General features: G+C 32.9%; 1 protein-coding gene across 1 annotated transcript; it reads left to right on the top strand.

Annotated features, from left to right (window-relative positions):
• The first annotated feature begins 12,381 nt into the window (after nt 1-12,381).
• On the top strand, nt 12,382-966,938 carry LOC118180848 (hemicentin-2-like). Its single transcript, XM_085817090.1, has 15 exons — nt 12,382-13,931; nt 432,630-432,956; nt 506,291-506,617; nt 562,797-563,114; nt 642,645-642,986; nt 657,914-658,192; nt 659,477-659,779; nt 692,957-693,295; nt 716,294-716,548; nt 767,440-767,721; nt 837,206-837,334; nt 902,752-902,785; nt 905,448-905,689; nt 911,678-911,761; nt 959,255-966,938. Exons 1-14 carry the CDS (start codon nt 13,763-13,765, stop codon nt 911,731-911,733), a joined length of 3,402 nt encoding a protein of 1,133 aa, XP_085673216.1. The 5' UTR covers nt 12,382-13,762; the 3' UTR covers nt 911,734-911,761; nt 959,255-966,938.
• The last annotated feature ends 186,495 nt before the right edge of the window (nt 966,939-1,153,433 follow it).

Below are 1,153,433 nucleotides of genomic sequence, written 5' to 3' on the forward strand. Positions count from 1 at the left end.
AGGGACTAACCCGTCAAACAATAAAGGAGAACACCGAGCCAGCCATGTTCCATCAAATTACTCAATCAGATCAAAATCCCTATGGCTTCTCTACTCTGATTAATTCTCATCATAATTTCTTCAGCTACTTGTTTAAAATTCTCATAATTTTCAAAATCTTCGTTTATATGAAACTGGTGTCTTTGAACTATGCGTCTAGTGAAACTACAAGATTCACGGAAGTGGGAGTATATAAGGTATTTTTTCCTTCCTACCAGCATGACTGCGTGGTGTAACGGTAGCACACTCGGCTCATATTCGAGATGTCCAGGTTCTGAACATCATCTGAATTTTAAGCATTCTAAGTTATATCAGCTATAGTTAAAAGTCAGAATTATACATTCAGAAAATAAATCTATAACATCATCTGACAGATAAAAATGTTTGTAAATTTTTCATGTGAAATTCATTACAACATTTCATATTTGTTTGCATTGTTCCTATATAAATTATTATTATCACTAAGATACAAGATATCTAATACTTGGCGATAATTTTGCCACTTTGCACAATGAAACACTATTGTCGAAATGATAAGCTCAAAAATGTGGCTTAATTTTTATATAGAAGGACTTTATTTATTTAATAACTCAAAACATGAGTAAGTTTTGTGATATATTTAAGTGACGAAACAAGTCGAAAAATCTCAAAGTATAAAACAAACTAAAATAAAGTAATTAAAATAATCTGTACATGAAATTTTTATTGTAAAATTGGTATCTTAATATACTGAAGTATAGAAATTTCCTTAGTAATAACTAATCATTTACTGCTTCATTTAATCCCTAGAGACTGGGAGATTTTCCAGTGCAAACAACGTGAAAATTCAACTAAGACCCTCACTTTGATTTGAATCATGAGTACTGCCACCTTATTCGTGTTGAAATCTTATGACTCAAACAGCACGTAGGAAATGCAACAGTTCATTTGAAACTGACTAAAATAGTTATTCTGAAGAAAGTATTATCGGACAGTTTTCGGCCTTAACTAGTTAGGATAAACGGAGTTGTACTTAAAATTCTAATATATCATCATGTCATCACATCATTAAATTTTACATAGGAAATTGAAAACTTTATATTAAATCAAACGAAAAGAAAGCTAATTTGAAAGTAAGAAATCTTTGGAAGTAATAATGTAATTCAAAAATCTTTATGAATAAACATGCATTACCTCTGATCAATTTTAAAATGAAGAATGCTTCGGTCGTAATCAATGCAAACAGTATACCTTTCAGGGATATAACATTACTTAAATTATTATAATTAATTATTAAATTTATTAAATAGCCCTTTTTAAATAATTGCAAAAACACAGTACACTTAAAAAATTATGTTATGTAATTCTACGTAAACGAGAACTTAATATCATAAAATTGTGCAATAATTAAACCGTCGTTGCGACATTCCACGAAATGAAATATTAAATTAATAGAATTCTATCTTCGAATAAACCTTCTATTCGAAACAAAAACTTTTTCATTCTAAAAGAACTTGTTATTATAGCCTCCTTTTGGGAAATTTATCTAATTTGAGGAACACATAGATGAGAAAAAATAATTATTTATAAAACTATAGTAAAAGCGATATCAAACAGGCGTGCAAAATTAAAAACGCTTAAGCAAAATATTGCACGTGATATATTGATCGAATAAATCATGAGAAACAATCAGCTTCCTAGATAGCTAAGACGTGGGAAAAAACATCTAGAATTTAGTGTAAAAAATTCTTTTTATCAGAAAAGTTAAATTTCTTCTTTCTTTATTCGCTTTTTATTCCTTAGTCCTTTAAAATATAAATATGTACAGGGAAGCTAGGAGCTAGTTGTAAAGTATAAGTAGTAACACGTACGCTACATAATGCTTTTTAAAATTTTTATCAGAATTTTTCCTATGATTCTTATGACAGGCCCTATTACGCACGCACCGTCAGTGCGAGTAATGAGAAGTTTTGTGCACGTGCTCCGTTTGAAGTTAATTAATCTTTTTTTAAAAATAGTTTGAACTGTTTATTTTCTCTGTGTACTAAGTATTAAAATGCTGCTTTATTTCTTTTTGTATTAATTGCAAAATTTTTTGTGGATTAACAAAAACATCCGGAAACGTAGGATCGGGAAAACAGTAAGAAAATCTCGTTACACTTTCTGCTTGAAATGCTAACGAGCAAATTACTTTACTCTATCTACTTTGCTTTTCGAAAACAGAAAAATTGAATTTTCGTCATCGAAGATTAGATCTCTTCCTAAGGCTTCACCTCAAAATCAGTCTAACAGAGGCCGGAGCAAAGGAAAACCTTGCAAAAACCAAAACCTTCATGTCGTAAAGAAACTGTTCATTTAAAGAGATAAATAATAAGAAACTAAAACAAGAATAGAAAGGTAAAGAAATAGTTAAAGAAAGGTTAAAAAAAATTTTTTTTAAAGAAAAAGAAATGAAAAATGTGAAGAAGACGGTGTTGAACTCTGATGAAGGGCATTGGGTGCAATGATTAGTTTCCAATTGTGGGTATATATGTGAGAGAAAAAATAATCTGCGATTTATTTGCGTTAACTACAGTTCTCATGAAGACTGAATTTTATGTTGATTGGTTAAATAATTTTACCTTTATTTTATTATAAACCACTTAATGTCGTCTATTCTCACTATAGCAAGTAATAATAATTACCAATTTTTTTTAATTAATTCATAAAGGGTTTTAACGAAACAGTATCTTTAAATACTATCGTTTGTATTGTTACTATTTGCAGCGGATCTTTTACAATTTTCTCCAGATGCGGGGAAAATTGTAGCAGACAAATATTTTTAAAAAAGTATTTCTTGTGCTCAAATTCACAACATTGACCAATGTTGTTAAGTGCATAGTATGAATAGATAGTTATGTTATAAAAAAGTTGTAATCAATAAATCTTAAATTTTTCTAACTAGCCCTTATTTACCCCTACGTAGTTTAATTAATTACAGCATAATATAATATTATCATCACTTTATTCATTATTGGTATCGTGTCTCACTCTCTGACGGTCATATAAGAGCAAGACCATGAAATTTTATTGTGTTAAGGAGCGCTGAATTGCGTCTTTTGTTAACACGGGCCTTGACACCTTATAGCTGGCAGTACTCTTTTACTATGCAAGTGTCTCTGATCATTCTTTCTATTACACCAAGCGTCTCGAAGGGACTTGTACTTTAAGCACCTCCATGTCGCAAAGGCACTATTCATTTACAAACGATCACGCCTTCTCCGGATTCTAACTCGGTCCCAACGATACGGCAGGTATTGTTGTTAACTACTATAGCGACTAAAACGGATTACTTTTGTTATAAATTTGTTGCATGTTGAAAAGAGTTTAAGATTAATTTCAAAATATTAAATCTATGCGTTTAATATAAGAATGATTTAATTTTTCACGTTTGAAAGCAAAGGCTATATTTAGTCAATTCGATTTAATCTAATATTCTTGATTATTGAATCCAAGAGCTATAATACCAATATTTGTTTTTCATTTTATCGCTACTGTCGCTGTCTTTGGTGCATGATCCATCTTCTTGTTTAAAAAGTACAATACGATATGCTATTGCTGATGTAAATGCATTGATCTTTAATTGAGCTTGTGGAAGCATTTCAGAATATTAAAATTGAATATCTTAATATCTGACTTTATATTTTTTAAAAATATTAAGCAGTTGTTTTTATTATACTGATTTGCAAGTTTCGATGTTGACAAAATATCTTGGTATTTCAAGCGACAATTGTAAAATTATGCAGACGATGTGCTTGAAACTAGCGATATATATCACTTATTTTAGCTAAAACTGTTTTTGAAATGAAACGTTTTGCTACATAATTTTTGAAATCTTTTAATATTTGCACTATTATGAAATCTAGATTTTCATAAGTTAGCGACTAATTATTTTTTTAAACGATTTGAATCTAGATGGTGTATTTTCCGTTAAAAAGTTTATGGAACATATATGGTTTTGTACATATTAAAAGTGTGCTTTTAAATTATTATTAGCTACTTATATTTCTTATTTATAGACCATAATTTAAAATGCGGATTTTCCTGTGTTTTAAACAATTGTTTTAAGCAATGTTTTTTCAAAACCCAAAGTAAACAATGGTGAATGACGTTCATACCAAACACATCGGTCTATCGACTGTAGTCTGGTGAAAACTTTGGCTTTTGATTCATTGATTGTTTAGTGCCAGTTGAGAAATAAGACTATTTCTTTTTTAAATTGTTTTCCGAAATTGGCAGAAAAACAAATTTTTATCGTCTAGACAACATTTTATTTTACTTCCTTTTCTTACGCTGGATTAGATTTCCAGCGTCAACACGTTTGAAATACGGTGCTATAATAATGGTTTGCTATGCTAACTATTATAAATTAAATGAAATTTTTTACCTGTTGGAAGGTTTAGTTATTGATTTAAAAGCAAATTAAAATTAATTAACTTGATATAAACTTAGCATTTAATAAGTTTTCTATTGAAATAATTCAATAGTGCACATATATACCAGATACTCAATTTATTCCAAAGTTTATCTTGTTTTGATTCCCAAATGCTACAAATCTCTACACGGTGGCACAAATGCAGCTCACTATTTTATTACACTACAAGCATTGGCCTTATATCTGTTTTTTAAGAGATGACTTCGGAAGACTTTCTTGTGTTTGGTCTATTGATTTTAATCAAAGCAAAGCCCGCGAAGGTTATCTGTCAATGAAGGGATGCCTTTGTGGAGTACTTTACAAAGCGATGTTCTTTCTACTAAATTACAGATAGCAAAAACAACCATAACCACCATATAGAAAGTCTGATCACCGGTTTATGAATCAGGTTTAAATTAACTACGTTCAGTGATCTTACCCTCTTTGCCACAGGTAGCCGGACTTCATTGCAAAATATGATGTCTATAGAGCGTTATTATTAAAATGCTAAGTACCTGTTTTCTTTTAGTGAAATTTTCTTTTTCTTTTTAAAACTGCATCGTCAACACTTCAAGATTTTGCAGTGGAATATATTCCCACCAAGCAAAGGAGGAAAATTATTCAATTTTGGCGTAATGGGCATACAACAACATTTTTATGATTTGGAATGTGATTCAGAAAATTACAGATTAGTTCAACATTTTCAGCTGCAAACAATGGTTCTGTTGAAGGAAAATATTAGCAATCGCATATCCCGATTTTCGAATCTTAAATGCCCATAGGAATCGTCAGAGTTCTATATTGCAAGGTTTTATATTGCAAACTCAATACGTAGGTATCTGGTTAGCAAGATGTCTAACTATTTTAACGTATCCGACAACGTTCTAATTGTCAGTTTTGATGAAATTTTTCAAACGACTTTTATTGCTTTAGTGTGAAGCTTATATATTCAGTTTCCTAAAACTACATTTATTTTGTCTCCCAAATTGTTAGAAGCAGAATTGCGGTAGCTCGTATCCTACGCCGTTAACCGGAATTTTCTGCTTGAAAACGCAGAAATTAATTTGTAAACAAATTACTCTAAATAACTTATAAGGTATTTCTCCTGCCTTCTTAGCATGCCTTCGTGCTGTAGTAGTCATCAAATTCGACGCGTATTCGAGAGGTCCGTGGTTCGAGTCCCGGGGAGTGCATTGCTCATTTCTCATCTCTCCTGCTTTCAAAAAATACCTAATGCTTCTACAAATCTTAAAAATGAGAATTTGTCATTTAAATACATTTGGTGATGTTCAAAAGATAATTTTAAACCTTTCTATTTAAATGTTGGTGAACAAGATTAGTTTTTAATTAAATTTTTATACTTGGCAATATATTTTTTCTTCTGTTTGTGTTAGCATTGCATTAAGAGCATTTTTTTTAAATCTTAATTTTTTTCAAGTCTCCTGTACCGAAAAAACTTACAATATTACTATAGCAATTTTCTTTATGAAATGTTGTTAATTAGATGGACTAAAAGTTTATGTTTATGCTCATGTGTAAAATTTTTCAAAGAATTTTGTAAATGGAAAGAGAGAAGTTTCTCGAGAAATAACTGGTCCATGTACTCGAACAAGGTTATTTAATCTACATTTTATTTTATGACTTAAATTTTTGTTTATTTAATACCTTGATGAAAACACGAGATAAAAAATATAAGTACAATACTGATAAATAATTTTGCGGGAATATATCTCGTAATCTTGAAATTTAACACATTTTTAACCCATAATGTGAGACAAAATCCAAAAATCACACTTTGATAACATGTTTATTTCCTGTTTCTATCATTTTAACTGGTATTCTCCTAATTCCCATCAATAGTAGATTTATTTATACTATTTTCCAAAATTTGGGTGTCGAACGTAGTCGGATACCTTAATGTACTCATACATTATCTCAATAAATAATCTATACTACTAAAATCTGTGCACCTTTGTATTTTTGTTTGTTTATGGCATCATCTCCTCAAATGCGGAGAGTTGAGTTTCTAGAGAGGAACCTTTGGATTCAAAAAAAAAAAAAAAAAAAAAAAAAAAAAACGTGGAAGCCATTCCGACCATTCTCACCTTCGTCCGAATTTAATCAGTCGAGATATTAATTAAAAAACTCTAAAAACGCTGATTTTCGTACTCATTTTCTGCGTGGCAACAGTCTCGCGCGCTAGAGATAAAAAAAATGCTTTATTTCGAAATGTATTGCCGCTGCTCGCTTTCAAATCGTAGAGTTTGCTAATAAAAATTTGTAAGTTTTACAAAAATATGAAATAATAGCATTTCCAAACATTAAATAGATTTTTATTATATAAGGTCATATTCTGTTGTTGAAGAAAGCACGAGATTTATTGAAATTTTTCGTTAATGTCTGCATTTTTAATAAATAGATGTTATTGGCAACTATTTCGTTTCTCCTTAGGATAGTGGACATGATATGTTATTGAAACGTTAATTATTTTATTGATATTGAGAAAGAATTGTTATATTACATTAAATTTAAATCATGACATCATAGGTGTACGTATTAACCAGAAGTGTCAAAAGTTTTCTTTTCCTGGTTTGGCAACAAAATAAATTATTTACGAACTGGTTGTTGTTTGGAAAGAATGAACTGATTTTATTCATACTCGCATGATTTTATACATTTTCTTTTCAGAGGTACGTAGAACTTAGGAATTTTGCTTTGCACACAGCCCGATCATCTGGCAGGCATGCCTGCTAGTTTCGTTCATTATTTTGTGCAGAAGAAAGTTTGCGATGAAATGAATTAGAGAAGCAGTAAAGTTTAGAAAAGACATATTGTAAAATCAACCATGCCCTTATTTGGGACAAGGAGTTTACTACAACTGATTTCTTAACAAATTAACTTCTGATAGTAATGGCTGCACTTTTTTGAACTGGAAATCGAAACCTTAAAATTACCTGCTCGATTTGTTGACTGATGTACTACAAATGCATGGATGGGAAGAGAATCTTAATTCTTTACAATATGTCATTTGAAAATATCTGTATTTATGAAATGTATAGTATTTTGCCTCCTATATCTATATAGAGATATTTTCAGATATTTCTGTGCACTTACACAGCATTTTTAATTTATTTGTCTAATATAGTCTGCGAAACATAGAAAATATTGTTTTAGATTTAAATGTTGAAAAATATCTTAAAGAAATTCTGTCTCGTTTTATTGTAAAGTATTTTTCTGAACAATGCTTATTTTTTCCCACTACAGAGTTTTTTGAAATATGATAATTTTCTATAAACATTGTTAGAACTTTTATCTCTTTCGTATTTTTCGTTTGCTCACATACTTGTTTAATTTTTTACATCATATTTAAATTTGTTTCTGAATAATATTTAGACGATAAGTAGTTATTCTTCAATATCTTAGTAATTATATTCTTAGGTAACAAGGCCAATATTAAAAATTGTATCATTTTTATTTAAACCACTCTTTTTGTACATAGAGGTAATACATTTCTTATCATATACTAGGGATATCAAACAGACGAAATCGTCAATCGATTTCAGTAAAATTATAAATATTGTTGAAATAAATAACTTTACTAAAATGGTATCTGGAAATAAAATTAAAACCCATTTTAACGTCTCAGCTTTATTTAGTTTTAACTATTTTAAACTAAAAAGAGCTAAATAAATTTGATTACTTCCAAAACTTTAAAGAAACTAAAAACAGCTAAATAAATTTGATTACTTCCGAAACTTTAAAACTTAACTTTGACGGAAATCATTTATTTCATTGCGCTCTAATTTTAATGCAATATTGAATTCGAATTGAGGTTTCATTTATTAGCATCTGAAATCCGATGTTATCCTTTTAATATAATAGGAATGAAAAGGAAAAGTACTCAGTACTTTCAAAGGAATTAGATTGTTGTCTAAAGAAGAGTCACTGATAAATTTCAGCAATATTTCCCGCTTAACATCACAACTGAAAGATGAGCTAATTTCATCCATAGCAAAGAGGTTTTAAAAGCATAGATACAGAATCAAAACAAGAAAGGAATGATTAGTAAAACTTCATAATAATATTCAGAATTAGAATATTTTTAAAAGCTTAAATGAAATAGGAAGTGGTAGCTAATCTGTGCAACATAAAATCGTTACTTCACCTTCTCATTTATAAAGTTACATTGCTTTCCCATGTCAGCAAGTTAGTTATTTAAAACCAATACTCATTTCTGTAATAACACTTCAAAACATTTCAACGGTAACAACTTTCATTAATTTTATACTATAAGCGCAATTAATTGATGAACATTTTTATGGATATATACATATATGCTCTACGAAGTTCTTATCTTCTGTTCTACCAGTATATTTTCTCATGAAGAATGGGTGATAGTCGCGGATATATTGGAAACAGTAGAGAATATGATTGTATCTAGACGACCCAATAAAAACTTAAATAAACTAAAATGTTAAAATAAATAATTTCTACTCATAGGATAGGAAAACGGGGTTCTGATAGAGGCTAAGTAATGGGAGCTCTTTTTAGGTTGTCAAGTATTTGTACATTAAATTGTGTGCACCAAACTGACACCTAGCAGTAATAATTGTTATTGTAATAAAATTACCTTGAATTACTACGATGACTATTTTATATGTATTTGCCTTTATTTTATGTCTTAGATCAAATTGTGTAGAATTAACTTTATTCAATGGCTGCAGTGCGCGCTTTGATATGTATGAGAAGTAATTGCATAATTCGCCTCTGATTTATATGTCAGAGCAGTCTACAGTATACTTTTATGTAGTTCGTACTTAACTTATCTATAAGAATTCGTCATTATCAAAGCAAAATTTTTCTCCCTCCCCCCGAATTTTTCTTTTCTGCTGTATCACGAACTGACATTTCATTATCATTGTAAAGCAATCTGGTTTCGAATTTTTGACAAAATTTCGAACTTTGTAACGGTGGAAATTGTATGATTCCTTTCGAGTGTTAACAGCATTGTAAAACTCAGTACAAAGCAATTTTTGTTGCATCGTTCTTATGTAATACTATACGAAAGTTTTAAAATTAAAGATATTGCTTTGATGCTGAAAATTTAAAGTATATCGAACTCAGTTACAAAATTAAATCTTCCCTCATTGACAGGATAGATGCACATTTCCTTAATTTTAACAAACATGATACATGACTAATTGTAGCCTATATAAAATATATATAGTGCAAACAGATGGATTTTTGAAAGGCATCAACTCCAAGTTTTTATAAGCATTTTCAACAGAGAATGGAATGGAAGTAGTGACTCTGAAGCACTTTAAGTCTCAATAACCTTTATGAAATACTATGTGTTTATTAATACCTAAACACCAGTATTTATTATCGTTTTTAAAATACGAATGAGAGTGAGTTCATTTTTCAATGTCATTATTAGGCGATATATCATTTTATGGCCACAAAACAAGACATTTCGAGTAATATAATATTATGGTTTTCATAAGAATAACGTTTCTGACAAAATTCATCAGGATTTCTGGTAATGATAAGGAAAGAAATCCAGAGTAACTCTGAAGATGCATTGTAAGGAAAAAGGTTCAAGGACCGGAGCATTACAAACGTAAAGCGAAGTTGGGTGCAAAGAAGGGGAAAAAACTCAGCACAATTATTTAATTAAGAAATGGAACCCAGCCCGTCTTTCTTAATTGCGGCTGTCGCATATGCCACGGTTTAATTTCTCAAGCTAGGCAATTTAGTCCAATCTTTTCTGACATGAGTCATAGTTCTTGTCATGCTGCAGAAATAGCCAAACGGGTAAAAGACGTTGACGGTTATAATATTCGCAAGTGTTCTGGATTACGAGTAAACTATAATGTTTATGCGATCTATGTGTTACGCTTTTGCCAAGTAATAAGAAACATGAAATTTGTACATGAATATCTTGCGAGTATTTCTGTACGACTCAGTAATAATTTTTATAAAACTATATTTACAATAAGAGAGTTATAGTCAGTATTACGCTTAAATATTGCGTATCATTTATGTTTTTAATTCATAAAGCTTCTCTCAAAAATCCTTTTTATTTCTCAGTGAATCAAATTTGATATCTACGAGAAATTAAAAAAAATTTAAACCATGGAATCAGTAAACAATAGGTAAGCAATATTCTAGAAACAAGAATTTCGTCAATTATTAATTTCACCAATTTTTGCCTTGAAAGTTATAATGTAAGGTAAGCCTGCTCTAAAACTCCAAGCAAGTTTTTAACCTTAAATTAATTGTTAATGTTTAAGATATCCCAGTTTTATGCCCAAAGGAGATTTCCTTAGAATTTTACAGCAACAAGTTTGTTCCGATAGCATAATGTAGCGATGCATTATCTATCAATACGCAAAAGCTGATTGAATTAGATGTTAAAAGATCGTTTTCAAAATTTAAAATGTTGTACGAGATAAAAGGCACTGATTTAAAAAAACTACTACGTATAGAATTTCATGCATTAAAGCGCCGTCTGCTTAAAGTGAAATTTTTATTTCATGATTATTTAAAGAGTGAGAATAATTACTTTCTAAATTGTACGTCATCTGTACATCAAGAACATCCATCTGTATCTCAAGAACACATCGTTTCTCAGCAGAACACTTGCTGCTGTATAAATATAGAGCATCGACATAGGAATATCAATAGAATATAAGATCGATAGAGGAATATAGCAAATGGTATATTTATTATGAAAGCTGAGCCATAAACAACACTGTTATCAATAAGAATAATCAGTTTCACACCTGAAATGTGAAATGAGGCTAACGTCCAGAAGAAGCAAGTTGAAATTATGTATTTTATTGAACAGTGTGTGTTTCTGGTTCTGGAATACCAGAGTTCTACGGCGATAAAGTAGAGTTTCCAAACACGACTGAATGTTTCGAAAGAAACCGAAGTGAAAATCATTCAAAAGCTCTTCGCTGAATGTCCAAAGGACAGCCAATGTGGCCAATGATCTGGTAGGGAGTTTTGGTCGCAGGCAAACAGTAGTTCTAAATATTCGGAGGACAAGGTAGCGTGGCATATGATATGGTAGGGAGTTTTGTTCGCACGTAAACTTCAGTTACTCCCGAAAACGTCGCAACTTTTTCTGGAATTATTCAACAAAGTCCAAGGAAATCGTCCAAAGAATTGCAAGAGAGACTTGTTTGAAGCGTTCTGGCATGCCGAAAATATTGAGAAACAGCCTAGACATGTTTTCATTCAAGTTCCCATTAAAAAAAAAAAAAAAAAAAAAAAGTCACCGGGATCTAGCGCGCAGCGTCATCTGCTGGAAACTTTTGTAGCTATTATTCTGACACTTCTATACAATAAGTTTACAGCTTTTACAATAATTATACCTCTTGTTGTATTCCTATATCGATCTTTGGTTTCGAGATTTTCAATATTTTAATCAAGGACTCCTTTATATACATATGTATATATATATGTGTGTGTGTAAGATATAATAAAATACGATGACTACGCTAAGAAATAATTGGCAATGATTTACTCAAATAGGCAATAGGAGAAAATCCTGGGTATTACTCCTAATGTATAAAAAACATGGAACGTTTTGGCATCCAGTTTAAGCAGTAATGTCTTCTCTCATTTCATTTTTACACGCAGAATTTCTACGGAAGGAAAATTTACTCTTAAATTAAATACATTAAAGTTATTATTTGTTGAAAATTTCAAATGCATACGGTTTGGTAAGAAGCGTAAAAAATTATTGAAAAGCGTGAAAACAAATTAAACGTCTGTCACAGTAATATTAATGAATATGTTATACTTTCTTTGCAGCGTTAATAAAGTGTTAAACGCAGCTATTTGTAATTTTCAATAACTGCTTTCGTTTTAAATTACAGGGCATTCTACAAGCGGAAACAATCCTGCAAACAAGCTAGTATATTCTCTGTGAATGTTAGCTTCAATATCCCAAGTGATAATACATCCCATGTACAGGTCTTAGGTTCAAAAGTTCAAATCTTGTACAAGAAACGTTAGAGCAAGTTCCTCACTAATGCGTCCATATGAGGGGTGATGGTTTAAACAAAACCAGTTTAAATTGAGAAAGTATATGTTAAAACTGGTATCTGGCTAGATTCGAAAGCAAAGAATTCCATTCAAGGAAATTTAGCTCTTTCCTAAATACTTATTTAAGTGCAACAATCAAGTGAGTATGGTATTTTCCCTACGACTTAATATTATGTCTTTGATGCAAAACCGATTATGTCTTTGATGATAAACCGATAGCATTTGATGTGAATGCTTTATTAAGTGCTAACTCTTTGAAAAATTTGTAATTTCACATGTTCGCCAAACTATGAACAGCTAATTCATCTTATAAATAATGAGTGTATTATAACTTGATAATTTGTTTTGTACCACTTCAGTTTTGTAGCAAAATGTGGCTCATAATGATGAATAAATAGCAAATAAGTTGTCATATAAAAAGTATTAATAAAACAACATAATATTTTCCTTAACTTTGTGTGATGAAATGGCAGATGTATGCTCTTATAAATGATGGAACACAAAGGTCTCCACTGGCTTCCTCTCCACTAGCAAACTGTCACGAATGTGAAAAGTTCAGAAAAGCTGCCAACTGTCCGCAATTTCACCGCCGAGCGCTAGGTGTCGCTACAGAGCGACCGATACGACGTTCACTTCGGAAGATCCAACTCTTTTCATCTCCAGAATCCTCACATCCCAAGCCACTTCATACCTCCGCAATGATTCGCAAGGGCACGACTCGCCCGCTTCCTGTCGCTACCGGCTAAAACAGCCACGCGCCCGGAAGTCTGTCAGAGTTTGGCGGAGAGTTTCTCACCCATTTACCGAAGCATATTTTATTCGATGTTAAATGTTAAAATAATGCTTAGAATTACTCTTTAAAGCACTGAATACATTTCAATATTCTTAGCACCTTGATTCCATATGTCATGGCACTTCAATTTATAGACTCTGATAGGCGTGAAGATGTAATCTTATCTCTGAACTTTCTGTAGCAATAAAGTAGAGCAAATATCTATACAGAGCGACAGTGTTGACTGTTTATTCTAAGAAAAATAAGATTTTTAGCAATCATATAATGAAATAACAGCTGAGAAATATTTTGGCCAGTCTGACGTGTTTTGTTTAAAAGAGACACATTTAAATTGTAGCGTTTAAATAGTGAAAAAATTCAATAATAATCCTTACACAATTTGGACTTCATTAAAATACCGAGCGATATATTTGAGACGTGTCTCGGGAAATTTCAAGGAAATGCCTCGGAGAAACACTCATTTGAAGGCCTCTATTTCGGAAGTGTCCTGTGAAGCTGTCAAGAAATATCGAGCCCTTTCCAAAGACAGTGCGAAAACTTTCGTAGTCAGAACTGCTGTTGTTTTCTTAACGCTTCTTCGTGGATTGCTTTGCTCTGAAGTTGTAGCTGGTGAGTAAGATTATTTAAGTATATTTGTGAAGTATGCATGTAGATAAAAGAAAACTTCTTGTAAATTTGACATCAATTTGTTTGCATAAAATGCATCACAGACTTCATCAAACAGCCTAGTATTGCTTTATTTAGGAATGAACATACTGCTTATGACAATGTGTTCTAATTTTAAAGTGTTTCTCACTTCGGTTTAGAATTGTTATAATTATAATCAAATATTATAGAAATTTTTATTTACTGTGTTTGGTATGTTACGGATACCGCTTATTTAAATAACTGAAATGAGAGTTTTGCTAGTTTGATGGGAATGGAAATTTTCCTTAAAATGAACGGATTTAATAAAAAATCTTATAGAAATCAAAACGTTTCTCCCAAATAATGGTAAGCTAAAGTTCTTTAAAAAATTATACATGTCACTCAGCATTATTCTTACATTACATATGTAAATGTAACGATCGATCATAATGATGCGCTTTTGGAACACTGATCATACTGATGATGATCAGCGTTATTTATAACACTGATCATGATCTTTCTCTTAATTGAAAACTTATTTCATTTTTTTTTTACCTTGTATTTACATATAACTCACATACTGGCAATACTTTCTGATTTTTAAAGGAAATGTGTAATAAAAACGTAAGTACATTTGCGGATGCTGTATGAAACAAGGGTAATTAATGCCAAGTGTAAGAAGCATTATTTTTTTAGAGTGATTTATTAGATACTGCGTACTACTTTTATTTCCCATGTAAACTGAGTTTTTCATTTACCTCAAAACTTATATTACTTATATTAGAAGTAGAGATGGAATAAAACGCTTTTTAATATATTAGATGTAAAACTACGATGTTAAAATTTAATATAGTTAAACTAAACCACTTAACAGATATTTTACGTAATTAACATGGCTTATTGATGATTGTTTTCTGATTATTAAATTTATTTACAATTTGAATGAAATATTCAACATTGATAAAAATACATGAAACAATATTGATGACAAATGCGAGACAAACAGATAAAATTATATTTAATTAAAATATCCATACAAACGAAAATATTTTTTATTATTATTTTGTTCTCTACAAAAGCATAGAAATGTTATTTTATTTATTATAACCGTGAACATTGTGAAATATATTTTAAATTGGAAGAAAGTAAAATTTATTTTTCAGGCGCCAAAAATACGTATTCGTCTTTTTCAAATTTGTTGTAATTTTAATGACGATTGCTTAGAGCAGAATTATAGTTTAAATTTTCTTTAATATCTCAACTAATTTTTAAAATACAAAGCATAATTTATACTTAGCTTCCAGTATCTTTGTGATTGTTTCAGTGTTTAAAACCAAAGCGTGTGCTTCAGGGGGCCGTACAATAAATTTTAAATTTTTATTTTACTAGTATTATTTTTTATTTTTATTACTATTATTACTAATTATTATTTTTGCAAGCTTTTCTAAGAATGTGTAATTTCCAATATCCCCAAGCATTAAAAGGAAGTTTATTATCATTATTTGAAGGGCCGTATATTTTGTTATGTGTTCTGGTTCGATGTATAATATGACTGTCATTATCACAGCTGTTTATTGAATAGTGCTGTTTGGCGTGTAATGGATTTAAAAGCAATAAAGAAATTTTTCAAGAATTAAAAGCTAAATTAATAAATCAAAGTCGCAATTTTCTGATAATCGCCGGGAAACCTAAAAATATTTTAATGCATCTAAAATTCAAAATGAAACGAATCGGCATAGGGTCTTAAATGGACGCTTACGGTTTGCATTAACAATCGCAATATGCATCAGATTTATGCAATTTCTTTGGGTTATGAATATATGTATGCGTAAATATATATACAAAACTTATGTGTCTATGTATGGTGCATACATAACATCTTTTTTTTAATATAGTCTCTTGTGAATTTAAAGGCACTACCAATTATTAGAGAAATAGCGTTAACTTCAAACGATTTCATATGTGAATTACGTTAATATGATTATATAATTAAGATTTAGATTTAGATTTGAAATAGCATTGCAGATAGTTTAATTGGAAATATATGTAGCAAAAATTACATAGAATTATAAGTGGAACAAAGAGATGTAATTAAGGGAGAAAGAAAATAGGATGCTAAAATAATTTTATGTATTTCGCATATTAAAATATTTCTCATTTATATATATTTCGCATACTGAATATTTCAGTTAACCATATACTTCCGCTCTTTCAATGAATAAGTGTCAAGCAATGCTGTATTATGATCAAGAATAACAATTAGCTTTTTCAAGTTACTGAACTAATCCAGTGTCATGTCAAGCAAATATGGTTTTGCTAATAAATATAAAAATCTATACGTTTGAACTTGATATACTATTTACTCACTCATTGCTGTTATACGGTAGTCTTTGAGATATATGTGATGTTTTTGATGTATCAATTCCTTCGAAATTCATTTCCCAGCTGTCAATTTCTTTTTGAAACAGTATGGAAATAACTAAAATTACGTATATAAAGTGCTAAGAGTACTACGAGTATCTTTATACTGTCTGTCAAAATTATGTTTTCATGCATATGGAGCTAAGTGATTCTTACACCACGTATTTGTTCTACGGAACTAAAGCTTCGTATCGTAAACAATAAGTTATCGACTCGAATTCATTTAACCTGGCATTTTCTTAATGCTTCAGTTTCGATATCTGTTTAAATATGGTGAAAAGGAAACATTCAAACAAATGCTGAATATAATTAATTTGCATAATCGCTTTAAAAGGTACAGTTAAAAATTCGTCAGTTTGAAGGACATAATTGCTGACCGGGATGAAATCAAAATTAATAGTATGAAAAGAGTAAGATACCATGATGGGCGTTGGCAGAAATTTAATCAAGGTCCTAAACTAGTCGTTGAGCTTCAGTAGCTACTGATATTTCCCCAGACTGTGCGGTACTGAATAATTACTGATTAATAACTCACTGCTTTCAAAACAGGATATAATTAAGCATTTATCTTGTGTAATTTGGTTACAATTACAGAAAAGGAAAAGTTTGCTTTTAGATAATTAAAACAGACTAACGGCTAAAATAAACGGGTTACATATTGAGGCACACCAAATGCATTTCCAGAATTTTTAAAGGTTGATTCTACTTTTATCCAAATCAGTGCTATTAATATGCCTCTGATACTTTCTCACAAATTAAAATAAGAATTTGAAATTTCTTGTAGATATTTTGAATGACGTATTTCGCAGATTATTTAGTTATTCTCACCCCCCCCGAAAAACAAAACGCAGAGCTTGCGTCGTTAAGGCTGATGTTTATGAAGATTCGATAGCTATGGGTTAAACTGCCTGGAAGATTGTGACCGACTTCTGCTGATGAATCGGTAAAACCAGTTTGATCGTGTGAAGTAGGGTGCTCACAGATCACATCCCAGCCGAAATTAATGGCGTCACGTGAAACACTGGGTTGATGTAAAGAGTCACTAAATAAATCTTTAAAGCTTATTTTTCATTTGGCAGTGTCTAAATTAGAAGAAGATTGACATTAGATTATGAAAAGGAGACTATAGTTTGTACATTATAAAACCACATAATTATAGCGTTTATTAATAAGTTATTAATAAGCGATTTTATACAAAATGTAATACAAAATAACTCCTAAACTATCTGCATTGACAACACAAAGATTCATCCAAGTACTAACGAGATAAGCAAACTCTATTAAAGTAAAATGCGACATCTTACTCTTTTATAATGTAGCAAAAGAAAATTGACATATGAAGGTTAATATTAAAAAACTATAGTCTTAATCTAGTAATAAATTGTAAAAATATATCAAAAGTGATTTTAATAATTGGCTAACATTTATAACATTTATAAAAAAGCAGAAGTTTTAAATAAAATATTGTAAGCGAGGGATCAAATATAAAAGTGGAAAGCAAGCGAAATGAAACAAACTCTATGAATAATTTTTAAAACTACATTTTTGAAAGAGAGAGAAATTAATTTTGTTATTACGAATTTCAAAACTGAATGCATTCGAGTTGAAATAATGTTCTCTTCGTCCAACAAAATAAAAAAATCACACTCCAGAACATACAAATTATTCTGCTGGATTGAAGCCAGATCCACAGAGTCCTTATATAAATAAATACGAATTTGGGGTAAAAAAATATACCCTAAAGCAAATCATTTATCGTTTTCAGAATATGCAACGGAAAGAAGGAAGAGAGAAAAATCTCTCAAAGAATTGCTCTCTTTTTACATAAATGTTAAGCTTTCTCACATAAAATTTCTATTCAATTGACTACGCTAAATTTCACTATACGAGAAAAACGGAAGAAAATGCAGTATTGGTTCTAGTAAAAGAGTATTTAATCTTTAGTTATAAGTTCGATGTTTAATAAGGTTACACTAAACCGTAACCAGAAAACATCGCTTAGAAATTCAGGAAACAAAAACATGAGTATTTGTTTCCTTTTTTAAGGGTTTATTCAACCAGAGCAGTGTAGCTTAGAAAATGCAAATATAAGGCTCATTTTAGTACAGGCGTTTTAAATACTAGATTAGCAATAAATTAATAGTTTTTATTGTCAGTTATGTAAAATCTTATCTCAGTAAATCTGGTATAAGACTATTTTGACTTTTCTTTTCGCAGTGCCATAAAACTGAATTAAACGTCATAGATCTCGGTTGCCATAAATTTAAATATACTGTTGTAGGATCTCCACTGCGCAATTCTAAGTCACAGGTGAATGTGAAGAATCTTAAGAACTAGTAAGCGAATACTCGCTTGAATTCGTGAGACAGTAAATAAACTTGGAAAGGGTTAAAAGTTCCTTTATTATTCAAATAAGATTTAAACGAACTCTGTCTTGGAGTTGTACAATAAAGCCGACACTCGGGCTTGAACTTAAGAGGCTAAGAATTAACTAAACTAATTTTAACCCTCTGAGCGTTATGACCGGGTTTAGGCGGTCAGTGGTGAAGACCTCGAAAGCGTTATGACCGCCTTAAAGCGGCCGTGCAGATGTCTCCCGCCTCCCGTATTTCTGGAACCCTGGAGATTTCTAAATGACAACTCTCAGTAGGAGTTTAAGAGGGTTGCTCTTCTTCGTTTTAGCCCTCTACGTTTTATCGCCAAGAAAGTGTTTAGACATGCGACAAACTGACTCGAACATTCTTCACTAAACAAATAAGCAGCATGTAAAAATTTCCCAATGCTATGTTTAAATAAAGAGATATAGCCGAAGCTATCAAACTTCTAACGGAGTTGTCCCCTTAACGCTAATTGACTGCGCAGCTATCAAAGGCCTAAAATACGTCCGAGCGTAATAATAGCTTAAGAGAAAGTAGCCTAAAAAGGTGGACGCGTGCGAACCAGAATCTCTGGTTATCTCTGTCTAAGACAGTAGAACTTCGCGGTTAAATACCTCTCTTCCTCCATTTGCATCGAAACGTGATTCTAAACTACGTTATGGCCTGAAGTGGTAAGTTGAAATTAAGAAGGGATAGGAAAGGCAATTTAACTGTTAATAAAATTAACATAATCCTTACACTGTAAATATTTGTCATTCACGATGAAGCTAAAATAAATTACAAAAACCATCACTAAACTCTTGAACATGTTTTTGTTCTTTAATTTTATAAAACTTTTGAGCAGTTTATTATTACTCGCACTTTTATTTTTGATTACCTTACTTATATTGCTGCACGGTTTTTGTTTACTGTTTAGTTTCCTGTCTTCGCTTCCTATACAGTTAAACATGCTTGGTACTGGACACGCTTCGGGACATGAGTGAAGGAAGTTTAGTTCATTTGTAAGATAGATTTGCTTCGTTTTTCGAATTCCATAATAAAGAATGAAAGCCCTCACAATAAATGCTTATTGACGCAAATTGTGCCTATACGTCATAATTTATGGTAGATCTCTAGATATGAATATTGTGATAGCTTAATATAGCAGCCTCTGCTCATATCATAGCACATAAACATACGAAAATAAGAGTTTGAAGTAGTAAATGAAGGAAACAGATTAGAAATGATCGTAATTAATACGGAGGGAATTAAAGTCTGCAGTTCTGAAATAACGGGAAATGGAGGAGGATTAAACGGAAATAGACGTTATCAAGATATATTCTTCAATAAAATTCTTTAAGTACGTTTTTTCTTTGAAAAGGCAGTTCACTGATCACGTTCTCCAACTAGACTTTCTCACGGAAACGGATTTGTAAATTAAAACAGGCATTTGAAATTTGCGGCACCCCAACCGAGAATTACACAAAGACTGCTAGGAGAAATTCGAAGAGGGAGATGAAGTCATGTAATGTAGCTTTTTTCTTTGTTGATAACCTCAATATTGAATAATATTTTTATTTTGCATTGTTAAATCCAATTAGTATACTTAAATAAACCTTAGCTGTGATCAAGGTTGTTAAATTATTGCGTTCATGCGTGATATGTCACTGACTTTATCATTTTGTATGTCCTCCTAGTTTTGTCACCTATGGATCGCTGCAAGAATACTTAACCCCATGGTTAACGATCAGTTACAATTTATTGCGTTTTGTAAGCTTTACGCGGAAATCTCAAACTTCTTAAAAAATCTGATTGTAATCTTCATAGATTTATAAAATATGATAGATTTGTGAATAATTATTTTTCACCGCTGACTTGATGGCTCACATGCTATTTTTCTTCAAGCCAACATAGGTATGCATTAATGGGAATCCATGTACTTCGGTACTTCGATCATATACTGCCTCACCATCTATCTATCTATGCATAGAAATTATAGTTGAATAAATGAATAAAAAATATTAGCCGTAGTTCAATAAATGAATATCCCCATCTTCCATCTTCCCGTTCGTGGAGTTGTGGAATAAACAGTTATTACACTATGTCAAAATTAAAGACCTATAATTGAAATTCTAGTGACAGTGCAGTAGAATTTTTATATTTAAGGTCCTCCACAGTTATCTCGCCTTATAGGCAGATATCCCTCCTTATAAGCAGTTTTAAAGGATTCGGAAATAACTATGAATTTAATATGAAAAAACACTTTAGTTGCAGATATGTACAAAACTTTAGAAGCAGTTATTCTTATAAAAACGATAGAGCTTATTTTTTAAAATATAAAACTTAAACAGAGTTGAGTTGTAGCTGGTATTACTCAAACAAACAGATTCCTTTTCCTTAATCAATTAAGCGAACCTAACCGCGGCAGTAATGACTTTTATTACATATTTTTATAACAAATAGAGATATGCATTCATAGAGGGCGTTGAACATTTATGTTTTTCTAAAAATAGAAAGTAGTCAGTAAACCAAACACGTCTGAGAAATACTGGTTTAAGTTATTTGAATTCTGAAAGTAAAATGAATCGGAGAACTATAATTATAGATAGTAATATTATAACATTATAAAAGCTTTAGTATTCTCTGTGCCTCTATTGCACAGGTTGTATAGTTAGGTTTCTGGGGGAGGGGGAGAGCAAGGAGACGTGAAAAATGAGCAGTGCCCTCGCCGGGACTCGAACTGTGGATCACTGGAATACGTATTGAATACGCTCTTAGCTTCACCCCGAAGGCATGCGGAAAGGAGGCAGAAAATGCCTTATAATGTAATAGCAAATTCTTCTGCTTTTTAGATTAGACAAATTTCCTTGATGTAAGAGGCCTAATTTATTTTCGATTGTTTAATCGTTTGTCTAAATCCTTGGTAATGGAAAACGATCTCTAAGATATCCTCTTATGCATCTAAATAATTTCAAAATGATTATTACACTGAATTCAGAAACGTAAAACGGTATCAAAGGCGATCCAATTTTAACTGTTAACTTTAACGCAACGTATCATACAGCTTGTTAAATCTTCATAGCTTTAAGTCATTAGATCTTTTCAGATAAAGGCGCATATTGAAGAAATGTTTTCTGTGGGTTTAGTGAAAATTCCTACAAATTTATATTGCTTGACAGAAAATCCTCTGCTCTTACCGAAAGTAGCTTGTGAAAATTTTCTCTATTCCGTCAAGTACCTTACTTAGTTTTTATTTCAAAATAGAAATTTGAGATAATTAGTTTTCTTTTCAAACTCGAAGAACTACCAAAAATATAATTTCAAATATTTGCGATCTGAATTTGTTTGAAATATTTAATTTGTTGGCTTTCTGGTTGTATTTTAACACAAAATTATACTCCCGTCATTCCTTTTCGTATTTCTTCTTCCCATCTGCGGAAGTTTTGATAATATTCTATTAATAAGTTACATCACCAAAGGAGATCTGGATAAAGGAAATTTTAATTTTAATTATCTAGAATGTTATTGGTCTTAGCAAGACCAATACTTCAGAAGGAGGGTTTTACTATTTTTGTATTCAGATCCCCGTATGTATTTTTCTTATAAATATAAAAATAAAAGGTGCATATCTTATCTTATGAATAATTTAATTTTCTGGAACATTTAAGATCATTCCTGATGAAATTTCCTGATTCAATTCCTCTAAAAGTAATAAATATTTAAATAAAATGTTTAAACATTGATATGCAAAGTTAATTCCATCGAAGAATAAATATTTTAATATATAAGTAAATATTTAAATTAGATATCGTTTCTCTTAAATTGAGTTAGAAATGTCTCAAGAAGATATTTGTGCCAAATTTCTTAGCAGTGATAAGCCCAGTTAATGAATAGAGAGAATTTAGACATTGGTTAGTAAAAAATTAAATTGTAAGTTTATACAGTTATCAGGAGGTGTAACATCGTTTTGTTAAGACAGTTAAGTTCCTAAACTGAATATTTATTTCGCATTTGTAAAATAAATTTAAACATCTATATATAAAACAGTATCAAAACAGTATCAATCTGCCAATGTCTAGTCTCCGGTTGTTTCTCCGACTGGACCGAAGGTACAGTAATGTTCACAGATTTCAGATATTTTATATATGATTTTCCAATTTGCTTTAGATCTACTCGATTATTTTACATATTTCAGTGATTTTAATATCGCCTTAACTAAATAATTGCGATAACATTCAATTCAAGTACATTTATACTCGAAAATGAAAATTAGAATTTTGAAGATGGAATCACAGAACTTTAGCCTTGATTTCTAAAGGAGCTCTGTCCACGTACTGTAGGAAAAATGAATTATTTTGGCCGAAAATTAAAATCGTGTAGCTTATTAACTAGTTTGATCGGTACGCAGCATGCGTCTTACTTCGTATTAATTTTCTCGGATCCTTACAGATAACGATAAAAATTGTTTTGACCAGATTTCTACGCAGGACAATGAAAATAAAGCAACAGGAGATTTTCGTTCAATTAAGTTTAGTAAAAAACATTCACATTGAAGGAAAGTAGCTATTATAGGGAATACGAAAAATGCTCGTTTTTATAAGCTACATAAAGCTGTCTGGCAGTAGGTTATAAGGTAGTTTTCTTCCTTCTTCCCGCATGCCTTCATGGTATAATGGGAGGTATATTCGACGCGCATTCGAAAGGTTCCGGGTTCGAGTCCCGGCGAGGGCACTGTATAATTTTCACGTCTCCTGCTTCAAAATAATCTAATATCTCTACAGTGGTGTCCGAACTAAAAGGTAAGGGATAAAAGTTCGTCAGCACCAGGATTTGGCGAGTGGGTAAAATAATCCCCAGTCACCCTTTAAAAGAGGGAGTGTATAGCATACTTTCTCTCTATTTACAGCATGCCTTAACGATGTAACGGTAGCACATTCGGCAGGTGCAGGTTCGAGTCCCGGCGAGGGCATTACTCATTTTTCATATCTCATGCTTCAAAAACCAAATGACTATACGAGGTTAGTGTAGGCAAACAGCATTCAGATGCTGAACGATTTCGTTTAAAGGTACAAAACAACAGACGCCTTATGAAATGAGAAAATTGCGGTAAGCGAACGGGAAAAACTCGCTTAAGGCGATTAGTTAATCCATCAGCTAGCGTGCTCCAAGTGAAATACAGTTACGTGAATACAATAAACACTAAACGTAATTCCTTCATCTTTAAAATTAGATTTGAAACACTGAATTGCGAGAACAACTAATACACTAAACTACTACTTATGTCCTTCATAAGAATGAAGAATTGCTGAATTCAATTTGACGAAAACGTGGAATATTCCGTAGGCAAACAGCACCATATTCATCTGCAGCGAACTTTGATTGTATTGTATCTGAAAGTATAAGTTTTCTGTGTTACATTCTGCTTTGTATTGCTTTACAGTTGCGTTTATCAACAATATTATTTTGTGATTAAATCAGTTGGGAGAAAAAAAGAAAGAACTCTTATGCGCGTTCTATAATTCCACTTCCCTAAACTTGTGTGGTTGCCCTTTACGCCATGTCAGCTAGGGTGAACGCGCTGTATTAATGGGAAAACTCATCAGAAAAAATACACATGTTGTGTTGTTCACTTGTCAGCGATTTTTTGGTAACTAACAGCTTATACTGAGTATTTTCTAAACAAGTTCCATCTTTGAGGAGCTTGTATAGTCTCCGTCCGTTATGTAATATTTATGGATTCATGGTTTTATCTATACACACACACACACACACACAGGTCACGGGTTTTGTGAACACGCAGCTTATACCTTTTGCCTACAAAAACTGAAAACACAAGTTATCAGATCAGTGACCTCATTGTCAGTCATGCCTTTGACTGAAAATACTAAACTCTCTTCTGGATTTTCGATTATTGCATTTTATTTAAACTCATTCATTTCCATTTCTGGTGGCGTTGAGAATGGTTCAAATGATGTTGAAGATTCATCATGCAAAAATAATGTGTTAATAAAAATAAAACTTTACAAGATAAGTTGTATAGCTCTATGCTGGGGATTAGTTAAAGGATATTGTTAATTCTATATCTCATGCGGTGAAACAAATGTATATACATCGATGTTTTTTGGAGTCTGACCATTAAATTCGATTTCCAACACTGAATTATCTTCGTCCGTCTTGTACAACTATTGCATGGTATGATTCTTATCAGCTGGTAATGTCCGTTTACATTCATTTTACGTACATTTTCTTCTTGGAATGACAACGTTTTTCAGGAATTTGCACGAAAAGGGACATGTGTAAAACTTCAAACTTTGCCTTAATCCTCCGAAACATTATGCCCCGTTTTATGAACTCCAACAGTTAGATGGTATTAAAAGTCATTGAAATCGTAAAATCTTGCCATTCTAATAGTTGAAGCAGCTCTCAAAGTTTTCGCAGAAGTCTAACATTATACGTACACTGAGCAAAAAAAAAAAAAAAAAAAAAAAAAAAAAGGGGGGGGGGCAGTTCTATAACTCTCGTTCTACTGGGCCGATTGACGAAATTCAAATTGCGTTCTTCATGTCTCAAAAGCGCGACTTAGGATATATATTAGATTTATAAAAACACTATTCTAACATAGGTATTTTGACACGAAATCGGACTTTTTCTGAAATAACATACCAATTTTTTTTCCATATTTAGATTCTACGACTCAAATTATGCTGAAATATGAAATTTTGTAAAATTTGGTGCGAGATTTAGGAGAAATTAACAAATTTATGTTGGCGCTTTTTTTTCAGTTCACGCCAAGAAGAGTTCACTTGGCGAACTTCTTAATATGTGGCAAACTATTTTCCTTTTCCGTGAGAGGGAAAAAAATCACAACGTTCTTTCTTTTAAATAATGTTCATTATATTATATTTTTATGTTATTATTTAATTTTTTTACTTTTTTCGAATTTCCTTTTAATTGTTTAAGTTGCATGGTTTCTTTCGAATAACTGTTAAGAATTTCCATTTACCCATTCGAAATGCGTAGTTTAAATATAAGGTGCATCGTTTATTTTATTTTATTTTTTTTCAAATAGTTTTTTCATATTTTTTTTGTCACAGTTATTCTTTTAGGTAAATTTTAAATTTTCAGACTTTTATTGTTGTTAAGTTAGAATACAGCGCCACCTATTGGATAAGTAGAGAAACTCTCACTTGGCCATCTGGATTCGGCTAAGCAACATGCCAGAGCATGTATTAGATCTGAATAGTTAATTACTGTAAATAAATTAGTTAGTTCTTTTGCTATACAGTCCACTTATTAGTTTAGAATCATAGTCCATGGTCCGTCGAGCCGGAGAAGTGAACAAAATGCTGGCATTAGATAGAAACAAAACTTCGTTAAAAGCGAAACTAACTAGGTTAGAAAATGTAGTGAAGGAATATGATGATAGTTCGAATAAGAATGAAATTCAAATAAAGTATAGATCGCTACAAAGCATTCAAATGGATATTAGAAACTTGAGGATTAGATATTTCGAAAGCGTTGATGAAAAAGATGTCACAGACATCGATGAAGAAATCGCCGAAATGGAAGAAAGAACGGAAGTTCTAGAGGTAAGAATTATGGAAATTCTATCATCTATAGCACATTCTGAAAATGAAAATGATTATTGTAAATTTGATCTCGAAGTACAAATATGTTTGCCAGAATTACCAATTCCTAAGTTTTCTGGTAAATATACCGAATGGAATAATTTTAAGCTTCAATTCGAAAACATCATAGCGAATAACACGCAATTAACAGAAGTTCAGAAACTCTACTATTTAAAGGCTGCATTAACTGATGAAGCAAAAAATCTTGAAACTGTTGATGATACTTTTAATTCTCTATTTAACGCTCTTCAAGATAGGTATGAAAATAAAAGAATATTAATTGAGACGCATATAAAGTCAATAATGGATTTACGTACTTTAACATTCGAATCGTCTAAAGGAATAAGATATGTAATAGATAATGTTACTAAAAACGTTAGGGCTTTGAATGTTTTAAAATATGAGAAAAATAATTTATCGGATATTCTGTTATTAAATATCGTACTTCAGAAACTAGATTTCGAAACGCGCAAACAATTTGAACTAAGCATTAATGCTACGGAAGTTCCTACGTTTGATGAATTAATTTCGTTTTTAGAGAAAAGATGTCAGTTATTGGATAACATTAACCGTAGTATTAATAAAATGAAATATCCGTTAGAAAAAAATTCGAAATCAAAGGCTCTGATGGTTAAAACCGATAGTGTTTCGATTTGTGTTATATGCAAAAATAATAATCACCCACTGCATAAATGTGATTCATTTTTTAAATTAAATCCAAATTAAAGATATGAAATAGTTAAAACCCATAAATTGTGTCTAAACTGTCTCAGTAACAAGCATTTAATCGCAAAATGCAATTCTAAGTTCAGATGTTCGGAATGCCATAAAAAACACCATTCATTAATACATCGCCTGCTCAGAAATGGCGCCATTCAACATAAGTTAGACAAAACAAAAACGGAAGCAACGAGTGACGAAATTATAAACAAGAATGCAGATGTCTCTAATAAAAATCAATCAAGTTGTCTTTTGACACGCAGAAAAAACGTGTTATTGGCGACTGCAATAATATATATTTGCAATTCCGAAGGAAAAAGAATCCCAGTTCGCGCAATACTTGATAATGGCAGCATGAGTTGTTTCCTGTGTGAAGGAGTTGCTAATTTGTTAAATTTAAAGAAAGAAAGAATTTATGCATCTGTATCCGGAATTAATGAGAACGTTATAAATATTAATTATCAACTAGATGTACAGATTTCGAATAAGGATTTAACATATGTAAGATCAGTTAATTGCTTAGTTATTTCTAAAATAACCAATGTAACTCCATCAAGGTGTTTAGATGTGAAGTCATTAAATATTCCCATTGATATTGAATTAGCGGATCCGCAATTTGGAACAACTAACAAAATAGATATGTTACTAGGGGCCGAATTGTTCTTTGAGATTTTAAAAGAAGGAAAATTTCAATTAGAAAATCAACCGTTGATATTTCAAGAAACAATTTTTGGATATATCGCGTCTGGTGCATGCAAGAGTGACTCAGAAGTAAATTATTGTGGTTTAGTTCTAAATAGTGAAGAAAGAGTTGAAGAAATTTTGCAAAGATTTTGGGAAGTTGAATCCATTGAAAATATCGAGGATGCTTTGAGTGAAGAAGAAAAATACTGTGAAGAACATTTCAAGCGTACTCACTATAGACAAAATGATGGAAGATACGTAGTTCAGTTACCCATAAGGGAAGGTATAGAATTAGGAGAATCGAAAACGCTGGCTGAGAAAAGATTGCATCAAGTGTGGAATCGACTAGAAAGTGATTCGAATATGAAAACATTATATAAGAATTTTATTAAAGAATATAAGGATCTAAATCACATGGAAGAAGTTCAAGAAATTGAAACATCGACTTGCAGTTATCTTAGTCATCATGGAGTTTATCGGCCAGAGAAAGCCTCTACTAAGCTTCGCGTTGTGTTTAATGCATCCGCGGCTACTAGCAATGGAAAGTCACTGAACTCAATATTAATGAAAGGGCGAATACCTCAAGAAGATTTATTTTGTATTATTATTAGATTTCGAAAGTACAACTATGCATTAGGAGCTGATGTTCAGAAGATGTACAGACAAATACTTATTGAACCATCTCAACGAAACCTGCAGTTGATCTTGTGGAAGGAATCAGTTGGTAGTCCTGTGCAGACTTACCGTCTAAGGACTGTAACATACGGAACAGCAAGTGCACCATTCCTTGCAACAAGGGTCCTGAAGCAGTTAGCAATGGATGAAGCGACAGACTTTCCTCATGCCTCAAGAGCCATACTGAAGGACTGTTACGTGAACGACATTATTACTGGAGCTAATACGATGCAAGAAGCCAAGGAGTTGCAGACACAGTTAACCTGTCTTCTAGAACGTGGTGGAATGCAGTTACACAAATGGTGTTCAAACAATCCAGAATTATTGAAGAATAAAGAAAGTGCTACTCAGGATTACTCTTTTCAAGTTACGGATAAGCCTCAGATTACAAAGGCCCTTCGGAATGTCATGGAATACATCTACAGACTGTTTTTCTTACGATTTAAAGATACCTGACTATGAAGAAATAAGCACGAAAAGAGATGTCTTATCAACGATAGGTCGCTTCTTTGATCCGTTAGGTTTAATTGGACCTGTTACGACAAAAGCTAAAATATTTCTACAAAACCTTTGGCTTTTAAAATAAATTGGAATACACCTCTTCCTAAAAATTACTTTGAAGAATGGAAGGAATTTTTGCATAGTCTAAAAATAGTCAACGATTATCGCATCCCTAGATTTGTTCTAACCAATGGATTACAACAAATAGAAATTATAGGATTCTGTGATGCTAGTCAGAAAGCCTATGGTGCTGCAATTTATGTGAAATGTATGTCATCTTCAAATAAATGTTCATCAAGACTTCTGTGCAGCAAGTCTCGTGTGTCACCTCTGAAGTCAATTACCATTCTTCGTTTGGAACTTTGTGGTGCAGTTCTGTTGGTAAAACTAATGAAAAGAATATTAGAGGCCATTCAGCTACCTATTGTCAAGATGTATTACTTCACTGATTCGTCAATAGTATTAGCATGGATTAAGAAGGAACCTTATCAACTAAAGACATTTGTTGCTAATAGAGTATCTGTTATTCGAAGCATGACTGCGGTTCATGAGTGGTACCATGTTAACACTCACAATAATCCAGCTGATTTGATATCACGTGGAGCTGAACCTAAAGATCTTCTTCATAATTATTTATGGTGGTATGGACCAACTTTCTTGACTAAGGAGAGGTTTTTGACTAATCCTTGTGAATTAATTTCATCTGATATGGATGATGTGGAATACGTCAAAGAACTCAAACTTAAGGATAATGACTTAGTTAATCTAAATGTGAACTCTAATTCCCTTGTTTTAGATCATATTCTTAACATTAGTAATAACTATATTCGTATTATTCGTGTATTAAGTTTTGTTTGTAGATTTATAGCCAATTGTAAGGGAAAACATTTAATAGGTTCTCTAACTGTTAAAGAATTGGATGACGTTGAGAAAATCATTGTCAGGTATGTACAGTTACAGCATTTTAGCAAGGATATTCTGTCTTTAAAAAATAAGAATTGTGTTTCTTCCAAAAGTAAGTTAAAATTTTTATGTCCATTTCTAGATAATGATTCTCTTCTGAGAGTAGGAGGCAGACTTGCCAATAGTAATCTTAATTACAACCAAAAGTTTCCTTATGTAATGCCAAAAGATCATGTATTTACTAGATTAATTTTTCAGTATTACCATGTTAAATATTTACATCTTGGTGCTCAAGCACTATTGCATCAGGTTCGTAGTAAATTTTGGGTTATTAATGGTCGAGATGTAGCTCGAAAGGTTGTACATGAATGTGTAACATGTTTTAAGGTTAAACCAACTGTATGTGAACAACTTACGGGAAATTTACCTAGTGAGAGAGTTAAGCCAGGGTTTGTATTTAATACTTGTGGACTCGATTTTTCTGGTCCATTCCTCATCAAGTATAAAAATCAGAGAAAGGGTAATTATGCAAAAGTGTACGTTGCTATATTCATTTGTTTAGCTACTAAAGCAATACATTTAGAGGTAGTAACTGATTTAACCACAGATTCATTACTTGCTACTATTAAAAGATTTATTGCTAGACGTGGAAAATGTAATACCATAATGTCAGATAACGGTACTAATATGGTTGGTGCAAAATCAGAACTGAAAAAATTGCATAGTTTAGTCCTTAAATCTAATTCTGATATAGCAGATTTCTTAACATCTGAAGGTATAAATTGGAAACTAATTCCACCTAGAGCACCAAATTTCGGTGGTTTATGGGAAGCAGGTATTAAGTCATTTAAATACCATCTTCAGCGTACAATCAGCAGTTATAAATTAACTTTAGAAGAATTTTGGACTGTAGTTACACAGATTGAAGGTATTCTCAATTCTCGTCCAATTTTACCTTTATCGACAGATGCAAATGACTTTGAAGCCTTAACGCCAGGTAATTTTTTAATTGGACGTTCCATTACTTCATATCCTGAACCAGATTTGTCTCATCTTACAGATAATAGACTTTCTAAATGGCAAGTTATTACCAAGTTCATTCAAGTTATTTGGAAACGTTGGCAAACTGATTATTTAAATCATCTACAACAACGCACCAAATGGTTTATTAATAAAGAAAATTTAAAGGCAGGTATGTTAGTTGTGTTAAAGGAAGATAATCTTCCGCCATTTAAATGGTCTTTAGCAAGAATTCTAGAAGTTTTACCTGGTAAAGATAATAAGGCCAGAGTTGTTAAAGTGAAAACATCAGATGGTGTGTATATTCGATGTATTAGTAAAATTTGTTTATTACCTATCCAGGATAATAATGCTTAGTTTACATTATTATGTTCTTATTGAAATTGTGATTTACATAAAAATGGAACTGTTTTAAAGAATAAGTTCGATTGTAGCATAGTGAATGTTAATGTTCTTAAATGCTTATAATATTTTATATTATATTCATGATGAAAGATTATCTATTAGTTTTCATATTGTATTGGAAAATTAGTTTTCTTGATTGTTAAATTGTATGTAAAAATTGAATGTATGTTAGTAATTTGTATGTTGAAATTTGTAATTTCAACGAGCGGCGGCATGTTAAGTTAGAATACAGCGCCACCTGTTGGATAAGTAGAGAAACTCTCACTTGGCCATCTGGATTCGGCTAAGCAACATGCCAGAGCATGTATTAGATCTGAATAGTTAATTACTGTAAATAAATTAGTTAGTTCTTTTGCTATACAGTCCACTTATTAGTTTAGAATCATAGTCCAATTGTAATTGTTTGTGTTGCATTGTCTCTTCAAATTTTCTATTTATTCATTCGAACTGAGAATTTAAAATATATCTCTTAATATAAATTTTCCAGGATTTTATTTTACTTATTTGAATTGCGTTTCTTTCGGAAGACTATTTTGTGTTCCAGACTGCGATTCATCTGAAAACTGAATATATTAAAAGAGAAAATACAGTAAAGCACAGTTAACACGCCTTTCAATGTTCCGTTCAGAAAAGATATATAAATTAGAAAGATGCATAACCGACATTTTAACTTAGGATGACTTGCATATATATTGCTTTAAATAGCTTTAACATTGTGCTCATTGCTTTACATAATTTTATCATCTTACATTTAGTTTCTTAAAATGTTATTCATATTTTAGTCAAATATTTTTTTTTGAAGTCGCAAGAATCAAATATCATAAGATTAAAAATTTTAAATTAAAACAAAAATTCTAAATTTTATGCAAAAATCTGCAGCAGTTTTCTCTGGCAATTCGGAATACACCAGATATTAGCAAAATATTAGTAATTAATATAAAACTCCAAAGAGGCAATGTAATGCTACCAAACCTGTACGCTAAGTAAATTTCAGGCCAATATTTTATGCAAGTTTGAATGGTTTTTAGTTAATAACGCGATATGAAACTCTAATCAAAAGTGCAAAATATATTCTGTTAGTTTAATATTTCATACTTTCTCTGAGCCCACCAGCGGCCGAGCGGTAAAGTCGCTGAACACTGGTAGTTCGGTCCGAGGTTCGAATCCCGCGAACGGGCTGGCTGCATGGGCGTTTTCGTGGTTTTCCCCATGTGTAACGTGTATACGAGCCAGTTTCCCTTAGAAAGTCCTCCACGAAGGCATCCCTCCCCTTAGGCAGATAGCCCTCGAGGCTTTGCCTTAATCACACACACACACACACATACTTTCTCTGTAATAAAATTTTTAAAGATTTCATTTTTATGATAGATAACGATACGTTCAAAAGGGGGGATAACTTGAAAATCATGTCCAAAATATTTTCGTCAAAGAGACTGTTGTATTAGAACAGGGAATTACTAAACTATACATCACCGATGAAATATTTCTACACTTTCAGAGAAATGCTATACTTTTTCTTTACATGGATAATTCAATGGGCATTAGCAAGCGAGTTTTTTATATCAGACAACAAACCAGAAATTTATTGTCTTTTCAAAAAATTTTTATATGTGATAATATCTAAATAGGCGCGGTAAAAACTTACGGTTTTGAAATGCGCCTACAAACCTATCAATTAGTTAATTAGTTAAAAATTGCATTCAAGGATTTAAAACCGAGGCGTTGAAGTGAAGATTTAAAACACATTACAGTGTGCCTATGCAAACCGGATAGTAGTACCTGCCGAGTGTGCTACCGTTATTATATTAGTTGGGAAGCATTAAGAATGGAGGTGTTAAACTCAACAAAGAACTGAGTTTGCTTATGCGTGAAGGGATGTTAAGCTGTTTGCGCTATGGTACTACGAATATGAATGCATGAACGAAGAACTGACAGTTATGTAATATCAGATCGATGGTACGTATATCAGATCGATAGTGTGTTATGAATTAGTTTAATTCCTTTTTGTTATTATAATAGAAAATTAAAGTCATTTCAATAGTTTCTTATAATTAAGATGAAATCTGATTTACTTGCCTTGTCAATATAAAGGCCAGTATCATAATATGATATTAAGAAATTCTGACAGAATTAAAAAAATATAACTTTTAAAGATTCAATACAAGAAAGACAGATTTTGGACCAAATGCTTATAATGTTAGACTGATATGCAGAATTAAGCGCATCGTTTCGAATAGAACAATTTTCCATCCGAAAACGATTAAATTATTCTCATAATTTCAATCGAAACCATCAAAGGATGTCATTGCTAGCAGATTTGTTACGTTCAGTCATGAAGAAATTCATTTAAGGAAATCATTTTAGTATAATAACATGTTATTGTCCAATATATCACATACTTCAATATAACTACTTTACAGTTTGAGAGTTTGAGCATTCTTAGTCTAAAGGAGATTGTTTGAATCAATTGCAGTTATTGCAAGAGGAATAATATCGAAGTTGGATAAACTGCCAATTTGCAGAAATATTTTAATAAACTGCAATCGAATATTGTAAATTGCGTTTCGATATGAAATTAGAGTAGAAAGGAAAAGGGGAGCAAATATTGTAATGACGTAATGTACAATTAATTTAAATCAGTGAAGAAATCAGTAACGCGAAAAATATTAAAATTTATGCTATTAAACTGTTATTTTCTGGTTCTTTTGAATGCATTTCAAACATTCGAACAATTCTATGATTATATCAAAAGAAGTAATTAAGTGTGACAGCGAGTTGAAACTCAAGCAAACCAGCAGTTCGCATGGTTTGCTTTCCTCATGTGTAACATAAATATGAATCAGTTTTCCTTAGAAGATAATCCATTAAGGCATCGCTCTCCTTAGTTAGAGATCCCTCGTCTGCTTAACCGGGTAGAGACATTAGGAATTTTTTGGAAGCAGGCAAAATGAAAAATATACAACGCCTTCGCCAGAAATCGAAACGCGGACCTCTCAATTACGTGCTGAGCTTGCAGACCACTACATCACGAAGGCTCGCTAAGAAGGCGGGGGAAATACCTTATATACTCTCCCTTTTAAAGGGCGACTGGGGTTTTTAGGGGACCCAATCTGGGTGGGAAGAATCATCATCCACCACCCTTTTAGTTCGGGCGCCACTGTAGAGGCATTAGGTATTTTTTGAAAGCAGGCAAGATGAAAAATATGCCAGGCCTTGGCCGGGACTCCAACCGCGGACCTCTCCATTACGCACTGAGCGTGCAGATTACTACACCACGAAGGCTCGCTAAGAAGGCGGGAGAAATACCTTATAACCGTATTCAGGTAACCTAACCTACATCTAATTAAAAATAATTGTATGAATGTTTTCAAATTATCTGAATAGATAGGCACTTGAAGTTTTGACAAAACTTCCTGTTTTGGGGATAAACTTCATGTTTTGGGGATAATAATGCACACTTTAATCAAATAATATCTTGCTATCAGATAACAATTCTTTATTGCTGAATTAATTTAGAAATGATGAGGTTTATAAGATTTGATTATTATTTTGATAATTATTGAGCTTCAGTAGGGATGAAAAACATCACTTACGCTAGATTCATCCAAATACTTAATAGAAATCCATTATTTTTCATAGCTTTTATTTAATTCTAAGGGAGACAATACAGATTATACTCAAAAATTTGCTAATATTTTTCGCTATACCTAATCACGCAAATCAAAATGATTTTAAAACCTCAAATTATCCATACTTTCTACTTTTTAAATAATCTGCTGTCAGTAGTTTATTTTCTTTAGCCGCAGATTGAATTATATTTTGTGTGAAAGTAAAATATATAACAGAAACAATTATACTCAGTTTTTCACTTGTAGAAAAAATTATGATTGCTGATTTAAGTAAAGCATATACAAAGTTGTATAAAATACTGTAACGTGAATTAATATTGTTTTACCCTTTGCGCAAGTCAAAATATTTTTTGAAGGGCGTAATTAATTGAAAGGAAGTAAGAAAAAAATCTATTTATTTAATTATTAAAGTTTATCTATTTATTTCATTTCCAAAAACTGATGACTATTTTATCGAAAACGTCTTTGATTTTTTGGACCAAACGATGACAATATACATATGTGCTTATTTTAGATGAAAGAATTAAAATAAATTTTATTCACATTTTTAACTTTTGTGAACTAAAGGAAACTACTTTTATTTCGTTTAATAGACACAATTCTTATTTCTTTTTTTAAGTAGCTAAGAAAACTTTTTTAAGAGAGTACATTGAATGGACTAGGAGGACAATAAAAATACCTCTATTACTTAGAAAATATTTTGAAAGACTTTTTTCTGCACTTTTTATTCTTTGTGGATGGAAGAACGTGAAATGTTAACAAACAGATCCTAAGTTTCAAAGCTGAGTTTGAAGATTTCACGAAGAATTCTTGTTTTAGAGTCTTACGAATTCTTACATAAAAGTAATAAGTAAGTTGTGAGTTGCTTTTTTAAATCACTTTAGATCCGTAAATTAAAAAAAAATGTAAATCCTTATGGAAAAAAGAACCTTGTTTTACTAAAGTTTTAAGATTTAAAGATTAAGCACTGTAAGCAGATCTATTGAAACATATTCCTTTGATATAATTCAAATATATATATATTTTTTTAATTTTGCAGTACTTTTTTGATGTCAAATACTATTAAAAACCTAATTCATGCTCAACCTAATTCATAATACGTAATATAATGGAATATTAGCAGAACTTTGCTACAGATTTGCTCTTAAGTTTCTGACCATCTGTTTGTGATATACAAATTAATATAAAATCAGAGCATTCCTGTCATTTAGGTATATTTCGGATTTAATGTGACCGTTAGCTAAAATTCAATATATTTTATTTACATGTATCACTATAAAATTTAATACACTGTATTAAAATGTGAGTTTGTTATTATTGCAGTTCTATCATAAAATCTGAACCATAACTGAATAATGGTAAAATTCAGCATTCTTTTAGGCATAATTTCAATAAAATAAGACTCAGTGCATTTCGAGATAAACTTCTCTCTTCTTTATGATCAGACGCAAGCATTGTCTAGTGCCAAATAAGAGGAAAATATGACAATTTTATATCCATTTCTGAGCAATTTACATCCATAATCCTTTTTTAACGTGCAATAGTCAGACTGTATCTAGAGTTACTAAGCTTCTCTAAAAATTAAGATTTCAGGCTCGGAAATAATTTTATATTTACAGACATGTTAAGCCAAAACTTTCAATTTATATTTTTCTCGAGGGTTTGTAATTAAGGATTAACTGCAATAGTTTGCGGTATTTTCTTCAATGACATACTTCACTATTTCAAAAACTATATACATTGTTTGAGTTAGAACATTAACCAAAATGCAATGTTGCAATTTATTTCGAACTCTCAATTAATAATTAAACTGCATGTGGAGCTTCGATATATCAGTTGGTTCTGAAATTATAATCATAACTATTTACGCAATGAATGGCTACCATTAATACAGTCTTCATGGATATTATTTCCATTAATGATTGCTCTTGAGATAATTTTGAAATCCCAGCTGTAACAATTAAAGTAAGCTGAAGCGATGTTTTAACAGATGAATGCTAGAGCAATGTTTACAAAATCATTAGATCATTTTTATTATAACTGCATTGTGGAAAGACATCCACATCTCATGAATGCAATAGAAACTCTTATTATTATTTCTCTAATTTTACCTTAACCTTCACTTGAGTCGTTTTTTTAATCCATAATAATAATTTCCAGGCAAACTATAACATAATATCTCTTTAATTAAATTCATAGATATTAAATTTTCTCCTTTTGTAAAAATATTAGGTTGTTTTAAAACATGAGAATATGCAAAATGTGCAATGCCCTCGCCGGGACTCGAACCACGGACCTCTTGAATACGCGCTGAGCGTGCTAACCATTACACCACGAAGGCATGCTAAGAAGGAGGAAAAGTGCCTTATACTTTTACGAAAAATATGCTTTATTACTTTTGTAGCTAGTATTTCTGAAATATAATTTACTGCATACATTTTTGTAATTATACAGTGTTACTTATAATGCAGTATTTTTAAAACTATTTAGTAAATAGATGAATGAGAAAAAGAGTAGGAAAAATTCTCAAAACAAATGCTAGTAAAAGCATCTATTGATAGAATTTTAAATTTCTAACACAAATTAAACTCACATTTTAATACAGTGTATTAAATTTTATAGTGATACATGTAAATAAAATATATTGAATTTTAGCTAACGGTCACCTTAAATCCGAAATATACCTAAATGATAGGAATGCTCTGATTTTATATTAATTTGTATATTACAGACAAATGGTCAGAAACTTAAGAGTAAATCTGTAGCAACGTTCTGCTAATATTCCATTATATTACGTATTATAATGCACGAAAAACATTTTTGCTGTTGTTCTCTCTAACCTTCCTGAATTCACAATGCACATTAAACAATGCATATACTCCAATGTCAGTGCATATGCTACTCCAAACTTGGCCCAGCCGATTCAAGCGAGGAAAGTAAAACATCGTCTCAGAGTTCAGCGTCTATTTGCGTTAAACAAGGCAAGGGCATTTCGCACTACAGAAATTGCATCGGTTGATATTCTGGTAGGTCTAACATCATTATATACTTGTGTTAAACAAGTTGAAGTTATCCAATCAGTATTTCATCTTCGCACTCCCACAGGTTTCTTCAATGAGTGACATTATCCAAACAATTACGAAATGCCTACGACGACGCTACATGTTCACCCAGCACTTAAAGGGCAAGGTGTAAACATACATATGTGCTCTTATAACATTCCCAGCAACAACACGCCAACTATATAGATCATTTATAGAAGTTGGCAGCGTGTCAGGACTTGTGTTTCTCTTGATTTGCGTTGGAAAACTGAATGGTCCTGAATCGGAACAAGGAGCATACTCAAGCTATGTTCAAGAAGGTGTGAAGTAGACAACACAAGCAGGAAGGTTATACGAAACCCTTTATTTTCAATACTTTACAGGATCTTCCAAGCTTCGGACTACAGAGACAAGCCGCCTGTGGTCTGAACGTAAGAATATAAAAACTACTAACTAAAACTCTAACTAAAAACTAACTTTGAATTAGTACACAAATGCCTAGCACTCAGATTGGCCTTTATTTAAAGAAAGGTACGTATGTAGTACGCCGAGCTGCTAAAACTACGATACGTCTGCAAATAGCAAGAGGGCTAAACTTCTGGCCTTAAAGGCGTCCAGCAACAGAGTGAAAACACGTAAAACTACAGTGGCAAGCGGCTTGCTTCCTAAAACTCCTTCTCTCCTCTCTCTTGGCAAAAAGCCACAACTTAAGTACTTGGCGCTAGAAAGACAATTTGAATAAACAAGTTAAAGCATTTAATTCTGGCCGGAAGTAGAAAATAAGAAGTGATAGTACAGCTTTAAAATAAAATAAACGTTAGTAAAACTTAGGATCCTTACAAGCGTAGTATTTCTTCAGTATGGAGAAGAAATCTTAAATCTATGAAAGCAGCGACTAAGTGATAATAAAGCCGAATTTCAGGCAGAAGCAGAGCTATCCAGTACGTCACTCAGCAAAGCCTACCAGATATCACCATCCACAGATACGGCATGTCGGTACTTCTCTCCATACTCAACCATCACCCCACATCCAACTTCGAGATTTGAAAGTTAGTAAGGCAACTTTAGAGAGATTTACGGAGGCATCAACATCATAACATCACATTTTCTTGGGTGAAACCGCATGCTGGGATGAGTGCAATTGATATTTCTGACAGATTAGCCAAGAACATCAGAAAGTATTCTTTATCCCTAAACCAGCACTTTGGCTACGATTATACTTGAAGAGCAGCTGAAACCCAAAACACAAATACCATGACAAACAGAGTGGGATTAATGCGAACAAGGCCGACGTATGTGCTATAGCATCAGACAAACGCAATATAATTTCCCGCGATCAACAGTATTTATTACAGGACGTGGTCGCTTTCACGAATACTTTAATAGACACCGCGTCAGCAACATCGACCTGTGTTGTCTGTGGAGAATTGGTACTCCACACCATTATCTTACCATCTGCCCACTTATGATAGAAACCACCTTTAAATTCCCAATAATAATGCAGAAGTCTTTTGCAAGTGTAAAGCAACGTCTTTTAGAGGCAAGGATCGGCCAGAGTATCGATAAGCTTTCAAATCTCGAAGCTGACCTATGCTTAGTTATATATATATTTTCTTTACATTTTAGTTATGTTAATAGAAGCAGCGCTAAGAGTAAGTATTTAACATCCCCCCAATTTGTTTTTAGAACGTTAACTGTCTTTACTACTACTGCATTTAGGTGTCGCGCAATTTTACGTTCTTAAATTTTTGTAACGTTTATGAATTATTGTCTCTGTGAGGTGTATTTGTAATGTGTATTATTTTAAGTGTATTTTTTGCTGTAAAATAATCTGTGTATCTGAAATAATTTAATAATTATGTGCTAAACCACAACGGCGACATCTTACTGCTATTTGATGTATCTCTTAATATTAGATATGCGGGGACTCGAGGCTATACCACCTAACCTCTTGGTAGAATGATTGTGTCTCCTGTCAGCGTTCAACTGCCTGAATCTACAGACAGATAAGGTCCGCAACTTTCACCGTAGTCAAACGATAAGAGTTGCGCCTGTCTTTGCACTTTACAGGAGACAATATGAGTTTGCTCACCTCCGGCCCAATTTTGATGAAAACTCTGCTGGCGAACCAGTTCCAGGATTTCCATCCCCTCTCCCCCTACCATCAGTTATCCCAGAGGACATTTTTTTCAACAGTACTTTTAAATTCTCTTATGGCACAAAGACACTATACATTTACAAACATCCATGCCTTTTCCGATATTGGAACTTGGGCTTAGTGATAAAATAGCCAATTTCCGTACTTGCATGGAGTAAGGCAGCAAAACGTTTTTTGAAAGATTCACTGCTCAAGAAGTTTCATCTAATATAAAATTAGGCAAAAATAATCTTAGTTTTCTATAATTTCAATCTTAAACACTAACGATTTTGACTGTGACTGACACAGATGTCTCATTTTTTGGAATAAAAAATAATGTATTGGGAGGAAAGCCAAAAGCCGATAAATAGGCAACACCTGGCGAGCAGACAGAGACCATGAGATAAAACATTTCCCCATTTGTGTTTTTAAAACTTTCCAGTTTTAACTTTCTTTTCTAGATTTTGTTAATATAACATGAAGCTTACCGTTTGCAGCCCGTTTAGCTTAATTTGCTCCAAAGTACTGCATGGTTATCTGTCTAAAAGATTTGATGACATCATAGAGGACGTAAAAGACCGGATTGCATTCATTTTACACATGAAATAAGCATGAAACACCCTTTCTACTAAACTTACAGCCTGCAAGCGGAGTGTCATTCTGCTTCTCAAGATACCTTTCATGTTCACAGACAAGCACACTGTAGAAACATGCTCAGGATATTTCGTGGTGAACTAGTTAATAACTTAAATTTCTCCATTCGTGAACTCACTTCGCTTTCTTATCTGTAATATGTTTTAATATCAAAAATGATGCTTGCACACTTATTTATGTATGCAACATTTTCGTAAGTATTATCAGTAAATAGATACTTTCTCTAAAAATGTAACCACTTATAGATATAATTAAAAAATGTTCAGCAGCATGCGTATTGCACATCAAATATTTTTTTCATATCTGTATATTGGAATAAATGTCTTTGCGCAGAAAGGAATGTTTTACAAATGCATGAAATACATTCTACATTTCGCTCTGCACCATTGGTAGAATACGATCGAAATGTAACCAAACAATATGCACGCAACACTTCCTTCGATATCCGGCCGGGGAAATGCGAAAGATGGGAAAAACGTCTTTTTCAAGATTGGTTGAGCATTCAACGCAACGAATGTCATAAATTTCCTGTACGATGGGCAAGAAATCTTTCCTATTGTACGAGGTACGACATCTTTTACGTGTTTCTAACCTTCTTCAATGCAAAAACGGGATAATTTATGTAAGACTAGTCATCGTTACAAAAATGCAAGAGAAGCAGAATAAATAATTTTGGTTATCACGAGAGAACGATAACTAAAAGGATCCTATTGACGTCGTCTAGCGTAAGAATGCAATTAAATCATAATCTGCTCTTTATAACGCCTAAGGGAAGGTGTTATCTTCCCATTGCATCAATCGCTGAAATTATCAATTCCATTTTGTCGCCAAAAGCTGCGTTTATAAATTAATTTTAAGCGGAGAAAATTTGATTTTGTTATAAAAGTTTAGAGATTTAATGATATAACTAGGCTTCTATTCTTCTGCTTCTAAAATATTTACTTAGCGAAAAGGAAATCATAATTGCAAATCGGTGATAAGAGTCTTAGATATTAACTTGTTTATAATTAATACTGTTTTTTCGTTGTATATAGCAGTAGCTTACTAAAAGGGAAATGATAAGTTTCCAACTATTATCGGCGCATTAAATGAAGAAAGAGTTATATTGAGGAGTTATTTATGCACATTGCTATAATGAGGAGTGACTCAAAATCGGTCACATAATTTGAAAAACGGTACATGAGAAATGCCATTATATATTTTTTATTTATTGAAAAGCCAAGCATTCAGTGACACAGCTAATACTTTCAAATAATTTGTTTATAGAATTGTGAATTCGGTTGGGCGTTGATTGTTTCTCATCTATTATATTTTTAAACTTTTACTTAGAAGCGTGCATCTCTAGTGCGTTGTGCTGTGGACGTATACTACACAACTATCAATTCATCCAGGTCTGTTTTAATATGATTTCAGCCTGATAATTCCACATCGAAATATCTTCTGCACAGTGTCTTAGTTCTGCGTATGTGTGACGCGAACTTTGGTTTCCAAGCAATTAAACTTCGAAAGAATCTCATTTGAGACAAAGGTTACATACTCGGTAAAAAGGGAGTAGCTCTAGTTGGGTTTGATTCCAGTTGAACCGGCTAGCTGCATGGATGTTTTTCTCATGTGTAATGTGGATAGGAGCCAGTTTCGTTTAGTAAGTCCACCCCGAAGGCATCCTTTCACTTAGGCGAATAGGCATCGAGTACTTTGCCATAATCAAGTAAACCAAACCAAACTCTGTGAACTACTGTCTCTGAGAAACAACTGACTCCTCTTGGCTGTCGAGGCTATACTTAGATGATGTTTCAGAGGCATCGGGAAACATTGGTCCTAGAATTTCGGAAATACATTTTCTCGAAGTTTCCAGAAAGATGGGAAGTCGGAACAAAAATTTAAAAATATCGCCAACTTGGCAACAAAAATTCTCGCACAGTCAGGAGTTTTTTGCCTATATCTTGCGTTCCAGTTAAGCTATTTTAACAATTTAATCATCGTTGGAATCGAATATGCGAATCAAAAGCGAACGAATATCATGAATCAAAAGTGCTACAGTGCCATGCAAGACACTTATATGCGAAACCCATGGCAACGAACAAAATAAATCCTAAAACTCAATACAAAAATTAACACAAAATAATTAGAAGAATGCAAAATTACACAAATATATGAAAACAATCAAAATGACATAAATATTTAGATATTTTTACAACAAAACCAAATTTAAATCTGTAATATGAAATCATCGAATATTCGATATGTACATTCACCAAGACTATGCCGTGTAATAAGGAGGTTGCCCAGAAGGAAGAAAAGAGATCCTGCTAATTTTGTTTCAGATTTGGATATTTTTTTAACTTTTGCGTTTGTTTCAGATGAATGGCTGTCCCCCTAAAAAACTGTCTTTTCGGATAAAAAAGGAAACGCATTTGAGTTTACTCTGAAAACCGGCTCTTCCGCTTAATTCAGTAATATAGTTACAAACATTGCCTGTAGTTTGCTGCTAATCGACTCGTGTACATATAACAAGCGTTGCAGAATAGAATATAACAAAATATACCAAAGGCTTTTTTTCCTTTTTTTCCGCTTATTACGTGCTCCGCCCTTAGGCACTACACGGAAAGGGAGGGATGCCCTGTGGAGGTCTTTTTAAGATAAACTGGTTCGTATTCACATTGCACAGGGGGGAAACCATAAAACGCCCATGCAGCCAGCCTGTTCGCCGGGACTCGAACCCTCGAACCGAAATACCAGTGTTCAGCGGCTTTTACCGCTCGGCCGCTGGTGGGCACAAAATTAGCAAACGCCTTCACCGGGAATTGAACCACGGTCCTCCAGAATATTGGCCCAGCGTGCAGAATCACTATACCACGAAGGCACTATCAAAGACTTTGACAGCTTAATTTCCGAATAAATCACTCGAACAGTGAAGAAGTGGTGAAGAATTCTAGTCCAATTCTCGTAGCAGAAGCGTCTTTATAGTGGCGTTAAACTATATGACCCTTTACAGAATCAACCGCACATAGTCTTAAGTGTATTCGCCCATTTTTGGTCAAACAAAGACCTTGACAGATAACTTTGCATTAATTTCCAAGCAAAAATTTTAAATAAATTACGGATACACATACCTTACTGAATAAAGGGTAAAATTTTAATGCAATTTCTTTTCTTCTTTTCTCCTTGAAAGAGCTTTAGTTTATTTTAGTTTGTGGATTATGGGAAAACTCAAGGGCTATTTGCCTAAGCCTCTCGAAAGGATTAAAAGTTAACAATTAACATTTTTGTAAAATGTTTAAAACGCTTTTATTATATCTATAAAAAATATAAATATTTTAGAAACATTGTTCGGCCAAAGGAGCGTCAGCCCAGAAGAGCTATTAGTTTCAAAACGGGATTTTGCGCTTAATCCCTATAAAAGTCTGAATCACTTTTTAAATTGTTGCCAGTAAATATTATCGCCTTGTATTATATTTAAAGAAATTAAATAAAGAAGAATCTGCATAAATGTATGCATTTTTTCGCATTGCGAAAAAACAACGTTACCTAGACACATCAAATTTTAAACAACGTAGTTCTGCACCCAAATAAGAACACCTGGAAGCCGAAGTTTGAATTTCTAATTTGTTTGATTGTGCATTTCATATTTTGTAGAACTCTAACGAATTTTTGATTAACAAACTCAACGATTTCAAAGCGAGCAATTGCAACAGTGTACGGAAAAATAATTTGCGCACGAGATCGGCTACTAGAAATTCTAAAGATAGATTGTTTTTATGTATATTTAGTCCGCAGGATTATTAGCCTAAAAGCCTCTCGAAAGATGTATGTATATATAAATGAAACAACGTGTATGTGTACGTAAATGCTCCTTTGGGCATGATATAAAATATGAAAGCATTCAATTTTTCGTTGCTGTAGTTGTTGTTATTTTTTTGTACATTCTTGAGTTACGGAATAAATGACCAATCAAAGATAAGAAAATAGATCTAAAAAAAGGCCTTAAAGAAATATGGAAATATGTCTCAGGCTTGATGAAAAATATTATAAATTAAAAAAATCCGAAAATAGTAAGAATGGAATTTTTTCTATCTCTCTCTGTGTAAATAAACATGCGTATTCTTAAACCTACTTTAGAAAAGCTACTTTACTACTTTTTAGTTTTTATTTTTTTGCATAGAAACGTATGGTTTTATGATAATCAGTAGGAGAAAATAAGGAATTATTTTCGGATTTAAAGCGATCATTGTTATAAAAAATATTTTTAAAATGTAAAAGGGCCATCATTTTGTTTTATGCATTCTCGCTACTTGTTACGTTGCACTACGTTGGCGAAACATTCATTACGTGTCTCACTTCCGAGATCTGTCGCCATTCCTTGCCCATAAGATTTTTTAAATTTTCAGAATAGAACAATGCATATGTTATTAGTGTAATGCATTGAGCTATTTAAAACAAACATGTATTTTTTTAGTAATTCTTATTTTTTGAGTTATACTAGCTCTCACATGATAATAAAAAATGGGCGAATAATAATAATGCATTGTTGATAAATTTAAAGCAAATCAACTATTTAAAAACAACTTGATTCTTTCCACTAGTGGTAGAAGAACTGGAAACAGAAGAAATTTTTTTCTCCCGTTACTTAAATAATTAGAAATATTATGAGGTGACGTTTCTCTTCCTTGCAACAGAATATGTATACGCTAATTTCTATTTTTTATTTGTAAAAAATACCAGCGTAATATATCTATAAGCATTTTGCATAGCGCAAAGTATTTCAAAGGATTTCAGAGCTAAATATGCCTTGAACAGTTACTCCTAGACCGATGATTCTAATTTAAGAAATGGATAAAGTAAATTAGGTTTCTAGGCACTATAGTCATGCGAGAACTTTTAATTGTTACAGAAATTTATGTATTAGAACTGTAGAAAAATGTGTCATTAGAAAATATATTTTTCATAGCCAAATTCATTGCCAGCATTAAAATTACTGGAGATAATTCTTAATCAAAATTTTGCAAATTCTTAATCAAAATTTATACGAAGACAGTGAAACCTCTGATAGAGAATGTGTTTTATTCGTTCCTGAAGGATGTCCATTATCCGACATGTTAGTAAACTGAAATTAATTCTCCCATAGGAATTAACCTAAAATGGTAGTATCCTCTCTTGAATCCCAAATGATTGTTTATCCCAACAGGACTTTATTTATACTTTAAAATAGGTAGAAATCAATAAGGCGACAGAAACACAATATTAAAAAGATAAAAAAGACGAAAATTTAAATTAATCTTAGCATATATAAACGGATTAGTGGACGGTGTAAGTGGATCGTGATGATATATCACTGTTTGTTTAGGAATCCTGTTAAAGAAATACATTAGATAATTAGCTTTTTGGTGTATTTTATTTTATTCGTTCTTTGTATCTTCTCAACGCTCGGCTCCGCTTGCGATTCACTGGGACTATGTTTAATTCACACTTCAGTCCAATGTGATTTGTTTTTGTCTATATTTTAAACTGCTTCTTAACTGAGACGTAATCTTGGCACTGAAAATTCGGTAGCATCCTTCCAAAATTGTACTGTAGCTTGCTGCTGCTTTATTAGTGCTACCTTTGCAGGACACTTTTACACCTTACCTCATATTGAAGACATTTCATGGATCAAGAAGATAGGATCTCCTTCCTTTTTGCCTTTACCTCCGAAGACATTTCACCTATAACCGATTTTTGTTGTTATTTATAATGCTGTTTCGGTTCTTTCTCTTTGAGTTCAATTTTTGGTCTTCTATTAACTCGTCCGCATATAACTTCCAAGCAGATGGTTTCGTCTAGAGAATCTAAATAACGAAACGTTCTAAATGATATAGACCTGAATGATTCTATTTGCAACACAATTTGGAGATAATTTCCTCAAAGATAAGTTCATGGTCCTGGAAATCCTTTGCTAATGGTAGTTTCCTTTCAGAATAATTTGTTGCCGATTTGAGTACTCGTAATTTATATCCCAAAATATCTTTTGTCGTGATAAGAGGCGGTCGGAGTTCGGAGTTTCCGCTGTATCGCTAGTAACAGTATGCGTTTGTTTTTAAATATCCAAATTGCGTTTGTACTTATAACGCAAACATATTTACATAACAACAAATTATAATTTGTAAAAGTGTTTTAAAAAGGAAGAAAGCAATTCAGCTCCTAATATCGGTGTTTTCATTTTCTGTGAAATTGATATGAATCAGGTACTTTTGACTGATTGTTTTCATGGCAAATTTTGCAAATTATAGAACCATCTTTGAATGAACCTTCAGCAAGATAAAGAAGGCCCCACTAACTTTAAGTTCCCTTACACGAGCGTAGTAAATATTTAAATCAAATATATTTTAACTACAACGTACCACGCGTCTGTCCTCTAGTAGCGACAAAAGGGCTTAGTTTGCTTAATACTGATAGTTGCAACGGTATCAAAATGCGTCTTACATGCTGGATATACACCCGTTTTTGTGGTTTTCCGCATGTATATCATAAGGACAAACCAGTTTCGCATAGCAAATCCTGCATAAGGACACCCTTCCGCATAAGCAGATAGCCTTAATGAGCTTTGCTGTAATCAAATAATCCAATTCAAAACTGCAATAGTTTAAAAAAACCTATTTAAATCAACCATTCCTTAGATTTAAAACACGTATTTCCTATCAAACTTTCAAAATGTGGTGAATCATTGGATGTTTTTTAAACACTCACTTCGCACAATTTAGCTATCTGATGATCTCAAATACTTGCTTTCTTAATTCGAGTAATGAATGTCCTTTTTAACTCTACATACGCTATTATGTATCTCAAATATTTAATAACTCTTTATTTGTATTGCTCATATTTAGTTTTATTTACGAATATTATTTATTTATATATTTTTATGTAATTTATTTCTCCCGCCTTCTTAGCATGTCTTCGCGGTATAGTGGTCAGCATGCTCGGCGCGTATTCGAGAGGTCCGTGGTTCGAGTCCTGGCGAGGGCATTGCTCATTTTTCAAGTCTCCTGCATAACCTAATGGCTCTACAGGGGCACCCGAACTAAAATAGGTGGCAGATGATGATTCTCCACCGACAGGATTTAGCGACTGTGCCCCCTAATCCTCAGTCGCCTTTTAAAAGGGTTAAGTATTCTTAGCATGTTACGTCTCCCAACATAAAAAATACCCAATGTCTCTACAAATTTACTTTCACTTTTTAGAACTCTTAAAGATTAAATAACCAGAAATACCACAATACCAACTTCTAGTCAAACGGTTCTTGTTCAAACAGTCCTCGGTACTTTTTAATGAAGCATGAATGTGAACAAAACATGTAGTAGCGTGAAATAATTTAACAGGTGAATAAACAACAGTACCTGGTAATGAAAAGCAAAGGCACTCTTTTGTATAAAATGAATCTTTTAGGTTCATGTATAAAAAAGTATGGAAATCACGTACAGAATTAATGGAACTTGGGAGATTTCCAAGAAAACCTCTCTGACACTCCTTAAAAGAATACGAGTGGCAGAGTGAGTAAAAGATGGATAGAGTCTTTTGAAGCCGGAAGAGGCTAAATGACTAATCCTTGATGATGATGAGGATGATCTTTAAACTCCTTTTCATTGTAAATTGAGCAAGCATTGTAGTCCTCCTACACTGCTTATAAAAATGAAGATATGTAAGAAACTTTAGGAGGCTATGCGTATCATTATTTTAGAAGGTTCTATTTGCTTTACACATAAACACTGATAAATAAACAAAAAGGTTTTTTTTTTCTCTGCCCGATCGATATTCATCCTTCATACTGCTGTTATTTTAAAGAATAAACTTTATATTGGGTAGCCTTTTTTCTTCTCATTTTTAATGCATTTTTCCTTTTATATAAATACATCTGAGAATTTTAATACTGAATGCATTAGTTTTCGTTTGCAGTTGAATATTTAACCTCGCATACATAGAAAGAACTGTTTCTGTATTGGTAATATCATAAAATACGTAAAAATAATGAATTTATTAAATCATTTTTAGATGGAAAAATTAGAAATAAGATAAAAAATTTCATAAAGAAGAAAGGGCTTTAGGAATTGAGATTCATGTTTTTATTCATGTTTGTTATAACGTGATTGCAGAAAATTTAACATTTAAGGCTGACTCAGTCTTTTTCTATTTTAAATTTCAGTTCTTTTTTGAGCTCACAAAGTGAGGAGAAATCCTTGGAAATGAAAATCATTGCATAACTTAGAACAGCGTCTTTGAAAAATTTTATGATTAAATAATTTGCTGAATTCTTCACGAGAAAGCTAACTGGCACGTTTATACTTTGTTTGAAACAATATTCAGACGGTTGATCAGAAAATATTAAATTTATTTAATTTAAGAATCTTATTAAAAATCCAAAATTTGTAAATGCTTCAAACATAGCAGAAAAATTCATAATGATTACATAGATTTATTACACCTCCTGGCAACTAGGATTATGAGCGAAGGCTTCTGAATAACGACAAGCATAATTTCATCATCCATGACTATTTTTGAGGCTATTCGTTTTGCTGTTACTGGGGGCTCGAGAAATTATCAAGAAAAAAGCCATTAATGAAAGCTTAACTCTTTGTACATTAAAAACAGGCGAAGTGATTACGAAATCTGATTTTAATAAGTTCATGACTGAATTTTAGTGGGTTGTTACTCAGTGTAGTACTTTGTGTTAGAAGTGATCTGTTTATTGCGTAAAAGGTGGATATTCGCCAGTCGTCGCAGAAATAAATGTTTCTTGAAATATTTTATATCTGAGAGCAAATTCCACATTTTGCAAATTATTCAAATTTATTCTACTCCAAAATCTTTAATAGCTAAACAGCCTTAATCTGCTTTGTTATAATTCAGTATATATAGTCTTTAATATCCATTATAGTTTAATAATCTTTAATACCCATCATGTTTTAGATATTTGATATTTTTTTACAATGGCGAGTTTTAGCCGTCTGCAAGCATTCGCCACTGCTAAGGCCGGAAGTGGTGGTCCCTTTATTATGGAGACACCTAACAGATGGGTTACCGTTGCCTTCTACCGAAGGAACGGATAAATTTCAGCTATGCCTTCTCCAGGATTTCAGACCCGGATCCTTTGGTACTGCAGTCAGAATTATTAGGCACTTTCCCGTCTGGGCAGCTTATTTAATATTCCATTCTGATAAAATATTTCACAATTTTCGCATCGAATAACATGCTTGTTTCTTTCTGACTTCCTTAAGAGCCATTCAGAGCTTAAAACAAAACATTGCGATAGAAAGGACGAATTATGTATTGCTAAACTTATTGAATGCCTAAGAGAAATATATTTGATTACTTGTAAAGCCGAAATATTTCTGCTGTTAACGATTGAAAACTCACTGTCTTAGTTACTTAATTTTAAAATTCTTGAGGACCAGTTTATAACATGGAATGGATGTGATAAACGTATGTACTTACGTTCTAAATTTAACTGTTAATTATTATATCATAATTTAAGATAAGAAAAATTACACGTTTCTCTATTTCTTTCCTATAAATTATTTTATTCCTTTATATAATTCTATTAATTAAATTATTTTATAATATCGCGATTTTAATTATAAATGTTTTATTTCAAAGGTGATCTTTAAGATCTTAATCAGTAAGACCACTTTGGACGAAGATCTAGTTCTTCGTAAAAATCTTTTCTCTGCCGCTTCGGTATACATGTGTAATGTTAAACTGAATAATCTCGAGGTTACAAAATTTTAGCTGAATTTGTGACGCAGTTATAGTGTTATATTCTGATTTTAATAATTTAAATAATCGTGCTATTCTGTATTTTCGAGCACTTTTAGACTAAATATTCCTGGAGCAATTTCATGTTCCTCGGCAGATTTTTCCAAGACAAATTTAAATCACAATACCGATAAGCAATTTGTGCTACTAAATACTCATATTATATGAAGTCCATAGCTTTAAAATTTTAATAAATGTTTTTGCTACCGGTAAGATTACTCATTTCAGAGTTCCTAAACCAGTCCTGCATATGCAAAGATATATTTTTCGAAATGTCAAACCAACTAAACGTTTAGTTATTTAATTCTTAAACATATTTTCAGGTCCCTTTTTTAAATGAAAACATGCTTTTCTTTAAAATTAAATGGGGTATCATAAAAACATTTAGAGCTTTGTTTACTGCGTTGTGAACTACAAAGAATGTTTAATTCGTTGTTACAACGTGTAAACTTCAAGCTTCAAATCTGCATTTTAAGTACAATTAATATTTTTACTATTTTGCGGAGTATACACTTTCACGTAAAGTACTATTCTTTGTAATACAAACATATTAATCTTTCATTATTTTGAGTTTATTCTCACCAAAATGTAAATTTTAGCACACTATGTAATTTGCGTTTCTTGAATTAATAATTGCTTAAATTACCTATGAAAAAACTAGAAATTTGGAGACGTTAATTGAGAGATCTGCTTTATCAACATTACATTTCCATAGAATATGCTGATGTTTTGCTTTAATCGTTAGGGATTTCAGAAGATGAATATGCTGTATCTGCAGGATCTGAGAATTTCTTAACTTACATCTTTTTTATGTTTCGAAAGGAACGCATGGTTTGTCTGTTATTCAAAATAGCCTACAAATATTGTATATGTCTATGAAAAAGATGACTGTAAGTTCTGAGTCTAAATATTAATGTCAAATTTGTACTTCCACTTACATAGTTTCTCACGATAATTTAAAGAATGTATTAAAAGCAGTCTAAACAATTTTGAAGTAAAGTTTCTATATTCATAATATCTAGCGTTTTATGTGACTTTTGAAGAGGAAACATTTCAAAAAATAAGAATGTCATTATTTTTTGTTACGGAAAGTGGAAAATAGTACATAAATTAATGTGCAATTCTCCTAGGGGCCTAATATATAAAATCTATGACATTAGCAATTCTACTCGAGATGAAATCCCTGAGATAGAATTTCTTTTTGTCTTGCTTTATTTTCACATGTGTAAGATAATTGTGAACCACTTTTCCAACTTCAATTAGAAAGACACTGCATAGCTAAAATAATTTTGTCTTAATCAGTTTGCCAACTAATCGACCATTCTAATGCGTTAAATTCATGAAGACGTTTGAGAATGAATTTACTGATATACGCTAAAGTGCCACTGAATTAGGGATAGCCATGGTTATGCAAATTTTATAGCTCTGTGCCGCATCTGTGCTAACGTGAGAAAGTTGTAGTAAATGCACATATAGCTATTACTATGGTAGTTGTTAATCAGTCTTTTCAATAACCAATATGGGTAAAACTTCTAATTTAGGCAGCTTCGATCGCGGATAAATAGTAGGCACTCGACACATGGGCTATTCAATTTCCAAAATCCTCAGGGGGCTAGAATTTTCAAGGTCGACAGAGTCAAGCGTATACCGAGAATACATGGATGATGGGGAAAAGAACTAGCGATCAGGCTGATTGCAGAGGACAATTAACCTAGAACAAGTGTGGTGTGAGACAATCAGCCGTATTGTACATAGTCAACAAGACCAAACATTATCTCAAATTACCACCCAGCTGAATCAGGTCGACAGTCGTATAGTTAAAAAAAAAACGGATCGTGCAACGCTCACTTCACCATATGGGTTTTGGAAGCCGTAGATCCATGAGAGTACCTTTGCTGAATGCATGCTATCAAGCTGCACTTCTTGCCTGGGCAAGAGAATACAGAGAATAGACTGCAGTGGGCTCTAAATTAGTAGCAAGGAGTGATGAGTCTCGATTTCGACCAATTAATACCGATGGGAAGCTGAGAATATGGCGTCAGACTCATGAAGCCATGAATTCTGTATGGCAGATTGGAACTGTACAAATCCATGAAGGCTTAATCATGGTCTAAGGTGCTTTCTCTTGGCAGTGTTTGGGATGTTTGATACGTGTACCAACCTCCTTCAATATGATTCTGTACGTAGAGTTGCTGGGCGATCATCTCCATCCATTTATGTTGTCCGGTCATTAACACGGAAATGGAGTATTCTAGCAAGATAACTGCACGTCTCACAGGTCCCGGTTGGCTACTGCCTGGTTGGATGAACGTTTTTCTGACTTCTCTGTCATAAACTGGCTACTTAAAAGCTCTGGTTTAAATTCTACTGATCATCTTTCGGACGTTTTGGAGAAAGGTTTAAAACCTCATCACACAATACTAGCGAGTCGTCCTAAATTATACACAGCTCTATCCGATGCTTGGCAAGCTGTTCCCGTAGAATGCTTCCAGAAACTTACTGAATTTATGCTTCTTCGTTTGGCAGCTATTATAAAGGCCAGAGGAGGCCCAACTCGCTATTGACTAGCTATCCCTAATTCAGTTACACTTCAGTATAGATCACGTTTCATCGTTAGTTACTGAACAAATCTGAAACTGATTCTCTCAAAACTAAAATTTATTGTAATTTAAGCTGCGATTCAATGTTATGAACTATTTTATTCGTTTTGTTTTGCTCTGTAATTATATAAAAGAGCACATAATATTGAATTTACTGCTGGCATCATGAAAGTATTAATTGTATATGTTTTCGAAAAAGTGACATAAAGATGGGAAATATGTGTATTTATTTAAACGGAGTGAATATTTGATTAATATGAATCCTTTCTCTACGAAAACCTCATAAATAGATTAGATTTTGTGCGTTTGAGAAGTGAAAAGATTCAAAACACGTTAAATTAAGCGGTTAGCTTTTATGCTTATGCTACAGTTTTTAGAAAGGTTTTATAAAACTGTGTACTATATTGAACATTCTAAATAATTGATAAGTATTAGCATGTCTGTGTACCTGTACACCAAGAGTCTTAGTAGAAGGTGGAAGATAAGTTCAGAAACATTTCTGAACTGTTTAAATTATTTTTATTGCAATAAATGAATCATTGCCCAATCTTTTCCATATAAAATTATGAAACATTTTCAAGAGATAAATAAATAGGGGGCGTATTATCTTCAATCATTTTAGGCCCACCAGCGGCCGAGCGGTAAAGTCGCTGAACACTGGTAGTTCGATCCGAGGTTCGAATCCAACGAACGGGCTGGCTGCATGGATGTTTTCGTGGTTTTTCCCATGTGTAACGCGTACACGAGCCAGTTTCCATTAGAAAGTAGTCCACGAAGGCATCCCTCAGGTAGATAGCCCTCGAGGCTTTGCCATAATTGAATAACCTAACCTAAACTTCAATCATTTTAAATTGTTTTATGTCATAAAACCTAAGTATATATGTTGCCACCTTTTATTTCATCAAGCAGAAATGTGTATCAACCATCTTTGAAATAAATGTTTCGTTTACGATTAAGAGAAAACGGGCTGTATTAATATTAGAGACACGCAAAAACAAACAATCTAAAATATCATTGCATATGCCTAGAACCACCGGAAATATAATGTGGACAAAAACAACAATGTTTACTAATTCATCTTCTCATCTGCTGTGAACCTCTAATTGATATGATTTAAGAAATTTAAATGAAAATGCGATGTAAACTTAATTATAACCGCTTTACAGAATTAGTCTAAAATGCTAGTTATAACAATACTGCACTTTATAGCAGCTAAACTTTGGCTGTAAATTTTTACATTTAATGTGCTAAGACTCAGTTTTACTTAAGTTAAAATATGCATTAAATTTTTGTTATTTCCGAATTCTATTATAGATCAACAGAGCTTTTATTAAAGAAAATGTAAATAACGTTGAAATGCTTCTATACTATATACAGTACTAATAAAATATCATTAACAACAGACGTGATCATTTGATTTAACACTTTGAAGTTTAAAAATTAGTGACTTGAAATATTGTTACTAAACCCTGATTAACTGGGAAACATTATGCATAAAAATATTAATGTATTTTCTAATTTATTTTCTGTTTGATTTTGTTATATTGTGCAATTCTGTTGCATTAGCTAGTATTATTTTTAAAATAAAATAATATTAAAACAATTATAATTCTATAACAAGAAGCTTGAATATATTAAAATGCTTACTGTAAAATTCTAAACCGTGGTTCAGTGGCAAAGATATCTTTTATTATAAAACGTATTAAAATTTTGAAGCAAATTCTAGGCTAAGTTATTAAACTACACAAAACAGGAAACGTTAGAATTAAATCTCTAGAAACAACTGATGCACAGACTAAGTGGTATTATGTGATGCAGACGATCTTTCCTAAGATACTTAAAAAAGAACTGAAAAACAGATTAAATTATTGAGAACATGCGAGGCATTTTTTGTTCGTCTTGCATTCGAGAAAGAAAAAAGAAGGAATTAGAGTTTTTTCATCAAACTATGCTTCCCACAACAGAATCACGCATTGTTACGAACATGGGTCTCGAATCACATCCAATGAAAGAGAGATTCATTATTTATTTAGCCTTTTTCATTGTATTGCTCCAAAAAATTCTCCAATCCCGATATTCAGTCGATATTTATTTTGCTGCTTCGGAAAATAATCGAACGCCTGTCTATCTGTCCCTGTAGATTATGCCCCCAGAACGGGGAACTCTGTGGGGAAGAAAACGAGTCAATACCTTTCCAATTTCATGGATGGCCGACTTCCTCGATACTTAAGAAAAATCTCTGGCGATAAAGTTTGGGAGAAAAGTTTAATTAAAAGCTAAGTTTTGAGCGCACTTCTCTCCAAAATTTCGATGCTTCTGTTTTCGCATTTTTGTTTTTAACAAATCGCTTTGCTAAGGCAAAGAACAACATTCATATTCGTTTACGAAGTGATTTTAGTTCACTCATGAATTATTTAATAAATGGACTAATAAATAATTGCATTATTGTCTATAGTATTTTATGTAATTTCAAATTCGTATTTAATTATAAAATTTTAATTGCTTAGAAATTAAAAATATGGAAAGAGTTTTCAATTCGCATTCTTTCGAAATGAAATTTAAACTTTCACTTTGCAACAAAATTGCTGAACATATACTTTTGTATTAATGTTCAGTTGTAGTTTGTTTCCTTTTGCATGCATTCATTACTTCAAATTTAAAACCCACGGCAAACTACTGTTTGAAAATTATATATTTTTTCCATAAAATGTCACCTACGTTACCCTTCTAAATATAAAAACTATTTCTAAGTTCATATAAGAGTTTACTATGTTTACAAAAATGTTTTAACCCATTTCTGTGTCTTTTGTTTCGTAAATACACATTGAAATTCTTATGAAATTTTCGTGAGAAACGGAATTCTACATTGTTAGTTCTAAAACATTTAACTAAAGAGCGTTAGCCCAGTAGGGTTATTAATTTAGTGTTAGCATTTTTCATTAATTCATGATAAATGTCAGTTCACTTTTCAAACTTTCCACCAAATATATTATATTTAAAGAAATTAAATAATGAGGAATCTGCATAAATGTATGTATGGTTCTCGCATTGTGATAAACAACGGTACCTAGAGCCATCAAATTTTGAATAACGTACGTTTCCACCCGAATATGGGCATCTAGAAGCTCAAATTTGGAATTTGTTTTATTATCTATTTCATATTTAGTAAAACTTTAACGAATTTTTGATTAACAATCTCAACGTTTTCAAAGTGAGCAGTGGCAGCACTGTACGGCGAAAAATCATTTTTATCTCCAGCGCGCGAGACTGTGTATCGGAAATTCTAAAGATAGGCTCATTCTAACATTATTTTGCGATACTGCTGTTGAACTGAATTTTTTGGTTTACATGTGAATAATATGATATTTAATAAATAAACGTAACTCACAAAACTCTAAAAAACGCCCCTTTGGGCGTAATGTAAAATCTGAAAGCTTTCAGATTTTGTTTTTCGTTTATTTAAAAATACATTCCTATTTGCCCCTGATATAAATGTGCTTGTAAACTGAGTCTTGTTTTCAAAGGGTTAAATTACTTTTTTGGCAATTATTAGAATTAGGAGAGTTTCAATAACAATATTTAAAAGTTTATCATCGTTCTTGTAACTAAACACAAATATAATTTATTCCGAAGGAAAATTTAAGGATAAAGAATTAATAACAATTTATTTTTATCTTTTAATTAACTCTTTATAATTTACATGCGCTTATAGTTGCAAATAAAAATATTGAAAGGAATTCTTTTTGTATAGAATTTATTTTTTAAATCAATAACATCTGTTTTTTGCTCTCTCAATTATGAACTACTAACTATCCTACAGTAGACTTGTTCATTCTGAAGTCCACGCATAGCTAGACCCTTCAAAATGGAACAGCAATGTGTATTCAGTAACATTTAGTAAGGAAATTGTGTTAATTATGAACATGCAATTAACTTCAAAACTCTCTTAATTGTGAGTTATGAACGTGCAATTAACTTTAAAACTGACATGTCTTTCCAATTAAATTGCAAATTCCGCTAAATTACTAGCAAAGGAAAATTTCAAAATTACGACTAGTTATGCAACTACGAGAAAGAATTCGTTTAATTTAAATTAATTTTCAGAAATGAGACGTGCTTGTTATTACAAAAAAAAAAAAAAAAAAAAAAAAAAATCAAAGAAGGTTGAATTTTGCCCTGTTTATTAGCGAATCGTTGAGAATTAAAATTATTTAAAAATGGTCTTGATTTTCTCTGTGATAACTAAGGAAATTAATCTAAATTATATTTCCGCATTTTTCATTGTATGCAAATGAAATGTGTAAAACGGGTCTTAATTAAAGTCTAGACATAAGGACATTTTTATAAGAGGCATTTAAACCTGTTAACCACTCCTTAAATTCTTACGCCTAAACATTCTTTTCCTCTTTTATTTATTTATTTATTTTATATAACTCATATATTCGATTATTAAAAATAATTATGAATGACATGAATTTCGTAACATGAGTTTAACATACGCACATACTCACATGTTTATCGACTGGATTCCTTTTGGGAACGTATTCTCTTTTCGTTATCTAGCACACTTCAAAACTGGCAGAAGGATTCCATTTTACAAACGCGCGTTATTTTGGAAAATTGAAGTCATCAGTATTCAAAATAATTCGATGGTTGCAATAATTATTTATAGAAAGAATTAAATAATATATTAAATTATATAATCTTGAGTACAGTGAATGCCTTTTAGACAGCTTCTCCGTTATATAAATATGAAAATATATATAAGACTTATTAGTAAAAAATTAAATCTGGTCTTAAAAACCTGATTTATCTAGTTGTACAAACTTCTTTTATTTGCAAATTATGCATCTAAATTAAGTGTAAAATAAATCATAAAACAAAATACGAATTCATGACAGATAACAACTGTCAAATGGAATGCCTCACTAACTAATAATTATTTAATAATTGTTACTCAAAATATAATTTGATATTTTGATACTCGGCGTTCTTTTGTGGTGCAGCAACACATGCTTATCGCATTATATGAAAGAATGATTCAGTTTGAAGGACATATAGCATGAAGTCTGTTTAAGTATCTTATACGGAAAGACGAACGACTAAAGAATCCAGTGTCTCCTGAAAATCTTTAGGAGGGACGTGAAGTTAATATTTGAATTATATTATTAGAGCCCTGCACTCAGTAGAAACCCTTCTTCGTGGTGTATTAAATAATCTATTATTGGCAACAAGTGAATAATCATGAGAAACAAACACAGCAAGGAGAATTAGGAATTGAAAGAAGAGATGAACTCTGTAGCACTTAAAAGTCCATGTAAATGAGTACGAAGTATGATTATCCAAAATTTACAAATACAGAAATACGATAGATAAACAGAAAAATACAGGATGCCATTAAGTTTACATGATAATATAAAGATAAAGAAATGAGAAAAAATAAATCATGTAGAAGAAGAAACTGAAATTAAAAAATTAAAATTAATTAATTAAGTTATTTGAAATACTGTTCTCGTAAGCTGGACAGCGTAAGGGCAGAGTCTAGAGTCATCGTGAGAATCCTATATTTGAGACGATCTCTAAAGCTCATGAACTAATACTTAGAAGCTTATATAAATGCTTGTCAATTTTGTCTGTAAAGATGTTTTCCGATAGTTAGAAGAACCCAAATCAAACCTTTCTCGCTTTAAAACTATTTGAATATTATGAGTTTGTCTCTCTACGGTATCTGAACATATATTAAAACAGATTGCAGTTCACGAAGCAGAAACAATACTGATGACACAAATGATAGCAAATATGCGGCACATTCAAAATATACCCCGAATATATGCATTTAAAAACGCAAAGGTTTAGCCTGAATAATCACGCTAGAGCATGGAATCATAACCTCAGATTTTATGATGCCTAGGAAACTATGGTTTAATAGTGAAGAATCCGCCAGTTATTTTTTAAACTAGAATTTTATTTGAAATTTAAATTCATCATTTAAAAGTATAACTAAAGTTCCTTTTAAGTTAATGATTAGATTTCCACCACACAGAACATCATTATGAAATTGATTACTCCTTCTTAGAGAATTCGCTTGCTCTTTAATTTTCCATCAATGTGTCTTTAACTTTGACTTCGGATATTTTTGCCTTTATCATCTGTTATGTTTCTAGGACTTGTTAAAATATACTTTGCATATTTTGATTTCTGATTTTAATGCGTTTTATTTTCCCCCTTTTTGCTTTTTACGTTTATTTGTTTTACGTTGAACTGCCTGTATTTTATCACGTTGTTAAAAATTAGTTGCACTTACTGCATAAATTACGTAATAAATCTGTAGCATAAATGAAAAAACATATTGTTTATGACTGAACATAATGTCATTACATCATAAATCTATGACTAATGACGTTATAGTCAGTTTAATTTTTGCTTAAATGCAAAAGAAAAAATATCGTTCAAAATTCAAGGTTTGACCACTTATTTATGCTATAAGGTATTTTATCCCTCCTTTCTGCATCTCTTCGTGGTGTAACTGGAAGCATACTCGAAACGTATTCGAAAGATTCAGAGTTCGAGTCCCGACGAAGGCGTTTCACATTTTTCTCCTCTCAGGTTTCAAGAAAACCTAATGACTCTATAATGTTTTGATAAGTACTTAAATATTTAAACTAATATCATTTCTTTATTATGTTTGTCTGTTAATTTAAACAACCAAATTAATTATTGATCAATTTTCCAAAATTTTCCCAAACATTTTTTATCTTTCCATTGGTGAATTGAACTGCTAGAAGTCTTTTGCATCCATCAAATTCTATTAACTCCATATTGAGAATTTAATTCTACTTTTCTAAAAATGTTAAAAGCCTTATTTACGTTTTCTCTTTTCTTTTCCTTGAACTCTCTTTTTTTTTTTTTTTTTTTCGTTCAGTGGTACTCACTTTTTGTTTTTTTGTTTAAAGAGGCTATGTTTTGTTAAAGAGATCGTGTTATGAGTAACGTTTAACGATAAAGTGGCAAACCTGCATTAAACCCTCTCTTAACTGAAGCTGCTGTTTGAAATAAACGTCAAGTGCTGCGTAAGTTTTAATTTATTTTTAAAATAGTAGGCTGTTTGTTCTTTTGCGTTAGCTAAGAATTAATGTAGTTATCTGCTTCCTAACGGGGGTGCAAATAAAATTGGGTATTTAAGTTCCATCCTGTGGGTATGGTGATTTATGTTCAAATTAAGTTGGTTACTTTAACGTATTCAACAACTGAAACCCGGAATGCAGTTTAAATAACTAAAATATAATTTGAGTCTAAGATTGTTGTAATGAGTGTAAATTTGGCATTGATTTAGTTCAAAAGAAAAGGAGCTTAAATTGAATGAGCAATTAACATTCTTAATATTTTTTAAAACTAAAAAAATTTGAATTAAAAAATAAATGTTTGGACTACGTTTTAAATAACATGATTTTGTATTTTCGAGTTAAAAAAAGTAAACTGTTTTATTGTGGAACTGTTGATTACTTTTAGTTGTTCAGAAGACCATCATAAAGTTTTTAATGGCCCGACCATGGCCGAATATATAAGACTGCTGACAATGGTAGTTGGTTTCGGATTCGATTCCGATACATGACTGTTTGCATGAAAGCTTTCGATAATTTCCCTCGTTGTAACGTGTATAGGAGAAAGTTTCCTTTAGAAAGTCCTGTACGAGCAAGCTTATCCTCTTCGATTGATAGCTCTTGCGGGTTCTGTCGTAATCAATTAAGCAAACACAAAAGCTTGCCTGTCACTAATTCAAGCTCTGGATGACAAATTATATATTAGGAATATATCTTGAGAATTTATCGGGGTATTAGTGTACTTCCAAAAACATTTGACATTTTAAAATGAAACGATAATTTTATAGCAACAGCTAAAGTAATATAAATAACAAAAATTGCGATAATTAGGAACGTTTTTATTTATTTCCGCAGTCCTCAGATGCTCCTAACCATTCATAGTCTTTTCAAAAACCTCATTCTTATTTTTTTTTCAGTCAACAAAATGTTCAAAGGAACAAGACCAAAGAAGGTATTAAAAGAATATATTTTCTCTTCCTCAAACAGAACCAATGAACTCTACTAATTTGGGGAATAAACCTCGCTGATTAATGATTTTGTATCAAATATTTTAACTCATTTTCGAGCTTAAGTTGATAGCATTACCTTGAATTTATTAGAAACCAATAGAAAAATTTTCCATTTTAGTTGTTTATAATCCTTTCTTTTCCAAATCATGACGAAGCTACCAAACACTACTGAATAATAAAACGTTTTTCTAATATGAACATTAGATAACAATACCGAGTTACGGTCCATTTGCTTGGAAATTAAAATCTAATACGAGGGTGACTTTAATTGTTCTTTGGAGAAATTTTTCATCTCTTCCAAGTTCGAAAACAATGGAACTTTTCTTTTCTGTACGTCGTTCAAATTGAAAAATTTCTTTGAAAAGTTTTCTTGACTTTCATTCTCTCCAAACAAAAGAGTTCCGCAGATGTTGAAGCCTCTTTGAAGTATTTTTGGCTGCGATAAAAATTAATTTTAAGATAGTATAGAAAGCGAAGAATATTTTTTTGAAGTTGTTCCAACCATGTCTTCATCGTCTAAGGATAAGGAAGTTTGAAATATTGCACCTGTGTCACCATGAATTTTCATGGTTAAATTCCTAAATTTAATTGGCTTCAAGTTTTGCTTTTATATTTCCTGAATCCATGCGTTTATTAAAATAAAACTCATTTATTCCGCTTATGATTTTACGTGTATTTGAAACATTCTCATGGTTCACTCAAGTGTAACATAATTCCCCTTATTCTTTCTATATATAGTTATTGTCGATGCATTTAATTAAATTGATATTTATGCAGTTTTTTAAGATTCCTTTTATCTTAAAATTTGTGCTTCTCTAGAAATTAATGATAACTTTCAAATTTAATTTGAAATGGTTATTTTGAAATAGATTTTGTTTACTTTGATTTGATCTGACAACTGAAATATTTTATATGCAAGTTATTTTGTATATTGTAAAAATTATATTTATAATTACATACTTTTATTTTCTAATAATATTATTTACTTTGTTTCGAAATATATCCAAGTGTATTGTAAAAATTGTATTGATAATAACTTACTTTTATTTTTATGTAATTTTTTTGTTTTCATTTCGAAACTCTTTTACATATTATTTAAGTTAATTTTAGTGACTCTTTATTTATTTAAATTTCTCAGATTTTTTTCGGCTCATCGCATTTTATTACTTTATCGATCAAGTTTTCTTTCAAACTTGTAATAATATTTGCTTTTACTTTAAAACATACGTAAATACCTGCGTGTTATTAAATTAAATACAAATGAAACATTGCCTTTTAAAATATTTAAATTTTATTGTATAGTTAATTCTTGGAATTATTTGCGAGCAATACTAAATATATTCAAATGCTTCGTATTATAACTACATCCAAAGGAAATCATTTTTGCAATAAACATGTGTAAACATTTTGAAGACTTTATTTCCAAATGCTCATGAACTCGTACTGGACTCATACATAATATCCTTAAAGATTTTCAACTAAACATCCTGTCGAAGCCTCAACAAATAGTTATCGTCTTTATCTTTATAGAGGTGGCAAAATTACTGCAAGATAATAGACCCGAAGGCGTTTTCCTTCTATGATTGAGACATTCAGGCAAGAAAAAAAAGCATATTGTTTCTTGTTTCATTGTCATCTTAGTTGCCTGTAATTTTGTTTCAGGTGAGGACACTAAATTGTATGCCACATTATTTGGAGCCTTATTTTTGAACCTGGAATAAGTGCCAGATAAAGTGTTATGCACATTCTTCTTCTGTTGAAACTAATCGGCTGTAATTGTCCACTATTGTTATCAAAATTCTGAACAGCTATTTAGAAGAAAAGAAATAGGTGGTCCAAATTACCACTGATTATTCTTCAGTACGAAATTTAAATCTGGTGTTTTCAAGTTTTTACCTCAGAGCCAATTTTATCTAGACATTATATTGACGAATTTCCAATTCTTAGCAATGTCGTAAAAACTCACTATGCTGAAGATATGGAGAGCTCAGCAGAGAAATAACAGTGCTTAAGAATGCCATTTTCTTTATTATTCTACATCTAATCTAAATCTAATAACACTCTACACAGTATGCATATCGCTAACATCACGCTATATAATATGCTAATTACACGCTATAATTACACGATATATAATGTGCATATCGCTCACAAGCTCTTAGTAATATCGCAAATAATCAAGTACGGATATTTTCATGGAAGACCAATGTCTAATTGTTCTCATGAGAAGCACTGAGTTTCATGAGCCAATTAACACTTGGAATCAAATTTATTCCTATTGAACATAAGGCATAAGTCAACTTTCATCATCATTTTATCTTTTAATTTGAAGCAAAGTTTAAGACATCATGCGCATAATATTGCTTTTCATTTTCTCAGTCGTAATGAAAGTTTAATTATTAACAGGTACATTGTAACAACTGAATTTCTTAACAGTTATTCCGCGAAGCACTGGCTTCAAAATGTGTTACTGAAATATTGTTTCCTTGATTCGTTTTCAAATTTCTTATTAACGTTATTTTGAAAGGGAAAGTACTAAAATAAAGATCTGTATGACTAGCGGAAGGATAGCAATATTTATAAACATATTTAGGTAAAAGAAAAGCTTAATAATCCTAGGTCTGTTAATCTCCGATTAATCTAAGGAACCGGTTTTACTTTCCTTATTCAGGAAATTAAAATTGCGTAGCGTGGCTGTTTCAAAAGTCAGGGCTGTCTAATACTTCAGGATAAGAGAAAATTACAAATAAAAAGTTAAACTGGATCAGATAAAATGACCTAAGAAAACCTATAAGGTACTGAAGTAAAATAAAGTGGTTTTTTCATATATTTTACCGCTTGTGGAAGCTAGACTCATTTAGAAATTCGAGAACAGTATAAATCAAACAAGGAAAAGGAAATAAACAATAAGGTGTTAAAATAAAATGCTAAGCCTATTTTGGTAATTTTTTCTTTTCGATTTCCGCTTTTTTATTTTAATTTCTAATAAATTTGAAATGAAACTTTAAATTTCTAATAAATTTCTTATCATGGATTCAACATTAAAATAAACTTCTAAATATTTCATAAGAATATTTATGAAACAGAAGTGAGTATATTGGAGTCGGAATATAGCAACTAAATCTTGTAGAATTCTATCATTTGTAAGATTTTTATTTTTTCTCTAAGTACATGATCCAAAATGGAAATTAAAAAAAATTGTATAATTCTAATAGTAACTGGATTTAGTGGTAAACCTTTAATAAAGTAATTTGTAAGTAAATAAAGCATAAGACTTATTATTAAATTACATTATTAATTAAAAAAGATTATTCTAAAGTTATTAGGATGCAAAAATTAAAAAGTAAGTAGACGATTAAAAAGTAAAAAATTTAGGACATTAAGAAATGATATAATGTAATTAATTTTTCAGTTTGCTTTTCAGCTTCCTTTTTATGGAGTATTTTAAGCAAAATGCAATTTGTAGAAGTAACATTAATGTTAAAATATATTAAAACTCTTGAGTACTATTAAAAAGCACAGATAATATAAATATGATAATGAATAATATTATTATAACAAAAACCAAATGAACATATTTCAGATGCACAATTTTTAATCTACAACGTAAAATTATCATCTTTCATCCTTTCATTAGTTTTATCAACGTTAATTTTCATTCAATAAAATACATTTTTTAACTTGCAGATAGAAATCATGAACGTTCTTAAAACTAAGTAAATACTTTTACAAATTTCCAATGATTAAATTAAATTAGAGAACAGCCGCTGGTGAAACATAGTTTCCAATATTCAAATGCATGCCTTGAAATAATTATGAAAGCAAAATTTTCATAGATTTCTTCTTGTGCTCGAAAAATAAAAAAAGAGCGACATTTAAATGGAATTCTGGATATCATTAAAGAAAGCACTAACGATTATAAAACGTCTTGGAGAAGAATATATTAAAATGAAACTCACGTAATTAAATCTTGAATTTCATTTCTAAAGAGGATTATCTTGTATTACAAGATGAAAAATATAAAAAAAACTTCGGAGGTCATAGGTAATGATAAGTTACGAAGAAAGGTGCAAAACATTTTATTGAAGAAAATAAAAAGTGTTTAATATTTATACAGTGTATAAGTAAACAATTATTGTGTAACTCACCATTTCTGAATTTTGGTGCCAATTTTCTGTAGCATGCATTATATAACATATATAAAAAGTAATATGCTAAACAAACAAAGACGCATGCGTCTCTTTTGTTAATCTCCGTAGTTTAAACCTTCAAGGAAATGTGATCAGTTTGAGTATTTAAAACGTATGCAGAATTCAAGCATAAAACGTAAGCAGTTATAAGAATTAGAAAAGGTGTAATATTGATAAAAGCAGTAATAATAGCAAAGTATATTAGGGACAATGAAATAGAAGACCTAAAAATTTAAATTCTGTACCAACAATTATTTACCTCGAATATCAGTGCAGACTGCAAGACCACCCGAAACTTTACTGTTATGTCAGTGAAACGTTGCTCTGTAATACCGCGGGTTCTCGATTGGTGGTACATCACCAAGAAAGGGAATAAGTAACTCTAAGCTTTAAAAACAGAAACTTTCGCTACTCCGTATTGATGTGACAATCAGTGGTATCTAGCCATTGCGAGCCATAATACTGAAAAGTTATCGAACTAAATTAAATTAGACTAACTATTCTAAAGCTCTGGTGGTCCACATATAAGTTGGAAATGAAGGAGCACTGGAATTTAAAGCATTTAAAAGAAGTTAGCTTATTAGCACTATTATCCGCCTAAAATAGTAATAATATAAAAGAAAATACATATAATGGTTTTAATGAATCCAGTTAGTTCGACTTCACTAAAATATTTTTATATTTCTAATTAGACATTCCTTAGTTTAAATGTGTTTTTTTTTTAATCAGTGAGATTAAAAAGTAGAAAAATATCCTTACGAACTGCGTTTATTGCTTAAAATTTCTTAGCTTTTTACTCAACAACAGACAGATTAAATTCGAAAGTTAAATAGCTTACGATTAACTGAATGGTAATATACGTTGGCGCGTGGTAGATACAAGCAATTTATTACAGGTAGTGGCATTACATAGATTTTAAATAGCCAAATTTGTTGATTGAAACAGAAAAAAAACTAACGTTTTACTGAATAGCAACAGTTTGCCGCTCTGGAGATAAAACTGTAATATATTCATAACAGTATTTCAAAAGCTCGCTTTGAAATCGTTGAGTTTATGAAACAAAAATTCATTAAATTCGTACAAATGATGAAATAAATAAAAAAAGTTCCCAATTCAAAATTTTGATTTCGAGGTGTACGTGTTCCATTAGAGGGCTAATGTGTATTCAAAATTCGGGCGCTCTAGGTGCCGTCTTTTTTTTTTATAATGAGAGGAATATAAATACTTACATATAAACAAATTCTTCATTTTTAATAATAGAAATAAAAATAATGATGCTATCGCAGAAGGAAAAAGTAAGAAAATTAGATTCAAGTTTCAATATTCTTTTGAGAATGCTTCGGCGGAAAACTATCTTCAACTTTCCCCATAGACTAACTGTATAGGCATAGGAAATGAAATAAAACTCTAAATCGTATTCTATACTTACAATTTTGTTAGAAGCTTTAGAGAAGTTCGTGCGTCAACTATGATTGTAAACTTCAATACGTGAAATGTTTTGAAACGTACCCGCTGCGAAAAAATAAGCATCAGATATAAGTTTTGTCCTAGAAAAGAACATCATACAAATATGTTCTGTCCCAGAAGGAAACTGTGTTCTAAAGTATTCAAAAATATATTGTCATGATTTATATAAGTGTTATTCAGCAGTCGAAAAGAAGTGCATTTGGAAAACTGCGTTTTCATTTTTTAACTACATTTTGGTAGAGTACGGTGTTATTTCGTCAGTGTTATTTTGCAAAAGATTTCTTTAGTAGGAGCTCTTTGCGCATCAGTCTCAATTTGTGAAAATTTCTTCCTGTTATTGCACTCTGTCAGTTCAGAATAGTTCTTTCGATCGGATCAAATTTGTTTCTATTGGACGGTGGTAAGACTTGTTCAAGACATCTGGCAACTGTTACCTCCTTACTTCAATGAATCTCCCACTTCGTAAAAATACTTTGACTGCAATTTCGCGATAAAACGCAGAATGTATCGCTTCTGCTCCCATTGGAGAACGATGGATAGGGTAATTACATTTGTCCTGGGACTTTCGGCTCGTAAAGGATTTGCTTTAATTATAGCTAGAAGAAACGAGCTTTTTGAACGATTTAATGCTCAGACGCCAGAAGGCTAGGCACTGTATGTTACAGAATAAAAGCCATTTCTTCCATGTTAATTGCTATACAAATGAAAGAAATAGTCATATATTATGATTCGGCTTTGTTCGACAAAATTAAGCATTTCTTAGTTGCTACGCATTAGAACGAAGCGTTCTCATACACAATAGTTGTTTACTTTCAACTGCAGGAAAATAAATCAGCCAATAGTGATGAGAAATCGTTTTGTCAAAAAGGTGTCCATTCTAAATCTGTTACTACTTCCTGCAGTATAATTCTAGGTCACATGCCTCTTTGCAGTGATTCTAACGAAATTGTAACATTGAATAATGTATATATCTTATAATAGTTTGTCTTATCTGATAAAAAAATTTTATTATCGTGTGCTTAAAGTACAGTAGAAATTTTCAAAGAAATATTAAGCTTTGAATAGGATTTATATGAAATTTGACATATTTCCTTTTCTTATGATTATTTCATTAAAGCACACGTCAGCTCTCTTCCTAAGGAGAACGATGTCTTTATGGAAAATTAATGAGTGTTTACAATGACGAAAAGATCCAAGCACCGAAATGTTAATAAAGATTTGAACCTAGATTATAGTCTGATCAGTAATCTCCCCTCTGTCACTAGTCAGTGGAAAGTTTTGAATTGATAATAAACTTATTGTAATAATGAAACTATCGAATCCGTTTATTTATAACCCTAATCAGAATTGTGGAGAAGAAAAGCATGTTTAAATGCAGTTTATTAGAAGAAAAATATGAAGTAGCGTATAAGATTCAACTTATTAAGTGTTAATATTACATCTTCTACACTTCGCTTAAAACTTTATTTAGTACTTACGTAGAATTTTAAATTCCTAGAACACATGTAAAAGATAAAAAAGTAACTAAACGTTTACTAAATGTTACCACCTCTTACAGGTGCAATTAAAACTTAGCAAAACTTATTCACCACTATTTGCAGTAGCTTAGGAATATAAATACTTAAATATGTACAAAACAGACTATTGATAAACAAACAACTTTCGCGATTTCTAGGTATCATTGCTGCCAAATGTGGTGCCTTCGTTCTGAAGTGTTCAGTCGTTTAATTCACAGTAGTTGTCTTTGATTATTTATTATTAACAGTAACAAACATGATTGAAACAAATATGAAATATCACACGCGGCACAGTGCCGGATCTATACATCTTCCCACATCATCGTTCCTTGTGTTCTAACTGTACTTTCCCCCCCGCCGCGGGAAAAGCGAACATAGTTTATCCCGTTAGCGAATTTAAGTTGGAACACCAAGTATAAGAAAGCACCCATTAAAACCCAGACTGGCAGATATGCTTAAGAAATAAACTGCTTACCTAGTACTACTCAACATTCGCAGAGCGGTAAAATTGTTGATTATTTGTTGTTAGATCCCGATTCAAATCCTAGCGACTCAAATATATATATATGTATATCATTTCCTTGCTACCACCGTTAAAATTATTAAAAATCTTAAACCCCATCAAATATTGTATTCATTACTTTAAATTAATTGCTTTCCAAATATGTTAAATAAATAAATGTAAGTATGTATTTGTACAGTATAAACTTACAGCATAAAAATGTTCATAATCTCCTTTTAGCCTTAGATAAAGAAATACCTATACATGACTCTGCTTATTATTGTCCACATCTTGGAATTAAAAGGAATTAGGAATTACAATTCATATAGGTAACACTACTAAATACTGGCTTTGAATAAGACTTCATTGACTTCTCAAAAGACCTTGAGTAAGGCTCATCCATCTCTGAGAGAAATAAATAGCTGAGTACAAGCTGGTGTTAAAAGAAGAAGTTTCATGTCACCTAAGTTATCGAATGATACAGTGGGAAATGGAATGCAAATGTACGCGTTAATAAAGAAGGAATCAAAATATCGAGAATCGGTGCACTGATATTTCGCTCTAGATTCCATTATCAGTTATTAAAGCAATGGTTGTAAGAGATATAGTTTTCCTCGTGTGAAGCATGAAGACATAGTAATTTTTTTAAGAAATCATTACAAAAGGAGCTCTTACTCGGTTTGCCGTAATAAATAACCGAACCTAGGCGAATATATTAATTTTGCTTTTTTTCCTATATAAGCCAATTAATACAGAATGTGCTGAGTGGCGTATACATGCGTAATGCCATAGTTCTAAAGCTTGGCAATATAATAATTCTGTATTTTCTTTAACAAATATTTTTAGAAGCCAGTACAGATAATTTGGCGCAATATGCCCCTGTTTTTTAAGAGTTACTTCGATAACGTTTAAATTTTTTAACGCATTTGAAGCAGACCAGACGTTAGCAAGTTAGCCACAGTGTAGAAAGAGCGAGAATGCGACGTGCACAAAATGGAGTTTAGGTTCAGAGTGATTTACGCTCTGTTCATATTTTCCTTATTAGCTCTCAATAAAAAAATTTTAATTTTCAAATTGAATCATTAGTCGTTAAAGCCTTTTGTAAGGCGTTCAACACTAGCGTGATGTAAAAATCGTAAGACAGACACTAATTTTGAAATGACGCAGAGAAGTTTATTATAAGCAGTTACTATTTTTTGAATGGAAAAGAAAGAAGCAAGTTAAAATGGAGAGTTAAGGGACTATTACAAATTAAAGTTAGCATTTTGGTTTAGATGTTTTTAATTTTACATATATATTGAAATATTCAAAGATTTTAGAATATCAAGCTCTTTTGACTTTGTTAGTTTGGATGCAGCAAAACGCACAACAAACGCACAACTGCCTAATAAAAGAGAGTTCCGCGAACTGAGATCTTGTTCGCAGTAAATGTATCTTATTTCCTAATTATAGAGTGGTTAAGACGATCATACGGTGGGCCATACTCAAATGATTCTAGTTATTAAAGTAAATTGAATACGATAACGATTTCTGACTGCGAAAAGATTGATTAAGTGATAATTTTATTTAAAATATGATAACTTAAAACTTATTGCAATTTCGATGTAATAGTTATTTAAATTTTTATAGTTTTCACGAAACATACCTTCTTTATATACGCGAACATATATGTGAAGTATAGGATTCTTTTCCCTAAAGATATTTATCGTGGCACCCTTTGCACCACATCTTCGTTTTTCAACTTTCTAATTGCTGTCATGTTTCAGGTTATGGAAATAAACATATAAATTTAAAATTATTCTCTATAAGCATTTAAATGCCATTCTTGACAAGTCATAAAAATTATTACTATCTTTAGATGTTTCTGAGAAGAGAGATATATTAATGACTGAATAAATAATTAATTTTAAATTGGAACCATTGCGTTCGTCTAACGCTCTATATCGCAAGAAGGATAAATTTTGGGTGAAAATTAATTTTAAGCCAAAATTTATCATATATACTATAGTTATCTAGAATGTATGCAACATAATCAATTATTTACACTTTTATGATGAATTTAAAATTTTTCTATGTACTAATGATATGTTTGCACTAAATAGAATATATGATACGTAATTTTTTTTCATTAAAGTCTGATGTTTGGAAATTCTGGCGCATCATTCGTAATTGCAAGAACTGTTAAGGTGAAACTAATATATAATACCGCTTGTGATATTTTTACACTATTTCGGTATTTAAATAAAAGACATTTCCTTGATAAAGAGCAGACTCTTTCTATTTTGTGAACTAAACTAGCTTTTACTTTAAAACTTTAATGTGCGGAAATTTTAATTACGGCGAGGGAATAACTCTTCCTCAAGTATAATTTTCCTCTTAGCGTCTGAAATGCGGCACGCACATATGCATTATACACATTAATAAAAACAAGACTCCTGTATTTGTAATGACCCCTGGCTTTCCTAACATTCTTTCTTGAAAAATGACGTGAATGTGTATAAAAAAGTAATAAGCCTTCTCCGGGAAATAACATATAAACAACCACCTATTTACCTCGTAGATGATATTAAAGCTCAGCTTCTGGATATGGGAGTCGTCTAAAAAATGTGTTTATTTCCCGAGAGGTAAAAATAATAAACTGTCGTCTTTCGTAAGATTAATTACATGTTTCACAAAAGTAGGTTGGTTCGCTTCTGTCTTGTTGAAGCTAGGTGATGTGTGCTAGGTCTTGTATGCATGTTTATGTGCGTGAATAAAGCCACAAGGGAATTACTCTTTACCCAGGACTTAATAGCAAAGATAAACTTCCACGTAATACAAAATGGATTTCAGTTAAAGCTTTGACTAAAAGAAAAAAAAATTAAAACTTCGAAAATGGTGTTGAAAGAACATTGTAATATGGGCTTTTAAATGTTTGCATAATATATGATAATGGTAAACCTGCCTCTAATTTTCGACTTAACGAGTTATGAAAGAACCTGACAGTTTATACAAGTGGAGTCAATTGGCGACTCATGGCAAGCTTAAAAAGGATTTAATTCTGTTGACCTGTTTGCTAATGACCGTATGAAATGGGAATTTTCGTAGCTGCAAGAAGCTGTTCAATCGAAATTAAGTGACCTGAAGACCATGACTGATATACAAAAGATCATGCCGCAGGAAACATTATCTCAATCATATTAGCAAGTTTTAGCATCGAGTTCAGTCATTTTATCAATTCATTGCTTCCCGCAAGAGATTTTCTTAATTGTCTGGAAGCTTATCCATAAGTGAATGCACCGTCTAAAGACGAATGAAAACATAGACGAGGAAGACTGATTGATGTCCAGGACTTGTTAAAAATATGAACAACCACATTCAAAGCTACTTTCGTGGATGTAATGCTTCGCTTGGACACCCACGATAAGTTTATTCATTTGTAAAACTCTTAGAGGAAAATGCATTCAAAAAGGCTTCTGAAATTTCCATTTGTTTAATCTCACATTTGTTTCAATGTTGCTTTACTTTTAAACATTCTTAAAAAGTAAATTTGAAATAAATAGGAATGTTACTCATAAATAAACTGTGATTATATTTCCAAGATGTATTCTTAAATATTTAATAAACAAAACATATTGCTGGAACTGTTTCACCTAAACGCATTTTACAGAAACTGGTCACTTCTGATCTGTGACAAAAAAATTCACTGAACAATAAATGCATAGCGATTCTGTTAAAGAGTATTATACGTAGAAATAAATATATGTGGTTTATTTTTGTGCACGCAGTTCTTCTAATAAAAAATGTCAGTCATGGGAATATGACTTCTACCCTGTATTATGTGTTGCACATTTTACTTAAAACATTATACAGACTTACTTTGCTTTTGGTTCAAGTAAACACTAGAGTTTTGTTTTCCAGGAAAGTCCAGACATAAAGAAGCTTGTTTGATAACTATTTGCATCATCAGATGTATCTCATATGTTAACAGTAATAACATTATGGAAAGAATATTCTACGCTGTGGATCTAGAACATGAACTTTTAGTATTTAGTCCATTACTAAATAAGAAAATTTGGATATTCTCTTCTGTTATGAGAGATAGGTATTTAATCTCCTTTAACATCCATGATTAGAAGACCCTGAAAATGTAGTTAAGAATGTACCGGTTAATCATTTCTTTCGAGCATCAGACCGTCTTCCCGAATGAGTGGCCAGTAGTAAAATCGTTGTTTTTGTGTCCGAAGTTATAATTTTTGATTATGAAATAAAATCATAATTTCAGAAGAGTTAGAAATCACTCTATGTTGCTTAATAATTATTCATCAAACTTTTTGATATTTATATGTTAGTTATTATAGATCATGTATTTTTATGTCTATTGTAAGCTTTAATGATTAATGTACTTTCTATAATAGGAAGTTTGAAGTTCCAGTTTGTCGCTATTAAATTATAATATATCTTCAAGAGAATGTTAATGAGATTGCGTACACATAATATAGTTCTTTTGTATGATATTAATGTTAGTTGTTTATATAGTTATAACAAAGTTATACGATGCAACTATAATACGACAAAAACGTCAAATCAGAAGCTATTAATCATAACGTATAAAAGAAAGCTGTAAAATCATTTTTGCTGTTTGATATTTGAAAAAACAAAATTTTCGTATCCAGATGGTTTTCACCAATAGAAGTTAGGAACATTGAACCACGCGAATTTTTGCTTTTGACGTTAGACGTCCTTAGTAGCTTGAAAAGGTAACTACTGATTGTACTGTATCATTCTGAAGAAGAGCGATACAAATATTTTAATGTGATAATTCCAGAATTGAAGTGTTTTCGGAAAATGAATTCCATCAAGCTTTGACTGGTTCTGTGTGCCTTCATCCATTATGAACAATCCATTACTTCAATCTATTATGAAGCCGTAAGCATAAACATTATCTATTTACATTTTCTATTTGCATTATATATTATAAAGTAGCACTGATTTTTATAAATGTAGATCTATCAACGAGGTTTTTTGCACCTTTTTATATTTAGGTTTAGCTCAATGACCAGTCAACGCAAATGCTTACGCATTCTAAAACGATTCAAACCATTTTTGCTAAATCATTAAAAAGCTGTTTTAAAATATTTATGTTACGATTTTTTTGGAACAAAGGCTGCTTGTTCTCCTAAAGTTCCAAGCCATATTTCCCTCTATGCCAGGAAGCATCTGGCGGTTTCCTTAGAACCTTAGATGAATACTTTTATTCTTGGAAAGGCTATCCTAATAATATCCAAATAGTGAATCATTTCACAAAGTTCGAATGCTTACCAGATATCCTCAGCTTAAATATACTTCCCACGTCTTATCAGAGTCTGCTAAGAATGAAAAGATATTCTATTTTGAGTGATACGTTCGTAAAATATTTTTTTAGGAAAAAAACACTATGAAATTGATTCTAAGAAATGGATTTCCGAGTACTTTCTCTGACTATATTCCAGAGCACATTTATAATCTTATCATCGTAGAATTTTCTCAAGTTTTCAAAATTTATATTTTAAGAAAATTTAAACTACTCATTGTCATTTATGTATCCTTTGATTGCTCAAGAGATGCCCTAAGACGTGGTGAATGTTCCCTGTTCTGTAATGAGGCGTAAAATTTAATTACAAAATTAGGTGTATGAAACGAGATCCATATGTTGATTATTTTCCAATGTATTACAATCCAATGTATGGATATACGATCGTTTACAATGTACTGTAAACGATCGTATATCCATAACTTTTGTGTGCCGAAAACGTTTTCCATACCTCTCGCAGATAAAATGGTTATTTTCAAAAGTTATGTAAAATCCATTGACATAATCGTTAAAATTAAACTTGAACAAATACCTGAATAGGCTGTACGTCACTTCATTTCGTAATAACAAACCAAGTTCATGGTTTTTCTCTTTTTTATGTAATTAGAGGTTAAAACTTAGTTAAATTAGCTCTCTTTAAAATTATTTCGGAATGAGATCGGAAAAGTATGCCAGAAAAAACAGTTCAAGTCCACAGGAAATAGATCAGGTCTTGTTATTAAAATACGTAAAAACACTCATTCTATACAGAATTGCACATTACACGGTATTAAAATATTTTTAACTATAAAAACGTTGCAAATATTTATAAAATTTATACCAACTAATTATCTTAGAAATTATAATGGTGATCTTATATCACATCAAATTACAACAGTTTTGAAAACTGTCAATTTATCAGACCGCACGGGTGATTAACTAAAGATCGTATGCCGCGATAAAGGGCAGACTATACTGTAGAATAAATACGTCGGTAACGTAAACATAGCATATCATAAAATGCATACAATGATGCTAAAATGTAAAGGCGATTAATAATGTTTCTTGTATCAGAAATTCAGTTATTACATATTTCTAACAGCAAAAAATATCCTCACACAAAACCGAACTTCCACATACAAGTTTGTTAATATCGAATATATGTTTTAAAAGCATTTAATTTATGTTTAAGTCTTTTCTGCTTTCCGTTTAATACTTCCGAGTCTCAGGTCCAGAAAAGGTTCGAATCCCGCGAACAGGCTGCCTGCATGGGCGTTTTCGTGATTTTCCCCATGTATAACGTGTATACGAGCCAGTTTCCCTTAGAAAGTCCTCCACGAAGGCATCCCTCCCCTTAGGCAGATAGCCCTCGAGGCTTTTCCGTAATTAAATAACCTAACCTAACCTCAGGTCCAGAAAATATATTCATTCCATTTTGTTTGAAACCTAAATCATTGAATCACTCACGTAGAACTCTTCATTTAGAAGCAGAAGCAATAGATGAGATATATGTTCTTTCAATACAATATGGTGCAATAAAGCAGAATTAGCAAACCTTTGCACCTTAGACATTTTCTAGATCCATGTATGTTGGCTTCTAATGGAATTACGAGGAAATGTTTTGCATTGTTTCCCATCTACCTGGATCTACTTTGTTAAATATGGTGATAGAAGAGAAGCATTCACGACGTATTTCGAATGTATTTTCTCGATACAAAGCTTGGAATTTCCCTCGGGTACAATAAATAACGCCTTTGGGTAATGAAATGAAGATTTTCTTGCACAGAGACTAATTAATGGCTATAATATTGCACGATATCACATAAAGAGAATATGCTATTATTTTAGCATTCTAATGTAATGGGAAAGACTTAGTGTTTAGTTAGTTTCTGTTAATATTTCGCATCTAAAGACTTATATTTAAGATTTGATTTTTTGTGTCATATTTCACATTTTGTCAAATTTCTTTGTTTATTTGTTACCCGTAAGAAATCAAACTAACTAGTAATGATACAAATTGAATAAACGGAGAAAATTCGAGATAGATTAAAAATTTTGGTAAACAAATTTTTGCGGATATATACTGCGAAGATTTAATGAAAGCCACAAACCCGCAGCTTTAGAAGAAGGAAAAGGGTAAAACTCTGTTGTGGGACCAAAGAGGTGTTACACCAAAAGGGCTATTGTTCTCGAAATATCATTTTGCGTCGGTTCGCTATAAATGTCTGTTTCACTTTTCAAATTGCCACCAAATATTATCGCCATGTATTATATTTAAATAAAGTTATTATGTGTTATTTTTAAAGTAATTAAATAATGAATATGCATGGGTGTATGCATATTTCTCGCATTGTGGAAAGGCAACGGTACCTAGAGCAATCAAATTCTGAATAATGCATTTCACACAAGTATTGACACCTGGAAGCCCCAATTTGGAATTTCAAATTTGTTTTATTGTCTATTTCATATTTTAGAAAACTTAACGAATTTTTTATTAACAAACCGAACGATTTCAAAGCGAGCAGTGGCAACACTGTACTAAAAAAAAAACTTTTATCTCCAGTGTGTGAGACTGTCTACCGGAGATTCTAAGGATATACTGTTTTTAAATACTTTTAACCAAAATGGACATAAGGTTAAATTCTCTCGAAACTTGTATGTGTCTGTAAATGAAAAAAAAAAACCGCTATTTTAGGCGTAATAAAAAATCCGTATCTGACTTTTTTTAATTATTTTTTCAGACATAAAATACCTAATAAGAATAACTGAGACTCTTTCTTGAACCATACGTGCCATTAATGGTTAACTGCGAATGATATTAAAAATTAAGATATGATTAAAAAAGAACTAAAAATTATAGATTTGATACTAAAAAGTAATGAAAGAGAAACGAAAGAATGTATTCAAACAAAAATGTGGGAGATATAATAATATTTCTATTATGCATAACAAAAAAAACCGCTTTTTTAGGCGTAATAAAAAATCCGTATCTGACTTTTTTAAATTATTTTTTCAGACATAAAATACCTAATAAGAATAACTGAGACTCTTTCTTGAACCATACGTGCCATTAATGGTTAACTGCGAATGATATTAAAGATTAAGATATGATTAAAAAAGAACTAAAAATTATAGATTTGATACTAAAAAGTAATGAAAGAGAAACGAAAGAATGTGTTCAAACAAAAATGTGAGAGATATAATAATATTTCTATTATGCATAACACACCAGCATTTTTTAAAAATTGTTACAGAAAATCAGTTTTAAATGCCGCATGGCTCAACATTCATGCTTTCAATGTTTTTAATCTTATTTGAGATGAACATAAAGTACCATTTGATAAAATACCATGTAAGACCTATTGAAACGTTATTTTCTGCTGTAATGACATTAACCTTGCGGCCGTTTAAAAATAATTTTGTTTAACAATATTTTTGGATAGAAAACATCAGTAGCTAGGGATTTAAGTTTAATTACTTTTATAAAATGGTTATGCATACTTTAAAATTTCTTTTAGAATGAATTATCCAGGTAATTCGATGGTTATTCCTTTTATGTATTATTTATTTTTGTACAAACTACTTAATGTTCCAAGTTTTTCTAATTATTTTTATTAATGTTAACTAGTTTAAAATTCGTAGTTCGTCTAAATTCATTATTTTACATATATAAACAATACTTACAAACAATATTTTTATACTGGAAAGATTGAATATATTTTTTTCATTTCAAAACGTTTTTTGCTTTTAATGTTACAGATTTTAAGAACTAACTCCTAGTTTCATTTTCTACTTTTTATTTCCATTTTATAATTTTAGATCAAATTTCCATTTATTACTTTTTATATCTTGCATTGCTTCTGATTTATATATTTTGTACTCGGTCCACTTAAATTCAAAATTTATTATTTTTAGATTTTTAAGTTTATGCTTATTCATGATTTTGATGCTATACTTTTTAAAAAAGATGTTAACTTGGCCTGAGTGGTTTTAAAATTTACATATATCTTTTATCTTAGCATTGGATTCTTTATATTTGCTTATATTGTTTCTTGGACTCGGTGCACTCAAAATAATATTTGTGTAATTTAATTTTTTTATGTTTTCGATTTACAATTTTTACATTTCTTACTTTATTCTGTAGGGGTTAGACTGATAAAGACACAGCTTATTTGACTGTTTTGAGATTACTTTAAATTTTAAAATGTAACTTGTGTCTTTCTTAGTTCAGAACCATACAGATATCCTGATGACGATGCAGGAAAAGATGTAAATGTCTTTTTAATTTCCCATTTTTGGTTTTGGCATGTTTTTTCCCTTCTTGGCAGTTTACTGCTGTAGTTCTGATTTTTGTTTTTGCATATGTTGTATTCCGGATTGAATATGGAATGAATTTTAAACGCATTATTTATTTCGCTTCATTAACACCATTTATTGCTGCTTTCAGAGGGCAATTGGATTAAGTTTTTAACTGCTGTCTACTTTGTCCTACAAAATTGCCAGAATGCATGAATTGTAACAAAAAACAGCGTACGTTTATTTGCCTTGAAGTGATTAAAAATTCCTAACCATTAATAAATTTAGAAAGGTCTTGCAAATACGTTTTTTTAAAGGTAAAACTTTCATAAAATGCTTTATTTCTGGTAAGGAAGTAGTATATATGTATCAGTTCTCAATATTAGCAATTTGTCTATTGTGCCTAAATTTATACTAAAAGTAAAGTATGAAAAGCAAATTCGAACCTTAAACTACGCTGCTGTACACAACTTGGGGATGAAAATGCAAAAAATAATACTACATCGTATATTGAGACGGCAATCCAATAAAAATCCTTCTATATATATTTAATTAATATTTAGCCCTGCTTAACTTGATTATTAGACAATAATACTTTGCAACCAAAACACATCCTGAGTGTAGAGACCTAGCGCATATATAATACTATCAAATACTGGACGGTGTTCATTGTTGTTCCAAACGTTTGAATGATCTTTCTGTATGCTATAGGCGACGAAATTATGCATGAATAAAATATGAATGATTTAATTTAATATTTCGTGGTATGATTGAGAAACTGAAGAAGATGCGAACTGTAATAAATATAGCAAGTACGTTTGAAATCACCCATGTCAAGATCAAAGACGAATTTGTGAGAAGAACCAACAATGTTTGCCGCAAAACCATTTCAAATTACGACAGGATATTTGATATTGTGGTGTACTGTGGCCTTGGAATACACACAGATGATCAGTGTAGCCAACATTTCTTGCTTACTGCAGGGCAGCAGAACTATAGGGAAGAGATAATTCTGGACACCAGTTCAACTCCTGAAAAGATTAAACACGGCATAATATTGGAAATGTCTTTGAAAAGCCTAGATATGCTACATAAAGTATTCTCTTCTGGGAAAGCATTTCCCTGTTTAGAAAGAAAAAAGGAAGGCGATAAAACGTGCAAACAAATAAAACAAAATATTCCCAAAAACGGTGGGAAAACTAAGATTTTTATGAAGCTATAAATCTGTTTTTTTTTTTTTTTTGGTTATATGATTACGGTAAAGTACCGATGGCTACCTACCTAAGGGAAGGAATGCCTTCGTGGAGGACTTTCTAAGAAAAACTGGCTACACATGGGAACAAACACGCTACACATGGGGAAAACCACGAAAACTCTAATGCAGACAGCTTGATCGCTGAATTCGAACCTGGTACTGAACTACCAGTGTTCAGCGTCTTTTTCTGAAAATGTCAGAAGCGTTGTATTTGATGTATACTAGCATAATAACTAAATAGCTGTTAGACAGCGCCTTATATATCTGTTTCAAATTGCAACTGAAAAGATTTCTTAATAAGTGAGAAATAAAGCCGTGCATAATATATTAGGGCTGTTTCTCAATTGATGTAAAGCAAGAAATTTCAGATAGACTAGCCTGCAAATTATTCACTTCTTATCTCTGAGTACCATGTGGGAAATGTTTTGTGGTGATTCCCTGCGAACAATACTTATCCAATAATAATGCCTCTAAACTAGAGGTAGAAGAGGAATGAACATTTCTAAACTAAAATTCGAACTCTATTCAAGAGTATCATTTGGTCTAAAGGATTCATTAACTATTTCATTTGGCAAAAGGACTGATCATGGGCACTGCTAAAGGACTACCACCTACTTTCGTAACATCTTTGGGAATATTGCATCTATATTGAGTTAAACTATGTTACCTAGTCAATTCGGAATATGGTCTTTTCGTATTCATTTGCATCATTTATTATATCGATGTTGTTTTCGATATTAGTTTCGTAACTGGAGGATCTTATATTATTAAGTTCTCATATCTAGATCGCTTTTAGATCCTATGAGTAACAGTCAGACTCGTTTATAGGTCTTATGAAGCAAATAAAGAAACACTATGAATTTCCTGTAAATATCGATTCTAGTTATATATTTCCAGATGTAAAGTTTTCGAACAAAGTGGTTATTTTAATGAACTCAATTTCAGAAATATAGGTATAAGAATTCTGTAAATATAAAAGCTTTCAACTTCTTCTCTGATTCCTTACATAAAAGTTTAGTTAGTAGAATATTAAGTACGTTTTAAAAATGTTAAATGCAAAACCTTACATGAAACATTAGAGGAATAGAGGAAACACTTTGAAGAACGAACTTAGATAACTTTTCAGCGCCTATTACCAACCAAAGCGGATTATTCTCTAACAAATGTAAGAGTAAATGCAAAAAGAATATTATTTGTTTTGGCCGGTGATGTTTACCTATCAGGTAAGCAAAATAACAATTGTTTTTATGCCGGTTTCATGATTCCTTTGACAAGGGGTTTTATGAAATAGCGTACTCAGTACTTTTAGCTTATGGTAGGAACATGAGTTAATAAAATCAATTTGTAGATTTCTTAATCATTTGACCCATTTAGGAGGAATTGTTACTAAATATTGTATATAGATTTTTTAATATACTGAAGAGCTTAGTCAGCCAAAATTTAATTTGCTGCAGGAAATCCTTATGGGCCTAATTAATTATTGAGAATCAGATTACTTAAATGGATGAAATGATTATATGAAATAAAATGTTTTACGTTAAAGAAAATAACCTAGGTTAAAGCGAAAGGGTAAAAAAGATAAACTGCAGATTATCGTAAGATATCAGAAGGCAATCGACCTGTATCTCCTTTAAAGCAAAATAGAGACCTCTTTATAGATTTGGTAAATGGGCAAAGGGAAAAACCTTAAGCGTGGATTTAGTATTTCTCAGCCATAGCCTGAAACTACCTCAAAGCACAATAAAGGTTTGAAAGAACTACTGGGAACAACCTAAATCGATATTCTTGGAAAAGTCTAGATTTCTTAGATAATAAAATATAAGTATTAGATTTGTTAAAGGAGTGTTATGCGAAATGCTTAAAACAACGAAATGCAATAAAATTATCAAGACACGTAAGAAACATCTAAAACTTACTGAGACTTTTTAAAAATAAGAATAAGAAACTATATTTTGCTAAACACATAAGATTTATTGGCCCTTGATGTTATAATGTTTACTATTTCTCTTGTAAATTCTGTTGATCACTCTGATAGCTATCTACTCAAGGAAATGTGATGGAAACCAAACGTGATGAAAGATGCTTTTATAGACAGGTATTTAAATTAGTTCCTTCTGGATATTACTTGTATAGCATAAAAATTATATAAAAATTAATTAAATTTTGATAATTTAAATTTTAGAATAAGCAAGAAAAACAGTTAATGTTTGTCATCGTCTAGTTTACTCTATCAAATTGTTTACAGCTTAAACGACACAACATCACACGACACAAGATCTTTAATTTATCACTTACGTTTCTTTCACCAGTTGTTAGGTGTGGTAAGATTTGACTTATTTTTTTTATCAGACAAATTATCTGAAAGCAATGCGTCTTTATATTCATTATAACTATCTTAATCTGATGCAAGTTATAAAACATTTAATTCATAAGATTTATAGCATACCTAGCTTGAGATTTTTATGAACATTCGTATCATTACTATGATTAACAAAAGAAATTTTCAACGCAACAAAATACACACTTCACAAAAGAACAATAGTCTTCTAATAACAAGATTTGAGCTTTAAGAATAATTTAGTTACATTTTACTACTGAGGTTTAAATCTAAATATGCGAAATTAATATGCATTTTTCAAAGGTGAAAAAGAATTAGAAAAAATTTATTCACATTATATGTTAGTTCCAAAAAATACTGATTGGAAACATTTAAAAATATCTAACGAATTTTCAATTTTTTTAAGTATTTTTATTAACAAATAATGAATTTAAAATTCATAAGTAGTATCTAAAAATTATATGGAAAATTTGTATCATGTTAAATTAAGGTTTTTAAAATCATCATCATATATATATGGTTTTTAAAGTACCATAGTTTGTACTATAATGTTTACACATGTTTTTGTAGATCATGTTTTGTACGGTGTTACTTATTATAAATTCACTTAAAATTAACTGAATAAAATGAGTTGATTGCATACCCAGTGCTTAATGGCTTATAATATAAAATTAAATAATAATAGTTTGAAATTATTTGGGCAGTAGCACAAACATTTAATGAACTTATTATTGCATCTTATCAGTAAAACATTACATTCGTTCTAAATTCTCCATCTAGCATTAGACTCGTTACATCACAGTTCATTTGACTTCGTTTTTCTAATTTGTAATGCCAGATTCCTTCAAATCATAGTTTGGGTTAGAATAATGATTTAACAATCTCTAGAAAAATCTCAGCCCCATTTTATGCTGAGTTATTTTCAAGATCGTAGAAATTTATTACTACTGTACGTGATTTAGTATTATATTTATTACTGCTATACGTGATTTAGTATTATATTTATTACTGCTGTACGTGATTTAGTATTATATTTATTACTGCTGTACGTGATTTAGTATTATAGTCCACTCTAATCTATTTTGAAACATTTTCTAACTGGTTTATCTCATTTGCGAAATTAGCGAATCTATACATCTCGGGTTTGAGACATTGTTAGAATTTAAATTTGACTGCTTTTGCTGTCTGATAAAAGAATTTTAGAGACTCTCTTATAAATTTGAAAAAGGTTAATCCAATGCAAAATTGTAAAATCAACCTCTGTTCTGTGGGTTCTGAAGCAACTAGTTTATTTGAAAAAAGCAAAATCTTGTTTATTTGATGCAGATATAAAATAGTTTAAATTTCTTTTAAGCTTTAGTTAACTTGAACGATAAGTTTCCAATTTGAAAGTTTTTTTGAGTTATGAGGTAGAATTCAAGAAACACCAGAGCTTACGTAATCAGTCAGCACTTCTCTGATGTGCGATTTACCCCCAATACAGCAAATTCGAATTTAATTATATTGAGAACAAAGAGTTCCGAGTTGCTGATGATTTAATTATAATAATGACGACAAGCCCCTCACTAGCGAAAGTTTTGTAGTTTGGAAATAACATTGTGTTTAATTTTTCATCGCACCATCTTATTCGCGAACTCCTCCTGGGGTCAGCAGGCACCTCCTCCTTCGTTTGCTGTAGATCATCAACAACGGTAAAGAGCCTCGGATGCGGTTTGTTCCTCCGACCCCATAATCGCAACACAGTTCTCCATTACTCAACCACGTGACATCCTGGGATTCTCCGATCCAGGATGCAGAAATGCGATTAGTTGAGTTGAGATGTATGGCTGAATTTCCGCAGCAGATCCTCTGCCCACAACCCTGCCGGCGGCACGAGGGAGAGGCGGACTAGATCGTGGGTATCAATCACCACTTATGTGATGGACGATACATAATGATGCAATGCTTTGGGTAGCCATGAGGCTTCATGTGCTTTGTTGTTCTGCAGCCGTTGGCGTGTCGAGGTGTTGAATGAAGACGAGACGAAAACGCGACGAAGAAAAAGCGCTCTCGGCATAATACGTAAGTGTAGCTAGTCAGTTGGGAAAATAGATTAATAATGCACTGGTATACAGAATTCTTTCGTTTTCATGGGTTTAGTGATAAGAAAGTTTGCTCAATATAGGGGAAAACTTCCATGCTTATTTAATCATTCTAATGATAAATTTGACTATAAAAAATCAACCATAGTTTGACAGTGATTTCAAATTAAGAAGCTGTTCGTCTGTTTCAAGAGACAATCTGATGTGGTCCCATCTGTTTCCGATTACAATAATTAAATTCAGACTTGAATGTTTGTCTTATATTTCTTCTTATAATATTATGCAAAATTTTTAAATAGTGGTCAGAATTTGGAGTTATTGCTTTTGGCAACACAGACATCTGTACCTAAGGTTTTCCTATTCTCGCGTCTCATTACGTTGCGGTACTGCATTGTTAAATCTGACAGTAAAACTGCTTATTCTGAAAGCAATTTCCAGTATTATGAGAAATCCTTTATTTCTTGTATTCGCAGATAGCCGTTACTGAAAGAGATTTACATCCTTGCGGGAAAACTCTTTTAACATAATTTTCAAACTGAAGTGTGTATTGTGTATATTGAAGTGTGTATTAACAGTGAATGGTAAACTGCATTTAAAGTATGGTGATGATTAAAGAATAACTCTTTTTTAACTCTTTATTTCATTTTTAACAAAGCACGTATTGTTATAATTGACAGACATATCTAATTTATACTCTTATAAGCATTTACATCATTACTATTATCATTAAAAGACATTTCTAACGCCATATACTACGTACTTATTACCGAATATTCATTTACTTGTATCCTAACAACAGACATTTTCGCTTTATTTCAAAAATATATTTATATGTTTTCGCCTCTGCTTTAATTATTCTATTTGCATTAGAAGTGAAGAAACAATATAATTTATCTACATTTTCAGCGTAGTTATTTCAGAAATATGTATAATATTCTTTAGAAAATATTTTAATTATTTATCTAATAACTGTTCTTGGTCTGATCTATGAACAAACTTCCATGCAATAAAAGAAAGCAATATCCGTTATGTTGAATATTTTGTATTTTTAAAAATTACATACAAAATAATATCTGTAATGTTATTTCTCACATTTTAGATATTTAGACTGTTTACGGTTATTTATCAACGATTACAAAATGGCAGTTTAAAAATTTTAAATGCATTTAAACATAATTAAAATATTATTATAGGTGTGTTCCTATAAACATTATCCGAGAACTGTTCTCATTTTTACTTCAACGAGCATAATTCCAACACATTAATTATACTATATCATATACGAAACTATCTTTGCAATATTTAAAGGTATAATACCGCGCGATATTACAAGAAAAACTGGTTAATTTACACATTTCATATTTTATATTTTACTCATTAATTTTAAATTATTCCACCATCTGCATTTTACCCTTCAGAAATCTTAACGCTTTTAATGTAAAGAATTGTTACATTAGAATTTTTAGCTGCAGAATACTTGAATAAAGATGAGTTGTATTGTTAAACCTTTATTTATCTTTAGCTTTGAGTTTCGAGTACAATATATTCCTTGCATATATTACATTCATATAACACAGAGCTATAATCTGCAGCTATATCTCATGGGTCATATAAATGCAATTTCTTTAAATTACACATAAATGAAAATATGATGAAACTTATGTGAAGTTTAAGAAATCTAAAGTATACAAGTAATTATTCAAACAAGTAATGCAATTAGAATTATTAGTCTTTTATTTTTCAAAATGAGGTTTACAGATAACATATAAACAAAATTTTAGTCTCAAAAGTGGCCTACTCGCTGGACAAATAGTGTGCTTCTTATTAGGAAGAAAGATGGATATTTTAAATACATTCAATACATTTTTAAAATTTGTTTCCACTTCCAGAATGTTTTTGAGACTTGTACAGTTAGATATGTTTTGAAAAATGGTCGCAGATTGTGGTTCTAATTTAAGAAATGGAACAAATGAAGTGTACTTTCAATTATATAAAATTACGTCATGTCATTTAAATTTAATAACGTTTAGTAAACATTATAAAATTTTAATTAATGTAAAGCGCTTCAAAAAAGAACATTTTATTGAATACTTGCTTTATGGTTATTCTAAAGGAGGTTTTAAGAAATATTAGAAATATTTCTATAAAATATTCTGTAAAATTCTCCTGAACTACATAAAATTATGTGACTTAAACAATTTTCACTATAAAAAGAAGACGGAAATATAGTTTTCAAAACACAAATGTAGGAATTTAATTCAGATAAATTAAAGACATCGAATTTTAACATTTTAAACTTAAACTTCTAAATTGGTTATAACCAGGATTAAAATTACCTTACGGAAACTTACTTTTGAAGCACATGTAGTTCTTAGATGACATGAATACCAAGTACATTCATGTCCAAATTTATCTGTATGTAGCCCAAAATAATGATCTTCCACAAAATAGCCAATCGACGCAATGCTTGGTATAGAGGAAATATGACAAAGACAAGCCTAATTAGCATTGTCCAATTAAAAGTGAACAGATGGTTTCTGAAATGCAAATCAAGATGTTGTTCATCTTACGATGACCACCTGAGTGCATTTTTGCTATACAACGTTTGATTTCAGTGTGTAAGAAGTTAAAACAGTTTGCTATGCATCCGAAGTATCATTTGAAAGAATCCGTGAAGTGGTGAATCCTCGGCCGTCTAGAAAGCAGGGTAGACAATTACGGAAGCGGTGAGATGCGAAGATATTTCAGGACAGATTTTTGCCTGCACTATGCAAATAATTTCAAAACTCTCAAATGGTTATAAGGAGGACTGAACTAAGTAGTGCAGGAATAACAGCCCAAGTTTTCAAGATGTTATCTGGGAATAGCAACCTATGTTAATAGCAAGTCTCGGCAGTAAAGTTCAAAGATTACCTCCATCGCTAGAATCGTTGTATCATAGAAAACTGTATATAGTAAAATAAAATAACAAAAAGCAACATTTATGCCATAAAGCCAAGGGTGCGTGTTTCAATATCTTTACATCAGGGGCTTTCATTGACGCAAAGAATATCAGAACCGGAAGGAAAACCATTGGTCCCATGTTCTCTTTCCGTATGATTATAGGTTTAGCTTAACATCTGATTCTGAACGTGTTTACATCTGAAGGGATTCAAAAACGCAAAATAGTACTTTGAATAATATTAGAAAATGTGATATTTTGGTAACACAGGTGTGATAGTATGTGGATGATCTATGACTTGCTGCTATACTCCTACGTAACTGTGATCGGCCAGAGATGTTTCATAATCTTATGTAGGACGTTTCAGAGGTGCGTATGGATCTGACATTTTATTTATTGACGATAATACTCGTTCACAGCTAGCAAACCTCTTTAGCAAAGTCCTTGAATGTGAAGACATTAACCCTTTGCAGCACAGTGTGTCCGGTCTGAACACACCTGAAAATTTCCTTCTATACGCACAGAAAAATTGAATGAATAAGAATTTATATGTTACTATAGCTTACTCTGAACCTTCTTTATTTATAGTATATGGCAGCTCAACACAAACCAGCTCATATATTTTAGCCATGTTTAGTTTTTTAAGACCCTCATTTTCAAAGAAATCTTCTAGATTTTTTAGGGTATAAAAGGAATTGTTTGAAAAGAACTTTCTGTGTGATTTTTTGGCTGTATGCTAATCTCCTTATTCTATATTAGTTTTAAATTTTTACCTTGAAATCTTGCCTGAAATCCAACGGCGAACACTAGGTGTGTCCAGACCGTCCTCACCGATAATCTAGTACAACTGAGAATGTGTATTCGTTGTTTCTCCGCGTCTCATCGGTCAGTTCATTGACAACAATGCTCGTTTCAGCACACGTTTCGAAGCTCTATTCAATCAGTCAGTTTTACTTTTGGCACACCCGCAGAATTAAAACGATGAGTGCTATATCTTCACAAAATTTTACTTGTGTACTCCTTTAGGCCTAATTACACTGCCTACCTTTTTTTTTTTTTATCAAAACTCCAACTTTAAAAGGTAGCGTGCCGGAAAGGGTTAAGCGAATGCCATGGCAGCTGCCTTGGAGAACGCATTACCGAAAGAGTGGAACTCTAAACTGTGGTTAATAGTGTTAGTGCCAGCATGAAAACACATTGCGATATGTGTGTACATGTACAAGTTAAAAAAGATCACATTCAATATTAAACTCATAAGTATTAATATTTTTCCTGAGTTTTTTCTGTCCTTGTAATATATTATTAACATTTTTATTGTTTTGGTAATAACAACTATAATGGCATTCGTCCTCGTACCCATGTAGCACTGATGTTCCCCTTGCATTAAAAAAAAGTAGGTATAGTTCTATCTCTCGTTCTACTGGCCGATTGACAAAATTTAACTTACATTTTTCATGTCTAAGAAGTGCGATTTAAGATATAAATTAAATTTATACACATTTTATATTATATGCAGTGCTCTTAAATTGTTTCCTTTCTATTTGTGTTCATGCATTATTGTAATTGTATTATTGTGTAATGTTATGTATCATTTCACAAATATTGATATTATTATGATTAACAATTGAGAAATTCAGGATTTCTTGCATGTAAAAATAATTTTGGACATGCTTCTACATGCTGTTCATCAGATTTTCGTTAATGATAATACAGTTTTTTTATCATTCGAATTGAAAATCTTTTGTTTGATTGGTATAACTATAAAACAAATATTTATTTGGTTGAGCGGTTTTTCGATAGGGGCCCAGCGAAAAATAATGTTTATGTAAATCGTTACGAAAATGTTTCACTTGGCCAAAATAGCCGTAGGCTGAAATCACACTTATTCGTATTCATCTATATAGAACAAAGTATCTTATACCCGTCCTTCAAAAACTACTACTTCCAGTAGTTGCGAACCACATTATGCAGTTAAAACTATTGCACATGTAATTTCAAAGGTATAGACGGATGAAAATCAGGAATGATTAACAAAGTTTATCAATTCCACTGATTTCGTTTTGCAATAATCATACTCTCACGAATGTTAGAATCAATATGGTCACGATGAAGTGACAATACTTTTGACATTATATAATGAAATGAAATGCTATTTGAGTTATTATTCCATCACTGACCAAGCTGTCAAGATAATTTCAGTTCATGCGCATTGTACTCTCATGTTCTATTCTCGGCTACGGAATCATCTAAGTGAACGAAAGCGTAATACATTTTATCATGCCTAATGCGAAGAAAAGTTACATTTTGTAACAAAGCGCATGAGAATTATGTCACTTGAAGTAGATGCATTCGTCCAAAATTTTCGACCAAGAACTAGCTCGTATTCACATCACTATGGATATTCCATAGAACACATTTAGTCGCCAGAAAAGTTAATGAGCGAATTAGCTTAGCTCAACGGTGTTATGTACTTGTTCACAAATGAACGATTACTGAGAGGATTCTTTTAAGAAATCTTCCACAAATACAGTCAGTTGTTTTCGAATACTTTATATCCGCATAAATTACCTTTTCATCAGTTTGCCTCTAAAGCAAACAACATTGGTAGAATTTCCAATTGGTAATTGTGGTCCAACATTGGTATCTATACAACATTGGTAGAATTTGGAATCCAAATATTTCCAAATATTTTTAAATTTGATGGTCTTTAAGTTTCGGATTTAGAGCAATTTTAGGAAACAATATTTAACCCCGCACTGTAAGAATAATTACAGCCAAGAAGCTCTGTGATTTGGATCCAATTTCTGTTCTCTAGAACTGATTGGCCTAGTCACGTGAGACAATCGCGGTTTTTCTCATGCGTATTTTAAACTGTTACGAGACATTTTAGCTTCTGTGCATCCAAAGAAACATCTCCGAGAATCTTCGCTTCAAGCAAATCTAATGACTTGATTTACGGAAGACCTCCCAGAAGTATATTGTCTTCTTTTTGTCCTATGCAACATAGATCTGCAGTCAAAAGTTAATACATACAGCGGAGCACAAACTCAATTCTACACTGGCTATAGTCTCTTCCCAAATTATCTTAACAGATTCGGCATACGAGCATCAGAATTGTGTGAATGTGGTGCGGTAAGGGATGCAGATAACTGCCTCTTCAACTACCCACAAACCGATAAACTGCATTTCAAAATGCCAAGCAGTGAATACTGGCCTCAATGGGCGGAGAATACCTGCGGCAACAAGCAGACGAAAACGAAAATAGAGGAGGTAATCAGGATATGCTCAGCAAGGTACTAAGAAATTCTCCCCCTCCCTTGAGAATTGTATCTTCGCAGCATAATTTTAATAGCAATTCAAAATACTACAACAACTGAAAATCAACACTAAAAAAATAGCTCACCCCGTAGAATAATAACAGGACTGTAAGAGCAAAACTATTGTGATGTAAGCATATTACTATCCAGTTTGTATGTACTTAATAAAAATAATATTGTAAAGCAGTTTAAATGATATTGAAAATTCAGTCAATGTGTAAATGAATTACAAGTTTAATTTGATTACCTCAGTAAAAGTATTGTAAATATTAATTCAGATAATATTTAAATGTACACATAGCTGTCAGGATTTTATGTAACTATCATATGTAACTGGTACAAGACAATGTTTGTAATCAACATATCTATGCTTATACACAGGCCTTGTATGCCCATGTAATATTTATATTTATATTTTTACACGGAGGAAATATTCCCTTCTGCCAGGATGACTATTAACACCGTAAGACTTTTACAACAAAGTCAGGTCAGTGGTTATCTCAAGCTGCGCTCAGTCAAAACATTTTTCCCATGTAAAATATCTCCAGTCTGTATGCGCATCATATCGTCGAACGCAACTGTTCCATTTATACTTATGCTAAGAAAAACACATTTCTTGGAAATTATCGCTTTTCTTAAACTCGGAAATTTTCTTTTTTCTTAAGTAAGCATTTAATGGGGTTATCACATATTTACCCTTTAAATGCTTGCTTACTGCCACAGCAGATATGCGATAATGGCACCCATGTATCACTGATGTTCACCTTGCATAACAAGGTAGGTATAGTTCTATCTCTTGTTCTACTGGGCGATTGACGAAATTTAACTTACATTTTTCATGTCTATGAAGTGCGATTTAAGATATATATTAAATTTACACATAACGTTGTTCTAGCATAAGTATTCGGACACGAAATCGGACTTTTTGGGAAATAACATATCGAATGTTTTCCATGTTTCGATTCTACAACTCAAATTATGCCAAAATGACAAGTTTTGTAAAACTCACAAAAGTAGTTTTTAGAAAATTAGCCTTCAAAATTTGAGCTACTTATTGTTAATTGAATTTGGTATATATTAGTACCTCATTGTTTTATTTAACTCTTTGAGGGGCAAGAAAATGCAATTAACTTTTTCAGAAAAACTCTTGTTTTATATACTATATCAGGTGTTACAATGAAATTATTTGCGACAATTACACATATTTCGTCCAAGACGCGTGAAAATAAATGACCACTTTTGATGGTTATTGTCAGTGACCACCGCCCACAGAACACATCCCTACAAATCAGTCTCTATGGTACTCATGCTGTAAGGATCCTAAGTTTTACTAACGTTTATTTTGTTTTAAATCTTTACTATCACTTCTTATTTTCTACTTCCGGCCAGAATTAAAAGCTTTAACTTATTTATGCAAATTTGTCTTGCTAACGCCAAGTACTTAAGTTGTTACTTAAGTACTTGGCAAGCAAGAGAGAGGAAGGAGTTATTAGAAGCAGGCCGCTTGCCATAGTAGTTTTTACTCGGTTACTGGTTGCCTTAAAGGCCAGAGGTTTAGTCCTCTTGATAAATTCAAACGTATCGTAGTTTTAGCAGCTCTCTGTACTACATACGGATTTTGTTAAATAACGGCCAATCTTAAAGTTAGGCACTTGTATATTAATCCAAAGTTAGTTTTATTTAGAGTTTTAGTTAGCAGTTTTATATTCTTACGTTCAGACCACAAGTGGTTGGTCTCTGTATTCCGAAGTTCCGGAAATCCCTGTAAAGATAGAAGAATAAAGGGTTTCGTATACCCTTCCTGTGTGTATTGTCTACTTCACAATTTATTGAACATAGCTTGAGTAAGCTCCCTGTTCCGAGTCAGGACAGTTCATGTTTCCAAGGCAAGTAAAGAGGAACACAAGTCCTGATAATGCAAATAGTTTTTCTTTTTCAAGCAGAGTGTAACTTTCCATGAGCTGCATTCCACACTGTTCTTACATGTTTTTTCTTGAACATCGTCCTGATGTTGTCTCGGATGGCTGATGCCTATTTTCTTGAAGACGAATTGCTGCATCAGTTTCTTGATGTTTATGGCTTATGTTTCTTGATTGCCATCTAGTGAGCTACAAAGGAACTTCAGAAACGGTCAGTCTTGAAACGAATCACACGAGTGAGTAAGACGTTCAATAGAAATGATGGTTACTATAGATAACCACTGCCCTTCAAAGAGTTAAATTACTTGATTTTTTCTTTCACAGTTCAAAATTTAGGACTAATCAAAATAAAATTCGCAGATATATTCTGATTCATTTATAAAATTTGTATTTAGTAAGTTTTATAAATTTTTATTTATAGGCATATCTGCAAAAAATAAGAGTTTTAATTCAAAATTTTCAAAGATATCCGTGAATTTATACATTGGTGCCATTTGAAATTTGGCATATTTGTTACAAGCGATAGTAATGCCAAATGTGCTTTATGTACCTTGATAAAACTGTTTGAAAATACGAACTCTTAACCTTTTTTTCGGCTCGGTCACTATAAAAAAAATGAAATGGATTGGTATAAATTCAGAATTTTGCCAAGGAAATTAAAAATTGCTTCAAGATAAATATTTTAGTTTCTCGGTAAGTTTCTCACCGGATTGCATGAAATTTAATATTTGTGCATAATGTGAGTTATAGAATCGAAATTTGAAAAAACAATTGGCATGCCATTTCAGAAAATGTGCGATTTTGCGTCGAAATACCTACGTTAGAACAACGTCATATACAACAACGTTAAATCTAATATGCATCTAAAGTCGCGCTCTCAAGACATGAAAAACGCAAGTAAAATTTCGTCAATCTGCCCAGTAGCATGGAAGATACAGAACTGTCCCATTTTTTTGGCAAGATTTACTTTGTAAAACCAGAGTACTTATAATAATAGTGCTAGGAAAGAAATTTGTATTATTGATAAAACTGAATGCATGTTTTGCTAGAGATAAATAACTTTTCATAAAAAACAGTAATTAAACATTTATAGAGTAAAAAAAAATCTGTGTAAATGGAGTAAACTGAAGACAAAAATTAACAGAAACATTTTAATCGCAGATTATTCAACGCCTTCATTCTGAACATTTAGATAAATTTACCAACGAAATAGAAATAGTGATTAGACATCTCAGTTTATTCTCCGGTATAGGAATAATAAATTTAACTAAAGAATTCGCGCATCGGAAAATAAAGCACAACAATGGATATCCTTCACTTGTGCTTAGTAAGTTGAGGATAATGAGCTCAATAATTTCCACTTTAGAACAAAGAAAGTTGTTTTATTCCAGTAGCGGGCCCGAATTGCTCGAGAAGATTGCAGAAAGCAGAGAAACACTTTTCAGGAAAGAAGAAATAAAGGAAATTATGGATAAATAATACGTCTGGAACTTCCTCATTTTGGAGGACAATGAAGAGATAATTTATTCATTCAGTCCTTTGTTTGTCTTATACTTGAATAAAAAAAAATCATGCTTCGGACTTATATTTCTGTAATATTAATTCTCTATTTTATTTCTCAGGGAAATAAAATACAAAAATGCATGTCAGTATTAACTGATGAAATATAAGCATGAAAACAAATTAATATACGCATTATTTATGTAGAGTATGATTATAGCGTCGATAACATAAATTGTATTTTAATGTCTTTTAAAATATACTGTATAATATGTACAAAATACTTCATTGCTGAAATATGTATAACGTAGCTGAGAAACAAATTTTAATCGGCTAATATATGACACGGATAAACAATGCACAGCTGTGATTAGAAAACTTAAAAGAGTAACTCTACATTATCAAAAGCACATGCATCGTATCAAGTTAATCAATTTATTAAACCGATATGTATTGTATTGTTATAATTATGAAAAATAAATTAGAGACCTAATGGCCGTGGAACAGCAACAGCTTATAAAAATGGAAATTTTCAGACACTGTAGTCATTGTTCTTAAAAACCGTAGCACAAAATGGCACAAAATAAAAATAAATTAGGAACACGCATATTTCTAAAATAATTGAGAAAAACGAAAGATAGTAAATATTGTATATCGTTACTAAAAATTGTAACGATATACAGTATGATAAAGGTATATAAATATTAGTAGAAATGAATAATTAATATTGTTGCGTGATTATGGGTTCGTAATAGATTGAATACACAAGTCCGATAATAGGTTAGTAAAATGTATTCTGATCGAAAGAAATATATCAGAAATCTGGATTTTTCCTCAGATTTTCGTACAGATGCTCACAGCATCACGCAATATAATCAGTAGTTATACTTCAAACTACTAAAAACTGTTTTTGCATGATGTATGAACTTCCCTTAAATGCTTCCTTAAATAAACTTCCCTTAATTGGTTTAAATAATGCAATAAAAAATATATTTTTTTTAAATATATGTAGGATTTACAGCATTACTAAACTAAATATAAAAAAGCAGTTAAGTTAATAAACAACAGCCATTCTTTAAAAAATGTTTAATTTTCTGCTTTGTGTACATAGTTTTTACTTTAAATGTAACGGTAATTCATTCAATTAGTCATTCATGTATTAATGAACAACCACGATCTAAAGGTTTATTTTATAAGGTCACTTTTATCTAAAACTCAATGAAGTAACTGCATTTTATATAATACTTCTTTTTCTGAGTTAAAAAATTAATTCCACAATTAGTAAATTTGATAATGCTCATGCAAAAGTTCTTTAAATGAATGAAAAATTATCGTCAAGATTAAACCTGTAAAAAGGTGGTCATGCATGTCAAGAAAAACATACATGAAGCCATTAAAATGCGTAGAAGTATTCCATAAAATAAGCTACATACTAGCGAGCTCTTTTTCTGCAAAAATAACACTTTTCTTAATTTTTTTAAACAAAGGGTTTACTCGTCACCACTCGTTTAAAATTCAGAACTCACTTAATTTTTTAATTGGATGAAACAGTAACTTTATACTAATACCAGTATCGCTTTTCTATTCTCGTATCAGCCGAAGTAGAATCAAAATGCAAGCTTCTTGTGTCCCTCCCCCCCAAAAAAAAATCGCGGTAGATTAAAAAAAAAAAAGTGTATTCGTACCATCCTCAAAGTTAGGAAAAAGCAAGGCCCGAACCCGAAATACAAGTCCCTAGTAAAAAGCTGAATTTACTACTTGAGCGTGTTACCTCTCCGCTACGGTACCTTGGGGTAAGGAAACTGAAGAAGCATCTCGGCTACTATGAGACTAGCGATAATATTTTCTTAAAAATACCATCTCCATTACAACACCACTACTGGTGAAGCTTGAATCCAAAATCTTTAACTCAAGAAGCCAACGTTTTATCTACTAGGCAACAAGAGCAACCTTAAATTGATGTAGATATATTTTAACAAAAATTCAAAATCTGGGATTTCTTATTGCTTTAGATTATTCTGAAAAAATTATCAACCATATACCATTTTATGGTTGATTATTAAGGATTTTTACTGCTGATAAACTTAAGAATTTTCCTTTAAATAATTTATAAAGCTATTTATTCTATTAACATATGCATTTTTTAATTATAATCTGAAATTTTTGTTAAGATTAATCCATTTTACTTTTTTTTCCATAAAGAATTTTTGAAAGTGCAATCATTTAAAAACCATGGTATAAACTGGAAGTTTGAAATGAGATGCCTGAAACTGACGCGTCAAGCGTCAAAAAGTTGAAGTGAAGTCAACTCACGCGATCTCCGGCCATCCGGCAAATGCCACCTCTGAACTCGCTTCTGATTGGTTAACACTTTACGCGCTAACGCGTCAACGTTGCTTTAGGCTTTCATGCTGTTCAGACGCTGATCAATCACGCTTTTACCGCCATACTATGAAAACTGTAAATGTTATTTAATAGGCACGAGTAGAGTGCCAAGTATTGTGTCCACAAGTGAATTTAAATAAATAATGGAATTTAATCCGGCTCGACTGTTTCTTCTTCAAAGTGGATGGACGCTCTGAATATCAAGTATCTACGCCATCAGTATTTCTGCGCATCTACGTCTCAGTGTTCTTATATTTAATGCTTCAAAAATTGTGTCATTATGACATATATATTTATATATATATATTGCCTGTCAATTACTCGGCTCCGTGAGTCCACTTTTTGTATTCTTATATATTGGTAAACTCTAAATATTTGCATTCAAAGTGATTAAATAATGTTGTTCTTATGTTCCGGTTGAGTTTTTATGCCTTTAAGTAACGTGCATGCAATAGTTGTAGAATTAATTATCAACAATTTAAAAGTTTAAATGCGCAGCTAAGCCTAACGAGGCGACTTTTTGTTTACATTTGAAATTCTTAATAAAATAGTGAACTAAATAATTTGGCGCATCAACTTCAGTGCCTTTTCGCCAAGCGTGACTAAACGTTAACTTTTAGTTCCGTGCACCGAAAAGTTTGTCTTCCTGCCCGCTGGTCGAATTGTTGTTTTCGCGTTGAAATTATAATTCTAATTGTAAAAATATAACTCTAACTTTATTTGTAAAAATAGTTGTTCTTTAGGTGTTTAAACCTGTATTTGGTGTTTAAGGATTTTTATTATTTTACAATTTTTAATGAAATTTGAGTTTTTTGCGTTTTTGCCTTGCGGCAAAGTGAGAACTAAATTGATTGAATTAGAAATATTCAAGGAAATAAATTTAAACGAAGATAAGTTAAAAATGCGCATAATTTAATAGGCCATAGACGGAAATCATGTGGTACCCACTTCAGGTATTTTTAATATGTTCACGCGATTATTGCTCACTTAGCTTAAGTAATAAAGCAAGATTAATATAATCATGGGAACGGAATATGAAAAATGTTTTAAAGCCAGGCAACTGGAGCATTAATATTATTGTTGAAATTTGAAGCTTTTCTCGGATTTCTAGATCAGTTGAGTGCAAAACAGCGAATAAAGTGCATTACAAATCTGCAAATAACATGCAGGCTGTTCTATGTTGGTTTAGGAAGAAGAAGGCTATTTGGCAATTTTTTTCACTTATTGTCTTTAATTAGTTATTGAATAAAAGTATGGTCGGCTACAAACAACCTAGGAAGTCAGACGACAAGTTCATCGGCATATGAGTCTGAGGCCATAATATATGCGTCTGAGAGGAGTCAAAGTGAAGTTAAACTTGAAACTATTTGTTTAAGAAATGTATCACTGATAAAATCTGATTTCAAGATTAATTTTCTTCAACGATACTGAAATTCACTGACTTGAGTCAATGATCATATGATGATTTCTTTGAAATTTCCGGAAAGCGAAAATATAATTGTTTCTTATAAATATAAAATTATTCATGCATGATAGTTATTGACATCACATACAAATACACAAAAGTAAGAAAGCATCATCCATTTTAATGTCACCGGAGAGAATAAGAAGATAAAGCTGACAGAGAATATGTCTGCTTATGATTAATGGAATGCATGCATTTGTCATATGTTCTCATTACAGATAAATCTTTCACAATGCATTATCAGACATACTCAATTTACATCTCGAATTTATTTTCTGAACAGATTTACTATAAATAAAATGGAAGAAGTTAATTACATTTAAGCTAGCAACAGCACTTACAAGAATTAACAATATATATTGATTATGGTTTTGACATTAATATATATAAATAATCTGATGTGGACACCACGACTTCCTTTTACGGCCTATTAAATTATGCACACTTTTACTGCATTTTTTTATTATTCATTATTTTCCTGCATTATTTCTTCGAATATTGTAAGAAATATATTTCTGATTCAGTTCAATTCAGTTCTCACTTCGCGGCAATGCAAAAATTAATAAAAACTTCAAAAAACTCCATTAAAAATTATAAAATATAGAAAGCCATAAAACAGCAAATACAGTTAAAAAATGTTGACAATTAAAATTAGAGTTTCTGAACAAAAGCAAGAATTTCGAACAGCGGACAGGAAGATGTACTTTTCAGTGCACAAAACTGAAAGTTTACTTTTCGTCCCATTCGCAAAAGGACTTTCAAGCTGGTGCACCAACTGATTTAATTCACTATGTGTTATTCAGAACACACATGCGCATAACTTCTATATGAAAAAAAAATATTTCACTTCAATGCCAATTATCAGATATTCACTTAGCAAACGGAGAAATGTGAAAAGGCGTCATTTACAAGCAAACTTTTGAACCAAATGATATATATGTCTATATATATATATATATATGTGTATGTATATGTACACACACACACACACATATATATATATATATATATATATATATATATGAAATCAAACTAAAATGTTTACTATGTATATTAAGTTTAGAGTAATATTAAACACATAATTTTATAAATAAGCGAAAAAGCAAAAGTTGTGAGGAAAGGAACATTAGAAACTTTCTTGTTCCCCAAATGGGGACCAAGGTAGAGAATGGGTTAATAAACACTAAATGTATTACGCATAAAATTGCATGCCCATATCCTTTAGAAATAGCATCATTGATACCAGGCATAGCATTTTTAACCAATGACCATTGCATGATCTCTGTGCATCCGTAACTCGAGGCATTCAGCATTCAAATGTCACAGGATTTCAGATTTGTTAGTCCGCCTAATATGTGGATACACATATTGAAAATGGCGGCTTTAGCCAAATGCTGAGAATAAGAGAGTAGCAGCATAGAATGAAGCCCTGTCGTGCGTTCTAATGTTTCATTGCCAAGTTTTTTTCTTGATATATTATTAGAGACTAAAATAACATCCAAGTGTTTTTAGAAATGAAAATGCAAGACCAAGTACGTCAGGCCGAGTCATTTAAATGTAAAACGCAAAGAAAGTTCTAAGAGAATGATTTGAAAATCTAAGAGTGATTCAAATCAATTTTACAACTACTTGAAATTTGAATGGATACTATTTTCAATAATAGATTTGTAAAAGAGATGTAAGCAGATCATAGAGAAACAGATAAATTTCATTGCAATAAATTAAAAACGTTTTAAGAAGAACTGTATTTCAGAAAATGTATGATTTTGATTATCATTTAATCCAGCAAACTAGGGAAAATGATGACGTGTGGGAATCTGTAGCGTTGAGCAAGGAAAGAAATGCACAGATTGAGAATATTAAGACTTCTTTAATAGTTTTAGTACCTTATTGAAATCTTACAGAAGAGAACAATTTGAAGAAGCTTTCGCCCATTTCTCCGGGATGTTGCAAGAGTCGTTTAAGCAGATAATATTTAATTCGGTAATCGCGGAAAAGTTACGTGCCATACCATAATCAATTTAACTATCAGATTTTTTATGATTTGAATTTGCTGTTCTCCTCTCTCTCTCTCTCTCATAAAAATGGTTCTAAGAGGTCAGCGTTTTGATACAGTTTTAAGTATCCAGAACGATAAAGTTTCAAGAATAAGAGTTTTTAAATTATATTATGAATGTAAAATTAAATGGGATTCTTCATTCCTGTCCTAATCCATGGTGATTCTCACATGTCTCTTTTACTTTGATAACTGAATTTATTAAAGAAGTCCTCACTTTATATATTAAAATAATATTTCGTTATTTTACCTGTGGAGTTCAAAATGTATCGCCAATTGCAGAGAAAAAAGAACTATTCATCTTGCTAAAGTTCACGTCTTCACAAACCTGCTTATATGTGTATTATTAAATTATATTTTTCTGTAAATAGAGCAGTATTGTTTTAAATTAAGAATGTTTTTCGAAAGGATGCATATTTCTCACAAGAATTTGTCTAACTCAACCGCATTTATGATTTATGGTCCAGAAATTCCACAAAGCGGCTAGAAAATTATATTTCCCTTCATTAGTTAACTCATTTAGCTCTTTTGCCACAGCCAAATTCTTCAACCATTCACTGTTTTGAGTAAGTAATTAATAATTATTGTGCTAGAGAGAAGTATGCTAAAGAAGCACTTGTTGGAAAATCTCCAAAGTTTCCCACAGAATTTAAGGAATCATACTTCATTGAATGATAGCCTTTCCTTTGAAGAGATTAAGTGGAATTAATATTAGACACGTGAGAAGTTGGTTTCCGATATGACTAGACTGCAATCCAGTTTAAAGTTCGAGAAACTCTCTTTCATGAGATTTGCCTCTGAAGTGCAATGTTACGTACTCCATCAGTTAGAATTTTAGCAACAAGCTTAACATATCAAGAAGACAACATTAAAGGTCTTGAATTTCAAATGCTTTTAGGTAGTTTTGAAAGTTTAATCATAAACATTCATTAATAATGCGGCTACGTTTTGTTAATCACTTACTTTCCTCTTTATCTAGATGATTTTAATTCCATTTTTTACAATTTATTTATCGGAAGTTAACGACGAAGTACAGAATTTTTAAGTTCTTAACATTGATTTCTAATTTTAACATTTAAAAAATAAAAAAATCTTTTTAAACCTGAATAATCAGTTCCTTTATATCAGGTTTCAAAAATTAGATGTGATAACAGGATACTTAAAAATGAAAATAGTTGAAATTCGTAGTTTAACAGCAATTATATATGAAAACAGCATATACAAGCAATCTATCTATAATATAAATATTTGTGCCTTATTTTCATTAGAATATTTACAGATTTTTCATCAGTGAATCAATGAACCGTGTGTAACGCCTATTATATTCAGAAGGTAAGCGAGTTCTTACCGTATATTGCATCATTTCCATTCTGGTTGGTCCTACTAGTGGGTGAGTGTTTAAAACTACTGAGTACTGGTAGTTCGAATCTGACGGAAACCCATTCAAACTAGATGGCTGTATGATTGATTTTCGTGATTTTCTTCGTTTGTAACATAAATAAGAGACTATTTAAGTTACAGAAGGCCTCCGTAAAGGCAATCCCTTCCCTCTACCTCATAGCCCTCCTGTGCTTTAACGTATTCAAATATGTTATGTGATGTTGAAGTGAGTAGGGCCACCTAATATTTACTTTAAGTAGGTTGGTATTAGCCCCACACATTAACTATAAAACTAACAATGTAGTGATATCATTCCTCGAGTCGTGATGGAAATTATGACTCGGCCAGCACTACAAGTACTAGCACCGCCGGCGGCATCAACTGCACTCCTACCTTTCAGCGTTAAATTAGCTCAAGTAAAAGGGATTAAATTACATGATATATATTGCGTGTGCCGGTGCATATTTGAAGATGTTATCTTTTGTAGTGGGTACAGGTAACATGTTTCAGGATATCACAGTGGAAACAGGCGTGATGTTCCCACGTTACAAATCATTTTTGTAAATGTGATCTGTTTACATCAGTGTTTACTATCAAAATTAAGTAAGAACTAAAAATTTTTTTACAAAGCTTACATTTAAGTACTGTTATAAAGTTGTGCTGAAACTTTAGCAGCTCAATTTTGACGATTCATTATATGCTGTAACGTATGTTTTTGTGTTAATTGATTTTCAGAAATTACATTATTCTTTGGCAGTACATTGTTATTTGCATGTAAAGATTGATCATGTCATTATAAATTGTGCTGGCTAAAAGCAACTTATTTCTAGTTTATGACATGTCTACAATTATGATTTGTTTACATCATTATTTAAAATCAGCAGTCAAAGTTAGAAAAGAATATAAAATAATAAAAACAGGACATAAATAAATAAGTTTGAAAACAAAAGAAAAAAAATAGCTTCATCTGCATACTTATGCGTGCTAAGTACTTTAGATATATCTGCATACATATTCAAATATCCTAACCATTTCGATAGTTTACAGGACTATCTAAATACGTTATGGTATTTCTAAAGAGGTTATGTTTTTCATCGGGAACTGTGGCTATAGAATTTGCCATCAAATTTTCTTAATATTTCTTATTTTAATTAGCTAAATTACCAAGAGAACTCTACGATTTATAGAATATTACCAATTTTTAAACAGTTTTTACCATGAACTGTTTCTGATTATCATTGAACTGAATTTCAGATTATTACAAGGGAAGAATATGTTTTTCTAAATTTTTAATTTAAGAGGAAAAGGAGAGGTGGAAAATCTACATACAAATCAAATTATTACATATATTCTTGATAATGCTGACAGATTTTTGATAAAAAATATGAACTCAAGTGACACGTTTTCATACAACTACACTTTTCAGTATTCATAGACGTATGCTGAAACATATTTATCTAAATATTGTACTGGACGCTATTTCTCTTGCTGTTGTTATTTAATCATTTGAGCTTTAAATTGGCAATGCGTTTAAAATGTGAACTAGATCAAACAAAAAATTTCAGACGGACTATATAAAAAAACGAATCTTAGGCAAAAATGCACTTGCTTCCAAAAGTCAAACATGTGATGCAAATTAGCAAGTTTTGAAAGCGTAGTTGAATTAAATGTCAAATTAGGCATTTGCTGAGGACGCCGGCATTCTGAGGAGGTTTATTTAAATATTGATACAAAGTGTTTACAACTTTTATCCTGCCAATTTTGCAGCCCTTTTAGCACACAAAATCCTAGCAGAAGTTCAGAGATACCGTCTTTTTGCCGCACATCTCGTAACATAAGATCACGGACCAATCAAGAAAACCTCCCTCTTCGAACACCAGCTAACTTCCAGGAGCAAGGTCCTTCACTTTCTTTCTCCTTTTAGATGCACTGCCACGGGAAAAATCACTCTACGAAATCACAACCGTCAGGCCAACTTGGGATACATCAAGGAACTGGCAAGAGCAGGTTAATACATCACCTGCTGAAAACCAGTATAACCCCAAAGTTTATAACTTCCGTAGTATACGTTCTGATGATATTGTGTTTTTACGGCTGAAAAGTAGGGGAATGGCGATATAGTGAGTAGGATGCATTGCTGTCGGTTGCGTTGAAACAAGGCATTTAAAGATATCGCTATTTTTTGGCATTTTTAATTCGATAAATAATTAAATATAGAAACAATTCCAAATAAGATAAAGTATCCTCTGGAGACCTGTGCCAGGTCAACCAAGGTTTAGCGCTTCTGAAGATCGGTAAACTTCTATAGTAGCCAAATGGAATTCCCAAGACATCTCTACAACTTTTACATTCATGGTTGAAGCGCCACTTAGTAAGACCATATCTGATAGTACTGTAGGCCAAAAGCGTACATGAAGGGAGTGCATGAACGAATACAAAGTGTTTTTGCTTCACTAAAGCCCCGTCTACAAAAGGAGATATATCTCCAAACAAATAGCTCTTCACGTCTACGACGCCTACGCCAGTCCGTCTTAGCAGAGAAACATCTTAAACGTCTTAACAGAGGTTTCTCGTCGTGTCAGATTCACGTGTGCAACTACTGCATCGAAAGGCGTGAACCTTGCATGTGATGAAAACATTGTCGCTGGAGACATATTTAAAAATAACCCATAAAATTACATAACGAAGTCACAAATTCGTTATTACTTTCCGGGCTTAGCTTCCTGAGTACTATATAGTGTTATCGTTTGGGTTTTTTTTATGTTTTAACAAACTTAATTCATGATGCGATATTTGTTTAGAATCATCATTTCTGATTTATTTTATTATAAAATAGAACATTTTTCTTTTACTTTGATACATGTGATTTGTTAATGTAAGCTATAGAGCAGTGTATTTTTTTATCTGATTTGTTGGCATTAATTAAATCTGCTAGAATACTTTTTTCCCTGTTTAAGGCGATTACTACATTTTTATATATCTGAGAAGTCAGAGAAACAAGAAAAGCTAAATTTATTGTCTATTTGCATTTGATTAGATTTTCAAATTTATATTGTTTTATCGTTTTTCAATGGTTGAGCTATGTTTATCTCGATCGCTTGGAGCATATGTCGAAAGCTTTATTTTTACTATGAAAAAGTTGCAGATTGTGAGTTCGAATACAGCTGAGCTTTTTTCTGATTTTTTCCTCTAAAATTAAATATTTTATTGTTTGTGTAATTTTGTAATTAGCAAGGTTCTGTTGATATAAAATTATTAAAATTACTATATATAAACTTTATATCAATTAATTACTCACATAATAATTTTATATTAATTACATGAATATAATTATTAAATGTTTATAAGGATCAGTGGAATTCATTATTGAAATAACTTCATTTAAATTATCTTTATTACTGTCAAACAGGGTAAAAGTATCGTCTACGATGTGAAACCATACCGGAAAGTTTAAAGTTTCAAATAATTATGATTCAAAATAATGCATATAGATATCAACAAGGATGGAACTAAGCGGGCATCCCATGGCTAATCCCTGAGTTTGCTTGTAATACTTATTTTGAAAAACAAAATGTGTTTGTTTCAAACAGAGTTGAGTAAGGATAAATTAGCTCATCAATTTCGATGCAGGAGAAATGAAATTCACAAAGTCTGGTTTCTAGATATCTTAAAGCAGCTTCCACTGGAACATTTGTGAATAATGATTTTACATCAAAAGAAACCACGAGTATAGTTTTAGGAAAAATGCTTTTAACTTTTTTTACAAATTTTATTGTGTTGTAATGTTGCGCGGCCCCAACCTGCACGCAACAATAGTGGTGACTGCTATGAACTGGAAAGTACACAAAGTCTTGAGAAGGGTTTAAATCCCTTTTTATTCAACTTTAGAAATTACAGATGCGTGCTCTTGACGCTCACAAACTACGCCGACCCGGCGGTAAAATAAAAAATAAGAAACTAAAAATGAATAATAACAAATTACTACCTACGAGGCTTTTAAACGTAACTAACCTAACCGCGTTCTGAGATACAGCTGATATTTCAGCAAACTTCTGAATATTAAGTTGAAAGATTCAACTATCTGCCGAGGCAAGCACACAAGCCGAAACGCGTGGTTCTTCAATTTCTACCTAGCCACCTCCACGCTCGTGAAGCAAGAAAAGCACACTTTCGAACTCGTTTCCCTTCTATTTAACTCAAATTACTTCCGCTGACAATTTGAATACTTTGCGCGTTCTACTAAAATTTACATACTCTGGCATTGGCAATTCCAGGGGAAAGTAAGGCTTGACAGGAAAGATAGTTTAAACTTAAAATAAATGTTAGTTAAAATAAATATAAACCCTACAATGTAATAGAATTGAAAATCTAGAAACTAGTTATTTAGCTAACGGATACGGGGCAGAAATCAAATTTGATACAATAAGGCGGAAAGGAATATTTGAGGAACTTTTATGAATCTTTGAGAAGAGCATTTAATCTGGCACAATTCGCAACAGATGGGATAAGCGATTATTTTAAGTGGAATCGTAATATGTGTTCCTTCGTTTAAAAGTTTAGTGACACCATCAATGTAAGTGTTCTTCTCCATGATTATTGTCTGGCCATCTTTGTCGTCCTTTGAAATGATAGTGCCCGGGTTAAATTAATTTCGCGCATTGTAGCTCTTATCTCGCGTTTAGATTTTGTTTCAAAAGCTTACTGTTGAATTTCACATTATGAGCGATACGATGCCTAATCATTTCTTTCTGTGGATAACTATTAAAGTTGAAAGCTTTATCGATAGGAGCCAAAATCTTATTATTATTATTCGTATTTTGCATTTTTGGCATTTTACTGGCATTATGAATCTCTGTTACTTTTTATTTGCTATTAAGCTTTCTGTTGGTTACTATTATTGTTAAAACGTATTTAAAAAATTAAGCTATGAGAAATGAAAGCTTTGAAAACTTTTTAAATTATTATATTTGTTTTGACATCGATAGAGATTTCTTTTGTACACAAATCACGTCATCTGATCTGACTGCTCTGGTTGGCTTAATAGCTCAGAGCAACTTAGATACACACCTCGCTGAGCAAATGAAATGCTGTCAGGCGACATATATTCTAGGAAGATTTGTTCGGATATATCTCCTCATTTAGATGAGGCTAACTGTCCTATTTTTGAAGCCAGTGTTTTGAAGCCTTCTGGAAGCCGGTGTTTTGAAGCCTTTTGGAAGCCAGGGTTTATCCAGATGCACAGATATAAAGCTCCATATATAAATTTATGTGCTTCTTAAGATATATAGTTTACTGCTGAGTATATTCTGTTTAAAGCAGATAGCAATTAACCTATCGAGTAAACTAAATGTACAAAATTTTTTATTAACATAAATATATGAAACGGATAAGGCCAAAACGTAAATAAACATTATGCATTACCTGCTCCTTTCACACTCACAAATTACAAGGAAACGTTGAATATATTTTCAGTAGTAAAATGTTTACCACGGTTCATTCTACGAAAGATAATGGAATGCTAACTGAACTTCCATTGCATTAATGTGTCCGCACTCGGAAATTTAGTCTTCTCGTTTATTTTAGACCCATTAGATTTATAGATTATTTAGAGATTAAGTAAATCTTTGTTTAGCTTTTCTCATTCGAAGTAAACGCTGTGAAAAATCGAAGAATAACAAAAGATTCTTAGAGATCAATTAAATATACACCGTTAAGTATGAAGTATCTTTCATTACTCACTCTTCTCTCCTGAAGAATGTAACTTCAATTATTCGTCTCCAGGCAACAGAAGCCAAATATTTCGTTCCAGCTGAGCTGAAAAGTAAACCAAATTACTTCCTAAATCACAACAAGCATTCTCTTAGACGACCTGAGAGAGAAATAATTAATATTCAGCCCAGGTAGGTTAGTAATTAACTTTGGATGCACACGTTTTGCTCGGTTAATTGCATTACAGGTCTGGCGAAATCGATGGGCATTTAAATCCGAGAAGAGATAAGCAGTCCAGCTTAGCGCCTGGGCAGAGGGAAGTTGAATTGGGAAATAATACTTTAAATTAAGGATTGTTTAAATGAATAATGGTGAATGATTTGAATTTTAATGAGCATGCTTTCTTTCCAGATTTCGTAAACTTCCACTCAATGAAACTTTCACTCATTTTAATTCTGCATTTTTCTTTTCGAAATGCAAAGAAAACCATTCGCTTAATTTTAAAGTGTAAATTATTATTATTATCTTTGTTAGCTGTTTTTCGGTAGACTGCAATGATGAACTCCTAATTACCTTCGATTCTAATTTAAAAAGAAATTTATATTTTTACAAATATCTGCTTATGCAAAGTAATTTCTTGGTAAGAAGTTAATAGAAAGCGAATGTAAATTTAGCTGCTGAGTAAATTGGAAGTTATAATGACTCCTTTTCAAAATTTTTAATTGTACCCTAAATGCTTTGACGTCTTGATCTCCGATGACGAAGCTATCGTCATACGAACTGTGATTTCGTTCATTTTCTTTATTTCTTAAAAAGATATTGTAGAGATGTAAATGATAGCACTAATATTTAAAATCAGAAATTAAATTATTGAATGGGGCCATTAGTTCGATCAGCAACTATTTTTAACTGTCTAGTTACCACTGAATCATATTAAATTATTATTATGAAGACTTGTCAACCCGCAAGTTACTAAAATATATTGTTTGTCACCACGTGAAACATTAACAATTTAAATGTGAAAACTGCATAAAATATTCCATACTCATATTATTGTTAACTTTTGCAAGTATTCAGATCCTTTGGAATGCATTTGTTTCTTTATCCTATTGTGATACTGTTGCTTTTAGGATAATAGATTTACGATTTATTATTTTTTGTATGGTTGAATTTGTGACCTAATGTTTTGTATGTAATTATCTATTTCTTGTATAGAACTCTTTCAATCTAAATTCAACAACGTTTAAATTGTTAAAGGAACTCAAATATATCCCAACATGTGGGCACATAGCCTTGTGACGGACCTTGACCCTTGTGACGGGCCTCGGCAGACATCTGATAATTTCTCTTTAAGTTGATGGCTTATGGGAAATTTGGAGGAAAGGAATTGTTGAAATCCTAGGACCGATTTTTTCCGAAGCTTCTCGAAGCGATCGTATAAGCGGGTAAGGCATACAATTATGATTCCAAAAATGAGGATATTCTGAGATATCGGGAATTTGTAGCATTTCTAATGTGTTAAGAAGAAGCTGCTTCATATCCGCGTTGGCTATTTACAGATATTTATCTCGCTATGCGTTATTATTATTTACAATAAATTGTTAATTTGTTCTCGCTTACGTGGAGTTTGAGTTTAAGGAGATGTCAACGAGCCCGTAGCTCCTAACAATAGCAATATGTTTCGATTTCTAATGTCACCTCTTGTTTTCTCGTTATCTCGTGATTTATAAAACACCATCAACACGAATTTATGCTGCTGCAAAGGGTTAGCAGGGACTACTCCTCGGAACTTTGAAAAATCATATATATGTCTTTATATAATTTATGCTACATATTATATATTTATGCCCGTATATCTGTAAATATGTTAATTTATCTATGAATAACATATGTAAACTGATTTACTGTGGATAGCTTCGTTTCTTTGACTATTTGTGTTACAGAAACTTTTCTTTGCAAATATTAACATTTCGCAAAAGTAAGTTTTCTTTGTAAATATTTACATTTCGCATTAGTAATTGTTGATACCTTTTATAAATCAGATCGTAGAGCATACATTTCTCTCTAATTCGTTCTTAAATGATTCCTATTCTTTGCGAATTCTACCTTCTACAACCTATTGATGACACTGCGATGCATATTCATCTCATTCGCAACAGCGAATTATCTTACACCAACTTGCAGCATACCGACAGCTCTCCAATGCATTCCATCGTGCAAATGGTGTCTTCGGCTCATGCGTTTTCTTTGGTTATCTTGGATATACAGAACTATCGCTCCTTGAGAACTGACACAAAGGTCCTGCATGTCTTGCGTTTTATGCTAAATTTGGTAGCCTATTTATCAGTTACATAACTAAACATTTTTATTATTTGGAAACTTACATACTTACACTAAAATTTCACTTACTTAAACTAAAAACTCCAAAACAAATATTAAAATGAAAATGCTTATTTACCTCTTGTACTCTTAGATTTGGAGAAACTAAAATTTACAGTTCAATATACTGTTGAAAACTGTGCGTAGGCAAAACTTCAGAAATTTAATGGAAATTAATGCAATTTAGCAATGTGAGTATTTCAAAGCAAGTTAAAAGTACGCTTGCTGTAATTAATAGTATCGTCTTTAAGTTTCCTTAATTATAGAGATTTTAAATAGGTATAACTTTCTATGCCAGCAAATCTACTTTCAGCTACTTAGGGTTAGAGCAGGAGTATAAATGTTTTAGAGTGAAATATAGTATCAGGTTATATTTCGATAGAAACTCGATTCTTTTTAAGTACATTCTCAAAACTTTCTAAATCTTTAAATATTTAGTAAGTTTCTTTGGAGTCTGGATTGAAGCAAGAAATAAGGGAACAAAAACTTAAACGAGAATTTGTTAACTAATTGATTCCTTGAAAAATAAAATAACCAGATGAAATTTTCTGGACCGATTTTATAATAAATCCGATGCTAAATGTCTAGGATGCAATGAAATAACAATAATAATAATGTATTTAAATAATAATAATTTGTTTAAATAATAATAAAGTAATTAAGTAATTAAATAATAACAATAAAGTAAGTACATAATAATGTACACTCTTAGAAAAGAAAAAAACGACGCACCAAAAAGGAGTTATCCGAATGAGACGAAAATTGGTAGAAGTGATGTAAATGTACAGAAAAACAAATGATCACATTTTGAGAAAAATTGGATGATTTATTGAAGTGATAGAGCTTCACAAAGTGAAAAAGTCAGTAACGCGTTTGTCCACCTCTGGCCCTTATGCAAGCAGTTATTCGGCTTGGCATCGATTGATAGAGGTTGCGGATGTCCTCCTGAGGGATATCGTGCCACATTCTGTCCAACTGGAGCATTAGATCGTCAACATCTCGAGCTGGTTGGAGAGCCCTGCTCACAATGTTCCAAACGTGCTCAATAGGAGAGAGATCCGACGACCTTGCTGGCCAAGGTAATATTCGGCAAGAACTAAAGCAAACAGAAAGTAAACACATGTGCAGTGTGGGAACGGGCATTATCTTGCTGAAATGTAAGCCCGTTGTGGCGGGACATGAAGGGCAACACAACGGGCTTTAGAACTTCGCCGACGTACCGCTGTAAGGTTACGACGGATGACAACCAAAGGGGTCCTACTATGAAATGAAATGGCACCGATGTCGGCCTGTCTGCCGGAAGACAGTCAGGTTGGTATCACACCGCTGTCCAATGCCTTCGCTGGTCATCGGGGCTCAGTTCAAAGCGGGACTCATCACTGAAGACTATTCTACTCCAGTCAGTGACATTCCAGTGCGAATGAGCCCGAAACCACTGCAAACGGACTTGATGTTGTACAGAGGTCAATGGTAGTCGGCGCAAAGGGCGCCGTGACCTCAGCCCCTTTTCTGTGAGCCGTCTATGAATGGTCCTTGCGGTCATTGAAGCACTAGTTGCACGTACAATCGATGATAATGATGCATCTGGGGCTGTGAGTGCCGCTCTGACAGACTGCTCGAATAATTTTAATGTTTGAACCTATAGTGGAGATTGCAGATGTCTTTTTTTATATTAAATTGTTATGGTATTTGCGTTTAGAGGTAATAACGTGAACAACTTAAGTGTAAAATGACATGTCTGGTTACTACTTTATTGTTCAAAACCTTTTGTTTAGCGTAACTATGGTCTTTAAGTTAATTTAAATATTTATTTATTAGATAAGTAGATGTATGTATTTCTGGGACTGTTGTTTTCGTTCTGGAAGAGAAATTAAGACAAAACTCTGTAAGATTTTTATTTTATATCCTTTTCTGTACACTATTTTACGTCTTTTTCTACAGCTAATTTCTAGATCTTTAATAGTACTGTAGAGACATTAGCTATTTTTGAAAACAGGAGAGATGAAAAATGAGCACTGCGCTCTCCGGGACTGTAACCACAGACCTCTCGAATGCGCTCCGAGTTTGCTGACCACTACACCACGAAGGCATGCTAAGAAGGAGAAGAAACCTTATATATTCTTCCTTTTAAAGGGCGAATGGGGATTAGGGGCTCCAATCGCCAAATCCTGGTGGTGGAGCATCATTATCCGCTACCTTGCCACTGTAGAGACATTAGGTTATTTCAAAATAGTAAAGGTTAAAAATGAGCAATGCCCTAGCCGGGACTCGAACCACCGACTTCTCGAATACGCGCCGAGCGTGCTGACCATTACACCCCGAAGGCATGCTAAGAAGGCGGGGGAAAATATCTTATAGTACAGTATAATTTTATTTGTAATGTGATACTAATAAATCAATCCAATGTTTACTAAACATAATCCCCAGCATATGCTATTTTTAATTTCTTCTGCATGTGTGTTTTGTTTTGTTTCTAGGAAGTCAAACGAGTGTCTTACGTTCCAGTATACCAGCTAAAAATTACAAATGTAATCAGCAGCAGAGTAGTAATGTAGAGGAATCATTGACTGCAGGAGCAGAGAATAATACGTCATTACCCAATAAATCCGAAATTTCCATAGAGATGATATACACTCTAAAATATGAGTATTTGAATTTCAGGTTGATCACCTATTTACCGCTGAGATACGGGAGGCAAATAAATCATTCAGATGAATCTTTCACGAACTGTCGCTCGATGAACCTCTCGAATGAAATATTTTCTATTGAATGCATAGTTAGCCACTCGGTTATTAATCGTTGTGTTATTAGAGTGATGCATTTCTCAAAAGCGAGTTCAGTAATGATCTGGTGTAATCCAGATGTTCGATGATCGGAACTGAACTGTGCAGATAAATAATAGTTCTTAAAGCACTTAACGTACGATCAGTTAATGTATACCTATTTCGTGCAGCTAATATTAAAGCAATGCTAAAACTTTATTAATTGAAGTTGCAACTGAGAGTAAGTGCTGTAGTTTGAAGGAGCACATGAGCGAAGTAATTGCTACGAAGCTATATTTTTAAGGAAAGGACCAAAATATTGAATCAAGAAAAATAGGAGTTTTGCTTATCAGCAAGGAGAATTATGTTATGTATGTGTTTTTGATAAACTGCAGATACTGCCGTTGCTTAATTCTAAGTATATTCGTCCATACATCAAATATGAATCTTTCTGAAGTTACAAATACTAATATTTTACCATATTTTGCTTCAAAATGTTTTAAGACATAAAGTTAAAAATAACACAGCTAATTTTCGAATTAGTTTCATGTGAATTAAATTTAACATTTTAACTAAGGGCCGCCCAGACGGTATAGTGGTTAGTGGAGCCAACTGCTGTACCGAAGTACCCGGGTTCGAATCCCAGAGAAGGCGAGATTGTAACTGTCTTTTCCTTTATATAGGAGGCAACAGTGGGCGCCTACTAGGTGGGCAACAAAATGGCCAACACTTCTCGCCTTAGGTCACCACTTAGGAATGCTGAATGGGTAAGTACCCACCAATGCGGAAAAACGAATTAGAAAGAAAATAAAAGTTTTAGCTAAGAGGTTTTATGATTTTTATAGTCTATTAATTAATGCGCAACGTTTTTCTTGGTGTCGGAAGCTCACCCAGCTACTAATCGGAAGGTTCGAAGCTTAAAGTTCGGCGAGGGCAATGCAATTTTTCGTATCTCCGTCTTCGAAATACATAAACGCCCTACAAATGGATTCACAAAGTAATTGTATGATAATTTACGTGTAAGAATACTAAAATAGTTTCACAGATATCAGTAAGTGTTCATGTAAATTAAATATTGCGCAGTACTCATAATATTTCATTTTAGAAAAATTCCGTAATTTCATCTGCCCTGACCTATTGGCTTATTTTAGCACTGTAATCCCTTATCATTATTTTGATAGTGTAACCACAAGATATGTGATAGGTTTGGACAATTTTAAATTTTCTTTACTTACATTTCTCATTTTCGTCAAGATTGGCGTCCATCAGCGGCCGAGAAATAAAATTGCTGAACACTGGCAGTTCCGACCTGGGTTCGATTCCAGGCAAACGGGCTGGCTGCATGGGCGTTTTGTGTTTTTACCCATGTGTAGTTTGTATACGAGCAATTTTTCCTTAGAACGTTCTTCACAAAGACATCCCTCCTCTTAGAAAGATAGCCCTAATGTGCTTTGCTATAACAACTAAACCAACGTCAAGATTGACAGTGCCAATTTTGGTAACCAACAAGAAAATTATACTATATTTTTCATTATTAGATGCAAAAGGTTATATATAGTACTTACCTGTTGCAAAAAAGCAAATGAAGGTGTCTCATAATATTCCTAATTTGTCTAGAATTTTTGAGGAGCTTTACTATTGAGCATCATATGGTAATTTTATTCAGTTATTCAACATTGAAAAGTTTAAGAATGCTCTTGTTATTCGTAACATTTTATTCAATAGTGAAACATTTAGTTTCATTATTCATTCTTTTATTTTAATCTCATATTATTTTTTTCATTTTCTTCTTTTGAATTCCTTATGCTTTTAAACTGCATTCTTTCTTATAATTTTCTCCCTTTATATTGTAAAGTCGATGAGGAAAAAAGTATCTATAATCTTCTAAAATAGCTTATCGAAATAATGGCTTCACCATCTTTATAAAATACTTTCTTACACTTATCTGAGCTCAGTCATCCATACCTTTGCCTCATTATAGGATACGAATTTCTCGACATTTGCAACAAATTGCGGTAAAAGAAGAGCAGCCTTCTTTCCTCACAGCGTGACGCGGTAGATAGCGGAGCGAAGAATAAGTATTGTGATTGTAAGGCACTGTTGTTTCCAAGTTGATTGGTTAGTTCGAGGTCATCGTTAGTAACGGAATCGTTTCTGCAAAAGGGCATCTCTAAACTATGTTCCTTTATTATCTTGCCTCAAACTCTAATGATCACGTGGGGAAAATTGGTGACTTCTGCTACATGTCGAATAGATTGATTAGACCATGTTATCATTAAGGTTAAAAGATACTGGTACTTTTACTGAGTTCACCTACTTGGTTAATTACATAACATTTTGCCTCTTGATTCGATTTAATACAACAGTACTTTCTTAAACTGGCTAAGATTAAAAGAGGTGTCTTGTCGATTGAACCGACAAACATTAGGCATCCATTAATGAGACAGGCTCAAAAATGGCTAGCTGGGAAGAAGGTAAACCTCATTTCTTAGGTACACATGGTTATGGTTTATCTGTTTTGTCAGCGATGAACTGAAAATGTGTTGAAATTATCATATTGAAAAGACAAATAATGTGATTGAATACGTCTATAATTAAAATAGGAATTATTTGAATCGCCCGAATTTGATAATAAGTACCTTTAACTTTTCTGTAAGCAAAAATTGAATTGAATTTTTAAAAGTGCAAGCATTAATGCCTTTTAAATTTTTCAACCTGATGAAATTTCATTTTACAATGCTTCGAAAATAATGTATATTCTCTACCTACCGTAATCTGAATTTTGATATCTTCTGACTAATTTAGGCAAAAATAAATTGTTGTATGAAATTAATCTTCCGACTAGCTATATGCTTTTTTACTTTATACATGCAACGTTTAGGCCTGCGAAGACTTAAGATCATATACAAGAGCAAGAGGCTCTTCCTCACAAGTTATTCTGTCAAAAAAAAGTAGTGCTTTCCTGGAGAACACTGCTTTTAATAAATCCTTAATCCATGCAGATCCCATGTTGGATATGTTATTTAGTCTTGGCCTAAGTCTCACATTATTTTCAAAATATAAGTCCAATGCTTCAAATATTCTTTTAGGCATTTCAGCAGTGAGCTCAAATTATAGTATAGTACTATTTTTAAGACGTTTAATACATTAATAAAACCTGAAATTTCCCGTAGAGAATTTTTCAAAATTTTAAACTAATATATGTCTTCCAGGCTTGTTTTAAGTTAACTTCCCTTTGGTATGTTAACTGCATCAGATACCTGCCAATTTCATATTTCTAACGTATGTTGAATTTATCGTAATGTAAACTCATCACAAGTTGAAACCAATATGTGCACATTCAGTATATTAGTACACATTTATCTGAAAGTACTGACAACATATATAGAGAACATAAATTTATATGATCTTGAATTATACCATGCATGTATTTAACTTTCTATGAAATAGGGATTCTGTCTTTCAGTTTAGGACAAATCGTGTAAACGAGTGATAGAAAATCAGCTGCAAGTAAACAACTAAGAATATCATAACGATACATTGAAACAGTGACACATTCCTATGTTATGTTATCTTGAAATTAATATGTAAATTATGTACAATAGCACATGTAAGCGTACCTGGACTTCAACTGGTCGAAATTTTAGATTTAATGTCCAACTAAAAGACATGATTCGAAATTTGCTTCGATTTAAGTCCATAGAAGAATGAGCCTCAAACGTGTGTCGCCGAACTAACCATTTAAAGCATATTGGCTCTATGGCTGCAAACAGACCTCTTAATTTATACTAAATGTTTGCGAATGAAGAATAGACTTGGACAATAAGCAGAGGCGTTGTTGTTGTTCATCGGAAGCACAGATATAAGTTCTATACATGCATATATATATATATATATATATATATATATTTGGAATAATAAAATTCCATAGTCAAGAATACACTTAAAATTCTAACTGTATGTTCTTTTCATTTTTAATGGCGACGTTCTCTTATTTTGAAAGTACGTGGAATTAAATCCACAGCCCCATAGTCAAGTTGTTTTTCCCGCCTTTTCTACACGTACAGTTATAGAATGTTCTGGAAATATTTAAAGCGAACTAGATTGGCTGACGAGGCTGACGTCATTTCTTGGAAGCTCCGCCTTTCCAGAGGCTATAAAAGGACTCGCGAAAGAATATCGGGGCTTTTTCTTAAATGTCACGATGCAGTAACTGCTATTTCTACTGACCAATAATAAATGGATCCTGTTTTCTAAACTTATCGTCTGATAATTTAAGCTATGACTACATTTATATTTCTTCAGCAATCTATTTATTTCGGACAAAAGCTGGTACATCACACATATATATTCTTTTAGGCATCTTTTAGGCTTTTAGCATTTAAAGTGATTTTCCATATATATATATATACCAGCTTTTGTCCGGAATAAAAAGATTGGTGAAGAATCATAGATGTAGTCGTAGCTTAAATTATCAGACGATAAGCTTAAGAAACAGGATCCATTTATTATATTTCAGGAGAAAATAGCAGTTACAAAAATTAAGATCTCCGGAGTAAATAAAAAAGAACTACTAATAACTTTTTGTATTAAGGCTTACTGCATCGTTACATTAAAGAAAAGACCCGGATATTCCTTTGCGAGTCCTTTTATAGCCTCTGGAAAGGCGGAGTTTCCAAGAAATGACGTCAGCCTCGTCAGCCATTCCAGTTCGCTTTAAATATCTCCAGAACATTCTATAACTGTACGTGTAGGAAAAGCGGGAAAAACAACTTGACAACGGGGCTGTGAATTTAATTCCACGTACTTTCAAATAAGAGACCGACGCCATTAAAAAAGAAAAGAACATACAGTTAGAATTTTAAGTGTAGTTTTGATTATGGAATTTTATTATTACTTATATTATATATATATATATATATATATATTCTTTTAGGCATCTTTTAGGCTATATATATATATATATATATATATATACATATATATATATATATATATATATACATATATAAATATATATATATACATATATATATATATATATACATACATATATATATATATATTTATATATATATATATACATACATATATATATGTGTGTGTGTGCGTTGTTCACTTGTATGTGTAGGTTTGTGAAGGAGTTGATTTTGAGCAGGATAATCAGGAAATATAATTGCACACTTTATTTCCTTAAATATTGATCCTAGGCATGTACTCCTAAATACAAAGTTTATCAAGTTAAAGTATACAATTAAAAAATTCAAAATTAATGTTGTGAATAATATGGAATTACAATCATTAATATAAAAATAGTTTCAAGCCTGGAGACAAAAGGAATACTGTAAATATGCCGCTTAACTTTTATATGTTTCCTATACAGCCGTAAGCCCTGTAATAGTTTAGTTAAAACAGAGCTCCTTGAAAGCTAGAATTCTGAAGAGTTATTTATCGGCTCTTCGATGAGTTTTTGTGAGTAAATAACCTTTCCAGAGAAGGGTTAAATTACCCTTTTATTCCAACTCAAAATATATTTACAGATGACCCCGCTGGAGCGTACAAGAAGCCTGTACTTGGACTTTAACTCCAAATAGAAAATATAAAACGAATTTAATCCAAAATAAAATTAACCAGCCGAAACTGCGCAGAATAAATCTGACGGAATTGGCCTTTAATTAAGGATAACTGGCGTAGGTATATATTAAGGATAACAGGCACGTATTAAGTATGGTCATAGAATAGCAAGCTTAAACTAATAGCAATGACAACATGGCTGAGAGGCAGAACACACTCGCCTACTGAAGTAACTCAACCTCAGGTTGAATACTCGTTTCTACCTTATTTGAGTAACTCGTAATCCTGAAAACTCATTTTGGCAGAGGAACGTAGGTAGGAAACTAAAAGGTAAAGGAAAGGTTTTTTTTTTCCAAAAAAAAAATAATAATAATAATAACTGTTTGAAAAATAAAGTAAAACCCTACAGTTCAATAGATAAATTTTTCATTCTTGTTATCAGTTTAATAAACGAAAAATTCCATTGTAAATTATTTTATTATTTTAATCATTCACGAGTCAGGTTTTTACTAATCGAGCAACTAGAAGAGCAGTAACCAGAACTAAGTCCTTACCGCTTGCCTTCATGGTGTAAATGAAACACATTCGGCTAGCACTCGGGAGTCCAGAGTTTGAGTTCCGGGGAGAAAATGGCTTGTTTTTAATCTTTCCTGTGCCGAAATAAAATGCCTATTTCTCTTTGTATATATATCATTATAAATTCAAGATAAAGGTGCTAAACTCAGTACATAAATTGCTCATTATGCTCATTGGGCTCATTAAAGCATAAATCAATTACACAACGTTACATTCTTTCACGTAAAAATATTCTAAAGTTTTTGGTATCAAATAGTATATATGTTGAGTTCAAATACTAAAAATAACTAGTGGTATTTTTTAAGAGCAAATAACGACCAGAATGAATAATTTTGTTTTTTAACTTTTGGTAAAAATCTGAGATCTCTAGCAATAGATAATGAAAGCCAATTTAAGTAGCAAATTAATGCTCCATGAATTTTACACTAAAAAGCAAGTAATGCTTTGTATTTTACTTATTAAATCATTGTTAACATTGAAAATTTAAATGGTAGAGCGAAATATTTCGTACTGTCAAAGCGGAAGTTATATTTATGAAAATTTACACTTTATTTTAAATAATACAAAGTGCTTGATTTGAACCTAAACCACAATCTAGAAATAAAAAACAATGTATGTTAGTATATAAAGAATATCCTGGTAAGGATATTCTTTATATACGTACATATTATGTACATATTATGTACATATTATATACGTACATTATATACGTACATATTATGTACATTATATACGTACATATTATGTACATATTATGTAATTACAAGCTGTAACTAATTTAATCTTGGCATTGTCTAGACGCCAAATATGAAATCTTCCAACTGGTTACGAGAATTGAGAAGTAAAATGATATAATACATTAGCCTTTGTAGCTCAGTCACAATAACTCATCTGTTGACATTTATAATGGTATTCCGATATGTTTACTCAGGTCGATCTCTCAATCCACGATCGGACGACTATAATTCTTAATACTTATCACTGACGTCAGAAACTGACTTGAAAATATATGACGGCTTTACAAGGGAGACGCTATGCATTATTTAAAGATGCTAAATGAAAGGAAAATGTAGTTGTAGATATCAATACTTTTTACTTTTCATTGGACGGGCCTTTAACAGAATGCTTTCATATTTTTAAATACTCATATTAGGATTAGTCAGCATATATGTTGATTTGTATTTGCTCGTATTTTAAACTTAACATAGTATAGTATTATTATTCAAGGTTATTTTTAAGTTGTAATAGTTATGTAAGGTATTTTCACTGACAGTCTAATAATATAAACCATAAGGGTCTTGCAGAAAATTACAAATATAATTATTTAAAAGAAAGGTTTCTTTATAAACTCTCTTGTTATTTTAATCTTACTAAAATAAATTATTAGATTTCTTACTATTCCAATAAGAACTGCAGGTGGTATACATATATATAAATATTGCATGCAATGTTTAATTATTTATGGTTAAATAATATAATTACATAGTTATAATAATAATAATATGTGTGTACAGATTACACTTCTAATGTTTATCTAATATTCCACAAATTGTACAAGATACAGAATACTTCCGCCGGGCTGGGAACCATCCTCGTACGTTTAATGCCAGAGCTATATAGCCACTCCGTCAGCCGTTCTGTTTTATTTCCAGAATTGCAGTTAAGTTTCAGTTCCACGAACTGCAACTCCTCGAACTGTCATATTATAACTCGGCCTATCTTCGTTAAGAATTTGATACATGTAATTTTAAACTAAAGATTAAGATAATTTCATTCAGTTCTTTTTTTAATCTTCTGTATAGCTAATAAATTTAACTTTTATCCATTTGAACGCTGCAACAGTTTGACAAAACACAAAACGTTTGACTAAAAATAAAACACCAACTATTTGACTCAAATAAGTGTCAAAATTTTATTTTTTATTTTATACAATGAGCATAAAAATTGACTAATTATAAACATACAAACCGGATACCTGGCTAAAATTTCAGATTTTGTAATTTTTAAAACCTGATATTTTCTTATTTAAAATTACCATAAAACTTATATTTGAGATATATGGAAAATATGTTCTATACCTGTATCGATTTATCTACGACCTACGCTTGCGGAAATAAAGGACGCAAGGACACTTAAAAAATAGCTAGGGATATGAGACTTCATTTTTTTTCCAGATTTATTCTGCTGCAGCTGTTACCGGCCATTGTGTTCCTATGTAGATCAGATGCATTCATTCAATGATGAGTCCAGCCACGGTTTTGTCTGTCGAAGAAATGTTGAACGGCATATTCACCACCAATCTTTTCCATGGCAAATGCTCCACACAAGTCCTCAAAATGTGGAAGAAATCGCAATCTGAGACGCCTGTAGTGTAACATGGGCTGCCTAGAATACTTTTCAGTACTTTAGGTAGTACGTTTTAGGTATTACGTCATTCATGAATCCGAGTGTGTCGTTCAACAGACAGAAGCGACAGAAGACCAAGCACATAAGATGTCTGTCCTTTTGAAAGATGATGTGTGGCATCCTTATATAATTCTGCACATCGTTCGTTCTGGATACATCTATTTTATATTCACATTGCAATGGTCGGATTTCTACCAAAGTGGGTGCTAAATTTGCGTCAGTAAATTAGAGTTCACATTGGTGGCCAAATTAGCAGTCACATCGGATTTCTACTAACCATGAGTACTAATACTGCGTTGGTAAATCGCAGTATCAATTCATTACATTTACTACCCAGAACATAATTCATTACCCAGAACCAAATTCAGATGCGTTTTGCTTTTATTCTGCTTTTTTAAGCCAGGCATATAGCATCGAATAACATGATTCCTGTATGAAAACCCAATTTTTTAATATATTTTTAAACTTATCAAATTCTTTTACCACACTGCATATAACATACAGATTTCAGTCATTCGTTGCATCTTTAGTGGAGTTTCAAATTTAACACCCAGCAATGGATATTGCTTTTGTTATTTTACTTATATAATTATGTTAAAGTACATAAGTATAACATGCAAGAAAAAATAAGAACCTAACTGCAAGGAATGGAAATATTCGTTACAACACCAGATTTTCCAGGTCGAGTGGATGATAAAAAATATTTTAAACCTTATAAGTGACAATGTATCTTAGAACTGATTGATTCTAAGCTTTTCTAAAGACAAAATATCTATTTCTATTTACATCATTCTTCCTAAATTTTTTTTCCGAAAGGAAAATATTTAATGTCTAATCTAGGAGTGGGAAAGCGTTGAAGTAAATGCTACTTGTTTTTAGAATTAAATCTTTTGATTCTGTATCAGTATGCTGCGATGTTTAACAACAAAGTTTTATTCTGTTTTCTTATAGGTAAATTATAGATACTATTTTTAGTGTGGAAATAAAGACTACATTTAAACGGGCATCACAATGTAATACTATTTTAACCTTCAGATTTATTTAAAACGTAGGCATGAATAGTGTCAGGTTATAGTTTAAATTTTTCAGATTGTGAATAAGAAAGTTCGAAAATACACTTAAAAGTTTTGGATTTTCTGTCACAGTCACGCAATAATGTCACCAAGAAAACTGACAGACACGGGAATTCTAAAATTCTACTGTCGGAAAAGAATTGAAATGCATGTCTACAGAAACAGCTAAAACTGCTGACTTCAAAATAAAACAAAGAAAAGTCAATCCAAAATGCTACTGATCTGTAAGCTAGAAAATAGTATTCTGATATCAAACTTTTTTTTTCCAATGGCAGATTGTGAACAGTTACAGTGTAACTCAGTCCATTAATCTATTACAAGGCCAGATGTGGTGGTCTCTTTATTATGGAGGCATCTAATAGGTCGGCCACCATCGCCAGCCTATGAAGGGACGGACAGTTACAACCATGCTTTCTCGAAAAGTATCTGCTTCGTGTTAGTTAAATTTATCGTTCGTTTTGCGAAATGGGAAACTTATTGCAACGCATGGTTAGTTACTGTTCTTAAAAAACACTTTAATGCTGCCTTTTCCAATTTGCGTTTTATTTATTTATTTTTTTTACTTTTGTTGTTAAATCTATCCTGTAGCGTTGAAGGTGTATATTTCATCTGATAATGACTTAGAGATAGATGTATTGCCATTAGCGACAGACAGTTTATTATTTTATTATAAATAAGTTTCCCAAACGAAAAGTTATAAGAATAAAGCATATACTCTTTACTACTTCAATTCCATGATTAGTGTAATAATACTGATGGGCAGAATAATTTTACAAAGCATAATATGTTCTAAAATTTCCAGAATTATAAAATTTCACACCAAATTTACTACTGCTAAGGCACTAATTTTTGTGTGATTGTGTATGAATTTAAATAGCAATTTTTTAGAGTCATTAGGATTTTTAAGCAAGAAACACGAAAAATGAGCAATGCCCTAGCCGGGATTCGAACCTGAACCTCTCGAATACACGCCGAGTAAGCTAACCGTTACAGCAGGAAGACATTCTGGAAAGAGGGAAAAATACCTTATTTACTCCCCCCTTTAAAGGGTGACTGAGGATTGGGGACCTAGTAGCCAAATTCTGGTGGTGAAGAATCATCATCTGTCACCTTTTAGTTCGGGTGCCAACGTTCATTTCAATTTATTTAATTTCATTCAAATCATTAATATTTTTGAAGCAGGAAACACGAAAAATGAGCAATGTCCTCTCCGCGACTCGAACCTGGACCTCTCGAATACTCGCTGTTCGTGGCCGCCGTTAAACCACGAAGGCACGCTGGGAGGAGGGAGAAAATACCTTACAATTTAATTTTGCTTGTTATGAAAAGTTCTGACAAAGTTATAATTACAAAAAATAGCATTATCTCTTAACACTTGTTTGTGTCTAAAATCCATATTATTATAGGCTATTAAAATTGTAAGTTACAAGTTACTGTTGATCAAACTGTATTTATTAACATCGTTTTACCGATACTTACAGCAGTTCCTCAATAGACGATTATGAAGAAAAGTAAGCTCTGTTTTTTTTTTTTTTTTTTCATTTATCTAAACTTATTTAACTGACTAATTACTTTCAGAACAAACGACCAATAAAATAGGTTACTCAAACAGTTTCTGAGAGGAAGATTGAAATGAGGCATAAATAAATTTCCAGAAAACGCTTAGCTGTATAAATTTACATCATCCTAAATTAGTTTATGATTCAAAATAAATATTTTGCCTTTTTGTTTTTCAGGCTCTATCCTGAAAAAGAATTTTTAAACTATTTCTATCCCTTAACAAAGCACTCGCTGGCTGTCGGTATTAGGATAGGTGTATCTTTACAGAGAACTTCATAAAATTATTTCTTGTGTTCTATGAATATAAAGAAAACACAGAAAGTATTTATGACAGCAAGCCTGTTCACACGCCGCAACAGATTTTTCTATGCTTCGTGGCTTCATTTATACAACCATAGGTAGGGTATATATACTATTTAAGATAAAAGATCATTTGGATAAAATTATGGCAGTTTAAAGATACATTACTCTTCAAGTATCTTTCAAGTACTACGATATGAGACAATTAAGCTCATAAACTCAACAACTGTATCATGAAAACAGTCAAGTTCAACACTTGCATCTTATAATAAGGTTTAATTATTAATTATCAAAATAACGGATAGCACTTGTATCTCATAATATAATTCACTCTAATAAATAGGTACGCATGTTTTTAGTAAGTCCTATAAAAATTTCAGCACTGTCAATAAAAAAAGTGATCACCCTGATTATCTTTAATATCTTACATAGTTTAATGTTAGTATAGAATGGACAATATGGCATTTAATTAAATTTGAGCAGAAAACATCTTTAAAATAAATATGGGATTGATAATGGCTATGTATATTTCTCTAAAGCAAATACGAAAATGTTCGATTTACAGAATTTATTAAGTATAGTTCTACCAATCATTTCAGTGACATAGTCTTTTTGTATGTTCCCAATATCTATGCTATAATTTATGAATAAAGGTTTCATATTCATGGTATATTTTACTGCATACATACTTGTAATCGTTTCTAACTTTATGAAGTCCAAACTTTATGATCAAATAAATAAGGCAGAAGAATTTTTCCTGCATTAATATTAAACATTTATTCGTCATATTCTGTATTAATGTAAGTCCTCTTGAAAAGTCTTAAGAAATGATATTCATGCCTTGTTGAAATTCTCACATTAACGGGAAAACATTTTCCTTTTGTATATATATATAATAAAAAATATCGGTAACGCAAATTTATAACTTCGAGTGGCATTAGCCACGTAATTCCTCATTTTAATTTGTGTATCTGCTCTTCCTGTTCTAAACTGTTTATAACGAATTTTTCAGGACTGCGTCTTTCCTGATTAATCCATTTCACGCTTGCTTAAGTAATGTTGCAATGCGAACGGCTCTCATCTAGTCAGCTTAAAGAAATATTTTACTGTATATCTCGCGCCTGGCTGATGCGTATATCTTTTATCTACTTCGCTCGCTACTAAGTCGCTTGCCTGAGCTATATAACGCCCATTGTTTGAAAATGTAAGTTGCACAAACTCCATGATGTATATCACACTCGTAATGATGTATAAAGTAATAGTGTATCTCCAGAACTGCTTTATCGAGCAATAAAATTATATTGAATTCGGCGACATCAGTCTATAAGTTCATCATTATCTTTAGCATCTACCACTCCAATCACCTTATTTCACACACATACACACAGATCTATATACATAGGGCATGTTATGCTGAGAATATGTTAAGATTTCGAATGTATAAATGTGTTAGAGAGATTCGATCTGAGATTAATCCGCTATTTCAACAAAAGAAAGCACACACTGTAGTTGCATCATAATTTCATAGGACTGAACAATTATTTATCGCTCAGTGTCATCATTAAATCTCTCCTTTCAAGCCACGATGAGCATGGCGAAAGAAATTGAGGAAGCTGCTAGAAAACGAGCATCCTAGGACGGCTGGATTACACACCGCACTAATCGGGGTAATTTAGTGGAAATTATTTTCGCCGAATTGCCAAAAATTTTCCTTTTTTCCTCTTATTCTTTCTATCTTGAAAGAGATCTCATCTTCCGATTGAAACGTAAGCTACTAAACCTCTTTCAAAAAATTAGTTCTCGAAACAGATTTATCGAATCTGTGATAGTTTGGGGAAGATAATTTCCCAAAGAATGAACCTAATGTTACGCGAATTTATTTTATGCAGTTACTCTGAATAGCTGAACAATTTAGATTAGTATGCCATTCCTTTACTTACATGATAAAAAGGATAATAGGGTTTATATCTTTTGCTGACTTTAATTTGGAATGAGCAAATCTTAATCGATGGTCAGCAGAGAGTATTATTTCTTTGCATAGCTAAGATTTTCGGCAAAGCTTCTTTATTGCCATTTGTACTGAAATTCATATACAACATTAAGTATTTATAACTGAAAGCGCACTATATTTCGATTAATATTGCATCATGCTGAAATAGATCCAGTTATTTTACACATTTGTTTCAATTTTATAAACACACAATACAAAATAGGCAATAAATATTCTAAAACGGAATCATTGATCTTAATTATTGTAAACTTAAATTTGACGAAAAACATACGGGAATAGGAAATATGAAAAATCACCTGTGTAGTTGCCTGGGTTAGAACCATGGATTTTCCATTTATTGACTGGATGTACCAGCCACTTACGTGCAAGAGAGTTCTTTGAGAATGCAATAATTTCTTATATCCTCCATCACTCGAAGGACAACTGAGGAAGAGCAAGAAACCCATTAGATCGATACTATGGTTTACTACCCAACACAGTTTCGTTCGGGGATTAGTAGAGAAACGGTTTGAAATTTTGAAGCAGAAAATATTTAAAAATCACATTGTCTTCCCCGAGAGTCTGAATCTTTCATCTGCTAATTGACCGTACTAAAATCTTACATTACGAGAGCCCATTCAGAAATGCAACATTTACATATAAACCTGTTTTTTATCCAGGTGTATACTAAACTTTCATTTCTTTTTGTTCAGGTGATAATTGTTTATTTTGTTATAAAATTCTGAAACATGCAGGATGCCAAACGAGTCTTGTAAATTTTAACACTGTTATATTAATATTAAGATAGCCCATATATGATTCGGTTCCTTCAATTGAACTAAACGATGGAGGGGATGATATAAACTACCTACATCAACTTGCTATAAAAGTAAGTAGTAATATCGTTTTTATTTTTAATGTAAATACTGAAAAAATCAGTTCGAATGTAACTGTTATGTTTTCAAAGCTATATGAAAATGACAAATGAACATACTCGACATATTTTGCTTAAGAAGTTCAAAATAATAATTTTATATAGAAATATTAATGTGATATTTAAGGATAGGGGAATACGCGTAAGCAAGTGTTAACGATGGTTCCAGAAATTTCGAGCCACAAATTAGAGCCTACAAGACGAACCTCTTCTTGGAATATAGCTCGAGAAGATTCCAAGAAGAGGAGACCTGCAAACCCTAGTAGAACAAAATCTCATCACAAATATTAACCAAGAGAATATGAAGAAGACTATATTTTAGATTAAAAAAAAAGAACTTCTTAATTGCACCTTCTTAGGTGCATCGAGAAATTGCTCCTAAGTATTACCTGCCTAGAAGGAGATAGGTCATTAAATACTGTAGAATACCTATTTTGTTTCCCGTATTTTGATTCTAAGATTCAAATCCTGCTTTTAAATTAAATTTTGTAAAATCTGGTGAAAACGTTACGGAGATATTTAAAAATTTATCTTGGTGCACTCTTTTCAAATTGCAACTTTTTCAGTTTTCCAGTGTGCATTTGGCGAAATACTTAATTTGTGGTAAATAATTTTTAACAAAGTGCGTAAATCACATTTGGCATTATCATCGCTTATAACAAATATATCAAATTTAGAAACGCGCCAATATATAAATTCACGTATATCTTCGGAAATTAAAAAACTCTAATATTTTTTCAGATATGCCTAGATATACATCTACTCTAAAGTGATGGTAAATATTTTATACCATCGTAGGAATTCAAAACGTTCTTCGAAAAATTTATAAAAATTACTAAGCAATACATATTTAAAAATAAATCAGTAAATATCTGCGAGTTTTATTTGGATTGAACCTAAAGTTCGAACTGTGAAAGAAGGAATGAAGTAAGTTTAATAAAAAAATATTTTAAACACTGCTCGTGCGATTTTTTACAATACTTGCCACTCTGGCATAATTAGAGCCGTAGAATCGATGTGTCATTTCAAGAAAAGTCCAATTTTGTGTTAAAATACCTATGTCTGAAAAACACTTTACACAAATCTAATATGTACCCTAAGTCGTGCTTTCGAGATATGAAAAATTCGAGTTAAATTTCAACTAACGGGAAGTAGAACGGGAGATATAGAACTTCGTCCCTTTTTTTTGTTCAAAGTGGTTCATTGGTTTTCTCTGCAGTTGAGGTATTACCTCTCTGAATTAGGCTCTCTGAATACTAATATATATTTTTTTTCCTTTTCCTACATTTTTTTATTCTTTGCTATGTTTCGTAAGTATAGAAGCATTTGGAAATATTTTAGTATGCAATTTAAGCCCTGAACTCTGCATTTAAAAATTTCAAGTTAATTTGGCATATTTAGCATGTTAAATGCTAGACACCGGATGAAAGGTTTTAATTCTGTGTCTTTATTTCGTTTATTGCATCGCCATTCGAGTATCCAGGGAAACTAATGTTGATTAAACCTGGAAAAGATAAGACTGGATAAAAAGAAAATTGACCATTGTTTTGGAAACATTTGGGAGGCTTCTTTAAACAGGTTCAAATTAAGTTATTTCTTTTTTTCGGAATAGCGCTTTACTCAGACGAGAGAAACAGTACAGTGTTCTCGAAACAATGACTGTATTTGTAACAATTGTTAAAATGTTTCTTCTGATACATTATTTGAGACTTTTCTAGGTGTACATGAAATTGTTATTTTCTGAAAATTAACCTCGTGGAATCTGAAAATAATCCTACTTGATTAAATGGAGAATATGTTTTACCAATTAACCAAATTTATTTCATTCTCTTAAAAATAACCGAAGTTATGCTAAACTTATATTACTTCATTTATTTTCCTGAGTTAAGAAACTATTAAATATTCTCCTCGCATTTTTATACGTGCTTAAGTAATATCTTAAAACGATTCATGTGTTTTCAAGGCGCTGAAACGATCATAAGAGGCTGTTTCATATAGAAAAGTCAATTTTTTTTATTTCCGCTAAATTAAAAGCATTAGCATACTTCTACTCGCCTTAGCAAATGTAGCTCTCTAATACACATCGTTTTAATGATTTCTCTAATTTAGTGATTAATGTAACTATGGTTTGAATAAATTTAATGATTATTGTAACAATGTTTAACTTAATGTAATGAAACGTAACAATTATTTGACTCTAGTTCTTGTCTTATCAGGTATTTTCTCCCTCCTTTCTGCATGCTTTCGTGGTGTAACGGTAGCACATTCGGCGCGTAGTCGAGAGGTCCTGGTTTGAGTCCCGGCGAGGACATTGCTCATTTTTCATGTCTCCTGCTTCAAAAATCATAATGACTCAACACTAACGCCCGAACTAAGGTAGTGGAAGATGATTCTTCACCACCAGGAGTTCGCGACTGGTTCCTCTAACTCGCAGTCTCCCTTTAAAAGCGAGAGTATAAAAGATATTTTCTCCCTTCTTTCTCCATGTCTTTGTGGTGTAACATTAGCATACTCGGCGCGTATTCGAGAGGTCCAAGTTCGAGTCTCGAGGAGCGCATTGCTCATTTTTCTTGTCTCCTGTTCCAAAATAACCGAATATACTCTACAATCTGCAACAACAGAGAGTGAAAATCAATAAAAAGCACTCATTCAAAAACTGTTCGACTCCTTAGGTTAGGTTGGATTAAATGACTAAGGAAAAGAAATTCGAGGGTTATCTGCTTATTAAAAGGCTTGCCTTAGTGGAAGACTTTGTAAAAGAAACTGGATTGTATTTTCGTTGCACATAGGTAACATACTATATACGAGCCAATTCTGACACAGCGAGAAACTGGGACTGAGAACCAATAATATATGTGGGTGGAATAGCCAGAAACTAGCTGTATACACGTTACACATGGGTAATGTGAATATAGCCAAACCGTTCAAATGGATTAGAACACAAACTGGTCTTCCTGTGATCAGGCCTTTATCATTTGGCCGTTGATGGGCCTTATTTTCAAATGGATTGCAGCATATAACATACTTGCACTCTTTAGCAAACATCACGGATGATTTAAAAAAATAGGACATTTCCTAAGTTATGCAGGCTGTGAGTAGTAAAACATAGTTGTCTTCTAATCATAGTTGCCAGGATGCAAATATTGTAATATAGCAATGGTCAAGAAGCTACAATCATGAAATTCTGTTAGGTTATTTACATTTTTCTCTCAACTACCAAATGGACTGATTCAATAGAGTTTTCCTAGTTCGCTCCATGTGTAACAAAAAATCCAAAATTTCCTTCAGATCTCCTGCACGAAATTATGTTACATCTTCTTTGCAAGCTACTCTGGAGATAATAATGTTTGATTCCGTAGATTGTTGCCACTGCTCGCTTTTAAATCGTTAAATTTGCTAATCAGATATTCGTTAAATTTTTACAAAATATGAAGTAGATAATAAAACAAATTCGAAATTAAAAAGTCCGACTTCCAGGTCACATCACCGGGTGGAGGACTACGTTATTCAAAATTTGATAGCTGTAGGTAGCTTCGTTTTCCACATTGCGAAGACCATATATACGTGCATGTAGACTCTTTAATATCTTTAAAAATAATGTAGAGCGATAATATTTCGGGGCAACAATTTTAAAAGTGATAATCCGTTTATAGCGATTCAACGTAACACCCTGTTTTGAGTCTAATAGCTCATTCGTGCTAACACCCTTTTGGCTTAAAAATAAGAAATATTAATCTGAAAATTCCAGGTTATAACAGCTTGAAAATATATCAACTTGAAAGTTTAACCATTAATATTTGAAAATTTAGAAAATTGAAAAGTACGAAAGTAAAAGAATACAAGTAAACTGCAATTCAGATCAGGTCATGAAAATTACAGTTTAATAGCTGAAACAGTTTTAAACTAACAACTGCGTTGATCTAACTGCACTCATGTCTAAAAGCGGCACCCGAAATCGTCCTTTGAACGATTTCGGGTGGCGTTTTTAGACATGAGTGCAGTTATTTATGGAACGGGACTGTTTCTTTAATACTCGTGTGATTTTTTTTAATGGTCATGCGCGTTATTTAATAGCCATTAGCCTTTCGCCACTATAAGGGTGGACGTGGTTGCCATTTCATTATGGAAGCATCTAACGGGTGGCCATCGTTGCCTCCAATGAAAGGACGGACAGTTACAAACATGCTTTTTCCGGGATTCGAAACCCGGTGCTGGTGTGACGTTATGGGGACGATTAACGATGGACTTATGTAAGCTCCTACTTGTTTTCAATAACGAATCTTTGAGAGGCCGGAGATATAGGGATGAAGTCTTAGAACTTTATGCAAGACCTTTCAGAGGTGTATATGGATCTGACAGTCTATTTTCTTTCCTTAAACGCATTCAACTTAAAGGAAAGACGTGAGATCATTGTGATAGCAAGTGCTCCCAGGGCCGTTCCTAGGGGGGGATACAGCTTGTAAAAGTACGCGGGCGGCGAAAATCAGGGGCAGCCGGACTCTAGCGATACCACGACTACGAATTTTAAATTCATTAAATTCATTGTAAGTACTTTTCACACGTAAATACTTTTTATACGATTTGTCACATGTAAGTACTCCGTGAATATAAAATAAAACTTTTATTAGTTATTGAGCATTTTTTTTTAATTTTGGAGGCGCCAATCCTAGGAAAGTACGCGGACAGCCAATGGCCTAGGAACGGCTCTGAAAGCTCCGTCGCATGTATTCATGGAGCTATGGCCCTTAAAGTGCAAATTCATTTCTTAATGCATACGTGATAAAACGTTTGAGTTGATGATGAATGATGCATATTTATAATTATGGAGCTTGGTAGATAGTAGCGGCAGTGGAAGCCACAGCAGGGGTCGTAGCCAGTTTAATACTTTTTAATTTACTATGTTAATAAACACTTATTTGACACAGCTGTATGTCTATAGCTGATGTATAGCTGATAAAATATACAGCTCAAATGGCGCCCGAATTTAAAATTCGTTCAGTTGTATGTGTATCCTTTTGATTTCTATAATACAGAAGAAGCAGATTAAGAGAAGCAGTGACAGTAGGCCGAGAGAACACGGAAACGAAGAAAGAAATGCGAGGATTAAAATATCATTGTTAATAAATTGATGGATCTACTTTTTTCCAATTAGTTAATTTAGATTTCTATTTGCAAATTTTAATACACTATCTGAGTCATTAGCATTTTATAAGAGATTTGAAGTAAGGATTGGGCTTGAAATAACGTAGTTTAGGGAAATTTCATTATAAGCATTTAATTTTTTTTTCGTATAGAAAAGGGAAATAATCAAATTAAAGAGGAGATTTAATAAGCTGTTTCAAATTAAGGTTAGTATTTTATCTCACTTTTTTTCTGCACGTACACGTGGATATTTAAAAAGCTAAGTGCTAAGTTTAAATGAAAAGGGAGATAATTAATTAAATCATATTTGATGTTTTAAAAATTTGTAATTAAATTTTAATTTTTTTTTTATTTTATTCAAAATTTAAATTTTTTTATTTTATTAAAAAATTTTATTTAAATTTAAAATTTACAGATTACATGCATCTTTTTAAAAATGAAAACAAGAATGAATTTAATGCTACGATACATTTTTCTTTAATTTTATCGTCTTTCTTAAACTTACTCTTTATTGTATTTTCTTATTCTTTGCCTAGTTACATGTAACAAAATCAATTTCGGAATGTTTCTTTGAAGTATTCAAAAGATGCAATTTGACGTAATCATAATTACAAATTAAGCATATACTGTATAAGCAATGAAATGTCGGATAATTTTTTAATTAATTTGTAAAGAAAGTATAACCGCAATTGAAGGAAATTTTCCTTTACTTTAAAATTATCTGATTTGATTACTTGATGCATATGTTTTCAGTCAAGCTAATAATGACTCTTTTTAGGTAGCTTTTAATCACTTAGTATGGAAATTCAAAAACATCATTTTTTATTTCCATACAGTGATAAATTAACAACGCTTGAATTTTAAGCATTTTATTATTGATATATGTTTACAAATATATCATCAGTACAGAGTTTGTAAGGAACGCATTCATGTAAAAAATGGATGAAAAGAATTATATGCCAAACGACAACTATTTTTCTCAGCTGTTTTTTCCACTTTACTTTGCCAAAAAATGAAAGTTAAACAGATAATGCATGTTCTTTTGCTTCTTTTCTGTGAGCTTCGTATCCTTAGGTCTTCCCTCAGTTCACGTTTGATTTATACGGACTGAAAGAGGCGATGCAGACAGTTTCTGCTGAATTATCGCCGGCAGCTGCATTTTATTACTTTCGGCGACATTTGTCAAAATTTAAAATTTTATTGCCTTTTTGCTAAAGTATGTATTGAAACGCATCTGCTCTTGAGTATTCGATCCATTATGGCATCAAAGTATACATTATAAATTTTTCTACAGAAAAAAAATATATATATATATATATATTTGACGATTGCTTTCTGTTACACCATTCAAATAAATCTTTAGAAAGAATCAGAATGCTTTATTCTCATCTTAAGGCAATGCGATACATTTTATGATGCAAATTGCTACATTTACAAATAATAGCCTTTTAAGTCATGACGATGAAATATGAAATGTTGACTTAATCTTCGTACAGTTTCAATCCGAAACTTACCAGCTATGAGCAAATTATAATACCATTTTATCTCTCTCTTTCAGTGTTTTATTGACAGTCAGTCATTGGCAGTCAGTAACGACAGTCAGTCATCACTGTTGGCTCATTTTTTGCCAAATTTTATAAATTAAATACTAAATATTTATGAAGAATTCTTTTTATCTTTCTTCTTTCTCATTTATTACATGATATAAGATTATCAAAGGAAAACGTTGTTTAATGTTTCGACCTTTACATAGTATTTCTAACGAATTCGTACCTTTTCTAAACTTTGTTAGATATGTTTATGATTTTAGTTGGCTAATTACAGTAATTGCTCATGTAATTGTGATTGCGTTTTTTTTTCGGGAATCTTTAGAGAATTGTATTTTTAATCAGCCTGATATTAAACGGGGAATTATTTACTTGAATTGCACATCAAACTACATCTTCAAATAACTAAATAATTTATTTTAATTTCTTACCCATTTGATGTCTTGAGCAGTAGAAAACTTTATCGTTCTCTGTTGCTTACAATCCATTCTAATTTCGCGGATCCTAAGCTCTGACGTAATCGGGTTTTCTGCCAAATGTCTGCAAACAAGCGAGTAACAAATTCGCTTTCGTATTCCTACGAACTATCTGATTTCGTGGGTATTTTAGTGCTTTTCACCAAATACATAGCAGTCAGTTTCTCTTAGGAAGTCGTCCAAGAAGGCACTTCTTCCGTTAAGCAGATAACCAATATGCGCTTAAAGAAATAAAATAAATTCAAATTTTACAAATATCTGAAGTTTGTAAAATGTTATAGAAAATACAGTTCTTTAAGTTATTATATTTATAGAGTTGTATTAATTTATGTTAAATGATTTTGAAGCATTCTAAATTGTAATTAAAACTGTTGTTTTTAAAACCTTAAATTGTTTCAACAGAAAATTTAAATTATATTTGCTGTCAGATTTTAAGTGAACAAATGCAAATGGTATTTTGAAATTAAATTATTTAAAATTGTTACATTTTTAGGAGAAACTGTAACTGTTTATCATAACGAATGAGATTTCATAACCATTCCGGGCGCCTCGAAAATTTTTTTCATCTAAAGGCAATTAACATTTAAAAGTGGCATGTAATGAATAAAATAAATGCATATAGATGATCAACGTTTCAGACTAAAGTTAATTTTGAAGTAGAATGACTCAAATTTTCTTTTTTAGGAACCGCCTCCTAACACCAAGAAAAAAAAATTTCAAAATCACTGTCACGTATGTATGTACACTGCGCCAAAAAAAAAAAAAAAAAAAAAAAAAAAAAAAAAAAAAAAAAAGGGTTCAGTTTTATATCTCTCGTACTACTGAGCCGATTGACAGAATTCGAATTGCGCTTTTTCATGTCTCGAAAGCGCAACTTAGAATATATATTAGATTTATATATAGCATTGTTCTAACATAGGTATTTTGACACAAAATCGGACTTTTTCTGAAATAACATACCATTTTTTTCCATATTTCGATTCTACGACTCACATTTATGCCTAGATACTAAGTTTAGTAAAATTTGGTGCGAAATTTAAGAAGAAATTGAAAAATTTATTTTATCTTGACCCAAATTTTTCAGTTTGCGCCAGCAATAATTTATTTGGCGAACTCTTAATACATGACAACCTATTTTCCTTTCCCTTTCATTATGCCGGAGCGGAAAAAAAAGGAGACCTCGTTCTTACTTTCAAATAATTTAAAAAAAGTGCATATACCATATTTGATGTTTTATCGCTTTCAACAAATATGCGGAATTTCAAAACGCGCCAATATATAAATTCACGTATATCTTTGTAAATTTTTAATAGAAAACTGTAATTTTTGCAGGTATGCTTAGATTTACGTCTATTTTAAGTTGGCGGTAAAATTTTATGCATTATAATTCAATTTTGTTTTGAAAAATTTGTAAAAACTAATTAAAAATACTAATTAAAAATAATTCATAAAAAATGGTTTAATTTCATTTGGAATGATCCTTAATTTCGAAATGTGAAAGGAATAAAATAAGTTAAAGAAAAAAAGAGAGATTAATGAATATATACCAACCTCAATTAACACTGAGGAGCTAAAATTTTGAGAGCTAATTTTTTAAAAAACTACTCGTGCGAGTTTTACAAAACTTGACAGTTAGGCGTAATTTGAGTGGTAGAATCAATATATGGAAAAATCATGTCATTTCAGAAAAAGTCCGATTTTATGACAAAAATGCTTATATTAGAACAAGGCTACATATATAGTTAATACATATCCTAAGTCGTGCTCTAAAGACATGAAAAAAGCAGTTTGAATTTCATCAATCGGCCCAGTAGAACGGGAGACAATGAACTGTCCTTTTTTTTACCCTGCAGTTGTACGTACGCACGTATGTATGTATCTCGCATAACTCAAAGTCGAGTAGCCCCAGAACGTTGAAATTTTGTGCATAAGACTGCTATAATATGCAGTTGTGCACCTCCTTTTTTGCTAGCAATCGGCCGAAATAAAAGTATATAAATATATGTATATGTTCACTCTGTTACACGGCTCAGTGAAACCATACTTTTTATTCTTATATGCTAGTAAATTGCGCGTGTTTTGCTTTAAAAATGATTGAATTACATTTTAGCTATCTTCCGGTTAAGGTTTTTATGCCTTTCGTTAATCTACATGCAGTAGTTGTAGAATTATCAACAATTTAAAAGTTGTTTAAGTGCGGCTAAGCGTAATTTTCGTTTCCATAGCAGCCATAACTGTCTACATTTGAAACGTATCTAATAGTGAATTAAGTCTTTCAATCCTTTTTGCCGAGTGGGACCAAACTTAAACTCTCATTTTTATGCACCGAAAAATCTGCCTTATTGCTTGCTGGCCGATCTGCTTGTTTTTGCGTAGAAACTGTAATTTTGATTGTAAAAATTATTCTTTGATTATTTTTAACTGTATTTGGTGTTTTATTGTTTTTTATAAACTTTTCAGCTTTTAAGGAAGATAATTTGAGGTACATTTTGCCTTGCCGGGAACTGAGAATAGAATTAATTGTATGAGAAATATATAGTAGAGACATTAGGTATTTTTGGAAGCAGGCAAGAGGAAAGATTAGCAACGCCTTCGCTGGGAATCGAACCGCGGATTTCTCAATTATGCGTCCAGCGTGCAGACCACTACACCACGAAGGCTCGCTAAGAAAGCGGGAGAAATACCTTATAATATCTCTAATGAAATTCGAGGAGAGAAGTTTAAATGAAATGCAGCGAAAAGTGCGTTTCATTTAATATTTCGTACTAGGAAGTCATGTGGTGTACACATCATACATTTTTAGATATAGGACTAATTATTTTTTCATCTTAAATTATCATCTATTTTATGTTGTTGCATTTCAGTACTTTTATAGTATATAATTAAATTTGGATTAATTTTTATAGTATATCATTTAATCTGGAGATGGTTCTGAGCATCTGAGCTACTGCTGTGCAGTTTTTTGTCAATGATATTGCAAATAATTTCAAACTGATTTCTTTCAGTGTAGCTTGTTTATGCAAAGGAAATATCTTCATCAAATCTCCTTATGTATTCCAAACAGATGGAAACTGAATTTTTAAATCTGCAGCTCATAAATTCAAAGTAATTTAAAAATAAAAAATGAACTCCAATTTTAAAATTAAAATTTAGATAGTTACTTTATGTCAATTTTAATTCCCACATCAAAATAAAATTGCCTTATTCGTTGTAAAATATCATGATGTATATCTTTCTAAAATATTTTTGATTGGCTCTGGTAATGCTTTTTACCACGGCAACGGTTTTCAAAAAACTTTTTGGCCCTATGCACCCATTTTATCATTGCCAAATGATCATTTCTTCTCTCCTTTCCAAAATTTGAAATGTGTATTTGTATCTATATCAATATACATTATTTATATATATATATATCATTATCAATATAATATAGAAAAGCATAGAAAATTTGATACATACCAAAAAATAAAACCAGTTTTTTATATTTACGAAATGAATTTAAATACTTAATTTCCAAATAAAATGCTGATAGCATCCCCCTGTGAAACGAAAAAATCCTCTCGAAGGGAATTTCTAGCTGGTTGAGAACCCTTGTACTACGGGGCTTTCAAGAAGTGTATACCTACGGTCTCGCAAATCGTTATCGCTATCCGCAATCCAAGAGGCCTTCAGATAATTAACTAAATTTTACAAAATAGTCATTGCATACTGTGTTTATGATAAAGAGGCCTCTTTTTATATATCCTCAGTTGGGAGTGGCCAGTTTTTAATTGCTCTCATAGGCATTCTTAACCATTTCAAGAATGAAGTGCAATACGCCTTTGTTGGGCAATAAGCCTCATATTATTAGTGATTCAGAATGATGGACTGCTAACAATACACTGATGTGCAAGCTCTCCGAATACTTTCGGCTAACTAGCACATAGAATCAGTTATTCAAGAAAATCCATTCTATTGTAAAAAATTACATACTATGAGCCATCAAGAGTCCATGACTGGAAAAGATCTCTTATCTCGTGCCAAATGTTTCCTCATCATTATTGTGCTTACAGAGTTTCCAGCACTAGTCTACGTCTCATGTAATCAGTGCAAATCAATATTAAATTCTCACGTAAGTGTACAGTTTAGGTAATTTTTTTACAGTTGTACAAGGCGCATTGAGCTGCTAAGTATGTTCGTTATGTCTATTCATTCCATCTAGACCTCATCAAATGTCTTAGAAGGAAGCGTAAGATGTCTTCTCAAAGTTAATTAAATGTATAAAACAAATCAAAACAATTTAAAGCATATCATCGATATGTTTATTTTAATCCCTTTTTCGCTTGCTTCCAAAAAAAGTCCAATATAGCTTTGTTCTAAAATAAAGGATACGCTGTTTTAAATTTTACGATAAAAGTACAGACGGTGTTTAAATATTCTTAGAATGAATCCGGAGCCATTTAATAAATCTTTAAAATGTAAGGTGCATTTTTTTAATGTTCGATTTAATAACGTTGTTTCTGAACTATAAGGTTGCATTGGGTCTTTATTTGAAAGGAGACCTGTGCGTAAAATGTCTAGGGTTATCGATTTTATTCCTCTTCCACTACTATCCAGAGTACATCATTCGTAATTGGTTTACGCTTAGAAAAAGCTTTTTCCAAGAGACCAGAAGCACAATAGTGCATAGTTGAAACGCCAGGGGTTCATTCTTCATTCAAAAGAATGCAGTGTTACTTTACGAAGTAAGACTTGTTGCTTTTTTATGAAGTTGGAATTCATTGGATTAAAGAAATTAAAAGTCTTCTGTAAATACTGAACATAAATCTTTCTCTTCCTAGTATGTCCAGTTGGGATTTTAACATTTATCCTACTCTTCGTGTTCTTAACTTCCCATTGTAAGAGAATGTTGCGACAATCATAAACCCCTTACTAAAGCTGTCTTTGCATTGACGAAAGCAGATTTGTATGCTTTTTCTCTTCCATTTTGCATAATAAGTAGACTTTTTTGTTGCAGTCATTTAAGTAAACTTATGCATCATCAAGCGACACAATGTAGTATTTCCATTTATCTCCTGTTAATTTGTTTTCATACAGATTCTACCAAATATTTTGTGTTGAGCCACATACCTCGGCAAAACTGGTGAACACTGTAAATTTCAGTCATTTTCACTTGCAAATTTTGATTTGTTATTTTACTTATTGTTGCTACGTATGTATTTAGAGACTTTTTTATGCAATTATTTCTGCGTTGGCGAATTTTCTTTTTTACTAACAATTTAACATTAGAGAACGCTACGTATACATTTCTCCGGTATTTGTTTGGAGGAAAAGACTGACGGTGTTTATCTTTACGATTAAAAATGTTGCTTATATTGCGCTTACAAATGTTGCTTCCATGCACTTCACTAAAGTATGGAATACGAATATTTCTCTTCGGAAAGCTCAAAAGTATAGCCTTCAAGTCACAACTTGTTTACATGAGACATTTTGAAAAAAAAATTAAAAACCGCAGAAGATATTTTCAATAATAAATTCAAATAATAAGCTGTTGCTAGATAAAGCGTATATCATTGTAATTATAGAATTTAATTTTTTCGGCTTAAAATATAAGTTACAGAATTTCTACCATGGTATTCCTTTTGTCCTGTTAAATGTGAAACACCATGTATATACATTATTTTTCATGTTGTCTTAATTACAGTTGTAAAATTTTATAATCAATAAATGATATTAACATTATATAGAACATCAATTTTGCATATAAATTAAATTCTTAAATACTTGCTTCCACTTTTCATAACCATCTAATTACTTACTAGCAATTCATAAAAAATACAAAATATAATAAATAATAATTATAATGCTTATATAAATAATCTTTGAAAATCGGATGTAAATTAAATTGCTGAAAGATAATAATTTCATAGGCTGCGTAACGAAAAACTGTAATTAAATAAACAAATATTTATCTCATTATTTCCTGGCTATTGTTTCCAGCTTTAAAAATATTCATTAAAAATTAAAAAAAATTACAATGTCTAAATTAATAGATTTCGTTTGGCTGGGTAATACAATTTTTGAAGCTTTTTCGAATTATTTAAGAAATTTCTTCCAATTATGAATAATATCCACGAATAGAATGAGGAAAACTTTGATGATGACATGCTTCAAATTGTTTGATTTATTCTTTACGCACTTAATTTAGGAAAATCAGAAAGTAGTTCATTTCAGAAATCATAACATATCTCCGAATAAAGAAAAAAAATTTTGTTTCCAGGCGTTATCCAAAAGTTTCTTTCTGGAAATGAAACATGAAGGTTAACTGAAATTATTTAAAAATAAATGTTTTCAAAATTACTTCTGAAAAATCTCATATACGAAACAAGTGCACAATGCGGTAAATTTAGCGCTTCATCTTTTTATAGCTGTCAGATTTTATTTTTAAGTTTTCTTTTCCATTTCTTGAATACTAATCTCCAAAAAAATTTCGTTCTATCTTATTTCAAATTAAAATGCTTTTTAATAACATTTGCTTTCTAAAATGATATAGCATTTTTATTTTCATAAGATTTCTTTTTAAAAGAGCATGTCCCATTTCGAAATGTCATGGAAAGAATTGCTAGGAGTTTCAAACTTCTTAATTTTTTCATGTGAGACTTTGCATCTGTCTGAAAGACTTGAGTTAAATGTCATTTTTAATTTGTATCAGTTAAAAATATTTTTGCTCATTCGAAATGGTTACGCAATAAAAGTACACGATTTCTCTTAATAATCAATAAATAATGAAACATTAAAAATATATTCTTAATCCAATAAATAATACGATTGATGAAAAGTGAAAATTGCTGCAGTTGTAGAATCATTAGGTTACATTGAAGCAGGAGACGTGAAAATTATGCAGTTCCCTCACCTGGACTAACTGGGCCTCTCGAAAGCAAGCCGAGTGTGCAACCGTTACACTACGAAGGCCGTTACACTGGAAGGAGGGAGAAAATTCTTTGTATACTCCTACTTTTAAAGCGCGACTGAGGATTAGGAGACCCAATCGCCACATCCTTGTGGTGACATATTATGATCCATCTTCTTTTAGTTCGGGCTCTATTTGAAGAGTCATTAGGTTATTCTGAAGCAGGAGAAGAGAAAAATGTCAATACCCTCGCCGGGACTCAAAACAGGACCTTACGCTCTGAGTGTGCTACCGTTACACCACGATGCATGCTGAAAGGAGGCAGAAAATACCTTAAACAGCTTTCGTAACGGAATTGAAATGCATTATTAACAACAGGAATTGTGAAGTCTTAAAACAGAATTAATTTTTAAGTCATAAACTAATAGATTCAATATCGAGTATAGTAAAATGGTTCAGTGTATCAATTTATACTTTGCATTATCTACAGTGAATAAGAATACACATGTGTATATTCTTTCTTCAGATCTGTTTGGCTCCAAATTACAACAGTCTCAATGCGTAAAATAAATAAATAAGATAATTTGTCGCTTTGTGTGTCGGATAACGCAGAGATGGAAAGGTACGAAATTCGGAATACATAGCTTCCACGTGATGTTACCCACGAGCATACCGCATGTAAAATGAAAACTAAAATTTCCGCGAAGCTCTGCAAGCATATAAAAGTGGTTTAAATTTTAATTTAGACATTTTTAAAACATAGTCTTGAGTGATTTTCGTACAAATAACCTCGTAAAAAGTGAATTATTATTCGCAGAATATCTGTTCTTATACCAGGGGAATAGGGAAATAAGCTTGTTCCAAATGAAGTTTATTCCGAATTTCCAATTCCAGTTTCTAAATCTCTACGACAAAAAATCTTTGGTTCTTTACATATTTCACTGCGAATTATAAAATCAACCTTTCGGTTTCTTTAAAAAATTCTATGAAATCAAATATTAATTAATTAATGTGTTATTAAACTTTTACAGTACACTATGTTATTATTTTACATATTCGGATATTCGTTTCTGTACAGGAATTCAGCTGCTATGCTATAGCATCTGTTTCCCGTAATCGTTGTCATAAAAATACTATCATTTTTAAACAGATAAATCGTAATTCGCAAATAGTATGAACAGAGATTCAGTTTTGGCTCTTTTTCGGGATTGTGCGTTTTCTAAAAAAATTGTGCTTTGATAAGGTTAACTTGCTCGAAACCAACCTGTGCATGACATTCAATTAACAATCGAACTCTAATATTAATGGCAACTGTTATTAAACACCTTACCGATATCATTTATGATTGAACTACTGAATACAAGATGATATTATGACAGACCACTCTAGCAATATCATTTGTAACTGAGAGTTATATATATGTAATATATCACTGCACATCAAATGAATAATAATACATGTTTAATAAACTTAAATGTTACACCCAGGTTTCGTTACGCAAATGTTTATTTTACAATTGAGAGTTTCGATAGTGAAATCATCTGTAATAAAAATACTACTATCTTCAAAGCTGTATTCCATGAATTTATTTCAGGGAAAGGGAAAATGAGTCTAATTTACCTATTTTCTGCAGAATATGCCATGCGATGTAGGATGAATGAATTTCTATTGAATGCATTTTAGTAATAGTGTTATGGTGAGATCCTAAACTGTATTAAATTATATATTTCATTAACGTATTACCCACAAATATAAACGTTATGATCTAGTTTGCGATTTATTGTCTACATAACAGTTAAACAGAAAAAAAAATGACACATAGTAAATAGGAAAAAGTTAATAAAATTTCAAGATAAAAAATTAAAACTATTAAAATTAAAAAAAACTCTCTGAATTTTAAAAAGTCAAAATCTTAAAGTTAAAAATATCATCAATTAGCAACTGTAGTTTGAAACATCGTGTTTACGATTTAACCCTCGAAATTAAAGGTACAGAACACAAAATTCACAAAATTATATATTTTCGAAGAGTTAATTTTTGTTCGATTCTGAAGAAAATAAGTATTTTTTACACTTAAAAGAAATTAGAATCGATGCCAAAAATGCAAACATAAAATGTAATTTCTAAACTTTGAGTATTTCGTCAAAGACGCAACGAGCTAAATTAGCATAACGGTAAAATTAATATACTCAGATAACTTATAACAGTAGACGATATCTCAGCTTGGTTCCTAAACTATTTCTTAAATCTACTGATATGGTAGCGCAGGTTAAAAAATCCGAAGAAAATTATTCAGCGTTGTCCTACTTAATTTACAGCCACAAGTCTATTGTTCGCTGTATCCTCCTAAATATTAAATACTCTTCCATACTTCTAGTAGTGAATGAGTTGAGAAGGAGTGAATTAGAGCAGCAGAATTTGCAACTGGTTGCAACAATTTGCTAGTTAAAAGTAAACCCTTAACTTCTGCATTTAATTAGATCGTTTAATAAATGAATTTAGCCCGTTTTCGTGGGGGGAAGAACTTGAAATGATACATAAGCTGCAATCCGAAGTATATTAATAATATAATACAAATGTAAAATTAATCATAAATTATGAAAACAAATTCTTTAAAAGTTCACGTGTAAAGATATACTTCACAATATTTTGTGAAAACAATTCAGTTAAAACTTATCTAATCTAAGCCTTTAAAAGGAATTTAAATAACACGTTTTTCGATCTGAAAGTTCAGTCTTAAAAAATAATATGCAGATTAAATCACTTCTCCAGAGGTACTTCGTCGAGTCCAGCAATTTTTCTATTGGTTGCGCATTTTAGTGGGTTTCCTCTTTTTTTCAGCTGAATCACTTTTTCTGTTCTCAAAAGAAAAATAAGGGAAGATTTTACATTTTTTGGCGAAATTTGAAAGTTTGCCAGAATTTAATTTTTTTTCTCATTTAATGTCTTTCTTAAAAATGGAATTAATGGTTTCTCTTACTGTATAAAATAAAGTAAGATGTTCGTTTTTTAGTGAATTTTTTTCCCTCTGTCTCATATAAGGTTAAAAATGTCAATTGGGGAATAAAGTGCAGTAGTTTCGATAAATGTTCTTTTACAGTCATTAGTCTACATTAAACTTTTTGTGAAAGGCTAATATTTCTTAATGTAAATTAATGGATTTAGAATATGGGTTTAATTATGTTAAAAAATTTAAAAAGAAAAATGTGAAATTTTTTAAAAGGGGAAAAAAATAATAATTAGATTTTTTTTCCCTTCACGTTCCTAATTAACTCGATCTTGCGGCTAATCGTTAAGATCTAAATACTCGTTTGTATTCCCTCGGAAATAAGTATAATGATGATTAACTCGCACAATTTTTTAAACTATTAAATGATCACATATTCATTGTCATTTTTCTTCTAAATCGTTCCATTATATTTATTTATTAGTTTTCCTCAGTTAAACTTTTTGTTTGCTATATAATATGGAGGAAGTGATTTTGTTTTCCACTCCTATAAAAGATTTTTTACTACAGTTTTTCCCATTACAATTTTTTTTAATATCCATTACTGCGTCTAAACATAATGCAGACTAAAAAAAACGGTTTTTGTAATAACAATAAAGCTTTAAATTTTAAGAATAATGTATTTGGTACGTTATATTGATTTGATTTTATTAGATACATCTAAAGCATCAAAAAGCGCTTTTGTATTATTCTACAGAAATATAAATTTTTTTGATTTCCAATTGAAATTTGTACGTTGGATAAGGGGCTATGTGATTAGGACAAAATACATCGGGACCACGTGCAAAGCCAGTATTGCTTTTCGAGGTTCTCTTTTCTGTGAATGAATTTACAAAAATAGGGATGTTATTTTTTCTTCACATCAGTGTTCTTCAAACTTTGTCGATTCACGAAATCCTTAGAACTATAAAGAAACTATGTTAAAATAATATTTAAAGTCGATCAAAGTTCTGTGAAAAATGTATGATTTTCATAGTTTACTGTTAGAGGATTTCTTAATGTTCATTTTAATGCCTAAAGAGAAAATAAAAATACACACATGTTACTGATACGTTAAAAATTAACGCAGTTATTTTTAAGGGAAAATTATTAGAAGGAATTTTCCATTTAAATATCCTGTTTGCACTATAACAATACGACGAATGATTTTTTTCGCATACTGAAATATATTTACAAAATAATTTCAGTCATTAGATGAATTTTAGTTAAATTTGTTGAAACGAACTGCTCTTTTTGTAATAAACATTTAATTTCAGTAAAATTTACCGACTTCCGAAATGATGAAAACAATTATTTTTCAAACATAAAATACATATAATTTACCTTAATTAATGTAATCTGTGAACAAATTTTGATATATTTTTTTTATCATAGAGCAGCTCCCGCTAGATCTTAGTTTCATTTCATAAACATTTCCTCTATATAGCTGCAAGTGTACTTGATTTTAAAGTTTCTTTTGATTTCGTATTCATGTAGCTTTATATAATTCTCCTAAGGAACTATATGCAGTCTGAAACAAAATCTTCCCCTTAAAAATGGATTTACGAGCGTACATTTTCTTCACACGCACCTACAGCGAACCATTTTGTAGCAGTGTTTATTTCAACAGCTCAAAATTTCATCAAGCTCTTTCAATAACAGTTTCAATGGAACAACATCGACTCATAGAGAAAAACATAAATTTTTAAAGCAGCTAAATCAAATTCACTGAATTTTGGCTTTAGATTCTTTTATATTGAAGATGAGTTACATTTATTTTTAAAAAATTCTCTCTTTTGCTGTGACAAATGGCGAATTCTTTAAAAGTTGTAAATTAAAAATCCATACTTAATACCCTGAGATTGTAGAACTCTAGATGATATTATAAAACCTACAGCATTGGAATTGTTTGTGAATTTTGAACATTTTATTCTCTTTATTTCTCCTATTTATTTAAATTCTAATATTATCTTTACTCTACTTAGTAAACTGATCTTTTTTATATATTAGCTTACTTTTGATATAAAATCAAGTCAATGAAAGCACATACCTCAAGTTTTAAGTTTTCTTAAGTAATATTCTCATTAATGCATTAAGGATTACTTAATACCTTTTTTTATTATTGCTAAGGTGCACATGTTTTAAATAGTTTAAGAAGTTAAAATTTTGTTTTAAGATGGAGTTTTATTCCCAATTATAGTAAAAAGCTAGAAGAAACACCAAAAGATTCAAATGCATCTCTCATTTTAAATTCGCTCTAAAACTTATGTATCTAAAAATCAGTGCTATCTCCACTGAAAAGCATAGAATTTAGAAGCCACATATCTTGACTTTCTTTCGTCTTAACTAAAACGTAATGATAAATTTCACTAATTTTAGTGGTAAGCAAACAACAAAGACCTTCTTTCTGTTGCATGCAACACAGCTTAGCGAAATTCGCCCAAAGAAAATGACCCATAGGCTAAAATTTGCCCAAAGGAGAGAAATTCGCCCAAAGGCATGGAGCCCAAAGGAAATGGTCATAGGCTCAAAAGCACGAAACTCGCCATGTCCGTTTAAAAATGAGTGGTTCACTCATTTCTAAATACTCTTATATGCGCCCTCAGGTCGCCAAATGCGGCGACATATTTCTCGCCAAACATTTTTGGCGAAAAACTCCACGGTGCCATATTACTACCTAAATGTTTTGTCTACATTTCGAACTTTAAGCCAAAAATTCAAATGTCTCCAAAAACGTGGTTTTCGCACATGCAAAAACCACGTTTTGAGAACACATTTTAAGCTAAAACAAAAACAAAAAATTTCGAAAGTTTTTAACCAAAAATATTTGACAAGAATCCATGTACACAACGATATTTAACTTAATTTTTTTAATTAAAAAAAATCTACGAATTGCACAATCTAGCCAGCGAAGGAATCTACGAACTACGCACACCTCGCTTTAATAAATTAACATAACAATAAATTTCAAAGAATACGATGTACGTAGCCTTCTGTTTAAACTTAAAAAAAACATCTACGAATTGCACAATCTAGGCATTGCGCACAAATCAACAAAATAAACTAAAATAACTAAAATAAATTACAAATAATTCAAAAAACAACAATAACAGCAGAAATTATTAGTAAAAAAAAACAATAAAATAAAATGCACTTACCATAATCGATGCTTCTTCGGATAGCAGAACGTAGCTTTAACATACCGCCACGTACTCTCTATGGTATTTATATGACAGCCAGACTCGTTATCCAAAACATTCACACTATGGTTCACAAATAAATGTTCAAAACCTTCGTTTCCTAAATCCTTGTAAGATTTCCAGCCATCCGAAAAAATAGTTGTACAAGGCTCAATCCACTCTTTAATACACTGCATCAGCGTTTCCTTACTTCTATCACGCACAACCACTAAAAATAATCTCCCAGACCCTCTTGCAACCACGTCTCTCATTGCAACATAGGCAATTTCAAAACACGCACTACACGAACCAACGAGCTATTAAACCACTCCAGGAAAAGAGTTTTCAACCGCAAAAGGGTTGCCATACAACACGCAATCGCGCCCAAAACCAGCGCAGAACACATATCGCCACATTTGGTGATCTTAGGGCGCATGTAAGAGTAGAGCCAAAAATACTAACTCATTTTTCACAATTAGAAATACATGCGCCATACTCTCAACAGCAGCATTAATAACCTGAATTATTCCTGAAGTAAAGGCTGAAATAAGTAAGTATATTTATCATTTATGATGAACTAAGTATATTTATCATTTATTATTTAGTTATCAATTTGTATGATTAAGAGCATCGAATTTTCGTATCTGTTATCATTATGAATGTGTTGAACGTATCATGATCTCTATAATTATGAAGCATAGGTATTGGACGACAAATTTGACTATGAATTTTGATTTTGCTTTCCTTATCAAAAAAAAAAAAAAAAAAAAATCTCTGCATGCTGAATCGCCAACAAATTTACATGTCCTCCATTTCATTTAGAAAGAAATATATTTATATAAAGAAACAATGTTTGAGCTAAAAATACAAAATTTGCTCGGTATAGGTTTAATATATATGAGTAAGAAGCTATGAGAAAGCTAAGCTTGTACAATAGTCAGATTGAATTAAACCCACAAATAAAGGTTAGCAAATTTATGGCTTTGGAACAGCCAGTTTGGCAATCTTCGTGAAATACTGAGTTTTTTGTGATTTACAGAACGACAGAAAGAATTGCCTTTATCCAGAAATGCTCTCTATTTTTGAGAAATGTGTAATTCGTATCCTTTATGTTAAAGTCGACATTTATGTTACAACAAGAAAAGCAAGCATGTAAAATTGAGCATCAAAAAAAGTCTACTAGTGCCTATGTACAATGTAAATTTGTAAAATAGAAGTTGAAGAGATTTACAAATTCTCAATTAAAATACACTGTATAGTGTGGTTTACAGTTGCTTCTCTGCCAAGCAGAGTTTTCATAATCGAATAAAGTTTGTGACTTAGTTTGTAAAATAATGTAAGCTAACTAGCTATATGGCAAATTTCATAAAAATTCAAGTAGCCTTTTCCTAAGAAGCAATCTCAGTAATAGATATTGTTAATGTTTTATTCTAGAATCAGCTCCAAATTACCAAACCATTGAGTCTAAAGGGAAATGAAGCACGCAGTTTGTTCTCCTTCATTTCAAAATAAACGGTATTTTCCAAGTAGGTCGTTTAAAAGAAGACTTTTTTAGGCTTTGTTAAATATTTAATGCATTAATTTGGCAAATAAATATAGGTTTATTTTAATTTCAAGCGCATTAATCTATTCTCTATTTAGCGATGACAGCTTTTCATTTTTTACTTCTTTATTAGACTAATAAAGCCTCTGAAGAGAGCCAAATGATTCTTGTCGAATTCATTTCCGTCAGCGTATTTTTCTTTGATGTTTATATTTCTTAAAAATCACCTGATATTTATATATTCCCTAAAATGTATCATTTTACAATTCTCCTTGATTCATAAAATGCAGTAATCTTTAAATAATTAATTATACTTCATTTTCTCATTATATATACTATAACACCTTTTATCCTTGATAGACCTTACATAATGCTTGTTTCTAGAAATAGGCTAACACTTGACTCATTTAAGAAATCAGATGGTTAAGAGTCAATTTAAAATGTAACCATGATCAGGTCAAAAAAAAAATTATAGGTGACACTGTAAGGATTTTAGGTACTTAAGTACTTAAGTATTTACACTGTAAGGATTTTAGGAAAATCCCATCGAACATTTTGCCTATTAAAGGAAAAACGCCAAACTACGCGATTTTTAGCCAAAAAGGGTAAAGTCTTCTTCAAACACGCTGGTTTTGGTGTATCCTTGGATTACACGCGTTAGTTATTATTCTTGATTAAAGATTTTTCCCCCCTCTATCACGCATTTTCGAAAAAACAAATGATTAAAACTTGGGACCTGCCTACTAGAGAAGAGCATGCTGTTGAAAATTTCCAAAGTTATGGCATCTTACCGGCCTCAAAATTTGAAACAACAATAAGAATAGAACGCTTTTTCTTGCATTTAGTAAATGGTTTTTTTTTGGTTTGTCGTGAATGGCGCTGTCTCTTGCGGTCGACGGGATTTTCCGTAAGTACCTTATTTTATTTTAATTAACCAGTTATTATGATTTAAACCTTTACTACAACTTCTTTCCGTAGCAATTAGTTTTCTGAGTATTTATAAAGTCAAAGATTTTGAATATTTGAGAGTTAGAGGTTTTGGCAGCCTTTCTAGCAGTTTACGCCGATCACCAGCTCTGCTAGAGAGTATTTTTATTTATCCATTTAAGTTAGCAGATGTTAAAACACGGCGTTAAAATATCTGAGATAGTTTAAGCTTATTTAGTCGCCGACTACTTTACTCGAATTTGAAATTTAATTTATGTTGTTTTAAATACTCGCGTGTGGAGAAGTTCTGTGTATGAACACAAGTGTTGTCTTCTATTAAATTTGTACAGTTAATGAAAAGGTAATTTTAACCTTCATAGGATTTTGTCGCCTAAATTCATATTGGAACTATAATTCGCGTAGGTTAATTAGGGTCTGAAGGACATTGATTTACACAGTTAGAGCCCTACAGCATAAATAATTGGCGTGTTTATTACTTAGAACCGTTTTCTAATCGAATATTATCAGTTTTCCTTCCAGTTAAAAACAGAAAAAAACGTACTGAGATTCAGATTTGTAATTTAAAATCTGTCATATTATCATATTATCATATGACATATATTAAATTACAAATCTGAATCTCTCAATATATTCCTTCTTAATTTTTACTAATGTTGCTGGCTAAGAAGTATTTACATCTACCAAGATGCTTGCATTTATATGACTTTTTACCGAAGCTCTTCGCCAACATTTTAGATGAATTTTTTGTGTTTAAAGAAATATTTTACATCAAACTTTTGTGCTTTAAAAGTACTCTTTGATAACCCTTATTCTTCATTATCTTTCTGCACCGCAATTTCCAAGACAATAAAGCCTTTTGTAGCATCGGGAGAGGTATTTTATCCCATCCCTTTTTAACAGCTTTACAAAGTCTAAATACATTGCAGGTCGACATCTGGACAACCCGCTTTTTAAAATTCCAAAAGCGCAAAAATACTTTGATGATAGATCAGAAGATTTAGTAGGGATATTAATGAAAGATAAGGCCTTGATATCAGTTTCTTGTTCCGTTTCTTGCAAGAAATGAACAGTGGATTTTGACATGTGGCAGCTTGTTTTCTCTTGATGCAGTTCTACTGATTGGTGGCTCTATGGGTAAAGAGAAGAGGTATTTCATATTTGTAAATTAGGTATAAAATATGTGCCCGATAATATATGGAGTTGACCTAAACATTTTTATCCAGTCTCTATATTTTTAATTTGATGTTGTATGGAAAATTTTCACCTTTTAAGATTTAAACCAGTTTACAGCTGATACTGGGTAGTGGTATGTCGTTAAAACTAACATTTCCAAGCAAAGGACATTTTCATAGCAAAGCAAAATCGTCTGAAAAGTGTGTGAACAGCCTCTGTACACTAACGTTAGGTTTCACAAGTCATAATAAAAAAAGAAAATGGCGGTATAAAATATCTTTAAAAAGAAATCGATGCACTCAGCTACTGTTAATGGAAAAATAACATCAATTAATTTGTTTGGTACCCTAAGAAGAAATAAGCACGTAAAATATTTTTCATTAATAGAAACTGATACACAGTGCAATTGTCGTCAATTATATAAAAACCAAATAGCGGCCGAGCGGTAAAGACGCTGAACACTGGTAGTTCGGTCTGAGGTTCGAATCCCGCGAATGGGCTGGCTGCATGGACGTTTTCGTGGTTTTCCCCATGTGTGACGTGTATATGAGTCAGTCTCCCTTAGAAAGTCCTCCACGAAGGCATCCCTCCCTTTAGGCAGATAGCCCTCGTGTGTTTTGCCATAATCGAATAATCCAATCCAATCCAATCCATAAACACCAGGGCCCACCAGCGGCCGAGCGGTAAAGTCGCTGAACACTGGTAGTTCGGTCCGAGGTTCGAATCCCGCGAACGGGCTGGCTGCATGGGTGTTTTCGTGGTTTTCCCCATGTGTAACGTGTATACGAGCCAGTTTCCCTTAGAAAGTCCTCCACGAAAGGCATCCCTCCTCTTAGGCAGATAGCCCTAGTGTGCTTTGCCATAATTAAATACACCACACCACCATAAACACCAAATAATTATATTTCCTGTCCCAAGGAAAAAACGAAAATAATGAAAGATTAAAAGATTAAATTTTGATAATTCGTTGGAGAATAGAAATATATATATATATATATTATAAACAAGTAATATTTTAATAAACTTGTAGCATATTTAGTTTTAAATATGTCTTAATATTTCTGTATTAATTCATGATTTTGTTTTTAATTTTCAAGCTATAATTGTAGGATTGCTTTTGATTTGGAAACTGGAGTTTAAGTCCTGCGGACCCTGCTAGACAAGTTAGCGAGTTATCGCTATGTCTTGAAAACTCAAAAAAATAGAACAAAGAAGTTTAAATATAAATTTTATTTAATCTGAACGGAACATCAGGCACGACTTGTGCGATAGATGAAACAACCAGTTGTGGCTCTTCAGCTTGAACAATAACAAACGATTAAATTCAAACGCGGCTAACGTAGTCTAAAAGTACGCATTCAATAAAAATATGCTATATGCTGGCTCAATTATTTTACCGGCGCGTTAGTTTAAAAGATCGGCTAGCGACTGAAGGCAAAGCTAGAATATCCCTTTCGAATAGAGCTGGTTATGAATTCTAACTATACGATGGGATTGCCAGGAACTCTCTCTCTCTTTATAATATTCAAAGCCCGCAGCTTACATACTCTCAAAACTAACTGGCATTTGGGTAAAACATTAGGAAGAAAAATTTTATAGTACAGATCAAAATCCTAATATGGCTAATTTATATAAGATACGATACATATTATTAGATTAATATAGATACAAAAATTATACGATTACTAAAACGAAAAGCTGCATAGCAACCCTAAGAATTCAATTTATATTTATGAATCATATATTAATGAGTTTATTTGGTCATATGTGGTTTGTTACCAATTCAAAATCAATTCACATTTTGAAATAGCTGTAATAGATTACTGAACAAATGTATATATATTTTATCGTGGGAAAATTAAAATAATTAGAATTCCTAGGAAACATGACTTCAAACGATTTTGTCATTGGAGAGTTTTTATTTTCAGGCTGAACATTATGAAAATCGTAAATTTCATTTTAAGGGTTGTATACACTTACTTATATATACTCATAAGAGTTGTGTGTGATTCTTTCCTTTAAAACTACTTAGTTAAGTTCATTGTGTGTCATTCAGTGTTTAAAAGATTAGTTAAACGCACATTAGAAAAGTGTTTTCTGGGCTGTTCTACTTTTAATCGGTTGCGGATGTGAAATTGCCAGATAGCAACGATTTACTTTGAAGACTAAATATCCGAAGTTAGTCTTCCAAATGTCTATACGTATCAGTTTTCACAACTTCGTTTAGCTGTAGACTGCATTGCAATTTCATGAGAAAGTAGACGAACGCCTGAGAAAGTCGAGAAGGCACAGTAAAACTAAACTATGAGACTAAACTTCGGAACTTCTAGAAGTTCTTGCCGCAAACTATCGCCACAACGAATCCCATTTCTTTCTAAGTAATCAGATCCGAAAGTAGCATGAGTTTCCTGAAAGAATATCATGAGAGGAAAATCGATGATATTAGTTCTCTTTGAGTCCTTGGAAATGTGTTCGTGATTTAGCAGCTGTCAGTTAACAATAGGATGTTCCTTTGCGGGATGAAAGTTTCATGAGAGTTTCCGTAAGACCTAGTAATTTTTCTCCCGTTCAGTGAAAAAATAGTATTAAAATACGTACATCGTCTTAAATAAGTCTTACGGTTGGTAAGTCTAAATTTAGTGAACTCGACTGCTGTCTAAAATTTTAATATGTAAAAAAATTTCATTATTTTTTGTTTGTATACTTGTAGATTTATACTTTAGCGTTATTATCTACTAGATTTAAAATGATAATGTAAAATTTAGTCTTTAAATGGATTCGGTACTTTTCGGTTTCGAGGGCAGTTAAAAAAATTGCAGCAAAAATGTATGCGCAAAAGCGCCAAATCTAGCAAACGCGTCCATTTAACAGCGCGCCAAATCTAGCGTACGCGCTGATTTTAGATTGCGTAAGTTTATATAGTTCTATATTTCTTAAGACGCCATTGAAATACTAATTTAATTTTTAAATCCTTTTTTGATATCCTATGGATTTAACAATTTGGAAATTGCCCATGACGAAAAGTCTGCAATAGAATTTTGGGTAAAGTGCAGAATCACCCACTGCTTGACGCGTTTTTAAGAATTGCTCATACTCGGTATCCATGTGCACATCGACCTATTTTCACTTAAAAACAAATCCTAGAATTGCAGAAAAATGGCACTGCGCACAACCTTGGCTTTATCTATGTACAGACCGACCTATTTTCACTTAAAAAGTAAAAGAAAATTGACAAAAATCGAATTGTGTTTAAAAAGCGGCAAACAAATAAGTGAGCGATTCTGCACTTTACCGAGAATATTTTCAAAGAAAAGGCATCATTCATTATAGAAAATTACGTTTCAACAACCAACGACATGAAATTATGGTTTAGCGATATGTCGGTAGCGAAATAGCGATGCAGGCATCCATTCAGTTATGTTTAGCAATTTTTATATAAATTATAATAATGATCTGAAATAGTTATTTACTCTTATGCTACCATTCAGTCATGTTTAGCCTTTTTCATATAAATTATACTAATAAAAAAGTATTATATGAAATTAACCTTCCATCTAAATTAAAACATCAATCTTAGATAGTTATTTACTATTACACTTCCTTCCTTGCCGCAATTATGTTTGACAGCATTGGCATCAACAATAGTTTGGCGATTTTTTACGGCCCTCGAAACCGAATAGTACCATGGAGTCATGTAAAATACAAATTCTTTAAAAAAAATATTTAGTGGTTATTATTAAGTGATTATTTGTTTTTTTATTAAAGATATCGTTTAAATGATAATGAAATAATAAGTTAATGAAAATAATGTCTTTCATATTATGTTTTTGTATGTCATTACTTTAAATTCAATCATTTATTTTCATTGTAATTATATGAATGATATTTATTTCAGACGATGATAATTTTTCTAAGAAACCATAACCTTTTCAAGCTTTATTTTTCCCAAATTAGTATTTTTAATATTAATTTCTAAGTTATTTATTACGTTCATCCATGCCAGAATATCAGTACACCATAACAGGCACACTGTAGTTTCTGTATCCGTAGACTGATTCGTTTCTTCAAAATGTGAGCGAAATAATCCAGGTTAAAAGCCCAGGACACCCCTGGTATTTATTTTATAAAAAGTACTGAAACCTAAGAATTGACTGGATTGCATCGCTCATCTTCATTTGGGTTAAGGCTTCAACAGTTCAGTACTGCGGATTCTTGCCCTAACTAGAACTCATATTTTGGATTCGGATTTTTCACACGGCAATTATCCTACAACTTTTCCGGACTGGTAAACCTTCACCTTAGTGTGTAAAGAATTATGGAATTTACCGTTTCGTTTGATGCATTATCCGGATATATTCCGGATAGATAATTTTGGTGTGCGATGGTGGAATAATGTATTCTACGACTTAAGAAAAGAAAAGGCGCCATAAGTAATCTTAACCTGCTCCAACTGTATAATAATATACTAACTCGAAGACCTTTAAACTGACTTCTTTGCATATAATTTTAATAAGATCAATGTTCCCTCTGTCTAATAAGTAACTAATGGTAAAGTCACCCCTCATTTGAAAGCTATTAAGTGTGACGAAATATTTTCCTGGAATACTTAATGTCTCACCAGATAGTGGCATGTTTTATCAATATGCACTGACATTACGATGATTAATCTGATCTATTTACAAATGAAGTGCATAATCTAGAGGAATAACTAAAATTGAATTTGAATATTTTATCTTTTGCATGTTATCTGTCTACCTGAGTAAACACTGAGAATCAAGTTTAGCTACCAACTTAGGCGTGGTTTGGTAAATATTGCGAATCTACCAGGTTAGTAAACCACAAACAATAATTAAGTATCTTTAAATCTGTATTGCACGCTATAACCACAATAGTTTTACATAAAAGACTGTATTAATAATACATAGTATAAGTTTACTTTTACTCGAGCTGACATCATTGTCTTCATCGCTCCTGCCTGTGGACACTGAGTCTGCGCATACATTCCTTTTACGACTTTTGGAACTTGAATATTTAATAGTCTATATGGTATCATGTAGAGTGATTAATTTTCTGAGAACAGAGAACTAATTGTTATCACTTAACGCATCTGTGTTATGTTAGTTAGTTGCCTTTTAGAACATCTGCCTTTCATAGATGTCTGCCTTCCTTAAATTCATTTAAGAATATGGCCGCATAACTGTAATTTATTTCACATTTCTTGCTGTCAGAATATACATTTGCAGGATGGTATGGTACCGTCTTCGAATTCCCCATAAATTTCTTTCCAAAGTGCAATGTGTCTGAGCAGCCATTTCTTCATAAGCGCAATTTTCGTTTGTAATTACAATCAGAAATATGTTAATCCGATCAAGATGCAAAGAACGCTGCTTGGAACTACGCCGTGTCCTCGACATAGACTCAAAAGAAGAAATAGCTGTGCTGCGTGATTAATGTACGTCATATGCATGGTAATGCTAATGTTCCAGATTGCGACACCATGAAATAAATTTCTTTTGGCAAACGTTTATCATTTTATTGTTTCCGTATCAGCGAGGATACACCATAATTTGTAACTGTTGTGAGTCGTATATGATTTTATATAGAATTTAATCTCAGTTTTAAGGATGTTGTTATACGAAATACACTTAAAAGAACCCATCTGTAAGATATTGATATAGCTGCTGTTGCATGCAATCGGTTGTTCTAAATTGAGGCACCACGAAGAATTTTATTTCACGGTAACTTATATAAGACTCCATGTCACTCATACGTTAAAATGGAATACTTTGACAAGGACTATCAGATCCATAAGGTTTTCGTATTAGGTATGTTATTTTGTCAGCTTTCTGAGAAATTCTACGAATACTCTTAAGTAATTACAAATACTTCTGCGCTATTCCAGTAAATGTAGTGTAATGTATTTTGCAGTAATTTACAAAACAGACAATCTTCTTAGTAGAACATATATTTTATTTATAGTTCACAGTGATAGACAAATTTCATACAATTCTTAAGTGGCAAAATTTTAACACTACTCCTAACTGGCAAAATCTTCAGAATACAAAATCTCTTTTTTTAAATAATATCTCTCGTTGCTGAGTAACGGTTTTATACAAATATGGCGTTGCCACTTCAACAATAATTATATTTACTTATTAAATAACAAGATATTACAACCTCTCCCCCCTCCAGATAAACTTTAATTTATATTTTTATAAATTAATAAACTTTAATTTATATTTTTATAAATTAAAGTTTACAGTTTTTAGAACAATAATATCAGCACAACACAGAATTAAAATACAAGCATTTAAAGGAGAATTAAACAAGAAATAACATAATAACATACACTGAAGAAGAGAGGAAGGAACAAAATATTTTTCTTATCTACATAGAGAAACAAATTATTTAATCAGGTCAGGGAGTACGACTTAATACGTCTACATTTTTATGGTTTTTACCACTTCGATGAACGATCGTGTAATTGTAGGGTTGTAATACCAGTGCCCATCTCATAAGTCGTGGATTTAGACTCACATTATTTTTGAGCCAAACTAAGGGATTATGATCGGTCATGATGAGGAATTTAGTATGCCCGTCTAAATAACATTGAAATTTCTTTACAGCAAATATTATGGCGGCGCATTCCTTTTCTGTGGTACAGTACTTTTTTTCAGTTCCTGTAAACTTCTTACTGAGGTATAATACTGGATGTTCATTGTCTCGTTCATCTTTTTGAGCTAAAATGACACCCATACCAGAGTTTGACGCATCAGTTTGCAAAATAAACTCCTTATTGAAATCAGGTGCATGTAGTATAGGCCTTTGAGACAGTTTCTCTTTTAGCTCTTCAAATGCTTTTGTGCACTCTTCTGTCCAATTTATTTTCCCTTTCTTTAAGTTTCCTTTCAAAGTTTCTGTTAAAGGTGCTGCGATAGATGAGAACATGGGAATGTAATGATTATAATATCCCGCTAATCCTAAAAATGCTCTGACTTGACTTTTTGTGGATGGCACTGGAAAATCAAGAATAGCTTTTACTTTCACTTCACTTGGCATTCTTATACCACGACCTAAAATATGTCCTAGATATTTTACTCTATCTTGAGCAAATTTACATTTTATTGGTTTAATAGTTAAACCAGCGTCCTTTATTTTGGACAAAACGGCTTTCAGGTGACTTAGATGTTCTTCCCAGGTGTTTGAAAAGATTGCCACGTCATCTAAATATGGAACAGTAAAGTTTTCACAACCGTGAAGGATTTCGGCCATCATTTTACTAAATGAAAATGGTGCATTTTTAAGTCCGAAAGGCATCCGTAAAGGTCTAAATGTGCCAAAACTTGTAACAAAAGTGGCTAATCTTTGAGCATTAGGTGTTAAAGGTATTTGCCAGTATCCCTTTGTTAAATCCAAAAGAGTTATATATTTTGCGCCTGCTACCGTTTCTACTCGTTGTTCAATGTTAGGCAAGGGGAAGAATTGTGTTTTAGTCAATTTATTCAATTTTCTATAGTCGATACAAGGTCTTGGATCCCTCCCTGCTACTTCTACTAAAATCATAGGAGAAGTGTAATCTGAATCTCCTATTTTAATTATTTTATGCTGAAGCATTTTATCGATTTCTGTTTTTAATATATCCGTTTGTCTAGGAGATATTCTGTATGGTTTACAGTGGATTGGGGTATTTTCTGTCAATTGAATATCATGCGTTATTAAATGAGTTTTTCCAGGTTTATTAGAAAAGATTTTTGAAAACTTCAACAGCATATCATGCAATTCTTGAATCTGTTGTTCATTTAGCTTATCACTTAAGGAGCTGTTTTCTTTGATGTCCTCAAAATCGAACAATGTTGGTTCAGAGTCAATTGTTGGGAAATTTTCCTCCATATCATCAATTTCAGACTGATCTTCTGTAATCATAAGGTTAACCGATTCTGCTCGTCTATGATAGGGTTTTAGCATGTTAACATGGTAGACTTGGTTAAAGTCATTTTTTTCTTCGAAACTCACAAAATAATTAATTTCAGATAATTTCTTCTCAACCTTCCCAGGACCTTTCCATTCAACTGCTAGTTTGTTTGGTTTATTCGTTGATACAACTAATACTAAATCTCCTTCAGAGAATTCTCTTTTTATAGCTTTACGATCGTACCACACCTTTCTTTTGGTTTGCATTTCCAGCATTTTATCTGTAGCCAGCTCTTTGCATCTTTTTAACCGATTTATCAATTGAAAAACGTATTCAACAACATTATTTCCTTCGTCTTCAGGATTCATCCATTGTTCATATAATAATGTTACAGGTGTTCTAAGATTTCGACCATATACTAATTCTGCAGGTGTAAATCCCGTACTCTCGTGCGTTATTGTTCTTAAAGCAAATAGAGCTGCAGGAACTTGCTTCTCCCACTCAGGGGCTGCTTCGATACATAAAACTTTTTAAATTCGTTTGATTGTTCGGTGAAATCTTTCAACAGGGTTGCTTTGCGGATGGTGTACTGAGCTTCTAGTTACTTTTATTCCAATTTTTTCTACGAATTCTATGGCTAGATTGCTCATAAAGGAGGTACCTTGATCAGTTTGTATTTCTTTCGGGAAACCCATTCTACTAAATATTTGTAACATGGCTTCAATTACTGACGTTGTGCCAATATTAGGAACAGGTACAGCATCCGGATATTTTGAAGCTAAACAAATAGCTGTAATTAAATATCTATTGCCATTCGGTGTTATTGGTAAAGGACCGCATGCGTCAAAGTTAATTTTTGAAAATACTTCTGCAACAATTGGTACTAAAGTCAAAGGTGCTTTGGCTTTATCATTAGATTTTCCCACTTTTTGACATGGATCGCAAGTTTTAACATACTCTTCTATTTCTTTATAGCAATTAGGCCAGTAAAAGTATCTTGTTAATCTATCTTTAGTTTTGACGACGCCTAAATGTCCAGATGTGCTATCATGACATAATGACTTTATTTTATCCCTATATTTTTCAGGAATAACAATTAATTCCCTTTCATTTCCATTTTTATCTATTTTCCTTTTCACCAACAATCCATTTTCTTTTACTTTGAAATCATTTGTCTTGCTGGAATTTTCATTTTTAGCTTCCTTAAGCAATGACGCTAGATCTCTGCTTTGATGCTGAGATTCAATTAATTCCTTTGAATTAACATTAATCACTTTCTTAATTTCCTTGTCTTCCTCATCAGCTTGAGGTAAAATATCTTCGTCAGTTTCAATAAACTTCAGTTCTTCTAGTTTCTCCATTTCAATTTCTCTGCTTCGATCATCTTCATGAGATCTTTTTACTTGAGATCGTGTCAAAACTGCATTTATTTTTTCTAAATTTAAGAATGATTTACTTTTGAACAATTGGGCAGATTTGTTACCCAATACATATCTGCCTAGATCATTTGTAACAACAGCTGCCTTTGTCTTTATATGACCAAGTTCGCAATTAATTTCAACTTCCGCTAACGGTAGACACACTAAATGGTCATTTAAAAGATATTGTACCCAGACATGTTCTCCAGTCATTTTTGCGTTATCTATGTATTTCCGAGAAATAACATCAACAGTGGCTCCTGTGTCTCGAAGAATAGGCATTTCATGCCCATTAACTAAACCGTTAATTGTATATGTCTCTAACAAATCATCATTCCAAGATACGCAATTTATCTTTTCATTTGGTTTTAAGCGAGGACACTGAGGTTTAAAATGTTCGTATGATCCACACTCGAAACAACGTGGTCGATACCTTTTGTCATATAAATTTTCTTGGTTCTTGTTTTGAAATTGACTTCTTTGTCGGTGATCTTTCTGGTATTTTGAATTGTCCCATTTATCAGAATGCTTAAAATGAGGCGGATGCTCTATTTTTTTCACAAAATTATCATAACGCGGTTTAAATGATCCTTTGTTAATTTTCTCAGTCTGATTGACAGAAAATTTCGGTTTTATTGTTTTCCTCACATCTTCAAAATCTTCAATTTTCTTAACTATTTCAGTAGGTGAAATGATGGTTGTCCATTGATCCATAAAATGTTCTTTGAAATCAGGAGAAGTACGCTTTTTTATTTGATCAACCAGCATGAGATCTTTTAGCTGTTCAAAAGTTTTAATGTTTAATCCGTTAAAGCCATCCTTCTAAATAATTCTTTAATTCATAGTAGAAATCATACCAAGTACTTTCAGTAGATTTTTGGTGTTTATTAAATAGTTGTAGAAATTTTTCCGCACTTAATTTAAATCGTTGTAACAGTAAAGTTTTTACATATTCATACCTTTTCGCGTCCTCTTCTGGTTCTCTAGCAATAAGTTGAACAATGTCGGGAGGCAGTAATGAAATAAGTTGAGTCACTTGATTTTCAGCAGGTATATTCATTATTTTAGCTTGACGCTCAAATAAAACCAGAAATAAACTTATTTCATCTTCTTTAGGGTTGAAACGTGGCATGACATCGTCAATTCTGATTTTTAGGCTGCTCAGGTAACTGCGTAGTTTCTACCGGCTGTACTGTTGCAGCCATTGCTTCCAACTGAAGTTTCTGTAGCTCAAAGGCTCTAATTCGCTCTTCTCTTTCACGCTCTTCTTTTCTTTCCCTTTCTTCTCTTTCGCGTTTTCTCTTTATTCTCTTTCTTCTCTTTCGCGTTCCTTTTCTCTTTCTTCTCTTTCGCGTTCCTTTTCTCTTTCTTCTCTTTCGCGTTCCTTTTCTCTTTCTTCTCTTTCGCGTTCCTTTTCTCTTTCTTCCCTTTCGCGTTCTTCTCTTCTTTAACGTTCTTTTTCTCTTTCTTCCCGTTCGCGTTCTTCTTTTCTTTCTCTTTCTTCTCTTTCGCGTTCTTTTCTTTCACATTCTTCTTTTCGTTCCCTTTCTTCTCTAATTGCAGCCAGTAGTTCTCGAGTAAACTCCTCATCATAATCGGGACTTTCAGTAATCAGTTTATGCAATTGAGCAATCTTAAATTCAGGTTTCACGGTTAAACCTAACTCTTCTGCTAGTACTTTTAAATCCTGTTTTTTACTCCTAGCTAAGAATGACAAGTTGACACAAGTTACTTTTAATAGGCTTCCTTTTTGAAATTCAATCTAAAAGCTCGTACTTGTATTAAAAATATATAATTTCTGGCGAGATTTAATTTCTCGAATACGAAATTCACACTAACCAATTGGAGAGAATTATTTAAACAACTTTGCCAGGTTGGCACAAAATATACTACGTCGGGTTGACGTTTTAACTCACTATTCACAAGCCTCGTTAGCTTTAACTATATAAACACCTTTGCCAGTTAGGCAATACAATGGAATTTTACCAACGTCAGTTTGACCATTTTACTATCTATCTCCACGCCTGGTTGGCGATAACAAAAACAATTTTTGCCAGTTTGGCAATACAACTTTTAGAATATACAATCTGTAATACGTCGGGATGACGTTACTATCTGTCACACGCCTGGATGGCGAGAACTAAGAAAAACACTTTTGCCAATTCTGCAGTATAATCAAATCAGACTACGTCAGTTTGACGTTGCTACTTATTTTCCACGCGCCTGCGTGACAGCAAATTCAAAATTCAGCTAGCAGTTTTTTTTTTTTTTTTTTTTTTTTTTTTATATATATATATAAACGCCGGGATGGCTTCCACATATCAATTATCAACATAAAAATTCAATACAAATAAAAGTAAAGCATAAATAATAGTTTCAAAATACTTCTTTACCACAAATACCAATTATAAATTTAAGCTGAATATTTTTAGCGTTAGTTATTTTAAACAAAATCTTACACGATAAACTATAATTCTGAAACAAAGTATTAAAATTCAATAAAAGTATTTTTAAGAAAACCAAAAGTTAATCTTATCTTCAGAGATCAGCAGTATCCTATTTTTGACAGTTTTTGCTCGGACGCAAGTTACAGAAGCACAGAAGATAATCTTTGAATGATCCGCTTCAAATCTGGCTTTAAAACGGCAGACTTCTTACATCCATTTATCCTTGAAATAAACAAACTCAGAAATTGGTATTAGCCAACTTGTTCAAAAAAATTCAGCAAATTTCTGGGATTAGGAGACCAGCACCATCAAAATTGATAATTGCACTCCTAATTTCCAGTATCTCGGTGGAACCTCCAATTAATTAAAGACTGTAATGTATTTTGCAGTAATTTACAAAAGAGACAATCTTCTCAGACATATATTTTATTTCTAGTTCACAGTGATAGACAAATTTCATACAATTCTTAAGTGGCAAAATTTTAACACTACTCCTAGCTGGCAAAATCTTCAGAATACAAAATCTCTTTTTTTAAATAATATCTCTCGTTGCTGAGTAACGGTTTTATACAAATATGGCGTTGCCACTTCAACAATAATTATATTTATTTATTAAATAACAAGATATTACAGTAGCTGGGCTAAAAAAGAATCCTTTTTAAATATAAGGAAAAACAGATAACTTTCACATTTCAGAAAGCTAGATTATTTATTTTTAGAAAAATATGAAAAATAGCGTTAAAACGCTGAGATTAACTACACTGTGTCTCTCAACTGTCATTCTAATTCGCTGGTATGTAATAAACATTTTACAGCAATAAACACTTTACAGTAAGAACAAGTGGCTCAGAATAAATTGCATTTCAGGTTATCGTCAGTTAATAATGAGAAACTATTAAAGCACAAATCTTCCACGAAATAAAATCTTTAGTCAACCACCGAATTAAAAATAATAAATAATTTTTATATTAAATCACTTTTACAATTGTTTGTTTAAACTTCCAGATATCCACAATAAAAGTCTACATAATTTCAGTAGAGTAACGAAGTAAACAAATAATTAAAAAACAGTTATCTGAGTCGCCCATTCGATAACAGTAAAAGTTTAATCGATATAGCGCATCGCTTTCATAGCGATCCTCTTTTCTTGAAATTTATTCGGTAGGTTTCCCTCGCGCTTTTCGCTATTTCCTTTGCTCTTAATTAACCCATTTTACTTCCTTTGTTGAAATTGCAAAACTCAAAGGAATTAAGATAAAGTTAACTTCAAGGTAATTTAGTTTAAGTCATAACTTATTTCACACTGGGTTTAGGACTTCTCGAGAAAATATTGTTTACGCATTTTGCTTTGAATACGGATCAGTGTTACGGATAAATAAGAAACTGCGAAAAATATGTACATCCTGTCTTAGAGGATAGGTAATTTCATACTATGTTATATATATATATGTGTGTACATGGATTATTTTGGTATATTTGGATTTATGTATTATTGCTGCTTCAAATTATCTAAATATACCGCCCGAACAGGAAAGTGGTAATGACTCTGACTGTCGTACCGAAGGCCCCGAGCTCCAATCGCGGAAAAGCCATGGATGTAATTTGTAGTGGCCAAAGCCCATAAATGGCAAGACACCGCAACTGGGAAGAAAATAAATGAGATTTTATCATTCTTAAAAACCTGCCAGTAATCTGAGAGAGTAAATTAATCTGTATAATTTTTTGAAGTAATGTATGATCTACAAATGTTAGCAGCTGAAATTAAGGGAAGATTACTTTGCAATAGTGAATTAACAGAAGAATGCGACATGCATTCGTTTTCTCAATAAATCTATCGGGAATTTTCGCCTCCCTCCATATATGTTTTCGTGGTGTAACTTTTAGCACGTTTAGCTAGCAATAAGAAGATATACGCTGTTCGAATCTCGTAGATAATGTTTAGCATTTACAACTCCGAAAAATCTAATAGACTCTAAGGTATAGTTACAAATTGGCAAACACCGGAACTTCCCCCTTGGTTGTACAGGTACAGTCGGATTGTGCAGCTTCGCTCCAGGTTTGATCGGGGGACCGTTGGAGAGTTTCTCACCTATGTTCCCCTACCACCGAAACCGCATGAGAGATTGCATATTATTTCGGAAAGTGGCAACAAGTATTTTTTTCAAATTACTGAATTTGTTGATTAAATATAAAGGGCAATATTTTAAGCTTTACCAAGTGGAAAAGCATTGCTTATAAATTACTGTGTTAATCAAAATTTTATGAAGCTCGCCAAAACATAAAATTGAAAATTGAAACTAAATTCGAACTTGATAATTCAGACGTTAAGATGTATATGTTCACGTGGAGGATTATGTGTGTTAAAAATCTGTTTAACCCTAGCTGTCACTATTTTTTTACAATGCGAGAAACATACCCACCTACAGATTTTTCAATATTTAATGACAGAAATCAAAATTTAAGAATAAATAAAAAAAAATCTGAAAGGGTTCAGATTTTAACGGTGGCCCAAAAGGGCTTTTTTAATGTTTAATATGTTCATCAGTAGAGGTTTAGTTGAGTTAGCCGAGATGAAATAGCGAAATATTGTATAAGATACTATATGATATTTAAATCAATCGGATTAAAAAGAAAAAAATATTCTTAAGAACAGCACATACTGTTTTTAAATAACCTAGTCTGGTATTAGATAACAGACAAATTTAATTAATTTGAAAGTTAAATACTTTATATATATATCGAATATCTTATAAATATCAAATGTCAACAAACTCGAATGAAATGTGAAACATCTAAAAATATGCTTCGAGATTAATAACATCTTGAGCTATATATATATATATATTATTATTATTATTATTATTGCACACGAATTTATGTAATTATTATTTTACACAGATAAAAAATTATTTAACTTCAGTTGTGCAGGAAAGGTTTATGCATCTTGTTTTACTCAAATAAAAAATAGTTTCCTCTTTATTAATGATATGTTTATTAAATTCCTAGTATTAACTCACACTCTACCTATATCTTATCCCTATATCAAAACTCCGTTTGTGGAGTTGTATAATAAAGCCGACACTTGGGCTTGAACTTGAGAAACTAAAAGTTAAACTATTACTAGTCTTAACTAAAGAGATATAGTCGAAACTATAAAGATTCTAACAGAGTTGACCCCTTAACACTAATAATTGACTGCGAAGCTATCAAGGGCCTAAAGTACGACCGAGCGTAATAATAGCTTACGAGAGAGTAGCCTAAAAAGGCGGACGCGTGCAGCGAGAATATCTGGTATCTCTCTCACTAAGACAGTAGAACTTCGCGGTTAAATACCGCTTTATCATTAGCATTCAGACGTGATTTTAAAACGTTCTGGCCGGAAATGGTAAGTGGAAATTAAGAATCGATAGGAAAGGAATGAAACTCGAGAAACTTTGGTTTGATAAATTTTAATTTCATATCTATCAAGGCTACTTACCTTCAAGATCCAGATTAAATATTGAGGTTGTTTTTGTTCCATGTTGCCAGTTAAGTAATATTTTTTAATGCTGCTACTTAAGGGTTCAGTCGCTATCTTTTGGATTTTAAATTTATGTACCATTTATGAAATATTTTGAATCATATAACTTGTTATTTGCGATTTCATTTTTCGATAAAACCAACATGAGTGAATAATCTCTCAAACGTTTTATTGAAATTCTCAGTTATACACAGCCGCAGACGGAAAGCTTTCTTGTGATCCTCCAACTCAGAAAAGAATGCGTTCACTTTGACAACTGCATCCAAATTGCCTCATCGCGTGTTGAGAGAAGACTGTTGCAGACTGGGAATTCCAGGAGATTCATGTAATGATAACGTATGAAAGAGAAATGACCATTTTCCCTTTGATCATAAATGATGTCGCGTTACTTTCTTTTCCTATCTCTCACACGCAAAATCCTCATTTCTAGTGATTTTTGGCGATCAAAATATTTTCGTCTTATTTTGATTTAAATGAAACTCGAATACCTGTTGGTTACCTCTTTATCAGTTTTTATTAAAATTTTCTACATTTGCTATTAAAGAAATTGTGCATTTCTGGTAAAACATGCTAATATTTCATAAAAATTTAGAAGCCGAAAATCATATAAATCGTTTTAATTTGAAGAAAAATTTGTCTTGTAGCCATACTTACAAAATTAAAAAAGACTTTGAGAAATTTTTCGATAAATACTATATTAAAGCATATAAAAGTGCGATTTTCTATTTACTTCTAACTATAGAGTAAATATATTTCTTATTAAATGTATGGGATATAATTTTGTTTTAAAAATTATTTTTAAAAACAAAATTATTTCTATCTTAAGGCGATTTTCTATTTCCTAATAAAACCATATAGAAAATAATTTTGTGTTAAAAATCTTTAAACAACTTGTAAGGTACCTCACTTTGGAATTCTAAATTAATGTTGGAAGTGAGGAACCTAAGAACTGATAAGCGAATAATCGCTAGAGTTCGATGACAGGAAACAACAAGAGAGAAGGGTAACTAACCCTTTATTATTTCGATAAGATTTAACAAAACTCCGCCTGGGAGTGTACAAGTAAAGCCCGCACTTTGTACTTGAACTTAAAAGACTAAGAATTAAACTAAAACTAAGATTAACTAAATAAGTATAGCCAAAGCTATCAAGGTTCAATTCGAGTTGGCCCCTTAACTTATTTTACTACGAAGCTTAGCAAGGGCCTGAGTACGGCCGAGCGTAAAAACAGCTTTGAGAAAGAGAGCGGCAAAAAAGGCAGACGCGCGTAGTTCAGAAACTTTGATTCTCTTTCTGTCTCAGTAAGTAACTTCGTGGTTTAAATACTGCTCCTTCTCATTAAATATTCAGCAAATTCCAAAACTACGTTCTGGCCGGAAGTAGTAAGTTGAAGTTGAGAATTTGACAGGAAAGGAACTTAAAATTTAACTGTAAATAAAATTAACATAATCCTTACATACTTATGTAATTTTCTAAAACAGTCTTTAAACGATTATATAGGAATCTCATTAATTTTTATGAATATGATTAAAAACATTGTTCCACAAGTGGTAATAAGCACAAAAATAGGTTGTAATAACTTCCACAGAGAAAGCAATAATACTGAAAAGATAATATTCAGTAATATTCAATAATGCAATTCTTTTAAAAGAAATCGTTCGAATTTGATGGAGTAAATTATTTCATTCTTTACTACTCTAATAACCCTGAGAATAAAAATGATTAAATTATGTTGCTTTGTCTGAAATTTTTGGAGTTTTCCTCAAGACTAAACTTCAGACGAAATTTCGTCTTAGTGAATTACTAATAAAAGGATTGTTATAGTAACTCTAATAACAAAAGAATATCGTTAAAAATTCAAGTAATAAAAGAATTTCTAAATAATAAAAGAATAGTATTTGCTAACTATTGAAATGAGACAATGCACTGCTATGAGATTATTGCATGAGTTCGAAGACCGTGCATAAAAAATATGCAGAAACAAAGTTCTTCTATAAAATAAGTTTAAGAAACAAATGAAGAATAAATAGAATTTTACTGTATACATACGCATATAATTTATTTCCGGTCTATGAGTATGCCCATGTTGATAAATACAAACAGAAATTAGATACATCTAAGTAAATATGAAAATTAAAAAAAAAATTGCAGTCTGATAAGCCTATCAGTGCTTGACTGATTCAGAGCTAATGGTATTCCGCTGTAATAAAGATAATTATTTAATGTATTATTAATAATTATAAATTATAATAATCATTTTTCATACGCCTCGTAATACTCCTTACTGCATTGTTTAAGTTTAAATCGTAGGAAGAAGGTGATGGAGCATCATAAAAGCAGCGGAAATTGCAACTGAAAGCTAAGCATGGAACAGGAAAATAAATGAGGAAACATACTTTCAAAATTATTTTGACTATTTAAAAGGGGGAAAAAGTTACATCTTAATGTCCAGCCGGAATACAATGGAAAATGCATTCTAATTCAAAACGGAAAACAAAAGCGAATTTATTCAAGCGAGCCTTTCAACGTCTGCATAGAAGCAAACAATAGAACACTTTTAATGATTTTTAGTCAAATGAGTTCCTCCTATGTTCAGAAAAAGGAAGACTTCCAACTCTTGAAGAAACGGAAGACATCTTATCCCACCCTTCTCTCAATTAAAGCTCGGTCGAACAAACACAAAACTCGGCCGGCGATTCGCATAATGTGTTGCCACCAGCCACAACCTAAAAGACCAGAGTAAGAAAAAAATCGATTCCCAGAGGTTATAAAAGGCGAGCGATTGTAACTCGCCATAATTTCATTGAGATTCTTACACGAATTCGCCCGCAATTAGCACGTCGGTAATTAGAACCTGCAGCTATTTCCAAAAGCCGAATAAAATGTTTTTTTCCCATTTTTCTCCCAACGTTTCGCTTTGTTATGTTATTTACTCAGGGGCCACATTCCCTTGCGAGAGCAGATAGAATCAATGCTCAAGAATTCGCGATGTGGAAGAAATAATGGAAGTGTGGATTTGTTAAACTACCAAATAAACGGAGGCAAATTTCTTTTCACTTCGACTTTTCTTTTAAAACACAACCTCTCCATTTTTGCTTTTTTTAGAACGATAATTTGTCAAGTACTCCTTTCTCCTTTTTTTTCGGGTCCAATTAGAAATTATGCCTTTTTTAAAAAACGGGAACTCTGTCTAACTTTAACAATCCTTTTGTTAGTAATTTCTGAGGGCATTTGTGATTAAATAGATAGAGCAACATTCTTGGTTTGAGTTGAACGCATAATTTCCTGCTTTATTTGAATATGTGATAAAAGAACAAATTTGTGTTTAGAAGAATGTATAGTTTAGTTAATTGCTCGGAAACATTATTTTCAAATGATTTTTTTGTGATTTAATCTTTACTGATTTAAATACTGCATATTAAAATGACGAACCCCACCAGTGGCTGAGTGGTTAAGGTCACTGATTACTGACCTGGGGTTGATGCCAGGTGAACGGTTCATTATTGGGTTTCGTGGTTTTTCCCATGAGTAATGTTAATAGGAGCCAGTTTCCTTTCGAACTTCCTCCACGCTAGCATCCTCATAGTAGGCAGATAGCCGTCATGCCTTTTGCCATATTCAAATAACTAAACCTAACCTATTAAAATGACAGGGACTTTCACAAAATTTTGAAACAATATTTTAACAACAATATAGTTAAGCCCAATTACGACTTTGACAATTAGCTAAAAGTACGTTTATGATTTCATTTTTGATATCCATGAAGGCCCTTGATCTTTATGCACAGAAAAATGAAAAAATATGCTACATAGGAAATGTTCATGGTACATATACATGTATAGAAAAATTAAACAAATATTTGATAAGCAACGTTATATTAGTACCAACATCGCGCGAAGTTATAGCCCTCTAAAGATATAAAATCTGATAAATTGTAAACGAAACGAGAAATTTCAAATTAAACTTAAAAATTTCTCATTAATTATTTGCATTACTGTAATAAATAAAATGTATCACGTAATTTATTAATTAATGAAAATAATGTGTAATTATTCAGTTTCAGAATTAAATTAGTGACTTACAGAATTTTAAATCGCCAATCTAATTTTGATTTAAAAACTATTTAAATTCTCATTTATTTGTTAGAGCCAGAGGATTGGTTTGGTTTGGTTTATTTAATTACGGCAAAGCACACTAGGGCTATCTGCTTAGGGGAAGAGATGCCTTCGTGGAGGACTTTCTAAGGGAAACTGGCTTGTATACACGTTACACATGGGGAAAACCACGTAAACGCCCATGCAACCAACCCATTCGCGGGATTCGAACCTCGGACCGAACTACCAGTGTTTAGCGACTTTGCCGCTCGATCCTGGTAGGCCTAGCGCCAGAAGAGCGATTAGTTTGGAACGAGACTAATCTTTCAATAAAAAGACTAATCTTTCAATAAAATCGAGACTTTTTCAAATAAAAGGATGCTACCTCCAAATGTTATCGCCATGTATTGCTTTTAATGAAGTAAATAACGAATATAAGAAAAATGTGTGGCAGCAATTAATACTATAAGGAATTTTAAATATATGCTACTTCTAAATATTTTGCGATTTTGATGTTGAAATTAATGTGACGTAAGTGTTCTAAAAATAAAATTAAAAACTAAAGTGGAAAAATAATAATAAACAAAAAATAAAATTTATATAAGGCAATTTATTATAAAACTTGAAAATTTATATAACGAACAGGGGGAAAAAATAAAGATGAAAAGTACACTGTATTGGAAATCCGGAATTCTAAAGATATATATTCTGCTTTTAAAATATTATGAGTTTGATATTAAAATTTATGTTACATAATTGCGAAGAATGTGATGCTTCTGCATAAATAAAGAAGAGTGTTCTTTTGTATGAGTGTAATTCTAACAAATAAACAGTTTTATTTCAATCGTGATGAAATTTCGTATATTTAGTATTCAAAACAACAGGACGGTCACTGATGTCGAAAAACCACTCCATAAACTACAAACTCTTTATTTTGAGCGAAATTAACGAATATTTAACTAAAAATTCAGCGATATATAAGCTTTGTGTTACCACTCTGCAAAGCGAAAGCTATTTATGTTCGAATTTAGTCAGAAAACACAGCGACATCAAACAAGTGTGTTGTCGCTTGGCAAAACCGCAATTCACATTTATCTTTCAAATTTAATAAACAGACAGAGATTGAAAAAAAATGCTCTGTTAGTGCCCAAATTAAAATATTTTTATCTTCAGCTCAACAGTGTGTTGCCGTTCAGCAAAGCATAAGATACTTGACTTTTCTTTCAAATTTATTCCGTTGTTAATTGATAAACTAAATGATTTAAAAGTAATGAACACAACTTATATCCATTATGATTAATTACTTGTTTGATCAGTAAATTACACCAGCTGGATGCATTAAAACGCATATATAAGGATAAGTGTATATAAAAATAAGCGTTCGGTTTTGGCGAGGGCGTATTTACAATTTCATTACGTTCTTGATGAAAATTTGCATACTTGACTTACAAGAGGAAGTCTACATGATATTTCGAATGACCACACTGAGGTATCTTCACTCAAAGAGTTTATATGATAATACTGAGCTTACGACACCCATCCCCTTACGTTCACGTCGCTGCCGTTGTGTTCTCTTTATCAGTTCTTATAAAAACCGTTTAATGGCGCTGTCTTTGCTCTTTAGAAGAGTGGAGAATTTTCCAGAACAAAGTACAGAACCTTTAAAGTAGAATTTAAGCGCGCTCTGAGTTTTCCGTGGATACTTTTAAAACGGCCAAGAAATCTGTCAAATTTGATGGGGATTATCAGGAAGCTTATTTCCGATAAAGAACACAAATGATTAAAAAAAGTACCAGCTGTTAAACATTACACAACGCCGTATTAGTTTTACACTTTTCCGCAATTTTATTCGAGATTGGTAAATTTTTGCACAATTCACCTCGAGCAAAAATAAAAGAAAATCACTGATTACCTGAGACTTCGAAAAACGTAGTCACATACCCCTGTTTACATAAATTCAGACAATTCCCGTGTATTTCAGCTAGTAATAAATAAAATGTGGTAAGAAAACTGAACATTGATAAAATTAACTGACAACGAAAGGGCTATCATCTAAGTAAAGGGATGCTATGACGGCCGCTGAGCTACATATGAGAACGTATAGCTAACATTTTACATTTTATCGGAGAATATAATAATAATTATAACTGTAATTATAATCTTGTCAACAGGAATGAGACTAAGAACAGTTTGATAGAACAGCGAGAGCATAAGAAACCTTAAAAAACCCTCTTATGCGACGTTAATATCTGAAATCATTCAGATTTTCTTTTCATTTACTCTTTCATTCATTTGTTTAACTCTGTAGGAACAAAAGATGATTTAAAATAATTTTTTTCTTAGTTTTTAAAGAAGTTTCGCTTAATTGTTGCACTATTCATTTATTAATCTATTTAGAACTGGCAAAAAACATTATTCATTATTTCGGCATATGTCGTGCCTCCAAATAAAACAACAAAAATGAGTGTCTTATCGCTTTCAGCGGAATCCAAACACTTAATACCAATAATATTCAAATTCGTATCCTTCGTAATTTTATTTGTTTATAAGTTCAGGAATAAAATGGAAGTGTAATGACAAGATTTTCTAAAATGTACTGTAAAATCCTAAAGTTTTATGACTTATTAAATTATGTGTTGAAAATACTCATTCAGTTAAAGTTTAATGTATTTTATTGATACATTTTAATTAATAAACTTTTAATAATGCAAAACTGACAGCTGAATGAAAGAAATTTAATCAAGCAAAATCACGTGCTTAATTATTTTTGATTTATTGCAATATATGAATTTAAAATTATGATGCATGATACATTCTCCCATTGCAAAATGTTTGGTATCATAATAAAACACGGTGTACAAAACCTAATATAACGTCTTAAGTAAAATTAAATGCTCGTATGCCCTATGCTATGCAAAACGAAATCTAGTACTATTGTAATTTTCTTACACTTTTACTGATCCTGTAATTAACTTTGTTCTTCTTTGTTTCCCCTGTCATAGTATAAAATGAGCTGAAAGATTCTTTCCTTCAGGTTTAAATATTTTTAATAAAGATATCCAGCAATGAAGAAAAGATTACTATCGGGATCACGCTGAAAACAGACTAGCGAATAGAAAGCAATTATTTAATCTCATTTTAAGATCACCTTGCAATAAGTCCATTTACAAAACAAGGATGAAAAGTAACGATATATATAGAGAAAGAATATCTGACGCGTAGTACCTATCCCAGAGAAATAATTGAACCTCTCAAGATACCGCGATTGTTGTCTTTAGTCTACTTACGCTAAGTTAAATCCCCAAACACATCTGGCTTCTCTTTGACTGAAGTACTTTTTTCTCTCCTTCCTAATCTTTATTTACGTTGCAGTGGATTGTTTTCTCTGGCAAGATTTCGATACATTTGGGATTTAGTGTTAAAAAAAAACGAAAAATGTTTAGACTACCATGTTTGCATTACTTTAAGAACTCAACTGTACAAAACAAGTGGAGGGAAAACATGCTATCCGTCGTTAGTATATTGCCTTTTATATTATTTTCGAGTGCCTGTAGCCAAATTTACTACCCAGTATACTTCCATCCTTTTACATGTATTTAATAAACAGATAAAATGCTTCGTATCGCAGAGTCCGTAATTACAGAATGTATGTACGACGCTTATGAATCTTCGAAATATTTAGAAGATTAAGCTGAGAGAGGGATTTAAAGTTGGTTACTAGTCTCTGTCTTTCCCATACCAGGATAAGTTGAGTGAATAATGAAATATTTTGATCAACGTAAAAAATTAAGTTAGTATGCTAATGAAGAAATACATTACTTCCATTACAGCATAAAAATCACGTGTTGCGAACAAATGAAAAGTAGAAGACTAGGTTTCACCAAGAAAAGAAAATTCATTTCTTGTTTTGTTTAGAAATCATTAGCTTGAATCCCGCTGATGTAATGAATTTATACTTTGCATGCAACTAAAATAGCACGCAACGAAAACATCACGCGTCTGTGAATGTTAAACATTATGCAATGATAGGAAGTCTTTTCATGTTTATTGGAGAATATGTTGAGTTCCGGTATTTACCCTCTAAAACTCTAATTATCTTGCTAATATTAAATAAATTTTTACATAATTATATCACTTTCACATAACTGTACATATTATATCTTTAAAAAATGCTTACTTATTTTAACGTTTTTAAGGAGACGTAACAAGCTATAACTTCGCTTAAAAGAATGATCCTGTTTTCTAATATTTAGATATCCTACACCTTGAAAAAACGGCCCTTTAAAATAGAAAATTGCATGAAGGAATGTAAATAAGGTGAACAAAAATAGTAAGTATGTATGAGAGGAGACAGGTATCATATGATACCTTAAAATGATCGTTTAGAATAGTGATGATGCTTTAATAAATGCTGCTGATATTTCTCATTCCTTTGGCATAACCAATTGGCAAAAGATATCCAAACGGGATTTCATAGGCATCCAAAATCTGCTTCTTAGAGACATGAATACAGTTAATAAGGCAATCACAAGATGCAGAAGATTAAATATGGTATGGTAAGCAGCATTTCTCGTTTTCGGTTAAGGTTAAGAAGATTTTAATATGACAACTTCAATATCTTTTCAGACCAATATGTCTAAAACTCTACGGATTCTGCTCTTCAAGAACAGGACAGGGCATTTTACCACGTACGAGCTATGATTAAGTAGCATTTCACATTAACGTTCTTTTTCTCTTTCTCTCTCTGTATGCGTACACTGCCAAAAAAATGGGCCAGGTCTATATCTCCCATTCTACTGGGCGGATTCACGAAATTCAAATTTCATTTTTATGGCTCGAAAGCGCGACTTAGGATATATATATATATATATATATATATATATAGCATTGCATATGTATTCTAACATATGTATTTTGACACAAAATCGGATTTTTTCTGAAATAACATAGCAATTGTTTCCCTATTTCGAATCTACGGCTCAAATTATGCCTAAATATTAGATTTTGTAACTTTTGGTGATAAATTTATGGAGAAATTAAAAACTTTATTTGTGCTCATTTTTTTCAGTTTGCGCCAAGAATAATTCACTTGGCGAACTTGTTAATTTGTAGTAATATTCGTTCCTTTCCTTTTCTTCTTTGTAAAAGGGCGGGAAAAAGTCATCGTTCATACTTTCAAATAGTTTTAACAAAGTGCATAAACAAGATTTGGCGTTATTATCGCTTATGACAAATATACCAAATTTCAAAACTTGCCAACATGTAAATTCAGGTGTATCTTAGGAAATTTTGAATATCTAACTTTTGCAGATATGCTTATAAATGCAATTACTTTAAGATGATGATTAAACATTATAGTTTATAATTCAAAAATGGTTTCGAAAAATTTATAAAAATCATTTAAAAATTAATAAAGAATAAACTAGAAAAATCTATCAGCTGGAAAGAAAAAAGACTAATACAGCAGGATAATACATGCGGAGGTTGCATGCATTTTTCCTTCAAATGTTGATCCTCTAGATATAATCCCAAATATAAAATTTATCAAAGCAAAAGAGAAGAATTTTCGAAAACTGATTCAGTACTACTACTAATAGGGTTATGAGAATATAAAATCTGACTTTTATAGGATTCTCGTGGAATAAACATTTGTAGAACATAAATTTGTATTCATTTTTCTCTAACAAGTTTTAACAAGCACTAACCCGTTTTGCACTAAGAAATTTTACAAGAAAGCTTTGCGGCTTTCTTGTAAAACTAATAACAATTTGTATACTTAATATTGTGCGAAGATAGCTATAAATTTATTTACGGATATTCTCTTATCCAGAGCAGAAAAATTAATTGAAAAGATGGCTACTTTTTTCTTTTGCAGTTATTTTCCAAATATAGCAAAATGCTTAATTTCAGTTACAAATATGCAACGAAAAATAAATTCCTCATTGAATTACAGCTCTAGATTTTGCATCAATCCGTATCGCTACGTTTCGGACTTATTAACACGTAACGAATATTTCAGGAATTTAAAAATTTTGCTTTAACGGGACTATATAAATTATGAAATATATAAAATTATGATTGGAAATACAGATACGAAACTGGAAGCATGTAATTACTACTTTGTATTTACTCAAACCACGTTTCCTAGTGCACAAGCTATTTTGTAAAATTACCTCATTTTAAGAAGTGTCGTAACTGAAAGTTTCATATGCCTACGACCAATATTTAAAAATATATAAAAACTGTAATAACCTTTTTACGAAGATCCTCTCTCTATGTATATATACTGGGTGGCGCAGACTTTGCGCATGGATTACGATGTTTCGTAAATTTTTATTTATTTTTTTTTCTTTTTCAGGACTGTAAAGTACATTTTGTAGATAAACATGGAGCGACTGAGTCTTAAACAGCGCACGAAACCGATAGAACTTTATTTTGATCCGTTATCCTCACTTACAGAACAAAATGTCGGCACGTCAGTGTGCGGAATTGTCCTCATCAGACTATGATTCTCTGTTTGGTTGCACGATTCTGACAACAACATTCAGTCTGTGATCGCACAAGAACGGGTAGACGACGTTAAATGAGAACTCTGGAAAACATTCTATGAGTGAAGGAGAGCAATTAGTAACTACCACACTCTTGGGCTTTCTCGTTCTCTACCCGCTCTCTCGTTCTTTGAGTGAAGACGAGGGATCTTTTATTTTCAAAATAAAGTTCTATCAGTTTCGTGCGCTGTTTAGGACTCAATCTTTCCATAATGTATCTCCCCAATGTACTTCTCAACCCTGAAAAAGAAACAATTAAATAAACAAATTACTGAAAACAATTATTAGGCATTGCAACCCATCCGTAATTTTTGCGTCACCCTGTATAAATGTTAATATACGATTTAACGAATAAAACGCGATCTCTCTGGCTTGATGGACAACATTAAAATGTAAGTGGAGTTTTATGTAACTATTTTTGTAAATGAAGATAATTCTGTGGAGCTAGGCAGTAATGCTTTTCTTAAAAAGTCCTGTTGATGCTGTAATGAAAGAAAAAGGACAGCAAATGCAATTTGATCATGACTGCGTTGCAAATATAAATGGTGAATACAGTTTCTTCTAGCGCTCCTGGGAAGAAAAAGAGTGTTAGAAAATATCTTTGCCAATTTGACTGGAGGTGCCCGTTTAACGATTCTTTCTGTGGCTAGATAAAATGAGCAAACGCGTTATTCGGCTAACTTACACCCAGCCAGTATTGAAAAATGGGCTTTTCTTTGCAACAGTTACTGACACCCAACTATTGAAGTATAATTTATGAAGGTTTTGTTGCGAGTCTGCAGTTATAAATCATTTTTACAGGCATTGGTAATTGACCTCTTTCCTTCACCATTTTGGTATATCTGAACTTGATGGAGATTTTAAAGACATTAATAAACTATATTTTATTTATCTAATTTTTTGGCTTTATTTCTCTCAAGAAATTCCAAAACATAAGCGAGTGAAAAAAGTTCCGTAAACATTAGTCTAGTGGCATTTTCATTTCTTTTAATTGCTCTGTGTTATTTTTTCTGAAGCGGTTAACTATGTTATGAACATTAGTGTAAATATTCCTCATCGCGTAACAAACCTCTCCCACGTACTTATATGTTACTGTTAAAGCGTGTTATTGCTAAAGAAATAAATCTTATTTACGAATTATTTTATATTTATCAAGATGATTAGAATTCCAGGTAGTTCGAATTTCACGCCCATTTTGTAGAAAACGTTTTGGATCACACCAGCAGTCACTAAACATAAACACGAATGCACAAACTGATAAAGCGAATGTAAAAAATGTGAAGATATAGAATGAAGAATTACTGCTAGCATAAGGATCTCAGTTACATATCTCTCAGAGACCACAGATAACCACTTGAATCTTTCCTGTAAAGCCAGTAACTTCCGTAGCCAACGAAAAAAATAACTAAATATTCACACGCACTCACATGCACAAATACACACAGCGAAAAAATCTGAAAGCTTTCAGATTTTATATTACGTCCAAAGGGGCGTTTTTTTCATTTACACACATACACGTTTCGAGAGCATTTGGGTTAATGTCTCTTTGGACTAAAAACATTTAAAAACAACATACTTTTGAATTTCGATAAACAGTCTCGCGCGCTGGCCATAAAAATGCTCTTTTCCGAATAGCGTTGCCACTACTCGCTTTCAAATCGTTGAGTTTTTATTAAAACAAATTAATTAAAAGTTTTACGAAACGGGAAATAGATAATAAAATAAACTGGAAATACAATTACTGACAAACAGACAATTACTGTGCCCAAATGCATGATATTTCAAAGTCTTACTGCATCCGATTACGTTCGATACGCAAATTTTAGAAGAAAAGCAGCAATAAACCTATTATTAGCGTTATTTAGTAGAATACTGCTTAAATTTGTTGAAACAGATAATAAACATATTATCAAATTATAATTTGGGGATTTTTCTTATATTTTGGATTAAAAATGTGTTAAATTACAGGTTTATCAGATATTTTTGCAGAAAAATACTTATCAATATTTTATTTTTGTCTTTATCACTTATATTTATTAAGATATAAGGAATTAAATGGACTGAAATATAAGTGAAAAAATAACGTTGAATATGCCTGTTGAAGTACAGCTATTTTTTGAGAAATTTTCTCATTTATTTACAAAATCCTCTGAAAAAATTTTGGATGACTACATAAACCTAAAAGTTTAGTCAATTGAATTCACAATATTTCATAGAATATTTGTGGAAAGTTTCGTAAAATTACTATATTAATATTTTTAAGTTAAATTTTTTCTCGTTAATGAAATGTTAAAAAAATAGGTTTAATATAATACAAATACAAAGAGAAGGAAAAGAAAATGTTGTCAAGTAATTAAATTGCTAAACCAATCTTGTTTACGAACACTTAATAACAAATAGAAAGCTTCAAATTCATCTTTTGAACGTCACAAAAAGTATTGAAATCCAAAACCGCATAGTACTCGTATAAGGTGACCAGACGTCCCGCGTCTGGCGGGACAGTTCCGATTTTTAACAGTTTGTCCAGCGTCCCGCGGCTTTTTAGAAAATGTCCCGATTTGTCGGAAGAATGAACGACAAGCTAGGGAATATATTAAAACAAGAACTTAATTGGAATGTGTAAAATCATTAATCATATTACTCAAAATTTCCCATTAGTAATATTTCTGAAAATGATCTTTTTAATTAGACATCATTATTAAAAAGTATATTGATAAGGAAAAGGTTAAATCTTGGACATCAGTGAAAATCACAATAGAAAACAAATGGTTAGAAATATTTCATCATTTTGAAACAAACCATGTTGCATACAATAATGCACTAAAAACTGTGGAATACCCCAGGAACTAATGCTGTGACTGAGCGCTTTTTTTTCTACGGTAAATAAAGTGCGGACCTCAGAAAAATCACAATTAAGTGTTGAGACTTTGAAAGCCATTTTATGAGTGAAATTTAATTTAACAAATTCTTGTGAAAACTTTTATGACCTTTCAAACAACGACAGCAATCTACTAAACAAAATTCAGTCAAATAGGAAATATGCCAAAGAATAAAATAATACTATACATAATTGCTTTTAATGTATTTATAAATTGTACTTGTGTTAAAATTTTAAAAATATATTACAATACGATTTTTCGTTCCATGAAAATTTGTTACTCTGTTAGCCTGTTATCTTTAGGTATCAGCTTTCGGGTTCATAAACAGAAAGTTCCCGTTTACGGCACAGAACAAAAACAGCTATATTTCTACTTCTAAAACGTCTCGCGAAAACAAAATAAAAGTAGTTTGGGGAAGTTTAATATAAGCTTTAAAATGAAGTAATAAGAACGTTTAAAAATATTTCATCAAAATTGAAGATTAGAACGTAGAATTCTGCATAATAGTTCCTACCCACCATATAAATACTAATAAAATTCGCATTCTAAATCACTCACGTAGATAAGGAAATTTGAGCCAGAATCATGGTCAACATTAAACGGACACGTATACCACTATTATTTTGAGCGTATCGTTAAGAAATTTGAGACAGGCAACTGCGAAAAATGTTAATTTAATTAATAATAATCAAAATTCATGTCTTACGAAATGCTGAACGCGCATATGTGTAAGTGTTTCTCTGAAATCTTCCAGTTCCTTTTTAAATCTAAATGAAAAGAACTTAGTCTCGATGGGAATTTCTTTTGTAATTTATTTACACTTTGAATAGAAACATAATTATCATAAAGAAAACAGAATTTTTAGCTGTAAAGTTTATAAAATTATTCTAACTATGCAAATTGTGACAAAAAAGAAGAAAAATAAAGAATATAAATTTTTTACTCATTGCACCAAACGTGATATTAGATCTTTCTTTGAATTAGAATTGATTAAAATATCTCTACAAGTGACATACATAGTACGCTGTTTATTCTTTTTAGAATTGGTTAATAATTGACTCAAACGACATTAGGAAGCTATTTCTTTAATTCTTGTTTTCAATTTTTTTAAATAACAGAGTTGTTAATTTTAATTTCAGAAGCTTTCAAAGTCGTCATTTCAAATTTTTTTTTTTCCAGGCCGAAGGGACGTTAGCCCAGAAGGGCTATTAGTTTCAAAACGGCTTTTTGCTTAAATCACTAAAAGCATTGAATCATTTTTCAGATTGTTGTCACCAAATATTATCGCCCTGTATTATATTTAAAGAAAGTAAAATATTAAGAATCTGCATGAATGTATGTATGTTTCTCGTATTGTGAAAAACCAACCGTACCCAGAGCCATAAAATTTTGAATAGCGTATTCCTTCATCCGAATATGGGAACCTGGAAGCTCGAATTTATTTTATTATCTGTTTCATATTCTGTAAACTTTAACGTATTGTTGGTTAAAAAGCTCAGCGATTTCAAAGCGAGCGATGGCAATACTGTACGGAACAAAACATTTGTCTCTTCAGCGCGCTAGACTGTATATCGGAAATTCTAAAGATATGCTGTTTTTAAATACTTTGAGCCCCGTCGCGTCAGCCAAAATGCTCTGAAAACGACTCGTAAGACTCTCAAAACGAAATGAGTATTTGTGCATAAAAAAAAAAAACGCCTCTTTTCAAGTAATGTAAAATCTGTAAGCTTTCAGATTTTATTTTGTTATTATTATTGTTATTATTAGCCCAAAGGGGCGTTAACGCACAAGAGCTGTTAGTCTCGAAACGGCATTTTTCGTCGAATCACTATAAACGTCTGTATCACTTTTTAAATTGTTGCCACCAAATACTATCGCTAAATATTATATATATATATATATATATATATATATATATATTGTGTTATGTTTAAAGAAACTAAATAAAGAAGAATCTGCATAAATACATATGTTTCTCGCATTTCGAAAAAACATCGATATGTAGAGGCTTCAAATTTTGAATATCGTAGTCCTCCACCCGTATACATGCATCTGGAAGCCCAAATCTTGAATTTCGAATTTGTTTTATTATCCGTTTCATACTTTCTAAACCTGAACGAAATTTTGATTGAGAACTTTAGCGATTTCAAAAGCGAGCAGTGGCAAAACACTGTACGGAATAAAATACGTTTATCTCCAGCGCGCGATGCTTTCCAGCGGAATTCTAAAGATATACTGTTTCTAAATATTTTAGCTCAAAAGGGCGTTAGGCCAAGTGCTCTCGAAACGTGCATCTATCTGTGCATAGATGAAAAAATTCCCCTTTGGAAATAATATAAAAGTTGAAAGCTGTCAGAGTTTATTAAATTTTATTTTTGGGTGTATTTTATTTATTAATTTTTTTATTTTTATTTTTATTTTTTATTTTTTTCGGGGGGGGGTGGCTACTTGATTACCTGAAGTTTCAGTTTATGGAGAATGAATGCAGTTACATTTCAGTTTTCAAGATTTTAATTTCACTGTTTATTGTGAGTTTCTTTCAATTTCTAAACATATTTGTTGTATTAAATTCTAAATATCTTAGGTTTATCTTCATAGCTTTAGTTTAGTAGTACTATAATCCAAATCATGCCTTTCATAAAAGCATTATACAAATATAAGTTTATCATGAATTGAATGCGAAAAGTAATGCATTCTAATAAGAAACAGGGTAGTATGAAAAAAAGGAACTTAATTTCTCAGAATTTAAGCTAAATTTATGTATTTCATATTTATATTTATTTTTTTAAATATCTTATTTAATTATTTTGTGTCAAACGTATCTTAATTAATTTTTACTTTCTCGTACGATCACCCCTACAGGAATAAAATGAGTATAATTATTATTTTCCATCGCAGATAAAACTCATATTCTGGCTTCTGAAGCTTTCTCAAAAAGCCAATTTTTTGGCTCGTTAATTTAAACGATGTTTTTGCATGACATCTGAACGTACGGACAGAATAAAGGATCTTTGTATCAAAACGAATTATAAAATGAATTAAAAAAATTTCAATCTCTGTGAAATGTACAGAAGAGACTTTCACAGTACAAAGTCACGAAATACACAGACGTCACGACATACATACATACATACGTGAGTACGCACGTACATGTATTTATCTCGCATAACTCAAAACCAAGTAGTCTCAGAAAGTTGAAATGTTGTATATGGGGTTGCCATAACATATAGTTGTGCACTTCCCCTTTTGTTAGAATCTGCAGCACCAAAGGTATACAAATACACACACACACACAGACACACACATATACATATATATATATATATATATACACCCACTCTGTTACCCGGCTAGGTGAGCTCATTTTTAATTCTTTTATGTTAGTGAACTGTCCACTTTTTCTTTTAAAAGTGATTGAATTAAGTTGTTCTTATGTTCCAATTAAGGTTTTTATGCAGAAATTTAAATGTCGTTCAAGTGCTACTAAGCCTAAAGAAGCAGCAATTTGTTTTGTGTTAAAATTTATTTCACCAAAAGAAAAACTTTACAGTTCCGGAACTTTCCACTAAAGCACTCGCACAGCTTTTGTCAATATAACAGAATACAATCAGTAGTTACACTTCAATCTACCAAGAACCTTAAACAAAGCGCATTTAAAAAACGTATTGCAACGTACATATAATAGACGAAGCTCACACGGAAATCTCTCAATACACAGTACTCAAAGCTTAACTAGACAAGTAAGAAATTGATGTTTTCACCCAACCGCCGAGAAATCCCTAGTATCTTCCACTTCCCGTAATTACTGGGGTGCGTATGAGGGCTGGATACGGTTACAGTTACATATAGGGATCAATTACAGTACCCATTACGGTTACACAAGGTTTTGATCAATATATCTTCAAATAGTCGCTTAGTTTGGAGATTTTGGGCAGTCGCCAAAAGCATCGTCAGCTTGGCAATAACTTGCCAATTTAGTGAGAGAGGCATTTACTTCAATGTTCGACAAATTTGCCCCCATCTGTAAAACTGATTTTCAAAGCTATTTGAATCACTCTTATATTTCTTTTATTATTGATTTCTTATTTTTAAAGTTGACTCGATAATTTGTACCAAACTTCATACCTGTACTACTTCATACATAAACTATGTACGGAAGTACCAAACTGCATACGTGTTTCGTGTTTTCTCTATGTAATGTAAATATAAGCCGGTGTAACTGAGGATGTCATCCACAAATAGATTTCTTTTCTAAGCATATAGCCCTTGCATGCTTTGCTATGTTCAAGTAACCTAACCTGACCCTAAGTTGAAAGGAAACTAGGGCAGGTGACGGAATCCAATCGAACAAATCAAGATGGTGATATATTATCCTATTCGTATTTTAGTTTGAGTGCCCTTTACTGCGTATTTTTGGGAGAGAGATGTATGTGTGTGGCTGTGTACAACGAAGTTTCGAAAAATGAAGTATGCTCTCGTCCAGAATCGACCCTGAACTGGTTTCGCGTTCTAGATAGAGTGTTCATACAGCCACTGCTCGATTATATTAACATCGTAGGTGTACATGAATAGACGTGTTTAATATTTTTTTCTCGCTCCCATTATTACAATATACTAGTTATAAAAAATTATATAACGTAATATTTCTTCTTTTCTGTATCATATTTTTAAATACAGTTTTGTAATGAGTATTGGGAGCTGGTAAAATGAGAATTTTCTTTCTAAAACACCGCTTTTTTCGCTTTACTGCTTTACAAATAGTAATGCAGTAAAGCGAATAATATTGAATTATTCCTTTACCAGAAATGGCATCTTTTCCTTCATCAGCGATTTTTAATTTTCGTAATATGAAATAAATCTTAGATTCTTAATTTTTAAACATTCAATATTATGCGTAAAGTGTTGCATGTTAATAAATAACAGGATTAATAAATAATAACTCAACGCAATTTCTACACATTTTTGAATATAAATGCACTTAATTATGATTTAATCCTTGAACAATGCTTCAGTAGCTTTAAATATTATTTATTTAAAACTCTAATGATTTAAGGTTTTAAAGCATTCAGGTTATTTGCATTCCATTTATGTAAAAGGAAATGCAATTAATTAATTAATTAATTAGGATCGGTAAAACGAAAATGTATTTAAATTAAGGGAATAAATGAATAATTATTAAATACCTAGGGATTATTTATTTGTTCTGTGCTCTGTTTAAAGCACTTTCGAATAATCTTCTCTTTTATCAAATATGTATGTGTTATTAAGCAAATTTATTTCTTATTTTTCAAATTTCAAAGCCTACAACACAAAAGAAAGAAATAGATAAACAATAATGATGGTCAATATAAAGAATTAAAATAAAACTTTTTGGTGCGGAAGACTTAAGATTCTATTGTCAAAGTCTATTTTTATTATAACTTTTTGGGTAAGAATATGCCAGCAAGGTTGTAGCATTAGCATTTTGAATTAATTATATCGGCATTGACATCAGATCGAAGAATCATGCATTAGAGTTACGAATCTTTCTGTCGATGAATTAAGGATATTTTTTTTTTCAAATTTTATATTATTTCTTTATCAGACAATATACGCGTTACTTAGTAGGAAATTATGTAATGTTATATATATATTAAATATTGTTAAATATTAGTTTTAGTTTTGTTGTTTAAGGAATAGATTATTTCTGCATTGGGATTCTTTGAAGTTAGAAAGTATTGAATACCTTAACTTCTGTTAATGCATATTTTGAAAATAATAATGCAGGCATATTTGAACAAAACACAGTATATGAAAGCTAAACAAATACTTAAGATGAATTATTTATTTCGCTTAGCGGGTACTGACGTTATGATTCTGGATAGCATAGATACAGAAATACCAGGACATATAAAGCAAAAATGAAACCCTTATACACCAGTTGGGCAGTAAAGTAATAAACGAATGATAATGCTTATAAAACAAAATCTGATGCCAAACCACATGGTATACTTGCACACTAATTAAATTATGAACATTTTATGCATTTCATTTAAACGCATTTCTTCGAATTATTGTAAACTTAAATAACTGATCCCTCCATGCAAGTTGAAAATGACATCCCGGTAATTTTTTGTCGTAGGGGAATCAAGCTTTCTGTATTTTTTATTTTTTCGAAACAAATCTAAAACTTTCCTAAATGTATAGGAATCAGGAGACTGCAATAAAGTTAGATTTCTTTTTTGTCTAAAATTAATATTTTAAAATCTGAAATTGCCCAAATCGTTATCTAAAACACTTCTGTAATTGAAAGTACATAATTACGACCAACAATTGTCAAAATAAAGGCCGGGCCGGGTAAAGACTTTAAAGCCATGTAAATGGGATGGCTATACGTATATATATATATGCTTTATACTTTTAAGATGTTTTGTATATTACCCACCCTACAATCTTTTCATTAGACAGGATATTCAAAATTTCTATTCCTTCTGAACTCAATCTTACATGACAAAATACGATAGCTGCTTTAAAAATAATTGGCGACCTCAAAATTAACGATTCTAGATTTGGTGCTGTCCCCCTAAGTTCATCTGTTCTCCTAAATTCGAGATCCTTCCATGATTATATAACAACCTCAAATTAACCAATCATGGCTTTTCTCTACAATTACATTAGATTTGGTATAGATACCGCTGGCGAATTAATTACGTCATTCTTCCGTTCCCTAACTGCTGCTCTGTCAACATCACGTCGCTTTACCTTTGTTTAACTGCCTAAGTCATTTCTTTTTAAAAACCAATGTACAATGAAATTATCATATTTCATTATGACTGAATGAAAATGTATCGAATTTCATCATGATTAGATAAATATCTACTGAGATTATTTTATATACGTGGAAATAAAGATTGGAAGTTCGTCTAATTCATTTTTGTGTCAGCGTCATCTGCTCGTCTTCCCTGCCTGCCACTATGCCATCACGACTACGCTTCAAATATAGCAGCTTAGCAATCTGGTCATATCAGAGTCCGGGGGTGGTCGTTGCGAAGTGGGAAGGCATCCGAAATTGAAGACGCAGAATAATTTAAATTTTAAAACTCCATAGCTTTATTCACTTAAAAATGGCAGATCCTTCTTCTTTCAAATTCTTCAAAAGCTACATATCCAATAATGATTCAAATTAAGATAAGTTTAAGATTCCGAAGTCATAACTATTCTAACAAAAAGACGGACGGGAAGAGTGGCAGAAAGAGAGTTTTACAGCGGCAGGCGGAGAAAAGCAATCTGACAAAAATGGCACGAACTCTTCATTTAATAGCAGCGATTACGTAACATGCCAAAATGTCTCTATAGTAGGGAAAGGTTCTGAAATTTGGGAAAGTTAGAGGTTGCCTGTTTTACATATAGTATGTACATATTCTTGGTATTGTCGATTGCAATAAAAATAGAGGGTTCAAAGTGATGTCATAAGAGTCTTATGTACAAATTTCAGCGTTCTACCGCTACTCATTTTTTAGTTGTGTTTATACGTACGCACAAAAGTCCTCCAAAAAATTCATTTTGAATCCATTTTGGAATAAATATACCTTTATCCTTTATTCTTACAGACGTCACGAGAAAAAGACAATCAAAACTGATTTAAGCAAAATCAAAATGGATATTTCCATTGAGATCTAAAACCCGAAATGTTTCTCTAGTGCAAGACTTCCATTACTACAGTACTTCGCGCAAGGAAGTAAAAAAAATCTGACTCAATCAAAATCAATGATTACTTTAAAATTACCAATGAGCAATAGTAATTCTTTGACTAAATCTATTTCTGAAATTTTTATATTTCTTTTCAAATTCCTCTTATATTCGCAATGTTTGCTTAAAATGAAAAACTAAGTGCATACTATGAAAAAAGTTAAGAGTTAAGACGAGGATGGAAATATCATGTTAAAAACAAATAAAGATACTTCAAATGTTCATGCCACGCAAGAGTCTTCCGAAAGATGGTTAACCGTCCAATATCTATTTATATTTATGATAATTATTTCCGTGATTTGCTCAACCGTTGCAGATATAACTTTTTTATATATATATATATATATTTTCGTAAACATGTATCATTTGAAACGTATTTCCCTCATTGTTTTCCTGCGAAAGTAGAAAATTGAATTCTTTCTTTCTTTTCATCGATTCTACTTAAGTTATAACTTCAATCTTAAATGCTACTATAAAATAATGTTTTCTTTCTTAATTATTATTTGCTTTCATTGTGAAAAGAATCAGCTTTGTGAACAAGTAAAGAAAATAGTTTTATAATTTCGCAAAATTTTGTATGAAATAGAAATTGATTATGAGCGCTTTCTCCTAAATCTTAGATGGACGAGGATAAGGACATTCATATTGTTATACTGGGGTTTACTATCATTCCTGCCCACTTTTATAAAGCAAATAAAGATTTTTTTTCTTTGTAGTAAGAAGGAGTAGTTTAAATGGTTTCGTGAAACATCAGCATTAAATTAATCTTATCTTTTGGGTAACGTATCTGATAAATATAAACTCATTTCTTTCATTTTATTCTTACATTAATTTGAGACCTAAAAATGTCTTTACGGCAACAAAAGCACGTCGTTAGCAATGAAGATTGTAATACGTATTTCTTTAATTCAAGTAAATTCTACGAATTTATTGAACGATATACCATATTTACCATATTTTAATATGCGAAGTGATTGTAACTTAAGTTAAAATGGATTGTAAGAGAATATGGGAATTTTAAGGTATATGAAAGGAAACAAATAATTTTATCATTCGTTATATGGTTTCCAAGCGAATTAATCCAATACAAAAGGGATACTCTTTAATGTTATTCATCTTTGATGTATTGATCCATGCTTTTCGACTACTTACGGCTATTCATATATGTGATTCTGCCCATAGTTACGGCTGGATGATCTGTGCAGTATCAAAACAGCCAATCAATGACATGTACTATTTTGCCAGATATCCATTATTTGTATTATTTTTTGTTATTATTATTATGCTTCCAATCTTATTATTAGTGCTACTATCACTGCCGCATATATATATATATATTAAAAGGTATTTGCTAAAGTAGAGGTTGGCAACGGTGCCCGTGACTCGATATCAATTATTTAGGTTCGATAAATCTAGCCAATAGCGCTGGCAGTTATTTTGTTTCTATTTAGGTAAGCTCAGTAATCTTCCGATATGTTCCTATGGTTACGGTCTGAAAGATTGCTGCCGTAGAAAGGAAGGAAAAGATTTTGCAGGAAGCGTCGGAGCAAAAGTTTTATGCGAGCCAAAGGGGAAATTAGCGTCTTTTGTGACTCGCGCCTGGTGGACCGTCATGCTCTTCTTTGCTGCTGAAGAACTTAATCTATCAGGGTTATAATGCCGTCAAAAGAAGCCATGATCATAAAACTTCCACATTATTAAATGATTGATAAAGCTTTTCCTCCTATCTGACATTTACATTCATACTGACCACTTTAACGTAAATGCAGTATCCTGAAGTTGAATCAAATACATCGTGTGAGCAGTATGTAGGGTTACGTTGAATGTATAAATGCATAAATGTATACATAAGTGTTTGCTTAAATTATTAATAAAGAGAGTTAAATCCGTTATGAAATTGTACTATCTAATAAATCGCTATAATGTTGCAAAAATTATAATAATTAATATGATCTGACCTCTTTAAAATTTAAATTCATAATAGGGGCGAAGACAATATTTAAAATAGGCTTCTTCATTTTATTTCAGAACAGTCTACGTATTATTCTATATTTTAATCTGAAAAGTATAAGAAAATAAAGAGAATTTCATTTAGTTAGTAACTAAAAATCTAACATATGCGTAACTGGTTCAATCAGAATTTTCAAACATTCATTTATAAAAATTTAACGATTACATTAAAGCAGGGATGGGCAAATGTTTTCGGTCGCGGTCCAAAAAATCGAAAAAAAAAAAAAAAGTTTGGCGGGCCAAGATAATTTTTTCTAAACTTTTAAAACAATATACAAGTATAACAATTTAAATATGTTAATGTGATGACTTAAATTGCGATTTAAGTTTTAAAAGTTCCTTATATTGAGGTTCGAAATGAGATGTACTGATTCTAAGGAACGAGGTTAAGTACTTATCTGTCAGTCTACTTCTGACCATCCCTGCATTAAAGACATTTTACTATATGGAGGTCTGTATTTCCTTTATTCTTTTATTCTTATATTAGAAAACATTTGTATCTCTTATATTTCTGTTATTTTCATAGAATAAACTCGAAGACTGTGCAGAGAAACTTCGATAGTAGTTGAAGAAAATAATGCCAACTTAGGTATGAAACAAAATTCAGTCTTCGATTGGCTATCAATTAATCTGAGAACAATCTAAGTTTTATATAAGTTTAAAAGCCATTTTTTAATTTGAAAGTTAGCAAATGCAATGGAATTTTTCTCTTATTTAAAAATGTTGAGATTTGAAAACGTAATGCAGTAATACTTGCCAACATTATTTTGACTTCTTAAGTGTGATCGCTCTAAATGTAATCACTAAGTTATTTTTTCATTTTACTTAACTTATTTTGACGTACAACAATATGATATATAATACTTCTTTGCGGAGATTTAAGAATTTAATATAAGTTCTTGCTTACTTCATAATTTCATTACTACTTCATTTATTCACAATATATATATTTTGAATTCTAATGCCAACCACCAAATAATATTTCAAAGATTTTAATTTAATAAAATATCACTTAAAGAATTTCTTGAATAATTGCTTAATACAATTAATGCGTTTAATCTGCATCTTCAGATTTAATTCGGAGATCGGTACCAGCATGTCAAAGTATCCCCTGAAACTGATATAATTAAAAGGTTAATAAGGATATATCTTTCATGTTTGCCAACTGCCTAAATATACCACTTAAATTTCTTCTCGATCTTAATCTGCAAAGTAAACATCCTTAATTTTGATATACAAGTAAATCGCAGTTTAATTATCATGCTCAAAATATTTTCACTTACAAATCGCAGTTGCTTATCAAAAAGTAAACAATTCTTGTTGTATAAGAGACCAATAAATCTTTAACTTGTAATTAAAATTAAAGAATAAAAACTTGTGGGCGGCTACAATACATATTTAAAAACTATTCTATTATTGATATTAAGTTTTGTTATTACTATTCGTTCTAACACAGATTTTAATATTCAGATACGGGAGTTAGAAAGAAAAGGCTGAACCTAATTTGAGTTAAAACTAATTTAATTTAATCAACCTTGATTTTAAAAACGTGTTTATTTTTAAATTATCAGGAAATAAGTGGAACGAAGCTACAATTTAAACAGCATCTGTTATATTAACATTGATGTTGTGGCTGAAAAATACAGAAGAATTATTAAGATACAATACTTTTTAAATTATGTAATTTGTTTTGCTAATAAGCAATGTATTGTTAAAACATAAATAATATGTGAAATAGCTTACCCTGTTTAGTAGCTGTGTCCGAGATACTGCAAGCTTATGCATATAACAGTTCTTTATCTTGCCTAAGGTTTTTCCATAAAAAAAGGAAGCAAAAACACCTTCAGGAGGAAACAAAATGATAAATCTTGCAACAAGGAACCATTTACATGAAATGGTAAAGCTCTTCGGGCCATGTTTCCATCATACAAAATTACAGTGTGCTCATCCACCGCAGGCGTAGTATGAAAGAAATCAAAATTAAAAAACAAAAATCTAATGTATTACAACATTGTCGATACTGTAAAGCATATATTTACATATATATATATATATGTATTTGTGTAATTCTGTACATTGGCATTTCCATTCCATTATTCATTATCCTTATTACACCTTAATGTGTTTCTTCAAGCGGACGCGTCGGATAATTGGAACAGAGAATTGAGACTCAAGATTCTGACAACGTTTACTTAATTAATTGAAAAATGTGTCGCGTACAGTAACTTAATTCGAAATTCATTAAAAAATTCCCCTGATGTGCCTTAATGAAGTTCGAATTGAGCCAATTTGCCATTTACCGCTTCTTTGTTTTTATGTTATAAGCTCGAATAATTAGTTAATACTTTTACTAATGTTTTAAATGTACCGAAATTAGATTAGCATATTGCTTACTATTAGTATTGATTTTTACTTGTAAATAATCAAATGTTGTATTTTTTTCTTGTAACACATTTCATGGCTGCTTATTCTGCTTATGTTAAAGTTTTCACGGAACCACAGTATTTCAGCGGCTTTTTAGCGTTCGAACTAGGATTTTTCAATTAAATGTTTTAATTTTTAAAATTTTGCAGCACAATGCGCAACATTTTCAACCACATAGGTCTTTTATCGTTCGTTCTTTCTACTTTTCTTTAAATTATATATATATATATAAATTTTAAATAAATATAAATTGAAAAGCCTGTTACCTGCGCTAAAGCTGCAAAGTAATAACCAATAATTTATAATTAGAAAACTCTTATATACTATCTCCAAAGAACAGAAATTCACTTAAAACCATGAATTATTAAAGGTTTTTATTCAGCTCTTTTAATAACTTGAATAGTATTATCTAGACCTTTATTGTTTTAAAAACATAAAAATTGCAGAGAAAAATCTTTAAACACAAAAATACCAAGATCAAAAGAAAAACATTTTATGTATGAGAAAGTAGTCATTGTCATTGATCGCAGATTAATCGATTTATCAAGGGGATAAACCAATCTATCATTTAAAGCAATAAAGGTCTAGATAACACTATTTAAATTACTAAAACAAGCTGATTTGTTTTTAATAATTCATGGTTTTAATTGAATTTGAGTTCCTTGGAGATGGTATATCTATATCTATATACATATATAGATATATATATTGAATAAACTAAAATTCATTGAAATCGAATGAAAGCTTTTCTAATACTTGCGCAATAGCTGCAAAGTAAGATAATAATAATTTATTTACTAAAGAAATATTGATTATATTATCTCCTAATATAAATTTAGTTGAATGTATCAAAATGGGGGAACCCAGAAGTTGGAAGTTTAATTTCGAAAATTGTTTTTAAGGGGACTTAAATTTAAATCATGAATAACTAAAATTCAATCTTTGTAAACGAAATTAAATAAACCAAGTAATTATCGTCATTGATCGGAAATTAATTGACTTTTCAAGGAGAATAAACCAACCTCCGTTCAATGAACAATAATTAATAAATGCGAAGGTGTTTCGTCTTTTACTCATGTAAGAATGATGATGCTAAAATTATACATATAGACAGATAGATAAAGATATAGATATACTGTTTTTTAAAAAGTACAATTTTCTTCGATTGTAATTGGGGTAGAACCGCGAATAATTCATGACTATAAAATACCAAGACTCATTGAGATGGAGTAAGAAATTTTGTCTAGCACATTTTTAAACATTTTTAATTACAGTTATTCTCGAAAATGAAAATTCACAGTTTCTTTAATAATTTAATTTTTACGGAAGTAAAGGAAGGAAAATGATAGCTATCTTTCTATCATCTTTTATTTTTATTTCTTTACAGTTTCTTAAAATCGATTGATCTGGAGTGAAGGAAAGCGAAATTTTCCTGCAAGCACTTTTTTATCAGTTGTATTATCGAGAATGATAATTTTAAAAATAAAAAAGTAAAATTATTTTTATACATAGCCATCTTCTTTTCAAAAATCAATTTTACTTCGAGTTTTCAATTTTTCTTCAAAAAGTAATTTTAATAATTTCTTTTTTTTTTTTTTTTGCTCTCAAATTTTTTTTTTTAGTTTTTATCTTCATGCGTCGTTACTGAGTGCGCCGAAAACTTTTCCTCTCAGTATTGCTTCTGGGCTTATTAAGATCATAACCACTTCTAACTCAAGCATGAAAAATGTAACATTTCTTGCTTCTTTTTTTCTATTTGCATTTTGATGCGGAGCGTTTTCAGAGGTTTTGCATAATTATCTAGTTTTCGTCCAAATTCTACCTTTTTAATTTTTTGTCATATTATTTTCAAATTTTTAGGTCTCTGTACTGCTGTCACTAACAGTAACGAACTCTTTGATTTAGCAAAGATTCTTAGTAACAATGTTCTCTAGCTTTCAATGTAGTCCGTTCTGTCCAAGATTTCCACTAATTTATTTGAAATGATCATAGGTTGTTTTCGTCTTGATAAAGTGATTTATTTATTTTAGCCATCTAAAATATAGTCCAAATTCTCACGAATACAATGTTTTATAAATGTCATTGCATGCTGCTCTTTATACTGATCTGCAGTCACATTTAATACAGCTAGGTCAAAAAAATACAAAATATAAGAAAACATAATATGAGAATGAATCTGAAATGATTTAGGTTTTAAAGGTCCACAAAAGGGTTTATTAAGGTTTTCTACGCTGTCGCTGCTGTTACATTCACTCTTACTAAACATTTTCTTTTTCTTATTATTAGCTATGTTATTCAGCATTATTTTATTCGCTGTTAACGCCATATGCAATTTAACAGAAAATTATAAAAATATTAAAAGCAGCAATAGTTTAAAATTCTTCGATGCAGCGTTAAGTGTTAGCGGATATTTATTTGTTTCTTTTTTGTAAATCTTTTCTCAGTTTATCATATCAATGTTCAGTTTTTTTTTTCACTAAGGCGGATTTACAAGAATCTATTTTGTCTTTTTATTATTAACGTTTTTAAACTTTTTATTATTAACGTTTTGTATTTACTTTTTTACTTCATTGTACGAAGTAGAAAGGAAGCATTGTAAAACGTAAAAATGAAGCATTGTAAAAAGTAAAAAGGAAGCATGTAATCGCGAAAAATTTCGGGTATCATATTTCAACGAAAATATCCATTTTGACGGCTATCGAATGCAATTTAACGATGTTTTGCGTGACATCTGCACGTAAGGACAGAATAAAGAACTCTTTTCCCCCAAAAAAAATTATAAAACGGATTAAAAATGAATTCTGAAAAGAATTTTTGTGGCATCTGTGCATACTTACGTACGTACGTATCTCGCACAACTCAAAATCGAATAGCCTCAAAACGTTAAAATTTTGTATATAGGACTGCTATAACATGTAGATGTGCACCTCCTATTTTGATTGCAGTCGGCCGCACCAAACGTGTATAAATATATGTATATATATATATATATCCACTCCTTTACTTAGTGAGCTCAGTTTCTTTATTCTTATATGTTTGTATATTGTGCATTGTTTGCTTTAAAAATGATTGAATTATGTTGTTCTTACCTTCCGGTTAAGGGTTTTATACATTTAGTAAATCTGCATGCAATATTTGTAGAATTATCAACAATTTAAAAGTTGTTTACGTGCGGCTAAGCCTAAGTATTTTTAACATGGTGGCCACGCTTGTTTATATTTTAAACTTAGAAGAATAGTGGATTTTTTTAAGCTTCGCAACAACAAAGGTAACGCCTTCTTTTATTATTTCGACTTAAAGCATACTTAATCCATTCTCGAATTTTAATATAGATATCTTGAGTTTTTATGCATTTTTGCCTTGTCGCGAAGTGAGAACTAAATTAATTGAATGAAAATGCTTAATTGTCTGTAAAAAAACTGTTTCTTTCTTATGTGGCAACGATTATATAATTCTTCATATATAAATTTTGTGCATTTTGAGTTATAAAATGAATGAAATGTAACGCTCTTACGTGAACCTATCACCAGAGTGTCACTTTGGCGTACAAATATAGTGAATTTTAAAGAATGCTTTTATTCTATTGTGGTTTATGCGCTATCGACGAAGTAGATTTAATTCAATCCAATAAGTTTAAATGAAATGCAAGAAAAATTGCGTATAATTTAATATTCCGTACAAGGAAGTCATGTGGTGTACACATCAGATTTTATTCATTAAGTATCACGTTTTTCGCTTTTACGCCACATAAAATTTAATTCAGCTGCCCATGATCGGATAAGGACTATGTGCCCATGATCGGATAAGGACTATGCGCTATCGACGAAGTAGATTTAATTCAATCCAATAAGTTTAAATGAAATGCAAGAAAAATTGCTTATAATTTAATATTCCGTACAAGGAAGTCATGTGGTGTACACATCAGATTTTATTCAATAAGTATCACGTTTTTCGCTTTTACGCCACATAAAATTTAATTCAGGTGCCCATGATCGGATAAGGACTATGTTATTCAGAATTTGGTGGCTCTAGGCTCCATTGCTTTTCCACAATTCGAGAAACATGTATACATTCTTGCAGATTCTTCATTGTTTAGTTTATTTAAATTTGGTACAGAGCAATAATATTTGGTGGCAACAATTTTAAATGTAATACGCCATTTATAGTGATTCAAATCAAAATACCATTTTGAGACTAAAGTATCTTTTGGGCTAAAAATTATCATTTCATATTTTTACACATTCACGTCATGCATGTTCTCTTTAATACAAAAGTTTGCATACAAAAGATTACATTTTAAATAAAATGTATGTTCTTAACGAACGTAACGTTCAGGTATTAATCGCGTGCCTTACCAGTACATTTCTTAAAGTCATAAAATGAGCGAATTAAATACGAAGCTAATTTCTGATTTTACCTTTTGAAGATCGCCTAATGTCCTCTTTATATCTAATTTTAAATCATGCAGTTAAAACTTTATTTAACTGGTTAGTGATATGTAGTATGTTTTAATAGCTAAGCTTTAAAATTAGTTTCCGATAATTTAAATATTTTCCCTCATTATTCAAACTTAAATGCACATTTTATAACGTAAGGTGTGACTGCCGTACGTTTTATAGAAAATTTAATAAAGTTTGTGAAGCTTACTAGTTTAGATTATAATTCTGGGTACTTTTTTTGCCAATTTATTCATTTTTACAATGTATTCTTTCAAAACGTCATAAAATAAAATATTAATTTAAAAACAAATATATCATATAGAAATTATAATAGTTATTTAGGTATAGTTAAAGCGTTTTTTGGATTTCTGAATATTGTAGACTTGATTCCGAAATATATTTCCAAAGCACTTTGTATAATAAATGCATCGTGTTCGTTAAACGATATATTGAATTATATTTTCTTCCACATAAACGCATGTATTTTTAAATAGGATTTAATATTTAGGATGAACAGTAAAACAATACGCTAGATATGCATATATTCATAACTGCATTTTGAAATAACGCATGCAGATTTTAGCTCTTTGTTTGCTTTTTAAATTATCTTATCAAAGAAAGAAATTGCAAATTTGAATACTACTGCAATCAGCTGATCCGAATTAAAAGATTAGTTTATCAATATCAATTATAACACATTAATTATACTTGTAAAGTAATAGAAAATTCTAGCAGCTTATTATTACTCCATTTTCTGTTGCAGCTGCCTTTACTAAATGAAAACGTGCAATAAATCCAAACGTTTATGCCCCGTATATTTCCTCTTAATATGTTCCCATCTCTTGCAGCCACAGAAACTCCTTATCATATCTCACCGTAATTTCTAGCCCATCCTTAGACACATTCCCGATATAATATGCGGCCATTAAGCAAGAATCTCTGTATTGTTCGCTTGTCCTACAACGGTCACTTTATTATAAAGGAAATTAATCTGGCTTTAACGACTGCGGTGCAGTTAGCGTTTAAGCCGAACGTATCATTGTATCCTGAACTACCGACAGCAGAAGTCTATTAAAATGTTTAAAGCGACGTTCTCGCAACGCGAGGTTGTGTTTTATATATACGCTGTGTAAGCTTTGAAGATGCAAGCATCCTTTCGAATACAATTTATGAAGAAGATATACGTCGCAAACTCATTGTAAAAGCATGTAAGGCAACGGGGAGGATCTGGCGATGTCTAGTCTGGTTTAGCTGTAATGACCTTTTCGACTCTCAGACGATGCTTTGAGATTTTGGCAGAGTAGTTTATGTGATAAATTTAAATTATCTATATGTCAGCTTACCTTTCAGTAAATGTACTATATCGCAACGTATAATGATTTAGAGTATTTCTGCAGTTTGCAAAATTTACTTCTGGAAATATTAAATATTTTGAATAACTGCATCATTCTTGTTTTAACCACTAGAATAACTGCTATGTTTGAATATTTTGAAGGTCCGTTAAAATGAGTGTGTTTGCTGAAAATACCTCCAGAAGATTTAAGAAGCGTTGATCTAATGAACGTAAATTACTAAATGTACGATGCCGTAAGTAGTTTATCGCCCCGTCATTTGTCTAAATACAGTGGCCTTAAATCCAGCGCGGATTTTTCGCTATTTTAGTTTTATTAACCTCATCCTTTTACTTATTTTTCATGAAATTTTGTGCTTTTGCAGAGTAAAGAAAATATACTAAATAACTGAAGAGATTGAATATTGTCTTATACGGCACACATCTTTCTTTCAATTCGTCAATTCTTTCAGTACTTTGAAGCTGATATATATATATATATATATATATATATATATATATACAGCGAACAATGATCTAATTGTTTTGTAGAAATAATAAATTCAGTCTGAACCTCATAAAAAGTGTGAACAGTTGTCTCAAGAATAGGGTCCAGCAGCGTAAACCCCTTTAAAGTGGTGTCCGCCGAAAACATCGCAGCAAAAACATTTCGGACGAAAATGTCGCGGAGAAAACAACTCAAGGCGAAAACGTCGTGGTACAAAACATCGGGAGAGAAAAGAAAGCAAAGAGAAAACATCGCAGTTCTCAAACAACGTGGTACCAAATATCGTCATCGAAAATAATTCGGTTCAATAAACTTCGTATTTTAAAAACATCGTCGTTGAAAAAAATCGTGGTAAAAAATAAAGTAACTACAAGCCATCGCATGAGGATAACATCGCACACATGCGTTTTTCAGGTTTTAAAAGCAGTATATGCATTTTCGCAAAATGATTTGGAAGCGCAAGAAGGCAAGAAGGGAAGAGGGATATTTTTACTTTTATATTTCATATTTTTGGATGAAGTAATAATTTTTTGTTTGAAAAGTAAAAATGAAACTTAGTCATTTAAAAATTGAAAATGAATGTAACGTATAGCACTTAATAGAATTTTTAATTTGCACAGTGAACTACCTAAGGTGATTAATAAATTTATCTTCTTTATAAAGTTTTACTCATAATATTTTATAAAACATACAGCCCAAAAATATTTCGAAATAGGAAGATAAATAAGTGCATGAGGTTACCTCTATAAAAATTGCTTAGTTAATTACCAAATTTCTTTATTTCACGTTTGTTAATCTGGTATTGCTTTGGTGAAAATTATATCTTGTTTTGTTATCGTTTTTCTTAGTGTCATTAACATTTCTTGCGCTTTCAAATCTTTATGCGAATATGCAGTTACAGCTTTTAAAACCTGAAAAACGTATGTGTGCGATATTATCGTCATGCGATGATTTGTAGGTGCTTTATTTTTTACCACGATATTTTCGACAATGACGTTTTCAAACTGCAAAGCTTTTTAACCGCTTTATTTTCGGCGACGATATTTTGTACCACGATGTTTTCTCTTTGCTTTCTTCAGTCCCTCGATGTTTTGACGACGTTTTCGATTTGCGTTGTTGTCTCCGTGACGTTCCTTCCGCGATGTTTTTACAGAGATGTTTTCGGCTGTAACGCTTTAAAGAGAGCCATAAATTTACTGCTAATTTGTTTGTAATGTTGCGTGCTTCCAGCCTGCACGCAACAATAGTGGTGACTGCTAAGAACTGGAAAGTAGACAAAGTCTTGTGAAGGGCTTAAATCCCTTTTTATTTAACTTTAGAAATTACAAATGCGTGCTCCTGACGCTCACAAACTACGCCGACCCGGCGGTAAAATAAAAATAAGAAACTAAAAAGAGAATAATAACAAGTGACTAACTACGAGGCTCTCTAAACGTAACTAACCTCACCGCGTTCTAAGATACCGCTGATAATACAGCAAACTTCTGAATATTACGTTGAAAGATTAACAATCTGCCGAGGCAAGCACACAGGCCGAAACGCGTGGTTCTTCAATTTTTAACTAGCCACCTCCACGCTCGTGAAGTAAGAAAGCACACCTTCGAACTCGTTTCCTTTCTATTTAACTCAGATTACTTCCGCTGACAATTTGAATCCTTGCGCGTTCTACTAAAATTTACATACTCTGGAATTGGCAATTCCAGGGAAAAGTAAGGCTTGACAGGAAAGATAGTTTAAACTTAAAATAAATGTTAGTTAAAATAAATATAAACCCTACATGTTTTACTATTAGCGTGCGTTATCGTTTTTCGCAAAGCTGTTTAAATGTTTATTTTAAAATCTCTGAAACTACCTTCAGGTTCTTATTACTGTAGAACTAAGATTGACAAACGTTTTTGCTTCTGGAATTCTTGAATCCTAAGTGAGTGGACTCCGATACACGCATATGTAATATTCCTAAGTTAAATATTTATTTGTAGCATACTAAAAATTAAAAATTAAACAGTTAAACTATTCTTCAATGAAATGCTTATTTGTAGATCATTAAAAGATGGTAATTAAAGAAATCCAAAACAATACTAAGAGTATAAATTATAAAGTTTGAAAATTTGAAGTGGTAAAACTGACGCGTATCTTTATTTACAGAAATAGTAATAAATAAACCAAAATTAAATGTGTTATTTCAACCAACATACAGAAATTTATTCCTAGGGCTGTTAGGAAGGATCTTATTTAAATAGGTAAGCTTAATAATGAGAATCAAGCTGGCTCAAATTTTGTAAACGTAATCTTTACTGCATGTGCAATTACCTTCATCTTTAAGCACCAAAAGTTACATAGTGTTACGAATTTGGTATTTAAAAAGCTAATGTTAGTTCAATTATAAATTAAATGGTTTTATTTCTCGCGCAGTGCAGCGCGTGACGAATATTAAAAGAAAGCTAAGCCGGAAAATTGAAAATACAAGAGCGCGTGCATTAAATAAATAAATATCTCTTTTTGATTTCGAGAAAGTACTGGAAAATTCTAGCGCGTGATTTTAAAATCGTATAAAAGGAGGAAAACATCTCAGTTTGTAGTTAGTTGCTTGCTTAGTTTGTTGTTGTTTAGAAAACTGCTCTTGTTGATTGTAGCGAATTCGCGGATTAGCGTTCTTTAGCTGTTTTGAATTACATTCTATTGGACATTTGAGTAGTTAAAAGATAACTACTGTGAGATATTGTAATACTGCATGATAATTTGAGAAAATTTAAGCATTTTTGTTGTGATAATAATAAATTTTTGTTCATTTTTCATCGGACTTGTGCATTCATTTCATAACGAACCCGTACGCACGCAACAATTTTTGGTGTCAGAAGTGGGATTTGAATGCCAATAACAAGAGCGATGGAAGAACAATTGAGACAGCTCATTAGTGCTTTTGCTGCATTCCAAGAAAAGATGGAAGCTGGCCAAGCATCATTTAAAGAAGAGATGAAAGACTCTGTTAAAGCAGAGATTAGATCCGTTAAAGCAGAAATGAAATTGCGACAGGAATCCGTTCACGAAAAGTTGGAAGCTGGTCAAGTAACTTTTAAAGAAGACATAAAAGCTGTACAAGAAAAGATTGAAGCAGGTCAAGACGAAATGAAAAGAGAAATTGCCTGCATAATAGAAACTAAATTCGAGGCTATGGAAGGCAGAATAGACACAGTTGAAGGCAAAGTTGGAAAAATTCAGGAAAGAGTTTCTGCAGTGGAGCAGCAAATTGAAGAAAGAGTTTCTACCGTCCAAGAGCAAATCGAACAACAGATTGATGAGAGAGTTTCTGCAGTTGCCAAAGAAATGGATACTTTAAAGAAATTCGTAGCGACGGCAGGGAGCAGGAGTGATGATTTTAAATTCTTACCGATGCCTGCTCGTCCATCTCTAAAGCTATCCACATATGATGGGAAGACATCCTGGAAAGTGTATAAGACCCAATTTTCTATAGTTGCGGATGCGAATGGATGGGATTCTCAAGCTAAGGCCTGTCATCTTGCCGCTTCTTTGAGAGCAGACGCAGCGGATATCCTGCAGACTCTTCCCGAAAACCAGAGACTAGACTTTGAAGCTCTATCCGGCGCATTGGAGCTGCGCTCTGGAGAGAAGTGTTTAAAAGACTACAGCAGGCTTCAACTAAAATCCCGTCAGCAGAAGCCAACCGAAACACTTCAGGAACTCGCCACGGATGTTGAAAAGCTGTCCCACCTCGCCTTTACGGAGTGCCCGAGAGAAACGAGGGAAATCCTGTCGCTGCAATATTTCATTGATGGCATCCGGGACCCTGAAATACAGAAAGCACTGCGAATGGCGGATGTTAAAGATTTGAAAAGTGCTCTGTTGTACGCCGTGAAATTGGAGGCAGCCCAGCAAGCAACTCTTAGAGATCGCTACCCAGTCAAAGCTGTGCGAGTCCACGACCCAGGGGACCAATTGATGGCTCGTTTAGATGGTTTATCCAGACAAGTCGATGCTTTGATACGGAGTAGCAGTGAGAACAAAGTGGCTGTAAGATGTTGGAGATGTGGTTCTGAAGGTCACCTACGACGACATTGCAGAACACCCCAGGGCACGGATAATAAAACGGATGAGTTGACAAGACCAGTGAATGCTTTAAGACGGAATAGTGGTGAAACGAAACCGACCCTAAAGTGCTGGAATTGCGGTGTTGAAGGCCACCTACGAAGGAACTGCAGAACTCCCCAGAGCACGGAAAATAAGGCATACGATTTAAACAGACAATTAAATGCCACGGGAAGGAAAAGGACTGACAAGAAACCAAAGTGCTGGAACTGTGGAGCTGAAGGCCACGTACGAAAGAATTGCAGAACACCCCAGGGTACGAAAATTGAGACAATTTCTGAGCAACGACGCAGGAAACAAATTAATGACCATATCAAGGAACGGAGGTTGCCAGATAATGAAAAACCCTGTTTTAAAGCGCTTAAGATCTCTATAGTGAGTGGCAACAATAACGGACTGTCCATCAATGGGAATATCGATGGAGTTCCTTGCAATATGATCATTGACACAGGAGCTAATGTTACCATCATTAGGAAAGATTTAGCTGAACAGTTTAAAGATAAACTTATTTGGACGCCATCCTCTGTTACCCTTCAGACTGCGTCTGGTGACAAGATCGACGTAACTGGGAAGTTAAACGTAAACATCACGTTTGGAAGTGCCGCCTACCATCACACGGCATATGTGGCGGATATTACAGATCCATGCATACTCGGATTGGACTTTTTAAGGAAATACAATTTTTCCTTAGATTTCAAAAACAATAAGCTGCTTTCAGCATCTGATGGCATGACTATCCATCCTCAAAAGGGATCCTCGCCTGGAAATGTCGACGCCTTGTCCGAAAGATCGAGCTCGGGAAGCTGCCGAAATCATACCAGGGTCGAAAAGAAACGCAAGACTACCAGCTATTCTCCATCTCAGAAGCTATTCGGTCGAGACCTTCGTCTGCCTTGTGACCGCCTGTTTAGTCGCCCTACGGATGCGCCTTCATCGCCTGAGGAACACATCCAAGATGCCCAGGCCCGGTTTGAGGGGATGCACCGTTCTGTACGAAAGCGAGTGAACTTGGCGACGGAGAAAGTGAAGACCAGATACAACGCGAGAGCTACTGGACATAGATTCAACAAAAGAGACAAGGTGTGGTTGTGGAACCCGATTCGGCGAAAAGGAGTCAGGCCTGAATTACAGTCACCTTCGGATGGTCCATATACAGTCCTGAAGAGACTGAATGACGTCATGATCCGTAAGTGTTCGAACTCTAAACCTAAAGTCGTTCATTACGACATGTTAGCTCACTACAATGGCCATAGTACATAATGTAAATGATTGTAAATAGTACAAGACCATGGTCCATTTTGTTTTTAAATGTGTATTTGATTTGATTTGTATTTAGTATTTGATTTGCATTTAGTATTTGATTTGTATTTGATAGCATTTGATTTGTTTAATTTATTGCATTTATTGTTCATATTGTTTATTATTGTAATGTAATGCTTATTAATGCATTTATGCCACGGCTCACCAGCGGCCGAGCGGTAAAGTCGCTGAACACTGGTAGTTCGGTCCGAGGTTCGAATCCCGCGAACGGGCTGGCTGCATAGGCGTTTTCGTGGTTTTCCCCATGTGTAACGTGTATACGAGCCAGTTTCCCTTAGAAAGTCCTCCACGAAGGCATCCCTCCTCTTAGGCAGATAGCCCTAGTGTGCTTTGCCATAATTAAATACACCACACCACACCACATTTATGCCACACTTGTAAGTTTAGCTTCCTGTCCAGGGATTGTACTGCCCAGGACGTGCAGTCCTTGGAAAGGGGGCAGTGTTACGAATTTGGTATTTAAAAAGCTAATGTTAGTTCATTTATAAATTAAATGGTTTTATTTCTCGCGCAGTGCAGCGCGTGACGAATATTAAAAGAAATCTAAGCCGGAAAATTGAAAATACAAGAGCGCGTGCATTAAATAAATAAATATCTCTTTTTGATTTCGAGAAAGTACTAGAAAATTATAGCGCGTGATTTTAAAATCTTATAAAAGGAGGAAAACATCTCAGTTTGTAGTTAGTTGCTTGCTTAGTTTGTTGTTGTTTAGAAAACTGCTCTTGTTGATTGTAGCGAATTCGCGGATTAGCGTTCTTTAGCTGTTTTGAATTACATTCTATTGGATATTTGAGTAGTTAAAAGATAACTACTGTGAGATATTGTAATACTGCATGATAATTTGAGAAAATTTAAGCATTTTTGTTGTGATAATAATAAATTTTTGTTCATTTTTCATCGGACTTGTGCATTCATTTCATAACGAACCCGTACGCACGCAACAATATTAAAATGTTAGAAATTAAAACCAAAAACAGGTAAAAGTATAAGTATTAAAAATTGAACTGAAAATTAATCCTTTTTTATTTTATTTATGGAAGGGACTCAGCTGCACCACTGCTCACCCTAAAAGCCGCCATTGCTTATAAGTACATATGGAAACATAACTCACTAGAACAGTAACGTTCTATGACACAAACAATAAATTTCAGTGATGCCAATTTATCTGTGCAGAGTGAAGCCATTTCTTCTGAATCATTGACAGTTTCTAGATTAAATGGTGCTTAAATATGGATTTCTTCTAGAATTTTCTATGGAGATTATTTCCCATTCACTAAAGGTTGCAGCAAATACGAGTATCTTCTAATCGCAAATTTCTGGGCATTAATTTATTTTTTTTATTATTACTAAGTTATTTTATTAATATTATTTTATCACGAAACCCTTAGTTCATATTATCGACCACGATACAGTTTTGTCTTGGGAGTCCATGGGGTCCTCGGTTGGGAAACGCTGCTATAGCAGAACTGATCATTTTCCCATCGGTTTACAATATGAAAAGCTTTTTGTATCGGATAATGGAAGTTTATGTCTCCTGAAATTAATAAAAGTTATTCTAAGTTTTCGTTACTATTTCAATTTATTTTAGATTCTGAGGAGAGTATAGCTGATAAACACACACTCTATTCTTACAGGAAGTCCCAATTTAGAGGCAAAGAAAAATTACCTTGGAAAAGAATCAAAGCAAATAACTGTGCTTGGAGCATTCGATTTTATTGTATGCTTTGCTTTCTTGAATTTAGTTTTAAATTAAAGAAATGCTCTTGATAATGAACTGCTCGTGGAATAGATGGATTCTAAACCATTCCATATTATTGCAATTCTAGAAGAATTCCAAATTGTAATTTAAAGTAATATTAATTTAGAAAGACCGAAACAACTTTTTTCATCTGGTGTGAAATAGCAGAGGAACAAGCTGAGATATAGAGCTTTTTTAACACCACACAGACTTGAAAGTTTTTCGTTCTGATAATCGTTAGGCGCTAGGAACCGAACGATAATCGAGATCATGACATATACGTTGAAATATTGTTAATCTACATAGTTTTCATTACTAATTTAATAATGAAATAAATATTACATGATCAATATCTAATGCAAATATAAGATAATTTTCAGTCAATATTTTATAATTTTTTATGCTAAGGCCTTTAAGAGAAGTAAAATCTATTTTTTTTTCCTCTCTATGGACAGAACACGGGCTCATTTAAAATTTTGTTTTGGTTTGGTTTAGTATATTAAGACAAAGAACACTAGAGCTATCCGCCTAATGGGAGGGATGCCTTCGTAGAGGCCTTTCTAAGGAAAACTGGCTCATGTACACGGTACGCATGAGCTCTTTTAAAAGAGTTCTCGGGTTTTCATAATACGTAACATAAAAGCAAAATCTATTTTTCTTAAAGAATCATACACAAATAAAGTATTAAATCATAACAATGTAAGTCATTTAATCTTATAATTATACATATAATGCCACAAATTCTTTAAAAAACACTTAGTTTCACTTTTAAGTTATTAATCTATAATAGGACAAACAAAATTTGGGATAACTAATAACTCGCAAATCAGACTTTGCAGAAAGACTCTAATTTCTTAGATTATTGTGAAAAAATGTTCAAAAAAAAAAAATTCTAAATATTACTGTATTCCTATATTCGAATTCAAAATACAAAATAAATTCTAGTTCTGAGAGCATTTCTAGATCGAAGCAGAACTTTAAATTTTAGCTTCTTTGAAAGGAAACTTGTTCAATTTACCGAAATAAAGCTTCAAATGTAGCGATTTTTCAACAAACTATGTTCTACATATTTACTGTTCATTTACTTGTTTATTCATCTGAAAAGCAAATAATTTGTTCTTTGCTTTTATGTGTAAATTTCGCTTGCAAAATATAGAATTTAAACAGCACATTGCTACAGAATCGGAGAAAAAGCAACTTTCTAACTTTGTGCGTCCAAATACATTTTCATCCCTTTCTAGAGTTAAAGGGATTCCAGAGTTTTATCACCATTTTAGTGAATCGGTCGCAAACAGATATTGTGTTGTTCACTCGGGGACATGAAAAGGGCATTTAGAAACGATAACTGTGTCTGCCTGCGCCAGAATTTTTAATGGAAATCTAAACTCCCTGGATCTAACGGTTTGGAACGGATCTGTTTTTCAGTTTTCGGCTCCGTTAAGACGGAAGTGTCGTCGCAACTTTTTTCCATGTCGTTTGAGTCTATCGTAAGCTTCATTTAGCCGATTAGTTGTTGGAAATGGACGCCGGACAAAATTCGCTCTTCTTTATTACTCGGCTCTCGAAAATTTGAACCGTTGTTTTAAAATAATGGCTAGGATTTGTCAGTAAAATAAAAGCGTCATTGATTTTCTGCAAATATGGAGCACAAACTAATTAAGTGAAAGAAATCGCAGTTGAAAAATGGTATTAAAAGAACTGCTATATATTATGATTGGTATCAATGTTATTGCTTGTGTCTCACGTCAAGAAAGCGAATATGTTAGCTTCCCGTTGGTACTGTACGTCTATTTCTATTTTTGCAAAATGATACTAATTTAAAGTATCTTCGAATACAATAGAGCTTCAGGAATTCGGACATGAGCTGTCTGAATCTCCAATTATTCCGATGGTTGTTGCTGTTTCTAGATGAGGAAATGTTTAGTATGTAAAATTTTTGATGATGCAAAAGATAAACGCAGCATAATGCGAATATTTTCCTTTATACGATAACGAGAGCCAAACAGTTCTCTGCAGAAAGTTGTATACGTACTTCAACATTATCAGTTGCTCGACGTTGGACTAAATGCTTTCTTCTAATCTGTTATAACAATGTTCTTGTTTTCAAAGTAAGTATTGTCAATGATAATTTTTAATGTGTGTCTCTTGAATCTTTTTCGCTGCATTTGTAAAGTTATCACATATAACTTTTTGAGAAATTTTTTGGAGTGAGTTGTGCTTTTCACAATAAAAAAATTCTGCACTTACAGACCAATTAAGATCTCCGTTCCCATGACTCAATGTCCAAAAAATATATAAAGACAGTATTTAAACGGTATAAAAAATATACATTTTTAATGTCTGCAATTTAAAAATAAATCAAATTTTAAGAATTTAATTTCAAGCTCTAATTATTTTAACCCAAATTATCTGATCCGATTCGAAGTTTGGCGAGAATAATTCCATTCAGCCATTCTACAGTCCAGTTGCCACGAGTATGATCTGCGTGTAACAGATAAATATCGCGTCATGTAGGACGAAAGAGATAACGCAAATGACTAAACATCTTTGCTGAGTATCGGCATGGCAGTCGGTTTTTATTAGCAGTTATCCCACATGGAATGGTCAAATGTTTACCTTTAAACACAGTTGAAAAGAAACTAATTTTTAAGGTTCTTTTATAAGGTATTTCTCCCGCCTTCTTAGCATGCCTTCGTGTTGTAGCGGTCAGCAAACTCGGCGCGTATTTCGAGATGTCCGAGTCCCGGTGAGGGCATTGCAGATTTTTCCCGTCTCCAGCATCAAAATAACCTAATGTCTTTAAACTCATTTTTATTATAATTTGCGATATTTAAACGTCACTAAGAGCTATCTTGCTGATGTTGTGCACCGAAACGTTAACTTGTGCTCGTCTTGTAACGAGTGGACTATAGCTACCTGTCGTCGTTCGACTAAAGTTTGCCAAGAGTTTCAAAAAGGGGTGCCGCAGTTTATTAACAATAAGGGCGTTAAAGTCGTGTACACTAATACACTAGGCTATCTCCTAGGGGAAGGGATACAGGCATCTCGTGCAGTACAGTCTAAGGGGAACTGACCTTTATATATGTTACACTTAGGGAAAGCCACAAAAACATGAGTTCAGCCACACCGTTCGTCTGGAATCGAACCCAAGTCGGAACTATAAGAATTCAGCGATTTAAGAGCTCTGCTGCTGGTGCCCCTCATGTAAGTAAGAATGAACCGTAAATAATAAAAAGTACCATTTCAAACGTAACAAAAGTACGATGTGAAAATTTCAGAATATATTATACCTAAATAAGGGAAGAGTTTATTGTTAAAGGTTCGAAAGGGCATTTTTAGCTTAAAATGGTCGTTAGTCCCGAATGGGATATTTGTCTTGAAAGGGCATTTCGCGTTGAAACATTAAAAACGTCGTGTCACTTTTCAAACTGTTGCCACCAAATATTAACGCCCTGTAATATATTTAAAGAAACTAATTAATGAAAAATCTGCATGAATTGTACGCGTGTGTCTCGCCTCGTGAAAAAAACAACAGTAGCTAAGCCATCAGATTTTGAATAACGCAGTGATCCACCAACTTCGGCACCTGGAAACTCGAATTTCGGATATGCTTATTATCTATTTCATATTTTGTAAAATTTTAACGAATTTTTCATTAACGAACTCAAAGCTAGCAGAGGTAACACTGTAAGGAAAAAAACATTTTATCTCCAGGGCGTATAAGATTGTCTATCGGAAATTCTAAAGATATGCTGTTTTAAAATATCTTTTGATTTTGCTGTTGAATCGAATTTTATGTCACGCAAGAGCCAGGAACGTGCTTTTTAATAAATAAAGTAAACAAACAAAACATTAATATTAAAATGATAAAAAGAAAACTGAACATTGATATGATGAACTAAGAAAAGTCTGAAAAAAAAATTTATTCCAACACTTTATTCTGCATCAAGGATTCTAAACATATACTGCTATGCTGATTGTAAAGTTTTTGTCATTTGTTTTGGTGTTAAATTAGGCATGGCATAAGTTCGAAAAAAACTATGGTTAATAATAAAGTTAAAAAACAAAGAAATGGGTTAGTAGGAGTGAGAGTAACAGCAGACTGCGAGTGAGAGTAACAGCAGACTGCAAGCTCAGCGAGAGCGTAGAAGATCTTAACAAAACCTTTTGGGCCACCGTTAAAATCTAAAATTTTTCTGATTTTTTAAAAAATTATAGCTGCTAATATATATAACTGCAGGATCTTTTTCACATAAAAAAACAAATGTCTTCTAGGATCTTTACCGTTACGCTGCAACGCGCATAAGACGGTTCTCAGTAGCAAGATGTACAGTGGCTCAAATTTACTTTCGGACACTTGCATTTTTGAAATTTATCTCCATATAGATACATTACTAAATACTGAAGCATAGAATTAAATTTTTTGTGTAATGTATTACCTTTTCTTTGTTTAAATCTTTATTGCTACACAATAATATTATTACATAATCCTTACAGAAAAATAATTTATTAAAGCGTGTCTCTTGTACATAATAATTCGGACTAACATAATAATTCGGACAACATAATAATAGTAACTAACATAATAATTCGGGCACTGCAAATTTCTGTTGCGATGTTTTGGTAAATGGAAATTTCTTGTCATAATCTTTTATTTTAGATGAAAATACATCCTAAGAATTATCGTCTGCATTTTGGAATTTATTCCTTGTTTACCAAAATATATTAACTATGGCAAGATCTTAGAAACTAGGACCAGTTCTGTTAGATATTTTACTACTTATCATTTTAAAGGTGGTGGAAATGTATCTAAAACCTTATTTATATGAAGCGCTCAGTATATCTTTTATACTATAAAAGGAAGGAAGTTACGTGGAACTGTTGAAAATGCACTGAGGTTTGGGCCACATTTCAAGCTAATAATGAACAAGTCAGCAATATGAATTTGTCCTACAAAAAATCAAGTAAGACACAAAACTTAGTGCTATATACCTTACAGTAAATTCAGTGGGAGAGTCTGCTATATATGTTAACTGAAAATTTTAGAAAAGTTATGAGAGCACATGGATGCAATAGGCGATCAGCAAGAATAAAATTCTTTATAATACCTTTGGCGATCAAACTCCATGTTAAGCAAAGATTTATCGTATTAAAACTGTGTTGCATTTGCAGACGTGTCAAAATTTACTACATTTAGGTCCAATTGATAAACCGATGTGAGGTGGAAGCGAAATGAAAAATTGAATCCGAAATACTTATTTTCTGCTGGTTGCCATGAGAGCAGAGGCATAATGATTTGGGGATGTTTCGCCACCTCTGGTGATGGGAAGTATACCATAACGAAAATCAGAAAACATATTTAACTTGGAATGCAAATTACATTCAAGTTCTATCAGGACATATACATCCCTTAACTTGGTGTGTTAGTATGCAATTATCCTGAAAATATCAAAACGCCCCCATATTCTCCGGGCTTTAATTTGATTTCAATTGAGTTTCGTTTAATGCAAAACACTAGCCAGGTTTCATGAGATCGTGCTGCACAAAAGTCTCTCTTCCATTAGGACAATAGCTGTAGCGTTCATTGGCATACTTAATTACTGCAATACACTCTAATTCTAAAATTGATATAAAAGTTTTCACTTCCAGTTCATATCATTTAATATCATTAAGAATTTTAAAAATTTCATTTCAGTTCATATCATTAAACGTTTAAAAAAATATATATGTAGTTTAAATTATAACTGCTAATCACACAATTTATAACTGGTTAGAAAACTTAGATTATGAGCGAGTTTATTGACGGCTATTTCTTATCTAGATCATTTCAATATACTTATCTAGTTTCAAGTTCTTTCTTACTGATTTTAATACTCTTTTTATACTATAATGCTGAATTTGGCTTGTAAGTCTCAGTGTTTCGTCAGGATTCAGTTAAGTTTTAGTTCTACAAACAGTAGAAGCAAATGTAATGTTTTAGTTTGGTATTTATTTCGACGTTTGTTTCTAATTAAGAAATTCCGTCTTTTAATTGCTTCTGAAAATCAAATCAATAGGAAATTACTTTCAAGATGAGTTGAAAATATATTGTTACGAATTTGGTATTTAAAAAGCTAATGTTAGTTCAATTATAAATTAAATGGTTTTATTTCTCGCGCAGTGCAGTGCGTGACGAATATTAAAAGTAAGCTAAGCCGGAAAATTGAAAATACAAGAGCGCGTGCATTAAATAAATAAATATCTCTTTTTGATTTCGAGAAAGTACTGGAAAATTCTAGCGCGTGATTTTAAAATCTTATAAAAGGAGGAAAACATCTCAGTTTGTAGTAGTTGCTTAGTTTGTTGTTGTTTAGAAAACTACTGTTGTTGATTGTAGCGAATTCGCGGATTAGCGTTCTTTAGCTGTTTTGAATTACGTTCTATTGGACATTTGAGTAGTTAAAAGATAACTACTGTGAGATATTGTAATACTGCATGATAATTTGAGAAAATTTAAGCATTTTTGTTGTGATAATAATAAATTTTTGTTCATTTTTCATCGGACTTGTGCATTCATTTCATAACGAACCCGTACGCACGCAACAATTTTTGGTGTCAGAAGTGGGATTTGAATGCCAATAACAAGAGCGATGGAAGAACAATTGAGACAGCTCATTAGTGCTTTTGCTGCATTCCAAGAAAAGATGGAAGCTGGCCAAGCATCATTTAAGGAAGAAATGAAATTGGGCCAGGAATCCGTTAAGGAAGAAATGAAATTGGGCCAGGAATCCGTTAAGGACGAAATGAAAGCCGTTCAAGCTGGTCAAGAAGAAATGAAAAGAGAAATTACTTGCATAATAGAAAATAAATTTGAAGATATGGAAGGCAGAATTGACGCAGTTGAAAATAAAGTTGGACATATTGAAGAAAGAGTTTCTTCGGTGAAAGAAGAAATAGAAGAAAGAGTTTCTTCTGTAAAAGAACAAATTGATGAGAGAGTTTCTGCAGTTGCCAAAGAAATGGATACTTTAAAGAAATTCGTAGCGTCGGCAGGGAGCAGGAGTGATGATTTTAAATTCTTACCAATGCCTGCTCGTCCACCTCTGAAGCTATCCACATATGATGGGAAGACCTCCTGGCAGGTGTATAAGACACAATTTTCTATCGTGGCGGATGCGAATGGATGGGATTCCCAAGCTAAGGCCTGTCATCTCGCCGCTTCTCTAAGAGCCGACGCAGCGGATATCCTTCAGACTCTTCCCGAAAACAAAAGGTTAGATTTCGAAGCTCTGTCCGGCACCTTGGAGTTGTGCTTTGGGGAGAAGTGTTTAAAAGACTACAGCAGGCTCCAATTAAAATCTCGTCAACAGAAGCCTACCGAAACACTTCAGGAGCTCGCCGCGGATGTTGAAAGGCTGTCCCATCTCGCCTTTTCGGAATGCCCGACAGAAACAAGGGAAATCCTGTCCTTGCAATACTTTATCGACGGCATCCGAGATACTGAAATACAGAAAGCTCTACGAATGGCGGATGTAAAAGATTTAAAAAGTGCTCTAGTGTACGCCATGAAATTTGAGGCAGCCCAGCAAGCCACTCGTCGAGACCGCCACCCAGTCAGAGCTGCTCAAGTCCAGGAGCCAGGGGATCAAGTCACCGCTCGACATGACGATTTAACTAGACAACTGAACGCCTTGAGACGGAATATTGGTGAGAAGAAACCGACCGTTAAGTGCTGGAACTGCGGTGCTGAAGGACACATACGACGAAACTGCAAAACACCCCAGGGTACTGATGTTAAGACCGCTTCTAACAAGCAGCAGGGAAACTAATTAGTGGCCATATCGCGGGGCGGAGGTTGCCAGATAATGAAAAGCCCCCGTTTAAAGCGCTTCAGATTTCTGCAGTGAGAGGCGGCAGTAATGGAATTTTCATAATAGGACATATTAATGGAGTTCCGTGCAATATGACTATAGATACAGGAGCCAACGTCACCATCATCCGAAAAGATTTGGCTCAACAACTAGGAAACAAACTTATCTGGACGCCGCCCTGCGTTACCCTCCAGACTGTGTCCCGTGAGAAGATCGACATCGACGGAAAAGTAAATGTTAACATCACGTTTGGAAGTGCCGCTTACCATCACACGGCATATGTAGCAGAGATCACTGATTCTTGCATACTCGGATTGGACTTTCTAAGGAAATACAATTTTTCCTTGGATTTTAAAAATAACGAATTGCATTCTACATCTGAGGACATAGCGTTATTTCTCGTTAATGATGAAGAAGTTAAATCTGTCCATAAAATCATAGCACAGGACTATATTACAATAGCGGCAAGAACAGAAATTTTACTTCCTGGATCCATAGCCGAAAATAGAAATTTCCGCTACGGCATCATAGAATATCCCAATAACTGTAATATCCCAAAAGGAGTATTAGTAGCCTCAACACTCGTCGACCTATCCAGAACGGTTATCCCGGTGAGAATCGCCAATGTAACTGAAAAGTCGAGAGTTATTAAGAAAGGTGAAGTGGTTGCAACATGTACTCCAGTAACCAGCGTTGAAAAAAAGAGTAACATCCCAGAATCCGTGTCCTCAGAGAGCATTACATCGGAGTTATTGCAGAATGCACAATTAAACGATAAAGAGAAAAATGCTGCCGATCGCGTCATTAAAGATCTTCAAGTTGTTTTCTCCCGCTCGTCTTCTGACGTGGGTCGAACTAGTTTGACACAACATAGAATAGATAGTGGCGATCATCCCCCGATCAAGCAACATCCAAGACGTCTACCGTTTGCTAAACAGGAAGAGGTGCGAACACTGTTAAAAGATATGGAAGAAGGCGATGTCATCGAGCCTTCAGCGAGTCCATGGGCATCTCCCATCGTTCTCGTCAGAAAGAAAGACGGCTCAACAAGATTTTGCGTTGACTATCGCCGGTTGAATGAGGTTACGAAGAAAGACAGTTACCCTCTTCCTAGAATTGATGACATTCTAGACACTCTTTCTGGAAGCAAGTGGTTCTCAACACTTGATTTAAAGAGTGGGTATTGGCAGGTAGAAATCCATCCTGATGACCGAGAAAAGACGGCATTTACTACGGGACAAGGACTTTGGCAGTTCAAAGTGATGCCGTTTGGACTGTGTAATGCGCCGGCAACATTCGAACGTCTTATGGAGACTGTTTTGAAAGGCCTTTCCTACGAAGCCTGTCTGATATACCTGGACGATATCATCATCGTCGGAAAGAGTTTTGAAGAGCATCTAGAAAATCTTAGAAAGGTGCTTCAGAAACTGAAAGAGGCCAATCTGAAGCTGACTCCCGCTAAATGCAAATTGTTTCGAAAGGAAGTGACTTACCTGGGACATGTCATCTCTGCAGAAGGTGTGCGCACGGATCCTGAAAAGGTATCAGCGGTTAAATCCTGGCCGCGTCCCGAAAATGTCCATCAGCTGAGAAGCTTCCTAGGGCTTTGCACCTACTATAGGAGATTCGTGAAGAACTTTTCTTCCATCGCAAGACCACTTCACAAGCTGACAGAGAGCAAGCAAAGATTCTTGTGGACAAAGGAATGCGAGGATGCATTTAACAACTTAAAGGAAGCTTTAACATCTGCTCCAATCCTGACGTATCCTCAGCTCGACAGACCATTTATTCTCGACACCAACGCGAGCAATGAAAGTGTCGGTGCTGTTTTGTCCCAAGAAATAGACGGCCAAGAACGTGTAGTAGCTTACTGGAGCAAGTGCCTGTCTAAACCGGAGAGGAATTACTGTGTCACAAGGAAAGAGTTGCTCGCCATTGTCAAAGCTGTAGAACATTTCCATCATTATCTATACGGGAGAAAATTCCTCCTCCGCACGGACCATGCCTCATTGGCCTGGCTTTTAAATTTCAAAAATCCTGAGGGTCAAATAGCCAGGTGGATACAGAGAGTCCAAGAATATGACATCACTATCCGTCATCGTAAGGGATCATCACACGGAAACGCCGACGACCTGTCTAGAAGACCTTGCCAAGAAAACTGCCGATATTGTTCCAGGGTGGAAGCGAAATACGAGCTGCTGATTCCGGTCGCAAGACAAATTACAACATCAACATCGGCTGATCGAGACCCGTGGAGTGATGATGAAGTCAGGAAAGACCAGCTGGAAGACCGCGACATTAAACCCATACTTGATTTAATAGAGTCATCAAACAGAAAACCTACATGGCAGGACATTTCTATCTGTAGTCCTACAACAAAACAATACTGGGCACTCTGGGATTCACTTCACATTCGAAACGGCGTCTTATACCGGAAATTCGAGTCGGATGATGGGAAGACGTTCCGATGGCAACTGATACTTCCAAGATCCCGGATTCCTGATGTCCTCAAAGAACTACATAACAGCCCTACAGGAGGTCACTTTGGAATTATGAAGACCTTACAGAGAGTTCGTGAGCGCTTTTACTGGAATAATGCAAAGAATGACGTGCAAAAGTGGTGCCGATCTTGCGATGCCTGTGCAGGTCGGAAAGGACCGAGGAAACGCAGCCGAGGCAGACTGCAACGTTACAACGTAGGTGCGCCTTTTGAACGTATCGCCTTTGACATCCTGGGACCTCTGCCACGAACTGCTGATGGCAACAAATACATACTCGTTGTCATTGATTACTTCACCAAGTGGCCTGAAGCTTATCCTATTCCTGATCAAGAGGCAGTCACAGTAGCTGAGGTAATGATACAGCACTGGATTTCCAGGTTCGGAGTGCCTCTTCAGTTACATTCCGATCAGGGAAGGAATTTTGCCTCGGCAGTAATCAAAGAACTATGCAAACTACTTGGCATTGACAAAACTCAAACGACGCCATTGCATCCCCAGTCGGACGGCATGGTAGAGAGGTTCAATCGAACCATGCTTAATAACCTCTCATTAGTGGTTTCCAGAAACCAACATGACTGGGACAAGAAATTACCACTCTTTTTACTGGCTTACCGCAGTGCTGTCCACGAGACTACCGGCTATTCTCCATCACAGATGCTCTTCGGTCTTGACCTTCGTCTGCCTTGTGATCTATTGTTTGGCCGCCCTCCGGATGCTCCTTCATCGTCTGAGGAATATATTCAAGATCTCCAGGCCCGGTTTGAAGTGATGCACAATTTTGCACGAGAGCGAGTCAACTTGGCGACGGAGAAGATGAAGACCCGATACGACACAAGAGCTACTGAACATCAATTTCACGAAGGAGACATGGTGTGGTTGTGGAATCCGACTCGACGGAAAGGACTTTGTCCGAAATTACAGTCACCTTGGGATGGGCCGTACACAGTCCTAAACAGGCTGAATGACGTCGTGGTTCGGATTCGTAAGTCTTCGAACTCTAAACCTAAAGTCGTTCATTACGACAGGTTAGCTCATTACTATGGCCATAGTACATAATGTAAATAATTGTAAATAGTATAAGACCATGGTCCATTTTGTTTTTAAATGTGTATTTGATTTGTATTTGATAGCATTTGATTTGTTTTATGTATTGCATTTATTGTTCATGTTGTTTATTATTGTAATGTAATGCTTATTAATGCATTTATGCCACAGTTGTAAGTTTTGCTTCCTGTCCAGGGATTGTACTTCCCGGGACGTGCAGTCCTTGGGAAGGGGGCAGTGTTACGAATTTGGTATTTAAAAAGCTAATGTTAGTTCAATTATAAATTAAATGGTTTTATTTCTCGCGCAGTGCAGCGCGTGACGAATATTAAAAGAAAGCTAAGCCGGAAAATTGAAAATACAAGAGCGCGTGCATTAAATAAATAAATATCTCTTTTTGATTTCGAGAAAGTACTGGAAAATTCTAGCGCGTGATTTTAAAATCTTATAAAAGGAGGAAAACATCTCAGTTTGTAGTAGTTGCTTAGTTTGTTGTTGTTTAGAAAACTACTGTTGTTGATTGTAGCGAATTCGCGGATTAGCGTTCTTTAGCTGTTTTGAATTACGTTCTATTGGACATTTGAGTAGTTAAAAGATAACTACTGTGAGATATTGTAATACTGCATGATAATTTGAGAAAATTTAAGCATTTTTGTTGTGATAATAATAAATTTTTGTTCATTTTTCATCGGACTTGTGCATTCATTTCATAACGAACCCGTACGCACGCAACAATTTTTGGTGTCAGAAGTGGGATTTGAATGCCAATAACAAGAGCGATGGAAGAACAATTGAGACAGCTCATTAGTGCTTTTGCTGCATTCCAAGAAAAGATGGAAGCTGGCCAAGCATCATTTAAGGAAGAAATGAAATTGGGCCAGGAATCCGTTAAGGAAGAAATGAAATTGGGCCAGGAATCCGTTAAGGACGAAATGAAAGCCGTTCAAGCTGGTCAAGAAGAAATGAAAAGAGAAATTACTTGCATAATAGAAAATAAATTTGAAGATATGGAAGGCAGAATTGACGCAGTTGAAAATAAAGTTGGACATATTGAAGAAAGAGTTTCTTCGGTGAAAGAAGAAATAGAAGAAAGAGTTTCTTCTGTAAAAGAACAAATTGATGAGAGAGTTTCTGCAGTTGCCAAAGAAATGGATACTTTAAAGAAATTCGTAGCGTCGGCAGGGAGCAGGAGTGATGATTTTAAATTCTTACCAATGCCTGCTCGTCCACCTCTGAAGCTATCCACATATGATGGGAAGACCTCCTGGCAGGTGTATAAGACACAATTTTCTATCGTGGCGGATGCGAATGGATGGGATTCCCAAGCTAAGGCCTGTCATCTCGCCGCTTCTCTAAGAGCCGACGCAGCGGATATCCTTCAGACTCTTCCCGAAAACAAAAGGTTAGATTTCGAAGCTCTGTCCGGCACCTTGGAGTTGTGCTTTGGGGAGAAGTGTTTAAAAGACTACAGCAGGCTCCAATTAAAATCTCGTCAACAGAAGCCTACCGAAACACTTCAGGAGCTCGCCGCGGATGTTGAAAGGCTGTCCCATCTCGCCTTTTCGGAATGCCCGACAGAAACAAGGGAAATCCTGTCCTTGCAATACTTTATCGACGGCATCCGAGATACTGAAATACAGAAAGCTCTACGAATGGCGGATGTAAAAGATTTAAAAAGTGCTCTAGTGTACGCCATGAAATTTGAGGCAGCCCAGCAAGCCACTCGTCGAGACCGCCACCCAGTCAGAGCTGCTCAAGTCCAGGAGCCAGGGGATCAAGTCACCGCTCGACATGACGATTTAACTAGACAACTGAACGCCTTGAGACGGAATATTGGTGAGAAGAAACCGACCGTTAAGTGCTGGAACTGCGGTGCTGAAGGACACATACGACGAAACTGCAAAACACCCCAGGGTACTGATGTTAAGACCGCTTCTAACAAGCAGCAGGGAAACTAATTAGTGGCCATATCGCGGGGCGGAGGTTGCCAGATAATGAAAAGCCCCCGTTTAAAGCGCTTCAGATTTCTGCAGTGAGAGGCGGCAGTAATGGAATTTTCATAATAGGACATATTAATGGAGTTCCGTGCAATATGACTATAGATACAGGAGCCAACGTCACCATCATCCGAAAAGATTTGGCTCAACAACTAGGAAACAAACTTATCTGGACGCCGCCCTGCGTTACCCTCCAGACTGTGTCCCGTGAGAAGATCGACATCGACGGAAAAGTAAATGTTAACATCACGTTTGGAAGTGCCGCTTACCATCACACGGCATATGTAGCAGAGATCACTGATTCTTGCATACTCGGATTGGACTTTCTAAGGAAATACAATTTTTCCTTGGATTTTAAAAATAACGAATTGCATTCTACATCTGAGGACATAGCGTTATTTCTCGTTAATGATGAAGAAGTTAAATCTGTCCATAAAATCATAGCACAGGACTATATTACAATAGCGGCAAGAACAGAAATTTTACTTCCTGGATCCATAGCCGAAAATAGAAATTTCCGCTACGGCATCATAGAATATCCCAATAACTGTAATATCCCAAAAGGAGTATTAGTAGCCTCAACACTCGTCGACCTATCCAGAACGGTTATCCCGGTGAGAATCGCCAATGTAACTGAAAAGTCGAGAGTTATTAAGAAAGGTGAAGTGGTTGCAACATGTACTCCAGTAACCAGCGTTGAAAAAAAGAGTAACATCCCAGAATCCGTGTCCTCAGAGAGCATTACATCGGAGTTATTGCAGAATGCACAATTAAACGATAAAGAGAAAAATGCTGCCGATCGCGTCATTAAAGATCTTCAAGTTGTTTTCTCCCGCTCGTCTTCTGACGTGGGTCGAACTAGTTTGACACAACATAGAATAGATAGTGGCGATCATCCCCCGATCAAGCAACATCCAAGACGTCTACCGTTTGCTAAACAGGAAGAGGTGCGAACACTGTTAAAAGATATGGAAGAAGGCGATGTCATCGAGCCTTCAGCGAGTCCATGGGCATCTCCCATCGTTCTCGTCAGAAAGAAAGACGGCTCAACAAGATTTTGCGTTGACTATCGCCGGTTGAATGAGGTTACGAAGAAAGACAGTTACCCTCTTCCTAGAATTGATGACATTCTAGACACTCTTTCTGGAAGCAAGTGGTTCTCAACACTTGATTTAAAGAGTGGGTATTGGCAGGTAGAAATCCATCCTGATGACCGAGAAAAGACGGCATTTACTACGGGACAAGGACTTTGGCAGTTCAAAGTGATGCCGTTTGGACTGTGTAATGCGCCGGCAACATTCGAACGTCTTATGGAGACTGTTTTGAAAGGCCTTTCCTACGAAGCCTGTCTGATATACCTGGACGATATCATCATCGTCGGAAAGAGTTTTGAAGAGCATCTAGAAAATCTTAGAAAGGTGCTTCAGAAACTGAAAGAGGCCAATCTGAAGCTGACTCCCGCTAAATGCAAATTGTTTCGAAAGGAAGTGACTTACCTGGGACATGTCATCTCTGCAGAAGGTGTGCGCACGGATCCTGAAAAGGTATCAGCGGTTAAATCCTGGCCGCGTCCCGAAAATGTCCATCAGCTGAGAAGCTTCCTAGGGCTTTGCACCTACTATAGGAGATTCGTGAAGAACTTTTCTTCCATCGCAAGACCACTTCACAAGCTGACAGAGAGCAAGCAAAGATTCTTGTGGACAAAGGAATGCGAGGATGCATTTAACAACTTAAAGGAAGCTTTAACATCTGCTCCAATCCTGACGTATCCTCAGCTCGACAGACCATTTATTCTCGACACCAACGCGAGCAATGAAAGTGTCGGTGCTGTTTTGTCCCAAGAAATAGACGGCCAAGAACGTGTAGTAGCTTACTGGAGCAAGTGCCTGTCTAAACCGGAGAGGAATTACTGTGTCACAAGGAAAGAGTTGCTCGCCATTGTCAAAGCTGTAGAACATTTCCATCATTATCTATACGGGAGAAAATTCCTCCTCCGCACGGACCATGCCTCATTGGCCTGGCTTTTAAATTTCAAAAATCCTGAGGGTCAAATAGCCAGGTGGATACAGAGAGTCCAAGAATATGACATCACTATCCGTCATCGTAAGGGATCATCACACGGAAACGCCGACGACCTGTCTAGAAGACCTTGCCAAGAAAACTGCCGATATTGTTCCAGGGTGGAAGCGAAATACGAGCTGCTGATTCCGGTCGCAAGACAAATTACAACATCAACATCGGCTGATCGAGACCCGTGGAGTGATGATGAAGTCAGGAAAGACCAGCTGGAAGACCGCGACATTAAACCCATACTTGATTTAATAGAGTCATCAAACAGAAAACCTACATGGCAGGACATTTCTATCTGTAGTCCTACAACAAAACAATACTGGGCACTCTGGGATTCACTTCACATTCGAAACGGCGTCTTATACCGGAAATTCGAGTCGGATGATGGGAAGACGTTCCGATGGCAACTGATACTTCCAAGATCCCGGATTCCTGATGTCCTCAAAGAACTACATAACAGCCCTACAGGAGGTCACTTTGGAATTATGAAGACCTTACAGAGAGTTCGTGAGCGCTTTTACTGGAATAATGCAAAGAATGACGTGCAAAAGTGGTGCCGATCTTGCGATGCCTGTGCAGGTCGGAAAGGACCGAGGAAACGCAGCCGAGGCAGACTGCAACGTTACAACGTAGGTGCGCCTTTTGAACGTATCGCCTTTGACATCCTGGGACCTCTGCCACGAACTGCTGATGGCAACAAATACATACTCGTTGTCATTGATTACTTCACCAAGTGGCCTGAAGCTTATCCTATTCCTGATCAAGAGGCAGTCACAGTAGCTGAGGTAATGATACAGCACTGGATTTCCAGGTTCGGAGTGCCTCTTCAGTTACATTCCGATCAGGGAAGGAATTTTGCCTCGGCAGTAATCAAAGAACTATGCAAACTACTTGGCATTGACAAAACTCAAACGACGCCATTGCATCCCCAGTCGGACGGCATGGTAGAGAGGTTCAATCGAACCATGCTTAATAACCTCTCATTAGTGGTTTCCAGAAACCAACATGACTGGGACAAGAAATTACCACTCTTTTTACTGGCTTACCGCAGTGCTGTCCACGAGACTACCGGCTATTCTCCATCACAGATGCTCTTCGGTCTTGACCTTCGTCTGCCTTGTGATCTATTGTTTGGCCGCCCTCCGGATGCTCCTTCATCGTCTGAGGAATATATTCAAGATCTCCAGGCCCGGTTTGAAGTGATGCACAATTTTGCACGAGAGCGAGTCAACTTGGCGACGGAGAAGATGAAGACCCGATACGACACAAGAGCTACTGAACATCAATTTCACGAAGGAGACATGGTGTGGTTGTGGAATCCGACTCGACGGAAAGGACTTTGTCCGAAATTACAGTCACCTTGGGATGGGCCGTACACAGTCCTAAACAGGCTGAATGACGTCGTGGTTCGGATTCGTAAGTCTTCGAACTCTAAACCTAAAGTCGTTCATTACGACAGGTTAGCTCATTACTATGGCCATAGTACATAATGTAAATAATTGTAAATAGTATAAGACCATGGTCCATTTTGTTTTTAAATGTGTATTTGATTTGTATTTGATAGCATTTGATTTGTTTTATGTATTGCATTTATTGTTCATGTTGTTTATTATTGTAATGTAATGCTTATTAATGCATTTATGCCACAGTTGTAAGTTTTGCTTCCTGTCCAGGGATTGTACTTCCCGGGACGTGCAGTCCTTGGGAAGGGGGCAGTGTTACGAATTTGGTATTTAAAAAGCTAATGTTAGTTCAATTATAAATTAAATGGTTTTATTTCTCGCGCAGTGCAGCGCGTGACGAATATTAAAAGAAAGCTAAGCCGGAAAATTGAAAATACAAGAGCGCGTGCATTAAATAAATAAATATCTCTTTTTGATTTCGAGAAAGTACTGGAAAATTCTAGCGCGTGATTTTAAAATCTTATAAAAGGAGGAAAACATCTCAGTTTGTAGTAGTTGCTTAGTTTGTTGTTGTTTAGAAAACTACTGTTGTTGATTGTAGCGAATTCGCGGATTAGCGTTCTTTAGCTGTTTTGAATTACGTTCTATTGGACATTTGAGTAGTTAAAAGATAACTACTGTGAGATATTGTAATACTGCATGATAATTTGAGAAAATTTAAGCATTTTTGTTGTGATAATAATAAATTTTTGTTCATTTTTCATCGGACTTGTGCATTCATTTCATAACGAACCCGTACGCACGCAACAATTTTTGGTGTCAGAAGTGGGATTTGAATGCCAATAACAAGAGCGATGGAAGAACAATTGAGACAGCTCATTAGCGCTTTTGCTGCATTCCAAGAAAAGATGGAAGCTGGCCAAGCATCATTTAAGGAAGAAATGAAATTGGGCCAGGAATCCGTTAAGGAAGAAATGAAATTGGGCCAGGAATCCGTTAAGGACGAAATGAAAGCCGTTCAAGCTGGTCAAGAAGAAATGAAAAGAGAAATTACTTGCATAATAGAAAATAAATTTGAAGCTATGGAAGGCAGAATTGACGCAGTTGAAAATAAAGTTGGACATATTGAAGAAAGAGTTTCTTCGGTGAAAGAAGAAATAGAAGAAAGAGTTTCTTCTGTAAAAGAACAAATCGATGAGAGAGTTTCTGCAGTTGCCAAAGAAATGGATACTTTAAAGAAATTCGTAGCGTCGGCAGGGAGCAGGAGTGATGATTTTAAATTCTTACCAATGCCTGCTCGTCCACCTCTGAAGCTATCCACATATGATGGGAAGACCTCCTGGCAGGTGTATAAGACACAATTTTCTATCGTGGCGGATGCGAATGGATGGGATTCCCAAGCTAAGGCCTGTCATCTCGCCGCTTCTCTAAGAGCCGACGCAGCGGATATCCTTCAGACTCTTCCCGAAAACAAAAGGTTAGATTTCGAAGCTCTGTCCGGCGCCTTGGAGTTGCGCTTTGGGGAGAAGTGTTTAAAAGACTACAGCAGGCTCCAATTAAAATCTCGTCAACAGAAGCCTACCGAAACACTTCAGGAGCTCGCCGCGGATGTTGAAAGGCTGTCCCATCTCGCCTTTTCGGAATCCCTTTTCTTTAGCTGTTTTGAATTACGTTCTATTGGACATTTGAGTAGTTAAAAAAAAACTACTGTGAGATATTGTAATACTGCATGATAATTTGAGAAAATTTAAGCATTTTTGTTGTGATAATAATAAATTTTTGTTCATTTTTCATCGGACTTGTGCATTCATTTCATAACGAACCCGTACGCACGCAACAATATATTTAGTTACTTATATTTTGTTTTTCTTAGAACTCAAAATCCATACAAATCTATCTTCACACTGGAAATAAATTTAGTTTCAAAATAAAACACAAATGTTGGGGTATTTATTTTGAGGGTATTAACTTGTCTTGATATATAATAATGTTTTATAAATTGAACAAGAAAAAATATCGAAAGTTTTGGTATACCAAAACCTGAATAAATGTAGTATTTTTATACTCAGAAACTAAAAATAAATACTAAATATCTAAACAAAAGGTTGACCCTATTTTTTTCATTCTTCGCTGTTTTAGGTCTTTATTTGTAAGGAGAAAAAATCTCTATGTATATACCTCGGAGTTAAAAATAAATAAATAATGATCTGAATATTTTCAGATTTTATCTCTGCACCTGAGGATTTGGTAAAGCTTTTTATGTTGTCTCCGAGCTCTCAGTTTACGGATCTGTTCTTGGACTTACTTTTGTTAACATAACGTATTTTTATCTGTTTAATTTTATTATTAAACATCGATTTCTTCGCATTAACGCCACACAAAATAAAATCATAAAATCGCAGACTTTTTTTTAAAGTAAAATATTTTTAGACAGAGCAGGCTATGTCTCCTAAAACCAAAAAAGAGGGTCATACGGTAAATTACCGGAACAAGCAGTGACCACAGGAGTTTGAGGATAGGTTTCAAAACTTCAAAAATTGTTCCTATACAAGAGACTCTCCTTTGAGAAAGGTGAATCTTAGATGTGAAAATAAAAGAACTCAGATAAGACATATGATTTTTCAATAATTTGACGTCTTATAAAATGCAAAACTGTATTTCATGATTAAGTACAGATGCAAATTCAAGGCTTTAGAAACGAGAATCAAATAACTGTTGCTGCGTGTTTAAAAATATGGATAAATTTCTTTTTATTCTTTCTTTTTTTCTCTATTTTTGTTTTAGCAAATACATGTTTTTACATTTTATACATTTTTATTTGCAAAGATTTCACATATATGCAGTTGTAAATATATGTCATAATACTAAGTTATATTGATGTCTATTTAATTTATATTTCCTGTGTATCGTTGAATGCCTGGAGGGATTATCACATAATCCTGTGAATGCTACTATAGCTTAATTGGCTAACACGTACTATCTAGCTTTGAAACATCCGTGCTTCGAATCCTGGTGAAAACGCAACTATTTCTTACGTTTTCTGGCTCTGTAGGAATGTACTATCTTCTCCACAGTAGCAACCAAACGGAAATATACTGGACAATATATCGTTTCCGTCAAGCTTTTGGAGACTGCTGGTTTTAGTTTCGTCTACGACTCATCTTTGATAAAAATGATCGCGTTTTCCAAGTTTGGAAAGTCCTAATATACTCTACAATGTGTATATGAATACTTATGTATAAATATGGATAGCCATAATGATACTAATTTGGGTAACAAATGCATCTCTTTTAATTTTCAAAAAATGCTTATTTTGATAAATCATTTTATTAACGAATTGTATAACGCATTCTATTTGTTCTTTAGAACAACATTAATTAAGAATATAATACTTTCTTTTCCATATTTTTTCATAAATTATATTAAAATTTATAATGCCTCATATATCTGATGCATAAAACTTATCTTTAGTTTAATTTTGCTTAGCTTCACTTCTTAAACTTTCTATGGCTGACTGAAAATAATTAGAATACTTTCCGTTTGGTAGTTTTTGTGCTGGAAGCAAAGAATTCAAGAATTTTTTAATTGATTCATAATGCCACTCAATATAGAAGAAAGAGTATACATAATGTTATCTTGCTTTTAAACTACTTAGTTTATTTAAAATTATGAGTGGTATATTTGGGCGTATTTATTATTTATTCACACGAAATCGCTGAAATATACATTAGGCTTAAATTGCATCGAATGTGCTAAAACATAGCTTAATATGTAGCCATAATTTGTTATTTAATTTCATAATCCCTAAATCGGAAACTTCCTTTACAGTTTAATTTTCCAATAATTCTGTAGGCAATTCAACTTTAAGCACATCCCATTCCTTCAAAATTATTGGGCGTGTTAGTGCAAATGCCACTTCAGAAAAGATTGATTCTGACAAGTTTACAGATTGTTCGAATTCTGAGGTCCAATCGGATTCTCTTCATTCTCCCTCAGAACAACATTGCAATAGTAGAAACTAGCGTTCTTAATTTTCCTACCAATTCCGAATCCCGCTCTTTGTATGGGAGGAAATCCGTGTTTCGCATTCATTCTGCCCCATTGTCGAATCAAATAGCATTGTCGAATGTGTGTCCGCCTTGCTGTATCCTTTCCCCAAACATGGTAATTAATTCAAAGAGTACTCTGCGCTTTTATTCGAGATCATTTGCATGCTGCCTCCCTTCATTATGCCCACGCCGATGACCACACAAAATGGGAAAATCATCCATTCATCCACTGCCATTACTTCGACATCAGGAAAGAGGGCTCTTCATTCCCCAGAGACGTTACTTTCCCTACCGATACGTAAACAAGGAAGAAGCAAAGGGACGTTTAGTTGCAAAAATAGAAAATCAAGCAGCAAATCTTCAGTCTTTTTTCATAGGTAATGGATTTATAATGTCTTCAAATCCGTAAAGGTCCTCCCAACTATGAGTTATTGCTCTGAAGAAGCAGCTGAGATAAAAGTATTTTGGCACTTTTCTAAGTAAGAAAGTTTGAGCTGTTAGCGCATTAGCTTACTGGTTTCAATTCTACGAAAGTGGTCGCTGTTCACGCATTATACATCATAAAGATCAAAGTTTTAGGTATGAAGTACTCTTTCAACGAAAAAGGAGAGAAGGAAGCAAGTAAGGATGCACTTTTGGGAAGTGTAACAGTATAATAAGTCTAAAGAATAGTTTCTTATGAGCATTATATTTCTTTTTAGGAACCAGTGTTTTTTGAAATAAGTTCTCATATCCAGAATTTAAATTTCTATTATAGGAATTGATGCAGTTTCGTTTTCGTATAATCTTTCATTGCAAAATTATAAGTTTATGTAACACTAAAAAGGTATATTTTATTCAGTTCAGAAGAAAATAAATCGAAAGCATTACGCTGAAACAGAGTATCGAAGGAAGACTTCTCCAATTTCGGAAGGTAAATGATGTTATAAAGCATTTTAAACTGGTAATTTCAAAGAGGATATTGTTTCAAACTTTGAAAAACTTTCAAAAACAAATGAATTAATTCCATAAATTAAAAAATTATTTTTCTTTCAATAGTTAAAAATTCCTCTTTAAAATATAAACTATCATTTGTTTAGAATATTAGTTCTTTACCAATAATGGACGTGAGTAATGTATCAGAAATATATTTTCTGATATACAGTTTAATTTCAGATTGTCAGAGTTGGAAATAAAAGTTGGTTATTTCAAGTATGTCAACTTTAGATACTTTATATATTTTAATAGTTATTTTTTAAAATATAAATGAAAGTTCATGTTTTGCAAATTTTGTTCAATTACATAATTATTAATATAGATATTAATGCAGTGCATTGGAATTAAAAAATAAGCATAAAAGAGTGTCAACGGTTAACTTTGGAATAAATGGAATTTCAGCGAATTTTTTTATTAAATGTATATCGGCTAAAATGCATTATAATATTGATAATCATCATGAATTACAATTCCAATATTTCTGAATGGCAATAGTGATATGAATTTTCTTTGAGATGATGGTTATTAAAATAACGCGCTGTCAAGAATAACTGATCCTATTTATACAAATGCAAAAATATTGACTCATCCCACAAATAATGTAGTTTTTTGTACTTCTTTTACATTTAAAAATTAAGATAAACCAAGTTCTTTTTAATCTAAAGTATATGATTCTTCATCATATTCTACTTTATTGGTTATAATGGATTTTATTCCACAAGGGTTTGCAGGATTTCCTCTTCGAACAGTACAGATCTTCCAGGAACAAACCAGTCTTGATGTAATTTCCGGTCCGGAAATTCTGGAACAACCGTTGACACTATTTTATGCTCATTTTAATTCCAATGCACTGCATTAATATCTATATTAATAATTATGTAATTGAACAAAATTTGCAAAATATGAACTTTCATTTAGATTTAAAAAAATAACTATTAAAATATATACACACTCCTCAAAACTTTCCTTAATAATAAGAACCATGTAAAATTATTACCTGCTTTTATGGCAAGTTGATGCAGATAGCTCATTCCGTCTCCCTCCGACCCTCCAAAAACCCCATATTATTTATGGAACAGCTCAATACTAATCTTGCGTCTTACTGTTTATAAAACAGAAACAGAAAAATTATTTGTAAAATTAAATGCTTCTCATCATTACTGTAATATTAAAACTGTCGTTTGCTTTGCATTGTGACACACATAAAATGCTTCTTCAATGTTGGTAGAGGAATATAGCCTCCAGTAGTTTATTCATGAAACGTACAGCTTCCGACGTTTAGAATACTTAATGTCTATCACTGATGAGAGAATTTAAAATTTCTATGCAAAGAATAATTCATTTAGCATTCATTTTTGTTAATTGTATCTATATCCTATGAAAGCAAAAATATGTGACATACTTTCTATGATATCTTCTTACTTTTGGAGTGGAAGTTGTATGTAATTTAATTAATGTCAGCAAAATATTTCTATCCATAAAATATTTCGTGACGTTACTGATACCCTCTATATATAAAATTCCACTACCCCAATATCATGTGGCAAAAGCAATTTGCGTACGATCTTATATTTATCTCTACAAGAAAATGAATTACGAGTATAAAAAGGGTTAACTGTTGGGTCATTTCAAAAAGCATGTACGAAACTCTTTTGTAACTTTTCTCCATATTTATTAGGTTACAGAAACAGCTTCATCATTTATAAATACTCTAACGTGTTTCATTATTTATAAACGCCTGACGTAAGACGTACAGGAAAGAGAAACACGCCAAAATGAAATGTGTAAGGAAGCAAAATTTCAAGATATATGTTTGAGACACTAATTTTGTAACTCGTATAATTTAGTATGATATTACAACCATTTACATAATTTTGCTTTCCGATAGAGTGGATATTGTTCTTATACGTATCCCACTATCTTCGCATGAAGTTACTAAAATTATTTCATCATTTATAAGTAAGTACTCGAAAGTGTTTCATTTTTTATAAATATCCAGCATAGGATCTACAAGGAAGATAAATACGCCTAAATAAAATGTGAAATTAAGCAAAATGTCAGTTTTGTTGGTCTAATTTTAATTGGACAGATGAAATGGGCATTGCGTTCGTCTAATTGCTCCATGTTTGTTAAAATATCACGTTTAACTCGCAACTTTCGCATTTTAGTTGCAAGTCATAGTCAATCCGCAGCCCGCACCTTCGCTCTGCAATCCCCACGTCTTGATTACAATGGCTGGTCATTGTCCCATTCGTCGATGCGAAAGATAATCAGGGAATTATGAAGTAGCGCATCACAAAGGGAATCCCAATTTTCACGCTCATGCTGGAACAGTGTAACCGCGATTGCTCCCTTTCCTCTCTCTTCATTCTCCGCTTTCTCTAGGAAGTCTGATTCAATATTATTATTCCTCCCTCGCGGGTGCTCTACTCCCCATCTCACCCACCTTCTCTAAGAGTTCCAGATAAGAAGTGCACTTGAAGTGTTAAATGCGATTATCTTCCTAATCAGTGCTTTCTTTCGAGGGAGCAGAGGGGGAAATCTGACCTTTTTTTTTTTTTTTTTTTTTTCGTTCTCCTTTTTCTCTGGTTACGTAGACCATTTAATGTGTTTTGTTAGATTGTTGTATTTAATGGCGCGAGTGGTTTTATGGTACACGACACATCTGGTGGCATCACTGCATCGACATGACTAGAAAGCTAATGGTCATCGCTGTTAACCAGAATAAGTTTTGTAAGTTTTACAGCGGAACCTTCAGTTCTTTATGCTTATTTGAACAGATCAAATGGGCATAAGAGTCAGGAAAATCAAACCACATTTCACATTATCAAAGTATTTCACATTTAACGGGGCTTGTATTCACGTTATACATGCGGAAAATCACGAAACCTCCAGGCACCCAGCCCGTTCACCGATCGAAATACCATTGTCAGCAACTTGAACACTCCGACTCTGATGGGAGCAACTAATTTTCTTATTATGTAAAGTTATAGAATATGCTATAATACAATTATAAAGCTGTCGTATTACTTTAATATATTTTATATGGACTATGAAGTTCTGAGCATTCTTGTGGGAAACAACTTGCGCTTTCTTGCATCGAACTGTGTATGCACAGTATAAAAACCTCTGTTACGTTTATGCGAAAGATTTTCAGTTAATCGTCATTTCACATGAATAGCGATGCCACGTAATGATAGAGAAAGAATTAAACACAGTATAAAAACCTCAAGTATAATGTTTATGCAAGATATTTTCAGTTAATCGCCATTTTACATGAATAGCGATACCACGTACTGATAGAAGAAGACCGATAGATCTCACGATACTGTGAGGGATAATTGGAAAGCGTATTTGATTCTGAGAATACCAAAAGTTTGGCTAACTAGAAAACGTTTACGATAAATTAGGTTTCCTTCCGGAATCAAACGTAGAATCTCCTTGTAACCGGATTGATTCTCCAATTGTTTAATCAGAAGAGATGTGAAGAATTCTTTAATTAGTCACAGACATTCGAAGAAAAGCTGAAAGAATTATATAGGCAAATGAAATTTACCCATTTACAGTGAAAGTGAAAATAGCTTTTTTACTTCTAGCGAATAATCCTACAAATTTCAGGAAACATTTGTATGCCAACTAACTTGGAAATATTTAGCTGGTATTGAGGGCTGCTATAAGGGGCAATCACGGTACTTTAACTGGCTTAATCGCATCAAGCAAAATGAAATTTCGATGAATGAGTAACTAGTATTTTAAGACGGGTATTATAGCGATTGACGTGATTACACTAAAATCTAAATAATTCCATGCCTACTCTAACAAAACGACAGTAGGCCTCCTCAGTTTTAAAGTGTTATACTTACAAATCACATACTATGGATAGGCAGGCAAGAGAGGGTTAGAAGGTACAATGATAGAAGGTACAATGAATCAATTGCCTTCTACTTAATAAATCTTTATATAAATCTATCAGCTTCTTATTACAAAATGAAAAAGTTAAATAGAAATGTAATGTGTACGAAACTCTGCTAAAAACGGAGACAAATACTGTTGAGATGATAAAAACTTTAGGAAGTGATTATATTATTCATGAGAAGACTAATGCATATATCTAAATAATAATTGCTTCTTTTATAAGCATTTCAAGGAAAAGAAATACAAATTCCATACCAGGCCAAAAAAGGCAAAATGCATATGGTGTTTTATTAAAATATAGGAATTTGGGGAATATATGTATTGTTTGGGAATGAAAAGAAAATAATAACACAGATTTGATATACTCATATTTGACATATTTGATACCGTGGAGACATTAGTATTTTTTGGAACATTAGAAATGAAAAATCAGCAAAGCCCTCGCTGGGACTCGAACCACGGAACTCTCGAATACGCGTCGAGCGTGCTGACAACTACACCACGAAGACATGCCAAGAAGGCGGGAGAAATATCTTAAATACTCCCTTTTTAAAGGACGAGTGTGGTTTTAGAGGACCCAATCACCAAATCTTGGTGATGAAGAATCATTACTCACCACTTCTCTGTTCGGGCGCTAGTGCAGAGACAGTATTTTTTGGAACAAAATGGAATGGAAATTTGGAAATGAAAAATGAGCAGTGCTTTCGCCGGGACTCGAACCACGGATCTCTCGAATACGCGTCGAGCGTGCCCACTACACCACGAAGTCATGCTAAGCAGGCGGGAGAAATAATTAAATATCATCATAACATTGTAGTCATCTGAACAATTAGATTTTCATACTCTTTAAAAATAGAATTATTCTTTACAATGTTTTCTAGCATTTTTAAATTTAGAACTAGCCAAAGATTTTACAAGCTAAATGACATATGCACTAAGCGAACATAACTTTAACGAATTTAAGGGAAAATCTAACAACAGGTTGGTATTTGTTTTAGAGGAAACTCTATCGGTTACGAAGAAGACAACTCCGATGTCGCCTTTCTTCAAGCGGCAAGAGTATTATGAGCGAAATTGAAACCAAAAGAAAAATAAATACTACTCATGACGGATAGCATAAACGTGTCTGACTTCATCTAAATCGTTGAATTTTTCATAAAAGAAATGTCAGACTAAGACTATTGACTTTCGGTGGCCCAGATAGTATAGTGGTTAGGGGATCCTGCTGAAGTACCAAAAACCCCGGGGTCGAAACCCGGAGAAGGCAATTGCTTCTATTTAACAATATTTTTAAAATATCTATACTTTACATGATACATTTATTACATTTGTTGCAGATCAAGAAATATGAAAATGATCTTTTTTTGAAAAATTGTAATGTATGATAACTAACAAATTAATACTTTAATTATTTAGTTCTATAATATTGCACTGAGAACTCAGTTTCTAGAATACATTATGTTAATATTTATTATTTAAGCGCATCTCCTAGAATAAATTATGTTAATACTTATTACTTAAATGCATTTCCTTAGTTATTGGACCCGAAACTAGTAATTCGTTTATCGAATGGTATCTAATTTATAAAAATGGACATCTAATCTATTTCATAAATATGTAATAATTTAATCTATTTTAAATATATTAATAACAGATTTCAGTTTGCAGTTCCTATTTAATAATGAATTTTGCTCCTAAAATCCATTATAAATTTCAAATTTTTAATTATATCCAAATGGTAAAAATAATGAAGTACTTCAGCAATAAAATTAACTAATTAAGTAAGTAAGTCTGAAAAAGTAATTCTGTGATGAATACTTTAATTACATAATGCAATTATAAGTGACAGAGTCACCATTGCGACTTATCGAACAAAAGTAATATCTAATTTATGTACTGAATTTTTTAATGTGAAATCCATAACTTGTAAATAAAGGAATTAGTAATGCTCACTAATATTAAATTACTTGAACTGTGCATTGGTAATCATTCAAAGAGTGATCCAACACAATTTAAAGAATTAAGTATCTACGATAGTATTATTAAATTTAGGGTACTTTATACAGCTATCCGATTATTTCTAATTTCAATTAATTAGGAGAAATAATTCGATTACATTAATCTTCCGAAACAAACTTTTGAATTGTCCGTGTTTGTCCCAACTGAGAATGATGTCGCTCATGAGTTAAACATTCATCCCCACATTCTTTCTTTTCCTTTTATTTCCTTATCTCATTTGTCCTGCTTTTCATTTCAGTTCAACATTTTCGCATCCGCAGTAATATCCCTATGGCTTGCGGCTCCTGGAAAATCAGTTCGCTTTCCTCCTACTCACGGTTCCAAAGGATGGCAGGAAGGGTTCTCAGTAGCTTGGAGGACGATTCTAATTATGCAAATTAACCTCCTCTCATCATCCGATTTGGGAGATCAGAGATATTTGGTTTTGCGGAAGAAAATATTTTCCCTGCGTTCCTTTCAAGCTCTTGATTTCATAGAAACCTCAGTGCAGAGGCTTCTGCTGGCGTGTTCACCACCCTGCCCCTTCTCCTCTTCAACGATAACAAGTTAACCCCCAAGAAACGTTGCCAGGCGCAATAAATTGAATAAAAGACGAAGTGACTGAAGCGACTATCGATTCTGTAAAAGATGCCTTCAGCATTCACATAGTTGAGATCCTCAAGCTTGAGGTTTAGCTTCAGGGATATTCTTGACATAAACCATTCATTCTTTTACTTTTTATTAATCTTTTCACAGCTTGGGGGGATGAAATAAACCCCTTTGTAGCACCAAGGCATTAAGCAGAGTTCACCTTTGGTATTATTTTAAGGAACAATACATAATAAATACATAGTATATTTTCTTACACAATTTTTAAACAAATCTTTATTGATAATTTATTTTAAAGTGTTCGCATTAATAAAGCCTGTAGTGAACACAAGGATTCCAATTGCCTTTATAATTTGTCCAAGCATTATGTTACACAGAAATTTATTCAAGATACATCACTTAATTAGATAGCGAATGGCTTTATCAAATATGAAAAAAAAAAGGTTATATGACAGTTGATTTATCTTATAAAAAATAAGCTCCAATTTTGATAAAAATGTTCTCAATTGGGCTATTAAATTGCAATTTAAGAATAAATGTTACAAGTTTTATTCTTAAATTTAAATTATTGTTATTATTATTAAACTTATTTTCAATTATTAAATTTATTTTAATAACATTAAGTATTAAGATTTTTTAATATTAAATATTTTATTTCATTATTAAATTTTATTTTAATAATTAGAATTTTATTTTTTTATTAAATGTTATTTGAATTAGTACGTAAATGGGAAACTTTTTTTTAAATATCCAATCTTTTTTAAATATCTTCTTCCAATGTTCCAATAATTCTGACTCCCAGTTATCCCAGTTACTTATTAGGTTATTTTAACTTATTAGTTTAATACTTATTAGGTTATTTTAACTCAATACATTAATAACTTTAAACTAGAAATAAGGGTTACTTGATAATTGAGTTATTGAAGTTATCACAAAAATTAGTAAAGATGTAATAAACGAATGACTAAATATTTTACAGAAATTTTAATCCTAATGAATTTGAATTCAAAATCAGAAAGACAGACTTCAAAATCAGAAAGACAGACAGAACTTTCAGCTCAAATTTCAAAATTTATTATAGCCGAAGGCAAGCTGGAATATATTTTCAATATTTCGCACGCCTTTTCTTCTTTGAAGAAAGCATTCTGTAGGAAGGTTTTTGGCACTGATTTATTCAAGAAAATATAGTTCAGATGCTTTGACTTAACAGGAATACTTTTCTACTACTACTTATACTGTCGAATATTTGTACAAAATTTAAAGTACGTAAAAAGATTTTTTGTAAGAGATTTCGACCACATCGAGAAGCAGATTATGGGAAATGTATGATGTAAATTCTAGCTACTTTAGCAATTGGAGTTTAATACTGCAAAAATGAAAATTTTGTTAGAAAAAGGAAGATAATTAAAAAAATGAAGAAGAAATGAGTTAAAAGCAAAAGCCATGTTAACTCCTTCCACCCTGACCTCCCACTTCACTTTAAACGTGCTTTCCCAACTGCAAATTGTTCGCAGTTGAAAGCAATTTGCGTGTTGACGCATTTTTCTGCAGACAGATAATGAGAGGGAAACGACAAAAATGGGAAGAATTCTCTTGACTCAAAAGAGTAAAATCTGTGAATAGGAGAAAAGGAAATGGCTGACCAAATTAGGGGGAGTGAGCATTTTTCTTCCGAAACAAGAAATGCTTCATTGTGTTCGGTGCATTCGCTTTCAGCTGCGAATGTGAAAAAGAATGCAAAAGAGTAGTACAAAGATGCTAATAAAAGAAATCTAAAACATTGTGAGTAAACTTGTAAAGAATTTTTTTTTCGAATATTAAATACGAAACCCTATTCCTTTTGCCTAAAAAAATCCGAATGGCGTAATGGGAAAAGAACTATACTTTACCTAGACAGCTGAAAGCGCATCTGCAATTCAAAAAGGTCAGGACCTGCAGTTTTTATTTTATTTATGTAAAAATCAGACTGAAATAGCTGAGAATTAAAGATATATATTTTACATTATAGAGATCGATTCAATTTACCTTTAACGAATAAAAAACTTAACGACCAGTTTATAACTTCTAAAATGAAATAAATTAATTTCACTCTTGATAGAAACAGACATCATCTTTTAATTGAAGATTTATTTAAATGCATAAAATAATGTACAACTAATTTTCTTTCCTAGCTCCAAAACATTATAAATCTTAATCCATACTATATTTTTTATTAAAAATTTTCAGAATAAAAATAATTAGTCATGAAAATGAAAGAATCTTTAAGCTTCCATTTTCAAAAATTCATTATTTGTGACTAAAATTCTCTTAATTTTGATATAAAACGAATAATTTAGATAATAAATGTTTTAAAAGTTAAATGTAAAAGATGTTGAGAACAAAAATGTTTTAAATTGAAAATAAATTAGCTCGAGCCATAAAATGAAAACATAAGAAACACAATCGAGTTCCAGTTATTTAGACTCCACATATCTGGGATTCTAGAAATTTGAATTTCTGGTTTTTCTATTAAGAAATGTTTTTATCTGTTACAGTGGTTAACTTATTATAAGAATTCCGGAACTTCAATTATTCGTATCGCTTTATCTTCTTCGGAGGAATAGGACAAGTAACATTAAGCTCCTTTGTTAACGTAATTATGCTTTATTAATTTTATTATTTAATAATTTAATTACGCTAATTTAACTTGTTTACTTATTTATTTTTGCATTGATTAAATATTATATAATAATAGAATACAGTTGTACTTAAAAATATCTCTCAAATTAATTTTGAATGAATGTGTACGAAAACTAAATTAATTTACAGTGCACGAGAATGTGTATCTTATATGCTCCAACGGAGAAAGCATTAATCTCTGTATGTACCGTTGATTTGTTTCGTCAATAAATCGTTATTAGCGATACATAAGTAGTCCTCCATCCCTAAAAGTGGCAAAGCAAACGCGTTAAATTATTACGAAACCCACTCTTTGTAAAAGGAAATTTTATGAATTTTGAAGGCATTGGAAATGCTAGCTTCGAATACGAAATACTCTATCTTTTAAAAATTCGCATATTAAATTATTAAACGTAGTTAATTGGTCGTACAATAAATTAATTTTTTATTAATAATTCTCAGATGATATTCTGCAATTAACTAAGAATTAATATGTATTGGAGATAACCTTAATGGAAATTAACCTTTTGAAGGCCAAAACGCCCGAGAGGACCTTTCATTCAAACGACCATAACCGCCCAAAACCGAGATTTCAATGTTGTTTTCTTCCTTTTTCGTTAGATATGCAGCAGCAGGTGCAGTTTACCCAATGTTTTGCATCAGTTTATTGCAGACAGCTTGTCCTAAAAGGCTAAAGAAGCTTCTTTGTTAGGAAGTAGAAATTATATTATATGAAATCTTCACACAACTTTGTGCGTTAACGAACGGGGATGGGAGGAAACGGACGGACGGGTAATGGACGGGGACGGACGTTTCGGTATTTTAAGCCATAGAGGTAAAGGGAGGCTTCGGTTTTCTAAGGATTAATTTCTCATCCCGGAATGTCGCATTGCTATTCCAGCCTAATGATATAATTAACAATGATTTAATCATTTGCTCAATTCAGTTTTCCTAATGTTTGTGACAAATAATATAGCATTGCCTTAGAATTAAACTCATATTTCTAATTGCAGCAGCCACAAATTTCGCTTCATTTATATGCATTTACACGCAAAAATGCCTCAGCAAAAATTTTCAGATAAATTTGTCTTGAACAGTAGATTACAGATCCATACGTTTTAATTTAAAAAAATCACATCAAATATAAGAGTTTTTTCGTGCTATGATAATTTTGCTCCCGTAGCCTTTCATTAAAGTATACGAAATTTAAATTTTCAATACTGTTGCGAGATTTGATATAAAACAAAAATCTATTGATTTTGTCTATTGGTATTAATATTTTTCCTTCAAATGTGCAGCTTAGACCTCTCTGCTGATCAGAAGGCGATAAGGCAATTAATAAACAACTTTTAATACATCAAGTGAAGCAAAAACTATTATTGCGGACAAAAACTACAAATCTTGGACATTAAATCACTAGAAAAATATAATTTTAGAGGATAAGGTCATTTACTTGTTCAAAATTATACATTTAAAGTTATTAGACTGTAATGTTGCGGGCTCTCAACCTGCACGCAACAATAGTGGTGACTGCTACGAACTGGAAAGTACACAAAGTTTTGAGAAGAGTTTAAATCCCTTTTTATTCAACTTTAGAAATTACAGATGCGTGCTCTTGACGCTCACAAACTACGCCGATCCGGCGGTAAAATAAAAATAAGAAACTAAAAATGAATAGTAACAAGTGTCTACCTGCGAGGCTCTCTAAACGTAACTAACCTAACCACTTTCTAAGATACCGCTGATAATTCAGCAAACTTCTGAATATTACGTTGAAGGATTTAACTATCTGTCGAGGCAAGCACCCAGGCCAAAACGCGTGATTCTTAACTCTCTAAATAGCCACCTCCACGCTCGTGAAGCAAGAAAGCACACTTTTGAACTCGTTTCCCTTCTATTTAACTCAGATCACTTCCGCTTTGTGGAAACTTTTCAACAGGTCGTTTCTAGGATCTGCTTCCACGTTGACCAAATTCTGGCAGCGGCAAATGTAAGGTTTATATTTATTTTAACTAACATTTATTTTAAGTTTAAACTATCTTTCCTGTCAAGCCTTACTTTCCCCTGGAATTGCCAATGCCAGAGTATGTAAATTTTAGTAGAACGCGCAAAGTATTCAAAATTGTCAGCGGAAGTATTCTGAGTTAAATAGGAGGGAAACGTGTTCGAAAGTGTGCTTTCTTGCTTCACGAGCGTGGAGGTGGCTAGGTAGAAAGTTAAGAACCACGCGTTTCGGCCTGTGTGCTTGCCTCGGTAGATAGTTAAATCTTTCAACGTAATATTCAGAAGTTTGCTGAATTATCAGCGGTATCTTAGAACGCGGTTAGGTTAGTTACGTTTAGAGAGCCTCGTAGGTAGTCACTTGTTATTATGCATTTTTAGTTTCTTATTTTTATTTTACCGCCGGGTCGGCGTAGTTTGTGAGCGTCAAGAGCACGCATCTGTAATTTCTAAAGTTGAAATAAAAAGGGATTTAAACCCTTCTCAAGACTTTTTATACTTTTGAGTTCATAGCAGTCACCACTATTGTTCCGTGCAGGTTGGAAGCGCGCAACATTACAAGACTTAGCAAGGGTGAATCAATAAGACCACACCACACCCAGCAAACAGTAAAATACCCTCAAAACAAATGTTTTTGGATTTTTTTCATTGCAGATAGCACTGGGATTCTAGCCTCTTTTGATGACTTCATCGAAGTATATAGTCATTTTATAACATAGGATTGTGCCACTCTTGAAAACTTTTGCAGAGACATTTCAGCGTGATTTTTCGCCATTGCACAATTTGAAATCTGTCAGAAGGTTCGTGTTTGAGAATAAAATTATTTTGCTAAACTGGCATGTAAATTCATTAGACTTAAATCCAATTGGAAACTTATAGCACATTCACAGAGAACATCTCAGCAAAATTAATCGTAAGACAAAAGAGCAAAAGATTAAGAAAGTTATAAAAGTGCGGTTTCATGAGAAGTCAAATATATGCACAGTGCTAGTAGAATCAATGCCTAACCGCATTCTATAATTTCTGCTCAATTTTATCGTTAGCATTTTATATGAAAGTATGCACATAAATTAAAAAAGAAAATCGCTTTATCTCAATTAATTTGAACGCTATGTCATAGTTGAATGAATGTATTATCATGAATTTATATTTGAGTTTTCTTCCTATATCAAGTTTAGAGCTTGAATAAGAAAGAAAAACAGATTTGCAGGGATTGAGATGTATTAAAAAGAAAAGGTAACTTCTGAAAAACGCAATTATTATTCCCGAAATGACAGAAATATTAAAAGTAATATGATTTATGAAACGTAATATAAAATTCTTTCCGTAATATAAAATATTTCGTAATATATAAACGTAATATAAAATATTTCATCATAGTAGAATTACTTGAAACACAGTTTTTGTCGACACACATTTTTTGACGCTGTATATATCTTTATTCGTCTTGTAAAACAAGACTTGGATGATGTCGTCTTCGATTTGAGACACCACAAAGTCGAATTCCGCAATAAAAGGAAGAAGGGTTTGAAAGAAAGATCATAAGAAAGAATGGAAAATCGTAATACAGTCGCGCAAAGGGGAAGAAATAGAAAATGGAATGGGTTGGTATCTTGACAGATTCAATTTCGAAAGCGAAGCTTTTCATTCATTTTGAGAAGTCGGACGCGTTTACACTTCTTCCTCGGGAAACGACACGCGACAGGAAAAGGTTCTGATTGCAAAAGAAAATGGGCCGCCGCCCCCCGGCGATATTTGCTCTAGAAGCTCGATCCAAAAGACATACCGTCTTCTTGAAAATTCTCAATTTTTTTTTTCTTTCAGTTTAGACACAGTGTCTAGTCATGAGCGAGCGTGAGAAAATAAAAGTGTAAGCATTCAAAATATTACTGTACATTCCAACTTTCATCACTTGATGTTCAGCTATAACATTGGTTCAGCTATAACATTAAGCTTGCTCTGCTTGAAAAGCAATTGAGTTTAGATGACGTATTTTCAAATTATTAAATAAAATTAACATATTTTATTTGTACAATATAAAACTGTCATTTTGCTATGACTATATTCTTGATGTTTATAAATCCTTTGCTGAAGTAGAACAGAATCTTAGATTTTAGAATGGTGCCATGAAACATGTTTACCTTTGATATTGTTACAAAATGTTTTTGCTGGCTGATAGTAAATGACCTGAGCAAGTCTAAAATACATGACTTCCTATTTTGGAGTTTACAGTTGTTTTTGAATGTAAATAAAAGGACTAGAACATTTCCTTCCTGAAAACCTGAACATAATTTTTTAAATTATTTTTCAAAGGCTGCAAATCCATTTTTAAATCTTTAACAATATGCGCAAGAAATTTCACGTTTAAGTCTACTTTTAGTAAAATTGTACTTTGAGTTGAAGTTATTTTGCGCAAATTTGTGTGATTTTATCAAGTATGCTGTAAAATAGGTATAACTTTGGTCCTTAACTGATTTTTATATACCATAAATAGCTAGCTAGGCTTCAAAAGTAAAGTTGAGATCAATTATAATGTCTGCGAAAAAAGCATTCTGTGATCAGTTTCTCAGTGCTAAAACGCGTAAGTTTTAATCATGATTATGTTTTTAAATATTGTACAGTTAAAGACATCATAATGTCAAGAGTGAATTTCGAAATTAGATTATTCTAGTTTTACTTGTGATTTGGCACTGCTGGAATAAAATTTCCAGAAAATGTCCTTCAAGTGTCTAGATTTCCCAGAACGTGTATATCAACCGGAACATATCCATCAAAACGGGATCAAAGTTTCTGTGAAAGTTATCTGGGGTAGTGTTAAAAGGAAATGTGTGACCTAGGGGAAGAAACATTTATTAAGGAACTTACCCAGAGCCAGTGATGTCAGACACTAAATAATCATATCAAAATTTCACGAGTGAATCAAACATTTATTTTACTTCTTGATTAAATATTTAGAACACACATAAAACGCGCCAGATCTACTGAAACACGTTTTTTTTACATGACAGGACGAAATACTTATGCACTGCTGTAGAATAGATCAGATCAAGACAATCTAATTCAATCTGCATAAAATAAAAGGTCTTGCTAAAGCAGAACGAGAACGTAGTCTGACGAGTACCAGTTGAAACGAAAAAGGATTCATTTTTTGAAAAATGACAGATGAAGCTCGTAATGGCAAGCACATGATTGTATGAGCAAGAGGTCGACAGAATTAAAAAAATAATGGTGAAATTACGCTTCATTCTTTTCTTTCTTGTATATGTGTGGATTCTAGAATTAGCTTTTCTACACGAATAAGGAGTTTCAAAACATCTTACAGTTCTCCAGCTTGTCGACATAGTATATGTATCTATGTTGTTCACGAAATTGCGCATGGCGTTCAGCACAGTGGACGGAGGAAAAAAAAAAAAAAAAGGCAACGGTACTTGCAAGCGACAGGGAAGGAACAGGCCAAAGCCCGTCCTTCGCCTTCTAACTCCAGACACAGAAGAGGGAGAAAAACCTGTTGGGGAAGTCCTTTCAAGAGTTGGCATGATTCGATGGCGATTAAAAAACGGTACGCAAATATAAACGCCAGGCTTGCTTGCACAGTTAGAACAGTTGTCCTAGCGTTCATCAAACTGCTTTTCCTTCTCACCCTTGAATAAACTTTACTCCAAGTCTTTCGTATGACTTATTTTGATAATTGAAATCATGTAAGCTAATTTCAACCATTATTACCAATTGGAAATTAGCTGTCATTAACAAAATAATATTGGGAATTAAAACTTCTTTAAAGTACGTATTTCAAACTATAATCAGTTAAATGACAAATTCGTTTAAAGTCGTAAGTCGTTGTGAAAGGTAAACATTTCTGTTATCAGCTTTAGCACAGCTATGTAAATAAATTATATTCGAATAAAGCAGAATTATCGGTTCCCAAAATTATACATTTCCTCCAAGTGCTTTAATATGAATAAGCGTTGTAAACGCATTCAATGTTTCTATTTTATTTTTTGCCTAACCGATTCAAGTCTGATTCTTATAATTTGTTGGCCCCATGAATGACCGAGAAAGTAAAGGTCGTTGAATGCTGAGAGTTGGACGAAAGGTGTGCTTTCGTGTGCAGCATGGTTTGCTTTTGTGGTTTTTCCTGTGCGTAATGTGAATACGATAAGGTTTTTTCTACAAATTTCTCTACGAAGGCAACTCTCCTTAGGCAGACGGCCCTCCTGTGATTGGCAAAATATCATAACCTAACCTCAGTACTGATTAAGCGTGAACTCAGACAAACCGATGCTGAAGCTTTTAAAAGCAAGGTATATATTCAGATATTTTTAAATAAATTTAATGGCCATCTCTAAGAATCTCTTAACCTATAAATTTGCGATTAATTTACAATATATTCATACATGGAGATTAAGCGATATATACTCAGTTTAAGGATAAGTATTGGGTTAAGATTATTAAACTAATTTATATGCATAAAAGAGGTGAATAAAATGCTTTCGTTCGACATCACTGGGAAACGTGTATGATGTGTAGCGTATGATCTTTGTAAGATATTTGATAAATTTGAATGAAACGTGTGTCGTTTAGTACTTTAGTATGCGCATTCATAACAACATGCTTACGAAATGCCCTGAAAATAGAACCAATCAGGAATTCTTCTGCTTTTAGTTACTTAAACACAAATAATACTGGCATGTGTCACCTCAGTGTGATCCACTGTGAAGTGTAATTTCGGCAGAAAATTCGTGGCAACTTCTATAAAGGAAATCTCAAATGAATAATAGTGCTCTCTTTCATATTACCAGTATCAGAGAGTTAAAGTTGGGAGCTATAATACAGAAAGCTTCTTTTCTACACTCCAGCCCCAAAGGAGTGCATTTAACCTCCTTCACCGTTGGAGCAACTATTTGAACGCCGGCGATAATGAAGTAAAGGAAGCATTGTAATCGCGGAAAATGTCGGGTATCACATTTCGAAGAACATATCCATCTTGACAGCTCCCGAGTCCATTGAGATGTTCTTTTACGTGACGGTTATACATACTGACAGAATAAAGGATTTCTTTTTCCAAAACGGATTGTAAAATGGATTTAAAAGGGATTTTTTTCGTGACGTTTGTACGCACGTATTTACGAATGTACATAACTCAAATATAATTTAATATATTGTACATAACTCAAAAATGATTAGCAGTAGAATGTTCAAATTTTATACATATGTTTGCTGTAACCTTTAGTCGTTCACCTCTTTTTTATTGCACTTGGCAGTACCAAACGGGTAAAAGCGGTAAACTGAGGAGATTGATATCTCATATTTATTTCTTATTTTATTGTGTAATGCTTTCAGTATAGTAACAATATTTGTAATTTTTATTTGTACAACCTTTGAGTACCACTATCTTCGAGAAACAAAATAGTTAGGACCTTCACATCACAAAAATTGTAAAGTTTCATTTATGCTCCGACTATTCTTTTCCGTTTAATAATTATATATATATATATATATATATATAACAGTATTTTATCATGGTCCAAGAGGCAAGTTTTGTGATCTTTGGCTTAGATTTGGAACCTTAAGTGCCGTATGACGAATTCAAAACATTTCGGAGTTCAATGCTTTGTCACATATAAAATAGACAATCATCTCGGATCAGTTTAAGGTTACCACGCAAATGGGAAACGGCTCTGCTCTATAAAGAGACTACCAACAAAGAGCTCTCATTGAAGTTCTTTGGTTTGATGCTGATTGGATGCAAACGTGAAATTTAAATCTTTGTCCGAAGGAAAAGAAAAAAATCACGTCTTTCTTTAAATGATAAAGCCACTATAAATTTTTTTTAAAACGATTGCTTTCCCGAAACAGGTGTGTGTGTGATAATAGTCTTTCAGGTAACAGTGAAAATTTGCCCAACTCCTCCCGATTTTGAACGAGAATACCCTAGAGACGGTTTTGAGGATCTTCCTGTTTCATTACCATCAAACTTTTGAGAAGTCTTCTAGCACGTATATAAATATACACTCTTAGACAAAAAAAAAAAAAAAAAAAAAAAAAAGACGCACCGAGAAGATATAAAGCAAATTGAACACAAATTGATATGCATACAGGTTTTGACGGAAAATGCAAAATTTTACATTTTGGCTGGCAATGAATGAATGGTTGTCGCTACAGCGCATCTGATCTGCGCAAGTGGCAGGATATTTAAGATGAGAAATTACGATTCCAGGTCATAAATTCTTCACGAATTTCATCCCGTGTACTCTGGTAGACAGTAACTATGCTTTGCATGCAGGTGCGCGAACGATATGCGCCGATGTCAGAATTTGAGAAAGGTCGTGTAGTTGGACTCAAAGAAGCCGGTTGTTCTTATCGGCGAATAGCTCGACATTTGAGCAGAAGCGATACCATTATTAGACGATGTCGGCAGGAATGGGTGAACCATGGCCGCACACAGCGTCAAGAAGGAAGCGGTAGGCTTAGAGAAACGACAGAACGTGAAGACTGAGCAATCGTCAGAGCAGCACTCACAGCCCCAGATGCATCATTATCATCGACTGTACGTGCAACTAGTGCTTCAGTAACCGCAAGGACCATTCATAGACCGCTCACAGAAAGGGGGCTGAGGTAACGGCGCCCCTTGCGCCGACTACCATTGACCTCTGTACAACGTCAAGCCCGTTTCCAGTGGTGTCGGGCTCATTTGCACTGGAATATCACTGACTGGAGTAGAATAGTCTTCAGTCATGAGTCCCGCTTTGAACTGAGCCCCGATGACCAGCGAAGGCGAGCCTGGAGACGTCTCGGACAGCGGTGTGAGACGTGCCATTTCATTTCATAGTAGGACCCGTTTGGTTGTCATCCGTCGCAGAATTACAGCACAGCGATACGTCGACGAAGTTCTAAGGCCCGTTGTGTTGCGCTTCATGTCACGCCACCCTGGGCTTATATTTCAGCAAGATAATGCCCTCCTCCACACTGCACATGTTTCTACTGCTTGCCTTAGTGCTTGCCGAACATTACCTTCGCCAGCAAGGTCGCCGGATTTTTCTCCTATTGAGCACGTTATGGGCCCTCCAACTAGCTCGGTATGTTGACGATCTAACGTGCCAGTTGGACAGAATTTGGCACGATATCCCTCAGAAGGACATCTGCAACCTCTATTAATCGATGTCAAGCCGAATAACTGCTTGCATAAGGGCCAGAGGTGGACAAACGAGTTACTGTCTTTTTCACTTTGTGAAGCTCTATCACTTCAATAAATTATCCAATTTTTCTCAAACTGTAATCATTAGTTTTTCTGTACATGTACCTCACTTCTACTGATTTTCGTCCGATTCGGATAACTCCTTCTTGGTGCGTCTTTTTTTTCCTAAGAGTGTATATAATATATAATATATATATATATATATATATATATATATATATATGGTGGTTGCTTTATCATAAGCTCCACATTTTAAATTTTAGCTTCACTTAAATTAACTAGTGTTGCAAAAGCGGAAGTATTGAGCTTTCTGCCGGTGTAAAGGTTAACCCAGCCATTGACGTTTACTCGTAGTTCTACTTCATTTACTATACTCGTATGCTATTTTAAGCGATTATAAAGTTCTTCAGGGATAATCTATCTTTCTTATGAACTTGTCTTTTTACAAACAGTGTACTGTAAATTATTCATCATTCTCCCAGCAAGAGCTTCATCCCCATCATTCTGTTCGTAACCTCATATAATCTCTGTATGTGACAAAGCAGTACAGTGATTGGTTAGTCGAGGCACCATTTTATCACTTACGGAAGCACCAGTGATCTGCATTCCTAACCGGTTATTCAGCAACATGGGTAATCATCGGTGGTTTAATGGAGACTATTGAACAAGATAAAAGTAGCTCACATTTCATGAAAATACAGCAGAGAAATGAGATGAGGGTTATGATTAGATGCGAAGGAAAGAGTGAGGAAGAAAAATGATCATTCAATATTTCCAAGAAGACTCATTTTTTCATTTACCCTTTTTTAATTTTCAAGCTTTCTAGAACAGTTTTATTTATATAATCTCTACACTTTTAATAAGTTTCTTTGGGAAAGGAAAATGCAAAAATATGTCAAATAATATGAATGAAATAACACTTTTTTTCCTATTTTGCCAAGTAGTCATAACTTTTTATGTTGCTCAAAATCTTTTAATTAAATAAATCTTTTATATTAATTTTTATTTTCTATTTTTTAAATTGTGAAGCTCTTATCTTATTACTTAATTAATTCATTTATTGGCAGATTGGAATCCTTATGGATTCCGTTTCCTGTGCTTATCAGATATTACAATATTTTACAGTTTATGCATTATAGTTCATAGATTATATTCAAATATTAGTTCAACGATATGTTCATATTAAAGTGCAAGTTAAGTTTTCTCTGAAGAGCAGAATTAGAACAAATTGATTTTCCTTTTCTAAAGTTATCAAAAGTTTCTTTTCCGAAAGTTCCGAAAGTAGCGTTAATGTTCCCTTTCTTTTTGAGTAATATTTATCCAAATACTGCTGAAAGGCATTTAAATAATTATTCCGTCTGAAAAATTTGGATTTATTTGTCTGGAAAAGGAGTAAAAGGGCAAAAGCACAAAATAGATGCTAAGCAGAATTAGATGTAAAATGAAAAATAATAATAATAATAATAATAATAATAATAACAAATGCGACTTAGAAAAACAACATTATGGCAAATAAAAAGGAATTGTTTTTGCTTCAGGAATCTTTGTGAACTTTGTTTTGAATCTTTGTGAATTCAGGTATCATGAATTTATTCGTGTTCAAGAATGGGAGGAGAGCGAAAGCCTGCCATGTTATCAGTCGGACATTGATCTAGGCATTTATTAATTTTAATTATTCAAATGCTAATTTTATAATACGCTTCTTAAGAATTAGCACAATCTGTCTCAGTGAAGAGTTCTAGTACTAAATTACAAAATTGACAAAATTTTAAACACGTGTAACATTACTTTTAATTTATTTTTATTTCCAAGAACAACTTATCAATGTGATCATTATTTCCTATAACACGAAAGTGCCTAAAATATTATTTATTTTTTCTTATCTTTCTGACTAGTGACTATCTCGATCATGCCCATGAGCTCATCACGACCAAAAGGCGGTACGCACCTGATAGATTTTGTTGAAAGATAGATTTCGATAATCACGGCTTTTGACACTTTACGCCTAGCAGTTTCACTTTGCCCAGTTCCATCCCCATTTTGAATTAGAACTCCCGAGCCGAAGGATTCAAAAGGGTCTTCGATACTCCTTTTCCCCTCTCATTCTTCGATACTCCTTCTCTCATCAACTCTGCAAAGGATTTTTCGATCAATAGCACTTAAAGTGCCCTGAATCTGAAAAGACACTGTATATTTACAAATATACAGTGTCTTTTCAGGATTTGAATAGAAGCCCTAAACTATAGTAGCTTGCTTTCGTACCATGCCAGTAGGTGAGACAGAATGCTTTGTTCGAAATGTGGTCTGCGGCAGTAAAATAATGAATGCATGAAATATAAAGACTGTGGAACACACTTCAATATAAAGAGGCTTGCCATCTATGGCATTCATTTTTAAAAAGTAAGCATATTAGACATTCTTTATTAGCGTAAAAATACAAATAAGAATTTGATGACTAGGAATCAATGGATTTCAGTTATAAACTATGATTTCATTTAATGATAGGTTATAATTAGGAATTTGCCTTAGGGATACATTCACAGAAGAATGTATGGAAAATTCACTTCTTAATCTGTAATAACATAGCAGTTTAGTCTGCCGTGTCTTGTAATTACAAAAGGAAAATGGGGATTATAAAGCATTAATTTCAATATCTGAGAGAAAACATTTTCTTTTCCCCAAAACGCGATTTCAAACACTTTGCACACATTAATTAAGACATTAATTTCCAGAGCATGCAATTAATTTCCGTTTGTTTGACATTAACAATGATTAGGAAAATAATTCGATTATCATGTGCTGGATTATATAATGAGCAATTTAAATGCCTGTAAACTCTGACTGAATGTCTCAGAATTGCAATTCTGTTATTCAGAGATGAACTAACAATTTTAACTAATAATTATACGTTTATACACTAATATTTATACGCTTTTATGAAGCTATACAGAAAGAATAAATGTACCATCTATCTGATGTATCTAATCAATGTCAGCTCAAAAATGGAGATTTTTTTCAGTTTATTATTTATATTGGTTACATATTAAATATGAGCTCAGAACTAATTCAAATTATCTGTGCATACAAATTGCTTGCTATATTCCAAAACGCTCTCATATACAAAATAACTCACTAGCGTATAAATAAACTGTTTATAAGGCCAATAGTGCTTCTAAATTTTCGTATATTCTGCGAAGCCTCTTTTATTTACAACGGTCTTGAAATCTAGTCTGCTCATATGCTTTGTAAATGACTTTTCTTACACAGGTACAAATATGTTTTCAGGAAAAACGGTTTTTTACTTTTAGATTACTTTCTGCGACAGTATTTGTCATTCTTCTTAATCTCACTTTAATATACAAAACTTGAAAAGCCGACGGTCTAAAAATAAATGTTTGTTCAAAGTATAGTTTAATATAGTACGTCTGGACTCCAAACATATATTGTGTTTTGACAGTTATTGTCTGCGTATCAGAAAGCATAATAGATTGTTTACGACGAGACCTTATGTTGAAATATACACTAAACCTTGGATTCTGAAGCATGACGATTCATAAAAACGAAACAAATGCTTTGAAGAAAATAGGTCTGAATTTGCATCTCATACATTAGGACCATTATTTCAGAGAGTTTATTTTAATCTATTTCTTCATAAAAACTTAAGTTTCCTTTTTATATTTAATAGAATTTGCTTAGTTATGATAACATTCTGAGTTATTGTGGCTTTCAAAGACAATTCGTAAACATCTTTTGAACAAATTCATAGAGATTTCTAAACAGAAACATAACACATTTTCATTCTAACATGTTTACAGTGAATGGAAGTGCAGTGCCACTAAAAATGTTTCAGACGATAAGTAAAACATAAAACACTCACTTGTTTAGTACTTGAGCTATATACATACTTTTTAAAAAATATGCGAATAGCTAGCTAAAAATTAACAATTAATTAACAATAAATTGAAATATATCTACCGTATCTTGTGGTTTCAGAGTTGGAGTAGAATTTCCAATAAATAAACAGATCAGATGAAAGCGAAACGTAGAAATGTAAAATTTAAAACTAGGCAAAAAATGTCAACCTTAGTTGGCGTAGATTTTGAATTAAACTCTATTGATTTTGAGGACAGTTACCCGTAAGTCCCTATTCCTCAAGAGGTCCAAAAATAAATTTACTAATATACTGCCAATCTAAGGTTGTTCTTAGTCTACTTTCAAACCGAAGAATACTGAAAGCCGAGTTTTATAATTACCGCTTACCTTAAAAAAATTAATTTAGCAATTTAAGCTTTTATTCTTGCCTCTAAACAATCTCGAAAATTTCAGAAGTTACTACTTGTAACTTCTGAATAGTACGTTTATAATAGAACTGTTGTGATGAATCAGTATTTCTAAAACGTATGAAGCACAAAATATTTCCATGCATTCAAAAATTGTTGTTACTATTTCAAAATATTCTATTTCACATAAATTTTCATCGATAATCATTAGGTTTGAAATCAATATTGAAACTATTCATTTCAAGTCTTGGAAAAATAATTAAAGAATTACAAAAATACTAGTAATAGTTTCGTTAGCCCAAAAGAGCTCTTCGTCTCGAAACATCATGTTTCATTGTTTCACGTTTCATTTAAATCTATCGTTCGGAAAAACGTAAGATATTATTCTTTCGTATTCAATCTGTCTATCAATAACTAACAAACTAAACTATTTGAAAACAATAGAAGTATACCTTAATTTACAATCATGTCCATAAATTAAGGATAATTTGGAGTCACGCGGAAATCGAACTCTAAAACAAATATACACCTGTAAAATCACTACACACATCTTCAAGAATCATATACACACATCTTCAAGAATCATATGCAAATTTCAGGACGTAACCAGATGACACCGATGGTACGTCACAATGATGAGAGTGTAAGAGAGTGATATATAAGGAATACAGGCAAAGAAGTAAAATTGTTCGCAGGCGCTTTACAAGCATTTCAGTGCAATAACCGAATAGTTATGACACAAAGCATGCATTTGGATGATTTTTTACTTGGTAGAATTATCGGCTGTCTGGAATGTGGGCGAACCCAACTGGAAGTATCAGACGAACTTGGAATTGCCCAGAGTGTCATCTCCAGGCTTTGGCAACGAATCCAAGTTGATGGTAATGTGAGTAGATGTTACAGCACAGGTAGCCCCAGAGTTATAACGCTGAATGAGGACCGGTATTTGGCAGTTACTGCCAAAAGAAACAGGCGGAGCACAGCCTCAGACCTGTCTCCTCAGCTCTCTTCAGCCACTGGTATGACAATTTCAAGGCAGACCGTGTACAGACGCTTAGGGCAGATTGGTCTATATGCTCGTAGACCTGTCAGATGCGTTCCACTTACTGCAACTCACTGTCGCCTGCGGTTAGCCTGGAGTAGAGAGCATGAATTGTGGACACCGCAACAGTGGGCTTGTGTGATGTTTTCCGACGCGTCCAGGTTTAGCTTGCAGCCTGATTCTCGCCGGAGTTTCATATGGAGAGCTCCAGGTACCTGTTACCACCAAGAAAACATCATTGAACAACACCGTTACGGTGGTGCAGGAGTGCTCGTTTGGGGTGGAATTATTCTGGGTTCCAGAACTGACCTGCATGTTAAAATTGTAACCATGACAAGCCAAATCTATCGGGACGTCATTTTGGAACAACATGCATGTTTGTTTCGGGGAGTATGGGCGCACAATTTGTGTTTATGGATGACAACGCCCGTCCTCACCGTGCAAGCATGGTAACCGAATGCCTTTAATCGGAGGATATAACCCGTATGGACTGGCCAGCATTTTCACCGGACTTGAATCCAGTAGAGCATGTGTGGGACATGCTTGGCCGACGAGTTGCAGCCCGTCAACCTCCTCCTACATGTCTACCGGAACTTCGGAGAGCACTGCTTTATGAGTAGTGTAATATCCCCCAATTTCAGATCGATAATTTGATACTCAGCATGGCTACGCGTTGTACGGACTGTACTGCATCGTCTGGGAGACATACAATGTATTAACAATCATACCAACCATGTAATATTGTTTTTTTGTAAGTAGGTTTTTTTTTTGTAATTTGCTCCAGGGAGAAAATATCGTTATTTTTTTAATAATAACAAACATATATCATCTTTTTTTATCTTTACCTTTTGTTTAATGAATAAGCTTTACAAATAAGTCAAATTTGTTTTGCTTCTAACTCTTCCTTTGCCTGATTTTGCATTATCCTTAATTTATGGACATGAGTGTATTTTTTATTTTTCTACTCAGTTTGATTTGAATAAAAATGCATTTAATTCATGATACATTTAATTAAAATTATTAAATATTTTTATAGTTTTATATTAAATATATTTATCTGCCTTAAATATGAAGAAGATAGATAATGCTCCCATGTTTTAGTCTAAACGCATAATGTTCCGAATTTTGCGTTTCTTTTGAGAAATTCAAGCTCTCATCGGTTTTGTGTGCTTTCAATCCATTACGAACACATAAGCAAGCAACGATATTTATCTAAATATGTTGTAAAATGTTTCGGTATTCCACTGGGCCGTCGCTATTCGAATCCCTGTTGGTAAACCATACTAATCTTTAAAAGAGCCCTTTGGGGTGATGTTTAAAATCTTAACCCTTTCGGACTTTTTTAACATTTTTCTCTCTACTTCCAATTTTACGTCTTGATGAAGAAGAAATCAATAAACAAGAAATTTTGATTGTATGAATTTTACTTGATACTGTAACTAAAGGGACAAAATCAAGCTAATGAAGAGACTTCATGGTATTTGCTTGGTGCTACTACTATATTCTCATTTTATATCTTATTTTCTTAATTTCCATGTGCACAATATGTCTACAAATGGTGTCCAGAAAATTTCACCCCTGAGAAAGAGAAAATATTTCGCTTTGGAAGAAAAAGTAAATGCACTTGAGAAATGCACTAGTTTAAATTCCTTACTTTCTTTTCCACGTTTTTATTTGTGGCTATTTTTGAATTTCATTTAACTTAGTTAAACTGAGAAAAGCTCAATTTCGTCCACGCCCTGTGTTCTTTAATTTGAAGCAAACAATTAAGTTAATTACCGCATTATTTCTAATTTAATCTGCACATTTTATTGAAATTCTAGTCAAAAATTTACGGTGTGATTTGCGCTCAAAGTAAAAATTTTAACACCCACCTTTTTATGAAGACGTCGGAACTGACAATGTATTCGAAAGAGATTATGAAAAAATTAAGTAGTTTATATATTTATATTAGTACTTATTACGTAAATAACAGTGTTTATTCTTTGCCTATACGTAACATAAAATCATTCTAATTTTTATTATTTTTCTAATTGTCAATTATCAAAGCTCACTGGGCTTAAATTGGAGGACAGATGCTTTTATTTTTTTTAGTTTTAAAATCCTACTGTAGATTTAACTCAACAGCAGTTTAAATTAGAAGTAATACTAAAACAGATAATACTTTAAGTTATTAAGAAAGGAAGAGGTCATGACAGGAGAAAAAATTAGATTGGAGGCTTAAATTGGAGGGCAGATGCTTTTATTTTTTTTTTTAGTTTTAAAATACTACTGTAGGGTCTTTTTTCCATTTAAAAAAGGAAGAGGTCATGACAGGAAAAAAAATTAGATTGGAGGCTTAAATTGGAGGGCAGATGCTTTTATTTTTTTTTTAGTTTTAAAATCCTACTGTAGATTTAACAGCAGTTTAAATTAGAAGTAATACTAAAACAGATAATACTTTAAGTTATTAAAAAAGGAAGAGGTCATGACAGGAGAAAAAATTTGGTCTTGCTGTTCATTTGAAAACTTTTCTTTCACAGAATGCACGATTTAGCAGCTTTAACTAGATTAGATTATTTGTGATTTCATTTGTACTGGTCAGATAATAAAAAAGTCTTTTATAAGAATGAACCACTCTGTACATTAAAGAGTTTTCAAAACTTTCATCTTTGCAATTATTTCCCTAATGTCCTAATTATAATTTCTTTGCGACTGATAAAGTTCTGAAAGACATTTATGTTCCCTATTCTTGTTACTTAAATTTATGTGAAGCCAAAATACAAGGAGTACAGAGGAGAGATGTATCTTCATAAATCATTTCCGAGATAGTTATAAACGTTCTCACAGAAAGTTAAAACATACATGTATTACATGTGTATTTTGAGAAAAAGCATTTGTATCAGGTACAATATGTTTATGTAGTTACAATGTTAAATTAAATGCGTATTCTACCCATTATTTCCAAAGACTGAAGATTTAAGTTAAACAACTCGCATTCATTGTCATTCATTTAATTAGGAAATTAGCTGAAAATATACATTCATTGCAGCTCATATATTTAGAATATAAACTGAAGTGAAATAATTTCATAACGCGTACATCGTAATTTAACATCTATATTGAAATTTGAGAATTTTATAAACATTTTTAAAATTTCAATAAAAATTGCTTTACCACTAGATCATTTCAAAACTAGAAACTAATCCTTGAACTTATTTCCATGACTATAATTTGAAATATAATTAGCGAAATTAATGATAGAACAATACACTCTTAGAATATTTTCTCTAGCACAAATCACGATTCTTACTAACATGTGTGATTAAAAATAAATATCTTTAATATATAACTAGTGTAGAAGCTAGTAATTATGATGCTTAAGTAAATCTGCGCAGGAATTTCCTTATTACGTATTGCTTATTAGAAAACTTTCTGCCAGAAAAATCCTATTTTAAAAATAGAATTACTATGTTAATATTACATGGCAGTTTCTATTGGAAGAATAATAGAATTCATTCTAGTTAGCTGTTAGGAAACTTTCAGGTTTAATGTCTTTTCACTCCTTATTAACTGTTAAATACTCATATTTAAGCGGTAAAAGGAATAAATAAAGTGGTGCTCATGGCTAAATAATCCTTAAATAAATTAAACTTATTTCAAACTTTTCTAGCCATATTTTATATCCTTAATGCCATTTATTAAGAAAATAAGAAATGAAAGAAAAAAAGTTCTTAGTCCTAGCTTAGTGTTTCCTACTCACGTTTAATGCCCATTTTAGACAAGTTCTTGACACTCCCACAAAATCGCCGGGTAATAAAACAATAATTCTGGAGGGGGGTATTAAAATGAAAACCATTTATTTGAAGACTAAAATAAGCCTTAGGGGAAAAAATAACAATAAAATTACAAATAGTAGAGCTAATAAAGAGGGAAATAAGTAAGATATGGAAATGCAGATGAAAGGAGAACTAAGTTATTGGCGAGTAATTCTTTCAGCATTTTATAGTCATTTATTTTTTGACGCCTAGTCCGGAAGAAAAGTTCGAAAGGAATTCATTCGGAGTTGGGGGAGAGGTTTATTTTCATATCTTTCCCCTCTTCTTTCCCACTAGAAATATTTCACACGCTCCAAAACATTAACAAAATGCAAAAAGTTTCAAATTTCAGACAATTATTATTATTTCATGCCTTTTGCATTTTGTTTCCTTAAGCGCGAAAATGAAATGGAAGATAAAGAAATAACTTATTTCAATTCTATTTAAGTTATTTCAATTGAACGTTAAGTGACATTTCAGGTTCAAGGAAATGAGAAAACGAAATAGGAATTTATTTTGTCAAGTCTTCATTGTCCATTTTATTACGATCATCGGCTGTCTGAAATTTATCACATATTTCAGGAATATTTTAAATAAAGTTCCCAATAAAAAGTTCTTGTTATTCAGATTTCACACCGTTGCTAACGGTTTCATTTCAGATATTGAGGAATTCTGTGTCCTTTGGATGTTTAGTTTGAAGTCCTATGCGTATTAACTACTTTTATCAAGAATTTGTATTTTGGATTACACTGGTGTGCAAAAATTAAGGACGAAATCGAAAAATTAGCATATCAGCTGAACGAAGAGGCAGAGCGAACAGAAAGACCAATCAGGAGATTAAGTAAGGTGATGTACGGTAGCACATGCGCAGATATGCAGGTAGACGTAATGGGGGAGTGTCTGAGTAGTATAAAGCATGTTGTCGGTGTAAGATCAGTATTTCTGGCAAAGAGATTTCACGCCGTATAGCAGTTAAAATCACACCTAGTTGCTGCCTCAGCGAGAAATGGCGAATAATCAATCTGTTAGACGACATCTGGATGCTTTTACCCGAGGTCGAATCATTGGGAAGTTGGAGGAAGGCCGCAGTGTGACAAGTGTGGCTGCAGAGTTCGGAATTGCTCACAGCATCGTTTCACGACTTTGGAGACAATTTCAAACTACAGGAACAGCTATCCGGGGGTTTAGTAGTGGTCGTCTACGAGGAACCACACCCGCAGATGACCGGTATATTGCCTTACAGGCCAGAAGAAACAGGCGGCATACAGCGGGAGAAATCGCTAGACACACGACACAGGCGACTGGACGACCGATATCGCGTTTTACCGTGGCCAGAAGACTGCACGGTGGTGGTCTGTTTGCACGACGCCCTGTACGGTGTGTACCTCTAACGCCTGCCCATCGGAGAAGGCGTTCTCTGTGGTGCCGGGAACACCGGAATTGGAGAGACAATAAATGGGGACGAGTACTCTTTACAGATGAGAACAAATTCAGTCTGAGTAGCGATTCTCATCGCATACTCATCTGGAGAGAGCGGGGAAGCCGCAATCATCCCTCGAACATCATTGAAAGGGACAGGTATGGAGGTGGCGGTGTTCTCGTTTGGGGAGGCATCATGCTTGGTAGTCGTACAGACTTTCACATATTTGACGCAGTTTCAGTCAATGGGACGCGTTATTGTAACGAGATTCTTCTTCCATATGTGCGTCTTTTTAGAGGCCCTATGGGTCCGCAGTTCTTTTTCATGAACGACAATGCACCATGTCATCGCATAGTAGCTGCCGAACAGCACTTAGAGAGTGAGGATATTGAACGTATGGATTGGCCGGCACGATCTCCGGATCTCAATCCCATCGAGCATGTATGGGAATTTCTAGGCAGACGCTTGGCAGCTCGTACTTTACCACCAGTAACGATTCCGGAGCTTCGATTGGCGCTGCAAGACGAATGGGCAGCAATGCCTAAACAACTCATTGACACTCTCATTCTCAGTATGGGCAGACGCTGTGAAACCTGCCTAGCAGTCAGGGAAGATCATATCCCCTATTAAAGACCGGATGTTTCTTGCTGAACACCCATCATAGGGATGTTTCTGCCTTCAGTCGCATTGCGCTTCATGCTACTTTTTCAATAAAGCTTCTTTTTATCCCTCTGATTTCAACACTTCTTTTAGTAAGTGTTGCTTACATTACTCATGTCCTTACGTATTGGGGATCTTACGGTATTAAATGTGTTGATTTGGAAAGCTTTTGTACAAAGTTATATTGAAAAAACCGTCTCGTCCTTAATTTTTGCACACCAGTGTATGGTAGTAAATTTACGCATTTTCTTTTTTTTCTTTGCCGTAACATTTAAAAAGTAAGAATTATGTGCTACAATTTAAGACATTTGTGCCAGTTGGTGGTTATTGACCCTGACTACCGTACCGAAGTGTTCGGGTTGGAATCCCGGAGAAGGCATGAATGTAATTTGTTCTTCCCTTCATAAGAGGCAACGGTAGTCCATCTATTAGGTGCATCCATAATCGACAGACCACCGCTTCTGTCCTTTAGTAGTGACTACAAACGGCTAGAGCCCGCTATTGGAAATAAATAAAAAAAATTAAATGAAAAGTCTTGCTATTGAACCAGCAAATAAAACTGTATAGAACTTCTGATTTCTAAGCTTTGGTTTTAATGCAAATGCATTTTATTTTTAGTTTTTTATTCCTTCTTCCTGTAAATATGTTTCAAAATGTATAGTTTTAAATCGTGTATCGTAATAGGAAAGTATAATTAATTTGGTTATTATTATTTAACATTACAATATGTCTTGCTAATCAGGAATGTTTGAGAGTAGTTATTAACCATTGGCAAAGACTAGGTATCTCCATTCATCGTAAACTAAACTGTTATTAATAAATTAGATTTATTTATCTATTTATTTTTGCCTTTTATTTTTTCTTTTTTACAGTGCAAGAATATGCATATAAAGAGTGTCATGTTCTACTAATAAACAGGAAGATGTTAATCCTACATCCAAAAAGGTTTAGACACACGACAGTGTGTCAGCCAAATTCGGAAAAGACGGAAAAGAAAAAAGCGAAACATTGGCCATGTGTATTTTAAACGATCCATTTCGAGCTACTTTCGAACCCTCATGACTCAAAATCTGTTGTATCTAAAACCTTGTAGCTTTGTAGGATTGATAGAGCTTCCTTGAGCACCTAGAATCCCAAATTTTATTAATCTACCTCTTATAGTCGTGCATTTATGAAGGCGCGAAAAGTGTCATTTTTATTATTGACTGGCTTACTCATCAAAATCCTAGACCACTTCTAAATGACTTAGATACTTGAAATTCGGCATTATGGTAGATCATTAGACATAACAAAGGAAAAAAAAATCCAAAACTTCAAGAAACTACATTATTATCGAGGTTATCAAATAATACTCATAACGAGCATTTGACAACATCGCCAATAGATGGAGTTGTACCGATTGCCGGTTTCCGAGCAACTCAGATGTTAATCAACTTTGCTGAGAGTGAAGAATAAAATCCTGTTCATAATAGATGAATTGATAGCGCAGAGGCAGAGTGCAGGGCCGGCTCTTTTTCAAGTTTGGTAGTGGGTTCGAGGCCTAACTACAGCAACATATCGCGAAAAGAATGTAAGCAGCTTTCAAACACTAAAAGCGTTGTCGTTCAGTAACTCAAACTTAAGTAATGAAATAGATGCCAGATTCAAAGAATACAATAGAAACTAAAAAAAGAAACGTGAATCAGCACTTTAAAATAAGATTCGAACATTTGTGTTGCTTAATAATTAAAAATATCTGTTTAAACTTATTGTTTACACTTTTACGTCCCTTTAAAAATATAAAACTCCAAAAACTACATAATAATCGAGGTTGTAGTCGGTGTCACCGACAACAGAGTTGAGATCCAATGGATGGGAAGTTCTATAGCAGTTCGTTTAATCATAGCTGTAAGAATGTACAACGTTTTTCCATTCATTTAAAAAATAATTTATTACTTTCTTTGATATCGGATTTCTAATTTCGCAAGTTAATTTCTAATTGGAGAAAACAGATTTTTTTAACGCAATTTTTTGACTATGTGTTTGTGGGGTAAATGCTTGGGGAAGTAAATAATTCTGCAAAGAGGGTGAGTCGTATTGAATGCAAGGGAAAAAGAATATTATTAAATCAATGCGCACAAGAATGTTATTCTAGTATTTCGAGATAAGGGGTTTATAATTTGGGATACTACTATATATCCGACTCGAATGAATTAGGAGTCAGTCGGAATTAGAAGTCAAATGTTTTTTTTTTTTTTCCTTTCAGTCATTTGAAGCCGTGATTTGGAACTGAACATCGAAGGCCTTAAAACATCGAAGGCCTGAACCTGAAAAAATATCATAAAGCATCTCTGTCGTTACTCATTCTTGCATTTCCACTTAGGCCTCTTTTTTTCTTTCGTTTTCTTACCATGCATCTAGTGTGAGTGAAAGAAATAATTAAAATCAGAGCCAAAAGTGAAAAAAAAAATACTTGAAACATGTCAACCAATTAAACTAGTCCGCCTCCCCTTTTCTTACTAATATGGCCATCCTAGTAAGAAAACTGAATATTGATATGATGAGTTGGAAAAAGACTGAAAAATCAGAAAATGTGTGCTGTCACTTAATGCTGCATCTGGAATTCTAAACGCATACTGCTATGCTGCTTTTAAATACTAATAATGTTGCTGAATTACACGTGGCTTAGGTACGAAGAAAATGATGCTTAACAATAAAGCTGAAAAGACAAAAAAAAGAATGGTTTAACAGGAGTGAGCGTAACAGTACATAGGTACCCTGCGAGCACAGCGAAAGCGTAAGAAAGCTTAACAACATCTTTTGGGAGACCGCTAAAATTTGAAAACTTTCAGATATAAATTAATGTTTTAAATTTTGGGCTTATTTTATTTCTCAAATAGTCAATTGTGCTTAAAACTTTCAGTCAAATTATTATTTAAAGGTACAATCATTTCCCACCAGATAACTAAATGGCGATATAAGTGTATATGGTTCTTCATCGGAATAAGTAGTTCTAGGAGCAGTTTTAGATTCTTTTCTTGGCTTTAAAATAAGAAATATTTTGAATCACGGGGACAAATATTTCCCGTACATTCTTCTTTTTTCTAGATTCTTTTAGATTTTTGCATAAGATTCAAATAATTTTTTTAATATATAAAAATACAAAAGAACGCTAAAGCGAATACACATAATGAATTACATATATTGTGTTTTGTAGGAGTTAACAGACGGACCCCACTGAGCAAAACGTAATAAAGTTTGCGAAAAATATAGAAAAATATTAAAAAGAGAAATATAATGCCAGATGTTTTTTCCATATGAAATTGAGCGGTCTCTTGTTTTATTTAAAGAAGGTAATCCGATTCTCTGCAAACAGTAAAATAAGAGAAAAATGACTTCATTGAATGGTAATTCATTGAATCATAATGCAGGATTATTGCGTTCTGAAATTAGTTATATGAAGATTTATAAGACATAAGTTTCTTAGCTATCATGCAATATGACTAGATCTCAATGTCTAACCTGGCGACTTCTCGCCCAGGGGTGAAGATAAATACAACAAGGAAACTGTGTAAAAATAATAGGACCGCCTACTTGCATTGAGCACTTAAAAATAATTTAACAAATAAATTCAAGACGCAAGATGTAGTTCTGGATTACACAATTTAATTTAATCTAGCAGGTTGACTCAGAATCCTACACCGGTGATATATACTAACTAGACGACCAGAATGTGTAGCCGCTACTAAAATTAACAGCTGGGGGGACAAAATAGGAAATGTTCGCTTCACTAGCGAAACCACGCTCTGTCTAATTTCTTTTTTACCGCTTGAATACTCTCGTTCACCTACTTACTTACATCCTAGCGAGGGAATGGGTGGGGAGAACAAGATACTTCAGAAAAGATACCAAAATTAAGATAACTGGTTAGTGAACAAAGGAGAACCCTACAGATATGAAGAAAAAGTTTTGCACGTATAACTACTAGATCTTTTACTTTTTTAACAAACAATAAAACTCTTTTCCTTTTAAATTTACAGAGTATTTTCCACAAAGATCTTGCCAAAAAGCATTACTCTAAATCATTTGTATTCCTGTATAGAATTATTGGCTTGCTTCATACTAAATATTCTATATCCGTTGCGAGCTTAATGTTATAAACACTTCATTGATTATAGCCTTATGTGCTCTTTCTTGCTGATAAGCTGAAACCATTATCTAATTCACAGTGTATGTCGGCAAAAACTAGTAAATGCATTACCTTACCGCTTAAGGATGTTGGCAGAGCTCTTTCCAGCACTTCAGAGACTTGATGGAACATAATTAAATAAAGAAAGTCTGTAGAAAGTGTTGCAACACATGTTGGATAAATATACAATGGGGTGTTTTCGAAGCCTGAATATTGTAGTAGGTGTTTTAAGAAATTATAGGTGTTATGTTAGTATATAAGAAAGTTTTGTTTTCTTTGGTCAAAAAATAAAGCTTTGTTCAGCTAAAGGTATAACTTTGAATTTACATTCCACTGGTTTAATCATGCGCTCGAAATGTTTCTTCCAATTTTAATCTTAAGCAGAAAATATTCAAATGCAACTCAACAGGATAAAGCAGCCTGATTTATATATATATAATAATTTATAATATATAGCCAATAATAATTTATAATATATATCCTGATTTATATATATAAATATACTATATATACTATATATATATATATATATATATATATATATTGTTTCAAAAGAATAAATTGAGTTTAATTAAAAAAATTAAATTTAAATACATATTTAATTAAATATTCTTTGTGCCATTGCTGCAAGGAATGAAATTTAAATTTAAACAAATTTAAATTCTAAACAAATACGTATAAAAGTAAAAAAATAGAAAAGCAAATTTAAATTCTAAGAAAAGGAAAAAAGCCAAAATAATTTAAAATAATTTTAAAATATGCAAACATGTAAAAGATTTAATTCTCGAACTAATCTACAATATCATTTAAATTCAGAAGCATAAGCAAATCAAATGTAAAATCTATCCATGAAAATAAATCTACTAATTTAATAAATTAAAATTAAATTAAACAATTTTTTTTAAAAATGCATATCGTAGAGTAGGCAGGAGACAGACTTATCAAGGGGAAGTTGCCTCCAAACCTAACTCTCCAATCATTCAATTCGTGTTTCGTCATTCATGCAGGCAAGGGTAAAAGTCAAAACCAAAAGTAATTCCAATAAAGTGGTACCCTTAGAAATTAACATTTAAGTATTAACATTTAAGAATTAAAGTACAAAAAGGAAAATACTAATTAAGTCTTTTGAGAAACAAGCAAGTAAAGTCAAGAATTAAACTTTTTCTTAAAAAATTAAATTTTTTAAAAATTAATTTTTTATAAAATAGTAAAAAAATCTAGAAACCAATGTATTTTAGAAATCCTTGTCTACAGAAACTTCCCCTACACGAATATGCATATCAATAAAAAGAAACTATAAAAGAACTATACATAATCCATATAAAGCAATAAGAAATAAAAAAACAAAAAGAAACAAAAAGAACTAATTCACAATTTTTAAAATAAATATATATTTAAAAATATAATTTCATATTTAGAAAATACTTAGATACTACATAAAATATTTTTTAAAAAAATACTTAAAGCAAATAAATAGTAAGTTTTAATTCTAACTTACCTACTATATGAGTGTTGGGGTCTGCAAATGTGTTGTGAAAGAGAAGTAAGTGTGTTGTTCAAATTATATAGATGGCGCTTATGTAGGTAAAGTTGAGTGTCAAGCTGTTATCTTTGTTATAGTAAAAAATTTTATATAAATATTAATATTAATTAAATTAAATTAAATTAAAAATCCTAAAGGTAGTAATATTAATTATTTAGGGAGTTAAGTAACTGAGCCAATCAAGAGATGTATGTTTGCTTGAAGGAAATTAAAGTGAAGTGGTATGTGAAAAAAATATAAACTGTATGTAATTTGAAATGAGTGTTCTGTTGAAAAATTGTGAAAATTGTTAAAAAAATTAAGTGAAAGATATTTTGTGTGAAAATTGCAAAAAATTAAAGTAATTAAGAAAAACTGAAATGTTTTAGTATTAAAAATTTAAAGTAAAATTTCCCAAAATTTTTTTGAAATGAAGTCCTTAAAAAACCTCTAAAAATTACCAGAAATTTCTCAAAAATTCCTTAAGAAGTTAAATAAAACTTAAATTTGATGAAAGAAAATATTAAAAGTTTAATGAACTTGATGTAATTGGTATATCAAAACTTAACTAAATACTGGCTAAAGTATGGAAAATTAGAAGAAGAAGATTAAAATTTTCACTCAATTCGGGCTATAATTGAGACTTTTGAAAACAGTTGGCCCTTTATTAGTAAAAGGAAAGAATTCAGTATTGATTAAATATACATATTTACAAAATATTTACAATAAAAATTTACAATAATTTCTTTACTCTTTTATATTACCCTCCAGTTAAGGTTTAAGGTAATGTTATCATATCCAAAAGAGCCAAAAAATTATAAAGTAAAGTTAAGGCCTGCCTTTTTAATATATAAATTAATAAATTTTGGTGGTACTTGGTTATCAACTTGTACATTAATTAGTTTTATGATTTCTTCCTTTAAATCGTCATTTTCAGTACATATATTTTTTATTCTGATAATTTGGCTATGAAACGTGTTTTCTATTACTTTTCTAGAGATATTAGAGTTCCAATTAATTAGTTTAATAGTAGGAAAATGGAAATTCCTTCTTTTATCAAATAATTTAATTTTGTTGTGTTTAATAATATGCAGGTCTAGGAATTCAATAGTATCTTGATTCGTATTCGTTTTATTAAGTGTTAAACTATTTGGGTAAATTTTGAATTGCTCAAAAGTAGAATTATTATTGAAAGTTATAATATCATCTATGTATCTAAAAGTATGAGCAAATAGCTTTAATTCATTTTTATTTAAACTGAGTTGGAATTTATATTCAAATGTTTACCCTTGCCTGCATGAATGACGAAACACGAATTGAATGATTGGAGAGTTAGGTTTGGAGGCAACTTCCCCTTGATAAGTCTGTCTCCTGCCTACTCTACGATATGCATTTTTTAAAAAAAAAATGTTTAATTTAATTTTAATTTATTAAATTAGTAGATTTATTTTCATGGATAGATTTTACATTTGATTTGCTTATGCTTCTGAATTTAAATGATATTGTAGATTAGTTCGAGAATTAAATCTTTTACATGTTTGCATATTTTAAAATTATTTTAAATTATTTTGGTTTTTTTCCTTTTTTTAGAATTTAAATTTGCTTTTCTACTTTTTTACTTTTATACGTATTTGTTTAGAATTTAAATTTGTTTAAATATATATATATATAAAAGGCAGAGTCTGGGCTTAAATTTTAGTGGAAGGTAAATATTTTCGCACATTTCCCTTTACTGTTCCCAATATGGCCTGTGTTATCATATTCGAAACAACTCTTAACGTACTGCCTCATACTTTACCTCTCTTACAATCTTGAATCTTAAATATCTGATGTGGACACCATATGATTTAATTGCATGTCCATAGACGTACAATTATGCATAATTTTGCTAAACTTCTTTTAAACATAGTTCCTCGATTTTCATTATAGGTATATTTCTAAATCAGTCAATTCAGTTTTCAGTTCGCGGCAAGGCAAAAATGCATAAAAACTTAAGTCATCATTAAGCAATGTAAAACACCAAATACAGTTAAGAATAGTTAAAAACATTTTACCATTAAAATTAGATTTTCACGCCAATGACTAATAAATTCGGCCATGGAGTTTGAAAACAAAATTTTCGATGCACAAAATTGAAACTTACCTTTTGGTCATACTGGGCAAAAAGACGCTGAAATTGGTGCTTCATTCTGACTTAATTCACTGCTCTACTAAGTGTTTAAAACGTAAACAAATGGCGTCCTCGTTAGTCTTAACAAACGTTTAAATTGTCGATAATTCTACCACTGTTCCATACAGATTAACTAAAGGCACAAAAACCTAAGCGAAATATAAAAACAACGTAATTCAGTTACTGTCAAAGAAAAAAATATACACTTTACCAGAACATAAGAATGCGAAAAAGCTCATTGAGCCACTTAACAGAGTGGCAATAAATATATACATAATTACAAAACAATTTTTAATGACCATAATATAATCATTATTTCAAGGCCTAGTATTTTACATTAAGCTGCTAAAAATTATAAGTAAGACATAAAGTAAGAAATATAGAATCAGTTTTACACAAAGACCAAAAATTGAAATTCATAGGTAATGAATTTCAAAAATTCTATAAACGTAAAAAATAATTTAATAAATGGTAAAACTAAAATAATTCAAACAAGTAAAACGCTAATTCAAAAAATAAATGGAATTATAAATATATAAAGATTATAAAAGAAGAGGAATTTAATCAACTAATTAACTTCAGTGCCATTTATTTCATCAGGAGAAGGAACACTGAAATCAATTAAAATCTCTCTTCTATAAAACGTTTTGCTTTTTTTGTATCCAGAATTAGCTGATGAACCATTCCAATGTATTTTTCATTATAATAGTTCCCTTCAAAATTCTGGCCTCTCCCCAAAGCAAGTTTTGTGCGGCCGATTGCACCTAAAAAGGCAGGTGCACTACTGCATGCCATAGGAGTAACATATACAAACGTTCAGATGGATTCAAGAGCGCTCAAAATGGATATTTTCTTTGATTATGTTCCCCGATATTTTTCGCGATTACAATACTTTACCCGTTATGGGTTCTTCCCACCATGCCACTATTGAACATTATTACGCCCAGTCCTCAAACAGAAGGCAGATTATAAATTTGGGCTCAGGTTAAATTGGTTAGTCAATGAGTCACATTTTTTAGATCATAGTTTTGAAGTTAACATTAGAATATTTTTGATATTTTTGATATTATATTTGGTTTCCATTTCCGCTGCGTAGTAGATAAGTTCATATAAGTTCTTTGCCTAGTTAACTGTGACGAAAATTTGAAACACCATTCCTTTAACCATCTTCCAGCAGTCATTCTGATCTTTATTGATCATGTAAGTATTGTATTTTGGAGTAATGTAGCTTGAATAAATTTCACTTCCTAATTTAATAAACCAATTCGTCATTTTTCAAAGGTCAGTCTTATTTTCAGTTTGTGCTCTTGTGATTAAGAATGTGTTATTCACCTCCAGCTGTCACAATGTTTTATTCTAAATCGTATAGAGACAGGAGGTAAGAGATTTCGTTGATGTTAACTCTTTTAAACAGAAACGTGTTTTATGGAGCTCAGATATATTCACTAAAATCAGTGGACAAAACGCATTTTGAACATAAAGGTTACATTAAGATTTAATGATAATGCCACCTGGTACATCTTATAATTTTCGATGTTTTGCTTAACCCTGCTTTATGTAGAGAAATAAAGAAAATATATGGTTATAAATTATTAAATACAGATGCAAGTGCAGTAAATAAAACCTCTGCGCAATATATATATTTCCAATATCTGAAGTACTTCTGATTGTCAGCTTAATTTGAGATAGTTCTTTCGTAAATGGATCCAGACCCCACGATTTTACTAGCGTAATCTAATTTCTTCGTATCTTCAGAAATGATTCCAGCTGTTATGTACATATACAGCTAACTTGAAAACGGTGCATGTGAAATCGAAAAGATTGTTATTCTCCTTGCAATCAAATTGACGATTACGCAATGTTTTACAATAAGCATATTGTTTGGCAGAGTTTTTGAACTTTCATTTCAGTTGCAAGTATCCAAGAAAAATCTTCTTTTGTTGATATTTTCTTTTTTAATGAATGAGGTTCGAAAAAGCATTTTATTTAAGCAACTCATCTTTCCTTTTCTAATGCATTTTATTTATTTCTGCTTTGTATATATATATATGTGATAATATATTTTGCTTGATGATATAAATATATTTTTAACATTATTTTTATTCTCTTCCATAGGTAAGAAGTTTGGATATTATTATCATGGTAGAATTCATGAAAACGTGCATCAATTGAAAGTTTAAGAGTAATGTATAGATATATATATTTTTTTGTAAAATGTTTGGTGTAACACAAATTTTGGTATTAACTCTCGTGCCGTATATTAAAAATTCTATAAATCATTACTTCCGATGGTTTTATTTTTATTTTTGCAGTGTCGTGAAAATATTGTCCTACAGATCGTTTTATCTAAAATCGAAATTCTGTTAACAAAGATTTTCTTTATTAACGTTAGAAAAACCCTGAAACGATTGATTTAGAAAATACTTTAAAAAAAATTATTTATACTGTTCTTTCCTTAAAACAATTTTTTTTTATTTATTTATTTATTTATTTTTTTAAGATTTTCAACTTTTAGAATTGAAACAATTTTCAATGAAATTTTGATTTGCACAAAAACATAGCTTCAGGAAAATAAAATAAATTAATTCATTGAGTTAAAGTTAATTAATTACGCAGGAATGAATTGAAAACACATATAATTTAGTTCGTAAAGGTATCTAAATACAAAATACTTTGTAAATGTTAGGAATATATGAAAAGGAAAATCTATGGTGCTCTTCGAACTAAAATCCGTAATGTAAATCTCAAGGAACTATTGAATCACAGCAATGAAAAAAAAACAATACTATATGTAGTTTCTTGTATTGTAATGGTAGTTTGCTTTAAAATCAAAGCAGAATTATAGTAATAATTTGTAATCTTACTTTAATGATTGTTGCTAGTCTACTATTTGCCTCCCTGTGCAATAACTGGAGTTTTGTTTCTTACACTCAGATTCATATGAAATGCAATACAACATTTTGTAATCGTGCCCTCTATTAATCAGCTAGAGCTTTTGAATATAATCGCTAAGAAATGTTATCTTCCAACTATTTGTTTTCATTTCTTTATTATCACATTCTGTCTCTTAGGTCTTATTGATTTCGCTATTCTTATGTTAAAATAAAGTACTGTATCTTATAATCTTATTAACTACTATCGTATTAAGCAACACTATAAGGTTCTGTGTTCGTCCTTACTTGCTTTGGGAACATTAACTGTCCTGACTCGGAACAGGGAGCTTACTAAAGCTATGTTCAATAAATTTGGGAAGTAGACAATACACGCAGGAAGGGTATACGAAACCCTTTATTTTTTTCTCTTTACAATGATTTCCGGAACTTCGGAATACAGAGACCAACCACTTGTGGTCTGAACGTAAGAATATAAAAAATATTAACTAAAATCTAACTAAACTAACTTTGGATTAATAAACAAGTGCCTGACTCCAAGATTGGCCGTATATTAACAAAAAGCCATATGTAGTACAGAGAACTGCTAACACTACAATACGTTTAAAATTATCAAGGGGATTAAACCTCTGGCCTTGAAGGCAACCAGCAACCGAGTAAAACTACTATGGCAAGTGGCCTGCTTCTAATAGCTCCTTCCTCTCTCTTGCTTGGCGAAAAGCCACAAGTTAAATACTTGGCGTTCGCAAGACAGATTTGCATAAATAAGTTAAAGCTTCTAATTCTGGACGGAAGTAGAAAATAAGAAGTGATAGTAAAGATTTAAAATAAAATAAACGTTAGTAAAACTTAGGATCCTTACATACTTCCCGCCAGAGTTAATTAGTTTGAAGCTGAGGTCTAAAACGACCTTGTTGAAAACTTTTAGCTCTAGAATCTAACGCGAGGCCAATCTTTTACAAACATTTCTCACTAGAAACTAGAAACTAAAAAAGTCGTTTTTACATTATCAACTCCTTGGGCAAGATTTTTCATCTGTACTGCATCTAAACAGGAGTTCTTAGTTGAAATCTGGTACTATCTGGAGATCTGAAAGGAAAACTAGTTTAATGAAATGTTACACAATTAAATGGCAAGTAACATGAATGCTTATATTTCTGTTTTAACATTCTTATTTCATTCATGACGTTATTTAATTATCTCCCCGTGCTCTCTGACATGTGTTGTAAAGGAAAACACCAAACACGAACGTGTCTATGTACAAGTGTTCAACACTACCACCTGCAATCAAAACACTAACGTGTTAAAATTCAACATAACAAGACCTCAGAACACACCTTATATTCATCTCTAAACCCTGAGGTACTATTCTGAAAAGTGGCTAACTCTGAAGTGTAGCGTCAGAGAGCATAACTACATTCATTCAACCTTTAACACATATTCACAATAATTTGCTCTTTTTACAGTCACACGAATAAAAAATTTTTTGGCATTACTTTCACTTTTAACATATCACAGTATTTCTTAACGTTTAAAATAACAGTTCACATTGTATATAAGGACATATTAACATGCCGTTAATTTTATGCATTTTAAAACATACATTAGTAGTACATTGTTAACTTCTATTCTTTTCCAAGCAAGTGCCAATTCTTCTACATTGAAATACTACATTTCAAAAGTCTTTCAGACTAAAACTTCTTTCTTGCCAGAATCTTTTAACTAAAATTTTATACAATAACTTTTACAATTTTCTTAAGGTACCTTTCTCAAAGATTATCAATGCTTTTACAATATTCAAGTATTTACACATTTCTATTATACATTAATTTTAGTTTTACTCGCGAGTAATTGAAAAACATAATACCAAAATAGGTAACAACTCATTTCTCGCCTTTTTGGCGATAAAGGTAGACCTCACATGAGGTAAAACTTCTTGAATTCTGCCACTTGCAGTAAGAATGAAAGATTAACTTATAGTTTCAAAGTAACATAAAGTTTTACTTATCTTTGTGATATTCGGACATCCTTTTTTCTGCCCAGTCCTGGAAGGTAGCGAAGACTACGGTTTGGTTTATCTTCCTTCTTGTGCTGGTTCGCCCTTCGGTTCCTTCCTCGATGAGCTTTCTTTTTCTTCCAGTGCGGTCACCCTTGAAGACCTTCTTTTTAGCCTCTGCCTGTGGTCTCGGCCGTTTGATGGCAGCTGGTCTAGGCAGAACCGGGACAACTCTCTCTCGTTCCTGCTTGGATCTCGTTGCTGGCTGTTCAAATTTTTCTTGTTTCTTTGTGTCCGCAACTGGTGTTCCTTCATCAATTCGTCGACATTTGCTGCGTAGACTCCTATCTGATGGGTAGATCTTCCGTTTTGGAGCCGGGTTATAGTTGCAATCATTTCTCCTGGATCTCTTTGCATTCGTCGTAGTTCTCCCTTCTTCTTTCTGGGCGTGGTCGTGCTCTCTCTTTTCTGGTCGGTGGAACGGCTTCTTTTTCTTGTTACCTTCAATTTTCCAACGGGGAAACTTTCTTTTCAATTGCTCCTGCCTCCTAATGGCTTGCCCTTGTGATTTTCGTTGTTCCACCTGTGGAGCTTGTGCCTGCAGTGCCTGCCGCGCCGGATCCTATAAAAGATCTTTAAATATTGGCATTTTATTACGATTATAGAATGGTTTTATCTGGTCAATGTTTGCGGAGCATGTTTCACCATTCCTGGCTTTTAACACCACTACAGCCTGAGTTATTTTTTCTATGACATATGGTCCTTCAAATCGTGGAAAAAACTTGGCAGTTTTATCTTCTGGTGCTGAAGAAAGTGAATGCTTAATTTTTAACACTTCATCTCCTACTTTATAAGTTACTCCCCGTCGTTTCATATCATAATAAAACTTCTGTTTTATCCGTGCTACTTCAGTGTTCTTTTTGGCTTCTTTAATTAATTTTTCTATATCACCCATTTTAAATTCTGGGGCTCTTTGTTGAACATAAAATAATTTATCTAACGGCGTTATAATCTTTCTGCCTAAAGATAACTCAGCAGGAGTTTTGCCCGTCTTATCATGTTTTGCGGTCCTAAGGGCGAAAGCTAATTCATTGACATAGTTATCCCAGCTTTTATGAAAATTTTTAACATAACTACGGATAATATTCACTATATTTTTATTGACCCGTTCAGCTATATTTGATTGCGGCCGATACGGGACCATTTTTAAATGACGTATGCCCAGTTTTTGGCACATGTCTTCAAATATATTACTTACAATTTGAGGACCATTATCCGATATAACTTTTAGGAGCGCCCCGTAATTTAAAATATATTTATTTAAAATAGAATCAGTAACTAATTTCATGGAGGCTCGTTTTAAGGGAACAATTTCGGTCCACTTACTAAAATGATCAACCATAACAAGGAGATACCGACTTTTATTCAACTGACTTTTTGGGAAAGGGCCCAATAAATCGATGCCATTTATTTCATTTGGAAATTCGGATTTAATGCTATTTAGAAACCCGGCCGGGCGGAAATTAATATAATTAACTGCTTGACATGTTGGGCAGGACTGGAAATACGCCCTTGTTAACTTTTGCAGCTCAGGAAAATAGACTGCCTCGCTTACGCTTTGGATGGTTTTTCGAATACCAGCATGAAAAGCTAATGGGCAGTAGTGTAATTCCTGCAGTATATTTAATCTAAGACTAGCTGGGATAACAGGTCGAAATTCGTTGTTGGAATTCGTAGTTTTTGTATAAAATAATAGACCATCTATTAATTCGTAATGGGCCGCCCTATTTCTTATCGCCACAATATCTTGGTGGCTAAAATTTTCAGGATCCTTTAAATACTCATAAATGTTTTTAAATTCAGGATCCTTACCCAGTTCGGTTATTACAGTTTCTCGGGAATGTATCGTACATGCTGTGAGCATTGCCACCTTTACAGTATTACCTTCTTCATCTATTTTTATTTGGATAGGGCATCTGCTACGATATTTTCCTTTCCGGGGCTGTGCTTGATTACCAGATTATACTCTTGTAACTTGAGTGCCCATCTTATTAATCTTGGGGATACGTTTTTCCCTGAGTACAATCTAGTTACCTCCGCATGATCAGAATACACTGTTATTGGCGCCCTTCGAAAATAGACTCGGAACTTTTGCACTGCTAACAGAACTGCAAGTGCCTCTCTCTCAGTCGCGGAATAATTTCTTTGTGTTTGATTTAAAGTTCGACTAAAATGCCACGGGCTGCTGATTTTGCGAAAGTACCGCTCCTACCGCATAATCCGAAGCATCCGCTGAAATTTCTAAATTCTCATCATTTTCAGGCAATTTCAAAACAGGGACTTGCGTTAATGCTTGCTTTAATTTTTCGAAAGCACTATTGGCTTCGGCCGTCCACGAGAATCTTGCTTTTTTCCTTTTTAATTTTAACAATGGTTCAGCAATAGCTGCAAAATCTTTTATAAAGGACCTATAATATGAACAAAATCCTAGAAAAGAAGAGAGCTTCTTCGCCGTGTTTGGCGGCGGATACTTTTGCACAGCGATTATTTTTGATTCGTCTGTCTCTATTCCTTTCTGAGATATTTTGTAACCTAAGTATTTTAATTCAGGGGCTGCAAATTTGCACTTTTCGACATTAACTTTTAGACCGGCCTCATTTAATAATGAAAACACCTGTCTTAAATCCTGTACATGTTGGTCCAGATTATCAATAGTAATAATGATATCGTCTAAATAGATAAATGTGGACTTTCCAAGAACAGGCCTTAGCACAATGTCCATACATCGCTGAAATGTTGCCGGTGCCCCTGAAAGGCCAAACGGCATACGCAGGAATGCATAAGTGCCAGACTTGGTTATAAAAGCAGTCTTAGGCACATCTTCCGGTCTAACCCCTATTTGAAAATAATCAGTCGTTAAGTCTAAAGTAGTCATATATTTGGTAGAAGTTATGTTCCTTAGAATTTCTTCGATAATAGGTAACGGATATACCAGATATTTAGTCATGGAGTTTAATTTAAGATAGTCAATTGCAAAACGCCACCTTTTCGGATGTGTTACCGGATAGTCATTATTTTTCTTACATAACACAACCGGGCTAGAATAACTACTTGAGATGGGCGTTATGATCTTTTTACGTAACATATCTCGAATGTGCCACTCTATAATTTTTTCTTTATTCTTATCATATCGGTATGGTTTGTGGCGAACTGGCAGTGAATCTCCGGTGTCGATACTATGTTTAGTAACTTGAGTAAATCCGGGAATATCACTAAATAACGAAGCAAATTCACTTACCACTTGTCGAATTTTTTGTTGCTCTTCCTTAGGCAGGTGGTCGAGGTTTAATGTCGGTGGTTGTGTTTTTTCTTCTCGAACTGGTTTCATCGTCAGCTTAAGGGACGCTTCGTTAAAATCCAGCGTTGCTTCTGCCTCTGAAAGAAAATCTATCCCTAAAATGACATGTGCTTGCAAATTCTTTACGATAAAAAACATAATCTTTACTTGCTCGTCCTTGATACGAATGCATAACGGTAATTTACCTATGCACTTGCGTCTTTCTCCCTGCGCAGCTAACACTGTCGTATTATCCGAATTATATATGCGGTATTTACGGAAATACTTCCTAAAATATCTTCTGCCACACAGGAACACTGCGCGCCTGTATCCAGGAGTGCGGTGGCTGGGATGTTATTCACCAACACTTCAATCTTTGGAAGAGTCAAATTTTTCACCATCACTGCATTTAACTTGAAGGAAGAGCGGTTTTCTTGGCCTTCGGATTTCCGCACCCTCCCGTCAGCAGAAATCCGTTTTAGTTTAAATCTTGTTTCTTCCTTTCCATGCCTTCCTTCTTTTTCCGCTGGCCTTCAGACTTTTTTTCTGGCTTACTATTGAACTGTCGACGTTCGCCGGTTGTTTTTGGATACTCGGGTTTCCTTGCCCACTGATTCGCTTTGCTTCCGTAGCCGTGTTCTTGACTTTGCTGTGGTCTTGGAGCACCAAATTGGCTTCGTTGCTCATACTGGCGTCTTCTTTCAATGTCCGCCGTTCTTCTACTTTCAAACTGGATTGCTAGCTCAAATAACTTTTCCAGTGTAGTCGGATTCCTTAATTCAATAAAGTCTTGTACTTGGGGAAGTAACCTCGGCAAAATCACTTGAATTATCTAAGGATCCGGACGGTTTCCATACAAGAGTTTGAAGACGTGAATTTTTCATAATATAAAGCTTGAGAGATTTTCAATTCGTTTCTGGTATATGCTGAAGAGTTCCGTTTCTAATCTTGCACGATCTCTTACGACAGGGAAGGCTTTTACTAAGGCAGTCTTAAAATTTTCGTAAGTATAGGTGGGACTTCCCGCTTGACCCAAGAGGCTTCTGCCTATACATTTGAACCAATTAAGCGCTTGGCCCCTCAAAGCGCTGGTAGCTAAGGTGACTTTCTGGAACTCATGTACTGGATACAACATGAAGTGGTCATCCACTTTTTCCAAAAAACTGGTTACCGGTGAGTTTCCATTAAATGTTGCTTCTGGTTTCATCGATTCGCGCATGGTCTGTACAATGCACCAAAATCCTTCCAGGGCGGCAGCTGGCAATTCTGGATTCTGAGCCGCTTCTGTAGGCACCACAGGTTCTTCTTGAAACTCGGCCATGGTTATTCTTCTTCGTTTGGCGCCACTATCAGGTTCTGTGTTCCTCCTTACTTGCTTTGGGAATATTAACTGTCCTGACTCGGAACAGGGAGCTTACTAAAGCTATGTTCAATAAATTTGGGAAGTACACACAGGAATATACACACAGGAAGGGTATACGAAACCCTTTATTTTTCTTTCTTAACAATGATTTCCGGAACTTCGGAATACAGAGACCAACCACTTGTGGTCTGAACGTAAGAATATAAAAAATATTAACTAAAAATCTAACTAAACTAACTTTGGATTAATAAACGAGTGCCTGACTCCAAGATTGGCCGTATATTAACAAAAAGCCGTATGTAATACAGAGAACTGCTAACACTACGTTACGTTTAAAATTATCAAGAGGATTAAACCTCTGTCCTTGAAGGCAACCAGGAACCGAGTAAAACTACTATGGCAAGCGGCTTGCTTCTAATAGCTCCTTCCTCTCTCTTGCTTGGCAAAAAGCCACAACTTAAGTACTTGGCGTTCGCAAGACAAATTTGCATAAATAAGTTAAAGCTTTTAATTCTGGCCGGAAGTAGAAAATAAGAAGTGATAGTAAAGATTTAAAATAAAATAAACGTTAATAAAACTTAGGATCCTTACAACCCTTTCTTATAATTGAGTACTTATCTTGTAATTAAGTACTATAATATTAAAATTTATTTGTTCTCCTACCGGCTACAAAGTCTAGAAATATGAAGCAATGTAAATCTCAAAGTTATCAAATGGAATCCTTAAATTTATTTTTCTAAATTTTCTTCCAAAACAATTAAATGAAGTGTCTCTAATATAACACTGTTAGTTGTATATTGTTAATTAGTAATTAAACTGACTTTGATCTCTTGATAATATTCTTTCATTAAAGCAAAACTATTATTTCTATTCTTATAACTATTATTCAAAATTCAAGTAAATCTGGGGATCTAACTGCTTTTCTTTCAGTTTAGAATTATTCGTTATAGTCGCAAGAACCGAAGGTGAAATATAATTATTTGGAATATTTTGTTACTACTTCACTGTAAAGCAGAGGGATCATAGCTAATAAATAGAAACGAGATTTTATTACACATAATGGATAGAGAAGTGTTTAATGATTTTCTGCAGATTTTACAACCTCTTGGATATTCTGCATTTCGTGGCACGGCAGTTGTTTATCCCTTAACTCTATATAGTTCCTCACTTTGTAATTCTAAGTTAATGTTGGAAGTGAAGAATCTTAAGAACTGATAAGCGAATAATCGCTCAAGTTCGGGTGACAAGAAACAACAAGATAAAAGGGTAACTAACCCTTTATTATTCCAATAAGATTTAACAAAACTCTGCCTGGTAGTGTACAAACAAAGCCCTCACTTGGGCTTGAGCTTACTAACTAGACTAAGAATTAAACTAAAACTAAGATTAACAAAAAGAAATATAGTCGAAGCTATCAAGATTCAAATTGAGTTGGCCCCTTAACTTATTTGACTACGAAGCTTAGCAAGGGTCTGAGTACGGCCGAGCATAATAATAGTTTTGAGAGAGAGAGTGGCCAAAATGGCAGACGCGCGTAAATCAGAAACTCTGATTCTCTCTGACTCAGTAAGTACCTTCGTGGTTTAAATACCGCTCCTCCTCATTAAATATTCAGCAAGATTCCAAAACTACGTTCTGGACGGAAGTAGTAGGTTGAAGTTAAGAATTTGACAGGAAAGGAACTTTAACTTAAAATTTAACTGTTAATAAAATTAACATAATTCTTACAATTCAATTGGCCTTAACTTGTTGTGTTGCTGCCTAACCCACAAAAGCAAACATAAGAGCTAATGCTTTGTTCTTTTTTTCCTTCAAATCTCGGAGAACGTACATGGGCTACCACAACGCTTACTTTGTGATTATCTTAATGTAGCAACCACCGTATTTTGCTTGGCTGAATCATGTTACAAGAAGCTCATTTGCCAAGGCGAACGTTTCGAAACTTGCAAATTGTGCATAAATTTGATTTTTTATTCATTATTATCATTGATGATTATTATTATTGATTATATTACCCCATACCTTTTCCTTGCGAAAAGAAATACGTTAATATCTGGGAAACCACTGCCGTTGATCTTGTATGAATATTTAAATTTTTTAAATAAAAACATAATTTAACACAATCTCTTCGATATGAATCACACGGAAATAGAGTGATATTTATTTTATACAGTAAAAATTAGAAATTCCATTTACTTTTATGATAATTGTTGGAAACTTTTAAGGGCTTTAAATATTTATAACTGTTAAACACTTTTCAGTTCACTTAAATATTTCTCTTCGGTTAATTAAGCACACAGACATCTTCAGTTAAATATTATATTTCAGAAAGGTAATGCAGTTTTATGGTATTTGAGATTTTGGAGAACTAAAATGTATCTCACAGACATATATTTGACGTACGGAAATTTAGTTCATTTTGCTACTTTCAGTATTAATTTTGATAGCTATTGATTTTATTACGTATAAATATACATATAAGATACCAAAATGAATTCGGGTTATAAGTGAAATTTATTGTATTAATTTATAAAGAAATTGTTTCTGCATGTATTTAAAATTTAACTTTTCCAAGAAATGAAAAAAGCATATAAAACTATGTAATTCATAATACGCAATTTCCTAGAAGCTTAAGTTGTAGTTCATTATGAGTCTTTCCAAAAATGTGATCGGTACTCAGCATTTAATTTCTAAATTTCCTTGGCTAATTTGTTAGCTCTTGAAGGCCAACCGCTTTTTCCTTCCAATCAAAGAAATCCAATGTAACTTAACTATCGAGACATCAGTAGCTGAATCCTCTCTTCGGAGTAGACTCTGGCAACCATTGTGCCATGTAATATGGTCAAGACATCAACATCAGTAGCTGAACAAGCAAATTCAAGTACTCTACCACTAGTGGCCATTACTCAAGATGAGTATAAGAATTATTTGGCTCCCTACTTGAAATGAATTGTTAGCATTGTTTGTTCCAAAGCTGTAAATGAATTTCAAGATGAATAAAGTGGTAATTGATTTAACATTGAATCTATGATAAATGCTTCATGTTACTAATTAAATACGTGGCAATTAAGTAAGTTCTAATAATTAGTCTTTTAAATTACTCATGGTTTGTTAAAGTAGATAATATCGTTGCTGTCGCAACAGGCCACGATTGAAAGCTAGCATGTGTTGTTGTTGCGAGCTATCTCACTTGTCTGACGGTAACATCAGAACAAGCCCACAAAATTCATTGTGCCAAGGAGCACAAAATTGCTCCTGTTTTTTGTCCTTGAGCCTTGAACACCATATAGGTAAGAGTATGACTTTACTTAGTTTCGCCCCCAATTTTGATGGAGAGCATCCCGCGCGGGACGGCTCTGAAGTCTCTCATTTCTCTTGCCGTATCAAGGAAAGAAAAAAAAAAAACTCGAGAGGTCTTTCCGTCTCCCCGCATATTTGTAGTATAACACTTTACATTTACAATTATCCATGCCTACTCTAGGATTCGAATAAAGGGCCCTTCAATGCGGCAGTCAGCATCGCTAACCACTATCCCGTTTAGGCAGTAAACAAGCAATTAAACCACATGAAGATATTTGTGTACTTGGAACAGCTTTCCACTTGGAAGTTAGAAAAGATATTTTGCGAGAAGCTTGATATTATTCGCTTATCAAGAAGAAATGTCTTCTTTGTAAATTTTAACTAGTTTAAAAAGAAAAGGTGCATTTACAAGCATCGATAATCATTATAAGAAATAATTTTTTTTCTAAAATATTTATATTTTACTTTTTTGTATGACATTATTTGATAATCAGTTTGCGTTCTCTAGAAATGTTGGAATCCAACATTGGAACAGTATGATGTAATAGGTGTAGAAGTTGTTGAAACAAATACTTTCGAAAGTTTGGTTAAAACGCGAAACCAGTCTGACACAAAGCGCTTATTTTATTATAATACTGTAACCAATCCTTTAACATAAACTGTTCGATTAACTGTGACAACAAGGCTGCCCTCTGGTGAGTAACCAGAGAAGTACTTCAGTAAAAGCCAAGTGTTTAACCTGATAGGTTGTATCAGACTCTTGCTCTGTAATTTTCTTAAGGTTGTATCAGACTTTTGCTCAGCAATTTTCTTAAAGTTAAATGCAATGTTCGTGTGTAACTTAAACCTGTTAATAAATACTTGTTACACTATACCGGACTCTTCTATGACCCTATCTAAAACGAACCCCTCATGAACTCTTCATTATATCGCTTGTTCATTAAAATGGCATCCTTAATATCAACTATTGCCGTTTCTTCCGTACCATTCACACCAAGTTCGTTTGCTAAAACACACATATCTTGTTTAAGTCCTTTAGCAAAACACGACGTGTTTCACATAAAATAAATTCTTTGATGAAAGAAAAACATTTTAATATGGCACTAAGTAGAAGGTTGTAATGAGGTACCTTACCTAGAAGAGATTTGTAGTCATTTTACCGCAGAATAGAACTATACTAAAGTTAGTTGTATCAAAAGTAAAACAGTGTCAAAATGATATATGAAAAAACACTCTCGTCCTTAAAAGAAAACATTTTACAGGGCTTATAAATGGTACAGTTTAAATATCATCGATAAAATTTCCTTCCGTTAATTATTTCTATTCTCAAAGAACAAAATAAAACGTTTATGGATAAGAATACTCTTACGAAAACTAAAAGAATTACGCACATCTGAAACGTATACCAATCAGTATCAAAAATAACATTCTGCAAGAAAGAATCTTACGCTTCTTTAAATCATCAAATATAAACAATTTTCAGCACTGTAACCGGAAATGCAAGAAAAAATATAACATAAATATATACAACACGAAAAAAAAATATATACAACACGAAAAACAAAATATATACAACACGACGACATAATCGTGTTGTCGGAATCATTCGAGAAACACCTTTCCAATCTCAAAGCTGTTTTCGAAAGGCTTTTGCTCTTCAAACTGCGCGCAAACAGAGAGAAATGCCCCTTCGCTTCTTCTCGTGGGAAATATTTGGGATTTTGTATCACACAAAAAGGTTACAAATAAAACCGTTATGGAGGCAACAGGGTAATAAACATGTCATTGAGCCACTGGTTTGCCAAGTTAAGTTCAAATTGAAATAGGTAATAGGACACTTTTAGGATAGGATTTTCTTAGAAACGCTGGAATTGTTTTAGGTCTACAAAATCATTGGTGGTTTTACCACGATAATCCGCATCAAAAGTTTAAGTTTATTGATGATGATTTTAAACCCAATGATCGAACCAAATGTACGTCGGAAGTTGACAATGTACTGTTAAGAGAAGGTGAAGGACGACATCTATCGGCTCTTTAAAGATCACAATTAAATTAATCATTGAGTCAATATTCCATTATCTTCTCACCAGGGGGGAGAAGCAATACCTTTCATAGAACATCGAATTAAAACTGCAAAACTTCCCCCAGTACCTGTACCACCATACTGAATGAACCCTACCAAGAAAGAAATCTTAAAGCAAGAAATTGACAAGCTCTTATCTGAAGGAATAATTGAAGAATGAGAGTCCCCTTATGCATCCCCAGTTGTTTTAATACCGAAACCTAATGGAACAGTACGTCTCTGCATAGATTACCGGAAATTGAACGCGATTACATTTCCGGATTCCTACCCACTTCCGAGAATGGACGACCTGTTACATGAGGCAAAACCTTCTCCTTTAATATCGACCCTTGATCTTCGTGCAGGTTATCACCAAGTGAAGGTTCATACTGATGATCAAGACAAGACAGCATCTGTGTGCCCTTCGGAACATATCGTTTCTTACGAAATGCATTTTGGTCTTCAGAATGCCCCAGCAACATTTCAGAAATTGATAGACCGTTTTCGCAGTGGACTAACAGTCACCTAGCTGGACGAAATAATCGTGTTGTCGGAATCATTCGAGAAACACCTTTCCAATCTCAAAGCTGTTTTCGAAAGGCTTTTGCTCTTCAAATTGCGCGCAAACAGAGAGAAATGCCCCTTCGCTTCTTTTCGTGTGAAATATTTGGGATTTTGGATCACACAAAAAGGAATCGAAGTTGATCCATAAAAAGTTTCCTCTATCCAGAGAATTTCACCTTCCAAAAACATCAAGGAACTCCAATCCTTCATTCAAATGTGTTCTTGGTTTAGACGATACATACTTCGCCGATATATCATGAGCTCTTAGTGATTGGACGAAGAAGAAAGTCCAATGGGAATGGGGTTTCAACCAGCAAAAAGCATTTGAAACTCTAAAAAACTGCCTCATAACATTTCCTTCGTTGAAGTAAGCAAATGGAACTCAACCGTATATTCTTCGAACAGATGCGAGCAATTATACTCTTGGAGCCGTTTTACTTTAAGGGGAAGGGTCTAAAGAGCACCCTATCGAATATGCCAGCTGACTGCTTTCTCCGGCTGAGCGAAACTATTCGACAACTGAACTAGAAGGCCTCGCTGTAGTCTGGGACCTGAAGAAATTCCGTGGTTACCTCGAAGGGTCAGAAGTAAATATAGCATCCGATCATCAAGATTTAAAATGGCTTTTGAACCTCAAGTTTCCAACCGGAAAACCTGCTAGATGAGCGCTTGAAATTCAGTCTTTCAACTTGAAAGTACAATACATTCCTGAAAAGGCAAACGTAAACTCTGACACGCTGTAGCGTCCAAGCTCAGAACATGAAGATTTCAAATACATCTGTAGTGGGCATGCCCACAAGAAGTCAAAACGACATGCGTGCATCCCAATTTAAAGATGAAAACTGAAAAAAGATTATAGAAAGTTTCGAATCCACTCAGAAAACTGAAGAATGTGCCAACTGGACTGAACGGGGATTCTTAATGAATCAAGGTATTCTCTAGCGACATGTCCCCGACTCTGATTCAGAAGAGGCCCAGTTAGTAATTACAACAGCCGAGGGTGAATCCATCATGAGAAAGCACCATGATGACCCAATGGCTGGACATTATGAAGAGGAAGGAACATTCCAACGATTTGCCAGACGCTATTATCCGACTATGTGAAACGCTGTCCTAACTTCAACCGCTACAAGGCTACCAAACAAAGGCCAGCTGAATTGCTAAGAACCCCTGTCTATTCGCAACGTTTTGAGATCATATGTATTGATTTGTTTAGACCACTGCCAAAGCCTGATACTTACTGATTGGAAAACAATGGATCTTCATTGTCGACGACTGTGCTACGCGATCGGTTAAATTATTTCCTATTTCTCAAGCTACAGCACGCGACTGCGCTATAACCCTCATCGAAGAAGTATTCATGCGGCATGGTATACCATGAAGAATCATCAGCTATAACGGAACCCAGTTTATCAGTGCAGTCATGCAACAAGTTTGTTGCACATTAAATATCAATCAAAACTTGATACCAGTTTACTTTCCTTAATCAAATCCTGAGGAACGGAAAAATAGAGACTTAAAACCTCGTCTTGCAATCCTTGTAGGAGATGCGCATGACAACTAGCATTCGAAACTCCCAGTTATTCGCTTCGCTATGAATATGGCTGTCTGTGACACTAAAGGCCATACATCAGCATTCCTAACGTTTGGAAAAGAACTGAGGACTGTCGACGACGTTGTTTACGATTTCAAAGCTGTGGTCGTAAATGATAACTTTTTTCCAGAAATCACCCCTTATCTTAAACGATTAGCAACTATTACAAAGGGAATACGAGAGCGTATCAAAATAAAGCAAGATCAACGTAAAAGTCAATACGATAAAGGAAGGCAACAAGTGTTTTATTCACCAGGTGATAAAGTATGGGTCAATTTACATCCCAGCAAAAAACAAGCGTTAGCGAAGCAAAAAACAAAAAGATTTCAAAGTTCATACCAAAGCGTGACGGCCCATACTTGGTAATGACACAGATATCACCTAGTTCCTACTATGTCATTTCTAGCCTTCATAAACCATCAGAACCGTTAGGAACGTACCATATTGTCTGCACAAACATCTTTGAAAGACTCATCCACTTCTCTCATTCTTCAGCTCAGGGAGACAGGTAGACCGCCAAAAGTTACTTTGCATTTCCGAAATAATCAAGAACTTACGGTTCCGTACAGTGCTTCAAAGAGAGGTCCCCTTGCCCAAGAAACAAAAAAAAACTATGACTAGGGACAATGTTACAAGAGCTCCCAAATCATCCACTTCTGCCTCCTTGCCGGGACGTCTGCGGAGCCAGAGGAGGAGTTTGCAGCCAATTCTTTAACATAAACTGTTGGACTAACTGTGACAACAAGGGTGCCCTCTGTAAGTAGCCAGAGAAGTACTTCAGTAAAAGCCAAGTGTCTAGCCTGATAGGTTGTATCAGACTCTTGCTCGGTAATTTTCTTAAAGTTAAATGTAATATCCGTGTGTAACTTAAACCCGTTAATAACTACTTGTTAAACTATATCGGACTCTTCTATGACCCTATCTAAAACGACCCCCTCACAATGCTTGTTAAAGCGGGAAATAAATTCGTATACGATGCACAGGGAATACCAGTATGCGTGCTAATTGCAGTGAACGATTTTGTTACATAAATGGAGAATTACGAATGGAAAATGATGAAGACGTATGATTCTTCTACTTAACGTAGACTGTTTGAAAGCATAATTTTGAATGGCGACTGGACTCTGTCACGGGCACCGCATTTCCTTTGTGAAAGCTGGTTGATTTGGCTTTCAGAATAAATTAGGAAACAAGGAACATGAATGTTTTTCTGTTTACATAAGATCTAAAGGTGAAGCTAGAAATCATGCAGTAAATTTCTGCTTTTGTACCGCAGAGGTAATAAAAGGAATTAAGTTTAAAAAGCAAAACTCATGTGCATTATCATAACAAAAGAGTTACTAGTTTCTAGGCAAACGATAGCAAAATATTGTTTACAAATAACAATATTTCCTACTTAATGCCATTTTTAGATCTAGTATAGCCAAGTGTCATATTCTGCTTCTTGGGCGTGTAAGTTCCGGATATATATCTCCTTCCTACCGTAGACATATCATAATGTGGACATTGCATAAAACCAAACATTTAACAGCACAAACACTTTATTCACACACGAACAAAACAAGAACAAACGATAAACACAAAAGTATAACTACGTATTTTCATTCACACTGGTATACAGCATGTTACCTTCGTTACTTCGCTACTAACTACTAACTACTCTTCTCTAGTAGGTCACATGAGAGAGAGAGGCGCTGCAGGCCGTTGGGCTAAAACTGCGCCTGCGTAGTCATCACATCATGAACCAAAGATAGTGAATGTTTATTGATTTCTTTAAAGTGAATAAAAATAATGATGGTATGCCCTGGAAGCAAATAATTATCAATTCTTCTGGATATTCTTTGGGAATGAAAGTTATGTAACCATGCAAAAGCCATTTCATTTGTTAAAGAAGAGGGTATTATCTTTCTTCTTTCAGCTAGCCTTTGTGGTGTAACTGGAAGCATGCCCGACGCATAATCGTGAGGTCCGGAGTTCAGATTAGCGTATTGACGATTCTTCATTTTCCTGACATCGAAAAAACCTAATGGCCAGTGGCCCTCGTACTAAAAGCTGGTAGACGAAAATTCGTTCATCACCTCTAATACGCCTCTCTGCTTTCTACAAAAATAATAAGAAAATAAGCAAATGAAACTGAAGATCCTTTCTGCTTTACTAGAGATGCATTTGGAATAAACCAAATTCTCGTGTTTCCACTACACGCAGAACCGTTTCGATTAACCGAAAATTATCATGTACGTTTAAAAAGTCTATTGCTTGAATGTAGTGAACGTGTTTTTATTGCGGCATCGAAAGCACTATATCCATAATTTCCTTTAAGCTGTAATTAATGAAATGTTTTATAAATCTTTGGGCACAATTTCTTTCCTTGCATATAGGATTCTAAACTAAAAGGAGATTTTTTTTCTTCATTCCAAATGCTTAAAGCATGAGCAGATATGAAACTGGAACTCTTTAGGATACGGAAATGGAAGCATGAATGTGAAGACAGTTAAGAGATAAACAGGATAAATTTTCCCATCTGATTTCTATCCGGTATTTTTGCTGCTGTGCTTAGTAAAACGCAGTGGGTTTTGCTGACTACACCCGGATTATTAAAACTTGACGAAGCCTATTAATCGGAAAAAATACAGTAAGGAATACTGATATGTAATGCTTAGAATACGATATACCATTGCAAAACGTAAATTATTTACAACTTAATGTATGCCACTATAAATTATAAAATAATATTGCGTTGTAGCATTGAATGAAAACATAAGCTTCTATTTACATAAAATTAAAAACAAAACAAATATTAATTTAGTTATTTTGTGCAATCTTCTCTCTGCCGAATGTGCGTATTGAACTTAAAAGAAAAGAACATTTAAGAAGCTCCTTTTTCTTAAACTGTCTTATTTTCCACTGAATCGCACCTCAGCTTTAAAATGGAATATTTTGCCATTTCATTTACTGCAGCAACATTAATGACTAGAGTGGTCTTTCTCTCTCTCTGTCTGTACATATATGTGAGTCTGTGTGTGTGTGTTCATATATATTTATTTTATAACCATTTTTACATAACTTTGTGTATAATGCACTTTAAAAGCATTCGAAGTTCCTTGAACCCAACGTTCTCGTCACTTAATCTCATATATCCGCAAAAATTGTCATAGATTATACGATAAAAATTAATCTATGATCCCATAAGATACGGTATAGACATCAGTAGCAAAGATCTTTCATAAGATGTTACCTCGAGTAAATCTTCCCCTTTTTATCACCCAAATTATGCCTATTACCTAGATATTCAACTCCCTGTGATCCGCATCGATCGTCACGTGTTGGTGTCACCTGATCGAGTTAACGAGCCTTGATGAAGGAGATCGTACTTTTGATGACATAATCATAGCCACTTATTCCGCATAATGGTTTCGCAAGGCACATTTTGGGTGATAGATATTTTTTCTCATCGTCGGCTTCTTATTTCTTATTTTGTGTCATGTATTCTATTGGCAAGTTGAAATTTCCATTCCAGAAACGTAATTTCCTTTAAATGATTATAAAGATCAGTCTATGAGTTAATTATTGCAACCGTTTAATTACTTTGTGACTGAAACTTATTTCATTGGGCTCATGAAAGCTTGTTTAAAGGGAAATGATTCATATTTACTTAAAGTTTATGGAAACCTAACGAAGTCCATAGGTACCTGGACCATACCGGAGACAAACTCAAGAAACAATAAGAAGCGCTGTGCAGCTTTAAACACTGGTCATTAGTGGCCACAGCAATGAAACAAAGTTAAAACTTTTGAGCTGCTAGTCGTGCTGGATTTGCTGCAAATTGCTAAATTTATGAATTATATGTTAACAATTTGCAGCTGCATTACAAAGTACTTAGAACAATTAAAATATTTAATTAGTTGGATCTTACAGTGTTTACAAACAATTTCTTTAAAAGACAAGTTCTTACACACACAATTTTTGAAATATAAGGAAAATGAGAAAAGGTAATTAAGAAAGGCAACCTAGAAGGAAAATTTCTAAAACTTTCCGAAATTCATAAATTATTAAGTACTGTACTGAAGATTCTTCAACATATTCTCGAGAGCAAAGCAGATCCCAAATCGCGATTAAATGCAAAATTGAAATCTTATTTTCTCAGAAAGCATAACGAAGATAAACAAAATTTAGGTTCAAGCTGTAAGCTAGTTAATCACATGAGGTCAAGTTATCTTGTGGGGGGGGGGAGAAGCTGAACCCTAAAAATTACTTAATATATCAAGCATTGTAGTTGAAAACCGTAAAAAATCTTTTATGAACTTCCAAAGCAGTTCATAAATCGATTGTAACACTTTCCATATATACCTAATATCTCAGACACTAAAACAAATGCAGTAAACTTAGTTTAAAGCTATTATGTAAAAGCAATTTTAAAAAACCAATCTTGGGCAGTGTAAAGTAGAGTTTTAGACAAAAATCTAAAATAGTTTTACCTTAACAAATACCAAAAGTGACACACACACAAAAAAAAAAAAAAAAAAAAAAGAATTAATTTCTTAACATGTTATATCATATATATATATTTCATAAACAACTATAGTAAGAAGCATACTTTATAAATTGAAAGAGAAGTGGGAGATATGCTGCTAAATTTAACGTACAAAAATTATACTTGACCAAGTTTTAAAGCCTGGAATTCAGCTTTAGCTTGTGTCTTTTAGTGTGATGTTTACAATTACGTGGTCCATATCGAGGCTAAGTGGTAACTAGAGTAGTACTATACATGACATCATCCTTATTTTCTTTCTTTCATTCTTTCTTTTTTTTTAACTCTTTGCATTTAATCTTAAGCCGACTGGTAAGAGTTCCTTGCTTTTTTATAGGTATGTATTTTGTTCGCGAATAAAAACAATCATACATTCTGTCGGATGTTAATAATAACAAATAAAATTCACAAAAGTAATGACCAAAATAAATAAAAATACCCGCAGCAAAATTTAAGGTGAGAAACTTTTTCTTGTATGAAATAATGTATTTAGTATAGTTACAAAAATGTATTTGCATTGCAAAAAATATCTAAGAATTTGGTGTGCTGATGGTTTATAAGATTAATTAACACCAAAATGTAAAAATCAGAAATACCTAATTTAGAAGTAGGCAAAGTCATACTTGAGGAAAAGGTTATAAGTATTGTAATTAAAATGCAAAAATTACATTACCGTATATCTTCTTTAATCTTTTCTAAATTACACATTATTGAAAAGAAAAGAAACAAAACTTTACACTGTCTTATAAGGTATTTCTCCCGCCTTCTTAGCATGCCTTCGTAGTGTAGTGGTCATCACGCTCCGTGCGTATTCAGGAGGTCTGTGGTTCGAGTCCCGGCGAAGACGATGCTCATTTTTCACGTCTCCTGCTTCTAAATAACTTAACGTAACCACAGTGGCGCCCTAACTAAAAAAGGTGGTGGATGATGATTCTCCACCTCCAGGATTTGGCGATTGGGACCCTTGATCTCCAGTCGCCCTTTAAAAGGCGGAGTATATAAGGTATTTCTCCCTCTTTCTTAGCATGCCTTCCCAAGTGGTCAACACACTAGGAAGCTTGGCACGTATTCAAGAAATCCGTGGTTCGAGTCCCGCCGAAGGCGTTTCTCATTTTTCACGTCTCTTACTTCGAAATAACCGAACGTCTCTACGGCCTTAAAATTAATTTTCAGAAGAATGGACTGCGAGTAAATGCGTCTGTCTTTGAACCAGATGTTTGCTGTCGATGGATTGCAATTTTATTTTGTTTTTTTTTAATTAAATGCACTAACAGTAGCGATTTTTCTACTGCTGGTGATACACCCGGTTAATATACAGGAAATTCTACTACTTTAAAAATATGTTTGAGGCTCGCATCATTCTTCTTAAAGATCTCAAATAGACAGCCATTAATTTTCAATATCTAAAGTTTTAGAGACCCATTCTTACCTCAATTGTTACAAAATATATTTACACTGAATATTTATCAAATAGTTCATCTATATTTAGCGAATAATGAGTTTTCATTTTGACAGAATTTGCCTTCTCTTCTAAATCACTTCAATTCACACCAGAAGTTGAAATAGTATGCAACTACTATTTTTTGCCTGCTTAATAATCTTTCTCCAATTCTGTTAACAATTTATATTCATTTTATAGAACTGACCGATATTCTGCGCTAAAATCAACTGGGAGCAGAATCACTCTCGTTCGAAAATCTCTGGTATTTTTTCGTTCACAACCTGGGACTTTTTGGGCTGATTCCTGGCTTCTGGCAACCTATCATAATACGATTCGTATATGACAGACCCATTTTAGTCATAAGTGTATAAGGTATTTTCTCCCTCCTTTCCGTATATCTTTGTGGTGTAATTGGAAGCATACGCGCCGTTTATTTGAGAGGTCAAGAGTTCAAGTCCCGAGGAGGGCACTGCACATTTTCCCCTAAAAAAAATCTAATGGCTCTAGAATTGGCGGCCGAACTACCCCCTGGTGGTGGACGATAATTCGTCACCACTAGGATTTGGCGATTGGGTCTCTTAATAGTGAGTGAGAAATGATATGTATGGTCTCCTAATAGTGAGTGAGAAATGTAATATATAAGGCATTTTCTCACTACTTCTGTATGCCTTGGTGATGCAACTAGAAGCATACTCGATGCGTATTCGAGAGATCGAAGGTTCGGCCAGGGCACTGAATACTTCGGCGAGGGCATTACACGCAGCTGCTTCAAAAAATCCCAGTGACTCTGCAAATGATGATGAAAATAATGGTAGCTAAAAGTTACTTTTAGCTTTTAGTACATTTAACTGAAACCATGTAACACTTAATAAGTTTACTTATTTATTCGCTGGTTTTCTGGGTGTAGGAATTCATCGTAGCAGTGATATATGCATGAAAATATTTGTTTTTTGTTCTTTGAATGTTCTTTAAATTTCTATTTGATTCATCTATATTACCATCTATATCATGGGATTACTAACCACAAAGGATTAAATCTTTCGAAGTAAAACTTCCATAATTGTAAATAACTACTCGCCTAAAGAAATCAAATATTTTTGTAAACTCCCAACATTGAGTAAGCGATAGGAAGGCGGGAGAAATACCTTGTAAGATTAATTTCCAATTTTTATGATGGTATAAAGATGGAAATTCTGCTGTTGAATAAGGATATGCGAGAAAAATGAAATAACGAATAGAAAAAAAAATCGTTATCGAATACTGAAAGAAATTTCAATGGAATATTGTGCTGTTTTCGTAAATATGAAGGTTTTAAAATTTGAAGAAACTAAAGTCAAGAAAAGGAGGTCAGAAATTAATTTTACTCTCTAACCAAATGAGGAAGCAAACTAAGAAGTAAAACTAAAATAAAATTTAATAAAAAAACTTGATTAAAAAATCAATTTACCTTGTTTTAGAAAGTATGTCGATATCTCTCTAAGATATTGATTTTCATATGCAAATGCGTTGTTGGTTTGTCACAGTGTATTATGACTTTCCTTATTTAAAAATATATGCTAAGTTTTAGCTATGATGCTTTTAAAAAAATATTTAAATTCGATTCTTTGATTTTACTGAAGAAATTAAATTTTGAAAAAAGAGTGTTTCTAAAACACATTATAGTCTGGAACTAATTTAATAAAAGTTTTATATAAATGTTTTTAATCTTCTCATATAAATTTATATAAATAACGATAATACATTTTAAATTATGTTTATAATATAACCTAAAAGGCTGTTGAAAATGTAGAAATGCTATTACAGACTTATAATTCTATTCTCATAAAGCCAGCTTATAAAACTAAATGGTTCTTAAAGGCTTTTCAGTGGGTAAGTAATGTAGCAAGGAAACCAGAAAAAATTTAAATGGCAATTTACTTACAACAGAGATTCAAAACATTTTCTTGTATTAACCTCTTTTAAAAGAATTGTTTTCTTCATCGACCTCACGAAAGTTTTCTTTATAATATGATGCATAAAACATAATCATAATACATATAATTGTACATACATAGTTTAAAAGTAGCAGTTAGTCTAAGAACATGAACAAAAGTTTTGAAAAAAAATGCTTGATAGATTTACGGTTTATTCCTTTTTGTATTATTAGTTTTAGTATTACAAATATAATAAAAATTAATTTTCTGAAAGAAAATCATGCAGCCTATTTGCACAAAAGTTTAATCGATGTGCTGCGCATAATGAAACGACGCGAATATTTTTAATAGTCTGCATAAAATTTAGACCTATTTAATTCCTAAATCACCTCATTTAAAAATATTCAGCTTTTTTCTTGCTTACTGCAGTAAATTTTTGACTTGACTAAAGCCTACTTCAGCTAGGTAAGAAGAAGAGGGAAATGCTAATAATTAGTTCGATAATCGCTTTTTTATATCACTAAACAATTAATGATCAGTTTTATTCATATTTATTTTGTACTACATAGGATCCTGATTATGCAGATCATCAATTGTCAGTGTATTTTCGGCATTCTACCCGTTTATCGTCACTGGCCCTTTAAAAAAGTTAGTGTTTCCCACAGGTCAATGCCGATCTAATTGCGAATTCCTAACTTGGATTAAAATCTACTGAAATCTTAAAAATGAAAGTTTAATTTTCAAAACTGAGGAAATTATTGCATGACTCTAACTTTTAAACTTTTTAATAGTAAAGTGAAAGTTAGGTGAATTTAATGAGGCTCGCTAGATAATTTAGAAATTAAAAAAATATATGTATTACCTCTAAATTTATAATACTTATGTGCATTACATATGAGATATAGAGACTGTCATAAGTACCATTTAATAAATTATTGTCTATGCTGGAGTTAAGACTGCTTCTCGGAACATAAGAAACTATATGTCGTGTTAAAATTCAGAGAACTATGCAAAACAAAATTTGTCTAACTTAATTAAACACGCGCTGAAAATTGCGCCGAATTGTAAAAGTCCATTACTTTATGCTAAATGTTTCAAAGTTCCATTATTTTTTCACGAAAGAATTCAATTTAAACGAAATTGCGTCATCTAAAAAAGGCTAACTCCTGTAGTTCTTATGAAATAGACATTTCACTTCTTAAAGTAGCAAAAAATTCTAATTCGCAAAGCTTGAATGAGTTCTGTAATCTCTGACGTGCACGAGTATTTTCAAGCAGATTTTGTTGGAAACTTCTGCTTAATCAGAACTTTTACAAATGTTTCAGAGTTGAGAAGGACTTGAGTTCGCTGTTTATTTGCAGAGACAATCCAGAGTTCATTTTTCATTTCCAGTGTGACGTTTTATGCCCCGCGTTGTTGTTTTGGAAACATTCCAGCGCTCAATAACGGAAGAACGATAACGGAAGATTCGAATGCTCGAACGAAACTCTGTAGTTATTATGTCCGATTCATTTTTATTTACCAGACAGTATACTGTTTTATTTTTAAAAAGCCTCTTTAGAATCAAAGATTCTTGTAAAATAGTTCGAACGGTAAGCGCAAGTAATTTCTGTAGTCCAGTGGCTGAAAGCGTAGTAACTAAAGCGCAAAACTACTAGTTAGCTTAATGGGGAAAATGCTTTGGTAGTTATTCTTATTTGAATAGTTATAGTTTACTCTGTGCAAAATGATTTCCTTTTAAGAAAAATGTCGATACAGTTCACATATATAATTAGTGGAGTAAAAGAAACGCTGGCAAAGCTGTGCATTTTAGTACTTTTATAGCATTTCGCTTTTTGTGCATGTTCTTTATTGAGTAGATTATCAACACATATACCTTCTTTTTTATATATTTACGATTTGAAAAAAGGCGGACTGAACTAAACCATTGGTTTTTGTATAGGTGGTGTTGTAGGTATATTATTAATAATTGACTAATATACATATAAATATGACAAATAATAAATATAACAAAACAATCATGGCTAAATTTCTAATTAAATTTGATTGATTCTTAATTTGTTGCTAATTGTGCAAATTTCACTACCTCTGCTTGGAAGTAAAATTAGTGTGCATACACTATTAGATTTCTTTACGCTATGGGTGGATGAACGCTCTTTATTTTTAAGAAATTATCAGTAATATTTTGCAATAAGCATCATACATTCGAATGAATGGAATTAAAAGCTTGCGACGGACCACAATGATAAGAAATTCATGTGTATGTTCCCCTCTCAAGACGCGGTTTTTGAGTTGTTATGAAGTGTGAGACAACATGCGCTGACATTACAGAAGCAATAAAAATGTTCAGTAGTGCCTGCACTTGACATTTCAAAAGTCATAACTTCACGACCAGTGTCTGGAGATTTAAACGATCCGCACTATATCTGCCATCAAAGCCTTTCCATTTCAAATGCGCTGCCTAACCTAAGCGCAACCACCGCCAGTAGCAGCAATGGATTCTGTAGAACAGTGGGCCAGCGCCTCAGTTATGACACTGCCATATTCAGCTCGTAACCAAGCAGTGCTCAGTGAATATTTAAAAGCTTCAGAAAGAAAGGATAAACGCAAAATTCTTTGGTCTATTCAAAGAAGTGAAGATTTTGAATATGCTAAACAACAGTTAGCAACTGCTACATAATTAGCACATCCTTCGCCAAATGCATCTCTTATACTTCAAGTGGATGCATCTGACTACGTTATTGGCTAATCGCCTAAATCAATCCATTACCTACATATTCAAAATTGCAGCAATTTTCTAGGAAGTTTAGAATCACATACAAAAAATTCAATTCATACAACAGGGAATTATTAGCAATTTAATCTAAGCATCCATTCCGAGATTTATATACCTGCTACAGGGATACCAGTTTCCAGTGTTTACCTATCACAAACCACTACTATTTACTTTCAAAGAAAATCCTGAAAAATTCTCCCCACGTGAAAGCTCTCTTTAGAATTTGATGCTAGGGAAAGAAGGGTAAAAGGCCACTAGAATCCATTCTTTGTGATTCTTTCAATCAGAACTGAGATGGATCTTAAGATGATAACACTTCTGTGATTGGCCTAAATTAAATAATACAGATGCTGAAGACGAATGTGAAGATATATTATGGACAAAGAATATGAGTTTACATAGCCTGTATCACTGCCTTTGTGTTGCCAGCTTTAAGATAATATGTAAAATTATGTCTATAATTTTAACTAACTCTTTCACCAGCCCTTTGCAAGCTGTTCACCGACTCAAATGAGATTTATATCAAATATCTATCTATCTGTCTAGATATTTTTATGTAAATACATGAACTTATACAAGTGTCAGTTTAGAGAATGTAGTTTTCAATTTTGATATTTAAATTTAAATAATTTTAAAAAAAATTTTATTGCAAGTTATTTTCTTTACCGAGTTTAAAATTCAGAATAAGTAGTTTTATTTCTACCTTGAAATAACAAGTATTAGCAATGTTTAAAATAATATGTATCAAATATACCTTAATGTCTCAAAATGTATCTAAAATATTTAATTGCCTTTAATTAAATAATAAATTTGGAATCTGTACTTTTTTAAAAAACATATTGTTACGAAATGTACAGGCGTGGTGAGATGGCTTCCCCGCAAAGCAGGTTTAGGGTTGCCATAAAATGGCAAGGGAAGGCAGAGTTGCCACATTTAGCGAGAAATCGCTCATTTGGCGACAAAATTGGCGATATGCCATGGGCGGATGGAGAACCTTCTGAAACGAATTCTTACCGGTTTACCCTAGAATGTTCTCGAACACAAGCCGAAAGCTATATAAACCCTGCTTGTCCGTAGTCAGTTAGTGCATCGTCTAGCGAGCTGACAGTCAGTCATTGAGCGAGTGTCTTGAAGTCTAGCGCCGAGTTGGTCGTCACTGCATCGAGAGAATCTTTAGTGTATCGCGAGTTAGTGCATAGTGGAGAGAGCGTGTTGAGCTCTGGGAACGAAGTCAGGCGAAGAGTTGGGAGCTGTGCTTTGTGTGTCGTTGAATGCATCGCGAGTTGCAGCGTGGAGAGTCTCGAGAATAAGTGAAGTTCCGAGAACAACCAAGCAGAGTCGGGGACTGTACTCTAGTTCTTTGCAGTGAAGCTGTTTTCACCGTTATATCCTGATAACCTGAAGGCTGTGTCGCTGATTGTCCCAGCGAGTGTATAGTAGATCTTCGACGACTGTAAAACGTTCTATTTTTATTGTTAGTTCTATTTTTAGGAGCTGCCCTGATTAATATTGGCTAAATAAAGTGTACTTCATCAAGTGTCGTCGTTATTCACTTCAAATCTACGAACCCCGTTCGAACGTGAAGGAAGAAAATAACGTAACAATATATTTATTACCTTTGAAGGTTAAAATACATACTGATACTATAATAGCTCCTTTTAAGCATAAAAAAGTTTAAAAATAAATATTATAGAAAAACCAACGAAAGTTATCTGAAACTAGCAAGTTCCAAACCTCTCATTGCAAAACCAATATCAAGTTCTTTCCTTTTATCTTTTCGTTGTAAGAAACTGTTATCGTATTATTAGTGATATGTGTTTTGCTATTAGCATGAAAATTGTGACTGAAAAATACATTTGTTTATGCATATTATTTAATGCATATTAATGCTACTGATAAAAATCATTTACAGTCGCCAAATTGCAAGAGGAGAGTACGACCTGGGACACACCAATTCTACCCAAATTCAGTATAATAACAGAGGACATTACAACACGTATATTTGTGAAAGCAAAGAATGGGTATAATAGAAATAGGGGAAGAAGAAAAATAGGAAACAAAACGAGACTTATGGTAGGGCTTAAGTTTCCATTATATTATTTTACTTTTTGTCGAAAGTCCCTATGGGGTTGGGGTTACAGAACGAATGCTACAGGTGAAAAACTTTTGGTCTGTTTCCTTGCTATAGCAGCATAATTTTCAAATCTGAATTATAAATAAGTCTAACATTGTTTCGAAAGACAATGCACATTCATCGTTGGAAACAGCTTCACTAACACTGAACCGTCGAGTTTTCCGATTTTTCAAAGGTACTTCTGATTTATCCGGGGCAAGTTAACTGATATGTTATTCAGAACTGTAAAGCCTCGATTTTTATGAGCATTTCTAACAGACGCGCGCTCAGCTTTTCCAAATTTATTTACTTCAAACTTTATGCGGAGATTAATGAAATCTATCCTAGGTCGCTTTGCTTTTTATGGGATCGTTTTCCATCAGGGAGATTTAATTTGAATAGTATGTCAATACACTTTTTTGTAATAAATTGTGAAAATTACGAATAATATTTCACAAAAAACGACTTCAGTACCTTATTCTCTATCATTCGATATTGAGTCGTGTTTGTTTTCTACTATGACAATTCATGTAGCGGATTCAAACTAAATGATTTGGAAAATAAATTAACATATATTGATAGTTTTCAATATTAAAGTGGGCGTTCTTCCTGAACTGTTGCATAATTTTTAAACTGAAATGTCATTAACTTAAATAAATTGTGGTGCACGTGATGCACTTTTTCTGTATCGAATTTTGATGGATTTGGATTATTCAATTATGGCAAAGCACACGAGGTCTATCTGCCTAAAGGGAGGGATGCCTTCGTGGAGGACTTTCTAAGGAAAACTGTCTCGTGTACACGTTACACATGGGGAAAACCACGAAAACTCTCATGCCGCCAGCCCGTTTCCGGGATTCGAACCTCGAACCGAACTACCAGTGTTCAGCGTCTTTACCGCTCGACCGCTGGTGGGCTTTCGAATCTTAATGACAGTAAAGCATTTTTACATAAGTATTTTTGTATATTTTTATATTTTTTCCCATATAACAGGAATTTAAATTCCACACCAAGCCATATAACCTTTATTTAGAACTTGACTAATTTAATGTAATTAATTAAAAACCAAAACCTTTGCACTAATCTCATTATCGTAACTCATGTCATCCGGAGCAATTAATCTAAAACATGTCAGAGTTAGTATAAATATATGTTTTGACTAAACGTAACATTCCCCATGCTGAATTTTATTTTCAATATTTTTTCCGATTAGATTTATTTGCTACTGTAACATAATACTTATCATGGAACACTCAGAGAAACCTGTGGAGTAATGGATTTTCTAGCTCATGCATAAAGTATATATCAGTGTCTCTACAGACGCTCTTTAAGTCCTTTGATAAAAACATATGTATGTTGCTTGAGGTAAAGTACCTTAACAGGTTAATTCATTCGCCCGTGTACTTTATGTTGGATTACAATTTTGATGTGACACTGTTCTCCTAGTACATTCGTGCACATGAATACAACATTTATTTACATGTCTGATGCTTTCTGTTAGATATAAAACATGCCACGATGTCTGCTGAATAAATCCGAAAAGTTTATTTTTCAAGCCGACATCAGTAACTGCAAAGTGAAAGGTTTATTTTTGATACCGTTGCCATGTTTGCTTTACAGAGTTGTATTTGAAGACGAGTAGCCATTTTTCCCACTTCTTCGGTGCTTGGAAGAAGAAAATATTATCTAGTTTTTTTAGAAGTCTATATGTGGAAAATAATTTGAAATCTAGAGATTTTTCTGAAAATTTACCTTATATATTTTGCCGTATAAACAGGCAGGACAAAATATTTGTATTAGAATTTCTTATCGCAAGAACTGCTTTTCTACGAAAGCTGATGCTTTAGCAAATAAATCTTTTCACGGAAAATCAATTTTAGAGCTATCATACTGCGACTAGTATGTAGAGAATATTTTATTTTTCAGTGGGATTATTCTTCTTAGTTTTAGAAAAATATTCTGATTGAAGGAAAAAGAAGGATGAAAAAAATATTTTCATAAATATTTCTTTGCAATGGCACGTAGAAAAAAAGATTTAATGCTATGGTACATAAAAACTGACAAAATATACTTGACATTTCCATAGAACGTAGGTATTGGCTCTTAGAAATAAAATTATAAATATGCATAAATTACCAATTAACGCATTTGATGTAACAGGCTTAAAGACACAATTTCGCTTTGCTTGCTGCAGCTTTACGGCGCGAAAATCACTTGCTCTTCCTTTTGTTTATATTTCCAGAATATATACAATCTGAAGGATTTTTACATCTTTCCAAGTAAAATTCGAAACAAATATAGTGTGAAATGCTTCTGACTTTCTAACGTCTTTCAGCGCGCATTGTTTTTGAAATTCACGTAGAATGTAAAGTAGTCTACGTTATATGTTCACGCATGAACTCATAAAGAGAAATTGTTAGTTCTATTTTTATATCCGGGAAAATGCATGTTTTTTGGATAATGCTTGCAACGTTGGAAGCAGAAACATGAAACAAATGTTTTCCACATTTAAATCTCTTGATTGTTAGCCCATTACACACTTTTTCAATGTCTTAGACCAAAATTTCGAATTTAAATTTAAGCCTTCAAAGGGCCGTTATTCTGATACTGCCAGTTATTTGGTGTCGATTACAAGAGATATTCAGGTAACACTACAACCGCTTCCCAAGTGTCATTACCATAGAAATAAAAGAAAAAATACATTAGATTGAGCAGAAGGTTTTTCTTCTTTGCCTGCATACCATGTATTATGCTGCAGTTGGATTTTTATGGATGATACTGCTTGTTTACATAGAGCCTAGTAAATCGTAACTCTTAAAAAGGCTGTTAGAGAATTTTATGGGAGGTGAGAATATTAACCAAATGAATTTCCTGCCATATCTCTGGACTTAAACCCTATCGAACACATATTAGCATTCTTAGGAAAGTAATTTCAACTTGCCTTCCTCCCACTCAGAACCCTATAAGATCTGAAAACTGTTGCTGCTAGAGGGGTAATGGCTGCCATAGAGACTCATAAACTGCCTCATGTCCTTTATGGAGTCACGTTGGGAGAGCTGGATGACTGTTAGAAGGAAACATAACCAATATTAATCTCCTTTTTTTTCGACGATTTTTCAACCTTTATTTCAGATTTCCCTCCGCTGATGAGTCATATGCACGACCAGGCGTGTGTACCGTAATTTTCTAAGGTATACAGTATCATATGTATATATACAGGGTGCGTCAGAAAAATGCACACTTTGAACTCTCATAGAAAATTTATTTTCGAACCTACAAGGTTAAATTTCTCGGAATAGTAAGGTTAGACTCCAATTTGAAAAATAAGTGTACTTTCTGGTTAAACTGAATGTTCTAAATGGTGTTTAAAGTAAATGTTTAAGCAGTAACCTTCAGCATCGATACAGTTCTGAGTACGAATCAGGGCTGATTCTATACTTTCACCAAAATTTCCAATGGGATTCCTGTGTATATCGCTTGAATCTCATTCCAAAGTGTTTCGAGGTTACGTGTTTTGAGATACATAACAATGACGTTCCAGATCCAGTTTTGTGAACGGATTCAGGAGATGATCACACATGAACCGGGATTTATGGATAACATTGTTTCACCGGATGGAGCGCAATTGAAGCTTCATGGTATTATCAATAGCCATAATTATGTGTACTGGATTGAATATAATCCTCACATTACTCTTAAAAAGGCTGTGAATATGCCTGGTGCAAAACTGTCGTGTAGTTTGTTTCCTAGGATAATCATTAAACCTTTCCGTTCTGAAGGTTATGTTATTAGAGCAAAGTACCTAACAATGCTTGATAATTCCAGTTTCCTGATATTCTGTAATGTACATTATTACCATGTTTTATTACCAACAAGATGGCTCTCCTTCGCACTATCACAGGTATGTGCAGGTATAGGTAGAGGTAAAAGTATGGGGAACACCAGCGATGTACCATAGGTCAACTGGTAATGCCTTCGCATACTAACGCTTTAAAAAAACACGTTTTATAAGAATTTAAATAGACTGGAGCTTTCCAAATGGCTTAGAATTTGCCTAATATGGTACATCGTGCAATCCCACAGTACTCCCCTCATCCAGTATTTATTAAAAATAATGATGTAGGCCATAAGTAGATTATAAAATAGCCTGAATACAATTTGAAATTCACAAATTAAATTAAACATCTCTTTTGGTACAACAAAAATAGAATATAACCTGGATCAAAATGTACTAGGCCAGTGAATAGGACGCGGGGAAGCAATCGAGTTTCCTGCACGCTCTCCAAACCCTGCGCCGCTCGATTATTTTATGTGGAACAGTCAAAATGAAGTGTACCGTCGTAGACACGTAACCTTGACAGACATTGGGATGAGATTTAAGCAGTGCGCGCAGAAAATCCATTAGACACTTTGGTGCGAAGTACGGAATCAGTCGTGATTCGTACTCAAAAATGTATCGATGCTTATGACCATCATCTTGAACATGTACTTAAACACCCTTTGGTTATTCAGTTTGACCAGAAAGTGTATTTATTTTTCATATTGGACTGTTGCCTTTCTTTTCCCAGAAACTTAACCTTGTCGGTTGGGAAATAAATTTTTTATGCTGTATATACATTTTTCTGACGCACCCTGTATATATATATATATATATATATATATATATATATATATATATATAGTATGCACAAAAATTGTTATGCTTATATATACATACACACATATATATATTAAGTATAGGTATATTATGTATATATAATTAGGTATATAGAAACTTAAGTTTTAAAGGTTCTATATTAAACCTTAAACCTTTAAAACTTCCCTACTAATTAGAAGGGCAAGTTTTAAAAGTTTCATATAGAACCTGTGCCTTCAGCTACAGAGGTGTAAATGCCCTTCTGCAATAAGATCTAGCCACTGATTGAATATATGATTGTATAGTTTTTTTGACACATTTGTTAACTAGATTCGGATGTAATGTGCAGTATATATTACTTCTATGTTATATTAATGACATAGTGATGTTCACAATTAAGAGAATTTTCACATTTGTTCTTTTGTCGATTATCTCTAGAGCTGCTGAACAGATTTTAAGGAAACTGAATGAAAATAAAGGAAAAGGAAACTGAATGAAAATAAAGGAAAAGGAAACTGAATGAAATTTAAGGAAACTGAATGAAATGCAGATATTTGTTATGATTATATATATATAAGTATTCTTGTATTTACTATTACCCGTATTCGCCCTTTGTTTGCTAATTGTGTCGTATGCTAGTCGAGAGGTGAAAAGTATGCGAATAATTTAGTTTCCAAAAGACGCTGTTACAGTAAAAACAAAACAAATAAAAAGTATTTATCGATACACTACCTACAATTCTCACAATATTACCTACTTAAAAGAAACATACATTCCAATAAGAACACAGAATAATTTTAACATTAAACAAAGTATCAATGAAATGAGTTATTAATGTTAACATAACATTAAATAAATTTCCAAATAAATTATGTTGAATTTTTTCCTTTTATCTTGAATTTCCCACGCACTTATTACAGTGTTCAGATCATTTAATGCTGCTAGAAGTGCCGCTTGTGTCGCCTGCTAAAGTTTGCAAGCCATCGTATTCTCATCGTATTTCTCATCTTTGTCATCGTCACGGTTCAGTCTGTCTCCCCACGTGTAGTGATCTTTAGAACCATCAAAAGCATTAGATATTGCATTTTTCTTGATCTTCACTTTATTATTCATCATTCGGCGTCCATGCACTTCAAATCGATAAGCAAATGAATTAGTAAGACGAAAACGATCTCTATGGAGAAGAATCGGTCTTAAAATTTGTGGATGATCGTTTCATGAACGCTTTCAGGAAGAGAAAATTACGTGAGTACGACCTTGTGTGTGACCCTTATGCTAAGAGGAAAATTGCGTGAGGGTAGAAAATATGCGAGTAAATTGGGTATGTTAAAGAAAGGTTAAGCCTTTTATTTCATTCTAAAGACTATATTGACAATCACTCTTTTCTCTTTTTTAATTCAGCGAGTTTTAGAGAAAAACCCGTTAATGGAAATTTTTTTTTATTTAATGTCAGTAAACATAAATTTGAGATAATTCGCCCTTCTCATTCAAATATCTTTAGCATCGTTTAAATGCAGCGAAATATTCAAAATTCATGTTTGATGGAAACCAAATCTCTGTTCGGTTAACAAGAAAAGACGAAGAGGCTGTAGAACACAAATGGCTTTGTATTTTGTAAGGCATTCAGTTTATCTATCCTGTTATTTTATGTTCAGTATCTATACCGTCAATTCTCCCTTTCCTCTCAGAATGTAAATTTTGGTTCGCGCGTATTTAAATAAGGTGAAAATTTATAATATTTAAAGGGAGGTTTTAGATTGCATAGTCAACGCTTGTTCCGCCTGCTGAAGGCCACGTTACCATCTAGATTTCTACGATAGCGGCCTTTCTTCAGCGTTGCTTTATTCTTACCAACAGTGCTTGTCATGCCTGTTCGAGCCAACTTAGCTTAGAGCCAACTTCCACATTAAGTATTTCTCTGTAGTCTTTGGGCTATCTTAAGGTTTAACTTAATTTAAATTGAATCTTCTTATTTTACATCATAAATGCTGGCTGTTTTTTTAAGCATAAGAAGTGCTTTATATTCAGTTATCTGAGTTCTGAATAAAAGCATCTTACGTTATTGTCTCATTAACCAGTGTAAGGTATTTTCTCCCTCCTTCCAGCATGCCTTCGTAGTGTAACGGTTAGCACACTCGGCGCGTATCGAGAGGTCCAGGTTCGAATCTCGGCGAAGGCGTTGCTCATTTTTCACGTCTTCGGTATCGAAATAACCTAGTTATTCTACATCAGGCGTAGTTTGTAAGCGGTCCAAAATGCAGCGATAATTTGCTAACGTCTTTCAAGAGTCTTGGCTTAGTACCTGCTAACCTAAGTGGTTGAGACTCTATAATTTAAAGAGTTAAAACTTTAAAATAATTGTTGACACCGTCACTGGCATAAACTCCTGTATCTAATGCTTATATCTGCCAAACATAACCGTGACATAAACATTCTGAATAAACTAGCTCATGAACAATATTTAAAAATTCCCATTTGGACTTCGGGTACGATATGAGTACGTTGTGCTAGAACCTTTTGCAAAGACAGAGCAAAATGATGCTTTTGTAAGGGTAAATAACAATTAAGTAAAAGTATAATTCTACTTTCCTTCAACTTTAGAAACGTGAACTGATTCAGTTGAGAAATCATTGGTAAACAAACACAATAGAAATTGACATCTGCAGTAATTTTCGAATGTAATCGTCTATATTGATTAACCGCATACTGCATATTGATGTTCTGATAAATATGACTTTGCATAATTTCATTGATAGTCAAGAAACCTGATCTGATTAATTATCAAAAGTCTGCAAGCAGCTCAGAATCAGATAGGTAATTTCTTGACAGAGTTTCTTAGAACGCCTACAGTTAAACTAATAAAAATGTAAGAAAAGTAACAAATTTCTAGAACTCTTGTCAGCAGGATTATGTTCTAAAAGAATTACCCTTTAAAGGAAATGATGTGCCAAAGCGTTTTCATGTAGTTAATTGCTATCTCCCTACGTGTTCTCCCACCCCATCAAAACTGTATAAACCTTATATTTGGGGAATCGTCTAAATTCTTATATTCATCTTATTTTCAGGACTCAAAGTTCAAACGAATCTTATATACGTGCCATGTGTATGGAGTCAAAGGCTTGCGTTTCATTTATCAAAACGAGTACAAATTTTCCTAAATATAAGTATAGGGAGAAGAAAAGCAGATAAAATGCTAGATTTCGTAAATTTTCGCAAAATTGATTTCTTTAAATTTAAAAATGCCAAATCATGCATATTTACGTCATTTAAAGTACTTGATGTATATGTCTACTGTCAATGGTTCCAAAATAAAGGACCAGTAAGAATATTTGAAGATACGTTGTATACTGAGTTACTTTATTAGCTACTGCTTTATTTGCAGCATCTTTCTAATTTCCTTTTTTGTTATCCTAACCAGTAGTCATAGCTTGAATTTCCTTGGCGGAATATTTTCAAGGGGAAAGATAATCTTTTCGTTCATGAATATTTGAGGGAAAAAAAAGCAATTTTTCCATTTTAATTTGAGGCAGCTAGTTAAACAAATGTATGATCGAAATTTAACAGAAAATAAATTACAAAGAAAATGTCACTCGAAACCGGTAGAACAAAAAAGATGACTATCTAATTACGTGGAGATTTTATAACCATCCATCGTGATTGGACATCTTGTTTTCCCCTCCTAGCTTCTTTCCTTACTTCGAAGAAGGAGAAAAATTTTGATTTTATCTTTCTCCGTCAGTCATTTTTGCTATTCCCTTCATCGATGCAAAGAACAGATAAAGATCTCATTAACATGAATCTCGATATCTCAAATGCAAAAGCTGACAGGAAGGGGAAAAATAACGAAATAAAATTCATTATACAGCATTGTTAAAAATTTTCTGTCAGTAACTGACTATTTCGAAAAATGGGGAAAAAGAACAATGGCGGAAAGACAGATGGTATTGGCATTGAAAATTAATTGAGAATATTTTGTTAGAATGAATTTAGACAAAAGCCAAAACTTTTTCATTTTCATTTTCTAGTGCACATGCATTCTAAAGAAATTGTTTTAAAAAAATTTTCTAGCATCGCAACGTTTACAAGCATAAGGAACAATATTTGGGAATAGAATAAACAGAAAACTATTGTATGAATGTAATGCTAGGAAATGCATTTTATTTTATTTTGTTATAAAGTAAAACCAAACCATTGTGTAACAATTATGTTTTGGCCTCCTCGGTGATTGCGGTGATTTGTGCCTAGAGGGCGCACCGCACAAAAAGTTAGTTGCGTAACAGAACGTAAGGGAAGCGGACACGCCAAAATGTCGGGCGTATTACCGCTAATTGAGGTAATTGCATCGTATCTGTCAGGTGGCAGAAAACTAGTATAATGTATCAATTCACATGCCAGGTGGCAGAATATGTCTATCATGTACATGCCAGGAGGCATAACGCTTGTAAATATGCCAGGTGGCATACGACTTGTAAATAAATTGTAAATAAATGTACAGTAAAATATCTTGGTGCAATAGATCAAGGAACAAGCATCAACAACCTTCTGATCATTTGGATACGTAGAAATTACGTAAAAAATTAGGGTCAGAAATGCTTTTTATTAATATTCTGTGCTATTATGTTTTTTAAATTATTTTAATTCAAAACCATTAGATCAATTATAAAAAAAAATAGAATGTGGACCGGGAGAACTTAATCCCACGCTGTTCTGGAAGCAGGACGTTTCGATCCCGACGCCTCGTCGTTGCATTCATTTTAAACTTTTTCAAAATCAATTGAAACAGAATGTGTAGAAACCTTGGACCATATCTGCATTATGGCATCATATAAGTTTGTATATGTATACTTTGTTATCAGACAATAAATCTTACACTACTTGGAAAACAAATACGCTCGGCATTTATTGTAAAAACCTGATAAAGCAGTCTCGGTGAAATTCGAAACAAGCCATCTAAGTAAATCCGTGAGCTCACTTTTCATGACTTTCTCCGTAAAATAATAAAAATTGTTTAGTATCGGATTTAATACAAAAGAAAAGCAGATAACAGGGGCTTATTGACACAGAGCCTCTATTGTACACAAGATTATGTTAAGGCAAAACCAAATCTGTGATATCTTGTTGAAGTTTGAGATTACTTTTTTTAAAATACTTTGGATTGTTTTTTACCACCCAGTACGTAATTATTCGGTAAATATCCTTTCATAGCTTAAGACAAATTCTCATACGTATTACATTAGACGTTTCTTGAGTGCTTTCTGCTAGGCGTTTAATACGTGAATGTATTTTGAATACTTCAGCTACGGCTGGAAACGAGAAAAGCACCCATAGTGTAAAAATCAAAAAGACACATTTAAGTAGTTTGCAACACCGGATCGAAACCGCAGTATCTTAACGGAAGGATTGAAACATCATTTTGGACAACGCGATTCTGTAACAGTAACAGAATAGTTGATGTGATAAAAATGCTTTTATTAAGTAAAACAGTGCTGCAAATATTAATAAAACTATCTATCAATTGATGAATAATAAATTTTATATATGTATATTTAAATATATATAGTTTAGCTGGATCATCAAAATGCAATTAAATTGATGGTGACGATGAAGGCAGTTGGTCACCAGTTACCTGTACATAGGCACTCACATGTGGTCAACATAAGTATAAAGCAAGCACCAGTATCGGATAGCATTGGAATTTAAGCCGAAGTATGTCGTCCCTGTCAAAGTTGTTACTCGTACTGAGGGTTACGGAGATTAAACCAATACATGAATGTAGAAGAGAAGAGAAAATTAATATTCATGTTTAAATTAAAACTGAATCCGTGCATAATAGTGTCTATCAATGATGCTGGTCATAGTAATTAACGAGCTGGGAGTTATTTGGAATCATGTTAAAGGTCACCAGAGTGGAAATGCTGTAAATGTAAATACATGCTGTAAAAAAATTAAATCGAAATACATTGGTAGCCTTCAAGGCTATTGGTCACTACTGAGCTTAATTCTCACCGGAAGTAGCCACTGGGCTTTGGCACCAGTGACAATGAATGGATATAATAATAAGCGATACGTTCTCAGAGTTACGGTTCTTTTGATATCGTCGCCAGTAACTCCCTTTTGCCTTTCTTTTTCACAGCCAGAATCCATGCCATCCACGCATAGAACCTTACCTTCAATCCGTTTCGTCAAATCCTCTAAATTTAAGTTTAATCTTGTGATCATTTTACACTTTATGTGTGATATATAATTTAAATTTTAGATGCAATTCGAAAAAAAAAAAAAAGTTGTGTGTTATTTACATGATTTAAACGCTTGGATACACCTGTAACCTGTAACGTTATCACGTTATATTTCGATCACTATGATTTTTCAACAATGATATGATCTAACCTGCAAGATAAAAGAGGAAAAACTCGCGTATGATCAAATCACATGTATGATGAGAGAAAAAATGTTAGTGTTCCTTGAGTATTTGTCATTTAAATGTTTGCTTCTGATGTAATTTCTAGAGTAGCGTTGTTCTCGAGAAATCTGAATTATGTTTTATTATGTTGACTCTTCTATCGTAAATTGAAGACTATGCATTATCTTATTTCAAATTTAATTATTCATGTCCCAATAAATTTACGTTCTGTTACAAGGTCTAAAAGCTCTTGAGACTGATTTAACATTGCATAATGGTATTGATAATGGTTAGAAACGGTTTTATCATTTTGTTAGTAAATCATAAACATTGCTGAACTGAGTGAAACATTCAGTTCAGCAATAATTAAGTATAATTAAATTAAAATAACTTTTATTTGCTTTTTTCGAATGTAGTTCGAATCTGAAAAAGAAGGAAGATAAAGAAACGCTATCTTCAGCTCATTAATATGTATTATGTTTCTGTATTTAATGAAATTTTATTATTTTGCCGTTGATTGGGCTATAATTTTCACATGTTAGATAGCCTTTGAAATATTTTATACTATTTTATTGTTTTGTCTTTAAGTTCATATCCGTTGGGAGGAGGGGGTATATTTAAATCATTTACTTTAACGATAAAAAATTTTAACGTTTTTTCTTACCTTTAGGAATGTCCCAATATCGCTCAGCTGTTGGCAACTTTATTCAAACCAAAATGTAAAATCCAAAAAAGTTGTTAAAAACCAAAATTTAAAAATCAAAATGTAAAAACTAAAATAGTTGTTAAAAACCAAAATGTAAAAAAAATAATCTTCCCAGGAGTAAACGCATAATCAAGTCTTATGTTACAACAGTGCTGAATAGGAAAGCATTGATATATACATTTCTTCTCATTCATACGAAAGGCATGTCACTATCCCCTAACAGAAATTTAAGATTATTGATATCATTCTCATTAAGAGGTAGGAATTTTCACTGCATTTCAGTTCTTTTTCAGAGATCCACGTAAAATATTAAAAGCAAAATACTGCCTATTAGGCGTCACTTTCCATGTATCATGCAACAGAGGTTTCTATAAATTCGTTAAAATTTTCAAAATTAGTTCTTCTGACTGAATCTTCATATGAGTGAATGATATAATAAATTCCAAGAAATTAAGAAAAAAATAAAATTAAAAAAAAATCTGAAAGCTGTTAGATTTTATATTACGCCCAAATGGGCGTTTTTTCATTTACACACATATATACATTTCGGAAGCATATGGGCTACTGTTCCGTCGGCTCAAAAACATTTAAAAACAACATATATTTAGAATTTACAATAAACAGTCTCGATGGCTGCAGATAAAAATGCTTTTTTTTCGTGCAATGTTGTCATTGCTCGGTTTGAAATAATCAAGTTCGTTAATCAAAAATTCATTAAAGGTTTACAAAACAGGAAACAGACAATAAAACAAATGACAAATTAGGGTTTCCAGGTGCCCATATTCGGGTGGAGAACTAAGTCATTCAAAATTTAATGGCTCTAGGTACCGTTGATTTCTCACAATTTGAGAAACATACATACATTCATGCAGATTCTTCACTACTTATTTTCTTTAAATATTAGTACAGGGTGATGATGTCTGGTGGCCACAGTTCGAAAAGTGAAGCGCACATTTATAGTGAACCGGCACAAAATTCAGTTTTCAGACTAAAGCCAAAGGTGCTTTAAACTTTGGGCTAAAAATAAAAAAAAGTGAAAATTACTGGTTATTTATCACAATGATGAAAGTACTGCCAAATCGTCTCGTCAACAGAAAAACAGGCATGCACAAAAACAGCTGTTACCGAGGATGATTATTAAGAGATTCACGATTCGAAGTCCATAGCCAAAGGAAAATATCGGTTTGTGCTTACATACAGGGTGCTAACACAAGAGCCTCCTTAACAGGTTGAAAACTGTCGGCAACACTCACCCGGACTCAGTGGAAAGAAACAAACTCAGGCATGTGATGAGACGCACCGCCGCAGCAGGTGGAAGACGAGACCGGTGGCTGAAGATTACAAAGATCCAAACAGGCTAATCCGACAGAGACTAGACGGACAGTAGAGCATAAGAAAATTCACTTATTTCCATATAGAGTCATACTCTTGAACACCATCCAAGAGAAAATAGATTGCATCACGAAGGCGACAAAAGGTACCTTATGCTAAATCCAAAAGAGGGTGAAAAACAGAAAGCTTATCGCAGGGAAAGAAAAATGAGCTCGGAATGGACAGCAAAGGTTATTCTAACCGCCTAAGTTCAGTCGCAAAATTGGTGTGTACTAAGCAGAGTTTCCCCATTTCGAGAAAATTCCACATTCCTCCGAACTCGCACAAACGTGTGAATAAAGAGAAATATAAACATTGCGAATAAATAAACAGAAATATTTTTTCGCACTATTTCATTAATATCTCACTGCACTAAAGACAAAATCGCCAAAAGAACAAAATACCGCACTATCTCCCACTATGAACTATGTATACCTAAGTAATACTTGTTATTTTCTGATGAAAGAAAATTTCAAATAAGCTTCAGGGAATGAATGGTTTAAAACCAAGAGATATTAGTTTAAAAATGTAATTAAATATATATATATATATATATATATCTTCTTTTATAACTGAGTTAAAAGCGAAATTCGAGGCATATCATATATTTAAAATTATCGGATTTATTGAGTAGAAACTCGCAAACAGAAAAAAAAAAAAAAAAACCTCCATTTTCGAACTGCAAATGTTACGCAGAGATTACCCTTAAGACATAATTCCTTTGCTAAGGAAAGCTACGACGAACGACGATTTATGTTTAAAGGAAACTTAAACTGAAATATTTAGAGAATTAAATTCAGTGAAGATGGCACTAATATTTTCTACCCCTTTTCATAATCCAAACGATTCTAGCCTTTTAAATTAAAATAATGTATGCAAGCAGACTCTACGGAATTTGGAAATTTGGAACACAAATTAATCTTACAACTAAACGGTATTTCAAATTTTTCTTTAGGTTTCACAATTCTAATAATTTTAGTAAACGATAATAGTTTTCTTTTTTTACAGATGCGTTTGATTTTTATCTAATCGTTTGCTCCAAAATTTAAACAATCTATTATTGCATTTCATTGCTGAAACAAGGTTTTCCTGGATTCCAAGCGACGGTTCTCTACAAAGATAGAAAAATTGAGAATTTTCAAGTCTCTCTCAAAACTTCGTTTATTGTTCCGTTATTCCTGGTTAGTTTTACTTAAATGACTGCATTAAAAAGAGACCCATTTATCACGACCACGAAGAAAGAAAGATCTTGAAACATGGTTCAACGAATCTCAAGGAAATGTTTGAAAAGGATTTACGATTGTTGCTGGTTTTTCATACAACGGCAAAAAAAGATACTGGTGAAAAATGTTAGCATCAAATCCACATATTATCAAGAACGCATTTTACACCCAGTTTTGAAATATGAAGTACCTTCTTTTTAATCACAGAATAAGTACATCAAACAAACCAAGCAGGCACACTTCAAAATCAACTGGTAATTTCCAGGAAAAAAATGGAAAAAGAAAACCGGTATCAAGGTCATATCCTTCACTTATATAACTACTAAATCTCTTGATGTATCATCATGGATTGTTTGCGTTTTTGGATTTTATAAGATATTTCTCCCACCTTCTTGGCATGCCTTCGTGGTGTGGTGGTCTGCACGCTGGGCACGTATTCCAGAAGTCCGCGGTTCGATTCTCGGTGAAGGCCGCTGCTCATGTTTTCATCTTTTCTGCTTCCAAATTTACTAATATCTCTACAGTGGCGCCCGTACTAAAAGGGTGGTGGATGATGATTCTCCTCACCCAGAATTTGGCGATTGGGTCCCCTAAAAACCCCAGTAGCCAATTAAAAGGGGGAGTATATAAGGTATTTCTCCCACGTTATCGGCATGCCTTTGTGATGTGGTAGTATGCGCGCAGGGCGCGTATTCCAGAAGTCCGCTGTTCGATTCCTGGCTAATGCAGTTGCTCATTTTTTCATCTTTCCTGCTTCCAAATTACCTAATGTCTCTACAACTTTACAAAAGCGGATTGTCCAAACGAGGATTTATAAGCCTCAACTGGAGTTTGAAAAGCTGTTGAAAAGGAATGTGGTAAAATACCGCTTTCCGATACTACACAAGGTTTCACTGTCTTGGAAATCATGGCGTAAAAAGATAGTGAAGAATAATAGTTATTACATAGAACATTTAAAACACAAAAGGTTTAGGTAAAATATTTCTATAAATACAATGAAAATCGTCTAAAAATGTATGAACAGCCTCTGCACTAATTACAGACTCTTACATGCTCTGACGTCAGTGGTGTGAAGTTATGACATCTGTAAATTCAAATGGGTTAATGTTTTAAGTAAGCTTTGGATCGGAATATTTTGCCGAATCTGACATCAAATTATTTTCTGCATATAGATTACTTTTGTGCCATTACGAACGTTTTATTTGTAAGATGATGTGCATAAATTCGATTCGTAATTGACCAAATATTTTACTTGAGAGGGATGGCATTAGCGGTCGAAACCAGCAAATTCGAAAACTTAGGTATACGAAACGTATTTATTTATCAAAATTATAAGTAAGTCAAGATAAACAGCAATAATTATAAGAAAGTTCTTATCATTTGTTCGCCCAGGTCTACAAAATTGTATTTATATATTTAAGATTGACAGGAAGAGAATAATACCCGAGGAAATGTCGAGACGTGTTTGATTACTCAGATTTAATAAACTCTAAGATAAGTCACGCAGATCGGATACATAGCGGTTGCAGAATTTCACTTTAGTAAAACACCCGGGCGATAATAAACAACGAAAGAAAAGTACTGTAATTTTGAATACATTTCACTACCAAAGTTGCATGCGAGCGAGACACATATAGTAGGCCTCATTCTACGCGTGTCTAATACAAAATCAGCTGTAGTTCTGCTACAGTTTTGCTATAGTCCTCGTTTTTTTGTATAATGTATTGTATTCAAATGCCATTTCATTCATCTGATTGCATTTTATTTGCTTCCTAATAACCACTGCCTACTAAACTCTCAGACATGCACACTGCGCTAAATAATTCCAACTATATTACTGAGAAGTTTTAAGTTTTCTGTTATAACTATTGCAGACACTGCTAGGCTAACAGAGAGTTATCGCTACGCCTTAAATAACTCATAATATACTGAAGAAGGTTAAAATAACGTTTTTATTTAATCTTAAATTGAACAGAATAGGCACGTTTTTACAAACGAAACTACCGCTATTCGTGGATATTTAAATTAAAATAACAGAAGTTTAACTCAAATGTAGATAACATAGTTGGAGACAGCGCATAAAATAAACTTAATTAAGCTAATTCAGATAATTTAGAGAGGCTTATTTTAAAACATCGGCTAGTAAGACACTTAGGCCGAACATAACTTTAAGCAGGGCTGGCGCCAATAATTAATAGCAGGATATGTCCTTTCTAATTTCCCCGAGATGGCGCTTTGTAAGGAGGGAGAAAATTCCTTACATTATCTTTAAAGAAAGCTTCACTTTACTACAGTCATTCAAACATATTCAAGTTTGAGATGAAATCCAGAATTAATTTAAGTCTCAATATGTTTGACTAAAACTGACAGTGACTGAATTAATACTAACTTGAAAGTAATATTAAGGGAGGAGATAAACGCATTTTACTTTTAAAATATATTAAAACATGTGATTTGAATGTCTACGCATATTTTCTTAGTTTAAATGATAATATTATAGAACTTCTACACTTCCAGGCGTATATCTTCCGAAAATATTTGAAATGGGATAAATGTTTAAAAAAAATTAAAAATAAAAAATTAAATAAAATAATAGTATATTATTAAAAATCTATAATGTAATTTAATGTCGGGAATATCACAAATCAATAGTGAAAAAAATAAGATCATCGCATAAGAACGACTACGCTCGAACTGAATAGTTAAGGCATTTTACAAGCCTATTTTCAACTAACCAGTAAAATTATTTCGATATCATATTCAAAGGTGTTTTCTCCAGCATAAAAAATGAAAAAAGGAACTAAGTTTCCGATCAAAATCCAGTTACGCTTGAGTTCACAGATTAAAAAAAATTACATTTCCTTTCACATGCAAGCTTAAAAAATTCTCGAATGAAATATTAAAATATCTCACCTTCTATTGCATACCGTACAGATTATGTCGTTAGCATGGTCCACAGTGATCAATGGAATCAATACCTTCCTCGGGTTCTTCTAATTCGTTTAGAACACATTTTCCTGGCACAAAATTGGATTTTACTTCCAAAGCATGCATACGACACTAAAAAAAAAAAAAGTCTTGAAATGTTATGGAAAAGAATTCTGCTCTTCATTTTTTTGAGCGTTTATTTATAATAATATTACTTTTTTTCACTTGCTGGATTTACCGGATTACTTTTGAAGTGGTTGGGGTCTCAAAATTCATTTCCGCAAGATAAATTGGATTTGATTGCGAATTCCACCAGTGCACTTTGAATTTTGGGTTCTTTTTGAAAGTGTAAACGCATTTCATTATCCTTTTCGGGAAGGAAAAAAATATCAGTTGTACGAACATCCCTTGCTTAAGTTGCTTTCGAATGAACTGCTCTAAACTGCGAAACATTTATAAACAGAAGTAAAAATTTTAAAATTTAACCTCGACAAGAAATGAACTCTTTGTCTCTAGGGAAAGTTTACTGCAAAAGGAAATTTATTTTAAAAGCAAACTGTCAAGCTTTGAAATTCTTCTAAACATAAGATTTAAATCTCTTAAGCCTCTAAACGTAGAACACTAAATAGCATAAAATTATTTTTAAACTTGAAATAAAATGTAGATATTATCACAATATTACAAAATTGTGGATGTAACTGGGATATCAGTGTTTAACTCCAAGACATTAGAACGATAAATTAATTTCGAAAACTTAGAATCTTACAAAATTCGGTAAAATGGAAGTAAAGTATTAAGTATAACATAATGTTTTACTCTCGAGTTAATGATGGCGTTTGGATGTTGTCGTGAATTTTATGAGAACGAGTTCGTAAAACGAAAAGGAAAAGAAACTCTTCCAGTATTTTATTTATGTGTCTGTATATTATACTTACTAAAAATAATATAAACAATTAATTTGTCAAGACTAGTGTATGGAAGAATCTAAGATCAGTTATACAAGCCCAAAAACTTTCGGACGATTATTTCACATCAGTAAAGGCCGACAAATTATAAAACGGTAAAACCTCTGAACACTGATATTTCGAACTTCCAAGCAGACGGCTGTCACGGTTTTCCGCATATACAATATAGATTGGAATCAGTTCCCCAAATACATCCATATCCTTATCCGATTCCGATCCATCACGTGTGTTTGGCCATATTAATATACACCAAATCAAATCAATTCGCATTTGTAGACGCTTCAGCTATCGATAATTGACGAAAATTATTTAATTTTAATTTTTTTAAACTTTTTCGCATTAAAGTTCTAAAGAACAGAAATCATTGTAGTATCATAAAAAGATATTTCCTAGAATCAAACCAGCTAAGTCATTTTAAGTGCATAAATTATTTATTTATGCCATATTTTCATACAAAATTCCATTATTTACAAATGTTGAAATTGATAGTAGTCTATTCCTCTTGAGAAAATGAATAAGGCAAGTATCTATGAGTTTTTTAGAAGTGTCTGTAATAAATTATGAAATCATGATTTCTCTCGATTCCTTTTACACTCTCTTAAAGTTTCCTGTATACGTAAGTCGTTAACACATACCCAGCTTATAAATGCAATATCCGAATATAAATGCCACAGAAGACCCCCCGATCTTTATAGTTATATTCAGCAAACATTTATACTCATTCTGAAAAATAATACACAAAACTTAACTTTCGTTCACATTTTCGGAGCTCGCCCACACACTAAAGAATAAAATATTTAAATTTATACGAAACTAAACACAAAACTTTGCTTAGAAAAAGGTTTCTAATGTCAATAGATTAAGCGATAAGCATTTTTACGCAGATTATATTGGACCTTAACTTTATAATATTAGGTTTATGTCTTTTAGACTTTCAGACCCTATTAGACTGCCAAGAGAGTCATCGCTCCGTCTTAATATGTATGGCAGTTTTATGCATGTGTTTAACAAACATTTTTATTTAAGCAATGATCAGTCGGGGTTATTAAAATAAAATAAAGTTTCAATTTACAATTTAAAACGTAATCGTAGCCGAAAATTAAACACATTTGGCCTAATTAAGTTTGCACAATTTTCAGTGGCACTTTTCAACTTCGGCTAGCAAATTGTTAATGTTATGACAGAGGTGGGTGATAGGAGATAATCAGAAGAACAGAGGCCTTTCGCTAATTTCTTAGACGATTTTTCTTTGCTACAAATAGTCATTTGCTTTGGGACAGCTGCAAAATCATTAAAATACTCAACGTCTCCTGTGGACAAAGGGATCTATACCGTTTTGAATCTTAAAATGCCGAAAAAACATAATGTGCACCGTCTTTATTTATGACATATCACGCAGAATTCTTTATGAGAAACACTTATCCGGACAAAGATGGAAATGTTGCAATAGATGAATCTTAGGTGTATTTAAATGACTGCGATAAAAACAGATCTATTTATTATTACCAAAGAGGAGGAAAAATCTTAAAACATGGTTAAAAAAATCTGAAGAAAGTTTTACAAAGAGATTTATCACTGTTGCTCTTTTCTTTCATATAATGGCAAATTAAAAATAAGGAGACTGGCGAAAAATGTTAAGATCAAATCCACATATAATCAAGAACTTACATTGTACCCAATTTTCAAATATCAACTATCTTCTCTTTGCCCACAACACCATCAGTCAGTAGAATTACACCAAGACAAAGCAAGCAGCCACGCTTCAAAATCCACTGCTAATTTACAGGAAAAAATGGAACAAGAAACCAGTATAAAGGCCATAACCCTTTACTGATATATCTACTAAATCTCCTGATTTATAACAAATGGATTTTTTGCTTTTGTACTTTAAAAAAGCGGATTGTCCAGAAGTCGATCTACCAACCCTCCATTGGAAAGCTGTTGAAGAGATATGGTATAAAAAAACTCTTCGTATTCCATAAAAGGTTTTGCTGCCTTAGAAATTACAGTCTAGAAAGATAGTGAATAATTAGGGTATCAATTAGGGCATTTAAAATACAAAAAATTTAGGTAAAATATTTCTGTAAATACAAAATCGTCTAAAAACGCGCGAACAGCCTCTGTGTATCTAAAACATTAAAAACTCTCGTATAAAATAAACATAAATCAGTTTTCATACTGTTGGGGGCCTAACAAATGGACAGGTGCAATATAGATCAAAATCATAATAATGGGTTAAAAAACATAAAATACCTTTTAACTATTGTTCAACAATGTGATCAATATGAATTGTTCTAAAACAAAGCTCCTATTCATGCAGTCTCACAGAATTCATAGACTAGAAGCTGGTAGCTTCAGTGCTGGCGTATAGCCAGCTGAGAAACAAAGAATATTTCCAGACCAGAAAATTCTTAATGACTATTTGATTGTGATCGTAAAGTGATAAGAATACTTGTGAGTACTATTAATGCAATTTTAGCATTTACAAAATTTATAAGCTACTTGTATGAGATTATAAGCAGATGTATCAAAATTATGACTAGGTATATAAACAGGACATTACATCCTATTAAATCACTGAGGAAGGTCACTGATTGACATTAAAGGGAATAAAACTGAAAATGAATCTTATCATTTATATTTTAACCGACTGATAACATAAATAGTCATTTATTATATAATTTACAAGAATGTTTTTAGGTACAGTATTGTTACAGTGAAGCAAGTCAAGATCAGAAATTCTATCAAGAAGATAGATAATAAAGAAGAGAATGCAACATTTAGCTTTATGAAATGTACTTATTTACTTAAACAAACGATGCATATTCTGAGATTCGAAATGCGTGCTTCAGTTTCATTTGACAAAATGTATTGAGGTTGTAAAAGAGAAATGAGCAAAAATCATATCATGTTACCAAATGGGATTTATTTTCATCAAATATTCAATTTTACATTCCTTTAATGTAAACACTTTCTGATGCTTTAAATAAATGAATTTAATTCCTGAAAAGAACAATTTGTAAAAGTCTTTTTTAGTCCAAAGGGCTCTCAGAAGGATTATTAATTTCGTTTTGGCACTTTACATAGAAAACTTTAAAAGTCTGAGTCACTTTTCAGATTATTGCCACCAAATATTATCGCTCTATAGTATATTTAAAGAAATTAAATAATGAAGAATCTCATAAATGTATGTATGATTCTCGTACTGTGATAAAACAACGGTATCTATAGCCATCAAATTTTGAATAGTGTGCGTCTCCACCCGAATATGGGCATCTGGAAGCCCGAATTTGGAATTTGTTTTATTATCTATTTCATATTTTGTAACGCTTTAACGAATTTTTGATTAACAAACTAAACGATTTCAAAGCGAGCAATGGCAATACTGTACGAAAAAACATATTTATCTCCAGCGTGCGAGACTGTGTATCAGAAATTCTAAAGCTTTGCTCATTTTAAAATTGTTTTGCGATATTTCTGTTGAATTGAGTTTTATGGTTTAAGTGCGAAGAACATAATATTTAATAAATAAAGGTAACTCACAAAACTTTAAAAAAGACGCCCCTTTGGGCGTAATATAAAATCTGAAATTTTTCAGATTTTGTTAAAATTAAATTAAATTAAATTTATTTGTTTTTTTATGAGGCGGAGCTACAGAAGGTCATTCCTGCTTAAAAGAAAATGACTGGATGATTCTCAAAGCTTTATCCGCCGAGTTGAAGCAGGACAAACTATTAAAGTTGTTTGTATTTTATTTGATGTTGACTTATATGTTATTTCTCGCCTTTGCAAACGGTTTCAAGGAGTGAATTAGTCCTTCGTGGACATGTAACCACTTGTCTAAATATGAATACGTTTTTTATGATAATTATGTGACTTTATTAGGTAAATGCACTCGATAAGAAACCACGTCGGTTCTAAAAGCAATAATTAGCTATAGCAACAGGAAAATCAGCATATGCGTCTATTTTAAGGCGAAGGCTACAAATAAAAAAAAATATGCCTGGGCGCCACGAGTTTATATCTTTTTATGAATCAAAGTCTGAGACGCACGTTTAAAGTAGAATGGTCACCATATGAACTGGAAAGCAGCTGAACTGTCCAACGTACTATCCATGGATGAGTCAAGAAGCGTATGAGGATCTGGAAAAATAAAGTATGGAATAAGCATAACATCAGTGACAGCCATACTTCCAAGGCTTTAATATAATAGTGTGGTATGGATTTTGAGTTATCGTACCAACTACACAGATGACCTTCTATTATACATCAATGACCGATAAATCCTAATTTTAGATCGAGAGCTCTGCAGCCTTAAAAGTCTCAATCTTCGTTCAAAACTATATTTTCCAGAGAAAGTTAGGCATACATTCAGAAGTTACTATCAAATTTAAGACTACTTATTACTAAATTATAATATTACAAAATTAAAAGAATATTCTGCTAGAGTTGTGGCTCTAATTCATAAAAAAAGGCCAGAATCCCTCATTCATGTGTCATCTTACTCTCCAGGAAGTGCAATAAATTTATGTGAGCTTGTTTGTGAACGTGTAAATTTTACGGTCTGGAAAGTATTATAAATAATCGCAATGGTCAGGTCCGTCTCACCGCTTGCAGTTAATCACATTTTACAATGGAACGTGGAAGGGTGAACGTTTTGTAAGTTCCCAAAGCATTATAATTTATAACCGGCTTACTACAGCGAATTCAAACACGTCCACTTCTTATGACTGTCCAAGGAAAAGAGTAACTGCAGATATTTTTGGAGGGATGTTAAATAAGGTACGGGGTAGGAATGTGGTCACTTGTACAGAATCTGCTTTACACATCAACCATCGGATTCAGGGGGAGCGGGGATTTTTAACCATTGTTACGTTCTATTTGACAACTAGGCAAGGGATCGCGCCCGGAACGTGCTGGACTCTTCTCTCTGTTTCCGAATTTATTCCTCTCTGTTGAAATTTTCATCCACATTTTCATTTTGTTTCTAGCATTATCTCTATTCTCATTAGAGAATCTTGAACCGTTTTGAGTTTTTTATCTTTTATAATCTATCATGACCCTGTATAAGTCGAGGTTCTGTATTTTATGCCAAATTTTAGAAATTGAGCCCTTCTGACGATTATTAATGCACTTTTACATAAAGCAAATGTAGTGGATGAGAACCTCGAAAATGGAAGTGTTGCTAACATTGAGTAGCCATTATATTTGATTTCGCTCAAACTCAAATCCCACTGAACATTTTTCGGATGTCATTGGACTTGCTGTTCTCTATCCAACTAATCTCAAAAGGCTGGAAACTGCTTTATTAAATGAAAGGGAATATTTGCTTTCTGATGCGCTTGAACATTTATTTAAACGTAATGGAACTTTGCTTCAGTTTTTATATGGGAATGAGACATGATTGAATCTTTTATTAAGTTATGCGTTATTGTATTTTACTTCCTTTTGCGAAGTAAAGGAAGTACTGTAATCACGAAAATCTCCGGCTATCATATTTCAAAGGAAATAACCATTTTAATAGCAATCTAATGCAATCTAACTATGTTTTTGCGTGACATCTGTACAAACGGACAGAATAAAGGATTCCTTTTCCCCCAAAACATCCTTCCCTTACCGTTTAGTGCCTAACGGTGGAGCACGTTGTAGAGTCATTGGGTTAATTGGAAGCAGAAAACATGAAAAATATGCAACCGCCTTCGCCGGGAATCGAACCACGGACCTCTGGAGTACCGGTCCAGCGTGTAGAACCACTACACCACGAAGGACGCTAAGAAAGTGGGAGAAATACCTTGTATACTCCCCTTTTTAAAGGGCGACTAGGGTTTTAGGGGACCTAGTCGCCAAATCCTGGGTGCGGATAATCATCATCCACAACCCTTTTAGTTCGGGCGCCACTTGTAGAGTCATTAGGTTAACTGGAAGCAGAAAAGATGAAAAATATGCAACCGCCTTTGCCGGGAATCGAACCACGGACCTCTGGAGTACCGGTCCAGCGTGTAGAACCACTACACCACGAAGGACGCTAGGAAAGTGGGAGAAATACCTTATAACGTAATTAATAACAATAATGAAAAATGTGTATATTTATATTTCATGCATCGCGTCATACCTAACGTTTATTATTCGTTTTATTTCTAAGCTATAAACTCGTATGCAAATTTTTCAACTGAATATAAGTAGAAATCAGCAGTTTAAACTAACATTCATCAATGGTCATTATAACTGACTGGCAACAGAGGTTTGAAGAACAACTGTAAAAGCTTGCTATACAGTCACTTGTTTACAGTCTTTCAAACGTCGCAGATATTTGTGAGGTTACGCCAACTTATAAATTTTATGCAATTGCTTCTTAGCAGCAGTAGCTTAAAATTCTTAAGCAATAAAAATTGTGGATTTAAAATTTTTTAATCCTATAAAATATATGTAATCAGAGGAAGATTAGCTTACTTAAAAAGTTGTTAGTCTTTTAAATAACGATAATTTAATGCACTAGAAAACACAAATACCAAATTTTGCATAACATATATTGGATAATATATTTCGCCATCGTGAAAAATTAATTTAAATACATGCATGCTCATTTAAGGCAATTTTACATCTGCTTTTAAACAGTTCCCTAACATTAAAGGCCCTCTTTCTTTGGAAATGAACAATAAAAATACAACAAAAAAGAATAAATTAAAAAACAATGCGATAGGAAAGAGGGATTGCTATTCAATTACACAATGTTTTCATTTTGTATGATTGAGTATCGAGCAATGAAGTGATAAGAAATATGTACGGTTTCATTGTTTAAATAAAGTGTTAAAAATCCTGAAGAACGGAATTTGTGACTAAGTTCTGATATTTTACCTTGATTTGCAGAAACTATATTATTCGCTCAGTGACGGGCAAATGAAATCTCTCTTTCTTTCTTAATCTGGAAGATGGCATTATATTTAATTCCTTTTTCCGATCCCTACCCTCCGTAATAACGAGAACAAATTTATGCTAGAATTTTAATGAAACTTTGGAACGCAAATGAGAAGAGAGATATAATTTTGTTACAACAGAATTCGTGACTTCATTCAAGTATTAATTAACCGGGGTAAAGCTACTGTGACCAACGCTAACTGTTACACAACTTAAAATTCAGATCACGGAGTGGTTAAATTGAAGCATCCGGCGCAAAATTCGTGGCGTCTTGTTCGTGTTGGAATTCGACAATTAAACCTTGACACGTTTTCACTATTTCGTATCGTTAACATAGTACGTTAACATACTGGCAGTTACTTGTAATGAGTCATTAAGGAAACACATATTAAAATATCAGAAATAATTTGTATAGCTATGCTAGGATTTCAGAAAGTATTTTAAATGTATTTTTATTAGCATTAGCATAAGAATATTACTTTCTAAATGATTTAAATTTAAAGCCGAGTTTGTTTAAAGTTCTTCAGATAATGGAAATTAAAATATAATGGGTTTACGATAGGTATGTCAATCTCGATTTTTTAAGAAATTTCTCTTTTCTCATCGCATGTTCTCATGGTGTGATTGTAAGCATGTTCGGTTATCAAAGAATCAAAATATTTGATTTTCCCAAAAAAAAGTTTAAAAAATAATAAATTGAGATTATAAATAGAGGAATGATATAATTCTCAAATTTTTTTAGTTAAGAAGGATGATTGTATTCTACTGAATATAAATTAAACAGAATATTATAAATATCATTAGTATTAATTTTTTCACTTCCAAGAATAATTCCATACTTCTATATCAAATATTTTCCTCTTCAGACCCATAAAAATGTACTTTCGCGCACAGTCCGTGTCTTATTTATTTACAGCTCAATAACAGAAATGAAATTATCTATTTTCTAAACTTCCTTTTCAGTACTGTAGTGAGACTGTATAATTTTGATATTGATTAAATACAAACTTATGAGCTTTACCTCTACCTAAAAAACTTCAGGATATGATTGTTGATCTACCTCAGATAACTTACGGTTAATTTAAAACTGCGCGCACTTTTTACAAAGTTCAACTAGTAAGGAAGCCTTACCATGCATACTGAAAAACGAGTTTTTTACATGGCTATAATGTAGTTATTAACACCATTTCTATTTGTGCCTAAGCAACGGGTATTATTCATTTTGTCCGACGCTAATTTATTAATCGAAGTAAATGATAACGCACTTTATACAAAAATAGCCGGAATACAACAATAAATGAATAGTGAACTGAATTTATCATATTATTTCATAAAACTTTTGTCAATAAACTTAAAATACATCCGCCAAAACTGATTATAAAATGAGTATAACTTACAATTTTTATCACATTTTTAAAGTTAATTTTTGTGTTTTTTGTATAATACTTAATAACTGAAAGAATAGGCTGTTCAAAGGTAATTTATGTTTTCATGTTAATGTAAAATCATTCATGAAAAAAAAAAAAGGATTCCTGTAAATGCCTAAAAACACCAGAAACGGAAGAAATTTTGTACACTCGTTAGGATATTTTTGAAGCAGGTGTCTTGAAACGTGTGCATTGCCCTCGCCGGAAATCGAACCACGGAACTCGCCAAGCGTGCTGACCACTCACCGCAAAGGCAGGCTAAGAAGGCTGCAGAAATACCCTATATACTTCCCTTTTAAAGGGCGACTGGGGGTTAATCAAATCCTGGTGATGGAGAATCATCATCAACTTTTTTTAGTTCGGGCGCCAACTTAGAGAATTTATAATTATTTTGGAGCAGGAAAGAAGAAGAAAAATGAGCAATGCCCTTGCCGGGACTCAAACCTATCGAAAACGCGCGAGCGTGCTGACCACTACACCACGAAGGCATGCTAAGAAGGCGGGAGAAATACCTTATATACATTCCCTCTTAAAAGGCTAGTGAAAATTAGAGTACCAAATCGCCACGTACAGGGTTATTCAGAACCTCTAATACAGGGTTATTCAGAACCTCTAATACAGGGTTATTCAGAACCTCTTATACACTCTTATACAAAGTTATAAGACTTATACAGGGTTATTCAGAACCTCGACTTATACAGGGTCATGATAGATTATAAAAGATAAAAAAACTCAAAACGGTTTATTTGAACGGTTTATTTAGGATTTAATTGAAGCAAGTGTCATGAAAAATGTGCAATGCCCCCTCCAGGATTCGAACCACGGACCTCTCGAATACGCGCCGAGTGTGCTGACCAGTACACCACGAAGGTATGCTAAGAAGGCGGAAGAAATACCTTATAATTTCTCATTTTTGTATAATACACTTTCTAAGGGATATTGCAATCAAAACTTGATAGCAGTCATTTACTACGTAAAAATGTAATTTGATTTCTCTTAAATAGTTTAAAACGTAGATCCATTTCTTCTATCCTGAGGTAAATAATCTTCAAATAAGCGCAAATATTTTTGTAGCTCAGCAAGTAAAAAAAAAACGTATATCGTAAAAATAACAGCTGTAAGAATGGTCCATAAAACATATCAATAATTCTCAAGCACAAGATTATAAAGACAGAACGATCGAAAGCATCACAATGTTCATAAAGCCTTGAACTGGAGACTTACGAATCATTTATGAAGTCTGATTCATAAAGAATCCATTTTCTCTGTGCACACGGCAGAACATTTTCATATCTAAATCTGGATCGATCTATTGGCGATACATATGACCAAGTATCTCCGTGGTCTTTTCCGTTTATAATATGAATACTAGCCAAATTTCATTACGAATGTCTTCACAAAATCTTTCCTCCTGAAAGTATTTTTGTATCCTTAGAGGACTTTACCATGATAAACTATCAAAATTTTCCGCTATAAAGAAAAGGGTTATTTTTTATTTACGAAAGTGAAATGTTTAATCTTACAGATTTACAACCTGAAAAAATAGGCTTTTCAAATCTCTTCTGCTTGAGACATACCGATTAGAAGTTAATTTCTTATTTATTATATTATAATTTTCTTCGATCAGTTTAATCTCGTTTCAAATTCATTAGTTGGAAGCCGGATTTAAAAATATGTCTCTTCATAGTCTAATACGCAAGCTTTTTCTTCTTATTGAAAAAAGGATTTTTCAAATTCTAGTTGATGTTTTGCTAATAAGTTTGGGTTTTTTGATGGGAGCAATGATATCCGGCGGCATGGAATGGGGGAAAAATTGTGGATGATTCGATATTTCGAATATATTGTTACATGCGTACATTCGTAATGGATTGAAGGCATACAGAACCGATGACAGCTCTTTTCTGCTAAGAATACTAAGAATGTTAAACATAGCGTAATGCAAAAATGCATATAAGAAGCGAAGCTCTCACGAAGATATCTCAATAGTCCGAAATCGACTCAGAACTAAAAATCTAAGAAATGATCTTCTCTCTGGGCTTGCACAGTTTTTCCCCGGACGCTCAGAAAAATTTAATACCTTTCTCGAAATTACTGGGAGGCAAATACTGCTAAAGTTACATAGGAGGGACGGATACGGTTACAGTAACACGTGGGGATCAATTACATTACCAATTTCAGTTATACATGCGACATGCGACGGAGGTCGTGGGCACCACCCCTCTACCAATACGGTTAATCGGTATAGCGCCACGTCCACCTTTATCTAGATAACCATACGTGTTCATTGTGCTAATATACTAATATATAAACATACATAAAAATTTAGTATTTCATACAGTGGCGTTAAAGCTAATTAATGTTAGACACTGGATAATACATTGCCATGCTACAAGGTGTATGCAAAAGCATGGATACGGTAGCATATATACATAACGTATGTACTCATATGTTGAGTACACTATGATCCTTTGAAGCATTATCATTAGATTACAGAAGACATGTACATACTGAAATATTAGGTGCACAATGTTATGCTGGAATAAGTAATTAGTACAGTGAATTAAAAGTTAGACCCTAGATTAGTACTGTGTGGTACAGTGTCTTGCTACTGAATTATTTGTACTGTTTCCTAAGTACATTAACCAATGTACAAAGATATTAAAACATGTGTATTAGGTACACAGTGATTAGTGGATACCCAAGCGTTAGGTAAGTGCTACTTTATTTCAGTTATACAGGCATTAGACCAAAATGTTGCTAAATGATCGCCAGGTTTCGACGTTTGGAGATGTCTCGCCAAATTTAGAGCAAAATTAACCATCGCCAACCTGACACTATCTCGCCAGTTTAGTGAGATAATCATTTATTCAATGTTAAATAGACTTGCCCCTGTAACCTTATTTTTCCGAAAAAGCTTCACTTCTTCAGATTTTTCATACTACCATTAAACATAATTCGCTAGAATATGATATATTATATACTTATGCTTCGAAGTTAAATGCATTCATTTGCTTACTATCTTGTACATGTGTGTAACTGTAACTTTTAAGCTAAGGAAAAGGAAACTGAATTACAATTGACCAAAATTAATAATACAGTTGATTGTAGAGGATATACTGCCGAATTCCATGAAACGTTCACTAGTATAACATTTCGATGTGTTTCTTTACATTTAAGGATGCAATTTTTGCATATGTTACGCTTATTTTACAAATGCGAACTTATATTTCTGCTCTGACTAACAAAAAATTATTCGTAGTATAAATACAGGAAGTAATTTTGAAAATATATTTAATGAAAGAGTGAATTTAAGATTATTTATTTTTTAATTTACATTACAAAAACCTATCATGAATTAAAAAGACTTTTCCGATTTCTGAAAAGTCCTTCCATGTTTTCCTCTAAGTACCATGGTTATTGATTGCACTCAAGATGCGTCAAATATTCTGTGAAGAATTGTTAGACTATCTTTCTTTCTATACACGTTTTCCTTCTATTTTCGTAAGTAATAATGCTTTATGATTTAAATTAAAGTAACTTATATCCTGTTTTCCGTCAGTATTGGGTTATTCATGAACCAGTTTTGAATCACTCGCATGCATACATATCATTGCTGAGCTTCAGCATCAGTGAAATGGTTGCGACGATCCTAGAAACTACCAATGAGAAAATGCGCAACGTTAGTCTGCTTGATTGAACTTTGCAAGAAAAAGTCTCATCGAAATAAATCCGAAGACCACGGGGAACACTGTTTTAATGTATCATCTTGTATTCGTGTGCATTCTTTCCAATTTTGCGATACGTTTGAATTGAAATACTCTACAAATTGTATCTGTCTTTGAGGTACATTTTAATTGAGATACTTTCACAAATGATCTCAATCGTTGCTCTGGTAATTAGCCGGCCATTTGTCTGGTCTAAATGAGATTATACTTGCTGTTTTCATTCAACTGTGGCATCAGAAAAATTTCCAATTTGACCAAATAAATTATTTTGTTGAAGCACAGTTTCAGTGACGTAGTTGTCTTTTGCATAAGAAAATATCTATACAATGAGATTTTATAAAATAAATGATAAAATTAACGAGTTTGATTAAGTATTAGTGTATAATAAAATTTGGTAGTGGTTTCATAGTTTGTATAGTATGATTTCAATATTCCACTTGGAACTATGAATAACCTTGTATTTAATACATGGTTTAATTTCGAGAAAACTTTAGTAGGTTAAAAAATATACTTTTGTCATGTATATATTTTTTCATGCTTTAGTTATAAGGTATTTTTTACTCCCTTTTAGCATGTCTTCGTGGTGTTACGGTGAGCACACTCGGCGCGTATTCAAGAGGTCTATGTTCGAGTCTCGGCGAGGGCATTGCTCATTTTACAAATCTCCAGCATCAAAATAATCTAATGTCTACATAGTATTATACAATGTGTCTGACATTGAAATGTAGTCATTATGTCTCAGAATGACCTAGAAATGTGGTCTTAATACCAAACGGAAACCGCATTATCAGTTCAATGATTCTAAAAATTGCGTGTTATAACTTTTAACATGCATTACAAGTTTGCAATGAGAAATTAAACTCAATTTAGTATTCAACCTAGCAGCTAGCCATAAAGTTATCTAAATGTGTTGACGAGTTATCATCCTTAGCAGATATTGATGTGTCAAATAAATGTTCAGCTAATTAAATAAATATTTTGTATCTACTTCTAGTGATGTATAAACAAATAACGCAACTAAAGCGATGAGCTTTTTTGTAAAACATTATTTCAATATAAGGCGCCTTGCTCGAATCGCTAAAATTCAATTTATAGTAACCAAATCTGATTGAAAACTAAACATATGTACTGACTATAAATTCGTAAAGCTTCACTGTGCCTAATTTCCTGAAATAATTATCATGGCGGAGCGATTATCTAACTTTAATCTCTCACAACCTTATAGGACACAGTGACGGAGGGGCGAAAACAACAATAGTCTCAGTACTTAAGATTAACCTTAAACATTAACTCAAATCTTACTAAAACTTGTAATTACCAAAAGGTCTTTAATTAAAGTTTATATTCACTCTAAATGAATGCTGTTGAAATCGCAAATAGTAACTACTATGAAAACTGCAAATGAATGAATGGAATCACGGAACGCCTAGCAAATTTTTCATCAGCGAGGAGTTTCTAGAATTAAAAATAAACTTACAGATAGTTATTAAAGATGCAAAATTTTAAGCAATGAAAGTAAATGTAAAATCACATTGAGTACACATGAATTAGGAATTTTTATTTAATCAAAGGAAACATTGCTATTCATTTTTCTTAACGATATTTTCTTGTTCATATCTACCGACGAACTTGGAATGTACCTGAAGCTCTCACACATTTGCAAATATATGAGAGTCGAAGAGCGTTCCGTTTGTGAAGGAAATCCTGTATTTAATTATTAAAACTGTCTTAAAGCTTCCGCAAACCATTGTGATAAAATCTGTGTAAAGAAGAAAGTTTTCAAAGAACGGCCCAGAAGCAGAAACTTTGTCTATCCCATCCCACCTATATCTATGCTCAGTAACGACAGAAAGAACTTGAATGCCAAAGGCAAAAATGTCGACATTCATGAAAAGTCTTCACTTTTCAAATTTTTTCCAACTAGAAACGAATGAAATTGCAAATCAAATAAAACGCACGTCCTCGTTAAAAGAATATATCTGCATCAGTTTAAAAGGTATTCAAATGTTGATTCCGACCGATAATCCGAGGTTTCATTATCTGATCAATCAGCCGTTATTTGTTTGTTTAATGAGTGGTATGTTTACGTTTCAGTATTCTAATATACTTAGATCACCAAACGTGTATTCTAAAGACTTAATCCAGTGAGCACAGCTATTTAGGTCCTTTCGATTTACGAAAATTTTCAATATTTTTAAGACGGTTTTCATGCATTTATTTAGAATTTTATACTTTTTAGTTTTTTTACATTATATATAAACTCTATTCCTTTAAACCCTGATTATACTTAAAATAGGACTCAATAATCAGATAAAAATATCGAATAGTTCGGTTATTTTAATTAAGGAAGAAGGATTTTTAATTTTAAAAAATTAAAATTTATCATTATATTTTCCTCTTTTTTTCTGAAAAAATTTAACTTATTTCTATGTATCTTTAATTGCATTTCATAAATTTTTAACACGATTTTGAATTTAGATGAAAAAGTAGAAAATAACAAAAAAGATTGCATACTATCTTCCAAAAATAATACTACTCCAAAATTTAACATTCTAACATTAGCTGAAGTCGTTAACCTTACAGTATTCGTGTGTACTTTCCAATAACTAATCTTACACCCTTGAGTATTTGTACTTCACTAGGTGACAACAACCTGACGTATAGTATACAATTTTTGCACTGTTATATATTTTATATTTTATGTTTAATTTTTTAAAAAGTGGTTTGGTATTTTGAAATGCTATTTCCCTTTGGATTTCAACGCACGTTTCGTTATTTAATTTTGATTTAATTTTTATATTATGATTATATATATATATTCAAATGCATGTAATGTTTATTAAATATATATTCATGTTATTGGCTCTCATTTTATGATAAGACTAGATTTACTGTAAATACAATTAAATTTTTGTTCTTTTAAATGAAATATAGAAACTGTCATCCCTTGGCGTACAACGGAGTGTCATATCTATTTCTGCTCGTAAGAAATTTTTAACTTCCTAGGCAACTTTCTAATAATTTTAACTTTTACGTTTTAAGCAAAATTTCACAGAAACGTGCCTCCATGTCAAGTCACTGATATCCAGGGAAATTTCTATGCCGTACTCAGCTTATTTACCCATATTAATAGAATCAAACTAATTGCAATTCTATCCTAACTACTCAATCACAAGTGTGTTGACCGGACTCTATTCAATCTCGAACATCATCATCAGCTCTGTAGTTAATGAGCAACTGCTTTGATTCCCAACAATACGGGCTAGTTCCAAGAATTTCGAACAAATGGTAAAACAAAGAGCTATGGTTTTGTGTGTCTCACAATACATTATCATGCTAGCATTCTGTGAAATAACAAGTGAGTGTTTGAATTCATGAAGTGATGTAACTCATCCTATGAATGAAAATGAAATCTTAACAATTCTTTTACTGTGCTCTGAATCGTCATATATCTAGTGTTACGCTGTAGTTGAAGATCAGAACATAAATAAATCACATATGTGTATGGTCTACATATATATATTCTTAAGATAATTATAACGATATAAATGAAATTCTTCCCTTCCTTCAAGAGGTGCACAAACGTGTAACTTTTGAAGGTGGAATATTTTTGTAAAAATATGAGCAAGGATCTTAAAACATGACAGAGTTAATTATGTTTTATCAGTAGGAACAGCTGAAACGTATTAACGTTAGCTACATGTTACTTGTTTCTCATCAAATCATAAATCTGGATGTAATGATAAAATTTTGCACTGAACAAATACATTTTAACCAAATTTCAAGACAGTAAGTTGAAATTGAATCAAGTTACTCTATTATAAATTTAAAATATGTTTTAATTCTACGTTTAATCACGATTTTTTTATTTTCAAAAAGATCACTTTTCGTAGTTTAGAGATTTTATAATTACTTAAGATGTTACGTAAGCAATGACAGAGTTTTTAGACAAAATATTTTTTAAAACTTTCATTAATTTGCAAAATTTCATATTTAGGACTTTATATTCCTGTTACTCCATACTGTACTTCATATTAAAAATCTAATTTATTACCTCAGAAAAGAATATTAACAAACAGTTATAAGGTATTTTCTCCCTCTTTTCCGCATGCCGTGTGGTGTAATTGGATGCATTCTCGACGCGTCTTCGAGAGGTCCAGTGTTCCGAGTCCCGGCGAGAGCACTGCACAATTTTTTACCTTGCAGCTTTAGAAAAACCTAAACTCTACAAGTGACTCCCGAAGTGAAAGATGATGGAGGATAATTCGTCACCACCAGGATTCGCCGATTAGACCCCTAATCCGCAGGTGTCCTTTAGAAGGGAAAGTATATAAGGTGATTTCTCCTTCATTTCCGTATGCTTTTGTGGTGTAATAGGAAGCATGTTCGACGCGTATTCCAGAGGTTCAGGTTTCGAGTCCCGGCGAGGGCATTGCACATTTTTCACCTTTTCTTTATTATGATTTGAATCTTTTATTTGACCGCTTCTTTCTGAGGTCGTCACCGGAGTGCATATACTTGTTGTGTATTTAAGCCGATGGTTTGGATGTTTTTGAGTTAAAACTTCTAGCAGTATCGCCTCTCTGTTTTGTAATAGCGCCAGATTTTCAAAATTATTCCGTCTTTAGAATCTTGCTAGCCGACGTTGAAATTACGCGTCGTTAATTTCTTGAAATAACTTAAGTAGTCTAGGCCCGAACAATTTCTGCGAAACTTCTATGCAGGCGAAATTCATAAAGCATGGCATACTGAATCTGCAGCTTATTATATAATACCATTTTCTTATGAATAAACTTAAAATAAATCTTAATTCTTTTCAATCCAGAAAGAATGGGCATTGTATAAAAATTAACATTATGTAAAATTTTCGATTGCGACATCAGTTTATATACTTCTACATACTTAAATATTTTCATGCAACATCCAGCACTATTTTCCGATAGCCCCGATAGTTACTTTTATAGACATGCCGTCTCTTTATTCTATCGTCTAAGTATTCCAAAAATGCTGTTTCTTGGAGTGTTTCCCTTGGTTGTGAAAAATCTTACTTCAACATCAATCACCTTTCTTATTGTCTTTAACGCATTCTAACTTCAATGCTTCAAAAATTTTTGACTCCCCTCACGAATCTGGAGCACCGTCTACCTGAATACCAACTCTAATACAGATTATGATCGATAGTCCTCTTCTCAATAACCCTTTTTGTTTCAGCAAAATAAATCCAGTGACTTGCTCGAAATAAATGCTGTAGAGTTTGACATTCGGAAATGGAATGCCATTTCTTTCAGTTTCTTTTATATGCAATGGTTCACGTGTGCTTAGATTAATTCATTTGAGTCATAACTACAGATTGATTTGAATTGTCCATATCCTTTCATAGGTACTTGTTGTGTATTGCATCCAACATATTTTTCAGAGACTTTCTGGATGAGGTAATCGAAGCAAAGAGGAATAAATTTAGTCTATTAATACTTTGAACCCACACATGCTAATTTTTTATTTAGACTAAATTTACATTTTGTGTGAAAATTTATATTTTAATCTTTAATGCAATAATCATAATAGAAGTTTGTAGACTAGATTATCTAATTTAGAAAAAGTATACGGGGTCTACCTGCTTAAACTCCATCACATTACTGAACAAGAGTACACACGTAACGATTTACCACCTAATGGCCTACCTGTTAGTATTCAACATTTGTTCAACATTTCACGGAAATGATAAATTAACTGCCAAACCAGCCGATAGCAAGGATAAGAAAAAAAAAACCATACGTCATTGCTTGTTATTACTATAAAAACTGAGATACCGGTTATAGTTCTACTTAATCGCCTGATTACATATCTATCAATTATGCAAGGAAAAAACAATAATATTAAATGTTAATAATATGTAACTGGATAATATTTATTAATTACAATGCAGTATTATAAGTAAATTTTCAAATAAAGTACTGAACGCACATTTTATTAGAAGCAATAAATAGCCAAGGATAATAATATTGAGCGATAAAAAGGGCAGAGAGGTATTGTTGGTATTATTACAAAAACAGTGAACGTCAAAATTAAAATAAATACATTTTAAATTATAAATAAAACACAGCGTAGAGTATGTATTATAAATAGTGACTAAGAAATGTACTGTAAATATTGTACACTTTTATGATCATAAGTTGCAAATGAGAAGATGCAATAGATACTGCAAAAAATACTACAGATAGCAAAACCAATATTGCCAAAAATGAAAACAAATTGCAGATAAATACGCATAGTAGTACAACATTTTGCGTAAATAAACGGATCAAGTAAGCTTAAATTAAAAGATATTTTAATACACATATATCAAATTCAATTAGCATTGAGGAACTTGGCAGTTGGCATAATTTGAGTCGTAGAATCGAAATATGGGAAAACAAATTAGCATGCCATTTCAGAAAAAGTCTGATTTTGTGCCAAAAGACTTATATTAGAACAGTGCTATATATAAATCTAATTTATATCCTAAGTCATGCTTTTGAGGCATAAAACATGCAAGTTGAATTTCGTCAATCGGCCCAGTAGAACGGGAGATATAGAACTGTGTCTTCCCCCCCTTCGCAGTGTGAAATGAGGAAAGAATTGTCCTGTATACAATATTTTAAAACTATCAATCAGTTTTTGCTGTTTTCAGTTTCAATTACGGTTTGCCACCAAGTGCAGCGAAAATCTTTGGGGAAAAAATAGAAATAAAATGAATATACAAAAATATACATTATTTACATGAAACAGAAGCTGAGCATGCTATAAGCAAAAGAAGTCTCATGCTAGAACACAGCTGTATGTCTAGTGATAATGGTATGCTACTTTAACAATGTTGACGGTCTGGAGTGGAATAAAAAAAGGCAGCTTAATGTCGGATTACACCTCTTCTTCTACCATCAGTCTCTTAACAGGACTGCCAGGTTAACATAGTTTACGTCTTCTCATTCCCCAAAGATATTTGTTGTTTATGGATAAAAAATCTCAAGCTTCATGTTTATCGGAATTCAAATCTGAGCAGAAAAGCTTGTTATGATAGTTAGCTGAAGCAAACACTGCTAATGTTAGTGCCCGTTATTCCGCATTCGTTAATTACTACCGCCCTTGTCACCAGGTAGTGGCGGTAGAAAAATTAATTTACTGCTTTTCTTGCTTACATTTAGAAACTATTACTGCGTGAAAAGCTTGTCAAGATGCTAAACTAAATTTTTAAAAGCATTAATTGCTCAGTTACTATATGACTTTGATTTTGCTGTTAACGTATATTTAAGCAAACACCAATTTAAAGTAAGAAAATTTCCTTTTTCCGCTTCCTTTTTATAAATCCAAGAATGAAATGTATATTTCGTAGGTGGATTAAAAAGAAACAGGATCTGATTAAGATTATTTGATGTAGATTGAGACATATATATATATATATATATATATATATATCACTACAAATTATTAGTCTGAATAAAGCAATTTAACATAGATTTCATTTTCATTTCCTTCAAAGTTGTCTAATAATTCTAAAATTTTGTTTATTGGTTATAATGGCATTGGTTTTATGAGATAATATTTCATGTATATGTCATTTTTAAATGCTTTATCACCCAACCAAATAAATGTTAAACACCATTCACTATACTCGTAATTTTTCTGATATTCATACATTTTGATGATACAGCTTTTGCATTAAATATGTTTACAGTAGAATTATTTATTAAATTTACACTTCTTTAAAAAACTGAATCCGTTTGAAATAAGTAAATGTATTACTAATCAAATAAACTGAAAGCTACACAACGTGAATAATAATTCAATATTATCATTTTAAATTTATCGACTGAAAATAAGAAATGTTTCTTTGTAAATTAAATTCCAGATCCTTAACTACGGAGTTACGCATTCCTTCTTTATCCGTGTGTTTTTACTTCTGCCCGAGCTTTTATTTACCAAATACTTCACTAGTGTTTGTTGAAGTAAAGAGAGGAAAAAAAAAGGAATAACGCACGCCAAACGTAAGTAAAGAACAATTTTCGCAGTTTCTTTTTTGCATTGTTTCTTTTACGCTGAAAGAATGGGAGAAAATGTTTAGAATTATTTATGATGTTGATCTTAAAGAGATAAGTCTGACCTTTTCTTGGCACGGCACGGGAATTTATTCTAAGTTTCTTTTTTTAAAAAAATGTGCTTTATCGTGAGAGCATTAAAAATACCTTGTTATTCACAGCTCACGTTAAATTTCTTTCATAATTATAAAAAAAGAGTAACTTATAATCTGAGAATAAATCTGGTTATTCTTAATCAGGTTGTAAAGAATATAAATATACTTTCATGCTCGCATATATATATATATATATATATATATATATAATATATAACATATTGGAGAGGCTCATTACCTAACTAGAAGAAGGAAACTTGCACACAAAAGTAGCCGAAGATACAATAAATTTTTATTACATAAAGCAATTCTTGAACCGCATGTTCTGATTCTCATCATTATGACAGCAATATGCACTTCACATTTTTGGAAGCTTAATACATCTTCACACTGTGGATGATAAAAGCAAGCCGCGTGTGTTAGCTTGAAGCAAGAAGTGAAAAATTACAACGCATTCAGAAGAAAGCTCGGAAGATGGTTAAAAAAGTTTTGAATTCAATTGACACTTTTTTCAATACTTGATTAAGGGCCCACCAGCGGCCGAGCGGTAAAGACGCTGAACACTGGTAGTTCGATCTGAGGTTCGAATTCCGCGAAGCTTTTAGCTTTTATTCCTTACAAAACGAAATGATATGACCAGATTTAAATGTATCTATCAGTTAAAATTAGACTATTCTGCTACTACGCTGTACTTATTTTAAACTACGATCGGGTATGTTGCAAATAATGAGCAGCAGAGCATGTAAATGGAAGATCCGCGTTTGAAGGTTGCTTTTTTTTCGATTTCTTAGCAACCATTGCTTATCGAAAGAAGTTGAAAATCATCTTTCACTTCCTTAACACGATTGTATGCGGCAAAATGAAACTAACATAAAAAATAGCAATATTTTAAGTAGGAGAGTATTATTGAACGAAGAGTACAGTGTTCATACTCAGAAAAAGTACATTTATTAATAGAGATCACTTTCTTAAAACAGCTTGTGGGATATTTTTTTGAAGTGCAAAGCATTAAAAATGGGTTTAGTTAAAGGTAGCAGTATAATCAATGCATTTCTTATAGATCTAGCTTAAATTAAAACTCGAACAAGAACCCAAGGTTAGTATGTCTCTCAGATGGTCATGTCTGCATGTACATTAAATTATTTCTCTGTAATTAGCCACATACCAGCATCATTTTCATTTCGGACTCAAAGTTATGCTGCGATTAAACTAAAGAGATGTTTCAAGAATGTACGCTATTGGATATTATCAAGAAAAAATGCAAGTGCATAGGAATCTTATCCTCGTCCCCCATTAAAAATACTTTATTTCAATAAATACTAAGCTAGGATTTCCAAAATTTCCATACAGACTTCATGTTCTGCAACAGTCATCTAAAATTCAAATTACAGTAAAAAGTTGATCAAATTGGATCTTTCTATCTAATAAAATGTTTCACATATTTTTAAAGATTAAAACCAAAAACAACAAGGATGCTATACTGAAAAAAAACCGCTTTGATTTTAATGAAATATTTTCTCATACAGATCGTTTAATCATTGATCAATTAATGACTGTGCATTAATTTTTTAAAAATTAAAAGAAGGTATGTGATGTAATAAAATTTGATGCAAATTAGAGAGGATAATTGTTTAATTAAGAACGATATTAAAGAAATATTAAAGGAAAGTTAGATTACATTTTTTCATGTGTATATATGATAAAAGTATACGTCTGTGTTATAAACAGGTGTGGGATAAAAAATTGGAGTGTTGAATCTAGATGATGATGAAACTGATGAATGTTCCTTCATTAATATGCAGCTCACCGCACTTTCTCGGATTTTTTTAGTTATGTTTAATTTACAGAATAATAAACATAATGAGCTAATGCAAGCGTCGAGAGGAGAATATCTTCTGTTCAAACGTTTCAGGTGTTTATTTCAGATATTTATAACATTACATTTGCCGTTGCGGGCAATATATAAATTAAATGAATGCAGGCTTTAGAAAAAGCAAAACTATTGTTATTTATGTTGGGCTAAGAATGATGAAGTTACTTTTTTTCAATGCAGGCTCATAATATCGTCCTAATTAATACTGTCTAACGCAAGTTTTAGTTTGAATATTATTGAATGAAAAGTTAGCTTACTTATAACTAATTTAGATGAAAGTATGTCACCTACATTATATAAGAATCATGTGACAGCCATTAATTTTTGAAAAGACGTATTTGAGAAAGGTTTTTATTATAAGACTTTTACTCGATAATTGGCTGCCATTTCTTTAGGACAAAAAGGAGAAATAACAAAGTTAGATTTAGGAACAGCTAAAGCACACATGCACACTCGCCATATGTAAATACGTATACAGGTCTGGTAGGGAGCTTGCGCTGTGCACAATTATGTAGTAATGCCTTGTATCCGATGATTCAGTATCCAGGTTTTACAATGGCAAATGAGAAAGGAACCGTCATTTAAGTTCAGAAATGCACGCTGGTTAACAACGGGCAGTAACAACACCTCAGTATTATCATTCGCCAATAGTCATTCATCTGCATGCTCATTTCAGGTAGATGTAACTAAAATGAAACGAAAATGTTTATTTAAGAGTTTAATGTGGATTCCCAGTCCCATAGAAGCCTGTTAATAGGAGTCTTATTACATTTGGATATTAGCAACCATCTTGAGCTTCTAGAAAAATTCTACTTTTGAATTTTGAATTAAAGAGAATCATTATGGAATAATTCGCATCTGTCAGGGACAAGTTCAGTTTATTACTTGTAACTGTCAGAACGATGTCAGTTTTAGTCAGACATCAGACACTTCTTTGGATTAAAGTCGGAACATGCATTTTAGCTAACGTTTGTATTTGATTAAAAATGGCCTTTAAGCTTGCTAGGATCGGGGGAACCTAAGTGGCATATTAATCTTATTTATAAGCTGCGAGTTGTAGAAGTGAAAGTAAGTTCCATCACTTTTATTCAGACTTGGGTATTTAAAAATCTAATAACTACATGTGTCTAAACAACTAAACTTCAAAGAAAACTCGGCTAAAATTCAGACCAAGTAGTTGGCTAATAGGTGAATGATGCCACACATTATAATGATATAGTGATTTTATTTTAAATTTTAGCATTAAAAACACAGCTATTACATAAAAAAGCTGATTTTTTCAAACAAACCTAGTATACAAATATTGAAAAAAGAAAAGCATTTCGTTTCTTAACTATGAGCCTTCCTGGATCATAAAATACACACCTTCTTCTATATTGACCTTTTCGAGAAGAGATTTAACCTTGTAGCTTTATAAAAAAGGAGTTTCTGAATTGGGAGGTAAAAAGAATTGCAATACACTTCACGACAAATTTACTGCTATGTTCCTTTTGTATCGATCAAACGCAGAAGGCACGTAAAATTGGAGATACGAAAAAGGAAGAGATCTCAAGGTTCTTTGATTACAATCGTTCTTCGTCCAACGTCCAATCCGAGAGCAGAGTTCGGATATCCATGTTCTTTCTCCGATGTGGAAAATATCATAAATCGATATTTTTACTTGAAACCTTTTAAAAATTCGAAGAAAAAGAAGCTGAATCATTTTTATTAGAACTCTCATTATACAAGAATCAGAGATCTTCTATAAAATTCGGGAATTTCCTAGGTAAGATATAGGGCTTTTAAGATGTTCTTCTATTGTGTACGCCATTTTATATGGATTTCGCACGGAAAAAATACGCCTAGTGCTATGGAAAGTTCAAGGAAGCAAGCATAAACTTAGAGAAAACCTCCATTTATTCTATTGAAAATCATTTTGGGGTATTCAGATGTTGTTTCAAATATTCATTTATCAAATATTTATTATTATTTTCATTTGCCATAAGTATGCATGAAATCCCATAATTCTGAAACATTCCTTTTTAACAGAGGAAATCTGTTAAATATAACAGTTTTTCCCTAGCATTAAAAGAAGAGTTCTAACATAAAGAGCTGAGCAAAATATCAAATAACGTATTTGCAAAAGGGACTCTTAAATATATTAAATCAACAACTTTACTTAAAAACAGTGCAAAATTGTTGGTAAAGTTATTGGTGAAATACGAGAGGTAGTTTATAATTTTATGAAAAATAAAATGTGAATTACACGGTACGAACTTCCCTCCTCTTCACCTCGCTGATAGAGATAACTGTTTCTTGCGATTTATAACCCAGATAATGTGAAACTTGTTAAATAACACAAAGGATGGGAGAAATCAACTGTACAGAAACTTAGAACTATTTGTTTCACAAATCCTCTAATTCCCAATACAGATTTCCGCGCTCAGATTTTCGTGCACTATAGCAGTGTACTTCCCATTGATGCGCAAGTAAACAAAATGTGAGTCATATGTTTGAATTTTCATTTCCCGCAACTACATAAAATCATACCAGAGTTTATTTCATTCTTTCAAATATTAGTAGTATATTAAACTTGAGTTAAAGTCATGTTGGAATTAATACTAGGAGAGTGAGTTTAAGTGAAAAGGGAACCACATTTCTCTAATGTGATTGATAATGGGCATTTGCTAGGCATCTAAAATACTGATTGTATATAGTAGCCTAATTACGTACGTAAAATCTAGAAACTGTTGCTATTGCTTCCAATTGTTTTATGTTTTCTTAATTTCATAGAACTTTTATAGCTACCAGGTACGAATTATCCTACTTTCATTGCTCCCAACTATTAATACGCATAGGTACTTAGAGATGCATAGCCAACGCGTATACTAACAGATATATAGGTATTTAGAGACTGCCAGGCAGATTTCAAATTCCCCTTGCACCACTCGGAACTTATTACTAACTTTTAAATAAGCAATAATAGCGCCTAATTTTGTTTACGCACTTTGTTATTTTATGTTTTCTTAATTTCATAGAACTTTTATAGCTACCAGGTACGAATTATCCTACTTTCATTGCTCCCAACTATTAATACGCATAGGTACTTAGAGATGCATAGCCAACGCGTATACTAACAGATATATAGGTATTTAGAGACTGCCAGGCAGATTTCAAATTCCCCTTGCACCACTCGGAACTTATTACTAACTTTTAAATAAGCAATAATAGCGCCTAATTTTGTTTACGCACTTTGTTAAAATTATTTGAAAGTATGAACGATGACTTTTTTTCCGTTCGTCTACAGTGAAAAAGGGAAAGGAAATTAGGGTTGCTATAAATTAAGAAGTTCGCCAAGTAAATTATTCTTAGCGCAAACTGAAAAAATACGCCTAGATAAATTTTTGAATTTCTCTGTAAATTTCGCACCAAATTTTGCAAAATTTAATATTTAGGCATAATTTCAATCGTAGAATAAGAAATATGGAAAAAATTGGCATGCCATCTCAGAAGAAGTCCGATTTTGCGTCAAAATAGCTATGTTGAAACATGAAAAACGCAGTCTGAATTTTTTCAATTGGCCAGTAGAAAGAAAAATATAGAACTGTTCTTTTATTTTTGCAGTTTGATGGCAAGAAATAAAGAATTGACTTGCCATGTAGAACGGCAGCTCAACTTTTCGCGTCTTTGTGGAAAAATAGGATCATGAATGTCAAATTAGTTAACAACCAGCGTGAAAAGGTTTTCTGAACTTCCTTCTACTCACAAATTAAGTTTAGAATTTCTCTGCTAAAAGAATTGGGTTTTATATCTGCAGTGGCTAGATTTTTAGTTCATTTTATAGGTTCATGTTCCATTTTATGCTGTTAAACAGTCAGCTATTAGTTTTTATTTATTTGTTTCGCTTAAATACAACAAGAGGCATTTTCATTTTCAGTATTTGGTCGGAAAGTAATTTTGATGCAATTATTAATTAAAATATCTCATGACTTCTTATACCAAATTGTTATGGGAATCTTAATCACATCAATTATTTAATTATAACTGTAGCATATACATGAAAGCTTTATTTTTATAATCCTTATTTAATGTGCTTCGTTCTAGGTTTGGTAGTGTTGCTGCACTTATCCGAAATTCTCGAGGAAATAACTGACAATCTTCGAAAAAATAGTTTCCATTAATTAAGAAAATATTTCCTTTAATTAAGAATAAATAGGAATGTATTTCTACTGTATTTCTAATTAGAAAACAGAATATACGAACATAAGGAATGTGTTTTGATATTTCATATAACATGATAAATGAAACACGTTGAAATATATTAATGAGGAGATGCTTTAAATGACATAGAAACCCTGTTTTATGACGAAAGAGCAGAAAACGCATTTGTATAATATCACATACTTTATTAACAGTTGTTTGTAAATGATATGATATAGTAGAATACTTATGAGATATAATTCCTTCTCGAGTCTTGTATAGAAATAACAAAAATAAAATAATTTACTTTGAGAAAGGAGATAATTTTTCTTCTAAGTAACGCTAAATGCAAAGAAATGGCGTTTAAGATGGCATTAACTGCTAGCGATATACCGTTCAAAAATAAGTACTATTAATTCATAAGAATATTTTTAAAAACATGATACTAAAAACTGAATAAAAATATTAATAAATTTATTGTTTTAGGGTATATTGCTTTTAAGTAAATGCACTAACTTCTATAAAATACTTTTTTAGCAATTGCAATGCACAGGCAGTTGTAATTGAAAATAAAATTCTAGCACTGCTAGTAATGACAGAAATACTGTCTAAGGAAAATTTCACAGTTAAATGTAATAATTCACATCTATGTCATTTCTGTAATATCACTTCTTATATTATTTTGTAGAAGTTCTCAATGCTTATCTGTATAATTATTATCGTAATTTCCGTTTTAGTTGCGTATGATTTATGATCGTGTAAAATTACTTTTTTACATTTTAATGAATTTACTTAAAATCGTGTAATTTAAGTCTTTTTTTAATACTATTTAGTTTGCGTTTCAGCCTTTTCCTGAATAGGAAAATTATTCCGTTTACTCAACTCCTATATACTATTCCTCCAAAATTTTTTCACCACTAGATTCTGAAGCCCTTGCAAGATAAAAGGGTGCACATTACTTGTCGTCATCATTTTTTCAAGATTTTCCAATTAAACCAATGGCGAAAAGTAATATTCAGTTCATTTAAGCTGTTTGATAGAGAAAACCGATCAAGCCCTTAAAATCATGAGTTGTTAACAAAGAATGATTAAAACTTGTGATTTAAAGAGGTAGAAGTTAGTTAGAAGGCAGTGTTGGCAGGCAGGAGCTCAGAAGCAGTTACAACAGCAATTAAAAAATGGAAAAAAATTGCCGAAATTTGGCAAATTACATTAGAGATTTAAGAAATGCCTTTTTTAAATCTCTAATGTAATTTTTCATTAAGAAATAAGAAGGTCATTTTTCTATCTGTTCGGTGACAGAAAGCTCAAAATTTGGTTATCCTTTGCTTGCTTATTAAAAACAAATATGCAAGAAAAATTCAAACAATATATATATATATATATAATAATTTATTTCCTAAACAGTATTGATTAATTGATTATATTATCTCCTAACTTTAATTAAAGTAGAATTATTTTAAAAGTGTGCATCCATACTGGTAAGTTATATTTTGAAAGATATTTTGAAGTAATTTGAAAGCAAAATGTTAATTATGTTTTAACAGGGACTGGAGTTAAATCATCACGAAGAATAATATTTCAAAAGTAAAAGGAAAAATTAAAACATGTAATCATTGTCATTGATCGGAAATTAGTTGACTTTTCAAGGGGAACAAACCAACTCCCGTTCAATGAACAATAATTGATAAAAATACGTAAATACGAAAGTGTTTCGTCTTTACTCGAGTTATAAGTTAAAGCCAAACCGGCAATTCTAGTCAGGCCAAATATTTCCGCGAATAGTAGGAATTATGAACTAATGCTGATACTCAAAGAACTTATTCTCATGAAGCATTTTAGTCAATTCAATTTGGAGAAAAATCAATTACTGTAGAGAAATCCTGTAAAACTCGAGTAACCGTCCCCGACACTTTCATCGTTACGCATCTGAGTACTATATTATTTGTAGAAATTAAACATTGGAAATTGTCATTATGAAATCGAATTCAAAGTAAAGTTGAATACTATTATTTTTATATTATTTTTATATTTTCTTTGATTTGTTTTTACAAAGTTTGCATTATTTATCTTTTTTATAATCTTCTATGTTTATTTCAACTTTACTTTGAATTCGATTTCATAATGACAATTTCCAATGTTTAATTTCTACATATAATATAGTACTCAGATGCGTAACGATGAAAGTGTCGGGGACGGTTACTCGAGTTTTACAGGATTTCTCTACAGTAATTGATTTTTTCTCCAAATTGAATTGACTAAAATGCTTCATGAGAATAAGTTCTTTGAGTATCAGCATTAGTTCATAATTCCTACTATTCGCGGAAATATTTGGCCTGACTAGAATTACCGGTTTAGTTTTAACTCATAACTCGAGTAAAGACGAAACACTTTCGTATTTACGTATTTTTATTAATTATTGTTCATTGAACGGGAGTTGGTTTGTTCCCCTTGAAAAGTCAACTAATTTCCGATCAATGACAATGATTACATGTTTTAATTTTTCCTTTTACAATTGAAATATTATTCTTCGTGATGATTTAACTCCAGTCCCCGTTAAAACATTATTAACATTTTGCTTTCAAATTACTTCAAAACATCTTTCAAAATATAACTTACCAGTAAGGATGCACACTTTTAAAATAATTCCCCTTTAATTAAACTTAGGAGATAATATAATCAATTAATCAATACTGTTTAGGAAATAAATTATTATTAACTAACTTTGCAGCAATTGCGCAAGTAATAATAACTAGTATTCGCACTAAATGGATTTAAGATCATTCAACATTATATATATATATATATGAAATAAGATGACTTGGAGAAAGCTGCGACAGATTGGCGATGTTCTCTGCATTATGACTTGAAGAAGCTTTACTGTGTAGTTAAAAAGGTGACTGTGATGTATGGGTGACGCCAACCAACAAGATGTATAGAGGGCGCTAAATCTCAGTCTGGAGAGGCGCCAAAAGTTTAGTTTCCAAGAGGGAGACCGACAAAGAGGTCATACGGAAGGCTCGTGGGAGCCATTAATGAAACCGAAATTCACTTTTATTACTTTATATATTTCAGTTATTAGTAGTGTAGTTTAGTATTAGTTTGTGTTTGTAAAATAAATGTTTAAAAATACAAGAAGGTGGAGTTATTTCTCTATGAGGCGGTGGATGAAGAAGGGATGATATCACAGTGACACTTGAAGACAGATGTAGCTGTAAATTACATACATAATTTTATTCTTGGATAATAAATTCTGACGACATATATTCTTTTTCATTTCACATTATCATTGTGGGTGCGCTATGTACCCCATAATTTTATACAGATTATATATTTTTAGAACAATGACCAATAGCTGACAGAATCTAAGCGAGTGAAGTAGAGTCCTAGCGGCAACATAGGTAGAAGCAAAAGTGCCCAATTGGTCCAATATGGAGACTCACTAAGGTTTAAACTTAAAAGAAATTTTCGATACTGATCTGACCAATGCTGATCTAGCTATTGAGTTTACTAGATGCAATTAGTAACATTTTTGACTTTAACAGTACTGCGAGAAAATCCCGATGCAATGCGGTGAAGCACAGGGTTGATACAGGTGACAGTGCACCAATCAAACAAATGCCATACAATATGTCAGCCACTGAGTGGCGTGTGATTGGAGACGAAGTACAACGAATGCTAAAAGAAGACGTGATACAATCGTCAGACAGTCCATGGTCATCTACAGTTGTGTTTCTGAAGAAGAAAAATAATGAATGGCGTTTCTGTGTTGATTACAGAAAGTTGAACAAGGTAGCAAAAAAGGACGTCTATCTATTACCTCGCATCGATGATGCTTTGGACTGCCTAGGTTGATGATAAAGACAGATAAAAGACAGTTTTTGTTACTCCAGATAGTCTCTATGAATTTAAAGGCATGCCATTTGTATTATGCAATGCTCCAGCCACATTCGGAAGGATGATAGACACAGCACTAAGAGGCCTTAAATGGAATATTTGCCTTTGCTACATCGACGACATAATCGAGTCCGCACCTAATTTCAAAGAACACCAAAAGCATCCAAACAGCAAGACTGACGCTAAATTCCAAGAAATGTTCATTCGGCAAAAAGAAGCTGATTATACTGGGACACTTAGTCGATCAACATGGGCTATATCCCTATCCACAAAAGGTAGAGGTTGTAACAAAGTTACCTGTTCTGCAAAATATCGCCGAAGTCCAAAGTTTTCTGGGCTTGTGCTCCTAGTACAGACGATTTATTAAAAATTTCACGGATATCGCAAAGCCCATACATGACTTGTTGAAGAAAGATGCACAATTTTCTTGGAATACGTTACAGATTGAATCTTTCGCAACGCTCAAAAGGTTGCTGATCAGTGGCACTCACTGTTTTGGGACATTTTATTCCAGACGCAGAAACGAGGATACATTCTGACGCTAGCGGCTATGACAACAAGACGGTACTGGTTTAGATCCAGGATGGCAAAGAAAGAGGAATAACCCATGCATCCAAGTCCCTTACTGCAACTGAAAGGAATTATTCCACGACCGAAAAAGAATGCCTTGCCGTCGTCTAGGCAGTGAGTAAATTCAGGCCATATCTCTACGGAAAACCCTTCACGGTAGTCACGGATTATCGATTATCACTCTTTATGTTGGCTGGCCAATGTTAAGGATCCATCCCGAAGACTTGCACGGTGGGCTCTCAGGTTGCAGGAATACGACATAAATATCGTCTAGAAGAGCGGTCGCAAACATTCCGATGCAGATTCACTATCAAAGAAGCCCCTTATAGAACCAATAATTGAGAACAATGAAGACATACCCTTCTTCGGAGCAGTCGTTGATTACGGAAAAGAGCAGCAGAAGGACAAACAATTAAAATCCATCATTACAACTCTCAAGAGAGGTGACGCATGTCAAAATTATCAAATAAGAAATGGTATACTGTACAAAAGAAGCTATGATTCTATGGGACAGCAATGACTCTTGGTAGTATCAAAGCAACTTCGTAGCGTGGTTCTAAGAAGTCTTCATGATGCTCCAACAGCTGCTCATCTCGGATTTGCCAAAACGTACGACCGAATAAGGAAGAAATACAGTTGGCCAGCGCTATATGGGAGCACACGGTGGTATCTATCACGCTTCCGAGAATGCCAAGGACGGAAATCGCCGCCGGAACTTCCACCAGGACAGCTTCATTCGATAAAACCCCCTGACTCACCGTTTACCAAAATTGGAATAGATCTACTTGGACGCTTTCCTGTTTCTCGAAATGGGTACCGGTGGATTATTGTTTGCACAGATTACCTTAACAGAGTTTACAGTCACAAACGCAATACCGACAGCTGAAGACACCGAAATTGTTAAGTTTATAGTTGAAGAAATTGTACTGAAGCATGGTGCCCCAAAGAGATGATAAGTGACCGAGGACGCAACTTCCTATCCACCGTTGTTAAAGAAGTCATTCAACTATGCAAGACGTCTCATCTTCTGACGACTGCATACCACCCTCAGACCAATGGCTTAACTGAAAAATTCAATAAGTCACTGGCAGACATGTTGTCCATGTACGTAGACGTTGAACAGAAAAATTGAGATACTATTCTACCATTTGTAACCTATGCCTATAATTCAGCCAAACAAGACACAACGGGATTCATCCCATTCTTTCTCATTAATGGTAGAGATATCCAGACTCCTCTCGACGTAATTTTTCCATACAGTATCGAAGATTTCAACGATAGTTATGCGCAACATCTGATCACTAGACCTGAAGAAGCTAGACAGCTTGCAAAACTCCATATTCTTAAAGCACAAACCCACAGAGAAGCGCGGATACGACGAGAGGCATCGACCTGTCGGCTACAACATCGGAGACTTAGTCTGGTCTTCACGCCGATACGAATGGTTGGATTATCCGAAAAGCTCCTAAGACATCTTATCTTCTAAGACTCCTTATCATCTCTTTGGGGGCACCATGCTTCAGTACAATTTCTTCAACTATAAACTTAACAATTTCGGTGTCCTCAGCTGTCGGTATTGCCTTTGTGATTGTAAACTCTGTTAAGGTAATCTGTGCAAACAATAATCCACCGGTTTCCATTTCGAGAAACAGGAAAGCGTCCAAGTAGATCTATTCCAATTTTGGTAAACGGTGAGTCAGGGGGTTTTATCGGATGAAGCTGTCCTGGTGGAAGTTCCGGCGGCGTTTCCGTCCTTGGCATTCTCGGAAGCGTGATACATACCACCGTGTGCTCCCATATAGCGCTGGCCAACTGTATTTCTTCCTTAATCGGTCGTACGTTTTGGCAAATCCGAGATGAGCAGCTGTTGGAGCATCATGAAGACTTCTTAGAACCACGCTACGAAGTTGCTTTGATACTACCAAGAGTCAGTGCTGTCGCATAGAATCATAGCTTCTTTTGTACAGTATACCATTTGGACCGTATCGAATACTTTGGACCGTATCGAATAACACGAGAGATCTCTAACGTGACGCACGAAGTCAAAAGTATAGAACAAAATAGGAAACGACTGAATTCAAAAGACATATTTCACGTATTGAGATTGAAGCCCTATCGTGATCCAAAAGTACAACTAGACGATAAAATAAAGCCCAATATTTCCAGGAAACCTGCTATAAGAATCCAGACCAGATCGCAGCGGAGCGCTGCTGCTTCTTAAGAAAGGAAAAATATAGAGAAAATTGCTCCTTTCGGCTGAGCTCCTCCTAACTTAGTGGAGAAGACGCAGGACTGAAATGCTGAAGGTCTCGGGTTCGAAACCTATCAAAGGCAAGAGATGCCTGTTAACTTGTTTTTATGTAAATTTTTTTCTTATTAATCTGTTTTCTTTATGTTCCAGAACATTCCGAGTCTGGAATGTTCCAGCATGCTCATCAGCTGTATATAAGTAGTTCTTCGTTCAGTTCGAAATAATAAAAAGTCTTGAGTTTAGACTTTAGTACTTGCCCATTCATTTGTACGATCCCTTCATTTACGCGACAATATCAATGAATAAGAGAAAAATTACTGAAATTCCGTAAATTAAGTTAAAGACTTGGAATAAACTAATTGAATATTTTTTTTTCACTCAATGCGTTGGTGCAAAGTGGTTTAAAGAATGATAAAATTTTATCATTCTTTAAACGGAGATGCACATGCGCCAAATTTTGTAGCCATATGACCCTCTATACGCTATACGGTATGCCCATAATCATTCAAACAAACGAGCGTATTTATTATTATAGAATACTAATTAGCCAACAAATTAATTTACTCCAAAATTTTTCGATTTTTGATTTACCTAATTTTGGCTACCTTATTACATATCTGGTTTTGTAAAAATGCAATTTACACTGCAGTTTTTGGTAAAGAATTTTCATTATTAATAAGAGTAAGAAATTCTCGCTTAACAAGTACTAATTCTTTGCATTTTAAAAACCATGAAATGGCTGCATTTTATGTTTTAAATAAATCAAGAGCTTTTAAGACAATGTTAACGGATAACTGGAAAAGTCTTTTGAAGTGAGCAATTATTCAAACCAAATAGTGCCTTTCTCCGGAGTCGAGTACGGGATCTTCAATCTGCCGGACCATCATCATCATGCAGCACTTATTTAATCTTCTTTTAATGTTAGTTTGAATAAATAAAGTATATAATGACATCCACTTTTCATTATTTTATTGCCAGAAATCTTACGCTTATTCTATTTCAGCTACATTTGAGATCAGTATAATTTTTTATGGCATAAATTCCCCTCTTTTTCTTTAAAAATGGGAATGCATATAACTATTCTTCCTTTTTCATGGTGTTTTGAAGGGCGCAAAGATTATTCTGTAATATTGCAGCTGTAAACATGTGCAACGACGCAAGATAGGATAAATCAGAATTTGACATGAGAGTTGACCGTAATTTCCCTACCAAATCAGATACTTTTAAAGATTGTCTTGACAACTGGGGTAGATGAGAGGCCAAGAAGTGCCGACTGTAGGCTAAATCTCCGTATTCATGATTATATCGCACTTGCTACACATAGTATTTATTTCCGCTTCTATACTGGGAAGAAGCGTACTGTAAAGAAGAAAAAAAAATCTGGTTATCGTCACATGGCTTTTATTTATATTCTCTCAGGGCTTTTTTCCTTTTGAATAGGCGTCGAGTGGGGAGCTCGAAGTCTGAGAAAAGCATGGTATTTCACGGGTAAATGCCGATCGTAAAATCCCTGGCACTCGCGATGCAGAATCGAATTTATGCAAATGCTCCCACGTCTGAGAGCACCGAAATAAATAGACTTATATCCAGCTGAAAGGCGATTATGTGTTCTCTTTACACTCGAGGCGCAGTTCTGAGAGAAGATTTGCTTTGAATCTTCAAAGCGTGTGATTTTTCTGCCTGTAAAGAAGCCACAGAAATGATGTTAGAAAAATACAGAGATATATAAATAGAGATGTGTGTTATATAACATTATATTTAGGCTTAGCTATTGTCTTAACGTTAGAATTGAAATATAGATCTATTTATGGATTGTTTCAGCATAAAATATATTCAGAGCACTGGAATTCTATGTGAATGAAATAAAATGCTTTCTACTTAGGTTTTAAAACTGCACCTGCTATTTTAATGATATTTTGAGCCAGGAGTGCAATAATATATTTAACGTTTACTTAAAAACGCATGAGCCAATTCGAATACAAATTAAATGCATTGTAACTCATGGGTATTTCTAACAGAGAGTAAAGAATGCTCAATATTGTGGAAATAGATGAAGGAAGGTGAATTAAATCTGAGTGTTGTCGTACTATAAACACATAAATTTATTTCAAGTACATCTTTAGTGTGTTATGAATTTTGTTGCAAAGAAAATAAAAAAAAAAAAAAAAAATTATTGAAAAAAAAAAAATGTTTTTTGAAATTTTACTAGCATTTTCAACTACGAGTTATTGAATTAAGCCTCGGTTGAATACTTGCTTTGAGACTCGAGGAAACCGAGTTGCTTATTTTCCGTACTTTACATAGTTAATATCACATTTGACCAAAACCTAATTTCCAGAATAGTTAGACTACACTAAAGACAATATTGCAGCCTTAGGTTTAGACATGAGTTTCACTAAGTTAAAGCAATGCTATTTATTATTTGTGACTTTAAGATCACATACCGAAAGTCTACCCTAAATATATGGAGTTCAGTGCATCGTTAATATAGCTTCATTTTTCTGAAATACTGAATAACAAACTTTCAATTCTTTGATTAGCCCATAATTTTTAAATTGTTTCCTCAGGAACATACTCAGAGCTACAAGAGTTTCACTTTACCCTCAAAACTACCAGTAAACAAAACCGTAACGTAAACAGATTGCAAACAAAGTGCATCATTTAAAGTTTTTGTGAGTATGTTCTAGATGATGTATTTTGCTTGACAGTGGGATGACTGGCGGCGGGTAGCGCATCTGAATCCTTAATTTTTCAGTAGTATTTTACATCCTCTGATTCGTTATATCTGGAACGATATCAGAGGAAAAGCAAGATCATTGGTTCGTCAGCCCTCCTGAAATCTAGAGACTTTGACGACAGACGCAGTGCAGAAGGCCAAAATCTCTTGCCACTGGTCGCGAAGTTATGTCTCTTGTATTGACATCTGGAATGAATTATTGCGTCTGCGATGTCAAAATCACGTCGTGTGACCAGTTTAAAAGCTTGGAAACAGTGACTTTCGGGAACCGTACACATGGTTTTTCTCATCTTTGTTTGATCCGCCGCAACAGTATAGTCCATGACAAAAGAAGAACATAATTTGCAAGGGCTAGAAGTTATTTGACAGCGGTTTTAAGTGTCATTAGCTATGACATTTAAGGACAGTTATAGCGCCAAATGACAAATTTGATTATGTGGTTTTCTAGAAATTCAGATGAGGTATCCTGTTCAATATGTAGCAGCTATGCAACCGGAAAAGTTATAGAAGACAAGATATAATATGGCACTCATTAAGAGAATGATAATTTTTCATATGGAACTTATGTTTAAGTTTTGCAACCAGATGTTATTTAATTTACATCTTTCCTATTTGTCTTGTTTCGAAACTAGATTTGATCATTCCAGAATTTTTACAGATATGAATGGCAAGCAGTTTCAGTATGAAGTTAGAAGAGAGGCGGATAGTTGTATGTGAGAATTTTAGACTTTCCGCTGATATTGCGTTGTCGTCGAAAGTTTCGCACCCTCCTGGCGATTCTAATGCTGATTTTGAACTAAACAGTATTTGGTTTATCTGATTAGAGCAAAGCACTAGAGGACCTCCTCCCCAGAGGGAAGTATGTGTAAACGCAACGTATTAATTTTATTTAAAATGTATTTTCCTGATCGGCAATAACAGTATTTTTAGAACGGTAATAATTTGAACTGTAATTTCTTTTAGCAGTAATGTTGACGGTAATGTTTCTGAATAAAGCAAGTATCTAACAATTAATGTTTGACGGAATGTGTTTTTAATAAAGGAACTAATTAATTGCTAACATATGTCTTTGGACTTTTAAGGGTAAATTGGCTGGTATACACGTTTCACATGGGGAAACTACGACCGCTCGCAAGATTGGAACCTCCGGAGACCAAACCATGAATTTTCAGCGATTTTATCGCTCGGCCACTGGTGGGACGATAGTAAAGCGCAAGGCTGTATTTGATAAGTTTGGAATCTTAGTCACAGTCTTAAGCGAATCTTTTAGCATCTGTTAGAAGTAGATTAAATTGTTTGAATTTATAGCAGTTTAAAGAAAGCTTGTTAATGTCAGATACAGAGGTGACTAGTAATTTGTAGTGCATAATTTTAATTTAACTCTCATGTGACTAATAATTTGTATTGTACAGTTTCAATTTAACCCTCGCAAGTGGTGAGATAGACTAAATTATTCTATTTCTACGTCTGATTGGCTCAGATGTTAGAAATTCCGGTAGTGAGAATTCACGCGCATTATTTCACATAATACCTGAAGTTGATTGTAAGCTTACTTGAATATAAGATGGATGTACAAGATGTATTCTTTCTTTGCAAGTTTTGTATACTGAAAAATGTGCTAGCATGTTCTACTCGTTTGTCATAGGTCGAGGAATGCTACAGTCATCTCATGAGGAAAATGATGAAGATACTGTGTATTAACTTATCCCAGGCAGAGTGATTATTGATATACTATTCGGCAACGTTGCTCAAAATATTCAGAGTAATTCCGTTCTTTACTAGTAATATCGTATTTTTGTGTGTACTATTTCTTTACAACTAATATTTACCTTTCAAGATGTAAAAGATTCGAGTTCCAGTCATCTTATGTAAAATAAGTAAAACGTCTGGTATTTCATATTATTCCAGGCTTAGTGAATGAGCCTTCGTTTCAAAACTTTGTAAGGTAATATTAACTACACAAGTGTTCAAAAGTAAGATAATTTTCTCATTTAGCTAATTACCTTTTGAACTGATAAAAAAGTTTTCCTGAAATTTTGTATGGATATATATTAATATAATACAAAAATACACCATGCAAGAATCCTGTTATCCTGGCATGATCATGCATAAGACTAGCCGATCCAGGAAAGCCTAAAATAGAAGTTGCAAAATCGATAAAAATAAAAGAAGGCTAACAGAGGTATAGTTTTTTAAGTATCGTACAACTCTTACAGCATGATTTCATAGTTTAAATGGAGCATCATGTAGTTTAGCGAACTAGAAGGTGGAAGATAAGTTGAAGTTGCTCGCCCAAGAATATAACAGGTATATTTTTTAGGATTTAGATCCGAAGATCTCGCTTGTCAAATCATGTACTAATATCTATACGTTCCAAAAATTCATTCACTAGATTAGCCCTAAATGAATGAGTGCTGTTCTCATAAATATGAACTCGAGCAAACTGCATCCTTAAGAAGAAAGCGCACATTGGTCTCTAAGATGTCGTGAGTTTGCAAGATCTGCTGTTGCTCCCTGCTCAATTCTGAACGCACATACAAGTTGGATCAAGAATCAATGTGACATCGTTCTCTTCACATAGAAGTCTGATTCAGCCTAAGCATTAAATGTCGGCGTACCTTCATTTAGAAAAATACCGAAACTGGCTACTTGATCTCCAACATTTGAGAATGGGAACATGACGGCGAAGGTTCCTATTACCCCTTTTTTGGTTCAATTTTGCAGTTTTTGTTTTAGATATTCCTGCTTAAATTATGATCAGTGATATGCAGGATCATTTTGCATGTTATATTTTTATCATTTTGCATGTTTTGACTGTTGCATGTTATATTTCTTTTTGTATTACAATAATCTATGTCCATACCAACTTACATTAAAATCTTTACATCGACCAAATGGGAAAAATTATCTAAAGTTTGAACATGCTCGTAAATTATTCTTTATTAGCAATGTGAACTGCGGTAGCAACTGTTGAATAAGTATTCTCTTTCTGTGCACATTTCAAGTGGCTTTTATATATTCCACTGGTACAAATTTTATTTAAGGTTACTGTAATTTGTACTATAATTTGTTTTAATTTTACACATATGAATGACAAGCAGTTTCAGTATGAAGTTAGAAGAGAGGCGGATAGTTGTATGTGAGAATTTTAGACTTTTCACTGATATTACGTTGTCGTCGAAAGTTTTGCACCTTAAATTATTTGACCCGAAACAAAATGGCTTTTTTTTCTTCTTAAATTAGTTTTATGTAAAATTATAACGTTAATTCAGTATTTCACTCTTAATGAGTTACTAAACATTTGCTTTAGATATGACATAATGCATTTTTGCTCTGGTAAATAAAGAACTTTTTTGCAAAAGTATTTCTTTTGAAAGTATATTTTTATGAAATACATATATTTAGGGAATTTTGTTTCACTTTTTACTAGAAATGTACACTAAATGAAAATTGCTTACTGCTTGGTTGCAATGTGTTACTAAACCAACTGTTAAAGTTAGCAAAAATACAGAAATAATTTGATTGCTTAAAATGTTTTATGCGGGACTTGAAACATATTTTGATCTATGTTCGACTGGTATTTGCTTGATATATTCGTCACTTTCTAAACACTGTGCTCTGAAGGCATTTTAACAAACTTCAGAGAATAAAACAAACTAAAAATCAGTTTGCTTCTTCAGACTTATAATATAAAACCTTACCCTTCTCTTGCTTACAATGCATTTTAGATTTAATAGTCTCCCCATATAAAGCTACTATATTAGATTCGGGATTTCAAAAGAAAACTACTCTTTATTTAGAATAAATATGTATTTTTTTCCATGTAAGGGATACTGTCCATGCATGAAAATCAGAGTTAAATTCGTAGAAGATTAAGTTGGTTTAAATTAATAAATATTAAAATCATTAAGATAAAAAAATTACATTTAAACAGTTCTAGTTTAAGAACATGCAATTATTTGATAATACTTTTTATCATTATTCAGAGATCTGATTTATTGGAAAAGTATAAAAGCTCTATTAAAAATATGGAGGGAAACCGAGAGCGTGTTAAAACTGAAAAATAACTCGGGAATCTTTCTAAAAACTGTATTTCTGATGGAATATTTACAATACATATTTAACTCGTAACCGCAGAATTTCTTTACTTGCAGAATAGTTTCATAAAATACTTTAATATAAAATTTCTGTTCATTGACCTTTATAATAAATGAATGCATTTTTCTTCATTTATCTGAAATATTACAGATATTTCTGTGTAAAACTCAAAGTTTGTGAACAATAGCTTATCATTCTGTATTATATCTCATTTATAGTTCAGTACATTAATTTTCAAAAGAGCATGTAAAAATAAATTTATCGTAAAATTTTGTGCCTTGGAAAATCTAGAGGGTGACGGGTCCGAGGGCTTTCCAGCCCTCTTCCCCTACCACCAACCTCTTGAGAGGATTTTCGGCTCGCCACATATTTAGAGTGCTCCCATGTCGGATATACATTTACAGACATCCATGCCTTCTCTGGGATTCGAACCCGGGGCCTAATGAACGACAGTCAGCGACGCTAACTACTATCCCGGTTGGGTTGTGTAATATCTTGATGCATCTAGTAATAAGCAGTCTCTTACTAATAATTGCATTTCAGGGTATAGTACGTAGCTTACCAGTGGTCAAGGCGTAAAGTTTTTGAATACTGGGTACTTCAACGCAGGCTTAAATCCCAACGAATGAGAGTATCATTGTATGGGAGTTTTCGTGGCTGCCAACGTAGCAAAAATAATAGGTTTCCTTAAATGTCTCCTACAAAGCCATCCCACCCGTTAAACAGATTTCCTTCGTGATTTTGTCGTAATCCAAATCAAAGATTTAATAATATTTACCGCAATCTTAATCCTTATCTTTAAGAAAAATTAAAATGCAGGATGACTAAACATAGGGAACATAGAGTTGTAAATTTATTTTGAGACTGATTTCTGGAAAGGTGTTCCGTATTGTCCTGAAATTACTATCTACATAATTTATTAAAATTGTATTACAGTCTAAGTTTAGCATTCCTTTGTTGAAATGAACAAAACCTATTGTTTTGCAAAAAAAATAGCCTAACATCTGTATGGTCTCTAAAACTTCTTTTACGATGTAAAGCTTATTAATCTTAAAGCGCTTATAGCTCATTAATTAAATTAAAGCATTGCCTCACTTACTGAAGCCACTTTCTTTATTTCTCGGTAAAATATTCCTCATTCAACGTAAAAGCATTTGCGGGAAAATAGGAAATAACTACAAACGGCCAGATTCATTGTAATATTAAATTAAAATTTGGCATCATGGAATTATTGCGTTGAATTAGGTGACGACAAAGTTTGAAGTTAGACTCCTAGCAACTAATTCCATTTAGGAATTTCCATACTACGAAACATCCTCAATTAACGACATTGTTTGATCTGCCCAATTATTATTCCAACCCTATTCCCTCGGCACTACAAATTCAGCAGAGTTCTACGCGACAGATTTATTTCTAGTGAAATCTTCCTGTTTACGTAAACGTTATAGCTTCGAATTCAAAATAAGTTATTAATGAAATCTGCTTCGAATTTAAAATAAGTTATTAATGAAATCTGCTTCATGCTGTTGCTTACATTCATGCGATATATCTATATAGCATGTACACCTTACACAAATAAAAGGGCACTGGTCTATATTTCCCGTTCTAATGGGCTGATTGATGAAATTTAATTTGTGTTTTTCATGTCTTGAAACTACTCCTTAGGATATATATTAAATTTATATACAACACTCCTCTAACATAGGTATTCTGAAACAAAATCGCACTTTTTCTGAAATAATATTCTGACTTTTTTCCATACTTAAATTCTACGATTCACATTAAGCCAAAGTGCCAACTTTTAAAAAAATCATGCGAGTATTTTCTAAAAAATTAGTTTTCAATGTTAATTGAGTTTAATATCTGTTTATTAATATCTCCTTTTTTTATTAAACTTACTTTCCAATTCGAAATTTAGTTTTAATGCAAATAAAATTCGCAGGTTTTTTCCGGGTTTTTTTTTTTTTAATTTAAGTAATATTTTTGAATTTTTCAAAAAAATTCTTGAATTATAACCTGTAAAAATTTTACCATTACCTTAAAGTAGATGTATTTCTAAATATACTTGGGACAAATTAGAGTCTTTTATTCAAAATTTCCGAAGATATGCATGAATTCACGTATTGGCACACTTTGAAATTTGGCATATTTGTTATAATTTGGCGAAAGAACGCCAAATGTGGTTAACGCACTTTGTTAAATTATTTGAAAGACTAAAGAATGCACATTTTTCCTGGCCGTGCACGATGAAAGGCAAAGGAAATTATGTTACCATAAATTAAGAATTTCACCAAGTGAATTATTCTTGGCCAAAGTGAAAAAGTGCCCGAAGATAAATTTTTAAATTTCTGAAGTTTTTCACCAAATTTTGCAGATTTTACTATTAAAGCATAATTTGAGTCGGAGAACCTAAAAATGGAAAACTATTTTGTGCTCGAATACTTGTGTTAGAACAATTCTATATGTAAATCTAAAATATATTTTAAATCTTATGTGTGTGTTTGTGTGCAGATTATACTATTCTCTAAAGTGAATTATTTCGTTTTGAAAATATAAATGAAAATTTAGTTATAAGAGTTTAGCCATTAGAAAGAAATTAATCAAAAGCATGAATGAAATAGCAAGAGTGAAATTAGTTTTAAAATTTCAAATTAAGTATCTTATGAGCATGTCTTAAAAACACAACATACATTAAGACACAATAACACGCCGAACAAATACTAATTCAGAATTAAAACAACAAAAATCAGCGTTATATTTTCAAATTTTCACAGGACTAGTTTCGATGGTTTTACCGAACCACCATCCTCAGCTGCAAAAGCGCAAATGAACGAGATAGGATATAATGATTAGATAAGATAAGAAAGCCTAGACAGAAATAAGCTAGTGGCGCCATCTGTTGATGAAACCAGAACAAAACACAATTTCTTTAAAGGCCGAAGGCAAAGATCGATTGGAATTAGGATCGTTAACTAGAACAGAAAGATTTTTTGAACGTGAAATGCCTCTAGAAAATCCAGCATACATATTTAGAAGCAGCGTAGCAAACATTTTTTCTACTTCTAAGTCTTTCTGTGACAAAATGGATATGATCAAAGTACGAATATTTCATCTTGGGTCTGTCCTTTATGACTCCCCTGCTAAAAAACCTAACTTAACTTATCCTTTCATCCAGATGTTTGTAACTCTTATGTACGCAGTAACGTTTAGCAGATAAAACTTCCAACTGCCTTGTGATCTGATTCGAGCTAGGCACTCAAACTGACCCTACATCCATTTCATTAGAATGCAAAATTATCTTTAATACATTTAAAAGGGTGAATTGAAATTAACTTCAGATTAATAACGTATATGTCGATTAACAGTCATTTTTAAAAAATGATGGCTAGATGGTGATTTTCCTACTCAGAAGTAATGAAGTGATTAATGGTAATGTGCAAGTAATGATTAATTAGTGGCATTCTTAGTCATTGAATGTATCTAATTAATATCTATATTGTTGCAAATTGCATGGCTTCGTCTCTTTCTTGTTTCCTTAATTTAAGTAAAAGTTTTAGTGACTAAAAAGAAGTAACAATAACTGCGATCTTGAAGTTCCTTTATTAAAATAATTTTCATCCAAAAACAAAACAGGAGATCTGAGATCATATTTTACATATTTATGTTATGAGCAGATATAAGGATAAATTTTGAAGATTTCTTTTCCGTAGATTCCGAAATAAATCATGAATTTTCTTTTCCCAGTAGTGGCTTCCAGAAATAAATGTGGGAGTAGTTTTAAAGGTAATGAATTCTTTTGTATGGATATTAACTGATAGAAAATATGAATTTTTTGTAATATTGTCCAACCTACGAGTGCTAACAAGCCGAGTATATATGTTATGCTATTGAAGTTGTAATTTATATATAATTCTTTAAATATCTTTTAGATTTACAATAGAATAAGATTTCAGACTCACATTTAATTTATTTATTTATTCACCGATTCCTTTTAAAACTCATGACTTGTTAGGAATTGAAAAAATTAATTGTTAACAATTTTAGGAAATATTTTTAATGGCTTTAAAAGATATATTTTACATTGTATGGCCTAATTGTTTCATTCCATGAATATAAATGCAATACCTTTCAAGCAAGAAGATACTGTTTAAAATAGCAAAATTGCAGAACTGCGTTTTAACCTTTAATTTTCTTTTTTAATAAGTCTCTAAACAAATGCAGGATAAACTTCAGGAATTTACTTGTATTATTCTATATGAATCCGCCCTTTTGGTATGATTGTAGGATAACCGGCTGCCATATCCGTTGTCTCAGGTCTGAATCTCGGAGACGTCTGGATGGCAGGGCGGCATTTAAAATATTATCTAGCAGGAATTCCTTTCGAGAGATCGGTGGTAGTGAACAGAAGGATAACAGACATTCAAATCCATCTTCCGGAATGTTCGCCATCAAAACTGGGATAGAATTTCCTTTTTCTTGCAAGTGTAAATTCATCCCCATCTGTGGCTCATAGTGGATAACATTTCTGGAAATGGCCAAAACCCATCAAGTATGACCAAAACCTGCTTAATTCATCAATCTACTTGTCACCTTATGTTTAAAGTCTCTGAACATCGCACTTACATAAGCATGTAACTTGTGTCACGATCCAATGGAATAATATACGGAGTCTGCAATATATCATTTCAAACTTGCGCTTTTATTTTATCAATATCATTCATTTATCAAAATCATTTATTTCCCAAAATATTTTATTCGAACTATTTCAGCTAAGTATAAGACAATGCTCCTATCTTCTCGTCTTTCCACGGAATTTAGTTTTTATCCTACGAAACTTAAAAATGAAGGCTGTAATTTAAAACTGAAAAATACTCGGAGGCCTTGTTCAAAATATAGTCCAATATTGCAAATGTTCTCTTAGTTGTATTGGGCATTAGATTGTTCTAGTTTTCTCCGATGTAATTGAAAATCCTATTTATAAGATCAGTTTAGTCATCATCGGTTTAGTCAAATGAAACTGCAAATCCGCAAATTTCAAAGAATGATTTGTTTCGTATTTTGTTCTCTATTTAAATTATGAATTAGGTAAGAAAGTGTTGTTTCTTATCTTTTATTTTATACTTCTAAAATTTCATGCGAATTCTAAACTGGTTTTATTTCCTCCATTAAAATCAAAAATATCAAATAATATGTTTCAGAAAAAAATAACAGAAGGACATTAACACATATTTAAGTTCCGTTTCAGTAATGTACTTGTTTGATATGTCGCTTTATCGTCAATCTTAAGAATTAAATATCATCGACCCTTATCGACATTTGGCTATAGGGCTTATTAATTGAAAAATTCGGTTTGAAGAAATTTCCATTGGTAGTAATCTCCGATCGGAATCCGCTTTATATTAATATAATAAACAATGTAAAAAGTAACTGGACAGGACATTACTGTTATACAAGAAGCGTGGTTATTCTGAAAATAATCAATATTTATAAAAACATCGGTACTGTGGAAACTGCTGGAAAACTAAGTAATGATATTCTGGCTTTTGAAATGGTGAAAATGTAATCCGGATACATTTACTAGTCGCTTTTTATTTTGCCATTACTCTGCAGACTTTCCCAATGAAAGCAATAAAATCGTTCAGTCAATTCCAGTGTCCACAAGATTTGCATTCAGAGCTTCCGAAGTCGAACTATAGATTGAATCTAATGATCACCATTTCAGCTATCCCTCTCACTATCCCTTCTCTGAGCTATAAATCCCGGATAGAAAACCCACTCACCCACTTAAAGAGACTTCCACCATTCCCTCATAACGGGGAGTGGTTTGCGACATGGAAAGAAGTAAAATGGCACTGCAATAAAAAAATAATAATAATAAAAAAAAAAAAAAACAGAGAAGAAGTCTCAATGATTTCATAGACTGAAATGAAAGCCGATAAAAACTCAGCTCGGCTTCCATGAAAGCGATCGCTGAATATGGATGAGTGGTAGTAAGAGGGAGAAGTGGTTTACAAACACGGGTCCTGGCAGAGAGGGTGCCAACTACAGTTTATGATGGATGCTGGGTAACTGGACGATAAAATCCCAGTCTTCTATTGGGCAGTCGAGAAGTTTGAAGGGTCGTCAACATTTCTCTACTTCAGTTGGTATAGTGAGACGACTGGTGAGCTGTGAAAGGAAAAAGAAATGACATGCGCCATCTTGGGATTTTACGCTTAGTCTAACGCGCTTTCTACAGAAATACAAAAAAAGTAATTATTGCATAATAACACATTCATATATATTTATAAATATTTCTACTAAATTATCGCTACATATTATACCTTGAAAATGACTTTTCTGTTTTTCTTTTTATAGCTGTTATTCTCAACATATATTAGTTTCTTTGGCTGCAGTTCTAAACATGTCTCGCTAAGCGTAGTAATTAAATCGGACCAGCACACCAAGTATACAGTTAGTAAAGCCAATATGGTAATACATCAGCTTCTGTCCTTACTTTGTTATAGATCAAATCTGGACCTTGGTAGCAAAAAAACCTTCTACCGTGCGTAATGAACAGCAGGCCTATTTTATGCCATATTTCCTCAGCCTGGACAGCGGTTACTCCGACAGTTATAAATAAACTGCAAATTTCCAAAATGACGTGCTTCGCATTATGACTAAAGCTTACATTTTTGTCGGAAATTTGTTGCTGTATAGGGACACAAGGTCCCTCTGATTTGAAAGCACATCAGAAATACCACGATTTTTTTCGCTAAGGCAATTAACAATACTGTAAATTACTCATCGATAGTCATATGTAGCACTGGAAGATGATAAATTTATTAAACCATTCGCTGCATATCTGTTAACTTACCATATTTCAGTTTCTTAATTTTGAGAATTTGGAATTCTTTACAGGATTGTATATTTCGATTTTTTATCAGCAAAATCGTGTTGTTCATAATTTGATTACACTTCTTGATTCTGCCAGTCTTTAATGTGGTAGCTTACACTTGTGTTATCCTAGTGTTTCATTAAGTTCGCGTATTTAAAATATTACCTCTGGAACTTATTTTTCAAAGTAGTCATCACTGCACGGATGCAATTGTCTCCACTTTTCTTCCACCTTCTATTCTTGAATCATTCACCTCGTTGAACTTGAAGGTCATGGCTTTCTATCCAATTTTTTGTTGAGCGAATGACGACCTAGTCGGTCCATAGGCTTGTCCGCATATAAAATATCCATATCCATTAGCGAGTGTTTCATTTTGTTCTCTTTTAGAAGCTGAGTCGAAATGGAATTATAAAAGGTAGCAAATTCAAAACGAAAGCTCTTCAGTTGAAGCCCTACTAGAGGCCAAATGGTTATAACATCTGAATGCTGGTAGTTCGTTCCGAATTCTTATCCAGACGAGCAGGTTGGTTTCCGTAGTTTTCTACATTTGTAACATAAATACGAGTCAGTTACGCATAGAAGGTCCTACACGAAGGCATCCCATCCCTTAGACAGAGAGCACCTTATCACATTCCAGTAATCATATAATCATACCTTTAATTGAACCAAAGCCTTAAACAATCTTTAGACTATTATAACAAACGTACTTATGCAGTTTTATTAATGTGTTTGAAAACTCTAAATTCTGATCGCAAATTTAGTGGAAACAGTTAAATCTAATTTGCTTGAATTTCGTAAATATTTATTTAAATTTTTATTTTGGATGTAATATTCCGGTTGCCTATGATCATATACTTTAATTAAATCAGTAATTACAAGATAAATTACGTTCAATAACGTATGTCATTTAAGAATTTATATCTCTGACTTGCCTTTCGTACGTCGTTCTTCGAAAGTCCTACTTTATAGATGCTTTAACCATACATTAGTAATTTTACTGGAACTAGCATGCGATCCCAATAACCATTAGATACCTCAATTATGCTGACTCGTTTAAGCCTGCTTTTGCGGATTGTGGGTCTAATTTTAGGTCTAGTAGCTTAGAAACGTCCTTTAATCAAAAACCGCTAAATCAGAACTAATTAACCTATCTACTTTCACATAAACTTTACGAGCTTCACTTAATGCCTGCAGTGCTTCCTAATATTCCATGGAATTAGACTTAAGTAGTTCATTCGGAAGCCAATTAGTTACAAGAGTGACCTTTAGTTGATAGACACTTAAATGTTTATTATCCTTTATAGTACCATTAAGCTCATCGTGTTGCTTTCGCAATAACAAGCACATTCGGACGTAAGTCTTCAGCAAGATTGCACTTCATTGCGATTAATAATGAATGATTTCCGAGTAATGTATTCTGACTCTTTTTGGTTTTCGCGTTTTTGAATATTTAGCATTCTTTTCAATGCTTATTTGTAGATACATGGCACTAAAAATAATTTTAAAAAAATGTATCATACGAAAACATGTGATGAACAACTGCTTTACTTTGGATGCGGGATTTCTTTGAACTCATTTTTATATCTGCGTTGCAAGTCGAGTTCTTTGAAAATATTGAGACTGTCACCAGCTGCGTGAGCCTACACAGACGTCACCTGATATAAACATCCAGAATTCAGACCTTGCTGATCAACTACTGTTAGGTACTTTAGAATTAGGTACGTTATTTGAGATAAATGTGTTCTTTTACTATAAGCATGTTCGCCGGTTTTGTGATAATTGCCATATCGGTGAATTAAATTATGGATGTTCTGGCAAACCAAGTTTGTGATTATAGTCAAATATTCCACCTGCTGCATAAAAAATTCCCTGATATTCTGTCTAACATAGTCCTCCGAATGGAATTTACATCCTTTCAGAGACTTTATCAGAAGGCCGAAGATGAAAGTGTAGCACCAGTAAGATGATGGTGTATGTGATAGTGGCAAAGCTTCGAGAGCTATCTGCCTAATGGTAGGGATAGCTTCGTCGAGGGCATTTTAAGGGAAACTGGCTCGTATACACGTTACACATGGGGAAAAACCACGTAAACGCCGAATGCAGCCAACCCGTTCGCGGGATTCGAACTTCGGACCGAACTACCAGTTTTTAGCTAAGAATTTAGAGCTATAGGATTAGTATGTTCCTTTCAAAGGTGTCCATATTTTTCACAATTCTGGTAACGTGAAGATGCGTAATGGTTGATAGACGCGATAATGAGAATTAGAAATAGGTATACCTTGCACACACCATGAAAAAGACAGTTCGATATTTCCCGTTCTACTGGGCCGTTTGATGAAATTTTATTTGGGTTTTCATGTTTCGAAAGCGCCTTTTAAGATATATATATTAGATCCTATATACGCCATTTTTCTAACATAGGTATTTTGACAAAAAATCGAACATTTTCTGAAACGACATGCCGAATTTGTTTCCGTATTTAAATTCTACGACTCAAATACCCAAATTCTGTAAACTTTCGTGAGAAACTTACTGAAAATAAATCACTAGAGAAAATTCTGGATTTTCTTTTCCCTTTCTTTACTCTGCACAAACGGAAAAAAGATCGATCATTCATTCTTTCAAATGATTTTAACAAAGCGCGTAAAACACATTTGGCTTTATTATCGCTGATAACAAATATGCCGGATTTCAAAAATGGTATATAAATTCAGTATATAAATGCACACTATATAAATTCACGTATATATTCGGAAATTTTTAAACTAATTTTTGCATCTATGCCTAGAATTACATCAGCTTTAAGATGATGGTAAAAAAAAATCTGATAGGTAATAATTTAAAAATTGTTTCGAAAAATGTATAAAAATTACTAAAAAATAAAGTTAAAAACAGGTCAGAAAACTGCTGCGAATTTTATTTATATTGAACCTAAATTTCGAATGTGAAAGAAGGAATCCAGTAAGTTTAATTAAAAAAGAAATATATGCCAAATCCAAGTAACACTGAGGAGCTAAATTTTAGAAAGAATTTTTTAAATACTATTCGTGCAATTTTTGTGAAACTTGGCACTTTGGCGTAATTTGAGTCTGAGAGTCGAAATATGGAAAGGTATGTTATTTCAGAAAAAGCCCGACTTGTGTCAGAATACCTACGTTAGAACAATATTATATAAAAATATAACATATATCCTAAGTCGCGCTTTCGTGACATGAATAACGCAAGTTAAATGTCGTGAAACGGCACAGTAGAACGGGAGATATATATGTAACTGTCTCTTTTTAGCCCAAAGGGGTAATTTGCCCTAAAGGACTATTATTTTCATTTTAGCAATTTGCGTTGGTTCACTATAAATGTCCGATTCACTTTTCAAATTGTTGCCACCAATTATCGCCCTGTATTATATTAAATAATATTATCGCCCTGTATTATATTAAAAATATAATCGCCCTGTATTATATTAAAAAAAATTAAGTAATGAAGAATTCTGCATAAATGTATGCATGTTTCTCACATTGTGATAAAACAACGGAACCTAGAGCCATCCAAATTTGAATAACGGACGTTTCCACCTGAATATGAGCATCTGGAAGACCAAATTTGAAATTTGGAATTAGTTTCATTATCGATTTCATATTTTGTAAAACTTTAACGAATTTTTAATTAACAAACTCAATGATTTAAAAGCGAGCAATGATAGTACTCTACGGGGGAGGGGATATCTTCAGCCCACGGAACTGTGTATCGGAAATTCTAAATACATGCTCATTTTAAAATTATTTTGCGACATTGCTATTGAACTGAATTTTATGGCTTAAGTGTAAAGAACACGATATTTAATAAATAAAGGTAACACACAAAACGTTAAAAAAACAGCCCTTTGAACGTAATTTAAAAATCTAAAACCTTTCAATTTTTTTTCTTTCTTTTTTTTTTTTTTAGTGCAAGGCGTACGCATATAAACACGCGGCAGTACAGCAGCGAATGCAGCATAATTGATTTAACAACTGAGTATGGTATAAATCCATTGTTGTTTGGTAAGCAATACATAGGATGGTATAAATTTAGTCGTGATTGCAGTGATGTTGACATGTTTTGGGATACCAGTTCCAATGATAGTGATATTGGTTATATAGACAACTATTCTAGTAGTCAAAGGAGAAGAGAAACACGCCATTATAAAATACTAACATTAGGCAAACCTTGCGTTTGGCATACATTTTCGTCAAGATTCTTTTCGATTTCGACGTCAAACACATAGATGAGCGAAGGAAATCTGCCTAAATTTCTTTGCTGCTGATGAACAGTAATCTTTACCTGTTGGTCTTCGAAATCGATAGAGAGTTCACTAAAATTTAAGGCAAACTCAGTGTTATTGTTTTGCCTTAAACTTACATACTAGTGATATCGACAGTGGCAGTGAATAAGAAGTGAACAGACAGAAATACTACAGAACAGAATAACTACAGAAATATGTTCTTTTTGACCGATAATAAAAATTTTGTCTCAATGTGTGGTAAGTAGTATTTTCATTTTACCTCCAAAACGAAAAAAGTGCTGTAGACCATATGCAGACTATCCGTGGCTTATCCTCGACTTCCTTTTATTAGAGGTAAAAATTAAGATTACGCCTTATGCACGCAAGAAAACGGTATATATAACGGATAATTTTTACGAACGATTAAAACGTTGTTTTAACTAAATTCCATATACTAATTCTTAATTTTAAAAATTTTTAGAGTGCTTTGCGTTTTTGAATTATTTTAATATGGTTTATTTTTTTTTAAATTTTAATGATGCTTGAGTTATTAGACTACAATTGAATTTTTCAGATTAGTATTCTTTTTTGTTTCCCTGTAACAAAAAGAAAGCGAGTCCTTTCAATCATAACAAACTTTTGGTAGAAAAAAGGTGTCATCTGTATACTGCATTTCACATAATCCATGTTATAATAATGTAAGAGGTAGGAAAAGTGTTACATTTTCGGACACTTAGGTGGATGCAAAATTAAAACGCAACATTATTTTCTTGAAATTAAAAAAAAATTGTAACCCGTATATTAAATTTTTTTAGATGGATTTACTTATGGCTGTTTGATCAACAAGTCGAGTAGTACTGAAAGATGAAATATCTAAAAGGCAAGACAAAGGTATTGTTAGAATTATCTCTAACGTTTATTATAATTTCTAATATTTTTTTGTTATGGCGTTGTTCCATTTTGAAGCAAATTATTTGTACAATGTCTTCCCGGTAAATGAAAATGGCATTTTGGTATTCGAACGACAAAATAACAGGCTTAACTTCCTTTAACAAGAGATGCCACTTTTTCTAAGCGTACATTTATCCCTTCACTTTTTTATTTTGTCATTGAGTATTTCAATTTGTTGTGTTACTTTATGGGCGCATCTAATAGCAAGTAAGGCTTTTCTTTCATAACAAAATGTCGTTGCTAAAAAAAAGGTTTATCTGTGTAATTTATTTATAATACACGCTATGATAGTGTAATAGATAAGACAAGCTGTACTGATAAAATATGATAGTTCCATCTAAAATATGAAAACTTTTAAAACAATATTATTTATTTTAAAATTCAAATAAAACTGGAGCACGAGCACTAAATTTCATTCGATGGATTTTCATAAGGTTCTGCTAGGTTGACCGACTTTGAAATCGAATAGGCCTGAAAGAAGAAATACTCTACAAGACGAGGCAGACAAATACCGGGAGATAGAGTGACAGAAGCATTTGTTACAGTAATACAATTGATATTTCTCGATTAGGAAACAATTCCAAACTTACTTATCTGCTACAACATTACACATTGGGATTCGTGAAATGTGCAATGGTTGCTTTGATTATTATGCTGTGTATACTTAAAAGGCCCGTATCTGAATATGCCAGGATTGCAAATTTCCTAGTTTGCTATTTGTGGTCATAACAAAAGGTATTTTTATTTTTAACTTTTGGTTGCAATATTTATGTGATGAACTTTCAATAACATTTTCAATATTTGTGGTTCATGAAATATTTGCGGCAAATTTTTGGGCTCTTAGAGCTGTTGCACATTGTAAGTTTCATCATTTTGAGTAGCGCAGCTCTGATCCCTTGTATGCACAATTTTATTTTATTGTACTATTGAACGAAAGGAGGTGGCTCCTCGTCTAACATTCAAAGTTCGTAATTATTCACACTCGTAATTATTATTAAATGATTCAAATAAAAACTTATATGAAAAAAAAAATTGATTGTCTTTTCTTAAGTTGCTTACTGATATTATACGCACTGCCTAGAATTTTTGGCATGCAGTTGAAATACTGTCACACGCCCAAACAAAAATACACCATTTAAGTCTTTTAACGTGAATTTTACAACGGATCCCACATCCCAGAGTTTAAATCATTTATCACATTATGAATAACCTTCCGACTACAGCCCCGTTATTATTAAAATTAAACATTATGACAGCATTAAAAATGTGTGTGTGTGATTATGGCAAAGCCTCGAGGGCTATCTGCCTAAGGAGAGGGATGCCTTCGTGGAGGATTTTCCATGCAGGTAGGAAATAAGAAGGAGTCGCCCTAAACAAGTTTCTCCGTACCCTGCTCTGAAGCACCGGCGATCCCTACGTGGTGACCAAAACATTGGGTCATTTATCATTGAGTTCTATGGGATTTGACGCGTTCGGGTGTAAATATTTTGTAATTACGTAGCAAATATACATATAAATGTATATATTTTCTTTTTCTACAACACTTCAGAGTCCTAAGTATGTGAAAACAACATATTTTTAAACAACATTTCATTCTGAACGGAATTAAATGCTATACTTTTCACAGGACAGTTTTCTCAGAATGGTTTACTTTGAATGAAATATTTTCACAAGTTTTCGTTAATTACATTAGAAAAAAAATTAAGGTAATTTGATTTTATTCGGTTAAGGTACAAAAATTAAGACCAAAGTTTATTGTATTATTAATATTAAAATTATGCATTATTTCTTTTCTATTTATAGAGCTTCTTCCTAAAATACTTTCTTAAATATGACATGATTTTTTGGCTTCTTTTAAATCGAAAAATGTAACTCAATTTATAATTAATGTTCTATTCGGTTCATTTTAAATTAGAGAATTATTAGGAATTAGCGAAATACTTTAAATAAGTATTTCGCTAATTCCTAATAATTAAATAGGTATTAAATAGTATTTGACTTTCTCTGAACATTTCTGAAAGGGAATAAAACAAGTTTTTTTTAAGTATTATTTAAAACTTGTAACTGAGTTATTATAAAATGTAAAGGGAATAATTCTTTTAATTATACTTATCAGATTTTTTTTTAACCCTTCATTTCAACAATACATATTCCAAAACTCTTTATTACGTTCTTAAGTGCGCATCTCATAGCATTTGCTTTGCAATACCTTTTAACAGATTGCTTTCCAATACGAACAATTCTTGCTTAAATAGTTTTATAACGTATTTGTCAACAGGATTTCAATTTATGTTTACTATTCAATATTAAGGTTATTATATATTTAGATAACATTTATAATCATTATAAATTAGATACATTTAATCATTAGATTTCTTCACAGTACTCTTACAGTTGTTTATAAGTGAATAAATTCTTCATTTCAAATACGTTTATAAATAATTTAATGAATATTTAAGTATTTTATCAAAGGCAGATACACGCTTTTTGCAAGCACATGCATAAATACCCATACATATTTCCTATTTATCATTTCCGGCATGTGCAAATCTTTAATTTCTGTGCATTCACTATATTTCTCGTGTAAAGTAATTTACACTAATTTAGCATACACCCGAAAGTTTTACATAAAAATATATATGAATATAATTTGAATGAAAATTATAAGTATTATTTTTAATACCCACTCAAAGGTAAGTTTTTCTTCAAAATTCCTCCACAATGGCATCTCTCTCTTTAGGCAGATAGCCCTTGCATGCGTTACTCTATTTAATAAAAACTTATCTGACCTATGTGCCTAATTACAAATATTTTAACATACATAATTTTATATTTACATTTAGCCATCAAGTTTCAAACTTTTCAAATCTTCTAGAAAATAAATTTTGGCAGATCTCTTTTAGCAATTTTCTTAAAATCTATATTTTTGTAGTGCAACAGCTTATAATTTTATAAAACAAATTCATAATCAAAATCGCTGTTGTTAGTTATCGAAAAATAACCAAGATGTGATTTTTGCGTAAATGTCACTAAACTATACAAATTGCTATTATCCATCCCACTATGAATGTTTCTTTCATGCGAAATTGTCCCTTTTTCGATTTCTATGGAACTGTCGTGTGTCGAAATACTATCAGAATCTTGTCAAGCGAGCTTCTGAATGTAAACAAAGAACAACCCCGTCTGGTGACCCAAGCTTCAAAGCAGTGCTTCACTTCTAGCGCGGAATGGCCCCTCCTCCCTTTCCTACCTCCATGGGATTTTCTAAGGGAAACTGGCTCGTATACACGTTACACATGGGGAAAACCACGAAAACGCCCATGCAGCCAGCCCGTTCGCGGGATTCGAACCTCGGACCGAACTACCAGTGTTCAGCGACATTAAAAATGAGTTTATGGGGAAATATAATTTGAACATTTGACGTTGTAGAGACTTAGGTATTTTTTTAAAGGAGTTAGGAAAAATGAGCAACGTCCTCGCCGGGAATCGAACCACGGACCTCTGGAATACGCCACCAGCGTGCAGACCTAGCGTGACCAGCGTGCAGACACTACGAAGGTATTCTAAAACGGCGGGAGAAATACCTTATATACTCTCTCTTTTAAAGGGCGATTGGAGTTTTTTAGAGGATCCAATCGCCAAATCCTGAGTTTGGAGAATCATCATCCACCACCCTTTTAGTTCGGGCGCCATTGTAGAGACATTAGTTAAATTGGAAGCAGGAAAGATGAAAAGTGAGCAAAGCCCTTGCCGGGAATCGAAATATGGACCTCTGAAATACGCGCCCAGCGTGCAAACGCTTACACTAGGAAGGCGGAAGAAATACCTTAGAATGTGACTGATTCGAAATCATTACGTTTTGCTTTAAAAATACATCGATCGTATCATATCAAATTGATAAAATTATTGACATGAGTTTTTTAATTTAACGTCCATATATTACAGCTATCGATAAACTTTTTTTTTTAAAATTTCCTGCCGTATTATTCAACTAGGTTTCTGATGCTTTTTTAGCCAATTGGTTTTTTAGGTACTAATACTGAAAACATTTAGCATCTAGCTTTAACATTTCTTCTAGATTTGTTATGCCGTTTTGAAGTGCATTTTATTCGGATTAGTAACAAATGTATGGCTATATAAAACAGTTCTTGTTTATGGCTTGTTATCTTGAATACGTCAAGAACCTATGTTTACATATCAACAGTTATAACAATGCCTTTTCAATGTAATTTTTCACTGTCATGTGAATCTCTTGTTCGCCTTAGATGATTTTACTTACGACAATGTCCTTTTGTCGGCCAAATAAATACACTGGGTTTGCCCTATTATCGTGAACCAAATGAAAATCTTCTTTATTCAATGAATAACAACAATACCAAAGAACAACTCTGTAGTTTCCTACTTAAAAGTCAATCTTACGATCTCTGTTTTACCCAAATCCGAGCCACCAACTCAAACATTCAAAAGCAAAAGAACTTTTGTTTAGAATGCAGCAGATCGGTTGTCTTGAACTGTCTGCGCATGGGACTGTTTATCGTGGAAGGAGGCTCTTATTTCTTCCTTCTTCGATAATGCTTTGCTTCTGAAGAAAACCCTTTGCCATTGATCATGTCCCGCAGAGATAGCCCCAGGGAGGGAAACAACCCTAGTTGAATTTCATGCTAGACTGGACACAGCGGAAACTTTAACGCCGGGTATTAGTCTTTTGTTAGAAGCCGAAGAACGTGTGGCTCGAATTTAACGTTGCCAACCGTGGAGAATGAAATTATCGAGCTTAAAGTTGTATTTTTCGTCGACGTGATATCAAAGTACTATTACTCACATTTTAAGGAATTCGCTGAGAATTCGCAATTGTTGTATGAAAATCTTTATAACATTTAAGCCACCTATGTAGCCATCATTTCTTCCATAATCTGTTAAAAAATGAGCTACTGTTTAGTGACAATTTACAATTAAATAACATTTTGAACAATGAATTACTTGAGACAAGTTATTTTTCAAATTTATCTCTTTTTAATGGGTCAGAAAAATCTGCCTGAAACTAATTTTATTTTGTGTTAGTGTCCCGTTTTGTAAATTTAATAATAATGAAATAAAATTTATAAACATGTTGCTTTTATTATTTAATATACCATGATGTTGAATAATAGGCGAGAAGAATAACAGTTTATATATAATTATTAGACTTATAAAATTATAAAATAATTTGAGATAAATTTGCCTGCTTCTGAAAATCAAAGCGAACTAAGAAAAAAGTAATGAAATGAAACTAAGCAGAAATAAACTTATTCTATTGGCATTTTTTAAAAATTTATTTTAAATAAAATATTAGCTAAAATTACATACTAATTAAAAATGAACTCCTCATATTTAATGATGGTTATGATAGGTACAGTATGTTAAGTTGTTGCACTGAATTATTTAAATTTCAAAAGTGTTACTTTAATTACATATATTCAGATGTTTCCATTACATATTTGATAGTTTATTGTGCATTCACTGTTTTTCGCAGCAAATATCAGTAAATATACCGGAATGTGCTATCTACCTGTACGGTGTTATTTACCTATTTATTTAGACTCTAATATCACTTTTTAATCAATTGGACTGTACTGAATTTAAATACTTTAGTGAGAATATTCTATCTATGTGCTTCTCTCTATAAGCTTTAGGAAAGCCAAATTACCAGGAGAAATATTCATAATTTAAGCACATATTCTACAAAATGCCTTGGAAATTTTTAAAAAAAGATTTTCGAAAATGTCCATTATTTCCTTAAAATCCATTCATTATAAAAATGGGGGAGAAAATAAACCAAACACAGTTGTCTACAAAATTATTTCCAGTTCATGAGAAATCTGTCATTTATTTTAAGAGCAATCACAGCTTCAATCATTTCATGTTTACAAATCACGATAGGTTTTATTTTAATGTAATTTGTGGCTATAAATTAATCATTTCAATACATATATCGCTACAGTTTTATGCTTTCGGCGGATAAATTAAACATTGGTCAAAGAAATAAGCGTTATAGCTCAGGGATTTATTTTATTGAAAAGAACATTTTAATTTAATATTTTACCTTCGTTCACCGTAAGAATTAAACTACTATACATATATGTGTGCGGGTGTGTGTAATTAATCGTACGAAAGTCAAATGCAGTAAATTTCAGGGGAAAATTAATACCTCTAAATAAGGATATTAAAAAAAATATTGATCTCTGCGTATACTTTATAAAAGCAATATGTATCTCTATGAATATTGAATTAATTTTCTTCATATAACGTTGCCACCCAAGCCCCGTATATTAGTCAACATATCACTTGGATGCTTCATAAAAGCAAATGTTCACTTCATAAAGACAAATCTTCAAGTACTTGATTTTACAAAAATCTACATGTACACTTTAAAAAGATTCGCGAGAATGTTCCCGCGTTCACAGGAAAAAAAAATGATGTGGACACCTCATGACTTCCTTCTACGACATACTGAATTATACACATTTTTTGCTCGATTGCATTTAAATTTATTACATTAGAGATGCATTTCTCATTCAATTAATTCAGTTCTCATTTTGTAGCAAGGCAAAAAATACATAAAAACTCAAAACACCTTCATTAAAAAAATTGAAAAATATATATATATATATATAAAAAAAAAAAAAAAAAAAAACATAAAACACCAAATACAGTTAAAACAGATAAAAGAATTACAATTAAAATTAGAGTTCCTACGCAAAAATAAGCAATTCGGTCGTAAAGTAACAAAAAGAATAAGTATAGGCAGTGAAACATACTATTATACATCAAATCTCCCATATTAGTTACATGACAAATTTTGAGAATTGACATCGGGCAGGTAAAAAGAGGCACAGTTGTTTCGGAAATCTAGCGGATTCAAACTGCAGAGATGATATCCGAATTTAGTTAGCATCCTCTTTCGTTTATACAATAATTTGTATGAATTCCTATTATTTAGACTCAACTTAACGCACTATCACTATACTCTTTCTTATTATTTTATTTATTAGCGTTTGTTTCTGGAAGACGAAATAAGCTGTTTTGCACATATGCCATTTCTGATTATATAAATTTTAATTTTGCTCATTTTTTAAATATTTTTCCTTTTATCATGTACTAGTGTTATTATAAGTCTTGGTCATTACTATGCATCATTTGTCAAGAGAATGTTAAAAAGTTCCCCCGATTTAATTTAATGAGATATTTTCGTTTTAAACTTATCGATTGATAGAAGTTTCAGAGAAACACTATGTTTTTGAACAGGTAAAAATTAAATCAAAGTCGGTACCTGTGCAGTACATATTAGGTATCGCCGGCCTTGCTAGCTTTTCCCCCAATTTTGAACGAAACCACACCGGGAAGCTATCCAAGCGTCTCCCACCTGTTTTTCTTTTCCTACCATCACTCAATCGAGAAGACTTTCGGCTCGCTATGTACGCTGAATGTTCCCTTGCCGCACAAACACTTATAAGGATATTCTCCCGCCTTAATAGCGTGCTTTCGTGGTGTAGTGGTCTGCACACTCGGCCGGTATTACAGAGGTCCGTGGTTGGATTCTCGGCGAAGGCTAATTTTTCATCTCTCCGGCCTCGAAACAAATCCTAATGTCTGTACAGTGACGCCTGAACTATAAGTGTTGTGGATGATGACTCTTCACACCCAGAATTCGGCGACTGGGTCCCCTAAAAACCGCAGTCGCCCTTTAAAAGGGGGAGTGTATAAGATATTTCTCCCGCCTTCCTAGCGTATCTTCCTTCGTGCCTCAGCACACTGAGGCGGTGTTTCAGAGGTCCGTGGTTTGATTCCCGGCGAAGGCGTTGCTAATTTTTCAATCTCTCTTGCTTCCAAAAAATTAACCTAATGTCTCTACACACTCATATCGTCTCCAGGATTCGAACACGGGCCCATTGGTTCAGCAGTCCGAGTCCGACTAGGTGGTCTATATTATAAACAATAGAACAAATCTATATTGTAAATTATCAATGGAGAAAACACATCAGATTTATTTTTGTTTTTAATCTGTGTCCAAGAAACTACGGCATACTATTTCAAGGTATAATTTTCCATTGTTTCATTTCATTCAAAACTATGCGGACAATGTACGGAAAAAGTACCCATTTTTAATTTTTACATTTACTTTTACTCCTTTCTCAATTAATACACCTATAAGAAACTCAGGATTCTTAAGTTAGATGCTGAATCAAATTTATCATCGATTGATATATAAATAATAAAGTGAGCGGTACTGTATAAACTAAGTTTACTTCAAATAAGAAATCATAAATATAGCAGAGTTCTCCCACTCTATTCTGAGGTCATAACGCCGAATGTGGATGTTCTGTGTCAGGATGAGTTCCGGAGTCTTCAGCTGAGATATAGACGGCGTTATTTTATCGGAGGCTATTAAGAAGTTCCTGTCAAGCTGATGAATCGACAAGAAGGCTTTATGACCCACCATTAACCTCCTTGCCTCTTCCATCAGCTGACGTCGAGATGACACCCTTCGCAATTAATTAGAGGGGTTAAATCGCCCGGAACTAAGAAAATCAGATTCGCAGGGTATGTGTTTTAAGGGGCGGAACGTTAGGACAGTAGCTAATGGGGTAAATACACTAAGTAGAGTTGTGATATATTGGTTTATTTACAACTGCCTTTACGTTTTCTAACAAACATTTGTCAATAAAGAAAAACAACTTATTTCTTTGGCATTTTGTAGGTTAAATATATAATTATCCTTCACTGTGGTTAGGATTCATTTTAAAATGAGCTACAATTCCATCGCAATGGCTTTCAATTAATTTTAACGCAGACGTCTCGCAAGTAAAACATCGCGCTGAGGAAAATATCGCAAGAAAGAAATTATACAAATCACGAAAACTGTGAGTGGTAATTTTATGGAAACGTGAAGATTATCCAGTTTTAATATTTGATGAATTTATTGCTTAGCCACACATTTTGAGTGAATTCTCACGACATTATATTGAAAAACCGTAAAATTTATTTTTATTTTAAGATATGTTATAAGCTGTGTTTATCAACGTAAATACTTTCAATTTTGTATCCGTAATCTCCTTTATTTATATACAATATTTTTTTTTTTTTTTTCATTTCATCACTCTAAATAAACTCTGTATTCTTATTTACACACTGATAGTACATTTCAGAAATGTTTCTCACTGCAACTAACATTGTTCATTCATGGAACCATTGATGAAAACCTTTCATTATATTTATATATTATTAAATTAATGATAAGTTAGTTTATTTCATTTAGTGGTAATTTCGAGAAATGCATACAGTGACATATAAACACCTAAATTTATTTCAGCCCATTAAGAATATGTTCGCAAATAAGCTTAGAGTTTGAACAATTCACATATCTTCTAAAATAAGACGAATGAAGAATTGAAAATCGCTCCATAAAATGCTTTCCAAAATTGACAAAAGCTTAGTCATCATTCTTTAGAACCTTTCTTTGATTTTTGCAGACAGACTCACATTATTTCCACAGCATGGCAGAAATTCTTCATGCACTATTGTTTGAACTGCTTACACTTGATTCTATAAAACCTCAAAAACTGTGATCTAAGAAACAAGATAGCGAATGAAACTGAAAATGGTTTTTTCGGCTCCTTTTTTGGTTCGGCTTTAATTAATTTTATCTGTATGTACTGATTATTTTACACCTGTTTTTCATTAAAAGCGCTTGAGATGACACTATTTTCAACTTATCAAGCTTACGGTAATTTTTCACACTTTTTGATTCACTATACCTACACTTATCAGAAAAGATACTTTTTGGGAAATCTTCTGTTATCGGGATAGGATTCAGAAAATTATGTAATGTATGCCCGTGCGTATATATGTATGTGCGTAAGAATATTTGTGCACATACACACATATACATACGTACGTACATGTATAGATGCATACAGGAACACATACACCCATACATGCATGTATACATACCTACATTTCTGAGTCCGGTCCCGATAACAACCAAATTTTTTTTGCCCCAAAAGGGATGTTAGTCTTGAATGGGATATTAGTCTAACGGCATTTTGCACTCAATCTTTATAAATAGCGTATCACTTTTCATATTGCTGCCACCAAATCTTATCGCCCTGTATTATATTTAAAGATATCAAATTATGAAGAGTTTGCATGAATGTATATTTCTCGCATTGTGAAAAAAACGGTACCTACAGCTACCAAATTTTAAATAATGTAGGCCTTCACCCAAACATAGCTACACGGAACCCCGAATTTGGAATTTGTTTTATTATCCATTTCATATTTTGTAAAAATTCAACGAATTTTGTTTAACAAAGTCAAGGATTTCAAAGCGAGTAATGTAACACTGTACAGAATAAAACATTTTAATCTCCAGCAAGCGAGATTGTCTATCGGAAATTCTTAAGGTATGGCTGTTTTTAAATATTTTGTAATTTCCTTCGCCGTTGACTCGAATTTTATGTGGTGTAAGCGCTAAGAACGAGACGTTTAATAAGTAAAGTAAACACACAAAACGTTAATGAAGAAAAAACAAAGAAAAGCTTTGTAAAGCCATTTTAGTAAGAAAACTGAATATTGATATGATCATATTTGAGGGGCCATGAACTGAGAAAAGACAGATTAAAAAAACAACAACAATTAAAAAAAAATATGTGCCAACAACAAAATTCTGCATCGAGAATTTTAAACGTATATTGCTATGATGCCTTAAAAATTTTGTAACTGTGCTGTTGAATTGTATATTGCATAAGTGCGAAGCGAATGATATATAATAATAAAGCTAAAACGACAACAAAAATGGGTTAGTAATAGGGAGTGTGACAGCAGATTTGTAGATTGCGAACTCAGCGAGAGCTTAAAAAACTTTAACAAACCCTTTTGATCTACCGTTAAAATCTGAAACCATTCAGAGTTTATTTTTATTTAATTGAACTCAAATTTGAGTCTAAGCTACTCTAGACTATATCCGAAATAAAAACGTTTCTTTTTTAGGGTTAATGTTTTTAAACTTAATCCTAAAAGCTTTTAATTTTTTAACCAAACGAACAAAGCAAGTAAACCAGGTAATTGAAACATGTAAATATGTGTGCTTTTAATGTTTATGCGTCCTTATTATCTGATAATTATCACATTTGAAGTCATCAGTAATTGTAGGTACAGGTTTTGAACCGAAATGTAAAATATTTTCTCTTTACGCAGATAACTGATTATGACAAGCCTAAGTAACGATCTTCACTGTGGATCATTTGATGGAATCATATCCACCTCAGGGATAGAAAACGAACTTGACATAGAAGTAGATCTGAATTTGTGTAAATAAATGGTAACTATTTGCGTTACTTTTTCATATGGGCATCTAAAATTTCACCATATTTAAAGGAAGTCTTTTACAGACAACAAATCTAATGAGGTAGCTATTTTTGCGGATTAATCAAAAAGTTTCATCTTAGTCTATTGCTATTATACGATTTTGCGTGTCTTAGATCGTGTGTCTCAGCACCCGCATTCGGTATTATTTTACCTCACGCATACCTTACAACGAGTTCCTTTCAAAATGCGAAATTTCTAAATAAATATGTTTGAAAATTTGATTAGCACCTACCATGAAGCTGTATTTTAAGTATTTGTACCAATGTATCATATGTATCTTCACATCAATGCGGTTAATTATTTTCATTGATTTCGTTAAATGGCTCTAAGATAAATTAATCTGAAGGATATAAGTACTTTGCAATTAATCAAACAGACGTCGCTTATGTTTTTAAATAAACCCTTCAATAATTTTCGCAGAGTTTCTTATTCCTTATGATGAGGGACCTGCACCTGTTGCTCTCGAACTAAATAAAGTCATGGTTAAAATGTAAGCCAAAGGTTGTAGCTCTACCTAATTTTGTATTTTACTTTGGCGTGTTTCTCTTTCTCTCTTCAATAATGGTTTTTTAAGTGCATTGAAATAGTTTACTTGAATTAAATTTCTATTTCAGTGAAACGTTATTTATAACTGAGGATTGTGCTGCACGTCATGAAATTTTTCGATAAAATAGAATAATCCATTAAACGAAATTAACTGGTATGAAAATTCATTTTAAATACAGGGTAGTCGTGAAAAAACGTCCCCGGTATAGGGTCTCCTAGCGGCTGATCTGCTCAACTGGTCGAAATGAAGTTCCAGGTACTGTTATTTGAAGATATGCGCTTGAGATAAACATGATTTACAACACAGCTTTAATAATTACGGTTACGGAGACAAAAATTTCGAAATTTTCGAATATCAAGCCTGATTTCCTGCAAAAACTGCTCAGTGCTTTGGAAAATCATAAATGGCATTGAAACGATGCACGTATAATATAATAAAAATTGCTGGCATAAAAATTTTGCAAAAAAGAGTATTGTAAAGGACCATTGACAATACAAGAGAGGAAAAGGGGGTAAAAAACTTTTATTGGAATTACAGGCTTTGAATGTGTACAACGTCTGAAAATAGTCATCTCCCGTAACTTTGCAGTTTCGTGCCCCCGTTATTCCTTAATCTCACTCCGATGAATTTCTGATTCTGGTTATTCTAGGTATGGTGTATACACCAAAGTCACGAGATTTGTAAGAATTGAAAGATTCTTTAAAACGTGAAGTTATACTGATTCTTCGTGTGATGTTATGTTTGTCATGTTAACAATTCCCTGTATACAATGCATTATCTTCTGCGAAAGTGGGCTTTAGAAGAACTTTAAAGTGTTTATTATTAATATCAAAACACGCCCAAAAAAAAAAGAGAACATCTTTCTCACATTCAATTTTTTTTACCTTCTCCCTAAAAAACCATACGTAATTTGAGCCAATTATTACTTATTTATTTTTGAATACTGTTCAATTACTCTGGGAACTACTATATAGTATGAAAGTAAGTACAAGAATAAAAGTCCGACAGGTTAAGTTGTACACTGAGTGAAATCAGTTAAATGCCTCGGAATTTCGAGATGGTACTGAAAGCTAAAAACTAGTTTTTAGGTAATAAAATATTATTTTTTTCTAGTTATGGATCTAAATTTATAAAAATATATGTCTTCTAGTAAGCTTGTATGCAACTAGTTATAATGCAAAAACTTTTCATAGTTAGTGGTGGAATTTGTTCCCTTGCCAAAGAATGCGATAAGTTATTTTTTAGTTTGCAATTATTTACGAGGCTTGATTGGAGAAGAGCTTTGCTATAACAGGCTAATATATGGTACTTACGTATTATACCATCTTAGTAGCAGTCGCCAAATTTTCAGAATGTGGCAAATTCTGGCAACCATCCTAATACGAATCGTTTCAGTCGAGCAATGCCGCCATTTTCGTATGATTTCTTTCTTTCTTTTTTTTCGGGGGGGGTATTGCAAATTCAAACGGTTTTTATAAACAAATCGTTAATTTTTTGCCTTAAAAATAGTTATAAAATATGAGTTTGTGGAATTTTCCAGTAATGGAAAAAACTGCAGCAATACGAAATTTTGCTGAAATTTTCTAAAGCGAACTACAAAGAAATGCGTTTCCGTAATAGCCGCTTTTGCCGAGGATTGCAAGAAGCCAAGTCACCACAATTCTCTGATTTTTTTCAAGCAAAAACAGATCGCTGTGTACTTCGGGACATGAATAAAGCAAAAACTGAAGAAGAATGTGTTTTATTTTTTTTAGTGTATTATATAATCCTTATTTAATAATTCAAATTCGTATTTTAACTTGCTCAAGTATGTTTTCTTTTGTTACATTGATAATGTATATCGACTTACGATAAATATCAATAGTTTGGAATTGTTCTAAAAAAAGACGCAAAAAACACCAATTTGCACCCGATAAGTAACTTTTACCTTTTCACCTGCAAAAAATTGCGCCAAGGTGGGTTGCATTAATCCGTAAGCATCTCATATATAACATTTGCAAAGAAGCTGCAGTTTAAGGTACTGCATTACAATAAATTTGCTCAAATTACCTCAATAATCCTTCTATTGTTATTAGTTATTATATAGCACAGCTGAATAAATTTCTTAAAGAAATCGGCATTACTCAAAATTATATCAATAATTCTTCTTGCTTTTGTTCTTTCTATCTCTTTCTCTCGCTCCTTCTATGTATATATTACAATATTCTTAGTACTGCAATTAATAAATCGCTAAATTTGGAAAATTTTGCGTATGATAGCAATATTATTAAGAAAATTCATCAAGTGTGCTGTATAATAATTAATAATAATGGAAGAATTATTTATGTACTTTTGAGAAATATCGATTTTTATACAATATTTAATAATTACTATAGTAGTAATTTTTAGAATAGATGGTTTTTATAATATATATATGTATAACACGAGTGCATGTGCGTGTGTATTAAGGATATTGCAATTTCGGGCAATCGAATGAGGTTATTGAGAAAGAAGGAAAAAAATTCTCGTTTCAAGGCGTTTTCTTAGCTCCAAGTTTCAATTTAATGGAATTATTCCAGCCGCTTTATTTCTGTCCACTTTCTCGAACTTCTACCATTGGATTACGACGACGGGAAGAATTTGAAAAGTTTCCTCATGTCAAAGGAATCTACGAAGATAAAAGGCGCTAAAAAATGTATTTCCTTTTGCCGGGGTTAGATGGAATTCAAACGAAAAAATGAAGAAAGAAATCTCGCTGAATTCTGAATTGAAAAGATTTCGCTGGGTTTTCTGGAAGTAAACAAATCATAAGTCTCAAATACTGCCTTTGTGTATCGCGCACGCCTTGCGCAGCCTTAGTTTTTTTCCCTCGCCTGTCCACGTCTGTAGAAATGGGGATATTTTATTGCGATTAAAAAAGCAAAGCTTGTTTACGAAAGCTTCTTCAAAATTTGCCTCTTTCAATACTTCAGCTACGTATATCTTCTTTGTGTATACAAAGTATTCGTTACAAATAAAACAACATGGAGAAAGCCTTTCGAAGCTTGATGCATATAAGATGTAACATAAATAATCTTAAAAAAGTTATATTTTATAATTCTGAGTTTATTTTCTTAGGAATTGAGTGATAAACTGCGTATGATAAATAAATTATGCTTTTTTCTTTACTTTATTTTATTTTATTACACGAATATGTTAGTATTTTGTTCAGAAAATACTCTCGACCAGAGCACTGAATATATCTTCATTTTACGTATGACGTAAACCAGGAGTCCAGTACAGAGGTCTTTCATTTTGGAAAATCGTTTCTGCAAAATTCATATTAATGCTGCATCATGTAAATCGACTTTGGTTAGTCTAATGTAATTATATTTATGAATGAATGGTTTCTAACTGAAGTTAATGTTCCTAGACAGCCATCTAATATTTAAGGCTAAAAAAAAAAATCTGTACTCTTTATAAAATTTGTCAGTTAAATATCTATATTCAAAATCATCACTTCTTTTGATGATCCTTAAGCAATTTTTTCCTCCAAATGCTTTAGAAATTGTTTTTCCACTGAATATTCAGTAAGTATTAGATGAATTGCAATTATCAATTTGTATGATTTTTTTTATATCTTATCATTTACTCAGGGAAGGACAGGAGTCGAGGTCTGCAATCTTATATCTGAGAAAACAACGAGTGACTAGAAGCTAATACAGATAATGTTGAGTGCATCACAGAAATTCTTGTTAAAATAAGAAAGGTCTGCGCATCACTCTTTACATCTCATGCAGCTAAAATGCTCCTGTAACAAGTTTAATATAGAACATCCTGGATGGTGCTTTGCATTATCACTATGTATAAAAGAATCATTTATGTGTGGAAAAAAAATCAACATACGTAATGTAGGGATGACGCAACAGAGGTGACGGCAATACCCTAATTCTCTCTCCCTCTTTCCTACTGAACTTCGGTTTTTAAACACTATCTTCAAGGTAGAATTTGCATTCCTTTACGCGCGCTACCAAATTTAAATATTCTGGCTTTGATAATTAGGGGAATGACGGCTTATAGGAAAGAATAACAAAATAAATAAAATTGGTTACTTAAAGTAAATATAAATCCCTACAAGTTGTAATCCAATATTTACAGTAAATGGAAAAAGTATCAAGATTCGTAATAAATTAAATACTTACGAGTAATAATAGACAGCAAGTTTTGTTCTGTATCCCACTTTAATGAGCTGAAAAGAAAACTCAATTTTGTCAATACCACAAGATTCCGTGGAATGCATGATTCTGATTGAGGGTTTAAAACCAGCACTTCAAAAAATAGTAAATAACACAGTAATAGAAAACATTTCAGGTATGTAGCATTAACTGGGGCAATTCTTATGACAGGAAAGTAAAGACTGATCATTAATAGTATTCAATGATCTTTTTTCTCAATATATCAATAACGTATAGAACTATTTTTATCTTTGCTTCACAAATTTTAACAAGAATATAATCTTTGCATATCAAAGCAGTTGAAGCTATTAAAGCCCAAGTCCTGTACCTTAATATCCCTGCAAATGCCTTTGGTAAGAACTCTAGCCCAACTAGCTACAAACCCACGAACTCTTATCTCGGTTGAAACCCATGATCAAGAACTACCCCATCACATCACCACCAAGACATTAGTTTCCCTACCACATTATCATATAGCTTTCATGGAGTGTTCCAAAATATAGAGAAATACAAGCATTCCTCTTTTTACGACCGAGTTCCGTTCCGACAACTACGGAGTTAAGCGAATTAATCGATAAGCTAGGTGCTTAAGCCGAGAATATAGGAATTTTAAATTATAAAAATTATGCAAGAAGCCTCAAATTTATTCATGAAAAATATGCATATGCACATATTATCATTTGTACATTTGGTGCTGTTGAGGATCTGTATAAGGAAGATGATGACGATGAAACAGAAGTTGTACCTTCAAAGGCGGCGGTTCTGGATCCCCATAGAATAGCATATGCTCAGGATATCCTATTTATGTCGCAATATCCCGGAACACACTTAGGATACCCTGAGCATATTAGATCTCAAATGTCTTGAGGATATCGTATTTTAACATCCTGAAAATATCTTGTTTAAGATGCTGTCTCCCGGGCAATGTAAGGATGTTCTAAAGATGTTTATTCTCAGATGTCCTGAGGACTTCGCCTGTTTCACATCCAAAGGATATTTATGCTGCATTTTTCGGAGGACATCCATTGTCAAATATTCTAAAGATATTGCTTCTTAATTCTACAAATTTTAGTTTTTGCATTTTGCGCTGAAAGTTTCGAAAATGTTGTTCAATAAAAATATTGATATCTAGGTTATTTTTGCTATTTCGTTATTGATTTTAACTGATACTTTTTCTGGCATTTTTAAAAGTTTATTTAGAAATGGAAAGATATTTTCAGTGGATTAGCAGTTTCTGGAATATTCTTTTTTTCCCGTCGTAAATTGCTCTGTAGCACGCACTTTGAAAGTTCACTCATCTCACTTTCAACTTTATTTAATGTTCAATATTCTGATCCATAGCCTCAAACTGCAGCAAAACCGCATTGTGTTTGGAGAACTCACCAGCTAACGTATGTACTCTGAATTTCTATTGCACTCCTTCAGTTCTTTCCTCTTCATCCTTTTTCAAATCTTGCAACGCTTCTAACTCTACTAAATCCTCATTTGTTAGCTCATCATCGGCATAATTCACTAATTCCCAATGTATTGCTTCTCAATAATATTCGAATGGTAATGAAACCGAAATTAATCGACTCCAAAAAATTTCGTCTTGAACACAACGCTTTTCACTTCTGCTATTCGAACTACCTGGACTGCTACTTGCCGCTTCTCTTCTTTCAAAAACGATATTAAAAATATAAATGTTACATTCTGGAATGCTCACGATTAATGTGCCAAATTATTTATGACTGTAAAATGTTTAGCTGAAATAAAAGAAATATTAGTTAAATTTGCTATGATTGATTCTTATTAAATGTGTCACATCTCTAAGTTTCTTCAAGTATACCGTATCATCAACAGTCAACGAATCTACAGTCTAGATTCTTAAATACTCACACATATATACAGGGTGTTTCAGCAAATCGGTTCTTTTCACCAACTTTCAGAAGAGATATGACATGAAGTTACACTCAGCACTTCTAACCACTCAGCACTTCACTCAACACTCCACTAAGCACTTCTAACAGAGCTTTCGTACAACAGTGTCTCGTTGTACGCTCAAAGGAAATAATTAATGCAACTGAGATCTGGCATTCTTGCTGGACATTGCACCGGGCAACTCCTGCCGATCCTGTGTTGAGGATACGTTTTGAACAACGTTTCTGATGATGATAGTCTGTTTTTGTTCTTATTTTTTTATTTGCACTACATTAAACATAATAACATATATTTTAACCCTGTTCGTGTTCTTCCTTCCTTATGTTTTGTGTCGGCACTACCGCGTCTGGAAAGCGTTTCCGACTATGCACTGCAGTGTGTTTTTCCATCATCTAGGTACACTCTATTTCTCCTGAAAGTTTGTAACCGATTTGCTGAAAAATCCTGGATATATATATATATATATATATAATAATTTATTTTCTAAACAATATTGGTTAATTGATTATATTATCTCCTAAGTTTAAGTAAAGTAGAATTATTTTAAAAGAGTGAATCCATACTGGCAAGTTATATTTTGAAAGATGTTTTGAAGTAATTTGAAAGCAAAATGTTAACAACGTTTTAACGGGGACTGGAGTTAAATCATCAGGAAGAACAAAATTTCAATTGTAAAAGGAAAAATTAAAAACATGTAATCATTGTCATTGATCGGAAATTAGTTGACTTTTCAAGGGGAGGTGTTTCGTCTTTACTCGACTCGTTATAAGTTAAAGCCAAACCGGCAATTCTAGTCAGGCCAAATATTTCCGCGAATAGAAGGGATTACGATCCAATGCTGATACTCAAAGAACTTATTCTTATGAAGCATTTTAGCCAATTCAATTTGGAGTAAAAAGCAATTTCTGTAGAGAAATCCGAAAAAACTCGAGTAACCGTCCCCGACACCCTCATGTTTATGCATTTGAGTTCTATATTATTTGTAAAAATTAAACATTGGAAATTGTCATTATGAAATAGAATTCAAAGTAAAGTTGAAATAAACATAGAAGATTACAAAATAAGATAAATAATGCAAACTTTGTGAAAACAAATAAAAAATAATATAAAAATAATATAAAAAATAATATGAAAAATATAATAAGAACAGTGAATGTACATGAAGATATAAAGGCCAATATATATATATATATATATATATATATCTTAAAAACTGGTTATATAATTTTAGATGTTCATTAAAATACCTAAAATAAAATGTGTTTTGTGCTTAAAAATTATTTATCTCCCTGAAAGTTAGACCATTTCAGTTTGGATAACACTGTTAATAGATAGCTTTAAACTGATTATTGCAAGAGATTCTCATTTGGAGAAGTGCAAAAAAGGCCTTTTTAACACCTAGGCATATATATATGGCCAGGTACAGGGTACCAGCGATTAAGGGGTATCAGAATCCGTATAATCCGCATACTTTAATTGTGGATAATCCTATTTTCCAGCGGGAAAAAAAAAAAAAAAGAAAAAAAAAAGAAAAAAAGAAAGTGGACTCGAGAAGGTTCCTAAAAAATAGCGCTGAGGTAAGCGCGAGTAACACGTGCCTACAAAAATATTCATAACATTACTTAGAAAAATAGCAATCGTAATTGAGCTAGGCATATAGAATTAATAATGAGATTTAATCAGGAAAGTAACATAGTTAGATACATTATAATTGCTTAAGATATAGCACAGCCCCAACACAGACACGGATGCCGAAGTTCACGTTGAAGGCACAAGACTGAAGTAGTTACACAGACGAATAGACTGAAGTGTTACACAGAACTGCGAGGAAAACTCGTCTCTTCCCGCCAGCCCAACGCCACCTAGACTATATAATCTAGGTGACGTTGGTCAGCCGTAGGGTTGCCAAACAGGTTTACCGTTTCTCCAGTTGGCGGTTTTTTCTAGAGTTTTTGAGTCTGTATCGCCTGTTTGGCGCTGCCGTTGCAGCGCTATATCTAAGTTCTACAATCAGACCCCAATTACGAATTCAAGCCGTCGCCGTCTATAAGGATTAGATGCTTATGATTTAATAGTACATCTGGGACCTATAAGTACAAGGTTCTTTTAATTATGATATGCTAATGATGGCTGTAGAAGAGACATGGGAACCTTTTATTAGCCACAAACCAGTGTGCCTAAGACTAAAATCTGAACGGCGTGATGGTTGAACATTTTATCTAAAAGATGCTATTCTAAGAAACGTGGTAAATTTGAACAGCCAGTTGAATTATTTAAGAAGTACGTGAAGTCAACGTGATATAAATATCCAATCAATATATTTTGAGCTAGCAAAAACAAACTAAACGCCTATTGAGTTGTACTACATTTCAAAAAGATACTTTTAACCCTATTTCGCTTCTAGGAAAAATTTCTAAAATTTTCTAATGCCACTTCGCTTAAAATAAATTTAGGTTTCCCAGTTATCGATTGCTCCGCTTAACGGCTCTAAGTACACAACGTGCTGAAGAAATCGCAGTTCAAGTTAATCAGAATGTTGAATAAGTTATGCTCATAATGTTTGCCCGTATCACATATAATAAACGTCAAAATAAATTTGGAGAAGGATAAAATAACGCGAAAGCTCTCGTAGCAACCCAGTTTTTATAACTTCTCTCAAGAAATTCCGGTCGCCAACACCACATTATACGCCACCGACGCTTCCATAATCACCAGTCCTTCCTACGTGCCTCCCTAGGGTGCCGAAACTTCCCATAAAATATTCTCCACGGAGAAGACCTGGCATGGCTCTTTAAATGTAGAGGAAAGATGAGGTTTTTGCTTGTGAACTAAAGCGGAGGACGTTTTGAAGGGAGAAGTGGGTTATGATTTTTTAGATATTTCACTACTAGTTCAGATTTCGAAAAAGCTAGATCCGTACATTATCAATCTGTATCTGAACAACATAATGAATTTAAGTGAAATGACTTGCTTAGTTAAAAAAGTTTTTAATAATATTACAAAAATGATTTTATAGCTCATAAAGATGTTCCGTTTTTATAAACAGCTAGAGACAATATTAAGTTATTACCGTATTTTCTCGCGTAATTTGCCCCGCAGCTATTTAGCCTTATGGTCTGAACATTTTAAAAATAGTGAACGGGCTGGCTGCATGGGCGTTTTCGTGGTTTTCCCCATGTGTAACGTGTATACGAGCCAGTTTCCCTTAGAAAGTCCTCCACGAAGGCATCCCTCCCCCTAGGCAGATAGCCCTCGAGGTTTTGCCATAATCACACGCACACACATTTTAATGTTTGTATAATTTTCTCCTTCCTGTATAGAACAGTTTTTCCTTCCTGTGGTTGGTTTACTGGTAAACTGTATTTCCTTGATTATTTTTATCTTTATTTAGAGAATTCAATTTGTATTTGTATTCTTATATATGTATTTCATTTATTTTATTTTATATTACATTTATTTTAAACGTATTATGTAGAGTTTCTTCGTTAAATTACCTAACAGCTGTTCTCCCACTAAAAAACTTTCCAAGCATGTGATTCCACCTTCCTTCTGTTATTTGTGCTCATGTGTTCAATCTTTTGATATCCAGATCTTTTGTTTATCCACCTTCTCCTTCGTTTCTCCGACATCTCTCTTTGGAACTACTGTCAAGACACATTCTTGTGAGATGCCCATGCAGCTTTCCAAGGTAATTGAGCTGGACATGTGCTCGACGCATGCGATTCAGTTACCGTCAGATAGCTTTTCAGAATATATTAATGTGAATATTGTTATGTATTCTTATTGGAGTGTAAGTTTCGTTTAACACGTTGAGCGCCACGTCAGCCATCTGGGGCTGACACTAGACTTTCCGTTCAGGCGGCGTCGACCACCGCTGGCTGACAGCGTGTAGCTAGATATATAACTATAAAATTTACACTGTTTAATGGAATTACAGAAAATTTATTTAAAATTTACCTTAATTTTGATTCATTACAGAACTAATGGATTTCACTGAAACACGATAAGCATAAAAACGTAACGTGTTGAATGAATGTCTATAGGAAACCCGTTCCAAACGTAAACTACCTTCTACTGCGATAGCAATCATTGGCCCTACAATACCAGCGTTTTCAAGCAACGAGCGTGGCCTTAACGGGATTGCCTAAGAAATACGCATGGCGCTCAACGTGATAACGAAAGTGAAAAAAAATGTTGTTAAAAAGTTACCAGTAGTTTATTCATGACTTTTTTAATTGGTTATATCTTACTGTAATCCCGTTCTTCGGAAACTAAATTACTCGCACAGTTTTACCCGCCAGGTTGTTGAATGATAAAGTTAGTTAAAAATGGAGGGGGATACGGGAGGAAATACGGTATTATTATGAATTCAGACGATTATCCTTAAACAGGTTAATTTGACATTAAAATCAGGTAAGTAAAGAATGCAAAATGCCACAAGAGTCGATCCCGATTTGTTTTCTCGGACGTCGGTAGTAGAAATATATTTTCAGATACAAAAATGCTTTAAATGACCCAAGTATTCATGCTTTCATATTTTTAAATTAAAAAGATGAACTTTTATAAAATAAGAAGTACGGCAAAATTTAAAAAAAAATATTTAATTTCAAAATTTGTGATTTTTGACGTCATTTTCAAGTAGCCTAGACAAGTGAGTTAATAAATAAATTTGAATAATCAGAGATTGATTGACGTTCGCTATCAATATACGGATGATAACATTAACCGCGATCATATTAAGGGCGTCTAGTGTATAAGATAAATAAGAACACTTAATTTGGTTAACACATTCATATAGTCATTTCAACAGTGGCTTTATGGGGTCGATTTGGCAGAAATTGTAAAACTGTACACATGCCTATCTAAAATAGGAATTAGATGCTAGAAGAAAACCTTCTTCATAACGACTGGCTACACGTTTGCCCCTTTGCAGAATTTTCTCTGCCTCTGGGAAGCCTGGCTTCCTAGTCTGGAGAAAACAATCTGTAAAAGGGAGACGTATGGTAAGTTCCGGCTAAACGCAGACACCACATTTGAAAGGCATCCGTATTAAATAAAGGTTAGATATTCAATACCACGAGTAGTCATGGGCAGTAGGTGAGCATTACCATAGACCAAGCTTGTGTAGAACCATGGCGACCAAGTTACAAAGCTTCGATGTAGATATAGTACATAATAATAGACATATATATATATATATATATATATATATATTGCATAGAGGATTTAGTGATGTTATTGTACCTAATGTCAGGAAATGTGCATAAAGCTCAGTCCATCTATAGTAAAATGTCCATAATCATCATTGAGCATTGTGCATAATGACCCGTTACTCAGTTACATAACATATATATACATATTTACATATATCACAGAAGATCTGAAGCAAATTCCTTTTACTGATTTAATTAAGATTTAATTATTATTAACCTAATTAATACATTTTTTAAATTGAAGGAGGATTCTGCACAGTGGATTTTAGTCGAATGATGTTAAGAATAATAATTAATGTCTCTAACATTAGCCTTTACGTGATTTATAAGTTGATGCTCAATCTATTTGGATGTGAAATTGCCTTTACAGAGACTTTGCGGTATCAAACGTGCTAAAAGTAAACTTATGCTAAAAATAATCTTCAATAATTAAATACCTTGTGTTACAGTCGAATATCCGTCTAATTATCGGTATAAAAGAAAAAAAAAGTATTGAACAATATTGTAGCGCAATGTTACTTTGGAAGAAATAAGAATTGGAAGAAAGAAGCTATTAATTTAGTAATGTTTATTCAGAATGTTATAACTGCATGACGTTTGTTAGCAAAATTCCATTATTAGTAATTATTATATTGGCTCAATTTTGCATTCTTCAAGATCTCAAATGCGATGCTCGAAGATTCATTACTCTCGGTTTTTAATTAGGCAAAACCGAGATGACTTGCCTAATTAAAATGTATGTGTATATTTTATTCTGTGTTTTAATCAAATATCGGAATTAATTTATGCCGATAATAGATTTATTCTGTCATGTAGTATAATACAGAAGCTGTAACTTAGTAAACTTAAGGATGAAATATTTCCATGAAAGAATTTAAATATCTATAACATATGCAAAATAAAGGAAGACAAATATCTCTTAATAACGAATTTAACTCTTCATCATTATTTTACATTTGCATAATAATTTTCATTTCAATCGAAATACATTAAAATATATTTCCCTACAGATTATTTATTAACTCAGGGTAAATATGTGATCATTGGAAATATAAAACAGTTTAGCATTATAAAATGATACGCTGAAATTGTTTGAGCAATGGGAAAAGTATTTCAAGATAACATTAGATATTGAAAAGCAATAATAATTTATATCAGCGACATTATGAACGTTTTCCACAACCCGATATACTTTATCAATTTCATTTTTCTTACACTAAAGCACTAAAATAATGCATTGGACAACATTGAATTAAATGCTTTCAGTAATTAAATACTTTTCATATTGATTATAAATACAAACTTATAATTTTTAGGAAAAAATTCAGAATCTACATTCTATAACTAGTATAATGTTTATAACTTTCGAAAAGTTCCATAAGTTAACAGATTAATCCCATTCGAATGGGAAATGTTACTAATATGAGCTGTTCTATAAACAATACATCAAACAAATTTTAGGTAATATTTCAAATTTATTTTACTGTCCATTTCATATAAAACACTTCAAAATTTCAATCTGCATATTCCTTAATTACACTCATATCCATAAATTAAGGATAATTCGGAGTCACGCGGAAATCGAGCTCTAAAGTAAATATATCACCTGTAAAACCACTACACACATCTTCAAGAATCATATGCAAATTTCAGGAAGTAACCAGATGACACCGATGGTACGTCACAATGACGAGAGTGTAAGAGAGTGATATATAAGGAATACAGGCAAAGAAGTAAAATTGTTCGCAGGCGCTTTATAAGCATTTCAGTGCAATATCCGAATAGTTATGACACAAAGGACGCATTTGGATGATTTTTTACGTGGTAGAATTATCGGCCATTTGGAATGTGGGCGTACCCAACTGGAAGTATCAGACGAACTTGGAATTGCCCAGAGTGTCATCTACAGGCTTTGGCAACGATTCTAAGATAATGGTAATGTGAGTAGACGTTACAGCACAGGTCGCCCCAGAGTTACAACGCCAAATGAGGATAGGTATCTAGCAGTTACTGCCAAAAGAAACAGGCGGAGCACAGCCTCAGACCTGTCTCGTCAGCTCTCTTCAGCCACTGGTACGACAATTTCAAGGCAGAACGTATACAGACGCTTAGGGCAGATTGGTCTATATGCTCGTAGACCTGTCAGATGCGTTCCACTTACTGTAACTCACTGTCGCCTGCGGTTAGCCTGGAGTAGAGAGCATGCATTGTAGACACCACAACGCAGCAGTGGGCTTGTGTGATGTTTTCTGACGAGTCCAGGTTTAGCTTGCAGTCTGATTCTCGCCGGACTTTCATATGAAGAGCTCCAGGTACCCGTTTCCAACAAGAAAACAACACCGTTACGGTGGTGCAGGAGTACTCGTTTGGGATGGAATTATTCTGAGTTCCAGAACTGACCTGCATGTTCAAATTGGAACTACGAGTATAACAAGCCAAATCTATCGGGACGTCATTCTAGAACAACATGTAAGTTTGTTTCGGGGCGCCATGGGCGCACAATTTGTGTTTATGGATGACAACGCCCGTTCTTACCGTGCAAACATCGTAAGCGAATGCCTTCAATCGGAGGATATCACCCGTATGGACTGACTAGCATTCTCACCGGATTTGAATCCAGTAGAGCACGTGCGAGAAATGATTGGCCGACGAGTTGCAGCCCGTCAACCTCCTCCTACATGTCTACCGGAACTTTGGAGAGCATTGCCTTTTGAGTGGTGTAATATCCCCCAAGATCAGATCGATAATTTGATACTCAGCATGCCTAGGCGTTGTACGGACTGTATTGCATAGTCTGGGAGACATACAATGTATTAACAATCATACCAACCATGTAATATTAGTTTTTTGTAAATAGGTTTTTTTTATAATTTGCTCCAGGGAGGAAAAATCGCTAATTTTTTTAATAATATCAAACATATAGCATCTTTTTTTTACTCTTTACCTTTTGTTTAATACATAAGCTTATACAAATAAGTCAAATTTGTTTTGCTTCTAACTCTTCTTTTGCCTGATTTTGCATTATCGTTAATTTATGGACATGAGTGTATTTTACGTATTGGATCTGATTTACAAAACATATATTTGATTCAAAGTATGCCAATGACATTATTTTAAATATTAAAAAAAATGTACCTTTAAGACAACCCCATTTCAGAATAATCAGTACATCAGAGAACATCAATAAATAACGGTCATCAACATCTCCTCTCTAAAACGACCAGCGTAAACAAGAAACTATAATAACGATTTTGATTGATAATAAAATGCATACCGGAAATCAGCATATACAAATATATAAAAAACAAACCTAACACTTTATGTAATAACGCCTTTTTATTTATACCACTGTTTATTTATATGAATGAAGGACATTAGTAATTGTCTATATAAAATATTATTTCTGCATTTTACATCCTGTCAGCTTATCTCTGCCCCCCTCAAATAACGTTTGGTGGACCTATTTCTCCTAATTGCAAGATAAACACCTAATCCTTTACCACTTACCTGTCACTGAAATGTATGAATAAAATTCGTGATTCATAACATGTATTATTAAAATAACTTGTATATTTTGCAATTCTTCCTTGTCCATGCAATTTAAAAGTCCGACAGAGATTGAGAATTTGGCATTCTTCTTTCTCTGAGATAATTTTGTGTTCAGTTAATGTTTAGCTGTCGTTTCCAAGTAATGAAGCAAAATTTCTGTCTTCATACATTATCTGAAGCAAAGATTTGCATAATCAGAAAACGAAATTTTTTTTATAACTGACGAAACATCTAACATACATGCTATTTATTTTTTTTTAATTGTAAATATATTGTCAGCATTTGAAATCGTTATTGGAATCTCGCACATAGTTCACACAAAAGCAAATTAATATTACTTACTGCAGAAAGATTTCAGCCAGTGAAAACTAAACCATTTTTACAATTAGCAGCTTAGTTTGTCTCAATTATAAATAGTGCACTGACAACGTTAACAAATCTTACTTTACAACAACGTAAGAATTTAAAATATGAATTTGATAATATACAAAATAAAACTAAAACACTAAAATTTTGAAATGAAGATATATGACAATTTACTGAATTATCCTTATTCTAGGATAATAACTTAACGTTTGAAATGGGAAGTTAAATCTAGAATTATTGATAATCGACGAAAGAATATTATGTAAAGGAAGTAAATTATTCAAGTCAATAAATAAATTTATTATCCTTGCTATAAACGTAGGTGCAAGTTTTTTTTTTTCTTTTTTTCTAAGTATGCCTCTGAAACTGACCCGGAATACCTCCGCAATAAATGACTCCAAATAGCTTCTGGCTTTAGCTTCCCACCTGGTATGCTTAATCACGTATAAAAAAGCAAAATACATTTCCATCTTGCAAGACGAGGGAATAAATTCGCTTGCATGAAGCTCTACTCCCTTGATCTAATTTTCTTTTATATCAAAATAAACACACTTCTAGAAACTTTTCACAAAGTAGAACTGGTAAAGTAGTCTCCTGCCCGTTTCGTCATAGACCATTGGAACACCCTCTGGAGATGCCATAACGTAAAACAGATAGCACCATAACAGACGAAAGTAAACTCGCAAATATCTCCAGAAAAACCATTTCGCATGCAAAGTAAGCTTCGATGATGACGACGCAAAAATAGCTTAGCTGTTATGTTTTTACTGTTTCTTGCATGAACCTACTTTAATAATTGAGCACTTCTTGATGGCATATGAAAGCAGCTTCTTCGAGCCAGGCCCATTATCGATTAGAATTTCAATTTGAAATATGTACTGCTGTACCCTTTATTGCAATATTTCAAGTTATGAAAAGTGCTCAAGAAGCTGTTTTTATATCTCTATAGTGAGCTTAATGTATTTCACTCTTTTAAGACATCTGAAGTTATATTAATGCTGTATTATTAAATCCTATTTTTTAAAAACAAGGCTCACATCCTATCATGCCGACGTAAATCTTGCTTTTCTAGTTAAATAACTAATTATTTACAAAGATTGTGTATTTCAAGTGGGCTGCATAACAGAAGCAGATTAGCTTATATTTAGGTAATACATTGGGAAGACCTGAAAAATTTGAAACAGTTTTTATATCTTTAAAATTTGTAAAATACAGAAAAACTTAAAACACCAAATATATGTTTATTATTAAATAATATCAAATGTCTTGGAGTTTTTTCTTCAATTAAAATTAGAGTTTGTCAGAAAGCAAGCAATTTGACCAACGGGAAGGAAGACAAAAGTTTCGGCTTGCAAAAAAAGTAAACTTATATATATATACGTTTGGTTTACAGATTGTAAGAAAAAAGGGAGGTGCACAACTAGATGTTGTAGCAGTCCCATATGCAAAATTCCAATGTTCTACGGCTAATTGCTTTTGAGTTATGCGAGATGCATACTTACGTACGTACAGATGTCGCGAAACAAATTCCTTCTGAATTCATTTTAAATACATTTCACATTTCATTATGTCCTTTGTTCTGACCGTACATGCAGATGTCACGCCAAAAAAATCGTTCAAATGAGTTCGAGAGTGGTAAAATAGATATATTGACATATGATACACTTCATTTACTTCATAAAAGGAAGTCCTTTACTTCGTAAAAGGAAGTAAACCCCTTTTGTTAAAATATGTAGTAATGCTTCAAAACTCATTAAAACGTGTAAAAAAACCTTTAGAAAACAAATTTCAATATTATTCAAGTTTACTAAGAATAACATGTTATTTTTACATTTGGATTTTACAAATTGGCAAAACACTACCATTACTGCTCACACATTACAAAATTTCTCAAAACAAATTAAAATTTAGATAATTATGGCCTTAATCAGAGGCGGTATAAGATTCTGTACTGTGTACTTTTAAGTTACAGTTAAAGTTGAAGAATCTTAAGGGGACAGTGAACGATGGTTTTAGCAAAAATCGATCAAAAATTGGGGAATAAAAATTTTATATGATAATATTCTACGGTTTTAACTCTATCGTCTACAAAAAACCGCTTATGTCCAAAATGAATGTAATTTGTAACCGAGATTCCTATTTATACATGTAACAAAACTTAGTATGCATTTATGAATGCATATATATTAAGGGGATAAAAGTCCAATTAAAGTGTATTAAAGTGGGAAATTTTGTCCAAAATTTAGATACATGTGAAAGAAATATTAATTAAAAACTAACATTTTATGCAATTCACTAATTGATACTAAGTTGTGTTCGCAATGCATTTTCAATAAAAACAAAGCAAAAGTAACAGGAAACAGAAAAAAATTAAGTCGCATGGAGCATTTTGAAAACAATTTAAAATTAAAACAAAAATTAAATTGCAATGAGCCAGAACGTTTTTTCAAAGATATTTGATATAACTACAGTAAAATACACATGCATGCAAAGTTTCATATCTCTATGACAATAATTAAAAAAACGTATTTGAACGTCCTATGTCCCCAAAGAACTGATAAACGACTAATCGCTTGAGTTCGTGAGACAGCGAATGAAACTCGAAAAGGGTTAAAGACCCTTTATTATTCCAAATTAAAGTTTAACAGAACTCCGTCTTGGAGTTTTACAAGAAAGCCGACCCTGGCTTGAACTTAAGAGACTAAGAACTAAACTAAGCTAATCTTAACTAAAAAGATATAGCCGAAGCTATGAAACTTCTAACAGAGTTGGCCCCTCAACGCTAATTCACTGCGAAGCTCTCAAAGACTTAAAGCACGACAGAGCGTAATAAGCTTAAGAGAGAGTAGCCTAAAAAGACGGACGCGAAATACTACTGCTCAAATTTGCATTCAAACGTGATTCTAAAAATACGTTCTAGCCGTAAGTTGTAAGTTGAAATTAAGAAACGGTAGGAAAGAAACTTTAACTCAAAATTTAACTGTTAGGAAAATTAACATAATCCTTACAGCGGAATTACATTTTCTTGCTGCTCTCTACTAGTGATATGCCTAAACAAAAATTCTAAACTTGTCTGCATTCTGCTTATGAGATTAGATAAAAAAGCTTAATCATGTTTTATAGTTAAGTAATACCTATCAAATTGGTCAGGTGCATATTTCATTTTATACATCAGCAAAATATATTTTCTAATAAAAGAATTTTGTATCACGTAATTTGATTTTCTTATGAATGTTTTGTAAGACGACTGCAAGTTGATAAATCTTTGTAAACATTTTTCGTCTGCTATAATTCTCTTAAATATCGTTAGAGCTTAGGTCTTTCAAGGAATTCATGTTAAACTTGGTTTAAAAAATTGGATGGAATTTTTTTACTTAAATCAGTGCTATTTGATTTTAACAAAATAGTGTTACCTGGTTTGTACAAAGTAAATGAGTGTTATCTGAATAAGCTACAGTCCACGTTTATCCAAAAGGCAAGATGAAATACGAGAGACTTCCTTTCCTCTATATTTCATAACCAATAATAACAGAGGATATACATATCGGGTGATTTCACGTATCCACTTTCCGAAAAGACTGTCCTTTGATAAGTGTCTATATATTTTATCCATAATTCTTATCCAAGCTCACAAGCTTGTCCAGTCAGCCTACGCTAACTACCGTAATGTCCAATAGCAGTTAATTACCATTTCATATTTTGTACGAATTCAGTTTTGTAATTTATTTTGAGTTTGTTGTGAGCAACAGATTCTTTAAATTGGCAGGTTGTGTGTGCTATTTGCAGCTAACAAACATATAATTTCTTGATAGTTCATATTCATGAACTTTTATGGCAATCGCACTTTTATCATTAGAGTAAGAACCTAATGATAGTATTAGTATTACTATTTCATTAGTACTACTATTTTAAACATGTAAATCTAATGCTTAGTACTATTATTTTTAAACACTGGTTAACATATTCATCACGCACCTCTGAAGCTGTATCATACTTCCCATTTAATAACTTTGCAAACTGCATTCTGTTGTCTCTAATAATTAATACCTCCTCTCTGCTTCTTAAATAATTGTATTATGATTTTGTCATTGATGGATTGCGAAATGTAATAGCATCAAGAGTGAGAATTATTCATGCAATCTACAAAGTTACCATGCATTATTATATTGAGTCTCATATACTTTGGCGGCATAAACTAACGAACTCTCGAAAGACGGTAAAGGAATTATCCTCATGTCTTGACAGCAGACAAAGCTAGAAGAAGGGTGTAAATGACATTTAATCAATCAGAAAGAGTTTCACAGACGCCCTACTTGGGCTTACAGTTGCCAACACTTCTGGCTTAACTTAAGCAAGTAATGTTGAGTTTAAATGTAATTAAGCTGGTTTAATGGTTCAAATGATAATTTAATCGCGTAGGAATGCTCTGACTCGTAGAAGCCTGCGGAACAAGTCCAATGGCTAGAAGCAGTCAAGGCCACAGAATGAAATCGCTATTCAGTAACAATGTGGGCCTTCAAGCAGCCATAACGCGCCCTAAAATCATCTTCCGAAACCTTCGCTTAAACAGAATCTCTTTCTCCCTTAATTTGAATAAACGCACGCTAACTGATTAACATTGTGGCAGGAAAGTGTGGGTGGAACCAAGAGTGAAAAGGAAAGTTGCTTTAACTAAAAATTAACTATTAGTCAAAATAAATAAATGACAATTATATGTCGATAAATCTTCCTTGAAGAATTAATTTCTTAACATCTCTTTAGAGTATGTAGATCCACCGTAAAGGTAGGTAGAAAAATATTAACTTAATATTGGTCATGGGTAGTTGCTGGTTAGGTTGTCATAGGTTGGTTATCGAACATTAACAATGGGCAGCCGAAGATGATATTCTTTCTAATGGTACTGATGACTGTTGAGAGTTATCTGCAAGTATCCACGATTTCTCAAATATCGTACGTAACCCTCATTATGGAATCAATTAAACACTGTAGAAAGGATGTGTAAAAAACTAAAATTTCTTTCTCAAAGATGTCACGTAATTAAAACTTTAACAATCTGAAACTTCCTTGTATAAAGTAAAGGAATCATTGTAATCGCGAACAACTTTGTGTGTCATATTTCAAAGAAAATGTTCATTTTAACCGCTCTCGAATGCATTTGAAGGTACCTTTTCGTGATATCCGTATGCATGGACAGAATAAATGACTCCTTTTTCCAAAACGGGTTGTAAAATGAATTTAAATGCATTCAGAAGAGATTTCTTCGTGATGTCTGTACGTATGTATATTCTATAACTAAAATATAATTAGCCGTAGAACGTTGAAATTTTGTATATGGACTGCTATAAAATGCAGGTGCGCATCTTCCTTTTTTATTGCACCATATATATATATATATATATTTCTATATTATATATGTAGAATTATATATGTAATAATAAAATTCCGCAGTCAAGAATATACTTAAAATTCTAACTGTATGTTCTTTTCATTTTTTAATGGCGACATTCTCTTATTTGAAAGTACGTGGAATTAAATCCACAGCCCCGTAGTCAAGTTGTTTTTCCCGCCTTTTCTACACGTACAGTTATAGAATGTTCTGGAAATATTTAAAGCGAACTGGATTGGCTGGCGTCATTTTTTGGAAGCTCCACCTTTCCAGAGGCTATAAAAGGACTCGCAAAAGAATATCGGGGGCTTTTTTCTTAAATGTCACGATGCAGTAAACTTCATACAAAAAGTTATTAGTAATTCTTTTTATTTACTCCGGATATCTGATTTTGTAACTGCTATTTCTCCTGAATAATAATAAATGGATCCTTTTTTTTTAAGAACTTATCGTCTGATAATTTAAGCTACGACTAAAGCTGGTACATCATATATATATATATATATATATATATACAGCTCCTCTGTTACCTGCCTCAGAGAGCTCAGTATTTGAATTCTTATATCTTGGTAAATTGTGTATTTTTTGCTTTAAAAGTGATTGAATTATATTGTTATAATGCTCTGATTAAGGGTTTTATGCCTTTAGCTAATCTACACGCGATAGTTGTAGAATTATCACCAATTTAAAAGTTTAAGTATAGAAAAAAAGTTTAAAAGTTTAAGTATAGAAAAAAAGTTTAAAAGTTTAAGTACTTAAGTAGAGTTAATCCGTTTGTTTACATTTGAAACTCTTAGTAGAATAGTAAATTAAGTCATTTGGTTCACGAAATTCAGTTTCTTTAAACCCAGTGTGACCAAAAGTTGCCTTTTAATTTTGTGCATCGAAAATTTGGTCTCCCTCCCCTCTGGTCGACTTGCTCTTTTTTTTTCCAAGAAACTATAATTGATATCGTTAACTTTTTTAAACTATTTTTAACTGTATCTGGTGATTTAGATTTTTTTCTGTTTTACAATTTTAAATTGAAATTTAGTTTTTATGCATTTTACCTTGCCGCAAAATGAGAACGGAAATGATTGAATTAGAAATATATCTCTAATGAAATTCGAGGAAATAAGTTTAAATAAAGAGCACTAAAAATGTGAATAATTTAATAGGCTGTATAAAGAAGTTTTATCATATCCACATAACATTTTTTTTTTATTTTGTTTCTTCGTTAAGCTAGAGATATAGGTTTGCCAGTACCCATCACGAAAGAAAGAGTAGTGCAATCGCTTTTTAAGCACCTAGTATATTTGAAATTTATGTTTTGATTTTATAATATAGCATACAACATAAAATATTTATACCGTAATTTTGGAAAGAATAAAATATTTATGTTTTATTTAAAACTATTCAGTAATTATCTTAAAATATCACAGTCTTTAAGCTTAAAATATAAACACAAAATTTGAAAACAACTCCCATGCTTGTTATCACTATCCTTGCAAGCTCTGAATCTCTAAAAGCTATCTGATATCAGAAAATATATAAATGGCAATCTAAATGACAGTTCAATCTAGTGAGATGGTCATTAATGATTTTAAATATTATTACGGATTTGTACTATTTCACTGTAATTTTTAACAGACATTGTCAGTGAAAGAGAAACTGCTGCTATCAAAATATAGTAGCAAAGGGCAAGGAAGGTCGTCAATGATATTCTGTTCACGAAGCTGTGAGTGTAATTGATGACCCAAAGACTAGAAATTTCGTTCTCATTATCATTCTAATTTCCGGCTGATCTGCTAGGGAATTCTAAGCAACTAATTAGGCACAACAGTTGCCTTTCACAAATTGAAGTCCAGCATTAGGTTAAGTTTCATCTTAAATTAGATATTGGCAAAATAATCAGTTGCTGGTTGCATTGCTATGATCTCAATGATGCAATTGATTACTTACTAACTAAATTTCTTTATTATCCTTAAAAAGTTTTTTTTTACAAATAATTACCTTTTCTCTCATTTTAAATTCCATGCTGCAGTTAAATTTGATTAAAGCGATTACTGTAGTTTAAAGATGTATTGTAGTTTAAATTTTAATTAAAATTGATTCGTGAAAGTGTCAGAATGAAGAAGTGGAATCATTGGATTCAAAACGTATTAGTAAAAAGGATTGACCCGTAAATAAATGAAAAGTGTCTTCTAAAATCATATACAGATACTAATCTTTAATAATAATAATTTCAAATTATTCAAGTTAAAATACTGATTCAGACAGTTAGTGAGTCTCTATACAGAAGTAAATATTTTTTATATAAGATAAAAAATTGGGATTTAATATTTTTACTATTGTTGAGATTCATTTTAAATTCCCATAAGTAACAAATCTCAGTTTCACTCCCAGAATAAATACCAATATATTTTATACAAATATTTTTAATACCTTTAAAATCAAAACCTTGTAGACTATGGTGTTGCGCAGATAGGTTTGATCATTTAAACCTGTACAAATCATAAAAATTTGTTTAAATTGTGAGATCATATTTTTGCTAATTGTCCCAAAATGTTAGATATATCCAGCTTATAAAATTAAAATTCTTTAGTATTTCACTGTATTTACTACAACATATCCGAATATATTCTGATATATATAAAAATAGTTTTTAAAGCACCATTATGTTTAAAGAACTGAGATTTCTAAATTCTAGTTTTGAGTAAAAGTACCATAATTTGTTATGTGCAAGATGTTTTTCCGGTTACTGAGATGTATTTTATGCAGCACGCTGACTAAGGATAATAATTAATAAGATTCAAACTTTGTTACAACATCCACCTAAATTACTAATGAGGCTTTTTTTCATATACAAGAAAATATATATGAATTCAAAAAATAGATTTATTGAGCATCATATTTAAGATATAAAATTGCACTGTAAACTAAACTGGGCCTGGTAATCGTTCCACGTCAATTTAGTTCAGGAAAAAGTATACTTTTCTGAAGCACGTGGAATTAATTCTGAACAAATAACTGTTTTTAGATTTGATCTTGACGCGCTCAAATTAACTCTAATGTACTAATGTCAAAAAATAGCGTTTTACTAACGCCATAATTGGATATATTTTATGCATTAAAATTAAAAGTTCTGGTAACCCCATTACTTGACATTATCTGATACATAACAACAAAAGATTAACTGTGAGGCACTTTAGCAGAGAAGGCTGTCGGCGATTAGAAATCTTTAAATGAGTCACCTCATTTAAAGGTTAAATAGCCTAAAAATGTGAAGGATGACTGTTTTATTATCATTTTATCTCTGAAACTCTACAAATGAAAATGGTATGATGACTTGCATATTCATACTAGTTTGTCAATTTTTTCTCAGCAGCTTTAAACACGAAATTCACCAATCTACTCCCTGAGAAATGAAGTAATTTCATACCTGTATTTAACAAAAATTACATCTATTTCTATTTTTACTTTCCTAGACAAAATTTCTTTTCTTTGATTATGCGATATTTAATAACCTTTCTTTGGGGTTTCAGAATCGATAAGAATCACTGTTTCTTTCCAATTTATAAAATCTTTCTGATATCATGAGTGGGATCCTTACATTCGGTTTTCTTGCCTAATTCGCGATAGCATCTTTAACACTGGTTAGAGATGCTAAGGCTTCGCATCTGCTTACATTCACATTTAGTGAAGCTGCTTTGCATCAATTAAAGCCGATTTTCCCCTCCGAGTTCTGATGTGGAAAGGTTGCACGAATGAAATTTCTGCCAATTACTCTCATTACTGGAGGAATGCTTAGTTACCTATTAAAAGTAAACGTTGATGATAACCGATCCTCGAATTACTATACTTAGCACCTCGATCATAAATTATTATTCTGATGAAAGATCACTCTTAGCTGTCTTATTTTCCTTTTCCTTTCCAGCCACATGAGAAAACGGTAATTTGATGCTTTCTTTTGATTATCCTGCTATACCCTTAGCGAGACTGGTCTAACTTTTCGTTAGGCGTACAATCAATTACTTAAGCGATGCGTTAGGAAGCATTTTCTGGTGATGCTTAATAATTAATAAATGGATTATATAAGTTCTGTTTATCATATCTGTTATTGTTCTATTTTTGGTCTTAATTTCGTCATCTAAATCAGCTAAAAACATACAAATGAAACTTTTAATATTATTTTGAGTATTAGTTTAAATTTCCTGAGGTCACACTGTAGAGACATTAGGTATTTTTTGGAAGCAGGCAAGATGGAAAACTAGCAACGCCTTCGCCGGGATTCGAACCGCGAAAATCTGGAATACTCGTCCAGCGTGCAGGCCACCACACCATGAAGGCATGACAAGAAGGCGGTAGAAATACCTTATAACACTTCAAGCATTTATAACTGTGCATGATTTGAATCAGCAGTTTACTTTCAGATAAGTTGTAAAGATAACATTTGAAATGAATGTTAATCATTTTAAATTGATTAATATTTATTTTCGGATTTATTTGTGCCCTATAATGAAAAGATCCGCGCATAGTTAATGTATGTATGATTATAATATTTTAGAAAATCTGGTAGTATATTTACATGGTTAAAGAAAAAGCTCTCAGTCATGAGCGATTTAAATATTATTTTCTATTTGTCATTAGCCACATATTTTAACAAGCCAAGCAATATAAACGGGTGCAATAAATGTCTGTTCTTGAAAATGCGTGTAAAATGTGCGTCAGGCCAAAAAAAAAAAATTAATTTAATCTGTAACAATCCCTTAATTCTCTTCCTGTGCTGAAAGACAGAAAGGGGAAATATACAAAATTAAGTGAATTAAGAGATGATTGCAAATTAAAATTAGTAATTTGCCTTACATATTTTTATGTTACATACATATCATATAGTACTACTGAATATGATTTCTTTTTATTTTCAGAGGAAAGGTGTTAATAATTAAAATAACAATAGTATTAATGAAATTTATAATAACCGTTAAAATTTACAACTTGTTGAAGTTGATATCGCTCTTTAATTCGTAATTTAGTTTTCCTTGAATTTAAAAAAAGCTAGTGATTCTAAGATGCCTTTCTTAATTTCACTGATATAACAGAACAAACCAATCCCCCGCAAAAAAAATGAATTAAAAATTTAAGTTCATTTAGCAAATATTTTTAATAACTGACTTCGCTTTAATAATTATACGTTTATATTAGCATGCATTTTAGAAAAATTAAATGTTTTGGACACATTAGTATATCTGAAAAACTTGCGATTATCAGACTCATAATTTTTAATGTCAGAATGTCATTACTGGATGTCTTGGAATGCCGGAATGTCATGCGTACCTTTGTAGTAGCAATGTTAATAAGAAAGAGGTCCGCCTTACATTCAGAAATATTCGGTAAGACTTTATAAGGAGTTAGCTGTAGGATCTGAGTTCTGGTAGTTTCTTACCTTTTGAAGTTAATGTATTATTCAATTATTTCTGTTATCATAGGATGGGTAATATTTTATAAACTTAACTTCAAAGATCGGATCTGACTTAAATCAGAATCATTGAGAACTTCTTGAAACAAAATGCTTTTAGGATACAAAATTGAGAGTACTCTCTTCTAATCAGACCTCTGTACTTGCGGATCAAATTGCTTTTAGAAATAGACAGCTCCGTGTACATTTTAATGTTATATCACTCTGAAATTGCAGATTTTCGAGCTGTACTTGCATTATGATAAACATTAGACTCCCGATTAACTAAGGAATACGACATCCAAGGTTAAACCTGCAGCAATTAAAAACACAGGAAGGAATATTAACCAATTTTATAATTAAAAGAAAAACACTATTAGCAGTTTGCCTGTTTCTGAGCACTTTAATTTGGAGAAAACGTTTATTTGGTAGTGTAAATTAGATTGGTATCAAAAACAAGAACAAAAAAGTATTTTGCTCTTGTATTTCAAGAAGAAATCAAAGATTAGAAACTGTTCACTCAATTTATGTTTATTGTTGAGAAATGTAATGAATGATTTAATAATGTACTGACGCCGAGTGGACAATCCCTATACACTCTCACATCATCTGTTGTTAAGTGCTCTTACACATTCCTTCACATCATCTGTTGTAAGTGCTGCTACACATTTCCTTCTGCTCCGTAATTTCCGTAGAAAATTAATTTTATTTGGCTGTTTTGGGATACTAATTTTTCCTTTCCATCGCTCTGCAATAAATAAAACTAAACTTTCTATAGACAATTAGGGAATATGAAGAAATAGAAATTCAAATATATGTTCGCTAATAATATTTCTTGGGCTTGCTTGTAAATTTCATCGAAGACAAAATCTGAATCAATAGAACAGGAATTTCAATTACATAATTTTACAGCGAATTAAATTTTAAAAAAATGCAAAGTCTTTCCGTACTGAATTATTGAAATTTAAATTCTGACAATTAAACGTCTGTCTGTCATGATTACAGAATTTTCCTTAAAAAAACACATACAGGTTTATTGGGATCAACATTCCCTTATGATGGCAATCATTTTCTTTAACGAACCTAATTAAGGTATCAAATATGTAATTAAAATTTCCTTCTTACGCAAAACTCAGTAATTTATGTATAAAGAGGAATTAAAACTCAAGACAATGCACTCGTTTTTTGATAAAGGTATCGTTTCTGTTTGACATTTTTAAAAATAAAGTCTTATTTGGAACAAATAAATATCCAGATCAAGGAGCTCTACGATGAAAGTCGACGAAACTTAAAACAGAGGCATCATCTAACTAGAATTAACTTCAGAATCCTAGAGATTACTCTTAAAGCCATACGGCTTAAGTGGTCTTCTTTAAAAACACGTTTAGTTAATACTTCTAGATTGGGTCGCATATCATTAAGCCTCAGATGAATGTACTTAGAGAAGGAAAATGTTTGACGGCGAATTTATGGGTGGAATGGGGAAATTAGCCCGGCTTCTCTCTTTGCGGAATTACTTTGCCAGAGATGAGATCGAAAACTCAGATTGGGTCGAAGTCAAACGGAACTTTTAGCTAGATTGTTTGAAATTCACTTCAGATAAAAGCAGGAAAAATGAAATGCGTGAGTTTAGAATTTGACTCCAAGTAAATTTGCTGCATTAAGCTTAAGAATTCCTTTTCCTGTTTTCTTGAAATGGCATAAATAGGAAAATATTTAAAGCGACGTTCTAACGTTCCGATGTAGCAAGCCTTTTATCTGGAAATGGAATATTTTCTGTAGGAAAGGACAAACCAACTGAGAAACAATCTCATATTATGCCACGATGAATCGAATAATTATTTAATACTGTTTTTCAAAAATTAATAAACGAAAATTTATATAAATCTTCTAGAGACTTATAGTCTCTCTGCATATTTATTTTAATCATAGCAATATATAAAATCGGGATTTTGCTTAGGTATTTTTACTCTCCCATTCAAAAAATGAATGATCGAATCGAATGGTAGACAATAGATTCGTTTCAGGTAGGCATTAGGTAGTTCACAAGCTGGCAAGAATCTCTAATTTCACTTCTATTTCTGAGAATGTTTCACAAAACCTTTATAGGAATGCTAATCAATGCCAACGAATTTTTAATAACGAAAATAAAAGCTGTTGCTTCTTTATATTTACCGTATATTTAGGTTATTTCAAAATTTTCGCTTTTTAAAACATTCTCTGATTGAGTTTTAAAGACAGATGGTGTCAATTAGACGACACGAACAATACTGAACGATCTTATGATCAATGTGAACATTTAGACGCAATCGTAAAAATATTGAGACGTCTAAATGAAATCTGATTTAGATCTTCGATTTTATCTCTGTTAGTGCTACTATAACCACATTAGTGCTGCGGGTAGCATAATTAAATTTCATTGTATGAATTCTTTGTTTTCAAGTGGAAAAAAATCCGTTTTTTTTTTTTTTTTTTTTTTTTTTTTTTTTTTTTTTTTTTAATCTGAGAAATTCAGATATATTCTTTCACTACTACTCTGATATCGTCAACCTTATGAACTCGGTTTACCCTAAGATTTAGTTTTGATTCACAATTTTTCAGAACGTTTCTCCCTTTTTGCTGGTAAAACATTAACAACGCACCTGTATATCTTTTTCTGATGTTAGTCTGAAATGTCAAAAACTGGATTAGGAACAGTATTATCATTTGTTCTCTAAGAGTCATATAAAACATGAAAGAACGTCGTATTTATAATTTTTTATAAATAATATATAATTTTTTATAAAATCACAGTGTTGAAAAATGAAATTTCTTAGTTAATATCTTGAATTATTCACGAACGAATGTCCTCATTGAAAACGTTTTGTGGTAAATTTAAAAGAAGTGCAGATCCGTAGAGCTAATATCAGATATTGTTAAATTTCGAGTATAAAATAATCATGCTTATATAATATTATCTCTTTCTTCAGTACGAAATAGTATTGTAATTTGAATTTAATATTATTTATTCATTTCGGTTCACTAAAATAACACTTTTATTATCGTGATAAATCTACATTTAAAGGGGGAGAACTTCAGACTGTATTGGAATCAAATTTCTGCTCAATAATTAAACGTATACGTAAACTGCATCATTAGTGTCTGAAATAATTCAATCTATAGAATAATTAGCGTATTTTAATAAAAGGAAATATCTGCTACAAGCAAAATAAAAAACGTGGACTTACTTACAATGCAAGAAGAACTTAATTAGAACAATGCTAACATTATAAATGCGGCATTTTAAGTACCATTCTGAGTTTTCCTTCAGCGCCATTGGCTAATTTAAATTTGCATATACGTAAGATATCAACTCAAAAAAATAAAATAATATTATTTTTAAAAAGAGAAATATATTGTACGTATTTTTATGATATTTAAATTAACTATTTGCCTGTAATCCAAGTGTTATTGGAACTTGGAACCAACACTTGGAACACTGAGTTGAAATAGAGACCAGTGGAAATTTTTCTTAAAATAAGAATAAAACTAATACCTGAATATAAACATTTTATAAAAACAGTTTTCCAGTAATTAAAATAAAAATATTTTAATCTTTAGAAGCTCAACTGTTTACTTTTGTATTTCTTTCTTGAGCAAACGATACTGCCTGCAGTAAAGGTAGCAGGAAGGAAAGTTAGACAGTTTGAAATCCTACGCATGTTTTGAATCCTTAGCTGTTTTTTTTTTTTTTTTTTGTTTTTGTTTGTTTGTTTGTTTTTTTTTTGTTTAACTCTCATTATAAAGGAAACTGCTGTGAAATACTCATTTAGTTACGTCGAGCAAAAGCACACTTTTAAAGTATCTGCAGATAAATGAAAGGATTTATTTATTATTTTGTGCCAACTCGCTGTTTTGCTGAACTAAACATTTTTACTTTTTTGCATACTGAAAATAATAGTGCGTGATTTCAGGTGTTAATAAATGCTTTCATGTTATTGATTAATAAGATAATTAAACAAAAGTTCTTCAAATCAGGAAATCAAGTTAAATGAAAAACAAATATGCTCAATTTTTTAAGATATGCACGTATTAACGTATTGTCTGCTTTAAAATAATTCGCTTTGCTCTTTTAGGCTCACCAATAGTTACTCAAATATCATAGTTTAGCACTGATATTTCAATGAAACTGGCTGACCGCATCAAAGTTTTGGTCCTCACTATGTGTAACTTCAATTAGAACTAGTTAGAAAGTCTTATCGACAGCTTTTCCCCTGTGGCAGAGAGGCCTCGCCTGCTTTGTTTTAATTAATGCATTTAATAATTAGCCGTGCTACAACACATACGATATGCACATATTTAACCTTTTGATTCGGTTCATTTGAGTGATTATCGCAATGCACACTAGGGCTACCTGTATAAATGTAAGGATACCTCCGTGAAGGACTATCTAAATTTAAGTATCTGAACTTTTTGAAATAAGTAACTGCTTCCCCTATTGTTTAATATTAATACTTTGATGGAATGTCAGCTGGTAGTTTGATTACTCATAGAATCATATCTCAAGTTTAGCAGAACTCTGTATGACTTAATATGGTTGCAACAAATTCTAAAATATGATAAAATATTTAACCAAAAATATTTTAATAAGATACTGAGTATAGTGACTTTCATTGAAAAGTGAAGCTGGGATTTCGTTCGATCTCATTTTATTATTACAGCATCACGTTACAGAGAAATTGCATAAAATGTCATTTCCATTCGAGTAACAGGATTAAAAAATATTATGCCACACGTTTTGAATTATATAACTATTTGTAAATTAATTTGACAATAAACTGCTATTCAAAACAGAAAACATTCAAGCAACTGATTTCTCTCGTATGGTGAATTTTATTTTTTTCGGTGCTATTAAAAATATAAAACATGTTAAACAATACCCATTACTAAGAACGGTATTAATACATAACAATGTCAAAGCTTCCATTAAAAGTTTATTCACATAATTAAAGGTAACTGCACGTTAAAATAAATTACGGAATGTGGAAATGTGTCACAAAAATCGACAAAAACAATTTTTGAAAAAAAAAAACCTATTCAAAGAATAAGGTTCACAGAAAAAAAATCCTGTTAAAGAAATAAAAATGCGTATTCAAAGAATAAAAAGAAATACTGAGAATATTTTTTAAGATTATGTAGATAGTAGGCGACGAAGGAGACTGCCTTTAAGAAATCGCTCCCATGTGCCCTTGTGGTATAGAGGTCAGCACATTCCGGCTATTAAAATGGATGTTTACTAAGATGTTGTTGATTTTTCAAGTTTCCCCGCTCTCCAAAAGAAAAACAAAATTGCAATCTGAAAACTTCAGATTTCAAGGAAACTCCCAAATATTTATCATTAGATTCAAAAGATTAGAAAAATACATAATAAAATTAGAATAATATAAAATATTAATCTATAGTTTAAGAGTAAATGTCTCAGCAATTAAAAATATAGAACATAAAAATCTTATATTTTTAGTGAGTCATTCAAAATGATAGACTCAAATAGTAGGAAAAAAATTGCTATGGTATTATTTCATCGTAAATTAACATCACGAGAACGTTTGTGCATTTGTTTTAAAAGGAAAACTTTGATAACTCAAGACTTGTTTGCGCGAATATTCTACTAGATCGCTTGCATTCGAGGCTTGCAACAAATGTATTCTAAAGGGGTTATATATTTTTTTTTAATTTAGGAAGAAATGAAATAAATTTTTGTTTTTGAATACAATAAATCCTCCAAAAAGTATTTTAAAGTGGGAGGGGGGGAACATAATTTAAGACGTAATGAATGTGCAGCCTGGTGCACAATAGCCACATCTACTGAAGGTAGGGAAAGGCTTCTTAGCAAGAATATTACCGTAGCTAAGAAACCCGTTTTACAGACAGGCCAATCTTAAAATCACTTCTATTCGGTATTAAACATTAAAACTGACTTTACTCAGAGTTTCCAATGCTTTAAACCTTCAGTGCTCCAAAGCTTCCCAATGCTCTTTCTCAGAGTTTCCAATGCTCGGAGTTTGGAAGGTATGCTAATCATGCTGATTTTTGTTTTCATTCCTTTCCCTAAGCTGTGTCAATTTTTCTGTTTTTATCTTCATTAAAATGACTTGAGCATATTACATTAAATACAATGGAATCTCGGTGTACGTCGCTTTGAAATATATTCAAATTGATACACGTCCCATTTTAAAAGCAGGGATGTATGTTTGGTGTACGATATTTCTTTGGAATACGAATCGAGTTCGACATCGAGTACTTATTTAACCGCTTTCGAGACAATGTTAGGACTGCTCTTTCGGAACAACATTACTACTTATAGGACTGTTTCTAATATTCAGTAAGACACTAGCTTTCTAATTTAGAATTTCAAGTGATTTTGCATTTTTTTTTTTTTTTTAATGTTTTTACTTCCTTGTACGAAGTAAAAAGGAAGTATTGTAATCGCGAAAAGTTTCAGGCAGCATATTTCAACGAATCCATTTTGATCGCTATCGAATGCAATTTAACGATGTTTTTGAGTGATATCTGTACGTAAGGACAGAATAAAATACTCTTTTCCTTCAAAAAAATTATAAAACTGCTTTAAAATTAATTCTGAAGAGAATTTTTCGTGGCGTCTGTACGAACGTATGTATGTACGTACGTATCTCGCATAACTCAAAAACGAGTAGCCTCAGAACGTTGAAATTTTGTATATAGGACTGCTATAACATGTAGATGTGCACCTCGTATTTTGGTTGCAATCGGCCGCACCAAACGTATATAAATATATTTATATATATATCCACTCTGTTACCCGGCTCCGTGATCTCAGTTTCTTTACACTTATACGTTTGTAAATTGTACATTTTTTTGCTTTAAAAATGATTGAATTATGTTGTTTTTATCTTCCGGTTAAGGATTTTATGCTTTTGGTATGTCTGTGTGCAATATTTTTAGAATTATCAGCAATTTTAAAGTTGTTTAATTGCCGCTAAGCCTGTTTTTAATGGCGGCCATTGATGTTTACATGTGAAACAGGAGACTAGTGGATTTGTTGCCAATCTAGAGAAACTTAGCTTCGCAACAACAAAGATAACGCATTCATTTATTATTGCCAATTAAATCATGCTTAATTCTTTCTGGAATTTTTTCGAGAAAATAAGTGTTTGAGTTTTACTTCGTAATTTTCAATATAGATATTTTGAGTTTTTATGTATTTTTGCCTTCTCGCGAAGTGAGAATTGAATTAATTAAATGAGAAATACTCAATCGTCTGTGAAAAACTGTTACTTTTTTGTTTTCTTTGCTTAATTCCTTTTATACATCATTTTAGCTTTATTATAGTAGTGGAATAGAACATGTGGCTACGATGAAATAATTCTATTCTTTAAATGATATAAATTTTGTGCATTATGAGTTATAATATGAACGAAATATATACGTTAACTGTTATATAATTATTGGATTATATAACAGTTAACTTAGTTTCCGTTATATAATTATTAGATAAGTTAACTGTTATATAATTATTAATACTGTTAAGTGAATCTAGCGCCAGAGTGTCGCTATGGTAAACAAATACTAGAGTGAATTTTAAAGAATGCATTTATTTTATTGTGGTTTATGCGCTATCGGCGAAGTAGATTTAATTCAATCCTAGTAAGTTTAAATGAAATGCAAGAAAAAATGCGTATAATTTAATATTCCAATTTAATATTCCAATACAAGGAAGTCATGTGGTGTACACATCAGATTTTTCAAATTTATTATCAGTGAGTTTCTGGAAATTTATTGAGACGCGGTAATTGTTAGGATCACAATACGGATGAAGAGGGACTTGTTAATACGAAGATAGCCTGCATATATGAGACTTGACTACTAAATGATACAAAACCTGGCGGCCTGCTGGCCACATGCGGCCCTCGAAGTAATTTTATGCTGCTCGCCAATATATATATATCTTGAATCATTTGCCATTATTATGATAAGAATTTGAAAAAAAGGTTTAAACTTTTAATGATTCAGAGTCCAGTTTTACATTATCTTCATTATAATTAAAAATGAACTTGTGTAGCTCCGCAGAAAATCTACAAATGGAGCTAACTAATTTAGACTGTGATGTAAATCGAATTCAAAGGTATGAAGATACATACTTGATGAACATTGATTCGTACTTTTCTGAAGATAAATACTCTGAGCCATAAATACTGGTAATAAGAATAATCGCTGTGTTTGGGAACGCATTTGTATGCGAATAGTGTTATTTTTTCGATGTTGAAAATCAATATGCATGCAAAACCAGGCTGTCGATAAGCATCTATAAATGCGTGAGAAAGATAGTTTCTAGTAATTTTTCTGCGAGATTGCAAAATTTCATTGAAATCTAAATGCCATCAAATATTGTACTTAAAATCTATAGTAAGAAATAAAAAATTTACAATTATTTACATGTAAATATACATATGTATATTTCTACTAGTTTTTCTTTTACTAGTTTCTACTAGTTTTTACTTTTCTACTAGTTTACTATAATTTTGTAATTTATACATTTTAATTGAATTTTGTTTATTCTTTTACTTTACTTTAATTTGGTATGTTATTATCTTAACTGTAATTTTAATGCAAACAGTTAAGAATAACATGTAGAGGTTGCTGTTCAATAATGCAAGACTATCTGAGGAATAATATTTCAAACAAGAAAACAAATTTACAAAGGTTTTGAGTAGAGGAATTAGCGACAGAAGCGAGAGGAAGGAAACGTGTTGTTCAGCACTCATTAATTGGCCGGGTTTAATGTTTTAAATACTTACCCCTTCTTAAGTTTAATTTAAAGCATTAAATAGGGCGAATAATTTATTATTTTTTCATTCATTCGGTTGCAATTACACCACTAAAAATATTAAGACAAATTTTAATTTCTCTTACAAAAGGCTTAGATTTCCAACACTTCGACTACAATAAATTTTCTGTTTTAATATTACGACATCATATATATCTCTTTCTCTGTATATAATATATATACATATATTATATAGAGAGAAAGAGATAGAGAGAATATAACAACGTAAGAAATACAAGTAAGAGATTTAGAACCCATTTTACGAATAAAAATAAGAATTACAAAAATGTGAAATTGAAAATTAAATATTATAAACACTTCAAAAATATACCAAAACCAATACCAGAAAAATAAATAAAGAAGAGGAGCTCGACTAAATCTGATATAAGTCCTTTTCGATCCAATGAAGATAGTAGTACATATATATTGCATTCCTCAAAGAAAAAATTAATAAATGAAAGAAAAATAATTGGTTTTCATTATTTATTCTGAAGTTTTGACCCACTTGGAAAGTTTTCGGATTTCTTTATTTTTAATATAAATTTAAATGAATTATTTAGTGTTTAATTCAATGTATTAAAATGATTTGAAATAAATATCGGGGTAAATCTTTTCTATTTAGCTGTCAATACATTTAAATCACAAAGTGTAACCAGCAGAAATTTCTCGCAAATACCAGCCTTGAAAATTAATGTGAATTAGAATATTTCTTTTTCTTGAAACTGGAGTTATTTTTACCGTTTATGTACGTTTTAATAAATATTCAATAACTTTTTGTAAGTTTTTTAAAAACTTTTCGGTTAAAAAATTATTTTGCCGGTAAGCTTTGTTCAGATCTTTTAGTTTGAGTCTGGGACTTTACTGGTATACAATTTGCCGAGTATGATGGTGTCAACGATTGTGAAAAACTAAGGCGCTATAATATCGTCTAACGTTGCGAAGGGGTCGAAATCTTTTACCAAACAAATATCAGAGATGTTAGAGTATGTTGAAAAATTGTTTTTGATCTGGATAGTAGAAAAAAAAATTATGTACAGTGTCATGTGCAGTGCTTCATTTATGCACGTTAAAATTTCACCCACTGAATTCTTATTTTAGCTTTGAACAATAGTCTTATAATAATAACGACAGAATTCTGGAAAATTTTGTTTGGCCAACGTCCAAGAATCTGGAACGGATTAATGACGCATAGCCCGGTGCCAGTATATTAATATTCGACAACTGAGCCACTCGTCGACAATCGGTCAAGCAATAAATTCGCTGAATATTCGTAGTTCTACCCGGAATTAAATCTCGGAGAATGGGTTGTCTGCATGCGAGCTTTCGTGATTTGTCTCAGGAATTTCTTCCACGAAAGCATTCCTTGTTTTATGCAAATATTGCTTTACCATAATTTTATAAAATCCAATCGAAATCCAAATACAGCTTACTTTGTCTGAAAATATTAAGTAATTACATTAAAAATAATTATATGTCAGTATAATGAAAATTAACTTAATGATGATGATGTAAACAATTGAACTTAAGAGCTAAAATAAAGACATCAGCATCAAAGCAGGAAGAAATGCCGAAGTCCTGTTATGAGAGAAATATTCACTGATTTCCTCCTATGTGATTACTTTCTAAGCTCAAGTTGCCTTAAAAAAACTGCGCCTGTCATCATTTTTTATTAATAAACCTCTAATTTTTTATCGTTTCGGTGGAGGGAAATTTCTTCGCTATTATAACATCATAATTACCATATTAATAAGATAGGTTTTTTAACGACTATGAAATCTTAATTAATACCAAACTTTTTCCTCTCAGAAGAGAAGATTTTACCTGAACAGACTTGTTGAATCACTTCTGCTTCCATATTTTATTACAAGATTAGCAGCTGACATATTGATTATGAACAGATAAAAAGGGAGAGAAGTTCACATCTATTTTATTCTAGAGTATAAGAAATTATGATAGCTTTTCTTTCTTTAATCAGAACTTAAAAATATTCTTTAAAGAGATGGCAGATTGTAAGATATGATCTGTTTGTATAAACATTTTTTTAAATACATGAAAATTGTTTTATGTTATCCTAGGAAAATATGTATGTACATTATAATGTACTAATTTTTATTAAAATTCATCTGATTATTTTGTGCTTTTAAATCATAGAAATGATTTTGCCGTTGGTGGCGATTTGTCGCTCCCTTACTTAAGAGAAATGTTTCATAAAGAATAAGAAACAAAATGAGATATTTATTGAGAACTGCATATCGCAGATAGACGCAAAACTAACTGCAAATGAAGGAATGAAGGCGATAACACTTGAGGAATTTTGTGTGTTTGAGTTGGCAGCAAAAATATTGGTTTGATCTTCAATGAAGAAAGATCTAAGTTCATGGCAGTTACAAACAGAAGACATAACATGATACCGGTGAAAATAAATAACTATATCTTTGAGGAGGTCGAACAGTTTTAATATTTTGGACATTGTAAACAATAGTAATAATATAACTGTTAAAATCAAGAATCGAATCAACATGGCTAACAGATGCTATTATGGATTACGAAACCAGTTTAAATCAAAATACTGAAGCAGTAAAACTAAAATGCACTTGGGTATAAGACATTAGTAAAACCTATAGTGCTTTATGGAAGCGAGTGCTGGACAATGAATAAAGCAGATGAGAATAGAACAATGACATTTCAACGAACAATTTTGAGAAGAATGTTTGGAGCAGTAAGTAACAAATGGAGTGTGGAGAATACGATATAATTTGAACTACAGCAAAACTTTAGAGAGCTAAATATAATAAGAGTTATTAAAGCCTCTCAACTAACATGGATACGCCATACATATACAGATATGGAGATGAAACCCCGGTGTAGAAAGTGGTATTCCAAAAGCAAGAGAGATAGAGAAGTACAGGAAGGAAAACAACGAGGTGGTTAGACAATGTGGAAAAGTGATTAAAGAACGTTGCTATCAATGGCCGATTTCTGGAGGACAGTGGCGTTAGATGGGCCGAGATAATAGAAGCTGGTTGAGAGAGCCTTGGTCGGAAATCGGCTGTAGAGCGTAAGAAGAACTATAACTGAAAGGCTCCTCCGCGCCTTCCAAGGACTAACGCACAAATGATGATGCAATAAGACAATATCAGTTCTTAAATTAAATCTTTCACATCTTAATCGCTAACACTGCTTCTAGACCAAAGTTGTCAAAAATCTTGCCGTGACTAATAACTTGAAGAAACCTACTGATACAGATATGCTATTACTTCTGATATTTGATTAATACACTCTTAAACAACAACAAAAAAAAAAAAAAAAAAAAAAAAAAAAAGACGCACCACGACGCATCGAGAAGATATAAAGCAAATTGGACACAAATTGATATGAATACAGGTTTCAACGGAAAATGCAAAATTTTACATTTTGGCTGCCAATGAATGAACGGTTATCGCTACAGCTTATCTGATCTACGCAATTGGCAGAATATGTAAGAGGAAAAATTACGATTCCAGGTCATAAATTCTTCACGAATTTCATTCCGTGTACTCTGGTAGACAATAACTATGCCTCGCATACAGGTGCGCGAACGATATGCGTAGATGTCAGAATTTGAGAGAGGTCGTGTAGTTGGGCTCTAAGAAGCCGGTTGGTCTTATCGGAGAATACATTGACATTTGAGCAGGAGCGAGGCCACTATTAGACGATGTTGGCAGGAATGGGTGAACCACGGCCGCACACAGCGTCAAGAAGGAAGCGGTAGGCCTAGAGAAACGACAGAACGTGAAGACCGAGTAATCGTCAGAGCGGCACTCACAGCCCCAGATGCATCATTATCATCGATTGTACGTGCAACTAGTGCTTCAGTGACCGCAAGGACCATTCGTAGACAGCTCGAAGAAAGGGCGCTGAGGTCACGGCGCCCCTTGCGCCGACTATCATTGACCTCTGTACAACGTCAAGCACGTTTGCAGTGTAGTCGGGCTCATTCGCACTGGAATGTCACTGACTGGAGTAGAATAGTCTTCACTGATGAGTCCCGCTTTGAACTGAGCCCCGATGACCAGCGAAGGCGAGTCTGGAGACGCCCCGGACAACGGTGTGCTACCAACCTGCTTGTCTTCCGGCAGACAGGCCGACAACCAGGAGTGATGGTCTGGGGTGCCATTTCATTTCATAGTAGGACTCCTTTGGTCGTCATCCGTCGCAACTTTACAGCACAGCGGTACGTCGACGAAGTTCTAAGGCCCGTTGTGTTGCCCTTCATGTCACGCCACCCTGGGCTTACATTTCATCAAGATAATGCCCGCTCCCACACTGCACATATTTTTAATGCTTGCCTTAGTGCTTGCCGAGCATTACCTTTACCAGCAAGGTCGCCGGATCTCTCTCATATTGAGCACGTTTGGAGCATTATGGACAGGGCTCTCTATCCAGCTCTGGATGCTGACGGTCTCACGCGCCAGTTGGATAGAATTTGGCACGATATCTCTCAAGAGGACATCCGCAACCTCTATCAATCGATGCTAAGCCGAATAACTGCTCGCATAAGGGCCAGAGGCGGACAAACGCGTTACTGACTTTTTCACTTTGTAAAGCTCTATCACTTGAATAAATCATCCAGTTTTTCTCAAACTGTAATCATTTGTTCGTCGTCTTTTTTTGTCGTGTATGTCGAATTATAAAACGAATGTGGATACATAAAATGCCACAAAAAATTACTTAGGTTTGCATTTCAATGTACGTTGTGTTACGCAGATTATCTCAAATCTCTTCTTATATTAGGTTAGATATTTGAATACGAGTGTTATCTGTCTAAGAGGAGGGATACCTTCATAGAGGATTTTCCAAAGAAAGCCGGCTCGTAATCACGTTATACGTGTAGAAACCATTAAACCCAACCCTGCAGCTAGCCTGCTTACCAGGGTTTGAACCAAAACTGGATCCAACTACTTCAGCTAACTAAGAGTATTCAGCTCTCTTAACCACTCGGCCACTGGTGGAGCTTTATATCCCTTTTTAAGCCCTTGTAAATGCTTATGATTCTGAAGCATGTTTCAGTGACAAAGAAAAAGAAAGTACGAACGAACGAAAGACAAAATTAAGCAGCTGCATGCAAAAGGAGAATCTTAGCTGACCTAAAGACTAATGGATGCTTTTGAACATTACCATCTGTTACATTCACACATTAATTTCAAAACAAGCAAGCATGCTTAATAGCTATAACATAACGGTTGTAAGGTAGTCTTAAATTGAATGTATTATTTTTATTTTTTATTAGCAGTCTAATAAGAAGAAACAATGATTTTTTAGGTAGAAAGGCGTGTCATTTTCTATAAGTTTCCGCCGATTTTCTATTTAACAATTCATTGTTTACGCGTCTTTTAATTAAAAGCTTTACAAAATGATTACAGTAATATATTAATTCACCTTTTAAAGCTAAACAGTTCATTTCGCAAGAACTGTTATATCAAATGAATTTAATAAGAACAAAATATAACATAAAAAATAACTGAAATAATCTATGTAAAATTCAGCCGAAGCGTCTTGAAACTCTAAGACATCTTTGGAATCTCTATATTTCTTTCGGAATAACTATTCAGAAAAGCTGACATTACCTTTTGATAGTCAAAGAAAAAAAAAAGAAATTTTTTTCTTTCTTTGATAGTCAAAGGAAAAAAAAAACATTTTTTTTTGTTTTTCCTTTGAAATTTTTTCAGACCATAATTAGGACTACTAATTCTCGTTCCCCCCTCTAAATTTTAAAACTGAGCTCAGCTATCGTACATTATTAAAATGATTCCAATCCGCTGCAAGTTTTCTTATCAATTACAAAGTATACATTTATGTAATATACTTGTACTATATTGTAATGAAACATAACTTTTATAAATGTCATACTGTGTCACTAAAGCGTGCAATTAAATCTGTTATATGGTTTGGAAAATAGTTTCAAAGTAGTAAAATTACATATTTATTTGCAAAATCGGGCTATCTAAAAGTACCGTAATGCTTCCTGAAAATGTGCATTTAATTAATAGTATTTAAATCCACAGTCAGTTAATTCAAAAGCACAATAATGTGTTTTGAAGTGTTCAAATGTTCAAATGAATCAATATATTTGAAAGCAGTAGGCAGTCATTAGTTTTCTCGTTTCACCGAATTATTGTGAACGTAACTAAAGCATCTTCATATGCTTAGCTCATCAGCTCTGAGACGCCGTTAAACAGTATTAAATACAAATATAAGTGCAGTCAGAATACATTGTTAAAATGAATTAAGAGAAAAGTTCTTAAGAAGAATGAAAAGTATTTAATTAATGATTGTTTTTGAATTTATTCATAATAATATGTCATTGGGTTTTATATTGCTTAGATGGGACAAATTCTTGTGTCACGAAATTATTAGCTTATTAAATAACAGAAGTATTTAATATCTTTTTGAACAGGAACTTAGATCTACCCTAAATTACGTTATGAAAATTAGTTACAAGGAAATATTTTTTTTTAATTAAAAAACTCTTTTCTAGACTAATTAGCAACTCAATCAAACAAAATAACGCAAATAATAATCTAATATTAAGCATTAAATATTAAGCAATCTAATATTAAGCAAAGCACGCGTTTAATCATTCGCTTTTAAATGATTTATTACATTCATTAATTAGTAACCAAAATGTTGAACATCTGATGAAAAATTATAGAACATAATTTGAGGAATAAAATAACATAGCATTATGCATATAGATTTAAAGCAGCGAATGAGTGTTTTAGTGAAAATGTACGGTAATTCGCCAAATATATATTTTGAATTCCGTATGCGAAATAAATATTTTACTTAGAAATACGTAACGCAGAATTTTAGCCTTTCATATCTTGCAGACTTTTAAGGTTTGCACTGAACCATTTAATGAAATTTATTCAGAACCCAGTGAATCAGAAAATTTCCTTAAAAGAGAATTAAATAAAATACTCTGCAAATATTTCTTGAAATCTCTCTCGTTGTCGTATTCGAAATAAATCTTCAATTTCAGAGAATTGCTGAAATGTTTCGTTTCACACTAGTTTGCAAATGCTATTCGATGTCTTAGCAGCTAAAGGCAATATTTTTAGCAAAATTGCCGTTTCCTCTTTTAGAAATAAACGTACATAATTCTCGAGTGCTTTGCCATATTCACATAACTTAATATACATAAATAAAACGCAGCATTTTCAGAAAGGTGTATGAAATTCCATCTCCGTGAAGCAGACTAACAGCAAATTAGTTGTTTAATTGAGGATTTGGAATAATTCAAACGAATAACACCCTAAAGTTCAAGTAAAACATCCGATAATTTAATAATGTTATGAATAAAACAAGGTTTAAAATTAGTTTGCAATGAATTATCGAATTCCCTATTGCGTACTTTCGTAGAGTAACTGGTTAGCATCCCTCGTGTCGGAAGTGGTTCCAGTTTACCAAGTTGGAAAATTCTGGTTCGAAACCCAGCGGAACAATGGATGTCCTGGTAAAGAAGTCTAAGTATCCTCTAAGGACACTTAGGTTCTCATTTGTGTTACATCGGAGGAAGGTTATGTAATCCTATGCAATCAGCTTATGCTATTAACGGGAGTCAAACTTAGGAAAATTATTCACGTATCTTAATTTTATTTGCCCTCTCACTGACAGACACATAACAGAAATAGGTGAAAGTTTAAATAATTACATCTATAATTGATATAATTTTAAATATATTGTATTTATAATGCATAGAATTGACAATTATGAACATTTGTAGTATTTTCCTTCCTACATACCAAACTTTCATAGGTTAACAACAGGCAATAAATACTATGACTTTTCATAATTTTAAACATTGCTCTTTCATGCATAATATTTCGTAAGGCAACGTAATTATTCACAACGGCTGTATTTTAGTACTTAATTTTACACCTGTTTTACATTCAACTTTCCTGAGGTACTAAAACTTAGGCAAACATGTCTTTAATATTAGGAAATCTACAGGAATTCGGACTCTCTAAAACACTTTCCTCTTCTGGGAACATTTGTTAAAGCATTATAGTAAACAATATATATGACTGCAAGGCGTGTTTGATATGCATGAGCTATCCTAGTCTGATGCCTTCAGCTAGGGTTATGCAAAATTTACGTAGCTTCAACTGCCAACTCGTCTGCTGGAAAATTAAACTCTAATACCGAAACGTCAATCAGATCTTGGGGGAAGATAATGTTGAACCCATTTATGCGACTTCAACTTCTCTAACTACAAGACTAGAAAATTAGTAAACTACATAATTGTGCCAGTCTCAAAATTTAATGCTTTGAGGCGCCAAGCACTAAATAATACGCTTGCGATATTTGGTGTCTCTCTAAATTTTCAGTATAGGCTGTTGCATGTAGTTATTTGCCAAAGCATATACGAACAGGAATTTGAAAGGGTTTACTGTTACCTATCCAACGTATGACATGGAGTACACAATTCGGTATGTCGAAAGTTTTAATGTGGTTCTCCATAAAGTCTGGAAATTTAAAATATTTAGAAATAAAAATAAATCTATCAGGAAATAAAATATTCAGAAATAAAGAAATACTTTAGGAATAGTATCATCCTCCCTTTTCACCCATGACAAGATCAGCCAAGCAAACTGTGACATTTTACCTAACCAACCTGGGATATTATGCCACGTCAACTTGTCAATTTTTAAAGTAACGTCTAAAGGAAGAAATTTATTTTAGTCCTTGATAAAGTGTTTTAATTTTAATTACCTGTGTCAAACTGTATCGAATGTTTAATAATACTCACATTGTAACGATCGCTTAGTCGTGAATAAATAAGGTATCTTTTGACAGATGAACAGTTCTTTTTATCTCCTGTGTATCAAGTATAGAAGCAGACATTGAGCATTTGGCTAAAAAGACCTCTCAAGTTTGGGGTTAATTATGGAAACTAAATTACTTTTATTTATTTACAATTTTACTTACATAACATTAGTATTTATATGCTTTTATGATATATTTTTAATGTATTTGTTTTTACTACATAGGCATGTTATAGAAAATGGGGGGAATAAAATTAGTCTGCTGATTTGGAATGTCTAATTTTATATTACTTTCCAATGTATTTTTATTCCACCATTTAAACATAACATGTACCCTTCAAAATTAATTTTATGTATGCACTATTATCAACAAAACATATAGCTTAGGGATTCCCAAAATCCATATTACGATATCGAAATGAAAATGAGTCAAATGTAGCGTATAATTTTCTTTGACATCCAGACCACTTACGCAGCGTGGCGGAATACTGGGCAGGAGGCAGTTGAGGAGATCTTTTGGCAATCGATCCCATTCTTGAAGCAAGGAAGCTTTCAATTCTGGAATGGCTGTCAGAGGGGAATGGCGAGATGCAGTGAATATCCTCAATTTCTACGTAATCGTCGACCAGCTGAGCCCTATGTGGACAACCGTTGTCTCCCATTTATAGGAACCCATGACCAACTTCGCTCCTGAAAAGATGAACATAGGGCTTTAGGATGTGCTCTATACCTCATAGCAGTTAGGAAAGCCTTTGTCAAACACATGCAGGGATGTATGGCCCTCCAACGTAATGCCGGCGAAAACCATTACATCTCCATCCTCGGGATGATTTCTATTCCTGATGAAGGAGGGATCGTATCCTGTTCCAGGCTCCCTCCAGATACACACACTTCGAGAAGCAGTGTCCAAGCTCCCTCCAGATACACATACGTCGAGAAGCAGTGTCCGGGCTGAATCTCGTCTGGTATGTACAAAGAACGGTGCTGCACTGAAATCTGGTCGAAGGCGCATTTTGTCTGCACCATGATAAACGTTCTCACTTGTTTGCTGCGGTGAGCGGGACACCCACAACCGGTCTTTTGACCATTCAGCCCTATTTCATGAAGCATTCGGGTAACTAGACCGTGAAACTCGCGTTCCAATGACAGCACATAGTTCACACGTGAGAGTGCTGAAACTGTAGCAGTCCTGTGTCACCGCGCTGAAAGTGCCAAGTAAAGATCATATGTCATTTTGGATCTTGGCTGACCTTGGCCAAGCCTTCTCTAAATGGAGCCAGTGCTGTGAAAGTGTTCTCACAATCTGCAGATGAAATTGAGCGATACATTGAGCTATCTAGACATCTGCGCTTGTCATTGTCTGCTTCCAATCTACCGACAATTCGTCATATCATTCCATCATCTATACGTCCCTGGCTACTCATTTCACCTGATGCCTTATAACATCTACCCAGTTCTTGCAAGAAACACGGCGAAAGTCATGATGGAATGCGAGCAGACAAAACGCCGAAAACACTTAGTGCGCTTATATCCCCATCACAGTTACAGCTCGCCGACATGTACGCTCACGTATTTGACTTTGAATTTCTACATAATTCTTCGGCGGCATGATTAGTAACTTTGGTTCAATAGGGTTCGTAGAAATAGACATAATTGACAATTCTCATAATTTTTTACACAAATTTAATTAACGGATCAGTTATTGAACTGAGAGAAGGTATTTATATCTGCTTGCCAAGCAGTTTATAATATCTTTCTTTCTAGATAAATATTAACATATCTCCATTGATAATATAATGATTTTAATGTATTATTAATTTACGATTTTATGTAAATAGTGCTGATTCGGGTTTAAAAATTCATTTTATTAAATCTTACAATTCAGTTTATTCAACAGTCTAAACTCACCCAATATTGCTGTACATATGTATTATTAAACTATTATTTATTTTTATTTTTATCATTGAGATTATTCTAAATTATTTAACTGTGTTGCAGATCCCTCATTTTAATATTCGAAACATTTAAATATTTATTTGTTTCCTCAACTTCATATTTAATTGATATAATTTTAAATACATTTTATTTATAACAAATAGAATGTATAATTTTGAACATTTGCAACATTTTCACAATTAATATAAAGAGTTTCTAACGCCATGCACTTCATATCACGGGATTTTTAATTTCGTCCACTTCTGTTTCATGTATGTTTTTTATGTTCATGTATGTTTAAGAAAATGTATGTTGTATTATATTCATGCGATTTATATTTAAACGATAATTTTATAAACGCTTGTCCCATAACTCTAGTTAACAGAAGCTATTTCTAACGCCTTATATTATATATATTGGTCCAGAATGATATTTAGTGCGCGTGAATTTTCCAATCTGGTTTCCAAGCTTCGATGAAATTATTTGAGAAGAAACATATTCATTAAATCATGTTGTTATATCTCTAACTGGATGTAATTCAACTGATTTCTAATTGAACGACTTCATGTGATTAATGATATTCTTTATAATTGTTACATAAATTTTTCGCTAGTATTGTAATTAATAACAGATGCTTATAGTGCCAGGTATTTTATATTTATATCACTATTGTTGTTTAATTTTATTTTTCATTGATATTTTTATAATATAAGCATAATGTTCTGTGTCCTAAACTTGACTCACTTATCAAACATAAATTTAGAATTTAGCCCACTTTCGTGTTTATTAATACCATTTCATATATTTCCCTTCATAATATTTCTCAATACGTAGCATAACACTTTCGCTATTTTTCATTAGACTAATTTCAAGAGCTCGTCTATTATTTCTGTAGCTATTTAATATGCAAAAATACATTTATTACACATAGCAAAAACTTTATTATATGTTGCAATGCCTATTTTTTGTTTATCCTTTCAAACTATTGCAAATATTCATTAGTAATCTTTCTTTTGTAAGTTTACCTTAACATAGAACTTTGCATATACTTCAAATAAAAAAATAATTGCCGTAGGAATTAACTGACTTTGTATGATTAATACCTCTACGGAATTTATAAAGAAGTTACTGTTTAAAAGTATCGTAAAAATATGGATTATTTCAATCTAATTTTAATTTACTTACGAACATACTTAAGTTTCATTCCATACTGCAGACGTTCATTTAATGAAATACTCAGTGTGTTGTACTGTTTCAGCTCCATTAGATTTAATTTTTACTGGTAGCTGGAGGTGCACTTAGAAACATCAGTTTTTGCAAAGTAAACACGTTTTGTATTAGAAAAAAAAAGAGATTTACATCAAGACATAAATCTTCCTTCATGGAGTATTAAAGTAATGTCAGAAAAGCATACCATTTAGAAGAATGTAAATAGTAATAAGACGTAAGAAACTGGAAAAGAAAGAAGAGAATTTATATAAATAGTGCTAAGATGAGTAAGAGGGAAAAGCTTAATTCTTATGTAAAAAGTAAAAATGTAAATTAAACGCATTCTGATGCAAGTGAAAAAATTGAAATATTGTATAATTACAATATAAAACATTATAAGTGTTATAAAAGTAACAATCAGAATTTTAAGGCATTTGTAATGATTTAAATGTTAATTTAAAACAGTGAAAAAGGTTATATTTTTATAATAATTCACTTACACTAATCTGTAATAGTTAACTATGCATTTTTTACACGTAATCATATTTTAAAACACTATACTCAATCCCCATAAATTATTAATGCATTCTTCGCTTCTTTGACACCTCTGACTATTTACATTGTAGGGGATGTTTCAAGGAAAACTGATTCACATTCACTTCAGACTTAGAACTCTTATTGCACGAGCATTCCAGTGCAGCTATCCTGTTCCCTGGAATTAAAATCCAAATCGAACTACCAGTGTTCAGCGATTTTGCTGCAGCAATTTAGGTTTATTTTTATTATTTGCAACGACAATATAAATAATGCAATGAAAAATATTTTTAATTCGATGTATGCATTTTTAATTCCTTGTACTAAGTAAAAGAAGTATTGTAATTCGAAAAATTTTGGATATTATATTTCCAAAAATTATCTATTTTGACCGCTCTCGAATCATTTGAAGGATTGTTTTGCTTGATATTTGTACGCACGGATAGAATAAAGGACCTTTTTTCCAAAATGGATTGCAAAATAGATCTAAAATGATTCAGAAGAGATTTTTTCGTAATGTCTGTACGTACGTATGTGTGTATCTCGCATAACTCAAAATCGTGAAGTCGTATAACGTTGACATTTTGTATATGGGACTACTATAACATATAGTTGTGCACCTCCCTTTTTCGTTGCAGTCGGTTGCACCAAACATATGTGAGTATATATAGAGTGAGTAAGTAAGCAAAGAAACCTAAATGGATTTTAAAGGAGAAAAAAATTAGCGCTACCGCTGTTAAGACGTCAAAATTCAAATTGCATTTTTGGTCAAAACGTATATATAGATATAGTCAGTGTGATATGCGACTTTTAAAATTGCATAAATTAGTAATGTTTGTTTATATTAACTATCGACATGTTTTTAAATTTGTTCTTCTCTTTATATTTACTAGTTTTCAGTTAAAAAATATTTTATAAATTTATAAATATGTCGAATGAGATCGCGTCGGGGAATTCCTTCGAGTATTTGAAAATTTTTAATTTAAATCTGAGCATATTATAAGTCGTAGGTTTAAAGAAAAAAATCATTAAAATATACGAAGAAGACGAAACGCGATCATTCCTTAATTATTGTGTATTTTGTGGAAAATGAAAATTGCCCTTGAAAGAAACATCCCCTTGAAAAGTCAACCTTTTTTTTCATAGGATCAACAATAATTAATTTTCTTTCGATTTGAATTTTACAGTATCATGTCTTTTTCCATTACAATTTAAAACTTCTGCTTGGTAATTTTCCCATAGTTTTATCTCAATCTTCTAAGGACTTAACTTTTATTAAGACTCATTTTAGAAGAGTGTTTACTCCTCTTAGGGAATAATCGAAAATAAAATAGTAATAATTAAATTTTTATATATATATATAGTTATATATATATATATATATATATATATATATCGGTCTGTTTATTAACAGGACCCAAAAAAAAAAGAGAATAGAATACCTTTGTAAGAGTATACTGCGACTATATAAATTTGAAGGAATATCCTTAAAGTATAACGCATTTTCTGAAATCGCTGTTGCCAAATATATGATAATATTTTTCATCAAAACAATTAATTATTTTCCTAAGCCAGTTATTGAAGTGTCTATTCTTTCATAATTAGCTCTTCAAAGTTTTTATTTCTTTTAATATTCTTTTTCGTGCTTGAGTCTGTTGTTAATGAAGAACTTATTTATGTAATGATAAAAATCTATTGTGAGATACATGGAATATTCCCTCTTTGCTTTAAATTTATATTCATAATCCCCGACTGGATTTCATCTGATAATAGAGCGCTGAAAACTAATTCATACATTCGAATCCGTACGGATGAGCATAAATTAACGCGGTCCTTGCTACGTCATTGGGTTGTGTGTGAATATCGAAGCGAGCTACGTTATCTGATTCGAATGCCTAAGTTAAATGGATTATTAAGGGAGGTGAGCGATAACCGTAACTGATCACGATCTGCGAGCATTATTCATATACTGGCTTAACTGGTCTCGAGCAATTCGTTCGGGAGGGATTGAGTTTTATGGAGTGAGGACAGAAAGGTTGTGTTTCGCGAGTTTATATGCGGAAAATGGATTCCTTTCATGCATGCATGCTTTGCAGAGTTTTGTAACAGGCGGATAATTCGTCTTATGTGGAGACGATTTGGTTGTTGTAGTCTACCGAATCTTCGTGTCATCATCTTAAATGTAATATTGAAGCTGGCATAAAAGTGTCATCTATCGTAGAGGTTGTGCGATCTGCTAAAATATCTAGGTACGAATTTGTCCGACGAATAATGTATCTAAAATCCAAACAGAGTTCTTATTATTAAACATTAAATTTCCATATACAGTATTTTATGTCGTAGCATGATGCAGATTTAATGCGGCACCATGATTATAGATCAAGTTTATGAATTCTGAAGCTAGATTCAGTAAAGTGATAAAATCTTCGACATTAAACCAGTTTGTTCAGTTTGATCCTTGAGCATGTACTTCAGGCTTCGGCAGCGTATAACCCATGGGTCACTGAGTGACCCATGGGTTATACGCTTGACCCACTTGAATTCCAAAAATAAAATGCAGCATTAAAATAAATCATAAAACATAAATATGAAACGAACATTTGAAGAATACATAAAAGATAAATAAATAATAATAATACTTTTGCTTAGTTAAAAAGTTGCAGTAACGAACATGCTAGCATATTTCTTTAATAAAACGTTTTAGCATAATATCAAGAAGAAATATACAAGATTAGCAATGTCATTCCATAACGCCTTGTCAGACATAAGGCAACACTAATTAATGTTGTTATCTCAGTTCTCTTAGTTCACTCAGTTACTAATGTTGTTATTGTTGTGTTTTTAGTGCAAAAATAAATTCAGTAACGAAAAAAACTGGCTTCGGCATTTTGTCCTCATTCGGTTCAACTTATAAATGCTAGCAAATGTTCTCACACATGAAAATCATTTTAGATAAGAATTGGAGCAGGCTTAAGTACACAAATTTTCAGATGCTTGTATTCGTCTTAAGGCGACAAACTACAAGCATATTTGACTAACTTTTTATCACAAATTCAGCATCAGGGGAGCCATTGATATCGAAATGTAAAATAAAGTTCATTCAATTATAATTTTTATAATTATTAAAATTATATTTTTATGTTTAAAGTTTAAAGCGTACTGTAATTATTTTCTCACTAGGATTTATTTTGTTATTCACTAAAACCTATTTTAAAATGAAAATACCACTGACCCAAAACATATTTTTGAGACACACAGTTTGGTTGATTTTAACCCTCAGCCAAAAAACGTTTGCCGAAGCCCGGACTTTTATTGTCCTTCGTATAGTCCTTTTACCTTTCACTCAATTTGAATGGATCCTTTAATTCAATTTTTGCATGCCCACTTGTTCTTTTTCGCCAGAGATTTGATAGACGTACATGAGATGAATGGTTTCGTGCAATGCAATATACAAAGCACTTTTATTACAAAATGTATAGTATTCATAAAGCACATTTGTAACAAAATTTGTAATGCATAAAGCACATTTATTTCAAAATCTATAATATATAAAGCGCATTTATTACAAAAGTTTTTTTGAGGTTCTAAATTTAATAACAAATAAAATGCATAATAGCTGATAAAACATAAAATTTTGAGTTAATTTGTTTGATATAAAAATGAGTTGAGCATAAATGCTGAGAATTTTTAAAAGTTGATGTCAAAGTAAATGAAATCTTTTCGAAAGAAGTTATTTGATGTATTATCAAAATACTTTAAGACGCGTAAACAAACAAAACTCTCTAACAAAAGAAAATGTTTCATTAATATTGACTTACAGGTGTTAGGAAACAAATATTTGCGGAATTTTTAAAACATTTTTGCTGAAATTTCATTTTTTATTTATTTTTCAACAAAAAAACTGAATTACTGGGATACTTCCACACGTTTTCTTAGTCTTTAGGACTGCGATGGCTGCTTTATTCTTTCATGAAGCAACACGCGGGAAAATAAAGGAAGTAAAAATGTTATTTCTTTTTATGAATACTCAGTAATATTAATAATATTAGCTCATAAGATGTTGAAAAAATATCTGATGTGATCTTGAAGATTCCATGCTATAAATAACAACGAGCTTTAAGTAAAGTGATGATATTTTACTTAAGCTCGTTACTTTTTAAAGGACTGGATTATGAGATCGTTTTTAAACAATGTCTAATATGTTTAAATATTTTAAGTCTGAGTGTTAATTATAACCAATACACCTTTTTATTATTTTCTTCTCTCTTATAATGATAACTATCCGTGTTGATACACACACCTGTTCTCATGCTTCCATTTGAAAACATTGCATCGATCGAAAATCTCATGATACTTTGGCCATACAGTGACAACTTTTGTGATTGTTAAGTCATCCATAAATCAATGACTTAACAATCACAAAAGTTTTAAAAGCATAGTTTTAGAATTTCCAATAGAGTGTTAAGTGTTGCCAAACATATTTTCTACTTTTTTCTCAGTTCATGATATCAATGTTCAGTTTTTTTAAAAAATAGAATGGCAGTTTTTCTCCGTTTAGCTTTATTTATCAAACATCATTTTCTTCACTCATACTACACGTAAAATTTTGTAACACAATTACAAAATCTTGAAAAGCAGCATATCATTAGAATTCTCAATACAATACTAAGTGTTGCTATTTATATTTTTTACTATCATTATAGTATTTATATCTATATATCTTTTAAATAAATAAATATAGTAAAATATATAAGGATTTAGAGAATTAAATGGGCAGGATACCTGTTCAGAATGGATGAAAATCGAGTAACTAAAAAAATCTTCTCGGCCAGACCATTCGGCACCCGAAAAAGAGGGAAACCTAAACTTAGGTGGCTTAACTGTTTAGAAACAGACTTAAAAATTTTAAAAATAACCAATTGCGTCCATGGATTGGGATAGAAGAGCTTAGAATTCGATTCTGAGGAAGGCAAGGGCCCTACCTGGGCTGTCTGGCCATTGAAGAAGAAGAATAGTATCTATATTTACTATATTATTTCTTTAAAAGAAATGCATAGTAATAACATTTGACATTAACACATACAAATTTTAATGTATTATTTTCTTCATAAATATTTGATATGATTTCTTCCATATTACGTCACATATCTATGCATCAATAAACAATTAATTCACAACAAGTTTTGCGTAATCATTGCGATTTTGATTATGCCTAGAAATTATGCCGGTGCATCTTGAGCTATCGATCCCTAGTCGACGCCTTGATCATCACTGACACCATTTCAAATTTTTGACTGATAGCCTTTAATAATTTCATCATATTGGCTCAAGGATTCAATACTATCCCGTTGGGAACCCCTGGTCTAAATCAATGAAACTTAAATTTCTGTAAACGTATGTTAAAATATATTTTAGAGCAGAGAATAATTTGGAAACGTTTTATTAAAAACTGAGCAAAATTGCATGTTTCACTAAACGATTCATAAAATTATACGTAAGGAATTACTTGCATTATTTTAAATTAATTAGTTAATGAACAATTAATTAGTTCTCAGTGTCAGAAGTCAGAAGTAAGGCAGTTCAAAGATTGAAACAATTTCAAATACATAGATTTTTATGTGATTATGATTTCAGAAACAGATACATCGATCCGTCGGTTATAATAAAAAAATCCAGTGATACTAATCCAGTTTGATTAGGCTTAGGTTAGGCCCTGAGATCGAAAACAAAAATCGTAATTGAAGTTGAAAACATTACTTTTAAATTCCATAATAGGCATTTTAAAGTCATTAGGTTACGTTGAAAAATTGGTGACATGAAAACGGAGCTATGTCCTCGTCGGCTGAATCTGGACCACTCAAATACGCGCCGACTGTGCTACCGTTACACCACGAACGCAAGTTGGAAGGAGGGAGAAAAATATACTCCCCCTTTTAATCGGTGATTCGTAAATACGGGACGCAGTAGCAAAATCTTGGTGATGACGAATTTTTGTCTAACACCTTTTAAAGTTCCGACGTCACGTTAGAGCCAAGAGGCTACTTTGAAGCAAAAGACGTGAAAAATATTCAGTGCCCTTTCCAGGACTCGAGCTCAGGACTTCTGGAATACTCGTCGAGTATGCTTCCAATTACACAACGAAGGCATGCTGGAAGGATGGAGAAAATATCTTATAGCATATAATGTCCGAAAAAAAAAACAATAACACGTACCATAGCGGCAAAGTTTATCATATTAATACAGAAATAACTAATAAATTTCTATGCTCTTTCTACATGCCTTTTATTTTTTTAAAAAACGTGTTTTTATAGACATTTACAGAACCTTTGCATTCTATTATCCTCAGCAAATGCAAAACTTTTATCAGTAATCTACATTTATAACTTCTGAAAAATCATCGCAAACTGTAATCTTTGCTGAAGCAAAATTTGAAATTCTAAAGAATATGTGCCAAGACATCAGCGTAAAAAAATAAAAATAGAATTCATAATAGCAGAACTTTATCCTGGAAAGTTAGGATTGTATCTTCAGGCATTCTTGCCTTTTTTCGGCGCAGCAACGCTACTCTGTTTCATTCATCAGTGGCCAAAGGGCACATAATACGATTTCAAATAAAATTTTGTTCCTATTACTTGAATTACCTAATCTTTTGTTATGTATTCTCGAAAAGTTTTGTGCATGAGCATATTTATTTTATGTCCATCATAAATTATTCATTTTATTGTGCAAGTACACTTACCCCTCATAAATAGTTAAATTCCAAAGAAGTAAGACATAATTCCTAATACTTATCTAGCAGGAGAATTAGTAGCAATCTTACTCTTAGTCATCGATGAATATTATGCACTCATCTGAAAGTACTGAGAAAATCGAAAATATCGATATCGATAATCGATATCCTGTTATTAAAAGATAATATTTTTATCAGTATAGATTTAATTTTTATTTATTTTGTTTGTTCAATATTATATCTGGTCAAGTACTGAGGGAATAGTATGGATTTTAATACAAGAATTTACAGCCCACAATTCATGAAATATTGTTTAATTCAGAATTATTATTAATCCTTCCAAATGGTAAGATTTTATTCGAATTGGATACCAAATAATAAATGAAAATTTGATAAAAATATAGTATCTAATTTTAATTTTCACTAACGCTTATTCTGTAATTTAGCATTTCATGTATTATTTTCTCAAATAAATTAATGGCATCAATTATTATACAGTTAATCTTGGATAGTAAAATTATTCTTGGGACTGATTTAAACTAGTAAGTATTCAAAAGAATTAAAATATTGAAACTGATGTTTAACATTTTCTGAATACATTCACAATTTTTATCTAGGAACAGGAAGAAATATTTCATTTATTTATATATAATTTTGCCGTTGATTCCCATTTGATTACACAAGAGCAACATTAAGAAAATTTCTGAAAACTCGATTTTTAATAGTTTTTGGGGGTTTAAACCAATGCCGACTTGGGTTTATAGCGATTGCCGAGCGCTGACTACTAGTAAGAAACTACTAATTCTTTTGCTGGTGCAGTATCGGTCTCGCCCTCACGCACACCTTGAACAACGTTCTCCGTGATGGGACGCGTAATGGCAGACCGCACATTGAGTTGATAGTGTTAAGCGAATTTCGCTTACTGCGCATGCTTGATGGTGTACATTTGGCGCGGGGAGAAATATTGGCGAGTAAGCAACCCTACATTAGCTTATTCGTGATGTCCGTTGCTGTCCAGTCTGGTTCAGTGATGTTTACAATTGCAATATTATTGAACTTTGTTTACTCGTTATTTTAACGTCCTTATTGATTGAATTTGCTTTTTTTATGAATATATCTTTCATTTTAATTTAGGCTAATTTGCTGAATTTGCATTTAATATTTGTTAACATATGTTCGTAATAATTCATTATTTAGTTTTAATTTGTTTACATGTTATATTTCAGTAATGTAAACTGGATTTTCTCTCCTAGTTTGGTAATGTATGTTGGCGGTTTTTTTTTTTTTTTTTTCTTATTTCAAAGAATTAAGTAAACAGCATTAAGTAACTGTAAAATTCTTCAGTGTTATTTACAAACACTTGCTATATTCCTCTGAAGGAAACAAATCATTCCTTAAAACTTTTTTCTTAATGTTACAAATATATAGAAATTTAGGAAATTTAATAAGGAGCAGAAAATTTTGGGAAGGACAATAAGATTGTGTTCTTTAATACCTACAGTTGCACAAGATACTCTAGGAAGCAAGAAAATAGTTGTATTCGGTTTTCAAACTATCTATAATTTTCCAAAACTTGTATAAGTGAAAAGCTCTTGAAAACTGCATGGTTTTTGCTACAAAAAAATAATAATAAGAGGTGCTCAAATATTATCGCAATCCCCTTGTCCCAGTTTGGCGATATTTTACAAAAGATAAAGAAGATGACTTATAATAATTTGTGATTTTTATATATTATATGCATATTTTGTGTTTTATTTATATATATTAATTCAAAAAATCAATCAATATACCTATATACAAGAGTAATTTTCCCTAACCAGTGGAAATTACTTGGTGATCGCTTTCGGAATTTCAAAATAGTCAAAGCAATGGTTTCCTTTAGAAATTTGGCAGTAAATGCTATATTACTTAATTTCTTCCAAGGCAAGCAAATCTCATATGTCTTCATCATATAATTAAAATTAAGTTTATTAAATATATGACATGATTTGTTTGTCAAAAAGCATTGGTACTTCAACTGAAACAAACGAATACACAGAAATATAAGAATATAGCTTTCTAAAACTGAAAATTTGCCATTTACATAATTGCCAGAACTTGCCGCATTCTGAAAATTTGGCGACTTCTTATTAGTTATGCTAATACGTAATTACATAAGAGAGAAAGTAAATTATCAAACTTAGAAATGATGTACCACTTGGGAAAGTACTAATAAGATAATAGTTCAAGCTAAAAATGACGTGCTTTAAATGGAATTCTTTCGTAGCTAATATTAATAATAAAATGTATAATAAAAATAAAATAAATGCTTGAGATATTTTGAATCTTGGAAAAACACGAAGGGATCAATTTAGCGCTGCTTTATCAGGCTTATGGCTAAATGAAACTTAACATTATAGTTGCATGTTAAATTTTCATTTAATTGATAAAATAATGATCTAGAACATATTAATGAAAATGCAAAAGTTTTGGTAACTTGTGTCTTTTCTTTTAGGTCGGGAACATGTGGTGTCTGGAAAAGTCGGCGATTCCGTTGTTCTTCCTTGCGAGGTTGATTCTCACAATTGTGGCCGAATTTATGTAATCACATGGACCAAACACGTAGGTGATGAATGGCTCCGAGTTTACCTGTACAGTGATACACATTCTAAACCCATGGGCTCTCTGGCTGGAAGAGCCCATTTTATGCTTCATAATAATTCAAATGCTGAAATGCACTTGAGATCTTTGAATGTGTCGGACGAAGGTACTTATAAGTGTGACGTTACGTATGTTCACGGAAAATGCCCTTCTCTCACTTTCACGAAACTCTACACATTAAGTAAGTACTTAGAACTTATTCTTAAATAAGTATATGCTTGTATCCTAAAATTAAGTCTTCAGAGTCTTTATTTAAATTTTATTTTTCAGTAGATATAGAAGAGTAGATTATATAACAAATTACACGTTTCAAAGTTATAATACATTTTCACTGATTTTAAGGTATAAGGTCATTGAATTTAAGGTGCAGTTGAGAGCTTAGAATTCCACGAATTCGATGGTGTAATTCAAAAAACAAAAACAGATTCAATTTACAGTATTCAAATTTAAGGAATATCTTAACAATTCAATTATTTATAATATCATAAGCATGGTATGTTAAATTTAAAATAGTATTAATAAAATAGATATTTCATTATGAATAAATAGTGTGATAGAATATTTCATTTACTAAGTTCGAAATTTAACAAACTCTAGATGTTCAGTTGATAATATGAACCTAGTATATACCTCCTAGAAAAAATCAGATGATTAAAATATAATCTTAAATGTTATAAACCTTTTATTATTTTTAATAATCTTTTATTACTTTAAAATTTATATTATACTTCAGTAATTTCAAATCTAAGATAAATATCCAAAAGAAATTAAGTGCATTGTTTTAAATTATCAGGCATAATTTACGCACAAAAACGGCAGCAAAATAAATAAATGTTTAGAAGAGCATTAGTTGCATTTGTTGCATTAGTTGCACACTCCCCTTTTAAAGGGTGACTGGAGTTATTATAGGACCCAGTCGCCAAATCCTGGGTGAGGAGAATCATCATCCAGCACACTTTTTGTCAAAAATCAGTCCAAATCGATTTTGCAGTTTCACGCAGGTTTCACAAATAAACCACTTTGTTTTCACGGTAGTTTGTTTTAACTACAATGGGATTAAGGATATACAGTGGCCTCGACGTAATTTATAGATTTCCACTTTAAAGTTATACAGCCCCGTTCTCTTTGGTAAAATAAACTACGAGAACTCTGCATAAGATTTCAGCGACTTGTCACTATGTTTTTTTTTTTTTTTTTAGAAATTACCACAAAGACTGTTAAGAAAGAAAAGAACCCTTTTATTTAACTCAAATCAAGTTAACAGAAGGCACCCCTCGTACTTACAGAGTCAGCCATCATCTATGGCGCAAATTAACAAAATCAACAAATAAGAGAAGTGAAATTAGAACTAAGTCAATGGTAAGTTAGCCGAAAAGACAAAATATGCGCAAGCTGGGTAAAAAACCTAATGTCGGTATCACAAACCTAATGGCGAGAGTAACGCAACGCGGTAGGTAAACTACTATCAAAATAATAAAGTAACAAACGTGGCCTTTATTCGGAACACACTCTACATCTACCATCTAAAACCTTCCTTTAAATATGATATCTTTTATACCTCATTTGAATACTTGCGAAATGAAAATTAGCATTTTGGAAGAAAAATGGTAAGCGAAAAAGATAGTAAAGGCAATTAACATAAAATAACTGCTTAATAAAACTAAATAAATTCTTACAACCTGTAATAAAATGATAAAATATTATTTGAAATGCCATAAAAGGATTTTAAGTTCATGAGCGGACAAATAAACAAATTTACAAAGTTCCGGAAAAGAAACATTCTTTTTGTGATTTAATCCATTGTTTCTAGCAGCTGCTGTACTATATGGTTCTAAAATGCGTTATAACGAGAAACCAAATAAAATTAAAATTAAATCGCACATAGAACCTATTAAAATGTCACAGAAGAATATATTAAAATGATTAGTTGGTACAGAAACTGATGAAAGCTTTTTACGCGACGCTAGCCTAAACTTTTAACAGCCAAAGACATGATTATGAAGAATGCCTGAGCATTGATCAAATAAATTTTCCATAATTTGCCAGAAATTAGCTCATCTCTAGAATTTACTTTCAAGTATACACAGAAATTGACAATTCTGAAATACTTTTATCTACAAGATTAGAAGCAAGAGGATAATAATAGGAGCTGACAAACCTCTTATTGTTTTATAACTATTCTTGTTCGAATTGCAAATAAACACCAAGGCATTTCAGGAAGGAAGTTTAGTTGTGCTATTTGGAAAAAAAAATGTTTGCTCACTGTGATATATTAAAATGATATTTTTATGGTTTTAAATGTTAAAATAGTTGTGTATTTATCCAAAATACATCTGAAACATAACTATAATCTATCAAAACTCCGCAATAAAAATTTTCGTTTTTAATGTCACTAATAACAGTTGTAGAGACATTATTTTTAGGAAGCAGGAAAGATGAAAAATTAACAACGCCTTCGCCGGGAATCGAACCACGGACCTCTGGAATACCGGCCCAGCGTGCAGAAACACTATACCACGAAGGCATTCTAGGAACGCAGGAGAAATACCTTATATAATCCCCTTTTAAAGGGTGACTGGAGTTATTATAGGACCCAGTCGCCAAATCCTGGGTGAGAAGAATCATCATCCAGCACACTTTTTGTTTGGGCGCCACTGTAGAGACATTAGGTTATTTTTAGCAAGCAGGAAAGATTAAAAATTAACAACGCCTTCGCTGGGAATCGAACCACGGCCTCTGGAATACCGGCTCAGCGTGCAGAACCACTACACCACGAAGGCGGGAGAAATACCTTATACAGTTATTAAGCTGATGTAAAATTCAAATACGAAATCTAAAACTGTTGAGGCTCCTTTTACATGGCATTCCGTCTGCGCAATATTTGTCAGATATATAAAATATGTATAAAACTGTAGTAGAATGCTCTTCAAACCAGATACTATTTATTGAACGCTAAAAAAACTTATATGTTTGTTTAAAACAAAATATTGTCAAGTTTAAGTGATTGCTTTTGTAGCGATGGTGTGTATATGCGCCATTTTAGCGCAAATGCACGCTAATTATTACTTTCCTTTGAGGCATGGTATGGATAATCATGTTAATGCATTTCAACTTGCTATCCCTGAATTATATAGGTTTATTAAGTATAAAGCGACTATCCTGTCTCATGGATAATAATATCATTACGCATGTATGCTATAATTTTACGAGTTGCATTTAACTATCCAGCAGTCTCTGGGATTAGTGCAAGCAGCAACTCGCGTATCTGCTAAAGTTTCACCGAATAATGAACTTACGAAAATGCTAAGACATTACTATTTACAATAACTATTAAATAAGTATGGATATCTACACAAATCAGATTATCATTTGCTAACGTTGTGTTTACGTAAAATGTATCGCATCTTTTAATCGAAACTATAGTATTCATTACTTAATAGATTACATTTTACGTACAATTCTACGTTATACATTGCATTATTTGAAAATTTGTTTTAATATAATATGTTCGTAACATTCGCTGGCTAAGAGAGCTGTCTTTTTTAATTTATTCTAGACTAACTTCAAAATATTTTTAGTTAAAAATGCTAGAGTGGCTTCTTAGATCAAACCACAGCCAGATAAGATTTCGCAATAATAAGTTACTATGTTCCGACTTCAATAACAGCTTATTCTTTGAAATATTTGCTAGCATTCTAGATAGTTGTTTCTTGCCTACACGTAAATCAAGAAGGGTGCTGAAACGCCAAATTGCATTTTCAAAAGAATTACAAGAAGCTCCTTATATTAGTATTTACCACACGGAACAGTAAAACGCTAGGAAAATGTAATATTATTACTTATAAATTTCAGTTTTCTACCTGCCTGGTTCTCTCTGTAATTTCCCGATGCTATTTATCTAAATATTTCTGTTTTCTTCAAAACATACCGGAAATTTTCCTATTGCGGTTTGAAGTTGAAAGCAATATTTATTTCTCTCGGATGAATAAGTTTTGAATTCGAGAAGAATATTGAAATATTGATCTTTCGGCAGAATAAAAGAAGAATGAAATGTCTATGCTGCATCTTGTTCTACTGAATTTTGTGATACTGCTTTTGTTCTTTATATATTCTATATTTTAAAAATATACTTGAATACACTTTAAGCCGTATGTTACATGTATTTACATGTTATGATACAATTCTGCGCAATAACGTTAATCGGTATGCACCATAACCAGGAAAAGGTATTATAACAAAAGCTGTTTCTAACTACCTTTATGTCTGACACATTTAGAAGCTATTCGAAACTCTAGATGTCCTGTAATTAATAGTAACCTTTCCTCACTTTCAAATTTTAATTAATGGGAAAATACCGTTTGAAATCTTATCAGAATCCTGTCTCTTTTTTAATGATCAATATCCCTTCTTGGTGTTTTCTAACTTTACCTTCATAATTCCTTCAAATAAAAAGAGCTGAATTACATTCTTCCATGCATATTATACTGAAATCTACTTGGTTAGTCGATATATTTTGCAAAAGTTACAAATGAAAAATTAATAACTGCAGTGAAAAGAAACTGTCAAGCTGTAGGGTTTATCATGCGTTTCTAACAGTTAATTTTAATTAAAGCTATTTTCTTTTCTTTCCTAAATTCAGCTTACAATTGCCTACCAGAATGTGTTTATAGAATCGCGTTTAATATAAATGATAAGTCCCGCTGACTTCGGGAGAGAGCCTAAGAGTTTCTGATTAGCGCGTGTTCACCTTTTGGCTACGTCTCTCTCCAAGCTGTTACTACACTCGGCATTATTACATTCCCTTCGCTAGCTTATTCAATATTTAGGGACCAAATTTAGAATTTTAATAGCTTCGGCTATATCTCTTTAGTTAAGCATTGGTTAAGTCTTAGCTCTTATTATTTTGAGTTCAAGCCCAAGTGCAGGCTTTCTCTGTACACCCTGTGAAAGGTGCCGACTGTTTAACTCTTATTTTGAGAAAAAAGGGTAATTAACCCTTCTTCAGTTTACGTCTCTATTCCTGAACTAAAGCGATTATTCGCTTATTTGTTCACGAGGTTCCTATACATTTAGCTGTTACATGAAAGGGTGGAACTCCACAAGGTGTAGTGATGTTCTAAGATTTTACTTCCAATACATTAGCACGCAGTTTGAGTATTTTTTCAAAAGAATTACAACAAGCTTTTATTCTCATTTATTATGTATATAAAAAGCCTTCGTTGTACTTTTCATTTTATTAAGTACGCATGTCTCACTGGCAATTTATATTCATCGGGAAAGAATGAATGCACTGTGAGAAAAGTAAAATAGCATATGTATCAGGACATATAGAGTGATACAACTGAAACAAAGGATTTATTCAATGATCTCAAACGAATTGTACATCGGACAAAACACAGTATAATGTTTGGGAAAAAGGAAGTTTAAGGAAATTTTTAAAGAAAAAAAAATCATTTTCAAAATTTACCATTAAATAAAGTTGAATTGTGAACACTGATAATTTTGAATGAATTAAATGATATTGTCAAACTGATACAACCACTCATTTGTCTCGGAACATAATAATTTTTATTTTATAACAAAGAATACTCATTTTTATTTTATGATAAAAATAATTAATTACATTGTAACTAATGTGATAAATGTCTGTAAGTCAATATATCCTTTTTAAGTTCATTCAGCATTCCCTGTACGACATTTATATGGGGAAACGCCATATATCCGAATTGTTTCGTCAATAATCCGAATTGCAAAATTATTCAGTCTATCAAGCTCCTCAAGCATGTAACTTCAAAACACCCGGCATTTAAAATGTGTCTGTTAAAATCAGAAATGTCGGGATAAGAGAATCCGGGCGGTCACAGCTTTGGAAATACATGACTAATAGTTTTGTTCGTTCTCTAGAAATTGTGACATTGCATAAAATGGGAATCCAGTGTGATTTCCTTGTGTAAGCTGACATTTACAGAGAGATTTTGCTAAACACTTTTTAAACCCTGCGTAATCTGGGGCATTATTCATGCATTGTACAACAGCGGTAAACTAAGCAGTGACCATGCGTGCAAAACTACCGGCAATAAAATCACTATTGAACATGGATACTTAGATGAACAGATCTGATTTGAAAAAAGGCTCATAGCTTCGCTAATGGTATAAGGTACTTTTCCCGACTTCTTAGCATGCCTTCGTGATGTAGTGGTCAGCACGCTCAATGCGTATTCGAGAGGTCCGTGGTTTGTAACCCGGCGAGGGCATTGCGCCTTTTTCATCACTCCTACTTTCAAAAAATACCTAGTGTCTCTACAACGTTAACTGCTTTGTAGTTAAATTTGGTATTTAGAATATCGCTGAAAGTAGGATGAATAACATAACATTATATTTTCAAACAAATGTATTTTGTGTTTGAAGCACCACAGTGTTCACTTCCATAAATGGCCAAACAGGGGCGACAAATTCAGATTATTTCCGCACTTTTGTCTATGTCATTTGATTTGCCAAATTGATCTAGCTTTTGGCATTATGTTGAAGACTTCCGTTTCACTCACTCACAAAGAATATTCATTTCTAGATAATTTGAATAGCTACCCTTATATCTATAGGCTTTCAGAGTGTGTTGTTTTCTATTATTTTCAAGTCTTGAATAAGCCTAATTACCAAAAGTAGATTCGCAACCGCATATTTACGAAGTGCACAGTAGTAATAATTTAGTATTGTAATATATTGTCAATAATAATGATCAGTGTTCACTTAATCTATAGCCTGCGCGATGACTTAATCTATGGCTTCTTATCTGACACATGCTCTAGCAATGGCTGGAAACCTTCAAACCTCTCTCAAAGGCTCTCGCAAAGGAAATTTTTCAAGATACCGAAATGCATGGATTAATATCCAACTTCATTTACTCACTATGCCGAATATGTAGCATTAATTGTTATTCTAAATATTTGTTACATGTGATACTAATTGTTCACATATATGTTATATATACGTAAATCAAAATAGCCTGCAAGTATTCTATCCTGCAACCTTGTGTCACACGCTGCCAGTGTTTATTATGATTTCATTATTTTTTACGCTTTAAATGGCCAGTATATGAAAGAAATGTCAATTAGCACAGCGTGTGATGGATGTAACACTTTTTGCTTAATTCGATGAAAATCACATATAGAGTGAGCTGAAACAGTTTTCTATTTTCACACAGTGTAAAATGTCATACTTGACCGAGAGCAGAAGTGACTGTGAACCATCACAAGCACATTCGTTACGAGTGGCAATTTTAACTGTTAATACAATATCATTAGTGAGTATAAGAGTCTTCGTAATATATTGGGAATATAACCCATCACAGTACTTAACCCTTTCAGCTGATTTTAAAAGGGGTTGTAAAGATCCCAGCTTTTGCAGATCACTTTTTGTCTTCAGTTCGAGGAAGACAAAATTAATTTTCCATGTTAACTTCCTAATCTGTGCGAATGATAAAATACTGTACTGTTACTTAAGTTCATTAATGCCAAATATTTCTTTCTTGAGAATAACCCTATAGGTAATAATGTACGATAGAAATGTTATCTTTGCTAGATTTTTGAGTGAAGGAAACGTGGAACCTTCGATGCTAATTGGGCTGAATCTCGGGTATGGCTGAGCTACTTGTTATCGTTACGCCTAAGCGAAAATGAATTAAATTCTGCCAGTTTGGCAACCTTTTTTTATGGAAAATGGCAGAGAATATAGTGTTACGAAATGTACAGGCGTGGTAAGATGGCTTCCCCTCAACACAGTTTTAGGATTGCCATAAAATGGGAAGGGAAGGCAGGGTTGCCACATTTGGTGAGAAATCGTCTATTTGGCGATATGCCATGGACGGATGGAGAACCTTCTGGGACGAATTCTTACCGGTTTAGCCCAGAATGTTCTCGAACACAAGCCGAAATCTATATAAACCCTGCTGGTTCGCAGTCAGTGTGTAAATGCCTCAGCTAGCGAGCTGATAGTCAGTATCGAGGGAGTGCCTTGTCGAGAGGGCGAGTGAGTGTGTCTCTTCTAGAGTGCGAGTGTCTCATCTAGTTAGTCCTTGCGGAGACGATCGAGTTGGCAGCCGGCCAGCGAGTGATGAGTGAGTCGTAGAGTGCACCGAAGGAGTCTCTTAGTGCATTGTCGAGAGAGCGTGTTGAGCTCTGGGAACGACTGAACCGAAGAGTCGGGAGCTGTGCTCTGTGTGTCGAGTACATCGCGAGTTGCAGTGTGGAGAGTCTCGAGGGTACGTGGAGTTCTGAGAACGATCAATCAGAGTCGGGAGCTGTACTCTGGTGCTTTGCAGTGAAGGTGTTTCGACCGTTATAGCTTAATAACCTGAAGGTTGTATCGCTGATTGTTCCAGCGTCTTTATAGTAGTTCTTAAACGACTGTAACATGATTTTGGGGCTGTCCTGATTAATATCAGCCAATAAAGTGTGTTTCGATATTTCATTAAGTGCTGTCGTCGTTATTCACTCCAAATCCACACGAACACCGTACGAACGGGAAGGAAGAAAATAACGTAACAACTGGTCTCAGAAAAGAAAAACGCAACAATATGTACGTACATGAGCACACCAAACTGGTTTCGGCGATTTTTAAAATGTGAAGAATATATGTTATATGTTCTGATCTGTGATGCAAATATTTTACAGATCCAACCAAGTTATGATCTTACACACTGTAGAAGCTATACGCTACATCCTCTGTACCTTTTGCAATGCATTTATTACATCGTTACATAAAAACAGTTTCTCGTTAAGTCTTCTTAAAATCAAGCATTTCTAAAATGAATTATTTGAAAATATTCAATTTTAAAAGAAGTGACTAAAAAAGAAACGTATTGGTAGCTAGGGGATATTTTTATTGGTTTGCAGCTAATTTTCTGAACCTTTCATTGTTTTGTGGAAATACTTTACCTCATGCTTACTCTTTTGAATCGGTATAATATTTGATTTTTTTATTCAATTTAGTCTTTATACGATTTTGATTTATTACATTTAGTGCTACTGTTATTGATTTCTCGCAAGACTGAAACTATGCATTAAAATGCTGAAGCGAAAGGTAAATACTGTCAAATTGCAACAACAATAAAAAATGAGAATAACCTTAATAATGAGGTAAAAAATTTAATACAAAAATATGACATCCCTCTCTGCATATTTACTGCCATTCTGAAGGATAACAACTAGTCATGGTGAAACACTAGAAATATAACAGGAACTTTCAGGAAATATAACTTCATCGAAAGTTATGAGGATCTAGGAAGAGCAAGTAAAAATCTGGAAAATGCCAATCAATTCATTGATAACATTGCTAAAGTCGGATTCTTGAACATTGATGAAAATATTTCAAAATTCGAAAAATTTATTACTACAAACTCGCTCGAAGCAATAAAAAGGAAGAGACTGTGTAAGAGGAAAAGCGCTGGTACTGTGTGCAATGAAATAAAATATGTTTCTTTTATTAGGTAATTTAAAGTACAAATGCAGCAGATGCAATAAATGCAGTTCCAGAAGCGGAAAAATTGAAGGCATTTCACTTTTCTTCTATTTATGAAAAATTGCAATTTTATACTCATAAAAGCAATTCAAAGGAATGAACTATTCCTCGCCGTTCAGACGGGGAAAGTAGTGACGCTGACTACCCTACCGAAGGGTCCAGGTTCGAAACCCGGAGAAAATATGGATGTCTGAACATGTATAGTCCCTGTGTGGTATGGTGGCAGTCAAAATATACGGCGAGTCGAAAGACCTCACGAGGGATCGGTGTTAGAGTCAAAGGGATGGAGAACTTCAGACTAGTCCCCCGCGGTGCTGTCCTTCAAAATTGGGGAGGAACTAAGCAGTGAACTGTGAAGTGTATGGTATTCAAGGCTGATGCCGATGGCAGAGGCAAACTTATAATCCTTGTCACGCAAAATTCATGTTCTTGTTCTGAATATGTCAGACAAGTAAGATTAGTCACAACAACAAAAATATTTTCATCGCTTATAAAACATGATTGTTTACAGGCTATATATAGGCTATAGAAGGAAGGCATGCGGTGGCGGCATGAAATTGTTTTCAGTATGCATTCGCAGTACTGATATTAGTTTAAATATAAACTATTTCCTTCTGTTTTTTTTTTTTTTTTTTTTCTATTGATGAATTTTATGATAAAGGTCCCAATAGTCGTTCTGTAGCAATCATTATATGCATTATTACTGTAATAAAATTTCTTTTTTCTCTCTGCGTACGCAACGAAGTCTGGCGAATCTTTCTCAAATGACCAACGAATCAAGAAAAGAGTTTAATAATGATATCATGAGACTTAAGGTAGACTGGATGGAATGAACATAATGAATATTGAAATATGGACTAAACATTAAAAATTTCATGGAAATTATTAGCAAAGGTTCAGTTAGTCATTGCATTTAAAGTGGTTCAGATTACAATAAAATACTTCAAAAAATCATTAATCTTTAAAAACTTGCAAACGATTATAATTTTTTTTTAAATCCTCTGTGTCAATTAAGTCGTAACATCTGTCATAAATGCAAAGATAAATAAATACATAAACGAAAGTAATAAATATTTATCAAAAATTGTTAATTAGGTAAATCATGATCTAAATGCGTTTTTATTTATATTAATCGTATATGTTATTAAAAATAAAGTAAAATATTATTAAGATTTTCGCTTATTATTTTTAAATAGCTTAGTTCGTTAACCAAAAACAAACAAATGAAATACATGTATAGTCCAGTTAGCTTGCTGCCTTTTATTCCTATGATTTCGAAAGAAACATCAATAAAAGAGTAAATTACTTTATCGGCACAAAAAATGCCATATTCCTGAGCACACTGATTTTAGAGAAACAGCACTAAACATCAGAACCTGCTCATCCATGAGAAAGCTGCTTAACCATTTCCGGCACACTACCTTTCAAAGTGTAAGTTTTGATAAAAAAATAAGGTAGGCAGTCTAATTAGGACTAGAGGAGTACACAAGTAAAATTTTGTGAAGATAGCACTTATCTCTTAATTCTGTGGTTGTGCCCAATGTGGGCACACTGATTGACTCTTCGAAAAGAGTGCTGAAACGAGCATTGTTGTCAATGAACTGACCGATGAGATGCGGAGAAACACAGAATACAGACTCTCAGTTGTCATAGATTATCGGTGAGCCCTCTATGGGTACACCTAGAGTTCGCCGTTTGATTTTAGGCAAGATTTCAAGGTAAAAATTTAAAACTAATATAGAATAAGGAGATTATTATACAGCCAAAAAATAACATAGAAATTTCTTTTCAAACAATTCCTTTTATACCCTAAAAAATTCTGAAAGATTTCTTTGAAAAATGAGGGTCTTCAAAAACTAAACACGGCTAAAATATATGGACTGGTTTGAGTTGAGCTGCCATCTACTATAAATAAAGAATGGTCAGAGTAACCTATAGTAACCTATAAATCCTTTTTCACTCAATTTTTCCGTGCGTACAGAAAGAAATTTTTAGGTGTGTCCAGACCGGACACACTGTGCCGCAAAAGGGTTAAAACGTTTTAAAAAAACAAAGCGGCGTGATTCATTGGCGTGAAAAAATCAACGAAATCTTTTCTGCTATTAAGTCTGCTAGAGATAAAGTTTCTCACTAGTGCTACTGTTACTATGCTACTTCAATCTACACATTAATGACCTTTCAATCAATACTAGAATCATGATTGAAACGTTTGTAACTAACACGCTTCTCAGAAGCTGTTGCAAGCAGCCGTTAGCAGTGATTAACGATAGTTCTCTAAATTCGAGCAGCCCTCAGCAATGCTTAGTATTGGTGATCTAAATGGAAAATTAAAATTAAATGTTAGTAAAAGTTAGACTATGCTCTTTTGTGGGCACAAAATGCAGCAAGTGTATCGCAACGATGTTCCTGTAATTGTTAATAGCCTCCCTAATATCAGAAATGATAAGTACTTAAAAGTCACAGTGGATTTAAATTTTTTGTTTCAAAGAACAAATCTCAAGGTGCTATGAAAAAGTTACTGGTGCGATGATGTACCTGAACTTATTTCTTGGATGCAGATTTAATCTTTTCACAAGAGCTACGATACTTACCTTGATTTCTCTGATTAGTCCCATATTTACGTAGCCTGCTCTGTTTGGGAGATAACACAAATCCATAGGAATAGACTGCATACTTTGAAAAACAAGGTCCTTTGAAAATCTTCAGTTTCCTGTTGTTTGTTAGAAGCCAACAGATTCCTGACCTCAAACTTGAAATATTGCATTTCTTTATCTTAAATGACTGCACATAATTTTTTCTGTCAGTGAACAAATCCTAGCATGAGCTAATGCTTAAGGTCCTTATGATCCTACCAGAAATTACAAATATAATGCTCAAAGGATACTTTTTAAATTCCTACTCACACTCTCCCTCTATCGTGTTCAAATTTTCAATCGTTAATAAAATACTTTTTATTCATCCACTCCAGTTCAAATACGTTTTTTTTAAACGTGTAGTGGATGACACTTGTTGTTAATACAGTTTTTTCACATATTAAAGTCAATTAGAAACGAAAAAATTTTAATAATGAGAATAAAAAAATAACTAAAATAATTTTTCTTTGTTGACCCTAAGTAGGAATTGTAGTAGTAGGAATTTCTTTTTATATATTATTAGTTTCACAAGAGGTATGTTAAGTGCCAGCACAAAGCTTTATGTCGTTCCTTGTACTTCAATATCTTTTAGACATTACTCTCTAGATTTTGTTTTCGTTTATTTGTTGATGGTAGCTATCTGCTTAAATCTTTGTGGAAGACTTTTAACGGAAACTGTCTCATATGCCTGTTACATATTAAGAAAACCACAAAAATGCTCATGAAAGCAGTCTGTTTGCTTTGACAGCTTTATTTTAAGCCCACCAGCCCACCAGCAGCAGAGCTTACCGCTCTGCTGCTGGTGGGCTATTCTGGGAAAACAAATGATGATGAACAAGCAAAGAATGTGTTCTCCTCAGCGCAGTTCCAGAAGGAGTTAAGGAGCATGCTTATAACCATTTACAATTAAATTTGAAAAATAAGTTTAATATACGGTTTGGTCGAATGATGACCCACGTCCTCATGGTAGATAAGAAGTATTTTATTTCGGATAGCTGTAACATATTACTTACAAATCACTGAGTTTGTAAATAAAAAATTCTTAAGTTTATATAAATTATAAAATAAATTAGAAATTTAAACTTCGAGATGCGAGGTCCACATAATCGAGTGCAGGTCTACCTGTCCTCAAAACCTGAAAGATCTAATGCCACAGGCTTTTCGTAGTGCGACGAATTCTTCATGTTTTAAATAATAGAGATAAATTTAGTTAACTATTGGTAACTAAAGCTAGTAACGAATTACTTTGACGATTCATTTATGCAAAACAGAATGTTTTCTTCTTCCTTGTTTGATCAGATAACAATCAGAAACATTATTTAAAAATTTATTTGAAATTTTCCGCTGGAAGTATGTAATGTTCTCACATAATTAATTCAATCATAGGTACCTTAATGTTGAGACACAAAATTACTTTAACAGATGTAAATTTTATTAATATACTTTTCACAATAGTCATTTAATATTTGATAAAATAATTCTTTTGTGCAGTTTAAATTTAAATATACTTCAGCTTATGCAATCTTTATTTCTAAAACTTTGACTGTTGTTTAATTTTACACTGTTTCTGAAAAGATTTTATGCTTACATGTTTCCTTTTTCAATCAGAAAAGCGGATTTCAAAGGCATGTACATGCTACTCAAACATATTTATTGATGTCACATCAAATTATTAAATCGAGATTTTTGAGTGCATGTACTTGACGTTTATGCATTGATCACATCCTGTAAAAGTGGAGGCAATGCATCGATCGAATGGAGCTGAGAAGTACTGAAGGAATCGATCCCGCTTCGGTTGCAGTGGGAAAAGACAATATAATCCTCGTTTTCCAACGGAAATGCAATCACATCGGAGAACTTGAATGATGACTGAAAATACAAAGATCTGAAAGATCCCTCTAAAAAAGGAAGAAAGGAAGGAGTCGAATAAAAATATCGACCAAAATATCGAGTATTAGTGGAATTTTTGAATTCAGATTGCCCGAGTTTCATTTTATGGACCCCATCAGTTACACTGCAGCTTCAGCATTGTGAATTGCGTGGCAATGTAAGAAAACTACAATGAATTTCATTTAGAATCCTGATAGGGAGATTAATATCTAAACTGAATTATTTTCCCCGAACTTCGGCTCTCATTCATTTCTGAAAATAACTTGTCAGTCTTTATCTTGGAAGCGAGAAACTAAATTAAGCATTTATTTTAATAAATGAATCCTGCGATTATGCGTTTCAACGGAAAAGCTATTAAAAAGGTTTTCTGTGAGAGAAAGAAGTTTTGTCGAATAACGGTTATCAGCTTTAGTTATTTAAGGAGGAATTCAGTGTTCTTCGGTGATAAGATATCAGCGGTTCAAATGATGAATTAATAAATAGTTAGAAATTTATGTATTTTGCTTTTCTGAATGAAAGAAACGGAGCACCGCAAAGCTGTCTTCAAATACTACATACATATGTATGATGCATGTGTATGTGTGTGTCTGTGCGTATTAAACTGCTTTTCATACGTCATATCTATATGTATATATATATATATATATATATATAAATTTCAATTTAACAGATATTCTCTATTCGTATAAAGGTAATATAAATTCAAAATTTAATTAAGAAATTTTAATTGTAAAAATAAAAAATAAAAGATTAATTATTGCTGCCAACTAATTTACAATACCGTTTAAATTCTAAAAGCATATGTAAATTAAGTTCACGTATCTAAAACCATGAATAAATATATAATATTCCAATAATATATAATAAATATATAATATTTTTAATTCTATGAATTGTTTAGTCTCACGTAGGAGTAGGAGCCGATTATAATATCTTGATAATTGACTGAAACACTTTTTAATTTTAATTTTTATAGCATTATTTAATGACATATTATATTTAATTAATTGTCAATGACCGTGTATTGTTTTTTATTTTAAATTACTTTAAATTTGTTTACTTTTAGTACTTACTTTTTGATTTATTTTTCTTGAATTTTTATTAATAAACATCAAGATATAGTTTGGGAAAGTGGCTCAATTGAAACTGTTTTAGGACATATAAATATATATATGGTACAAACATTTCATATTAAGCCCGTCGGCCATTTAACTGTCTGATCACCAAGAATTTTGACAGGATCTCCTACAGGGTGCAACCGAATTACGCTCGCTAGAAAAGGGAAGTCATCCAATTTTAGAGGAGAAAAACAAGAATCGGAGAGTCTGCTAACCGTTCTCCCCAACAGCAAAGTCTCGAGAAGATTTTTTACCTCCACAATATTTTAAGTGAAAATCCATGCCTAAGTCTGTGCATTCGGCTTCCCTATCACATTGACAACAGGGCAGCATGTTCATAACTATATTACGGTTTTTACAATTTATACTGATATTTATAAAGAAATGCAAGAAAATTTGTAAAAAGAAGCTTTTTATATTTCAAACTAAAGTACTTCTAAAATGAGTAGATGATATTTTTTATCGAAATGAATGCTTATAATAAAAATAGACCATTTAGTGAATAAAAAGAGTGACTTGACATGCATTTCCAAAAAGAAAAGGCTTATGGATATTGTCCGTCTGCAAGAAGAATGCTCAATCTCTTAATCTCAGCATTCTTATCTATGACAAGATTAATATCGACCTTTCACATAGCACAAGAAAAGACATACCTAATAATCAGGACAGATTGTATACCTCCAAGTAATATCGGCTGTTTTCTCCTACATCTTGACTAAGGTTAATGTCGAACAATTCTGGCAGGCTGAACAATGCTACCCCTAAAAGAGAATATGCATTCATTTCGGACACTAAGGACTATTGATCTGGATATGCATTTTCTGGTTACGTTGCATCTATATATAGTTGATTCTTTGTATTGCTTAGCGAGTTTTGTAGTTCGAACTCTAATGTAGTAACTATGCTTATTATATCGAATCTAATAATATTCACGAAATCAGTATAAGAATGTCTACTGTAATTTAAATTTGAATTTAGAATACTCTCTAAATGAGAGACTTCGAACTTCGAGCAAATTCTACACCAAATAAATTAACATGTGCAAAAGAACATAAATCAAATGTGCAATTAATCAAATGTGCAAAAGAACATAAAAGTGAGCACTGCCAAACTCAAGAAACCCAAGCTTGTGTAAATTGCATTCGTTATAATAGCAAAATCAAGGATGCTGGCAAGAAAGTTGATGTCAAGCATAAGCCTTTCTCGGAAAATTGTCCTTCTCGCATTTTTATGAAGAATAGAATAATTTCTCAAATTAATTATGGCTAACTTTCCCATTTATGTTCTTAAAATTATTCAACTTAATCTTCATCGTTCGAAAATGGCTACTCAGCAGCTTGTTTTAAATATGGAAAATTCTAACATTGATATCGCTCTTGTTCAGGAGCCTCACTCTTATAAATGCTCCCTTCCCAACTTGCCTTCCTCTTACCGGGTTTACTTTGATGCTAATAGTGATACCATTAAAGCTGCTATTATTGTACGAAATCAAAAGCTGTCTACTCTGCTTGATATTAATAATCTTGATTATAATATGGTGTTTATTCATGTTACTCTCAATACTCAAGATTTTATCTTTTTTTCCTATTATTTTGAACCTAATAGAAATATCGACTTAGATCTGCATAAAATTAATGTAGCATTAGCTTCAAAAAATTGTAATAGATTGATTTGGGCTATGGATGCCAACAGCAAATCTGAAATTTGGCATAGTCCAGTTTCAGATTCTCGAGGGGTTAAACTTTGTGAATTTTTAAGTATGAATAATTTGTTCGTTCTAAACGAAGACTGTGGTCCTACTTTCTGTAGTACTCAAGGTTCAAGCTATATTGACATTACGGTTGTGGGATCTGATCTTCTTGCAGATATTTTGTGTTGGTGTCAACCAGATTATGAATCCCTTTCTGATCACTGTGCGATTGAGTTTGAACTTTCTGTAGCTTCTAATAACACTCTCTATGACAGAAAAAACAGCAAAATTGTCTTCAGTGTAAAGAAGGCTAACTGGAATATTTTTTACAATACATGTAAGCAGTCGATTGATGAGTTTTCGCAGATTATTTAGTGCTGTACGGATAAGCATGCATTAAACACTAGAAAATTTTGTCTCGATTCTCTATACCGCATCTAAGGCTTCCATGCCTCTAAAAAAGTCACGGGTTCATAAGGTACCTTGGTGGACTAATGAAATCGATTGTATGAGAAAACAGGTTAAACGCTGCTAGACGTAGGTTTCAACGAAATCGTAACCATACTCTTAGAGAGTTATATAAACAAAAATATCTTCACTTAAGGCATAGTTACAGTTTAAAGCTCCAGGATGCAAAGCTTAAGTCTTGGAGAGAATTCCTAATGAGTATAAATGAAAGGAATGTTTGGAAAAAAATATATACGAATGGTATAAAGAAAAATTTTATGAAAGGAAGTCAGTGGAATTTATCTCCCATCTGGTAATTGTACAAAGTCGCTTGAAGAAACTGCTAATGAGGTTCTTAACAGAAGCTTTCCCACGGACCATTTTAGCACGGATAATTCGTTTCATAGAATGATTAGGGCTGAAGCTTCGTTAAATTATGTTGCTAATCTAGATCCTCCATTTACTATGTCAGAAATTAATAGTGTTATAGAAAAACTTAAATGCAATAAAGCTCCTGGTCTTGATTCTATTTCAAACGAAATTTTGAAGCAAGTTCATAGAATGTTTCCAAATTTATTCTCCAAAATCTTCAATACTTGTCTGAGGCTTGGTTAATTTCTCCTTGCTGGAAAATAGCGAATGTCGTTTTAATCCCTAAGAATAGTGGTCCTCGTATCCCGCATTTAGATAACTTGAGATGCATTAGTCTTCTTCCCAGTTTAGGAAAATGCCTAGAAAAACTGTTTATTAATAGAATTACCTGGTTCTTGCATCATAAAAAACTGCTAAATAAAGCACAGTTTGGTTTTACCCCTCATAAGAGTTGTGAAGATGCTCTTTTGTACTTAAAAGACATAGTGGACGAAGGTAAGAAGAGAAATTTACGCACAGTTTTAGTGTTTCTTGATATCAAAGGTGCTACCTTTCCGATCACTTTACTACTGTAGGGTATACATGCGAAAGTTACTACTGCTTCTTTGCATATTTCTTTTCTCCTGATGAAGCGTAAACCTGTACCTGTTTGCCCTCGAAATCGACTGAGTTCTTGACCAAATCTACGCCGAACACAAGGTTGTTGTTTTGTAATTTTATGTTTCGCTTCGGCGTGTTTCTCTTGTATTTTAAAGTAAACTAAATTAACATTAATATACTTCGATATCTTAATCCGTTACAAACCTCACATTATGGAAAATTTAAATATAAACATATAATTCTCTAAACCAATGATATTAAAATTTTCATTAATAAGCACTGTGCAAATATTTATTGACATATAAAATCAATTAAGGGCCAAGTATCTTTTAAATAAGCAAAATAAATCGAAATTTGTATGTTTTTTTATATGGAAACGGTGGCTGATCTATTAGGTGCCTCTATAATAAAGAGACCACTGCTTTTAGCCTTAGTAGTGGCCAACGCCTATAAACAGCTAGAGTCCACCATTGGAAAAAGTATTAGGTTTCGATTTCTTACGATCAGTTTAAAGCAAACTCGGTATAAAATTCCGCTCTAAAATCAAAGTTATGGTTAATATATTTTTTGGCTTTGCTATCGAAAGAGCTAAATGCTGTGTTCCGTTTCGAAAAATTCGCCATATTAAGTCTACTGATCTGAATATTTGCTGAACTGCATATGAAACGATTCTGTGTACAGTTTTACGCAGATATATATATATATATATACACGCAGCATAAAACTAACTTATTGTTGCATGCGTACGGGTTCGTAATAGGTTGAACACACAGAGGTCCGATTATAGATTAATAAAATTTATTTTTGTCAAACGAAATATCTCAAAGCTCTGGAATTTTCCACAGAAATATTCGTACAAGTGTTCACACCATCACACAGTACAATCAGTAGTTACACTTCAAACTACTAAGAACTCAATTCACGCTGAACTAACAACAATAACTACTCAACTACTGAGAGCTGATGCTGTTTCCGTTCTTATACAGATTTCAACCGGCCATCGAGATATTTCTAGTACGTTCGGCTTCTTGAAATTCCTGGAAAACATTACCAGGGGCGAATTAGTTACAGCTAACATAGTGGTCAATTACATTTATTCAGTTTCAATACCTATTTACGTTGATACAGGGACCACACCAAAAATTCGCCAAATGGTAGTGAAGTTTGGCAATTTTTGGCTATTTCTCGCCAGTTAAAATACAAAAAGAAAAGAAAATAAATAAAGTGCCTCAGTTAAAATTTGACGCTTACGTGTGCAGTTCTACGTATTTTTGTACTTCAATACTATTGATATTAAGAAAATAATGTATATTTATGGGATTTAAAGCTAATTATATCTTTAATTTACAGATTTTCCTAAAACTCTACTCTTTTCCTGAAACCGTATCGAGAAATTTTGAATAATTCTATAAGCCCTACGTGAGTGTTAAGATGACAAATTATTGTTCTTCTCTCATAAAAATGGCATAAATTGCTTCTCTATTAAAATTAGTACATTTTGAGGTCTCAAAAATTTAAAAAAAAATATACTTTTAAAAAATACATTTGGATTGATGTTAAGTAGGTCATTTTGTTTATATTACATTATTTTTATAATTTAAAGATAATATTTTTAGAATCAGAGAGCAGAAATTATTAAGAATCTCTACTCTCTACTACCGACCAAAGGATATACAAGAGGAATGTACTGAATTTAAAAGGCAGGAATAACGTTTGTTTATAGCAGAAAAAAGAATATAATAACGACATGCCTGTAATAAATTACAGCATCAAAGAATTAAGATAAAATAAAGTTTGTATATCTCCTTGGCGATATAAAAAAAGACAAAGCATGAACAATGTAAATTATGTTGCTGGCTGTTAAAACTGCTACACAATAAAGGAAGCATGCATGCATGCAAAGCAGGTATAAATAATGCTGCTTACATTATGTATAAATGGAAAGACTGCATAGTGGATTTCTCATTTGGAAATTGCATTTGAACGTTAGTTGTTGATGTAAAGGTTGTATTCTGCCTTTTGTAAGTAGGAAATACTTCTTCTAAACGTGTCGGAATTCGACCGCAGACGGATCGTCACTATCCAGACTGCTGTTTGTAGAGACATTAGGTATTTTTGGAAGCAGGCAAGAGGAAAAATTAGCAACGCCTTCGCCGGGAATCGAGCCACGGACCTCTGGAATACGCGCCCAGCGTGCAGACCACCACACCACGAAGGCAAGTCATAAAGGTGGGAGAAATACGTTATACGCATGTTTATCAATGGATTACGATATAGAATCAATGGGTCCAGGAGGGCCATACTGAACTCCATGCAAGAGTCGTGCCACTAATACTAGAGAGGGTAGACATATTGTGACAGCCTTTTACGACATATTGTGACAGACTCTGAGCATGCAGAATCTGACAACCTAATCACGTATCCTGAGTCAGAAATTTTCCTCATGTGCAGGACTATGAGTGTCCACATTGCGACGACGTTCACTTTTTTTTTTTTTTTTGACGCTGCAGCAGAGACAGCTACGCCTGCACTGGTGCGACGAACGACAACAAAGGGGTGATTCGGCGGCATCTTGTCAGAAGAATCCCTATTCTGCGTACAACATCATGAAGGATGTCCGTGTGTGCAAACACCGAGGACAACGAACTTTGCCAGCTAGCATTTAACATCGTCGCACGAGCACAGCTCTGGCGTGCTAGTTATGGTGCTTTGAGTACATAACCAAGCTACCTTTTTTTTGCATCGCCGATAAATCTCCTGTTACATTTCTGAAGTGTTCTGCGAGGCCTACGGCCTACGGGACGCCATCTTTAAAATACGATGCACGACAGCATGTTGCCGGAGCTATCCTGATGTTCCTGGCTATACAGAACGTTCGAACTGTTCCCCTACCGTTCTCTACATCTATTACTTCAAATAGTTATAGGATGCCGAGAAATTAAAATAATGTAAATTGACTATTTCCAAAAATAGATTCACCTTTCTTGGGAGAAAAAAAAAAAAACTCTACATGTGTAATCATGTAATTTGGTTTTCTGCTTTGATTAATTTTTTTCAACGAATATGGTACTTTAAAGAGCCATCCCATTATTCTATGTATGCTACTGCTTCATAAATAGCATATCTGGCTAGTAATTCAAAGACAAGTGGTTTGAATGCCGACGAGGATACACCTGAATTTTCACTTCTTCTGTACAAATAACTCTGCTATTTTTCTGTTGTTACCACTTATCGTTTTTTCTTAATTTCAACCACATCAAGTCCTCAAATTGTATAACGACGAGAAGCACAGGTTGTACCTATCATTGGCTTAGGCTTTGGATACGTCAAAAGTGACAGTGCGAATTTTACGAAATCCATCCAAATTTTGACGCGGAGCTCGTAGAGTACTTCCGGAAATAAAGGAGAGTTTTTCTCAACAATATGTTAAGTGTCCCCATCCAGCAAAGATCTTATGTTCTCGCAAACATGCATGCATTTTCCAGGAGCTGAAGCTGATCGACAAAACCTAATAGTCTGTGCAATAGTATAATTGTCACCGTCCAGTCGGTAAAGATATTAGGGATGCTGACTAACTCGGTACCGATGGACTTACGTTCGAATACCGGGAAAGGTATGGATATTTATAAACATATAGTGTCTGTGCGTCAAGGAGGTGCTCAAAAACACGGCGACCCGAAAGCAATGTGGAGAGTTTGGGGATAAATAAAGAAAGAGCAAATGATCCTCCGACTGACCCTGGATATTCTCCTTCAAATTTCCGTCGGAGCTTCACAATTAGCAAGGCCCAGCGATACTTAATATACCTTTAGGAATGCACAAGTGCCGGTCTTGCTTCTATCCGTACCTGTAGTTTAATTCTCAAATCATTCGTAGTAAGAGGAATATTATTTTTTTTAAGTACCTTATTTTTTATAGTTGGTATAAGTTAGTATATTATAATCTATGTGTCTAAAATAAATATAGAGACCAGTCTAATTGCCAATTTCATGGAAGTTTTAGCAGTTTTAGTAATGTAAGATTTTTAATTTTATCCAATCCTCAATATATCATTTTGATATTTTCCTGTATCATTTTTGAATATGATGATAATCAAATACATTCACAAATTTAGTTTAAAAACGTGTGTTGTTAGATTTCAGTGGAAATTTTTATTATATTATTTAATTCAAATTTTCTCTTCGTTTTAAGTCATTAAGTAATTTCTATACTACAAATACTACTAGAAACAGGTATTTTAAAATTTCTGAACATATGGCCTAATTATTCTTTAAAATAGTTATCAAATTATTAATTAAAAACAATTAACACATAAAAACCTAATTATCACTTTAGAACAATTGTAATAATTTATTAAATGCTTCAAAGTTTGCAAAACCTTCAAAAATATAGTAAAATGGACCATAGAATATTCATTTATTAATTACATATTCTAATAAAACTTTATATTTCGGTTTCTGAATACATCATGAAGCATTCGAAAAGGCTATAAATTTAGCAATCTAAAAATTTGTTTTACGCTATCCAAAGAAGTTTATCGCTTTATTCAGATATAAGGTATGCAGCACGAAGATGTGAAAGCGAAAAAAAATATCTCTCTTATCACACAAAACGTCTTTCAGGTTATCACGTAAATATATTTTTATATTCTCTACCACTACTTGAATATTCTTCATTCCCGAAATGCTTTTTCGAAATAAAAACTCTTGCGTAGTGAACGATAAATCAAACAAGAACTTCTGCATGCGTTCCTCCTCGGAAGGAGATTCACTTTATAATACTCTCCACATATATGGCGACAACGGATTTTCTCAGGCATTGCTTGGATTCCGGAAGATCTTAAAAAGTACGCTTCGAGTTCCTTCAGCTGAGGACGCCTTAGGCCAAGTTTAAACAGTATTCCGTTCGAATTCGAATTCCTTGTAAAGAAAGACGAGAAAGAAAGTTATATTTTTTTCTTTCCTTGTATGTCTGATGGTGAATTTCTTTTTGAAATAGTACGAATAGCAAGCATTTGGAATAGTCGTGAAAAACATTTTTCATTCAAATGGAGGTGAAGCGAAATTTGGGAGCGTGCGAAGGCGTTCTGTCTTCATTGCAAGAGAAGAAAGTATTAATGGACAATGTACTATGGAGATTTTATATAAAAGTTTTCGCAAAGAAAGTTTTGCATGTTAGACAATATGGCTGAAAAATGTTTATTTCTTAAGAGCATACTTCCTTTATCTATGATAAATACTCCCTCTTAAGATTAAAAGTCTGCTCCATTTAATAACAGTTTGATTTTGATTCCGTATCATCTATAATTATTTCTTATTCCTTTAATGCAATAATAATTATCCTTAGACCAATGTTCTCAAATTCAAACTACACATGCGCCGAATTCACAGTTTGAAAAGCAGCTGACAAACCTAATTTATTTTTTAACAAAATGAAATTTTTAGAATAAAATAAATTTTTAAATAATTTTTAAGTAAATATCATATTTTAGTTACTAAAATATATCAAAATATGCACGATCAAAATTAAAAACGCGAAAGAAAAATTCAAATTTATATTTATTTTTTATTTAAAATACAAAATTTTACACGTGCAAGAAATTTCTAGTGATTACACTTTGTTATTCAAACGTATAGACAGCTAAATTTAAATTTTCCGATCAAAATTAATTTTAAATAATTCAGTATAATTCTAAATTCATTAGCATTTAATTCGGTGATTTAACCAGTAAATACTTTACTTTCAGCTTAAACCAAAATTTACAGATTTTGAAAAGCCTTCAGTGTTTTCTGAGAGATATTTTCAATTGAAAACTTGAGAAAAATAATGACGACTCTTTCTTTAGTTTATTAAATTTTTCTTCGACACATGCAAAAAAATGCAGATATTTTTATGTAAATAATTATAAATTTCCTTATTTCTAATCAAATTTGACACCAGATGACGTTTCGATACTGCTAAAGGTTGTAACCTTAAAGAAAAAATATTTTATTACAAAATATTTAAGTTTTCGATCCGTCTAGGACATTACAATTATAATAAAAATTTCAAAGCGCACAGAAGAGTATAAAAGTATGTAATTTTCCTTTTATATTAAAAAATACATCCATCCTTCCTCCTCGATTTTTTATCTTAAGTTTAACACATGGCTTGTGGAGTTTAAGTTCTTGATCACTCATATGATAGATGTCTCAACTCTTATGATAGAGTTAAGACATCTATCATAAGTTTATTTACAACTTTAATTCAGCAAGATAAATTTTCGTATGAAACCGATACTCAAATGTTAAGGCAATTCGGAATGATAGGTTTTGATGTAATGTAGATTTAATAACAAGCATAGATAAGCAGGTTACATAAGCTGTAAATTAGTTTGCCTTCATCTATATACCAATATGAATTGCGTAGCTATACATCCAGATAACCCAATCACTGGTTATCTGGTGTGTATTAGAAGTTCTAGCTCAATAGAAAAATGCGAAAACAACACAACATTGAATTATTATTATCATAAGCTGACGTACTAAGCTTACGGATTGTCACGACGCGGGAAATTCTCCGAAATTACTCCAGACACATGCATGGCATATGAGCTTAGAGTTACTAAGACAAAGCCTCGAATTTATTAATCCTATCTATTTTCCCTTAAACAGTAGTCAAGTGCAAAAGCTCAGTCCATATCTTCATGTCTCTAAAATTATAAGTATCTTATTAAAAACAAGTACATAATTCTTAGTACAATAAAATAAGTAATAGTAAATAATGATAATAAAAGTACATAATTATTGAATCCTGTAAAGCTGTTTCTAGGACAGCCAATCTAAAGACCGCCGCCTTATTCTGAATCTTTTCTTTCTAATGTACCTGTTGGCACTGAATTCCTTTTGCTTATAGCATGCAAATATCAGAATGTTTTAAAATAATACAGTTTATATTGTTTCATATTTATATTTAAGAAATTGTGGTCTAAAATACGTTAACTTACTTTTCTTGACCACTAATTCCTTTACATAGTTACTACTGCTATATCTTCCGATTTCTCAGTAGTTTTGTAAGTTATCATCATATCTTCCGATTTCTCAGTAAATCACCGAATTTCGTAATTTATAAACTTTAGTAATAATAAGTATTTACTGAGAAAAATACCAATAAATGAAATTTGTTAAGTTAATGAAATTTAAACTGATTCAATTAAACTCCCATCCTCAGTGATCCCTAGGAGGAATTTTCTTCATAAATTTTATTTAATCTGAATCTAATTCAACGGAAGTTTAGGAAAGAAGGAATTATTGAATTTTCAATCCATAAAACAATAAATTGCACATTACTAAATTATCCGAGTTTAGACAGTCAGAAGATAAGTCATCTGACTGTGTTCACCTATCTAGAGTTTAACATTTGATGCAGCTAGGATCTCTCCAAAATTACAAACGGAAAGTAGCCGAAGAACATAACATTTAGAATATCTCTAATGGTGACACATTTTACATCATAATCACATTATAAATAGTTCAACTATCAGAATTAAGCATTATAAATTATTTCAAGTCAATCTGCAATTCTCTTGAAATGGCATCGCCGTGCAGTGCGAAAATCTCCCGGAGACCCGGAGTTCCAAGGTCAGCCTTTATAACAAACAAGAATAAAGTACGTAATACAAACTTTGAAATTTGCCGAAAACAGTTTCAAATTCTTTGATCTTCGGTCTCCAGAAGACAAGTGCCTAGAATACTATGACAGTTGTGATAAAGATAATAACCAGGAATTATTCTGCGGATCCATTTTATTTCATGTTAGGAATAAGCTATGCAAAAATTTAATTTATATTACTTTTAATATGCGAAAATTATGTAAAAATTCGGTTTATACTCGTATTCTTATGTCATAATGAGGATGATAAAAATTAATGGAAAACTTCTGTTTTGCACTAACTACGCATTATGCAAAATATTAGTTTATGTATAATTAAGGATTTAAAACTGTGAAATTGTGCGCTTTCGAGAACGTTCTTGTTTATTCTTTTGTTATTCATGTTTCATCTTAATATTATCTTTGTTTATTGTTGTATATGTTGAGAGCTCTTAAAAACTATCTATAAAATCTGCAAGCTTTCAGACTTTTTGTTAAGTACTGCTATCAAACTAAAACTTTAGATAAATTTATGTAGAGTTCATACGTTTAATTTCTGGATACATATTTATTTAAAAAGAAAGATATTTTCGTACGCATAAGGTAAAAAGATAAACCTATTCATTTACACGAAATAATTACAATTTTATTTATTTATTTTTTGTTTTGTTTATTTGTTTTTAATTCATATGAATTTTTCCATTCCTGTGTTCATTTTAGCATATTATTGACACTTCCCACTCTTTGCTTAAAGCAACGAGACAATGCTTTATCATTTGCAAAGCAATTTATGACATGTTGAAATTTTTTGTACCGAGCTCGCACAGAGGTTAATGTCTGAATAGTTTACTGTAATTTCTTTAATAACCTACCATTGCGATGTAGATCAAAAAGGTCCTCTTTTGAAATAAAGCAGCTACTTAAACAGAAGTTATTACTTACACATAGCTAATTGGAAAACTTTAAATTAGAAAAACCAAACTGCTAAAATTAGGCAGCAGCTCTTTCTAAGTTTCCAGATTTTTAGTTATTTGCAGAAACTAGGATTATATAAATCTGGAATTAATTACGCAAGTCAATTGTGTTTTCCATTTCTCCATTAATTAAGTTAACAAGGCAGCTAATTTCGTTGCAGACGAACGAGAAATAATAGCCAAAGCATTATTATTTTTAGAATACTTGTATAATCCAATAAGATGAGAAAAAAAGTGTTAAAAATTCCTGGTTATAGAATTTGCATAATCTACCAATTAGGTGACGTTTGCATTGGAAGCAGAGTTTTGAAGTTTGCAACGTTCGTAGTATTAACACAGGTAAATATACTTTATAATTACAAAACTCCAAGACATGATTAGTTTTTAAAGACATTGAAAGAGCCAGTTCCGCAGTGGTAGGATGCCACGGATGTAAATCCATCTGTACTACAGATTTACAGGTAGTGTTTTAAAACGACCACGCTGGGACGATGCGATAAATATCCTAAATACAAAATATCTTAATCACGACGTGTACAAAGGTAGCTTATTTTTCGCAGAATACAAGATACAGATTTTGCTTCATGCCTTAGGAATGTATCCATTAAAATAGTTCTTATGGAAAACTTTCACACAGTTTTTCACACAGTTTCACACATTTTACTTTAAAAATTATTTTATTATACAAAATACTTATTATTTAAGTGGTATATGTTTGCATTTTTCTTTTGTTCATGGAAAACAGACCAGTGGTTGTAATTAATGCAACATATGCCATTATGGTATGTTAGAACTTTATGAAAATACATCAGTCAGCACCGAGGACGGCAAAAATGAACCTAAACATGACACTGCTCTTGATTAGTTTGATTTTTAGTTTCTTCTATTCCTGTTTTGTAACCAGAAAAGCAAAATGTTAGAATACATTTTAAATTATACATTTGAAAAATTCATCTGTGGGGAGAAGTATATTGCGGTATGTAATGAGTGATGATGTCAGAATTAATTGTGGCGATCAAATTATAATCAATGATAAATGACAAAACTCAATAGAATAAATATTGTCGACAATGAAAAATGTTTAAGTCGTTGACTTGTACTTGCTCGCAGTATGTTTTTTCATTTAAACTGTTTTATGTTTTAGCTCTCTGCTCACTCAATAACAATATCTCTCTTCATATAGTAACTGATAATATTTACAGATTATCAAATCCTACAGGTGGACTTTAGTACTCCTTACTATAACTAGTCTGATAGTTATTCCTCACCATTATCTAATTTCACAATCTTAAATATTGCTGTCTCAAATCCATTTCATCTTGAAATTTCGTTTAAAATAAACACGAAGAAAAAAATTAATTCTGAATTTTTTTCAATTTGTTTATTTAGTTTTCTTCATAATCACTGTTATTTATTAGCTACGCAGTATCTTACTGACATATTTTAGTTTTTAGTATACATGTTTTGAAACTATTTGCATTTCTTTAAGAATGCCAACCAATATATTAAATGTATTCTTCAAATAAAGGCTCATTAACCACTGATATCTAATACTCGTCTGTCATAATTATCGACTTAATGTAATAAGTCATTAGCAAGATAGATTAAAATAAATGTAGGAATTCAGGCAAAAATAAGCCTTTACCTACACATATTGAAGAGCACAAATTTTCCAAAATACTTACAAAGAATTCTCTCCTCACAGAATCACTTAGTATTAGACTGCTGGGGTCTTAAATTCAACGCCTTAAATTGTAGAGCTTTGAAACAAGTGGAATTTATACCCGGACGTGACTTGTAAGGAAACGGGTGGTGATATCACTCTAATTTGACGGTCTTTTGCGAATTGGTTAACAAATTTTCCTCCGAAAGTGAGGTGAAGCAATTCTGTCGATCGGAAAATTAAACCAAAAATTCATCTTAGCCCCTCCATTTTGAGACATCCCTTCCCCTAGTAGCTGAACCGATGCGAAACGTTTCAGCTGCGGATCTCACCGAAGTAACCAGAGCATACCGAATACTTCTTTCACCTTCCCACCCGTAGAGTGAACCTTTTAAATAATTCATCTGAAAATGTTTCGCCACGAAATTCGCTGCCACTTTCCCACCCTTGACGTCCCCTTTTCTATAGAAAATCATCCGGATCTACAGACAGGATTATCGATCTCCCACGAGCTGTATCCGACTTTCCTCCAACTCAGCGAGTTTTCAAAGTTTTAAGCCCTCTTTAGTTCAGGGCTGTAATCCCATGCATTTATACGGTAAAGACACAAGACGAAATAATGGCACAAGTCGAACTTGGAGGAGATTGACGAATCCCAAGTCGAGTTGTGTCCACGGGAATTTTGATTGTATTTTGATTTTCCTCCAACAGAATAATACGCTCAGATATTGAAGCTTATCTGAAGTTGGTAATTTATGGATTTTCCGGAGTATTCAAGGTATTTAGGTTCTGTGTGTAGCCTCGGTTTCGTCTCCGTCTGAATAATTAATGGACCTGCGTTAATTACCTGACTCCGAGTACTAGTAATGGTTTGACATTTAATCACACGGACGTTTAAAATGCCTTTCTTACATTTTGGGAAGGCAGAACATTATTAAACATATATCAATTTACACACCAAAGCAGCACACGGTGTGTGTCAGATGGGTCTCTGCTCGACGCCTTTGTTTCTGTTATTATCTTGTTGGAAAATGCGACTTAATTTACTTAAACAAATTTGCAATTCTATGAGAAATGGCTGCGTTTATAATTAAAGAAGGTTGGAAAATGTAACCTTAAATTACTTAACCATATTTGCTATTCTGTGACCGATGTTTACGTTTATAATTAAAGAAGGTATGGATAATTGTGCAAATGAAATATGTTTAGACAAGAACTGTATTATGAATGCATGCTATTTGTTGTACATCTCGTTCCGACAAGCACTTAAATCGTTGATAATGAAGGTATTAAAACGAATTTTGGAACTTTAACAAATTCAATTCATTAATTCCTGACTTTTACAGTGATAGGGGAAGGACAGACATTAAAGGATTTTGTTACGAGCTATTTTCTACATGTATAGACCGATATAATAACATTTTTATTCTTCGTTCCTAAAATAAACTGGCTGGAAGCATTATGTATCGCTATTGTAGATTCTAAGTATTTTTCCATTTACCTTTTCTCCACCCAAGTTCTTATACAAAAGGATCTGATGATAAAATCGTATTCTGTGCATTGCAAAATAAAATTTGCGACTCAGATGACGAAAGCAGAATGATGACTTCCCTAGAGAAATTCTAGTTAGGGTTTCAGGATCATTTTAAGTTTTAATAAAATTAAGGGACATTTTGTGAATGTCTGAAGACAGGAATGCTCAACATTTTTGCCCATTCCCCTCATTCTCACTATAGATCAGAAAGTCATTCTTCCTCCAGTGCACATTTGCTTCGTTACATCATTAAATTGTGAAAATAAAAAATATTTTATTTAGTATATATCATAAAGATACAAACATAGTGTGTGTGTATGTAAAACTTAAATGTGCATACACATTTAAAGTTTAGTGTGTTTGATAAATATATATTATTTACATAATTACTAATAGGTAAATTTTTATTATCAATATAATTGTTAAAGTGTAGTATTTATTTCGCGTTTCTTTCCAAGGCCATTTATAAAGCTTTCCATAAGCTCTTTTGACTCTTAATGTCAGAGAGCGTCGTAGCTGGTTAGTGCTGTGAATCTTTTCTTATAGCTTGGGCCTTATTAAACTAATATTAAGGCTGGGGAGGAGATATGCTCTGTTGTTATAGAGTTTGTCACCTTCCCGGCTCTGTAGCCTTGATGTAATGATATAAATGCTAGCGTTTTCAAAACGAAGCGATAAAAAATCCTAACAGTTCAGAGTACTTCATTTTTGTTTGCAATCAATCAAAAAAGCAAGTTTGAAAGAATTTTATTGTTTAATTTTTAAGACTGCGGAAAATATGTGTTCTTGTACTGTATTTTATTATTTGTCGTCTCTTTCGTAATTATACCACTCAGTTAATATTAAAAGGTGTAAAGGATCAAGATGCAAAAGCTAGACTAATTTCCTGTTCGTTAAATACAGAAACACTTAATTTGAAAGAACCATGGATCAGATTTCATATAGCTTTTCAGTTTTTGTTTGACCTAATTCGTTTTCTTTGTAATCAGTCTAACAACATTCACATCAGAATTCTCCGAAGTTTATAGAGCTTTGATACATCAGATGTGTCAAAGTTTGCAAATGGAAACGAATGTTTGAAACTAGGTTTATGGTTTATTGGGGTTACAAACAAAGCACACTAGGCTACCTGCCTAATACGATGAATTCGTGGAGTTCGTGGGTTCACTTTTTAAGAGAAACTGACTCGTATACACGTTACACAGGGTAAAACAACAAAAATGCCCATGCAAACAGCCAGTTTACCTGGAATCGAACCTAGGTCCGAACTATCAGTGTTCAGCGATTTTACTGCTCAACCTCTAGTGGGTCCAGTTTGCTCCTAGGAAATATAGAATGCGTACTTCAGTTTTGTTCACAACGGTTACAAGAAAGGTTATCAGGTTACAGAAATGAGTAATGTAATTTTATTACAGGGAACATTTTAAATTTAGTCCATTTAAAAATTAACTGTGAATTATTTGTGTAATTAATTTACGATAAAAACTATGGATTAATATGACATAAGTATGCTAACATTTGCAAAAAAGTGATAAAAATGTATGACAAAAAGATGATAACTATTTACTTTCTATTAAATGTTTCTGATTTTCCTTGAAAGTAAAAATGTGTTTGCTATTAACTTTACCATTCAATTATGCAAAATTTCTGTGGTGTTACTTTCAGGTTTAGTAAAGTTCCAATTATTTTTGTAATACTTATTAGAATTTAATTTCTTCAATGAAGTTAGAAAGCTTCCAAACTCTAATGCTTAGCGTAAAAACGTGCTTAATAAAAAAGGACTGAAGAATTATTTGTCCTTTCCCTTAAGAAGATGCATTTCCTCTTTACTATCCAATGCTGCCAAACTAAAAGCAATAAAGGATCCAATTTCCTTTTGCAGTTTGTTTCAAGCGCCACGGAGTCTGAATGCATCTGTCAAAAGAAGTATTTTCATTTGCTAAATTTGATGAATCTTATCGTCGGTTACATTTTTTTAAAATCTCGTCACATTTAGTACTGTGGCTTTTAAAATTCTATAAAGCTTCTTTCTTTAACTTCTAGATCTCCCGTTTTTCCAAAGAAATATAAATATGTCCTAGTTTCTATTCTAGTAAGGTTTATTTTCAGGATTTTCTTGCTGGTTCGGATTTCACTTCGTTGGTTCCACGTTTATCCTGATTTATGTTTTCCTTCCAGAAACACTAAAGCATGTGTAAAAATTTATTGCTACATCTTAGAAAGTATTTTATCTATACATACGTGCTAATAAATATATTTCTTTATTGAGTATATTATTGGTCAGTAATATAATAATTATTGCAGTTTTAGGAATGATGACTACACTACTTCACTTTCAAGTCTCAAGTGATTCAAATAATATATGGTCTGTGTATTGTAACGCGCAAATGGTATGTAAGTACAGGAAATGATACAGCTTCATACTTCATCATAATGTTAATTTTTATCACAATGAATTTGTGATATTACATTTAAGTTTCACTAACAGTTAAGATTTGTTTTGTTTTTTTCCTTTATGCCTCATTTGATCAAATATCCAGGAAGGCCTGAATATTTAAGGATTATGCAAGTTTTACGGCAAGCTACGTAGTTTAAACTGAGAGAAAGAATGGTAATCGGCACGATTTGCATTTGATATTTGGCTGTTGTCGACGCCACCTGGTTGCCTATTCGAGTGACAGCTACTGATGAGAAATAAGCGTGAACGCCTGACATTTAGCAAGGTTATTCGTTACCAAAACTTATAATCCAATATATGCAAGAGGGGAAGAAAATAGTTGAAATAAGTTTCAAAAGCAAATTATAAATTTTAATCTAAAGAGTTCAGTGTGGATAGAACTAAAAAGTCAGCAGTAGTCATGTCCAAAAGAAAAGTGTGTTCATTCAAGATTGCATTCCGCATTCAAGACAGCTCATGTTAATGCCACATAGAATGGAACAGATTCATTTGCCCACGATAAGATGTTCCATTTTTGGATATGATTCTGAAATACAAGAACTGCTATCGCTAACCACGACTTGCATCGGACAAACGAGTTTCATATTCGTGGAATGTTTTATAGGCTTTGTGTATCTAGAACAATTCTGCAGATCTTTAAAATGCACGACAAAGGAACGTATCCAGTATGGCAATCCATCCAGTATGTACTATAATGGAAAGGTCTTCAGTAATTTTAAATTGTGGAATAAGAATCTCAATTTTCATTTTGTAGAGGCCAAAATTTCTGCCCTCTGTAGTTCGCCTCTTAGCTTTTAGAATTATCTCGCATACCGGTTTTGTTAAAAAATTAAACTTCGGATCCGTAATCACTACAATTTCTGCTGCGAAACACTAAAATTTTGTTGCATCATGGCAATAATAACGCATAGCTTAAGTTGAATTGATAAGTCATATATATATATATGACATTCGGAAAAATGTCAGATATTTATCTTTCAAATTTAGTCTGTCTGTTATTGATTAACAAACTAAGCTGTTTAAAAGCAAATAGATACAACAACTTAACAAATCGTTTACTTTTTAATCAATTATTTAATTAAAATGCATTTAATTCATGATATGTTTAATTAGAAACATTCAAAAACATTCAATATTTTTATAGAATTGCATTATATATTTTCACTCGTTTTAAATACACAGAAGGTATATAACGTTCTTAATTTTAAGTGCATATTCATCCAGTATTCTATAAAATGTTTCACTACTACACATGGCCGTCTCTAATGATAACCTGTACTGACAAACTGTAGCAAAATTTAAGAGGATCCATTTGATTGACAGCTAAAATCTCAAGTCTCTCTAATTTTTTTTTAAATGTGTTTTTATTTTTAGCCCAAAGGTGTTAGCCCAGAAGGGCTCTGGGAATTTCGTTTTGGCATTTTGCGTTGAAAACATTAAATGTCCGTTTAACCTTTCAAATTGTTGCTATCAAATATTTAAACTCTGTGTTATATTTAAAGAAATTAAATAATGAAGAATCTGCACAAATGTATGGATGTTTCTCGCAGTATAATAAAACAACGGTACCAGAACCATCCAGCTTTGAATAACGTAATCCTCCACCGAATATGGGCATCTGGAAGCCCTAGTTTGGCATTTGAAATTTGTTTTAATATTGATTTCTTATTTTGTAACAATTTAACGAATTTTTGATTAAGGAACTCAACTCCAGCGGTGGCAACACTCTACGGGAAAAAAAATTATTTTCAGTTTACGAGGCTGTGTATCGGAAATGCTAAAGATATGCTCATTTCAAAATTATTTTGGGATATTGCTGTTGAATTTAATTTTATGGTATAAGTACAATAAAGATAACTCACAAAACGTTAAAATGCCCCTTTGGTCTAAAAGTCTTTGGTATAAAGTCTGAAAGCTTTCAGATTTTTTTCTTTTTATTTATTTATTTCTTAGAAATCACGCTGGTATTTTTCGCTGTACGAAACAGTGTTTTCTTCATTTATTTAAACATTCAAAATAGCACACTTCGAATCGACTAACACAGAAGTTTTGATTAGTTAATGAAGTAAAATGATTTCGTGGAAATTATATTAATTATTTGTACCAACAAATACCTACTGGTAATGCTAGTAAAAGAACAAGAAATACTTTATATTTTCTCCCTCCTTTCTACATACCTTCATAGAAAAGCGGTTAACACCCTTTGCTCGTATTCGAGAAGTTCGAGTCCCAGCGAGGGCCTTGCTCATTTTTCACGTCTTCTGCTTTAAAATACTCTAATGACTCTACAACTTCTGTTAAAGAATGAGCTCATTTTCCAAGAATTATAATGAGTACCTTTTACTTAATAAAAGACGAAAATTATCCACATTATACAGGCTCGAAGATAAGGTAATGTTTATATTTTAAAACAATCTTAAATAGCCCTCACATTGTGTACTCAACCTAATATTAAAAAATATATATATTTTATTGTTGCCCCTTAAAATATACGTGAGTAAGTATATTTAGATATTTTTGCAACAAGAAGTAGTTTACATGTTTTATCTCTCTTAACATTTTGAGTTCACGTATATGGGGTCGTCTGATTTTAAGCCTTTTATTTCTCCCCCCTCAAAAAAAGAAAGAAAACCTACAAATAAATTCAACGTTTCTTGTATTTGAGGCCATTTTATATCTAGGCCAATGGAGTATTTTTTATACCACTCTATTATTTTTGCAATCTTTGAGCAGTTTAATTCCAACATATGTGTATACTAGATATTGTCAGGTTTGATACTGTCAGGTTTGATAAAAACTGATGAATGTACGTATTGATAAAAATAATAACAAATTATGTTATACGATAAGCTTTTATATAATTATCAAATTACTTTATTGAGAAAGTGATATATGCAACCAAGATCAAATACTACAGAGCAGAAGTATTTACGTTACTAAGGACTTGTTTCGTTGTATTAGTAGCAGTTTATTCTATCCTACATAATCCATTCCATTTTGCCTTCTATGCTTGTGTGCAGACTGCATATCCTCACGCACTCTTCATCAAACTTTATCTCCATGTGCTCATAGTAGGCATTGATGTATTTGAATAATAAATTAAAAGGTGGTAAGGGAATAAAGTTTAATAGTTCACGTGCCGGATTAAGTATGAAGCAAAGTGATCAGGAAAGCCGTGCGTGATACTTGCGTGCTTGTTTAGAGGATAAGGTAATTTTCGTCATCTCAGAGAAAGTTCTAATTTTCAGAGAATCTGAAGGAAATTAGAGAGAATCTTTGGCATAATGTGTAAGGTGAAGAGCGCAACTAAGACTTAAAGATAATTAGCAATTTTTTTTTTTATATATATATGTAAATTGTATGATTTTTCTCAACTACTACTTATGCTTCCAACTAGAAGCATAACCAGAGAAATTTCTGTGAAGTATGCCAAATTTATGGAAATTTCTTATTATTAAATAATTAAAATTAGTATATTAAAATATTTTGAAAGAAGATTTTGAAGGAAAAGATCTCGAACAGTTTATCAGTCTCTTTATGATAACCTATACTGCTAAGGATAAGGTTTGTTTCCTTGAAATTACTATAATCAAATAAAAAAATTTTAAAAGTTTATTTACATGGATGTTTAGTATGGCATCCATTTGAACACATACGTGCATTTCATGCATAATTTTGGAATGCTATTCAAACGCTGAACTAACGCTTCCCGTTTTGCAAGGAACACTGAAATAAACATGTTCGTTTATCAAAACAATTAGCTATGATTTCAAACAGATGTTTCGAAGATTTAATATTTTTGAAGGAAAAAGCTATAAATCCTACGGCTTCATTTCCAGTCAAGACAACCTGATATATTTTACGATTTTTCTCAAAATCTTTGAATACTTTTTTTGAAACTTTCCTTGCGTTTTATCTAGGATAAAATATTTAAAATTAGCCGCCTGGACGGAGAAGTCATTAGTAACTCTGAAAGTCGTACCGAAAGGCCCGGGTTCGAACCCCGCTGATGGCATGGATGAAACTTGTCCGTATCTTCACGGGAGGCAGCGTTGGATCAACTGTTAGGTGCCTCCACAATGAAAAGACCACCGCTTCCGGCATTAGTAGTGGCCTGCACCTATAAACGTCTAGTTAAAAAGCCTGTAAACAGCCTTTGGGGCAAACATATTTAAAATTATATTTTATAGATTTTCAGTACATCCTGTAACAAAATGCATTCCCGAGGCAGGCGTCATGGGACTCGGGGGCTGCCGGTTCAAAATAGTGGAGTGCGTGGGACATATACCTGCTCACCTTTGTTAGACATCAAGTGTCCCCGCCCTCCATCACCTGTCACCTATATCCTGTAACAGTTAATATGTTTTTGTATAATTTCAAAAATGGTACCTAATTATTGCAACTAATCATTTCTTACATTGCCTCACCATGCGGTGTTCAGGGGTGAAAACAGTTAGAACTAGTCTTATCCTGTCCAGCTGGCTCATTTTCCCCTTAGGTGGAGAATATAGAAGTCTGTAATATCATCTCGCAAGCAGTAATAGGGAATCTCGGGCACTGCAACAACTTATGTTGTTAAAGAAGAAACTGAGAAAGTGGATTCGCTTTTATCCTTTCCTCAATGACTAGAGTTTATCTAAAAAACTTTAAAATGCGTCCACCCCAAAACTGGCAAGACATTTAGCTCACCACTCTAACTATAGATAACAAGAACATGTGTTATCCACCTCTGGAGTAGGAAAATATGTGAAGTTATGTAATGAAAAAGCAATTTTAAAAATTCATATTTAAAGTAATTCATTAAAATAGATTTTACTGTTTTGTATTTGAGCAGTTTCTTAGCATAGGTTCAAAATATCGATGATGTAAAATTGCATTTTTATTTTTTATATGTAATTTTAAACTAAAACTTTTCTTTGAACAGGGCAACTATTAGAGTTTATAATAAAGCTCATCACGTGATCATGAGATGAATGTTAGATTTTAAAAATTTTCCCTATCATTTTGACAACAAGTCAACAAGGTAATAATGTTTTTAAAGATTTTTAACTGACGAAAAGTACATATATGTTGCACATATATAACTACACATATGTTGCACAGTTTTACATAATATTTTAGAAACACGAAATTAAAACGAAATAATAAGCTAAAATATATAAAAACTTTAAAAACATTACTGAACCGTTATCTTGATATCTAAAAGCGTTTAAATAAAATTAAAAATATTTGATGACATTTAGTTGTTTATAATATCACGCTGCTCAACGGGCTGAAAAGGATTTTGCATATGGTTTCTACAATTTATACGGCTTGCACCAATAATGACAAAATTAGATTCCTTATATAGTATTAAGTACATATGCATATTTGAGAATGATTAAAAGAAACTGAATAATTGAATATACTTAGAATAAAGGAAGGTAAAATGCTATTTTTTATATTTTTTACATCCAAAAATTTAAGTATTCTTCTGACAATTTAGGCAATAAGATTTTTCATTTTTCTTCTTTTATAAGGCAAACAATGCAAAACATATAATGTAAACTAAGAATTTACCTAAGTTATACATTATGATAGTTATAGATTCTAGTTGTAGCAAGAGTAATCAATATCTTGGAGGAGGAAGAGAATCCGACGATCAAAACACTAGCTGTTCAATTAAAGCAATTTGCTGCAACTCAGAGATAAAAATTAATATACTAATTACCTAAATGGGTACTTCATTATTCCTTTTTTAGAATATGAACAGACGTCTTCAAAATGCATAGGCCATTTATTCCGCAACAACTACGGATGCAACAACATGTTTAATTTTAATGGTACAATTAATGACCATCATTATAAATCAGTTTTCACTCATTGAGTACGTAATTATCGAAATATGAGCTCACAAAACTTATATTTTCAAGATAATCCTTAATGCTCATATGTTGAGCTGTAGCAAATTCAAAAATTTTTTTTCATATCAATGAATTCAAAACCGTTCTTGCAGATTATATTCAGAATTTCTGGTACGTATCTGGAATCATTGATACCTACGAAACGATTAACAACTAGGTGTTTATAGCTAATTAACTTAATTTGACATACGCTTGCGCGTTTTCGAAATGCTTTACTCGTGATGCGATAGGTTTGTATTTACCATAGGATAATCTCGAAAAGCTGCCTGTTCGAGCAGATGGAAATGACATGGAGTCAATACGAGGAGATTAACCGCACTTCATCTTTCGTACAACGCTTTTGGAAGGACGATCTGGAATGAAATTCACGAGTAAATATTATGCAAGGGAGATATATTTTGTTGTGTTGTGACTTATCTCACTTGTCTGACAGTAACATCAGATCAAACCCACGAAATTTATCGTAGCAAGGAGAGCAAGGCCTTGTGCACCATACAGGTGACCGCATATCTTCGCTCAGTTCCGCCCCCAATTTTAAAGGAGAGCACCCTGGGGGCACTGGTCCGAGGATTTCTCACTCACCATCCCTTGTGATAAACCTCTCGAAAGGCCCTTCGGCTCGCTACATATTTAGAGTCCCCCATGTCCCACGAATACTGTACATTTACAAACATCCATGCCTTCTCTGGGATTCGAACATGGGCCCTTTTTGTACGGCAATCAAAGTCATTAATCGCTATTCCTGAGGAGCGGCAGATATAATTTAAACGATGGTTTTATTTAATTATTTTTTTTTTCATTACTCAAGATCTACTGATTTCTAGTATGTTCAAATATTAATCTAATAAGTTCAACATTTCGGGATTTTGTGATAATTGTTTTAATTATAAGTTGAAATAAAATTACTATCTCCATTCAGCTGTTTCACACGTCTGGTGTTGATGGCACTTTTAGATCAGAAAAGGCAAGTTAAAGAGAAAACTGATCTAAAATTTGGTTTTAGTTTTTATTAATTTATATTTATTTTTCTTACTCAGGAACTCTAGAACATTAATTTTATCTTGTTAGTTCAAAGTTAGTTTGTTTGACGAAACGCATGAGGGCTATCAGACTGAGGAAAAGGATGTGGAGGGCTTTTCAAAGTAATTTCAGTCCTTTCACATTACACATGGCAAAAACCATGAAAATTCTCGTACAGACAACCCGCCTGCTGAGATCAGAACTGGGGCTGAATTGCTTGCGATTTCGTTGGTTTTAAAATTAGGTCTCAAGAAAGTATTGGGAATGTTTTCAATATTTAGCATCGTAGGAAGTTTCATATAACTGTTTTCGGAAAAATGCGCACATATATATGCAATCCTGCTTGCGGTAAATAGAATATTGCCAATTTAACATTGCAATTTAGTTCTTAACACAATAACCATAGATTTCCTGTGATGCCAAATCATCAGTTTATGTACCCAAAATGGAAATATATTAAACAGGAAATATATCGATATATCGGTTACAGGAATATCTTCAGATCACATTCAGAAACAATTCGCTAGAATGGAAATTATTTGGCAAACGTAGAGCAAAATCTGGGTATTGTTCATCCAAATTACTCAAACTACTCGTTAGCAATAAGCCCACATATGCAAATCGAAGTATACTTTTAAAGGCATATATTGAACTAAAATCCAGTATCTATTCCTAACTTTCTCATCTTCTTCTGGTGGAAGAGACTTATATCGAGAATAATTTTAATGTAATCCTACTTAAATTTTAATGCAAAGCATGAAACTGTAAATATCTCTCAAGGACTCTCATATCTTTATTTTATAATATTTTGCCATACCTGAAATGCTCGTTTATGATCGCCAAGAGGAAAAAACGTAATGTTGAATCTTTGATTAAATTCTTCCATATCACTAATTTCTGCGTAAATGCATGAAAATCACGATGATTATTTATAAAATAATGAAAATCACGAACAAAGCGCTGGAGATGTACACTGCTAAAAAAAAAAAAAAAAAAAAAAATGGGACTGTGCTATATCTCCCGTTCTACTGGGGCGATTCACGAAATTCAAATTGCGTTCTTCATGTCTCGAAAGCGCGACTTAGGATATATATTAGATTTATATATAGCACTATTCTAACATAGGTATTTTGACACAAAATCGGACTTTTTTTGAAATAACATGCCAATTTTTTTACATATTTCGATTCTACGACTCAAATTATGCCAGAATACCAAGTTTTGTAAAAATCGTACGAGTAGTTTTTGAAATATTAGCTCTCAAAATTTTAGCTCCTCAATGTTAATTGAATTTGGCAAATATTTATTTATATCTCTTTTTTTATTAAACTTTTTTGATTTTTTCTCTCACATTTCGAAATTTAGGTTCATTGCAAATAAAATTTACCCATTTTTTGTGTTTTATTTTTTAAATTTCTATTTTTAAATAATTTTTATAAATTTTTCGAAAAAAATTTTGAATTATAACCTATAAAATTTTTACCATCATCTTAAAGTAGGTATATTTTTAAGCATATCTGCAAAAAATTAGACTTCTTTATTCAAAATTTTCTAAGATATACACAAATTTACATATTTTCGCGTTTTGAAATTTGGCATCTTTTTTTTTGAGCGATAATAACGCCAAATGTGGTCTATGGATTTTTGTTACACTGTATTGCCACAGCTATTTTTAACCTTACATTTCGAGTAAAATTTTACGGAGAATTAATTATATGACATTTTTCTCCTCAGTGATGCGTAATAAATATTTATTAATACTATATGAAAAGCTATTTTTTTAAATAAATTTTCTAATATTTTTTTTTTAATTTCTCTCTCAATTTTTTTTTTTTTTTTTTTTTTTTTTTTTTTTGTTAAATAAGAGTACATTTTTGTAAGAGTAAATTTTTACCTTCGGCGTTTTATCGTCTGCTACTTTACTTCGTTTAAATCGAATTGTCTAAAACTGAGAATTTTCGTTTGATGTTTATCTGAATTTTATGACATTAACTGCACAATATATTTCTAAACAAACTGATGCTTTTGAAGCGGCTGAAAGAGCGGCTGGTACTATCATCCATATTTTTAAAGCACAGTATATTTTTATAGAAACATAAGATTTAGAATAATCATTTTATAAAAGTCAAATTATGATATAAATATACAACCCTCTAGAGACTGAATTAATGGAAGTTCAATGGTTATGTAGAAATGATCTGCAGCTACTTAATCGCTGAACAAGTAAGAATAATTATATAAACGACACCCAACATTCTGAATTCAATTAACAACGAGGATACGATGTTTATTAAATGAATTCAAGAAGTTTTAAAACATAAAAAATCAACTCAATTTGTATCAAAAAATGTATTTTTATGCGTAGCGTATTTTCATTATTCTAATTTAAAATTCTAATAATTCTTAAAATTCTAATTTAGAATGTAATTGTCAAGAACTGATTCCTAATCATCAGTAATATAATAAGTAATTATTACGGTTATTAATAAATCCTTCTTATAAAGTAATAGCATATATTTCAGAAAACGTTCTGTTTGAATGCAAATATTTTTCTGTGCAAATATTTTTAATTTTATATTAATCAAGATTGCACACGATATTATTTATTTGCACTTCAATTCTTAACGTCAGTTCTGGTAGAAGTTACAAATCAATTATATTTAATTAAGGATTGGATTGGATTATTTAATTATGACAAAGCACACGAGGGCTATCTGCCTAAAGGGAGGGATGCCTTCGTGGAGGACTTTCTAAGGGAAACTGGCTCGTATACACGTTACACATCGGGAAAACCACGAAAACACCCATGCAACCAGCCTGTTCGCGGGATTCGAACCTCGGACCGAACTACCAGTGATCAGCGTCTTTACCGCTCGGCCGTTAGTGGGCCTTTATAAAATGGAAGGCGAAAACTTTATTTAAAATGATTGCCAGAAATACCAAAATGTTTCGAAAAGTTGGATACTTTTTAATATACTTTCAGAATGCTTAAAGAAAAAGAGAAGAAAAATAAATTTTTTCGTAAAATTTAGTATTTGTATTTTTTTAATTTAAAACTTTTCAATGTTATGATATTTGATTCTTGCGATTTCAAAAATAAAATATTTGACTAAAATATGAATAACATTTTAAGAAACCAGATGTAATATAAAATTGTGTAAAGCAATGGGCACAACGATAAAACTGTTTAAAGCAATGTATGCAAGTCATCCTAAGTTAAAATGTCGGTTATACATGTCTCTTATTTATATATATCTTTTCTGAACGGAACATTGAAAGGCGTGTAAAACTGTGCTTTACTGTATTTTCTCTTTTAATATAGTATGCAGTTTTCAAACTCATCGTAGTCTGGGTTACAAAGTATTCTTCCGAAAGAAACGCAGTTCAAATAAATAAAATCAAATTCTGGAAAATTGATATTAATAAATATATTTAAAATGAGTTCGAAGGAATAAATAGAAAATTTTAAAACAATTATCTGAAGAGACAATGCAACACAAACAATTAAAATAAAAGTATAAAAATTTAAAAATTACCTAAAATAATAACTATGACGAAAAATATATATAAAGAAAACTATTTGAAAAAAAATAAACGCTGCACCTTTATTTACGCAGTTCGAATAGGTAAATAAAAATTTTTAAAACAGTATTCGGAAAAAAAAAAAAAAAAAGTGCAACTTAAACAATTAAAATGAAATTCGAAAAAGAAAAAAATTACTTAAAATAATAAGTTATAATTAAAAATATAATATAAAGAATATTATTTGGAAAAAAGGAAGGATGGTGACTTTTTTTCCTCTCACGGGAAAGGAAACTAGGTTGCCATATATTAAGAAGTTCGCCAAGTGAAGTATTCTTGGCGCAAACTGACAAAAAAGTGCCAACATAAATTTGTGAATTTCTCCGTAAATTTCGCTCCAAATTTTACAAAATTTCATATTTAGGCGTAATTTGAGTCGTAGAATCGAAATATGTAAAAAAATTGGTATGTTATTTCAGAAAAAGTCCGATTTTGTGTCAAAATACCTATGTTAGAATAGTGCTATATATAAATCTAATATATATCCTAAGTCGCGCTTTCGAGACATGAAGAGCGCAATTTGAATTTTGTCAATCGGCCCAGTAGATCGGGAGATATAGGACTGTTCCTTTTTTTTTTTTTTTTTTTTTTTTTTTTTTTTTTTTTTTTTTGAGCAGTGTACATAATGAGTACTGAAGAGCGATAGCAAAATTCAGATAGTTCGAGTTCGTATGACTCTCCATCCTCTTCTCTGTAAAAAATCACATTGATGCATGCTGTAAATCCTGCATTAAAGTAGTTTAATATTCCCTTGCAATTATTTAAAAATTTCCTATTAAAACATATTCAGTTCTTTTCTCTACTTTTCAAATTTGTGAAAATTATACCACTTTTAATATAATCATTTAAAATTTTTCCACTGAAATACTTTTACTTCTTTTCCCTGCCTTTTAAATCTGTGAAACTTTTGTCTGGCCTAAGTAGGGCGGTAAACGGATTTGAGATTAAAAATAAGGAACAGGGATAGGAGGGTTAAAAATATACAGTCTTTATTAATGTACACTGCAAGACTGTTACTGTGTTACTGTAAGACTTTTTGAGTGGTATGTCTCTGTACGTCTTTTAAGTTGCTCCATTTCCATCCGCAATCCCAGAGACAAAATGCATGTGGGTGAAGCATGTCGAACAAGAATAAGAATTTAAGCCAGCAGACCGCATTTATCTACGGCATTCGGCATTATCGTGTATCACTTGAATGCAATATTTCTGTACGCATGTTCCATTTAAAATTTGTTTATTCGAAGCCTCTATTCTCTATTTGTAGATCTCCTCTACCTGCATATTTTTCTTACATGTTTTTGAATCGCACTGTATATTATTTTTGATACAAAGCGTGTTATATTCATTGGAAACTTTTCAAGTTTTTCAATTTCTGTTTAAGCCAAAAAACTCCAGAAATCATCTATAATACCGAATCTGGAATTGTTGTTATTTAAATAAATGTTGGCATGTGACCAAAGTTTCTCAGTGTACAGTACATTTCCGTTATATATTTAAATGCTCATCGCATTACCTAAACGTCTTACAAAATAGCCAAATAGTTTTTGGTTTTCTTGTAGCATTTCTGAGAAATAATTATTTCATCATCAACTAAAGTTTTATAAAAGCGTAATTTTATCTTTAAGAGCTTCCTTCTCAACGCATTTTTTAAATTTTCCAATTTATCCGATACATACTTGGAATAGTTTTGATGAATTATTGATGAAGTGTATTGGAGTTCCGCATATCATAATGACGAAACTAATTTGAATTTTGTTTATTTACTCAGAAAGAAATGGCAGTGTAGGCCTTAAAAAAGAATACTGGCGTATATCTCCGCAATTTTGTTCAGCTCTTTCCTATTTAAAATTATAATCTTGCATGAAATAGAGCTTCGGTGTTCATTTTCTGCATAGATTTACGACATATATAAACTAAGCATCAGGTTGTGCAGAAATAGGAGCTGAATGGGAATAGGAATGTGTAATTTCATGTGATACCTGTTTGAAATTATGCAAAAACGGAATGTTCACTAAATAATGAATTTTAGTTTGAATTTTGAATCTTCCTGTTTTCTTTCACATTTCGTTTATTAAAAGTACACCAATATGTGCTTTTTATGGTAAATTGGAATTAAATTTTTATGTACCAACAAAACATATGTACAACAAAAACCAAATACTCGGATGAATAGAACCACGACCCGTCCAAAATATTCGCAAATTTCAGATAACTGGGTTACTTCCCCATCTAGGTCAAATATTTGTTTACTGTGAAGTAAATAAAACAATTTTAGATTTTCGTTTAGCGTATTCATTTAAATAATTATTGACTGAAAATGGTTTCAAATTAATAGGTAAGTCAAATATTAATATATTTAAAATTTTTCGATTTGCAGTATTTGAATTAACTCTTGTTTCTTTACAAGGAAATGCACGCGACTCGGTATTAGTTAAACAAGTAACTCAAATTTGAGCCTCTTTAACATCCTTCATTACATTGAAGTCCCTAAACAGGTAATATTCCTGTTCCACATGCAACAATGCATTACCGCATCATTGTGTGCTTTAATGATATGCAGGCAAATATGGGATTTTGATTGCGTGGGACTGGAAGCGTGTACTTAGTAGATTGGCGTCAAATATTAGCTGCATTAAGGTACCTGAGAGAGGAGAGTAAAGGATATAAAGGATGCCGCTAATTCGGGATTATAATAGTGCCAAATATGAACATTCATGAACTTGAATTCATTCATGAATCTTGGATTCACATATTTTAATGCATTTAGAAATGAACAATACATCAGCAAGCGTAAGCATTTTACATCTGTTATGGACAATTTAATTTCTCTCCCTAAAAGCTTTCGATGAACCACAGTATTGTAAGAAACATTCGAAAACAGAAGCTGTGTAGATGAATTTATATAACTCTAAAACAAATGGTAATTAAGAAAAGAAATCATGAAAAGTGTAAACATTCGTATAATTTCGTTTACAGATATAATAGCTTTAAAAGTAGATTTACGGGACCCATCATTTCGAAGAATTTCAGACTTCAGCAAAATTACAAAAAACATTATTTTTTGTCTTCCAAATTATCGATGTAATGAGACGAATAGATACTCGAATTCATTTCCCAGGCAGCCCTTTAATTTCAGAGTTCTGAATGATGTACCCGTGTGATTTTCTGTCAGTTGTACCTCCCTAAAGCGTTAGGCTCAAAACGAACGATCTACTGATTAAGTTAGGCTGATAGTTTCGAAACGATCTGCAATCGTTGAATTCCAGTCAGTTTATTAGGACATTTTAGAAAAAGTTTCAGCTACTGTGAGTAGAGACGATCGAGAAGAAGGCATTAGTTTATTATGATTATTAGCAATATCATTATAAAATTAGAAGTTAATACTAATTTTATTTCATTCTGACGAAATACTCTCTAGTCATCATGAGTAATTGAAAAACAAACACTGAATCGTTAGAGAGAATAGTTAGTATCAGCGAAGATTGCTTTAGTACAAGTTCTGGCAAGTCTTTTAATATTAAAACTTCCCTAATATATTTATACTGATAGAAACAGCTACAAATATTTCAAACTGATGGTTATCCGTAGTTCCTGTGTTAGGATTTTGAGCATTTGTAAATTAAATGAATCATTGTTTCCTATACCCGTTAATTTGACGGGTGTCCTTAAATAGAGGTATACAAACATGTCCGTAAACCTAGTGATAAAACTCGTGATTAATCGTGCTCTAGAAATAATGAATAAAGTGAAACAGTTAAACCATATCAACTTAAAGCGTGAAAATTGTTAACTATTGTAAGAAAAATATGTATTAAATTTTAATATATTTTACATCTTCTACATGATATTACCCAAACAAATTTATGTAGTTTTTATGCAACACATTTTTCTCTGATATTTTAGACATTTTTTGAGAACACAAAACACATTTATCAGGTTTCGTATAACAATTATCGTAAGACAGCACAGATATTCATCCAGTGGCCAGACATAAATATACTCCAAAGTCTGGAAAAGTTGCTGCAGTATTACAGTACTGATACTTTTGACATGACAAGAAAGAAATGATTTTGAATAAGATTATATCGTGATTACATATCTTTTCCTGCTACGACAAATAACTGCAATTCTTACTTATATCGATTTTATTTAAATAGCTTCGAACAACAAGTTTTTATTAGCCAACAGTACTACACAGAAAAATTATTATGCCACATTAAATTATAATTTAAATAAATATTGAGGCTTAGGAAAATTATTTTATTAAAAATAACACCGAAGTTCAATACAGGGGTCCTTAAACTTTAAACATTGCGACCCGCGTCTTAGAAACCGAATATATAGCTACTTTTTAATCCTAGACGCGGTGAATTCTTAAAGAAACGAATAGCACCCTTTCTTTCGGAAAGAGGTTCTATGTGCTAAAAAGGAAATTTTGTGAATAAAAAGTTATTTATTATTAAATATGATATCACAAAAATATTGCTATAAGGCCTGTATGGAGCGTGCGCTTTTTTCTGATTGCAGTTGATGATAGAAATTAAGCCCCGGTCAATTCCAGCTACGTTAAAGCCCAAGGCGTTCACCAATTCCATCTTGTTTTGATACTTGGATTTAATTACTACTATTGCCGAAAATTCCAATTCACAAAGTTTTGGAGATGTAATAAGACGTAATATTGTCAAATTTCCAATAGAAAGAATTGGATAAGGTTGTTGGACAATAAACCAGAATTGTGTCAATTTACTACGATAAAAAAAAACAGTTTTAGCAATATGTTTTCGGATAGTTGATAAGTTCGTCATCAACTTTCGACGAAGTGTCAGTAGTAAATGTTGCTGTGAAAGGTAAGAAGATTCCAGTTCCCATTTTGGCAGTTTTTCAATTCTTCAGTAAAGCAAAAAATTAAAAGTTGCATATATGAGATGACTACAGTTTTATAAAAGAATTCAGATAGAAAGAAAATTATAATACTTCAGGTCAATATGTCCCATAGCTCACAAAGGCAAATAAAGAATTAATTTATCAGTTTATCGGTTACAAATCTGGTGGTAAATTTTTGAGAAAATTGGGAATATTTTCTGTCGATAATGCTATTGAAATGAAGACAGATCTGGTAACTAAACTATAGTGGGAGCCAAAAATATTGTGACTGAAACTGTGAAATATTGTGACTGTTCCTGAAAACTCAGGAAAAGTTTAAATTCCAAAAGCATGTGATGCCTCGTGTGCTATCTTCTTTTTGAACAGTAAACCATTGCCGAACACGGGACTACGTCATTAACACACTGTGCGCACGGCGAAATAACATTCCGCAAAGTGAATTTTCTGTGCAAAAATGGGTTAGGTTTAGCTTAGAAACTAGATATAATTTATACAAACCTAAGTATTATCGTAATTAGAAAGAAAATATTAAACAAATGTTAATTGAAAAGCTTTTAATCATTGCTTAATAAGTAGGTACATGATAACAATTCTACTCGCGTACAAAATCAAGAGAATTTTCAAATAATGTCTGTTTTAATAAAAGAGTAGTGAGACGAAAGTAGTGTTTATACTATTTCGCGACATTCGCTGTGTGGCAAGATTTTGGTAAATTTTATAACTATCAGGTAAAATGTTTGCCACGAAGGTATGGATGACAAAATGAGATGAATGACATAATTTGCAAGTTCTTTTAATTTTTGTCCGCAAGTGTATTTCTTTAAATAACCGGTAACTTTTGCTGGAATGTCTGAAAAAAACTTATTAAACTCTTCGCGGTAAAATGTGGAAAGTTTTTGCATACCTAAACATGAAAAGCGGCCTTTTCTTTCTTCATTTTGGCGATTTCCATTACAAAATCAGTCAGATCCTATGCCTTTTCCAACAATTTGTTAACTTCCTGTAGTTTAAAAGTTCTTTATCTTCTTCAATATCGCTGCTTTCACCATCGACTAGTATTACAAGATACCCCACTCTTCATTTGTCATTTCACAATCGTCATTCTCGACTGATTCTTAGATTTCACCTTCTTCCATATCTGAAAATCTTTTGCCATCTATTGCTTTACCAGTTTTGTTCCATATCCTTGGCTTCACTTTCATTTGATGGAAATATTTTAAAACTGTTGACAACTTCTGGTCATCGGTGATGTCAGCAAACATTCATTGCTGATGAATTCATTTGTTGCTTGTTTAAACATGTCTATGCAGTAGTCACACTAATTGTTAATATAATCATTTCTATGCAGGATCTTATGTTTAATTTCTAACAAACTTCCATCAATATATCATGCTTTCCTTAGTCTAGGTCTTTATTTTCAGCAATGTAAACATGCCTGACATAATAGGCTTTGAATGTTTGTAGGATTCGTTGATGCATTTGTTGAAAGTTGGAAGTGGTGTTCGTTGGAAGAAGTAAAACTTCTGTATTTGTACGCAATGTTGTGAGGGCTTCAGTGCTGTGTCCTAGATCTTTTTCGATAATGACCGGATTTTTTTTTGTTTGTTTGTTCTAAGTAATGTTTAACATCTTTAATGATTGAATTTCCAAACCAGTCATTAAAGAGGGTCATCTCTAAGCGGCGGCCGACGTTCTGTAGCGTACCGCGTATAATTGAAATTTCCGCGTTACACAGAATAAATGGAGACATGATAAGTCGTATGTGTAAAATCTTGTTCCGCAATTCCACTTTCGGAAAGGGTTTACTTATACAGATTTAAACATAGTTTGTCATTGTGGAACTCAAAATATTTTGCATTTCTGCCCTAATTGAATGCTATTCGTTTTTCCCGTTACATGTTTCATTTAAGCTTTAATGTGAATGTTATGCCTCCTTACTCGTACATCTGTTTCTTGCACTGGATTCAAATCAGAACAGACATCTCGATAACTTCAAAGTAACTGCCCAACAAACATATACTCGCATTTAAAGAGGCATTTAGAATCACTCTTCTTTTATAACTTAAAATTCTTTCGGATACCTAGAATTGCCTAGGGTTTTTTTTTTTTTTTTTTTTTTTTTTTTTTTTTTTTTTTTAAGATAGTTTAAAGTTTTTAGTTTTCTTTTAAAATGTTCAAGATTTTAATTTTTTTACCAGGATTTGGTGCAGAATGCACGTCCACTTCTATGGTTTACTGTTGATTCTTTGAATTCTACAGCTAAGAGTAGATATTCACTTGCGTCAAATCCTGACGAATGTTCTGACTCCAATGGCATTTTCGTATTACCTAAATGCAAACCAGTTTCATTCAGAATGTTCTCTACGAAAGCGTCACTGCCCTCAAGTAGACAGCCCTCGTATTTTTTCTTATTTCTTAATCTTTTAACCTTACATTTAGTTTTTCATTTTCGTTTCGCTAGACAATCATGAGATCATCTGCAAAGCAATATTTAACGTACCCGATATGAACAATATTCATTATCGGGTACGGCCGTCTAATGACAGCGTAATAAAAGTTTATTTCTCATTGATTTTGCGAATGAAACCTATAGGCTTTTCTTTTGTTTCATAATAAACTTTCTTCTTGTACAATATTTAAACTTTTTTCCGTATAGTTTCAAAACGAATAGTGATGTCAAATCTTTGTGCAATCTCAAGAAGTATTTAGTAGTACTCAGTGTACTTCTTGCAATTTGTTTTTGGGTAGTATGCTCCTCCTTTTTAAAAACCAGTATAATTCGTTTCTTGTTTACGATTCGATTTGCTTCCTTAATGCTTTCTGCCACTGAAAATGTTCAGTTTAGTGACTTCTATAATGTACGTAACATTTCCGAAACAGAAAATAATTAGTATTCTAGCATCAGACTATTATTCATCCTATTGTATAATGAATCCGCAAAATGCATTAAACTTAAACTATATTTTCAAAATTAATTTCCAAATATAATTTGAACGGATATTTAAATATTTGTCATGCTACCAAAATTTAACCTTAACAAGCGACATTTTTAACGTCTACAAGTGGAAAAAAAGGTTCCTATAAATTTAAAACCGTACTTTTTACTTCCTTACACAAAGTAAAAAGGAAGTATTGTAATAGCGAAAAGTTTCAGGCAGCATATTTCAACGAAAATATCCATTTTGACCGCTATCGAATGCAATTTAACGATGTTTATGCGTGATATCTGTACGTAAGAACAGAATAAAAGACTCGTTTCCTCCAAAAAATTATAAAATTGCTTTAAAATTAATTCCGAAGAGAATTTTTCGTCGCGTCTGTACGAACGTATGTACTACGTACGTACGTATCTCGCATAACTCAAAAACAAGTAGCCTCAGAACGTTGAAATTTTGTATATATAATTTTGTATATATAATAATATATGTACTGCTATAACATGTAGATGTGCACCTCGTATTTTGGTTGCAATCGGTAGCACCAAACGTATATAAATATATTTATATATATATCCACTCTGTTATCCGGCTCAGTGATCTCAGTTTCTTTACTCGTATATGTTTGTAAATTGTACATTTTTTGCTTTAAAAATGATTGAATTATGTTGTTTTTAATCTTCCGGTTAACGTTTTTATGCCTTTAGTAAATCTGTATGCAATATTTTTAGAATTATCAACAATTTTAAAGTTGTTTAGTGCCGCTAAAACTTTTTTTTTTATGGTGGCCATTGACTATTTACGTTTGAAACAGCAGAGTAGTGGATTTGTTGGCAATCTAGAGAAACTTAGCTTCGCAACCACAAAGATAACGCCTTCATTTATTATTGCCAGTTAAACCATGCTTAATCCTTTCTGGAATTTTTTTCGAGGAAGTAAGTGTTTAAGATTTACTTCGTAATTTTTAATATAGATATTTTGAGTTTTTATGTATTTTTGCCTTCTCGCGAAGTGAGAACTGAATTAATTGAATGAGAAATACTCAATCGTCTGTGAAAAACTGTTTCTTTTTTGTTTTGTTTGCTTAATTTCTTTTATACATCCTTCTAGCTTTATTATAGTATTTGAATAGAACATGTGGCAACGATTAGATAATTCTAGTCTTTAAATGATATAAATTTTGTGCATTATGAGTTATAATATGAACGAAATATAATACTGTTAAGTGAATCTAGAGCCAGAGTGTAAACAAATACTAGAGTGAAATTTCGCTATGGTAAACAAATACTAGAGTGAATTTTAAAGAATGCATTTATTCTATTGTGGTTTATGCGTGGCGACGGAGTAGATTTAATTCAATCCAATAAGTTTAAATGAAATGCAAGAAAAATGCGTATAATTTAATATTCCGTACAAGGAAGTCATGTGGTGTACACATCAGATTTTTTTCATTGGTGTTTAAGTTTTAATTTATTATTTTGAAAAACAAAATGTATATAGTTTTGTAAAGAATCAAAGTTATGCTAAAGAAATTACCGTAATTTAATCCTATATTATACATTATCAGTGGTATATTATTTTTACAGCAGGATTAAAAATATTGCAATATTCTGGAAGTTTTTTATTTTTTTTTTTTAATTTGTTCATCTGTAAAATATCGTAAATGTTCAAAATGTTGTAAAAGATAAGCAATGTTTTCTTAGTTCAATGCATGTATTTCATTAATATCAAACATGGAAATAATTATTACTTTAACATCCATCTACAAAAATCAAAAGGTACATATAAAGAATTTTCCTATTTTAGTCACAAAATACGCATTAGTATTTTTCGAAAGATTTCTCAGTATAATCTATAACGTTGCATTGAAAAATGTTTGCCTGTAATATTAATTCTCCAAAAAATAACATTCTTAAAAAAGGGTGAAATGGTCTTTACTCGCTATTAAAAAATAGCTTTGAAAATTAAGAATTCTGAGCTTGAAATCTCTTTTTTCGTAAACAATAATCAAACTTTACTCTTTTAAAATTCATTGTTATTAAAAAATAATATTTCTATTGCTCGAAGTGCCAGGCTTCGGTGCTGTTAATTTTCTTGTACGAACTTAGAAACTAATTCATATCGACAATAAATTAAAAATTGTGTACACAACTGGGTTTAATTAATTATCGATTTCGGATAATGAGCCTGTTGTTTGATAAATTATGAGCACTCTAGTGTTATCTGCATAAAGGAAAGTATGACTTTCTATAAGATTTTTCAGCATACCAACTTGGAACTTTACACATGGAGAGAACCACGAAAATCCTAGCACACCCATTCAGCCAGCGGAAATTGAAGTCGGGTTTCATTACTAGTGTTTTCTGAGTTTAGTTATCAGGCATAACATTTCAGCCCCTGAGAAATATAGCTCGTGAGGTAATAATTATTTTAGGGGTACATCTAGTATTAGACTTTATATCAGTTAGGTCTTTGATAACAGCCTGGTATACTCATGTTCAGTGCAAAATATCATTAAACGATGAATCATTAGAATTCTTCTAATGTGTCAATATCAAATAGTTTTCTGAATGCATCATTTTTAATTTCATTATTAGTCACTTAAAGATAAAAACATCAGAATTTAAAAATATTAAAGTCCGTTAGATTAAATTTTAAGAGAAACATACCTAAGTAAAATTTTAATATTAGACCAAAAACTCTAACTTAGTTTTAATTAAGATATTACGGATTTCGATCGCGATCAGATCGAAGTCCCTCTTCTTCAAGGGCGAAAACAGCTTTGTCCATGGGTTATTTTAAAAGCCACCACAGTTTTTTTATTGTTGGTTTCACCCCAAATTGCGAACACTAGCCTTTACAGGCATTCCTCATTACTGATGCCAGAAGCGGTGATCACTTTATTATGGAGGTACCTAGTAGGCGTATTGTCTTCTATTAAATAGAAAGATAATGTACATCCATGCTATCTCCGGGATTTGAACCCGGATCCTTCGGTATAGTAGTCATTAACTACTTTCCCATCTGAGAGGCGTAATCTCAAGTTAGTACGACAAATTGTCCAGAAAATCACTGTGCAGCGGTACTATAACGCTGTTGAAAACCGAATAGCCACATTGACTGACTGTAGAATCTTTAAATGTCGCGAATATCCCCAAAATGTACAATTTAAAGCCTTTAGATAATTAGTCATTGCGCTTTTCACTTTTCACTATTTGGTGCCATTTCGACTTCGTTAAATCTCGTGCACAAGGAAAGAGCTATTTTTTCTTTCACATTCTCATATACGAAATTGATTAAACATCAGAACACCGACACGATACTTGTAGCATTTTATCTAAGAGTTACTACGAAGCTACCAATACTATCTTGGTTTGTTAAATAGCTATCGTGAAATACGATTTTCCAGATCACTGGACGTAAAATTATAAAAGCTGTTAAGAGCCTTTATTGAATTTGTTGCGTGCTGAACTGTGCAAAATAGTACTCATATCTATGATACGCCCGAATTAGTTTTCGCTCTGGTTACTAGGGGCCAGGAAGCAACTAAATAACTCACAGTTTTCAGTCCATTCCAAGCAGTGTTAAAACCTTGTCAATGACTCATTCTTGTAAGTTAAACCTCTTTAAAAGAAAACGAGCAACTTAGACTTATATGTACAGTATAACATATGAATGAAACAGATTCTTGTATCATAGTTTTCAACATTTAAGAATTATTCCTGATAATGCAATGGCATTTTAATGAAGAAAATTGTGGTTATATTTGCTTCTTTATTACACAAGGTGAAACTACAACCATGGAAAATTGTTATTTCAATATAGATGTTGGAAAAGTTTTAAATAGCTAAGCTGTATTGTTAACAAATAAGGAAATTTATAATTTCAAGATAAATTTCATTTTCGTAATTGCATACAGGTATTCAGAAATGTTATCATATATTGGAAAAAAGACCCTTAATAATTCCGTTAGCATTTCTTACAACCAATCAGTAACAGTTCTTTGATTACTTATGACTCAATTATAATTTACTAATCAAGAAGCATCCAAAATTTTCTTAGAGAGTTATCATTACGCATGAAAGCTTTCTATCTCTTAATCCAATTAATGCATCATCCCTTTCTCGGATAAAAATTTATTTTCAATGAGAAAATCAAATTTAGTAAATTTGTAAAATGTTATTAACTAAGTTTTATTTTAATAGGATTTTAATAGCCCAACGTCTGAATTTTGACAATTTTCTTAACTTTAATTGCATTGGCTAGCATATAATATGGATTCCAGTTTCAAAAGGATATGGCATAATTTTATATTTTATGTTATTTGCAAGTTATCTGTGTATTTATTATTTCATTGCTGCCGGTCATAAAAAGTATTAGAACATGCCACAAGAAGTTAATCATCCGATTTTTCATTCTGCTTGGTATAGATAGCAGGTGAGAAGAAAATAATTTCTAATGACCGTGACAAAGAAAAATAACCGCGAGGGTAAATTACGGTTATTAATTAACGCAATTTAAAATTATTTTTAAAGAGGTGTTTTTTCATTCTTTTTTATTTAAATATATTCTTTGAAACTATTAAAATAAGTTGAACCTTTTCCTTTTTTCAGTAGCATATATAACAAAGAAGGTATCTTCAACATTAAAGACTACTTGTTAATTACACTAGAAATCCAAATACATGGTCTACAGTTAGCTACAATACCTATTTTTAGTTCATTAATAAAAGTTTAGCTTTAAGCTCATTGAGATTTAAAAAATTATAAATTGTGCAATGAAAAAGCAAGACAATGTCCTATACACATTTTTAAGGAACTATTAAAATAGCTTTGGTAAATGTACACTGTGAACAAAAAAAAGGGGGATGTTCTTTATCTCCTGTTCTACTGGGCTGAGTTGACGAAATTTCATGTTTCGAAATCACGACTTGGATAGATGGTATATAGCATTTACAATTAATTGATTAGATTAAAATATAGCATTTTATCAGCATAAGTACTTTTTAAACTAATTCGGACGTTTTCTGAAATGACATATCAACTTTTTTTCATTTTTCGATTCTAAGACTCAAATTATGCCAAAGCCAAGTTCTGTAAAAATTGCAAGAGTGGTTTTTAAAAAATGCACTCTCAAAATTTTAGGTCCTCAATGTTAATTGAATTTTGTATATATTCATCATTATCGTTTTTTATTCAACTTACTGGATTCCTTCTTTCATAATTCAAAGTTTAGATTCCGCCCAAATAAAACTAGCAACTGAGCCTGGAGTTCGAATCCCATCAGCGAGGGTATTGCTGACTTTTCATATTTTCTGCTAAAGTAAGTAGTAACCTAAGGACTTTACTTAGAAAGATAAAGTGCTGTTAAACATAGATTTTTTTTTTTTTTATTTCTGTCAGTGTGATTCATGCTTTGTGCAATATATGATCTTGTTTTTCCTAAATATTTCAAAGTATTTTTAAAAAGGTTTTATGCGTTTTTCATTATGAAATATGAAATATACTGCAGTTCTTATATTATTTTTAAATTAGATAAATGAAGCGAATTTTATACATGATATAGCTTTCATGCTGTTTCTAGTCATTCAGTATATAAAATTTAATTTAAAATTAATTAGTTACAAAGGTTTTTCAGTTATTCGTAATAATGTCAATTTCTCCCTAAATTCACATTAATATCAAAATTCTTTCTATAAATCAGTCATTCGAATAATTATAATAAATAAATATTGGTAGTGAAATTATATTTACTGATTTATAATTTTAAGGTATTACATGTCGAAGATGTTTCGAAAAATAATACAAATGACTGTATTACTATTACAACCTTTTCTTGCTACAAAATGTTAAAAATGATTTATTCCCTTTTACAACTCTGTTTTCTATGGCAATGGAAATATACGTATGAAATATATTTTTCAGAAGTGTGTATCATATGCAGATATGTTCTAGCAAATCTATCATATTAAATTACAATAAGTTGTAAAGTAATTTCTTCCAAACACGAAAGGCCGTTTCTCTTAATTCTAAAACTATCAGCCGAGATTTCTACACAGGTACCACCATCACCTAAAAGGTTTCAAAGAGGCTGATTTATTTTACTCGTCCGTACCTAGAAATGGAATCGAAATGTAATCGATTCCATCACTTCTACCACATTCTTCGATTCGGAAACCCATCTCTATTCCAGAAAGAGACATTATTTGATTCAGAGTAAAATAAGATTGTGATGCTTGGGTTTACAATCGGAAAGAAAAGGCGATTTGGAAACACACCCACAGAGGGAACAATTCCTGGCACGCACCGCAAATGGAAACGAACTCCATTTGGGGAGAGATATAAGGTTTTGTTTTCATCTGCGAAGTAAAATACCTCCAATTCCTCCACCTCCACCTCCTGGTAGACGGATAACGGCGCTGTGGTGAATGTATTATAATGCTTTTAAATTAAATTTTATATTGTAGCATTAAACAGCTAATACTTGGAGCCTTATATATAGAATTCTGGCATGTCAGATTTAAATAAAATGTTCAAAATTAAAATAATTTTTAAATCATTTGACTTGGTTACAATACCAAACTGTTGATAACTTTAATTATCTTACTTAGTTTCGAGAAATACTCTAGAAGCAGGTAGGTTTCGAAAGACTTAGAAACGGTTGTAATGTGTATTGAATAATTAGTTAAAAACAAAATTTTCAGGGTAGGTTTGATTAACACTATGATTCAAGATAAAAGGATATTGATAGATAAAAAACTTAACTGTAACTCATTAAACTTAACTGTAACTCATTAAACTTAACTGTAACTCATTAAATGATTAAAAACAATTTGAGCGAATGAATATTTAACATAAGTTTAGTGGGCTTAACCACTCTACCGCTGGGCGTCTTTCACGAAGCTGCTTCATGATAAAAATAACCCTTGTATGCTTTCCCATAAACAAGAAACTAGCCTTAACCGAGAGCTTTGTCTGTATTTACAGTGTGATTTTGCCATTCGAAGTTTACAAATTAAGCATTTTCAAAACATTAAGCCATTTTTGTATCTCGAATGGTTATATTAATTATTTTAATTTCCGTTTTTCTTTTTTTTTTTTCTGCTGTCGCCCGTCGGTCGGGAACTGGTGCTTGTTGGTTTATGTTGTTGGGTGCTTGTTGGTTAATAATCTAAACTCTCAACTCAGAGCTTTCTATTTTTATATCGTCTAACGCCTGGTTTTGCTACTCGAACTTTGCGAATTAGGCATATTTGAAGCAATAAGTAGGTTTGTCTTATACAACTATAGGAAATAGAGAATGCTATTTTCCCATCAGTAGGCACAAATAATCCCCTTGAATATTCTTTCAATCCACAAATACCTAGGAACAAAGGGCTGGGTAAAGTTTAGTTAGCGCATGCTTCTTTCCTTCCATATTCAGTTTCAGTTGAAAACATGCTCTGAATTTACCGGAAGCAGCGGCGATAATTTCTGTAACATTTATACATGTTTTTAAGTGTCATATTTCTTTCTTAATTAATACGTTAATTTTAAACCTTTACTTTGAGTTGGTGATTCTTGTAATTAGAAGGTAGGGGAGATGATAAGCTCCTTTTTTTGCGATTCTAATGGGTGTGACTCTGCTTTAGTTTGTCAAGACTTTTCCCCCCTTTTTTTAAAGCCAATTTGAGCGGAGTTAAGGGAATTCTCTTTTTATTTATTAGCTGCATCGCCATCAGGTATATATATATATATATTTGATTTTTTTTAATATTTTGCCGAAGCATTCTAAGATTATTTGCCTGAGGGATGTCTTCAAAGAGGGCTTTAATGGAAACTGGCTCGTATGTGCATTAAATATGGGCAAAATCACGAAAACGCATATGCAACCGGCCCATTCGCCGGGATTCGAACTTCGGACCCAACTACCAATGTTCAGCGACTTTTACCGCTATTCCGCTGGTGAGCCTTTGCTATTAGGCACCACACAAAAAAGCAGAGATGACTCCTGGAGGACCTTTTAAGGGAAAGTGGCTCGTATCCACATTACACATGGGGTAAAACCACGAAAACGCCCATACAGCTAGCCTGTTCAGCTAGCCACGGAAACGCCCATACAGCTAGCCTGTTCGGGGTCTGAAAATTCGATCCGAACCAGCGGCTTATACCGCTAAGTCGCTAGTCGGTAGCTACGGGAATAGGACTTTTGTTTCTGGAGGTTAGCGACGAGGAGTCGGAAAACCTATGAAAATATATTACTGTATACTAACCTGAGTTTACTTTAAAACATATTATGTTATATAAATTCTTTTAAAAACAATTTAATGTTATTATTTGTAAACAATTATAATATATTTTAGAAGTATTTTATTGTTTGGGAAATTTTTACATGCAATAACAACATTAGTAGTTGATTGGTTTGGTTTGGTTTCTTAGATTACGGCAAAGCACTCGAGGGCTATCTGCCTTAAGGGAGGGATGCCTTCGTGGAGAACCTTTCAAGGGAAACTGGCTCGCATACACGTTACACATGGGGAAAACCACGAAAACACCCATCCAGCCAGCCAGTTCGCGGGATTCGAACCTCGGACCGAACTACCAGTGTTCAGCGACGTTACCGCTCGGCCGCTGGTGGGCTATTAGTAGTTGAAACTACATATGTTAAACAAAGCATTGACCTTACATATAAATTTTCATTTATTCTACGAAAACTGCTGTAGGTGTACGATTTTCGAGTGAGTTTTTTTTTAATAAAATTTTCGTTATTTTTTTTTAGACACGTGAAAAATAATTCTAATATAGCAATATGTCGCCATATCTATTTTTGGCTTTTATTATTGGATATCCGATTACAGTTAGATCACAAGGAAAGAACGGTAGTCTTATTGTCACCTCTGGAGTAACATTATTAATCGGGTAATCAAACAAATTCACTTTTTATCAGGAAAATGGAAAGAAACATTAGAGTATTTCCTCACTTCTACATTCTTACATTATGGTTTAGCAGTTCATCCGTAGGTTTAGCGGTTTAACACCTTTCTACGCTATTTAAAATCGATTTAATTTCTCAACATTTAATTTCTAACATGTTCAGGCTCGTACAGCCGTAACAAATTGGAAAATGGAAACTTCTTCTCTTATTCCCGATAGTCCAAGACGAAACGCAGTTGCGGCTTTCTGTCTGTGTACAGGACATGATTGCTTCGCTGCCCACCTGCACCATATAGGCATTTCAAGTGACTCTACTTGCCCACTTTTGTGATTGTGGAGAAGAAACTGACAGGCACCATCTGCTTCGATGTGGGGCTCTTCATGGTCGTACAGAACAGTCGCGATACTGGGAGGCAAGAACGCTCAGGCAATGATTTCGGTCTTTTTGTTCTTAATTATATTGTTTGTAACTTTTGTTTATAAGATATTTGTTCTTTATAACTTCTTTCCAAGCCATTATAAATTTAAAAAAAAGTTCCTAGTTTATGAATCTCTCCGGGAATTTTTCAAATGTGACATTGTTGATGTATCATTAGAATTTTAGCCAGTTTGTCAGGATGAATTTCGTAGTATTAAAGAATCACGCAAGTAAAATTCTTACGTATTTTGCAACATGCGAGTTTAGAATAAGCGACACTTTCTCTACTTCATGATTGATAAAAATAGTATAGTGAATCATATGAAATTAAAAATACTTCTAGGAAATGTTGAAACTTAAGATAATCAGAAATCACGAATTGTTTTACAACATTCTGACTTTGAAGTCAGCGGGCAGAGAGGTTTTGTACAATTTTTCATTAAACTTGGTATTAGCTTGAATGCTGCGGATGTTGCTCCTCCTTCACTTAGGAAAATTTCTTGATTCTTATGTTGCAAACAAATGTTTATGTTACTGAACAAAAATTTCTTCTATTTGCGATCTCGAAACTTTTCATCAAAAAGACCTGAAAAATCTGCTTTCTGCTTAGTTTTTGATAAAAGCAATGAAAGTGATATTGCAGCTCATGTTAATGAGGTAAAAGAGGAATCAAAAAGTAATTTTTATGCCTTCCTAACTTAATTGGTGATTCAACCGGTCAAAGTATTTTAATAATGATTGTTATTAAATTGTGTCATTTAAATATCTCTATATTAAATTGTTCTTCTTTCTGCGTAGCTTATGCGCTTGTCATGACTATTCATCGAAAGGATGCGACAACATTTCAGAAAAAGCACAGAAATTAATTAATAGTTCAGAATTTTCAATGTCACTTATTATTTTTTCCAATCGTGGGCACTAGCCATTGTATGCGTCGTGCTAGTACTAAGGCCGGAAGCAATGGTCACTACATTTTGGAGGCAACTAATGTTTGGGACACCGTTGCCGTCTATGAAGGGACACACAAATTGTATTCATGCCTTCTTCGGGACTCGAAACCGAACGCTTCGGTACGGCTGTCAGTGTCACTAACCGCTTTATCGTCTGGGTGGCGTATTAAATTTAGTAGTAGAAAAAGCAACTGCTTGATTTAATGGCAAAACCACCAGCAATGTCAGAAGGGCAGATGACCAGTAACATCCACTAGGTTGCAGTATTTAATTAATAACTAGTCGCATCAACTAAACTACCAGCTACAGAACCCAACAGCCAAACACATATAAGTGCCTATGGCTATCAAGCCACATATTTTGTATTGCAGATTTTTATTGCAAATTCAAACTCTGAATATTAGCGTTAATGCTTTAAATGCTGTTGTTGAGATTATTAGATAGTTATTTGAATTTTCGCCCTCGATTCTCTTTCCGTCCGTTATATCCATTTTTTCCCATACTTTGAAGCGATCTTTATACAGCACCTCTTGCAATGAATTCCGTCTCCAACTTATCGAGATTTGTATTAAAATTCATTAGTGGCACCACTGTACGGAATAAAAATTTTCATCTTCAGCGCGCAAAATTGTCTATTAGAAATTCGGAATAAATGTATTTTGAAATATTTCGTGATTTTACTATTGAATCGAATTTTATATGACATAAGCGTCAAGAATGTAATATTTAATAATTAAAGTAAACAAACACACAAATCACTAATGATAAAAAGACATTAAAAAGTTTTATAAAGTCATTCTAGTAAGAAAACTGAACATTGATATGATAAACTGACAAAAGTCTCCAAAAAAATCTGAAAGTTTTAAGATTTTACACGTTTAAAGGGGTGTTTTTTAACCTTTTGTGTGCTATATTTATTCATTAAATATCATGTTCTTTGCACTTAAACCATAAAATTCTGTTCAACAACAATATCGCAAAGTAATTTTAAAATGAGCATATCTTTAGAATTTCCGATACCCAGTCCGGCGCGCTGGAGGTAAAAATGTTTTTTTTTTTTCCCGTACAGTGTTGCCATTGCTCGCTTTGAAATCGTTGAATTTATTAATCAAAAATTCGTTAAAGTTTTACAAAATATGAAATGGATAATAAAACAAATTCAAAATTCAAAATTTGGGCTTCCAGATGCCTATGTTCGGGGGAAACCGTACGTTATTCCAAATTGGATAGCTCTAGGTACCGTTATCTTATGAAAATGCAAGAAACATACATACGTTTATGCAGATTCTAAACTATTCCATTTCTTTGAATATAATACAGGGCTCTAATATTTGGTGGCAAAAATTTGAAAAGTGAACCGGCATTTATAGTAAGCCAACGCAAAATTCCAAAACGAAATGAAGAGTCCTTTCGGACAAATTGCCTCTTTGGACTAAAAGTGTATCCCAATACTTAAAAATGCGTCGGGAATTCTAAACGTATATTGCTATGCTGCTTTTAAAATTTTCGTAATTTTGCTTTTGAATTAATTGTAGATGTTGTAAGGGCGAAGGAAGTGATGCTTAGTAATCAAGTTAAAAGTGCAAAAATAAACTGGCTTAGTCGGAATGTAGCAGCGGACTGGTAGAATACGAGCTCAGCGAGGGAGTAAGAAATCTTAACAAACCTTTTCGGCTGACCATTAAAATCTGAAACCTTTCACATTTTTTTAGTTCTTTATATTTCGTTTTGGTACTGCTACGTATTTTTATGTGTATATACGTTTAGTTCGTTTTTGCTTCAAACATATTCTTCATTTGCAAAATTAAAATTTAATCATCCCTTACCGAAAATTTATCAAGTATATAATAAACTGCTCATTTCAATTTATTCAAACGTATTATTTCTCAAATATTTCACCACGAAAATATTTCTTTTTGCTCTTTGAGTTGGAAGAACTCGATTAACATGGAAAATAAATAATTTTCAAAGGGTATACTGATACACCGGTGGAAAAGAGCGAAGACAAGATATTTCGACGAGAGATATGCAATTACATAATTGCGGAGTGCTTCTGATCATCACAGAAAATAAGAAATTTAATTAATTAAATGCATTTCCAGCGCAGATTTTTACGATAGCTATTCATCACGGAATTCTGCCATATCCATTACGTTTCTATATTGTGAATAAGGAGATAGTCAAGAGAGTTTTGAATCCGCCAAAGGGCGGATCTCAGAGGATTTCTAATTCATTTGTTGATGAGTTTCACTTGCTGAATGGGGAAGGAAGTGTATTTTCGAAAATACGACGCTTTATTCCCAGACTCCTTTTATAAAAATTAATAAATACATTTATTCACAGTTTCGATCCCTAAATTAGTCCCCATTCTATGTCTTTAATAATGACTAGGTTCCAATGTCATATTTTCACATATAAGTTGTTTGAAGAGTTTTAGAAGGCTTCTCTTGAAGTATTAAATAAAATACCATTTTCAAAGGATATGAACTTATACCCAATTTGGCACGCCATTAACTAATTAGATGGAGAGCAGAATACATTCACTTATCCTCATTAGAACAAACTAAAGGTTAGCGAATATTTCTACTTCAAACTCGTTTCAAAAGGAAAAAAAGGATGTTAGGCCACTAAAGCATTTTCAATCTATTGCGGAAATTTCTATTGCGCTGAACTATAGATCGGGTATTTTGTTGGATGATGAGAGTTGACAAATTCTTAAGCCATGTAATTGAACCTAATAATTAAGAGAATAAACTCCAAAGATTTCATTTGTCAAATTAATATTGCTAAGAAAATTCATTTTGACATGTACTTTTGCTTAATATTACTACATGCATTTATTTCTACTTCTAACTTTTAATGAATGAAATTAATTAATTAACAGCTATCATGTATAATCTTTAAATATGTCCTGTTTTTCTAAGACAAATTCGTAAAATATCATTATGTGAGTGGCGTTATCAAGGTTTCTCGTGACCAAAATATACTTCAACATTATTGTTATGAATAAATACATGTTTAGCAGGTGAAGATTTTACGCGTTTCGTGTTTGGTACTATACATAGGTAAGTCAAAATTTATATTCTATCAAAATTAAGGTTATTTAAAGCACACCAGAATCAAATCTAAACATTCTCTTCTATTCGGTTTATTGTTGAGCCCAACAACGCAAACATGGTAAAAATTAAATATTAATAATCTCTTTTTTGGGGGTTATTAAAGTTTAAAGCAGACAATGAAGGAAAAAACATCTGCCTTATATCCTGTTAAAATATCTTAAAATGAAACATTGGAGGTGGGTATGATATTTGTTTCTCGCTAACGCGTATGCCAATTTACTCAGTATTAGGTGGTGTAGAAAGTGAGAATTTATTCTAAATTTAGAAGAGTACATAAAGTGCATTTCTTAAGATATTCCTGATGGATATTCGTTCCTCTCCAAACATGCCTGGTCAAAAAGTTATATTATGAGGCTACATGATATGAAAAATATGTATAATGATATTAAGTAATGTAATATCTAGAAATATGTTTTTTATCAATTTTATCAAGTTTTTTATCAATTTTTTAATTATAAAGAGTGCTAATTATAGATTTAGTTGTTTTGTATTTTCAGGTGGTATTTTAGTTAAGGTGCAGAGACATTAGGTATTTTTTGGAAGCAGGAGACATGAAAAATGACCAATGCTTCGTCAGGAATCGAACCACGGACCTCTGGAATACGCCCCCAGAGTGCAGACCGCCACACCACGAAGGCATGCCTAGAAGGCGGGAGAAATACCTTATATATTCCCCATTTTTAAAGGGCGACTTGGGTTTTTAGATGAACCAAACGCCAAATCCTGGGTGTGGAGAATCATCATCCACACCCCCCCTTTTAGTTCAGGCGCCACTATAGAGACATTAGGTATTTTTTCGAAGCAGGAGTCATGAAAAATTAGCAACGCTCTAGCCGGGAATCGAACCACGGACCTGTGTAATACGCGCCCAGCGTGCAAACCAATACACCATGAAGGCATGCCAAAAATGTGGGAGAAATGCCTTATAAAGGGATTGTTGATTTTAGGAATAAATCGAGTTTCCTAAACAGGAAACATTAGTAGCCTGAAAAAGTTAAAGCAATGTTGAGTTAAAAAATAATCTGCGTTCTTTGATTTCGTTTCCTTTATGAGTTTAACTCAGTTAACAGAATTTGAAAACGCTAATACATAACTCTATCCTGAAACCTATTAACGCAATGTTTATTACAGTTAAGAGATATAAAAACAAAAGATCCTTATTTTAAAGAAGTTTGTATTAGTTGATGTTCTTAAGTCTTGGCTTATGACTAAAATCAGCAAATTTTATTCCTTATTAAGCTTACTTTCGCTGAAATTTAAATAATATATTAATCCGTACTTATTACCTGTACTAGATTCAAGTTTCGTACCGATATCGACTCTACCAAAGAGAGTAAATCTAATACCTTCATACTTCAGAATGTTTATAATATCCAGAATCTCACTTTTAACTAAGACAAACTTTCTTAACGACAATTACTTGTGACATAAGCTTCTCATGTTAAGAATGATTGTTTGATCAATTGGTCGTGCTTAACGCCTTTCGTGCGTCACGCAATTCGCTCGTAAGCACCAAAACTAATCACAGAATGGAGTTAGTTTAACGCAATTTCTGAACTATTCTTCCGCAGAATTTGTAATTCAAGTAATAAAATACTGTAAATATAGAACAATAGTTGGAGAAACTGCAGAATTCCTAGTTAAAATATAAAGAATAAATAAATCAACTAATTTCTTACGTGATAACCACATATCAAAAATCGTCTGAAATTTTTCAGACGACATTAGCTGAAATATATAAAATATTATATTCCATACTCTGAATTGTATTCTGTAGCTGAAAAATGCAAGGATTATTTCCTCTTGTAAGCATGATATATGCCTAATGTTTTAGCTTTGAGAACTTACTTAAAATGTCTTCTGACTGAAGTATATGAAAGCAGTTTTTTGGTTAAAAATGAGAATTTTTAGTTCTATCTTTTAGCCAGAGTATATAAATTTAACTACCACTTTTTAATTACCTTTGATAAATAATAAGTCGCTTATTTATTTATTACGTGTTCCTATTTATGGTTTTCCCTTTATTAGAGACCTCAATTTTGCTTGTTTACGTATAAGAGAGTTTCAGGTAAATGGCCAAATATGATACTGACGATAACACCATTTTTAAATGATTTTCTTACGTATCCTTTGGTTCTGGGGGGAGGGTTTATGTGAATATGGCAAAGTCTCAAGTTTTATCTAAGCGGAGGGATGCATTTATGGAGGACTTTCTAATGGAAACTGGCTCGTATACATATTAAGTTCTTGTGTATTCTACTATCCTCTCTCTATGATGCATTCTAATTTTCATATAACAAAATTCATCTGCATTTTGATTGCATATTTCTTGTGAATAGGCATGAATACTAACATTCCTAAGTGACAATCGAAAGGACAGACATCACATGAACAAATAAACTTCACATATTTTATATAATTAACAGTTTAAATATAGATCAGTCCACACATTTAATAAAACTGAAAGAGGAGATAAAATTATAAGGTATTTCTTCGCCTTCCTAGCTTGCCTTCGTGGTGTAGTGGTTCTGCACGCTGGGCCGGTATTCAGAAGTCCGTGGTTCGATTCCCGTCGAAGGCGGTTGCTATTTTTCACCTTTCCTGCTTCCAAATAACCTAATATCTCTACAGTGGCGCCCGGACTAAAAGGGTTGTGGGTAATGACTCTCCACACCCAGGATTTGGCGATTGATTCCACTGAAAACCCCAGTCGCGCTTTAAAAGGGAGAGTATATAAGATATTTCTCCCGCCTTCCTAGCGTGCCTTCGTGGTGTAGTGGTTCTGTAATTCTTAAAGTAAATTACGTAATATTTTAAAAGGTCTTTTAAAAAATAAATTAGAAAGAGAAGAGTACTTGCTATTCTTATACACGATGTCATGCATTTTTTTAAGCATTAAGAGCTTGATTCCAAATGTAAAACTCTGATGCAGTTTTGATGAAAATGTATTTGTCAGTCATAATTTTAATCAAACCCCCATTTGCACATTAGATTTAATTCAAATAGTGCTCTAACAGACTTGACAAAAATTAAATGTGTCTTTACACGTAGAGCGCTCTCTAAATTTAATCTGAAGGTGAAATCAATAGTTGATAATAGTTTGACTACATTTAGAACTCAAACTATTTGATGCAATCTCTATATTTATTTAAGTATTAAGTTAGAATGAAAGGTTTTAATAAGAAAAGCAATTATCATTTAATGAGACATTTCCCAAGCTGATATACTCTGAGGTATCCCATCCTGATAAAGGAGTATCGTTTGCCAAAAAGAATAACAATTTATATTATAAAAATACAAACAAAAATCTACACGTATGTATGTATACAGCCAGAAAACATTGTTAAGGCAAATAAGGACAGACTACATCTTTTGAAACAAATAAATGTACTTTGTACCTCAAATTAAGGAAAATCATACGCATCGCCATAAATTCCAAAAAGCAGTGCTGAGTAATGCTGAATCAATATATTGTATGAAAAGGGTCTGTGTCATATTATATTATCGGATAGTGGCACAAAAAATATTTTGGCGTGGGTCACAGCTTCATATTTTAAATGTGAGTAAATAATTCATTTTCAGAGAATGGGAAAAACATCCTTTGCTAGAAAGAACTATTGGATAATTCATTATCCAGTAGATGATGTTGTAAGGAATTAAAGCCGCTTCCCATGTTTCTTCGGATATTGTGGTCAGCTGAATTCAGTAGCAAATTGGATGATCTCCATTCATTTCTTGGTGCTGGATATGGTGGACGTTTCAGATTCCTGCTCAAAAAGTACCTCGCGGCAGCTTTTAAGTTAAAATGTGGGGGATAATAATCCGTCATTCTCAATAATTTCTGATTTTGCCGACTGAGACTCACCTTCTTTCCCTAATATTTTTTCCTCGCGGTTCATTTAAAAACGAACAGATTCATACCACATATATTTGGATGCCAGAAGTTAATGCATCCAAGTACGTAGGGAAAAATGATTTTCATTCCGAAGTTTCTTACTCTTTTTCGCAGACACACAGACAACGCAAGCCTCGCAGTGCGCGCTAGCTCTAGCATACCGTCTGACGTCATGATGCATGATATACTTTCAGCTGAGTTAGCTTTTCATTATATTAACTGCAGAAAGCCCTTTTAAGCGATTTCATGCTTGCATGCTAAAAATATATTTGTTGCTCACGTTTTGCAAGCTTGCGTAGTCGTTGCAAAATTGTCTTCGAAATAAACATCTAATTTCTAGAACTAATAACAGCAATGCGAATCATTTAGGTTAACACGTTGACTGCTACGCAAGTTTGTAAGAAAATATCCTTCAGTTGTTTTCATTCGTAGGAGATTAGAATGTCTAGAACGAAACATTTTGGTATGTGCAATTCAGTTTAAAATCTTTCCTCAAGAACGAAGTATCAAAGAAAGGACGTGAGCTTCGAAAATTATTTCTACTTTTCCAACTGTTTTTTCTGTAGTGACAAATGATTGAAATTTTTTTTGTTAAAATTGTTACCCCAACTTTTTGCAATGTGTAAAAGAAAAACAAAGAATAACTTCTGAGTGAATCATACAGCAGTAAAGAAGAAACCTGTGACGAGACTTTCAAAAATTCGAATATTAGCGATGAGAAACAGTCGAAATAGTTCATAAAGATAGTTATAAACATAATTACATAATTACATCTTCAAATTCTGATTCGAATGCTGACAAATGCAACAAAAATAAATGTGGTGTGGATACTACTAATTATAGTTTACAAGAATTGGTTGTTTAGGAACAAAGCACAATTCAGTTTATTGAAGATGAATTTAGCTGTTGGCAATGATCATTTTTCATTTCTTTCTTTCAACAATCAACAAGCTTTTTTCAAATACTTACTCTACCTCGTAAGTACTCAAAGTACTGTCACCCAAATACGGATGACGCGAGCTAATCAAAATTTTTGCCGTCTCCCCGCATATGATTGATGCGGCAGTCAAAGTGTTACTCTGCTTCCTTTCTTTAGTAAACTGCCAGCTACTTAATGAAATTCTGCATACCATTTTCAGGGATCCCTCTGTTATGCGTTTGTAACATATGATATGACGTCTGATAAATTATCCGTGAAATGTAATTGCTTTTAATTGTTCGCTGATGCTGCAAAGGATCATACACTGCTCCTAATCCTTACCATTTACAATTACGTAACTAGTCTAAATTACGTACAGTAGTGTCATTTTGTTAGAAGCTAACTAGATGAGTAGTTTCTGAGCCGTATATCTCTCTTTGCTTTAATGAATTATTTCGACATTTAATCTCTGAGGCGCCTTCTTTGGAATTATGTTAAAACTTAATTCTTTCTGCATAACAAATGTTATAATTGTATCTTCGAAGTGAGTACAGCCAATTTTTACTAATTTTGAAAAAAATACAAACATGGTTAGAGTAACTTCCAAACAATTTTATCGACGCAGGCGACGTTTTGGGAAATTTTCATTGAGTACTATACAAATCCTTATTTATCAGGTATTAGCTTAAACTAGAACTATGAAGTGAAGAGATGATTGCTGCTTTCATAAAAATGCCCGAAACACTTCAAAAATATAAATTTGTAGATAGCCGATAGAAATCTTCTATCATCTTTTGTGTCTCCGTTATTTATTTAAATTTATTGCACCACCAAATTATAAATAATATTAGATTGGTTTGACTTGATTATTATGGCAAAGCACACTTGGGATATCGGCCTAAGGAAATTTTGCTAGCGTACACGTAAACATGGGAAAAAAGACGAAAACGGTCATGCAGCCAGCCGGTTCGCCTGGAATCGAACCCAGGTCGGAACTACAAGGGTTCAGCAGTTTTTATCCTTAAGCGGCTGGTAGGACTAAATGGTAATAGAAAAATGGGTTGTGAAAATAGCCCCAGATTTAATGACATGTGTATTTTTCCAAAAATTTCAATTAATATTTGTAGAGCAACAAACTAACGCTTGGAACGCTTATTAAAGTAAGAAGCATTGAAAATGCGCAGTGCCGTCTCTGGGGTTCTACCTCTGAACCTTGAGATTGCTAGCTGGAGGGCCTTCCAATTTCATTACAAAGGTACTCGGTAAGGCGGGAGTTCCTGTATGTAGTACCTACATAAGTGTGATACTTAGAAATACCGGATGGGTAATAAACATGTTTACATCGGAAAACGTAATAGATATCATTTGAGCAATTTGGGTAAAGAGTACAAAATTACAGAATATTTACGCATACATTGTTGAAAGCCTTTTGTTTATATATACTAAAAATCGACGTACATTACATTAGCTGATAAATAAAGAAGTTTGGTAACCGCTGAAAAGTGCAAGAAAATTTTATGTACCTATTTTTTGCTTTAATTTCTTTTAACGGCTTTCAAAAATGAGTTTGTTGAGTGAGTGTCACATGTCCGGATGCGTAAATATGTTGCAAAATTGCGGAAATCTGGCATGTACTGGATGTCAAAGGTACCGAAATATCCTATTTATTGGACTATAATTATACAATGTTGCAAACGGATTTTTGACGTTATTGAATGAATGAGTTAAATTCGTTAATAAATAAATTTATAGTACTACTCCGTTCAAAACTCACATGATCTTTCGAGATCAATTGTTTATTTTCGATGATGCTTCTTGTTTAAAATAAAACAGTCACAAACATTTCATCCATGGACAATTCGTGTTTCAATCCGTTTAGGAAATTTTTATCAATTTTTTTAAATATTTTAACTAAAGATATAAATAAATGAAGTGAAAGAATAGCCTTGAATGAATGACAATGGGAAAAAAGCAAAAACAAAACTGTTGAGGCTTTCCGAAAATTGTTGAATGAAATGTTAATAGGGCATCATAAGGCAAGAAAGTCGGAAAAAAGGATGCCGCGTTGTTGGATGTGCTGAATTATTCGTTGCCGGAAAATCGGACTTGTACTATAACATGTACTGTTAAATTAATTCTACAGCTATATATCTCGTATCACGAAGATTTCGCCTTGCGTCCTCCGCGATGTTTTCGACCGTAACCTCATAAAGTTTATGCAATTTAAAAGTTTAACGAAAGGCACATTTTTACAACCAAGGGACTATAAATTCAGAAATTACGATACAAAACTCGAGAAGTAACTCAGTGTTTAAGGCATTCTATGCATACGCTGTTAATACTAAAGTTCAATACATTAATGCGCAATTGGAAAACTCAATTCTGATTACCATTAGAGTTAGAATTTGAGTAAGAAGACAGCTGACTTTTCAAAGATTACTAGACTTCTAGACTCCTGTATTCTGTACTACAGACACTCGAACTAAAATTAAAATAATCAATGATAATTCATCATGAAAAATGGGTTGGTCGACTGGAAGTCATTAACTTTTTTCCATTGACTTTCAGTTTGGAAATGTAAAGAATTGAGATAGACCTTCCATGTGTCATTGTAGCGAAAATATGAACATATCAATCCAGCAATTTAGAGCCTGGACAAATTTTTTCAGATTTTTAAAATTTCATCATTCTTTCCTTCTTTTCTCTTTCTAACCACAGATACCACTTTCAGGTTACAGTGGAACTTCTAATATATCGTTAAGCAAAAAAAGCATTAAAAATTAGAAAGTTAATAAAGGCAAAAAGACATATAGTATTTAAATACCTTGGTTTGTTTCAATATGTAAGAGATTTTGGGCGTCGATTAAAAATATGCTGACGGTTTTCTTCCGTAATACTTTACTGATACGCTAACTAAGAGGTTCAGGTTCAGTAAAACATGGGTGCAGCGGACACCCATTTTTTAACCATTGGTAATTGTGTGGGTATAAGCTAACTAGCAATGTGTTGTTATTATTTAGGTGGGTGTTTTCTGCAGGTACGGTTCCTGGGAAGGGGCCGAGCGCCTGTAGACAAATTTTTGTGTGAGCCCTTGTATAATTTCAAATATATAATTTAATAATTTATTTTGGCCTTTCGACAAAACAAAGGCCCTTTTTATCGCCTTTTGCACGAATAAATCATTGGATAATGTATTTGTCTTTGCAATGGTGACTTCCGCTTTACAGGACACAGACTGAATTTGCCACTCCTAAATATTGCCTCCTGCATGTGGAACATTCGCTGCATGGACGCCAGGAACGGGCCTAATTTTATGATACAAATATAATGGGATTTGTTTCAATATTTGTAGAGGAATCGTCGCTGCGATTTATAAAAAGAAGTTGTGAACAAAATAATGATGCTCACGAGACACAGAAAAATTTCAAATCTTGAGAATTCCGTGTGGAAACATACAAATTAATTTGTATTATATAAAACTATTAAAATTATCGTTGAATTCAATGAAGCTATTTTATATAACTCTTTACTCTATAACATTTAGCTTGCCATGCTGCTTGATAACTTTATACACCTATTAGTTTGCCAATGTTGAATAGAAACAGATTTTCGGACAAGCAGCCAAGATAAAATCTTTATGATAGGAATTTTTATCGAAGAGGTACTTATAAAATCTACATGAAAATAATGCAGCATGACACAGATGAGGGAATTTTATCGCTAAACTTTGAACATCTTAGAGATTATTAGAAACTGAGTGAGAAACCCTTTGTAAATAAGTTTGGTGAATTTCATTTGATGTAGCTATGATATACATGCAATTTCAATATTAATTATTTGAATCTCTAAATCTTGAAAAAATTATCTTTAAAAAGATCGCTGATTTAAACCTCTCTGATACAAGCAATATCATATTCTGTTACTATAAAATAGACATTTCAAGGTTTCTGCCAGCATCCTCCTTCATTTGTGACCGCAACACGCGTTGTTATCACCTCTCAGCATATATTTTCTGCACGTCATTTGAGACTATAGTTCAAGCCATCTTTCATTCGTGCGCTTTTAATGAAACGAAGTACGCTAAACGGAAATAAAGGGTAAAAAGATTAAGCAACTCGGCCTTTTTACCTCGTTTGTTGCTTCTAATAGTTGCGATCATCTTGGAGGATGGAAAACAACCTTGAAGAAATTTATTTAAAATTTTAAAGAAATAGACTATATTTAATATTTTAAAGAAATAGACTATAATGACAGCTGCAGCAGTTTACTACTATAATTAAAACAATTGCGTTATCGCAAAGAATTCTATCAATAATACTATAAAATAAAAATGCGTTTGAATTACAGTATGGTTTATATTCTTACTTGATTTTGTATGTAAGAATCCTAATAAAATTCAAAAGCTCAGCAAATTTTTTTTTCCATGTAACACATTTCTTTTAATATTTTTTAGTGAAACCCAAACCTCCTGAAATGTATGTCGATGGATCTCCGGTGCAAAATGCTTCTACACTTGGGCCATACACAGAGGGTTCAACTTTCATATTGGACTGCAGGTCAACAGGCGGCAGACCACCTCCCCTTGTTACCCTCTGGAATGGAACTAGATCTCTGATTGCGAAGAATCATGTTCAGACTGGAGAAGACGGTGCAAGTGACGTTATCGCAACAGCCAGATTTGTCCTATCCAGATGGGACTTGGAATCCAAACTCGAGTGCCGCGTGCAGAGTAATGCCACACTCGCACCAATGGTCAAATGGATTAAATTGGATATACATGGTAAGTCTGAGTTCAAAATACATTACGTTTGTTGTATGTTAAAAAGTGGCCAGAAATCAGAAAAATTTTCTGGCTAATAGCTGAGTGGAACTTGCTAGCAATATACTATCATTACCCCTTAGCGATGAAAACATAATAATATAAAGTAGATTAAAATTACTTCACAAGTAAAATATGCTAATAGTTTGTTTTAAAAGCTGTATGAGCGCGTTCTTTTGTTTCTTTCTTTGTACATTTCGAGCGGACAAAGTAAAACTCAGTATGTATGCTTTCAGGGACGTTTAAAGTACATAAGAAATAAGAAAACATTTTCTGCCAATCTTATAACGCCTCAATTCTTTCAATACGTTCAGATGAAAATGCATGTTACTTCAAAATTATAGAACTTCAAATTAGAAATTCAAGCTCATAACAAAAATATTTGAATGGTTTAAATATAACCTATATTTCTTCTCATTTCATGTACTTTATTAATTGTAAATTTTGCTATTCAGTTTTATAATATCATAAAATGTATAAGTTTTGTGCCTAAACTTTATGTCGGTTTCATAGAATATTCTATGGAATTCAGTTTTATGGTTCATTAAGCTGGTAATTTTATAAAATTCAATTTGATTGTGTATGAAACTGGTATTTATGGAAACAATTTACAATAACTGACTAGCGCTCTACTGAAGGATAAGTATCGGATTGTGACATCCTCACGTTATCGATTAACTAATGAAATATGTAGACAAAACGTTTCTTGAAGCGTAAAAAAGTCTTCCCATGAGGTCTTTTCTGGAACGTTCTCCGTGAAATTCTCTTCTTTGCTTGTAGTAAGCTCGAGAGGGACAAAGAGTTCTCTAGCTGTCATCGCTCGTTTGCGTCAGGTTTTAAAACAATTACACGGCTTTGTGACGGGCTGGTCTCGTCGACGAAGAATATATCCTGTTTTCTGAGATCTTGTCCTAAGTTTCGACAGAGAGTTTTAAGTACCTTACATTCCGGGGTAAAAAGCGCTTTCTTAATACAAAATATAACATCGAAATTTACAGGTACACGTTATACGTCGGATATAAAAATGTTAGATTTAAAAATAAGATGAGCATACAAAAATTATATTTCTATAGTTACCTGAATGCAAATCGTTTAAAGGAAATTATATTCCTAATGAACTTAAAAATTTCTTTATCTGATAACATAAAACGTTTGTCATATTCGTCTTGCGGTATATATTCAGGCACATCCTAGAATTCTGTTTCATCTTCACCCTCAAAGTTATTCTGATGCATAAATACATACTCATCTTCCGTTCCACGTAGATTTTTGGATACACTACATTTTTTATGACTTTAGAGTTATATCGGGTTTAATTTCATTCCATGCTTTTATTACCCACTCCAAACTATTTCTAGACTAGCATGACGCATTTGGACTCTTTTTTTTTCCTTCCTTGCCTTCGATGTTCATTTCAAAATCACGGCTTTAAATAACAAAAGAAAGAGAAAATATCAAACTGCTTAATTCTCGAATTCATTTGGGTCCGAAGTGCATTCTTACCTCCAATTATGTCCCCCTTTTCTTGAAACCCTAGAACAATACTGTTGTGTACATCTGAACTGAATAGAATTCATACTCTTTGCAGAATTATTTGCTCCTTCAAGCGTTCCTCCGCCCCACACACATATTGCTTTTCTTATTGCTTGTTATTTCAGTATGCCAATGTTCGAAAGACTGACTTCAAAAGAGAAGAGCATTACATATGTATCATTCAGGTTTCTTCGTAAAGAAATACGTGCGCGTTAAACGACGAATGATGTCATTAAAAACTAAAAAAACATATTTTGAAATTAAAGGTGAGCATTTATACGCCGGAATTTACGGTATATGTATTGCTAATAATAACTTAATAATGTTTTCTTAATAATGTTAATAATACGTTTTATGTGAATAATAATTTTTTATTGATTTTTTAACTTAATAATGTTCATAATGTTTTCCCATCTTTTGGCTAATATTTTTCCATTTTGGTTATCTTCTAATCAATGTAACACAAATAAATACATATTACAGTGAAGCTATAAAACAACCCACGTCTGAATCAGATGATTGTCTTTTATTGTATACCTAAATTATCTATGCTTTCCTTGAAGAGGAAGAGATTTTATTCTTTACCTTCATGCAATATTCATTTATAAATTGGTAAATTGGCTCGATAATTTACATTTATTTTTTATGCAAGGTATGTATCGTTTTATAGGATTACGTTTTCATTTTATGCATAAAGGAATGAATGATTTCACTGAAAACAAAAGCCTTTTACATAAAACGTGTTTAACACATTTCTGAAAGCATCAGACATTTTATAGCTCTAAAACTTACACTAGAACAAAATAGAATAAAATATTCCAAATCAGTAGTTATAATTATTTTTAAATGTGAACTTATATTTCTTACTAAAACAAACAAATTGGTGAAAATTAGTTATCTAGGCTTAAACAATTTGTCTTCAGAATATTTGCCTAATATCTTAAGAGTTAAAGTACCAAAATTTCTGTTAAAAGCCTATCTTGTTTTTGGTGCGGAAGTTCTCAGTTCTTATAATGAAAGTAATAAAGTTAAACTCCTTTAGCTGAATTAAAATACCTTAAACAAATTTCAGAGTTAAGAAATAATTAAAAAGTCTATGTTTGGAGAATGAAATGCCTTCTTACGCTGCTTAAAGGTCGTTCATTAATCTTAATACCTTAAAACCCTACTTATATGCGTAAGACGTTCCAGGATAAATTAAGATAAGAAAAAAAAAAGAAAGGAAAATTTTCAAGTCGATGGGCTTTAAGGAATTTCCGTAAAATGTAGGGAAAAGAACGTGTAAACCAACATTTCTCAAACAGAAGGGTTAATAAAAAGAAAGAAAAAATTTCTCAGATTTTTGAGAAAGGAATAACATAAGCTTCATCATTAGGCTTACATTAATTAGTCTTCCTCAACCACAAGACGTAGGAAAAGAATTTTTTTCTTCCCATTTCCTCATTTATCATTGTCTTTCTTCCTGTTTGTGCAGTAAAAAAGCAGCACAATTTTTTAGCATGACTCTTCAAGCTAAAAACAGAACGAGATTTTTCAATGTCACGCATCAAATCGCATTCCATCTCCTGATTGCAATTTATATTTTAAGACATATTGGTTAATTGTTTGTTCTTAAACAAATTAAAGGGGAAAACGAAAAGTGTGAGGGATGTATAAATAAATAGTGAAATTATAGCGTGATGATTTAAATTAAGGAATAAAATGCAAAACAGCAGTAATTCAGAAAAGCATATGGATTTCTACGATTTGGAAACAGTGGTCTTTGCAGATGTAATCCGTATTGTTGCGTGCGTATAGGTTCGTAATAGACTGAATGCACAAAACCGATAATAGGTTAATAAAATTTAGTCTTATTAAAAGAAATATATATCAGAACGTTGGAAGTTTCCTCAGAGATACAAGCGTTCGCACAAGTGTTCGCAATATCACTCAGGATAATCAGTAGTTATACTTCAAACAACTAGAAACGTTAAAATACAACGCAATGCAAAGCGTTATCTAGAGAGAAAGCTAATTATTAATAATTAAAGCTAGTGTAATTAACTAGTTTTATTCCTGCTCAAATCAAGCACAATTAACCCGCAAGAAGAAAAAATAGATAATCTAAAATACAAAGTCATAAATATGTAGAACTAAGACAGAAAAATAAATTAACAGTTATAAGATGAAAAAAAAAGATGGCGAAAAACAAAACAGATAAAAAAAGCAGTGAATCATTGTGATTATAGAATAGTAGATTCATTACTCTAGGACCTATTGCCATCTGGTGAGCAAGATAGGAAGTTGTACTCAATCATCTTTTAGTCAAGCTGAAAATAGAATAAATTAAATGTTCAGCTTTTCAATTAAGACAATAAACTCCAGCGCTAGCTGAAGGTTATCTTCCTGAGAGCTCAAGTCTTTAAGTATCTTAGCAAAATGTGAAATTTTGCCGAACCGAGAAGTTTCTTAAATTGCACATCAGCAAATTTGTTAAAATACTAATTCTTAGAATTAGAGTCTTTAGCCTCTTGGACTGTAGAAACATCAGTAACAGGTTTTGTAGATTTTCGACAATCTTCTTATTTTCATTTTACAAAAGCGGTCTTATGATCAGTTGAACTACTGCAAATTTTCGGATAAAATTCGCAACCCTTATAAGAAGCAATATGTGATTTTTTGCACCTTACACAGGTGAGTTTTCCATCTTTCGATAAATTACAAATGTAAGTTAAATGATAAAACGCGCACTTAAGACGTTCCGGCACATTGTTGCAGTGGCCAAATCTTTGGCAGTAAAAGTACATCATTGTAGTAATTAGATTCGATCTGAATCCGTGGATGGTAACATTTAGATTCAAAATTTTTTTCTTCTTATAGATCCTTCTACCTGCATCATTCCGAATCAGAGACGCAAAGAAAACAGTTAGATTCGTAGCAATTCTATTAATTTTCCGTGCAAACTGAGTAACTTTGGTAACCGGAAAAACCATCACTACTGAGTTCTTTGACTCAACATCCGAGTCCTCATGTAACCTCTGACAACGAGAGTGCATACATTTATGCACATAACTTCATTATTTAATTTCTTTAAATATAATAAGGGCGATAATATTTGGTGGGAACTATTTGAAAATTCAAACGCCATTCATAGTGAAACGCCACAAAATGCCAAAAAAATTAATAACCTTTTTGGGCTAACGCACTTTGAACCAATAATATCTACTATTATTATCTCCTAGTTGCTTCGACTTCGTAACGGCTAATTTATGTATGGAAAATTGTAAGAAATCGTTTATCTTTTTTTTAATTGTGTTATAATCAATTAACGCGAATGAGTGAAATGATGTTACTTATCATTTTACAAGACTTATCACTCTGTTAATGATTTAAAGAAAAGCGAGTTTTTCTCTCCAAACAGAATAACAATTTCAAACAGAATTCTTCTCAGAATAACAATTTCTCTTTAAATCTGTTTTAAGTTAAAAAGGAATTATTCTGAAGAAATACTTTAACATTATCCACAATGAAGACATGTGATCAGTAGTCTTTACATTTAGAGGCTTTATTTAGCCGTAGGAAGTAATATATTTCATTGATCGGATTTTTTTATTTCATCATTCTTTAGTAAATGATAAAATTTACTTTCCGTAGCAGTTTCAGCATAAACGAGAATCTTTGCGTTAAGAAATATGAGAATCTCTTCTCGTTTGTGAGAATAAAAATATCTTGTGATCTAATTTCAAACTTTAAGTATCTTAGCAAAATGTGAACCATAGACTCTGAAGCTAATAGCGAAAGAAACTGAGTTAGTTTTCAGTGAAAATGAGCATGCTAAAAGTATTTTATAATTTGCTATGGAATGAAGTTTGAACGTCAAATGAAATTTTGATTAAGAGATTAACTCCTACCGCAAACTGAATGAAAAAGTGAAAAAGTAGTTATTATTATTTAGTAATCATTATATGCAAAGAGACACATAAAATTTGATTCAGCTGCAAAATCACGGAATGCACTGACAGAAAAAATTATCCCCCACCTAAATGGAGTTGGACTAAAAAAGATCTATTACGTGTGTTTAGACATCTGAAAGATAACCGTCTGTTCAAGTTTCGCACTAGGAGCGTAAGTGTGCGCTAGAAGCGCAACTATGAACATCTAAATTAAGTTTGTTTTAAATATGCGCTGTAAAATTTGCGAGCTTTATACTTGAGATTTGACAGCAGACGAAGAGGCCATTATCAATCAACTGATCGGTGAATTTGAACGAGATCGTGTAATAGAGCTACGAGAAGACAAATTTTCTTTCCGCGATATTGCAGACAGACTTGGCAGGAATGAATCCACTGCGTATGGTTGTTGGCAGATGTGAAGAGAAGGTAAATTCAAGAAAAGGCAGATTCAAGAAAAGGGGTGCCGGGCAGCCACGTGGCATTACTGAGAGATAAGACCACCTTTCTCGGTGTATGGATGTTGCGTAACGTACGGCATCTGCAGCAGAAATTGAAGCTGCCATTGGTACCACAGTGACACAACGAACTGTTATAAAACGGTTTCTTGAAGGACAGCTCCCAGACAGACGCAGTAGCTTCCACTGACTCCAAAACCACTGCTGTCTGTGACTTCTCTAGTGTCAAGTTATAGTTCATTGGAGGACGGGATTCTTTCTTGGTGCCAGCGATGGCGTTGTGTTGGTTAGAAAGAGGACAGGTGAGCTTCTGCAAATAACCTTTCTGGAACCTAGACACACTGGACATACACCTAGAATCCATATAATAAAAATTTGGCTGATCAGTTAAAAAATATCAGTGCTCTTCTGAGTCCAATATCTTTTCCTAAAAGTATGCTTTTATTAGCAGATTGTTTTTGAGTAGTTTTTCCTTTTCGAAAAAGGCTTCACTTTTAGTGCATATATAGGAGAGTAAATCGAAAAACGAAACTCAGCATTTTCACTATTTATCACGCAGAGTTCCTCCAACTTACCTATTATCCTTTCGCGTCGGAAGTCATCAAGATGAAATCTTCATTAGAAAAAAAAAATACAAATTTCAGGTTTATAAATTTGTGCTTTCACACTTAGAATTTTAAACAAATGGTGTTCACTGGTAATGCTAATTTCGATTTCTTCGATTTCAGCAGCTATCGATTTAATAGGTGATACCCAAAGAAATCTGAATACTGACAAGAATTTTATTTTTCAAAATCTAATTACGCAAATTTCAGCAAACTAAATCTTTAGATGCTTCATTTATATACATTCGTTTCCAAAAATTAGGGAAAAATCACAAAAACAACGGTAACTCGTTCATAAATAAGCTAATCCATATAAAATTTGAAAATGATGTCAAATACGAATTGCTGCGTAAAACTGCAATATGCATATTAGTAGCGTTGCAATCGAAATACGTCATCTGAGAGAAAAATAAAATTGCATCTTTCAGAGAAAGCCTGTAAATTTTGCTGTGATGCAGCGATAAGGAATGTAGGATAGCCACTTGATAATAATAACCTCTAGGTATCATTTGCTGGAAGAACTGTGATGGAGAACTATTGGGAGAGTAAAGGCAGGATAAAGTCAGGCTACAGTTAACAGGTGGTTAAATGTGAGGCATTCTGTGGTTCATAGACTTTGGCAAAAATTTCTAACCACAGATTCGGCATCCAAAAGGCTCAACCAAGTACGGCCACCTTCTACGACAAGCGCTGAAGACCGATATTTGTTATTATGCTCACGAAAGAATAGAATCTCAACACCCAATCAACTCAGATCTTCCCTTGTTGCAGCTACTGGAGGGTTGGTGTCAACGTCAACCGTGCATTTGCCTACCGCTTACGTCACATCGTAGGAGGGAACATCTGAGGTAGGCACATCAAGATATCCAATGGAAGGTTTTTCTCTTTATGGATGAATCCAGTTTTAGCCTCCAAAGTGACATTAGACGTTATTTCATTTGGTGAGAACCTGGAATCCGTAATTATCTGTCAAAGAGATGCATACGGAGGAGGCAGTGTCTGTGTTTGCGGCGGTATCTCTTTGGGTGGACGCACTGACCTGCATATCTTTCCACGTGGAACCATGAATGCTCAAGCCCATAGAAGGGACATCCTTGATGCTTATGTGCATTCTTAAATCGGGGTAATTAGTGATAATTTCCTGCTACAGGAAGACAACACTAGGCCGCACATGGCTCGCATCGTGGATGATTATTTTTAGCAGCAAACAATTCGGCGCATGTAGCGGCCAGATAGATCACCGATCCTGAATCCTCTCGAGTATCTCTGGGATTATTTAGGATGACGTATAGCTGCTCTCAGTCCTCTTCTGACCCCTGATATACGTGCGACAGTTCTACAAGAGCAATGGCTCTCACTTCCTACGGACAGACTGCATAATTCATAGCATCGGACATCGCTGTATGTGTTGCATTTCTAGGGGAAATCACACTCTATATTGAAGGTAATTTTCCTATACCAAACTGACATCCGATTTATTCATTTTATACATATGCTAAATTATATAACACCATAATTGTCTGGTAATCTCTTCTCATGTTATTTTATACCTTACTACGTGTTGTATACTGTGGATCAGTGTCATTAAATACTACATGTAACTTTTGTGTAATTGTCGTGTTTGTGATCTTTCGTTAATTAATGATAACCAACGTATTTGAATGATATTTATCTTTACGTTTTGGATAAGCATGTATATGGTGAAATAAAATGCAAGAAATCACTGAAAGTAACGCTGCTTATAAGAAATTTAAATTCTTCTTCATTTTCCTTCAGTATTGAAAAATTTTGCATTTAGAAAATATAGCGTTCAAAGATATAGATTTATAGATAAATATAGCGTTTCATAAAGCAGTGTAGTTAGAAATCCTAGATAAAATCCGTAGTCCCAGTAACCCTCTCCAGTGAGCACATCTACTATAACCGATCGATGATTCATAATAAAGACGTTATTATTGTCTCGGGGACAATGCGGTGACCAACACCAGTTTCGAATGGCAGCAGTATTCACAAGCAAAGCAGATGATTAGAATCGAAGGCTATTCGGCCAAAGCATTTCCAGAGAAAGGGAACAGCTTAAAATGTAATCATGTTGCTTGATGGTGCACGTGATGAAATTACTGTACGTAAACGCAAAGCAGAACGAAAAATGCAATGTATTAAAAATGTAGAAACTATGTATACCTATGCGAACATATATATATATATATATATATATATATATGTGTGTGTGTGTGTGTGTGTGTGTGTGTGTGTATATGTCTATATTGTCGAAAATTGTAATCATGGTGCGGCTGTTCCATTGATGGTCTTCTTCTGTGCATATCTGTGCGTTTATGTATGTGTGTGTATATATATATATATAGATAGATAGATAGATAGATAGATAGATTTCTTAACCTCATAACTCATTCCATTACTTTTCTTATTTTTCACTAATGCTTTTGAGGAACATAGACTGTATATAGTACAGCATATATATAAGCAGCAGTCAAACTATTACTTTAAATACCAAACTAAACCTTTAAATTACATTTTAACAATCCTGTTGCCACTCAGAAACATAAAAACAGAAAGTAATAATCCCTAATAAATGAGGCAAAACGGAAGTATACCAGAGCCTGGTATAATGAATTTTGTTCACAAAATAAAAGGCTAAGTCTCTAAAATGTCTACGGATATTCACCAATAGTCGATGGTGGTGCTCTTTGGAGCATAGTAGTGTAGTTGTTGTCATACTCTTGCCAGTATAAGCTGAATCGATAGTAGGATCTATGCCTTTATGTAACTGTTGTAAGTGCTATAAGATTAGAGGTATGATCACTTTGTTCTTAACATCTATCAAAAGTAAATTTCGGAAATCATTATGTGGGGAACCTGAGGGAGGTTAGAATATCAGTGCAAGATCACTCGAATTAGTATGGTTAAAATAGCATTCTAGAAGACGTTTAGTTCTGTTTTATTAGTGCAGCCCATACACGATGCTTATGTGGTGCTCCAAGCCGTGAACGAAATAACTTTGATTTACATCTCTGACGTAGAGCAGGGAGACGGACCGCATGGAAATGAACCATACTTAGGTTTTATTTTTCTGCGGAAGCGCTGGATTATGTGATGAAAGAGGAGAAATCAGACAATGCCGACTAACACAGATCGCTGTTGAAGCAGTGATGCGCTTCACGAAACAATGTATTTCAGCATTTTTTGTCAAACTTCAGAAGACAGAAATTTTCTTGGCATCAAGATATGACGAACTGCCATGTGAGAACATGAAATCAAGAAACCGCCAGTAAAGGTAGTAAATACTCACTTGAGACACTTTAGATTTCTAGACTAAAAAATTTTCCGAGTTTTTTGTCCGAGTCTTAGCTTTTTTTGTTTATCCTCTTAATTGCGTAGCGGTATTCATCTCTATTCCTTGTGTTTGTTCCCATTCCAAACGCAAGAGAGAAGATAAAAGAGAGAAGAATCATATTATAAGGAAATGGTCGTAAGGAAGATTCAGAAAATTTAGCGATGTTTGAACTATGTGAGACTGCTAGTGTACTGTTTACATATTTTGAGACGTAATGCCTAAGGACATGTGTATTTAGATACTTTTATATTGATATCGTACAGGAAACAGAACATTATTTCATTTCTCATCTATTGCAGAATATAATTATTATACGCTGAATCTGAAGGTGCAAAAGATTATTTTATTAAAACTAAAAAAATTAATAGAAGATACTTCTTAAGCTTACAAAACCAGTCAGCATTTATAGCGTAACTCAAAAGTAATGAATTCAATTGAACTAAGTTAAGTCGCAAGTTAGCCAAAAGCTACTCAGAATGAATAACGCCCAAGTTGGCTCAAACCTACACCTGCGTAACAAGCACTATTCCCAAGAATAACGCAACGCTGAAGACAGACTGCTATCGTAGAATTTCAGCTTTTAACGTGGCCTTCAATAGGCGGAATACACTCTGACTAAACAATATAGAACCTTCCTTTTATTACTATCAATTTCTTTTTCATTTGAAGACACGAGAACTATAATTAGCATTCTGGTAGGAAAACGGTAAGAGGGAATGACAGTAAAGATACTCAATATACAAAACTGGCTATATAAAATAAATAAATACCTTATAAACATAACAAATATGTTTTTTGTGAACTAGTGTCTTTAAAAAGCCTAAAACTAATGTAGAGAATCTCAGCATAATCGACGTAAAATGCCAAAACGAAATTAATAGCCCTTCTGGGTAAATTGCCCCTTGGGGTAGTAAGAAAATTAAGAAATATAAGAAAATGTTCTTAAGAGTGTTATTTAGACTAACATCCTTACTTATATTTCTCTCAAAATTGATTTAGATTCAGTAAAATTCAATTGCAATTTAAACAAGGAAACACAAAATGAAGACAAAACTAAATAATTTAAATGAGAGTTTTCGATATAGCATTTCTATTTAATCTGCCAACTTACATGATAACTTAATCAATTCAGTGACAGAAAGACCTCCAGATAAAGATAATAAGATATCCAACAATATAAAAATTGAAAGTAATTATTAAAAACTTATTTATTTAGAAGTTGTTTTCGAAAATTTATATGTATATTTTTATAAAAACATTTGTACATAATCATCAGTTTCCCATAGGAAATGTTTATGTATTATTTCTTGAGTAATTGTTTTCATATGACAGTGGTTCATATTCCCTTTCATTTCACTTAAATTATTTTCAGGGGTTTATAAAAATAGTAATCCTGTATATACAGGGTGATCGAAAATTCTTGTTCATCAAACTTCCAAAATAGGTATTAATGACAAATTATTCAACAGATGACTCTCATGTTTCAGGAATTTCAGTTGCAGTTCATGCTGTGAGCTTTAGTAACTAGTTTGTTTTGTGTGTGCAAAACAGATGTGAGCTTAAGCAGAACACATTTTTTTTATGACTGAGCATTACTTCGCAACTGCGATTTTAGCTTGCTCACGCTCTTTGTTGATGATATTAACAATTATTTCTGACTTCGTCCCCTTTTTTCCGAGCTCCAAAGAGACGACGGCTACTTCATTTGTTATGCCGAACGCTTCCAGTTTCTCGAAATCAGGTTGTCGAGTGGAACGATGTGTTTTTAGGTTAAAACATCTGGGTAGCTCTCCTTCAACGTTTCAGCAACTTTTCTGTAAGAATGCTTTGTGAAGTAATGCTGAATCATACAAATTTGTTCTGCTTGGAAAACCCTCACCTGTGTCTTGCAAAAACAAACGGTTTTTAAAGTTAACAACAAAACCTGCAACCGAAATTTTAGGTGACATATTGCTTCTAACAGTATAAAGATGTCGCCGTCCACCGAAACAAGTTACTATTAATATCCAGTTTGGAATTTACACAATCCACAAAAGCTTTATGTGCTCTACTTTTCGATTACTCTCTATAATACTCTTTTATAAGAGTATTATAGAGAGTAATCGTTAAGTGTTGTGATGTGAACTGTGAAGATCAAAACTGTTTTAATCCGGAACCCTTGCTTTCTGATGTCAATAAGTTTATTTCATTTATTTCTCAAACCGAACCATCGGTCTGCGGGCAATCATTCAAAGTTGTATAATATTTTTCAAAATACCACATATACATATGTTTTAAAAATACCACATATCCGTTCTTTGTTCTCCAAGTTATATTTCTAGGCATTTTTAAAATTGAAAAAAAAAAATTAGGAGTAAGTCTAGGTAGCTGTTTATAATTTTGCATATATGTTAACAGAAGCGGAAAAAAGGTAATAAATATTTTGTTTCTACCTTATAGTATTTTAAAATTCAACAGAAAGTCAAAAACTTTCATTTATACTAATTGCGTTCTTTCATCCTCACGTTGCTTTTACCCTTCGTCAAAAAAATTGACTTTTTCTTACAACCTTATCAAAAGTTAGATTTATTATCTTTGCTTGTCTTTAATGCACAAAAGGAAATTTTTTCCCTTGTAACGCAAAGAAGATTATGTAACTTCAGAAAAAGGATAAATAAATAAACTACTAATATATTTTTTGTCTGCCTTAAATGATGTGAATATTTATTTGAATTTAAATCAGAAGAAAACTTATTTACCCAATAAAACGTTAAAGCGAGATCGCTCTTTAACTTTTTATCTATGACTTCGGCAAAATATTACAGAATTAAACAGAATTTATTTATTCGAGTAACTATGCATTACAAACTTAAAAATCTTCGTAATTTTCAGAAAAAAAAATTTTTTTTTCTGATGTCTACTGAAATTTTATTCACTTTGATCTCCACACAAAATTATACTAATAAACTTGAATTCACTCCTTATTCAATTTTTTTGAAATTTTATTTATTTTGTTAAAAAATATTGCCGTACGAATCTTAGCACGGAATTTACGAAGTTCGATAGTAAATTAGACCAAATATGGATAATTGTGTTCCAATGCTCATTTTTAACAGAAGCCTTGAATTACGAAGCATATTTTAAGAGTTTTTAGAGCTGGCCTTGGAATGCGCTGGTTAAAATTACATGTAAAGACATGCATTCGAAATTTTACTCCAGTAAGCGGAAGTTTCAAAATATCGCTGAAGAAAAAATGTGGTTTGCAACTAGATACGAGTAACTTAGATATGCTAGATACGCATAAGAACACCGTATTACCATATTTCTTCGCTTATTTTCCTCCTTTTTTAACTAATTTTGTCGTCAGAAAATCGAGATGGGAAAATCATGCGAGTAATTTAATTTCCGACAGAAGCGGTTACACGAAGAACATTACAAATTAAAAGTAATCAAGGATAAACAACTGGTAACTATCACCGGAGTATTTCTTTAGAAAAAACCTACATTCCAATAAGAATTCATAGTAATGTTAATTTTACAATATTTGACGGATATTGAGCTGGTATCGGACGATAAATTAGCCAGACATGTCGCACTAACTGAATTACCATGTATAGCCCCAGGTTCGTCTCACATGAAGGCCTGTTGATCACAGTTCCCAAGAGAAGGGGGCGAACAAAGACCTAGATTTCGAAAGATCAAAAACATCAGCAGTACATAAGACTGCAATGAGCCGGAATGTAAATACTAGAAGTAAGGTGAAGTATTTGGAAAGGTTCTTAAGTGTCAGAGCACCTGTCATGCCTTGGTGGCTTAATAGAGAATCTGCACAAAATGCGTTTCAAATAATATATGCAAGGGAAAATAAATTCACGAAACCTTATTACAAATTCAATACCCTAAATAAAATTAAAAGTAATCGGGAGAATGCGATTTAGCAGTAAACAAGCCATCAGAGGAAGAAAACCATCTACAATAGAGAAAGGGGGAAAGTTTGATCAGTTTTAGGAATTAGGCATTTAAGATAGATGTCTTGCTTATCTTTTCTATTGTTATTATTAATTATGTCGTCGATATGTCTGAAAAAGCTCTACTTTATTAATGTAAAAGTGAATTTTGAATATTTTAAAATTTTTCATTTTATATGCATAGAAAATCATAGAAATCAGTGCATATAGAAAATCGTAAAATCAGATATATAAATCAGTTTTGAAACAGAAGTAAAATAATCTAAAGCAAAATAAATAAATAAGTAATTATAAATAAAAATAATAAGAAATAAAAAATAAAATAAATAAATAAGCAATAAGTTAATAATTCCTTAAAGTTAATAATTAGTTAACAATTCCGTAATGCCGCCTAACAAGTATAGTGGTTAGTGACCCTGACAATCGTAGCGATGGGCAAGGGTTCAAATCCCGGGAAAAGACATGGTTGTAACTGTCCATCCCTTCATTGATGGAAACGGTGAACCTATTAAGTGCTTCCATAATGAAGAGGCCACCACTTCTGACACTTGCAGCCATTTATGTCTAAGGATGCATATTTGCAATGCTTTTGCAAATTTGTTTTTATTTATTGTTTCTATTCTTATATTTCCCTTTCTCAAAGTAACTTTGACAATTCTACTTTTCTAGGATTCCACATTTGTTTTTGGGATCTTCTAGCCTTGCGCCAATTGTAGTGGCGAAGGGTAATATCTATTAAATGAAGCATCTTTCTTAATCTTTGTCAAGAAGCAATTGAAATAATTATCAACAGAATAAAATTTTTAAGCGACTCGAAAAACGTATATATATATATATATATATATTACATTTTACAGAAATAAAATTTAAACACTTATTGTAATGAGTAATTAGAGAAGGAAAAATTATCTGAATTTGAAGAAAAACCTGAAGAACCTTCAGAAAAAATAATTTAAGTAAAATAAATCTGGAGTCCCTAAAAAGTAGAATAATCTAAGCTGCTTTTGAAAAAGTGAAGTGTAAGGAAAGAAAAGATAAAATGTTTTTTCAAGGCATTGCAATTGCGCTTTGTAAAAACATTAGACTTTTTTTTAATGCGGACGATATGAAAAATGTGCAGTGTCCTCAACGGGACTCGAATCTGGACTTCTCGGACAAATGCCGTGTGCGCTACCGTTACACCATGAAGGCATGCAGAAAAGAGAGTGAAAATCCCTTTTTTAAAGGGATACTGGGGATTAGGTTACCCAATCTCCAAATCCTGGTGGTGACGAATTATGGTCCACCACCAGGATTGGGAGGTTCCTTTTCAGTCCGGCATCCACTTTAACCCGTAACAAGGGAGGTAAAATATTGGGAGATAACCGGGGACGGGCGGTCACAGAGACAGCGTCTTATTATGGTTTAAATAAAATGTTCTAATCAAAATATTAAAATTTTATTTTACCCATACATTCTATAAACACTTATCTTCGAACAGAGAAAAAAATTTTATTTTACAAAGAAATCAATCAACATTAGGAACATCTTTTCTGCAACATGAACTTTTTTATGAAAAACCACTTGTAAATATCAATTATGCAAAACAAATCAGAATAGCTATTATTTTTATGAATAATAATTATTTTCCATTAATTTAACATGCGATAGATACATTCAGATGAGAAATACAAATATTGTACGAAACATAAAAAAACGACAGTACCTTACTATCAGTAATACCATTGTGTTCTTGCAAAAGATATCGACTTACTCAGCATATTCTTGTGCGCATTAGTGACATAATTTTTGTGTACATACCAAACAAACTGGCATTTTACAACTTACGCATAAATACAAAGTTTTCAGTTCTTTCTTTTTCTCTTAATATTTCGTTTGTAAAAAGAACTTCCCAAACGTTTTTAGAATCCGTTTTTCACTCAGTTTTCCATATGCCTTTAATCCTGGAAGATGAACTATATTATGCGCGGGAGTTCTCACATTTCGTTGAGGTTCAATAGATGACCACTTGAAGCGGTTCCTCCCATAATAATATTTTATAGATAAAATGGATTCAGGCTGTGGTTCAGTGCATTCATTGTCAGATTCAGGAAATTCTGATGTCGTGGAATGCGAACTTTCATTTGCAAAATCTTCTTGGCATTCATCTTCATCGCTAAATTCACTTTCCACTTTATCAAGAATTACTTACAGCACTTCTGCATAACGCGAATTAGAAGACTATATGATATTTCTAGGACCCAATCTTCAGAGCCATGTTTCCTCTGGGACAAAAATTGTAACACTGAGAGGGAGGTGCGCTCTGACATACCGCTCTCAGACAATGGAGTAGAATTTCACAAGGAAGCAGGTGCAAAAAATGTTAGCCAATATGTGAGAATTATCAAGGTCACAAAAGGAGAAGCTAGCAGGAGAATCCACTCAATCAGACTAAATATAGAATAAGGGGTTATAGGAACAACATCTGTAGCGGTCTCTGAGACCGCACCTCCCCAATTAAGTCATTAAAGGTTATTTTAAAGCAGGAGATATGAAATATTTGCAATGTCCTTGCCAGGACATGAACCTGGACCTCTCAAATACGCGCAGTAGTGTACAGTGTGCTACCGTTACACCGCCATTCTTATCCAGGAAGGAATTCCTTCCCGAGAGGAATTTCAGAGTTACACGACGAAGGCATGCAGAAAGGAGGAAGAAAATGCCCCTTTTAAAGGACGATTGGCGATTAGGGGAACCAAATCACCAAATCCTGGTGGTAAAGAATCATCATCCACCACCGTTTTTAGCACTGTAGAGTCATAAGGTTATATTGAAGCAGGAGAGGTGAGAAATGAACAGTGCTCTACCCGGGACTCGAACCTGGACCTCTTGAATGCGCGGCGAGTGTGCTTCTGTTACACTACGAAGCCATGCAGAAAGGAGGGAGAAAATACCTTATAGCATGAACGCAAAACTTGTGAAAAACAATGACCAACGTAAACAGTTTGTGACAAAAGGAACCAAGTATTTACGTAAAAGATGCAGTGGTTAAAAACAAGGTAAAATGCAAACGCAAAATTGCAACAATAAACTAATAGTTTCTGAAAATTTAAATTAAATCAGACCTGAAAATTGCTAATTCGCTAGAAGAAAATGTTATTGTTCCTTGGCCTGAAAAAATAGACAAAAATATAAACAAAAATTTATTTTTAAAGAATGGAAAAATTAAATGAATTTATAGATCAGATAAAAGAAAAGGAAAAGAAGCAATGAAATTCAAAGAGATTTTACTTCTTAAGCGGAATTGAACTCCGACTCATTTGGAATAAAATCCATACTCGGAACAAAATTCATCACGGATGCGTTTCCAAAGTGAGCAAAGTTTCCATTCAGCTTGTCTCTTCTTCCTTACAGCTTCTTACTTTTTGGCTTCTCATTCCTGGAGATGTAGGTCGTTCGAAAATCAACCTTAATTTGCAGATGTTATACAACACAAATGCTGAACATAATTACATAAAAGTAATAGGCAAATAAAGGTTTTTCGTACAATATTATTAAAATCGAATGTTTTATCAATAGTGATAAAGCGATACTATGTTCATCTGTTAAATAATAAAGACAGTTAATCACTTTAAATCTAACCGCATCAGTAACGAAATCTTTCTCTTCCAACGTCCGCTGTTATCTAGCTAATATGAAGCCTGTTGCCTTTCTTTGTCGCCAGTTATAACAATGCAAACATGAGAAATACATAAATTTTCAATGAACAATTTCTCCAACTTTTTGCGCTAACTTCTTTTATGTTACCCCCTAAATTATACTATATATATATATATATATATATATACTTCTGTATGTATAAATACTAAATCATAATCTGAAAAAACTGATTTTAATAAGATTTCGACTTACTAAATGGATTTAAAACTGATAAAGAATTATTAAATCAAAAGTACTTTTTTAATAGTTGAAAATGTTTCTTTTTATATGTCAACTAAGGAAAACTATAGTCAGAGCCTTAGAAGCCATACTCATGTTTCTGCTAACTCATTGGAAATGAGCTCATAATTTCTACATAGCCGAACCCCGAAACATCAGCATACATTTATTTTTGAATAAAATATTTTTAAAACAAGAAATCAATAAAGAATTATTTTCATTTGCTTTTTATGTTTTAAGTTTGTTTAATATTTAGCTTTGCATAAAATCCAAGCCATTGAACTGGGGATAATTTTTTTTTATCACTGGTACTGTACCCTATTATTTATTGGCCGTTAGGAATGAAATTGGCAGTTTAAAGTTGAGCATCAATTGCAATGTGTATTATGATTGCATTGTGTTTTATGTACATTTATGCCAGTACAAATCCGAAATCAAAAACACTAAGTTTCGCGGAAATCTCCTCCCCCATTTCTTCCTTAACAGTGCAAAAAAAAAAAAATAGTACTTCTCCTGGAAGTAAACATTAATCACAAGAAAAACAATACTTTCGCTCTCTCAGTGGAATTAAGTTTAAATTAACAATTTCCAGACAGTTTAATCATAGTTCGAGAGTGCCAAGTGTAAGAGATCGGTCTTTAAAGTAATGAGTTTCTATCTGGCTGCGACTTAAGATCCAGGAGTTCTTTCTCGAAATTCTAGCGGGTACTAGCGTGGTAATTGGAAACAAATTGCTCGAGACTTTTCTCTCAGAAAGAAAGAGAAAAAAAATTGGCAATAATCACGAAGAAAGCCAATGAACTTCCAAAAAGTACTTCAAAGTAAGAATTTAATAGCTTTAGAAGAGATTGACTTTAAGAAAGGCAAACCGGAGATTGAAAAAACGTCACTTCTATATATCTATATAATTGGGAAATGAGATTGAATCGCCATTAAAAGACTTTTCGCATCAGCAAAAATGAGATTTCGGAAGGAAATAATTTTCTCTTCTCTCTATTATTTTTTAACCTTTGTGTGGTTTTGTTCCTGTCAGGTTGGATATTTTTTTGCACATGTGAGAGGTTGTTGCTGAACAGGAGAAGAGACACACCTGGGATATTCTACTTCTTAAGAGTTGTGCGTTCCAATAAAATCCCTATTCGTGAATAGGATTTAAAAGAAACGTTAAGAGGAGAGTTAAGCTTATTCTCCCAAGTGCTCTCTCTCTCTCCGCGTCGTTATCTTTATCTTGAGGTCAGGGAGAGAAATTTATACGTGCAGGCACTCAGAACTTCATTCAAGATTTTGTTATATACACAGACAGACATCATAGTTTTCGTTTATTTTCTAAAGTTTTCCTTTTGGAAACTACATAAAGCTATATATAAAACTACAGTTATTGAAATAGTCGACTGAGATGATTTTTTTTTTATTTCACACGCAATAAATACTAATTTTTCGGTTACTCAAAAATTTGGTAGATTTCGAGACACACTGTGATCGTTTTAAATTTGATATTGCTGCCCAGACTATAGATAGTGTGATGAACAATCATGTTTTATGTAGATTTGTATCATAAGGTACCTCGAAGGCATAATTCGTATGCACATTTGTATCTCAATCGAGGGAGGGGATTCTAGAACGGACCAATTGGCTTCCAGTAATATTTCCTGTTGTGTCACGTGACCTTGCCACGCCTAAAGCAAGATGACTGAAAATAATTGGCAGCATATCTTTCTCTACACAATAAGTAAAACGCCTTGGATTTCTTGTGGAAATCTGCAATACGAAATTGGATCAAATATTCTGAAGAGTTTATTACCTGGTTGAAAAATTTCGAAAGGAATACTGATACATTCTACAGAGTGGGAAACGAATGGTAAATAAAATGTAAGCTTTCAAAGCACACGGGCTAAAACGCTTTCAAAGATTCAATAGCACAAGGGCAGTAGGCCCCGAAAGGTCCGCACTCGAAGCCTCTCCTTCGGTTGCAATGCCGATGCACATCGAGGTGTGGACATGGCATAGGCCTTGTTCACAAATGTACATTACTTTCCCCTTCGCCAGCCTATTGATAATAATTTCGAGGCTATTTGGATTTTAATTGTTTTGATTTCAGAAAGATACTATGCAAATATCTGTACCTCACACAGGATGTGAAATCGGGCTCATTACCTGAAAGCCAACCTTTGCTGTTCATTATATTTAATACAAGAAGTAATGAATGACATTTTTTCATTTATTTATTTATTTATTTTGAGTAGAGCAACGATCAGCATATCGATTCGGTAGTTCCGACAGAAAGTAATAAAGTAAATAAAGTTCATCCTTAACATAGCGAAGATATAAAACGTGCTAGACTCTTAAGTGTTAGTACACAATGTGCAGAATCAGGTAGCAAAAAGGAGCGGGGATTTTACTGCTACCCTAATGCTTACTGCAATGCTTTTATACCAAATACTGCGAAAGTATAAATGTAAAGAATGTCCAATCACTTAAAAGTTATATTCATAAATTAATTTTCAAGGTTGTTCATATCGTAAACTATTGAGTAAAGTTTTGCATTTTTATGCTAAATAATTTACCCAGTTATAATAAAGTAACTTATTTATTTATATATTAAATATATGAATGCATTTAAATAATAAAATAAAAATGCTTTACTAAGTTTTTATTTATTTATTTTTATTTCATTTTGGGACAAACTGCCTCATTTTGCCATTTGTGCGAAATTCTTTGTTTATGATTTGTAAAAACATAACGAACTGAATTTAAGACTAAACATGTGGCACTCAACACGCATCTTTCTGACATGCTTGAAAAAAAGACCGAAAAAATAGGCAAGTCACAATCAATGAAGATTAAGACTTTATTGTTAGTGAAGACGAACACTACGTGGTTCCTTTTAAAAAATACTTTCGTACAGTGTACCCCAAACCGCATATATCGAGTATCCGATCTCACTTTCCGGAAACCACACTGGTAAGGTGAAAGAAAAACAAGTTTTCTCTTAATAGTAAACTGTTGTCAGCCAAAGCTGATCTGAGATCATAGGGCACTTAAAGCGATTTATTCACACCATTCTTTTACATATTTCATCGCAATAAACATTGCTTTCGAAACCGATGCTATGTTTTCCTCCCAGTGTGTAATAAAAGAAGTACTAAATATATTTAATTTTGAAACATAATCTGATTGACATAATGTAAATTAAGAAATACTAGGAAGAACTGTGGAATAAATAGGTTCATTTGATACTCATAAAATCTCAGAAAAATTCTCTAAAAGCCTCAAAGATATGTGATCACGGAGATTCATGCCATGATCAAATTAATATCTTACTTATCTGAAGATTGTAGCAGCAATTTTGATTTAAATGAGATTCATTTTTGTATAATATGCGAAATATCACGGCAATTTGTACGTTAGCCTCAAAAGTTGTTTCCTCCGGTAAACATAAATAAATGGTTCACAACATTACGCAAATATCGATTTGATAGTTTCGCTTAGTTTAATGTATCATAATGCATACGAAGACTATCTGTTTAATCTAAAGACTTTTTCGTTTACTTCTCTTTTATGAAACATGGCTGTTACTAACATTACATTAGAAAGAATAGAAGCTCTTTCGCAGTTTTCATATCTGTGGAAATTCTAACGCAGTTGAACTATAGTGGATAGTTGTATGGAATTTACTGGAATATGCCAGTCGATCATCTTACATAACATGAAGTATAACATCAAGTTACATAATACTGAAGTTTTCCTTTCAAATATCTTCCAAGAAAGAGTCATTTTAATATAAGTAATTCTCGCTTCATGTCCATAATAATTTACCTAACTTTTAAAAGCTTGCAAAATTTTGTACAGTGCATATGCATAAGTTATAACCGTTATTCCGGATAATATGCACATAAGTTAAAAAGGAAAGTCTAAGGTGATGTAGTAATTGTCTTTATTAAATGCAAATGAACCTGCAGCTAATTTTGCTGTTTGTTACTCAGATTTGCAGCTGGACAGAAATAAGAGTGACAAACCAATCTTTCTAAAAGTATAAAAAGACATTGCAGAAAAACAGCAGTTCAAATTATTTGCGTTTTAAGTGACAGAAAGAGCGATAATTTCTTCAAAATATGAGCAATGTCCAAAAATATAACGCAGTCAATTTGACTCTCACTTCCTCTTGGAAAAGACCTGAAATTTAAGTAACTGGCCGTTAGAAAATGCTTTCTCGAAGAGCAACCTCCAGAAAGGCGTTGATGTTTGCTTGCGTGGCATCGCCGTCGGTGTTGACTGTGTTGCTGGTAAAATGGAGTGGGGTGGAAAATTTTATTGGTGGCCATTTTGCGGAGTGAATCGCAGATGATTTGATTGTTCGTGCAATATTATCTCTGTTATTATGTGGCTTTTATACTGGGCTTTGTGTTTATTGCATAACTGGAGATATGAACACTGTCCAAAAATTTAACGTAATCAATCTGACGCTCACTTGCTGTTAATAAAAACCTAGAAAGTAACTGACAGTCAGAAAAAGCTTTCTCTAGAGCAGGGCTTCTTAAGCGTTTTTCAGTCGCGACCCCTTTTTATCACTGAGATTTTGTTTCGCAACCCGAGGACCCCATAGTATTTACGAAAATTTTGTGCGACCCCATAAGCATTGCGCAAATCCGACACTGTACTGTAATATACTATTTCAGTTTTAGGTCATTAACTTTAATTTCTAATTTTAAGACATAGAGCATTGCGAGAGTTTTAAATAAGCAAACGAAATGACAGCGTCAAGTGCAAAGCAAGGAAATTGAACGTTTAAATTATAAAAAGGATGCGTCGAAATGTTCTCATTTTTTCTTTGTCTATATTGTCTTATGTTAATCTATTTTCAGACGCATTGTATAAAAATATTTGGTAATTGTAAAATTATGATAATAAGTTAAAGGAATATCAAACCTGCTAAGATTTTTGGCGACTTCCCTGCTGCAGGTCCCGAGACCCCATGGGGGTCGCGACACACGGTTTAAGAAACTCTGCTCTATAGCAAAGTTTATGCTAAGGACTTCATACATCACTTTGTAGAAATTTTTGCCAGCATTTGTGTCACTCAAAAGAAAACTTAAAAAAAAGCGTTGATTAGTCGTTATTATGCACGATGAAAAGGGATATCTGCAAAGAATATTTAACTCAATGTAGTAGCAGTCCTTTCCTGAAGGAATTAGTTACTTTCAAATACATTTTTATCGAAAGAGAATATGCTGATCTGTGAAAAATTTTCTTGCGAATTCAGAATGTAAATAAATTGCTTTATATACAATGTCTCTCCCATTTCGAATCAAATAAAAAAATAAGCATTGATAAAACGTTGTTCACCAAATTGGTTCTTCTATGACGTGCATGTAAATCAGGCTATGAAAGAATATTCCTTAACGATTCAAAAACATTTTCTTACTTGCACGAGAAAAAAAGTATTTTCTGCTGTTAAAAAAATCGATTACTTTTATATTGGAATACATCGAACAGAATAGATAATAAGAAAGAAATATTTTATTTTATACTAAAAATTCCCTTTTCATATAAGATTTAAAGAATCATTCCAAATTCTGTAATGAAAATATATATTTCCACTGCACGTTTTCTATTTTAGAATTATTTCATACAATCATTTTACGTGATGTCAAAGTTGCCTGAACTATAACTGATATAAATACTGCTGCATTTTGCGTAGTAAGAGTAGCAGACTATATCAATTAAATGTAATTCCAATTTTTATAAGATATATAATCGTTACCTGAAACTCCGACACTTTTAGCTCATAGGAGGCATTTTGGTAATAACTGTATATTTTATTAATAGGAAAAAAATAAAAACTGAAAGTAAAATATGTTTCAAGTAAAACCATAGAAAAACAGGAAATTTTGTTAGTAAAGGAAATAAATGCAGTTTCTTAGTTCTATATTAACATAATTTTATATTTCTTTTAAATTTATTAGCAGATATCATGTTTAAGAATGTTACACAAATTGTATATTCTTGCGAAGCTGAACTGTTGCCTAACCGTAAAATTTAATAATCCTAAGTACTTTTACGCACCCTAAATCTCAGATGCGAAACAAAATCTCAAATAAACATTAGAACAATGAAAATATATGAATTAAAATTTAGTTTTGTAAACAAACAAATTAAGATTTACTTTAAATAATTAAATACATCTACGATGGATTTTATCTCATATTGTATGCATAATCCTTACTGTTTTTGACTTAATTAGTTAATATATACTTTTAGTGTCATAGAAAGTGAAAATAAAGGGAGGTATATAACATAAGAATATGTTGGTGTAGTATGAGTTTCATATGCTCAAAAAAAGGAAATCGTAACGGATGAATATTCTAGCTTAAAATGCGTAAGTACAACAAATGAAGGAAACGACACAGTTTTGCGAAATAAGTTTCATTCGCAATTAGAAAGGTTTCATGAAACAAGTGAAAAAATTTAATTTTTAAAGATATTATTTAAATACCAGTATTAAGTCGGATTTAAATTTAATACAATTTCACATTGGCATCCTTCCCGAACAGATCGACTTAACACGCTTTGCCGTAATCAGTTTAATTTACCAACTAATTACTGATCGATGAAGTACGTTTTAGATGTAACTGAGTACTGAAATAAAAGCCTTTTTTCATTACTGAGTGGATATTGATAATGATGCATGTGAAAACGAAATACTCGATAATTATTATGATAATCCACCCAGATGAGTTGAATAAAGAAGTAGCGGTATGTGCTGAAGAAAATAATTATTTCATAGAGAGAGTAAATATAAAAAATTAGACAAAATGTAAAGGAGCTGCTCTTGCACTAGGAGGACTGAGTAACAGTATTGCATTTGAAGTAGCTCATCGACAGAGTTCAAATTTGGGCTTTGCTTCGGTATTTCTTATTACACACAAAAAAAAAAAACAAAAAAACAATAATTAGTTTACAAAATTGTATTTTTTTTTTTTTACATTCTAGCTTATTTTCCTGTATAAAGTCGTCTTTAAACATGATATTCTCTTCCTATTTAACAGCACATTCTTTTCTTCTTATCCAAATCACCAAATGTTTTATTCGAATAATCATCGGGTATTTCGTCTTCACTTATGTAATTCTCATCACCTTTAAAGACATGAACACACAGTTTTTTTTAATTAATTACTGCGTATATCTAAATCTTGCTTCATAGATGCCTCATTAACTGAATAGTTTTGTTCATAGATTACGTATAGGACATTTAAACTTATACATTCACAGCTAACTCATTAAGCTGACTTCCGCAAAGTAAATTAGGTCGATCTGCATCAAGAGATACTTCCATGGAGAGCTTCGGGAAACCCCATGCAGCTAGATCGTTCAGCGAGAATACAACTTATGACAAACTGCCAGTGCTCAGCGAGTGGTCACCATGATTCATACAATCATAACTATTATGTTAACTATACTAACCATAACTAAGATGATTTCTAGCAAACGAGAGATTGTAAGCTGATGTGATTATTACATCTCACTAAATGCATGAACTTATTAAAAAATCGAAAATTAAAATTCTATATGTATTCGAAAGTAGAGATAAAATTCAATAATTCATCTTCTAAATATTTTCAAATAAACCATGTCCCCGTTTGCTACATATTAATCAAATTACAGTTTTTACGTAAAGAAGAAATTAAATAAATCAAAAGCGCGATTTTGATTTATTGTAGTATGCCCATCCTCTTCCCTTCAAATTACTATTTCATTAAATGGACGTCTGCTTTCAGAGCTTTAAGCATAGTGGGACTTAAAATACTTATGTTAACGTTATTCTTAAATTGTTAAAAAGAGTGGTTGTGGTATAATTAGGTATTTAGGTTTTTATTATATTATATACATCTTTGAAAGATTCAAAGCATATAAAATGAGTAAAGCAGCATTGAATGAGACGTAAGTATCGCTCTTATGTTTTCTTTATTTGAAATCTTCTCTAAAAGGTTTTTAAAATCATATTTTAAATCCAGGCTATTGAACTCGTAACTAACGCAATCAAATTTTAAAATCAAGCCTTTTCTTCCTTATTTTACGCAAGAATATTTTGAAGAATAAATTATTTACATTTCATTAAAATGTATGCCTTGAAAAAACTGCGCAAATTAGACATACATTTAAAACAAGACTATAAAACCATAGATCTGACTCCAGTGAGAGATGTGAGAAAGGTCTGAGGAAAAACTGACGGGGCTTTCTAGAAATCCAATCTCGTAATCCATGGCTTCTAAAGTTTAGTTTCCTTCTTAAGAAAGATTACTGAAATCCGACAACGTGTCTGAAGCTGCCACAGTAACGATCCCCCGTGACGCTTCTTGCCCTCCCCAAACATCCAGCATCTGTCTCTCTTCAACTGATTTTCAGGAGAAAATAGAATGGTCCTGTTTGTTTGTGGACAGAGCCCCCAGAGAATCCACAGAGAGCGATTTAAATTGCAGACATAAACTGAACAAAACTGGCCGGCACAAATCTCTGCTAGTCCACATAAATCAGTTGCAACAAAGATTTTATCTTCGTCTAGACTCGGAATTAATTCGGAATTCTAGAGAGACTCGAGGAGAGTTTAGCTTCACGGCGGCTGTTTTATTCATTTAGCCATTTTTGATTTACCTCGGCATCATACGGCTCTAGAGAAAACGTGATTTTGAGCGTGATTAAAATTCTCAAATTAACGAAACGGAAACTCAGAAGGTGGTTTTGACTTATGAGAGAAGTATCTTTTATGTCGCTTAAAAGCTCTGAAATTAAGAAGGTATTCGACATTACAATTAACTTGCCTTCAGGTCTCAAAGCATTTAACATTATAAAATAATTAATAGTCCTATTGTTTATATACATTTATCACTCTCAGTGTAACTGACATAAAATGGACAGTTTACTTGTCTCTTTTAAATGATTAATTATGCCTGTCTCTTTTATCTGGTAATTCCACCTGCTATTTTAATATTCAGTTAGCAAATAATGGTGAAATATTTTGAATGCGATCATCCGAAATGTTTCACTAAACTGCAGAGTTCTTGCTAAATTGCTAATTGCAGAACTCCTGTTAAATATACAAAAGTCTCATATTAAAAAGAGCAAATATTCTCAGATATTGATTATTATCAATCTTTTTCAGATGAAATACATATAGGTTTGTCTTTAAATTTGCAACTAAAGATTTATTTTTCTATTATTTCATTCACTTGTATTATATTTCAAAAGTTCTGGACAAAATTCTTAGAAGTTTTGTATGTTAAGGTTATTTTTACGCTCTCGCTGAGTTCGCAGTCCACTAGTCTGTTGTTATATTCACTTCCACTCACCCATTTTTTTTAGTCTTTTTAGCTTTATTATTAAGCATCGTTTTCTTCCCACTTACGCCGTATAGAATTCAACAACAAAGTTTAAGAAATTTTAAAAGCAGTATAACAGTATACGTTTAGGATTCACAAAGTGTTGGCATATATTTTTCTGTTATTTTTAGTTTTTTCTGAATTTACCAATGTTCCGTCTTCTTACTAAGACCGTTTACAAAACTTCTTTTTGTCTTTTTATTACTAACGTTTTGTGTGCTTATTTTATTTATTAAATATCACGTTCTTGGCGCTTACTCCACATAAAAGTCCACTCAAAATCAAAATCACAAAATATTTAAAAACAGCTTTCCTTCAGAATTTCCGACATGCAGTCTCGCACGCTGGAGATAAAAATATTTTAATCCGTATAGTGTGGTGTCAATGCTCGCTTTGAAATCATTGAGTTTTTTAATCAAAAATTCGTTAACGCTTTACAAAATATGAAATAGTAGATAATAAAACAAATCAAAATTTCGGCTTCTAGGTGCCAATGGGCAGATTTGGGTAGCTCGGTAAATGAACATAAAGTTAACCTCAAAAGATAAAATTACAGTTTTACACAAGCAGTCTGGCGAAGCGTCCGAGACATTGGCATGGTAAATATGTAACTGGAGAAAGAAGAAATTCGACTAAGTGTTCGAATGCATGTAGCTTAGCTCATTTTCCTCAGCAGCTCGTCGACAAAAGCTGATTAACGATAAAATTGCCGATTTAAATTGCCGATAGGAACCTAAGTTCGGATAATTCTTTTACTATTTAATCAGTTCATGGCTGGATAACGAAAATGCTAATATGAAAATGTGAAACTGTTACAACTGAAACATGGAACAAATAATATTGTGTATGGGTGGAATCACAGATTGAACAAGCTTATTCAGATATTTGTTTATATACCGCTGCGAGCAGTGCATATTACAATATTATGTGTATAACAAGAAAGTTAAGAATATTTTAATATTTGAATAGAAGAAAAAGAAAAAAGAAGAAAGAAAGATAAGAGAATATATCATTTAAAGCATATCAAAATAAATATACAAAATTTTAATCTCATAAACCATTAGAAAGATTTTGAGCTTTAAAATGAGTTGTAGTATTTCGGGGATATTTTAACCTTTTAATGCTTTGACTGCCACGTCACCCATATCCGAGTGACGGCAAAAATTCATATTATGCCGTGTCATTCGTTTTCCGGTGATAGTTCTTTGAGTACTTACTAGGTAAAGGTAGATGTATGAAAAAATGATTGTTGAGTGTTGAAAGAAAGAAACGAAAATGATGAATTAGGATCTTTTTTGGTATCAAACTTCTTTCTTCCTAAACAACCAACTCTTGAAAATATGATTAGTAGCATTCTACACCACATTTATTATCACTACATTTCTCACTATTCGAATCAAAATCTGAAGATGTAATTTTGTTTATAATTATCTTTCTGAAAAATCACGACTGTTCCTTATCGCTGTTATTCGAATTTTTGTGAGTCTCGCAACAGGTCTCTTTTTCATTGTTACATTATTCGCTTAAAAATTGCTCTTTCATTTTTCTTTTAGACATTTCAAAAAGTTGGGGCAACAATTTTAACAAAAAAATAATTAATAAAAAAGTATTTGGAAAAGAAGAAATAATATTCGCATTTCACATTCTTCCGTAGACACTTCGTTCTTGAGAAAAAAAGATCTTTAAACTAAATGCATTGTTCCAAAATGTTTCGTTCTAGACTAACAATCGGAAACAATTGAACTCATGGTATAGCAGCGCTCGTGGCCTAAAGGAGATTTTCTTACAACCTCACGTGGCTGTCAACGTCTTAGAAATACCTGACACCTTAAGTATTTATCATTATTTACACGTTAACACATACATAGTGCAACATTTGTTAAAATACGTATTTGTTTAGTGCAGTAGCTTAAAAGTTTGTAAAGCAAATTAATGTTTCAAGTTGTTGTTTCAAATTATGAAATGGTAATCAGATGTGTTTTTCTGTGTAAACTATACAAATTACTGTTACCAATCTGGCAATAAACGATTTTTTCCCGCAAGTGTCCGTGCTTTTAAGCTTGTGTATAAATGTCGTACAAAATAAAGAATGAGCAATAAAACAATAAAATAATGCAAAAGTCGTAATACAAATAGGGGGCATTAGGGACAATGCCAGTCAATGTCAGTTATCATAATATTTATATTATCTATTAACTGTAATTTAATAAATGTGATAAAATATAAATTTCATATATGTGCATTTTATTTGTGGTCTATCACGTTACTTCATGTTTTATCTTAATTATATCTTATATTAGAATATATTAATTATATCTCATATATTATCTTATATAAAAAACGTGTGGCTCTACTTTCAAAGCTGGGGTATTTTAATGGTGCGGTTGTAATGCACTAATTGATGTTCCTTATGGTGTTAATTGGTTTGGTTATGAGTTAATTGGGGTAATTATACTTACTAGATGGTTCTAATGAAATTGGTAGAAGAAAGCAATTTCTTATTTAGTCCGAAAAAATGGAAGCCAAAACGTCCGCTGTTACTGGCAGGAACCCACAATGAGGCAACAGCCCGACTTCTTTCCTTTCTATTTGTCATTTCTTCGAAATTCCAGAGCAATATTATTTCTACAAATTTCAATGGTTCAAAGAAAAGCTGGTTTCTATGCTTAAACACAATTACTGGTTGACTAAACTAAAATTAAAATACTTTTCTAACTAGTGTTAAGTTAAAAACTATTTTCTAACCAATTTTAGGTTAAATTCTTCCCTATAGCAGACTGAACTTCAGTCGTAAAAGTGTTTGTCATTTCCCGCATCCGCATCAGGGTCAGCTTCAAACCCTTTTCCCAAGAGAATTAATTCAAGCCACCTTTTAACTTTCAAAACCAGAAAATTATTACCTGCCTTTAACTGCAAGATAAAAAAATGCTGGTCGCCTTTCCATTCGGAAAAAACAGCAATTTATCTATCAAACTGAGATATGAGACAAAAAAGAAGAAGCAAAGAAGCCAAACTGTTCTTTTCCCTCCAGGGACATCCTGACTACCGGCCATCGTAATTTAACCCCTTCTCATCTCCCTACACACATGTTTAGAAAATTCCTTGTCCATTGCCCGGCCTTCCTTGAAATTCCAAGCCATGAGCTGTCACGCATAAAGCATTGAAGATACAACAGGGATATGCTTTCAGTTTCCTAAATATGATTCCTATTACACTTTACACTTAACAATTCACTTCATCAAATTCTCTGTTCTCTTAGCTTAAATTAATTAACACAATTATTAATTTTGTACATAACAATATTATGCCATGTGTTGCTCAAATACTAATAGAAAGTAAAGCAAGAGAAAAGTCGATGCTACAGAAGCACTTTTTTCCCTCTTTCTCTACCATCAAACGTAAAGACTTCTCTCTCTAGTCTATAACATTCCTATCTCTCTTCCCGATGTGATATCGGGCCGGACACAGCCGCCATCGATCCGAATCTGAGACTCGCTAATGCTTTCTGAATGATGCAATATTTTCCCGATTATGCCCGGCGGCCGACGGTCCTCGATGGCTGTATCATTGGGGGTCGCTCACCCTCCGGATGGCTATTTCATCGACATCCCTGTCAATTCGGCGTCACGATGAGTGATGGAAATCTTTGCCTTGCACTCCACAGACGGTGCTGTTTTTTCTAACCATCTGGGGCACTATTACTCGACAGAGACAGAAGGTGGTACGCGAAGATTATTCCATGAATCAGAAATTAAGTTCTCGAAAGGCAATACTGTCTGTCAATATTGACTAGCATAGTATTTTTCAGAAAATATCTATGCAGCACTTTTCAGACACTGACAATTTATATATGTTTACGATATGTTTTGACCCGCCATGTTTTATGCCTCTAAAGAATTCGGAGTTTTTTTAAAGCAAAAAAATAACCCAAAAACTATATGTTGACAATGCAAGATAATACACTAATGATAATACTATTACGAATTTTATAGATATACGGATAATAGTGAAATTGTATGTGAAATTGTTGTATTCTTCTGTATAATGTAACATGAAACTGTCGAGAGAGGATGCTCTGTCAGAAAAATAAGAATACAGGGAAACGTCTATTTAACATTGAGTTAATGGCTATCTCGCCAGATTGGTGAGATAACTCCAAGCTGGCAACAAAATTTTGGCGAGGAATCACCCAACGTCGCCAAACTTAGCGATCATTTGTGTCCGGTACCCTTATCACCGTAACAGGTATTGTAACTGAAAAACTGTAATTGATTTCATACGCAATTGTAACCGCACTTGGCCTCATTGGCCTTACAGTAATTTCGAGAAGTACTAGAGATTTCTCGACGGCCAGGTGGAAACTGTACAAGGTCGGAGAGAGCATTTGCTCTCAGTTGTGAGTTGTTATTAGTTGTTAGTTCAGCGTGAGCCGGGGTATTGAGATATGTCCGGGTTAGCTTCGCTCTTTAGACGCGCTTTGCATCGCGTTGTGTTTAACGTTCTAAACAGTGTGAAGTGTAACTACTGCTTGTACTCAATGATACCTTGAAGAGTTGTACGATTATTTTTGTGAAAGTTCCAGAGTTGCTTTTGATAAAATAAATCTTCTCAACCTGTCATGAGAGCTGTGTGTATTTAATCTAATACGAACCCGTACGCAAGCAACAACAGACTTATTTTCAGTTGACTTGATAACTTAGCGTATCAAAGTTAAAAGAAAACTCTGACATCAGTTAGAAGCAGGAAACATGAAAAAGGAGCAATGCAATAGCCTCGACTCGTATTTGCACCTCTCGAATACGCGCTGAGTGTGCTAACCGTTACACCACGAAGGAGGGAGAAAATCTGTTCTAAGACCAACTTGTTGGGTTAGGTGGGTCAGTATGCGCCCTCTTCTATTATTTTATAACTTTAAATCATTGTTATCAGCTGCTTGCGAAGGAACAGTTATGTGTTGTTAGAACAGACACAGCAATTTGCCATTTTATAGTTACTTCGTCAAAGCTATCGTTTCACAAAGAGGAATAGCTGAATGTCTTTTTCTTACCTAATAACACCGTACTTTATAGACAAAGGCGCTGCTTTATTACATAGTTTTCAAATAAGAGATCAGTTAATTAATATACAGTCATTGCATTCATCGTCTTGTTGATGTTACCATAAAAAGAAAGGCAAACAAAATGTGAATGAAAAAAAGCAAACTCAGATGTTTGAAATTTTAAAAAATTAAGAAGAAAATTAACGAAAGTATTCTTTAAGTATATTATTTTTGTTTGGAATTTGATATGATTATAAACCCAAAATTGAATAAATTGTCGAACGAAACTTTTTAACTCCGATATTAAATTGACTGCACGTACTGCTAGTAAATTGGAGGTTCGAATATCGGCGCGGAACCTGTTCGTTTGCTACAATTTTGAAGTAATTCTATTGTTTTAAATGCCAAAAAGGCTCGATTCTTTACAAATGTTTCTTCAAAGTTTATTTATTATATTTTTGCAAAAGTATATTTATTACAATTTTAATTACTTGTGATACAAATTTTTAAAATAAGTAATTCAATGCAGTTTTACTAAGCTACATTTACAGTTTCAATAAAACTATGATGATCAATGTCTAGTTCCAAGTTGAGGTATGAATAAAAAACGTGTTTGGAAATACATCCAACAGGTATAATCATATAGATCTTATGTCATGAAAGTCAGTGCAATTTACGTGGCAGAAACAAATTATGTCTTATCGGATTGTCACACACTTTATCCTGTTGAAAAACTAGTAAAAGTAAGATGTTATCATTATTACTTCATCAACATATTAATATTTTGCTGCTATTCCGCATTACTAAATTTTCTTCATTTATTTAATGCAGAAAATTTTTTCACAGCAATAAAATAGTCGATAATATCATATTATCAATCAAAATTAAAAAAAAAAAAACATATTTTAACCACAGCATCAGTTTACATACATTGCCAAGAAAAACAAAAAGAATTTTTCGAAACGAGAAATCCTACTTTTTTTTTCATTATTTCCGTTACGTTTTTTTCCCTTTAACATCTTATATTTATCAGGTGTCTAGGGGAAGAAAAGTTTCGAATTTTAAAGAAAACGGGAAAATAAGGAAATCCGACGCTTAGAACATTTTTGAGAGCATCATTTTGTGCAATATTCTCATCCCCAAGACTTCACTATTGGCAGGCAACAGAAAAGAAAGAATTAGAAAAGAATCTCTGGGGATCTATTTCCACATATTATCTATTTTCTGTCGCAGTAAAGAATTGGAGAGACCCGAGACAAGATATATTTCGTAAGAGATCTATTCTTGAAGAGCAGAATGTGCTTAAAAGTTTGCTTGAGTGAATGAAAGTTAAAAAAATAAATAAATAAAAGTGTTAAAAAAAAGAAATAGAAAGAAAGAATTGTAAAAAGGAATTTTTAGACAGGTTTCAAGAAGAGAAAATGGATTTTTGAAATAGAAGTTTTGAATAACAATGTAAGCAAAGAAAAGAAAGCATACCTACAATTTTAGTAGACCCACACATAATGATCATGGACAATTTTTTAGTAGACTTGGGGGAAGTTTATTGATATTTGTAAGTCTAAATCAAATATTATGTTATAAAATACGGTTTACCTTATTACATCATACTTAAAATTAGAAAAAAAATTGCTTATGCACATAAGATGAGAGCATAGCTCAAAGAGTTATACTTGTTCAGCTCAGATTGAATTTTGAATGAAACGCAGGCTATATATTGGGCTGCTGAAAACTCCTAACTCATTTTTTTTATGTTCTTCAAAGGACTTTATTTATATAAAAAAATCTGATGTGTACACCACATGACTTCCTTGTACGGAATATTAAATTATACGCATTTTTTCTTGCATTTCCTTTAAACTTATTGGATTGAATTAAATCTACTTCGCCGACAGCGCATAAACTTCAATAGAATAAATGCATTCTTTAAAATCCACTCTATTTGTTTACCATAGCTACACTCTGTCGCTAGATTCACTTAATAGTATTATATTTCGTTCATATTATAACTATGTCTATGTCTATGTCTTATCACTTAGTAAAAGGCAATCGACCATTAACGGCCTTTACGAATATATTATACTTGACTTTTAAATGCTTGAGAATCGAGTAAGTTGTATCCGATAATATGGAAGTACTTGTGCACATGCAATGCACAAAATTTATATCATTTAAAGAATTATCTAATCGTTGCCACATGTTCTATTCAAATGCTATAATAATGCTAGAATGATGTATAAAAGAAATTAAGCAAACAAAACAAAAAAGAAACCGTTTTAACAGACGATTGAGTATTTCTCATTCAATTAATTCAGCTCTCACTTCGAGACAAGGCAATAATACATAAAAACTCAAGACATCTGTATTAAAAATTACAAAGTAAATCTTAAACACTTATTTCCTCGAAAAAATTCCAGAAAGGATTAAGCATGATTTAATTCGCAATAATAAATGAAGGCGTTATCTTTGTTGTTGCGAAGCTAAGTTTCTATAGATTGGCAACAAATCCACTAGTCTGCTGTTTCAAATGTAAACAAGCAATGGCCACCATCAAAAAAATTATTAGGCTTAGCGGTACTTAAACAACTTTAAAATTGTTTATAATTCTAAAAATATTGCATACAGATTTACTAAAGGCATAAAAACCTTAACCGGAAGATAAGTACAACATAATTCAATCATTTTTAAATCAAAAAATGTACAATTTACAAACGTATAAGAGTAAAGAAGAGATTACTTAGCCGGGTGACAGAGTGAATATATATATAAATACATTTATATACGTTTGGTGCGGCCGATTGCAACCAAAATACGAGGTGCACATCAACATGTTATAGCAGTACTATATACAAAATTTCAACGTTCTGAGGCTACTCGTTTTTGAGTTATGCGAGATACGTACGTACATACGTACATATGTTCGTACAGACGCCACGAAAAATTCCCTTCAGAATTCATTTTAAAGGAGTTTTATAATTTTTTTTTTTTTTTTTTTTGCAGGAGGCTAGTCTTTTATTCTGTCCTTACGTACAGATATCACGCAAAAACCTCGTTAAATTGCATTCAATAGCGGTCAAAATGGATATTTTCGTTGAAATATGCTGCCTGAAAGTTTTCGCGATTACAATACTTCCTTTTTACTTCGTACATGAAGTAAAAAGGAGCAGTCAACAGTATACTGCTCGTTTCGTTGCAGAACCTTTTACTTTCTTTAAATAAGTTTCGTAATTTCTTAGTCACAAAAGAACCTAGCTTTATCAGCGAAAAGCTGAACAAGGTGCTGATTAACGCGTAAATCAGAACCTTGGTTCAGCAGCCTTGCGTGATTTGAATGTTATACAAAAAGAAATTTTGAAGAGGTCTGAACAAGTGACAGTCTCAGGGTACAAGTTCACCTGACCTTGTACCCTCAGACTGTGATACGCGTGGCAACACGGTTCCGCAACGACCCTGATACCATGATACGCGGTTCGACAACGACCCTGATACTCGTGGCAGCACGTTTCATAGATTCTGATAATATTTATCAGCGATTAAAGCAACGAGCCAATAAATCAGTTCCAATGTGCGCTGTCGCCAACTGGACAGTTTCAAAGAATCCATCTTTCAGAAAATTCCAGAGCTCAATGTGTTACTCAATTCACTATCAAGCAAAAATTATACTATACTATGTACAACTAATTACGCATTAAAACATAACATAACACTGTCAATGATAGTATTCAGCGCAACAGTTTCTGAAATATTTCAGGGTGACCAGATGTCGACTTATATTAGTATTATTTTGTAGTAAATAAAATAATAAAACATAAATTCACGGTATTATATTAAGAGGAAAATTATTTTCTATGTAATTAAGGAATCAGAGCGTAAAAGGGATAAAGAAACATATCTGAAATAAATTGCATTTTTTAAAATTTATTTTTTATTAATTAAATTTATCGCAGGTGAAACATATATGTAATAATTGTACAGAAATCCATCGGATCAGCTGTTACTCATCACAGTAAACACGCAAGTAAATTTTATAGTTTACAAGATACTTTCAACTCAATTCTTAACTATGAAATATAAATTCTAAATAAAATTAAACCTTTAGCATTATTATCAGTACTTCCTACTTATTGGAATAAAGGAAAACTACAAAAATTATACTGGAATTAATTTATTGTAATAATCATTTCTGCGAGATAATCTATTTTTTTAATTCAATTATAACCAAAGAATAAGCAGCAGGACATTAATTTTTGTGCTTGAAAATAATAAAAAAAAATAAATAAATAACCTCTCTATCTCATAGAAAAGTTAATTTTAAAAACAGAAGTGCTAAAAAAATATTTCTCCTCCGCTGCCTTAAACTCATCTCGGTTTGAAAAACTATATAAGAGTAAAGAAATTAATGTTCATTTAATGTCTTACTAAACTAATTAAAAGCTTAGAAAATCGATAAGGTAAAATAACTGTTACTGCTAGTTACATTAAAATGTAGTAATACTGAACTTAAAAAAATAGGAGAAAAGTGATTACTGTTATAATTACACAAAAAGTAAGTATATAACTTGTAGGTATCTTCACCGCATAAGTCGATTTTGGTTTACTTCCCAAATCGAATGAAAAATATTAGAAATACCTTCGAAAGCCGTCGAATGAAGCTAAAGCATAAACCACTGCAACAGCCTCTCTCATATAATTAACGCGCCTTTGTCATAACCATTAATAGCTGATAATTAAATGTCTTCGAATGCCTTGTTAATGATTGAAAAAATGAGCGTCGCGGCAATTAATAGCCGATGCCATAGGATACGACGCGCGTCGAAGGAAAAAAAAAGGTGTCCGTCCGATTTGCCCGCCAAGAAACTACATTGTAAAGGAGTTTTTGATTAATTGCTTTCCCAAATCTAACGAGCATTTTTGAACTGAAGCAAAAATGTAAAAATTTTAAGTTTTTTCAACAATGCTTCTGGCAACACAAAGTAAATCGAGAAAAAATAGTTTCGCTTAAGAAAAATGGTTTCTGGGAGCAAGGAAACACGTGAGCGAGTTCTAATTACTCCACGAGTTATTGCTGGTCCTTTTTTCCTTTCCAGTACAAAATTTTTAAATTGCCTCATTAATTTTTTACGCACTGTTTCATTGGGTGTGCTCTATTAATACATACACCGCGAAGCATTTTTATAACCGCTCGGACGCGATATTTGTTTCTGCAAGCTACTTATAGCACAATCATCTCCCATTTATGAACTTCTGAAGCACATAAATTACGTTTAACTTTAGTCTAACATAAAAATGTCTTCTGATGTACTATCAATGAAAAACTTTTTCAGAACGCTTTCTTTCTTTTTATCCTAAAGTATACTAATAGCAATTTTCTTTTCGCATTTAGCTTATATATATATATATAATATATGGGAGGCATAATGAAGCAAACCTAGTGATGCTGTAGAAACTCTGATAGCGTAGAATGCAGTGCATGTCGTAGATGTTGATCCGTAATGAATAGCAACTTGAGCCGAGGAAGGTTAAATATTCATTTTCATTTTGGCAAGCATTTGTGGCCATAAACAACTCATGTCTTTATAAAATTTACATTTTGGATAACTTTGCGGTAAAAAGAGGAATAGCAAGCAGCAATATATTTATGCCCAGGTGCTGAAGGAAGAAATCTTGAAACAGAATGAGTTAGTTTCGGTTTTCGATGCATTTGATAGGATAATTAATAATGCTGTAAAATTATTATTGGCTGTTTTAAGTTGTTTCAGATCCATTGAAATAACTAGCGTTATGTAAGAGTCATATGGTAGGATTAATCTAGAAATGATGCAGTGGAGAAAAAGTTTTTGCTACTTTTAGAACTGAGTGGAGAAATAACCAAGTTAAAAAGAAGAATTAAGGGACTATTGCTAATTTAAATTAGAAATTATAGTTACATATTTTTTATTTTACACACACACACACACATATATATAATTAAAACATATCTTTTAACACTATGAATTGGAAGAATGACGTTGATATCGATTAGTCAACTTTTATTCATATTTACCTTGATTTATAAAAATCAAATTTATTACACATTAACGTAAGCAATTATAAATGTACAGCTTAAATTGGACTTAGTTTTATTACTTTCGCTAGCGTTCAACTTTTGATACCTATTATTATCACTAAAGCTTGTAGAGATATTAGATATTTTTTGAAAGCGAGAGAGATGAAAAATGAGCAGTGCCCTCGCCGGGAATCGAACCACGGACGCACTGGGCGTGCAGACCACTACATTACGAAGGCACGCTAAGAAGACGAGAGAAATACCTTAAAATACCTCGTATACTCCCCCTTTTAAAGGGCGACTGGAGTTTTAAGGGACCAATCGCTAAATCCCGGTGAAGAGAATCATCATCCACCATCCTTTTAATTTGGGCGCCATTTTAGAGGCATTAGGATTTTTATGGAAGCATGAGTTGAAAAATGAGAAATGCCCTCGCCGGGATTCGAACCACAGACCTCTCAGAAAACGCCCAGCTTGCTGACCAGTACATTACTAAAACACGCTAAGAAGTCGGAAGAAATACCTTATAAGCTCTTGGTGGGTGGCGCTGATTCATATCTCATCATGCAGATGCATATAGCGCGCCCAAACACAGCAGTTAAATATATTTAATTTTTGATTGGTGATCATAGGTATTGGTTAATGTGTAACTTCCGAAGGTTATTTGCATAATTTGGCAATATCTAATCCCCCTAAGTTATTTATAAATTATTCTAAGTTATTTAGATTTACCTCTAGTAATTACAGCTGAAAATTGCATTGCAGTTATAAATGATATCATCAATAGCGATAATAACATATACTAACGCGTGGACAGCTATTTTAATATACACTGTATCCATAAAAGTCTTTACCCAATATTTTCGAAACTAGGGGTCGTAGATATATATACTTCCACGTACAAAAATGTTTTAGACGATTCAATTATTCGTGTTTTGTCATTTTAAATTAACAGACTCGAGTTTGTAAAGTTACGAAATTGAACTTTTTATATTTCCTTATATTTATAATTAGGAAGATGTTATGTAGGTTATAAAAAGTACTCCTGTAAAATGAAACTGACTGAGATATCTAGTTCCAAAATTGGAAATCATATTCTGGGAACGTACACAAATTGAAGAGCGAAGTATATTGTTTTGCACTTACTAAAAATAATAATCTAACTGTAAATTAGACTAACAATTAAATATACATACCTAACTAGCCAAGTATAAGATACCAATTTAGGAAATACTTATCTGATATTAATATATTAGGTGACCAGCATTTCTATGCATATTATGGTGAAAAGTCGTTTTTTCCTTCTAGCTAAGTTGTCACATTTGCTAAATTACGATACTCAAATCAGAAAATATTACGTGAAGATGATTTAGCAGTTTTAAAGTAATGGCTTAGTAAAATCTTAAAATGGGGTTAACAAAGTACTATATGTTATTATATCGTCTAATAAGAAGAACAAATTAAATGAAGAAATGCAGCATACGCTGAAGCCGATTACTTTCGTATTTATCTGAAATTCAAACTACTCTACAAATTTCAATAATAATTTCGGAAAATATTTACGTAAAAGATTAACTTTATCTTATTTCCGTTATAATAATACAGCTTCTATTATTTTCATTTATAAATACATTAAAGTACATTTCTTTAAAGTAATCGCATCTTTCGTAAGAATTTAAAGTTAATCTGAATGACAAATGTCTGGGGAAATGCAAATCTTTTCTTCGATAGTTTACATAGTTGTTGCAAAATATATGGGATACATATTCCATATATCGAATATCTAGAGCACCAGAAGTAACATCTCTTTAACATATGTCTCCTGGTAAAATATTCCGGAAGAACTTATTAAACATACTTATCTGACTACAAGGAATGCTATTTTCAGCTAAAGGAATTTCCGCACATAAATCCTCTTAACTGGGAAAGACAGTTCAGCTAGAATAAAATGCTGGAGCTTCTCTCTTTCGCCTAAATAATAACACGCAGGTCTGTATTTCAGTTTATTTCTAGTATTCATTAGAATGGTGATAACGTTAATGAAATTCATGAAAACTATTATTTGTAAGCCGTATTATTTGAAGGAGTAAAAGGATTTCTGATGTATAAAAAATTGTCTTAAACTAAAATCAAAACTGTTCGAAGCTGTTTCAATAATATACCATGAGAAATTTCAATTCAAGGAATAGTGATAAAACAAGTTTTACTTATTAGCAGCTTACAAGTTTAAAACTTATTAAAACCTGGAATAGAAACTTGATTGTTTGACGCTTTCCTTACTTCTACTTAGTGAATACTCAATAAATGATGAAGTATTCTTAATGTCGAGCGGGGAATTTAATTTATGTTTTGTGCCAATATATATAATTACAGAGCATTTTTTCTAAATTTGTATTTATCTATATACTTTCAAGCTTAAGTAAACGTGTTTTGTAAGCAGAAAATTGCTATCAAGAATTTTACGATCTAATCCCGGAATAATAGTTAATTCATTGAATAACATAATCTAAAAGTGCAATTCAATTGCAGTTAAATAAATACGAGCGTGATGTTGTGTTCAACATGACGCACGTAGTATTACTGAAAAGGTAAAATTATGTGGAAAACAGGTTAACATTTCATTTATTTATTCACATTTATATATAATAGGTAACCTCTAGTAAATATGCAGCACACTATACATATACATATTTTATAAAAGGAGGAGAACAAACAGAATCGGACTTATAAAAAGCATGTTTTAATGAAACTAAAATCATTTTACAGAGAATTCGAATGTGGTATAAAAATCATTACTACCAAGGTGTATGGCTGCCTTAAATGTGCGAGAAAACTTTATCCTTGCGGGGCATTGATTTATTCCAGTTTCGAAGCAGATTTTAGGGATTTCCTCTCATTTATCAAGAGGAAACTTTGCAAATGAAGTATGTGGTTTTCGAACCGATGTGTCTGCCTATTATGGCCCAAACACGATCGATCGCATTCAGATCCAAGTAGTATGCCTATATTATACTGTTTATGATATCTATTGTTTTTCCTTCAAGCATCTGATTCGGAAAGCGTGCTGGACGAGATAGGTTATTTGAGTGCATAAAAGAGGGCTAAACTGCCGACGACGATAGCGATATAAGGCATCATCAAATGTTTACAAATATCTCCTCTCTATATACAGTTACGGACCCATGCAAATTGGCATTGCGGGGAATCACACAGAGATGAGAAAATCGTGTGTGCGCTTCCTGTAAGTAACTGTTTCCAAGCTTTTGGGAAATGCTAACTGTACTGGCAAGTCACTAACCAATTTTCTTCAGTTGAGTTTCTTCTGTGACACGTCTGTTTCAAAGTCCGTTCGCCTTGAACATGTCTAAAGTATATCGAACAACAACCAACGAATATCAACGCATGAATGTTTCTAGCAGGACTGATTCCTCTTCATATATATAGGAACTGAACGGGTGGCTATGTATTCAAGAATCATTCAACTAAGACAAGACGCTACCTTCAACAATATGCATGTATAATCCAATACAATATCAAAGACTTATATTGATCTTATAGACACATTCTGAACTGAAAGAACCAGGCACGCATATCCTAATCAACAATATGCAACTTCATCTTATTATGCAAGATACTCCTATTATTATATTCGCAGTTAGCTCCAAAACTGCTGGTGGAGTTAGCAGCGCTTTTGTACTCTTAGACAGAAAACGATAACTTTATACCTGGAAAGGACATCTCAAAGAACAGAATGGTGTTCTTCAAGCTGACGCATTAGCTGTTATAACAGCTATTCAATGCTTAATTAAAACAGCAGCAGGAAATACAACTATCTGCACGGACAGTATGTCTACTTTACTTGCATACTTTCCCCCTAATAGCAAATATCCATCATCTTTTATAATATTACAATAAGTACATATACAACGTATATGAGTACCCAAGTAGGTCTTATAGCTAACGAAGCAGCGAAGAGACTAGCTAAAGAAGCAAGCTGTAATTAGGAAGCAGAGGAGATAATTATCTCTTCACCTTCCTCTCACCAAAAATGAAATTTACATGAAAAGGTAATATTAAATGGCAAATAGAATGGGGTCTAGAGAAACTGGCATACGCACATAATAGTTTATTCCTAAAGTCAGCACAAATAGACACATAACCATATCATAAATGACTAATTTTATTACAGGACATAGCCCTTTTTCAACCTATTTTCATTGTGCTTGCTTCTAAAATACATGTGTCTGCGGATAAGAAAGGTCATCTGATCATTATGCTTTTTACTGTCCACTTACAGCTGCATCAACAGACCTGCAACATGAACTCTTTAAAAAATTTGATATCAAAATCGTTAAATTAAGAACATTTGCAATGCAATCAATAATATTTCAGCTATGGGGCAAGATGTGTGTCAAATAGTAGATTGAAGACGCCAATAAAGTTCAGAAATGATATTTTCTAAAGAACAATTGCTAAAGACAATTCCTAAAGAACTATTCAAAGGACTATAAATGAATTTTAAGAGCTGATACAGGCACTTGAATATTAAGCATAGTAACTAAAACTTTACCTTAGGTTAAAATAATTATAATTGATTAGTTTAGAACAGAAGAAATTTGGTTTGGTTTTTGCTCTTCCAATTACGAATTATCCTCAAATAAATGATTTCTGTATCATCCACTAGTGTGAGTTATTTTTAAAAAAAGCACAATCATTTTTACTACCTTCATCTAAGCCAATAGCACCCCAGAAACTGTCACCATCACCCATTATATATACACCAGCGAAATCAGCTTTATTAGTGTTCAAGGTCATTTGCTTTTTTTATGTTTCTTATCAATTCATATTGTCCATTATTTATACCTTTTTTTTCTAATTTTTGAGTAATTCATGTTTTTAGAGAGCTAAAGTAGAAAACGACATCTAATTATTTAATTACACTGCTAAAGTGCCTGCCATCATCATTCTTTCAAATATTAACAAAGGCATTATTTAAACAAAATTTCGAGGAATTGGTGTAAATTTCCATGCATTTTCAGCGGAAACTTCCTTTAATGATATTAATGTGGCACTTAATACTGAAGTTAGAGTTGAGTACCTGTGGCAATTTCTAGAGGTCGTGATCTTCCTAGGTTATTGCTTCTTTCGTGAGTTTTATTGAAATCGGAAACGGTGTATTCATTTTTTAGCCTTTTTTATAACTGAAGAGAATGCTTAGCATTTCAATGTGTAGCTTGTGTGCATATATATCATTATCAAATGTTAAATCGTGCATTTTTTATCATTTGTACAGACATCTAAGCATCATGAAACAAATATTATCACGATTCACAGTATTTCTGCTTCTAAAATCGTACAGACATCTAATCATCATGAAACAAACATTATCACGATTCACAGTATTTCTGCTTCTAAAATCGTTTTGCTATTCGTATTTAGATACGAAATGGTACCTTTCTGCTGCAGTTACGCCAATAATTTCATTCCAAAATATTTTCTCACAATATGTAATTTACTTATCCGCTTCTTTAGACAGTTTATGGATCTTCTGTCAGTTATAAATTTGGACATTTTACATTGAAGTAGCAAAAGCCATGGGATACCTCCTAATATTTTGTCGGTCCTCCTTTTACCCGACGAAGTGCAGCAACTCGACGTGGCATGGACTCAACAAGTCGTTGGAAGTCCCCTGCAGGAAATATAGAGGCAGCCATGTCTATAGAGGCAGCCATGCTGCCTCTATAGACGTCCATAATTGTGAAAGTGTTAACGGTGCAGGGTTTTGGGCACGAACTGACCTTTCGATGATGTCCCATAAATGTTCGATGGAATTCATGTCGGGCGATCTAGGTGGCCAGATCATTCGCTGGAATTGTCCAGAATGTTCTTCTAACCAATCGCGAACAATTGTGGCCCGGTGACATGGCGCATTGTCATCCATAAAAATCCCATCGTTGTCTGAGTACGTGAAGTCCATGAATGGCTGTAAGTGATCTCCAAGTAGCTGAAGGTATCCATTTCCAGTCAATGATCTGTTCAGTTGCACCAGAGGACCGAGTCCATGCCATGTAAAAAACAGCCCAGACCGTTATGGAACCACCACCAGCTTGAAAATTGCCTTGTTGATAACTTGGGTCCATGGCTTCGTGGGGTCCGCGCCACATTCGAACCCTACCATCAGCTCTTACCAACTGAAATCGTGACTCATCTGACCAAGACACGGTTTTGCATTCATTTAGAGACCACCCGATATGCTCACGAGCCCACGAGAGTCGCTGCAGGCGATGTCGTGTTGTCAGTAAAGGCACTCGAGTCGGTCTTCTGCTGGCATAGCCCAAGGAAGACAAATTTCGCCGCACTGTCCTATCGGACACGTCCCTCGTACGTCCCACATTGACTTCTGCGGTTATTTGACGCTGTGTTGCTTGTCTGTGAACATTGACAACTCTACGCAGACGTCGCTGGTCTCGGTCGTTAAGTGCAGGTGGTCGGCCACTGCACTGTCCATGGTGGGATGTTATGCCTGAAATCAGATACTCTCGGCACACTCTTGACACTGTGGATCTCGGAATATTGAACTCCCTAAAGATATCCGAAATGGAATGATTCATGCGTCTAGCTCCAACTACCATTCCGCGTTCAAAGTCTGTTAATTCTCGTCGTGCGGTCATAATCACGTCAAAGCCTCTTTATATGAATAACTTGAACACAAATGAAAGCCCTGCCAAAGCACTTCGCATTTATACATTTTCTAAGCGATACTACTGCCATCTGTATATTTGCATATTGCTATCCCATGACTTTTGTCCCTTCAGTGTATATTTCCTAGTATGTACCTGCTCTTTCAGCTGCATTTTGCTGAAAAGAAGAAAAATATTCTGAGAATATGATGTATATGGTCTAATACATAACTTTATCATTCTAAACCATTAAAAACTAGTTTCTTCTATATATTCGTATAACTATACATTCTATATTATCTAGGACAAGCCGTGTTTAGTTTATACTGCTGTGAAATCTATGACTGCTGTACAATGTCATTCAGTATATTTTTCCTTTCGCTTCGAACAGAGTATATGAGTGAAAAGATAGACTTTCAGTCATGAGCATTTTGAATTTTTTTGATTAGATTGTTGTTCTGTTTTAATTTATTTGGTTTAATTGATTATGACAAAGTACAGCAGTGTTGTATGCCTAACTGTTGGGGTAGCTTCGGGGAGGACTTTGTAAAGGAAAACGGATTGATGCAAAATATACATTGTAATATAAAAATAATATTAGTAGTTAATTTAATAAATGCATATCATGTGGTGGTGCTTATTTTGGTGTTGCTGATAAAACGTCTTGAAATACCACAAACATCTAATGACGATAGCTGAACACCTAAATGCGCGTGCGCTATACTGTAAATGAATACTTCTGATTGAGTTAACCATCAACAGGAGTGGAAGGCTGAAAAGAAATATTTTCTTAAATACTCGTAGTTATGCGTATTAAAGTTGTCATATACTTTGTGAACACAGTTATAAAGCACTATGCAAGAGCTCAGAGTCCACAAAAATTAAATCGATACAAAATGTTGAATCCAGCATAAATAAATAAATATAAACTTAGCAAGTTTAAAACAAAAAATGAAGTTGTATACTATTATCATTATGATCTGCAAGTAAATGATGTACAACTTACAAAAATGACGTGGATTGAAGCCAAAAATTTGAAAGAAATCAGTTTGTAGAATTCTACTTCGGTAACAAGAGGAAAGAAATATATATATCTATATCAAATCGAAAAAACAAGAATCTGTACAAAGACTGACAAAATTATCAAGTTTAGATAAAAGTTCAAAAACCAAAGGTATTTCAAACAAACCAGACGGAACAAAGCTCTCAAAGTGTAAATCGTTTTCAAATTTTCTAGCTTCAGAGTTTGAAATCCGTGACATGTATTTAGTAAAAGTCTTTTGTAAAGAAAAATACATTGTTTATAAGAGATTTTACTTAAATCGTTTGGTATGTTTCGAAGTATGAAAATTGAAGACAGAAACGCACGCGGAATAGAATAAAGTAAGATTTGAAGTTATTAAATTCCGATATACGAAATTTAAAATATGTTATTATGTCGCAATAAACATATGGCATATATATATATTGGAATATTTTAAACTCATTACATTATAAACTTAGAGGAGATGAAGTTTCCATTATAGATATCTTAATTACGTAAAAAATGGAAAATGTATAAAAATATCAACTATTGTGTAAAATTCTACGTAAAGTGCTCAAGCTTTCTACTAAACGGTCTTCCGTTGTAAGCTTTAAAACTACACGCTCAAGTAATCCATTCTCATTCAAACATGCTCCTATTACCTTAAATCTAGTTAATTATGGTCGAAATATTCTAGCGCTGTTTAAATCTATTAAACAGAAATTACCACGGAAAGAACTGAAAAATTCTAGATAAAATCTTGATCTACTCTCAGCATGAATTGAATATATTACAATATTATGTGGAATTCAGTATTAAAGGATAATTTTCAAATGTATGCTAACAATGTAAAGTATGTTTAAAATTCTAGCTAGAATAATTATTTACATACGATTCAATTCAAAAACCTACTCTTCCTCAGATATTTGCTCTTATAAAATGCAAATAAAGTAAATGCAAGAAAATCAGAAAAGAAACATTTTCACCAACACATGTTTTGGTTAAGCGAAAAATTCTGAATTTGGAAGTAGTAGCATGTTGTTAATCATGCCTGAACCATATCAGAAAAAATGCAGCTAATTGTAATGACTGAATACAGATTTGTGGTGGGTCAAACACATCTTGAATGAAATACGTATTCTTTGTGATCTCCAGAAACTGAAACCGAGTTTTAAGCACGGAAAACAGTTTTTTGAGTAGTTCTGAACCTTTCTTTGATTCACGCGCCTCTTTCACCATTGCTAGACGATCATTCAACCTTCCTTTGTTTCGAAAACTCGGAATGGTACAGATAGATTTATTTAAATTTAGATTATTTTAATGTGTTTAAAAATTAAATAAAAAATGTATAGAAAATATTAATAAGCACTAAAACTCGAATAATAGTATTTTTGTAGATTTATAAGCTAAATATTTAACAGGTAAATAAACGGCTGAGGGCGTTACCCCCCCCTGTAACTATGAAATTCCTCACGCGAAGGATTTCCCTCCAGGTTAAGAATGGTGGTGTAACGGTAGCACAGTTCGGCGCGTATTCGAAAGGTCCAGGTTCGAGTTTCGGTAAGGAACTGCACATTTTTCACAACTTCTGCTTCAAAATAACCTAATGACTCTAAAGGTGGCCTTAGAACTAAACGTGTGGCGCACGATAATTCGCCAGATTTGGAGATTGGGTGCCCTAATCACCAGTCACCCTTTAAAAGGGGTGTATAAGATATTTTCTCCCTTCTTTCCACACGCCCTCGTGGTGTAATGGGAAGAATACCCGACGCGTATTCGAGAGGTTCAGGTTTCGAGTCCCTTTGAGAGCACAGTTTTCACATCTTTTTCACAGGCCACGAAGGCGTGGTTTCCCCACACTTTCGTGGTATTTAATTATGGCAAAGCACACTAGTGCTATCTGCCTAAGGGGAGGGATGCCTTCGTGGAGGACTTTCGAAGGGAAACTGGCTCGTATACACGTTACACATGGGGAAAACCACGAAAACACCCATGCAGCCAGCCCGTCCGCGGGATTCGAACCTCGGACCGAACTACCAGCGTTCAGCGACTTTACCGCTCGGCCGTTGGTGGGCGGGGAAAGGAGGGAGAAAATACCTTATAACCTTGTTTGGGATAGGAAACATGAAAAATCAGCCATGTCTTCATCCGAATTCGAGCATCATTGGATCTTCTGATTTTCCGCCGGACGTGGCACCACTTATAAGGAGTACAGTACGGAAGCGGGAAATCCTTTATAAATTCATTTAACTAGTAAATATATTTTACTAAAATATGTAACATGAAGCACTGATTTTGTGGAAGAACTAGGAAGTATATTTTTATGCATTGTTAACTATACATGTTTTGTTTTATATGGAATACACCAGTTTATTAAATATTAGTTCAGTAGCATCATTAGAGGATACATATTATGTAGAAAATACAATGTTGTTTAAAAAAATTGTTTGAACAAAAATTCGCTTCCAAAATCCATGTGAATAATGAGAACGAAACTTGGAGAATTTCCGAAAGATCTACAATATTTAATTGCTAGCCTAAGGCGAAAAATTTCGTGTAGTCAAAACACTAGAGTGAATATTTTCAGTGCATTGTTCTTTCATTTTTAATGTACCTTCTAAAACTGAAAGCTTAGAAACTAAAAACAAGTATTTCCAGTAAAGTTTTGTTTTGTAGAGACACAAAGGAGTGGGAAAGCATCTTCAGTTTTCTATGCCTTAAGGCATACTGCAAATTGGAAAGCCGTTTGGAAATTTCAAAGAAAACATGTGCTCTATTATAAACTTAGGTAACAGGAAAGACTAGAATGGGGAGAAATAACCCTAGACCATCTTTTAAATTACTTTGAAACCTACATGCATTCCTTGAGCTCTCAACAACTTAGAGACCAGAGCATGTCAAAAAGCGAAAATATTCGAAATGATACTTCTAATCATTTTTTTATCTCGAAATGGTTCGCCGGAAAAGTAAATAACGCTTTATATATTATGAAAATACATTACATACTTTTCATTCTTTTCAGTAAACAAAAGCTTAGCTTAAATATCAGAAAAAAACATTAAAACATTTGATAGGGAGTGGAGTTATCATTGCCTTACCAAGAGGATAGGTGGTATTATTATCTCATTTTCCTGCATATACTATAAGCATCTGCAGAAATTGGGCTACCTCAACGGGCGATTATAACCCGGCTATTTGATTTACAAATTCTAAATAGATTATATTACACTGCGAGACACTATTGTAAATTGCAAATCAAGCATACAAATTTCATTTATGACTGAAAAAGATCGAAAAAGCTTATCGTCGGAAAAAAACCTGATATATGCATACCTCGTTCTTGGCACGTAGTGGATTGTGATAACATTTTTCACCTTTCCAAAACGCTGTGAAGATCTAAGCAACAAGTACGCTTCAATTAATCCAAACTGCTAAACTTATCAAGTGAGTATTGTTTAGTTAGCAGAACAGAATTATAGCTGAAATCAACAGTACCAAGCATGCAAAATTGAAGATTATGGCATGAATTCTTAGACATGGATGACCGAAGATTAAGGCACATGAATTAAAACACAGGATAATTAGTTTGCGAAAACAAATTACGAGTGATAATTGCGAGAATCCAACTCCGGTTCCCCATGCTACAGTGCGATATGCACTTGGGTATATGAAGTGTACACAAACAGAATGTCCAACACTCATTACGTACTAGGACCGTTGAATGAACAGCTAATTTTGGACTTGAGTATAAGACTGAAGAGCGAAGATAGAAAAATGTATGTCTTATCTAGCAAGTTTTTGCCTTAGGGTGACAGTCGTGGACTTCCATCGCATCAGAAATGTAAAGCGGTTGTCCTGTATGCTCCTCATCATTTTTCAAAAGGGTTGTAACTGTTACATATTATGCAATTAAACAAAGCCGAATAGTTCTAAGAGTTAGTAGAATCGCTCACTGATGTAATAATTATCGCTAATGTCGATACGAAATGGAGGTAGTCTCATTCAAAAACATTGTAATAAGCTAAGGCGAAATAGATCGGAACTTTTCTCAGTGAACGAAAAGAAGTAATCAGCTGCTCCTGTAAATTAGAAATCTGTCCTTGCAATTGTTTCAACATGGAAAATAGCATATTCAGCTGTGTACGAAATTATCGCAAAGTGGAAAGCTTCAGCAATTACATCTGTTCGACCAAGATCATAGTCGACTACACAATTTAATAATGAGGAGCCGTAGAATGGCGGTTCACTAAGTAGCTGAGCAAAATCGTATGAAATCAGCTGAAAGCATTCGTTTAAACGTCCACGGTACTTTCGATCATAATATCAGTACAGTGACAGTTTCTCAAGAGCTGCAAAATTTGAGTTTTACTGGGACAGCTGTAGCATATATAAATCCATGGATACAGGTAACTCCACCGATTAGTATGATCATAAGAAATGTTCTGCTTCTTTACCCCATGTTCTCCTGATGTATTTAGAAGCACATCAGGCTAACAACTGGGAGTTCGAATCCTTTCAAGGGCACAGCGGGTTTCTCAATTTTTTGTCCATAAACTCTAAATAGACTGTAGAAATAGCATCTAACTTAAAAGTTGATGGGCAATAATATCTGGATTTGGCGAATGTGCATCCTGTCCTCCATTCATCATTTTTCATTGGGGGGGGGGATGTAAGAAATATTCTCCCTTTTCACCACGTGCCTTCGTGGTGTAACTGGAAATAACATTCGACTAACAGTCGAGAGGTTTGGTGTTTGAATTCCTGCCAAGTCCGCTGATTGTTCATGTTTCCTTGCTTTGAAAAGCCTTCATGATTCTACAGGGTATAATGTTACTTACAACTAGTTTGCTATTTGGAATTCTGAAGGTCGTATATGGGCCTGGAAATGCAAACTTCGCGAGATATACAAGAGTGTACTCTTCTCTAAGTCAAATTTGGGGAAGCAAGTATTATATCACGATCTTATGCCGCTCTGGTTTCTGTGAAGGAAAACATGAATGCAGAGGCATATCTTAATATTTTAATTATTTGCCTCAATGTTAATCCCATAGGACCTATGTGAAACGAATTCGAGTGGCCACATTTCAGGCCACATAGCTCAAAATAGCTGACAGAACAGACCACTGACCTTCTGCAGGAATGAAGAGGTATTCCAGTGACAGCATACCGCAGTCCACTATCTAGCTTTACTAATCGAAAGGTCGTTGTCACTGCAACCAGAATCCTGCACCATAATATTCTGTCATCTGCTAGGAGAATTTTAGAATAATTATATAAAGTGCTACTTTTTGCTAAAATGTCTTTATTAAAAAATCTAAGGCAAACGCTCAGGAAAAAACAGTAGTTTCCTAGGCGGGATTCGAACCACGGATCTTCCAGTTGCTAGGTGGGCATATTATCTACTTGCCCACTGGAGAAATTCGTTAATTTCTTATATTTCTTCCCACTTAAGGCGTTATTGGTGAAAGCCAAAGACCTAGCCGAGCTAACTCTAATAAATAATGAGTTTAATTCACCATATTTTAGTTCGCTTGCTTTTGTGGAGTTTATAGGTTTTTCCAAAGTGCGAATCATGAAGAATCAATTCTACCTTCATAGGAATTCGAAACATGGATCTTCCGAGTGATAGACAGACATGATAACCACTTACACCTTGAGCTTACGCACGGGAAAATGGGATAATCCCTTTAATCTTTTTGTATTTGCTGTTGCTGCGCAACAATAATTAAATTCTTATTTTCAATAGACTTAATAGCACAATATAAAACAATATTTTCGATATTAACGCGTAATAGTATATATATATATGTATTATATGTAATACTTCTCTTACTAAAAACTATCTTAAAATTGTTAAGATTTAAGTAGCAAAAATTGTGTTTACACTGTTAGTTGGATTTTTTTAAATAATTACTTTTCATGACATTTATGATTCCCCTCATTGTATTTTTTGTGATATAATAGAAAGTGCATGTAATTGCACTAATTCTACATCATAAACCTAAGCTTTATAATGTAGAACGGCGCGTCAAATGTATTTGAGTGCTTTTAGCACGTATTTTATCCCAAATGTTATGAGTTAAATTAGAAATTTTATATGCAGCATGCTTCAGGTTTAAAGCGTTTGCTACTTTGAGATTAATATTTTCAAACATAAATAGAATTTGGGAAAGAATATGAAAAATTGTATTTTTAATTACATAGTTCTAGAATGGGAAATTTTAAATATTACAAAGAAATTTCGTAGTTCATTACCTTTATATTGCCGAGTTGCAGAAGAGTAAAATCTGTGATAGTAAATACATTTCTGAAAACAAATCTAGTTTGGAATAATGTAAGCTTTAATTTTTTTTTATTTAACATAACTTTAGACCATTTATTATTTTTTATAAATTAACTAATACTGTTTATAAATTAACTCACATTGATTCATTACAGTTCCTCCACTTCTCTTAATTAAAAGATTAATTATTAAAAATTATTCATAATTTCATATAATACTTTTGTAAATAAAGTGTCATAATATTCTGGTTGTTTAACCTTTTTATTTTATACACATATTAGGTCGCACCCATTAAATCAAGATACTAAACCCCAAAACTATTTTTTTATATTAAATACTTAAATGAAAAATTTGTAGTGCAAAAAAGAACTCGATTAGTTGCTAAAGTAAATAAAATAAGAAATACGATTAGTAACCAAATTAAAATTAAGAACTCATTTAGTAAAAATATTGGCTAACTGAGATAATTAATACTTTAGAAATTAAATTTTAAGCTGTGTAAAATAGTATATGTAAAAGTACGCTCTATTCTTATTCAGTTGCAAGTATACATATGTAAATTTATTTTGCTTATCCACAAAAGGATCTCCTTCTCAGATCTTATTATGTACTATGTCTTTTTAGTCCTAGGATTCATCTACTTCATATACATCATCATCAATATCGCTGGCTAAAAGGATCGATCCGTCAAGGATATTCTCGACGTAAATGTCATGAAAAAAGGTTACATCTTCGACTTGATTCGGCTATATTTTTGCACATATAAGTTAAATACGAACAGTTATGCATCTGGGTAAAGGAAATTATATATTTTTTTCTAATCAAGAAAGGTGAGATCTACGACAAGCTTTAGAAAAATATTATTTGTGAAGAAAAATGGAATAGGTTATACTTTGCTAAATGTATTATTTTGACTACATATTCTGAATTAAATTTTATTTCTTACAATTATCAATTGTTTTAAACGTGTTAGCTTGCGTAAATAAATTTTCAAATTGATAACGGCAAACTATTGCTTTTTAATCTGAATTTCTATCCTATTTCCTAAAATTAAAGCAACGTAGAAATATTATTGTAATTCAAACTAGAAGTATTTGATTAAATTACATACGGATTAGTGGAACGAGAGGAACCTGGATTTTAAATATTTAAAACGAATCAGCTAAATGAATTCACGTTAACACTGTTTAATAAGATTTAAAAAGATTTCTTAAAATGTGTAGATAAATTTTCACAGGCAGGCTTTAGTTAAATTTAGCTTGAGCTATATTAAACTATACTGATACTGTGTGTCTTCTTAAGTAATATTTTCTGGCACATTTGGAAGCTCCATATCTTTTACTTGTATTAAAACCATTGAGACTTTTAGTTTTTAATTTTTTATTATTTATCATTTCTACTTTACTGCTTTTCACTTTTCGAATATAAGACTGTTAGTGTATTCAGGAATTCTACCTGGCATAGCATTCTCTTCAGAGTAAAGTATTTATAAGGTCTTTAACAATTACATTAATTGTACCTTTATTTTGATTATCTTCAACAGGCATATTGGAACAAATTAAATTGTAGTATTTGTAACTACAAGTACTTTTAGGTTTACATTTTGTCTGCCAAATTTTAGTCTTCAGTAGCATTAATGAAAATTAAAACTAAACCTATATTGTTTAATAACATAAAAATATGCTAAATATAAATAAAATTTATTTTAAACATGGGGGGTCTCATATTATTGCCCGCGAATCCGTGGTCGAATCGAAAGAGAGATATTTTGAACAAGAAGGGAATTCTACCAGCTCATGTATCAGTTTCTGAATGAGTATTACGTAGGCAAATTCATTTTAGACTGTAGAAAAAAGAACTGCTATTTATCCTTCATCGTAAACACATTACAGCAAATCCTTGCCGAATAGGGGGGTTAATAAAAAACGCATTAATACAAAACGCGTACGGCAAAGTCGCTTTCCTCAAAGTCAACTTTCTACACAAGAATAAGTGTGTAATTCAGATTGAAAGTACGTATAATTTAAGCAAATTTTAATGCTGTAATAATTAAAAGGTAAAAACAAAAAAAAGTTAAACGAAAGATTTTTTGTTCCTGCTTAGTAAGTACACGATGGAATTATTTTTAAGGCGCTGGTGATTTCCGCTTGAGCTAATGACTAACGCAGCTCTTTAAAAGTTTCGCAAACGGGAGCGCAGTTTTTCCAGTGCCTCTCATAAAATGCCCGCCCTCTTTTGCCTCCTTCCTTTGGGTGTGTCTTCATTGTAAAATCTAACTGTTCTTGTACCTTTTTGAATAATTCACTTAATTCCTTGTAAGTTAAGGACGTTATATCTTGTTTTCATTATCACTTCTTTAACTGTCGGATGGTATTATAAGATAATCGAATTCTTCACTTTTCATTTCTCGATACGTTTTTCGATTTCTCCTTTTTCCATATTTGAAATTTCTTCGTAGCTAATTGCTTTTGCAATCTGCACAATTTCTTTATCTGCATTTTGAGTCAATGAAAATCATTTAAAATCCATGATAACTTCTGTCCAAACCTGATGCTAACACGCATCCATTGTTGATGAATAAACTTTGAACAGAGGATGAATGAAATTCTAGCGTTGCACAAATTAAATTAAAACAATTAAGAAGCCGATTACATGCGAAATCGCGTTTCGCACAGATTAGGCAAACATTTACTGTAATTTATCTGAATGAAAACTCACAACGTACGTTAACACATCACACCGTGGAAAAGTTATCTTATAGTATCAAATAATTCGAAATTTCGCCTATAGTTAAATGTCTTAAGATGCAGATTCAACAAGAGATCTGGAGATCTCATCGATTGTAAATGTATTCAAACATTTCTTTCAGTACCAAATAAGTCTACAATATGATCATCAAATATGATCATTTTCCAAGTTTTTGAAAAGAATTAGCTGCACCTAACGGAGCTTAAACTAATTTAAACTAGCTGAAATGTACATTTACCTAGGTGATACTTAGTTATTGAGTGAGTTTTCACCACTAACTAAACTCTTCAGGCAAGCAGACATAGATATTAAATATATATTCATTCTACCTCATTATTTGGGAACGCCAACTAATAATATTACAGTACAAAATTAGTTGTAATATTAGTTTAAATCGTTTGATTCTTTGGATTTTAGTTTTTTAATTAATTTATGATTAATTCTATTAACTAATTTATTGCTTGCTTGATTGTGTTAGAGATTCTTTAGATATCGAAAAATAAATAAATAACATTATGTTAAATTGCTTAGTGCTACTTAAAGAACTTTTAAATTGTTGATAATTCTACAACTATTGCATGCAGATTAACTAAAGGTATAAAAACATAACCGCAAAGTAGAATAACATGATTAAATCATTTTTAAAGCAAAAAATACACAATTTACCAACATATACGAATAAAAAAATCTGAGCTCACCAAGCCGGGTAAAATGGGGGGTGCAACCGATTGCAACTAGCGAAGTACACAACTACATGTCACAGTAGTACCATATACAAAAGTTCAAGTCTCTGAGCCTGCTCGTTTTTGAGTTATTATGCGAGATACATATATATGCACGGACATACATAGAGATGTCGTGAAAGTAATCTCTTCTGAGTTCATTTTAAATCCATTTTGCAATCCATTTTGGAATCGTTCAAATGGATTCGAGAGTGGTCAAAATGGATATTTTCGTTGGAATATGATACCCTAAAATTTTTGAGATTACAATACTTCCTTTACTTCGTACAAGGAAGTAAAAAGTGTAAACATATTGGTACGGGCCTCACACCGGAATGTTTCTCTATCATTTTCTTATATATCTCATCAGAGAAAACATTTTACTATGCATTTAATAAATCTGAAAATAATTAAAACTATTAAAGCATTTTGGTTTCCTGTGATTAACTTAAATGTTTACGGAATTCCTTCTTTTTCTAGTCAAACCTGTATCACTAAGGGTCCGTGGTCCAACGACACCTGTAGTCGCAGGCGAAATGGTGTCGCTTACATGCACTGTGGAGGGCTCGAGACCTGCTGCTGCTATTACGTGGTTTAACAGATCAAGAGAGGTAGAGCCACAGCCACCAGCTTCTCAGGATCTGATGAGTGACGCAACCTACCGCACATCTTCCACGCTCGTTTTCATTGCTTCTCGGCACGACCATCTGGGAGATTTCTGTTGCCAAGGCCTGAATGAAGTACAGAAAATACAACTGCAGCCTCCTCTCCTACATGCAGTCACTCTAGACGTCCTATGTAAGTGCCTACAAATATTATTTTCTGGTTAAATTTTAACATTTCAGGAAAAACGTCAAACATAATTACAGACTGAAATATAATATATACAGGATAGCAGAAATATATATTAAAAAACAACGGTTGACGTATTTTTCTCACAGCGAGCTCTTTTAAAAGATGTATAATGCAAGATCGTACCTGAATTCTTAATCTGAGTCGCGTAGTTTACTTCCACATGTTTTCTAGGTTTCAATCATTTCAAATACATTCGGTTAAAAATATAAGGTATCTATGTTTATTATGAGTAGAAAGTAAACTGTGTTTTAATTACCTTTAAACTAGTGTTGCATAAACGAATTCTGATACATCGCTAGAATGCTTAATGATGTATCCTAATTATTCTGCTTGCATGGATGTTCATATAACTGTTCACCGTACACATATTAGATTTCTGATATTCAAACAGCTCCTCAGATAAATGACGCTACTTTGTTCTCTGTTATAGAGCTATGCAATTTTCGTTTCGACTGAAAATTCATTCTAAATCAAATAACAATCTCATAAGCTACTTAAATTACACTGATAATAATCACCGTATATCTAAGTTTCCATTAAATGTCATCAATATGATCGTTATTCTAATCTCATAAGGCTTCTGATAGTCAAAATATTTTACTGCAATCCAATAAAAAATACGTAAATATATTCAACGATTATCATGCTTAATACGCATCAATGACTTTTTAAATCCTTAGAACATAACAGAGCAACTGTAGCTAGACGGTATTAACTGATGAGTCGAAAAGCCTGCTTTTCTAACTGTTACTATTATAGTTTGTGATTTTTAGTAATTGTTACGGATTATTAAATTCCCGTTTTCACCATTATTCGCATTGCACGATTCATTCGCGTCGAAACAAATTTAAGGAGATTACAACAGCTTTACCTGACTTCACATAATAGTTAAAATTACGTGTTATGATTAAACATTTTCAAAACTTTAATTCTAAAACTGAGCTCTAAACTCAGTTCAAGATGGTATATTTCATTACTTATTTTTATATGCTAAATAAAAAATATGATAATAGTAATAACAGAAAGGCATAAAAAATTACCTTAAAATTGTCCATATTTTCCTTTTTAATGTAAAAAGGATTATCATGTTCAAATAAATACCACAAAATATCTATCATAAATACCTAAACAAACAGCAAGATTCTAATTCCATAACACGTACCTTAATCATAACTGTAAGATGAAGAAATTGCAATAAAATTAATAAATTATAGTTTTGAATAAAGTGTGGAAAATTAGCGCACAGATGGATAAGATTTGAAATTAAATTCTCAATGCGTTCGTGTTTTATTTAATTTGAATCCTTTGCCAATGTGTACATTAGACAAAGAAGTATTGCTATGTTTTCTCTTGGCAAATGAATGGTTAGGGAATGAGTTTTACTCCTCTTTATTTCTTAGTCAATTAAAAGTAGGATTACTATGTTTGCTATGCAAGCATCTTTTTCTTTTCCTCGAACTGACTACGGAATTTAGAATTCTTTCGGGTGGATAAAGATTTGAAAATACATTCTGAATTTTTTATACGCGACGAATTAATTCTGTCGTAAATTTGAAAAGTGTCTAACATATTATATCGTTCAATGCCTGTAGAAAACCAACAAAAAAAGTCAGAAAAAAGTGAAAAAATCGTAAGGAAAAAGCTATTGAAGTACCTTTGACTGAGACTTAAATTTTTATTGTTATAAAACATAAAGCAAAATACAACAAAATCGAAAAATGAAATATAAGTGACCCAAAAATGAGAAATCGTTTTGCAATATGCGATATTGATGGAATGACAACAGGCAAGATGAAATGGCCGATTTTCCAGGCATTTGCATGACATATGAATATAATGCTTAAGTTTTTAACTTCAGATCATGACACGTGTTTTTCTTTTTTTACTGATTTCTTGGGATTCAAATACTAAGCCTGATCTAATTTACACTACAATTTCTTTTCTGTCTAGTCTGTAGTAGCTGGAAAATCGTCTGTCATTAATCTTGCGTAAGGCGATGTCATTTGTTCGATGAACGTTGGTATGTTATTTAATGAAATTTCTAAAGTATACGCTCTAGTTTACGTATATCTGATAGAAACCGTGACAGGACTTGACTACTGCCGCTTTGGAGTGAAAATATTCACTTATCTGGATCATTAATATACCAGTGATAAATGTAACTAATGTTATCAGTTATTGGTCGATTTTGATATATTTTTGTGACATTTACAATTTCGCTATCTGCTTTCTGCATTTTATTGACGGATTTTCTACTATGCTTTGAGGTGCAAGGAGAGCCAATGCAATCTAATTATCGTCATTGTTTCTATAAATTTTGCAGCTCAATGCAGTTACTGCAATTAATTTACATGCTTCTTTGATTAAAGTTATAAATTTGGAATTAATTAAAATTCTATCAAACGGCAAACTATGAAATATCACTAACTCTTTCAAAGGCATAACATAACAGAATGTCAGAAATGATGTAAGAATGAGTCATTCTCAAATAGTTGCTAAAGCTTCTCTTAAAATAGAAAAAATAAGAACTTTTTTGTTTGCTTATGGTCGTTACGTAACTCTTAAATTCGAAGGTATTTCAGTCTAGTAAAATACAAATGTATTCAGAATTTCACATTTTATTGATTAGTTTGAATGTTTTATTGTTTCATCATTTACATCTTTATGGACAAGAAAAAGCATGCTAAGTTTTAAAAGTAAAGGGGCAGCTTTCTACAAAAGCTTCTTTTTCTACAAAACTCTGATCCCCTCCCCTTTTGTAAGCCATAAGTGACATCTGTCGAACTGCACCTTAAATCACAGAAACTCCTTTTAACTGGGAGAGAAATCTATTTTGTATTCGCTAGTTTACATAGCGACGCATTCCAAAAGAAATGCATGAATTCCGTGTCTTACATTTTCGGGACGCATTAGAGTGCAGCTTTGGAGATTCAAGATCGCGCTTGCGACGAATGGGAGAAAGAATAAATGAATACGTAAAAACTTCGTCCAGTTTTAGTGCAGGGACTTCATAACAGAGTATACAGGTACTTCCCAGAATTCGGTAACCAAAATCAGCATAAAATTATCTTAACTGATTTTCAAGTGTAAAAATGCAGCAAAATATTTTTGTTCTAAATGTGTCGTTATTCTAGTTTTCTGATAAGACGTGTTCAAACATGCTGCTAGGTAGCTCCTACGTATGCATGAAGATATACAGCCGTTTAGAAAATATGCCCATTTTATAAAAATACGTTTATGGTTTTTTTATTGTTAATCACATAAAAAGCGTTGAACTGTTAATGTAGATAACATTAAAATTCTTATAAACGTCTAATGTTTTTATTTAACGCTTGTCAGGGTTAGTATTTTGTCTGTTTACCGGATGTTCGTCAGAAACTGGTTCTAATTCGGCGGACTTAAGAGTTTAAAGTGCGGTGACTGGTACAGTTTTTTATCATTGATGGCGAAGATAGCGAATTTCTCAACTTTGCAGATTATATTTTTCGCTTATTCTCGCAAGATAGGTCCGTCTGAATAATGGAGTACCCCATTTGACGACGCCTGATGTAGTAGAAAAGTTTCTGAGAAATTAGCTTTGTTTGGTTTTATAGATTACGGCAAAGCCTCGAGGGCTATCTGCCTAAGAGAACGGATACATTCGTGGAGGACGTTCTAAGCAAAACTCGCTCGTATGCACGTTACACATCGTAAAAACGAAGAAAACGTCCATGCAGCCAGCCCGTTTGTGGGTTTCAAACCTCGGACCTAACTACAGTGTTCAGTGACTTTACCATTCGACCGCTGGTGGGCAATTAGCTTTGGTTCCAGCCGAAAACATCGCGGATGAAAACGTCGCGGAGAAAACAACGCAAGGCGAAAACGTCGTCCTACAAAACATCGCAAAGAGAAAACATCGCAGTTCTAAAACATCGTCGTACAAAATATCGTCGTCGAAAATAAAGCGGTTCAGAAACTTCGCGGTTTAAAAACATCGTCGTCGAAAATATCGTGGTAAAAAATAAAGTATATACAAATCATCGCATGACGATAACATCGCAGACTTGCTTTTTTCAGGCTTTAATAACTGTAAATGGATATTCCCGTAATGATTTGTGAGCGCAAGATGGAAAGAAGGATAATTTTTACTTTCATATTTTCTATTAACTAATAAATTTTAGCTGAAAAAGTAAGAAGGAGACTTAAGCATAGAAAATTAATGCAACTTATAGCACTTAATAGAATTTTAAACCGACATAGTTAACTAACAAAGGTCATTAATAAATCATTTTTATAAAGTTTTTACTGGTAATTTTTCATGAAAAGTATTATCTAAAAAAGATTAGAAAAAGGAAGGTAAGTAACTGCATGACCTTATTTATAAAAAAATTGCTAATTTTGAGATTATTTTCTTCACTTTTGTTAGTCTAATACTCTTATAGTGAAAATTATTTCTTGTTTTGTTTCAGTTTATTCTTAAAATGTCATTAAAATTTCCATGCACAGCGTGCAGTCAGTTACTTGAATGACGATTTGTTAGTTATGAAGAAAGTCAGCTATGCATAATATTTCAGTAGGATTTGGATTTATTAGATTATGCCAAAGCACACTACGGCTATCTGCTTAAGGGGTGGGATTCCTTTGTGGAGTACATTCTCAGGAACTGGTTCATATGCACATTATACTTTAGAAAAATCACAAAAATCTTCCTGCAGTTTTTTTTTTTTTTTTTTTTTTTTTTTTTTTGTGTTGTTTTTTAGAAATAATGTATACTTGCAGTGAACCTTCTTGGTGACTATCTCTCTCTAAGACGAACAGTGTTTTTGAGAATAATAAACATTGGTTTTTAATCATTACGCAAGTTCACCACATTCTCTCAAGATTAAACAGATATGGAATTTTGAGTAGTCGCTTTAAATAGGATTGCTGACATTTACTTTTAGATTTAGACATTTCTTATTTAGCACTTTAAAAGTTTTATTTAATTTTTCACATACATTTTATTCGAAAATTTTGTAGTTACTTGTTGAACTTACAGTGGCCAACTTTCTAAGACAATTTTGAATGTTTTCTTCGGTATTTCTTAATTTTCAGAATATCTTGAATTATGCTCGCCAAAAATCTGTAGCGAAATTAAAATTAATATTTCTGAGTGAGATTCTATTTTGTAGCGATTCTTTGCCTAGCAACTTTGAAGCGACTAATTTTTCTTGTAGATTTTTAATTAAAGATAAAATTTAGTGAAATAAAAACTTAATCGAATTTCCTTTATATAGATTTCAAGGATAAAAACTGTACATATTTTATATTGTCTTTTCTTTTCACTGACTGAAACGTTTCAAGTACAATTTCTTTTTATATTTATATGACAAATTGTTTGGAATAAGAAAATATAACATTTTTATGAATCATATGAATACATATTTATGAATCATATATGCTTTAGAAACATATGATTTTGAATATCAATCATAATTAAATTTTAAAACCCGGGTTCACTTCGTGCATGATTATTTTTTAATTAAAGTATCCAGAAAGAAATTGTTTAAAAAAATGAAAGTATTTAGTTCGTCTAGGCATTAAACTATTGGAAAAAGATATCTTGAAAGAAGGCATGTTAAGTTCCATAGTTTACGTTTTAAATCAAACAAAATTATCTTTTTGTTTTAATAATTTTACAAATCTTATTGTTTTTTTCACCTGTAATTAACTGTAGTTTTAGTTTCTCAGTTCACAATAATAAGCAAAGATATACTGTGAAATAGCTAAGTCAATGAGAAGTGTGTTATTAGGTTAAATGTAGAATTCAGTTTATCTATGTGCACCACTGTAAACAACAAATATACTAATTGCTTATTTGGATTTCTTTACCTCAACGTTAAACATTTTCTTCCTCTTACACTCCACAGGGAGAGAAAAAAAGCTTCTCTATCTCTTTTCCCAGCCATAAAAACTCTACTACGATGTTCATTATTGCATCTGCATGTAACTAAAAGAACAAAATGTTGCATATAAGTTTATAACTTCATGGAGTTACCCATTTTTTATACTTCGATATGTGTTCTTTTTAATATTCACGTAAGGCTTAATTAGCATGTTGGCTATGATTCATACTATATACTTGTATAAAATCGAATCACATACTTTTTTAAGTGCTGGATTGCTAAAAAAAAACTTTTTTTCGTTTTATTGTTAAAATATGACTAATTTTTATATAAAGTGTAGTGGTGATGGTGAGTGTTAAGAGGACTACATATAGTCCTCATTCGTTTTGTATATTGTCCGTATTTACTAGTCCTTATTATATTACATATTATAGTAATGCATTTTAGTAATATTTACGAATTCGCATTGATACTGTGACACAATCATTTTGCTTCTTGAAGGCAACTTTTGCAATAAACTTCGAATGTTTCAGTTTCATCATAAAATGAATTGATACGAAAAATATGATTTAAATTTTGTGCTCTAATTTTGCATTAAACTGGACCAAAATTTTTGGGAAATTCTCTTGTTATTGAAAATTAATACATATATAAAAGTATAAAATAGTAGTTTCTCTAAATTGTTTTGAATTTCTTTTAAATGAATGTCAAATGCTTCTAGGATTAATATATTCCTAATTGTAATGGGTAAGAATTGCAATAAAAATTATAGCCCATAGGAAATGTAGAATTATAAAACAATCAGATAATTATGAATTTTCTCAACTGTATTCAGAATTCTTGCATCTTTTTCTTTAGCATTGAGTCATCTATGATTGTTTCACTAATGACCTAGCTAACTACAGTGTTATCAAATGAGTCTTACAAAAATGCATATTATGATGCTTCAAATCATTAAAACAGTATAGATAATGGCTATCTGGTTACATCTCTGTGTAAAGTCTTTCTGATTTGTATACAAAAATATTTGAGTTATATTTATTTTATTGACAAATGTTTAGAAAGCAGACGTAAAACTCTGATTGACTTAAATGAATGTAGGTCTTTATACTGAAAATAATGCTAGTTTCATAACTCCCTACAATTAAATATAATATGAATTTCTTGCATATCTATGAATTTGCAATTTGAAAGACACACGATTTGCATTTTTGATAGTCCAGTATCAATGGTGGTGTATGGTGTATTGAGAATAGGGCAAAGCACACTAGGGCTATCTGCCTAAGGGGAGGGATGCCTTTCGTGAAGGACTTTCTAAGGGAAACTGGCTCGTATACACGTTACACATGGGGAAAACCACGAAAACGCCCATGCAGCCAGCCCGTTCGCGGGAATCGAACCTCGGACCGAACTACCAGTGTTCAGCGATTTTACCGCTCGGCCGCTGGTGGGCCCAGTATCAATGAACACATAAATTCAGAAATTTTAATGAAGAAGATTTCTACTTTTTCTACAATATTCATTTAATTTATTTACAGTTATGTATAGAGTTTGAGCTTAATTTCAGGAGAGGAGACTAGAAATGTTAACTTTTTGTTTACTCGTTTACCTGTTGTAAAAGTATCTGGAAGTGGCATTCAAAGGTAATTTGAAATTTTTACTTAACTTTAATAGCTTCTACAATTTAAACAAAATGAAGTAATGTGGTATGCATTATAGAAGAAGATATGATTTTACTAAATAATGACAATATTATTTAAAAAAAAAAAAAAAAGCTGGTGTAAATATCTTATTTTTCTTTCATGTCTTTCTTTTTCTTTTCATTAAATTACTAGACAAATTGCGTACTTTTGACCGATCTTACTAAAAAATGTTTGGTTCCTGGAGTAATCATCCAAATAATTTTAAAAATCATTTAAAATGTGAAAAAGGTTGCATAGGAGGTAGTCAGCTGAGGAGCATTTGATATTTTCGTTTGAAAAATAAAAAAAAATATATATCTTTTCTCATTTTAGATCTTTTTTTTTTTTTTTTTTACACAAACCAACCTTATCTCCTTATCTCATATAAAAAAAATAAAGCTTTGAAAACTACAGATCTCAATAAGTTCAATCTCAGTGCAGATTTCAAAAGTTCTTTTGATGCCCTTCAAGTTCCATAACCGACATAAAAATTCTTGTCAAAGGCGTCTCTCGTGAATAAAAAATACATTTTTATTTTAATTAAAAAGAATAAATATTTTAGTTAAATAATAGTTTTACTTTTAATAAACATTAAGTTAAATTAAATTTAAATAATTCTCTTGCGCATTGATTTAAGTAATGAAATTTGAATTTAAAAATCATTCTCTATTCGTAAAAAGTAAAATTAAAGTTAATTAAATTTTAAATTATGAAATTTAATTGTAAACAAATGAATGATTAATTATTGCTGCGAACTAATCTGCAATATCATTTAAATTCTGAATACATGGATGATACGAAACACGAATTGAATAATTGAAGGTGTATTTGTATAGGTGTATTTTTAATTATGGCAAAGCACACTAGGGCTATCTGCCTAAGGGGAGGGATGCCTTTCGTGGAGGACTTTCTAAGGGAAACTGGCTCGTATACACGTTACACATGGGGAAAACCACGAAAACGCCCATGCAGCCAGCCCGTTCGCGGGATTCGAACCTCGGACCGAACTACCAGTGTTCAGCGTCTTTACCGCTCGGCCGCTGGTGGGCTGAATAATTGAAGAGTTAGGTTTGGAGGCAACTTCCCTTGATAAGTTTGTCTCCTGCCTGCTCAACAATTATTCACTTATACATTTTAAAATTTTTTTACGATTAAAAAATTTTTTGGAATTATATATTTATTCATGGATTTTGATACTTTCACGTAATTTATGTATGCTCTCAGAATTTAAATGATATTGTAGATTAGTTCGCAGCAATAATTAATCATTTATTTGTTTGCTATTAAATTTCATAATTTAAAATTTAATTAACTTTAAATTTGCTTTTTACGAATAGAGAATGTCTGTTAAAGTTTTATTTTAATTAAATATGTTTACTTTTTGTTTATTTGCATTTTTTCTATTGATTAGTTCTTAAATGTTAATGTTTTTTAAAGAAATCGAAAGTCGATATATTAATATATGTATATAATATATGAATCATATGCTGAAAAATTCTTTCCCTATGCTATTTACATAATCAAATGGGTTTTTTTATACTGAAATAAGTACTGGATATATACTGAAAAGTTTTTTTACATTCATATACTGAAAAAGTATTTCCTTATGCTATTTATATAGTGAAAAATGTTTCCTTATTGTGAAATAAATACTGAATGTATACTGAAATATATTTTATATTCTTCCCTAATGCTATTCATATGCTAACTTGTTAGTTTTGAAAGACTCTTTTTAACTTTCTCTCTATATTAATTTCCAAACTTAAGCTGAAACTTAGTTTGCAACATTAAACCACAGTATTTTATAAAAGAAGACTTCCATCATAATTCATCTATTTTATGAAGCAGTATAGAGATTGTTTGTTGAATTACATAATCACCTTGTATTAATGTTTATTTCTCAGATCAAATTATATCCAAAAGTGCATCCTGAAAAATCCGTTTACAATAGACTGTGTTACTTTCAGATTTTGCAGTGCATCAGGAAATAATATTTTGAATCTATATTTTAATCAAAAGTTGCCATTCTTAATATTATATTATTTTTATTCAACACAGTGCTTTATAATCCACTCTTTTACTATTTTTAAGTAATTATAAAAATTTATAGTTGTTATTGAATAATGAAAAATATTTATGGCACCATTATAAAATTTAGCGTAGATATGTCAGCCTTGTTCAAAATTTGTAGCTTAAGAATAAACAATAATTTTACTTTCCTTCATTTCGTAAAAAAGGTGATATCATGTCAAAACTTTGCAAATAATGTACCATCTATTAATGCAGTTATAAAAAATTAATTAAATAATAAATACTTCATTGTATACATTTAAAAAATTAGGAGCGCGAGAAAACTGTAAACATAGCAGTTATTAACTTAGCACCGCCTAAGTTAGAACTAATATTTAATATTGCTTCATAAATATTTTCGAATAAGCTATACATGGAAAACCATAAGCATATTTTGAGAATGTATTTTTGTAGCAAAAGACCGATATTTATAGTGTTACTCATTGCAGAAAAACATGAAATTCTCTAAAATACCTTTCATATTTATCAAATAAAACTTCCATTTATATATCATTCTATATTTAGCAAATGAAAAACTGCTGTTAAGGATTTTTAACGTTAAATTTACATTACTGTCATTAATAAATTATTTTTAAAATTATGTTATATAATCAGTATTGATTAAAATTGAAATGACTAGGGATTTAAAAGCAAATCTCTTACCTCAGTTTTCAAATTTTTCCCCTTTTAAATATGCAGAAATACGCAATAAAATACCGTATTGTCTCAAAACATAATGGTGTCATATATGAAAAAGTTTTTTCTTTTCAGAATCTTTCAGAAAGACAAAAGGGGCTTACATATAAGATGTGCCCACGTATATAAGTTTGATATATCAAAGTAAGTTACAAGAAAAGCCATTAAAAGTCTAATCTTATTAGTATTTGAGATAAAATTAAGAAAATATATCTCCCATTGCTTTACGAGTTAAAAAATACTCTTAAACGTATTCTTTAATATTAAGCTGCCTGATCAGGATGATTTCAGTACGGAATAGAAATTGAAAATTTCGTCTTATATGCATCCACAATGGTATTAAATTTACTGAATTTTATTAAAATATAGATAGCTTATGTCGATGTGTCGATTCTTGCGTTGTTACCGCACGCTCTTTAATTGAACTCATAATCTCTTGCTGTAATTTTGCCAGCATTTGGAGGATGCCCGTGAGATGTTTCAAGAATGATAATATCATCTTGAGTGTGAATTCGCCCTTTGCACTCACAAGTAAAATACTCTACACATTTCCAAATACTTTTCTCAGCACTAGCACATTCAAAATTATAGATGTATCCTTTCACCATAAGTTGTTTACGGTTCTTTTGGCTGATGATATAATGTAACGGCATGTTGGCTTCTCTGACAGAAAATGCAGTTAAGTTTCCGAGTTTCAGGTACAACTAAGACTTGGAGCATGAGACATACATTATTTACCTAATTGTCAAACAATGGTTTTCTCGAGGCAGGAGCCACCTGTTTCCCCTTCAGGCTCAAATGACGTTTTACAGTTTGTTAAGTAAAAATAAGCAGGTGTTCCATTATTGAACACAGTTAGTATATGTTTATTAGTAGTTGAACACCAGGAAAATTTCTGTGAACTGAAAAATGTCAGCTAAGCAATTTACAATTTGATTTATTTTTAGTGTATCTGGAATCATTATTGCTACTTTAAAACTAATGAGCAGTTTTTGTATATAGTGCTGGAACAGATTAAAAATTTAATAAAAATTAAACTCGAGGTTCCTTTCAGGTAACGAATATTAGCATCTTTACTGAGAAAAGCTAGTAAACAGAGTTTTGAAATCGGAATAAATTATTTAATTATTTTAAAATGGTTCAAACACAAAGAAAAAGATCTTTAAATCAAATATCAGATAGTAATTGAATCGTAAAATAATTAGACTGAAATTTTATGATAAACAATTAGAAGTAAAATGAAGATAGAAAGAGAGATGAGTCTAGTTAGAATAAAAATATCTGTGTAGAATTAAAATAAAAAGAGTAAAAAATACAGCAATCCAACATCCAAGTTTTAGTTATAGAGATGTCTATTATAAGCATATTATACTCTAAGTAAAGTGGTAAAAAGCCTTCCGTGTCATATTTTTTTGTACAACTGGTCTATTGTAATGATCTGAATGTTGAGTTTTATCAGAAGTACTTTATTAATTACGTATCTCGAGGTCTCTATCGATATTTATCCACGTATTGTCGAGCAGTGAATAACAGATGCATGTAGATCACAGCCACTATCATACTATAAGACTATAAGAAAACCATTTACTTGAGAAACTTAAGATTGAGTCTACCAGGAAAATCAGCAATGAGCTATGAGCTTTAAATCTAAAAGTCACTCTGCACGCTTTTTGACTCATTTTCATTTTTTACTGAATCTTTTTGTTTTTGTTTGACATTTAATTTTACATGAACAAACGTTTCGCAAAGCATTCGAATTTATAAATTATAATCTTTAATCTCACTGTAATCATGACCCCTATTAGTGGTCGAATGGTCAAAATCGCTGAATGCTAGGGGAACGCAGTGCCATTTCAGGCAAAGAGGCTGGCTTCGTGGTTGGTATCGCAGGCATCCTTTCTCTAAGCTTGATAGCCTTTGTGTGCCTTGCCATATTTAAACAACCTAGCCTATTGTGTAAATATACAAACATATGATAAGAGATTACACTCTTTATGGAAACGAAATGTACGTGTCGAAAGTGTGCAAGTAAATTCTAGACATGTTGTTTACATATATATTTATATGTAAATGTAGTATGTAAATTGTGCAATGCGTTTATTTGCTAACAATTTTTATTTTTAGTGCATTTTTATAAAGAATTTAAATACTTCTTACATAATAACAGGACCGAGACAATGATGAAGAGAAAGAAGTACTCAACTAGAATAAATAACTCAGACGGGAATTGCACGGGAAAAAATAACATGAAAGACAGTGTTATTTAAACCTGAAAATTAATTAATATGCATTATTCTCTGTCCTGATAAATATTTTATGTAGGTTTTTTAGTAATTAAATCTTTTAATTTTGTTTAATTAGGTTTTCTTATCATATGTGTGGAATTCAATCATTTAAGGTAATGTGGATTACCTCAGATAACAGGAAGTGCGGATAAATGGACAACTGTATTATTTCATAAAAAATTATCATTACGAAAATTTATTGCACACGGTACTGTTATTACGCAGTGTTATTACGCACGGTGTTAAAAAATGTCCCTGAAAAATTATCCTGGAAAAAATGTTCCAGTAAACATGTTTCCAGAAAAAATTAAATGTTTCTAGAAAATGTATGGCTATTTTCTTATTTTTCCAAATCTTATAGCAAACTATTTAGTGTCATATCATAAACACAAGTTTATATAACTTTTAAAATTAATGAACATTATTTAGCTTTTACATAAGAAAGTTGCCTTACATTTAATGAAATATGTTATACAAATGTACTAAATGTGAAATATTCTATAAAAGATACATAAAGTGAATAGAATTAATCATACGATTGTGTTATGTGGATAATCACATATAAATTTAAACTAGGTCTTTGGAACATTGTGCATTATGCTTATCAATGTAGACGTTACGTCGATTATTTTTTTAACAGTTCGTCGTAAAGGCCAAATCATATTCCCAATTAGTAAAGCCGTATATCATACTCCTAGTTAATAATAATTCGTAAAATGATATTCCCAGTCCGTAAAGCTGTAGATGCTGTTTCTAGGCCGTAGATGTGAAATATATGATATTTTATTCTTTAAGGGGCTGTGTACAATTCTATATTTTATTTTGTATAAATTTGTTTAAAGATTACATTTTAATTTAGAATTAAGATTAATTAGATAATTAAGATTACATTTTAATTTAGAACTAAGATTAATTATATAATTAAGATTACATTTTAATTTAGAATTACTCGGTCCTGTTATTATGTAGATTTAATCGTACAGGAACAGACGTTGTGAACACGAGACATAAAGAAAGACAGTCGTGTGGGCGTTTGTTGAGCAATCGGAAGCAAAGGGGAATTAATGAAACATTTCGGAAAGCGGAACTGAAAAAAAAAAAACACAGTACTTTTAAAAGCATTATACCAATTTTAATTTACTTGTAAAGAAAGCACTTATATTTTTTCATTTCTTCGTATTTATATTATTCTCATTATTTACATAAACTAAAGTTTTATTCCTTATATACATTAAATCGTAAAAGGAAATTTTATAATTTTTGTGTTTAAAGACCGGACACCAAATTTTTAAAATTGTTTTGACAGATTAAAACATATTTCGGGAAAATTTGTATATTTCTCTTATTGGTCTGAAGAAGTATTTAATAATAAAGAAATTTAAAAAAAAATAAATAAATGCATAATGCACAGTTCTGAAAAGACACTGCTTAAAGTTTATATAATTAAAAAAATTATTTAATTTTGGAAAATCTTGTTCCTCAGATTTTAAATATTTTTCATTCTCAGCGACAAAGTTTGAATTTATGATGTTTTTATCATACGTATAATCGTAGAGTTTCGCCTTAATCGAACTACGTAGATATGTAATTTTATTGGAAAAAGTTTAAAATTTTGGATTATTCATTATTTGTATCGTTGAACTTTGGCCAAAAAAGAAAGAAAAAATGTTAATTAAATCTATATTTTTAATATAATTCATTGATGAAATTATATATTAATTAAATAAATCTGTATGTATGAATACTTATATGCAAAAGAGGCAAAGGGCCTTTTTTCAGAAACAAACAAGAAAGGGCGATCTAAACACGTTTGAACTCTAAACTTTTCTGGGTTCTCTTTTTAAACTGCATGGTAGATGTAAAACACACAAATACTAAGAAGTTAAGAAATGCTATTTCTGTCTGTACATGGACCACCATCAGTAATGACCGAAACTTTCAGCTGTCTTTTATTAACCAAATAGCCTTCAGCGGCCAGAGGGGACAAGACCCTGGAGTAAGGCTTGAACGAAACACCCGTTCTCACGGATGTTAACTAATGGTTGACTCTCCCCAATAGTATAAATAGCTGTAATTCATCCGCCCTTCCCTGAGTTCAGCCCCTTAGCTTGTTTTTCAACTCAAACTCAAAACTAAGACCTTCAAGCGTTAGTTTCCCGAAAAGTTCTTAATTGCTTTCATCTTGCATACAGATTGCTACAATTCCCAGGCAAATCCTAATTCTCACTCCTCTTTCGAAACAAATATATACTACCACTATTAATGAAAGAAAAAATTTCATTTTATGAATAACTGAATATGAAATGTAATCATTTATTAAAAAATGAACTTTTGTAAAAAACTCATAAATCAATATTCTGAAAATTTTAAGTGCGGTGAAATACAGCATTTAAGTCTCTCCCTTAACCCTTTCAGTCCCAATGGGTTAAGTCCCAGTAGATGTTTAAAGAAACCTAGAGAGAATTAAACGCATTAATTTACTACATAGTTGATGTCCCACTGGTAGCAGGCATCATTTTTAATATCCCCATTACAAAATTGTTGCGCGCATCTTCTTATATAGGCTTAGTGACAGACTGTCAATTTCTGTTAGTGTGATTTGTGTCATTTGTGATAATTACCAAGAAGGCATAAAAGAAAATCAAGTCAGTTGAAACAAATAAATTGGGATTGAAAGGGTTAAACAATTTAAGATGTTTTATAAATTTTCAGTATTTAGTTATTCAGATTTCAACCAGTAAAATCATCTTCTCCAAATGCCATTTATTAAATGTATTTAAGTCCTCAAAAAAAGTATTTTCCCTTTCATTTAAAGATTTTATATTTTGACAACTTGCACATCCTTGTTTTTGATATTCTGCACTATATCACACGTAAAATTATAAATTTTTGCTCATAAAAACTCACAGAATCATGAGTCTATTTGAATTAATTGTGTTTCTTATATCCAAAACATGTTTAATATGTTGAAGACGTATATTAATATAGTTTTATAATATATGTTTAGTGGGAAATATGCACTAATATATAACATGCATTAAAATAATTGAGTCACAGGATCAGTAAGAAACCATGGTTATTACCAAAATAAATAAGGACAATGTGCAACAAAATAAAGACTACATAAATGAATGAGGACAATATTTAAAATAAATAAGGACTATATACAGCTCCTCACACTCCCACATCATCACCACTACATAAGAATTAAACATGTTGCAACAATAAAATGAACAAAAAAGAGAGAGTCTGTGCAATCCATTACTCCAAAAAAAAGCATATGTTTTGAGTATATACAAGTATTAATACATAGTATGAATCACAACCAACACACTAAAAGTTGTACTAAACTACAGCACACTGAAAAATACTACACTTCAAAGGTAAAGAATTCTTAGGACAGAGAATCGCCACAAAGTAGACTCTCTCTCAGAAATATTAATTTTAATTTCGCTACAGATTTCTGGAGTGCATAAATTTAGATATTCTGAAAATTAAGACACACAAAAGAAAAACATTAATAAAATTGTCTTAGGAAGTTTGTCACTGTAAGTTCAATAAGTAATTACAAAATTTTCGAGTAAAATATATATGAAAATTTAAATAAAATACTCTTAAGTGCTTATAAGAAATGTCTTAATATAAAAGTTTTCTTCTACCAATGGTGGCCCTCAGCGGACTTCGGTTTGGCCTCTACTAAGTGATGGTCACTTTATTACGGAGGTACCTAATTATAGGTGGGCGACATTTACCTCCTATTGAATGACAGTTACAATCCTGCCTTCTCCGAGGTTCGAACCCGGGACCTTTTGTATCGCATCCCGGCGACTCAAACCACTATACCGTCTAGGCGGTCTAAATATAAATGTAAATGTAAGCAATCCTGCTTAAAGTGACTACTCAAAATTCCATTCTTTTTAATCTTGAGTGAATGTGGTGAACTTGCGTAATGATTAAAACCAATGTTTATTGTTCTCAAAAACACTGTTCGTCTTAGAGAGAGATAGTCACCAAGAAGGTTCACTGCAAGTATACATTATTTCTAAAAAACAACACAAAAAAAAAAAAAAAAAAAAAAAAAAAAACTGCAGGAAGATTTTTGTGATTTTTCTAAAGTATAATGTGCATATGAACCAGTTCCTGAGAATGTACTCCACAAAGGAATCCCACCCCTTAAGCAGATAGCCGTAGTGTGCTTTGGCATAATCTAATAAATCCAAATCCTACTGAAATATTATGCATAGCTGACTTTCTTCATAACTAACAAATCGTCATTCAAGTAACTGACTGCACGCTGTGCATGGAAATTTTAATGACATTTTAAGAATAAACTGAAACAAAACAAGAAATAATTTTCACTATAAGAGTATTAGACTAACAAAAGTGAAGAAAATAATCTCAAAATTAGCAATTTTTTTATAAATAAGGTCATGCAGTTACTTACCTTCCTTTTTCTAATCTTTTTTAGATAATACTTTTCATGAAAAATTACCAGTAAAAACTTTATAAAAATGATTTATTAATGACCTTTGTTAGTTAACTATTAATATTACTTTGTTACTATATATATTACTTTGTTGCTACTATATATATTACTTTGTTAGTTTGTTAGTTAAAATTCTATTAAGTGCTATAAGTTGCATTAATTTTCTATGCTTAAGTCTCCTTCTTACTTTTTCAGCAAAAATTTATTAGTTAATAAAAAATATGAAAGTAAAAATTATCCTTCTTTCCATCTTGCACTCATAAATCATTATGGGAATATCCATTTACAGTTATTAAAGCCTGAAAAAAGCATGTCTGCGATGTTATCGTCATGCGATGATTTGTAGATACTTTATTTTTTACCACGATATTTTCGACGACGATGTTTTTAAACCGCGAAGTTTTTGAACCGCTTTATTTTCGACGACGATATTTTGTACGACGATGTTTTAGAACTGCGATGTTTTCTCTTTGCGATGATTTCTCCCACGATGTTTCGTAGCACGACGTTTTCGCCTTGCGTTGTTTTCTCCGCGACGTTTTCATCCGCGATGTATTTGCCGCGATGTTATCGGCGGACACCATTAGCCTTGGAGCATTGGAGCAAAATTAGCATCGGAGGGTTCCTAGCCGAAACAGTTTCACTACATTTTGCTATTTAGATGAAAATGATTCGCTTAAAGCATTATACTCTAAACGGAAAAATATAAAAAAATAAAATATTTATAAAGATACCCCGAATGCAAAATGTTACCGAAATGTTTCTTTTGATGAGCTGTTGAAGGTAGGTGATAAATATGATACCAGTTTAAGATGTCACCTGCTTAAAGGCCTTTTATTACTCTCGACAAGAATCGAGTTTCCTAGTCAGACATGACCTTGACTAGTCCAATTCTTTTTTTGAAACGTTAAGGAGATTCTAATTTGCATTTCCCACTTATTAAAACTTACGGTCATTCTAAAAACTTTCGGTAATTGTTTTAACATTTGAAATATTCGAATGTAATTAAGATATTCGAATGTGTTTCAAGCAGTTTTGGAGTAATCTGCATTGTATAGATTTAATCAAATTTATTTTCAGAATTTCTAAAATTATTAAATTATGATTAACTATCTTAAATATTAAAAAAACATTTTGAAATTATCATTAAGATTATTTATTTAAAGGCGATTAAATGCAGCATTTTTAACAAGCAAATTTACAAATTTTCGAATAAAACTGGTTCTGTTCATTCTGCAATTTTCCCCCGCAAATAAATCGTTGGAAACCAATAATCGTTGGATTAGCAGTAAATGATTCGTTCAAGAAACGTAACTTCAGTGTCACCCATTCTCGCTTATGGTTATCTGATTGAATTTGCATTCGAGCGTTTCCTTTTCCTCTGGCTCGTTCGATAATAAATATTTACATTATACTAGCATATCTTTAGTAAATCCTCGAAAGTATGTATTCAGAAGTGGAAACTAATCATACGTGACGAAACACCTATATCATGTCTTATTCACTTCATTGAATTTCTGTTGCAATTAAGTGAATAATCCATCAACTGGAATTGTGGTTAATCTGTTAAATTTCCATTCCGGTAGCTATATAGCGTCAAATGCGTGTATTCGAATACTACATGCATTTCGAGTATTTCAATATATTAATCGACTAATGAGAATTGCTGTCAACGGAAACTAAATTCCTGATTTATACACATAACCATACCAATGCATTAGTGCCCAGTACGCAAACTGGGAAATGATTTATATTTATGATTCATAAATAGTGCATTATATTATTACTGCAATAAAGAACATACTGCCGTCAAGTAATTTTACCCTATTAGTTTAAAAATGTGTCTTGTTCGCATATTTATTCAGGTTTTGATTCGGGAAACAGTTAAAAACATGTGTTTGCCGTAACACTTACGTAAACGTATACTTCTGAATGAAATTTAAAAGAGCATAATTTATGTTTTGGACCTTCCGCAATTCAACTAAACGTGTCTAAATAATTACTTTAATTTATTAATAACAACAAAATATTTATTGAGCAGTATTATCTTTTACACTAGACAAAACCAAAATCACAGAAACTTTATTTTATCGCTACAAGCAGAAAATGAAAAACTAAGTCACTTCCACAGTAACCATACATCCTTCGAGATGTCATACTAGCTTCGTCATTTAGCATACTTTCCGTATTGTAAATAGCTATATATATTTATTTAACGATATTGTATTTTGTTTGTGCTTACCTTGTTTCTACAGTACACGCAAACCTGTTTTGTCTGCGATTTTTTGTGCGGTATATGAAAATATCAATCAAACTGGAAAATAACTGACGAAATTATCAATAAAAAATAAATAATCAATAAAAAACGGAGCTTCAATCTTGTATATCTGGCTACCGAGACGTAGACAAGCGTCTAAAAACTGATCACCGACTGCATAATAGCTGAAAAAAGTCAACTCTAAACGACTTTAACTTCTATAGCTACTCGTGAAGTTTTGTGCGATTTTTTATGCATTTTTTATGCGGTCCCTTTCCACCGCACAAAACAGTTCTTCGAGTGTAGGTATTTTCTTCATTGCAACTTCCACTTTTACTCTGTAGTTCCACCGTTTTTCGAGTACACATTTATTCTGCAATTTGAAATACTGCACTTTCACCTTCAAATGACTGCGTAACAACTGCATAACATAACATCTTCGTGACAACGCAATTACGTAACCTCGCATGATTACGCAACAATGATCATCCATTTCCACTTCTATTGCTGTCCTAAGTGGAACTAACTCTTCTCTCTCGTTGACTATACTGATCTGCCCATAAAAGCTTTATTTTGCATAGTCTAAAAAGCCCCGCCAAGAGCTAGATTTAGGCGTCCAAAAGTACTAGTTTGTGTGTGTTAGAAGCCATTGCAATTTGCAAAGGCTGAAGAAACACCTCACCAAAATCTAAAATTAAAGTTAGAAAAATGTTATTTTCAACTCACCACCAGTCGGAGAGCCGATCTGTTAAACTTGCAGAGATGAAACATAACTGAAAAACTGACTCGATGTTCTCATTTCCTAACTGTGGAAATGTAAAATCTTAAAAACACTGTACTAAAATGCTCATCTTCTGGATGCGTTAAAGCGAAGCAGTAGAAATACTAGTACAAGAATAATTTAAACTGGTTAGGAACTAGAACTTAACAAACTTATTGACCTTATTTAAAATTGGAGGAAAAAAACAAATTTAGAACGCTATATGTATTTTGAACAAAACTATTCATTTGAAAGGAAATTAGTTATCGTTCTTCAGTACAGGAAAAAATATCTTATCCCAATCTAAGATTGTTGTTTTAAATTTAGTATATATTTTCCTCGAATTAGATTACGGGCATTAATTTCTCAGTTATTTCGTATTCAATTTTTAAATGGGATAAGTTAGTGGCTGGGCGTATGGCGTTCGTAAATTTTCTTTTGCTGGGCAATACTATAAAATTCCTGGTTCCATCCGATTTCGACCTCCAACTTCAAAACTAAACAAATATGAATGCATTTTCTATTAAGCAGCGAACTAAGATGTTGTATTAAAACCTACAACGTCTTATTTCATAATAAGGCATAATTAGCATTCCGTAAGTTGCGCGATGTAATTTCGCAATAAGACATTTCTGTTATTTCTTATACTAATTCTTAGTTCTAAATCCATTATTTTGAGTTTTATATTCTTCTTATCCATAATTCTCTGCGGTTATTTCAAACTATGACTGTTATCTTATACATTACTACTTCCATACCCATTCACTGGATAAACAAAAATTTTAGTTCTTTATTAAATACGTATCTGCAAATTCACGGGTACGTTAATTCCGCCGCCTATTATATGAGTGATTTTAATCTGCGTCATATTTTCGAATGTTGTACATAACTGCGGTTACATGAAAAATAGTGTTTATGAACAAAAAGAACATTAATTAAAGCATGAAACTGGAGTAAATATGAGTGATTTTTACAGGTTTCTGCCAGATCTGAACGCATCTTAGTTGGACATTTTGACTCGAAAAATATATTATATTGATTTAAACAAATGCTAAATGATGAGGAAAAAAACACAATTTTTATTTCTTAAGTTTTTAGAAGGAGTTTTTCTGTATAAAATTACTTTGAAACGTACAGCTAATTCTAGACACCCAAAAAGAATGATATTAACCAGATTAACAGCTGAATATATCCAGCCCAGAAAATCTTAATAAGGGATAGTCAGTGTCTATCACATTTTCGGACAAACTTTCTGAAATTTTACATGCTTTGAGTATTGCTTTGCTTCCACTGGCTTAACCACTTCACCAAAAATAATTATTTAAAGTTGTATCGTATTTGTTATCTACACTTTCTTAAGTTATCAAAGTGCTTACACTATACTTATGGTAGTAGTTATTAGCTACTGGTATACGGGATTTACGTTTCACAATAACGATTGCCATATATAATAAGATATAATATATAATTGCGAATGCGTATATAAATGTGTTACGTACATAACTGCATTATCTGCTATATTGTGTTAGCAAGACATTATCAGTAATAAATATGATAATAATAATGTACCTAATACATTAAAATGCATTATATGATGTAATTTTAAATATAATAATGTAAAACATATTGCAAATTAGACTATTCTTTTTCATACCATACTCTCATATTCATCTCACAGTAAAGGATTCTAACAATTTACCTCAGTCAGCAAAAGGCGAGTGAGAAATGATGAAACGAAGTCCTTATTTTGTACAGCATAAACATATAGTTTCGTAGGTTTGTAGAATCAAGAATCGATATTTTCCTATTATCAATAGCGGATTAGTTGTTCAAAGGACTATACTGATCTGCCCATAAAAGCTTTATTTTGCATAGTCTAAAAAGCCCCGCCAGGAGCTAGATTTAGGCGTCCAAAAGTACTAGTTTGTGTGTGTTAGAAGCCATTGCAATTTGCAAAGGCTGAAGAAACACCTCACCAAAATCTAAAATTAAAGTTAGAAAAATGTTATTTTCAACTCACCACCAGTCGGAGAGCCGATCTGTTAAACTTGCAGATTAAACTTGCAGAGATGAAACATAACTGAGGAACTGACTCGCTGTTCTCATTTCCTAAACAAGCGTCACTAACGTTACATTTCGAGGTCCTTTTAAGAGTTAATAACATCTTTAGAGAGTTGCGATTAGACTTTATGAAAATAGAAAGAATGCTAGTAGCAGGAATGAACGAAAATTTAAAACGTTGTGATGCAGAAACAAAGATTCGTCAGTTGTTTCCTGATTACGAGGCTAATAGTGATTCCCTTCAGCATTTTAATCCATTTGGGGTAAGAGTTAAAATAAGCTTCTAGTTAACTGAGAACGTAGTATATTCGGTTGCATGACGATAATATTCTTTTCTGTTATTTAGTTATACCAGCCCCATAGAGCAGCTGGAGAGACATAGGATAACAATTCGAGATGCTACGTTTCGGCTATGTTGCGGAATTTGTCCACTTCACTTATATTTCGGAAATTAATGTATGAGATTTCTAGTCATTTTTTTCTTTGCTGCTGTGAATAGCAGATAAAACAAATTGCAGCAGCTATTCTCAGGCGTGACATTACGTTTCAAGTTAAATAAACTACTTTTATGATTGAATATGTGGCTGATAGATAACTATATTTATATGCACCGATCAGAATTTTACTTTTGCATTCCATTTTTCATTTAAATAGCAGTCTTTTATTCACTTCATTTGTTTCATACATGCAATTTATAATGATTTAATTGATTTCTACTTAAATTGTATAATGTTTGATTCATTTGAATATGTTAGTATCATAAGCCACCTCTCCGTAATAAAATGATAGTAAAAATTTCTTATACTCTGACCAGATTTTCAAATATTAAATTATCTCAATTCCTTTTAATTTTTAAGTTGTATATATCTTCAAAAAGCCATTAGATTTCTTTTCAGCTGTGCATTAATTATTTACATATATTTTTTTCAGAATTAACCGTTTAGAAGCTTGCGAAATGCATCTTAAAATATTTCTTTATTTAAATACTGAATAACGAAAATAATAATATTGTCAAATTTTTAATTTTTAATTGCCTTTTTATAGCGACACAACAACTAATATTTACCTAAAACATCTAATATGTTTCTAAAAAAATATAAAGTCTGAAAGCTTTTAGATTTTTCATTACGCCCAAAGGTACGTTTTTGCCTTTACACACACATACATGTTTCCAGAGAATTTGTGCTAACGTCCCTTTGGGCTAAAAATATTTAAAAACCGCATTTCCGATAGAGAGTCTCGCGCACTGAAGATAATCGTTGAATATGTTTCAGAAAATACGAAATAGGCATTAAAACAAAATTCCGAATTCCGAATTCGAGCTTTCAGGTGCTCATATTCGGGTGGAGGACTACGTTATTCAATATTTGGTGGCTGTAGGTACCGTTGGTTTTTAACAATACGATAAAAATTAATACATTCATGCATATTCTTCATTATTTAATTTATTTGAATATAATACTGATTGATAATATTTGGTGGCAACAATTCGAAAAGTTATACAACGCTTTTAGTGATTCAGTGCAAAATGCCGTTTCGAAACTAATAGCACTTATGGGTTAAGCGCGTTTGGGCTAATAAGCAGAATCATCTGTACATTGTTATTTTCAAAAACATAGACTATTCGATGTTGAAAGTTGTTCTTTGTTAGGACCTACGTAATGTCTCTGCCCTCGGCGTTAAGCAAGAAATTTGATGTAAAGATGAATAATTAAGGGAATAAAAATCACGTTTATGGGAAAACCATTAGTATGCATTGATTTTTTTTTTTTTTTGAAAATAATCTCCTTTATTCAAGTCCCTCCTTCAATCTCCTCTATTGCATTGCTTTGTTTCCACAAATGGAATAATTTATGGAATTTTGAGATTTCTTACCTGTAGTTAATATGATAGCAACATAGCTAAAGCATAACATTCTAAAAATCAAGTTGATCACTAAGTATGCTAGCTAATAAATCAAATTTCAAACAGTGATTAGCATTACAATTTTCTGGTTAGTTAATCATATTTATATAGATTATCCTCCACTTCTATTCGAAAGAGTATAACTTTTTCATTTCTTCCCATTCTTTTCAGAGAAGAGAGCTCTAATCCTTTCTCTTGAAGCGTACATGTGTCCAATTCTCTATTCTGCTATAGGCCCCGAAACAATGGGGCAACCGTTGGGGAGGAAGAAGAGTGGCTCATATTTCATACCTGGGCGAGTCTGGGGGGAGAAGTCATGAATGCAATTTGCGCCTGATTATAAAAGAGGATGAGCCATAATTCTCTGGGAAAATGGACTTTAATTAATACCCGCTCTTGCCAGAAATAAGATGAGTTGCGGACATCCTGCTCTGCCGCTCATTAGGGCGTAATAAAGTAAAGGGAAATAAAAATTACCTCCTTCTTTCCGTCGGGACTGTCAGTGAATGTTTGAGCGGAATGGATTGTGCTGATTAAATGACGTGTTTTTATTCTAATAGGTTAAGGGAAATAAGGATTAATGCGTCGGAGATCGAAAACTGAAGTCTGGCTCTATGTTGCGCATGGAAATTTTTCAGAGAATTGACTGAAAGTCTTTTCCTGGCTTACTGTTGATTTAGGAACCTCGGTTTGTAGTCACATGTTGCTCTGTTTTGGCTTTAATTAATAGGTGGCATTGATTTACTCTGTTAGAAGTATTTAGCCGCTGCTGAGTTAAATATTTTTGCATACATCTCGTATCGTATGGATGGGCATATTTGTGAATTTTTATTTCATGAACATCTATCTAGCTACAATCATTAAAATGATTTCTAAACACATTGTTGTCAAATATTTCTCAAAACCTCTTTGTCTAAACATGTGTTTTGAATGTTTTATATAAGCTAGAATTTCGTAAAATTCTGATTCTTTATTTCGTCTTACAATAACATTGTTGTTAGAGTTTCAAAAGTTTGGAAATATGTGATTTTTAAAAGTATTCCATTCAGCTGAGATTTAAGAGCGGGATATTTGACTCCGTTGAACATATATTAATCTTACCACCAAACTACGATAATTTTCTTTATTGATACCTTCCATTTTATTTCACTTTTATGTCGAATTCAGTATCCAAATAAAAATGTTCGTGAAGACTCATAGCATGGGAGATGGCTGCATTTGTTATGGATCACAGTGATTGGTCAATTAGGTTGATAGTAAGATCTTCTTTGTCCAAATTATTGCATACGTTTGGACTAATGCAACTTCTGGAGATGGTGTCTGAGTGTGTTGTAACTCCCTCCTCTGAAACGATTGCACGAATTTTTGTACTTGCAAATTCTGCATGTTTTCCTCAGCACAGACAGTATAATCACAAACGCTCATGGCTTACTTGGGATTTGAACCACTTCGGAAAAGGATGCTTCCACTAACATTCAAAATCATTCGCTCGTTCCTACAAGAGCAGATTTAAAACAAAAATTACAAAACTTTTTATTTTGCAGATTTGTATAAACCTTATACATAAAGTAAATATGATACAAACGGATATTTAGTGTCAGCTAAAACTTGAAAAGTAAAATGTTTCTTGTTTTTAGTCTTGCCATATTTAAACTTACAACGAAGTTTAACGCAGTAAATGTATAAAAATTATTTCTCACAATTATTTATCTCATGAAAACACTTTTTTTATCACTCACGGCTTCTCAATGTACAGGCCGTGAACTTGAACAGTTCTTGAGCTGTGTGCTTCACTGACCCAATCTAATGAAGCTTTCTTAGCTTCCGTGCCATTAAATGCTTTGTTACCCTCATCTTACAGTATCTTCTTTTCAAGTCCATTTCTGCTCCTCTAGCTCTTATGGTGTGTGGCCCGTGTCGGTGTTATTCTTGCATGTACTGTGGTTAGCATTCTGTATGACTGACCTAACCAAGTCAATCCATTAAATTTAAATTTTCCTAAATTTTATGCAGATAAATTAGTGTTAGATATAGAGTTGTTACGCAAATATATTGCAAAATATTTATTACATCATAGCTTACTTTACTATAATCCTCACTTCAAAAACGTTGTAGAGTCAGCGTTACAGTATCTGTTTAGGCTAATATTTACTTTTTGCCTACTGCATTATAATATAATTACGCCTACTATAAATATAACCTAGAATTATTTAAGTCATTTATACGGATGAATTCAGAGTAAAAATTTCTTTCCATCATAATATCACATTTTTGGGAGATAGGGGTACATACATTTATTGATAAGTATGGTGTTTTACCGTATGGCGTCGCAAGTACTATTTAGAGCAGCACATGCTCTTCGTAGTTGTAATCATCAGGTGCAAATGCGTATAATTTCATTTTTCTGAAGAATAGCAGTGAGAAGTAGCGAATATCACCTCTAAGTTAGATGTAAAGCAGCGTCCGGTAGAAGAGTTTTCTACGCTACTTTTCTAGTGTCCACAGTTAGTCGAAATTTACAGACTTCTTAAACAAATAGAAATTTAGACGTATAAGACCAGTTTATGGTGATCACTGAAGAGATATGGAAAACGTCCAGTTATAATTTCGATGTGCTGAAAGCTGTAACACAGGTCAATATGTCTGACAAGGAAAGATGGGGATGATTTACTTCGGTGACAAATGATGGTAATCAAAAAGAGTGGAAGTCATACTTTCCGTCCAGTAATTATTTGGCATCGACCGATTTTTGCTTTTTTCTAAACTGAAAGAGATGTTTAAAAGTCAGTATTTATTATCCGATATTGCATCTGAAGTTCCCTAGTATAAATGCTTTAAAAGAAACCAAAAATTTCTTTGTGAGTGGAAGCAAAAAGTGGATAACACATCTGAAAAATATTTAACAATGGCTAAGTTGAAAATAAAGGTGTTATGTTCAAGTGAAATAATTTTCTTTAATCGTGATACCACTTTAGTTGCTTGTTCTAGAGTAAAATTATTTGGGGATACTTTCAATCGGCCTTCCTAAATGTATTATTCCCGTACACCTAAGAGCAAAAAATATAGATTGTATATTTGTTGCATATGATATATAATTAAATGGATGTCTTGTGCTCTTGAGTTAATTATATAACTGGATTGTGAAACGTATGTTTTATGAGAGAAATTGCATGCCTTCGGTATGTATTTCGAATATGGTATGATACGTCAGCATTATCACGAGCTAGTAAACATAAAGCAACGGAATGAAGAAATCTGCCAAATAAATGTACAAAACTTGCAAATCATGTCGAGCAATCAAAATTGTAATTTTTTGACAAATTTATCATACTTAAATCATTAATTTACATAAGATTTTTTAAAAGACTTAGTACTGCAATATTACATTTCTCTAAAACACAATTTTCACTTTAAAACGTAATATATCTTATTTGCATTTTCTTGAAAACAGCTTAATTCTCATTTCGTAAGGCAGTTAGCGAAAGAATGAAAAAGAAAACATGATACCGAATAAAAATCCTTAAACGGAAATTGATTATGTACAGCTAGACAATATATTATAAAACGAATAATTAAGTGTTTCGATGGTATTTAAGTTAAAAACTGTATTCTCGCAGGTATCTATTGGATCGATAAAAGAGCTTAAAACTCCAACCACCCCTTTCTTCCTCGTGCCCACCCTCTATGATGGGGGTGAATAACGAGTTTACCGATGATGGATGCAAATCGAATGAACAATTACGGAACGCAAAATGGCAACGAGAATACTTATCAAAAGTGCTGCACTTGGAAAAATGCCCTGGAGATTAATTATTATGTATTCTAGAATTGAATTGCAAGAAGGGGATGCAATGTAAAGGTTAAGAGGACAATTTTCAACAAGAGTTGACGCTCCGTTACATGTTTTGATGTGATCAAATTGATTCCAAAGCCATAAAGGGGTTTGATGACTAATGCGTTTGGGAAGATGAAAGCAGCTGTTTGGGAAGAGGGAACTTGCACTTATATCAGTTTAGGACAGGAAAGGCGTAATCGTATGCTCAAAGACATTTTATCTATAGAAACGTGTTCTACTGTAAATTAATTAAAAACGTAATTGAAAGGCGATTATAATAATAATAGTTTAATTTTCATCTTATATTATTGAGTCATATATGAGATACATAGTGTTAACATGGATAATGCATAAAATGATTATGGTATTTACATTCTAACACCCAAAGCTGAACTTTTAACTATTTAGCTCATTAGTCTGTCTGTCAACTTGGTAGCACAAGAGGTAACATAAAATTAATAATTGTCATCTAATATAATTTTCACGCTTAATATCCACGCCAGTATTTCATGTCATGTATAAGTGTAGGGGTTACCTGTTATTTACCCTAAGTAAGTAAGTGTTGCCTCATAACTACTTATGAGCCTTCTATGTCCTGCTTTATGTTGTTGTTGGTGCTTATTGCTTTCATGTGAAATTGTGCACGCATACATTGTTTTTACATTTAATTGCTTTGTTTCGTTACCACTAAAGGAAGACTACGTTTAATATTTTATAGGCAACTAAAAATCTGTTAGATGAAACACAGCAAACATTGTCATTATTTATGTAACCTGCAGATACAAGCATGTTATGCATAGTCTGGAGTCAAAGTCAGTTTTGTAAATAGTATATAAAAGAATAAAGAAAGGTATGCCGGTTTTTTTAACTCAAGCAAAATTTAATCTTAGATCCACAAAAATGTTTGTAGAAAACCTATGTAATTTTAATTGCAGTTCGAAGCTCAGCATATTTTAAATACACTAGCTAAATCCATCAAAGAATCTGGCTAGTATTCGTTATTTGAAGGAATAAAATATTGTATTGCACGAATAATTTTGCTTCCATTGTTTTATAATCTATAGGCAGGCAATTCTTTAAATAGAATATATGAGAACTAATGTGTAAAAAACATAACTCCATTTTTTAACCAACAGCAGTGAAACACACTTTCCTCTGAAACAACACTTATGCAGATTCCTGATTTTGGTATAGTATCATCGATAGGCGTAGTGTTACAGTATTCACTCTGAACGGATATTTTGCTCGTTAGATCTCACGAATTCTAGCCCACGCGGCAATGGGTTAGAAACCATTTAAATCATAGCATCATAGATGCTTCAGTTCCTCACGATTTTGTAATCACAGTCAGCCTTGATACTGTCTGTAATTGCAGAAAGTTGCTTGTTCTTTAAGCTGTTTTGACCCGCTGATTACTATGCGACGAGGTTCGAACCCAGGCAAGTGAACTGGCTGCATAGTTGTCTTTTTTTAGCTTTCTCGATTGTAAAGCGAATAAAAGCCAGTTTCTTTTAAAAACCCACCACGAAAACTTTCTTCCTCTTAGGCAATTAACCATCCCATGATTTGCGGTCTCCAAGTAACCTAACGTTTAATCTGCTTCTTTTTCGTGATGCAATCGGCTGACAATCGATGTATTCAATTCAAATAATAGTCACTGAGGAATTGAGCATAGAACTGTTAAATTATAACCTTTTGGCTATTTTTATTGCATTAATTTGTTTTGCACACTGCTTATGTTCAAGTGAGGTGAATTAGAAAAGTACAAAAGAGACTTCAAAATTTTATTGGTCAATTAATCTTAAACTGAAATTAAATATTATAATGATAGCTTTATTGATCTTATACTATTAAGTTGATACCTTCCTCATACACATTTAACTCTCAAACTTTAAAATAGGATATGTTTATTTTCATTTCTTATGTGTGGACTAATTGGACTAATTTCTTTTTTTGGGGAGTGTTATTGAGAGAAATTGTTAACATCAAAGTGATAAAATCAGGACTTGATAGAAGGAAAACATTTACTGTCACATTTACTTTCAATGATTCCTTTTTTTGAAGAAACTGTGTTTTTCAGCAAGAAATGCAAGTCCAAATTAAATATAATAATTTTGTTAATAGCATGAGGTAAATTAAATAATAAATAAATAAAACTTTCGTCAAAGCATCACGTGTTTAGATATTATGAATTAAATTGATGGTTTTCAAATTTCTTAAATTTTGTATCACATCGTTAAGAATAAAATTTATATGTAAGATCAAGTACCACTATATGTACCAAACGGGGTACCATTTTACGTTTATTTTGAGCATTTATTCAAATCTTTTATTTAAAAACTGTACCATCAGAAATCATGTAAGATACCATAGCTTGAGAAACCATTTGTGGTGCATGTATCATAGTTAGACAAATAAACAACTATCTTTAATATTTAATGTAAAAAGTTAGCCTTTTATTCAGCTATAAATTTAAATTTGGCAACTGCACATAGTAATCAGCTTAACGGTAGTAAGAGTTCTATGAAGTACTGTAGAAGCTTGTTTAGAAGTTCTACAAAAGCCACTGGATTAGGAAAGTTTTAAGCTGGAAGACTTATTCAGAACGAAAGCTTATTAAAAGCAATAGGTTAGCCAGTGAACAGTTTAAGAACCAGAAAGGTGAAAGACTAATACGAGCAGTTATGTGTCAAGCGATAAAAATTAAATTAAGCCAAAAAATTAAATTATATTCCCCTTGGAATTTAAGCCTGAAGTAAAAATGAATACAATGATACTTAATGCAGGGGTTTCAAATTCAAATTGAAAGCGGGCGACCAATAGCTGATAGGCGAGAGTATTTTTCATTTTTTAATGAATTATATAACTTTTTTATTTCTCTTACTAAATACTTATGAAAACAGACATAGACAATAAATATAACAATGTAAAAAAATTAATTTATATTAATTTTCTGTCTGAAATACATAGTTTGGCACCTACAAGACATTTTTGTTTGTTACACTTTGAAACGTTTTCCTTACGCTTTAATATTCAAATACAGCAGTTAAATATTACATTTTCGGACTGATATTTATTTCAAACATTTCTAATAGATTTAATATATCATTAAATAATTTACTTAATTCAAACTAAAAATAAACAAATTATAAAAATTTTCTAAGCTTTCAGAGAAAATTTCCAAGCCGGATAAAACATGACAATAAACAAGGAAAAAACCTGGCATCTTTCTTTTATTTATTTAATTTTCCCTCGCCTCACAGACACAGATACGCATACCTGTATGTAAATATTTATGAACTTCTTTGCTTCTTATTGTAGCTGAGCACTTGATGGCATTTCGATTCTGATAAAATTTGTTGCCTCGGAGAGAAATAACTACAACATATCTTCATAACGTCCGTAATCAAATTTCAATTGTGGTTGGTTTGATTTGGTTTATTTGATTATGGCAAAGTATTCAAGGGCTATCTGTCTAAGGGAAGAGATACCTTCGTGGAGCACTTTCTAAAGAGAATTGGTTCGTATACACGTTACAAATGGGGAAAACCACGAAAACACGCATGCCACCAGCCCGTTCGCCAGGATTCGAAATCCGGACCGAACAACCAGTGTTCAGCGACTTTACCGTTCGACCGCTGGTGGGCTATAATTTGAGGTATGAAAAAGAGCTGTTTGCATAGTGAGAATAATCGCTTTGTATTCCAAAGCAAAGCGATTATTCTCACTTTAAAAATTCGAAACTGAGCGCATTTATTTCTTGACAAGTGCGAATAAAATTTAATAAAATATGCATTTTTAAATCTTCGAATCAGATTTATATAGCAATGTAAATTAATTATCACTATTTGTAGACTTTTTGGTGCATTATTCATGTTTGTTTTTAGTAGAAATGAAAATAATGTAAACGCGAACTTTAAGCAGTTAAAATCTATGCCTGACGATGCTAAAAGGAAGTCACTTACCAAATAAAATAAAAGCGTCGCTTAGTAAATGTTTTGACAGCCTTAATAAAGATTGCCAGATCAGTCACACAGTGAAAAATTTATCAAGAAGGAAAAGGATTAAAAAAAAAAAAAATGTGAAGACAGATCTTGAAAGTACTCTGTCGAGAGATGAGTATGAACTTTATGCAATACATTGCAGGATTTCATCATTGCATAAAATGTGATGTACTATGAAGGAATTATTTTATGACATATACTTACCCAATATAGTTTTATTTATTTACATATTAATTTTACATTTTGCTGGCTTAAAAGAATAATTAAAATTTACTTTCGTACGGCTCAATTAACTTAAATGATTTTAGTGTTAATGTAGTGTATATAAGATGATTAAGGAAATTTTAAGATTTCCAATTAGCTTGTCAAATATCTGCAATGCTATTGAATTTATCGCTATTTCTTGACATGCCATCTTAATCATCTTAGTCAGACAAAGAAAGGAATTTTAGATGTTACGTTCTATATAAATATGTAGTTTATTAATTATCCTAACAGTATCATGTGAAATATTTGCTTTATATCATCCCGCGAATATCTATGTATGTATTTATGTAAATGCTTTATATACATACGTAAATACAAACAGTGATATACATTACGGCTTCTTAGTTTGACCAATATCATTAAATATATAGTGATGGCAATTAAAATGTTTTAAATGAAAGTAAAATAATTTACGCACGAAATGAATCAACAGGACATGCTTCCATTTATTCCATCCAGCTTTTGCTTAAAACTTCATTTCGCCAGGGTTCCAGCAACATTAAGTAGTGTTTTTCCTTATATAATGTTTTTGCAATTGGTTATGTTTATTTCACAGTTTTTTAAGTTCAGCCTTCAGTTTTCTTTCTTCTGACACCAGTTGTTGGGTTATTTTCTTCCTTCATGTTCGTACGGGGTTTGTGTGGATTTGGAGTGAAAAACGACGACACTTGATGAAGTATCGAAACACACTTTATTTCCCAGTATTGTCAGGACAGCTCCAAAACACGCTTTACAGTCGTCGATGAACTACTATAAACACGCTGACACGATCAGCGACACAGCCTTCAGGTTATCAGGCTATCACGGGGCAGACAGCTTCCTGCAAAACACCCGACTCTGCTTTCCGGAGTACAGCTCCTGACTCTGCTTGGTCGTTCTCGGAACTCCACGTGCTCTCGAGACTCTCCATGCTACAATTTGCAATGCACTCGACGACACACGAGCACAGCTCCCGACTCTTCATTTCAGTCGTTCCCGCAGCTCAACACGCTCTCTCGACGATGCACTAACCGCGATACACTAACAGACTCCTTCGGCGAACTCGACCCACTCGGCATTCGTCGGCCGGCTGTCAACTCGATCGACTCCGCAGGGATTGACTCGCTAGACGAGACACACTCGATATTAACTATCTCGCACTCTACGAGGCACACTCTCACTTGCCCTCTCGACGAGGTACTCTGACTCGCCCTCTCGACGAGGCACACACTAACTGACTGCAGACCAGCAGGGTTTATATAGCTTTCGGCTTGTGTTCGAGAACATTCTGAGCTAAACCGGTAAAAATTCGTTCCAGAAGGTTCTCCATTCGTCCATGGTATATCGCCAAATGGCCTATTTCTCACCAAATATGGCAACCCTGCCTTCCCTTGTCATTTTTATGGCAACCCTAAAACTGCTTTGCGGGGAAGCCATCTTACCGCGCCTTACATTTCGTAACATTATTATTAATTTAGTAAATTGAATTAACCTCTGTTAAAGTTTTAATTTAAAATTATCCTTAGTCTAAGATTATTCAAGTATCATTAAATTAAGCTAAGAATTCGTTAAATTTAAAAGTATGATTAGAAGCTATGAAAGATGCTGGGTGCGTGTGTCGCAAAGGGGATCGGCAGCTTTCTTTAGAGAAACAGGTAGGCTTTATTGGATGAATATTTTGATAAACTGTAACTATTCTTTGAAATAATTAAACGATATTGTTTTTTCTTTACGCTCAATTCTGTGTTTCATATTTTAAAGCATTCACTTTCGATGTCCCAAGTGTATAACACGAATTTTAATAAGTTTCTCATCTCTATAATCCTCACTGTGGCAGCCGCTTCCACTCCTGCAGAACTCTGTTTTCAGGCCATGAAAGCGAAGGACGTGCATGTAAAGAAGTAAACCTTCCAATCCGTAATGCAAATCAGTTTGACTACTGCATTACTAAATAGGAAAAATTCTCGTCGCTAAATCACCAGGTTAGAGGAAACTGAGGGATGGGAGACAAAAAGAAAAAATTTACACGATTCATTCTTTGACAAAACTTTTCGCGATTATTTAAACTAGAATTTCCTTAGATTTTTGTTTCCTCCAAATAATTAAATCCATTAAGTAATCTACTTGGGCGTATCATTGATTTGATCTAACACTGACAGCGGCTCTACAGCTAATCTGCGGGCAAAAGTTATTAAGGTTGTATCTATAGCCCCTGTAAAGTAAATTTTGCGATTATTTTCCTCTTTGGTCTGAGGGAGCCATTCCTGCTTTGGCGAAGATATTCTTTGTTTGGGTCAGGGAGGGTATAGGCGAGCGGCAACTGCCTTCCTAATAGCTTGCCTGACGTGTTTCACATAGTTTATGGTTAGGGTACGCATACGCATAGAAGAATTTCAAGATTTAGCAATGCCTGTAAAGTTAATCGCACTTAATACTCATTTTTAACTGACTTTTTCTCCGCGGCGTTGCTGTTTCGAAGATTTCTTTTCTCATTCAGATTCTTTCGTTTACGTCTGGAGATCTAGCTCGCCAATCTGAGAACATAAAAGTGGCAAAGGAAACCGTCACCTGATTTCTTATCAGATTTATTGTTTTAAGTAAACAAATTTCGTATTCTGAAGAAATAACAAATTTTGTTGCTTTCATTGTGGAAATATTTGCTGAAAATACGTGATAAAGCACTACTGGGAAAGAAAAAGACTACAGCTGTGTCTTGAATAATTATTTTTAAATGCAAAAGCCTCTTCGTGATGTTAAATTATGATAGAATGACATGCAATGTTTTTTCTATGTAGAGAACTGGCAGAGCTATTTGGAACAATTCATTTTACAAATGTGCTTTTAATTTCTATGAATTTAATTACTGTAGATTATTTCTGAAACTAATGAAATAAAATTCGAGTATTAAAATAAAATTTCAGCTTAGAAAAGAATATTAAAACAGTTTTGCCTTCTGTATTTAGGGCATTAACTTAAACGTTTTTGCCTTATCAAGTCCTCGCCGTTTCATGGAAAACGATATCATTAAAAGAATTAGGTCCATAAGAGATTTATTCGAGATTAAAGGATTTTGTAAAAAATATCCCTAGACATAATTATATTCATCTATATATTAGGGGTCAGAACAGGTGTTTTAGAGAACTTAATCCTTTATCAGAACCGACCTAAGAGTAATCTTAAACAAACATTATCTAGGTTTAATGAGACTTGTTATTCATACATTCTAATATATCAAAGTTAATAACAGTTTTAGTGAACCCTTCACCTCTCCAGCATTTTATTAAACATCGTTCTGTTCGTGTTGTGTTTCTATTCCAAGAAAAGACGTTCAGTGTACTCATGCTAATGTTAATCAAGCAGAATCAGATTCTGAAGTTTTCATTTATTTCCCTCTAAAATGTAACCAATAAAGAATGCACTACAACTATTCTAAGCTTTATCTCATGCATTATATCTTCTTTCAAAAATCAGTTTCAACAGCTATTTCATAATTAATTTAGGTACTTTTATTGAAAGGTAATTAAACTGTACGCCGTAAAATGTTCAAGAAGATTATTCATGATACAATTCGAATTTCGCATTAAATGAGTATCAGAGAGAACCTATGAGAAATTTAACGCTTTGCTTGTTGGCACCAACATAAAATTTAGCATATCAAGCTTCTAATAACAGTGAGTGCTACATAATTATAGTAGCGAAATACATCTATTTTTTACACATACCATATACAGAAACGCCCTGTTAGGTGCATGTTTTTCCATCTGTGCACTTTTGTAACTTGAAAAATGTAAATATTTCTTGTTGAGAATGTGAAACAAAATAATATATAAACTTATAAAACAATACTGATTATTCAATCGTATAAAATAAAATATATTGTACAACTCCGGTTTTCTCAAACTCAGTTACTTCAATTATTTGTATTTCTATCTAGGTAAAGTTAAAATTAAGTTGTTAATTTAATTATGTTTTTCATATTTTATTCATTTAAATAAAATAAAATTACTGGCACAACGCATATCTTCTAAGAAACTGTTAAATTTGATGAATACATTTGCGTATTGACTGTTTTATAATAGACGGAAATGGCAAGCAGCTAAATTGTCAGTACTCTGCACAGGTCTCCTTTTTTAACTTCTTAAATCATTTCGCAACTTAGAAAAGAAATGCTGCTTTTTTAAACGCAAAAAAAAATAATATTGTGACTATTTCAGTTCTTTCCACAAGCAAGACATTTTTGCTGTACAGCTTCATTCTTATTAAAATAGGAATGGGTTGTGGGCATAGGTAAGCGAATATAATTTCACTTTAATTTTGTGATAAAATTATATTTTGCATTTCTTTTCGCAGAAATTAAATATTTTAATTTGTGCAGCTAAATAATTGTAAAAATGTATTACAATTAAAAAAATCCTGTACATGCATTACAATAAGTACATTTAGGAAAAAATAGGACCCTAACTTGATTTTTTGGAGTATGCCGATGAACTACGATTCAAGTTATTTTGGATATTTGGAATTTCACTGTATTAAATGATTGCACTGACCATTTTTAAAGTATCGAAAATGTCTTTTACTGTGTATTTAAAAATGAAATCAGTTCCTTGTTATTAACCTTTTGGCCACCATTCTTTATCTATGCACTCGTTTATATGGATATCATAATTAATAATAATATACTTTTTGAACTACTACGTTTTGAAAACTTGATCAATAATGACATCGCTCAGCAGCTGATCATATACTCGTGTTGCAAATTATGTCCATTTTTAAAAAAACGTAATGAACCAAAATTAGTAATTATGCCGCCGAAGAATTTTGCATATATTCAGAGCCGAATACGTAAGCACGTGAGTGTCTGCGGCGCTGTGATTCTGGAGGGGACATAAGCACCCAAGGGTTTTTGCCAATTTGTTCCCGTCAAGTACTCTTGGAGAATACTGTATTCTCTTGGAAATATTCTTTACGATTGTATCACAAGTCATGCGCTAATGGGATTCTTTCAATAACTGGCAGGGATCATTATCACCTGCGGTAAGCCAGTATACTGACCAAGCATTCCAATTTGTATGCTGGTACTCCTTAACGACATTTCTGGTATTTCGTACAAGAGCTGGGTCAGTTTTATCCGGGAAAATAAGTAGCACGAATATATGGATTTCGAATGAGATGGGAGAATCGTCGTTAAATTGGAAGCAGGCCAATTACAAGCACAGATGGATGCAGAGTTCATAGTAACGTACTTGTTGTCTGCAGTTTATCAAAACAATTTCAGAATACTGGATCCTTATCGAGAAGACATTCAACTCTCAAGCCCACCAGCGGCCGAGCGGTAAAGACGCTGAACGCTGGTAGTTCGGTTCGGGGTTCGAGTCCCGGCGAACGGGCTGGCTGCATAGGCGTTTTCGTGGTTTTCCCCATGTGTAACGTGGATATGAGCCAGTTTCTCTTAAAAAGACATCCACGGGGCATCCCTCCCTTTCCGTGTAGTGCCTAAGGGCGGAGCACGTAATAAGGAAAAAAAAAAAAGAAAAGAAACCTTCATTTCTCACGTTAGCTATATGCTGCCCCTAGAACGGAGTTTTACGTTCCATAGTTGCCTGAAAGTTTCGTGATATATGATATATGTGCCGTATGGGAGTAGACCTTCTTGGAAATTTATCAATCTGTTGTGCAAATCTTTTGGAAGCCTTTGCGAAATATTTGGACATGGATTTGGAAGTTTATTCTGGTAGAACTACATTATTCCGCGCCAAAACTCGACTACACCAACTCAAAGTTGCTTTAAAGTTTTCACTTTCATTTGCAATCTTATTTATCCTTTTTAAGAAAAATAAAGGTAGACTACTTCGTGATACGATAAATCTATTCCGTTAATCGGACGAAAACCGGTACTTTCAGCATAGTATGGTCGTTAACAATCTATTCCGGTATTTTCTAGGAGCCATTTTGCAAGATTTTCTTCTAAGCTAGGCTATTTCGTTACTTCTTTGCTCGAAGTAACTTACTTAACAACAGGTGCTCAATATCGACATTACTCATGCCACATGGACAGGCACAATTTTTAATCGAAAACCTATTATAACAAAAGGGAAAGTGTCCATGATTAGTTAAAGCTTGGTTTAGATACTTGTCACTTAGGCATCTTCTCTCACTTACAGTTGATATTAAATTATATGTGAATCTTCCTTTAGAATCTGGGTCGTTCCACTTTGCTTGCCATAGAGTCAAACGTTTTATTTTTAACAAGGATTTCAAACTGTACTATTTAAGGAAGTCTTTACTTAAAAATCAATAATTTGATTTTCATTGGGGGCGTTTGCTAGTCGATCTGCTAACTCGTTACCCAATGTTACTAATATGACTCTTCGTCCAAAAGTGTTTTAATATATTTGAAAGCGCTAAGAAAAATGAGCATATCTTTTATCTGTTTAATTAGATCGTTGCTTGGACAAATATCCTTAAATGAAACAATTGCGCTTTCGCAGTCACTATAGATTTCCACAGTATCTAGCGCAAGAACATTTAATATTGGTGAATGATCCACTGAACGTATGGAAGCATCCACCAATATCAAACCTTCTTGCTGCAGCACGATTTACATTTTCTTTCGCAAATTAAATGATTCTGCATTTGAAACAGGCACTGTGCTTCTTTTACCATAAGCCATATTTACTACTAAAAGGAACACTAGATAAACTGTACTTCAATGAAAGCAAATGCGATTTAGTAAAGCGTATTTGTAATTACTAAGCGATTATAAATGCGATTACTTCGATGTTCATTTCAAACAACTACAGAGAGTCTCAACATCTTATTCTTGGCCTTTGTGTCTTGCCGTTATGTAAACATGTCCGCCATTTTTTTATGTAATCAGTTTAGAGTCCCGCATGCAACAAGGAAGTCTCTTCTTGGAGTAGTTAACCATTTCCTTCATTTTGGGAAATTAAGTCACGCTGAATATTTTTATTTCTAATAATTAATTTGATGTAATTTGCTTGAATGATTGTTACTGTAAAATGAATCAACGTATCCTCTGTTAACTTGTTCTGAATCTATGAAAGTTGACTGTACCAAAGCTATCCGTTTTTACCCTTTTATTTTAAATTTTATATAACTCCATCAGAAAAACAAATTAAATAATTTTGATGAGAATCATGAAAGTATAAAGTGTAAATTTATTGTTGGGATTAATGATTGCGGAAGGTTGGCTTCTGAACCAAATTTAAGCTCATGTTAAGGTTCCATTTGGGCCCATCTCCTACAAAAATTATACATATATGTAAAATAGACTTTCTCATGTCAGACAAGTACTTTTCACCAATAACGTTTTAACCTGTTGCTAGCGTAACCGGCGTTCATACGGTATAGCGGTTCATGCCCCTGACTACAATACTAATGAACCTGGCATCGAATCTCAAAGAAAACACGGATGTTTCTAAGTGTACAGTATTTGTGAGGCAAAGGAGGCCTCAAAATACGCAGAGGAGTGACAATACTCTCGAGGGACTGGTGGGAAAGAAAGAAGTACGGAAGAACTTCGGACCGTCGCTGTTTTCTCTGAAACTTCGCCCCAAAGCTTAGCAATTAGAGGCCCGGCGGTACCTAAGATACCTACGGGAATACACAAGTGCCTTGCTTCACTTTGTAAATATAACCATCACGTTATAGTGCGACAAATAGTAGGTAAATTATTTAAATGAAAATTGTGTATTGTGAAAAATATGTTCCTCTTTTAATAGTTATGAACCCACATTTTTTTACTGGCTTACTAATTATATTATTTTATACTCGTATTAACACAACTTCACATTAATTTTATCAGAAGACTTTCATTTTGATCTAGATCAGGGCTTCTTAAACGTTTTTCAGTAGCGATCCCTTTTTATCACTGAGATCTTTTCGCGACCCCAGGTCCCCATAATGCAAAAATTCTGTTCCATATTTGCAAAAATTCTGTGGGGGCCCATAATCATTGCGCAAATCCGACACACGCGTGAGTGAAACTGTCAATGTTTGCACTTGTACTGTAATATACTATTGCAGTTTTAAATCCTTAACTTTAATTTATAATTTTAAGAAATAAAACAATACGAAAATTTTAAATAAGTAACAGACGAAATGACAGCGTCACGTGCAAAGCAAAGAAAATTGAACGTTTATATTATAAAAAGAATGCGTCGAAAAGTTTATTTTTTATTTTTTTTTATTATTTTTCTGTATTGTCTTATTTTTATCTATTTTCAGGTACATTGTGTAAAAATATTTTGTAATTGTAAAATTATTATAATCAAAACTGCGAAATTTTCGGCGATCACAATGGGGGTCGGGACCCACAGTTTAAGAAACTCTGATCTAGATTGTAATTCATTTGGCTGACTGTTGTTTCAATTCAATGTCAATTCTGTATTTTTTACAGTTATATGTATATAACATTTTACCACTGCTTGCGTACGACTTTGTAAGAGATTGAATGTATACAGAATTGATGATAACTTGGTAAAATTTATTTTACCCAAAGGAACATTTCACAGTTGTTCTGGAACTTTCCATTGAACTGGTTCTGGAACACTTTTAAAAATACAGGTACAGCTCTTCACAGTTTCCCAGAGTACAATCAGTAATTTTTCTTTAAACCAATAAGAATAATAAACAGAACGGAATGAAAAGCGCATCCAAAGAGATCGCAGATATCTCAATACTCCGAACACACGCTGAACTAAACAACTGAGGAATTTCTGCTCTCTTCGGAAAGTTTTCTCTGTTCGTAAATGTCTTGAAAGTGCTCCATGCGTCTCAGTTTTAGTCAAAAATGAATGATATTTGGCAGAAACTATCTTGTTATATGTTACAGTAGATCTGTGTATGCATTTTTGGATATGAGTTTATTAAGAAATTTAAACTTGTGATAATGTTTAACAAAAGGTGACATTTTCCCGAAAACCGGGTTTTAGTTTACAAAAATCCTTTTTAAAAATTTCTGATTCATCATATTTAATAAAAGATACACAAAAACTTTTTGTAAGGTCTTTATAACTAACTTAAAGGACAAATTAGGAAAACATATTGAAAATTAGCGCGCAAGGAGCATTTTAAATATCTAATTAAAATAATTAATTTTTTGGTTAAAGCATTTTTAATTTAAAATAAATTGAAATTTGTAACATATATTTTATAAACTGATGTTATAATACGTATATGTATAAAATTTCTTGTTGAAAAGACAAAAAAGTTGAGGGAAGGTTGAGGTGGTTGAGGGAAAAGAAAAACTATTTTTTAAAGTCCACCATCCCCTTAAGAGTGTGTTCTAAACAGATATAAATTCATAAAAATTAATATTATTTAAGATAATAATCTGAAAAATGCTAACTTATATTGCATAATCTTCTGAAACACTAAGAAGACAACTATAGGAAAAATTCTAAGTTCATTAAAATTTTATGCCTTCAAGAGTGAGTCAGAAATTTAAACTAGCGGACATTGTATTTTTATTTAATTTTTTCTCTCTTTTTGCACATAAAACTGTGAAAGCGGGTGTAAAATTTATGTATATATCCTTGATCAAGAAATATTTTTGATGCTAACCTAAACATGGTCGAAATCTGGGCGTTCACTTTCCAAATATTTGTTTCATAATGTATTTGTCTTCCAATAAATAACAACGGTCGGATATGACAAGTACTGTAATAACTCTTGCTGAGGATACAATACCCTTCTTCACGTTCTCTCATAATCTATCAGTATTTCTCACCGCACTATCTGTTCTTCTCCATCACCTCATCGGTCAAACTGCAATAAATACATCACCTCCACTAATAATCTTGAAGGAACGTTTTCCACGTACACTAAAACAGACTCAATAAAATCAGCAGCGTGAATCTAGTGCGGTTGTTTCCGTTGTTCGGAAAGCTTATTTCCTTTATACTTCTTTGACCTGAAGAAAAGGGTAGTGGTTGAGGGAAAAGAAGTCTTGCCGCCATCGAAACTCAATACACCAATGATCCATAAAAGGTAAGAGGAAAAGAATGTACAAATAAATGAATGAAAGAACATATGAAGGGACTACACAGAAGATATGTAATTCAATGCATTGCTTTTAACTTTCCCTAAGAATATCGTTTGCGAAAGGTTTTGCCTTTCGTAAGCCAATAGGAAAGCACCAAAAACATATTTTACAATTGCAAATTGGATTCTCTCAAATTAATTTAAGAAAGGATTTGTGTTCCTTTGTTATATAGTCACTTTCATTGAATGAATTAACTGCATTCTTTTAGTTAAAAGCTTTGATTTGTTATTTATGTACCTTCTACAAACATGGCTAAAAATAAAATTTAACTTGCCTTTAAATGAATAAATAGTCAGTCGACTTAGATTTCTATTTTGTTTAACGTTAATTATCAAAGAAAATATGATCTGCATCTTCTCTGATTTTTAGTTAGTTAGTTTTAGACAAACAAACAGACGCGCATAGATTTTAATAATAGAGATGACTGCGATTTTTGAAGTGCTTCAAAATAAAATTAAAAGAAATTTACAACTAATATAATTTGAAATTAAAATAATCAGCAAAAGTACTTTAAAATGGAATAAAATAAAAGTTTAAGGAAAACTTAATTTTTTTTAGTTTAATTAATCATCAAGATAAAATCTGGTCCGACGTAACTCTAAAAAAAAAACAATTGTAAAAATAAACATTATAAGTATTCTTGAGTAAAAAACCAGAAAAACAATATAAATATTATGCTTGAGGAAATGCAAACCTGTGGCGACTTACCTATTACAACTCAATCAAATCAATAATATCGTACAATATCAAACATACAAATCATCAATATCAAACAATTTAAAATCAAAATGTTTTCAGAATTAAAAATAATAAATCAAGTACGCGAAACATTATTTGTGTAGATTTGTTATCTGCTTATTTGAAAGGCATTTAATTTATTTATGATGCATTTGAATAGAGAATGAAAAAGTATGTTGTCGAATTAATTACGTTAATGCTGCACTTTCCTTTAGTGAGAGCTTTGCACTATAAATGTACAGCTTCATATTTCTTTATCTGGTTAAATTGAAGTAAACAATAAACAAAGTTGGGGCATTTGAGTTAATTAATAAAATTTTATTTAAAAATATGTCGTTAGATATTCATTTTGAACTGTAACATTAATTCAGAGAAAAATTAGTAAAAATGTTTCAGAGTTGTAACAAATTAGAATAGAAATCAAATCATAAAGATATGTGATGACGATTTCTTAATTATCTGAGTGGCAACAACATTACATTTCCACAGAAAATGCGTTATGTTTACATGGATTATGTATAGAGTGAACGTGAGTTTTGAAATAGTTCATGACGAATGAATGTTATACACTACTGCATAAAGTAGTGAGTTTACGAGCAAATGTGTGATGTGATCCCGCTTGCTTTTTTGCAAATTAATATTTAATGCACTATTTTCTTATGATTAAGCAGTTTATCGTTAAATATTAGTTTTGAACTTTCTAACAATTCTGTTTTCTATTGAACTCAAACTTTAAAATATACTTACTTCAAAATATCAAATAAAAAATTTCAAAAAACATTTCATAAACTTCAAATATACTCAATATGTATTCGCGAAGATATTTTTAAGAGAAAAATAACCTTGTACGATATAATAGCAGAAAACTGAAAAACAGGTTTATTGAGGTTTAATATTCTAAATGAAATATGTCAGTTTTAAACTTTCCATGATTTTCCAAGAATTAAAATTCATATACAAAATGAAATTGTAGTCAGAGCAAAAAGGATGTATTCTATTATAGTTTGAAAACAATAATGACATTATGGAGTGTATTTCCTGTTATTGTTTTCAAAAATCATAGAGTGCCAGCAAGTAAATGCTTTTATAATTTCATTGCGAAAATGGCTTTATGAACTTCAGGAGAACCACGTTAAAATTTAAATTTATTCTCCACTTTGAAGCAAAGAGTGGACGTAATGAAACCAGACGATTCGTTAATAATATAAATGGATACGTACCGCTACTGTTGCAGAAAGGACACCCTATGGACGTCTTATTACGTCAGCCTCGTCATTAAGATGGAATGGTCCGAGTCAGAGGTTAACACTTTCTAGTTAAACATTGTCATTTATTAAGAGCGACACGAGTATTAACTGGAATTGCGTGCAATATAATAATACCCAGAGGAATGGAAAAGGATCGATCTTTGTATTTTAGCTACAAGTTGTTCACATGAGATCTTAGCAACTGTTACTAAAATTAATACATCATATTTAGTTGAAGATTTCTGGGTATGAAATATGATTTAAATTTTATGTCATAAAGATTGAATTAATATAAATTATATTAGAAATATTGATGTGCAATAATATTTCCGAAAATAAAATTCTAATAATAAATTAATTGAATTAAAATTTCAAGAGTAGTTAATTGTATAATCAAGTGAATCCTATATTTGAATACTAAGAAAAGAATTCCTTACTTCCAAAACTCTAACATTTTTCCAAGAAAAATATTATCTAAATAATTACATGCATAATAAGAGTTTGCTTTATGAGTAAAGTTTCATGTACTTAGAAAATTTCTTCTATTAGCAGCATTTTATTAATAATGTGCTTTTATGTAAATCTTAATCTGTAATGTAAAAGAAATCAAATTGACAAGCTTGCTAAATGTTGCACGAAAAATAATGTTAATTATTCCTTAACCATTTTGGTGGGAGCAGTTATTTTAATTTATTTTATTGACATTAAGAATATGGATAGACTATTCTTTCCAATTCTGCGTCAGATAGTTTTGTGTTACATTTCATTGCTAATAAACTGCACGGAACGAAATTTCGAATTCAATTACTGCCAGTTTTGCTAGAGAAGATCATTAAATTTGTTTTTCATACTACAACAGTACGTTCCATGTCTGACAATCTCAGTGGTTTATGAATACTTTGTGTATCTCACTATATTTTTTATAATTACCTCCTTTTTATAATATATGTGTTCATATATTTTTTTCATCTGTTTCTCATGCGGGTTCAGAAATTGAGACATACAGTGTCAAACATTTTACAGAATGTCAACAGAAATTTTGAGTCTTCATTCTGAAAAGAACAAATATTAATGTACTAAAATTTTTGAAATAACTTACTGTGACATCTGATGGAGTAAGATACTTATAAATTCTCTAGGTTCTATGTAAAAACCAAACGAAATTCTAAGAAATTAGCATTTAAACAAAAATTATTAAAAAAAAAAGTCTGAAATGTTTTAAGATGTTAAATTTCGCTGAAAGGGGCGTTTCTTTCGTTACACACACATACATGGTTTCGTTACACAAGGGGCGTTACACACACACACATGGTTCGAGTGCATTTCTAATAACGCTCCTTTGAGGTAAAAACAGTAGACCAGTCTCGCGCGCTAGAGATAAAAATGTTTTATTCTGTACAATGGTGTCACTGCTTGTATTGAAATCGTTGAGTTTTTATTTGAAAATTTGTAAAAGTTTTAAAAAACAGGAAAAAGGTAATAAAAAAATCGAAATTCAAAATCCGGGCTTCCAGGTTCCCATCTTCTGGTGGAGGACTATGTTATTCAAAATTTGATGGCTCTAGGAACCGTCGTTTTTCACATTGCTAGAAACATACATATATTCATGACGATTTTTCATTATCTAATTTTTTTGAATACAGTACAAGGTGATACTATTTGGTGGCAACAATTTGAAAAGTTATTCAACGCTTTTAGTGATTCGATGCAATGGGCCGTTTCGAGACTTTGAACTAACAATATTTATTGATGGATACTATGGATGTTATCTGTGCGTGCCACTTTCGAGTTTGCGTTTACTTTTTACTTCAGATTTTTTCAAATTATGCGTTAATTAAGAAAAAGTGATGACGTATTTTAGCCTAAAAATCAATTAATTATGTGATTATTTATACTTACATACAGTATACACCGCTTAATGTGATCGCTTGTTTACACGGCTATTTTGATACCATTAAACGATGAGAACAAATATCCACCAAAACATTAATGTAATTTAACTAATTTAGTGTAAATATAACAAGAAATATATAAATAAGTACTTTCGCAGAAGTTTAACTAGGAAAACACAAAAATTTGTTTATGAAAGGTTCCTAAGGTCTTTAACGCAATAGTTTATTTATTAATTGTTCATAACATTTCTGGAAAATATTCTGGAAATTTCTGGTTCTTAATACTCGGAGGGCTCCAACATTTGCTGGAACAGAACACCCAAATGTAAAATATAATCTTAGGCAAAAAAACAATCTTGATTTGACGTAGATGTTTTCAAAAGACGTTTTTAAACAGTAGATTTTGTTTCTAAAAAGAGTCTATGTCTGATCCTCTTCAAAACCGATAAGGTTATTCAAAATTTAAGACGAAAAATAAGGTTTTTGCCTAATTATAAATAATTGACTAAAATCGAAAAAAAGCTTTTTTGCCATGCATTCTCTTATTTGGCGACATTTAGCAATTTTTATAACCTCGTTTCACCATACATGACTATTTACTTCAGCAAAATGTTTTTCTATAATTCTTTAGTAACATTAACCGAATATGTTTTCATGTCTTCGTATAGAAACGGGGATGTCGCCAATTTGATAATAATACTCGAATTATAACATCAACCACGATCACATTAAGCGGCGTCTACTATGTTTCAGAATGTGCGAATTTGAATCAGACTTACGTTTTTTATCATTATTAACTATGAGTAATGGAACGATAAATAAATTTGTTTCCCTCATATTTCATGAGATGGGATGTCAAATATTTTACTAAATTTGCATTAAAAATGCAGCTTCTTTCCTAAATATTGTAACGATCCCTTTACACCGGTCATTTCACCTTTCACATTCAAAATAACAAAGCGTTGCTGCCCTGACGAAAGTAAATGCAGAGAAACACATGTATCACTTCCTGTTTCTTTTCTGATGCCAACTGTCTATGTCAGAATTTCTTGTCTGCTTGATGTTTCCTCTGTATATGTTTATTGCATTTGTTTTTGGATATTCGTATCCTGGTTTAAAACGACAGATCGACAGATGACGCGTCTGAAATCTGTTTCGCTTTTCTTTCTGACTGCAGTTGAAAATAAATGCTTAAGACTATCTTTTTACTTTAGTTTATGTTTACTTTTAGTTTAGAAACCAGTCGTATAAAATTCATATTGAGAGAGACTAAAATTCATAAAAGAGACTTCTAAGATTTTTTTTTTTTTTTCTAATTTCGCTAATTTCACTATTCATCATTTCGCTGTTTCACTATTTTTCATTCATCAGTCAGTCTTAATATAATTTTCTCATAGCAAGATTTTGGATCTAGCAATAAGCCTAATAATCAATTGCTTAAAATGTCCAGAAATGTACCATAAGAATTACATAAAAATCTAATTAAAATATGCTTGATTTTGTTCACTGTAAAACATAATTATTTCAGGTGATGTTTAACAAAGTAGAACTAAAAATGATGTTTTTGAAATACACAAGCAATTTTACTGTATAATTCCAACACCATCGGTATCAATCCATGGGAATTCCGTCCAGTGAATGGACAAACAGGAGCAATGAAGAAATTTTGCTTCTCTGTTTCAGCTTTGTTGTCCGCCGGATCCCTATATATAATTAATTTAATTTGAAACAGATGTTGTAGTCATTTCATTTCGTTGGTGACAGTTGGAGAAGGAAAAAAAGGTAATGTGTTTCAATTTGAAACAAGAGGTGCAATAAAATGAAAAAGAAAATTTTAACTATTTATTTACGTTTCTCTTTGTCTAAGCATGTACGTTTATAATAAAAGCGCTAAAGGATAATAATTAAGGTTTATAATAAAAGCATCTTAAATTAGGGTAAAGAAAGAAATTTAGATTCAGTCACTAAAATACCTACTTTTATCTGATAACAGGTATTACTAATTTTTTAATTATGCAATACGTATTCCATGAAGTATTTCTGAAAATATACCATGTTTGTATATTTAAATGAAAATCTGAATATAAATTGCTTTATTTGCTTTAAATAATAATTTTCTTTTTGAAAATATTTAAACAGATCAGCTCTAAAAAGCCATAATTAATTATTATATATTTTAATATGTTTATAAAATGGATTTTTGTTATTTTATCCCTAAAATTATAACTACTTTTTTATTATTTGTTGAACCGCATGATTAGGTGATCACTAAAAAACTGCTTGTATTCTATACGCGTAACTTGTTCTAACTGTTCTATGTTTTCATGTATAATACCTGTAACCTATTCGCATACGTCATACTTTCTTCCAGACTTTCATATACATTAATACATTATAGCCGTATCATATTATTCCCATATATTATGATCAATATTCGAGTTTCATAGGCATTAATATATTAATACACAGTCACCCTTTAAAATTGTCCTTGAGGAATTTAAGAAACATCTGGACACCCACGATAAATATTATATATAAAAATTAAAAATAAAAAATAAGAATCTGAAAGATTTCAGATTTTAAATTACGCCCAAAAGGGCGTCTTTTTAACATTTGTGTGCTACTTTTATTTATTAAATATTATGTCCTTTGCACTTAAATTCAGTTCAACAGCAATGTCGCAAAATAATTTTAAAATGAGCATAGCTTTAGAATTTCCGATACATTTACACAGTTCTGCGCGCTGGAGATAAAAAGGCTTACCCCACCGTAGAGTGTTGCCATTGCTCGCTTTAAATGGTTGAGTTTGTTAATCAAAAATTCTTTAAAGTTTTGCAAAATATAAAATCGGTAACAAAACAAATTCCAAATTTCAAATTTGGGCTTTCAGATGCCCATATTCGCAGTAGGATTACGTCATTCTAAACTGAATGGCTGTAGGTGCTGTTGTTTGATCACAATGCGAAAACATACATACATTTATGCAGATTCTTCGTTATTTAATTTCTTCAAATATAATACAGGGCGATAGTATTTGGTGGCAATGATTTGAAAAGTGGTACACCTTTTTAAAGGTTTCAACGCAAAATCGCAAAACGAAAGCAATAGTCCTTCAGGCACAAAGTCCCTTTGGAAAGCGAAAAATCACAGTTTCGGAATTTCTGACTCACTATTTTCAGAATTCGTCCTAAAAGAATCTAGACAAGCTCTGTAATAAATAAAAGAGAAATTAGTTACGTTTATTTAATGTATTGAATAGAAAACTAAATGAATGCTAAATGTCAATGGAAGATGTTAGATTACTTAACCTATTTTTAAAGAAATCACGCTGACAATTCAAATATTTTAACACTGAAAATATTCTCCAGTATATTTCCTGACGTACATCTCTTATCCACGACTCGTTCTAGGAAGTTTTTGTTAAATTTAAATATCTAAAGGTACACCGCACGTTATTTAGCGATTCAGCGTGGGTACAGCCCCTTCTTGAATGACACTATCTGGTGTACAGAATTCAAACGGGACTGTATTCACAGACATTTGAGGACAATTCTTTTCTCTGGAGACCTAACGTATGAAAGAAATACTAAGTATGCGTTCCGTAGGTCTCGCGATATTTATAAAACTGTCTTCTTTCGGACGCGAGGTGTTTCTTCGATGAGAAGAGGGTTTAGGATTCCATCAATAACGTCAATCTCCCCCACTCCCTCTTATCGTCTGATGAAACCTTTTGCCGGAAAAGTTGTAGGATCTGCCTTTCCCTGCAGCCGAATGTCGAAGAACTAACCCCCTTCGAAAAAAGATCTCTGCTATTATTTCTATTTGAGATGTCGTTTCAAGGGTTTAGAATATCTTCTGAGATAGTGTGTATTAAAATATAGGCTTATTTTTAGTTCTCTCAAGATTCAGCGACTGATTTTTCGAGCCGGAGCAGTATGTTCCAGGTAAGAACAAGAATACTGAGATATGCTTACTTAAAAACACATGCATGTTACAACGTGCACGCAATTATGTGTACTTTTCTCGAACTTGACATTCATGGCTCATTTATGAAAAACTGAACTTTAAAATAATAAATTTTTGCCGATATCTAACAATCACTCATCTTGTAATCTTACTGCCTTTCAAATTATAATATCAAATAAAGCTGCTTTTACTATTCATCGTAAAATTACGTATAAACCATTCACATCTGCTTAAAAAACAGGATGACTCAGCAGCAATCTCTTGTCGAAAACTCTGGAACCGAAAATAATGCGAACTGTCAAGGTAGCAGTATCAACCGAGAAATGATTGAAATGCTTCAGTATCTCAAAAGTAAGCAGACATAGAATCATATGCTCGAAAAGTAAGCTTAATTGCTGTTAACATCGTTAGGCAGTAATTAAATTCAAAAACTCAGAAATGAACATAACAAAAGAGGCAGTGGGATATCTGACGTGAAACTCCCAGTGTTACTTTTCAATCTGATGGCTTTATTAGACTTGTGGATGCGAAACGCAATAAAAAATTGTTGACAAAAACGCGATACTAGCAAAACTAGTTTGAAAGCAGGTTCCTAACCCCAGTTTGGGGAAAAAATGTTCCAGAAGCTTCCTTTTGCCTAGGCCAACCGATAAGAGGAAAGTTCTGCTTCTAGATGGTACACTTCTGATAGTTCTTTCTTTGTACCCCTGGGAGTAACTAGTTTTTCTGAAATGTTTCTTATCGCGTTTAGAGTTGCATAAGTCTGTTAAGGACATTATTTAACATTCTTTCAGTATATGAGCCTCTTCTATCATCTCATGTTGCGTTTTCTATTGTGCTCTTTCTGTCACCTGAGACGTCATCAAATCTGAAATCTATAGAAGAATAAAAAGGGCGTTTACAAAATCAATTATCACATTACAGTTTGCCATTCTGCTTGTGATGCGTCTCTTCTCAGTTGCCGCATGCAAATACATCTTCAACGGTTCATTAGATAAGCTCCTTTCCGTCATCTATTTCGATCTCGAGATTCAAATGTCTTTTCTTTCTAGTGTAACATGAGTATGCCATTTCTTACGATTTCCGATTGCTTCCGTGAAAGCTTATCACACAGATATTGCGCAGTAGCATTATAGTCTTTCCTTATAGGTGATCGATCCTTATAAGAGTAAATATATAGTGTAGATGCATATTCCTGAGCATTTACCTAAAAACACAGAGAAAAACGTTTTCTAATTTTATTGCAAAAATATTCACAAGGTTAATGATACCAAACAAAAGAACATCATCAAAATATTGTCTAATATGCCTTTTTTCCAGGTACCTGCATCGGAGTTTGCTTAAAATTTATTGATAAAAATATTTATTGTCTTGAAAGCCCGATTTAAAATTTTTAATCTTAGCTTCTTAACTTCACAAATGGAACCTAACGTTTACCTTTAATCTAGAAATAAAAATTTGGTAGCTCCTTCATTAGTAATTTTTCTGATTCGTAATCATTTTATCAATGTAGTAATTTACGTTTCGCGATCAAAATAAATTCCTTAAATTTTAATTCCGTATATTTAATTTGGTAGTTTGAATACAATTAAGAAAATTATCTAAACGTTAGTCAGTTCTCAATTCTTTATCCGCCAATTCTTTTCATTTCAATAAATCTGATAAAGAATACAGTTTATAATAAACGAAAATATTAATAGAACCAATAATATTATTTTACGCTTAATGCGAATTAAGTCATCATGAATGGCATTCCAAAACTAATCGGATTATGAATCAGTTGCATCAAAAGAATGTGCATAAGCTGAAGTTATTTAATTAATACATAAACTTCTGAAGTAAGAGTGCATTTTATTTAATAAACAATGTTTTGAATTTTGGAGGAAATTTTAAATCAAAGTATATTGCATACATATTAAGTTATTTTATACACATTTACATATTAGAAAAAAATCTTTTACGTTATTTTAAAAAGTAGGGTCTGGTTTTATTTCAGTCTGTTATAGATATTTTAACATCATAATTTAACTACTGAGCTAGTTAGTTCCTGTAAACAGATTTATTTAACCATTTCATAAAATTATTTTAAAGATTAGAATGAATTTTCATCTGAGAAAACGTTATGAATATTTTGGTACTTCTTATCAATCGTTTCGTATGGAAAACTGAGAAAATGCTTTCATCGAATAAATAGCATGTATAAATAGGTATTAATATGTAAATATATGTTTTAACAATGTTTATATAAAAATCTGAGTCAGTGTTTTTTGTAAATTACAATAGATAAAAAAATTGCACCATTTTGTGATTCTTTACTTCTCGATAAATTGGCAGAAATATTTTAAATCTATTCCGTTTCCTCGTTGCTCACATAAATAAAACTGTTAGAAAAATGGGAAGCTGGAAATAAATAATCGGAATAAATAAAAATAACCTTCCGCATTTGGAACAAAAATTAAACAACTGCGTTCGCTTTACCTCAAACTATTCTGCTTCTAGTATAATAGAAGGTAGTAAAATATAAAACATTTACTTTCGAAACTGAAGCACTCACTGTCGCATACTTGCGGACTCGCAAGGTGGAATATTATGCTGCTGGAATATGAAAAAAGACAGGAAAAGAAGTTACCTTCAAAAAGAAAATTTGAAACCTACATTTTACCTCTACTTAATCATGCGATCAAGTAATTCTTATAAATCTTTACCAATTCTTAAGAAACGTTTATGAGTCTGTTTAATTTAAAAATAAAAAAAATATTTAGACCCTTAATATATACAGGGTGTCTCAAAAAATGTACTCACACTTTAACTGTCGCTAACATGCTGCCTTTTTTGAACCGTAGGTGTGATTAATTTATCACAGCATAGCACGAAATCAACTTAGCTTGGAAGAGAGGAAGTTTGCATTGAAATGTTACTGGAAGACCGTAAACGCCATTGAAGTGCAAAGACGATACATATAGGAATTCGCAAAACCGCCACCAACGCGCCGGACCATTGCTCGCATCAGAGACAAGTTTGAAACAAATGAAACGGTCCAGAACGTCAACAAGAAACATTCTGAACGACCACGGACATCCACAAACCCTGGGATAGAAGATCAGACGCAGGAAACACTCCTTCGATCACCACAAAAATCTTTTCTACAAACTGCTCCGGAAACCCACATCTCAAAAGATAGCGTCTATCGCATCATGAAGCCATTGCACTGGAAATGCTACATTCCAACACTAATCCATGCTCTCAATGAAGACGATTCTGACCAGAGAGTTCAGTTCTGTGAATGGCAAATTAAATGGCTGTATCAATTTCCATAATTGCACTTATTGGGGTTCTGTAAATCCTCATATAACACTTGAACGCCGTGTAAACTCACCAGGAGTAACAGTGTGGTATGTGATATCCACATTGGGCACCATAGGACCATTGTTTTTAACGGAACTGTCACTGGTGAGAGTTACCTCAACTTGCTTCAGTAGGTTTTCGGTCCACAAATTTCAGAGATGTTTGGTGATGACGACGAGATTTACTTTGCAAGATGGAGGACCTCCCCACTACTATCGCGAATTACGAGCTCATCTAGATGCAGCTTTTACAGACATATCGATTGGATGAAGATGTACCATTGAATACCCACCAGTTCACCAGACCTCATGCCCATGGACTTCTTTTTGTAGGGATATCTTAAAGACAAAATTTATCGCACCAAACCAAGAACAAATGATGTATTGAAATTGGAAATTGAAAGAGAATGTCGTGACATTCTAATGACCTGTTTCGTGACCTTTGCGAATCCCTTGGTGTGCGTTATCAGCGTTGCCCGGACAATGATGGTCATCAATCTGAACATTCACAAACATGATCCCTCAATTATATTTGTCTTCTGTATTCAAAGCCATTCCATTTCACTCTGTGTTCAGAAATAAAGTTTTTCTCGTCATTCAAGTGTGAGTACATTTTTGAGACACACTGTATTATTAGTAATACCCTAAGCAGTCAAATAAGACAGCAACTGTTTTAAAGAAAATGAAATTTTACTCATTCATACCCCGGCAAAAAAGATCGAATTATGAATTATTATTGAACGTGAATAATAACTATTTTACATTAGTCTCAGAAATTATGCATTAACCTTTTTAACATGGGGTAAATTACTCAAATACAATTTAGAAAACGTATTTATGTTAGAATGGAAAAAAAATATCGATGCGTGATTGACGCTAAAATTACGAATATTTCGCATTAAAAAGATGTTTTTGAAATAATTATGTACACGAATTTACTGTCTATTAAAAGGTAAGCTGTAGTAGCCCTGAATTGAAGAATATGATTTAAAAGATTTTACCGTATTTTTGGATTTGTTTTCCTCTAAATATTTTAATTTTTAGTCCCGAGCATTCAAATGTTGCTCCACGTACATCATCTACGACAGAATTATCTAGAATACATGTAGGTCGCAGAGTGCAGCTTAAAAGCGGCACATGTTGTTTGTTTATGAACTAAAAAATCTCCGTATAAAATGTAAAAATGTATTCTTTTAAAATTAAAATAAATTTCATGAGGCGTTTTCTTACCACTAAAGGATTACTGCAATGTAGGCAAAGCACGGGACAGCTAGCTCTTTTACTAAGCTGTTTCTCAATTTTGATAGAAAGCATCGTAGAGATATTGCTATGCACCAGATGATTCTAGACATTTATGAAAGAAAAAAGACATATTATTGCGTTGAATGGATAATTGGAATTTTTAGCCCAAGAGGATATGTTAGTCTCGAAATTTGATTTTGTGTCCGTTCATTACAAACGGCGTATCACTTTTCAAACACATGACACCAAATATTATCCCCTTGTATTATTTTTAAAGAAATTAAATAATGAAAACTCTACGTATCTGCATGTATCATCTGCATTCCTCACACTGTGAAAAAATTATTGTACTTAGGGCTATCAAATTGTCAATGATATAACATTCAATGTGTATACCGTGTATTCGGAAGGTGAATTATGTATAAAATATAAGAGGTAAACAAATGCTTTTAAAATGTTATAAATGTAATAATTATATACGTAATTTGCAGATCTCGTAGTCGGAAAACTTTGCTGTGCGAAGTGATGTGGAAAATTAGATGAAATATTTAATTTCACAAAGCAAAGGATTCGAATGTAGCTATTGACATTGCAGCTGTAAATATTTTCATGTCAGATGTAAATATAGATGTTGTTTTATTAAACTGTAATTCCTTTATTAATATCTATAAAAATTTGCATAAAATTAAATAATGTTCAAATGTGAAGCTAAATCAATACATCGCATTTCCATTACGTAGTGTTGCTTCAGTTACTTGGATACTATCGCAAAGCAATTATTCGTACCACTGTGATAGATTTAAGGTAATTGTTCTTAAGTGAACCATCGATGTAATGCGATGTATATATATGAAGCCCATTATATACCATTATAGGTGTACTGCTGCATCCTTCCTAGGAAGCATTATACAATTTGGGAACACAGAATATGCATTTGTTAAAGTACTTATCACCAAGAGGTTCTAGTACTCGCTACGTTAACGTGTGGATAATTTGTTAGCCTTATTCGTTATTATCTTCGTATAAAAGAGAGTAAAGTAAATAGGCCTTTTTGTATAAAAGATAAGTGTTAGTTTGCATATATTTTATTTATATACAATTTTATAATATTTCCTATTGGAATAACATTCTTAGAAAGAGTAAAAGTCAATAAAAATGCCTTCTTATGTTTATGATTACCGAATCAGTTAATAAGTTGTTTATTAAAAAGTAACCTCCTCGAATAAAAAATCGAAAACCGAGTTGCATTTTAATTGGTTTAATGCGAAAATATTCATACCAAGTGGGAAAAATTTAAAACAGTTCATAAGCTAACACATTTTTTTTCACATATCATTTTAACTTTTGAACTTCGCGAAAAATATTTACATTTACATTTTTAGATTAACAACACCTTTAATTTAATGAGGCGATTTTAGAACAAATGGGATATAAATATATAGTGAGTATTTGCTAAATCAAGAGATGACGTAATAAGACGACGTAGAGTTAAGGTATATTGCCACGATGCATTTATTTTTACATTTTAATACAATTATAGCGGAAATAGAAGTAAAAATTAAATGTACATAGATTGCGTTGTTCATGATCGAAAGTTATTTAATGGAAAATGCTTCATTGGTCTGTATGTGGCTATTATGTTTCTGAATCACATTCTAAAATTCTCTGAATTTAAGAACAAATATTTATTAAATTACTTTGCGACTTGAGAACTTGATTCCAATTGATATTTTCCACTTGATGGATCAAATATTCATTTTCTCTCTACATTAGAGATTTCTAAACTTCGTTTTCTTCCTGTTTTGCTTAGAAACAACGAGGCATAAATGAACTAGGAGGCATTATCTTACGTTTTTGAAATTTACGCTTACAATGGATCACATTTGTTATAGGACACTTGTATTTGTAAAATATATGTTAGGAAAAACATCTATTGTGCACTGAAATAAATATTTTTAGATAGTATCCTATGTACTGTTATTTACCTCTTTCTAAGCCTATTTGTTTGTATAGCTGCAATACTGTACGACGCTGAGGAGGAAATTTCGCCCACATTGCCTGTTTCATTATAGGAGAGGAAATCAGTCGGAAGGTTCTGCTTCTGCATAATTTACTTCTAAGTGAAATGTGTTTCTCGAAAAAGTTTCTTACTGAGTTGCGCGTCGATAGATCTGACAAGGATTAAAATATGAGAGGTTTAAGAATGTTAGCATCCGTGCTTATTCCGATCTGTATAGTTGCAAGGTCATTTACGTTGTTAAAAACTATGCAATCACGCAGTCTATTGGCCAACCAGCGGCCGAGCGGTAAAGTCGTGAACACTGGTAGTTCGGTCCGAGGTTCGAATCCCGAGAACGGACTGGCTGCATGAGCGTTTTCGTGGTTTTCCCCATGTGTAACGTGTATACGAGCCAGTTTCCCTTAGAGAGTCCTCCACGGAGGCATCCCTCCCCTTAGGCAGATAGCCCTAGTGTGCTTGGCCATAATTAAATGCACCACACATCACCACACACAGTCTATTCTGGATGCGTTAATGAGATGCGCTCTCTGCACCGTCAAGATGACAACTCAGCCTTCAACATCAAGAGGGGTAGAAGATGCCAGAGAATACCATTTCTCTTCACAATCAATCGTCTTCAACGCCGACTCTCTCACTGCAGAGCAAAGGACTGCTATAACATGTAAATGTGCAACTCGTATTTTAGTTGCAATTGGCCGCAATAAAAGTATATAAATATATGTATATATATATATATATATACCCTCTGTTACTCGGCTCAGTGAGCTCAGTTTCTTTATTTTTATACGTTTGTAAATTGTGAATTTTTCGCTTTAAAAAAGATTGAATTGTGTTGTTCATATCTTCTGGTTAAGGTTTTTATGCCTTTAGTAAATCTGTATGCAATATTTTTAGAATTATCAACAATTTTAAAGTTGTTTAAACAAGATTGAATTGTGTTGTTCATATCTTCTGGTTAAGGTTTTTATGCCTTAAAGGTTTTTATGCCTACATGCAATATTTTTAGAATTATCAACAATTTTAAAGTTGTTCAAGTGCCGCTAAGCCTAAGTTTTGTTTACCATTGCAGACATATTTATTTACATTTGAAACTTACTAAAATAGTTTTGTTGCCAATCTAGACAAACTAAGCTTCGCAACAACAAAGCAACGTCTTCTTTTATTATTGCGAATTAAAGTGTGCTTAATTCATTCCGGAATTATAATTTAAGTTATTAGCTTGTTTTTTGCGTTGAAACTGTAATTTTAATTGTATATATTGTTTTTTAATTATTTTAACTGTCCTTGGTGTTTTATGTTTTTCTATATCTTTCAAATTTTAATGAAAATATTTTGAATTTTTATGTATTTTTGCCTTGCCGCAAAAGGAGAATTGAATTAATTAGTAGCGCATGCGCATTAGGTAAGCGACGCTGAATCGTCTGCGAAGAAATTTTTCTTTTTTATTTATTTAATTTCTTTTATATATCGTTTTAGATTTATTATAGTATTTGGATAGAACTTGGGGTCATTCTTTATATTATAATTTTTATGCACTCTGAGTTATAAAATGAATGAGAAAAAATGCTATTAAGTTAACATAGCTCCAAAGTATCGCTATGGTGAATAAATATTGTGAACTTTAAGGAGTGCATTTAGTCTATTGTGGTTTATGCGCTATCCACGAAGCACATTTAATTCAAAATTCGTTAACTGTTAATTCAATATGTTTAAACGAAACGCAGGAAAATTGTGTATAATTTAATATTTTGCACAAGGAAGTCATGTGGTGTACACATCAGATTTTTTATTTTTCTGCATTTTCAAGCTTTTATATCGGAGTTAATACAGCTGTATGAGGCTTCATTTATAAAGGAATTCTGTTTAAATAACACACTTATATATACGTACGTATAAAAGTAATAATCATAGTTGCCTAATAACATACAGAAATAATAACTAATTCGACTTATGTAAAACTTTACGAAACACATTATTTATGTAGATCGAAGCATTTACTGTTATCTTAAAACTGGTAAAATATGTTAGTCGTATTGTAAAAATAGTTGTAAACATTCAACTAACTATGTCTGATGCTAAGAAATGGTCAATCCTAGGTGAACCAACGAAAACGACCTTAAAATCAGAATGCCATTTAATTTGCTAATGCCGAAGAAATAGGGTTTTTTTTCTCAAAAAATCTTACAACGCCGAAGGCTTACTCCTATAAAACTTGGAGCTGGATTAGAAAAGGATTTTCAAATAAAGTTAATCCTGAAATTATCAGACACGTTATCAGTGAATATTAATAAAATGACCGATTAGTAAGAAGGAAATTTTGCATTCATACTCAAAAAAAAAAAAAAAAAAAAAAAAAAGAAAAAAGTTAAATATTAATCTGACGTTGACAAAATTCATGCTAAGTAAAGATTTTTTATATCGTCTTTGCGAAATACTTGCAGAATAATCAAAATTTAATATACTGGAATCCTCTACGAGAAGAAAAATATCTGATAATCCGGTTTGATCGGAATTTGAAAGATGCCTAATTATCATATATGTCGGATTATCAGATCAAACTTTTATGCTGCAATAAAAGGTGTTTTTTATTATTTAATGCGCTGAGGAAATAATTACATTTATTAATTCTGTACATACACATTTAAAAGAAACATTAAAATGTAAATAAATTTATGTACAGTTTAATTAGATTTTATTAATTTTTAAACTGAAATTATCATTACAGCCAGGGTATAAAGTTCGAACGTCCACCTGTTTCATAAATTTTTCAAAAAAACGTTTTATACCACAGAATAGGAATTTTTGTAGTTTTTTTCCTATTCTATACTCTTTGATTTTTATCGGCGAAATTACTAGTGTATAATGCTTAACTATACAATCTTGACTCAATTTTCATCTTTGTCATTCCTTATTCCTTTTGGTACTTGTAGATGCTGCACACTTTACATTATGAGGCCGTCCGTTAATATTTTCAAAAAATGGGGCTACCATTGACCAAGCATTAATATCGTTGAATACTATTAGAATTCGTTGAATACTAGTAGAAATCGTTGAATACTAGTAGAATCGTTGAACTTTTTGAATTAAATGAAATACGTAACGTGAATACAAGTCAATTTATCTTGAAATTTTTGAACTGACAACAGTTTTTGTTAAGCATTTTGTAATGTTGCATTGTTAACATGTTTCCGTACACGAATTTTGAATTAAATGAACTAGTAGTTCGACCCGGGTTCAAATCACGATGAATTTGCTTGTTGCATTGGAGTTTTTGTGGTTTTCCCTATACGTAACGTGAATACAAGTCAATTTCCCTTGCAATTTTTGAACTGACAACAGTTTTTGTTAAGCATTTTGTAATGTTGCATTGTTAACGTGTTTCCGAGCAGTAAAATGTTTTCACTGAAATTCAGGTTTAATTTCCTTGACTTTTGCATATATTCCACGACCAAACTGATCATTCGTTATCTGTGGAAAAATATGATGAACTAATTATCAAATTAAGTATCAGTTACCAAACAATTTCATTGATTTACTACTAGATACAGCAAAATAGCTGAAAATGTTAAAAATTTAATTTACCTTATTCATTTTTAAGAAGGAAACAAAACAAATATATTTAAAAATGCGCAAAAAAGGAAATGTCAAATCCATTGCGCAAAATATTCATTCTGCAAACGCAATTTCTAAAAATTCATTATTCATAAAGCTGATTTGTTCGTAATCTTGATTTCTAAATTACACTATTTATTATTTTATATACTTTTTAATTTCTTAAGAGACTGAATCGTGCCTGGACGGATGAATGGTATGATATGTTGCTGCAAGGAGATCTGTATATTACAAGAGTGGAACTTTTCTGGAAAAAGGAATACATCTATTCGGACCAATCCTACATTTGTTTGCAATACCACGATAATCGCATCCATGCCTAGCAATAGTTGACAATAAACGTATTAAGTGAGTCTTGCACTGCACGTCACGAAACTGGCCTAGCACTTGACGTTATGAAATGGAATATCGTAAGACTCCAGTTTCGATAATGCCCACTGCGCAAGAATAAGAAAATGCTTGTCCTAAATGGTACAAAATACTCGGGAATTTCCGGATAAGCACTATGAACTACATTCTCCTTGGCCCATGTGTCCACTGAATCTGTTGTTTGTTGAACTCTTCTGGTTTACTATCCCATAGCAACTGGCAAACTACCGACTGAAGCAGTTGCATTGAGAAACATAACTCACCTACTCCAAACATGCGTTTACAGTTTATTCGTTTTCATTCCTGGTCGTGTAGCAGCAGTTAATTCCACCCAATTCGCTTAGAGACTAGATACTGTTCTTTTTTTAGCCCAAAAGGTCGTTACACTATAGAAGGGCTATTTTTCTCAAAACGGCATTTTGCGTCGAATCACTATAAACGTTGAATCACTTTTAAGATTGTTGCTAAGTGTTAGCTCCTTCATTTAAAGAACTTAAATAATGAATAATATACATGAATTTGTGTATGTTTCTCGCATTGTGGAAAAATAACGGTACCTAGAACCATCAAATTTTGAATAACGTATTTTTCGACCCGAATATGGGCACACGGAAGCCCGAATGTTGAGTTTCAAATTTGTTTTATTATCTATTTAATATTTTTAAAAAAATTTAATGAATTTATGAATGAAAAACTCAATGATTTTAAAGCGAACAGTGGCAGCACTATACGGAATAAAAATCTTTTATCTCCAGCGTGGGGCTGTGTATCGGAAATTCTAAAGATATGCTGTTTTTAAATATTTTTAGCTCAAATGGGCGTTAGGGCAAATGCTCTCGAAACGTGTACGTGTGAGTAAATGAAAAAAGTACTCTTTTGAGCATAATATAAAATCTGAAACCTTTCAGAATTTTTTTAATATTCTTTAAATCAAAAACTTGAAAATTATAATTTTGTAGTTATTATATAGAGACATTAGCATATTTTTAAGCAGGAATGATGAAAAATGAGCACTGCCCTCGACAGGATTTAAACCTCGGACCTCTCGAATACGCAAAGAGCGTGCTGACCATTACACCACGAAGGCATGCTAAGGAGAGAGGAGAAATACTTTATAATTATTGTTTCATTACTCAAACTTAAGTTATGAGTGAAATAAATATGACTTTATTAGTTCTTATCGTTCCTTGTGTTACGCGTTAATTGCATAACGGTGCACGTTTTCATAAATTTCATTTAAAGGAAAAATTTAGGAAATTTTAAATTGTTCTCACTGTTCTGGGAAATTAAATATTTACTCTTTGATAACTGTAAGGCTTTACATAACCCCCATTTTGAGTTGTAAGCTATTGACTCAACGTATTCATAATTCTGGTCTCTTTTAGCGTGAACGTTTCATTTGATTCGAATTCATTTGATTCGATCATCCGCTTCTTCTTTTTCAATTTTGTTGTTCTATAGAAATGTTTTAATGATAATTTCACTTGTTTTATTTATGATAAGCACATAGTATCGGGAACATTTTACTTACATTTAATTTATAGCAAATATAATGTAATACTTGTGTAATAGGCATTGTGTTAACATTAATGAACAAAAGATATGGATTTTATAACAGAATACAGCGCCATAATATTTCAACCAAATTCAACGTTCATCTTCCTGATCCTCAGCTCAGAGGAATAGTATTAAAAGTTTTTCTGGAACTGCCTGTCGAAAATACAGAATTTATTTCATACTCGGTTCTTAAATTGAAAAATTATGCGATATGCCACGGTTCCAGTATATCATACACGAAGATGTGCTGCATAATTAAAAGAAAATTACATTGATTTCTATCTCTTGATATTCCATCTGTTTGGTGCAGGTACTATGCCCCAAAATGAAGTCCTTTATGAATATTATACATCACCGAATATTCGGCTAGAAAAAAATTAAATACTATTCATAAAATTTCAAATTCACAATAGTTCTCGTTCAATGAGTTCACAGTAAGTCTATTACGAGTCTCCCGAGAGCTTCAGTGTAAATGATCTTAATGTGGGCTTAGGAAAATGGTTCGCCAAAAGGCCGCTTCACCAATCAACACGACTTGGTCCCCACCCTGTTGACGCGCAGTATACGATTTGCGGTTCCGGTACGCAGACAGAGATAGAGAATATCTCCTGGGAACAGTACGGATGTCGATTCTGAGTTCTTCCAAGTAATGTATATTCACTTTGATAGGCTATTTCCACAGGCGCTAGTGTTGGAACAGTTACATTAGTACGCACGCTACGTCCGACTGATGTTGTTCCACACCAAGACGTACTGTTGGTAAATTATCTCGTTAGTTAAACCAGGGACTCTTAATTGCGGTGAGAAATTCTCCCTCTCTAAGGTAGGAACTTCTCTGTTTTAGACGGAAACTACTCATTTCAGATTGACAGACTCAAACTGTAACGAAAGGTTCACGATAAAGAATAGCTAAAGCATGATTAAAACTGCATGGCCCAAATAATTTCATTCTTTTTAATTATTAAATATAATAATAATCTTTGTATTAATAAACACGTACAATACATATGTATGAAACATAACGAAGCTTGCGCTATTGGCATTCTAGAGTGTGGTAAGATAAGAGAACATTGAGAACAACTAGATGATCAGAGATAGAGCATAGCACTTCAATACAAAAGTATTGTTGTCTACTCTTCTTTCAAGAACTCGTTAATTTGTCTTTCTTCTCACAAAGAGGATAAGACCTCTGTCTAAAAAAATCCGTGGCGATATATTTATCACACATATTTTTATGAGGACTATTTATCATCTTGGTGTTATCTGTAACTATTGAACAATTTTATTTTTAACCCAAAGTGTTAGCCCAGAAGGACTGTTAATTTCGTTTTGGCATTTTGTGGCATTTCACTATAAACGGCGCTTCACTTTTCAAGTTGTTGCCACCAAATATTAGAGTCCTGCATTATATTTAAAGAAATTAAATAAGGGAGAATCTGCGAAAATGTATATATGTTTCTCTCACTGAGATAAAACAACGGTACCTAGAGCCATCAAATTTTGAATAACGCAATCCTTCACCCAAACATGAGCATCTGGAAGCCCAAATTTGGAATTTGTTTTATTATCTATTTCACATTTCGTATTTTTGATTAACAAATTCAACGATTTCAAAGCCAGCAATGGCTAAGCTGTCCAGCGCGTGAGAGTGTGTATCGGAAATTCTAAAAATATGCTCTTTTCAAATTATTTTGTGATATTGCTGTTGAATCGAATTTTATGGTTTAAGTGCTAAGAACATGATATTTAAGATGATACGATGATGATAAGATATTTAAGATGAACATGATATTAGAAAAGGTATGATATAAAACGTTAAAAACGGCCTTTTTGGGCGCAATTTAAAATCTGAAAACTTTCAGTTTTTTTTATAGTTTATTAGTTTTTTTATTTCTGTCTGATTTTTTGAAGAGCATAATAGAAATAGGATTATTAGTAGAATAGAAATAGTATCATACCAAAAATATTTTGCTCGTGAGGAAGAGGTACCTGTGTTTAATTGCCTTCCAAACTGATTCTAGTTTATTTAAATATACGGTAGGCTAAAGTTTGTTTTCCATTTTGCTTAATTTTAAATTTTATTGTGGAGCATTGCTCTTCTAATTTGATGAAACCGCCATTTTGAGTATAATATTCTTTACAAATGAAAAGTTATACAGTTCTCAAGAATTGATTTTAAAGTTGTCTTTTTATTTATTTGATAATTGCAAAGTGCACTAGGTCAGCCTTTCGACTTCTGTGAAGAACGTTTCGAAATCGAAATCTTCATAAAACTGTTACTATTAGAGCATGTGCCTGAGAGAAGTGCTCAAATGATAAAACCTTTGTTTCTTGTCCCTGACGTAATAGAATCAGTATTAGGATTACATATACCTTGTACAGGGCTAATTGACGAAATTTAACTTCCGTTTATCATGTCTCGAAATCTGAAGGATATATATTAGATATATGTACAGCATTGTTTTAACATAGGTATTCTGATACAAAATTGGACTTTTTCTGAAATGACATATTTATTTTTGTTTCCGTATTTGAATTCTAAGACTCAAATTTTGCCTAAATATTAAATTTGTAAAATTTGGTGAGAAACTTACCAAAAAAAAATTTTTTTAAATTATCTTGGCGCACTTTCCAAGAGTAATTCACTTGGCGAAATTCTTAATTTACAATAACCTATTTTCCTTTCCCTTTCGTCATTGTACACGAGCGGGAAAAGTGCAACGGTCATTCTTTCAAATAATTTTAACAAAGTGTATTAATCGCATTTGGCATTAGCTTAGAACAAATCTGCCGAATTTTAAAACTGGCCAGTATATAAATTCACGTATATCTGAAGAAAATTCGAATTAAAAAAAAAACTCTTAATTGTTTTTCAGGTATGCCTAGAAATGTATCTACTTTAAGATGAGGATTAAACGTTTATAGATTTTAATTCAAAAATATTCTCGAAAAATTTATAAAATCACTCAAAATACAAATTTCAAAATCAAATTAGAAAATAGCTGAGAAATGTATTTGGAACAAAACTAAATTTACAATTGTGAAAGAAGAAATCAAATAATTTTAATAAAAAAGAAGAGATTAAATATACACCAGATTCAGTTAACATTGAGGAGCTAAAGTTCTACGAGCTAATTATTTAAAACTTACTCATGCGATATTTACAAAACTAAGCACTTTGACATAATATGAGTCGTAGATTCGAAATATGTAAAAAATCAAGTATATTATTTCGGAAAAAGGTCCGATTTTGTGTCTGAACACCTATGTTAGAACAATGCTATGTATAAATTTAATATACGTATATCCTAAGTTGCGTTTTCGAGACATGAAAACGCAAGATAAATTTCATCAATCGGCCTTGCAGAACTGAAGATATAGAACTATTCTATATTTTTGTTGTGTGTGTGTGCGTGCAAAGTGTACATAATTTTTAATATTCGAAATTTTAAGAATTTTAATAAGGTAACGTTAAAACTTAGTTGGTTCCTATTGAATGTTTGCAATAGTTGCGTTAGACAAAAGGATGTTTCCTCGTCACGAATATTTCCTGCCATAATTGGCTTTTACATGATACTTCTTTAACAGTAAACACTGCACATCTCCATTTCTTATTCAAGCAATATAAGAAATAAGAGGATGCTTTCAACATTTTAGTCATAAATGGAACTTTTCTTTGTTGTTCAGATTCATTGTTCCTGTATGAGATTTTATAATATTTTTAAACTGCAGTTATTTTTATTGCTGTAGAATTATTTTAACACCGCCAATTTCAATTAACACGATTTTATAATTGAAAGAGCATGAAAATAATTTATACTAAATTAAATTATTTATAACTTAATTAATTAACCACAGTTTGTATTCCCTGGCTAATTGTAAAATTACTGGCCACAGAATTAGAGTAATTTGAGCAACAAAATACTTCACTGTAGAGATTTTCCTAAAATACACTTCTAAATTTGCTTTCGTTGGAATTTCAATATTCTGTTAAGCATTGGATTTTTAAGCTTACTAATTCGCAACCTAGAATATCTTAAATTCCAAGTCACTAGTTCAAGAATATTTCTAATATACTCTTAGCGTAGCACATGATTTCATGTAAAAAAAAATGTGACAGGAAAATCCACTATTCATTGACTTTTTCCTGTATACATTGCTGCTTTGCATCCACCATTACTTCACATTTAAAAAAGTGACACTCTCGTTGACATCAGTTTTTCCAATAAAATAACTGCTGTTAGTAGCAAAGTCAGGCTTAAAATAAATTTAGTCAAGTCAAGTAAAGTGTTTTAATAAAATTCTGTTCACATTAATCATTTTGTGACTAGACACCTTTAGATATAAAATATCAACTTTTAAAATTCATTGTATTTTTAATTCAAGTTAATTGATTTTAAAATACTATTTCAGTTATAAATCATAATGACGTTACAAATGTTTAAAATTTAATATTTTATATTTTGATGCACGTTACGTTATGTTGCCGCTAAATTTCAGTTCCGGTAAACCATTCTGTATAAATGCAGTTTCTTATCCTTGAAGCATACATTTTGACTTATCTTAAAACATATGAATGTATAATCCATCAGTCTGACTGAAAGATTTAATATGATTTAGGTCTAAATATATATATTTTTTTTTTATTTTTTGGCTTTTAAATTATAACTACGCACTGCTTATTAATGCTCAAAAATAAATTACTTAAAATATAATTAGCATAAATATCAGAAATGAAGTACATACAGATAATTGTGTGCGATATAACACTTGTGACTACTATATTCATAAACAATTATAATATTAATATAATTAATAAACGACATTTCTAACACTTATATAGTTAGCTGCAGGATTATCATTTTCTTTCTTACTTACGTGTATAGTACAGAGAATATTAAAAGAAAAAACAAATTACGAAAGTTAAAGGACTTTTTAACTTTCACAATGTAGCAGTAAGATACAGTAATTTGTGTGTATTTAATAGTGTTTTTAATGGCAGGAAATAAGTATTTAATAATTAGAATCCATTTCCTCCTAATACAAATGACAATTCATAAAAATGTGTTAGCACTAGAATAAAAATAGTAGAAACGCATACATATAAGAATAAATACAAAATAATAATAAAAGTGCACTAAACTGTAAGAAAATTACTGATGCGTGAATTAAAATATAAAAACCAAAGCCTCCACAATTTTCTCAGTAATTTTAAATTTACAATGCAAAAATAGCGTGGAGAAAATCTGAAACGTGGATTTGAAATGGAATTTGTGTAAAAGGTCAATTGCGTCACAACTCCCTCTCTTCCGTCTTTTATCTTACTTCGTGTCGCTGTTTTGCATTGCCGGTAGCCTCGTAGAGTTTACTTTTCTAAATTTAGTCCATTCTTTAAGAAATGTGAGGTGTAGAAAATTGGGAGGTGCATAACACACCCACAGTGATAATGTGCCATTATCGAATAAACAAAATTATGTGTGGAAAAATAAAATTATGTTATTTGTGTTCTTCGAGTGCCATCTTGCTAACTACGCAGCAAAGTCCTTAAGTTATGATTCCGTCTTCTCCGACCCAATCCAACTCTCACCAAGTCATCTTATTTCAATAATAGCGAAGTTTTATCACAGTAACGGAGCAGTGTTATTACACATATATAAATCAATAATACATAACAATTTATGAGAAAACATTTCATATACCATCTCCAAGGAACATAAATTCAATTTAAAACCACGAGTGGAAAACCTTTTCAGTCAGTATTTTAATAAGTATTTTCTAGACCTCTTTTGCTTTAAAAAAACAAAAATCTATTAAGAAAATCCTTTAATCGCAAAAATACTAAAATCAAAAGCAAAACTTTTTAGCTGTATTTTACATTTTGTTAACGTACGAATTTTTGAGTGTTTTAGCATTATAGTTATTAACATTTCTTTAAGAATATTTGTGTGACAATTTCTCGGAGACTGACAAATAATGGCCACTCTTAATGATTATCCCAACATTGCACGATCATTAAAAATTGCCAGTTCACAACAGATCAAGCTCTTACATTGTTTAATGTTTGGCACGGATAACTATAGAAAACATCAAGGTCGATTACGTAAATTTTCAGGATTTCCCAAACCATTTAACTTAGAAGATACGAAGCAAAAAATAATAAAATAATTTTCACTCGCGGATCTAATTGTTGTATGTAATTTACTATACTTCGAATTTTCTACCGATATTGAGAGGTGTGCTAACACAATCCTTACGAATCTTACTGACATATCAGCATTAAAATCAGATTTTTCTAACGTTAGTGAAGTTGATGACAAACTTCTGGTGGAAGGTTCACCCCCACGGATATCGGGCAAAAGGGAGCATTGAAATCACATACCATATGAATCTGTATTCAAACAAATGGAAGATAAAACCAGCCTTGATTCATATTTGAAGTGCCATTTAAAAAATAAAAATTCAAGATTCATTTTTATATGCTTATAAGTTACTTCATTTAATTAACCTAATTCTAAATAACAATAACGAACACTTATATAAGCATATATTAACAGTAATATAAGCATAAAGCTTTTTATACAGGAAACAGCAATGGATAAAATAAAACAAATGGAAATTTTTGAGGGAATTAAAAAACTTAGGAGCTGAATAGCATTACTACAGAACTGCCATGAGGATTTGAGACTTCTTACTCTCGATTACAGCAAGCATTTATTTGCTCACAATCTTACGCAGTAAGGTGATACAGAAAAACAGGAATTAGCTAAAATATTCAAATATTTGTATATATTGCGGAAAACAAAATTAGACAAATCGAGAAATAATTAAATCTAAATAATATACATTATGTAGACATCGCATATACACGTGCCATACATGCCATTAAATTGTTATCCATAAATGAACCTTACAACAAACCTGTTGCATGAGAACATGAACATGAGCCTGAATAAATATAAAAATTATTAAGATTTCACGGCATGCGTATATTGTAGAGAAAAACAGTGTTACCTCGAAGCAGTATAGAAAGACAGGTTGAAAATCCAAATTAATACGTATTCGGAATCGCGTTTACTCGTTACTTTCTGTGTTTGATGTAGGCTTAGTGTAAGAAGAAAAAACTCATATGCCACATCTCAGAATTCGAAAGGGTCACACTCCTAGCTTATAATGAGTACGGATTGTCATACGAACTGCTGATAATATTATTCGAGATCCAGTGACTGTAATGAGAATTTAAAATAGATCGGTTCAAGACGACCACGCAGAACTGCGGACACAATCTCAATAGCCTCTTTGACCAATGACCGAGACGACAGGCATTTTGTCCACACCGCTGTTCGGTATCGTACACCGACACCACGTACACTTTTTGACGAAATTGAGAGTGTTGCGTAGCCTCAAGTATCCGTACGTATCGTGATATGTCGTGTGAAATGGGATGTTTTTTACATTTACAATGATAATGTGGTAGTCATTCACAGGGTTGAAAGTAGCAGCATTAAAGTGCAGCAATGACACCATTGCTTCGCATTCAGTTGTTGTTTCAACACCGGAATCAGCGCCTACTAGTGGTGCGTTCAACGACGAGGATGACTGCAACAAAGATGGATGCATGTTTTGGTGTGACATTACTTTATGACGAATACCGCTGAATTCATGCTCAGCCGTTAAGAGCTGCTGTTTTGTCAGTGGCGAATGCTCGGACTTATCAATTTCTACATATTTTGTATATCAAGGTTACTCCAAATTTTAATCATCTCATTTTTCCTTTATAACATATTAGTACAATAAGTAGAATCTGCTGACTACTATCATTTACGGTAGTGATCTTATTGGCTAACACTGCATATATATATATATATATATATATATATATAATATATGATTGTGTGTTTATAGCTCATGATGTTCACAGGGATATGTTTTTTACATTAGCTTGACTCGTCTTCTTTTCTGCCCTATACATACTACTTAATAGATTTTATCCTACTTTAGACTGAATCATTATGAACTGAACTAAAGCATAATTAAATTAAAGCCATGAAACTTCTCTAAAGTGATTATCCACAATTATAAAACGATTGGCATTCTCAGAATATATCGTCTTAAACAGGGGATTTAAATGCTGTTACTTAATTAGAAACACCTACATCTTTCAGAGGCATCTTACCGACTTCTCACCATGAGAGACTTTGTTGTATATTAATTTAAAATTAGCCAAATATAAAATAGAATGATGTTGAAGATTTTATTTGAAATACAAATTCCTCTCATGATTTTTATTATGATTGATTCAGAGTAACTGCCAAAAGAAATATTATTTTTATCTAATCATCTTCTTGGATTAGTCTGATGCCGTAAACTCTGTGAAGTTATGGTTCTGCATTAAACAAAAAACAAAATCAGGACTATAAAAACATTCCATTTCTTCTCCCTTTTGTTCAAAATTGGAGTTCTAGTCATAAAAGAAATGAAAAAAATGTAGAATGCTTTTACGGCACGAAAAACACTAAAACTTATCATTGTAGACATGCCCCCAAGAGTTCTGGAAAGAATTCATAAAAGAATAAAAGAAACAGTCTGAAAAGGCCAAGAGAATGCAACTGTATGAAACATCATTAAGTAGAACATGGGCTCAGATTTAGTAAATTGCCCTTTTTTCATGTACTGATAATATTTTCAGAGCACTTTCATGGCATATTGTTATTCAGCCTTGTTTGAACGCAATAATTTCTGTATGTGCTTTGAAAGGGTGAACCGTTATAGACTAGTATATTAATAAAACGGATGCAAAACAAATGAAAAAAAATAATTAAACGAAAACTGACTGTCGTATGAGATGCAGGAAAATTTTTCAGTGAAATTTATTTTCAAATACTAACGTATTTCATTTCACAATAAGTTTAAAAACAGCTATAAAATGAGAAAAATTTAAATTTGCAATTTCACTATATGATCGCGTTAATTGGAGTTCGTTTATTTTTATATAGTAACAATGAAATTGTTATTGCAAAGCACTCGTTAGTTACTTACCTGGAAAGGGTGATAGGATAGCAGTAAAGCACTAAAAATTAATTTGAATTTTTTATGATAACTTGTTTCCTCAGTCTTTCATCTCTCTAGTTCGTTCATTCCAGAAATTTACTTAAATTTCATTTACGCGATAGTAAAGCCTGAATAATATTGTTAACTACTGCAACTTATGCGCTTTTAAGATTGGCCTCTGCATTGATGGAGACGTGATCGCTTTGAAGTTTTGCCCTGCATTTCCTTTGAAACCTTAAGCCCACCAGACACCGTGCCGTAAAGTCCCTGAAGACTGGTAGCTCCGACCGAGGTTCGAATCCCGGCTAACGGGCTGGATGCATGCGCGCTTTCGTGGTTTTCCCCATGTGTAAGGTGTATGCAAACCAATTCCCATAGAAAGACCTTTCCTGAAGCATTCTTTCCTCTAGGCAGAGAGTCCTCGCTTGCTTTGCCGTAATCAAATAAACCAAACCAAACCTCTAAATTGTCACCTGCATAGTAAAAAATCACTGAATTTCTCTAATTAGAATATTTCTAGTTGATTAGATAGAACATGTAAGAGAATTAACCATTTAGGTCAATTATTTTAGCACGTCAATTAACAACTTTTCGTTTCGGTTTGTGCTTTATTTTAGAGCATGAATTAGGAGTTTTGGTTAAATTAAATTTTAGCTATTTGTTTGCTTTAATTTCTTTATTGCCTGTGCAGGCGGTGATTTGATTTCATACTTATGTAACAGAAGGGTTCATATTATATTTACTAATAGTTACTTTAATTTGTTACCCTTTTCTGACAGCGAACAAGAGTCTACTTAAAATGAAGTAACAAAAAGGTTATTCACAGCGTGTTTCTCTACTGAGTGCGCATATTGTTATTTTTGCCAGCTATGTTAATTCTAAATTTCGGCTTTGCATTCTTGCCGCCGAAGTTTAATATCACGCCGGTGTAGGTTTCTGAATGGACCTTCTAAATTAAATTAAATTGTGTAGAAGTATACTAGCTTGTCTTTAAATTTAGTTTAGCTTACTATTATCTTTAGTTTTATCAGAAAAGTGGATGATAGATTTTGTAAGCACGTAATACTGTGCTGTCTGTAAATAACTGAGTTCAACAAAAGGGTCTTTTTTTACCCTTCCCTTGTTGTATTCATTTTCTAGTCTGAGCGAGAAGTCGCTAAACAGAATTTCAGATAAGTCTAGTAGCAGTGCTTGTTAGCCAAGAAGACTAGATCTTACAATATAAACTTAGGGTTTAGCCAAGCAGACGCTAATATTTTTTACGTTTAGAGCTACCACGGCAACTTCAAACAACTACACTCATGTCCATAAATTAAGGATAATTCGGAGTCACGCGGAAATCGAACTCTAAAATAAATATATCACCTGTAAAATCACTACACACATCTTCAAGAATCATATGCAAATTCCAGGAAGTAACCAGATGACACCGATGGTACGTCACAATGACGAGAGTGTAAGAGAATGATGTATAAGAGTACAGGCAAAGAAATAAAATTGTTCGCAGCCGCTTTATAAGCATTTCAGTGCAATAACCGAATAGTTATGACACAAAGGACGCATTTGGATGATTTTTTACGTGGTAGAATTATCGGCCGTCTGGAATGTAAGCGTACCCAACTGGAAGTATCAGACGAACTTGGAATTGCCCAGAGTGTCATCTCCAGGCTTTGGCAACGATTCCAAGATGATGGTAATGTGAGTAGACGTTACAGCACAGGTCGCTCCAGAGGTACAAACGCCGAATGAGGACCGGTATTTGGCAGTTACTGCCAAAAGAAACAGACTGAGCACAGCCTCAGACCTGTCTCGTCAGCTCTCTTCAGCCACTGGTACAACAATTTCAAGGCAGACCGTGTACAGACGCTTAGGGCAGATTGTTTTATATGCTCGTGGGCCTGTCAGATGCGTTCCACTTACTGCAACTCACTGTCGCCTGCGGTTAGCCTGGAGTAGAGAGCCTGCATTGTGGACACCGCAACAATGGACTTGTGTGATGTTTTCCGACGAGTCCAGGTTTAGCTTGCAGTCTGATTCTCGCCGGACTTTCATATGGAGAGCTCCAGGTACCCGTTACCACCAAGAAAACAACACCGTTACGGTGGTGCAGGAGTGCTCGTTTGGGATGGAATTATTCTGAGTTCCAGAACTGACCTGCATGTTCAAACTGGAACCATGACAAGCCAAACCTATCGGGACGTCATTCTGGAACAACATGTACGTTTGTTTCGGGGCGCCATGGGCGCACAATTTGTGTTTATGGATGACAACGCCCGCCCTCACCGTGCAAACATCGTAAGCGAATACCTTCAATCGGAGGATATCACACGTATTGACTGGCCAACATTCTCACCGGACTTGAATCCAGTAGATAACTTGTACTACATGCTTGACCGACGAGTTGCGGCCCGTCAACCTCCTCCTACATGTCTACCGAAACTTCGGAGAGCATTGCTTTTTGAGTCGTGTAATATCCCCCAAGATCAGATCGATAATTTGTTTCTCAGCATGCCTAGGCGTTGTACGGACTGTATTGCATCGTCTGGGAGACATACAATGTATTAACAATCGTACCAACCATGTAATATTGGTTTTTTGTAAATAGGTGTTTTTTGTAATTTGCTCCAGGGAGAAAAAATCGCTAATTTTTTTAATAATATCAAATATATAGCATCTTTTTTTGCTCTTTACCTTTTGTTTAATAAATAAGCTTTACAAATAAGTCAAATTTGTTTTGCTTCTAACTCTTGCTTTGCCTAATTGTGCATTATCCTTAATTTATGGACATGAGTGTAGTTATTTATAGCCCTAAGTATCGAGCTCAGGATGTGTTTGCCAGTATTTCTGTACATAAGTCGCTTGGCTGACTTTTCGTTATCTACCTATAAACTCAAATTACTAGACTCTGTATTGGTGAAACTAGAGAAGACATACGCATCAGTATTTATTCCGTAAGAATTTTTCGAATTTTGTGTTTCAGTGGCTAATTTAATATTACATAGAATAACTCTTTCAGACCTTTCTGTAAAAGGGACAAATGTCAAGGCATCCGAAATATTGGTTTGAAATTTGCATTTTTCTTCATACAAGAGACTTTTTCCCCACTTAATAACTTAATTATGCCGAGTACTCTGATATTGGTTTAGCCTGGTTCGATTGTGGCGTTATGTTTGAGTTCCTATAACAAATCTTTATTTAATTTTCATCTTTTCTATTTGCCATATTTTGCCACGAGGTTCGCTCATACGAGAATTTATGCAGATTTGAGTGACAAGCAGTTTTATTACAAAGTTGGAAGAGCTGCGCATATTTGCATGCGAGAGTTTTGGTGTTCACGCCGACTCTGCCTACTCTGGAATTTCTGTTTGTTGAAGAGCCACCACTCTCTCGAGCTAGACCCAAACGTGAAAAGAGAGATTTGGTTTGAAGTTTTGTGAATTACTGTTGCTATCTTAAGTGTTAATCATGTAGCTGGTAGGATAAGTTTCACTCTTTGAAAAAATAGAGCAGTTTCAGGAATTCAGGAAATGGTAGGTAAAATAAAATTAATATATATTACACGTATGTATATTTGTGTGTAGTATTTGTTTGAAACGTTTATCTTCCTTAATGGTCAGAACTCACCCTCGGAATCAACTTAACAACTAAAGCAAATAAGATTACTATGTAACACATATCGGGAGTTTGCCTAATCTTTGTAAGATGGCTAACAAAGATTAGGCAAACTCCCGATATGTGTTACATAGTAATAGCAAGCCGTTTCTAATCTAAAAATGTCTTTTTCCATATTCGAAATCTACTTTTTTTAATTTAAAAAGGATGCCTCGTCCATCTCCGCATCTACGACAGAAGATCTGTAATGGTAAATAAGTATATAGATGAGGTTCTGCGTGTCCACGTACTTCAGGTTAGAGGCTATTTTAGTGTCAGTAGCTGATGGATTGCTCAAAACCAATTGCCCGGCAATTACTGAGGAATTTTCCGCGCCAAAAATGACAATTAAAAGTCCTGAAATGTCGCATTTACAGTCGGATAGCTTTGACCAGCAAGCTGATTAGAAATTCGTCTGCTTAAAACGCTCTTCCAGTCTCAAACTAGGCAGTGCTAAATATTCATCAACTGCATTAACCCGATTCAAATCTATCGACTATTCTCTATTTCCAGCTTTCGTATAAATAATGAATGATATGTCGCATTCGCTACCGTATTCTGTGTATGAAAACATGCTCAAGTATACGTTTTCATACTAGGTAGCATATTTATTATTATAAATATTTAGAGTTTATTATTATAAATAATTGTTATATACAGTTTGTTATTATAAACATTCAGATTAATTAAACTTTTTGTAAAAAATATCTGTTAGCTTAGTATATGAAAGTTTTCTATAGATGCACCCTAATATTTCTGATCAATTTTTAAAAACTTTAATTATAGCTTCATTTATTTTGATTCTGAATTCTCATCCTTAAACATACGGATCATACCTTACAAGATTACAGCTCTCTTTTATGTTTCTGTTCTGAATTGCAAAGTTGCCAAGTATTCATTAATTCATTAAAAGTATTGAAATTTAGGTAAATTATTAGTAAAAACACGAAAAAGAAAATGATTTCTCTATCAGAATGTTATCAGTATATATTAATTAGAAGGAAATTCATGAACTAATTAATTTTTCATCGAGATAATTAATTAGCTCTCTTTTCAGTCCGTAACTTAAGGTTTACTTTTCCAATTAAAATTTCTGAAAGATAAACATGACACTTATCAAATAATACACTGAATTTTATTCCATAAAATTATAAGTTTTCAAGATGTCTACTGTTGCGAAGACGCAGTTATTCTTCTGAGTCAGTTAAATATATGAAAGATACATTAAATATATTACATACAACGAGTCTTTGTATGTGCTATACATGGCTTACTATATCAAATTTGCTGTGAATGCACCTTATCCTTTTATTTGTAACAATGTTTCCCAATCATATGACCTAATGTTTCAATTAGCAGCACTTGGAGTTTGTTTATATATTTTAAGACATCATCATCTCCTCATTCTACTGTGTGAATTTCCTTTGTTTTGGCTTGCTCTAAATGAAAATGTTAATTCATTTGTGATGGAGTTTTCACAACTACATAACGTTTCAGAAAAGTGCAAAAATTAAAAACCGGAATTTTTGTTTCATTCAGGTATAATTTCTAGATTCCTCAATAGCACATTTAAATAGATTTTTGCGAATACTTGCAGAAATATTTCTGTTCGTGAAATGAATTCCAAGGCTATCATTTTAAGAGAGAAGATAACTTTGTGTAGAGATTTCTCAAAGAAAATGGCTCACTTTCACTTTACATATGGCAAAAGGTATGAAATACCCATGAGGTCAATTGTTCTTAGGATTTGAATTCAGTCTGAATTTATCGGCATTCATTGGTTTTATCAACTTGCACATGGCTACTAAATGAGAACAAAGATAATGATTTTTCTCACCCTGGGGGATCTTCTCAGGACTGATTTTATGGCCTTCTTGTTGAAGATTTTTTCCCTGTTTCTTCCTGTATACTTCTAAATCTCCAATAATATTTTCAGACGAAATTTCATCTTTAGGCTAGTCACACAGTAAATCATTCTCATTTCTTCATTTGAAATGTGACATGATAGCCACTTTTTCTTTACGTGAATGGTTATGAAGTTAGTTCTAAATTCGAATCAAGGTGAATGGGCTGGCAGTATGGTACGTTTTTGTGGTTTTCTCCATATCTAACGAGTATAACAACCAGTTTTCATCCGAAAGTCACCATGAAGGCATTCTTCCCTCTTAGACAGATATCTGTTGTGAGATTTGTCGAATGGTAATAACCATAACCTTCACCTGCGCTCACTAACGGTCCAGAGAAAAAATTGCTGAACACTCGTATTTCGATCTGTGTTCAATATCGCAGCGAATGGTTTCGTTATTATGGCAGTTTTCCCGGGTTTCTCCATGTGTAACGTGAATACGAATCAGGTTCCTTTAACCCATTTTTTTGCGGAAGCATTTTGTACCTTGAGCAGGTCGCAATAGTAGGCTTTGCTATAATCCAAATAACTTTATTTAGTCTATTTTTACTTCCTTGTACGAAGTAAAAAGGAAGTATTGTAATCGCGAAAAGCTTCAAGCAGCATATTTCAACGAAAATATCCACTTTGACCGCTTTCGAATGCAATTTAACGATGTTTTTGCGCGATATCTGTACGTAAGGACAGAATAAAAGACTCTTTTCCTCCAAAAAAACTAAAAAACTAATTTAAAATGAATTCTGAAGAGAATTTTTCGTGGCGTCTGTACGAACGTATGTACGTAAGTGCGTACGAACGTACGTACGTATCTCGCATAACTCAAAAACGAGTAGCCTCAGAACGTTGACATTTTGTATATAAGACTACTATAACATGTAGATGTGCAGCTCGTATTTTGGTTTCAATCGGCCGCGCCAAACGTATATAAATATCTTTATAAATATATCCACTCTGTTACCCGGCTCAGTAATCTCAGTTTCTTTACTCTTATATGTTTGTAAATTATACATTTTTTTCTTTAAAAATGATTGAATTATGTTGTTTTTATCTTCCGGTTAAGGTTTTTATGCCTTTCGTAATTCTGGAAGCAATATTTGTACAATTATAAACAATTTAAAAGCTGTTTAAGTGTGGTTCAGTTTTAAATAACATGGCGGACATATTTGTTTACATTTGAAACAGCAGAATTGTAGATTTGTTGCCAATCTAGAGAGACTAAACTTCGCAACACAAAAATAACGCCTTCATTTATTATTGCAAATTAAATCATGCTTTATCCTTTGTGGAAATTTTTTTCGAGGAAATAAGTGTTTAAGATTTACTTTGTAATTTTTAATACAGATATTTTGAGTTTTTATGTATTTTTGCCTTGTCGCGAAGTGAAAACTGAATTAATTGAATGAGAAACACTCAATCGTCTGTGAAAAACTGTTTCTTTTTTGTTTGTTTGCTTAATTTCTTTTATACATAGTTCTAGCTTTATTATAGTATTTGAATAGAACATGTGGCAACGATAAGATAATTCTTTAAATGCTATAAATTTTGTGCATTCTGAGTTATAATATGAACGAAACATAATACTGTTAAGTAAACCTAGCGCCAGAGTGTCGCTATGGTAAACAAAGTGAATTTTAAAGAATGCATTTATTCTATTGTGGTTTATGCGCTGTCGGCGAAGTAGGTTTAATTCAATCTAATAAGTTTAAATGAAATGCAAGAAAAAATGCGTATAATTTAATATTCCGTACAAAGAAGTCATGTGGTGTACACATCAGATTTTTTAATTTGTAAAAACATCTACTTTCTGTGGAAAGATAACTGTGTGAGTGTGAATATCTTTACTTTCACAGAGATTTAAATAATTGTTATCATTCATCGCATTACTTTTGCAAGTGCTTATCCAAGAGATAAGAAAGCTACTGCATTAAAATGGTTGTAAAAGAAAACCCAAAAGTTATCACACTGGAAATTATTGCCTAACTTAGTTTTTAATTATTAGTTATCGTGTTCTTTTATCTAGTATACGAAATAAAAAATTTCAGCTTTATAGTTTGGAAACTGCTCATTTATACCTTGTCTGTTCTAGCCATAATTTTATTTGACAACCTCAATTATTTGGCAAACGTAGTATTTATATAAATAAAATCCAACATAAATAATTTTACAATGTTAATCAAACATATTCATTGTATATTACTACATATCTGTTTAGTTTCTGAAGTGTCGTTAAAATGATATTTGTATCCCACTACGATAATTTTTTCATTACTCTTAGAACTGGAAAAATGACTTGTATGGTAAAATATACTGCTGTGAAAAAAATTACATCATTATTTGCTAAATACAAAACTAATAAATATAAAAAATTGTGAGAGAACTTGAATTAGATTTTACTAAAATTTACCACTCTTTTCAAAAGGGAAAATTTTAAGAATTATCAATTCATTTCATATGATAAGAATATAATTTATAAAGCCAAATTTGGACTTCTGCTGCACGTATAATTCAATCAATTACAGTGTTTTTAAAATAAATTGCTTTTAAAGCAATAACGGCAGAAATGAATTTATGAGCGCACGTGGTAGACAGGAATGTGCTGTTTTGCTCAATTTTAAAATTTCTTCATGCATGCGCTCTGATTTAATTTGGACTCTTTCCTTTCAGATCCTCCATCTGTGCGTGTACAACCTGCTGAAGGCCTCATTGTCAATGAAACGGGAGAGGCAGTTCTATCTTGCAATTTCAGTGCCAATCCTCCCAACGTGACCGAGGTCACATGGTACAAAGACGGGAAGCAGATGCAGCCCTCAGCTCCCTTGACCATTTCATCGCCTCTGAATCAGAAATCGTCTTCCAGCTCCTCTAGCGGATCAACTTTATTTGTTCCCAGTCCCCAATTGATTTTGAGGAGGGTGTCCAGATCCGATGCGGGCTCTTATTCTTGTCACGTAAGGAACGCCTTTGGGAGGGGTAATTCCAGCAATGCTGTCACCCTCGACGTACTCTGTAAGTATCTCAATGTACCAATTATTTGGATTATTGCAATTCCATTCGCAGCCTCTGATGCATTTCCAAGAAATGAACAAACAAACCGAAACCGAGTTTAATTCAGTAATGCACACATTGTGAGCACTTTTTGACTTTAACCTGTGATCAGTTTGATGAGCTACAGACATAAGTTGAATAAACTAAGTGGCATAGCTAACTGCTTATCAAAATCAATACCTTATAAAACGTATATAATTATTATATGAAGCCTGTAAAAATAGCAAATGATATCCGACAATAATTTTTCGATTACAATCAGTTAACTACAATTTAACAGCAAGAGATGCAAAATAAGAAAAATCTTAATCTAAGGCTTTCATTTCATAGAACTCACGATAATAATGAAATATGATGTATAACAGATCTTCTCATATCAGTTTTTTTCAATTTACATTGTCGTTACAATGCAGGTACTGAAGGACGACTAGAAACTGTTTTCTTGTGCAAGCGTAAGGAAAACACTTATTTATCCTGAGTTGCTTAGCCTTCAACTCATATTCAGTTCTTATTTGTTTGTAAATTTATAATGACAGGTGAAATGAATTTGTTTTCCTTTTTGGCAACTGTAGAATTGTACTCCTATAAATGCTTTACAGCAACTGAAATTGAATTATAAAACATTCTTGAAACTTATTAAAAAAGGCTTTCTTCCCCTTCTAAATTATAGTTTTCTACAAATAGTAGCTTTTCCGTTATGAAATGACGGTATTAATGATATAGCAAGGAACATGAGCTATTTCTGTTTGATTTTAAATATTTGAATTTTATTTGATTTTTCTTTAACGTTGTTCGAGCAGTATGACCCCATACGTTTCAGGCGTATAAAGTTGGAGAGCAAGTACCGTCTTGTAAATAGTAAGCCCGATTCTCTATCAAATCGAATAAGGGAACGTGACTTTATAATTAGTAATTTTGACTAAGTTCACTGATTTTCAACCAAATTTCTAATAATCTCGAAAAGGCAGATAATTTTTTTAGAGGAGAGTTGGCTAAAATTCACTGAAGTGCTCTTCTCTGTCATTTAGACAATTCATATGCTTCTAACAATATTTTCTGGAACCTGTTTGCCTTCTGAATCTGATGAATATTATAATCATTTCATTTGTTTGACGTTCTGGAACTGCTCTCCATATTTAATAAAACAATTTACTAATTTCTCTTTTGATTTAACCTCACTTCCATTAAAACCAAGCTTTTGTGATCTTGATTTCTTCTTGATTGATCTTGATTGATTCATTTGTTCCTCAGAAATTTTCCAATTACGCTGTCGTATCTGCCATGCCCTCTGAATTGGACTACCCAGGCGTTCGTATTTTTTGTCTCAAAAACATTACTTAGTTATCCTCTTTTGTGGTAAGTAAAATCGCGGTATGAAAGATTTTGCCTCAAATCACTTTATCGACCCCAGTTTCTACTGTTAGGATAAGCAAAATAAAATTCTAGCTCAAATCAGTTTCCTTAGCTACTTACTAATACTTAGGCTAAGTAAAATCAAGGTTTTGTCTCAACTCAAATCCCATACCTTTGGAATGTGGGAAGTAGTGTATAAACTAATTCTAAACTGAAACTAATTTTTTTGGTTTATAACATCCTATTAATTGTATCGGAATCTTAAAATTCATAGTTTTAAGTATATCAAAATAACTTGTTTTCCAAAATAAAAGTCTTAAAATTTAGGATTCCTTTTAAATTGCTTTACAAATCGTTGCTATCATTATCTTTAGAACAAAGAATAATTAAATTAAACCTTTCTACATTTTCCAATGTTGAGTGAGTATTTTTCACTCAGCAGTTCGTATAAATGTTGTGAATAAACATGTCCGAGAAGAAGAGTAAAAACATAAATAACCATGCATTCTGAACCTTTTCTACAACTCCAAGCAGTAACAGATTTTACAATTGAAAACATCCAAAGCAAATCCGGATATTATCTTCATCAATTTACATCCAAAATATAAATAGCATTGCCAATATAAAAGAAGTGTGGCAACACCCAACATTTTGTAAACGTAAACATTGGTAATTTGAGTGCGTTTACGCCATACACGTTTTTCCTCTTTGCCTTTTCTAATATAATGTTGCGTGCGTACGGGTTCGTTATGAAATGAATGCACAAGTCCGATGAAAAATGAACAAAAATTTATTATTATCACAACAAAAATGCTTAAATTTTCTCAAATTATCATGCAGTATTACAATATCTCACAGTAGTTATCTTTTAACTACTCAAATGTCCAATAGAACGTAATTCAAAACAGCTAAAGAACGCTAATCCGCGAATTCGCTACAATCAACAACAGCAGTTTTCTAAACAACAACAAACTAAACAACTGCTACAAACTGAGATGTTTTCCTCCTTTTATAAGATTTTAAAATCACGCGCTAGAATTTTCCAGCACTTTCTCGAAATCAAAAAGAGATATTTATTTATTTAACGCACGCGCTCTTGTATTTTTAATTTTTTTTGGCTTAGCTTTCTTTTAATATTCGTCACGCGCTGCACTGCGCGAGAAATAAAACCATTTAATTTATAATTGAACTAACATTAGCTTTTTAAATACCAAATTCGTAACACTGCCCCCTTCCCAAGGACTGCACGTCCCGGGCAGTACAATCCCTGGACAGGAAGCTAAACTTACAACTGTGGCATAAATGCAACTGAGGCATAAACATTACATTACAATATCAAACAATATAAACAATAAATGCAATAACTAACTTAAACAAATCAAATGCTATCAAATACTAAATACAAAACAAATACTAAATACAAATCAAATACTAAATACAAATCAAATACTGAATACAAATCAAATACACATTTATAAACAAAAAGGACCATGGTCTGATACTATTTACAATTATTTACATTACGTACTATGGCCATAGTAATGAGCTAACCTGTCGTAAGAGTTCGAAGACTCACGGATCCGAACCACGACGTCATTCGTCTTCAGCACTGTATATGGACCATCCGAAGGTGACTGTAATTTAGGGCTCAGTCTTTTTCGTTGAATTGGGTTCCACAACCACACCTTGTCTCCTTTGTTGGATCTCTGTCTAGTAGCTCTTGTGTCGCATCTGGTCTTCACTTTCTCCGTCGCCAAGTTCACTCGCTTTCGTGCGGAACGGTGCATTACTTCAAAACGGGCCTTGACATCTTGGATGTGTTCCTCAGGCGATGAAGGCGCATCCGTACGGCGATGAAACAGGCGGTCACAAGGCAGACGAAGGTCTCGACCGAAGAGCATCTGAGATGGAGAATAGCTGGTAGTCTGGTGTTTCTTTTCGACCCTAGCATGATTTCGGCTGCTTCTCGAGCTGGTTCTTTCGGACAAAGCGTCGGCATTTCCAGGTGAGGATCCCTTCTTAGGATGGATAGTCATGTCTTCAGATCCTGAAAGCAGTTTGTTGTTTTTCAAGTCTAAGGAAAAATTGTATTTCCTTAAAAAGTTCAATCCGAGTATGCATGGATCTGTAATATCCGCCACATATGCTGTGTGATGGTAGGCGGCACTTCCAAACGTGATGTTTACGTTTAACTTCCCAGTTATGTCGATCTTGTCACCAGACGCAGTCTGAAGGGTAACACAGGATGGCGTCCAAATAAGTTTATCTTTAAACTGTTCAGCTAAATCTTTCCTAATGATGGTAACATTAGCTCCTGTGTCAATGATCATACTGCAAGGAACTCCATCGATATTCCCATTGATGGACAGTCCGTTATTGTTGCCACTCACTGTATAAATTTTAAGAGCTTTAAAACAAGGTTTTTCACTATCTGGCAACCTCCGTTCCTCGATATGGTCACTAATTTGTTTACTGCGTTGTTGCTGGGAAATGGTCTTATTTTCCGTACCTCGGGGTGTTCTGCAGTTTCTTCGTATGTGGCCTTCAACTCCGCAGTTCCAGCACTTAAGAATTAGTTTCTTTTCACTTCTGTTCCGTCTCAAGCCACTGACTTGTCTGGTAAAATCATCTGCTTTATATTCCGTACCCTGGGGTGTTCTGCAATTCCGTCTTAGGTGACCTTCACTACCACATCTCCAACACCTTAGAGCCACTTTCTTCTCGCTCCTACTCCGTATCAAATCTTCGACTTGTCTGGCTAAATCATCTAAACGAGCCATCAGTTGATCCACTGGCTCATGGACTCGCACAGCTCTAACTGGGTAGCGATCTCTACTAGTTGCTTGCTGGGCTGCCTCGAACTTCATGGCGTACAACAGAGCGCTTTTTATGTCCTTTACATCTGCCATTCGAAGAGCTTTCTGTATTTCAGCATCTCGGATGCCGTCGATAAAGTATTGTAAGGATTTCCCTTGTTTCTGTCGGGCATTCCGAAAAGGCGAGATGGGACAGCTTTTCAACATCCGCGGCGAGCTCCTGAAGTGTTTCGGTAGGCTTCTGTTGACGAGATTTTAATTGGAGCCTGCTGTAGTCTTTTAAACATTTCTCGCCGAAGCGCAGCTCCAAAGCGCCGGATAGAGCTTCGAAATCTAGCCTTTGATTTTCGGGAAGCGTCTGCAGGATATCCGCTGCGTCTGCTCTCAGAGAAGCGGCGAGATGACAGGCCTTAGCTTGGGAATCCCATCCATTCGCATCCGCAACGATAGAAAATTGTGTCCTATACACCTGCCAGGATGTCTTCCCATCATATGTAGATAGTTTCAGAACGGAACGAGCAGGCATCGATAAAAATTTAAAACCTTCAGAATTGTTTCCTACCGTCGCTATGCACTTCTTTAGGCTGTCAACTTCTTTCGTGACGGCAGCAGAAACCCTATCATCAATTTGTTGTTCGACGGCAGAAACTCTCTCTTCTATATGTTCTTTTACAGAAGAAATTCTTTCTTCTACTTGTTCTTTTACCGAAGAAACTCTTTCTTCTATTTGTCCAACTTTAGTTTCAACCGCGTCTATTCTGCCTTCCATATCCTCAAATTTATTTTCTATTACGCAGGTAATTTCTCTTTTCATTTCGTCCTGACCTGCTTTCATCTCGTCTTTAAGGGATTTCATCTCTTCCTTAACGCATTCCTGGCCCAATTTCATTTCTTCCTTAACGGATATTTGACCAGCATCCATTTTCTCTTGTACAGCTTTTATATCTTCCTTAACGGAGTTGACAGCTCCTTCCATCTTTTCTTGGAAAGCAGCAAATGCAGTCATCATTTGCCTGAATTGTTCTTCCATCGCTCTTGTTATTGGCATTCAAATCCCACTTCTGACACCAAAAATTGTTGCGTGCGTACGGGTTCGTTATGAAATGAATGCACAAGTCCGATGAAAAATGAACAAAAATTTATTATTATCACAACAAAAATGCTTAAATTTTCTCAAATTATCATGCAGTATTACAATATCTCACAGTAGTTATCTTTTAACTAATCAAATGTCCAATAGAACGTAATTCAAAACAGCTAAAGAACGCTAATCCGCGAATTCGCTACAATCAACAACAGTAGTTTTCTAAACAACAACAAACTAAACAACTGCTACAAACTGAGATGTTTTCCTCCTTTTATAAGATTTTAAAATCACGCGCTAGAATTTTCCAGCACTTTCTCGAAATCAAAAAGAGATATTTATTTATTTAATGCACGCGCTCTTGTATTTTTAATTTTTTTTGGCTTAGCTTTCTTTTAATATTCGTCACGCGCTGCACTGCGCGAGAAATAAAACCATTTAATTTATAATTGAACTAACATTAGCTTTTTAAATACGAAATTCGTAACAATAATATAGTTTCTTGTTTAGTGAAATGCTGCAGCCTGTATCAGTTAATTATTGTAAGAAGGATATATAATTAAGAAACCAGAACAAATCTTTGAAATTTCCTTCTACCCTTTCACAATATATTGTTTATAGTTCTTTGTGATCGTAATTTTGAATTTATTTCACATGAACAGTCATGGCTCTTTCCATATGTCATGTAAAACATAGACAGAAGACTGTACACTCTAGTTACATGAAACAAAAATATCACATCGAAGTATATTTTAAACAAATATTATGAAATAAGGTTTTGTTACAAATACGTTTATTGGAAATGCCAGATATCATTCCATTGAAAATTTGTTTATGAAGAAAATCTGCTTACATCGTAGCTTAAAAGAGTCACTATCATATATTCTAAGTGTCAGCGTAATATATTAACAAAGGAAAGGTCAGAGAAATTATAATTAAACTGTGCAGCAGTTTAAATAGAATGGTGAGCAATTTTAAAAAAGAAATTTGAAAATAAGCTTCTTCTACATTGCTGTAGAATTACATTGTAGAGCCATTAGGTATTTTTTGGAAGCAGGAGAAGTGAAAAATGAGCAACGCCTTCGACGGGAATCGAACCCCGGACTTCTAGAATACGCGCCCAGCATGCTAAGAAGGCGGGAGAAATACCTTATAACATAATTCATATTATAATGCTTTAGCCATTGCATTTCACTAATACTGTGTATTTTTGAAATAGAAAGCTTAAGACAACTGCTGATCAAGCTACTGAATTGATATAATTTTTCAAGCTACAACTGTCCACTTCTTATCTATGTATCACATTCTAATTACCTTCACAATGTTTCCCATTTTTTTACATTATTATTTTGTTGCAATAAGATTACCAATGGCCTCTAAATGTTATATGATATTATAGGCCTCAAACGACTGTTATTTAATACCGCCTTACTCCTAAATGAGTCATTTCATGAATTTATCTTTTTTGCAGATTATATATAAACCTTGGAATTATCCTTGCTATAAATCCTTGCAATATTTTAATAATTTTGAATAATAATGCATTGAAATTAGGACTATTTTTAATTTCACTTTTACATATGAGTGTGTACATGAAGAGGGTACACATTCACAAAATACATGCATTCGTTTTATTCACAGTTAAAATTGATTTATTTTTAAACAATAATATTATGAACACTAGATATTACTTATCCACGCATAATTTAGAGGAAACATTCCTCGAAGGAAATTTAAAATCACTACTCAAGTAAACAAGTAAATAAGAAAACAAGATTGAGTTATAGATAGTATTCATAGTTTTATATATGTAATAATAAAATTCCATAGTCAAGAATACACTTAAAATTCTAACTGTATGTATGTTCTTTTCATTTTTAATGGCGACGGTCTCTTATTTGAAAGTACGTGGAGTTAAATCCACAGCCCCTTAGTCAAGTTGTTTTTCCCGCTTTTTCTACACGTACAGTTATATATTTTTCTGGAAATATTTAAAGCGAACTGGATTGGCTGACGAGGCTGACGTCATTTCTTGGAAGCTCCGCCTTTCCAGAGGCAAAAAAAAGGACTCGCTAAGGAATATCGGGAGCTTTTTCTTAAATGTCACGATGCAGTAAACTTCATACAAAAAGTTATTAGTAATTCGTTTTATTTACTTCGGATATCTGATTTTGTAACTGCTATTCTCCTGAATAATAATAAATGGATCCCGTTTTTTAAACTTATCGTCTGATAATTTAAGCTACGACTACATTTATGATTCTTCACCAATCTTTTATTCTGGACAAAACCTGGTATATCACACACACACACACACATATATATATATGGCAAACTTAGTTTATGAGCATTAGGGGGCTAAAATATATAACGCGATTTACTTGAATACGATTTCTATTTTGCTACCATAGCCTGAACCCGAACCCACACATTTTCGAGGCCTTGATTTAAAATATTCTCTGCTAAAATGTATTCCTTTTTATCGGTAATTTAATTTTACTAGCTAGCTTTTACAGTTCTTTTAGAGTTGTGTTGTTGCTATTTATATTTTTGGCCTTGGCAACAGTAAGTGTTGCTAGGCGACCGCAAACGATTCCAAACAAAGGTTTGATATTTTTAATCATAATTTCTTCAGAACTTTTTGCCATTTTAGCGCGATACGTGTTATTGTTTACAGTAAACTTAAAAATTCATTTCGGGCAAAAAATGGAAGTGACTTCGTGAACATATTCGTGTGATTATTTTTCATAACTTTTGGCAGGGATTATCAAGATAAGTGTGCCTCGATGAACTTAATTCTTTATACAGCAATAAAGCACCATTCTACAGCACCGTAAAAAACTTGTGGTGCTACTTTGGTAGACGGTTGCACGGATTTTGGCGATTTTTTGGCGATTTTTCTTTTAGCGAGTAATACAACTTATGATAAACCCATTGCTGGAAAAGTTATTTATGGTAACCAATACTTTGTTGTCATTTTATTTAAAAAATAATGTGTTTTATTGTGCATAAATTCCGTGTTTTAAATATTATTTATGGCTTTTAAATATTAAAAATCAATTTAATTTTGCATGTTTATTTTAAATAAAAATTTTATTGTTTATCATATTTTATGAAATTTTATGTTGTGGATGATGTAATCAATGACGTCACCTTACTTTAAAAGTAATTGGTTTTAACCCGCGGGAAGGCGCGTGGGGTGTATCATACCCCAACCCTACATAAAAGTGGAATATTCCTAACTTGTGAAACTGAAATTCTGTGATGCTTTCAGTAGCTGAGTTTCTAGTTGTGGTTTACTTTCAGAACAGCTTTTTCTTTGTCTGTGTGTTTCAGAAAAAGATTTATCGGTATTTTGTTGGAATTGGGGTATGACACACCCCACGCGCCTGTCCGCGTAAGTGTTTTTCTGACTGAATATTTAGTTCAGAAATTTATTTCTAGAGTGTAACAGTAAATATTTCTACTCGCAAGTGATTTTAAAGTACTTGACATTCAATTCTCAAAAATTTCTAACTGCGTTATGGTAAAAAGAATGAGTCCCTATAAACTGGAGATGCAACGCATGTGAGATTTATTAGAAATATTTGAAAGCGATGAAGATTGCATTTCGGAAACTGAAGATGAAACTAAGAATATTTTCTACAATGTTTTGGTTTCCAAAAAGATAAAACATTAATTCCTGATGTTCCTGAAAAAGGAAAAACTGTTCTTATGCTTTCAACATTATATAACGATCATACTATAGATGATACTATTGGAGAAAATAAAACGTCAGGAATTATATGTTTTAATAGTATGACTAAAGGAGCAGTGGATATGGGAGATGAAATGTCAGCCAATTATTCAATTACCAGAATAACAAGGAGGTGGCCAATGGTAATTTTCTTTCCTGCACTGAATGTTGCTGTAATAAATGCTTGAATTATATTACATTCAACTGCTAATCCACCAACCAGACAGGACTTATTACAATTAATGAAAAAAAGTATTGAACAAAGATCAGAGATTAATACTTTTCCAAGAAATTGACGTATTACATGCAAAACAAAAGCAGAAGTTTCGACGAAGAATTAAAACGAATACATGAAATTAGAAACAACTAAGTATGAAAGATGTGATAAATTTTTTGCCCTCGCGCCAAGAACAGAAGAACGTTAATGCAATGTTTAAAATGTGAAATTATTCTGTGCCAAGAACACATGAATGTATTTCGTTCAAAGTGTGAAGAAATAAAATAAGCATGGTGCATTAGAGATGCAATGAAACTTACAGGCATAATGTTTATTTTTTTATTATTTTCAGTTATCTTAATTTTAATCCTAAGATTATTTCGGAAATTAATTTTTTTGAAACCCAATTATTATTCACTTATTTATAATACACGTGAACAAAAAAAAGTTTTAAAACTAAATAATACTGTTTTTATTGTATTTTAAATATTGGGGTATGTGATACTCCACGCGCCCACTCTAGTAACTTTTCTTGGTGAGACTTCGCCGGATTAATATGTATAAATTTAATGTAATGTTTTAAACATTATTTATGGCTGTTAAATATTAAAATACAATTTAATTTTGCATTTTTTTAAAAATTATTTTATTATGTATGAATTTTTAAATAATTTTAACTCTAGACGTGATGTAATAAGCTGTCTGCTTGGTTATAGAATGCATTAACGAGCTGTAATCAGCTCCCTGATTGGTTACTGAAAATTTGTGCATTTCCGCGCCGTTTTAAAATTTAATTCATACCTTCGAATTCTTCAAAGATGTTATCTAAATTATGATTCCGATTTTTTTGTGGTACTTATCAAAAACAACAGGTTAAATGACTCAAAAAAATGTAAGTACATATTTTCTTTTATTTTATAATTGAATACTTCAATTTTTGTTTAAAAAAATTAATACACTATTTTCAAAAATTGTGAGATAATTATTGTCCATATGTTTTAATGTTAATTATATTCTATATAACGTATTTTAAATTACTTGAATTTAATAATATTCTAATTCTTTTAAATGTTGGTATGATGGTTTTGGTGCTACTTTGGTAGACGGTTGCACGGATTTTTGGCGATTTACTTTGGCGCGATTTTTACAATCGTTAGCCATCTTGAAAAACGCTGTTTTTACGCATAGTAAAGCATTCGAAACTTAAAAAAAAAATAAATAAATAAATATCATTAGAAGTAATGCATTAATTTTCTGTTGAAAATGTCGTTTTTTAAGATGGCAGGCAAGTGTAAATAAATACATTTACTATGAGTATAAAATACTACTAAAAAGTAAGGTTATTATCACTTTCATATAGTAAAAAAGAGAATAAAAACACCGCTATAAAAACCTTGTTCCAACGTTTAATTAGATTAAAATATTACTGAAATTGAATATCGAATTAAAAACCATCATACCAACATTTAAAAGAATTAGAATATTATTAAATTCAAATACTTTAAAATACGTTATATAGAATATAATTAACATTAAAACATATGTGACAATAATTATCTCAGGAATTTTTGAAAATAGTGTATTAATTTTTTTAACAAAAATTGAAGTATACAATTATGAAATAAAAGAAAAATATGTACTTACATTTTTTTAGTCATTTAACCTGTTCTTTATTGATAAGTACCACAAAACAAATCGGAATCATAATTGAATTGGCTCTTTTAACCATCTTCATCTGTCATCCACATTTCTCGCACTTCTTTGAAGAAGCAATTAGCGAGGTTTCCTCCAAAAATTTAAAATAAATTTCCTCTGACGCTATTAACAATTTATAAATAAATAAATCTTTGATTAGGAAAGACAGGTTGGCCAAAATAAGGTCTCAAAAGGCAATTTGTTTATTCCAATATCAATAATTCTTGGTAATTACCAATAAAAACATTCATCTTCGAAACAGAGATATCCATTCCATTTGAAATCTGAGGAATTCGAAGAGATGAATAATAAAATATTAAAATGGCGCGGTAATGCACAAATATTCAGTAACCAATCAGGAAGCTGATTACATCACGCATAGAATTAAAATTATTTAAATAATCATTCATAATAAAATCATTTTTAAAACAAATGCAAAAATTAAATTGTATTTTAATATTTAACAGCCATAAATAATGTTTAAACATTAGATTAAATCTATATATATTGATAAAACCAATTTTTTTAAGTAAGGTGACGTCATTGATTACATCATCCACAACATAAAATTATATAAAATATTATAAACAACAATTTTTTATTTCAAATAAAAATTCAAAATTAAATTGATTTTTAATATTTAGAAGCCATAAATAATATTTAAAACACGGAATTTATGCATGATAAAACGCATTATCTTTTTAATAAAATGGAAACAAAGTATCGGTTACCATAAATATCTTATCCAGCAATGGGTTTACCATAAGTTGCATTACTCGCCAAAAGAAAAATCGCCAAAATCCGTGCAACCGTCTACCAAAGTAGCACCATGGTTTTTAATTCGATATTCAAGTTCAGTAATATTTTAATCTAATTAAACGTTGGCACAATGTTTTTATAGCGGTATTTTTATTCTCTTCTTTGCTATATGAAAGTAATAATAACCTTACTTTATTATTGTATACTCATAGTAAATGTATTTATTTACACTTGCCTGCCATCTTAAAAAACGACATTTTCAACAAAAAATTAATCCATTACTTTTAACGATATTTATTTTTTTTTTAAGTTTGGAATACTTTATTATGCGTAAAAACAGCGTTTTTCAAGATGGCTGACGTTTGTAAGAATCGCGCCAACGTAAATCGCCAAAAATCCGTGCAACCGTCTACCAAAGTAGTACCAAACTTGTATAACAAATTCAATCATGGTCGACGTTCGCTCCAGGAGGAATTCTGTGAAGGTCGTTCAAAATTGGTTGTTGTGTCAGAAAATATCGATGTTGTGTGTGAACTGTTAAACCAAGATTGTCATAATGACATACCGTGAGATTGAGGCATCTTTGGTCATTTAAAGCATCAGTAAGATATTCCACGAACCATTTAGCAGTAAAAATGATTTGTTAGCGTTGCTTCCCGCATAATCTGACAAACGCTTAAATGGATACCCGTGTCGTTTGGTGCAAGGAAATCTTGGAAAATGTGTTCAAGGTGCATCAAAGGCTGGGTATAATATCTACACAGGTGATGAATTTGGATCTATGCATACGAGCCGAAACAAAACAGTAGTTAACTGTACTATGCGTCTTCCAAGGCGAACCAAATCCAACAAAAGTTGTTCGCGGAAGGAGCACATCGAAGCAAATGCTTGCCTGTTTCTTCGGCATTACCGATCACGTGACGACAGCGGCATTGCAGCAAGGCAGGACCGTCAATTCTGAATGGTATACGACCATTTGTTTGTCAGACGTCTTCCGAGAAATTCGAAAAAAGCATCAGAGATAAAAGCATGACAATGCGAGCTCTCACACATCGGCTCAAACAAAGGAATTTTTGACTGGCCAAAACATAGAATTTATGGATCATCCGCCGTACAGCCTGATTCGGCATGCAATGCATTTTTTTTTATTACCGTACATCAAAAATAAATTGGTAATCAAAAATAAATGGTCAGCGGTTTGCGAAACCTGAAGAAGCGATTAATACGTTGAAAACACATGCTTTAAAATTACCTCAGTCGGAATGAAAAAGTGCTTCAAATATTGGTTCAAACGCATGCAAAAGTGTATTGATATTGACAAAGAATATTTTGAAAAACAATGAAATCAGTTTCGATCATGAACATTTGTTTTTCATTATAAGGCCAGAAGTATACACTGGTGTGCAAACATTAAGGACGAAGTCGAAAAATTAGCATATCAGCTGAACGAAGAGGCAGAGCGGACAGAAAGACCAATCAGGCGGTTAAGTAAGGTGATGTACGGTAGCACATGCGCAGATATGCAGGTAGACGTAATGGGGGAGTGTCTGAGTAGTATAAAGCATGTTGTCGGTGTAAGATCAGTATTTCTGGCAAAGAGATTGCACGCCGTATAGCAGTTAAAATCACACCGAGTTGCTGCCTCGGCGAGAAATGGCGAATAATCAATCTGTTAGACGACATCTGGATGCTTTTACTCGAGGTCGAATCATTGGGAAGTTGGAGGAAGGCCGCAGTGTGACAAGTGTGGCTGCAGAGTTCGGAATTGCTCACAGCATCGTTTCACGACTTTGGAGACAATTTCAAACTACAGGAACAGCTATCCGGGGGTTTAGTAGTGGTCGTCCACGAGGAACCACACCCGCAGATGATCGGTATATTGCCTTACAGGCCAGAAAAAACAGGCGGCAGACAGCTGGAGAAATCGCTAGACACACGACACAGGCGACTGGACGACCAATATCGCGTTTTACCGTGGCCAGAAGACTGCACGGTGGTCTGTTTGCACGACGCCCTGTACAGTGTGTACCTCTAACGCCTGCCCATCGGAGAAGGCGTTCTCTGTGGTGCCGGGAACACCGGAATTGGAGAGACAATGAGTGGGGTCGAGTACTTTTTACAGATGAGAGCAGATTCAGTCTGAGTAGCGATTCTCATCGCATACTCATCTGGAGAGAGCGGGGAAGCCGCAATCATCCCTCGAACACCATTGAAAGGGACAGGTATGGAGGTGGCGGTGTTCTCGTTCGGGGAGGCATCATGCTTGGTAGTCGTACAGACCTTCACATCTTCGACGCAGGTTCAGTCAACGGGACCCGTTATTGTAACGAGATTCTTCTTCCATATGGGCGTCTTTTTAGAGGCGCTATGGGTTCGCACTTTCTTTTCATAGACGACAATGCACCATGTCATCGCACAGTAGCTGCCGAACAGCTCTTAGAGAGTGAGGATATTGAACGTATGGATTGGCCGGCACGATCTCCGGATCTCAATCCCATCGAGCATGTATGCGATTTTCTAGGCAGAGGCTTGGCAGCTCGTACCGTACCACCAGTAACGATTCCGGAGCTTCGATTGGCGCTGCAAGACGAATGGGCAGCAATGCCTCAACAACTCATTGACACCCTCATTCTCAGCATGGGCAGACGCTGTGAAACCTGCCTAGCAGTCAGGGGAGATATTATCCCCTATTAAAGACCGGATGTTTCTTGCTGGACACCCATCACAGGGATGTTTCGGCCTTCAGTCGCATTGCGCTCCATGCTACTTTTTCAATAAAGCTTCTTTTTATCCCTCTTATTTCTCTTTTAGTAAGTGTTGCTTACATTACTCATGTCCTTACGTATTGAGGATCTTACGGTATTAAATGTGTTGATTTGAAAAGCTTTTGTACAAAGTTATATTGAAAAAAACGTCTCGTCCTTAATTTTTGCACACCAGTGTAAATAGCAATCCTCGTATATTAAAAATTAGGCTAAGGAATTTTACTCTAATTTTTATAAGTGCCACAGAAGTCCTATACGGTAGACTGATAAAGTATTAAATACATTCAGCTAATTATTAAAACACAGAAATGTAATTTCAGCATGAACTTACTGCTTATTAAAACCTTTAAGACGATCATCACATCTAATTAAAATCATAAAACTAAATATCATAAACTGAATGCTTTCAAATTTCACAAATAAAAAGGTAGCATAAATATATGAAATTTATCCTTTCTTTTAGATCCACCGTCCGTCAGCGTCAGCGTAATACCTGATGTGGCAGCTGAGCTGTCAGATGCTGTACTTACTTGCAATCCCATTGATGGTAATCCTGCTGTTCTGATGGCTGTGCGTTGGTATCATAATGGTAATTCTATTCAGAGTGAAACTACAGAGAATGAAAAGACAGAGCTCACGTTGAAGAATTTAACCAGAGAACAAAGTGGAAATTACACGTGCAGGGGAATGAATACTGCCGGCTGGAGCGTCGATTCGGAGCGGCAGTATTTGGACATACACTGTAAGTTGAAACGTTATGCAATAGTATTCAGTAGCATACAATAGTGGCACGTTGTATGGCACATTGTTTTTTACATGTGCGTTTATGTTTTAAATATTGAGAACAGTAATTTTTCTTGAGTCAACATTGTAATATTTTGTAGTTTGATAAAATATCTGATGTTGACACCACATGGCTTCCTTGTACGGCATACTAAATTATACACATTTTTGCTGCATTTCGTTTAAACGTATTTCCTCGAATTTCATTGGAGGCAGGTTAAAAGCAACTTAAAATTTTTTTGCAATTAAACTTAGAGTTTTTACGCAAAAAGAAGCCGGGCAGGAAGACAAACTTTTTGTTGCACGAAACCGAGAGTTAATCTTTGATCCATCTCGTCATAAAGACACTGAAGTTGGTGCACAAACTGACTTAGTTCATTGTTCTACTAAAAATTTCAAATCTAAACAAATTACGGCCACGTTAGAGTTAGCACCACTTAAAATTTTAAAGTAATGATAATTCTACAATTATTGCATGTAGATTTACTAAAGGCATAAAAAGAACCTTAACTGAAACATAAGAAAAACATAATTCAATCACTTTTAAAGCAGAAAATGCACAATTTACCAACATATGTGAATAACAAAACTGAGCTCCCCGAGCCGAGTCAGAGTGGGAATAAATACAAATATAATTTGGTGCAGCCAATTACAACCAAAAAAGGAGGTGCTCAACTAAATATTATAGCTGTCCCATATACAAAATTTCAAGTTCTAAGGCTACTCGTTCTAAGGCGCATGTTGTACAAACAAAATTGTCATTTTCTCTTCAAATACATCATCACGTTGTTTTCTCTTTTTACCGCCCATGCCTAATCCCGAAAGTCAAACATTCGTCCCTTTGCCAAATGTTCGCCTGACCACAAGATCATGGCATGACTTCTTGTCAAATATCTGAGTTGAATTTAAAAAAAAAAATCAATTAGAGGTAGGTGCACACATATCTAACCTAAACAATGAATTTCTTGAGTTGCATAGGAGAACTTTGCGAATCTTTTCATCATCGCACTGACACAGCAGCGGCCTAGCGCATAGCCAGTTTTCTCATTTTATGCAGCTAGAACGGAATAATTTCTATCGCTTTTAATGTTTTATTATGTTTTACGCTTTAAATGTTTTAATAATATTTAATTTTTGAAATTTTTAATGGTAAACTTTTTTTATTAGATGTCAGAGATTAATGTGAAATTTTGATGCCTTTTTTTTCTTTCTATTATTTATTCATTTTATTTATTTACCCTAGATCCTCCAGGTTCTGCCAGCATATCGCAGATGGAGCCCACGGCAGTGAAGGGGCACACAGTCGCCTTGCTTTGTCAACTGGACGACTTAGGACATCCACCAGCTTCCAAATATTTGTGGGAATCACCAACGCGCGTCATCAGTAATAACGCCTCTTCAAACCAACATCAGCGACAGGTTTCTACAGCGGCTTCAATCCTCAGCATGGAAAATGTCAGCGCAGCATCTGAGGGAATTTATTTCTGCGCGGGAAGGAACGAAGTTGGCACTGGCCCTTTAGGGCATTTTACCCTCAAACTCAGTGGTAAGTAACTAATTCTAAAGCTATTTTGCACGATTTCCATCATAACTGCTTTACTATTACAACATATAAATTAAATAGATTTTGATGCATCGGTTATTTACTACTTGTAATTCACGTAGCTCTGTAAAGTTAATATAAAACTATCAAGCAGGTATTCTCAATTAAATTATTTCAGGTGAAACAAATTCATTCGGATGAAAAACAGAAGTGAAAATATAAACTAAATCATCTCAAATTTTTAAAAGTAAGGATTATTCCGAATGATTTTTATTTGCTTGAAGAATTAACAGGCCTGAGATAGCTGATCAGTTGTCAAAAACGTATGCAAATTGTGCAACCAGAAGCAAATAAAATATGTGAAACTAGGATAACAAAGAAAAAAGTCTAATATTCAGTAGGAAAGCTGAATATAAAGCGAGATCAATGTGAAGAATATACTATAGAGATATGGTATTGGTATCCGCCAAAAACATCGCATTCAAAAACGACGCAGAGAAAACAACGCAAGAGGAAAACCTCGCAGTTCTGTAATTTGTGAGAACAAGAAGATATGAGGAATGTGTTTGCCTCTATATTTCATATTTTTTAATAAACTAATGTATTTTTACTCGGAAAGCAAAAATGAATCTTAACCATTCAAAATCTGGAAAAGTGTAGAAATTAAAGCTATGTGTAGGAAGTAACATGATTTCAGACTCGCGTAGTTAACTATTTAAAGCCATTATTGTAATTGGTTTCTTTTATAAAAATACATTAGTTATTTCTCATTAAAATATAGTATACTATATGGTATAAAAATAATACAAAGGAAGATGAGTAACTGTATGAGATTATCTATATTAAAATTGTTTAGTTATCAGATTGTCTGCGATGTTATGATCATGCGCGTATTTGTAGGTAGTTTATATTTTGCCACGATATTTTATACAATGACGTTTACAAACTGCGAAGTGTTTTAACTGCTCTTTTTTTAATGACGATGTATTTAGAATTAGCAAGTAATATTTTCTCCTTGGTTTCTTTTCTGTCCCGATGTTGTGCTTTTGCCTTGTTTTCCCAAAGTCGTTTTCGTCTAATTTGTTTTCGCCTGCACCCATAGTATTCTTCTGCATCAAGAAAGTAAAATAAGGCTGTTTCTAGGCTTGCCATTCGATGGGATTTGATGTTTATGAAAATTTAGGCTGTATTATCTGTATCAAGTAATTACAAAAGAATGCGCAACTTTCACCCTTTGGCGCTGTATATACTTATGCAGCAAAATTTCCGCAATATAGAAGAAAGCTGTTGAAGGAGGTAGAACAGCAATGTGTTTCACGCTTATTCTTATTCAAAAATTCGTATGTTATGCTTTATCTTGCTAAAGTTTCATTTTGTTTTCTGGGCATATAATATTGGGCAGATGTTTGAACAAAATCATTTCAAATAGATAAATAAATATATAAATATATAATAGATACTGGCAAAATTCTGCTTCTAATTGATTCAAAGATGAAATAAGTGAAATATTCACATAACCTTAAATATGTTATTTCAGATTTTAACATAGCCTTGCTAACAACATCAGTATAAATTAAGCTACAAATTCCTTGTGCAAGTATTCTGTAAAAAGGTGGCATTAACTTTCTAAATCTGCAACACTTTTCTCCGATACTTCTATCAAAACGCTTTTCTTCTATCCTTCTGATCATAATTAAGCAATGTGAAAAAATGGATAAATTCATTTATAATTTATGAATTCAATCTATTCTTATAACAAAAATTATTTTACTTTATATATTCATGAGATAACTAATCAAATATGTTTCGAACAAACGCTAATTTCCTGTCTAAGAGGACGAAACGCTTTCATTCTCCCTTTAAAGTACCGAAACTTAATAAATACTCTCTTGTGAAAGTGGGACAGACCAATACCTTCTATTAATGCAAGCTGTTTCGATCGAGTAGCGGCATCATCAATAGCGAGCTCTCTTCCAAGGCAATAACCAATATTAGCTAGCGCAGCAGCTAGGAAGTATTCCTTTGTCATGTCATTGGATGATTGAGTGCTTGCGAACATAAAATTGCTGAGTTTATGCTTCTGTTCTGTTTAACATTATTATTTTCATACTGAAGTCTCGGACTTTGCGATATTTTCGTTTTTTCTTGTAAACAGAATTGCAAAAATTGTAAAAATAAATGAAAAGGTGGATAGCAATATGTAGATACCACATGTTAAGAAACTCACAATTTTAAGGATTACGCTTTCTGCTTATACATTTCTGCCTGAAGCAGGTAGTCTTTGTGTGTTTTTCACAGTGATTTGGAAAATGCCACTTGTAGGCTAGAAGTAAGAATGGTCCTACAAAAAATATCAGGATAATCTCCTAGTTCAATTACAGGATTCCTTAATTTTGTAATTATTAAATTACGGTGATTTAAACGCATCATTTTGTAATAATTAAGACAATCACATGACGGTAATAAGTCACCGATGTTCAAGTAACGAGCATCGCAAACAATAATCTTAATATTCCTTTCAATTACACTATTTCTTTAATTGATGGGTCATGATAAGCAATTTTAGCTGTGACTCATCTCAGCTATCATAAAAACAATTTTCTGGCTGCTTTGGTTTGAATTGTACAATGTAATTATCATAATATTAATGCCATTCCAGAGCACACAAATCAGTATTGCAAACAAATTAGCAAGTTCAACAGATCACTTCATCTACTTCAGCTCAATATGCAGGATGGTTAGAATTAAAGTTCTATTTTGAAATGGTCATAAAAGGAAAGCTTCTAGACGAAATGTCATCAAACTTGGTAATTCTGTAAAGGATGTCATGAAAATTTATTTTTCGCGAAAACAAAAAGTTAGAAAACTTATCACCTGAGGGATATGGCGCTGTATGTAATACTTTTAAACGAAATAAGACATGAAGACATGGGTTTCAAATGTGTTTAATCTTTCTGAAACGTGTTACAGAGAATGTTCAATGTGGGGTCCACCATTTTCCGAAAGCAAGTTAAATCGTATTACTGCATTCCAGCATCTCTTAGCATGTCAGAAGGAATGTTACAGACCTATCGGTGTATGATATCTTTCAAATTCCGACAAATTGTTTAGGTTGTTTGCTTCTTCTTGCCGTAAGCCAATTACAAACCATTGCGGTTTTGCATAACCCCACAAACAGTTTTGTTTTAGAAACGTCTAAAAGGTTTTAAACCGATATATCTTCATGTCTTGGAGCCGAATTCAGGCTTAAAAAATCACAAATTAGCGATCTGTATGAAAATGCTTTTCGGAACGCGCACACAATTGCGAGTGATTTTGCTATCTTAATTTTCTAATCGCTAATTTGCAGTTTGCACAGACGGATTTTTCCGTTATATGGATGGCGGACTCGACTTTTATCGCCTTTAACGCCTTTAAATGGTAATTTTGTTTAGGTCAATGTTTTTTAAAGATATACACCATGTTAAATCAGTGTAAAGAAAACGCTAAGTTATATTTCGACCCCTATTTCATTTAACAATATTTCATACAGCTGCTTCCAGTGATTAGTTTTATTTAACTTTTTATATTTTTGCGGAAAATAAATTCCTATGATCACCTTTACACATTATCAAGTTTGATAACATTTGGTCCAGTAATATTTCTTTTGTGACCATTTCAAAGTGGAACTTTAATTATAACCAACCCCTATATAGAGAGAAAGAGACAGAAAGAGAGTGAGAGAGCTATATATATATACAGGCAAGACGGACACATACACAGTTACATAGATATCCTAAATAACTTAAACAGAGATTTCAATAACGAAGACAAGTACTACAATTCTTGCTGGTCAGATACCGTAAGGTGCATTAATATGCACATTTTATTTAATCATTGTGTACGTTTGTCTACCTGACGCTAGATTTAGTTCTGTTTATTTCCCAAAATATGGTAATGTCATAGGAGTCATTATACAATACAAGGATGGCATTTGTTTCTAATATTCTTGCGTATGTTTTAATTCTTATTTCATGTATATCAAAAGAAAATCGTTTACCCATAATACTGACATTATGAGTTGTTTGCAAGTAAATTTCTCCCATCAACCTATTATACACACAGGTAAGGGAAGTAACGCTTTCGGTCCAAAAATTAAATAGTGAGTTTCAGTGAATAAGTACGAATTAGAGTCTGCACAACACGATCTTTTAATTTATAGAATATATGTCTGTCTCTGTGTATGTGTGTGATGATTTTTTCGTCCACGATAATTCTTGTATGAAACTCCTAAAAATTTCTATTTTCCGTATTTAAGCTTTCTATGTTCATGTAAAGAGTTAATTAGATTATGGGTAAAACTGGACAACCGGAAGTGTTATTTTAAAGGAAGGTCATAATAGTTTTTAAGGACAATTGGAAGTGGTATTTTACTTGAAGCCTGTAAGACTTTCTAATGAAAAGCTATGATAAAATACAATACGAGACTTTTCAGTTTTAGTGTTTCAAATTTTTATATCAATGCGAACAACGCATTAGATTGTGGCTTCAACTAATAAATGGGAATTGATACTTTACTTGAAGCTTCGAACAGACTTATGAAATATATTTGATGCGATAATCGAAAACTTCTGAAATCTGGTATATAAACCAGATTTCAGAAGTTTTCGATTATCGCATCAATGTAAGGAAGGAATTGTAATTGAAAACAACATATTGCATCCAAAGCTTTAAATGAATTTTTGTAATTATGTTGAATGAATTGAACAATATTGCATGTATTAGCATCAGCCCTCAATTTTTTTGTTTATTTCAATTTTGTGTAGACTCCAAATGTAATATATGTGTGTTATATATGATTTTTAACCGAATAATGTGAAAATGTAAATGTTAGCAAATGTAAAAATAAATGTATGGTTACACTTAACATTCAATAGGGAATTCTAAAGATATGCTGCTTTTAAAAATTTTGAAGCCTAACCTATGTGACCAGAGGATATACTACGGTCCATGCGATGTTATCGAATCAAAACATAAAAATTGATGTGTACACGAACACGTATAGTTTCCATTGTATGGGAGAACAGAATAATAAAAATGAATAATGTTTATAATTAACATTGAGTCATAAAAATTATATACAAATTAGAATTTATTTTCAAACACTTAACCGGAAGTTATAGTTTACTTAAATCTCATTGCTATTCAACCAATTCTATGTCTTAACATGGAATTTGTAAAATTGTAGTAAAATATGCAAGGACAGAGATGGAAGTGAAGTGCGTTCGTGAAGATTTTCTGCAGGGAAATTTAACTTATACTATTTGTCATGTAGAAAATGATGGAGAATGAAGCCGGGAAACTGAAACTCGAAGATATTCCTACTAATTTGAATTTTTTATCCAGTCAGCCAATACCAAATTTCAGGTTTATCGCTCAAAAAATATCTACGCAATTTGTCAAAATTTTATTCATTTTTACTGGCATCATTGCCGCCCAACCGAGACAGGGATTAGTGACTCTGACAGCCGCACCGAAGGGCCCGAGTTCGAAACCCGGAGAAGGCTAGGATGTGTAATGTCTTTGCGGCATGGGGACACTCTAAATATGTCGAGAACCGAAGGTTCTCTCGAGAGGTAGGTGAATTTGGAAGAGCGGTGGGAGACCTTCGGACCTGTCCTTCCGAGGTGCTCTTCTTCAAACTGAGCTCAGAACTGAGGAAAGTCATACTGTCATGTGTATGGTACACAAAGCTCTTGACAACGACAGACGCAATATTGCCTCCTTGCCACAATGAATTTCGTGGACTTGTCGTGCATCATTTTAATCTTTCGAAGAATGAATGCAATTCAGAAAATCTGTCTTTTTTGTGTTTTATCTTTGACTATCAAGTAAACTATCAAAAAATACTCTAAAGAAGTAACATATTTTTCCTCTAGTCGCCCTTTATCTAAACACACCTAAGGCAGTTTTCCTCTTTAAAACTCGGACGTGAACTAAAAAAAGTGGGATAAAAGAGTTTTATGTGAAACATAATCACGATCTCTGCCTGCTTAATTTTTTTTCCACAGTTGATTTTTCTGGGTCTCATCTTCAATTCTAGTTTTCTTCGTTCTATTTTTTGTCAAATATATTTCAACTAAACTCGTCATTCCTATTATATATAGTTATGACTTTAATGCCCTTCGGATAAGCTTTTTACTTTCTATTTATTTTACATCCATTCTTCGTCTTGGGATCAATTGTGTTATCTCAAAAAATCTTACAGAGATAATATCATATATAATTATAAATAGTCATTCTAAATAAATAGTTTTGGCACAATAATACTAAATATATTATCATTTGATTCTTCTAAATATTATTGTTGTCACTTTTAATGTAATATTAATTGGGCTATTTTAATTATTTTTCTCTCTGGACATTTTGAAAAAAATAATATTTTATTGAAAGAGGAATTTAAATTTGTAACCAAATTTATCTTGCTTGTTTATTAGACAAATCTTCATCTAAATCAGTGAATAATGCTCTGCCGAAAAATCAGCAAACCTGTCATTTATAATGAAACAAATCAAACTCATCCGTTCATTTATTATACATTACTGTTCTTAGAGTAGAATAAATTGATTATAAAATTTGATTTAATGCTCTGTATCAAATCTGTGAAATATTTTTTTGTAATCATACGTAATCCACAAGTTTCGAGTTTAGATTGGCGGATTTTACTTGTGTAAAATTTAATTATGAAACATTTAATTTTTCGATATACAGTAAGTATTAATCACTTTACAAAATCAATTTGATAGTTGTGATTAAAATGGGAAGTAAAATAAAAAGTTTCAAATATTCATTTGCATTATACAGAATTACTAATAATGAAGTTTTCAGTTTTACTGAAATAAATGCTAAACCCAAATCAAAGAAACACAGAATTATAGTTTCAATATAATAAATTATATTTGTTTAAAATTTTATAAAAGATGAATAGGAAGTCCACGGTAAATGCTGTTATGAAGACACTGTGCTGTAAATGTGAAGAAAAGAGCAATTATTCATTTCTGTACAAATGTACAGTAAAAATGTGTATCAAAGTTTTGAATATTTAATATAGCCCTAAAAACTGTAGTAGATATTGGTAGTATGTTTGCCTCTTGCATTGTAACAGAGACAGATTCCGTACATTCTTTGTCAGTCTAGAGAAAAACTTGACTACATAAGTTCCTCGGATTTGGTTCATAGAGGCTATATGCATTAATAGTGGAATAATGGTTTATTTTTGTAATGGTAAAATAACCCCCTTAAATGCATGATTTCTAAAGTCCTTAAAGAAAGCTTTGTGCCTTCTGATTACTAAAAAATTGCATAAAGAAAATTAATTTGCTTTTAAATGCAAAATCATTTTGTTAAAAATATGCAAAATTTAAAACTGAACAAAAAACTATTTAATTTTAATAAACTCAGATAAAAAGGCTAAATATACACCCTAGAATACAGAATTAATTTTGTTATTAATTATCATTGCTATCATTGGCAACCAAAACACATTATATAACGAAATGTATTCTTTTTCACAATGTGCATTCGTGGTGTAAGTGGAAACATTCCATCTAGCAGCTGGAAGTTCTGGAGTTCGAATCACGGTGTTCGAATCATAGATTATCTTCTCCAAAATTTCCAAATCATTGTAAAAGTGGCACCTAACTAAACTGTGGTGGACCAGAATCTCTCACCACCAGGATTTGGTTCCGTTTTCCTAGTTTCCTTTTTATACTGGGAAGATTATGAGGAATTCTTGCCTTCTTTACCTCATGCTTTCGTTGTGTAACTGAGACCATGTCCTACTAACAATTGGAAAGTCCAGAGCATGGATCCCAGAGAACCAACTGGTCATTCTTCCTGATTCCTGCTCCAGATTAAATCCAATGACTTCTATAGCTAAAATATGATTTAACAATATGCAGCTCTTAGTAACAAAAGTGCAATCTGCGACTCGAATATTTCAGTCATATTTTTTGGCTAATATGTGTAATTAGCATTTTCTGTGCTTACTGCATTTGAGTAAAAGCATGAAATAAAATTTTAAAAGATTTTGTACAATTTTATCATTTTTTATTTCATTTCACCCATTTAATTTTTATTTTTAAAATTAGTTTATTTATTTATTGTTTCATATTTTATGTAATTTAAAACAAATCTTTATTATTTTTAATTTTACTTTTATTGCTTGTATGCTGAAACCTCCATTGAATGATTAACATAGATCTGCAGTTCGTGATTACTTTCTTTTATGCTCTGACATATAGTATGTAGTTATAAAAATAAGAGAAATATATTCCTGCCTATGGAGGATATTTCGAGAGTTCTGTATAATGTGAAGTGAAATTTATTTTTCAACAACATACATCATCTATTCCTTTTAAAGATATTTGGATCTTACTGTTTTATATAAAGTACTCGCGATAGCTCGTCTTTATAACTTTGCTTGACAGAGACAGTAAAAGAAAGGCAGCAATGGCCTAATTTTCCTCTAAACCCATTCTCAGACGTTACCAGAACAACACATCCCGTGAATCCTGCACGTCTGACCTGCTACCTAACAAACGGCCCTTACTGTTCATTCCGCCTCTTATCTGTTCCATCCAGCTGCCAAGCGTGTGGGCATAACACAACCTTTGTTGAATCAGAGGGGTTAAGGAAAAGAAAAAGGATATATCTTTTTCTTTCTCTCTTCCTCCCTATATATATATATATTCCTAGTGATGGAGGTTGTCGTGCTCCTCATATATACATGAGAGCGAGCTTGGTAAAGTGCCAGATCTGGAACTTGTAGCTAATAACCGGGATCAGAGCCTCTTTTCCTTATTTTAAGAAATTCTCTATAAGGACGGGGTAAGCAATAAAGAGAAACATCCCGGATTGTGCTTAACGAAGCGAATGTAGCGTCGATGCTTCCAAATATGCGTGGCTGTCTAGTTTTCGGAGATGTCTATAGTCGGTTCTTTCTCCGATACTGACGTATATCATCTAGGATAACAATTGTCTGCCTTTGATGTTTTATGTCAAATGGTCTTAATGCTTTCGGAAAGGAAATCCTGTCCTATTAAGAGTTTCTTTATTAGGCTATTATTTCTTTGTTTTCATTCGAGACGGTGCAGCACATTGCATAAAGTGTATTCATTAACTATTATAAATTTTCAGGGTATCTCAAATTATAACTGATTTTTTTACTAGGTCACTTTTATCGGATTTCCAGTAATATCCAAATATTGCTATTTGGAAATTTATTTCTACATAGATATACAAAACGGGCGAGTATTTCCTTGTGTTACTTATGAAACAACTAATTATATATGCCATTTATGTGTTATTTTTAAATAGGCATTTCAAGGCCGTTTTTCTAAATCATGAATCATAATGACGATAAATGATGCCGCGGGAAAAAAGATCAAATCCTCTAATTTTCTAAAATTTCACTAGTTCCACTGTGTAGCGTATACATGACAACTACTACAATTAAGAATCAGTTCAATTTAGCTGAACTCCTAAGAAGTAATCTGATACTTGTTTCACATGCATGCGCATATTCGATTCTATTTTTTTCGATTACGTGTCTTATATATTGAGTTTGTGAATTATAAACGAGATCTCCTGTGCTTATTTATATATTTGCCATTTAAATTAACTTTCCTTGCGCATACTAATTTATTGTCCTATAGATTTGTAATTCTTTGCTTCGTTCTTGGCAGCAAATAGCGCTTGTTTGCTATAAAAATTGCAGAACTGTCGTCTGTGTAGAATTTTCATTCGGTTTTTTTTCTATTGTATTTAATCTTCAGATCAAGAAAGGGCTAAATAAATACCAATAACATTGTTCTTCGTTATGTGTTAATTTATTTTAGAGTCCACTCTCATTCGATTTTATAATCCACTCGCATTTTATTTTATAATCCTTTCGCACTGATTTAAAAAAAACATTAAAGACATTTATAGACGACTTCTTTAAATTTTTCTTAAAGGCACTTGACTGTGAAAATATTTCCTAGCAATATACTCGACGAATCTTCTAAGCTTTTAATGTTTTCAACAAAACGCTGCAAAAGACAATTTAGTATAGGTTCTTAAATCTCAAGTTTTACAAGTGAATTACTAAAAGCATAACAAGTTAGTGTTTGATGTCAAAAAGCCTAAATCTGCAGTAAAGTATACAGATGGAATATCGTTGTGAATTCTTGATGAAAAAAATTACTACAACAAGAGACTAATCCTAACCTAGTAGGGTATGATAATTTAATTTATCGCATTTATTCTCAATTTTGGCTACTTTTGCTTTCATAAAAAGCTATGATATTTCAGTACAGGTCTTAGTTATTTCGATAACTAATTTAATCTTCCTCTGATCATAACAATGTTTCTCCATCTATTAGTATTGAAAAGAATCAAATTATGTCCAAAGCAGTTGCCTTCTTCTTTTTTGCAGAATCCCTATTAAATTGGCTAAAAATATTTTTCAGGAACCTCCCTGTTCTTATTTGTATATTGAGGCAATTAATTATTATAATGTTTGGTTTCTTGCGTAGTTAAAAACATATTGTTTTTCCTTCTCGTTTGTAATAAGCATTTACCAACGAGTCTGAGTGAAGGCTCTGCATCAGGCCTACCCTATGAAACTACTTGCCTTTCAGTAACCGATATTATCTTGATTGTTGTTCTTTACTTCAAATATAAGTTTACCTGTTTCGATATCCCTGTGTTTTATAAGTTCAATTTTTGTGCTGCTTCTAAAGAATACAAAGAGATAAACTGTTTCATAGTTTTCGCCTTTATTTTTCCTAGGCTTGCTTAATTTTCAAACGTTGATGCATATTACTTTGAAAATCTACTCTTGTTTTCTTAAGAAAAATAGTAAAATATTCTCAATATGCTATCAAAAGTCTTTCGTAGACTGGGGTTTATTTAAATACATTTTAATTCAAATGCTTAAAAACATATTCTCTAATATCTATTTATAGAAACGCTTTTCTCGGAATAAAAGAATAGAAAAGGGGGCAGAGTTTTCTTAATTTCAATATCTTTTTGTTTTTGCTTTCATATGGGAGCTACAAAAGGGTGGGGAGATTACATACAAATTCTAAGTCCATTGTCCGAAAGAAGAATGGGACATAAATTGATCTTCGGTGCCTCTATTTGACGAAGAATGGGGACGGGAGCGAGATTTAAAGTATAAGTAAACGTTCTTTTCTATGAGAGGATTTAAATGAGAAAAGACTAAAAGTTTACATAATCCCCCGGGTATTTGCATCGGAAAGCGTCTCAGCTCTTTCCACGCCAGTTTTCTAATAAAATACACCTACTCTTATTCTTTTGGAAGCTCTGGCTTCGCCAGACGATGTTACCTCTATTATATTCTCTTCCTGAATTCCTGAAACTAAAGAAAACAGATCCCAAAGTTTATGTTTCATTCTTTGCGCTTTTCGCGGGCGAATAAAGTTAAATGCTTTTTCGAGTTTTCGCGGGACGCGATAAAATTTATTCTAGAAGATTTTGGAATGTTTAAGGAACGCGATATTCCGGTTTTGGATAAGGCAAAGGAAAATCCGAAGCGTATATCATTTGAATTTTTTGCATATGCCCGTATTCTTTTTCACCCACACCTCCTTCAGCGTACTTTTCTATTCCCCCTTCCTCCACATAGGAACGTATAAATAGAAAAAGAACTGGCGCTGTATTTTGGGTAAGTCCGATCTACGATTTCGTGCTCAGCATAATTCAGACATTAGAAATGAAACTTCAGGGAAAGCCAGGGTGGTTTCTTTTACAGAATTCGACAAGAAAGATTCTGTGTTTTATGAATGATAGCATTATCGTAAATGATAAATTTTATTCTCGCTCTGCGAGGTGACGTATCAATCTATTACTGTATGACGTGGCTGCATTTTTATTTGTTACAAATGAGTTTAAATAAGAAACGAAATCGTATTTCGAAATATAGAACCCAGTGGTACGACAGTATTGTGATTCTCGAAACAAAAGAAAACATTCTTAATGTATAAGAGTATTTGCAAAAAATCATGGTTGAATAAAAGAATAACTCATAAAATGGCAAATAAAATTTCATTTTTGTGAAGGTTAAAATTAATAATGTCTAGAAGCAAATACTGGAGTAAGACTAAATACAGCACTATGAATTTCAAAATAGTTTTGCCAATGAAACAACAGATAAATATGAAATCACAGATATGATTTACAAGGCGTTCGATTGTAACTAGACATGCATTTCCAGTTATAAGTTTTAAAAAAATATGAAAGAAAATTCAATAAACACACTTTCAACACACTAGAATTTAGTCTTCTTAGAGAAGGAAAAACTTAATTTCTTTAATCTAATTCAATAATACCCAAAAATAAAATATTACTTGGTATTTGACGTGCTAAAAACAAAACATTTTATACTTTTATTTTGCTCATTTCTGCAAAATTCGCAAAATAAATGTTTTTCAAGCATCTTTACAAATAAATAACTATTGCTGTTTTCTTCATATTCCAAACATTATATGCCCAAACTAGAAATTTTTACAAAGCATCTAAATCCGTACTTGGAAGTCTTGATTAAATTGTTTTAGCAGACTTAAAAACATTTTATATTCGTTAGATTTGTTCTTAGATATCTTCGCAGGTTTTTGACATAACTAGAGCTCTAGAAACTGGAGCTTCTATTTTATCAATGAGGAATTAAAAGCGTAATGATAAATCTGTTTATTCGACATTTTCAGAAAACTTCAGCTCACACAACTCACTTTACTGAAGTTATATTCATAAAATTCTGTGCATCAGTTCTAGCAAACTTGTTTCAAAAGATGCTTTCAAAAATGTCACTATGTTCTTGTTTTAAACAGCTTCATGACTTCATGTTTGGAATCATTATGATGGAATATAATCCATCTTTCTAATGTCTACTTTTTCGAACACGTTTTTAATATCGATGTCGTTAATAACTTGGGTGTCAACCCTTTCACTAACTATTTTAATAACCTCGAAGCAAAAAAGAAAGAATCTATTGTAATGGAACTTCAATTAAATTCCGAAGAAGAGAAACCATAACCCTTCCAACGATGACGAAATATTGTGATTTCATATATTGATCATTGTAATATGAAACAATATTTTGATTACTAAATTAATAAATAGCTCTTTATTTACTTTACACAAAGTCCAAATAAACTTATTAAGTTAATGATAATTTTCTTAGATACAAATTCAAATGAAAAGTCGATATTTATATATAATATTGATTGGACATTCCGCTATTACAATACAATGATGAACTATTCTTCTCACTCTAATATTTCTTTTACATCGGACAGAAATTATCAATCAGAGTTAAGACGAAGACTGGATAGTGAAGCTGCAAATGTAAATTAAAGATTTATTCAATTAGATCACATAAGATTATTTTTAAATTTTTAATCAAACACACGTTATGTTTCATACAGAGGTTATATTAAAATTAAATGATTTAGAGTTTAGTAGTTAAAAAAATAATAATTTGAGCCAGACAGTTGGATAACATCTATTTGCCAGATATATAACGACAAATATATCCATCAATGTATCAATATATGAATCCATATACGAAATAAGTCAATCAATGTATCTATGTATAAATCCATATATGAAATAAGTATAAGTACGGAAATCCATACATGAAATAAGTATAAGTACGATCCATATGTAAGTATATCAATTTATGAATATGCACAAATAAATCATAAATTTATCATTGGATAATATAATAAACATCTTGTGAGTGAAGCAAAGATTCACTCCTGAGGCTTCATTATAGTGTTATAGATATATAAATATATAACTGTAACCTCATAACTTCTCGATATATATATATATATATATATATATCTAGAAGTTATGAGGGCACATTTACATATTTATAATGAATTATATTTATCAATAAAAATGGCTCAGTTCATATTCTACAGTCTTTATTCCCAAAATGACGTTAAAGGCATCTTTAAAAGGCATCTTTAACGTCATGTTAACAAACAGAAGTTGCAGTGAGTAAGGAATATAATTTAAAAACTAAATAAGATAAAAACTGTGAAAATAATTTGAAAGTAAATTCGGTACTATTTCACAACAAAGATCCTGATGTCACGAAACTTTAAATTAAATGTTGAGGTAAGAAGTTTTTCGCTTGTCAGTGCATTTGTTTCTGAAATTCTTTTCTCCAATATGGAGGAATTTTGTATCTAAACCTATTATTCAAGACAAACAAAATAAAATGTAAGGTAACTTCCGAAACAAAGCAATTAACATGTACTTGCCGTTGATAACTTCCGGTACTGTTTACACTAGAAAATTAAAATGATAACTCTTAAATAATAAGAATTCGAACTTAGTGCTAATAATTGTTATTTCTGCTGAAACTTTAAAATTATAGAGGAAGATGCAGAAATTAAAAAATCATCTGCAACAGAAACCATAATACTGACATAATTTTAGTCTACTTAGAATCAGTGTTTTAAGGAGAACAGGCAGCTTTTAATACGAATCTTGCCCTTGCTGGCAACCAAGCCGTAGGACTTTTGACTTAGTCCTTAGATTGAGCTCTAGACCTTCCAATTTTTTAATAATCAACTAGTATATAGGGAAGAAATCCATTTGATTTCATATGTCTGCTCTTTTAACGCTTTGAATGGCCGTGGTTACCTACAGTAACCATCTTTTAACAGTCTTGAAAAACAGTACTTGAGTGAGTAAGATGTTTTCTATTAAACATCTTACTCACTCAAGTAAAGATGTTTTCTATTAAACATCTTACTCACTCAAGTAGTGTTTTTCAAGACTGGCCGTTTTTGAAATTTCCTTGTAGCTCACTAGATGGCAATCAAGAAACATAAGCCAGTAGTTGATGTAGCAATTCGTCTTCAAGAAAATAACCATCAGCCATCTAAGACAACATCATGACGATGTGCACTCTGCAGCACCAAGAAAACGCCTATAAGAACAGTGCTGGAATGCAGAACATGCAAAGTTGCACTCTGCTTGAAAAAGAAAAACTGTTTGCATGAGTACTATAGAGATTGATTTGTAGGGATGTGTTCTGTGGGCGGTGGTTACTGACACTAACCACCAGAACTGGTCGTTTTTTTCACAAGTCTTTGACAAAATTGTTGCACATAATTTCATTTTAACACCTGATGTAGTAAATAAAACAAGAGTTTTGGTGAAAAAGTTAATTGCCTTTTCCTGTCCCTTAAAGAGTTAAAGAGCTGCTCGGAAGAAGTAGGCAAGACGCAGATTGCCAAATTATGGTGGTGTTGAGTTATCGTCTACCCCATTTTAATTCGAGAGCTGTTATGAAAAGTAATTAGAATTTTTGATGCTACGTTTTTGAAGAATCGAATATTTTGTTGTTTGAATCGAGTCTGAGATTCTACTTTACTATTAACTTTGTTTATTTATAGTCGAATAAAGTGGCAACTACACAACAAGGACGCATGTGAGGGAAACATTTATGAGCTTACAAATGAAGGTGCTAATCTAGATTATTAAAAACAACATCTAGCCGGTCACACGAAATACTAATGCAATTAAAAATAACTCTTTCTCGTACCTTTTTACTTTTACTTTAAACCGGGTCTTTACATTCGCGGACATCTAATTGAATAATCTATAGTAACTTCAATGAGAAAATCCCATCTTGCATTTTTTATGCGCTACAACGCTTTAGTAGTTCAGAAATAGTGACTATACTTATAATATCGACTTAATATTAATCATACTGAAAGGGTAAAAAGTTATCCCTTCACTTTTTTACATTTTTCTAGCGAGATATTTAGATATTTTTGGTTATTGGTCACAGCTGCGAAATGAAGGATTTCCGCGCAATGCTAGAAGATTGATTACTCTAGCGACAACGATATAGTGACAGATAACAATGAAAAAATCACTGAAGTTAACTACATATTGATTACTCGGGTGAAAGTTTACATATTGCAGCACACTTGAGCGAATTTTTACTCTTACAAATGAGATACTGAATCTGTATTACCGTTTTTATTTATATTTAACACTTTTGGAAATGAAATAAGTGTTAAAAACTACGCTCAATTTAAAGTTTGCATAAATTATATTTATGATTTTGAAATGGCCTAGATTTCAGATTGTTAATCCAACTACACATTTCCCCCTCCCTTCATTTCTAATTTTATTTATTTTCATTCAAAACGTAGCAGTTTTACTGCATTTCCTGTATGATAACATCTGCTTAAAATTTATTTACTTTTCAAAATAATTTATTTGATATGTTTTAGTAGATACATTTAGAATAGAGGAAAATCAAAATGACGCAGTTGATTTGTGTATGGGAAATGATTGTTCAAAAGTGTTTCATAAAATAGCTACAGTCAGTCCATCGTGTTTCGTATTTAGGTTTTCGTTCAAAAATATTGGATCTTTCAAAAGAAGTTAATAACTTTTGTTCAGATCGCTGGAATCGCCTGGCCAAGTCAGGCTTTAACATAATCGTCTACTGATTTCTTTGACGCCATTACTGTAGGGATGTTTCAGCAAATTTACATGCAACTAATGAACTTAAAAATAGAAAATAGAAGCAAATTACATGCAACTAATGAACTTAAAAATTAACAACTTAAAAATAGAAAATAGAAGCAAATCAAGAATAAAGGTTATGACAAACGTTCAGAAGTCCAGTATGCTTTGAAGTTTGACAATGCTGGATTTTCAGATTATATTTATATGGTGTGGTAAAGCATCGCTTTAGTTAATAGAAAAATACAATCATGTAAATAAAACTGTACGTATAACAATTATTTTAAAGACAGAGCAGTAAATAAAATATAAACGACAGGATATTCATAATTTAGGATAATTATTTAAATTTCGATTTGAAATCCACTTTATCACCATCTCATGAACCTTTACAAAAAAGCGTTTGAATGCCGGTTCACTTACCTCTTAAAATTATGTTTCTTTTAAGAAATTTACATATCTGATGTGGACACCCTTCCTCGTACAGCCTATTAAATTATACACACTTTTTGCTGCACTTCTTTAAATTAATTTCCTCGAATTTCATTAGACGTATATTTCTAATTCAATCAGTTGAATTGCCATTTCGAGGCAAGGCAAAAATACATAAAGTTTACTTTCCATCGCCAATTTTTATCACCATTGGCGCCAAACATGCATCCATAAGAGCCACGTAAGCTCCAACGTTTTGTACATTGATAAAAAAAATTCTCACTTAATAATTCCTTTTGTAAATATAATTTGAGTTCTTTCTATAGATTTTGTAAATTATCACGTTTTAATTTGAATTTTACTATTATTAAATTGCATTTAAATTACTTTTGTTTTATTAGGCAAACTGAATTTATTTAATTTAAATTTGTAATTGTGTATTATTATTTCATATGAAAGGAAAACGGTTGTGTAGAGGAGTCATTCGGAATTTTCGAATGAACTATTATAATAAAATAATTTAAAATGGTTCATCAGCTAATTTTGGATGAACAGAAGCACAGTGGTTTTCCTATGAAGTTGAATTCAGTTGACACTGATCTAGCTGCTCTTGATAACGTTGAAACAGATTGTAAATCCATCTGAAACTATTAAACGCATATCGTATGCCAAAGAGGAAAATAGTTTTTTTCCTTAAAAAATAACCTTGTAGAGACATTAGGTATTTTTGGAAGTAGACAAGATGAAACTTAGCAACGCATTCGCCGGGAATCGAACCACGGACCTCTGGAATACCAGCCCAGCATGGAGAACAACTACACCACGAAGGAACGCTAGGAAAGTGGGAGAAATACCTTATATACTCCTCTTTTTAAAGGGCGACTGGAGGTTTCAGGGGACCCATTCGCCAGATCGTGGGTGTGGAGAAACCTTATCCAACACCCTTTTAGTTCGGGCGCCACTGTAGAGTCATTAGGTTTTTTTTAGTCCAAAGGGATTTGAATCCCGAAGGACTATTAGTTTCGTTTTGGCATTTTGCGTCGGACTCATAAATGTCGGTTCACTTTTCAAACTGTTGCCACAAAATGTTAGAGTCCTGCATTATATTTGAAGAAATTAAATAATGAAAAATCTGCATAAATGTATGTATATTTCTCGTATTGTGATAAAACAACGGTACATAGAGTCATCGAATTTTGAATAACGTAATCCTCCAACGAATATGAGCATGTGGAAGACCAAATTTGAAATTTGAAATTTGTTTTATGATCGATTTCCTATTTTTTAAAACTTTGACGAATTTTTGATTAACAAACTCAAGGATTTCAAAGCGAGCAATGGCAACGTTGTGCAGAAAAAACATTTTTATCTCCAGCGCGTGAGTCTCTGTATCGGAAATTCTAAAGATATGCTCGTTTTAAAACTATTTTGCGATATTGCTGTTGCATTGGATCTTATGGTTTAAGTGCGAGGAACATGATATTTAATAAAGAAAGGTAACACACAAAATGTTAAAAAACGCCCCTTTGGACGTAATTTAAAATCTGAAACATTTCAGATTTTTTTTTTTTTTTTTTTTTTTTTTAAAGTAGGCAAGATGAAAAATTAGCAAAGCCTTCGCCGGTAATAGAACCAAAGACCTCTGCAATACCGGCCCAGCGTGCAGAACCACTACACCACGAAGGCACGGTAGGAAAGTGGGAGAAATACCTTATAACCTTATAAGTTAAACTTGAAACTCATCTCGAACTCAAAACGAGGGACAATTTTCTTGTCCTTCGTTTTGAGTTCTCGCATCTTTTTCTAAAGCTTCACTTTTTCACAGTAAACCGCTAGACAGCGTTGAATATAGCCGAAGAACACTTCGCGGTATGTAAAATCTCAAGAGCATCTGGACGGGGTGAATTTCTAAAACAAATTTCTAAATTTCTAAAATATTCTTCTGGGACGAATGCGCATTGGCACATAAAAATCACTCGAAGCCATGGACAGAATGCGTTATAAGACTTCCGAAGGAACTCTGAAGTTATACGAAAAGCTCTACTGATACTCTATGGAGATTTTCGACAAACACTTCCTATTGTCCCCAAGTCAAAACCAGTAGATGAAATCAATGCAAGCTTAAATAAAAGTCGCATCACTGGTCATACATACAAATACTGCGACTAAGAAAAAATGTGAGAGCTGAACTATCGAAAGAAGAAACAACAGCACATTTTGCTCAAAAACTTGCAAATAAGCGAAGGCATATATCCTACTGACCAGAAGACTAAACTCATTGAACTCAACATTGATTTCTGCAACGTAGCCGCTACTGAACTGCTGGGTCAAATTTATCCAAACACAACTTACCACTTTGGAGTGGCTATTTCAAAGGATAATTTTGACAACTAAAATAATATTGTCGACGATATCAACTTTAATTTTCAAAAAAAAAATTCCCTGTGACGAGAGAATATACAAATCGATTGACACGAGGGTAAATGTCGAAGAAAGTATTAACTTCCCTGTAGAGATTTTAAACTCTTTACAAGCATCAGGAATGCTATTACACTGTCTTCGACTGAAAATTGGATCTCCGATGATACTACTTAGAAATTTCAACTCACCAAAACTATGTAATGGAGCAAAGATTGTCGTCAAACAGCTATCAGAGTACATAATCCAAGCCGGACTTATGACAGGAAAGGATAAAGAACACACAATATTTATCCCCAGAATACCACTGATACCTACTGAAGTGCCATTCGAATTTAAGTTTTAACAAAGCGCAAGGACAAACTTTAAAACATTGCGACTTCTTTTCTCACGGTCAGCTAACTATACGTAGCTTGCTCTCGCGTAGGAAATTCGAAAAATTCGCACATATATACACTTTATAACATAATAAAAAAATGTCGTTTATAAACAAATATTGTAAATAGTTAGAATATGTTTTAAATAAAAAAATTATCTCATATATATTAAAGTTTATCCTTTTATTCCACCTTTTATTCCACCACTACCACACAATTTATATTCCTTTTATTTCACCACTACCACACAATCTCATATCAACTCCCTGAGCGAAGCCGGGTACCACAGCTAGTTTAATATTAAGTACAACGAAACATATCAAAAGCTGTTTTCACAGCATTTTAATTAGAAAAATGCAAATGCTTATTAATTGTGTGCTGTTTCTAATGTCTTTAATGCAAAAGAAAGAGACCTGGAGAAGAACGACTGGTGTTAGATCGCCATCAGAATCCACAGAGTTATTAAAAATTTACGTCATACTTATTGCTTTTTTGCCTAATTTAAATGGTTGGCATAGAAGCCTAGATGTTTGGCGATTTAACCTCTCACTTAACAACACTTTTCTTTCACTTGTCAGCTTTTATAATCTATTTTGACTTGGGTCTTTATTTTGTTTTAAAAAAATCACAAAAAGCGATAGATTTTCCGTGTTTTCGTATACAAATAGGCGGGATTTCAACGATTCGATAATAATTTCCCGAATGATAACATTAACACAGCGATCACATTAAGCGGCGTCTATTGTAGCATAAAGTAAATGTCAAATTTCATAATGTATAGCCAGTTACGACCACTGTTCTTTAAAACTGTTTTTTCCTAATGTTAATTATGAAAATGCAAAATACATGTGGCAAATAAATTTATGGATGATTATGCGGAAACTATAGATACCAGTGGAAAAGAATATATGTCATGTATATAGTATATATATATATATATATATATATATATGTGTATGTGTGTGTGTGTGTGTGTGTGTGATGTACCAGCTTTTGTCCAGAATAAATAGATCGGTGAAGAATCATAGATGTAGTCGTAGCTTAAATTATCAGACGATAAGTTTAAAAAACAGGATCCATTTATCATTGGTCAGGAAAAATAGCAGCTACACAAATTCAAATTTCCAGATTAAATAAAAAAGAATTACTAATAACTTTTTGTATGAAGTTTACTGCATCGTTACATTAAAGAAAAGACCTCGATATTCTTTTGCGAGTCCTTTTATAGACTCTGGAAAGACAGAGCTTCCAAGAAATGACGTCAGCCTCGTCAGCCAATCCAGTTCGCTTTAAATATTTCCAGAACATTCCATAACTGTACGTGTAGAAAAGGCGGGAAAAACAACTTGACTACGGGGCTGTGGATTTAATTCCACGTACTTTCAAATAAGAGATTAATGAGTCGCCATTAAAAATGAAAAGAACATACAGTTAGAATTTTAAGTGTATTCTTGACTATGGAGTTTTACTATTATATATATATATATACATTACGGAGTTTTCTCAAAAGATGGCAAAATGTGAATTAATTCGAATATTTTTAATTAAAATTTTAAGCAAATGAGAAATTAAATTACTGTTGCAATGTGTGTACTTTTATGTAATTTAAATCAATTATTAAGTACTTGAAATTATATTATCTAAAATTTCATACTCAGAAATAACTCCTTAATTTAAGATGCAAGAAATGAATAAATAATTTCGCGTTTTTCAGCTGCAGAAGCATAGCAGTTTTATTAGTGAAGTTTGGTGCTTTTTGTTAAGTGAAGTGTTTGCGCTAAGGTATAGCTTCAAAATAAAATTAGATCTCTGTTCGAAATAATATATTCAAAACGATTATTGTTTTGTGATCGATGCGTTTTATATTGACAGACCAATTATGCTAAATTAATGGAAGATCAGTCAGGATATTCTTATGAGTCATTAAATCGGAACCAGTCCTATTTTGAGGGTCTTACAAGTGTGAATCGACTATATATAGTCATGTATATATTTATACATGGGCAATATCATTCGAAAAATAAATTATTAAATTTATCGATAATTGTGAGGGAAATGTCCAAATGGCTAAGTGGCCTTTACATACTTCTTCGCAGTATTTGTGCGACATAATTTCAAATTCAAAATTACTTTGCTCCTGTTATATCTTTAAAAGCAAACGTAGGCTACACTTAACAGTTTAATAAAATATCTTTCATTAAGAAAACAAATTAATGTTCTATCAACTCGCAGGCCGACGTAAAATTTCTAATTCTAATCGAAGTATTTCTAAAACATACATCGAAGTATTTCTAAAACATACATGCGGCTTTTAAGAAACTTATTAGAGAACATGTTTGGTTTAATATTTGAATATAAAGGTAAACAAATACGTTGTAAGTCAAACTCATTTGGACACCTCAAGCCCTTATATAGAAAATGACCACATTTATTCGGAGTGAAAAGGTAATCTTAACCTTAATAAAGTACTAAAGAGAGCAATCGATTTGGTGAATAGAGAACAATATGACCCTTAAGCACTTATTATCTGAAGATAAAATCTCTCGGTTCGCTTCTCATTAACTTGCGTTAAACGCAGCAGCGGTGTAAAGGTTCTCGATAAATATATCAAATTTGAACAAAGCTCGAAAGCTTGTAATGTATTGAATAAGAATCCTCGTTTGCAAGTTATGTCAGAGCTAAATTACCCTGCTAGTTCAAGCCAATATTTCTATGTTTTCTTTACATTTTAATAATTAATTTTATTCTTTAATTAACCGCCAAACTTATTAGGAAGGGATAAATATAGATTATTTAAAGTGGTAACATCAATATAAATGTCTGAAGAAAAGGTAAATTTTTATATTCGAAAATATTCTTATTCAAATTGTACTGCTGATTAAAATAACTTGAATGTCTTCAGTTTTTCATTGTGGTTTTCGTTTATAAATTAATAATCTTTTTTTTCAATAAAAACAGATTTTTATAATGTCGACAAAAATATCTTTGGAACTAACGGCTTCTCAGTGAGACTCCACTAAATATAATTTTTGGAAAATCAAGAATACATTGTAGCGTCTGTAATGGATTGTGTATGTATACATTTTAACGTACTAAAACTATTCACATGTGCGCACAAACGTTACAATTAGGTTCAAGTACGAAGAACTGTTTCAATGCCGGCTAATTGTTTGAGACAGAAAAGAATGCAAAATTTCGGTTTAGAAATTATAGTTTCTAACGTTCAAATTATAGCACAGCGTTTCGGAATGTTTATCTTAAAACTTTTAAAACATTAAAAAATAAAATCTTAAAACTTTTAAAAGTGTAATGCAATTTTAAGTTTATAGTTTTACATTTTGTAAATTTTCAATCGAAATATTGCATGCATATTCAAGTTCAACGTCCATAATAGTTTTAACAGAAACAATCAAAATTATTAGTTTAGGAATTAATTCTCAGGAACATAAGGTATAGAATATACCACATTTAAACATTTAAAAGAAGCTGTTACTAACAATCCACATGTAGAAAAAAATATTATGATACTATTTTTCATAAATTAACATCATGTAGAGATGTATACTGCGGAAAAAAAAAGGGGGGACAATTCTATATCTCCCGTTCTACTGGGCCGCCTGACGAAATTCAAATTGCGTTCCTAATATCTCGTATGTGGGACTAAGGATATATATATTAGATTTATATACAGCATTAATCTAACATAAATATTTTGACATAAAATCGGACTTTTTCTGAAATAACATATATTTTTTTTTCCATATTTCGATTCTACGACTCAAATTATACCTAGATATTATATTTGTTATTTTTGGTGAGGAATTTATGGAGAAATTAAAAAAAATTATCTTGGCGCATTTTTTTAGTTTGCGCCAAGAATAATTCACTTGGCGGAATTCTTAATTTATAGTACTACTTACTTTTTTCATTGATGCACGAGAGAAAAAAAGGTCCATCGTTCATTCATTCAAATAATTTTAACAAAGTGCGTAAACGATTTTTTCGTTATTATCGGTTATATTTAAATATGCCAATAAAAAATATTTTTGCAATAAATTTTTGCACATATTCTTAGAAATACATCTACATTAAGACGATGTTAAAAATTTTATAGGTTATAATACAAAAACGTTTTCGAAAAAATTTAAAAAATTATTTTAAAATACAATTTTTAAAGATAAGTAATAAAAAATATGCGAATTATATATGGATTAAGTATAAATTTAAATTGGAAGAATTTCTGGAAGAATCAAGTAAGTTTAATAAAGAAAAGATATATTAATAAACATATACATCAAATGAAGTTGAACTTTTGAGAGCTAATTTTTAAAAAAGTACTCTTGCGATTTTTACAAAACTTGGCATTTTGGCATAATTTCAGTCGTAGAATCGAAGTATTGAAAAAATTGACATGTCATTTCAGAAAAAAAGACCAATTTTGTGTCAAAATACCTATATTAACACAATATATCCTAAGTTGCGCTTTCGAGATAAGAAAAAATTTGATGTGTACACCACATGACTTCCTTGTACGGAATATTAAATTATACGCATTTTTTCTTGCATTTCATTTAAACTTATTGGATTGTGACAAATGACACATGTATGATTTCAGACATATCTTACATGGACTTTAAAGTTTCTATGTCCAAACTGTCCAACGAATTAACTTATAAGATATTAGCATTTTACTAAATGTAACGAGTGACTAATCCTCAGTCAGACTGTAAGCCACTTTTGGCCATGTCTACAAAGTACTAGGCCTGAGAAGAATGTAAAAGATCCTTTATTTTAAAACTAAATCTGCTGAACAGAAGGAACACCTGGTGCTTACAAAATCAGTCAGCATTTATGGCGAACTCAAAATAGGAATTCAGTGTAAAACTAAGTTAAATAGCTAAGAGCCAAAGGCTACGCAGAGTGAATTAATTCCGAAGTTGGCCCTCGAACCACTACATACTATATAATGTTATATTAAGCGGACCACAAATAGGAATTTTTTAAAAAGGTAAATACATTTATGCAATAATAATCAGCAAACTACATATATTTCGTTCACATTGAAAAATTACATGAACAGTACAATAATCTTACCTCCTTGCACGCAAAGATTTACATTCTCATATTACTGGAGAGGAACTTCACTAAAAGCAAGAATAAACCGGCAAACGCAAAGCAACTGACAGTGTTATGCCGCCAATTTTTAATAATTGCAAACATAATAATCATCGCTTACTCAGCAATAACACCATCTATCAACATCGACAAAACAAAACGGAAATTTCCAGTGATGCAATTATAAACAAGAATGCAGATGGTTCTCATAAAAATTCATCAAGATACAGTATATCAATGGATGCCAACTCTCACTTTCAAATGTCGTTAGATACGCCTGCAAAATAAGCTAAAAAGTCGCTAAATTCAGAAGGAATTTCGCTAAAAGTAGTAACTAAAATTTAAAAAAAAATGTATAACCCATATTCCATAATAGGTTTTGTTACTCGTCATTTTTTAAACTGAATCTTCATAAAATATAAATCATGTCTCAATTTTTCTTCGGAACATCAAAAAGTTTTCACGGACCCCTCCAGTTGGCTACCGCTGGTCTAAACAACCTCAAACTTTAATACACGCGAGCTAATTTGCAGCCTAATGGATAAACTGAAGGAGAGAAGTGACAGTACATATTAAAACATAAAAAAAACTGGTTGTTCAAGTTAAAGAATCCTTACAAACTGTAATCAATTTGTTAGAAGAATCATCTTAAACTTATGTTTGCTGGATACAGGAAACAAGCAGAAATAAATACTGGGATTTTTGTGCTTTACGTTGCAACCAAGACTTCAAAAAGCCTAAATATATATCAAAACAGAAAACTGAATGAAACAATGATATGAGGCTCTTAGTGGTTTATTCGGCTGCGTTCCCGTAGCAGGGTGGAGCAGAGAGTAGATGGTTTCCACCAGGAAGATAACACACTGTGAGGCTAAGGCCAGGTCAGTGGTCTTCCTTGGTGGCGCTCACTCACTCACTCATAATAAGCAATATTCAAAACAATAACTTGCAATCTTAAACTTCAAGCAGCTACAGGCTTTAGGCATCATCAACTGTCTCTGTTGAAATCTTAGCATTTAAATCTCGCTTATCAGTTTTATTTTTTAATGTTATCATTTCAATTTCATTCGTGTTTCTTGATCTTTATTCTACATACTTTATTATATTTTAAATTTTCGAGATTTTCGCATATAAGCAACTGTAAATATTTCCTAAATTATAAGCAATCAAATATGTAATGTGAATAGTATCGTAAATAATTTGTAATAAGTAATTCAAACAAGGAGCGTTAAATAAGGAATAAATTCTTTTTAAGTCAGTAAATTCTGTAAAGCTGAAAACAAAGAAAAAGAAGAGTAGAAATGAAAATGTCTACTATAAGAACGTATCGAAATTTTATTTCTGCAATTTCCTATAACATGCGTTAGGTAGTTAGTTAGATAATAATATTTTTCGTTCTATAAAATGCATAAAATTTAAGCAAAACGTAAGAGCATACCGTATTTACTCCCACATTTTTCTCCCCTTTGCATTTTAGCAAAAGGTTGTAGAGTTTCACTTGATCTGATAATACTAATTAGTCCAATAACCTTAACAGGAGTAAAATGAATTCTCGCTATGTAAGAAACAATGACAAAGTGAGAAAATTAAAAATAACATCTTTTAATTTAAACAGAACTCAGAACGATAAGGCACTCTATTGTGCTAAAATATGAGCCACAACTCGTGGTGATGCAACTAAATATTACAATCAAATTTATGTTAAACATTTGACAGTACTCAAACACTGCACAATTAATTACTATACTAGAATCTGACTCATTACTACAGAACGTAAGGCCGAATAATTTCAGCTATCAGAGCTGGCAGGAGACTAACAACCGTAGCGCGCACAAAGTGTCAGAAACGTACTGTATCTTAAAATCCCAAAACCTCAGTTTAATTACTGGCTACTCATTTGCATTCTGGTGAGGAATACGGAAAGGAGAAGTTAAAGTAAAAGATAAAATAATTAATATAAGTATTTAAATATTTATATTATAATTAATTTAATATAAATTATAAAATATAATAAAATTAAATAACTGCATAAAACTCCCTATAAGGTTTTAAATTATTTTTAAATTTCAACTTTCTCAAGTAAGTTAAGTGAGCTTTCTTAAATTTTAAAATAAATTTAGTGGCTATTTCTATCTTATTGATTTGCTTGTGGAATTTTTCAGTCTATTGGCTCTGATTGATGAAGCAATAATAGTGAAAAGCTTCAAGAAAACATTATCTAATGTTCTTAAAATTATTGCACGTGGTAAGACAGGCTAAACAGTGACGAAGATAGTGACAATGGTAATAATGGCGACGGCGTGCAAGGTGTAGCAGACGCCACTGACAAAAAGCAGTTCAAGCAGTATTGTTAGGAAATGTACAGACGCGGTGAGATAGCTTCCCCGCAAAGCAGTTTTAGGGTTGCCATAAAATAACAACTAAAGGCAGGGTTGCCACATTTGGCGAGAAATATCCCATTTGGCGATATTTGGCGACAGAATTGGCGATATAACATGGACAGTTGGAGAACCATCTGGAACGAATTTTTACCGGTTTAGCCCGGATTGTTCTCGAACACGAGCCGAAAGTTATATAAACCCTGCTGGTCCTCAGTCAGTTAGTGTGTGTGCCTCGTAGAGTGTCTCATCTAGTTAGTCCGTGCGGAGACGATCGAGTTGACAGCCGGCCAGCGAGTTCCGAGTGGGTCGTCGAGTGCACCGAAGGAGTCTGTTAGTGTATCGCGATTAGTGCATCGTCGAGAGAGCGTGTTGAGCTCCGAGAACGATTAAACCGAAGAGTCGGGAGCTGTGCTCGTGTGTCGTCGAGTTCATCGCAAGTTATAGCGTGGAGAGTTTCGAGAGTACGTGGAGTTCCGAGAACGACCAAGCAGAGTCGGGAGCTGTACTCAGGAAAGCAGAGTCTGGTGCTTTGCAGGAAGCTGTCTCCACCGTGATAGCCTGATAACCTGAAGGCTGTGTCGCTGATTGTTCCAGCATGTTTATAGTAGATCTTCGACGACTGTAAAAAGTGTTATTGGAGCTCTCCTGATTAATATTGGCTAATCAAAGTGTGTTGCGATACTTTATCAAGTAGTATTATCATTATTCACTCCAAATCCTCACGAACCCCGTACGAACGTGAAGGAAGAAAATAACGTAACAACTGGTGTCACAAGAATAAGAAAAACGCAACAGTATTAAGGGGTCATACCTCCCTTAAAAGGCTAAAACGTTGAGTAAATTGCACCATTTCAAACTACTGTATCTCATAATATATAAACAGGAAACAAATAAATGTTTTACAGAAGACACTTAAAATACTACTCTATCTGAAAATGTGACTAATCTTATAAAATACAAAAAACAAATTATTTAATAATGCTGAAAACTGTATGGCACTTTATGTAATCTAAAAATGTAATATCAGCTTGCGCGCAAGATTACTCTTAAATTATATGCTTTTTCAAAATATTTTCACCTCTAATATATTTATTATAGTCTTATTATAATTTTGAACCTTTAAAATTTTAAATATATATAAATTTTATATTTTTTAAAAACAGTGGTTTTATGTTACTGAAAATAGCATACTTTTTATTACTTTGAGAACCCAGAAAAATAAGAAAATATAAATGAAAATTGCAAATTTTAGGTTCAGGTTGTAGCAAATTACATACTGTATCTGTGATACAACTTTCATTAGAATATATTGAATCTTTCAATTGTTATAATGCGCGCAATAATGAAAAATCATGTTTTGAGAAAAATGACTTTAAAGTTTTTTTCACCACATATTACCTAATAACTATTTTTATTGCACCTTAATTTTATATAAAATGAAGAACTTATCACCTAATATTGTTTTCTTTACTTATTTTGTATTTGATAGAAATTTCAACTGTTTACACAACATTCACACTAACACGACAATTCATGTGGTGATATGAAATTACACCGAATAGCAAAAATGCACAAAATATATCAATACAGATTCATCATATAATAATTATACACACATTATTAGCATTAAAATGCTCCTGAAAGGTATGTTACTCCTTCAGCTTTATGAGTCTTTTTAATTTCATGCAGTTTTGCATGACGCTTTGCGCGACGAGCATCAATCGTTCGAGCTATTACTCGTTTCTTTGAAGAAGTTACACGTTTATAGTCACTTCTGAATTGTGCAGTAATGCAATTAATTCCAGGGTGTATATTCAGGTATCTCAGAGTAGATAATCTACCCTTTCTACCATCATTAAAAAGAGTAACTACTTCATGAACTGCTATTTCTGAGATGATTCTGCCACTACCAGATGTCTTTGGACATATTTGCCAAATCAAGGAGTTCAGTGACTCATTTGGATTTTGAGTATGAGCTCCAAGACAGCGTTTTAGGAAGTCTGGATGCGACGGTGAGTTGAAAACTGGTTTGATCACATCCATGACTGCCACTGGTAAGGTTTCTTTATGGCGAAAATCATTCACAACCCCTTTCGCCGAAGCAATTTGGTACTTGCACCATGAGGACTCACCAGTTGGACAAAAATTATGTAATGGGTCACTGTCTGTAGATCTAGTATGAAAATACAAAGCCCAGGTAGCATTTCGCATATCTTTCAGTGAATCTGCATGTTGGCGAATTGCATTTCCATAATACAATGACAGTCGACTGATTGCACTATCTGTAAGTCGACCTTTTCCAGATAGACTTTTGCCATCTGAAAGCTTTCGTCCCTTATAATCAGCTTTCAGTTTACGTAAGCGAGTGCCCATCCTCTTCTGGATGTGCCCTACACACTCTAGTTTTGACATAGTCACACCTTTATACGAGTATGATTTGCTTTCTGTTATGGAAAGAAATGTTTTTGAATCACCATCACCAATATAATTGATGTATCTCACACCACTTGCACTTTGAGACCTCTGAAAAATTTTAACCATTCCGTCAGCTTCCATTTTGGCAGATGAACCGAAATGATATCTCCTGCAAGTGCGAGAATGGGTTTTCTGCCACTCATCAAAGGCTTCACCAGATCGAGGACCCTTCCACAATTCGCATACTTTACATGGCTACGGATGAAACCTCTACGTCGATAACTTTTCCACTCTCAGCACCAATAACCGTACATACACCAATCTGAGATGTATGGCCTCTTGTTTTCCAGGTGCCATCACCACTTACACTTATATCTGTAGAATTACTGAGTGATACTTCTTCTGCTGCTGCATTTTTCATGCTTTCAATTGCAGTCATTTTTGTTGCATTATTGATTAAGTTACAGATTCTGTCATAAGTTTTTTGCATCACAGGAGGATCTAAATCCATTATTCCACAAAATGCTTTCAATGGTTCAAGACCTTGACCAATACAACGCATTGCAGAAATAATACGACGATTAATTTCTGCAATGTTCCTTTTCTCCCCAACAAGTTTAGTGTTGCTTGTCATCACAACATTTTTGCATCCTTGACATGTCAAGATCATTCTGGAACACAGACCTGCAGATCTTTTCGCAGTAAATTTTAATTTACCATGGCATACCTTACACACAGTGTTTTCTTCCGAAAAAGAACACAGAATATTTTTATCGACAATCATGTTGCCATCAAATCGATTGCTTTCACTTAAAAAATAAATGTCTGTTACATTTAACTTTTTACAAGAAGCACTTGTATTTAGTTCATCTGAATTTCCAGAGAAACTATGTGCAGCTGTAGTTTCACAAATAACAGCTTGGTTTGGGGAAGAAATAGAAAATCCATTATTTATTTCATTTGAAACTGTCGATTTACCAGTTTTGCTGAACTGGTTTCCATGAAATCGGCGCTTTTTTGAACGCTTTCCAGAAACACGTTTATAAGCATTATCAGCTATTTTACGGAGCAGTGCACAGTAAGATAATAAAATGCTTTAAAAACTTACAATTATATTTAAATTCACCCACAAACTGTTCTAAAATCAACTCTGAATGATCATAAGTGACGGAAATAACAAGTAGAGTGATATGAAACACTACTAAAATATAATGAAATGAAAGGAAAAAAGAGCAATAAAAATAAAACGCAAGAACCGATAAGAATGTAAACAAACTGCCGAAGAGTTCAGAAATAACATTGCTACTCCATAAATAGATCATTAAAAAATAAATCATCAAGCTTGCCACATAACACTTCAAGTAAAAACTGCTGACGCTTTTCGCTTGGACCTTTAAACCTTGTTTACATTAGTTCAGCTGATACATTTTCCTTCATAACTCATGAAATTTTACGAATTTTTGCTTGGGTTTTTTTTTAAACTGTGCAGAAAGAATCAGGCTATAACATATATTTTTTCGAAAAATAAAAAATTTGATGGTTTAAGGGAAACGTTTGAAGGCCAAGGGGAGTAGCAGTAAACAATAACAGCGGGCTACAGAATAGGATACAGAGATTTAGGATACAAGGAAGAAGAAATGAGGATTTCTTATTAGATATTGTAATGTTTATATTATTACGCATTCTTACTGGAATTTCGGTCTTTTTGAAATAAATCTCTAGTAGATATTCTGGCGGGCAGAGCCGTCTGCCTGTATCATTCAGCCTGGGTATGAATCCTGAAAGAAGCATGGGATAGTTTTAATTGTATGTTCCCTCTTCTTGCAGAAGCAATATGTGTTATGATCCCTAGGGTACTTTGTAGGCAATGCTGTATTATTTATGTTTGATCCATTTTGTGTTTCAAAATCTAAATAAAAAATACGCAAAAATGAATTAAAGTCTGTTAATAATTATAACAAAATGTGTAATGTCATCTTATTTAAATTAGAAACGCCGCTGAATAAAATATATTTAGTCGCTATTCATTCGCGGTAACCATCTCCGTGTCTCTAAATTTCACATCGCAGAAGATGTATAGAAAAGGCATCGCTAGAAAATAGACAGTATCCTTTCCCGTACTCGTTTCTTAGAGAACTTAATTGGATTGATGTACTTATTTTTATCCCTTTCCCAATAAGATCTATAACACCGTTATTCTGAATTATAAATTGAAATGGACTTTTGAAATTATTTATACAATTTGCATTAAAGAACTGGCGAGCTTGGCCACTTAAAAAGATCGGCTATCCTCAACCTATGATTATTTTCATGGTTTTTCTCAACATTTTATTTTGAAAAAAAAATGCATTAAAATAATTATTATGTAAAAGTTGTAATTGGATCTTTCTTTTCCCTCAGGAATCTCTGACATCTATACAGGAATAAAATAGTGTTGGTTATGCCATATTTCACACACCAGACAGGAACATCAGAAAAGTACACGAAATTTATCGTGCTTAAGAGGCAGAATTTGCGCTTTTCGTTGTTTTAGGCTTTGAGCCTCACATAAACGATAGTACAACTTTGCGCAATTCCGCCCAGTTTTGAAAGACAGTAGCCCGGAAGAGAGATTGAAGGGCTTGCACTCCTTTTCCAATACCACCAGACTTCTCGAGAGGTCATTTGACTCGCCATTTACTGTAGGGGCTCCATATCGCTCTTAAAAATATCCAAAATATCTCTGGGATTCAGAGATTCGTCCCAAGATAAGGTAGCCAGCAACAGCGTGCCGTTCAGGGCGGCAGAATAAAATAATTTTCAGTGAACGAAGGAAATTTGAATTAGATGTTTACAAAATGCTTGCTGAACTCAAAGAAGTTATTCAAAGTATAAACTAGTTGTAAAAATCAGATAATAATATTATGCATCTTTTAGTGTTTTATACATTAAACTAAGAGATGAAGAATTGGTCGCCCCCGCTCTGACAACAACAAAATTACTGGATATTATCAGTTTTTAAAAATTAAATTTACATAAATTATTACGCTTTTCGATGTATATAGAATATCATGCTTTTAAATACGTTTGTCTATGTACTCAAGAAGTATTTTTATTAACTGCAGCATTTCAATCTTTCTTTATGTATTTAAATGCTAATACATTATAGGAAATTTCATCTTTAACTTGACGAAATTCTTAAGCACAACTTCTGAAAGAAGCAGAGTGTCGTAGTTATAATTAGATTACATAGCATTTTTCATTTTCCATTTGGCAGCTGCTATGTTTTTTTAATTAAAAGCTCAACCAAAATATAATTTAAATTAATTACTCTATTTTGCTAATATACTTGTGTATTTCAGTCATGCATAAAATTAATTATTATTTTTCATGGTTAAATGACATATTCATTATTTAATTTAATAATCTCCGATTGGATGTTTTTGAATTACGTATTGTTGTGTAACAATCTAACACAACTCTCATATCCCTATTTTAAATGTTCTTCCGCATTTCAGCTCCCCCATCGTTCGTACGAGCGCTGCCTGCGGAATCAGGAGCAGCCCGGAATGCATCGGAAGTCCGGTTGATGTGTCATGTGGAATGTGATCCATTGTGCAACGTCACATGGTTTCGAGGCACCGATTCATTGCAGGATTCTAAGTTCTTTGTCACAGAAACTATTGTTCTGGATCCAGACCCGAAAAGGAACGTCCTCATGTCCGTCGTAAGCACACTATCTTGGAGTCTCAGTCACCTTCCGGCTACAAGTTTTGATTTCAGCACTTTTACCTGCGTGAGCTCTGGTAATGTTCTTGGACCAGGAGTCAATAGCTCGACGCTTTTCAGAATTGAATGTAAGTACTTTGATTGCTGTATCCAATGTAATATAAATTATGATTGTTTAGTACCTTTCAAACAAGTATGGTTAATTTCAAATATATATCTATAATATCAAATATACATATGTATATATATATATATAATATCAAATATACATATTTGATATTAAAGAAAATTCTACCCTACTTAAAAGAATACATTACTCTCACTCAAATTAAAAATACATCAGTCTTTTAGAGTATCAGAATTCAGGGATAAAAATCAAATTCAGATCAAAAATACAATCTATATTTTTAATCGAAAACATGGATCTTCGTTTTAGGAAAATTTATTTGTTATAACACAAATATTTATTTACATTTTTCAGTCAATTCTAATACAATTCCATTCTATTAGAGTTTTATAGCCGTTTTCATCTTGTTGCACATTTCTTTATGAAGCACGCTATCAAACGCAAAGATATGTGCAATAAAAAAAATTAAAAAATCAAAGGTTTCAGATTTTAACGGTCTCCCAAAATTGTATGTTAAGGTTTTTTACGCCCTCGCTGAGCTTGCAGTCTACCAATCTGCTGTGATACTCACTCCTATTAACCCACACTTTTTTATTATTATATTTTTTATATTTTAAGCTTTATTATTAAATATAATTTTTTCGCAAATATGCCATATAGAGTTCAACAGAAACATTACAAATATTTTAAAAGTAGCATAGCAGTATACTTTTAGAATTCCCTATGCAGCGTTAATTGTTAGCATGCATTTTTCTGTTTTTCTCCCGTCTTATATCAGTTCACCATATAAATGCTCAGTTTCCTTACTAAGAAGGCTTTAAATTTTTTTTGTCTTTTTAGTAATAACCTTTTGTGTGTTTACTTTATTTATTGAATAATACGTTCTTGGGGCTTGGTTCTTGGGGTTACAGTGCCCCATAAAACTCGATTCAACAGAAAAATCACAAAGTATTTAAAAACAGCATACGTTTAGAATTTCCGACAGAGAGTCTCGCGCACTGGAAGAAAAATTATATTGCTGCGTGCGTGCATACGGGTTCGTAATAGATCGAATACACAAGTCATTCAATCTATTACGAACCCGTATGCACGCTACGGAATGTAATAATATTTCATGAAATAGAATGTAGTCATGAAATGTAAAAAACATTTATTCTTATCACAAGAAATAAAGCAAAATGTTGACATTTTTCTTCACAAATATTTGTACAATATTATAATATCACGCAGTATTTATATTTTAAACTACTAAAACGTCAAATAGAACACAGTTCAAAGCGCAGAGAATGCTAATCTGATCTGAAAATTTACTGCAGCTAAGTAAACAACAAGAGCTCACTAACACAACTCAGCAGAGATGTTCTCTCACTGGCTTTTATAGCTTTTTAAATCGGCCGCACGAGAGAGTTATAGCAATTTCTCGAAAGTAGACGGTTACAGTTAACACACAATTGCATTTATTCAATTTAAATATAAATTACGAGATATCTATTCATTAAAAGCGCGTGCTCCTATATTTTTACTTTTTCGGCGTAGCTTTCTCTTAAAATTCGTCACGCACTGCCTTGCTCGGGGAAGTAAAGCAATTTTAATTACAATTCTGCTAAAAATAGCTAACTAAATACACCAATCCGTAACAATATTTTCCATACAGTGCTGCCACTGATCGATTTGAAATCGTTGAGTTTGTTAACAAAAGAAATTCGTTAAAGTTTTGCTAAATATGATTAGATAATAAAACAAATTTAAAATTAAAAATTCGGGCATCCAGGTGCCAATGTTCGGGTGGAGGACTACGTTATACAAAATGTGATGGCTTTAGGTCGTCGTTTCTCCATAAGCCGAGAAATATGGATACATTCATGCAGATTCTTCATTATTTAAAATCTCTAGATATACAGAGTAATAATATTTGATGGCAACAATTTGAAAAGTAATATGCTATTTATAGTGATTCAACGCAAAATGCCGTTTCGATACTAATATCCTATTCGGAACTGACATCTCTTTTGCCCATATACAACGAAGTAAATAAATATGTATTATTGTGAAGGAAATATATTATAATTTTTTAATGCAATCTGTGGGGGGCGGTCAGGTTACAAGTCAGATTAAGAGTTCGAAGGGCTTACAATTAAAGTTTATAAAATGTGCTAATAAAGTATTTAAGAACTTTTATATATATGTTTATATATATGTAAATAAATTATACAACTAAAGGGAAAATTTTGTCCAGATATGCTCATATCAGTTTAACACCTGAAACAATTTTAAGGTAGAGATTGACTAATTTAAACTTTAAAGTTTTTGGTATAATAGTTTAAGAATTAGTCTCCCGGAAATTAGCAATGCAAAACATGAAATCACAAATTTAAAATTAGTTACGTGTGATCTAGTATGTTTTGCTATCATGAAATAACTAGATCTACTTGAACGTTTGCCTTGCGACTTCTCGCACAGACGTGAAGATGATCACAACAGCCAAAGGGTGTAAAAGACCCTTTTATATATGGCAAACTGCGCAACAGAGGCAAGGACTTACGTGGTTGCACAAAACATCGACCACTTGCGATGAGAACTTAAATGTTGATTTAAAAATAAATTTTAAGGTTGAGATGTAGTGTTAGACTACAGAATTCAATTTGATTAAGAGACTGACTCAGAAATCTACACCAGCGATATGCTAACTAAACGGCCAGAATCTGTAACCGCTACAAAGATTAACTGCTGGAAAGCAAAATAGCAAACGGGCTCTTTCGCTAACGAAATCACGCTTTGTCAAAATTTTCGTACCAGCAGTTTAAATACTTTCGTTTACTTACTTTATTTACATCCTGACGAGGAAATGCAAGGGGAAATGGAAGAATTCAGGCTCAAAAATCCAAACAACTGTTAGTAAAACTAAATAGGACCCTACAGATGTTCCAAATAGTTAATCCATAATAATGTGCTTGCTGTTTTGGCGCAAACTAACGCCTTGTGAACACTCGTGGACGCATTTAATAAGAAAACCTTTACTCAAAACGGAGTATTACATTTATTTCAAAAGATCACATCTGCACCAAGTTTCAGCAGTTATTTTCCTCATTTGGCAATGCATTTTATTTCACCTTGATAAGAAATCTGCTGATAGAAACAATAAAAAGTACTAGCAGATAACAGTTTATCAAAGATGAGCCATTTTTGGAATAATTGAAAAATGTACCATAATTATTTTAAAAACGTGTTTATTCGTCAAATTTATAGTTTTTAACTTTTTAAAATTGCTTTAAAACTATCTATCAGTACTTTTAAAGCTAGAATTTCTGCACTTCTATTCAGATGCACTCAGACGTATTTAAAAGGTTCGAGTCCAAAATGAAATTCAAAGACTTTTGTAGAAATAAATGAGAAGACTATTTCTAAATTAAACTTAAAATGTATACAAATTTAACTTAAAGTGAATTATATACAAAGTAAGTGAGCATATGTACCTCATCACATTTAATTCTTTCGTAAACATTTTAATATCAGTTTGAACTAAACCCATATACATGGTGTATTTCCATGTGCAGAAAAAATTATATTTCGCAAGTCTTCGAAAGGGTAATGAGATTTCGCCAGGAATTTGCTAGTGTTTAAATTACACCTCACAAATGCACTCAGTTGCATTTTAATTTATTTTTGTTGAATCCTTTGTCCTCTGTCGAGTGTATTCAAAATGAAAACCTGAATAATACTGCTGAAATAATTTCTAGTGAAAGTTTTCGTTTTATGTGGTTTCCTGGCTCATGTATTTACGAACCGTGTGAATTTAAGTCGGTGCAGGGCCAGTATACAGTTTGAGCTCTCGGAATCCTTTCAACATAAATGCATAAACATAAAAAATTAAAAGTTAAGTCTTTCAAAAAATTAGAATGCACCATTCGAGGAAATAATGCAGATGACCACTGACCTCTGAAATTCAACAGCCTGGTTGTTTTTTTTTAATGAACACTTCTACGGGACATCATTAAAATTAATTTTTCTAAAGTATTGAGTTAAAATATTTAACATATTTTAGTTTAAAATTAAAACGATTCGTTGAATTCGAATCATTTTTTCTTTTAGGATACATGGTTCTGAGATTCGAATGCCCCATTTTTAATTAAGAATAAAGTTAACTGAATTTTGGTTGTGATCTGAAAATCAAACTGTTGAAATTTATTGCAATTATTGTCTCACTTTGTGTTAAACTAGTTATATAAAATAATTTTATCTGCTCCCTCAAAGCTGAACATCAAACACTGGTCTGAAATAGAAGTAGAAAATGGCCTAAGAATTTTGTGGCGATTTCGTATGTAAAATCAGCAACAGACGTAATGTATCTGAAAATTAAGGTTCATATTTCACATTACGGATGTCAAAACAATGCTTCTATTTTTAATTTTATCTTGCATATTGTTTATGGTTAAATGAACTATTCGCCATTTTAACTGCTAAATATTTCTAATATTAGCGGGTATAAAATAAATACATTTTTTAATGCATGACTACTTAGATGTTTTAAATTCTTCTTTCATTTACATGATAGCATAAGATCTCTTAAATGAAATATTTCTCCAATGGGCTCACACTCAAAAGAAGTTTTTGCATTCATAAGAGCTTAGTGCGGAAATGAACGTCAAATAACACTGAATTTAATTAAATTAAAAGCTAAGTAACCAGTTTATTTAATGAAGATAGTGTTTACTGATGATTATTTAAATGTCCCTGGTAATTAACGCATTTAAAATTAAAACGAAAAAAGTCCTAATATAGAACATAATTAACTTTATTTTTAATATTATTTAAAAATAAAATTGGTAATTGCTAATGGTATTAGCAAGGTGTAAATGGAGTATGGGAAGATGTAAATTATCCCAAAATTAATGTGCGTCATAATTCTCTGAGACTACTGATAAACGAGTGATAATTTTAAAAAATTCCATTCATTACCTGCTTCATATTCAGAGCACAAGTGGGAAAATAATTTACTTTTTAATAATCTCTTACCTGTCCTCCATTTTCATAAAAAAATTTAGTAAAAAGTAAAAAAATACCGTGATTTACGGTTAAGCAGTTCGCAGTTTCTTTACAATGTGTTTGCATGAATCTTAAACTTTTTTACAGCACGTAAAATTATTTAATCAAAGAGAAAAAAAGCCGCAGATTTTTTTCCTTCACCGCTTTTCTTTTTGTTCAATAAAAAGCGTTTTTCTGTTTTCTAGGCAAAAAATGCGTTGGAACTTCCTCAGATCGATATACACGTGTTATGTGTTTTACGTTTCGTATCGACCCGTGCATAAAGTTTTTTCCCTTCCTCGTAATTCTGTAACTTCCAGAACACGATCTTTTCTTTTATGTTTTTATTGTTTTTGTTGTAATTTTATAGAACAAAAACGTTTGATTTGACTTTCTTAGACCTGCATTCGCATATCGGGACATTGGAATAACCTTATTCGAAAGTATAGGCTTGGTATATTTTCAAAAATATAGTCAGTTACACAGTGGAAAAAAAGGCAAAAACACATTAACTATAAAAAAAGGAGAAAAAATTTTCGTTGTCTCGGATTCTTCTATATCAGTTAAGATGCTTTCTTTTGGCAGAAGGATGATTTTATATTTTAATTCTGTATAATTTACAAATAAGTTCCTAAAATAACTTTCAATAATGTGTGATAAAGTAGAGAAAATCTAATATGTCACTCAGAGGAATTGATTAGGAATTGTATGCTTTATTGCAAGAAAATATTTGGATCCCACTTGACGTTTGTTTTGACATCATGAAAAAAGAACAACACTTAGACCCAAAATCAATGCTTTTATTTCCTTGCGGTTTACCTAGCTGGAAAGAATACAATGAACTTTGTTCGCTGGAAAAAGTGGCGCGGAACTGATTTGATCTTTTTAGATTTGCATACCCGAATTCCGGTGACGGTAGAATTAGATCACACCAGCGATGCTTTCGAGATAGAACAGGAATCACCACAAAGTTGATCCTGATCGACCAGTCGATAGCGAAGTATTCCGTGTTGATCACAGTCGACTGGACATAATTTCAGCACGCAAACGGAATTTGGTCGTGACTTATAGAAATAAACCGTCGTATTTACTTTAATATAATTGTGATGAGGTCAGATTAAATTAAGTTAAAATATGGAGTTTCTTGGAGTGTTACAGCAATTATGAAAAGCTGAGATATAGTGTCAGATAATTATGAGAACAGCTTAAGGGGTTGCTTCAAATTTTATTGGCTACAGGTTCTTCGCCAACTTGCTTTTTCTAACCGCAGCAAGCGATTTCAAGAGAACTCATTTCAGCTCATTTCGTCTGATAAACAAGAGAAAGTTTACTATCTTTTTTGTTATTTAATTTGTACATAATTATGTATTTAAGTAGCATATAGGTATATGCATTCTGTACTGCCACTGTTAATTACCGTAGCGCACCCTCGGAATCACACTTAGATTATTTATTTATATGTATGTATGTCATTTTTGTCTGACAGGTTATCACTAGCTTGACGGCCATTTTAGTTTTCCAGATGACATTTTCATAATTATTGAGATATTTGCATGACTTATTTTATTATGAACGTAAATCATTGAAAACTTATAAAAATTATAAACCTCTTATGAAAATTATAAAAATACTAAGCCATATAAATATGTATATACATTACTCTAATTAATTAGCTTTGATATCTCTAGTTCTTTTCTGGTATCTTCTACTACACTATTTTTCGATTAGGGCTAGGGTCTTGGACCCAGGCACCCTAGTGCTACACCAACTTTTCTATCGTGCAATTTTACTGTCGTTTTTAACTTTCACAGTGGAAATTTTTCAGTGGTTGGAATACTTAACTGTTTGTTTGAATGTAAAGCATATAAAAAGCGGAAACTTATGAACTTCACGGCGCATATTATAGGCGAATAGAGGAAGTCGTGATAGTATCGGCGACTGTTATTACTACTGTCCCTGCTATCTTTTCGTTTCCGATTGGTTACTACTTGGGGGCTTGAGATGACCAGTTTTTGAGTGCTTTTTGATTTTTGCGATATGTGCGGAAAGGGGCGACCTCAAGCATCAGCTGTCAGCTCATAAAAGAAAACCATTGCAAAACCATGCAGCAGGTCTCACCAAAAGATATCAGATACATCTTGATTGTAAAGCAATCAAGAAAAAATATCTCTAAAATTATGATGCATCTCATTACAAATGATAGACTAGAAAAATGACAAAGCTTATGAAATAAAATATACATACATGCATCCAATAGAATTCTCTATCATAAGAATGGAAAAATGTACCTATGGAAAACAAAATATAAATTAACACCAAAGCGCTATCAAAATACTACTGGTATTTCAACACGAAATAATTTGAACTGTATATAAAGAAACACAGAATATACTACTGAAACCAGCAAGGTGAGAACCCTTGTGTTGTAGATTCTTTGTTGAGGCAGTGCGATGGAGCATTCTAAATCCGTAGATAACGTTCTGGTGCATAGCCCACTCTTCCCTGTCTCTTTCCCATTGCGCCTTTTGTGGGGCGTGGCTTTTCACCCGGAGCTGACTGTACTGAAGAAAAATGTGAACAACAGGACAATGTTGGCTGCTATTACGAAGTTCGGAGATGCATGAGGACCTACATGGCGGTTATACAGCTAGAATTGCAATGTCGATTATCCGTGGCTTGGTATTCCCTTATGACAGGATTGACCCACTTTATATGCTGATCATTTCTTCGTTTTCTTTCGGTTTACAAAAAAGGAAACTCTTACTATCATGAACTATAAATATAGAAAACGTAAATTTAAAGCTCGCTCTTTGTCCTTTTTTTGTGCGCTCCTGTCTCTTATCATCCCGGCCAGGCACTGCCCAAGATCTTACCTAAGATAGGCTACTATACAAGCTATTATTAATGTCATTATGATGTTACCAGCACCACCATTCACCACATATTGATACCAAAAACAAACGCTACTTCTGTGTATCAACGAATGTACTTTCACATCTATTTTTTTGCATTTTGGTAAGCATCACAATGAATAATAAACTAAAAAACCGAAGACTTTGCATTTTCATGAAGAACAGAAACTTTGATTAATTTTTTACAATAATGTTGTTAAGTGCTGTTGTATAATATTTAATGCCTCTGTAACTATTACGAAAAAGAGTAATTTCTCGAGGCACTTTTCAAAATTTTACATAGGAAATATCAAACAGATTATCTACAAAGTAGTGACTTGAAAGCAAAAATCAGAGCTCTTTAAGGTTCAGTTAAACAAGACTTCAAAATGTTTCAAAAGTTCGAAACAAATGCAGTGACTATTACATCTTTCAAAGTAAGCCATATTTAAGCAAGAAAATTTAAATTATTTCCTGATGAGGAATTTATTTACAAAAGAAGGTTTCTTGGAAATCTCAGATTATCTGTTTATTGACTGATTCAAAAAGACTAATATTATTGCTGCAATTAAAAGTCTACAGTTTTTTTTTTCAAAATGCTAGAATGCGGCGGATTGAGAAAATGAGGAAAATACTATAGAAGAAATATAATAACTTTTATAGATGTACATGTTTCCCCTTCAGTTAGATGAAGCTACAGATTTAAACACACCACAATAACTTTTTTTGTTCATATAGTTTTTAAAGACTATACAGTTTGAGGATAATTGCTTTGTATGGTTTCTTCGAATGAAAAGACTAGAAGTGTAGATATATTCACCTTTTTATTAAAAACTTTCTCATTAATTTAAAATTGACGCTTTAAAATTTCATATTAAGAATTAAAAACAGAACAAGAGCAATTATAACTCGCATAAATGAATTTAAAACTTTATGCCAAAATTAAGACGAATTTCCAAGTTTTTGAGCTACCACTAAGGGATCTACAACTGGTGACTAATGGAAGATTAAATGTAATAAAAATAATAGACATGGCTTTCAAGATTGATAATTTCATTCCCGGAGATCTCTGAAACTGCATCTCTTCCAGTTCCAACTTGAAGAAGGACAACCAGAATTATTTTTACTTACCGATGTAATGTGGTTAAGTGAAAATAAATTTCTACAATAATTTCGCGATTTAAGAATTGAGATAAAAGAAAAATCTTTCTCGAAGAGCAAGATCAAGAATGTTCAAATTTAAATGATAAAACATGGCTCAAAGACTTAGCTTTGATGTAGATTAATCTGAAATTAAATGATTTAAAGTTAGAAATGCGAGCAAAACCAAGACGATAACGAAGTGATCAGAATCATTATTGCATACAAAAGAAAAGAAAAGGTAAAATGAAAAAAAAAGAGAGAAAAACTATTTGAATCACTTTTCAAATATGAATATCAATATGAAATACGATCAGTTGAAAAAACATCAAAATCGTAATTATAATATTGAAACATATGTTGCAGAAACTCAAAGATGACTGAAGACTGAAAAAAATTACGATTTAAAAATAATTTTAAAAACATTCGTGATTTTAAAATGATTTTAGAATATTCATGATACTAAAATGATTTAAAAAATTAATCATTTTAAAATTCCCAATCATTTCAATATGATTCAAAACGATTAAAAATTTAATTTTGTAATTCCTAATTTAAAATAATTAAAGTTACTGCACAATATCTCTCTTTTCGTTTCGAAAAGAATTTAAGGCCCACCTGTGAAGGCATTCCCTAATTTTTCCTCTCACTTCATTTCCGTTTCGTATGTTTCGCTTCGTGAAAAGCGCACGAATGAAGTCTGACTTTGAGCTGCAGTTTTCAATGAGGTAAAGAAAATAAGTGTCCTACGGCAACGACGACACGGTTTACGATCGCAAACAGGAAAGGACCGGGAAGGCCTTGAAGTGCCCAGTAACAAACCATAAATAACATTTCAAGGCAGCTAGATAATGAATTTATACTTCTTCTAGCTGTGACACTTCTTTGTTACTTCTTTCCTGTGGCTGTGATACTTCTTTGAAGGGGAAGATCATGAATCTGGTCATACGTATTGTTTTATTTACATATTCTAGCGAAACAAAATAATAAGAGTAGAAAAGCGCTTTCTAAAACTGTTCTGCTTTGTTAATTAACACCAGGGTTCCAAACTGAAACTAGACGTAGACTAGACCATCTCCCTTGATCCGAAGACTGGCGAATTCCCTCGCACATTTTTATCCTCTTTCCTCAAAATTAAGTGTTTCGTCGCATTTAAACGTTAAATTCTTCCGATTTACATTTACATATGTTGAATGATCTAATTTGATAGCTCCTACATTATTCCTGTTAAAACTGAGTGCTATTATGATTTTCAAAGTGTATGATATTTAAAATTTTTCACTTGCTAGGAAACAAAGCCGTTTGTGTAGCCAAAAGTAAAAAAAAAAAAAAAAAAAAAAAATGAAGCATATAATAGTATCTATATAGGAATAAGCAGTTTATTCTTACGTAATTTTTTATTAATTTTTAATTTTCTTTGAAATACTCACGAAAACCAAAGATAAACTTGAATTTCCTGAAGTACCAGAGAACCAGTTTAATATTGCTCTTTCGTGTATCATCGAAAGGTAAGAAAATAACAGACAGAAATCTGCTGGAAAACACTTTGTAACATTTCATAAGTAGCCATTGATTTTCCATATATCCGTAGCTCAATGAGATATAAAATAACTTTTAGTGACCATATTTACAGCTGTTCTTTTAATTTTTAAAATGTCTGTTTTCTACTAATGAGTTAAACAGAAATCAGGCTTTTTGACACTTAGGGTTTACAAATGGAATTCGCGAAAACTAATTTTCTTTGGCAGTAAGCATTTGCATGCACTTATGCAGTCCTTCAGCTAATTAAAACATGTCTATCTCTTCGATAATATATTTACGAAAACTTTTAAGTACATATGCATGCATGTTGAAATGCATCCGAGATATCAGCATGTTAGAAAGAAAATAATTTATGTATTATGTGAGAACGGCATTTTTGAATTATAATAAAGAAAATATTATTTTTGGATGGCATTTTGGAAGATTTTTGAAGTTTTGATGCTAAGATTAAACGTATATAAACTGACACTGATTTGTTCGAGGAATGAATTATGTTACCATAACCATTATTAAGTACATATTTTTTTATTACAGATGAAAATAAACTTACTCAACTCCTTCTAAAATTTAGTTTATCTTAGGCTACACTTATATAACACATTTAAATCATCTTCCATACTTCTTCAATCATAATTCTGTTGAATTCGTAATCTGATGCGAAATAATTATACACATGTCTGAAATTGTGGGATCTTACGAACTGTTAAAATGCAGTATAAAATTTGAAGGTGAACATTCATCAGTAAATACACAATTTTCCATAAAACTTTATCTTTAATAATGATATACCTGCAAAAATCATAAGTATACTGCAATATGCAAGTGCATAACTACAATAACTATTATTGTGAGCTTATTAACAATATCATACATTATGATCATTTGTTAATATTTTCACAAATATTTATGAACAGTTAAAAAGCATTCCGATTGCATCAGAAGGCAGCGATTAATGTCCATAACGTTATGGAAAATATCTGAGAAGTTATCTATAGAAATCTGAAACAAATTCTGTGACACAGATTATTTATCTAATAAATGATTTGAATTCTGTTTTTATAGACAGTAATTCTAGTTAAATATATAAAACAAATAAACAAAATAATGATTTCGCTTAATAAATTATTATTTGGAAAAGGATCTTTTGCGTCTTAAACTAACTACATTATGTTTTAAAAATTGTGATAATTTGTATGCAGTTATTATTCAAAATTTTAATTCAAAATTTATACAGACATTAAATAAGTAAAAATACCTATCAGAATGACCTTATATGTAACATATACAATGAGTATCAGAAAAATGTAAATACGCTATTCATTTTATTACATGAATTGAATGATAGCTGATTATACTGCTTGACAATAGGTAACATTATAGTTCATCTCAATTCTGATTTTGTGCAAATTACTCATACACTTAGCTTCATTCAGAATGCAGTAGATGTTCTAAATTAGATTAGTAGGTTTATTAGATTTAAGCATATTAGGACTACCTGCCAAAAGGAAGCGGTATCTTTGTGAAAGGGCATTCTAAGAGAAACTGCTTGGTATTTACCTTATACATGGAGAAACCACGAAAACGCTCTAGCAGATAGCACAATCTCCATGATTTAAACACAGGTCGAATTACCAGTATTCAGCTGTTTCGCCGCTGATGGATGAATTTAAGTTGGGATTTCTTGTATACGAATATTATGCAGAAGGCAACACCCATTTTAAGAAACTTCACTTTTTCAAAGTAAGTCAAATGTTTTACAAGAAATGTATCTTGTAAAAACATAATTTTCTCAAGAAATCTATTTTCAAATATGCGAGTTTTACGTTTAAATAAATATACATTTTCCTAGATCATTTTCTTGGTTAAACGTAAGAATTATCGAAGATGCTTAAAATTTAATTTTTTAAAAAATTGTCTGCTTTTGGTGCTGTAATTTTGCACTTTTTTGCACTGCCTACTTCGATCTGTAGATGTTGGACTTGTAGAACCTAGATTACTTTTATTGCTTTTCTAACATTGACTTCAAGTTTCGGACTTTAAAATTTATCTTTAACATTTCAGAAACAGAAAGTTTTATTTATTTAGTTATTTCGTTGCACAAACTCCCTAATGACTATGCACCGAAACATGTAAATTTCATTTCTCATTCTGGCATCTTTTGCCTCCCTATTTTTGCAAGTTTGTCACTGTGCTTCTTTTTTATTGTTTATTTTTGTTTTGGGATACGGGTTACTCCAAATTGAATATGAGATGAATTTTACACATACTTTTTTGTTATTTTTCTTTATTAACCCATTAACCGCCAAAACTACAAGGAATGTTTCTTTTCTCATGGAAATAATAACAAATATTAAATTAAGCATTTATAACATAAATTTACATTATAAATACAAAAATGCTCTTACATGTGGAAAAAGCGAGTGTTGCGTTCACGCAACGTCAGCGGAATAAGACTACGGATGTTTAGTGAGTATGATTGTTTGAACTCGTGTGATGTTTCTTTCGAGTGGAGCGCAGGATTACATTTTAGCTGTATAACGTTTTATAAATCTACAAATCACTTTACTTGTAATTACTTTAATATTAAAATATACATTGTATTTTTTTTCAAATACGGATTATTTCAATTGGAAGATTCAAGCATGAAAAGCTTGATTACAATCATGACGTAAAGCTACATTACATACTTTCCATCTATAAACAGTCTGGCTATGGTACTCTTTACAACAAAGTCTTTTGTTATCAACGGACTTTACGATAAAATGTCTACCATCTCCATGCAATGGTTTTTGAATGCTGAATTTACTAGGTCTTCCTGTTGCTGATCTATTTCTGGCTAGTTCTACACTCTCAATAGGAGTTAGCAAAAGGAATAATGCATTCTCCCGTCTGAAATCTAAAAGAGATTTTATATTTCCAGTAGTAAAAAAGTGGTGATATTTAGTAAGTTTAGATACGGTCTCACCTCATATAATTTATCAGTATTGTCAATTTGACTATTGTCAAATGGAAATTTTGCTTCATATTCCTGTACTGCAAAAGTGATATCGATTCTCGTACAATAGGAACAGAAATGTCCTTATAAAAAGACCAATACATTTTATCTTGAAGAATGATATCCTGTAAGCAATAATATTCCAATAAATCTTCTCATATAGGCTTCAGATGATATAATTTTTTTTTGTTTTCTGAGCGTATATATTTGTCTGTTTAACGAGAAGAGCGTAAATATCTAAACCAAAAAGAAAATTGAAAATCTGTGCACTAGTTTTACCTTGTATTTTGTCTTTTATAATTTCTCTTCTATCTCTTTCTTCGTGTTCTTCCTGAGACATAATTAACAGTTCCTTTTTTATTCACTTCAAGATTTCAGTCTTCTGCATTTTAAACTTTTTAGTATGATTATAACTGCTTTTAGAAGGCTGAAACTTACTTGAATTTCAACTTCACCAGCAGTATCATTTGGTAAAATATCAATATCATTATTTAAAATATTGCATTCCTTTCTTCTTCGTCATTAACTTCTGAAATTTCTGGGGGAACAACAACAATATCAGTTTCATTCCGGTTATGATTAACATTATCATCATCTTTTCTTCATCAAAAAATCTTTGAAGGACTTCTTCTAATGTAAGATACCTCGTTCTATACATTTTTAAACAACCAGAACATCGAAAGGAATGAGTGAAAAAGGAGATTGACTAACCGTTTCCTGCTGACGTTGCGTCAGCGCAACACATGTTTTCCCTTCCTTTCCAACACAAATATAAACATCTGACTGATGTAATGTTCTGATAAACGGTGACCTTGACTAAAAATAGATCACTCTTAAGGACGGCGATTCCTTCCTTAAATATTTTCAGCAAAAATACCCGGTCGAAAATTTTGCATAAATTTTGCTTAAAGTATGAGATTAATTATTACAAACAAAATGATTGTTGAAGGCAAATATTTTTTACAGAAATAATTTTCATAATATTCCCTACACAAAATCAACTGTTGGTATAAAATATCTTACGTAGTTATATTTATATACGCATTTATTTTGACCGTTGCGTCAACGCAACACCGAGAGTGTAAGAGAGTGATATATAAGGAATACAGGCAAAGAAGTACAATTGTTCGCAGGCGCTTTATAAGCATTTCAGTGTAATACCGGAATAGTTATGACGCAAATGACGCATTTGGAGGATTTTTTTACGTGGAAGAGTTACCGGCCGTCTGGAATGTGGGCGTACCCAACTAGAAGTATCAGACGAACTTGCAATTGCCCAGAGTGTCATCTCCAGGCTTTGGCAACGGTTTCAAGATGATGGTAATGTGAGTAGACGTTACAGCACAGGTCGCCCCAGAGTTACAACGTCGAATGAGGACCGGTATTTGGCAGTTACTGCCAAAAGAAACAGCCGGAGCACAGCCTCAGACCTGTCTCGTCAGCTCTCTTCAGCCACTGATACGACAATTTCAAGGCAGACCGTGTACAGACGCTTAGGGCAGATTGATCTATATGCTAGTAGACCGCGTTCTACTTACTGCAACTCACTGTCGCCTGCGGTTAGCCTGAAGTAGAGAGCATGTATTGTGGACACCGCAACAGTGGGCTTGTGTGTTTTCCGACGAGTCCAGGTTTAGCTTGCAGTCTGATTCTCGCCAGACTTTTATATGGAGAACTCCAAGTACCCGTTACTACCAAGAAAACATCATTGAACGACACCGTTACGGTGGTGTAGGAGTGCTCGTTTGGGGTGGAGTTATGCTGGGTTCCAGAACTGACCTGTGTGTTGAAACTGGAACAATGACAAGCCAAATCTATCGGGACGTCATTCTGGAACAACCTGTAAGTTTGTTTCGGGGCGCCATGGGCGCACGATTTGTGTTTATGGATGACAACGCCCGCCCTCACCGTGAAAACATCGTAAGCGAATGCCTTCAATCGGAGGATATCACCCGTATAGACTGACCAGCATTCTCACCGGACTTGAATCCAGTAGAGCATGTGTGGGACATGCTTGGCCGACGAGTTGCAGCCCGTCAACCTCCTTCTACATGTCTACCAGAACTTCGGAGAGCATTGCTTTTTGAGTGGTGTAATATCCCCCAAGATCAGACCGATAATTTGATACTCTGCCTAGGCGTTGTACGGACTGTATTGCATCGTCTGGGAGACATATAATGTATTAACAATCATATCAACCATGTAATATTGGTTTTTTGTAAATAGGTGTTTTTTGTAATTTGCTCCAGGGAGAAAAAATCGCTAATTTTTTTAATAATATCAAACATATAGCATCTGTTTTTGCTCTTTACCTTTTGTTTAATAAATAAGCTTTTCAAATAAGTCAAATTTGTTTTGCTTCTAATCCTTCCTTTGCCTGATTTTGCATTATCCTTAATTTATGGGCATGAGTGTATATCAGAGAATATTTTATAATGTAATTGCGTTGTAATTTGCTTATTTTTAATTTTATTTTGTGATAATTTTCTAAAGAAAATATATTTTAAAACTATTTCAGTTGAGAAGAGTAAATGAGTTTTCAAGAATTTTGTGAGAGTCTCGATTTCTGCAACCGAACTTGAGATTCATATTTAAAAAAATTTGAACATGAGCGGTGTACATGGTTGAATGTAATATATAGACGAAAATTTTTGCAGTGAAATATTGTTTTGTTGTTGTTCTACTAAACTACTCAAAATATATGGTAAATTAGAATATTGTTGCAAGTCAACTCAATGCTCAGTTTACCTGAACGTTATGCTGAAATTGGAAAGTTCCTCAAAATGTCATGAATAAATGGTATTTTATTGATTATAACTAAAAACGACTCTTTCCCTTTCTACCTCGATTCATTTCTTTCCAATATACATCCAACCCGAAATCGGATACATTAAAAGCTGGCAGAAATTTTCATGTGTAATGATTTCGAAGGTCTTCCTTCTATATGGGATTTTCCATCCATAAATCTGAGAGAATTAAAACGGATGGATAAGCGTATCTTGAGGAATACGGTTCGTAAACTGCTTGGTTTATGAACACTGCTATTTCTAACTTGCTTCACGAATACGTTTCCGAACCGGGTGGATTAGGAAAAGAACCTCACATATTAAAATGAGCACTAAATTCTTTAAATTTGTTGAATATCGAATTTTGAATAAATGTGATTATTTTATTGAAGTATTGAAACTGATTATACTGGTCATGCTTGCTTGCTTATTTCTTAACATGCTTATTCTACTTGCTTATTTCTTATATTATTATAGAACAAATATGTTCCAGAATAATATAAGAAATAAGTAAGCAGTGATAAGTAACATATTTGACAACTTCTGAAAGTTGTCTAATATGTTCCAAAATAATATTTGTTGTCAGTTGTTTTTATATATAAACCATTTAGTTCCATCTTAGAAGGAAAAATCGCCCATGGGCTTAATTTATAATTTTTATTTCCTGACAAACAGGAGTTACAAACATTTGGTTTAGTTCAGTATTCAATGTGAGAATCAAAATAATACACAATTCTGTAATAATGAAGAACATATTAAAATTTAAGATTTCTAATTAAATAAACATAATCCGGTAATATTTTATGCATAAGCGATAGCCAAGCTAAATAACATGTAAAAATGTTGCAGAAAGTGAGGTGTCGGTGTCCTTTTTAGTATATGTAGCTGATAATTAAATGCCAGTTCATAGTAAAAATATTGTGTTTGTTGAATTAATCTGCAAAATTCTTATATAGGTAAGAGATGTTTAGAAGAAAATTATTGGGAACAATATCGGCGAATGTGCTGTGAACATATTTGTGATATATGATAAAATTTAATTCGGTGACTGTCAGTGATCAACAACACTGGTTTACCTTTCAAATCTATTCATAAAATAATCAAGTTTCAGAAAATACAACACTGTAAGTAATTCTATTTTTCGATAATAATTAATACCTATAACTTTACAGAAACTCTTTGAATAGTGCGGTAGCATAAAGGATAGGATTCCTTTCCTTTGCGCTGAAATAAGGTTTTGCTGAAAAGTTTCAAATCTTGAAATAGATATTTCTGGAAATAAATAAAAGAAAACAAATAAATTACTAAACATTCACGTATGCTTATGTATAAGAAATGACTTATGGCAAAGAAGGATATGATTTGAAGCAGTTCAAATGGCAATTCATTCTGTATCTTATCCACACGTATTACACATAAGTAATAAGTATTTTATAAAGAACTGGGCTTCATACTTTTTTTTGCTGATATATTTTTTCCTCGGTTAGACGAAATTTTCCCTATATGACTTATTTTTAGTTTTTAATAATGTATTTAGGAGACTTAAGTAGCAAAAGATTATTTTCCACATTTCAAACTGATAAAAGTCTCAAGCGGTAATTAATTTTTTAACTTAAAGGAACGTCAGAGCGATATAAACCTTGGAAATTATTCGAATGTTTTCAAGAATAGTTTTCTTATATTCTATAAAACACGTTTTTAAAAATTAAATTCATTTTTACTAATACTTTTGTCTCACAATTTGCTTTAATTCATTCCAAATCAATTTTTGCTTCAGATATAAGAGAAGAAGCTGATAATTTCAACAATGTTAAAATTTTATGTATGCGAATAAGATTGCATCACAGTTACATCTTATAAAGTACTACAGTGACTGCATATAAATTTACAAATTCTTGCGAATAAGCAGTTATTAATATTTAATGCAGGGTGTTTGTGAAAACAGAATGTATATCTGAGATCAGTTTATTTGGTCTATTGTTGTTTACACAACTTTAAAAAAAAAAAAAAACTCAAAAAACGTTTTGTTACCGTAACGTCTAGCCTACAGCAAACTTGACTTCTTTGATTTGTAAGCCCGAATTACGGAAATGGTAAGAGTAGGCATGGCGCCCGAACTAAAAGGTGGTAGACAGTAATTCATCACCACCAGGATTTGGCGAATGAGTCCCCTAACAACCAGTGGTCCTTTATAAAGGGGAGTATATAAGGTATTTTCTCCCTCCTTCCAGCATACCTTTGTGGTGTAACAGTAGCGCACTCGACGCGTATTCGAGAGGTCAAGGGTTCGAGTCCTGGCAGGGAACTACACATTTTTCACCTATTCAGCTTCAAAAAGAAAACAAAAAACTGATGACTCTACAACCGTACTTAAGATAACACTTATTTCTTACATTTTTTCGTTTACTAATCTGTTTAAAATTTCTTTCACAATAAAATTTTCAAACTTTTTCAAATTTATCGTTAAGGCTTTATAATCAATCGATTTCGTCATATACCTTAATTTCAAGTTAAGAAAATACCTGGTGCGTTTCAAGAGATTATTATAGTATAAGTATATATTATGTTATGTTAGGAATTAAAAATATTTTCCTAATGAAAACTTAAGCAACTAATGAAAACAAACTGCATGGTTTAATAAGTAAATAGATATCTTGAAGTTACAATAGTAGATTCACACTTTAATGCTCACCATCGTAATTATTCGATGACAATTTTCCATCATTAATTAAAAATTCCCTTCTATCGCTTTTCAAAATGCAAATTTCGCTTCGGATATTACATAAACACGAGGACCACTAATGATATACTTTGTTATTTTGAGATCTTATTTTTATTTTCGAAGCGTTACTCAAGTTTGAGATTCGATGATAAAAAAAGAACTTCGTCATTAAATATAAGAGAAATGGATTTCTTAATCCCAGACAATATCTACGACATCACCGAAGAGGAAAAATTCTAACTGCTGATTCTATTGTGCGTAATATCTCACGTAATTACTTCGCTTGCGGGCCCGATTATTTCAGAATTCATCATCTAACCAATCAGCCTTTCCAAACCTGAGAAAAATTCCCTCTGCCATTAAGTAAACATACTTTCTAATTACATTTGTTGCATCCCGCAGAGTTTGGTGACGTCGCTAACAATGTGAAGTGGAATGCCGAAATTCTAAAAAGTATTCCAGAGAGTGGCAAAGAAGAAAAAAGTTGCCATATATTCCTTTCATCCCTTGATGGTATATGTGGAAAGATGAATATTTCTCTAAAAAGGTGTGGGAATTCATGCAGAGAATTTTTGATTTCTAGAAACTGCTGAAAAATGTCGCCGCAATATTTTCTAAAGAATTTTAAATTAAGTATCGAATTCCTGTATTTCTTTTTTCGTTATTTATATGCAGTTATTTATATTTTGCTTTCATCGGCAATGGAATTGAATGTTTCCGAAACCGGAGTTACTTCATACCAGGAATGTTTAGCCTGTCTTTTATCTTTTTTGCTCGAAATCTGCTTTTGACGTGGTGAGTTGTTAAATAACATTAATGGGGCATTCCGTTTTATTGCCAGCAAGTCATATAATCATGACTGATCTTCCGTTATAACAGAATAAAGTATTTGTAACGAAAAGAATCATTTCTTATATTGATATAAGTTTAAAGTGAAAGGTTCGTCCCCAACATTTAAATATTTCCACATTTAAAAATTTTAAAGTGTTATGAATAGATAATAGGATATGTTTCTGACACTTTTTTATAGTAACTAATTTCCTTGTCATTATATGATTTTTGTATAATAAAAATAATTGTTTCTCTAATATAAATTTCATGAAACTTATAAATCAAAAAGAATAAAAAAACACATAGCAAAACTCTGCGCAAATGATTCATTATATGCAGATTTCAATTACGTACTTTTATTCTACTATTGCAGAATTTTCCTGTGCTTATTATACTACGAAGAATTTTGTGGTGTACTTCGTTTATAATCTGTTTACGTTTTTATTACATGTATTACATGCATTTGAAATCGCAAAATGCTGACATAAATCAATAAGAAATATTGTAGGAGTAATTAATTTTTTTGTGTCCTGATGTTTAGTAAGATAAACGTGAATATGCATCATTATTCATAAAACTGTCCACATTTAAAAGATTTTTAATTAATGGATAGAGCCAATTATGTATATATCTTCAGAGATCTGAAGAGTGTGGATACATGTTACACCTCCGCATGAGCATCTAGTCATACATGTTCGTGTTTAATCTAAGATCTCATCTTGCGTCTTTCAGTGAAGGAAGGTGGGGTAACCTCCTATAGGGCTATTTACCGAAAGGGAGGTATAGGGACTTTATTTAACTTAATCAATTTCGAGCAATATTTATGTAAAAACTTGGAATCATGATGCATAGCTTATTAATACATTATTTATTTTTGCCTATTAATTAACTAATTTCAAACTGTTTTTTTTTCTAAACTTCGGTTTAATTTCCAAAATTTGCATGATTCTCATTTTGAGCTTTTAAACTGGTAAAGCTCTAATCATAAGAATCAGCATTTGTAATTACATGTAGATGAAATGAAGTGAGAAAAAAATAGATGTTGGAATTAAAGGTCAGGAAGAAACATGTATGGTTTTATTACAGAAGTATAGAGTTTTAACAATTAAAACAAATTATAATGAAAGTTACGCGATAAAGTTTGAAGGGCTATGTGAGTACAGATTTAAAGATTTTTTCGCAGCATTATATGTAATAACATAGACAGCAACCTCCTGCCATTAATTCGATAAATATGATGAATAGAGCAACGGATAGGAGAGTGATGTTTTGTATTTCAGAATTCAGCAAAGGAATTCTTATTTAACGCAAATTTTGAAGAAGAAATTTTGAAGCTTAAGAACTCATTCCGAAGCAGTAAATCTACAAATGATAGATGCAAGATGTTTAAAAGTATGAGCTATTTGTGAAAGAGAAAAGTCCTGGACCACCTCGCCTATCAAGAACGACCTTTGATACGTTCGGAGCTTTACTTTCTAACCTAAGTCCAAGAAAATTAATTGCTTACTAAGCCTATAGCTTAGAAATGTTTTGGGTAAAATTATTTTGTACATTCTTTGCATTGACTCTTTGTACAAAGACCCATCGCACTTTGGATTTGCATTGTGTATATTCTGTACAAAGTGAGATATTTACAAAACTAAATTAATTTGGGAAAATAAAACAAATTTTCTTCACCATTTTACCTATTCAGATGCGTGACGCACAGTCTGATCCATGTTCACCGCGCAGTTTTCGGGAGAGAAAACCTCATATCTACACGCACATATGTCTTCAAGTTTCATTATACTATTTTTTACTTGGATGTTTTTTTCTATATTATTGAAAATGTATATCGGATTGTAATACCCGTAATTGTGCCTACGTTGCGAACTTTAAATTACTAATGTAAATTATTGATTGAAGATAAACTGATTATTTTTAATAATTGTAAATGATACTTATTAACTATAATAGAGAAACAGCTAAATGTTCGTATTTAAATCATATTCTTTTTTTTAATTTCTTATGGTAAAAATTGAATAAATGTTTCAAAAATATCTTATATTAAAAAATTCTTTGTCCTTTTTAAAATGAGGACATTTAAAATGCAAATTTCTTGTTAAATATTTTGATGGAATATGTAAGTATTTACTTCTCTAATATTTTAATGATTTTTATTCAAATAGATAGTAGTGTGCTTTTATAACTGTTTGGAAGTGATTACAGTCTACAGATAATCGGTAAATAGTAGATGATATTCATCAAAGATTTGGTAGTGTTCTAATTTACATATTGCAAGTCCAACTAAAACTCAGACCTTTATGCAGTGCTTAGCTGTTTTCAGTTTTGTGCCCTGATCCCGAAAAAGGACATGAAAGCTATTTGCCTAAGGGAATGCTTCAAACATAATGTTCTAAACTGTTTTGTATTCAAGTTATACATAAGAAAAACTGCGAAAAAATCCAAGCAGAAATCCCTTTCTTCGGGATTCCAGACATCTAGAACTATCAGTGTTCAGCTGTCTCATTTGTTCGTCCAATGGTGGAACTTCATAATAGTTAACAAAGAAGATTTGAAAATTAATGGAAGTCCACCTCCAAAGAACGATTTGATTTAGTTCTGCCCCACCTTCATCAGAACAGCATGAATATGAGAATTGTACATTAACTTTATAAAATGGATATCTATGGCTCGTTCTGCAGCGTTGACTTGCCCATATACTAACAGAGTTATGAGACTCTTTGAACTCGTCGTAGTTTATATGCAATACTGGAAATCTAGTTTTAAATTTCCTAAAGAATTAATATTATGACAAATCTTCTTACGATTACCATACTTAAACACTTTCTAATTAGTGTTTTTTCTCTTTGACTGTAATATTGTTTTCAATAAAAACAGGGTAAGGATTCAGTTTTAACTATTTAACTTGGAAAAGTCACTAAATTTATTAAAGCATCCACAAATTTTGATTTAATACTAGATCGGTTATGTCAATTTTTTTCTTTCAGATTACAGTTGTAATTTATCTGTAGAGCAACCTGCATTTTGTCATATGCATTTTGATTAAGCTTTATTGTAATTTTCCTAGATCCTCCAGAGAATATCCAGGTATCTCTGAATTTAATTGACATCGTCGAAGGAGAGACACCAGAAGATGTGATTTGCTCGGCATCAGCTTTCCCTCCTGGACATTTCCTGTGGACTGTGGGTGAGACTGTTCTTTCACGGTCACACATTTTATCTTTCAATGCTTCTGTCACCAGAGATATGGCTGGAAACTACTCATGCAATGTTAAAAACTCTCACGGACACGCAAGGGCAGATCTCGTTCTCATGGTGAATCGTAAGGAAAACTTATTTATTTATTTATTTTGAATTTTAAAATCTATCATTTTTATCTGTTTGAAGTTAGAAGCCATTTATATTAAAGAACGTCGTTAAAATATTAAATACTCTATAAAGTTATTAGTATTTCGCATGAGAGAAGTTTTTTTCATACTTATACCTTTAAAGTCTGCACATGCATAAATCAGAAAATCAAAATAAATCCATCTCAGTATTTTCGAGCCTCAAACCCAAGAGCATTTCCCAAGAGATGAACATGTATTTCCTATTGGAGAATTACAACTCCTGGTTCTGCAAAGTTCCTATGCTCCCTGATCTTTCGCTGCTCATTTCATTACTTTTTCGTTCATTCTGGTAGCATTGCTGAGCGACATTTACAACAAGTTATTACTTGTCCCCTAAGACCGAGCACAAAATAAGCTCGGGATCTTTACCACCCATCTTGGGAGCTCCAGCTCAAAGCATGAAATGGATTGGTGGATTCTGTATTGTCTTCTTTATCTGGAAAAGACGTTATGTTGCTATGTTTTAAATACTTGGTCTCAAATGTTGTCTTATTGTTATATTGTGAGTCCTTAATCTTTGTCTTTTATCCTTGGCTAACATATTCAAAGACATAACAATACATTTTTTGCACTTTTATAAAAATCAAAGCTTTTCGTGACTATTTATCTTAAAATAATGTTAAGTTTCTAAAGAATTCAATAGAAACGAAGTTACAGAACTACTTGAGATATGATAGACTGTAGAAAACCGGTCAAAAATAACATAGAGCTTCATTAAAATAATATGACACGTTTGTTCAAATAAATTGCAGAAGATAAATATGATACAAAATTAATGTTTTTACAAACATCTGGGAATTATGTTCTCCCTACAAAACGTAAAATAACTCAAGAATGTTCAGTGTAGAGATATACATGAAAATGGGTGCGAAATGTTAAATATTTTAAATTCTTAATTCGTCAGTTAATACTGAGATTAAGTTGTGTTTGCAATAACCCATAGATACACATAAATGTGAGATCTAGAAAGGAAACACATAATTAAGAAATTACCTAGACGAGAGCCCAAAAAATCACAAATGAATTATTCTTATTTTTCAGAGTCACTATATCAGATATACATGAAAGATATACATGAAACATGAAAATGGGTGCGAGATATACATGAAAATGGGTGCGAAATGTTAAATATTTTAAATTCTTAATTCGTCAGTTAATACTGAGATTAAGTTGTGTTCGCAATAACCCATAGATACACATAAATGTGAGATCTAGAAAGGAAACATATAATTAAGAAATTACCTAGACGAGAGCCCAAAAAATCACAAATGAATTATTCTTATTTTTCAGAGTCACTATATCAGATTAAATATTAATGAATTTTATATATGGTATTATTCACACCAGATCTATATTAAACATGACTTCACAAATATTGCGTAAATACTGCTGCACTCATCTGCACAAGTAAATCATTGTCCATCTGTCCAAAATAGAAGTTTTGAGAAAACTCAACCATGAGGATTGTTAGTAGTCGATCAGTATAAACAGTAATGAAAGTTATTTTTTGAACCAAAGAAAAAAGCGCGTGCACACTGAACTTAAATGAGGAATTACGAAGTAGATGAACAAGAACGTACCAGTGTCTATCTTACTAAACGGTCGAAAACATAACAGCAGCAATCTTATACGAATCTGGAGTTTCACTTTAATAAGCTTCACTTGCAAGTTGATTCGATTCAGTCTCACAAAAAATTTGCATGGCAAACAAGCAACAGTTAACGTAGAAAGCTCATCAGCATCGGCAGGGAAGGAACAGGCCAGAAGGCGGTCCTACATCCTCGAACTCCAGCAGCAGAAAGAGAGGGAGAAACCGGTTGAGGAATCCCTTCAAGCATTGCCTTCGTACGGTCACGATTAACAAAAACGCTGCGTAAATATAGTGGAGGCTTGCCTGCACACTCAGCTGCGATTTTAAGTTATTTAAAATTAAAATAAATAGCAAAAGGAGCTAAGAGTAGCATCTCGAAATTATATTCCAGTTAGTGTCCTTTAAATTAAATAAAATAATTATTTTCTGATTGGTTTGTAAATTGTAAATTCTTTTAAGAAATTGTTTTAAACTGTATTTTTATGTTTTATTTATTTCCAAGTTTAAGCAGTATAAATATGAAATGGTTTATCTTATTGCACAGGGTTTCTGGCATAAAATTTCTTCAGAGAAGTGTCATCTTTTTTTACTGCAAGTGTAATTTGTTAATAATCAAAGTTATATTATTTCGTGTTGTGAAAAAAAATGAAATTATTATCTGCTGTGCTTTTACAGGAATATATTTCTTGTGAAGTCGCAAAAACTTAAGCTTGAAATACATCATTTACAAAAACAAAAATCAAACAAATAATAGCAAGCATTGATAGTTAACAACCATTGAAAGCTAATTTTTTGATCATTTACACAAAGCTTTGAAGTTGACTATAGACAACGCATTATTAGTCTTATGTAACCGTAATTCTTAGCAGAAAGTAAGAAACCTATGATGACTAATTTAACTCTAAAAGATCCCTGGAGCGCTCATTAACATCTCCGCTCGGCTAATCTTCTGCAAGTTTCTTTGTTATTTCTCTAAGCATTCTGCATTGCATAGTGATTTTCTTTAAATGCAGACTTTGCCATGAGATCCCACCGAAATGTTACAGAATATGAAAATAAACGATATAAATGTTCTGAACATAAATATCTAATTATTAAGATATGTACAGTCATTAGGTTATATTGATGCAGAAAAATGAAAAATGTGCAATGCCCTCGCCAGGATTCAAACTCCGAGCCTTCTGAAGAAGCGTCGAGCAACACTGCCATAAGATTTATACAGATACGTTAGACCACGAAGCACAGTTACACCAGGAAAGCATAAGGGAAGGAAGGAGAAAATACCTTATATACTATCGCTTTTAAACGACGACTGGGGATTAGGGGAACCAGTCGCCAAAACCCTGGTGGTGACAAATTATCATCCATCACCTTTTATTTCTGGCTCCACTTGTAGAGTATTTTAGAATTTTTCGTTACCAAGAAAGTGTAGAAATCCACAATACCCTCGTCGGGATTCGAACTCCGTACCTCCCGAATATGCGTGTTTCCAATTACACCACGAAGGTGTGCAGAAAACAGGAAGAAAAATGCCTAATATACTCCCCTTTTTAAAGGGCTAATGGAAATTAGGGGACCCCCATCTGAAATCCTGGTGGTGATGATATATCGTTCACCACCTTTTAATACGAGGGGCACTAGTAGAGATTTTTAGAATTTTAGACGTCAAAAAATGAAAGAAATCCGCAATTGTCTAACCGGTATTCAAACTCTGGGCATTCCGACTACGAATTGAGCGTGCTTCCAGTTACATCAGGAAGACAAATGGAAAAGAAAGAGAAAATGATTTATATACTGCCAATTTTGAAGCACGACCGGGCACTTAGGTGATTCAATCGCAAAATCCTGTTGGTGATGAATTATCGTCCACCAATTTTTAGTTCGGGAGCCGCTTGTAGAGTTACCAAGTTCTATCGATGCAAGAAACATGAAAAATATGCACTGCCCTTGCTGGAAAAGAGAAAATAGTTTGTAAAAATTAAAAACGTTAACTACATAATATCTCATCATTAACTTATTTGAAATACAGTAAAATCTCTCATGATGACTGCATCTCGTAAATTACCACCACTAAAATTAACCAGTATTTCTTACGTGTAACCGTACATTAGTATTTGAACATCATTTGCGAAAGGTGATCACGTTCGCAGGTCAATAATCATCAGGAATGAATGAATACTCGTCCTTTAGAAATTTCACTATGTTAAAAATAATATAATTATATTTATATTTGTAAGTTCAAACTAAAACATTAACTATTTTTGTGTGCGTTGGATTTTTAGATAGTTACAAATAATTATTTCTTAATAATGATTCTAATGTTGAAATTGGAAATGATTGCCTGTTTTTTAATTTAAAAATTTAATAAATATACTCATGCTGCCGCGCTTTTGATATTCCAAGGATAAGCGATGTTATTGCTATTATAATAGTGTCTTTTTAGTATATAAGAAATGATAGCATAATTCGTGCTTTACTCACAGATCTTCATGTGAAATAAGAACTGGTAAATTTTTATTGTAAGTAACATGTCTCTAATCTGTGAAGGAGAACATCATAATTCACGTAAATTAATTTTCTGAAAAATACGTAAAATTTCTTGAACGTATTTCTCAATAATGTTCTTTGAAACTAAAACTCTGTAGCAGGTATACATAATGCATGATAGTGGGAAAATATTTCGTTAACAAACCTTTTATTCAAATTACAATCTGAAGTACAAATTAAAAGCATCTTGAAATTTGAATTAACGATAATTCTAAGGGCTAGAAATCAGTTAGAAATCGAAATTTGTTACTCACTTTCAAAACCATAAATCCTGATGTCAAATTGAGAGAGAAACGAAATAGTTTGGTTTACTGACATGACACTTATCATATTCAATCAAATATAAATAAAATACTTTATTTGGGATCTACTTCACTACATACTTGCGGTTAACCTTTAAAACTAATTTATATTCTAGGCTTTGAAGTTTTATTACAAAAATTATATGTTTTAAAGGAAAAGCTGTGAATAAATACAAGCTCGTCCGGTATCAAAAATGTACTGTGGTCATTAATAAGGGGTTTGGTTTTTTATGTGATTATGGTTAAGCCTCGAGGACTATCTGCCTAATCGGAGGGACGTCTTCAAGGATGAACTTTTAAGGGCAACTGGCTCGTATACATGTTACACATGCTGAAAACCACGAAAACGTAAATGCAGCCAGCCGATTCACGGGATTCGAACCTCGGACGAAACTACTAGTCTTCAGCAACTTCACCGCTCGTCAGCTGATGGGCTCATTATTAATCGGATTTCATATCTATTTTAGGCCCGGTGGCGCAGTGCCTAGTGCTCGCACAGCACCACCACCAGGTCCGGGGTTCGATTTCCGCGCTGGGCAAGGTCGACTCAGCTTTCTTTCCTTGATTTCCATCACTTTGGTCGATAAAATGAGTACCAAGTTCGCTTAAAATTTGGTTTAGTTTGGTTTTTGGTTTATTAGATTACGTTAAAGCACTCGAGGGCTATCTGCCTTAAGGGAGGGATGCCTTCGTGGAGGACTTTTTAAGAGAAACTGGCTCGCATACACGTTACACATGGGGAAACCACGAAAACACCCATGCAGCCAGCCCGTTTGCGGGATTCGAACCTCGGACGAACTACCAGTGCTCAGCGACATTACCACTCGGCCGCTAGTGGGCGTTCGCTTAAGGACTAAACACGGGGGGTCCTGTGACAAGCTGACCACTTGTTCAGGGCATATGCTTCTACACCCCGGGGCCCACGGTCAAGAAAGCAGACTTCGGGTACTGCAGGCCTTGGCCCAATAGGGCTGTTACGCCATTGAGTTTAGTTTAGGTTGATATCTTTTTTAATAGTTCTTCATACCATGAAAGAAAATATCGGCACTTTAACATTAAACGTTTAAATTCCTGTGCAGTTACAAAATAAATTTAGTTCGTATTAGATTATTTCTGTAACAAACATTAAATTTCATATAAATCTAAGAAAGCATAGTTTGTTTTTCCTCTTTTCAAAGAACAATAAATGAAAATATGTAATTGAAGAATAACTGCAATTAACAAAATGCTTACTTAATCTCTTAAAATTAACTTCCTACATCTAAGCTTTGAAAAATTCTTGTGTTTCTTAGTTAAATGCGCCCGTATCTTTTACGAGCAGGATTAATATAAAATTTATGCAAGCATCTTAATTATGTTCAGTTTCTTCAAAACAAGTATATACAAATGCTTCTTAAATTTTCATTTTACTAAAACCAGGAAACAAGCAATTCCGTTTTAGATATTAGCCAGCATATTAATTCATCGGAGGACGCAAAGCGAGATTAGTTTCTTCTAATTTTTTCCGGTTTTTATGACTCTGCATTTTCCCAAAAGATTTCATTTTTGAAGATTATTCTCATTAAGTTTCGCTGACAAAAATAATATCCCGAAATCTGAAATTTGAGATTGGTTACCGAGAGGGAAAAGTGGTTTAAGAATTTACATATATAATATGTGGAAGGTCATAATTGGACTCTAGATATTAATTACGCACAAATTTCTTTTAATATTAATCAGCCAGATATTAAAATTCTCTTTATTCTCTTGTCTTTCGTTCTTTTATAAAATTTGATTCTAATACCTTTTAGTAATAATCTGTAAGAAATTAGTTTTTTATATCCTACTTTATTAATCGGTAAAATATTTAATGAATATTTGAAAAATAAAACGCATAAATGAAACACATAAATATGTGTTTGCTAAACTGAACTGAAGTTTGTGCTTTTCTAAATAATTTTTAGCAAGACACTTTCGAAGAAAATAGTTTTTCCTGCTGAATAGAATTTAGTCAACGATAACTATTTAATTTTATATAATTGCTTACAAATCTATAGCATTATCTTTTATCCTTTTGATCTTCATTTAAGACGATCTTGCATTTCTAAAAACTCTTGAACGTAAGATGGTCTGTCATCTATGAATTTTGACTATAGTTTACAAAAATAGTTAGGTAAATATTCCAGTTAACATAGTCTGAGGTTCAACTGAGTAAAAGATGTTTTGAAAGATAAAATAAAATAAATAAGTTGCAGATTACTTTAATACAATACAGATATGCGAGACATCATGCTTTAAGCAGCACTGTCTGTGTTTAATGAATGTGGTCCCTCCTTCTGGGCTAGTTTTTCATTTTGTCCCGGTTAATACATAAACTATGAGTAGCGACGGCGATTTGGCAATTAAAATCTCTTCTCTTACGTTCACTGTTGGCTACCTAAATATTTTATATCCATATTTAAGTACTTTTAATGTTTTTGAGATGGTCTTCCCTCAAATGATAACAAACGTCGTTCTTACACTGAGCTACGGGAAAACAGTTTGGGTGGAGCAGAGCGTTTCATATGAATAAACAAGAGTAAATTAACATGATCTGCTATTAAAGCTGTAGGTGAGAAACTAATGAAACTCTCGCAAGAAATACAATAAACATGGATCAATGTTTTTCAAGAAGTAGTAAATGCAAAGTATTTTTTGGTCAGCCTATCATGAAATACGAAAAACTAAATATATAGAGGAAAAGCAGACACAACCTTTCAGCCATTCAACACACACAAAAAAATGTGTTATTTTTGTTCCTCCTAATGGAATTTTATTTCTAATAGAAGAATTAAATTTAATTATATATCTCTTGATCGATACAGCTATTGATAAATATATTGTATTCAACAGTCTAACTATCTATCTAACTAACCGTATCTTTTAATGCCTCTATCTAAAACATCTGTATTGCAATATTCTCAATTTTCTTATATCTGTTTAAGATTAATTTCAATCCATATCAAACGAATTCAAGTTCACTACTTAATTCGATGCATGAATAAAATTACTTTGCCTTTCTTGGTATATAATTTTACCCATAAGAAGTATTAGGGATACATGTGACTTGAGTTAGAATTTATTTGAATCAGATAAAAAATGAATTCTCTCCACAAAATGCTAATCAAAATTGTTATTTTAAATATGTGAACATATGTGGTTTGTGTGTTATAAAGAACACATTCTCAAAAATTTTAAATGTTTAAGTACATTTTATAAGCATGTAATCTAGTAGAAAAAATTCTAATCTAGCAAATGAAACTGTAAGTTTTAACGTCCTTTGAACTATGTTGTATGTTAGACACGTAGCGTCTAGATGAAATACAGTCGCAACCCAACATTGCAACGCATTGAAAGTATTACAGTTTCTTATCAAATATTAAAAAGCTTTTCTTTCATGAAGAATCTGGCATGTCTCGATTTGCAGGCGATTCCTGTACTTTTGTGAGATGGCGTTTTCATAATGTTTCTTTCAATCTCGGGAATTTCCAGCTATTTAAGTATTGTGATTTACAGTTAATTATTCTATAAAGCATTTTATCCCTCCTTTCCGCATGAATTAATGATGTAAAGGTAAGCGCATTCGACGCGTATTCGGGTCGTCTGGAGTTCAAATCCTGGTAAAGCACGACACATTTTTCACGTCTCCAGCATAAGAAAAACTTGATGGCTCTGCAATGGCGCCCGAGCTAAAAGATGGTGGGTGATAATTCGTTACCACTACAATTTTCCTATTGGGTCCTCTCATCCCTAGTCGCCCTTTAAAAGGGGGAGCATGTTAGGTATTTTCTCCCTTCTTTTGGCATGCCTTCGTCGTCTAACTGGAAGCATACTCGACGCGTATTCGGGAGCCCGGTAGTTGGGATCCCGGCGAGGGAACTGAATATTTTTCACGTCTCCAGCATAAAAAAAACTAATGATTCTACAATTCAAGCCTTCAATCCATTCCTTTATTATTTCTTAATTCTTGATAATTGCACCCATTGTTATTATACTGATAAGATATTCAGAACAAGATAAGTTAATTTCAGTGACCGGAATAACTTCATGAATTCGTTTTTTCTTTCCTTAAGCGTCGCTTATGCAACTAATTTTCTATTCTACACAAGCTGCAGCCAGACAAAATGTGTAAGCAAAGAACAGGGATATTTTAACATTTTTTTCAGATTTTGTATATTGTTAAATAGTTTATACATGGAAAGGAAAACCAAACCTTCATGATTTTACTGCAGTCATTAAAATAAAAGACACAATAACCTCTAAACATTCCGAATATTCAAAAGCTTTTAAACGTTTACGCATTACATTCTTAAATGTAGAGAAAAAAATGCAGCTATTAACAGTTTCAAAGAAGATTTATTTTATTTCTTTATTTTGCTACAGCAGATACTTAGTATGTTTTTGCGTCAACTTTGACCATTTCGAGTCGTTTTAACGAGATTACTTTTACGGTCAGAAACCTTGCCTCTAATTGCATCACACCGTTCAACAGAAGCATTTGTAATATTCAACTTTCAGAAACTGCGACACGTACCACGTACTTCCTCACTGCTTTTCCTCCTTCTGCTTTGGAGAAAGTTACGTAATTAAAGTTTTACGTTCATTGTGAAACGACCATGTCGTTTAAGATGTGAAGAAACTTTTTCTTTTCTGGTGAGAACTTGAATAATTATTACCGGCGCTCCCCGAAGGTCTTCAACAATATTGATCACTTAAGCAACAAGAAAACATTTCGGAATGAATAATTAAATTCTTTCCAAATTTAAAATTCTTTCTGCTCCGAGACAAACCATGGGCTGCATTTTTCTAACTCGTTAAAAAATAACTACTTTCAAAATCTGAGAAAAACGTTTCTTGCTCATTCTTCTTTTTACTTACAAAATTAATTTTTACTCTTTATTTGTCCGAGTACGAAAACTAATTTTCATTTTGGTTTGAAACAGAAATGGAATTTCACTGGAACCTACAATCAACTGATTAATTTTTCCAAGCGTAATGAAAGAATATTGTTAATAATCCAAACAATATATGCAAAATACGTTGCTTTTTACTTCCTTCTACGAAGTAAAAAGGAAGTATTGTAATCGCGAAAAGTTTCAGGCAGCATATTTCAACGAAAATATCCATTTTGACCGCTATCGAATGCAATTTAACGATGTTTTTGCGTGATATCTGTACGTAAGGACAGAATAAAAGACTAGTTTCCTCCAAAAAAATTATAAAACTGCTTTAAAATTAATTCTGAAGAGGATTTTTCGTGGCGTCTGTACTAACGTACGTACACACGTGCGTACACATGTGCGTACGTGTGTACGTACGTACGTACGTATCTCGCATAACTCAAAAACGAGTAGCCTCAGAACGTTGAAATTTTGTATATAGGACTGCTATTACATGTAGATGTGAACCTCGTATTTTGGTTGCAATCGGCCGCACCAAACGTATATAAATACTATATTTATATATATATTCACTCTGTTACTCGGCACAGTGATCTCAGTTTCTTTACTCTTATATGTTTGTAAATTGTACATTTTTTGCTTTAAAAATGATTGAATTATGTTGTTCTTATCTTCCGGCTAAGGTTTTTATGCCTTTCGTAATTCTGGAAGCAATATTTGTACAATTATCGCCAATTAAAAAGCTGTTTAAGTGCGTTTAAGTTTTAAATAACATGGCGGACATATTTGTTTACATTTGAAACAGCAGAATTGTAGATTTGTTGCCAATCTAGAGAGACTAAGCTTCGCAACAACAAAAATAACGCCTTCATTTATTATTGCGAATTAAATCATGCTTAATCCTTTCTGGAATTTTTTCGAGGAAATAAGTGTTTAAGATTTACTTAATTTTTAATAATTAGTAACTTAATTTTTAATAATTAGTAATTTTTAATACAGATATTTTGAGCTTTTATGTATTCTTGTCTTGTCGCGAAGTGAAAACTGAATTAATTGAATGAGAAATACTCAATCGTCTGTGAAAAACTGTTTGTTTTTTTTGTTTTGTTTGCTTAATTTCTTTTTTGCATCGTTCTAGCTTTATTATAGTATTTGAAAAGAACATGTGGCAACGATTACATAATTCTTTAAATGATATACATTTTGTGCATTATGAGTTATAATATGAATGAAATATAATACCGTTAAGTGAACCTAGGTCCAGAGTGTCGCTACGTTAAACAAACAGAGTGAATTTTAAAGAATGCCTTTATTCTATTGTGGTTTCAGCGTTGTCGGCCAAGTAGATTTAATTAAATCCAATAAGTTTAAAAGAAATGCAAGAAACAAATACGTATAATTTAATATTCCGTACAAAGAAGTCATGTGGTGTACACATCAGATTTTTTACAAATAGTATTTATATAATGTTACATTAACTATTGAATAAGGTTTGCAGAAAATTAAAATACCTCAAGACACTTTTACTCCTATATTATCATATTTTCTTTTGGAAGATAAAATGATAACAGTTGTGAATTTTATTTGCTTCTCCGATTTGAGCTGCTAACACCAGCCTGTGCTTCTTAAAAAAAAAGCCAAAACAGGTTAAGATAGATTAATCAATAATTTAAAGACGAAAAATGTATACCTTCCTAAATAAGTTATGCGAATGGGGATATATTTTTATAAAGAACATTTTCATATTACATATATAAAAACCTATGAAACCGTGATGCAAAATTTTAGAGAGCCACTCACTTGTCGAATTCCTTGACAAATTTTCAGTTTTACGATTTTAAGCACTTGTGAGCTGAAGCATGATGAGACCTGTGGATTCAGCCAAATATACCGTGCATTCTTTATTATTTACTTTTTATATTACACAAGACAGATCATATTATACAATTTTGTATTAACTATTATTCTCATTAGAACCTTTACACAAAAAATGCAGCAAAAATTTTTAATTGAAAGTTTCATCTCATTGTTTTCCAAATAAAAGGAATCACAAGACGCATTGATGCCGACACTATTTGTTGAAGATTTCACAGAAACTTATTCTGGATCTTTGTAAGCTTGATTGAAGCATCTAGGGAAGCAAATCAAACACGTTCACTTGACACTGTCATACTAAAGACGATTGGGAGTGACAGATGTTTTTTAAACATTTGAGAATGGTCTAAGTCCTCTGAGAGAATATTGCTCAAGATGCACCAAAGAAAAAAGCTGATATTCCCCCCAGAGAGAATGGGAAGGGAAGGCAGTTAAGTGTCATAATCGGAAGTTAAATGCTACACCTTTCGTTTAGGGCATTGAACTCCACGTTTTAGGTTTAGCAATCAACCTTCGCATAGCACTATACCATCCAGGGTGTCATAGAATGAAAACAGCAACAAACCATATTGTGCTGTCAAATCACTATTCACTTCTTCATTGCGAGTTTCAAGTGAAAAGAAGTTCATTTGAAGGAATTCAAGAACACAGTAATATTAATTCATCTATTGAAGTGGAGAGGATATGTTACAGCGATCATTTGAGCACTGAATATCGAATGATTTCTATTTCTGTTTCTAAGCCATAATAAGTTTAAGAGAGAAATAAAAACATAAAAAATATTTCTCTTGTCGTAGTCTTACCGTAGCTTTTGCTGGAAGACTACTTGGACATATGGGAAGACTATATGGAAACGCTCAATAAATCTTAAATTTTCTTTGTTATTAAAAAATGAAAAATCTGTATGTTTGTATGTTCATCACACTGGGAAAATAACAGCACCTAGAATTATCTAATTTCGAATACACGTAGCAATCCACACGATCGTCGGCATCTCGAAGCGAATTTCAAATTTGTTTTTATTTATTTCCTGTGTATCATTTTAGTGATTTTTTTTATTTATAAACGCAGCGATTTGGAAGGAAGTAGTGGCAACACTGTTCAAAACAAAACATTTTTAACACTGGCGCGCCAGATTGTTACCATTCCGTAAAATGTAGGATAGTTATTTTTCTGTTTTAATCAGCAAATTACGATATTGAAAAAGATGTTTTGCCACTGCCTCAAATAAACTAAATAACAATACTTTTATTTTCCACTCTCCACTGTGTCGCTATTCGCTAGATGGTGTAACGCCTTCAGCTATTTTCCAACGACCACCCTGCTGGTCTCAAAAAATTCTTTTCTAGAGAACACTAGCAGTTCTCGAAAAAGCTGGATAGGACCTGTATTCAAGTACCGTCTTTGTTTCCTTTAACGGTTGTGCGAAGGAGAACCTTCTTTCGTTCCTGAGAAAACTGGAACATGAGAGTCTTTCGTTCAAAATGTCCAAGCATTTGTTTATAGTTTATTTTTAAGCATCGATTTGCCTGTCTCCGACTACCTTGCTGACGAATGCCGGATCATGTTCTAAGCCAGAGCATGGGAATTCTTATGGAAAATTTCCCAGACCTGTCAGCATTCTAAGCGCAAACAATCAGAGTGCTGTTGCTAATCGGGACACGCCTGTACGTTTCGTGCAAATGAAAATTCAGGAAATTTTCCCGACATCTTCAAGAAATGTAGAACAACAACGCATTTGCAAAGAATGCATTTCCAGAAAGAGATACTAGTTAATTTTGTGAAAAAGGAAAGAAAACTTTTCTGTTGCTTTTTCAGCTCTGCCAAGATCTTTTTTTTTTTTTTTTTTCTGTTTACTTTATCAAGAGAATTCTTATATATCTGCGGAGCGATCCATTTTTATGCATTTGAGGATAACCGTAGCCGGATTTTCCGCATCCTAATTTCAGAGCAACTTGCTCGGAACGACCAGCTTCGGCTAGGAAAGGCAACAAAGCTGTTTGCCTTATACAAGATCTTCACCCTGCGTTAAGGTTGAAAACTTTAACGGACGGGAACTTTCGTAGACTTTGCACATCATCTGCTTTATCTCCTTTTCCTTCGACGAGAACCAACGAATAATATCTTGTAAATTATTTGCATATAGCCTAGAATTTTGAATATATTAAATACGCTATCTCCTTGCTTTGTGCCAACTCCCTACAAGCGTAAATTATTTAACTTCAGTTAATCTGTCTGTTATTGAATAATCGATTAAACAATTTTAAGAGATAAATTCAGTTCTTAAGAAAAATTACTTTCTACGTTTTAATCTGTGTGATTTACGTAAAAATGCTTTTAAAACTTGAGATATCTAATTAGAAATATTAAATATTTTTATGAAATTTCACTAGCTGAAAACATACTTTTCATTTTTAATAACTAGTCGTTTTGTCAGGAAGCCGTTTAAAACAACGTTTATAAGAGAAAGAAAGAAAGAAAATCTGAAATGATTCAGGTTCTAACGTCACACCAGAGGGTTTGTCAAGTTTTTTTATGTTCTAGCTGACCTCTATCCGTTTGGCCTTGGACTCACTTCTGCTAATAAAACTTTTTTTTTTTTTTTTTTTTGTCTGGCCTTTTAGCTTTTTTTTTTTAAATTGCTTTATTATATTTGCTGCTAATACGAAACACTTATTTCTATTCAGATATATTTCTCATTCAATTAATTCAGTTCTCACTTCTCAGCGAGGCAAAAATACATAAAAACTCAAAATATTTTCATTAAAAAAGATATAGAAAAGCATAAAACACCAAATACAATTAAAACAATTTAAAACAATTTTTACAGTTAAAACTGAAGTTTCTGCGCAAAAACAAGCAATTCGGCCAGGAAGCAAGAAGGCAGATACTTTGGTGCACAAAACGAAAAGTTTCCTTTTGGTCCCACTCGGCAAAAACACACTGAAAGTGCAGAAAGACTTAATTCACTATTCTGCTAAGATTCAAATATAAACAAATATGGCGCCCATGGTAAGAAAACTTAGCCGCACTTAAAAACAACTTTTAAATTTTTGATAATTCTACAACCATTACATGCAGATTAACTAAAGGCATAAATACCTTAACCGGAAGATAAGAACAACATAATTCTATCATTTTTAAAGCAAAAAATGCGCAATTTACCAACATATAAGAATTTAAAAAACTTAGCTCACTGAGCCGAGTAACAGAGTAGGTATATATAAATATATATTTATATAAATGTATATAAATTTGTATCTAAATATATAATATATATTTGTATACATAAATTTAAAAATTTAAGATTAAATTACCAAACAAAAGCTGTAAGAATATTTGGACTCTACCTATCTTTGTTTCCGAAATACATTAAAAAAACCTTTTTTTTATAATAAACATGCATATTTTTATATAATTATATATTACATATTATTTACATATAACTACATGTTATATCATTCCTATATACAAAATTTGAACGCTCTGAGGGTACTCGTTTTTGAATTATGCAAAATACATACATACGCCACGAAAAAATCTCTTCTAAACCCATTTCAAATCAATTTAATAATTCGTTTGGAGAGAAAGAGTCCGTTATTCTGTCTTTACGTCCAAATGCCACTGCATTCGATAACGATCAAAATGCATATTTTCGTTTAAATATGATACCCGGAATTTTTCGTGATTACAATACTTCCTTTACTTCGTACAAGGATGTAAAAATAAATATAAATGAAAAATATATGTAAATATGAAATGCAAATTAAGACGCTAATGAAAGGAAAGAAGTGTACCTATAAAAGTCAAATAAATGGTGGGTTTTTTTACATTATATTAATAGGCCAAAATTAACTGCAAATTTTACTTACATTTTACTCTAACCATAGATAATTTCAAATAGCGCATGCGTAAAGCAGCTAAGGGTTCTCATGATTAAAGTTTAGGACAGTCTATTTTACTGTTATGTCACTAGCTTCTTCTGTATTGGAGTGAAAATTGAGATAGAATAGGGGTTGGTATTGACACGAATTTTCTTAACAGTGTGGCATGAATCAGCAAAATTTTACTTCACGTTCCCTGGGAGATAATTTTTCATTTATATAGTCTCAAATTAAAGTTTTTAATCTTTGCTGCGATAGCCCATGATTTAACTTTTAAGTGCTTTCGAAATAAATTTTGAATTTCTTTAATTTTAAAGTTTTTCTTGTTATATAGTATATAAATTGTCGTAAAAATCTTCAAAGAGTGCATTTTAAATCAAATTAGACAGTTATTACTATCTGATAAAACATCTGAGAAATGATTTCATGTATACTTGGACCAGTTTTGAAATAAGTGCAACATTTTTCTTCCGGAATTTAACAAGATATGAAATTTCAGCTGATTTATATGTATCAGTATGCAGTTCAGGGTTAAAAGTAAATTTAAAAATTGCATTACGTTTGAGTACTGGCATTTTAATATTCTTGTATTCATTTCTTATTTTTTATTTTCATTTAGTTTTTTATTAATAGAAGGCAGCATTGAATGCCGTATAATGAGCCACTTCTGCGGTTTCCTAGTACTACCCCCAACTATCATAAACTATTCTTATTTCGCCGCAGAAAAACAAACATCTTTTCTGCAGAACATCAAATGGCCGCTTAAACATTATGCGAAAAAATTACAGCCAGCCTTCGGCTCCTCCCAGTCGCGGTTCCGTTAATGCGACGGCCATTTACGGGGAAAGGATAAAGCACCGCATTTTACAAAAGGATGTAGTGTCATTAAAACACGTTTGTGCAATAATTGCTTTCATGTTCTCCTATTACCCGTTTTATTTGAAACTATTTATTCTTCTACAGCGTCCCTAAAAAGGTTTTACAATGTATTTACTTAGGTTAGGGATTTATTGTACTGTTTATAAAAGGCGTAAACTAGAAGCAACATCTGGAGCTTTATAAAACAACCATTGAAAGCAATCTTGCCATAATCTTAGTTTTTTTAATGCAATAGTTTAGAATCGTTTTTCTATTCTGTAGCAGTGGAGAATCGTATATTTTAAATTACTAATTAAGTATTACGAATTCCGGCCCGTGTCTAAAAATATATTGTTGGAGATATTTTGTTCAGTTATTTTGCATGAATACGATTTTAATTTTTTTTAAGTTGCTAATGTATATATTGATGGAAAACATGTAAACTGCGAAAAGAAAATAGGACTGTTCTATATCTCCTGTTCTACTTTGCCGATTGACAAAACTTGCGTTTTTCATGTCTCGAAAGATTAGATTTATATATAGCATTGTTTTGTATAGGTATTTTGACACAAAATCGGACTTTGTTTGAAATAACATGCCACTTTTTTCCCATATTTCAATTCTACCACTCAAATTACACCAAACTGCCAAATTTTCTAAAAGTCGCACCAGTAGTTTTTAAAAAATTAGCTCTCAAAAGCTTAGCTCCTCTATATGCTAATTGAGTTTGGTATATACTCTATATGTTGATTGAGTTTAATAAAAAAGAGATATTTATTAATATCTCTTTTTTATTAAACTTGTTTGATTCCTCCTTTCACATTTCGAAATTTAGATCCATTCCAAATAAAGTTCGCTCATTTTTTATGATTTATTTTTTAAATTTGTATTTTTAAATATTTTTTTCGAAAAACATTTTGAACTATAATCTATAAAAATTTTATCATCATCTTAAAGTAGACGTATTTCTAAGCATACCTGCAAAAAATCACAATTTTTTGTATAAAATTTCCGAAGATATACGTAAATATATACATTGGCGCGTTTTGAAATTTGGCATATTTGTTGAAAGCAATAATAACATCAAATGTGGTTTAGGTACATTGTTAACATTATTTGAGAGTAGGAACGACGTAACTTTTCTTTCTCTCTTATGAACCTTTTTTCTTGATTTGAATTTTTAAATAGTCATATCTTTAAATTTAGCGATGTAAGGATTATAGTGTCTTAGCTGTGTAGAATTTGAAGTCGTTCTGTCACTATTAGATTGGCAATCGAGTTATCGCTTTGACTAAAATATTATGACAAAGTTCTAAGAAGGTTGCAAATCAACTTTTTATCAATTTTAATAAATAGAAAGCACAGCTTCTCTGCGTACACATAAAGTCCGCCACATGCCGGTATTTAAAACAACATAATATGAAATTTCAAATTAAAAGTATCGTAGTCGGAGACTACAAACATTGACCTCTGCTGGCTCAATATTTTAATGGCGCGGGCTTAACGTCAACTAGAAGCATGACTAAAGCTGGAGGATAGAATGTAAACTTCAGGTGATGCATCTGTTTAAAATAATCAGAGCCTTAAATTCTCTATCATCTAATTTGTATTCTAAGGAGGTCTACGTGATTGAGAAATTAAAACATTGGTTAATTAAAATAAAATACCTTTCAGAACTTACAAATTAAGGCTAAAATTTAATTGATATCGAAAAGTCTTCAAAAATGCGAGGTTAGTTAAGCGGTTAAACTTAACATGTTAACGGCCGGTGGGATCACCGGTGACCGGCACTGGACTTGGCTACAGCGCCGCGGGTGCCACCGGTGACCGGCTACGCGTCCAATACTAAAATACATAATTAGAGTAAATATCGATACTGATAAATTTTTAAATAGTACCATTGTTACTATGATGGTTTTAAGAATAATAAATCGTAAAAATTTAAATTATAAATCGCAAAAAATGGTCTACAAAGCCGTGGGGACCCCCACCACGAAAAATGCATTAAGCACGTTTATACAACTCACATTATCTTCTGTAGATAATATTTCAACATAATACACATCGCATAATAAAAATTTCAAGTTGGCGTCAAGGGCAAACCACGTAAAATGCGTGTGACAGTCAATGTGTTAATATGCAAACTTTCTTCATAAATGCAACACACATTTTCGAGATTCTACGACAGGTTCAGTCTCAAGATAATCCATGCAGCCTTTAGCTGTTAAAAACAGTATATCCTAGCAGGCCAGAGAGTGAATTTGAAGCACACGAAAGTTTTGGTTTAAGTTTAAAAGTTTCAGTTTCCAATTATTACGTGATCAGCGCTGCGCAGGCCATGCAAAATGGAATGATCTAGAAATGACGCAATCCAGAGAAGTTATTACGAGTTTTAGAACAAAGAGGGAGAATTAAAGAGATACCGTTACTTTAAATTATATTTTCGATTCGGATATTTTTTATCTTACATATATATATTCTTTGATAATTTCAGAATGAACTAACAACCAATTAAAATTTCAATTTTCTATCTGGAACTTCAGTGCGTTAAAAAAATAAACAAATGAATATGTGGAGACTATCAAACAAAGAATGCCTTTTATCTGACAAAATGTTCATATCGTTGTGTTAACTGTCTGCCTGCAAATAAAAAAAATAATTGCCAAATACTGAAAGTTTAATACAATACGATTCTTTTTTGAAAAAAGTTTTAAAACTTTCAACTTTCTTACGAGTAATTCATTTTTAGCAAAAGCATGTATCACAGTATCTAAATTCAAAGTAGCGTAGCAAAATACTTTTATAAGCTAGCACACATAATTCATGTTAAACCCTTTGCAGTTTTCTTAGCAACAACATCCACAAAAGTGATATATAGCTTGGAATGCAAGGGAGAAAATTCTACTGGAAAAATCAAACTAAAATTTTTTTCGATAACATTCTCAAAAGAAGAAAGCAGTGAAGTATATTTCTCGAAAACTTTCACCATAAGAAGTTTTTTGAAATAAATAGTATCCTCTTAAATACAGTGTACCTCATCAGTTCTTTAAAGCATGTATTCTGTTATCAAAAATTGATTTTTCTATAAACCTTCTTGGAAAAATGGATACAGTCAACAAAAAACTGTTTCGAATAAAAAAAAATAATGCAAGAGAGAGAAATAGGAAAAGCGCGAAAAAATCGCATATTCTCCCGAAATGTAGCTCTCGATCAAAAAGATGCATCGTGGATAGAAAGATATCTTCAAACAAACAAGAAAAGCATCGCAAATGTCTGAAATATGCTGCATATGAACTAAAAAAAATGGCTAAGTTACATTTATATCTTCACATGATATACATCGTCTGTGTAAGCTTGATGAGAGGTAAAGACGCGTCGTTTGAAGACCACCATCAAAAGCTGCCTAAGATATAGCTCACGGAAAAAGAAATGTGTATCGAGAATTCTCGGAGTCAACGCCATCTGGCGATAACATCAGTTACAAACGAAATCGCGTTGATAGGGTGATTTTGGCGTTCGGTTTTCTCGGACCATTTTGTTGGGAAAGGAACATTCTTCGAAAGGATAGGTAGATTGATTACTATCATTTATGGAAGAGATATTTATGAGATTTTTTAAAGAAATTTTGAATGCTCTTTTGAGGCAAAGCTCGTTTGTGCGCAATATATACAAGAAAGGAATTCCTTACATAACGACGAAGAATACAGACTGTATCTGACAGGTTATTCTTCCAATATCTGAAGGTTTAATTTTATCCGTTCTTCCAAAGGTATATGTATCTTTCCATAGAGATATATAATTTAAAATTTTCTTGATGGAAGTAGATACTGTGATTACACTTGACACAAAAATAAAGCTCATTAGTGCTTTAGTTTTGGAAGTAAATGTGCAATGTTTCTTGGGATTTTCTTACAAAATAACAAATTTTTAGATTATTGGATTCTTTATCGAAAAAAATATAATTAGAATGTGAAGTAACTGAAAAAAGCGTCAATAAGCAACTCAATTGCACCGAATCTATTCTTTGCACTCTTTTTATTACTACAGCATGCCGTAATATCATATGGAAAATTTCTTTTCCCAAGATAGTCTCTAAACTGTTGCATTGAATTTGTTTATCACATTTAATTATATATAATCCATTGATATAAATTACATTCTTATTTTTATAGGCTTTATTGTATATGTTTAGTTTGATCATTCTAAAGAAATAAAGAGAAATAGGAAATGTCAGTTATTTCCCCATAACCATTATTTAGAAATACTATAACAGCTCTTTATTAATTATTCTTACTAATAAACTGTTCACAATCAAAAGCTTTCACTGAAATAAATGAAATAAGATTTTTTAATATTAATTTTTATGGTACACATCCTTTTTTCCCAGACTAAGTATGTTTAAATTAAGAAAATCCAAACAGGTTGCATTTAAGTAGCAATGTAATGATACCTAATCAAGAATCAGACTATATTAAAATTTAATCGACGGAATAAATGATATCCAATCGTTGGTGCCTAACTCATGTACAATGCGCCGAAAGAAGGAAAAAAAAAAAAAGAGGACAGTTCTCTACCTCCCGTTATATTGGGCCGATTGAAACAATTCAAATTGCCTTTTGCAAGTCTCGAAAGCGCGACTTAGTACATATATTAGATTTATATATAAAATTGTACTAACATAGGTATTTTGACACAAATACGGACTTTTTCTGAAATAACATACCAATTGTTTTCCATATTTCGATTCTAGATATTAAATTTTATAAAATTTGGCGCGACATTTACGGAGAAACTAACAAATTTATCTTGGCGAAATTTTTTGAGTTTGCGGCAAGAATAATTCACTTGGCGAACTTCTTAATATGTGGCAACCAATTTTCCTTTCCCTTCCATTAGGATGGAGCGGAAAAAAAATCACCTCGTGCCTACCTTTTTACATTGTGCATGAGCGGAAAAAAAGTTACTTCGTTTCTACATCCAAATAATTTTAGCAAAGTGTCTAAACAACATTTGATGTTTTATCGCTTTCAACAAATATGCCAAATTTCAAAACGAGCCAATATATAAATTCACATATATCTTTGGAAATTTTGAATAAAAAACTGTAACTTTTTGAGGTATGCTTAGAAATACGTCTACTTAAAGATGATGGTAAAAATTTTATAGATTATGATTCAAAAAATGTTTATGAAAAATTTATAAAAATTATTTAAAAATACAAATTTTAAAAATAAATCATAAAAAATGGGTAAATTTTATTTGGAATGAACTTAATTTCAAAATGTGAAAGGAAGAACCAAATAAGTTTAACAAAAATTAGAAATTAATAAATATATACCAAACTCAATTAAAATTGAGGAGCTAAACTTTTGAGAGCTGATTTTTTTAAAACTACTCTTGCGATATTTTACAAAACTTGGTAGTTTCGCGTAATTTGAGTGGTAGAATTGAAATATGGAAAAAATTGGTATGTTATTTCAGAAAAAGTCCGATTTTGTGTTAAAATACCTATATTAGAATGATGCTATATATAAATCTGATACATATAATAAGTCCCGCTTTCGAGACATGAAAAACGCAAGTACTTAGTACATAATCATGTACTACTGATAACTTTTACAATATTATTTATTTAAAAGAAACTACATTTCAATGCGAATTCCTAGTAATATGAACATTAATATACATTATCGAATAGAATATTTTCATTTTTACGTTCCTGTATCCTAACTGTCGCCCGCTCTTATTAGTGTCCATTACTAATCCCTAAGTATTAATTCATTTAATGTTGCTGAAATTGCTGTCTGTGTCGTCCGCTAGCTTGCACGTAATCACCATTTTTACCATTCGGTCTGCCTTGCCATGTGCAATGATCATCACACCAATCAACAGCATTAGCTAACTCCGTTTTTTCTTACAGCTCTTCACTATTATTTTAACAATCAGAGTCCATGCATCCACAAGTAAATGAATGATATGAAAACAATCACTGGATACTTAAATGAATTTTAAAATTTGAAGGAGCTCGCTTTCTGAACTCGAAGAACTTGAAGAAGATGAAAATCGCATGAATACTTAAAACATTTCAGAAACTTGTACTAAAATACCAAGGTGAAAATTAAGAGAGAGAGGAAAATTCACAAAAACAAATTCCTTGCCTATTTTGCTAAAGTTTAACTCACATAAGTAACGGTATTATTGTTTAACTAATTTTACACATGTTTTCTTCACCGTTAACTATCTCGTGTATGTTTGGCATCGAATCTAAATATTAAGAAATTCCACATATTTTATTCTAAGAAGCATAAATCGTGGAACTCTGAAAGAGCTCCTGTATTAACTTTAGAAACAAAACAATGTATTGTTGAATAAGCTCGTTGTTGTTTTCTATGTTTAAGAGATGGACATGGGGTGAAAACGTGGAGTTTGAAAATGAATGGCTAATTGCTTGGGAGAAAACACCTTTTTTTTTTTGTGCAGAACTTTGTCACAAGATTATAATTCTTACACGGTTCACAAAAACAATGAACTGTGCGATCCAGGGATACAGCATGATGGAGCTCTGGCCAACAAGTCTAAATCTTCCATGTTTTTTACAAACCTTAACAGTGTTAGTGACAGGTTAGCGAGAGGTGAGAAATAAAGTACCGTTCCAAACGGAAAGAGTATCTATAGCATGCCTTGTTCTGTGTAAAGAATTTGGAAACTATGGTATTCATCTAACAGAAGATTTGGGTGGTCCGATTGAATTTCTAATCGGGGCAGACATTGAGGAAAAGTTAATCAGAGGAACTATCTGCAACTGTATCATTTTAAAGACCAGATTTACAGCATTTGACACAAGTTGGGTTCGACGGTCATTGGTAGCACAAATAATGAGAGTTCAGGTTTATTAATTACTTAAATGCTCCCAACTAAACCTTGCACTGCAAAACTGTGAACTTTAGACTCTCTGGGTATCATTGATCTTTCTGAAAAGAAAACAGCGATTGAGTTACAAGAGGCAGCGGAACAACATTTCTTGAACACAGTTTAGGTAGGAAATGAAAGGTTTTTACTAAACATACCTTGGATTGAATTTCATATCCCACTTCCTGATAATTTTGAGCTTTTTTAGAAAAGACTAGGCAATGTCTTAAAGCAGAAGGATTGTTCGAATCATACGGAAAGGTGCTTGAAGAATGCTTAAAAGAAAATGTTATAAGAGAAGTGCAAGGTAAATTTCGACAAACTGCACGTTATTTACCTCAGCACCCAGTTTTGAAGGCGAATGGCACAACCAAAATTCGAACCGTTTTTGATGCTTCGACAAAATGAAAACGTTCACCGAGTCTTAATGATTATTAAGAGCATGGAGTTTATTTGTGTGAGCTGACACCAAACATTTTGTATCGTTTCCCGATGGAAAACGTTGCTGTTATAGGTGACATTCGCAAAGCTTCTCTACAAATTTGTATTTCACCTTCTGCTTTTTGTAGATTGAAGAAGATGGCCAACTGAAGCATTTTTGACAATGCCGTGTAGTGTTTGTTGTGTCATGTAGCCCTTTCTTGCTTGGATTTACAATTCTCCATCATTTGCAAAGTGTTTTGTACCGTAAACATGTGGAATACCCAGAGAATGTGTTAAAATTATTGATTCAAGATTCCTCTCTGGACAACTGTGTAACAAGTGTTGCCGAGGGAACAAGAATTAAAGATTTTCATCGAAGTTTCAACCAATATTATGACTGAAAGAAAATGTAACTTAAAAGCCTGGGAATGCACATATTTCTCCGATGAAATCACTCGCTTTACAGATGTGTTGGGGATGTAGTAGGATAAAGATGTAAATACGTTAGGCATAAACATGAATAGTTTGAGAGATTTTTGTGTAGAAAAGGTTGAGAAGAAAAGTATATTTTCTGCTGCTTATCGAATCTTCGATCCCATCGGTGTGACTTGCCCTGTTGGATTGCTCCCTAAACTATAGTTGCAGAGAACTTAAGAGATAAAGTTGAATTGGGAGGAAGAGGTTAACTCTGAAACTAAAGCTTTATTTCTAGAATGGATGAGAAATATTTTTATTTAGAAAAGATGCGCATTTCTCGATATTTGAAAATCGGTGACGACAATGAAAAATATTCTTTACATTTCTTCCGTGACGCAAGTACGTATGCCTATGCGGCAGTAACCGTTTTTCGAGTTGAAAGTAGTGAATTTGTTAAAGTGCATTTGTTAAGTACTAAATACAGAGTTTCCTCAACTGGGAAGAAAGAAGCAACTATCGCTAGACTATATTCCACAATTGTTTCTCGCCTTGCCTCTATAATTGTGTGTGAGATTCCACATAGAGAAATTTACTTTTGGACGGACTGCGCTACTGTGGTTACTTGGATTAAAAGAGAAGAATCGTCTTTGTTCAAAATAAAATATCTGAAGTCAGGGATCTGACTTCCAAGGAGAAATAGAGAAATGTGACAGGATCATTATACCCTGCTGATCTTCCAAGCAGAGGCTGCGAAGTAAAGGAAACAGTCAAGAAGTTGAAAGGACCCAATTACTGAGAAATGGCCTTCTTCAGAATTTGTTGTGAATGAAGATGAAGATATTAAGGAGCAAAATAAAACTGTTGTTTCATATTCAGCTACCTGCTTGACTACTCAGATAAGAAATGTAGATACGGATTGGTACTATCTTTACTATTCACAGTATGAGAAAAGTGTACGCATGATTGGCTATTTTTTGAGATTTTTGGAAAACTGTAGGAAACCAAAAGAAATGAGAAGAGAAGGAGGTCTTGATGCAGAGGAATTTTCAGAAGCTGAGGAAAGAGTAATAAAGATCATATAAAGAGAAGCATTCTTAGAAAGATACAAATTTGAGAATACTACAAGTTCATAAAGATGAAGATGATCTCATCAGATTACGAACAAAAACTATCTATCGAGAAGACAGACATTATTTTACAAGATCTGTGATATTCCCTTCTCAGATTGTTATTTTTTGAGTTCTGAAATCTATCAACTCAGGGTGGGAGGGTGTAGAAAACTGAGCGTTAAATTTACATAGGCGTATTATTGTCAGTGTAACACCGGGTCAATTCTACGTGTGGCAACCAGAAGATGTATTTCTTATGTTTTAGAATTCAATTATAGAATTATCATCATATTCGTAGATTTTTAAAATACAAACATTGTAATTATTAATGTTACAAAGAATAAAAAGATTTTTTTGCCAATACTTTTTCCTTTATTTGAGTTCTGAATATTAGGAATATTATTTGAGTTTTGAATAGTAGGAATATTTCCTTTATTTGAGTTTTGAATATTAGGAATCATCAAATTTGAATATTCGGAATATTCAAGTTTTGAAATCGGTATCCGATAGTACGAATTTTGTGTCAAGCTTTTAACTTACCATGGATGTATTATACATTTCTTGTTTATTATGTATTCATGTACTAATTCGCTGCGATACTTTTGCTGACAGATTCGGTTTACATGAACTGTGCCAAAGATAGACGGATGAAAAGACGCTTACAAAGATGTGAATGGGTATATCAAGATTTTTAATTGCAACACATTATTACTTTCTCTGTCGTGAAACAGCATATCGCAGACACATAGACAAGAAATACGAAGAGATTTAGATTTTACAAGCTCTTGCTGTTAGCAGAACATGCTTTCATCATAATTCAAACATAATACTCGGAAATTACGCAAAACGTTGAATAATATATCAGGTACAGGGCTGAATACGTTTCTATCGCTTGCCAATCACATATCACGGGGAAACTATTCTTGTAATATAGTATACTTCTTACATTACTATCCGCAAACTGCTATACTATACGTAAATAATTTAAATTTCAGCAAGAAGGGCATTCGTTTTTATGGAGCAGCGAAGTTCTGCGAAGTGGGCGAAGTTTTGAGACTTGCCATCGTAGTGGGTTTAATGATAAACCAAAAAAAATTCTGCATCTTTTTACATACAGGATCTTACTTTCGCGAAAAAAGTGCTGTGTTCTTTATATCAAAGAAAGCAGCAAGCACGAAATGATACACTGCAAATAATTGTGGGGAAAAGCTCAACATACACTCGGCAGAGCAAAATATATTTACTGCCTTACATATTGAAAGTTCTAGCTTTCAAACCTTTTGAAAAACATCAAATGGCATTTCAAAAGTTTTTATCTTTTATCCGCCCAAGATATGATATATATATATACATTGCAAGACAAAAGACTTTCCTGGATGCGGCAACTCATTGCTTTTCAGTTTCCAAACTCATTGTGCGCTTTACACCGAAGCCCCCGCCACACTCGTAGAAACGTCATCGAAAATAGTTGTAAAAATTAGACTAGGAAAAATTTTAAAAAGCGTGTTGGAAATTCTTAAAGAAATTGACTAACCTCTTTATCTAATAGTAATCTTTTAGTAATCATATAAAAAATATACCTCTATTGCCTATAGGTTGCTGCGCATAAAACGTTTAAAATATTAAGTTATCTTCTATAAGGTATTTAGTTACTTCGTAAATAATTAGCTTGTTTTGTAATATTTTACGTAATCTCTGTGTTGTTCCGTGCAGCGTAAACATAAAAGTCTGTAATGACATATTTATTCGCAAACATAATAGAAAATATATAATTATTTTCTCAAATTCAGAATACGTTTATCAAAAACATATATTCAGAATCTAATCCAAAACTTAGAAAGTTAAATCTGTTCAAAAACACAAAGGCTTAGTTAATTATTAATTAATTAATAAGTTATTTTTCCCACCTTTTTAGCATGCCTTCGTGGTATAGTGGTCAATACACTCGGTGCGAATTCTAGAGGTCCGTAGTTCGAGTCTCGGCGAGCACATTGCTCATAAGTCTCCTGCTTCGACTCTACAGTGGCGCCCGAACTAAAAAAAAAGGTGGTGGATGATGATTTTCCATCACCAGGATTTGACGATTGGGTCTCCTAATCCCCAGTCGCCCTTCAAAAGGGCGACTGGGTATATGGTATTTCTCCCGCCTTCTTAGCATGCCTTCGTGATGTAGAGGTCAGCACACTAGGCGCGTATTAGAGAGGTCCATGATACGATTCCCGGCGAAGGCATTGCTCATTTTTCAGGTGTTCTGCTTCGAAATGACCTAATACCTCTACCACTTTATTTAAGAAAAACATCATTTTCTTTTGTTTTTAAACAACTTTGTATAAAGAGACTGGAAATAAAACATCTTGTAAAGAATTGGAAATATCTAACTTTGCAGAGGCATTAAATTGAAACTTTTGATTATAAACTGTATATATCTTACGGCTTATTTTACTATATGTCCCTAGCCGTGTAATAAATGTACAAAAAAAATCAAAATATATAAAAATATTTTATGGATGGAAAGTTTTTAAAGATGTTCTATTAAAATATAAACGCTTTCGAGTTTGAAGTTGTTTTTATATTACTTTGTTGGCATTGTTTTCCCATACTTCCAATTTTTGTACGTTTTCAATTTTGGCTTAAATTTTAATGTACAAAGTATATTTTTATAATCACAAAACATTTTTCGAATATGCATTTACAACTTTTAAAATCTGAAAAATACATGTCTGCAGTTTTATCGTTCCGCAATGATTAACAGATGATTTATTAACCACGATATTTTCTATGATGATGATGTAAAATCCGTTGTTTTGGACCACTTAATTTTTGATTACGATATTTTACTCAGAAATGTTTTAGAGCTGCGATATTTTCTCTTTGCTTTCTTTTCATCCACGAGGTTTTGTACGACCATGTTTTCATCTTGTGTTGTTTTCTCCACGACGTTTTGCCGGGATATTTTCAGCAGACATGCTAAAGCAGTGGTCTCAAACTAAAATTGCATGCGAGCCGGATACACAAAAAAGCAGCTGGCGGGCCAGAATTTTATTTTTTGACGAAATGAATTTCATTAATAAAATAAAAAGTAATTTAAACAAATTAAAAAATTTGCTTACTAAATATTTATCAAAACATATATAAACAATGTTAATAATATTTGAAATGAAACCAAAATCAAATTTGTATTTATTTTCTATTTGAAATCTAAACTTAGTTACCTGCAATACAGTTTTACTAGTTATATTTTGCAGTTTAAGTATTCAGATAATTAAATAATAAATTTTCAGACTGACCTTTATTTAAAACAGTTTGAACGTGTGTAAGTAATTATTAAATAACTAAACTTTTATTTAAACTAAAAGTAAACAAATTATGAAAACTTTCTATGCTTTCAGAAGTTTTTCACCTTACCCCAAACTCGAGAATACATAATGAGAGCCTAGACTATTTTTCTTATTTTTTAAAATTTGTTTGGAATCATAAATAAAATATATCTGTTTGTATGTTAATAATTATAAAATTTTTTTGCTTTCTACGTCTTGACCCTTGATGGTGTTTCGATTCACATAAAATCTGTTGCGTTGGAAATAAATGACTAGAAATTATCTTTCTCATGAACTGCAGATGCTTATTTGTCAATAATGTTCTTTTCCTTTTAATTTTCAACGGCAGAAAAATATGTTGTTCATATATAAATGTATTTCCAAATAAAGCGGTCATTTTGGTGCCAAAATTAGTAACTGAATTTATTTATATGTGAAAAGTACGAATAAAGTTAATAAAATGTGTCTTCAAATGTTTGAATAAGATTTATGTCACATTTAAATTAATTAATTCCATTTATAGGTTTCCTAGTGCGCTATTTATTCTTATTTAATGAAAGTATCTTAAACTTCGATAACTCCGAGAAAATTTTATTTTTGAAAATTGCAAATATTTTTTTTAATTGCTTTAATTGCTTTTTTAATTGCATTGGTTATTATGAATTCTTATGATTAAAGACTTATATTATATTCGAAGAAAGTACTAATATAAATTGTAACAGCTTTAAATAATATTAAAATCTTATAGTTTAAATAATTTAAATAGTGGAACATTAAGGTATTTGTGAATGGCAATATTTGAAACCAGACTCGAGTGCCACGTGCGACTCTCGCATGAAGAATGTAATTTTTTTTTTAAATGTTAGAATATGTTTTCTCTTCTTGTTTGTATGTCGCCATTTTTTTGAGTGTTAAATAAAAGTTATTGCTGTGTTCCATCATTGGAGTTGCTTCATTTCGTCAAAGAAGCATCACAAAATCTTTCAATGGGACGAAATCTCATGAAATGGGGTCAACCTGTAATAAAAATCACTGAAATAACGGTGAGCATCGTTTTTTTTCTAAATATATTTCATTTATGTTTTGCTCGTACTATTTTCAAACAAGTAGTTACAAATGTATCTCTCTAAAGTATATTAAATACATTCTTATTATCTGATTTAGAATCTTTTTAAAACCGAGTATTTCTTCACTAGATGGCTCGAGGCGAAGGGCTTAGTAAAAAACAATTATTTCTTTGGCTTTCAACTCGTGTCGTACACTTTCCCCACAAACTTATCCTTTGAAAGACTTCAGATTCCCTATTTTATCTCTACAAAGGCTCTTTAAAATTTCAAACACGTCCTTTTTATCTTTCCTTACATAAACAACGAATGATGTTGACATTAAAAACGCTTTTTGTAGAAGATCTTTTTTTTTTCTTCCCAAACTCCCTCTTAAGTCTGTTGGTTTTGGCTCTCGCATAATATTTTACTTTAAAGCTCTTTCTTTACTCTCTTGAAGTGGGAAGAGGGAATTTTGATAAATATCGATTATTGACCAGAGGAGAAGCTTTTAAAATTTTTGCTTTCTTTATTTATTTAATGAAGGAGGTTTCTTTCTTCTCTTTTTGATTCAATTTTTATGGTTTAAGATACCCAAAGTCGAAAATCTGGAATTTTACTGCCCGGATACATAATGAAAAATCTGCTTTCTGGCACTCGGTCGTAAGTATGCCTGTTACTGTTTTATTTCTGCATTTGAACTAGAATTAGGTTAAAGGAAAAGAGCTAAGGAGAAAAATCTTTACGGGGGGGAGGTATTCAAAACTGCTGGTAGTATCTAAAGTTTTGTATTGTTTCTGAACGACATCGACAGAACGCTAGCACCACATATCTGAAGTTCTGTGCTGTGTTTTAGAACATGCATTCATTAACTTACTTTTCATGCTTTGAATAATTTTGAAAGAAAATGTGAATATTCTGTAAGATAAGCATAGGAGAATTGTTTTTATTAATTTGTTTTATCTGAAAATCAAGCGTGTGTTAAACATTTAATTCAGGCTCTCTCAAATTAGTTTTCTACAAATTCAGTTTTTGGTATGTTGCTGAGGATAATATGTATATCTGAAGCTAAAAAAAATAGCTTTATTGATACCAAATGATTTATATTTTAATTTAAATCCTTAACGATTTTTGATAATTGAATTCAGCATTATTATTAATTGTTTTGTAGTGAAATATATTTATTATACTTTATGAGCTCTACAAGTTCTCATCCCACAGCGGTTGAGCGGTAAGTCGCGGAACACTAGTAGGTCGGTCTCGGGCTCGAATACCGACTAACGGGCTGTCTGCATGGGCGTTTTCGTGTTTTACCTATGTATAATGTGTATAAGAACCAGCTTTCTCTAGAAATTCCTTCACGAAGGCATCCCTTTTGTTAGGTTATCTAGTCCTCGAGTGCTTTGCCATAACTAAATAAAGCAATCAGACCAGTAGGCTCTAAAGAGATCATTGATAATTAGTAACTAAAAGTTTATGAACTGGATTTTAGATTTGCTTTCTGTAAATTTAAATAGAATTATTTAATCGAAAGCATTTTAATAACCAAATGTTTATTCTCACTGCCATATTACTAAATTCAGAATTTCGCTTTCTGAATATTGTATTTTCAATCTTTCGATAACCTCAAAATTGTATATCAATTTTATAATATTCTTACAGTGTTTTTATTTATTCTTGCTAGCGAGTACCCGAAAAATAACATGTTTGTTTTCAACAAATAGCTTGAAGTCATTCTCCTCAAATTTCCTTCAGCAGTTTCCTTCTCAATTCAGCCCTGTGATTCTCAGTATTTTTTATTGCTTGGTTATTTAATTTAATACGGCAAGAAACATGAGAGCTATGCGTCTAACAAGAGAAAGATACCCTTTACGGAAAATTTACTGTATGTTACGCATCGTGAAAATCATGAAAACACTCATTCAGCCATTCTGTTCGTCGGCATTTAAACTTGTCTCGAATGACCAGTGATCCGTTGTCTTAACCGGCAGACCACTGGTGGAAAATCTACTTTCGACTAACACTTTTAAAATAAAACGTTGCACTAAATTCTCAGATAATCACAGGCTCTTGTAAGCCAAAGATATCTTTTCATATTACCTTAATTTACCAGCTGCTATACAGAAGTACAGCGTAAACCAAACGCGCTTTCTAAAAGTTAAGAATTTCATATATAATAGAGCACCGTTCATGTAAGTTAACTGGAGTAAAGACCTTTCGGATAACACATGCAATCTGTTTTCGATAATTAAAGATTGAAATAAATGCGTATTATTGCTAAGCACAAGTACGTATTGGAACATATTTACGTACCTATGTTTTTCAAATAAGGTTATTCTGAAACAGAATGCGTGTTAATTACATCAGAAACATCTTTTATAGATTCATAAATGATAGAAATATTTATGAAAATTATCACTTATTTATGCATAAATTATAATATTATTATTAATTACGTTAAGGTTAAAAATTATTAAGATGTATTTAAACTGCTTTTAAATCTCTTAGTCTTACACTGATAATATGCATATTGAAATAACGTCATACTCTGAAGGATACATTAATACATTAAAGGTTATACTGAAATTCAACAATAATAATATGTCATTTCGCACATAAACTAATGTGATGAGAAACAAGCATACTTCAACAGAAATTTCGAAGGTCAAAAAGAGCATATCTTATGATTCAGAAGTCAAACAACAAAAATCAGCGTTAATTCACAAAATTTTCACAGGACTAGTTTCGATGGTTTTACCGAACCATCATCTTCAGCTGCAAAACCGCAAATGAACAAGATAGGAAATAATGTTTAGATAAGATAAGAAAGCCTGCACAAGAATAAGCAAGTGGCGCCATCTGTTGGCGAAACCAGAACTAAAACATAATTTCTCTAAAAGCCGAAGGCAAATTTGGATTGGAATTAGGATCGTTAACTAGAACAGAAAGATTTTTATGAATGTGAAATGCCTCTAGAAAATCCAGTTCTCCAATGGAAGATGTTTTTTGAATAATTTTGGCAGCAGAAAAATTGAAAGTGTGATTTTCGGACCAACAATGTTGAGCAACAGAAGACTTCTGTGTTTCCTTTTTTCTAACATATGCCTCATGTTCTTTGACGCGAAATTTTAAGGCTCTCTTAGTTTGGCCAATGTAAATTAAACCGCACTGGCAAGGAATCCTATAAATACCCCAGGAATTCATATCCGGAATGGGGTCCTTGAGTATAGAAGTTGGAATTTTATTGATGAGAGAGTAAACAACCCGAAAGTTAAATTTCTGCAAAATATGTGCAACTTTATAGCTAATTGATGGAAAGAAGGGAATGACAACAAAATTTTTATAATCTCCTAAAATAAGAGTGTGGCTTTTAGTGTGTTGAGATGAGAATTTTTTAACTGCTTGATTAATAATGTTGGGTGAAAAGCCCCTGTTAATAGCTATTGCTTTTAAATAATTTAGTTCTTCATCAAGGGCTAGTTTGGAGGAGCAAACTTGAAGAGCACGGAAAACATAGGAATAAAATGAAGCTAACTTTTGTTTAGTCGGATGACATGATTTAAAGTGTGGTGGAAGGCAAACCGATGAAGGTTTACGGTAAACTGTAGTACTGAAGTTGGATGTGTTACGTGTGACCAGAATGTCGAGAAACGGAAGAGAATTGCAAGTCTCAAGTTCAAAAGTGAACTGAATAGCAGGATCAATAGAATTCATTGTTGAAAGAACTCTATTTAAATCATCTTTATTACCTTCAAACAGGGTAAAAGTATCGTCTACGTAGCGGAACCATGCCGGGAAGTTTAAAGTTTCAAACAATTTTGATTCATAATAATGCATGTAGATATCAGCCAGGATGGGACTGAGGGGGCTTCCCATGGCTAATCCCTCAGTTTGCTTGTAATATTTATTTTGGAAAACAAAATGTGTTTGTTTCAAACAGAGTTGAGTGAGAGAAATTAGCTCATCAATTTCGATGCAAGAGAAATGAAATTCGCGAAGTCTGGTTTCTAGACATCTTAATGCACCCTCCACTGGGACATTGGTGAATAATGATTTTACATCAAAAGAAACCATGAGTAAATTACGAGGAGAAATGTTTTTAACCTTTTTTACAAACTCTATTGAATTTTTTATGGTGTAAATGTTATTGTCTAATAGAGTGGAAAATCTAGAAACTAAATATTTAGCTAATGGATACGAGGCAGTACCTAAATTTGATACAATAGGGCGGAAAGGAATACCACTTTTATGAATTTTCGGAAGAGCATATAATCTGGCACAATTCGCAACAGATGGGATAAGCGAATGTTTTAAGTTGCTTGAAATGATTTGCGAAGATTTGATCGCAGTTTTTATTTTGGATAAGTCCGAAGGTGAAGGATCTTTAGGGATCGGATTATATGGTCCTTCGTTTAAGAGTTTAGTGACACCATCGATGTAAGTGTTCTTATCCATGATGACTATCTGGCCACCTTTGTCGGCCTTTGAAATGAAAATATCCGGGTTAGAATGAATCTCAGATTCATTCTAACCCGGATATTAACTCTTAAACGAAGGACCATATAATCCGATCCCTAACGATCCTTCAACTTCGGACTTATCCAAAATAAAAACTGCGATCAAATCTTCGCAAATCATTTCAAGCAATTTAAAACATTCGCTTATCCCATCTGTTGCGAATTGTGCCAGATTATATGCTCTTCCCAAAATTCATAAAAGTGGTATTCCTTTCCGCCCTATTGTATCAAATTTAGGTACTGCCTCGTATCCATTAGCTAAATATTTAGTTTCTAGATTTTCCACTCGATTAGACAATAACATTTACACCATAAAAAATTCAATAGAGTTTGTAAAAAAGGTTAAAAACATTTCTCCTCGTAATTTACTCATGGTTTCTTTTGATGTAAAATCATTATTCACCAATGTCCCAGTGGAGGGTGCATTAAGATGTCTAGAAACCAGACTTCGCGAATTTCATTTCTCTTGCATCGAAATTGATGAGCTAATTTCTCTCACTCAACTCTGTTTGAAACAAACACATTTTGTTTTCCAAAATAAATATTACAAGCAAACTGAGGGATTAGCCATGGGAAGCCCCCTCAGTCCCATCCTGGCTGATATCTACATGCATTATTATGAATCAAAATTGTTTGAAACTTTAAACTTCCCGGCATGGTTCCGCTACGTAGACGATACTTTTACCCTGTTTGAAGGTAATAAAGATGATTTAAATAGAGTTCTTTCAACAATGAATTCTATTGATCCTGCTATTCAGTTCACTTTTGAACTTGAGACTTGCAATTCTCTTCCGTTTCTCGACATTCTGGTCACACGTAACACATCCAACTTCAGTACTACAGTTTACCGTAAACCTTCATCGGTTTGCCTTCCACCACACTTTAAATCATGTCATCCGACTAAACAAAAGTTAGCTTCATTTTATTCCTATGTTTTCCGTGCTCTTCAAGTTTGCTCCTCCAAACTAGCCCTTGATGAAGAACTAAATTATTTAAAAGCAATAGCTATTAACAGGGGCTTTTCACCCAACATTATTAATCAAGCAGTTAAAAAATTCTCATCTCAACACACTAAAAGCCACACTCTTATTTTAGGAGATTATAAAAATTCTGTTGTCATTCCCTTCTTTCCATCAATTAGCTATAAAGTTGCACATATTTTGCAGAAATTTAACTTTCGGGTTGTTTACTCTCCCATCAATAAAATTCCAACTTCTATACTCAAGGACCCCATTCCGGATATGAATTCCTGGGGTATTTATAGGATTCCTTGCCAGTGCGGTTTAATTTACATTGGCCAAACTAAGAGAGCCTTAAAATTTCGCGTCAAAGAACATGAGGCATATGTTAGAAAAAAGGAAACACAGAAGTCTTCTGTTGCTCAACATTGTTGGTCCGAAAATCACACTTTCAATTTTTCTGCTGCCAAAATTATTCAAAAAACATCTTCCATTGGAGAACTGGATTTTCTAGAGGCATTTCACATTCATAAAAATCTTTCTGTTCTAGTTAACGATCCTAATTCCAATCCAAATTTGCCTTCGGCTTTTAGAGAAATTATGTTTTAGTTCTGGTTTCGCCAACAGATGGCGCCACTTGCTTATTCTTGTCCAGGCTTTCTTATCTTATCTAAACATTATTTCCTATCTTGTTCATTTGCGGTTTTGCAGCTGAAGATGATGGTTCGGTAAAACCATCGAAACTAGTCCTGTGAAAATTTTGTGAATTAACGCTGATTTTTGTTGTTTGACTTCTGAATCAGTATTTATTCGGCGTGTTATTGTGTCTTAAGCATATCTTATGTTTATTCTTTGATATATTTGAAGCAGAACATGGAGTATAAAATGTATAGACTCCAGCTTTATTCCTAAGAATGAAGTAAATACACGGATACGTCTTTGTGATCTTCAAGAACCTCTTAAGATTTCAATTTTATCCAATGAGCATTTCAACATAGTGAAAGAAAAATTTTGGTCACTCGAATGAGCAGAATGAGAGGATCGAATTCAGAAAGAAAATGCTGCAGGAATTTCGAGAGTATGACTTCAAGCTATTTGTTGAAAGCAGATGGTAACACATGATCTTTTGGATATTCGCAAGCAAGAATAAATATAACATAGTAGGAATATAAGCAATTCAATATCTGTTTAAAATGAATTCGTAAGCATCTCAAACAACACATGATTGCACTGTACATAGGAATATTTGCCTAAGTGTAGTAAAAGGGAAACAGGAATCGAATTTTACGAGATGTTAACGCTCAACGTACATACATATTAAGCATTAGCAAACACGTGTAGGAATATATAAAAGCGTTCCTCTAAATGTACTTTCCAGAATGCAAATAAGTCATTTAGTCATCTTAAAATACAAGCATTCAAATAAAAAGTTTATCATATTCACTTATAGTTTTAGCGCAAGTTTAGCAACGTTTTTTGCAGATAGTTTAAAATTTAGCAACCGTCTGCTATAATCCTTTGAAAGTTAAATTACAAGAGAAATTATAGTAATTTGATTTTGATTCATTTAGAAAATCATTCTGCAGCAGCAGGAATTACAAATTCGTCATGAATGTTTGCGAAATGTCCCGCATTAGTAACATTAACCACTGCAATATGAAAGACTAAAATCTATGCTTTGATTATTATGTTATTGGGAGTTTAGCGAAAGTTCTGGAGTCAAAAATGGGTTATGTGTCTTTTAAGGTTTTTAACATACGAAATTTATTTGAGAAATTCATGAGTTTTTTTTCCCACAGAAATAAGCGAATTTAAAAATATAGTCGTTAATAATTCGTGATTTTCTTTTTGAGAGGACACAAATCTTGCTGCATAATTATGGATAACCAGCGTAGTGAAAGAGATATGTGATACACATTTACAAGCGTTTTTGAATTGTTATACTATGAAAGTTATCCTGAAGTTCCATTAAAAAATTGAAATCCTCTCGAGAAAAAGGAATTACAGTAAATTAAAAGCGGAAAAATTTCAAACCATCCATTTAACGAAAAATAATAAAAATACTTTGCTTGTGTTTTCTGTTTTAAATGCTACATTATTCAGACCCGATTTCAGATGCCTCTTTTTGGATATTAAAATGACTTTAAAGGAGCAGGAATATTTTTACTCTTTAAAGGAGAAAGATGTCATACTTGACTTTCCTGAAACGGATAACATTTTCTTTAAAACTTATAACATTCTTAAATTTGTATTTGATACTGGATAGATGTCTCTTCCCAATATATGTGAGAAAATAGGAAAAAAAAATGTTAAAAAAGTCGTCTGTCATTAAACGACAGTATGGGTATACTTTTTATTTTTGCCTTTGAAGTTTGCAACGACATGAGTTGAATTCTAAAGATTATAACGGTCAAATATGTTTGCATATGTTTGCATTTTTTTTTGTCTGTTCATTTATTGTAAAGTTTATGCACAGTTGTGTTAGTTTAAGAGTTTATTTATTTTATAAAAGTGTCAATGTAGTGTAGTAATTTAAGCACAGATCGAATTCCCCCCACATATATTTAGTACTTAATAAAAATAAAATGTTTGAAAGAATGGAAGCGATACATAATATTTATGCCATTTTTGAACTCAGAGTAAAACATTACATTAAACATAAAATAATGTTAATCCTGTGTATTTGAGTGCAAAGATAATAAAAATGTCAAACAAACTCGTAGAATAATTTTATTGCTCACTGCGTAAAACGCATACGTCCGAGGAAATGTATTAAGCTTTTTTTAGAAATCAATACCAAAGTTTATACTTTGATAAATAGTGATAAACTATATAATCAGGAATTCTATATCAAAACAAAAATAACATAAAAAGTCTGAACTCGGTTTTCTCCAGTGTTAAAAGCGGAATCTTAAAAGAACAAATTACACTGTCGTCCTTTGCGTCCTAACATTCAGAGTACACTTTTACTACAATAGCTTTAACTGTGTACGCTTGCAAAAAATTTTGCATTAGGTGAAAACTGAAACGTTTTTCCTTTGTGATGATAGGATCAGGCAATTCCCAAGTGAAACAGAAGAATAAAGGAAATGAAAAGAAAAAGAAATTGCTGTTTTAGCCGTTACAACAAGATTGCATCGCTAGTTAAAGAGTTTTAAAGATGTAAAATTTGCTTCTTTATGATCAAAATAGTTCTCTATTTCTGACGCCAAAGACATCTAAGTATTTTACTAAGCTATAGATTAAATGTTTAGGTAAAACTACTAAATGCTATATTATTGCTTTTCTCATATTTAACACAATATTCAATCACACGTTTGCTGTACTTTCTCAAAGACGTCTTGCTCAAGGGCCATGAAAATGTTCATCACCTTTTTGTGACTAAGTATTTAAGGCCGGCACTGTCTAATTGCTTGTTCAGCTACATCGCTATATTACTTTTATACAAACTTGTATGGAACCGGGATGCGTAATATCCAGAAAGAGAAATACAGGCAGTCTTAAAATTTTGAAGAAGACGTAGTATATATCATTTTAATAAAATGTAATTATTTGTAATAAAGCTTTGAAATTTCACCATAAAGTTTTGCAGTTTTATGTATTTAGAATCTAGCTAGCAAATATTCTTGGATATATTATTTTATTGGAAAAACTTTTATGAGCATAACTCTGTTTTGATCTCAGATAATAAGTGGCTTAAAATTATATTTAATACTCAATATCAGTTTCGTTTTAACAAAGCGATTATTTCTGACATTGTTCCGTACAAGATTACTGCATTTTTAAGGAAATAGAATTTTATTAAAATTTATGCTTCTATTTATCATCAAAAGACGGTCTTGAAAAAGAAAGGTATTATCATAGCGAAAAAAAGACTTGGCTTAAAAATTATTTCTTAAAACTAAATTTTAATATAAGCTTCCTTTTATACGTGGTAGCATAAATAAACCTCTGTGTGATCTCAGACACTGTAAGGAGTATTCTTAAATAAAATGTATCTCAGCAAAACTAAAAGAGTTTAACTGGCAGAACAAACAATGTTAATATTTTTACGAGATGTCTGCAAAAACTGTGAAAGGTTTTCTATCTTTCAGACCATAAAGTTACAATTTGTATTAAAAGTAATGGAATTGATTACCAGCAAGATATAACATTTAAATGAATGCACTCAAGTGTACATATACATTTACGTTTTGGACCGAATACTAGACGTATTTCTCAACACTCATTGTAAGTTTAAACAGTTTAAAGCTTAGATATGCCTTAATTATAATGCAATAATAGTAATATTTTATTAGCAGAAGCTTTCTGATTGTCATGTACTTGCTTCTACTACAAATTGAAACTTACAGAGGGAAACGTGCCGTCGGGAGTTTTGCTCCAATTTGATTATGCTGTTAGAAATGTATTCAGAAAGATAACAAACAGCTTATTTTTATTTGTTTCGTATCCGAAGTAACGGAAATTGATTCCTGAGCATATATTATCATTTTACAAGATGCTGTACTTCTTCCAGTAAAACATTCTGAAAGGAAATGTAAATACTACCATAACTAGGATACTAACTGCTAAGTTCAGGATTTATATAAAGGTTCAGTGAATAAATGATTAATAAGAGTAAACTTATGGCAAAGCATTCAAAGGTTTATTTTAGAACGAATCTTTACGTTTTAAAGGAAAGACAGTGGCTCACATTTGTGTTTATTGGTTTTATTTGCTCAGTTACTAAATATTAGCGAAATGACTCTATTTTTCTTTCACATACGTTATCGATCCACTTTTGCAAAACTTGCTTGTTTTAAAAAACGTAATTCAAATCGTTTTTGATAAAAATGTTTATACAAAAAGTTTTGTAAATTAACTCACATAAGTATTCGGACACTATAAAATACTTCATATTTAATGAAAAAAAATAATTGGACATTCAATATTTGTTGGACATGCTTTAGCTAAAATTACGCGTTTCATGAGCTTTTGCATATTAGCAGTTAATATTTTCGTGTAAAACTTTTGGATTTTATTCCTTTTCGTCGTAAGAGTATCTTTTAGAAAAGCGTTCGAAAATATACCATGTTTCTTTATTCATTTTTCCAACTTACACCACAAATATTCGATGGAATTTAAGTTGGGAGAATATGGGGGAGTTTTGATCACTTCAAGATAGCTGTATAATAACCATAAGAGAACATTTGAGACTGTATATTTAAGACCGTTACCCTGATAGAAATTGAACGTATTTTGCAATCCAAGTTTTCTTAAGATTCATTCAAGTTTTCAATAAAAACAATCATTTCTGATTAATATTTTCTAAACTATTTCTGATCTGTATTTCCTAAAAACTAAATTTCCCATCCTGGGGGTAGCGAAGCATCTCTAAACTATTATACCTGTACTCCGTGTGCCAATATGTTTTTGAGATAAATTCTCCTTTCGGTTATGCCACACAGTAAGTCGCCCATCCGACCTAAAACATATTAATTTTAGATTTGTCTGCAAATACAACGTTATTCCAATATGATAAATCTTCGCTTACCATGGATTTTTCAAATGCCAGGCGTAATTTCATTGTTTCCTTGTTTACGAGAATTTCCTTACTTCTCATCGTCTTTGTATCTACATGACCTAATGACTCTTCTAACAAAGTTTCAAGATTAACTTTTATTACAAACCGTTCTTTTAAATCCACTGCAAGTTTGCAACACAGAATTTTAGGTATTATTTGATTTTTCGTAGGATAAATCTCCTGTTCTTTGGTGTCAGCTTAAAATGTGGTTCAGACTCCAGCATTTTCAACAGTTCCGTATAGTTTTCGTCCTGTTATAGCATCAAAAATAATTTGGTATTTTAATCAAAATCGGTTTCGAGTACTTTTATCATTTTTAGAATAATTATTTTTTTAAATTTCTGACAGAATAATCTGTACCATCTTGCCATGTCACTTCAGAAACAAGTGATAATTTACAAATGCAGAAGTTACATTTTGTGACATATTTTCATTTAAAATGAAAAATCATGACAAGAAACATCATCTTCCAAAACATTCCAACAAAACGTTCAAGTGTCCAAATTAGTATTTTTTGAATAAATTATTTTATTGCGATAGATATTTTGATGATACTTATTTTACAACAAGCAGGTTTAAAATTCAGAAAAATAATTAATTAGAAATACATTAGAAAAAAATTATGTTTCAATATTTAGTACAAGATTTTGCAACAAACATACAATAGTATCACATAATAAATTTGAGCCTCTGAAAGACGCTTGAAGAAAATAGTGGAAACATCTTCATATAATCCTTTCTGCCAGAAATCCCGTATCATTCGGAAGACGGAGTTAGTGATTTTAATCATTCGAATGCGTGTCAGAGAAAATGATAATTTCTGTGGTTTGAATATAATAGAGTTGGTGAGATATATATAACTCCTACTGACTTGTCGCTACAATAGATGGTCATAAAAGTAATTAACTCCTGAATTTGATAGCGAATCAAGAAAGATGGAAGGTTAAAATCTCTTACATACATCTTAACAGATTTTAATAAAATCTTCATATGAAGCATCAATGCATTGCTGGGATCATTTTAGACCTCAGAAAGAACTAAAAGTTATAGTTGAACAATATTTAGCCATTATTTCTTAAAATAATATTTCTAACAATGGTTTGTTTATTTTTGGTTTATGTAATTATGGCAAAGCCTCGAAAGCTATCTGCCTAAGGGAAGGGATGCCTTTAAAAGAAAACTGGCTCGTATACACGTTACACATGGGGAAAACCATAAAACGACCATGCAGCCAGCCCGTTTGCGGGATTCGAACCTCGGACCGAGCTACCAGTGTTCTAACAAAAATGACAATTTTAACACTCTTTTAAGCATTAAAAATTAACTTTTTGAAGGTTTTTAATGCTATAAAAATTACCGTATTTATAAAATAATTATTCTGTTTATAAAGGTTTAGAAGTTACTTTATGATTTACAGAAGCGTAACATTAATAACAATTCTTCGAAAAATAAGAAAATGTTTCCTAAATCAAATTATAAAACAGTATATAAAAATATTACCATATCACGCTGATTTTTGTTTTTGTAATTAGTTCATATATTGATTATTTTCGCGCATTAATTGCAATTACTCTCACTTAAAAATTTATTGTTCGGCAATTATCCAGTGCGAAATTAAAGTGACTGCGAAGAAAGCAATCAAAATAATAAATGAAAATTTAGTACCAACAAAGCCTGTGCTTAGTTAGTTCATTTTCTTTTATCATTTCTTTTTCGCATAATTTTACGAGTTGATTTAGTTAATTACAAAATATTCGATTTGATTCAAAATCCTCGTGAAAAGCAATTGCTGGGTGCAAAACTTAGATAGTTCAGATCTTTGAGCAGTAATTACACTAATTATTGTACTTTTCTTTTAAGAATTTGCGCTTTATGCTTTATTTATTTTATGCTGAACTTTTGATCTTTTTTTCTTAACTAGAATTAATTGCCTAATTATTATACAATGCTTAGGACACCTACTGAAAATTGCTTGCGAATTTTGCATTAAAAATATACCCCGATCCTAACCAACACTGTTTGTTTTCCTTACGGTTTTCTTTATATACGTACCAATTATTTAATAAATGCGTAATAGTTACGAAGATGATTTCATAATACTTATGTAACCAAAAGAATTATGCCACACAGTTGGGATTGGCATACTTTATGATAATTTTATGATATTTGAGCCATACGAATAAATAAACAATACTTTTCACGAACCTATATAGTTGCAATGATTGGTCGCAGGATTTGTCATGTACAAGTAGCACATCGATAAGTAGAAGCTAAATCTTGACTTCGAATTCCATCCGAAGACAGTTGTTAATAAGTAAACGTTTTTTTCAATTAAAAATATATAAACAACTAGAATATTAAAAAAATCAGTTCAAGAACATAAAAAAGCAAAATCTGAAAGAGTTCTGATTTTTAAGGGTCGCCTAAAAGGATTTGTTAAGTTTTTTTACGCTCTCGCATTCTACCATTCTGCTATTGCGTTTACTCCCGCTAACACACTTCTTTTTATTTTTATTATCAATCATAATTTTCTTCTTACTTATGACAAATACAATTTAAGAACGAAATTGCAAAAATGTTAACAGCAGCATATGTTTAGAACTGCAGCTGCAGTATTCAGTGATGGCACACATTTTTATATATTTCAGTCTTTTCTCAGTTTATATTACCAATGTCCAGTTTTCTTAGTAAGACGGCCTGCAAAACTTTTTATTGTCTTTTTATTATTAACGTTTTGTGTCTTAAATTTATTAATTAAATATCATGCTCTTCGCACTTACCCCCACATATAACTAAATTCAACAAAAAACCACAAAATATTCAAAAAGATCATATTTTTAAAATTTCCGATGGATTGTAGCGCGCTGGAGATAAAAATATTTGTTATTTTACTTGCTTTTATTCATTTCTTAACTCTCCGAATGGCCTCACTGCTCTTCTTCAGCTGTTAGAATTATTGTCAGATAATATATATTGCCTGGTTATTTTTAAACAATATTTTTATATTTTTCATTAATCTAAAAATCAATATAATGAATGGAAAGTTATAAAAATAAATACTAGAATAAGTAATTATACAACAGCATATAAACACCTGTAAGGTTTATCCTAAGTTTTTAAAAGTTACCTCTAGTTAAAGCTACTTCCTGTCCTTCTTAATTTCAGCTTACAATTTCCTACCAGAATGTGTTTTTAGAATCGCGGTTAATGCCAATGAGTAAATGAGGTATTTAAGTCGAAGTTCCACTGACCTCATTAGAGAGCCAGACATTCTAAATAACGCGTGTTTGCCTTTTGGCTACACTCTTCCTAAGCTATTACTATACTGGGTCGTATCTCAGGCCCTTGATAGCTTCGTCAACTTAATTGATATTTAGGCGCCAACCACTTAGAAAACTTGATAGCGTCCGCTATATCTTTTAGTTAAGTTTTATTTCTTATTACTTTGAGTTCAAGCCCAAGTGGAGGCTTTGCTGTACCCTCTGAGAAAGGGATCATCCGTGAAGTTCTTATTTTGAGAAATAAAGGGTAATTAACCCTTCTTGAGTTTTACCTATCTGTTTCTGAACTAAAGCGAATATTCGCTTACCTGTTCACGAGGTTCCTACACACTTAGCTACCAAGATAAAAGTTTGGAACCCCATAAACCCTTTATTAACAGCCAAGCCCAGTTGTTCTTTTAAAGATTCAAAATGTTATAAGTCAATTTAACTTCTAAGAAAATTAATTGAAAAAATAGTTTACAAAATTTCTTGCTTTTGTATTCCCTTCACAAAGAATCCTTGGTTAATATTTATAGGAAATTGTTGCTTTTTTAAACAAAGAGAGATGATAGTGGTTATACTTCATCCGAATTTTAGGTTCTTTTTGTGTTCTACCTCATCTTAAATATCTCATTTTTTCACATCCGTCCTGTCTGCTGTACACTATATCAGTATCTTATTCGCCTGACTTTGAAACATTTGTGGATAACATGCAATGCGAAAAATCACATTAATTGTAACTATTGGGTCAGTCCATAAATTCGTGCACCTTTTTTGGTAAATTTTTAATTAATATAAAAAAACACAATTTAACATTTTAATCAATTACATATTTTTTCTCCATTATCTACAATGTCTCGCCATCTTACAGGCAGCTTCTTTATGCCATTGTGATAGAAAGACTCTGGTTTTGATGAAAAAAAAACTTGAATGTTCATTGTGTACATCCTGATTAGAATTTAATTTTTTTCCCTGTAAAAAATTTTGTAAGGCACGAAATAATTTGAAATCACTCTGGGCAATATCTGGGGAGTAAGCAGGATGTGGCAAAAGCTCCCAATTAAATTCACTAATTTTTTGCAGCGTTGTTCGAGCTGAATGCGGTCTAGTGTCATCATGATGAAACAACACTTTCTTCATATTCACCAATCGTGGGCGTTTTTTTTTTTTTTTTTTTTTTTTTTTTTTTTGATCAATTCTGAGTTTAGAAGGCAAAATTGTTCACTATAAACTTCTGAATGAATCATTCGATTTGGTTCTAACAGTTCAAAACATCCGGAACGGGGTTCATTATCAATGCTGCTTTTTCCAACTTTAAATTTTTTAAACCATTTCTGGGCAGTCCTTACACGAATAGTGTGTTCACCATGTACACTATTAATTTTTATCGCTGCAAACCTGGCAGATTCACCACACGAAAATAAAAAATGTAGCACAGCGCGTTTGTACTGATTATCTATATTCATCTTCTATGGATTCTAAAAATGCGTTCGATATTTACGAAAGTTGGTGATGAACTGAATAATATGTTAGTCAAACGATGACAAGTTTCAACAGGTTCTAAATTGTATTGTTTAAGTAAATGCGGGATAGTGAATTCCACGCGTACTCTTAATGCGCACGAACTTATGGACTGACCCGATATTTTGAATTTTCTGTTATCTTTTTAGTGTAGGATATTGTTTATGATGTTTATGACTGGAATAAAATAAAGAAATATTAAGAATCGTTATACCTTTTTTGAACTGCGCCTGCCAGCAATTTTCTGTTTGTCAGATGTGCCCAGACGTTGAATAAGGTTAAGAATCCCTGCTCTAATTGTTGTATAAACTGCATTTAAATGCACCTGAATGTTCTTAGAACATGATGAGAAAACAAATTATTAGGCACTGAATATATATCTATAGAAAAACAACAGCTATCGAATCATCTTTAATTATAAAGTGTTCTTCAATTAGAGTGAATAAAGAAAACACAAGAAATTCTCGTTAGCTTCCTCTTAACTACGGCACAGTGAATGGATGTTATTAGAACAGTTCAAAGTCGTATCATTCATTTCACGTAACAGACGTTTTGTTTCACTGTTTGATTTTGTCTAACATCATAAATCGCTAATTAGCGTCTGTAGATTTTGCTATTATAGATAAATTTAAGAAATACATGTTCTGAAGTAGGAAAGCATTGAACAAAGCCATCTACGGGATACGAAACCTGGATCTCTCGAATACGAGTCGAGTATGCTTCCAATTATACCACGAAGGCATGCGGAAAGGAGGGAGAAAATACTTTATAGTGTAACCACAAACAGACAATTTTAAATTATGGCACCTTTCTTACAATGTACCTTACTTCCATGTGTGTATGAAGCAAGCTGGGTAAAATTGGCAGCATCAGACCAGCAGCAATTTTAAAAGACACTGGTGTGCAGAAATTAAGGATGAGGTGGAGAAGCTGGCTCAAATGTGGACCAAGGAAACAGGATTGACCTAAAGACGAATCGAGAAATAAATTTGGGACCGGTAACGAAAGAACAGGCACATATATACCACATGACTTAAAGGGGGGAGTGTCAGAAGGAGTGTCGCATAGGGTGGTTTATGCTCAGCAATTCGCTGAATGCTATTGCTCGGTATAAAGCGATTTCAACGACGTCTGGTTACCACTACTGTGTGATCCGGCCAACAGGAAATACAACAGACATAATCTGTATGATTTTACCCGAGCATCCTTGATTGGGAACTTGAAAGAAGTCGAAGTGTGACAAAGGAGTTCGGAGCCGCTCATAGCATCGTTTCGCAAGGCTGGAGAATAATTTAAACGGCAAGAACAGCTATTCTAGCCGTTCTGTTGTCGTTTGCCAGTACCAATGGAGGTGGAAGACCAGCATATTATCCTGCTGGGGAGGAGGTATAAGCGGGAAACAAAGTAAGATAACGCAAGACACATGCAATAGACTTTTGAATGTCTTATATCGTGCTTTATTTTGGCTGAGAAGTTGCACGTACGTGGTATATATGCACGACCAGTACTTTTTGTGCCGTTAAGGCCTTCTTATCGGAGACAACGTCTCCAGTGGCTCCGTGAATGTAAGAACTAAAGACAAACGGATTAGGGTCGAGAGATGTTTCAGGATGAGAGCCAGTTTAGTCCCACGTGAGATGCTCGACGTATAAACATCTGGACAGGGAAATGAACATGGAATCATCCCTCCAAAATCATCGAAAAGAACTGTTTCGAAGGCTCTGGAGTTCTCGTTTAGGGGTTTGTATCTTACTAACTACATCTCGCAAAGAGGTTCCCTTCTTGGGTTTTACTATTGTATCGAGTTTCTGTTTGCTTATGTGTGTCAGTTTAGAGGTGTGGAATCAAATTTCCTCTTCATGGACGACAACGTTACAACTTATTGTACAGTAACTGTAGTGGTGCTCTTGGAGAGGGAAGATATTTAAAGCATTGCTTGACTTGCAAGGTCTAAATCCCATAGAACTGGTATGGGACCTTCTCGGGAGACGGCAACACGTGACTAATTATAAGCAGCCGAAATTAGAGCTACAAGAAGAATCGGAGACGATTTTTCAACAGCTCCTTGACAAACTTGTCCTCAGCATCGACAGACGATGTGATTCCTGTATCGCGTCAGGAGTGACTGAACCCCCTTTTCAAGACTGGATTTTCAAGCCTGGACTTCCCAAGACTGGATATTATGTCCAAGGCAATTGGTACGTGGGCATGTCTATGTTCTCATCAGCTGTTTTCAGAGCTACGTTTTCAAAATTTTGCCTTTTTATCCTCTTAATTACTTGCTTGGATGGTTTTGGTGACCTGCCCCTAATTTCCAAATTTTAGTTTTCTTAAGATATGATGCGGGACACTCCTATCCGAAGTTACATTCAAAAACCCGTCTGGTTCTTAAAAACAATATATTAGGCTTCTCGCAAAATGCCAGCCAAACTTCTAAAAAAATGATTCGTGAATGAAAACAGAAATGCCAATAGGCTTCCGAAATAAAAAAGAAAAGTTACACTATGACAAAGATGGATGGTTACGTAATTTTTAATTCATTTTCATCGAAGAAAAAACTTGAAGACTATTTTAACTCCCGTCTTTAACTCTTTCTTTTATTAGTTTAATTTTTAGTCATAAATAAAAATAGGTAAGTAATGAAACAAGAAAATATTTTTTATATTTGATGAAAGCATTCTAATAAAAAATAAAATTTCGATAAAGGCATTTTATATTTGATAAAGGAATTCTTTTCAGACATTTATAAATTAAAAAAAGACAGATTTCCATAATATTACGTTTCGTATTCATTTTATACATATATTGTTTTATTTTCCTAGTCTAGACATCCATGAATCGAGATTTAAATTCAAAATTTAAAATTGGGCAATCAATTCTGGTGAAGAAATTCCTATTTATCTATAGGTTAATGGATACTGGCATGTCTTTAGGGAATTACACATATCAGAAATATTGAACAAATAGGTAATTTAATTTGTATGATTGAATTAAATATAGGCTATAGAGTGAGTAAAATAAAGGACCATTCTTAATGCTGTGACAGGAAACCTTAAAAAGAGTAGTTTGGTTTTTTTTTTCCAAAACTAATATAGTTTATCCGATATATTTTCTTAAAATCAACGGAAAGAGTAATTGTTTGAAAATTTTGTAATTCTAAATATTCTTTATTATTGATATTTTTATTTCCCATCTTATTTTTTGGCATTGCAAAATTTAAAAACATGTTATACTATCTATTTAGCTTGCCTCGAATTTTCTTAAAACAAAAATCATTTCTTCAGAGCCTTTAAATCTGAAACTCGAGTAGGATTAGGTAGATTATGTTAGCTTTTATATTAACAGGACTTAAATATGACCATGAGATTTTCTTACATTTGTATGTATAAAATTATGTGGATTTGATCACTATTATATTTGCCTATTTAGAAGCTTTTCGTTTATTCTTTTAATTTTGTTCCCAGAGCTGTTTTTAGATTCTCCTACGAATGCTGATTACTGCTTTTCTTGGGCATTTGTTTCAGCCTCTTGATCTTCGATGATTCTAAATTATCGTCAAATATTTCTCCACCCAAAATGGATTAAAATTAATGTCTAAGTATTTAAGTACACTTTTAAAGAAAAATTGCTGTTTATTTTATTCCAAATGTAATATACAGTTTGGAATTAAGGGAATCAAGTTGCTGTAAATTATAACTGTGTTTCTTTTCTCTGCTTTCATGAGAAATCATTTAAGGAAAATAAATAAATTACAGTACTATCAATGAGAAAATTAAAAAATTATAGAAAAGATTCACTGACAGCTCTGCGAATTGTAATAGCACATTGTATAACAATGCGTGATAAACAAATAATATTTCAGCTAGAAAATTGCATTAAAGAGTTAAAAATAATACACTTGTTTCCTTAATCAGACAGAATATTTATCGTGACGGTTAAGTATTTTATATAAAGTGACAAGATATCAACTATTAGTTAAGAAAGATTCCTCTGGCCATAAATATTCATTGCACACATCAACAAAAATACGCATAAATAATTATGTGTATAAGACACATATGTGTGTGTGTGATAATTTTGTAGATGTTGGTTTTATAATCTGAAGACAGCAGTATTTTAGGATGTGTGAGAGAGAAAATACCAATTAATTTTAGTCAGGCCCGGATGGTTACAAATGTTATTGGCTATGGTTAAAATGCATTAAGAGGCGGATTGAATTTGGAGACCAAAAGTAGCTGCAGATTCACCACATACTTTTATTTCTTGACGAATAATTTCTTAGGACATATAATCTTGGTTTACACATCACTAATAGTGTGACCCGTAATTCTATATACAACTTATCACATTTCGAGATTAAAAAGGAGAATGCACGTTAGCACAGCGAAAGGGAGGCATCTCAGCAAAGCGTAATTACAGTGTTAATTGCTTCGCTTAAATTTTGGACTGCGAGTGAACAAGAGCATAACTACCTAGCAGGATTAAAAATGACAAAATGCGGATTAGTTTTCAGGTATGACGCATATATCGCAGGAAGGGGATGTAACCAGAATAAAATTAGGAATTAAAAGGACCATTGATAAATTAAAGTTAGTAAAAATTTTTCTTTCATATTTTATATCATATCATATCTAGACTCTGTATCTTGAAAAGCTCGTACCCGGCTTTTATTTTTACAACCATTGGTCATAGCCAATCACAAAAATGCTTTAAATGACGCAAATATTTATGCCTTGGCATTTTTAAATTAAGAAATATGAATTTTAGGCGATCTAACTTTCGCAAGCGTAAATGACCCATAGATTCCAAGAAGGGGACGTAGCCAAAGTAAAATCAGGAATTATAAATACTATTGTTAAATTAAAGTTAGTAATTTTATTTCATATTGTATATCTTATATATAATCTTTATGTCTTCGAAAATGAATACCCGGCTTTTTTTCTTTCACAATCATTGGTCGTAGACAGTCACATAAAAGTTTTAAATGACGCAAATATACGTGCTTTGGCACTTTTAAATGAAGAAATATTAATTTTACGCGTTCTACCTTTCGGTTTTCTGACTCAATGCTTATATTTAAAAAAAATTATAATCATTATAAAAAATAAAATATTTGATTCCCATTTGCCCCATCTGCTTATGGTCTTTATTTTAGAGCATGGATACGAAGCTTTATATACGAGTAAAATAAACTAAGACTCAGTGGTGCAACAGCCTTAGTGGGCCACGGCCTGCAGTGCCCCGAAAAATGCTTTATTGACCTTGGGCCCCGGAGTGCATCAGTATATGCCCTGGGCAAGTGAGAAGTAATCGCAAGACCCCGGTCTTTAGTCCCCAAGCGAACTTGGTACTCATTTTATCGACCCACTCAAATGAAGAAAGGTTTAGTCAACCTTGGCCATCCCGGAGATCGAACCCCGGACCAGTGGTGCAGCTGCGCGACGCGCTAGCCACTCATATACAATATATGATATGATTTTTAAATGACCTCGACATCTTATTACTATAAATTAACAATTTAAATCATAAATATAATTTTTACTTTAAAGATTCTTAATTTATTTCCTGTGTTTTATTAAAATATTTAAAATTAAAATGTCAGATATAAAATAAAAAATGCATTATTATCAGATCATGTTAAGCATGTCCAAAATGTCATGCAGAGGAATGTGAGGCAACTTGCGATGTTATTAAGGAATATAACAACCAATATTATGAATATTTTACTTAAAGTTTACATTTGAGAGGAAATAATTTCGCTAGTTTTCTTGCATGTTCTTATTCTTTAAATCTGAATCTTCTTGCAGACAGGCCGGAGTGCAGCATTAGGAAGGACTATGATGACCAGAGGAATATTGTTCTTATCTGTCGATCAGTTGCTTATCCGGCCGTCACAAACTTTTCCTGGTTCCGGGACAATGTATCGTTGAACGGAGACCGAGATATCGTACGACGAAGTGGAAGGCATGAGAGTACGTTGGTGTTAACTAATGAGGATCACAACGAAAATCTTGCCCGATACTCTTGTATAAGTACGAACTCTATGGGTCCATCAGATCCTTGCAAACTGCAGTTGACATCTTTGCCAGGTAAGTAAAGAACGTGCTCCTGTATTTCAGTATAATAATTTACAAAGTCTTAGAATTACTGTTGGAAAAAAGTGGATTAAAAGATTTAGTAGCTCTCACATTAGCGGCATGTTCTCTGAAATTTGTGAACAAATATTTCATACCTTTCAGTGCAATGTATACGCTCAAATGAGTAATCGTAATCGGTTGACCAGAATCACATAAATAAAATAAATAAGAAAAATCATAAATGCAATCAAGTGAATCAACCATTTATACGATAGAGAAATGACAACGATGTAGTAATTGTGTTAATCAGAAACCTACGTCTGGTAAATGTAACATTGTGGCGAAAACAAGAGACAAGAGATATGTTCTAATAATATCAATCATGCTGTAAAATTGGCCTCTCTTTAAGCAGAAACACAGATTCCGTCTATGGTGGGAGTTAAATTATTTGTTACACTTAAGTGAAATAATAGAAAAAATAGGCATACATTTTTATGCATTATAATTGTACCAGATATATCGCGTACAGAGTTTTAAAAATTTCAGAACAAAAGGTTATAGAGTAAGCCTAAATCTGGATATTTTTTGGACTGCTTGTTTTTGTTTTACATATGAGAACATGTTCAGCAACTTAATTTGTTATTAGTTCAGACAATATAAATCAAATACTTCACTGTGAGTTTCAGATGTGTCTTATTTCCAAATTTCTTGTTTTTTTTTAAATTTATTTAAAGCAAATGTATTGAGTAGAGGGAAGAAATTACGTTTATTTTGGCAACTATATCGGTGATAAGAGAGGTTTCCTACCAGCAATGGGAGATGCTTTTTTACACCAGAGATCACATATTGAGTTTTTGAAAACACTGAAATTTTCTAAACTGTCTATTGCTATCTGAGCATTTTATATTACGATCATTCTTTGGCGATTCCAGGAGTTTGATAAGGAAGAGGTGAAAGTTATTAAAATTATGTATTGTCGTCCCGTTTCCAAATTATCCTGGAATGAATGAAGGTGTTTCCTTAATATATTATCATAAATTTATGTATCGGGTTATGTCTTATGGAAAAAAATCTAACTTACATTTTAAAGACCTGACGGTGATCGGTAAAGAAAATAGTACCAGATACTTTCAATTATTAAACGTTACAACAACATACATTGATATTAAACATTAAACTAAACAAATTAGAATATCACAGAAAATTATAAGGCGATATACATACGACTGCTCTTTCAGCCTAACTTATTGAGCACTTCATTAATATTTATGTCTGTATTATAATATCTGTTCTTAATTTGTCAATTAAATGACTCTGTTGAGCGATAAGTTTCTTTTCCGTTGCTGCATTTCTCAAGTACGTCTTCAGACTTCTTAGGGACCTTAGCACCTTTCTGGAGTTGCTCTTGTCACTGGTATCGCTACAACTATTCTAAAAAGCTTGTGTGAGTTGGTAAACATCTCTTTCTCACATCCATTTAATATTTCGAAAACCAACTATTTAGAGTCTGAATATTCCTTCATTTGTCTTTTTCTTAATAAATATTCAGCATGGACTTGTTGATGAATGTTATTGAAGGCATCATTTTCAAGAAGTTCATCCTCATAACATTTGACCAAGATGTCGAAATCGTTATGTTCCCTGAGCCGGATACCAAACAGAAAAACGAAGATAGAATATCTTTATGAACTAATATCCTATTCTGAACTTCTGTAATCGTGGATTACAGCCGAAAACATCGCGGATAAAATAACGCAAGGCGAAAACGTCGTGGCACAACACATCGTGGGAGAAAAGAAAAAAAAAAATATTGTCGTCGAAAATAAAGCGGTTCAAGAACTTCGCAATTTTATAAAAGTCGTCGTCGAAAATAGCGCGGTAAAAAATAAAGTACCTACAAATCATCGCATGACGATAACATCTCAGACATTCGTTTTTCAGGCTTTAATAAATGTAAATGGATAATCGCATAAAGATTTGTGAGCGCAAGATGGAAAGAAGGATAATTTTTACTTTCATGTTTTTATTACCTAATAAATTTATAAAAACAAAACAAGAAATTAAAAAAAGAGAAATAATTTTCACTATAAGAGTATCAGATTAACAAAAGTGAAGAATAGCAATTTTCTTATAGATAAGGGTATGTAGTTACTTAACTTTCTTTTACATGAAACATTACCAGTAAAACTTTATAAAAAATAATTTAGTAATAATGACGTACTATATCAATTTAAAATTCTATTAAGTGCTATAAGTTGCACTAATATTATATGCTAAAGTTTACATTTTCAGCAAATATTTATTAGTTAATAAAAAATATAAAAGTAAAAGTTATCCTTCTTTCCATCTTTCTCTCGCAAAGGATTATGCGAGTATCTTTTCACAATTATTAAAACCTGAAAACTCATGTCTGCGATGTTCTCGTCATGCGACAAATACACACCGACAATATTTTATGGCAACAAATGGAAGAATGATACGCGGTTTATAGTCATTCAACACAAAGGAGGTTAGAATAGATGAGTAAGCATCACGTTACAAAAGTGAAATCACCATCATGGTCACCATACAACGTACGAATAAGACTTCGAAACATACCGTTAAATAAAATTACACTGATTTTGAGAGCAAATATCAACATCCACAGAATCAGAAAATTGTGTTTAGGCCTAATTTTCATAAAATACCGTTGAAGCTTTCACTGGCATTCCAGCTTTAACCGCGTATACAATTGTATTATATTTACCATTTACACATTTTCATGTACCTTGATTGGATTAAATTTGAAACAATTATTTGTAGTCCTTGTAATTTTTCTGTATACTAAGTAGAAAATTAATTATGTTAAGTATTAAAATTAAAATGGAAAACTTATAAAGTTCAGTCGTGTATAGCTAACACATAGACAACATCGATTAGAATGCAATCAAAACCAACCATAAGTTCGCCTGTGGCAGCGGCCATTATAAGGCGAGAAGTGTCATGAATTCATTGCACGGGACATCCGGAGAAGGCTTACTCCATTTATTCTAACCGCCTTGTTCATAAAAAAATGCCGTTTCAAGACTAATATCCCATTTGGAACTAGCGTCCCTTTTAGGGTGACAGAAAACTTCAGTAATTTAAAAATAATCTAATATTCTGATTTGGCTCTGAGAGAGGTTTCAGCCCCATAGCAAGCCTCCCTCCCCGAATTCTCCACTACGATTATACTGAAGAGTGTATTAGAAATTTTATGAGTCAGAATGATGTAGTAAAATTTGGTAATTTATCAGTAACTGAAATTCAATGTACACTTCGTTAAATAGCACATTAAATAATACATTTTAGCACTAACTCCGAACTTTTCCAAAATCATTCTCTTAGTTCCAGATATTGTGCATTTGCATAATGAGATAGTCATTTGGAAAGTAAATGTGCAAAATTCTTCCTTGTTTCGGTTTCTTGAAGCATTAAGTAAAATAAGTTATTAATCAGCAGAAAAAATCGATTTCCTTCCTTTGAGATTAATTCCACTAATTAAGAATTTCTCTGAAAGGAGAATTCATTAAATAAATGTTTTATTTCTTTATATTTGACATTCATCTGGGAATTACCATTACCTAAAAACAGTAAATTTGAAATGTAAATGTTAATGTCGGTCTTGTTGATTGAGATGCATCTTGTTTTCACATCTGGAAAGGAGAAATGGATACATATTACAATCATAGAAAATGTTGCAAAAGCACTTAAATTATAACCTCATTTACAACACATTAAAGAATGCAGACCTTCTATTATTGCTTCTGAGAATAACAACTTCTTGCATCATTTTTTCAGACTTTTTTACTTATTGACTTCTGAGGACAGAAATTTGTAAGTACGTTTGGGGAAAAGTAAAACTTTCTTAAAGAGAATTTCATTTTTGAATTATACTTACTTAATTTGTGAATACTTTTGCATGTTTCAAACCCAATTTATTATATTTTTTTTTCTTTTCTTTTTGTAAAATTAGCATATAAGAGTATAAATTTTGTAAATCAATATTTATGAGTTTAAGATTAGGGCACTGTTGAAAGAGAAAGTGATGAGCAGAAACTTTTAAAAACATGTAGTGTTATTTTACGATACATTTTTAATCTAAGTTTGAGTTTCCTTTATTAGAATTTCATAAATTATATTTTCTGATATTTACAAATGGCATTCTTTATAAATGAATAGTATAAACCTAATTATTTATTTGTCTAATTTTATCAATCGCAACTGATTTCTGTCATAATTTTTACAAAGTGTCCGTGAACTTTTAAAAGGCATTACAGAAAACGCATATATATCATTTTCAGACAAGACAGCAAAAATTCAGGAAAACAGAAAAAAGAAACTACTCATTTCCACTTAATAGCTATATTTGTGATGTATTATTCTTATGATGTACTAACATCAAAACACCTAGAGTTCCATAAAAGAGGGAATACGAGTATAATATTTTACTAAATAAAACTCCATTTCATTCCTTTCGTTTTAACATTTTGTAACATTAAAAAAAACATACGTTTTAACATTTTGTTTTCTTTCATTATCACAAAAATGTTGTGATGTTATGAAATAATCAAATATACTAAGTGTATTGTATTAACCTTTGCCATTTGTTCTTATAGCAGTGGTAATAAAGTTTTAAAAAATTCAAATTTCGTGGAGTAACAGAAAGTGCATGATAGAGAGAGCTAAAGGCCTCGATGTTTTTAATATTAATCCTAGACATGTATTTCCAGTTAGAAATATTTTCCCAAATAAGGAAGGGAGTATTATAAAAACTGTTTATGAGAGGTTCTCCAAATACAGATTCTAGCTTATGATATGATCTGAATAAAACAAAATTTTCATTGTACTTTATTAATTACAAAAGGTTCAAAATTCCCATTACTCCGTGTTCACAAAAGTTCTTACACGGCCTTTATTTTCGCAAACATTGGTCGCAGATACACACTTCCAATCACAAAAATGTTTAAAAGAACTCAAAGATTCGTGTTTTCTTATTTTTAAATTGTAAATTACTATATCTAAAATTAGTTTTGTGTAAAATATGAAATATAACTTTTTTACACCTTCCTCTATTCCTCAATATAAAAAATCTGATGTGTATACCACATGACTTCCTTGTACGGAATATCAAATTATACACATTTTTCTTACATTTCATTTAAACTTATTGGATTGAATTAAATCTACTTCGTCGATAGCGCATAAACCACAATAGAATAAATGCACTCTTTTAAAATCCACTATATTTGTTTACCATAGCGACACTCTAGCGCTAGGTTCACTTAACAGCATTACATTTCTGTCATATTATAACCTTTACCTTTAGCTTCCACTCGCATTTGGTACCACCTACTGTGAGTTATCACCAATAGATCAAGTATGCCTTAGGCCTTTCACGTTTATATCAAACAGAAGATGTATTATTGGTACACCTAATCACCCAGAGGCGTAGAATGCATTCAAAAACTCTTGAAAAAAGGTTCGGAGTAACCTAGTCCTAGGGAAGCAAAGGTTTCCATAGATCTTTAAGTTGTAAAGCAATCTTTTCCAAAAACTCGCATCAGTCTCTGCTAGATATTAATTCGCAGTTATTTAAGGAGAAGCATTCTAAATTGAGAGCACTTTGCCACAAGATAGGAAAACAGTTTAAGTCTGCGTTCAATTAATCAGTAATGTCCTTAACATGCACCGAAACATCAAAGTTCAATCAAACTTTGGTCAAAAACACAAAGTTTATAAAAATTAGTATAATTTGCATTTACACACAATCGTCTTTGGTCAAAAACACAAAATTCATAAAATTTTGTAGAATTTCCAATCACTTAAAAGTCACATCACATGAAGACACGTTAAAATTTATTCGCAGATACGCCCACGTGGGCGTGTCAACGAAAAACGCAGCACAATTTCCACTTCAAATCTTGGAATTAAACATACAGTCATGAATACAGAATACTTGATTAAATACGAAGAAAAATGAACTATTTACATATTTACAGTTACCAAGATGCGTTATGGTGTATTGTACGGGGTCTTTTTACCACGATTTCAATTGTAGGATCGTAGTCACACAAACTTCGGAGAAAGGCGTATCCTGAGTCACTTAAACTTTCGAAGAAATTATCAGAAGGGATTAATATCTGTTCGTGCATGGCTTTTACCTTAAGGTCGTGTTGAATATCCGCATTTCTCACATACCAGGGAGCTTTCGCTATGGAAAGTAGAATTTTATTCTGGAGAATATCGAGTTTAGCACGCTCTGTTTTATTGGTGGTTGCCCAAGATGGCATGGCATAAAGCATGATAGGACTTATTAAGGTGATACAGAGAGTTCTTTTGATTTTGAGTGATAATTTAGAGTTCTTGCCTATTAGGCTTGTAAACTGCACGAAAAGCCGTATTTGCTTTATCTGCCACTGCTTTCACATGATAGGCGAATGTGAGCCGGTTATCAATAATGACTCCTAAATATTTGTCAGAGCTTTCACTCGGAACAACTTCATTCTTAATTTTGATCTCATTATTGATCATTACACTTTTCTGTATCGTCTAAAAAGAACAACACAACATTTGCTTGAGTTTAAATTTATCTTCCAATCCTCACACCATTTATTAACGATGTTAGTTTTTAACTGCAATTTGTCCATGGCGAGTAATGGGCTAAGTTAATCCGGGAGGACGACCGTATCGTCTGCATATTTCAAAATTTTACAGTCAAGAAGTCTTGGCAAGTCGTTAATATAGATGTTGAAAAGACAGGGGGCGAGAACCGCTCCTTGTGGAACTCCACTATAAATTATTTTCTTGCAAGAAATAGCGTCTCCACACTTGACTTGAAAAGTCCTGCGTTTAAGATATGAAATAAGGAGCTGGATGAGTGACTGGAAGCACAACGTTACTAAGTTTGTGGATTAGTCCTGCGTGCCACACTCGATCGAAAGCTTTTTCAAAATCGAGGAAGCACGCAGCGACTGCTTTCTTTTTCTGAAAACTATTTGCAACATAGTCAACAAAGTTCAGAACTTGATGAGTGATTGAATGTCCACTTCTAAAGCCGAATTATGAGCTATCGATGAATTTGTCAGTCTAATTTTGAGAATTCTTTCAAATATTTTCCCAAAGCAGGCTAATAGGACGGTAGCTCGTGACAAATTTAGGATCTTTTCCCGGTTTGGGGATGGTGATAATTATAGTATGTTTCCATTGTTGCGGAAAATATCTCGGCTTTATGCAAGCATTAAAATTTTTTGTGAGCAAAATAATGCATTTTCTAGGAAGAGCTTTGAGAGCATCGTTACAAATTTCATCAAAGCCTTTTGCTTTTCGGACTTTAAGTTGTTTAATAATTTGCCTTAATTCTCTGGGAGAGGTGAGTTCAATAAAATTAGAGGGGGTGCTGCCTTTCAGAGATTGAATCGAGTACTGAATTTCTTCTTCAAGCTCAGTGTTTTCTTCAGGGTGAGGCTTGAAATCTTTTCCTAGCTCTTCAGCCATTAAGTTTGCAATCTCCAGCTTCTGAGTGGTGCGTGACAAGCATGTGATTAATACGAGAGACGGAATTGGTCCTGCTTTAAGGTCTTTAAGGTGGGTCTCGTTAATTAGTATTATGTCAATCTGATTTTTATCTAAAAATTCTCCGATTTCGGGGAGTTGATTTTTAATGCCTCTAGCATTGAAATAGTAAACTTTCAAAAAGCCGGCGTTGGCTGCCATCACAGTATTAATATTTTGATTTGAAGTAAAATTCATAATCAAGAGTAGTAAAGTATTCGAAGGCTTTCATGCCAACTTCAAGTTTTGCTAATATATTTTTAGCATTATTAAACTAATTGAATAATTCTTTCGCTTTTTTTCCACCTGTGTTTTGAACCAATCGAAAAAGGTGGGCGGGTCTTCAGTAGGTTTTACCCAAACCGAAGGCTAAACTTTAGGGTTATCACTAGGAAGTGCAGGAAATTTATAATCCTTTAGTTCAAATTTTCTTGGTTTAGCTGCTTTTAGTTTCTTATGATTTTCTATGCTTTTTTAAATGTTTTCAGGAGGCTGCGAACAACCTTTATACGATGAGACGTGGGGACCTCCGCAAAGGGCGCAGATAGCTGGTTTTTGCTCTCTAGTTATCTTACAAGTATGAGTTTCATGATATTCGGCCCATTTCAGACAGCGCACTTTGTAATGACGCAGGGGTGGTGTGTGTCCATAGCGCTGACACATATGGTACTGCACGGGCCCTGGTCGCGATTTATACGTTTCTATGCGAACATCTAGTCCTCTTAGGGTCTTGATTTGATAAAACATTTTATCTTCTACATTGCTCTTACATTCAGCTACAAAGAGCGGGAGAGGGGTCACGCTAACATCTTTAAAGCTTTTAAGCTGCCTAATGTTTTCAATAGGAATTCCTTGATCCTTGATTTCTTTTATAAGTAATTCAGTATTAGTATTTCGTGGGTGTTTTCTTATCCCCCTATCCTTTAACATTTTAGTGACTACTCTGTAGTCTTCGGAGTCAAAAACTTTAATCTTGAGAGTGTCTCCAGTTAGGTTAACTTTCATGCCTAAAGCCTCTATCTCTTCTTTAAGTTTGTCCCAGTTGGAGTTAAAATCATCAAGTACAATTGGGGATATATGCCCTGCAGTTTTTTTTTTTTTTTGGGGGATTCGACAAAATCATTTGCGCTTTCACTATCTTGCTCCATTTGATCATCAGGATTAAGCGTTTCGTATTTATTTTTTTCGGCCAGGGCCTCATATTCAGAGTTCGATCTAGTACGCCTATGCGCGAGTCTCAGGGTAGTAAAACCATGAGCGTCTGTGACGACGTTTTGCTTTTGTTTTTCAATACTAGGGGTTCTAGTAACTGTACTTTTTGGTTTCGTTGAGCTTACGCTTAACTTTCCCATTTTTTCTTTCGCTAGTTGTGCATTCATTTTTAGTAATACATTTTCAAGAAATTTAACCCAATCATTAGTTTTATTATCCTTTTGAGGTTGTGACATCAAGTTAGAGTGCTCATTTTCAAGTATTTGCTTAAAAGCGATAACTTGATCATCATTACCACTGCTACTTAACCGACTAAAAGTGCTTTCAATAAATGCATTATCAATAACAGGTGGAGCGTTCTCCATAACTCCTTTGAAAACAGTAGCCTAGCTCTAACTCAAGTTAGGTGCCAACATCCCGAATATCAAAGAAAAACTTACCATTCAAAAGAATCCAAACCGCCAGGCCTCCTTTCAGTATTAGTAAGTCACAAACAGCAAGTCTAATAATCCAAAAAGCGATCGTGAATGACAATGCCCAAATTATAAAAATTAGAAGATTATTATGACCAACGTAAAGTATTATTATAACTCAGAATTCGAACGGCTTATTATTATAACGCAGAATTGTTCATATTATGATATTATAGCAGCATATTATAACTCAGAATGTCCATATTATCTGCATATTATAACTCAGAATGTCCATATTATCTGCATATTATAACTCAGAATGATCATTTTATAACACAGAATGTCATTTTATAACTCAGAATGCACAAAATTCATATCATTTGAAGAATTATCTAATCGTTGCCACATGTTCTATTCGAATACATTTTATATATGTTCTATCATAAATCTAGAACGATGTATAAAAGAAATTAAGCATACAAAACAAAAAGGAACAGTTTTTCACAGACGATTTAGTATTTCTTATTCAATAAATTTAGTTCTCACTTCGCGGCAAGGCAAAAATACATAAAAACTCAAAATACCTATGTTACAAATTACGAAGTAAATCTTAAACACTTATTTCCTCAAAAAAATTCCAGAAAGCATTAAGCATGATTTAATTCGGAATAATAAATGAAGGCGTTCGCTTTGTTGTTGCGAAGCTTAGTCTCTCTAGATTGGCAACAAATCTACTATTCTGCTGCTTCAAATGTAAACAAATATGACAGCCATGTTATTTAAAAATTAGGCTTAACCGCACTTAAACAGCTTTTGAATTGTTGATTAATTGTACAAATATTCCTTGCAGATTTACTAAAGGCATTATAGGCATAAAAATCTTAACCGGAAGATAAAAACAACATAATTCAATCATTCTTAAAGCACAAAATGCACAATTTACAAGCATATAAGACCAAAGAAAGTGAGATCACTGAGCCGAGTAACAGAGTGGATATATATAAAAAAATATTTATATACGTTTGGCGTGGCCGATTGCAACGAAAATATGAGGTGCAGATCTACATGTTATAGCAGTCCTATGTACAAAATCTCAACGTTCTGAGGCTACTCGTGTTTGAGTTATGCGAGATACGTACGTACAGACGCCACGAAAAATTCTCTTCAGAATTCATTTTAAAGCAGTTTCATAACTTTTTAGATTAAAAGAGTTTTTTATTCTGTCCTTACGTACAGATGTCACGCAAAAACATCGTTAAATTGCATTAAATAGCGGTCAAAATGGATATTTCGTTGAAATATTCTGCCTGAAACTTTACGCGATTACAATACTTCCTTTTTACTTCGTACAAGAAAGTAAAAATGAAATATTATTTTGATATAAAAAATTCAGTACAAAATGTTTGGCTGGTGTACAACAAAATTTGACCGAGATATTCAAATTGAAATTTAGCAGTTTTTGAGATTATTTTGAATTTGCTTTGAGTATTCGGTTAATAAATTAATCTAATTCGAGGTTGACTTTTTCACCTTTAAATGTCATTCAGTAATAGTCTTTTGTGATTTAGTAGTGTTATTAGGTATAATTTTGTTATGTATGGTATGACGGAAACATTTTCACACAAGCAATTTATAAGTTTTCAAAATCTAAAATTGCGTTATTAATACTTTATAATAAAAAACTGGTAATCGTAAAAAAACTCGTTAAGGTAAAAATATTTTTCATTTTTAATGAATGGAAATAATATTACGAAGTACGAAATTACGTGAGAATATATAAGCCTGCCAATGTCCTAGGCCATGAGTTCGATAAGTTCTCTTTTTTGAAATGTATATATATATATATATATATTTAATGTTGTAGGAATAGATAAAATGGATGTGGATCCTTAATAAGCAACAAACTTTACGGTTTAGACAAATTAAATTTTCATTTTTATTTAAATTGACATTTGTGCACAGAAAATTGTTCTTATTTGCGGAATATTTACATTTCTGATACTGTTGCGATAGGAAGAAAGTAGCGCAGCAGCGTCTTAGTTGCAACAGAAGCAAAATGTGTAGCTATCCAATATGGGAATCTCTTATAAAGAGAAAGGTTTCAGTTCAGGAAATGTTAAGTTCCGAATTACCTACGTCACACTTATATGAATGTCATATAATATGGAATGAGCTAGAAATGACGCAATCCAGAAAAAGATATTACTATTTTTTGAATAGAGATGTGAAATACCCAATTAAAATGAGGAATTAAGGGGCTATTGCTAATTTAAATTATCATTTTTATATACATATTTTTGGCCAATAATTTTCTAAAACATTCTCATAGAAGGTCTTGTCACATAATCCCTGAAAATCAGAACCCTTCTTCTAAACAATACTTAATTTTTAATAATGTTCAAACGCAAACATTATGCACTTGAATCTGTGCACAGCCCTTGAATATGGCTGCCGAATTTTATATCTAATATCTCGGTCAAATTTTGTCGTACGGGAGACTACATTTCGCATTTTAATTTTTATAAACGAGTACAAAACCTTTTTTCTTCTTCTTACTATTCCTTCTGGTCTGAATTCAGTTCAGATCCATATGTTCATTCATCTTCATAGCTTCCAGCACGAAATTAGATCCCTTCAGCAGATCTTCACGCACGAAGCCAACACAACTAAATAGATGCTGTGCAGTAGCTTCATGGTTTTTACATTTCGCGCAAGTTGGAAAAGTTTTAGTATCACAGGATAACCTGAGGGTCCTTAAATGTCTTGAAATCACCGAGGCAGAATAGTTTGGTGCTTCTTGTCACCGTTGAAACCAATAGCAGTACCAGGTTCAGTACTACCATAGCTGTGACGGTAGCTTTCTCCAAGAATTGTTAATTAAAGTCTTTCTTCTCGAGTATAGTTCAAAATAGGTCAAAGGTTCAGCATAAACCTGAGGCATGGAAGTACCTTTTTTTGATAGTTACAAAATTTTTAACATAATAATACGAACCGGAGGAACATGTAAAATGTTAGATTTTATAATTTTCCAAAATTTATATCTTTAACTTGAAAAACGTTCAAACATGAATCTTTGCGTCATTCTAAACGATTTGATAAGTGCAAGTATATGTCTACGATCGACCTTTGTGAAAGTAAAAACTGGATAAGGATATTTGTGGGCACAGTGTGAGTATGTTTAAATATATATATTGTTTATATTCTTTTAATTATCCTTTGCGTAATATTTCAAATAATGTTGTTATAATACATCTTAAAAATGGTTCAAAAGCACTATGAAATCATATTCGAATTGTTGTATTTTATACATATTTTATTCAAATATATATATAAGTGTGTGTGGGTGTAATAATTTGAAAATCGTTGAAATCATGATATTGATTCCTAAAGAAGCATTTACAGTTAAGGCCAACTTAAACAGTTCCTTTTTATTTCGTTTTAGCTACGCATTTTAATAAATCGATATAGATAAATTAGCGCAATATACGCCTCTTCTTTAAAGAACCACATCAGTAGCTTTTATAATTTTGAAATACGTTTGAAGCTGCAGTAGTTAGCGGGTCCATCTAGAAAAATAATCAGGAAGTGCGAAAATGTGTACGTTCAGAATAAAAGCCTGGGTTAGAAGACAAAAAAGTTATACTCTCTAAATCAGTTTCAGTTTGCTTCAGCGTGAAATTCGGGTCTAGGACTTTTCGTCGTCGCCATTTCACCTTGGCCATTTCCCCGGCGGGATGTTTCGCCGTCGGGACGTTTCGCTGTCAAGGCGTATTTTTTCTTTACATGACTGTATTTTATCTTGTCCTAATATACTCGTATTAAATTTATTTAGTTTAATAATTCTGTTTACCTTTTGTATAATTAATAAAGGGTTGCTTTTAATATATGTAGTTATTTACAAATATGAGATATAAAGAAATTACACATAGTTAGTTGGAAAATTATGTCAGTATTAAAGAGATCTGGGGCTAAACTTCTGACATAACAGACGTTATATTATCGATTTTAAAATTATGCGGGTACAATATTTACATGATTCGTATAACTTTCATGAAATTTAAACGGCTAGTTCAGAGAAATCACTCATACAAGCAGGAAAATCTCATTTTTATGAAATCTGAATTGTAAACGGAATTTCTTTGGAATCTTGTCAGCACCTTTACTCTCTTAAAATTAATATGCCATGTGTAATGGTGTATTTGTATGAAACTGTACACAAAAACATTTTATATAAGATGTTTATTAAAGAAAAATAAATGATTAATCTAAACAGACTTATAAATTTAAATCAACTCAATATAATGCGACAAGATATAATACAGTCGTGTAAAGGAAATTATGTCTTGACGGAGAAACGTCTCGACGGTGAAACGCTCTGACGGCTAAACAGCCCGACGGCGAAACGACCATGTCGAAACGGCCATGGCGAAATAGCGATGGCGAATAGTCCCATTCCCTGAAATTCTAGTATTTAAGCTTCTAAAATTATATTGCTTGAAGCCTTATGTAAGTTATCTGTGTCATGAGTTTTATGTAAGAAACATATGATTGCTATTAATTTTGAATTTCCTCACTTTAGAGAGGCGTATTATAAGGAATTACTATTTTTGGCACAGAAAGGGGAAATACTCAAATGAAAACAGTGTTAAAGGATTGTTGGAAATTAAAATTAGTATTTTATTTTTTCAGGTTTTATATTTTGCACATATTTATATATATGCAATAATTTCATAGGCGCGAACTTAAGTTTAATAAGTGGTAGTCAGTTAAATGAACTAATTAATGGCCGAAAGAAAAGTTTTTATTTCAAAGTTGCTTTGCAGATGTGACTGGAAAGTATGAAATTTTATTTCGATACAGACAAGGGAAAAAACTTCGTCCAAAAGTTCTGCAGAATGTATTGAAAGCATGCATTCGTAAACATAAAATTATATTTTAAAGCTTAACTTCAGATTTAAGAAGTATTAAGCATCGTATTAAAGATAAATTTATATAGGATGTGTATTTATATATATATGCGTGTGTGCAAAATTGAGAGAATTTGCATATTATATCTCTTTTTACGAAAAGTGTTCAATCAAAATATTAATTAGGCCGCCAAATCATGCGAATATTCAAAGTCGAATACGTAAGCGTACACTTGCGTGTCTGTGGAGCTGTGATTGTGGAGGGGATGCAGATGCACGACAGTTTTGTCAGTGGTTTGTTTGCTCCTACTGCTTCACGTCATTCGCCGTTTTTCCTCGCATGAGTAGAGTTAATTTTATGAGGTATCAGGATATTACGTAGCTACGAATGTATGTGTCGTATATCCATCGTGAGGTGGCTTCTAGATATATTTATCATGAACGTGACGCGGGCATTTTCATGAAGCGCACGTATAAATACGACACGCACTTTATTATATTGCGAACAAAAGAAAAATTACATAAAGTTAGTAACATAGTATTCCGCTGTCGTACAGCGTGTAACTTATATTATTGTGACATTCTCTTTTTGCTCTATAAATCTCGACTAATAATGCCGCGCGGTTTTGCCTCTCTCTGACGTGACACTATCAGAGAGAGGCAAAAACGCGCGCCATTCAACTAAAGTGCGCATGCATGTTGTTCATCCATCATACCATCACAGTACGAATGACGGAATGAGATGGAGAATTGTCGGTAGATTGGAGGCAGACCAATCACAAGCGCAAGTGGCTACGCAACTCCATGTAACGCACAGTACCATCTCTAATTTGGAAAAATAAAAATAGTTTGAGAACATTGGATCCGGACTGATAATACCTAGAGAAGTTGACCAAGATCTACAACAACGTGCTGAAAGTTATTTAGCACTTTCAACTCGCGGCACAGGACGGCTACAGTTTTACTCTCATACGTGTGTTGTATTTTGCGACTGGAGCCCTAGTTTCTTGGTCTACAGCTGCCCAAGACTCGACACCTTAAAATAAGTTGATATAGGTTGTACGGCTCAAGCTTGAGGTAGGTTGTATCAAAGAAGACTGCTCACTGCACCACACAAATTAGCGCGTTAGGGCATGCAGCCAATAAAGTGTCTTGGACCAGACCTTCTGTAGAGCACCCTGCATTTTACAAATGTGTCTATATTCAACCTGAACACTGATTCTCGGCGTACCTGTTTCCGGAAAGGGCCTGGAGCACAATACTATCTCTCCTTCATCAAGGAAAAGGATCATAACTGTGCTTCAAAATGGCAGAATATTTATTCTTTTGTCTTTAAAAGATAATTTTGATAACTGTGACAAATTAGTAGATAAGTTCTTTAGTTAATGTTCTCGTGTAGATTGCAAATCGAAGACTGAATGAAATTGTCTTAAGAGCCCTTAAGCCTGTGAAGGAACCATTCATTAATAGGCTTAATCAGCTGCAGAGGGCATGTGATCATGTAAAACAAAAGGTAAATCAATGGCATATGTTACCGTGAGTGTTGAAAGGACATTTTAAATTGACATCCAATGAAGTGATTCTATTTCTATGACGTTTCATAATGAAAAATTCAAATGATATCTTACTACAGCAATTGTAAAGCAGTTATGATGTGGGTTTGAGCTGTGTCTCAGCACAAATGTACCTACATTACAGCTTAAAAGGAACAATGAATACCACACACGGTTTTATTATGCTTGAGAGATAAATGCTTCCTCCAGCTATTAAATGTGTCAAAGCAATATTGCTGTCTTTCAAGAGGATAAAGCACCAAGGCCATCAAACACAACAACTGGCGGGTGGTACGTTTCTAATCCAATTAAAAAGCTGCGATGGCTAAAGAAAACATCAGATCTCAATTTAGTTAAAATTTTTTTGATGACACTGAAATAGAATATCAGTTTGAAAAATCTGATGTGTACACCATATGACTTCCTTATACGAAATATTAGAAATATTAAATTTCTAATATTAATTAATTAAATTAATATTAAATTTAGTATTAAGTTAATTAATAAATCTAATATTAATTTCTAATATTAATATAATTTAACATCTTTTTCCTGCATTTCGGTTAAACATATTTCCTCGAATTTCATTAGAGATATATTTCTCATTCAATTAGTTCAGTTCTCATTTCGTGAGAAGGCAAAAATACATGAGACCTCAAAATACCTTAATTAAAAACTGAAAAATATAAAACATACATATAGTTAAAATAATTTAAAGTTATCATATAGTTATTATACATATTATACATATAGTTATTATACATATAGTTAAAATAATTTAATAACTTTTTACATATAGTTATATTATTATATAACTATATGTATAGTTATATTATTATATAACTATACATATAGTTATATCATATTATACATATAGTTAAAATAATTTAATAACTTTTTACAATTATAATTAGAGTTCATACGCAAAAAGAAGCAATTCGGCCAGCGGATAAGAAGGCAGATTTTTCGGTGCAAAAAACTGAAAGTTTACTTTTGGTCTCATTCGGAAAAAAGACATAATGAAAAATTCTGCAAAAAAGCGTAGAAAATGACTTCATTTGTTATGGGCGCTATGCTGCGTTAATATATGGGATAGTTTAATAACTTAAATGATAATTCCAAAACTTTAAATGATTTAATTCGCAATAATAAAAGAAGACGTTATCTTTGTTGATGCAAAGCTTGTACATTGGCAACGAACCCACTATTCTGCTAAGTTTCAAATGTAAACAAATATGGCTGCTATCGTAAAAAAGTTAGGCTTAGCCACATTTAAAAAAAACTTTTAAATTGTTGATAATTCTACAACTATTGCTTGGAAGTTAACTAAAGGCATAAAAATCTTAACCAGAAAATAAAAACAACATAATTCAATCATTTTTAAAGCAAGAAATGCACAGTTTGTCAGCATATCAGAATAAAAATCTGTGCTCAATGAGCCGAGCAACAGAGTGGGTATATATATATATATGTGATGTACCATCTTTTGTCAGGAATAAATAGATTGTTGAAGAATCATCAATGTAGTCGTAGCTTAAATTATCAGACGATAGTTTAAAAAAAAACAGTTATTATATTTCAGGAGAAAATAGCAATTACAAAAATCTGATCTCCAGAGTAAATAAAAAAGAACTACTAATAAGATTTTGTATGAAGTTTACTGCATCGTGACATTTAAGAAAAAGCCCCGATATACCAAGTACCAAGTACCGCTGGATGCGCCGCTGATTAACTTGCAGAAAGCCCGATATTCCTTTTGCGAGTCTTTTTATAGCCTTTGGAAAGGCGGAGCTTCCAAGAAATGACGTCAGTCTCGTCAGCCAATCCAGTTCGCTTTAAATATCTCGAGAACATTCTATAACTGTACGTGTAGAAAAGACGGGAAAAAACAACTTGACAACGGGGCTGTGGATTTAATTCCACGTACTTTCAAATAAGAGAACGTCACCATTAAAAATGAAAAGAACATACAGTTAGAATTTAAGTGTATTCTTGACTATGGAATTTTATTATTATATATATATATATGTATGTATATATATATACATACATATATATATATATATATACTTTTGGTGCAGCCGAATGCCACCAAAAAAGGAGGTGCACAATTAGAGAGATGATGTTTAGATATGCAAAATACACGCTTTCCTGAATTATTAAAACAAAAATATGATATGCTTTATATTTAATATATTAAAGCACATTGAAATATTCTATTAACATAATTCTTGTTTTGCTTGCGTCACTTAGAAAGTTCATTTTATATTTAAAGAACCTTTACTACGTCGAAATAGCTTTTTTAAAATTATTATTTTAATTGCTTGTCTAGAATAAATATTTGAAGAAATAAAACATTTTGACCCCTCATAAAAGGCTGCGTATAAAAAGAAAGCATTAGGCAAAGTTTTTTTTAATGTATAAATTTGCTTACCTTTCTTTATTGTATGTCATATCCTTTAATGATATATTTATTTTAATAATAAACGGATGTAACTAACAACAGCTGTTTTAGGTATCTGCAGAATAGTTTAATTATTATAAGTGATGAACATAAAAATTTGGATCATCTAAGATAATTAATTATCTTTATTTAATGCACTGCCTATATTTCACTGTCATAGCAGACTTAAATGTTGGAATACATTTTTCATAAGATGCCAGCTGGGACTCAACAATAAAATGCTTTAGTAAAAAGCTTCGACATATAAAAAACTACTTTCACATTATAGTTTTAGATTTCTGTCAGTTAATGTATAATTTAGCATGAACGACTGTAACTGTAGATGATTAAGAGTACTATATAAAAAAAAAACATGACTATGTATAATGATGGAAAAAGAGCTATATTTTATTTTTTGACTTTAAAAGTATCGACTTCAGAGATCATGATAAAAAATATATAACATATTCTGACTTTCTTAAGAAACTGGACACGTAGACTATTAGTATTTTCTACTGGTATATTGCGAAACTAAGAAAGAGGAGTTTAAATTTCCTACATATAATCTACATATTTCTTCGCCATACCATCTGACATCCAATTTTGCTTTTAGGGTGCCTCTTGAGAGTAAGCAATTCAATTTTCCGTGTATTCATAAAATAAGAATAAATATTCTATAAACGTATTATGCAGACGTTTCAGACATTTGAAAAGTATTCGTATAAAATTTAAGTAAGTTCCTTTTTTGTTTTATTCATTTTGCCAGAGAATAAACTAAACATTCTTTTGACACAGAATGTCTGAATACGAAGCTAAATGACTTTTTTAAATCTGAAGGTACATAAATCCATTATTTTAATGCACTTTTTCTTAAAACGTTATTATTATTATCTGAAAAATGCATGATAGAATAATGTAAGAGTAATTTCCCTTTATATAAAGAAATAAATATATAGTATATTGAGAATAAATTTGTCATTTCCTTGAAAGCGCAAACGCAATTCTCTTATCTATTGTATTTTAAGTAAAAGAAACAATAATTCAAACTAACAACTGGTTTCATACAAACACGCGGAAAGAATAATGCAAATTCTTATTATAGAAATTTTTATAAACGTAAAGAATAATGTGAATTCTTATAAGAAAGAGAATAAAACAGAATTAATTAGTCAACTACACACAAATTAATTGTTCGATTCTTCTGAAGAATACAAATTTTGTAGGAACACATACCCTGAAGTAATCTATGTTCAGTTATTTTTAATAGCACTAGATATATGTGAAATATTTAAATACTTAGTTCATTACTTAAAGTTCAAAGAAATTGTCAATTAAAAAACAAAGATTCAGCTAAAAATGAAAAATTATACTGGCTTTCTTTATATCTTCTGTAAATAGTATACCAGTGAAACAACAAAACACAAGTCAGTTCTTATAACGTTTAAATGAATCGGAGATTTTTCACCACTTTCTAAATGAATAAAATGCTGTTATCAGTCTTTTCGAACCCTTTCATAAGATTCGCCAATCCACCAGCACGTAACAATTTTGGTTGATAAATTTGTTATTCATGAAATCCCTTGGAGATCGCCTTCATTAATCAACAAGCACTTTTTTAATCTCATTTACACTGTTTTTGTATAATTACAAATGATATTAAATGTGAAACTAATTTAAAAACGAAAAGGTGAGTGAAAATGCCTGAGAATTATTTTTTATTCTTAGTCCAAAGGGGCTTTGTCCCTGAGAGACCATTGTTTTCGTTTTGCGATTTTGCTTCCAATCACTCTGAATGTCCATGTTTCTTTTCAAACTGTTGCCACCAAATATTATCGCACTGTATTATATTTGAAGAAATTAAATAAAGAAGAATTTGCATAAACGTATGTATGTTTCTCGCATTGTGACAAAACAACGGTACCTAGAGTCATCCAATTTTGAATGACGTAATCCTACTGCGAATATGGGCATCTGGAAGCCCAAATTTGAAATTTGGAATTTGTTTTATTATCGATTTCATGTTTTGTAAGACTTTAACGAATATTTGATTAACAATCTCAAGGATTAATTCAGAAGGATCTCAAAGATTAGTTTGTTCGGCGTGTTATTGTATCTTAATTTCAAGTATTTCAAAGCGAGCAATGGTACCGTTGTACAGAAAAAAAAACATTTTTATCTCCAGCGCGTGAGACTGTGCGCGTGATCTTGCTGGTTGGTACGCGTATGTAGCATCATCAGATCGTCAGGATGGTAACACATCATTGCTCCGCTGCTGCGTTCAGGACCTTGCGGACGTGTCGATGAGCCAAGGGTTTAATTATGGTCTCTTGGATAAATACTGAATATCGTACGCAAAGCTTAAAATGCCCCTCCAAAACAATATATCGATACATATATTTGTGCGAGCGCTGTTCGTTGAATTGTCTCAGCTTGATATTTTGTAAGTGTTAAACTGTTCCTGTAATTTTATTCTCTCTCTTAGTTACTATACATTTTGTATTTGCGTTATTTCGTATGATCTAAGGGAATATTAAGCACTGAGAAGCCTACAAATAACGTAACAATAAAAAGATCTATTACTTTTTACATTATATGTTCAAGCAAATTCTATTATGATTTTTGAGACAAGCACATCTTGAATGACAGAGCAATGTCTTTGTTTACTTTGAATAACGTATTTACAGTAAATAAATAATGTAAAGTAAATATAACATTGGTCAGCTTGCTTTTCCCCTTTCTCCTGTATGCACAGGTTTACTGTTTTCCTCATAGACCGAATTGTGCGACAAAACACACAAGTTTTTTAATTCATATAAACAAATTTGAATTGCTTAACTGTTACCGCGTTCTCCTTCATAAACTTCATTCTTTAAAATAACCCATACAGAAGTTTGGAAGAGTACTGCTCAGATTTAATAAAAAAACAACACTTAATGGCTCGAATTATTTAATTTATTAAATGAGCTTGAGCTCTGTAGGAATCTGCCTAAGCTCTTCTGCTTTTGACTGAGTGGCTGCAAGGAATGGAATCTGAAAGCGTCGTCTCTCTTTTTCTCGATCACTAAACACTAAAACTTAGTGATTACCATGGGATGTACCGAATTGTTGCGCTGAAAACTTTATTGCCAATATAAAATTGTAGCAATTCATAGATCGTATTGTTCTTATTTGGGTGCTCTAACAATTCTGTGCTATCCTGCCTGTGAATCTCTTTCAACATTAAATTACGTTTTATTTCTCCCAAAATTAATCTTCCATAAACATGTGAAGTCTCATAAGTCACTCGTCTTTAATGATAAATGTAGCCGTGTATAAAAATTAACGGTATGATTTCATATTTTTGAGCACGGGAAAAGCTCCTAGGTTGCTTTGACTTGTTTTTACGGAAGTTAAATAAAAGCTGCCGATATGCAGTCAGTGACGAGATATCTTATAAGAAACCTTGATTTGAAAACTCATTTATTTTTACCTCACAAATTTTAGTCTTTTAGAGGTACGAGGTAAGATTTTCTGCTGTATATTAAGCGACGAAAACTTTTCGAGTTAACAATCCTTTAACCGTTCAGAACATTAAATATTCGTAGCATTGAAGATAACACTCATAAGGCTATTAACATTTAAGGAGTGAAATATACATTTAATAAGTGACTTTGGGGTCTGAAGAGGTTTGACGTGAAGGTCTACAGCGATACGGAATATTCTCTGCCTCAAACCAAACGCAACTCTCAACATTCTCCTACTATTCTAGATGGACCAGATAGAGACAGCACCAGTTAGGTAATACCGAGTCCGTGATCTGAAGCAGGTACCCCTTAATTATGATGATGGAATGGATCTCGGAAAACCAATGCTGCCTCGGTAAAATATGCAATTTCCGTACGATGAGGAACTCTGCCAGCACTGCAGCATTCAGCCACTTGATAGAAGTTCGCAAGAGCCATGAGTAGTATCTAAAACATTGATGTATGCAAAACAAAACATTTATCGTATGCAAACGAAAACATTTCAGATGCTATAGCTTTTAACAAATTTCAGAAAATTACGGAAATAATTTATGCCAGGGCTATCCAACCTATAGATCGCGAGGTATTCTTCTGTTACATTATTATTCAAACTTATCTCTTCACATAAGCAAATCAATACATCATCCCATCTCCCCCCCCAAAAAAAAAGAGTTTTTAAAAAGGTTGTTTAACTCTGGTTTTTGAGCTTTTGCAAATTAAGGATCGTAAACTCTATCTGAATACTATAAAAATAATTTAAGGTCTTTGATGGGAATGCATATAATTTTTGTCGCATTCCTGAAGTGAGTGAAATAGCAATTTCTATTTAAGACTCAAAGGTAAATTTATTTATTTTCTTTTTCAAATTACTCTTCATTCCGCATTAATACAGTGCATAGTCCTCCCCAGGAGACACGGTAAATAACAAAATTGTGGTAGTATAAATTCATATCAGGATATAAAAGAGATTCGAAATTATTCCATATAAATGTTAAATGTACGAGTATCTGTTAACACAAAATATAAAACTGACAAATGTTTTAACTCGTTTGAACATTAATTATGGACAACTGATATCTAAAATATGTATTCTTGTTTCGTGTTAAACTGTATACCAGAGATTCATGTACGATGCCGCATTGAAAGCACATTCATTCTCTCTCCGTCCTTCTTCGAAGAAGTCATTTCCACAGGTATGAGAACGTCTTCCATAACAAATACTTGCTATACAGCAATGTTGCAAAATTACATATCTCTTCAAAGGATCACCTCCAGACCTCACTCAAAGGATTTCTTGTTCTGTGGTTATGTAAAATCTAAAGTGGACACATCAAATCCACGAAATTTATCAGAATTAAAAGATGCCATAAAACGTGAAGATATACAGATTCCTCATGGAATGTTACTTTCGTTACTGTTGTCAACAATCTCCCGCATACAATGCGTTATCGTCTGTGAAAGCAGACACATTGAAAACTTGTAATTTTAATAAAAGATCTTTTCGGGTTCCTCTATTGTGTTGCCATTGGCCCGTTACAATGTTCTTCTTTACGATGTTTCACGGCGGTAATTTTCTTCATACATGTATCCTTCCAACTCCATTTATGGTTTTCTTATATTGCTCTGATCAGTGTGCTTCGGAAAAAAAGTGGTTCGAAATATTTTCACTGTAACTGTAGCCCTGCGAGCTCTATTGCTTTAAATCATCAGAATCTTGAGAGAATATCTTCAAATTACAATACCTGAAATTTCATTTCGATTGGTTGAGGGGTCAAGCGACTAGAAGTTCATATAACGGGGAAGTCTTTTATGACCACTCTGTATGACTTTCATAAATGCGTAAATTTTCCCCATCACGTAGTTTAAAAAATATGCAGCACATAAACATAAATAAAAAAGCTATTTTATATATTAATATTTCTGAAAGTGATAGTTAAAAAACCTGAACTATATATAAATCTACATTTTTGTACAATATTATTATGTATTTATACATGTATATATATATATGATAATATTAGTTTTTAATTTACGTGAATGAAATACAATTCCTTATTTTAAATTAATTGAATAGGAATGAAATATGCTTTTTGGCTTATGTAAATAAAGAAATTCATTTCTTGTTCAATTTAATGCAGTGGGAATAAAATAAAAATTAAGTGGTTAATTCTAGGCATACGTAAATAAAAATGTAATCCAATAGTTTTATTTTAGTTGAAATATGAAATCAGTTTCATTTTTAGTCAGAAGAGAAAAACGTTAAGTTTCTAAAAGTAAATATGTTCAAATGTTTTAAGAAAAAATATTAATAGTTTTAATTTCATAAACTCTGTCGAAGGGAAACAAGGTAAATGATGCCTGCAAATGCTCCATACATGCATTACAAAAAACATATATTTGAACTTCCGGAAAAAAAGACACTAATTTTCTGACTATCCGGATCAGTTGAGGTACCAGTTAGTCCTTTGACTGTTATTTCTGTTTTTCAGTCCTGCAATACATTATGCATAACAAGTTGCTCTGTTTCGAGAAAAGCGATCGACTTTACTATTATCGAGAACATATATTTAACTAAAGCCTCAAAAGCAAAAATTGGCTGTGTAAATCACAATGCATATTTTATGTGTTTCTGAAAGTCATGTATATAAATTGGAACACCATTTCTGATCATTAAGATGGAGCGAAATGGAATTTTATTTTCAATAAATACTCATAGCCAGCAGCAAAAAGTTTCATTCTCTTTTTTGCTACTTCTGAGAAAAATCGATGTGATAAATACTTTTTTCCCACTTGTTTACGAGAAATATCTCATTTGCAGTCCCTACTTTTTCTCCCGGAATTCATGCCCACCCTCTATTTTTTTTTTTCGCCTCCCGCCATTCAAATTCTTTCTGTTTAACAGATAATCAATGAACGTTGTCGGTGCACCCGCACTGCTAATGACTTTTATTGAAATTTATTTTTTCGTCAAGTGAAAGAGAAAAATTATTTAACTTTTATTTTAACCTTTTTTTGACACGTCCCGCGCTGTCATCGCGTCCGCAGAGATTCCCCATTTTGCAATAGATGACGGAATTAAAACTTGCTGTATTATAAAGTACTAATCGATTATCAAAATCGGATTACTCCATTCACTTCTATGAAGACAAAAGGATAACTGAACTATAACAGGAAAAAAGTCATTTCAAAGATCGTCGATTAAATTATATCCAGTTGTTATTGAAAAAGTTAATGAATGTCCCATTTAAATCTTTAGCATTAAAAAACTTCGAATGCTCTTAGATAGTATTCCTTTACTTTATGCTTGATAAATGTAAGTCTTTTTTGCTATTATCGAGAAAAATTTATCTTCAAGATAAACAAGATACATTCTTAACTTTTATCAAGCTAAAGTTATAAACATTGTCTTGCTGAAAGGTAAAAAAAAGAACAGTCAGTATTAAAATTAATTAAAACAATATAAACACTTAAACCTCTTTAAAGATAACTTTCGCCAACTGTGTTGCTTGCACTTTCCTTTTCATTAGAATTGTACGTTTTGTACTGAAAGCCATCAGTTTTTTTTTTATCTGTGTTGGTATATGAGTGACTCACTGACCTACGAGTTAACAATGTTGCGAGAGATTTATCGCAAGCGCACACTTTGCCGTCAGGCAGTAAAATACGTCTTCGGGGTAAAATCGTAGTGAGAACTTTTAAACGGCAAATTTAGTTAATTAGCAACCAAACCCAAATTTAAACGATAATTTCAGCCACATAAGTCACCTAAAAGATTCAAGGAAAACTTCAAACGATAAAGTTAACGAATGTTTTTAATTATGAATATTAAAAATGGCAAAACAAGATTTCGCAGGCTTCTTTGACCATCAAAGTGTGTCGATAAGAGCAGATGCCATTCTAACCCATTTTTAATCGCTACTTACGAGTTTATTAAAATAGATATTATATTTATAGTGAGTAATATTTTTAATTTGACGATTTAGACATTTATATCCATGTAATCACTTACTTACTTATATTGAGTTCTTGAAAACATATATCAAGTACGTGTTTTATTTTCTTTAAAACAATATTACTATATAATAAAATGTTTTCTTCACAGTATAACTCTTTGGAAGATAATTATGTTCTTACTCATATTTATCCTATGACTTAATATCTACAAAACTGGTATATACAGTAGGTTTGATATAGACAATAAAGACAACTTTTAAATCAAATAATTAATTTATTAAAATACAAACAATATTCAGTATCATAAAAGACATTGATAATTGTCTTTTATGATACTGAATATTACTTCTGAATATTTCTGTTTATCCTCTGTAAATTAAATGAAACAATGTTTTAAAACGTAAACAGAAAGTGTATGCAACCGCATGATTTTTTATGGCTGTCTTTCAAATAACCTTAAGTTATTTTCAGAACCACAAATACTTATTTTTTATTACCTATTTTTGTGTTAAATATTATTACGTTTCTATTATCCAGTACTGCTGCATAAGAATAATCTTGAACATAACTAATACTAGCTACCTTTTGTTATTCGAACTTGTAATATTAATTATTCATTAGTAAGATTATTAGTTTCCAAAATAACTGTTTATCAAGCTTGTTTCGTCGAATCAAGGAGCGCACTTCTTAAGTTTAATACCTCACAGTTACAAATTATGATCAATTTTTACTAGCGTAATTCCGGGGCTTATAAAAAGAGAAGTCTGCTATGAAGCTCCTTCGCTTCCACTCAGATGAATACATTACATTCTTGGCTTTACCACCGCATGCATAATAAAATGGATCCTTGATAATGTAGACAGAGATTTTCCTTTCTGTAAAAAAGTAGTAGCAAGTGATGGCGATTTGGGCGGAAAAATCTGTACTGAGGAAAATTGCAGGCTGCTGAATAATTAATGTGCATCAATTAACGTTGGTAGCAGATTAGCAAAAATGCGGGTTATGTACGTACGGCCTTTTTTAACTCTTCTAGCTCACGTTATAATCTGAAGACTTTTATTATAGTCTTTTGAAGTCACTTGAAGGATGTTAGTTTATTATTAAATGCGATCGGATTTTGTGATGGGAAACAACACCTCCACAGCTGAAATTGCAAATTGAATGCGTTTTCTTACTATTATTCAATGACAAGAATTCAGTCTATTCCTTAAAACTCGTTATTTTAATTCGCTAACTTTATTTTTTTACGCTATGTATTATTTATTTATCACAGAAGATGCCTGCAATACTGCAGATAAATGTTTACTAATGTACACCACTGACAAGTGGCATACTTCAGCAATTTGAGAGCATACAAATTATTCCTGTTAAAAGTGTTAAACTAAAGAAAATATGAATATATATTTTTTGTGTAATTTAGATATTATATTCATATTTTGCTTAAAATTTTTTATCTGGATTCATTATTTTTTAGAAATAGTTGTTTCTTACTTGCACCTATAGTTAATGCAAATATTGCTGCTTAAATTGTAAAAGTATTGTAATGAAATTTCAGACCCCCAAACATTTCTTTGAACCTGAACCTCAAAATTGGGAAATTTTGCATGAAATGTATCATCTAAAAATCATGGCTTAAATATGCATATACTAGAAAATAATCAGTTCATGTGAATTCAAACACAAATTTTTTGGGTCTCTGCAAAACAGCAGCCGTTTTCAATTAATTCTTTGAAGTTTCTGTGCTCATTAAAGATATAAAATGCCCGAAGCAATATACTACATTATTTATTCTTCTTCTGGTTTTTTGTATTTTTTTTTCACGTTGAAGACGCTGATTTGACCAATGAGGCTGAAAATTTATACTCAATATACTTTTTAAGTATTATCAAATACTAGCATTATTTATTAATTTATTTTTCACATATGCGTTCCTTTATGAAACACATTAACACTACATCGCAGGGGAAAAGAAAATGATTTAACAAATTCAAGATACTTATTTGTCAGCGATATGCATTCCACTTCAATTATGATCATAGGCCTATATTTAATGCTATTTATGATTTCAAAATGAATACAGTTGTAATCCAGTTTGTACATTTCCTATATTACCAAGTAAGCTTCAAACTGAATTTACGCTGCTCATTAGCAAATACATATTCTAGCACATTCAAGTCAATTAAACTCATTTGCAGAAAGCTTAATATATGTAAGCAGTAGTTATGATACAGCAATTAATACCATTTTAATTAGCTAATTGTACTATTATGTACGGAAGTGAAGAACACAGACCTAAATCCTAAAATTAGTCTGTAATCAGAATGATAATGGTCTACGAGCAGTCGAGTGGTAAAATCGCTGAGCAACTGTAGTTTAGACCTGGGTTCGATTATAGGCGAACGGGATGGCTGCTTGGGCGTTTTTGTCGTTTTCCTCATGTGTATACGAGCCAATTTCAATTCGAACGTCCTCCATCGGCATTCTTCCTTTAGGCAGACAGCCCTAGTGTGTTTGCCATAATCAACTAAATCAAACCAAACTGATAATGATGATTTAATTTATAGAACAGATGTTGCATATTCTGAGGGAACATGATACAGATATATCCTTTTTGCCTAGGAGCAAAAGTATTCAAATTCATAAAGCATAGATTACGCACAGGTGTTTCCTATAAAACATGTGTCATTCAACACTGCATTTGACTATGTTTAAAGGACATGTATTATATTGAAAATAATCTTTACATATTGGTAATTTGTGTAATTATCTGATTTTTTAGCGAAAATAGATTCCGTCATTCTCCCTTGTGCACAGTGATCTGTGTTTGCTAAAAAATAAACTAAAATTGCAGGAACTCGGCATAGCGCATAGCATTGCGCACATTGAACATTGCACAGGTATTCATGACGCAATATAAACAGGCTACCATTTTTGGTGCTTGGAACACATTTAGCGAATAGAAAAGTTAACAGTAAAGTATCGATAAATCCTATGCAATCCTTAGCTAAAATGTTATTTTTTAAGCGCTTCGTATATCATAGAAAGTTAAAAATATGTAGCTTTTAACAGCTTTCATTATGTAGCTTTAATTAAAGCTGCCAATTTTTAATACTTGATAAGAATGATATTTTAATAGCGAAACGAATATCTCATAATTTACGCTATTAAAAATAATCGTGATCATTTTATTTATTATAACATCTCATTACTTTGTTTCCAGCATCATTGCATTAACTTGAGTAAAATGCCGTAATTTAGTAACACTTCCATTTGATGATTTTCTCATGCACTCAAACGAGCTTAATCATATGTAACAAGAACAGATAATCGATATACAGAGTGGACAGCGTTGTGTGTTCGAATAAATCAGCCTTCTTGTGAATACACATGCTAAGAACATAAAGTATGAGTATGATTTTTCATCTGTCCTGTTCCAAGGAATTTTAGCAATTATCTTTCAAGTACCGTTTAATAAGTATTGAATATGAGTCTCTTTTAATAATTTAATGTGTTTATGAGATATAACTTAAGAGCTGATATTTAATTTATCCAGCCTTTTTTGTTCATATCTATCAGTTATCTAACATCTTAATGCGAGTAACAGATGTCAAAAAGTGAATTAAGCTACAAAATTTAAATAATAAATATAATATGGATAATTACATATCTATAATGATAGTCAATCTCTTATTAATTAAAATACAAAGATATCATTCTCTGAGAGAAGAATATAGGATACAGCCTTACTCATTAATTATCAATAAATCTTTCCGTACACAGGTATACAAGTGTTTTATTTTAATCGATCACTTGTCGATGATTTCACTCTCATCTACATACTGAAACACTATTTACCTGTTGCTGATGTTTAAAAACAAATATATTAATTTTTTTGTTAATGGAAATTCAAAATTTGCCATAGTATTATTTAAATAATATTAAGATAGTGTTTGATAATAATTGCAATTAATATCAAATACTAATATGTCATATAATTCGTCGCATATTTCAGTACTGCAAGAAACAAGGATTATTGAAAAGGGGCAAAATAAGAGGAAAACAAATTTTAGTGTTTTCCAGGTCCATGGAGACTGAACGAATCACTCAAAAATATCTGATATTATGAGGTGTCAAATCTTAGCCGTAAAATGAGCTAAGTTATCCTTCACTATATGAGAGTGTTAATGAAGGTACGAGTCTGTGGTGTGTTAATTCAGTTTTATTCTGATTTTTTGAAGCTTATGGCTTTCTTTACGAGAAATCGGTCCCGAAAAAGTGTATTAATTTGACAATTTATGATAATCTCGAAATGTTTTACTGCCACTCGCGAACAACACTGTTGAAGGAATAACCACTGCTCTTTCGAGCATTTTGGCAGCTGCAAACAACAAATAATATGAAAGTTGTATTTCTATGATCACAAAATGTCACAATTTATGTCCCGATATTCCTAAAGGTCAGCGATCACTCTAGAAACAGAAACCACGGAAAGCACCACACTACAAAGACAATTCTTAGTAGTTGTAAATTAATATTGCCAACCATTAGTGGGCAGTAATAATTTATAACCACCAGCATTATTCTGGCCCATACTACTTGTAATCTGGCTCCTTCGTGTACGTTAGAATTTCTGCTTTGAGGAAAGACGTATAAAACGAAGGCGTAAAGGAAATAAATCTGAATGATAAATATTCATATTAATTAAGTGGATGCATATTTTGTGTCGGCAAAGGTATTTACTCATCGGATAACTAACGCCTGTTCTCAGTTAAAAGAAACTTAGAATAGTGTCAGTAGTATAACTTTTTGACAGATGCAGACATTAAGTTAGGCTGTAATCAGGCTGTAAAAGAAACACGCCACTGTAAAATGTATTCCGTTTTGCTAATTTTAAATATGTAATGTAGTTCCTAGTTTCAGGTTAAATAAATACGAAAATTACTGACACGAAATTGAAGATGGTTTTTTTTATTCGTTTATGGCAAAGCAATCGAGGGCTTTTTGCCTTGGGGAAGAATTGCCTCCGTGGAGGACTTTCTAAGGAAAACTGGCTAGTATACACGTTACGCATAGGAATAAACACGAAAACGTCCATGCAGCCAGCCCGTTCGCCGGGATTCAAACCTCGAGCCTATGTACCAGTGCTCAACTGCTCAACGACTATACTGCTCTGCCGCTGGTGGGCCATTTGACGAAGATAAAAAATATTATTAGCTTTGAAAACGTTTGCAGTTGACTGACAAGAGCTTATAATTTTAAGACAAAATTGCGCATTTTTGCTCCACAGCGAATGGGCAGAGTTCATTTAGCAATTCAAACTTCTCCTACTTAAAGTTCTGATTGGGATTCTGGAAACGGAATAATTTGTGATACTTATTTTTTGCGTAAATTTAAATTTGATATTAATATTTTATTGATTGATTTAATTAATATAAATTTAGAAGTGCTAATACTTGCACTATGAGTTCATTCCAAGTTTTTGCGGTACTGACGACAATTTAAGTATTTTTCTCCAGTGGTACAGTTTGAACCGCTGGAGAAGGTGAACGGCCTTTTGAAGAACCGAGCACTGGTAAACTGAGAGAGTGTTTCCGTACAGTGAGATAAGACTCAAATTGTTCTCAAGACTCAATAAAAAATTCCAGCAACGGGGCAGAATGGAACTCATGTTATATTCTGAATGTATCGAGACTGTGTACTGTACGAGTAATACTTATGATCTATAGTCCATTTCTTTTTTCGGTGACACTTAAAAGAACTTGTGAAGGAGGTAGGTAGTGGGTGAAGAAGGTCTTCGTTTCCAAAGCACAAAAATTGTACAGCCATGGCATTAGATATCTCAGAGAAAATGGTTTAGGGAACTGCAATATGATGCTTTATCTTTGAATGCTTGAGAGCGTTTATAGTGCAGTCAGTCAAGTCAAAAATACTGCAAAATTTCGCTCATCTTAATAACATAATTTGGAGTTGTTTTGTTTTGGTTTTACAAACAAAACAAAACAATGATTTCAATCATTATTAGTATTTTTACTTTTTCTTCTTTCATAAAAGCATATTCAGTGTTAAATTCTATGCAACGTTTCCGAGGTTACTTTTGTAACCTGTCTGAAAATAATGAAAATGAATTTAAATTAACATTATGAAACAGAGTAAACAGAAATTCTTTTATTTGGAAAATTTCTTCTTAAGGCAAGAGAATAAGAAAAACCCTGATTAACAATTCGATAAAATGACATTTCTAGGGCAGGTTTAGCACAATTAATTTTTATTTACTTGTTAATTTAAATATTATATTAATAACAGAAAAACAGGTGAAAAAGGCTCATCTACGTATTAACAAAAGCTAATGAATAGAGAATGAAAACTGAAGACGTATGTATCTGTGTGTGTAAGTAATACGTTATGTTCATTTAATTCGATTGACAAAGAGGAAGAAAGGAAATTTAAACATGTTTTTTAAAATCATTGTACAATTTTCGTAAGATTAGAAATGTTTAATTTAGTTCTAAAGTTTGGAGATATGCCTTTATCAATTCAATAAATATACGCTATATAACTCTTATTTGAATTTTATTTACAATGAGATATAATTTCTACTATAAATGAAAAAGTGTATATTTTCAGGACTAAGTTTTAGTTTATAATAAAAATACTATCGGCTTAGCTACTTTTTAATTTCATATTTACAACTAAAGTATCTTGTTATTTGCTAGATTCCAGAACAGGTATGAAATAAATTTGCAAAGAACTCATTTCCCGATATAAATATACTTTAGTGTCTACTGAATGCTTATGACAAAAATTGTATTCAGGTATTGTCGTCTGAATGCTGATGTTCATTTCCCGTCTCTGTGTATAAAATGTCTGATATCATATTGGCATGTTTTTCCGTCATGGGAAAAAAATGACAGCGTCGCAAATCCATAAATCATCAAATCCAGGCAGTATCATTACTGCATCATTCAATTTGATGTAGTGTGTTATTTAAAAAATGGGTAACCGAAGAAAATGGAATAATTTTTTCTTAAATCTTAAATTTCTGTGTCCTTTAACAAATACATATGTAAACGGACGTTTTACTTCTGAAATGTAACCACCATTTTGTCACAAATATTTTAAAATTATCCTTCAATAAAATTTCAATTCAAATAAAAAGTAAAAATAACAGTTCGGGATATTGCTGTTCAAGAGAAGTGTTATTTTCTTAAGACAGCAATTACAAGTTAGCTGCGTCGTTTATTATTCAGGTTAATTGACATTTCGTGTAATTGAATTCTGAATTAACGAGAATTAACTGTTTTGAGTGTATCTGAATGATCCACATGTAATTCAGTTCATATAAAAGAAGAAGTATAAATAAATGCTCAGATTAAGCGAACTTTCCGATTCGTATCTGCAAAATTTCAGAATTTAAATTATACAACTAATCATCTACACTTAGGAGTGAGTGACGACAGAACGCGGGCATCATCCCTTACCATGCGAATGATTAGTATAGCTCCCCGTTGATCTTTATTTGAAAAAATATACATAAATATGTATATAAATATGGTGAAATATGTACATAGGTGTATTGTATACAGGTGATGCATATATAGGTGAACTATACATACAGAAGTGAAATATTTAAATTCAAAATCATATATTCAGAGTTATTCTAAGGTTCTACATTAAAAAGTAGTTTAAATTTATTTACTGCAGAGGAAATGTGTTTTTTGTTATTATATTTGTGTAATGAGACGCAAGACTGTTCCGACTGCGGATACCAATTCCTTGACTTGAGTGACTTTTTAATTACGTATCGCTGCTGGTTTTAAGTATTTACAGCATGCATGGCTATTTTTTGTTGGAATTTTTATACGTAGACTATTGGTTAATGGGTAGCTCGTCAACTAGTGCTCTGGATTTCCTATTTCTTCACAGCTGCAGACTTCTGTATATCAGACTCCAAACGTAATAAATAACAGGGTAATGGATATGCCCATTATACAGGGTGATTATAATTAAAGTTTAAGTTTCAAAACGCTATAAAAAAAGAACCACTCATAAAAATGATGTCAAATTTGAAAGGAATGTTATTGAAGAAGGCGGAAAGCTTATCGCAGAAGAAAAAATTTAGTTTCAAAAGTTAGCAACAGATGGCGCTGCAAGCGGAAGAAGACGTAAATTAAAATGTTAGTTAAATTTCAGTGTTATAAAGCCACCAGGTACCAGGCTGTTCCTCATTTCGCGTCTCAGACGTTCGCCATGGGTGTTTCACTGCAGGACCGCGCTCTGCTGGTAAAGCTGTATTACAAGAATGATGATTGTGCAAGAGTAGCTCTGCAAAAATTCAGGACACTGAAGGGTATAAAAGAAGGCGTTGGTCCAATGAGTGTCATAGGTCTAAAGAAAATGATGCAAAAATTCGAAACGATAGGTTCGTTTGATGTGCAATCTGGAAGAGGGAGAAAACGAGTGCATTCGACAGTAGATGAAGAACTGGCCACAGCATTACAGGAGGGGTCGGCCGGTGGTGTGCAACCGTGCAGTGCACGAGGAATTGCCCGAACATTGGACAGGCCTACGAGCACGGTGCTGAAAATTGTACGAAACATCCTGCAATGCTATCCGTACAAAATTGGCCATGTGCAGGAGTTGCTTCCGTCTCACCTGACAGCTAGGGAGACGTTTGCGTTAGAATTCCTGGCTCGCATGAAAGTGGATAATGAATGGCCGTGGAAAATTTTGTGGACAGATGAAGCCCATTTCCATCTGACAGGATACGTGAATACCCATAATTGTCGAATATGGGCAACAGAAAATCCACTGGCAACGCACCCCGTACAACTTCATCCTGAAAAGGTCACGGTATGGTGTGGCTTTACGGCATCATTCATCCTACAACCATATTTTTTCGAGCAGACGGGTGCTTCCGGTCCTGTTAGCGCAACCGTCACTGGTCAGAGTTATGCGTCTCTTTTGCGCAACCACGTGATTCCAGCTCTGCAACAGCGTGGATGTGTGGATGAAATCATTTTTATGCAAGATGGCGCTCCTCCGCACATTGCACATCCCCTGAAGCAGCTGCTGAGGCGCCATTTCGGAAATGCTCGAATTATCAGTTGTCATTTCCCTACAGCCTGGCCGTCCCGATTGTCTGATCTTACTCTGTGTGATTTCTGGCTGTGGGGATATCTGAAGGATGTTGTGTTCCGTGCTCTAATTGCAAATTTAGCGGAATTAAAGGCACGCATTTTGCAACACATTCTGAACATCACCCCGGAGACACTGCGATCCGTTGTGGAACATGCTGTTTGTCGCTTTCAACTTGTTGCACACAACGGTGGACACCATATTGAGCATGTTTTGCGCCAGTCTCGCGACACTTCCGAACTTCTTTGATGAATGGTTGTTATGCGGTATGTCGCCGCAAAACTCTTGAAACCGATTTGTCCCTTTCGATGTGATATGTACAGTCATGCAAATAAAATTATTCAACAATTCTAATTTATCAATACGTTTTGATGTGTAACTTCCACCTTAGCCGTTGTTTTACGAATCATTTCTCGTTTCTCGTCGTGATTCGGCCGCTTACAGCGCCATCTGTTGCTAACTTTTGAAACTAAATTTATTCTTCTGCCATACACTTTCCGCCTTCTTCAATAACATTCCTTTCAAATTTTACATCATTTTCATCAGTGGTTCTTTTTTTATAGCGTTTTGAAACTTAAACTTTAATTATAATCACCCTGTATATCTTTCTAACCGCGGATTATTAATACTTCAGTGTATGTCTATTTTCTATTTGCATTAAGGTTATACCTTCTTCAGTCTGTGTCGCTAAGTTTCCACTCTTCTTGCTATTTGGCACTATGCTTTTAATTTCAGGCTTTTCTTGAAGTGTGTTGGGCGCCATAAGATCTCAGTTTGTTCGGTTGTTGTTCCCATTACAGAGTATTTCGCAAGATGATCTACTATATAATTGCCATGATTGCCAGCATGTGCTTTAATCCATTCCAGTCTGATTTTTAGAATTCCTTAGATCTCTATGGAAGCAATGATTGACGAAGAGTGTTGCAGATTTAAAATTGCATGCAATGAAATGGGATTATCAGTTTTTATTTTCCATCATAAAATTGCTTTCTACGCATATATTGTATGACCTTAGCTATTGCATCACCTTCAAACAAACTGTTGTTGGTGAGTAGTTGACTTTTTCACTCATATTTTATCTGTTCATGAAGTAGTTCTATAAAAGTACTTCCAAAGTTGCACTCAACTTTTCAACCACGCGGATGTTGCTTCTAACTTCTAATTCGCTAATTGAAGTAAAATCTAGGTCTATGTTGTTGAGTTTGGGTATGGTTCCTATGTCCTTTTGTGACTAATTTATGTGAAATGTGGAGTTTGCTTTTCATATTTTACGGGTGAAATACTTCATTATTTAAGGTTTCTGGTTTTCTATTGCTTGACTAGTTGACAGACTGCTTCTTCAGTTTTTCTGTATAAAGGATAAAAACCTGCGAAAACACGGACTGCATTTAGTATAGAAGCTGTGCAGTGGGCCCTAGTGATGTTAAGTAAAAAGAATCTCTATTCGTTGGAGAGAGATTTGAATTTACCTCTTTGCATGGGTTGAGCCCATACTGCTGCAATATAATGTCACAATTCTTTCCACAGCTACTAGAATACAGAACCATAAGAATGTGGGAGTTCAATAACCATTTGCATCCTTGTAAATGACGAAGTTGTTTAGCAATATTAGTGGTTTGCGTTTTGATCTCCATGATATTTGGGATCCATGTTAATTTTAATCAAAGGTAATCTTAGTTGTCTTACCGTTTCAACCTTTAACCGTTTAGGAATGGCATTTAGGAGAAGATTATGGAACTAAGTTGTAAGATATACTTGCAGAAACTGAGTGCAGTCACAAGGTCACTACATGAAAAGTACTCTGAGGCAAAAGCTGAAGAAAACATTATGACTATTTAAGCACAGTACTGATTATTTTATTGTTATATTCTCTCCAGATTTTAACTCCTTTCATTCGATATAAGACAGACGTTTATTACTGATACAGGATCATTCTTTTATTTGATAGATGTAATATAATACGCGAATATTAGTGTAAGATTTATCAGCTGTATATATTATAATTAATAGTGTGATGCTTTCAAAATAGTTTTCTATCTGTCATAGGATTAATTTATATTAATAATCTAGTTTATAATAATATTACCATGTTTGAATAGTTTTTTTTACAAACTGTAACATTAAGACTAGGATGATAGTAATAAGTCTTGGAACGTAGACAGAAAATTTAAAGATTCTGGTCACTTTTCAAAATTTAATTTTTAAATGAATATGAGAAAACTTATAATACAATACTGCTTATGAACTCATACTGCATTTTATGATAAAATCGTTTTAAAATCTTTATGAATCATGTATCCATTCAAACTACAAATATATAATTGGACATAATGTTTAATGATAACCTATATACTTCTAATCAATTCCTATTCGAATTAATCCATTTCTAATCCTGACAGCATTTCTCCATTAGACTTTCACTTTAAGAGAAAATATCATTCCCCAAGTATTACATTAAAGTAAGGGTAGTTAATTTGCGGTCGGGTAATTCTCCTGAAAGACTGCAGTGATAAAGAAAAAATATTATTATAAAAATTTTATCACTTGCACGTTTAATCTCAGCATCTTTAAAAATCTGCACCCTATGCTGCATTCATTGAAACTATCAGCCACATTTTCAAGAAATAATATCACCTTCAACGAATATTTAAATTAAAAATAGATTTAATTCCTTGTTAATGCCCTTTAATGTACTATATATTTTACTTTTTTGGCTAATACTTTCTTTGCAAGTCTTTCTATAAGATTACTCGCAGGATGTTTAATAGCTAAAAAGTGGCTTAATTACGAGTGATAATCATTTTTAAAAGTTCGTTGTGTATTATTTAAATCGTCCACAGAGCAAAGATTAAATTATAGAATTTTTATAGACTTTCGCAGCATTTTAAAGAAGATTTTAGGATATTCATAATTTTTAAATTTTGAGTAGCATTTAAAACATTTCGTATATTTAAATAAACTAAATCTGCTTTCATAGTATCTGTGCAAAACATTAAAATGAATTTTCCTACACTGGCTGCAAGAAAAGGCCTAGCCAAATTAAATGTGTCTCGTAAACATTTCCCAAATCTTCAATATATTCTTTTGAATAGCGTGCATTTTCATCACAGGGCATATATATATATTTAAAGAAACAAATGTGAACTGGACAAAGCAAGCTGTTTTAGGTGGGGAAATCTAAGATTAAGTTGGCTTCACGGATCCCATTATGGGATTTATGTAGTCAATGGCATGCACTGGCAGAAAAATTTAAAGGAGGAATTAAAAAAAAATTATATTAATTTTATTAAATGAAGTGCAATGAAAGTTAATTGGTTGGCAGGTCAACTTCTGCGTTATCATGTAGTCTTATGGGATTCACCTTTGCTATGCACCTGCAGAAAGGAGTGCACGTGCAGAAAGGAGTGAAAAGATGGGGTTTGGATACTAATTTCGAGGATTGTATGAGCAGATAAATAGCATTCTCACGTGCCTCTGACATGAGACATGTCTTTAAAAAGGAATCTGGCGTATTCTGAGAAATGACGCACGTTTGGGAAAACGGAAGCAGAGCAGACAATGATACAGGTCTGCAAATACCTAAAAGTAAACAAAAATGTCATATTAAGATTACGAAAGGGTTTAAAGGTATACGTGGTATATCCAGACCAGCAGGACAATTATTTGGCAATAATTGCTAAAAGAAATAGACAACTGATATCAATTTAGATTTGAAGTGAGTTCCAAATATACAGTGAGTGACAGGTTTTAAAAAAGAGAATTATAAGGAAACCCTTATGAGTGTCTCACTGCAGTGAATTCACAAGGTTGTACTAGTGCAGAGATCATGGTGGCTGGAGAACCATGAACTGGAGCTGATTTCTCTTTACTGATGAATAACGTTTTTATTTGGATACTTTCCAGGCGGATTACAACATGAAGGAAGCAAAATGCACTCAATAAGCCTGAAAATATAAGCGAAGCCGTCCGGGTGTTCGGCCCTGCATTCACTTGTACACCTGTAAGTTATCATTAACTTGTATTATATTAATTGAAAATTAACTCCTGTTCATCTGAAAAGTAACTGTGGTTGACTTGCTTTCCAGTACATTCCCCAAATATCAGTTTTAAAGGTCATTGTTCATATGTTAATCAAATCCTGGATTATTGACTTAAGTATTTGAAAATGCATATATATATACATATATATATATATATGTATATGAGGAAGTCATTCAGAAATAATAATATTACTAGTAAATTTCATTAACTTTCTTTGCGAGCCGCAGAGGAGAAGCTGAAGGGTCGCACGCACCTATCCGCCTGGCCGTCGCAGTTGACCATATTTGGTGTAAGACATTTTCACATATTTAAAAGTGAAAAATCTTTAAATCCACATACAATCTAACTCTTACTTAACAATACTCACTGCTTGTTTTAACTGTCCCATTTCGAAATGTGTTAAAATCAGAGTCAAACTATTCTGGATATACTGAAGGATTTTCTCAATTTTTAGAGATGACATTTCATAACGTTAACATTTTGCAAAGCCGTACCCACTCTCCAAACAAGCTAAACATGTGAAATAATTTCTTCGAGTTTTGATAGCTTCTTCCTTTTCATGGGGAATTTTATCTTGTTCTCAAGAGAAATAAAAGAAAATTTTTGTTATCATCGATTATTGCCTTGCTTTTCCAGACACTTACTAAATGGAATCTGTAAAAAATTTAGGATCTGTTAACATACTATTAAATTAAAAAACAACCAATTAATCCAAGTGCAACTAGCTGTAAGTATCTTTGAAGACTGAATATTGAAAACTTTAAAAAAAAATTGAAGCAGTAGATGTCAGTGTCAAGGACAAGTTAAAGAAGGTACAATATTTTCTCAAAGAAGTAAAGCTACCAGCAAAAGTAAAACATTGAATATAAAGTGGAATTTTTCTCCAAGCCGATGCACTAGAACATCCAGATGAATTTGAAGCTTCCGATTAAGCTTTTTTGCCTGATGTTGCTACTAAGCCACCAACATTACTTGGAATATATTAATGGCGTTTCAAAAATTACATTACTTTTGATGCTTCTAAGCTTCAAAACAATGAATTTTATGCCGAAATGAAAGCTAATGTACAATTATCAGATTCCGAAAATGAAGGTAGAAAGGGGGAACGAAATACAAACAAACAAAATAAAAGTTTTTGTTTCATTATTTATTAAGTATGATTTGGTTTATTTAATTATGGCAAAGCACTCGACGGCTATCCGCCTAATGGGACGGATGACTTCGTGGAGAACTTTCTAAGGGATACTGGCTCGTATACACTTTGCATATGGAGAAAATTGCGAAAACGCCGATGCAGCCAAGCACGTTGTCTGGGATTCGAATCTTGGACCAGTTTACCAATGTTCAGAGATATACCCTTCGGCCGTTGGTGGCCGATTTTTTACTAAGTCTTTCATCGTGTTTGACTTTTACAAAAGAAAGCGTATATTTCCATATTATTTCTGTGTGCAGTAATGAAAAAGTAGAATTAAGATCTGAAAAGGCACAGCCGAACTATTCTCACATTGAATGTAAAAATACCTCAATATAGATTTACACCATTGTTATTTGTGGCATTTAAGAGTGGTTTAGTTATTGAGTGGTTTAGTTCAATCACTCTCGGAGGAGGGGAAAAAAGAGACATATTTCAGGATTAGACAAATGGAATATACATTTGCTGAACACCAAACGCTATGTTATTTAAGAAGTCAAATAGAAATATTTAATTATGAGATTATATTCTTGAAGTTTTAAAGCCCATCTCATTAACCTGGGCGTTAGGTTTTTCTCCGAGTAAAGTCTACCAACAGCCGCATGATCCGAAAAGACTGTTACTGGCGCTTTGCCGAAATAAACTCGAAATTTGTGTACAGCCATTAATACGGCTAATGTTTCTCTCTCTGGAGCTGTATAATTCCTTTGCATAGGGTTCAACGATTTACTAAAAAATGCCAAAGGATGACCATTTTGCATGAGAACAGCACCTACAGCATAGTCCGACGCATCTGCTGCAATTTCCAAGTTTTCGTCCCCCTCCGGGAATTTCAAAACAGTGGCATTGATGAGCGCTTCCTTTAACCTTTCAAATACGGTATTTGCTTCTGCTGTCCACGTGAATTTACTTTTCTTTCTTTTAATTACTAACAAGGGTTCAACAACATTAGCAAAATCTTTTATGAATGACCGATAATAAGAACATAACCCAAGGAAAGAAGAAAGTTTCTTAGCGGTGTTGGGAGGTGGGAAATTCTTGATGGCTTTTATTTTTGAATCTTGGGTTTCTATACCCTTTTGCGAAATTTTATAACCCAGATATTTAAGTTCTTTAGTTGCGAACTTGCATTTTGAGGCGTTAATTCTAAGACCGGCCTCTTTTAATTATTTGAAAACTTCTTCTAGGTCTTTAATATGTTGTTCTAACGTACTACTCGTTATAATTATATCATCTAGATAGATTAAAGTCGATTTTCCTAGGACAGTCTTTAGAACAATGTCCATAGCTCTCTGGAATGTTGACGTGGCCCACAGAACCCAAAGGGCATGCGTAAAAATGCATAAGTGCCCGATTTTGTTATAAACGCGGTTTTATATATGTCTTCGGGTCTCATAGCTATTTGATAGTAGCCAGACGTTAAGTCCAATGTAGTCATGTATCTCGTAGATTTAATATTCTAATAATTTCCTCTATAACCGGCAAAGGGTAAACTGGGAATTTAGTAACACTATTGAGTTTCCTGTAATCGATAGAAAACCTCCAAGCCCTTTTATCCGAAGGAGAAAACTCGTTCTTTTTCCTACATAGTACGACTGGACTCGCGTACTCACTATTTATGGGCGTTATTATCTGGTTCTTTAACATTTCCTGAATGTGTTCTTCGATGATTTGTTCTTTCTGTTTATCATAGCGGTAAGGTTTAATCCTACAGGGTTTGTCGGCAGTTAACAGTATATCATGCGTAACAATTTGACAACTACCTGGCCGTTCTGAAAACAAGTTTGAAAAAGTACTCACCACTTGCTGGATGGCTTGGCTTTCATGGTCATTCAAATGGCTAAGGTCGACTTGCGGTTGTTCCTCTGGTTCCACTACCCTCCGATCCATCTCCAACACAATAGAACTTTCCCGAAACTTCAGTTTGGCCTTCGCGGCTTTTAAAAAATAAGTGGACTTTGCAAGTTTTTTACTACAAAAATTAATACTTTAAGGCTTTCATTTTGAACCTGTATTTTTAAAGATAATTTTTCTCTCATCTCGAGGGTTTTTTCGAAACTTCCGGGGTCTGGACCCTCGCTTTTATAGGCCCGTCTACTCGTTTAAAGCTTTCCTTTCAACTTCTGCCTTCTGGGTACGCGGATGGTTGTTTTCAAATTTACTTTTTGGGCCTTGACCTTTGAGCTTCGATGAGTTAGCTTGATAGCTCTTTCCCCCATAAGAGCGATTTGCGTTTTTGGTCTGCTCATTTGAAGATTGCCTTCGGATACTTTGAGAATACGATGCCCCCTCTAGCTTTTTCCGCTATTCTGCGATTTTGGAACTTGACCGCCAATTCGAAGAGTTCCTGCAATGTGCTTGGGTTTCTAATTTCGAAGTAATCTTGAACAGCAGGTAGCAATCTTGGTAAGATTATTTCAATAATCTCCGCGCCGGGTTTCTTCCCATACAGCATATCCGTCAGCTTAATTTTTCGCAGAATAAAGTCCGTCAACTCTTCTATATTCCGTTGATAAAAACTATATAGTTCGGCTTCTAGCCTTGCTCGGTCTTTCACTATGGGGAAGGCTTTTAATAACGATTTTTTGAAATTTTCAAATGTATATGTTTGGCCTCCGAATTCCCCTAATAAAAATTTGCCAATATTTTTCCACCATAGCGCGGCCTGTCCTCTTAGTGCAGATGTGGCAATGGCAACGTTTTATCTTTCAGGCACAGGGTATAGCTGGAAATGGTTTTTGAGGCCTTCTAGAAATATCGCCATCGAATTTTTTCTGTCGAAATGGACGTTTGGCTTGATTGACGCTCTCATCGTCTGGACCAGTTATCCAAATCCTTCCAATTGGCTTGCCATTTCTTGTTGTTGTGCAGAAACTTCCATCCAGTTTTCGTCCGTTTCAGTTCGACAAGTGTTCGGGCGCCAATGTAATGTTGCGCGGCCCCAACCTGCACGCAACAACAGTAGTAACTGCTATGAAATGGAAAGTACACAAAGTCTTGAGAAGGGTTTAAGTCCCTTTTTATTCAACTTTAAAAATTACAGATGCGTGCACTTGACGCTCACAATCTACACCGACCCGGCGGTAAAATAAAAATAAGAAACTAAAAATGAATAATAACAAGTTACTACCTACGAGGCTCTCTAAACGTAACTAACCTAACCGCGTTCTAAGATACCGCTGATATTTCAGCAAACTTCTGAATGTTAAGTTGAAAGATTCAACTATCTGCCGAGGCAAGCACACAGGCCGAAACGCGTGGTTCTTCAGTTTCTACCGAGCCACCTCCACGCTCGTGAAGCAAGAAAGCACACTATCGAACTCGTTTCCCTTCTATTTATCTCAAAATACTTCCGCTGACAATTTGAATACTTTGCGCGTTCTACTAAAATTTACATACTCTGGCATTGGCAATTCCTGGGGAAAGTAAGGCTTGACAGGAAAGATAGTTTAAACTTAAAATAAATGTTAGTTAAAATAAATATAAACCCTACAACCTTGTTCATTAGTATTTTAGAATGTTTGGTAATAGCTACATGAGCTCATAGATAAATTTACTCACGTTTGACATTTTCTCAAAGATTTTCATTCTTAATTTTTTACATTTTTTTTAAGACTCGACAGACTTTTCGTAATATTTGCTCGATCTGTTCTGTACGTTAGCCCTACATTTTGAATCTTACTACACTGCTTGTAGAAACTTGTACGAGATTTAAAGTTATGAAATTAAAATTGGAGTTTATCATTAAGTCTTAAAATATAAAAGCCTTTTTATCTTTTCTTTTCCTGAAATTTAAATTCATTAAAATGGTATATATTTATTTCATAGAGCAGGAAATATTTTAATACATCAAGAGAATTTTTTGATGAGTGAAAAAAAAATAACATTACACTACCCTGTAATAGAAGTAATTTAGGATTATAACGGTATTTAAGAAATTTTACTTTTTAATTAATGATTTCTTATTGCGTCAGTTTTAATAGTATCAAATTATCTTTCTGGAAGCGAAAGCCACGTAATAGATAGTGCTAACTTTGAAAGTATATTTTTATTCTTGTTTCTATACAAAGGATGTGATCAGATAGATGACTGCCTATTTTGTATGCATACCATAGTAGAACTGGATGCGTTTGCTCGGTCTTCTTACCTTCAGATTGCCGAATAGATAAAGAATACGTTAGTTTTATCTAACGAAAAGAATCTTTTCTGTTTACGAATAAATTCTTACTTTTCTTCATGTGCTACTAGGCTTTGCAATAATAGTACAGTATATTTCATTGAGAAGTTGCAACAAAAAAAATAGACAGATATGTCTAAAATTATTTTAGTGCACAAGACAATGATCCTTAAGTAATGTTCCGAAATTTTATCGTGTGATGTCTAATAGTTCACAAAATTTTATCTGAAATTGCATCTTCAAGAATTTGCAAAATTAATTTGAAACTATTTTAGATATGTATTTACAACTTCTTGATTCTATCAAAATTTTTATTAATATTTACTTACGACTTACGACAAAGCAGCTTCGTAAACATTTTAATTAAGAGCACTGGTCTCTTTGAAAACGCTCTAAAAATAGTGAATTTTGTGTGCCGGTGGTTATAATTTTATACTTATATTTACGAAATCGCTAGTAGTTCTAATCCCAGGCTCTGAATACATCCACCAGTGATAAGTTCATAGTATAACTTCTGTACAAAGGGTAGGAATTATTTAGAATTTAAGCTAATATTTATGTAAATTCTTTTCCATTTTCAGTAAGATTTACTCTAAATTTAACACTATGTAACGAATATTATTATAATTTTTTTATCTATATTATTATGCAATTGCTTATACAAGTGCATATTTTGTCTCTGTGATTGCTTACATATTTATATTTAGTACAGCGGATTTGATATTACAGAGTTTCAGAAGAGAACATTTTCAACTAGTCAACGAAGGTACCGAACGTTAATTATTCTTCATGATTTTCACGTCACTTTCTTAAAAATATCGTCTGATTACGTACGAAATTTAACTAGAATATTTTGTTTTATATTTATTCATAGATTGAAATACAAGAAGTAATAGTAGATTCTTTTTTTGTCCAGCGGATTTATCGTTATTGCTTAGAAATGTACAACTCAAATTACTAATTATTGTTTATACAAATTGATTGTACAGATTTAGTAACTGTGGATCAATCTTCTATTCACTAAAGTATCGACTCATCTTAGCAGACAACATTTCGAGAGCATTTCAGGTATTCAGAAATATCTATCAAAAGTATTGAAGAGAATTTCGGCATCTGATCCCTATTAAGGTATGACACAGCTTTAATGCTCATGCCAATATTTGTAGCATTAGGAACGTGTGCGTGTAAAATGAATAACATTGGCAACATTATTTCTTTAAAATTTCGATTTTTCATGAATAAAATTGTATATGGGCTTATCTTTAATACATTTGCTAAAATAAAGAATATTCTCTTCCACGGGATTATTTTCTTGCATTCATTTTGCAACAGAACTATTGTCATTAAAGGTTCAACGATTCATTTAATACTTCAGGTTCAGTGAGGTAGAGGCTTTTCCTTGGCATTTTGTTATATTAAAATAGTTTGCATAAAAATAGCATTAAATTTATTTTATACTTTTTCTTAAAATATACCTGGAGATGGAAATAGTTTTCTTCCAAAATGAAGCCTCTTAAACATTATTAACATTTCAACTAACAGAAACGCTACGCGCTGAATGCAAACGCTATTTACATAGCTGCAATGCAAAAGAAAGAGTAATATTAAACGTACAAATTCTTTTTACCCTTTAAACTCTGAAATATCTGGATATCATCCACAATCATACAAATTTATCAATAATTGATTTCGCATCAACAATTGATTGAGCCTTTTACATACTATTTATTAACGCCTGATATTTATGACGCTATGGTGAAGGTATTTCTCTTGTAACCTTGGTTATGTAAATACAAGAAACCAAACTTCGCCTAACTGTATTTCTCGATGGCAGTGAGAGAATTCATTCAGAATTATACGTTTCTGTTGTATAAAAAATATTAAAAGAACATCTGAAAAGATGTTATTACGACAGATTGTTGTTTTTATGAGCAGTGAAACTGATTACTGCATTGGAATTTTTTTCATGTGATCAAAGAAATATATTTATATTTGTCATTTTTCATTTCCTTGTATGAAGTAAAGGAAGTATTGTAATCGCGAAAAATTTCGGTGTTTATATTTCAATGAAAATATCTATTTTGACCGCTATTGAAGTCATCTCAAGGATGCTTTTGCGTAAATCAAAACCGAGTAGCCTCAGAACGTTGACATTTTGTATAAGAGACTACTATAACATTTAGTTGTGCACCTCCCTCTTTAAATCAATGCAATCCTCTTTAAATCCTCTTTAAATGCAATCGATCGCACCAAATGTATATAAATGTATATATACACCCACTCTGTTACCCATCTCGGGGAGCTCAGGTTTTTATTCTTTTATGTTGGTAAATTGTGCATTTTTTAATTTAAAAGTGATTGAATTATGTTATTCTTATGCTCCGGTTAAGGATTTTATGCCTTTAGCTAACCTGCGTGCAATGGTTGTAGAATCATCAATTTGTTTAAGAGGTACTAAGGCTAACTAAGTCGGGATCAAAAGTGAACTTTTTTGTGCACCAAACATTCTGTCTTCTTACACGCTGACCGAGTTGCTTGTTTTTGAGTAAAAACTCTCATTTTAATTCTAAACATTGTTTTTTAATTGTTTTCAATTGTACACTCACGTTTGTGAAAATTGCAACACCATGAAGGACTTACGCGAGTGAGCTGAAATTTTCAGGAAATGCAAAGTAGCGCATGATATGCAAATGATTAGAATTGCAAATCCGTAGCGCATGCGTATGCTGAGCAGCGCCCTCTGAACGGCTGATGGATCCGAATAAATAGACGGCTGTAGCGAGGCGTGTATGGTTATCGGTGGTTATCTGCTAGTGGTAAACGTTAACTCAATCTGTACTTATGCCTCGTCGACGAAAGAGAGCGAGATTTGAACAACTTACAGAGTTTGAACGAGGGAGAATCATCGGCCTTCGTGAAGCTGGATTGTCGTATCGTGCAGTAGCCTCTCGTGTGCAGCGTAACAGCAGCACAGTGATGCGCGTTTGGAAGCAGTGGACGGACGAGTGTCGGACAACTCGGAAATCCGGGAGTGGACCCCGAAATGTGACGTCAGCTCGCGATGATAGACACCTGGTCCGCATGGCGCGGACGGACCGTACAGCTTCCTCTAGACAATTGGCAGCACTGTGGTCAATAGCTACAGGTGTTTCATTGTGTGCTTCATCAATTCGTAGACGTCTGCTGCAGTGTGGACTGCGCGCACGGACTCCTTTATACAGGATCCCCCTAACGCACGACCATCGCCGCCTGCGGCTACAATGGGCCAATCAGCATAGAGACTGGCGTGCTGATTGGCAGCATGTCGTGTTTTCTGACGAATCCCGCTTTAATTTGTGGTACCATGATGGCCGCATTCGTGTCAGACGCTATGCCGGTGAACGCCACCTTCCGGAGTGCATTATCGAACGCCACAGCGGACGAACACCCGGAGTTATGGTCTGGGGCGCCATAGCATATCATAGACGATCTCAATTGCTACGAATTGTGGGCAATCTGAACAGCAACCGGTATATCCGTGAAGTTCTACAGCCCGAAGCTGTTCCCTTCCTTCAAAGCTTGCCAGGCGCTGTATTTCAACAGGACAATGCCCGCCCTCATACTGCTCGGATTGTTAAATCCTTCTTTGCAGCGCAGCAGGTACAGCTTCTTCCTTGGCCTGCGTGTTCCCCGGATATGTCGCCAATTGAACATGTGTGGGATGGCATTGGTCGGCGTCTTGCTCGTGATCCTCGTCCTGTTGCGTCTGCAGACGAACTTTGGGTACGCGTACAAACGATATGGAATGCTCTTCCTCAGTCAGACATTCAAACTTTGTTTGACTCCATGCCACGTCGTGTAGCAGCACTTATTGCGGCGCGTGGTGGCCACACAAAATACTGATTCTGATCTCTTGTTCTTGTTTGTTTGCTTTGAACATTTAATCATTTATTTGTACCACTACCACTCAACTGTGTATTAAATTGCATTCAATTATGACGATTCCTTCTTGGTGTTGCAATTTTCACAAACGTGAGTGTATTTGGTGTTTTATTTTTTCTATGCTTGACAATTTTTAATGATGATATTTTGAGCTTTTATGTATATTTTCCTTACCGCGAAGTAAGAACTGCATTCACTGAAATAGAAATAGTCATGTCGAGAAAATAAGTTTAAATGAAATACAGCAAAACTTGTGAATAACTTAACAGGCCTCACGAGGCCCTTCGCCTGCCTTAAGTAAAATAAATTTGCTTGACTTAAATTAAAATTTAACTTGATCATCCTGAAATATATTTATTTATTTCAGACAATTTCTTACTTACTTAACGTCAAATATCATATTTAAAACCTATCTAAAGTAATGGAGCGAATTTAAACTTCATTATTAGTTTCATATTTGCTCAGTTTAAATACAAATATTCAACTCAAAATATTTTAAGAGTTCCCTATAAATAGACATATTTTTGCCGATTTAAGTACACTTAATAAATCTAATAAATACTATTATAAGTTAGAATAGAAACTGTCTGAGGTAACTAAAGTCTGACTCTGAAGCGCTAAATAAGTACCTGCTTTATGACAAAACTGCGAGTAAAGACAGGACTCGCTTGGTAAGTTTGACTTCCTACAATTTAAAAATACGTGAGCGGAATACTTGCTTATCCTTTTAAGTAACTGAAATTGCATTTTATCTGATTTTTTTCCTACAAAATATGCCCAAGTTAAACCTTCTGATGGTGTACTGTTTGTTTCAGATTTCTGAGTCCTTATATGGAACAGCTGATGTTTTATTCATGACAATCCACCGCAATGCGGGAAGGATTTAAAAGCTAATTAACCTGTCGAAAGAATCGATGCAAATGCAAATATAAGGACGATAGTGAAATAGTTGCAGTGATAGCGAAAGTGTGTTTCACCATTACGAAGGTCCGCAATTATTATTCTTAAAGTTTATTTTCTTTCTTTCGAATTGCTGATTTACTGTTTCGAAATACGGGACGTCGAATCTCTAGACATCCATTTTTAATCTAATGATAAAGATAGCATTTTGCAGAATTTGAATTTAAAATTTAGCAGCAGAATGTATAAGAACTTGTTAAATCATGTATCGTTTAATACATGTAATACATGTATCCTGTTACTCAAATATCGATTCACTGATCTGAGAGAGTAATATATTTACATAGATAAAGAGTGATATATGCATGCAGATTTTTCCATTATTTGATGAGCCATTATTTGAATTCTGTGTGAATCACTCTCTCATCTTTCGTATGGAATTATTGCAAATTTTATGTTCAAAGAGGTGATTCAATATAAATAGGGTTAGAGTAGAATTAATATTTCATTTAAATGGAAAGAACCACTAGTGGACGACTGGTTAAGATCTTGATTTATGTGAGTATGACAAAACACTACGGATATTTGCCTTAGGGGTAAAGATACCTTCGTGGAGTAACGTGTAAGGGAAACTGGCTCGTATACACGTTACACATAAAGAAATCCACGAAAACGCCCATTGCAGCCAGCCTGCTCGCCAAGATTCGAACACCCGACCGAGTTACTGGTGGTCGGCGACTCTGCCATCGGTGGGCGAGTGGTCAGTAAAGCTAAATACCGGGAGTTGTGTTCAATCGCAGCAGAACGGACTGGCTATATGGTTGGTTTTCATGGTTTTTCCCAAGTGTAGAATGAACACGAGCCATTTTTCCTTAGCAAGAAATGAATTTTCCCCTTCAAGAAAGCAACTTATCGTTTACTGAAATAGACTTTGCATGTCTTTCCCTATTTTAATAACCATAAAACGAGCTGTAAATCGAGAAACGTCATAAGAATGGTTTTAGTACGTAATTTTGTAAAGACTTTGACGACTTGGACATTTGGAGATTAAAATGCAATCTGACATCACGGATCCCTACAGACGTCTTATTATTTGTTGATACATACTCAACTTGATTATTTAACAGGTTCTGTTACTATAAGTTAATTAATAATACAATGCAAATAACTTTCTCTTACGGGAATCTAATCTTGCTAGCGGTTCTCGCTTCCCTTCTTAAGGCAACAAACAATTTTAAAACTGCTTTTTAACTTCTGTGGCCGACTTTCGTTGAGAAGAAGAATCTCTAAATCTTTGTTTAAATTATCAGTGTATCCAACTGTGGTTGATTCCATTAGATTATAACATCATCTTTAAATGCATCTTAAATATTGTGTTATTATAAATTATCTGACAAAAATTGTAAAGGCTGGTAGGGCGGACCGAAATAAGCAAATATGCGAGTTCGGAAATAGCGCATGAAGAAGATAAGAATAACAAGCGAGTAAAAAGATTCTAGTTTTAATTCAAGTTTTAATGATTCTACTTTCTTCGCCAGGTACTTAAATGAATAGCATCCATAGTAATGCAAAATTTATAGCAGTGGCACATGCATTGACGTACATTAGTTAAAATCTCTGGTATTTAACTAATATTTTCCTGAAGCAACTAATAGTATAACCACTATATGGTCGTGAGATTTTAAGGGATTTCCTTAGATCATAATTCTTAATATGATTCAGAGTAAGAAATCCATGTATCAAATCGAGCTGGTGATTGTGAAGGCTAAGGAAGAGGTCGACACCGTCCGATCCAACGAGGATCGTAAGTAGCTTCAAGGTAGTTCCTGACTTTACTGTCGAAGTGAGCTGTCACTCATCTTACTAGAATCAGATTTGTGTGTGAAAGTTCGAGGAAAGTCGGAAATAAGCTCTAGCAAAGTATCTTGTAGAAAAGATGCTGGATATACGAATGTTAAAGGGAAAGCTAAGATGAACGGCCATTTGATGTGTACACTGCTCAAAAAAAATGGGACAGTGCTATATCTCCCGTTCTACTGGGCCGATTGACAAAATTCAAACTGCGTTTTTCATGTCTCGAAAGCGCGACTTAGGATATATATTAGATTTATATATAGCACTATTCTAACATAGGTATTTTGACACAAAATCGGACTTTTTCTGAAATAACATACCAATTTTTTTACATATTTCGATTCTACGACTCAAATTATGCCAGAATACCAAGTTTTGTAAAAATCGTACGAATAGTTTTTAAAATATTAGCTCTCAAAATTTTAGCTCCTCAATGTTAATTGAATTTGGCAAATATTTATAAATATCTCTTTTTTTATTAAACTTTTTTGATTTTTTCTCTCACATTTCGAAATTTTGGTTCATTCCAAATAAAATTTACCCATTTTTTGCGTTTTATTTTTAAAATTTCTATTTTTAAATAATTTCTATAGATTTTTCGAAAAAAATTTTGAATTATAACCTATAAAATTTTTACCATCATCTCAAAGTAGGTGTATTTTTAAGCATATCTGCAAAAAATTAGACTTTTTTATTCAAAATTTTCTAAGATATACACGAATTTACATAATTTCGCGTTTTGAAATTTGGCACCTTTTTTTGAGCGATAATAGCGCCAAATGTGGTCTTTGGATTTTTTTACACTGAATTGCCACAGCTATTTTTAACCTTAAACTTCAAGTAAAATTTTACGGAGAATTAATTATATGACATTTTTTCCCTCAATGATGCGTAATAAATATTTATTAATACTATATGAAAGGTTATTTTTTAAATTATAGATGATAATTATTCAAATTTTTAACTATTTTTTTTTTAATTTCTCTCGTATCTTTTCTTTTTTTAAAAAATTTAAGAGTAAGTTTTTGTAAGAGTAAATTTTTACCTTCGGCGTTTTATCGTCTGCTACTTTGCTTCGTTTAAATCGAATTGTCTAAAACTGAGAATTTTCGTTTGATATTTATTTGAATTTTATGACATTAACTCCATAATTTATTTCTAAACAAACTGTTGCTTTTGAAGTGGCTGAAAGAGCGGCTGATCCAAATTTAAAAGCACAATATATTTTTATAGAAACATAATATTTAGAATAATCATTTTTTATAAAAGTCAAATTATGATATAAACATACAACCCTCTAGAGACTGAATTTATGGAAGTTCAATGGTTATGTAGAAATGATCTGCAGCTACTTAATGGCTGGATAAGTCAGCAGATTCTGTGGACAAGTAAGAATAATTATATAAACGACACCAACATTCTGGATTCAATAAACAACGAGGATACGATGTTTACTAAATGAATTTAAGAAGTTTTAAAACATAAAAAATCAACTCATTTTTTTCCTAAAATGTATTTTTGTGCGTAGCGTATTTTCATTATATCCTTAAAATTCTAATTTAGAATGTAATTGTCAAGAACTGAATCCTAATCATCAGTAATATAATAAGTAATTATTACGGTTATTAATAAATCCTTCTTATAAAGTAATTGCAAATATTTCAAAAAACTTTCTGTTTGAATGCAAACATTTTTCTATGCAAATATTTTTAATTTTATATTAATCAAGATTGCACACCATATTACTTATTTCCATTTCAATTCTTACCGTCAGTTCTAGTAGAATTTACAAATCAATTATATTTAATTAAGGATTGGATTGGATTATTTAATTATGGCAAAGCACACGAGGGCTATCTGCCTACAGGGAGAGATGCCTTCGTGGAGGACTTTCTAAGGGAAACTGGCTCGTATACACGTTACATATGGGGAAAACCACGAAACCGCCCATGCGGCCAGCCCGTTCGCGGGATTTGAACCTCGGACTGAACTACCAGAGTTCAGCGTCTTTACCGCTCGGCCGTTGGTGGGCTATTTAATTAAGGAATGACCATCTAAGTTAAGAAACAGCGTACCGTAACAACATTCCAATTATTGGCGCCGTATCTTTCATGTTACTCCCGATTGGCTAGCTACATGATTTTTAATGAGTATTCGGATTTTACTAGTAACTTCACTTGGAAATCGCGCTTAAACTAGGTTAGTTGGTTATTTGAACATAGAAAAAACATGGGAGCTATTTGATTAAGATGCTTTCATAGAGAATCTTTGTAAAGAGAACCTAAAAAACTACGAAAACCAACCATGCAGCCTGGGTTAGACTGAGCAGCAAACAATTAGTATTTAACAATATTTTCTTTTTCAAATGCTAGGCAACTGATGAGGCTCCAATTAAATTTCCAATTTAATATTTTATTTGTAAATATTTAAAATATTGTTGTATTCTTTGACACAAAAAGCAGAATTTAAGTTTTGTTAACTCGTTAGTAAACTACCAAGCCGTAGTGCAAATGAATATTCAATTTCTTTGGCAATAATTGTATTCACTTAATATTCTTGGAATATGAGCTAAAGAAGGAACGTTCTCGGAAGATTAAAGAAGTGTTTAAATCCAGTGATATTACGTTTGTCTTACAAGCTCAGGATCAAAACGATTTTGCAATTGCCCGAGTAGTTGACTTGTAAATGGATGTGAATTAAGCAGATGACTTTTAATCTTACGTTATTCAGCCAGAAAACGTATTCCAAATGTTTTGTATTGCATGACAATGCATCTTTTCATTATTCAATAACCAGTCGGAGAGCCGCTTATATTCCGAAAATAAGTATGTGTACTCAATCGTCCTGCATGTTCTTCAAATTTGTCTTCTTGTGATTTTTTTCTTTCCCAAAAACTAAAGTTGCCTCTCAAAGGAACGTTTTTTTGACATTGAAGAGACAAAAGGAATATAACATCTACTTTTAGAGGCATGTCAAAAACAGATCTCTACAAACCTTCTCTTCCATTACATGATGTGCAGTCAGACAAAAAGTTCCATCAGCGTAAATTCTATAATCTACTTTTATTACACTTTGATTACTTTATTAACATACAGTGAAAATATACTAAATCTTTTACTTCAGCTTAAGTAATTCGGAATTTTTGACGGAATTGTTGTCGGAACTAGGACTTAGAAGATAAGTCAAATTAAATATTTCGATAACCCAATAAATTCAAGTTCGAAATTTCAATATTTTATTTTCGGAGGGAGGGGAAATGTTTTCAGTTTTGGTCCATTATACTAAGTATATTTGCTTCGATTTTTTATTTTTCCATAAAAGCGAAAATTTTACGCATGGTATACATATAACGCATAGCATCAAATTAAAATTTAATAATATACAGAGTATTATAATTAAAGTTCCACATTGAAACGGTCATAAAAGGAAAACTACTGGATCAAATGTTATCAAACTTGGAAATCGTGTAAAGGAGGTCATGGGAATTTATTTTCCGCGAAAAAAAGGAAGTTCGAAACCTCACCACCAGGGTGGAAATGGCGCTGTATGCAATATTGTTAAACGAAATATGGGTCGGAATCTAACTTAACCTTTTGTTAAACGGGTTTAATATGTTGTATACACTTAAGAAACTTTGAAGTAGGCAAATTACCATTTAAAGACGTTAAATTCGATAAATGTGGAGTGCGCCATCCCTGTAAGTGAGAATTTCGTCCGTGAAAACCACGAATTAGCGATTAGAAAATGTGAGATCGCAAATCACTCTCACAAGTGCGTACAATCTGGAAATCGTTTACTGATTCAAAACGCTTTTAATCGATTTGGGCCAAAGAAAACTCTCATGTTATCTATTTAGTTCTATTGCATTCTCCTACTGCATTCGATTGCATAACAGATATTTTACACCGTTTACTGTTGAATGACAGCTAGTTTTATAACAGAACCATTTTTTTCTGAAGAGCAGTCGACAGCTGGACCACTGCGATTGCAGCTCACTTAGAGTCAATATTAAAATGTTTCGTGATACATGAACTGCAGTAACGTGGCATTTTAGACACTACAATTTTTATGCAGGGCTGGGCACCACCTCAAGAGTGTCGCATAGTTACTTAGGCAACATTTCACGAATGAACGTCTTATAGGCCAACACTTCCCCTCTTCCCACCAGACCTCAACCTCTGTGACTTTTGTCTATGAGGTTATCTCAAAAGCACTGTCTATGGTGATAATCTAAACAATTTGGCAGAAATGAAAAATGTGATACACTGATAACATTCTTCCTGATATGCTATGTGTAACGTGTATACGAGCCAGTTTCCCTTAAAAAGTCCTCTACAAAGGCATCCCTCCCTTAAGGCAGATAGCCCTCGAGAGCTTTGCCGTAATTTAATAAACCAAACCAAAACCAAACCTGATATGCTAAGAGCTGCTGTTGAGAATGCAGTAACATGATTTAACTTGCTTTCGGAAAATGGTGGACGCTACATTTGAACATGCTTTGTAACACGTTTCGGAAAATATTAAACACATTTTAAACAGATGTTTTCGTGTCTTATTTCATTTAACAATATTGTATACAGCGCCATTTTTCCCCTGATGGTGAGTTTTTGAACTCTTTTTTTTTTTTTTTTTTTCCCGCCGAAAATAAATTCCCATAACCTTCTTTACACGATTCCCAAGTTTGATAACATTTGGTCCGGTAGTTTTCCTTTTATGACCATTTCAAAGTGGAACTTTAATGATAACCACCATGTAAAATAAGCTTTAAAAGTCTGACAGTTTGGTTCAAGTCCCAGCTTTAAAAATATATATATAAATATAATCTTTTATATTAATCCTCTTAGAAAGAATGTTTTAAGAAACTAATTTTTCTCTCGCGTTATAGACTGTATAAAAACAACATGATCTTTAGTATGATTTAGATTGTTTCAGCCGATATAAGAATCGGGTCACTCGGTGGTACAGAATAAACCCTGCTGGACTGTTTTATTTCTTTGTCATTTAGCAAAAATATTTTAATTAAAATATTTATCCTTTGTACTTCGCTTTAAACTTTATTTATAGCTAAAATGACTAGAAAATGAAAAGCTGTCTTTAGCTGAAACGCAATTCATATAATTGATATTTTAAAAAATTGACAAGAATGCAAAATGTATGGAAGTCTAGCAGTCGAAAAATCTTAATTTTCTTGTGTGAGCACTGAAAATAACTGTAGAAGGGAAGAAGAAAATTAGGGAGAAAAGTAAGCAAAAATTTGCAGGGAAATTTGGCTGTCAGACATACCAAGATGTTCAAAAAGTTGGACGCTTTCGAATATACTTTCAGGATACTTCAAAGAATTTAGGTGTTCAAAGAGAAAACACTTGGACGTGTACACCAGCAAATACCATCAATTGAGCTTGTGTTAACAGAAAAGACAAAACGATATCATTGCAGATTAAAGTGAAGAGCGACTGGTTTTAAACTATATGGTTGTGTAAATTACGTTATAGAACATCATATCGTATCATAAATGGTGAATCCCATGATTTTCTCAGTCGAATTATTTGAAGATTCAGGAGTTTATCCAGTGATGTATGTGGATGTCACCTAAAGATGTTTTTTTTCCCCTTCCTGATGAAACAGCGGCCGAGCGGTAAAGTCGCTGAACACTGGTAGTTTGGTCCGAGGTTCGAATCCCGCGAACGGTCTGGCTGCATGGGCGTTTTCGTGGTTTTCCCCATGTGTAACGTGTATGCGAGCCAGTTTCCCGTAGAAAGTCCTCCAGGAAGGCATCCCACCCCTTAGGCAGATAGCCGTAGTGTGCTTTGTCATAATAAAGTAAACCAAAACCTTTTGATGAAACCAGTCTTTCCTTTCATCTCATACCTTCAAAATGTTTAGCCTCTAAAGACTGATAAAGGCTCTCACGAAATATTTCGTGAAGAACTTTCTAAGGGAAACCAGCTGTCATACTCGGTACACATGAGAAAATCCACGAAAACGCCCATGCAACCAGCCCGTTTACCGGGGTTCGAACCCCGGAGTGAACTACCAGTGTTCAGCAACTTTACCGCTCGGCCGTTTGTGGGCCTTTATGAAATGGAAGGAGATAACTTTATTTAAAATGATTGTCAGAAAATGACAATTTCATATTTAGGCCAAAATGTTTCGAAAAGTTGGATACTTTTCAATATACTTTCAGAATGCTTAAAGAAAAAGAGAAGAAAAATAAATTTTTTCGTAAAATTTAGTATTCGTATTTTTTTAAATTTAAAACTTTTCAATGTTATGATATTTGATTCTTGCGATTTCAAAAATAAAATATTTGACTAAAATATGAATAACATTTTAAGAAACCAGATGTAATATAAAATTGTGTAAAGCAATGGGCACGATGATAAAACTGTTTAAAGCAGTGTATGCAAGTCATCCTAAGTTAAAATATCGGTTATACGTCTCTCTTATTTATATATATTTTTTCTGAACGGAACATTGAAAGGCGTGTAAAACTGTGCTTTACTGTATTTTCTCTTTTAATATAGTATGCAGTTTTCAAACTCATCGTAGTCTGGGTTACAAAGTACTCTTCCGAAAGAAACGCAGTTCAAATAAATAAAATCAAATTCTGGAAAATTGATATTAATAAATATATTTAAAATGCTCAGTTCGAAGGAATAAATAGAAAATTTTAAAACAATTATCTGAAGAGACAAAGCAACACAACAATTAAAATAAAAGTATAAAAATTTAAAAATGACCTAAAATAATAACTATGACGAAAAATATATATAAAGAAAACTATTTGAAAAAAAAAATAAACGCTGCACCTTTATTTACGCAGTTTGAATAGGTAAATAGAAATTTTTAAAACAGTTATTCGAAAAACAAAAAAAAAAAAAAAAAAAAGTCGAACTTAAACAATTAAAATGAAATTCGAAAAAGAAAAAATTACTTAAAATAATAAGTTATAATTAAAAATTTAATATAAAGAATATTATTTGGAAAAAGGAACGATGGTGACTTTTCCTCTCACGGGAAAGGAAAATAGGTTGCCATATATTAAGAAGTTCGCCAAGTGAAGTATTCTTGGCGCAAACTGACGAAAAAGTGCCAACATAAATTTGTGAATTTCTCCGTAAATTTCGCTCCAAATTTTACAAAATTTCATATTTAGGCGTAATTTGAGTGGTAGAATCGAAATATGTAAAAAAATTGGTATGTTATTTCAGAAAAAGTCCGATTTTGTGTCAAAATACCTATGTTAGAATAGTGCTATATATAAATCTAATATATATCCTAAGTCGCGCTTTTGAGACATGAAGAACGCAATTTGAATTTTGTCAATCGGCCCAGTAGATCGGGAGATATAGGTCTGTTCCATTTTTTTTTTTAGCAGTGTCCTTGTGTGCCATGCCAGCTCAAACATTAATGAAAATTCTTTTCTGGTAGATATGCCATCTCATGCCATGTTATAATAATGCGATTAAACCATAAATGATAGCTGTTATACCGAACGCGCAAGCATAGCCTCGTCACTAAATCAGACTTAGAAAGAGAAGCCAGGATTTGTTGCAGCCTGCTGTAGGCCTCAGAAGGGAAAGTTACAACGCTGGGAATAATCATCCGATTTCAACATCTTCACTCTCTGTCTCTCTCCCTTTATATATATATATGTGCGATGAGTTGAAGTTTCTTTTGATAATAACTTTTTAATCATGTATGTTCCTCACCATATATTACACTGATGAACTCAGTGCCAAAAAAATTTAGGGATTTGGTTTTGGGTTTATTTGGTTATGGCAAAGCATTTGAGGGCTATCTGCTTAAAGGGAGGATGCCTTCGTGGAGGACATTCTAAAGGAAACGGGCTCGTATACACGTTACGCGTGAATTTGAGTGGAAAACATTTAGCTTTTGAGAGTGTCCAAATATGCCTTTGTCCCAACTGTGTCCTTATCTGTATTCAAACATTGCAGCTTTCAAATCTTGGTCGGCTGTACTAACTCTTTACTCTATAAGATGAGCACACACATAGGGAGAAATCAGTAAAACTACATCCACGTGCACTTAAATGACGACTCAAAAGTAGCAGAAAACTGAGGCCGAATCAAAGTGCTGACGAATTGTTGTCAACTACATTTTTAGTTCCGACACCACTATAGACAGTATGAAGCTTTTCAGGGTGTAAAACTTGAAACGTGAACTGTGTTCTCGCCGGCAGTGGAACCATGGAGCTTGCATTTTCTCATGGATGTGCTATCCACTTACACTGCAAGATCATGAATGAAAGACTGCGATAATTTTGCAAGTTTAAATCTTCAATAATGTGATTAACATTAGATTTTTCTAATCTCAGCATATAATGGAAAGTGATATTGTTAATTTTATATTTACTTAAAACAGTTCCTGTTTTAGAGCAGAGAACAGAACGTTTCAAATCATTAATTATCAGACTGTAGACAACGTTGCTCTTTCGTCAGCTTTGAAAATAATTTCTGAAAAGCTTTGTTATTCATTGAAAAACATTGAGATGAGAATCGCGAACAAGCAGAAATTTCTGGTAAGAAGTGTTCTCTTGAAGATATTGTGATGAAAGTTACTGGTATTCTGCCTATTTAGCGTTCTTATCATAATTCATTTCTTTCAATAAGAACGTAGCTAATGCATATAATATACAAGTAAATGTAAACCGAATGTACAGGAAATTTTGACTAGCCCATCAATGCATAAGCAGGGGAAACGGCAGTTACTTCAAATGTAAAATTTTAACACGTTCATTGAACGAATTTAAATCAGAAATACAAAGATTGGCTATACGGACTGTTTAATAATGTGAAAGGGATGAATCTATTTAATTCAGATACTTAAACGATTTTAAAATTATTTGACCATTAATATTCAAATTATATATATATGGTGTATTTTTTAGTAAAATCTATAGTCATCTTTGTAAAAGATATAATTTTAAGAAATTAATTGAACATATCCGATCCAAAATCGTGAAGAATTTGGCGATTTCGGAAATTTTCGGATTTTAGATGATCAGTCTAAGTATAGTAAGCAACATGTAAACAATATGAAATTAAAAATATTTTCGATTTATGTATCTTTAAGAATGAAGTACTTTGCATAAAGAAAGTTTTTTTGTAAATCACAACCACGTGAAATTGAAATGTAACTCGAAGCCAAAATGGCGATAACCCCTTGGTGCAATCTGGAGATTTTATACAGATGCAAAGGTGAAAGTTAATTTCCCGTTGCAAGTTGGTAGTTTTCGTGCCTTTTTAGGAAGAATTCTAAACTATCGCAATTTATGTAAGTCGGGAAAGGAAAAGAAAACATACTTTAGCAATTTAAAATAAAAAGTTGAAGTATTAAATAAGGATTACGTGATACACTTGTGTTCTTGAAGTCTTTCTGTAATTTTTTTGCGGTAATATTCTCCCAATGTACAACGCGATCTTAAAAAAATATCAGAGAATTGCAGAGACCCGGCTTCATGCAATCCTTGGCAGCTGCGGCTATGGAGGAAACGCGTTCAACAAAATTCTGTATTCCTGTAGAAATTTTACCGCAGTTTTTTCCATTGCCGGGAAATTCCACAAGCTCATATTTTAAACCTAAATTTAAGGTAAAATGTATCACGATTTGTTTATAAAGTCGTTAGAACTTGGAATCAAATGAAAAAGAAAGCCTACGATAAATGGGCATCATCAGCATTATTGCCGAAGTTTAGTACGTTCTAAAAATTTGGCGATTGTTACTAAAAGGGTTGCGTTAATTGTAAGTACCACCGATGTTTTCAGGACTTAAAACCTTTTTACATATGTTTGTTCCGTTAATATAATGATGTTTGAGCTGTTATCTCAGTGTAAGATTTCAATTACGTGATCTCCGTTAAGTATTTCTTCTCATAATCCATTAATCAGTTCTTTTCTTGTGATATCCGAAAGCCTTTAGATTTGCGGCTGATCACCATCATAATAAAATTTGGTAGTTGACTATAAATTATACGTAACATTTGAAAAATATCTGCAGAAATATTCGAAGACGTAATCTTGTTGTAATCGTCCAATGCCCCACACATCAGTATCCGAACAAAAGAAGCCCAATATGAGCAAAAACTTATTTTAAATGAATATGTCTGGGTACTTTACTTATAATTTAGATCAAATAAAAACGTGCTACAATCCTTACAGCACACAAGGGCTGAAATATTGGTCGTAGTTAACGTCAATACAATGCCATTCAAGGTATTGTCATTGGCCACGATGTGATTTTCTAATGAAAGGGTGTGTGAAAGTAATATACAGGAACCTCAATTAGTCGGGAGAAAATTGGTTTTACAATACGCTTGCTTTTTCTCGAATATTATAGATTCCATGCTTAGACTTTAAAAAAAAATTCTCAGCAGCAACAACAACAACAAGAAAAAAAAAAGAGCAGAGAGAGAGAAAGGAAAAAATATATTTTTTGTTAATATCTCAGAGGTCTGGATATTATATCATTCCGTATACTGGATGTCTGGATTTCGGACTTGGTAATACATATTCATTACTGGTATTTAAGTACATTTTATGATTAGGCATAATAAAATCTTACTAGAAAATTGCACTTTATGTTCGAATGACATTGGTTTACTCAACTATAGCCGGTACACATTTTACAGATTTCTATAGAGTTTTCCTTCTGAAGAAATCAGTCTATTAATTCTGTCATTAAACTAGAATAAAAAGAAAATGTCCAAACTTCTGTTACAAGCACTTAAATAAATATTTAATTTTCCCTTCGATAATCGTTAAATATTGGAGATAAACTTCCTTACCCAAATAGGTAAATACGTATTTCATTTGATAAAATAGCTTTTAGGAGAAAAAGTATTTAAGACCTGAATTAATATATACAGATGGTACTGCGCGGAACAACTCGTTAAATTTTTCTCTAGTCCCAAAATGTGTGAATGCTTCTACATTTATTTTCTCTGATACTGAAAACAGCTGTTTGATTGCGAATTAACTTATAATATTTCTTTTCTAATGAACATAAATTAGCAAAATTTACGTTAGGTATAAGAAGCTTCAAGCCTTATTTGACATATAGTTTTGCTAGTTAAATTGCCAGTTATGTATAAAAATTGGGTGATGAAATAATAAACATATTTAACCATTCGATATTAGTTTAAAATGGAAAGAGACAAAATCAATTAAACATTACACTATGAGTTTCCCATTCGCTTAGGTTAATAATTAGGAATATTTCAATAAGATTTTCAATTTAAGTCTTAAGTCCTATATTATTAAAAATAACAAAACTACTCATTTAAAAGAGAAATATCTGATAGAGATTTAACACTTGAAAAATTCCAAAATTGCTTTCACTGAATACATTTTTAACATTTTCCCGTTAACAATGAACATTTTAATTTCGCGGCCTTTTATCTGTTACCTCAGGCAAGTACTCCGCTTGCTGCATGCTCTTCGCATCTGATTGGAAGCAGTTTTATAATATGACAGATAGCATAATAATTTAAAGTAAGATTTTTATCCAATTAAACTATTAAATTTGATTCAAATATGAATAAAGATACTCAACATATATAAAAAACGAAAACGTTTCAGCAACTCCAGTCATTTCTTTCTCTTGGCCATGGATTTTAGTGTACTTTGTTCTCCGAATTATTTACAAAACAATCCGTAAATCTAAATTAATAAATCTTATCCGTCTACCCTCTCCAAAACAAACGAAACATTTTGCCTCGGTTTCCTGTATTTTCAAAATGATGCATCTGTTTTTGTCAAAGAGCACTTTTAGAGAAAGAATATCCTCCCATTAGCATTTTATCATCACTTTCGTTTTTTCACAGTTTTAGGCGACAAAAAGTGAATATAATGGAGGGGAAAAAATTCGTTAAATGTACATCCTAAATGTTTCCCTAGCTTTTATTTACTAAAATTGCTCTTTGTTCCTGTACACTCAAAAAGGAAATTATAAAAAATATCTTATTACAACATTTAAAAAACAGCAGCGAAACTGGTGAATGTTATAGTACAAATGAAGACAAATTTTTATTTTATATAAGCCTCAAGCATAAAAAGAATTACACTACGATCTTCAGAATGCGAAGTGGTTTTTTTTCGCCTGTTCTAAATTCCTTGAGAGTAAAAAATTCCTTATATTTTTTTATCATTAAAGAGTGTTTTCTGAAACTGCGACTAAGACTTTGTAAGTAGGTACACTTGTCTTGCCCTTAATCGGTGTTTGTCTTTCTTTCTACTTGGCTTTTCCCGTTCTTCTTTTATTTTACTTAGCCAACAACATAGAAAGTTATTTGAATGTCTCTCTTTTCTTCATTAAATATTCATTCTCTTTATTTTCTGTAAGTAATGTGTGCGAATGTTATTAGAACATCCCTTTGTGTAAATCTGAGTCAGACATTTTCTAAGGTAAAAAAGCTTTTCTTTAATAAGCAAATGAAAAAAAAGAACAGCTTTTAACGTTCAATAATTAAAACCTTCTACAATAAAACTCCTCCGATCACTTCCATTTAAAGATAAAAAATAATTTGAGTAAACTACTTACGAATTATCATATGGAATTTATATATAGTCTTCAGCACCGAAAACGTTTCCACGAAAGGTGTATGTAAATGTAAAGGTGTATGTAAGGTGTAATGCATCAAAGATAACTCAGATAATATCTGTGTGTGTTTCTTTTGATAAACTAAAGCAAAAGAAAAAAAATGAAAAACCGATTTAAAACTTTGTTTATATTACTAATAAAGTTCAAATTGTTAAGAAATGCGATAGTTCTGTTGTTAATAAAGAACTCTTAAAGTATCATTTAGGTATTGTCAAAGTAAATGTCAATTTAAAGACCAAACATCAATTTAGTGATATACCACCAATAGACCACTTTCAATTTCATTCAAAAATCATTTAAAAATTTATAATTTAACTTCATTTTATTAACTTAATCATGTGTTTATTATTAAAAATTTCACTTTGTCCAATTTTTTATTGAATAGCGTATAAACATGGATTGGCGTATAAACACAAACTATGTTCATTGGCAATGGCGCTCAGTGGCTGATGAGTTTGAATTTTGTATGGAAAGAGCTGAAGGTCTTGAACAACAACAATTGGTTGCAAAATCTCCTGCTTATTCCAACCTGTTGTGATCGATGTCCTTGGGCTATTTTGAAATACAGTTCGTGTTTTCTCGATATTTTCAGGCGTTTTCACTCTTGCTTGACGACCAGAATTGCCAATATTTTCATCAGAAACACTATCACTTCTCTCCAAATTTTTAACCCTCTAACCGGGCTGTATATATAATGCCTAGAATATTTTTTGTGATATTTGTAAGAACGTATATATGCTTGAATATTAAATATGTCAAAAATCAAGGCAATATATTAAAAGTACACAAGAATTTTTACATTAAAATCGAGAAAATAATATTTTCTCATAGTAGATTTGGAAACTTTGTACTTTGAGTTTTTGATTGTTATCAACTTGTACTCGGGGTAAATTTCCTTTGAGCCGCAATCGGGCTGTTATTGCTCAATAGTAAGCCTTGACGATGAACATACGCTCAGAAACGCTGTATTTCAGAATCTTGAATGAGAAATGAAGAAAACCAGCATTAAAAGCGCGCATTCTCAAACAAATTCCTAACATGCCCTGCATTCAACTGCCACGTTTTGACTGAATCTTGTCAATGGTTCAAAATTTACCGAGTATTTTTTCATATAGCTCAATAAGATACTTTTCCATTTTGCCGGCAGCCCACCAGCGGCCGAGCGGTAAAGTCGCTGAACACTGGTAGTTCGGTCCGAGGTTCGAATCCCGCGAACGGGCTGGCTGCATGGGCGTTTTCGTGGTTTTCCCCATGTGTAACGTGTATACGAGCCAGTTTCCCTTAGAAAGTCCTCCACGAAGGCATCCCTCCTCTTAGGCAGATAGCCAGCCCTCAAGGCTTTGCCATAATCACACACACACACACCATTTTGCCGGCACAAATCTCGCCAACATACAATATACACAAATAAAAAATGTTAACGAATGTTAGTTCAAAGAATTTTTTATTTTGAAGGCATAAACATTTTAATATCGTTTAAAATTTTGTGAAAAGCCAATAAATAAAGACAAATTTGTAAAAAGACGTTAATTTAAGAATTTACTATGCTTTTATGGTTCAACATCCTGATTCGCCGGTTCATATCACTTGATCCCAAGTGATCTCAACTCAGGTAAACTACTTTACAAAAATCTAATTCTCTCAGTAATTATCCAAATTAATTTGAAGTTAAATCTAAATTTGAAATATAATTTTAAATGCCCGAATTATTTCAATTCGTACCAATAGCTTACTCAAAAATTATGTAAAACCGCAGTGCTTTGCTAGTGCATTCTCATTAGAATTGGTGAATTTAAACCTCGACTTTGCCTTTTCTATATTTTCGCCTCCGGGTGAGCTGTGTAATTGCATCCTAATTGACTTAATTACCGCGAATGGCCTTAGGGCATAAAATTGAACTATCTGGTAAAATTTCTATGTAATTGTATGCCAGTATTGAAAGAAACAATCAATCTGATAAGAAATGGCTGCGACTTGTTTTGAAAGTGAGGTGTTAAAGGTTAACAGAAAGGATATTCTATTTAGCACCAACTGCACTTACTGGCGACTTTATCGCCTGCGCCGGCAAAACGGAAAAGTACCCTCAATAATTGTCTCGTTGTAAATCTTCCTGGAATAACTAAAACTCGATACATCAAAAGCAAAAGAATAATAAAAAAATTCAAAATAAAAATAAAATAAAGCTTCGCGCATCTCGCAGTAATTCTTTAGAGGGTTGGTGCCATGAAATAATGTAAGAGGATAAACTGTACTTCTGAGCTACGTAATGCATAGTGTAAAATTCCTTACTTTTGCGTACAAAATATCAGATTGTTTATTAATGTAGTCAGTCCTCATATAACTAAGAAGGTACGTGGAGTATATTCAAATGTTTTATAGTAAAAAATATTTAAACCATTAACTGTGAATGCAAGCATAAAATAAAGTAGAATAAGTATTCCCAAATATAATTAGCTGTAATATACTTTTTATAAATTACGAAAAAATAACTAAGAGCAATTGTTAAGGAGGATTATTTCACTTCTTATTTTAGCGTATATACATATATCTTATATTTATCTTTTTATTTTAGCATATATATATAATTTTAGCATTTTATCTTATATATATACTAAAATGCTGAAATGCTATATTTTAATACGTTAGACAGACTTCATTTACTTCGGTGGTCAGGAAATTTATGTTAAGAAACTATAGGTGTATATTTTGTTTGAATTCTTTTGTATAAATATATACAAAAAAAAATTATGGATAACTTCCTAAGGGAAATAGGTTCCTGCTATCCTTAAAAATGTTCATGAAGTCAGCCATTCCACTAGTACCTAGCAAAAAAACATCCTATACTATTTTTACTCGCAATCGGTTACAATCGAAGCCTTCCTCCCGATAATCTGTCGCTTTTCAATGGGATGATTCTGCAAAGTCTCAAGAGAAACAGAACATCTTTATCTTCCCTACCATTAAAGGCCATACTTTATTGCACTGAAATGATCAAATAGCAGTTGAAAAGTTTTTGTATTTTTACCTGATTCAGATGTTTATATACCGCTGACTTGGTTCTCAATGACCCTTGTCAGCGATAAATGAATGCAGTCTCTGAAAGCTTCATTTGTTCCAGAAGTTCAGTTTCCATGAATGTAACACTCTCAAATGGGCTTCTAACATGTTCTGTATTTTTATTATTTCTTTAAGGTGTCCCAAAGAAAGACATCATTATGGTCCACTGGTAGTTTAAATTTGTCGCTTTAAATTTCTACTGTCTTTCTTCGCCTACTTACTAGCGCTTTAAATTTCTTATTGAGTTCCTACTTTTTCGACTGGTAAGTCTAACGATATTGTTAACTAGCAATTAAGGTTACCTTGTTACTCCAAACTTGGTTTTTACTCCAAATACAATGTGAAAGAATGGCGTATCATGTCATGTTCTTCATTTGCATTCAACCTCTTTAGTTCTGACATTTGGAATAAATATCTATAAATTGTTCCTGGCAAATGTGTTTATACCGTTTTTCGCTAGAAACAAATATTTCATTAACTCACGAGGAGAGATTCTGTTTGAAATCCTCTGCCATCTGTCAATACTTTCTTTTACATATGTTAGAGGCATTCCACTGGATATGTTTCCAAACATGATTTTCTGAACAATCCTAACATAGAGCTATTTCTAAAACAGAACAGAAAGAAATATTCTCTTTTGGTTTCCTTAGTACAGAAGTTTTACAACAGCGGAGTTTTCACTTCAGTCGGTAAAAATCTCTCATTGCATAGAGATATATGCTTATTCTTCCCTTCAAGTATCTCACTTAAGTATGAAATCATACAGAAATTTTGCTTTGCCATAGAGCTACAGCCATACAATTCTACTTCGCCATTCGTCTTTTAATTCAGTTGCACTAAACACTCTTACATTTTACGGATCTAAGGACTTGTCTGTACCAAACAAAACTTCTGTTGCCAGATCTCCGCAGTCTTGCATTAATTGTTGCAGTATTTGCTTAGATTTCAGTTTTTGAGTTTAATTACATTAAGTATGCCATTAGAGTTTAAGAATACCGAATTCTTCCACTTGTATGCCTGCTGTTGCATAAAATCTGAAATCACTTACAAATAATTCTGTAAGGAATAAGCCCATATCCACTGTCTTGGAGTAAATCCACTGTCTTGATGCCCTGTCTTGGTGTAAATTATTAGCACGCTCAACTCTCAATTAGAAGATCGTTGTTTTGAATTCTTCGAGGCCATATTTGATCTTGCTTTTCCTTCCTCGGAAAAATCTAGTGATTTCTACAATTCGGCAGATGTTTTCATCATACACTTCTAGTATCATCTTATTTATGTTCAACACGGATGACTCTTTTCATACATGGTCAAGCAATTGGTATTTATGCTTTTGCTATGAGCCCGTGTACTTTCTACGCAATCTCTGTAACGTATTCTGAAATATTCGGTTTCAGTTGAAGAGAGCTTCAGTGACATTTATGGGATCATGAGTTTAGATTGCCAGATGAGTATACAATTCAGATAGATCAACGACAGTGTTTAAGAATAAACGTGAACTGTGTTTGAAGGAAGAGGACTTTTATTGCTGTTCCGTTAAACATACTTTGAATAAGCAGGTGCTTCTAATTTTAACATGTTTCAAATTTTGCCCAGTTACGTTTGTAAACCTAATTGCCTCTTACATATGTCTTGAAGGATTTCTAAAATGCATAGATGTGTTTAAATATATGCATGAGACTTAAAAAACTGCTTTCAGAATAACCACATAGTCCACGCAAAATAGGAAAAAACTTTTAAATGTATGTGTCAGGAAAACGTAAAGTTGATGTTAAATTATTTTACCTTTCACTACCATAAAATAGTACAAATCTATTATAAAAATTGCAAATTTTCCAAGATGTTGACATACGAACTTTTTCAGACTTCGTACAGTAACACTGAAGTTAAATAAAAATAAACATAAATCGCATCTGCATAAAATTAACTGTATTGCAAATTGTGTTATTAAAGCCACTTTTCAACTGCAACTCTTAATTTATATAGCAGCGAATCCTAGAGATATTTGCGTAAAACTCCGTATGGCTGTATGTTCATTTCTGACTGAGTAAATAACACGTGATCTTAATTGAGTATTGAAGAAATTCCTCAACGGTTCTTGATTATACTTTTCTATGTAGGTGTAATGTTGAAAATATTACGACCAATCCCAAATGAAGCTCTTTTTAATTTCTCTGGATCTTCTTTTCTGCAACTTGATAAAAGTCATGAAATGTTGAAGAAAACATTAAACATGAATAATGCAGCTTTTAAGATAAAACTATTTCAGCTCTTTATTATGATTATAAATGTAACATTCTATTCCTTAAAATATTTTTCTTTAGTGTAAGGGAGGGGCCAACTACCGCGAAGAAATCGTATTAGTTTGCTTTCATTGCATTAAATCAATGTTATTGCCTCAGCTACTGTTATGAATGCATAACTCATGGCACCTGTAAACAGAAATCCCTCTTTTTTAATATGTGCAAAATGTACTGTTTTTTATATTATAAGAATATGTGAAGGCAGAATCTATGAAAGATACACAATGAATCTCGTACAGTATTGTAAATATATTTTGTCATTATTTCTCTTTGAAATTTTTGCTGCAGCTTATTTTGTCCAAAAATGCAGCACATATTACATGTAGCGATAACTTTGTGTATTATTAGTAAAGTTTCTGTTGAACAGCAGACATTATGCTCGAATTTGGAACTGCGCCCGATTTTGGCACAACTAACTAATTAACTACATAATTCAATAGTCAACTGTGTTAAATTAATTTCAATGATTGAAACTGAAATTATATTATAAAATAATTTGCCACCCTCGTAAGATTTCTTCTCGAATCACATTCAAAATGTTAAAGTTATGGAACATACCGACAGATTAATAATTTTCATCATTTCATTTTTGTATGTATACCTGCAACACAGTAATAATTGTAAAGTAATTACGGCAACAAAATAATGAAAATTAAGCTTTTATCCAAAACAAGATTGCATTCTGAATCGAGTAAATGCTTAAACTTTCAGTTTCTTAATCAGCTATATCTTTTTCAGCTCCATCAGGTTGGGTTCTTCAAGAAGAAAATCTCATAATAGTTGCGGGTGTTGCTGGAGGCCTGGTAATTCTCATGGTACTAATGGTGATTACTGCAGCAGTTGTTGCGGTGAGAAGAAGAATTTCAGGTAAGAAATAGAAAACTGATTTTATAAATTATTTATGCTTGTAGGGAAAACCAAATTAAATTTATGTTTTTTTATAAATCTGCTTTATTAATCTAATTCTCAAATTACCTAACTTAAATCTTTAGGCATATAAAATTTATTTTTTATTTTTTTCTTGTCTCAGACATCACATTCACACAAATGGTATACAAAATGTAAACTGACGAAAATAAAAATCTATAAGATTTGTATAAGAAAATAAAAATTCTTACGAGATAATGGCTCATGTGAGATAATTATATTACATGTTTTTGAAGAACGGTTAACTGAACCTCGGAGAAAATAAGCCAGCAGTCCTCTTAAAATATTAATTTTCTTAGATGCTGCATGATCAACACCACCTGCTTCAGATAAAATGGTAATCATGGAAAGAAGGGGAACATTAATTGAAACTATACGAGTTTTATACTGATGATCCTTGTATCCGTTAACTGAACATATAGTGAACAGTCAGTGAATTTAGTTTATAATGAGCAACTGTGAACTCAATATATCGTGTGCAACGGATTTCTTTAATAAATGTCAGCCGACATAGATATCACTGTTAGTTTTGTGGAATCAGAATGATGTTTTAGAAATATTTTAATTTTCTTAAGTACTGCCTCAGACAAGGTTTACATGCGTAAATTTGAGTAATATAATAAAAGGTGTAGAGAATGCATTTGATACACTTTGGTGTTCTTTACTCTTTGCTAATGCATACTTCGAGTTTCTACCGACGGTAGATCTTAGGGAAGAACACGAGAAAGGAAACAATTACTTATAACCTAAGCTATAATGGCTGCAGTGCCGTTTACTATGACATTCCTTACAGACCGTAAAAGATGATCAGGCAGCAGTGCAACGCGGTTTCATGGGAACTGTATAATCCGTAATAAACTTTTCTCTAAGATCTCATATTATGATACATCCTTTTTACGGTCAATAAAAGGACTTACGATCCGCATTACAAGAATAACACTTTAGCATCAGTAACAATTAACAGACTTTATTTCAGTAATATACTGCAAATGCAGGCTGATGACAAATATTATGTCGAATGACCATCTACATCCCAGTGACTTCATTTGTACATGGGCACTAAGAATACAAACACTATATCAAGACATAAAAATACTACATGAGTATGACGTCTTTATTTGTTCCGCTTGAAAGACATTTATAATATTGTTATGTTAATGCTATTCTTTGGCAATGCATCTATTGTTTGTCTAAAATCTGTGATCAGCGATTTGAAAGAAAAGTACGTATGAAGACCTAATTGTTATTTTAAGACGATGTATACCAAACTTTGTCTGATTGGTGAGGGAAATCTGTCAAAAAATTTGGATAGCATAGATTGTACTTAATCCTGGTTATTTCACGCGTATGTTAGTACTTCTGTAACTTTTATATGAATGTGTATAATCGATGAAAATGAACATTATGGGTGAGCAATGAACTTCCTCAAGAAACATCACAGAACAAAAACGTTGCAGCAAATGACATGGCGACCTTCGTCTTTGTTGTTTTTTTGTTTGGTGAATACGTATAAATACTGTTTTAAAAGCATATTTGAGAAATCAGACTGACAAAATAAAAATATTTCTTCTGACATATCTATACCCCTTACACGATGCTACATTCCTATATTTTAAAATCGTAGTATCGTAAAGGAATTATGCGAACAAACTGAAACTTAACAAAAAATGTAAAGCAGGGTAATATATGCAAACAATTAGAGTTCCAAAGAGGTAACGCATGCATTTGTGTAACAGCTCCCTCTGAACTACCATGTCAGCTATTTAATTAGAGGACTGTAACATTACGTTAAAAATGGTGTATCTTGATACTGCAGCGATAGACGTTTCATGAGGAGGAGTATGTTTCGTTGACTACGAATGGCCCATCGTTAAGGGAGTTACACCATTTTAAAGATGGATAAAGGATTCATATGCGAGAAAATGGATTTTTGCATCTTCAAATCGCCCCTCATACGGGACATACTGCCTCATCGGTGATGCTTGTGGGAAGCAGCGTGCTCATGACTACCGCGTAAGTCGCAAGCCTAGCAGTCGACTGCCACGAAATATTACGTCGGCACAAAATGAATGACAACTCATACACATGACAGCGATGAATCGTGTAGCTTCATCTTGGGCAGTTGGCACAGTGTTAGATCTTTGCTACAAATATGCGTCTTATTACTCAACTTCAAAATTTCTCCAGCGTCTACTGCGCCGGTTATTGTGGGTATACGTTTCTATGCTCAGTATTCTTCTGACAAATTCTCACTAAAACAGTCATTTTTTCATGTTGTTTTAAATGCCCGATTGTCAAAACATTATTTTTCTAGTGAATTCCGCTTCAATATGGTGCACAACCACGGTCGAGTGCGCAGTAGGATACTCCGGAGGGGAACTCCATTTTCAGAAATGCAAAAGCCAGCGTCAAACGGAACCACCATAAAGCCTAATAATCTGCAACTTCACTATGATTTTCTTCTTTTTTTTCTTCTTTTTCTTCAGGAGAAAGTATTTCTTTCTCCTGGTGAGGAGGGACCTTTAGCTACATTCGAAATCGATTGAGTGTTTCATTATCCGTACGCTAAATACAATGTTGTTTTTACGATTTTGATTGCCTGTCTTCTTTATTATTAGAAATATTTAGATTTCATATATTCCTTCAGTCTTTGGCTTACCCATTCACAAGACACACGGAACTCATCCGTGATATTCATCCGCTGCTAAAGCGGATCAGATCTGGGCTTCTATAGAAGAAATATTATTTATCAGATGCATATTCAAAATATATTTGTTTCAATAACATGGAGATTGCCGCCTAGTAGGTGTAGTATTTATGGACGCTGACTCAGTACGGCTCGGGTTCGAATACCGGAGAAGGCTTGTATGACGATAAATATGCCTGTGAGATATGGCATAATATCAAAATATACCGCGAGTTGAAATTCCTCTGGAGGGATTTGGTGGTATGGGAGAGGGATGGTAGATTGGATTTTCAAAACCTAATCTACATAGCGATTTTGTTGCAGGTTCTGAAATACTAAATTAATATTTAAATCAAAGGCAATGAGGTATCATCAATAAGATCGTGAAATAATCTGTTATGGTTACATTTATTCATACTTATTAGGATCTCAGTATAAACTTCCTTTAAGGATGAAATTACTTTCTTACAAGCTTAAATAAATGTGCACAGTTCATTAATATTATAAACAACTATTTTTCACTTACTGAAAGAAGACTTCTTAGACCATTAAGTTTTAGTTTCGTTAAATCAATATCCTAATGCGTGCTGCCGATTTGGTATCCAAAGGTAATTTATGTCATTAAATGGAGCGAGTTTGTCCTGTGGTAAAAAAGAGCCAGACAAACACATGTGAGTAAGTGACTTAATTAAATATATAAATGAATGAGCATTCGTGTTAATGTAAATCTTATGAGACGGCTTTAATTAATTGATGACAACAAACTTGTTACTGCTATCCTGCCTCCGCATGTATATTATTTAAGCAAGCATTATCTTTCCAAGTGTCTATCTTTTATCCCTTAGTGAATATTTATTTTATATTTGTATCTTGGTTCTTTTCATAAAATTTATGTTCTTGTTGTTTTTGAAATTTATTAACAGTTAATGCAAATCTTACAGTGTTCGACACATTTCGTGTATGATAGATTAACAGCTTTAGTCTCACTTCTTATTTAAAATAACTCATTTAAATTAAAGTTCCACACAATATATATTTAAACTTAATAAAATACGTTGGTTCTTAAACTAAAAAGTAAAATGACTTATAAAATATTACTGAACTATCATCTTTTCCTACCTTTTTATATTCCTCAATGTATGTTGCTAATAAGGTAAAGAACTGAACTCTTTTTAGATTTATTATTTTTTAATTCTTCATTCTCCTCTTTCATTTTACAATATTTTTGTATATTTATACACATTAAATTGTCATATAAATAACTTTCTTAACACGGTACTAAAATATCTATAAATAAATATTATATATGTATAATTACCGTCTAATGAGTAACAACGAAAATGCAAATGTTTAAACATCTCTTTTAAATTCATTTGATTTTCGAAATTGTTATTTTAAAAAATTTATATTGCTAAAACTGTACTTTTACATACGACATAAACAGTAGTCAGTTTTTTGTAGAAGAGTTACACCCAGATTTTATCGTCTTAATAACTTCTTCTTCGATCCGCCCTCGAGCGGTAAAGTGACTGAACACTGGTAGTTCGGTCTGCGGTTTGAAGTTTGGCGGACGATCTGGCTGCATGGGCATTTTAATGGTTTTTCCCTTTTGTAATTTATATACCAGCCAGTTTCTCTTCACAAGGCCCTCCACGAAGGCATTCTTTTCCTTAAGCAGATAGCGCTCGAGGGCTTTGCCGTAATCATTGAGCAAGCCTCCTTTAAACCATTAAGATTTTTCATATAGTCAGCGGCATAGCTACAGAAAAGTGGAAGTAACGGTAGGACGAAGTTTAAAAAATTTGGAATACCTAGAAAGTAATCTCGATTAAGGATCTAAGGATGTAAAACTCGGTTACATTCCGGTGCAAAAATTTTTCATTTTGTTCTGAAAATTTCTTTCAGTACAAAATTACAAAACTTTTCATTAAGAAAATTTCACGTCTTCAGCTATTAAAAGTTCTTAATTTTCTGTCCTCGTTCCGGAAGGAAAACGTAGATGAAAGGTTGAAAACTACTGTCTTTCTTAGCTTCATATTCGAAAATTTCGGGACAACACCTACGATCTACACCTCGGATGATATTCTACTTAGCTGCGCCACTAACCATAAGTAAGAAAAATATTTGAGTGTCCATTGAATTTTTATTTATTACTATAATATAAAAAACCTAATAGTCAAAAAGTCGAATTAAAATTAAATTACTTCTTAATGAGAAGTGTGTTGCTTTTTTATTTTTTTTTTGTTAGTTTATAATATAGCGCCGAAATAAAAGAGGATAACTATATTCTTAAATCTGGTTCTACATCCAATCGTTATCTGTTCTTCATTTTCGAGAAAACAAGTGTTAAAAGACTTGTTTCTTATTTCCGATTTGTAACCAAAGTCATCAGAAATTTGGTACGTAGCTGTTAGCGCAACCACCTAAGCGTAATTTGGCGATTTTTTACAAAAGGAAAAGGTGCTTCGGTAAGCCTTTGTATTACAATTTATAACGGATATGGTTACCTAAAGACTGTTATGATCATGGTTGTAGAATTTGGTGATTTCTACTAAGGTGGTTGCAATAATACGTTAATACCAGCAATAGTATAAATTTTTCTGCTAAAATTTGATAACACTCATCAACGGCAACCACCAACCAAAATTTTATCAATAGCATTCTGTTAAATATGTTTTTGTATCACACGATTGTTTTCGTAAGTTCAGTATCTAAATCCAGCAATTCTGTCTCAGATTCTGCATTTGCAGTAAAAGCTTTCTTTGTCCATGTTTTATTGTTGTAGACTAAAGGTTCCGGAAGATTCGTCTGTAGTTCTAGAAGCCGTATTTTGACAATAGCCGAAATTTCATCCGGTTGGGAGGCCCACCAGCGGCCGAGCGGTAAAGTCGCTGAACACTTGTAGTTCGGTCCGAGGTTCGAATCCCGCGAACGGGCTGGTTGCATGGGCGTTTGCGTGGTTTTCCCCATGTGTAACGTGTATACGAGCCAGTTTCCCTTAGAAAGTCCTCCACGAAGGCATCCCTCCCCTTAGGCAGATAGCCGTAATGTGTTTTGCCATAATTAAATAAACCAAACCATCCGGTTGGGAATTCATTCCATACCTTTTTTTTTTTGTTTTTGTTTTTTGTAAACCTGACGTCATTTTAAATGTTTTGTAATCCTGTGCTTCCACGCGACTGGACCTTTCTTTATTGTACTTCCACCACTTCTTGCACTTAAATTATAATTACGATGGCACTCATAATGATATATTTAAATTATGCAAAAGAATTAGAATTTTCACGATAATATGCAAGCTGGATTAACCAAAGAATATCATGAAAACAATCTTTGAATTTATATACTACATTTAAAGCCTCTAGAGGATATTGGTCGAAGAACGTCATCGATCGCTTTCTTAAGACTTCTTGAAATATCCATTTTGTGAATCATTATACTTCGCTATGGGAAATAAGAAGGTCATTATCGCTGCCCATTTCTTTGCGCAACGAAAAAAAAAATCAATAAATGAAGTTTTACAAAGTAAGTAATTGCTACACGCACTTGCATAGTTGCTGTCAATGATATTTTTGGGGGTCGAATGGTACGATGCATCCACACACAGCCGAGTGCAACGGTGTTTTAACTTTTGAAAAATTTTACTATGTATGCAAAATAACATAGCATGGACTCCATGCTATTCAGTTTATCATACTTCTTCTATTCAGGGAGGGCTGTTTGGTTACTGTAGTAAACAATTAATAAGACACATTCCGATGATTTCAGACATCACGTGACTTGTGTATAGCTAATGTAAACAAATAAAGTCATTCTTTCTCTTCTTCTCTTACGAATATATCCTATTAAAAGTTTCTTTAGGTGTTCTTATAAGAAAGAGCTTATGGCTGTTATTCGTGTTTTAGAGAAGAGATAAAGTTCGCCTGTTGTATTGTCAAAATAGTATCGCAAATAACTGATTAGCTTGTATAGTCTTATGTATGTATTTTCATAGATTCGCAAGAAAAAAACCTGGAGGCTTATTAACGATCTACTACAGTTCTTCGATATTATCTTCACGGTTCAGTTTCTAAGACTCACTAGCTACCGGACGGTAAAGTGGTTAAACACTGGTATTTCAATCTGCGGCTGGAATCCCGGCGAACGTGTTTGGCAGCATGGGCGCTTTCGTGTTTTTTCCCATGTGTAACGTGTATATGGGCCCGTTTCCCTTAGAAAGTCCTTCACTAAAGCATCCGTACTCTTCGCTGAGATAGGACTTGACCGCTTTAACATAATCGAGTAAACCAAACCAAATCTACTTGAATAGCTTCAATAATTCCATCATTAATAGCGTGAGTAATATTTATAATAATTTGATAGCGACAGTATATTTAATTAGTTGTTTTGTTTTTTTCACAAAATCGAGGCATACCTGTTGGTGAAAACTTTTTTAATTTCTCACTAAGCTATTAAGTTTTAGTAATCAATTTTAATATTTCTTAAGAAACCACGACAAAGTTTTCTGACTGAGCGCGACGGACCGGACAGGCATTAGCTGGGGATTCCTATATTTACGGCTAACTATTTTAGTTCTTAAAAGCAAGTGTAATTCGAGATATTGTAGTTCTAATGCATCGCTATAAACTTAGCATGCAATAACGCACCTGAATATTATATAAAAGTTACTTTTACATTCTACAAATTATAGCAATTTGACTTTTGCTCCTTTATCCATCATGCGCTTACCAAAGTAGAACTTTTAATTTCTTTTAACAAATTTTTCTTTGACTTCAGGAATCAGTTATCTTGTTCGACACAAAGTTCTTGACATGCTTCAGTACTTTCCCTGGCCTTCTAAATTTAATTATTTTTATATTTTTGCTTAAAATGGAAAGTCTGCAATTCTTCGCTTCACAATTAGAAGCTTTAGAATACTTTACATTTACTTGCAAACCTAAGTTGCATATAATGCGAGAGAAAGAGTTTACGTTATATGTATTAAAATTTTTTATAAAAACTGTAATATACTGGAAAAAGTTCACTAAAGAAATAATTGTAAAAGGCGTAAACTCGTTTGAAAATTTTCGAAACTCAACACCAGTATTAGTTTTTAAACGATTAGAGATAGGTAATATTTGACATAATTTTATTAGTTTAAAAATTAAATATTTTGAAATATTATGAGAAGTACTATATGGGAATGTGGAGATACTAAGGGAAAACTGCAACAAGGAAAATGCAGCCCATGAACTCGCTTAACCCATTAACCGCCAAAACTACAAGGAATGTTTCTTTTCTCATGAAAATAATAACAAATATTAAATTAAGCATTTGTAACATAAATTTACATTGAAAATAAAAAAAATGCTCTTACTTGTGGAAAAAGCGAGTGTTGCGTTCGCGCAACATCAGCGGAATAAGACTACGGATGTTTAAGTGAGTAGGATTGTACTCGTGTGACGTTTCTTTTGAGAGGAGCGCAGGATTACTTTTTAACTGTACAACGTTTTATAAATCTACAAATCACTTTACTTGTAATTAATTTAATATTAAAATATACATTGTATTTCTTTTACAAATGCAGATTATTTCATTTGAAAGATTCAAGCATGAAAAGCTTGATTACGATCATGATACGAGGGCCATCCAGGAAGTAGATTACGTTTCCGTCTGTGTCCGCTAGGGGCGGGGCTAGCGCGGCCATCTTGGGGTCAGAGCGTTGCGCAGCTCAGTCTGCATCTAGCCGTGCTAGTGAGAGGTTCGTGCTGTGCTCCGTTCAGATACTGTGACGGTTTGAAATGTCTGCGTTAATTGAAAATCCCGCGAGCTGCGAGGTTCGCTCAGTAATAAGGTTTCTGACTGCAAAAAACTGTAAACCGATAGAAATCTATCGGCAGCTTCGTGAAGTGTATGGGGACAACATTATCACTGAAGGTGGAGTGCGTCAGTGGGTCATAAGATTTCAAAATGGCCGAACTAATGTTCACGACGAAGATCGAAGTGGGAGACCCAGCATAGTGACCGCCGAACTTCTCGAAAAAGTCGATGCTAAAGTCCGTGAAAATCGAAATTTCACAATAACGGAACTTTCTTTGAGTTTTCCACAAATTTCGCGAAGTTTGTTGCACGAAATCATCAGCGAAAAGCTTGGTTACCACAAGTTTTGTGCAAGATGCATTCCAAAAATCTTGACAGAGGACCACAAAAATCAGCGAATGGCTGCAGCGTTGAACTTTTTGGACGCTTACCATAAGGATGGTGACTCTTTACTCGATCGCATCGTTATGGAAACATGGGTGAAACATGTGAACTGTGAAACGAAATTGCAATCAATGCAGTGGGGGCACACAAGTTCTCCCCAAAAACCCAAGAAATGCATGCAAACAATGTCGGCAAGGAAGATGATGGCGACTGTTTTTTGGGACAGAAAAGGTGTAATTTTGGTGGACTTCCTGGAAAGAGGCACTACAATAAACTCTCAAAGGTATTGCCAAGCTCTCCAAAAACTCAGAAGAGCAATTCAAAACAAGCGCAGAGGAATGTTGAGCTCTAAGATCTTGTTGATTCACGACAACGCCCGGCCCCACACGGCAAATGTCACTCGTAAAGTTCTTGAATCTTTTAAGTGGGAGTTGTTTCCTCATCCGCCGTACAGTCCCGACCTGGCACCGAGCGACTTCCACCTATTCCCAGCAATGAAGAAGTGGCTGGCTATGCAGCGTTTTGATGACGACGCACAGCTGCAAGAAGAGGTAACGAAGTGGTTGAAGGCGCAGGCGGCCGAATTTTTCGACGAAGGAATTTCCAAGCTCGTACATCGCTACGATAAATGCCTTAATTTGTATGGTGACTATGTAGAAAAGTAGTATTTGAGTGTGGCTTTCATCTGTATATAATAAAATTTGTTTCCTATACTTTGTTTATTTTTTTATTCCAAAACGTAATCTACTTTCTGGATAGCCCTCGTATAAAGCTACATTACATACTTTGCACCTATAAACAGTTTGGCTATGATACTCTTTACAACAAAGTCTTTTGTTATCAACGGACTTTACGATAAAATGTGTACCATCTCCATGCAGTGGTTTTTTAATGCTGAATTTACTAGGTCTTCCTGTTGCTGATATATTCTGGCTAATTCTACACACTCAATAGGAGTTTACAAAAGAAATTATGCATTCTCGCGTCTGAAATCTAAAACAGACTTTATATTTCCAGTAGTAAAAAGTGGTGATATTAAGTAAGTTTAGATACGGTCTCACCTCATATAATTTATCAGTATTGTCAATTTGACTATTGTCAAATGCAAATTCTGCTCCATATTCTCGTACTGCAAACGTGATATTAATTCTCATACAACGGGAACAGGAATGTCCTTATCAAAAGACCAATACATTTTTTCTTGAGGTAAAGAATGATATCCTGTAAGCAATAATATTCCAATAAATTTTCTCATATAGGCTTCAGATGCAATAAATTCTGAACATTTTTTTTCCTGAGCGTATATATTTGTCTGTTCAACTAGAAGAGAGTAAATGTCTAAACCAAAAAGAAAATCGAAAATATGTGCACTAGTTTTACCTTGTGTTTCGTCTTTTATAATTTCTCTTCTATCTCTTTCTTCGTGTTCTTCTTGAGACATAACTAACAGTTCCTTTTTTATCCACTTCAAGATTTCAGTCTTTTGCTTTTTAAACTTTTTAGTATGACTATAACTGCTTTTAGAAGGCTGAAACTTACTTTTTACGTGAATTTCAACTTCCCCAGCAGTATCATTTGGTAAAATATCATTATCATTATTTAAAACATTGCCATTCCTTTCTTTTTCGTCAGTAGCCTCTGCAATTTCTGGGGGAACAACAACAATATCAGTTTCATTCTGATCATTATTAACATTATCATCATCTGTTTCTTCATCAAAAAATCTTTGAAGGGCTTTTTCTAATGTAAGATACCTAGTTCTATTTATTTTTAGAAAACCAGAACATGAACCAGAACATCGAAAGGAATGACTGAAAAAGGAGATTGACTACCCGTTTCCTGCTGACGTTGCGTCAACGCAACACCTGTTTTCCCTTTCTTCGCAACACAAATATAAACATCTGACTGATTTAATGTTCTGATAAACGGTGACCTTGACTAAAAATAGATCACTCATTAGGACGGCGATTCTTTCGTTAAATATTTTCAGCAAAAATACCCGGTCGAAAATTTTGCTTAAAGTATGAGATTAATTATTATAAACAAAATGATTAATGAAGGCAAATATTTTTTACAGAAATAAACTTCATAATATTACCTACACAAAATCATCTGCTGCTATAAAATATCTTAGGTAGTTATATTTATATACGCATTTAGTTTGACCATTGCTTCAACGCAACACCAGCGGCTAATGGCTTAATGCAGGAATGATAAACTTCAGTTTGAGGAAAAGCTTAATACGAAACTCAATAAAAAGATGCACGCCTGTAACAGAAAGCACTAGAGCTTTTATTTCTTTTTTTAAGAAATACCTATCCTCAAGGCCTATATACGACTTAATTTGGCCCAACCAAATGCTTTGTGTGAATTGCCTCAACACCGTTCACATTCTTGTTTGATCAAATTACACTATCATCATCCCTTTTATCGCTACAAATTATAAGAAGGAACTTGGAATCATCACAGCCATTTAGTAAATGATCCTTCCTGTAAATATACCAGGTTACATTATTCTTTGAAATACTCGGTTGTAATACAAATGAAGCATCGCTTCCCAAGCAAATCACACTAAAAATATTTTGTAACTTCCAAGGGTTGTACTGGTGGTTATACTACAAAAAGATAAATAACAATCAAGACGGAGTTATTGATATCTGTTGTAGGTAGATATGAACGTAATGGTAATATGCATGTCACTAGGACTTCCGCCCAACATATACAGTTTGCAGCTAATGAAACAAACTCATGGAGTTAAAATCCCCGTTGGGTGTACTTCTTCCCGACATTTGTATAAGAAGTTGGGGGAGGGAAAAGTAGAGAATTTTCCCTTCAGGAGGAAGTATTTTCCCCTTTTCACTGTAGTCATTTGATGTTAGAAGAAATAAATGGACCACGATGCCTGAATCGTAATGACTGTTATCATTGCTTCCCATTTGCGCGATGATTTCGGAGACAAATAATGAAGAACTCTTGTTGATAGACTCCTTCGCTTCCGCGATTCAATCATTTGAAGCGATGCAAAGCGGAATCCGTTTGCTTCCGTTTTTCCGGGGCTAGCAACAAACGCTGGTAGAGTATTTTCAGGTACTTCTAAAGAAGGGAAAGTGAAATACAAATTGTGGTGGATGAAAACGTTTTAGTATTTAATGTTATGATTCTATAAAGTTTTGAGATGATGCATAATTTTTAAGCGAAAATCTATGAAAAGCATGAAATCCTATCACGCCAAATACATGTATGCATATAACTTTTTTTCCTTAAAATATTTAGATAAAATTCTTTGTCGGTTATAAACCTTCCATTTATGAATTAATGTTGTTAAAAAGTAGATATAAACATATTTTAACAAACATGAATTGATTCATTTTATTCCACGTTACGCTGCAATGTGCTTATACGATCTTGCTGGTGTTAACCCTCGTTCACACACACCCCTATCTAATATAACTTAGCCTTTCAATTTTCATTTCTCTCTCCCTCTAATCGTGCCCACCAGCGGCCGAGCGGTAAAGTCGCTGAACACTGGTAGTTCGGTTCGAGGTTCGAATCCCGCGAACGGGCTGGCTGCATGGGTGTTTTCGTGGTTTTCCCCATGCGTAACGTGTATACGAGCCAGTTTCCCTTAGAAAGTCCTCCACGAAGGCATCCCTCCTCTTAGGCAGATAGCCCTAGTGTGCTTTGCCATAATTAAATACACACACACACCGCCTGTCCCTTTAATCTATGTTTTTTCAGACTATTAAAGCCTGTTTTGTTAATCCATCTGAAGTCATCAGGTCAGGGGTGTCGTTTATTGTTGTTCTTCAGTCTTTGGTGGTCATAAAGTTTGTGTTAAAAGTAGTGTTATACAACTTTGCAGATTAGACTTTCACTATGAAATTATTCCTTCATCTCCAGTTAGTTGTCACTTAAATGGCTCTATTTTAAGGCTCCTATACCACATTTATGGACGAATGTTTTCAGAAAAGTATCACAATTGTCCTAGAAATATAACAATTGTCCTAGAAATAATATTTTTCTTGGGATTCGTCAGCAAACTTTTATGTTACTTCAATGGTTTAAGATTTTTAAAAGAAGGTGTTTTTTTTTTCCGTTTTCACATCTTTGGCAAGTTTTAAAAAGTTCAGTGGAGGTTTTTGTCATTTATTCAGTCTGCCGCTTTTTTCAGATCCTTTACTGAAAAATCTCTTTCAATATTCTTCCCTCCGTTCTCTGTATACTTTTTTCTTTATAGGATTTCATGTTCTTTTCCGTTTTGGTTTATACGCTTAAAGATGGAAAATCCTTTGGTTTATTACTGAAAATGGCTTTCTTTTGCTAAGTATTAAGCTCATACTCTGTAGTGAGTATTTCATAAATAGTCACCTGTTCAGTAATGTACGTTGACATTTTAGGCAATATGGTTGGTTATAACATACAATTTAAACTACCCGAGCGGTTTATTTTGATTATAGCAAAGCACTCCACGGCTGTCTGAATAAGGGAAGGGACACCTTCATGGAGGACTTTCTGAGGCAAATAGTCTCATATACACGATACACATAGCGAAAACGACACTGAAATGCCCATGTAGCAGCCCATTCGTCTGGATTCAAACCCCGAACGCGTAATGGCAAACCGCACATTGAGTTGATCAATGTTAACGAATTTCGCTTACTCAGAGGTGTACCGTTGGCGTGGGAGGAAATACTGACAATTAAGCGGGCATAAGCAACCCTGCACAAGCCTGTTCGTCATGTAGTTTTTATCGACTGTTTACAATTGCAATTCTACTAAAATTTGTTTGTACTTATTACATTTCCTTCTGCTTCATTTCATTTTGATCTATTTTGTTCATAAGCATTATGCTTAACAGGAGTTATTTATAAAAAATTCTTTGACTTTAATTCAGTAACTTAAATTGGATTTATTCCTTAATTTGTTAAAGTAAATAGGAATAAGATGTATGATAAATATTCAATTGCTTTTGCTCAGAAATTCACTAAACATTCAGACAATATAAATTGTAATGTTTCCTGTTTTGTAGTCCTTCTTAAACGATAATTTGCGTAGTTTATAATCGATATTTACACTCCAAGTAATAAAGCAACCTACAGCCTAACTTGTTTTAAAACCACGAACTGTTTACGCGCAGATTACACAATATCAACCATATACCGTATTTATCTTCTTTTAAAATTGAACCAAATTTTCTTCTGGGCATGCGTAGTATGCGAAATTCGTTTAACATTGTGTGTGTGATTATTGCAAAGCCTTCAGGCTACCTGCCTAAGGGGAGGAATGCCTTCGGGGAGTAACTTGTAAGGGAAACTGGCTCGTATACTCGTTACACATGGGGAAAACAACATAAACGCCCATGCAGCCAGCCCGTTCGCGGGATTCGAACCTTGGACCGAACTACCAGTGTTCAGCGACTTTAATGATTGATCAATGTTAAACAGCGTTCGGCCGCCGTTTAACATTGATCAATTGAATGTGCCGTGTGCCATTTCGCGCCCCGGACCGAACTTCTAGTGTTCAACGACTTTACCGCTCAATTACTGTGGGCCTTAAAATGCTCGAAATTCTGTGACTTGGGTATTTGATCTTTTCGCGTATTTCATATGCACGTGCAACTTCAGGTATATGATACTTTAAATCTCTTCCGTCTAAAAGATTTTTGTTTAAAAACTACATTAAAGCAAATGTTTTGGCTTAGAATTCAATATATTCCTTCAGTGTCTCTCATGAAGCATTTAATTACGATTTTTGCTTTTGTAAAGCTTCAATAAATTGTTATGCGGAAGCTGTAATTTATGTAATTTATGAAAATTATGTCATTTTATATGTTTTGAAAAATTCATTCAGTAGACTTCTTTGCTCTTCTTTAGGATTTTTGAAAACCATCATTTTAATTTATTAAAAAATTTCTACATAGAAATAAATCTGGATATTTCCCTTTATAAGATAACACGCGCCAAGCACTTTTTATTAAAAGATAATGCACCACTTTATAATTCCAACGGGTAATTCATTCTCGCATCGTCAGTTCAATATGACTGTGGTAAAAGTTTTTTAAACATAAAAAATGTACTTCCTTAGACTAGAAAAGCGAAATAATATGAAATGCTTTTAAATGTAGCCCACCATCGGCTGAGCGGTAAAGTAGCTGAGCATTGCTTCGAATCGCGGCATGGGTTGGGTGCAAGGGCGTTTTCGTTATTTTCTTCATGTGCAACATATATAAGAACCAGTTTCCCTTAAAACGTCCTCCGTGAAGGTATCCCTCCGCTTAGGCAGATAGACCTCGAGTTCTTTGCCATAATCAAATAAATCAAACCACACCATTTGCTTTTGGGCCCACCGACAACAGAATGGTAAAATCTAGGCCCAAGAGGGGGCTGAACACTGGTAGTTCCGACCTGGGTTCAAATCCAGGCGAACGGCCTGGCTGCATCGACGTTTTTGTGGTTTGCCTCGTATGTAACGTGTTTACGAGACAGTTTCCTTTAAAACGTCCTCTATGAAGACATTCCTCCCATTCAACAAACAGCCCTAGTGTGTGTATAAACTAAATCCAAATTTCAGATCCTTTTATTCACAGTATTTGCATTGGAAACAAGAATGAGCATTAGCATAAGAGGGAAAAAAACACATTCAGTTCTAAGGTGGCCGAAAGCCAATGTTTGTGCATTTATTTTTTTTTTCCCTCCAACAGGGAAAGATTCCATATTCCACATTTAATTGATTTTAGCGTATCGTTTTTCTGATATCATTGATTTCGCTAAAGTTCGTTTGAATTTGGTACAATAACTTATTTACAAATAATTACTCCAGTTTTAAATTATGAATTAAAATTATGAAGCTAAAATATTTAGAATTGCTAGGCCAAGAAGAACAATATTTTTTATATCGGTGTATGAAAGGCATATCAAAAATAATTTTTCAGTTCCGTTGTCGTGCGGCTGATAGATACCTAAAACGTGATAACTGAAGTACTGAAAAATGCGAAAAAGTTATTTATTTGTAAAACAAATGCATGGCCAAATCATTGGATACAGCATATGACATTTAGGATTTAAAACATTACTTTTTGCCAAATGTGATAATATTGTTAGAGAGGAATTTGAAGTATCCCAAACGAAAGCAATATACTTAGAATAAGTATCAAAGTAAAAAAATTTATATATGGGCTGTAAAATATATTAATTGCAACATAAGCAATGCAAACCTTTTACTACATTTAAATGCAAAACTTTATCCTATCTTTTCAATGAAATAACTAGCGAAGCTGTGCATGTTGGTTAAACTAATGGAAATCATTAAATGCCGTCAGTAAAGTTTTTTCTGTTTATCAGATTACTGCATTCAACACTGATGAAATGCGGATACAATTGAGATGTTACACACAGTTTGAACACTGAATCCAATTTCTGCTGATGATTCTTGGGTAATTCATTGATGGATATTGAAAATAAGACCTTTCATTAAATTCATCTGTTCATTAGGAATGAACAAGCAAAGAGTGTGGTCAAATATGATGACTATCCCAAATTGAACAAAATGCATCTGAAGCATCTCGAAAGGTCGGATGAGATAATGACCATTGCCACAAATTTCAAGCAAACCACAAGGGCATTCCTCATTTTTATTACAACTCATATGGATTTCTTATCCACAAGGTTTGTTAAAGTTTTGTAAACATGATTTAGGGCTTTGCGAATGGCAACAATGCTTCCGCTTTAGTTACATCAACACACTTATTCACAAAGCCTACAGACTGTTTCTATTGCTGTTTGCTCCGATTGGTTGAAACAGGAAACGTAGGGTTACAGAATTTAGTGCTTGGCGACTTTTGGTTCATCGCCTGTAGAATTTTGATTTAAGCGTGGTGTACCAAAATTTGAACATAGCTGACCGGCGAAAACGCACCTCAGCGGTAACGAGCGCGGAAAAAGTTCTCACGCTTCTAGATCGCCGGTTCTATCCCCGTTCGTAGCTTTCATAAACTCTGCTCTATACGGGTTTTTTTAAATTTTTTATTTTAACTTTATTGAATGACTTCGTCATTATTTGTTTGGGTACGGTGTTAAAAATTAAACGGCTTCATTTTCTCTATTTTTGTTAATTTTTCTTATTTTTATTTACTGGTTTGTACTCTTTGTAGTAGGTACCAGTAGCAAGATTACGATCCAAGGTCCCGAAAAGCGTTTCAATAGAAATAGCGCATAATGGGATAAAATATTATTTTAGTTATACTTACTTTTCATAATTTAGGTAAAAAAAATAGGTATCCGACGCCCTTAAATGTTTACTGAATGTTTTCATTTGGTTTATTTTTTAATATTCCTTTATTTGTATAAATTAATGCGCTATGGAAATTTACACAACAGGCTCTTTCTAACAGAAATGACGAAAAAGTACACGTACCATTTCCATGTAAAAACCTTTACTTGCAAAACAATTATCGTACTTTAAATAGTTTAAATTCAAATTCAAATAAACTATTAATAAGATTAGTAGGTTATTTAAAATATATTCTACACAATTCCTCTTAGCTTTCATTCATAAAATAAAAAAATTATCGAATGAAATGAACGCTGTTTCCATTTGTTTGGCGTTAATTACCACGCCTACAGGGCGATAACTCGCCATTCCAAATATGACCGCCAAGCAGATGTTTCATCCAATGAGAGCAGACCTTAGAGAAATGGTCTGTAGGCTTTGTGAATATGCCATCAACACTAGCTCCACCGAGTACTGCCAGTTAATTGCTGGCGCTTGAGCATGCGCATGATCTCCTTCCGAGCATATTCTGAGTATTTTATTTACATTAATTTTATTTTGAAAATATTAAAAATATAAAAGTTCCTTTCCTTGCATCGACTGTAAAATGGCAGATCTTGTAATTAAACACAATTCGAGAAGATCTATAGATATTTCAGCCGAGTTACGTTAAACTGAATTTTTTATACCGTAATAACTTAAATATAATAATACAATTAAATAACCAGCATTTCTAAAAGGCATTTATTATATTTGAAACAATCAACCTCAACTCATTTCGTTATTCAAATTCAAAATTACGTAAACTGAGTCAAATAATGTCGAAAACATAGCCATTGCAAATTACATATTCTGTATCTATCCCTGTAATGCTGTGCCAGGAGACAGAATTATACGCCATTTGAAAAATCTTTTTCTTTTTTTTTTTTTTTAAATTTCTATTTCCGTATTCAGATTTTATATACATAATGTTATATACAATTTCCACCAAAGATAGTTTCGTTTCTCTGTGCATACCACATAAGTTTTAAACCATTTCACTTGGGCGTTTTATAAACATCTTTCCAAGTAACCCAAAGTTAAACTCGAACTTAAATTACTTTCAGAGAAAACTTTATTTCGTCATTTTTTCCCAATGTCGAGCACTAGCCATTATTAGGGATTGTCTACTACTAAGGCCGGAAGCGGTGATCACTTTGTTATGGAGGCACTAATAGATGGGCTATCGTTGCTTATGCAGCGAGTACTTCTATCCGAGATCGAGTTATCGGTGCCCTGTAGTCTTATTCACTTGGCCTTTGATGAATAGCTATGTTCCCATTCTTTTCATTTAAAATTGATGCATTTGATAAAATGTCCGCTCTTGCAGTTTTCTGTGCCGTGCTTTTATATTTAAAGGTTAATCCTTACTATAGTTTTGAATACCAGCACATTAAATACTTTTCAAAATCAAACGGCGTTTAATGTGTTATTTTTATTTTCGGCTACAAAAAATGCAAGCAGACAAATAGCTGGATTCGCATTCCAACGATTTGCCGTTTTCAACAATGGCCTTCTCACTAACCTGTCAAGTAAGGTGTGGTGTCGTGGTGTATTTAAATATGGCAAAGCACACTAAGGCTATCTGCCTAAGGAAAAGGATGCCTTCGTGGAGGACGTTCTAAGGGAAACTGGCTCGTATACACGTTACACATGGGAAAACCATGAAAACACCCATGCAGCCAACCCGTTCACGGGATTCGAACCTCGGACCGAACTACCAGTGTTCAGCGATTTTACCGCTCGACTGCTGTAGGCCTGTCAAGTAAGAAAGAGATCTGAGTAACAAAGATACCAATAATATACGGTTGTATCAGTTGTGTATCGATTACTTATTTTCCTAGACTTAAAAATCGCTATTCAAAGTAATCGCTAAATCAGTAAGGACCTATTAAAATTACATTTGTATATTACGCGAGTGGAATATTTTCTTACTATCTGAAAATTCCAAATTAGGAATATTCCCTAGTTACTCACTCAGTTGCCTTGCATCTTGCCTAAAACGCTATATCTAAAGTGTATTGCTTCAGTATAAACGCGCCACTGGACCTGTCGAGAATTTATTTTTCTGAATTTTAAGCCAAACGAACTGTGACAGAACGAAGAATGCCAAGTTCAATTTTTATTTCAAACGTGGCAGTTTCCCGCACATTTTTCTTTTACAAACTTTATTCAAGAAAAAATTCTTTCGACAGTATTTTCAGAAGTTTTAAATCGAATTTGATGTTCTTTACTCTAGCTGAACTTACAGCGGATGTTCTAAGCCAAAAGTATTTTGTTATCAAATTATTCATTTTTAAATTATCTAGCCTTGCTAAATTATTTATAGATTATAAACATGGCAACATTATTCCATAACTGTTCATTAATTGTACCATTTGATTGGTATCTATACATTATTTCCTCAAGTCATACATTTCCGTATAATTATATCTTTGTAAAACTTCTGTACATAACCAATGTTTTACAAGAATTTTAGTACATTTAAGAAATAATGCTCCGGTTCTAAAGACATTTTTTATATTTAACATGCGTATGTGAGCCAGTTTCCCTTCGAAAATCATCCTCGGAAAGTATCCCTTCCCTCAGGCATATTAGCCCTCGAGTGCTTTGCCTTAATTAAATAAAATAAACCAAATCTAAAGACATATTGATTACAATCTATGAAAAAGTTTCAAATGATTAAATACATACAAATATCTGAATATCTGATTTTCTTTTAATAGGTTTACATACTTTTACGCATCTCAGACCTCGGAACTTTGTTTGATTTCTCCATAAATTTGCTGAATTACGGAGTTAAGAAGCATCATCTGAAACTGACCCGCTCTCAGTTATTTTATAAATTAAAACTAAATTACTGAAGACCTATCTGTTTAATAGGAATGTTGTCATGGAAGATTAATATTTTCTTAGAGTACCCGGCTTGTATTTACGTTAGGCATTGGGAGAACCACGCACATGCAGCCAACCGCCCGTTTGCGGAGAATTTTTCACGGTGGTAAGATAGGAACATCACTGTAATCCACTGTTATTTCACCTATTCCAACCCAGAAATTAAGAAGTTTATATTCTGATTATGACACCATTTCTACGAAAACTTACATCGCTTCGAGTCATTTTAATACGTTATTTTAGTTTTGTTTATTTGATTATAACGAAGAACTATCTGCTAAAGGAAAGGGATGCCATCGTAAATAACTTTCAAAGGGAAATAAGCTTTTATTTACGTTACACATTGGGAAAGAATGGAAATGCCCTTGTAGCCAGCCCGTTCTCCTGAAATCGCACTCAGGTTAAACTATCAGTGTTCAATGACTTCCCCGCTCGGTAGCTGGTGAGCTCCATTTTAACGTTTCAGTCATTTCGAAGTATCTGACAGTTTTGGAATAATCCTAAAATACGATTCCCTGTATTTTTATTCATCAAATACGATTCCCTGTATTTTTATTCATCAAATACGATTGCCTGTATTTTTATAATACAGGCAATCGTATTTGATGAATTTGTATTAAATGAATTACAAATGCCCCTTGAGAAATATGGAGAACAGGGAGTAAAGGTTCTTCGAGATGTCGAAATTTTGCATATAATTTTGGGCATCTTTAACTCTGTATTAACAACTAATGTTTGACTCGAAATCTCTCCGGTGAGCAATCGAGTTGAACATGTACTGTATGTTTAACGTGCTGCCTTCTTACAATAAAGCTAGAGAAAATAAATTTCTATTAGAAATTTCGCAAAGAGAGGTAGTGCATTTGTAACAATGTTGTGCAAATATCGATTACATGTTTATGCCTATAGTTTCAAGAGTAATTTTCTGTCTGTTAATACCTACATCAGTACTATCTTACACGATAAAAATCCTTATATTACGTATGAAATAGAAAGTTTTTGCCACATGTTACATCTATAAGGGAACATATATGCAGATTCAAAAGGATGCATCCATCCATCTCTACGCAGACCATGCACGTCAAAAGCTTAATAGGTAAGGTCACCTGATGGACATTTTTGTGGTTTCCTCTATGTGTAACGTGAATACGAGCTAATTTTCCTTAGAAAGTCCATCCCGGAGTCATCTGTTCCTCTACGTATATAACCTCGACTGTCAATCGATCAAACAACCAAAAACTAATTTAAGAAAAAAAAATGTTGATAGGAACTAAGTCCACTGGGATATACACTTTTAGTGTATTTCTACTACCATTCGGGTATTATGTCGTTCGATTTCATATTGCTACTTTACTTTCTATGCCACCCAGACAGTATAGTGGTTAGTCGAGCCGACTGCGATACCAAAGAACCCAAGTTCGAACCCTGAAGAAAGCATGGTTGTATTTGTTCTTCCTCTCATAGGAGGCAATTTCGGCCCACCTACTAGATGCCTCCATAATGAAGTGACCACCGGTTTTGGCTTTAGTAGTGGCCAACATTTGTGGACTGTTTCGGCCCGCCATTGGAAGGGGGAGAAACTTTACTTTCCATATAAACGTAGAAACTGAAACGTTTCTGAGAATTTTTAGGCTCACCAGCGGCCGAGCGGTAAAGTCGCTGAACACTGGTAGTTCGGTCCTAGGTTCGAATCCCGCGAACGGGCTGGCTGCATGGGTGTTTTCGTGGTTTTCCCCATGTGTAACGTATATACGAGCCAGTTTCCCTTAGAAAGTCCTCCACGAAGGCATCCCTCCCCTTAGGCAGATAGCCCTAGTGTGCTTTGCCATAATTAAATACACACACACCTGAGAATGTTTAGGCAGAGAGTCCTCGTGTGCCTTCCCGTGTTCAAATAACCTAAGTATGCTTTATACCTGTTTTTAGTTTTATTTATTTATATTTTTAACGATATTTTATATGCAGAACGAAGAATAAGTTGGAATGTCACATGATCTACTAAGTAAAAAGAGAGGAAAAAAATAGCAAAATTTGAACATTTTTCTGTAGTATATATCCCCTTAGCCCTTAAGGCGTAAGTCAGTGTGCCATATTTTATACACTCATAGACCCGGAGTAAAAAGGGAAAAGAAACACAACAAAAATCTCCCTTCTTGCATGCTTTTTTAATATCTTTAAGAATCGTTTTTCTATCTTTCGAACAGGCCATCTCGGATGCTCCCCGACAGCCCCATTCGCGAATCTTGACATTTTAACAGCCTTTCAAATAAAGAAAAGTTTAAAAAAGTTTCCTTTATTGCCCCTCTTGGCCTCATAAAGTTGGTGCTTTCTTTAAACAAATAGCAGGATCCACTTTCGGAATAAATGCGAACGGTTTTAAGCCGATAGCGATAACGAGCGCCAAATGGGTCTTCCGAGCCATAATCATCTGAGGTCTTAAATTTTATATCGGCATCTACAGATACGCGGTCGATAACGAACTTCTTTCCCAAATTGGCTGCGCATCGAATTGTCTTTCTTTCCAGTTGCGCAGTTTATTTTCCGTCGATTGAAGACCTGGTGGAAAATGATCCCAAATATGTTTGGAAATAACAGCTTTTCAGCAATTTAGTAACTATCAATTTTTCTCCTTCCTCCTATGTGTGTATGTATGCATTTACTTATCGTTCTGGAATAGTAATCTATAGACAAAGAATATTGGTTGGAAATTCAATCTGCTCTGACATACATTGCTTACAAAATACGCTTTTACATATTATGGAATAAAAGAAGAGTAATAAAGTCTGCGAGATATTTTTAACAAACAATAAATAAAAAGAAATTAAATCGATCGCCTTTTTTTTACACATTTCTGAATTGCAGTCTTGTCTAATGTACTACGCAGAAGAAATTTAATATTCTTTGGTTGATTTGCTTGTAAGGGGCATTTATTTTTTCGATTTAAAAAAAAAGTTAACAAAAGCTAATAAAAACGAATGAGTTAAGAATTGGAGTCCAATTTCGTGAGTAGTTGTATTGTCGGCTAAGCAAAAAGGATCTAATATATCACAAACTTCATTTTTTAAACTTTTCATTAAAAGTTTTCTTTCTTTATTTTTTTTTTTTCAAATTTTAGCATTTTGTGCTTAGCGAATTGTTTTATATACATGATATCCTTTTTTATTCACTAAGTGTCCACTATTCTTTGAAAAAAATGTGAAAAAGCATACAAAAAATTACTAGATGCTTGATTGGTTTCAGCGAAATTTGATATTTGTAGTGTATTCCTCTCGAGTGGCCAGTTTAAGAGCATCGATATGGTTATTTTTTGCCATATAACTTGAAAACAGCTCTTTTAGAGATAAAAAATTATGTGAGTGCAGTATTTTATGTATTTTATTTAAAGTTTTCTATCTCGTTCTATTTTATTTGCTGCTTATTTTTAACCCTATTTTAGAATTGTAACTGTAGTAAATTAGACTTAGTTTTATCAGTAGTTTGGTTTGGTTTATTTTAAGTATGGCAAAGACCGCAAGGAATTTTTGCATAAGGGGGATGATGGCTTCGTGGGGAACTTTCTAAGGGAAACTGGCTCGTATATACGTTACACATGGAGAAAACAGTGGAAACGCCCATACAGCCAGCCCGTTCACCTGGAGTCAAACCCAGGTTGGAACTAGCAGTGTTCAGCGGCTTCAACGCTCGGCCGCTGGTGGGCTCAATAGCTTGTATAAGACCGAAGTATTGAAGCAACATATGTTTAAAAAAAGTGATTAAACTGTACTTTTAGGAATATTCATTGCCTTTGCTATTTCTGTGATTGTTGATCGACTGAGTTTGTATCCATATTTGGTCGTCTTCTGCAGCTGAACGTTGAATTTATTTTACAGGTTAAAATAAACAACTTTAAATTTACAGATCGTCTACGAAATGCTGATTTTCTTATCGTGTTTTCTCCACAAGCATTGCGTATCTGCTTGAACATCTGCGCAATGTTTTCACTCTTTCTGCCAATTAATAACATAATGTGCTGGAAATTCAACTTTTGATCACTAGTATCTGATATACTCTTAAACAAGCGCAATTTAACCGAAAGTCGTTTATTGATTTATTTCGACAGTTTACTTTGCAGCACTAACAATATCTTATTGGATAGCGTGTAATTTCATGTGGAGAGTTTATAGAAATGATTACATTAGTGATCCTCATATAATCCTATCGCACCACTCTAATCTTTTTTGGAAGAAAGTGTGACTTGCTACATTTAAAGGTTGAGTAGGAACTTATGGAGATCTCTTCTCGTATGTCAGAGAGTTGTAGATCGGATAACCAACAGTTGCTTGTATTATTAAGCTATTTAAATCATAATTCCACAATTATTGAGGACACGTGTGGCCGAGAGGTAAGTCACCGAACACAGGTAATTCGTTCTGTGGCTCCGGTGAAAGCGCTTTCTGCATGACCGTTTTCGTGATTTTCGTCATGTGTAAAGTGTTTACGAGCCAATATCTATTAGGATGTCCTCCAGTAAGGTGTCCCTTCTCTTAGGCTCATAGTCCTCGAATGCTTTGTCATAATGAAATAAAAGAAACCAACCAAACTTATTGATAGAAAGTTCGTTAAACCTTACTTTAACCGCATGAAAATTTTATACCTTCGGTATACTTTAATGTGAATACAAATTTATAGCTTATGATGGCGACACAGTATCTTGTTTATAGTGCAGTTGCTATTATGCTCTTCCCATTGTATTCTTCGATAGCTGATTTATACTTGTTTTTGTGGTTAAGCAAATGCACAATTAGAAATGTAACGAAATCAAGTTATATTTTGGACTCGATCGTTTCCGTAAATAAAATTCAAGTTTACAGCATTTAAACACTAATTTAGTAATTTTTTTTCCATATCATATTTAATAAATTAATATTTTGTACACCACCAGATGGGAAAACGATTAGTGATTCTTAACGTCGTACCGAAGGGCCCGAGTTCGAATTTCGGAAAAGGCATGAGTGTAAATTTTTTGTTCCTTCATAGGAGGTTGGGTGCCTGCACAATAAAATGACCGCCTCTGCTGTTTTTAGTGGTGACCTAAATGACTAGTTGCCCGCCAGTGGGGTGTTGAGGGTGGAGGGAAATCAACACTTTGCAAACGTAACGAGATTTTTCAAGTACTTTAAACATATTCTAAATTTAAATTGTACTTAATGACAAATTTGTACCTTTACGCGAAATGTTACCTTTCTAAATGTTTTATTAGTGAAGAAACTGTAACTTTACTGTAAAGTACTGTATCTAATTTGTCTGACTTTTGTTATCAATGACTGCTTGTCTAAACTTTTGAAATGACTTCTGTCTGTGCTCCCGCAGTAAGTAAAGAGTCTAATAGTCTAGTCGCCGGATTACAAATAATTTGCAAGTAAATAAATGATTAAATGATGCACGCTACGAGTATCTGTCGTCTCAAAGTATGCTTCCATTAGGAGTCTTTTAAAAAGTAAAGAAATTTGATTCTATTTAAATAGATTCATGTAGAAAACAACAGAAACATCCTCTTTAGGTACATCGATTCAAAGAAATTTCTGATGAAAATAACAATGAATCTGGCTTTTATTTAGTAATAGTTGATGGCCATCAGTATCGTAACATAATCATCTGCTTCCGTTATGTCATATTATGTTTTCATTAATACAAAATGTATATCACTTTTCAAACTGTTGCCACCAAATATTATAGCACTGTATTTTTTTTTAAGAAATTAAATCATGAAAAATCATCAACATGTATGAATGTATGTATGTTCCTCTCATTGAGGAAAAAACAGCTTTCAATAACGTAGTCCTCCTCCCGAACATCAGGGCCCACCAGCGGCCGAGCGGTAAAGTCACTGAACACTGATAGTTCGGTCGTAGGTTCGAATCCCGCAAACCGGCTGGCTGCATGGGCGTTTTCGTGGTTTTTCCCATGTGTAACATGTATACGAGCCAGTTTCCCTTAGAAAGTCCTCCACGAAGGCGTCCCTCCCCTTAGGCAGATAGCCCTCGAGGCTTTGCCATAATCATACACACACACACATACCCGAACATCTGCATATGGAAGCCCGAATTTTGAATTTAAAATATGTTTTATTATGTACTCCATATTTTGTAAAACTGTAATGAATTTTTTATTAGCAAATTCAACGATTTGAAAGCGAGCAGTTGCAACACATTCCGAAATAAAACATTTTTATATCCAGCTTAGAAATTGTTGCCTTTCGGAAAAATGTAAGGTATTTATTTATGTAAGGTAACCTTATGCAATCTTTCAGTTTTAATTTACGAACTCGGTTCTATGAAACAATGTGTAGCCGCTGCCGGAAATAAAATACTCTATCTTCCTCGCGCCATCATATTACCATTCAATAAAGCCTAGGATACTTTCAAATTTAATCTGGAATGTTATTGAGTAATAAACTAAGTGATTTAAAACAAATAAACACAGTTTTTAAAAATAGTTTTCCTACTTTTTAATGTGACTGATTTTTAATGTGTTTATTTAATACGTATTAAAGTCATGAGACGTATAATCAGAAATATTCTATATTTTTATGAAATTACTCTATCTGAAATCATTAAAATCATTACATACTTCTCTTTTTTATGATAACTATTATTTTAGGCGGATGGCTGCGTGAACGACCAGTTTTAAAGAAATATTATAGCGAATGCAAAAATATGTATGGGAACATTTAACACTCTATTTGAGAATTCTAAAGATATGCTGTCTTTAAATATTTTATGATTTTGCTGTTAAATTGAATTTTATGTGGCGTACGTGCGAAGAATATGATATTTAATAAATAAAGTTAAAACAACCCAAAAATGCTAAAAAAGACAAAAATATTGTTAGCCATCTTACTAAGTAAACTGAATATTGGGATGATTAACTAAGGAAAGACTGAAGAAATATAAAAACGTTACGATAACACTTAACGCTGCATCGGGAATTCTAATGCTACGTCAAGTATGCAGTTTTTTAAATATTTTGTGATTTTTTTTTTGTCGCACTGCCTAATAATAAAGTTAAAAAGACATGTTAGCAAGAATGAGTGCAAGAGCAGATTGGTAGATGCGAATCTGGGACACTGCGAATTCAGAGAGAGCGTAAAAAATCCTCAACGAACCCTTTTAAGCGACCGTTAAAATCTGAAACTTTTCAGATTTTTTTTTCGTAATTTAAATCAAAAACCATATTTCGAACATAATTGATATTATCTTATTTACTTTCTTCTATTATTATCTTGATTTACTTTTTTTCTGAGATCATGCATGCAAAATATTTTAAATGAGCTGCTAATATAAAGTATTTCTTCAAAAGCGAATTTTTCATGACGATGTCACTGAAATTTTTCCTTGAAAAACATTACTATTCTTATTGAAAGTAAAAAATATAAAAAAGTATATAATTGTTTGCTAATGAGTAGAACGCACAAGAAATTCTGAGGCTGAAAACTTAATTATAATATTATACCAAGAATTGTTATAAATAAGCAAATAAAATAAATATATAATCTTTAGTTAACGCGGACTAGAAAAACGTTACTGAAAAGACTTCTAAGAAAATTTCTAATATAACTATTACAAGTAAAAACTGAAAAGTCGAACGAATGGCATGCTTAAGAAATTTTGAAGCTCAGGTTAGTTTTAACCATAATAAATCATTCGCTGAAATAAACAAACATAAAAAATAATTTTCATGTTTTCAGTACTGAGCATCTGGGCTTTGATAACAAATTTCTCTGCTGGTATATAAAATTCAAATAACTGAGTAAAATTCAAATCTTGTCTAAGACGGTCAACAAAATATATAACGAACGACAGCGATAGTCCGTAAAATTAAATACACAAGTTTAAGTAACCCACGCGTTTATTCTCATAAATCATTTTTCAAATAATACTTCCTTTGAGAAGTGAAAGTTTCGTCAAAACTGCCAGCGGAAACTATAGAAGTCACCTCACCAGGAGCATGTTCAAGGACAATAAAGTAGTTCAAGAAATTGAAAAATCATTACTTCTTTTCTTAATTCTTTCATCATTTCACTAGAGAAACGTTTCCTCGGATGTAGCCTCGAGTGAGTCCCATTTCCTTCTCAAGTATTTCAAATTTCTAAAATTCATTACATTAAAGAATGAAGATGTAAAAGCTGAAGCGGAAATAAAAAAAATTGCAAACACGGGTACTGCCATTATTATAATTGCAACTTCCAGTTCAAGCAGGATATTTAATAGAGGCTTCGTATTCGAAACATCATATTTTTTACCCTCAGTCGCTTTCGCATTTAAAAGAATCCCTCCGACTTTTACGACCATATTCCACTCTCTGCAATAATTTTTCGTTGCTTAGAAATGAATACTCTAAGTATTCTCATTATTTATGATATTTTCCTTTCGTTTCATTTGAGACATTGGTAAAATAAGCTGTATAAGTTAGATTCATTAAATACCCCGGCTATTCCACACATTTTCCTCTTCAGCCGGGTAATGGCAATGACAAGAGTGAAGGAAGAAGAAAAAAAATGAATTTCAATTCCTTTTAATACTCGCTGAAAATTTTTATCCTGAGCAGCGGTCCAGAAAATGGTACCAGGGTGATTATAATTCAGGAATTTCGAATAAATGATGAGATTAAGCGAAGGAGAAGTTATCAAATAATTCCAAATTCCTGTTTCTCGAGAGATTTTTTCGCTGCCATCAACAGTTCATTGAAATCAGTTTTGGGTTTTCTGGCTGCCATTAAAAAGGAAATGAAGTCGGGGCTTAATCCATGGAGGAATATTTTGAATGGATTGGGAATTTGAAAGCTTTTATATAGCTCACAGGGATGCTCAAAAAATTTTAATTCAACAAATTCGTGACTTTTTCTATTAGCAAATTAAAATTTTGCTTAGCTTACAAAATCGTCTGATTAACATAAAATTCAAATATTTAACACCATGTTCGTTACTGCGCGTCCACATTAATCCATTCTTAAAAGCATTTAAAATTTAAAACCTTTTCATAGTTTAGAATTAAAATTTTGGCAAACGATTGATAATGCAAAAATACACTCGTGTGCAAATTTAAGAGAATTTGCGCTTTTTCTCGAATTCTGCAAAACCTAATAACCAAATTTCAATGAATGTTAGTATGAATATACATTTATAACAGTGAAAGAGATGCGCCGTTCAAAGGGCAGTTTAGTTACTCATGAATATTAGCAAAGTTCATAGTGCAAGGATGTCCAAAATCCGCGTTGCTCTATCAAACCAAAAGAGTCTAATACAGAATATGATTCCATCCCACAGCATGACAGGTTGTGCAGCTTGATGATACACAAGATTTCTATGTCGTCATCGTCCATTAACCTGGATTATGGAACATAAAGTATGTTCATTTACACTTAAATTTGGACTCTACTGATCAAACTTGATTCTTTCATAACTATATACTTCATTTCAATAGCGTGCAGATTCTGAACGCGGTGTTGATCCTTATTGTTCATTTACTTGTGTTTTTTTCCATTATATATGACTGACATTTATCTAACTATGATCTTCTACTTTAAAAGTTTTGCATTTATTGTTACCATGTTTGTTACTGTAGGCGGCTGTCAATTCCTGTCTTAACTATTCTGATAAGTCTTAATATAATAACTTCAGATGTATTTCTTCAACGTATGCAATATATCCAAATAACTGTATATTGCACAAATGTAAACTTTGAAATTGGACTTTGACAATTAATGCCCGACTGATCTGTTTTGGCCCCGACCTAAGGTTGTGGCCAAAACAGATCAGTCGGGCATTAATTGTCAGTGTAGATGGTCTTACCTCTGAGTAACATATTCCGTTTGTTGCCTTTAGGTTAACTTAGGTTGGAATTTGCTCTCCATTAACAGGAATTTTGGCCCTGAAAAATCAAACATAGGTGTCCTCTCTATACCTTATAGCAGTCACGGAGCATTTTCCAAACACATGTAGGGTTGCTCGGCCGTCCAACATAATGCTTACCCAAAACATAACATCCTCACAAACTTAATAATCGTTGGAGGGATGGCATCGTACTCCAGATTCTCTTCAGATGCAGGTACGCCGCGAATCAGTGTCCAGGCTGAATCATGGCTCATATGTAAAATGCACGGTGCTCCACTGAAAGTTGAATATAAAAGATAAGGATAGTATGTTTTTAACAAGCCTAAAATGTTCAAAATTCGACCAATGTTTCTCATTTTTTAAAAACCTACTTTTCCAGTTATATGCATAAAATTTTCTGAGTATACAGATTTATTATTGATAACAAAATAAAAAAGAAAATTTAATATTTATACACTTAAAAATTATAAGGGGCTAACTAGTATATAAAATAATAAAGAGCTATTTTAATTTTTTCAGAAATTCAACTTTTCACTGCACGCAAAATAATTAATTTTATAGTGACTCTATATTCATAAATTTAATGCTAAATTAAAGAAAACATTCGTTTTTAATTTTGCTGTATTATATATAATATTTTTTAAATATTAATCTCTCTAGAACACAAGGACAGTCATAATTGTTGTTTAGTGTATACAAATTTACAAAATATTTGCTTGAATAGTTTTAGAAATATCCTGCGCGTATGTTGAAAAAAATACAATTTCAAGATAAATGCAATCAAAGTGTAAATTTATGAGCAAAGTATCTATTCTGAACTTTCTTGAAAAATACATTTTTTCCTCGTAACTATGATTATTCACCAATGTATTACATTTTTGCAATGAAACATTGAATAATTACAAAAATGTGACTTGTTATGTATACTTAGGTGCCACAGATATGTTCGAAAAGAGGAAATTAAAATATATATATATATATAAAATTTGCAAATGCACTTCAATAAAAGAAGAAAATCTGAAAGATAATTACAGACATATGTCAGGTTAAATAACAGAGATATATGTAATCCGGTTATTATGGAATATTTAAATTCATTAAGGAAAAATATAAAACTGCTTTAAAATGTTTAAAAATTCATATATAATAACCACGTGTTTCCTTCTGCTTTGCAGTGCGTTTTGCTCTATGAGATTCTAAACTCAAAGCTGATATATTGATTTCAGCATCGCAGTTTCGACTTTTACCAGCTTTTTTCCTGATTCAATTGCTCCTTTTTTAGGTCTATACCCTCCATACATTCTAGTGACCTATTCTCCCATCATTGAATGATATAATGGCTTCATATGTAGCAACTTTGCGGTGAGTTTACTCGACTTACTAGGTTTAAGCACAGTTTCCACACAAGGGAATTAAAAGATTCATTAAAAATATCCGTAGCAAATACATCCAGTAAAACAAGCTCAAATACTATGAATTAAAGTAACAAACGTCAAACGAAATGAGTGAATCTTAGCTTTCGCACTTTTACTGCAACATAACAGGCGATAACAACATATCAGAACAAAATTAAAGCCACTTTTTATCTCGTGTTCTTCTATTGGCATATTTTTATTTAAAAATAGCAGTCGCTGGCTTTCAACGCACAAAATCCAAACTGAGCACCTTTAAATTATAAACAAACAGAACAGTAACTTTCACCATCATTGTAGGTGTAAGAAAAACAGCTACTTCGGTGTTTATACGTATTTTCAATAACTTGGAAACTAACGAACTTGTGGTAAAACAATGGCACCAACTTATTCAGAAATTATTAAGCTACAAAAATACTGCAAAAGTTTTTAAAAAATCGATTTTTTGAAAATTTTAAAGTTGTATTATCTCTTTTTTATTCACGTTACCCATCCAAAAAACCACAAAACTTCTCTTACAACCCGTCCATTTACTATGATTCCTGTGATCAGCGGTTTTTGTAATTCGATTTATTTTGCTAATTGCAACTGGTATAAAATAAATTATAGTTTTCATCATTATTAACTAAACCTCATCTTTGTTATATTGTTTAAGACTTAAACTGCAGTCAGCGTATTTGTTATTTATTACATAAAGTTTCTATTATTTGTATCGCGTTAAACCAAATACGAGCCATCTTTCCACAGTAAAATTAATTCCTTCCCTTCCATAATTTCTTGTGCTCTGCCTTCATTTTTCAAATATTTAATATGCAATAATTCTGTTTAAATTTCTATTTTAAGTTACCACGTGTTGACAACCAAATTATGTATCTTTCGCTTGCTATTCCTTCATTCAGCATTTGATAGTTTTGTTGCATGGATCGATTACCTTGGCAACTTTCCAAATCTTCAAACCTGAAATTCTGAAAATTCTTAATGTTGCAAAATAGGGCTCAAACGCCAAAATCAGTTGTTTTCTTACATTATTTTTGCTGTTAATCTATATAATATTAAGAGCTAATTCTTTTACGCACCTCCAAAAGAAAATATTATATATGCATATATATATATATAATCTTTTCTAATATAATATAATCTATGTAATATATATATACATATTACAGTGTCACAAAATTTAAAAAACAATATCCTAATATTTTTTGTTCAATATGCTGCTGAAAAATTAATCGGTTATACACAAAATGATAAGAAATATTTAGAATCCAATTCACAAAGGCATCAAAGAAATGAAATTCAAAACCAGTAAAATCCCTAAAATTCCCAATAAAAGTGTAAAAAACATCAACTAATTGTTTTCAAACCAGAATTCCCGGAAGCAATAGAAATGTATAAAAGTGCCAAAATTAAGAAGAGGAATACAATCAAAATCTGATTCAACGTTATCAAGAGGAGGTAGATCATATTCATTTGAATCCACCTCTACTAGGAAACCCACTGCGTTTCTGTTCATCCAAAATTAGCTCATAAACCATCTTAAATTATTTAATTATGATAGTTCATCCAAAAATTCTGAACACCTCCCCGACGCAGAAGCCCTCCATTCATACAGCGTTCATAATAGGATATTAAAAACACACTATAAGGCAGTAACTGTAATTTATTTATTACCTCTTATGTCAATTAATAGTAAAGGTATGCCATTTACTAATGTGTAAGTCATTATCCATTGCGTGAATTACATTTTGAATATAATGCCTGTCAAATGATGCTCCCTCTGCACAACACATTCATTTAGGCGTCGTCGGAAGCTTGCCATAACTCGCCATAACGTATTCCCTGGGGCATTGCCGACAGCAGTTTTGATGCGATCCTTCAACTCAGGAATGGTGGTAGAACGTATTCGGAAACCTTCTTTCTTCAGGTGGCCCCAAAGGAAAAAGTCTCGCACATGAAAGATCAGGTGAGCGAGACGGCCAGGGAATGTCACCAAAACGGGAAATTACTCTACCTAGGAAGGTCTGTGACAATGGTCCGTTCATCTGGAACTTTCCCATGACGTTTCAAGTTAAAATGTTGACGAAATAGACGCTGGGGAGCAATAACAGAGTAGTTATTCTTGAAATAACTTCCAACAGCAAAGTCACGATTCTGTGCACTCCACCGATCCATATCACTATTACACTCGAAATGGCAGCTCATTAGTACACGAATGCGGCACGAGCTGTCGCGCATTCATGCAGTATGTCATTGTACTACGCAAGTTAAATTACGCTATGAAAGCTGCCGCACCCTGTATGAAATGAAAATATACAAGAACAAATCCATATGAAATAAATTCTTTGTCCTAAATGTAAAAGAAAAATATACAATATTGTGCTTATCCATATTAGCTTTACCCGAAACTAGATTACATATCGATTTAAGTAGATTTGTAAATATATTATCAAAATTATTCTTTTGGTGTCTAATATTATTTGCTATAAATCTAAATTCGACAGAATTCTTATGAAAGTTTGGAATTGCATAAAAATTGGCAAATCTACAGTTTGAAGCATACTGAGAAATTTTCCATTTTGTGTGAAAACAGTAAATTATTGATTCTTTATTTTTGGAAACATAATAAGTTGTTGAATTAAGCAGCTGCTCTTCAACAACAGAATTATAGAACTTTGTCATGAAATACTAAAATTGTTACTTGCTTTATAAATTTCGGCAATAGTAAATTGTTTTCAATTGCAAAAACAACTTCTGTTAATTTCATTTCTTTCATGTCTTTGTAAACTAAGTTTTAAACCTCTTATCGTTTTGTCGCTCTCTATCTCATATATACATGACTTAAAGAAAGCTGCAACGAATAGGCGCCGGTTTTCTGCGTCATAACTTGGAAAGACATTACTGCGTAGTTAGAATGATGACACTCGAAAGATGGATTTGGAGACAAACGCGGCGTAATCGAAGATAATTTTTATCACTGGACTCGAACTAATTTTCAAAAGATATTCTACGTCACACATCACCATAGTCGCAATATGGCCCCCACAGATTTATATCGCGTATCATATTTAAAACAACAGGCAATACCTAGCGCAGGCGAAAGAAACGTCAGCGATCTTCACTGCAAGACAGCTGCGCAATTAGCCAATATGGAGGTTCACCAAGAGAAGGTTTCGGTTTAGTTTGAATTCAGGTTATAAATTAGCTACGTGATCAGCGTCACGCAAGCCATACATGATGGATTCATCAAGAAATGACACACTCCAGAAAAATGATTACCATTTTTAGAATAGAGATAGGGAAATTAAGGACTATTGCTAATTTTTCTTATAATTTAGATTTACATACATTTATCTTACACACACACACACATATGTTATTCAGAAAAACTGAAAGCTCAATGTTGGAAGACCTTCCTTGTTTCTTTATTAGCTCATGCCGGGAATTTTTGGACCCATCAGCCGACGAGCGGTTCTACCTGTGTTCGATTCCAAATGAATGGACTGGCTGTATGGGCGTTTCCGTGGTTTACTCTATGTGCAACGTGGATGCGAGTAAGTTTCCCTTAGAAATTCATCCACGAAGCAGTCCTGCCCTCAGGCAGAGAGCCCTCGTGTGCTGTTTGACATCATCAAATAAACCCAAGCCAGCATATATTTCCAGTGCTGCATTGAGCTATAATTCAAATATTAATCAATTCAGAATTAAAATACCTGGAATAGACATATGCGTACAAAACATGTGACCACAAATTCAAGATTACTAATTAAGCTAAATTATAATCAAGTTAATGCAGATATTTTTATTTAATTTATATCAGAATTTATTTCGAAAATGAGCACATGATATTTGAAGTAATAAGGCTGCTTTTCCTTCAGACTTTTTACCTTAGAATATTTACGACGATGTAACACTCTTCTTTGAATTAAGTAATAAATAGTTTCATACCTCTGGCAGACACTAAGTTTAGAAAGCTACCAGCCTGACAGCTTTCTGTCGGTAGTGTCATTAATAATAATAATGGAAACCGTCTTTTAAGAACACCATTTCCCATCAGTATCACGGTTTCAAGTTGCTGACACTTATATATATATATATATATATATATATATATAAGTGTGTGTGTGTGTGTGTGTAATATATGTATATATTTATTATGCAATTCCCTTTAAGATTTTTTCTTTCATGGAGAACAAAGAAAGGAATAAAGAGAGAGAAAGAAAATATAGAAGGACTGAGATTTTAACGTCACACCAGAGGATTTATCAAAATGTCCTATGCTTTCGCTGAGCATCGCAGGTTAGCAATCTGCTTTTGGACTCGCTCCTAACACACTTTTTTTTTTGTCTTTTTAGCTTTATTATTAAGCATCTCTTTCTACACACTTACACCACAGAAAATTCAAAAGGAAGATAACAAATATTTAAAATCAGCATGTCTTTAGAATTCCCTATAGAATGTTAGGGGTTGATATACATTTCTTTTTGTATTCACTATATCATTATTATTATAAGTAGCAGTAGTAGTAGTAGTATTGAAAATTACCGCTCAAGCAACCATCTACCTGAAAGATTATAAAAGAGAAAAGCAAGGGTAAGAAAAGAGAAAAACAAAGGTAATGATTTTAACGTGTCCAACTAGTATCATTTCATAAAAATATTTAATATTTTTAATTAGACATTTCATACTTTATATATGTTTTGATTCAAATACATCGGATTAAAAAGTAGAAAAAAAACTGCATTTATTGCTTTTCAGTCACTTGATTTGCTACTCAGAAACAGAAAGATTAAGTGTGAAATTTAAATGTCTTTCGTTTGATTGAATGCACGTATTCTATCTGCGGGAGCGGCAACACATTGTTTTCAAATAGCCGAATTTGTGGATTAAAGTTAAAAGATAAATATCTTACATTTTGCCAAATTGCAACAATACGGCGCGCTGGTGATAAAAATATTTTATTTCAGACAGTGTTGCTATTTTTCGCATTCAAATTGCTGAGCTTGGGAAACAAAAATTCGTTAAATTTGTACAAAATATGAAATTAACCAAAAAACAGATTCGAAATTCAAAATTCGGGTTTCTGCGTGCTCAGGGTCGGATGGAGGATAACGTGTATTCAGTAGCACTAGGGGCTATTGTTTTTGTACAGTGCGAGGAACATGCATACTTACATAGAGATCCTCCATTTTTATTCATTCTTAAATATTACCTGTAACATTTGGAAAATTATTAGGACATATACAAGTGAGCTGGACGAAGCTGACTTTCAAAGCTAATAGCACCTTTGGTACTAATAATTTTGCCGCTAAAATACCAGTGACATATAATTTGATATTTGCTTTATACGTAGTTTGTAAACAATTAATATAAAGCATATTTAACAGTTTAAGCGTTTCTCAGGTAATTAAGGTAAGGAGAAAATTTTCGAGGCAAATAATTCATACTGCAAGTATTAAGCCTTCTCCTAAAGATTAATTTCCGCAGATAATAAAAATTTGGCATCGGTCCTCCACTAATCCGGCGATGTTTCTTCCGCCTTAAATTTTTGATTATTAAACTCTAACACTCGGGCGGTTATAATTAGGAGTGGATTAATATTGTTCGGTTAAGCAACATACATTTTCAAATTTCAGCAGTTCTAGTTTGTTGGGTTTAATTATAAAGTCTTCAGCCTTGTTCAGAGCAAATGTGTATTAAGAGAATTAATCTTCTGTACAATCATTAATAATATTTTCAATTTTCGTTATTCTGTACTTGAAAGTTTATTATTATGTTTCAAGGTACGTCAGTTAAATTGAAATGTGTATATGATAGCAATTTATGGAAAAGGAAAAAATGATCATTAAGAATTAGATAATTAACGTTTAATTCTGCAAAACGGGCGGCTTTCTATTTCCTTGAATTGAAATATTACGGGTATATATGATATTCTATAATAATTATGGCATATATCTCATAAAATTTATGACAAATGAAGAATAAATACGTGCATCGGTAAACATAGACAAAATTACAAAGTATACTAAATTTCTCCTCTATCTCAATATCTTGTAAATTAAATTTGGAATTAACCAAACGATGGTAAGTTGATATTTTTAAAACAAAACTGTGATATCTTGGATTTTGAATATGGGATTAATAAATTAGAAATTTATCTCATAATTTCAATTTGTTCTTGACATTTTAATTGCATCACAGTGTTTGATATTTCCTTTAAATGTTCATTCTAGATTACTTAGGAAAATTGGAAAATTAATTCGTTGTAAGAATAACACGAAAGTACTTAAATTAAGAAAAATTAATTCATTGGAAAAGTTATACCAAAATATTTTTTAATGTTCATTCTAAACTTGTTATTTTTATAGACGGCCATTAAAAAGGTTAATTGAAAGCCCACTACTGAGAGAGTAGATGATAGCTCTGAACATTGATAGGGATTCGATACGTTCACGCCGGCGTGCATCACGCTCGACTGTCCCATCAGACGGCGTGCATCACTTGTGAATCACGCTCGAGTCTCTCATCAGGTGGCATGCATCACCGGTGGTTTACGCTTGAATATTCGATCAGATGCCATTAACAAAATTCTTGTCTGAAGAAGTTGAGAGGGATCTTGATATATTTCCTTTACTTCTATTTACAGATTCATCCATCCAGATGAATCACTTATTTCCATACCCACGTTATCTATCATATATTGATAGCAGAAGAAAGCATAGCAAGGATACGTTGATACTTTTGTAACATAATGGTTCACAGCGAGAGATTTCATTTCCTGCTCTTACCAGTTTCTTAATGACACCCAAAGGGGCCTGCCTGAGGTGAAAAATATCAGCGACGTTTTCTCCATCTATTCCAGGAGAGGCAGAAATAGATGGAGCAAAGAGTGTGAAGCACCTTACTTCTTTTAGAGAAGATGCCTGACTATCTACATAGCAAGGACAGCGATGCTTAATAATAAAACAAAATTAAAAAGGAAAGAAATCCTACTACATTTCTAGTTACACTTGTTGGCAGAAATGTGGGGTAAGGATGTAAAAACGGCACGAGTTGTAATTTGCAGTTTGCTACTGTGCGAACAGCTGCGTATGCAGCGTATGAATAAGCGATAGTACCGCGCCGCCAGATGAAGTGAAGCATGGATTCTAGCGCTGTTTCACAGCGAAAAAACATGGATATCGGCACCGGCGTGAGCGTATTAAATTCAAGTGAAGAAATTAGCTGCCTTAGCGCTTTTCTCTATGCTCAACGTGAATACCAGTTTCACTTGCAACATTTTCCATTACAGCATTCCTTTCTTTAGGAAGACAGCCCTACGTGTTTTGCCTTAATAAACCAGCCAATACAATTTTAAAAATTTTTTGTGAAAAGATTTAAATTTTTCATTCAAGGCTTGGTTCATTTTGAAGCTTTATATTATTTGTTCTCTCATAGTGAAGTTTCTTTATAGAAATTCCATTATTATTGCACTCAGACGGCACATTAATTAGTCAGTCATACAACGATACATGTATGTTTAGGTATTTGAACATGCATATTCGAGCATAGTCCAACAAACTCATTAACTGCTAAATTAAGAATTTATCTTAAAAATGATAATTGTTTAAATTAATTTTATCAGCAGCCCTGCATGAGTAGGTCCAATTTTTATTTCATTTATGATGCAAAAATATTAATCTTCGTGTTTCAATTTCCATGCAATACATTGTGGCCACCAACGGCCGATTGTAAAATTACTGAACATTAGTAATTCTACCCCTCGAATTCTACCTTACTGATTCTACCTTACTGAACATTAGTAATTCTACCTCTCGTAACCCCCAAGAGATTATCCGTCTAGGAATTTGAGTGAGTTTCTTTGTGCAATCTGGATGCAACTCAGTTTCTATAGAAAGTCTTTAAAGAAAGCATTATTTTTCTTAAGTGGATATCCTCGTGTGCTTTGCCGAAACCCAAATAAACTTAATCCAATAAACCATGCTGTACTACAGAACTTAGAATATCTAAACTGTTAACTGAAACTTTAGTTTTCTGGATAGCTTGTTCGATTTTTAGCTAGGTAAAAATAAGCTTATTGCTAAGTTATCTAATTCTTATTAATTTTTTCTTTGGTTTTGAAAATGTAACCCAACTGCGATCATTTTAAAAAGCAATTAAATTAATTTAAGAAGGGCACATAAATTGGTTTGCAAGATTAGATGAACATGCAGCCAATAAACACTAATGACAAAGTATTAGTGCTAATGACAGTATAAGCTCACTATATGCAGTCTTCATGTTTTATTGTTTATTCATTTGCTCATTGATTCATTAATCAGAAAGTCTTATTTTTTAAAATAGGCTAAATAAATGTGATGATATTATACCAATTTTCTTTCAACACAAAGCGTCATCATAAATATGTATTGTTCGCAAAAACAAAATATAATTTAGTTTAGTTTTACAGTAAAATTAAAAACAGCACTTGTATAATTATTATGTCTATATGTATATATGAATTTTTCTTGTAATTTATTACTCAGGGGAAATTATTGTTTTATTTCAATTAAAAAAATGCCTGGAATGTTTAAAAACGGAAGCATTTTTAATTTTATCCAGGGAAATGTATCTTTAATTTATTTTACGAAGGTAAAAAAGCGATAAAATTCCCCCGCTTATGCTACAGTCTTGCCTACACAAAAAAGAAAATCCAGTTATTTAGGAGCTATATATGTCCACACGTCTTATGATTCCACTTATTCGAACTATTCCGATGCATACAATAAATTTTGATGCAATATTTATTTATTTTAGCAAAAGGATTAGTATAATTTTCTCTCGAATGCATTCTAGAATCGAAAACATCAGTCCTTATTTTGATATCATATTTTAGTTTTGATTTTCGTGACTTTTCTTTAAGCATTGCTATTTTCAACAATCTGACGAATTTTCCAATATCCATCTCACTACAAGTCTTAAAAAACCAAGAAATCATCTGCATTTACTTTCTGCTTACATTTGCTTTTGTAGTATAATTTTCAAAACGCCATTTAGAATCTAAAAGAAGAAGAATATGTTTTTCAACGAGCTTCGTTTGTCTTCTTTCCATTTTAGTGCAAACTCACATGAATAAATCCCTTTTTAACAAAGATTTTACTCGCTTATTTTGGGAAAATTTTACCACGATTTATAATTTTTCTAGACAATTCATCATAGAAGACTTTGAATATTACATCAAAATGTTTACATATGTTTTATTTTTCATGCTATTTTAAATCTTTTAAAACGAGTTTAGGCGTTGAATTCAGCACCGAAGAAATCAAGTGTGCATCAGCAACCGTCAGTTATCTAGAAACAAAGATAAAATAATCGCTATAACGTAAATATGATGATAAATGAAATAAATAATAGCAGAAGTTTTAAAACTTTAAGTTTTGCAAATTCGCTTAGACCTTTTAATAAAAACCCTGCGAAGGAAAGCAATCGATGATATTTTTTCAAACTTTTCACAGTTTACTGAATATTACAAAACATATTAGTAATGAAAATATCAAATAAAATATATTTAGTCTTTTTTCTTGTCATAGAAATCAGTAGGAATTTGCTTAATGCTCATTTATTTCTTCTGAAGATACAGAAGTCGAAAAGCATTTAGGAGAAAGAAATACTTGAAAATAAATTGTACTTTCGCGCTGACTCAAGCACGTGATCTCTGAGGTACCGAAAGAAGAATGTTATAATTCTTCTCATTTCCCACCGTCACTTATAAGTGATTAAGAGAAAGCCCTATGATTTTTATTCGGTTAATTTTTAGTTGATGCGGACGTTTAATTCAGGCACCGTATGTAAAGATTTATTCTAAATCAGTTATTTCCGAACAGGTATTATCGCACTTTGTACCTACTCTTGTTATAATTTGTGTCGAATGTCAAAACTGCGTGTTAGCATATAATAACTATCTGAAACCTACAACACTAAACTAAAAATTAACTGACTTAAAAAAAAGCCTGATTTGTGGTTGCAGGTTAGTTGGCTGATTGAATTTAATGAAGACAAAGCATTCGAGGATTATCTGCCGTGGTAAAGATGTAAAGCAAACTAGCTCACATATGCGTTATAAATAAAGTAAACCACTAAAAAAAAAAAAAAAAAAAGCATAAAGCCGTTCGTCAGGGACCAAATCCGGATCGAATTACTAATGCTTATTGGTGGAACTATTAAAGCTTAATGCTCTTGAGTCAATGGTTGGCTTGTGTGATGCATTAGAAGATGGAGCTTGACAATACATAAGTAGAATCAGCTGCTCCTTATATCTAGTAATTTAAAATTACAGAAAAGACATATGGCAATAAATGAACTTGATCTGTTTGCGGCAACTATAGTTATTATAGGCTTAATTCCTAAACAGTCACTATAAATTTAGAGTTTGCTATTTAACAGGTTTAAGATAGTTGCAAACTATGATTGGTAGCAAGATTACGAAGTAAGAAGCAGTATAAAGTAAAAGTATAATTAATATAACTCCACTTATCCGTACTCCTGTCATCCACATTCTAATTATTCGGAACACTTGCTTTTTCTAAGCCAACGGAACTTCCAGTTTGTTTCCTTGTTTTCCATTATTACTCTGATTTAAATAATAAAACAAGATAATACAATATATTACCTAATTTTAAAAAGCAGTTAAATTAATTTGGATCAATTTTTATTGTATGTAGATTTGGCGTACATGAATATTATATATATAAGCGTTAACAGAAAAAACAGTTGCTATTTACAGGTTTAAAATTCTTTGCTTAAGCAAAGAATTTTAAACAAGAGCTACATAACTAGAAATAAACTTCACAATTTCCCTTTTGTGGGAATGTAAATGGATTGTGTGTTTGAACAGATGAAAAAGTATTTCAAGGCTAAATTTTATAAGGAAAAGTCGAATTTATGTTACTTTAAAAAGTAATAAATTTATCATTATTATTACAGCCGTAAGATCGTGTTTAAAAGAAATATAATAATAGCCAAAATAAAATACCCTCACTTACACTGCAGAAAATAAACATTGGCTACCCAGTTATTCGGATGGGCTGTGGTCGCAGTAATTTTAATTATTTGGCTCTCTGTCTTATTTTGTTTCATGGAAAGTGACTCGCGTACTTAACGCTAACCTATTTATACTGTTGAACGCTGAAACTTCAGCATTAAGAATGAAAGGTCTCAGAAACTTGAAATTTCCAGAATAGATAGACATGCTAATTACATGCAAATGATTAAAAATTAAGAACAAAATATTCAGGTCCTTTTGATTTTTTTCAGTATGGAATATGATCGCCTTATTTCGTGCGATATGGAATATAAGTGCGAAACTACATGCATTTACATGTCTTCCTTAACACGTTATCAGTAAGATTATAAGGTATTTCTCCCGCCTTCGTAGTATCCCTTCGTGATGTGGTGGTCTGTACGCTGGGCGAGTATCCAGAGTCCGTTGTTCGAGTCCCGGCAAAGGCGCTGCATATTTTTCATCTTTCCTGCTTCCAAAATACCTCATGACTCTACAATTGGCGCCCGAACTAAAAGGGTGGTGGATAATGACTCTCTACACCCAGAATTTGGCGATTGTGTCCCCTGAAAACCCAGTCGCCTTTTAAAAGGAGAAGTATATAAGGTATTTCTCCTGCCTTCTTAGCATGCCTTCGTGGTGTGGGGGGTCTGCACGCTGGGTGCTTATCCAGAGGTCAGTGGTTCGATTCCCGGCGAAGACGTTCCATATTTTTCATCTTCCCTGCTTCCAAAATACCTAATGACAAGATCATTAATCATTATATTAGGAACGTTTTCCCTCCCTGAAGACTTTTAGGCAGGCAAAGCATTAAAACTGGAAACCGGATCTTCCGTTTGCAATAGTCCATCCGTCAATGTGCTCAATAGAAGACATTTCCGCAAATGCAGAAGGAATACGGTAAAACGTTACCCTGTAGGTTATTTAAAGAACAAAATGCGCTTTATTGTTGCCATGTTGCAAAACGGCTCCTAGGACACTTTCAATGAATGATGGCTTGAGTTTCTCTCGTGAAGGTTTGTTGCAAGAGTCAGCAACGTGGTTTCCGGACCAATTTCTGCCTAATAAGTTCTTTTGAGACAGTAGAGACTCATCACTATCATCCAACCGGTAAATCAGTCCGTTGTCGTATGGATTTACACCATATCAACTTATGAAAAAGGTAGCTGGATGTAAATGAAACACCTGTCGGTGGCCGAATGGCTCGTAGCGTAATTTTCTGCAAATGCTGTCTTACGGTCATTGTTGTCACTGATGGATCTTTCGAACTCGTTATTCGATGATCAAGTTCATTCCTAGTATTTAAAGGGTATTTTATACACCTTTCTTCATATCTCATGATCAATTTGCACTTGGTATCATCCGAGATCGTTCCACTGGAATATACTGTGTCGAATAGTGCAGATTGTTCGGTTTATACGTATATAGCCATGCACGTATATAGCCATACGTATATAGACAAGCCTGCATCGACACCTTTCAGTTCAAGAATTCTGTTTCGCATCTTTGTGATAAATGGCAAATGGATGAACTGAAAGCATCGCACTTTCAAAGCACACAAGACTTAAATTGCGGATTTTCTGAAGTCTCGTGGCAGAAGAAAATTGCATTCTGTCAGATTTTTCTACAATTTAAGGCTTTCACACATCCGCGCTGATCCGTGTTAAGTGCTTAAAAATCTGGTCATTTACATGTCTTAACTACGCCTACACCCCTCCAATTTGCATAAATATACGGATTTCCAGAGCCTTGCCAAAATATTTTTTCACCTGAGGCAAAAAGGTTAATGCGCGCCCCATTATATTTGTATATACATCAAAATAGCTATATTTGTGTTAAACAAATGTAACTGTAAAAACATAAAATATCACAATTCTTATAGCATAATTATACCATAATTCTTAACGTATTTTTAATTGTATCTTTAAAAATTCAGAAAAGTAATATAGTAAATTATTTATAACTTTATAAGGTATTTCTCCCGCCTTCTTAGCATGCCTTCGTGGTGTACTGGTCTGCACGCTCGGCGACTATACCAGAGGTCCGTGGATCGATTCTTGGCGAAAGCGTTGCTCATTTTTCATAACTCCTGCTTTAAAAATAACATAATGGCTCTGCAGTGGCGCCCGAACTAAAAGGGTGGGGGATGATGAATCTCCAAACCCAGGATTTGGCGATTGAGTGCCCTAAAACCCCAGTCGCCCTTTAAAAGGGGAGTATATAACGTATTTCTCCCCCTTTCTTAGCATGCCTTTGTAGTATAGTGGCATTCCGCGTATTCCAGATGTCCTTGGATCGATTCCTGACGGGGGCGTTGCTCATTTTTCACTTCTCTTGCTTTCAAAAAAATCATAATGTCTCTAGAACTTTCAAAGGAAAATGTTAAAAAATTATTTTTTGATAAAAAAGAAATAACATTGTAACATCGAAATGCACATAGCATTAATTTCCAGGTTTTCCTGCAATTTTTCTATTGTTTTATTAATTTGAGTTTGAAGCTTATTTCCCCTAATAATAAGTAATAAATTTAAAAGCAGGATTAAAGTAATTTTCGAATTCGTATAACCAATTTGGCGCCGCTTCTAGTGATTCACCTGAGGCAAGTGAGGCACTTGCCTCACCCTCGTCCCCGCTCTGCGTATTTCCTTTCTTGTTGTTGTAATTTCAGTATCTGAGCAGTATACATTCGTTTTTCCTTTTTTTTTTTTTTTTTTTTTTTTTTTTTTTTTTTTTTATTAGCTAATTAAATTTTCCTCTAATGAGCTTTTTCTTTTGCATAGGTAATCAAGAAGGAGATGTAACTGAATAAATATTAAAAATAACTGATTAGGATAAAGATCATAATGTGACTTAACCATTTAATATTTATCCACACTGCTACATTTTAATATTTAAAAATGTTCATTAACTTTCGCGATGTTTTTAGTATATTTACTAAACGATGTTTCTTTGGTCCGTGCTCGCTCGCGACTCATTGAACTGCGGTCATTAATCCAGTGTTGTTTCTTTATCTGTGACATAACATTAATAAAATTTGCACTTAAAATAAACATAACGAAAATGAATGTTTAAGCAAATTTTCTATCATGCTGACTCTGGTTAGAAATCAGTAATTTTATGGATGTAAAGTTGTAAAGAAAGTAGTATTTGTTTGGAGAAAGCCTGTTGCTAAAGAAGAGAATATTGCCTCTTTCTGTGAATCAAGAAGCGTAAAAGCGAAGTCATTTTTCAATGCGTGTCCGGAACAGAACCTTGATTCATTTGTTTTCATTTGCAAGAACAGGTCAGAGTTTTGAAAAATACATCGCTTAATATGCACGGAAAATGAATCATTTATGTAAAAGACCCAGACGTAGAGAAGATTTCAGCTTTTAGAATGTCTTCAGGGAAGCATTTATCTGAGTTATCTCACACCAAAAATGAAGCAGATATTCTGCTTTCGTCTTGCGGTTTTATTTGCTTAATTTCGCCTCTTGGGAGTTAACGCATATATATGAGATTTCATCAAAAATCTGTCTGAAGCGTGCTATCCCAGGCTATTGTAATAAGAAATCTTTAAAATCTAATGCCCTTTTAGTAAGGAAAATAATTAAATTCATGTATTCTTTAGAACCATATTAAAAGTGAATAATTTTGCAAACGTTAAGTTTATTATTACTTGCACCGCTGAATTTATTACAAAATTACGGAATTGTTTTTAAATTACTCAAAATCTTAATATGTTGTTGTTAAATGAAATCCTGCTTCCAAAATGAAGCAAATTAAAATAATACTCGGAATTTAAAATATTATTGTAAATTAAAACTCTTCCACATTTTTAATTGTTAAAAACTACCTAAGAGATTTGTTTAATTAATATAAATTTATCGGTCATCTGATAGTTTTCTTTTGGTTTTTTTCTAAATACTTTATTTCCAATTGTTACGCAAAAAGTTACAAAGAACTAAAATCTTATAAACAGAGTTACAAACAATAGAACTAAGAACAAAGAAACCGAAGTCACTGCCTAAAGAGCGTTCTTGCCGCCCAATATCTCGATTCTTAAGACCACAAAGAGTCCCACATCGGAGCAAGTGGTCCCTGTCCATTTCTTCTCCAGAATCATAAAGTAGGCAAATATTTTCTAAATGTTATTCAGGCCTTTAGCTAAGGAGGAGGGAGGGGGTCGAATTTACGATTCTCACCCCGAAGAATTTATCTAATGCCCTTTTAGTAAGGAAATATAAATATTAATGAAAGAATAGTTTCATGTGATGTTAACTAACTACTAAATATACTCACGCCTTTTAGAAATCATACATATATTACTAGGCAATGTATTGGAAGTTTAGATACAGCACAATAAATTATTTAATTTGTACGTATAACATTTGTGTGTCTTCTTGTCCCATAACAGACAACTGTGTGACATCCTCGTAACCGAAAGCCCAGGGAAGGTTGTTTTTGAAAGACTGCAAAACGCCTGAAAAGAAACCATGGAATAGACTGTTTTCTTCACAAATCGATACGAGTAAATATTCTAAATATAAGTAATCTCAATTGTTTCTGTGTCAAGCCCATTTTGTTGTTGATTTTTGTAAATAAATCAAGATATATAGTTACATTCAACACAAGTGCAAGGTGTTCCAAATTTTTGTAACTAAATCAAGATATATAGTTACATTCAACACATACACTAAAGTGCAAGGTGTTCCAAAAATTATAATGGAATCAACAAATCTGAGTATCATAATGTAGTTTGTAGCTAAACGTTTATCATATAAGGGGATTTCAGCCATAAAAAAAGGTTCATGTATTTTCCAACAGATGACGATGCCAACCTCAGATTCTAAATAGAATGATAAAAATTAAGATTATTCAGCATTATTACATCTTTATGTTGATACGACTATTTATTGTGGCTAAATCTTTGAGGGCTAATTTTTTATGAGCCTTGCTTTTGTGGAACACTTTCTGAAGCAAACTGGCTTCATTCAAACTGGATATGCGTAAAGTAAAGAAAATCCGTTCTCGTTATTAAAAACCGCGTTCGATACGAACTTCTTGTCTTTAGTAGCAAATTCAATCATTGGGGAATCAGGCAGTTCAAAAAACCAAGCAGAGATTTTGCTCATGAATTGCAGTGAGAAAATTGTAAACAATGGATATTTATTTCATTTAAATGGATAAAATGCTTACTATCGCTATTCAAATTCATCATGCTTTAGAATGCGACCGAATATCAGTGAAGGGAGAGAGTCAAAGCAGTATTTGAAAATGCTGAGGTTAATAGCGTACAAAATATGTGTATTTTTGGTGCTTTGATTGAATTTGATCCCTCAAGTCGTCTTGATAAAAAAAGGGGGAGATGATTTTACTTCTTTTTTTGCATAGTTATTTTTCTGCAGATAGAAATCCAACTGCAGTAACAGAAGATGAATTTCCAGTCACATTTATTTCACTTTTCAGCATAGATAACAAATTTTAGTAATTAACAACGTTCAGTCTTTGTTTACCATTTATTTTAAATAAAAGCATTTGCCGCGTATGAAGCGATAAGCATGGTCCTCTGTCTCTAAATAAAGCCGAGAAAATTATTCTCCTCACACATTCTGCTCACGAGTTCTGAAAAGAGTGAATTTTTAGAATTTTTGAGGATTTTGGGGTTTTTCACCTTTCAGTACCTATAGTAATTTTTATACCAATAGACAGCAAAATTAAAAGAGAGCATTTTTGCGATATTGTGAATTAAAGCGCAGATCTTGCTTTAAAATGAGTATATTTTAATGTTAAAATGTATTAACTGACAGTTATTTGTCTTAGTCTTTAATTATAAATGATAAAGGAATCAAGGTACAAAGTTAGACAGTTGTCTTCTAATTATAATCAAGAAAATGCCATTTATTCATGACCTTTTGAAGAACTTTAAAATTTCAAAGATAAATTCGTAACGTTTGGAGTGTTAAACATTACTTTCTTAGAAATCTAAAAATTTTCGAACGTATAAAATATTAGATAGATTTACTGAATTATTATGATAGGGTCTGAAATGAAATTTCAGCTGTTTTAACTACACGTTTTGAATTCAATCAAACTATTTTGCGGTCTATTTCATTTCTATTTAGCTATATTTTCTCAAAACATAAATAAATAAATTTTATACTTTTAAGGTATTTTTCTGTGTTGTTCTTGAAAGTAAGTTTCAAATTTCTATTGGAGGAAGTTTCTTTTCAGTACTATAAATTTCCTTTTTAGTATCTCATATCAAATAATTTTTTTTCCAAGATATATTAGTGCAGGAAGATAAAAAAACTTCTGAGAAAAGCTCTAACCAGAGCATACTTGCATTACAAATATTTTCCTAGATGGTGTTATTCATAAATTATTGATATCAATAATTTTAATTTTATAAAATTTAGTATATAATATCTACTATAGCTGCACATCTGCTGGTGTAGTCTTCATTCAAATTTCGATCAAATGATTTATTACGTACGTTTACATACGGTAGAAGAGGAGAGATTATATTACCCTAAATAAGTAGCTTTTTTATGTCACAGATATCCATATCAGATAACCTCGATCAGGTAAACTCTATCAAGTAAACTAATCAGATAAGTTTACTGCACGCAAAACTCATAACTTTGTCGTTCAATGAAAACGGTTTCGACTTTATTTATGATACAGATAGAAGACACGGATTAAATACATTTATGTAGGAAATTAATATGTAATATAAGAAATGCAAACAGTTATAAATCTAACTGAATCGGAAAGCATAATAATTGGTTTTGTATTGATCCAGTTAGACTGTTTTTTGCAAGAATGTTCGATGTGCAACAATGCAATATACGAATATTATATGTACCTTCGTGTTACATATCCACGAAGTAAAGCAGAGATGTACTGAAATTGAGTTTGTTTTTATTCTTATATAAAACAGTTCATATACGCGAAATGCACAAACTTTATTAATGAATATACAGTTTACAATCTATTTGATTCTGCATATCATTTGGCTTTAATTTAAAGTAAGAACCGGTTTCAGCACTTTTAGATTCAAATTAATGCTAATCATATGATGAACATCAATCATCATTTACAGAATACTGTAAGTGCATGTAAGAGCTGGCGAATGTTTACATTCAGAAATTGTTCCTCTGTCGTTTCGCTTATGTCTGTAAAGTTAACTACATACATTTATGCAATTCCTTTCAAATTTAATTTAAACGTCTACTAGTACGTCCTTTAAAAGATACGTTAGAGTCTTCTACTCATTTTTGTTTCTTTATTATACTGGATTTAATATGTTGGAAAAATAGGTAAGGAGTATCTAGGAGGATTCAAGTCACTAATTTATTCGTTCGTTCATTAAATGTGTTAAAAATTTTTAATTTAATTTGTCAATCATACGTTAGGTCGTATTTCAAAATTTGAATAGATAATATTAATCAAAAATCACGTTATTTGTTTCCAAAAGAAATTAAATCTATGTCGCAAATGCTGGAAAGAGCTTTTACTTTAGATGAATATAAGATATATTTCTAAAATTATAGTGCTTGAAGAAAATTATAGCTAAACCTTATACGTTCATATAAGATTCAAAATCAATACATAGGTAATAATAAATGAAATAATTAAAAGATCAACTTCATGTTGAATTATTCGTTTCTAAATTTCATTTCATCTGTTCTAAAAACTACACCAAGACTTATTTTCAATTTAGGCAGTTATTTCGATACTGAATTATTCTATTCAGCATAAGAAACAATTATGATTCGCGTAATCTGATAAATCTGAATGCAACTTATTTCATACTGTTCTTTCTGTGAGCATGTGATTCTACTGTTTAAATATTAATGGCAATTTTTAATGAAACATCAATAGGCAACTAGGATGCATTAGGATTTGCGCAGCTATTGGTTAATTTTTCCAATATTCTGAAGGTTTCTTTGTAAGGTAAAATCTCTTTATATTACATGACTTGTAGTGCAAGAGATTGAAAATACGCTCATTATTTCTGCGCCAAAAATTGCACTATTAATTGACAGTATGCTAGTCCGTATATTGCTTGTTCATATCGCCATCAATTCCTATTTTCTATTACATAACATCCATTTCGAGGAAGAATAGTGTGCTCTATTATGTTCCTCGGTTACCTCTTTGGAATGCTGTACACAAGAGAAACTAAATAGTCGTTGAAATGACGTAGCTTTTGAACTCAGATCTGCTTAATGAGATGTGTCTAACCAGCAGAACATGTACGCATATTAATAATTATGCATTATAGGATTTGTTACAATGCATCTACAACTGAATTTCCTAGTGAATGTAAAAGCCAAAGCTAATATGAAATCCATAATTCGTTGTTCAAAAATATATCGGGAAAAAAGCCAATTTTTATGTATTATATGAACAAATAAATTGTAAAAATGGGATAGCTGTAACAATTTCAAGAAATGATGATGTATGTTCAATAAAAACAGGCTCAAATTCGAAAAATTAAATAATAATATAAAGAAAGAAATTTTACCTTTTCTGAAGCGTTTATTGTAAAACGATGAATAATTAATTACATTGTAAAATTATTTCCTCATTATCTTATGAAATACAAAGCTTTACTTTGTTCTATTTAAAACACATCTGATTTCTATTGTAATATTATTCGTAAGAATCAAAGATGAAATCAAACTTTCCTGTTCAACAACCCGTCATTTTAATGTCACATGAAATGCTGCTTGTTTCTTTTTTCACTGTTTACCTTAATTAATTGTTATAGCAAATATTATGAAGGAAAAGGGGAATAAATTTATTTGTGGACTGTCGTCTGCACAGTAATTTATGTACAAATATGTATTGAAATAAGTAATTTCAGTATTCATGGTATTATATGAGTAAATATACTTTAAAACATAATAGCCATAATCATTTCACAATCATGGCTTAAAATAAACCACGTTTATGGTACGCAAAGAAAAATAATGAAATTAACTGCTGAAGTGAGATATAGTATTGGTGTTTCGTAAAATGTATGTTTTGCTAATGTATGCAGAAATATGGCTTGAATTTGTAAGAGATTAAAAGAATCATCTCGGTGAATCAGTTTCAATCGCGTTAAAGAAATGTACTGTTTGGCAAAGTTTTAAAAAGTACACATCATATATATGATGAGATTTAAGAAACGAGAGGACTCTGCATAGTCATAGTAACAAATAGTGTTTTTCGTTTCATTTTTCTATTGGTTTAAAGATGCTGGGATTTTGCCTATCAATACACTTTTTTACTCAACTAATAAATGTGTAGTTTAGTCTAAAAGATTATGTTTCTAAATATGACTTTCTGACAGTTTTACAAATTTATTTGCAATATGACTCGGCCAAACAAATTGACTTACAAATTTCGTGTTAAGGAATTAAAAATTTAAGCTAAAAATATTTCGCTGCTGAAAATTGCTGATCTATTGGCATGAAGTTAAATTTTCTGCCTTTAAAATATTTATGACTACTTTTTAACAAAACACTATTTAGAGAAACGAGGCTATATTATAGTTTACTAACGAGGCTATATTATAGTTTGTGCATTTATAAATTAATCTTCCAAAATCCATCCAAAATATCATCAGTTGATCACCTCTTTCTAATTAGATGAAAGTATTATGCAGCTAAAATTGAGTGGTCATTTATAGAAATGGATTTTTGTGAGAATAAGCGTTCGTTAGTCAACCGTTTGCATCTATTTAGCCTTCTGCCTTCAAAGAAAGCTTCTATTACGTTGTTATAACTCATCTAAAAATAATTTGCGCCATTCCTTCTGTAGCATGAGTAGTTTTATTTTGTTTTATCGCGTGATTTGATCTAGTTCGTAACCGGCGTTCCAGATCATTCCCAAAAGATGTTCACTTTGGTCAGTTATAATCATTGCTTTATTACAAAGAATCAGGAATTACCACGCTGAAAGAAAAATTAATTCTAGGCTATTTGCCTAAAATAAGCAAAATGAAGTGAATGACTACAGCTTTACAATCCTCGACAATCAGAGATCCAAAGGCAAATATAATGAACAAAGACCAAACCAGACATGTTCCCACTAGAGTATCTTCTCTCTCAAATACGGAGAATATTAACTTCGAAGAAGGAGGATCGGTAAGTAAACTGAAGTCTGCTGATTTTGGGGTTGCGCGTTTTACTGCAATGCCATGGCCGAGCGGAACACTGGTAGTTCGGTCCGAGGTTCGAATCCCGCGAATGGGCTGGCTGCATGGGTGTTTTCGTGGTTTTCCCCATGTGTAACGTGTATACGAGCCAGTTTTCCTTAGAAAGTCCTCCACGAAGGCATCCCTCCCCTTAGGCAGATAGCCCTCGAGGCTTTGCCGTAAATAAATAACCTAACCTAACCTAACCTTTAAAGTATTGTGCACTTATGAAAAATTTGGGCAGAAATGGTGAGTTCACTGCTGTGCGCTCTCCTTTTAAGCTATTTGTGGGATTGTTACTTGAAAAAATGGTGTGAGTTCTCATCTTTGTTACCTTCTTTTACAAACATTACATATGGTTTCCTTGATTAATTAGTGCATAACCATTTCTTCAGTTTAGTTCCTACCTCTTGGGGGTTTTTTCCAATACATAATGAGCTTAACATTTGTATGTTGATTTATTTCCATTCTTTGTTACCGGCCGAAGACAAAACGATCCTCTTTAAAGAAGCGCATTAAAGAGATTTTCATAAGATTTACGCCAAGTTTTCTTGCTATTTATTAAAGAGCTTGCTATTTATTAATATAATTTATTAAATATTTATTAAATTTATTTGGGTGATTCTTTTAATATGAGGAAGGACTGAAAACTAATGAACATTAATTTTCCTTCAAAGTCCCCCGGTCCTACATTTTTAATTCAAATCCTAAATTCTTGCGATCAAATAAATTTCGTGCTATTTCTTCAGACACTGAGACCCTTTATTTATTTTTTTTTTTTTACTTCCTTTTGTGAAGTAAATGCTAAAATGTAACTGTTCTTTTTCGTTGCAATCGGCTGCACCAATAGTATATAAATCTGTATATATATATATATAGATAGATAGATAGATAGATAGATATATTTCCACTCTGTTACCTGGCTTGGTGAGCATAGTTTTTTTATTCTTATATGTTGCATTTTTAGCTTTAAAAGTGATTGAATTACATGGTTTTTATATTCCGGTTAAGGTTTTTATGTCTTCAGTCAATCTGCATGCAATAGTTGTAGAATTATCAACAATTTAAAAGTTTAATTGGCGAGTTAATCCTGACGAACCGTTACTTGTTTACGTTTGAAATTCATTAATTAAGTTTTGCACCTTTAACGTCTCTTTGCCTAGTGATACCACAAGTAAACTTTCAGTTTTGTGCACCGAAAAATCTGCCTTTCGCGCTGGCCAAATTGCTTGTTTTTTCGTAGAAACTCCAATTTTAATTTGTAAAAATTGTATTTTTTTACTGTTTTAACTGTATTTAGTGTTATGATTTCCCGTAGTTTACAGCTTAATGAAGGTGTTTTAAAGTATTATGTATTTTTGCTTTGCCTTGAAAAATGCAGCAAAACATTAATATAATTTAATAGGCCATACAAGTCATGTGGTGTCCATATTACATTTTTTTTAGGTTTGCCTTTATGAACCGAGTTCCTATACAAATGTATCGAAACGGTAGTTCTTGTTGTGATTAGTCGTTATGCTACTAAATTCCTATAAATATAAAAAGAAATAAATAACATTTTATAATCAACTATTCAGTTAAAAACTATATTTCACTGCTATAAGAATTAATAATTATTATAAGAAACTAGAACAGCTACACCGAATTCATTTTTATTAAATAACGATTTAAATTTCAAAAATTTACGAAAATCAAGGTATGTTGAAGTAATAGATAGATCTTAAATTTCGATGCATATTGAAGAGAGGAAACTTAAGAACATCTTTTTGAGACTCTATATTAATCTAAAAAGAAGAGTAGAAAAATCAATCAATAACTAAAAAATTAATGTACTAAAAAACTGATGCCGCCTAGAGAAATTTCCATTATTTTCTGGAAATGGAAAGTTCCTTTCCCGTAGTATTGCCTTTTTTCCCTGCTTCATTTCTTTCCTCCTGAGTCTTATACAACCATCCAGCATTTTTGTGTTATACCTGGGGTTCTGGGTGACACACTTGCAACACTTTCTTTGTGCTGCAGAAATAATAGATTATATTTTTCTTTCCCTTTGATTGCAAGCGGCTATGCTGCTGCCACGCTCGGTTGAACGAAATTCGAAGGATATTTCCTTTCAAAACTAGGTGAACCTCAGATTTTTCATTTTTCTGAAAACTATTTTAATGAACGAATAAAGATATATTGTAAAAAATGTATTTAAAAAACTGCTGTCAAATTTCACAGCGTAAAAATATTAAATTACTGTTTAATTAAGTCTACGGTGAAATGCAGAATTTAATCTTTAATTTGATTTAAAGATAGAATGAATACTTTTAAGTGATTGGGTGAACCTTGCTTACTTCACAACCTATTCAATTAATACTTAGTTGAGATTCACGTGTTTACAATTGGTCTGACAGGAAAATCAAATTTTCCTCTAAAATCAAGAGATGTGTCATTCTTAAATCAGTGGAGAAGAAACATAATGATAAATGACAGTTTAGGTTTCATATGCTCAAGAATGACAGAGTGATTGCCAAATGATATCGAGCTGAAAACGTAGAGCCCTTCCTAAGACTACTATGACGAACTTTGGGTTCTAATTTTATTTTATGGGTAATAATGCCAATCCACACATAGTTTAATTAGTGAGTTTTTCGAAGGCGATATCCAGACAATAACATAAAGTAGCCAACATCACCTCCAGAATGTAATTAGTAGAAAATCTGTGCGATGCATTAAGAACGGCTACTGAAAGATGGCATCCTCCTACAAAAGTTTTGAATAATTCTAAACGTGTTTCGTAGACTAAATGATCTCACTGTCTTCAGTGACTAGATTAGTTTTTAGTGTAAAACCGTATCATATCGGTGATGGTTGAGCATACAGCGTTGATCAAGATTATTAGTCTATTTTTAAATTATTTATTTATTTATAAATGACCTTATAATTCATTTTGATAAAATTTAACTAAAGTTTATTTTTTAATTTCCTTATGCATTTTAACAACCAACTCTTAGTTTTTAACTATTTATTCATTTGATTATCCAAATTTCGTACAATGTCATTGAATAGTTTCTCTCAAATTCCTATGTCTAATTTGATAAGCAATTTTCAGTATAAGCTATAAGAGTGTCAGCAGACAGCCTGATATACGTATTTTCCGAAGAAACGGCTATCTAACTGTTACTAGCGCTATTACAAATATCTCAAATATATTTTTTTTGTTATACTAGGGCTCCTTTTGATGTAGTTCCTTCCATTTTTAGAAACTATTAATTGACTGTACACAATTAATATGTTTAAACACGTTTATAGAAACTACGAATAATACTGAACGCTCTGTATGGCACGATATTTCAGTTGAAAGTGAAAAAGATATAAATTATGCAAATGTATCCATAATAATGTTTGTTGAATGGGGCATTGTACATTTATGGTGTATTTTTCTGTCTTTCATACATATGTATAACTGACAGGAAGACATTCGTATATTTTAGTTTAATTTCGAAGAAACGAAAGAAGGATGAAAAATTATCGACGGTGTATGTTATAATACGGTGGACAAAATACTGTACTTCATATTTTCAGTGATGTCACAATAATAAAAATCTTTCTTTTTAATTAAGGAGTTGCATTATAAATGAATCATAATCGTCTTCTCGTTCAAAATTAAAAATATAGCGGTAAGACGATAATGGTCCTGTTACAATAATTTAAAAGACTATAAGATATTATAGATATAATAATTTAAAAGACTTGTATTACCCACGTTGTATGATTAGATATAATAATTTAAAAGACTTGTATTACCCACGTTCTGGTCTATTCTCGCTTGGCGCAAGTTAGCAATGTATAATTACTTGTACTGTAAGGATCTTAAGTTTTACTAACGTTTATTTTATTTTAAATCTTTACTATCACTTCTTCTTTTCTACTTCCGGCCAGAATTATAAGCGTGAAGGATTTTATGCAAAGTTTGTCTGGCGAACGCCAAGTATTTAAGTGTGGCCTTTTTGCCAAGCGAAAGAGAGGAAGCAGTAAGTCAACGCAGGCCGCTTACCTTAGAAGTTACGCAGTTGCTGTTCGCCTTCCAGGCCAGAGGTTTTAATCCTCTTGATAAATTAAACGTATTGTAGTGTTCACAGTCTCTGTGCTACATACGCTTCCTGTTATTATAAGGCCAATCTTCCACGTGTATTATTCTAAAGTTAAATTAGAGTTTAGTTTTATTTTTATACTTTTTTACGTTAGACCCCGAGTGGAGGGTCAGTGTATTCCGAAGTACGGAAGTTATTGTATATAGAGGAAAATAAAGGGTTTTGTATACCCTTCGTCTGTATCCTGTCGACTTACCACAATTAGTGAACACAGCTTTAGTAAGCTCTCTGTTCCGAGTCAGGTCCTTGTATGTTCCCGAAGAAGGTTAGAAGGAATATTGAACCTAATAGTGGCGCCCAACGAAGAAGAATAACCATGGCCGAGTTTCAAGAAGAACCTGTGCTGCCTGCAGAAACGGCTCAGAATCCAGAAATGCCAGCTGCCGCCCTGGAAGGATTCGGTTACATCGTCCAGACCATGCGCGCTTCGATGAAACCAGAAGCAACGTTTAATGGAAACTCACTGGTAACCAGTTTTTTGGAAAAATTGGATGACCACTTCATGCTCTACCCCGTGCACGAGTTTCAAAAAGTTACCTTAGCTACCAGCGCTTTGAGGGGCCAAGCGCTTAACTGGTTCAAATGTATCGGCAGAAGTCTCTTGGGTCAAGCAGGAAGTCCCACCTATACTTACGAAAATTTCAAGACTGCCCTACTAAAAGCCTTCCCTGTTGTAAGGGATCGTGCGAAATTAGAAACGGAACTTTTTAGTATATATCAACAAAGAATCGAAAACCTCTCGAGCTTTATTTTAAGAAAAATTCACGTTTTCAGCTCTTGTATGGAAACCGTCCGGATCCTGAAATAATTCAAGTGATTTTGCCGAGGTTACTACCCCAAGTGCAAGACTTTATTGAATTAAGAAATCCGACTACACTGGAAAAGTTATTTGAGCTAGCAATCCAGTTTGAAAGTAGAAGAACGGCGGACGTCGAAAGAAGACGCTAATATCAACAGCGAAACCAATTTGGTACGCCAAGACTACAGCAAACTCAAGCATACGGCTACGGAGAAAAAGCGAATCAGTGGGCAAGGAAACCCGAGCATTCAAAAACAGCCGGCGAACGTCGACAGTTCAATAGCAACCCAGGAAAAAAGTCTCAAGGCCAGGGGAAAAAGAAGGAAAGCACGGAAAGGAAAAATAATTTAAACTAAAACGGATTTCTGCTGACGAGAGGGTGCGGAAATCCGAAGGCCACGAAAACCCCTCTTCCTACAAGTTAAATACAGTAATGGTAAAAAATTTGACTCTTCCGAAGATTGAAGTCTTGGTGAATAATATCCCGGCCACCGCACTCCTGGATACCGGCGCGCAGTGTTCCTGTGTGGCAGAAGTCTTTTTTAGAAAGTAATTTCGCAAATACCGCATATATAATACGGATAATACGACAGTATTAGCGGCGCAAGGAGAACAATGTAAGTGCGTAGGTAAAGTACCTTTGTATATCCGTATCAAGGACGAACAAGTAAAGGTTATGTTTTTTATAGTAAAGAATTTGCAACACATATTATCTTAGAAATAGATTTTCTTTCAGAGGCACAAGCAACGCTGGATTTTAATGAAGCGTCCCTTAAGCTGACCATGAAACCAGTTCGAGAGGAAAAGGCTGAACCGCCGATGTTAAACCTTGACCACCTGCCTAATGAAGAGCAACGAAGAATCCGACAAGTGGTAAGTGAATTTGCTTCGTTATTTAGTGATATTCCAGGATTTACTCAAATTACTAACCATAGTATTGACACCGGAGTTTCAATGCCAGTTCGCCACAAAGCATACCGGTATGATAAGGATAAGGAAAAAATTATAGAATGGCATATCACCGATATGCTACGTAAAAAGATCATAACGCCCATCTCAAGTAGTTATGCTAGCCCGGTGGTTTTATGTAAGAAAAATAATGACTATCCTTTGACACATCCAAAAAGGTTGTTATTCGCGATTGACTACCGTAAATTAAACTCCATAACTAAATATCCGGTATATCCGTTACCTATTATTGAAGAAATTCTAAGGAACATAAAATAGACCAAATATATGACGACTTTAGACTTAACGACTGGTTATTTTCAAATAGGGGTTAGGCCTCAGGACGTGCCTAAGACTGCTTTTATAACCAAGTCTGGCACTTATGCATTTCTGCGTATGCCGTTTGGCCTTTCAGCGGCACCGGCAACATTTCAGCGATGTATGGACGTTGTGTTAAGGCCTGTTCTTGGAAAGTCCACATTTATCTATTTATATGACATCATTATTACTAGTGATAATCTCGACCAACATGTACAGGATTTAAGACAGATGTTTTCTTCATTAAATGAGGCCGGTCAAAAAGTTAATGTCGAAAAGTGCAAATTTGCAGCTCCTGAATTAAAATATTTAGGTTACAAAATATCTCAGAAAGGAATCGAGACAGACGAATCAAAAATAATTGCTGTACAAAAGTATCCGACTCCAAACACGGCGAAGAAGCTCTCTTCTTTTCTAGGACTTTGTTCATATTATAGGTCTTTTATAAAAGATTCTGCAGCTATTGCTGAACCATTGTTAAAATTAAAAAGGAAAAAGGCAAGATTCTCGTGGACGGCCGAAGCCAATAGTGCGTTCGAAAAATTAAAGCAAGCATTAACGCAAGCCCCTGTGTTGAAATTTCCTGAAAAGGATGAGAATTTAGAAATTTCAGCGGATGCTTCGGATTATGCGGTAGGAGCGGTACTTTCACAAATCAGCAGCCCGTGGCATTTTTTAGCCGAACTTTAAATCAAACACAAAGAAACTATTCCGCGACCGAGAGAGAGGCACTTGCAGTTCTGTTAGCAGTGCAAAAGTTCCGAGTCTATTTTGGAAAGGCGCCGATAACAGTATACTCTGATCATGCGGCGGTAACTAGATTGTACTCAGGGAAAAATTTATCCCCAAGGTTAATAAGATGGGCACTCAAGCTGCAAGAATATAATCTGGTAATCAAGCATACCCCCGGAAAGGAAAATATCGTAGCAAATGCCCTATCACGAATTAAATTAGACGAACAGGGTAATACCGTAAAAGTTGCAATGCTTACAGCGTGTACAATAAATTCCCGAGAAACTGTAATAACAGAACTGGGTAAGGATCCTGAGTTTGGAAGTATTTATGAGTATTTGAAGGATCCTGAAAATTTTAGCCACCAAGATATTGTGGCGATAAGAAATAGGGCGGCCCATTACGAACTAATAGATGGTCTATTATTCTACACAAAAACTACGAATTCCAACAACGAATTTCGACCTGTTATCCCAGCTAGTCTTAGCTTCTCATGCTGGTATTCGAAAAACTATCCAACGCGTACGCGAGGCAGTCTACTTTCCTGAACTGCAAAAGTTAACAAGGGCGTATGTCCAGTCCTGCCCAACATGTCAAGCCGTTAATTATATTAATTTCCGCCCGGCCGGGTTTCTAAATAGTATTAAATCCCAATTTTCAAATGAAATAATTGGCATCGATTTATTGGGCCCTTTCCCAAAAAGTCAGTTAAATAAAAGTCGGTATCTCCTTGTTATGGTTGATCATTTTAGTAAATGGACCGAAATTGTTCCCTTAAAACGAGCCTCCGCGAAATTGGTTACCGATTCTATTTTAAATAAATATATTTTAAAATACGGGGCGCCCCTAAAAGTTATATCGGATAATGGTCCTCAATTTGTAAGTAATATATTTGAAGACATGTGCCAAAAACTGGGCATACGTCATTTAAAAATGGTCCCGTATCGGCCGCAATCAAATATAGCGAAACGGGTCAACAGAAATATAGTGAAAATTATCCGTAGTTATGTTAAAAATTTTCATAAAAGCTGGGATAACTATGTCAATGAATTTGCTTTCGCCCTTAGGACCGCAAACATGATACAACGGGCAAATCTCCTGCTGAGTTATTTCTAGGCAGAAAGATTATAACACCGTTAGATAAACTATTTTATGTGCAACAAAGAGCCCCAGAATTTAAAATGGGTGATATAGAAAAACTAATAAAAGAAGCAAAAAAGAATACGGAAGTAGCACAAAGAAAACAGAAATTATATTATGATTTGAAACGACGGGGAGTAACTTATAAAGTAGGGGATGAAGTTTTAAAAATTAAGCATTCACTTTCTTCAGCACCAGAAGATAAAACTGCCAAATTTTTTCCACGATTTGAAGGACCATATGTTATAGAAAAAATAACTCACGCTGTTGTAGTGTTAAAAGCTAGAAGAGGTGAAACCTGTTCCGCAAACATTGATCAAATCAAGCCCTACTTCGATCGTAATAAAATGCAAATCTTTTCAGATCTTTTGCAGGATCCGGCACGGCAGACACCGCAGGTACAAGTTCCAGAGGTGAAAAAACAAGTACAAGGGCAAGCCAATGAGAGACAGAAGCAAGTGAAAAGAAAATTGCCCCGCGGAAAAATGGAAGGTAACAAGAAAAAGAAGCCGTTCCACCGTCCAGAAAACAAAGTTCACGAACACCCCCAGAATGAAGAAGGGAGAAGGACGACGTATGTGAAGAGGACCAGGAGAAATGACGGCAACTATAACCCGGCTTTAAAAAGGAAGATCTATTCATCCGACAGAACTCTCCGCAGCAAAAGTCGCCGAACTGCGGAAGGGCCATCAGAGGCGGAGGAAAAAGTACAAGAAAAATTTGAACGGCCAACAACGAGGTCCAAGCAGGATCACGACAGAAGTTTCCCGGTTCCGCCAAGACCAGCTGCCATCAAACGGCAAAGACCACAAGCAGAGGAGAAAAGGAAAGTATTCAAGGGTGGCCGTACTGGTGAGAAAAGGAAGCTTCCAGAGGAAAGCACTGAAGGGCGAGCCCGTACAAGAAGGAGGATAAACCAAGCTACTGTCTGCAGTACCTTTAAAGACTGGGCCCAGAAAAGGATGTCCGAATATTACAAAGATAAGTAAAATTTTATGTTACTTTGCAAACTTAAGTTAATCTTTCATTCTTACTGCAAGTGGCAGATTTCAAGAAGTTTTACCTCATGCGAGGTCTATCTTTATCGCCAAAAGGGCGAGAAATGAGTTGTGACCGATTTTCTTATTAGGTTTTTCAATTACTCGCGCGTAAAACTAAAGTTGATGTATAATAGCGTTGTGTAAAAACTTAAATATTGTAAAAAAAGTTATTGTATAAATTTTATTTAAAACATTTTAGCAAGAGAGAAGTTTTAGTCTGAAAGACTTTTTGAAATGCATTATGTCAATGTAGAAAGAATTGGCACTTGCTTTGAAAAGAATAGAAGTTAACAATGTACTACTAATGTATGTTTTCGAATGTGTAAAATTAACGGCATGTTGATATGTTCTTATATACATGTGAACTGTTATTTTAAATGTTAAGAAATACCGTGATATGGTAAAAGTGAAAGTAATGTTAAAAATTTGTTATTCGTGTGACTGTAAAGATTAAATCATGGCGAATATGTGGTAAAGGTTGAATGATGTAGTTAGGCTCTCTGACGCTACACTTTAGAATTAGCCACTTTTAGAATAGTACCTCAGGGTTTAGAGTTGAAAGTAGGGTGTGTTAAGAGGTCTCGTTATGTTGAATTTTAACACGTTAGTGTTTTGATTGTAGGAGGAAGTGTGGCACACGTAGACAGAAACACATTTGTGTTTGGTGTTTTTTTACAACACATGTCAGAGAGCACGGGGAGAGATAATTAAAATAGTCATGAATGAAATAAGAATGTTAAGAGAAGTATATTCTATACGTTATTTGCAATGTCATTCTGTAACATTTCATTAAACTAGTTTTCCTTCCAGATCTCTGGAAGGAACCAGAATTGAATAAAGCTCCTGTTTAGATGCAGTACAGATGAAAAAAAGATTGTTGTATATCCTGGGAGCTGCTATTGTAACAAATTTCTTTCTTTTAAATTTTCTAGTTTCTAGCTAAGTTATGGTTGTAAAAGGTTGGCCTCGCGTTACATTCTAGAGCTAAAAGTTTTCAACAAGGTCGTTTTAGACCTCAGTTTCAAACTAATTAACTCTGGCGGGAAGTATGTAAGGATCTTAAGTTTTACTAACGTTTTTTTTATTTTAAATCTTTACTATCACTTCTTATTTTCTACTTCCGGCCAGAATTATAAGCGTGAAGGATTTTATGCAAAGTTTGTCTGGCGAACGCCAAGTATTTAAGTGTGGCCTTTTTGCCAAGCGAAAGAGAGGAAGCAGTAAGTCAACGCAGGCCGCTTACCTTAGAAGTTACGCAGTTGCTGTTCGCCTTCCAGGCCAGAGGTTTTAATCCTCTTGATAAATTAAACGTATTGTAGTGTTCACAGTCTCTGTGCTACATACGCTTCCTGTTATTATAAGGCCAATCTTCCACGTGTATTATTCTAAAGTTAAATTAGAGTTTAGTTTTATTTTTATACTTTTTTACGTTAGACCCCGAGTGGAGGGTCAGTGTATTCCGAAGTACGGAAGTTATTGTATATAGAGAAAAATAAAGGGTTTTGTATACCCTTCGTCTGTATCCTGTCGACTTACCACAATTAGTGAACACAGCTTTAGTAAGCTCTCTGTTCCGAGTCAGGTCCTTGTATGTTCCCGAAGAAGGTTAGAAGGAACATTGAACCTGATAGTACAACTTGTAACTTATAATTGTAACAACTTGTAAATTTTAAGTAAAAATTGCAACTATAACAACTTATATAATTATTATAAATAATCGAAATAAATAAGTTCCTGACTTGAGCAAGTTTGGAACAAGTTAGCAACTTATTTATTTCTTTCATTTTCCAAATCTCATTTTAGTTGTCATTCATAGCGGATATCAAAGCGGAGAATAAAACATCTGGTCTCTGTTGTTATGTAAAACGGATATCATTGCATTTAACGGTGTGAGAAATAGTGTTATGTCACTATACGAAACACACGACTATGTGTGCAATTCAGATGATAATAAGCCCACCAGCGGCCGAGCGGTAAAGTCGCTGAACACTGGTAGTTCGGTCCGAGGTTCGAATCCCGCGAACGGGCTGGCTGCATGGGCGTTTTCGTGGTTTTCCCCATGTGTAACGTGTATACGAGCCAGTTTCCCTTAGAAAGTCCTCCACGAAAGGCATCCCTCCCCTTAGGCAGATAGCCCTAGTGTGCTTTGCCATAATTAAATACACAGATGATAATAAACTATAAATGTACAGAAGATAAATAAAGTTGAATATATATAAGTCCTGAAGACGATGTACGTGAGCTGTAGTGGACAGTGGGCAAACGTAATTAAATTTTGGTATCCATTTTCTTGATTAGAGCCTTTTGAAGAATTAATTTAAATAATTTAAAATTAAACATCCACTCTCCTAATTTAAAGAAATAATATTTTTATTTTAGTTGTAATTAAGAGTTCATATATGTTAACTATTAAAGATCCCATGCATATAAGGCCCTCAGTGGCCTAGCGGTAAAATCGGTCAATCCTGGTAGTTGCTACCTGGGTTCGAATCCAAGAGAACGGACAGGCTGCATGGGCGTTTTTGTAGTTTTCACCATGTATAGTGAAGGCATCCCTTTCCTTAGATGGATAGCCCTAGTGTGCTTTGCCATAGTAAACTAAAAGAAGCCAAACCATTCCATGCATACAAGTATGCTCACAATTTAAAATTACAATTTATACAAGAAACACTTGCAAAGATATTCAATCGCAACTTTACTGAAATTTAAATTTCATAATAAATATAGAGTTACACTGTAATTCTGTTGACTACAATTGTACAAAGTGATATAATTGGAATTATATTGTAATTAAACGTAACTGCAGTTTTATAATTAGCCATACTAATTGTAATTCAAATTTCATTGTCAATGACTGCAATTACAATTGCATCTTAATTTAATAACATTTGAATAATATTCTAATCGACTAATATTCAGCTACGAACATATATGATAGAATATAAGTCCATCTGAACATATTACTCTGAATAAAAAATAACCTGCAGCGAAACATATTTGATATTTAAAAGCCATGAAATACTATAAAATAAAATATAATTAAAAATAAACTGCTAATAGTATATTAAAATATGTCATTAAAACAATTTTATTACTGCTTAAATAAATCATTTTCATCTCCATAGGATCATAGTAATGAATATTTTAAACCTATGTAAAGAAAAAGTAGAAAGAGCAAAAAGTTATAATTTAAATTATATGGATCGTTGTCATTCTGTATAACAAAATGTTTTTACGAAAATTTTATAAGAAAAGAAGATATAATAATTTAAAATGTATATTAGTAATAATTTAACATGTATTAATTAATACTTTAAAATGTGTAAGAATTTAAAATTTTCTGTCTACAAAAATAAATGTTCAGATTTTTACAGATAAGCTGAATTTTTTTCTCTGAGTAAGTAACTGATTACTAAATCATAGTGTCTGTGACTACTTCATATAGCTGGACGTTATTCCACTGAAATTTTATTTTCGAATTTCTTTAATAATTTCTGCTGTGAAGTAAAAGTTTGTTTCTACCTTTTCTGAAATTAGGAAAAGAACAATATACTTTTACAATATAGAATAAATTTTAGCTGCATCTCACTTTACATTTACTACTCTTTATATATATATATATATAACTATTAATATTTGAAGCATAATGATGGTATTTCTAATTTTTCCTTTTTTCTCTTTTAGCAATTGACAAACCAGATATGGATGAAAGGCAAAAGTAAGTTTTTATAAATAATATTTAAAAGCATCAATTTAAAAACTCTAATAAATTTTTAATAATTTGAATTTAATAATTGAATTATTGTAACTGTATTCGCATATTATATATTGATCACAGAAATGTGTTTGCACAGCAGCGTGCATTCAAGTTGGAACTAATAGATGTGCGCATCTGAAAATATATCGAATTATTCGGCTAGACTTAAATTTATTTAAAAGACTTTTCTAGCTTTTTATTCTGTATAATGTTATCTAAGGCAAAGTTAAATTTTTAAGCATTGTACTCGTTTGTTTTCGGTGTTATTTCTTTATTATCGTTTTCTTTTAATATCATAAATACACTAACTGGAACCCAGCCAAAATATTTGCGACGAAATTCTTCTTACCTTATATTCAAATTGTACCGTTTATCTGACGCATTATAATGTTAGTGTTCTTTTTGTTACCAATAACGAATAATAAGGTCAAACACTAGGAATGATAAAAAAACATTTTCCTAGTGATTTTAATACTTAAATAAAAATTCAATTATTTTTTTTCAATATAAATATTTGAAATAATCTGTTAATTTAAGTAGTTTCTTTAAATACAGCATTGACAGTTGAATGACATCACTCACTATGTTTTTCATCTCGTATACAATTTTGGATAAAATGTTTCCAATTTTTTCACCCTTGAAAATGCAAAATTTGTTTTACTGTGCCTGAATGGTCTGGCTAATGGAGTTTGGTTGTAACGAATTATAAATTTAGCATTTTTAGTCCAAAGTAGCAATTTACCCTGAAGAACTATTAATTTCGTTTTGGTATTTTGCGTTGAAAACTATAAACGGCGAAATAGTTTTCAGGTTGTTGCCACTAAATATTACCGCCTTCTATTATATTTAAAGAAATTAAATAATGAAGAATCTGCATAAATGTGTATATGTTTCTCGCTTTATGATAAAACAACAGTACCTAGAGCCGTCAAAATTTAAATAACGTAATCTTCCAAAGATATGGTCATGTGGAAGCCCTAATTTAAATTCTAAATTTGTCTTATTATCGATTTCAGATTTTGTAACACTTCAACGAATTTTTGATTAAAAAACTAAACGATTTCAAAACGAGCAATGGCAATACTGTACGAAAAAAAATTATCTCCAGCACGCGAGACTCGGTATCGGGAAATCTAAACATATGCTCATTTTAAAATTAATTTGCGATATCTCTGTTGAACTGAATTTTATACTTTGAGTACGTAGAACAGGATACTTAATAAATAAATGTAACGCATAAAACGTTAAAAAAAAAGCCTCTTTGGATGTAATTTAAAATCTAAAACCTTTTCAGTTTTTTATTTATTTATTAATTTATATATATATATATATATATATAAGTTATCTACTTCGTAAAAATGAGGAAAATGTGAAATTTGCTCAAGTTCGAACCTGCATTAATACTGCCAATGTACACCGGCAAACACAGAACCATGTCGAAAATAATGCAAATAAATTATCCAAAAGAAGCTTGGTTTTCTTCTCATACTTGACAATTAAGCCCTTTTCTAGAACTTATTTGCATTATTTTCATTATATATCATGCTATAAAAGGGACTCAACTGTCTATCATCTAGTGGTCCATGTTTAATTATTTATCATTAAATGCTGAACATTAAGATGCATCATCGGGATCGAAAGTAAAATGATATAGCTATAATTATCAAAATGAAGGAAATAGGTCGAATCAGGGATCTAAACCGAACCCTCTTATTCGGGGTTTTGACCATATCTGTCTACTACTGAGAGCTCTTCCATAAGATGCTTATATCAGGCTTCCATGAACGTTGGTTATTTCTTGCTTATTTTAGTATTTTATTTTCGATCCATAAATATTATGGAGTAATAACTGTGAAAACCTAATAAAAATAGCATTTTGATTTATATCAATTTAATGAGTTTTCCTTACGTTTGTAAAAAAGACGAAGTTGTGTAGAACTGCAGACATATTAATATAAAATTAATTCAATCCAATACCAATAAAAATTTTATTTTCATTGCGCAAAAAAAAAAAAAAAAAAAAAAAAATCTTCGGTGAAAATTTCTGTTAATTTCATTATTCTAAAAAACTATTCCAAATCATTTTCAAATTAGGAATGAAATCAACATAATGCAAAAAAGAGAAGCTCGGAGTTAAAAGGAGATCGTCTATTATTAATAATACGAAATGCAAACCAGATTAACACTTAGTTATTCCTTAAATAATTTTTGAAACTTTGATAAAATTTAAATTGAACTTATTCATGAATTAATGAGATTCTAAGCAGATGATCTCAAATATTAAAACTTTAGAATTTCTGGTAGATATAAAGAAATTGAAATCACAGCATACTTCGCAAAGAAGTAATCTGGAAACTAACTTCAAAGATTCTTAAGCGCTATATTTCTGGATGTAACTGAAATGAACACGCAAATGCTTTGCAGTGGACATAAAACTTTCAACTTTTAATCATAAAAAGATAGTTATTCATACTTCAGAAAAAATCATTATTTTATTTTGTTGAAATATGTAAATGAAACATGTTTTAAAAATCATTTCTAGTTTGCAAAATTTTCATTTTGTTTTAAGAGCCGCAAATCCGATTTTAAATTTTAAGCAAAACTAAATTTTCTTCTTTTCAAGTTTCGACGTGAGAGGACCATCTGGTGACAGCAACATGTGTAGTAGCATAACTCCTATTCTGCCCGCAGCTCCGAATGAATTGGATCCACTGAATGGGGGTGGTTCGCCCTGTGTCATGATTCCTCTACTGTCGGAAATGAAAAAGGGTTCATCTCCTCATCAGCCACCTATCATCTCACCTCTCTTGCAACACAACTCAAAGAACTTTCACAGCAGAAGATTTTTGCCTAATAACTGTTCAGGTATGCTTATACTTTTTCCATTTTCTTTAATTCATTGGTTCTGCGCGGTTAAAAATTTGACTTTCTGGAAATAAGCTGATAAGCGTGATCATGCAAAGTACATTCTTTTGTTGAAATTCAAAAGAAAGTAAATATTAAAAGAAACTTAAATGTATTTCTAACTTTCTCATACTATTATAATGTTGAAAATTATAGAAAACTTACCTTATATTTATAAGACATGCAACGAAAAGAAGAAAAAAAAATTAATGCAGACTAATCCCCTCACATACACCCAAAATCAGCTGCTTAGTGAATTTCTAAGAAACAGCACAATGACTGCTTGATTGGCTCATTGCAAACCGTTATACTCTCGTCACATTTTTCTCATTTATAATCAATTCGGAAAAATCTTGGTGGAATTACTTTTTTGGAAAGTATGCAAACTGGTATTATAAATAATTCATGAGAGTTCAAAACGCTGTATTTCATGAATGTATTGCAATAAAAATGTATTGAAATTGCATGCAGTGTTGCAATAAAAATTAGAATTGCATAAAATAATGTAAAATATTTAAAATGTTAGTTGCAAGACTATACATTTTCGGCGTGAGCTTTCCTTGTTGCACGAAACGTGCCCCATCGGTACTTCACACGTTTTCCTTGTTACTATCACCGAGTTAGCTGTATAGTCCTGAAGTTGTAAAGTTGTTAGCTGTGGTGCCACATAAACATTGTCTTTAATTTACTACCCGAGGCGAAAACACATCACGGTCGGGACATCTTAGTGGCCGACTGAATAATGGTAATTAATATTCCTTATATTTGCAAAGCCAAAACCTTTGGTGTTCACATTCAGATAGCGACTTACCTCAATGTGGCAATGAGAGAACGCATTTTGCTGGAATATAAATGTTTTCTGGATCAGTTTTAGTTTGAGGAAATAGTGTGACTGTAATAAATCAAGACAGAATCCACCATCACAATGCTTTCTCTCCCCCCAAAAAATGATCCATACAACTTTGCCTTTGAAGGGACTCAGAGGACAGTTTACCTTTCCGTGTAAATGAAATGTCACTTCTTCACTGTATACTACACTGAAGAGCGAAAACATTATGACCATCTATTCAATAACTCGTTGCGCTAGCTTTGGCTTTCAAAACAGCTGCAACTCGCCTTGGCAAGCATGCTACAAATTCTTGGTACATAACGGTAGATTTTACTGTCGTACCAAATGTCTAAGCAGCGGTCACGCAAAGTCAAGATATTCTGACATGGTAGTGTTTGAGCCCCCGCTCCATGATATATCAAATGTGCTCTGTCGGGTTAGGGTCCGCTGAGTTAAGTGGCCAGGACATTAATTGGAATTCATCCTTATCCTCCTCGAACCACTCCAACAGAATTCGAGCCTTGTGACAAGGAGCGTTGTCCTGCTGGAAGATTCCATTTCCAGTTGGGAAGACAGACAGGGTGCAACTGATCAACAGTTTTTTTTTCCAGATAGTCCGCAGCTTTTATGGTCTGTTCTACCTCACCTAAGGGTCCCAGAGCTGCCCATGAAAACATCCCCAAAGCATAATACCGCCACTACCAGCCTGCGTATGACCTCTTGTACAGGGGTAGGAGTAGCTGTTTGATTGGAAGACGATATAGCCTGATACGACCACCGACGGGATAAATGAGAAATCGTGATTCATCCAACCAGACAACTGCCTTTCACTTTCCCATGGTCCAGTCTCGATATTTCCGGACTCACTGCAGGCGTAATTGACAATGCCGCTTGGTAAACAGAGGTACACGAGTGGGGTGCCTACTTGTACTGTGTTCGACATTCTTTTTCTTTGATGACACGTGGACTTCCAACACATTGGCATATACTGCTTGTTTCACCGCCGTTTATCCACTTTGCATAAATACGAACAACGGCAGATCCTAAACAACCTACCAGTCGTGCAATTTCGGAGATATTCGTTCTGAGTCTTCAGGCCATTACAGTCTGTCCCTCTATCAAATTCGCATAGATCACCAGCCTTTCCGATCACTCGCAAATGTAAGTGAAAGACTAACTTCTTACCTTCTCCAGCAGCAATTAAAATACTATTCCAACTTAGTCACAAGCCCTCCACATCATCCAAAGGAATTCATTGAAAAACTGGGGGATGATCGTAATATTTCGTCTCATCAGTGTAGAAGGATGACAAAATGATGCGATATTTCTTTTGCAAAATGTTTCTATGTGGTTGGCAACTACGCTCGCTGTTAGAGCAATTTATTATTTTTTGTGGGCTACCCGCGCAACTCTGTTTCATTTTTTTCATTACTCTCTGTTGAATTTTCAGATTACTTTATCTTTTGTTTTATTCTTAAACCATAAAATCAACATAAAAACCTAAAAATTATGAAACTTTTTATAGCTGTAGTTCTGATTTAAGTGAAATGCTAAAATTCGTATATGAAAAAAAATTGCTTTCGTTCCACACATATTAACAAGCATCATATTCAGCTGCATTTCCAGAGGACACTTGCGTACTCAGGAGTAACGATCTCATTCCTTAACTAGTTAGTTCTTGACAAAAAGTTTATATTTGTTTATCTGTTTTCTAAAAACTTTCTTAATTTCTTCTGCAGTCTTGTAAAAAACCTAAATTACATTTTTCCTTAGGCAAGTATGAATCGAGAGTTAATTATATGAAATTTGTAAAAATGAAAAAAAAAAATATTTTACTTAAAATTTTAAGACAAAAACGCTATTTGATTCTTTATTTTAGTTTTTTCTTTTAAAAATAATTTAGCTATGTGTTAATGATGAAATGTATTGCTTCTAACAAGATACTTTTCTTTCCAAGACAGTGTATTCATTTAACTAAAAGCAATGTTTCTAAAGGCGAGTTACTAAAAAATGCAGTAAATTGTATACCACCAGCCGCAGTAAATAGTAAACAAAAACGGTTCTTAACAAAGTAACTTCTAAGCATTTTATTTTGATTTTTAAAAGTTCTTAATGTTGTTAAAACTTTCATTCAACAGTTACATTGCAACTCCAAAATGCTTCATTAAAATTCTATCCGATGATTAGTGTTGAGATATAAATAAGGAATTTTGTATTGAAAAATTACTATTTAAAGAATCTGAAATGGAATGTCAAATTTGAAGAAGTAATTACTCATATCCCTTCCATTATACTTTCAGAAAGTTGCAGTCTACTATTCTGTACTAATTGAAATAGTGCCTTACACTTATGTGAAAAAAGCTCTGTGTTTTTTCTCTGTACCAAAAGATGTTGCATTTAATGAATTTTCTCAGGTTTATAAAGGAAGACAATTTATTCAGTTATTAAGGATCCAAGTTCTCTTGCATTAAACAATGAATATCTACGCAACAGGATATCATAATTAATTGGGAAAATGTATCCGAGAGTGCAGCTTGATTATCTGACTTACTCATTAATTGTAGAAGAAATGAGATTAGCTCATTTAAGCTTCGTCTAGAATGTTTTTTGCATTCGAAGTATTAGGTAATGGAAATGTCTTATAATTGCTTCTTCGGTTGGTTTACTGAAACGGAGATGTATAAACAGTCCCATCAAAAGATTTTAATATCTAATCTATTAACATTAATTACTAAACACATTAGACATATGTTTAATTACTAAACATATATATTATTAAACCATTTAAAATTTAACATAATAATAATAATCTAATGAAAATTTTATAAATTTTGTGAAAAAAACTTGTCATTTTAATCCGTATCAAAATTGATACTATTTTTATTTTTATTTTAAATTCAAAATTCCGTAGAAAAAGAGAATGCATTTCTTTCGCTATAAGTGAAATAAGAATATAACTGGAATATTTTCAACCGATTACTAGCTACCTCGTAATCAAGAAAGTTCGTGCCCTTTTTGAGAACAGTTGTAATTTGCGCCTTAGAGTGTGATCATATTGATTCTGATGACGTCATATTTATTACATTCCTTTCAGATTTTATTCAGTAGAATTGTTCAGTGTATAAGATCTGTCTCTCCTTTTCCACATAAACTAAACTAGATCCTACAATGAACCTGGCGAATTCTCGCACAGGCGTGAAGTAGATACCAAAACAGAGGAAGGGTGAAAATAACCCTTTATTAATTCCAACTACTTTAACAGTCGAGTACTTCGTGCTTTACGATAACACCGATTACTTGCGGTGGAACTTAAACGTTATTACACGATCAAATTCAAGTCTAAATAGAATAATGCTGGATTAGCACGTTAAAGTATGGCTAACTTAGGTTGATTCAACAAAACCTAGCAGGCGTGACAATTATTCGAAATGGCCAAGGGGCGTACTAGAGTAACAACAATGTCAGGAACGAAATTTGCGCTGGCTAGCGAAAACACGCTTTGACTAAACTCAGAGATTCACCTGTTAAAATCTCACTTCACTTAAATTTAAATTTACATCCTGACAAGGAAAGGAGAGGGGAAAATGAGAGGTTAAGGAAAGGTATCAAACTTAACTTGTTATGCAAAATAAGGGAAACCTTACAAGTGCATCGCATGTTTCGCTATGGATTTTGTAGGAAGAGTAATCTTCGGATGAATATCTTGCTGGAAAAGGAGATTTTCAGACCTATTTTACTTTACGAGTACAAATTGGAAAACAAAGTTGCAGAGGCTCGCTAGAAGAATATGTTGCGCTTTTGCAGAGATATCAGTGAGTGAAAAGACTGCTCAAAAGTGGTTCAGCATATTTTCTTCGGGAGATTCGTGTTGGCCGTCTATCCACCTTCGACAAAGTACAGCTGGAAGAGAAAATCAAGGAAAATCCTCATCAAACCTGCCAGTAAGTAGCACACGGTTTTGGAGTATCTGATGAAATCATTCGATCAAATCTTCATAACCGTAGAATGACATGGACACTAAGCAAGTGGGTTGTTCATATTACGTCAGAGGAAAAAAGAATATCTGTTGAATATCTACTTGTCGTTGCTGTCGCGCAATAATAAAGCCTAGTTTCTAGACTAAATCTTGATATGTGATGAAAAATAGATCGTGTATGATAACCAGAAGAGGAAATATTATTGGTCGACTTCAGGTTCAATCTCCGTGTCAGACATGGTTTAGTCGGGCCTTTAAACCGGAAATTCACCAAAAGAAGCTAATGCTATGTGTTTGGTGGACCAGCTCTGGCATAGTCCAAGATGAATATCTCGAAAGCAGAAAAACCATGACAGACGAGGTCTACTCGAGTTTCAGCTGCATTGCAGCAGAAGCAACCAGCATTAGTCAATAGAAGAGGAGTTATCCTTCTATATGAGATACCGGACCTCATACGGCAAAAGCGACCAAAGGGGTGATCAAAACACTAGGCTGGGAAGTTTTGCCTCAACCACCCTATTCTCCGACATCGTTTCATTGAACTTTTAACTAAACCTGCGGGAACAGCAGTTCCGAAAATGCGACGCTGTCACAAAGACTGTATCACGATTTATGGACTCCAGAAAAAAGTGTTTTTGCAAAAATGGCATTTATAAGCTTGTGTCTTATTGGAACATTTAATTCAATCTAATAGTGATTACTTTGAAGAATAAAATGGGTGTTTAAGACTTTGGTCCAATCGTTTATGTTGCTGGACGAAAGTCGCACGATTTTTCTTGGTTACCTAATATACAATACGAATTTAAACCTGAAACGTTCGAAAATATTGCCAGAAATGTACTAAATATGGAGAATGATTTTGATATGACCTTAAGTCTATGAAGCTGAGTTATTCTACGCGAGCTGTCCTATCCTTATTGTTATGACTATTTGCTGCTAGATCAAGTGCTGTTTAACACACGTATTTTTCGTTTCTTCTGTAATTTTCTGTTGAATATTCATTATCTTGCACAACTCTATTGAGATTTTTGACACCGACTAAAAGGAAAATATTTTTTCACATGTTGGTGCTTGTTTATTAAAATCAATATATTTAACAATTCTTCAGTTTATCATATTTCCTAATTGCTTATATTATTTTCAGATATGTACAGGGTTCGCGACGTATGTCAAGTGGACCATGGGAATAACGCAGGATGATGGAACACCAAACTTTGCAACTGACAGAGTAAGACTTAAACCTTTACGTTTAATATTATAAAATTCAGAATAAACTGCAGAATATTTTTGTTCCCAATTTAATTCTTATGAAATACGTATAAGCTAAAACCATTTTAGCGTCTACCTTAACTTGTTAATAGTATATTTTAAAATAGGGAAATTATCAAAATAAAATATGCAGTAGTTGAAAACCCATTTCCATATTTAACAAAAGTTTTCTTGAAGAAAAGTGTGGAAAATATCATTTTAATACTTTCATAAAATAATAACAAAAACGAAATTACCCTTCACATGGTGCTTATTGTATGTATGCAATCCATGTTTCGTTTCTAATTCTGTAATTATATTTCTCAAAACATTCGTATTCCTTTTTCAATTGCATTCTGTCTAATTTTTCGAGTAAGTGGGAATAAGGTTGTGTATTATATAAAGTGCTTTAAATCTATGTTATGTTGGATAACAATTTTTAATATAAAAATAAACATAATTGCTATAAATATGATAAATTCGAGTTTAAATAGCTTGGGCATTCTCTACTTCCAAGGAAGAAAGATGGCAAAACATAATAGTTATCATAATTATCTAAATACCCTATTTAAACACGTGTTCCTAAATCTACTATTGTTACTCTTTCAGGGAAACTGATTTTGACTTCTTTGTATGAAATAAAAAGGAAGTATTATAATCGCGAAAAATTTCAGGTATCATATTTTCAAAGAAAATATCCATTTTGACCGCTATCGAATGCAATTTAACAATTTTTTTGCATGAGAAGGACAGAATAAAGGACTCTTTTCCCCCAGAAAATTCGTAAAACTGATTTAAAATGAATTCTGATGAGAATTTTTCGTGACGTATGTGCGTACGTACGAACATATTTCGCATAACTTCAAAAACGAGTAGCCTCAGAACGTTGAAAGTTTATAGATTGGACTGCTATAACATGTAGATGTGCCCCTCGTATTTTCGTTGCAATCGGCCACACCAAAAGTACATAAATAAATGTATGTATATATATATAGTATATCCACTCTGTTATTCGGTTCAGTGACCTCAGTTTCTTTATTCTTATATGTTTGTAAATTAAGCATTTTTTGCTTTAAAAATGATTGGATTATGCTGTTCTAATCTTCGGGTTAAGGTTATTATGCCTTTAGTAAATCTTCACTGCATGCAATATTTTTAGAATTATCAACAATTAAAAAATTGCTTAAATGCGGCTAAGCTTAATTATTCTTGCTATGGCGACCATTGCTTGTTTACGTTTTAAACAGCAGAATAGTGAGATTTGTTGCCAATCGAGAGAAACTAAGCTTCGCAACAACAAAGATAACTTCTTCTTTGATTATTGCGAATTAAATCATGGTTAATCCATTGTGGAATTTATTCGAGGAAATAAGTGTTTAAGATTTACTTCGTAATTTTTAACGTAGATATTTTTACTTTTTATGTATTTTTGCCTTGTCGCGAAATGAAAACTGTTTAATTGAATGAGAAATACTGAATCGTCTGTGGAAAACTATTCCTCTCTCTCTCTCTCTTTTTTTTTTTTTTTTTTTTTTTTTTTTGCTTAATTTATTTTATACATCGTTTTTAGGTTATTATAATATTTGAATAGAACATGTGGCAACGATTAGCTAATTCTTTCACCCCTTAACTGCCGTGGGCGTATATATACGCCTTGCTCAGCCGATGCGTTAACTGCCCCAGATGCGCCCAGATGCGCAGCCGATGCGTTAACTTTGCGAATAATTTTAGGTGTAGCAGCGCAAAGCAAATGATAGCAGTTTGGAAGGACGTATATATACGCCTAGGGCAGTTAACGCATCGGCTGAGCAAGGCGTATATATACGCCCGCGGCAGTTAAGGGGTTAAGTGATATAAATTTTGTGCATTGTGAGTTATAAAATGATTTAACTTCTTTAGTCAATTTTGTTAAAGACTCTGGTATCCACTACTTAGCTCAAATAATCAGAGCAAAAGGCACACCCAAAGCGTCAGATATAAATATAACTGCTGAGCATGTTCAGTAGTTCTTCAAGACTTATCAAAGTCAATTTTTCACTGACAGTGATCACAATTTCATTGCTTCACGGACTGAATTTTTTGTATATTGTATATAGTGTACATATTTTTACATTTTTTCTCCTTTAAGAGATTTCCATGCCATAAAATTCTTACCGTCATGCGCCTTTTAGGCTTCATTCTTACTGAACCAGCAAAATTACACTTTTGTGTAACAGTTCCGGCGATATGTTTATAAGTTATAAAATGAATGAAATGTAACGCTGTTAAGTGAACTTAGCGCCAGAGTGTCGCTAGGGGTACACAAATAGAGTGAATTTTTAAGTGTGCATTTATTCTATTGCGGTTTATGCGCTATCGACGAAGTAGATTTAATTCATTCCAATAAGTTTAAATGAAATGCAAGAAAAAATGCGTATAATTTAATATTCCGTACAAGGAAGTCATGTGGTGTATACATCAAATTTTTTTAATTTCTATTGGGAACTCTGAATTAGTTTGAATTTTTAACATTTCGGTCAGGTATATACCTACACTTAAAACATAAAATACGAATTTGTACGTAACTATTAATCTTTTACTTTGTAGAGTCATTAGCATTTTTTTAAAGGTAGAAAAGATGAAAAATAGCAAACGCGTTCGCCGGGAATCGAACCACGGATCTCTGGAATACTGGCCCAGCGTGCAGAACCATTACACCACGAAGGCACGCTAGGAAAGTGGGAGAAATACCTTATAACTTCATACTGCCTTTTATCAGTTACTGTATTATTCAGAATATAAACGATGGGTCTATTGCAAATTCTGCTTGTCTTAGTCACACTGTCTAACATTTAAAATATTTGTGATAATAATGTATTACTTAATTACTTACATGGAAGCCCTTTATATCTATATTTATTAACATCTTCAAATTTTCAGGCAAATAAGATTTAATTCACTGTTCTCTTAAACAATATTTGTATTTGATTTACCTTTGAAAAATGCACTGAATTGTTTTGATTAAGCAGTTCAAAATTTGTCGACCATCAGTAGCATATGATCTGTTTTATGAATATTTTACTCTCGTTTCATTCTTTTATGCTTAGTTCATATAGATTTATACATTTTAGAAATGGAATTCAGATCTAGGCATTTCCCCTCCCCTCATATAAAACTTAAAAAGACTGATTTATTTTGAGCCAAAAAATAAATAAATAAATAAATAAAATTTCAGGAAAAGAAAGATGTCAGCATTTAGTTATTTGATGATTATTCCGCTTGAACATGTCAATGAAAAAACTGAAAATGCTGACAGAATTATAATCTAAGGTACTATAGTTCAAATCGTTCCCCTTTCAATTTCTAATTTGTTTCCCAGTGTCCTTATCTGTCGGTTTGGGTGGTTTCTTAGCAACCAATTCCTTCCGGAAGCGACTCAAAATAAGCTCTTCCCTCTGTCTGATCGCTATTCCTTCCGAATTCCTAATGAACTTCCGGCCGGTACTGCCTCCAAGACATTCACGTTCGTCAACCGTCATAATGGAATTAAGCAATTTGGAGAATTCGCATTTTCGTTCGCGGTGTCCAATTAAACAATCGCCATTTCGAACCCATCTAAGTTAATTTTCGATATATTTTGGAACAGGACATCGAGAAAATGGGAAAATTTTATAATTATTGCCATGAGTTGTCGGAAACGATTGGATTAAAGGTCGTCCGTATGGGCAAATAGGTAAAGAATTTCCTGGTATGGAACGAGTGCAAATTGGTTCGTCTTACAGCAGACTCAAATTGATATCTAGAATGAATGAGAACTTATTTGGGTTTCGTACATGGTGACAAAGCTGTATATGTTATCAGAATAAAAGCCGTTGGTGGAAATATGTATTCGTTTGCAATTCCAGCTGCCTCGTCGGTGAAGCTAATCATCATATAATCTTTACCGGAAACCTAATACTTGGAAAAGCTAGGAAATACAAAACAGGAGCTTCTTTTCTTAAATTAGGAAAAGCTTTGCAATTTCATTCGCTAATCAAAACCTAGCGAATATGTGTTACATCTACGAACCAGAAGGGATCACATGCTTTTTTAATTAAAAAAAAAAAAAAGATATATTTCGCAGGAATTGTAGAGAAAACTAATGAAATACTAGAGTGATAAAGTCTGCGGCGAAGTCATCAGTAAAGAGAAATTCCACATGTCATTCTTTGATTCGTCATTATTACTAATTGTAAATGCGATTTGTTTATCAACCTAAGGAATATAGTAGTAGTACATTTCCCTTTATTTTTTTAAGATAGTGTTAAAAAATAAAAATGCAAATTAATTTTGTGTATTTAAATTTTGTCAGCATATACAGTAAATTATTAAATAACTGTTATTTCTTATCCGTAACTGATGAATTTTCAGGAACATATTGCGCGGAAATAATATGGACATATACATATATATTAGTATTATTACAAAAGGTTTTTCATATATCATCTCCAAGGAACATAAATCTGATTAAAGAGATGAATTATTAGAGTAAATTTTAATCTATACTTTAAGTATAAGTTATTTATATTTAATCTTAGTTTATGACCACCCTTTTTTTCCCAGTGTAAATGAAAAATCTCTCTCCCAGTACGAAAGTGTTTCAGTATTATATCGGTGTACATGAAATAAAACTTCGGAATATGTTCTTTCAAAACAAAAAAAGATTTGCTAAGTTCTGCTTTTAATTGTCCAATGAGAACTGCTTTGTAGATGCATTGTATTCGATACCAAAAACAGAGTTCTTTTATTTGAAAACGACTCTAATTCTATAACGTATTGCCTTCCAAAGCTAATAAAAGCAAGTATACTTGTAAGTTAGAAACTTTATTTGTTAAGCAGATTATATAAAAGTAATCTGAAATTTTCCTAGCATAAATGTAGCATGCCTGTTATTTAAATGCAACCAACTTCTAACATGAAAATTCGTTACTTCTAAAATGCTGGATGGAGAAGTGAATAGGTTGGAGGATTATTAATTCTCTTAAGATTTTATCTAATTAACTCGGTACAAACTGAAATATGGCTCAATTAGTAATTATCAAATTTCAATTATCCAGAGCTCCAATTATTCGGAATATTTGTTCTTCCATTAAGGTTATATAATTTTAAACTTGTTGTTAATTTATATTTTTTGCGTTTTTAGTTGTTTTCGTTGATAGTAAGATATATAAAATATCATTCAACATATTTTATGGACTATCAGATCTGTTTGAAAAGCATATCACTGTTGACAGATTTTAATAACAAGTATGTATTGTAAGGCAATAAACAGGGCATACATGTTCATCTCATTTAATTCAATAATTTGTCACTAACAATCATTCACAAATACTCAGATTTTCAATAGCATAACATTATTTATCATTTGACAAATATGCAGCTTATGACATTAGGAAAACAGTTATGTACCATATATACATTTGTTGTTTGTTTACAACGTGAGTTATTCCTTTGCTAGCATACGTGCTTCTCTTTTAAAAATACATTAAACATTAATAAGTAAATTCTACTTAATAAAATACCGGAAAAATAAAATTAATTTCATTGCTTTATTGTACTTGCAACAGAAATGAATTATGTATAATCCAATGTAAACAAAACAACCAAAGAGAATAAATTAAACAAATTTTATAATTTTTTCGAAAAACAGAATAAGCATTCAGATTGTCTTTTTCCTAAGTAAACTGCATAACTTAGATTGTGTTATACATTATTCTTCCTTCAACTGTGTTCATAAAGTTTTATATTCAGATCTATCAGGTTTTTTGTAACAGTACAAGCAGGCTGTACATATAATTTTATTAATTATTAAAATTTTCGAATCAATTACCACGACGATTGTGCTGTAAGAAATATAAATTTCTACCTTCTCAAAGCATACTTTGATGTTCAGTAAAAGTAAATACTATACATATAAGAAAATGTCAAAGTTTTTATGTGTCACCAGCCAAATTATGATGTTTCAAGACTATGTTTCATGTATATTGTAACTACTAGTGTGTAAACATTGATATGTCTTGTTATTTAGTTAAGAGACTTCATACATCTTTCTTTTACATATCTTCCGGAGAAGTACTTGAATTTGCAAAATTACCTTGCAAGAGAAAATATTAATAAAAGCTACAATTAATTTATTTTTAATCATTTAGAAACCGGAGAAAAAAATCAATTTAATTCTAATTGCGCATTTTTTTATTCGAAACAAATTTAACGTGTCTGTATTAGATGTAGGTTGAAGTCAGCCAATACAAAAGGCAATTTCAATATCCCCCCCCCCAAAAAAAAGAAAAAGAAGAAGAGAGAGAGAGAGCTATTACAATTTTGCTAACTATAATAGACTCTTTTTAACTCTTTTTTTTTTTCTGCTTAAGAAAGCAAATTGAACATAGCTTTTGTTTGCTATGAATGTGCATAATTACTTAACTGACTGAGCGTTCCGTCACTGCCATGCGCACAATGTTCCTTTCATCACGTGAAGTAAGGCACTGAGGTGGATGCGATCGAACACGTCGGTCCGTTGTACCCTCCTGCATTCAACGGTCATAAATCCGCATTACAGTTGTTTGGTTTCGTCCAACACGAGTACTGATTTCCTTGAAAGTTATTCCACACTCTCGGTAGGCCACTATCCTTCCTTTGTCGAATTCGGATACTTGATCAAACGATGATCGATTTACTACGAGACATAATTGATCTTTTTTTGAAAAAACACAAGAAAAACTCAATTGCCGAACTTGAAATCGTCGAAAACTCCAAGCCTTAAATAGCGCTTTGAAATGGCGCCACAGGCGCGCGTGATGTGCTTCTGCGCTGAAATTCTAATCATTTGCATATCTCACCTCCGCTAACGCATGTTGTAAATTTCATGTTATTTGCATGCTTCCTACAGGGTTTTGCATTTACGGTGGCCAGCAGTGTATTACGTATAAAATGCGTATACACTTCGGTTTTGCATACATAGGACGTTTCATATAGACAACTTCATTAGTAGAAACCACATTCTTCCATTTGGAATTCGAAAAAAAAAAAGCGTCCGTTAATAAAAAAATTAAACAAACATAATTTTAACCTTCATAGCAATCCCCCCCCAAAAAAGCCATAATCCAAAATTAACGAATATATTAAATGAGATTGCTATGAATTTCCATTGTAGATATAGATGCTGTTTTGAAAATGCTTATAAATTATTGAGTAGAAGTGATTCTGAATTAGTTATAGTTTATAGTAGAATAGAAATGGCACTCTCACAGACCTCCCTTTTCCCAAAAGGGCCTAGTGAACCATTACTAGCATAAAAGAACATATGAGTAGTTTTAAAAGTATTATTTAAAAAGCCAAACAGGCTGTACTCTGAATTAACTATTAACTTACTGCTATGGGCGCATATATGCATCCAGCAAAAGCTATCAGTATGACCTACGGACGCAAATGCGCTTGACGATAGCTTTGGCTGTTTACTTATGTCTCATTATATTGTTACGCTATTTTCTTCCTTTATGTTACGTACGTTACGGGGTTCGTGCGGATTTGGAGTGAATAATGGAAACACTACTTGATGGAATATCGAAACACACTTTATTTAACTAATATTAACCAGGACAGTTCCAAAATCACTTTTTACAGTCGTCGAAGATCTACTATACACTCGCTGGAACAATCAGCGACATAGCCTTCAGGTTATCAGGCTATAACGGTGGAGACAGTTTCACTGCAAAGCAGCAGAGTACAGTTCCCGACTCTGCTTGGTCGTTCTCGGAACTCCACGTACTCTCGAGACTCTCCACGCTACAACTCGCGATGCACTCGACGACACACAGAGCACAGCGACCGACTCTTCGTTTCAGTCGTGCCCTGAGCTCAACACGCTCTTTCGACGATGCACTAATCGCGATACACTAAGAGACTCTTTCGGTGCACTCGACGACCCACTCGGCATTCGCTGACCGACTGTCAACTCGATTGACTCCGCACGGACTAACTAACTCGAGACACTAACTATCTCGCACTGACTCTTCGCGTACCAGCAGGGTTTATATAGTTCTTGGTTTGTGTTCGAGAACATTCTGAATAAACCGGTAAGAATTCGTTCCAGAATTCCTCCATTCGTCCATCGCATATCGCCAGTTTTGTCCCCAAATGTGCGATTTCTTGCCAAATGTAGCAACCCTGCCTTCCTTTGCCATTTTATGGCAACCCTAAAACTGCTTTGCGGCGAATCTATTTTACCGCCTCTGTACATTTCGTAGCAATATGTTCGGAAATTATTTCTCTCGTATATGTCCAACTCTCGTAGAAATCTCATACCTTATTTGTTGCTTAGCAGTGATAAAAAAATGGAATCTCATTTATTTGGTCAGTCATTCTGCAGCAGCACTCCTCACGCGATGAGCTTCAATTTAGAGCTGTTAGCAGCCAAAGGGTTAACTAGTAATTTGTGTAGAATGAACCCTTGCGGAATGCGGCAATTACATCATTGACACGCTGCTCATAAGGCAAAATCGCGTTTTGCAAAGTTAATTTTCTACGTAAAATATGTGTTCGTGTAAGTCAGATTAAGAAACATGTATGATCAAAACAAACCTAAACATTGTTGTAGTTAAAATTTAAAAGTTCTGCGGTAAGGACCACATAGTCTTTAACGCCTCTCATAAAATGTCCGCTTCTTTCTTCATTTGGATCAGTGTCCATTGGAAAATGAACAATTCCTGTGTCTTTTATAACAATTCGTTTAACTTCTTGTAAGTTAAAAGCGCTTTATCTTCTCCTTCATTATGACTGCTTTCACTGGCAGGTTGCTTTTGAAAGATGATCATATTTTGCATTCCTCATTTCTAGATTAATTCTTTGATTTCTCCTCCGATACCTGAAAATCCTTTGCCGCCAACTGCTTTTGCAATTTGGATGAGTTCTTTGACGTCATTTTCAGTCGATGGAAATCCTTTAAAACTGTTGATAACTTTTGGCCAGAGCTGATGCCAGACAGCATTCAGTGTTGATGATTGAAGGTTGAACGGTTATGAATGAAATTCTAGCTTTGTAAAAATTAAATGGTAACAGTTAAGATAAGACTAATTCTATATTGTATGAAATCCCGCTCCGCAAAATCTGCCCTTGGCAAGGGTTTACTGTAATGCAGCACTTGAGATTAAGGAATTTTCAGTTGCGTTGGGAATGCCTTCTCCATCTTGTGTAGAAACGTTCCGTATAATAAAATTAAAGCCATTTTGAGGCAAATTTGTGCACCGGCGAAGTTTCTGGGATTAATTTACGAATATAATGTTCGTACTCGTTTCCACCGAACAAAACTCACAACCTTTACAAACATTTCGTTTGATATGACTAGTACAGAGGCTGACATGTGTGGAAAATAGGAACTATCTAAATCGATATGCAGATGAAAACTAAATTGTATAAGCTTACTTCGATTACCAGAAAAATCTTAAAATTAACCTTATGACAGATACGTAGGAAACCGAACATATAGGTTACGCTCTTTGAGAATTAAGTGAGAATAGTCTCAAATTTTAGTTACGAAATTTATTCGAATACCAAAGTGTATATATTAGGTTATACATGCTAAATGTGATAAAATGTATAGAAGTTGGATTACTCATGCTAAATGTATATATGTTTCAAAAAATATATTATGAAATATTAGTTTGCAACTAATTTTGTCTCGTTTTCACTGCATAAACTTCCTTAATAAATTCCATTCATGTATTCTTTAGTCAATTTCGATAGTCAATCGATATATCATTGAGGTTATAAATACATTTATAATCGTCAATAAAACTCTATGTTACTGAAATTCAGAGCAAGGCTCCTTGTAAGGAAATAAATTTGTTTACTGTACAGCTAGCACACTCAACAAAATCTAAATTAAGTTTTTCTCCATTACTAAACACGGATCAAGGATACCGTATAAATACGAGTAGTTAACAGAATCTGTGCGTTGGAGAAACGTGCATGTGAATTTGGAATGTAAATATTTGTTTACTATTAGTAACTTCATTATGCTTTGCACTAAAATGCCTTCAGGTTTAAAATCACAAATACGGACATCTAATTTAGCTTTCAGTACTGCTGATAACGATTCTTTGGAACTACCCACATCTTAATCCTATGTTGCCATTTGCCAAATCATTTCCAGTGCAGTAATTTGCAACTTCACTTGGGCAATTGACTGCAGAGTTTTCTCCTAAACTCTACCTGGGCGAATGAGACACTCACGATAAGCGACTGCATCTTTGTACGAAAACAAGCATAAGGTCATTAATGACTCATTGAATTTGAGAAACCAAAATTGCATTATTAGCCTCTATCGGTTAGCTGAAGTAGCGGCGTCATGCATTTTTTGCTTGGCTTTCTAGTTCTACGTTTACCTTTACTCCCTCTGATCAATTTGCATAATGTAATATTCTCGCGGCACCTTTTGTGCCCAAAATGTACGGGAAGTTTCAATTCATTTAGTGCAGTGCTTAATTTTATGTAGATGTATATCTGAAAAGATGTATCACGACTACTATTGAATTCTGCGGAACACTCAGCTACGTTTACACGGAGATCGTACAGTCTCAAATAGTAAACCGATTTCGGGGGGGGGAACTTATTCTAAGCACTAATCAGGTTCGATATATGTAAAATTAGACGTTAGGTCTCGATAATAATAATTCAGATAAATTAATAAATTTAAAGATTAGAACGCTTTCCACCAGTGTATGCATGTCTCAACACATAAAGCTGAATGCTTAACAAATAGGAAATCAACGAACTTACACTATTATTATTATTATTACTATTACTTTCATTATAATTTTATGGAAACCAATTATATTATTTTTGTCCAATTTTATAGATCCGTACTTTTGATCTGATTTGAATTTTGTTCGCTTGAATTGGATGTTTGAATATTAAAATAATAATAATAATAATAAACTGTCTCATTCAACAACTTGCAAAATTGTATAGATTTTTTTTTTTTAATTGGAAACGTCAAGGTCTTGCTGGACCTTCCCATTTGCGATCGAACGGGTTTCATCAATACTGCTCAGCACTTATCTGCACCACATGTAAAACTGTAGCAAGGAGTCGTATTTCATTCGCGCGTTTTTTCTTTTTTTTCTTTTTTTTTTTTCTTTGAAGCGATACACGTTAAACAGAAATAGAGTTATGGTGGTGGTGTAAGAATTGTAAGAATTGGAGGCTCCCTTCAGCCCACCTGGACACAAGTGTCCCCATAGCTCAAAAGAAGGGGTCCCGTAATGGTGGTGGTGTATGTGTGTGTGGGTGGGGGATGGGAGAGAATTAAACGACTCGAAGCATCAGCTGACTCTGTCGATTCTCATAGGTTTGAGGCATTTCCGCATGTGGAAAATGACCATGAAATTTCTGTTTTAAAGTAACAGACTGGGGTACTAGAAAACAAGTAACTTTATCATAAAGAATCTATTTCCTCTTGGTTTCAGGTCTTCGGTGCTTTTGTCAATTATAACAAAGAAAATTTTAATGATGCTATAATTTTATGCATTTTAGGAGGAAAAATGCTTACGAAAAATCTTTTCTACTTCCTGAAGTATTAAAACAGATATCTCTGGAAGTAGAATTTTCAGATTATTTTCTGTTTTATTTCTGATTTTGCGTTAATAGTTTTCATAGCAGTTCACTAACCTTTGATCATTGAAACTATTTTTACATGATTTCTGCCAATAGTACTTAGAGACTTAAATATACGATGATTTAATAACTAGAGCTGAAATAGCTAATTTTCCTTCTCAAAAGTTGGGTTCATTAAATTTTACCCTCATACTCTACAACGAAAGCAATTTTGCACAATACTCTACAACGAAAGCTCGTTCGATCCTAGCTTAACAATACTACCCAGATGTGGGTTTTATGGTGAGCATGTATCACATGAATCATCTTAAACATAAATTTGCCTTACGGAAAATTTCAATGATCCCCTTTTCCTTTCAATCATGAACAGTGAAAGTTGGTTTAGGTAAAAGTAATTACTTTCGCTAAATAAGCCAAACAGACATTAAAATCGTATTTTATGTCTTACATTTCAGTAGCAAAAGATTAATTCTCTATCAGGCATCGGATATACATATTTTTAGAAAACCATTCATTCTTGGCTTAGAGAGTGACATCATATAATTAAAACGGCTCAACTAGTTTGGGGCGCCCTCTTTCGAGATACTGTAGCTCAGATAATTATGACATAAATAAAATATTTCGAGAAAATGGATCGGCCCGAAAACGAGGCATTAAGTAAAAGAACTCTCCATAACTGTAGTGTTTTACTGCTTTATAATTAAGGACTGGACTTCAGCGAAGATTAGTTACTGGACTTTTAATTGGAAACATAGCTGGAATTCGCAGGAACCGCGGGGGATTGCGATGATTACTATCGAGGGAATAAACTTCTCTTATATCTTATTCAATTTATTTCTCTCCTAGTTTCGAAGAAGCGCTGTTGCCAATTACGATGAGAATAAAGTTTTAAACTACGCTAGGGTTTCGTGTCAAATCTTCTCCAATCTTTGAGGAAATTTATTTTGGTTTTTATTTATTTTGTCGTGGTAATAGGTTTTGTAATTCATTAAATGCAAAGCGAAACATGATTTTGAAATTTATAGGAAAAGGAAATACAAACAATTCTTTATGAGTGTGGGTACTGATTGGTGTTAGAAACATAATTTATTAATTGCGATAATGCTGCAGGTGCTCAAACATATTATCAACTTTATTTAATTTTTAGTAATCTATCTAAATAATATAATTTCAAATGAACTAAATTTATGAAATTGTTATCAATTAGGTACATTTTAAATTAAGCGCATTACAAATGATATCAATTAAATGTATAACTAAAAATTAAATAAAAATTTTAATTATGAAGATGTTAGTTTTAACTTCTATTGTAAAAGTAATTACATATTTGATTAAATTAAAAATGTCGCTTAGAGAATTTATCCCTTGCTGAAAAGAAACATTCTGAGAACTGAATTTTTTCGAGGCCACATGCAATTTAAGTGTTATGTTTCGCACTGTGTAATACTTGCAAATTCGCGTGGATGAGAGGTGTATGAATAACACAATGTGATTTAATGTAATGGACTAAATATTTGGAGAAGACTCTGCTAAAGACGGTTTTAAAGTCAAAAAATGATCATCTAAGACGATGTATTCCGTTCTATATAGCTATTCTCTCTGTAACATAAGGTTTTATCTATGTGTTCTGTAATAATAGGTGTGCAGCATTTTTCATGTTCTGAAGCTTTAGCCAAGTTTGTATTTGCAAGTTATTGAATATCCTATCTCTTCTTCGAGGCTGGCAACGACGCCAGCCTGCTAGAAACGAAATCCCTGCTAAGACATGTATATTTGTGACTTTAGTCCGTTTGTGAAACGCCTTCGCCTAAAATTCTTCCATTCGAAAATATACTGGGAAAGATGGTGGTAAGAAAAGTGGAGTTTTCTATCAAAATAAGAACACAGATGGGTAAAGTGGTACTGTCTCCGCTGGTGTTTAAGGCTTAAGCCAAACAAGATGCAGACCCGCTAAATCAGTATTTTACTGCCAATATTGTATGAGATACCCACTTGCTGAACTTGTACGCATTCGCTATATGGTGCACGTGAAGTCTAACAGTTTGCTTAGAAACTTGAAATTGTTTGACAACAGCATTACACCATTGACTGATATCGTCCTCTATGGCTGCCATCAGGGCCTTGCCATTTATTTCTTGTGGTCGTCTACTGCGGGTTTCATTGTAAAGACTCAGATATTCCGACTTGAACTTCTGGAACTAAAGCTTGGCAGTGCTTTCAGTTATGGCATGCTTCTCAAATGTCTTATGCATTCGATGACTTTATGCAGCTGCTGACAGGACCAACTTAAAGTTATACAGCAAACAACGACGAACGAGCTGCTTCGATAGCTTCATTCTCTTCAAACAGTGAACACATTGTTTCCAATGTGTATGAGCAGTGTGCCTATGTTTACACATGGTGAATAATTAAACTGATCCTTAATACAATCTCCATTATTTTCCCGCTCGCACGTCACTTTGTTATCTCTTTATAAGCGCCTCATTAGATGGGGCATCAAAAATGGCAAGAATGTTTCTGGTTACCTTATTTTAAAGTGCATTAGATCTATAATTTAGGATCGTCTAGTGGGACCGTTTATTGAAGACAGTATAATCCAAAAGCAATACTTTAAATTTGCTATTATAAATGCTAAATATATTTATAAAATTGTATTATCTAGACTCAATAAAATTATACATACTGGACTCATTCAAATCATTATATATATATAACGTAATATATATATATATATATATATATATATATATTACGTTGTGCGTACCTCACTTGTCTGACTTAATCACAAAAAATCTAAGAGTTTTATACTGGCAAGGAGTGCGATATTATGTTTGTCGTTGGCAGGGGCTTGGACCACCATAAAGATGACACTACAACTTCGACTTCCGCCGTAGTTTTAGCCGAGGGACAGGTCCAAAGGTCTTCCACGATCCAAAGGATTTTCGTCTTGCACTTTGAGTGCCCCCATGACTCACATACACTATACTTTCACTAATATCTATATTTTCGCCAGGATTCAAACCCAAACCAACGAACGACATAGTAGTCAGAAGCGCTATTAAATGTTAATACCGATCAGAACAGCTCTTCTCTTTCTTTTCTGCCTTACTCTCTCTCCCTAATAATGTTTATAATAACTATCCTATGCAGCAGGCGCATGCAAACGACTAGTTATTTATAAATATAATTGGTGTAATAATATTATAATGAATATAATTAAATTATTTGTTATTTATGAAAGACTATACCATCGAATGGAAAATTTACAAGTCACTGACAATAATTACTTATCTTGAACAGTGTTTGTAGGCTTCTTTTTTAGACATAAAATATTGTGAAGAGAAGAGATTACGTAGTGATCGTCAAAATCAGATTTGGGGAAAAGGTTAAAAATTCATGCAAATGCAAATGACTATATTGTAGAAAACATATGATAATTTTGTCGATTGCATGACATCTGTTAATAATAATGTTCATGGAATGTGAAACTTCGAAATTCAAATTTCCATTCAGTCCCAAAACTGTGTGGATTATGCATTATTTACTTATACTGTGTGGATTATGCAATATATTATAGGCTTCGAGAAGTTTTGATAGATAATCTGAACTCTCAGTTATATACATTGAATCCTCTCTAAGACGACCACCTAATATTGGACACAATTTCTGTCTTCTGCAGAGTTAATCATTTCGGAGATGCCGATTATAATTGATGGTGGTTATACCATTGGGAAATGAATTTATCTTATTAAGCTCGTGGAAAAATATCTGAATTGGATACCACATGACTTCCTTGTACTGCTTATTAAACTAAAAATGTTTTATTCTGCACTTTGTTTTAACTTATTTCCTCGAATTTCATTACAGATATATTTCTAATTCAATCCATTCAGTTCTCACTTCGCGGCAAGGCAAAATATATAAAAACTCCATCTTTTTAAAAATTGTAAAATACACAAATACCTAAAACACCAAATGCAGTTAAAAGCCGGCTTTTTTTTCAATTAAAATTAAAGTTTCTACACCCAAACAAGCAATTCGGCCGGCGAGCAAGAAGACGGATTTTTGGGTGCACAAATTTGAATGTTTGCTTTTGGTCCCACTCGGCAAAATGACACTGAAGGTGGTGCACAAATTGATTTATCTCACTCTTCTACTAAGAGTTTCAAATGTAAACAAATGGCGGCCTCTTTAGGCATAGCGGTACTTTTAAATTGTTGATAATTCTACAACTGCTGCATGCAGATTAACAAGAGGCATGAAAACCTTAACCAGAACATAAGAACAACCTAATTTAATGACTTTTAAAGCGAAAAAAGACACAGCCACTAACATATAAGAATAAAACTATTGGGCTCACCTCAGTCAGATCAACATCTAAGAATAAAAATATTGAACTCACCGGAGGTGGTAACATAATTGCAATATATTGTTGCGTGCGTACAGGTTTCTTACGAAATGAATCCACAAGTCCGGTGAAAATGAACAAAATTTATTATTATCACAATAAAAATGCTTAAATTTCCTCAGAAATTCGTGCAGTATTACAATATCTCATAGTAGTTATCTCTTAACTACTCAAACGTTCAAGAGAACTTAATTCAAAACAGGTAAAGAAAGCTAATCCGCGAATTCGCTACAGTCAACAAGAGCAGTTTTCAAAACAAACTCTTAAAACAATGACAAACTAACTGACTGACTAACTGCATTGAGAGGTTTTCCTCCTTTTTATAAGATTTTAAATCGCGCGCGAGAACTTTCTGGAACTTTCTCGAAATCAAAAAGAGATATTTATATATTTATTAAATGTTAAAGGCACGTGCTCTTGTATTTTTAATTTTCCGGCTTAGCTTTCCTTTAATATTCGTCACGTGCTACACTGCACGGGGAATAAAACAATTTAATTTATAATTCAACTAACATTAGCTATTTAAATACCAAATCCGTAACAATATATATATGCACGCTTGATGAAACCGTTTGCAACGAAAAAGGAAAATGCACAAAGCAGTTCTATAAACAAAGTTCCAAAGTTTTGCGGCTACTCATTTTTGAATTATGCGAGATACATACTTACGTACGTACACACGTCATGAAAAAATTCTCATCTTATTCCATTTTAAATCTATTATAAGATCCGTTTTAGAAAAAAAAAGAGTCTTTTATTCTGTCCGTACGTACAGATGTTATGCAAAAACCTCATTCAAATGGATTTGAGAGCTGTCAAAATGGATATTTTCTCTGAAATATGAAACGTGCAATTTTTCTTTACCTTACGTTATAAATTTTGTTTTGTAATTCCAAAAACACATACTATTCGTAAAATGAAATGTGTCTACTTTATGTTTCTCTTTCATTAATTACTTCTTATCTAAAGCACCTGAAATTTCGTAAATAAATAAGTCCGTTTGTTCTTTCATAAATTACTATTTAATTATCTTAGCTGTTAAAGTCATTTAGAATTTTTAAAAAATTCTCCCCTACCATCCTACAATTTGGTATTCAATTTGCACACTATTCTACTGTCAGCTTAGATATGTAATATGTTTTGAAATATCAGGTTGTAATCCAAATTTTTTATTACTTATAGAGATTTTTTTCTCTTAAATTATTTAATATGTAACATCACCGTTGTCTTTTGCAATACTGTAGTGTAAATTACATTACATGCGAGTTTGAAGCTTTGAATGTGCCTTATTTAGTAACTTTTGAAAAATAACAAGGACGAGTATCCAATCAGTTTTATTGATGTTCTTGAAAATCGTAATCGTTCACTAACGATGGTAACTCTTGTGATTGATCTATCATATTGGTCTACACATACAAAAAAGAGTAAACTTAGTTTAAGCAGCTCAGTTGTGTAATGAATATTGTATCATGAACGAACCCGGAAGACAGGTTCAGAAACGTAAGAAAACTGTTTTCTTGTTAAAGGTACATTTGGGTAATACACTTGGAAAATACTTTAGACTGATATCCAAACTGAGATGTTTCTTGGTCGTGAATAGATAAGTGTATATTACTGTCTCTGTAAGGTTAGAGAATTATCTTCTTAGAAAAGGATATAACATTTGTTAGTAGTGATGTTCATACATGTCTGCGGTAATGCTGGCCATTTCTAAAAGTGGTTATCTGTTAGCATGAGAGGATTCCCTTTTTATCATATAAGCATCATAATTAATGATGTTTTTCAAATGTATCTGTACCAAAAATAATTAAAGAATAATGAAACTATAATTATGGATCATAACTAAGTCATAGTGCGTGAATAAATCGGGGGATTTTTCTTTATGTGTATAAATATACGACAGGATGACCATGCAGCTATCGAAATGGGAAACTTTATTAAATCCCTTGCTTAGTGGCAGATATTTATACATATGTCAATGTCGACTCAGTGCAGGTATAAAAAATATGTTCGCTTGCATAAGTAGACTAAACAAATGGAGACATTTTTTTTAAATATGACCAATTACATATTCTAGTTAGTCATTCGATATATACACAATTAATAAGCGCAGCTTATGCCATTTAGCAATTATTAAATATATATCAATACACAAAAGCTAAAAGTACGACGCTTTAAATCCGCAGTTATTTAAACTTCGATAGTATTCTCATCCTGATTGCAAAAGAATAAACTTCTCGAACAAGCATGCTGTTCTTCGGAAAACAATTCGAATGTAATATGCTCTTCACTATTCCCTCTCATTTCAAAACGGATGTAAATTTTTCTACTAGTCAAATTCCCAGTCGTCTAATAAAACAAATTTGAAAGAATGAAAGCACTTTAAGCTCTCGAGGAATTGTCTGCGGTATGATTAATGAAAGTTCTGACAACTTGCTTTGTTTTACCACCTTCAACTGGTGATTGCAGAATGCTGTGCCACAATAAAAGAACCGAACAATTAAGCTCTTACATTGCTCGAGTTTCTAAAGACAAGGTTGCTATGCAAAGTAATTGTGAATAGAGTTGAGAGTTTGCTTTGTTTGAGTAAATAGGAGTGTTTCTGTCTGCTAACTTATAATTGATATATATACAAGTTATATTATCTTTCAGTCTTAATTAATATATCTATCGCGATATTTAATTTTTTATTAACACGTTTTCAATAAAATGGTATGTAAAAGATGAAATGATGTTTTACAAAAAAATTCACAAAATTAGAATACCTTAGGAAATTTTGTCTGTTATCATTTTTGCTGTTCAGATTGCTAGCTATTGTCACAGTAGTACATATTGATCATAGATCATATACACAGGGGCACAGCCTGAGGTTTCATAAAGGGCATGCTGCTTAACGACAACTTTTTAACAGAAGTTTATGAACAGAAGTTAAAATTACGTATATTTGAAAGTTGGCTTTAGAATTTGCTTATTAATATACTGTTAAATATTGCAAAGCAAGCAAAATAATGAAATGGGCATAATAAAAATTTTCAATTTATCAGATTTAAGATCTGAAATGTTAAAATATAAGTTTGCGAATAGTTTGTCTTTTAAGAGTCGTAATTCAGTTTTGCTTGACAGATGTATGTTGCACTTCAATATATTTTCGAGTAAAGTCAGTAAGTAAATTATATTAATCAATTATTAATTCATCATAGTTTTAGATAGAATTTGAACAGTTAATGCTGATATTTGTAAAATCAACGACTTAGTCTTTTAACATTCACTTATGTTACGAATACTGATAGTATTTACGCATGCTATAAATTTGCGGTATGCTTATTTTCAATCTCAAGATAAAAATAGAGAATGTTGAATTCAAATAATTCGTAGAACTAGGGTTAGATATATTTCATAAAATTTGAATAAACTGGAATTAGAAAGAGGAAAATTCTCTGAGTTTAAAATTCGCATTAGAATCAGGTTTTTCGCTGATTTTCTCGAATGTATTATAATTTTACAAGACAGATAATTTATTTCACATTTTCTTTATATATATAGTTTGTTTGGCAAGGGACAAATTTGTTTCTTTCGTGTATTGGAATTTTGAGATCTGTGACTGCGCTTTCTAATTGAAATAGCTAAGAATTCGAATTTTTATTTTTTCATATAACGGAGTGGGATTTTTTTTAATATAATGGATTGTAAGTGCAGTTCACTAACCACTCATGAAAACTTAATAAATGAGTCGGTTTAAAGTGGGAGTTGCCCAAATAGCTGGATGCGTGTACTAGGAGAAAGCTGTGGGGTCTTCTAGTTTGTGTAAAATACGAAAATTCTAAAATATAGTAATTACAAGTAAAAACCATAGTTTCAACAATGCTATTCCAAATGATGAAAGTACTACATATAAATGTGAAAATTAGTTTAGTGCAAAATTTTAAGATTTATGGTTATTCGTTATAATTTGTGGGTATATAAAATATTTATAATTGCGATCTGGTGTCGAAACATTTTGGAAATCTTTCTCTGAAGTATCAAAATTGTGTGTGAATGTTCCAGAAACAATATCTTTCTACAGATGGGACACAAATCATCACAGGACTTTAAAAATTATTATTCAACTCAAAATTTTACGTATTATAATTTTTATTGTTCAAAAGCTAATATTATATTTTGTATGTTTCAAAATTATATATCTCATGTTTTGCTACTCTAATGCTTTTTCTCTCAAATAGGGTTTTTTTTCGCTTCGCCTTTTTCTTTTGAAAGTGGGGAATGTGTAAGATAAAAAATATGAAAGCAAACTTCTAAATTTAATTCACTATAACCTCTTTTATCTTCTATTTTATTTGGGAGCTTCATGTATTTGTCCTAAACATAGCGCTCAAGTCTAAACTGCGTCATTCAGATTAATCGTGCGATCTTACGAAACCTTAATGCGGATTTCTCTTGACCAATCACCTAATTGTAAACCACAACTCAAAACCGAAACTTTTGCCTCCCACCTTTCTTCCTCTGCATTACTATTGCGACACTCACTGTTTTCTGCCTTATGCTTCCATTCTGTTAAGACGCTTTCGCTTCAGCTTTTCCTGGCCGGACGCTTTGCGGCTACCGTCTTTGTTCAAGGAATATGTGCTGATGTAACGAAAATGGAGAACGCATAAGACGTTAGTCCGCATGTGCACCAAATATTGCGAATCCCGACTTGCTTTTCTTCAATAATAAAGTTATCTTGAATCCGGACATGCCTGCCAAGTTTCTTCACTGCTCCTCTATTACACCACCGCCAAGCTCCAAATCATTCGTTTTCTATCATGTAATTTTGTGTACCTGCTGCCTAGAACTCCAATGGGAAAAGTATCTGCAAGTTCATCGTTATTAAAGTTAGATATCATAGAGTATTCAAATATGGTGCTTATTTCATTTTGCAAATTCTTCAGAAAAGTGCGTAGAACTAACTTCCAATTCAGTGCTTCTAAAATTTGTGTTTTCATTACATATATACACATGAAAGAACACGGCAAAACCTCGAATTTTACCTCACTGACTCAAAGAAGAAACATCTACGTCACTGGAACTCCAGTAACTACCCCTGAAGCTATTTATTTGCTTTTGTGCGCATGCATCGCATGCCAAAATGACTCTCCTGCTTAAGTAGGTTTCATTAAGGTGCGACTTTATTCAACTCTAGCCAAAATCTGACAGACAAGCCCTGAAGAACAGAATCCAAGTCGTCATTTTACGCATCATTCTTATCATAATTTTCAAAACGAAATGTGGAAAGACGGATTCTGAGAACTTCAACTCTGTAAAACACAATATTACGGAAATGGTTAAGTCATGCTTAAGCCAGAATCTGAAACGAGCTGAGCGGCTGCTATGGTTATGAATATAATACTTCATTTTTCTGATTTATATTTATACAGTGCACTTTAACAAATATAATTCTAATTAAATGCTCAAAATTACTTGATATACTACTTCTTTCGAAATATAGAGCTAACTTTTGTTTTGGAATTTAATACTAGGATTGCAGTGACGCGATACAAGAAGATGAAAATGTTCGAACAATATATAATTTAAATCCGAATTTAAAAATGCTTGCCTCAAGTTTATTTTCTTTGGTAATTATAATGAAACCTTTTTGAACTTACATATAATAATGGCATTTTTTAATTCAGTAAGAATTAACTTTTAGTAATCTAACTAATTAACTTTTAGTAAGAATTCAGTAAAATTTAACTTTTCATAAAAAAAGTCAGAATGACTTTTTTTCTTATGAAAAGTTAAAGTTTTAAACAACTTTGAGAAATAAAGGGCACTGAGATTTTTGAGTGTAGGACATATAAATGAAATGCTCATAGCTTTAATTTATTCAGGCCTTTCGAGATTTCTTTCTTGAGAAAGTTTCGCAACGTTTGAGTACTTTAGCATTCAATTCTGTTCCAGAACAAGTTTACGGTTTCCAGTTTTTCTTTACTATTCACTTGGGAGACTAACAAGCTCGAAGGAATAATCAAAGGCACGGGAGGAACTGTGAGTCCTCTTGTGCGAAGTCATTTTCGCTATGGGAAACTTTTTCGCCTCGCCCTGATACTTTATGCGTGCGTTGTATTTACATTTAAAGAAATATATTTTTAGATGTATACAATTGTTATGATAACAGTAAGTGTTAGAAAACAAATATGTTTGTATATATCTAAATAAATTCCATAAAAATAGTAGACGCTTCAGAGAAGGAAATGCAGTCAATTGGTATAAAGCATATAAATTTCAGGAACGAATGACTGAGACAATCTATAAGGTATTAGAAACTTTTAACTAGATACTAACTATAAGTGATCCATCAGGAATTTGTGAGTATAAGAACTGCTGATTATTAAAACTGTAACACGGAAAAGAGCATATCAAATCATCTCAAATGTGCATGATCCGCAGATCATTGGAGGATGTGCGTAGGCTGACTGAAATATTCTATGACTGATTCTCTTATTCAGAATCAAATGAGTCATCATTTTTTAGTAAACTAAACTTTTATATTTATAGATGAAAACATCGCTACGAAAACAGCGCAAGAAAAAAAACCTCGTCTTACAAAATATCATGGGAGAAAAGAAAGGAGAAAACATCAGTATTCTAAAACATCGTGTTATAAAACAAAAAGGGACAAAAACTTCGTAATTTTAAAACATACTTATTAATAATAACCTATACTTAATAATCGTCATGCAAAATATCCTGATAAAAAATAGAGCACCTACTAATCATCGCATGATGCGTGTTCAGAATGGATGGAAAAACTTTTCGCATAATGATTTGTTATTAAGAAGAAATAAATAATTTCTATATTTTTATAATAATTTATAATTCTATATATTTATATTATGTCTATATTTCTGCATTTCATATTTTTTAATTAACTAATAGATTTTTACTAAAAAAACAGGAATTGTTACCAGAAATAAAACTGCAATGAGAACTTCGTAGAACTTTTAAATTGACTAAATGACTTAAATTTTAATCAAAATTCCTAAATTCATTAGACTCAACGAATTAACTCTTATTTGAATTTTATACATACGTTTCCAGTTAAGTTATCTGGATGCCACATTTTATCAATCTTTAGAGGTTCAGATGTAATGCGTGAAATATTCAATTTCACACGAACGCAGAAATTAAAATAGAGAGATGATACAGACAAATATATTCTTAACGCTAAGAGTCAGACAAAAATTAATTTAATGCAAATAAGTTCATATTTCAGTCATCTACAGAGGGGAAGGACATGTCACTCACAATGTTCGCCTAAATAGACGTTCGCGAATATAAATTAATTACTCTATTGCAATTACCCACTTTTTTTTACTGAAGCAATTTAGAAATTAATTTCGACCTATTTAAAACTTCAGAATAAACTGATCTTGATGGAAAGACAGTAATTAATACTTAAGTAGTACTTAAGGGTACTTTACGTTAATAACATAATATTTTTATGTCCTTTTAAAAACACATTTTCAAAGCAGATGTAATCTTCATTACTTGAATTCACCTATACTTAATAATAGTTCATGGCATTCCTACATTCACATGATGGCATTAAGTTATTATTTAAGTTATTAAGTTATTTATTTAAGTGTTACCTATCTTAATATATGTGATATGGTCTAGTAATTGCCATTTAGTTTCTCCGTATTTTCGATAATTTAATCTTTAAATCGTTGTCGGAAAATCAATTTCGTGGTTGGATCATTATTCTAAGACGCTAAGCTGAAACAGGAAGTGACTTTTCTACTGCGATTTTTTTTCCTCAGTTTTTCTGAAGTTTTACTCATTCAAAAGACTTTTTTTTTGTTTTGTTTTGTATAACCCATCAGCCGCTGGTGTTGCGTTGACCCAACGGTCAAAATAAATGCGTATATAAATATAACTACCTAAGACATTTTATACCAGCAGATGATTTTGTGTAGGGAATATTATGAAGATTATTTCTGTAAAAAAATATTTGCCTTCAACAATCATTTTGTTTATAATAATTAATCTCATACTTTAAGCAAAATTTTCGACCGAGTATTTTTGCTGAAAATATTTAACGAAAAAATCGCCGTCTTTATGAGTGATCTATTTTTAGTCAAGGTCACCGGTTATCAGAACATTACATCAGTCAGATGTTTATATTTGTGTTGAGAATAAAGGGAAAACAGGTGTTCCGTTGACGCAACGTCAGCAGGAAACGGGTAGTCAATCTCCTTTTTTACTCATTCCTTTTGATGTTCTGGTTCATGTTCTGGTTGTTTAAAAATACCTAGAATGAGGAATCTTACATTAGAAGCCCTTCAAAGACTTTTTGATGAAGAAACAGATGATGATAATGTTAATAATGACCAGAATGAAACTGATATTGTTGTTGTTCCCGCAGAAATTGCAGAGGCTAGTGACGAAGAAGAAAGGACTGGCAATGTTTTAAATAATGATAATGTTATTTTACCAAATGATACTGCTGGGGAAGTTAGAAAAAAGTTTCAGCCTTCTAAAAGCAGTTATAGTTATACTAAAAAGTTTAAAAAGTAGAAGTCTGAAATCTTGAAGTGGATAAAAAAGGAATTGTTTGTTATGTCTCAGGAAGAACATGAAGAAAGAGGCAGAAGAGAAATTATAAAAGACAAAACGCAAGGTAAAGCTAGTGCGCAGATTTAAAATTTTCTTTTTGGTTTATACATTTACTCTCTTCTCGTTGAACAAATATACACGCTCAGAAAAAAAAAAAAAAAAAAAAGAATTTATTGCATCTGAAGCCTATTCTTTGCCTCAAGAAAAAATGTATTGGTCTTTTGATAAGGACATTTCTGTTCCTGTTGTACGAGAATGGATATCACGTCTGCAGTACAGGAATATGAAGCAGAATTTGCATTTGACAATAGTCAAATTGACAATACTAATAAATAATATGAGGTGAGACCGTATCTAAACTTACTAAATATCACCACTTTTTACTGCTGGAAATATAAAGTAGCTTTTAGATTTCAGACGCGAGAATGCATTATTCCTTTTGCAAACTCGTATTGAGAGTGTAGAATTAGCTAGAATAGATCAGCAACAGGAAGACCTAGCAAAGTCAGTTTTCAAAAACCACTGCAAGGAGATGGTAGACATTTTATCGTAAAGTCCATTGATAACAAAAGACTTTGTTGTAAAGAGTACCATAGCCAAACTGTTTATAGGTGCAAAGTATGTAATGTAGCTTTACATCATGATTGTAATCAAGCTTTTCATGCTTGAATCTTTCAAATGAAATAATCTGTATATGTAAATGAAATACAATGTATATTTTAATATTAAATTAATTACAAGTAAAGTGATTTGTAGATTTATAAAACGTTATAGAGCTAAAAATAATCCTGCTCTCCACTCAAAATAAACATCACACGAGTACAATCCTACTCACTAAACATACGTAGTCTTATTCCGCTGACGTTGCGCGAACGCAACACTCGCTTTTTCCACAGGTAAGAGCATTTTTTTTTTATTTTCAATGTAAATTTATGTTATAAATGCTTAATTTAATATTTGTTATTATTTTCATGATAAAAGAAACATTCCTTGTAGTTTTGGCGGCGGTTAATAGAATAAATTAGGACAAATTTACCACTCTGTAATCAAGTGGGTATTACATAGTATTAGGAACTTCTTTTATGACTACACTCATGTGTAAGCATAGATAAAAACAATCAGTTAGATGCATTACATGATTTAGATTGGTATATATAATATTAAATTAGAATAAATATTAAAGTCATTTGAAATGCATAGCTCAATTTAGGTATATTTTCTTATTTTCATAGTTTTACTGAAATATAAATTATAGCTTTTCTCTTCAGTAATTGGCAGCAGCCTTAGAACTGACAGTTGGCCAGTAATGATAGATTAAAGATATTCTGTCATCATGATTGTATGAACTGCTATGAAAATTGTTAATTCAGCATGTTATTTATGAGAGGTTAATGCTATGATATCCTAACAATAATTACTTTATTCCACAATGAATGGAAAGATTCGATTATAAATGTTTCTGTCGTCGATAAAGCAAATCATTTTTTTGTCTTATTATTCACACCTGCATATATAAAATTACTAAAATGCGTTCAGTGAATCTAAGCATACGCTTAAGAAGAGATTTATCACCATTCTCAGAATACTCCAAGATTTCTAAAATATATCTTAGATAAATGCTAATAAAATCGTAAAATGAATTTATAAACGAGATATTAATATGATCCTTCTTAATGGAAAAAGTGATTTGATTCAGAATCACATTTCACCGACAGGAATTTACCTAGTTTTTAGATGTTTCGTAAGAGACCATAATATCTGTTGCATATATGGAAGACTTTTATAGTAAGTTATATTTTTAAACAGACGAAAAATTCGAAAAAAGTCAGAAATATGTTTCCATTCGAGTATGTATGTCATGCATAACCTCTCCATTCTGCGAAACAATTGTGTTTTAATAATTGTAAACATAAAAAGCAACGAAAGTTGAAGAAAGTGACGCAGATTTGTATCTTATGTTCATTTAAAGTGCAGAACGTTAAACTGAAAAAATGTAAGAACAAAAATAGGACAACCAAGGAACATCGGCAATGCAAGACAAGAGCAAATGTAATGATATACTACTGATAATTTTACTTTTGTGTTTTATTACTTAATATGTTTTTGCGAGCTTCATGTGGATTCTGAAATTAAAGGCGATTTATAACTCTTTCCGGACTATCGAAAGTTTTTAATGCGATAAGTGGACTAAATACTGAAAAAAGGGGATAATACTATATACAATATCTCTCCTTATGCTGCCGTAATAAATCGTATTACGTAATTATAGATTTAGACGTCCTATCACGATCATTACGCAAGACAGCTTTCACTGATGTACAAAACTGCTTATTGCTTCTTATAATTCTCTAAATGTGATTCCGTTATGACGGTTAAAAAGTAATTTTGTGCAAAATATCGAAACAGACGCATTTACAGGAAAACTTGTTTGCACGTGAACTTCATAGAAATTCATAGAGAGACTTAAAAGGGAACAAACAAGTTGTTAACAAGAACAAATACCGTTAGCTAAAAGTATTGCTTAGACTGCATATATCGAGTACCGATAAAATACATAACACAACTTCCAGATTTTTTTCTATTTGTTTTAGTCTACTATGTTTGTTGTATATTTTTTAAAATCTGTGAGAACTTATGGAATAACCTTCATATTAATTCATCTTGAGTGTCTCATTGCAACCACTCAGATATTTTAATGTCTTTTACTGTTTCATTGTCGAGTGATAGTTATTTTCTTTTATTCAACATCATGTTTGAACATTAACATCCGTTCAGTTTGAGAAACAGGCAAACTCCATACCCCTTATAACAGAAGCATTCCATCCCGCATTTCTGATTTAGCATTTTGCTACTTCCATAAATCGCTAGGTCTAGTTACTGAGATTGTAACTTAATCTTTTAAATTGAACCTAATCTCTGGCATAAGGTATTTCCTATCATTTTACCCCTAGCTATATAAGTCTAGCTGACGTTGTTGAAATTTTCTACTTTATTCGTATTTAATTACAAAGTGTTAACTACAATCTACTAACTACGTATGCCAAGTGTCAATAAATACACAGTGTCAATAAAAACATAAAATCAATTTTGAAAATATATACTTTTTGTAACTGAGTAAAATGTAAGTGACTACTAATAAATTACTCACGAGTAAAATCTGATGCAAATTTTTAGAATATTACATTAATTAAGGAGATAAAGTTACTACACACTTCGTACTATGTTATATTTTTTTATTTTAAAGAAAGGTTTACACCAAAAAATACCATTAAAAATATGAAAGCTATATGATTTAAAATCATATTAAATAATATTTGCTAGATGCACTTTTATAGTACCTGATTTAAATTAACTGCACGAAAATAATGTGGCTAAGATCAAGATAGGGGCTTCCTCAATGTGTTTCTAAAAATACTGCATTAAAGATATTCTGTATTTTATCTGGTTTTAAATAACCAAAAACGCAAAAGGAGCTGATATAACTAAATTATACATACGTTTTAAATGTATACAGAAATTTAAAAGGAAATGAATCGTGTGTTTTAAGATAATGGAATGTACAGATATACATGTATATTCAATATGAAATACTTTCAGCAGCTTCAGTTTCGTCTTGAAGAGTCATAATAATTAAAACTTTCTGGTAATATCACAGCATTGTAGAAGTTATAACAATATGCATTCATAGACATCAAATTAATTTTGGAATTTGAAACTTATTCTAACATTTTTCGAAAATCAGCCAAAAATATTGCATTAAATTTGTAAACATTAAAACTACAAAATGGTCTGAAATAACTATTTTGGCCTTGAGAAAATATTATTCATTTAAAAAGCTGACTTACATATAGAATAGAGAAATCATTTCCCGGAGACCAATAAATGCATTTATGTGATTTTTATAATACAAAGGAGAATCTAAAATGAAAGTTTTATCGCTAATATGTATTAAAGTCATTCCTAGCGCAGGCTGTAAGGAAAAATAAAAAAACAGAAGACAATAACAAAATATAAAATCGTCGATTTAAAAGAGCGAAAGGAAAGCCTCTTTTTTATTCTCTTTTGTAATGTCCAGGGTCTTTTGCATCATGTGACGCTGCAGAAAACGTTACCCATTAAGACACAAAGAACTCGAAAAGCACAAAAAGTATGCATAAAAGGGCATAGTATTAAAATAACGATAACAAAGAATAAAACATCTAGTTTGACACAAATGGTGCGTTGCTCGGAAAAGAGGAGAAAAAGTGTTGTATTTTTTGATGACAAAAGAGTAGGAATAAAATCAGCAAAAATTCTTCACTTCAACCGTAACGGGGCAAATAATCCTCCTCGGGGCAAGTAATCCGGGTTACGGAGAGCGCAGAACGTGCGTGATAGTTATTTTGTAGTATGCTAAAGTGCCAGACTACCATACAGAAAGTGAATGTTAAGCATTTGTTTTTGTGCTGTTCTAGGGACGTGTTTTATCTCGCTAGTGACCGTCTAGAAAATCACAGCGATGTAGCGTTCATTATCCAAAAACTTAAAAAAATTTTTTTTTTTTTGCAGTCATAGTCAAATAGTGCATTTGGAACTACAGTAGGGCCTTTTACAATTGAGTGCATAAAATGACCACGCTCGTTTTCGTATGTGCTGTTTGAGAGTAAATGTGAAGGCATATATATATATGCGACAATTTCCCCGAAAGAAATTTTTTTCAAGTTCGAATTTCCCACTTGGTTTTGCGGTCACATTATTTATAAGCTAGACAAATTAAGTTATAAGATTTATTCATGTGCACATTGCATTAAGGTTTGCAAGATTTTTCAAAAAATATAGTCAGTTTCTTTTCTCAAACAGATGCGCATTTTTAAACTGTAAAATTTCTTAAAATAAGATGAAGAATTTTCTAAAAGCAATCTCGACATTTGTATAGAGTAATTCTATATAAATTATGTGTCATTTTGCATGGTCTGTTTAGAGTAGAGTTTCCAGTTAGAAAATATCGTTATGTTTTGCTAATTTGTTAAAGGAATAATTCTTCATACCTTTGAGGCAATATATTGAAAATATATGTGTATTTCATATTTTCAGCAAAAATAATGGTAACAGCTGCAAATATGAAGGCCAATCTATTTTAATAGTGAAAACGAGTATAGCTGCCTATTTTGTAAGTAATCCTTAAATTTGAATTTAGAAATATTAATTTAAGGCGGATATTTGGAAGCAAAATAGCTTAAGTCAGTAAATTCCGTTTTGATATTTTCAGCAGTTTTGCAAAGATACGAGTAATAGTAATACTCTATTAGTTTTTAATTTAAGCAAATATGATAAATACATTTGTAAAAAGAATAGTTATTTACTAAAACCCTGTACAAAATTCTGTCCATTACTGTATGGAATTTTATTCACGCATTTCACCGAAGTTGCGTACGCTGTTGATAGTTAGAATTATTACGCCATGAAGGAAGCGCACAATAATTAGAATTTTTCAGATAGGTTAAATCATCCAGAATATGAAAAGGAGACTTCGATACAGAGCAAACTGTAATCCTCCATGTACATTACAATCCTCAGCCCTCTATAGTGATGGCTCCAAAGGAGAACTGGGGACTGTGCAACGGACGGTAACCTCATAATCCATTCCTGGGCTAAGAAGTTCCATCCCAATAACTCAGTGTTTCAGTCAGAACTTATAATCCTAAAGGCAGCTCTGGACTTTACAAATGGCAGGTACAAAGTAATTTACATAGACTCAATGTCAAGCATGCAGGCCATCCAGGGAGGCCGCAGTAGACATTCCATTGTCAGAGACATACAAAAACTATTAATTTCGATTCCTGCAAGTCTGAGGCCCAAGCTTCAATGGGTTGCAGCCCATACGGTAATTAAAGAAAATTAAGCAGCAGATATGTTTGCGAAAAGCGCAGCTAATGAACCCCACGTGAGTAGCATTAGTGTGACCCTTCCGCACTCATATCTGAAAAACACTATGTGAATTAATGAAGCAATGGCAACACTACTGGGAGACAAACACCCCTGGCAGAAGACTGTATAATTTCCAACCAAATGTTAACCAGAATTTAAATAGCAGCTCTTCGCACCTCACACACTATCTGACAGGGCATGGCATATATATGTCCTATCTTCACAGATTTCGCCTGAAGGACAGCTACCAATGTATTTGTGGCAGTACGGGTGATCCAGATCACTATCTGTTTGATTGCTCACACACAGCGAATTCACGTTTAAAAAGTCCAGCTGCAATCAATATGCCAGCATGGTTCGCGAATTCTTTCCTTGGACACCGTGCCGTCCGCAGCCCGCTCTATACATTAATTTACTTAATGTCTTGCGTTATTTTTATTGTTATTTTTTGCTTTGTTTTGTTTTTAAATTATATTTAATATTATTATTAATCCAGACTCATTTAATGCATTCCACGATTTGTAATGTATTTTTTCATCTTTACATCTGTACCTGAGTCTACACCATATCCTTAACATATCTGTAGGCCTAACATGCACCATAATAGTGAAATGCGTTCCTCTTAGTCTCAGTAGTTCCCATCATGCACCTTCTTCCCATGTTCTAGTTCTTCTTTCAATGTTCCTCGTTTAGCGTGGCCAATTCCTGGAAGACACAGCACTAAGATCTAAATGTAATCAATTCCCGGAGGACACAGTACCAAGCTCTGTATTTATATTCGTTTATGTATTTATTTTTAATTCCATCGAAGGGATCCAACTGGTTGAAAAGCACCTAAGCCATTGGGTCAGCTGTTCCGTCCATGGCAAAAAAAAGAAAGTATTTCATGGCATGTGTGCATTACAAAGAAGGTAAATGACTCGTCAAAGTAATATAAGAAATACCGACATTTATCATTTAGAAATTACGTTTACTCACTGTTTTTTGTCTTGGAGGTCGTGTTATTCCTCATATGAGTACAAAGAATTCATAGCAGCATGGCCTTAAATTCTCGGAAGAATGGTATTCTCAGAAGTCTACCTGGACTGCGGATTATCATACCGCATAACTGCTGTTCGCGCTGTTCGACATCCACTGAGTATTATGAGAAGTTACAATTAATGTGTTCACTAGGCTACACAGAGCAACGTGCGGGTTCTCAGCGGTGCCCATTTTTTCAGCAACAATCAAGGCAAGAAACATCTTATCCACATAACTGTTGGCGATCTTATAATCACATCACGTATGTTGGGTAACGAAAATGGATGTGTTGCGCAACATCACGTATCTCGTGTCTGTATTGTGTAACCAAGTGTCCGGTGTCCGTCTGTAACATTACGGTTGGTCAGAGTAGGACAGAAAGAAGCAGGTGGAGCACCTCAACTTCACCTGTGATTTCACAGTTATAGACTCACCGCGTTAACTCTAGTTCCATCACAAATTTGATGGAGAACACTTGAAAGGGCGGGTCCAAGGCCCTTCTGCCTGTCTTCCATTACCACTAAATGATTCGAGAGGGCTTTCGGCTGGCCAGTATTTTCAATGGCTTCATGTAGATTTTCAAGCCTTTTGCCGGGATTTGAACCCGGCTCCAACAAAAGGGAAGTCACTATCGTCAACCATTATGCCAGTCAGGAAAACCAGTGCTTCAGCTTTCCTTTATGTTTCATCGCAGGAATTTGAGTCTACAGTGGTGCATTTAAGGACAATTCAATGTCACGACATCGTCTTTCCTGCAGAATCTCCCTCTTGCTTTTAACGTCATGATGGCCATATTCTTAAATAGAGAGAAATGAACTAGCCTGTAGCACTTGGATTGATGGCACATGTTGCTGTACCATTCACCTTTAGTACGGATGCTTAATACCTTGACCATCCACCTTTACTTATCGAGGTTATAATATCCATAGTTGTACTATACCTTGGGCTTTTCCACCGCTCACATTTCATCAAGGCAATGCGAGAACACATGTTGTCTTCAGTACACTAGGTGTTCAATTCCTCCACTGAACAGCCTATTCTCCAGATTGATCATCAACTTACAGTGTTTTATTAATGATTACAAAGGAATTGGCACAGTAACAATCGTCCCCTATGATAACAGGTGAATTCTAGCATAGATATAGGGCGGCCCACAATACCCGTAATTACCATTCAAACTCTTTTCAATTCTCTGCTGAGATGCGTAACAGCTGCTATTATTGTCAAAAGTTGATGCTCCAGGTACCGATGTTTGTATGTTTCGTGCTTCAAGATGTCCTGCAATTTTAATCACTTTTAATGGTTCCATTTTAATTCCATTATAAAATAAATATTAGTTTGCTAACTGATTTGTTTCAGTTTAGGACTTTTAATGACAAGCAGTATAATTCTTCAGAAGCGTTTATGAAATTTAATTGCTGAAAATTTGGATTTTAAGGTACTCCTTTAAAGAAATTATGCCTGTAACTACTTTTTACGAATATAAGTCTACAACGAATAAAATGCCTGTATAAAAGTCTACAAAGAACTAAAATTAAAAAGAAAAGGTCCTAGTTTCGCACAAGCGGATTATCAAAAATTTAATGTCTTCTTAAAAATGACGTATTTGATAAACTTTATAATAAGTGCTGAGTTTTCCATTTCCTTCTACGAGCTATTTCTAAGATTCGCCAGAAGAGAGAGGGGAAATTTTATGACCTTGTTATTTCTACATCCTCGCCATCTAGCAGTTGATGAGTTCTTTGATGCAATTATAAATGTGTTTTAAGTTAAGCTTATCATCTGTGAGCATCCATGCAACAATCAGATCACATATCACATATAATGACTTCGTCACTATAACAAAGGCTTTTCGTTTAACAGTTTTTCCCAACTCCAAACTAATGTAACCATGCAACAATCAAATCCTATGATATGATGAATTCGTTTTTATATTATAACAAAACCTATTTTCATCTAACAGTTTTTCTCAGCTGTTAATTAATGTAAATAAGTCAACTGTAAGTATTCTATGCATATTTAAGGCAGGCTAACCTAATGATATTTAGGGTAATTGAGTTTTATATTTTTGCTAGGTTTGGTGTAATACATTTTCGAGCCCTGATATTTTCAGCTTAGAAAGAATTTATTAAAATATTAGCCGCTACGCGGCCATCCATCATCTGGCTTTTAAATGTACCGTAAAAATGCCTAAAGGAAACACCAAACATAAAATTTAAAAACTGCACAGAATTTTACTCTGCGGAACAGCTTTATCATAAAACACAAATTTCAATAAATATGTATTATATATAAAAATAATTACAGTGAAATAAGCAATATCCTCTAATACAAATATTAATTATCCTAGTAAATAAATTAACCAACGCCCCGTTGCCTTTTCTCGACAAACGTACAGTACCCAAGAGAAACATTAAATTTAAAAACTGCACCGAATTATCGCACTCATTTTTCCGAGTGGCAACAATACAAGCAACATTGACAACATTGGTAACAGTGATATATCAGCAACAGTGGCTGCGTGCCATTGTTGCTGAAATACGAGTAATAAGAGAGAATTACCGATTTGATGCGATTTCATCAAAAAACATAAAATTAAAAAACAAATTCTTTTGAATTTCGAATAAAATCCCTTCGAATTGCACTGTCTGTTGCCTAGATGCACCTTATGTACCAAATTTCGTATCCCTGGGTCTATTAGCTTACGTGTAACACGAACGAAAGGGACACACGCACACAGATAGACTCTTCCTTTTATATAAATAGATAGCAGTATGGTATGTCGACAAATACCTGTATTCTAGAATGAATTCTAATAATTTAAATAATGCAAATATTCACTGCATTTTGTCCAACTATAAAGCAGTGTATTTCCTATGAATAAAAATGGATCAACCACATATATAAGGTCAAATGATAAGCAAAACATAGAGAGAAAGAAATGTTATAAAATAAATTTTATCTCTTTTGTGACTTTTGCAGGAGCTTCTTTGCACGTAGTACGAGGTCATAATGTCTTCATGGACCTATAAATGTTTATGTTTGTCGTAATTCGGGAAAGCTAAAGAAAAGATGGACTATCAAAACTAGATTTTATGTGTAATGGTTTTGTCCGCTTCATTTTATACGCTTCCAACAGTTTTTATATTCACTAAAATAGTTATTTTAACATATAGTTGCTTTTTACATCAAAGATAATAGTTTTCGAGATTCCCATACATTTGATTTCCAAGAATGGATATGTAAGAATGAAAGAAAAAATTTAAAAAGAAGTATCTTATAATTAACTAAGCATTTACTTTCACTGTTAAGAGATCCAAATCGGAAAGCGAGAGGAAAGCTATATTCTTGATATAGGAATTGTATGATATATTTTTATGTGTCTTTATTGATGATATTTGAAAGATTTAGAAATAACTTTAGCGACGGGTCTTGCACAAATGAGTTATTATGAAAATGATTTAGCACAAATCAGTTGTATGTCCTTGAATAAATAAAATGACATATACTTAACCCTAATCATGATTCTTAAAAAAATCACTTTTGTGAATGTAGAAATCATATTCAGTAATTTCACTAAACATATTTTGTATATAAATTAATTTACCTTTCATTTACACTCATGTCCATAAATTAAGGATAATGTAAAATCAGGCAAAGGAAAAGTTAGAAGCAAAACAAATTTGACTTATTTGTAAAGCATATTTATTAAACAAAAGGTAAAGAGCAAATAAAGATGCTATATGTTTCATATTATTAAAAAAATTAGCGATTTTTTCTGACCTGCAGCAAATTACAAAAAAAACCCTATTTACAAAAAACCAATATTACATGGTTGGTATAATTGTTAATACATTGTATGCCTCCCACGTGATTCAATACAGTCCGTACAATGCCTAGGCATGCTGAGTATCAAATTATCGATCTGATCTTGGGGGATATTACACCACTCAAAAAGCAATGCTCTCCGAAGTTCCGGTAGACATGTAGGAGGAGGTTGACGGGCTGCAACTCGTCGGCCAAGCATATCCCACACATGCTCTACTGGATTCAAGTCCGGTGAGAATGCTGGCCAGTCCATACGGGTGATATCCTCCGATTGAAGGCATTCGCTTACGATGTTTGCACGGTGAGGACGGGCGTTGTCATCCATAAACACAAATTGTACGCCCATGGCGCCCCGAAACAAACGTACATGTTGTTCCAGAATGACGTCCCGATAGATTTGGCTTGTCATGGTTCCAATTTGAACATGCAGGTCTGTTCTGGAACCCAGAATAATTCCACCCCAAACGAGCACTCCTGCACCACCGTAACGGTGTCGTTCAATGATGTGTTCTTGGTGGTAACGGGTACCTGAATCTCTCCATATGGAAGACCGGCGAGAATCAGACTGCAAGCTAAACCTGGACTCGTCGGAAAACATCACACAAGCCCACTGCTGCGGTGTCTACAATGCATGCCCTCTACTCCAGGCTAATCACAGGCGACAGTAAGTTGCAGTTAGTGGAACGCATCTGACAGGTCTACGAGCATATAGACCAATCTGCCCTAAGCGTCTGTACACGGTCTGCCTTGAAATTGTCTTACCAGTGGCTGAAAAGAGCTGACGAGACAGGTCTGACGCTGTGCTCCACCTGTTTCTTTTGGCAGTAACTTCCAAATATCAGTCCTCATTCGGCGTTGTAACTCTGGGGCGACCTGTGCTGTAACGTCTACTCACATAACCATCATCTTGGAATCTTTGCCAAAGCCTGGAGAAGACACTCTGGGCATCTCCAAGTTCGTCTGATACTTCCAGTTGGGTACGCCCACATTCCAGACGGCCGATAATTCTACCACGTAAAAAATCATCCAAATGCGTCCTTTGTGTCATAACTATTCGTTTATTGCACTGAAATGCTTATAAAGCACCTGCGAACAATCTTACTTCTTTGCCTGTATTCCTTATATATCACTCTCTTACAATCTCGTCATTGTGACGTACCATCGATGTCATCTGGTTACTTCCTGAAATTTGCATATGATTCTTGAAGATTTTATGTAGTGATTTTACAGGTGATATATTTATTTTAGAGTTCGATTTCGGCGTGACTCCGAATAATCCTTAATTTATGGACATGAGTGTATTTTTACCTTGAAATTTGAACTACTTTTGAGTCTCACAAATCATTTTATATTCTGCCCACAACTCATATTGAATCGAAAATATATAGTGATTAAGAATTGTCATAAGGAAGTTCTGCCAAGATTCAGCTTTTATTGTTTTTGAAATGTTTCTAAGTATATATCAGTAACCAGAAGATAATAATTAAATTGTCAATCAAATCAAAAAAAGGTATCAAAGGGGTCAACCGTTACAACACAATAAAACACACAACAAAACTTAAACAAACACAGTTCAATATATATATATATATATATATATATATATATGTCTGGTAAAAATTCTTATCTAAAAATGCATAGCTATGAAAAATCTACTGCTAAAAACCACTAATAAAATTAAAAACAATAAAGCATATAAAATTATAATTTATTATTTGATTATTTTCCACAGATTGAAAATGCTACTTTCAGACTGTGGCAATGACTCAAATTTTAAATGACTGACTGTCGCAAGAAAACTATAAGATAATAAAAGAAGTGATAATGCGAAAATTTAATTTACATATCTATATGCATTCATATTACTAGTTTCATCTTTTTATATATTATTTATTTGTTATCACTAACAGTAGATTTATTAGCAGTCAGTGTTTGTTCATCCTTCTACAGCAGTTCATACAAAAACATTATTCTTTTTGTTAATAGAATTAACATATTAAAAGACAAATTAAAAAATCTAAACTATGAAAAATGAGGCCAGAATTCAGCGAAATTTTTAAAGTCATATTCATGAAGCTACCTCATATTTGATTTCGCGCTGTACAAAAAATATAAGCTTTATGCGGCAATCAGTACAGAAGTTCTGAATTAAATGTATGATGAAAATATGGTTAAAGTAAATTATTAAGATTGGTAAATAAGGTAAATTGACTGCTCAAAATATGTAGATATTTAGAAACGTTTACATTTGGAAATGACGAGCTATTGGGGTGTCCTTCAGCAGTTTCAAATGCTGCAAACGTTTGCAAAATTTCTGCCTTTGGTAGTCAAAAGCTTGCAGATATTTAAGAGCAAATTTTGCCTACTATCATTGCGTTTGAATGCTCAGAGTCAAGCTATACTTTCTAATGTTTCAGACTGCGTTTTTCAAACCATTCTAGTATTCAAGGTTGGCAAATCTTCCCTGTCATTTTAATCTTAGAGGTGAATTAATGAATGGATACTCCGATATTTTTGTAACTTAATAAGAATATACTAGACACTTCAGAAATTACTTCGTGATTACTTCAGTAATGTATCAACAGCGGGGAGTTTGTTGCATAATTCAGATAATTTAATTAGTCGCAATTCCATTCAAAACTAAGTCCTCATTGTGTAAAACAGAGAGGACAGAATCATTTTCCAAACAATGATATACTTGTAAAAGTTACTGAAAAAGTTAGTATTGTATTATCAGAGCTAAACTCATCAAGAATATCTATTAAGGATAAGAAAAATTAGATCCCTGTAACTTCTCTATATCCCATGGAATGCTAATTTAATTATTCTTTCACAGCTTGATTTAACTAATTCTCCTTTGATAAATAACGAAGTGCTACCGTATTAGAAAACATTCTTTTCATAATTCGTATTTAGTTCATATAAATTTTGTTCATAGTTGGGCTCTTAAATTTAATAAAACAATTTCAAACACAAATAAAAATGTTAGTAATTACCAGAATTTGATCCCCACTTGTTTCAGATTAAATTTTTCGCTATCATTGTATCTATAACAACTGGAAAAGAACGCTTGCGAATAATAATTTGTATCTGAAGAAAGCTAATTAATTCATTAATTACAGTAACCTTTCGACTTACATAATATGTGAAAGCCTTAACATTCAAATTGAAACCTGATTACGTGTAAGTACTTCGTAAATAATTCCCTCTTTTCCCGACCCGTTCTTCTTGCATTAAAATAACGCCGCCCAACCGGTATAGTGGTTATTGACGCTGATTGCCATCCAAATGGGCCCGGATTCGAATACTGGATAGAGCATGTTTTTTTTTTTTTTTTTTTTTTTTTTTTTTTTTTTTTTTTTTTTTTTGCGAGCGTATAATGTCTGTGCAGCGAAGGGGCACTCAAATTACACTGCGAGCTTTAAGGCTTAAGGCCTCTCGAAAAACTGGTGATTATGGAAAAGGGGTGTGAGATATTCGTATCCCCCCGGGATGTTCTTCTTCAAAATCGGGACGGAACCGCGCAGTCAGTGTGCTGACTAATTTTGTCATTTTTAATCCCTTTCTATTTATAGTAAAGGAACGATCTAAGGTTTTCAACCTCACAGACATGCCACTTGCGAAATTAGAATCGATGATCTGAAAACGAAATGGTTCCAGAATGTTAACAAACATGACCATTCTAATGTAGGGTATTTACAAGGTCTTCTATGATAACAAAAAGAGTATGACCACACAATCTGATCTAGACATGTTTGTACCATGCCGCTCCATCAAGACGACAACTTAGACGACGGCGAATACTTTCAAACTGATAGAAATAGCTGCGAGAGAATAGCAGTTATTTCCAAGCCATTCACCTCCAGTACGCACTTTTCCACTGCTAAATCAGATTAGCTGTAACAAGAGAGGTTTTTTAAATTTTATTTTAGTTTGTTTTTGTATTCTTTCATGTATTTCATAATTTTTTAAAATTTATATCGGAGCAAATACTGCTGTATGATGTTTTATTTAAATAATAATATATTGTTCCGGTAGTATGTATATATGCATATATGTATATAATAACGATATAAACTGCAATTTCTTGCAATGTTACACTTGAGCCATTTACAGATTCGACAAGCAATATTCAAGTTATGTAAATGTTTACGAAACAGTTAACTTGCGTAACTCGAGTGAGGGGTTACTGGATAACAAATCCCACGTGAACTATATTCTTTACCTAGAGTGGTTTCTTGGATATTTTACTTAAACAAATTGGCTTGTGTTCACATTACTCTTGAGGAAAACCCTTAAATCCTACTCAGCTAACCTATTCGTCAGGACCTTGAATCAGGACTCGAGACAACTTTCAATTTTCAGCGCTTTTATTCTCTCAAGTATCAGTTGTGAAGAAAAATCATCCCATAAGATTTTTCAAAATATTCTAAACTTGTCTATTTCAGTTACCCCCTCCGACTAAATGAAGCCGCTGAATCGTGGTTCGACTTAAATTAAAAACTAAACGAATTGGCTCTCTGTGTAGGGTTTTCATAATTTTATCCGAGTGCAATGTAAATATGAGCTAATTTCCCTTCTAAAGTCTTTTACGAAGGCAATTACCCCTCCTATAGGTAACTAGCCTTCGCATATTTTGCCTTAAAACAGTTAAACAAGCATCTGAAATTACGCTAAACCTGTGCTAATTATTAAAGCTGACTTTCGTGTTTTGCACTAAGTTTCCAACTAATTTGAGTACAATTTATATAAATCCTGTTTAGCATCCCCCCGTGCTGCTTTCAAATTTTCTTCGTTTTTAAGTTTTATTATTTCTTATGTAATACTACCAAGCCAAAAATAATTTAAAATATTTTCAATGTTTAACCTGCTTCTTCTATTGTTCACAAAGAATAGCATGACTGGGTAACTCTCCTTTAAAAATGCTGTATTTTGAATTACAATGCAAATAGTTAAAATTTTAAGAATACTTTGCATATTTGTATACTAGTGCATGTGACTGAAAATCCGTATGCGATCTGTCTCCAAAAATCGGAAATTTTATTTTATAACGTACTATGTTGCATAGTTTTTCTCTTAGTATTTTTTATTCTTTAACTAAAACATTTTAGACATTTATTGTCTCTTTATAAATATTGTACTGGGTGACAAATAGATGGCACATAGAAAATTGTTCCGTTTTTTTCAAGTAATAATATTAAGGTAGCTCTATGTTTTCAAATATATATTAAATGGAAAAAGGAGCCTTATATCAAATACCTTACGTGTAATGTACAAAGCACTTTTGAAAACGTTTTACAAGTAACAAAAATCGGTGTGCTTATAATATGGCATCACGCATTAGCTTGATTTGATGAAGCATTTCACAATAAAGATTATTAATTAACTTGGAAAACAAAATAAATATGTAATCTTCTAAGTTTAGAGTTAAGGAAAGGCAGTATATTACCATGATATACTTTTTCTAATAGAGTTGCTCATATAAGGACAGTACACTCTTTAAAAAGATATTTTAAGTAGGGGCGTCATCTTACTGTTCCGAGTCTTACTATGCATAGTGCTTTCGTTTTATCTAAATAGTTTTGAACAATTACTGCATTGCACTGCATGATTCATTTTGATTCGCAGTTTTCCCAGTAAATTTATATCGAGATCAAGCTTTTATACACAAGCTCAAAATTCAAAACAATCTGTATGCTGTTCTGAAAAATTAAATAATAAGCAAAGGGAGTTTTCCCTTCCTGGAATATAACAAGTCTCAAAGGTCGAATTTGCTCGCCTGGAGTTGTGAACTCGATCCAATACCCGTAGCTAAAATTCCAAAAAGCTTATCACTCGCGCTCGACGCATAACAATAGAAGCGCCTTTTGCTTCGTAACTTAATTAAAATGACATCTGGCGTATGTCTAATAACAAGTGAGAGAGAACATAGGCTGCAGTTATTCAATTGAGCCCTACTGCTACGCCTGATTGCGTCTATTAACTAACTGCTGAAGTGAGGGGGGGGGAGGATTATTTTCCTTTAGTTAATGAAATTTACCCAGAGTGCAGCCACTTTGAACTCCCTGATCCGAGTACATCCGATTATTAGGCCGGAACGTGAATCCAGAACAACAGCCGGAGACTAATAGCCTACTACTTTTCCTGATAGCTAGTAATTCCTACAAAACATAAAAAAGTTGGAAATTCCAATGTTAACCCTACGCATTATGCTGAATATTTTAGGATATTAGCTATTATTTGGCAAGTGAAAGTTTATGAAAAGCTTTACGAAGCAGATATTCTAGTATACTACATGTTTAAACAAGACCAAATGGAATATCGAGCATATTCGAATTTGTAATTAATTATGTGGGTATGCTCTTTATTTTTCTTCTGTAAGGAGGAACATTTATCGCTAAGAGTTGTTATAATTCTAAACTTTTAAGTAAATCACACTCCAAGTGTGTTGTTTATTTCTTTAAATGTATTGGAACTCAGCATCATTTTCTTTAAAGCTATCCGTCATCAATGCGCTAAGTTATCAATGCGACTCATCATTTTTATCTGTTAATGAGAATATCGGCAGAAGTAGACACTGAAGGATTCTCTATGAACTATAAAATAAAAGTGCATAAAGCAGGGCTTTTTACAAAATATTATTACTACTTAGAAAATATATTAACAGTTATAGAAAGCAAATCATATCATCACACTGCCCCTGACTAAAAATACAGATTTCAACGATGCACTGTTGTGAGATTAGGTATTTATTTTTTATTAGAATGCTGCTTGTGATATTTATTACACTGGGGAACAATTTGTAACACATTTCTATTGAGTTCGATTTTTGATTTCAAAGCTGTAGTTAGTTTTACACTACCACATGCCAAGTTCTTTTCTCTGAAGCTTATGTGAATGTGACCACTCTCCTCGCATCGAGCATGGATCTGTCTGTCATAAATCCTCCGATTGGCGATAGTTGAATGACTCCATAGGAGATCGCGACATTCTTGTCCAAACTAGTACAATTATGCCTGAGATACTGTAGTGAAACGTTATGTGTCGCTTTGATGTAGTGAAGCGCATTCCGGCATGAAGTCCCAGTTCTTGTTTGTATAAAAGTTTAGCAGTAATTAATTTTTATTTATATATGAACTGAAACCTTTGATTGTGTCTGCCTCAGCTAGTTCACTTCGTAAGTGCTTAAAACAGCTCCGATTCTTTTTATATATGTGGCAGTTTTATCATTCCCAGTACACGACAAATATCAGTACATTTTTCAGGCAAGCCAATTTTGTCTATTTTAAAGTCAAATTTAGTTATCAAGATAAGTCATGGACCCCTCATAAAGTGTGCAAGCAACGTGTCGAGAGTTTTACGAATGTGGATGAAGGGAGCATGGCCTAAACTTCCATTTGGTATATCTATGATTTGGCGAGAGCGCAAAGTTCACTCAAGTGATTGTTATTTTTGTATAGTGAAAGAGTCAGGTTACAACAACAAATAAATATAGTATCGAAGTTTACCATCAGCTATACGCCCGGTACCTCACTCAGCTGAACCCGTTGTGCCCAATTTCCAAAGAAACTTTATCTTTGGAAAGAATCATCCTCTTTGGAAATACAGGAATACGATTCTGGTGAATGTCGAATTGACCCGAACGACAACGATTTTGAAACTGAAAAATGATTCCGTTCGTAAGGGATTTGATCAGCATGAGTTGAATGATTTGCATGAGTTTTGTAGCTATCAAAAAGCAGCATCAACACCGCCCAAGAAACCTTGCTTGAAAAAGGGATCTAAAGTATCCTACTTCCAATCAAGAGAAAGTGCGTTTCTACAATTCTTTCGAAGTGATGTTAGATTTGTGTATTGCCATAATATACATGGTTTAAAGGAAGAGTTGGGAATTTCAGCCCATAACGCAACTCAATGGCGATTTTTCATAGATAGCTCAAAGCGAAGCCCGAAGTGTTTCCTCCTCCACAAGGAAAATTTATTTGGTCCAGTTCCAATAGACGATTTGTCTGTGTGAAGTTGAAATTTGTTTGTGTGAAAAATTTGAAGACATAAAAAGGGTCATTGATCTGTTGCAATATCACATGCACCAGTAGATCATCTATGTGTGACCTTAAATTAGCCTGCTTCTTCCTTGGCCAGCAACATGGATATACCAATTAGCGCTGCTTTTTGAGCATATAGATAACAGAGCTCATGAAAAGCATTGCGTGCAGTCGAATTGGCCGCCAAGATCCTGGAACCTCGTAATCCAAACATTTTTCATCAGCCACTTGTCGACAGAAAGAACACCCCTGCATATATAACTGGATCTCATGAAAGATTTGGTTCTGAAAGAAGTTGATTCAAGTATCTCATTTCCCTATTTCTTAGCGTGTCATTTGGAAAGATAAAGGCCGGTGTGTTTAATGGTCCAAAGATTTGTCAGATCCTTAAAAATAAACATTTTATTGGAATTGTATGAACAAAATGTAACTAGCAGTAACAATGTATTTCCTCTGTATGAATAAAACTGTTCTTTGCAAACAGTATATTTGGTAAGTTTTCCCTTTTATTTTCTTCTTTATGCATATTTTATATGACTTTTGAGAAAAAGAGAGGGTATCTTGTAGCTTAAAAATTTGGTGTGATGGACAAAAACCGAGATTACTTTTGTATTCAAGGGCCAAAAGTTAGTAAAAAACAAGTGACAGATCTAAGACAACGAAATTGTTGTTCCCCAGTGTTATTGTAATACTAGTAAGCCCCTGATTCTCTAACGAATCGAAAAATGCTTCAAATTAAAACAACCAACCAACATACCAGTGTCCTGCCCAACGTTTAGACCTTGTTTTTATTCCTCAACATGCCTAGAATATTTATAATATTTTAATATTGACATTAACTCGTTGACCGGAGAGAACTTAATTCTTTTGCCTCTCAATGCTGTGCTGATGTTAATTCATCAATTGAACGAAGAGAACTGAAAGATTTGATTGCTCCATGATCTTTCTCGGATTGTTTTTGGTTACTCTCATTTTCAAAAACAATACTTGTAAACATATACATTGATCGGCCACGCAACTTACATTTTTTATCCATTTTGTCCTTCTTTTCTCCTTTCCATTTGTTTTCTCTCTTTGTTTTTCTGAATGCTGATGTCAGTGCTAACGCTGGAAATAATATCTAAAGTAACGATAAATAATAACTAAAGTAATCAATTATTAAATTAGGCAACTCAAGCCTTAACGTTCATTCATCTCATGATATCTTAAAACTAATATCAAAACAGTTCGCAAAATGAAAATCATAAAATTGTTCTTAAAATTCATATTTTAAATATATAAAGTTCACATCTTTTTCTAAACTAAAGTCTTAAAACTTAGTATTTCATTTTAAATTGCTTTACAAATCGTTCTCATCCTAAATTTGAAAACAAAACATACTTTAATTAAGCATTTTCATGTTTTTCAGTTTTTCAAATACTGTGTTACTATATTTTGGGGTATAAATAGTTCGTATAAACGTTATAAATACGCATGTCTGTCAGAAGAGCAAAAAACACCATTTCACAGCTCCAAGCAGTAACAAGTATTGCAGGGAAAGCTATCTGTGCAAATCCGCTTATTTTCATTAGATTATCCCAAATACAAATAGTATAGCGATTATAAAAATGGCAACACTTAACACTCCGTTAACACAAACATTGAGCAGTTGAGAGCGTCCCTACGCCATATATATATATATATAAATTGCGCAAGTAAAAGTAGAATAACTCAATTTCGCACTAAGTGAATTTAAGATCATACAACATTATATATATATAAATATATATATATATATACATATTATTTGTCTCTTCTAATGTAAGATATTAAAATGGGGATGTGGCAAAAGTTTAATCAATATTCATATAAATGAATTTAATTAATATTTGTATAAATTGTATAAATGAATTTAATTAATATTTGTATAAATCACGTAATATGTATGGGCATTTTCAATAATTTTAGAATATACGCGAAGAGAAAATGGATATCCATTACGGAAATTAGCTTGAATTAAGATCCCACTTAGTATTAAATATTTTCAGTTCGCTTTTCGAAGCTTTGAGATGTATACTTCCGTATCTCATGCTAATAGGTTCTTAAATAATTTGATAATGATGGGTATGAAATGATTTTATATTAAAATGTTGTTAACACATTAGTTTCAATGTTATCTCGACTATCACTTTAAACGATTCGATTGGAATGAGCAGATTCGATGGAATGACGATATGATGAATGTCTTCCCTATAGCCAAACAGGTATTCAGTATAAAGATGGATTAAAATATTTCCAAATGAACAGCCTGAGTCTGCATGCATAATGTGTACTATATTCTGGTTCAGCCAATATAACAGTTGCGATGAAACGGTATAACACGTGAATTATGCAGTCTTTGTTGAACTCACGATTGTGCAAAGAAAATATTGTGGCACTATTGCTTTCAAATGCTTCCAAAGCTGACAACCTATAGCTAGTGATTAGTGAATTTTTATGTTATCCTAAACTTTCGGTTGTGCAAATAATCTCCTAATAATATGGGAAATGGGATCATCCTGCTCCCTGTCAAGAGATGGGCGCCCTTAAATGGGGCGAATTGTCCTTAAAGTTCGGATTCCCTTGCAATTTCCCTGAGAGCACTTTTGGAATTCATCAATCTCAGTCAGAAATAATATAAAGGACTATGCAGAGCATTTGTTTTTTGTACAGCAGTCATTTCGAACTTCAATCCGAAGGATATGTTTTAATTTGGTTCATCAAAAGAACGACTGTAGTATTATCGCCAGTAATGATTTCCTGTAAACACAGCAAGCATAATTTGACTTATGTTATAAAATGTCCCCAGCAATAAGCAAAAAGCGGATAATTTAAATTTGATTTTTACCACGTCTCCATTGAGACTCACTTTAACCCGAAAAGAAGGGAATATTAAAAATTTGATTCTGATATGCCTTAATAACCTAAAACTGGATAAAAGATAAATGTTGACTGAATCCAGTTATCTTATCCATGTATATATAGTGCCAAAAAGGCAGGCGTAATATCTTCACCTGTGAAACATGTCTTTATTCAGAACGTTAATGCTGTAGTAGAAACTTGGATACATATTTGATACCAAGAAACCTATATAGCCTCATATTATAAGGTATTTTCCCCGCCTTCGTGTTGTTGTGGTCAGCACGCTCGACGCGTATTTGAGAGATCCGTGGTTCGATTCCCGGCAAGGTTATTGCTCATTTTTAATCTTTTCTGTTTCGAAATAACTCAGTCCATCTACAACATAATGACATTCGTGAGTTCATCGTAGATGAACAAGACATCGAAGCAAATGAAATCTTAAAACATCGTCAAAGTCACTAATTAAATTTCGAAGTCGTGCTTGCAGAGTATTGTAGGACTTGATTGGAAAGAAAAATATCCAGCTATTTTTTAACAAAATGCGCTTGATCGATCTCGTGATTATGGATTCAGTTCTGAATTAACAAAGTCTTCTTCATCCTGGCAGTGTACGCGATTAGGAAATTCTTGATGACGAATATTAAACACGTTCACAGGTTTGAAAATTAGTATTTATAAGAAGAAGCACGAAGACTTGCTAATAAAAATTTTGGCGACGAATCGGCGTGGAAAAAAGCTCCCTGACATGTCTTGCAGCATTCATTTACCAGTGCGAAAGGAACGTTAAAGAAAGAAGAGCATGGAGGTGTTCCATGGAGAAGAGAGGGCGAACTTCAAACCGGTCTGTTTATAGTCTTATTACCCAATGTCCGTTGCCACAGTCGAAATGGAGTGAAAATATGAGGGCTTAACTTAAACCTCTCAAAGAGAGATTTGTTGATATCTAATATTTTATAGGGTTTATTTTTATCTCTCTTCCCAAATTTAGTAAGAATTTATGAATATAGAAAATAAAAATGCACATTTTATTTATTAAATATACGAAATTAATATATTTATTTCAAATATTAAACTTCGGCTTTTAATATTTTCAATTTATTTTTCTAAATTATTATTAATTACATAACTTTCTTTCTATCTTCTTTTATTTCTATTTCAGAAGACACCGTCCATGCGGATCAATAGTGGTTGAAGACATTGATACCCCACTCGTGATTTTTTTGAAGAAGGCACGAATGGAAAAGTTAAGAAAGAGCACCAAATACAAATGCTTCGAAAAGAATTTGTCACACGCACTTATTTAGTATTTATGAGTAAACAAAGTTGGTAGAATTTTGTTCTCCGTGTAAGCTTTATCAGTAGAAATAATTTCAGATAATATCATGTATCTGTAAAATTTTCTGTTTAAAATGTGTGCATTATTTCTAAGAAAGTTTGATTTTGTGTTTCTTAGAATGGAAACTTATTTAGGCTAGAAAAAGAATACGCTGTTTAAAACTTACCTGATTCATAAATAAAATACCTTTTTTTGAAATTGCATAGGTTTTATACCAGCATATCATTCTTATTTTTAACATAAATTATTTTGTGGTAATCAAATGGAACTAAAGAATAGAAGTCGCAAGTAAATATGTATGTAAAATGAAATAAACTAAATTACTTAAAAGAAACTCTTTTTAATAAAAAGCTAATAATTGTTGCATCATGAAAAGATTAAAGATTCGTGAAAAGTGCGTAATTACGCTCGGCACTAAATTATCAGTTTTAGATACATTTCAAAAGATACCTACGCACTTAAATTTAATAAACTAATGATATCACAGCAAGCATTTTACACAGTAAAGAAAATGTTAGAAAGTTCATGCCTCTTCTACGCATACTACTTTCTATATAGTACACAGTTGTATGTTCTTATGTTGATTTTTTAGCATGTCTGCGAACGGAAGCACGAAATAAAAGTATAGGGCTTGTTAAGATACGCATACAGAAACGTTTTGTACTTTATTTTATAAATGTGAATAATTAATTTGAAACATTATACTGCGTTTCCTGAAACTAATGATTAAAATGAATGAGTGTTATTTGACGTTATTCGATTTATGGCATGTAAATTATTTTCATTTTATTTAATATACTCAGATATAATTTATGCTGATGCATATAATAGATGCAATTTGTTATTTACCAACTACTCTTTACACATTTGTCGAATTTGAAATTATGAATGGCACAAGAAATTTAAAATTGTAAACTTTACTTGTTTATATTTAGAGAATGATGAATGATATGTTCCTGCATGTATCAAATATTTGCAAGTAAAGGTTTAAATTAACCAAAAGGTAGTTTTAGTTGTAAAATTTAATAAGTATTACTTTTACATTTTTGTTTACACATGTTGGTTAAATATTTTGGAAAAATTATTTAAATGATTTATTATACATGTTTAGAAATGTTCTGAAATAATTGTCGCTGTATGGAGTGATTTTAACTCTATTGTTTTGTAAGGAATTTTGCATAAATCATTTCCGAGTATTAAATTCATTATTTTCTTCTTTCTCGTAATATATCAAAGGAATTTCCCTTCATTATTCAAGAAGCTATACATTCATCAGTTTGTCAAAACCGCAAATGCAGTGTATACACATAGCAGTATATATTACAATGCAGTGTGAATAATTACGTCGTTCTCGGCCCCAAAACCGATTCAGGCATTTATGCAATAAAAAAAAGTGTATAATTCTTGCAAAGAAAATTAGCGGAGTTGTCTGAAATTTTAGTGCTTAAAATAAATTATTCAAACATTGTCTTTTTATATTTCAGTAATAACTGAACAAACTTTAATACGCTCTAATAGTAACTAAGTAAATAAAAGTGGTGAATAAATTACAAAAAAAATTAAACTTAGTATTTGCACTAAGTATTTTTCTTTCAAAATTTTTGTTTACGTTTATTTCTTACCAGAATATTTTCTCTCTTCAACTTTCTCTCTCCTATCCTTATTTTATAAACACTTAATTTAAAAAGAAAGTCTTTAAAATGATTTCATCGCCGTCACAATTCTTAGCGGACGAGTAACCCAAAAATTATTTAAATGCCTGGATAAGCAGCGCTTTGGCATAAAACTTAACTTAAACGTGCAATAAAAATCTAGCAATAAAGTACAAAAATAATGATTAATTCGCAATTTTTTGAATTTTGAAATGTAAGTGTTTATGGAGTACTAAAATATGGTAAAAACGTAAACTCTAAAATATATTGAATTTCTGGACCGAAATGTTCTTCTGGAATTGTAGAAAAAGAAAATGATACCGTGTAGGCCCCCAATCTAATTTGTTGCTGATAATAAATACATCTGAAACTCGAGTTCTGCATTTAATAAAGTCTAGTCTGATTATCCATATACGTGATTTCTCAGTGTCGTACTCGTATCTTCATTTTAGTTATTCAAAGAACTGCATGTTGAATAAACAAAGATTTAAAACATAAATCATAGTTTTTGAGTAAACATACATATCTCTAATGAACAGGTATTTCACTAATATTTCACTGATTTTTAGACGTACAGTTTTCCCATTTTCATGATTCGTAAACAGTATTTATCTTTATCCAGCTATCGTCAAACAAGCACTTAATTAAAAGTTATCTCGTTTGTGTCTTAATTATATATCTGAATTTTTTTTTCTAAATTTTTTTTTGGCTCTTAAGATTTTGGCTTAATTTCTTACAAATTATGTGAAATTATGAAATAACACCAACTGATTCTAAAAGCTGTTGGTCTTTTATTATTAGAAAAACTGAATTTTGCTGAAGTAATAAAACATCTGTTGTATAATTTACACATACCATCGTAACAATGACATATATAAAGGCCTTTACAAAGGATTGCAGATTAGATATAAACGATACAAAAATGTTATATAGTATGTATCGTTTATAGTATGGTTGTTTGCAAGACAAACTCTGTCTTGCAAACAGCGATTTAAACTCTGTCTTGCAAACAGGAAATGTAAATTATTTGAGACAGATACAAATGCTCTGCTAGTTTTCTATATATCAAATTTTCTTCTAAGTAAAGTTCTTTACATTTACATTAGCTTTCCTCTAATAGCTACGCTTGCAGTGGAAACACGCATCTTTGTTGAGCCATATACACACCTGACTGCGTTATTATTCTGAAACTGTCTTTCTTACAGAAAATCATTATGAAGTTTAAACTTATAATAATTGAAAGGAGATGTCTGGGTTGTCGGAAGAATGTTATGAAATCTGAAATATTTGTTGCTACATAGCCTCTGCAACTCTTAACCATTATTCAGCAGTTGCGACTTTGCATTTTCCGCCTTCCATTACCATGCGCTTAAGTCCCTTAACTATGCTTTGAGTAGAAATTCTGTTTAAAAGCAAACCAAAAGACACTTTTTTCTCACGGAATCAAGAAGCTTCGTTAATTATGAGAGAGTGAAATTATGTAGCAAAGTAACATAGCATTTGCATCCATCCTCTATTTTATAGTTTTCAGAAGTGTAACTCTAAAAACACATCCGATTATGTCCATAAATTTTGAATAATATTATTTAAGTTATTATAGTACATTATCAAATACACAAACCAGATCCGAGTAAGTAAAATTTTTACAAAGTCCTTAAAGAAAATGCAGTCAGGAAACAAATTCATATTTTTCAATATAAAAACATGTCAGCTATAAATAAGAATATTTTGCCATCCTTCAAATGTCTTTAAAATATTTGTAATTTTACTAATACCATTATCATTGAGGCATAATTCAATTATATTTACGTTTTTAAAATTTATTTGAACTGAAATATCGCTGCCTACTCTGTGTAAAAATGTAAATTTTTACGAAAATGTTAACTAAGGTGATAAAATAATACATTGATATTCCATTATAATTTATGAAGCCCGGCATCTGAATATGGAACTTAATACTTGATACTAAATAACTCTGGCTTTCATAATACCCAATTGTAAGGTCAGGTTCTGGAAACTTGATTTGGTTGGAGTGGCTATAATAGTAATATAAAATATTTTAATTATTTTAGAGCAACATATGTTTTTTTAAATTTGAAATTTGTCTTTGGTGTATATTATTTATTTCGACCTCTTATGCACTATTTGTTTTACAATTCTAAATTTGGTATTGTAAGATAACTAAAAATAATTAAATTTAGAAATAGTAATACTACAATATTTTGTTTTATAATTAGAGGCATGGAGAATAATTAAATACTAGACCATTATTATGGCACTTAAAATTTAGAAAAAAGACATCTATTAATGTTTCATTTATATAAGTATTTAAAATAATAAACGAAAATTTAATAGGTCTGGAAGGAAACAAATTATCAACATATTAACATCTTACATACATTTGTTATACCGTAATAATGCTTAAATAATAATATATTATATTTATAAAATTCGCTTGTCCCATTTTCTCCATGCTTTTAAATGATCATTGTTTTCCACTGTAGAAAGTACTTTTATAATCTGGTTACTATGAAGCTGCTGAAATAAGTTTTTCCTTGAGAATATTTATTTGAATGCATAACATGAATTTTAAGATACTCGTATTTATTTGGGAATGAATATTATATAAATATAATGAATATTATATAATAATATATATAATGAATATTATATAAATATTCATATATGTGCAGTTTATATTAGTGTTCTATTGGCTTTGCTTTAAAACGCATTTATGCATTATTTTTATGAAAAATATTCATCTACGAGCAATATGTTTGTTAAACATTAAAAGAAAAATTATTTTTCTTAGGAAAAATCAAATTGATTGTTATAGAATAAATTTTATGATATATGCAGTTTATGAATATATATAATTCTAAAGTATATCTCTGCATTTATTCAAGTTTAATTTAAAATTGTCTTCTTCTCTTCCTCATTCAGTTTATCAGACATTGCCAAAAAGTAATTAATCTTCTGCAGTGTATTCATCTCCTAATTTTAATAATAACTTAAATTTCAGTACTGCAAATTTCCCAATTTTTTTCCGTCAGTTAATTAATTAAACTTTTCTAGTAATTTATAATTTAAAAAAATGTGATGATTTCAGGAGCTCCTTTTATTCTTAAATATAAGCTTTTTTTTATAAATTTATAGCTTAACAATTACGTGCTGCTTTTACGTTAACAAACATACAAACCTCGCATATAATCCAAATAATATTTTCTTTTAGTTTGTGTTTCACTTATAACAGATTACGCCGTAAACGAAACCGCTCTAGATTTATAACAGTACAAATTCTATGAAATGATAAGAGAAATATATTTTGATGAAATGTCTTTATTCGCATGTTATTATAAATTAATATATGAATCTCTATATCTTAGGGTATCTTAACTAATGAGATATATTCTTAAATTTAAATTGTTACCAATTTTGAAAGACATCTGGTAAATCTTTACTGCTATGTATCTAAAACATTTAAATATTTTGTCAAATTATGACATCATACTCGGTCTTTGAATGTACCGAAGGAATCTGCATCATTTTGTTAAAATTAGTAACCGCGACTTGGCGAAAAAAAAAATAAAAGGATGGTAGGTCCCAATAAAATTTCAATGTTATTGAGATGCTTACAAAAAATTTTAATATTTTCTAATTTTAAAAGTTTAGCATATTTATTGATATTAATTTCTTTACATATTTAATTCTATATTCAAATTAAACATGGCAAATAGATCATAAAATAATTCATTTATTGTACTTGCAGTTAGACATCTTCTTTTTTATTAGAATAATTTTTATAATTTTTGTTATTTTTCCTTACTTCAATGTGTCATTGCGTTTAATTTGTTATTGTAATAGTTTTCTTACATCGTTTCAGAAATTTTAAATTAAACTAATATTATTATGTATAATTTTATTAAGAATATCGTAACTGAATTTGTCGTTCTTCATAGCAAAAATAATAACATTATTCATTTAGTATTTGTCATGTAATAGTTTCACTAGCTAAAACTTTGGCCTCATTAAATGGGAAGATTTTTGCTCCTTCCAGCTATCATTCTTTAAGCCAGGTTCATATTGTCATTACAGTTCATTTCTATACCATACATTTATTTGAAATAAAAAGAGAATGATTTCAGCATGACAAGCTGTTTTAAAAAATTATACGGTTTAATACTGAACTCTATGTTAACATACAGCTTTCAGATGATTCGTGATTGAATAATTAATCTAGATGCACGTTTGTCACTAACTGACTGACAGAAGTCGTCGTTATATAGCTTCCACAGTTGCTTATTATTGCAGATTAAATTTAGCAGCATCACTGAAACTGTAGCTAATGTCATATACTAAAAAATGCAAAATGCTTTGCGAATATCTCCAGATGCGACTGCCTACTAAATGGATCACTATGCAATGTTTTAGAAGTGTATAACAATGTATTCCCTCAGGCGTGCAAAGGTGTATTTCTTAATATGCAGACAAGTTTATTTTTTTTCACTGTACTATTTAATATGCCAAAGTGATTTAGTGCCTGTTGGTCGTCATCTTCTTTTATGGTTACTTTGACTTTAAAAGGATGAATATCCTTTTATTTTTTCTTTCAGTGGAGAAGAATGCTTTTTTTTTTTGCATCTGCATACAGAATGTTTTTCGGGAAAACTTTCCTTGGTTTAATGGTTGTTTTAACAGTTTGAGATTTTTCAAACATTTAATCTTGAATATTCATGTTTGTGATGATAACTTTAATAGTAACTGATGATAATTAATCTACTGTTATGAATTTGAAACTATTGCTACATGATTCTGCTTTTACATGAGTGACCTATTATAATTTTATTGATACAGATAGTATAATTCCCAAACATCGCTAAGCTGCTGATGAGATACTATAAACCGTCGTTTTTTATAACGAGATTTTGTACCATCAAGGGATTCTTTTTTCATTTGTCTAAAAAACCAAAAAAAAAATGTTTAAACCAAAATTTTTTTTCGAATCAGATTATGTAATATAATTCCTGTTAAAGGAAGTTTTGCTATTCTACATATGTTATCAGTTGCGTGGCCTAAATAGGCCCTAATGTATTAGCCCTAAAATAGCGCATAACATTAGTCCCTTTTCATACCTATTAGTTTTGTATCTACTAAAGGTTTGCTGAAATGTCATTTAGCAATTAAATTCTTTCGGAAGTTTTATGTATTTAAAGACATAAAGCTTAATGATCTGATTTTAAAATTAAATCGAGGTATAATAATCATTTAGATGATCGCGTTTTCGAAATTATAAAATGAGGATTTAGTTTAAAATATAGTTTTATTATAGCTTACAATTTTCATATTTTAAAGCACATTAAGTGTGGAGAGCAATTAAGCCATAAATAATTTCAAATAATTATAGCCGAAAATTATTTGTTACTGTAAGCAGGGTTATGCCTATGCATTTCATTCTGAAGGACGCTGTTTTCAAGAATGAAATAAATTTGCATAAATATTATTTGTTTAGAATTTCATTTGTAGAAAACTGTTAAATGTTATGAAATGTCGTCTGAGAATGCAATGAAATGTTTTATCATTGTAGAAGTCATGAAATATTTTTGAAAAGCTGATGATATACGAGTTCTCAAAGCCACACGGCAATACTTAAGCTGAATCATACTTTGTGAAAAAGGTTTTGGTGTATAATGAAGTGCCACTAAATATTCTTGGCATGATCACATATATGTTATAACTATTGTTTGTGATAGATTGTGGAATTCGGAAAAAAATGTTTGGCAATGAAAATATTGTAGCTTTTAATTAATTGCCCACATTAAAAATTAAATTGCAAATAAAGATATTTATGGGTAGAAGTTTATTGTCTTATTTTTTGGAGGAGGGGTTCTCTTTCCCTTGTATATAAATGTTAGTAATTTTGGAAATGAGAATTCATCGAAATGCATAAAGTTCTTTTTCCCTTCTGACACAATAGGAAAATGACGAAGTATTTCACGTTTACGGAAAAACTAATAGGGCGAAAATTTCAATGCTAATTCTAAAAACACAGCAATAGAATAATTTACTTTTAGAGTGTGATATCGTGTAAATGAATAAAATGCAAAAGAAATTAAATGCAAAGTACAGTGGAGCGAACAGAATAATTTATTTAACTTCAATAAAATTTCATGAGCATGATTCAAAACTAAACATTTTTACAGTTCTTTCAAAGTGGAAAAAACGTAAGCCACTATAAGAATATTTATCGTATACAGTAGTGCTCCCTATATGAGGTTAATTCGTTCCAGAACACAACGCGGTTACTTGGCGAACACTATTAGGAAAAGGATATGCATCTACCATATATTGTAGAAATTCGGTGACATTTAATTGATAAATCTGGTAAACTAATATCTGATCAATAGCAATAAGTAATTACAAAATAGCCTGTAAGCTTTCTCCTTTCATATGCTGTATTTTTAATATAATAACGCAAAATTTATTCTCCAAAATGTTTGCGTTTTGTCTAACGAATAAGATATCAAGGCTTCTCTTAAATTTTAAAGCACTTGATAGCAACACTGTTCTCACGTTTGAAAGCCATTTTAGTGTAAATAATAAATTTCTGATTGTAAGATCTAGGACATAATGCCGCTAATGAAAACAGGGAGATAATTAAAAGCAAAACTGAGAGAAATTTAAAGGTAAAAATCTGTGTTTGTGTGGAGGGTTGAAATTTAGATGTTTTGACTTCTGATAGCCGCGGTTGTCTGCTGATCTTACCAGGGTTTTGAACTTTCCCATCGGCTTCTGTAGTTGTGTTCCATCCTTGTATTGTTGAAAACGTTGTCCATATTAGTTATTCTGCGCACTCCATTGCAAAATATAAGAAAATCTGTTAACTTACTAAATCAGAATGGTACGAATACACTATAGAATCACACTGCTAACCTTACTGTTCATATGAAAATGCGAAAGCAACGTAGCAACATATAAATCTATGAATCATATATAAGCAGATAAATACGAATATTACTGTTATGCACAATTAAAACCAATTATTCAATAACCAATACATGAGAAACGAATTATATATACTATAACCTACGATATACTATGTTGTTTACTCTTCTAATGAATGATTCCTTGTCCATAGAGGATCTAAATATTTCTAAATAGTAATAATTGTTACAAAAGATCCAATTCACAAGAAAACAATTCTACCTTACTTGCCAGTAACGAATGAAACGCAAGCATGAAAATGCATTTGCCTGTTATTTACTAATAATTAAAAACGGGCTAAAATTTACTAATACAATAAGAAAAAAAGAAATGTAAATGACATATAAAAACAAATATTTACAAAATATTACAGCAATATGTATATGAAACCACTATTTTGAGAGTTCTAGTAAAGTGAACTTGCAACAGTTATATGCATATGAAACTAAAATAGTGAGAATTACAGAGGTTAATATTTATGTATTAAGGCAAGTTACTGACCGAATTATATACAGAAACAAAAATGAAACCAATTTTCTGAGTGCGGGAAATAAAATTTAAATATTAAAAATTATACTTTGTGTGGTATTTACTACACATATGTATATAGCAGGTGTTGCTTGCTCTTCTAATACAGCAATGTGCTTGTCTATAAAAGATCGAGTAAATATACAATATGTTATTGATTATATCTTACGGCAGTATTTCGTGGAGAACTATAACTTGCTAAAAAGTATAGAAAAGAAACTTAAACAGTATAAAAACACTTGCAGTTCTTCCTAATAGTTAATACACATACGATGACATAAAACTTAATACATATGCGATAAACATAAAAGTAACTTCTTAAAAATCTTCAATAAATAAATAGATAAATAAATAAGTTACAAAATATTACAGCAAAATTCGAATAAAAGCAATCCATTGGGAACTAAAGAGATTAATATGATGTGTATTGATGACAATACTGCCCATGCAATTACACTAAAGTATGCTGTGCTATTATATACTACTAATTAAATACCGTACATATTTTATTTTAAGTGTAAAATTACCCAAGTTACAGTGTTGAATACTACGTATACATATAACCAAGCTCTATATTTTACAAAGTCATACTAGTCTAGGTTTGGTTCATATTAACGCGGAATACATTCTGAGTACTTGAAACAAACGCTACAGTTTTATACATATTGATGTAAGTATGTTTATAGTTATTCATGTTATGACAAACCTTACTATTGTATGATGAAATTACAAATAAGCCGGGGATTATTTAACATAATAAATGCAGACTGTAAGAGTTATTCTGATTACCAGTATAAAATTCTGAACACGCACTTCTTCAGAGTAGTTTCTGCTTGGGCCAGAATATTAAGATTTTCTCCGTTTTACCAAGGGCCTTTCTCTTTTTTGAGCGTGTCCACATTGGGCAAGTACAGTACACGAAGGCTTCTTCAAATCCCAGATTCTTGTATTAACATAATGAAAGTAATAATGACTCGTGTTGTCTTCCTCTCCGCACTCGTATAAGGGAGTTTCACTAAGTCTGAATCAGTTGAAGTTCATAGGGAATGGTCCACAACCTAACAAGAACTGTATGAGACTTGTTCAATAGGATTTCATTTATGAATTAAATCTGGCTATAAGCGAACTATCTTTCGCCCTTCCTACCCTACCTAACTTAAGCAATTTCACATCATTTAAAATCATTGGGAAATATTCAAAAGCAAGGAAATTGGGTTCTATATGAATTGAAACCGAGAAACATTGAAGGTCTATTTTTTACACGTGAAATGCTGTTTGCCAGGGATAAACGGAGGGGTGTTTTGCATCGTATAGTCACTCGTAATGAAACATGGATCTACTACGATAACCCAGAGAAGAAGAAATCGTGGAAGAATACCTGGCCATGCTTCAACATCGACAGCCAAGCCGATTATCCGTGGAAAAAAAATCATGTTGCGTATATGGCGGGATCAACTTGGTGTCATGTACTAAGGAGCTGCTCAAACCATTATTGGAACTCTACCGAATACAGTTGATGAGACTGAGCCGAGCACTCGAAGAAAAATGCGCCCTCTCCTAGTTCAGACATGTATTATTCTCCTGCATGATAGCGCTCATCTACGGGTTGCGGGATCGGTCAAAAACCTACTAGGAAACATTCAAGTGAGAAGGTTTCCCCGTCCCTCTGTATTCAGCAAATATTTGCTCATTCTAGTTATTACTTGTTTCGATTGATAACGCATGGCCTTTCTGAGCAGCACATCACATCATATAAAGATATCAAAAATTGGGTTGATTAGTGGATAGCCTCGAAAGACGAAAGGTTCTTCCGACGCGATATCCGTATTCTGCTAGAAAGATGGGGAAACGTACTGGCTAGTGATGGACGATAGTGTGAATAAAACATAAAGCACCGTTCTTTCCAATAAACTCCTATATTTTTAGGATAAAAACGAAGAGACTTATTTGTACTCAGAAAAATGAAACATTTTGCGGCAATTTTGTTTAATTCTGTACGCAGGAAAAATATTTAATTATAAAGCAGATATTAAAATAACGGAAAGAAAGGCATTAGTTGCTTTTAGTTAGCATTAAAATAAGGTTGCTGCAAATCGTAAAAATGTAAAATTATTAACTTTTCGTTTCATTCAAGGGTTTTACCAATTCTTAAACTTGAAATGTGTTAAAAGAAAAGTTTCTTATGAATATTATTACAATTTTTAACATACAAATCTTAAATTTTGATTATCTTTCATATGCTTAAATCGACATAATATACAAATCATGTCAGTTACGCAAAGGAATTTCGAATAAATAAACAGAATTTTTAACATAAAAAGTGCAACTCCGGCACAATATGAGAAGAAATCACATTATACTCTCAGTTATTTGCTGCAGTTTTTCGGGTTTAAAGTGAAATCATATATAACCAATTTTCTACATTGCTTCGAAAATACATCAATAAATAAAATGCGAATAATTATCATAATTTCCATGTGTCTCACTCAAAAAATGTTTAGCTGCGAGATTTTATTTCATTTGCACCGAAGAAAAATTTGACAAAGGATGTGACTGGTACTGACATAAATCTTCTTTTTACGTATTAGTAATTTAGTAGTAGCAGAATAGGAAGTTTAGTTTGGAAATGAAGCTACTTGCAATGCATTAATACCCTCCACTTTTTTTTATCTTCTATTTTCAAAAATAATGAGAAAATTTATTACAAATTTGAAATGTTATATTAACACAAATATAATTTTTTAAACTGATTACCTTGTATATTTTTTCTTTTAGTAGAAATAAGCAAGATTATAATTTTAAATCTATTATGGTAATTCAATTGTTAGAATACAAGTTACTTCCTTTAAGCGAATGTCAAACTACAAATGTTTTATATCTTTAAAAGAATAAAATAGCGATGCATCTTCAAATCTTCTGCTTTCACACTTAAACATACCACAATTGAATTAAATAATTACGATAAATGGATTTAGTACAATTTGCTTTGGGAAGGTTTCCTTAATGGATATCATACGGAGAGAGACTAGCCCTTATTTGAGTTACATATGGGAAAATACACGAAGGATTTCAGGAGAAATAACTTTATCTTACGAAAATCTTCCATTATTATCTATGACAGCACATACCAATCCCTTATACATTTGCAAAAATATACACTGGTGAAATAAATTAAGAGAATTTGCACATTTTATCGAATTGCATGAAAAGAACTAAACTGAAGGGAAAACCATTCTATATAAAAATGCAAATCTTGTACGGCAAATAAGTAAGCGTACACGTGAGTGTAGGCGGAGCCAGCAGAAAACTAGGTTTTATAAGCGCGTGGATGGTAAAACGAAGAGCAAAAAATGTTTCAGCTGCGCTCACGCTCACAACAATTTTTGCCAAAAGATGTGGCGTCACGTTTACTTCTCTTCTAGAGACTCTGCACTAGGTACAAAAAGTATGTTCCATCTTACTGGATTGAACTCATCATTAGATACCCTATTTATAATATGTTGGTAAAGGCCTGCATTAAGCTAATTGCCTCTTAATTGCGTTACGACATAGACATAGACGAATAGCGTTCGCTACCACACATCGGCGAATTTCTTGGTGTTATCTTGCAGCAATCGGTTAAATTCATATCAGAAAAGTAAAAAGAGTAACCACCAACGTTTAGATGATCGAATGAGGTGGCGAATTGTGGAGAGACTAGAGGCAGACCAATTGCAAGTCCAGACATGCAGAGGGTTTAGTTTAACGCCTAGCGTCGTGTGTAACCTATGGAAACAGTTCCAGCATACTGGATCGATCGAGAGAAAGCCTGGGCAAGGTCGTCCAAGAGCCATGACGTCCAGAGAAAATCGCTATTTGTCTATTTTAGCGAGGCGTAACAGAGGCGCTACAGCTTCTCAGCTCTCTTGGGCTCAGCTCTGTATGCAGCCACAGGAACCCGTGTAACAAGGGTGACTGTTTCCAAAAGACTGAATGAAAGAGGGTTGTTTGCCAGAAGACCGGCTGTTTGCGTCCCGTTCACGTCTACGGGTAGGAGAGTCCGATTAGCATGGAGCAGGCTGCATAGTGTTTGGAGTACGGAGCAATGGGCGACCGTTCTGTTCACCGACGACTCCCGTTTTAGCCTAAACATCGATTCTCGCCGTACTTCTTCGTCCAATATCCGCGAAATCAACAGTTATGGAGGTGGCGGTGTAATGGTTTGAGCAGATCATGTTGGATGGCCGCACACCTCTCCACGTCTTGGACAGAGGCTCTGTGATTGGTGTGAGGTATAGGGATGAGGTCTAAGAGCCCTATGTTTGCCTTTTTCGGGGGGGGGCAGTGGGCCCCGAGTTCATCTTACAGCATGAGGCCTGTATGGCTGTAAGAGGGGGTTATACCCCTATTTCCCATTTCTTTTGTGTCTTCTGCAACCGCTGTTTCAGACCTTCAGACTCTCATGAGTGTTACACACGAACATGTGTGTCTATTAAATTGTTGAATGTTTATTTTGTTTGGATTATATCAACCTATGTTCACACCAAATTTTACCAAAATCTGTCCAGTAGTTCTGCAGCTCGTGGATCAAATATGAAAATTCTCTTAATTTATTTCACCAGTGTAGAACGCGCGCGGAACATTTATGTTCAGTCTTAATGCTGGTTAAGAAAAAACATATAAATTGCCTTGATAATTTACACTTTTTTAATGAAATTACACAACGGTAATGAACAGCTATAAAAATACAGATCTTGAACAAAGAAGTTCCCAAAAATTTAGTTAAAAAGTTTGTAGTTAGTATAAAATATTGCACTATTTATGTTATATCTAATCTGTAGTCATCTAATCTGTGAGAATAATTTTTGGAGTAATTTAAAATCTGGATTACGAGATGAAATGTTATCTGAACAGAATATTTTTCTATACATTGTTATTCCTGAATGTACATTAGCATACCCGAAATACGAACATAAAATATGTTAAAATTTTAAATTCGTTGTTTCATTTTAAAACCGTGAAATAATAAAATATGAACTTTTCCTCATGTAATTAGAAATTGCACTTACTTAAAACTTTCGTAGATAAGCCTGGGAATGCTTTCGTAAAAGCATTACTTGCTTGGAAATGGCTGAGAATTTGTCTCCTAATCACTTTAAACTTGAAAGTACCCACAAAAAATCCTATCCAACATCACGTTTGCCAGGAATCAAATCCGAATCAAATTACTAGTATTCAGCTAAATACACTCGGTGGAACGATAAGGTTTTTGAAACAACGGACAGAAATATTTGGAACTCCAAAATAAAGATCCTTCTAAAACAACTATAGAGGTAAATTACCTTTTTGGCGCGTATGAAAAACTTAAAGTGGGCAGTATTAAATTAATTCCAGCATAGTGCATTAGACTACATTCCAAATGATAGAAAAGAATTGTAGTTAGTCCACGTCAGTCACTGGTGACTGATGACTGAACTTTCTGTTCAGGCCACTACGATTGCCGGTGATTGATACAGATAAATACGGTATAAAACTAAAAGAAAATGCGTAGGTTAATTGCATTGTTTACTTCTAGCATTAAAAATTTCAAAGGAAATCTACATAGGACAATTTTCAGTCTCTTAACTAAATCAAAATCTTACCTAAACAAGGAAAAGTAGTATCCATAAGTTAAATTTCTTGCATGCAAATTCACATGAATAAGTATTCAGTATTCGTAAACTGCTTTTATAATAGAGAAATTAAAGGTAGCTCAAAGAAATATTATTTTTAAATTGCAGGACATACCTATCATTCAGTTAAAAGTTAATTTACGAATACTTTTGTTTTCTCTTTATGAATATTGATATGATAAAGTAATGAATAATAAAATTTAAATAATTACCTGCACTATTTTCGTCAAAGTATAAAAGAAAAATACATCGTGTGTTTCATATTTATGATGACATCAAATTTAAAATTTATCCTTCTTATTAAAACGAAAGAAAAGGACACAGATTGATTAAACATTTACCAACAAACTGCAGTTACAAATGAAATCTAAAAAGTGTATACCTTAATTTAATTTAGATTAAATTTAATAATTACAGTATTAAAAGAGTTTGCGCTTTTCCACGATTTAATTTTCCTTGCTTAACAAGGTTAATACTTAACTAGTATAGTTACATAAAGGCCGCATGTTGTTTTCTTACATATGAAAATTAACTTGATAAAGTAAAATGAAAGTAAATCCTATTATAATTAATAAAAATTTTTGCATATCAAGGGATCTAGCTAATATTAGATTTATAAATTGCATTTATAGTTTAAGAATTCATCTTGTTTAATTTTAAAACTAAGTTTGATTTTAATTAGTCTTTAATTCATTAAATAATTATTTGGAAAATAATGTAATTCTTTTCCAAATTCTTGTTTAATTAAATTAAAAGACTAGTTATTGGAAAGTAACATAAAAATCATTTTAACAGAATTTTATATTATCACTGAAATCTCAGAATTATTTTCAAATTAAAAAAAACACAAAAGAAGGTTATTGTGAAAAATTTATATTTGCCTAGATGACTGAATTACCAGAACTTGTGCTGAATTCATGAAATAGCGCAAAGGAAGCAAAAACTTGATCTACTTTAAAATTTAAAACCGCTAAAATTAACTTACACTGACAAGTGTTTTACTATCCCCAAAGATATTTTAAAAAAATTATTAAAGCATAAAGAAAAAAAATCTGAATTTTTGTATTTGAAGGTGCAATTTGGAAATGCGCAGTGAATCAAGAATAATAATTGTAACTTTCGAAAGCGAAGCAAGTAGTCGAAGTAAGTTGTAAGTCTCTAACAGGAAATGTTTAACGAGGTTACCAGATTAAATATTTTGTTTAAAATTAAACAGCCTTAAATGTCTACAAAACAAGTAAAAAATTTAATTGCATTTTTAAAACTATATTTACACGAAAAGGAGATACAGATCATGCCTGTTAATAACATCTTAACAAGATACGGCAGACAGATACGTCTCGTGCCTTGTTTATTTGAAATAGGTTCGATATGAACCAGCCTCACCATTTTCAATATGATTACTAGAGCTGAAGCTCCGCATAAACTAAACATATTAGCAAAGGAAAATATATCTTTATTTAGCTGAAGTTTGTAAAAACAGTTTAGCTGGCGCCTTCTAGCAATCGACACGCTAGACAGATACCTATATCGCTTATGCGGAGCGTCGAGAAGTACCAGTGTCCGATGAATACACCCAATACATCTGTGACATTCTCCGATCTTTAACTCAAACCAGTGAGGTAGCTTGAGAGGGCGGAAGGGAAGCTCATCTCAGAACGCCACAATTTTAGGGGTGACATTTTTTGCATCAAACAGTATTTTATAATAATTAAGCGGATTTTCCAGGAAGGTCAAGAATAAAAACTACACTCTAAATTACTAAATTGTTAAACTGAGAAAAAATAGAGTTGCTACTCTAGATCAGCGCTGCTTAAACTGTTTTCATTCATGACCCCTTTTTAACATCGAGAATTTTTCGCGATCCCAAATATGAAATGTAAAATAAAGATATTAAAACAAATATTTTTCCATAAGTAATTTTTTTCCTTTGATAAATAATATACACATGAAAAGAAGTAACAGGTGATTAATTAAAGTTACCCTATTTAGAGCTGCATGGAGCCCGTTTCGGTAGACCTATTTCGTTGAAACATGGTACCTACATTATGTGGACCACGGAGAAAAGAAAACTGCAATAAAAAAGTATAGTTCGATTTCCGACCGACAAATGGCGCTTTTCATACAATGTAGAAAGGAATTTATGCGAATTTGGAGTGTTTTAAAAAGCCAGTAATCAATGCCGTGAAATCATACTTCCCCATGCCTTTAAATAAGTAAGATAGAGCTTTACCGATCAAGTTGTTTTATCAGAACGGCAGTAATTTTTCCACCGTATTGCATGAATATAGGCGCTTGAAAGGCTTACTAAATGAGCCTATATCAAAGCAGATTTGAAAATGATTACTAAATTTAAAGATACTGGGTAGTTATCATTGTTGAAGACGATGGAGAGAGCAACGAGGAAGAAGACGGAAACGGATTTCAAATAAAACTGGGGAAGAAGTCGCTTTTGCCTGGCCGAACGAGCGACAAGTTCCCAATACATTTCGATAAGCGCGCCGTGTCACTTGATTTGTCTTTCCCTTCGTCGACAGTACAAATGGTTCTTCCATCTGTAGTAACATAATATCCACACAACATAAAAAATTCTGCAGGAGCTGGATCCTGCAGACCCGGACAAAGGCACTGATTTTGCAAACGTCCTTTTGATCAGAATAGCGGTTGACAATGCATGGCCTTTCGATATTTCGGGGTAGAAGAAATCGCATTTTACCCTAGACGAAGCTGTTAATACTCAAAACTGTCCCATATGGATTACTGCAAATTCTTCGGGTGCCGGTTACTGCGAATGTTTTCAGCAGCAAGTCATTCCTGCCTTACAAGAGCGAGAATGATTAGACGCTACTGTCTTCATGTAAGATGATGTACCATCTTACATTGCAAGGCACTGTTTCGTGTCCAATTTGGGGATGATTTGACTATTTCGAGATTTCCTGTTGTCTAGCCTCCTCGCTCTCCAAGTTTGAATTCTTGTGATTTCTGGTTGTGAGGAGTCCTGAGAGACCTTGTCTGCGGTGGAAGAATACGGAATATGCCTGAATTGAAACTAAGCATAACCACGTCATTTTGCTGCAACTAATCGAGAAACCTTTCGCGCTATTAACACGCTTTGAATGTGTGATTGACGCAAGTGAAGAACACGTTGAACAAATGCTGTGATTAGATAAAGTTTTGTGTTTCCAGTTTATGAAATTTGTTCTTCATGTGCTCCTCGTCACCTGGTGGTCGGAGTTGGAACTATTATTTTTTATTTCAGTTTTCTTTTTTCCATAGTCCATGTAACATATATACCAAGTTTCAAAGAAATAAGTCTACCAGAACGGGTTCTTCGTAAGTCTAAATAGGGTAACTGTTATTATAACCAACCTGAAGTCTTAGGATTTGTTTCAAATATACAAAATTTAATGAAATAACATCATAAAATGAGAGACACATGCTTATGAGACAACGAATTGTGAATAGCTTATGAAGAACAATCAGACAGATGCTTGGTTTTTGCTGCATAACAAATGAAATGTTGGTGTAAAATTTGGCAGTGCTGGAAGTAAAGTATGCTCAGCGGTAAACTGCATTTGGATTGAATAAGCGTTCAAGCTGTAAAAGTCTCTCATAGATATGTGGTGTTGAAATAGAAATAAAATAATATTTATTTCATTTCAGAAATTATGGGAACCTATTTTAGCTCCGATCCAGAATTCAGCCAAAGATTTTTGGCTTTATATAGCAAGATATTAATATCATTGATGCCAGTTAACGTAATTTCTTAAAATTCATGTAGCTGAGATAAATTTTAGCGAACACAACATTTTGCTTTGCGATCCCATTTGGGGTCACTCCCCACAGTTTAAGAAACGCTGCTCTATATAAAGCATTCAAAGAAATCACCATATTTCATAAACTATATATTTTTTTGTACATTTTTTATTCCGCTGAAACTTTTGAATGAAAATTAGGAATATCAATTAAATTATTATATTCTTTCTTATTAAGTTACTTTAATAAGAAAGAATTCCTCGTTAAAAAAGAAATATTGAGAGTTTTATTTCCATTATTGCATAGAAATACGAAACAGAAACGCAAAAATGTATTCCTTCTGAATATTCGCGATTTTTCTAAAGAGCTTCAATATGCAGAACCAAATTCCAAATATTGTAATACCGATGCGAACTCTCCTATCAATCGGGTAAGAAGTATTTATTAAATTAAAATAATTTAAGAAGTATTTAGAGATACAAAAGTATATTTTGCATTCAAGAAGTCTTTCTCTACTGTTTACATAACAGCAGGAGCAATTAAATAGACTTTTACAATGTCACTCATGATTTTGCTAATAAAAAGGCAAGCAAAATAACAATAGAATTTTTAAATATTAGAATTAAAGTTTTTCTTCAAAAATAAACGTACAGTTTTAATTTATTTCCCTACATGCCATTTTATTTTTTGTGGGGTTATATAATTGTGTATCATGAGTCACAGCAAATTCAGGGACTGCCCGGGTTTCAAAACTTCTAGCTACAACACTACTGCTGAACTCTCGTGCTTCTTGCCCCGAAGAACCTAACTGATATCCATATAATAACAGTAATGTATTTTGTAATATTATGAAACTGTCTGCACTATGTCCTACGATATTTCCTTACTCAAACAGTCAAAAGATTATGATAACACTAAAGCTGTTTATTTCGAATAAGTATGAAGTTCTAATTCCTTTTCACAACTCTTCTAATACTTTTACTTCGTACATAATTAATTAAGCTAAAATTCTATCCTAATAATTAACTTCATTTGTAAAAGGACTGAAAGTTTTTATAACGTTTATGAGACAAATATGTAGTTCCTGAAATAGTAAAAATAATTTAATTTATTATAATAATTCTAATTAATCAAAAAATGTCCCATAGAAGGCTTCCAAAACGACACTTTTTGTTTGAATGAAGCCAGAATAACATCACATAAATGAGTTAAGTTCTGACAGCACTACATTGCGCGAAAAATCAAACTTGAAGTGGAAAAATATTTAATTTTTTTATCATTTGCTGCTTCACCTTGATACATCAGAAATTCCTGTATTTCAAAGACTTTACTTCAAGGACGTATTGTGTTTAAACAACAATATTACCGCGTTTTCGGGCTTACTAATGGCTAAATGAATAAGATTGCTGAGCACTTGCAAGTGGAATATGAGTTCAAATCCTAGTTAACAGGCTTATAAAACAGGAATTCTCCTTATGTGTAACTTCAATACGTTCTAATTTTTCTTAAAAAGGTCTTCTATAAGGGCGCCTCTTATCTTCTGGCAGATAGGTCAGTGAGTTTTGTCATAATATATAAATCCAACTGTTGAGAAGTTCTATTCTAGCAAACTATTCATCCTTACGCATTTGTATGTTATTCTTTGAATGTTATTTATTTGCAAAATAATAGCTAGTTTGAAAATAGTTTATGTTATGTTGTAATAATTTATGTTATGCTGTTTATTAATAAGTAGGAATTCTGTTAGAACATAACTACTATTTTAAAGAATTGATGATAGAATTAACTAAACATTTATATGTTATAATTATGTATTTTGAGTTGTATGCTTACTAAAGCCTTGCTAGACTAAGTACTTAGCTGTATTTAAAGTTGTTTTTCTTACTTTTGATTTTTTTGTTTCCGTAATATAAACTACTAGTCGAAATAGCCCGTAATTTCGCAGTTATGGCAATTTCGTCATCATCAAATATTACGATGCAAAAAAAAAAGTCATCTTTTACGTGTTCTTCCATCACTGGCACATTTCAGTTATTTCCAAATATTTTCTGATTAAAATTGCTTTACAAGCCGCCTTTAGGTCTCACAGTTTACATGATTTTTCATAGGAAGCTAGCTGTTATCCAACTAGCTGTTATCCAACTAGACGCAGACAGATTATTTATTATTTTTATATGTTCTAGTTGTTTATAATAGGTTTCTTTCTACGTTGTGAAAGAAATTACAGGAAACTGAATTTTTCAGCCTCGGATGTAAAGAGTATGCACCTGCATTCGTGGAAGTGATGCAATACTTCCAGAAAGTGGTACCCTGTTCGTTATAATGGTTAGCTATGGTATCTGCCGTATTGATGGGAACAGGTTCAAATCTCGAAGAAACCTTGGAGGCGGCTTGTGAGTGCATATTATCTGTGTGTCAAGGGACAAGCCCTTAAAATATATAGCGATATGAAAGTCTTGCCATGTGGTTTAGTGGTAGCAAAAACAGGAAGATGACACCTTCGGTTCCGCCACTTGGGCTGTTCTGTCAAAATTGTGATTAACTTATCCGTTCTAGCGAGTGCAGAATTGATCTTCCTCTTTGCTGCACCTTGGGCAATATTCTCGGTGATGATACTGCTTCATTACCGATGAGCATTGGTTTTCTTCCCGACGAATCCTTTAAGTTGCTAATTTCATTTGAATCAAAAACAATACTTTCAAGAAGTGTGAATTCCGTTAGACGTTGTTTTTAACGGAAATATCAATATATATTGCAGACTAGTGTGTTAAACATTTGATGTGATATGGAGTTGATTAAATATTAGACGCCTGAGACGTAAATATTAAATTATAAATATTTTTACAAATGAGATTTCAGAGTTTTTAATTTTTCAAACACTAGTTTAAGCAATAAATTAACTTTCATTTAACTAAACAATTTCTGATTTTAATAATAAGAAGAGTTTTAGAGATTAATCACTAACATTTGATGCTCATCACTGCTTTTAAAAGTTTTTTCTCAGCAGCTAAGTCACATAAATGGATTAGAGATTTTTGATAATTTCCTCCAGATTATAAAAAAATGTCTTCGTTAGCGATTCCAAATAATTCTGAATACTTCTGCGGATGAAATTTGGGCTGCAGTTATTCTTATTGACTAATTACCTGCTCAGTTATGGGATTTCAAGATGGTAATCTAAGATTTTAAGTCGATCAATAAAACATATAAAAAATATCTTATCGATGATACCGGTAGTGATGTTCGTATCACTTGAGAAAGCATATCAATCGATTTACCTATCTCCAGATGGTTTTTCTTCATTTACTTCCTTCTCATCTCAAAGTTAGAACAAATATAAGTGTTAAATTCGACACCTATTTTTGATAGACGTTATAGTATGACAAACCTGCCGTTTCATAGTTAAAGATTTAAATACCATCACGAAACCAAATTAATTGTAAGGATCTTAAGTTTTACTAACGTTTATTTTATTTTAAATCTTTACTATCACTTCTTATTTTCTACTTCCGGCCAGAATTAAAAGCGTTAACTTATTTATGCAAAATTTGTCTGGCGAACGCCAAGTTACTTAAGTTGTGGCTTTTTGCCAAGCGAGAGAGAGGAAGGAGTTAGTCGAAGCAGGCCGCTTGCCTTAGAAGTTTTACTCGGTTGCTGTTTGCCTTCCAGGCCAGAGGTTTAATCCTCTTGATAACTTTAAACGTATTGTAGTGTTAACAGTTCTCTGTACTACATACGGCTTCCTGTTAATATACGGCCAATCTTCCACGTTTATTATTCCAAAGTTAAGTTAGAGTTTAGTTAAATATTTTTATATTCTTACGTTCAGACCACAAGTAGTTGGTCTCTGTATTCCGAAGTACGGAAATTATTGTAAAGAGTGAAAAATAAAGGGTTTTGTATACCCTTCCTGTGTATCCTGTCTTACTTCCCACATTTATTGAACATAGCTTTAGTAAGCTCCCTTTTCCGAGTCAGGTCCTTGCATGTTCCCAAAGAAAGTAAGACGGAACATTGAACCTGATAATATTACATCGTGGTTAAACTACCCAATTAAAAATTTAACTATGTCGCCTAGAAATCGATTAATCGAAATTGAAAAAGAATGTGTTAGTTTAGTAAAGTTTATGAATACCGTTCTGTCAGAAAGATTTACAAATATAGCAAATGCACAGCTGTCTGTACAGTGACATTTGCTGAAATTTTCGATGCTCAATATATAAGAATGGGATGAGAATAGTTATTCAGAATTACATTAAATTGTTTCAGTGTTTCAATTTAAAATTGCAGAAATTTGAAATGAAAAGAATTTCAGTCTAATAAGGTATAATATTAATAATGTATAATAATCTTATGTAATAGTTCTGATGTGCAATGTCACGTGCCTTTTAACATCAAATTCTTAGACGGGAAGTTCTGAAATAAGTCATTTCATATATTTCTATATTTAATATCAATTTCGAGATTTTATCGGTATCATTACCATTGTGGCATAAAATATTATACCTCTGCATTAAAATGATTCAAATTCCCTTATTTATTCTAATTCGTGAAGGAAGTTAGACTTATTTTCATTTTCTGTTGACATTCTATAAATGAAAACTTAAAAGCAAAGTCAGAAAACTCAGTTCTCTTTAAACAATTGAATCACTCACTTTAAACTTTATTTCTTACTGTGGAAAATTATATCAGTAAATTTCCTTTAAATAGTCTTGAATTAGAATATCTTGAATTTTATAAATGAGAAATCTGGCTCCAAAAATGCAGACAGATTATAAGTTCGATAATTTGTAAATACTCTACAACTACCGAGGACTCTCTGTACAGTTATCAATAATTAAAAGGATCCTTTGTGAGCTTTATTGTAACTGTATATCTTTTCATATCAATAAATCCTTAAATGTTTCGGAAGTTATCGCATGTATTTTACATATAATCTTAATCCTGGACTAGAAAAACTCATACGTTGAGGTCTAACATTTTTCGCAATAAACAGTAGCAACATATTTTCCCACTTCTTTCAGGTTTGAGAAGTATCCCTGTTATATAGCCAATATTTTTTGTTCGACATATTTATAATGAAATAACAGTACAATACTGACATTTGTCCAGAATGATGCCAAAAGAATAGATTACTTCATAAAAAGATTTCTGATGCACATTATTTCTGCACGTATGAAACACCAGGAAATATATGTTGTCATTCACTTAAAATGCTAGCATCATTTTTCGCGTTCGTTTTTTCATATGTTGTTAGTTTTTAAAAATACTTTCAAAGAGAACGCTTGGTAAATGTGCCAATAACGAACCACTTAAAACAACATTTAATCAATTACCACCAAGTCTTGAGAGAATTATAGCATAAATATACTTTTTATTAACGTTTAAGCACTTCTTTATTATAACTGTCGCATTAGCTTTGCAAATAAAATGCCTAAATGTATATAGAAAACTAAACGCTTAACTGCTGTGTACTCCAGTAACAGGTATATGAAGTTTTTGAAGTAGCTATATGGTGACCACTTGAATAAAACCGCTGAAATATATATAGCTGGGAAAGACAAAGTTCAATATTTTCATCCCTATTTTTACTAATACAATTGCTAAAATATATGCAAAATAATAAAAAGCTGAACTGGTTTTATAACAAAATACTTTAAACAAAATACTCAGAACCAATACACGTATATCTTACTCTATTTATAATGTTTCTTTAATAGTTAATTTTAATAAAAGTGACCATAAGTTGTTTTCTATATTTCGAATTATTAATCAATCTTTTATTTCGAATAATGTTTCCAATGTCATTGCAGCAATATCTGAAATCTTCCATTATAATCAGACCATTATTTTTTGTTGACTTCAAAACTGGAAGATGCGTTATATTTTATTTGTCAAATCTTTCTTAAATCCCTCGAATCATGTATTTTTTGTATTTCTTTTCCCTTTCAAGAATGACACAAATACAAGTTGTCCCTTCTACACATCTACGGTGTTATTTATAACAAGAGTTTACCAATAATTTCATCAGCAAATGAAAAATAGCTGCCCATTCTACAGAAGTAAAAACTTCAAATGGGAAGAACACGGAATTTTAAAATGAAACCTTTCTAGTTGTCTTCACATCTGCTACCTCTTTCCTTGCTATAACTTTTTTTTGTTTCTATTTTTGTATTCTCTTTTTCAAATTATCTTACCTTTTTTTAAATTTTAGTATTTTTTGCGTCTCATTTTTTATGAGGATAAGTAATAAATATATGAAGCTTTTTGCACTTTCTTTCTTTGTCTTACCACGTTATCTTTATGTCCAGAAAAGAGCTCTCCTCTAAAGAAATAGCTTACATTCAGATCACCCTGCAATGGCAGTATTTAATGGCACTGCTTTCTCAACAAGTTCAACTCGTCTTCGTCAAAACTCTAGTTCAACAAATTCCACAGTGTTTTAATTATGATCACGCTGAACATATTGAATTGATTTTTCATTGAAAAAGTAGGAATGAGATCACATTTAATAAGCTAAGTTTACTGAAACATATGCGAACAATTCTCAACCTATATAACGATGGATAATATCGGTTGAATAAGTTCGGTGGCCAGGTCTTAAAATTATGGTCTAGTTGAAATTTTTATATGACCTTTTCGATTGTCTTTCAGCATGGTTCTCTGCTCTGTGGTCTGAAATGTAAACTGCATAATCACGTTTGAAAGATCATCGATCATGTGATGAATCCATCATTACGTGGACCACATAAAACACATGGATCAAGTGATATAACTTGAAGATCGCTTAATCAAAAAATGTCCAACTCTTAGAATCCAGTTGTTTATACATTTTGTGGCACTTCCAGTTTTTTTTTTTTTTTTTGTTTTTTTTTTTTGTTTTTGTTTGTTATATTTTGACCCCTCAGCATTCCGATATTAGATGGGTTTTTTAAAAGATATTTTCGTCCTGCAAAGATATACCATCCCAATAAGATCTTTTTACAAAGTATCTTGATATTCTTTTCAAAGTTTTGCTGTGATGCTTTTAATTATTTCTTTCGAAACAGAAAATCTAACAACTGAGATAGTTTTGATCGACAGAACAATGTTATTTTTTATCTCATGAAATCAAAGCATGTGGGCTAATTCAGCTTATTTTCCTCTTTTAAGCTTCCTTTTCAAAATGGTTTTAGTAGTGTTGTTTTATAATTTACATACCAGTAAACTAAATCATGATTATCATAACGGTGAGTCGTTAACATTTCATTAAGGGGACATGTGGTCCACATCTGGTTTTGATTGTAGAAAAGCTGAACTTGAGAAGACTTATTATTAGAACATAAATTTACTGTATTCTCCATAGCATAAGCCGCACCTTTCTTCACAAAAATGCAGATGAAAATTAGGAGTGCAGCTTATACACGAAAAAGAGCAGAAATTAGTTTATGCAAACAATGTGGCAACATTCGTAGCGAGAACAACATAACAAAGCGGATTTAATGATTGAGTATTTAATCCATTATTGTTGCATGAACATAGGATCGTGCAAGCTTATTTATAGTTGCAGATCCTGGTGACATGTTGTAGAATACTGGGAAGTGCAGACAATATTTCAACTGGTAACCGACAGTTTTCAGTGAATAACACATAAACAAACTTCTTCTGACCGATAGCAAAAATTGTGTCTCAGAGTACTGTTTTCATTTTAGCTGATTTCACACTTCCCAATATGAAACAATATTGTAGATGGCAGACAGGCTGTTTGACACGATTTTTAATGAGAGGGAAAAACTAAAAAATGAAGGTTGAGTTTGTACACCAGTTGGGCTATATACGCGAGACTATGGTAAACATTAAATCTAATAATTCAAAATTTACATACATTTCATATTGTTCCAATAGTTAGCCAGTTATTGTTTGAAAAACAATGATACGGAAGTGAATCTGATAAAAGTGTAATTTTGTGCGTTTTAAACATAATGCACAAAGTATTTCACATTTAAATATAAATCCGGCATTTAGTATCAAATGATGAGTACCTTTATAGGAGAAAAATACTGAATGAAAATTTGACTTTTAAAAAACGGGGTGAGAATGAGCTAAAATAAATCTTTTGATCACATACTCGACACTGGGGTACTCTTACTCGACACTGGGACGCAGTGCATCTTTTTGTCAAATGAATTTTCGATGGTTCAGACTTTTAAAACCACGGGGAAGAAAGTGATTTCCTCCCAAAGTAAACAGTGCGTGTATTGGCAAAATAGGGCTGCACATGCAGATTAAAAACGAAACTCAGAAGGTCAGCTTTCTTGTAAGGAAAACAATCGTTAACTTCGGTAATTTTGAGAGTTAACATTTTACGCACAGCGACAGCGAACTTATATTTTAAGAATTCTACATTACAGGTACAAATGTACGCTGTAGAAGAAGGAGGAAGCACTCCAGAAGTAGAGATAAATCACCCCCAGGAAAAGGATTAAAAGAAGATTGAAACCCTGGAGGAAATGAATTAAAAGCATAAGCGAATGAAAATTGATTGAGGGCCAAACAAATGTACTAAAGTGTAATTTGGACGGGAAATTGGAAAATTTTTTCTCTATATAGTGTAATACTTTTTCCTTCCAGATATATTGGAAGGACGAGATAAATTATCATGAAATTTCAAGATTACAAGATGATGTATGTAGTTTCAGTCTCAAGTAAGAAAATTTGTACAAATAATTTTCTTTACCTCAGTTTTAACTTACATTTAGATCACTTTGTAAAGCTGGTCCTAAAAGGAAGTCGATTTTTTAGTAGTATAACTGAGTGGAGAAATCAAAAGTTTTAGAATCTAAACTTTGAATTTGTCTAAAAGTAAAATTTTGAGAAAGTTTCCTAGAATTAAAAAGTCTTAACAAGGTCGGTCTGAGACCTTTTTGTTCCAGTACTTAAATTCTTGTGAGGAAAAATGTAAAGCATATTTTAATTTCATAACAGCTATTTTAATTCAATATACTTCCCTATCGATTCTTGTTTTGTTTACAACTCCCTACCAGCATTGAATGCAAAAGAATTAGAAGTAGTATTTGAGGAAGGTTCAACTTCGTGAAAAAGAGCAGATACGATAAGTTTAAAAAAAGTATTTTAACACTTTTAAAATGTGACATAGAGCACCTGTATTGACGGCGTTTTGCAAGCGAAGATACGGAAAAGGAAAATATTGTTACAGAAATTAAATTACAAATTTTTGACATCGGATATTATATTCATTTAATATTGATGAAAATTACAACATTCAATACAGAGAAGGCGAACTCCCTCTGTTGCGAATGCAAAGCAGCGATGAAGAGCATTAAACATTTTTTTTCTCGACAAATGTAAAATAAAGTGAGATGGTATCATTCAAATTTACAGATACAAATGTGAAAAAAATTTCCCTGTAACTTCCTACGAACGCTACCAGCAAATTATTTCTATACTCAGACATTAAGTGAAAATTCAGGTAAATGTAGCAAAACGTTTTTTCTGTTATTTTCGTCAAATTATTCTACGTAATGACAAATATGTATTTGAGAGAAACATACGTATTTCGGCAAAAAGAAAAATATTTAATAATTGCATATAGTAATAATTTTAATTTATTAATCCTTAATAAGAATTTCCTTCAAATTAGGATTATTATTCACGTCCTTTGGAAATTATTACAATGCTAATCATTATTTTACGATTCATTATTGTATCGGACCGGATAGGGTCAGCCAAAAATTTGGTACATTAAAGGTTCATTTTAACATGGACTGAGGGTAATGGATAAAATCATCCTGAACGCATGTTCCTACAAGACTGAAATAAGAGATTTTTCGCCTCAATGAAGTGACTCCAGTTAATAGCCCGCATTACATTGAGTCTTCTCTTCAAGACGTTACTTTTCCACCCAAGCTTTCACTTTTCTAAGCATTCCATCTCCCGAAACCACGAGTCTACTGTTTCTGTCTATGCTTCAAATAAGAAAATCTGTAGTACAGAATTTGGTAAATCAATAATTATATCGTTCAAGCGTTTCCTTAAAGTTTTGTAATTTTAAAATATACTCCAGAATAGCTTTCCTTTATGATGGAAATGTTTAACTCCCTCTAATGGTTTTCTTTTCTCTACAGTATTTTTTCAAAACAAATTGCACAAGAAATCGTATCACGCTACATCGAGCTTTGCAACTAAAATTTCAGCAACACTACCTTCTCTGTATTACTTAATGTAGCCAAGAAGTTGACAGAATGGCCACTGCCTTTTTCTGCCAATCGTTTCGGCAAAATCCACTTCGCCAGCTGGCCTGCATCGTCTGCACTAGTCGTTAAGGAGTTATGACAGGAGATGCAGAATTGAGGAATGTGCCAAGCAAGGGTTTCCGACAGCGTCCAATCAAATCTTCTCCTCCCCTAACGAACAGCCGCCATCTCTCTTAATTAGAACCAGGGGCCTTTAAGCTCTAGCGCGCTTTGCATGCCTCCCTGATTGCGCTAAGCCGACCGGGAATTCGGCGAAAGCGACAATTGCTCGAACTTCGGACACCCCCGACATCCCCACCACATTTCGGCCTCGTCAGAGACGTGGGTGCTGATTGGTAGATTATTCTCATCCGAATTCTGTCCAGAAGAAAATCATTTCATTAGAATCGAGCAATAAATAAGGTGCCTAAAATTCGAATGCCGTCCATGCTGTTGTACGTCTGTCTACAGTTTTAGCAGCTTTCTTAATATTGCACATAATATTTGAGCCGTAAGTTCTTTGAATAGTTTAAGATCACTCCCAAAATGAACATTACCCTGAAATACTAGTAGAGTTGTGAGACTTGTAGCAAAAGCGAACTTATATTAAGTAGTTAAAAGAAAAAAAAAATAAAAGTTGATAAAAAGCAGTTAAACGATTTACCTAAACATTTTTAAATTACAAATATTAGCTCTGCTTAAACCCCGAGCTTCTGGAAAAAAATAAACTCATTAGCTAACTCAGTTACTACACATTTGTTGTATAAACATTTGGTGGTGTTTTATGTATGTATACGGTGTTCCTTATATACGCATATAGCGGAAATTTACCAAGAACAAGCATCACTAATCGTATTCATTTTTTACAATAACTTCCAGATTGTATGAGGTCGTGTTCACAAACGTCTTTTGAATTCTTCTGCTTGATTTCGGAGTCAGTTGTCAGATGTTTTCTTTTCCAAAACCATGTCTTTGCATACACTGAAAGTTAAAATAGATTAAAAAGCAGACCTGCCAATGTTTTATATGTTTTTAACATATTTAAATGCAATGGAACTCTTCTTGGCGTCACTAGTATATTCATCTATACGCATCATTTACTGAAATTGGTAAGTTTTGTGTTTAAATTAGGAATAAGGGACAATGAAGCCTTCTTTACTAAAACGGTATTGTTGGAAATCCCTTATGATTTGTCTATCGGAAACTCTTAAATTTTCACCTATGTCCATTACTGCTGTTTCACCATATGTTGAAGGAAGATTTATCTGCTAAGTTTTACAACCCAGCGATTTCAGAATTGTTGAATTTTAGCATCTTCTCGTGCTAAATATAGACTCTCTAACCTTGTTTTCAAGGTGCTATAAAGATCAGCACTACAAGTAGCATAGAAAAGATTTTATTTATATTTGCCTGTCTCCAACTATGTCAGTGATCTCGGTGACATGTTCGACGTTCAAAGATGTTCCATTGTTGGTAAGATGAGAGCATTTCTAGTGAATTTAAATGCAATTTAACATCTCTGTTGTCAACATGGCAATAATACTTAACAGGTCATGTAAGTGTCCATAAACCGTTTGGAAATGGTCTAAGAAAAATTCCGACATTTTTAACTTTTTACTTTCTTCAATTAAATTCGCAAAATGTTTCGTAGGGATGCTATCCTCTGCGTTCCACAGAAAGAAAACCTTTGCCGTCCTTTCTTTCTACTTCATTCTCCCTCTTTTTATAATATATATAATAAAATCAAATTTAGAAGTACTAATGTAGGAACACTGAGACGCAGAAATACTGATGGCGCAACACGTAAATATCATAGGATGTAAATCCATATTTGAAGAGGAAGAATTTTAATTGTGTAGAATGCTAAAATGTTGAATTTGTATAGACTAGGAAACTTGGCAGTCGAGGCGGATAAAATTTCATTTTTATGTCAACTGACATTTGGCCAAAATTGACACTTTAATCTTGCCTATTCAAGAACAATTTTGATACTGTTACGATAGGAAGAGCAGTGCGAAATAGTGTCCAAGCGGAAAGTTTAAGTTTTGTTTCCATCCTTGACAGTTTAAATCTTTTAAAAAAAAAGCATAATTATTTTTAAGATTTTTAAGACTTGTCATTTTTATCCTACCTGTGTTTAAATGTTATGCTTTGTATCATAAGAGAATCTGTAGTACGTATGAAAATGTCTAATGAAACAATAGAATAAATGTTGGGTACCATGGCGCATTATGCACCCAGAAGCAGAATATAAAAGTGATTTTAGAAGAATTAAATTTAGAAAATGCTGAACACTTTAATACTTTAATTATGCAAATCTACATGAGTTTGTTTTTAAGCAGAACTTGTAGGCAGATAATTAACAATAAAAGAAAGATAACACTTAAAACTACTACTACCCTTTTTCTTTTTGTTTTCAATCTCTGTATTTCGATAAAATGTTGTAGGGTTTATATTTATTTTAACTAACATTTATTTTAAGTTTAAACTATCTTTCCTGTCAACTTTCCTGTCATCTTTCCTGTTTTATTACGTTGAATAAAAAGGGACTTAAACCCTTAACAAGACTCTGTCTTTTATCCAGTTTTCACAGTCACCTCTTGGTTGCGTGCAAGTTGGAGGGGCACAACGCTACATTGACACCCGAACACTTATCGAACTGAAATGGCCGAAAATTGGATGGAAGCCGCTGGACAACACCAAGAAATGACAAGCCAATTGGAAGGATTTGGATACCTGGTCCAGACTTTGAGAGCGTCAATCAAGCCAAACGTCCATTTCGACGGAAAAAACTCGGTGGCGGTATTTCTAGAAGGTCTAGAAAACCACTTTCAGCTCTACCCTGTTCCTGAAAGACAAAAAGTTGCCATCGCCACATCCGCACTAAGAGGACAGGCCGCGCTATGGTGGAAAAATATAGGCAAATTTTTATTAGGGGAATTTGGAAGCCAGACGTATACATTTGAAAATTTCAAAAAATCGTTAATAAAGGCCTTCCCCATAGTGAAAGATCGAGCAAGGCTGGAAGCCGAACTATATAGTTTCTATCAACGGGATATAGAAGAATTGACGGACTTTATTCTACGAAAAATTAAGCTGACGGATATGCTGTATGGGAAGAAACCCGATGTGGAGATTATTGAAATAATCTTACCAAGATTGTTACCCGCTGTTCAAGACTACTTTGAAATTAGAAACCCAAGCACATTGCAGGAGCTCTTCGAATTGGCGGTGAAGTTTCAAAATCGCAGAATAGCGGAAAAAGCTAGAGGGGCAACGTATTCTCAAAGTACCCGAAGGAAATCTTCAAATGAGGAAACCAGAAATGGAAATCGCTCTTATGGGGGAAAGAGCTATCAAGCTAACTCATCGAAACTCGAAGGTCAAGGCCCAAAAAGAAGATTCGAAAATAAACATCCGCGTACCCAGAAGGCACAGATTGAAAGGAAAGCTTTAAACGAGTAGAGGGGCCTGTGAAAGGGAAGGTCCAGACCCCGGAAGTTTTAAAAAAAACCTCAAAAAGACATTTAAATACGGTCATCGTAAAAAACTCACATCTACCAATTATACAAGTCCTGGTTGGCGATGTACCAGTAGAAGCCCTCATCGATACAGGAGCAGAAGGGAATTTTATGAGCGAAAATTTCTTCAAAAAGAATTTTTATAGGGTACGATTATTTAAAACCAAAAACACGGAAATTATAGCGGCGCAAGGAAAAACATGTCACTGCATCGGGAAATTATCATTAAACATACAGGTAAAAGAGGAAAACCTCAAAGTATTAATTTTTGTAGTGAAAAATCTGCAAAATTCTCTTATTTTAGGTATGGAGTTTTCAAGGGCCGCGAGGGCCAAATTGAATTTTCAAGACAGTTCCGTGGTGCTGGAGATGGACCAGAGGGTGGTGGAACCTGTGGAGACACCGCAAGTGGACCTTAGCCATCTGAATGACCATGAAAGGCAAGCCATCCAGCAAGTGGTGAGTAATTTTGCTAACTTGTTTTCAGAAAAACCGGGAAATTGTCAGATAGTTACGCATAAGATACAAGTAACTGCCGAAAAACCTTGTAGGACTAAACCTTATCGGTACGACAAACAAAAAGACGTAATCATCGAAGAACATATTCAGGAGATGTTAAAGAATAAAATAATAACGCCCATAAATAGTGAGTACGCGAGTCCAGTCGTACTATGTAGGAAAAAGAACGAGTTTCCTCCTTCAGATAAAAGTGCTTGGAGGTTTGCTATCGATTATAGAAAACTAAATAGTATTACTAAATTTCCAGTTTACCCTTTGCCGGTTATAGAGGAAATCATTATACAGATCAAATCGACAAGATACATGTCTACTTTGGACTTGACGTCTGGCTACTATCAAATAGCTATGAGACCCGAAGACGTACATAAAACCGCGTTTATCACAAAATCGGGCACTTATGCATTTTTACGCATGCCCTTTGGGCTGTGTGGGGCCCCATCAACATGCCAAAGAGCTATGGACATTGTTCTAAAGCCTGTCCTAGGAAAATCAACTTTAATTTATCTAGATGATATAATTATAACGAGTAGTACGTTGGAACAACACATTAATGATCTAGAACAAGTTTTTAAATTATTAAAAGAGGCCGGTCTTACAATTAACGCCTCAAAATGCCAGTTCGCAACTAAAGAACTTAAATATCTCGGTTATAAAATTTCGCAAAAGGGTTCTATACCCTTTTGCGTTTCTATAACGCAAGATTCAAAAATAAAAGCCATCAAGAATTTCCCACCGCCCAACACCGCCAAGAAACTTTCTTCTTTCCTTGGGTTATGTTCTTACTATCGGTCTTTCATAAAAGATTTCGGTAATATTGTTGAACCACTCTTAGTAATCAAAAGAAAGAAAGGTAAATTTACGTGGACAGCGAAAGCAAACACAGCTTTTGAAAGATTAAAAGAAGCGCTCATCAATGCCCCTGTTTTGAAATTCCCGGAGGGGGACGAAAACCTGGAAATTGCAGCAGATGCGTCAGACTATGCGGTAGGTGCGGTTCTTATGCAAAATAGCCATCCTCTGGCATTTTTTAGTAAAACATTGAATCAGTCACAAAGGAATTATACAGCTACAGAAAGAGAAACATTAGCCGTATTAATGGCTGTACACAAATTTCGAGTTTATTTCGGCAAAGCGCCAGTAACAGTCTTTTCGGATCATGCGGTTGTTGGTAGACTTTACTCGGGGAAAAACCTAACGCCCAGGTTAATAAGATGGGCTTTAAAACTCCAAGAATATAATATCAGAATAAAATATAAACCGGGTAAGGGAAACAATGTAGCTGACGCACTTTCTCGTATAAAACTGGACGATGAAGGAAATGAACTTAAATGCGCTGTGTTGACTTCAAAAATTTTAGATTCTAGAGATACGATTATCACTGAACTGAAAGCTGGTCCTGAATTTGGAAATATCTATGCATATTTGAAAGACCCCGAAAGCTTTGAGCACACAGATATCGATGCGATAAGAAATAGAGCAGAAAACTATGAAATAATAGATAATTTATTATTTTATACGAAAACAACAAACGAAAATCTTGAGTACAAACCAGTCATCCCAACCTCGCTTCGATTAAGCATTTTGAAGGAATTACACGACGCGAAAACAGCGGGTCATTTAGGGGTCAGAAAGACTTTAAAAAGGGTACGCGAGGCGGTATATTTCCCGCAATTATACAAAATAGTAACGGCGTATGTCAGGTCCTGCAATCAATGTCAGTTAATAAATGATATTAATTACAGCCCGGCCGGGTACTTAAATAGCATTCGCGCTACATTTCCGAATGAAATTTTAGGCATAGATCTTCTTGGTCCCTTCCCCCAGAGCGAGTTAAATAAAAATCGTTTTTAGTAATAGTAGATCATTTTTCAAAATGGACAGAAATTGTTCCACTTAAACGCGCGTCAGCCAAAACAGTCGCAGATGCATTCTTACACAGATACATTTTAAAATACGGTGCACCGATAAAAGTCATTAGCGATAACAGAAAACAATTCATTAGTCAAATATTTGAAAACATATGCAATGGACTTGGCATACGCCATATCAAAATGGTTCCGTATAGACCACAGGCAAACATAGCAGAAAAAGTGAATAAAAACATAGTAAAAATAATTCGCAGTTACGTGAGCACACATCACAAGCGCTAGGATGGCTACATAAATGAATTAGCTTATGCCTTAAGAACGGCAAATCACGATACTACGGGAAAAACCCCAGCAGAATTATTTTTAGGCTGAAAGTTAATTACGCCTTTAGATAAATTATTCTTTGTGCAACAAAGAGAGCAAGAGTTTAAACAGAAAGATGTGCAAAAACTGATTGATCAGGCGCATAAAAGCTCGGATACGGCAAGAAATAAGCAAAAAGCATATTATAATAGAAAACGCCGTGAAGCAGATTTTAAAGTTGGGGATAAAGTATTGAAGCGGAAATTTTCTTTATCAAGTGCCCCAGACAATTTTACGGCAAAGCTAGCTCCAAAATTTGATGGCCCCTATGTAATTCAGGAAATCAAAGGTGTCGTATTATATCTTAAGAGAGAGAGGAGATCTGTAAAGCAAGTCCCGACCAGGTGAAAAAATACTATAATCCAAATGATTTTGAAATACTTAAAAGTTTCTTGCAGGACTCAAGTCTAAACGAAGTAGAAGGTCCAGAGATAACAACAACTATTCCACCACCCAAGAAGCAGAGAACTGAAGAGAGACCTAGCCCTTCTACAACCCGGACGACGGTATCAAAAAGAAAAAAGAAAAACTTTCAAGCTCCAGCATTTAAGAAAAACAATACAGATGCACCGCATAAAGAAACCGTGGTAAAGAGCAAAACACCACCTACAACGGATCGCAGGAGAAATTATACACCAAGGAGAACGCGCCCAGGGCCAGAGAGTCAGGTTCCAGCAAGGCCGCCGTTCCGGAAACTGAAACGGCAACAGGAGGAACAAAAATACCAGGAACAGAAGAAATTCAAGAAGGACTCCAGACCGGAGGACGTCAAGAGCAGCCGTCCCATGGAAAAACGGAAACGACAACAACCAGACGATTACTCCGCCAAGAGGCCAGCATGCAGAGGACGCAAAAGAAAAACTAATGTGGACGACACTCGGAGGTCAGTAAGGAGAAGATTGACGTCCATGAAACCTATAACTTGGGAACAATATTGCCACAAAAGAATGACGGAGTTTCAAGCATCGAAAACTCAAAGATAAGTTAAAACCTTCTATAAATTTTTTTCTCTTTTGTTCCGAAATGTTATGCATAAGTACGAAGTTCTATGTTTTGACGAAAGTCAATATGTCTCGGTTGAGACTTAGTTTCTTAGTTTTGTTTTACTTTATTTAGCTAAGGCAAAAATATTATATTCTTTAAGTATAAAAGCTAAGAACAAGCATTTTCTGTTGGTCGAAAGATTAATTCTGTTATGTTAAAGCCAAAATTTGGCCGAAGATAAAAATAACTTCGTATTCTTGTATTAATAAGAATTTTAGTTTCAGTGCCGCCAGCTTGGCGAAGAATGAGTAAAGTAAAAATTTATTTCTCTTATTCATTTTATGGTAAATTGTAAAAATCATATGTATTAAAATTTTGTAAATGTACGTAAATACTTGAATGTTATGTAAAAGTAGAAGTTAGTCTAGAAGCATAAAATTTTAGATGCTAAAAGTAAAATGCTCAAAAGGAATGAATTCAAAATTTAAGTATTAAACTGTAGATAAAGTCATGCTTTAGAGCGAAAGCCTGCATATTTAAAGATGAATGAGGGGGAAGATAGAATGAATGTGTTTTGTAGGGTTCTCCACCTACTCTTGAATTTTTAAGAATGTTAAAGTAGCTCATTGAGTTGTAGAATGTCGAGTAAGGTGTGTCTATTTGGTCGTTGAATTCTAACAAATCATTGTGGTTAGGGGAAGTGTTGTAAGACTAAAACACGAATATTCCCGTTTGACACCACACGTGGTGGCGAGCCAGGGTAAAGTTAAATTAATGCTTGAAAAATTGAATGAATGTGAATTAAGCAATAACTAAGGAAAACGAATCGTTTAAAAACAAAAATTTATTGTGTCAAGAAAGTGTAAATTATAATGTATTTAGAAAGATACTGATACGTATTCCTTCCAGATGCTGGAAGGAAAAGACCAAGATTGATTGATGAAGTCCAGGAAAAGTTGCTGTAAGAAGAGAAAGTTATAAGTATCCACAGAATTTTAGTATACAATTTGTTACATAAGATTTTTTTTTGTGTAAACGAGGTTCTCGAGAGTTAGTTCAGAATTATAGAAACTTACAACAGGTCGTTTGTAGGACCTGCTTCCAAGTTTTCCAAATTCTGGCAGCGGGAAATGTAGGGTTTATATTTATTTTAACTAACATTTATTTTAAGCTATCTTTCCTGTCAAGCCTTACTTTCCCCTGGAACTGCCAATGCCAGAGTATGTAAATTTTAGTAGAACGCGCAAGGATTCAAATTATCAGCGGAAGTATTCTGAGTTAAATAGAAAGGAAACGAGTTCAAGGTGTGCTGTTCTTACTTCACGAGCGCGGAGGTAGTTAGCCAGAAATTGAAGAACCCCGCGTTTCGGCCTGTGTGCTGGCCTGGAAGAATTGTTAATCGTTCAAGTGATCTTCAAGTTTGCTGAATTAGCAGCGGTATTGTAAAACGCGGTGAGGTTAGTTACTTTTAGAGAGCGTCGTAGTTAGAGTCTTGTCTTTAGTTTCTTTTCAGGTTATTATTTTTATTTGACCGCCGAGTTGGCGCAGTTTGTGAGCGTCAAGAGCACGCACTATAATTTATTACATTGAATAAAAAGGGACTTAAACCCTTAACAAGACTCTGTCTTTTATCCAGTTTTCACAGTCACCTCTTGGTTGCGTGCAAGTTGAAGGCGAGCAACGCTACAAAGTAATTAATTATCTGAAAAATCATAATAATTGCACATTTAAGTATATCGCATATTTAAGTAATTTCAATGTAATATTCATTATTAGTATTTGCATCAATTTCTTTTATAACAGGAGTTTTGTCTATTAATCTGGTTATGAAAAGTCTACTAACCGATAATTATTTCTTAGCTTTTCAAGGACTTGGACATGCAAAATCTATCAGCAAGATTTCGGGAAAATATTAAACTGTTAGACGATTGATTATCTTCTCCTGCTTATGGAAAAGCATAATCATAAAAAGCAGAATGTGGTTTATAATAAATTTTCCACTTTTTGTGTTTCTGTTAGTTTTATGCTCATTCCTGAATTCAGAAATTTCCAGTTCTACAGAGGATTTTTTAAATACGGCTCTTAAGAACTAACAATTTTACCTGCGGTAGAGGCACAAAAATGTTTTAATTAATATTTGCGTTTCTTAAACGTAGATCGCAAAATACTGTAGTTCGTAATCTTTTTCAACGACTTCAATCTGCAACAATATTCCTTTCTATGAATACTTTACAAAATCTAAAAATTTTCAATTTAAATACTGATATTTCAACCTGATACTGATATATCTCATCATTAGTTTCCGTTCTGAACTAAAAATTGGATCGGAATTATAATTACACTGCAATATTTATCGAAATAATCACAGAAATTCTACAAACGAAATCACTAATTCTTCTTACTTTCAATCCTTTATCGTATGTTATCATTTGCAAAAAGCTAATATTAAGCTTTAAGGGTGGATTATTATTTAAAGACATACTTCCAAACTTTCTTTTAATCATCATTTAATGGCATCGAAAATTCTAGGCTGGAACGGATAGTCTTTAATTTGTAATCAAATGATTTTCTGTCCAGTCTTCTCTCTTTAAAATCGCATTTCCAGTTAAAATACTTCAGTGAGTCGATTTGAAGTATTTAAAAAGCTCTTTAATAAAACTGAAAGCAATAATGAAATTCGAAGCAAAATATTTAAGCTAAATGCGTAAAATATATTGCTTATTAATATGAGTCTCTGTAAAACTTTCATAAATCCTTTTTTATATGAAAATGGTAATCTAAAACTCATATCTGGATTAATATTTGTTCGTAAATACATTTCATATTTTTTCCGTTATAGATGCTCTTTGTGTAGAAAAGATAACAGAAAAATAAAAAAGGGGGTCAATAGGGAAGAAAATGGTTTTTGAAAAAATTCTTTTAGTTGTGAATAATAAAAGAGTCACTTTAATATAACGTTAAACTTTAAAACTTTATTTCTAACATATAATCAGAAAATTAATTTTGAATTCATTTAATTAAACACGAGCGTTCCAAGGGCATAACTTGTCTTTTCGTAAAGGGCATACTGTTAACCACGAAATTAAAAAAATCATCTGTATTAATGACTGAAGGTTAGCATTAAGCATACTTAATTTTTAGTTATTATACATTTATAGATTCACACGAAATTAAAATTATAAAGTATATATAATAAATCTCACCACTTTTCGATTGAGTTATAATTACACTGGATGTAGTTTTGGTTAGTTAGAGTCTCTTTTAGGATCTCCTAATTATTATTGAAATTTATTGATATTTATATAAATAATTTGCATTTAAGATACATATGTTATTTGGTTTATGAAAATTTCAGTACCAAACATGAGGCATAGAATAGCATCAAAGTCTAGAAATAACATGTAGATTAAGCTCATTAGAATTAAAATTATTAAAATGTGAATTCTGACCTTTTATTTTGAATAGTAAATTCCTTTATAATATCTTCATAAAATGAGAGCTATGCTTTAAATCTTAGAATTCTTGACAAATAATATGAAATGCACTTAATCTTTCTTATGCCAAGTCTAATATAATTATTAAGACTTCTTAGTACTGAAAATGATCTTTCCATTGATTAAGGTGTTATTTATAGAATGGGTGAAGATAATTTGTAAGTTTTACTCATAATGCTATAAATATTGCTGGTAATTACTAACACTTCTACAAGTTTAGTTTCAGACTCCGCAGAAGAATGAATATAAAACAGTCAGCTCAGTTTTAAGCTTTACAAAATCAAACAGCATACATTATGGAATAGCACTTCATTTAGTTGCAATATTTCAGAAAAATAATAATTATGACAAAAAACGTTCTTTTCATTCAGAACGGTCAGACATTAAAGTTTATTAAGGTGTAAGGAATTTTTTGTTGCCAGTTATTTTGATTTCAGTCTTCACTGTCACTTCTTTTTTCCGTATTCCTCGTCAGAATGCAAATTAGTGGTGAGTATTTAAACGGAGACTTTTGGATTTGAGACAGAGAATGCTTATGGCATCGCTTGCGCAATACGTGGTTAGCTTCCAGCCTGCTCTAATAAGCCTTCTAGTAGAACTTAATTATGTAGTCCTTGGCTACTGTTCAGCATTTGATTTAAACTGGTCTGTTCGATTTATTTGCATCGCTGCGAGTTGCGGGCTTTGTAGCAGAACATTGTGCACTCATCTTCTAAATTCTCTTTAAATAAAAAGTCTATTTTAATCTTCTCAAGGCTTTGTCACTCTTCTCGGACATAGCGATAATTCTCTTTACGTCTGTTAGGGTTATTGGACTAAAATAGCATTTATAAATTAAATGTAACCCTGTAAAAAGTACTATATTTTTAATATTTAACTATATATTTGATTGACTATGTTATCTAAACTCTCAAAGTAATATCGTCTTATTTCATATTTGTCAACATACTTTTTTTTATTGACGATTCATTTGTCACTTGTGCACTAGTACTTTCCCACACTGCTTCAAACACATTTTTCTGTGACATAAGCACACACTGAAGTTTTCCGATCTTTTCACAAAGAGTAGTAGCAAGGATTTTCTTTTGTAAAATCTGAAAATATACCTCATGGGTAAAATAACATCGAAGGCACTTCTAAGAGAAAATGTTTCCTACATTGAGCCAAAACTATAATGAGTCCATTCAATATGTGCAATTTTGCCTATTTATTGAATCTATAGACTCATTATGGCCTCTAAATAGCAGCTCTTGTTTTTCCAAAAAACATACACTATTTATGAGTAGTTTCAAAATTTTCTCTGCTTTTTATTACAGCATCTTTATGAAGATTTATCTATATTTACTTCCGTTTATTTGACTGGATATAGGTTCTTGATCGTCCAAATGTGAAAAGTTGTAAACTTGCTTTATTATGCCAGAGATTTTTCATATCTTGAGATGAATATTGATAATACATTCAAATTAATAAATCCATCCTTAGTCCGCACATTTGCTTTGCCATACACCATATGGCAGAAACGGTCAGCAGAACCAGCTAGTCAGCTAGTTTTTTCGTGCTGAGCAGCTTGGAAATGTCCTTAGAAGTTCAAGGATTTTATTAGATGGATATGGGTTTAGACCATTTCTTTTTTCTCAGATAAAGATCGTAGGCTAAATGGTTTTTTAAGTTAGATCTTGTATTGAGATTCGCGGAAAATGAATATCCTTCCATTTTCCGCAATTCTTGAAATGCTTTAAGAAAAAATTGACTGTTGCAACTTTAAAACACTGTTTTATGGAAATTCAAATGAGCCCAAAAATAGCAAATTTGACAATCACTCTCTTTTGTGTAGCTGCCAAGGTACCGCATATGCGTGAGTCGAATTTTGAGGCTTCTAGCATTCTGTGTCCCGCCAGAAAATCTAAGGTTGCAGTGCACACGTGACGCCACCACGTGGTGAAATTTTCCGATGCTGATGCCAGTCTTCCTGAAAACGGACAAAGTTCTATAAGGGGAAAAAATTGCCTGTGCAGTACTTAGCGTCAGTTACATTATTTCTTCATTGATGTGGCAAATCCTAGTTACTCATTTTTATTCCAAGCATTTATTATGTCACTACCGAAACTGAAGACACCAGCAAACTCCTTTCTTTAGTATGATAACTATTATTTGGCTAATTTGCTTCAGTTGGGCCTCTTGCTTCAAATGTATAAAAAAAATATTCCTCTTAATCTTTAAGTATAATATTGTCATATGGAACTTTAAAAAAAGTAAACATTGTGCCTTGAATTAAATGCGTAGTATTAGGCAAACCTCAAAACATAAAACTTGCCTCTAGCATGAAAAAATGTAAGGATAAATTGGTCTAAATTCGATGGTAAACTAAATGGTAAACTTCGATGGTAAAATTCTCTCCTTGTAGCTGTGACGCGACAGCCTGCTAGAGTGCGAAATTCTTACAATATGTGTCCTTGCGAGGGAAAAGGAATGTGTCCCCTTTTCCTGTTATAAATATTTCGTGATCTGAATGCTGACGATGTTCTCAAATGCATTCTTACTATTCAACTGATGAATTTTTAATACATACTTTGTAACTCATACTGAGCAAGGGAGTTTCACTCCAGTTACTCCATTCAACATATGGTCAAGACAAGTCAAGCTGAAACTCACAGTCTTTTTTAAATGAAGCATGGGTAGAAAGACTTAGGAGGTGATAGCATGAAACACTTTTAGTTTTGAATATCTGACTCTAAAGTCAGTGATTTAGAACATAGCTACAGATTAAAAGTAGTTAATAAGGATTTTATTGCATTATACAATAAAGCGATAATTCTTTTTCCTCCGTTTTAAATTTATAGGCATGATACATCGAATACAGAAGGCAGCGCCTCTGGTACGTTCCTTTTCGAAGGCGATTTTTTACAGTTTTACAAATAATCAAATATGGATTTTTAGTTCCACTTGAACTAATACTTTGGCGATGCTGTTAAATTCAAACTGTATAAAACATCCATTAGTCTAAATATTTTAAATCTAGTAAAGTTTTGATTTTACGCTTTAGTTTTTATTATACACCTCTTAATAAGCTTTCGGTAATTAATTATTAATAATTAGTAATTAGTAATTAGCAATTCTTAATAAGCTTTCTGTAATGATTTTGAATGAAATATGATATCCCAAATCATGGAATTTCTTCTTTCCGTACACTTAAATCTCATATAGTCTTTTCGTATAAAGTATGCTGAGTGATAAGGAGGATAAGACAGGAAAATAAAATTAACTTTCAAGTTATATTTAATAAATTTATGTACAGAAATTAAATGCACTTGCTTTCCTAATTTGCTTGCAAATAAATCAAATTGTGGCACAAACAGTAATGTTTACTAAATCAGCCTATATTAAAAAATGAAAAATAGGAAATTGTTTCATAAGTTCCGAAAAGGAATTATAAATATTTACTTTAAACTAGAAGGAGAAGAATTTAATTTTGGTGTATTATTTCTATACAGAGCCGAAAAAAATTTTTACTGCACATTTTTATTCTTGGAAACATTTGGTAATTAATAATCATAAATTAATTCTATTTACAAAACTAAAATTCAGATTTATCATGATGATTTTTGTTAAAAAATATTTACACTTAAATTATTCATCATCAGATACACAGAGGGAAATTTATAAGAAAATTTAAGCTAATTTATTTTTAAATGCTAATTAGTGGATAATTATTTGCAATTTAATTTTAACCGATCAGAAAAAATTCATTGTCGCTCGATAATTAAATAGGTAAACTTTGTTATCAATTTCTTTAATAGACTTTATTTAGAAACTAACAATTTATAATGATTAGTTTTTAAAAAAAAAATATTTAGTTTCAGTTAAATTATACATCAATTTAATTTTTGTGAACACATTTTGTTACTTATTAGTTTATGCCTAAATCTTAAATAAAATTAAGTAAAAATGATTTTATAGAATAATTATGCGATTCTATTCCAAACAAAGATTTTATTTTAAAATTTTCTTAGATAGGAATTATTTTAAAAGAGTAAAAATTTCTAGTTTAAAAGAATAGTTTTTTCTATATAACTGTATGATCAATTTTTATAATACTACTTTAGCTTCGTTTTCGCATTTATTAGAACTGTGTCAATATGAATATGTTTGTATGAAATGCTAATAAATAAATTCTTTTCGTATCCAAAATAGTTTAAGATCCAGCACTTCTCCATTAAGATAACTTACATGAATATTTTTACTTAGTGTGTAGCTATTATAAACCAAAATTAATATAACACAGTTACTAAGTTATATTTGTCCGCAGCTTTTCTTCTAGATAAACATTCAGAATTCACTAGATTCTTTCGACAACTTTCTGAAGAGTCTTCAATACACAAGTTATAGTCTGCTTACTCTTCTACATGAGAATTAGCTTTTCGTAAATAGCAGTAATCAATGCATAAAATGCTGCAGTTAATACAGGTAAAGAAAACAGTAGAAACGGAGAAAAGTTGAAATTTAGGTTTTCATATAAAAAAGGGAATAAACTGAATTTCAGTTTATTACTTCTTGTTGTTGTCTTGTCCCTGTAATTCATAGAAGAGTAGTTGCCAGAGCCTGGAGAAGGTTGGACTTCCAAATCCAAACAAATTTTGAGGGAAAGCACCCAGGAGTGTTCTGAGGTCGCCACTCCTGCGTGTCACTCCGAGAGGGGAGCGGTGGTCCGAGGGTCTGCCACTCCTGTCCTCTACCACCAAACCACACAAACTACTTTCGCCTCTCCATATATTTCGAGTGCTCCCATGCCGCAAAGACACTATATATTTATGAACATCTATGTCTTCTTAGGGATTAGAACCCGGACCCTTCGGTACCACAGTAGACTCCCCTAACCGCTACACGGTATGTGTGGCGATTTTTTAGTTGAAAAGAGAAAAAAAGTTGAATTCACTTTAGCTTTCTAAAAAAATGTGGGCCAACCAGTATAGTGGTTAGTATCGCTGACTGTTGTGCCGAAGCACTCGGGCTCGAATACCGGAGAAGACATGGATATTTCGAAACGTATAGTGTCGGTGCGGCGTAGCAACGCTAAATATGCGACGAGCCGGAAGTCTTCTCGTGTGGTTTTGTGGAAGGGGAAGGGGGTGAGAGACCTTCGGACCCGTCCATTAAAACTGTGAGCGGAACTGAGCAAAATCGCACTGTACCTGAATGGTCCTCAAGGCTGTTGCCAACGTCAGACGTATTCTAGCGCTCCTTGCCACGACGTATTCCGTGGGCTCGGGCTGACTACGTCAGACAAGTGAGCATGAGCAACAGCAAAAAATAATAAAAGTCTTTAAATTAATTCTTACAAATGAGTACAAAAGGAAATTGACTTCGAAATTTTTACTTAAACTGATTATGTTACAAGTATTGAAAATGCATGAATATTATCTAAACAAAAAATAAAAGTTTCTATTTCTATTTCATATTTAATTTTTAACTATTACATGCTTTTGCTTTTTTGAAATATAAAGTTTTAGTACATATCCCATTCAAGTCGTTTCCTAAATAAACGTTCATAAAAAATTTAAAATTTATTGCTGTAGCATTTGCAAAATTAAACGCTTTACATTATTAAAACAGCATATATTTAAAGCATATATTATACTTTTAAATAATGCTGCTTTCTAATATGCATTAAAAAATTTGGATAAATGCCATTAAATAAAAAAGTGAAATATTCAATGAATTGAGAAATGCGCAGAAAAAGTTGTTTTGTGCAAGGAGATGAAAAATATGAAAGAACTCTTAATTACCCAAATTCTAACTAAGTGTAGAGTTCTAGTTACTCAGGTGGCTAGTTTATTTCTGCAAACTAAGTAAGGTTTAGCTTGTTGTTAAATCATTCATCAGCTTTGAATTTTTTGTGTTGCAAACGATATAAGAAAACGTAATCTTAGTAAAGAATATTGTAATTTATATAATAGTCTTAGTTTAGTTTTAGTTGAATATAAATTGGTTACATCTTTTGTTTCACGCAATTATTTGAATTGTCTGAAACAAAAGATATATTACTAATTTGTTTTCTTTCAATTATTTAATATTAAAGAAGAAAAATCAAAATAAGCGAATAAATTTAACTTAAAACCTAAGTACGTAAAAATGTTCTTTTATTTTTTTAGTTAAAATCATATAATGTTTCTGCTGTTTGTTTAAAATAAAAAAGCTGTGTGTTTAGGCTAATTAAAGTAAAATTATTTCTTAACGATGTCGAAATAAAAGTTATTTTTATACAGAAATTACAATGTTTTAATTCTTAACTGCATACTATTTATCGAAATGAAAAATGGTATGTACTTGCATTAAAATAAATACAAATTTAGGCTACAGAATACGTAGGGCAATTATCGTGATGAGTTATGAAACCAAGATCGCTGTATAGTTGTGACTATAATTGAATACGAAATGAAAACTCATATAAAAATTCAAATTTAACGAAACAGATTGCAAATACCTTCTACATGTACCCTATACGCATATATTGTTATTATTATTTCCCTTACGTCGTATCATAGTCGTAAAAATAAGTCGTTTATATTATTTCTATCAGCCGAAACTATTCTTCAAAAAGGAATTTAATTAATAAATTAAATTTTCGAAATTCAAAATGCTTTAGAGTTTGATAGTGTAAAATATTGATTAAAAAATATTTTTTAAGTGAAACATTCCTAATCCCTTAAGACAGTTGGACAATTTTGTGAAGCTGTCTCTCGGTTTACAATATAAAAATTCAGACAAGAATTCTGTGTCTTAATTAATCGCTACTACGAATAAATCAAAAGAAATAGCGAACAGTCTCTAGAAACCTCACTAATTCCACAAGAAAAACTACTCGAAAAGTAAAGTCTGGAAGTTGGAGGAAATTTCACTTTCATTTCCCTTCTTTTTCCTACGAACTTCCTCATCCAGGACGGATTAGTGATGTCAAGTCTTGAACGAGACAGCAGACTAATCCAATATGAGCCCCGACAGCAGACAACACCAAAATGTGAGTGAAGCAACTCTCACCAACGGCAGTTTTCCTTTACTTCGTTCATTGGTCCTAACAAGAAATACGTTCTTCTATATTTTAACAGCAAGGAATTAAGAAACTGAAGAGTTTCGGAAAACTTGCTGCTGGTTTTATGGAATCATTTTCTGCCGAGTCTGCCTAACGATGACAATAAAACTTCTTTTAAGCAGTCACACTGAGACTATTTTAATTCTTCATTTACGGTACATTTCGTGCTAAGTAAAGAATTTTCCTACTTTGTTTCTTTTCCCTTCATCATTAACTAAGGTAACATTCTAATATAAAAATCTAGATTTTAAGAATCTGATATTCTTTTTTCCTTCAATATAATTAGTGTTTATAAAACCATTTTAAAGCGTTCTTGAAGAGAACACTCAGTCAAATCATAGTTATTCCAATAAGTCCAGATCCAATCATTCGAGTCTAATTTTTTTAAAGTATTCAGACAATTCAGATAAATGCACTTGTCTGTGAATTCATGTATGAATCTTAAATGTCACATGCATTAGGAAATTACTTTATTAAGTAAAATCTAATACAAAAATAGTAAAATTTCACATCAGATACGTTTCTTTGATTCACAATATGCATCGCTTCTACGGTGTAAAGTAACATAGACTTGTACCTGCACATCTAACAGCTATTCAGGGAAGTTACAGTGATGGACATAAATGAAGGTATACTTTGCATTTCCTCAAGAAATAGAGGAAAAAATTGAGCAATTTATTATGTTTATCAAAGCATATATTAAATACATAAACTTTATAATAATGTGAAGATAACTATAAAATGTCAAGTTAAATTTAAGTTAATAAAATTACAAACCGAAAGAGAGAATTTCAACCCATCAAAACGAAGGACAAAAGTAAAAGCGCAGCGTTGATGCAAATTGAGTTTTATTGCACTGTTCCATATGGGCCAATCAGAGTGATATAACACAGGTAATAGTTTTATTTATATGAATCAGCGCTGAAGGTTTGACTTTTTCTGCTTAAGTCATCAAAATTATGAAATGGCTACTAAGCGTGGGAAACTACGATTGAAGAAAGGAAAATAATTATCAGTTTATACAATCCCAATAAATCCTTGAAAGGAATCGGTAAAATAGTGAATAGGAGTCTAATACAGAATAAGAACCGTAATAAAGAAATTCTGGTAAACAAAATGGTAATCGTCTGGTAAGTGCATCAAGAAGTGACCGAGCAGGAAAGCTGAGTCATGGCGAAGAGAGAAAAGTCGTCAATATTATTAGCCTGAATACAAACATTTCTTCAAGTGCTATCGCAACAACATTCAAGGAAGACTTATCAAAGAAGTAATTCATCCAAACAACTATATGCAGAACACTTCACCGACTTGGTTAGAAATTTAGGTTAGCCAGAAGAAACCATATATCAACAAAATTAATTGAAAGTAAAGACTTGCTTCTGCAAGGAACATATGGATAAATATAGCGTATTTGGGTCAAAAGTATTGTTTTCTGATGAAAGTAAATTCTCATTAACTCGTTGCGAGTAGTTTTGAGACAACCGAAACTCAGATACTAGAAACGAATGTTCAAGTAAGAGTAAAACACTGGGTAAAAGTGTGATGGTATGGAACTACTTGTCGGGTGCAAGTGTAGGGAGTCTTGAGTTCATTGATACTCATCAGCATCTGTATTTGAATAGCCTTAAAAACGTAATGTTCAATACACCCATAAGCACCATTTATACTACAACTTCTACTTCCAACAGGACAATGATTCCAAATATAACACACATATTTTCCATTTGTAGTTGCTCTATCATATGCACCACACACTCTATCATCCAGCTGAATCCCTGACTTAAATCCCATCGAACATTTATGGAAAGGACTTTGCAAAAGACTATGAAAATACGATATATTAAATATGGACCATTTGAAAATGCTTACGCTAAAAGATTGAGACAAAATTTCCTCTGAAACAATGAACCAACAGTAAATTCCATACCAAACTGGCTCAAGGCTGTTATCAAAAACAGAGGATTTAGCTGTAAGAATTAACTGCATTTTGTTCTGATATTGTCATCACTGTACTTTCACTTTCATCCTTCATTTCGATCTGTTGAAATCTATAAAAATCGTTAATTTGAATTTAAATTTAACATTTTGTATTTGTCTTTATAATATTATAAATTCTGTTATAATATGCTATATTTAAATAATGTATGTTTTGTTAAAAGCAATGATTTTAAAAGTTTTTGTGTAGAGTTATTGGTAATGTTTGACCTGGTATGCTTAACTGCTAAACACAAAATAAAAATCAAAGATAAAACATAAACTTTATTGACCAAAACTTGGATATTTTACAAAACTAAAATGATAACAACTAAAATCGAGATTTTCTCATCAAATTTTACAGTAATAGACTGCCTGTCGTTCGGCGCATCCAAAGCTCTGGAATCACATGCAAGGCGGCAGAAACACGAAACAAACGCCAATAAAACTCACTGTTAAAATGGCTTTTAATGACAGTTAAAATGGCAGTGGCCACTTTAAATACCCACTGCTGTCCTGATCGGTGCAGTGTTTAGTACTCCTGACCGTTGTATCGTTGAGCTCAGGTTCAAATCTTGGAGAAGGAAAGGTTATTTGAAAGTGTATGGTGTCTGTGCGACATGGAGACACTCAAAATAAACAGAATGCCGAAAGCCATTCGATATGGTAACTAGGGAAAATGATTGGGAGTCTTGCAAACGTTCCGCGAGATGCTCTCCGTCAAACTTAGGGAGGAGTTGGTCAAAAGTCGTATTGTCACCTGTTTGGTGCTCAAGGCTCATAGTGACAGACGCAGTCTTTCAGTATTTACCGCTGTTCAACTCGTGGACTTCTTACGAATAGTTCAGACTGAGATAAGTTTCAATAACAGCACAGACTACCCGCTCGTTAATGAGTTTCCATAAACGTCTGATTTGAGCAAGTAACTTGATCAGATAAGAAACCGAAATTGAAATGCAATTACTCTTAAGATATAAACAATAAATGTCCCATTCGCAGGCGTAATTTCAGAATGGAAATTGAAACAAACTGCACAATGATGAATTCGTTCCTTTCGCTAAAGAGAAAATTGTACTATTCGAGAAGAAAAAGAACAATGGATTTTGCGAAAAAAATTATCATCTCGGTTTGAGAGAATGGGTGCTTTCTCAAGTCTGTCAGATTTCATATATGTTACCTGAAAAACTAAAATTTGATCTTATAAGGTCTTTCTCACGCTTTCGTGTTGTAGTGGTTCTGCACGCTGGGCCGTTATTCCAGAGGTACGTGGTTCGATTCCCGGAGAAGGCGTTTGCTAATTTTTTATCTCTTTTGCTTCCAAAAACATCCTAATGTCTCTACAATCTAACAACCTAAATCTTCAAAATTTTAGGATTTATTTCTTTTTCAATAAAGTATAGGGCACGTATAATATAATAATAACTAGTGGCAATAATTGCTAACGTGTCTCAAAATTTTTCTATAAAATGCCACCTCCTTATGAAAAGAGGATAAAAATATTTTGCATGAATTTTACAGCTGATATTTGCTCTTACAGATTTAAGAAGTAAATATCGAGAAGCAATACTAATTATACGAAAATTGCAAATGATAATTCCGATTTTTTTAAGCAAATAATTATTTTTGACAAAATGTTTTACTTAACTTGAACGTTAAGTCAAATTAGCAAACACCTTCGTGGATAGGAGAAAGACAGCATCAACAGTGAAGGACGCTCTTTCAGCAAAAAGTAGTAAATTACTTATTAAAAAATTATAAATAGTAATAGTAGTAATAAATTTAGTAGTCTCTAAAGTGGAAAAGTAACATAGCTCAACTAGCAGACTAATAGATTGGAGGCGAGGTATTATATGCTTTAAAGTTAAATTGCATGTTTTCCTGCTTCAAAGAGAATTTGAGTAGTACTCGTTAATTTTGAAATGTGTCAGACGTAGTTTCAATAAACCTTTTAGTTCTTCTCTTTTACTTATTGTCTGCGTAAAAGATACTCAGTAAACTTCTAATGTTAAAACTAATTTTCTCTCAAATCCCTTTGACGGCCTGCATTTTGCTATCAAAGAAAATTTCAAAGAGAGTAGATCTCGTTAATCATATCTGAGAGGCATCATTCAAGTAAAGTAGGGAGGGGCGGGTAGACTTGAAACTGATTATGTAGGTCTTAAAGTCTCTAGATAAATAGATTTTCCTATAGCGGAATCTCAAGAATCTGGAGCTACCTTCTAATCAAGTGGATAATCATTCGCCCGAGAGTAACTACAGCCCTATTATTTGCCATTTTGACAAGACTTACGTAACCGCTGGACCTCTGGTTCTTTCAGCAGCCACTGGTAATCGACAAAGCAAAACTTCTGATTACTGAAGGAGATCACGAACATGACTGCTATGAGAGAAAAGCCATTTCTTACGTCTCGCCCCTCCCGTATATTCCAAAGAAGATACTTTAAGGTGGTCTTTGACTTTCGTTCTCTTGGCAGCAAAGACAACTGAACGCAAGAACTATTCAAAGCTATTCGGTTTAAATACTGATTCTAGATAAATTTTCATCTGGAAAAAGCCTGAACAGCAAATTTCTGTCAAATTTCTCAAAACTGTCATGAGAAAGAACTATTTTCTTGATTTTGATGTCAAAATGCCCTCGGTATGTAATTTTAATGTATATTGCCTTAATTTCTTGGACATATTTCAAGAAGCACGTACACTGTCTTACAGACACTAGGCCCTATACATATATATACATATATATCTATCTACGGCGTTGCCGGACAAGAATTTTAATTACACCTCACTGAACCTTTCTGTGCTACGTACAGCTTATGGTTTTCAAACATCAACTTGAAATACAAGAACGAAATAGGTAAGTACTTTTATACCTCGACATCTAGGTTCAGCTAGAATTTAAAACTTATCTTCCGTTCATAGCAGGGGCCTAGGGAATGCATATATTTGAATATTTGCAAGACAATAAATAGATCTTGATATTTAAAATACCCGGCTCCCAATTATTTACGATCTCTTAGCACAAATGGGAGCCGTTACGAGAAGGTACTCACTGAAACCATCTTAGACCACAGGTGAGCGGCTCACGAGAGAAATAACTTTTCTACTGTGTTGCCGAACTCCCTTTCTAAATTCAATATTCACCCTCTATTCTAGTCTCATTTAATTTACAATCTGATGAGGCTGGCGCAAGAAGCAGAAATCATATAAAAGATCTAATGGAAAAATTACATGTTAATTAAAATAAATTTTATGAACTTTTATTTAACTATGATGAAAATGCTAATTCATCCAAACAATAAATATTAAGCAGGAGAATTTAGGTGACTAATTAGTATTGATTTTTAATTTTAAATATCGGTTTTTGAATAAAGTCAATCCCAAAGTTTTTAAGGTACACCGTGTAAATATACAGAACTGCACTTCTGCCACCCCAAGAGGGAGCGTACTTTTAAATTTGCTGCATTAGTGCCAATATGTATATCTGACGCTGTAAATTAAAGCAAAACAAAGGATAATTATTGAAATAAACCTGAAGTCCTGTTCCAGGATAAAAAGGAAGTATAAAAATCGTACGCAGCATTCATAAAGGTACTTTACCTTATTTACAAGCTGCTAATGTGAAACTTTGCATAAAATTCAAAAAATTAAAAGTTGCACAAACTCCATTCTCAAAGCTAGAATAAGTTATTTTCTGTATCGGAAATGCGCCCTGCACAGAAGAGTCTCCTACAGAAAATTAAAGCGTAAATTAAGTTAGGAGGGATAAACAGCAATTCTTCAAAGCGAGGAAATCTAAGCTACTGTAGGGTGAAGAGGAGCTGGAATTCAACCGTCCTTCAGTTTATTTGATTGAAGCCAGATGAATACGGTAGCAATTAATCCGAATCATATTCTCCATCTGAATGCACTCAGTCAACATAGCAGCTAAATGAGGACTAAGGATAATTATTGAAATAAACCTGAAGTCCTGTTCCAGGATAAAAAGGAAGTATAGAAATCGTACGCAGCATTCATAAAGGTACTTTACCTTATTTACAAGCAAAGCGACTAACTAAGACTGAAAAAAACCTAAGCTCACAGCATTCTTTAGCAGTCTTACTTCCGGATGCAGAACCTCATCTTAGTATCTCTGCAGGGTTAGGAAACCTTTTTTCTTAAATATAAAGCTAGTTTTTATAAGCAAGTAAACTGTCTCGATAGGAAATATATCCTTCATAGATGCATCATTTGCTGTTCAGGCATTTTCCAGATGAAAATTCATCTAGAATCAGTATTTAAACCGAATTTGGACTCAGCTTTGAATAGTTCTTGCGTTCAGTTGTCTTTGCTGCCAATAGAACGAAAGTCAAAGACCACCTTAAAGTATTTTCTTTGGAATATACGGGAGGTTCGAGACGTAAGAAACTGCTTTTCTCTCATAGCAGTCATGTTCGTGATCTCCTTTAGTAATCAGAAGTTTTGCTTAGTCGAGTACCAGTGGCTGCTGGAAGAACCAGAGGTCCAGCGGTTACGTAAGTCTTGTCAAAATGGCAAATAATAGGGGCTGTAGTTACTCTCGGGCGAATGATTATCCACTTGATTAGAAGGTAGCTCCAGATTCTTGAGATTCCGCTATAGGAAAATCTATTTATCTAGAGACTTTAAGACCTACATAATCAGTTTCGAGTCTACCCGCCCCTCACTACTTTACTTTAATGATGCCTTTCAGGTATGATTAATGAGATCTAATCTCTTTGAAATTTTCTTTGCTTAACCAAGACATGTACACAAGGTTGAGCATGTTCCCATTCATGGTTTACTTCCTTATATGCATATCTTGCGTATTCAATAACTATAAATAATTATACTGAGTTAAATTTTATCCAGTCATTAAAGAGGTTTCTCTACTTTATATATTTTTATAAACTGAAATATTGTTAAGTATACCTACTTAACAATATTTCTAGCTGAACTATTTCTTTTCTTTCTACAAGATATATCTCTGATTAAAACCATTTTGCGCACATTCATAGATAAAAGTTAAGCGAATATCTGCTCTGATATATTCTAGTTAGACTTACGAAGAACAACTCCAAAAAGTTGACTAACGTTTTCACACTAACGTTAACAAGCTGAAAAATAAATATATCTGATAGACACCAAGCTAGAAAATCTATCTCAAACAATATATCTGGCCATTTCTCTCGTCTAATCACTTGAAGTCACTTGGAACTTGAAAAGTGAACAGGAAACACTGCGTCATCTGACAAACGAAGAACTGGTGTTAAATTTTCTAAGGGGACAGCCGTTCTCTCACTAAGCATGATTTTCGTTTAATATATCTCAGTTTTTTACATGTTCTTAAATTCTATAACGTCTTGGTCTGAGCGAATGTATGCAATATGAACCAAAGAAAAGAGAGAACAGCTTTTAAATTAAGAGTAAATAAGTCACAACTTTTACAGTTATCATTTGATTTGATCACCATAGTGTAACTTGATGTTTGTATAAGGCCATGAAAATTAAAATTGTCAGATTTTTTTAATTAACTCAATCACATTACTTCGGTAACAAGTGAAATGTAGTGAGCAATATTAAGTTACATATTTTTCATGACTCTTTAAAATTATTAAATAAGAGTGTTAAATCAACTCATGAGAAATAACTTAGCCATAAGAAGCGATGGCGTTGGTCAAGATTTCACCCCTCTCCGCCAGGAGTTAAATTTGAGCACAAAACCGTTATTTAGCACCCATTTAAGTTTATTGCAAGCCTTCTGCTAGTATACAAATGGTACAAGAAAATCTAAAACTTCTCTAAAATTTATTCTGTTTTCCGGCAGTACAGACTTTCTAAAACTTGCTATTGGTTATATAAAACGAATATATCATATTAAAGCTATTATTTAACTATTCTTATTCAATTTTCCGTTTCTAAGAACATGTGGGAGTGTTCCTTAGATTCCCTGTTTCCTAATTTGAGACGGTCATACGCCCCACTTGGGTTCAATACAGAAATGGAACTGGGTATTCTCTTTTAATCAAGAGCCATTGCTTCTACCGTAAATCAGACTTGGACCCTCGTCCGCAGATGAATACCGCAGCTATTTCCTCTCCTCGAGAGTACCTACTGTTACCAAATATATTTTATTTATGCCACTAAAAGGCAAGTTGGCATTACAAATTCTTACACAGTTAAGAATAAAACGAATAAATCTTTTCATGTCAGATGCAGATTTTGGTATGCCATATGCAGAACTTTTAAATACTTTTTCAGTAATGCTAGATTTCTGTTCTGCGCCAAATCAAAATCGAAATATCAGTCAGAAAAACATGCTAATAATCATTTATGTGGTCATCATCAATAAATTAAGCCTGAATTTAATAACTGTCAAGAGACTACAAAACGTTGGCGTTAAATAGAGTAATTATCTTAATTTAATTGTTAACATTAAAACTCAAAACTTTTATGTGTATCTTTATTAATAATTCCAGTCGCTAATTTTCCAACATATGCACAACTTAAATATTACTGTAAAGAAGAATATAATATGAACTTCCACTGGTTGTGCAAATTTAGATATCAGGCTACTGAGACAATCATGAAATCGGGGCTGTATTTCCATACATATATACTGTTCTTCAATAGAGCGCATTTAAAAAAAAATAAAGAAATCACGTAGTATTTTAAAACCTCAACTACTGAACTTAACTGTATTTAAAGTTTTTCAATTTTTTAACATACCGAAGAAAGATGTTATAGCTTTCACTGCTCGCTCAAAGCACTTCAAAGGAATGAAAATATCCTCTGATGGTCAGCGAAGTTATTAACTGCTCACCTAACTGTTCTGGTATACAACTTTCTCCAGTACACGGTCTTCACTGTCCTGCCATATTGGCCAGGCTCTTCAAAACTGATCCCCCCGGACAGCCAGCTCCTAGATTCTTCGAGGACCATCGACGTCGCTAGGGATGTTTTAGATACTTTTGGCCCTATTTGGCCATTCTGCGCTAAGTTTTGGACAAGGCAACAACAACGACTGGAATTTTTTGTTACTATTTCACTTGTGAAAGGTATTTTTTTAGAATAAATTACAGATATGTATATACATACTGTTTCGACGCTCATATAAATTTGTATAGACTCATATAAACTTTAACTGTACATAAGAAAAATTCTTGCTTGCTGGGAATATTCTAGCTATAAACTTGGCAAGTGAAATACTCTCAGACTGATATATTTGGTTCATTGATGAAGGAAAAGTGAAACTTTATTACTTGACGATGTTTCTGATAACTTTATGACCCCTTTGAGATTTATGAAGCTATAGAACATTCATCCATACACTATTATTATTCAAGAACGGAACGTTGTGTAAAGTAGTACATTTTCTTTTATAGGAGAAGCACGTTTTGCAGCATTTTGCATATAACAGTATCATCTTTTTTTTTTCTTTTTTTTTAACAGATTAGAAGAAAATACAATATGAGATAAAAGTGGTGAAATATTCTTAAGGTATACAAATCAACTCATAAACTATTATAATTTATTTCTTGCATTACTTTTTTTCTCCGATTTCCCGAAGTCAGGCGTTTTCTTTCCAGTTCCCAAGTTCATTATAATTTCTCCAGATCAAAACATGGAAGCATCCTTGAAGTAAGCATTTCTTTAGATAAATGATAGCTTCGACTACTAGAAAATAAGTAAATAATGACAGCTACAAAATGACTTGTTCCTCACTGAAATCGATTGTTTGTATACCTTTCCGGACATCTTCTGACAGCGGAAAAAAATGAGCAATTTCCTCCATTTATTTTGAATTCCGGATATCTATCATCAGATATGAGGAATAATTCCTTGTGTATATCGAAATAAATGGAATCCTTCCATTCAGCGTGTCCATCAAATCTGTCTCTGACATTTTCGAGTTATGGCTGCTTTTATTCAAAATCTCTTTCTGCTAGGAAAATTTATTTATGATTAAAGAAAGAAGATACACTCTTGAGTTATTAAACAGGCTTTTATTGTTAAGCATATCCATCCATAAAGCACAACACAGATTTTGTTTCGGCATATTTATTTCGATATGGGATTTCTCCCTGAGGTTGTCTAAAATGTTTAAGGCATAAACGCATTAGCATTCAATAAACAAATATAATTTCAATCTTAAATAAAAAGTATCTGGTACTGACAAAAATGATATTTTAAAAAGGACGTTCTTTCGCAAAATTTTTCTGCATTTGCTTAATATGCAATGGACCTCTGGAATACGCGCTGAGTGTGCTACTGTTGCATCCCGAAGACATGTTGGAAGGAGGGTAAAAATACTTTATAAGGTTATTAACACTATGTAGCACAACTAAAAATTAGCAATTGTTATTCATCTTTGCTGGTGGGTTTTCAAGAACTAAAATTATGTACTACACCACAAAATCAAACTTGACATATCAACTTGATTTCCGAAATAAAATTATTTTTCAACTTTTCAACCCAAACCTAACATCTAGCCGAAACTAAAATTTATCCACCAAATGCAAAGATTGGCGTTTCAGTACAAATAATTAAACTAACTGATTGTAACAGCACTTTCCGCAAATTTGCTCGCTGAATAGTGACCACTTTGCAGGAGCATGTGAATAAAGAAATATAAACTACGCAAAAGAATCAACATAAAAATAAAATTTACGTAAAACTTTACAAAACCAGGTATAAACAAAAGATTTTAATTTTGAAATATTACATAAAACTAACGATCAGTTATAAAGTGTTACGTGATCTGAAATATAAAATACCATATGGCAGTATAAGATAACATCATCATATCACATAACCGACATGCTTATGAGAACACGGTCCAAGTCCCCCCTAGGCCAACACCACTTTCGGACGTATGGCCCATTTTCTTTTTGAGAGAAACTGATATATATATATATTCATCTGATGGTAAATACACTCTTTTGAAAAAAAAATCGAAGCACCAAGAAGGACTTTTGCGATCGTGACAAAATTTGGTATGCAGAAACATCTTGATCGAACAAGCAAATGATCAAAGTTTCAAGGCAAATGAACAGGAATTGCGATCAAAACGCGGATTTCTAGTGCGCAATTCGCAAAGTATAAAACCAGTAACAGAGGCGGACAATTTATCTTCTTTTTTTTTTTCCTACCATTTTAATTCCGTAAAGAAGCAACTAAAGATGGCATTACGACGATATCGAAGACCTTACCGACATCTAAACGATTTCGAACGTGGTCGCATTGTAGGGTTGTGTGAAGCTGGGTAGTCATATCGAGCAACATGCCGCCACCTGCAGCGTACAGACACTTCTGTGCAACGATGTTGGCAACAATGGTTGCTACAAGGAAATTGTCGACGATATGAAGGCTCTGGAAGGCTAAGGATCACAAATGCGAAGCAAGATAGGAATATTGTTCTCCAGGCCCGAAGCGGTATGATTGTCGACTATTCAACGTACTACAGCCAAGTTTATACCTCTTGTGGTACCGTCCACCATCTCACGGCGCTTCTCTAAGGCGGGGTTACGGTCACGGGGGTCTTTAAGACGTTTGCCTTTGACACCGCAACATCGGCGGAGCCGTCTGGAGTGGTGTCGCAGCCGATCATCATGGCTGCCATCAGATTGGCATCGTACAGTATTCAACGATGAACCCCGCTTCACTCTTGAAGCAGATGACCCCCGTGTTCGTGTCTGGAGAGGACGGGCCAGAGGTCCCAATCAGCCTTTGTTTTACAAAGGCATACAACCATAACCTCTGGTGTGAGGGTGTGGGGCGCTATTTCTTATGATAGCAGGTCATCTTTAGTCATCCTCTGTACATCTTTAACAGCTCAACGATATGTTGATACCATCCTGCGGCCGGTTGCATTACTATTAATGACACTTCATCCTGGGGCCATTTTCCAGGGCACGGTAGGCCGCCAGATTCGGACACCACAAAATATTGCAGTTCTAGAGTGACAGCTGTGAATGCCTGGCTGAATGTGTCGCAGGATGACCTTTGGAACCTCTATCACTCCTTGCCTTGACAAATTCAAGCATGCATTACCACCAGGGGCGGTTCGACCAACTACTAATTTGAACACTCAATGGGTGATTGACACATATTCAATTTCATCGAAAAACACTCCCTTCATGGTGCTTCGATTTTTTTGCTAAAGAGTGTATTATCTCATAACATTTCATGCAGGAAATGCGGAGGGTGAATCTTTCCAACACAACAAATAGACATCCAACTAGAACGACTTACTGAACCTAACTGCCAATGAAATTACGATATACAGTCGAATGAGTTTACCTCAAACGGTTTAGAAGATTTCACACATCATACAATTATCATGTATGAAAAGCTTTTAAAGCTATTAAAATCTTCTGTCAACAGGAATCATTTGATATTTTTAAGAGCAGCTTGCTGAAAAACATCATTTTTCAGAAAACATGCAGTATGCAGTGTGCAAAATAATTTTATGCAAAATAATTAATTTTGATTTATCGTTTTTATTTTTTCTGATTTGTATGATGCATGTCTATGTATCACCACTGTTAAGTTGCTGGTAATAAAATAGAGTCTACGCTTATCGAAATGATAATTCCTTTATAATGACTGTTATGAAAAGCGATAACCGCAGAGAGTATTAAACCAATTTCCCTTATGCCGAGCATTCGATATAATGCATCAGTGTTATGCAAGAGGGTGAAACTACCTAACTACCTTTAGAACAAATGTTAATTTCTTTATTTAACCACATTCAAAAAGTTTTTATTATCAGTATTAGTAATTCCTACTTTAAGCTCAAGTACTCTTTATATTTACAAAATCAATTGACTGATAACGCTGTAGAGGCATTAAGATTTTTTTTGAAGCATGAATCATGAAAAATGAGCAATGCCGTCGCCGGACTCGAACCATGGACCTCTTGAATACGCGCCGAACGTGCTAACCACTACACCGTGAAGGCATGCTAAGATGGCGGGACAAATGTGGCAAGGCCGTATATATACGGCCTAGAATATTTATTGCGATATCTGTAAGAACGTATATATACGCACATATTAAAATATGTCAATGAAATTAAGGCAATATATAAAAAGAAATCAAATCCAGGCATGAAATCCAGTGGAGTTTAAAATCAAAAAAATACCGCCCAGAGGGTTAAAGGGCGACTGGGGAGATTAAGGCACCCAATCGCCAAATCCTGGTGGCAGAGAATCATCATCCACCACCTCTTTATTTTCGGACGCCACTGTAGAAACATTAGGTTATTTCGAAACAGAAGAGATGAAAAAATGAGCAATGCCCTCGCCGGGACTCGAACCACGGACCTCTCGAATACGCGCCAAGCGTGCTAACCACTACACCACGAAGACATGACAAGGAGGAGGGAGAAATACCTTACAACACTATAATTGCTTCAAAAGAATAAAGTGAAGTTAAATTCAGTTTAAATAATTCTCTTGCGCCATTGCTGCAAGGAAGGAAATCTGAATTTAATAAACATTCTCTATTCGTAAAAAGCAAATTAAAGTTAATAAATTTAAATTAAATTTAATTCAAACAAAAAAATTATTAATTATTGTTAAGAACCAATCTACAATATCATTTAAATTCTGAGAGCATATGTAAATCAAGTGCAAGTATCAAAATCCATTAATAAATATAAAATTCCAAAAAATATTTTATATAAAATTCCTAAAAAATTTATTTATAAAAATGCATAAGTGAATGATTGTTGAGCAAGCAGGACACAGACTTATCAAAGGGAAGTTGCCTCCAAACCTAACTCTTCAATCATTCAATTCGTGTTTCGTCATCCATGTAGTCAAGAATAAAAGTCAAAACCAAAAATAATACCAAATGTGGTGAATTACTAAAAAGAAATTTAAAGAAGTGGAATTTTAAGAAATTAGCAATTAAAATACCAGAATTAAAATTAAAAAATAATAAATAAGCAAAACCAAATTTTCATAAAACCAAAGTAATTTAGAAACTCTTGCCTACAGAAATTTCCCCGACTCGAATTATGCATATAGTCAAAACGAAACTAGATATTATCTATAAAAAAGGAATAGAGAATGTTTGTTAAATTCAAATATGACAACACTATAAGGTATTTTCTTCCTCCTTTCGGCATGCCTTAATGGTGTAACGGTAGAGCACTCGTCGCGTATTCGAGGGGTCCAAATTCGAGTTCCTGCGAGGGCATTGCTCATTTTTCACATGTCCTGCCTCAAAATAATCTAATGCCTCTACAACACTAATACAAAATCGCTTCATGAAACTGGGAGTTCATGCAAAGGCGTCCCGGATTCTTCTTGCTGGAGTTCGCCTTAGAAGTACTTTGGTTCTAGTATGTATGACATTTTCTACCTTAAATTTCCTCTACATTTGCCGCAAAGCGTCGGTCAAATAATTGAAATTTAGAACTTTCCCACAGTAATCCTGAGCAGCAATATGTCACTAGTCACCACTGACGGTCCTCATCAGCAATGATGTGAAAGCGCTCGTCTGGGAATCAAGTCAAATACAAGCAACTATTCTTCGTTTCGTATTCAGATTTTCCTTCGATTGAAATTTTGATGTACATATAACACAGTGGCATAGATAGATTTTTATATTTCCAAGGGTCCTTTTATCATATTATGTTCCTATTTTATGGAAGCTATTTCTTGTTTAAAGTTTTGACATGTAAATGTAGTTCAACGTGAACAGGACTCCAAAGGATTAGTGTCCAACAGCCCCCAAAGTCTTCCAGTCTCTTATCTTACAGCATACCTTGCATACCCTTATTAACGTTACTGGACAATATGCGTGAAACAGTTTAAAAAAATTGCGATTTAATGAATATTTAAATTTATTAGGGAAATGAGATCTGATTCAAATTTAAAAGCTTAAAACTTAACGAAAGATTTCAGATTCGCATCATTTACGATTTACGCTTTTTCGGCACTCATTATTGCAATTTATTAGCAGTTTTCAGGAAAGGATGCAGATTTGTCTGCTTAAAGGAAGCATTTTTTCCCCGAGATTGTTATTATACCTTACAATATTTCTTTTGAAGAAACTAAATAGAAGTTCTCTGTACATAAATGTTTAGGAGAAAAATATTTGACACGTATTTTATTCTATTACACATAAATAAAATCCCTATTGAACGACTGTCCATGGTAATTAAGTCCCCTTTTATGTAAGCTTTGTACTTTTTTCCTTTGGTTCGCACGAAACAAAAGTAATTGTACCAAAAATAAATAGCAGTTAATGGGAAATTCAAAAATATTTAAGTAAGGCGTAATCGACACTTTTGGGCCTGCTCCAGAAAAGCTCGCGCCGCCCTTGCGGTAATCGGGGGAGGGCATGAAACGACAACCCAAAAATTCAATTTTTCGCTCCAGTTAACAATGCTAATTTATAAAACTCCGCCTTCTTCACACGGTTCGAATTAAAAACCATTTATTTTTACACTCCCCACCTATAACGAGTTCACACACAAGTACCTCTTAAGCGCTTAGCAAACCGCTGGGCACTTAATTATAAAACAATCAAGGCAATTTTTCCAATCGTTTAACGCGAGGAAGGAAACGATAATTTTATGTCACGGCTAATGATTAAGCTTTGGTTCACAAAACAAGATTGATTACTAGTGACGTAATTTTTTATACCGTCCTCTTTTCGGTATTCATAATATTTGTTATGCTCCTAGTTCCACCCCGAAAGTTAATCATTATACCCGGATGTCAGCAGATTAACTGCGTTATGATGGATTTTGATTTATGAATCTGGGCCTCGTTCGACCTTTGTGTACTTTCTCAATAGAATTTTCGGCAACATTTCTTTTTTTATATATAAAATTGCGATTCATTTTTTAACTAACTCTATTTGAATATTAGTTTAAAAGAAGGTAAACTCTCCTTTTGTTGATAGAACAAGGTTTTGCTTTACTTATATGAAATAATGAAGTACTGGTTTGTACAAAAATAGGGAAACGCTTTCTTAAAGGGGTAACAAAAGCGGATGTTACTCTAATCAATGGGTGGGAAAGAATCTGATGCTGTATTATACTGCATAAAGAAATGTGTATTTAGAGGCCCCCAAACGTATTCTCTCTAAAAAGGTTTTTGCTTGTGTTTATTTATGGTGCTATTCATAGAAAATATTAGAAAGGAATTCATCAGCTCATCAATCGATTTTATTTCATTTTTTACGCTTAGCATCCATCTTGCGTATTAAATTGCATATCAGTAGAAGGTTGATTTGAAAGTCTTGACTTGCGCTTGATACAACTTTAAAAAGAACATTATGCTCTTTTAAGAATTTCAATCAGCAAAATTTAGGTCTTAGCAATGTTTCAAACAGAATCTCATCAGGAATTTGAGCAATGTGAGTTTTAAAATAACTGTTTTAGAAAAGAAACAAAAAAACCATTAAAATACAGCAAAAGCATTAAAAATTTACAATTCTTGAGATCGTATACCAATGTTAACATAAGTACTTTTAGTTTATACTAATATACAATCATCTTTAATACTACTTTTCCGCATATCCGCAGCTGAGTTTCCAAGTGCGAAGTGCCTCGTGAGCTAGAACAAAAGAGAAATTGAAAGAAGAGATACGAAACACAGGGAAAGACAGAATGTCGAACTAAAAGCTCGATGTCACTAATCTAGAGCAACATTTAGTATATAATGATATTTTTTACCATTCCTATATCCTTAATGTGAATAAATTTCAGATATTTGCGACTTAACATTTGTTAATGTATTGCAAATTAAATGTATATGGAGGTAATCATCTCCTGTGGAATGAAGAATGAATCTCCTATGAAGAAACATAAATTATGCATCCTAAGACTGTATTTAATAAGTTCTCTACGTGAAAACGTACATCTAAATAAGCCCAGTCTGCGTTTTGTACACGTCATATTCGTACTACTGAATCCTTATTACTTGATCGACTAAGAAAAAGGATTGTCTTTTTGTCCTTTTTATTAATTTATTTAACTCGTATAACAAGATATTTCTGTGAATACAGTTATGCTTCTAGTACTTCTAAATTATTAAGTGTTTTCTTTTTCCTTGTGCAGCTTCACTCAATAATGCAGACAGTATTTTCTGACAAATTGCGAGTAGGTGAATATAATGATGTTAAATTTACATGTTTATAAATTTAATAGATGTAACACTAATCAAAATATATTCAGAATATATTGCGCTTGCTATCTTTAAAAGATTAATTATCAAAATCGTAAAAATAACCTTGTATTTAGCGTAAGTATAATGAAACACTCAATCGATTTCGAGGGCAGCTAAAGGTCCCTCCTCATCAGGAGCAAGAAATACCTAGAAAGAAGAAAATAAAGGAGAAGGAGTCTCAGAAAGATGTGGTCCTCATCAGCACTGCACGTGGTTATAACTGGATTTTTAATCAGAGTTGCACTGGCCGCCTTCACGCTCAAAACCTGAACTTCAAATAATGGAAAGCAACCACTGAACGGATTTTTATACCCTCTGGTAGTACCAAACGCGAGGAGGTAACGCCATCTATTGGCAAAAATAACTGAATTAAGATAGTAGAATTTTAAAGGCATTAGGAAGGACTGGGTTGGACTTCAAATCATTAACTAAACCTGCTAAATCTTTGTGAATGTGAAAAGCCTCAAGAAAATCCAATTCACCTATAGAAGAAGCCTTTTGGATAATTTTTGCAGACCCAAAGTCAAAATTATGGTTAAATGTCCAACTATGATACGCTATTGAAGACTTGTTAATTTCGCCTCTTCTGACATAAGATTCATATTCCTTGATACGAAACTTCAACGCTCTTTTTGTTTGGCCAATATATCTTAAATCAACACTGACACGATATACTATAAATTCCCCAAGAATTCAAGACAGAAACGTAATCTTTTAGAATCGAAGGGTGAATTTTATTAATAGGAGAGAAACCGAATTAAAAATTGAATTTCTGGAGAATCCGTGCAATTTTATAGCTAACAGAAGGATAAAATGGAAGCACGAAAAGGTCATTAATATTATTTCTAACAGTGGAATATCTTCTTTGATGGGAATCTGAATTTTTTTAACGGCTTTATCAATAATCACGGGAGAAAATCCACGGTCAATCGCAGCTGCTCTCAAATAATTAAGTTCATTAGTAAGCAAAGATTCAGAGGAACAAACTTTAAGCGCGCGGAATACATAATAGTAAAAAGAAGCCATTTTTTGCTTAACAGGGTGGCATGACTTGGCATGGGGTGGTAAACAAACTGCAAAGGGTTTACGGTACACAGTGGTGCTAAAATCAGTTTCATTGCGGATTATAAGAATATCAAGGATGGGGAGGGAATTGTTGGATTCAATTTCAAGAGTGAATTGGATGGCTGGATCATTTGAATTCTTAATAGATAGAATCTCGGATAAATCCTCTTTATAACCGTCAAAAAGTGCGAAAGTGTCGTCAACATACCCAATCCAAAGACGAATAGATAGTTTATCAAATAATTTCATCTCAAAATAGTGCATAGAAATGTCAGCAAGTACTGGACTTAGAGGATTACCCATGCATATTTTCAACTTGACGAAAATATGCATTTTTGAAAACGAAGTGGGTTTGAGTCAAAGAAACTTTAGTAAGCGAAACCAACTCATTAATTTCAGTATGTGTGAAGCGAAATTCCCGAAGCGTAGTTTCAAGACAATTTAGTGCTCCTTCGACAGGAACATTAGTAAACAGTGATTTGACATCAAATGAAACCATAATGGAACGATGTGGAGAAATATTTTTTAAGTTTATCAATGACTTCAACAGAATTTTTTACAGTGTGAATATTAGTAGCAAGTAGAGGAGAAAATCTGGAAACTAAATATTTGGCCAAAGGATATGAAGCAGTACCTATGTTGGAAACAATTGGTCGAAAAGGAATACCGGTTTTGTGGACTTTTGGAAGAGCATAAATCCTAGCGCAATTAGTAATAGGTGGAATAAGTGATTTCTTCAATTGAGTTGGCAGAATGTGGGAAGATTTAATAGTACTTTTAAGTTTTGTGAGGTCCGAAGTTGAAGGATCTTTAGGAATCGAGCAGTATGGGCCTTCATTTATCAGTTTAGAGGCTCCAGTAATATATGTGTGTTTGTCCATAACAACGATCTGTCCGCCCTTATCAGCTTGAGAGATAATGATATTAGTATCAGAATGAATTTCACGCTAGATTTCATTTTCCTTTTTGCTAAGATTCGAGATTTGTTGTTAAAATTAACGTTATGAGTAATTAGGTGGCGGATTGTATCCTTCTGCGTTTCCGAAATTTTGGAGAATTTAAAGGCTTTCTCTATAGGGGCGATGATTTGAGGAATTGAAGGTTTAGATGTCTTTGAAAAGTTGAAATTATATTTTAATACTTTTAACTGATCCTCCGAAAGATTCCTATTAGAGATATTAACGATGGGGTTAACGTTTACAGTGGGAAGATCAGCTAGATAGGTGGGACTATCCGACTGGTGTGTGAGTTTAAGGAATTTAGAAATAAGCACATTTTTATGCCGTTGACAAACGGTATCGGTTCTAGACCAGGATGTATGTTCAAATGAGGAAAACTTTTCAGTTGAATTAGCAATTTTTAAATGGAGGTAATATAATTATATTTAATTTTAGATAAACGCTTGCGCGTGTCCCTTATAATATGACGAAGAAGTGCCAATTTGAACAAATCGTTGTTATGGACCGTTATTATGGATCGTTGGTGGACGGATCGTTGTTATGGACAAACACACATACATTACTGGAGTCTCTAAACTGATAAATGAAGGCCCATACTGCTCGATCCCTAAAGATCCTTCAACTTCGGACCTCACGAAAGTTAAAAGTGCTATTAAATCTTCCCACATTCTGCCAACTCAGTTGAAGAAATCACTTATTCCACCTATTACTAATTGCGCTAGGCTTTATGCTCTTCCAAAAGTCCACAAAAGCGGTATTCCTTTTCGACCAATTGTTTCCAACATAGGTACTGCTTCATATCCTTTAGCCAAATATTTAGTTTCCAGATTTTCTCCTCTACTTGCTAATAATATTTACACTGTAAAAAATTCTGTTGAAGTCATTGATAAACTTAAAAAATATTTCTCCGCATCGTTCCATTATGGTTTCATTTGATGTCAAATCACTGTTTACTAATGTTCCGGTCGAAGGAGCACTAAATTGTCTTGAAACTAGGCTTCGGGAATTTCACTTCACATATACTGAAATTAATGAGTTGGTTTCGCTTACTAAAGTTTCTCTAAGTCAAACCCACTTTGTTTTCCAAAATGCATATTTTCGTCAAGTTGAAGGATTGGCTATGGGTAATCCTCTCAGTCCGATACTTGCTGACATTTCTATGCACTATTTTGAGATGAAATTATTTGATAAACTATCTATTCGTCTTTGGATTGGGTATGTTGACGACACTTTCGCACCTTTTGACGGTTATAAAGAGGATTTATCCGAGATTCTATCTATTATGAATTCAATTGATCCAGCCATCCAATTCACTCTTGAAATTGAAACCAACAATTCCCTCCCCTTCCTTGATATTCTTATAATCCGCAATGAAACTGATTTTAGCACCACTGTGTACCGCAAACCCTTTGCAGTTTGTTTACCACCCCATGCCAAGTCATGACACCCTGTTAAGCAAAAAATGGCTTTTTCTTACTGTTATGTATTCCGCGCCCTTAAAGCTTGTTCCTCTGAATCTTTGCTTACCAATGAACTTAATTATTTGAGAGCAGTTGCCATTGACCGTGGATTTTCTCCCGTGATTATTGATAAAGCCGTTAAAAAATTTTCAGATTCCCATCAAAGAAGACATTCCACTGTTAGAAATAATATTAATGACCTTGTCGTGCTTCCATTTTATCCTTCTGTTAGCTATAAAATTGCACAGATTCTCCAGAAATTTAGTTTTTCAAGTCGGTTTCTCCCCTATTAATAAAATTCACCCTTCGATTCTAAAAGATTGCGTTTCTGTCTTGAATTCTTGGGGAATTTATAGTATATCGTGTCAGTGTTGGTTTAAGATATATTGGCTAAACAAAAAGAGCGTTGAAGTTTCGTATCAAGGAGCATGGATCTTATGTCAGAAAAGGCGAAATTAACAAGTCTTCAATAGCGTATCATAGTTGGACATTTAACCATAATTTTGACTTTGGGTCTGCAAAAATTATCCAAAAGGCTTCTTCCATAGGTGAATTGGATTTTCTTGAGGCTTTTTCGCATTCAGAAAGATTAGCAGGTTTACTTAATGATTTGAAGTCCAATCCAGTCCTTCCTAATGCCTTTAAAATTCTACTATCTTAATTCAGTTATTTTTGCCAATAGATGGCGTTACCTCCTCGCGTTTGGTACTACCAGAGGGTATAAAAATCCGTTCAGTGGTTACGTCTCCATGAAGATTTAAAAATAGATACAATTATTTCACTATGAAATTTTACACGAGGACAGGCACCTCCGTCCATATGCTGCTTTTCTACTTAGTGGAAACCAGGATTTCCCAACATAATTTGTGTTTTTAAGTATGTAGTACTCTGAAAAACTTATTTGACTTGTAAATAATGATGTTTAGAAATCTTAGCCGGATGATCATGTGACACACACAGCCACGCCCACAAGATATTACTTGCATTTTTCCTGTATATACTATTATACTTTTGGAATCGTATTTTATTTTCTGCATTTATGACTGCAACACACACCTTTTATGAACTGATTTAGTACTATTTTATGTATAACTATAGTAAAACTTCAGATTTACAGCGCTACCATGCCTGGATACCTCATCGCCAACCAGATGTCTTATCGCTCATCACGTGTCATTGGTCACACCCCCTGCATCTGCTATCCTGTCTCCACGAGAACTACTTTCGGCATTTCCTTACCTGCAGCGCTCCTAGAAGAACCAAAGTTCGATAGCCGGAACACAACCTGCAAGTTCGCAGGTTAATCGCGGCAAATAAAGCAAGTTGGAGTTGGAGTTGGCTTTCCATTATTTGAAGTTCAGATTTTGAGCGTGAAAGTGCATTTGCCCCTTACTCCCTATTTTAACTTCGCTAATTTTTCTTGTCCTTTATGCTTGATCAGTAAAAGTAGGCGGCCAGTGCAATCCTGATTAAAAATCCAGTTATAACCACGTGCAGTGCTAATAAGGACCACGTGTTTCTGAGACTCCTTCTCCTTTATTTTCTTCTTTCTAGGTATTTCTTTTTCCTGATGAGGAGGGACCTTTAGCTGCCCTCGAAATCGATTGAGTGTTTCATTATACTTACGCTAAATACAAGGTTTTTTTTACGATTTTGATTGTCACATTAGCGTGTTTCTCTTTTAGTCTAGATGAATTATATTTTATCCTTCGTAACTTTCATCTGCTACCACAGAAGCTGAAAACATTGTTAGCATACGCATTGAGTGATTTCATCAATTGCCTTTGTCTGTTTTTATTCATGATGCATTAAGAGTAATAAATGAAACGCATAAATATGCTTGGAAAAGAAAAGTATTTGGCTGGCATTTTGAGATATTGCAATTCAAAAGGCTTTAATTCTATGCCAAAGACCTTCTTCATACCATCTAATGGGTGTGTCTTTACCGTCTTTCTGAAATTACTGACTGCACGTTTTCAGTAATAAAAAAATCTGAAGACTATCTTGGCGCAGGCAGGTGAGTGAAACAGACGTAACGTGAAAAAAATGTATCATGTGCAATGCGCTGTCTGGTATTACTCTGTTGAAAAATGGTACGACAGAGGCCATGCAGATATGGCACAACCGCGGATGTTAAAATCTAAGTAACGTAACGGCGGCTGGTCAAAATATCGGATACGCGTTATAGAGGTAAAAGCTGTATGCCAATGATTTGCAATTTTCGGAGTGCCTATGGTTCAAAACCATTTACCTCCACATCAGAATTACTAAAAGTGAGCAGAAATAGGAAAAATTTGGCATAAGTGATTTACTTGATGCTCAATAGAGGGAGCCACAGGCTCGAGAAAGCTTAGGGATAGAGATAAGATAATAAAAACTTAAGTGTCATAATCTTTTTATAAGTTTTTAGGTTTTTATAATTTTTTTGTATTTTATATTTTATACTTTTTTTTGGTTTTTATAATTTTTTATACACAATACGAACACTAAAGCAAAAAGCGGATAGGAAAGAGTTTACGATTAATAAGCTCATTGGCATGTGGCTTGTGTAGGATAGTGCAAATAATAAAAAGGGGACGCGATGAAAATATTCATAGGCAGATTTTAAAATCTGCGGGAGATGTGATTCTATGTGAACAGATTGATAACTTTGCTTGAAGATCTTGATTGCAGGTATTGATGATGGATAAAGCAATTATATGGCAGCTCGCTGAAGAGACGTCCTTCCTTCATGGCGCGAGGGCTGGAACTGATGTTGAGAGTCTTCCCAGTGGAGCGGTGTTTGAGACACCAGGGTGACTGTGCCAGAGGTACTACCCCTTGTAGATCATATTAGACGTTTCGATTCACAATACAGTTAGCCAAAATAAAGAATAACGAACAGTTTTTTTTTTCTTTTTTATATTACTTTTGTAATTTTTTATTTTTAAATTTTGTTTTATTTATTTATTTTTTATATAATATTTTATTCTTTTTTTAATTCATTTTTAATTTTTTTTCCTTTTTTAAATTGAGCCTGAACTCATTTTTTCTTTTAGAATAAACAAAGCCAGAAAGCAGTCGAGCTGGGGAATTGTCCTGGAAAGGAATGTGTTAATACATGGACGGAGAAGTGTGAAGATTTTGGTGCCGAAGAATAGATAAGCAGTAAGATAGCATTGAAGCTACTGTACACCATATCAAGAAAACAGTATAATATAGATAAGAGAGATATAAACTAGTACACAGTTACATAATCCAAATATTTAGTAAGGCCAGCGGCCTGTCTTTGTTATTCAGATCATTAAAATCATATGTTGCAATCTTAATGGCAGGGTTGATTAGGGTACTTTGTTTCATGTGGAATTTTTTTGCTATTTTATAATAAAAGGACCTTAGCATACATACACCAAGTTCCTCATGAATACGGTTGTTCCTGATGTACCAGGGAGCATTAACAATCTGCCGAAGCATGATATTTTGAGCAATTTGTAGTTTTCCACGATATCGATTGCAAGCATAAGCCCAGACAGGGCAAGCATAACAGAGTAATGGACGCATAATGGTTTTATAAATGAGCAGTTTGTTATCGACAAATAAAACACTGTTTCGAGCAATTAAGGGGTAGAGTCTAGCTTTACGAGCTCGAAACTTTTGTATACTAGCTGTAATGTGTGGGTTCCATGAGAGTGTCTTACTGAGGATCACCCCTAGATAAGGGACCTGCTTGGCCCAGGGGATGGAGTTTCCATAGAATTTCAGGTTAGACTTGAATTTTTGCTTTCTGGTGAACATTATTGCTTGAGTTTTGTTGATATTGATTTGAATTTTCCATTTGATCAGCCAAGCCTCTAGTGAATGTATGTATTTTTGTAATCGTTGTATAACTGAACCAGCAAATGCACTTTGTGATAGGATAGCAGTATCATCAGCATACATGGCTAATGTTATGTCGTGTGATGTTGGGATGTCGTTGACGTAGATATTGAAGTATGTGGGTCCTAAAAGGGACCCTTGTGGGACCCCAGCCCTGATGGGGTGAGGTGTAGAGTTTGTACCAGATACGTGAACGACAAAGTTTCTACCTGCTAGGTAGGACTTAGTGATGTTTATGATGTAGCCAGGGAAACCTAGCTGTGTAATTTGTAGGTGAGTGCCTCAAGCCAAACTCTGTCGAAGGCTTTTGCTATGTCAATAAAGACTCCTCCAGTGACTCTTCGGTTCTGAAATCCCTCTGAGATGAGTTCCACGACTCTGTATAGCTGGTTGGTGGTGCCAAGGTCTTTTCGGAATCCAAACTGGTAGGGAATGATGATGTTGTTGCTTTCCAGATAGTTGTTAATTCTATTGAGGAGTACAGCTTCAAAGACCTTGCTTAGCGAAGAGAGTAGACTAATGGGTCTGTAGGATTCAGGACTGGATGAAGGTTTACCAGGTTTTAGTATGGGAATTATCTTGGCAGTTTTCCAAGCATTTTATTGAAGATTTTGCAGAGGAGAAAGATGATCTTGGTAGGTAGTTTCTTAATCATTTCATTCGTGATTCCATCTAGGCCAGGACTTTTCTTCTTCTTGATTTTATTGACATAGCTAGTCACCTCCGAAGGCATGACAGGAGGGATGTTGTTAGCGTATGGATTTGTTGGGAGCATGGAGTGAAAGTAGTTGACAAGTATATCTGTTTGGGGGTCTTGAATGTTGTTAGTGCAAAATTGAGATTTCAGGAGCTGTGCAAGTAATTCTGCTTTCTCAGTTTCAGTGTAGAAGATCCTTTGTGGGCCTTTAAGGGGCGGAATGTTATTGTGGCATTTGGTGTACCTTCTAATAGCTTTCCACAGAGAATTATCATCTGCAGAGAGCGAATTGAGGTAGCTGGTCCAGTTGTTTTGTGCTTGTTGTTGTGTGAGAGACTTGACTTTGTTGCAAAGTCTGTTGAAGATCTGCTTATCCTCTCGACATCTAGTTCTTTGAAACTGTCGTCTAGCAGCGTTGCGTTCCTTGGTAAGCTTGGCAAGCTCTCTAGATCTGTGAATCTTTTTCTTGATGATTTCCTGCTGTGCATTTTTATAGGCCTCATTTATTTTGGTGGTAAATTCCTGAATTAAACTATCAATGTGGTCCCCAGTGTGTATTGTTGGTAGTGTGTATGGGATGTTGTTTAGAGCTTTGGCGTAATCCCGCCAGAGAGTTCTGAAGGCTCTGGTGTCTGTTGTGGTATAACTACTAATGTCCAGAATCATACGAACCGGATTGTGGTCAGATGATAATTCATCCAGCACGGAAATATCCAGTGGGATACTGGTATTTCCGAGCAGGAAGAAGTCTAAGATTCCAGTAGACTTAGTAGTGTACCGTGTTGGGGTTTTAGGAGCTGCTATGTGTAACTGGGCAGAGGTAGCCAAATTAAAGATTACACGTCCATTGTCATTTGAGTTATAGCAGTTCCATGCTCTGTGTCGTGCATTTAGATCTCCACCTATGATGATATGTTTGCCAAGAGTGAGTAGAATTTATAAGTCAGCCAGGACTGTTGGAGCATTACGTCCTGGTGGTATGTAGGTGGAGACAAAAGTGTATGTTGTTGAGGTGTTTGTAGTGAGAGAGATAGCTGAGGCTTCAACGACCGAAAGCTGTGGTATTGGAATTGGTGAGTGGGGAATACAGCGTTTAATCAGTAGTGCAGTTCCACCCCCCTGGGGTGGAGAGTGGTTGGTGGCCTGTTAGATCTATGCACAGCATAGTTTTGAACGAAGATTGGGGTGGCAGAGCCAAGCTTGTGTTCTTGGAGGAACATAATATCTGGGTCATGCTCATTTATAAAGTCCCTTAATTCTAAGATTTTTTGGGACAGTCCATTACAGTTCCATGTAATGATGTGCAGATGAGTAAAAACATTATACATTATTATTACAACTAGAACCAAATACATCTTCAAAAAGTTCAAATAAAATAAACAATTTATCAATTGCATTTTCAGTTTTATGGATTTCAGGTAGTTTAGCAGATATTTTCTTTAAGATATTTACAATAGAACAACCTTTAAAAATATTGACAACTTCTTTAATTAATTTTGCAACATCGAGCAGGCCTGCAAGGCCGTGATCATTATTGCTGTCGTTAGAGCCATTGGGCTGAACAGCGTTACGTGTATTGTCATTATGTTTGCTGACATTCATATCTGAAATGACAGGCTGTGTGTTATGACTTTTGTTGACAACACTGGCATATGAAATGCCTGCTTTAATACTAGAGTCCTTAATTTTTTTATCCCCAGCTGGGGCTGGTTTTGAAGTAGGGCCGTGCTTATTTACATTGCCAGCTCCTTTAATGGGCTGGTTGGTAGGAAATTTAGGACAACCACGGTAGTTAGCCGGGTGCCCTTCTTGTAGACAATTGCAACAGCGTGGTTTGGCTAGGAATTTTTCTGTACAATCCTTAGTTTTGTGCGCCCCTGCACACTTCACACACCTAGGTTTAAGTTTACATGTGTCAGAGGAGTGATGGAAGTGTTGACAGTTATGACACTGTGCAACACTTCCGTTCACTTGATACACTTTAACAGAAATATAAAAACCAAGAAATTTAGTCAAGTCATATATTTTTTCAGCTCCTGGGGCTTTTTCAATTTGAACCTGGTATAAGGGCATGGGAACCCTAGTTTTTATTTTGTGCATCTGCGCCACACGACGCACTTTGTAGCCCTGGTGAGTTAGTTCTTCATGTATATCTTCGACAGGGCAGTCTATTGGTAATCCGCGAATAACAACCTTTAAAGGTTTCTCCATTTTGGCCAGAATTACATAGTGGTCAATTTGTTTTGAGTCTAAGTAACTTGTGATGACCCGGTGGGCATCCTCATTTTCTGGAAATATTTTTAAGAAGTCCCCATTGACCTTACCAGCAAATTCATATTGTACATCATCTTTTAATTTCTTCATGAAATCGTTAAATTTAATGTCAGGTTTGACCATAATTGGTCTTGGTTTGTGAATTTTCACATCAATAACATTATTTGCATTATCATTAATTATCTGCACATCATTATCATTACAATCATCATTTTCTTTGGTACTTAATTTTTCAAACTTGTTAGTTAAAGGCAGGTCAACATTGCATTTGATTAATTTTTTTGGTCTGACGGTATTCTTAGGCAGAATGAAACCGTCTTCATCTCTGTCATCATTAATAGATCTTTTGCTTTTCTTTTTTGATGGCCTCTTAGGCTGAGTTTGAATTTCAGAATTTTTTACAGTAATTATTTCAACATTATTTACATTATTACAAGTATTATTTCGTGCAACAATTTCATCTTGCAATCGATTAACATAAAATTCATGTACATTTAAATTAGCATGTTCAGGATTATTGGCGCCAAAAAATTCACACTTACCTTGGAATTCTTTGATTAGACCTTCACCAAATGCACGATGTATTTGAAAGTCCTTTTCCATAGCAGCGCGGATTGTAACGTCCTGGAAAGTTCGAAACTGTCCTTGAAGCACAATTCCTCGCGTTTTGATATCAGCATTTATGATTTCGATGAAATGCGAAGCTCGTATAAAATCAAAGACATTCCAAATATCTTTCACTAAAAGCTCTTGCCAGCGATCATCGAGTATATTATTTCCATATTCAATAACTTCCATAGCCAGATTCAGTACCGGTTGTTTATCATTCGGGGTGGTATCCATATCAGAGTTTAGCGGGGGAAACTCATTTCCCTCCATGAGTGCGTTGGTTAAAACACAGAGATGAATTCCAATAGAGCGAGAAAAAATTAGCAGAAAAATTCACACAGCACAAAACCGTAGTGAACACACACAAAAGACAGCCAGCAACCAAGTAGCCTCCAGCCAACTGATGTTGAGACTTGTCTTGTCTTGTCTTTTGAATGGTTAGGAGGCAATTCGCAGCCTCTGCTGCTTTAACCACCGCTTTTCAAAAAATGCCCTTAGGCGTTGGTATATATAATTGAAAAAATGGGCGTGTATCGCCGCGCCTACTAGGCGAAGCTGAAGCAAATACAAAGATATGTAGAGTGAAAAAGCATCTGGGAGCTGTTCGAGCTGTGACAAAAGATATAACTAGCTAAAAAGTATGCTAAAGCATTTGAAAAAATAAACATTAAGTAATTTAAATTAAGTATGCTTTTGAAACAGGTTCAGAATGAAATGGATCGTAATTATACTGGTTGGAGTAGCTCAAATGAGGAATAAGTCAACAGTAACATATTTCTGGTGAATTTCAAGAGTTCTCGTACGAGAAATGTTAAAGTCACATAAATTAACAGTATTCACAAACGGTTCACACTGTACAAAGTTCTGGAATAAACACACTTTTTAAGAAACACTTGTAATTTTAAAAGACACAATATTTCAGCATAAGTCACAGTTTAGAAGGCGGGATGGTGAAACACACATAATTGATTCAGTTTGTGTGTCCCTAACAAAGTCTTTTTATAGGAACACTAATAAAATATAAAATTCTTGAAAATAATGATATAAAGTAATAATACACTGAGCATTTTTAAGTCCTAAATAAGTTGAAAAAAAAACACAAAAGTCTCTAGTGGGGAAATATTTACAGTATGTACAGCTATTTACAAGTTTCACCACCTTAGATTATGAAAAATGCTCCTAGGACGCTTAGCAGCATTTTCAAGTGTTGGATCATAATTGATTAGTTCCTTAATATGATCGTATTGAGACTGTTCAATTTTACTCTAAAAGTTGTGGCAGGTTGAAATAATTTGGTCAGCAATTGGTCTGATTTTTAATTCTTTGTGTATTTGCAAATTTCTAACGAACCAAGGAGAATTAACTATTTCGCTTAGAATCTTGTTTTGAAAGACTTGTAACTTGTGTCTGTACGTTTTGAACACTGTAGCCCATATGGGAATTGCATAAAGTAGTGTCGGTCTAATCAGCATCATGTAAACTCTTTTCTTTAATTGAATGTTTAATTTTGAGTCTCTTTTGATGAGAGGGTACAGAGCCATTTTTGCGGCTGTAGCTTTCCGTAAGGCATATGCAGTCTGTTCCTTGAAGAAGAGTTGTGAATCGAAAATGACACCCAGGTATTTAGTACTATTGACGACGGGGAATGGCTGATCTTCTATCTTTATATTTACGTTTACTGGAGTAAATTTTCTATACCTTCTAAAGAGCAGAAATTGACATTTAGCCGGATTGACTTTAAGTTTCCAAGATTTGAGGTAATGTGCGATGATGTTAACTGCTTCTTCTAATTTGTCTACTGCAAACTGTGGTTTTAAAGATTTTGTAAAAATAGCGGTGTCATCTGCACATTTCACAAGTTTTGAATTTAGTGGGATTGGCATATCATTAGTAAAGATATTAAAGAGAATTGGCCCCAAAACACTTCCCTGGGCGACGCCGCTTTTGATTCTTTTTCTTGAGGATAAAGTATTATTGATTTTGACATGAAAATTGCGATTTTTTAGATAACTTTGCATTAGTTTGATAAAATTTATAGGCAGATGAGCAAGGTGTAGCTTAAAGAGGAGTCCCTCATGCCACACCTTGTCAAATGCCTTTTCTAAATCTAGGAAACAGCTTGCAATAGTATTCTTTTTGGAAAAGGAATCGGCAATAAATTCAGTAACATTGAGAAGTTGATGTACTGTGCTATGCTGGGGGCGAAAACCAAACTGTTCATTTTGAATTATCCCTCTATCTTCCAAGTGTCTGGTCAGCCGTTTCTGTAGAACTCGCTCAAAAACTTTGCTAAGACTTAAAAGCAGGCTAATTGGGCGATAAGAGTTAACATTTTTTGGATCTTTGCCAGGTTTAACAAAAGTAATGATATGTGCCTATTTTCCACTGCTGCGGAAAATAGTTAAGCCTTATGCAGGCATTAATTATGTTGGTAATTAGGACAATATATCCCTTGGGGAGAATTTTGAGCACTTTATTTGTTATCCCGTCGTAGCCGGGGGCCTTTCTATTTTTCAGATTTTTTATAATGTTTTGAATTTCAATGGATGAGGTGTAACCAATATGCTGTCCATCTGTTCTATCAGGAAGGTGAATAATGAAATTAAAAACTTCCTCTTCTGTATCTTCATCTTGTGAGTTATATGTCGTGAAGGTTTTTTCAAGATGTGTTGCAAGAACTTCTGCCATATCTTTTTCAGAATATGCGATTCCAGTATCGGTGTGCAACGGTCCAATGTTGTCGCTATGAGTTTTTCTGAGCGCTTTCCCAATACGCCACACTGTATCAGGGTTGAAGTCCATTGAGTCTAAATTATTCCAACTATCAGATCTGTATTCACTTAGAAGATTTTTAATATTCCTATTTTTTCTGTTAAGAAGTCTTTCGATATTAGGATCAGCAGTACGGCGCCAAATTTTAGCGGTGCGATTTTTGTCCTTAATTTTGTCAATAATGTTATCCGGAAGTTTCTCTTTTTTATGTTCTTCATATTTAGTAGATTTGAGAAGAGCACTTTTTATACAATTATTGACCTTAGTGATTTGATACTCAATGTCAGTAATATCGGCTAAAGCAGGATGCGCTGGTAGTTTTTCCAGAGAATGAATGAATTTATCCCAGTTTGTGATTTTTCTAAGTGGAATATTTTTTTCAAAGCCGTAATAAGTAAATCTGACAAACAGATGATCGGAAGTTAGCTGGTGTGAAACTTGTAGGAAGGGAATTTGTGCAATATTTTTTGTGATAACAATATCAAGAACTTCAGCACTGCCAGTATGGCTGTATCTGGTGGGATCCGTTGGTCCAGAGATACTTAAATCATTTGTAAGGGCATAATTATGAAGGAAGTTCCCGTTTGCATTTGCACGTCGAGAGTTCCAGGACTGATGCTTCGCGTTTAAGTCTCCGGCTAGTATTGTGGGAAGCATAATGCCGCTAAAGATGCTCATGTCACTGTTGCTGATATTATGTCCCGGGGGGTTATAAGCAGAAATAATCACAATAGGTTCATTAGTGCGAGAGTGAGCTATGATGGCACTAGTTTCAATATTACTAGAACTTGGGAGATTAAAGTAGGTGGCCTGCAAGTGTCTTCTTATGAGAATCAGGGTGCCACCGCCCCTGTTATTTTCTCTGTCTTTCCTAAAGGTTCTATAACCTTGGATGTTAAATTTATCACTAGCTCGAAGATGTGTCTCGTTAATTAATAAAATATCAATGTCATGGCAATTAAGAAAGTTTATGATCTCAGTGTTCTTGCCGCGAACTCCGTTGGCATTAAAGAAGGCGAAATTTAAACTGCTGGAGGCAGTAAGTTGGATGCTTGCATAGTTATTTACAATATTAACATTCATAATTTAAATTTGCTAAAAGTTCAAAGGCTTCCCACCCTATTTGGAGCTTTTCCATTATTCACTTGGCTTTAAAAAAGCGTTCAAATAGCGCTTTGCTTGAGTAAATAGATTTTTGATCCATTTCAGGAAATCCGGGGCGGAGCCTAATTGTTCTCTTTCGTGAGCTTCATTCTGGTTGGCTGATGAGGGACTGGCTTCATTAACATTTTCGTTAGTATTTCTCCTACTCGGTAATGGGGGGAAGTTCTCTAAGTTGTTTTCTGGAGGATTTGTTCTTGTCTTTCTCCAGGCATCTCTTTGATTTTCTTTTTCAGCAATCTTACGTTTAATATTGTCACGGTGCATTTCGCAACCCCTGTAGGAACTGACGTGGGGTCCCCCACAAAGGCAACACTTTTCTGGAAGATTTCTATCTTTTGTACAGCTAGTGGTGATATGGTTTAATCCGCACTTTAAGCATCTTGGTTTATGTTTGCAGTGGGAGCGACTATGTCCATATCTCTGACAGTTATGGCACTGTTTGTGTCCTGGGGTTGGTTGGAAAGAGGTAATTTTGACCGCAAGGTCCAAGATATGTGTTATCTGAAATATTTTTTTTCCTTCAACAGTCCGTGGGACTTCTACAAGGAAAGTTGGCAATTTGACAATTTCATTGTCAATCTTTTTGGTTATCTGTCTAACCGTTTTAACTGGAATTTTTAATTGTTGGAGTTCTTCTAATATTTCTTCAGGTTTAGTATGCACTGAAAGCTTCTTTATTACTACTCTAATGGGCTTATCCCTTGGTAGGGGAAAAGTGTGATAAGGTATTTCCTTATTATCCAAAAATTTTGTGACTGAGCGATAGTCATCGTCAGATTTGACTTTTATGTGGATGTCTCCACCTTTTTGTACGCACTCCATAGCTGTGGTAAATTTTTTAATTTCATCTCTAAGGGGCTTCCAAAACGCAACATTAGATATTATAATCGGTTTGCAGTTTTTCTAGGGGCTATGAATTCGCCTTCTTCTGATTGGTCCATATCCTCAGGGTTTGTGTTGGGCGTTTGACTTCCATGCCGTCATCTATTCTAAGGGTAGAATATCTATTTTTTATTGTTGTAACAGATGAGTTACTGCTATCACTTAAAGTACGCTTGTGCGTTTTTTTTGGGTTTAATCCAAGTTTCGCCCTGCTTAAGAGAGTTATTGTCTTGCACATTGACATTATTCATGTTTTGTTGGGTCAGAATCTGACCAATTCCTACAATCTCATCAATTTCCTTTGAAGATTTAACATTTTTAATTGCCGTTTACTGAAGAGTTTGGCTACCATAACCTGAAACAATTTTTCAACTTCTGGATCAACTATTTTTTGACCACTATCAATAAGATTTTTTTTGGATTTGCAAATAGGTAGATATAGCATCTAATTCCTCTTCTGAACCACTTTCAATAAGATTTTCAATAACATTTTTATCATTAATTAAGTTTAAAGTCTGAATGTACTCTAAGTTGGGATTCATTGCAACAGTCCAAAAAACCAACCGTCCCTAACGGAAAGGCAAGTCCATCATGAAAACACTTGCAAAAATCAAAAACCAAACTCGAAAACTACTTACGCGCACGATCGATCAGGAACACTTCCCCAAGCGACCAGCTCGCAGTAACTCCAAAGCTCGAATGCATCAGCGAGGGAACAGCTGATGTTGAGAGGGCGTGTCTAGCCCTTTTGGATGGCGGGTAGATGTCGAACTCTCGGCCAATCACAGCTCTCGGTCTCTTCCGTGAGCTGCAAATAGCAGGATCGTACGCTGGCATCTGTTGAAGTGCTCGATTATCAATCTGTTCAATTTTAAGGAATAAATTTTGACTATGTTTTTTGATAAGATAATCAACAGGTTTAATGTTAAGGTCCGAATGAATCACATCTGTACGGACGTACCAGGCTGCGTTTAGGGCCATACGTAAAGTTTTACTTTGAAAAGATTGAAGTTTTTTCACATGAGTTTTTGCAGCAGTACCCCAGAAGGTAAAAGCTGTATGTACGTAATAGCACTTCATACCGTCAATACCAGGTGCTGAGCCGGATTGACGATGCACATGCATACTTTTAACGTGCGTTCGACTAGATCAGTGGTGCGCAAACTTTTTTCGACTGCGACCCCTTTTGTAGAGAGAAATTTTTGGCGACCCCTAGAGATAAATGTTCACAAATACGATGTATATTTCGCGCATTTCTTTCGTTTCGAATAAAAACATCATCATATCTGACTCATATTAATTTTATTTATAATTTTAAGAAAATACTTTTTCTATAACACAAAAATCAGTAAATTGCCCTTTAATGAGACGTATGTGGCTGCAAGTTTCTAATTATCTCATCGATGTTTGGATGTACATGTTGCTAATTGCAAATCGCATATCATCTTCAGGGTTTAAACGCAAACGGTATTTAGTTTTTATTGAAACTAGTTTGCTAAATCCAGTTTCACATAAATACGTTGATGCAAATTGTATTAACACTCTGATCGCATTCTTGCATGAAACGGAATATTGTTTTTCCACGGATAGCCAACATTTTTGGCAAGGCTTAGTCTTAAATTGATTTCGAAGAGTATAATCACTAATTAGATCTATCAATTGCTCTTTCTCACTAATTTGAAGAGTTGAACTGCATATGTCAAAGGAAAATGGATCACGAATCCAACCAAGATCGTTTTCAGGAAAATCCTCGAATCTTCTCGAAAAATTTTCCCTTAACTTTTCAATGTGATTGGAAACGATGTTTTTAAATGTAAATATATCTATATTATTTTCCTTGATAAAATCGTTAAAGCAAGGGAACATGTCGGTGTTGTTTTTATTCAGTTCATTTTGCCAGAGACTAAGCTTATTCTTAAAAGCTTGAATTTTACTGGCTTAAGTTATGATAGTTGAATTCTCACCCTGCAAGCTCAAATTTAAGTCGTTAAGTTTTTCGAAAATATCAACTAAATAGCTCAGCTTCCCTAGCAAACTTCATTGATATAATAACTTGCCAATCTATGTTTCTTTTCGATTAAAAACATATACACTTCATTTCTCAAATATCCGTCGTAGTATTTTCCCACGTGAAAGCCATCTGACTTCGGTGTGTAACAGTAATCTCTCATACGTTGAACTCATCTCATTGCAAAGTATTGAAAAGAGATGGCTGTTGCATTTAATGTAGTTAATTGAACTAACAGCGTCTTATTATATGTTGTGCAACTCTTCATCCCTATCTTTTTCAACAAGAGCTTGCCGATGAATCATACAGTGATTAAATACCATATGAGGCGCCACCTTCAGAATTAAGCCTCTGAGCCCTTTATTCGAACTTGTTAATCATGCAGCACAATCAGTACAAACCGCAAAACAGTTTGCACAGGTAAGGGACTTTGTTTCAAAATATTCATTTATTACTTAGAATATTTTTTCTCCAGTTGTTTTTCCCTTCCAAACTTTTGCAACATAAAAATGTTTCTGTTATATCTTCATTAAAAATAAACCTAACGTAAATAATTAGTTGTGACATGACATTTTAGTAACATCGGTAGTCTCGTCCAGTTGTAAATCAAATACAGATGAATTTTGCATGCGTTTTATGACTTCTGAGTCGTTATTTCGTGACATTTCGGACATCTGCCGAGACACGGTATCTCTTGATAATGGTATTGTTTTTAGTTCATTTCCATATTTATTGCCATGCATAATTGATGTCATCTTAGTTGCTGCAGGAAGGATAAGGGATTCTCCAATTGTATGGGGTTTCATTGTTTTTCCTATTAGATTAGAAACTTCTAAAGAAGCTCGTAATGCTTTCTGAGGTATTGTTGTAAATTTCTTTAAATGTGCACTTTGAATTTTCAGATTTTCAGCTCGTCTTTGATAAAAATCGGCATGTTTATTTTGAAGTTCTTTATATTTAATTTCCAGGTGCCTTTTTAATTTAGCTGGTTTCATGCTCTCATTTGCTAATTTTTTGTTGCAAATGACACATATCGGGAAAATGACACATAACAGATAATATATAAAATTTTATCATTTTTTTCGGGAAATCCAATAAAATTAACAGAGATCTTTCTCTAATGATAGTGCATACCTGATAACAAAGAGTAGCAAAGCCCGATAAAAATATAAAAAATCATAATTACACAACGTCACACGATAAAACTTGAGGATAAACTAAAAAAATTGCAGGCCAACAGCTACATGCTACAACTTCATGCGAACACTTCACGTCTTCACTCTGACTATCAGATACACTGCGTACCTCGCCATCTGATTGGCTGATCACGGAAGCGAATTTTTCCTCTTTCCCTGTGGTTAACGTCTAGTCAAATAGGCGCTTTACAGTAAAACTGGCAAATTATCGCGAAGAGGGCGCTATATACCGGAGTGAAAAACTTGCGTCTTCACACTTTACATACATTACGCATTACGGTCAAAGAAAGAGCGGACAGCATAAAATTGCAATTAAACAGTGAGTGACGGCGCTTCACTCTTTATATGTACACTGTATGGTATGCAGCATGCAGGTATAATGCATTTCATAAAAATTTGGCGACCCCCAAAAAACTTCTGCCGACCCCTAGTTTGCGCACCATTGGACTCCACGCACGCATATGGCCATCATGATACTGTAAGGAAAAGCGAAATTATTCCACAAGACAACATCATGCGTGTATGTGCATCACTTAACTATGTCAAAGAAAGCCGGAGTGACTGTTGTGTTGCAGATGGCGTCGCAGCTTACATGTGGTGTTGTGCAAAAATATCAGATTTCCTGACCTGAAGCAATGAGGCTGCGCCATCCTATACAAGATATCTATAGTCACGTGCGCACTAGTTAGTAGGAATCTTTGAGATCCCCACATCTATCTGTGTTGTTTTTTCTATATCCATCTATTCAAATTCTCGTTACGATCGTTCGATATCAACAAATGCTAGCAAGAGTTAGGTTGTACAAGTGTAATCACATCTGTGGGTTTACCCTGTCGTAGTAGCCAGCGATTTTCCCGAGATAGAACTCTGATATGTGTTCATATGAATTCATTTATCCTTTTACAAGCCATAATTTGACCTCTAAAACAAAACATAAACACGCGCAAATACGATTTCCATATGCGAAGTCGGTATTTCAGTCTGCTGTTTTACACTGCTTCGAAGTATTAATAATATGACTGTAATAAGCACTTGTCATTAAATGCTAATCATCTGCATATTCTATACAAGTTCCATTTGAACTATGGTGTACTTTTGCTTTAATCGACCTCGTTGCTGAGTAATGTTTGCAACTCGGAAGCGGAATGATCACTTTTCAGATATATTTCCTTTAACTGTGTCCAACTGTATCAACAGAATGTAATTTTGATCTGCATTCTCATCTGTAACACAAAATTTTGTTTGCTTGGAGCTCATGAATCTTGCAGCGACATAAATACTAAAAGAAACCATAAATGAAACTTGAAAAATTAGTGCGGCAGTTGCCTTTATTATTACAAATTTAAGAATGCTTTAACTATCACTACACATGCACTTTTTGGAATACACATGAAATGTGCAATGCTTTGATAGCATATTCCATAATGCTGATGTCCTAAATTTGTGCAAAATTTCCAGTCTATAGCTATTTTAGTGTTACATTTACAAAAATATATAAGTTGTCGCGAATTTTGAGGATAGATAATTTTAGTGAAATTTTGCATGAAATTGATATTTTTGAAAATTTAGAGAGACGATGCTCTGTAGTAAAAATAAGATTAAAAGGGTAAGTCTATTTAATATTGAATAAATGGCTATTTCGCTAATTTGGCGAGATATCACCAAACCGGCAACGGTTTTGGCGTCTAATTTTTTTCGCCACATTTAGCGAGAAATTACCAGAAGTCTTCAAATTTGGAGACCTTTCTGGCGACATCTTGGTCCGGTCCTTGTATAACCGTAATGGATATTGTAATTAAATAACGAAATTACTAAAAAGCCCTCATAAGCCTTCCAGTAATTTCCAGAAACAGTAAGTACTAGAAATATCTCGGCGGCCGGATGTAAATATATAAGATCGAAGAGAACAACTGCTCTGAGTTGTTAGTTCAGCGTAAGTGTGGAGTGCAGAGATACATCTGTGTTACCTTCGCTTTTTCAGATTCGCTTTTTGTTGCGTTGTGTTTAACGTTCTTAGTAGTTTGAAGTGTAACTACTGATTCTACTGTGTAATAATGTGAAGAGTTGTGCGATTCGTTTTGTGGAAAGTTCCAGAAGTGTGATGTACTGCTTTTGATAAAATGTATTTTATCAAGCTATTATCAATTATGGGTGCATTAAAACTATTACGAAACTGTACGTACTCAATAATTTGTACTTTACCATCCCTATATATTTTTACCTTTACACTAATATGCTTAAAATATTACTCTAGATAATCTTTTAACCAGATATTATACTTCTTGCATAGAAGGAATTCGTAAGCTCGATGTGCAATCTAAAACGGCATTCTAACTTTAGAAAGCCTTCAATGTATATGCCAGAAATATTTTGAAGGTGTGTTCCCAGAATGACTAACAAGAAAGGATGAGTAAATATTAATTTGATGAGTAAGTATAATTCTCAAGTAGCGCAACGTAGAAAAAAAGTTTTTTTAAATGGTTTAGGTGTTCATGGAATCATCAAAACAAAATAATTTATATTTTAAAACAATTTTGAAAAAGCCATGGTAGGATGGAGATCTGTCATATAGTTTTGCAAAACTGAGCCAATCTGCGGCAACCTTGCAACCCTACCTTTCGTGCAGTTGCTCACTTTGGATGCATTATCGCCATATGCCTCGTGAGATTTTGCGATCGACGTTATAATACGAATACGAATAGAAGGTTCTATAAAAGACTGACGTATCATCTATATCGAGTCCTGATTTCTGAAAGTAAGGAAACAAAACTTTTATACATATTTTCCTATTAACAGTTGATATTCAATTTAACATAACAGAAGAAGTAGCTGCACTGATTTGTTAGAAGCAGTTTTGTATGAGAATATTATTTATATATGGGGAATCGTAGTCATAGATTGTGGCACAAATTATGAATCAGAACAAAATAAATATCAATATTAAAACAAACATGCATAAGTGGGCACTTATTTTATTCAAAAAAATGTTTTCTCGTTTCTTATCGTATTCAGCCTTCTAAATTTATATAGACGCAAAGTGTTAAGTTTATCATACATCTATCTGACAGCTACCACAAAGAAAAATGATTAATGACTTGACTACCAACAAGCTTTCTTTAACATCCGAAACAGTCACTTCGATTTAGATCGCTTAATGTCTATTATAACAATAAATCTCCCAAATCTTCTTTTATCTCCCCTTTAAAAATTTTACTCAAGTCAGATGAGGACAAAGAAGTATCGCAAAAACTATGAACACACAAAGAAAAAAACTGCATCCCTTAAAATAAGTAATCTTTGCACCTGGTTCTTTAATCTGGATCACTCTGTACCCTGCATTTCGGGATTATATCCATTATTCATGAAATTACCAGCAACGTAACTTGGCACCTAAGGTAATGCTTTGGTTACCAAGAAAAGCAAATATAGCAAGATTTAAAAAGGTTGAAGATGAATAACGTATACTCTGAAGAACGTGGATTAAGAAGTGGACACTTTTCTTTCTAGTTGGACGAGGCTTGGTGGTTTTTCTCTTAAAGATTAAAAGGAAGGTAAAATAAAACTATAAAGCTTCTATCTATTAATAAAAGATGAAAAGAATTTAATCTGAAAGAACATTTTTTATCTTTACAGTAACTTTAACACAAAGAAAAACCATTAAATAATGTGCGAATCCTGTATATACAACAGTGGTTCTCAACCTGTTTTGCCCATGCACGCCTTCTGAGTACTGCTATACTATACTTCTCCCCCCTCTCCCTTTCCAAAACTCGAAAACTGCATATGCACATTTATTTAGATTTAGACTATGTGTTATTTAGAGTATAAATTAAATAAAACATATGCAGAACATTGATAAATACCAAAACATGAAAAAACTGGTTTTCATATTCATAAGCTAATATTAAATACTTAAAACCTAAATAAAATTATGACAAAATTCCCCCTGAAGCTATGAAATTCCCTCAAAGAGAAATTCCTGCTGGCTGAGAACTTCCTATATAGAGCTACACCTAATATGCAGAATACAAAGAGCTGTTAAAAAGGAATTCAAAGTTGAAATATATTCGGTAATATTTATGCATACCATAAAAATCATTAAAAGTTGAATGATGAACTTTCAAACTATAAATGTGTAAGCTTCAGAGCAAAACGTGATTTTAAACAATTTTTAAAATACATTTAAACTACAAAATTTATCTTTATACCTCAGGCTTACGATCTGATCTATTATTAAGCTACCAAAATGTAACAAAACAGAAATTTTGAATGTAAAATAAAATTAAGAAAATAAATAAAGTAAAAATTAAAACGCTCCTAAAATTACTTTGGAAATGAAAAAATTATTTCCATTTTGTCAGAAAGTTTATACCCGATCTGTATTTTTGCCAGTTCAATTCCAGTTTTATTTGTCAGTCGAAAATAGCGTAATATAATTATAATTTTATTCATTTCACGTATATTATAAAAGCGAAACGGAAAGTAATACTATAGCGCAGATCTGTACAATTAATGCATCTTAGATTACACTAAACATACATTAAGGCAATGATGTGAGCAGTGCGTTTAGAGTTCAAGGTATGCAAGTTCATCGGGGCTTCTTATATAGAAACTCCGATGATGTCAGCAGATGCCGATGCTTACCTAATTAGGAGCAGCGAATATGCGAAAAAGTAGATTCTCTATTTTGGGACGAACCAAGCAAATATTTATTGAATTAATTTATCCAGTTAGTCTTCTTTTAAATGAATTTGTTGAATGAATTAATTGAGTTTAAATGAGTTAATTTAAATTAATTTATTCGTTTAGCTTAATGGGTTTTTCAAATGTTAAGGCCAGCAGTATTATGGAGTTTATTATGGAGGCACCTAATAGGTGGGCCACCTTTGCCTCCTATGAAGGGACGGGGGCAGTTATAGCCACGCCTTCTCCGGAATTCGAACCCGAGCCCCTTGGTATCGCAGTCGGTTTCCCTAACCACTATTCCGTCTGGGCTTTTCATATGTAAATTTTTGTATGCTGAACATACATCCTATTTTTGTTGAAAAGTCCATTTACTCCAATCATACGACTAATCCTCTGATCGCGAGTAAAAAATTCATAAAAACAAAAACAAACAAAAAAATTAAAGAAAATCTGAAAGGATGCAAAATTTAAATTACGTCCAAAGGAGCGCTTTTTTAACATTTTGTCTGTTACATTTTTTTATTAAATATTATAAATTTACTTTGAGCTTAAACCATAAAATTCAGTTCAAGAGCAATATCGCAAAATAATTTTAAATTGAGCATGTCTTTAGAATTTTCGATGCACAGTCTCACGCGCTGGAGATAAAAATGTTTTTTCTGTGCATTGTTCGCTTTGAAATCCTTGAGTTTGTTAATCATAAATTAGTTAAAATTCTACAAAACATGAAATACATAATAAAACAAATTCCAAATTTCAAATTAGGGCTTCCATATGCCCCTATTCTATGGAAGATTACGTTATTCAAATTTTGATGGTTCTAGGTACCGTTGTTTTATCACAGTGCGAGAAACATACATTTATGCAGATTCTTCGTTATTTAATTTTATCAAATATAATACAGGGCGATAATATTTGGTGGCAACAGTTTGAAAAGGGAAACAGACATTCATGCAACGCAAGATTCAACCCAGATTCGACGCAAAATCGCAAAACGAAAACAGTAGTCTCTTTGGACTAATTATATGAGTGAATTTTGAGTGTTTTCTCATCACTTATAATTGAATGTTTTTCATAAAATATGAAAATATGTCTTCTCACGTACAGATGAATTAGGTGCAGTGATTCAATAGCGCTAAATATGTCTTTCAAGGTTTCTACGGTCAGAGGGTTAAATCTCCTTTGAATTGAATACATTTATTTGCATTTAATCTTTCTAAAATTTTCTCATATACTTCTTCACATCCTCTTTCTTGACACTGCGAATTACACTGAATATTTTTTGAATAGCTATTCGATAAACAGAACAGGAAACCATGAAATAAGCAGCTGCACCGTCATGATGACTTATCAGCTTAACTGCTTATTTTGTGGGGCCATCCACTATCTTATATTTATTGTAAATTTTCTAATATTTACATAAGTACAATATAACATAATTTGGTTACATAATAATATCAATAACATGACAATAATATCAATAATACAAGTATATCAATAACATAGCAATTGCATATTAGTAATATAATAGTTGTTTTTAGTTGCATTTTGGTAGTATAACAATTACTTTTTATTAAGTAAATACATAATAATATTTTATGGCATAGTTATATGATAAAACAATGGTATTTATGCTGCCTTTAAATTGTCGCAGTTTATTGATAGTTTATTAGATTTTAGAGCTTTCGTCTAAGGATGTTACATTTTAGTAGTTGTTTGAATCATAGTTTGGCATTTTCTGATAGATGTGGTTGAAAATGTAAATCTTTGGTTATATCACATTCAAACATGTAATGATCGATAGTTTCCTGTAGATCCACATATGCATTTGTATGATGTAAATTAAAACGATGTAGATATAATGCAAAAGGACCGCGGGCTTTTAAACAAATTATGGCACGGCTAGTTGAGATAAGATGTCTTGTTGGAGTAGATATGAATTTCAAGGTTCTTCTGCCTGTTTCTTTTTGTAACCATTTTGCATTCTAGAGTGATAAAAGCTTTTTCTAGACCTTGATTTTAAATAAGAGATTGGGTAAGGTACGGTTATCGGTTGCATTATGGAACTGTTGGCTGCTTCTTTTGCTTTTCGGTCTGCTATTGTATTGCCCATTGTGCCTACACAAACACGTGCCCCACGCAGTTTTGGTATTAGTTGTTGAGGAAAACTTGTCAGTAGTAGTTGAATTTCTTTAATTAAAGGTGATTGATGTTGTCCTGTTATAGCTTGTATTCCAGAGGCACAATATGTGATAATAACACTTCTTTCCGAGAATTGTTGTATGAATTTTGCTGCTTCTCTGATGGCTAGTAGTTCAGCTTGAAAAACTGAATTATTATTATTATTATTAAGTTTGATATTCCAGTTTTTGATTTGAGTACCATTACGATAAGCACAGTAAGCACTACCAACTCTTGTTTCAGTTTTAGAACTGCCTCTGCATACATGTATTGAAAGATACTTTAAGGATGCTCTAAGTATTAGATCTTCCATAAACACTTGCGAGGGATGTATGTCAAAGTTATATTTGAGATCCTCATAGATGGATGGAAGATAAGTATTACTGTTGAAATATACTGTTTGTTTTAGTTTTGTAATTCTTGTTTTAATGGCTTCTTTTTGTATGGTTAAAGTTATTAGTAGGATACCTATAATACCATTCTTCTATTTTTCCGTTTACCCTTTCTTCAATTATTGCAAAGCATTTTAAGACACGTTCGTAGAAAATACAACCAATTACTTGCAGATAAAAATAGCTTGCTAGCAATTTTAAATGTAGAAAAATCAAATTCGTTCGTCCTGAAAAATTTAGATTGCATTTATGTGCATTTATTAAAGCGTTAATTCATGCATAGGATTATAAAATAAAACTTAAAACCCTTATTGCGTTGAATCTGCTTCTGATACACTAGCTTCATTTTAATTAAATCAACAAATATAAATTTTTGCTTTGCTGAAAATCCCTTCGCTTCAATCTTGTAACTAAATGTCTTGTGATCTAGAAATTCTTTCTCCAAGTTCCTCGTTTCCATCTGCATTTATTCCTGATAGTCTATTTTATTCTCTAACGGGACTGTATGAAATCAAAATAAATGGGTACAGTCTAATCACATTCCGAATCCGAAATAGAAGAAAGGACCAGTGTTCTAGTAATATATTCAGAGTTTATGTTGGCAAATTCAAAACATCTTCGTTAGTGGGAGGTCTTGTCAAAAGCATATAAGTTTCTCATCAGTGCATTACAATGTATCAGATTTTAGGTAACATTTGCATAAAGTCAAACATTGTGAAATTATATCTCTTTCTGAAAGATTCTAAAATTTTTTATTTCAAAGTGACGATTTAAATTTATACTAAAATAGTTGCTATTTCCTTACGTCTTCGTCAGTAGTTTTGCTAGAAAAACTAGCATGAATATTTGATGAAAACCGGCACAAAACTGCATATTTGAATGCAGAAAATGGAACCCTTAGTTCTTAACCGCATCGTAATGAATCCGGAAATTACGTCTGAGAGTGTTATCTCCCACATCCTTTCCATAAAATACCATCAAGATAAAGATAAAACTGTCATTTATTTAGCAACTACTCCACTCAGGATTTTTCGAAAACGTGCAAGCTGAAGTCTTTCCTTACTTGGTTTACCTGCTGTAGCTCTATAAATGCTTTGCCAGTATTATTCTCACGGTATTAATGGTATTATGAGACTTATCAAAGCAGTCTTTCCTTGATTGTTATTTTCTTAGATGTTAAGTAATTCCTGGCAGATATGAAGGTAATCATATTGATAATATATAAAAGGCTCTAAGGCTTCTTGAAACTAAAATACAGTTTGGTAATTATTATATGCGGTCATATATGATGTATCAGATATTAGTAATACACACCAAATAACGTACCAAGGAAGTTATTGAATTTTTAATTAATATAAAAAATTCTGCATGGGTTATTTAATTTATCTCAGATAAATATTAGGAATTTTAAGGTTATTTCTTTATTTAAATAAATTTTTTAGCTTACATTAATTAAAATAAAATGTTTTCAAAACTAATGAATAGTAATACAACATCAGGGAGAGAAACACATATTAGCTGAAATTTTTAATAAAAAACACATAAAAAGTACAAAATTCTGAAACATTAAATCGTAATATATACTATTCAGATTTACTAAATTCTTGCTTTAATCAACAGTATTTTAAATGTCATAATTATCTAAAAACTTCCTTTACAGTAAAGATAATAAATATTAACAACTTAAATCACATTGCACCATTTTAAAAACGTTAAAAGAATTCTTTTCGCTCCTCACTCACAGATCCTATGTTCCCAGGCAAAAGGTTCATGTAGGAATGCAAAATAAGAATTTTCAGCTACATTCTGCATCCCAATTTGTGGCCACTTTTCAAAAGTTCCTAAACTGTTATCAGTTGATTTTGGTTTATGGCGATAATAATATCGCCATAAATAAGTGCAATATGGCCTTCTAAGAATTTAATTTTCCATTTTTAGCTTTTATTTAATTATTTTATTTCGTAAAAGACTCCAGATTTGACACCCGAAAAAGGTTGGAAATTAATTTTTGAAGTATGCATTTCTATTATTGTCTACGATTTCATTACTGCATTAAGGGTGTTTTCATGTGTAAAGCTTGTAGCAGTACCTTGTTCTTAATGGATGCGGTTCAGGTGTTTTAAAAATCACTGAAGGGAAATATGCATTCAGTGCATTACTTCTAGATATTCGTGTACAAATTCTGTAAGTCCTTTTCCTTTTTGTTTTCGTCTCTTTTTGTTTAATCATGCAGTTTAAAATTGTGTTTCTGGAATTTTGTTGGTCCAAAGGGGCAATTTGCCCAGAAGGACTATTAATTTCGTTTTGGCATTTTGCGTTGGTTCACGATAAATGTAGGTTCACTTTTCAAATTTTTGGTACCAAATATTAGAGCCCTGCATTATGTTTAAAGAAATTAAATAATGAAGAATCTGCATAAATTTTTGTATGTTTCTCGCATTGTGGTAAACAAAGGTACATATAGAAACATCAAATTTTGAATAACGTCCCGAATCTGGGCATCTGGAAGCCAAGTTTAGAATCTGGAATTTGTTTCATTATCTATTTCATATTTTCTAAAACTTTAACTAATTTTTGATAAACAAACTCTACGATTTCAAAGCAAGCAATGGCAACACTGAACAGAAAAAAAATATTTTTATTCTTAGCGCGCGAGACTGTGTATCGGAAATTCTAAAGAAAAGCTTATTTTAAAATTATTTCGCGATATTGCTGTTGGATTGAGTTTTATGGTTTAATTGCGAAGAGTATGATAGTTAATAAATAAAGGTAACACATAAAATGTTTTTAAAAAACGCCTCTTTGGCGTAATTTAAAATCTGAAACCTTTTAGATTTTTTCTTTTCTTTTTTTTTCAGAATTTAATTTAGTATTTAGTAGTACTTAATTTTTTATTTATTTATTTCATAATTAGTATTATTTAATTTTTTATTTATTTATTTCACAATGACCTTATCATTAATTTTCACAATATTTAACTAAAGTTTATTTTAAAATTTCTTTATGCTTTTATAACAATCAACTCTTATTTTTAAACTATTTATTCAGTTGCTTATCCAAATTTCGTTCAATGTCATTGAATAGTTTCTCTGAAATTCCTTTTCTATAAATATTTAAATTTTTTGTGCGAATAATTCGATAAGCATTTCTCGCTATAAACTATAAGTGCGAAAAGCATTATATCTAATAAATAAAGGTAAAACACAAAACGTTAATAAAACGCGTCCCTATAGGCGTAATGTAAAATCTGAAAGCTTTCAGATTTTTGTTTTGTTTTGTTGTTTGCATATGGTTTGTTTCGAATTGAACAAAGGATGGATTTTAAGCATATTTATTTTGCATATTTGTGTGTGTGTGTGTTTACGAAATAAAAGCTGGAGTTAACACCTACTTTAGGAAGTTGCAAGCAAGGATATTTGTGTATGCCTTTCTTACTCCATTATAATGGCAATTTCCTTTGCTGCGCCTCTTTAATGTGACACATTTCTGAAAGGTACAGATACTTTCCATTGACTATTTAAGTATGCTTTTATGTACTATATGCGAAATAGCTCACAAATAGAGAACGTACGAACATTTCAGTCTTCGAGGTCACGATATTACAGTCGATGACCTGAAGTTAGTAGTAGATGCCCGGAGAAAACTAAAAATGGATTCCAGCCGTTGCCAGACCTTTTCTAAGCTGTCTGTACCTGTGCAAGAGACTCGTAATTCTAAATAGCAAGCATCAAAGCCGTCCATTCACTTAATGCTGGTAGCGTTTACCAGCTTAATGCTGGTTGCATAACCCTCCCGAAAAATCGTCATTTTAAGCCCTTTGCTCCTCTTATGATCTTACCTTATGGCTATCTCGTTTTAACTACTAGAAATATCACTGTCTGATTCTGATTTATTAAATCGCTTGTTAGATGATTCTTCTCATCTATCCTTTTGTCCTCGTTTTGTGTCGCTAGCTTTCCCGAATATAGCATCGAAATTGCTCAGCTAATTGCACTATCATCAGGTGGAATTCTAAAACCTTCTCATCAGCTGATGCAATCAGTATTAATATATAAACAGCCTTAGTAAACAAGGCTACCGATAGAAATACAATATGACTTATATAACATTTTTAAGGCACAGGTTTACTGTATGCTTTAGATCTGCTCTGTATGATCTTTGGCTGCGCGTTTTTCAGGTATCTGCACGTTTGGTTATGGCACTGAGAGGCATTTGTATGTTAAGTTTTGAAATGGTTGAATAGCATTTTTAGGGGTTAAAAACATAAAATGCATATTTTGCGCACATAAAAGTTTTCAATGCGGTATATTATTTACATTAATTATTGCCCTAGTAGGGTTGATCTAATTATATCAAGATATTAAACATGCTTAGAAAACTTTAATACCGTCATCGTAGTCAAATGTACTCCAGTCACGGACTTAGTAAATCATTAGTATGTGATTGGGATGCAGAACGTAGCTGATGCTGTATTCGGGAATATTATCATTAATAAAATCTGAACAGCAGACTTAATCTGAAATATGACTTGATCAAATATATACATTTGTTCAACTATGCATCTCTCTCTCTCTATGTATATATATGTACATACACATACATAATGCATCTAACGAAATTGTAGGAGTAATTTTCTAACAAATTTCTGTGGAAATTGCTAAAAAAAGCAACTGGGAATTTTATTACAATGATATTTCAATTTGCTTTTTCTAATATAGTGTCTGCTTATAGGCAGATTTTCTATGCACTTCATTGTTTGCTTTGATCAAGGGAACAACTGATGTCATAAATTTGAAGGCTTATTAAAGAAGAGCTAAGTTGGGAACCGAAAAGTAATCCTTATTTTTTTCAAACAAATTGCATCTGGAGAAGAAGTTTGATACCAAACTTATGAACCTGACATTAAACGGTTACCATTTGCTGATAGCCTCTCCATGACTACAGGAAATTGTGTTACAGAGGCCTCGTGTAAAGATCACGTTTGTTATTTTTTTATAGTAAACTGATAACTCATACAAAATGAGAGCCTATGGGAATATAAGGGGGAGTTCCAAAATTTATAAAAAAAGTAACGGATAATCGCAATCACAAGATCTGGTATCTGCATACAACTTCCTTTTCCCTGAAGCGATGACACACCTCAGAGGTCATTATTTAAATAGCGCTGATGAGATTCAGATAACCGTAACAATGTATTAAAATAAAAATATTAAAAGATTTGTAGATATATTAGGATTTTTTTGGAAGCAAGAGAGATTGAAAAATATGAGTAGTAACCGCCGGTCTTCATCCGGCGAAAGTGATGTCACAGGAAAGGGGCGTGGTCGCCGCCATCTTGGATCACGTGACAACAGGAAGTGACGTAGATGGATGTATTTTACTTGCAAAAGTAAATTTTAATTTTTTTCTTGTTACATTTTTATTTTACCCTTAATGTTTTTTTCTCCTTGTTTTAAATACAATATGATGTTACATTTCCATTTCTCCAAAAGTAAGCTTACCTACATTTCCCTGTCTTCGAAATTTTAAGCTGGAATTTGCATGCACATAACTTCACTCTGGACAGATAATATTTTCTGTAACTTTAAACCGATACTTACAATGTTCATTCTTTATAGTTTAACTGCAGTTGTAACTGTTGTATATATAAATATATATGTTACGGTGAAACACCGAAATCTGGAGAATATCGACTTTCACCGGTGAATGTCAACATTCACATAGTCTCTTGGTGTATGTCCGAAATATTTTCCAAATACTCTTATTTCTAACTTACACCGGTCAATGTCGACATTCACCATGTACTAATGGTAAATGTTGAACATATAACAATATTATATTTTCTTCTCCGTAATTCAGTCGCGAATAAACGCACTCGAGCCTTGAAATAAGAACTTAAGAACATGAGAACCTAAAACACACAATACATTCAAAATGAGAAAGGAAAATAATAGAAGTTAAAAACTTACTTAATTATACAGTACGTTCTAAATGAGAAAATAAAATAACAGTAATAAAAAATTTACTAAATTATGTGATTCAAATCTTATTTATTGCAACAACTTAAACTATTATGGCACTTTATGACCTCTCTTTTCAACTTTCTCCAGAGCATATCTGCGATTGTCGAAAGACACCGGTGAGGATCCGAATATACAAGAATGTAGTGAAATATTCGGTCTTTCACCGACGTATATGGTGAATGTTGATATTCTCCGGTGAAAGTCGACATTCTTCAATTTCGGTCTTTCACGGTAACATATATAATGTAAGTTGATTTAAAACATATCTGACAGGTTACGAAAGCAGGAACGTATTTGTTTTTCTCTTAACTTGTTAATTTTAGAAAACTGGCAGTTTGACGAGCACCGTTCAGTAACATTTTACACAGACAAGAAGTATTTCTTTGAGGAGATTATTCTTTTCTCTTGAAATAAAATAATGCTTTCGATAAAAAGATGCTGTTTCAATCAGTTTTGAGAAATTCCGTTTAACTTCGATGTTATAAAAGCTTGCTAATCGATACAACATAGTTAATCATTTAAACGCCATTTTACCTGGACTTCTTAACACCATTACGCAAGAAATGTAATTTTACAGGATTAGTTAAATAAGTAAAATAGTGTTGCATGAAAACGGGTCTGCAATACTTTGAATGCACTTATAATAGGTTAATAAACATTTATTTTTATGAAAAGAAATATTATTCTGGAATTTGCATCCAGAAATATTTGTACAAGTGTTCACAGTATCATACAGTATAATCAGTAGTTACACTGCAAACTACCAAGAACGTTAAATACAACTCAATGCAGAGCGCACCTAAAGAGAAAGCTCTTCCAATCTCACGTTAAATTCGCAACAATAACCACAATAGCTAATTAACAACTCGCAACAACAGTAACTAAGCAGCTGAAAAGCAGATGCTTTCTCATCGACCTTAAACAGTTTTCTACCGGCCGCGAGATATTTCTAGCACTTTCTGCTTCTCGAATTATTGAAAAACAATACTAGGATGGAATTACGGTTACAGCCAACATAGTGGTCAATTACATTTATTCAATTTCAATACAAATTACTGGGATACCCGTTTATTCAAAGTTAAATGCACGTACCCCTGTATTCTTCCTTTACCGGCATAGCTTTCTCTTAAAATTTGTCTCACGCTATATTACACAAAATACAACAATTTTAATTATAATTCTATTAAAATTACCTATCTAAATACAAAATTCGTAACACTATTTTTTTTTAATTGCAAGCACTAACCATTTTAGGCTTTGGCGACTACGACCAGAAGCAATGATCATTTTGCTACGGAGGCGCCTTAAATGAAAGCACAGAGAATTTACATTCATGCCTTTTTCGGGATTCGAACCCGGATCCTTCTATACGGTAGTCACTGTCACTAAACACATTCTCGTCTGAGCCTCATATAAGTAAAATACTGGATTTCAAATATCTGCTACTTGTCGATCGCAAAATTTCTAATTCATTTTGGGTACTCTAGCGTTTGCATCCAGAGTAATATGTACTGATTACATTATATAGTAATATTTATTTGCATATTTCAGTTTCGTTTTGTTTAAACGGTAATATGCTATTTTAATAGTTTGATATCTTCCGCTTTATGCCATTTACGCTCAAAAAAGAAATACAGAAACAAATGAAACTTTTGAAATTGAAATTCGTTTTGAATGGATTTTCAGTTTTATCCGGCAGTAAAGATTTTGCTCTAAGAAGCGGCAATAGCATTTTGTTTTTTAGATTTAAGAAAAAAAGCGAAATATTTACATAGTTTCTCGCATTTTTAATTCTTAGTCCAAAGGAGCTTTGTCCCTAAACTAAGGAGGAGTATTGTTTTCGTTTTGCATCGGAACGCTATAAATCAAATGTTTTCAAATCGTTGCAACAAATATTATAGCCCTGTATTATATTTGAAGAAATAATAAAGAATCGGTATAAATGTATATATGTTTCTCGCACTGTGATAAAACAACGGTACCTAGAGCCATCCGAATATGAATGACGTAATCCTACTGCGGATATGGGCATCGGAAAGCTTAAATTTGAAATTTAAAATTTGTTTTGTTATCGATTTCCTATGTTGTAAGCCTTTAACGAATTTTTGATTAACAGAATCAACGATTTAAAAGCGAGCAATGGCAACATTCTACGGGAAGGAAAAAAAACACCTTTCTGTCTCCATCGCGCGGAACTCTGTATCGGAAATTCTAAAGATATGCTCATTTTAAAATTATTTTGCGACATTTTTGTTGAACTGAATTTTATGGTTTAAGTGCAAAGAACATGATATTTAATAAATAAAGGTAATGCACAAGACATTAAAAAAGCCCCTTTGACGTAATTTAAAATCTGAAACCTTTCAGATTTTTTTTACACTTTAAAATTTCGTAAATTTTTAACTCTAAACTCTTCTTTGCAATAATAGGTTAAAAGTTAAAATTTTCTGATTGCAGGTTTTTTCGAGGAAGCGGCCATACACGATCTATATCTGCTGTTATAAAATTTAACTGAACTGAAAGAACATAACTCCTCTCGAAATAAAATAGAAGGTTATTCTCTTAATATTTTTTTACTAAAATAAAAACAAAAACAAAAGGTTATGATTTCAACAAATAAGACATAAACAAATGTAAATTGTTCTGAAGTCAACTTTTATTACTCTAGTTCCTATTCTTTTAGATTTATGTCCACAATATGACAAGATTTATTAAGATATAGCATAAATTTTGGAAACAATCTCTGAGTAATTGTGTAAAATTTCGTCTGCCAGCATATTTTTGGTGCTTTCTGATGCATGGCTCAAAAGAGTGATTTAGAATATTTTATAATGAAAATGTTAAAATTCAAAAAGTTTGCATAATAATTGACAACGGTTAGAGCAAAAAATTTAATCTGAAATTTTTCCGTATACCAGCAGTTCGTTAGAAAAGAATAATGTTAACAAAAACATTATTTTCGATTTTCGTTATTCTACTGTCAAGTCGTGTGAAAAAATATGCAACAAAACTAATGTATGCAGAATAGTTGTTAGTATTCTTTAGATTGCCTAGAATAGTGATATTCGTTCTGTAGGTCGCGAAAAATTACATTTGGTTCGCAGAGTACATGAAGAAAAATTTAAATAAATTAAATTGAAAATAATCATTGGCAAACCTTTTGGGAAAAAATTGCTTTAAATTCAAAATTTTATTAAATTCTAGAGCGATTATTCTATTTTTCGAACAACGAGTTTATAGACTTTATCTCTTTGAAACTGTTAATCTAAAATTTAGTTTGGTCTGAATATGCCTCAAACGACGTCGTATATTGTATGGATGCCACTATATCAGCTCTCGACAGGTAGTTTGCAGCTGTATGCTGCCATAGAAAAGATCCTTAACCCATTCTGCGTAGAAATGTCTTGAAGAATTGCTTTCTAATTTGCTATATTGGCATGCTTAATAACGAACTGACATTCTCAAAACTTTCTCGTTTCCACGGCAGACATTTGCCGAAAATAAAATTCGAAAATAAAATAAAATCCTATTTCGATTCATTACGAGAAACGGTAAGACTTTTGGGATTTATTAAATGTTTAAAAGGATTGAAAGATGCATGATTTGGCCTTTAAAATATAACAATAAAATTACTTAAAAAAAAAAAACTACAAAATCCATCTTCTTTCGACAGATTAAACCTGACCGACATATTCAATTTCAAAATTGCGATTTTTGATGTCACTTTCAGTTTTCACTAAGGAGTCGGTTAATAAATAATTTTTTTACTCATTTTTCTCCCAATAAATGCCATTAAAGGATAGTAGCGTCTTTAATTCTAGTTTAGTTTATAATTTCAGTACATTTGGTATGACGAAAGAATTTTTGCTCAAGTAATTTGTGCATTTTCAAAGTTTAAAAATGCCTTATTAACTTTCTCATGAAGTTTTATCACTTTAGAATCATAATATGGTAGTCGTAAACGAATTCATTAAAGTACAAACCTTTTTAATTTTTAATTAACGCAAACAATATTGCAAGTTCACTAAGTGCCAATACTGAAGTCTGCCAGCGCTTAGTACAATTCCATGAGACTTTGTAAATAAATTTCCATTTTGAATAAAAAAAAAGTATATTTATATATATATATATATATATCATTTTTTATTTAACAAATATTCTCTAATATAAAATCAAAATTAAATTAAGTTAGCAGTAACAAACTACTCAACTCCACCTAGTTTATCAAATGCTAGTCCAACTCAGGAATTCAAATATGTAGTTCTAGGTAAGTTAAATTAAAACTTTCTATTTACTAGCCTTTTTATTATTATTATTATTATTATTATTATTATTATTATTATTACTATTATTATACTTTGATAGATTGTATATAGTTTACTTTAGGTTTACATGCTTAATTCGTGTAAGGGGAGTTTTCAGTAGGCAAGAGTTTGTAAATTATTTTAGTTTTCTAAAAAATTTTGTTTTCTACTCTTAATTGACATTTAATTAATTTTAATTCTAGTCATTTTATTGCTAGTTTCTCAAAATTCCTCTAGTTTAAATTTCTTTTTTAGTAATTAACAACATTTGATTTTACTTTTGGTTTTGAATTTTACTTTTACCCTTGCCTATATGGATGACGAAATACGAATTGAGCAATTGAAGAGTTTTTGGAGGCAACCTTTTGATAAGTCTGTCTCCTGCCTGCTCAACAATTATTCACTTACGCAATTTAATTTTTGGGATAATTTTTCAAGGCTTTAGATACGTGCACTTAATTTACATATGCTCTTAGAATTTAAATGAAATTGTAAATTAGTAGGCAGCAATAATAAATTTTATTTTTATTTTTAATTTTTTTTTTTTTTTTTGCAATTAAGATTTCTTAATTAAATTTTAATTTTATATTAGCTTTATACGAATAGAGAATATTTGTTAAATTCAATATCATTCCTTGCAGCAATGGCGAAAGAAAATTATTTAAATTTAAGTTAAATTTACTATATTCTCTATATAATAATTTATTTAATAAAGATCAATATTTTAGTAAATAAATTATTATTAACTTACTTTGCAGCTATTGCGCAAGTAGTAGAATAACTCGATTTCGCACTAAGTTAATTTAAGATCATACAACATTATATATATTGATCAATTTTATTCGCAATGATCCGTATAGAATTACTCGTCAGTTAGCATCTTAACATCAGAAACGTTTTCTCAAACTGTATTATGTTTTTATGTTTCAGTTATGTGCGAATGCAAGAATTCCGCTTTTCAATTTGTATACGACTCTTGAATATAATCTGCAATTTTTCAGAAGAGATATCTCTGACAGTTGTTGTCGTACGGAAGTCACACCATTTGTGTTTCGTTTTTACTTCCTTGTACTAAGTAAATGAAGTATTATAATTGTAAAAAATTCCGGGTGTCATATTTCAACGAAAATATCCATTTTGACCGCTCTCGAATCCATTTAAACGATGTTTTTGCCTGATGTCTGTATTTACGAACAGAATAAAGGACATTTTTCCCCAAAATCAGATTGTAAAATGGATTTAAAATAGATTTATTATGTACGTACGTAAGTAGTGTTTATCTCTCATAATTCAAAGAACGAGTAGCCGGACAACATTGAAATTTTGTATATGGGATTGATGTAATATGTAGTTGTGCACGTCCATGTTTCGTTGCAATTTGTCTTCCCAAACGTATAATATATGAATATGTATATAACCAATTTGTTCTGTCTCGTGGGCTCACTTTTTTTTTTCAGTCTTATATATTGGTATCGTGCATCTTTTGCTTTAAAAGTGATTGAATTATATTGTTCTTGCGTTCCGGGTAAGAATTTTATGCCTTTTGTTAATGTGCATGCAATAGTTGTAGAATTATTAAGAGTTTAACAGTGTTTCTAAGCCTAACGAGGCTGCTTTCTGTTTACATTTGAAACTCTTAGTAGCATAGGGAATGGATAGAAAAGGAATTGTCAGTTGAAGAAGAATAGGAATAGTCAGTTGGTGCCCCAAATTCACGTTTTGTTTTGCCCAGTGCGACGTTAATTGAAAATTAACTTTCAATTTTGTGCACAGAATATTTTATCTTCTTGCCCGCTGGCCGAATTGCTTGATTTTGTTTAGAAACTAATTTTAACAGTAAATTTTAATTGTTTTTAACAGTATTTGGGATTTTAGGTTTTTCTGTATTTTACACTTTTTAATGAAGATTGAGATTTTTTGTATTTTTGCCTTGTCGCGAAGTGAAAACTGAAGTAGTTATATAAGAAATACGTCTCTAATGAAATTCGAGTAAATAAGTTTAAATGTGTAGTAAAAAATATATATAATTTAATAAGCCGTACAAGTCATATCGTATCTACACCAAATATTTTAAAATGAGTGCAACAATTTTCTAAATATAAACGTACGGATCGGTGGAGCACGTATAAAGTTAGGTATTTGCAACTTTTACAAAATCAATTTCTTTAAATTGAGAAGTGCTAAAACATGAGTTTTTCCTTCATTTAAAACAGTTTTATAACTGGACGTATATGCCTACGTTCAATGTTTGCGTAAATAAAAGCCGAGGGTAAACATTTGTGGATACTATGTATAAAACTTAGATATTCTACATTACTAAATCGTTGATATCGTTGATAACTGTAATCAAATATAGCGGCCCAAAATATTTTTATGCAAAAGTTATTTCTAAACATGAGCTTGTCTGTAATTAAACCATAAGGTCAAAAAAATCAATTAATGAAAAATCTAGTTATGTTCCTTTCTAGTGTTTTTTCCTTTTAGCTCCGAAAATTTATTCCCATCCGACGAAAAAAAAAAAAATACTAATTTCCCATTCTCATTTTCATTCTGAAAAAGTACCATTGTGCAAACACAAAAATTTCCTTGATAAAAATCCAACATTTTTTAATTTTTATCGATTTTTTTTCAATTTTTTTCTTTCTTGGTATGACACGCAAGAACGTGACGCGAACCAGCCGTAGTAGTTTGTCGTCTTGCATAAAAAGTCTGCGAAGTTAATTAAAACACACAAACATGAAAGTGAAGAAGGAGGAAAAACGGAAAGAGAAAAACTTGTTTTTCCTCTGCAATAAATAACGGGAGCTGTACCGTGTCTTCGGGAAAAGGGGGGATCATTAGTAAAGTCCGACGATCGATGATAATTTTTAGCTCTTGACGACATAAAAACGCGAGGCATCAAGTTTGCATCGATCAAAAACGAAGGGAAGAGGAAAGATGAGAATGTGAGGAAGCTGGATATTATCCTCCTGGATAGTAGAGGCAAAAAGAGGGCCGGAAGAATGTTAAAATTTATTGATTTGATATTTAAGCCAGATTATTCCATGTAAAAGCACGGATGCCTTACCTAATGAAATTTTGTGGGTTCTAAAGATAGATGATTTGAATACAGATTAACAATACGCAGAGTCTGATGGTATAAAGCTACCCGTTCAAAACCGAAAAGAAGTTCTTTGCACTAGTTAACAATTCATTAACTTAGGTGCTATAAAATCGCTTACGTTTGTTAAATGTTTACGATCTTTATGATTCTGAAGTATGAATTCGTAAGTAGATATTAATATTTTCCAAGTAAATAATAATATTAGTATCATTTCATCTGGTTTTTGGGTGACTTTCATACATATTTCTTTTTGATTCTTATAGGTGAGCTATCATTACAGTAAAACCAAACCATCAACAGACTAAGAGTTTGTATTTCACGATTCGTTTCTACCACAATTTCTTCGGGATAATCGTAGTTTTGTACTTTTTTGTTATATTGATGTGAAATGCTGTCTTACTGATTAGAAGTAATTCTCGTGGTGATATTTTCGATTATAAAATTATGCCACTTTACAATATCAAAACAAGTGAAATTATATATCAGAAAGGTGTAATATTAATCAATGACATCAATTTTAAAAGATAACTCTGAACATGATATATCTGTGTTACAAAAGAGATTCTCTCAAAAAGAAAATACCTATGGAGAATAGATAAAATATTGAAATCAAATCAGATAGCGATAAATTTTGTCAGAGCGAATCATAACCAAGTTCTACTAGGAATTAAGAGACACCTGTTGCTGATGATTGAATACTTAAACCGTATGGTAATTAAATCCAACAAGTGTGTTTAAGTCAAAATTATTTGTAAATCTGACGATATGAGAAGACATTAAACACCGTATATGTCGGCCTTTAACGAGCACTTTTAGTACAAAAAAAAAAAAAAGATTGAAATTTACGGGTGCGCATTATACGCGGGATGTAAAAACGATGGATTAAAAATAAAGAAAACATCATGCAGAATTTAGATTTTTACATGTACCTAAATACTGTTTATTTAAAAGAAATGATATATATGCCTTACGAACTGAAAAATGTTCGTTATCGGACAGCATGAAAAGTTCGTTACTTTTCAGGCACATCACCGAATTCTGTTTCATCTACACCATCATTATTACTCTGATCCATAAATAAATAATTAACATCCTTCCATATTTTACCAACACTAAACATCCTTGCTTGCAGCACAATTTCCATTTCTTTCGCAAAGTGAATGACATTGCATTTGAAACCAGCACTGTTTCTTTTGGCAGGAGCCATATTTACTACTGAAAGGAACACTCAACCGTATTTCAACTAAGGGAAATTCGATTTACTAAAGCCTTCTGAATAAAAGTGAACTTTGATGTTTACTTCTAAATTACGGCTTCAAATAAATACATAAAGAGAAAACATCTGACTCCTAATTCCTTGAATTCATTTTGGTCCGAAGAGCATTCTTACCAAAAATACTGCCCCCTTTTCTCGAAACGCTAGAATAAGATTCTTGTGTACACCTGCATTCATTACAACCCACCTTTTTTGCAGAATTATTTCCCTACATGCACGCATTGTTTCCATTATCCATTGTCAGTTCAATACACCATTGTTCGAACACCTGGGAAAAATCTTCGAATGAATGACTTCAAAAGATAAGAGAATCGTACATGTGTCTTTCACGTTTCTTCATAAAGAAAAGGGCTATCGCTGTCCGGGCAACATAGCTAAAAATTAATAAATATAGTTTGAAATTATAGAAAGTCATTTTAGAGGTCTGACCACAGAAGTCTTTCTTACAAAACTTTATAAGGTATTTTCTCCATCCTTTTGTGGTGTAACTGTAGCACAAGCGGCGCGTATTCGAGAGGTCCAGTATCGAGTCCCGGAAAAGGCATTACTCATTTTTCATGTCTCCAGCTTCAAAACATTAATGGCTCTACAACTTTGCTGCGTCAGATCTATTATAATTAGGTATAAACATTTTTGTAGTAATAATTGGACGGGTTTAGCTTTTTCATGAACCAATACTTAATTGTAAATTTCAACATGTGCCTCCTTTATAGCTGACAGAGTCAAATCAGTATTCCAGTACTCGTCACGTGTTCTTGATCATTTATTTTGTAACACTTGAGGCAACATGCATTATTTTGGGCTTCACACGACCTGATGAGGAAAAGACTCGGTTTTTGGTGTGTTCTCTGCCCGACTTACTTCTCTGTTTGACAACAATTTCGTCACTCACGGTAGGTCTGCTACTTTCTGGAAAGTCCCCAAAATTATCATTTTCTTTAGAAACACTATTAACAATTTTGTTCTTTGGAATTAGCAAAGACTTCACATTTAAAGGGGGTATCATCTAAACAAAGTCCTAAACCGCCATTCAAGGACGATTTGTGTTCCCATGATACCACCCAAATATGCTTAGTTGGGTTTTTTTTCTTTTTTTCATCGATGTAATTTTGTTACTTACGGTTTCTGGCACCATCTACAGCATTGTTAAAAAAACTATAACATTAGGAATATGTAATGACTAAAAATTTCACATTTCATTTTTGTGGAGTAGTTTCGATTCACTATAATGGCCGAGGGATTAAAACTGCGGAATATCAGTAGTTCGACAAGGATTTCAAACCTAGGGGAATGAGCTAACTACGTGATTGATTTTCGTGGTTTCCGCATTAATATAAGTCAGTTCCCTTCAAACAATCCTTCACGAAGATATTCTTTGCTTTAGAAAGGTAGCCTTTTGTCCTTTGCCAAATTCAAATAATGTAATCTTAGTCATTTGTGAAAAATATTTCTAACCGAGAAAAGGCAGACCTTAACCTGTATACTAACTAGCTTAAAACATGTTCAAATCTGATCTAGCAAACAGCTCTTCAATTCTTCAAATGGATCTCTGGATGCTTATGTGTAAATCTAAGCAATAACAGCTAGGCTATAACACAGTTTCAAACACGTCTGTCCATGAAAAATTAACGACATTTTATTTTTTATGCATACAAAGAAAGAATACAAAACGACTGGAGTGGCGAGGGAATGTCTGGGGAAATACTGTAAAGTGACATATGAATGAATCGACTTAAATAAAGAGGTTGGCTTGTAAAACTTAGAGCAGCAAATTACAAGTATATTGCTAGCTATGCTAACATATGTAGTTGACCGTGTTATAAATCTTTTGATAGAAAAGAATTCGTGTTATAAAGAATACCTGGTTTTCAAAACCCGGAAATATGAAAATCAAATTGTGCCCTCACCGGTATACCAAACACACATCTTTCAATATAACGTAGATATGCTAATAATCACTTACACTCTTCACATCCTTTCCCATTTAAAGGGCGATTGAAGAGAGGCACAGAATGCATCTCGTATTGCAGGTATGGAATGCTGTTACATATGACACACTGTCATTTCTAATATTAATCCATGTCACCCCGAGGTAGCAGCGGTTGGTGCCATATGTGTGCCACTTAAAAAGCATTTTATCACAGTAAGGGTATCACAGGAAAGTGTCTGCCACATTACTGGCTTGCCCAATTCTCACATTTGTCACCGATAGAGCACGTTTAAAAGAACTTGGAGCAGCAAATCGGACAGCCTAGAACGTTTAATCGAACTGGATACGCTTTACAGTAACTGTAGAATGAGTTGATGCAGAACGCCATATAGAACATATATGCATGAATGCCCGCCCAAATCGCATCGTGTATTCACACTAGAAGTGGTCCATCAGGTACTTGAACTTCTATTCATTTTGTAGTTTGTCTGTAGTAAATTATCTTTTGTTTTTATTTTTAATCACTTATAAGTTGAAATAACAAACCGAATAATGATTATTAGAGGAGTTACAGCAAAAACAATCATCGTAATATTCATAAATTTGCAGAACTAGTTTCGAAGGTTTTAGTATAAAAGTTTATTATTCAGCTTCAAAAGTGAAATTGTCGAAAGAAAAGCGTCAATGATAAGATAAGGCCTTAAGAATAACATGAAGAAATTCAGTCTACTAGCGCCATTTATTGATGAAGTATAAAAACAACCATGAAATAATGTAGTTAAAAGCTGAACTTTTAATCTCTCTTATCGCTTATCTTCTCTTATCACTGCTTCTCTTTCGTTCTTTGCACTTCTGCAGCTGAAGAAAAAGCTTCTGTTTAAACCTTCGAAACTAGCCCTGCAAATTTATGGATATTACGCTGATTCTTGTTTCATTAACTTCTCCAATAATTGTAACACTTTCTTATATCTTCCTCCTCCTTCTTCTTTTCCTCCTTCTGATCATCACCATCCTCATCTTCATCATATTTCTAATCCTACTATTCCTTAGCATTATCGTCCTCAACTCCATACTCATCCTCCTTATAAAAAATTAGGATCCTTTTCGTCACCCACCTCATCTTCCTCTTTCTACTTCTTCTTCTCTTCCTCCTTCTCCTCCATCATAACCATCCTCCTATTCTTCCTCCTCCTTCATTTCAAGGCACATTAATTAAATTTGGGCAACGATAATAACCATGGCCGTGTTGAAAGCCTCCTCGTGGTGATGCCTCAATCCTGCCTTTCTTATACAGCGGTGAACTGAATCTAGGTAATGGTGAATTCTCATTCGCAACATTTTATGTCGGACGGCAGTGTTACGATTGTTGTGTTTTTCGGAAACAAAAATACTGAAAATGAATGTTGCGTCCCTGAACTCCAATTACAGATCTTCCAATGTTACATAGATTCGTAACCGCTTACACTTTGGGAGTACTTTCCAATCAATCACATCCAATTGAGGACGTATTGACGTCCATTGTGTTTTAGGTTGAGCGACTTTGTAAGGTACTAGGCTTCTTGAAGTCAAATAACTTTAAAAGTCAATTCTGTCTCATCGGAATTAGAAGGGAGATCTTCCAAAACCAGCTGGATGTATTAAGCACTTGCAATAAGAGAGAATTCACGGGGGAATGTGATAATTTTTCACAGATTATTTTTCACGGTTAAATTGAATAACGGTAAAATTTACAGAGAGCAAAATCACGAAGACAATTTAATTACAGTACTTACTTACAGTATTGTAAATTAAAAAAAAGGATAAAAGTTATAGTGAAAGTATGAAGTAGCATTTTTGAAGCATTTTAAATAATAGAAACATGAACTTTTATTTCTTTTTATGATATCCAAATGTTATTAAAAAATAAATAAATATTAACGTTTTGAAGAGGTATTATGATTTTCAGTTTGTCATGAAAGCCTGCCCATCTTAAATGCACATTGGTGTCAATCCATAATAAACAAAGGTTTATAAGGTATTTCTCCCGCCTTCCTACTACACCACGAAGGCACGCTTGCCTTCGTGGTGTAGTGGTTCTGCACGCTGAGCGGGTATTCCAGAGGTCTGTGGTTCGATTCCCGGCGAAGGAGTTGCTAATTTTTCATCTTGCCTGCTTCCAAAACTTACCTAATGTCTCTACAAGTTTGTGATATTTAAAAAATTTTTCATCGAACATAGCGAATATTTAATCCCTTAAAAACTCATTTTATCTAGATTTCCTAATAATATGCAATAAATGTTATTCTGTTTGTTGAGTATTATAAATAATATAAAATTCCAACATAATACAAAATTTATTGAAAATTATGTGATTATTTTTTTATGTGTAAGTTTTTACATCAAAGGGATAACTTGATGAATTTTTTTCAACATATAAATGGCAAACGTTCTCTGTATTACTAGTTTCCATTTTATTCAAATGATAAAATGCTTTTAATAACATGAACTTTTTCTGCTTAGGCGTATTACATTCAAGAAAGAAATTCAAAAACAAGTTTTTAAAATTTAAGTTAGTGTTCACCTAAGCTTTAATTGTATTGAATACTAAGATTTGGTTTTATGAACTAACAAAGATAAATTAAGGAAATTAAATTTTCTTGTTTCAACATATCTTTATCTGTAGAAGTTTTATTTACAGATATAAAGTTTTACTTTTAAGATTTTATTAATATAGTCATTCAAAGATTGGATAGAATACTGCTTCAACTTTGCGGTTTTCGCACGAGCGTATGCAAGAAATTTTGCATACATGTATAATAACTGCAAGTGTTTTCGAAAAGTTAAATCTTTTAAACATTCAATCTTACTTCCAATAATTTTGTGTTTCAATTTATTCATACCTTTAAAAGATAAAGAATAACAACGAACAGTAAAACGAAACGATGTCAGTGATGTAAAAAATGCTAACATATCTACTCCGAATTTAACTAAATTCTAAAGTGAATTTTAAGTATTTTTTGGTTTTTCAACGTCCATTCCATTTTTTTTAATTGAAACAACTAAGGAAAATTTAATTTACAAAATAAATATGAATTGGTTTTTTGTGGCCTGACGTTGTCTAAAACTTTATATGAAACTCATGTATATTTTTTGATTCGTGTTATTAATTAGGAGAAATCATAGTTAAACAGTTTGCGCATAAATTTTTGAAATTTGGGCCCATATCGACAGTTTATATTAACATTATGATTAATGAATGAATAAAATCACGAAATATGGCATTATATGGATATGTACGAATGTTTGAAGATAACTGGAAAAAATATTCAATTGTAATGTCGCTGAGAAATTAAAACGTATTAGCTAAAACCAGGTATTATCCTGCGTTTAATAACTTTACTGAAAAAGCTTAACTCTGAAAGTTTCTATATCAAGAATTTTAGTTTCATGTTAGTTTAAAACTCATTAAGTAGAACTACTCGGTGACTGTCTAAATCAGTTCTCGAAGAGGGTAATAAATCCATTATTGTCAAGCAGGCCTCCTCTCAGACGCCTAACAAACTTAATTGTTCCGTATTCTTTAATAATGCGGCCACCGAAACGGAACTAAATTCCACCGTAGCAGCTTATTTAATGCCTGGCACTTCCCACCCGAATGGAACCCTCTGAAATTCCCAAATGGTTCAAGATAATCGGCCGATAAATTATCGATAAAGGACTCTAGTTTTGGGATATCGATACCACAAGGGATATCAAACAGCCATTACCTCGCGCCAGAATACCCATTAAATAGCTGAAGAGCGTCACCCAGCGCTATCCCATCAAAGTGGTGAGGTAACAGAGTCTGACATTTAAACCTTTGATGCTGAGTATTCCTCACCCTCTCGATTCATTGCTGCACCATTGTATGCATTCGCTTTTGTGTTAGGAAGTGGTCGTAAGTAGGCATAATCCATCGTTCGTAACCCACCTTAGACACAACGATTAAATTTACCAATCTAATTCGTTCACCATGAGTATCTCCACAAGGTACTTGAATATATAAATTGTCGAGCTCATCTGAACTCATTATGTGTTAATTATTAAATGAACACATTTTCAGAATATTGAGAATTAAAAATATTTATTTTAATAAATTAATACGTTTCATAACCAGAAAATTGCTATATGGTGGTTATTCTCATTTGTATTGCTTTCTTAATAAATCCATTCATTTTACAGTTTACAGCATTCGCTTTTAATTTTTTTATTGAAATAAAGATTTTGGTTTGCTCTTATTTGCATATGTTTTAGATCTTTATTGTCTTATCTTCATTTGACTGCACTTAGAAATAATTGTTTTTATGCCGTGTTTGTTAGATTTGTCCTTATTTATATTATTACATTTCCCAGATATTTGATTTTTAGCTATTAATTTTTAACAGATTTCCTTGATAACTATAAATGGACATTTTGAAACTTTTGATAACAAGTTTAAATCATATATTTTATGTTTGCAATGTTGACTCGTCAGAATGGTTTCACTGTGTTCAATGCTTATTGTAATATGAAACACCAAGAACTCTCAAGATTTTTGCTCGTAGAGCAGCTGTTAAAATTTTTATGGTGGAGCCCATAAAGCATAGCATATGTCTTTTAAGTTAATGGTATTTTGAAACAATGGAAAATAGGAAGAGAAAAAAATTAGGAAGAATAGGCGTATAATAAGGGAATGTGAAATACAGAAATAGGTTAGGTATGTCCACTCAGTGAAATTATAAAATTTACGTTTCACCGTTTCACGTCATACTACCTCTGTTTATTCTCAAGTATACCATTGTATACAATAGCGTCAAAACTTAGTTAATATGTGGAAGTTCTTACGTAGCTCAGTAAGTCAAACCACTTGCGACACATAAGATTTTATATTAATGATGAAAGTTACAATGAAAGATAAATACTGCAAACTTTTGCGCCAGGTTAATCATGACATTCAATTTAATTAAAATACATATTCATATATTATTTGAATAAGAAATTTTTGTTATTAGTTTATTCATTGCAGAAGGTAATTCTTGTTTAATTTTGCTAACTATAAGGACCTCGTATTCTACTTGAGTTCAAGTCATCCAGCATCTTCTCTTGGTCTGCCAGAAATGTTTGAATGAGTCTTTGAAAGCTTCTAGATGTACTCGAATGTCTTCTTTTTACCTTGAATTTTTTGTAAGAGGAAGGCAATCAATATCTTCCTTTTCTACATACCTCAAACAATACATATGTCTCCTCTTAAAAGAAGACACTTTGGTGCAGTTAACCCTTTCCAAACACGAATTTGCATAACGTAAGTTTGCATATATGCAATATCTTAATTTTTCCCCATTTAATTTGGCTAATTCGAATATTTAAAGTGTACGCCGTACACTGCAGAGCGTAGGCAGTGTTGCGATAGTCTTCATTAACAACTGTTTTGAAATTTCATTCGTTAGAGAAGGCAGACATTGCTTAGAACAGCAAAGCCTGACTTTCAATGTTCTCGTAATTCTTGATAATGTTCCAGGACATGGGCCTGTAGCTCTTGAAATACTGCATCCAAATGTAGAGGTTTTATTCCTTCCATCGAACACCACTACCTTAAACCAACCAATTGATCAAGGAATCATAAAAACATTTAAAGCGTATTATGTCAGGTAAATAAAGCATTAGATCAGGGGTTATCAACTATGGGCAAATTCATAGTTTTAGATGGGATGAATTATTTAGTTTTGATTTATTAACATAAAAATTACTTTTATTCGAGTTTTAGTATTTATCAACATTTTCTATAGTTTTTCTTGTTTAATTTATAAAACGCATAAAAATTAATCTAAATTTAAATAAATGTGTATGTATTTCTCGAGTTTTCAAAGCAGAGAGGGGAGAATGATCGTATAGCAATAGTGAAAGGGATACATGGGACCTAAAAAAGGTTGAAAACCACTGCAGGGCAAAGGAAAGCGCGATATACTAAATTCAGCATAAGACTCTGCATAGAAATGACTAAATTCTCACAGAAACAAGTGAATTATTCAACTATGAATGCTTACTGGCATCATCTTCAGCCAAACGTTGTCAACAATTTTAAATGATTCCCATCGATTGAAAATGAAGCCAAGGAAATCGTATAAATTGCAAAAGTTACAGATAGCTAAGGATTTTTAGATATTGAAGAAGAAGAAGTCAAAGAACTGGTCGAGAATTACGTTCGGTGAAATGGCAAATGAAGAAATGTATGATCTCACAACACCAGTAGAAGGAGAAAGCAGCAATAGTGAAGAAGATAAAGAGCCTTTAACACAAAAAGAAGTTAAACAAATTGTTAAAAAAATCCCAGGAACTATCTGATTTTGTAATGCAAATTTATCCAAATGATGAAAGTAGTTACTTTATGAGACATAATGAAAAATTTTATACTCCACACCGTGAAACCTGTAGTGAGTTACATAAGACTTTTCCCAAGCAAAAAATCACCCGCTATTTCAAAATGTAATTCTATCATGTACCAATTTATTAAATAGCAAAATAAATCCTTTCAATTAACATTTGTTTAATTTCCTATATTAATTACAGTAATACTGAGTCGGTGCATAAGTCCATGCCGTTTTTCATGGAGTTACCTTTTTTATCATGCTATGAATTTAATAATATAAAATACACTACAAAATAATACAATACACAACAACAAGACATTCATACGCTACGCCATAAATCAATAATCACTCACTGATGTAATCACCGCCTTTGGCAACAACCGCCTAACAGCGTTGAGGTAGGAATTGAATGTTTTTTCTGTTGAAATGTTGAGGTTTCGAGTTGGAGAAATCTGTTAACCAGTTGGTTAGAAGAGCTTCATTATAAAATCTTGTCCTTGAATATTGTTAGAGAGAGATCGGAAAAGATGGTAATTAGAAGGAGCAATAAATGTGTCGGTAGTGTTCATTTCTCTCTACTTGACTCTTCATAATGCTTAGCCTTGAAAATGACCAAAACAAGCTGTTAACAGCATACGAGTTCCTGTTCGCAATAATAAAACTCGTCACTGAAAAGAAGGACTTAAACAACGGAAAACGATAGCTTCGCAATGCAGAGTTACAAACGCAGTGAAGAACGCCACGAATGTATGCACGGACCCATAACGGAACGAGCATTTATTTAAAGCTGGTGTAAATTATACATGCTTTCTTAACCTTAACTAAACCCATTTTTTCCATAGAACGTTAACTTTGCGTAAGGCGATTTTGCTGTGCGCACAATGTGTTAATGACGTAAACCCGAGTTCAACAAGGGTTTACTATATTTGCATTTTTTCCTTATAATAATTCATTTCGCTCTTTTGCTAAAAACATCGAACCATTACGCTAGGTTACGTAACCGCTCTTCATAATTTAAAATCAAAGCTAACGGAGCATTATAGTCATAAAAAATGCTGATACTTCTGAGTTTCACCAAAATGGTATTCTTCCATATGCTATTCATCCATACAACCTCCTTATTTCAGGGTATAGCAGGAGGAACTCAAGGTGCTTTCCATTTCTTCACGCACTAGTCTGAAGAATATGCTTTTCAGAGTCTGCGAATTTTTACATTTCATTACTTTTTTGAGGGGAGGCATCATGCAAACACTTTCATAAAATCAGAAGGTTATTTTTTCTAGATCTTAGCACGCGTCTGGATCGTTTTCTATATCTTAGCACAGATCGTCGTTTTCTGGATCTTAACAGAGAGTAAACAATGGCTGTTGCGTAATTTTTTCTCTTACTTTAATTTTGGCAATCCATCGCCAAGTTTTTTGAACCACTATTGCCGTCACCCCATCCGAATACATAGCTGAAAATTTTATTTGTGGTATTTTGCTTGATGAAGAGAATTCATTCAGAAGTTTAAGTACGTTACTCCCCCCTAAAGTATTAGTTGTAGTAGTTAGTGAAATAGAAGATCCTTCAAATAGCTTTGTAAATAAACATAACAAAAAATACCATTAATACCGCCAAACCGTGATGTCTGTTGATTTATCCAGCTGCATATTAATCTGATTCTACTGATAAGAGCCTCTCATTACTAACACATCGCTGATTCGCCTAAAAACGAAGAAGAAGTTTTTAACAGTGGATTGTTGGACATCAACTAAACATTAAGTAAACATTTGATAATATCGACCTTATAGGATTTACCTTATAGTAAGAGTCTTTGCTTTGATATAAGCTTCACGAACTACTGATACGTATTCGGCAATTCGGCGACTAATTAGGTACGAAACTTTAAGTACTTGAAACAAACACGAATTTTATGACAAAATACAAATTCGTATCTATTTAATGATCAATAAAAGCACCTGAATCAATCAGTAATGCAACATTTTTATACTGAAAAAATATCCCAGTACTTCGGGCTTCGAAAGCAAGAAAAAAAGAAAACACAATACTTTATTAATGAATATTTACTAACTAAAAACAGCGGCTGAATCTCTACGAAATCCAAGTGTTATCGTTGTTAACTTACACTGTCAAATGCCTCAAAACAGATTCGAAAACATCTGTTCATACAGTGCTAAATATCGAGAAGCTTTGAAGAGAATCCATGGAATTCTCAATGGGTCGAGAATGAGTGAGGAACTTCTCGAACGTGCAGTCCAAGAAATCACTGGGACATTCAGTTCCAGAAAGACCATTTAAACACAGTTCGCGACGGGGTGTAAACGACATCTCAGTGTCTCACTATAATAATTTTTAAACTGACGGCTACAGAGCTATCAAACGTTGTCTGCTAGAGATGGCGCGCAAATCCAGCTTGTCAAATTTCCGTTCAAAAGGTGGTTTCCAGTTTTCTTTCTTTTATTCTGTTTTTGTTTCTTATTCTTCAGTTTCATGGAACAATTTATATTACTTTTTTGATGTAGCCGCGGAGACCTGGCTATTATTTAGTACATTTAGTAATATCACATAACTATTCCTTCGCTTTCGAGTTTTTCCGTTTATGTGCTTTATTGACTTTAAAAACTTCTATAGCTTAAACTTTTCATTATGAATCTCGTTGCGTTACGTTATATCACGTACCAAGATATTTATCAGGCATGTGATCTGACGAAAAATGCTACTTCACGAGGCGTACGATCTTTCATTTACCCTTAATGGCAAACTGCTATTACTTAGAATGTTATTGTTCATAACAACGTAAGATATTTTAACTTTCAAAATAACGTGGCATATGCCCTTAAACTGAGTGAAATAAAAACAATATACATCTTTTTCAATAATTTGTATTTTTATTTTACCTTGCAGAAGTATCTCCAATTCATCTCATTTGTAAGTTATCTAATTCATGTTATTTACTCTATAACTGAGGATATTTACAAAGGTTTGCTTTATCATTGAAAGCAATATAAAAAGCTTTTAATTCCATATATTTCAAATTTTGATACAAAAAAATCATTTATTCATTACATGGCAATGCATTTAGATTCACGTTTCAGATGTCTATACCACAAGATTTGTTTTTCTACTCATTACCATAAACTGGAAATTTTTCAAGGGTTATTTGAGATTTGGCTTATAACAATAATAAACTTAGGTTTTAGAGGCCTATACTGGAGGGGAAAATGTCTTTGACATAGAACCTCCGAAATTTTCCTTCTTCCAAGAGCTCTTTGTTTCGAAAGCATTCACATTGAATTTTTTCTAATGTTTCGATGAAAATTCTCACTTCAAGAAAACTATTATTTCAATTATTTGTTAATAACTAAAGGAATTAACCATCATTTCACACCGCTGTTATATAATGGTGATGTAAATCGAATCGGAATAAAATATTCTATTGTATAATGCAGATTTTGAAGCACACTTGCTTCATTCAAACACTAAATTATTTTTATAAGTTATAATGTCATTAGGTTTATTTTAAAGCAGGAGAGGAGAAAATTATGCGTAGACGACGTCGGAACTCGAGTCCTAGCACTCTCGAATACGTGTCGAGTGTGCTTCCAATTACACCACGAAGGCATGTAAAAAGGCGAAGAAAATGCATTATGAAGCATTTAATCTTTAGGCCTAAAAGTAGTGTAAAATGTTAAATTTTGAATTTATTTTACTTAAAGTATTAAATTTACACCCGTGTTAAAAGGCGGGTTACAATTTACACAGCACCGTTGCATATATATACACTGGTGTGCAAAAATTAAGGACGAGACGGTTTTTTTTCAATATAACTTTGTACGAAAGCTTTCCAAATCAACATATTTAATACCGTAAGATCCCCAATACGTAAGGACATGAGTAATGTAAGCAACACTTACTAAAAGAGAAATCAGAAGGATAAAAAGAAGCTTTATTGAAAAAGTAGCATGGAGCGCAATGCGACTAAAGGCCGAAACATCTCTGTGATGGGTGTCCAACAAGAAACATTCGATCTTTAATAGGGGATATGATCTCCCCTGACTGCTAGGCAGGTTTCACATCTGCCCATGCTGAGAATGAGGGTCTCAATGAGTTGTTGACGCATTGCTGCCCGTTCGTCTTGCAGCGCCAATCGAAGTTCCAGAATCGTTACTGGTGGTAAGGTACGAGCTGCCAAGCATCTGCCTAGAAAATTCCATACATGCTCGATGGAATTGAGATCCGGAGATCGTGCCGGCCAATCCATACGTTCAATATCCTCACTCTCTAAGAGCTGTTCGGCAGCTACTGAGCGATGACATGGTGCATTGTCGTCCATGAAAAGGAACTGCGGACCCAAAGCGCCTCTAAAAAGACGCACATATGGAAGAAGAATCTCGTTACAATAACGGATCCCGTTGACTGAACCTGCGTCGAAGATGTGAAGGTCTGTACGACTACCAAGCATGATGCCTCCCCAAACGAAAACACCGCTACCTCCATACCTGTCCCTTTTAATGATGTTCGAGGGATGATTGTGGCTTCCCCGCTCTCTCCAGATGAATATGCGATGACAATCGCTACTCAGACTGAATCTGTTCTCATCTGTAAAGAGTACTCGTCCCCATTCATTGTCTCTCCAATTCCGGTGTTCCCGGCACCACAGAGAACGCCTTCTCCGATGGGCAGGCGTTAGAGGTACACACCGTACAAGGCGTCGTGCAAACAGACCACCACCGTGCAGTCTTCTGGACACGGTAAAAACGCGATATCGGTCGTCCAGTCGCCTGTGTCGTGTGTCTAGCGATTTCTCCCGCTGTCTGCCGCCTGTTTCTTCTGGCCTGTAAGGCAATATACCGGTCATCTGCGGGTGTGGTTCCTCGTGGACGACCACTACTAAACCCCCGGATAGCTGTTTCTGTAGTTTGAAATTGTCTCCAAAGTCATGAAACGATGTTGTGAGCAATTCCGAACTCTGCAGCCACACTTGTCACACTACGGCCTTCCTCCAACTTTCCAATGATTCGACCTCGGGTAAAAGCGTCCAGATGTCATGTAACAGATTGATTATTCGCCATTTCTCGCTGAGGCAGCAACTCGGTGTGATTTTAACTGCTGTATGGCGTGCAATCTCTTTGCCAGAAATACTTATCTTACACCGACAGCATGCTTTATACTACTCAGACACTCCCCCATTACGTCTACCTGCATATCTGCGCATGTGCTACCGTACATCACCTTACTTAATCTCCTGATTGGTCTTTCTGTCCGCTCTGCCTCTTCGTTCAGCTGATATGCTAATTTTTCGACTTAGTCCTTAATTTTTGCACACCAGTGTATATTTCTGGGTTGGGATTGAAACTGCGATTTAAATGAGCCAGGTCATCTGTTGTCAGTAGAAACGTGTTATTAGAACGTATAGCGGAAGACAACGTTTTGAGTTCCTTGTTGAAGAAGAGCGTCTTTTTGTTTTCCCCTTGTGTCCTTTTTTAATCTCCCATTTAAAATTTAATGATAATAAATAGTATATGCTTTGGTCATATTCCCCCATGTAAAGTCATTTGCGGTGGTCTGTTCTTCTACGAGCTTCCATTTTATCTTTCAAAAATATAACTCATCATTTCTTTTCGGTTTTTATCTTTTTTATTTTCATTTTTTTAGCTCCAATTTTTTTTTAGAATCCTTCCATTGCAGTAGGCATGATCACATTCTTTTTACTCATTTTTGTTGTCCTTTAATTGCATATTTGCCGGTGATATCGATTTCCGCATAACAAATAAAAATAAATAAAAAGTAAAAAAAAAAAAAAAAAAAGAAAAGAAAAGCAGAATAAAGCGACTGGCCAAAATATATCTTGTCGATAGATACATCGCCTCTTGAATTTCGTTGGATTCAGCCACAAGTTTAGATAATTTTTTGACATTTAAAAAATTTTCGGTTTAAAAGCTCTTTCTTCAAGAAGAAATAAGATAAAAGAATTTTCTGTAGTTCCTGTTTTTTCTATCCTATTCGTCCAAACTTTGCAAAGTTAGACAGTACGTTTAGTTAAATATATAAGTAGCATGAAAGGTTACATCTCCGAGAAATAAATAAGAAAACGGAAGTTAAAATTTTAAGTAGCATATTTTAAAAGTTTCTTTTGCTGTTGAATTCCTCGGTGGCTCAGTGGTAAGTGATAATTTTATTTACAGAAGTGCTTAGTTCGAATAATTGTGGGACACTGTTTTTATCAACTTTTTTCGTTCCTTAATTTATGTTTAATTTTAAAAGAAAAACGACTCAAAAATATTTTTATGAATACCTAATGGCAATATTCTTCCATTTTACGTGTCAATGTAAATATTGCTCTATAATTTCTGATAAGACACCAATAAAATTTGGTCGATCTTTGCACATTGTTACCATCACCTTCTTCCCTTCATGTTCAGTTTCCCATTTCCTTTTCGTTTTTCTCTCTGCATTTCCTTTAAGGGTTGGTTACATGTGAATTCAGTCTTGTATTCAATCTCGATTTTTTTTCTTCATAGCACGCAAGCGATTAGCGAGATATTATACAGCTTGTAAAACAGATTAACCTATCTTCAGGCGTTCAACTGGGTTTTAGAAATGTAAATACTATACAATGAATAAAACTGCGGTCTATTTAACGCTCTATGCTACATCGAAGTGATTTTAATGAATGTCATCAAAAAGTGCTCTAACACTAATATCAGTACTATAACAAAAGTTTCCTTAATAAAATTTAAAAAGGCTTTTGTGAATACTAAATAAAATAAAAGTTTTGTCAAATCTGAATGAAAAGAAGTTCGAAAAAGTTTTAATTTTGATAAACTGTCACGCATTTAATGTATCCAAAATGAAAACATTTTTGCATATTTTTATGAAAACTATATTACCAGTTATAAATAATTTGTGGTAAAGTAAAATAACCTTAAATAAATAAAACTGTCATTTTTATGATTTTTTAACTGTATCAATTTTACGTAATTTCAGAAAATATTTTACATAAATGTGCTATTTTTCAAAATATTAAAAATAATAGTAAAATTTAAATAATTCATAATACATACAAAAATGCACTAATGGCTGCCAGTGTAGAAGCGAGCTCAAACAGTTGCTGCTAGGACTTTACTTTAGGGTCATCAGAGAACTTGTGCATGACATTAAACTCTTACAGTCTATTTTTTTTTAAATATATATTCGAGGGAAGCTCGCTAGTGCTTCACGTACATATTCATTTTTAGGTTGTTCAACCGCCCTCTTTGTCAATAATAAAAAGAATGAACTCGATCTTTTTATTCTGAAATTAGAGCCATTTTTAATGCTTTTTTCTGCCATGCGATTTTTAATGCTTGATATTGTGCATTTTCGACTGCTATTACCGTGTTTCTGTATTTTGCGACTGGATTTTTTTAAAATTAATACAGAGGATTTTCATTGGAATCAAGAGCAATGGAAGAAGTAACCTTATCAAATGAAGGACTAAGTATTTCATGAATGTTTAGGGGAATTCAATAATTAACCTAAACAAAAGGATGCTTTTAAATAATTAACGTAAGTAAAAAGATGCTTTTGGGTAGGATTTTCTTAAGAAACCTGGCTCGTATTACGTAACACTGGTCATAAAAGTTTCACTTATCCGTATCATCCAGTGTTCGAGAATAAAGCGTGTATAAATTTTAAGCGTTTCGTGTTTGACTGAATTATATTCAGCAACGGTAATCAAACATGTACAGTGTTGCAGCTCTTCATCGAATATTTGAACATAAGTGTTTTGGAAAACTTCAGCAAGGATCACATTGTCATTGGATGTGATGTGTCTTTACTACCGGATCTTTTATTTAGGTTATTGCAAGAGATTTATGCCGCCCAGACGGTATAGTGGTTAGGGGCGCCTGACTGCGATGCCAAAGGGCCCAGGTTCGAATCCCGGAGAAGGCATGGATATAAAACTGTCTGTTCCTTCACAGGAGGTAACGATGGCCGCCGATTAGGTGCCTCCATAATAAAATGGTCACCGCTTCTGGCCTTAGGAGTGGCCAATGCCGTTATAAGCAAGTGCCCGCCATTAATTGAAAAAAAAAAAAAAAAAAAAAAAAAAGCAAGAGATTTTTAGCATGAAACAATATAAATGCATTATATCTTATATCATTCCTTGTCTTTCACAGTTGACCTTTTGATAACCTAAGACAGAAACCAAAACGTTAATTTGCATTTAATCCAAATCTTCGAATACTCAATTTTAGTGTAAACTATCTGGACGTATTTTCCTGAAAAATGAGGAAGAAGCTGCATTTTGAAGCACTGAAACAAACAGTTTTCGATTGTTTTATTTATGCCCTGATTAAACCGATTTCTATTTTCTGAACATCTTTAAACACCAAGCTTACCTGTCACTTCTTTGCGGAGATTGGGAAGCAGAGGAAGAAAATTTAATACAGACCCAGTTTCATGCATGAGAATATATTCCATCAAAAGCAAAATTTAGTGCTGCGGGTCCAGCAAGAGCATCGGAATGATCTATAAACGTAGGCTAAGAAAAAAAAATTTTTTTTAATCTTAGTTCATCTGCTGGAGGCTGAGTGTACTCCTAAAGTAGTTTATCTCTTCTAATGCTATCTGCTAAGGCCGTGTCCTTTTTTCTTCGGATGTGATGTGTTGTTCGCTTTTCCTTTCATTTCTTTCTGTTCAGAAAGGATAAGGGGCGAGTTTTTTCGGAAGAAAAAGGCAATGATTGGATTCTTTTTTTTTTTTTTTTTTTTTTTTTTTTTTTCTTTCTTTGATTCTTTCAGACGCGGTGACAGAGCTTTTGCTTCCTTCAAAGACAAATTGATGATTTTTCCTGGCATGTTTGTTAAGTTTACTTTGATATATAGGTTGCATCTTATTTTTGCTTTTTTCTTTATTTCTCCTCCTCCAGTTATCTTTTTTCGGGGGGGGTTAAATCCCGATGTGTTACAATCGGAATTTGAACATTTACCATATTCGATCAGAAATCGCATTAGCAGTTTCTGCTTTAAATTTATTTTTAACTATCACGCACAGAAAATGTTATTTATACTTTTTTTTACTTTTATCGTTAACGTTTTATCTGCGGCCGATTGCCTTTCACATAAAATGCATTTCTTTTAACTGAAGCGGGTAAAATTAAATACTATCTGATGCCTTGCGGGAAAAACAAAATAAAAAATCAGCTGATCGTTTCTTTCAACATTTTGTAACAATTTATTCTGTATCGTAATGTTTTTACAGTAAATGAACTTCTGAACTCGTTAAATACTGTATTTGCAACTCTTTCATACAATACAAAATACTGAAACTAGTTTTTGTTGATGAATTGCACACCTATCTGTTATTATCTCATTCATTGTCTTCTAGAAGTTAAAAGTGCCATCTTACTGGCAACGTAAGTATCATTTTAAGATTAAACTACACACATAGGCATGGGATTCTTCAGCTATAAGATATTCTCAGGATATACACAGCAAGATTATCATTACTAGAGTTTCAATAATGCCAAATTTTCGATATGTAAAAATGAAAACATCTATCTATTCAGCTAATTATATTAAAAGTTATTAAGTGTTCTTGAGAAGTATCATTATTTAAATTCAAATAATCCTAATGTTCAATAAGTAAAACTTTTTAGAAGATTGTAGAAATCATTCTCGATGCATTTTTTCAAGTAAGAATCAAGACTAAAAAAGTTGTTTAGTGTGTTTGAGTTAAAATTATTCAAATTGCTAATTAAAAATTCAGTAATAAAACTCTCTCTTATAAGAATTATACATTCCGATTCGAAGATTGCATTTAAAGTAGTGAATATCGTAATGATGCGTTGTGAATGATTTATTCCAAATGACAGAAGAAATGTCAAATCTTTTAAATTTAAAAGACACAACTACAAAAGAAGATGTTTTCCGAGTAACTGAAAAATGTTTAGCCGAAAATAACTTAAATTTGGATGCTCTTTCAGAATTAATGACAGGTGGATCACCTGCTTTTGTAAGTAAAAGTATGGGAGTTGAAAAATTATTCATGGATAAGCTAGATTGTAGAGGCATTTAAAACCAATGATATTTTTTTCACTGTTTGATACACTAACAAAATTTATGTTCTCTTATATTATCCATGAATAACGTTATTAAAATTGTTTTAAGAATAGTATAATACATTAGTTCACATGCTCTTCAGCAAGCACAATTCAAAGAATCTTTAGCGAATTATCTTCTGTATATGGTGATATCGTATATTTTACAAATATTAGATTGTTAAGTCGTAGAAAGGAAGAAATAGATATGTTGATGAACGAAAAACAAGAATGTGTTACTGAATTAAGTGATGGCGATTTGTTGTTAGTCCTATGTAGGTAACCCTAGAACATAAGAGAAAAACTTATTCAGCTAAATAAGGATTTCCAGGAGCAATATAATTTAATAATCGATGCTTGTGATTCACCAAATCATTTAATGAGAAATTATTGTTATTTGAGTGCCAACTTCGCAACAATAATGCTCAAACTTTCCGCTGTCAAATAACTTTTCAAAAAGGAAACCTAATAATGTTTTCGAAATATGCTAATGAAATTATAAGGTATATTTAAATTTTATAACAGTTGTTTTAATTTAAATAAGCTTTGCTATCTTGCCTCGTTTCAACTTACAACTCTCTACCAGAATGAGGTTTTAGAATCACGTTGAATGCAAATCAGTTTAGAGAGAGTATTAAAGAAAAGTTCAACTTACTTCGTGAGAGACAGTCAAGAATCCTGAGTAGCGCGCGTTTACCTTTGTGCTAAGTCTATCTAACAGCTGTTATGGTCGGCCGTATATTAGGCGCTTTTTGATAGCTCGCTGGCTAGTTTAGATTATGAGACAACTATGTTAGAATTGTGTTAACTTCGGCTAAATCTCTTAGTTAGTTCTTAGTTCTTAATTTTGAGTTCAAGCCGGAGTGGAGGCTTCGTTATAAGCCCCAAGAAAGGGGGCGACTGTTCATCTTATTTTCATTGCAATAAAGGGTAATTAACCCTTCTTGAGCTTATAATTTCTGTTCTTTGAACTAAACGATAATTCGCTTAACAGTTCATTAGGTTCCTCGATACTTAATCTAGCAGAATCAACGTGAGAAACGCTACATTTGGCACCCGAAACTTTAACGGAATATGTCGTTAGAAAGTAGCAAATTCACTCTGATCCCTTCTACTTTTCAAATCCTTGAGGCACGAGTAAACCCGATGCAGGGGTTTGGTTTCATAATAAAATTCGTGCGGGTAGCTATGAAGCCAGCTGCAATATTCGATGGCACAGGTTCAGTAATGACCTTCCTAGAGCAATTAGAGCTGCATTTTACACTGCATTTTACTCAGTAAATCAGCTGCGGAAAACTAAGCTAGCAACGGCTAATATGAAAGGCTAAGCCCTTAGTTGATTCAAGGGCATCAGGAAATTCTTTCTGGAGAAACCAGCTTCCGAAGCCTACAGCTGAGAAAATTTTAAAACCGCGCTTCAAAAATCGTTTCCCGTAGTCAAAGACCGAGCAAAAATGGAAGCAGAGCTCTTCTGTAAATACCAGGCAAATGTCGAAGATTTGACCGACTTTATTCTGAGAAAAATACAATTTTTCAATCTACGGTATGGAAAGAGGACGGATAATGAGTTAATTGAAGTAATTTTTCCTGGCCTACTTTCTTCGATTCGGGATTCCCTGAAGATGAGAAACCCACAGAACTCGAAAGCCTATTTCAACTCGACGGCGTAGTTCAGCTTTTTGTGGCAAGACATTTACAAAAGGAATTTTCGTTACAGACTATTTAAAATTATGGGCAGAAAGTAATTGCCGCCTAAGGTAAACAGTGTGTATGGACTGGAAAAATAAGCCTGCGCGTACAGATTAAAAATGAAACTGAGTCAGCTTTCTTGTAGTAAAAGACTTGTTAAAAACTTTTAATAAATTATTTGACTCCAAACCAAGTTTCTGCCAAATAGTGAATCATGAAATAAATGTTGGAGATGGCCCTGCAATTCGATCTAAGCCATATAGGTATGACCAGGTTAAAGAAAATATTTTAGAGCATAATAAAGAGATGCTGGCCAATAAAATAATTAACCCTACGCAAGCCCGGTTTTATGTAGGAGAAAAACGGCCTCCCACCGTCAGATCCGAATTCGTCTAGGTTTGCCATAGACCACCGTAAATTGAATAGTATAACAAAATATCTTACATATCCCCTGCTGATAATTGATGAAATTAGAAAACTACGATCCGCTAATTATATAACAACGCTTGTCCTGACGTCAGGATATTTTCAGATTGCAGTAAAACCCGAAGAACCAGAAAACCGCTTTTATGACGAAGTCAGGCGTGTATGTCTTTTTGAGAATGCCGTTTGGCTTAAGTGGAGCTCCGGCTACGTTTTAGAAGGTAATGGACATTATAATAAGACCTATCTTAGGCAAAAGTATGTTCATCTATTTAGATGATATCATAATGACATGTGAAACTATCGATGAAAATATAAAGCATTTAAAAGAAGTTTTATTATTATTAAATGGAGACGGACTCAAGATGAATCCCAAGAAATGTAAATTTGCGAAGAAGGAACTTATAGATACATCGGATATAAAATCTCGAAAAAAGGCCTAATAACTGATAATTCTAAAATCTCAGCAACCATCTGCCTCCTAACACAACGAAACAAGCAGCATCCTTTTCGAGCATGTGCTCATACTATCGATCCTTTATTAACGATTTCGAGAAGATAGTTGAACCCTTGCTTGTTTTCAAACGGAAGAAAACTAGGTTCAAGTGGACGGCAGAGGCGAACGCTGTGTTCGAAGAATTCAAACGCGCATTAATCGATCTTACAGTACTCAAATTCTCGGAAGGGGACCAAAGTTTAGAAATCGTTGCAGACGGCTCTGATTTTGCATTTGGCGGTGTCCTTTCCCAAAACGGGTAGTCAATTGTATACTTCAATAAAATTTTGAATCAGACTCAACGGAAGTATACCTCGACGAAAAGAGAAACACTCGTTGTCTTATTAGCAGTGTAGAAATTCCGATTTTACTTTGGAAGCATCCCGGTGATAGTCTATTCAGATCATGCGCCAGTTGGTAGCTTGTATTCCTGAAAAAATCTTTCACCCCAGCTTGTACGCTGGACTTTAAAGCTGCAGGTGTTCAATCTAATAATAAAATACATGCCGGGGAAGGAAATTATTGTTGCGGATGCCCTATCAAGAATTAAGATTGAGGAAGAGGAAAATACTGTCAAATGTACGATGTTAACCTCGAAAGTAATTGAGTACCGTGAAAAAATAATTTCAGAATTGAAGACGGACCTTGAATTCAAAAATATTTATGTATAATCTCGATGACCCCGAGCATTTCCATCATGTGGACATAACGGCAATCAGAAATAGGGCAGCCCACTATGAAATCATTGATGAGTTGCTATTTTACACAGAAGCAACTAATGATAATGAAGAATACCGGCCAGTTATCGAGTCTAGATTAAACTTTCTAGAAGAGTTAAGCTTCGGAGCAACAAAGTAACGTTTTCTTTTATTATTAGGAATTAAATTATGCTTAATCCATTTTGGAATTATCATTTAACTTATTTTATTATCCCATATATTGATTCAGCATAGCGTCCACAACAAATTAAATCAGTTTCTACGCAAATTTAGTCAGTGTCTTTTTGCCGAGTGAGACCAAAATTAAACTTTCAATTTTGTGCAGCGAAAAATCTGTCTTTTTGCCCACTGGCCGAATTGTTCGTTTTTGCGTAGAAACTGTACTTTTAATTGTAAAAATTGTTTTTTTTTAATTTTTTAATTGTATTTGGTGTTTTATGATTTTTTATATCTTTAAATTTTTAATGAAGATATTTTGTGTCTATTATTTTTGCCTTGCCATGAAGTGAGAACTGAATTAATTGAGTCAGAAATACATCTCTGAGTAAATTCGAGGAATAAATGTTTTATATTAGTAGAAAATACTGTAGCCAGTCTGTTTCGGACAGAGAAGAATGTTTACGAGTAGCGAATGCGCATAAGGCAAGCAGCACTGAATCGTCTGTAAAAAACTATTTTTTAATTTGTTTAGTTTCTTTTATATATCTTTTTAGATTTATTGTACTATTTGAATAGAACATGTGGCAACGTTAGATAATTCTTCAGATGATATATATATATATATATATATATATATATATATATATATATATTTTTGCATTCTGAGTTATAAAATGAATGAGGCGGAACGCTGTTAAGTCTAGTGCGTTAACCTAGAGCGTCATAGTGTCGCTATGGTGAATAAATACAGTAAATTTAAAAAAGCGCATTTATTCTATTGGGGTTTATGCGCTATCTGCGAGGTAGATTTAATTCAATTCAATAAGTTTAAATTAAATGCAAGAAACAATGCGTATATTTTATTACTTCATACAAAGAAGTCATGTGGTGTACACATCAGATTTTTAATCAAGCAAAACCAATCAAAAGCATTTGCAAAACAACAAGAATTTACAAGAAAGCTTAGTTTACTGATTAAAATGCTGTAAGATAAAAAATTCCGCATGATTTCATCAAAAAAAAAAAAGCCTCTAAATAAACTATAGTTGTCAATCTAAAAATTATAGTCGCTAACAACCTGCAAGTTTTCTATGATAGCGTACATTTACACAATTGTAGCTGTATGATCTAGATATTCTTAACAGAGTTGAATTAGATACTCATGTCAAAATTCCTGAATTAGTTTTAATTTTGGTTAGACTGTCTAATTATCAATCTCCTTCATTAACAAATTGGCCTTACTTCAAATACCAAGTCAAAAAAAAATAATAATTCTCGAGGGAGATCTCTTTTTCGTAACATTTGACAACTTATTTCGTTTCTGTTTTTTTCCTCTTCTTTTTTATTACCTATAGTTTGTAACGTTTTTGCTAAATTGCTAAATCCACCATTTGTATTCTTTGGGATTGGTCACACATTTGCTCACGGTAACTAAACATTGCCTTCCCTTCATCACATTTTTAATACCATATGCTTTTTTAATCAGTACACTTATTTTTTACTGCTCCCGATTTCTTTACATGATTTTTCTAAATTTATTACAGTTTCTTCGAAAATATTTTTATACTAAGCTCTGCGACATTTTCTTTCGGTCGCTGAAAATAAAAAGTTTATTTAATTTTATTCTTATGTTTTCCTTTCGTTTAGATGAAGCGAGCTAAAGCACAGTTGAGCGTAATTCTTTGGCGGGGAGCGACTGTAGTTCCATTTCCGATTTATAATCCAGATAATTCGATGTTTCCTCTTTTCACAAATTATTCCTTGTTATTACACCATATTTAGTATTACATTAGAAGCTTTACATTTTTTTCCTAATTATATTTGTATTAGTAATCCCTTTAAAATTATGTGTTTATCTAATTCAATTGCTTTACACATGTTAGGCTTAACACCATTCTCATGCTACTGGGTATGTCGAGGAATATGCGCTAATGTTACAGATTTTTAGAACTAACTCTTGATCTTAAAATTTACTTTTTTTTGTGGGAGGGGGGTATCAAATTTTTATTTGTCATTATTTTTTCATACGTTAGATTGCTTGTCTTTATGTTTTTAATTAGGGTTTGAGCTTTATTGAGCTTGATAACAGTTTTATGCTACAAGTTCGCAAAATTTTACCTCGGTACGCATGGTTTAAAATTTTCCTGTGTTATTATACACTCATGTCCATAAATTAAGGATAATGCAAAATCAGGTAAAGGAAGAGTGAGAAGCAAAACAAATTTGACTTATTTGTAAAGCTTATTTATTAAACAAAAGGTAAAGAGCAAAAAAAGATGCTATATGTTTGATATTATTAAAAAAATTAGCGAATATTTCTCCCTGGAGCAAATTACAAAAAAATTTATTTACAAAAAACCAATATTACATGGTTGGTATGATTGTTAATACATCGTATGTTTCCCAGACGATACAATACAGTCCGTACAACACCTAGGCATGCTGAGTATCAAATTATCGATCTAATCTTGGGGGATATTACACCACTCAAAAAGCAATGCTCTCTGAAGTTCCGGTAGACATGTAGGAGGAGGATGACGGGCTGCAACTCGTCGGCCAAGCATGTTCCACACGTGCTCTACTGGATTCAAGTCCGGTGAGAATGCTGACCAGTCCATACTGGTGATATCCTCCGATTGAAGGCATTCGCTTACGATGTTTGCACGGCGAGGACGGGCGTTGTCATCCATAAACACAAATTGTGCGCCCATGGCGCCCCGAAACAAACGTACATGTTGTTCCAGAATGACGTCCCGATAGATTTGGCTTGTCATGGTTCCAATTTGAACATGCGGGTCGGTTCTGGAACCCAGAATAATTCCACCCCAAACGAGCACTCCTGCACCACTGTAACGGTGTCGCTCAATGACGTTTTCTTGGTGGTAACATGTACCTGGAGCTCTCCATATGAAAGTCCGACGAGAATCAGACTGCAAGCTAAACCTGGACTCGTCGGAAAACATCACACAAGCCCACTTTTGCGGTGTCCACAATGCATGCTCTCTACTGCAGGCTAACCGCAGGCGACAGTGAATTGCAGTAAGTGGAACGCATCTGACAGGTCTACGAGCATATAGACCAATCTGCCCTAAGCGTCTGTACACGGTCTGCCTTGAAATTGTCGTACCAGTGGCTGAAGAGAGCTGACGAGACAGGTCTGAGGCTGTGCTCCGCCTGTTTCTTTTGGCAGTAACTGCCAAATACCGGTCCTCATTTGGCGTTGTAACTCTGGGGCGACCTGTGCTGTAACGTCTACTCACATTACCATCATCTTCGAATCGTTGCCAAAGCCTGGAGATGACACTCTGGGCAATTCCAAGTACGTCTGATACTTCCAGTTGGGTACGCCCACATTCCAGACGGCCGATAATTCTACCACGTAAAAAATCATCCAAAAGCGTCCTTTGTGTCATACCTATTCGGTTATTGCACTGAAATGCTTATAAAGCGCCTGCGAACAATTTTACTTCTTTGCCTGTATTCCTTATATATCACTCTCTTACACTCTCGTCATTGTGACGTACCATCGGTGTCATCTGGTTACTTCTTGAAATTTGCATATAATTCTTGAAGATGTGTGTAGTGATTTTACACACATCTTCAAGATATATTTATTTTAGAGTTGGTGATATATTTATTTTAGAGTTCAATTTAAGCGTGACTCCGAATTACCCTTAATTTATGGACATGAGTGTATTTCCATGCATTGGATTGCTTACTTGTTTTGTTTTGGAATCTTTTCCTCAAAATGAAAAAGACAAAAGTTTTTTTTTATTCTTTTATTTTAAGTATTTTAAATATTGTCTATTCTTTGATGCTATAATTTTGCAAATTTTTAAATACATACTACGGTCTGCATGGGTTAGGCTAATAAAGATACAGATTACTTTTATTAATTTTCTGAGATTATTTTAATTTTAGCAAACGTGCGAGCTACTCAGGAATCCTAACTCTCTCTCTCGAAGTCAGTTGAACTTGACTTTAATACTATTCTCTTGATCATTTGCATTCAGCCCGATCCTAAAAACTCATTCTGGTAGGAAGCTGTAAATTGAAACGAGATAAGGTAGCATAGGTGACTTAAATTAACTGTTATAAAATTAAAATATATCTTACACACTTATTGCACCTTTCATGCAATTTACCACTGGTTTTTAATTTTTATTTGTGATTTGTTCCGAATTGAATGTGGAATAGATTTAAATGTATTAATTAGTTTTGCATTATTACAACCACTTGTTGCTGATATCTGGGTGCAAATTGTAATTTACTTTGCATTTATTCATTTTATATTACATATACACAGGTATACGTTGCTTTAGTGTATATATATTGCGCCATATATACTTCTAGTATATGGATATCACCCCTTCGTATCTTAATGTTGCGTGACGTATTTTTTTTTTTTTTTTTTTTTTTTTTGCGTGTAAGTTTCAAAATACTTTTTTTCAGGTTTAATTCGTATTGAACATGGTTTAGTTGAAATTTTGTTTCGATAATATTTAATTTTATTTTGATGGTGTTTTTTTTTTTTTCTATACTTAACTTTTTATTTTTCGAAACGTTTCCATCTCTCCCTGCTTAAAATGAGATTCTTTCTTTCGATGTAATTCGTTTTCCTCTTTTCCTTCACTAATCACTTACAGATATTTATCAAGACATACCAAAGAATAACGATAATTACTATAATAATGCGAAGCAAAAAAATCAAATTTATATTAATTCTTTTCCTATCTGAAACCTAAATTTTGTACATACAAGAAATTTATGTTAATTTGCTTTGCAATACAAACGTACTGATAGCTAAATATTAAATTTTCAAACTGGCATTTCTTTAAAATAGTTCTATAATGTACTGAATAGCTGGCTTAAACAAAAACTAAACTAATAACTGCTTAATTAATTTGCTTAAATAAAAAGTAAACAAATTTTATGAAAACATTTTTAATTCCCAGCGAAAACTTTCGAAGTTAAACAAAAATTGCGAATATATAATGACAATCCTCTTTATATTTAAAAAGATTTAAAAGATTTTAGATTTAAAAATTAAACTCTCTTAAATTTAAAAACTTTCTCGCCCATGCAGAAAAATATATGTTGTATGTAAACAATAATATTTCTTTATTTCTTACAGCAATTTGGCATTCGATGATATTTCGATTCTGTTAAAGTTTGCAGCTTTACAGAAAAATTACAGTACTTTTCTTCATCGCGGATTGTAAATGCTCGACAGCCAGTTGAGTTCTTTTCTCTAACTTTTCAACATTATAAAACACTATAGGTAACTATCTCACTTCTTCATAAAAAATAATTTATCTGTACACAAACTAATTTCTTCAAAGACACACAAAAATAAAATGCCATAATTCAGAGTAGATCCGCGTATAAAGTTTATTCTTTTAGTTATTGTTTCCATAAGTGTACCTAAAACGTTTAGTGCCATATTTTCAACAAATACATAAGTAAAATGTATTCATGGCCCCTTCAAACTTCTCTGGGGTTAATACCAGTTTGAAACCACTGATCTTAGCCTTTTCATCATCTCCATAAGGAATAATTATAAGTACTTTATCGAAAATTATAAATTATTTTATAAATAGTATAGGATTGTACTCTGTTTGTCCACATAAACTCTGCAAGATTCTACTAAGGAAACTAATGACTTCTCGCACAGGATTTAATGATACCAGCACAGAAGAAGCGTAAAAATAACCTTTTATTATTATCAAATAGGAACAGAAAGGCACGTACTTTGTGCTTTACATTTACACCGCCAACTTGCGGTGGAACTTAGGAAACGTTACACAATAAATTCAAGGCTAAAGAGTAGTGCTAGACTAGCACTTTAAGTTAAGGCTAACTAGGTTGTCTCAACAACCTACCCGGTGTTATAATTATTTAAATGGGCCAAAAAGGCGTAACAGCAAGGACAGATTCCTAACGTGTGCTGGCTAGCGAAAACACGCTCTGAATTAATTCCAAGACTCACTTGTTAAATACTCACTTCACCTGACTTTAAATTAGTATCCTGGCGAGGAAATTTAAGTGGAATTTGAGGAATTCAGGAAAGATAACAAAAATTTGAATAATTGGTTAATTGAACTAAGGGAAACCCCTACAATACTTTCTAAAATATTTTATTTGGAATAAAGCAAAATTCGGATTTATTCTGAATAAATTCTATATTATTCTATATTTTTATTGTATGCTTTAAAGTACTCAATGTTTTCTTTATGAAACTGAAAGATTGGCGTCTTGATTGCTTTTGTTATGCTAATTGTATTTGGGTTTCCAAATGATATTTCTGTTCCTGAAAGAAAAAGTAATGTTATCAGTTGCTCTGAAACTATTTTTCCTTTTATTAAGTTTCCTTATCACTTTCAAATGAACTTACGTCTTCGGTATAATCTGCAAAGAACTAAACAATTTCCAAAGTTTGAGTCATTAAAGTATGTTAATTTAATGGTATGGTAACTAAAGACCGTTTAAAAGTTTCACGGGCGCAAACAAACTTGCATATTTATACGCATAAACTTCATATTCATAAACCTGCAACCTAAAATTTTACAGTTGTAAGCTTACGCGTCTTTACAATTTGTTTGTCATGAAAGTTCCAACCAAGACTGAAGAGCTGAATGCTCACAGGCGCTGAGCGACGTCAGTTTGTAACAAGCATAAGTATACTATAAGAAGTTTTTCATTTCTTTTATAGTGTTTTCTAATAATGTTTCAGCTTTTTTTGTGTAAAGTAATTTATACTCTTAACGTACGCAATAATTTTTACTTTGCATATTCTTTGCTAAATATTGTATTTAAAAGGTTTTTGTTTAGTGTACTTTTCAAGTGCAATTTGCGGAAAGGTTTTTAACCTTAATTTAAGATTATCAAAATTTTATGCTATTCCCTACAGTTTGAACTTACCGAAGTTTAGGGACTTTTATCCATTTTAATCAAAGACGAATATTCTCTTTAATTTTGTTCTGCTGCCGAAAGAAATCATAATGCTTTTTATGGCATGAAACTTAGAAAGTTTATCGCATAGGTGCTTTGTTCTAGCATTCGTATAAAAAGATGAACATTTCACTGCAACTTTATTGCATAAGCACGTATTCATTTTCTAAAAGAGCACGTGTTCATTTTCTGAGATCACAGCCAAAAGAAAACAATTTATTTCGAGTGTCTTAGAAACTGAGCATTCCCGAGATTCTCCAACAGAAAGCTGAATAGTATGATTGAAGTGACTGTTAAAAAGTGTTCTTTAAGTTATCTAGTATCAAAGAGGAAAGTTTGGAAGTCATGTATAGGTATCATGCAAAGAGGGTAAAGGTTTAAAATAAATTTATTAAAATAAATTATTTCAGGAAATTAATAATTGTAAATTATTTTAATTATGGTAAATTATAATATTGTTACGGATTTGGTATTTAAATAGCAAGTGCTAGTAGAATTATAAATTAAATTGTTTTATTCCCCGTGCAGTGCAGCGCGTGACAAATGTTTAAGGAAAGCTAAGCCGGAAAATTAAAAATACAAGAGCACGTGCATTTAACATTTAATAAATAAATATCTCCTTTTGATTTCGAGAAATTGCTAGGACAATCGAGCGTGATTTAAGAAGCTTATATAAGCGGCATGAAAACCTCTCAATTCGTAGTTGTTGTTAGTCAGTTAGTTTGTTATTGTTTTAAGAGCTTGTTTAGAAAACTGCTCTTGTTGACTGTAGCGAAATCGCCGATTAGCTTTCTCTAGCTGTTTTGAATAAGTTCTGTTGAACGCTTGAGTAGTTAAAAGATAACTACTGTGAGATATTGTAATACTGTACGAATATCTGAGAAAATTGAAGCATTGTGTTTTATTTATTTGGGATAATAAAAATCTTCATTTTTATTTGGACTTGTGCATTCAATTCCAAACAAACCCGTACGCACGGAACAATATAAAATTATTATAAATGAAATTAATAATGATAAATTATTTATTAAAATAATTTATTAAAATTTAACTATTTCTAGCAGTTATGCAAGAGAAAGCTTTTATACTATTGTTGATAGGCAAAATTGTTTTTTCCCTAAAATCAATAAGTATTCAGTAAAATAAGAATAAATTTCACTTTGAAATTACTCTTAGAAATATTGTATAACCCACAATGCTTTAGCAATTAGGTGGTTTAAAGCATTATTATTAAAGTTTAAGCATTATTATTAAAGCATTATTATTAAAATGCATAATTATTAAAATGCATTATTATTTAAGCATTATTATTAAAATGCATTTTATCACTGAAATTTACAAACATGTGTTTACTTCTACATACACAAGTGCGGCCCATATGGTATAGTGGTTAGGGGAGCCCACTGCCTTACCGAAGGGCCAAGGTTCTAATCCCGGAGAAAGCATGGATGTTTGTAAATGTATAGTGTCTTTGCGGCATAGGGTCACTCTTAAATATATGGCGAGCCGACCTCTTAAGAGGTTGGTGGTAGGGAAAGAGGAAGTGGGAGACCCTCGGACCTGTTCTCCTCGGGGGTGCTTTCCACCAAAATTGGGGCAGAACTGAGCGTGTTTTCACCTGTATGGTGCTGAAGGCCCAACGACGGGCGCAATCTTGCTCTCCTTGCCACAATGAATTTCGTGGGCTTGTTCTAATGTTATTGTCAGACAAGTGAGGTAAGTCACATTAACACCAAAATACACAAGTAGGATCTGTTGGTATGATGAATGGTATATCATGATAACCAATAAATGAGATACTGAATTAAGCTATCAAATTACTCCAAAAATGTTAGATTTTTTATTGATTCGTCTAGCTTTAGACAAGTTTAGTTTAGGTGCTTAGTATAAATACATAATCAACGTATATATTATGGAAGCCACTAGTGGAATACATATTCCAATCTGAAAACTATGGCATTAGTGTTAAGATTGTAATTGAGGTCAAATCCGGCCCTAGGCAGCTTGCCCCCGGTGCAGTCTCTAAGGGTCTGATGTCTAGCGTGTCACTAAACTCTAAAAGTCTTTCTGCCCCTAACTTTGACTGCCCAATATCTGTTCTAAAGTCTAAAAACTTTGCTTCTCTAAATTTTCTGCTTGGCGCTTCTCGAAATTCTAAAATTTTTGTCGCCCCTAAATTCTGTTTTACCAGTTGCACCGCCTCTTGCTCCGACCCTAAGTAAGGTGTATGAGAATTCTCGTTTTATGCGGTGTGAGGTTTCTTTAGGTTAATTAACAAGTTATTTTATGTTTCGAATTTTTAATGACATTCCGTTTTCCCGCCAAAATGCGAATTTACGCAAGTATTTGCATTTTGGCTATTAGACAAAGCGTGTTTTGCTTCTCGAGGCCACTTACTAGGATTGCTAGATAAAATAAAATTTGCAGTCTTCGGCCTTGCATTATAATTGCCGATAGTTGATATCCGTACTGGTAAAACTCTAAGCAAGCTTCCCGTTAACCGATTTGTGCACAGCCTTCGGCTACTATTTTCTTTGAAATTAAATTTTACAATTGACTTAACTGTGCTTTAAGTTATTACGCCCTAAATCATTAACTGAGTTGTGCGCATAAAGTATATCTTTTGTCCTTATTTAGTTCTAACAAATGATCTTTTACACTTTTTGCAAGTTTCAGTTGTTACTTTAGCGATAATGCGCCGCCAGTGTATCTAAATTTTAGCTACAGTCTATGATTGCCAAGAAGATTTCTAAACTTTACAACGGAAACGAACTAATCAATCACGTGGCAATTACTGCATCGTGTGAAGTTTCCTGCATGTGAAAACACTGTACAATCTGAAATATGTAGCCCGCGAATCTTTTAACAGACAAGATAAAAATTACTTCCACATTCTACAAAACTTCGTTTTATTAAAATAGATGTTTATTGAAGTCAAGAATAAATAGGATAGGTTTTCTATTGAAAAGAGAAATTTCCTATTATCATGTATTTATTTTTACAAATGAGTATAAAATTAAGCAAACATTTTGAACCATAAGTTATCCTCACATATACCATTAAAAAAACAATAACCAAGACAGCAGTTCAAATTGTTTTCAGAAATAGCATGGTGAAGTGTCTTCATCTAAAAGAGTTGCATTATGTACTCAAGTTGCACTTCTTTCATTTTCGGGTGGATATTTTCCTGGCATTACACAGCTGTTATAAATGAACATGGGAAACCTTTCATCAAGCTAATTAATCATATGAAAAAATTCTGATATGAAAAGCTCATGTCCTCCCGCTGATTCCGTGTTAAGACTTGGAAATGGTGGTACAGCAACGAGCTTTAAGTAAACTATCAATATCCGGTTGATCGGTTTTTTAAATAAAATTTAATTTCATTTTAAATTTCATAACTCGTTATTAATTATAAGTATAAAATTTCTTATTAGTGTATTGTCCCATACAATGGTGAATGATAACTAACTATATTTGCTCATCAGTTCTCATGCCTTGATTTGAAAACATCGCATTGATCATAGTGTATCTCCTGATCATGCAATGTTTTAGACTCATAAATCATTGGCTGAATAATCTCAAAATGTTTAGAAAGTGCATATCTGTAGAATTTCGGATAGGGTGTTTTGTGTTCCCATACATTCATTTGTATATTCGTTATATTATTTATATTTACTACATTATTTCTTTAAAAATAATGTATAGCGTTAAACATATGGTGGCATCATCATAAAACGGAGGATTGAAGCTAATACGTTTAATTGTTTCATAATGAAATCGCCTTTACATAATGAGCTTATTCTTGTTGCATTAAGGATAATAAGAAGAAGAAATTTATTGCTTATAAGTTTAATATGTTGTTCTCGATTACATAGCTATCTTAAATATCAAATTTGAGAAGTTTTGAATTATCTCATAATATTTATTTTTTATAAAAGTTTGTTTAGAACTTAAAGTATCACTTCTGATTTACCGATTTTCGCAAAACTGTTGTTGTAAAAATACTAAAATTGTAAAGTTCAGCATTATACTTTGTAGGGATTTATTTTATTTTTCCAATAGTTATTTTAATTTTGGAACAAGCCTTTCCTTTACCTTCCAGTCTCTCTGCCAGGATGAGTTTTTAGTATTTCGATTTATGCAAATATATTAGAAACAAGCATTTGAGCTGAAGTCTGGGCTACTTTAGCAGGAGAGAGTGTTCTGCCTAGTATAGGTCGGTGATTTTTAATAACAGCCAACTACTTGATTTGATTCTGTGTAGCTTCGGCTGATTTAATTTATATAATCTTAGTTAAGTTTATAATAGAGCTCAGTGAATAGTCGCTACATACTTCTTCAACATTCTAGCTTCCAAGTAATCCTATTTTAGCTAGGATATTACAGCTTTAATATATTTTGTCATTAAAAGCAGTTATGGGCTTCAAGTAAAGTACCACTTCCTGTTTCGCATTAAAGACTATTATAGGCTTCCTGTAAAGTACCACTTCTAGTTGCCTAATTTACCCAAAATCTAATCAGCTCTTTATATGAATGTACGGAAAACGGAATAATATGAAAAAAACAATTTTGGGAAGTTTCATATAGGAGATACCGTTGGCGAAAATGTCGTCACACAGACAGATATCGTTATAAGAGTAGTCAAAACGTGTTTTGGGCACCTTAATTCGTGCATATTCACTGAAAATTCGCTATCGAACTTTTGAACTGAAAACTTTACCTCCAATACCTATGCAGGTAAGTTGGCCTCCCACCTGGAGCTAACAAATAGGACCTAAAACCAACGGCTAACTATTGCTTAGCTGACTATAGATTCGTATTCAAAATATACGAATTAAGACGTCCATGAGAGAAATTAGGATAAAATTATGCTTCCAGTTTTCATAATTTCACTTAAGTAAGCGCAAATATATCAGTGATCAGCGAAATATCAGTATCTGAAGAATTTGTTATGGTAACAAATAAATAAACACAATTTAAATTTAAATAATGTTTAACTTTCCACATTTCTTTACCTGTCTAAAAACTTATATCTAGTAATGAAAAATAAATTTCCTGTTTCGATCGATTCTGACTGATATAATCTATAAGAAACACTAAAAAAATTCAGAGGCAAAGAAAATGTTTCTTAAAAGATGACGCACGCAATCAAAACTGAAGCTTTAAAATATGCTCAAAATATGTTACATGCATAAAATTCATGTTCACGTATTTACTTATCAGGCTAGGAAAAAACAGTAAAAGAGCTTATTTTTGACAGCTGCGTTAAGGGATTTCACAAATTAAAATTATAATCTTTATTTTACTTATAATTTACATATTTTACTTTTACTTATACTTTTATTGTTTATATATATCTTTCTTCCTTAATTAGGATACGAATTTTTAGCAAAATTCTAGAAATGGCGGAATTTAGATTTCTTTTCCTCTTTTCAGTATGTAGAAATGTATATTTGGAGACACGTTAAAAAGTTATTGTGCTAACTATTATGCCAAATCTAATATCTAGAAAACATCTTTAACGCGCTCTTTGGAGGGCAAGATAAATCTGAAAATAAATCTTAACTATGATGTTATTTTCCTTCATCATTTCACTCACAGACAAGAGCAAAATAAGGCATTTGGCCTTTTAACATAACGCAGAAATAATTTAGCTTCTTTTCTGTGTAATGTTTCAATGGCTTAGTTGCATTAGGATTCAGTGATAAAAGTCTATCAATTTCGTTTCTGAAATCTCAAGTAATAGGCAAATTACGTTTAGTATGCCGAATGTAATCACTATTCATTATCATTTCTGATGAATTTGTTAAGCTTCAGAAATATAAGACATTATAAAAGACTGCAAATCCCCAAAGTAGATTATACTTTAGATTCATTTGTTTGACCTGTAATTTTTAACGAAGCACAATGATTTATTAATAAATAATAAAAAGTAAATAAGCTTTGTTGCATAGAATATTTGGAATAAATTTTAAGCCTATTGAAACTATTTTTAGTCTACAAGAGATTTCCTAAAATATTCGTCATTTATTTTGGGATTTAAATACCCATTTATAAAGTTTATCATATCCATTCTTCCAATCTCTTTTTATAAAGACATGCTAATTTCCTTATTAACCATAATATAATAACAGGGGTACAAGAAATTAGAAATCAAAAACTTTTTTTAGCTTATTTTCAGCAATAAAAAAGTTAATAACTCTTGAAACTCCTTTTATGTCCACAACAAAGAATAATTGATAAATAAATCCAGAAAAAGAGCAATTAAGAAGAAAGCATTTAAAAGAAATGCTTTTTAAACTTAAAATACTGACATTCAAAAGCGAATTTAGCTGTTTATATTTCATAACCAAGGGACATATGCATAATTTGGAAAAGACTGCAATTTGAAGATTATCTTAATAGCAATTCGTTGTTTCATTATATTATTATCATTATAGCTATGTGTTATTAGAGTTATTAGGGGTACATTATTAGAGTTAGGTTATTATTTATGTTAGTTATTACAGGTATTAGAGTGTTAAATATTATTACTACCTTTTTACAACTCTAAAAATAACTTTAACAACTTTCAACATATCCCTAAAGATTTCAACTATCTGAAAAGTTTAAGAACTTTATTTGAAATAGGTTTCTTTTACAAGGTTATTACAAGATAATTAATGAATTATTGAAAATTTTACACGATAATTAATAAAGAAAAGAAAAATGTACGTTGCATTTTATAATGTGAATGAAAAACACAAAAGGTAAAAAAAAACTTTTCAGTTATCCGCTAATCGTTCTTGTTTTGTGCTGATCAAACATTTGAAGCTGAATGTCACGTGTAAAAGACATTAATTGCATAGTAAACCTTTGCAGAAAACCAGCCGTTGGATAAAACCGTTTGAAAGGCGTATTGGTTTGAAAGGCGTCAGGATCCATCGTTTCTCTTAGGCAGATAGAACTAGTGTGCTTTCTGAAAAACAAATAATACAATCATTATGGAATAACGTAAATACGCCTAAGATAAAATGCATTCATTTACTTTCCAGTTGTTAATTTAAGATTTATATTAAATGTGGACAAAACAAATTAACAAATTTAAAATTAACAATTAAACAAAATTTATTACACTAAATTTTAACGCTTAAAATTTTTCATTATTCTTTAATTACTTAGAAAAATAAAAATTTATCGTTAACAAAACTGAAGTTGTTGACAACAGACAAAGCGTGAGATCTATCACATAACTTCTCTATCAGAAAAATGAGTTGCTTGTTAGGTTACAAAAAAGGGCCTTATTCATGGCACATTTAACGACAGAATTAAGTGAAATTTAACGAATTATGTGGTAACGGAAAACAAATAATCATAAAACGGAATTCAAATAATTCCATCTCCTTGATTCGGATTAGAGCTAAACAGCAAAATCTGCTTATCCCCCAATATTTTTGGCCCTTTATTTTTTACCTTACGGTATAGTCTGTTTGGGCAAATTTAGCCAACGTCCTAAACTTTGGAATGAAGGGGCGTACATAAAATCCTTGTCAGATCTGCTAGCTGCCCTTACCTACAAGTCGAATGAAACATTCCAAGAATCTTCACGTTCAGCGAACTTGATTAGTTGGCTTACGCGAAGATTTTGAGACGTATGTTCTGTCCTTGTCCTACGATTCTGTCTTTGTCCTGCAGCGATTCTACGTACATAGGTAAAAGCAAATGTTTCGGTTAGAAACCTTCTGTTTAAACTAGAACTGGGTTTCGTTTGGTTTATTTAACTATGGCACAGCACACTAAGGCTATCTGCCTAAGGGGAGTGATGCCTTCGTGAGGCCACTTGCATCAACTGTGCGGATTACAACTACCGCACAAAAAGCAAATCACCCTGCAACCACCCAGCCTACGATGTCACCTGCCCAATTTATGAACGGTACATCAGCAGAATTAAATGCAATGCCACCTATGGATGATTTACAGAATTTCAGCAACGATATACTCACAACAGCAATCACAGACACTCCCAAGACAAATGGACCAATACGCTGTGCTCAGATAAATTTACAAAGAGCTCAAGCAGCTGCCTCCCAACTGGTCCAGCATGTCATCACCCACAACCTGGACCTCCTTCTCATACAAGAACCATACTGTAAAGATCGTCGTGTAGCCAGCCTTCCAACAGACTGGAAAATTTTTCAATCACCAGCAGGTACGAATGATCAAACCCCTAGAGCAGTTATCGCCTGTTGCAATCCTTCTTGGTCCCCTCTCGTTATCACACTCAAAAGAGACTACATCGCCATTTTACTCGTTTACAACAACATACAAATCATAGCTGCCTCTGTTTACTCTTCCCCCACGGAAGACATCAGCAACGCCATCGTCAACATACAGGAAACCAGGGAAAAGTATCCTTTCACACCACTCCTCCTAGGTGGTGATTTCAATGCGCATAACTCCATATGGGGTTACGCAGACACCACAATGAAAGGAAAAGAACTCGAAGACTTCCTAGCAATCCAAGACCTGCAGCTATTGAACGCACCAAATGCGCCACCATCCTACGATAGTACCTACGGACAGCGCTGGCCGGATCTCACCATATCTACAAGCAACATAGCATCCTTCATCCAAAACTGGACCATCCTAGACGAGGAAAGTGCTTTAGACCATAAGTACATCCATTTTCAAGTAGACTGCGACACCTCCATTACTATCCTACGACGCTTTAAGTTACCAAGCAATAAGATTCGTCCCTTTACCCACACTTTCACTCGCTTACTCAGCGAAGAAGAAAAGAACATTTACAACTTCAGCATCCCGGACGGCATGGAGCACTACACGAATCATCTGATAGAAAGCTTACACGAAGCATGCAGAAATCACCTTCCTATCCGTGGGGCCAAGAAAATACAGGGTGTCAGCTGGTGGACTAAAGAGCTGAGGCAGCAAAGGCAAAAATGCAGAGCCCTTCGACGACGTTTCCGCGCCACTATTAACGAAGAAGAAAAGACACACCTACTCATGACATACCTTAAAGAGCGTGCAGCATACAAAAAGAACATCATCACGGCTAAGGTCACCAGCTGGCGCACCTTCTGTACCAACAACAACAATCCTTACGGGATCCTACACAAAATCTCGTCGAATAAGATTTTTAACCCGGCTCAGATCCACGCACAACCCACCATGGATTTTACCACCAACATCGTGCAGAGCACAGCTTCTACCATTCTGGACACCGTCTTCTCAAACGATGACCCAGAAGAAGACACGATAGAACAACGAAAGGTTCGCAATAACACCACCATTCCTGCGACACCTCCCGATGTACCCTTTAGCGATAAAGAAATCAAACAGCTGTTCCGTCACCTTCCTCGGAAAAAAGCGCCAGGACCTGACGGCTTAGATTATTCAATCATCCATACAGCTTATAAAGCATGCCCCTCCTTCTTTAAGACTTACTTCAATCAACTTCTTCACCAACAAATCTTTCCAGCAGCCTTCAAAAGAGGACATGTCGTTCTCTTTCTTAAAAAGAATAAGAACCCACAAGACCCAAGTTCTTACCGGCCCATCTGCCTCCTCTCTGCTTTACGCAAGATTTATGAAAAACTCCTCGTTAACAGGCTCAAGCACCACCTGCACAGAATTAACTATCTCAGCCCCCGGCAGTATGGATTCCGCACAGGATTTTCCACGACACATGCCCTTTACAATATTCAGGAAACAATACTACGCAATAAAAACAGCGATATGCACACAGCCTTCATTTCTATAGACCTAAAGAGTGCATTCGACACCCTCTGGTGGCCAGCAATTAAGCAGGCCCTCAGAGGAGCACACTGCCCCTCCAACCTATTCAACATCTTCAACAGCTACCTCCAGGACCGCCATATTCAGTTTGTAAATAACGACGGTACGACATCCAAGGTACAAGAAAAAGGTTGTCCGCAGGGGTCCTGTGCGGGACCGACACTCTGGAACCTCACCTTCAATTCAGTCCTTGAAACCAACTGGACACAGCATACAAACATCATTGCTTATGCAGACGACGTAGCCCTGCTCGTAAAAGGACGCACTAGGAAAGAACTGGAACGCAACAGCACAGAGACCTGCACCTTATTTACCACCGCATGCAACAAATTAAAGCTCACGATCTCCATAGGAAAATCGTCAGCAATAATAATTTCCAGACGAGGCACCAATCCAACTCGTCGTCCATGCATAAAACTCCTAGGCCGAAACATCAAAATTGTGCGGAATCTCAAGTATTTAGGGGTAGTATGGGACCAAGGTCTCACCTGGATTCCGCATATCATGGAAACCAGAAACAAGACGTCAATTATCGCCCGCATAGCAAGACAATTTCAAGGTCGCAACTGGGGCCAAAACCCCCATATCCAAAAAGTGCTATACCTCACAGTTGTAGAAAAAATAGCTTTATACGCTGCAGTGATCTGGGCGCAGCCAGTGGGTACTCGCAGGATCAGGCAACTTACAACGCTACAACGCCCCTTCGCCCTGCAATTAAGCAAAGCCTACCGCACAACCGCCACCAGTGCAGCAACAGTTCTAGCCGGCATATTACCACTCCATATAAAAGCAGAGATGGAGGCAACTTTTACTAAATTGATCCACCTACGCAAAGATGCAACTTTCGCAAATACCAGCTACAGTCCAGTCCAGTTCGAACGTCCCTCCACTTCTACCCATACTCATCCAGCTCTCAGAGGAAGTGGAACCCACATCAAAATTGACAAGCAACAGACTCACACCTCGACACACGCACCACGGAATGGGAACCAGATCTACACAGACGGTTCAAAGCAGGAGAATGGTGTAGGCAGTGCTTTTGTGCACTATGAGAATGGCAAAACTGTACACGACTGGCAAGGACAACTTCGCGCTCACAATAGCATCTTCCAGGCGGAAGTACTGGGAATTACGGCAGCAGTGCAACATCTCATAGATTGCCAGATCCCACGAGCAAATATCTATACCGATAGCCTTTCAACTTTACTTGCACTTGAGAACCATCATCATGTCTCACCTCTCATATTCAGTCTCCAACATCTCCTTATGCAACACCCTCATTACCATCTCAATCTAGTCTGGGTTAAAGCCCATGCGAATAATGAGGGCAACGAGGTTGCTGACACGTTGGCCAAAGATGCAATTTCCAACCCGACAGCCCAACCCATCACCGTACCTGCGCCCTGCTCTTATCTAAAGGGCCTCCTACGAGAGCAAGGAATGCACCAATGGCAACGTGAGTGGACCGAATGCGATACAGGCAGACGGACTTTCACCTACCTCCCGAAAGTTTCCACCGATCGACTCTTTGCCGTAGCACCTATCACCTACTTCATCACGGGTCACGGCCCATTTCCCAGCTATTACAATCGCCACGGCATCTCAAATACAGATATCTGTGTCTGTGGATCAGAAGGGTCACCAGACCATTACGTATTTGAATGTCCTTTGACGGCTGCCCACCATTTTCCGCTACCTACAAATAATAGGAACGCCTATCACCGGTTCCTTATAACGCACAAAGGAGCGGTTAATTCAATCTCCAGCATCATGAATACCATCGCGGCATTGGGCACAGACCTTTTCCTACCGTGCTAAAATGACGCTCTGGTGTACTGACGATAAGCTCTAAGACTAGTCCAGTGAATTTTACAATATCTGGGCTTCACCACAACTGTGTGTTTAAGTTCCCCAGCCCACAATCTAAAGTGGCAATACTAACAATTCGCAAATATGTGGCATCTCCTTAGTGAGATGTGTTATGGCTCCAAAATGATACGTGTGTAATCCCTTCAACAGCATGTGAACAAGCATCTTCTTATGCAGTGTTAGTGAACGCTTGTGTGCTTCACGGTGCACACATTTCTGGGGCACTGCCCAATAATTAGTGCTACATCATCCTCGTGCCTTTTATCAGTGTTTTTATCTATGTTCTTAGCGACGCTACAATAATCAACGCCTTAGCAATCTAACCGCACTCTTCTGCACACATGAGTATTCATGAACTCATCATTCTACATTCAAGATGTACCTGTATTTATATACAATATACAACAGAACTGCCTTACGCTAACATTGTGCTCCAGCTTTCATGTGACTTCATGTACTCCATTTATCTTTTTGTGCCTTAAGTGACTATGTGTATGTACCTGTTTTTTTTTTTTTTTGTGCTCTCTGTTTATGCATTTTACGCATTGTGCTTTGTGTATTGTTGCCTATGCATTTTTGTGTCTTTTTTATGCGTACGTCTTATTATCCAAGTATTTTTAGTTTAACTACCTACTATCTGTAACACCACAGCTTGCCTCTTCAATCTGTAATACAATCCTACTAATGCCCTTGTAAGGCCATGTACTTCCCTTTGACAACCTCAATAATCTCCTGGTGCAGCCTCGTGTGGTTCCAGGAAGATCATGCCGTAGTTAGAGGAGGGCTTGGAACATATGCCTGTTTACCTCTGTTAGACACCAGGCGTTCCAGTCCTCCGTAACCTACCTACCTACCTACCTACCGGTGGTAAGTAAAATAAAAGAGGGTCCTATGTCACTTTATATAATCTCTTTCTTTCTATATAAATTCTTTATATAATCATACTTTGCGGTTTACCATATAAGATATGCTTACGATTAGAGTTATGATTTTGCATAACAGCATATAAGTTATGTATATTTATTTATTAATAAAGATTTCTCTCCAATACCGTATAATATATGCTTAATATATATATTGTCTGTGTGTGTGTAAGACAGACATATGAAAGCGAACTAACTTTGATTCTCAATAGCGCTTCTTATTCTTCATTTTAATTATAGAGTATTTCCCTTTACTATATTAAAAATAGTAACTATTTATATCATACCAATCTAAGCTACGTCATTTCAAAATTAATCTGAACCATACCTTTTTATGTAACGCAACAGGGCAGATACCTATTAGCCAATCACTGACTAAGATTTTTATTAACGAACCGAAAATTTTTGACTCGCTTTCCCACACTTCTGAATGTGTCACTTTCACTCTCCGCTTCGCATCTTTGCAACTTGCTTGCTGTCTTCTAAAGGAACCGATGTAAAAAAATTCTTTAACAATAAGACACTAAAGCGTCCATTTTGTGAGTGTTGGTTTGATGAGAAATATGTATGAAACAAAAATAATAAGGAAATAACTGAATTCGCCTGCGTCCAAATTTCTGCGTCGTTATGCATCTAGGATGCAACCATTCTCCCAAGCTATTACAACCCAATAAAATCGCAATCCAATATATATAAAGTGTCACTTTATTATTATATGTTTTATTTTTTAATTTATATTGCTCTTATATTAATTTTTCTCACTGATAATATTTTAGTTTTAATTATGAAGATTACACGACTTTTCTAACAAGTTACAAGTTCCCATACAACTTAACTTGACATTTTAGTCAACTTTAAAATTGTACACCTTTATTTTTCACCCTACACCGCTTTCCTCATATAGGATAATTAGAATTTCTTTTCCTAAAGTACTCAATCTACATTCAATGTCAAATACATAAATCGTATAACATGCCTAATTCCATATGAAAGGTTCTTTAAAAATTTCTAACCTCCATTTTCTTGTGCATTTTTGCCGACTACATCAGTAATACTCGTAAAATCTAATGATGATAATAAAATGTTGGAATCGTCTATTTATTCATTTTATTCAGTTTTAATCAAATTATAAAATAATTTTAAATTTGGTTTTGGTACTTTTCTATTGATACGTATCTGCATTAAAATGAAACGTATGCCAAACACTTACTAAATTACACGACTTTATTAATTGCATTACAAAATAAAGAAATATTTTTTTAAACTTCAGAAGTATTTTTGTTCATATATTATAAAGCATACTGTCTTAGCTCTGCTAATAAGGGCGGATTTTAAATCAAAATTGTCGAAGAGAAATTTAAGAGAACTGAATGCGTTCATGGGGTTTCTAAAGATAGTAAATTCTTAATTTAAAAATCTGTTTTTGTTAGCAGCAGCATGAGAGCTAAGAAATAGATCATTATTTGTAAAATATCCAAAATTTTAATTTAAATCTGAGTTAAAATAGCACGCCAAAAACGATTACAGAATGTGCTAAAGGTACAAGAATCACCGTAATATTTAGAAATTTATTGCAAATTTCTGAATATAAAGCTGATTTTGGTTGCCTTAACACCTTTATTATCCAAAAATTTCTAGTTTCTTTTGAATTAAATTCCTCAATCTGTTCGATAGTGTAGAAATCGAAATTGTGTCGTGATTAATTTCACAATCTAACAAATATGAGCAAAATTAAACTCTAGTTTTAATTAATATATATATATATATATATATATAAAACTGACTATATATATATATATATATATATATAGTCAGTTTTTTTTTTTTTTTTTTTTTTTTTTTTTGAGAGAGAGAGAGGAATCATTTAGAATAATGCAAATTTGTACAAGTGTACTGTTCCAAGAAGATTAGAAACAGTCAAAATGAAATCGCAAGATTTTGTCTAAATAAAAAGAGAAACCGAATTAAGCAAAAAAAAAAAAAAAAATGTATGTAATCAAAATGGAAAAAAAAAAAAAAAAAAAAAAAAAAAATCTGAAAATTTTCAGATTTTATATTACTACCAAAGGGGGCGTTTTGTGTGTAACATTTATTTAATAAATCGTAAAATTCAGTTCCAGAGCAACATCGCAAAATAATTTTAAAAGAGCATGTCTTGAGAATTTCCGATAGACATTCTCCCGCGCTGGAAATAATTTCTTTTTCTGTACAGTGTTGCTATTTCTCGCTTTAAAATCGTTGAGTTTCTTAATCACAAGGCTTTACAAAATATGAAATAGATAATAAAACAAATTGCAAATTTGGGCTTCCAGATGCCCATATTCGAGTGGAGAGGTACGTTATTCAAAATTTAATGGCTCTAGGTACCGTTGTTTTATCACAATGAGAGAAACATGCACACATTTAGCAGATTCTTCTTTATTTAATTTTTTTAAATATAATACATGGTGATAAAATTTGTGGCAACAATTTGAAAAGTGAACCGACATTTATAATGAGACAACGCAAAATGCCAAAACGAAATTAATAGCCCTTTCATGTCTAACGCTCTTTGGGCTAAAAAAGCCGAAGCTTTTAACCTCGAAATTCTCAATTTGGAGTAAATTTTAATTTGGCTCAACAATAAAGTTTAATTCTATAGTTGGCAGCATCTGATAGTATTCTTATATAAAAATGGCTTGTGTGTGATTATGGCAAAGCCTCGGGGGCTATCTACCTAAGGGGAGGGATGCCTTCGTGGAGGGCTTTCTAAGGGAAACTGGCTCGTATACACGTTACACATGGGGAAAACCACGAAAACGCCCATGCAGCCAGCCCGTTCACGAGATTCGAACCTCGGACCGAACTACCAGTGTTCAGCGACTTTACCGCTCGGCCGCTGGTGGGCCTCTTATCTACAAAGAGAAAGCTATATATATAAGAGAAGGCCCTCTGGTTTCAAGTTCAGTAAAGTTTAGCTCGTAGAATTCAAAATCTATACAGTTCCTGCTTAATTTATATATCACATCACGAGCAATTCATGAAGAAATACTTCTTATTGAGTACACAAAGTAGAAAAAAGTATTTTTAGCTTGCTTATGATATGTATATATCAATAAAAATTTCTTATAAAAATATTAATTTTTGATTGGTGCATCTTTCATACTGCAAGTGTTAATCTGGAACCTGATCGTAAGCCGGAATACAAGTTTTATTATTACTATTACTATTTAACTTATTTACATTTAATACACAATGGTATTCGTTAATAGGATTAGTGTCGGCTCACTACAATGTCGATGTATCTTGTACTCAAATAAAGATGCTTGGGATATCCAGCACCCTTATCGGTTAATATGCATTAAGAAGATACTCGTAACTCTCAAATATCTAATATATAACTACTCTGTAGGAAATATCTAATATAATGAAAATGTATAACCATTAGGGGGAAAATGAATTCCATTTTGAGCTATGATTATTCTTCACATATTATTATTTTATTTTCTGAACAACTAAATATAATCGAAGATCCAAATTTGCATTTAAAGTTATCAAAATATCAAAAGGAAAAAAGGAAACTCTTGCAGTTAGAGACAGAAAATTTTAATCTTGAAAATGAAGCTGGGATATGTATTTATATCACACAACTTAAAATCATAATTTATGTCATATAACTCCAATTCCATGAAATAATTGCTAAATTTCTTTTAAGATCTATAGTTAAGTTGCAATACTTTTTCTCGCAATACATTTTCTTATTTCATTGTAGTTCTTTTATATGTAATACATTTTTATTCATTTTCTTTATGATAAAGTTTAAATTTAATGTTTGGTGTTCCCTTTAGACATTCCCTGGCGCGTAGCGGCTACTATGTTATAAAACTTTATCAATGTCTATTTTAAATTCTTAAAGTAAAATTTTACATTAATTTATGTTAAAAAAAAACCTGATAAGAAAGGAATCCGTAAATAAATATTATCTGATCAACTTTTATTGCAGTAATGAGTATCAAAATAATTTACTGCATTTACTTTTGAAATGAGCTGCGTGCTAACAATACAATCTTTTACTCCTTTAAAAGAAAATTTGTCGCTTTGAAAGATATCCTCTTGGCTCAAAATGAATTATTAATCGCAAAAAAGAGTCAAGATTACCAACAAACTTCAGAGAGAGCGAAATCAAACTTGTTATTGTTATTGTTGTTAGCAATCGCTTATAAGAAGAACAGTTATTTCAGTATTTTGTATAAAAAATGTTCTCTCCGCTTCTTCCGGGTATTTCAGTATTCAATTGCATACAAATGAAAGTTATTACCGTAACATACATTTCCGCTTAATTATTGTGTCCATTCAATGTTCCGCAATGAATGGAAGTCAACCGCTTCCCCAACCACTTTTATGTCATACTCCCTTAAGCCCTTTTCGTGGAGGGTAAATTAAGTCAAGAACAGCTGTCCTATAAACCGTTCGCCATTTCTGAGGTGGTACCCGACATGTTTTCTTGGGTGTTTTCTCTGTTGAATGTAGTTGTGGTCGGCTGCTCGGAAGGCGCTATGTTCCTTTGTTCTACATTCGTCCCAAGAATGATGAATCAGCCAACAATGTATTATGTCAGCAGACCACTCATCTGCAGGGAATAACAAGGGACTGACTATAAAGTGCTTAACTGGAAATTAGTGTGAGGTAATACATTTTTCCCAGAATTTCGTTGGATCTTTTAATCAAAAATTCGTTAAAGTTTTACAAATATGAAATAGATAATAAAACAAATTCCAAATTTGGGCTTCCAGGTGCCCATCTTCGAGTGGAAGACTACGTTATTCAAAATTTCATGGATCTAGGTACCGTTGTTTTATTACAATGTGAGAAACATACATACATTCATGTAGATTCTTCATTATTTAATTTCTTTAAATATAATACAGGGCGATAATATTTGGTGGCAACAATTTAAAAAGTGAATCGGACATTTATAGTGAACCAACGCAAAACGCCAAAACGAAAATAATAGTCCTTCAGGGCAAATTGCCCCTTTGGACTAAAAATTAATCGTCTTCATTTTCATTAATCTAAGTATTCCATTCTTTTTCCCTCATATTTTTCTCTCGAAATATCAGTAAAATAAAAATCCATTAATATTGATTATAGTGTTTTAGCTACAAATTTGGTTATTTTAATCAGCTAATGTCTGTTTGAAAGTATAGAACGTATGCACTAATAAAAGATTTCAATCCCCATCTGGGATAGTGGTTAGGAACGCTGAGTGCTTTACAGAAGAGCCCAGTTCGAATCCCGGAGAAGGCATGTATGTTTGTAAATGTATATAATGTCTGTGCGGCACGGGAGCACTCTAAATAGGCGGCGAACATAAAGTCCTCTAGAGAGGTTGATAGTAGGGGAAGAAGGATGGGAGACCCTGGGACCCTTCCCCTCCGAGGGCTCTTCATCAAAATTGGGGGCGGAACTGAGCGAAGTCGCACTGACACCCGTATGGTGCTCAAGGCTCTTGCCAACGACAGGCGCAAATCTTGCATTCCTTGCCACGATTAATTTCGTGGGTTTGTTCTGATATTACTGTCAGAAAATTGAGGTACGTCACAACAACAAATATTTCAATTTAGCAAAGGGTTTATTAAAAAATTACGTTTAAAAAAACCTAATAAATATGCTTAGAAACTCTGAAACTATGTAATTAGATAAATAAAATAAAACTTAAACCGTAGGTTAATTTAGTGTTATTATTATTTTCACCAAAGGGAAGGTAGTTTTTCATTTTATACTGATATGTATTTTTTCAACATATCATTCAAAATTGTACAGTGAAAGTCATTTAAATATTCAAAGACAACAGTCATTATTTTAGACTTATTTAGAAACGATATATATTGAATATCCTTCATTATAAGCAGTTTATTAAAGGACTTGCTCTAAAATCATTAATTGCATTAATTCTGATTGTTAAGAATACGAAATGCCTCAAAGAAAGTTTATTTACTCACTCAAACGACACATCGAAAGCGCTCAGGAGGCTTAAAAGTATAAAAGAGAGTAGTTTCATTAATCCAAATACTGATGAGATCAGTAATGTTTGGTGGTGAACAGTTTTTGGTATTTACCATACACATGAAGCTGATACCCGTAGAATGAAAATTCCAGAATTTTGTTCATTTAAAACAAATAATCTCAGAAATATGTAAACACAAGGAACCTTGCAGAGGTGTTCTGAGTTAATTAAATTTCATTTATAATTAAAAGTTTAGAAATTGTTTGATTTATCGAAACTTTATTCCAATTAATTAGATTTAAATTTTGGAGTTATACTCAATCATCCAAAAACGTAATTAATGAAGCACAGCAAATACAGCTGTATTTGAACATTAAAGATTCGCAATTATAAATGAAAGTATAAATTTTTTCAGGTAACGTCTGTTTAACGATTTATTAAGCAAAATTCAATGAAAGAATTTCAGGTTTAATTTAATAGACAGGAATAATTGCACGTACAGAGTTTGTAATTTGATGTCGGACGTAAATTCATTATCAGAGAGTAATATCCCAGTAAAAAATTAACTAAGCAATGTTTTAAACATGAAAATAATATGTTTCACATTGAGTACGTTTGTTCTAATTTATTTGAAATTTTAGCCTGCCCTATAATGCATATTTTTTGCCGTATGTTTTATCAAAGTTGGACAAAAATAGTAAGAAACAAACCAACCGAAAATATTTTCCCGTAAACACGACTGATGTATTTATTAAATCAAAACTGATTTTTAACTTGAAATTAACATACATTCAAATAGTTTCTTTCTATTTTAATCCAAAAAGCTGTAAAAATTTCTTCAAAAGTTTCATACTATGTGATTTTAATGTTGTATACTCGTATTCAAAAAAATTTCATAAAATAATGCTGCTAAGAATAAAATTAAAATTTTAAAACGTTGATGTGCATACCACATAACTTCTTTGTACGGAATATTAAATTATACGCATTTTATTTGTATCTGTATTTCATTTAAACTTATTCCCTCGAATTTCATTACAGATAGATTTCCCATTCAATTAATTCAGTTCTCACTTCGCGGCAAGGCAAAAAGGCATAAAAACTCAAAATATTTTCATCAAAAATTGAAAGAGTGTGACGGAATGTTGCGTTTCATGAAACGAAAAACTCTGAAACTCCAGTTTTGCACTTTTGAAAATAAGAATCTTTCAGTTTGGAAGCTTGGTACTTTAATTAAATGTCAACAGTTGACATATTTACTATTAATCAAGGTACTTACAAGATACCGTTAGATTTTTACAAGGCAGTATTCTTCTCCCCTCCTTTAAGTATTTTTATTAATTGGAAGTTGTTAAATTCCAGTATTTTTCTAAAATATATTTTTCATTATTTTTATTAAATGGAAATTTTACATCAGTGATTCGTTTCTGAAATTTAATTTAAAAAATTGGAATGAAGCATTTGCAGAATATATCAAACAACTTTCAGTGTATAATAATATCTATGTAAATTAGGAAAGATTTTGACACTGCTGGTATAAACAATTCAGGACTGAAGAATGAAAGCTTATACGATCCGGTCTTCTTAGAAAGCATACGATTAGACCAGAACTCTAAAAAACAGCTAATGACTTTTCACTGTGTCTTACAAATACCACAGAGATAGGGAAAGGGTGTAAAGGATCATTTTATTAGCCCGAATAAAATTTACAGACGACATCAACTCGTGCTCACAGAAGCCAAAGCTTTTAGCTTAAATCAAAGATAATGAATAAACTAATATTAATGATGTTTAACTATAGCTATAGTCTAACTTCAAAGTATCACTAGCACGCAAGCTAACTCTGATCGAAGTCGGCGTAAGCTTCGTGGCAGGAATATCTCAGCGCCGCAGAATCCTAATCGAGAGAATCAAGATTAACAGCTTGGCTTTCAAGCAGGCAGAACACGCTCTGATTCACTCTCCAAAACCTTCCTTTAAATACTTCCTTCAGTCTACCTAATCTGAATACTGCACTCACTGGAAATTCACATTCTGTCAGAAGAATGAAACAAAGCTTGATAGGAGAAGGGATTACATAAAAAAAATAGGTATAAAATTAAAATGATGCTTACAAGTGTATAAATAATATTAGTATATATTAGTAAAGAAATAATGTGAGATACAGAACTGCCCCCTCCCTTTTTTTGTGCAGAGTGTCCATTCACTCAATACACAAAGGAAAGGTTCATGCAGTTTAATGATCGTTATCCTATAGCTCATAGCACAAACATTTGAGGCTTGTAGTTAGAACAAACTTTTCTTATTACGAGGCGTGTTTTTTAAATAAGTTGATATTTTTTTAAAAAATTACAATTAAAATTAAAGTTTTTTTTTTTTTTTTTTTTTTTTTTTTTTTTACATGAAAGCGTGTATTTTAAAGCACTTTTCAAAATAATTACCGTTAATGATAAGGCACTTGTCATATTGTATAACTAGTTCCTGAATTAAATCCTCATATAAATCTACTGCCTTATTTGTTAATCACTGTAGCATTTCCGTTTGACCATCTTGGTGCTTTTCCAAAGTGAAAGACAGATGCTTCGACAAGCCACTTCTGGGCGAGCATTGTCTAGACGCAACACAATCCCCTTTTGCTTTGGATTGCACAATACAGTTTAGTTAATATCTCGCGGGGTGAAATTTTTTGCTTGAACTTCACTTTCTTGGGTGATACTGATGCCTCCAATTCATGGATTGCTCTTTTATTCTGGTGTGACATGAGCCACTTATATTTCGCTACCAGTGACAATTTGGTTTAAAAATGATAACATTTTTTCTGTACCGCTGAAGGAAGACCAAAATACTGGCCACACTATTGGTTTTGTGCACCTTAGTCGATATTTTCAGTGATATTCACCGAAAACGTCGCGGCAAAAACATCGCGGACGAAAACGCCGTAGAGAAAACAACGCAAGGAGAAAACGTCGTGGTACAAAACATCGTGGGAGAAAACATGGCAAAGAGTCGCAGTTCTGAAACATAGTGGTACAAAATATCTTGGTCGAAAATAAAGCGGTTAAAAACCTTCGCAGGTTAAAAATATCGTCGTAAAAAATATCGTGGTAAAAAATAAGGTTACTACAAATCATCGCATGACGATAAGATCGCACACATGCGTTTTCAGGATTTGAAAGTTGTAAATGCATGTTTGTATGAAGATCATAGAGCACAAGAAGGAAAGAGAGTTTCTTTTACTTCTATATTTCATATATTTGAACGAAGTAATAATTTTTTGCTGAAAAAATAAGAAGAAAACTTAAGCATTTAAAAATTGAAAATGAGTAGAAAATTAATGTAACTTAGAAAGCTTAATAGAATTTTAGATTTATATAATTAATTAACAAAGACCATTAATAAATTAAGCTTTTTTTATAAAGTTTAACTGATAATTTTTCTTGAAAAATACCGTCTAAAAATACTTAGAAAAAGAAAGATAAACAACTGCATAAGGTTACCTCTATAAAAATTGCTTAGGTAATGATCAAATTATTTTCTTTCACATTTGTTGAAAATGAAAATTACATATTGTTTTGTTTCTGTTTATTCTTAAAGTGTAGTTATCATTTTCATGTATAGCGTGCAATCAATTTTTTGGATGCCGATTTTTTAGTTATGACGAAAGTCAGTCACATAATATGTCACTATGCAGTTTGAAAAACGCCTGTATGCGATGATTTGTAGGTACTTTGTTTTTTACCACGATATTTTCGACGATGATGTTTTGAACCGCTTTGCTTTCGACCACGATATTTTAGGACTGCGATGTTTTTTGCGACGATGTTTTGTACGACAACGTTTTCTCCTTGCGTTGTTTTCTTCGAGACGTTTTTGTCCGTGATATTTTCGGCTGTAACCATTTTCAGTACCCAGCGTGAGCACAACTGCCAGCAGTTAAGCGATCTTCCGTAGTTCATAAAGAATACTCATTGAAACTTGCGGAAATTCATCATTTAATCACGAAAGATTGAAGCATCTGTTTCCTAGAATCTTTATATCAACGTTCTGCACCATGTCGTCAATAATGATAGATGATAGCCACTACGCTCCTCATCGTGATCATTAATACGGCCATTATTAAATGCTCTAAACATATTTTCGTATCATTCCAGCATTCATATTGTTTTTCGATGCATTTTACTAATCTGACGAAGAATATCAACCGCTGTCACATCTTATGCATTCAGACAACGAATCACATCCCTTATTTCACAATCAGTCGAATTTAGAGTTATCTTAGGCATTTTAAATGTGCACAAAGAAACGTAAACACGAACAAATGCATGCATACCAGCACCTGCGACTAAACAACATATGTAGGTACTCAGGGCGCATGAGCGGACTGGCAATCTCAGCTCTGTAGTGGCCATATTAAGAAAAAGATACTTACTTAAGAAACATGCTTCTTATTATTTAAAGTTTGCTATGTTTTCAACCAACAATGTACTTGTGCTGGAAATAATATTTACAGAATTACTTTAAAAACTACAAAAAATATAATGAGAAAAGGCATCTAAATTTTTTATGATACAAAGTGCACAATGGAAAATGTTAAAATTATAGAGATTTATTTAGGCTGACTAACAGTGAACTTTTAGTTAAATCACCTTTCCTTTCAGTCTCATTTTCACTCACGTTTTTCTGCCAAAATGCTGATTAGATAAGGCGCGGGTATTCAAATTCTAAGTGCTATTTAAGCCAAGGTTTTGGAAGGTAATTTTAGAGTGCGTAATGCCTGCTTGAAGGCCACATTGTTACTTTGAATTACTAGCGATTTGATTCTGTGGCGTTGGGTGCTTCTTTGGTGTGAGGCTTGTTCCTGTCGGCCTCTAAGCAGCCTTCCTGCGTTGAAATTATCCTGTGAGCTGTTAGGCTAGTTTAATTACATTTTATTTTAAGTTCAACGTTACCTGTTTGAGTTAGGCCAGAAATATTGACTTTGTGTGAGGCCAAGTGGTTACATTAATCCAATACTTCAAGCCAACCAACACTTCAAGCCAATTACATAAAGCCAACAGGCCAAAGCTTCAAGCTTCAAGGGTGTAAAAGATCCAAATATATAGGATTGAATAAAGGGTATTTTATACCCTTTTACTGACTTTTCTGTTATATTAAGACCTGAGGATAATTCTGCACATAGTCTTTTTAGAGCTTATTAGTTCATGCTCCAGTAATATCAAAGTAAGTAAAAGTAAGTACCAAAGTAAGTAGTAGTTAAAATGTGTATGCAAGATTAAAAAATCAAAATATAACGTTGCCAAATAAAATCTATTATCTGTAGAACAGCAGGATATTCTAAAGATAGATAAAACCAGATGAAGTTATCATTACTATACTGGAGCTGCGCCTAACAGAAAGCCAAAATTGTAAAGAGCGATACAGTATCAAGTACATTTAATTCCTATTCTTTTTACTATCAGTTGTACAATAAATAACGTAATCTATATCGGCTATAGTAGTACTTCAAAATAACAGTACCGGCCTAAACTTAAAATGATGGCTGATTCCTTGGGTAAAATGTCCTTTTCAAAAATCACGTATCATATCTTAATCTAACGTATAGAAAGTATATTAAAGTCATTTAGCCTTAAAAGACAACATACTAATTTAATTCTACATTAAAATTAATATACTTAGACTATTTAATTATCTTTCCTGTAAAATGCCTTCAACGTACCAAGCTGATAGAAGAGCCGTTTGATACGAATTCCCTTTCTCTTTCGTTTATGGAGCAAGACATCTTAATATTCGGAGCAGTTCAGAATGTTTTCTGCATTGATTAAATATGATGATTGATTTAATTTGATGATTTTAGAGATAATACATGATTCTGTCTAGTATATTATTTTCAATCTCAATGACTTCGGTGGAATAAAGACTGTCTTAGTTTGTGGGCGGCCCCCACTTTTCTTCTCTGAATCCCGCTGAGCAACAAATCTCAACACTGGAGCGACTGTTCCTTTCAGTCATTGATTAGACTGTAGCGGCGCCACCGGGTTTGTCCATATAAACTGACATAAACTGAAGACATCACCTCTCCCCACTCGCAGCGTAATTAATTATGTTGGACTGTCGCACGTAAGGATTCCGAAGTCAATGATTTTGTTCTAGGCTCTTTAATGGTGCAGTGTTAGTTCGCCAGAACGTACAACTTAATTTCGTCGTGCAGAAAGGATGGATGTTTAAACCACTGACAGAAAAATAAAAAGTTTTAGTTTTCTTTGCCGTTAGCCGCCTAGAACAACGATTCCTAACTGATAGTAAATGTATCTTTGACGGTACTCAAAAGAACATGCAGAGCTTACGAAAAAAAAATAATGGGGGAAACATAAACTGACAGTATGAAGTAAATAAGCCAAAAGCTATGAAACTTATTTTCCTATTATTTAGCGCAATTGAAACAGCTTGAAGGAAATGTCCTCGCCGTATTGATTATTCCCACTTCGGTGCCTGGTAAAACAGGAAATACTGCCGCTTGAAAGAAACATTGGCCAGTCCCGTGCGCAAGTGATGGAATGAAATTAATGCACAACTACGTCTTGAACAGTTGTGCATTAATTTTCACCTGAAGACAGTTTTTCTAATAAGCACACAAATCTCCACGAGGCGTCAGTTTGTAGGAAAATCACAGCACAGCAATTGTATTCTACCATTTCGCTTCACCATTTTAAACAGCTGATTCCAAATATCAGAACTTAAGGCCCTATAACTTTAATTATTGGGAAATTAATTATTAAAACTGTAGTCCTGTAGTAACTTGCTTAACATTATTCCGGGTCTTAAACAAATATTGAGTTCAGACTGGAATTTGTATTTATCTTATAAGTTTCATTTTTTTAATTTTCTTAAATATTTTTTTAACTTTCTGAAACTTCAACATTAATTTCTTAAAACTGTTAAGCAGTAATGAGTTTTCCAGACTTTTAAACTTTCCTTTTAGTTGTTTAACATTTAAATTACTAACCATGTTATAATGAATACCTCCCTTTGGGAAAAAATAGCTGTGTAAATATTCGGTAATTCTAAAGTCAATCTAAATAAAAATACCTAGCTTTATTATTTTATAGATTGTAGAACTTGGTAATCAACGGCTCTTTAAAAATACCTTACGCAAAATTATCAAATGACTTTTTTGAAACTAAATCCGAGAAATCGGATTTTTTTCGAATCGCTTTGGTTTGTGTTCCAGATCCCTTCAGTGTATCTGAATTTTTAATTTTCCTCGCATTTTCCATGGTATTCAAATATATGAAAATCACAGGCAAATGCTTTGAAGTTAGAAATGTTTTATGATTAGTTATCTCTATTTCGCATATAAAGTTTTACGTTACCTAGTCTGTTTGGTCGTTAGTATGCCACTCAGTTCTCAGAAATGCTACCATTCCATGCCATATAAGATCTTTATTTTACCCAGCAGATTAAAACTCTGCATGCATTCATTGACAATCTGGAATGTTTAAAAACAATATTCCTTTTACTTCTCAATAAGCTTCTTCTTTATTTAAAATTTTAATATGCCAAATTGATGTTCTTCTCAGGTATTTGCACACTTTGTTTAATTGACAAAATATATTTCTAATGTCATGTATTATAAATTCTGATGGAAATATTCGTTTGCACGCCATCTAACAATGAAATTATTATCATTATTACACCATTTTAATATTATTTGTTATCATCATTTTACTATTTTTGTAAGGTTATTTATTAATATTACACTATTTTGTAAATGTTTTGTCATATCACTAGACTATATTTTAAATTTCATTATCATTAGTAAGCTATTTATCTGCTGTTTGTTACCGTTTTTAAATATTTTTAATGTGTGTTATCATTATAACATTAGATGGATACACGGCCCTCACCTATTAACAAGGTATCGCCGGAAAACCTCATTAAGAGCATCGCCTGCCCGACTAGAGTGCCCACTGCCAGGCACTTTATGGTGAGAGTAAAAGTGTACCACCAAAACTGCTGAAGCCCCCCCCCCATATTGAGAAGCCAACCGCAGCTCAGTGGCGGTCCCGTTAGAGGAGTGTTACCATTATAACATAAAAGTGGAGAATCTGGTCCTCACCTCTTAAGCAGAGGTATCACCAGAGCCATAGGCTAAGAATTTTGCGAGTTTAAAGCATAATGTTCAATGAGATAAGTAATCTAATTTAAGAAATTTGTTAAACACCTAGAATGAATTTTGATGTCTTCTGACTAGAAGAAGTGTGGGCCTCACCAACATCTTTATTCTTTACATTGTACAAAGTATCATGAAATTACATTGTACAAAGTATCATGAAACAGTTTACATTTGTACATGTAACAGTTTACATTGTACAAAGTATCATGAAATTAACAGACATGTAAATGATATAGTCAATACAAAACTTAAGTAACACTTTGTTACAATGGAAGAAAAAATTATAGATCATTGATCGATAACATAAAACATATAATAAGGATACAGAGATTATTTCTTGTAGATAATAATGCCAATTAATACATTTTGCTATAATTGAGAAAATAGAAATACAGTCAGTTGATTATATATACAATTGAGTTTCAATATGATAAATATATTCCATAAAATCGGAAAGTAAAGATCGTCCCTTGTCGTTTAATACAAGTCTTTTCAAAACGTCCATAGATAATGTTTGATTGAGGATCTCGAGTCTTTTAGTACAAACACTTGGGCATTCAATAATCATATGTAATGCATCCGCTGCTTCCTGTCCACATTGACATTTGCACTTCGATTCTTTCAGCTTGAATCTGTTAATGTAGTAGCTTGGAAACGCTCCATGATTGCTTATGATCTGATTGAGGAAGAAGTCGCTAAGATGGCATTCCTGCGAGACCTTTGGCAAGAGCATGTATGTGTGTCGACCAGTATCTTCATTTTGCCAATTTGTTTGCCAAATAATATTTGCTTTAGTTTTTGCTGTTCTGACAATGTAGCTCATTGGTATCTTGCAGTTAATTCTGTTTGTCGAATAGACTTCTTGTTTTGCTGTTTTGTTATCCAATACAGTTTTGCTTTTGTATAAGAAAGTAATTTCTTAACTTCAGTAATACTCTTATTATAAATATCAAACTTTCCCACCGACTTGAGAACGGCCTGGCTGTCAGAATAGATGTGCGCGGGGCCATGATGCGTTTTCAGCCATAATAATGCCAATTTTAAAGCTTGTGTTTCCGCTTGATACACTGTGCAGTTTTTGTCTAACTGAAACATAAATTGTTCTTGATATACTCCGTGCCAAAACGACCAGAAACCAACTCCTGTTCCATCTTCATTTTTTGATCCGTCAGTATAAAGCCCCAATCCTTTGTTAGTGGAAGGTTTACTATCCCACTCATAAACTTTTATTAGGGCAGGGTGGGTATGCCACTTGTGAGCTGGAAATTCAATTTGCTCTTTTATTATTTTTATATCTTCGAATTTAAAATCTGTCCATCCTCTTTTTGTACACTGAATGGCACATTCCATGTCGAGTTTTATATCAAGTGGAAGGTTTTCGGCTATTATTTGCAATGCTGCAGTAGGAGTAGTTTTATAACTTTTTGTCATTGCAAGGAGAGCTATACGTTGAATGGAGTTTGTTTTATTTCTCATTTTCCCTGTAGGAGGGTGCCACCATGCTGGGCATGCATATACAACCGTTCGTTCAATAGCTCTTTTGTACAGTTCCTTGAAAACTGGTTTAGGTAAACCAGGCATTCGTAATAAATTATTCATAATTTTGTAAACTTTTGATTTGAGAAAATCCAAATGAGGCAGCCAAGTTAAACATTCATCTATAACTATTCTTAAATATTTAATGGATTTCTGTCTTTTGATCGTCTTTTCATTCATTTTAATGGTTGGGGCTGAGTAAGCCGCCCCCCCCTTTTCTTGACGAGACAAACATTAAACTGGATTTATGCGGCGAAAATTGAAGTTTACATTGTTGTGCCAATTCCGATAACTTTTGCAGAGCTAGTTTTGCTCGTGTTTGAATTTGCATATGGATCAATCCAGTAATTAACAGAAGAACGTCATCTGCATATGATTGGACATGAATGCCCTCGCCATATTCAATCCTTAATGCAATATTCATGACAATATTCCAGAACAATGGCCCGGAATTGGATCCTTACACACAACCTTTCTCTTGTTTCTGAGAGTATTGAATATTGTTGATCTCATAAAGAATATGCTGATTTTCCAAGAGATTTACAACGCTTTATAAATATTATATGGACAACCCAGGTTACGCAATTCTTGAAGTAGAAAGGACCACCAGATGTTGTTAAAGGCGCTTTTAATATCTAATGATATGACATTAGTATAGTTATAATTTCTTCGATTATCTTCTATGAGGGAGATAATATCCTTGATAGCATCCGCTGAGCATTTCCCAGCTGTGAAGCCATATTGCTGTCCACTTAGTTTAGCATGGGAATGTAAGAAGAACGATAATCGATTTGTTAACAATTTATCACAAACTTTACTCCATGAGTTAAGTAAAAAGATTGGTCGATAAGCCTCTGGTAGCTCGCCATTCTTTTCTTTTTTTGCAAATAAAACTAATTTTGTTGTCTTCCAACAGTCCGTAAAAGTGTCACGTCGGAAGAGTTCATTAAACAGAGTTGTTTGAAGTATAGGATTTGCATAAAAAACTTCAGCTATTATTTCTTTTGGAAGGTGGTCTATTCCAGGTGCTTTGCCTAGATTTAAAGATTTTATGGTATATGCCACTTCTTGTACAGTGAAGGGAATATCGTTTGGGCGCCATAGCTATTCTTTAAGTTATTTCCAATTTGAGTATGATACTTCGAATCATTATTTCTTGAGTCTTTCGGAAAATGATATTCCATTAAGAGTTTTATTGTTTCTTCAATTGTGCTTGTTTTAGTATTATCTGGTTTTAACAACGCTTTTAATTACAAAGGAATTTGCATGTTTCCTTTTGCCACATCATAGTGTATGTCAAACGGAGAACTTGGATCGTTCCAAGTGTACTTTCCACATATTCGTTTTAGCTTTCATTAATGTCCGTTATAATAAGTGAGTTCCTTTTTATAGAGTTGTTTATAATGAGTTCTGAGCTCTTCATTTTGTGTACATCTTTGAAAACGCTTTCTTTGTGCCGTGATTCTTTTCCGCATAATTGAAAGTTCAGGTGTCCACCAAGGAACTCCCTTGTGTTATGTTGTGATATGCTTTCCTTTGGTCTTCACAGCCAAATCACAAAAGTCTTGAATGCATTTCGTCCAGTTAATGATCAAGTCATTGAGATTAACCGTATCCTTAATTGTTTGTTCGTCAATATTCACAAAATAAGTTCCAAGTTTTTCCTTAAGAGAGAGCCAATCCATTTTAGATAGTTTATATTTTGCACGTGAATTTTGTATAAAGTTTTGAAAGGTGATTTCGAAGTTAATATAACAATGATCACTTAAAGTGACACAGTCCATTACATTCCAATTCTTAATAAAAGCCACAGAGGATAAAGATCTTGAGGCGGTAATATCAATCAAGCTCTTTCCCCGAATGCAGTTATACGTTGGGGGGGCTTCAGTATCATTCTCTACAACAAATCTATGTATATAATATTTGCTTTAGTTTTTGCTGTTCTGACAATGTAGCTCATTGGTATCTTGCAGTTAATTCTGTTTGTCGAATAGACTCCTTGTTTTGCTGTTTCGTCGGCTTTTTCATTTCCGATGGACCATTGGTGTCCACGAATCCAATACAGTTTTGCTTTTGTATAAGATTTCGCATTTGACTATCCTCTGGCATTTGACTCGCAAAGGACGTACGGTTAGTTAGAAACTCTCTAACCGTACGTCCTCTGGGATAGTCAAATGGAGAGCCCCATAATTCGCTCTTTGCATTCAGATCTCCTAATATAATAATGTCATGATCACTATGTAAAAATCGTTCCACTAAATCTAGTAGAGTAATTAAATCTGTTAAATTAGTGTTTGGTTGACTATAACAGTTAAAAATAGAAAGAGTTCTTTGTTCGATCTTTATTTTAGTAATTATTAGAATTGATGTGGAAAAGGTATTTAGCACCATTATATGTGGATTAACCACAATATTTGCCGTTTTTGGAAGTTGGTCTGATGAGTAAATGGCTTTAGTTTGAATCTCAAAACCAGCCGTTTTACCATTTATACCATATATATCTTGAACAAAAGCAATGTCATAATCAAAGATACATGTCTTAAGCTGTGCGGTAGAGACATTCAATCGTGCTACGTTAATTTGCAGCGCTTTTAAACAACTGTTATCATTGTTATTAGCCATAATTTATTCTTTTACGTAGATCTTCTATTTCTAGCTTTTTGCTAGGACAGTCTTTTGAGAAGCTGAAATGCTGATCGTTAAGCTGCTTATCGCTATTTGCGTTTCTCTCCGCACAGTTAATACATCTTTGATAATTATTTTCACAATTTTTGTGGAAGTCTCCTACCTCCCCACAATCGCCACATGCTTCTTCTGTTTGGCATTGTTTAGATATATGTCTATACTGGCAACATTTAAAACATTGTGTGGGACGTATGTATTCTCGTAAGTTAAACCTCTCCCAGTTTATACATACTTTGCGCAGTTTGAGTAGTTGTTTAAAAACCTCCGGAGAGGTTTCACATACCCAATGATTAGCATTTTTATGTTTGATTGGAAATTTGATAACCAATTCGTTTCCGTCGAGACCTTCATTTTGAGCCAACATTGCCTCCTTGAATTCTTTTTTCGTTAAATCCTTGGGAACATCATATACAATTATAAATAATACATCATATACAATTATTAATAAACGCTTCATGGGTCGAACTATTTGTAGTTCGTTTTTAAGTTCCGCCGGAATGTCTATCTCTTTTTCGAGAATTTCCAAATCTTCTTCTTTGTTTGTTTCAATCAAGAGACCTCCTTTAGCCACATTTTTTATTCTTTTAACTCCAATATGAAGTTTTGTTGGATCTATCGTTTTGAGAATCTTTTTCTTGATACTTTCTGATTTATCCCTTTCCTGTGTGGGGTATAAAATTGTAATATGTTGTTTTTCAGGTCATCTCCGTGATTTAGATCGATCTCTAGCAGGACGTTTGACAACATCCGCATAAGAGTCTTTAACGTTTTCATTTTGATTTTGTATTTGTCCTTCCAAGTGTGTCATTTCAACACACACTGTTCAGTTAGTAAGTTAAACATCCGTTGAAACTGATGTTGAATGTCTGCCGCTACTACTCTGTTCAGACCAGAAGCTTTGTTCGTTAAAATTGTCTCTAGATTGGCTATATAAGCCTGACCTTCTTTGTCTATTTTGTCCATAAAATCAAAGCACTGTTTTATTGTCTCTTATTGTCTCTTAAAACCACTAGGTCTGCAGACCGACTTGGTACCCTGGGGTTCACAGCAAGTCAGTAAGTAGTAGGCACTTTGTGCTCAGGCTTTAGATCATTTTCTGTGAAGGAGCCCCCCCCCACCACGCCAAGGTACCCGAGCACTGGGAAAGCGTAAGAAACAAGTAAAATAGAAAATAGCTATGAAATCACAATCGTATTTCGCACGATAATGTCATATTTTAATCATATTTCAATCGCATTTAGAATTCGCTTTCCCCGAAGGGGTGTTACCATTATAACAGCATTCCCGCATTATTATTATTACTATTATTATTGTCATCAGTAATATCTCGAAATATACTTGTGTCTGAATTATTTGCAGCTCTTCAGCAGGCAAAACATTTTATTCATATGATAATAATTGTAGCTAAATCAAAATTCAGAGTCCTCTTTATTTCTAATATCCGAAGTTTTGTATTCGATTTCTGCTCCTATAAATTAACTTTGAAAAGTACAATTGTCTACTTTTGCCTTATATTCAATTATTTAGGTTCTATTACATTACCAATATAATACAAGTAGTTCCCTTTATTTTAGAACAGGAACAAAATATGTTGAAGCAAAAATAAAATATAATATTAATATTTAACTATCAAAATTTTATTTTTTATAAACATCACTAATTGTTTATTGGTTAGCAAACGTTAAGTAGACTATGACAATATTAAAAAAAATTGATGTGGAGACCACATGGCTTCCTTGCACGACCTATTAAATTGCACCCATTTTTTGCTGCATTTCATAATTTATTTCTTCGAATTTCATTGGATATGTGTTTCTCATTCAATTATTTCAGTTTTCATTTCGCGGCAAGACAAAAATTCAAAAACGCAAAATATCTCCATTAAAAATTGCAAAATAAAGCAAAACCTAAAACAACAAACAGAGTTGAAACAGTCTTTTTTTAACAATTAAAATTAGAGTTTGCTCTCAAAAACAAGTAACAAGACCAACGAGCCAGAAGACCAAACATTCGGTGCACACAACTGAGAGTTAACTTCTGGTACCATTGAATGAAAAGACAAAGAAGCTGGTGCACCAGTTGACTTAATGACTTCTTTTCTACTAACAGTTTCAGTTGCAAACCAACGGCGGCCTCAGGCCTACGCTCACTTAAACGTTTAAATTGTTGATAGTTCTACAGTGAAAGCATGCAGATTAACTAAAGGTATAAAATTCTTCATTGAAACATAAGAACAACATAATTCAACCGCTTTTAAATCAAAAACGAACAATTTAACAACATATAAGAGCTTACTGAGCTGAGTAACAATTTAGAAATATATATATATATATATACAGTTGTAGCGAACTTAACATAGTTTCACCTTCTGGTACACAGAAAAAGACACAAGAGAAAATGGACTGCTAAATACTTTACGTTTATTTAATTACACTAATTTTAATAATGGGAAAAATACTACAACATAGCGAGCCATTCCACACGGCTGTCACACAAAAACGAAGTTCTATTTTTTTACTAGTTTTGTTGCCACATGCAACAAGTAGAAAAGAGAAATATTTCAGAACGTTAAATCACAGAATAATTACCTTACACTTCCGGTTGGAGCGGACCGATGATTTTGCAGTCAAATAAACAAACTAAACGACCTTATTTTTTATAAGATCGCAATTCTCACATGAACAACAGTAGTATCTCCTGTAAGGGATACCTCTAATTTCGGGACAATTCTGTTAGCCCAGGTCGTATTTACCTCTTGAAACTTCGGAACTTCACTTTCTACTGGTACACGACTTCTAGGAGTACTAACCAGTAAATTTTGTTTAGATGCCATAGGCCTTTTGTGGTAGTAAACAAGGAAAGGTGTTAAACACCACACCGCAAGCGAATAGTCCAAATGGACGATTAGTTAAGCATTTAAAATTTTTATTTAAATTATAAATACCGTGCAAATGCAGAAAATCAAAAATTGCGAGCACCGGGGATAGAACCCGTGATCTTATGATCCTTAGGAACTCTACACTGCTTCGTACCTTGGGCTGTGATTACTTCCTGAAAGGCGTCAGAAAAGAGAAGGCTTTTGTCACGTGACTAGTTGGACTAGTTCACGTGACTTTGGAGTTTTCCGTTAGTTTCTAGGCTGCTTGGAAACCGACACGAAGTTTTTAGACTGGTAATTTGATGTTTTGAATTTTGTCGATCAGCTCAATCATCGCTTCATGTAACTTCTGAATGTTTTCATCTAAAATCCAATTTACTGCATCATTTAGCGTTTTTGGGCTTTGTTTCGGGGTAGCTTTAACTTTTTCACTACAGAGTGTTTTATCCTTTACTTGTACTGACTTTTCTTCTGATTTAGTGAGATCCGGGAAATTATTTCTTGTCATTTCGAGAGTAATATTCTTCTGAGCTTTTCTTTCAAATTGTTTTTCTATACTCTACAACTTCTATAGCTGCTTACATGTTCATCTCCGCAAAAGAGGCAGCATGGTTTTTTTTCTGTCTTTTTAGGACAGACGTTATTCCTGTGCGATTTACTGCATTTACAACAACGTTTCGGATTACTTCAAAAGTGCTGTGTGTGGCCATAGGCTGGGTAACGGAAATATCGCATAGGCCTTTTCTTTGGATTGTATCTTTCTGTCTTAACGTCAAAACTGATTATTCTGATGAAAAATTTGGTTTCCAAAGTTGTTCTTTTTAATTCTACGAAGAATATGGGAAGTTTTTCAGTGATTCCTTTTATTTATTTATTTTATTTTATTTTATTTTTTTTGGTACTAGAGTATTGCTTTACCTTCACTATGGAAATTTTCTCCATTCTAGATCATTATAAATGGATTCTTCCCTGACGGAGGCAGGCAAGTTCTTCATAATTACTTTAACGTTCTTCTCTCTTGAGAGTTGGTACGTGTGGAAGGTGGTATGTGTCTTACGTTGAAAACTTTTATCATTTTCCTGAAGTCCGTAGAGTTTTTCACATACACATGAATATTTCTACTCTTCATACTAGCTTCGTATTCTTCCGAGCAAACTTCCCGAAAATCTCAATCAATCTTTAGCCAATCGGGTGAAATCTGTGTTAAATACAAGAGGTGGGGGCGTTTCAACTAGTTGCCCTGCTCCTTCCTCAGTTTTGACCGATGAATTTTCTAGTGTTAAAAACGATTTGCCTGAGAAATTTCCTTCGGTTATGAACTCCTCTGCGTTTTTGTCATCTTTTTAGGGGAAATCCATAAGCTTTATTTCTCTTTTTCTTTTACAGAATTACTGGTTTGTACTTCAGTACGAGGCTTCTTGCTTGGTTGCTCAGACAATCTCGGGCTTTTTCCTAGTATATCAATGACATTGTTCATGCTGTGTGCCTTAATTAGGTTTAATAATTTAGAAACGGTATCATCATGCTCTCCTTATTCAAGTTATAAGATGTTCTTTTCCTTTCCGGGTCGGATTCTGCTTCTGCTGGTTTTTAGGCTTTACCTTTCTTGGAAATTGCCGGGCTTTTTATAAATTCTTCTAGTATCGAAGGGACAGGAAGTTATTTCTTGTCATTTCGAGAGCAATATTCTTCTGAGCTTTTCTTTCAAATTGTTTTTCTATACTCTACAACTTCTATAGCTGCTTACATGTTCATCTCCGCATTTCCGCATTTGTGATTTCATCGAAAATGTGGAATCCGCGTAATCGCTGAGATCATCATCACGGCAAAAAAAGGATATTTTATGGTGAAACCCGATGAACGGTAAATGAAATTACTTTTACGACTGTGTTGCAATAAGGAGAATTTGCGGAATATATATTTCTTTCATTTGAGTAAATATATACACAGGGCATATTTCTGTAGAGTTAATACAGCTCTAATTCGATTGTGACGAGATTTTCATAAAGTGTTTGGAAAAATTATAGAATAACTATTCGCTTTGATGATTGATGTTTTATTATTTGGTAAAACAGTAGTCATTATTTGTGAGAAATATTATTTTTACTAATAGTTGTAGAGTCATTAGGTTATTTTGAAGCAGGAGACATGAAAAATGAGCAATGCACTCGACGGGCCTCTCGAATATGCGCCGAGTGTGCTATCGTTACTCTACGAAGGTATGCTGGAAGAAGGGAGAAACTACCTTATGCACCCCCCTTTTAAAGAGTGACTGGGAATTAGCGGACTCAATCGCAAAAGCCTGGAAGTGACGAATTATTGTTCATCACCCTTTTAGTCCGGGCGCCACAGTAAAGTCATTACGTTATTTTAAAGCAGAAAACATGAAAAATGAGCAATGCCTTCGCCGGGACTCGAGCATGGACCTCTGGAATACACGCCGAGTGTGCTACCATTACACCACGAAGGCATGCTGGAAGGAGACAGAAAGTACCGTATATAGTTACTTTTGTCAGCATTTTCTGTCCTTTATAATTTCCCTCCCGTTTCCTCACCAGGGTGTAAAGGAGTTTGGTTGAACGGGACTGTATTTAAAGTGAAGTAGCCAAAACATTAGTCAGAGTGTATTTTCGCTATTGAGTACGCACGTTTTTACTTCTACCAGCTGTTTGAATTTTGAATTTCGGCTTCGCATTCTTGCCGCCGAAGTTCATATCACGCTTGTGTAGTTTTCTGAGTCAAACTGCTGGGTTTTAAATCAATTTGCGACTAGTTTATCTTTAAATTTAGTTTATCGCTAAGTTCCTCACCTCAAGTGGCTGGTGAAATTGTAAGCGCGTAAGTCTGTGCCTTCTGTAAATACTTGAGTTATCATTAAAAGAGCCTTTTACACCCTTTCCCTGTTGTATTCATCTTCTAGTTTTAAGCTTAAGTCCCTACTCAAACTTTAATTCAGGTGTTGTAGCAGTGTATGCTTGAGAAGAATACTAGACGTCACATATTAACTTCATAGATGACCTTATGAAATTATTAATTACTAGCATTCTCGAAGTTTTGCACACAGAAGTATCGTAGGTATGGTATTTAAGTTACTACAGAATTGTGAATATTTTATCAAATGGAATTTTGTTTCGACAAACACCACATAAAAACAAGATTTTACATTTATAGAACACTCCTAGCTCTTATATTAAAAATGTTTCCACCTAAACTCTTTTAAGCTGAGATTTTGTTTGCATATTCAGCAGTAAATATTCTGCAAAATAAAAACAGAAATAATAATGTCTGAAGCAAGTTGCTTTCTCTCAAATGCAGAAATACGAGATGACTTCTGAATGAACTATAGTAAAATTTTCGCAACGTTTTAATGTTTGAATTAAAGTTGCGACAGTGAATAAAATGTGCAGTGCTCTGGCCGGGACTCGAATTCTGGACCTCTCGAATACGCGTCGAGTATGCATCCAGTTACACCACGAAACATTCAGAAAGGAGGGAGAAAATACTTATGAAGTAACTAAATAAAGCTAAGATAATATCCAAAATATTAGAGCGATAATAGCTAATTTGAACGAAATTGTAGTATGCATTACATTACAAGAATCTCTTGAGGCAACGTAAATGCATATTTTAGTATCATCTATTTTAATAGTTTTCGTCAGACAATTTATGTAGATGATATTAGTGGAAGATAACTAACTAATCGCAATTTCCTCTGTTGGATGTGTGAAAATAACTTCAACATGCGTTAAAAGAGGTCATAGCAAAGCTTCGAATGACTTCTGGGATTATTGTAATGATCTAATATTGCACGCTTGAGAAAATTCCGAATGTATTATTTCTGAAAGTTATTAAATAACATTTTGGAGCACTTTAATTTATTCAACAACGATGTCATCATTGACACTCATAAAACAAACTAAACACGTGATAACGCTGCAATTCTAAATGGCATTCATTAGATTTTTTGCTTTTGACTTTCGTGTAACAATTTTTTTAACATTCCGCTATTTAATGAAGCCCTGTATTCAAAAACCTCAATCATTCTTCAAAATGCGTAGAATTTTCCAACAAACAAAATTTTAAGTAATTTCATAGACACTAAAAGGTTTTTTTTTAAATTTTATGCGTGAATTTTAATTACAGTAAATTAAAGCTGGGCAGAGTTAATTGTAAAATCTTTTAGCGTAATGAAAAATGCAAAAAGGAAATTCGCTCAGAGATTACATTTTTCCATTCAAGGTAATTTTAGCAAGTTATGTGCAAGGGACTAAGAATGAGTTGACAGAACTTCTTTTTTCACTTCCTGAAAGGAAAATGTTGTTAAAATTGGCGTAATTAAGTAGCTGCCAGAATAATAATTAATATTTTAAGACTACTGCATATTCCTCAATATTGAGCATTATTTGCATCAGCTGTTTCAATTATTATATCCCATTATTTTTGTTGTTTTAACCTGAAATGTTAAAAACTAATTTATTAAATAGCTCATTAGTTGAGAGCAACTAATTTTATACATTGTAAACTAGTAATTAAGAAACAAAAAATCATAGCTCTATTTAAAAATTAATAGGAGACTTTATGTGACAGAACGGCATAAAATACCCGACAAATAATATTTCCTACAAACTATGAAAAATTAAGTAGAGGAAAAAAATCTGAAAGGTTTCAGATTATAATGTTCGCCCAAAAGGGTTTGTTAAGGTTTCTGCATTCTCTTTGAGCGCAGTTTATCACTCACTTCTGAAAACCCCTCCTTTTTTGTCTTTTTAGCTTTATTATTATGCATCATTTTTTCGCATCTTCGCACATGCGCCGTATACAATTCAGCCGCAAAATTACAAAGCTTTTAAAAGAAGCATAGCAGTATACGTTTAGAATTTCAGATGCAGCATTAAGTGTTTGCACACATTTTTTTCCAAGCCTTTTCTTAATTCATCGATGTTTAGTTTCTTTATTAAAACGGATTTTTTGAATGAATTTACGAAAAATCTTTTGTCTTTTTACCATTAAACGTCTTGTGCGTCTAGTTTTTCAATTAAATATCACGTTCTTAGCGCTTACGCCACATATAATTCGATTCAACGGCAAAATCATAAAATATTTTTAAAAAAATATCTTTAAAATTTCCTATACAAAGTCTCAAGCGCTGGGGATAACGATGTCCTTATTTAATACAGTGTTGCCACCGATCGCTTTGAAATCGTTGAGTTTGTTTATCTAAAATTCATTAAAGTGTCATAAAATATGAAATAGATTGTAAACCAAATTAGAAATTCAAAATTTGGGCTTCCACGTGCCCTTTAAAATCGAGAACTACACGTTATTCAAAATTTGCCGCGTGCCTTCGTGGTGTAAGTGGAAGATCTTCCGGCTATCAGTTAGAATGTCCGGAGTTTTGATACTGGTGAGAGAATTGCGCAACTTTATATTTTCATCTTCGACAGACTTTACAATTGTAGCTCATGCTAAAACTTGGTAAAGTCGTCATTTGGCAATTGAATTCTCGCTTCTCTATTCATTATTTAGCTCGGGGAGAATGTAAAGTACTTCCTCGTTCCTTAACATGTGCCTTTATGGTGTACCTGGAAGCAAGTCTGGTTAGCAAACGGGAGTTCCGGAGCTGGGATCCTGGTGAGGCCATTCAACCCCTGGGATCCTGGTGAGCCGGTTTTTCAATTTCTGCTTCCGAATAATGAATGACTATTATTAGCACACTGACTACAAAATATGATGGACTATAATCCATCACCACCAAAATTTCGCAGCTGAGTCTCCGCCTTCTTATTCGTCCTTTAAGTGGAGGATAATGTAAGATATTTTCTGGCCTCCTTACCGCTTGCCTTCGTCGTGTAATTGGGAGCTGGAAATAGAGAGGTCTGGAACTCTCATTTTTCACGATTCTTTCTTCGATAAAACTCCTAATGTCTCTAACAATGTTATCAGGATGCAATAGCAGAAAAACAATATAAACTTTTTGAGTAAAAACAATCAGGGATTTCTTAATAACACGGACTCTTATATTGTCTAATATTTCTTTCTTTCGTGACTACTCTACATAAAATATTTCATTTTATTTTTCTCTTAATATGGTAGGGATTTGATTTGTTGTTTAGATCTGTATTACTGTCCTTCATCTTGACCAAAATGAATAACTTAAAAAATAAATAAGATTGGCTGTTAAAAATATAGTTAAATATTTAAAAATCTACTCTTTTTTTTAAATTGTCTCACGCTTTGGAACGTATTTTCCAATTAAAATTAAATGATTTTAGTATAAATATTCAAGTATAGTTGAGTTCAATAGTCAATATTCAAGTATAGGCCCCTGATAGCTTCGCCGTTTAGTTAGCGTTAAGGGGCCAACTCTTTGTACAGTTTTGATAGCTTCGGCTATATCTTTTTAGTTAAGTTTAGTTAAGTTTTATTTCTTAGTATTCCTGGGTTAAAGCTCAAGTGGAGGCTTTGCTGTAAACTTCGAGAAGGAGTCAACTGTTAAATTTATTTTGAATAATAAAGGGTAATTAAACGTTCGTACGTTTCCTTTTCTATCTTTCTGAACTGAGCGATTATTCGCTTACAGTTTTTAGCGTTCCACACATTAAACTGTAAATTCTACGTTGGAACATTTCAAGTTCATAAACTGTGTTATTCTATTTCCTTTTTTAATTATTGAAGTAATTACATAGAGATAGTTAGATGTATGACCTGCAGCGAACTGTCTGATTCTCTATGACGTTTCTTCCTCATGGGTAACGTAAATACAAGTCGGTTTATTTGAAAACATCCTTCACGTAGGAACTCTTTTTTTATAGTCGTATAGCCTTAGTGCACTTTCCCTTAATCCAAAAAATTCAATGTAATTCAGTCTTTCTGGAAACATCAGTTAAACACGTGGACTTTTCTAAAGAACTCTGTTTTATAACGGGAAAGATCCCAAAAATTAAACTATTTTTATGGTTATCAAACATTAATATTAATTTACAAAACTACAGCTGTTTGGTACTTTGTCATAATAATTCTGCTTAACTAGCTAATTGTCCATGAATAGTACTAGTTGTTATACAACTCTGCCCTTGAATAAAGATTATTTAAGAACTATGAGAATTTGGAAGATTACTTGCATCTGATTTTTGTTTTTATGAATTTAGAAAATTCCCTAATTGATCCCCGTGGTTCGAAGTGGTTCTTTTGAATTTTTGCAGTAAGCGATTTAGTTGAATACGCCGTTTTGTATGTAGATGTTTACCTTCGTCACTTCGAAGATTCATTTAAGTGAATGTTTCAAATTTTTAACTTAATTGGAAATGTATGGAATTTTTGTCTACTTGCGTAATTAGTTCTTGAATTGAATCACTTTCAAATTATCTGAGACGGGCAGACCCAGTTCTGTGGCTAACACTTGCAGATCTTTTTTCTGGTTAGTCCCAAAAATGCATGTTAACGTAATTTAAATGTCCGTTCAGAAGTTCAAAATTTGTTTAAAGAAAAATTATACGTTAAGAAATTCTGTGAATTTCTTAATTACCCCTAACAATTACATAATATTTCAAATACAACATCGAACAAAATTTGTAATCCGAGATTACTTCGAAAACGAAACTAACATTTGACGAAGATTGGTACACTTGCCCATAGAGAATAAAATGCATAAATTTAGTCAACATAAAAATCCCAAATATGGAATATAATTTTGATAAATCTTCTATCAGTAATGCCTCTGATGTCTACAAAATTCTAAATGCTCCAAGAAATCAATTTTTGAGTATAGTTCTCTTTGAAAACAAAATTAGATATATAAGCTGTTCTCAAATATTACAAAATAATAATTTGAAATTTTTATAAACTCACAATTCGAAAATGTAGCAAATATTATAATGCCTTTTCAGAATAACGGTAAATAAAACATTAATTCAAAAGAAGTATTCTTATTGCATAAAAGCAAAACATTAGTGGCCCAGTTTAAATAATGTACTAGATAAAACCCTTTTCACTTATAGTTTCTATTCTCCAAGAGGAAATAATATCCGTTGACAGTAGAATGCAGAGCTCAAAATTCACTATAAAATCTCTGAAGCGAAATGTCAACAGAAAGGGGGGAAATCCACCTTGCTTATTGGCTATCAATAGCTGACGCTTACTACGAATTCAAGAACGTGTGAACTGACTGGCTCAGTTAGATTTCATAATCTGTAAATCGGTTAACTATGCTAAGGTCATTGAGAATCAAATAGAAGCGACCCTTAGAGTTCCCAAAGATAATTTACATAATCTTCACCCGAACGTTGGCAGGGAATATCCCAGATCTCTTATCCCTCATCTTCTAAAACCATCTTCTTGAAAGGAATTTGGAGAGATGGATTTTCAGTGCAATTAATTCCACAAAACCAGAACTAAAATCTAGCAATCATTCGAACTCCTAACCAGACAGCCCTGAGGCAGTTAGTTGATGATGATATACAAAAACAGATTTTTTATGTATAATAAGTTCGATATCATTAAATTCAAATGAATGTTCGGTGACTGCTTGCGCATCCTAGAGAAGTAATAAATGAAATTCACTTATCAGGGCATATAGAAGGAATATTTTTATTTTCCTTGCAACAATATCCTAGCAATATACTCTAGCATCAAACAACCCAAGACACGCATATATTAACAGTAAAAGATTGTTTTAATGATCTTTTTCTCTCATCAAAGTCTGCTTACAAAATAAAACGCCCTCTGATGTCATGAATTTCTTTAAATATAAAGCTACGTAGTCACTGGATTAAATCTTTTAAAATCGCTCATTTGTTTTATTATTCGAAATAAAAATCTCATAAATCTCTGTTCTGGGGCTGCGTATAAAATATTCTCAATAATATTAGAGTACATTGAACACTACTCTGATAGGAATGGGAGTAAAGCAATCATATTCCAAGCAATATTCGGATTCAATTTCCGTCTCGAAGGAAAACATCTGTTTTTGTTGGCTTACGTTCTGATTCCATCTAAATGTACAAATTTTTCATTTCTTATAATTGCATATGACATCTGACAGCGAATCCTATATTTTTTTAAGAAATTTTTCAATTTCAGTGCTACTACTACTTTGTTTTGACAAACTCTTGTATGAAATAACGGCAAGGAACGAGAAGGGGGATATGCTTCGCTTCTGATATGTGCTTATCTTATAATATAAAATAAAATCCCCCGTAAGATTTACCGCTCGGAATGCTTCCGAAAATCATTTGCAAATCGAATTCTGTACAGCATAAATATGGAAAACAGAAAAAAAAAGAAAAACAGAAAACGTTTCAGAATTTCCTGGGGCGTTCAATTCTTCTGTGGCATCGAAATGTGTCTACAGGGAATGAAAAGGGGGAAAAAGTTGGAAATAAAGCTTTACGATAAGCTTCCTAATAAGTCGAGCGTAAGACGATTTTTTTTTATTTCTTTAAAAAAAATATGGGATCGAAATATGTTTGAGTTAAATGCTCTTTTACACTTGTGGTCGAATCTGCAGGTGTCAAGTTAGATGACATATTCTATTGATGTTTTTGTTTTTGCCTTTTAAACGAAAAAAAATCCTCTTTCTGTGTTTAATCATTTATATTATAAAAAGCTTTAAATATCCTTGTCGTTTTGAGCAAAACATGACATTGACTAAAGTAATTGTAAAACATTTAGAAATTTAAATTTTTCATTGCTTTTGCTAAATAAAGAGCATTAACTAAATTCCCAAACCTTTTATTATTTGCTATAAGAATAACATTATAGCAAATAATTAGTTTCGTTTTTATGGTATTTATGTTTCGCTTTTGAATGAAAGAATTTTGGTCCATGAGCAGCACCAAAGACATGGTTTTGTTTGCCACTGTAGCCTCCGATTTCACAGATCGCTAATCAAATGTTCCCCAAAACACTGGTGAGTTTTTTGATTTTCCCATGTGTAACATAAATGTAAGCCGATTTCCCTTAAAATGTCCTCCAGAAAGGCATTCTTCCCCTTAGGCGGGTAACTCTCGTGTGCTTTACCCAATCAATTTATTAAGAAGTTTTTTAAGTACAATAGATTGGTGCTTTCATAAAAGATTAACCGAACTATCTTCTAATGTCCTAATTTCTACTTAGTCCAGGCCTTATCGGGCACCACGAGAAGCTCATTGATGCGTGCCATTCGTCACCTAATGTTTCGAAAACCTTCTCTTAACTGCCCTATTCTATATTGAGTTTAAACTTACGTTGGGTACCATGGAGATGAATTGGCTGACGATCTGGCGAAGCAGACAGTAAGTAACATCCAAGGATTTTCAACTCTCCTCCCAACATCAAATCTTTAAGAATAAAGTTCTGTTTTATTTTATAAAAATCACAATATTTTAAAAAATCTAATGTGTACATCACATGACTTCCTCGTACGGAATATTAAATTATACGCATTTTTTCTTGAAATTTATTTAAACTTATTAGATTGAATTAAACCTACTTCGCCGACAGCGCATAAACGACAATAGAATAAATGCATTCTTTAAAATTCACTTTGTTTACCATAGCGACACTCTGGCGCTAGGTTGACTTAACAGTATTATATTTCGTTCATATTATAAATCAGAATGCACAAAATTTATATCATTTAAAGAATTATCTAATCGTTGCCACATGTTCTATTCAAATACTATTATAAAGCTAGAACTATGTATAAAAGAAATTAAGCAAACAAAACAAAAAAGAAACAGTTTTCCACAGACGATTGAGTATTTCTCATTCAATTAATTCAGTTTTCACTTCGCGACAAAAATACATAAAAACTCAAAATATCTGTATTAAAAATTACGAAGTAAATCTCAACCACTTATTTCCTCGAAAAAATTCCAGAAAGGATTAAGCATTATTTAAATAATAAATGAAGGCGTTATCTTTGTTGTTACGAAGCTAAGTTTTTCTAGATTGGCAACAAATTCGCTACTCAGCTGTTTCAAATGTAAACAAGAGCAATGGCCGCCATCAAATTAGGCTTAGCGGCACTTAAACAATTTTAAAATTGTTGATAATTCTAAAAATATTGCATACAGATTTACTAAAGGCATAAAACCCTTAACCGGAAGATAAAAACAACACAATTCAATCATTTTTAAAGCCAAAAAAATTTACAATTTACAAACATATAAGAGTAAAGAAACTGAGATCACTGAGCCGGGTAACAAAGTTGATATATTTATAAATATATTTATATACGTTTGGCGCGGCCGATTGAAACCAAAATACGAGGTCCACATCTACATAGTGCACCTCGTATTTTGGTTTTATAGTCGTATTTTAGTTTTATAGTCGTATTTTGGTTTTATAGTGTAGTAGTCTTATATGCAAAATTTCAACGTTCTGAGGCTACTCGTTTTTGAGTTATGCGAGATACGTACGTACATCCGTTCGTACAGACGCAACGAAAAATTCTCTTTAGAATTCATTTCAAAGCAGTTTTTTTTTTTTTTTTTTTTTTTTTTTTTTTTAGGAAAAGAGTCTTTTATTCTGTCCTTACGTACAGATATCACGCAAAAACATCGTTAAATTGCATTCGAAAGCGGTCAAAGTGGATATTTTCGTTGAAATTTGCTGCCTGAAGCTTTTCGCGATTATAATACTTCTTTTTACTTCGTACAAGGAAGTAAAAAGGAAATCAACCAAAGGAGAAAATCAAATAGACAATTTTCATAAGATGAATATTTTAGTACGCAAAGAGTATTTTTGAAATTACCAAACAAAATTTATAATTTAAAGTCTTCGTAATTTCTTTTTCTTTATACAGAAATTAAATTTTCACATTTAAAAGAATAATTAATCCATAAACATTATTTCAAAAATTATTGTATAACATATTTTCTGGGTTTATTTTATTTTATTTTTATTTATTTTTTAGTATCAGAAGTGCATTTCAATCCGAACGTTTTTGTCTGCAGTATTTAAATGTTCAAATTACTTTTCGAATAAAAGGATGTTGATAACAGAAATTAATGTCACGTTTCCTTTTTAAAAAAATAATATAGCGAATATAAAAAAGTGTGTGGCAACACTTAACACTACCCTGCTTTAAAAAAATTTGCGATTTTAGTATTGAATGTTAAGTTCCGTAGATGCGAAGAAGAAGAATGTGATGTTTGATATGAAAGTTAAAATGGCCGAAAAAAAGTTGTATTAGCAGACTTGAGTCCAAAAGCATGTAAATAAACTGCGAACTCCCCTAGAACATATAATCCTTAAAAAACTCTCTGGTGCGACGTTAAAATCTAAGTTCCCTCAGATTTTTTTTTCTTCCCCCCCCCCTACATTTTTCCTGCTTATTATAAAACATATAATATATTATCATAAAATCTATAATGAAAGTCGATAATTGACTTAACCGATATATTTGGTTTGGGTTGGACGAAAATGTTGCAAATGTAAAATCATATCAGTCTTAACATAGTTGCCATTAGATCTAATAATTAAATTAAACGTATATATTTCTTATCATTATAGGAATGTTAGCATTTAAAAGCAATAATATTATGAGACGTTCTATTGTGTAAAAGTTTGTCTCTAGCAGAAGCACTTGAATTTTAAAATTGAGATTCTCTTTTATTCTGACTCTCTAATATGGATTAATCTATCTCTAAGACAGCATTATGCATACGAAACATCGTTTTAAAAAGGTTTAAAACCTTTAAAAGGCTTCCGAGAGTGCTGGATAAATTCTAAACATTCATCCTGCCATTAAATTTTGTTAAACCGTTCACCAAAAATATACATTTTTTATATTTTGCTTTTAATGCAAGTTTTTATGGCTATGGATATGAGAAATTTTAAATAAAGTAAATTATTACTTCATAAAGGACATCAAACACCTTTTTTTAGGGAACTGAATGTGGTTTTTATTCGAAATCCTTTATACAAGTCAAAAAGCTAATCCAGTATGTTATCCTGCAATCAAAAAATCAAGATACAAGTTTTGCATGCTTTTTTAACGTTTTGAAATTTACTGAAGTAGCATTTTAAAATGTAATATTAAACGGTTTTTAATCAAGAGATGAATTATTTCGCTTGAAAACTTAAAGCATTTTTAACTAAATTTTTCATCTTTGATATTTATAGCAAAAAAGTGATAAAGTATAATAGGAGTTATAATCTACCTTCGAGTTAACTACAGGGTGTTTACATGACAGCTCGTTGGAAGGTACTAAGACTATAAGATAGTTTAGTTGAACTGATAGAATATAGCTTGGAAACATGCTAATGATGACAAGACACTTTGATTTACAGAAGACAAGTACACGCATCACTTTGAACAATCAAGGAAAGACAGAACTGCAACAAATTGCAAATAGTTAAATTACAAATAGTGTGTAAGTTAACGAGGAGGACATAACACCTAACCATATTGGCAGCTGATAAAGAAATAAAAAATTTGAAAATATACATATCAATACAGAACTATGCACAAAAGTGAATATCGGTAGCAGTTTTGAATACAGAGGGTAGTGTACGCTGCACACTCATTGTTATAGGACACTTACGTGGCGGACGTTTTTGAAAACTAGTGTTATTTATTTAGCTTATTTTCACTTTTTTCACTAATTTTATTCAAATTTGATGCCGATTGGCTTATTTTTGAACGAGTAATCGCTAATTTTGTGATTTTTCCTTAATTTTTGAAAACTAGTGTTATTTATTTAGCTTTTTTCTCTTTTTTCACAAATTTTATCATCAGAAAATCAAGAGGAAAAAATTATGCGACTGATTTTAAATTCCGAGCAACGCGCTTTTAGTTAAAATTTTAACAAATGAAGAGTATTCATGGATAAGCTACCGGAAGTATCACAATAGTATTTATTTAAAAGAAACCTGCGTTTGAATAAGAAGATTAATTCATTAATAAGAGCCCAAGCCCTCAAAATCCACAAGCAAATCAGTTTGACGTAAACAGCACTAAATGGATGAATCCATTTTGAACTTGAGAGAAGTGGATTTCTAAGCGCTTTGAGGAAGGGGAAAATGATATTAATAGTTAAAACAATTTCAGAATCTTGAGTTAGAAAGCTAGGAAGGGGTAGTAAATTCACGAGTAAATATGATTTTTGCTAAGGATGGGAGTAGTAATACTGCTGCGATAATACGGACTTTTTTAAGCAGTTTTCAAACTAGTAGACCGCTTTTTAAGCAGCAGAAAAGCTTCACGCTGACAAAAATAATCTGCTGTGTTCTTAGCGCGTTAGATTTAAAAATTTCATGATACAGTTTTTGCATCTGAAACCACATATATATATAAATAATGTCCTTTAAAAATCATAAGAAGAGAGAAACCTATCCAAATCTGTATTACTGATGATAATTGCCTTAGATCAGTCATCTGAGTACTGGACGTATAAATTTTACTCAGAAAACTTATCTTATTATGCAAAATTTCTACATTCCATAGTCGGGTTGATTCTTTTGTGTGTTCTAGTTGTAAGACCGCAGTGTGATTTGTTTCTTGGTGAAAGTACTACTACTTGTATGATGCGAAAGTCCTTCATGAACCTGTCCTTTTAAGACATTAGTTACATCTCCAATATTTTGTCATAATTATCAAACAAGTCAACCATTTTTTTTTTGTTTCTCTAATCATGTCCAATTGTTTGCATACCATTGATACCTTTTGCATAAGTTTTATTTATTATAAATGGCGGACACTAGACTTTATAGGCGTTGGTCACTTCTAAGGCCAGAAGCGGTGATCAACTTTTTATGGAGGCATCTAATAGGTAGGCCATCGTTGGCTCCTATGAAGGGACATACTGTTTACATCCACGTCTCCTCCAGGACGCGAGCCCGGGCACTTCGGTACGGCATTCAGAATCACTAACCACTTTCCTTCTTGGCGGTCCTTTTTGCATAAATAAAAAAAGTAATTTTAATGGTAATTTAGATGGTAATGACATAATAAAGACTTAATTTCTGAATCTGTTCAGTTTCTTTCTTCTGAACAACTCCATAATGCGCTGATTGAGGGAAAAAAATAAGTTCATTTAGAAAGTAACATTTATTTTTACAAGTTTTGAAAGAAAAGGAAACAAACAATACCAACAAGCAAAAATATTAAAATAAACAGTAATTCTATTGAAATTAAAATAAAAGCAGTAATGATTCTATACCTATTACTGCATTGAAACAAAAAAGAGAGATAATCACTTAATAAATTTAACGAAACAACTTTCATTTCTGTCAGGAGTGATATCAACTTTTCTTCCTCCTCGAAGATACTGTAATGAGTTTTAGAAAACCTTCAGTAATAATTGTAAGCTCCAAAGAGGAAATGTACTTCTCGTTTCGTATAACAGATTCATCTTCACTAGCTAAATCTGAAATTCCTGCATTTTAAAAGAAGGTCAGAATAAAGAGAATAATGATTTGTTTTGCTTAAATTTATTAAAATGTGAAAAAAAATTTCAAAAATATGAAACTGAAGAGTTTTTTCCCTTAAACCCTCTCCTTTTTAAAAGATGTTTTAATAAAAGAAGACAATTCAAAATTATCGGATTGTTTAAATTTAGAAGACGTTATTTAATGAAGAATTGCGAGAAACTAATATTAAGAGCAATAATACTAGTAGATGTAATAGACTCAAGCCTAGAAAAAAAATTATAAATCTCAGATTAATATTCAGATTGCATTCTGAAACTCGAGATAATTCTTCGAAATAGTTAACGGGTATGTCAAAATTTTGCAGTTACTACCAACAAAAGATTTTTTGAATCATTTTTCCTTGGTATGTTAATATAAGATGCGGCAGCCAGATTTCTTGCTTCGGCATATTTTCTGAATGTTTCTCTTAGAAATTCTGAAGATAAGTCCCAACGAAAAAAAATGGGGAAACTTTTTAATGTTCCTTTTCATATCAACAATAACTTCTCAACCCAGTCCTTGTCTTTTATTTTTACTTCTTTTCCTTTTCTTTAATACAAATATGTCTACCCTTGTATTGTCTCAATCTAGAAGCAGCTCCGTGTAATCAGAACGTATGAGAAAGTAAAAGGATTTTAGTGGAGGGCAAAGAAGCGAGGAAAAAAAATGACGCAAGTTCGGAAATATCTAAACATACACGCTGAAAAAATCCTTAGTAGACAAATAAAAAAAAATACCTAAGTACTGCTGGAGTTCAATGGAAATAAAATAGTGATATGATTGCATCGGGAACCAAAAGATAACGCAAAATACGTTTTTTCTCATCCTCTTTTTTTTTCCTTCTTCTGCCAGTGGAGGTAAAACAAAATTTAGCTGCAGATTTGATTTGTACTATCTCGCCCACTTTTTCTTCGACATTTTTTTTTTCAGTTTGTTTCCTAAGGTTGCCTCCATTTGTTTCCGAATCTGAAGATAAAAATAAGCTGGTGAAATAGGTTTTCATTTACTACAACTAATAGAAAATGGCAAAAGGCATATTTATTTTTTTAGTATGCTCGTCCAGACAGATGTCTCTAAAAACTTTTGTTTTGGCTTTGTTTCTTTTTCCCGTAATCTTTATAATAAATTGTACTCACGGTCACGTAGCGGAAAAAGTCTTAAATCACACCTATGGAATTATTTAGCAATTTTTTTATTTCTTTGCATTTTTGTTAGTATCATTGGACATAAAGAAACATTTTCTAATATTATTCAAAGGAAACAACAAAAAATACTCTTTTAAATCAACTAGCCAAAAAGTTCAAAATAACAAAATGCAAAATGGTTTGTTTAGTTTAACTTTAGAAACTTTGTTTAGTTTAAGATTCAACATTTTCCATTAGATTATTAGAATCAATCAATCGACAATTGTTTCGAATTTGAAGAAAAGAGCTTATTTTATCGTAGTACCGATTGTACATTGTCTCAGTCTGATGTAACTAGAGCATGATCGTAAGTGCCAAAAAAGGCTTGCTCATAGAACATGACAGATTGGTTTTTCGAAGTTTATGGTTATTATATAAATATTGATAGCAATTTCAGACTGGGCTATGTGTGAATCTCAGAAAGAACTCTAGTGGACTGACAACAAAAGAAACGACTAAGAACTAAGTTACAAGGAATAACTTCAAACTTTTATGCAGGCCAAACAAAAGATATGTTCCACAGAACTGTTTGTTACCATCATCTATTCTTCATCGAACATGGTAGCCAAGAAATCTCTTGCACCAATTGTTTACGCGTAATCCGTAACATAACAACTGAAATTGATCTGAAGACATCGAAATTTTATAACAGCATGTGAAACAAGTAGTATGGTCTAGTGAATTTAGGTTCTAGTTTTATCCACTGACTAGGTTATTAGGTTCCATCTATCGTAGCTATGCACATTTTCAGTCTGCAAGACTTTCTTCATGACAGAGGCTACTCTATAATGCTGCAGACCTCATTCATGTGATTTGCAGCGGTCGAGCGGTAAAGTCTCTGATCATTGGTAGTTCAGTTCGAAGTTCGAACCGCGCAAATGGGCTGGCTACATGGACGTTTTCGTGGTTTTCCGCATGTGTAATATGTATACTAGCCAGTTCCCCTTAGAAAGCCCTCCACGAAGGCATCCCTTTCCTTAGGCAGATAGGCCCTCAAAGCTTTGCCGTAATCACATAATCCAAACCATCATGTGATTTGCACTTAACTTTTCTACTAGTTTAAAGAAATCACTGACAAAGCATGACAAAGCATGCGGACATTACCGCAGATCACTTGAAATCCTTCATAACTGCAGAGAATGTTGATAATGAAGAGTATTCCTGAAAGAAAAGCAACGATTAGTTAATGTCAGGTTGACAGAAATTCGGTGGAAAATCTTTTTAAGAATTTGGACATCATCATTTATCGCTCATTTCTCTTTAATGGGAATTCTTTGGAGCACTGGAAGGTTAGAAAGGAAAGTTGGAACTCATACATCTAGTCCTATCCGTCTAGTAGTTTTCTCCTATCCGTCTTATTGGCAATTGCCCACGCTGGGGCGGACGCTGGGCTTGCACATCTTACAGGTATTTTTACACGATTTTATTACACCTATGTACGTTTGTGGTTTCGGTACAAAATTTGTAATCGATTTTTCGATAACTTCTATTTGTCCAAATGTTGGAAATTTGCTTCCATTTTTGGTCATATTAAGTTTTGTTATTCTGATGATGGAAAAAATTATTTTTTTCTTTTTAATGCAGTTACATATATTAATAAAATTGTATTTTTTAAAAAGATTTTTTTTTAATTTTTATTTTTATCAATTTAATAATCATAATAATTTTGTACTGGTGGCTTTAGAAAAAAATATATTTAAAATATTTTTATAGGCACCCCAATTAACATGGCTACCAAAAAAAGCAAATAAAAACGGAAGATGAAAACCGCGAATTTAAAGTTGAGTGGACCGAGAATTTTGCGTTTATTCAAAACTTGAATGGACTTCCGACATGTCTTATTTGTAAGGAGAAATTCGCGCATAACAAATTTAGAGAGTCAAATTTAGAGAGACACTTTACAAGAAAGCACGTGTCATTTAACACTAAATATCCTACCGGTGATGCAAGGAAGAAAGCAGTTGAGGAACTTCAGAAGAGTCAAGAGTCGTCAACTTCTGTGTTTAATAACTGGATGCAATCTTTCAGCAATATTAATATGGCAGGTTTTGTTTATAGCCAAGAGATTGCTAAGGGAGGAAAACTTTACACAGACGGCGAATACATAAAAATATTGTTTTATAAATGCACCCGAAGAGCTACTTCGGGATTTTAAGAACAAAGAAGATATTCTGAAAAGAATTAAAGAGTTACCATTGTCTGCCAAAAACCATTAAAGATAGAACAATTAAAATGTGTTCGAATATAACCACCCAGCATATCAAAGATCTGAAATTGGTTTCGGCTTTATCAATAGCAGTTGGCGAGCCTTGTGACATAAATGATACAGGGAAAGTACTTTTTGCAAGATTTATGTCTCATTCAGACCCTAAAGAACTTAAGGATTATTGCCACTCGAAGGTCAGACGCGTGGAGAAGATATCACCAATGCTGTAACTGAGTGTATGGATAAACATCATATTTCCCTCGATAAAATTGTGGCGATTTCAACAGATGAGGCCAAAAGTATGACCGGCGTAAGAAAAGGGGTTGTTGTTATTTTGAAAGAAAAAATTAATCACGAGATACTTGTTTACAATTGTATCATTCAACAAGAAGCGCTTTGCGCGCAAACATTTTGGAAGAAATTTGTTAAGTTATGGAATTAGTGATTACCATTATCAACTCCATTTTAGCTAAAGCTCTTAATCATCGCCAATTCAAAGAATTTTTTATTTGAAATGGAGAGTGAGTACGCTGATCTTCTGCTTCGTAACAAGGTACGTTGGTTATTAAGAGGGAACGTTTTAAAACGTTTCGCGTCCCTTTTTCCGGAAATTAAAGCATTTCTCCTTGAGAAGGGCGTTCACTATCCAGAATTAACAGACGATCAGTGGATCCGAAACTTTTATTTCATGGTAGACGTTACGTCTCATCTAAATCAGCTTAATCGTAAACTACAAGGGAAAGAAAACTTAATTTTTTCGATGTTAGAAGAAGTAATAACATAAGTAACAAAACAAATTATTCATTTTTGCACAGGATTTTGAAAGGGAAACATTGTTTCACTTTCCGAGCCTGCTGAAGCATCGCCAAGAAAATAACTCCTCTGCTGATAAACACCATTTTAAAACAATAATTTTAAATATGAGGGAAGCATTTCCCAGCAGGTTTCAGAAATTTAAAAACAGCAGAGCAACTTTAGCATTTGTCAAAAATCCTCTTAATGCTGCGATAACCGAGTTGAAATTTTCTTCTTTTGAAATTGACATTGGTAGCTTTGAAATACAATTACTGGATTTAAAAAACAAGGAGATATGGCGCTATAAATTCAAACGTCTATGTCTTGAATCGGAAATATTGGAGAAAAAAAATATGATCTTAGTTCACAACACAAGTGGTCTGCTTTGAATGTCCTGGAGAAGGAAGACATGATCTTTTTCAAACCTTGGAATAGTATTCCTGACTCTTACGGTCAGCTGAAAAAGCTCGCGTTTGTTGTTCTTTCCCTTTTCGGTTCTGCATGTATATGCGAACAATCTTTTTCAATCATGAAGATTATCACGAGTAAACTGAGAAGTCGTCTTATTGATGAGAACTTGGAATCATGCCTAAAATTAAGAATAACAACATACAAACCTGAGTTACTCAAACTTTCCAAGGAGATGCAAGCACATTGTTCGCATTAATAAATATTTAAATACGTGGAGTATTAAATTTAGTTTTATTTAATGTAATAAAAGTTTACTAAACAAACAGATTTGGCTCCCAATTTTTTTTAAAACTGTTGTAATTTTCATATTCGGCTCTTTGGCTAATAAGTTTGCCGACCACTGATCTAGGGTAAATCCCAAGTACTTTGCGGACAAACTGGAATCACATCATTCTCTAAGTGCGTTTCCTTGGAGGGTCAAGGTGAAAGCCGTGAAAATCAAACACTACTGGATAGTGGTCTGAGGACAGTTCTTTCTTGACTTCTAAGTAGGGAGTCTGACTAATATTTTTAAATAATGCAATATCTAGTATGTCTTCACCACTTCGACAGTAGAAAGTGTATTCGCTTGACCACGAACTGAGAGGTTTTCCTCCTTTTATAAGATTTTAAAATCGCGTGCGAGAATTTTCTGGTACTTTCTCGAAATCAAAAAGACATATTTATTTATTTAATGTTAAATGCACGTGCTCTTGTATTTTTAATTTTCCGGCTTAGATTTCTTCTTTTAATATTCGTCACGCGCTGCACTGCGCGGGAAATGAAACCATTTAATTTATTATTGAACTAACATTAGCTTTTTAAATACCAAATTCGTAACACTTCCCCCTTCCCAAGGACTGCACGTCCCGGGCAGTACAATCCCTGGACAGGAAGCTAAACTTACAACTGTGGCATAAATGTGATAATAAGCATTACATTACAATAATAAACAACATGAACAATAAATGAATAAATAAAACAGATCAAATGCTATCAAATACAAATCAAATACTAAATACACATTTAAATACAAAAAGGACCATGGTCTTATACTATTTACAATTATTTACATTACGTACTATGGCCATAGTAGTGAGCTAACCTGTCGTAATGAACGACATTAGGTTTAGAGTTCGAAGACTTACGAATCCGAACCACGACGTCATTCAGCCTTTTTAGGACTGTGTACGGGCCATCCCAAGGTGACTGTAATTTCGGACAAAGTCTTTTCCGTCGAGTCGGATTCCACAACCACACCTTGTCTCCTTCGTGGAATTGATGTTCAGTAGCTCTTGTGTCGTATCGGGTCTCCATCTTCTCCATCGCTAAGTTGACTCGCTCTCGTGCAAAGTTGTGTATCACTTCAAACCGGGCCTGGAGATCTCGAATATATTCCTCAGACAATGAAGGAGCATCCGGAGGGCGGCCAAACAATAGATCACAAGGCAGACGAAGGTCATGACCGAAGAGCATCTGTGATGGAGAATAGTCGGTAGTCTCGTGGACAGCACTGCGGTAAGCCAGTAAAAACAGCTATAATTTCTTGTCCCAGTCCTGCTGGTTTCTGGAAACCACTAATGAGAGGTTATTAAGGATGGTTCGATTGAACCTCTTTACTATGCCCTCCGACTGGGGATGTAATGGCGTAGTTTGTGTTTTGTCAATGCCGAATAGTTTGCAAAGTTCTTTGATTACTGCAGACGTAAAATTCCTTCCCTGATCGGAATGTAACTGAAGAGGCATTCCGAACCTGGAAATCCAGTGCTGTACCATCACCTCAGCTATTGTAACAGCCTCTTAATCAGGAACAGGATATGCTTCAGGCCACTTGGTGAAGTAATCAATGACAACGAGTATGTATTTGTTGTCATCTGCAGTTCGTGGCAGAGGTCCCAAGATATCAAAGGCGTTCAAAAGGCGCCCCTACGTTGTAACGTTGCAGCTTGCCTCGGCTACGTCTCTTCGGTCCTTTCCGACCTGCACAGGCATCGCAGGATCGGCACCACTTTTGCACGTCATCCTTTGCATTATTCCAGTAAAAGCGCTCACGAACTCTCTGTAAGGTCTTCATTATTCCAAAGTGACCTCCCGTAGGGCTGTTATGTAGTTCTTTAAGGACATCAGGAATGCGGGATCTTGGAAGTATCAGCTGCCATCGGAACGTCTTCCCATCATCCGATTCGAATTTCCGGTATAAGACGCCGTTTCGAATGTGAAGTGAATCCCAGAGTTCCCAGTATTGTTTGGTTGTAGGACTACAGATAGAAATGTCCTGCCAGGTAGGTTTTCTGTTTGATGACTCCATTAAATCAATTATGGGTTAAATATAGCAGTCTTCCAGCTGGTCTTTCCTGACTTCATCATCACTCCACGGTTCTCGATCAGCCGATGTTGATGTTGTAATTTGTCTTGCGACCGGAGTCAGCAGCTCGTATTTCGCTTCCACCCTGGAACAATATCGGCAGCTTTCTTGGCAAGGTATTCTAGACAGGGCATCGGCGTTTCTGTGTGATGATCCCTTACGATGACGGATAGTGATGTCATATTCTTGGAGTCTCTGTATCCACCTGGCTATTTGACCCTCAGGATTCTTGAAATTTAAAAGCCAGGTCAATGATGCATGATCGGTGCGGAGCAGGAATTTTCTGCCGTATAGATAGTGATGGAACTGTTCTACAGCTTTGGCGAGTAACTCTTTCCTGGTGACACAATAATTCCTCTCCGGTTTAGACTCCAGTACGCCACTACACGTTCTTGGCCGTCTATTTCTTGGGACAAAACAGCACCGACACTTTCATTTCTCGCGTCGGTGTCGAGAATAAATCGTCGGTCGAGCTGAGGATACGTCAGGATTGGAGCAGATGTTAAAGCCTCCTTTAAGTTGTTAAATGCATCCTCACATTCTTTTGTCCACAAGAACTTTTGGTTGCTCTCTGTCAGCTTGTGAAGGGGTCTTGCGATGGAAGAAAAGTCCTTCACGAATCTCCTATAGTAGGTGCAAAGCCCTAGGAAGCTTCTCAACTGATGGACATTTTCGGGACGTTTCCAGGATTTAACCGCTGATACCTTTTCAGGATCCGTGCGCACACCTTCTGCAGAGATGACATGTCCCAGATAAGTCAATTTTTTTGAACAATTTGCATTTAGTGGGACTCAGCTTCAGATTGGCTTCTTTCAGTTTCTGAAGCACCTTCCTAAGATTTTCTAAATGTTCTTCAAAACTCTTTCCGACGATGATGATGTCGTCCAGGTATATCAGACAGGCTTCGTAGGAAAGGCCTTTCAAAACAGTCTCCATAAGACGTTCGAATGTTGCCGGCTCATTACACAGTCCAAACGGCATCACCTTGAATTTACAAAGCCCTTGTCCCGTAGTAAATGCCGTCTTTTCTCGGTTTTCAGGCTGTATTTCTACCTGCCAATACCCACTCTTTAAATCAAGTGTTGAGAACCACTTGCTTCCAGAAAAAGTGTCTAGAATGTCGTCAATTCTAGGAAGAGGGTAACTGTCTTTCTTCGTAACCTCATTCAACCAGCGATAGTAACGCAAAATCTTGTTGAGTCGTCTTTCTTTCTGACTAGGACGATGGGAGATGCCCATGGACTTACTGAAGGCTCGATGACATCGCCTTCTTCCATATCTTTTAACAGTGTTTGCACCTTTTCCTGTTTAGCAAACGGTAGACGTCTTGGATGTTGCTTGATCGGGGAATGATCGCCGGTATCTATTCTGTTCGCCGGTACCTATTCTGTGTCAAACTAGTTCGACCCACGTCAGAAGACGAGCGGGAGAAAACAACTTGAAGATCTTTAATGACGCGATCGGCAGCATTCCTCTCTTTATCGTTTAACTGCGCATTCTGCAATAACTCCGATGTAATGCTCTCTGAGGACACGGATTCTTGGATGTTACTCTTTCTTTCAACGGTGGTTACTGGAGTACATGCTGCAACCACTTCACCTTTCTTAATAATTCTCCCCTTCTCAGTTACATTGGCAACTCTCACCGGGATAACCGTTCTGGATAGGTCGACGAGTGTTGAGGCTACTAGTACTCCTTTTGGGCTATTACAGTTATTGGGATATTCTATGATGCCGTAGCGGAAATTTCTGTTTTCGGCTATGGATCCAAGAAGTAAAATTTCTGTTCTTGCCGGTATTGTGATATTGTCTTTTGCTATGATTTTATGGACTGATTTAACTTCTTCATCATTAACTCCAAATAACGCTATGTCCTCAGATGTAGAATGCAATTCGTTATTTTTTAAGTCCAAGGAAAAATTGTATTTCCTTAGAAAGTCCAATCCGAGTATGCAAGAATCAGTGATCTCTTCTACATAGGCAGTGTGATGGTAAGCGGCATTTCCAAACGTGATGTTAACATTTAATTTTCCATCGATGTCGATCTTCTCACCGGACACAGTCTGTAGGGTAACGCAGGGCGGCGTCCAGATAAGTTTGCTTCTCAGTTGTTGAGCCAAATCTTTTCTGAGGATGGTAACGTTGGCTCCTGTATCTATCGTCATACTGCAGGGAACTCCATCAATATGTCCTATTATGAAAAGTCCATTACTGCCACCTCTCACTGCAGATATCTGAAGCGCTTTAAACTGGGGCTTTTCATTATCTGGCAACCTCCGTCCCGCGAGATGTCCACTAATTAGTTTCCCTGCTATTTGTTGGGAGCGTCTTAGCATCCGTGCCCTGGGGTGTTCTGCAGTTTCGTCGTATGTGCCCTTCAACACCGCAGTTCCAGCACTTTACGGTCGGTTTCATGTCACCAATATTCCGTCTCAAAGCGTTCAGTTGTCTTGTTAAATCGTCTAGACGAGCAGTGACTTGATCCCCTGGCTCCTGGACTTGAGCAGCTCTGACTGGATGGCGGTCTCGACAGGTGGCTTGCTGGGCTGCCTCAAATTTCATGGCGTACACTAGAGCACTTTTTAAATCTTTAACATCCGCCATTCGCGGTGCTTTCTGTATTTCAGGGTCTCGGATACCATCGATGAAATATTGCAGGGACAGGATTTCCCTTGTTTTCTGTCAGGCACTCCGAAAAGGCGTGATGTGACAGCCTTTCAACATCCATGGCGAGCTCCTGAAATGTTTCGGTGAGCTTCTGTTGGAGGGATTTTAATTGGAGCCTGCTGTAGTCTTTTAAACATTTCTCGCCGAAGCGCAGCTCCAAAGCGCAGGCTAGAGTTTCGAAATCTAGCCTTTGATTTTCAGGAAGCATCTGCAGGATATCCGCTGCGTCTGCTCTTAAAGAAGCGGCGAGTTGACAGGCCTTAGCTTGGGAATCCTATACATTCGCATTCGCAACGATAGAAAACTGGGTCTTATATACTTGCCAGGATGTCTTCCCATCATATGTGGATAGCTTCAGAGATGGATGAGCAGGCATCGGTAAGAATTGAAAATCATCACTCTTGCTCCCTGCCGTCGCTACGAATTTCTTTAAATTTTCCATTTCTTTGGCAACTGCAGAAACTCTCTCATCAATTTGTTGTTCGATTTGGTGTTGGACGGCACAAACTCTTTCTTCAATTCGTTCCTCCACAGCACAAACTCTCCCTTCTATTTGTTCTTTGACGGAGGAGACTCTTTCTTCAATTTCTCCAACCTTACTTTCGACCGAGTCTATTCTACCTTCTATAGCCTCGAATTTGTTTTCTATTACGCAGGTAATTTCTTTTTTCATTTCCTCTTGACCTGCTTTCATCTCGTCTCTAACAGATTTCATCTCGTCTTTAACGGATTTCATCTCCTCTTTGACGAATTCCTGTCCCACTTAAATCTTTTCCTGTAGGGATTTCATATCTTCCTTAACGTATTTTTGACCAGCATCCATTTTTTTCTTGGAGCGCAGCAAAAGCAGTAATGAGCTGTCTCAATTGTTCTTCCATCCCTCTTGTTATTGGCATTCAAATCCCACTCCTGACACCAAAAATTGTTGCGTGCGTACGGGTTCGTTACGAAATGAATGCACAAGTCCGATGAAAAACGAACAAAATTTTATTAGGTTAAAATGCGGTTTAACCCACTGCTTGGAGATTGTTTTTCAATGGGCAATAAACACCCCAACATGGCTAACCCGATGTTTTGAAGCTGTGTTGTTATTCTGTTGCCACTAAATGTTATCGCCCTGTGTTATATTTAAAGAAATTAAATATTGAAAAATCTGCATAAATGTTTCTCGCATTGTGATAAAGCAACGGTACCTAGAGCCATCAAATTTTGAATAACATACGTTTCCAACCTAATATGGGCATCTGGAAGCCCAAACTTGGAATTTTTTTTATTATCTGATTGATATTTTGTAAAACTTGAGCGAAATTTTTATTAGCAAACTCAAAGATTTCAAAGCGAGCAACTGCAACACAGTACGGGAAAAAAAAGAAAAAAGAGAAAAAAAAAAAAACACATTTTTACGTGTAGAGCGCAAAACTGTATATCAGAAATTCTAAAGATATGCTCATTTTAAAATTATTTTGCGATATTGCTGTTGAACTGAATTTTATGGTTTAAGTGTAAAGAACATTATATGATAAAGAAATGTAACACACAAAACGTTAAAAAAAACGCCCTTTGGGCGTAATG

Source organism: Stegodyphus dumicola, chromosome 5 (genome assembly GCF_044657685.1).
Source record: "Stegodyphus dumicola isolate Sdum_Otavi_A_Nest chromosome 5, ASM4465768v1".
Classification (NCBI taxonomy): Eukaryota; Metazoa; Arthropoda; class Arachnida; order Araneae; family Eresidae; genus Stegodyphus; species Stegodyphus dumicola.

Bases quoted from the DNA above. Each gene is read 5' to 3' on its own strand.
- LOC118180848 (XM_085817090.1), top strand. From the start codon at position 13,763: ATGCCTCGGAGAAACACTCATTTGAAGGCCTCTATTTCGGAAGTGTCC. The intron at 432,957-506,290 runs GTAAGTACTTAG...AATATTTTTTAG, and splicing joins CACGAAACTCTACACATTAA to TGAAACCCAAACCTCCTGAA. The intron at 563,115-642,644 runs GTAAGTGCCTAC...CTTTCCTTTCAG, and splicing joins AGTCACTCTAGACGTCCTAT to ATCCTCCATCTGTGCGTGTA.